At 39.4% G+C, this 967,494-nt stretch overlaps 4 protein-coding genes, 1 long non-coding RNA gene and 1 pseudogene across 61 annotated transcripts; 3 read left to right on the top strand and 3 right to left on the bottom strand.

The window, feature by feature from the left end:
* Positions 1-2,223: 2,223 nt before the first annotated feature.
* Positions 2,224-34,433, top strand: CASP8AP2 (caspase 8 associated protein 2). 8 transcript variants are annotated; one of them, XM_088795560.1, is made up of 12 exons: positions 2,336-2,539; positions 13,720-13,802; positions 16,860-16,928; positions 19,335-19,435; positions 20,045-20,119; positions 20,984-21,099; positions 24,516-26,701; positions 27,258-30,363; positions 31,719-31,818; positions 32,237-32,289; positions 32,422-32,494; positions 32,527-32,755. In XM_088795560.1, exons 1-12 carry the CDS (start codon positions 2,523-2,525, stop codon positions 32,620-32,622), a joined length of 6,075 nt encoding a protein of 2,024 aa, XP_088651686.1. In that variant the 5' UTR covers positions 2,336-2,522; the 3' UTR covers positions 32,623-32,755. The 8 variants fall into 8 exon arrangements, with proteins under 8 accessions (XP_088651687.1, XP_019598844.3, XP_019598847.3 ...); XM_088795561.1 differs by lacking the exon at positions 19,335-19,435 and having other exon boundaries at positions 2,224-2,377; positions 32,422-32,460; positions 32,495-32,712; XM_019743288.3 differs by adding an exon at positions 4,145-4,224 and having other exon boundaries at positions 2,308-2,377; positions 32,237-34,433.
* LOC141571948 (U6 spliceosomal RNA) lies at positions 8,211-8,305 on the bottom strand (annotated as a pseudogene).
* Positions 34,434-44,432: 9,999 nt separating the features above from the next.
* On the top strand, positions 44,433-46,173 carry GJA10 (gap junction protein alpha 10). The gene is given in 4 exon segments (XM_074333949.2): positions 44,433-45,306; positions 45,309-45,931; positions 45,934-46,026; positions 46,029-46,173. Coding segments are annotated over 4 exon segments (1,677 nt in total). The 3' UTR covers positions 46,116-46,173.
* Positions 46,174-51,756: 5,583 nt separating this feature from the next.
* BACH2 (BACH transcriptional regulator 2) lies at positions 51,757-379,000 on the bottom strand. 13 transcript variants are annotated; one of them, XM_074333302.2, is made up of 8 exons: positions 378,618-378,999; positions 297,227-297,339; positions 247,999-248,055; positions 194,041-194,189; positions 127,728-127,982; positions 72,636-74,228; positions 62,050-62,256; positions 51,757-57,990 (listed from the first exon to the last, which is right to left on the bottom strand). In XM_074333302.2, the coding sequence occupies exons 5-8, from the start codon at positions 127,968-127,970 to the stop codon at positions 57,529-57,531; spliced, it is 2,505 nt and encodes an 834-aa protein (XP_074189403.1). In that variant the 5' UTR covers positions 127,971-127,982; positions 194,041-194,189; positions 247,999-248,055; positions 297,227-297,339; positions 378,618-378,999; the 3' UTR covers positions 51,757-57,528. The 13 variants fall into 13 exon arrangements, with proteins under 13 accessions (XP_074189403.1, XP_074189407.1, XP_019598819.1 ...); XM_074333306.2 differs by having other exon boundaries at positions 378,623-378,999; XM_019743260.3 differs by lacking the exon at positions 247,999-248,055.
* A 9-nt stretch (positions 379,001-379,009) lies between these two features.
* LOC109453526 (uncharacterized) lies at positions 379,010-505,115 on the top strand. Of its 36 annotated transcripts, none has more exons than XR_016020245.1 (7): positions 383,260-385,776; positions 390,593-390,699; positions 406,125-406,181; positions 458,741-458,833; positions 463,859-464,087; positions 464,436-464,542; positions 464,643-483,202. It is a non-coding gene; the product is annotated as an uncharacterized LOC109453526 (long non-coding RNA). The 36 variants fall into 36 exon arrangements; XR_016020252.1 differs by lacking the exons at positions 383,260-385,776; positions 406,125-406,181 and having other exon boundaries at positions 390,391-390,699; positions 464,643-464,723; positions 478,817-478,887; positions 482,927-483,202; XR_016020251.1 differs by lacking the exons at positions 383,260-385,776; positions 406,125-406,181 and having other exon boundaries at positions 390,391-390,699; positions 464,643-478,726; positions 478,817-478,874; positions 482,927-483,202.
* Positions 505,116-571,598: 66,483 nt separating this feature from the next.
* On the bottom strand, positions 571,599-638,302 carry MAP3K7 (mitogen-activated protein kinase kinase kinase 7). 3 transcript variants are annotated; one of them, XM_088795558.1, is made up of 18 exons: positions 637,984-638,302; positions 625,687-625,797; positions 622,381-622,446; positions 621,831-621,876; positions 620,596-620,734; positions 614,230-614,354; positions 611,836-611,964; positions 609,921-610,051; positions 608,282-608,363; positions 605,803-605,933; positions 605,044-605,173; positions 602,301-602,381; positions 595,414-595,478; positions 582,354-582,459; positions 577,576-577,637; positions 576,768-576,883; positions 573,907-574,674; positions 572,954-573,808 (listed from the first exon to the last, which is right to left on the bottom strand). In XM_088795558.1, the coding sequence occupies exons 1-17, from the start codon at positions 638,101-638,103 to the stop codon at positions 574,494-574,496; spliced, it is 1,821 nt and encodes a 606-aa protein (XP_088651684.1). In that variant the 5' UTR covers positions 638,104-638,302; the 3' UTR covers positions 572,954-573,808; positions 573,907-574,493. The 3 variants fall into 3 exon arrangements, with proteins under 3 accessions (XP_019598833.1, XP_088651684.1, XP_088651685.1); XM_088795559.1 differs by lacking the exon at positions 602,301-602,381 and having other exon boundaries at positions 573,636-573,808; XM_019743274.3 differs by lacking the exon at positions 602,301-602,381 and having other exon boundaries at positions 571,599-574,674.
* Positions 638,303-967,494: the final 329,192 nt, after the last annotated feature.

Genomic DNA, 967,494 nt, shown 5'->3' with positions numbered 1-967,494 from the left:
AAATCTTTAAAAAACCAAAAAAAAAAAACCCAACCATTTTATAATATTCACAATGGGGGGGCGTGGTCAGGCATTCAGGTAGGGCTCAGCTGGCAATTCTGCTCCATCAGGTGTTGGCTGAGGGCATTCGGTGGTATTGAGCTAGTGGATGGGTGAGTCTGAAGGTTCAAGATGGCTTCACTCACATGTCTGGTGTCTTGGCAGGGATGGCTGGAAGGCTGGGCTTAGCTGGAACTGTTAGCTGGAATGCCTACGTGGCATATTGGGGTTCTGAGAGAGAAGTAGAGATCCAAGACGCTGAGAAACTGTAAAGATTCTTATGTCTTGGTCTTGGAAGCCCAAGAACATCACTCTCTTGCTTACTATGGTCAAGCAAGTCACTAAAGCCAGCCCAGATTCAAGGGCTGGAAATTGTACTCAATGAAGGAGAAGCAAAGAATTTGCCACTCATCTTTATCTACAGCAACTAGATAGACTTCTTGTGATTTCTAACAAAATTTTCCAGAGTTTTTTCATGTAAATTATCTGAGTAAAAGAATTAAAAAAAAAAAAAAAAGATTTATAATGCTATCACTGGAAATGTAAACCCTATCCACTAGTACCCACATTCAGAGTACTGAATATCTTACACTTGCTCCTGCAGATACACTCTCCCATCTTCATTCTGCTCTCTGCCCTTAGGATTTGACCTGTTAATATATATATATATATATATATATATATATATATATATATATATATATTAAAGATTTTATTGGGGAAGGGGAACAGGACTTTATCAGGGAACAGTGTGTACTTCCAGGACTTTATCCAAGTCAAGTTGTTGTCCTTTGAATATCAGTGTGGAGGGTGCAGCTCAGCACCAGGTCCAGTTGTCATTGCTAGTTGCAGGGGGCGCAGCCCACCATCCCTTGCAGGAGTGAGGAGTTGAACTGGCAACCTTGTGGTTGAGAGCCCACTGGCCCATGTGGGGATCGAATCGGCAGCCTTTGGAGTTAGGAGCAAGGAGCTCTAACCGCCTGAGCCACCAGGCCAGCCCCTGTTCTGTTTTTTGATGAATGCCATCACTAAGCACCCACGCTGAAAGCCAGCATTCAATCAATTGCTAAGTTTTGTCCATTTTATCTCCTAAATATTCTAAAATCTATCCCCTCACTTACCTACCATCTCCTTCAGATCCTCATTTTCTCTAGCCTGGATCACTACAAGAGCATATCAAAATCCAGAAGATTTTAATCATGCAAATGAGATTATAACAACCTCAAGCTTAAAAGCCTTCAGTAGTTCCCCGATGCCTCACTATTTAAAGGTAAATTCCAAATTCTTTGCCATATATATGACCTTCCAAGTTCTGACCACTGCTTCTCTCTCCAAACTCACCTTGAACTTTACGCTCCAGCAACAATGAACACTTTGTGGTTGCAACTCTCTACTTTCCCAGTCTCCACTACCTGGAATGCCTGCCTGTCTGGCTGACTTCTCTGAAACGAAACTGGTTGGGGGAGAAGCGAAGAAGCCACTGTTCTCCCAGAACATATTCTGCTAAATGGGGGCCTTTTTAAAAATGTTAAAATATAGGTTGATATGACAGTTGAAAGTTGTTAAAATGGACAAACTAGAAAAAAACAGCTAGGGTTCAAGATCCATAGAGGAAGTAGCAGAGGAAGTTGGCTTTGCTTTACTTCCTCATCAGCCAATGGCGCAGGCTCCGCCTCCGGAGGTTAAACCCTACCCGGCACCTCTGGTGCCTGCAGGTTCTACAAGACTAGTCATATATTCTACCCTCTGAAAATCCCTCCTCACCCTCCCACCCCATTGGACTGGTAATGCCCTCTTCAAAGCTCCCAGGGCTAAGTTGTTTGCCTATCATCCAAGAAAGTGTCTGAGGGCAAGGAACAGTACTTGTTATCGTTATCAAGACAGCGCCCAGCACCATGTCTAGCAAATGGTTGACACTCAATAGAATGTATGGGCTGAAGGACTAAATAAATGACAAGGCCTCCTGAGACTTTACTTTCCCTTTCATTAAAAGAGCTTCTCCCAGACCCCGCCCCTACCTTGGTTGAGGTTCCACCCCTTCCGCAGGGACGCCCCTGCTCCGTCTTCTTCCCCGCCAGCTCAGGCTCCGCCCCTTTCCCAGCCGCTTACCCCGAAAACTACTAGAGTTTGGCGCCAACCGTGTTTTTTTTTTTTTTTGCCCCCTCCCGAAGGCGGGAACTAGTTATGTACGCCAGGACGTGCTTTGCGTCTGATCTGATTCGCCATGAGCGCTCAGTCCCGCCTCCGCGTCTTGAGTGCGCTCTGGCATTGGCGGAGATGCCAGGGAGCCCTCGCTGTGCTAAAAAGAGCCCGGGCTGTCTTGGGCCGGGCTGGGTGGGTAAGTTGTTGTGGCGGTCCGGTCCGCGCGGGGCTGCTGGGGAAGAGGCTGCATGGCGAGGTAGTGCCCCGAGCTGAGGCCTGCGGCGTTCGGGGAGCCAGGGAGCCGAAGGGAGCGGCGGAGTCGGTATGGAGGGGCGCGCCTGATGTCCGGGGTCCTCAGGTAGCTGCGTTCCCGCCGCCCTCGATTGCAGCTTCTGGGCTTGCACTCGAGTCCCTCTGTGGTCCTTCGAGAGGGTCCAGACTGGGGCTGGGGGCGAGCGCATGTAGGATTTGCCCTTTCGACTGCTACTTCCGCCCCTCCCCCACAAAAAGCAATCTTGGAATGTACTCTCAAAAGCTTTCGGGTGGGATTCTGTGGAGGAATGGGTGTTTCTGAGTGTCAGGTGATCTTTGATGTTGGTTGTTCCCGGGACTGTTAAGCCCAGAGAAGTTTCTTGATCGCGACAGCGCTTAGAACCATGACACATAGTAGGCCCTAACTCAGATATTAATGTAGAATTCGCAGAATCTCAGGATTTGTACTTCAGGAATCAAGTTGGCGTTGACTTTTTTTCTTCCCTGGTCGTTCTCAGATTCTTTTCTGGTGTTTTCCATTCTTCACAGCTACAGTTCCAAACCTTTCACCTCTTCTCAAGGCTATTCCCCATCTCAGTGCCTTTCTGGAGGGGGACAGAGACGTTCAGGGCAAGAAACCCCCCATCCCCCATCCCAATTATCTTCTATCATTTCTTGCCATTTTACAACGAGATGGCCCCCTTTCCAAAAATTATGCTCTTTTCTCCAATGAATGTTCTTGATGTTGTCATCTGGCTTTGGAGACAGAGCTGGGATCCAATCCCAGATCTGCTACTTACCAGCTGTTTGACCATGGGGCAAATTTCTTATCATCTGTATGTTTCCTCTTTAAAATGTTAAAAAGAAGAGTAGTGTATACTCATAGGGCTTGTGGGAAGATTTAAAGTAATTTAATAATGTAATTAGAATATTTAGGTCAGTGTCTGGCACATAGTGTTCAGTATATAGTGTTTGTTGTTATTTTCCCCTTATATGTTCTTCAGGGATCTTGTCATAGTAGATTTGGCCTTTCCTATGAGCCTAAGAATACACCTTCCCTCTTCCCTGGCTTTTTCCTCTACAAATGCTTATTTCATTCACTTTTTTTTTTAAAAAAGGAAAACTTCCTTCAGACTTTTTGTTAAAAGATATTGTCGTATCACAAGAGGCTACATGAGTCTTCTCTCATCTGCTTCACCTTCACATATGAATTTATTGGAATTTATCGGAAGATTATGAGTGAGCTTGCAGCTCTTTCATTGTCGTGTTTCTCACCATTTTAAATTTGGCCTCTACACTTTTCATAGGTGCAACATTCCTATCAGTAGCAACTCTCATATATTGAGATCCTCAATTGGGGTAAGATGAGAGCAAGTATGCAAAAGCCCTTCTCCCCAGGGGCTTCTGATACACTATCCTCCTCTTTCTCCAACCATCCTTTCCAGGACAATCACTGGCCTTTGTGATTTCAAGAGAGTAATCCTAATTATACCAGTTATGCCTTGTCTTCTGTGCTATGTACTCTAGTTTCCAGCTATTAGACATCTTTCTCTGGATATCCTACAGATAGTTCAACATGTCTTTTGTTCTCCATTTAATTTAAAAGCATGACTACCTTGTTGTCAAAGCTAAGAACCTCAGAGTTGTCTTAATAAATTAGGAATTTCATTAATTCAACAATTTTTTTTTTTTATTACTACCAACCTGCCAGGCCCTGTGCTGAGAGCTGGGGATACAATGGTGAACAGAACAGAGCTGGTCCTGGTCTTCATGGAGCTTACAGTCCAGTGGGTGAGATAGACATTTCTCTAGGAATACCACACAAATGTAGTCATAAACTGAAAAGAGGCCATGGAGAGAAAAGACACTGATATAAGAATATATAATATGGGGCTTGACTAGTGAGAGAGAGGGTAGCTAGGGAAGGCTGAAACATTACATAAGTGGAAATATCAAAGATGAGTCAACTGAAGGTAGAGCGTCAGGAAAGAGCACTTTTTGCAGAGGCTCGTTGGTGGGAGGAAGCAAACGGCATGTTCAAGGAACTAAAAGGACAATATGATCAGAGTAAAGACTGCTAGGGAATCGGGGAGAAGGATGTAGATAAACACTGGAGGGGTGGCCAGAGGCCAGGTCACTTAGGGCTTTGTAAAGCAGAATTGTGACAGAATTTGTTTTTTAGCCTAAAATCAGCAGAAAGCACTGAAAGATTTTAAGCAGAGGGGGGAATGTGATCAGATTTGCATTTTGAAAAGACAACTCAGGCTTTGGTTTTGAATTGTTCAAGAGTGGACATTTGAATACACTTTTCATTAAACTTTTTTGATTCTACTGCAGAAATCTCTCCGATCTGCTTCTTGTCTTTATTTCCACTATTAATAACTTAGCCAATTCTCATTGTCTCCGGCACTGTTTTAATAGTCTTCTCTAGCTTCCTTGCCACTATATTTTCTATACTCTTACTAGAGTTCATTTTCTGAAATGCAGATTTGATCATGACATTCCCCTGCTTTGAAAACCTTCAGTGGTTCCCCCATTCCCTACTGGATGAAGTCCAAGTATCTTAATTGTGTAATCTATCGCCTGACTTTTCTAACATCTTATTTCTCACGTTCTAATCGGTGGGTGTTCACACCGAGACTTGCTTGTGAGCGTATAGATATATGTGGTGGGGAGATAGTGTCAGGAATTGTGTTTGCAGTAGGAACCAGTTTCACCAAACTTGAGATTTTGGAAACCTTGGGATAGTGAGTGATGGGGCTGCAAAAGTAGGAAAAGTGTATATCAAGGTAAGGAGGTTCAACTTTATTCAGTAGATATTGGAAAGTAATGGAACATTTTTGAGCTGGAAGTGATATGAGCAGGATTGCTTTACAAGAACTAACCCAACAGTTGTGTGTAGAATGTACTTGGAGAGAGGAGATAATTAGATAGCGATAGTGGGAGTCTGAAATAAATTCCATGGCAAGAATGAGGACATGTGGGAGAAACATTGCAGAGTAACATCAGTAGCCTATTAGGGAATGCTAGTGCTATTAAAAGAAGTTGAGGTGTCAACATATGACATGTTGATGGACAGATGATCATTTTTGATTTTGAACTTGGTGAGCTTGGACTTACAGGAACATGTTTGTTAAGTTGAGCATCTTATTGCTGGCTTTTGGTTTGTATTTCAGTATTAACAATTTCTAATTTTTTAAATTCAATTCCTTTATATTGAAACATTAAAATAATACTAAAATATTGTTTAATTAAACCAAATTTCACTGCCAAGTCTCCCCTTTCTGTTACTTTTTTTTTTTATTAGTTTCAGGTACACAAGACAAAGTAATACTTAGACGTTTATCATTTATATCCCTCACACTGTGTGAACCTCCCGCTCCCCCATCCACTACCCCTCTGACATCGCACACAGCCATTACATTTCCACTGTCTCTATTCCTAATGCTGTACTCCGCTTCTTGTAAGTATATACATACATATATATACATATATCTATATATATATATACATATATAAAATTATAGTTGACATTCATTATTGTTCAGCTTCAGATGTACAGTGCAGTGATCAGGCATCTACATCATCCCTGAGGTGGTCTAACAATTTCTAATTTTTATGTACTCTGAGAGCAGCAGAAAAGTCTATAAATCTGAGCTGGTACCCCTACTTTTTGTGGCAGTACTTGCTCTTTATTTCCTACGCCTTGTGTTTGCCCAACAAGTGTTTAACCCAAAGAGGTAAATTTTGCTTTACAGTTGTAGAAAATTCATCTCCTTAGGAAAAAGTATTCCAATACGTTTTTATACGTGCCCAATAGCATTTAGAACAAGGTAGGTGTTAATTGAAATTGTAATAACCACAGCTCTGTGAAATCCTATTTGTGAGTTTTTCTGGTAATATATGTGCGTTGTTTAAGCCACTAAAGGTTGTGGTAATTTGTTAGAGCAGCAACAAGAAACTAACACACTTAGTCATGCTGTGCATATTTCATGTACTCAATAGCCACATATAGATAGTACTTACCATATTGCAGCTCAATATAGAACATTTTTATCATTGTAGAAAGTTCTTTTGGACAGCACACTGATCTAAAATAGTAGTTCTCAAAGTGTGATCCTTTACCCAGCAACATAACCTGGGTGTTTTTTAGAAATGCAAATACTTAAGCCTCACCCCAAACCAATAGAATCAGAAACTTTGGGGATGGGGCCCATCTTGTGTTTTAACTTCCCCAGGTGTTTCTGATACATACTGAAGTATAAAAACAACTTCAGAAAGCAAATAATTACAATAGAGGTGGTTAAATGCAGTAATGACGGGTAGCGGTAGAATGTCAGTATAATGAGGGAATGGTGATTAATTATGTCTGTAGAAAAGGGTCGTCTCTTTTTTTTAAATTTTTTTTTATTAGTTTCAGGTATACAAAAACAATGTAATAGTTAGACATTTACACCCTTCACAAAGTGATAACCCCCTCCCCCAGTCTAATACCCGTCTGACATCGCATATAGCTGTTACAATTCCATTGACTTTATTCCCTACGCTGTACTCCACGGTCCGTGACCATATATATATTAAATTATAGTTGACATTCAATATTATTCAGCTTTAGCTTCAGGTGTACAGCGCAGTGGTCAGGCATCTACATCATCCATGAAGTGGTCTCCCTAATAAGACAAGTGCCCATCTGACACCCTACAAAATCTTTACATTATTGTTTATATTCCCCAAACTGTCTTTCATATCCCCATGTCAATATTGTGACTACCAATCTGTGCTTTCTAATCCCGTCACTTTGTCCCTCAACCCCACACCCCTCCCAGCTAGCAACCATCAGGTTTTCCTGTATATTTCTGATACTTTTTCTGTTTAGTTTGCTCATTTGTTCAGTTCTTTAGATTCCCATATAAGTGAAATTATATGGTATTTGTCTTTCTCCGTCTGACTTATTTCACTTAGCACAATGTTCTCGAGTTCCGCCCATGTCATTGCAAATGGTAAGAATTCCTTCTTTATGGCTGCGTAATACTCCATTATATAAATGTACCACAGTTTCTTAATCCAGTCGTCTACCGATGGGCATTTCGGTTGTTTCCATATCTTGGCTATTGTGTATAGTGCTGCAGTAAACACAGGGGTGCATAAATTTTTTGAATTAGAGTTTTGGATTTCTCCGGATAGGTACCTAGGAGTGGATTTGCTGGGTCATAAGGTAGTTCCATTTTCAGATTTTTGAGATACCTCCATACTGTTTTCCATAGTGGCTGCACCAATCTGCAATCCCACCAGCAGTGCACAAGGGTTCCCTTTTCTCCACATCCTCGCCAGCAGTTGTTGTTTGTTGCTTTATTGATGCTAGCCATTTTGACAGGGGTGAGGTGTTACCTCATTATGGTTTTTATTTGCATTTCTCTAATGATAGTGAGGTTGAACATTTTTTCATATGTCTGTTGGCCATTTGTATGTCTTCTTTAGAGAAATACCTCTTCCCACTTTTTAATTTGATTGTTTTTTTGGTTTTGAGTTGAATGAGTTTTATAAATTTTGGATATTAACCCTTTATCAGATGTATCATTGACAAATATCTTCTCCCATTCAGTAGGATGCCTTTTTTGTTTTATTGATGATTTCCTTTACTGTGAAACATCTTTGTAGTTTGATGTAATCCCATATGTTTATTTTTCCTTTTACTTCCAGAGTAAAACTTTTCTTTACTTGCCCGAGGGGATATATCAGTAAAAATATTACTCAGGGTAATGTCTGCAAATTTACTTAAAAATATGGAATGCTTCGTGAATGTGCATGTTATCCTTGCTCAGGGGCCATGCTAATCTACCAATTTTAGTATATGTGCTGCTGAAGCGAGCACAAGCATTGTCTCTTTTATGGTAGCTGGGTTTGGGAAGGTGATGAGCTGTCCAGGTAAAGAAATAGAATGAGCGAGATATTGGGAGTTGAAGTATATGGCATATTTCATGATCTGCAAGTTGAGACATTTCTACTCTAATGTTATATGCATTCTTGAAAAACCTTTAATTCAGCAACTCACTAAAACAGAGTTTATGGGAAAAATAGGGGCAGAATATTCAAAACCTATCTACTCATGCACCAACAGGAACAGTAACAATTTTCATTAAAATATTGGCACAGTTAAGAAGACATGTTAAATTCCTAATAAATAAAGATCCCAGTAAATACAGGTCTTTTCTCAAAAAAGATAAAGATAGCTTGATGAAAGGTGGAGTGAAGGATCGAGGCTGTTGATTTGTAGAGACGAGAACAGAAGGATACAAACATCATGGATTGTAGGTGTAGAGGCAGTTGCCGGTTTTCTGTGATATATTTTCTGTGATATACGAGCCAGACTGAATGGCTCTGGCTCATTGCCTTGTGTTTGGGCTCCCGTACCCCCTCACCCCACCAAAGATTGAGGAAAACCATGCTAAGCCCTTGCAAGACAGAGCCTGTTGTTGTACTGAGACGGGAGTGATGGGCATCTAGGGTAAGGGCATCATATACAGGACTGCATTTAATTAATGGTGCAAAACTTGAACATCCGTGTTTGAACTAGCATAAATTCTGCCTGAGACTGACATCACGTCTCTATTTCTCAATAATGATACACTAACTGCATTATAGAAACGTGCTGTGGTGGTACCAAATCACCATTCGTGACCGAATCAATCACGTAGCTGAATGGGGTAGGTGAGGGGAGCAGTGTGAGACAGTTAGAAAAGTAGTGAGATAGTTCTGGGAAAGGGCTTGGGTTCTGTGCTAGTGAAGCTTAACTTGGTAATGTTTTGGGTAGCTCTTGAAGGGTTCTGATCTGGGAGGGAAACACAGGCTAGGCATACACAGGATTAATTTTGGTTCCAGTGTGGAAAATGGTAAGAGAAAAAAGATATTGGTAGTATGGAAACTAGCTAGGTGACCTTTACAATAATTTAAGCCAGAAATAATTATATCTGAACCTGGAACTTTAGCCTGAGAGCGGATTGAGGCAGGAGATGGTTGTTCATACTTCCCATTTCCAGACATTTACCCTATTTGCTTTCTTCCATTATTATGCCTCATATAAGCATTCTTTTCATTTTCACTGTTTCCATCTTGGGTTGCATCTTATCATGTGAACTCACAGTAGTAGCCTCCTTCCCAGTTTCTTTTCCTACACTTTTGTCTTTCTGGGTCATTCCGCACATTGATCTTCCTATTTCATTTCTTTATACAAATGTTTCTAACTCAGAAATCTTCAGTGCTCCTATCTTCTGAAAGTTCAAGACTTGATTCCTTGGTCTGACATTTAATATCTTTTGTTTGACTGATGCAATTTGACAGCCATATCTCCCAGTCCTGTTCTACCTGAGGTCCATTCCAACTAGGCTGTTATGTTTACAGTTCTCTACATATGCTTTTCCTCCAAGGTGAATGCCTTTCTCATTTGGAATCTACACATCTCCACTGATGCCTCCCAGTCCTCTACTGATACACAAGTGCTTCCTTCGCAAAGCACAGCAGCCGCAGTCTATATGCTTTCATTCTCCACACCTTTGCCAACCTTTAGGAGTGGGTGATGGCTGCCAGGGGGCCAGAGGGGTACTTGTGGGTCCTGGTAATGATTGTTTGTTGATGTGAGTGGTAGTTACACAGATGTATTCAGTCTGTGAAAAAATCATAGGACTATATACTTACGATTTTTACTTTTTTCTGTATTTGTTATACTTCAATAAAAAAATTTACTCCCTCCCTGTCAAAAAAAAAAAAAGTCTTGACTCACCTAGGCCCTGAACACTTCAATTTGAATTTTATGGTCAGCTTAAGTTTGACTGGAATTGCATTGAGTTTATAGATAAATTTGGGAAGAATTGCCAACTTTGATATTATTTTCCTTTATATGATTGTGATATATTTTATCATTTATTTAGATCAGAAGTAAACTGCCTGCTTTTGTAAGTAAACTTTCAATGGAATTACAGCCACACCTATTTGTTTCCATGTTGCATATGGTTGCTTTCAAGCTATCGTGGCAGAGTTAAGTGGTTGGGAGAGACCGGGTGGACTGTAAGCACAGCATAGTTACTTTCTGGCCCTTTAAGAAGAAAAGGTTTTCAAACCTTTGATTTAGATCTTTTATTATTTTCTCCATAAGCGTCTTGCACATCTTGTATTAGATTAATTCCTATGTACCTTATGGTTTTGTTTTTGTAAATAATACCTTTTTGTCAGCTGTGTTTTAAAACTTTGCTGGCTTGCGGAAAGCTATTACATCTTACATTCAGTGACTTTGAGAAACTCTTAACTAGTTCTAATAATGTGTAGATTTTCTACATAGGTGATCATAGTGTGAATAACGTCAGCTTTGTTGCTTTCTTTCCAGTTCTATCTCCTTTCATGTCTTACTCTTTCAAATAGAAGCATGCTCTATTTTAAAGCAGGTGCTTCTATCGTTTTACCATCATGTATGATGATTAGTGTTGAGAGTATTTTTAATAGAAATATATCCTTTATCAGTTTAAGAAAAGTCCCTTAAACTTTCCTAAACTCCAAGTTTGCTGAGACTTAGTGTTGAATTTTATCATATGCTGATGTTGAGATGATCATATTTTTCTTCTGTAATCTAATATGATAAAATACTAATTATTTTTTATTAGTAGACTGTATTTGTTAGGACAATTTTAGATTTACAGAAAAATTGAGAAGTATAGAGAATTCCTGTTTATCACTCTACCTCCCCTCCCACCCCCACCCCCCCGGTATTTCTTGTCATTAATATATTACGTTAGTATGATACGTTTCTTATAATTAATGAACCAACATTGAAACATTATTATTAACTAAAGTCCATAGTTTATTCAGATTTCCTTCATTTTTACCTAGTGTTTATCCTTTTTCTGTTCGCTTCAGAGTGGAATAGCTACATAATTTATTTGGAATTATGCATGGAAGAAGGATCTCTTCTCCATATCCTAATTTACTTATATCGGTGTGGACTTATATATATTTGTTTTATACTTAGGGTTATAATCCAATGCTACTTTAATTTGTTGCTCACATTGTTCAGCTTTGGCTGTTGGGAGCTTTTTCAGTTGGTTCCAGTGTTTCTTTGACATACCTCCATTAATTTGTTGTTTTTGACACTTCCTTACCTTCCTGTACTATAAAGATGGTCCATGTCATCTTGTGCATTTCCTGTTCCTGTCAGCCGTTTCTTCAGCCGTTTCTTCAAGGAGCCCTGGTCCATTTTAATAGAGAATAGTATTAGATGCCAAGACGTGGATGATAGATGTGCTTATTGATATTGTATGTTGATTTTTAGGCCCTCTCAATTGATAGATCAAAGAAATATATGTGTATCTACTATACACACACACACACACACACACACACACACGCACACGCACACACACACACACACAGAGGGTACCAAAAAATGTATACACATTTTAAGAAAGGAAAAAACTGTCTTAAAACTACACTGATGGTAACCACTTTGAGTACGTCTTGTAATTGCGGAAGTCAAACGTGACTTGTATTCCTCTTTTATTATCAGTATATATTGAGCATTACAATTTTAATACATTTCTTTCCTTAAAATGTGTCCATTTTTTTGGCACCCTGTGTGTGTGTGTGTGTGTGTGTGTGGCTATAAATATTTCTATATCTAATCATACTTCTCTGCTGTTCATTAGATGAACTGGTTTCCATTCTGTAAAAGACCCATTGACTGATGCTCCCCACTCCATGTGACAGTTAGTAGATTATTATTATTAGGAAGCCTGTGAATTTCTTCCACCAGTTGAGTTCTTAAGTCACCAAGAGTTAGTTGTGGTATTTGCCAAATGTGATTATGCCATTTATGCTTTTTGTATTAATAATTGTTGTACAAGCTATATTACAACAGTTAATTAAATCAGCTAATTGGAAAAAAATTTGGACTGGGGAATGGAGAAAAAAGTTGTATGCCTTCCCTTAATTTTATTTAAAGGTATTACATACATTTTACCTCTTGTGCAGAACTATAACCGTTTTCTTTGAGTATGAATCCAGGGATTAGAGTGCTGACTTCTTTGTTGCATAAACCATACCCATAAGACATTGCTTATGATTTCCAGCATGTTTTTCATTAAAGTGGAGTAAGAACTTAGATACTTGTGAATCAATCTGAGTATAGACTAGATTTTCTTTGCCAGTATTTTGGGTTTCTCACCCTCACTTAATTTGACAAGCAATTTTGTACGCGTATGTGTCTTGCTACTCACCTTTTCAGTTTTTCCAAAACATTTAGTCTAGTTTTCACTGGAAAATAACTTCCTTTTGGTAATGTAATCTTTTATAATACTATTACTTAGAAAAATAAGGAAACAAGTATAATTGGGTTTGGTAGTAAACGCACCTGGCTGTTGGTAAGTGGGTGTCTCAGTTGGTAAACGCAGAAGTGTGCAGGTACAGGCGCAGGCAGCCTTAATGACTCCAAGCAGCCACAGTGGCTTTGCTTCATTGACCAGGGGCAGCATTCGTGGAGTTTTACCTGGCAGAATGGAGAATGTCACATGTTAGTGAATATCAGATAAATCAGATTTTTTTTTTCTTAATTCTCTTGGATTCCTATGTTGCTTTCAGTCTTGCCACTTCAAACAGCACTGCATTGACTATTTCAGTATATACATTTTTGTAACCACGTGCCTGTATATCTATACTATAATAAATTACTAGATATGCAATTGTTGGGTCAAAGAGCATTTAAACATTTGATAGCTATTACCAAATTGCCTCCCTAGACCTTGTACCAGTATCCGCTTGAGTGATGTATGAGAGCGTCTGTTTTCCCACACCTTTCACAACCTATTATAGCATAAGCCTCTTTGCTGTTAGTCTATCTGACATCTTACTGGTGAAAACATGTTATGCTGGAGTCCTCAAGACCACCCCCAGGTTTGATGATTTGCTAAGAGGACTCAAAGAACTCACCATATAGTTACACCTACTTGGTATGATAGTTGGCTTATTTTAATATAAATGTTTATTTGTATTTTGGCCTATTTTATAAAATTAGTATCATTTACCTTACAACATGGCTTAACCATATCAGCAAATTTAAGGTTTTTGTTTTATAGTTTTAGCTATTATTAGGTTGTTTATTTTTTTATTTTTTGTAGTCATGATAGAGGGTGAACTTATTCACTGTGTCCAAATTTGAAAGTTGCTTTTTAACTTAAAGTTAGGTTTATTCTTTGAATTGTGAGGTTGATTTTTAACAGTGGAAAATCTTTATATTTAATACTTTAGATGGCAGCTATCGGAAGGAGATAGGATCATGGCAGCGGATGATGACAATGGTGATGGAACAAGCTTATTTGATGTCTTTTCTGGTAAGAGCTCATTTTAATTGTCTTTCTCAATTTATTTAATTACAAAATCATATACTTATTCTCATTGAAAACACTGTCATTATCAACTTTTTCTCCTTGTACATTGATGCATTAATACAATAAAGTGCCTGGCAAATAGGAAGTGCCTAGTAAATGTGAACTTTATTTTATACTCTCAAGCCTCTTAAACGTAATGAAATTAGCAACTTTGCCAATATAAGCTGTAATGTATTTTATTGTCATATGAAAAAAACATAAGATAGGTATTTGTTACTCTTAAAGTTAATACTTCCAGTACATGTGGTGGTGCTTGTTTATTGTTGTTCAGGGAAAAATTGACAGTCATAATGGATGATTATTCTGAAAAAGATAACCAAGATCTCGTAGTAAAATAAGCTCATAAAAAGATATTTTAAATAATATGTAGAATGTAAACTTCCAAATCCTGATGTAACATTTCCTAGTTCTTTTCTCTTAATTGTAATTTTGCTATGACAACCTCATTAAGTTTTTTGAGATTATAAATGAATATTTGTTAACTAGAATTATGATTACTATGCTATAGAATGAAAAGAGCAGTTGTAAAACATGTATTTTTGCTTAAATATATTTAAAAAAATTAATATTCATAGATATGGATAAGGAATCTGGATTCACATAAAATATGGTCAACATAACCACTCTAGGTAGTATTATTTGCTTTTTGGTATTATTTAATTACTTTTTGCTGATATAGTTTCAAATTGTTATGCTGCTATGTATTTCTCTTATGATATTTTTTCTTTGAAATATTTTAAACCAACAGAAAAATTGAAAGCATAATACATAATACAATGAATACCTTTACTTTTCACCTCAATTCACAAATGGTTAACTTTTTATCACATTTGCAGCTCTTACTATTAATTTTGAAGGACAAAACTGCATTGTTAATTTCATTTGCTGGAAATAGCTCTTTTCATTTCTCCATATAACTCTCTCACCTGTCTACCTACATACAATTTTTGATAGTGACACCTACGGTGTATATTTTACTTCACATTTTACTTTTTACCACTTAACATGATTTCATGAAAAATTTTATTCCTATAACATTTTCATAATTGTGTTATATTTGTTTGGAAATAATTTCAAACTTACAAAAAAGTTATAAGAATAAGAACATACAAAGAACCCTTTACCTAGTTTCTTCCAAATTTACCTCTTGTTAATATTTTATGCCAGTAGCTTTATCATTGTGGACTCTTTTTTTACACACACACAGACACACACACACACACACACACATTTTTTTTCCTGACCCCTTTTGAGAGTAAGTTGCATACATTATGGTCTTTTATCCCCAAATACTTCAGTGTGTATTTCATAAGAAAAAGTGGGCTTTCTTACATAATAACTGCATAATATCAATTTCAGTAAATTTAACACTAATGCAATACTAATTTTCTTCTTTCAAGTGTTATTTGAATATATTTTAGGATTCCATTCTAATTTATGTATTAGTTTTTTCGCTATATCTCTGCATTGTTTTTAGTGGTTGCTCAAGGATTTGCAATATACATCTTTAACATTTTGTGGTCTACTTATTATGTAGTATCATACCTTTTTATGTAAGATGTAATCCTGTAGGTATAATTGCATAACGTCCACCCATCCCCTTATGTTAAAGATGGCATAAACCCCACAATACAATGCTATCATTTTGATTTTAAACTATTCTATGTCTCTTAAAGAAATTAAGAAGAATTTAAAGAATTAAGAGGAAAAATTAATATTTTATATTTACTAAAATTATTTACCATTTCTAGTCTTGCTAGTATCTTCTAGTATCCTTCCAGTATCATTTTCCTCTCCATTCTCTTTTCTGGAAGTCCAGATGTACAGTATATGAGAGAACTTTTGATATTGTCCCATAGGTTACTAAGAATGTTTTTAATTTTTTCTTTCTGTTCTTCTGATTGGATAATTTTTATTGATTTGTCTTCCAGGTTCACTGGCTCTTCTGTCAAGCATATTCAGTGAAATTCTTTACATTAGATATTATAGTTTTCAGTTTTAGGATTTTCGTTAGGTTCTTTTAATTCTCTGCCAAGATTTCCTATGTAGTCATTTTGGCTGCATTCTGGATATTGTAAATGTTATGTTACACAGATGTTGGATTCTGTTATATTCCTCTGAAGAGTGTAGCTGTTACACATTTTAGCCCGTATTTAACTTGGCTGAACTTAAACACTATCTTCTCTGTGATGGATAGCAACTAAAATCTCTGTTCCAATTTTTTAGCTTTAGCTGGACTTTTTGGAGTTTAGGGGTCACTCAGAGATTTGGACACAATTTGGAGAATCTCTCTATGGCTCTCATGCTTTCATCTCTTACTTTCTAGTTGCTGTTTTCACTCTCAGTTTTTCCTCTGGTTCTTTAAGATGTTAGCACTAGAGGTTTCCGTATGAGTTTTCGTTACCTAGTGTGGCTACAATTACATAGGACCTATCCTTTCACAAAAAAATTGTAATTAAAGGGGGGATAGGGAACTCACAAAGTGTTGTTTTCTTTCAGATATTGTCTCCCCTCTAGTTTTTTGCCTGCTTTGGGTTGCTGTCTAAGTCTTCAGATAGCTTTTTTTTTTAAATTGAGGTATAATTTACATGTAACATTATATTAGTTTCAGGTTTACAACGTAGTGATTCAATATTTGTATATATTGCGAAATGATCACCACAGTAAGTAATGGTAGAATATTTGACTACAGATAACTTTTTATAGTTCTTATCTGCAGGAGGATTGGTCTGATAGAAACTACTCTGCTATTACCTGAATTGGAATCTTCTCACTGATATGTTCTGAAAGTGAGTTTTAAGTCTAAATCTGAGGTGATAGAGTCATAAATCTGTGTCTAAGATCTTCCTGTTTATAAGGCTGTATAAAACTTCTAAATAATTCTCTTTCTTGGGTGCAAGACTAATAAAGTCTTTCTTTTCCTGGTCCTTCAGAGTAGAAATGGAAAAACTTCACTAAGTGCAATACGTCAGTTTTAACTAGTTTTTAATTTTCTTGCAGCTTCTCCTCTTAAAAATAATGATGAAGGTTCTTTGGACATATATGCTGGTTTGGACAGTGCTGTTTCTGGTATGTAAATTCTGTAATAAAATAATTTTGTTTTCTTTGGTCAGTGTATTGGAATTGCTTTGTTACTAAATTTTAGAGTAACTCATAGATCTTGAACAATCTGCCCGTTTTTTGAAATGATTACACTTAGGTAATTATTTTCTTGCCCAAAGCTTGATCAGTAAAACAAGTTAGCATTCAGATTTGTTATTCATTTATGTGTCAGATTAATTGGACCTTGTGCAAAAATATTTTGTACTATTGAAGTGCAACTGGTGGTCCTGTCTGTACATAAATTACTATTCATTCTGTCACAGGTTACATAATACTAGAACTTTTGAAAAGGGTGGTTACTATAAATATTTCAAATGTATTAGTAAGAGTGTGATACACAGAGAGTCTCATGACCTATTCAAATTATAAAACTTATCCATGATTAAATCTCTCAAAGTTTTCAACAGATAAGCTCCTCATGCCTGATTTGTTGGTACAAGCATTTTAGGTAAATTGGTTTTCCAACTCTCATCTGTGAAATTAGTATAGATATGGATGAAATGCGGAAGATGGAGAAATGTATATATAGCCCACGGAGTTGTGATAGACACAGCATCCAAAAGCTTAACACGTACTATTAATTTTTTTCCCACCTGTATTGAGATACAATTGACATATAAAATTGTATATTAAGGTGTACAGTGAGTGTATTGATTTGATACACTTACATACTGCAAAATGATTACCAACATAGAGTTAGCTAACACCTGCATCATATTACATAATTACCATCTTGTTTTTGTGGTGAGAACATGTAAGATCACTTTCTCAGCAACTTTCAATTATATAACACGGTATTATTAAGTATAGTCACTGTGCTGTACATTAGCTCACCGGAATTTATTCATGTTATAGCTGGGAGTTTGTACTCTGAACTACATCTCCTCTTTTCCTCCACCCTTAACCGCTGATAACCACCATTCTAGTCTCTGTTTCTATGCATTTGCTTTTTTATGTTTTCACATACAGTAGATGTCTTTGTCTGACTTATTTCACTTAGCATAATGCACTCAGAGTCCATTTATGTTGTCACAAATGGCAGGATGTCTTCCTCCTGACTGAATAATATTTCATTGTGGTGTACACACACACACACACACACACACACACACACACACCCTTAATCTTTCATTCATTGATGGGCACTTAGGTTGTTTCCACATCTTGGCTATTGTGAATAATGCCACAGTGAACATTGGGGTGCAGATACCTTTTCGAGAACCTGTTTTCAGTTCTTTTGGATCTATATCCAGAACTGGGAGTGCTGGATCATATGGTAGTTCTGTTTTTTTTTTCTTTTCCACAGTAGCTTTACCAGTTTACATTCCCACCAACAGTGTACAAGGGTTCCGTTTTCTCTACATCCTCACCAACACTGGTTATCTCTTGTCTTTTTAATGATACCTGTCCTAACAGGTGTGAGGTGATATCTCGTTGTGGGTTTGATTTGCATTTTCCTGATTATTATTTCCTGTACCTGTTGGCCATTTGTATGTCTTTAGAAAAATGAATGTCTGCTCAGTTCCTCAGCCCATTTTTCAGTCAGATTTTCTTTTTTTTGCTATTGAGTTGTGTGAGTTCTTTATATATTTTGGATATTAAACTCCTTATCAGATACATAATTTGCAAATGTTTTCTCCCATTCTGTAGGTTGCCTTTTCGTTTTGTTTATGGTTTCCTTTGCTGTGCAGAAGCTTTTTAATTTGATGTAGTCCCACTTGTTTATTTTTGTTTTTGTTGTCAAATCCAGAAAATCAGCGCTAAGACCAATGTCCAGGAGCTTACCCCCTATGTTTTTTCTCTAGGAGTTTTATGTTTTCAGGTCTTACATTCAAGACTTTAATGCATTTTTAGTTGATTATTATCCAGGGTATAAGATAGGGGTCCAGTTTTATTCTTTTGCATGTGGCTGTACAGTGTTCCCAACACCATTGATTGAAGAGACTGTCCTTTCCCCATTGTATATTCTTGGCTGCTTTGCCATAAATTAATTGACCATGTGTATGTGGGTTTATTTCTGGGCTCTTTGTTTTGTTCCATTGATCTGTATGTCTGTTTTTTTTTGTTTGTTTTTTTTTTAATTTATTGGGGTGACAATTGTTAGTAAAATTAGCTGTATGTTTTTATACCAGTACATACAGTGTTGATTACTATAGCTTTGTATTATAGTTTGAAATCAGGAATTGTGATGCCTCCAGCTTTGATCTTCTTTCTCAAGATTGCTTTAGATAGTTGCAGTCTTTGTGGTTGCATACAAATTTTAGGATTGTTTGTTACATTTCTGTGAAAAATGACATTGGAATTTTGATAGTATTGTATTGAATCTGGAAATACGTATTTTAATATAAGGGCTTTTTTATATGTTTATTTTAGACAGTCCTTCCAAATCCTGTGTACCATCCAGAAGTTGTTTGGATTTATATGAAGAAATTCTTACTGAAGAAGGAACTGCAAAGGAGGCAACATATAATGATGTATGGGATTGCTAGAAGTATTAAGGACAGTTATTTTACTCTTTTGTAGCTCCTGAAGTACAGGCATCTACTTACATTCTGCACAAACATTCTGTTTAGGAAGCAGTTCTGTTGCACAAACATTCTGTGTTTAAGAAGCAGTTCTTAGACTAAAAGAATACTTAAATCAGTTTCTGCCTTCAGATCTACTTTTTAAAACAATGCTTCCTGAATGGTTGTGTAAGTTTAGTTATAATTTTGCTTGATTATGTTTAAGTGCCTAATGTATAAAACCTTAACAGGCAATCAGTGTGATACAACATTTTATTTTCGTGATTTGCACTAAGTTATAAATTGTCCTAAGTCTTAAATTAGACAAATTTCTTTCTATGTTATTTGAATTTTAAGGTTTGGAGATTGAAAGTGAAACTAAAAAGAAATTTATTAGAAACTTTAAAAACTAGTAATCTCTACACCAGTAATCTTACTAAATTTACCTGTTAGTAGAATTAGAACTCTTCTGCCCTTTTTAGTGGGTTGATTTGCAACAGTTTAAATATTTTGAAATGTTATTTAAGCTAAGAAAGTAATTTAGAATGATGCTTTAATTAATCTTTTTATATTTTACAGTTGCAAGTAAAATATGGAAAATGTCAGCTACAAATGAAAGAGCTGATGAAAAAGTTTAAGGAAATACAGACACAGGTACCATTATAATGAATATTTTATTTTTGCCCTATTAACTTTTAAAATCAAAACTTTATAAAATTTGTATTGGAAATTAAAATGTTGAAATGTTGGCAGTTTATAAGGAAGCTCATTAGTATTAAGTAGGAAATCTGATGAAACATGCATAATTTCCTTTAAAATTGATGTAGGAAAACTATTGATAAATGACATTGACATAAAAAGATCTGTTAGACCTGTTAACAGTTAAATAATAGAAAATTCATAGAGATGATATTAGGTGGTTTAAAAGAGAATGATTTGATGAGCAAAGATTTAGAATGGCTATTGGGGTGGAATGGTGATGACTTGAGAATTTTTGCCACAGTGACTTTTATGGTGATCATACTGCAAAAATCAGGAATATCATGTCTTTTTCTGATTTTTATTTTTTGATAAAGTTGTTTCTCTTCCTTTTTTCTTTCCCCCAAAGAACCAGTCAATCCTAGATTCATTCTTTGTTCATGTTCAAATGAACATTGTTGCATGTTACAGCTAAGTTGTTAAATATAACATTTTTTGTCATTTTTATTTTCAGTTTTCAAGATAATAACCCAGGGAGACCGTTTTTCTTGTTACTTGTTTTTTTCATTTTGATCCTGTTTTAAGTAGTTTCACTTTAAATGGCCTTTCTCTGGTGCCAGTTGTCTTCTCTGAATCTCAGCTTCCCCATGTGTATAATGAACATAATAGTACTTCTCACAGGACTTTCTTGAGAATTACATGAGACAAAATATGTGATTCCTGGCACGTAGTTAGCATTAATAATCACTAGCTATTATAAGTAGTAGTTTAATAATCCTGTAGATACATACTTTATTAAATATATTTTATGATATTTAGAATTTCAGCTTAAAAAATGAAAACCAGTCTCTTAAGAAGAATATTTCAGCACTTATCAAAACAGCCAGAATGGAAATAAACCGCAAGGATGAAGAAATAAGTAATCTTCACCAAAGGTATAATTGAAGAGGGTGGATCTGTTTATAAATTACATGGGTGTTGATAGGTGGAATATTTTTAACTTTGGGTGGAAAGATACGAGAATCATGCATTTTATTAAATATGTAAGGTTTTACTGTGACTAATGGTATATTATCATAATGGAATATATATGATTATTAAGTAGAATATTGTCACATACCTCTCTGAATATATTCAGTTTTCTGATACACTGGGATTTGCTTTGGTACCCTTTACTTCCATGGTGTATGATGTATGGTGTATGATGGTGTGTATGTTATGGGTTCTTCTAGGCTCCCACTAAATTAGTAAAATATAAAGAGTGCGTCTGTGCTCATATCTCTTATTAATAGACAACCCTTAAACTATCTCTCAATTGTATATTATTTTTCCTCTCAAATAGATTTTCTACTTAATCTCTCTCTCTCCCTCTTTTTTTCAGTTGGGGGAACTGCTCCAGAGAATTTCATATCTCCCCTCTCCTTCACAGTCACACCTCCAAAAATTATCTAAATCTGCTGTCTCCATTTCCTATTTCTACTCACTCTTGAATCTATTCCACTCTGACTCCTGTTTCCATCGGTCCACTGAAACAGCTGTCATTTTGGTTAACAGTTACTGCCACTGAAGCCATCAAATAGTTTTGATGTTGCATTTTAACTTATCCTCACATGTTGTTTGATATTGTTGACCCTCTTTTCTTGAAATAGTCTCTCCCTTTGGCTTTCGTAAGTCTTAGTTTTCTTCCATTTTTTTTTAAAACTTTTAAAATTTATTTAAGTGTGTTTTTCCAGGACCCATCAGCTCCAAGTCAAGTAGTTGTTTCAATCTAATTGTGGAGGGCACAGTTCACAGTGGCCCATGTGGGGATCAAACTGGCAACCTTGTTGTTAAGAGCATCGTGCTATAACCACCTGAGTTAACTGGCCACTACTAGTTTTCTTCCTAAGTTGAGATTTATTTTTCTGTACTTGGCTAAGTTGGAATTCTTCAAAGCTCAAACCTATGTCCTTTCCTTTCTCTATCAGTATTTTCTTATGAGGGATTCTCACTCATACTAGATCAGTTCCATGTATATGTGGATAACTACTTTATAAATTTTGTATAAAATTTGCAAAATTACCTCATCCAAAACTGAATTTATGATCAAACCTTTTCTATTGATCTTAGTAGATTCCCATCATTTATTCAGCTGGTGCAAGCCAGAGACCTAGGTGTTAGAATTACCATTTAATTTATTGCCTAAACTAGGACCCTTTTGAGAATAGAAGGGAGTGCTATTAATAATTACATTGAGGTTGCTTGGCAAATTGGGATATATAGTCACCCTGCCCAGGAATCGTCATTGAAACTTACATCTTGATTATCCCTCAGATCCAGATTTATTACCATGTTCTATTATTTTTATGTGTTTATCATCTCTCAGGTCATTCATTTCTTTCCATTTCTACCATCGTTGCTGCCCATCACTCTCTGATTGGCAGCAGTCTTTGTGCTGGTATCTCTGTATTCACGCCTGCTCTTTCTAGCCTCTGGATTGTGTCTTAATATTAAAGTCACAGGACACTTTCTAAACCACAAGTCTGGACATCTCACTATCACAGAACCACCATATCCCTTCCCCTTTCTTGATTAAAACACATTAATGGCTTCTCATTGTTCTTAGGATAAAAGATCATAAATCTTAATTTGGCCCTAAAGGCTCTTCACAGTTTGGTCCCAAACTGCTTTTCAGGCCTTGCCTTCAGTGCATATACCTTAGCCCTAGGCGTCGTAGCTCTGGTATATTCCTGGCATTCTTTCAGTTCCTTGGATGTACCATGAGCTCTGCCTTTGCGTGGACTGTTCCCACTGCCTGGACTGCTCTTCCCCACCTGCTGAATGTGCACTCATCCTCAGGCCTTGGGATAAACATCCTTTTCACCGTGCATATTTGTTCTCCCTGATTAGGTCAGATCTCTCTTTTGTCACTTCATATACACTTGCAGTTTTTAAAATCATGAATGAAATTACTTGATTAGTATCTTCCTCTTCCACTAAACTGTAAACTTTTTGTGTCCATGTTTCCCCATTTGTCTCAAAGATATCTTCTTCTAATATTTGGTTCTTTGGGACAGGATATATATTAGTTTTCTAGGGCTGCCATAACAAAGGACCACAAACTGGGTGGCTTAAATAACAGAAATTTATTGTCTCACAGTTCTGGAAACTAGAAGTCCAAGATCAAGCTGTCAGCAAGATTGATTCATTCTGAGGATTGTGTAATGGAAGGATCTGTTCCAGGCCTTGCTCCTTGGCTTGTAGATGGTCACCTTATTTGGCTTGTAGATGGTCACCTTATACAAGTATAAGGTGACCATCTACAAGCCAAGGAGCGAGGCCTGGAACAGACCTCTCTTTATATTGTCTTCCTTCTATTCGTATCTCTGTGTCCAAATTCCCCTTTTGATAAGGACACTAATCATAATGGATTAGGGCCTTCATTAACTTGATTACCTCTGTAAAGACCCTATTCCCAAATAAGATCACATTTTTAGTTACTGGGGACTTCAGTAAATGAATTTTGAGTTCATCCAAACAAGATCCACAATAAGGTCTATATTTTGCCTTGGGTTGTATGTCTCCTTCATCCTCTTATTTTATAAAAGCCTCCCCCTTATTCCTGAGTCTTTTAAGTTTTGGTTTTCTCTTCATGTTTAGTACTGATTAGGAACAAATACATGGAAATTCACAGAAGTTGTGGAAGTTCGGGAAGATGGACTTACTATAAAAAATTAAAATGAGCTATTTACATGTACTTGTTAGGAAAACTGCTAGTTTTCTGAAACACTAATATAAAACCTTAAGACTTCAGCTTTTTTTTTTTTTAAACAATAAATACATACCATTTCCTTAGGAAAGAATCACAAATCTATATTCTTTTTTTTGATGCTTTGGTTTTCTGTAAGATTGTATATGAAACAAAAAATTGAATAGGGAGCTACATAGAATTCTATTTTGATCGACTGTTGTTTTGCAAAGTTTCATTTTACCTTCTGTTTCAGTTGGGCTAGAGCTAGTGAGGACAAGAAAATAATGTTACTTGTTCTAAAAGAAGTGAATTTGTGGTTCGTTTGGGAGTTCTATGCCTGTGGTAAAGGAAATGAGAGCGACATTGGCAAGTGCTGGGATAGAACTGAGAGGTCCTCCAGATTGTGTTTGAGAAAAGAAATGAAAGAGAGTTCTGTGTTTTGAAAACTGGCCCCTTTAGTTGGAAGCTGGTAAATTCTTATTACTCATGCCTTTATACAAAGTAAAATTAGTTTTCCCAATATGTGGGCTCCCAAATTTTAAAGTGTATTACATGTGATTAAAATATGGATTATTAAAAAGCAATAACTTTGGTTTTTTGTTAATTTTTGTTTCTTAATAGATTGTCCGAGTTTCCACATTTTCGAAATAATCATAAAACTGCAAGGACATCAGATAAAATCTTAAATCATAAATCCAGATCTCCCCATTTGAATGATTGTGCAAAGACTGATCACAGAGTGAAAAGTGATGTTTCTAAAGATGTACATCATAGCACTTCACTGCCAAACCTCGAAAAGGAAGCAAAATCACATTCGGAAAAAAAGAGCACTTTGCATTTTCCTACATCTACGGAAAAACACTGCACCAATGGCATTTGGTCACGTTCCCATTATCAGGTTGGTGAGGGTAGTTCAAATGAGGATAATAGAAGAGCGAAAAAAGATACTGGATATAGCCAATATAGTAGAGGAACCGATAGAATACGAAAAGATGTAAACACTAGCTCTGGTGATGGTGAACCAAAGAACGTAGAGGCTAGTCAAAGGCTACAAGGACGTACTGAGAAATACAGTAAAAGTGAACCAAAGGCTGAAAGCAAAAATTCAAAGTTTAAAAGTAACACAGATTTGGATTACAAAAATGAACGCATTAGCTCTTTTGGAGAAAAAGAAACCTATAGAGAGAGGTTACACACTCGAATAGAATCCCAGAGTGACAAAAAGATAGAAAGGCAAAGTGAAAGATCACAAAATATAAATAGAAAAGAGCTTAAGTTACAAGACAAAGAAGAAAGAAAAGTTGATCAGAAACCTAAATCAGTAGTAAAAGACCAAGATCATTGGAGAAGATCTGAACGAGCATCTCTTCCTCATTTCAGGAATGAAAAACCAAAATCTCATAATTCAAGTAAATACCATCTAGAAGAGAGAAAAGGAAGGGAAGATTGTAAAAGAGACAGGGGTGTGAGTAATCATAGTTTTCAAGAAGGAAGATGTTCATCTTCTCTTTCAACTAGTAGAACTCACAAACACACTAACTCCAAGGAAGCTGAAGCTATGCACCAACGGGAAAACACACCTTTAGAAACCGAAAGGCATAGAACTGAAGAGAAGAGGAAAAGAGAACGAGAAAGCAAAGAAGAAAACAGGTATATGAGAAATGAAAAAAGAACACCTATAGAACATTTGCAGAAAACTAACAGAGAAACTAAGCAGACCACTACTGATTTAAATGGACAGAATGAGCCTAAAAATGATAAAGTCTCTAATAATGACGTTTCTGAAGGTGCAGATAATAAACACCTTGCAATTAAAGCTGAGAGTGGTCCAAATGAAACAAAAAACAAAGACTTAAAGTTGAGTTTTATGGAAAAATTGAATTTAACTCTTTCTCCTGCTAAAAAGCAGCCTGTTTCTCAGAGTAATCAGCAAAAAATAACCAACACTGCCAAATCCAGTGGCATATGTGATTTAGAGTCCTCGGCGCAGGATAAAACAGTGACATGTGTTACCTCTGTGAGTAAACATATTATGGAGGAAACCAAATCAAAGTTACTAGAAGAAGCAAAGGATGTTCTTGCAGCAGCAGCATCTGAACCCAGGACCATGATTCCAGAAGGGAAGATGGAAGAAGAAAATAGTTTGTTAGTTAAACCTGTTGAGAATACTATGCATGGCGACATGTCCATTTGTGATACAGAGACTTCCTCAGCACCTTTGGAAATGGAACAAACAGAACCTTTGTTGCCGTCATCAGCAGAAACGGAGCAAAGCATCAGTGGTGCAAGGCCTGCAGTTCCTGTGGTGGTGGACATACTACCAACAAATGTTTCTCAGAACTTTGGCTTAGAATTGGATATCCAAAGAAATGATGATTTAAATTCTTGTCATATTTCTGAAGAGAGGGAAATGAAGGAGGCTTTTTCAACAACAGTGGCCAAATCCAGTGAAAACGTTTTGCAGCCTTCAATTGAAGAAGCTGGCATTTTGCCAGTACTTTCAGAAGCTGGTAACCCCAAATTTGAGCCTCCCCTAGTAGATACACCACTGGTTGAGAGTAAGTGTTGCGTGCCTAAAGAGACTCTAGAATCTTCACCTCAGCAGGCTCAGTTAATGGACCACAGACTAGAAACTGGTGAAACAAACTCAGTGTATCATGATGAGAACTCGGTTTTAAGCATTGACCTTAATCACCTCAGACCTATACCAGAAATCATCAGTCCTCTGAATAGTCCAGTGAGACCTGTAACAAAAGTTCTTAGACTGGAAAGCCCATCTCAAGTATCATTATGTAACAGTCATAAAGGTAATAGTCTATATTGTCTTTTATAACTTTTTGTGAGAATGTAAAATACATACATAAGCAAGATGAAGTAGTGCTTTTTCTTTTTTAATAACTTAATAACACAGTGAGATTAACACATTCAGATTCCCATTGTTAACTAGAAATGTACATTGAACTTTTAATCTAAATTTAGGTAATTCTTATGTGGAAAAAGGAGTGGTAGGACAGATTATTTCAAATTCGCTTTGCTGGCTTTCAGATATATATTTTGTTGTTCAAAAGCTATCATCAGATGACTCAGTAGGTGATGCTGCTAACCTGAGGTAAAGATACCTGAACAGTTGGTTGATGGTTATCCAAATGACCAACTGTACATTATCATTGTCAGACAACTCCTGAGCACTTCTGAGAACGGTAAAGACCAATGACATGAATAAGTATTAGGCATTAACATTTTGCTTTTTAAAAGAGCTATTACAATGAAATACTTGAGTATTTCTTGTTATATTTAGTATGGAAATGTCAAATGACTAAGACTCAGTGGTCATATGACTGTAATGTACTTTCTCTTCCACAGATGTGTTTCCACCAAATTCAGCTCATTCTACCTCCAAGAATCAGTCTGATCTCAACAAAGAAAATCAAAAGCCTATTTGCAAATCTGACAAATTTACAGAAGCAGACGCCCATAAGAATTCATCTATAGATGAATTAGAAGAAGGAGAAATTCTAAGTGACAGTGAAAATTCTAAACCACAAAAAGGTTTTGAAAAAAGTGCCAAACCTAGAGCTACTGAAGTGCACAACACAAAAATTAGCCCCAGAAGCAGGAAAAGTACTGTGCATTTGGATAAAGACAATAGGAAAACACCTATAGTAATTCAGCAGACCAAAAGGACATGGAATAAAAGACAAAGGGAATCTAGCAGGTCTTCAAAAACAGAGAAGAAAGACAAGACAATGAGCACCTCCAACCTGGAAAAAATAGTTCCAATTATTGCTGTACCCTCTCATGTACGAGAGGTTATGCACATGTTACGAATGATAAGAAAACATGTAAGGAAAAATTACATGAAATTCAAGGTGAATTTTCCACTAAAACAATTTCATAGAATTATTGACTCAGCAATTTTGAGTTTTACATCACTAATTAAACACATTGACTTATCCAAAATGTCTAAGTCAGTGACTATTTTACAGAAGAATCTCTGTGATGTTATAGAATCCAAACTTAAGCAAGTTAAAAAGAATGGCATAGTGGATCGTTTATTTGAACAGCAGTTACCAGATATGAAAAAAAAAACGTGGAAATTTGTAGATGAACAACTTGATTATTTGTTTGTCAAGCTTAAGAAAATCTTAATAAAGTTTTGTGATTCCACAAACTTTGGCAGTGACAGTGATGAAGGAAAACTTGAAAAGATATATAAAGGGAAAACAAAACAGAAGGGGAACGTGCACAACTCCAAAGAAATGCGGAAAGAGAAATACCCCAAATCAGAAGATTCTATTTATTGTAAGTCTTTACTGGGGTGTAAAAAATCGGAGGAAAAACATCAAGACCAAAACAACACCAGTATTCGCACAGTAAAGGACGACATTAAAAAGAGTTTTAACACTTGTTTTGATATTATTAAGAACTCTCAATCTGAAGAGCACTCCTTGGACCTAAACTGTCCGAGCACCCCAAAGCCGGGAAAAATGGAAGGCAGCACCATTGAGGATGCACAGACATCCCAGCATGCAGGCTTGAAGCCAGAACGCTGTTTCGAGATACTTACTGAACAGCAAGCATCTAGCCTTACTTTTAATTTAGTGAGTGATGCGCAGATGGGTGAAATATTTAAAAGTTTGTTGCAAGGTGATCTTTTAGACAACAGTGTTAACTGTAATGAAAAAAATGAGTGGGAATTAAAGACTCCAGAGAAACAGTTGCTGTGTGAATCTATACCAGCTTGTACAACAGAAGAGCTAGTTTCAGGGGTGGTTTCTCCATGTCCTAAAATGATTAGTGATGATAATTGGTCATTATTATCATCTGAAAAAGGTCCATCTCTGTCTTCAGGGCTTTCGTTGCCAGTTCATCCTGATGTGTTAGATGAAAGTTGTATGTTTGATGTGTCTACCAACATAGCTTTAAGCAAAGATAATATATGTAGTTCAGAAAAGAGCAAGCCCTGTATTTCTTCCATACTTCTTGAAGATCTAGCAGTATCTTTGACAGTACCATCACCTCTGAAGTCAGATGGCCATCTCAGTTTCTTAAAGCCTGAAGTTTTGTCTAGTTCAACTCCTGAAGAAGTGATTAGTGCCCATTTTAGTGAAGATGCCTTGCTGGAGGAAGAGGATGCATCTGAACAAGACATTCATTTAGCTCTGGAGTCTGATAACTCAAGCAGTAAATCCAGCTGTTCTTCGTCATGGACAAGCCGGTCTGTTGCTCCCGGATTTCAGTACCACCCTAACCTACCCATGCACGCTGTGATAATGGAAAAGTCCAATGACCATTTCATTGTGAAGATACGGCATGCAGCGCCACCTACCTCCCCTGGTCTTACACAGAATACGGGGGATAGTGAGTCATTAACATCTTTGCCCAGAATGGCAAAGGAAGCTGAGGAAGCAGCAGAGAAGGAATCTAGTTTATGTCAGAACACAGCTTTTGAATCTGTGGAGGAATTAAAACATTCCAACAAAAATGTTGACAGCAGTAAAGTAGCTCATGAAGAGCAGGACTGTATGATGCAAACACAGGTTCCTGACATATATGAGTTTCTTAAAGACGCTTCGGACAAAGAGGGTCATCGTAATGAAGTGGCCGAGCAGTGTTTCAAGTTGCATCAAGTATGGGAACCAAAAGTGCCTGAAAGTGTGGAAGGATTGCCTCTGATGGAAGAAATTCCACATTCTGCTGAGGGTCGTCTTCCAAACACATATGTAGACCTCACGAAAGATACAGTCACTGAGACCAAAAACTTGGGGGAACTTATAGAAGCAGCAGTTTTAAATATTGATCAGTTGGGATGTTCTGGAAGCAATTTGGATCAAAATGCTCAAATATTAGACACTGTGCAGCCTGGTACTGTTGATGCTTTTATTGATTTGACAGAAGATGTTTCAAGTGAGAGTAAAAATGAAGATAACTGTCCTGCTTTAGCTGTTGAACACTTGGGGTGTCAGGTGTTATGTGTAGATGAAGATAACTGTAAAGAAGAGAAGGTGCAAGTGGCAGACAAGCCTGTGGAATGCATTGTTGAGGAAGCCTGTATCGATTTGACCTTGGAATCTCCCAGTTCATGTGACGTGAAAAAGGAGGATTCAAAATCGGAGCTGGCATCAAATGCTGATAGTTCAGAGTTGCCTGGGGCTTTGGATAATGCTCACAAGAAGAGAAAAAACCTTTCTGATCTAAATCATTCTGCTCAGAAAAAACAGAGAAAGGAAACAGATTTAACCAGTAAGGAAAAGACCAAGAAAATATCCCCAAATTCTGGTGAGAATGGTGAAGCTCACCGAAGGAAAATGAGCAAGAAAAAGGCCCCTGCAGTGACTAAAGACCCCTCATCATTGAAGGCAAGCCCGGGGATGAAGGACCCATCACCAGCATCTGGCACTTCTCCTGTAAGCCTTTCTGCAAAAAATGTTGTTAAAAAGAAGGGAGAAATTATAGTTTCATGGACAAGGTAAGGATTTTCTGAGATGTTTAAATCACCAGGAAATTTTGAGAAGCCTGTAATCTATTCTGTCATGTCATCATAGTTGTTTCCCATCCTAAAATAAGGAAAGTTGATGACTTACTACAAAAGTAGCCAAAGATGGTAGAAAATACATTCTAGGGTACAATCCAGCTGTCTTATAGAACAGTCTAGAGCAGTGGCTCTAGACTAGGAGCCACATTCCATAACCAGGGATGTGCACTAGCACCATAGATAGAAATTTTCATTGTGTTTTAACCTCAGCTTTTCAGTTAAAAAGAATTCTTTCATTTGTAAAGAACTGGTATAAGCACATTTTGGAAATGAATGACAGGTGGTAAAATGGGGCAAAAAAGTGTGAGCTTTTATCATTGAATTTTCCCCTAAATTAAGAGTTTCAAAAAAGTTTCATAGGGGTGGCCAGTTAGCTCAGTTGGTTAGAGCGCGGTGCTGATAACACTAAGGTTCCCGGTTCGATCCCCACATGGGCCACTGTGAGCTGCGCCCTCCTTAACAACAACAACAGAAAACAGTTTCATAAACAGATTGTACTTTAGATTTTTATGTGAACTTTTTAAGAAATGCAGATTTATAGACCCCATTTCAGACAGACGTAAAAGTAACCACCATTGTGAACCGTTGGACTAGAGGTCTATGGTCTGCAGACTTAGCTAGAGTACATAATGAGGGAAGCTGAATTTTGTTGAAATCGGTGATCATTTCTGTTTAATACCAAAGTCCTCTGTGCCTTCTTTTCAGGTAACTTACAAGATGGCACGATAAAGTCTCAGATTGTCATAACACACTTGGATTCTGAGTCTGTAGGCAAAGCAGAGGCCTGGGAATTAGAAGATTTGAATTCTATTTTACTTTTGGTTGTTTTGTTTACTAAGTCTGTGCTCATACTTGGGCCCCTTTTTTTTTTTAAGGAGGGCGCAGCTCACAGTGGCCCATGTGGGGATCAAACCGGCAACCTTGGTGTTATTACCCTAGCATCATGCTCTAACCAACTGAGCTAACCGGCCACCCCCTGGTCCCTAATTTTTAAAGTACTATATGCATTAAAGGTAGAATTTTTAAAAAGCTTTAATTTTGTCATTAGAATAATTAGTATGTTTGTTTTAGGAAATTTTGGGAATAAGTATGAGCTCAAAGATTAAAATCATCCATAATCTTATTCCTCATAGATAACCATTGTCCATGTTGGTATACAGACTTTTTCTTTTTTCTATAGCTTTTTAATAAAAATGTCACCTCCTGTTGGTGGACAATTAAGGCAGTGGAATTTTTGTTAACTTTCTGCTCTGATCTACAAAAGCTAAATAACATTTTCCCTCCTTTAGAAATGATGATCGGGAAATTTTATTGGAGTGTCAGAAAAGAGGGCCATCAATGAAAACATTTTCTTATTTAGCTGCCAACTTGAATAAAAATCCATCTCAGGTAACTACCCAGCTTTTATATCTCTATAATTTCACAGATGTTACTACTCTAAATACTTAATTTCATTTTAACATGTTTAAAATATGTAAATATTTCTTGGCCTTCTTTAAAAGTATGGCTTTTCATGTAGGACTGTTGTAAACTAGGTAATCATGGAAGAACAATCCTTTTTTTTTCTGTTGTCTTACCATTTACTTATTTGATTTCAAGCAGTTTTTTGAAATGTTTGCTTAGGAAAGTTTAATACTGAAGAGTTAAACTGGCAATCACTTTTAGTATGAAAATATTTTTTCTAAACATTACTTCATCTCTTTATTATTGGTGGTAACTTTTGTAAGAAGTTTTGTGAAAGTAGTCATCAAAGATTAAAAAAAAAAATTGAGATATTGATAATTGCCACTCATTTTTAATTTTTCAGGTCTCAGAAAGATTCCAGCAGCTATTGAAGCTCTTTGAAAAGTCAAAGTGCAGGTAGTTAATGGTTACACTACAGGAGACTCGTAAAGTAAATGGTTGATACTCTTAACTGTGCAGTGAGTGGCCTGTTAGTCATTGAAGATGTAAGGAGTGGGTGAGAGACCTCCGGTTGAGTTCCTGCCTCAGTCTCGGGTTGGAGGATGACTGCTGGTGCAGCCTTCTCAGGTCATCTCATCTACAGGACGTGCAGCCTTCTCAGGTCATCTCATCTACAGGACGTGCTCCGTGAAGCCTGCTGCTATTCAGACCACTGTGGCATTTCTCCTCAACCTTCTGATTGCTGAGGAGTCTAACGTGGGGGTGGGGGGCAATCCATTTGATGATTAATACAACTTTTTTTTTATAGATGAAGAAAAATAAAACATTCTTGAATAGCAGTATGTTTCACAGGCTACGATGTCTGTGCCGTCATCGTAATTTAGCGTTTTTCACATTAAATTATTTTTTCACATTTTTAATTAGGAATGCTAAAGTACTTTAAAACACAAAACATATATTCATAAACATGAAATCCATTGTCATCTGAAAAGATGACATGATTTACCATCTTAAATTATTAGTAATGTCCACAGACATGTTTCCTGAGTTTCTTGAAGCTATTGTACAGGTTTATTAAGGCAATACTGGTTTATCAGCAGGATTTCTCTGTAAGACCTGAATCAGTTGCTTAAATATATCACTATTTCTCAGTTGATTTGTAGGCATCATTACTTAAATGCAGAACACCCAATTTTAAATTAAGTTCAAATTAAATTAAATCTGAATAGAAACCATACTTGGCCATAGATCTCAGCGTGAAGGGTTCTTAATATATTTGAGTGGTAAATCTTTCTAGACCAGATGTAAATTACCATCTTTAGAAACTGTTAATTTCAGTATCCTCTCAAAGCAACTAGTTTGCTAATGAGACGCTCAGGAGATACTACTATGAAGGTAAAACTTCATTTCTATAATTCAGAATGTGAGACTTAATAAAAGGGAATTTGAAGGAAAAGCTTATTCTAAAGAACCTTTAAAAATATAGTTTAAGGTAAAAATGGCCTGATTATTTTTCAGATTTACTGTCCTTTAAAACTTTCACTGTCTTTAAGAAATTAAACTGAGTTTTTTATTTTGAATCTGAACGTTATCTTAAAAGATGACTTCTAGTCTCTTGTAAAGATAACGTATATTCATGGAAGAATTAACTGGTATTAGGGAGTGATGCTCATTAGTTTGAAATTTCCAAAATCAACTCCATTATAAATCTAAAATCTTTTATTGGATTTGATATTGGAGATTTTATTGGCCTGCATGACAGTACAATTAATGGGTTATTTCATTCCTGGCTTGTCTTTAATTGATTTTTCCTCCCAAATACTACAGTCTGATTGAATTCTTTTCAAAATCAGTATAATGATAAAGTTACCAAACTGATTTTGTAAAAAGCTAGTTCTTTAACATCGATATTATCTAAGTAGAACTCATTTAAAAGATCATTTTAGGAAATGGTCATATCAGAAAAACAGAATCATAACTTCAGCATTTTCTTACATTACAGATAAGTTGCTGAATTCCTTGGAGTCTTAATTGATATTGCATACAACACAGAAGTTTGGAATTCCTCATGTTTTAAATGGGGAATTTAATGTATAATAATTACATGTTATTACTTGCTGACTCTTTAATCTCAAGTCAGCATGTTCCGCTTGTTCCAGTTGTCAGTCTGATTTGCTTACCTGTTATTGGTCCAGATACTCATTTTTAAACAGGTTGGGATTTGTTATTAACATAAAAGCAACAATATAGTATCAAAACCTTAGTTTTCATATTTCAAAGAAATGACTTTCTTTTCTAGATTTTTAATAGTTTTGTAGCATTTTAAATTTAGTTCATTTTCATCTGTTTTTATTTGCTTTTCTAATTGCCTCCTCATTTTGGTAAATTGTAAAGTAATTTAAATAGTGTATCTGTAAATATGTATACTGAAAATAATGTACAGTACTGTGTGTGTGTGTGTGTGTGTGTATTTGTGTGTATACACACACATAAATGGTTTTCCCAGCCAAGGATTTTTTTTTTATCTGTATAAAACTTTTTGTACAAAGTTTGCTTTCAATACCAGTAATGTACAAATAAAACCATGTAAAGTTCTGTTATATTTTGATTAGACTGTTTTTTGTTTTGGGTTTTTTTGGTGTGTTTAGATAATAATTAAAGGGGGGGGGGGGGACAGGCAAAAATCCCAGGGCAGATGGGAGGCTATTTTGAGGTAGTACTTGGTGGGGGTGTGGCTGGCTAAATATCTGTGTAGATTCATTAGAGAAAACTAGTTGCCTTTGGCTGCTTTTTCACAGCAGGTACTAGTACAGTGAACCAGACCTCAGCTGCATGTGTCCTCACAGATAAAATCAGGGCAGCACCAAAGCCCTTTTGGGTGAAGATTTGGGGAAAACAAGTAAGGACTGACTAGCTTGCACATTATTTGTTCACTCTTCTTCCTCCAGATTCATAGGACGGGTGGGTTATAATCTAGGCCCAAGACTCTATCTAGGAAGTGCCTTAGGAAATTGACATTTCTCCCAGGGTGCCTGAAGGGGAAGCCCTGATCTTAAGGACTGCTTGGTAGGTAACAAACTGAAATGATTAGCTGGCTTTTATAGTGCTGGTGCTGTCCACCATATTGCTTATCTTCCCTCTTTGAGCCCCAAAGTAGCCTAGAAGGCTGGGCCTCAGTTTTTCCCCAGTGCATCTTACTCAGAAGAGCCAATACCGCCAGGTAAATGAGTTCATAAGCCAAAGTAAAGTGATAACTAAGATACCACTGATTCAAGGGAAAACAACGAACTGGATTACATAAGTGTCATGCAGGGACTCAGCTCCCGCTCCCCATATAATGCAGGATATGGGGAAGCCAAAAAGGAACACCAACGGAGCCATAGGTAGGGGAGTCATACCGCTATATTCTCACTGGCGGCTGGAAGCAGGAGCCGCACTATCTGCAGCCTGCCTTCCACTTCTCTGCCAACCAGAAACGTGAGGAGACAATGTAGCTCCCAACCCCCCACACCCGGCCCATCATGAAGCAAAAGGTAAAACACGAGCAAACTTTGGGCCCCGGGAGTGTTGTCCACCTGTGCGTCAGAGTCTCCACTGTGGGGCTCATTCTCTAACAGGCGGACCCGAGCTTCCAGTGCCTCCCACTGGGACACCTGGTCCCAACCTGGGCTATTCCAGCAAGCGCTTTCTCTGAGTTACCATGTACCGCGGTGAGAACCTCCTCCAACCGACGGTCCTGAGCTTCCAGCACTCCCCTCCCGGGGCTGCTGGTCCTACACCTGGGCTATTCATTAAGCGCATCCTCTGTGCTACGATACAACGCGGCGAGGAACATCCAGCCCACACAGCCGGCTGTAACCCTTTGCCTTCTCCGGCAACCACACAGCTAGAACCTGCAGGGCCCTCTCCACGCTGGCCGGAGAGCCATCCATGTCCTCCCACACCTCTTTGGGGGTGCAACTCCCGAGAACAGTGGCTACCGGGTACCACACACTGTGAGGGGTCACCTGTCCTCCTGCCCAGAGTCAGGCACCGTTCCTACCTGGCCGGAATCCTGCTCGCTGCGCCAGGTGTCCGACGGGGTGGAGGCCTGGGTGTAAGGTGTCCACAACTCTAGGAGCCCACAGCAGCAGCAGACCGGGAGGAAGATGCTTGCTTTGGCCAACAGGGCGGCGTGCCATCCGGAGGCTCTAGAGGACCACCGATTCACCGAGGGGTCACGTTTCTCCCAGGCAGATTGCGCCTCCTGTTCCCGGCGCAGCTCCTCACGGGCTTCCTGAGACTGAGTGTTCATATGCACAAACTGCTCCACCGTCCTTCCGAGAGTTCTGGCCATCACCATACCCTGCTCACGAAACTGACCTTTCATACCTATAAACTGCTCCATTACCCCTTTGAAAATTCTGGCCGGCACCATACCCTGCTCTCTGCGCCATGTGTCATGCAGGGACTCAGCTCCCGCTCCCCGCACAAGAACGCAGGATATGGTGAGGCCTACAAGGAAAAACAACGGAGCCATAGATAGGGGAGTCATACCACTATATTCTCTCTGGCAGCTGGGTTGGAGACACAGGAAGCAGGAGCCACACGATCTGCAGCCTGCGACCGCTTCTCTGCTAACCAGCCAACCAACCAACATAGCCACGGAAGTCACATCAGTGGCTAATGGCTAACTGGTTACAGCTGAAGGCCAACTAGCCACAGCTGTTGGCCATCTACTACCCGAGCCAGTACCTTTCTGCATGAGGCCGAAGCCTGGAAACTGCTCTCTGGGCCTCTCTCTCCACAATAAGACCATCAGAATCTAAAATAAAGCCAGTAGGGCCGGCCCACTGGCTCAGGTGGTTGGAGCTCCATGCACCTAATACCGAAGGCTGCCGGTTCAATTGCCACATGGGCCAGTGCCAGATGGCTCAGTTGGTTGGAGCACAAGCTTTCAACCACAAGGTTGCTGGTTCGACTCCCACAAGGGATGGTGGGCTGCACCCCCTGCAACTAACAACAGCAACTGGACCTGGAGCTGAGCTGCACCCTCCACAACTAAGATTGAAAGGATAACAACTTGACTTGAAAAGTCCTGGAAGTACACACTGTTCCCCAATAAAGTCCTGTTCCCCTTCCCCAAATAAAAAAAATGAAGCCAATAAACATTTTTAAAAAGGGAAGATTTTGGTAATATGATACAAGAATAAGCAATAATAAACTAAGTAAATATAAAAAAACATTTAAAATAAAGAACATAATAAAATGGAGTAAAAATAGAATGGATACAGCGAAAGAATGAATTAGTTGGAAAATCAGATTGACTCTCCTAGAAAGAAGCAAAAAAAAAAAAAAAAGAGTAACAAATATGAATGCAGATTTAAGCGAGATGGACAAGATGTGCCAACATTCAAGTAACAAAAGGGTCCAGAAGAAGACAAGATTTAAAGGATAAAGGGGCCGTAGAATGCCAAACAAGAAAGAAAAAGAAGTAACCGCATCTAGACATACGCTGAAACAACTTAAGAGTATCAAAGATAATAAAAATCTAAAAGCTTTTAGATAGTAAACCATTGTATGAAGGACCAAGAATCAGGTTGACCCAGTCTTTTCAAGAGCATTGTTGGCTGTAAGGAAACTTTTTCAAGTACTAGATCTAAAATTTTGCATCCATTTAAATTAGTATTCAAATATGAGGCTCTTAATAAAAACATTACCACTTAAAGATCCACATTGTAAACAATTTTTGGAGAAAATACTTAACAAAAACAAGTCCAGGAGGGGAAGCCCATGTTGTCGAGCTCATACAAAGTTTACTTTCTTGCCATATGGTCATTTTGTACATGGGTCCATTAAGCATACACTGGGTTTGCAAGGGAAAGCGACAGACTGACGTGTTATGTATTATCTTGTCTATCTCATTGAGATCTGCAATAAATGCCTTTGGTGAACATCCACCTGGGACACAGATATTTTCTGTCCTGTGTCCAATCTTAGAAGTCCATTCACATTACTTCTTCTCTAAACTGTCATTTCCAGGAATGTTCTTTCTAAGTCTTGAACCATTCAGCCAACCTTTTAACCACTATCTTTGAATAGATTCTACTTTGGGCCTCCAAGTAGCTGTGTAAGGAGAGAGATATATATAAATAAATAAATAAATAAATAGGTCCAGATCTTTTTTTCTCCACAGGTAACGGGCCTAAGGATGTCCACGTGAGACTGTCGATGTGGACTGAGTGAGAAGAGAGGCAGGTACAGTATTACGTATTGAGTCTGACCTACCTGCTCAGACTACGCGAATATCTTCCAGACCTGATTTTTAAAAATAAAACGTTTCCACTTATCGATCAATGCTGCTTCTTGTGCTCAACCTTATGGTTGGGTGGGTCAGACAACACACAGTTAATACTGGGCAGCTCAGGTCACCTGGTCCCTTGATGTCACCTAGTCCGGCATTAAGTCTCTAACAGGGCCATAGCTTTCCTGCAGGATCCTGGAGGAGGGCACTGTGATTCTTTCATTGAGACGTCATACAGCATCTTTATTAGCTGTGGCCTCTTTGAGTCGCACCCGATTGTTGGTACCTTGCTCTGCTCTTCCACTGCAGGCTGAACTTGCTGCACAGTCTTTTCTTTCTGTTCCCCAGTGAAAGCTCACAGCCTTACTTACTGGTTAATCATTAAGTGGGCCGGGTAGCACATTAAATGGCTTCTAGAATTCACAAAGGCTTATCAAGCGTAGTGGGTTTTAGTACTTAGATCTGTGTGTGTGTGTGTATGTGTGTGTGTGTGTGTGTGTGTGTTGGTGGGGGTGGTGGTGATATTAGTGCAAAGGGCAGCAACTTATCTTTTACTTTGGAAGGGATGGATCTCCAGAAACTTCACTGAGGTGGCAGACCCTTAATTTTTCTGAGGTTCATAGCCTACCTCGTGGCTTGCATGCCTTATTACTAAAGCATCTACAGTCCTTTCTACCTCTCATCAGATCCAATCAGTATAAGGTTGTGGCTCATTATGTGTTCTGGGGGATGCCGAGGCCATCTAGTCCTCTGTGCCCAAATCATGGCAGCGAACAGGAAAATCGATGTAGCCCTCAGACAAGATGGTGAAAGGTGTAGCGTCTGTGATCCATTTTGAGTTAATTTTTGGGACGTGTGTAAGGTTTATGGCTAGATTCAACTTTTTACATATGGGTGTCCAGTTCTAGCACCATTTGTTGAAATAATGCCCTTTTTATAATGCTTAAAGGCAGCTAAAACTAAACATACTGTTAGAGCATACATATAGGATGGATATATATCAAGGAAAGGAATAGTAAACAGGTTCAGGGAGGTAAAGGGAAGGGAGAGGGAAGAAGTGTGTAGAAAAACCATTTAGTGTCAGGGTTCTAGTTCTCAAGTGTGGTGTATGCTCATGACTCTCACTATATAATTAAAGAATACATTTTTAAGATCTACGCATGGATGAATCATGGCAGTGTGCCATGAGCCAAGGATTACACGTGATTAACTTGCTTCTATGCACGTGAGGTATATTTTAAGAATTAAATATATATCGTCTCAGTCTTGACATTGTGATAGGAACTGGTAATAAAAAGATGAATCATTCTTCCTTTGAAGCAGTTCAGGTTCCTGGAGAGACAAGCACAGAACTAACTGTGAGAAGTGGTATACTAGTGTTGATTTTATTTTACTTTCTGGTTTAAATATTTATTTTCTTAAGTAATATATTCACTGTTCAGAGGATTCAGTGTAAAAATATCCATCCTACCTCTTCTTCAGGCACCCAGTTATCTTCCCTTGAAGCAATTAATAATTGGAGTTTCTTGTGTTTCCTTCTGAGTTATTCTATGCATAAATGTCTGATTTTAATATTTTGATTCTGAAAATGCATTAAAGGTATTAAATTCATTACTCTCCAGGTGAATTTTACAATTGAATGTCGAGGGCATTCTTGGACAGTGTGACGGGCCAGCCGCCACAAGTCGATCGGTTCCCGAATGGGGGAGTGGGAATGAATAAAAGACACTCTCACATATGATGATGGCGATCGCGGACCTCAGTGATGCTGAAGCCACTGAGTTTATTTTACTGCACCTATATATGCAGTTTGAGTACGTGCAACTTAGCAACGAAAGTATGCATTATCTTAGCAACTGTAAATTCTTTAACTTTTACATAGGAGACACAAAATTCACTGAAACTCCCAAAAGTAATTATCTTATCAATTGCCCTGGTAGGCATCAGCCTTCTGTGTCCGGGAACTGGCCGTTCCCACCACATTCCTCAGCAGCTTACAAGCTCAAGCTCCCCCCAGGTGCAGGCAGAGACAATTGCCTCAGGGGGAGGGAAACAGGTTAAACATAAACGGAGCCATTCTGTAAAGCTTAGAGTCACCTGTAACCATGGCTCCCCACAGGACAGTGTACCCAATACTCTACAAATACGCATATTAATACATAATGTGTTTTCACCTCCACTAGTTCTGATAATTAATTTGCACTTGAGGCTAGTGTGCCAGGGTAATGGAAATTTAACCTTCTCGCCTGTTTACCTTTTGTATCATCCTTCCTTTAAAACTAAATATCTGAAAACAGAATGGGCAGATGATACTTAGGAATTATCAATAATTTTATGTACTGTCTACATTTTGTATGGAAAAGACAAGGCTTAGAAATGGGCATAGGAGCTGTGATTTGAAGCCATCTTTGGGTTCTAGTGACACGCTTGATGTCAACTCCCCCAAGATGGCAATGAGATTGTGCACTTGGGATGCGACTAATGTAAGATGTGCAAGACAGAGCTAGGAGACCTGGTCGTCATCTGCACTGGGCAAGTCATTTGACCTCCCTGGAAACTGAATACTTTATAAAAGTCTGACATAGCTGTCTTTCTAAGGATTTCAGATTCTCTACTGAAAAAGAAAAAAAAAATCCTGAGCTGTCTGTTTCAGCCTGATAGAATATTGCTAGAACACATAATCTACAGACAGGTGCAGCCCCCTCTCAGTGGCCTAAAAATGCTCCATTTCTTTTTAAGATGTTTCTTTTTTCACCATAGTTTGATTTGCAAGAACACTTTGGGTGGTTTTGATAGTCACTCCATTATTACTTGTTCACATTTCATGAGGTGAGACTCACCCCAGGCAGCTGCTGATAAAATCAGACATGACCCATTGATCTATGACATCGATTTGTAGAGCAATCAATTGACTGGAAGCAATGCACCACAAATCAAATCACTGTAATCATTCACAAACAAAAAAAAGGAAAATTATCATTTGTTTCACTTTTCATTTCCAAATGATATACCAGGAGGGGCACCAGTATGGTGCCAATTAAAAGAAATATTACAACAGAATTACAAAGCACCAAAGGGCATTTTGACCTCAGGCGAGGACTAGGTTACTCTCCATTGATCAAAATTACTGTGCTCATTCTGGATTGGGCCTCACAGCCAGCTGATAAGAGCCTTTATATCTGTAACCAGCAGCAATTGTTCCACTCATTAGCCATGCATAGTCCAACTTCAAGGTTCTTTGAGCCGGTTGTTATTTTTTTGGCCACCTATAAGGTAAGTGGAAAATATGTGTATTTTCTTGTTTATGAGAAATATAGGAAATCCCTGTGGGAACAGAAAGATAAGAGCTGAAATAAAATTCAGGAAAGACGCGCCAGCTTTTTACACAGGAGATGCTAAATTAGTATTTGATAATAAAAGAAAATTCAAGAATATTCCTAAGACCTGTAGTCATTTAATGATAAAAAGTAGTTATTTTTAGGAAACAGGGATGTTTGCCTAAATGATCTTGCTCTTACATGCCAATATGAGTATGATTGTATTTCTGTTTTTCATGTTGGCCTAGTTTATTTGCTATTTAAAAGTAATAATTTCCAATTTTTAAGGAGATAGTGGCAAAAAGAAGCATTAAATAGTTTAGGATTGTCAAATAAAGAATAAGTTAATGAAATGCGTTAGTTTTTTCACCTCAGGGTTTTTATATGAAATTGAAGCTCTCAATTCTTTTTAAGTGCTAAAGGTATTATTTTTTAATAAAGAATAATGGCCAGAAATTTTTTAATGAATGATTATGGAAAAGGACCTAAAGTCTTTAAGAGAGGATAGAACTTAGTAAATTATTGCTTCAGTGAATGAGACATAAGTCCAAAGCTTAAAAGTCACATTTTTTATTTGCAAATACTATACATGACTACATTCTTAATTTTTGAATTTCAAACAATTCACAAGTACATAGAGTAAAATATAAGTTTTATTAATACCCCTTTCAAATTCTAGGAGTATCTACTACTTTTAAAATTTTATTTTAAAAATTGTTTATGCAAATATATGCACATACATGTATAAATTTATATAAATGTGTACATTGTATAAAAATCAGTCATGCTTCCTTAGAAGAAGAGGTGTTTTTTTTTTTTTGGTTTTTCCTTTTTCTCTTTTGCTTCTCCCTTCCCCCTCCAAACTCCCTCTCCACCCTCATCACCTCCTACAGACCTCCAGTAACTTATATTAACTTCCTGGTGTGTGTCCTGTTTGTTATCCTCCATGCTCACATAGTCACATACATATAACCATATATATATATATCTCGATAGATAGATATGCACATTTATATGATTTTATTTTACTCAGTGATATACAATCTCACATTGAATCTCTGGATCAATTGATTTGAGAAGAATTGGCATCTTTACAAATAGTATGGAGTTTTTGAATCCCAGAGCATGATACATATGTGTATATATCCCACAATTCATTTATTTAAATAATGGTATGTATATGTGTATTTGGCATTGCCAACTGTTCTGTCATTCTTGAAGCTATCCTGCTTTGGTTTCAGTGACACCACCCTCATGTTTTCCCTCTCCCTCTCTTTGGCCATTTCTCATTTTCATTTGTAGACTTTTCCTCCTATGCTATTTCTCAGGTTTCTGTTGTCGGCTCACTTTGCCTTCTTGCCCCTGAGTGATCTCATCTACTTATTCAATGATTATTCAGAAATGTTTATCTCTAGTTTGTGGCTTTATTCGTTTATTTGTTGTTGTTCTCTAGACCCAAATGCTTTCTGAACATCTCCACTTTCACCAGTTTTGTTGGGTAAAATCTATGTATTTTTTTTCCAGTTATAATTTCTGGCGTTGATGTGTTTAAAAAAAAAACTCCCTTTATTTCAAGATTATAAAACATACTGTTTTACATTTTAATACTTTTATGGTTTACTTTTTTACATTTAATACTTTATTCCATTTGGAATTTATTTTTGTGTTTGGAAATAAGAAGGGAAAATATAATTATTCCATGTTTTATTTTCTCTTGTATTTTTGAGTTGATATTCATTCGTGCTTTTCCACTATTTGTCCATTTTATATGTTAGCGGGAGTACTTAGTGACTACTGTGAGTGTTGGACCAGGTATATCTTGTTCATGTTGAATTCCTTGACATCTAGCAAAATGCCTCAGTGATAGTATTATTTTAGTAAATATTATTGAATGAATGAATTATGGAAGGAGAAAATTGTTTCATTATCTGTTTTAAGTTAATAATACTTTCTTGTTTTTGCTCCATATCTTTCATACCTTGAATTCTTCCACATCTTAGAAACCTTAAGCCTACTGAATATTTTGACCTCATTGAACCTTGAAAAACATGCATTTTTCAGGGTAAACCAAGTAATTTATGTCAGCTATGCTTCGACTCTTTTCCAGATTAAATGCTTGCTAGAGAAGCGATTTATATTTTCTTTTAAGTTAACAAAGCTTCCATGAAAACATGTTGTTCTAGATGTGGCTTTATGGATGTGCTCATATGTCTTATTGGAGGCACTGTTTCTGAATCTGCTCACTCTTTACTGCTACCCTGTACCAGTTTGTGAAGGTCTACAGGCTGATTTCTTTACTTGTACTTTCAGTCTTGCAGTGGGAGCCATGGGTAATATATAACGAGGATCTTTGTTTTTCTGCTGATGATTATTCCAGTGATAGGGTCAAGGCAACACGTTTTAAAATGAAAAGACAATTCAATTCACTGTTTATTGACTGATACCTTCTGTGTGCAAAGATCAAAATTCTATAGAAGATGTCTCTGCAAAGGGTGTACATTTCCAGGAAGGGGGATGGACATAAGACACAGCCATCACAAAATTCATTTTAGGCACAGTGCCAAATGAGTGGTATAAACAACTGTGTTGTGGGGATAATGAAATGGGAAAAGTCACTCTGACTTGGGATGGCTAAGGAAAACTTCCTGGAGGAAGTTTAAAATCATGTAGGATGTATGGTAGATGGGTATCTCAGATGGGTAGAAAAATGAGCAAAACTGTGAAAGAGAATGCATTGTACAAATATGAAAGCCAAGGAGTATACTAGAATGACAGTCAAATTTATGTGGGAGAGAAGAGGATAGGAAGGAAATTGGATCAGATTGTGAGGGGTCTTTAGTGTTTTTTTTTTTATTTTCAGAAACTGATATTCCTTGGAACCATCCTATTTCATCAGGCGTGGGCCATAAATATTAGGGTTGGAAAATCCTTCATAATTTTAGTGATGTGAAAAAAGAACCTACTGTATTGATGAGCCTGTGTCTTTATACATTACACCCATGGGTGCTATTAACCCCAGTGTTCTCTTTATGTTTCAGACATTAGTCTCTTACACGGGAGACGGGCACTTATTGGGTGGCATCCTAGAGGAAGTTCACTCCCACTCAACCATAGTGGGGAAAATCTGGCTGACCATCCTCTTCATTTTCCGATTGCTGGTACTTGGTGTGGCTGCTGAAGATGTCTGGGATGATGAACAGTTAGCATTTGCCTGCAACACCAAGCAGCCAGGTTGCAACAATATCTGTTATGATGATGCTTTCCCTATCTCTTTGATCAGGTTCTGGGTTTTACAGATCATCTTTGTGTCTTCTCCCTCTCTGGTGTATATGGGCCATGCCCTTTATAGGCTCAGGGCCTTTGAAAAGGAGAGGCAGAGGCAAAAGTCACACCTTAGAGCCCAAATGGAGAACCCAGGGCTTGAATTGGAGGAGCAATAAAGGATAGATAGAGAACTGAGAAGGTTAGAGGAGCAGAAGAGGATCCATAATGTCCCTCTGAAAGGTTGTCTGCTGCGTACTTATATCTTACACATCTTGATCAGATCTGTGCTGGATGTAGGGTTTATGATAGGCCAATATATTCTCTATGGGTTTCAAATGCACCCCCTCTACAAGTGCACTCAACCTCCATGCCCCAATGCAGTGGATTGCTTTGTATCAAGGCCCACAGAGAAAACCATTTTCATGCTCTTTATGCATACCATTGCAGCCATCTCTTTGTTCCTTAATGTACTAGAAATATTTCATCTGGGAATCAGAAAAATCATGAGGGCACTTTACGAGAAGTCCAGCAGGGAGGGCATGGAGGATGAAACGGGCCCTCCATTCCATTTGAAAAAATATTCAGTGCTGCAGCAGTGTAGGATTTGCACCCCTTGTCTGAAAGAATCTCTGTAATTCAAGCCAACAATTAACAGCAAGTCATCCGGGTCAATGTGCCAAAGTCTAAAACTTTGTGGCAAATCCCACAGTCCAGGCAACCAGAGGTAGACCCTTGCCGCAGTAGGAAAGACTGGGCTGAGAAGGATCAGCACAGTGGACAGCTCCATGTCCACAGCCCATGGTCCTGGGATGACTGTGCTAGATTTCAGCACCCGGGACAGCGACCAGACCATTCCTCCTTTGGCCTAACAAAGACAAGGTCCCAGTCTTGGCTAGCTGCAACAATGGCTCCTATGCACTGTCTGCCTTATGCAATAGGGACCTGGGAGAAGTCTCAGGACCTGCCACCCTCAGAGGAGCCTCTTACACATTTGCACAGTCACTGCAGAAACAGCGATGGCAGCATGAGAGAGAGTGGGGTCTGGACAGACAGATGTCGCTTGGGCAGTCGCAAGGCCAGCTTTCTGTCCAGAGTGCTGTCTGAGAAGGTACAGCTGCACAGTGACTCAGGAAGCTCCAGTTCTCGGGATAGCTCTTGCTTGGACTTTCCTCACCGGGAAAACAGCCCCTCACTTCTGCCTTCATCCACTGGGCACAGAACATCAATGGTAAGTAAAGACAGACAGACTGACTGATCATGGAACTATCACAAGAGGTGTTCCACTCTGCCCACTTCTTAGCCTTCCCTTTCATCCTTCCTGGTATGTATCTGTCTGTGTTGAGAGGGAGAGAAGAAGAGGGAGGTTAATTTATGGAGAGTTGATTCATTCAGTACATTCAGTTAAATTCAACTCATAAAATAAACTTATTCAAAACTTATTCTACATCAATCTATCTTATAAGTGCTGGGTATATAAATGGATAAAATACCATCTCTGCCATCAAAGGACTCAGAACCTATTAATAGATGGGAAAGTTAGGCAGGTAAACATGTAAATGTGATCGAGTGTAAGGTGCCATGTTAGAGGGATAGGCGGGCAAAGGAAGGAATTGTCACTTGTTTATGGAGGGGTCAAGAAAACCTTCATAGTTTTAAAAAAACTTTTCAATTACAAATGACATTCTATATTATATTAGTTTCAAGTGTACAACAATAGTGGTTAGACGTTTATATAACTTATGAAGTGATCCCCTAGTAAGTCTAGTAGCCATCTGACACCATACATAGTTATTACAATATTAGTAACTACATTCCCTACGCTGTACTTTACATCCCTGTGACTGTTGTGTAACTGCCAATTTGTACTTCTTAATCCCTTCACCTTTTTTGCCCAGCCCCCAACCCCCCTCCCATCTGGTAACCATCAGTTTGTTCTCTATATCTATGAGTTTATTTCTGTTTTGTTTGTGTGTTTATTTGGTTTTTTAGATTCTACATATATGTAAAATCACATGGTATTTGCCTTTGTCTGTGTGACTTATTTCACTTAGCATAACGCCCTCTAGATCCATCTATGATGCTGCAAACAATAAGATTTCATTCCTTTTTGGCTGAGTAATATCCCATTGTGTATATTTACCACGTCTTCTAGAAGCTTCATAGTTGAAGTTACTATTGAACTGAGTCTTCAAAGATGTGGTGAGTTTTCCAAACCTGGGAGGAGCGGGGTACATCCCAGTAGAGTGAGCACCACAGAAAAAGGGTGAGAGGTGTGCCATAGCAGAGCTATGTGGGGAGCAGTGTGTGGCTGGAGCACAGGGTGGCAGAGGGCTGTGGAGGGAGGGAGCATGCAGGCCGTGAAGGGAGGCAATGGAAAATGCATGGAGGACACGCAGCAGAGGAGTGATTGGATCAGAGTCGCACTTTAGAAAAAAGCTCTTTCTGTCACAGTGTGGAAAATGGATCAGAGGAGGGATCATTTGTAACCTTGCGTTGCCCTTGTCTAGCTAAGGAAGGAGGGTATGCTCCCTTGTTTTAATAGCTCTGGCATTTAAAAGTCATATACAAATATTTGGGGATATATTTCGCAAAGACTAAAATCAATATGGTATTGATTTTAATTCTATTCTCTCAAGAGTCACTGTGCAATAAACATTCCCCGGTCATCCTAAGACATAAAGGATATTTGTTGTGGGTTCTTCTCAATTCTGGAAAACAAGGATGACACTTGTTTTACCCACTGCTCCTAGCAGCTTTTTCTCCATTTAAAAACAACAACAACAACTGTTCCAAATTTATAGGGGGAAGTTCCCAGGCGAGCTAACCTGATTGAGCTCACGTACTTGCTTTTTCCTTTGTTTCATTCTTTGTGTGAGTAATGACTGAATGCTTCTACCCCAGTTTCATTTCTCCTACGAGTTTAGAGGTATTTTGTTATGCACTGAAGCCACACCTTGAGTAGGAATAATTCTACCTAGATTTTATGTATAATAAAACATAACATAACATAACATAACATAACATAACATAACGTAATATATTTTCTCCCAGTCTGCTTGTCTCTTATCCCTGTTTATGGCATCTTAAAAATTCTAGTATTAAATCTAAAATCTCTGTTATTTCTAGGCTCTTCGTCTTATTTGGGAAGGTCTTTTTTGAGTCAACATCATTAACAAGGGTTATTAGATGGGTGTGTAGAGGGTGGTTGTTATAATTTATTGAACCCTTTGGCTGAGAAGTTTTACATACTATTATCAATGATCAAAAACTCTGAAGAAGAAGAGGAAAGAAACCCACTTTTTTAAGGGTGTGATTTTTTAAGGGCGTGGCCTAGACACTGCCATGGGCTTCCTTACTACAGGCCTGTGGTTATTCCCATTTTATGGATAACAAAACAGATGACTTGGCCACAGTCACACAATTAGGATGTGGTGAAGCGCAGTCCTTGGGACATAGCAGGGACAAAAATTAATATTTGTTGGACGAGTGAATGAGCTGGAATTTTACACCAAGCCTGTTTGACGCAACCCAAACTTTCTCTCCCATACCTCACTGCTGCTGCTTGCTCTCCCTGTGTAAGGCAGCTGAAGTTTAGCATATTTTTAGGATCAAAGATAGGTCCTTACAAAATAGAACATTACTGTTCTAGTGTTCCACATTTGGATCAATGTTCCCTTCCACATTATACAATGTCAAAAATCTGGTTAAATGTAGAAGGGACAAAGACAGAGTTTCGGAAAAGGTTGGATTTTTATTAGGTTGGTGCAAAAGTAATTGCGTTTTTGCAATTGTTTTTCACCTTTTAAATCACAATTACTTTTGCACCAACCTAATAGTTTGAGACCTGGATTTTGGACAAAACAATGGCTGGAGAAGGAGAGGGCAGGTGGGATTCAGCTATTTCACAGTAACGCTGTCAGGCAACAGAATCTCTTAAATGGGCGTTCATCTCTGGAGCAACACAGGGAGAACTGTCTTCTGCAGCGGGTTTTTATAGGATCCTTACTATTTGTGACATACATAGAGCCCCAGGTGGGAGGGCAGGGCTGACTTTTACAAGCCCTTGGAGTCTATTTTGTTTTATTTCCTCTTTCAGAACATACTTCTAGAACTTTCATCTATTATGAAAAAATGATGCATGCCTGGGACCAGAAAAATGGACCCAGAGCAGCTGACATCTGCAGGAGAAAAGTTGTACCTTGCCAGCTCCAACTGCAGGAAAAGCTGCTGGAACCATCCCCTCCACAGACACCTACCAGATGATGGGTGTGCTCTAGCTGGGCTTCCCTGATGGGGTTGGAGGCAGCCTCTCACTGCCCCGCCCGGCCTCACTGCAGGTCTGGTGCTCAGGCAGGCAGGAAGTGGGCATCATCGGGGAAAACCTAGGGCTAAGAGCTGCTGTTACCCCGAGGTGGGAAGGATTGGGCTATGGCTACCCTTCCCCACCCAGCAGCCCAGTGGGACATGTTGTTGAGAGAGCACCGTAACTCGGTGGCAGGGGCAGCAGCAGCAGCAGCAGCAATTCGGACCCTTGAACATGGGTCCAGAGCAATGCAGGAGTTTCCTGTCTGTAAAGGAGCGGTTAATGAGAAATTTGTTCATTTCCTCTTATCAGTACATTTCTTGGGGATGAACCAGCTGGATTTTTGTTCATAAATGCCATGACATGAAATACTCATTACAATACTGGCAAACACTCGTATTGCGGGATTTTACTTTGTCCTTCTGCTAAGATCATGCAGGGTCAGTGGTGATGCCATGACTGGGGGCCAACAGGTGCCGGGTGGGATCTCATTCTGGACTTCCAGGGGAGTGACTCTGCCCTGCCCTCCATGCTCTCCCCGTGGTCCCGAGCCACCCAGGAAAGGAGCATCCAAAAGCACTAATGCTTCTTGTAAAGCATAGAGACATGGATGGCCCTGTGATATGCACTAATTAGCCAGTGCGTGAGGCTGATTGGTTGTTATTGTCTGAGTTCTGAGATCCATAAAGGTGGGCCCAGTTCCCATGGAAGAGCCACTTAGCTCTTGCATCCTCTATCTCATGGCCAGACTGTCCCCCAACCCTGGCCACATACCTTGGAATAAAGGCTTCAAGTTATTAGGAGAATCAATTTTGTCCAATGTCACAAAGCTCTGCATCATCTATGTCCTGGGAGATAAAATCCAAACTCCTTAGCCTGGCACACAAAGCTCTCATGCGCTGGCCCCTGCCGCCGAGTCCATTCCCTGCCGCCGAGCCCGTTTCCTGCCTCTGACCTCGTTCCCTGCCTCACGCACCTTAACAGCTGCTTGCAGCTCTCGCTCACCCTGCCCTTGCCCACAGAGAGGTTGACTGGTGGACATCCACCCACTGCGTGCCTGCTCTTTCGGGACTTATGGAGGCAGTGCCAGCAGCTCCTTCTCAGCCAGCCCTCCACTCAGCATACCTTTCTTTGTATCAACCCTGTAGTTATAGTAACAGGTACTTTTTTTTGTGGTAGATAATTTTCATTTTTTGCAAAAAGAGGCACAAACTACATGCAACTTATTTTTAGGAAGCAACTTCTACCCAGCTGAAGCGAGCTCCCCGAAGCTAGGACACCAGTCTTCTCCTGCCCTTGGACTATGACATCTACTATTGGCTCTATGGTTCTCAAAACTATACCACCCGTTTCTCTGGGTCTCCAGCTTACAAAAGGCAGATTGTGGGCCTTCTCAATCTCCATAATTGAGCGAATCAATTCCTTATGATAAATCTCATATCTATGTATAGCTATCTCCTATTGGTTCTGTCTCTCTGGAGAACCGTAACCAGTACAGTAACTGCCTGGGATGTTGCAGAAGGAAGCCCAGGATTGGATGGGACTGGTCTGTCCTTCCAGCCCAGACAGCTCCTGAGTCAATTTGCAAAGGTGGAAATGAGGTGTGGAGATGGGAAGAGGTGTGATCTATTCCATAGTGAGTTGGTAGAAGAACCACTGAAGACCAAGTGGATGAAAATGACACTGGGCCAAGCCCAAATGGTGCCATTTTAAGAGGCATACCATATTCCAGGTGTGTAAGTCACATTATACGTTGTATAACTATGTAGTTATTGTTCGTCCCCAGTTTATAGATCAGAGAAGGCTCAAAGAGGTTAAGCAACTTGCTCCAGAGCTAAAGATCGCACAGCTGAAGTGCCTGCTGTGCAGCTGGAATTCAGACCCAGATCCTGCTGCTCCAAGGCCCATGCTCCTTCCAGGAAGCCCTGCTCTCTCTGGCCCATAACAATCAGCAATGATGTATTTGTACATCTGTCTGCCTGACTAGCCTGTGAAAGCTTTAAGGATAAGGCCTGTCTTGCGCAGCATGTAGCAGTGTTGGCTGAACAAAGTATAGAGGCCAAAGGCAATATATTACCCATCACTTCCAATTCTCCATCTTATTCCTTATTTACTGGTGTTCTGTCAGGTCTCGTCAATAGGTTTGTTATTATTTACAGCCTCACTAGCAGCTCAGCCAGACTGCTCCCAAGTCCAGTGTCTTTCATGGTCCTCTGGCCTGCCCACCATTCAATATCCTGTTTTCCCTTTACATCGAAATCCAAGACGAAATGACCAAATCTACTTTGGATCGACTGTATTTACTCCCTAACCACAATTCTAAACTCCTTGCCCTGCCCCTCATCGCATCTTGCTGCTGATCCTTTTCCCATTTACTTCCATTTGGTTTTTTGTTTGAAACTAAACCTGTTGTTTTGAGATAACTGTAGATTCCCACGCCATTGTAAGAAACAATACCCTTTCCCTAGCTCCCCGCAATGGTGACCTTTTGCATAGGCTGCAGTAACATATCCAAATGAGGAAACTGGGTTTAATGCCTTTTATCGGTTCTCAAAGGCACTAGGGATTTTTCAAACTCAGAGCTGAGAAATCACATTATCATTTTCACATTAGTACTTTTTAGATTTCTAATCAGATTAACCAGGTAGGAGGTAAGGGTCCAAACTAGAGGAAGAGCCATGGCTTCTGTGGGAGAAGAGAGTTCCTGTGGCCTCCAGCTCTGTAATCTACAACACAGGGGTCAGAGGCAGAGAAAGTCAGTTTACAATGCTTAATGATATGTCTTTATTTCATCAACAGAAATGGTGTCTAGACAAAATTCAGTAACACTAGCAATTCAATTGAGTGAAATTTTTTTTTGCACAATAGTGTATTTACAATGAGTAAATGAAGTTTCAATTCATTAGTTCATAGCAATGCCTTTTTCCCCCCAAAAAGGTAAAAATTCTTAGTTACAGAGAATAAGCATCAACAGCCATTTCATCTTTACAATAAAAACCACAAGAAAAACCACCATCACTTAGAAAAAAAAGAGACAAGCCTAAGAACTAGTACAATAAAATGATGCATTGAATTAAGTTACATTAATCGCATAGAATCTGTGTAAAAAGTATGTAGAAAAACACCTGATGTAACCTGTTACAGTCGTTGACCAGTTATGAGAGGTACAGAGGGTTATACAGGTAGATATGTGTGAAAACTGTCCGTATTGTTCAACCTGGGGAGGAAGAGAAGAGGGGCTGCAGCCCCTTGCATACACTGAGAAGACCCTGTTTTGAATATGGCCTCTGGAGTTTGTAAGGCATATATTAGAGGTGCACTTGTATCAGACTGGTTCTGGAACAAATTCTCACAGGCCCTTTGGGCCTCACAAGCAAAGGTGGTGCTTGCCGTGAACGGCTCCCTGTATCTAACCAGCACTCGAAGCTTCCGAATACATCTGGAGTCTTCCTGATCACTCACTACAAGTGGCAGGGCCTTTATGTCAGAGCGTGAACGGACGCCCCAGCATTCCCACGTGCAAAATGCCTTACGACTCAAGCAGAGGCACCCCTCTGCCTGCAGACATGTTTTGGTAGAAGACTTAGCATCCATCTGTACAAAAAACCTTTGTCCAAGTCCCTTCACTCCTTCCTGATACACGTGTCTGATCGTCCCTGTGGGAGCGTTTGGCATCGAATGCGCGTCTACCTGAAATGAATGGTCTTGGTGCACTTCTGCTTCTAAGGAGGGCCACTGTTTTAGCTGAGGTCAATAAACTGGAATGAAAATGAGAGTCCGAGTTGCTTATCCATTGCTTAATAGTGAAACGCGTACACCACGCCACAACATTGTATCAAAGCTACAAAAGTGGGCCTCTGCAACCAAGTGGGTATTCTTCACAAATGGCAGCATCATTTTCATATTACAATTAAAATACACGGATAGGCATTTGATATAAATACTATCTCCCAGGGTGGAGTGTAGGAAAATACTATACACTTACTTTTCTTTGCAAGAAATGTTTTTGCACCGTCGGTTGAATAATTTATCCTCAGTCTGCCACAATAGGTCTTTTCTATGTACAAATACTATTTGCACACACTACCTGTGTACAAGTATGGTCTATTCTGCAGCATCAGTCTTTGATGCTTGGGTCATGAGATGGCTCGGGCAGTATTAAGAACACACAGCGTGAACACAGAATGCCTGCCTCCACGCACACAGACTTCCACACGCACACCAGGGCCACAGCGGCCACTGCACTGTGGACGGACCAGAAACAACCTGCATCCAAATCCTCAGTTCTGGGAAGAAACACTAACTCATGGTCCAGTGAACAGCTCTCTATATATACATATATATATGTGTATATATATGTGTGTGTGTACATATGTATACATATACATATATATACATATATATACACACCCATATATATGTATATATATGTGTATATATATACATATATATATATATGTTTTTTTTTAAAGTTTCCTTAGTCTATTTACAGTGATTTGAGGACAAAACTTGCTTCTTGTTCCCATCTAGATCGGTGACTCCTCCAAAACTGTAAGCAATCGTGGAGCATTTTGAAGTCATTTATTAAGGGTATCATGTATCGAACTAGATAGCCAAAAAGAGATTTGGAAGAACTTTGCAGGCTTTTCCTCCTTTTGAGAGGCTCATGCTACTCCACAGCTTGTAGGGCAGGATCTGGCAGTTTCTTAAAAGACTTATAGTTTTTCACGTCTTTGTTTGTTTCTGCTTCTTTAATGGCAATCATAAAGTATTACAAGAGTAAGTGTAGGTTTAGACCACTTGACAACAGCCTTGAACTTCACACTGTGCCACTTGCCTCGGAGCAGCCCTCTCACGAAGCCCTCTGGCTGCTCCCTGCCCTCCTTTATAAGAAGTGGCAGTTGGCATATTAATCACCAGCCTTTTGTTTTAATTCCTTGGGAAAGCACTACCAGGATTAAATCCCACATCACAGTGCCTCTTAAAAGCAGCATCCCTTTAGAAAGACAGTTAATAAATTACTTGTACAATATACAAAACAATGTTTTCTCCTGCAGCCTGAGTCTTTGTTAGGGAATCAGGAAGAGAAGTCGTAGAATGGCCTAATAACTTCACCAGCTTTTTTTTCCTTTTTTCCCCCCCAACTGTTTTGTTCCAGAATCAGTATGTAATGAAGTTCAATTAATTATTCAAGGCACCCCCAGATAACGCAGAGAAACAAACACATACAGCAAAGCACTCACCTGCCCAAAGCCTGACCAACCTGAATGAAGTGAGGTCGTCTGGAGACACAAGTAGAACAAAGGTAGACCCCAGGGGAGAACTAGATGCAGGCAGATGTTAACTCGCCCCAGGGCCACGGCCAACCCACGCCCACCCCAACACAGCTGTCCCTGGGGTCATCCTGAACAGCCCATGTCTGGAGGAGCCTTTCTGTGTGTAAGGAAGACTCTCAGAAACACAGCTAACTGTCACCAGGCTGTGCAAACACTATTCCTTGTTAACTTCCTTTGCATAAAAGGAAGGGATCCAGGGAAAGTAGACAACTGGCTGTTAAAATTCCACTTGAGGCCGTTTGGATTCTGGTCCCCAGCTAGTCCTTCCTTTGAATCAACTCAGAAATAATTTTGACAGACACATGGTTTAGAGCAGTAACAGACACAGACGTAGCACAGGGCACAAAGTCAGTGTTCATGGTGGATAATGAACAAAATTGCAACAACTTGTTCAAAATCTCTTAAGAAATTGAAAGTCAGTTTTTCAAGCAGTGTTTTAAAACAGTTCCCAGGGCAGGGGTTTGGTTGGGAAAGGAATAAAAGTGAGGCGGGTGTGAGCAGGAGGAGGATGTGGGCTGAGTTAGGGTGGAGAGAAGGCAACCCCCCCCCCACCGGAAACGGCTGCCACACAGGTGTGTGCAGACCCAACCACAGAAAGGGTGATGGACGGAATGTGGTCAAGACTACCAGTTGCACATGAGTTATGACCAGGGTAAGTCACGCCAACAAGTTGGTTTGGACCTGGTTATGATTTGAGCAGAAAACATTGCTTTTTTAAAAGAAGAGGAGGTCACTTAAAAAAGGCAACAAGAGAGTTAAGAAACAAAATACTGTAGGCTGACTCCACCATAACACATACCTGTGATGGATCACGTGATTCACATTGAGTTTAAATTCGAGCTGTCACCAGTTTTCCACAAAGGCAAACCTCATGGTGAAGCACAGAGCCGGTCTACTAGGCCAAGACATTCCAACAACTGTCATAAAAACGGTAGCTCCAACAGAGCTTTATCAAAATCTGTCTCAGACAAGCACACACACATACATACACATGTGAGAAAAGAAACAAAAACCCAGAGGCAGGTTTTTAAAAGTGGAACGAGTTTAAAAGAAAAGCCTTTTTTTTTCCCCCAACCCTACCGCATGAACCAACAAATTTCTGGCATTCATACATATTTAAACATTTAGCGCTAATATTTGTACAGAAAAAAGTTAATACTAAAACATATGTTACTATGATTTCACTTTTTGCCTACATCATATACTAATTCCCTCTTTTACATGCAGCTTTAGTATTGTCCAAACAATGGCACAAATAAAGAAACAAAGCCAACCATCTAGTCCCCACTGCCCACCCCCCACCCCCGCATCAAACCCTTAGGGACGCTTCCCACAGCCAGGCTGGAGGGCCGGCTGGAGGGAGGGAGCTGACTCCTCCTCTGAGGCTGGCTGCAGGACCTCGGCACACCTTCCTGTAAACGTGGCCAGGGGCCAAAGTGCCCCCAGAGCCAAGGGAAGTTGCTCTCTGTGGGATGCAAGCCAACCAACGAGTTTTGCAGCAAGAGAAGAAACTCATCACCAGGTGAGGGTAGGTGTGTGTATGGTGGGGGCGGGGCAGGGAGGGCTCCTGGCCGTATCATGTCCAAAGCCTGAGAACGAAATCTGCCTTCGGACAAGAGAAAGGTGGAAAACCTCAGAATTCAACTCAAAGCATTTGGAGAAGGGAGGGAGAAAGAAATGCTTCTGTCTGCATCAGGGACAGACCTCAGGCTCACATCTACCCTGCTCTCTTCAACTCTGGGTGAGCTGCATTAACCCCAGACAGCCACTCAGAGGCAGTACCCGGGATGGGGGGGATGCGATTCAAATCCCCTTAGGTGACATCTCCTGGGGGGCCAGTCCTGGGCAGGGAAGTTGGGTGGCTGGTCAGCCACGTCCTTCAGAAGAGAAGGTCCTACTGAGCAAGACCCTTACAGGAGCAAGCGAGGCCTAATGAAGCGTTGAATGAATGGGACTTAACCCCCGGTGAGAAAACAGTTCTAACTTGATTTCCAGGAGACAATGCCTGCTGAGTTCTGGTATAAAATCATGGATTCCCACTGTTCTGACGCACTTTCGAGTGAGATGCCCAAACTCTCCCCTCACTTAGGAATCTGAACATCCAGCATCAACTCTGAACTCTGCATTTCAACTTTGCTGAGGGAGAGGTGGGGAGGAGGTTAAATAGAAAAATATTCAAGCAGTTTATTGTCGACACATCCTAGGATGAATTCGTTATTTGGCAAGATTGTTTTTCCTACATAATTATCACCTGAGTGGTTTTTAATTAGTTAAAATGTTTTACTTTTTAACGAAAAGCAAAGAATATACAGTATACTTGAGTTATACTGAAGTTACAACTTCATTTAAGAAAATAGGTTTGACCCAAAACTCAGTGCAAGTGGCAAAGTTGACCAGGACTGTACAGTATCTGCAAGGAACACACAGACAAACCCACAATACGCACTTAAAAGACACCACTGGATGGTGCCCAAACCAAACCAAACAAAAAAAAGGCTGTCTAACATAAAACCTCAAAAAAAAGCTTCCAACATTGAATTCTGTCCATAAATAAGTACAAATGGAAGTTGAACTGCGAAGCAAGAAAAAGGACATGTTAACAGTTTACCAAACTCGTTCTAGCATCAGAGACAAAAGAAGAGGAATGTTGGAACCTGTTGGTAAATGAGAAATGAAGTTTCCAGTTGTAGGATGAGAAAATTGAGGCATGCAGGACTTTTGCATATGGAGATATATATATATTTTATATATATATATTATATATAATATGTACAGTCTAGCTATAAAACTTTGATGTGTATAGAAGCTGTCTTCAATGAAAAAAATTGAACATTCAGAAGAAATTCCTGAGATAGGGTTTGTGACACGGGCCACTGAGAAAAAAATCCGTGGTTGGGTCCTAGAGGTGTCCTAGTCTATCCCTGTTAAGATTGAAATTAACCCACAGACAGACAGTGTCCACACTGTTGTCTTTCCTTGCCGGGCCGGGCAAGGGGTAGCACCATTGTGAAGGTAACGATCACTCCTGCATGAAGAGAGGAGGGAATACTTAGAAACAGTATTGCTGCTAAGACCGCTGTAGTGTGCACCAAATTTCTTCTTGGTTCTTCCAGACAACAGAGGAACCGCGCCACAGGCTGACTGAAGAACACCTGGGTGGGAGAGCAGTGAGAACTGGGAGGCAGGCCGTCACTAGGTGTAATCTTTCCTGGGCTGTTCGTCAGTTGTACACTTATCAGTCATTTCCTGGCAGAAGTCCACGGTCACCGTTTGGCTCCTAGGTTCAAGAGGTGGTCCTCTTTCTGAGAAGTTTCCCGGGTCAGTGCCTTCCAGCCTCCGGGCAGACGTACAATTCTCTGAGGCGTTGCTGGGGGCCCAGGGAGGCCCCGGGGGAGCTGCACCCTGCTCCAAGCAGCAGGGCACGGTTTCCCCCACCGCACACTGGGGGGCGGCAAGGTTCTGCTCGATGCCCAAGGGCGCAGGGAGACCCGCGGGTCTGAGCACAGGGCAATACCGATGCAGAGCCTGTATCTGCTCGGGGCTCTGCATGTCTCTGCAGACTTCCTGGGAGAGGCAGGAGAAGTTGTCCAGCAGCTCCCCCATGCACGCTTTCAGCTGGTTCCTCTCTGACAACAGCTTCTCTTTCTCACACACCTGGACATCAGAGAAACAAGAGAAGGCCTGGTCAAGGCTCAACTGGAGGACCCAAGACCTCCTTTCCTGGGGATTTTCCAATGTTTGCTTTTGTATCCTACATTAGAGTTAGGAAAGACTAAGTCGAGACCTAGACACCAAAAAACTATACATCCAGGGAGCCTGGACACACACTTCTGCCAAGTCTCCTATGGGTAGCTCATCCAGATGTGCTACAGACCCCGTTGGCAGCTCTTCGTCCCGCTCAGTGGCTTGGTCAAGTGAACAGCAGAATCACCACCAACCAGAAAACTGCAGGGAGTCAAGGTTCCAGTGTTTTGGAACTTGGGGTTTGCAGAGATTCTATGGGAAACTTCTTGGTCCCAAACCTTGTAGTCAAAAATCTCCCCCAAATGTATAAGATTGCCACTTTTGAAGGTTACAAATAATCAACCAATTCCAACTACTGGTATATGACGTTTGGGAAAAGGCAAAACTATGGAGACAGTGAAAAGATCAGTGGTTGCCAGGGGTTGGGGTGGGGAGGGAAGGGAGGGATGAAAAGGTGGAGCACAGAGGATTTCTGGGGCCGTGAAACTGCTCTATGATACTGTAACGGTGGGTACATGTCATTACACATTTGTCCAAATCCAGAGAATGTACAACACAAAGAGGGAGCTCTAATATAAACTGGGGACTTTGGATGACTCTGGTGTGTCCATACAGGTTCTGATTGTAACAAATGCACCACACTGGTGGGGAATATGGCTAATGGGGGTGGCTGTGAGTGTGTGGGGCAGGGGGCATAGAGGAACCCTAACAAATATTGATCACTGGCAATTTCATATGGTTCAGTCTAACATCAGCATGCTCTCAGGCCTTTGCAGCAGCCACGCTGAACACAACAGGCCCTGTTAGGATGGCTGGGGACCGTGCAGTGAGGCCCGAGCACTGACTGGCCCTGGACACCGGAAGGGGCAGACAGAGGCGTGGAGACAGAGCCCGAGCATGCCAGCCCAACGTTCTGAGATGTTTGCCTTAAAGAAAATCCCACATAAGCTCTTGTGTTACTAAATTCCATCACCCGCTCAGAATGATGAATTTAGCCACCCGAGGGGAAGCTAATTAAAGTTTTACCATAACTATGTGTGTGAGGAGAGAAGATGAGGTGCTCCAAGAGGCACACGCAGTAAAATGGGTGAACAAACTGGACATCTGAAGCAGCATGAAGTGAGTCCTCAACCTTTTGCAAGGGTGGGCAGGAGGGGTCAGGAGAGGATGGGAGAGAGAAGAGAGAGAGAGAGAGAGAGAGAGAGAGAGAGAGAGAGAGAGAGAGAGAGAGAGAGAAGCAAACACTCGATACAGGATCTCCTACACGGGAGCTGCACGTGCCGTAACATGAATACAGTCTGGCAGGCAGCGTGGGCATGTGTGTCGGAGACAGAGATTTACACGGGGAAAGGGCACCTGCTAAAATATTTATAAATTTTTCAAGAAAACATGTTTTAAAACTGAAAAATAAACAGATGTACAAGTGCAACTTGAGAGAAATACATTATGCAAGTCAGCAAGAGCGGAGTGGCGTGCAAGAGACAGCGTGGGAGTGGGGAGTGAGTATGTGTGCTGAGGGCTTGCAGGGAGGGACCAGCCTGCCCCCGCCTGCCAGAGGCGTCCCTACACTCAGAAGAGCAGAGTGGGGGCACCACCCCGGCTAGAGGGTGGCAGACCAGAAACAAAACGCACCTGGGCTGTGCAACCTGGCCCTCCCTTGCTATAACCTGGAAGTCGGCAAAGGAAGAGGCAACACTGCCCAGCCCCAGGAGGGGAAATCTGTCTGAATTCTGCCACGTGGCCTTGACCAAGCCACTAACCTCTCCACACTTACTGACCTGCACAATGTTCTGGGACACTTTGAAGGGGGAAGAACATGAAATGCTGCATGGGACAGTGTTGACGTTCACTGCAGGAAAGGCAGCGCAAATCAAGACCCTGGTTACAAGCACGAAGGGCTATGTCACCGATGTCCATTGATAAGCACGTGAAACTTTTCAGCAGTGACGTGCAGCATCGTATTTAAGGGGTTTCCACAAAAGTGGGGGGAGAACAATATTGGCAAAGTGCTTTAGACATCTGCCTGGTGTGTGGCTTAGACTTTATTATTTGTTTAGTATTACAAAGTTCCATGGAGAAGAACACTAATTACAAAAATCAGGCATTTCTCCAATATGCATGATGAGAGGCATTCTACTCCCTGAAGGAGTGCAGGGCCGGAATTCCCACAGACATGCCTAAGGCCTCGACGACTCGCACGGGTGGCTCAGCCTTGCCTGGTTTCCTACCTAAACCCAGCAGGCTTTTAGAAGACCCACCAGACTCACCAGCACCAATGTTGTGCTTCCTGACGTGACTTAAATTTAAAACATTTTGTTGTTAAAACAACATTCAAGAAAAATTGGAAAGAGAAGGAATTCATAATCCCACGACCCAGTCACAATTTCCAATACATTTTAGGGCAACAGACATGTCCTGAGAGGCTTCAATGGGTCTGCAGTGGAGATTCAGAAATGATCATGACACTGTCCTACAGGGCCAGGGGCTGGGGAGACTCCCTGCCCCCACACAGGTAACGCAAGACTAAAGTGATAAGCAGAAGCCAGAGGCCAGGGGGTCCAGGGGCAGGTGGCCAGCCTCACCAGGCACTCAGGAAAGGGCCTTCCTGGAGAGGTGACAGTAACCTGACTCTTAAAGAACAAAGGGCATAGTTAGAGAAGAAAAAAAATTGAGGAATGTCCAAGGTAGAGGGGAAACAGCAGAGGCACAAGCACAGAGGTACGGAGATGGGGGGTGGGGGTGGAAGGTAGGGGGGTAGGGGAGTGAAGACAGTTTGATTTTATTAGGGGTCAAGTTCTAGGAAGGTAGTGGAAGGTGATGCTGGAGGGTAGCTACAGACCGAATCATGGCATGTCTTGTTACGGAGCTTAGGCTTTATTTTGTAGGTGATGGGAGCCACTGAACATGGGCAGATTTTCTCTGCTTGTGGGTGTTAATTACAAAACAAAAGACACTGTAGTCCCTGCTTATCTTGATGACATGTAACATTTCCTCATGCCTTTCAAACGTCTTCTCTTGCTCTTAGATTCGCATCAGGATGGGGTTTACCAGGAGGCACAGGATTGCTGCATGTAGTATGGGGACCTAAACTTTAGTCAGGACCTCGTTACGTGGCTTCCCTCTTCTTCCCTGACACAGACATGGCATCGGAGCTGAGTTTCCAGTATTTGGCTAGCAGAAAGCTCACGCTGGGGGAGGTTGCACTGCTTACCTTCAAAGCTACAGTCACGAGCCAGAGCCCACCAGGATTTACTTCCTGTAGCTAAAGGTGGTTTATCAAGGAGAAAGGGGCACAGAACGCCGAGTGAGTTGGGAGCTTGCTCCCTGAGACAAAATACTCACAGGCATAGGGAAGAAGTGACAGTCACGTTGAGACAGAACTGCCAAATCACAGGGCTTTAGGAGGTCATGCAGCCGAGCAGCTGCCACACAGTAGGCAGGAGTCCTATCTTTAACTTACACTCTTCTGTGGGAGGCAGGAGCGAGCAGTAAAAACACAAGGTTTGGAATCAGACAACTGGGTTTACAGTCAAGCTCTGCCACCCAGTGGGGAGTTAGTTACCTAACCTCTTTGCACTCTAATTTCCTCCTCTGTAAATGGAGATAAAATACTCCCGAAGTGTTTGGGTTGATTTGAGGGATTAAATGTGACTATCCACAAAAATAGTTGAGAATAATGCCTGGTCCATATATGTGTGCAGTAAGTGTTAGCTATTCGTACACGTTGAACAGAAAATAAAAGAGAACTACCTCTATATGTATGACTGAAAGGTATAAAATATTGACACCCACACAGATACACACATTGCAGATATAAAGCTGTTATTTTTGTTGAGAAACTTGTTTACACATGAACCCAAACTTCTCTGAATGGTGACCCTTCTTTCTATTCCATCAGCCTTCACTATTGTAACTTGGCATCAGTCCTGGTCACTCAGGTTGCTGATAGCAACGGACGGGTCAACTCACCAATTTGCGGATTTCACATTCTAAGTTCTGAATACAGTCCAGTTTCCTCTTGCGGCAGCGTTGGGCTGCAATGCGGTTCTTGCTGCGCCGGCGGACGTCGTGAATGAACTCTAACTGTTCTGAGGTTAGTTTGTGCATCTTAATCATCATCTGGAAATCGTTCCTCGGAAGATCTGTGATTTGATCTACTGGAAAGGGAAGTTTGACCTGAAATCAAGAATAACAGATGATGATTATGACAGCTGGATTTTAGTCTTAATTCTGGCAGGTAGAACATCAACACATGGTAAAACCTCCTTTTTAAGATGACCAAAGCATGTGGAAACTACTGAAAGCAAGCTATGATTAATTCTTTCCTGTTTCAAATACAAATAAGATGTAATATTCAGATAATCAAACAGAACGTGAACACATGAATTGTACCGTGGTTATCATTCCTGAGATTTTTGAAGCAAGCCGCACAGAAAATCTTGGAAACCGTGTACTTTTTCATGGCTACAGCACTTTTGTAAGAGGGGCTCTTACTAAGTCTGTTGAAACTTAGTGCCATTGAGCCTCAACTTAATAAAATGACATTTTATAGACAGATAGCATCTAAGGAATTATCGTCTCTTGAATGGAGAGAGCACTCCACACCTTAAAGATGCTGGAAAGATGGACCAATCAGCATGATACAGGGAGATGACTTGGGTAGGTTATACCAGCATGGCGAGGACTTAGAACTGGGCTTGTGTCCTTTCTACCAGACATGAAACCTCAGGCTAGTTACTTCACTTCTCTGAGACTCAGCGTCCTCATCTGCAAAATGAGGCCTGCTTCTTAGCTGCACACGGCTTCACAAGCATTAGACACTGGCAGATTGTATTTTCCAAATATACAGTGGCCATCCCATCTCAATTTCTTTTACAACATGATGTTGGCCTTCCTCCATCACAAGGTGAGATGCATGTTCCTGACTCCTGACCAGTACGATGCAGCGGGACTAACGGTGTGTGACTTCGAAGGCCAGGTCATTAAAGGTGTCGCAGCTCCTTCTCAGGCCTCTTAGATTGCTCTTTCTGGAGGAAACCAGCTGCCATGCCTCAAGGACACTCAAGCAGCCCCATGCGGAGGCCCATGTGCAGAAGAGTTGAGGCCTTCAGTTCACCACCAGTATCACCCTGCCAGTCATGTGAATGAGCCAACCTGGATGTGGATTTTCCTGGCACAAAGCTTCAGGGGATCGAATCCCCAGCCAGCATCGGACTGCAACCTCATGAGATATCCTGAGCCAGAAGTGCTCAGATGGGCCACTCCTGAATTCTAGACCCACGAAATGGTGGGAGGTGTGATATGATTATTCTTGTTTGAAGCTACGATGTCTGTGGGTCATTTGTTGTGCAGCAATACGTAACTGATGCAGTTACTATTATCAGCAAGATTCCTACTTTCAAAATCTTGGCGACTCAAGGCTGATCAACAGTATCCAAAGAGAAGACCCTAGTTTCTTGAGGGATGGCTTTGTGTCCTCCTTATATTCAGTTAAATGCTTGCTTATAACCCTGTGGTGGTTTGAAGTATTTCCTAAAAACACTGCTGTTCTCTAGGGCCTCCTCCGCAAACATGAGGTAAGAGGGCACAGGCCTGCACCTCCCAGCAGTTTGCGAGGCCTTCACTCATGATGCAGGGACTTCCGGGTTCAGTTCTGGCCCTGTTTCCGAAGCTCCTGGAAAAGGAAGGCTGCATGTTCCTCCATGAGACAAAGTGTTTCCCAGCTCAGACGGCTTCATTCTTGTTTACATTACCGTCTGCCTGAGAGTGACCAGCAGATGGCGCTCTAAACCCACACTTCCTTCGAGGGCCCGCCCGGCGCCGTTCGACGCCAAGCATTGCGAGCCACACCAGTGATTCTACCTTTTCTAGTACCCGCTGATGAAAACAATGAAAAGAAGTGAAAAGAAATTGGTGAAAGTAATTTTAATAATATACTTAATTGAACCCAATAGATTCAAAATATTTTCAACATGTAATTAATATAAAAATTGGGATATTTTACTTTGGTACTAAATTTTCTAAATCTGAGGCGTGTTTCACACCGACAACACATCACAATTCAGACCGGCCACAGTTCTAGGGCTCAGTAGCCATTTGTGGTGTGTGGCTACCGTATTGGATAGCTCAGCTCTAGAAGACTGAACAAATGGACTAGAGTGAACTTGAGGAACCAGAAAAACAGAAGGGCGGGTCTGGGTTTCATTGATCAAAAGATTTTTGGGGTGAAGAAACCAAGTCCACGTTACTATTCAGAAGCGGAAGTGTTACGTCTGTGTTGCGCAGGGGTGAGAGATGAAGATATTTTATCTGACGCTCAAGCTTTGTCTTTGGTTGCCTCATGTGCAGGCAGACATGAGCCCAGATCCTGGCATTTGTGACTAGTTAATCCCCAGGCACAAAGGCAATCATACTAAACAATCATTTGGCTTTTCGATGGCTGGGTGCAATTGCTTTCTTAGGACACTTCATGGCTCTGAGCCTTCTAGACGTGGCATTTGCTGAAGGCTCCCACTGGGCGCTCTGATTCAACTTCCGCATGGTGAACGCTGTCCCATGACACCTGTAAAATTTTGGCCCAAGAGAACAAAAGCGCAGCGACACACATTACACCACCACTCTCAGCTCAGCCCTTTTCCGACTGCTAAAGACAGGGAGCCATGACAAACAGCTCCTTGTCATGGACCCAGGAAAGGGCTTTGTCCATGGGGCTATGTTTGCACAGGGATTATACTGATATGAAAGAATGTTTGCTTTCCCTTATATGCCCTTTGGATAACAAACAGACACTCAGATCCTGGATGATGCCTAAATAACACAGAGGTCTGTCTGTTGGGGACACGGATGTTTCCACATCAGGCAGAAGCCTTGTTTGCACAGCAGAGGTTGCAGCACTTCTGGGCCTTGTGGAGTCTCCCCTTCTGCTGACAACAAAGCAATTCTGTGTCTGCTCTACATTGTGTTTACTTATTTTCAGAAAGACTATATACCTATATTTCAGGCCACAGGGGAAGTCAAAAGGCCCTTTATACCAAGAGTTACTGTATTTAAAAACATCCAGACAGTGAATATAAAACACTAGAAAAATAGGACGGAGGTTGACAGGAAAGAAGAAAAATCAACAATGCTAGTTTCAAAGTCCTTGAAGCAAAAGGCCATATAAAATATCAGCCGAGCTGTTGCAACTCCAGCTGCTTTTTAGAGGTCAAAGGAAAAGAGAATAGTCAGCTACAGACTTTCTTCCATGTGAGAACAAAAACAAAAACAAAAAACAAACCCAAACACAACTCTCTTGCTCCCTCTAGCAAGGGAGAACTTCCACTGACTACAAACAGGGACATCCCAGGAGTGTTCCTGGAAAGGGACAGTGGTAACTTCACCACAGCTGCTCCTTATTTTCAGAGGAGTAAGTTCCAAGCCAATGGGGATCATCCCTGGACATAAAGAGCAGCCACAGACCCCTGATGGAGCCAAGAGAATATTCCATTCTCAGGCTTGCAGGCAACCAACCCAACCTTCCTCAAACAGGGCTCAAAGTCAGCGAATGCCACTTGGTCAGGAAAAGTAGAAACACATCGAGAAGGGTGAGGCCCTTTTTCCTTTCTCCTGGTGAATTCTTACAACCTAAAGAGGCCCAGTAGGGCTCCACATCTTATTTATTGTCCCTCCACAGTTACTCTTTCAGGATTCTACTTCTCAGCAACGGTTTGGTTTTCATTCACATCACCCTCATAAATAGTGCAAAACACCCAACGTGACAAGATGAAGTTCCTGCCATCTACTGGCACCCCGTCTGAACTGGCCGGCCTGCAGCTACCTTCAGCCGAGCACACACACAGGAGTATCAGCACAGGTGAAGGACGCTGCACAGAAGGGGAAGGCCTGTGGGATCAAGGGCACTGATCTCTCCTTTGGCACAGGGCTGCCTGCCTGGGCTTTGGTTCTCAGCAGAGACTCAGAGTCAGGGGCAGCCACTGAGTCAGCAAGCCAAGGGCCAAATGGCAGCTGTCACCATGAGCCAGCTGGTGCCACAACTTGCATAATCTGCTCCTGTCGCACCCAGCAGGGCGCTCACTCCTTTCTTCCCTCTCCGCACACCAGGAGAACAGGACAGAGGATGTGTTTAGCCCAGTACTTGCACTGGCCGGCTAAACTGTGACCAGAGGAAGGTTAGACCCTCTGGGGCACCCAGCTCTTGAGCAATCAGTGAAATGAGTGGCCCTGCAGTGTGCCCAGGGACCTCTGGCCCCAGAGCCTAGACAAGGGTGGGAGAATGTGGTGACACCTGCAAGGTGAATATAACATAAATATTCCTCCTCCAGGGCTAAACACAGGGCACCAGGGGCCGGACCCCGGGGTGCCAGTGCTTCCTTCTCATCAAACACAAATCGGCTGGTCCACTTCTTTTCCTTGCCAACAACTACCCAGGTTTTGCAGCCAAAACACCCCTCTCTCCCAGTTAAACAAAAACATCATTTAAAAAATCATGAGAAATATAACTTTTTGCAGAAAATTCAAATAAGAGGCAAAAGAGGGGAAAAAGATTTCCGCCCCTAAACAATGACTCCCTTGCTCTAGTGGGTTTCCCTGTGATCTCTATTTCCTCTGAATATTTGTATAGGGGTATAATCAGACCAGTTGTCATCACCGTGCCTCTTAACACATCTCACTTGCCTGGTGTCTCTGGTTGGCTGGACGGGGACTATTGGAGAAGGACATGAGATGTAAATGTTGCAGAAAGAGCCGAATACAAGCATCTATTTCCTCTAGCAATGCCCTCGGAGCTGGTGTGTGAGTCTTCTTTCCTATCTCCTTTCTTGGTTTCACTACCAGGTGTTGAGGTGAAGCCCCGGGAATCATTATCCTAACAGTATGTACCCCGAGGCCCTGATGGTGCCGTCAGCTGACCAAAGACTCAAACACCTGTGCTCTCACAACACTGTCAGATCTGTGCGTTGTCAGGGGAGGAAGCGAGATGCCCACTGGGCTGGTGATTCCGGTGCTGCTGGCACGGGCACAGCCAGCTCAGTGACAACACCTCCCCTCCCACACTAAGATATGCTTCCTGCACAATCATCCTTTTACCTTCAATTCTCATGGTCCAGTTGATGGGACAAATGTAGGATATCTGGGATTTAGTTGTGATATTGCAATTAATTAGCTGTGTGACTTCAGGCAGTTTTTTTCTTCTGTGTGTCCTGAGTTCTTGGAGGGTCTGTGAGTCAGAGGGATAGAATACCTGCCCTGCTTAGCTTGCTATGAAGAATACAAGTGGGTAATAGGTGGAGAAAGTGCTTTGAAAAGTCTGAATTGCCTTATAGCTGTGAAGTAGTCTTATTCTTATTATATTATCATTTCTGTTTATTGGCCCTATAGTTCTTTGTCACATGGTTTCTTCTTCCAGACATACGGTATGCTTTGGGATTCCAGATGCTAAGCACGTCTTTCTAGCTAATACGAAAACATTGCTTGAATGAGAAATATGGCTGCCTTCTACGCTGCCCAGTCAGATTTCCTTTTTATTAAGTAGACCAATGACAGACATTTAAAAAAAGATGCCTGATTCAACAAACCACAAAAACAACTGTACAAATTTTACATACGACATGTGTCTCGCAGTTAGCATTTGGGTGGGAGAGTTGGCAGACACGGCACCTCTCTGCTATCACGTTTCAGCATGTGCTCCAGACCTGACTTCTCCCTGCTCCCACACGCACACAAGCACACACTCACTCGTACACACTTTTATCCCTCTTGACATGAAACATGTTAATAAAGCTAATCCATCAATGCTCTTGGCTGTGCAAATAAAGTATTTTTCCAGTGTTTCTTTACTAAAACCCACAATTAATTAGAAATGCTTGGGGTACAAAACCTTCTCACTAAGGAGCTTACTACTTGCAAAATGCATGTGACTTTGTGATAATTTTCAAATTTAATAAATGAACCTGTAGATGAAAACAAGATATTACTTCACACCCACTAGAATGGCTACAATAAAAAAGATGGATGATCACCAGTGTTGGCAAGGAGGCAGAGGCACTGAATCCCTCATACACCTTTGGTGGGAATGTCAAACGGTGCAGTAACCTCGGAAAACAGTCTGCTAGTTCCTCCAAAGGTTAAACAGAGTTATATACGACTTAGCAATTCCACTCCTAGGTATACAACAGAGAGAACTGAAAACACATGTCTACAGAAATCTTGTACACATGTGCTCACAGAAGCGTTATTGATCATAGCCAAAAAAGTGTGAACCCAAATGTCCCTCAACTGCTGAACGGACCCACAAAGTGTGGTGTGTCCACACAATGGAGGATTATTCAGCAATAAAAAGGAATGAAGCACTGACATGTGATGACACAGCTAGTGGGGACAACAATGGCAAGAATAAACCTTGAAAACATTACGCTCAGTGAAAGAAGCCAAGCACAAAACGCCACAACGTATACGAGTTCATTGACATGCAATGCCCAGAATTGGCAAACCTATAGAGACAGAAAGCAGATTCGTGGTTTCCTCGAGTTGAGGGGAGGGCAGTGAGGAGTGACTGCTAACGGGCATGGTGTTTTTTTTAGGGATGATGAAAATGTCTTGGAATTACAGAGTGATGATGGTCATACAACGTTGTGAATCATTAAAAACCCCTGAGCTGTTCACTTGTGAATTTTATGGTAGCTGATATATCTCAACTGACAAAAAGAACCTGTGTGAGATATACACATATATAATTCAAACTTTATAGAAATACATGGAAATGAAACTTTCCCTATACGCCTTCTCCCCAACTTTGCCTCCCGTTTTGAAGCAAAGTAGGACGTAGTTATGCCTACTGTTTTGTTACTTTTTTCACTTCATATGACCTGTTCATTTTTTCATCATTGGAAGTAAGAAAAAAATGTCCAAACTGGCTTTGTAATGTAACAAACCCAGAAGTCATAAAGAAAAAGACTGGTAACTTGATTACCTAAAACTTATATTTTTCTATACAGACAAAGATACCATAAATTAAAAAAAAACACAAAAAAACCAAAAAAACAGACCAGGAGAAAATAGAGAAAACATTTAGAAAGAGTTAATATGCCTATATTAAACAGTAAGGATCCTGTGATTTGATTGAAATACAAACAACACAAAAGGAAAACAGGCAAAGATGACAACCTCATTAGGAGTTGTCATTTTTTTACCCATCAGTTGGCAAAAATTAAAAGGACTGTTAACAACTAATACGTGGCAACAACAGGGGGTAGTTGCCTAAGTTGCTGAAAAACATATGAATTGCTACAGCATTTTGGGAAAGTAGGTAGGTAGTATTTAACAAATGAGCATAAACTTTAACCCACGTACGGAACTCTAACCCTCTAAAATAAAAGCACCACTACTAAACATGTTCACAAAAATGTTTATTGCAGTAATGTTTTATAAGAGGGAAAAATTGGAAACAACTGAAATGGCTGTTGATAGATGACAGATGAGTAAACTGTGATTTATGGGACCCGTGGATATTAAAGAAGCATGAGTTAGCCGTACGTGACTGACCAACATACATGTACACTGCAGAGATGGCTATGTGAAAAAAAAAAAAAAAGCAAGTTGCTGAGTACTTATATAGTAAATGCCATGAAAACAAAACCCCGACCCCTAGAAATGTGAATATGTGTTTGCATATCGTTGTAGGCACAGAGAAAGCCTGTTCAATTTGGCATGTGATGGGCCGAGTATGCTGTTCGATTATTTAAAAAAAGAAAGTTATTTTTAAAAAGCTGATTGTTGATAAAGACCATATTGTGCTAATTTAAGCTTTCTTTAAAGCTAGGGAATAATGCAAAAGGATGAGATAGGTCAATGTTGATGAGACGGGAGAGTTAACAGAGCAGAACTAGAACATCTACCAAATATACCGTATGCTAACACTTCTTGTCATCTAACATCTTGGTTCCTCACAGAGGTGGAAGAAGAGAGACAGGGAGGGAGCCCGGAACGTCCGTCTGAAGCACTGGACAGGTGGCCAGCAGAGGTGAGAACTCCTGTTTTCATTTCTGACTCTGGTGTCTCCCTGGGGCTTGCTTGGAAGAGAAATCACCTGGACCTTCTACAAGAGCTGACGGAGGCAGGATCAGCTCAGGAGAAGTTGGCTTCTTCAGGATCAGTTCAAGAAAACGAGTGCTGAGTCGCGCTGTGAAGGATTTGTCATCACCATGATGACCGGGGACCACACCTCCACCGGGGTCAAAGGAACTCCCTAAAGCAAGTTATTAACTCAAAGAGGAGCAGTCGTGCTGAGTCCCTGAAATAACTCTTGGAAAACCTAATCTCCTCTACTTGAGGAAAACTAAAATGTCAGACTGGGAAAAACCTTAGCTTTACTGTAGCAATCCTGTTCAAAATGTACTACAGAATGGGGGCGCTATGTGTGATTTCTGAAATGGCATAAAACTTTGGTAAATGTCACTTCTTCCACTGCTTAGAAAAGCAAAAACAGATTTTTTTTAAAAAAGTAAAAATAAAAGTTTTTTTTTTTTTTAAAGAGTGGTATATTTCAGGGGGAGACTAGTCCTGTTCATGACTATTTTTATAGATTGAGTGAGTCCTCCTTTTAACTGATTCATGTAGACCTGAAAGTTCTAAGGTAGACAATGATATGGCTCAAACACAGGAAAAACCACGCGCTCTTGTTGGTGGCACTAGTTCCAAGAAATGACTTTAAGCTCTCCCTTGGAATAGTAGAGAGACAACAGATTTTTTGGAAACTGACAGTTCCTTGAACATGCACAAATGTCATAAAACCATAACCCCTTTAGCTTACTGGGGCTTCTCTTAGGGGAGAGACAAAATACCAGAGATATGGAGGCATTTGTCCTTTTTTCACGACACCAATCCTTGGCAAGATAAATCATTATGTCAATGAACTTGACTCAGTGACTAGGCTTCTGCATCAGGTTTGCTTTGGAACAGTTTCAGGGAAAACAAAACAAAACACACCTCACAAAAGTTGTGATTGGAGGGAAAGAAATGAGTGAGGAAAGAGCAACAACCTTTTGCTGTTTTCACAAAACCTCAATCCTCTCAGGTTAGAGACACAAATGTGCTTCTGGCTTGGGGCCCTGGGCACAAGCCCCCATCCCAGACCTGACAGGATATGGTGTATTTGAGTAGGAATAGTTCCCATTCAAATTTCTTTATAATTCCTTTTAACTAAATGAAATCTGGTCTGTCTCCGTTTTTGCCAGGAAGTAATAGAAGAGGAGGGACCAGGCTAGCTGGTAAAACAAGGAACTGACCACAGGGTATTTCTGCAGTTGGCACAGAGAGCTTTAGAATCTGTTTTCAAAACATGCCCTAACGAAAACTGCATGTGCTTCTTGCCTATCTTGCAGAGGCTGAATACACCACACGTGGCTCTGTGCAAAGCCACCTCATCCCAAGCGGCATTTCTGCTGTCTGGTTGGGTTAACGTCCCTGCTTTACTAGAGAGGCTCCGACCCTGGGAGCGCAGAGGCATACGAGGGCGCTCACTGGCTAATGAGGACCCCGCTTCACTTCCTCCTGTGTATTTTGGATAAGCAGCTCTGAGGAGGGACTTCTCACTGGGTCCACTCCCTCCAGCTCCCGAGGCAGGTCTGAGGCACAGGTGGCAGTCTCAGGTTGGTTCCTTATCAACCAGTAAGACAGTGCCGGACTGTGGCACAGACTCCCTCGTGTCTTCCTAGCGAACTCTCAAGTTATGGGGGGAGGGGTATATGGGGTGTGTCTTCTTCCCTGTCCTTAGCCACGTGGATCTTGCTGATGACGTGGCTGGTGTTGCTCCTGTTCCCTCTCCCAGCGTTGGCGAGACATGGATGGAACCTTTGAAATTTTTATCTATGAAGCATTTTGCTTTCAGGGTGGGCAGCAACCACTGCTTAACCCCATTTACCCCCCCAAACAACTTCTCGCCATGTGGGGGGAGCTCAGGAATAATATACTGTTACGTGTGACTGATTAGGGAGCTTCTGCAGTGACCCTGGGACCAGGATGGACGGTGAGCTGTCCGTCACCTGCATTGCGACCCCAGGGTCTTGTTGACAAGGAAAATTTAAAGGATGTTGGGAAAGCACCTGTCCCATGTGGATGTATCTAGTTTCTATCCATTTGGAAAGGGATTTTATACTTCCCTTCGCCATGAAGGGTGAGGAGCAAGGATGGAGGTGATGCGTACAGCATCCTTCCAAAGCAGAGGGAGAAGCAGAAGGAGAAAGGAGGGAAAAGGAGGGCTGACGTGCCTGAGCATGCTTTCATGCATTAGACTTCCTTTACTCACTAAGCAGCTTGCTTCTGCTTGTTGACTATTGAAATCTAGATCCCATTTCAAGAGCCTTCTAGGACAAAAGCAGTTAATTCGGAAGCACCGTGAAGCATCCTGCCTCCATGGATGGGGGAGGCAGTACCTTTACTGGAACCTTTCATCGTGGCACGTAAGAACCATCTGGGAGTGGTGGGGAATAGGGGAAGGGAGAGTCCAGATAAAGGACCGAGAGAGAGTGGATCACATGCTTGAATTTAGGTGGGTTCCCTACCTCCTGGCCCCTGTCCTGCACAGGACACGACTCACTGTCTGCTTCCGAGAATGATCCGGACTCGTCGCTGGAGTTGGTTCCGTAAGACTGCTCACATTTAATTTGGGGTCGGACTTGGTTGTACATTCCATCTCCCATCAGGCCTGGTTCCTGATGTTCTGTGGCAAGGAATCTGGCTCCCTGGGAACAGGGCGAGGAGGAGAACTCACAGAGAGGGAGGCTGCAGGGAGAGCCCCCGCTCCCGTCCTCCGCGTAGGAATAGGAAGAGCATGAGCTGGAAGTCCTGGTCCTGGTCTCCAAGGGGGGCGAGCGAGGGCAGACCTTGATTGGCACCGGGCAGCTAGTGTTGGGCCGCATCCTTCCTGGCAAGTGGTCAGCCATCAGCCCACCATGGGAGTAGGCCTGTGAGCTGGGGAGGGATTGGCCTGCCCCCACCCACAGACCCTTTGGCACCGGCTCAGAGAGGTCTTTGTCCAAACTGCTTACCCCAGAATATGAATGCACAGAACTGCTCACTTGGTCACAAGCGCTCGAGGAGAAGATCACACTTCTCCGGTCCAGCTCTCCTTCCTGCTTACAGAGAGCCTCCACCCCAGGCCCCTTGAGGGGCGACCCCATCGTGAAGTTGGACGTGTCCTTCTGGCCCATGTGGGCCTGTCCATAATTCCCCGTGAAAGGGGCATAGTCAGTTTTAAGGTCACCCTGAGTGATGCCCTTGTCGAAAGGGCACGCGGAACTCCTGGCAAAGTGCTGCTGAGATGTACTGGGCAGGCCAGACAGCTCCACACTTTTTGTTATGCTGAACAGAGGCCTTAAGCAGGAGGGAGAGGACACGCTCCTGGATCTCTCCAGGCAGGTGGCCCCAGCGGGGAGGGCGGGGGCGGGGGCGGGGCTGGGCTGTTTCCGCTCCATTTCCACATCCCCGGCTCTGTCCTTGACGTCAGGCTCATCTCCGGACAGGCAGAGTGTGATGCTCTCCTCCTCGTTCTCTTCACTGGGCGGCTCACTTTTTATCTGCCCCATGGCTAGCCCTGGCTTGAGGCTGTTGCCAGAGTTATCTTCACTGAATGTGCTTGCAAAACCTGAGGTACTATGTGATGATGCGTTATAGACATTCTTGGTACATGCAAGCTGGTATTTTTTGTATCGGGGGTACTGCATTAATGCGTCCTTTTCAGAGCTCTCCTTGGTGTCTGTCGGCCCATCCGACTCAGGCAGCAAAGCTTCTTCCTTCTCTGCCACTGGGATGGTGGTGGCCTCAAAGCTTTTGGGGTCTGGAAGCATCTTGTCCCTGGGGCAAGCCATCTTAGCCGTCTCTGAATCCATCGTCTCCTCCTCTTCCTCTTCCTCCTCTCCCGCGGAGTTCTCATGGTCCTCGTGTGGGCGCGGGCAGGCCGTGTCCTTCCGGCACACAAACAGGCCATCCTCCCTGTTCAGGAGCTGGGTCTGCAGGAAACTGAAGCAGGAATCCTCCAGGTTGTGCATGCGCAGGAACTCGGCACAGCGGATGACCTCACGGATGTTTTCTCTGCTGAGTAACAGCTTGGCGGTGTAGGCAAACTGTAACAGTGGCCCAAAGCCCCTGGCCGTGACCTGCAAAACAAACAGGGAAATTGCCCACATTAACCATCAGTACCGCTATTGTCCCGAATCCCTCAACTGAAGCAAGGTAAGCAGACAGTGCTAATGTCCCAGAAGAAAGACTGCAAAGGAACAGTTAATCTCATACTGGGTCAGCAATGATTCTGCTTCCAATAATTAGTGCCTGTCTCGTGCATGCCACTGCTCTATTTCATCACCTCACACAGAATTGAAAATCACCAGGGTCAAGTGGCTAAACAAGATGATAACGGGTTCAGTGTTTACACTAATGAAACATCCTGGCAAAAATGCACGGTAACAATGGGAAGCCTATTAATTTCCCTCCTAATCAGTGCTGTTGAGAGCCACTCTACATAAGGAGTGATGTGACACTTCTTGCAGTTGCCTTGAGCCAAAGAAAGCATTATGGTTTTCTTGTCAACCGCACAACTGGCAATATGGCCCTGTTAAAAACTGAAAGTCCGTAGGGTTTCAAATAGTTTTTCCTCACTTACAAAGTTAAACAGACACATTCGAAGCAACGCCTGTTTTGTTCATTCATCATGGTTTCTAGTTGGGACTTTTCATTCACCATGTCATACCTGATCTTACAACCATACCAGAGATGATGACAAACCAATTTCTTGTTCTCAACAAGAAATTAACTCCTGGCCCATAAAGAATGGGGGTTACAGAGCTAAACAAACTGGCTGTCATTTAAATGATTGAAGCTGCTGAGTGGCGCAGGACATGGGCTAGTCCTTCCCTAATTATAAGCAGCAGCTTTGCCGCGCAGCTGTCTTCTCTCCTGGTAAATCTTCAGAGGCTAAGCCTGCTGTCATGCGCTGCTCATCCATTATATTTTACACAGATTGATAATGTGCTATTTATGTGTGTACGCGTGCGCACATGCATACACACACAGAATAACATAGACAATTAGAAATACTTTGCCTAAGGCGAATTTTTTTTTTTTTTTTTTTTCAGTGTAAGTGGATTGAACTTGCTGGTGTTCAGGCAGGCAGCCTTCCCCTCTATGCAAAACCATGCATCCTCTAGGTTCTTGCAAGCTCTGATGACCCCACAGAAAGGGGAGGCAGGTCCATGAGTCATGTGTACAAATCAGTGAAAGAGGCAATCGTGGGGCCTTGCTGGAAGCTATAGTACAAGGGATTTAAAAATATCTGCTAGGGGAGTAAGTGCAGAGCAAAATGAACGGGCAACCTTTGTAGCCGACTTCTACATGTACTAAATTCACCACAGCACACAGAGCCAAAACTCTTGTGAGGACTTATATTAGCTATTCATGATTCAGCTTGGACATGGACTTCTCTGGGAGCCCTCTCCAAACCTACGAGAGAGAATGAATGACACCAGCCTCTCAGCCCCCATAGCCACATTGAGGAAATGTCTTGGATTCTCCAGGGCAGCCCTGACTTTATATTGCTGCCTTCTTCCCAGGAAGGGAAATTTCTCAGATACATAACTGAATGGGATTTTTAATTGTTAAGAATTTTGAAGTACTTTAAATAAAATTCCAAACAAAAAACTTTTCTGTCAGTTAATGAGTCCCAAGATATTTGGTTACAAAAAAATACAACAAAAACCATGACTGCTAGACCCATGTGACAGTTCTACCAGGGTGATCATTATTCTCTCACTTTTGTTACACTTAACTGGGTCTGTGTTTTATCACAAGATGGCAAGGTCCTTTAGATTAGGGATTGTTTTGTTTCTCTTTCTAAGTCTGCATCTAACTAGGGTCTCTAACATGGTACAACACCTGAGAAAAGTTTGTATGTTACTCAATATGTCATAAATCTAACTGTGCCTCTAATACAACTAGAGTGTACAGAACGTGACAACACAGCGTTTGGTGAGTGTTGTCTCAAATTATTTTTGGAGCAAGGCATTGTGCAAACCAACATACCAAACCAATCAACCAATCCAAGACAGGCAAGAGGATTTGTCTTGTCCCCGAGCACTAATACTGAAAAGGAGCTCATCTGTCATACGCTTCTGTGTCTTACACTAAGCTGACCATAAGACACTCAGCAAATCTAGTATGTACTGTATCAATCTTATGGACATTTCTCCCGGAAACCTTTAAAAGGGAGTGCAAGGCAAGGAAGTACGCGTTTATAACTAACCCAAGAAGGCAATGAGAATGTCACATGATCCATTTCTTCATTGGAACATGGCTGCACCACAAAGAGAGGAAGGGCAGAATCAAGGCTCCATTCCTAGGCCATCTGCCAGTGGCTGAGTGGATAATACACTTTTTGAATTTCGGCAGATGTGATCACTCACTCTACGGGAAATTGGGGAAACTCATCTCAGTGTAGTCTGTTTTCTATACAGTCCTCCTCATCCTCTCATCCTTATCGCCATTTCTTTCTTATATTGATGCTCTTGGTCTCAGTAGGTCCCACCACTGTCCCCCACCACGGTTGCTTCTTAAAAGAAAATTCTTAAATAAGCCAGAAACACCTATGGGGATCCCTGGATTGGTCCTGGGTGCCACCAGTTGCCACAGGGCTACAAGGAGCTGGAGAAAGCGTTTCCACTCAAGGAGGGGCTGATGCTTGATGCAGGAGCTGGACTGAGGATGCTGATGAGCAGAGTCTCAATATCCCAAATCAAATCCCCTTTCCTTTTGGGCTTAGGAGACATGATGAGCTTAAAATGATCATCAGACGGTCACGAAAGAGTCATGAATAAAAACGGGGTTTTGAACTGTCATTCAAGCCCAAGGTCAGAGGAAATGGTGTTCTCACCATGAGATTTCAAGAGTCCATAGCTACCTCGTCCCCCATGAGTTTCATTCTGCTTTGTCCTATTCAATTCTGCTGAATTTTGCTCAGCTGCTGTGTGCAGGGCTCTGTCTAGTGAGTCACAATTATCACTCAGCAGGCACCTCCTGGTGCCCAGCACCATGCTAGCTGGTTCTCACAACACCCTGCAAGGCAGGCATGAGTGACTCTATTTTGTAGACAAGGAAACTGAGTAGCCAGGAGGTGAAGGTATTCAGCCACCGTCATAGAGCTGGGATTCCAATCCCAGTGCTATGAGGAATGCATAAGGCTAAGGCTCAGGCCTGTGCTCAAGAAACCTACAATTCAGCTTTGTAGAATAGGTACAAAAAATGAAAAGTCAATTAAGCCACAATGGAAGTCCACACTGGAAGGGTTCTCACAAGATCACACAATTAGTTGACTGAAAAATCCAGACCAATTCAGGAGAAGAGGAAAGTGCTGAGGTCTGTGGGGACCCCTTGAGCACTGACAAGCAGGACACCTGCAGTGCAGTGAATTCCCCCTTTCTATGTCTGTGCTGGGTCAAGGGTTGCTTTGATACAATGGGACCTTATGAACTGCCACAGGTGTCCCATGCAGGGACCGATCTCGGGTGCACTTCAGGCCAGCTGTAACACCTCCAAATATACAAAACAGAAAGCAAGAGCCCGTCACACCTGCAGGCCAGTGTGAAAACAGGCAGAGCCTTTCTAATTATTGATTTAGGCTCCATCTTGAGAAGGCTACACTGTATTTCCATTTTTAGGAATCATTAAACTCATTCATTGTACTTGTAAAGCAAATATCCAGGTACCAATGTGAAGCTGTATGTTTATGAAACTGTGACCACAAGTTTGCATTGTTATTTACTTTCTGGTTTTAACGAGTAAGCCTCCAATAATGGGAAAAAATAAGGGGGGGTGGGAGGTGGAGAATCTCACACAAAAGTAATGACCCATAAAGATGTTATTTAAAAAGGTAACGATCATAAAGTTAAAGAAGAATGAAGTGACTAGAAATAGCATGCCAGTTTTATTTCACGGGTGTTAATGGAACTGTGTTTCACTGCTCCAAGGGAAGCAGATATATCTAGGTTAAAATTTGCTGGTCAGGAATGGCCTACAGGTCTGATAAACAAATGTAAAATACAATATTAATGACAACCTGGGATAACAGGCGTGCATTTTGAATGAACTATTTTGGATGGATCTTTTTGAAGACTATCTTTTCATCACGCTTAATACATAACTACCTGGTTCCCCAACATGCGATACACACTGTGCTGCAGATAAGACTGGCTCACACATGGGGGGCAGGATGGAGTGTGCCACGAGGGGCTAAGACCTGAGAGAGGGCAGAAGTAACACCCCCCTTGCTCTCAGGTTGCTCCAAAGGAGGCAATGACCTCATCCGGGAGTCAACACACACAAGGCAAGTGGCACTGACCTTTAGGTTTCAGACCCGAGAGAAACCAGGTCAGACTACGAAACCCAGGCACTACGGGGTGTGTTCACATGCTGATAATGTGCAGAACGTTTGACCCACTGAAACGATGACTCTTAACCCCACATTCCCTTGGGTTCTGATGTAGCATCTTTATGCGGCTGATGAAAGGAAGATGAACTGGTGAAACCTCACTGGCAGAGGACAGGTGTGGGTGCCGCTGGCAGAGCTGGGCATTCCCTCTCAGGAGGTGCCTCGTTTACTGCTGGACAGAGCTTACGACAGGGACCTTCGAACAGTTTTGTCATTCTGGGCTCTCGCAGGGACTAGGCAGTTTACCTTCAGGCGTGAAGTGCAAAGAGGGCTTGGGAATTTTTATGAGACATGGAACGGAACAGCGCTCCCTTCTTAAGCCACGTGATTAAGATCTCCTTAGTTGGTTCCGGCAGCGTCTGTACACGGCAGGAGCACTGAGCCCATCTGCAGAAGGCGCAGCAGACAAATCAGGAGATCTGGGGACGGCTCCCTGAGAGAAGGGTGGCATCCTTCTCAAGACCTCCTAAGTGCACCTTTACAAAACAAGGAACCTTTTACCCTCAGCAACACCGTGCCTACCTCCCCGATGAAGCTGGATCTCTTATACACTGCAGGAGCTGGGAAGGTGAAGGTAACAAAGCTCTGCTGATGGACATTTTAAAATGCTGAAGCCACTGACCGTCCCTCTTGGTTGATTTTTGTACAGCAAGCCTCTTGTTAAATAAAGAAAACAACACTGGTGACAACTCTTCCTTCCCAATGCACTACCTCCCATTCTACACGATGATGAACACTGATACAGCAAAAAGCCAAGACTTCTAATCTGAATTTCCTATAATTGAAATCCATAGTATCACACTTTTCTCGCCAAAGCAGCATGCTCTGAAAGCACACTACCGTCAGGACGTGTTGGTTAAATTAACTTCACTATTTCAACAAAGCTTCTGGTCATATTAGCATTTTTAAAGAGAAAACAAGAGAAAACAATCTTGTTTCTTTTCCTAAAGTAATAACACAAAAACTAAGTCAACATTCAAGTTGATTTATACATATAAGTATACGATTTTGTAGGGTGGAGTTTTTTTGCTAAGGAAAACCCTCTGTGCTAGCGAATATGGCTTAAAAGCATAAAATTAAATGTGATTTCTCTCCTGTGCAGTCTCAAATTTGGGTCTGCAGCCACAACATACATAAGAGTCCCTCTCTCTTAACTGTAATTCTGCCCCTGAGATTCTCTATCTGATCTCTTAGTCACTACTTTTCTTTTACTTATATGTAATGTCATTCACCAACCATATACCAGGCACTCACTGTATACTGTATGAGGTCTGGGGGAGCCAGCTTTCCTTAGATTCAAATTCTAGATCTACTATGTACCAGCTGTGTAACTTGGGCTGGTTACTTAACCTTTCTGTGCTTCAGTTTCTCCACTGTAAGAGAGGATATGAACAATGGCTGCTTTGTAGTAAAACCTTTGGAACAGGGTCTGGCATTGAGTAACAACTATTACTACTGTTGTTATTACAAAGATGAATTAAGTCTAGTCTCTTTTTCCAGGGAGCTAAGAGGCTGACCAGGGAGACAGATGTTCTACACAAATGTCTACAATGTGATCTGAGTATGTAACAGGTATTTATAGGGTGCCAAAGGAGGACCCAGCCGGGGGCAGTAACTGCTAAGAGCATTATATAAGCCTTCCTAGAGAAGGTGACCCTTGCCCTGAGTGCTGCAGGCTGAGTTGAAGTTCATCTGATAAGTCAAAGAAGGGCATGGCTTGCTCCCTCATCTTTCTCAGGCTCTTCCTAAAGGGCCACTTTCTCAGTGAGGCCTTTCTTGGGCCTCTATTCACAAGGGCCGTCATCTGCCCCAACACTAGGATTGGTGTACAGGATTTGCAGGGCTCAGTGCAAAGTGAAAATGTGGGCCTCCTGTTCGGAGATTAAGAATTTCAAGACGATGACAGCAGGACATTAAACCAAGTCCAGGGGCCTTCTGAGTCCAGGGCCCTGTGCAATTGCACATGTATACCCAGGAATTTGGCCCTTTCAACACACACACACACACACTACCTATCCCCTGCAATTGAAATGGGCTCCCTGATGTCAAAGGCGGTGATGGCATCCCAGGGTAGAGGTCAAACAGTGGAACTCCATTTGAGTGAAACTCCGAAAGGTAGTTGGCAGAGCTACTGTGATCAGCAGTGTAGATAGTAGTGACTGGCAGGGCTGTGGGTACCTTGAACTGAAACACATGGTCAGCCCACTGATGAATATTTCATTGGTTAAAAAAAAAAAGGAAAAGCAGTAAGGTTAAGTGAACAAACACATGACATGAATCCACATGATTGAGAGGCATGATCCCAGATTCTCTGAAACCGACTCCTAGGAACTTTTAGGAAGGACCCTACAATAACCCACATTTTCGCTATAATTTCTCCTGTCACAAGGGTTTGTAGAATGTAATCTGGTAGTTTTTTCCTAATCCATGGACTAAATGCAAACTTTTTTAATTAAAAAAATGTAACACAAATTATTTGGAAATGATTCAGATCAGAACCAAATCTATCTAAACATCCATTCCTCTGTCCACCCACCCACCCACCCATTTCTGTCCATGTACTAAAGTAGCGTTACTTTAATACAAATAGGAAAATGTAAACAGCTCTGACCAACTACTAACTTTAATTTCGATCATTGAATTTAATTTTAGTCTGAAATTATAAGCTCATATGCTGCTTATTTACTATTGCCTTGGCCTCATGCCCTTTCTTCTCATGTTCCCTCTTGTAATGCTGAGGCTGGGAGTTTAAAAACTGCATTTCCCAGGCTGGCCTGGTGGCTCAGGTGGTTAGAGCTCCATGCTCCTAACTCTGAAGGCTGCCGGTTCCATTCCCACATGGGCCAGTGGGCTCTCAACCACAAGGTTGCCGGTTCAATTCCTCGAGTCCCGCAAGGGATGGTGGGCTGTGCCCCCTGCAACTAGCAACGGCAACTGGACCTGGAGCTGAGCTGTGCCCTCCACAACTAAGACTGAAAGGACAACAACTTGAAGCTGAACAGCACCCTCCACAACTAAGACTGAAAGGACAACAACTTGACTTGGAAAAAAGTCCTGGAACTACACACTGTTCCCCTAATAAAGTCCTGTTCCCCTTCCCCAATAAAAATTAAAAAAAAATCTTAAAAAAAAAAAAAGATTGATCGGGGCTTCAGGTGTTGTCACCTGGACACCATCTATTAAAAAACAAACAAAAACAAAGTGCGTTTCCCAGGCTCCTATGCTGGTTGACTTTTTCTTGGATTTTGCCAATAAGGGACACTGGTGGGAGATCAGAAGGATGGAGGAAAGGCGAAGCTGTGGTTCAGTTTCCTTCTCTTTTTCTTTCCTTCCCTAGTGGTGTGTTGGGGAAGTGGCTGCGTAAGGGGCGGTCTCCTCCACAGGCAGACGTCCCTTTTATCCCCTCCCGCCTCAGCAGTGGTAGCTGCTTCCTACAGCCATTAATCACTCTTCCCCTTTCTGTTCTTCCAGTTTTCCAACACCTGTGTAACCAATTCTGTTTTATATCCCCTCTGAAACACCTGGCATGGTTTCTGTTTCCCTGACTCAATCCTCATCCATTTTGCAAACAAGGAAGCAAAAGAGGTGAAGCCCAGAAAGCCCAGAAAGGTGAAGGGATTTTCCCAAAGCCACATGGCTGGTCAGCCAGGGCTTAACCAAGTCTTCTGACTGTGGAGTTCAATTCTCATACTCCTCTCCTATCTGTTGCTGTCTCTCTGAAGTGAACCAGAAACGAAATTGTATTTCATATGGAAACACATTATTCTAAGTTGTATTACACTCTTTAAAATATTCAGTTTTATATAGCTCTATCCAAAGGAGTCTGGCCAACTGGAAGTGGTACTTCCCTGGATATGAAGAAGGATGAATCTCACACTTTCTTTTATTATGTACATTGTTCAGATTCAGTGCCTGGATTTTTCTTAAAGAATAAAGATAATTGATAAATCCCTCTATTGCCCAATGAAACTCTATAAATCCCAGAAAGCCTTTTTATCACATAGGAATTTGGTAAATTAGCAGGGATCAGCTTAGAATCTGGAAGACACCAAAGCAGAAATGCCTTTCTAGTGGGGAGCCAGGTGGCACCAGAGCTTTATTCCAAATTAGAAAGGCAGCCTGATAAAGTTGATGTTTAGAGGGAATGTCAGGTATCCCCCATCTGTGTCACTCAGCTCAGAATTATCATGGGGCTACATAATAGCTGAAACTGCCCCTGAGCTGTATCTTTAGTTGCTCAGCATTGATGAGAACAGAGAAGGGGAAGCAAACATTCGTTGTCTTTCTTGGGAACTAGCAACACCCCGACCCTGTGGAACTTCAACTGGGTGGTCTTACCTCCTCATCTCTGCCCTTAATTACTTTCTCATTCAGGTATTGATGGTTATATTTCCCAGGTAAGTGATGGGCAAAAGTTATATCCTGTTTCCCTAAAAATAAGACCTAGCCGGACAATCAGCTCTAATGTGTCTTTTGGAGAAAATATTAGTGTAAGATCCGGTATTATATTATGTTATGTTGTGTTATGTTATATTATATAAGACCCAGTCTTATATTATAGTAAAATAAGACTGAGTCTTACAGTAATTTTTGCTCCAAAAGACGCATTAGAGCTCATTGTCCGGCTAGGTCTTATTTTCGGGGAAACATGGTATATGATACAAATATATTCATATTTACTCTAAAAGCATACAATGAAAATAGAAACTCTCCCTTCTGAAAGATTATATAATGCACTTCATGGAATAATGTTTAAAAACCCGATTTCAGTATAAGTGTAGATCCTAAAATAGGTAAAAATAGTAGTAACTTTTTACATTTTTCAGTGTAAAATGAAAGTGAAAAGCATCCCACTCACTGGTAACAAAGTAGTAAAAACCTGCATCTAGGTTTATAGTTTCATTTGAAAAACCACCTCTAACAGAAAATTATTTTTAAAAAGAAGATTTAAAAAAATTACCTAATTTCCATTTTAAATGCCCTCCCCATTCAGGGACCCAGTGATCTTCCTAGACCAGAGTTTTCTTGAGTCAAGGTTTGATTCACTTCTTCAGTCCCTCTACTTATTTCAAACCAACCATCAACCACTTGATCTTCAACCAGAAACACAAAACATTTTTAAGGTTTCTAGTGAAGAGAAGTTGAGTCCCTTCTCAGAGCCTTCTTTTTATCATTATTATTATTAGTTTCAGGTGTACAAAACAATGTACTAGTTAGACATTTATACCCCTCACAAAGTGATAACCCCTCGCCCCCAATCTACTACCCGTCTGACATCGCATATAGCTGTTACAGTTCCGCTGACTCTATTCCCTATGCTGTACACCACATCCTGTGACTATATATATGTTAAATTATAGTTATGATTCATTATTATTCAGCTTCAGCTTCAGGTGTACAGTGCAGTGATCAGGCATCTACACTGTCCATGGAGCAGTCTCCCTAATAAGACAAGTATCCATCAGATACCCTATAAAATCCTTACAACATTATTGATTATATTCCCCAAACTGACTTTCGTATCCCCGTGGCAATCTTGTGGTTACTGATTGTGCTTTCTAATCCCTTCACCTTCTCCTTCATCCCCACCCCTCCTCCCATCTAGCAACCCTCAGTTTTTCTCTATGTCTCTGAGACTGTTTCTGATTACTTTGTTCATTTATTCTATTCTTTAGATTCCACGTATAAGTGAGATCATATGGTATTTGTCTTTCTCCGTCTGACTTATTTCACTTAACATAATGTTCTCTAGGTCCATCCACATCTTTGCAAATGGTAAGATTTCATTCTTCTTTATGGCCGAAGCTTCTAATGGTTCTTCATATCAAGCCAAAATTCCCACCCCTGGAACCTAACCAGTTATGAGCCCCTGTACCCTCTCGCTGCCCTCCTCTGAACCATCTTGTGGTTGACTACATCCCCGGCAAGGTATGTAGACTGTGTAAATGCTCCGGTGAATGGTATGGAGGACAGAACCTCTCTCAGTTTAGATCCCATTTTCTAGGAATGTTGACTAAGATTTACTTCACTGTCTCTTATTACTTATGGTGCTGTCAATGAACAACTCTGAGCTTTCCGCCCTCCACAGCATGTGCTACTGATAAGCCACCTGTCCAGCTTAGCCTTGCAAAATTGATTTTTTGACCCATACTTGTCTAGATATTCAGAAATCATCCCTATTATACAAACTTTTCTTCAGTCAAACATTTAAGATCCACTTTCTCCCTTGTTTTTGAAAACTATGATGCTATTTTTCTGATCTGCAGACTTACAATGCTTTCCTGGATTCCGTAATTCTTTAAAGATTTTGACTATAACAAATTATACCATAATCATGTCTAATTTTTTTTCTGTAGTTTGGGGGCTTTACTTCTGACTAGAAGCTGAGGTGTTTTCTTATTGTTCATCTACCTGGGGTTTCCATTTCTTTCTACAAGTTTTTGTCACTTTTCCACCTAATGGACATTCTCCTTGATACATAATATAGAGATAACTCTGGGCTCCTTGCCATCTTCAGTATCAAACAGTCTGCCCCGAATGGCAGCTGTCGGCTTCCTTGTCTTCATGCTCCAAACAGAAAGGTCCACTCATTTTGGGCTTCAGTTTTCTTGATACTGTTTTTGCGGTTCCATACAGCTTTTTATAGCTGTTTACGTTTTTCTATCACTGGGGGGGAAAGAAAGCACTGAACTAAACAAAGAACTGTAGTTTTGTTAAAAAAAAAAAAAGGTTCTTTATTTGAACTTTGTTTTCAGCATTCCATGCTCCCCGAGCCATCTTTCCCTGCATATGCATAATTTCTACTTTTCTCTTATTTACTTATTTATTTAGTTAAAAAAAAACTACTTTCAAAAGGTCTTGAACGCCGAAAGATAAAACTCTTAGAAGAAAACACAGGAATAAAGCTTCAGGAGACTGGACTTGGCAATGATTTCTTGGATGTGACACCAAAAGCACAGGCAACAAAAACAAAAATAGACAAATGGGACTACATCAAACTTAAAATTTTTTGTGCATCAAAGGACTCAACAGAGTGAAAAGGCAGCTTATGAAATGGGAGAAAGTATTTGCAAATCATTTATCTGATAAGGGGTTAATACCCAGAATATATAAAGAACTCCTACAACTCAACAAAAAAACATCAAATAACCCAATTAAAAAATGGGCAAAGGACTTGAATAGATATTTTTCCAAAGAAGACATAAAATAGCTGACAAGCATATGAAAAGATGCTCAACATCAATAAATATTGGAGGAAGGGAAATCAAAACCACAGTGAGCTATCAGCTGACACTCATTAAGATGGCTATTACAATCCCCCCCTCCAAAAAAAAAAAAAAAAAGCCAACCCAGAAAATAACAAGTGTTGGTGAGGATGCGAAGAAATTAGAAGCCTAGTGCACTGCTGGTGGAACTGTAAAATTGTGCAACTGCTATGGAAAAACAGTAAGGATAGTCCTTACAAAATTAAAAATAGAACTACCACATGATCCAGCAATCCCACTTTTGGGTATGTTTTCAAAAGAATCAAAGCAGGGTCTGGAAGAGATATTTGTACACACATATTCATAGCAGCACTATTCATAATAGCCAAGAAGTGGCAGCAACCGACATGTTCACTGACGGATGAATGGATAAACAAATTACGGTCTATATGTATAGTGGAATATTGTGCAGCCTTAAAAAGGAAAGCAATCCTGTCATATGCTACAACATGGATAAATCTTGAGGTCATTATGCTAAGTGAAATAAGGAAATCACAAAAGGACCAATACTGCATTACTGCTCTTGTATGAATTATCTAAAGTAGTCAAATTCATAGATACAGAAAATAGAATGGTGGTTACCAGGTGGTTACGCTTTTGTCAGGGAGAAAGAGGGAGTTGTTGAATGGATATGGAGTTTCAGATTTGTAAGATGACAAGAGATCTGTTTCATAAGAATGTGAACACTTTTTAAGTAAGATGAATGTTTGATGGGACATTAACATAGTACACTTAACAATGGTTAAGATGGTAAATTTCATGTTAGAATCTCTTTGACCATCATGTTCTCTAGGATGATGTCTCTTTGTCAATGCTACGGGGCCTCTCATGTGTACTCTTGCCAATTGCTTTTAGTTTAGTCACTATTATTAGGATCAAAGTAGCAATTCTACCCTTGAATTCTCTACCTTCTGAAGGTGAAATTGTCACTGAGGGAAATCAATAATGCCTCAGGTATTCTTCTATTAATTGAAGAGAATTCTGGTAGCCATTCAAATAGTTCAAGTTGTGCATCATGCCTCTCCTCTGCTCTCATTTAGTAAGTGGGAATACGAGCATGGAATGTGCAATGGCCATCACTACGTAACCCAAAATGAGCTCCTACAACAATGTCAGTGTTGTTCCTCTCTCTTCCAATCTCCTCCTAGTATTCATCTGAGGGCCCCTGCCCTCGTGCTTCTGGACTTGCTTACGGAGCTTCTGGATATATAGTGCTGCTCTGCTTTTCTTCCCAGGGGTGACATTTTCATTGGAATATGGAATTCCTTCGCATAACCATATTTCAATGTGATGGTTACTTGGGTTACCTAAGAAATTCTATCTATTACCTTGGCAATCGTCTCCAATTTAATTTTTTAATGACTCCTGCTTCACCCATTGATGGATAGATATTGGAGACTAGAAATAGCGCTTTTGTCTTCCCCTTCTCCTTGGTTTATCCAATGATTCACCAGAAACTTCACACTTTCATATAAATGTCAAACCGGCTTGCTTCTGCAATAATTGGTGTCATGAGTTTAGCAGGATATTCATCACCTCCCCCCCAGCCTTCAGTTTAAAGCATGTGCCTTGTGCACTGTAGGTTCTCAATAACTATTAGTTGAACTGAATTGAGCTAACCTTAGTAATGCCCGCTGGGGCAAGCAGACAGTATGAACCCTTCTTCCACATGACAATCCATCACATATTTAAAGACATTTGTTGTGCCTGGTTAGGGATGTTTTTCTTCTTCTTCAAGAATCTATGTCATATTTTCTGTCTGAAATCAAAACTGAAGAACTGACAGATCACACATCTCTTATGGAAAATGTTCTTTTCTACTTGACCTCTGGAAGCAAGTGGGTTTACACTCCACTAATACTCCAGTGGCCATGAGGACTCAGTGACACCAGGGGAGGACCACTGGTCATTAGGGGAGAAGGTAAATCTGACCCTGCCAACTTGAGAAACTCTGCTGCCATTTCCCCTTCTATTTGCTGAGGAAGTGTAGATAATATACTTGAAAGGGATTTTGAGACACATACACTAAAAGTTCTAAAATGATAGCATCATCTTCTCCAGCAGAGTGCTTTCCTTTGCAATGGAAGTGGGTATTCATGTGGCTTACAGAAGGACCAAACTCTAGATTTCACCTTAGAGGCATCGTTTAGAGAACACCAATAATAGTATTTCTACAGTCCTTAGCTTCCTTCTTCTAAGTCCTTTACTGAGCATCACATAACAGAGGCTGAGGCACGCTGACTCGGTTACCCAAGGCTGTCCAGTAAGTTGGGGTAAATGCAAATACGGAAACCAGACTTTTTGCCAAAGAGCCAGTACACTTCTGATTTCTCCCTTCCCCTGTTTCCAGAATGGGCTCTGCCAATGGGGAAAAGTTAATGCTGATACAATGCAGGCACCATCTGTGCTCTGTGAGGAGTTAAACAGTGGCCATCAACACAACACCCCCATGTGTGAAGTGGACAATGGCTGCCTGGGAGCTGCAGGAGTAGCAGACTGAACGTGCATCTCTGCAGCAATCGGGGCTACAGAAATTGTTATGACATGATACCCACACTCCTGGTTTGTCACTCAGCCACTTCCCCTCCCTTCCCCTTGAGTTCTAATCTTTTCTGTCATCACGGGAGGGAAGGCAGAGGGAGCCGATTCTGTCCATCAGCATGGCCGTAGCTGCCGTGTTTGTCTAGATCTCTTGGACTCTTGCCCTATAGCTTTCCACAGCCTTTCCTGGGACACCAGGGCTCCAGGCTTGCAAATGACATCAATGGGGACTGAGAGCAAGCCTTTGTGGAGAAGACTTCAGACTGCTGGGGCATGAAGGCAGGGTCCTGTTTTTGACAGTGGTGTCATCTCTGGCAGCATGCTTGCTAAAGCAGGGGAAGCAGAAATTTCCAACAATGACTGGTTGGTTGTGTCCAGTTTCTTTGGGGCTGAAACACACTTTTCATGCTAACTCAGAAGATGGTGAGAAAAGGAAATAAGTCACAGGTGTACCCAGAATGCAACCTGGAGGCTGTTCTGGGCTGTCTATTTTCAATGTGGCTTGGAACTGTTATGAAAGATCTCTTTCCTTACAGTTCCTAACGAATAAAACACATTTTCTACTATAAATAAAGATATCCAAACTTTCTGAAAGTGAACTTTTTGTTTTTGACACATACCAAATCTCAAGAACACTAGGTGTTTTTGTTTTGGGTGAATCAAACTATTTCCGAGCATACCTTTAAGATGCTAGTTAAGGTACCTACAATACCCAGGGGTGTTCAGTCTTTTGATGGAATCTTAGTCAGGGAAGCTGGAAATCAGAAACCTAACAGACCATCATAGAAAACAAGCCCTCCAAGTTTCCTTGCACGATTACAGCAGGAAATATTTGGCTCATAGGAAGAAGGATCGCAGAGCTCATCCACAGCCAATTGTCAGCAGCTTCCCACAACGGGCGTAGCTTTCAAAACCTCCGCTAAGCTGGCAGGTATCTGAACGTCATTGTCCTTTCTTTCTTTAACAAGCGTAGGAGGCCAGGGCTTAAGAATCTCTAGGGAGAGTCACCATTGTGGTAAAAATACTGAGGCTCAAAGCAAAAGGGAAAACTATCACTTCTCTGCTCATGACTTCTCCTCTCCGTTGATACCATCTCTCCTCTCTCCGGCACCTTGATGATTTTTCTGGATCGTCCTTCATAGGCCGGCTGGAGAGTCTTTGGGGGGAATGTTCCTGACATGGATTGTTTCAAGCAGCCATACCCTGCTTTAGAGCAAACCTAACTTCCTTGTGCCTGACCTCCCAGAGTCCCCCAAATTGACTCCTTTTCAGTCTTATCTCCAGTTATCCTCTTGAGCCGGACTGCCAGCGTTTCTCCTGCCTTCTAGCATTTGCTCAAGCTACGCTTACTGTCTGGATACAGGCTTCGCTTTGTTTCACCAATTCCAGCTATACCTGTGACATGTGTTTAGGACAGGGGAGAGGTGTCCATCAATATGGACTGCAAGAGCCCAGGAAAGCCCTTGCAAAAGAGGTGGCAATTAAACTGGACGTCCCCACCCCCGGACAATAGCTGCTGCTTACAGACCATCAGTGTTGGTATTTGATCACATACGAGCTGTTTTGCATTGTTATCTGAATGTTGTGCCTGTCGTGATCAGAAATTCCTGAAAGTCAAGGACCAAGCCCTACACATTCCTGTGTCATCGACAGGTACTTTAATAAAATCTGTTAAATATCTACATTGTGAAGAAAAGTTTGCTAATCTTTTTCGAAGGCAATTGACATTACATATTTAAAAAGAATTAACAAAAGGTCACATTTTCATGTCAATTGTATGCCATAGTATTAAAAAAAGATTAAATGATAGGAAATCATTAGCTCAGCTTGAGGAAAAGCAAAATCAAACTCCTCTTTTACACTCAAGTAGGAAAAATGACACGGTTAGCAAAGAAGATATTTCAGAAGGTCAAATGGGGGATAAAGAATATAAGGTAAAGAGGTAAATTAATGAAATATCTAAGAAGCAACTGCAACAAGAGGAAGACAGTGGGCAGAGTCAGAATTCAAAGGTTGCTGCAGAGGGCGCTGGGACCCAAGGAGGCCACCAGCAAGAAGTCTGGTCTCCTGCTGGAGGGCGGCTGTCCTGCCAGCTCTGTGAAGGGGCCTTGCCCTGCCTTGTGCCCTGAAGCCAAGCACTGAAGGGGGCAGTGGCGAAGCCCATGTTACATTCTTGCTGCTGGGAAGAGTCTGGTGTGCTCCTCTCCATGGTCGCAGAACAGACACCAGAACACTTTATCTGACATATGGAAGGAACAGAATGTCAAAGGGGTTTTTATTGCACCTGACCAGATAATTAGGTAATTAGCACTGTTAACGGATAGGGCACATCCTGTACAAATCTGTATCTCTCCAGGGAGGCACATTTTGAAAAATGTACTATCAAGTGCTTTTTATTATAATGTTTCTTTTTTCTTTCTTTTTTCTTTCTGGAGAGCATTTCATTTCTCAAAAAGGATGCCGGGCACGTTTCTTTTCCCTGCCAGTACGGCCCTTTTTCACTCCGTCAAGCTGGACGTGGATGGCAAACAAGAAGAAGCGAATCTGTTTCTGGTCCCCTATGGATCTTACAATGAGCCCTGCAGCGCTGGCTGCCTTCTTTGTTCACAGGCCAAGCCCCCAGCTAGTGGGGCGGTGGCGGGAGGGGGAAACAATTCTAGGAACAGGGTCTTGCTGAAGGACAGAAAAGACCAGAAGAGGGAGCACAAGAACATAAGATATTTATATATCTGGGTCACAGGGCAAGTCACAGAAAGACAGCAAGGCAACAGAAGCAAACTGCCTCAAAAGATATATGTGGAACCTGAATGGTGTACTTTTTAGGGGGAAAAAATGGAATGTGTTGTTTGTTCATCATAGACAAAAGAATTTTGGCTGATTATATTGAATGAAGACCTGAAAGGCCATTTTATTTGTTCTTTGTTCTGGGTGATAACCTAACTTTATGAACTGCTAAATTTGCCAGCAATTAGTACCACTTTATAGCTAGTCACTTCCCCTAGTCATTTTAGTTCACCCTCATCACACAGTAATATGGGAGCAAAAGGATCAAAACGGCAAGCGTACAAGCTCCTGTAGAGACCAGCGGGGCGGATCCCAGTTATACTACAGCACTTAGCTGGGTTAGGTTTATAGGCAGAGGACTCCGCGTCACCGAGTACGGGGCAGCGAAACCAGGCATCCTTCCCTACAGGGCATCCACTATGTGGGATGTTGCCCGTGACTGACCACCTTTGCAATGTAGGGTACAGGGACAGATCACTCTATTCTGGTAACAAATGTATATTGACTCCCTCCCCCCCAGTGGTTCCACAGGGTCTTAGGTACTGGAAGGATAAAACAATGAATAAGGAAAAAAAGAATGTCTGGTCTGAGAGGTTCTAGACTGATGGGACAGAGAGAAGTCAACAGGGAACTATGACAGAGCATGAGGAGAGCTGTAATGGCGATGGGGGAAAGTACAGGTGCTGACAGAAGGGCAGCGAACTCTGAGGAAGCCAGGTATGGGTTGGACACTGGTGTTGTATGTGGAAGGAAAAGGAATGTGCCAAGACATGTGAGAGAACCCAGCACACAGTGTGGTGTGGCACTGAAGTGGCTGCAGGTGACGCTGGAGAGGTGAGCAGGGGCCAGGACAGGAAGGCTGTTTCAGGTCAGTGAGGAGGTTGGCCAGCAATGGAGAGTCACTGGAGTCTACCCAGCAGAAGAATGTTGGGGAGATTCCTCTGGCCGCTTAGGGAAGAAGCTGGGCAGGGGGCATGCTGGTCACAGGAGTCCAGGCAAGTGCCACCTGTGGCCTGAATGCACGCAGTGGCAGTGGGCAGAAGAGGCAGACAGATTATAGAGGCTGTGAGGAGGAAAACTTGGTGACGTGTAGAACACAGGCCCATTCAAGACTGAGGAGGTTTAAAAAAAAGGGTCACATTGCTTCCAATTAACCAAAGCTATAACCCGGATACCGCAGTGGTGAAAATAAGGTTCCAGTTGGAAGCCATTTGGTACACTTTACCACGAAATTGTTATAATCGGAATTATGCAAAGGTTCACAGGAGTAATCAAGGTAGTTTCGGATTCAGGGTCACAAATTATTGAGGAGGATATGGCTGAGCATTCTGTAGCCTAGAGCTTTCTTTAAAGGAAGACAACCAATGATGCCCGTGAGGTGAGCTAGCCACTGCATGATGTAGGATTTTTTAAAAACAGCACACTTGCCCAATCAATTATTCTGGTCTGGCAAGGAGAAAGAGGTGAAAGTTCTTACAAGAATGGCAGGAGTCCTTTTTTAAAAGAATAAAGATGAATGGAAGATAGATAAACTAGTTTAATATGAGATGACATGTTGAAAATAGGTATGGTCAGAGATAGGGGAGAAAAGACCTTCCTCCCAGACTCTTCATTGATTTTGATGATAATTGTGGAGCAACTGACAAGTTCTGTGGTCCCTAGAAGCTTCTTCCATCATCACTTGAATGAGCTTCAAACTTCCTAGTAGACTTTCTGACTCTGACCCCCCTGCCTCCCTCTTGTAAAAACTCCTGTGATTACACTGGATCCAACTCGGTAATCCAGGATAATCTCCCCATCTCCAGATCCTTAACTTAAGCACATCTGCAAAGTTCCTTTTGCCATGTAAGGTAACATAGTCAGAGGTTTTTTAGGGATTAGAATGTGGACATCTTTGGGGAGCGTTATTCTGCCTCTTACACTGGATTATTATAAACTCATTAGCTGGTTTCTTAGACATGCATCTTATACCTTCAGCGCCTCAAAACTGAGGGCCCAGACAAAGGAAGGTCCTTATGTTAAGTCCAGGTGACTTAGATATTAAGGTCTTTATATGAAAAGGTGACATGACTTGAGTAGTCATCAACAGGTAAAGTGAAGAAAAAGGATGGACATTTATTTCAGGTATTTTCTCTCTGCTATCATTTTACATTTCAACATTTTCAGCATCTTTTTAATCATTTCTTGTGTAAAGGCCAATTTCTAGTGCTGGGTTCATGGTGACTTCTGTGTGGCACAGAGAGACCTTGAACAAGAGCTGGAGATACTTGTTGTCTCCAAATCGACAGGTGACTGGTTTGTGACCCTGGGTTTCATTCTGCTACCTGTTAGAAACACAGACATGTGCATTTTCATGAATGGTACACTGTCATCACCGAGGCAAAGCGGTTAAGAACATGGGCTCTGGATCCAGGCTCCCTGATTTTTGGAGCTGACTTTGAGTAAGTTAATGAACCTCTCTTGCCTCAGTTTCCTCATTTGGCATATAGAGCTAATAGCAGCCACCCTATAGTGTCAATGAGTTAAACATGTAAAGTGGGTAGAGAAGTGCCTGGCACATAGTGAATGCTCAATAAAGGTTATTTTTTATCATCACCACCACTGTATTAGACACAAGGGATACACAGAAGGTAAAACATAGCCCTTTTCCTTAGTGCTGGGTCAGATGATTTATAAGACCCAGGTTTTTACACCCCCCCTTCTTCCGCCTCTGCCCTGCACTCCTGCCACCCGCTGGGGAGAGAGCTGCTGTTCACAATCTTAGCTGTAGAGGGCGCTGCTCACTGGCCCACGTGGGAATCAAACTGGCGACCTCAGCGTTAGGAACACAGGGCTCCAACCACCTGAGCCACCGGGCCAGCCCTAGACCCAGGTTTTATAATTCCCAATACATCACAGAAGAAAAAAACTCCCTTGAAGTTCTCACTTCCCATGCATAATGCTGAATTAGCAAGATTTTAAAATATTTTTCCTTGCTGCCAATTAAGAATACCAGGTCAAAGCTGGTAAGTAAAAATGACTGTCCCATTGTCACCAAAACTTAGCTCAATGAGCTGTATGTATCTTTTTAGTAGAACAGGGTATAACCCAAACTAGAGGGATATGGGCTCTGGCTTGTACACAATGGTACCTTAAGAAAGCTCAGTGCATAACTGCATGCCAGTAAATGCAAATGTTATAATTTTCTTGGATCAAAGTTCATTTTCAAATAGTAAGCACATACACATCTATACTCGTGGTAGCTTTTAAAGCAAGTTCTACAAGGTCCAAGAAGTCAGTCTTAAGAGTAGGCCCTCTAATAACTCTCTTCCACTTGAAATCTGAAGTGTGGAAAGTGGAGTGGATGTATGTTTTACTGAGAGTCAGCAATAGAAAGCAGAGTACACTCACAGCTGTAGCAAGCTAGGATGACTTTGTACAGTGAATTTGAAATCAGACTGAAAATTGGCTAAAGTTATCCACTGAAAAAATTCCATTGAACATGGGCTCAAATGGAATTTGAAAAAAATTCCATTTTGGGCTTCCTGATGATGTTTTCTGGGTGAGGCAGACTCTAGAGAGCCAAGCAAAGCTTTGAGATGCAGACTTCTCTATTTTCAAAAGAATTTGAAGGGACAGAAATTGCTAATGGAATACAGGAACAAAAATGAGTATTACATTCCTACTTACTAGCAACTATTTTGGTATTAAACTTGACTGAATTAGTTCTTTCCTAGTAGCTGAAAATTTTTCCACCTTATATTTACCTTTTTAGATAGACTTTAACAAGTTCATTCCCCCACCCATCTTGTCTTTTCTTCTTCTCTCTTGTATTCAAACACTTCTATAAAAATACCGTTCCATTAAAAACAAGCAAACAAACAAACAAACAACTCTGCAAGTCAATCTTTTGTTCCTCTGCTACTAAAATCTTTGCTATTTTGCTCAAATTATTTTCATATTTACTTGGCACATAATAGGTGCTCAATAAAGCTGGTTCTTTCTTTCTTTGCTTGACCCTTATCTGGTTAATGCATTTCTACCCTTAGTCTTTGGTTTACAAGCCACTTGCTAAATAATTGGTTCTGAGAGCCTCCTTCAGACTTGACATCATTTATTGAGAAGCTTAGCTCAAACTGAGATAACTCTTTGTAAGACACCTAGGAAATGAAAAGGTTTCAGAGAAAAACAAAGTCCCATTTATCAAAAATGAAATGCTTTTGTCTCATTTCAGATCTGGTGGCAGCAGGGAAATCCCAGCTTTCAGAGGTCCCCGTGAAATATTTGACAAGATATGTGAAGTTTTTCTTCATTTGGGCTGCTTGTTTCATAATGCCGTCAGGGTGCTTCACCAGGAAAACAAGGTCAATTCAATTGAGCAAACACGGTTTCAGAGCCAGACACGCATACATATAAATGCTCCCATTCTCCCAGTTATAACAACACTGAATCTAATTTAGAACCACAAGCGCTAGGAAATTAAGAGTTAATACTTAAACCCCATCCTTAATTCATCCTGTCATGCCTGAGTATCGCTTCTCTCACAGCAAGCAGATCACCCACTGTTCTGAGGCCACTAGATGGAGAATGAAATTGGCTATAACATGACTGTGTCACAAGGTGGGGAATTAGGGATGAGCCCGGAGAAGCAGCTTGGGTGCTCTTTGTATGTGAGAGTGGGAAGCAGGGCAGGAGGCAAAGAAAGGAAGACAAACTAAAAAGAGTGAGAAAGCAGGCATATTAACCTATTCTTACCGAGGACATCTTTATAAGGTAGGGCATGGGTTGCTACTCTCATCACAGCAGTCCAGGCTATTAGAAGTCTAAACTTCCAAACGAACTTGAAAGACAAGGTGAATCACAGTGATCACAGCTGACAAAATACTGTGGTCTTACGCTTTCTCATGCAACTGTGCATGTGGGCAGGACAAGTGGGGCTTCTCCGCTACTCCGCTGAAGTGCTCCCCCGGCTGGTTTACTTTAGGGATGGTTTGAATTACTGCTCTTTCAACAACATTATGGGTCATATACCCACTGAAATGAAACAATCACACTTTATTTCTTTATCATGAACCACTGTTTTAATTTTTAACCTAACCCAGCAGGAAATCATGTGTTTAACCTCATATTAACTTTTCATTCAGTCATAGAATTAATAAAATCTGTTACCAAACAGAAGAACCTATGAAATGATCTCAGGGCCAAGACAAATTTAAGGAGGGAATCACCCCCCTCTTCTCTGATGCCTGCTTGGTTCTAGAGCAGGGAAAATCACTTTCAGAGTAGCAAAAAAGCAAAATTACTGACTCACCTCTTCCATTTACTACACCAGAAAGGGGTCTGCTCTCCACTTGTAAATTCATTTTTCTTCAAGGCTTCCTCATCAGATGACTAGGTCTTGCCAATAAATAGTACTCTCATATTGTCATTCCCCTATAAACACTTAATGCTATCATTTGTGTTTTTCATTTTTGCAATTTGGAAAATTTGATCATACAGTGAGGAATTACTGTCTTGGCGCCTCTGTAAACATGTACAGTGCACTTCGTCCTTATCCTGTTTAAAGCACATCTCTCAAAGAGAAGAATGACGTTACAAAATTCTTGGATTTGTTCAGAAAATAAATACATATTATCATTATTAGGACATTTACAATTTATGAAAAAATATCCAATTGAGCCTAAAACATGAGCAGAAGGTTAGCTATTAATCCTAAATTCTAGGATTATAGTTATATCACAGATGTTCTGTGCTGATACAAAAGTCTGAGCTATTTGGATTTGCCAGCTTGAATTAATAACTACCCATCTCGACTCATTAGTGATGTTGGTTCCAGTTCAGTGATTGAAATGGGTAAAAGAAAAAATCCATTTTATTCTTTCCTTGTGAAAGAGCCATTGGCTTTGCAATGCATTTTTTTTTTTTTGAAAAAAGTCCTTTTGAAAGGGAGAATACTAAAAATGGTGTAAGAAGCACTAGAGAAGAATAGAAATTCATTTTAAAGCAGCGTACCATGTACAAATGCTGTCTTACAAATAGGATTATTTAATTTAAACCTTAGATCTGTCAAGCTCCATTACTTCAAATGGAGCCTGCCGCTTCTGGAGTTCATTATATATTGAGATTATGTTAACAATTTCTGTTAGGTTAAGTCACTGCTGAGATACAAGGTGGTTTAAAAAAATTACAAAGCAGTGTCAGTAAATACAGCAAAGTCACTGCCGTGTTCGGAAAGGCAAAAAGTCATCTTGCTAAATGAGGATCCAAGCTGTCCTGTACCAAGACTGTTACTAATAAATAAAAGGCCTCTGGGAAAAGTGCTGAGCGTACGCTGGATCTATTTTCAGCTTGCATCAGCAGCTGCCGCCCCCGGGATCACATCTTTACGCATACTCTACACCATATGTAATCACTCCAGTGCTGCAACCAGTAAGATAATGAAAGAGCATGGCATAAATCTATACTTGAGTGGAATGCTAAATGAGAAAAATAATACAAAAAGGGGGAAATAAACCGCGTTTTCAAGTCATTAGGAAGAAAGACTTTGACATATGAAGTGTTGCAACCATTAATAGCACTTATCATATAGAGTGGAGACAAAGAGACAAATTAATCAAACTGACAGAACTGGGACATTTTATGCTAATGCAGGTTTCTGGGTTTTAGTCTGTATTCCTCTGTGTCTGGAAAACTGATACCATTACAGGGCAGGAAATTGCATGAATAACATGCAACAGATCATAAAAAGTCACACACCAACTGCAGAAACACGCCAAAAGCTCTGTAAAAACAAGGATGGAGACCTCAACAGAGAAACTAGCAAGTAATGCATGCAAATAAGTCCAGGAACCTTCCCAATTCATGCATCGTAATTAACTACAGGCGTCTTGCAATCACACTGGTGACACTGAAGCCTAAAGAGCCAACTCTGGGTTGGCCAGAGAAGGCTGCCCAGGCCCTCATTCAAGGTTGTCTGTCATCAGAGAGGCGAGTGCCACTCCGACCTAAATTTACTTGCCTGCTTGTGTTAGCTTAGAAAAAATGCAAAATAAATACAAAAACATTAATTTAAGACTTTAACAGGGCAGCAGGAGAGAAATAAATGGACAGTGCCAAGAAAAGATAAGCAAAAATGTCCATGTTTGTTTGTGCAAGTGGTGGAAATAAAGGGACTCAGACACTGAAAGCAGTTTTATAAAACACATGCTGTCCCTGACTTACGAACAGCCCCTACTTAAGCTGTACTTAAAGGTGAATAGCAGGGAAGTACTCATGAAGGCTCATGGGAACAACTGCCCTTTGTTCTCCAATTGTGGACTCCTACGTTGGTTGGTGGAGACTGGTTCATTTATATCAATCTACACAGATAAATGACTGCTGCCCTAATATCTCTATCCCTCCCCAGAGGAGGCTTGTGCATCCTTGATACCAGGAAAAGATGGGTTCCCTAGCTGGAACTCCCAAGAATTTTCTCATAAAAAAATAACAATATGAATAGTAGTTAGGTATGGCTGAAAAAGTACATCAGAACTAGAATCCAATGATACCATCCTGTCTGGCATTCAGGCCTCTGGCCCTCAATGATTTGATTCCAATCCTTACCCTCATTCTCATCTAATACTCCCTACACATTTCCCCGCATCCAGAACTTTTCTAAAGGATACCCTACGTTTGACAACTGCTAACCAAACGGCTACCATGTTGGCACTGTGCTAGATGGTCTATTTGCAGATTGAAAACATCACTACCACCACTGAGAAATATTGCACAAGGATCTTACTGCCCAAATGAGGAGACAGACAAGCAATAATTCAATTATAATACAATGCAAAAGCTGCTATGACAGAAATATAGAGAAGGTGCTGCAGGCATATAATGGAGGGACACTGGATTCCAGATGCCCTTTTCCCACTGGCTAAAATCCCACTCACACCTCCTCTTCTCCATGAGGTCTTCTCTCATTGGAACGATGTACTCCTCCTTTGTACTTTCATGATTCCTAAATTATGAAATCAATTTCCTTCTCCCTTTGCATGATGATAAATATCTGTTCACTGAATAAATTCAAAAAAATGAAAGTTGATACAGATAGGAGATTTGGCAGATGATTTAGGAAAATAACCACTGTTCACAACCTGTTTCCAGGAAAAAAATAACTCTGGGTTCAGACAACGAATTTCTCAACAAACTTTTGCAATGCAATTAATCTAAACTGTTAATCCTAACCTTTGTTCCTTAGACACTGCGCCACCAAAAATAGCCCCTTCATTTGCATGGACCAAAGCATGAGACACAGAAATGTTTCAAGTAGTGAGAAGGTGAAGATACCTCTTATAGTCATGTAACTTGCATATGAGAACAAAAATCTGTTTCAGGGAGGACTCTCGCCTCACACCAACCTCGGTAAAATAAAAAGTGAAAAGCACACCTGGTCTTATACATGAACATGGGACTATGTGTGGCCGTATGCAGGACTGTATATAAAAGTGCTTTATAAGTACCCTAGGTTGCTTTATTATTTCTATTGTGATTGTCAGGTTAGGCTGCTCTCAGTGGCAAATCTGGGAAAATAGCTAGATCATGGGGGCTAACACTCACTACCAGGTACTAGGCCTGAGTGGCCACACTCCAGAGGGTGCGGAAAGGTCAGGTGGGCCTTTTCATCCCTGAGGACACTCGCCTGAGAACCCAGATCTTGGGTGTATGTGCAGGAGTTGGCTGGCCTTCTCCGGAAGGTGGTGGATCTCGGACTTGGACTGCTGTTTTTTTCTTTTTTGCAAAATCCATCAAGTTTTATTTCTTAATATCATGGGATTTTAGGATATACTATTTGCATTCTGCTTATCTTTTGTATAATGTTAGCATACTTACCATCTTTATCCTTTTGTTATCAATATAGTCAGGTGTCATACTATTGACTGGCTGTAGGCCCATTCATTTTCAGCATTTTTACCAATGACTGGCGTTAGACTGGCCTTATTCTTTATGTATTAACCATAAAGAGATATTTGAATAGAATTCAAGTTTAAAGAAGAGAAATGGCATACATTCTGATTAGACTTAGTGAGATGGTACTCTTTTTGGAAGAAAAAGATATAACCCAAATGCAAGACAGAAAGTAATTATTTATGTTTATATATGATGAAATCCAGTAGAACTTATAATGATTCCTGTCATTACATATAGTTAGAAAGAGAACATATTCTCAGTGAGGGAGAATACTGGGGAATACGATGGGGAAACCTGAAAACGGAGGTTCAGGTTTTCTGAATTGATGTGCATTTATTTGAATTGTTTACGGTAATGACCCCTTATTTTAATAAGTACATTAAACTCTGAGAAATAAAATGTCAAAAAGATCAGAAAGGAGGCCATATTTAAGAAAGTCTTAAAGAAATGGGGTTGTGTACTATGAGAAAATAATTCTAGGGGCATCTTAACTATTTTCAACAGGAATCCCTGCAAAAATCCTAGATCTGGGGCACAGCATGAGACCCTAACACACAGGCCAAGTTTTGCGCCTTTCCTGTAGGTAGCTGTTACCTACAGAAAGGATGTGATTTGATACACCGAAGTCAATGTGATATTATTTAACAGGGTTATACAGAGCTCTTTGTCTGTGGATGGTGAGTATTAGTGGGATAACAACCAACTTTGCTATAACCATGGGCGTGAAGACAGGCAAATTGTGGGGAGGGGGGGAGGGAGGCAGGAGGGAAAGTGGTGGTTCTGTGGGACTCAGGTTGCGGGAGATGCTTTTAATAGAAGTCTATAGGTGCTGCAGAAGTTGTGAGTTCAGGGATGTCAGTTCATGGAGAAAAGAGTCTAAATTTATTGCTATGACAGGGAGCCAGAAGCAGGTAATGAAAATACAGAGCAGGGAAGATAACAGAAGGGTGTGAAGGGTTGCAATGGCAAGAGGGAAGTGGTCCTTGGCAAATGGGAAGGCAGCCACTGAATCGAAAAGGGCAGAGATAGGATGGAAAGACATAAAGAACATCTTGGCAACAAGCACTGTTGACTCACGAACAAGCTACCACTACTAGCAGGAGGTTGTGGTTTCCACGTTCCCAGTTTTTCTTTAAGAGATAAAAATATTTTTGGATCATTTAGGTTCTGGTTTGGATGGAGGTGCCCAGAATTTGATGACTTATTATTTTTCATTTTCTGAAAGGAACATATCAGAATTGTATTTTAATACAATTGTGTCTTTCAGACATCTGTTTGGATATATCTCCAGTGTACGGGAATTATAATAAACATCTGAATGGAACTTTATGGATTATAAAACATGAATTTTCCTATTATATCATTTCTTTCTCCGAACAATTTGGTAAGTGAAGTGTTATGATTCTTCTTATTTTCTACGAAATTGTGGTTTGGAGCGCTTGAGCCTAAGGTCACGGGGCTTGAGTCCTAAGCGCCTCACTGATCGTGTGTGATAGCCCCCGTATCTCTACAGCCATTCTAACAAATCAGCTCTAACACATGTTTTTTCTCATTCCTCTTAAAATACGTTTTTCCAGTTTGATTATGCCCCTTACACAGTTCAAGGAAAAAGCATGGGCTCTGTGCATTGTAGGAGCCAGAAGTGAAGACCAAGAAGGCAGGGACCACAGAACAGACGCTGGCCTTGGATTTTCCCACCACACACACAACTCGCATGTATCCTCTTTTGTTTGACTTTCCTCCACCTGCATATGCTGAGAGCTACAGTTTAAACGTTTGGGAGAGCTCTTCATCTTTCTGTCTTTCCGGCAGCCGCAGCCATGAAGGTCGAGCTGTGCCAGTTCAGTGGGTACAAGATCCACCCTGGACGTGGCATGTGGGACTCTTTAAAAGTCATTTATCTCTTTATTTTCCAATGAACATGTGGCTTTATTACTTTGCTTAGATGATTGCAACAACCTAGCCATTGTCTCTTTCTCCCCGAATTCTTCCTTTGTATGGCTGCCTGATTCATCTTCCTAATGACAATCCTTTTTCTCTCCCTGCTTCCTGCAGAATAAAACTCATGCCCCTCAGCATGGCATTCAAGACTCTTTATAATTGGGCTCAATTGGCCTGTGCTGCCTCATCTCCTGCCATGTCCTCTCCCCACCCTACACTTTAGCAACAGAAAACGGGTTTATGGATATCAAATTCATTGCCTTCCATATCCATTCTGTGGAAGAACCTCTAAATTATAAGGATGCCCACACCAGACAAACAGGACTTTTTTAGAACTTCACTGAGTTGAAACATGAGGAGAAAGGGAGACAGAGGTATGGTTATAGAGAATTGAGATAGAAACTAAAATCATCTACGTTAGTCCTGAAGAAATTCTACAACACAAAGCAATAGTCAGGAAGAGCATCATTCTCTATCCTCGCCATAAAGAGGGCTACAGAAACAGGGGCAGTGGCGGAAAGACGCATAGGGACCCAAGCAGGAAAGCCAGGATATTTGGAATACTCAAATCAGATAACCAAGAACGGGTGACCGAAAGAAAAACACACAAGAAGTGTTTTCATCTAAATGTACTTAATGCAAAAAGCCTGTTCCTACATTTTATACAAAACTTATGAAAATAGGCATGACCCTGTGTTCCCAATAGGATGCCACTGTGGCTTTCTTTGGGTACAGATTGTCCGAGTCAGACAGGACTAGTGGACAGAATAAGTACTGAATTATAGAGTGTTTCCCAAACTACTGACACTTGTGGTCACAATTGTAAATATTTTCTCAAATGCAACTCACTTTCTTCTTTAAATAAATCTAGCTAAAATAGAAATTGTCCTAAACAATACTACCTGTGAAATCTGCTACACTTTTCACTAATACGTATTAAAATAAACACAATTATTTTGAAAAAAAAAGTTCTTCATATACTACTTGGAATCATTTCACTTCCATATTGCACTACAAATTCACATTTTTGGGAAATATTGGGATTAGGTGCCTGAACGACTATTCTGGCTAAGAGCCAAGGCTGAAGACATTTGGACATCTCAGATTTTCTAGTCTGAACATGAGGATGGGACTGTGCGTTACTCCCCTGTGGGGAGGGGTGGGGGGATAAAAGTGTTCTAAAAAGGGAGGCAGTAAAGCATGCATGGCAAACTGTTGGTAGATGTGCAGCATTAATTACTGATCAATAATAATGTCATTATCTTTTCCAGGGCCAGTGAAAAGTAATGTATTAATGTTTGCAAGGAGCACAGAATTAATGTATTAATGTTTGCAAGGAACACAAACGTCTACTGCAGTTCTCAATTCTTTGTAGGGAAGTAACAACTAAGAAGGAGGCCACCTGGGAGTCTGAATGGCAGCATGGGGTCCTGGGAAGGCTAATGGAGTCCTAGTGTGTGAGTGGACTCAGGGTCCTGGCAGCAGCTTCCAGCCTCTGTGGTGACAGGCCACTTCCTCTCTGCCTAGTCCAGACCTTCAGATGCAGTGAGGTGGCAGCAGCACAGTGAGGGTGAAATGCTAAAATTATCATAGTAAGGATGCACAGAGGACCGCACCCCTTGTTCGTGTCCCTGAGAATGACACAGGACCCTCACTGGGTCAACACACAAGACCGTCTGAATTAGCCTTGCAGGGATTCAGCGGGGCAGTGTCTCTACAGCTTCTGTCAGAGTCTTAGTGTCCATGCGAAAAAGGAGAAAAACCTGACTCCCCAAATGAAGAGGATTTTATGGAACTCTTCTTCCATTTTTCTCTCACCTCTAAGTATAGCTGAGCTCTTAGAAAACTGGTGTTGCAGCACTTCAGCAAGAAGCCAAGCAATTGAAATCCCCTTCTAACAGCTGTTAATGGTTGTCGATGAGCAGACACCAGGGCTGGAAGGAAGGGAGCCAAAAATAACTCCACAGCAGCATTTTTCAGGATTCAATCATTTCTGATGCTGGAAAGGAGCTTGAGGAACTGAAGTACAGCTCTATGAAAACAGAAGGGGCTGGAGAGACGAGGGCCATTGGACCGATGCCCACATGCCCCGGTCCTGTGACGGCAGGTCTTACAAGGCCTTTCTCAGAAACCTGGTATCTGAGAAGGACTAAAACAGGAAGTGGAAAGACAAGGTAAGGGAGACTGATGTTGGCGGAGAACTGAACTCACCCTCTGCATGCAGGGGGATGGGCTATTTGTGCCTGGGCTGTGCCCTGGGGGAGCTTTGTGAGGATAGCTCTTTTTGGTGTGTGTTTTTAATGTATTTCATTCTGTGGGATTTATAAGCTCATACCATGGCCGAGAAACCATTCTAGATATCTTTCTCTTCAGGAACCTCCTCCCTTGACTCCTAGTCTTGCCTGGATGGGGTTGTCTCCTACTCCCTTTCTGCTCAACTTGCTTTCTCTAGAGATGTGTAGCTCTGTGGGCCTCAGGGACTCAAAGTGTTTGTTTTTTCTAATATCCAACTTCCATTTCTGTTTTTAATTTTTTATTTTATTTTACTATTAAATTTATTGGGATGACGTTGGTTAGTAAAATTATATAGGTTTCAAGTGAATAATTCTATATAATACATCACCATTTCTGTTTTTTAATCAAATCTCAATCTTATCAACCAATTTTCTGAGAATAGCAGGGATTTATTATTATTTAATTTTTTTAATAATGTATACACATAATGGAGGATTTTTCCCCCCTGATATTTTTCCTCTCGCTCAATCCAGATGTGATGTGACCTTTCTAAATCTTTCCACTTGCTCTCTGAAAGTTTTGATGCTCTTAGTGAGTAAAACTAAGTCTTTGAACAGCACAATTCCATATGAATTGTGTGCTTGATCTTTCTGAGCTTGGCAAACAGACCATCGTCACCCACTCGGAACCTAGACAGGAAGGTGGCAGGTAATTCAAGCTTCATTAGGAACAATCATGCCAAAATAACTTCACTTCTGGTTTTAATGGGATTACTGCTCAGAGAATGCAGTGAAAATAGTATCCCATGATTTCAGCAAGGCAGCTAACATCTTTTTGGTTATTACTCTTTGAATAATATGAAAAAATGGGGTCTAGAAGGTAGTAAAATTAAGTGATCAATAGCTGGGTGATGGATTAATGTCAACTTCAACCTGAAGAAGTGTCTGGTGATGACGAACAGTGTCTGGTGTCTGTCGTCTACTCTGTCATGCTCAACTTCCATCTCTGACTTGGAAAAGATCTACGTGGCAGCTGGTAAGACACAGTAGGAAACAGAATCAAGATCCTAACTCATGACCACAGGCTGATATGGGGTATATGTACAAGGATGCAAGTTTACAACAGAAGACAGCAAATCCTGTACTGGGATTTAAAAAGTCAACTTTGTACGGACAGGATGGGACAATGCTGGCTTAATAAGGTTGGTCAATACTATTTCACATAGTCCTGGGCTACCTCAAAAGATGCGTAATGTACAGACAGGGTCATATTTTCACTCCACTCTTTAGTGTTTCAATCACACTGAGAGTCTTGTATTTAGTCCTGGTGCTACATGCTAAGAGCAGGCCCGGCCAACAAGGATCATGATGAGCACTGAATCTATGTGTGGAACCAGGAACATTAAACCCTGAGGAAAACAGACTTACAGGACCCATGCAAGAGTTGTCTTTACAAACAACAAATGTTGAAGAGGATGTGGAGAAAAGGGAACCCTCACGCACTGTTGGTGGGATTGCAAATTGGTGCAGCCACTATAGAAAACAGTATGAAGGTTCCTCAAAAAATTAAAAATAGGACTACCTCATGACCCATCAATTCTGCTTCTCGTCATTTATCCAAAGAAATCCAAAACATTAGTTTGAAAAGATATATACACTCCTATGTTCACTGAAGCATTATTTACAATAACCAAGATATGGAAGCAACCTAACTGCCCATCGATAGACGATTGGATAAAGAAGAGGTGGTATGTATATACAATGGAATATTACTGGACCATAAAAAAGAATGAAATCTTATCATTTGCAACAACATGGATGGACCTAGAAGGTATTATGCTAAGTGCAATAAGTCAGACAGAGAAAGACAAATACCATATGATCTCACGTATATGTGGAATCTAAAGAACAAAATAATTGAACAAACAAACAAAAAAGAGTTGTCTTCAGAGAGTTAATGGGCTATCATGGAAAGATGAGATGAAATTTGTTCTCTTCCATTCCAGAGGGCATACATAATTTTGAAATGAAAATTTAAGGGAGGTAGAGTTCTACTAAAAATTAGGAAGAAATTACTAGCAATCATAACCATACAAAATGGAAAGTACTCTCAAGTGATGGTGAGCGCTCCATTGCCAGAAGTGTTCCAGCAGAATCTGGAGAGCTACCTATGTCATTATTATAAAAGAATTCCAAATTGGGTGGGAGATTGGTCTAGATGACTTCTAACATGCCTTATTTTTTTAACCTTCAATCCTTGCCACTCCTCACTTCCTACCACAATAAAAGAGAGGAGTTACGGTTTTTAGTATTCCTTAAATGCTTTATACAAAAACTGACAGGGAAAAAAGACAAGATGGATAGTATTTTCATTTACTCTGGATACCATTGGCAAAATATATGGACCTATGAGTTGGCAAAACAAACAGAGCTTTCTTGAACTTCCCCAAGTCTCCTATAAGTCTATGAATGACATATCCTTCAAGCTACTTTTATTTGGAATGCTGGCCTAGTCCAACCAGTCTGCTGAGATCATGAACAATTTGCAGAGAACACAGGGGGCCTTGATAGGATATAATGGAAGGCAGTATTAAAAAAAATAAGGAGTCAGTGATTTCCTAAGTATGTAAGTTTTCAAAGGTCATCATACCTATTCAACAACAATTCAACTGTACAGTTGCAGAACCTTGAAATTAAACAGACGGAGACTTCGCAGTCTGAGTTTCAAGACAGTTATACAGGCATTATTTTCAGGCATGATTTTCCCTTGCTGAGCAAGTAAGCCCTTTCTATTTAGACCTATTAGGGGGGCAAATGTAGTCAGTCACATGGACCCACAGTTTTATTTGAATGGATAGCAGCATGCCCCATCTTGTATGTTCTTGGACTTGACATAATAGCAGCCATTTGAGAATATCATAAAAGTTGTACACACTTGGCCATTCTATACACCCCAAAATGGCAGAAGAAAATAGCCCAAAGCCTTTACTCCTTAATAATCTCTTGGATAAGTTTTAGAACTGAACCAGGTAATCTCAAAATTTTTGCTAATGAGTGGAAAAGAAACCAGAAGATATGACTATAAGTAGAAGAGATGGAGGACGTAAAGCAATGAAGTAAGTGCGATGAGGGTGAAGGACATTATACGCTAAAACACGGCAACAAGTACTGCGATTTACTGATAGTGAATATTAAAAAACATCTATAATTTATCAAAAATGGTCAGAACTTAGGAGAGAACATAGTTCTGTACCAGCAAACTGAGACAAAGGCAAAAGAGATGCTCATGCAATGATGGGGGCATCTGGGTTCCTGGAGGTCACTGTGCTAGCTCTGTTTTAGAAATCTGTTTCTTGTACTGATGGTTAGGACCTGACTCTGGGTTGGAACTTTTTGGATAGTTTTCCAGGTCTGTGACCTTGTTATTTAATTATTCTAGCTTGATTCTAACGTAAATTCTAGACACAAAGTTGAGGTGAAAAATTAAACTAGGGCATCATGTTGTAGAGTTGGCATTGGAGGGAACTTCTCTTGACATTGACCTCTAATTACAGGTGGCCATACTAGTGCAAAAGCTGCCCCTCCAGTTCTGTAAGATGGAGCTAGAAAGAAAGAAAGCCCTGGATGTTAAGATGATCATGCTTTTTCAGAAATCTTCTTTAACTCAAAGCAAGTTACAATTATAAATATACCATTCATTTTATTTCCAAAAATGATTGAAGTGAATCTTTAAGATTCAAAAATAACCTTCTAATACAGACTGAGGAAACAATGGGAGCCAGACTCCATAGGACCCAGGGAATTATATAATTCAACAACTGGTTAGAAAAGGGGACCAAGTGTGTAGGAAGCACAAAAGAGGCTGAAGTTCAGGAACTTTTGGACCAAAAGACAACTGTATTTTCTGTAATGAGCTGGAATAGAAATTTGCCCCTAATTAGAGCCAAATTAGACTGCTGCTTTGATATTAAACCTAGTAGAGGACTGCCCAGTGAAGGCACTGGGTAACTCAAGGGTGGTTTTTGCAGCCTTTTTCTTGTAATACAATGACGATAATAAGCACTTATGGAAGACCCATACACAATGGTCTACACAATGCAGGAGGGCACACGCACACAAAATACATATGTGTATCCAACAACATCTTGGGGAGATGGAGAAGCAAAACATCTACAGTTTCTGAAAGTCCTCCCCATGGATTCTGTTTCTTTGCTAAGTCCTATGGCATTAAACATCTTAGAATTTGTGTATTTTTCTTTTCACAGGAGTAATGCTTTTAATGTGGCTTAAAAAAATTGTGGTAAAAAACATGTAACATAAAAGTTACAATTTCAGCCATTTTTAAGTGTACAGCTCAGTAGTGTTAAGGATATTCACATAGTTGTGAATAAATATCCAGAACTTTTTCATCTTGAAAATCTGAAGCTCTGTAGCCATTAAACAGTTCCCCTAGCCCCCAGCCCCTGGTTACCACTATTCTATTTCTGTGTCTATGCACTTGACTGCTTTGGACATCTCATGTAAGTGGAACCATGCAGTATTTGTCTTTTTTGTGACTGGCTTGTTCTCTTGGGCTAGACTGCAGTTGGCAGGATGTATTCCAGCTGCAGAGACAAGGTCCTCCTGGCAAGTGGGTTTAAGGCCCATCATCTCCACCAATCAGCCTCTACAGAGCGAGTCCCCATTTCCAGTCCACTCTCTGAAGTCCACAGGACCTCAGTCATTCTTCAAGAATTCTCATGAAAAGCTCTCAGCATCTTCCTGGGGGAGGAAGAATCTGGATAAATAAGGCCTCATTATTTTAGGAGCAGCCTCTGTAGGAATCTTGGAGGGAGAGCAGAACAGGCAATGGAATGCGAATGAATAGTCTCAAGGCTGCCAGACCCTGCTCTTGAGGAACGAACTATGCTTAGAATGTGTGTCCCTCATGGACACAGGCGTGGAGCATGGAAGGAAGGGAAATTTGGGTTCAAAACTGAAAGGCAGTCTGTGAAATTTAGTCATGTGTCAAAGGGGTCACTGGCAAAAAATGTCTGGGAACCACTGTTACACTCCAGCTGAACCTCGTAGGCAGCGGCCACCAATGCCGCCTCACATGTCACTATGAATAGGGCCACATCTTCAGCACAAACTCCAGCTTTCCCACCGAAACCTCTGTCCAGCACCCAGCACAAGGGAGGCCTGCTACGGCAGCTCCATGTGGGAGCTAGACTCTTAGGGGCAAAAGCCAGTGCAAATGGGAGTTAACCTTTTCATCTGAGCTAATAGAGCATCACTTACCATTAGGTTAGTTTGTAAATGAAAAAAAATTCTATGGAAAGATATAGACAAGGCAATCTTAATTATCCTTGCAAAAGTCGGTTCCAAAATTCTCAGAACTTTTAAGCTTTTGTCTTTTCCTTCTGTGGGATTGCTAATCGCCCCTGACCCTACCATCCACCTACCCTTGTGTCCTCTCTTAAACCTGCTCCTTGCACAGTCTTTCCTTCCCACCTCAGTTGATGGCAACTCCCATCCTTCCGGTTCTTTGGGCCAAAAACCTCAGTCATCTTGGATTCGTTCCTTCTTTTATATCCCATTTCCAATCAGTTAGCAGGAAATCCTGGCAGCTTCTCCTTCAAAATAGAGTCCAAATCCAAACCTTTGCATTCCTTCCCTGCTTCTACCCTTGTACAAACTACCTCTGGCTTGGATTTTTGCAGACAATGCTTCACTGGCATCTCTGCATCTGCCCTCGCCCCTTATCAGCCTATTCTCAACCCAGCATCCAGAGTCATCCTTTAGAAAGATAAGTTGGATTATGTCACTGTTCTACCCAGAACCCTCCAAAAGATTCCCATTTCACTGAGTAAAAGCCCAAGTTATTAAAATGGCCCATCAAACCCTACATGATCTGTCTCCTCTCAATACCCCAGGTCTAGCCCTGGTCTCTGTATGCTGTCTGCTCAATGAGCCCTTCCTGAACTACCATATTTAAAATGTCAACTCCCGTCCTTCATTAACTATTCCCTTCCTGCTTTATCTTCCTCTGTAACACTGATCATCCACTTGTGTGTGTGTGTATATATATATATATATATATATATATATATATATATATATATATATATTCACAGCAGACGCTCAATGCAAATCTGTTGAATAAATGATTAGCTTCTTCTGGTCATTCAAGTATCAGCTCAAAGGTCTCCTCCTTGTGGAAACCTTCCCTGGTCACCCATTGAGGGAGAAATGTCGTTTCTCTCTCAATGACTATGTATCATGTCGCACAGTTTTATTTTTCTTCTAGCACTTTTCACAATACAATTATCTTGTTTTCTTATCTGTCTTCTGCACTAAATGCAGACCCATGAGAACTCCAACATACTTTGTCCTATCCACTGCTACTTCCCCAGCACTTAGACCAGGGCTTGGCACAGAGTAGGTGCTCAGTAAATGCTTCTTGAATGAATAGAGCACCTTCATGACAATCCAAGTCCATTATTTGTTTCCCCCAACTTTATTATCTTGAAAATTCTAATCCATAGATAAGATGAAAGAAATGTACATCCATACACGTTTAATCTGGATTCACCAACTGTTAAATTTTGCTAAATTTGTGTGCTCTCTTCTCTATATCTATCTATAAATGTATATACACACACATACACATTTCTTTTCAGAACCATTTGAAAGTAAATCATGACATTTTACCCCTAAATACTTCAGCATGTAGCTCTTGAAAACAAGAATATCCTACTTCACCAAAATATCATTTTCCTACCCAAGAAAAGTAATGTTGACACAATATAATAAATTAATATATAGTATACATTCAGGTTCTCTAAACTGCTCCAATGATGTCCTTTATAGATTCATTTTTCCATCAGGAAGCCCAGCAAGGATCCCTTATTTCATTTGTTCTCATTTAGTTCCCCATCACCTAGGAGAGTCCCCAATCATTTTGTCTTTCATGCTCGTTACATTATTGAAAGGTTCCTCCAGTTGTCCTGAAGGATGTCCCATAGAGGATGTGTTTTCAAAAGTTAATCTAATTTATTATTTTATTCTGTGTACTTAATTAACCAATGTAATATACAATAAGCTCATTTTTCTGTTTGTTTTACATTTTAAGGCTTGCTGCTTTTCATTTTTTAATAAGTTTTAATTTCTTAACTATGTAAAACACTTATAGTTCACAAATCAACATGAAAAAGAAAAAGATACATTCAGAGAATAACTCCCATTCCAAACTCTTTCACTTTGTTTCACTCACTTTCAATAGGTCACCTTTTTTCATTATTTTTTAATCTCTTCTATGATTGTTTTAAAATAAAATATTCAAATATGCGTGATACTTATAAATTATAGATATATATTTATACATTGTAAATATATATTCCTATTTTCCTTTGTTTCTTGTACAAAAGGAAGCATGCCATATATAGTATAGTGTATGTACTCTTCTGTGTCCTATGTCGCCTTCTAACTTCTAAAATACATACTGGAAATTACTCCACATCAGTTCATGGAACTTTCTTTTTTATGGCTGCATTGTATGTGGTTCTACATATGTAGGTAATCTTGTATATATGTTGTTTTGTGTTTGTACAAATCCATTATTTTTCAGTGGGCTCTTATGGACTACATTGTGTCACCCCTCAAATTTGTGTGTTAAAGCCCTAATCCCCAGTGTGGCTATATTTGGAGACAGGGCCTCCAAGGAGGTAATTAAGATTAATGAGGTCATAAGGGTGAAGGCTCGATCTGATAGAGTGATGTCCTTACAAGCAGAGAAGAGACAGTGTCTTTCTCTCTCAATGCACAGAGGAAAGGTCATGTGAGGACACAGTGAGAAGGCAGCCGCCTACAAGCCAGGAAGACAGGCCTTATCCAAAAACCAACTCTAATGGCTCCTTGATCTTGGACTTTATAGCCTCCAGAATTGTGAGAAAGTAAATTTCTGTTGTTTAAGTTATCCAGTCTGTGGTATTTTGTTATGGTGGCCTGAAAGGACTAATACATGGATATGAGAAGAGTTAACTACCACAGGTCTCCCACGAAAACAAGCTAAAGATCGATTTAAGAGACAAATCACTTAAAAAAAAACACCCAAAAGTGAAAAAGACATTTCTGGAGGCTCCTGAGGAGGAAGTAAGGAAACAGCAGCATTCCGCTGACCACAGAGTATGTAATAGTTTGCATTAAATGGTTTGAAATACCAGTGCAAGCTTTACAGGTGCAGCTCCATTAGAGCATCACGTTCTGTTTTGACTCACTTTTCTGAAATCTCAATCACACACATGTCAGTTGTCTTCTCCCAGACTTTGGACATGATAGAGGGAAATCACCTGGTTACTGCCAGGACCCCAGTGTACAGCCCCTTTGAATGGGGAAATGTGGACAGAAAGGAAAGCAATGTGAGTTCTAGGGACACCCATGGGTCCAGGCTTTCCAGGATCCGAGGGTGACTTTATGGCATCTTCTTTTAACAAAGCCCAGTTGAGGATGGAAGCAGTCTTTTTACTGTTAGTTCTTTTTTTTTTTTTTTTAAATGTCATCATCCATCTGATTAATATAAAATCATGTCCTTATTACTGAATATTCTGACACATCCTTGAAGAAGCAGCTACTTAGAAATATTCTGTATACAACCATAGCCTGACGTAAATTCTAAGTTTATTGAATGACTTTCCAAAGCAAACTTTTATAGATATATATGTTTGAAAAAGGCTCTCCTTTTCTTCAGTACTTTCAGTACTTATATACCAGGGTGACAGAAAAGGGGGGGCACTCCCCACATCACTTACTTCCCTTATAGTTACCCAAGATTTGACTGGATGGTGAGAATTTCCTTCTCCATCTGGGGATGCATAGGGTCAGAGACTTGGAAAACATCTGTGCTATGTGCACTGAAAATAACACTAGCAATTTCCAGAGATGTAACTCTAGAAAACATATAGGAAGGCAGGCAATGACATCTGTAGGTTTCAATGATCAAGGTAAATTTAAATGTAATAAAAAGGTCTTAAACTTTTAATAAGAAGGAACCAGAAGAAATCTATCCCCTTTATAGCTTTCTGGGTTGGTTTTCATTTAAGCAATGAGATGGTGGGTGCAAGCTGTTTCAGACCAAGTTAAGGACTTTAGTTTCTCGGTGAGGAGAATGGACAAGCCCTGAGCTGGATGGCACGGGGGTGGCATTGGCACTTTTAGGGAGGAAACTGATGGGGCCCAAAGAACCTGTGAAATCACACATAGAGCCATACAGAGTTTTATTTTTCCAGTATTATGCCCCACATTTCACCTGGTCTTCCTTCCCTCCTTCCCTTTTATCCACTGAACTGTTCAAATAACCCTTTTATTTTTTGTAATAATGTACACTGTAAGAAATTGGAAAATGCAGACAAGCAAAACAAAATCCATCACATTCCCACCATTCACAGGTCACTGTTAACAGTTTAGCACACGTCCTTCACACACACACACACACACACACACACACACACACACACACACACACAGAGTTGTATTTTTCTTTTTTTAACCAAACTGCGATCAGACTGGGCATATTATTCCTCAGTATGCCTTTCCAATCATCACCACCTTTCCATTTCAGGCAAATTTTGTTTAATACCCAGACCATATTTGAATTTCTCCAATTTCCCCCACAAAAGCCCTTTATAACTGGTTTGTCCAAACCAGTAACCACTCCAAGACCATCCAATGCATCTGGTTTTTAAATCCCTTAAATATTGTTTAACGTAATGCCATTTACATGACACTGACTTACTGAAGAAATCAGGTCATTTGTCCTGCAGAACATCCCACCCTGTGGATTTGTCCCATTGCTTCCTCCTGGTGTTGTTAAGTTTGTTCCTCTAATCCTTGATTTTCTTCTAACTGGAAGTTATAGCGAATGGCTTTACGAGATCAAGTTATACATTGAATACATCACTGGGCATGGTGTGTATTTCATGAATATTCACATCAGAAGACATCTGTCACCTGGTTGACCCACCAGGAGTGATGCTCAGATTGACTCCTGCCTGGTTAGTGTGAAGAAGTGTGTGTGTGTGTGTGTGTGTCTGTGTGTGGGGTTACATTGTGTTCATCATAATGATTTTAACCCCAAGTTATCCCTTTGCCTGAATCTACTCCTGACATTTCAAAATGTGTGGCACCGGATTACAAATAACCTTGAGGCAGGGGCGTTGTCCTCTAGAAACTCAGCACTTCCTCGTAGGTCCTTGACCTACCTGTGCTAATGCTCACGATGCCGCTTGGGAGGCATACTCCTTAACAGGTAACTTAGGGAGCACTTCTACATATATCCTCAGTCTGATAAACTGTTGGAACTAAAATATTTCCCAAATGAATGAAGATAAACCTAAAACCAGGAATCCAGCGTAAACTTTGTTCTTCGGAGAGGTACCAGCAACGGGAGTCTAAGTGCTGGAGCTTAATCTCAGCCCCTGACGTTTTCTCTCTTCTCTTTTCTCAGAGGAATCAGCAATTCCTAGTGTTTTCAGCCATGGCCTGTGTGCCTTGTGTGTTCCTTTAGTTCTGCACTCTCAGTGTCTTGAGTATCTGTAAAGCACTATAGCTATAGATCCAGGCTCGATGGCCTCTTTCCCCACGTATGTGTTCCCACACCCCATTTTCAAAATCTCTGAAAGGCACGATTATTCTCCCAGTTGTTCCCTGAGGCGCAGACCTTCCTCCTCCGCTCATGCTAGGATCAGGGTGCATCTTCTGGCTACGCCCTCTGTCTGGAGGAGTTTGTCATCCTAACCATCAAGCATTCCATTGCTAGCCAAACAGTCCTTAAATTGTTTTACAGCATGTTATTTCTGGGCTCCCAATGTTTCAGTGACTTCCTACTGTTGACCTGATCAAGACTAAATTCTTTTGTCTAAATTTTATTCTCCCATAGTAAGCCCCAACATAATCTCACCATATTTTCAATAATTTTCCCAAATCTGCCATTTGTGCTAATCAAAGCTGGCTTCTCAATGCCCTGTGAATGCTTCTTTTTGGGCCTTTGTCAGTGACCTCTCCTGGAGGATTTCTCCCCACTCATTCCCAAAGGAAGTCCTATCAATCAAGTTTTAGATGGTCTAAACTTCATGGAGGATATAGGAGGAAAATCCTGTCCTCTCCCCCACCAGAGCCTTTGCAGCACAAATAACAGCCAGCACAACCTGGCATCCACAATGGATGCTCCTGAATTGTTCACCTTTGATTTCTATGGTTTTGTCTCAATTCTTCAACTATATTATAAGCCCTTTGAAAGAAGCAGTCTCGCTTTATATTTCTAAGTTAACACCCCAAAGAATTCACCTATGAACGGGTCATGTGCTGTGCTCCTCTGATTCTATGAAGTGCTGTACTTAAGCTGTCTTGTCCTTTTGAGTTTTAAACACGTGCACACAAAATAACAACTCCTCTGAAAGTAATTCTGTATATTTTTGTCCCTTACTCCAATGTCTAGGACCTTGCATTGTTATAAGATTCTCCTTTAATATTGCTGAACTCCCTCACGTGAGGCTGGATACTACATCTACTGTTAGTGAATGAGAACACCTGGTCAACACCTACTGTAACAGCCTCAAATAGGAGGCATGGAGATACTTGGTTAAACAGAACTTGGAAAAGTCATCACATTTCTCTGCATGAACATCTTGTAAATCTGATGGATTTAAGTCCCCTCGAAAATCCTCAGGTCTACAAAAGGTGTGCTTCAACTATCTTCTCTTGGAATCCTGATCATTTCCCCTAACTATGAAGGTCTTATCCTGAATTGTGGTGTCCCATATTTTTAATCTTCCCATTTTCCTATTTGTAGAGCCCAATTTAATTCCTGGGCTTCTGCAGCTACACTTGGCAGAAAAACTATTCACACATCCCGGTAGTCTAAGGTATTCATTGGGAAGGAAGCATGACGGTGCAAACATGAAACGTCTCTCGTGGTACATGGCAAGACCTTGAGGATCCCATCTTTTAGCAGACAATTTCCTGGACTTTTAGTAACGTTCTTGTTTTCCTCACCTTCTCTTTTTGCAACTAATAAAACAAGAACAATAAATGAGTTGTGAGGTTGCAGAAGACCTCTCTGGACAGATCTTTGAGGTGACCTGCACACATAATTCCATTCCAACTCTCATCACTCGACACGGCTTGGCACATGTGTGTGGCCATTGCCCCCCAGACCTGCTCTGCATTAGTCCTGTCTGGTTGCTGGGGCAGCCCTCCACCAACGGTACTGTCTATCTGCCACTTTTAGGAAGAATAATCTATCATGTGGTTTTGCATACAAAGAATTAAAAAATAATAATAGAACAAAAAGAAGATTTAGAAATAAATAAGCAGGAAAAAGTGAGTAACAATGCCATTGAACACCATCCTTCCATCAAGCAGAAGATAAAATGAAATAGTTGTTACTTCAACAAGCTGGAGGTCTGTAAATGTGACCCTGTGTGTCCTTGCTTTGATTTTCTTCTAAACGCAGGAATCTTTTGTTGGCTAAATCCCAGCATTTTCTTTTTTTTCCTCACCCCCGGGCCAACTTTTGGCTTGCTTGGGAACAGCTGCCAGTATTTCTCTTTGCTGCCCGTCAGTGAAAAAATGTGCTCATGTTGGAGGCCTGGCTCCATCCCACCCAGGGTGCTGAATGCATTAACTTTCTCACACGCAACCTTTGCCAGGCTGTATACAGAAGTCCATCTCAGACAGTGAAGCTCACTGAATCACCAGTTAGCCTGGAGTTGGTGCCAATGTCAGTTAAAGAGATGTCAACGTATTTTAGGAGTCTATGGCAAAGTGATACATTTTATCATGTGCACTAAGTTAATAGGAAAAAGAACACTTATGAAATATTAAGAAACCAAAAGTGCCATTATTTAATTGCTTCACTCCTGAAAGCAAAAACAATCCAACCCTTTATCTAGCCTGCGCTTTGGTTAAGAACCAAAACAAACAAGAATATAAACATGAAGGTATTAACTGATTAGTGCCAAGGATTTTATTTTACTTTCTTTATGCTTCTAAGAACAGCCTTTTCTACTGACAAGTATGCACCACTCCACGGTCTGGATATAATCCAGTTTATTAAGAAATTCCTGAATCAATTTCCTGGTTTACAGCTTGTCCAACCAAGATTCTAGGTGTTCTCACTGTAAGAAGGGTCTCTTTCAAAAGCTGTCTGCTTGTATAACTGCACACCCACAAGAAATGTCATGGACACCCCAACAATAGAGCTGAAACCTGAAACAGTTTGGTGACATTCCAAGTTTTTAATGGAATGTGAATCCATTAAGATTATTAGGTAACTTTACTGATATCCTCAAATTTGTGCCAAGTGTTAAAGCTGCCAAAGAAAAGACAGAATAAAAACTGACTCTTGGATTCCAACGCTGAGTATTTGGGTGTGGAAACTGTATTTTCTTGTAACTCATTTAAAAAATACACTGTGCTTTCACTGTTTAATTGCAATCTCAGTTTTCAGGAAGCAAAGAGAAATGAGATACATAATCGATGTTTCTCTTCCGTTTGGCTTTCAGCCTAAATGGTCCTGTACTTTTATTGGCAAAGTAGGGCAGGTAATAACAGTGAACAAGAAACCTATTCTAAGAAGTACTGGCTCAAGTGAAGTACCACTACATCACGAGTGACTCAACCATCTACTCAAGAGTGATTACTCTGCAACGATGAAGCCATGCTAATTGGACAATGGCGTGCTGCCAGTTCCTGTTGGCATGACCTATAATACCCTTGGCTGACAGCCATTATGTCTCTCTATTACACCTTTTTTTCTTTCCTTTTTTTTTTTTTTTGTAATCTGGATGGGAAGTGGAAATAATTTTTAAAAACCCTCCCAAGTGCTATTTAAGTTCTTATCATGAATTAAAAGTTTAATTAAGTACCATGTTCAAGGCCCGAGTTCTATGATTAAATATGACAAAATAATAGTTACGATCACTGATCAAGTGAGGAACTTTACAGCTCTGAACTTTGTATTTAAAGCTATTATTAATTTTAATTGAAACAGTTAGGAGACTCCACAATAGAGGAAAGAAAGAAACGTAAGGGACATTTAATTCATACACAGAGAAGAGGTTTAGAATGAATAGACACCCTGGTAACTAATTTTATGAAATTTACTGGCCAAGGCTTCTTTACGAATCCATTTAACAATGTTGATTATTGTGGTCCTCTTATATTATATAGGGGACAAACAGGGTATAGCGAAAAGAATCCTTAAAAATGGCTTTGAAATCAGGTCACTTAAAGTAATTTTTAGATATGCCTTAGTTTTTTCTATTCAACTCCTTTTACTATGCCAAAATAGGAACACATTTCTACATAAGTTTCTTTAAATAGAATTTACTGGCCTCAGGATTTAAAAAATGTTAGAGGTTTGGAAATAGCTTATGCATTTCAGTTTTAAAATTAGCTATTGCTGTGGCTATTTTCAAGCCAGATTTCCCTCCCTCTGTATCAGCATCATTGAGCAGCCTTCAGGGATGAAATCACAATAGTATTAGCTCCCCCTTCATGGCTCTGCTTTACTGCACCCCTATGTGAGTCTGAAGCCCAGATTTCAGGGCTGGAAGTCACCTTTGCGTTACTATAAATAAGTTCTGCCTTTGGGCATTTCTAAATTGTCAGCATGATTCTAGGACTTGAAAACTTCTTACTTGCCAGCAAGTAGTTACCTGGAATATTTTGACTTATTATTTATTTGCTTGTATGTTTTCATCTGCTGCCAAGGCTCACTAATGCAACTTGGAAAATTGCACCACAGCTTTTAATGAGGATTCTGAGGTAAGAGCCATTTCATCAGACAAGACTGTGCTTTCCTTTTATGGGAATAATAACACCTACTGTTTACATAGCACCATCCTTCCAAGAAGTTGAACGTATCGCATTTCATTAATCTGAACAGCAGCCCTGCAAGTCAAGCTGGTATTGTCACTCCCTGCATACTCATATTGAAATTGAGATCGTTGAATGTAAAATAATTTCCCCCCCCAAAATCCTAAAGCATTCTAAAGTGGTTAGAGCAATGATCTATCTATGTCTAGAACACAGACAATCTTTCTATGTTCCAGGTTATCAAATAGCCCAGTGGTTCTATAGTACTTTAACTATCAGCTCCTGTGAACTCTTGTAAGATCATTTCTGAAAAGTCAGGGGATAGTCACAAAGATAAGAGCAGTGAGTTCACTCCTCTTCTGAAGTTGTAAGGTTCTCTCCTTTCCTGACCAGTTTGCCTGCTATCTCCTTAGTCTTTCCCCACCTCTCAATGCAAACATCTCTCCTCTCTTTCTGACTAGCAGGATTTCTTCTCTCCCTCTGGCAGGGACCTAGAGAAGTTCAAGGTAAAACACAGGTTCATAAACCTGCAGCACAGGGTAGCACTTCAGAGATCATCCAGCCCAACTCCATCCTTTTCAGATTAGGATGTGCCTTGCGAAGTTGAGTCTGCCCACTTGGTCAGTAGATCCTGTCCTCTCTCAAGGGCATTCGTTTCACAATTGGCTTTCTGTCTCCCATATCAGTAAGTTTGCTCTCTCTTTTGGCGCTTTCCCATCAGCCCAAGTATTAGTCAGCATAGGCTAGTCTCTGCTGTGGTAACATATAAACACCAAATCTATGGTTTAACATAAAAGTTTATTTCTCATTCATGTCAGAGTCTGATTTGAGTCAGATGGCTCTCCTCCAGAAGTGACTCAAGGCTCTGGGCTGCCATTCTATCACCTTGGAGATCTCTGACACCAGTTGAATGGACGGGGGAAAAACATGAAGAGTTCAAACATGAAGAACTCATACCTACTTTCAATTGCTTCAAACCAGTAGTGAGTGACACACGACTTCTACTCACATTTAATTGGCTAGATCTAGTCACATAACATGCCTGACTGCAAATTTGGTCTTCCTGTGTGTCCAGGAAAGAGAGAAAATTAGATGTGGATGATTACTGATAATCTTTACTACAGAGTGAAAACATACTGGAATTTCTTCCTATTTAAAACAAAACAAAACAAACAAAACAAAACAAAACAAAACAAAACAAAACAAAGTAACCTCTTTTGGCACCATTTTCCTCCAGTTACTGGATCACTTCTCTGCTCCCTTGAACTCAAAGGCTTTAAAAATAGAACCTCCATTAGCTTTTTCAAATCCCTCTTTTCTCATTCTTTCTTGAACACAATCAAATTGGTCTTTGCTCTAGGGCTTCCCCAGAAGTGCTCAATGAAATCACAAATGGCGTCCAAATGGTGTTCAGCCTTCATCTTAGTTGACTATGGTATCAGCATCATTTGACATAGTTGATTATTTTCCTTCCTTGAAATACTTTCTTTTCCTGGCTTCCAACACACAGTAGTTTCTGTTTTTCCTTCTTCCTCAATAGTTGTTCCTTCTTGGTCTCCCCTGCTGGCTCCTCTTTATCTCTCTGACCCCTGAATTCTGGAAAGGCCCAAGACTCAATCCTGGAACTTATCTTAATCTACACTTATTCCCTTGGTGGTTGTATCTTGTTTTGTAGTCTGTCTTTCAATATCCCCGGTACTCTGGTATTAAAACGTCTATTTCTGGGCTAGATTTCTCCCATGAATTCTAGCCATGCATCTTCCTGTGTACATCTCAAACTTCACATGTACAAAATAGAACTCCTAATTCCACCCCTACTTCCTCAAACCGATTTCTCCCAGGCTTCACCAATATCAGTTAATGGCAACTCCATTCTTCATGCCCCAAACCTTAAGAGTTATCCTTGACTCCTCTCTTTCTCTTCCATCCTATATCCAATCTATAAGAAAATCCCATAAGCTCTACTTTGAAAATATCACCAGAATCTGACACTGATCACCACTCTACTATTATCGCCCTGGCCTAGGCCATCATGTCATGCCTGGGTTGTTCATATCTTAAGGGTTTTCCCTGCTTCTGCCCTTGCCCTCTTTTAACCTATTTTCACACATCAGTCAAAATGATCTCCTGTGAAACCCTCCAATGGCCTCCCAGGTCATTCCAAGAAAAGGTTGTAATTCCAAAAGGTACACAGCCTGGCTCTGTTACCTCTCAGGTGTCTCCTCCCACTCTACCCTTTGCTCACTCCAGCCTCAGTGTCTTTTTCTTGCTATTCCTTCTGCCTAGATCACCCCTTCCCCAGATGTCAGCATGGCTGGCTCCCTCACCTCCTTCAGGTCTCTACTCAAAAGTCATTCCCCAAACAAGCCTTTCTTGACCACCCTATTTAAAGTGGTAATACCTGTACTTTGACGTTCCTTCTCTGTTTTGTTTTCTTCGAGGGCATCTAACAGAGTACATATTATATTTAGTCATTTTCTGTCTCTCCTCCTCCATTGGAAAGGAAGCTGTTTTGTTCACTAGGTTCACCCAGCAGATAGCACAATGCCTCCTGGTACATAGCAGGATCTCGATAAATACTTGTTGAATGGATGAATAAATGAGTGAGGAAACAGAAGCCTAAAGTTGACTGGCTTGCTCGAGACCTTACATGCAGTTAGCGCCAAGGTCCAGATTGTGGTTTTCTCAGTCCCTCATGGCTGATGCTCCTTAGATCTCAAAATTTGCCTGTTACTCTTCTTTCGAGTTTTCTCTAGGTGGTGAATGGGTGAGGCCAAAGGGCTGGGCTCTGTGCTCTGGGGTGGGGGAGTGTTTTGTTCTTCTTATCCTGGCCATGCACTTCCCAAAGACATCACCCACTGTTTCCCACCAAATCTCACCTCCCACAGTTACATGCAAACTCAGAATGCTATTGGCATCCTGTGCTGTAGCATTAAGTAGTAATACATACTGAAAAGACTGTTCAAAGATAATCATCATTGTCTTATTGCTTTTTAAAATACTGGACCTAAGCCCTCCCAGAGACATTAACAGGTTTCATATCTTCTAAAAACTTTCAGACAAGAAGATTCCATAATTTCCTTGTTGGCTTCTATGCTTGGCAGTACTACTGCAGGAATATTCTTTATTGCACCCTGTGGTTAAGACTTAACAATAAATGCCTTTTCTTCAGAATCCTTAGGGGTCAATTTTACTTTTTATTACTGAAAATAAAAATCTGCTCTAAAATGTTGAGAGGGAGGGAGGGAAGGAGGGAGGGAGGGAGGGAGGGAGGGAGAGAGAGAGAGAGACAGAGAGAGAGAGAGAAAGAATGAATGAATAAGTCTGGAATATATTTATACTGAAGAAAGCGGCATAAAGTCCACCAGAAGGTTCCACGCTCACCCCTACCCTATAGCCATTTTCTGCTGAACACTTTCCCTTCTCTAGAGGGTGAAAAGACACGGGAAACAAGCCCAAAGAAAGGTGGTGGAACCTTGAAAATAACCTCTTTTCCCCCCTAGTTTTTTTTTTTTTTTAAAGATTTTATTGGGGAAGGGGAACAGGACTTTATTGGGGAACAATGGTCAAATTGTTGTCCTTTCAATCTTAGTTGTGGAGGGTTCTGTTCGGCTTCAAGTTGTTGTTCTTTCAGTCTTAGTTGTGGAGGGCGCAGCTCAGCTGCAGGTCCAGTTGCCATTGCTAGCTGCAGGGGGCACAGCCCACCATCCCTTGCGGGAGTCGAACCGGCAACCTTGTGGTTGAGAGCCCACGCTCCAACCAACAACTGAGCCATCCGGGAGGCAGCTCAGCTCAAGGTGCCGTGTTCAATCTTAGTTGCAGGGGGCAGAGCCCACCATCCCTTGCGGGACTCGAGGAATTGAACTGGCAACCTTGTGGTTGAGAGCCCACTGGCCCATGTGGGAATCGAACCAGCAGCCTTCGGAGTTAGGAGCACGGAGCTCTAACCGCCTGAGCCACTGGGCCGGCCCTCCCCCCTAGTTTTTAATATTTATTTGTTTGTTTATGTTTGACAAAAATTGTGTATATTTAAGATATACAATGATGGTTTGATATACGTATAAACTGTGAAATGATGACCACAAGCAAACTAATTAACATCTCTATCACCTCCCATAATTATTATTATTATTTTCTGTGGTAAAAACAATTCAGATCTACTTTCTTAGCGAATTTCAAATATATACCAGATCATTATTAACTGCAGTCACCATGCTGTACATTGGTTTCCAGAACTTATTTATCTTACAACTGAAAGTTTGTATCCTGTGATTAATATCTCCCCCCTTTGCCCTACACCACAAACCTCTGGTAACAACCATTGTACTCTGTTAGATGAGTCTGACCTTTTTTTTAGATGCCACATGTAAGTGAGATTATGCAGTATTTGTCTTTCTATGCCTGGCTTATTTCACTTAGCATAATGCCTTCAGGTTTACCCACATTGCTGCTGCAAACAGCAGGATTTCCACATTCCGATATATATATATATATATATATATATATATATATATATATATATATATATATATATATCTATCTATCTATCTATCTATCTCACATTTTCTTTATCCAGTCATCTGTCAATAGACATTTAGGTTGTTTCCATATTTTGGCTATTGGGAATAATGCTGCAATGAACACGGGAGTGTCAATATCTCTTCCAGATAGTGATTTTGTTTCTTTCAGATATATAACCAGAAGTGGGGTTGCTAGATCACATGGTAGTTCTATTTTTAATCTTTTTTGACAAATCTCCCTACTGTTTTCCACAACGGTTGTACCGATTCACATTCCCAACAACAGTGCTCAAAGGTTCCCTTTTCTCCACATTCTCGCCAACACTTGTTTTACTTCTTATCTTTTGACTTTTTGATACTAGAACTTGGCAATGACCTCTTAACAGCTGCTCTTCCCCTAGCACTCAGGGAGAGAGCAAGCAGCCCCATAAGAATGGGGTTGATGTGCAAACCCATTGTGGACTCCACGTCCACAATGGGAAAGGAAGCACATCCCATTCCTACCCTCTACTCGACACACCGTAAGAATGAACTTCATGACTGACGCGCTTCCGGCATGGTTGACATCCAGCCTGAAATGTTTTCCATGACTATAGCTAAGGAGGTGTTTGTTGAGCCAATTCTAATACTAATGAGCAGTGGGATAACGGCCTTGCATTGCTTGGCACATCAACCATTTTCTCTTCATCTCTCAGCACAAGATACACTTACTAATTATAAATTAAATGATCTGTTTCATTATTTAACAAAAGTACTAAGTACAATGCCTTATCTCCTACTATTTGCTGACACACACTCCTCGGTGTATTTTCCAATGAGGAGCCAACACTCAAATCATATAAATTCTAGGGACTAGCTGTCATTCTGTTTTTGGGTGGTGAGGGGAAAAAGCAAGACAAATGAATTACTCCTTGGCTTCTAGAAAGAGGTCTCTATTTTTCTCTCTCCCCCTTCCATTTAAGAGGCTACACTGGCCACTGTGAGTGGCTCTAATTTTCTGGTAATTTTGGGGGGTAGAATTGCACAACCGGGCAGAAACTGGAGGCCAGAGATGGGTTTGGCCTAAACTTGACCGAGTAGGGGAGTGGGAGGGGCGGCAGTCTGTATCTAGAAGTTTCATAATCCAAGGAGGAGCTGTCAAGTTCGGCCATATTGGCCCCTGAGAAACACAATGCTTGTCTGGCCAGGGAGTGTAGAGGTGGGCCAAGTGTGAACAAGACTGGGGTAAGCCAGAAGTTGATTTGGATTCAGGGATGGAATTATGATGAGGTTTAAAGATTTCCAAGGGGCTAATCAAATGCTTTTTCTTACGTCATAGCAACCGAATGCCAGTTAGTTCTAGGCAGCTACTTTCCAAGGTAGTGTTTGGGATTTTTGCTTATGCACCACTTAATTCAACTTTTATGAAGTCATTCACTGAGCTAAGCGGGACCATGGCCATAGAGCCTGCAGGGACATTTCAGTGTGTACACAGCAAGGAGAGGAAAACGATGCCCAGCGTGCGAGGCCACAGGAGGGTGCTCTGAGCAGACGAACAGGGCCTGGAAGGAGGCCTCAGAAACAATTACAGACCCACAAAGGAAAATGCCACTGGGGCTGACTCTCATGCCTCATCAGCAAGATAATTAGAGCTGGGTTATTGACAATAGGAATTCATGTTTCAGGGGAAGAAAAAACGTATCTAGTTATGTCTCAAGATTTCAGGGACCTCAGCAACCAGAATGTTTTAATCGTTTGAAAATGCAGACGATATATAGACAGCAGTCATTTTACATGGCTAGGAGAAAAGAATATCAACACACTGCAAATTCCCATTTAACTGGAACACAATCAAAATGGTCAAATAGTAGATTTTTTTGTTTGATGACTATACAATGTGCCTTTTACTTCACAGAGCACCCAATACCAAGAAAATAAATAATTATCAAGGATTTGATCCAACAAGAAACTTTTAGGTTACCTCATAACCTAAGTTCCACTGCCTTGTGTTATAATAAATAACTCAAGGGCTTTCAGAATTTTAGGGGTTTTTACAGGTAAGAACCAGGGCTCACAGAGGTTAAGTGACTAGATCAGGCTCCCAGAGCTAACTCGGGGGCAGACCAGGGTTTAGGGCACACGGTGCAGGGAGTCTCAAAATGGTGCCAACTGTCACTGAAGAGAAACTCATTATTAGGTTGGTGCAGAAGTAATTGTGGTGCTTGCAATTATTTTTAACCTTTTAAACCGCAATTACTTTTGCACCAACCTAATACATAAAGTATGATTTTTTTCATCTGTAAATATATTTTAATGCAATCTGATTTTTTGAAAATCAGGAAAAAACCATATTAATATAAATGAGGGGGCTCTCAAACAGATACAGATCATAAATAAACTGTACGCCTCGCCCTCTTCCCCAAGACCATGCTGGGTAATTAACAGTTTTCAAAATATTCCCAGGGCATTCTAGAGCTGGAGTAAATTCAAAAGGCATTCTTGCTCCCAATCTAGAGAAGAAGAAGGCTCTTACATTTGCCTACTGTGGGCCAAGGACTGGGTTGAGTACTTTTCTCATTTCGCCTAATGATGGGTATTCATTCACCCATTAACGCAGATGAAGAGACTCCAGCTCTGATTAGCCGGTCACACCACAGTTGCCGTTTGTTGGCCTTCCCACATTACTTGGTACATAAGCTTCCCTCCCTATGCCAGCCCCAGTTCCATTATCCTCCCCTGATTTGTCCTGTTAGTATTGGGATCATTCTAAATACCTGCTTGTGAGTTGTGTGAGGAGTAGTAATGAAGCCTTTTGTGTGGACACATTAAAAAAAGAAGACCAATGTGAAAATACCACGTGCTTATGCAGTCCTCAGTTTATCAGCTGGCCACTCTCCCGCTGTCCAGGAGTCACAGCAGATGTTGCTTAATAAGGAACTGGATCTGGAGACCCCCTCTGACCCCTAAGTCTTGCTTGTCTATGTTTTATGTTGAATTTGGAGGCCTTTCTGTGGAGCAGGTGCTTGCTCAACACCTTCTACTATATACTCACTTTACACATTTATAGTATTTGCCAGGCCTCTAGAGACATTTCGGTTTGTGACCCTGGGATTTAATGCTAGTTGTATTCATTAGCACCTCACATCAGGGTGAGGGGCCTTTGGCTTCTCCTAGGGTTGTGTGAGGAGCTGCTCAGTGGATCACTGCACAGCTCTGGGGCTCTATGTGCATAGACTATGGACGTGACTTGTACCCCTAAGAGTTGTGCAGTGCACAGCTGGCACAGTGATGAGGGCTGCACACTGTGCTGGTGCACAGAGAATGAGTCTGGCCCTGGACACAGAGCCCAAGACCGCTCCGTGTTACCTTTAGTTCCATGAAAATGAAGGGCCATCAGGATGATGGAAGAAGACGAACTATATACATGGTTCAAAGGGTGACCAGTTTAATAGTTTGTCATTGTGAAGCCCATCATTTGAATTCTTGCATCTCAAACCACCCAATTGCATGTCATCTCTGGACGGAACAGGTCCAGCTACTGGTGTCCCCAAAGGCCAGAAATGACATGACACACTGAAGTCATTAAGAAACCTGAGTAGGGTATTTTCAACAATGGTTAGAAAAGCAAGTTTACACTTTTTAGACTCTTACCATATTCACTGTGAAAATTACTGCTTGCTCTTCCTTTCCCCCCAAGCAAGGAAAGTGCTGTGAATACTTTCATTCTTTAACGCTCAAGGGAAATCAAGTGCTCCTTCAATCATTTGAAACAGAAAAATCATAGCAACAGTCCCAGTGATTCAGATCCCACAGAGGACTATACCAAACTTTGGCTGAACGACTCAAAACCCGAAGAGTACGTGAACTAGAAACTATGAGTGGCTGTGAGCCACAGGTGGGATTCAGTTCCCTTCAAGAAAGATGCTTTGTTCAGATTCATGCCTCTGAGACTTGACGCATATCAAATAGAAACTGGCTGTGCCACACACCTAACGTGTGCGTCACTTGGACATCAGCCCCCGAGTGGGGACGCAGCACAGGGACCCTCTGCTCGCTCCTACTTGGCCAACTGGCAATAAGTCAATCAACCCCCCTCAGCAAACAACCACACACACAAACCAAACGACTGTACCTCCTCAGGCAAGCTGACCACCAAGTCATTTTTCGTCTGTCCAACAAGCATCTGCCAGAAGTATTCACTGCATGCAGCCAGCACAGCCCGGTGGGCCCGGAACTCCTTCCTCTCCACGATCAGAGTCACGTCACAGAGAATATCCTTTTTCCGCTGGTCATTGAGGCCCAGGAGGATGTTGGTGCAGTGGACTGTGGACTCATACACATACATGGGGGAGTCAGGCTTCTCATCCACAGACATGCCGTTCACACCCTGCAAGAGAGAAGGGCCGGTTATCACAGCTATTGGAGTCAGAGAGAGAAGGTGAGAATTTCACAGCTCCTGCATCTCACTGCCGTGAGCCAGGCAGGAAGGACCAGAATTGTTCATTAGTATAATCACCCTCAGTGCAGTGAGCTCAGGAAACATTATCTGCAAAGCTGTGTTTTATGGCTGACTTTTATCCTTCCCATTTACCGTGTCCTTTTACCCCACGGAAACAACGCCAGGTCTTTTAATGGAACACCCAAAACACTGGAAACACATACTTTAAAAACACATCCTTTAAAACTTTGTAGTTCTCATTTTGATGGCTGACTGAAAAGGAACTTGCACACATACATTGTCCCAACTCAAGTATTAATTGAGCTTTGTGTTAAGAGGAAATGAATCATTTTGAAGTATTTGCAATGCTTTCTTGATTTAAATACATGTAAGTTCCTAAGTTGAAATCTGGCAAAGATACCCAGCAGCGTAAATACCTAACCACAATACATAATTTAACAAGTGAACTAACTATATGCGTACTAAAGAGTCGATGCAGCCAGCTATTGCAATTGCCCTCTGTCACTTCTGGACAAAGCACAACCGACATGATGCTACTGCTGCTCATGAAAACCTCTTGAAAAGAAGTGGACTTGTGTTGTCCTTATTGCAGCAGACTTGATGTACACCCCCTTTAAGGAAACACAACATATCACAATAGGAGGCATTAAAAACAGAGTTTTACAAAACTCTTTTACAAAAGAGTTCTTTAAAAAGTGTCCACTGATATATTCTTAAAAACAGTGTCTATACATTGGACCACTTGGATTTAATTGATATTTTCAGAGCATTTCACCCCAAAGCTGCAGAATACATGCTCTTCTCAAGCGCACATGGAACATTTTCCAAAATAAACCATATGTTAGGCCACAAAACAAGTCTTGATAAATTTAAGAAAATTGAAATCATACCAATTGTCTTCTCTGACCACAGTGCTACAAAATTAGAAATGAACTACAGGAAAAAAACTGGAAGACACACCAATTCATGGAGGCTAAATAACATGTTACTAAATAATGAATGAGTCAACCAGGAGATCAAGGAAGAAATCAAAAGATATCTCGAGACAAACGAAAATGAAAACACAATGACCCAAAATCTATGGGATGCCACAAAAGCAGTCCTAAGAGGGAAATTCATAGCATTGCAGGCCTACCTGAAGAAACAAGAAAAATCACTAATCAACAGTTTATCTTCACTCTTAAGGGGTCTGGAAAAAGAACAGCAAAATAAGCCCAAAGGGAGTACAAGGAAGGAGATAATAAAGATCATAGCGGAAATAAATGAAATAGAAACCAGAAAAACAATACAAAAGATCAATGAATCCAAAAGTTGGTTCTTAGAGAAGATAAACAAAATCGACACACCTTTAGCCAGACTCATTAAAAAAAAAGAGAGGACCCAAATTAATAAAATCAGAAATGAAAGAGGAGAAGTGACAACAGACACCGCAGAAATACAAAAAATTTTAAGAAATTACTATGAGCAACTATATGCCAACAAATTTGACAATCTGGAAGAAATGGACAATTTTCTAGCGGCATACAACCTTCCAAGGCTAACTCAAGAAGAAACAGAAAATTTGAAAAGACTGATTACTACCAGGGAAATTGAATCAGTAATCAACAATCTCCCAACAAACAAAAGCCCTGGACCAGATGGTTTTACAGGTGAATTTTACAAAATGTTCAAAAAATAATTATCACCTATTCTTCTCAAGCTCTTCCAAAAAACCCAGAAGGAGGGAAGGCTCCCAAACACTTTTTACGAAGCCACTATCACCCTGATCCCAAAATCAGACAAAGACACCACAAAAAAAGAAAACTACAGGCCGATATCTCTAATGAATATAGATGCAAAAATCCTCAACAAAATATTAACGAACAGAATTCAGCAATACATTAAAAAGATCATACACCATGATCAAGTGGGATTCATCCCTGGTATGCAAGGGTGGTTCAACATCCGCAAATCAATTAATGTGATACACCACATTAACAAAATGAAGAATAAAAATCACATGATCATGTCAATAGATGCAGAAAAAGCATTTGATAAAATCCAGCAGCCATTTATGATAAAAACTCTTAAGAAAGTGGGAATAGAGGGATCATATCTCAACATAATAAAGGCCATATATGATAAACTCACAGCTAACATCATACTCAACGGGGAAAAGCTAAAACCATTCCCCTTAAGATCAGGAACAAGGCAAGATTGCCCACTTTCTCCACTTCTATTCAACATAGTGCTGGAAGTTCTAGCCACAGCAATCAGACAAGAAAAAGAAATAAAAGGCATCCAAATCGGTAAGGAGGAAGTAAAATTGTCATTATATGCAGATGACATGATACTATATATAGAGAACCCTAAAGACTCCACCGAGAAACTATTAGAGCTGATAGATGAATTTAGTAAAGCAGCAGGATACAAAATTAATATTCACAAATCAGTTACATTTGTATATACCAATAATAAAACATCAGAAGGAGAAATTAAAAAAAACAATCCCATTTACAATTGCTTCAAAGACTATAAAATACCTGGGAATAAATTTAACCAAAGAAGTAAAAGATCTGTACTCAGAAAATTATAAGACACTGAAGAAAGAAATGAAAGAAGATACAAATAGATGGAAACACATACCATGTTCATGGATAGAAAGAATTAATATAGTTAAAATGTCCATACTGCCTAAGGCAATATACATATTCAACGCAATTCCTATCAAACTACCAACGATGTTTTTCACAGAAATAGAACATATAATCCTAAAATTTATATGGGACCATAAAAGACCCCGAATTGCCTCAGCAATCTTGAGAAATAAGAACAAAGTGGGAGGTATAACATTACCTGACATCAAATTATACTACAAGGCTACAGTAATCAAAACAGCATGGTACTGGCATAAAAACAGACACATAGATCAATGGAACAGAATAGAGAGTTCAGAAATAAATCCATGACTATATGGCCATTTAATCTACGACAATGGAAGCAAGACTGTACGGTGGGGTAAAGAGAGTCTATTCAATAAATGGTGCTGGGAAACCTGGACAGACATGCAAAAAAATGAAGCTGGACCATCTCCTTACACCATATACAAAAATAAATTCAAAATGGCTTAAAGACTTAAATGTAAGATCTGAAACCATAACATTCCTAGAAGAAAATATAGGTAGAAACTTCACAGATATTACCTGGAGTAAGATTTTTACTGATATATCCCCTCGTGCAAGGGAAGTAAGAGAAAAAATAAACATGTGGGATTACATCAAACTAAAAAGTGTTTTCACAGCAAAGGAAACCATCAATAAAACAAAAAGGGACCCTACTGAATGGGAAAAGATATTTGCCAATGATATATCTGATAAGGGGTTAATATCACAAATTTATAAAAAACTCACTCAACTCAACTCAACTCAAGTGCTGCTGTGGATGTGGAGAAAAGGGAACCCTTGTATACTGTTGGTGGGATGGCAGATTGGTGCAGCCACTATGGAAAACAGTATGGAGGTATCTCAAAAATCTGAAAATGGAACTACCTTATGATCCAGCAATTCCACTCCTAGGTATCTATTCGGAGAAATTCAAAACTCTAATTAAAAAAACTTTAGGTACTCCTATGTTTATTGCAGCACTATACACAATAGCCAAGACATGGAAACAACCTAAATGCCCATCGGTAGATGACTGGATTAAGAAACTGTGGTACATTTATACAATGGAGTATTACGCAGCCATAAAGAAGAAAGAAATCTTACCATTTGCAACAACATGGATGGACCTAGAGAACATTATGTTAAGTGAAATAAGTCAGACAGAGAAAGACAAATACCATATGATCTCACTTATATGTGGAATCTAAAGAAAAGAATAAGTGAATGAACTAATCAGAAACAGTTTTGGAGACATAGAGGAAAAACTGAGGGTTGCTAGATGGGTGGGGGGGGTGGGGATAAGGGGAAGGTGAGCGGATTAGAAAACACTCAGTAACCACAAGATGGCCACGGGGTTTTGAAAATTAATTTGGGGAATGTAATCAATAATGTTGTAAAGATATTGTAGGGTATTCGATGGACACTTGTCTCATTAGGGAGACCACCTCAGGGATGATGTAGACGCCTGGTCACTGCAGTGTACACCTGAAGCTGAAGCTGAACAATAATGAATGTCAACTACAAGTTTGTGTGTGTGTGTGTGTGTGTGTGTGTGTGTGTATATATATATATGTATATATATATACACACACACACATAGTATATATATATGTATATATATATTACAAGAAGCGGAGTACAGCATTAGGAATAGGTACAGTGGCTGTGTGCGATTTCAGAGGGGTAGTGGATGGGGGAAGGGGCGTTCACACAGTGTGAGGGATATAAAAGATAAACGTCTAAGTATTACTTTGTCTTGTGCACCTGAAACTAATAAAAAAAACAAAAAACAAAAAAAGACAGTGTCTATAATTAATTTATGTAAGTTTTTCAGTGATGTTTACTACTAGTGTAAATTCCAATAGTGAGTCTTATTTTCTTTTGGCTTTCTTCTTATTCATTTAACAGCTTTAATATACAATAAATTGCATATATGTATAGTGTGCAGTTTGATATATTTTGGCATATGTATGCAACTATGAAACCATCATCACAATCAAGACTGAACACAGCCTTCATCACCAAAAATCTCTTTAGCCTCCTTAATAACTCCCTGCCTCGCACCTCTTGGCATGGTCAGTCATTCTAATTCTGGCCATTCTAATAGGTATACTGTGGGATCTCTTTGTGGTTTTAATTTGCTTTTCTCCAATGACTGAAGATGTTGAGCACCTTTTATGTGCTTATCATCTACTTATCTTGTTTGGAGAGATGTCTATTCAGATTCTTTGCCCATTTTTTGATTGTGTTTTTTTTTCCTTATTACAAGTATGTCCCGTTTTATTGTGCTTCACTTGACTGCGCTTCACTGATGTTGTGTTTTTTTTACAAACTGAAGGCAAGACCGTCCACCAGCAAAGAGTTTTACTCAGTTTATTGTGATACTTGCTTTATTGCGGTTGTCTGGAACTGAGCCTGCAATACCTCTGAGGAATGCCTGTACAGGGTTCTGAGGATTCTTTATATATTCTGAATAAAAGTTCTTTATCAGCTGTGTGATTTCCACATATTTTCTCCAAACCTGTGTCTTATGTTCATTCTCTTAATGGGTGTTTTTCAAAGAGCAGAAAGTTTTCCTTTGACGTAGTCCAATTGAGCAACTTTTTGTTTTATGGAGCATGCTTTTGGTGTTGTATCTAGAAAACCCTTTGCCTAAACTAAGTTCATAGCTTTTGTCAGAGTTACACCTAGATATTAATATTTTTAATGCAATTATAAAATGTTTCCATTTTTTAATTTCTGAGTTTTCATTGCTAGTATATAGAAATAGAAATAATTTTGTGTATTGATCTTGTATCCTGCAGCTTTGCCTAAGTTGCTTATTAGTTCTCATAACCTTTTTTTGTACATTCCATAGATTTTCTACATAGAAAATGATACTGTATATAAATGAAGATATTTTACTTCGTTTCCAATCTGAATGATTTCAAGGTCTTTTTCTTGCCTTACTGCATTGGCTAGAACCTCTGGTACAATGTTGACTAGAAGTGGTAAGAGTTCCCGATGTCAGGAGGAACATATTCAACCTTGCACTGTTATTTATGACGGTAGCTATAGGTATATCATAGATGCCCCTAGTGAGTTGAGGAAGTTTCTGTCTATTCCCAGTTTGCTGGGAGGTTTTTTGTTGTTGTTGTTTTGTTTTTTTTTTAAAATCAGAAACGGATGCTGGATGTTGACAAATGTTTTTTTTCTGCATCTATTGAGATAATCACATAGTTTTTCTTTTTTAGTGTATGAATATAGCGAATAACACTGATTTTTGCATGTTAAACCAACCTTGCATTTCTAGGATAAAGTCTACTTGATCATAATGTATTTGCCTTTTTTCACATTGAATTCAATTGGCTAACATTTTGTTAACAGGCAGCACTTAATAGCAGGCAGCACTCAACTGGGTGGAACAATTGCTGTTCTAGGATGTAAATGGTGTGTTTAATTCATAAGAAGCAGGAGATGTATAAGAGACATCTCATTTTTCTAATCCATGTATTAATGCACCTACAACAAGAAGAGAGAAGCTTGCTATAAAGGATAGAAAGCCATAAATTCTTTAGTGAAACATGAAATGAAATTAAATTACAAGAGAAATGAAAGTGAGGAGCAGTGGAAAGAGGAGTGAAATGGCGGTATATATAGGGCTTTTGGTCCAGCCCTGGCACTGACTAGCTTTGTGGATTTTGGATAAATCCCCTAACATTTTCTGAACCTGTTTCCATGTTTGTAAAATAAAAAGTCTGGACTAGAAGACCAACACAGTTTGTACAGATCTACAATTTTATGAGTCTAAGAATCTTAAAAGAAATACCTAGCTGATCACAGGGAGTGGGGTACTGTCATTTTTGTTGAGATAAACTAGCTTTCTTTGACCTTATCAAGATTGATCACATACCCTTTTTAATTGTTGATTTCACAGAGCTGTTTACAGGGAATGGGGTGGACAATACATAGGAAGAAACCAAAGCCTGCTGGGAGAGAAGGAAGTAGGACCCCAGCCCCTGGGTCCCCCATGGGTTTGTTCCAAGTTAAGAAGATCTGTCTGGATAGATCATGGTATCCCTGAGTAAATGGAGAGAACAAGTCCCTTGAAGTGAAATTACCTTAGGAAATGGGAAATTCAAACCTAGGAGGACATTTTAGCATAATTTGTGGAGCTGATGCTATTAGATATCAGTCCTGGCTATCTCAGCCCAGAAGCTTGTTCTGGGAACCATGGCTGAGCAAGGGAGTATAAGCTAACAAAATACCCCATGCAGGAACCCAGAGTAGAGTTCCACTGAGGTCCACGTTGGGGTCTGATGACCACAGCAGCACTGGACAAGGGGCTGCCCACCAGGTAGGAGCAGTCGTCAATAGTGGGGAAGCCAAGGCAGTAGGTGGACTCTCAGGTTCCAGTTCACAAGCAAGACGGTCTCTTTCTGGCTCTAAGACAGGTAGGGGCGGGGCGGGGCGTACTTGTGTCTTTCTCTCGAAGAAAGACTCCATATCCTGACAATAGGGCAGGTTTAGGGAAATAAAGGCGATGTAGTGGTATGTGCACCCTAAGTCGAAGAATCAGGCTATGAGAATCCCATGAACACAGATATCTGCTTTTTGGGCTAAACCTTTCAGAGAGTTTCAGAAGACATTTAGAACATAAAAAACTGTTCATCAAATGGTATAATCTGAAATCTATCATTTCCATAAAGCTGTTGCTAGACTTTAACCTGTCTGAGGATATTCTTGATTTTATTCCATTATTCCTGGATAATCCTTTCTTATGCCACACCAGCACCACTCTGTTTCTCTCGGCCTTCACATTCCTATTGGATCTTATCATACCCCTCCCTGTTGGCTCTCCGTCAAGCATAATGGGACATACTGCTTCTTCTTCTTTTAGAAATCAGTTAGCCCTTCCCATCCTCTGATCATCATGGGTGTTCTTCCGGGAACTCCTCCAATTTGGTTTTCACTAACTAATGCCAACCTGAATTCTGTTTCTCCTATCACTGCATCATGTCCCATTAAGTTATCTTTTTTTCACTTGCCTTACTAATATTAATTGAACAACATTTTACCCCTAATCCAGCAAGTCCTGAAATCTGTAGCAGGATCCATAGGCTGTAAGAATGAGATACTTCGTAGTGAGTAACAGAGCCCAGAATAGCATGCAGGAGTCTGACAGCCAGTCTTTACGCTAAGCATTAGACAATGTGTTAAAGTGTGTAGACATTAGCTGAAATCAGACTGTAAGGAAGCTTTCCAAAGGTTCTGATTTGGATTTTGGCTGGATCTCACTCCTCTTTTTGTAGGCCAAAAAACTCAGCTGCACATGTACATATACATATATCGCAATCATCTCATCATATGGTTCAGTAGTCAATTACTATTATCATACTGTGTTCATCCCCTCAAAAAACTACACAGACCACAACTTTTACCAGTCAAAGATATAGTACTAAAGAAGGCAAATTCATTTATTAATTCACTCATTCACTCTTCATTCATTATCCGGCCATATTCAGAAATTAAAATATCTAACAGTTCTGAAGATGAACGTATAAATCAAAAAACTAAAAAAAGAAAAAAATCTAGAGTGGGAAATCTGAAAAGCTGTAATTCACAAAAGAGTAGAATGTTAAGTTTTCCAGACAACCTGTCATGTCTAGAATGTTTCAGATGAAAAGAAATGAGTACACCTTGCAGGTTATGAAAAAGGACCAAATTATAAACCATTTCACTTGAAATTCCAACCACATTTCCTCTAGTAACAGTGCATTAAGTAAATACTTCTGTGAATTAAACACTAAAGTTAGTAAAATTCTGCCCTTATCAAGCATGCTTTTTTAAAAAAAGTTATTTACTATGAAATGGTAAGGATTAGTTTTTATAAAAGAAAGTTATCAAGTCTATAGAAATTTTAGAGTACACAGTGCCATTAAAATTGCTATGTTATTACTTTTGGATTGGAAACACTTTTCAATCACATCAAGACCCAAACTTCTTACTTAAAGTGGAGAGGAATCCAATTTCAGTATTTTCTAATGGAAAAGTGCAGTGCCTGTCACTTAACGTCTCTAATGCTTTAGATAGCTAAAGTAAGGGCCTGACACGGAGCAGCTAAAATGTTCCATATTCTTTATTTACTCAAACACTCCATCTGCGTGTGTACTAGTTAGTGCTAAGGGAACTGAAATTTAAGGCTGTTAGGAAGAAGCACTTGCAATTGTATCTTCAGATCCTTAATAGCTCGTAATGATCCTCGTACTTCAATATAAACTTCCATTTTCATTGACCTTTCAGGAGGAAGTTCAATTTACTGACATCGTTTGTGATAATGGTTTTCACCGCACAGTTGAAAAACATTAAAAAAAAATTAAACACAATCACAATAAACCCCAATTTTTGGGAAATTATTTGTTGTTGATGTTGTTTCACTGATTCTTTTAAACTGAACAAAATAAAAAATAATCTGAACTTCCAAAATATGCGGTAGTGAAATAGTGACAACTACTAACTGTCTATGTATCAATGTAAACTGTATGGAAAGGCAGGATGTGATACAGAGGTGAGCTACAAGAAATACTAGAACATTGGGAACAGACTATATGTATTAATCGAAAGGTAATAAAGAATAAAAGATGAACGGTACCAATACATTCCAGTTTCCACTCTACTGGAAAGCATTAGAAAACTTGACAATATCAAGTGTTTGTGAAGATGTGAAGCAACAGGGACTCTCATACATTGATGGTTGGTTCAACATCTTTGGAAAACAGCTTGGCATTATCTAGTCAAGTTGAAGATGTGCAGATTATGACCCAGTAACTCTATTCCGATTCCAAGAGACACTCCTGCAGGTCCGTGACACGAACTCTGTACAAGAGTGTTCACAGTAGCATTGTTAGGAAACAGCACAATGTCTGTCAGTAAATGATAAATGTCTAACTATTACAGTGTTTTGTACACATGAAACTAAAAAAAAAGGCAAAGAAAACCAAAAAGCAAACAAACAAAAAAACCAAAGCAAAACAAAAAAGAATGAAAAAATACACTGAAGTATAGTCATATAGTCACCCAATGAAAGAATACAAAACGAATTCTAGCCACATGCAACAACATGGATGATTCTCACAGACCTAGTATTGAATACTGAGCTACAGAAGCAAGACACAAAATAATAACACAATCAAAATCCATTTATGTTAAGTTCAAAAATGGGCAAAACTTCAAGATCTAGGGAGACATACATAGGTGGTAAAAAAAAGACTCAGAGGATCCGTTTGTGGGGAGAGAGTTGTATTGGAAAGTGGCACTAAGGTTTTTCAGGGGTGCTGTCACAATGTTCTATTTCTCGACATCGGTGATAGGTAGATGTGTGTTCACTTTGTGTTCAATTATATATTTGTTTTATGCACGTTTCTATATCTACCTTATATTTTATAATTAAAAAAACCCAGCTACCCCCAAATTGAAATTGTAGGAAACAGTTAACAACTCAAGTTACCTGCCTCAGGTTCTGTGACTTAATTACAAAGGTCTAAGGCTGGACTTTGGTTTTAAATGGAAATATACACCTACGACTTATAGCCTACAATTTAAGGTGAGAAGGGTCCTTAAAGGTAATCAAAGCTAACAATTCCAAGTTGTACGCTTTAAATCAGAGTCTGCGACAACGGGCAGAATGTGGGGATAAAACCTTTTGAGAGGTGGTGAGAAATCTGAGCTCGGGCTTTTTGCTTCTGAGCAAAACTCTTTTTAGAGATCCCTTGTTTCACCTTCTGTCTTGTGAAAACCAAATCACTTCAGTGCACTTCCACTTCCTTATCTATAAAATGAGGAAATGGACTCGGTGACCGGGCAAGGTATTGCTAGTTCTAATTTCTATGGTTCTATGAAAGTACAGAAACTTTAGGAAAAACTTGAAACATGAGCTTTCCTAACTACAGTTCTTGAGCAAGCTTTTTTAGAAAGTTAGAGATGCTCAAAATAACACAGCCGGCTGGAAGGGAAAAATGGCATCACATCATAACTTTGGGAGAGATGAAGAAGACAGGAAGACTTGCCCAATGAGAGTTTGAACTTTTCCCCCTCCTAAACGAAGTCGACTCAAAGGCCAACTTTCTCCTATTAGTGGAACACAATTCCCACAAGCACTGAGCAATACATCAACACTTTGCTCTCTCTCTGTCCTCTCTGCGCTGTCTGAAACAGTGCTCCAGGGTGCAGGGCAGGTTCTCAGAAGTTGTCTTAGATATGTGGCTATGGAATCAAGCGGGTATCCATCCTCTCTCCTGCCTGAGTCTTCCCAGTGACGTCAGGCAAGCCCACACTGTTTGGGGGCCAGAGAGAAGGCTATGGCTTGGGCTTGACAATAACATAGTGCATACGCTGTCATCTCAAAAAGTAGATGTAAGAATGTGCTCTGAAATCAACGGGTGAAAAAGACTCCATGCCAGGTCGTCTAAGATACGTGATTACTGTTCGTGGAGGTTGTGTGATGGTGTGCGTGTGGGTGTGGGCAACGGAGGAGGGCAGGCAGGGAGAAATCATGGAAGCAGGGCTTGGCAGGTTTGCATATACAGCTTTGTGATGCTCTACCCCTGCTCTTCTTGTCTATATTTTGTTGCTTGCTTTTGGTTCTTTTGTGGTAACCCCCAGCTAAGAGTGTAGTAGCCAAAGCCCCCATTTATTCTGCTGTTAGGTCCTTTCCTACCCTTGGCAAGTTTTCTTTTCTATCTTGTCATTCCCAGTTTGTCTCTAGTGCTATTTCTTTGTATCTATGTTCTCCATTTATATTCATTTCTCATACATCAATCTCTGCTTCCTATTAGCATTTGCTTCTTGCCTATTAGGAGTTAGAGGACAGAGAAAAGTCATTTCTTCCCTACATTTTTCTTTATCAGGGCATCTGTGTGAAATATTCTTTCCCAGTATCCCCTTCCCTCCCTTCCTAGCCAGAGAAATATTCCCCTAGAGCTTCATGCTGCTAATGTGAGAAGAAATTATGAAAAGTGATTAGGAGGGTAAATGAGGGTGGTGGAACCTATTTACTTCATTACGGTTCCTTCAGGGAAAATGCAAGGACAGGAAACTGAGAGATAAGGGTTAATACTAAAAGAATAAAAGATCCATTTGACTCAGAGCAATCTTCAGTCTGCCTGGATTCTATCAGACACCCTTCTCCATGGGGAAATCATTACAGAGAAATGACATGCAAACTGCACCATAAAGCATCTGAGTCAAACCAGAGGGAGGATGACTCAACGGATCATTTTACATTTTAATAGAAGGCACTGCAGATTTGTACCTAGTGCACAGTTCAACACAGGGCGTGCACCCCCTCCTCAAAACTTCTCCATCGGGTGGGAGGGGAGTTCCCAGAACCTGACAGAAATTATTCTGTCTTAGAAAAGAACCAAGTCAAAACTTACAACAGAGAATCAAAGACTAAGAAAAGACAACAGATAGTCAAATACAGAAAAAAGGGGAGACTGCAAGTCTGTCTAATTCCAACTTTAGCATTACTGTCAAACCTAACCGTCAAAAACTGACTTCAGCCATTAGTGGATTTCAACTCTGATTGGTTGGTGGGGGGTGGGGGGTGGGGAAGGGAGAACGAGAGAGGGAAGGGGGAAACGAAGAAGGGAGAGAGGAGAAAGGAAAGAAGAGAACATCTGAGTGTGATACTTAAGAAAATGAGTTCCTTAAATTAGCTTCAAAAGACTTGACTGTGTAACTCCTGACCCACGAGGTCGGGGGACAAGGCCGGCTTGGGCGTCCATGTAAACTCAGGAAACAATGCTAGCATTGCCATCGCTCCCGGCATGATTTCTGGGTTAGTTACTGTGTACAGGTGCTGATATGTGTAACTCATCTGACCGGGAATTAGGATGTTAAAGACTGGACCAGCCAACCTAACTCCTTCACAGGGGGTCACGTCCAGGTGCACTTGTGACACAAAGATCTGTCTGTACATAAAGAATATCTATAGTGATGTGGCTGTTCGTCCTTGTGGTCTCTGTCAATACCTGTCCCCCCTTCCTGAGAGGGCATGCTGTTTACAGGTGGGAAGCAAAACCAAAGTGAGTCACCGAGGCTTGGCAGAAATACAGCTGTCACAGAAAAGGTCATTAATAAAAGGAAACTGGCTTCTTTCACGCATCAGGGTCTTTTGGATAACATAGTTCTGTTCTGAAATATCTTCTCCGCAGGGATGCAAGCGGGGATGGGTGAAGTTTAGATTGCAAGACGGTTCACCTGGTAACTAGAACAATCAAAACCCAGCACCCAAGGCAGGCAAACATCTAATTGGGGCAGAGAAGTCATCCAGCTCGATGATGTCGTGGGAAATGCTCTGGGAAAGGTTTGTGAATTTCCACTGAAACCTGGGTACCCTCACTCCTGTTTTTCCATCTAAAAATGATTAAAACCATGAGGCTAATCTATAGGTCGGCAGTTTGTGAAGTCCCATATCAGGTAATAAAAGCACTTGGACCATCTGTCACCATATAGGAGATCAAATGGAGATGGAATATTAATACACATGTGAAATGGTCTCCAGGGAGTACGGGGAAAAGGCAGGAGGTCAGTGAAGAGGGATGGGGGGTGGCGGGGGTGGGGGTAGGATGAGCTCAGAGCCTCCCAAGTCCCTGTCCTGTCCTTGGCAGCTTCTCAGAGTAATGATGATTGTTACCAAAAGGCAGGGACACAAATGCTTCCCGACACCGAGTATGCTGTTTAAAATATAAATCCTATTATAGGCCTACACTACACCACCACTCACACACACCACTTGTACTCCACAGGATATGCTTCAGATAACGCAAAATAGATGAAAGAAAGGATTATTTTCTAACTCACTCATTATAAAGAGTCAAAACTGCACTGCCATGGGGGAGAAGACACCCTCTCTGCAAGTGGTCAGGAAGGGGTGTGACAAGGGCCAGCCCTTTGGCGAGGTGGCACTGGAGAAGCCCAGAGAAGCACCAGTCAGGAAGAAACTCATCAGCTGTTCTTGACTCTGCAATGTACCTGCCTCCATTTCTCCTTCTGTCCCTACACAGAGGGGCCTCTGTTTGAGTCCCTGCTCTTCCACTTCCTAACCGTAGGGGTCTGGGGACATTAATTAGTCTCTGTAATCCTTGGTCTTTCCATCTGCAAAATGGCTACATGAGATTAAAAGAAATGAAGCAATATTTAGGATGGTCTTTGTTTTACAGTTAATACTCCACAAATAAAAGCTATTATTATGAAAAGAAAATTAAATCTTTGTACGTTATATTAATTTGTAGCTGTGTAGAGACTCAGAGTTTCTTCTACTGAGCAAACCTGGGCTGCACAAAGAATGATGTATGTCTTTGTTTGCCAGATTCTCCTGAGTAAACTTTGGGAAAGGCCAATTTGCTTGATTTCCATCCACGACCTGTGAGACAATGACAGGACAATGTGTGGGATCTGGCACCTTTGGCCATGACACCATTGCAGCATTCCCTCTGCAGCATCCACAATGACCATGAAGGTCAAATAAGGCAGTGGGTCTGAGAGCGCTCTGAGAAGTTTCAAGTACTCTGCTTGCTTCAGGAATTATCCTCACCACCATCTAATTCTACACATAATTATATCAAGAATGTCGGCTCTTATGGGCACTTAATCCTGATATATTTCTTTTTCATGCCAAGAGAAGGCGCCTGGCAGATGGGGGACTTGGATTGCTTCTCATCTAATAATGTTTCCTAAAAGATTCTATCCCCTTATATTTGCTAAACGTGCATGCTTTAAATAGTCTACCTTCCTGTTACAGGCTTTCCCTGTTTTCTGTCTCTGCTGCCTTTGCCTATGTTTCATACAAATCAGAATCCTATTCCATCACGCTAGGCAGTAAGGTGTAGTAAGCAATTTAAAGCACGAAGACACAAAGTGCTTAGAACGATTCCTACAGCATAGTAAGCACTTACTAAATACTGTATGCATTACGGTTTATAGAGACAGTATAGTGTGATGGTTGTGAGTGCAGGCTGTGCAGTCAGGCTGCCCAGCTTTTAATCCGACTGTGTCACTCACTAGCTGCAAAATCTCCAGCAAGACACTTAACGTTTCTGTGCTTCAGTTTTCTGACTTGTACAAAAAGGAAATGATAAAGAGCATCTACCTTTCTGGCAGGGTTGTGAGGATTAAAATACTCCACCTGTTCATTTGCTCATTTGCTCATTTATTCACTCATTCAACATATAGTAAGTGTTAAATAAAATTAGCTCGTTTCTCAATCATACCAACTTTTTCCATTCACCTTTTATTTCCCGATTGACAACAACTTGTCTGTCTTTTTTCCCATCGGCATCTCCTGCTTTATGCCTGATGACGTAACTCACTCTCCTAGCCACCTTCCTGGCTCTTAGAATTACAACAGTTTTCAAATCATATGGAACTAGGGTGACTGAAGTGGGGCTGGAAACCTGCATTTTAACTCCCGCAGCAGCTGATCCACGGCCGCCCTCCAAACCAGGAACGTCCACTCTGCTGCCTCCTGGAGGTTGGTGACTCAAGCTGTCTCCTTATACGTGTGAAAGGAAGGCAAAGCCTGCCTCCTAAGAGATTGTTTTGAGATTTAAAAGTGGTGGCTCACTCGCTGACCTCCTTCAGGTCTTTGCTCAGATGCCACTTCCCAGGAAGCCTCCTGGACCCCCTTATTCAAACCCCACCCTCAGCCTCCTGCCCGCCCTCTATCCTCCTTCCGGGCTTTCTGTTACTTTTGTTTCTGCTGAGGTCTCCTTCAAATCTCTTCTTCACACAGCTTCCTATGCTCTCTGGAGCTGGCTGTCTTTTCTGGGCCGCCAGGTCACCTTGCCTATCCATTTATCCACAGAAAACTCAGTCTATTCTGAGCAACACGAATGTTAGAGAAAACTAACGATAATGACCTCCAAGGTAGGCAACCAAGATAATGGGAAGGTTCAAACGCTATAGGAAAAGCTTAGACTGACGCAGTGAAAGCAAAGCTAACATTTGTAGACTTTCTCAGTGCAAGGGTCTTAAGTGTGCTTTATTTCCAAAGCTTTCTGGGCTCAACTATTCAAGAATAGTAAGACATATTCTTTATCCATTGTGGATACAGTGTGGGTCCTTCCAGAGTTTAATTTAGTTGTTCTATCCTGGCAAAAGCGGCCTCACTCCTGCTTCTGAAAGATGGCTGTGATTCCGTCCCCTAAATTCACAGTCTCCCATCTCGAACTGCCAAACAGTGGACCAATCATGCTTTCCCATTTCAGCAGCCCTCCAAGCCCTCGGGAGATGAGGGGCACATGGGACCCCTAACTGCACCCTCAGGACAATGTTTCCAGAGTGTGACCAAGCTTGGCAGGACTACTGCTCAAGCTTCTGCTGCTCTGGTACCATACATGGCTTTGGAGGGCCCGGGATTTACAAAAGATAGTAAGAGGAAGTTTTCTGATCTTCGTTCCAAAATCAGACAAGCACGAAGGCCATTGAGTAACTCTCCCTCAAATGCTAGTAGAAATGTGCCTTAGTTCTACTCATAGTGGTCTGAGGACAAACTCATCTTTTAATAATTTGTAATTTGGAATTGTACTAATTTATGATTTGGAATTTAAGACATTGGAGCCGACACGACCACTGTAAAAATAAACCACTCATGATCTTCCTGGGAAAGTAGGGGTGTATTTGCACAGTAATCCCCAGGAACAATTTCCTGTGGATGGTCTTCTGATCAGCTTAGAAAAGGCTTGATTAAAAAATAGCATATGCATTGTAAAGCTCTCTATCACAATGCCTTCAAAATTCTTTGGAAAGAAAAAAGACGTCCACCTGTTTTAAAAAACTGTATGTTTCTAAAGGAGACACTTGAAAACCAGAAAAAAGCATCACCTTCTTGAAAAAAAAAATCAAATAAAATGGCACAGCAGAAGTTCACAGAAAATGCCCAACAATGTTTCCTTTCAATAGAACTCAGGCTGAGCAAAAGACATTCTTGGAGTCTGAGCTTTGGCTGGTTACCTAGGCTGCAAAGGACACCCAGAGAGACTCACACCAGGAATTCCCAGTGAGAATGCCAGTCAAGGAAAAGTTCATAATCCTTTCAGATTTTAAATTCTGTGTGTCTGTGAGGGGGAAAACCATTTAGTATTTCGGACAATTGGAAAAGAAGATTAGACCAGACTTTGTCTATAAAGATATGCTACACTCTGGGTTATGCTCATCAAAGGCAGGGGGAAACGGCTTTTCAGGCTGCAGCACTATTACTCTCTTTTTGAAATTGTGGTTCTATGAAGATGGCTCATTGTTTAATTAGCATGGACGCGGATTCACAGAGAAGCACACCAACTGTATCTAGTGTATTAGCCTGCGATTCACAACCAACATCTGATTACTTAAAATTGACCAGATTTGAAATCTATTAAGATCTCTTAATTATTCATATGTGTTCACAGTTATTGCTTTAAGAAAACGTGAAAGGCTTAATGATGAATATACGAATTTCAAAAGCTTTCTCATGGACTCGACTAGACTCCATGGTCTTTACAGAGCGATCACTACTTAATGATCATTAGTTAATGAACTCAGCACACTGAACATTTGGAAGCCACCTGAAACGCCCAAGCAGTGTGTGAGTTTTTGGCCAATTAATTATCAATTACAACATCATAAAATATTAGCACAAAAATAGGAATAATGGAATTTAATTATACATTATTCTTCTGAGTTGCTGCAAATACTATACAAGACTGCTTCTGATTAATAATTCATTCAGCAATAAAGTATCAGGAAAGATAATTATGCAGTGCCACAATTCTCACACTGATTTCTATAATTACAGATTACAACAGTGTTAGCAATTTAAAAGGTTAGAGAGCTGTGGTAATTTGCTATGTCATCCTCAGCTATATTAATGTCTCTCTTTGAGCACCAAAGATAATTGAAAATATAATAATGGACCAAATCAGATGGCTCGCCGTGTTCTCCTCACCTAAAACATCTCCAACTTGAGTACATTGGTAAAGTCAAGTCCTTGATCATTAGCCTTTCATTATTTAAGTAGACCCACGACTTATATTTGGTTATAGCTGATCAAAGGGAGAAATATGTAGGTATAGATGCTGAAATATGCAAACATAGAAATGTAACATAAAAACACAGTCTATAGAAAAGACACAACACGGATACAACTACATTTGTATAACTCATATCTGTGTGACCACCAATACACATACATGTACATCTGTATAATTTTCCCTCAGGTAGTTAGGCATGCCAAGGACTCACACAACGAAATTTTGAGTCTCTGTCTTTGGCTATACAGTTGAGTAAACAGCACAGAGTTTATCCAATTACCTTCTCTGGGTTGTTTATATATTGTGACAGAACAAACTACTCTTGCCTTTGAGTCTATTACACCCTGAGAATGAAAACAGACTTATGCTGCTAGGAATACTTTGCTTTGCTTTCATTCCTTGGGAAAAATACCTGACTAGCAACTGATAACCTCTTCCCATAATCAGTATTTACATGAAATTTCACCTGGAGATAAACCCAGGTAAACAAAATATACAGTTCCACAAATAGAAAAATCACTTTCTTCTCTGCTCTTCTCGGTGTTTTTGGAAGAGATGAACTGTAACACATTGTGGTTTTTCTCTCTCTCTCTTTTTAAAAATTTTATTAAATTTATTAGAATGACATTGGTTAATAAAATTATGTAAGTTTCAGTTTTATATCCGACATATCAGTGAAATCACATGGTTCTCGACTTTTTCTCTCTGACTTACTTCGCTTAGCATAATAATCTCAAGATCCATTCATGTTATCACAAATAGTTAAAACTGAAAACAACAAAGGAACAAGACAAATGAAGAAACAAAAACTCATAGACACAGACAATAGTTTAGTGGTTACCAGAGGGTAAGGGGGGAGGGGATGGAAGATGAGGGTAAAAGGGATCAAATATATGGTGATGGAAGGAGAACTGACTCTGGGTGGTGAACACACAATGTGATATATAAATGATGTATTATAGAACTATACACCTGAAACCTATGTAACTTTACTAACAGTTGTCACTCCAATAAACTTTAATTTAAAAAATTACATTAAGTTTCAAAATACAGTTCTATAATATATCATCTGTATATTGCACTGTGTTCACCACCCAGAGTTAGTTCTCCTTCCATCACCATATATTTGATCCCCTTTACTCTCTTCTGCTACGCCACCCTCTTAACCTTTGGTAACCACTAAACTGTTGTCTGTATCTATGAGTTTTTGTTTGTCTTGGCTTCTTGTTCCTTTCAGTTTTATACCACATATGAGTGAAGTCATATGGTTCTCACCTTGTTCTGACTTATTTCACTTAGCATAATAATCTCAAGAACCATCCATGTTGTTGCAAATGGCAGTATTTCATCTTTTCTTATGGCTGAGTAATATTCCATTGTGTATAGGAGTATATACCACATCTTCTTTATCCAATCATCTATTGAAGGGAAGTTGGGTTGTTTCCATGTCGTGGCCACTGTGAATAATGTGCTGCAGTGAACAGAGGGGTACATATATCTTTATGGATAAATGTTTTGAAATATTTTTTTGAGCTTTTCTCTCTTGAATGTCTTCAAACGTCGACTAACTTCATGACTGACTAACAGAGAAATAGATGGAAAGTTCACCGGGACTAAAATCTTAAGCCTTATTTAAACAAGCTCTTAGCAGAGTCTTTTGTGTGTCTTATTGGGACCAGGGGTTCCTCTTTCTAGAGGATGTCAGGGTCTGGATTCAAGATTTCATTACTGCTGGCCCCCAAAAGATGATATAGGAGGACAGGCTAAAAAAAAAAAAAAAAAAAAGCAAAGTTTCATTCTAGTGCCAGAAGGCACTTGTAGGTCTGACTGAATCTGCTCCTTTTACAATTGTGGAAATTCAGGCCCAAAGAGATTGATTTACTCAAGATCACAGAACTATTTAGTAACAGAAACAGGGGAACCCAAATGGTTCTACTACATTGTAGTAGAGAAAATAGAGGAGGAGGGGCACGCGTCAGCACATGGAGCCCATTTTTGTTCCCAAATGAAGCCCTTTCATTTACACTTAATTTCCACAAGGGGAGAGTAGAGGAAGAGTAATTCTAAGAGAACATCATAGAACTGTGGCTCTTCATGTAAAAATAAAATGGGTTTCCTTTGTGTCAGGAGCACAATTATAAAACAAGGCATTGTTTTTAATGAGGCCTAATCTGCTTTCTTTCTGAGCCACACAGAGACGGCTGGTATAAGATCATATTGGATGATGCCACGCTGAAAGGTAAATGTACTTCCTTTTTAAAGCCTTACTCCTAGTAGGGCAGTAAAATAGGCTCCCTGTATATTCCTGTAAATCTGTTGATGGATTCACCAGGAAACCTCCAGCAACCATACTGTTCCTTGTTTAAAGTAGTGGACATTCAGGCTTGTGACAAGGAATAAAAATGGCAAATAGACTTTGGTTCCACATTTGCAACGTCCTGTATAGTTCTGTACTTTGAATTTCATTATGAAAAATTTCAAACTTACAGAAAAGTTTAAAGAATCTTACAGTGATCACCTATATACCCACCTCTAGATTCTACAATTAATAGTCTACTCTGCTTATTTCATTACACATCTATCCATCTATGTCCATCCCTCTATCCATCTGTCAATCCATCTTCCCCCCCATGTATATCAAAGTAAATTGCAGACATCAACACACTTTCCCCTAAACATTTTAACAGGCATATAAACACATAAAAAAGAAAATAACTATAAACACATCTTGAACTCTAGCAAATCATTTGCTAGAGTTCAAGATGTGTTTATAGTTATTTTCTTTTGAGATAAAATTTAGACACGCTGAAATGTACAAATCTTAAGTGCACACTCACTGCATTTTGATAAACATGTACATAATACCTGTGTAATCCGAACCTTATCAAGCTGTAACTATCATCCTTGAAAGATTCCCATCTTAGTCAATACCCCCTGCCCAAGGCAACCACTTCCCTAATGTTTTTCTAGCAAAGACTAATTTTGACTGCCCCAGAACGGTTGAATTTTGAAACTCTTAAAGGCCTCATTCAACATTTAAGAGGCTAAATGTTGTTCTGTTTTTCTTCCTTCAGTCAATAAAATACTTATTGAGCATCCACAATAAGCTACACACACTGGAAGCCAGTGACAACAAAACAATTATTTCATTAAATTAGGAAAATAACTTCAGTGGTGGTGAGAATTGTGGGATTAATTATACCTCAAGGGCGATTTGGATTCACAACCAAAAGGGAAGCCACAACACCACACCCTGTGTCTGTTACTCATTTGGAAACTTGCTGACTCTTCGGCAGAAAAATAAAAACCATACCCATGCCCAGTGAAAAAAGAGGGCTCTGCAGGATCCCAGGAGTAAATCTGAAAAACGAGGTTTTTTTTCTTTCAGAAAGTCCATCTTCAGACCAACATGACTGCTCTATGATGAAATAAGTGGTCACAATGCATCAAGCTATAACCTGTAAAGACTCAGCCTGCGGTTTTCTTTTTTTTTTTTAGAATTTTAAAGTCCTGAAGGAGGCTACCAAAGGAGCCAGAAAGCTCGCTTATTTTCTTTTAACCCAACAATGGGTAGTCTGTGGATTAGGCCCTGATTTTCTAGCAGCTGGAAGATGGCCAAGCTGATGACACCCTTGGAAGACACAGCAGTGGGTTACTGCTCTCTGCAAGAGTTCAACAATGGCACACGTCGCGAATCAGTCACTACAATGGGATTAAAACATTCTCCTATAGCAACTCAAATACTCCTTAAAAACTCTCCATGAACCCTTGTTATGGATTGATTATGTCCCTCCCAAAGAAGATATTGTGAAGCCCTAACCTCTAGTCCCGCGCAACGGGACCTTATTTGGAAATAGGGTTGTTGCAGATGTCTCAGTTAAAAATGAGGTCATATTGGAGTAGGGTAGGTCCCTACTCCAATATGACTGGTGTTTTTATAAAAGGAACTCCATGTGAAGACAGACAGACACAGTGGAAACATCATGTGAAGATGGAGGCAGAGATTAGAGTAATGCCATCTGTAAGCCAAGGAGTGCCAAGGATGAATGGCCACCACCAGAGGCTAGGGAAAGGCAAGGAAGGATTCTTTCCTACAGGTTTCAGAAGGAGCATGGCCCTGCAGACATCTTAATTTTGGACTTCTAGCAACCAGAACTGTGAGATAACACATTTCTGTTGTTTTAAGGCACCCAGTTCGTGGTGCTGTTTTTTACAGCAGCCCTAGGAAACTAATACAACCCTAAAAAAGATTTTTTCCCCTTTTTGATTGTTTTAAAAAACCAGAAACATAATTTACAAGTAGGAAAGTGTAACAACCATAAGGGTACAGACTAACAAATTTTTCCAAGGGAACATATCCATGTAACCACTACCCAGATGAATATTACTAGCAACCCAGAGTTTCCTTTATGCCCCGTCCCAGTCATTATTCCTACCAAGATAACCGCCATTCTAACTTCCTTCATCATATATTAGTTTTGCGTCCGTTGAACTTTAAATATAGGGAAAAATATGCCACATATTTTTCAGGTGTGTCTGGCTTCTTTTGCTTATTATGTTAGTGAGATTTATCCATGTTGTATGTAACAGTTTCTTCTGAAGACAATTTAGAAACTAGCATATATATTTTTTGTTTGTTTTGTTTCAAACAAAAAGGTCCAAATAGTATACAGTGATAAAGTCTCCAAAATTGCCCCATCTCTGCTTCCCAGTTACACAGTCCCATTTCCTAGAGGCAACTAATGTTTCCTGTATATCTTTCTAGAGGGATTTTATGCCTATTTAAGCAAAGATATACACATTTATGGATAAATCGTTCTCCACAAACATTAACATACTATATTATTATGCACATTGGTTTTCTCTTAAAAATATATCTTGGGTATCATTCCACACCAACACATTAAGGTTTCCTCATCCTTATTTTATGGTTCTATAGTATCCAACTATGAGAACGTAGTATAATGTATATTACAAATTATTTATGTATTTGATTTTTATTCTTTTATTATTAAATGTATTGGGATGGCATTTGTTATTAAAATTATATAGTTTTCAAGTGTATAATTCTATAATACATCATCTGTATATTGCATTGTGTGTTCACCACACAAAGTCAAATCTTTTTCCGTCACCATATATTTGATCCCCTTTTACCCTTCACACCTCTCCCTTTCCCCCCTTTCCCTCTGGTAACCACTAAACTATTGTCTGTACCCATGAGTATTTGTTCGTTTGTCTTGTTTGTCTGTTGCTTTCAGTTTTATAGCCCATATAAGTGAGATCATATGGTTCTCAACTTTTTCTGTCTGACTTATTTCGCTTAGCATGATAATCTCAAGATCCAACCACGTTGTCACAAATGACAGTATTTCATCTTTTCTTATGGCCAAGTACATCTCTTTATCCAATTATCTATCGAAGGATACTTCAGTTGTTTCCATGTCTTGGCCACCGTGAATAATGCTGCAATGACATAGGGGTACATATATCTTTATGGATAAATGTTTTCAGGTTTTTGGAATGGTTGTCCAGAAGAGGGATTGCTGGGTCATATGGTAGTTCCACTCTTAATTTTTGAGGAATCTCCGTAGTGTTTTCCATAGTGTCTGTATCAATTTACATTCCCACCAGCAGTATCTGAGTACTCTTTTTTCTTCACAACCTCTCCAACACTTGTTTCTACTTGTCTTGTTGATGATAGCCATTCTAACAGGTGTGAGGGTGATATCTCATTGTGGTTTTGATTTGCATTTCCCTAATAGCTAGTGAAGTTGAGTATCTTTTCATATATCTGTTGGTTATTTATATGTCTTCTTGGGAGAAGTGTCTGTTTAGGTCTTCTGCCCATTTTTAAATTGGATTGTTTGTTTTTTTGTGGTTGAGTTGTATGAGTTCTTTATGTATTTTGGATATTAGCCCCTTATCAGGGGCGTTGTTTGCAAATATCTTCTCCCATTCAGTTGGTTGCTTCTGTTTTGTTGGTTTCTTTTGCTGTGCAGAAGCTTTTAGTCCCAACCTTTTTAGTCCCATTTATTTTTGCTTTTACTTCCATTGCCTTTTGGGTCAAATTCATCAAATCTTCTCTAAGACCAAGGTCCACAAGTTTAGTACCTATGTTTTCTTCTATACATTTTATCGTTTCAGGTCTTACGTTTAGGTCTTTCATACATTTTGAGTTAATTTTTGTGTATGGTGACAGATAGCAGCCTAATTTCATTCTTTTGCATGTCGCTTTCCAATTTTCCCAGCACCATTTATTGAAGAGGCTGTCTTTCCTCCATTACTTTGGGAGGTTCTTACAGCAGTCTAGGTTTTTGGCTCCTTGGTAAAAAATTATTTGCCCATATATAGTATGTGGGTTTATTTCTGGGTTCTCAATTCTGTTCCATTGGTCTGTGTGTCTATTTATCTGCCAGTACCATGCTGTTCTGATTATTGTCACTTTGTAGTATAATCTGAAATCAGGGAGTTTGATACCTCTGGCCTTATTCTTTTTTCTCAGGACGGCTTTGGTTTTTCAGGGTACCCATTCTTTATTGATAGCCATTTGGGTTGGTGTCAATCTTGTGTTTTTATAAACAAGGTTGCAATGTGGAACCTTGTAATTTTGCACACATAATTTTACACATCCACATATTTCCCCAAAAGTAGAACTGATGCATCAAAGATATAAGCTTTTGTAATTTTGATATTGCAAAATTTTTCTCCTTTTAGATTGTACCAATTTAAACTCCTACCAGCAATGTACAAGAGTACATCTTTATCCACAGTCTTGCTAATAGATTGTATTATTAAACTTAAAAAAAAATTTTGTCTGCTTGGTAGACAAAAATAGCATCACATCATAGTTTTAATTTACATTATTTTTTTAAATAAATGAAACTAGATATAGTTCATATGTTTTCAAGCAGCTGTTCATATTTCCTTTTCTGTAGATTCTCTGTTAATAATCTATCTTTTTTCTATTGCATTGTTGACCTTTTTTCTTAGTAACTTTACTCACCATTGTCACCCCAATAAATTTAATTAAAAAAAAAGAATACTTCTTTCACAGACATTCGTGGTGCAGTGACCACGTGCTGGGCACAGTGCTGGATACTGTGAGAATAAAGATGAACATGAAGGGGTCTCCGCCCTTCCATCGTTAAGGGAGAAACCCCACACATGGACAGCAGCACACACCGTAATACCACAGAACCATAAAGACAAGGCTTACCAGTATAAAGAGGATACAAATTTTGACATGAAAAGAATTCCTCCCTTCTACTCAAAACATATACAGAGAGTGCCAAAAAAATGTATACACATTTTAAGAAAGGAAAAAACTATTCAAATGGTAATACTCAATATATACCGATAACAAAAGATGAATACAAGTCCTGTTTGGCTTCTGCAACGACAAGAGGTGCTCAAAATAATTACCGTCAGTGTAATTTTAATACAGTCTTTTTTCCTTTCTTAAAATGTGTATACATTTTTTTTGGCACCCTCTGTATATTAATAATCTTTAATAGGCATCCATTGAGTTGATACTGACCTAAGTTGCTCTTCCAATTTTAGCTTAAAAGCAGCTCATATGACAATGTTAGTTTCTGTGTGGAACACGGGTGGTTGTGGGGTCAGAAGAGAAGCAGGGAGGCTTATAGGGAGGACTCTGGGTGAGAATGATAAGTTCTGGACTAGGGAGGAAGCAGAAGAGGTGGTGACGAGAAGCTGGAATTGCCATATATTCGGAAGGTAGAGCTGATGGGATTTGCTAATGGATTAGAAATGGGGGTGAGAAAATGGAAAAAGTTAAGGATGACTCTGTGAATTTCATCGTGAGCAATTACATGAAGGGAGGTGTCATTTACTGAAAGGGAAAACTCCAGAGGAGGATAATGTTTGGGGGCTAGGACTGAAGCAAATTTTGCTTCCTGACAGCTCATCTACCTAAACTTACCTCATACAACTCTCTCATAAGTTGGTCATCTTCACGATCGCTGCCCTATCACATTCCGTGCTGGTGTTGTACTGTGTCCATACCTGAACTGCACTTCCCACTCTTCCTTGTCTGGCAAATACCTGCTCATCCTTCAAGAATAATCTCAAATGTCAGTTCCTCTGGTTACCTTCCTGACTCCTGCTGGCACAGTTGGGAGATTCTAGCTTGAACTTCCCAGCACCTGAGACTTACCACTACCATGGAAATGCTTTTGCATCTGTCTCTGCCACCCCGGGCAATTGCCCCAAGGACAGAAGCCATATACGTTGTTTTTTTTTTACTTTTCCCTGCAGCATAATGCCTGAAACAAAGATGGCTACTCAGTAAGTGTTTTCATTTGCTCAAACAATAGTGACTGAGTGTCTACCATGTACAGTATGTGACATCATGCACTGTTCTAGGTATCTGAGGATATAGCAATAAATACATTAAAGGCCTGCTGTGAAGCTTACATTTTCAGTGGTGCGGGGGGAGGTGATTATACACAGACAAATCTATAATTAAATGTGCTGTAGAGAAAAAAATAAGGCAGGGTAAGAGAACTAACTAAAGGATGAGCACTGAGAACGGAGGTCCTGTTTTAGTATCGTGTGGTCGTAGGCAGATTCTAACTGAAGTGAGGGAGTAAACTATGTAGATACCTGGGAGAAGAGTCTTCCTGACAGGTAACCAGCTAGCCCAAAGGCCAGAGCGCTTGGAGGGTGTGGCCAGAGAAGGCTGCAGAGGTAGTCTGGACAGTGAAGGGCCTACATGTAGGGCGGGAGTCTGGATTTTAGTCTAAGTGCTATGGGAGCCACAGCAAGCATGAGCTAAGATCTGATTAATATTTTTAAAAGATTACTTTGCTTTCTAAAGTAATCAGGAGCGCTTTACTTTGGGAGGTTCTTACAGCAGTCTAGGTGAGCAGTGATGGTGGACTAGACTAGGGACGGAGCAGAAATGGTGACAAGTGGCTGGATTTGGCATATATTTGGAAGACAGAGCTGACAGGATTTGTTAACAGATTGGGTGTGGGATATGCGAGAATGACTTAAGTTTGGCTTCAAGGATTTAAGTTTAAGTGACCAGATAAATGGAGGTGTCATTTACTGAAATGGGCAACCCCAGGGGAGGATCAGGTTTTGGGGGAGAGGGGAGAACAAGGGTTGGTTTAGATGTGCTCAGTTTGAGAAGCCTGTTAGACAGCCCTGTGGAGATACTATTTAAGCAGCTGAACACATAACTTGAGATACGGGGCAGGGGTGATCCTAGAGATGCAAATTTGGGAGTCATTAGTGTGGAGTTGGTGCTGAAAAGCCACAGGACTGGATGAGATCACGCAGGGAGTAAGCTCCTGTGGGCTGAATGAAGAGTAAGCAAGTTTATATGCAGGAAGGAAGATAACAGGTTCCTGTAATCTGACTCTATAGAGACCAGACACAGAAGTAATACATAGAGGGGTGACAGTGCACAGAATGAATTTTTCTTTCTGTCTAGGTGGCCAATTCAGACTTTTTTCTTGGATGCTCAGAAGAGCCTATATCCCAAATTAATTAGGGACAAATGGACCATAGGACTCTCTGGAGCAAGTTTCCACTGCTCAGCACGTGGACAGGTATGCCACCTTCTTCAGGCTGTTTGGGAACTAAGCCCCTCTCTGGAAGAGTGCCCTGTCACTGCATGTGGTACAGGCTGGAATCCACAGTGTAAATCCTTTGGGAAAGAAAAGAGATTAACAGATGCTCGCAATGTATTTCAAATTAGAAAGGGGGAATGATCACAAATCTAATGTCTGTAGACAGCCTTTATATGCACCATGTTGTCTGTACTGAAGGAACAACCTTCCACAACTAAGATAAAATAATCTTTGCCATAAGCCCAGGAAAAGTTTTGTAGAATTTGAGATGGTGAAGCTGTATTTCTCAGAAGTCAAACGCAGCTCAGTGGGTCCACCAAACTCTTTGGTTACTTCAAACACTGTATTATCCAATACTAATCGCTTCTTTGGCCCATAGGAATACAATCACATTAAAGAAAACAGTAAAAGGATGATGAGGTAAGAGGCATCTGCTGTGGAAAATTTATTTTGCATACTTTCTAAAATTAATATTTATTTCCAAGTACACAGAGTTTTCTGTCTCTTTTCAAAGTTTTTAATTACGAGGCATTAAAAATTGGCATGTAATGGCTCCAGCTTCTTTTGACTTTTTCGATCTCCATTCACTCCCATAGTGTTCCAGGCTTTTCTCACTTAAAAATCATCAGGACTTCGCTTACGTCTGCTCATCAGCTTCCCTGTGTTCACAGATATTCCTTCTATTTCTGTGTAATTCTCAAAACAGGAAACAGAGACCCAAAATGAAGTCTTATTCTCTCGTGCCTTGTCCAGTGTCCTATCCACATACCAAAGAGATAAAGCTTTGTTCTAGAATTATTGTTAACTACCTGTGAGAACTAGTCTGCTCTACTCTTAGTTGCTCAAACTACATAAATCCCTGCGTGGATTTCTGGGTGCCTTGAAACAGGCAAACTGAAACACTCAAAGAAAAGCAAAGTTGTATGGAACTTTTGGAAAGATGGAAAGATCCAGTCATTTATGTACTCATTTATGTGTCTACCGCCTGCCGGCCACTTTGTTAGGTGCTGGTCACAAGTACAGATCTCTGGAGTGTGTAATACAGTGGCTGACCTGGTGCCTGGATGCCACACGACGAGGGCTGTTGCATCAGGCATACACGCGACCCATGCCAGCAAGGACAATGCCTGAGCTGAATTCTAAATGACCAAGTAGGAGTTATCTTAAGAGAAGGGGGAGAGGAAAATCAACTAAAATTTGCAAGAAAGGGTTAACTAATATTTGTGGATCCCTAACTCTATTTTCCATCCTAAGCTTGGTGCTAGGTATACAAAGATGAATATGGTACAATGCCTCCCAATAAGAAGACACAGTAGCTGTTTTCAACCTTCTAAGAAGTTATGTAGAACAAGCATCAGACTTTTCTGGGTGCCCGTAAGTGATACCAACAGATACTGTGGCTGCTGCAGAGTAGATTCAACGGGTTCTTTAGGATGTTTTCTCGACTGATCTACAGACAGGCCTTTGTGAAAAAGATTAGCTTTATGGGCAAACAGAAACAAGCTGATCGAAGGTATTAGAATCTCCCCAGTTAGGTCTACTATTTAGCTTAGGCATAATTATTAATGAGAACAAGGGAATGTGAGTATCAGGTAACTAAACCTTTTAACAGTAACATGAAAATACGACCCTGACCACCAGCATCTCCAGGCAGGGATCGTTGGTGCCATGAGCTGCACACCACCAGGTAGGGTGCAGCCCCACATATTTACATATTAGTGCTACCCCTTCAGAAGTCAAAGACTCCTTAAAAAACCCTGGCAGTGATCTCAGCAGATGATGTTAAAGACCAAAAAAAACAAAAAAACAAAACCAAAACAAAACCCAACCAACCAAACAAACAAAACGGATTAACACAGACTCTACAATGGATCAGAGTCCCAAGAGAAGTAGATACTATGGAGAGAAGAAATTTATGATATGCACTAGAGTAGTGACTCTCCATGGTGGGTGTGCAGTGGGGGAGACACGCACATGTAACCTGAGAATGGTTTGCTGACACACCTGTTAATTTCATATCACAAACTACAGACATTGTGTTGCTGGTGGGGGTGTGCGCAAGAAGAATGAGAAAGCCCTCTAGGTAATATGGGTTAAAACACTCAAGAAAGCAACACGTTAGAATATCCGTTTGTACACTTTGCAAATATTTCACTTATTATGCTTATGGGGTGGTTAGGTGACTGGTTTTTACACCATAATTACAAGAATGAAGGGAACTGGGAAGCTAAACCATATCCTCAAGACCAAGCAAGTCCTTAGCAGAAGCCAAGCTTGACTGGCCATTGCTGTTTCTATGACTCATTATCACCTAGGGGCTCTGAGGACGTCCCCGGGGCTAGGGCAGTGGGAAGAGCCTACAGTGTAGCTGTTTTGTGCCTTAGTGGCGGGTTCCTTTCCCGCTGCTGGTGAGAATCCACTGTAGCTAGAATGTCACTGGCACATCCACATCCACAGGCTACCCTAGGAAAGACTGGGGCAGGCAAAGCCTTTTCCAGAGGCATCACCCCCCCTTCCCTCCATCTCCTGAATGTCAGTGCTTTTCTGCAGGTGGAACCCTCTACTTTGCACCCCACTTTCCAAAATCACTTCCGCTCCCCTCTGTTCTGACCATATAGTCTACTTTGTGTATGTAAAGTTTAAATTAGCTTTCAGAAAGTTGTGACTGATAGAACCTCTGCTGAGTCCTTAGGAATATTTATATTCTAATGAAGGGTGAATTAAATGAATAGATAATTGTGGACTTTCAGATGAGAGGACAAGTAAGCCCCTGTCAGTACCTCCTGTAGTTGTATCACTAACCCCTGCAGGTAAGCTGGCCCTGAGCTCTCACGAGCACACTTTAAAAATAGAACTTGAACGGAACACTGGCACTCCACTTTATTTTTTAAAAGTTATAAAGAGTTATAAAAGCTATCAAACACAACCCTAGGGAACTGATTATCAAAGGTCTTGTATCTCTTGGTGTCTCATGGGCTAGTCTAGTAGCTCCCTGGAAAGTCTCATGGTGCATCTTTCCTTCGTACTAAAGATTTCACATAAAATGTGAAGCAAACACAGCATCTGTCTAGATGGTAAGAGGCTTGACTCATATTCCATGTTCCACTGCTGAGTCCTGTGTGACCCTTAGAACTTTGGCCCTAGCTTCTCTGTGGCATAATCTATGAAGGAAACATGTAATAGCTGAGATTATGTTCAGGCCTAGGTCGTCACGCTGACGTGCGCGTTCTCACATGTTTTTGTAACTGGACCAGGAACCAGGGCAGAGGAGAGATCCTTGGTGTGAATGTAACACGAGAATTTCATGGCTCATTAGCCATTGCTACAGTTCCTATGAAAGATCCTAAGCACTTTGGGGCGAAAGACTGAAGAAATACAATGGTTTCTTGGGAATTGAAGGCTGAGGTAAACATTTCTAAAATGTGCAAAGAAGTTAATTTTGAAAATCTGCTGCTCATTTGTTATATCTTCAGAGTTTCAATTTTAATTATTTTAAAAATTCCCTGTAACAAACACACTTTCTGAATGACTACTGCCTCATCATTTGGCAGCCAACTCTTGAAACCTTGGCACTCTGAGAAAGACTTATGAGTGTATCTTAATGTTGCATCCATTGAGTTACTGTTTCGCCTGGGAGGGAGCCCAGGGATATGAATTCAATTTTTGGCTCTAATGCTGATCAGATCTTTAGATTTGGAATAATGCTTATTGACCTTCAGCTGCCTCTTCTGTAAAAAGGGGTAAATGCCTAGCTTTCAGGGTTCCTATGAGGACTGAGTTAATACATGTAAAGTGCAGAACTCAAAAGTTCCTTCTGTTATTATCCACAGAATCTAGAGTGAAAGCAAAATAGCTATTTACAGTTAAAAGGCCATCTGAGTGAGAAATGATGAGAACCCAACCCCCTGTGCATGTCAACCTGACTGAACCACTCCTCAAACATTTATTGAGTGCTTAGGTACAAATAGTATTTTAGGTTTGGAGACACAGTCACTATATTGAACATGACAAAGTACCTACATTCTCAGGTCTTATAGTCCAGTTGGGGAAGATAAGACAATAAACACATAAACAATAAACTGTCAAGTAATGATAAGTGCTATGATAAAAGCAAAACAGGGTTATGTGTTAGGGAGTCACTGGGGATTACGTAGGATAGTTCTCTCTGAGGTCATGACATTTAAATTGCGATCTGAATGTCATGAACCAGAGAGGTCTATGAAGGTCTATGGCAACTGCACTCTGTGTGGTCTGTGGAACCCGTGGGGAGCCCAAGACCCTTTCAGAAAGTCAATGAAGTCAATACTATTTTCATAATAATACTAAGATGCTATTTGTCTTTTTTGTACAGGTTGACATTGCGTTGATGATGCAAATGTAATGGTGGGTAAAACTGCTGGTGCCCCAGCCTGAAACAAGGCATTAGCACCAACTGTACTAGCTTTTCACCACCACACACTCACAGTAAAACAAAATGCTAGTTCCACTTAAGAATGAGTTTGATCAAACAGTAAAAATTATTTGTATTAAATTTATATGTCAACATTTGAGTCCACATCATTTTAACATTCTGTGTGACAAATATGCATACAGTACTTTTGTTGCATACTGAAGTATGAGAATTCTCAAGGAAAAAAAATTTTGTGAGATTGTCTGGGTTGCATGTTGAACAAGCCACTTTCATAGAACATCATTTTTACTCGAAAGAATGCCTAACGAACTATGGTTATTCAGATTTAGGTATGTGGTAGATACTTTCTTGAAAACGATAAAGGTGAGCTGTCACTTCAAGGAAAACCACAGTCAAAACTTGTTGTCAATGTTAAAATTCAAGCTTCTAAAAATCAGATTTTTGGAAAATGTGTATCTGCTATGAGCTTGACAGCTTCCCCAAACTTAGACATTTTCTTGGTGAGATTGGTGGTAATATTAACATAGAATATTTTTGGACACTGTAAAATGAAATTTGTCAGCATTTTGAAGATCTGTAACTCAGTAAACCAAAATTTTCCAAATAATCAATCATAGCCTTAAAAAATCATACTTTGATAACAGACCCATTCAATATGCAAGGCAGATCACTGAATGTAATGGAGATGAAAAGTTCATTGATACGGTTTTAGATTCTGCATTGCAACTAATCTTTAGGAAGTTACCATTTGTAAATTTTGATGTCGTATCAAAGAAGAGTATTTACAATTATTTGAAAAGGCTATTAAAATACTCCAAACTTTCCCAACTAATCAGAATTTTCTTCATCTAATTTAACCAAAATAACATATTACAACAGATCGAATACTAAAACAGATATTAGAATCCAAGTGTTTTCTATTATGCCATAAACTAAAGAGATTTGAAAAAATATGAAATGCCATTCTTCTCATTATTTTTCTTTGCCATGAAAGGTGTAGTATTTTCATAAAGATATGTTATTTATGTTACCATATAGTAGGTTTATTATTGTTATTTTTACATTTGTTAATACTTTAAATATTCGGGTTTAATTTTTACTAAACTAAATATAGATGGATAAAACCCAAAGAAACAAACACATTTTGGGGTTCTCAGTAAATTTTAAGAGTATAAAGTAGTTAGGAAACCAAAATTTTGTAAACAACTGGTCTGAGAATGAGACAGATTAAACAATAAAGTTTTAGTTTCTTTAGCTCTTGGACAAATTTTGTTACATTTATTCTTAGGTACTTAACTTTTTTTGTTATTATAAATGATAACTTTAGAAAAATTACTTTTCTCTGTTACTGGTGTATAAGAAGGCAACTAATTTTTGTATATTGATCTTATATCCAGCCACTTTGTTAAACTTTTTCATTATTTTTTTGTACATTAGTCTTACCAGTTTTCCAGTGGTCACAAATTATGATTTACAGGTCAAAACTGTGCCACCAGTTTTTGTAAATAAAATTGTTTTTGGAACAGAGCCACATCCACTCATTTACAAATTGCATATCGCTTCTTTCATATTGCAATGGCAGAGATGAGTGAGAGAGAGTATATTGTCCACAGATCCAAAAATATTTACTATCTGCCTTTTTACAAAACTGTATTATGAACCCCATTCAGAGAACCAACTTTGGTTCTGTTGATCTCCTATGTGGTTTTTTAATTTTCAATTTAATTAATTTCTGTTCCCATTTTTATTTATCCTCCTTCCCTATCTCCTTCCTTTGTCTTTTTCTACCTTCTCAAAGTTAGTTTATTAATTTTCACCCTTTTATTTTCTGGTAAAAGCACTTGAGGCTATAAATTTTCCTCTAAGTGCAACTTTCACCATATCCCACAAGTTTTGAAATGTAATATTTTCACTATCATTTAGTTCTAAGTATTTTTAAAAATTCCATTATCTTTGATCAATGAGTTATTTAGAAATGTTTTTAAATTTCCAAACATAAGGGAAATTTTGGGGGTATCTTTTAGCTACTGATTTCTAATTTAATTGTATTTTGATCAGAGAATATGGTTATTATTATAGTGATTCTTGGAAATCTGGTGAGACTTGTTTTGTAGCTCAGCATGAAGTCAACTTTTTAAAATGTTCCTTGTGAAGAATACATGTATTCTAAACTTTGGTGCAAGGTTCCTTATGTCCATGAATCCAGCTATTTAATTATTTGCCTAAATTTTATATGTCTTTAATAAATATTTACTGTCTACTTGACCTTGACCAAGCAATAGCTTGGAGAAACATGTGAAATGTCCCCATAGTTTTATCAATTTTTGTTTTTGTATATTTTGAGGCTATTTTAGAAATGTTGTACCTTTCCAATGAATTAGAACCTTTATAAAAATCTAGTGGTCTCTCATTCTTAATATTTTTTTTGCCCTAAAGTTTATTTTGACTGGTATCAATAAAGCTGCCCTAGTTTCCTTTTGATTAATATTTGCTGGAATATATTTTCCATCCCTTTATTTTGTCCTTCCATGTTAGGGGTGTCTTTTCTAACACTGTATAGCTAAATTATTATTATTTTTAAAAACCCTAATTTTACTATATCTGTCTTTTAGCCAGAAAGTTTACATATATTATGACTGTTAATATATTTGTATTTGTTTACATATATTGTGACTGCTAATATGTTTGTATTTTGCTTTCTATTTGTCCTGCTCTTTCTATGGTTTATTTTTGTTTTTATCCTTGCTTGACTTCTGAAAAACTGGTTGGAAGGTATATACTATTTCTATTTTTTTAGTAGTTATTCTTGAAGTCTAAAATTAGTATCATAATCTCCTTCAGAACAATAAAAAGGACCTTATAATGCTAACTCTGATATCTCCCTCTTCACATACACAGTTTTACCCAGTATTATAGTTTACCTTTTCCCCTATTAGACATTATTTTAAACCAACACCGTTTGTTTAGATTTACCTACATGTTTACTAATTTCTTTGCTTATCATTTCTTCCTGTATCGCAGACTTTTCTTTTGCTATCCATCCTGCTTTAAAGTGTATCTTTTCAAGTTCCTTCAATGTAAATCTGCTGATGGTAAATTCTCTTAGGTTTTCCTCTTAAGAAAACAGTATTTCACTCTCATTTTTGCAAGTTACTTTTGCTGAGTACTCAATTTTATGTTGAAAATTATTTCCTCTCAGAATCTTGAAAATATTATTTCAGTCTCCTGGTTTCAATTGTTGCTGTTGAGAAGTCCGCTATCAATCTAATAATTGTTCCTTAGTGGGTATTATCCATGTTTTCCCTATAGCTTTTTTTTAACGAAAACTTTGTCTTTAGAGATCTGCAGTCTTACTACATTGTAAAAGGTTATATATGCCTTTCTTATTTTTCTGCTTCGTACACACTGCTTCCTATATCTGTGTATCTGTATTTCTCATCTTATTTGGAAAATCCTCAGTCATATATTTTTCATTGTCTCACCCCCATCCTGCAATATTCTTTCCCTTTGTGACTCTGAATCAGCTCATTAAGACCTTCTTATTCTGCCCTCCACATTATTAACCTTTCTTCTTTATATTTCCATCTCATTGTCTATTTGTGCTCTATTGTATGAAACCACTTTAGTTCTGTTTTCCAGTTCATAAATTCATCCATTAAAAATGAGCATATCCTCTAATTTATTTTATAGTCAATTAATCTTTTCATTTCTAAAACTTCTTTTTCAGAAGTGTCTAGTGATTTTTGGTAGCCCATTATTGCTTGCTAATTTTTGTATTCTATCCTTAACTTAATTTTTTTAAAGACTTTATTGGGGAAGGGGAACAGGACTTTATTGGGGAACAGTGTGTACTTCCAGGCCTTTTTTCCAAGTCAAGTTGTTGTCCTTTCAATCTTAGTTGTGGAGGGCACAGCTCAGCTCCAGGTCCAGTAGCCGTTGCTAGTTGCAGAGAGCGCAGCCCAGCATCCCGTGCGGGAGTCGAACTGGCAACGTTGTGGTTGAGAGGATGCGCTCCAACCAACTGAGCCATCTGGGAGCTCAGTGGCAGCTCAGCTCAAGGTGCCATGCTCAATCTTTAGCTGCAGGGGGTGCTGCCCACCATCCCTTGTGGGACTTGAGGAATTGAACTGGCAACCTTGTGGTTGAGAGCCCGCACTCCAACCAACTGAGCCAACTGGGAGGCAGCGCAGCTTAAGGTGCCATGTTCAATCTTAGTTGCAGGGGGCGGAGCCAACTATCTCTTGATGGACTCGAAGGGCAACCTTGTTTTTGAGAGCCCACTGGCCCATGTGGGAATCGAACTGGCAGCCTTCAGAGTTAGGAGCATGGAGCTCCAACCACCTGAGCCACCGGGCCGGCCCCTTAACTTAAACTTTTTAATATAAAGAGTCTTTTTTCTTAAAATCTGATAATTCAAACATCTAAAGTATTTGGTGGGGAAGGGGCATTCAATGCATTATTTGTTGCTTGTGCTGATTTTCACTCATGGTAGTGTGTTTCCTTGTTTGACAATCTTTGTTTGCGAGTTCATAAGATTTTAATACATGAGAGAATTGGAAGCCTAAGTTCTATTTTGGAAATGTTAAGTTTGAAATGATTATCAAACACCCAAGTCGGTATGTTAAATACATCACTGGTAATATGAGTCTGACATTCAGGGGAGAGATCAAGGCTGGACTTATACATTGGGGAGTTAGTACTATGAAGTTTTGGGAGCAGATGTGATACCAAGTGAAACTACAGAGAAAGAAAAGATGAAGTTGAGGCCTGTGCCGCAGGGCACACCAATTCAGACACTGAGTAGAGGACAAGTCAGCAGTGGTGACTGAGAAAAGCAAAGTCCAGGAGAAGCTGCTGTCACATAGGTCCAGAGAATAGTGGGTCTTAGGGAGAAGGAAGTAGTTGACTGTTGAATGCTGTTGAGAAGCTGAGGCAACAAGGTGGTCATTGGTGGCTTTGATACGAACAGTTTTGGTGGAGCAGTAGGGTCAGACGAGGGAATAGAGATAATGCCTATAAACAAAGAGTTCAAGATATTTTGTGTGCAAGGGAGCAGGAAAGTGGGGTAGAAACTAGAGGAGGGTGTGACATAAGAAAGGTTTTTTCATTGGTTGATATCAGAGATTTTATATGCCAATGGGAAAGATTCAGTACAAAGGGAGAAACTAATCACACAGTTGAGAAAGGGAATATTTTCAGGAGCAACATTCTTAAAAAGGTCAAGTACTCAAAAGTCTTTTAAGATGTAATGTGGGCTGTTTGTATGAATCACACATATGACCTACAGGACAGAAAGACTAGTTTTTATTTTTTTAATTATTGTTGTTGTTATTAATATTATTTATGTGGGGACTGTGTAATCTTAATTATTGTCAAGTTCTTATGAGGGGTACTACATCCTAGCTTCAAATTTACTCATGTCAAGTCTCTGGATAATGATGGTAACCCCTTTGAGCATCTCTTATAATTGCAGAAGTCAAACGTGACTTGTATTTATTTTTTGTTATCAGTATATATTGAGTATTGCAATTTTAATACAGTTTTCCTTTCTTAAAAAAAATTTTTTTTACTCATGTCACAGCAGCCAGTGGTAGAAACTTTATGACATATCTGATAATCATGCTCCAAAAGTTGTAGTAGTTACGAAAGTAGGATATTAACTCAATCATAGTGCTGAAGGGGCCTTAAAGAGATTTTCTAATTTGATCTCCTACCCACTTTAGGCAAGTGAATCCTAAAGGTCTTAAAATGGACATTTCGTGGTGGTATCCCTTGGGAGCCACTTTTCGAACGCTGTCACCATGTAATATGTCCAACACAAATAGAAGTCAATTTCTTCATTTTATGCTTAGTGGTCACAGAGTATAGCTGAACTGTTATTTTCTTCACCAAAAAAACCTCATTATGTATTTGAAGACAGAAATTAACTTCACTTTTTCTTCTCCATGCTAAACAACCTCTTTCTCTTCCTGTACAGATCTTATTTCGCATCATTTGGCTAGTCTTCCCGACATTTTTCCCTCTCTCCAACTGCTTTTTCTAAAGTGCAGTGACCAGAAATCGACAAGCTACTCAAATAAAGTCTGAGTAATCCTGAGAACAGTGGGGGATTTCAACACATCTCCCTTGGATGGATGAAAGGCTGAATTGACTCTGCCAAGACTTGACCACATTCCAGTTCCTGCTGATCTGGGGAGACTCTTCCACTTGCATTTTTTTTCTTTTACTTAACAATTTGAATAAAATAAAAATATAACCAGACATATATAGGAAAAAGTGTACCTTTTCTTGTAAATCAGCTCGATATCTTCATAAATCAAAATCTGCATATACCAAGTTTTTTCTAAAGTGTAACAAATATCTATACTTATTAATTAAAAATGCTTTGTCTCTTAACTGTATATTCCAGAGCATGCCTCTTAAAATCCAAAAGGACGTATTCAGATGAAGTAATCACGTGAAGTGTTAGGTTTGGAAAGCCTTCTACTATTTTGAGGCTAATGGATGGTTGAGAAACTCCTATGGGTGTGTATGAGAGAGATTCTGCCTGCTAAGTACTACCCAAGAAAATCTAAGCATCCAATAATCATTCTAATTTTTGTTAGGCACCATGAAATATTACATCACATCACATCACATTATGTTAGGTCAAGTAACAGGATGTTCCTGGGATAACATGACAAAACAATACAGTTGGGAAAAACAAATTGAAAGGCCAACTGATGTGCATATCATTTGAAAAGAAAGAAAAGGTACATGTTGATAATCAAACCTACAGCTGACTTAAGGGTTTTGATATCCACAGGTGATTTTAGGAAGCTATGTCCCAACCATAAGATTTGGCTCTCTTGTTTTTACTTGTTTCACTCTGAATAAGTATTGTAGCCTCTTTGAACTTCAATTTTCCCCCCGTAAAATGGGAATACTACTACCTACCTTGCCTCTCTTATATGGCTGTTGTGAATTGTAATGCTCAGCACATTTAAGTGTTTTAGAAATATCTAATTGGAGATCTGTATCTATCTGAATTAGATTCAATATTCTGTATTGCACTGATTTTAGGATCTACATTTTTCCACATAATATTATTGCAGAAATTAGGATATATCTTAAAATTGATAGCTTATTATAGTTTAACTGATTTTTTCTTTCTTACCATGTTTCCCCGAAAATAAGACCAAGCGGGACAATCAGCTGTAATGTGTCTTTTGGAACAAAAACTAATATGACTGGTCTTATTTTATTATAACATAAGACCGGGTCTTTATAATATAATATAATAAATATAAAATATAATATAATATAGTATACCGGGTCTTATGTTAATTTTTGTTTCAAAAGACGCAGTAGAGCTGATTGTCTGGCTAGGTCTAATTTTAGGGGAAACAGGGTAGTGGTACATAAAATATTATTTAAATTAGTGGCCTCTTAGAAATATGGTGGACAAAGTGTATGGAAATGATAAAAGTGTTAGGCACACGTTAGTTATTCATTTATTCATAAAACAAGCTTTTACTAAAACTCTGCCTTGTGCAAGACATTCAGAAGGAAATGAAAATGAATAAGACCTGATCCCTAATCTCAAGGAGGATGCAATGCCTGAGGTGGATGAGTCAGGATAACGCAAACGCCAAACAGTATGTAACACGTGCCATTTGAATTGTATTCCAAACTCAGCACCCTGAGAGTGCCGAAGAGGAAATATCTTTCAACAAGGGCAGTCAGGAAGGCAGGATGGAGGAGGTGGCACCTTGGCCTGCCCTTGACAGGTGGGTAGTATCTTAAAAGGCACATTTGGGAATGGATATAAGGATGCACAATGCATGCAGAATGGCAAGGGATCCAGACAAGGAGTCTATGGACTGTGTTGAGGTGTTTGTTTAGGGTAGTAACGACTCTGAGCTCTATTTGGTGGATGGATAAGGCTTTGGAGCAAGGAGCAGACTATTGAAAATAGACCATGAGGAGACTCAACTGGTTGGTGAGGTTCAGAGGCAGAGGTGGAAGAAGCTGGAAGCAAGGGCATCCTGAAGCAGGCCAGGTATAGGCTTGAGGAGTCCAGATAATGGGTGGGTAGTGGGGCTAGAAAGAAGACAACAAATGGATGGATGGTAATAGTTAAATACTAATGATCCTTCATGGGAATCTTAGAGAGAAGTCCATTTCCCAGCTGGACAGGAAGCACACACACAATTGAAGTTTGGCTGCATGTTCCCTGAGGACAGGACGACATGTTTTGTTCATCATTGCATCCCAGTCCTATGGCAACACCTGGCACATTGTAGTTACAGAACAACTATTTGTGTAACTATTTGTAGTTCCACAATAATTCCCTTCCTCCAAAGATTCAACTTATGCTTTTAATCCACTTCCCCAAGCATGTACTGAGTATCTACCATGTGCTCAATCCTAGGCACTGGGGATGGAAGTGAGGGGAATGCCGACTGGGGAAGAACGGGCTGACGTGGTGGATCGCTTTCCAAACTAGCCTCAGTAATTCCCTTCTCTACTACAGTCTCCTAGGTAGTCCATCCAATAGACTCTGGGCTTGGCCATGGGGCTTACTTTTACCAAATAGACAACAGAAAATTGGGATGCAAGCAGAGACTTGAGAAATGCTTGCCTCTTGGGGCTTGCTGTCTCTTGCCACTTTGGGGAATCCTGACACCATCGTATAAAGAATTCCAGGCTAGCCTCCTGGAAAATGAGAGACCACGTAGGACAGAGATCAATCACCCAGGTGAGGCCTCCCCAGACCAACCAGCCTGCCAAATGCTGAATATGTAAGTGAGGCCATCGCAGAGCGGGGTCAGCAAACTTTTTCTCAAGGGACCAAATGTAAATATTTTAGGCTTGTGGGTCATATAATCTCTGTCATAGCTACTCATATCTGCTGTTGTAGTGTAAAAGCACTACATGGGTGTGGCTGTGTTACAAAAAAGCCTTATTTTTAAAAACAGGTGGCAGCCCTGTGGGTTATAGTTTGTCTGCATATCTCTGTCCTGCATCCTTCAGCCCCAGTCAAGCCAGTCCAAACCAGAACTGCCCAGCCAACTCACAAAATTGTGAAAAAGAACAAATGTTTGTTAAGCCACTATGTTTGGGGGGTATTTCATTACACAGAAAGTGCAAACTGATAAAGCTGGTATAAAACATACAAGGCATAGAGCTTATTTCAAGGCACTTAAATCCACCTGTGGAAGTAGGCCATATGGGCGGGACACACTTAAAGTAACTATATAAGGCAATCGGTGATTAAATGTCAAAATGCATGATACAGGATAAACAGTATTATAAAGGCTTGCAAAAGAGAAAAAATTTGGACAAAAAACAGACTTGAGCATAAAGCGACAGCTAATCCAACAACTGTTTCTCTTTCATTGAATTTTTTTATTCTGTTTACTTTTGTGTCGACATACTTCAGCAGACTGGACACCCCTGAATAAAGAGTGCGCCTTATTTTTTTATTTTTATTTTCTATGTTCCCAGAGCCCAGCACAGTGCTTGGTTCATAGCCAGGCTCAATATGCAGCTACTGAACATATCAATAAACCCAGAGGTAGAGATGAGGAAGGGCGTTTATGTGGAAAAAACAAACCTCACAACTAAAGGGAGAGGGGGGAATCTGTGTACTCTACTCAAGAAAGAAGACCAGTGGCTCAGAGAGAGGATTTAGAGAGGGGAGAAAGTAGAAGAGACAGCTGGACACACGATTCTGGGCTGGGGGGCTGGGTGACAGGCAAAGGGAAGGACCCTGAAACCAGGCATGGGAGTTTAAATCAAATGCTACTGGAGCAAAGCGACCAAGTTGGTAATTATGAAGATTAATTTGGTGGCAGAGGGTAAGGTGGAGTCCAGCCAAGGAGAAGAGTTCCGACAATTTAGTAATCCAGGAGAAAACAGACTAGGCCAGGAGCCACTGGGAATAGTAAGGCTGTGTTGATGAATTTTGGAGCACATGCCTCAGCATAAACTATATGAGAAAAAGGGGACATCTCAGGCATTCTTTTATGCCACATGTACTGTGTAGAAGGTATTAAGTTATGTATTATGAACACATCATCAATAAATCTACGTTACACTGGAACCAAACTATGTAAGGCCCCGGTCCCCTCCCTATTCAAGGGAAGGCATAAAAGAACCAGGACTTATAAGCGAAGCAGCTGCTAGCGTGGGCGGTACTCAGGCTTTGCAGATGGGGGCTTAGCCTGGCTCCACCCTTACCTGTTGTGTGACCTTGGACATATCATGAACGTCACCGATGATGGTGTTTTACCTCACAGGTTGGCGTGAGAATGATAGAAAGGGCAGTGACGTATACATCACCATGCCTTGAACAGAGAAGGCACTTGTCTGATCCATCAGGCGAACAAAACCCAATGCACCAGGGAGCACATGAGCGGTACACACTGAGTGTTGTAATAGTGCAGAGAAAGGAAAATCACGCTTGGCTGAGACAGTCACACTGGATTTGAAAGTGAGAAGAGCATTTTGTTTGGTAGTGAAAGTGAGTATGATTTTGACAAGTGGGAGAAGGGGAAGGTCGTTTCAGGAAAAGAGAATGATATGTGGAAGGAACAGAGATGAAAGGCATAGCCCATCCTTGGAATGTGATGGAATTGAACTTGGCTGTTGCGAGGTGTGAGTGAGGCTGGAAACCAGATCAGAGTCGGATAGAGGAGTGGCCAGAATGCCAGGGTGAGGACTTTGGATTTTATTCAGTGAGTAATGAGGTGCTGCTGAAGGATCCTGAAGAGGCAAATGAGGTGATCAAAGTGATGTCTAAGACAGACTAAGCCAAGGGTGGCATGCGGAGTGGCGTGGAGGCAACGGGGATGCCTGCAAGGTCAGGCCTGAAGCAATGCAGGCCTATTCCAGGGGGTGGCGAGAGTGACAGAAAGAGGGGGGCGGGGTGGGCGAGGGGCTGCAGAGGCATCACTGACCGCATCTGGCGAACAGGGAGGGTGGGCAGGGAGAAGGCGGAGCTGATGTTCGCTGTGAAACACGAATGTGGCTTGATAGGGAAAGTCGCTAGATGTCTTAGCCAAACTTCTGCTGAGCTTTGTTTGCTGTGTGTCAGATACTATTTCAAATGGTGGGTCCACACATATGCCTAAAACAAAGTCCCCTGTCTAGTCCAGGGGAAGGGGGGCAACCGACATATGGAAATTACTCCAATGCCGTGTAATATGAGGCGTGCCTGAGGTGTGGGCACAGTGGTGGCACACACGGGTTCATCAGGGAACAGACGTTTCTGTGTTAATGAATCTGTCACAATCTAGTAAAGAAGGAAGGGACCTACAAAATCTAGAATAAGTATAAGATTAGTGGCTAAATTTCAGGCTTGAAAGACTGTACAGAGGGAGGTTAGGTTAGGGGTGACCTCACAGAGGAGGTGGCCTGCCAGGTGTGCCAGGAGGTGCAGAGGGTCCAAGAGAGCGGCAAGGGCGTGAAGCTGTGAAACCACAGGGCACATAGAGAAACCTCAAATAGTTTGGTGTGGCCGAAGGGCAAGGTGCATGTGTGCGTGTGTGTGTGTGTGTGCGTGCGTGTGTGTGTGTGTGTGTGCGCGTGTGTCCATCCACCTACATCTCCTACTCAGCAGCATCAACCCTCTCTGAGTCACTGGTCCCTCTTGAACACATCACACAGATTCCTATCTCTGCCTTCCTTTGTTAGGTTTCCCGGGGAAGTGCCCTCCTGCCTCTCAACCATGGTTTTATTTGTGCATTCAGGAAACACACATGGAACACAGGCATTTTGCTAAGCCCTGGAAACTCAGAAATGAAGATGGAGGAGCAAGAGATGAAACTAGAGTAAGGCAGGAGGTGATAAGAGGTTACGGGCCGTGTTAAGGAGTTTAGACGGTATTGTTCATATTTGTGTTTTAGAAAGATCACTCTGGCTTCTTTGTGGACAACTGATGAAAGGAGGAGAGAAAGGCTGGAGACCAGATGGGTCCACTGGTGCAGCACGGAAGCAGCGGACTGCAGAGGGACATGGTTCCGAGAGGTTTAAGACGGTACTGGAGACTCCAAAGATGCAGCACATGGAGGAGGAAGGAGGACTCCCGGGCGCATCTCATGGGTGGATATGGAAGGATTATTAGTGACAGAGGGAATGGGAGGGTCAGGTCACAAGTTCCAGTCTGGCCAGATTGAATATGAACTACCTGAGGGACGTGGCGTGGGCAGTTTGGTATAAAGCGCAGGACAGACGTCTGCAGATAAGAGCTAGTCAAGTCCTCAGCACTTAGGTGGCAGCCGAAACTCTGCAGGCAGCTATGGAACACCAACTTTTACCGGGGAAGAGAGCGGAGGAGGAACTGCAAAGGAAACTGGCAAGGATGCTGCAAAGAACAACTTCAACCCCATAATGTCTGTTCTTACATGGCAACTGGCTTTGGCCTGAGAGTCGGACGTGCACTTTTACTCCCTGTACAACCTTCAGCACAGATTGCATCTTGGAGCTTATCATGTGCTTCTACCACCCAGGAAACTTGAAACTTAGGACAAAGGCTAGTAAAACAAAAGGATGGGACAAGTGACAAAAGCTGGTTGTGCTTTGATACTTCTTGTTTCACTTAAATAACAGAAAATAAATTCTTTGCATATCTTTATCGTTATTTTCCCACCTCCTATAATGAGCGTTGGCTTCATGTATTTGTCTTCCTCATTAGATTATGGGATTCCTGGGGCAAAGACTGTGCAGTACTCATCATTCTAGCCCCCAGAGGTCATAATGGGAATTGACACATCCATTCATTTATTCAGCAAATATTTATCAAGCACCTACTATACGCCAAGCATCATTCTAGACCCTAGGGATACATCAAGGTATTTAACAAATATTTCTTTTTGTAAATTCTAGCACAGAATCAGGGACTCTAGCAAACCCTGCAATAAGTATAATGCTAGTGGCTAAATCACTGTACCATATAGGGTGCTGGGTAAAAGGAGCTTTTGTTACCTAATTAAACCCAACAGAAGGGAAACTCAATTACACATGGACACAGGCATTCTACCAGCCACATTTTCTGTTGCAGGGAGAGTTTCTTGAAATCTCTTGGCATTTGGTTTGCCCTCCAAGCGTAAACAAAATCACTTTCCTTATTCTGAATGTGTTCTAGAACTCTTACTGAAGTCAGCATTTGTTTGTTTTTATTTTCCCCCCGAGTTCACAAAATGCCATTTATGTACTGAATCAAGTTAATGACTTTTTTTTAATAGGGGTATCAATTTTGAGATTGAAATTTTGCATGACATGGTACAGAACACAGTTGCTCAAGCAACCATTCCCTAAGACCTACTACCATTTGTAAGCTCACGTCATGCATCACCACAGAGAGCGGTGTTAAACCAGAAAGTCTCTGTTCTCAAGGAGCCTGAGAGATAATAAAAGGATAAGACAAGCACAACATCGTAAATGCTAAGACAATACTGGGATTCTCAAATGTGTCTTGCTTTTTCTTTTCTCCTTCCCCTGCCTACAAGGTTAGTTACCTTCACCAGATATGTCCTTACTCCCAGCTCTACCTATCAAATAAATTGGTACCTGTCATTTGCCATCTATGTCACAGCTATCTGTGAATGTCTTATGTCCTCTGCTAGACAGTGAACTCTGAGGGTGGGGGCAGAGCTTTACACAACTTCGCACCAGCAGTGGGGTGAACATACGAGGAACAAGGCGTCGTGGAAACCCAGAGGAGTGGAAGTTTCAAAGCTCAAATATCTTTACACTTGTTTCTGAAAAAAATACCCACTGTGTATTTGTTAACAAGACAAAGGTCCAGAGATTTTTCTGGAAAAAAAAGGAGAAAATTACTTCTCTTTTAGGACGTTGCGAGTTTCTTGTAAATGGGATTTGGCAGTTGACTAAATCACAGAAAGCAAATGACCTCAAGTGTTATGCCAAGATTTTATAAAAACACATAAACGTGCTGTGAAAAATAGAGTTGACATCTTTATATTTCATCATAAAATTCCTAACATATTTAGCACCTTCGCTTTCAAAGTGCTTTTGTATAAATCTCTTCTCACGTGATTGTCAGGACAACCTAGGGGTGCACACAAAGCCCCCCCCCAGGAAGACCCCGAGGTCCAGGGACATGCGTGAATTAACTGGCTGCTGCTGAGTCATAGGCTGCCCCAAGAAGTAAAGGCGGTGCTCTTCCCACTAGGTCCACCGCCCCAAAGAAACGCTGTGATCCGCAAGACAGGGGGAGAAATAGATTGTTCTCTTATTTTCCTTGGCAGGGAAACAATTCAGTGTTCTGATTTAAAAATCAGAAATGACTAGAGGGTTAAGTTGCGTTCTTCTGCTAAATAAAAAGCAACGTAACTTAGTGAGAGAAAAATTGGGAGAACTGTGTTCTAGGAAATGCACCTGGAGAACAATGTGTGGCTTCTACATGGATGAGGGTAATTAGCATCACTTCCCTGTACACGTCATTCAGATTTCCATATGTAGGGATGTTTCCTGGGGCTCTCATTGCAATCATTAAATGGCACTTAGAGCGCGCACCAATATATACCCCTCGTACTACATATAATACAATTTCCTTTCTTCCTTCGACTATTTTCCTTCCTTCGTTCTTTCCCTCCTTCTATCTTGTAGCGCCCACTGTCACTCCCATATTTAGGGAACTAGATCCCATGAGGACGGCTGGGAACACAGACACACAGATGAAATGAGCCTCTGTCCCAGCTGCTCCAATAGCAGAATAGACGGGAGAAAGGCTGAGGGCAGGGGCCCTGTCACTCACCCAGCATCTGCCCAGGACTTCACGCTGGGTGTCAGACAAACACCTGCTTCCTGAACGTTTAGTGGCTGACGGACGGACGGATGGATGGACGGATGGATAGATGAGATGTCTGAATCTGGATGGCAGTGTTCCAATTTCACATTCAGTAAAATGGTTGAAACTTCCCTTCCCCAGCCCATTGTTTTTTCTGTTTCAGCAACCCCCTTTTAGGGGGAGAGGACGGGAACAAGAGAGGCAAATTGGCTTTCTAGAGCTCTTTATTTAGCAATTTGCTCTGTCTGAGTTAATACATGGGTTAGCTTTTCTGTGAACCACACTCTCCTAACTCGGCAACGTCATAAGCACATTCGGCTGCTGTGTGTCTGGCAAGTTAATGACTACGAGCCCAAGGGACCCAAGAATGGGAAAATGTTAACATTAGAAAGAAAATAACTTGAAGAAAATTCAGAAGGAAATGAAAAAACCCTCTCCTGCCCCAAGCTACAGAAAAACCTCATTTTAAATAAACAAAAAAACAAAACAAAAACAAAACTTACGGAAAATCATATTTTAAACTTCGTGCTCATCAGAATAATCCTACCCAGAATGCAGAAACGAAGGCAGAGAAGGAAATTAGCTGGAGAGAAATAAGAAGAGTGTTGGGAAGAGATGGAAGCAGAGGAGGAAGGAAGGAAAAAAAAGAGAAAAAGCAGAGGTGTCTCTGTGCTGAGATGACGAGCTGGGTGAGCAGAAAGGGGTGTGGACTTCAGGTCAGTTCTTGGGGGCAGGTAAGTGAGAACCTTCACAGGACCTGATCAGCAGAGCTGGCAGAGACAGGACAGCCTCCTACTAGTCTTTCCAGCTCCAGAGGAGGCTGACAATCAGGAATACCTACTCAGCGCTGGCTGCTTTTATATGCAGCATTTTATTTAGTCATTGAGCTCTCAGCAACAGTGCAAGGAAGGTAACTGTGTGACTATACTGGTGACAACACTGAATTCAGAGGTTGTTCATGGTGGAGCTGCTGCTGTGGGCAAGCAGCCACCTCTGGAGAGCATGCTGCTTTCTACAAAGGCCTCCTTTAACCTTGCGTAAGCCTCAAAACAAGTCTGTGAAGTGAACAATATTATTTCCATTTTGCATGGCAAGAAATGGAGGCTTCGAGGTCCGAGGCAGCCATTAGTAGTCACCCAGCCAGCAAGAGGCCAGGATGCATGTGAACTGGGATACAATCCAGGACTCCTTCTGTTTCACTGTACAGGCTCCTTCAGGAAGCAGCCAGCTCCCTTTCTCCCACCATCCCCAACTGCAGCCTATAATTTGTGGGAAGATGAGGGCTGAGTACCAGAACAATCAGATGCTACATGGAGGTTGGGGCTGATGTCCTATGGCCATCCTGATTCTGCACGGAATGGAGACTCTGAGCCTTAAAAACAATGGTAGGGTTATCCGGTCTGTGCTCCCACCCAAGGTGGCGATCTTGTCTGTAACAGCTCCCAAATGGCCCTAAAAGATAATGATTCTTATTCTAGTCATGGAGGTTCATTGTACCAAATGGGGCCACTGGTTCCACAGCAGGCTAGCTCTAGCTGCTAGAAATTTTTGTTCTGAGTCCAAATCTCTTTCTCTAGGACGTCTACTTTTTGGTTCTGCTTTTTCTAGAATAACAATAACATTGCGTATATTTAAATACAGCCATTGGTCTCCTCTTCTTCTCTGCTCCAGGCTAACCTTCCTCGGTTACTTCCACCACTGATTGTAAGACACATTCTCCGATGGCCTCTCCATTCCTGATCCCTGCTCATGAAGTATTCAAGTTAGTCTATTTCTCTGGCCTAATGTACTGTCCAAAATTGATTATAATACTCTTAATGTGCTCTAAGGACTGTGGAGTCCAATGAAATCATTACTACTCTTTCTCGGGCATGAGACCTCCACTGCCACAATTAAGATAATTTTAGCTTTTCAGCAACCACTTTGTGGGGTAGAAAGATAAATAATCGAGGTCTTGTAGTACAGGGCATGATAAGTGCTTTGAGGGAGGCAGGCTGTGCTCTAGAGGATCAGAGCGGGGTCAGCTAAGTCTGCCTGAAAGCGGCAAAGAAAACTTCTTGGAGGGGATGATGCTTGAACAACTCAAAGTAAGAGTTAACCAGGTGAAGAGAGCTTTCCAGGTAGATGGAAAAGATTTTGCAAAGATGAGCTGGCATGTACTGCTCCCTGCCTCCCCACTTCTTCTTCTTTTCAATTCCTTTCTTCAGTTTTTCTCTGGCTTCGCTTCCCCCTCTGCTGTGCTTTTCTGTCAAAGCCTGGGATAGACTATGTTCTCCTGTTTTAGGAAGTATCCATTGCATGGAGTTTAAAGTCGTTCCTGTTGACACCTGCGTGCTGCAAGTATTAAGTGAGCATTAAACAGGCAAAGCACTGGCAACATCACTGCCGTAAGTGTTTTGCTCCTGCTTGTCTTTTTGGACACTGTACCTCTAGCTCAGTGGACTGTCTGACTAGGGTGGAGAGGCAAATGGCGCCTCAAGCATGAGACGGCAGCTCAGGGCTCTTCAGAGCTGTGGGCTGGACCAGGAGCTCAGGCAGAACTGCATGAGGGTCAGAGGTCTTCGCCCCTTTATCAGCTGACCTGTTTTTCTTTTCAGTGCCTCTAGCCAGCAGTGTTTGAAAGAAGGCATTTCAGGATCTCCAAATTCCCGTTTCTACAGCTATTACAAATTCTTAACGAGGTAGTGTTCTCAGGAGGGACAGCAGACAGGCTAGGGGCCCCACCTTTGCAGGGGAGTCCAAGAAACTCACCACATGATAACTCATCCACCTGCTATTTCCTTTTTTTGTCCCTTCTCTGCCTTCAGCCTCTCAGTCATCCGACCCCCTCCTCTACGAAAAGTCTGTAATAACTCAATTCTTCCCTTAAACCTTTGACTGATGAACAAAGAGAAACACCTTTCACAAATCCATGCTATCAAAGGATAGAAGAGAGAACAGAACTTTCAGTAAAGAACCCTAAACATCCCACCAGAAAGTCCCAAACAACCCTGAAAAGTGAGAATAAAACTACCAAAAGCTGACAGAGGGTAACAAGCATTATTTCCAACCCACATTTGTCCTTCTAAAAAAAGCCAACCAACTACTGAAAAAACCCCTGAAATGTATGAAATCTAACATCGTTAACATATTTCCTGTCCTCACATAGCTTATAAAAAATGTTTCTGAGCTTTTCCCTGGCTCGTTTATAATGATGAGAAGGAGCAAAAAGGAAATGCAACAGATGGGACGACCATCCTCTCCTGCAGTAATTTATCTTTACTTGAGGTAGCTTGGGCAAGATTTCAAACATTTTTCAGATGTACCAATGGCTTATCCTTGCTCAAGAACAATGAAAATGAGGGTCCTTTAAAAAGCTGCAGGTTATAAGCCATGTTTACTACTATCTATGTTTGTTGTTTCTAAAAGCGATCACCTCAGCTTCCCTCTAACACTCCACAAACTGACTCCTCGAGGATCTAATCTGGTACTGATTTAGAGCTGACAGGTGGTACATGCATAATTAAAGATGACCTAACACAGAATGCTCTAATTCCTGGCATATCATCAGACACTTAAACAAAACAATTATCAGTAGGCAATCATTTCTGTCAACAGAGATGGAGATGAAAGATTTCTTCAATTAGGAGGATTCTGCAAGAATGCTGTGTGTGTGTGTGTGTGTGTGTGTGTGTGTGTATAAAATTAATATAAGACCCGGTTTTATTTTACTATAAGACCGGGTATAATATAATATAATATAATATAATATAATATAATACTGGGTCTTATATTAATTTTTGCTCCAAAAGATGCATTACAGCTGATTGTCCAGCTAGGTCTTATTTTCGGGGAAACTGTGTGTGTGTGTGTGTGTATACATACATATATATGCATATATATATATATACATATATATACACACACATATATACATACATGTGTGTATATATATGTATATATATGTGTGTATATATATACATATATATGCATATATATACATATATACACACATATATATACATATATGTGTGTATATATATGTATATATATGTGTGTGTGTATGTATATATATATATATATATATATATATATATATATATATATATATCCATTTGCAAATACTTGAAAATTTTTACTGTTTAACACTAAGTCAGCTCAATGGAACACCTTTGGCCAGTTAAATCATGGTGTTTCCCCTGTCCCCCAACACATACACATGTTTCTTGGAAGGTCACGTTTTAAAAACCAGAATCATCAAATTAGGAACAATTTTGGGGCATTGTCAGAGAACCTGATCCAAGATGACAAGGAAAGCTCTGCATTTTTCTGCCACAGCCCTGCTGGGGTTTGCAAATACACCAAGCCTTCCTTAAAGACTCAAAGCAAAAAAGGATAGGGTTCAAATAAAAGTAGGAAATTCAATTAAAATTTCCCTTCGAAGAAGAATTATTTCCTTCCTATGCTCCACCAATGTCAGAGGACTTAGAGAATTAATATCAAGCTTTAAAACTTCATCTTGGATATTAGTGATTTAAAGGATTTTTTTCGTTTTGAAGAAATAAATGTTATTCAAAAGAAGAGGGGTCTTGGTAAAACAATGGATTTCCCATTTCTGGGAAGAGGGAAGAGGCGTAGCACTTCTTAATAGAGTACTATGTTTTTTATAAATTATAATGCGTGTACTTTACATAAATGGATGCATTTTAGCTTTCCTTAGAACCGAAATTGCTTGAATGTTATAGTGAGACAAGTGATTTTCTTTTCTTTTTTTAAAGGGTGGTTTATACGTTAATGGGCTTTTTGAAGCCCATGTAAAAACTGCCTTCTGTGAGACACAGAACTTCACCACGTTTGTGGTGCATATTTTGCCACTTTTCACAAGAGGTCTTATTGTTTAAATTCTTGGATCCTTATGTCATATGTGAACAAATGACCTATTGTTAATTTGAACATGTCTTTATAGGATCTGTGGTGCTTGTAGAGCTAGCTGGTGTTGTTGTTTGCATTTTTTTCCCTCATCAAATCAGAACAAAAGTGTCTTTTTCAGCAGCACTGGGAACTGGGGAACGCAGCAGTGTGTGGCAGCAGTTGTCGGTTGGAAACACCATAATGACAATGTAAGTAAACTGCTAATGTTAATGGGTTGACTTCTGAAAAGAAAATCAAGGTCTCTAGAAAAGCTTCTTCTACACAGCAGACTTTAAGGTAATGCAAAATAGGAGCACTTAACAGGACAATTAAAGAGTCATCCAGGGACAGCTGGTTAGCTCAGTTGGTTAGAGCGGGTGCTCTTAACAACAAGGTTGTGCGTTCCATCCCCACATGGGCCACTGTGAGCTGTGCCCTCACAACTAGATTGAAACAGCTACTCGACTTGGAGCTGATGGGTCCTGGAAAAACATACTTAAATAAATAAAAGTTTCAGAAAAAAAAAAAAAGGAGTCATCCATTAAGCTCTTAAGGAGGCAGGGCTGCGGCTGGGCAACAGGGCCCAATTCCTTCCAAGATATGTTTTATTTGAAGATGCTCCATTCAGAATATGAAGGGAAAAATACCAGGAGTCTTTGAGGAAAACATAATCAGGTGGAGAGGTGGCGGTGATGGCGGAATCATTAATGGCAGATTCAGCAGGACTCAAAGCTCAAGTTCATTATACATTTCTCCCAACTAAGAGTAGCTTCTGCATGAGTAGGTACAATTCTCCACAGATCTAGTTCTCCTATGGAGTGCCTCCGTTCTCCCTTTCCAATTTTAATGTAAGAAAAGGAAGGGAATACGGTCAGACATGGATAGGTAGGGAGGAACAAAGGAACCGGAATGGAGGAGCATCTTTAGAGGCTGTTAAATTCCTGCCATCAGGATTCAATTCAGAAAAACTCAAAGCTGTAGTTTGTCAGCACCATGCATCACGGAGACAGGACAAAGAAATACGTTGCACGTGTACTACTGTGGCAACAACAAGACACATGCGATTTTCCAATTGAGGTAATGGATAAAAAGAAAATATAAGATATAAGGCACATACTACCATCTAAATGAACACAATTAAAAAGGGGAAAATTCTAGTGAGTTTATTTAGGGAGAGACTCTCATTTCCCACACAGCTAAGAGACCCAGATGTTATGTATAACTCTACTAAATAAAGCAATTCTATAAGCATAGTCTTTGTATGCTATGGAAGGCACTTGGCACTAAGACATTTTACATCATGCACTTTACACTTAGTTATTATTTTAGAATCAACAACATTTTAAAGGTGATGGTACCTTACATAAAACAGAAATATCAACCATGTTATGGTTAACCAAGGTTTCTCCTATTCAGCCCTCAAAACTAGTTTTTCAAGTATCTTGGTTCTACTAAGTTTTATGCTTGGGTGAATAAAATAAGACTGTAGTTATGGCTATAAAATAATAAATTATGATATCCTGATATGAATAGAGCATTATTCTGCAAAGAATAAAAGTTAAATCAAAGATATTATTGTCACTGCTCTCTATTTGTGCCCTCTGTTTCAGAAAGGTCACTCAAAACCTGCCGTTAGGGTCCCCTATAGAGACATCCTGCAGAATGCCATGTGTTCTCCCTGTTAACAGATTATCAGAGATGCTTATCAGGTTTATTTCAGTAAGGACAAAGTGTAACATACTTAAGAAAGTCAGAATGGATGTCGTTTCAAATCTCTATCCATTCGGGAGAGAACATACTTTCTCTCCCGAATGGATAGAGTTAAGAAGTGACCGTGATTAATTCCAAAGCACTTGATATTGGCTTTTTCAAAAACTGGCTTTGGAAGTCAAAACGGACAAAAGTGGCTAGTACGTCTTCAATGGCCTGGGAGGCAGCAGTACAATCAATACTCTGATTTTCTTCTCCTAAAACTTCCCAGAGGTGGAATGACAAACCAACCAAAAAAGATGGCCTCACTTCACTGAGGGGGGATACAAGAAAATAGAAGTGAAAACAAATAGCTTTTCTCCACAAGTTGCACTCTAGGAATCAACTATTCTTAACTTTGAGTTCTTTCACAAAACAAAATATTATGCACTGGTGCAATCTGTTTCCCTCAGGGATGGAAGGTGACGAGAGGAACAAGTGTTAGGGGAGGATTAAAGAAACATATATTCTTATTAAGGCAGGGGTTGAAAGAAAAAAACCAACCTTACAGAGAGGATGATGTTACAACCTAATAATGTATGTTGGATTCTCAGAAAAAGAAAAGAAGGGCAAGCTCGTACTGAACATCTAATATCACCCAGCTACAAATAATAAGAAAGAGAATCCAATATTAACCAGTTTATATAAGTCAACTTACATTTATTCCCTTTGGTCAATTGTAACCTACACCCTAAGTAGACATGATGAGCTTTCACATGTACACGTCTGTGACCTCTGAAAACTAATTAACAAAGGAGAATACCAAATAGCCAGGTATAATAGAAACCAGGGACTTCCATCCCTGCAGCCAGCTGTACTGTAATATCTTCCACTTGGTGCTGACAGCCTTCTCGTCCCTCCTCTCATTCCGACACAATGCCTTCAGGTCTGTCTTAAGTAATGTAATTTACTGGAGTGGAATTCCCTCGGTACCCCATGCAGCCCTTGGTGACAGTAACATTTATACTCCACAGTGTCCTGGCCTGACACTGATACATACCAACCTTCATCCTTCACTCACAGCAGAGTGTGCAATCTCACCTTCCGCTGTGCCCTTCTGTGGTGTGCATGGACAGATTTACTCCATTCAGCCCTAATTACAAAACTTGGCTGAAATATTCTCATTAGATTTATATTTCTCCCTCTAAATGTCAATCTTATTGAAAATTCCTATTTTCCCGAGGATTCATCCATTAGCAATAAACTCTAAAGCATTCCATGACTGAAAGCATTCAGCCAGCCATGCGGACATGCACTTATATCATTAGAGTCAATCTCCATTGCAAATGCTTCAACCAGCATAATGAGGCTGGCCCAGCGGTACTCTCCAACTGCACGTGAAGGACAGGCTAAAACTGGTCCTCATGTAGGAAAACGCACGCAGTATGTTCAGTGGGATGAATCTCAGAATCTCTGTCATTCCTCAGGAAGGTGTGGGAGGGGATCACAGCCAGAGCCGAATTTATCACCTTCTTTTGCCTGTGGTTTTTTTTATAGAAACTTCAGTCTGTGGCAAAGGGCAAGAAAGCAGGCAAAGATAACGGGGAATATATGTGTTCATGGAGGGGCTGGAAGTTGGATCTGCAATACTTGGAACTTTGTTAGTCACCTAGAATGATGTGCTCTGCCTGAAAAGCATTCTTGCATTTCAGTCAACAGGAAAACAGAACAGAACAAAACAAAACAAACAAAGAAAAACGTAAAAGGAAAATGCAGCACTGTCTGGATACACTGAAAGAATCTGGATACCCTTCTAATAAAAGACTGATCTGACTAGCAGAGCTGACTTGCGAAGGGTCTCCACCCAGACTGATGGGTCCCAATAGTAAATACTCAGACACCCTGATGATGATGTCATTGTACCAGTTACGAGTCAGAAGTTGTATCTGTGATTGGGATGTCAGGATAGACTACGAAAAGGAAAATTTGGAGAGAAATTAAAAAAAACCACACCAAAGCAACAACAAAAAATCCCAGCAACATATCTCCATTGATAAAACCAAGCCATCACTGTTGCAGATCTGTACTGTGTTTTAATTCCTTGGCTTATTGGTGTCATTTATCACTTCTTGTCAGATCCCAGGTGAGGCAAAGTCAAGGTGCAGTCATAATTTCTTTTTTAATTTAATAAACGAAGAAACTGCATCGCAGGAAGGTCATGGAGGAGGATGAAGGAAGAGTCTGATGTGAACTCTTAGCATCTAATTCTAAACGTTAACCAAAAAGGTAAGTGATCCCAGCAACTATGACTTTATTCTGAAACATACAACATATTTACTTTTTAATGGAAAATTTTGGTGGGCAGAAAAAGACTCCTAGAAGGGCAGGCATATATGAGATTAAACATAAAATAATTTGCGAGACATAATAAAAAGTACAAGAAACAATGATTGTTTGCTGCTGGTCAGCATTTGGTCATCTATAGGGTTGATCAGTAACCAGAATTATAACAGATGCAGTATTTCCTGTAGGGAATTATACCACCATGGAAGCTAATTGCTCCTGAAGTTTCACCCATTCCCACCTGACATATTTAAAACCTTCCTTGGTTACCACATTGGTGTGCTCTTCTTCATAATGTACCTCAGCAGGTATCACACTGAACAGGTACAGATGTTAGAATGGAAATATCCATGTTTAAATCAAAGACAGTGAGAAGGTAAAAATAACTGAGCACGTTCAACAGAGCACTAATCTTAAAAGAGGGGCTTACGTTGTGCTAAGTTAATGGCCACATGAAAAAACAACCCTCCATATAGCACCCAACTGCTCTGTGAATGACCTGTAGCCTTCTGACTGAGGAACAACAAACAAGAGGCTGATCCTGTGTCCATTTAATTCCAAAATCTGTACTCCAAGCATATAGGGGAACCTCCCAAACGCCCTGAAATTCTCCAACACGTTCTTCTGATGCAACAGCAAGAATAAGAATACCACCACCATCATTCTATTGCGTGCTGGCTTTGTGCTTCATGCATATATCTATCTCATGTAATCCTCACAACCATCCTGTGAGGCAGGTACTATTCTGGTTCCCGTTTTCCAATAAAGACATCCAGGCCTAGGAGAGGTTAAATAAACAGATGGGGTCAACAGGTAGCTAAGCTAAGACTTTATCTGAGTCTTTTTCTCCCAAAGCTCTTGTCTAACATTAACGACCATGCCTCACTGTCTGCTGTAGTTGGAGACACCAAAAGGGACACGTGATTTGCAGTTTTCCATTTCTAGAGGGTTCTAGCATGACTGCCCTCTTGACTCATCTTATTTCACAAATTCGATCAAACTGAAAGGCTCAAAAAGAACACTTGCAGACATTCTCATTCTTTGGAAATGCTGGAGCCATGCAGCCAGTGGACTGAGGACAGCATCGTCACCGGGATCGCGAAGGTACAACCTTTCCTGGGAATGCTGACACCGTCTCTCTCTGGTGTTTCTGCGAGCCACAAACTGACACGTTACCGCTGAGCTGTGGTTGCAGCAGACTCAGCAGTCAGACGAAGAAGAGTATTTACTTGGTTAACTGTCCCTCCAACATTTGTGTTCAGAGGACATCCCAGGGCATGCAGGCGCTCCGTGTCCCCCCTTCTCCACCACCCCATCCCGACACAAACAAAAGAGTTTTCCAATCTCTTGGCAACACCACTAAGAACTTTCCCTCGCTGTTCTGAGTACAAGAAAACTTTCTAACAATGAGCCAAGAAGACGGATGTTATAAAACAGCATTTCAAACAACACAATTACTTTGTAAAAAAAGATTCAAGGAGTCTATCACATTTTTCCAGCTTTCCATTGACACAATTTGTGTATGTATGAGTTGGGTCTTTCTTCCTTCAGAAGGGGAAAATGCTGATAAACTATCACATGTAGACACACTGCGCAAAAACCTGGCTGCCTTTTGCTACTTCAACAGAGACACACTTATTTCCCAGAGCACCACTTACCAGACAGATGCAAAGATGTGGGCAAGCCAGTCATCAGAATTAACAGAGTGATTGTGCTTGCACTACATATTCTGATTTGTATGAATCTTATTTTTAGCCATGTACAAAGGGCAATAAATGGAAAATCTTATTCTAACCGCTACTTTTTCTGGGCCACCCACACTGCTCCACCTACCGTACAAGTTCACAAATGTAAAAAAAACCCAACCCAGGTTCGTCCTAACAAGGGATGCAAAGTGGCTAAAATCTGTGACATTTTTTCCAGTTAGTGTTTGTACTTTCATTCTTTTTCTGTATCAGGACTTTCAGGGAAAACAACGTTGACTTATCTTTGGGCATTTTCAAAGACTCCACAGTTGGTATGTCATTCAGCGCACAGGCGAGCATGACCCACGCGGCACTGACACCCTGCTGCAAGCCACATGTCAACCAACTTTCAGCAAAGACATACCCCAAAACATTTCTGTACAGTCAGGAAGACGATAACCTACAACCTTTTGTTTTGAAACAATGACAGTGTTTGGAAAGTTCTTCAAATGAACAAAAGTGCTATCAGGAACACAAACATTCTAAAACAGCAGGCTGTCAGGACTGACATTGCCAGTGTTGGGTCAGTATCATTGTCCTAAATCTGCTTTGAGCCTGCTGTGCTGGAATGCTCACCGAGGCACAGTACCGTTTGCCTTCGCTGGCCCACCAAGGCCAGCACTTCCTTCCCTTTTGAGCATTTCTCCCTGTCTGCTTTCGCCACAGGCACACCCGCAGCCTGCAGCTTACCCAGCATTAACTCACACATGGCTATCGCTGCCAAGTGAAGCAGCTGATAGCGACAGACAAGCACCTTGAGAACAAATAAGAAAAAAAAAAAATGAGGAAGATGTTTTCCAGGGGCACAGAGAGGATCGGGATGAGTCTATTTTTGATCACTATCTCTTTAGACTTTTAATGGAAAGGTAAGTTATTAAGGTCCCAGGGTACCAATTAAAATGCCTGTTCCTCTGAGCCCTCTGCAAAACACAACAGCAAACACATGCAGGTAGTGATTAATATTTAAAAGTCAGCTCAACAAAATAATTAAGACACAAAAGGAGTCAGCTCCGAGAAAGGCATCTTTACCTGTGTGCTTGCTCATTATCCAGAAACTAGAGGAAACGTTCTGTCATCCTCTGGTAGTTAACACACGCCCTGCAGAGCTGACACCTTCTTCCGATAACGCTGAGTACTATAGCCGCGCTGATGAGATGGATCAGAAAGTCTTTTTCGGATTATAGTCCACTGTCGTCAGAACTTCTGACGAGTGTTGTAAAAACATGGGTAATTAAGTGTTACGAAAAAGTGGGTCATACACCACTGAGATACAACCACACCGCCCCCAAACTAAACTCCAAATGAGTGTGCTGTGACAAGGTGGGAGGGGTCTGAACACAGCGAAAGCAAAACTTTTATGTGGTGAGGAGCATTTTAGTTTTCACTGGTTTAGGTTAGAGAAAGTTAATTTCAATGTCAACTACAACCCAACTAACTTTTAGCGTGTTCTTGAAATTTTATGACAAATGCTGGCTGTTAATGTAATGGGAAATTCAGATACAATGTCATAAACAGTCCAAGAGACAGTCTCAGTCTTAGGTGACATGCGTATCACCGAAGAACGGACGCCGTGACTCAGTGAACCAAGGCAATCAAATCGAAACTGAAGACAAAGAACCAAATTTTCATTATCTGTATTGGCATATCCTTCTCCAAGGGAGGATCAAAGCACTGTATACCACTTCCCCACACCTGTGCCCAACCTGGGCATTCAACACAACTGTGGATAGTTATCAAAGCACCCTTCGACTGCTGTAGAAAAGGCAAACTGTAGTTATCTGACTTGAGTATATTCATTCATCTGTCACTCAAGAGACACAGAAATATTAATTAATTCAAGTCAATTCTAGCTGAGTCCCTATGTTACACAAGGACGCAAAGGAAGTGAAGGGATGCAGAGAAGAACCTAGAAGAGCCTGCTGTCAAAGAACCTAAGTCTCGTACGGAAGATGATAAGACCTAATAATACCCAAAGCCAAATACAGATAATTTTTTGAAACAAAATTTCTTCTAGCATCTGCTTACTACATACTTCCTATTTTACTGGCATAAGGTTTGTGGAGGACATTCTTACAACATTTCTCAAGTGAATCCTTTGACAATTCCCTTAATGTTCACCTGGGTTTTCTCTCTCTCTCTCTCTCTTTCTTTCTTTCTTGCTCAAAGCCCTTCCTAACCTTGGCTAAGTGTTAGGATTCGCCCTGATCCAAAGTCCTAGCACTCTCCAAAGGGAAGTACAGACATATCAGCACAACCCAAGGAACACCAGGAATTTGCAGAGAAGCTTCTTTGGAAGGGGATAAAGGATGCAAAGGTGGAGGAAAACTCTCTGGTTCACAGCACACGAAGTGGGCATAATTAAATCTCATGTTGTTACCATCAAGTATAAAATTAGAATTTTATTGGAGTCATTATTGTTTGAATTATAGATGGGGAATGAGGGAATCTGGCTAATCAACCTTTTCCATTTCTGCCAAATTGTCTTATAGTATATTGATTATGAATTTTTAAATAACTAGAATGCCATCAGTTGACCTAACACTAAGACCATCTTGTATAAGTGAATCTTTTTTTTATAATTCCAGAGGTCCACTGGGATCTTACAGGGCCGCTCAGTAATCATTTTTTTATTGACAGAATGTAGGGACCAGTTAATAGCAATTTCTAGTTGATAAAGATACTGGTGAGTCCACACAGGTATCTGTTCTTACGAGATTGGATTAATGTAATTTGAAGGGAGAAAAATAAGCAACCAGGAGATTATTGTCCTAGAAAATGACAGCTAAAGATATGATTTCTAAACTCCACTAAGCTGTGGGATGTGATTAGTCCCGAGTAAAACAGGTCATTTTGTTCAACATCTTTTCTTTATCACATTGATGAGATGCTACAGGAACTTAACTCTTGTTTGTATCAATTAGCCTGTGGTAAAACTGATTTCATTATATGTAGTTTTGCTTAAAGTCACAGAACCTATCGACGGCATTAGTTGAGCACTTAATATACTGCTTGTACATTGGAATTAGTTGATCAATCAAAAAAAGTCTGGAAAAATACACAAAAGAATGAGTCAACAGGTAGGTTGTACCTGGGTAACTGGATTACAGGTAATTAATTTTCTTCTTTATTCTACTCTATTGTATTATATTATAAATTACGTACAGCAAACATGTATTGCTTTTACAATCAGGAAAATAAAGGTACTTCTGTTTTGATAAAAGGAAATAATTTCTTATTGTCTGATTCTCTTCTTTCTAATAATTAGGAACACTTGCTACATAAGACTCAGTATAATAATCTGCCCGGATGACAAATCAGGCATGAAATACAGCAAAAATCTGCTCGAAACAATAGATTATATCTCCTAGGTAAGTACTATGAGGACTCTAAAATCCTGTTACACTGCAGAGCTTTGCAAATACTGTTTGGGAGCAGAAGAGCAGAAACCGTCTTTCTCGTGATCCAGGGTCCGCGCACGCTCCCGCAGCACCCAAGCTCCAGGAACCTGGGTCCTCACAGGAGCAACTTAACAGGGGAGTCCTTGGAAGCCAGTGGTGCCATCCCCTGGGATGAGCACCAGCTCAGAGAGAGTTGTTACTGTGCTAGTGACAAGTGCATCCAAAAAGGAGCACACATGCAACTTCTAAAAGACAACAAGACTGGAAACTGTTAAAGTTGATAAACTATTTGTGCTACAACTGATACACCTGGTAAGCAGCTTTATAACATGTGTGGCTGAGTTTGTCTGGAGACTCCACAAGGATTACCATTTGAAATTTTTGCTTTATATATGCATGCATAGTATCATACCATACATCATCCCTATCTGTACAATTAGTGTACACGCAGATAAAAAAATTAATTATGATGATGCCTTGAGCAGAACGTAATTGTGAAACTGAATGTTTCAAATAATCGTATCATATATTCTAAAACCAAAACAAAACAAAAAACAATAGAATTAGCTTCAAAACTATGCCAATGGTTCCCCAATGACTATAGGAGCTAAATATGTATGTTTATGAAAATTATTTTATATGTCACTTTTAATGTCACAAATATCACAGCTTTTAGAGTGCTTCCAAACACACTAAACAGAATAAACATAAACAAATTTAAACTCTGGCACTGGAAAGGTGGTAAAAGCCAAAACTTGTACAGAATAAAAATGAATGGTATATTTTTCTATCATAAGTCAACATTTTGATTATTATTAAGGCATGAAAATAAGTGCAATAATACCTCAGTGAACACTCCTATTTGAGTACAAGAATATTTTTTGTTTGTTTGTTTCAATGTTCTGTTTAATTGACAGACAGCTGGAAAATGCTTTTTGTTGAAAATCTTTCCAAAGCAATGTCTTTTCCTAATTATAAAACATTTAGCTATTCTAAATGATTCAGCAGGTCAGTGTCATCAGCTGCAAATATCCTCCTGGGTACAGTTATTCTCCACGTTTACTAAGCCAAAGCTATCTTGTTTTCTGAAGCTTTATCTCTGAAAAAGGGAAGTGGGATGTATGCAGTAGGGTGGGGTGTGCTGGAGGGGGTGGGGTAAGGGTGGGGGTGGGTAAGTAGGAGGGTTGTCAATTCAGGGTTCTGTTTAGTTGGGTTCCAGGTCGCTAAGCCACCACTAAACATGAATTCAGTGTCTGGAACCAGGTACATGTGACTCCCAGGAAATATGTGAGCCTTAAGGAGAGCCCCCAAGGGGCTCTCTTTATTGGTATTCTCCACTTGATGTCATTCTATCTGGGTGGCTGTTGGTTTGCTGTTCTTCTCTAGGAGAAACCAGTGTCAGTGTGTCCATCCAAAAATTATGGTCTCCAAACTCAGGGGGCTGAACTAATTTTGATTAGATTCTACGTCCATGTTGTTTCAACTCAAGCCTAGGATGCCAAAGGCTTCATGTGGACCCCAAGAAGGAACAAGCGCTTAGTTTGCTCTTAGACTTGCTGACCTGGATTTTCTTTTCTATAAAAATCTTTAGTTTCAATTTTTTAATATCTTAGCAGCTCCCTATGGTAACTGACTCCTAATCTTTGTTGCTCTGCTCTATTCTCCATCACCTAAATAAAGAGCATGGAGAGTTTATTTCTAAGCAGGTTTGGAAAGGGACTGATTTTTATATATATATATTTGTGTATCTTAATTTTGATGACTTTATTTTGCCTCTTTTTTTGGTTATACCTTTTCCTTAAGCCAAATCCATACATACATACATACATACTGTGTTTCCCCAAAAATAAGACCTAGCTGGACAATCAGTTCTAATGCATCTTTTGGAGCAAAAATTAATATAAGACCCAGGCCAGCTCTCTAGAAACATAGAGTAAAAAAAGCAAAATCCCCAAAATGTAGTGTTCGAATGGACTACCTTACTGGGTTCAATACTGCATATTTCTCACAGGACTGCAGGTCACTCACTACATTGTTCTGTGATTTATGGGTATGGTAATATCCAATACTACAGAGATTTGGTGATGAGGCGATAAATTACATTTCCCTGGGAGTATGTAAAACAGGTATTATAATAATTTGAGGCCCTGTTGCAGGAGAACTATTTGCTATTAATTTTCTTTCCAAGTTTTCATTTTTTACTAGGCTTCAGTCTGGTTGCTGTTTCAGTCTCCATCTCCATCGATCTGTTCCGTGCCTACGCACACAGCTCCATAACCCTGAGCATGCTGGTGCACCGGGTATGCACACGTTTATGAGCACACACTTCTGAGAAGCTGGAGCACAGATGGGTGCACCTTCCCTCCATCACCGTGAAACAGCTTTCCTATAGGTGTAGCGGGCATTTTGGTCAAGATTACAGTTGTTTATGGCAAATTTCCCGGGTAGTTTCTGACAAATGTGTCCTTACCCCGATAGGAAACCTATTCTTAAGACTGAATCAGAACATTCTGCAGATCCCTCACCCTTGCCCAAAAGCATGCCAGGGAAAGTTTCCAGGCTGGGGGAGGTCTGAGGGACAGACGTGGCCATCCATTCCTACTCCCCCCTCACAGAATGTAACGTCCCTGTCAAGCACTAGTTGGTTATTCTGCACAGTATTCCTGGAAGGAAAGTGAGCTCTCACATGCAGTTTTTTTTTTTTTAATTGTGGTAAAGTATACAAAACAACATTCACCATTTTGGCAGTTTTTAAGTGTACATTTCAGTGGCATTAAGTACATGCACATTGTTGTGCAACCATCACCACCATCCATCTCCAGAACGTTTTCATCTTCCCAAAGTGAACTCTGTACCCATTACACACTAACGTCCCATCCCTCTCTCATCCCAGCCCCTGGCAACCATCATTCTACTTTCTCACTATAAATGTGACTATGCTAGGAACCTCATAGATGTGGGACTGTACAGGATTTATCCTTTTGTGTCTGGCGCATTTCACTTAGTATCTTCAAGGTTCACCCATGTTGTATTATGTCAGGATTTCATCTTTTTAAGGCTACATAATATTACATCGTCTGTACATACCACATTTTCTGTATCCATTCATCTGTTGATAGACATGTGGGTTGTTCCACCTTTTGACTATTGTGAATAATGCTGCTATGAACATGGGTGTACAAATATCTGTTCCAGTCCCTGCTTCTACCTACTTCTAGGTATATACCCAGAAGTGGAATGGCTGGGTCATGTGGTATTTCTACGTTTAATTTTTTGAGGAATTATTATACTACTTGGTATTCAGTTCTTTTTTCCATTTATTAATAAACTTTGTTTCAGTGCAGTTTTAGGTTCACAGCAACAATGAGGGGAAACCACAGATGGTTCCCATATGCCCCTCATCCCCACACGTGCAAGGTATTGTATAGAGTTGCCCTAAGCACTAGGTAACCTGAGCGCTTCTCCTGACGGGACAGGGAGTGATGCAGACAGGCTGAGCCAGGTCAGCAGGAGCTTAAAGCCCCGATTACCTGAGGCGTCACAGAAGCCTTCTTCCCTCTCAAGCCTGTGGCTTGGAAACTGATTGAAATAAAAGGTCATCCTACAGAAACACCTGATGTGTGAATGTGGATATTCACATATGCCAAAGCAGGAGGAAGATTAAGAAGCATTTGATCCAGCCCACTTCTTTCACTTCATGGTAAAGGTGTTTAATAAACTGAAGACCTTCCTTCCAAAAATGTTGTGCAGAATAACTAATTAGTGCTTGACAGAGATGTTTTAGTTTGTGAGGGTGGAGTGACACTAGATAATTACACCACTCACAATTCTGTCAGCCCTAACACCAGCCCTGTTACCCTCTGGGAAGCCCCCAGAAGACAGCTCTGGATCAATTCTTTATAGAACTCTTTCACCACCTATCACTTTTTTTGGGGTCTTATTTTTCTGATTTTGTTATTTTTATTTTAAACACATGCCCTTAAATCTATCTCCAGGATTTCAGGCTCTGCTAATGTTTAGGGACTAGATATGCTCCTTCATTACATATCTCCTTAGGAACTGCTTTATTAACACTGATTATTCTCAACTCTAGAGAGTTATAATAAAAACACTGTAAGTCCTACGTGCTCCTTTGAATGATAACATTTACCACATCCAAGTAAAATGTTAAACATCACAGTGCTGATCCACAGATTCAAAATGCCCAAAAGGCCCTCACACCTCTTCTGGACAGTATCACTCATACTATTTTTACACTCACATTGACTCAATGAAATAAAAGGGGAAGCAAAGTTGTTTAAAACTCCTGCAATGAAAGCTTAGAAATATACAAAATGCATATATATTCACAGGCACATATGTACATTTACATGAATGCTCACATATACCCAAGTGTGTATTTTTTGAGCCAAACTCTTCTAGTTTTTCTCCATTAACATGGAATAAATTATTCTTGTCCTCAGCAGAGAGGTAAGTGGCTTGCGCCAAAGCTAAAACAACAGCATGGTGATCGTCAGATTATGTCAGTCCTGACACCTTAAAACCCTACAAAAACCTGGATTTGCTGACTGGGTCTATTTATTAGAAGTGCCTCCCTTCCCACGTGGGTTCTGTAGAATCCAGTCACACTTAAGTATATGAGGGGTCATGTAATGATTCACTTTGAAAGGGAGCAATATATTTCCCACCCTGAGAAAACAAAGACTTTCCCCTTTTGAGTATATCTAAAAGTACCATGAACACACTTGCAAAAAATGTGTAATTGTCACTTGATCCTAATAACAGCGCCATTAGTCATCCCTGTTGAAAACCAAGGGCAGTGAATGACTGGGGCTAGTGACTCGGGAGCAAAGCTGACAGAAGAATGATACCTACCAGGCTGGACTTTCACACGTGACGGTGCTGAGAGGACCTTAAACTTCTCTTTTCTGAGAGATCCGCCGATGTATTAAGTGAAGCACTAAATATCTTAATTTAGTGCTGTTTAATACTGAATATTGAATACATTTGTTTACTTTTAACATTGCTCCTTTCAGTCACCCTTGAGCTAAAGCAGCGATGCCCAAAGTAGAATCCGTGGGTCAACTCTATCAGCGTCCCCTGGACACTTGTTGGAAAAGCCAATTCCCAGCCGATCCCAGATGTACTGACTTAGAAATTCTGGGCGTGAGGCTCAGCAAGCTTTTATTTTGACAAGCCCTCCATATGATTCTGATGCAAGCTCAAGTTTCAAGAACCACCGAGTTAACAGACAGCACTAATATGCTAAATCTAACCCCAGCAACCTTCCTCGATTATAATTCTCAAGATATTTTGTTAAAAGAAAAGTCATTCATGTGTGTTTAGACTATTTGTTATTATCACCTAAGAAAATTCTTACCATTGTTTAGTTTGAGAAAAAAAAACCTCAATCAAAACTTACATGTAATTTTTCCAGGTCCTGTGCTGGCTTCGAGTCTTAGGATACAGGGAACTGGGTGAAGGGAGAGATGAGAAGGCTACAGCAATCCATTCAGACATGGACCCCAAAGCTTTGCGGGGCACCCTTGGGACAGGTTAGTGAGTGTCCACCTGATTGGGGAGGAAGAGTTGTCCATTAGCAGAGTAAACCTTGCATGTTAACATGTCCCCTTCCCTCCTACTGTCCTGCTGCCCCTGCCCCCTACTTTTATGACCTCAAAACTCACTGTGCCTCTTGACCTGTTCACATAAGCAGAACATGATAAAACAGTCCATAGTATTAATGCTTAGTCTCAACCCCAATGGAAACCCTATCTGTATCTCCTGTAGGTGAGCTTCCCTCACGGGTGCTCTCCTGAACCCCAAAGCAGCTTGGAGACAGGTCAATGTTCAATCAGTCTCTCCTTCTCTATTCCATCTCATGCACGTTGTCTTTCAACAAATTGGACCACCTTGGTTTAAAAGACACAAACAGCGGTCGTAGCAAGATAACACAGGAAGTAAATGATAAATTCGAGAATTCTGACTGAAATGAGATGATTCTCTGATGTCTCAATTATGTTTATTTTAAACTAATAATACACACTTTTGTCTGATGCTGAATTAACACATGCCTACTGTAGAACATTTGGGAAATATGGAAAAGTATAAAGATCAACTGTAACTTTCACTCTGATACATCACTAATTATATTTTGTTGGTTAGGTCCATAACCTCTCAACTGAAATTTTCTGGGCCAGATACATTTCAGAATTCTGAATTGTTTGGATTTTAGATAGTATGACGGTACAACTACCATTTTCCACGTAATATACCCCATCAGAGACTAGAGCAGCACTCCATAAACACATTAAATATTTCTGCAACAAAACCGATGCATATTCTTATTAAGTCAGATAAAATAGAGCCTCACATTAGTTCAGGTCAGGATTATCTATCAATGATGTTACAAAAAACAAAACAAAACAAACAAACAAAAAAACTGTCGATTTTTGAAAACTTTGGGATTCAGAGTTGGGGATAAGGGATTATGGACCAGTATTCTCTTTTCATAAACAAAAATACTCAGAGTTTTGTTTCTACTTTTTAATTCAATATTATATGAATGTGAGCACTTTCACAAGTTAGTAAACATTTTTCAAAGACACGCTTTTCAATGTCTATGTAATATTACACACCACAGAAAAGGGTTTTATTTATTTATTTTTTTAGCTATTTTTGTAATATTTGGAATTTACATATTCTTTTCTTTTTTTGTTTGTTTGCTTGTTACTGCAAATAACACTTTGAGGGATATAACTGAATGTCAGATTGTCTGAATTTCTGACTATTTTCTGAGGTAGATTCCTAGAAAAGGAATTATTGGGTCAAATGCTGTGAACTTTAAAGGTCTTGAAGACTTTCCAGAAAAGCTGTGATAATTTAAACTCCTGCTACAGCATGAATGTTGGTTAATTTGTTTAATTGCCTACTTTATCATAGGCACAGAAAAAAATACACTTGCACCTCATACATCTGAACATAAGTTCTAATCCGTGACAACCATACTTAAGATTTTATTTTTGTTTTTCTTACACAGAAGATAGTGAACAGCTGACTATTTTTCACATAACAAGACAGAGATGAGATTAATGTAGTTTAGCATCAAATTGGACCTCATCAGACCAGACTGAGCCAGATCTGGGCAATGCAGAAGTTGCCACTTGTCAATGGGTGTCTTCACTTGGAAAAGAGTTATAAAGGGGCTCGGAACTAACTCACAGACCATTATGAGAAGAGAAACAGTCAGCTGACAATTATATGTGGAGGGGCAAATTCCACTTCAGGACTACTGAGGCACGGTGTTTACCATTCTTTTGTTGTTTTCCTATTTCTTGGACATTTTGCTGTTTCTCAGCATGGTCGTCAGAGAGCAGGAAGAGATGTGAAGACAAAATCCAATCAGATGAGCTAATAATAATGGCTAGCCCTCTGGAATGCTTACAGTGTGACCCTCTGGTGCTGGGTGCCTCACTTGCATCATCTCATTACATCAGTGCACTGGTGTAACAACTGGTGGCTGTGGAGTTTGAAAGTAGGTACATACTCATCAGTCCCTCTTCACACTGATACGTTTGGAGGAATTAGAAGTTTGGAATTTCAAAGATCTATTCAAGGTTAGAGCTTTGAATGACTCCAAGACACTTCCATGACTCAGTGACTCCAAGTCTGGCTATAAATCATAAACTTTACATATATATATATATATATATATATATATATATATATATATATCCGGTCTTATAATATATTATATTATATAAGACCCCGTCTTATATTATAGTAAAATAAGACTGGGTCTTATATTAATTTTTACTCCAAAAGACGCAGTAGAGCTGGTTGTCTGGCTAGGTTTTATTTTTTGGGAAACATGGTACACACACACACACACACACACACACACACACACACACACACAGAGTCAGGGCCCTCCATGGCATCTACATAAAGCAGGGAAAAATGGTATAAATAAAATCCAAGGAAGTCTAGATAATAGCAAATACTTTGAAGGTCCTATGTTGACAGGAGGGAAGCTGTTATCTTGTACAGCAACATAGAAAGTTGACAGTCCATTATATGGCACTCAACAGGGTATACATAGAGAAGACATAAAGACACATACAAAATACATACTTTAAAAAACAAACAAACACATTCTTCCCATATGTTACTATAAATTAACAATGCTAAATCAGGGCTCACAACCCCAAGTTTCTTTCCATTTATAGCTTTTTGTAGTGATTTTTCTCTTTTCTCTTTATATGTATTTAACCTTGCAGGATAATTGGTGTAGAGAACGACACAATTTTTATAAGCTAATAAAAGAAAATTGAAGAGATATTTCTTTTTTATATAGAATGAAATAACTTCACTCTTTCCCTTATCTATAAACTCAATTTCTGCATAGTCAAATATAGTATATACTAACAAATGGCTGAGGTAGAGAGAGAGATTTCAATTTTATTTCAGGAGTGCTTTAAATTGATCTTCCCAACAATCTTATCTAAAAGTAAGGGATGTTTCTTTCAAAATGATAAAAAACGAAAAAAACGAAAGACTATCAAGAAGTGTACCATATCCTTCTCTATGGCCTCTTTATATTTAAATAGTATTCCTCTATGGTTAGCTGTCAAGTGGGTAGACTGGCTTCTAAATGATTTGTCTCTGACACAATCAGATATATGGTTTATTTTTTAAGTACACCAAGACTATAGGGTGTGAAAAATAAAGTGGTAACAGAGGAAATGACCCCTCAAAGAACATACTTTGTTTTTTCCCCCCAAATGTTCTAATTGCTTGGGGGTGGAAGGACACAAAAAAATAAACCACCAGTAATAACAGAAACGATTACCAGAAGCTCTTTAGATACTCAAACTGCACAACTAGCATTTCTAAAGCTAATTACAAATTTGGATTCTCTCATTTTAAAAATATACTTTGAAGCAGCCCACTTCTGTTTTAATGCTGAACCAAGTCTGTGCGATTGGCACATTATCAAATAAAAAAAAAAAAAAGAAGCATTGCTTGAATAAAGTTGCCACTTTCAATGTCACTAAATCTTCAAGTGCAAAATACCACAAGCTAAAAACTAGTAATGCCATGTGGTTATGTTATCTTACAGTTACAAGAGTTTATAGTTTCCCAAGCTCTACAAGATGTAGACCTCTGCTACTCACAGTAGCTTTGTTATCTCGGGCAGGTCATTCACTGCCTCTCAGCCTAATACCATTCACAGGTTCTTGTGAGGATTAAATGAGAATGCGTACAAGAGCATTTTTGCAAACTGTTAAGACATACATGAAATGTTGGGTATCATTATTCTTTTTACTAACAACTTTGTGAGGCATAAATATATTAATCCTCACTTCACAGTTATGGAAACTGTTGAAAACAGAAAGATATAGCAAAAAAAAAATAATACTGAATTAGGAGATTTTAGTTTTATCTCTGAATTATCCACAAATTGGCTGAGTGACTCTCTGTGACTTGATTTCTGCAGTAAATTGAGAGGGATGGATGAGATGATTTTCAGGTCTTCTTGAGGCCAGTGGTTCTGTGATCTGGGACCTGGCCCTGGTTGTGATGGGACAGCCTTAAGGAAGGCTCGTAGGAAGCAGTCCCTCCCGGATGCCAAACCACCATGAGGCCAAGGGGAGCACCCACCAGTCTGAGGCTTGCAGTGCAGGAACAGGATGGCTGAGCAGCCTCCTACCCCCAGAGATGGGGCAGGCATCAACTAACTCATTTTGCTTGAATAAGGGGAGGTTGGGGGCATCCTACATAAATAGCTAGGGCTTCTGGGGCATAGGAAGGAGTCACTGGAGAAGATGGACAAAGCCGCTCTTTATTAACTGGTACAGCTATTTAATTACTCTAACAAGTGGTGTAGCCAAATAAGTGTACCCTACCAGCATGTCAGTGTGGCTAACAGCCCCACTATTGTTTGGCCAGCAGTTTCAAAGAGACAGCCCCCTCTGTGGACCACCCACCTTTCTTGGCAGAGTTCCTACAGTGTTGTGGGACAGATGTGAAAGGGCTACGGTTACATGGGAATTTCACTTTAAAAAGATTGGGGCCACTATCTTAGGTCTCTACTAATGATATTCTCTCTGTGCTAATATTATACATCTTCTGGGATAAGGAAAATATTCAGTATCTGTACTGTCCAATATGGCAGCTGCCAACCACATGTGGCTATCGAGCACTTAAAAGGTACCTAGTGCAACTGAGGAACTGAATTTTAAATTTTCATCAATTTAAATTAATTTGAATTCAAATAGCTACATGTGGTTAGTGATTAGCTTATTGCAGGGGTGTCCAAACTTTTTGCAACGTTTTTCACCAAGGGCCATATGTGGTAAAATACACAAACAGCCGGGCCACTCACTCAAGGTGAAGTACATATTGCCTCACCTGGTTTATTTAGGTAAACTAAATATATTTTTGGAATTTGCTGCGGGCCAATAAAAAATGGATTGTGGGCCGCAGTTGGCCCGCGGGCCGCAGTTTGGACACCCCTGGCTTATTGGATAGTGCAGCTCTCTCTAGGCTGCTTCACCGGTTAGTTTCTGTGGACATATTTCAGACCCCTGAAGCCCATAGGACAATATCCAATCATTCATTCAAGAAGTATTTACTGACCTGCTCCTGGGTGCTGGACACCAATAGGTGTCTCAAAACAACAGTGAAGAAGAAAGCCACGGACACTTCTTGCCCTCGTGGCATTTCTCAGCTAGATTGATTTCCAAACACTTCACAAAACCTTGAAGTGGTTCACCCGACTGCTCTTAGGAAAAGGTGGGTGAGGAGATGTGGTATGCTACACTAAGCATGAAAGCACTGCTTTTTTCATTTCTTCATATTTACTGTTAGAGAAGTTGGGGGAAAGTTTGAAAAAAGAGATAGCTGAACGGTTACTATTCATTCACTTACAAGTAAAGTAACATATCCCTGATATGAGAAATTATCTGGAAGTGATTTCCTCTCGCACAAACTTAAATTTACTTAAAAGAAAAAGTCAGTGGGAGCGGCATTCTTAAGCTAAGAGAAAGTAAATGGCATTTAATTATGGCAACAGTCATAAAAAGTAGACGTGGGTCTCCAGCTGCAAGCAGTGGGCACAGGAACATTTATACCAATTAGCTGTGAAATAATCAGGTTTTCTAGAAGGTACTCCCCGTATAAGTAAGGCTGATTGCTTTCTTTATTTCAACAAGTCAACTCTTAGCTAAGATTTTCTTAGTGGCTTTAATGGGATTTGATGAGCAAAGCCCTATTTGCTTTTCCCTAGGAAATTACAGGTGGAGATATTTTTATCTACATCACAAATCTAAGACCAACGACATAATTTCTAAGAAATGTAAAAGCGGTTTGGTTTAATGCTTTTCCAAGTTCCAAAATTGTGTCCCTTTCCAGGAACTCCTGTTGTCAATTCTCTCCTATCCTAATCACTTCTTCCTACCTTACTGGGATTCAGAGTGATACAAAGAAAAGAAAACAAAATATTCAGAATTCATTCATGCTATTGTTTGAACCTGAATCCAGGTTTGCCTACATTTAAAAGGGCGGGGACATCATGCTCCAGATACAGTGTTTTGAAGCTCCCTCCACTATATTTATATTATCACTGGAGGTGAAAGATTCAGCAAGCAAAACAAGCTGATTTGGTTCAGCATCCCACTTGGATGACACCACTGAGCCAATCCCCCTTTCTAGCTTCAAAATGCCACTCTGGTTCCTCTGCCCCAAGTGACACTATTAATTTTTAGGGCTTATAAATGACTCTTGCACACCTACCTACGTATCTACATACCTACCTACACACACTCACACACACACACACACACAAACACACACTCCACCACTTTTTTTCCTTTGGATTGAGTAGAAAGATAAATTACAGTGGTCAGAAAAACAAAAGTTCAAAACTTAGTTCCAAAAATCCAAACTGCATTTAGAGTCTATCATCTGCTAGAAAAGGTCAAATCTCAAATGTTCTGCTGGTCCCATGCTGTATAAAAATATTACTAAAAATCTGGTGGCAGCTTTAGCAATAAACATGCTAAGTGCGAGTGTCCCTAGAGTCCTTATTCATATTCAGAAACACTAAGTTTTGTAGTCACACACTAATCTATGGCCAGAAGGGCTTTAAGACGAAAGGTGTCAACTGACGTTAATTTTTTGGAAACTACAGAGATGAATTTTTTAAAAATCTACATTTCAAACAGAATTTAAACAGTCCCTTGTATAAAGCAGAGACCTTTGAATCATAGAGTCTTTGTGGCTTTTGTGTTTTGTTGTACTGGCATGGGAAGGTGAAGCAAGGAAATGTGCTTTTTTTTTTTTTTTTTTTGCTGCAACAGAGAAAGAACTGGGGAGGAGATTCAGCCGTTTCAGACAGGATGGAGAAAATTAAGATTAAACATCTCTGAAAGTTTCCATTTACACATATTAGGTGCTAGGACCAAGTTATTCTAGTTGGAGAACCACAGCTAGAAAATTCACTTCTTTGATATTCAAGGTGTTTAAGTTCCCAAAGACAGTGAGGAGTTTGTTCAGATTTTTCACTTCTGCCATAACAGGATGATGGAATTGGAAATACTCGCCACTGATAATTCAGAAAAGAAAAATCTAAAAAGAAATAAGTGTTGAAAATAAATATACAACCTGAAATAATTGGGGGATTTCTGTAGACTTTATATTCAAAAGAAAAGAATACTGGTTTGTATTTATACATAGTAATAATAATTCCATTTACTGGAACTTCCATGTGCTAGGAACTACACTAAGAATTTTTTTTTTTGTAATTCACCAGGGTCTTTATTTCAGTGTTATCCTGCAAATATTTCTTATGACAACATGGGTGTGTTTTTTTTAAAATTTATTGGGGGTGACAATTGTTAGTAAAATTACATAGATTTCAGGTGTACAATTCTGTATTACATCATCTATAAATCCCATTGTGTGTTCACCACCCAGAGTCAGTGAAACAACCAAAATGTCCTTCGATAGATGAATGGATAAAGAAGTTGTGGTATATATACACAATGGAATACTATTCGGCGTTAAGAAAAGATGATATAGGAACATTTGTGACAACATGGATGGATCTTGAGAGTGTAATGCTGAGCGAAATAAGTCAGACAGAAAAAGCAGAGAACCATGTGATTACGCTAAGAATTTTACATTAGCCCATTTGGTGGACGAGAGAACCACGGCTCAGAGAAGCAAAGTGCCTCGCCTCAGATCACACTGGTGCAAAAGGAAGGACACACGACTGAATCCATCCTGTCTGCCCGACCGTAAAGACCATCCTTTTCCTGGGCAGCACTGCCATCCACTACAATTTGGGAGGCTACATCCCTCTCCCCAAAGGAAACATGACCTCCTTTACGTACGCTACCAGTCAAACATCAGAGTAAAGTGATAAAGCTTTGGGTCCTACAGCAATTTAATTATTGGTGTAAAAAGAGTTGATTAGCTTGTTAATACTAAAATGGTTATATTTCACAAAATACATTAGAATCAAATTTTTTTTTCTAGTGTGGTTTCTTTAAAAAAAGTACTATCAGGTACCTTTTTAAAATCTGACCCAGATCATTCTCTGTAGGCAAATTATAAGTCATGGGACCTGGCAATGAAAATACTGTATCAGGGATCTCACTCTGGGTCTCAGCCTTTGAAGAACATCACCATCCCTGGCAATGCCCAAGCAGAAAACACCTGAAGCAGGTTCTGATGGACATTTTTTTTTTTCCCCAAAATACCATATTTTCCATCCTTATGTCAAAGATCCTCCAGGAAATCATGCAGATAGCGATGAAGTTCATTTACAGGGGAGCAGATGGGCATGCGTCAGAGGGGCTGCCTGTCAACTTAGGGAAGGGCAGTTTCTTAAGAACTTGGATGGGCATCAGTAGTGCTTTGACTCCTCCCAGGTTCAACACTTGGTCTGGGCTCTTGAGGGCTCTCAGTCTCCTTCTCCATATCTGACAACTTTGCCTCTCCCTGTGCTTCAGCTATCAGCCAGAAAACCTGCCAGCTGCTCCCCCTTTCTGGGAAGCTGCACATACATGCCTGTCAGCCTCGTCTTCTAGGCAGGTGCCCATTGACTTCCAGGTTGCACAGGTGTGGATGCCAAGCTCATCTCACACAAGGCAGAGTGCTGCTGGGCTGTCCCCATGTGAGGCTCGTGGGGTCTGCACAGAGCTGCTCACTGCAGCGAGGCGAGGGCTGCCAGCCTGGCCAAGGGCCGTCAGGACAGGTGAGGCATGCAGTGTCTAAGAGGAATGGAATGTGATGTACCATTTTAGGAACAGGCATCACTATTGACCCAGTTCTTCCAGCCAAGATTTTCCTCTCTTTCCCTCACTTCAAACATCTAAGCTATCAGCAAGTGCTTTGAGTCTATCTTCAACTTGTATCTCAAATCTGTCCACTCCTCTCCATCTCTAGTGCCATCATCATTTCTCACCTGGCCCACAGCTACTGTCATGGTAACTGGACCCCATTTTCAATTCCCTCCTGGCATCAAAGGTCCCCAAGGTCACCCCAGGTTAGGTAATTTGCTAAGAGACTCACAGTCTAACGTGTATGAAAGGTTTCGCTAGAGGAAATGTAAGACCACCCCGCAAAGTTTATTTTCTATCTTTCTTTTCCTTTGGTCTTTTTTGTTCTCCAAGCTATGATTTATTATAGCCAGATTTGCTCCAGCTCGAACTCCTGCCCTCAACCACCCCTTCACCTGCTATCTCCCCCACAAGACTACTTCTCCCACACAGGCTCTGCTTCCTGCTGCTTCTTTCTCACACGACAAACTCAGCTTCTCTCTGGATTTACAGTCTCCACGTGCCTGCCACCATCTGCCTTGTATAAAAATCAATTGTGCTTTAATCTTGCTGTGGTCACATACCCTTTGGAGAATGTGTGGCTGTGGCCGAATCCCGCTGTACCCACAACCAAGTGGCCCCATCAGGGTCAACTCCAGTGTTGCTGCAGTGCCTAACCCAGCCTGACATCCACTACTAGCTCTTTCTTCTTCTAACCCTCTGTCTCAGGTCACCTCAATCCTTTCTCCTTCCCATTCCTATTTCCAAGCTCATGGTTGACTCTTGGCAGGCTAAGGAAGAGAAAGAATGGGGAGCAGAGGAGAGCGAAAGTCAGAAGTGGCAGAAACTGCTGTGTGTATACATGGGGACTGTGTTTGTCCATATGCGTTGTATACTGTTCTGCAAATCTTAAAAAAAACTTTTTCATAAACCACAGATCAGTAGAGCTGAAAGGGACCTTGGAGATCAATGAGTCCAACCTCCTCATTTTCCTAATGAGGAAACTGAGATATGACCAGAGAAAGGAAGAAAGGAAAAAGCAGCATTGATTGAGGGCTTATCATCTGCTTTGGATACAGGGTCCCAGGTACCACAGCTAGCCAGTGGCAGAGCTGAGAACACACAGTACTTAAATGAGCATTTTCATCCCACACAAGATTTTGCCTGTTATTGACATACTCATATCACACATAGGAAAGGGCTTGACATTTAACATATAAAGGCAGTTGGAATTCCCATTTCAAAAGCAAATGGTTTTTCCCTCTGTGTTATCCAATACATTTTTTAATTGTGGTTAAAATATGCAAAACATAAAATTTACCATTTTAACCATCTTTAAGCGCACGGTTTAGTGGAATTAAATACATTCACTTTGTTGTGCAACCACCACCGCTACCCAATCCAATATATTTTTAGGTGAGTATTTTCTGAAAAGTAAATTCAAAATAAGATTGAAAGACCTCTGTCCCCTGCACCACTTCCACCCCGCCAAAAAAAACCACCAAAAAAAAAAACCAAACCAAAAAACAAAACAAAAGCAAGGATTGAGGAAAAAGACAGGTAGAAAATAAACTTTTGTGGGGGTTACATTTAATCTAACCTAACCTTTCATACAATTTATATTCTCTGTGATCTGTTCTCCATTATTTTCTTAGTCTTGAAACCGGAACTGTGAGAATCCTGGTCACTGAGTGAAAAGACAGCTTTCATTGCTTCCCTAGGGTCTGTATTATTGTATCCACTCACAAAAGGGTTATGTAACCCAGGATGACTCGACCTTCCATGTCTCCTCCATAAAAAGACACGTTAAACAGTATTTCTTGGAAAGATGGTCATTTACCAGTGCACCGATCTAGCTGGAGCTGTCTCCGCCACTCCAGTCTGTCTCTAAGCAGGGTTTCAAAGTGTTGGCACTGAGCACAAAGAACGTCCCTCAGCTATTCAGCATTTAGTTAAACTCCACAATATATTTAGCAAGATTCTCCCCCCCCTTCCCTTCTTGGTTTAATGACCTCAAATGTACCAACATCCTGTCTTACCTAATCCCCTAACAAGTTCTATCAAATGTCAGGACAGAATCAGACAGCACTGCAGGCAGTGAGATCATTTGCTAAGAATTCATTTTTATTCCAAAAATTAGGCGTGCCAGACCATTTCGCACAATCCATCACACAGCCAGAAAATTAGCCTGGCACTGAAGAGAAACATCTAAACTCATTTTAAAAACCTTTCTCTTGTTATAGGCCCTTTATCAACCCAATGACTCTCCTCCCAGAAAACAATGCATATACACAAAACCCTTCAACACAATGAGAAGGGCTCAGGGACCCTTAGAAGCCTGTGAATCCGTGGATTCCTATGAAACCATGAACTCAGGATAAAATCTGTGAATGAACTCCAAGAATTCACTTGTCCAGGGGCCCCGGTGCTGGGTCCTGGGCCTTGGATCATTCCAGGGTGATATCCTCTGGTGCCACTTTTGTTTCTGGATGAGAAATGATTTTTCTTGTTTTGGCTTCAGGAACACCACTCCCTGGCTTCTGGTCAAACTTACTGTCCACACGGCTGCACCTGTCAGCAAGCCAGCCGGCCACTCTGGGAAAACTCAATTCTCTCATCAGTCTTGGATGTACTTGCGCTACCCTGATGTTCTTGCGTTCTGCTCTTTAATTTGCAGTCACAGATCCAGTTGCCCCCCTCTCTCCCTGTCACTTTTCTTGTTGGCCTTTTGGGGCACTCATATAAATTAAAAAAATTAACTGGATTTTTTTTTTTTTTTTACCATAAAATAATCTCCATTTTGTATGCAATGCCTTTGCCTTTTCTCTCCAAACACGCTTCAACCTTTCACACCTTTGCCCCGTGAGCATAATCTGCCCACCGCTCTTAGCAGCAGGACCTGCAGTCTCTGTCCAGCCAGGGACAGGGTTTCTCCACAAGGAGCAGTGTGGTGCAGTGGGAGGAGAATAAGCCTGAAGTCAGACAGACATTGGTCCCATCCCGACTTACCAGCTCACTGACTTTGGTCAACTAATTTAAATGAAAGCTCAATTTCCTAATATGAAAAAATTGAGATGATAATATCAACTTGTAAAGCTGTTCTGTTTCATTTTTAAGGATGACTGAGCTGATGTATGAACGTTCCTGAGACATAGCAGGTGCCTAGTAAATGGTGGTTCCTACTTTTTCCTCCTCTAACTCTCCACTTATGGGATCCAGCACACATTCTGCATTTTAGAGCAACACTTTCTACTGTCTATCAGGTAGCCAAGACAACTTATGTTTGGAGTCTCAAGTATGTACCTTTAAAAAAAAAAAAAGGTTTATTGAGATATAAGTCACACACCGTAAAATTCAATCATTTTTAGTGAATTCAACAGAATTGTGCAACCATCACCACTATTTAATTTCAAAACATTTTCATCACCTCCAAAAGAAACTCCATACCCATTAGCGGTTACTCATCAGTCCTTCCCTCCCCCAGCTCTTTGCAATCACTAACCTATTTTCTGTCTCTACGGATTTCTCTATTCTGCACATTTCATATACATGGAATCATATACTATGTGGTCTTTTCTATCTAGCTGTTTTCACTTCACATAATGTTTTCAAGGTTCATCCATGTCGTACTATGTTTTGATACTTACTCCCTTTTTATGGGTGAATAATAATCCGTTGTACGTATATATCACATTCTGTTTATCCATTTATCAGTTGATGGACATGTGGGCTATTTTCACTTTTTGGTTAATATGAATGATGCTGCTATGAGCCCTTAAGTACAGTTGGTATATGCGGACATACATTTTCAATTCTCTTGGATGTACTGTGTACACCTGGGAGCAGAATTGCTAGGTGTGATGACTAATTTTATGTATCAGCTTGGCTAGGCCATGATACCCGGATATTTGATCAAATGTATTTGAATGTTGCTGTGAGGTATTTTTTACATGAGATTAACACTTACATCAGTCAATGTGGGTGGACCTTATAAATCAGTTGAAGACCTTAAGAAAAAAGATGGACCTCTCCTGAAGAAGAGGGAATTCTTACAGCCGACTGCCTTTGGACTCAAACGGCATGCACATCAGCTCTTTCCTGGTCTCAGCCGCTGGCCTACCCTGCAGGCTTTGGACTTGCCAGGCTTCACAATTGCAGGAGACGATTCCTTAAAAGAAATCTCTCTCTTTCTGCAAATATGCACCATCCTATTGGTTCTGTTTCTCTGGGAACCCTGATCAATACATGGGGTCATGTGGTAACCCACATTTAGCATTTTGAGGAAGTGCCAGTCAGTCTTTCCAAATGGTTGTACCATGTTATAATCCTCCCGGCCATGCATAAGGGTGCGGATTACTCTGCATTTTCGCCAATACTATTACTATTTGTCTTTAGCCGTTCTAGTGGAGATAATGTGGTATTTAATTGTAGTTTGGATGTGCATTTTCTTAATGACTAAAGACTTAGAGCATCTTGTCACTAACTTATTGGCCATTTGTACATTTTTTTGGTTTGTTTTTTGAGAAATGCCTATTTTAATCCATTACTTAATCGAAGAAAACCTTTGTTGTCTATTCTGAAAGCCCCTTGGCAGCCACCACCCCTTCTTCCTCCAGAGGGTCAGTGTCTACAACACTGGGATGCACGATCCACAAGTGCCCACCTAAATCTTCAGGCTGCACAGCTCTGAGCTAGATGGCCCCCAGGAAGGCCTGGCCCTAACATTTGTGCAGCTCAGGGCAAGGGTACAAGTGAAATTCATGTGCATATGTATAAATATTAAAATTTTATAAATCAAGGAAACATCCTTGTTGCGTGAATTATGTTCTGTCCTACTTCGACACGATGACCTTTCAGAAAGCCAGCTTTGAATCTGGAATTCGAAGACTCCTTGGAGTTCCGAGCTGGAACGTGGTGGTGTAGGGAGAGCCACTGAACACCCTGCCCCTTTTCCTCCCATTCCCCTTCTCTGTTCCACAGTAGGTACGCATGTGGACACCCCAGCCCACGTGGTCAAAGTACATTCACATCTCCTTAAATGGCTGCCCCGTGGCTATATGGTCCCCTCAGCTCTATTTAAGCGGGCATCATTAGATAAGGGTGCCACAAGGTCTGGCCTCACCATTCTCAAAGCAACAGAATTTAAAGTTTTATTTCTATGGGAAAACACATCCTAAAGGAGTTTTGAACCTTTCTATCAGAAAGACTTCTTATGGTTTTTCCCCTTATGTACATCTTTCTACCTCAGGACAGACTCCCAGTGTACATTACTTTGAGGGAGAGTGGTGGTTACTTTCACAAAGACTGCTACACTGGACACACATTTTATACATATATATATATATAGATATATGTATATATGAAAATATATATGTATGTATTTACTAAATTACATTTTTATGTAGGTTTAAAAACTGATTTTCAGCCAGCCAGCATTCAGAGACCTACTTTGCATCTTGATCCATGAGTCACTGAGTTAAGCATGCATTTGCTCAGAATACCCAGGCATGTGAAAGTATCAAAATATCACACTTTGATTGATTCAGAAAGTTATTTTCTACCAGCAAGCAGTCTGAGTTTCTGTGCTGCATCTGACTAACTGGGGAGGTGGAAGAGCAGAGAGCCAGGAGCTGCTGCGTGGAAGACCTTGTTCCTCTTCCCAGGCACCCAGATCCCCAGGAGTAAAAACCCCAGCTCTCCCTGGCAAAGCGTGTCCACATGACGCTCATCTGAGCATAATCTGGGTATCGGAGTCTTCTTTTGAAGGGATCCTGGTATTTCGGTTTGACAAAAATCGAGAAACATTTTAGAAAGAAAATCGGATTTGTGTGTCAATGAAGAATATTCCTGAAAAGAAACTCTGTTACGAAACTGAAATCTGGAGACCGCGGTGGTGCTAAGTTGAGTCATCAGTTCCCTTTACACCCTAATAATTGACGGCACTTTGATCACAATGACTGCTCTGGGTGATGCTTTTTTGTTTGCTTTTTTTAAGTACTTCCTTGTGTAAACAGGTTGTCTCACTATCATCTTGCAAACATGTTTACATTTGGGGGATCATGGGGAACATCTGTTAGAAACAGATTTCATGCTTTTCTGTCAACCTCGGGAAATCTGAATCGTATTTCTTGTAATACGAAAAAGCCGTTGGAGAGTTAAATGAAGTTCTACTAGAAGGGGGCTTTATGGGATATTCTGATTGCCCTTCGTACACGTACTTAGAAATCTGTCCTGAAGATATCCATCTGAAGCAGTTAGAAACAGGCATGAATTATTCTGCATTCTTGTAGATGGGGCAAGGAATAGAGAGGTTAAGTGGCTTGGTCAGTGATTGGGAAAGTGGCAGAAGGGGGGACCACACACCCCACAGGCCTTTTGATTTACAGTCTTTAGGTATCGAGGGTCCTGTGATTTTTTTTTTTCCCCAAAAAGTGTCACCATTTCTTGCAATTTTATTAAGAGGGTCACTTATTCTAGAGAGGTCAAAAGAAGGGGCTGAGTGATGGACTCTAAAAATGAGGAGTTTTAAGTCCAGGTCCTCAGTTAGAGATCTAGGTAAGTGTGCAAAGGAGGGGGCATGCCACAGAGAACAGGAACAAAGCTTGAAGGAGAGGCTGGACAAACAAGAAGACTGGCAGGCGAAATCAAGCCAAATGCTCTTCTGAAGCCTTGGTACTGAGCCTGAACCTGTGCTGCCATACCCAGAAGCACGATGCCCCTCTTCAAGGGTGCAGCCACAGGCTCTGGCCCTTAGAGTCCAGGAAGGAGTCATGTGTGTGTGGAGGGAAATCACCACCATCACGAGGGAACAGGAGAGGCAGCAGAATCCACAGAGGAGCGCCATTAGGCAGGCCAACAATCCCTTGTCCCCAACCCTACCTCGACCTGAAAATTCCCCCCACAATGCCACAGAATTCCTACTCAGGTGAGCTTCCAGGGTCTATGGAGCACGTTTCTCTGGGTCCTTCCCCCTTTGGGTGGGCTATACCACACAAAGGGTGATCAAATAGCCATGGGCCAGCCGTTTAAGATGTGAATGTACCTTGGCCACGTGGGCTGGGGTGTCCACGTGCGTACCTAGTGTGGGACAGAGAATGGGAGGAAAAGGGGCAGGGTTCCAGGAAAAGGGAACGTGGGTTCCAGCTTGGAACTCCAAGGAGTCTTTGAATTCCAAATTCAAAGCTGGCTTTCTGAAAGGTCATCGTGTTGAAGTAGGACAGAACATAATTCACGCAACAAGGATGTTTCCTTGATTTATAAAATTTTAATATTTATACATATGCACATGAATTTCACTTGTACTGAGCTGCACAAATTTCACTGAGCTGAACAAATGTTAGGGCCAGGACTTCCTGGGGGCCATCTAGCTCAGAGCTATGCAGCCTGAAGATTTAGGTGGCACTTGTGGATTATGCATCCCCGTGTTGTAGACACTGACCCTCTGGGGGAAGAAGGGGTGGCGGCTGCCAAGGGGCTTTCAGAATAGACAACAAAGGTTTCCTTCACTGTTGTTTTGGGGAAGACTTAGCTGAAAGACGACACTGGCCAAATTTTTTCCCATCTAGCTGCTCTACAGCAAAATATATCAGGGTAGCCAAATTTTAATTTTTCTAAATCATCTAATTCTTTCATCTCTTGTGGTTTCTTTTTCCCATACATACTTGGTAACACATTTATCAGCAGCTAGTTTAACAACTGGACACTTCTAGTGGGAACCAAACCAACAGCCGTTAGACATGTTAAGGAAGGACCAAATGTAGCTAGGAAAAGAAAAATACCATTGAACGTTAGGCCGAACTACAAGAAATAATTAAGCAGCTGTACATCAAATGCATAAATATGATTCATTTTAAAAGGCCCACACATGGTACACCCACTTTTAGGAGTTTCCCAAAGTAATTTAAAACTATTTGATGTTATTTCCTGTTTTTCAATCCTTTTATCTGTTGATGGGGGTGGCAAGTCTACTGTTACCAACTGAACAAGAAGAAAAGTGAAGGACGGGACAGGATTCCTGGTTTCAGTAATCAAAACCTGCTTTAAAAGTCCTCGTTTTTAGATTTTAAATCCCAAAATTTGGGGTTCTAAGCTTGAAAGTAATTAAGATTCATTCCACATTGTAACCTAAAATTGCATCAACATTTTTTCTTAGAGTTCAATGAACTTCTTGCATCAACCGTGGGCTTCCTGTTCTCTCCAAAGCTTCCTACTGAAGCAACTGGTCTTCAGAAGAGAAAGGAAAACAGGACCGAGGCTCATTGGCCTTGGTCTGTAGTCAATACACTTCTCTTTTCTTTCTTGACCAGAAAAAGACCTTGTCATGTTTTGAAGCCAAAGTTTCAGAAACACTAGAGTATTTCAAAGATATTTACTCCACAAAATTATTCTCTGGTACCGGCAGCCGCTCTGGAGAAGTGCCCCCTCTGTTCTTTGGCCTCAATAGCTCATTATTTTAATCAAGTAGATGGTTAATGAAAAGTAAACTGACACCCTTAATGAAATAAACACCCATAAACACCATAGCGGGTGCGAAGCATTTTCAGGGTTGGCTAATACAACCCACCATCAAAGGCTTGACCACCAAGTTGCTGATTCGATTAAACACTGCCAATGAGAAGAAAGGGACTAATTCCTGAGTAGCCAAGTCCATTTTGGAGAATTATATGCACAGTATCATTGCAGATATCGTTAGAGAGTTCTCTCTGAGGCAAATCTGCCTCCCTATATCCTAAAAACATTGGTCTGCCCTCCAGGGTAAGTACTGCAAGGATAATGCCCACACATGTTAGGGAGCAATCATGGCTTCATCTCTTTTTATCCCAAGGCTTTGCTCTACGTAATTCTTTCCAGTTCCTTCAACTGTCTCTTGGGTCATGGTTTCAAGCTCTCTTACTATCACTGTCTTGGGCCATTGTTCTTTGGGAAAAAAAGCTCTAAACTTCGAAAACTAACCATTTAAATTTAATACCACACAATAGCCAACAATACGTTTACCAATATATCCATCCAAATGTGATCCCAAAGACAGTGTAATTTTAACAGTGAGGAAGAGACAGAACTATCTATCCCTTTCTTAGTCTTACAACACAAATCACAATTTTATTAATGTTTTGGGCTGCTCCTTGTCATTACTGACTGAGATTGAGCTTGTAGGAATTAAGCCCTGCAAGGACTTTTCATTGTTGTTGCTTCTTATTTCCCATACTCTCTATTTGTGAAGCTAATATATATATATATGTATTATACACTTTATATATTATATATTATACTTTATATATATATTATATATATACACTTATTTCCCACACTGTCTATTTATGAAGCTCTATCTATCTATCTATCTATCTATCTATCTATCTATCTATCATCTATCTATCTATCTATCTATCTATACATACATATATATAATATATATGTATATATGTATGTATAGATGTAGATAGATAGACAGACAGACAGACAGATAGATAGATAGATAGATTCAACTATGTCTTGACACTTATTTTCGTTATTAAATGTCAACTCTCTTCAGGTCAAGTTGCTTGTTTCTTTCCTCTATCCCCCATTTATCCACTCAGTGACAAAAGAACGCATGAAAGAGAACTGTGCTCAAGAGACATTTTCATCATGAAATTGTACTAGGCTTACAAAGCCGTGGGGTCAGGGTGAAAACTAACTCACCCTGTTAGTAAACAATACCTCTTAGGCATTGGTTCAGTCTGTATGCTGTGTTGAATCCTGCTTGGTCAACTCTGAGAGGAAACTTGGAATAAATATTTACCATATTTACTTATTTCTTCTTCTGAGAACTATCTAAGACAAGAGGATGTTTAATGATGAAACAGATTTCAGGATTTCTGCTCTACGCGGTGTCCTGCCTGTGGGGCATGAGTACTGATACAGGTCCCAGCCTCATAATGAAACCAGACACAATTCACTTCCTTTTTTTCTAAAACCACCTCCTCACCTGGGGGATGTCTTGAGATGACACAGAGTTAGTCATGCATGACTAACCTGAGATACGGAAGGGAATGATTGGCACTTATTATCGACAATAATAATATTTAATGTATCCTCCTGGGAAGAGGACAGCATTTGCTTGGGATGGAAGGTCGCCATGACTAAGTCTACCTGCTCCAGTGGCTGGTCCCTACAGCCTCAAAAGGAGAAAGGAGACCTTTCAACTCCAGAGGTATTTCCTATTCTAATCAACAAAACAAGGAGAGGTCCAGAAATGTGTAGTCAGGAGCTGAGTGGACACTGGGCTAGACATCCATGGCTTATTACTGAAAGTGCACAACCAAAGAAATTACAAAGTACTCTTTGTCCAATTCCCTCACTTTCCCATCCCCCGGCTTTTGGGTGACAGACTGACTACTGGGGAGCACAGAGTGGAGGCTGATCTCATACACAAGCTGGTTATCAGGTGGGCTCTCTCTTTCCTGCATCCTGGAGGAAGAGAACCAAAGGCTGGGGCAATGGAGAATGGCTGCCATATCTCCAGACAAGTTGTGGCGGGGGCAGGGTGGGGAAGAGGGAACCCAAACAAGTGGAAAAAAAAAAACAAACTCCCCAAAACAAATGTAGAACCTAGACTTTTCATGTCTCTGAGCTCCCTAAGAAGTTTTTTCCATTTTGGTTGTTTTCTACCATCAACCATTTTATTGAGGACATAGGGATGATCGGCCCCATTCTTGGGGTTCCTGTTTGCTCTGTCTCCTCCTATCAGGAATCAATCCCTATTCTTGAGCTCTGGACCCCATCCCTTCTCCCTCTCTTAAGGAATTTGTTCCTGCATTTATCCTCACTCTCCTTGTGACATCAGTTTCTCTTTCCTGGGCCACTGGCACACAAGCATTTTCAAAACTCCCATCTTAAAATCCCTTCTTGATTCTACAACTCCTCTAGGTACCACCCCTTTCTTTGCTCTGGCTTCGAAGGCAGACCCTCAAAAGAGTTGTCTAGATCCACTGCCGTTATTTTCTCATTTCTCATTTGCTCCTTAACTGGTTGTAAGTTGGTTTTGTGCTACTTCAGAGAAACCACTTTTATCAAGGCCACCAATGATCCCATCTTCCCAATTCCATGCTCGGTTTTCTCTTTTTATCTTATGTGACCTATCATCATTTGACTCAGTTGCCTGTCTCCTCTATGAAATGACTTCTTCCTGTGGCATCAGTGGCAGCACACTGTCTTGGCTTCTCACCTGGCCTTCTCACCTCACCTGTGACTCCGTCCCAGTCGCCTTGGATGGCTCTCCCTCTTCAGCCTCATCTTTGGCCCCTGCGCCTGGGTACCCGCATCTAGTATCTGGTTATCCTGAACTTCACTTCTGTGAAAGTACCAGGCACTGTCACCTCAGGGTTCATGCAGTCATTCTCTCTTCCTCCCCTCCCCTTCACCTGGCTAACTTGTACTTCAGGTGTAAGATTAGAGAGCGCTTCCTCTGGGAACCATTTCTGACCCTCCCTGGCTGGGTTAGGTTTACTTCATTCGTAATTCTACAGCATTCTATACTTCTGCAATCACGGCCTTTGTCATTCCTGCACTGATTATGCTTTTATATATGTCTCCTCCACTCAACTGCAAGCTCTGTGAGGGCAAGGACTGTGCTCACCTGTCCATCACTGTGCCCTAACACCTAGAATGTCACCTAAGACACAACAGGTGCTCAATTATTATGGAATTAATAACAAATGAGCAAATACGTGAATCCCATCAAAGACAAAATAAATAATTCTAGAATGTATGTATGTGGTTACCTTTGAGTTTTCTCTTTTCTTTAATATCTTTGATTCTTCCTAAGTCCTGAACTTATTTTCAACATTCCTCTTCTTAGCTAGTCTTTGTATTTTGGATCCATATACATCTCCCTATTACTCTGTGTTTTTTTTGTTAACCAAGAATTGTTCTTTATCTTACCTAAGTTTCAGTGCTTTTCTTCTAAAGTCTTTTCCAACTTCACTTTCTCCTACTTCATCCCATGTTTACAAACACCTACAATTATTCCTGCAGTGTTTATTATTGACTATAATAGTTTTCTTTTATGATTCATTATAGTGTCATTTATTATATGGCTATGTTTAAGGGCAGTTGAGTCTAACAGACAACGTAAAGTTTCTTAGAGCAATTAAAATAGAAGTTAATAAGGTTTAAAGCAAAGCCATCTTCTGTGGACATCTTCCAGGAGTGTAATGCTAACCAAGAATCCTGACAGAGAACCATCTATTATTTACACTAAGGGAACAGGGGCAGTGGCTTCAGGCCGCTGACTTTTCTTTGCTACCGATTAGCTTTTCGTGTTCTGTGGATAATGTAGACAAGATGAAAGGACAACTATATGCCATGAGTACATGACTTTTTTTAAGCAACTGGATTGCAAGTTAGGAAAAATTACTCTCCAGAGATTAAAACAGCTTTCTAGGAGCCCGTGGTATTATTGCCTCCAAGTATATCACTAGTCATACTGGGGGAGTTTTCTCCTTTGAACAATCTAGCCTCATAGCTGATAAGCGTTTTGATGAATAATTTCACTGTATCTGTATGTACCTACTTACTGTCCAACAGGCACATCAGTGATCAGTACACATGGGCTATAATTATCCTGTTACTGTTCATATATTCTCATGAATTCAAGAGATAATCATTTGATGAGTGACAATGCCTCAGTCTTGGAAAGACCAAATGACTCTTAAGAAAAGCTGACAGCATTAAGCCACCAGGGTCACTGGAAGTACCTAAAGTTAAAGTGGAATGAGCAAAGAATCATTTGTTCTTCTTTGCAGGTATCCAAACAGGTAGCAGCATGACCTAGCCAGTAAGCGTGTGGGCTTTGGGCCTAACCAGACCAGGGTTTGCTTCCAGGCTCTGCTATTTCCTGCCAATGAAGTATCTAGAAAAAGTTACTTAACACCCCTAAATCCAGCATTATAAAATGGGGATAACAGTACTTACCAAATAGGGTTTTTGTGAGGATTAAATGAGATGATAATACACATAAAGTGAAATTTGAGTCCAGTCCCAAGTACATAGCAAATGTTCAGAATCTTTTACCTAACTTAAATATTATATTTTATGTTTCATTCCCCTTTGTACAAACATGTGACATGATATCATATAAAATGTAGAAAAATTATTTACATGTAAGGCTTTATTTGACACTTGTAAGCTTCCATACGCATATGACATTTGGGAACTTTCATCTTCACAGTTCCTGTCACGCACATGTAGCTACATCTAATCATGGTGATTAAGTCACAACTCTTCAACAGTTTCCTGTGGGCCCAGCCCATACTGTCTTTAGTTAATTATGTTAGTTTTAATCAATAACTAAAATATGAAGACTTAATGAAGAACATAAGAATAATTCACACACACCAGAAATCAACTTAAACATTAATGTAATGTCAAAAATTTATCATGTAAAATATGCTACACATTATAGAGAAATGTTTAATGATAGTTCAATTTACCACCTGATTTTTATACAGTTTACTGAGCCATCAATTTAAATTAAAAAGCCTGAAACTTGAATATACGGACTAGATGAGCAGCTGCAGAAACAACCTTCCAAAATATATATATTTATCAATAGCTACAAAGCAATTATTTATTGAAAATATTCTGAAGTTGATATTACCTACTGTAAATCTTGCTAGAAAGATATAATTAACATTTATTGAAGATTCCTAGCAAGTAAAAATGTTTTAAATAAAACAAATATTTAATTATTGGCGAAAATAATCTGTTAAAATATAATGTTCATTTACCTTATAAAGAAAACTACTAACATGGACATTTCCAGATAATTATGAAGCTCAAATTAAAAATTCCCAGAGTTAAAAATTCCCAGATGTGTGTGAAAACATATATGGTCTGCCTATTATTGACACACTGTCACCATCAGGGAGTGCCTCATCTTGCTTTATATTATTTGTCACAGTCTGTCTGTGACTAGATAAATGAGTCTTGCTAAGGTCTGGGGAGCATTAAGGACCCAGAAAAACCAGCAAAGCACTAGGAGATCCTGATATAATAGAAAGACATAGGATGAACAGTCAGAAGACCCGGCAGTAACCACAACTCTGTTAGGTTTTTAGCTGTGTGACCTATCTCTCTCTTTCTCTCATTCATTCATTCATTCATTCATTCATTCATTCATTCATTCTCCTATTCCAGGTATTGGGGATATCAATGAACAAGAAAGACATGTCCTTAACAGAGCTTATTCACGAAGACCTTACTAGCATCCTAAAAATGGGGGGAGTACCACAAAGATGGCAAGGAGTTGAAACCAATTATCACGATAAGAAGTGCATGCTGGTCACCAATTTCATGAAGCAAACAGTCTTTGGGTCTGTTTCTCTGTCTGTACACCAGAAATGGAAACACCAGCTTTCTCTATCTCTTTAAGGAACAAACCCTGTGAGCACTTAATATGTTATACAAATTTGAAATTATAAGAAGGAAAAAAAAAAACTGCCTCATCAGAATAAACCCTTAGGAAAACCAATTCTCTTACGTTCGAGATTCTCAGAGCAAAGCTTGCCTGTTTCACTTCTTTACTGATGTATTTATTGGCTCTTCAGAAGAAGCCAAATAGCTGCAAAACTATAAGTCTCCTTCAAATATCTTGAGTCTTGGTGTAGATCTTACTATCCCTAAGTGGGTCCCCTATGTTTGGTAGAGCCTTCAGACCCTTTTTTAGATGATTAGGTTTTTACCTACGAGTTTCTGGGAGCAGTTCACAATATATCCCTAGAAAGTCTCCTAACTGAGGGACCTTGATGCCCTGGATGGATTAATCAGCCTTGTCCACCTCCTCTATAACATAAACTGACCAGTGTCGACGGGGTCAGTGAATGTGGAAGCTGCTTCCTGGTACTCTGGAGCATGCCAATTCCTTCTGGGGAACTGCATGTTTACACTACTAATGCTTGCTATACTTGGTACTGTAATGACATCATTTAATTACATACTACGTTGGCTCATGAAATAGTAATGTAAAAATAATTTTTCTGAAAATTTAGTGAAATAAAACATGTGAAAGAAGAAAAGCACTGAAGAAAATTTGCTATTGAGTCAGACATGAATAAGATAATTGGGAAAGATTGGGAAATAATAAAAACTTAAAATAATTTTGCACTCAGATTGTGTTGCACGTGCCTTTAAAAATTATTACAATTTAAGGAGAATGAAAATAGAAATCATACAATAGATGTGCATGCAAGATGAGACAGAAATTCCAATCAATAGACCCAAACTCCAAGCAAAGGCCTTGGGCTCACATCAAAAGTCTGGCAAATAACTGTTAATTGACAACTTTAAGTTAAGTATGTTATTTAGGCTACATACTATCTTTTAAAAAAATTATTATTCATCCATTAACTGTTTTTTCACTAAACAGAAAACATGCAGCCCCAGTTAGGTTAGCTAAGAGGGCTGTACAACCAGCCAAGAATCCCGAGAATCTCTAGGAATATAGTTTCTTCTTTTTGCTTTTTCTGAGTTTTAATTTTTTATTGTCTAACTTTTCTCATCATTCATTGTTTATCTAATTAAAATATTATTTTTAATTGAAAATATGTGTAACTAAGTTTTAGACATTCTGGAGCAAATAGCCTTTGTATATTTTAAGGCAAGAAAAGGTCAAATATTTTCGTTCACGTGTTGCTTACATAGTAATTCTGCCTTTTGCCTCCCTTTTTCTGGGAGAAAGACTTGATATTATTCATAAGATCGGGTTATTTACAAGATTGGGTTAATTGGGGTTCAGGAAAGATGAACCTCCCAAGTAACAAAAATGGGATTTTCCAATGTCAAGGGTGATTGTGGGACAGCAGGACCCCACTATGTGTGAACAAGGTTTCTTTTTACTAAGCTGGTTCTCCTCCTATGTATTTTGGGAAATGACCCAAGTGCAGGTGAAGCACATCTCTGCCTGCGCCGTCAAGGGGCCGTGACTCACAGCACTTCACTGGGGATGCCCAGGGGTCGTGCATGACCAGACACTGACAAAACATTTTTGAGAAACCTCCTCCTCAAATGAAAATACCCCTGTAAGAAACCTGTAGCATGTACTGAAACAGAATCAAGCCAGTAAAACCAAAAAAGAATGGTTTGTGCCGGTCGCAGTATCAAACACAGGTACAACCCCCCACCCTTCCCTTTACTAAAACAATAACAACAACAAAAGGTTTACAGGAAAGGGCAGCTTGAAGGCAGTGAGATGGGATATATGGCAAGACTTCTTTTCACCTTTCCTTGTATCTTTCTCCCTGTGGGCGTGGGTGGGGAAAACTGGCCTTGAATCTGCTCAAAGACTAGTGAAATACAGCGATAGATGTATGGCAACACTTCTCGAAAATTTCTACCAAGACTTTACTTTTATTCTTCAGGAAACATGTCTCCAACTTCCCCCACCACAGGAGAACCTGGGCAGAGAATGAATGTTAGATCACATCTCCCTCAGAGCTCAGGCAGGAGGTATGGATGTGACCAAGACAGTGTTGGGTGTGCCTGGCTCCCCCAGGCCCTCTGATGGCTGGAAGACTGCCGGACGAGCAGGCACAGAACCAGGACAGAGCCCTGAGTTCTCCTGTCCAGGGCAGCTTCCTTGCCGGTGGAGACACTCACTGCCAATGGCACCCGGTCAGTGCTTTCCGTGGAACAACTTCCTATAGCTATACCTAAAAAAGGGAAATAAAACAAAAAGCCCAACCTCAGAGAAAAAGAAAATGGTAAATCCAGAATGTTTTGCTTAACTTCGAAACTGCTGCTGAATTGCTTAGAAAGTGTAGTGTGCCGAATGGTGGTCCCCCAAGAAGCTATGGGTAAGTCCTCACTCCTAGAATGTGTGATTGCAACCTTATTCGGAAAAAGGGTCTTTGCACAGTATAACAGGTTGAGGATCTGGAGATGAAATCGTCCTGGATTAATTGGGGGGGCCCCAAAGCCAGTGACAGATCTCCTCCCAAGAAACAAGAGGAGAAGGCCGTGAGAAGATAGAGGCAGAGACTGGAGGCATGGAGACACATCCATGAGCCCTTGAAGCCTCCTCAGAAGCTGGAAGAGGCAAGGAAGGAATCTTCCCGAAAGCCTTAAGAGAAAGTGAGACACCTCGATTACAGATTTCAGGCCTCCAGAACTATGAGAGAATAAATTTGTTGCTTCAGGCCACCAAATTTGTGGTAATTTGTTACAGCAGCCCTAGGAAAGTAATACAGAAAGCTACGAAAGCGTATCAGGAGACTGGAGGGAAAACTTCAAGAAACATCTACTGGAAATATTAATGTTATGCATAGATACCAATATCACCCCCAAAAGTACAACCCACAAAAATACAATGATTCTGAAGGCAGAAGAGAGCAGGAAAGAATGTGGAAACCTCCTCTATGTAAATGCACCCTGGGACCCAAAATTTGATATATAAGAATCTGGAGGTTGGATCAGTGGCCAAACCTAGTCTGTGTCAGAATTACCTGGGGAACTTTTAAAAAATTCTGATTTCTCCACGTAAGGATGGTTGAATCAGAATTTCTAGGGGTCAGGCTAGAGAATCTGCGTTTTTCAAAACTTTCCCATGTGATTGGGAAAGGAGAATGATCCATCCTCCTTAAAAATGACTGGGCTGGGGTGGCCTCCCCTCCCTTAAATGTTCAAGAAGTGAATCTGAAGTCAAGTTCTTTAAAAAGACATGTTAAAAAACAGGCCAGTTACTATTTAAAAACCAGTTCTACTGTTTGTTTATGTAAAGCCGATGTAGATGCATTATAATGTATTGGACAATACAGAAAAGCATAAGGACAAAGGTAAAAATCACCCAGATTCACCATCTTGTGGAAACTGACATGCATTTTTTCTGGGCACATTTATTTACACATAGATACAGGCATTGGGTATTGTCTAACCTTGCGACTCAGAGTGTGGTCCATTGACCAGCAGCATTCGCAATACAGGGGAAATTGTGAACTGCCCAGAATCTCAGGTCCGCCCCCATCCCAGTCGTCCTGAGTAGGAATCTTTATTTGCATATAAGCACTTGAGAAGCATTGTTTTAATATTACTGAAAACATACTATGTCCCTTAAATATAAACCTATCAGACCTTTCTTAATGGATACATGGTACTCCTTTACGTACCAGAATTTATTTAATCAGACCCCTTTTGTTCATGTCTATTTTCCCATTTTCCCCCCACTATTACAAACAACACTGACATAAGAATCTTTGAGAATACAACTTTCTGGTTTTTTTCAATTAAATTTATTGGGGTGACAATGGTTAGTAAAATTACATAGGTTTCAGGTGTATAATTCTATAATATATCATCTATAAATCACATTGTGTGTTCACCACCCAAAGTCAGTTCTCCTTCCATCACCATATATTTGATCCCCTTTACCCTCATCTACCAACCCCATCCCCTTACCCTCTGGTATCCACTAAACTATTATCTGTGTCTATGAGTTTTTGTTTCTTCATTTGTTTGTCTTGTTCCTTTGTTGTTTTCAGTTTAATATACCACACATCAGTGAAATCATATGGTTCTCAATTTTTTCGGTCTGATTTATTTAGCTTAGCATAATAATCTCAAGATCCATCCATGTGGTCGCAAATGGCAGTATTTCACCTTCTCTTATGGCAAAGTAGTGTTCCATTGTGTATATATACCACAACTTCTGTATCCAATCATCCATCGAAGGACACTTCGGTTGTTTCCATGTCTTGGTCACCGTAAATATAGCTGCAGTGAACATTGGAGCACACTTGTCTTTATAGATAAATGTTTTCAGATTTTTTGGGTAGACACCCAGGAGAGGGATTGCTGGGTCATACGGCAATTCTATTCGTAATTTTTGAGGAACCTCTACACTGCCTTTCATAGCGGCTGTACCAGTCTGCATTCCCACCAACAGTGTATGAGGGTTCCTTTTTCTCCACAGCCTCTCCAACACTTATTATTTGTCTGGTTGATAGCCATTCCAACAGGTGTGAGGTGATATTTCATTGTGTTGCTGATTTGCATTTCCCTAATAGCTAGTGAAGTGGAGCATTTTTTTCATATCTGTTGGCTGCTTGTATGTCTTCTTGGGAGAATTTTCTGTTCATGTCCTCTGCCCACTTTTTAATTGGATACATGTTTCTGTTTTGTCATTGTTATTTTCAGATACACCCCTAAAAGTGTGTTTGATAAGTCAAATGCTATGCATATTTATAATTTTGATACGGAATGCTAGAATGCCTGCCCAAAACACTGCCCCAGCGTGTATGACAACATGCGTCGCTCACCAATGCTGGCGGCCTCACACCCTTTCCAACACGAGAGTTTTCCCAATAATTTTAACCATTGCCTATCTGATATTTAACCATGAAAGTGTCATTTTTCCTGCCCATTTTTCTAAAAACTATCCAAAAGTTGAGTATCTTTTCATATACTTATTATATCTTTTATCTTTTCATATACTTATTGGCCATCTGTTTTTCTCCTTTTGTAAACTGTCTGGAGTAATTTTGGTTGTTTAACAGTTATGGAAGAATCTGTGGAATTACAGAGTTTAGAAATATGGTTTAATCACAATGAAAAGACACAAAGAAGAAAAGAAGAAGGAAGGGAGAAGAAAACGTGTCATGAAAAAGGATAATCAAAAGATTAGTTTGTGTGTTTATTTATAGACACTGGTTACAGCGATCCAGTGATTAGGCAAATTAATGCAGCTGTGTATGATCACAGCGCCAGGATCGGCCCCCCACTTCCTTTTCAAATGATGCCACCTGTCATTTAAATATTTTGCATTTGCCTTTTATGTTACATACATTTCATGATGATTCCCATTTTGTAAACGGTATTAGCTAACTCTTTGATGGCTGGCATGACATGGATTCCTCTCTAGAATCTGTTTCATGGTCAGGAATGGGAGCGCGAACCTCCCTCCTGGGCAGGCAGGAGAAACAGTGTGATTGCCTTAGGGAGAACACCCTTCTCCAATGTTCACATTTTAGGAAAGGGAACAACTGCATCCATTTCACCGGGGGTAAAACTGATTCCCTGCTCACAATGAATAGAAAACTACAGGTGGTCAGATGTCGCGTACTGGCTGGACTTCAGTAGCACGTGCAGCCTGTGCCTCATGCCACAGGACATGTGCAGCTCTTACACGCCCTGGGCGACCTCAGGCCTGCTCTGTCTCAGAGGCGTCCTTCACGGGCTCCCCAGTTTGCACAAGGCGGCTCTCTACCTAACAAGTGGCAGGGGTCTTCTCACAGGGCCCCTGGAAATTGCTTTCAACCTAAAGATGACTTGAAATGGGCGAAAACCCACCTCATCCTCTGCTGGCTACAGCTTCCTGTGTGAAGCTGTAGACGAATGCAGACGAATGAGTCACCTTCATTTACTGAGCATTTTCCACATGTGGCAAGAGAGAGCGCTGTGTCAGGTCCTGAGGAGGGCTGAGGAGACAAGGCAGGAGGTCTCCAGGATCCATTTTGTGACTGCAGGATGTGAACAGGCTACACAGTCTTATGCAGCACATTTCAGGATATTAGAACACAGGGCCTGTCTCATTATAAAGCCCAAAGGCAGAAATTTTAGGATCAAAAGATAAGGATGACTTTTTGCAGCAGGTCCTATGCAAACCCATGAAGCACACAAACCTTAGGGACTGTATAGGCTAAAAGAGATTTCAGTAGCCACTAGCATGGGGATGTTATGCACAATAGAATCTTCCAGGTTTTCAAGGGATAGGGAACTCTGGAACACATTTCAAAAATGTGGGTCAGAGTCAAGGGATCTCACTGTAATAGTGTCAGGAGATACTCCTCAGTGTTACTGTCTGATACAGAGCAGCGGGGAGGGGCGGCCGTGGGTCTGCCAGAGTCACGGAGAATTGTAGACTTTTAACATTTGGATAAGGGATGCAGACGGGAGAAAGAATGGAGACCTTTAAACAACGAGAAACAAAAGAGTGAACATGAATTATACATATGATACTATGTGCATATATATACACACACACACATAATATTGGCATATATTATAGATATATGTCTCTCTCTATATATATGTGTATATATATATATATATATATATATATATATATATATATATCACAGAGTGAAGTGAGTGTTTTAACTGTGTGAATCAAGTTTAACTGCATACTGAACCTCACAGTATTAAATATAAAAATTTGAGAAGCATCTCTGAAGTCAGCGTGTTTGGCGCACGTCTTGTGTGTCTTGCTCTTAATGGTGATATCTTCTTGAAGAGTTTTAGGACAAAACTGATGTAGGCCAAACATACATTCTAGAACCAATTCTAAAATAGCAAGAAGTGGCCAAGTGTCTGATGGTTCAGGCAGATTCTCAATTCTACACTTTAAGGCTAGCCTCCAGGATGACTGAAAATCGAACAGTCGAGTGGCCAAAAGAAAAGACAAAATAAAAAAATGGGCATGGCGGCCCATTTTTGCTCTTCGCACCCCAGCCAACTTGACTTGTCAGGGAGGAGGCGTCTTGTGTTTAGTTCCCCCTTACCAGGGGGCCGGCAAGCTGTTGACAACTCCGGCTGTAGAAAGAGTTGTTCACACTGCATAAGTGTTTACTGCTTACAAGTGATGCTCAAAATTAATTCACAGCAGCAACACCAGCAGAAAGCTTTGACAGACTGTCTTATGTGTTGACACAGTTACAAGTTGTTAGATAAAAAAAGTAACACACATCCCCTCTTTTCCAGCCCATACACACCAAAGTTGCTCCAAAGACGGAACATGAAACGTGTCTGAGGCCGTGGCTGCCATCCTGCAGGTGAGCATTTCTGGCTCTGGGGTTTGATGGCTTCGGGCTTGAGAAGAACATGTACCCCAGTTCTGAGGGCGAACAAGGTGGTGAGCCTCTTACTAGCCTCAGTTACAACTGGTCACAGCGGTTGTTTTTCTTTCAAGAGTACTTCCCTCTCGGGCAAGCCTCAGGCGCCAGGGTGGGAAGTGGGGTGGAGCTGTTTACATATCTCCTCAGCAGCAAAAGTTGCCAGTAGAGAGAGCAGTTTTCACAAGACACAAAGAATTCATCTCCCTTTCCCTTTTAAAACAACTCCTTCACTTTAGCTTCCGGGAAGCTTGCCTGCTCAGAAATGATTTACATTAAAAATCTGAAAGAATGCAGTGTTATTTTAATGATCTCAAGTCACTTCAGATAATTAGAGTCAAAAAAAAAGAAGGCAGGTGGGATAGCAAATAGTGGAAGATGTTTCACAGAATCTTGAGCTCAGCTCTGTGCTGTGTAGTGACGGTGATGTGTTTGAAGGTTTCCTTGGAGCACAGCGTTCTCTCCCGGACGAGCCACGTGTCTCAGAAACTAGAGGCAACTATTTGACATTGTACCTATGCATCCTGGAATCACAATTGCCATTCATGTCAAAACTGGACAGTGCAGGAGTTTTCTTTCAGTAGGCTACATTCAAGCGACTATGGAAAATAAAGTTTGTGTAGAGCTGACCTGGAGGAAAACTGTGAATCTGGCAAAGTCATTGCCTTCCCAGGGACTCTCTCCAGCCACGGTCTGCAGGTGCCTAAAGAGCTCTTCTGGCTTTGTCCCTCACCCCTTCCCTGGCTCATACTTCTCCTTCCCTCTCTTTCTTCATCACTGAACTCCCCTCTCATTGGGTGTTAGGAAGAAAGCAGTGGAAATAATCAACTGCAAAAGTAGTGTCAAGAGACAACGACTGGTGGTGTAAGGCAGACACCCCCACAGGCTTCTCAGTGTGCACCTGGAGTTGGTGGAATTCCCTGCTGGCATGATGAGGTGCAGTGAGACGTCTCAAAACACTGAGCACAGAAGAGACCTGGGGTAGCTTTAAATCGAGAAGGAAGTTGGGCTTTTCCTGTATAGACCAGAGTCCAATTAATCTTCAGGTGTTAATCTGCAGGACAGTCAGCCTGACCAAGAAAGCCACGTGTTAGCAAACACTGGTCCCACCAATGACGACAGGGCTGACACAGCACTAACATGGCTGGAGTATTTCCTCTCGGCGGGGCACTGCGCTATGTGCGTAAACACAAGCGGTCTCCACCAACATTCAACAACCACGAGAGTGAGCACTTCTGTTATTTCCAGTTACTGAGGTGAAAACTGGGGCTTAAAGAGGTGACATGACTTGCTTAACGCCACAGGAACGAACAAAAATGGCAGAACTGGAACCGGTGCCCTTCTATCCTGCCTCCAGTGGTTTCACCCCAATGTAAACCATCTACTGTGAACAGCTAGCGCAGGCCAGCACCCCATTCACCTCGGTGCAATACTGAGAGATCTACAGGCCATACTGCTGACACGAAAGGCTTTTCTCAAGTGAATTCAGGAGAGTAAGAAGAACATGGAATCTGAATGCAGCGAGATCAAGTGAAAACTCCGGCCCTGCCGCTTGCCATCCCAGCTTTAGGACCTGGGGTAAATCTCCGCAGGGCAGTTTTCTCATCTGTAAAATGACCTAATACTACCTGGTTCAACATTGTTGTTTGTGAGTACTGAATAAAGTAATACACATAAAAAAATGTTTTCGGAAGCAGAAACCATTAAATGTCCTAATCACTGTTAATGTGATCTTTTCCTGGGAACAACAGTTTCTGTGAACAGAAAACTGGTATTCACATAGGTAGATACCAATGAGCCAGACCTGAAAACCTCAGGAGTGGGTTCTCAGGATGACCCGCGGGGAAAAGGGAGTAGAAGCCGGTTACTAGAGGCGTTTCCCAGGAATCACAAAGTGTGACTCTAACAAAGCAACATGTGAAGATGGATTCTGTAATGTGGATGACCAAGGTTAATGCTCAATGAATTCAGAGGAGGTGATCCTTTCCACCCTCACAACCTGGATCACGACCTGTGTGTCAGCTGCTGAACTGCAGTACGAAGTGTCATTTTCTTGTTGGTGGTTACACTTATGCCTTTGTATATTGCAGACTGGGTTCAAAAAAAAAAGGTCACCTTTGTGCAGTCAATTCCTCATTTTATAACAATTCCAAAATGCAGCAGCTTCTCCCAAAGTAGTTCAAAGACACCAACCTGCGGAAACCCAGGGGCAGCTATCAGGGTACTAAACCTTCTGCTGCTAGCGGCCTAACTTGCAGAGAAAACTCTTGAATAGACCGGCCAGCAACCGGACAGTCTGTGGCTATTAATCTAACCCTTTCTTATGGGAGTCTCAATCTTTTTTCTACACATGAGCTCACCCTTCAAAATACCACATTTGTGACTGTTTTGGGGAGGGTTGAACTCAAGTTTAAAGCATTGTGCCATTGTAAACAAACAATCACATGCAGCATGACTCCGTGGAAAATACAGCATTTCACTTCAGTGGTGTTGGTTCCATTGCAAGAACAGGGAACCCAAATGATGAAGTCAGTGGGCCAGCTGCCACACAAAAGAGAAAGCCAAATCCACGTACACAGAGCAAGCTGACTTCACTCACAACGAAAAAATGAAGCTCATTATTGTTATGCCAGCCAACAACGAACAGTGACTGCTTTTCTAAGTTAAATGGAAACAGAGCCTTAGAGACTGGTTTTCCTTGGCATTCCACATTCATGCCAGGAAGTCCCGTTCCCCTTGCTGATGAGGACGTGGCCACATTCAGGTCTGTTTCATGTAGATGACATCTAGGAACATTGCAGGCTAATAACGAGTCAATGAAAACAGGCTATGACTTAGCTAGCAGCAAGAATGGATGCAAGCCAGTGCTAGGAGGTAAGAGAGAACATTATCTAAAGCCTAGGCACCTCACCAGCCAAAGAGAGCAAACCACACTCTTCTGCCAAGTGGCTATGATTTCCAGTTGCAAGCAATGGGTGGACAGGTATGTATACTGGTCCGCAGGTCAACCTGACTTGGTCTTCATCTATTTTTATCTAAGGCAGAACATTATTCTTCTAGTACGCAGCAGCGCTGGTCGCAGCCCCTCCATGGTTTTTAGTAAATCTATTGGAAGCATTAGAACAAGCCCAGATTATATACCAGCCACACTTCTCACCTTCCTATGTTCACCCATCATTCTTTCAGGCATCCAGACTTAGCGCTCCTGGGTCTTCTCTGATTTTTCTCTCTCTCTCGTTCTGTCCCAACTCCATCAATATCCATTCAGCACTCACCAGAGTCCCACTGAGTACTCCTTTGGCATGTGCCTAGCCTTCATCTCTACCGCTGGCCCCACTTCTGTGCAGGGTTCTCCCTTCAGCTCCTCCACCTGTGGCTACGCCATCCCAAGTACTTTCTGGCTGGGTCTTGTGCCTCTGTTTTTTCTGTCCCCACCATCTGTCAGGGCCATCACGACAGTGTCACCCTAATGGCCTTCCAGGGCTTATGAGGGTGTGGGGGCAACTCAAATTCAGTTTGTATTCATGGCCCTTGACCACTTGGTGCCAAACTGCCTCTCCAACCCTATTTCCCACTTCTGCCCTGTACTACCTGCCCCCTGTCCACATCCACGCCTTTGTACATACTTTTTTCCACCCCCAAATGCCCCCTTCTCCCTTCTGTCTGGCTACTGCCAAGGCCCAGCTAGGGCATGTCTCCTCCAGGAAGGTGGCTCTGGCTACACCAGGAGAATGTGTAGCCCTGACCCAAGTCACTCACTTGGTCACCGCTTTGTGATTTCTTTTATAATATTTATTGTTTTCAGTGCTATTTAAATGCAGATCGGTACGTTTCTGGTCTCTCCAACTAGATTTATCATGGCTCCCAGAAGACTATATTTCCTATTTTTTTGTATCACTTCTGCCCACCCCATTCTTACTCCTTCTCTTCTTCCTTCAAAACCCATGCAGTAACTGCAATAAATAAGGACTTCTTTTTATCTATGTCCTGAAGAAAAATCAGGAAGGAAACCTAAATGAAATGCAAGAGTAAACTCAGTGGAAACGTAACTGGCTCCCTCTGGGAAGATGACACGACAGAACTGAAAAAACTCAGAATTATTGTGATGGCGAAATTTGCTGTCAGCAAATCTGCAACATTGCCAAAGACCCTCACCTATGTTGAGAGTAATATAATAACTCTAGGGTTAACATACAATTCAGTATGTAAGGGAAGGCGAGGAAGAAATAAAATAATTCCTCTATAGAAATGCATTCGTTCCTAAACTCTTTACATGCTTTCACTTTTTAACCAGTTTTTAATTATAAATATTTCATACTGTGCAAATTTTTTTTTCTGACGATGCACATCACTGGCCTATCTGACGTTCGTATCAATCCAGGCATAGAGTCTAGAGATGAGGGCAGTTGTGTTACAGAAGGATGGATGGGTACTTGTCTTTCCTGGCCAATGGGGTTCAATGTGGCAGGAGTAAAATGGGGTGTCTGGTGGAGCTGGGATCACAGGATGTACAGTTCAGGTGGTCAGAGCTCCAAAGTCATGTTTCTCTGGGACGGCATTAATTTTGCAGCAGGATAAGAAGTGCCCAGGAGAATAATTGAACGGCAACCATCTCCAGAATGGTGGCCTCTAGAGTGAAGCTTTTTACATTCCAGAGCCCAGGTCTTCTGAATAGACAGGAAGGGGTTGGGGTTTGTTAGATGCATTGGTGCTCATTCCTACATTGAGAACTATGTGCTCCGGCTGAATTGAAGCCTCCCACAAAGAAGTGGTATTTACTTTGCTCAAGGCCTTAAAGGAGGAGGAAAGGGCCCGGCCACTTCTTTCCCATGAATTTAGTTAGGGCGCCATGTGTAGATCTGGAGCCTTGGGTTTCTAACGATCAGCTAGTGGGGTATATGGTAGATGGAGACAAACAGCAGAGGGCATGAAATGAGGAGTAAATAGATCCAGACCTCAGCCGTGGTCCTGAGGCTTCCACTTCTAGAATCATTTGTCTCCGTCTCCCCGACGGGAGTGATATCCTTGCAACGCTCTGACCTCTCAGGCAGCATGCTGTGGCTACCTCTGTGCAAAAATGAGAATGAAGTTAAGGAACGAAGGCTACCAAAGCAGCCTTGCCTCCCTTCAAAGCAGTTTTCTCATCCTACAAAAGTTTGCTTTCCTGCTGATGTCACTGTCCTCCAGCACAATGCAGCCACCTAGACCAGTATCTCGGGCGTCCTCATCACAAACACAGGGCAGCTCCGTTCCCGCCCGTCACCTGTAACCACCCATCTGCCGCTCACATCTTGAGAAGCGACACCAGGAGTTCAGAAAATGAGGCTGCTTCTGCACCAATGATCCCAGGCTACAATTCCGCACCCCCAACCCCAAGTTTTACTAAATGTTTGATGTCGATCAGAATTCTGGTCACAACCTTTGTACTTAGAGGATTAAATGCCTTGTATTCTCTCACATTAACCCTCCTCCTGTTTATTCCCACACTCACTAAGCATTTATGTGCTGACTCAGGTCTCGTGGCCGATGGAACGCTGACGATGCACAGTCTCCATGACGGGCTCCCACCTTTTCCACTGTCGCTGGGTATGCGGCCCCCTCCACCGGGACTTCTCATCTTTGCTCCTGCCAGCAGATAGTCCCGACCCTGCATCCTGGCTGCTCCTTGCTTTCCACTGCTCTGCCCCTTCTCTCTCCCATCACTTTGCCCGGGCTTCCTGAATTCCTGTAAGACTAGTTACCCTTCTATAGACATGTCCTGTCAAGGAGGCCCTCCTTTCCTGTGATCAGTCAGTCCTGTAAGCACAATCCCAGTTGTAGCACTGCACACACACACACACACACACACACACACACACACACACTGCGATACATCTTGCTGTGACTATTGCTAAGGCTGCATTTCTTCACCTATCTTACTTTCTTATGTTTCTGTGTGTGTGTGTGTGTGTGTGTGTGAGAGAGAGAGAGAGAGAGAGAGAGAGAGAGAGTTTAACTTTCAGGATCAATTCTATTATAGATAAATAAGACTTAAAGTAGGCAACTGTTATGTGAATGTGGCTATGTGGAAAGAGCCTGGCTTTAGAGTCAGAGGGCCCTGGTTTCAAATCTTGGTCAATTGCAGCAGTAGCTGTAGTATCTTTGATAATTCATTTAACTCTTCCTGGCCTCAATCTCCACATCTGCAAAATGGGGAGAGCGATTCTAACCTCATATATTGGTTTCGATAAGGAGTCAATATATAAAAGCCTAACACATAGAAGGCCCCCTAGAAATGTCCCTTTCATGACCCACTCTTTCCCTCCCCCTACACAGATGATCCAGAAGATAGTCACAGTAAATAGGAAGGAAGGAGAGGGGACATCACTGGCCAAATTAGCGAAGCCGATAATAACAGATTAACTGCAAATGACACTGCATATTACCAAGGCTGGTCTATTAAAAAAAATCCAGAGATTAAGGTGTTAAAAAAGTAACAAAATTAACTATATAGGAGTAGCAAAAAGCAGAAGAAAGAGATTCCCCAACTTGAAACCTAACAATCAGGCCCTATCACGAAATGAGCACTAAGCCATGCTATTACTTTTTTAAAAACGTATCCTACAAAGAAACAGGATATAAGGAAACTAGCGTGTGAGAAAGACTTGGCCTCATGTGCAGAGCCGACAAATATGCAAAAACCTAGACCAGATTCCCATTTTAAAATGGAATTTGTAGAGTAACCGAACACAGTCTGACAGCGAGGCAGTTCTTGTATGCCAAGTCATCCTGTGACCCTAGCACTGTACACACACACACACACACACACACACACACACACACACAATGCCCACTGGAATGAAGCCACACAGAGAACAATGTGCCACAGACAAAAAAAAAGACCAGGCCTGTCTGGCCTCCACTTGCTGTTTTTAAACCCAAGACACAGTATCACCTAACAAATACCCACGCTAACATTTTATTCAACTCCGCCTCCACTGCAAGACAAGTGAAGTAAATTACACAAGTGCAGTTCTCTCTAAACTATACGTTGTCTAAGAGGTAAACCTCTCTTTGCAAATCCCCAAGCAGATCGCTCAGATGTTTCTGCTAGAGTGAGAAAAAGCATGTGTGTTTGAGTGAAACGTGATGGTTTTCAACTGTTTAAAAATGCCATAAATCTATTAGCTTGAACTTCAAAGAAACAAATTCTGAGAAAATTGAAAATTTGGGTGGGCAAGAGGAACTGGATCTAAACCATTTCTCTGTTCCTTCCCAGAAAAACAAGGGGAACCACACCAGGCTCCAGTCTTTTTCTTCTCCCAAGTTTTACTACTTGCCACACTTTTGAAAATATCTTGTACATAGTTCCATCTCTAGACAAACAGATTCTTATTCAAGTTTGTGGTGCAGCACTACTCCATGAGCTCATTTTTCTATGATTTGTTGGACATTTTTATGTGGTTTTTGCTGACAACAGTTTAAAGTGAATTATCTTTGAGAAGCCTGTGGGATTCCATAATACTCTGATGCTCTTCCCAATCAGGATGATTTATTCCATGACGATTCTAAAGCAGGGAGAACCTGATGTCCAAATTTCTACTAAGCTTTGGTTGCTGTCTTGCAAAGTCTGGCAGCGTGGGACAGTGAGAAAGGCAACTGGGTCTAGGCTTAAATCTACTCTGTGTGACTGGGACAAGTGATTTCATTTCTCTGGGACCTAGGGTTTGTAACTATAAACATAAGAAGTGGTAATGCTGTCTCAGATTCTCATAGCCCTACTAATCTATGATGTTATGACTTCTATTCATATCGCGCGCGCGCACACACACACACACACACACATGCACACACATACACACACACACACACACACACACACACAGATTTAATCAGAGAGACACAGACATGAACTGGGCAGTGAGAATCAGTTTAAATCACCAGGGACAAACAGACAAATATAATAATGGGTAGGAAAAAAAGATCTAAGTCTTTCCCTGGAAAAACCACTACCATAGCTTGGAGACTACATGCCAGTATGAATAATTGAAGTGAATTCATTAAATACACTAGAGGACACTACCTAGGAGCTAGAACCTATTAAACTGAGGAAGCATTTTCTAGGCTCACCCTCCAGCCCTACAAACTCCTTGCCACTAAATAATAACCCTCAACAGCTCTATCAGGAAATGAAACACACACACTGAAGTAGGGCAGAGTAAACACGATACCCATAACCCACTTCAATGTCTGTACTAATTCGTGCATCGCATGTTTTAGTAACAAGAAAGCAAGAGTGGGAAGAACGTTGGGGTGAAGTTAATCCTGCTGACCTCAAGTAGGAGGAGCCAGAATGGGAGTCAGGTTTGTGTTTTTGAAGGAACACCGTTTCCACTCCATCAGGCTTCCCTCCACACACTTAACAAGATGAATCAACAGGACATGCCCACTCTATTTCCTTGTTCACGCTTAACGTGGTGCCTTCACTGAAAAAGAGGCATCAAAGAAAGGCCTTTCCTGCTATGTCACCAGATTTTAAAAAGTCTGTTTACAGTGATACTGTATGTCCATGGCTGAAATATGGACTTTCCTGATCTATCCTTTGTCTACCCTTTCTCTTCTTTCTCTCCGTCCTCTTTTACTTATTCCTTGCCACGTTTCTCGTGACTCAGTTGTATAATATTTAATGTTCCATGTACAAGGTTGTGTGCCTTGAGCGTTTGGTGAAAACCTAACAAAATACTCACAAACAACGTTAGTAAGAAAAGAGGATGGAGGGAGAGAAATGCAGCCTGCAGCTTGTTCACACCCACAGTGACACGTCCTGTAAAGACGCTCACTTTACAGTGTGGAGCTGTCAGTCACAGACAAATCTCTGCCTCCTCTGCCAGGAGGTCACCTCCTCCCTGATCCTTTTTGATAGAGCAGAATTCCTTCTCCCTCCCTTCTTTTCTGGGGCAAAAAAGGGGGAAGGACGGGGACATTCAGCAAACCAACAGGTCTCAACGAGTATTTGTAAATGAACGTAGGAAGTGTGATTGTGTAACTTGGGGTCCAGATGATGTCATCATCTTCCGTATGAACATTGCTCACTCACTTCCACACAGTGGGAGTCTCTAAATCTGGTAAGGAATCCCTTTCAGGAAAGAGAACAGGAGGCTAGAAGACCATCAAATTGGTAATATTGTTTTGGTCAGGATTAAGCCAGATTCCAGGCAATGGAGCGCTCCCAAATTGGGGCTTAAATAACAGACGTCTATTTCTCTTTCATAAAAAGAAATCAGAGACAACCAGTCCTCGACTGTATGGAGATTCCTCATTCATCAGGATCCAAGCTCTTTCCAGCAGTCTTATAATATGTTCTTTCTTCTCCAAGCCCAAAATAATTCTGGCGCTCTGGCCATCACATTTATGTTCCAAGGAAGAAGATGGAGGAAGGGGTGAAGAAGGGTGTGGCCCATCGCTTTCAAAACTTCCTAGAATTAACTAACTCTCTCAGTTTCTCTCTCTCTCTCTCTCTCTCTCTCTCTCTCTCTCTCTCTCTCTCTCTTTCACACACACACACACACACACACACACTTCTCCTTACATCTTATTGGCTACAACCAAATCACATGGTCAGAAAGGCTGGGAAAAAGGCCTTTTGCCAGCAGCAGTGGCTTTTAGCAGCTCGACTATAAAAGGGATTCTGTTTATTGATAAGCAAGGAGAAGGCTGTATGGTAGCATGCTCTGACATAATGAAGGATTTGCATGCTGCCTTAGTTTTTGAGGTTGTATAATATGAAAATGAACAACCTATGCAACAAATGGAAACAAAAAGCACTATTATAGTAAAGTACTGTAATGGTATAATACTGAATTTAAGAAAAATCATATGGATCCTCTATCTCATAAGACTCAGTGATGTTTCTTAATGATTTAATGTCATTCACAGAAAAGGGGTAACATATCAGATGGTGCTGTAGGGGCACCTCACTGAGCCCAGTGGTAGCACACACTTTAGGCTTAGACAACAAAATAGATATGGTAATCTCTAACCTGTATTGCATACTAACCCAGTGGCATGAGGTGTGAGGAAGGAGGCATACAGGACAAACACCTTGGACAGCAATAAAATTATCTATAACTAAAGAGTTACTCAGAATTAATTAAGACACTGTCACAAGGGGACAATAATTGAATAATTCCCTAAGATGTAATGAAAGTATTACTGGTTGGTGTAACCTGCCTATTTATATTAAATACCTTAAAATTCTTCAAGGCCCTGACCCAGCAATTCTATTTCTAGTCATTTAACTTAAGAAAAATAGCTGTGAATATACTTAGAGACTTATCTATGCAGCTATTCATCAAGGTTATTTATAACATTAAATAAGTGGGGAGAAAAACCCTTCAATATATAATAAGAGGGGACTGGTTGCATAAATTCTGGCCTGTCCCTTCTAAAGCAGCCATTACAAATGATATGGTTAAGAATGTGATATATAGATGATGTATTACAGAATTGAACACTTGAAAGCTATGTAATTTTACTTACCAGTGTCACACCAATAAATTTTAATTAAAAAAAAGTAAGCCATGGAAGATAGTCATAATTATATAAAGTATAAAAAACAGGTTATCAACACAAAATATAATATAATCCTGTTTTTTTGTTTAAAATCAAAGCACACATATACCATATATATCTGAATATAAGGTAGCCTCAAATAAAAGACCTCCCATTTTACCAATGAGAATACAAAAATAGTTTTGCTAACTTGAGTTTATAAACTTGTAGAAATGTGATAAAATTATCTTTTTATACTTAATTCATATGCATATTTCAAATTACATTTATGCAAAATAATAGATTGATTTGTAATTTTTGTAGACTCATATTTTATGAAAAATTCTATCCAAATGTTTCACATTCATCTGCAATGTCTTCCTCTTTGTTAGAATCCCTTTAGAGTCACCTAATACCTCTCACTGTCAGTCTTTGACTTAGTATGTGAATGCTCTCGCTCGAAATTTGATCCCCAGTGAGAAATATCCATTTGCATCATATTAAGAAAGCTGGGGTTATCATTTGATCGGCATGTGAGCTCCACTATGTAACCATTTATTGTGTTACTCTTAAAAGTGCTCTCTTAAAAACACTTGCTCTTAATGGCATCCAACCCAGGCTATAAGATCATGCTTTCAGGTAGAATGGGTAAATTTCTGTTGAATTTCATGGCCTACTTGTAGAGTATTTCCATCAGATAACTTTTACAAGCACCTAAAACTCATGGTGATGGAGGTGATTTCCGGATGAGTCTTTGCCCAAATAGTACGATGTTGTTCAAAATCAAATTACAGAGAGAATGCCCATAAACTGAGAGATTTTGTATAGACCTGATCATAAAATGACACTCATCTTTATGAAGGATAATATTTGGCCAAGCAAAACTCCCTTCTTGCCTTATATTCAGATATTTCACACATATACAGATTTAAAAAAGACTAGCAGGACAATCTCTATAAAGTCTACAGTGGTTACTGCTGGACAGGGAGATTATCTGGAGGTATTTAAACTTTCTTCTGTTTGCTTCTCCTTACTTTTAAAAAGTTTCTTCAATGAACAAGAATGACTGTCTAATTATAAAAATAGTATTAAGAATAAAAAGGAAGCAAAGAAAGACATATATAAATAACACACAGGGCATGAAGGGAGGCAGGCTAAGCCAGTCATGGGATGTGATTAAAGGTATTTCAGCTGAAACACAATTCCCTATTGGCCTGAAACTTGTCTCCTTTGGGTGACAGCTAGTTATAAGTTAGTTAAAATGTAGATGTGTTTTCTAGTAAAGTAACTCACTCATCAACTAACCGACCCCATTCACAGCAGATTCATTTATCAGATTCGTTTCCATGACTGGACAGACTCCTGAGGGAATGAGTCAGTGACAGGGACAGGTCAGTTTTATGTGAAGAGAGATGATCAGAAAGGTCACACACCAGACACTCCTTCTTTCCTCCTTCCCACAAAGTTTTGGCAGCCAGGGAGCCGGGGAACAGGACTGAGATGGTACAATGACTAATAAGCATATGCCATAACACCTAGAGGCAGTTTAGCTTGCAGTAAGCATGTAGCCTCTGAAGCCTGTGTGCCTGGTTCAAATCCCACCTCTGCCCATTATCAGGGGTACTACTTTGGGCAAGTTATCCTCTCTGTGCCTCAGTTTCCTCAGCTGTGGGATAAAGATGATAATCCTTCCTACCTCTTAAGGTTATTGCTGGGTCTCAGCAAGTACGCGTAAAGCACTTGGTCACAGTACAAGTTCAATAAGTGCTGGTTATTGTTACATGACAGGGGCCACACTCAGTTCTTAGACCATCAGCATGTCAGTTAATTCTCACAATAATGCTATCAGGTAAGTGCAACTGTGCCTGTCTTTCAGACACAACAACTGAGGCACTGGGAAATAAAGGAACTTGCAGCAGTTTGCAGAGCTGGTAAACGGGGAGTATGAGTCCTTTGAACGTTGCAGTCATCCTTGCACCCTCCCGTTCCCATCTCTGACATGGAATATGCCTGCAATTCCTTTTCAGTTTTGCTTCCCTTCTTGCCACATGGACTGCTGTGGTTGGACCCCTCCTCGACCTTCCCCCAGATTTTCCCTACTTGAGAGAACATCTTACACAGGGCAGGGATGCCCCAGGACCTTTCCAAAGCCTTGATCTGATGTGATTTTACTGCTCAAAAATGATTGTAGTGTCCCCGCCCTGCTGACCAAGAGGAGAAAGGCCAAAGCCTTCCAACCTTTCACCATCTGGGCCCTCCTGCTCTTTCTGGAATTATCTCTCCAATGCTTCCCTCTGAGGCACCCGGATGCTGTTCCCGCGAGCCCCCAGGCACGCTCACACTGTCTACATTGTTCTCCTAGACCAGGTTTCCCTTCTCCTTTACGGAACAGCTGAAGTGACATACTCTTTAATAGGCAGTGAGGGCTAACCTCATGGGTTAGACACCAAATACTTACTAAGAACCTACTGTGTGTCAGGCTCTGTACTGGCTCCACCCTGCTCAATGCTCATAACCTCTTTCTACTCAGCATGCCCCAGTAATCTGCTACGGAATTAATACACACTTTACGGAGCTCTTTATCCTTTGACAGTATGAGTCTTTAGAAAAAGAGACCTTGTCTTCTCTAGCTTTGTATTTGTTGTGTCCTGCACAGAGCTTGGCACAAAATGCACTTCCTAAATAGCTAATGGCTGAATGTTGTCCTGAAAAATCTTCATGCTAGAAAATACTCACCTATAATTACTTTGTGGCCAACCCCATCTAGCAATGTGAAATGATTCATCTAAAGATATTCTCCCCTTTGTTAAAAAAACAAAACCCAAAAAACCAAAAAAATTGTACCTATGGCTTGCTTGCCTTTTGGAAAAACCCCATTTGTTACTTGTGTGCAACACAAAGAAGGGTCTATGTATTTATCTCTGAATCCCTGGGATTTTGCACAGTGATAGGTATTCATTCAGTAGGCACTCAATAAATACTGAAAGAATGGAAGGAAGAAAGAGTGGAGGGAGGAGAGAAAAATGAAAATTTGGGGGCCAAAAGAAGAGCTGGAAGTGAAAGAACATGATACCCAAGGTGAGTAAGGCACAGGCAACTGCTAGCTCACGTTGGTCTGACCCCGAAGGAGAAAAGCGGCATCTGGCCAGGAAAGGGCCATCCTGGCTGGGCCTGCTGCAACTGGGGCAGGTTTCACTCCTCAGAGGGTTAGGGAGAGCACCTCCGGGAACACCACTGTTCCAGAATGACAGGCCTGAGATAATTAAATGCTGACGCTGACTGGGTGAGTAAGCCCCATTGAAGAGAGTAATAAAACCAACTTCTTACAAATATTCTAGAAGCAAGCATAAATAAATCAGTAATCCTTCTTGACATATTCCATTTGGCGAGTTGAGTCTTCTATTCACCTACAATGCAGGTGAGCAAACACAGGTTTTTGAAAAGGAACAGAAACAAACTCATGTTGAAACTTCCCAGAGATCTATTATCCTTGATTGTGTTGCACTTCTGCCAATAACCATCCAGGAGTTTTACTAACCACATAAATAAAAATGGAAGTGGCAATGCCCTTGCAGACTAAAATCACTGATTACAATGGATGTACCACCCAGAGATCATGACTTCTCTGCCCCACTCCTGCAACTCAACTCCCCCCCACCCTCACACCCACTGAAATTATGGGGGTGATTCAAGGTGCAGATTTAGAGGAAGAAGAGATTAAATTAGACAATGTATGTGGGAGTGACGCAAGCAGGCTGCCTGACACATAGTGGGTCCTCTTTAAATGTTTTTGAAATAAAATAAAAAAGACAACAAAGGAAAGAACAGCTCATCTAACCTATACTTGGGATTTCTGAAATTACTCATAAGAGCACTTAAAAAATTCCAGAAAGACAGAGCGTATGCAACCCTTGTCAAAATAGTATTAAGTGCCGAAACACAGACAAAGATAGGTAATTAACGCTACCAGCTTAGATGAAAATGTCTGAAATCTTGTTTAAGTGCTTGGGTTATATAAAGCATTTGGAGATAAACTTAGGAAGATGTAGGAGGAAGGAGGGGAGAGGAGGGAAAAAGTGTTTACACAAGTAGCACACAGTCAGCTTTTTTACAAAACTAGTTCACACAGAAAAACTTTTTAAGTGTAAGATACTTAAAACACAAACAAAGCTCCCTTAGAATGACAGGAAAATGCTTGACCTGGTTCCCTGAAGGTTCCCTAGAGGGTCTTTTTCTGCAGGTATATCCTTTAAAAACTGCAAGGAGTGACATTCCCCTAAATATGACTGATATGCCAGGCCGTTAAATCAAGTCATTCATTTAAAATGTGTGAATTTGTCATTAAGTCTCCCTCTGACTAATTTGGACCTTTTGATTCACTCAGCTGCAAGGAATGGTAACCCCAAGAAAGAAGGACGTCATCTTCCATAAGGACATGAATGGATTTGCATAGAGAGGGAAAACACCTGGGTTTAAGCAAGAAGAAAAGATAGGGTGTGGAAGGCAGCTGGGAAGAAAATCAGGAGACACGATAATGACCTTGAATGACCTGCTAAGCCATTTTGAGACCTTTTCTCTTTGACAAATTTTCAGCTGTGGAATTTCAAGCGTGGAATCAGAAACAAACTTGAATAAGAGTTTGAAGTTAAAACTTTTACTTCAAAATTTTTCCATTAAATTCTATGTATAGACTTATGTGCACAGAAAGAGAATTCCAAAGAGTTGAAAGATGAAAGATTTTATTAAAAGAATAAATATAGGGATAGGGAATTTCGGGTTAAATTTTACTATGTTGGAATTAATATTCTTGCATCACTACGTGTTACCAAAGACAACACACAGAAACATGGAAGTGATGCTATAACACTGTGTCCAATTCTAAGTCATAGTGTACTGACCCAGGTCATGACTGTGTGTGTGTGTGTGTGTGTGTGTGTATCCTTGTTTTCAAGTGCTATCTGCCCTCAAGGACTAACGCTGATGGTATTATACATTGAGAGGTAATGATTCTGTCATTGACACAGTGTAAAAGTTTTCTAGGATGAAATGTAAAAGACAGAAGTGTCTAAAATGGCCTCAACTACCCCATGATACAAAGCTGATGATCAGCACTTTCAAGACCTTGTTCTAAACTAGATGATCACACATAGACGGCTGGCCTCAACACGGAAAGAAATGAAAAGCTGAAAAATCTGTAGACGAGCTATTTCAAATTGAATAAGCAAACACTTTAACACACCCAGGTAAACCATTTTTGAGTTCTATTGTTTTAAGTGCCCAGGATGGATACTGGGATTGAGAGTTACTAAAAGATTGGACACTGTTAAATTTACCACTTGTCTTATAAAGATAATTTGAGAGTGAATAATACGGAATGATGTATAAAACTAACTCAAAAAAGTAGTTTAGAAATGAAGATTAAAAACCTATTCACATCCGAATTTAGAGCCAACAACAGCAGAAGAAATAGACCTGCAATAGCCTCCAAAAGATATGTCAAAGAGAACACACTGTAGCTTATTCCTAGTCTCACATTTTTACTGCTACTTAAAAAAAAAAAAAAAAAAAAAGAGTTTTTCCCGAAAGGGTAGAGTATGGCAGAAATAGTAAATACCAAACCCAGAGAAAAGAGGAAGTTAGTCCCTTACATAGAAATGGGTGACTTGCTATATATGTGGTATTAAAAATTGCCATAACAAGAATGGGGCAGTAATAAAAATAAATTATTTCCCTTTTTGCAAAGCATGCAAGGGTAGGAAATTGACCCAAACTGCCAGAGAAATGAGGAAGCACCATTTTCACACTGTCCTCAGAATGCTATTTCATAATTTATCCCTTCCTCAGATGCCCTATTTCTGCCACGTCCCTGCTCTCTGCTCTTGAGAGCTGTCCTCTCACCAAGATCCTCAATTAAATTATCTCACGTTTTTTTTTTCCCTGATCTGCTGTTCACAGCTTGTCACATCACTATACCATAAGCCTTCCCACACGCTGCTGAAACTGTACACTAAGAGAGCCATTCAGCTGCTCGCTGGTGTCCCCCATCCGGGGGCAAGGCCGGGGTTCTCTAGTAACTCCCGCTCTGTTCTCTGGAGGAGCACGCACCTATCTGCGAGGCGGACTCACAGTCTCTTCCTCTAAGGAATGTATGTATTCACGTCCTTAACACAATTATGAAATGTGGCATGATCAACCTACTGAAGCAACAATCTGAGTCCCAGACAGTCAGTTAGAAAAAAATAAAATTGTGCTTGTCCTCATCCTGTTGGATGAAATGAACGGGCAATTTTCTCCTGAGCACCTGGAATTCAAAGAATCAAGTTGTGTAGTTACCACAAGTGCGCTGCTTTTTCTCTTTTCATTTCTGAAAAATAAATAGCATGGATAATACTTTGAGTCTGTAAGAGATCTTTCACAAAAACAATATTTCAAGAAATTTTTACAGGATATTCAATTTAGAGTGGCATGAATTATCCAGAACAGCGAGACAATGAACCTATATACCAAATTAAAACATTAAATCAAAAGGCCAATAACAGAGAATGGAGAAAATACTGTTTGAAAACGAGATGAGATTAAGGAAAGAGATGCAAATGAGATACCCCGCTTTGATAAGACAGAGGTGCAGAAAGGCTCTTCCCAGAAGGTCACCCTTCAAAGAAACAGCTCATTGATTTAAAGGTGACAATTTAGAGGAGGCAGAGGAAGCTAGCAGCTGACAAATAAGAATTCCACGGAGCTAGGGTAACGCCCTGTGCACAGAGAGCTTGAAAACTAGGAGACTTGAAACTGGATCCACATGTGAGTAGGGAAAAGCACAGCTTTATTTTTTCTCTCTGTGTCCCTCTCATCTTTTTTTTCCAAGTAGGACTACTGGGCTCATCAGGAATTAAATGGTCAAAGCCTCATGTGCCCTGAGGGGAGGAAATAAATAGATCCATCCTTTCAGTGGGTAATTTGACACTACGGTACCAAAAACCTTAAAAATGTGCATGCCTTGGGATCTGGTAATTCCATTTCAAGGGTGAATGAAAAGCTATATGCATGAGGATGTTATCTGCTGCTCTCTTTATAACATTCTGCCTTGTTTATAATACTGGGGAAAAAGCAGAAACCACCTAGGTGTCCAGTAATAAACCCTAATACATTCATACATGGCATTCTACACACACATTTGAAATAATGCTATAGAGGAATATTTAGTGATGTGGAAAATATTCAAACAATTATGACATTTAAGAAGGATGCTACCAAGACACAGGGATGTAATGATTAAGTTTTTGTTTCACACTCACACTCAGAACTGTAAGGTACATTCAGGATATACACAGTAGTTTCCAGGGAGGTTAATATTATGAGTGCTTTAATTTTTTTCCTTACTTTCTTCTTTTCAAAAACATCTTTAATAAAAATATAGCCTGTTTTGAGCAAGAGAAAAACAATAAACTTTTTTTTTTTAAAGGAATAAACTCAGGTAGTGGTCTTATATACAGAAACCCATCAAATGCTCAGGGGCCATGAGCTCCCTGAGTCGCCTCCTTTATGTGGCATGCGAGGAACCAAATATGTACAGAACAGGAAGGTTCTGTCCTCAGAAATGCTCAGAAAAGGAATTGAGGCATGGCAAGAGAGGGAAAAAAGGCTGCTAAAAGTTGCTGGAGCGGGGCTGAGTCGGTAGAAAGGACGATGGAAGTGGTGGGTATGTGTGATTTGGGAGGGTCTGAGCAGAGGTGAGAGAGTCCCAGGTGATGCCAGATTTTGGAACAGTAACAAACGGGAACTTAAGAAATCAGGAGGCTAGAGATCGTAGGGCAGGGAACTAATATTTTCCAACAGTCTTCTCCATATAAAAGACTCATATTAACTCCTATAATCCTCTAAATGACTCAGAAAATACCAGGGCTCCCCATTTTACAGATAAGGACACTAAAGTTAAGGCAACTAGCCCTGGTCACAGATCTAGCATGTAACAGCTGTGATGTGCTCTGGGGTAGACTCCAAAGTTCTTTCGTTTCCTACTGGGCTACACACTGCCTCCTCTGTTTTATCTCCTGAGAGAAATATCTCGATCCATACAGCTTACATATCAACTGAGGCATCTAGAGTTTCAAGTGCATAAAAAAATCTCAACTGGTGAGTCAATAATATGGGGGATGCCCACAGTAAAACCTGGCCAAAACTAACCATGCAAAGTGAAATAGTCCTGGAACTGGAAAGGCCAGCTCCCTCTGTGCGTGGCAAGGGGATGGAGGGAAGGGAAGAGTGGTTATTTCAAAAATCCTATTTCTGGATATATAGGCACATGAATGTCTTTTTTATCCTGCCCTTACAGATAATAAGAAATGGGCGTTGCTTTCCTTCTAATACATCCTTCAGTGTTCCAATTAGTGCCGTTCTTGAACTAGCAGGAGTCCTTAGCTGCAGCATTAACAGTGACCTTATATAACAGCAGTGCTTTCTGGCCATTATATGGACGGGAACATTATAGCAGCCACTGCAGTATCTCCACTCTTTTGGTCCAGGAACTGGACAGCAGACAGTCCAGATCCCACTAAGCCAGAGGTCTTAACCACCTACTAGCTAATTGCAGAAACCAAGACATGGTCACTCTCCTTGCAGGTTTAGTTAAAACACTCGCTCTCCCTCTTGTCCCTTTATTGTTGCTCTAATTATCTCACAGGGGTCTGATCTGGACCACAACCTTCTCTGTGGTTATCACTGACTGGCGATCAGCAATCAAGCCTCCGGAGTTACTTAGAGTTAAGTTATATTAGTACAACAGGCATTTTTCAATTAAAAAATAGACTATAATTTTGCAATCCCTTTCATATTAGTTACTTAGCACTTTTAGATTTAGGTGCGACTTCTAAATGGTAGCCGCTAGCCACATGTGACTATTCAAATTTAAATTGAATCGAGTTAAAAATATCGTTCCTCCGTCACGTTAGCCACATTTCAGGTATTCAATAACCACATGTAATTAACAGCTATTGTACTGGACAGCACGGATAGAAACATTTCCACCACTGTAGAAAGCTCTATAGGACAATGGTGAGAGAGAGTAATGGGCAAACAAATTCAGAAACACTGGAGTTCTTATGTGCCAGGCACTGTTCTAAACTTTTGGAATGTATTAACTCATTTAATTCTCACTATGGCTCCATGAGTCATACAGGGCTTCTTACTGTTCCCATCTCATAGATGAGGAGGAGACTGAGGCATGGAGTGATTAAACAATCTCCGATTCCTCTCTCCCACCGTATCCAAACCCACAGACCTTCTTTCTGCAGTGTCTCTCATACCCATGTCAGTATTTGTCACCACACACATTATTCTCCTTTAGGCTCTTAATGGACAATTGTTGTACCCTTTTACCTGGTCTTCTTGTTTCAACTATCCTTCTCTATAAACCCTTGATGGAGTTCCATAGTCTACTGAATTAAGGTCTAATTCTTCAAAGCAGCTTTCAAACTTGCTTATAATATGGTCCAAATTTTTCTTTGTAGTCATATGCTTATCTAATACCTAAGACTCATGTCTTCTGACAAGTGGGAACTAACATGGCATTAGCTATGCAAGAGGTTTCTTGGGGAAGGGATCAGAGGTAGGCAGGAAAAGTCTGCAGACCAAGGTGTAGGTCTGGCCCTGTGAAAAAGAAGAGGAAGGAAGGGGAATAGGATGTCTTAGAGAATAACACACTTCTAAGAAAGGTTTAGCGCTGCCAATGAGGAGTCCTTGAGGCAAAGGGGCTCAGCGGAGGACCCCCAGTCTTGCTGGAATCGGTTTGTCTCAGCATCCTCACTTTGCATCATCACTGGCTGGGAGTGACCCCTGGGAAGCCTAATCCTGGTGCCAAAGTGTGGTGAGTCCTGAGGGGCAACAGCTGGGGACATCAGTCAGCGGTGCTCCCTAAAGCAGGAGAACTGAGTGGCACATTTTCATAAGCACCAGTCACTGCATCATTGACCATTTAACTGGGACTCTTAAGAGTGGAAGAGGGCACTATTACTAGTTATACTGGGACAACAGATGGTAGCAGGCATGATCCCAGGCAAACTGGAATGCATGGTCACATTACAACCACCTATGCATCAAAGATGGTCATCGGCACAGATCTTTCCACTTTCTGGCACTCCTTCAGTCTAGAATTAGTTTATAACCCAAACTGTGGCTACAGAAATCTTAGGCATCTTTTAAAACTGACCTCAAATGTTACCTTCTGAATGTCATCTTTTCCTCCTTGGAACCATTTCATGCGTAATTCTGCGGAAATTCGGATCCTATTCCGATGATATATTTTAATTAATTTTGAATTTTCTCACTCCTGCCATCAGACAGTGAGACCCCTAAGGGCAGGGACCATGTGTTTTTTCAGTTTTGTTTTCCCTTTGGTGATCTACTGTCTTGCACGTACAGTAGGCACCCACAGAAGGCACACAGACTCTCCAGTGTGCCAATAGTGACTTTCTTATGGCTTGTCTGTTTTCAACATGCTTGCATCATCTTGTATTCCTTAAATGCAAATTTTCTATGTCTTTATAGTTCAGAAAGAGAATTCAAATATTAGCCAAACCTTGGTGAATGCATTCGTTTACATTTGCTAATTATTTTGTCCTTTTCCTGCTGAAAACCTACACTGAATTACTTCAACTTTGCCTCAAAGGGGGACTAACAAATGGCTGAATATAATTTGCACTTTAAATAATAAAGCTACTAATGGCATTTTAGCAAGAACACCCGTTATTTTCTTTGCAGCAATAAATCAGCATTTTACCTGTCCTAAATTGGTGGGCCAGTGTCAAATGGCTCCAGAATAAATCTTTTCCTCCTTTCTGCCTCCGCTGTGTATGATAAAGAAAGCAGGCAGAAGGCAACCCTGTGTTCTGCATCCTCGGCGTGTCATTTTCATGCTTCATGACTCTCTAATTTACTTCCAGTGATAAATCTCTGGTAGACCTACAATGACCGATGTTCACACATGTCCAAATACACACAGGAAGACACAGGTACCTCTTCATTAATGTGGGAAGGGAGAGGCTTCTAGGTGAAGGGCTTAGGAACCACGTAAAGTAGAATTTTGATGCCTATTACAGATTTTAGTAATGGGACAGCTGTAAAAATAAACAGAAATGTTCTAATAATTAGACTATATGTTTTTCAGCCCCACCTCCAGATATGGTTGTCGTTAGATAGGATAGAGTTAACCTCTTAAGATTAAGCTATTCTATCTTCACATTTCTGAGAAATACACCTAATAAGTTATATTTTTAAAAAATCCCTTGCATTGAAATTGTCTTAGCTCTATGATTTATCCATTTCGGGACTTCTGAACACAGCACAATATCACAAACCGGATGCCTAATAAATATTCAAGTGAATGAATTAGTAGCTGAATGCTTTTCATTTCATCTGCTTAAGTCTCATTAGTTCACAGCATTATTCATTCATCTAAACTAAATACTACTATGTCATTTACATGTATTACAAGCCAGTCCCTTTTCTCTATTTTAAAACTTACTGACATTTGGGAGTTACGCTTACTGTCAGTTATAGTGCTAACATTTCAAATATATGGAGTACTTTATAAATATTATTATGGATAATGGTGATTAGTTGCTTCTAATTGCCTAGGTAGAATGAGAGAAAACGACTTAAGCTACAGCATGAGAGACTTAAGTTAGATAAGAGTGTTCTGACATCAAAGGTAATTAAACACTAGAGTGGGTTAATGAGGGAATGTATGAAATCTTTCTTGGAAGTCTTTAAAAATAAAATAAAATCTCATCAATACATGCATTATTAAGTATGCCCCTATATAAAGATGGAGGAATTGGTTCTAATGTTATTTGAAAGAAAGGTATATTTATTAAGGGTATATCTAAAATAACATAATTTTCTGGAGTATGGGTATTTCACATAAAATATTTGCATCAATTCATAATTAAGGACATGAATCAAATACCAAAGGAGTGACTTTTAGTTCTAGTCTTTCATTTATTAGATGACTTTGGGCCAGTCATTGTAACTCTAAGAGCCACATTCATTTCTAATTAAATAATAATCCTATTTTTAAGTACCTACTCTTCAAAATAAGTTACACATGACCTTGTTGGGTAAGTTATATTCTGAATAAATAAGCCATAGGAATATCTGATTCCTACAATTTAAGGTTATTTCAGTAGCGTATCCTCATGTATCATCGTTCAGTAAATTATAATTTATATATATATATATTGTACATGGAAAAATGTTTATCACACTGGTAACAATTAAAAAAAATACTAACAGATAAATTTTAGATTGTGGCAACTAAGTGAACAGCAATCTGACAAAAAAATATATATATTTAAAATCCAGGTGCTTTAATCCAGCAATCTCTCTCCACGTTGATATTCTTACCGTGGAACTTTATTATTATACCACAGCTGAATCTATCATTTCAAAATTCCCAGGCACAAGGCACTGAGAAAATGAAACATACTCCCTCTGTTATAAAATTTAGAGAAAATAACGCTTTCTTACCCATTGGAGTATATTTTCCTCTTCAAGGTTCAAATGACAAATTTTTGAAAAATCATGGTACAGACTACGCAATTTAAGTTTAAAGTGTTGTAACTGCTTTTGTGTTAGGATTCATATTGCGAGAAAATTCACATATACTACCTTTTCACTTCTTGGATATAGATCTATTTTGATTGTGGTCATTGGAGCCTGAGCAATCTAAAAAGAACACATAATTCCACTCTCAGTCTCTTTTAAAATAGAGACATTGGGCTACAAACATGTTTTTCTCAACAGCCCAATCCCCTACTCAGAGACATCCATACAAAAGCATTATTTCGGATAGGGAGCAAGGAGGAAACAACCAGAGCTATTTGCAGAGCAGAATCACAGGTCCCAGTGGCAGAAATGTGCCAGAAGTTGGGAGACTGTACAAAGCATACAGAGGAAGAGTGACAATGAAATGAATAACATGAGTTCCTGGGGAGAATTAGACAAGGATAACAGGTATAGGAGTGGAAGAGCCCAACCATGTCAAAAAGGTCAACTGTTTGGAGAAGGACAGTAAATAGTGTCTTAAGAACATTAGCATATTAGAAGTAGAAGCGATCCTGAAAGTCATTTGGAGACTAATCTCCTTTCACAGGTGAGGAAACAGGCCTAGAGAGAGTATGTGACTTTGTAACGGCACTCTATCCTAGGAGGTGACAGAAGTGCACAATTCAGAATAATGAGTGACAGGTTCAGAGCTGGAAGACATTCCAATGAACCAGAGTAGCCATTCAGTCCCTCTGGAAGACCCCCCCTCTAAGTATTCCAGGCTTGTTCCCTCTAATCATCAAACCCTCTGAATCTAGTAAGTGAGGGGAACAACAGGTGAGGAGCAAAAGGACATCTGCCAATGCTCAAAACGTATTCATTCTGGGCAACAAAGGCAAAAATAAACAAATGGGACTACATCAAAATAAAAAGCCTTTGCACAGTGAAGGAAACCATCAACAAAATGAAAAGACAACCTACTGAATGGGAAAGATATTTGCAAACGATGTATCTGATAAGGGGTTAATATCCAAAATATATAATGAACTCATACAATTCAGCACGAAAAAAATAAACAATCCATTAAAAAAATGGGCAGAGGACCTCAACAGATATTTCTCCAAAGAAGTTATACAGATGGCCAACAGACATATGAAAAGATGCTCAATATCACTAACCATCAAGGAAATACAAATCAAAACCACAAAGAAGTATCACCTCACACCTGTCACAATGGCCATTATCAAAAAATCAACAAACAATGTTGGTGAGAATGTGGAAAAAAGGGAACCCTTGTGCACTGCTGGTGGGAGTGTAAATTGGTGCAGCAACTATAAAAAACAGTAAGGCAGTTCCTCAAAAAAAAAAATTATTAAATAAATGGAAAATGGAACTACCATATCAGCCAGCAATTCTACTTCTGAGTATTTATCCAAGGAAAAAGAAAAGACTAATTTGAAAAGGTATACACACTCTTATATTCATTGCAACACTGTTTACAATGGTCAACATAAGGAAGTTACCTGGGTGTCCATCAATAGATGAATGATCTCACACGCACACATATACACACACAGGAATATTACTCAGCCATGACCAATGAAATCTTACCATTTGAGAAAACATAGATGGACCTAGAAGGTATTATGCTAAGTGAAATAGGTAAGAAAGACAAATACTGTAAAGAATCACTTACATGTGGGATCTAAAACAAAACAAATGAACAAACAAAACAGAACCAGACTCATAGATACAGAGAACAAATGATGGTTGCCAGAGGGCCGGGGGTGGGAGGTGGGTGAAAAAGGTGAAGGGAAATAAGAGGGACAAACTTCCAGTTATAAAATAAGTCACTGGGATGTAATATATCACACAGGGAATATAGTCGATAATGTAATAACTTTGCACGGGAGAGATAGCTACTAGACTTATCATGGTGATCACATCATAAGGTATATAAATGTTAAATCATGTTGTACAGCTGAAACTTACATAATATTGTATGTCAACTATAATTTTAAAAAGTATTCATTCTGATGGCCCTAGCTCCACTCTACCTTTGAATAGCACTACACTAGTCAGTTCTGGACAACAGGCAAAAAAAGTGTTACCTTGATATGGTCCTGTCCATGGAGAGACCTGCTGAGAGCCTCCAGTCCACAGGCTCAGACAATGGGAGGAGACACACACTGGCCCCTCCCAAGGTTTAACTACTTCAGGGAGAAAACAGAGGCAGAATGCAGTAAAGGGGGGTATAGACAAGCCGGCCAGCAGCAGGTACATCCATACCAAACTCCAGAACTTGAAGAAGGGCTCATCCACATGTCAGGTCACACAGCAGACACGGGGAGAAGGGGTATTGCACAGGAGAGGGCAGGATGGTCCATACAGTGCTGTTCTGGGTGGGGTTGTCTGTGGTCTGTAATTTATATGGTATAACAAACTCCATGCCTAAGACACAATAGCTCCAAACAACCACCACTAAAACACAAAACACGTGCCTAAAGGGGAGAATTACCCACAACATTAGGTTTTCCTACACGGCTGGACCAGCAGGGTTGCAAAATCCATCATTGTTATAGGCTGGAAAGGCAACCCAGGGAGCCTCTTAGAAATTTTAATGGAAACATTTTGGATGGACCTCTTGGTCAAGTAAGAAAGACGGCTAGTTACATTTAACTAAAAACACATGGCAGCAGGTGTCAGAGCTATGCTTCATTTGAAGACTATATAAATACTATTTTTGGAAAAGGAAACTAACAATAGGTCACCTGAAAATGCCAGGCAAGGGCTCACGCACCTTTCCATGCTTTCGCGAGCATTTAGCAATCATATTTAGCCTTCAGCTGAACTGCTTTCATTTCAGGCAATATGTAATTTATGCAGATGATTCATTTGCAATATTAAATCATTACAACATTCTGTAAAAACAACAACAGACTAGAACAGGAGGCCTACTTTGATTACCTGATTTAAAGCTACAACCTCTCCCCAGCCGCAAACGAACACTCCTCTTACCCTACTTTACTTTTTTCTGTTTCTTTTCATAGCAGTTATCATCTTCTAACATACTGTGATTTCCTTAGTTGTTTACTGCTTATTTTCTGCTTTCCTCTAATAGATTATAAGCTCCCAGAGGGCAGGAATTTCTGTCTCCTGCATTCACAGATGTATCCTATGCATCTAGAACAACACATTGCACATAGTAGGTATGCAGAAATGCTGGCTGAATGAATTAGAACAAGACATGGATGAGCTGTCAATACCACACAAAGCTGTTTTCTGAGATAACAATGAAGGTGACTCATTACTAAGTACAAGGAATATTTTTTCCAATAGAAATCACAAAAAAATGAAAAAAAAACCACTCAAATTCGGAGGTCAGTGGGGAAGTTCTGCTGTCAGAAGGAGTTGATGATTCACTTTAAAGGTTCCAGACGAACTGAACTACCTGTGTGTGGGGCCAAGCTCCTGCATATCTTTGAGGGTAAAGAGGGAAACTGAGGTAGGTACTGAGCAGTGTGAAAGATACTTCACAAGGATTTGTCTCGTAGCCTTATAATATTAATATTTTTGTGTAGCGCTTCTCAGGAAAAAAGAAATGCTTTCACAGCATCTTACTCTACACCTGAAACAACGCTCTGAGGCAGTGAGGAATGTTTTCCGAATCGTGGAGAGTGTGTTACTTACCCAGGGTGATGGGCCACAGTGGACCATTCTTGCCTTGGTTTAAGAAACAAGTACAAATCCAGTACTTTTCACACGTGGCATGGCCCAAAGTAATACTTTCAAAGATCAGTGACCTAGCTGCCCACCTCCTGTGGTTTGTTACCTGGGGAGCGTTTTACAAAAATGGGTGATTGCCTAGTCTTTATTGCCAAAGTGCTGGGAGATCAAGTGAGTAAAAAGAGAACGCCAAAGTCTCTGCTACCAAACAAGTAGGCATTTCAGATGGTTATTTAAGACCCTGCATTATCTTAGGTTACGGTGGAGGTCTGTGAAAAAAGAAAGGCAGCGGCAGGCACACAGCCTAGATGTATGGGGCTCATTTAAAGCTCTGTCTTAACAACAACAACAACAACAACAACAACAACAAAATGAAAACAAACAAACAAAACTCTCCTGTGCAGAAACTGTTTGATAACAGTGGAGAAGGAGGAGCCTAAAATGCAACTCACCAAAACCCAGAAAAGACATGGAAAGCACGGAATGGCAGGTCTTGAGAAGCTCATCCCCACACAGAGAGAAACGGTGCCGTATCCAGAGAGAAGAGATGGTGTGGTAGGTGGGGGAGAATTACCAACCAAAGGGGATGAATCAGCTCAGCGTCTGAAAACACCTACAGGTTCTGTCAAACCTGCCTGCTCTCTTCAAGAGCTTCAGGGCTCACAAACAGGAAATTGCTGGGTATGACTTAACCTGACTCTCAACCTCCTGAGAGAAGAGCTTGCCCCAAAAAGTCATGAACAAAGTGCGGAGCGAAAGGGTGAGAGGTGAAGAAGAATGTGAGTTCAAGTTCAGGGTATGAGGCATTGAGTGGAGGGAAACAACCTTCAAACATACAGGAGTGATTTCGGATTTCAGCATTGGGCTCAATACTGGTGGACACCTTCACTAATAGCCCAACACTGCATAGAAATAAAGAGAGATACAACTGGATTTCAAAGGCACTTGTGAAGATACAGGGTTACGTTGTTCAAAGATACAGGATTACGTTGTTCATTTATTCATGTGTTCATTTATTCATGACTTTCTGTATCAGGATATTTTCAGAAACAGAAAACTCTGAATTGACCTAAACAAATAAAAGGATTTATTATCTCACACGAGAGTTACCTAGAGGCAGAGCTGTCTCAGGACTGGTTTATCTAACAGCTCAACTACATCGTTAAGGACCCAGGTTCTTTCCATCTTTGTGTCTATTTTGATTTGCTTACACTGACCAAAAATTCACCTCCTGGATCAGGGACTGGGGCTGGGGCCAGCTGCACTAGCGCAGCTGAGGAGAGTAAATATTTCCACCCAATCAGGGTTGGCTGGCCAGAAAGGGGCTAATGGCCGGCCATTGGGTGCGCTGCCAGGAATGTCGGTAGATGGTCAGTCAACAATATTCATAGTGTGCTTACTATGTGTTCATTCCTGGGCTGGTCACTGGAAATACAGACACAAGGAACTGCCCGCCTGTAGGAGCTTAGAGATTAACGGGAGAGAAGACATTAGTGAAATCACCATGCAAATAAAGATACAACTGCAAATACAATAAATGCTATGTTTTAAAGGTGACGCTATGAAAGCATAACAGGGGGACCGAGGTTAGACGATGGGGAGAGGAATTCATCCCTGAAAAAGGGACACTGGAGACGTTAGGATGGGGGATAAAGAAACATCTCAGACAGAGGGAGCATATGGACTGGTCAAGTGGAAGGATGGAATATGGCACATGTGAAAACTGTCCCCAGATGGAGAGGGTGAGCTTGGAGCAAGGTGAAGCTGAAGAGGTACACGGGATCCAGACCATACTCACATGAGTTGTATATAATGGAAGAAAATATTAGCAAACATATTTTTAAACTTCAAAAACTCAGACCTTTTGTTCACATCAAATTGGACACAAAACAGGGCTCTAAAATGTCTTAGTGCACAGATGCTCTGAGAGTATTAAATGGCCATTCCCTATCCTTTCAAAGTGAATGTTTCTACTTGCTTCACTTAGCATATTCCACGGAAAGAAAAGCCTGGCCACAGGGGTGAGGCGGCCAGGAGTGGCCAGGCCTGGAGCATGGGTGAAAGACGAAGCCGCATACTTGTAACTCACTGGGAAAGGAAAGGAATAATTAAAGAGGACAAGATAGGAAAAGGATGTCGGGAAAGACAGTAGCTTTGAGGAAGGGCTGAATGGGGTTAGGGGCCTGGATGGGGGGTTCATGGTGCATAGTAACAAGATACGGGAGGTTGAGATGGGGGTGTGGGAAGACCCAGAAGCACAGTAAATGGAGGGGTGCTGCTAATGGGCCAATCTTACCTCCACCCCACACCTTCAGGGGCGAGTCTACATTTACTCTCTTCCCGTATTCTGGGGAGGTAATGAGAGTGAGACTGCAGAACTCAGTCTACCTCTGTGCCCTTGGGGGTGTTCTTGCTTACTTAGCAAGAGATTATACAAAATTTATTCAAGATAAAGTGACACAGAGTCTTCTCTCAGCAAATGAAAATACACTTAAGGAATAAACAACACTATCACTTCCTCATGGGGCCAAAAGTATTACTTCTTACTCTGGTTTCTTACCAATATAAACTAACTCATAATCTTTCAATAGCTGAGTATAAATGGTCTAATTAACCGTCCTCTGCCCTTCAAATACTTAAGAATTTCCATGGTGACTAACCATGCATTTCTTCTACCACATGGATGAGCATGTAACTAAATGAGCTCTCATCCTCCAAAGCAGACATTTAAAGTGTGACAAAGTCATCTCAGAGAAACTTGGCCCTTCTGAAATGAGATAACTAATTACCCGGTGCAAAGGCAGTCTTCCCCACTGGGAAATCAACTCTGTGGTCTAGTAGAATGAAAGGCATGGACCATAGCAAATCAGGTCTGCAGAAACAGTAAACACAACAAGCCACAGAACAATTAACACATGTGGATGAAGCAAAAGAGCACCAGTCACACAGCTGATTTCATTTTAAGAAAACTGAATCTGTGTTTCAGGAAGAAAGGGAACGAGTGAAAAAGTATACGTATAGAAAAAGAACCAACACACCCCGAAAGCAAAGTAAGACACTGAAGAGCAAAGTAAAACTCATATACACAGACTTCACAGACTTACACAAATTACTTTGTTTGAATTATTCTACACAACTAGGAAATTAGGCCCTTATACACATACTCTATGGCTCAGGAGTACAGCACATGTCTTCCAGGATCCCACCTCCTAACAAACACAAAGCAATGAACCATGGACACGGTCCTCCTTTCAAGTAGGGACATAACCTATTTTCTCCAGATCAGATGAAGCTGGTAACTGAGAACCCGTAGATACTGTAGTAAATACAGAGAAAAGGAGATGGATGATGAGAGCAAATTTAATTAAATGAACGAGCAACATCATAATGTACAAAAGTGGGAAGGGGAGAGAAGAGGCAGAGACAGGCTAAAAACGCACACAAAGTGCTGACTTTGTTCTTTTTCAGTTTTATCAAATTGCATAGATATTTGTGACTTTTACCCTAAGCAGCATGAAATAATGGACAATGAAAGGTTATCCAAATGAAATGTGGGTCTTTAGTTAAGTGTCAAGCACAAAAAGAACCAATTTTTTTCCAAAGAGTTTTCAAACAAAGTATGTATGCTCTTGACATCTGCTGATGAGCTACAGTTTCCTCTTCAAAACGCAAAGCTTCTTAAATTAAACATAAGCTTGTTTTTGGTATCTGCAAAATACATGTGGATAAAATTCAAAGTTTTAGAAAGGGAGTTGCCATAGAAACACAGAACTCCCTAAAAGAGCAATCCGTCATCTCTTAAGGGGACCTGTCATTATAGATATTTATTCAGTGTCTGTGTATGCGAGTGAGGCCGCAGACAATGCATAAAGGGACAGTCAGCACACACACACTAGACAAATACACGAATTAAATAAGTCAAGTACTTTAAGCAAGGAGCGATGAGCCCCATTGTATGTGTGTGTCAGAGGCTGGGGGGTTGGAATCATGTGAGCTGAACCCTGTGATACTGCTGAAATGCAGCCATCATAAAAACATTTCTTTAAAACACAATTCTGCAACAATCTGGGCACTGCACATAGTTATCACTACGGATTGTTTTCTGTGAATTCTTCTAAAATGTAGATGTAAGTACTAGAAGCAGCCCTTACAAAAACAGCTTTATTTTTACTAGGAGAGTAGACTCAAGCTAAAAAAAAAAACAAAATGGGAATTTTGTACTGCAGGCTTTTCCAATACATAGAGTCAGTATAACTAAGACAAACACCACCTCTTTATTAGAAACTTCTGTGCAGCATTTCAAAAAGCCCACCCGATTTTCAGCCAGCCTACAGTTCTTCAGACATGGTCTCTCTTGAGACAAAGAAGCCCCATGGAGATAACATCTAAGTTGGAGTCTTGAATCAAACCATTTATGCTGGTCCTTAGGGAAGGATTTCTGCTCTAGGACTTTCCCCAGAAGAGGCCATACTATCACACAGCACTTTGACCATGCGCTAACTGGGAGGAAACAAAAACAGATATTTTTAAGGAGTTGTGCCCCTCAAAATCCTGCAGTGAGAGTTTGGAATTAAAAGAAGTTAAAGCCATCTAAATCATCATTTGTATGAAAATTTGATCTTATCTGCAGTTGCATTTATCTGTGCTCAGTACTAATAATTTGCAAATCGTATTAATGACCAAATAATGATAGTTTTTTTCTAATGAAACACAGGCATTTCTTAAACATTAAATATTTAATCTCTGCTAGGTAAATTACAGCTACTGTTAACCAAATCTTACAAATGGGAAGATTGATACCATTCTTGATTTACCCCAAATCACAGATGTCTAACTTCTGAATTTATTTTAAATAAATACAAACTATAAAGTACACAGATGCTTATTTGCATTTGTGAATTACAAAGTATCATGATTAGGTATAGTTATACAACTGATGAAAAAGTTATTCAAGGGCTGACTCAAAAACCAATCAAATTAAATCTAGGTAACATGGGCCTAGTATCACTAGTTGGCATTATTCTAAAAAAAAAAAATTCAGAATGTTTAAAATCTTAATTTTTCCATTGCTAAATGTAACATGAAAATCCAATAGTGGTTAGTGGACCATGCCAACCACAGACATAATGGATTATTCTAGAACCATGTGAAGGTATCGTGCATCTGGGTGGAAGTTACAGGTCTGAAAATGGGTACTAGAAGAAATAGAGCATCTGGACACATGAATTTACTATATATTTGGATTTCACAGCAGAAGTACTCTGACCAACCAGGAGTTCCTTAGGAAAGCTTCTCTGAGCCCCAGCCTGAGCTCAGGGACTCTGCTCCAAAAGATTTCCTGAACCCCTACTACAGCACTTCCTCACTAATTTTCAGACAGTGGCTTTCTTGAAAACTTCCCAATTCAATCCTAAACTTAAGGGCAGTGACCGTATCTGTCATGCTCACCTCTGGAGCCCAGAATTGGTGGCACTCGGTAAATGTTTGCTAAATGAATGAAAGAATGAATGAAGGTAAGGACTGGATTTAAGTTACTAATGATGTTATCTATCAGATAATTTATTAACTTGGAGAAGATCTGATAAAAAACAGTGTGGGTTAAAAGAAATAATGTTCCTGATTATCTCAAAAAATTCAGAGATCAGAGATCTGGATTTGAATTTCCTAAAACAAGAAAGCAAAGAATGATCATGATATTCTGTACTTAAAACCTGGAGGGCTATAGGGAACTATCCTCACATCACTGATGCTGTTCAGTCTTTTATCCTGAAGGAAAATTCCTCTGGGAAGGACAGATGAGTGTTACGTAATTACAGTATACTCTTCGGCATGTCTCTTGCATCTGTAAATACAGCCCATGTTCTGAAAGCAGATCTGTAGCTGGTTTTTGAAAAACAACAAAAGAGAACCATGTTGGTCAAATAAACATAACTAATATGGCCTTCAAATTCTCCTTCACGCTGCCATTGTTTTATAAACACACCATGGTGGTCTCCTTATTTCTTCTGACATAAGTGAAAATAGCTTCTTGGTGCTATGTATTGAAGGCATTAGGTAAAGAAAGACAATGAAGTGATGAGTGCATTTACAATATAAATTTAATTTTTCTATACCAAAATTTCTGAGGAGATTTTCTGCTTTATGCAGGATGATCTTGCTTAACATCTTGTCGCACAATTCTTTACTCTAATTTGAAAAGAGTAAATAAAGTATGACTGCCTAAAAGGAATCCATTCACCTTTTCAGAATGAGCTATCTAAGCACTAATTTTTCAAACAGCTTTAACCTAGAGTGTGATTTTAATAGGACTGTTTATAAATTGATAAAACTGAAATGTTTAATAATTTTATAAATCAAGATCAAAGGTAGATGATGTATTCATCTTTTAAAAACATAACATATTACCATCATGTAAAATTACAAAAAATCTTAGCCATTCATGACAGTTCAGGAATGAGTCTTTCTATACAGGTTGGCTTTCCAGAGAGCTGAAGAACTCCAGAGTTTCCTTAAAATAGAAATATTTCCAAAGTATACCATATGTCTTTATGACTCCATGATCAGGGCTGAAACACATAATGTACTGTTTTCCTTGATAATGCTTTTAATGGAAAATATCAGCTCGTATGTACAAACTGAATATAGTTCAAAATGTGATATATGATCATAGATATAAATGTGTGCTGTGGACCACAGAACAGGAAGGATCCCATCTGATCCTCAGAGTACTCAGAAATCAGTCCTCTCAAAAAAAAAAAAAAAAAAAAATTCCTGATGTCAACTTCTATTTTGCTCATTTACCTCTTCCTCATGGAGGTAGGACGAAAGCTATGCAGTGTATTATGACTTTCTCAGGAGTACAATGTCATTTTGAAAAACTAGTTAGTGAACCAAAGGCTGAAGAAGTTTCCTGACAGATGGTTTTTTTGTTCTCTAAGTGGGTATCTGCTTGGATGTGGCTGTCAGCTCCCTCTGACTTTTGCTAAAGCTTCAGCCTGTTGAGGCTGTCCAGAGCTGTGGGCCAGTGTGCACTTAGCCAGCTTTTTACTGGCACTAAGTTTATTCAGTGGTTGGGGAAAAGGATCACCCTTGACCAGTTCATAAATCTGAGTTCTGATGGTTGCAAGTCCTCCAATGCTTTACTGCTTTTTGCCGTAGTCTTAAAAATTGATGATAGAAACTGGCACAATCTTTTTGAAAGGCAATTGGGCTCTCTCTCTCTCGAAATCAAAGCATAAGAAACTACATATTCTTTGACCCGGCAAATGCTTTCTAGGAATCTAGCCTAAGAAAATTACTGGATATGTAAACAAAGATTTGCAAAGAGGCTGATCACACCATTGATTATAAAAGTAAAATTCTGTTAAACTTCTTACATTAGGGGATTGGTTCATAAAATAATGGAGTCAAACAATGAAAAACTATTCCACCATTAAAATGTTAAAATAATGATGCGGATCTACATTAATTGAAATGCAAAGGTTTCCGTGTATATATTTATTGTTAAGTTTAAAAAAGTTTTCAAACTATGTGTATTATACATAGGAAAAAGTCTGTAAGGATATATATTAGAGGTTTCCAAATGATTCTGGAAGTTCTTAGAGTCCCAGTAATTTCTTGATAGTGCCTCCAGGCCGATGAAAAGTACCATGTTTTGCCTCCTGAAGTTATCTCCCCAAAATTTATTAACAGAATGTGTGCACCTGTAGGGCCCTGCGTAACTTCAGATCTTGGAATCAGATTGGACATCCTTACCCTCACTTCCTGTTCCACACTGGTTTGCATGTGGTACTCACCTCTTATCACTAAAAACTCAGTGATGACAGAAAACCCACTTTTGCAAAGATATGATTATCATCAAAAGGAATGTAGTATCATACAAGGTAGAAACTGTGAACTTCCTCCAACATGGTGTTGGACAGATGTGTTTCCCTTGATGATGGAAAATATCCTTTGGCAATTTCGTGATATTGCTGTGGTGACCAGAGCACCTTGGCACACAGCTTGGGAAGGACAGCTCCCTACCAGTACCGTGTGTCCCCGAAAATAAGACCTAACCAGAAAATAAGCCCTAGCATGATTTTTCAGGATGACATCCCCTGAACGTAAGCCCTAATGTGTCTTTTGGAGCAAAACTTAATATAAGACCCGATTTTATTTTCGGGGAAACACGGTAGTAACAGCTGCTTTCTCTCAGGTTATGGGTGATTTAAAAAAAAAAAAAAGATTGTCTGAACCTTTCCCAATAAGCATCTGTCAATTCTTACAATGAGAAAAAATACCATTAATCTTATTTACATATTTTCAAAAAAAATTTTTTTTTCTTTAGCTTAAACAGCAAATATTTATTTCTCACTGTTCTGGAGGCTTAGAAGTCCAAGATCAAGGCCCCAGCCAATTAAGTGTCTGGTGAGGACCCCTTCCTGGTTCGTAAATGGCTGTCTTGTTGCTGTGAAAAGTGGTTTGTTCTTAAAAGATGTATATTCTGCTTTCCTTAACTTTTTATTCTTAGAAAAGTCTAAGCATAAACAACATTAAAAATTGAAAGTCTTGGATGATGCCTTCGTGGTAGAAAACTCACTCCTGAATAATCTTCAACTCTTACTATTTGAATCCTTCCCTGATTCTTGCATGGATAGGATCTCTGAAGGCACCGGTGTCAGGACACTAACCCAGACATTCACCCTATTTCCTGCAGGGCGATACTACAATTGGTCAACAATAGACTCTCTGTCCTTCAGCTGATGTGCTTGTAAAAGAGCATGGTCATGCCCTCGTGGGAACAGAGCTGCAAATGGTTCCTTTGCTCTTGGTCTGCAGAGCTTCAATCTCTGGATTAATGGTGATCCTTTTAAAATAGTGCCTGCTGTTTTTCACCCTGCTGTCCACTGCTGCTGTCTTTAAAGGTTTCCACCACTCTTTGTTCCCTTCTGGTTACTTCTGCCGTTTGTCAATTTTCACACTAAAGAAATGAATGTCCTTGTATAACTTCACCAACTGGGACTTTCAGAATGAACCCTAGTGAGTTAAGTATAACTGATATTTAGTTCCCTTTGGTATTTAGTTGTTGGTGAGAAATTTGTTTGTTTTATCCCTTGTGGGGGTTGGTGGACACAAGGGAACGTTTTCTAATGTAAAACCATCTTTAAAACTTGATAATTTAAAAAGTTTTGGCATTGAAATTATATTGTGCTCAATATTTTCAAATCATTTACTTGCTTACTAAAGAAGTGGCTAAGGAATTATTAAAAAAAAAAAAAACTTAAAAAATTTTTCCAATCTAGGAACATCTATAAATGCATATGTTAATTTCAATTTAACATTAAATATTTAAGTTAGAATTAACAATGCTGCAGTACCAGACTTTTTAAAGTAACTTTTTGTACGAACTTTAATTGCAATGACCACTAACAGTCTTAAATATATTTTTAAAAATGAAGATCTCCCAATTTTCCTTTACCTGGGTAATTGTTCCTTGCAGCACTTACATCTTTTAACATACTATATACTTTATTTTATTAATTGTCTGTCTCCTCAAACTAGCTCAACAGAGGCAGAACTTTTTGTTTCTTTTAATCACTGATCAATTCCAGCACCGAAAAAAGCCTGGCAAAATGTAGGGCTCAACAAGTATTTGCTGTAAAATAAGTGAATGAGTAATTAATTTTTAAAGACCTTTTATAATTCTATTTTAAAAGACCAAAGAAGAGAACATCTTTTTAAAATGAACACCAATGTTTATGCAAATCAACACTACTTTTTTTGTAGGTAAAAATCAAAGTCAAACTTTGATTTCACTAAACTCCACAAATTGTAAGGATCTAAGTAATTTATTATTGCTCCCCTTCTGGAAACACTTCAACTTTCAAGTAAAGAGGACTTCTGAATGTCAAAATACGGCAAATCCATGTAGAACACGTGAAAATGTGAGGGTGAGAGTTAAAAACATTTTAAACAATCCATGGCTAAAGTGCAAGGAAGTAGAAGTAATTACTATAGTGTGTAAGTGACAAGCAGACTAGGAGCCTGAGAGGTAAAGAAGTAACCCTGGCATGTACCCTGCAGACATAAGCAATGCCTGGTGGGGGGTGTAAGAGACAAGGGGTCTATAGGACAGGACACAAACCTAATGCCCATACATGACATGAGTATTAAAGTCAACTGAAAGGTAAAGCCACTGAAAGGTAAAATCCTCAGCGGGTAAATTAAAAAAATAAAAGAACAAACAAAAAACTCCCCAGAAACAGAAGAAAGGATAAGCCTTAATGATGGAAGAGGAGAAAAAAAAGGAAAAAGTTTCCTCAGAAAATTCCAAGTCCACACTTACACTGTTTGGGATCAGAAATTATGTATCCTTTCCCAAACACAAATATTTAGGGTAGAAAAAGTCCTGTGGTGGCAGTGCCCCAAAACACATGGCAGGAGCAAATGCAAAGCCTCTCTAAAACAATGAAATTCAAATCTAAGTTTCAAAGGATTTTCATACATAAAGTTACAAGTAATTGAGTTCACAACCAAAAATCATAAAACACACAAAGAAGCAAGCTGCCATGAACATGAGTGAGAAACAAACTGTAGAATCAAACCCTCAAAAGTTGCAGATATTGGATGTATCAGCTATAGAATATAAAACAGATATGTTTAATGTGTTTAAATCTGGGGCAATATATGTAAAACACGGAGAGAAAATAATACTAAACATGGAACTGTGTATGCAGTAAAATTACCTTTCACAAACAATGGCAAATAAAGGCATTTTCAATCAAACAAAAATAAAGTTTATTTCCAAAAACATTCATGACAGGAATTTCTAAAGAAATTTCAGAAAAACGCAAAGTGATCTGAGATGAAAGAATGGTGAGCAAAGAAAATAGTAAACACATAACTAAATTTAAATAAACATGGGCTGTATACAAATTATAATAATGTCTAACATAAAAAAAAGATAAAATTGAAAAATGAAAACAATGGCATATTAAGTTGAAAAAGAATGATCCAGTTATAGAATGCTAAGATTCCTAAACTGTTTGGAAGAAGAAAGAAGACACTGTGTAGTGTAAGACTTCATTATGTTAAGCAAGATACTAACATCTCTAGGGTAAGCACTGAAAGAGAATATTGTGTATAATTGCCAAAATAGAAAAAAACCCCAAAACATGGAATTATTAAAATAAAAACAAAGCAAATCTCATTCAACCGAAATGAAGACAATAAAAATAAAAAAAATAAAGCACAAAGAAAGTAGGGCAAATAGAAAGCAAAATACAAGATTGCCAAAATGAATACAAATGTATTATTATTTTTTGTTTGACTGAAAACGCAAATATAAGCAATGCAATCTACTAAACAATAGAAACTGACTACATTTTCTGGTTAAAAGACAAAGATTATCTGATTGAATTAAAAAACAGAAAACAAGTCCACACAAATATTTGAATGTGAATGTTTATATTAGCTTTATTCATAATAGCCAAAATCTAGAAACAACCAAAATGTCCATCAGCTGGTGAATGGTTAAACAAATTATGGTGTATCCCTACAATGGAATGATACTAAAAAATAAAAAGAAATTAAATACTGATAGGTTACAACATGGATGAATCTCAAAAGCATCAAACACCAAAGACTGCACACTGTATGATCCCGTTTATATGACATTCTAGAGAAGACAGCACTACAGTGATAAAGAGCAGATCAGTGGTTTCTTGGGGCCAGAGGTGAGGGAAAGAAACTGACTGTAAAAGGGCATGAGGAACTTTCTGATGTGACGGAAATGATCTGTATCTTTATTGTGGTGGTGGTTACATGACTGTATATACTTGTTAAAATTCATCACACTGTACAATTACAATGTGTGAGTTTACTGTATATAAATTAACAAAGCTCATAAGAAAGATAAAATACAGTTATGTGATTTACAAAAGACAAATCTCAAATTTTTGTGTCCTTGAAATAAGGAACTTGGTTCTGCCATAGGAAAAGATGAAATAGTGCCATTTGTGACAACATAGATGGATCTTGAGATTATAATGCTAAGCGAATAAGTCTGACAGAAAACGTAGAGAACCATATAATTTCACTGATGTGTGGTATATAAAACTGAAAACAACAAAAGAACAAGACAAATGAAGAAACAAAAACTCATAGACATAGACAATAGTTAGTGGTTACCAGAGGGTAAGGGGGGAGGGAGATGGTAGATGAGGGTAGAGGGGATCCAATATATGGTGATGGAAAGAGAACTGACTCTGGGTGGTGAACACACAATGTGATATACAGATGATGTATTACAGAATTGTACACCTGAAATCTATGTAACTTTACTAACAATTGTCACCCCAATAAACTTTAATTTAAAAAAAAAGAAATAAAGAACTTGGAGAAAAATATTTGCAGGCAAATACTAACCCAGAAATCTGGTTTAGCTAAACTAAATGCATACAAAATTAATTTTAGGCAAAGCGATTAAGAGAGTTGTAGCATATTAGTAAAAATGTTCTTCACCAGGAATACATAATAATGCTATATGTCTAACATCTTCAAAACATATAAAACCCAAATTCACAGACCCTCAAGGAGAAATTGACCATAGGACAATCTGATTTGAGAACATAAATGCAAAAATATTGGACAAAATATTAGCAATTAAAATCTAGTAATTTATAAAGAAAAATAACATGCCTAAATTTGAGTTATTCCCATAGTACAAGGTTGCCTCAATATCAAACAATGCTATTCATCACATTAGCAGATTAAAGAAGAAAACATAGGATCATCTCAAAGGATGCAGAAAAAACATTCAATAAAATATAACAATTATTCATGATAAAAACTCTTAGAAAAAAAGGAACAGAAGGAAACTTCCTCAGCTGGGTAAAGGGTATCACAAAATAATCCTATAGCAAACATCATACTCAAGGGTGAAACTTTTAAGTCATTGCCTGTAAAACCAATGAAAAGATCAAGTTTGCTATTACCACTTCTATTCAACACTGGAGATTCTAGCCAGCTGAACAAAACAAGAAAAGGGAATTAAAATTACATACACTGGAAAGGAAAAAACCAAAGCTATTATTTCTTATAGATGATATAATAATCTAAATAGAAAACCCTAAAGAATCTAGAAATTATTTTTATTAATTAGGAGGCCAATAAGGTTACCACATACATGGTAAAACGCAAGGCCTTTCAACAGTAAAATGGCTAAATAAATTATAGTATAATAAATACAATTAAATATGATACAGCAATTAAAATCAATTAACTAAAGTTACACACATCAATATGGTGATTCTTAGTGATGGCTGTTCTGTAGTTTAGTTGTAATTTTGATGTGCGACATACATCATTATGGATCAATTTCAGAACATAATGTCTTGGCAGGAGTAAGTCACAAAATAATCAGTATGGTTCCATTTACATAAAGGTTAAAATAATATAGTATATTGTTTAGGGATACATACATATGTGATAAAACTGAAGAAAAGCAAGAGAGTAATTAACTCAAAATTCAGGAAAGCAGGGAAGAGGAGAATGAGATAGGAGAGAGGTACGTATGGGTTTCAAGAGTAGTGATAATGTTCTTGAAATGAGTAGTAGAAATGTGGGCGTCTCTCTCCTTTTTTCTTTAAATTGTCCCAATATTCCTTCTATATGTATGTTATACTTCCTAATTTAAAGAAGTGAACCTGAGTGAACTTTGTGAAAATGTGCATTTTAAAGTATTGTAATACCATTTCAAGTTGAAAACCACAGGCATTTAGGAAGTTATTTTTCTATATCTAAGTTTCAAAGTTAACATTTATTATTTTTTTCTTCCTCATTAGAGAAAAGTTGAGAGTCCTTCCTCATTCATACATTAATTTTCCCAACACACGGAAATCATAAAAAACTCTCTTGATAAATATTTTTTTTCTGGATTGGCTACTTTATTTTAATTTTTTATTGAGGCATACTTGACATATAACATTACATTAGTTTCAAGTATACAATGTAATGATTCGATATTTGTATATATTGCAAAATGATCACCACTCGTTTGATAGGTTTTAAAGGTACATAGCAAAGTAACTGTTTGCATCACTGCCTGCATAAGACAAAAGAAAAACAACAAATGAACAAATGCTAAGGAAAAGAACATCGACTAATAAGAAATGCCAAAAAGGCTTGAATTCTTATATTAAAAACAATGTTTCAGTGGAAAAGACCTAACTAACCCCTTCTTTTAAAGGATAATTCTTTGAAAGAGAAATTTTGCTCAGGCAAAAATAATGAGCTGATCAATGTCAGAAAGAGTTGAAAATATTTTCCCTTTTCATAAAATGTTTTTAAATTGCCAATATAATTAAAATCATATTGATGATCCAGCCATCTGGACACCTCACACAAAATATTCCAAATGGAACTCATTACCTTTCAAAAGCAGTCTTGGGTGACAGAGTCCAGTCACCCAAGCCAGACCCAACGCCCTTATTTATCTCCCACCAGCCCTCATGCTTTCCCCTTCTCCAATTCATCCTCCAGTTGTCTACAGAGCAATCTTTACAGAACACAAATATTACCACATTACTTCCCAGCTTAAAAATCTCTTAGAATTGACCCATATCCACACTGAATAGCCTTGAAGCCAGTTAGAATATGGTCCCCCTTTCCATGGTTCTTTCTGGCTTCTCTGCCTATACGCTTTAGGTCACAGCATTATAAACCAATTGCAGCTCTATGTTAATATTAATATGTTAATTTAATGTTAATATTAATATATTATTTCACAAGTTCATACATTAGCATACTATATGCTCATTTCTCTTCTCGAAAAACCCTTGCCTGCCTCACAACGATTGTCTTCAAAAATCTGTGAAACACCTCCATTGAGAAGGCTTCCCAAACCTCTCTAGTCTGTACTGCTTGTATTGCTATCATTACATTGAACACATGCTACTTTATTTATCTGTATGTCTGTCTTCCCAACTATCCTGCAAACTGCTTGAATGCAGGGATGGTATCTTATTTTTCTTTATGTCTCCAGTATGTAGCACAGCACCGGGCCCAAAAAGCTATCGTACATTGATGATCTCTTACTCTACTACTGTCCTATATAATATATATATATATATATATATATATATATATATATATATATATATATATATATATATATATATATATATATAAAGGAACCTGAGATTTAGAGGCTAACATGCCTAGGATCCTCCAGTTTAAGTCAGTGGTAGAATTCTGAACTTCTCTTGGGCTCCGTTGCCTGTGTTAACATCATGCACCTCTAGCGAAATGTAATGCATGAAATGTGAAACAGGTCATACGGAATCTCACCCAACTTATGCCCTGGGTCGAAGGCTATGAGGTTTCTGTAGAGTACTGGACCTCTGGGTTCTCTGGTCTGTCACTGATTAACTGTGACTCAGGGCTGTCCCAGGCTTTCTCTGGGCCTCAGTTTCTTCACATTAGAGAGGACCCCATACCTAACAGATCCCACATCACAAACTCTCACGCCTATGACCTTCTAAAGTTGGTAAGAAAGTCTTGTGGATCACGAATCTAGGTAATCTTTCTAGTTATTGGCCTTGAAACATCTCTTCCTTTACTGAAACACTGTTTCTGAAGAAAGGATGTCAGCAGCCATTTCTCGGTAGGCTTAGGCAAATGCCCACTTTGCTTCTCGGCCCAAAGCAGGACCTGCACTCTCGTTTTCCCTAAGTACTGTAGACCAGAATAGCAGCACACCAGCAGGAAGTCTGCCAAAGACACACTTTCTATAACCACTCTTCACAGAAGAGAAAATGAACAACTTGTGTTTAAATAATATGCAGGGTGTGATACCCACTGAACCTCCGCCCTCCTTCCTGGGGAAATGCAAAGTTAGCTGTGGTCTTTCACAAACCTCGGAGAGGATGAAATGTCAGCTGTAACTCTGAATTTCCTGGCTTCATTCCACTTACCTCACCACCTTACTACTATCTAAAATGACATTTTGGATATTAATATACTACCTCTAAACATCATCTCTCACTCAGACATGTTACAAACAAACAGCCGAATTCTACAGCTGGTGCTGCTAAAAACTAAAAGATTCTCAACATTTTTGAAGGGCAAAAATCTGTTTGTTCACAGATGTCTCTCAAGCCACATGTATGGGGCTTATCTGTTAGCGTCGTGAGTAAATGCTAACTATACTCGTGGCTCGTATTTACACACACTATTGGTTTTAAGTGACCACTCCTTCCCATCTCCCACAAAAAGACAGCTAAGAAAACAAAGCTCACTGGGAGGAAGAGAAACTAAAATTCTTTTTGCTGTTCCCCTCAATCAAACCCCTGCAGGAACAAAAGTATTCACTGTGGTTTATACGCTTGTCACTCAAAAAGGGGTACCTAGAAATGCCATGAACCTTCCTATAATTTCACTTCTACTTAGGGAGCTGGGTGTATCAATACTTGCTTTGGGCACAAAATGCAGGGCAGCTGAATGGCAGTTTGATGACGGTATAGATGAAAACTATGTTTTAAAAAATGCACCCCACCCCTTGTGTTACTGGGAGACACTGTTAGACTCGAACGTGTTTTTATCAGCAGGACCAACCTGGCTCCATGGAGGCCAATCACACATGCACACGCGTGTACCGAGCCCTTGCTATGAGCTATGTGCTGTGGTAAATGGTTTACATTTATGATTCCCTAAAACAGCCCTAGGAGGTAGGTGTATTCTCCCTCATTTTACAGGTCAGGAAAAAATGCTATGTGAACCACCTCATATCACACCAGAAGTGTTTTTTGCGAAACTGGAATTTGGTCAGTCAGATTTAGAATACGTAACACAGAAATTCTTTAAGGGAAACAAGGAAACAAAGTACATTCTTTCACAACCCTTGGAATACACTCTATTGGGTGATTCTAATTTTTTTTTACTATCGGAAGAAATTGATCATTGATGAAACGTAACCATCAAATCTCAAGAAAGATTTTAATGATCAAACCACTAACCCCAAACTAAAATTAAGGCATTATAAATGTCAAAAGAAAGAGAAAAAGTATGGTTCTCATAAGAGGCTGGGGGTGCGAATATTTAGGAAAATAAATGTATAAGTTACTGCCCTCTCCTGGTAGTATAGCCAAAGGTATGTGTCCTATTCTTTCTTTCTTTCTTTTCTGTTTTTTTCAAATTCAATCAATTTAACTGATTTATCAAAACCGACAATGTAGGTACAGAAAGACTGTAAGGGGCTTCTTTAGGATGAATTTGGTTTTAGACTGGAGTCAAGTACTTCCTACCTGGGTAACTATGAGAAACCATTTAGCTTCTCTGTGCCTCCATTTTCTCATCAGTAAAATGGGAATAATAAGGTCTACTCTGCCTACCTCAAAGGTCATTGTGAGCATTACATAAGATAAGGAAGGAGAATGTTCTTTTCAAATACTCTAAAAAATCAACTACAGCCACTTACAGCAACATCCATTACAATTAAATTCACACCTACTCTTCAACCTTGCAGTCCCATTCCTGGAAACCAATGCCATAGGAACACCAGTAGACGTTTGCAAGGACATGTACCAAGATGTTTATGGCTACAATGTTGATACTAAGAAAAAAAAATAGGACCATGGTACACATCCATCAATAGAGTAAATTGTGGAATAAATTATAATAGACTATAGAATATTATGCAGCCACAAAAAAGAATGAACTAGATAGAGCTTTATCAGTGAATGAAGAGATTTCAATAGGTTTTTTTTTTTTTTTTTTTTTTTTTTTTAAATAGCAAGATATAAAAAGAAGTGTAATAGGCAGTGCTAAAAACCTTAGGACACTTTTAAACTTTAATAATTTCAGAAGTATAAATGCTACATACTTACAAAAACAAACTTTGAAAGGTTAATCATTTAACATTTTAAAATACTGATCTTTCTTATTAAAATTCAACATAACAGAAACCATTGCACACACAAGAAATTAAAAGTAAAATTTTTTTATTCAAAATTCACAAAATAAGTATGAAATACATGCAAATAATTAAACGTTTAAATGTTTCTTTCGTAAGTATGCAGCAATTATACTTCTGAAGTCATTAACTTAAAACTGCACTAATGCTTTGAGAATACCCCATACAATGTTTGCATTTTGTAAAATAAAATGACAATACACCTGGCTCCCACTTGTGTGCTGGGGAGTGTGTGTGCTTGTATGACTGTACATTTATATTACTGATTATATAAACATGGGGAAATACGGAAGGCTACCTGGGCAGTTAAAGTGGGAGGAGGGGAAAAAGGAGGAGAGTGATACAGGCAAAAAAGGAAAAATTAAAAAGAAAAAAAGGTACTAAAAAGTGTGGATGTGATTATCACCTTTATGCACTTGGAGAGAAACACTTGTATAGATATATAAAGTGACATGCTTAATTTTTTTTTTATTAAGAAAGGAAAGAAACTTGCCCTAAGTACCATACTAAGTAAGCAGCAGAAAGAGCCAGAACTACTACCTAACTCTCTCTGAACATGAGGGCTGGGCTTTGAGCCACTCTGTGACCCTCACAACCACCAGGGCAGTTATCCTTTGATCCACCGTGGCTGTGGATCATGGTGACAAGACTCACCAGCCCTGTGACTGGCAGCTTCAAGATGGGAGTCCAGACCATGACTCGTGGCCCTCTGGAGCTCTTTTTGAAATAACTAATTGTCCTTCAAACTTCTCACTTCCAGGCTGGAACAGAATAGCATGGTAGGTGCTGTAAATAGAGCTTAGTCACAAGCCTTTTGGTCAATGCTGACACCAACTCTTTGTTCCGTAGACATATAATTTGAATCACCACTTCTATCAAATTCTTATTGATCTGTTCATCTCCGAATCAAAGACACTTTTTTCTTCCCCTCTCAGGTAAATTAAAGGTGGAAACATCTTGGCAATCTCTAAACAAGCCATGTGCTTCCTTCTGCTGGGCCTCTCACATACTGTTCCCTCTATCTGGAATGCCCTTCCTTTTTTCTCTGCCCGGGAAACTCCTCTGCATTCTTCAAGATTCAGCTCAAATGTCGCCTTCTCCATCGAAGTTTCTCTGCCTCTCCCAGGCAGCACTGCTTCACCCTCTGCACTCCCGTGAGAGATGCACACCAGGCCTCTCTCAGCAGCTCTCACTTTGGCTTTGGTTATGGGTTTATCTCTACCATTTCTCGCCCTCGCCTTGCCGCATGGCTAGTGTGATGCTTGGCACATCACAGGCTTTGAAAAAAAAAAAATCAGTCCCATGGAACTATCAGGTTGAGAGCTGATTAATTCACAAGGTGAGTAAGTAATAGGTCCAATATGAAGAGAAATCAACATTCAATCTTCTATGCAGAGGGCCAAGAAGCCCTGCTCTTTACATAATATCTAAATCGCTACCAGGAAGAGGATACCACTCATACAGGTGTATCTTCATTCTTCCTTTTCCCAACAGCAGGACAAGCTGCTAAAAGTTCGGAAAACGCTTCAAATAGTCTTTGGGTGTGAAACCTCACCTGGAGTTTGAAGTGTGTGTATGTGTTTGTAAGCAGACACATATGGAAGGCTTCTTCATTAATTCAGACCAACCTTGACCTCCTACATGTGAGGTTATTTACAGAAATAATAGCGGCTGATGTTTGTCTAACACTTTGAATATATTCACTTTCAGAGACATTATCAGATCTGTGATACGAAGCAAACAGCAAATCAATCCACCTGATGTATGTTTGTGTTGACACTGGTTTTGCAGTAGATCATCATTTGTCAAGCTTGTGCCTGATTACGTGTCCGTACCTGAAAATGCTGACTGACTGTAGGTCTCTGCTGTGAGAACCAAGATCTGTGAAATGCAAGCATGCTTAATAACAGGCATATGCCTTCCTGACAAACACAAATGAATTTAAGCAAGCTAAAAAATTTGAACAAAAACGAGTAATTCTTGTCAATAAAAGTGAACCGTATCCCAATCAAGAAAATGGCCCTTTATTTGTCCCTGTTGCCATCAATGAAATCAAGAAAAGCATTGGGCAAATCCATCCTCTGTCATCCTTAGATTTTAGGAGGATTCGTTCAAACAGATGAAACTGATATATGGAAGTCACTCATTCTACTCGACCGATCATGCCGCCCAGCTCCCAGGCTGGGTGCTGCCTGCGATCAGGCTGTCTGGCTGAGGTGTGTTAGCTGTCAAGGTTTAATAAGCCAAGCTAGTTAATGAGTGATGGCTAGGTTTCATTCCAAGACTTCACATCATCCATGAAGCAATTAAGAGTGCATGTACCTCATGGTCTCCCACAGGAGTTTCAAAGGTGCCTTAGGTCTACTCAGAGACTAAATTCAGTGTGGTTCGAGGGACAACAAACAAACAACATTTAACCAGGAGAAGTAGCAGAGGACGTCTTCTCTCAGTGTCTGGGTTAGGAAAGGGATGTTGACAAATTTATTCTTTGTCTACATAACTTTTATTTCTTCTCTTTTCGCCTGTGTTTCTGGAGTTATAAAGGGCTCTTATGAGTTGTTTATATGAAACCAAGTACCCTGACCCACAGACAAGGTATTCCTGGAACTGCTGAAATAGCAAGCAAGATAATGATATCATTTTAGAAAGTGCCAGGGAAGAAAGCTCTGATTAACCACTGACATGCTCAGCAGAGATATTTGTAAATAGAATAAATGTCACTTTAATATCTCCTCTTTATCTAGGCTCCCCCTTCCTGGTGTGTAGTCATTATTGTGAATATTTCCTCTTTAGATTCCTGCAAATAAGGAAGATTGTTTGATGGAAGGGAGGAAAATTCTTTTGAAAAAAAAAAAAAAAAAAGGTAAGTGTTCCCAGAGATAATGGGATGATTCTGAACCTTGTCCAATATTCAAAGGCAATCTTACTACCTTGCATAATCTCCTCCATCTGCCTTTTTGCATCCCCGCCCTACTCCTTAGCCACACTGGGCCTTCTATTCTGCTGCTCATGCTCCACAAGAAACAGTAGAGGAATGAAATGAAGACGAGCAGGCTCCTGGGGGAAAGTGGCAGGACCAGGAGACTTTTCCGAAAGGGATGGCTTCGGGGTGATAAGGCAACTCTTCCTAAGTGAGCACCAGAGCAGGGGGCACACTTTTCCTCTAGAAAGTGGGGACTGGTCTCTGTCACTCCTCAGAAACCCCTTCAGACTCCACCTGCTTCCAAGGTGCTTCAAGAAACCTCAGCTTAGGTTTGAAGCAGTATGAGCTCAAGCAGTTGTTTAGGGTATGGCTAAGTGGGTAGCAAACAGAGAGCTGGTGATTTTTACAAGTAACCCCAATCCTTCCACAATGCTCGGGCCAGTACACCCCTTTTCATTTGTATGCATGACTATAAACCCCCAGAGAATGTGTGAGTGTGTTAGCTCGGTGGTCAGTGGCAGTATAGGGTGAACTCTTCAGAGATGGAAGGAGTTAAGAGTACCCAACTAGCTCCCAGAAGCTGAATGTCAGCCGGTATGAATGGTATGTAGCTGGGCAGTTTTCCAAAACCCACGCCGTGGCTGCATATCAGGAAGACTGCTATAAACAAATGTGCATGTGTGCATGGAGCCTGATAAGTCAATGAGGAAAGATAGACACGGAACAGCGACCCAGCCTGAGGAAATATGCAGAGCCGGGTGAGTTTCCACTTTAGGTGAACAATAGCTTTGTTTCGGAAACAGGTCTGGATGGGCTGGTGAACAGTTAGAATGAGCCTTTGACTTTTTATACATCAAACGACTGTTTCAGGGGACCAGAAGTTGGATTCTCAACTTTCAAATTAGCCTACTATTTTAACACCAATAAAATTATTTTACATGAAAACATAACAACGATATGTTAAGTGAAAACAGCACAACAAAACTGCATATACAGAAAATTCTATCAGGAACACTATATAGATACATTTAAAAAGACACATTAAAAATGCCACTAAAATATAACACTGGATAATTTTCTCTGACTGATGGAATTATATGTGATTTTTGTATTTTCTTTATATTTTATATATATATTATATATATACTTTCCAATTTTTTAAAAATGAAACTGTATTAGTTTCATAGTCAAGAAAAACACATTATTTAATTTTTAAAATATTATCCCATGGAAGAACTGATGTGGATAACCCACGGATGGGTTACCTGGGTTGAGGAAGGCCGCAAAGGCACAAAATAGAACCATCTACAACGCTGACAGAATGTAAACATGAATTTGTCTTCATGTCTATACGCATTAGTATCTTCTGTCTTATATCTCAACTACCAGAGAGCAAAGGTTGTGTCTAATTCAGTGCAATGTTTGGCTTAATTAAAAATGCAGATAGAACATTTTTATGATGATTATGCAAATGCACCTCGTTCTTGTTCTTCTGGTAGCTAGTTTGGAAAATTCCTTAGTGTTGCTGATGCCTGCACATGAACACAGAATAAGAACATACATTCTTTTTCCCCTTTTAAAACTCATTTTAAGAGCTGCTTCTTCATAGAGAAGAGTGGCCCTCTGCCATGTTTAAAGTGGAGAGAGAACAGTACTGTAATTTTTTCTGTTCTAGCCCACTTCAGTGTTACATATGGACGGAATCCTAAGGGTTAGCTTAGAGTTTGAACACCATATTAATGCAACTGCTGGACTCACCATTGACTCAGCGCCTGGAATTAATATAAAATAGACACACAAAGAGTTGTTCCACTTAAGAAACAAAACCAAACCCAAACAGCACTAAGTCAACACTAGCATATAACACTGGAGCTGTAACCAACTGAGCAGCTTCCATTTAAAGCGTTTTCTATATCCCTTAAAGCGCTTCCCAATGATTGCCCCAAATATAAGCACAGTTGCTGTAACATGTGAAGTCATTCTCAAGATGTACCTTGACATCTTTTAATATGTTGTTTTTGTTAGTGCAGTAGCTTCAAGAAGATATAAAGGATACTTAATATTTGGAGCTAATATTCTTACGAAAAATTTAAAATACAATGCATCAAACTTGGCTGAAATGAGTCAGTTCCTTTCAAGGTTATCATAAAATAGACAGGCAAATGTGAAATCCCAGGCACGTATTGAACTGAAACAGAGAAGCCACTTTTGAGAACTCTCTCGTCACCCCTTCCCCACCCATCACAATGGCTAACATTTACCAAGTGTTCACCAGATGCTGTGCGAAGAAGTGCATACGGACATGCTCTAACGTAATCCTCAAAGGAGCCCTGGGAGGTAGGTGTTTTTATCGGCATTTTAGAGATGATAAGTTTAGAAAGAGGTTAGGGAGCTGACCCGAGGTATCATAGCTCCTCTGTGGCAGAGCTGGGATTTGAACCCAGGGCACAAACTATTAACCATTAACTTGACCACATGTTGACTTCAAGGAGCTAATGAAGTGTGAAATAAAAAGCAATGGATAAACACAATTACGCCACTTTTAATTTGAGCCTGTTGCATATACATAGTTGGTCTTCCCTATATTAAGCACGATGTCCTATTAAAAAAAGATTACAAACTCTGCCAACAAAAACCTCCTCAGGGAAATGAAGATCATTTACTGAAGTAATAACTCAAGTCTCTAACTGAGAGCATGGCAATACTGAGGCTTGGGTGTGGTCACCTGAGAGATCTGGAGGAAACCTAGAGGCAAAACTTACCGAATTTTCTATTGCACAATAGAATCTGTGTGTGGAAAGCACCCCCTAAACGGAAGTATCTGTCAAAGTAAAAATAAACCCGGTTAACAGCATCTGAAAAATATATTGTGAGCGGGATTCATATTTCTCTCATTTGCTACAGTATATGCATGTATTTAGTTTTTGGTCCTGTTTTTAAAAAGAAAGAAAAAACACTCAACTTCTCAACTCAATCTATAAAACTCTGACAAGAAAAGACACCCACTTTGTAGGAATGAAGTGGAAGAGACCAGCTGAGGGCTCCAACTAGTCTCTTCTGGGGGATTTACTTCCGCCAACTCACGGGTCACCAGAAGGCCAGGCCCACGAGGGCTCAGTTTGGCACGAAAGAGAAATCATTTGTATCTATTCACATAGAGGCAGCTCATTCCACACCAAGTCCTAAAAGCCAGACTTATCAATTTACAATGAAAAATATAATTTTCCAGAACTGCATAATACTGGGGCCTGATTATTATTATTTTTTTAATTAAAACATTTACTGAGAGCCTACCATGGGTTAGGACCTGTCCTATGCACTTTCACATTAGTGATTTCATTTCACTCTCACAACAAATCTTTGAAGTATTTTTTTGTGTACATGTTAGACAGAGCTGAGGAGGCTGCGGGATTCAGTTGAAGTCATGCAGTTATAAGAGCAGAGCTTCCGGCAGTGCCCAATCCCCAGTGTTGAGACCAGAGGGCTCACTGTTGGGAAAATGTTAAGTTCAGAAGTGCTGGCAAAGGACCAAGTAATCTTAGGTGGGTGTGATCAAACCTATGGACTTAAAATGTATTGGCAACATATAGCTGCCAATTGGTTTGCAATAATCAGGGACATCTCTCCAATTTCCAGTCTCCCCAACTTTTGTTGGTGGCTGCCACACAGACCAGCAGCCAGCTGTTGCTTCTGATGTTAATGTTATAATTTCTAAAATGTTAAGTTCAGCTAACACTGTACGTATTTTTATTTTTATTGATGGGATATCAAAAAATGAGTAGACAAACCATAGATTTGTCTTGAGTGGATTACCTTCTGGGAATTTTACACATAGCTAATCTCAGCCATTTTTATGTTGATGTCTGAGAGTTTCGGTTTCAAGTGATGATATTTTCTGCCACTGTTCCTTGAAATTCAAATTTTGAGGGTGTTCATTATTTGGTACCTGGGCACTAATTTATTTATATCTATTAAAAATACATACATAAATATAAATGATACAAAACCATGTGATTACTGTGTACTCTTTCATGACTAGAAGGGACACTGATAATTTGCAAATCTACCCCAGTAAAAACTAAGTCAAAAGATATAGTTAATATATTTTATACTATTTTTTTCTGTACCTACTGAAAAACTTGATAGAGTTACTCCATACTACCAATCCAGCTCAGACAACTCTAAAACAGTAACTTACAATCATGAAAGTTTCACGTTAAATAACTATAATAAGGTCCTAAAATGAGGAAAATAACTCAATGAAAGGAGGCTTTCTGAGTATGTTTCCAGCATTAACTAACAAATAAATAAAATAAAATCAGTTTCCAAAGGCTAGTTCTGAACATTTTGCCTACTCTTGACTTTGAATTGCAGCCTTGGCCTAGAAAATAAATCTTAATAGTAATTGTTCATAACAACTTTGAAGACAAATAATATTATTGTGGCCTGCTATGATTTCTCCTTTCACAGTTTCCAAAGAAAACAAAGCTCAGATGCTTAAATTTTAAAAAGAACTTGAGAGAGTAAATGGTTGCAATGCACACACATACACACACTTATATCACACTTATATTTAGGAGTCAAAAGCAAATTTTTAAAATCCGACAACAGAAAAAGAGAAATGTAATTTTTGGAGAGATGTAATAATGTAGGTAGGTAAACACCACTGACTTTTTGAAAGGAATATCTAAGAATCCAAGAAATGGTGTTTTTGTTTGTTTTAACAGAATTGGGATTTTTCTGGAGAGTAGTATATCGTTTCAGTACAGTAAATGCATGCATCACACTCAAGAGTGGGCTTTGACTAGATTTAAACTAACCAGTTGGATAGGGGATGCTACTTAATTCTTTTTCTTCCCAACCATAAGGGGGAGGTGCTGAAGTGCTTTTCTTATTCTCCCATCAGTTTATTTGCTGAGCAACAGGGCTCTTGCTTCAGGCTGGTTAATCTTCTGAGTCATGACACATATGAGAAGGCTCTCTGGCAGGACAGCATGCTTACCATGCTGCAGGTACAAAAGAAAATAAACAAAGCAGGAGAAACTCTGCACCACCTCACCTCTGGGCTTTTGCTCCCTCACTGTGGGAATCAGTCTATTAACACTGAACATCCTTTAGGTACAACATTCCAAGTGTATGAGATTCCAAACAAGAAAGTGCTATTTTAAGTGATTCTTTAAACTACCATTGTAGATAACTACAAGAAATGTTCAGGCCGGAAAAAAAAAGTTCATTCATCACCAAAATGTGACTCACTTCTAACTGGTTGACTCTTTCTGCTTATCTGCTAATAACAGAATTTTGTCATCATCCACAAACATTTATTGAACATTTACTATGTATACAGAATACCTAGAGAACAGAGAAGCAATTGTCAACAATAAACACACTCCAAGTTTGCCTTCCATGTCATACAACAGAAAGGATACAGAATGCATTCATTTTCTCACCTATCCTGCTCATGACAACTCATGCATAATAAAATTTATTAAAAACTAGAATGTTAATGTTCTGATCAAGATGGCAGAGTAGGTACATACTGTGCTTACATCCTCTCATTACCACATCAAAATTACAACTAAACTGTAGAATAACTATCATTGTGAATCACCTGAAGTCTAGCTGAACCGAAGCCCTACTACTAAGGACATACAGAAGAAGCCACCTCGAGACTGGTAGGAGGGGCAGAGACACGGAATGGGCTGATCCCACACCCGTGAGTGACTATTAAAAATCAGGAGGGATATCTTGGCTGCAGAGGTCCCTCCTAGAGGAGCAAGGGGTCCCAGCCCCATACCAAGTTCTCCAGTCCAGGGTTCCAGTGCCAAACAGAGAAGTCCCCATAAATTCTGGCTGTGAAAACCAGCGGAGATTGTGGCTGAGTGAAACTGAAAATGGCTGCAATCATTAAAGGGACCATGCACAAACTCACTCGCTGACAGACGCACTGGCTCTGAGCTCCAGTGCTGGTGCAGCAGCTTAAAAGATACCAGGGACATATAGGGAGGAACTGAGTTATCTGGCTGCAGGGTGAGGGCTGGAGGGGCAGCTTTCTCCCAAATAGAAGAGCTGGCAGAAGCCATTGTTTCTTGTTGAGCACTCCCTACTCCCAGTGCACAAATGCAGACAGCCACCACATCTGAGTCTTCATCAACCTGGCTGACACCGTTGTTTCGCCCCGCCCTGGGTGATTCCTAGAGACCCTGCCCCACCCAACTTTCAGGCACATCCACGCTGCTTCCACTGACTTTTCCATATTAACAGTCTGTCTTCGCTCATGCTATAGAGTTTGCTAAAATCTTTCAAAGGCTTACAAAATCCACACAAGCATCATCTGGCTTCAGTGTGTCCTGTACCTGTTCCTGAGAACCCCTAAGCCTGGCACTAGCCATAGATAGTCTTGATACATGACTGGGACTCTTAGGGCACCTCCAAGCCCAGTATGGGTGGCGGCCATCTGTGGATTGCTTTGTGGCTCATGCCAGGAGGCCCTGGACAGGGCACAGGCTGCAGCTGAACACAGCCTGTGGTGGGGCCCCTCTTCAGAGGCCCTAGGAACTGGCACACCCAGAAGCCAGCCTCAGACTGAGCTGGAGCATCACCCAGCCCCCTCCAAGGACAACGCACACAAAGGGCAGACTGGACAGGCACCAGAGCCCTGCTAAATCAAATCGTCCTTGGGTCAGCCCCTGAACAGCACCCAAGGCTCAATTACAACAGGAGGGCACACACCACCCACACAAGGGACATACTTGAAGCACCCAGCTCAGGTGACCAGGGAGACTGTACAAGTGGGCCCTATAAGACGCCTACTATATAAGGCCACTCTGCTAAGACCACGAGGCACAGCAGCCCTACCTAATACATAGAAACAAACACAGGGAGGCAGACAAAATGGGGAGACAAAGAAACATGTCCCAAATGAAATAACAGAATAAAGGTCCAAAAAGAGAACTAAACAAAATGGAGACAAGCAATCTTCCAGATGAACAGTTCAAAACACTGGTTATAGGGATGCTCAATGATCTCAGGGAGGACTTCAACAAAGAGATAGGAAACATAAATATAGAGATAGAAAACATTAAAAAGAACCAGTAGAAATGAAGAATACAATAACTGAAATAAAGAATATAGCAGAGGGAATCAACAGTAGATTAGATAAAGCAGAGGATCAAATCAATGATTTAGAAAGTAGCAGAAAACACCCAAACAGGACAGAAAAAAAAAGAAGAAAAAAAGAAAGAGAGAATCCAAAAAATGAGGACAGTGTAAGGGGTCTCTGGAAAAATATCAAGTGTACTAACATTCACATCATTGGGATACCAGAAGGAGCAGAGAGAGAGCAAGGAATTTAAAACCTATTTGAAGAAATAATGATGAAAAACTTCCCTACCCGGTGAAGGAAATAGACATACAAGTTCAGGAAGCACAGAGAGTCCCAAACAAGATGAACCCAAACAGGCCCACACCAAGACACATTATAATTAAAATAGCAAAGGTTAAAGACAAAGAGAGAATCCTAAAAGCAGCAAGGGAAAGGTAACTAGTTACTTATAAAGGAGCTCCCATAAGACTGTCAGCTGATTTCTCAACAGAAACTTTGCAGGCCAGAAGGGACTGGCAGGAAATATTCAAAGTGATGAAAACCAAGGCCCTACAACAAAGACTACTCTATCCAGCAAAGTTATCATTTAGAATTGAAGGACAGATAACAAGCTTCCCAGACAACAAAAAGCTAAAGAAGTTCATCACCACCAAACCCGTATCACAAGGAATCTTTGTAATCTTTGGTCACTTTTTATGAATAAAAAAATAATAAAAAAAAAAGAAAAGACAAAAAATATAAATAATAAAATGGCAATAACTACATATCTATCAATAATTACTTTTAATGTAAATGGAGTAAATGGTCAAATCAAAAGATAGAGTGGCTGAATAGATAAGAAAACAAGACTCGTACATATGCTGCCTATAAAAGACTAACTTCAAATCACAAGACACACACAGACTAAAACTAAAGAGACAGTAAAAGATGTTTCATGAAAATGGAAATTAAAAAAAAATAATCTGGGGTAGCAGTACTTATACCAGACAAAGTAGACTTTAAAACAAAGGCAACAACAAGAGACCAAGAAGGACGCAGTAATCGCACTTCTGGGTATTTATCCAAAGAAACCCAAAACACTACTTCAAGGGGATGTATATATCTATATGTTCACTTGCAGCATTGTTTACAATGGCCAAGATATGGAGGCAACCTGGGTGTCTGACGATGGAAGAATGGATAAAGAGTAGGTGGTACATATATACAATGGAATATTGCTCGTCCAGGAATGGTTCTTGCCATCTGTGGCTGCATGGATGGACCTGGAGGGTACTGTGCTGAGTGGAGTATGTCAAACCGAGAAAGATAGATGCAGTGTGATTTCACTTACATGTGGAATCTAAAGAACAAAATAAACAAAACAGAAACAAATTCATAGATGTACAGAACATTTTGATGGTTGCCAGATGGGAGGGGAGTTGGGAAGTGAGTGAAAAAGGGGAAGGGATTAAGAAATATAGTGGTTGTTACACAGTAGTCACGGGATGTAGGGTATAGCATAAGGAATATAGTCAATAATATTGTAATGACTATGTATGGTGCCAGGTGGGTACTAGAGTAGTCAGGGGAATCACTTCTTAAATTATATAAATATCTAACCACTATGCTGTATATTTGAAATTAATATAAAATAATATTGAATGTAAACTGTAATTGAAAAATTTAAAAAGGGGAGGAAACGGGAAGGGGAATAACAGGTTCAAATTTCCAGGTATAAAACAAGTAAGTCATGGGGAATGTACAGCATGGGGAATATAGTCAATAATACTGTGATAGCGTGGTACGGTGTCAGATGGTTGCTGGACTTATCTTGGTGATCAACTTCTTTAGGTACATAAATGTTAAATAACTATGGTGCACACCCAGCACTAATATAACATTGTATGCTAGCTATAGTTTAATCAAATCTTTTAAAAAATGAATGCTAGAATCTCTACAAACTCCAGAGATAATCTGGCTTCTTGATTTCTTTGTGTGCGGAAGCCCTGGAGAATCTAATGTAATAAGCTAGCGACCATTTTCTCCAGAAAAATGCATATGCACACCAAATACTGGACTCAATTTCTAGCATTTTACACTCCCTGAAGCCAACTGAAGCTAAGACTCGAGACTCGGCTAACAACTCCCAAACTACTCCCACTGCTTCCTCACACCTATGGAGACACCAAGTTTCAAACAGGTGATATGACTTGGCCACAGTCACACAGCAGAAACCATGAACTGGGTAAATGGGATGAAACTGAAAATGAAGTTTTTGAAGGCGCAGACACCTCTCAAAACTCTAAATCATCCTTTTCGTCAGAAGTCAGGCTTAGCATGTTGCTAGGAAAGGTGAAAAGGTGAAATGTTTTAAGAAGAATATACCTTTCTTTTATCTTAGGGTTCTAGCTGAGCTTCTCACTGGAAAATGGGCAGGTTTTCTTTATCTTGCCCCCCAGGCCAGGCCCACCCATGGTTTAAAGCTGCCTTTTTTCTGTGTTTGCCTCAGTGAATCAATAAAACCTGCATAACCCTGACACATTCAGAAAGGGGACAGGTGTGAGAGCATGAATTAGAAACCAGTTTTCAGGAACCTAACTTGAGTTCTAAAGAATTCTGTTAGTCATGTAATGGTTGTCTGAATCATAGACTGCTCATTTATTTAGGAAGTGGCCGTTTACCAGTGTTAGCAAGTTTTAGAGACCTGCTTTAATGATTAGATGGAACTCATTTCCAACTACTAAATTTGTTCATTTGCAAATGGCTTGTTCTTTGAAGAACTAAAACATTCATCCTGGATGTTGCATTTACTTTTGGCTTAGCAAATTCACTGACTATATTTCAAATTCAATTCAGTAAATATTCCCTTATGAAGCAATGTGACAGAATGAAAATGTGCATGGGTTTTGGAGTCAATAAAATCTGAATTCAAATACTGGATCTTCTATATCTAGACATGTGATGTTGGGCCCATTACTTAAGCATCTCTGAGTTTATCCATCTGTAAAGTGGGCATAATACCCCTACTTTGCAAGCTCGTTGTGGAAATTAGTAACAATATAATGTATAGTAAAAGGAGCTAGTGCAATATCTGGCAAACATTAGGCACTCAATAAAATGGTAATAGTTAAAATACAGACATACCTCGGAGATATTGAGGGTTTGGTTCTACCACTGCAATAAAGCAAACACAGCACCGCAATAAAGCAAGTCACATGAATTTTTTGGTTTCCCAGTGCATATAAAAGTTATATTTACACTATATTATAGTCTATTAAGTATGCAATAGCATGTCTAAAAAAGCAATGTACGTATCTTAATTTAAAAATACTTTACTGCTAAAAATGCTAACCATCACCTGAACCTATTGGAAAAATGGTGCCAATAGACTTACTTGACACAGGGTTGCCACAAACCTTCAACTTGTAAAAAATGCAAAATCTGGGAAGAGCAATAAAGTGAAGTGCCATAAAATGAGGTATGTTTGTAACGGTTATTTATGAAATATTTTCAAAGGATAAATATCCTAGACCCTTCTCCAAAAATCTGAATTCATAACATCTAAATGAATGAGGATTTAATTCATTCTTAAAATGACTCAAATACTTGCTTTAGTTTATTCTGACATATTAAAAACTATAACCACTAAAAATTAAAAGGCCATTTTCAAATGACTATCTTTACTATTAATAAAATACTACTGTCAGGTTTTTTGACCAAAAGGAAATCTATAGCATCACTGATGGGTTTTAAATCATTAGATAACATTAGTGTTTTAAAGTAATAGAACAATAAAACAGCAAGAGAATGGTTTCTTGATATAGAACTTCATTGACTAAAATCTTAAATTAAATATTATGGTTCAGTATTAATGTGTTTTTGCGCTACCTACCACGTTGTCAGGCTGTACCTACTTATCCTTTTCAAATTGCTATCACTATCTTTTTCATGGAAAATTTCTTACAAATTACTTTGAGAAACCAAAAATTAACAGTGGAATTTTTTTTCTTGAGTCCTTTTTTAGAATAAACCTATTCAACAGGCAAATCAAAATAATTTTTAGCAGTTCTAAATGTAGAAAAGTCATGACGTCTTACTGTAATTGAAAAGGAACATATAAAACAATCACTTAGTCACTTATAAAACCCACATTTCAACTTTCGAAATAATAATTAACCTGATAGGAGAGACAAGACTTTTATAATGAAGTACTAAAGTCTAGCCATTTGAGATAAGCACAGCAGGGTATATAATTGTCCTGTACACTCATAATTTCTTCTTTTCCTTCTTTTGTATGCATATCATTTTTCAGTAATAATAGAACATATTCAGTAATAATAGAACATGTTTTAAAAAATGTAGGAAATCATTTTAACCACAAGCTAAAATTTTGGCCAAGAGTAAAACCTTATTAACTTGGATTTCACTAGCTTCATAAAGAGAAAAAGTGCCCATTAATAGTGTAAATAAAACTCTCTTGAGAATATATTACTGTATTTTGCCATGCACAATGTGTACTTTTTTGCCCAAATTTGTGAGGGAAAAATAATGATGTGCACTATACATGGGTAGTACCAATTCCTTATCTATATAAATGTTTTTAATTCTTTTATTTATGCTTATGAGTTAAAAGTGTAACTCTAGAAATCAATAATGATATCTGTATGCAAAATAATACCCCGGAATACGATAATCGGTTTTGCTGAACTTATGATGAACTTGCAACAACGAAGAGCTCTTGTCCTTCTATGATGGGTAAATATCGTAAATTTGTTACTGGTACATAACATTTCTTGTACCTTGTATCTGTTCTTGTGTTCTGTTATTATTTGTTACATAAAATTTCTTGTACCAAAATATATTTAAAAAAATAAATGCTAAAATTCATTTATAATATAGAAACAAATGAAAATGTGAATTAAAAAAATTAAAACGAAAGATTTTTTTCCCTTGAAAGTTTGCGCCAAAAACGTGGGTGCGCATTATACATGGCAAAATACGGTACTTCAGAAAACAAAACAGTAAGCTGCAAGCACTCATTTACACATAAATACTTGGAGTGTTAATTGAAAAGCATTCCTAGTCATGCTAGAATGGGATTTTCAAACTTGGCTATTCTTAAAAACCTCTTTCAGTGCGAGTGTGACAGACACTCTCAGAAACACTGGCAGATAAGAGATACACAGGACAGCTTTTCCTAGAAAGATGGAACGGCTCATGGGCACACACATGTGTCTGGGGCCATTTCGCAGTCACTGCTCCATCAGGGACTATATTTTCCAGGACCCTTGCATTCAGCGGGAGCCATGTGACTCGTCCTCACCAGTGGACTATGAAGAGAAAAGATGTTGAGTCACTTCAAGGCAATGGTTATTAAGAAGTGAGTTTCTTTTTCAGCTCTCTTTCCCCTCCCACCAGGCAGATGCAGACATTCATAAGCCTCCAAAGACAGCATGATGGGCTACAGTATGTCACACCCTCCAGATTCGTATGTTGAAGTCCTGACCCTCAGAAAGTGTCCTTCGTTAGAAATAGGATCATTACAGATGTAATTAGTTAAGATGAGGTCATACTGGAATAGTGTGGGCCCTAAGCCAACATTATTGGTGTCCTTAAATAAAAAGCGGAAATTTGAACACAGCCAAGAATGGAGGGAAGACAATGTGAAGAGATAGGGAGAAGACCGCCATCAATAAGCCAAAGAGAGAGGCCTGTAATAAATCTTTCCCTCACAGCTCTCAAAAGGAACCAAGCCTCCCGGACTTTGGTCTTAGACTTCTAACCTCCATCCGGAACAATCCATTTCTGTGATTTAAGGTCCCCAGTTTGTGGAACTTTGTTACAGCAGCCGAGAAACCTAATACAGATAATAAGGCCAGAGATGGAAGGAGTCTGAGTTCAGGATTCTTGAATTACTGCTGAATAAAAGCACTTCACTGATCAGAAAGACCTGTACTGATACTGAAAGACCTGGACTGATACTTTAGCAACAGAGGAAACTTTCATTGTATCAAACCACTGAATTTTGAGGACTTATTCATTATAACAGCTAAATTACCTAATATAAGATTTAATTAAGTAATTTAATTGGCAAGTAATTTTTAACGCTATTTACATGAAAAAATGGATATAACACAGAGAGCAATATAACATCTGTGTAAATTTTTAGGATACAAAGGAACTTCAAAGAAAATTTGAGTTTACAGGAAGATATTTTGGCATAATGATCCCTAATCCTCCCCAGGATACAAATTTACCCTCCTCTGCCAGTAGAAATAGAATTTCCTCAAGAATTTTAAACAAGCATAACAATGTCAAGGTTGTTATACATAATTTAAATTATGTTATAATTCACTTAAAAACTTTGTTGCAAATTCAGAAGAGCATGTCTCCTAAGTGGCCGAAATGTATAGTTTCATTTGGGTACTAAGGACAACAATACTGTAAAATGAGGTCTCAGCTTTTTCTAAAGTTCTCAATTAATATTTTTAGTGAATCTGAAGTCACTATGTAACACCTTCTGCCCTCAAATTCAGACAAAAAGTGTACTTCTTTTATGATAGAATAACTAACATGGAATCAATACATCATTTTCCAATTTTTGATTGTTGTTGTTTTTTTTTTTCCCTGCATGATGAAAAAGTAAAAGGAGAGATATCCTAGCTAAGACATGAAGTTGTAACTCAAAATACCTCAAAAGCTGAGCTGGCAGCTGGGTTCTCCTGTTTATAGAAAAGCTAGGATGATTCAGCCTGAGCTCAGAGCTCAGTTTAGGTCACAGCATCTGGATTCAAAACACATGTGAGATATGGCAGCAGGTTTCCAGGTCATGACTGATCCAAGACGGAGACTGGAGACCACTCACCAGAACAACTGCAAATAGAGAAAATACCCAAGGGAGAGAGAAACCTCAAAGGTATTTGAAGACCTGGCCACAGTCAGCTCACTCCAGCTGCCAGGTAGCATCAGCATTTCCTGCAGCAGGCAGGTGCCGGGGAGGCCAAGGGCAAAGTGGCCAGAGGGTGACACTGAACCATCCCCTCATCAGCTTTGTCACAGTCAGAAAACACCCCTCACCAATGACTTCTTTCCTGATGTAGCCATTGTTCAGAGTAAACTATGGGGATCTGCTAATAAAATGGAAAACCTTAGCCCACACTTCCCGCTAAGACGGGCACTTAACTTTGCTTTGTTTCAAAGAGAAAAACTGGGATAATAGAAAGGGAAAAATTTTTAATGCTGTATTTTTTTCCCCCTTGGAGAGAAGAAATCACAGCCACAGGAACTAAAATACAGGCTACGCACTGGGGAGGGGGTTGAAAACAAGGAAAAATAATAGCACAAAATCTTCCCAGCCCAATTTTATCTCCATCAGAATTCATCTTGCTCCTTCTTTAATTTTCCTTGGATGTGATCTATCCAGAACGTTGGCTATTTTGCAGCTATACATTTTATGTGCAAGAAAAAAAAAATGCTTGCCCGCTGCTTTCCTTCCCCTTTCCCCTCTGCCTCTCTCTCCTCCTTATTTCTTTGTTGTGAATGTCAGGGCTGTCAGTGTCACAGTCTGACATGATTAGAGTTTCTGACATTACACCAGGAAGCAGACAGAGAGCAGGAGAGCGGGTGACGTGCAGCCATATACAGAAGTTAAGGGCAAAAAGAAGCCCAACCTTCTTTCTCTGAGGTTCCTTGATTACAGGGCAATTTATACATCACCCTGGATTTCTCTCATTTATCCAATTAGTCTGCTTTCCTACTCCTATGGAGATGCCTAAGGTGTGGATCTATTCTGTGAGATCAAAGGCAGTGGCTTCAATAACAGATAAGACAGAATTCGTGATTCAGCAGATTCTAAGGCTGTGAAGTGTGACAATCGGTGCACTCTGGGAAGATAGCATCAGTCCATTTCGAGTATCGATTCGCTGCACTTTGTCACTCTAATGATGTTATCTCATTAAAAGAGATAAATGCCCCACTGTTCTTCCAAGAGCATCTGCTTCTTACTTTTCTCTCTTTTTTTCAACAGCATGGCTCTCAGCAGCAGCACATTAAAATCAAATTGAAATCCAATGCAAGGCTTGGCGACAGAGCTGCTTACTGAGGCTTCTTTTTAATTGCTTTTTCCTATTCTCGACCCTCTTCCAGCTCCCCCACGACTGATCCAAGATGTCATCCATAGAAACAAGCAATATAAAGAGAAACAGATGTACAAAGGAATCGTGATGGGAAGCATTTATTGAGGAACTATTATGTGAAGCCTCCACTGTGTCAACATTTAACTTCTCCTACAACGACCTTGCGAGGTAAGCAGAAAAATCCCCATCTGTGACTGAAGCGATGGAGTTTGCTGTTAAGGCGCCTGCCCAAGTGCACATAGATTATGAGCGGCTGAGCCACAGGGTGAACAGGGGTCCAGCCAAGGCAAGTCCTTTTTTTTTTTTTTTTTTAAATCCCCATTTTCATTCACGGAATGAATAATATGCTTGCAACTTGATTAGAATAGGTGAAAACCTATAAAAGAAGGTGGCAATTATTCTCCAGCCTGCTAAAACCCAGGAACATAATGCCATAGACAGAGGAATGGTTTTGTTTCAACGGCTTTCTTATTAAATAAAAAAGGTAGCAATTTTTCATAATGAATGTTTTATACATTATTCCTTTGTGTATCAGGCCTCTAAAGTACACATTATTAAAGTCTATTAAAGTCTGTATTTAGCAGCATTACTAATGTGACTTTGGGGAAATTATTACAATGAAACCGCATCAGTCTTTCACAAAATTTCTATTGTTTAATATTCCTCTTCTGATCGTCAATACCCATGTCTATTTTTAGCCATAATCAGACCTCATCCGAAATGTCATAATCCCAGCCTAGAGCTGTCACAACAAATTGTTTATGGAGTGGACTGAAGACATAACAAGAGGTGCAGGTATGGCTCACTTCAACTCCACTTTTTTCCCTCCATAAGTTGTTGCAGTTTTCCTACCATTCTGATGAACAGGTCCTCCTTGCTCCCTATGGTACCTGATGACACTTGACCTCTCTGGTTAGGGTTGGTTACCTCAACTATTGCTTATATTTATATCTAATTGAAACTAGCCTCTCAAGATAACGCCACTGAAGTCTGAGGGCGGTAAGAAGTTACAAAACTATTTCATAAAAATAAAATAAATAAAAAACAAAAGAGAAGACAAGAAAACCAAATAAACCAGAAGAACATATAAGCTGTGATTAATCAAACCTAAATGTTTCATTACAAACATGGTCATTTATGAGAGACTAGAACTATGTCTTCTGAACACTAGCTGAGGAATTTCTGCAAAGTACATCATTTTAACACTCTACATAGGCATCTCTCCTCTATCCAGTACATTTATTAATTTGACCACACAGTATGAGCTTCTATTTTTTTAAAAAAGGACGCCAATGACGTCCCTATATTCAAAAGCACAATGTTCTCTGAAAACATCTTATAGAAAAGAATAATGTTTTACACAGACAAAAGCTAATAGGAAGCTGGAAAGAATACCAGAAACCAGCTACACATTGTAAGGATTCTAATCACAAAAATGGAGGGGGAAAAAAGCAATTTAAAATATTAGGTACTCAAATTAATAAACTGGGTTGGAAGCAATCTCTCAGTTATGTATTTCCCCTCATACCCAGCAATTCCACTGTTTGAAATGACACAGTCGCCAAATCAGGCAAATGAAGTTGACTGTTAATATTCTAAACATGGGCAAGCCACTGAATAACTAAGTAACTAGTCATGTTTCTAATCACCAACTCACTAAATAGGATGTAACTTTATTGTATCCATCAAGGGCTACTAATTGAGGGCAGAGCTGAGAACTTAGAAGGAAGACAGAAGCCTTCCTCTGCAAAATGCACGAAGGCCAGAATCCACTGGCCTATTTGTTATAGGGACCCGGCCACCACCAGCATCAAAGAAAGCAATCGCAGCACACATCCTGTGTCCAGAGGGCCTGTCTAATTATGCTGTGGGGCTGTGCGGGCTTAGTTCAATATGGTGATGCAGAATGAGAGCCCAGCAGTTCAGTCAACATTCAATTACGGCTCTACATGAAGGCTGGCACCAAGCGTTTGTCAATTTAAAAAAAAAGCAAAACTTGCTTTAATCAAGAAAATCCTGGGCACTCCTCTTTAAATCCTCAAGGAATAAGGATGAACAGGATTCCAAACCTGACAATCACACTGTGTGTGAAGTGCCACTAAAAAGGACAAAGTGGACGGAGTATCCTCTTTCCTCCAAGTGAAACCCGTTTTATGGTCAGTAGCTGTGACCATATTTCAAAGAGCTTATCATGATTCACAGCCAGGTCTCTCAGATGGGAAATTATGTCACAGTCATGTCAAAACATATCCCTCCTGCTGCTCTGGGGCCATGATGGTCTTAAACCGAAGTCCAGCCTTTCTACTCTGAAGGCTTAATTTACCTCCTACCTGTTCAGATTCTCCTTCACCTCTTCTGACATGATCAGAAGCTGTTAAGTCAGGCCACTGACACCGCACCCTCCAGTCCAGGCACTGCCAAGTTCATGCGATGACGGCAGTGGGCGGACACGGACTCGGGCCGACTCCCAGGTGCGGCAGCACAATCATTCATCTGATGCTCAAGTTCTCTGTACAGAGAGCTTCGGATTTTCAGCTGACACCCTGGATCATGAAGAGTGCTTCTCAGAAGGAGGCACCAAGCACTGCCCCACCATGCGCTGCTCTGAGATTCCGAGGTGAGCATGCACCCGAGAGACCGACTACAGCATGTTTCTGGGTAAGCAGAAAGGAGCAGGAGCCTTCAGACTGAAATAGAAGCACTGATGTTGCTTCCATAGTAGAAATAACCGTAGAAAGAGAGACTTCTATGTAACGTACAAATCAATTCTCAAATAGCATGTTTATGTCATGTATATTTACCCACACACATGTTGTATACATGCACACATTTTAAGGACAAATGATCACAGCATATTCAGTTAATTCTTTCAAATTTGTCGTCTCTCTACTTAATACCAAACCAACCATCTACTGGACTCCATGGTGAGTTTTATTTTAAATCAACATTCCCATACCTCTCAGAAGGGAATTGTAGTCCTATTTGCGTCCTAAAATTTCACTGCATGTCCCAGTGTGCTATACATGGGAGGAGACCAGAGGGCTCAGTGCCCTTTCCATCTACCCCACCTCAGCAGAAATCGGCTCACATGTCACACAGGTGCTACACTGGCCTTACGCCCAAAAGTTTCCACTTATCCTCACAAACTCCATAAAAATGAAGTTTCTAAAATAAGGACTAAGGGCAGTTTTTCCCTAAAGACAGAAAAGGTGAGAACAGATGTGCTACAATGCAGGCAGTCACAGCTCAGAGCCCAGGGCCCACCTTCTTAAAGTAAAGGACTCTTAGGAGTAGGATGGAGGCACCGTCTAGCTCGGTGGTTGTCAGACTCCTGTTATCACAGACCCTAAAAGGCTTCTGTTTACGTCAGTTATTTCTATCAATGTTTGCCATGGTTAACACTAAAACTGAGAAATTTGGGGAACACAAAAACACAAGCACACATCCCAACAGCCATCACAGACACGATGTCACTGCATGCTATGTAGCTTCTTGAAAAACTGGACTGTATACTCGAGAGAGTGGAAGAGGCAAATAATGTCTTGGTATTATTATGAAGATAGTTTTGACCTTGCAGGTGGCCTGTGAGTGGACCCCAGCCCCAGGTGCTCCCAAACCATAGTTTGAGAAACACTGGTTTAAACCTGTATGCATCAACAACGTCTGAAGAGCTGAAAGAAGAAATGCGACATACCGAGTAAGAAGATAGAATGTCCATTTAATATTTCTTTTAGTCAATGAATAAAAGACAGTATCTTTTTCTAGAGTATTTCTCTACTTACTACTGCCCCCAAATCATGAGTATATTAAATTGCTCCTTCGTGGTAACACGTACAACAGAATGACTCCTAAATCCAAAACTCTGTTTTCCCCAAAGGCTCTGTCTCTTTTCTATCTGCCCACTAAATATCTTCACCCAGTTGCATCTCAAATGTGAAACAGCTAAAATACTATTTATTTTTTAAAAACTTGCTTTTTTTCCTGATTTTGAATCATATACATAAATACTTATTGTAGGAGAGTCAAAAATAATGAAAAATACTTTTTTACAAAAGAGAAACAAAAGCCTCCCATGGACCTACCCTCTGACAAAAGCATAATATTCTGGGCGACATCCTTTCCGTCTTTTTATCTGCATACTTGAAAAATACAGCGACATTCATATCTTAAAGATAATTTACTGTCTTTTATTTTAAAATAGGATTTTAGTGTGAGAAAATGCACATGGCTAAAGAAAATTTAGAACATACAAGCAAAAAGAAGATCATGCTCTTATCTTTTTTCTGTGGGCAGATGTGCACCTTTGTTAAAAAGCAAAATAATGATCAAACGATACATATATTGTTATGTAACTTGCCGTCTTCACAATACATCTAGAACATCCTTTTATGTCATTAAATGTTCCTCCATCCCTCGGTAATTTTTACTGTATGGCTAGTACCATGGTTACTACCTTTCAAAAATTACTATTATAATAATGTGATAAATATCTTAGCTATATTTTTATATGCATCCATGGCAATTTTATTTGAGTAACTGTTCTAGAAATTGAATTTCTGAGTCAAAAGGAGTGTGAGTTTTTGAGGCTTTGGTACACATCATTTAAATCCTCTTGAGAAAAATGTGTTCTTTCACTGTGCATGAGAGAGTCTGATAGTCTCATTCCTACTTTCACCGAGTAAATTTTATATATCCTCACCAATTGTATAGGTAGGAAATGCCATCTCATCATTTTAATTTGCATTTCTTTGATAACTGTCAAGGTTGAACATTTTCTTATATATTTAGTGATCACATTTCTTCTTTTATTATTTTTATATTTCTGTTCTTTGGCTACTTTCTATCAAGATAATCATCTTGATCTTATTAATTTGTAAGAACGCTTAATAAATTAGCTGAGTTAACTGGCTGTCATACGTGTAAATACTGCCTTGGCTTGTCTTTTGTCTTTGAGGAGATAGTTCAGAATGTCTTTTGATGGAAAGGAATTGTCAGGTTTGACATAGTCAAATCCATTTTCTTCCTTTATAATTTCTGCCACCAGAAATTAATAAGGCCTTCTTTATTCCAAGATCATTTAATGTTTATTTATATTTTTTTTCATGTCATTTGTTATTGAAGTGTGTGATATTTCTTTAAAATCTGCCACAAGGGGGACTTGGCCATGGCCTTCAGAAAGATAACAGTGGAGAGACTTATGAAATGAAGTCTGGTCACTTGGTGAAACCACCAAGAGTGTCCTAGAAAGGGGAAGAGGGAGATCGTGTATGTTTATTCTATGTCAATGCCTTATACTGCATCTCATGGCTCTGTTAACTTGCTCTTTCAGTGACAGAAGTTTAAAATGGAAAAAGTTTTGACATTAAGTTTATGTTTAGGTATTAAAACTCTGGGATGTGATGACTCTCTCCACCTTGGCCAGAATGGAAGCTTCAGATGGCAAAACTTTTGTTTTGTTCAGTGCGGTACTGCCAGCACACTGCGAGGTACTTAGCAGGCACCTGATACATATGTGTTGGAAGAGCTGATCTTTAATCACGTAGAGTTACATATATGCTACGTGCTGGGTAGGAGAGGCAGGGCTAGTGAGTTCTGGGCTCCGTTGCTTTGCATTAAGGAGTTGCAACGTAAGAAACAAAACAAAAACAAAACAAAACAAAAACCTCTAAATGAAGGCAGAAACTAAATTTCAGTTTTACTTTTTAGTTGACTGTAGAGATATTGATCTGAGTGTAAAGGTGAAAGTGCCTCAAACCTGGTACAGTAGGATACAGTGCTGAATACTGGAAAATACTCAGAGAAAAAAACTTCGGCTGGGCAGATATGAAGCAAAACAATGGCATCCACCCACCCAGAGAGACTGGAGACACTACCCTAGTCCGTTTGATGCTGTGGTATTTGTCCAAAGCAATAACAACCAGATCTGGCTTTATCTGAACAGAACAAGGAAGAAACGGTTCTCAAGAAGATTCCTTTTCGCTGTGGGAAGAGGAAGAGAAGCATTCTGTGTAGTAACAGAAAAATCAATTGTTTTTCAATTAGACCGAGTGTCCTCATAAATTCAAGGCAGAAAATGGCATGTGCTATGCCTTCATGACAAAAGGGAAAGAGTTTAGGATCAGAATTCCAAGGTTGCTGCTAGGAAGGGAGGTTTTTCAAGAGTAGAACACTGTTCCTCTTAGTGTGCTTTTGTGAACTTACAGAGTGGTATGTAACGAATGTACATTGTCCTATCCGATTTGCTTCTCCAAAATCCCATCGGGTCCAACCTGCTTCCCACTGAAATCCTCTCTTTACAGCATAATAACATATAGATAACACAAATAAATACAAAACAATCCTCACTGGCAAGATTTAATTATATATATATATATATATATATATATATATATATATATATATATGTATGTATATAGACATACATACATATATATATGTATGTATATATACACATACACACATATTAGCAAGGGAATGACCAAGAAAGTAGACAGGATGAAGACTTTTGACAAAATTTAAAGTTACACCCTAATTATAAATGTTGGAAAGTCAGCTCTTGCAAAAAGATCTAAGGAGCGTAGGGAAGTTGGAAAGATGGTCTTCAAGTCTGCATGAGGGCCACAGAGATTGAGTACCCTGGGAAGATTTGTGCACCACAATTTCTTTAACATGCAAGGTTAGAATATAAAGCCCAGAATGCACAACTATTAAAGCCTGTTTACAATAGTAAAAAGGTGAGTAAGTGTGAGGTTATCTACTTTGTATAAACCCTAGGAGTTGGGAATCAAACTGACATACTGCATGGATGCTAGCCTTAGGAAATGACCCCAGGTTTAGGACGGGCATTGTGCCTGGGAGATGACTTCCACTTCGGTTTGTTGCCAGCACTCGTGCACCAGCATGCAAGCTGTCTGAGAGCTGGAACTGCAACCGTTCATGGTGTGTCCACGGACCCAGGCACAGGAGAAGTTCAAGAACATGAGGAATATAGGCCCTCCCTGATGGACTGCAGGTCACTTACAAAAGATTAGCCCTGTCAACTGAATCAAACTGCCAATCCCTTGTGCCACGGGGGACGGAGGCATTCCTCTGTTTTCTAGAGGTGTCATCTCTGATTACCCCAAAAGACAGCTCTCAATGCCTGTGCTCAGACCTGCCCTGGCCCTTCACAGGAATGACTGGACCCTGTAATGCTGTGACCCTTTCATTCTGACACCTCCCTAACTAAGTGTCCCATCAGCTAGCTGGGGTTTGGGAAAGAAGGGGAGTTATTCCAGTATATGTCCAAGGAGATAGAACGTGAAAAATTCAAATATCTTCAACTTTCTAGGAACACATCTACTTAGAAAATCACTCATACCCACAAAAATATTTCCGACATTCTAACTTACATATCCTAATTGATGAGATGATCCTCTGGTTTTATTTGTGCCAAGAAGGTGACCTAGTCCTTGTTTTATGCCAAGAAAACCATAAGAAAAAAATGCTATGATGGTTACACATCATGCTTAATCACTACTTTAATTTAAAATGCTGTAATATAAAGTAACGCACTCACTGGGCTACTCAGGCAGAACATAACTTACCAAGCCATAGACACACCTACTGAGACATTTGAAATTTCTAAGGAGTCTGCTTCCCAGCTATGTGTCAGGAGCCAAATCATGACATCAGGTCTTGAGTTGCCCTGGAGAAACTTAGGGCGGGGCTGTCATAGCAGACTGTGTGCTAATCAGAGATTTCCCAAGAGTTGTCTTAGCTTTTCAGTACAACCCGCTCTAACAGAAGCCAAGGTCTGCAATAACCACAATGATGGATCTCTTCTCCTCTCCACCCTCCAATCATGACCTTGGGGCAGAATACTTGCCCACCTTCCAATATTCCAAAAGCTCACACCTCAAAGACTGCTCACAGGTAAGCATTTAAGCTAGTGTGTGTGTGTTGCAGGGGGAGTCAGCACAAGGTTTCCTTCTCTTCGGCTTGCCTTAGCTCAATGAAAACCTCTCAGAAAAAAGAATTGCTTACTTCTTCCTGATATTTTCAGATGGGGGAAAGCGGTAGCCCCTGAGAAGGCCAAACAGATGGCTACGAGAAAAATCACCACTGGAAAGGGGTAATTAGTAAAAGAATTTCAACAAGGTAAGTGGGCTTTCCCAAAGCCTAAGGATTCCAGAAGCTGTTTTTAAGACCAAATCATGTAAAAGCTCTGTCCAACTCCATCACAAAGCGTACATTATGTAGTAACTTAACTCTTCCTGCAGGTCTCCAGAAATGTCTCTCCCTGTTTTAAATCCAGCAGTGGCTCTCAGAATGCTCACATCTGCCATTTTCCACCAGTGCAGTTATTCTCAACCAGGTGTGTTTTTATCCCCCTTAGGGACACTGGCCAATATCTTGGGGATATTTTTGGTTGTCACAACTGAAAGGAGGGGAAGAGGACGCTACTAAACGTCGTCCGATGCAGAAGACAGCCTCTCACTGCACAAAGAATTATCTGGTCCAAATGTCAGTCATGTCCAGTTTGAGAAATCCCGCCTCCATGGCACCAAACCCTTGGTTGTTCTCTAAACATGCCAGACTTTTATCATATGCTTCTGTCCCTAAACATATGCTGTTTCCTTTCCCTGGAATGCCCTGCCTTATTTCTAGGTTCCAGAAATGACCATTTATCATTTAGGATCGAATTCAGAATGTCACCTCCTCTATGCTGTCCTTTCCGGATCCCCCCAAATCGGGATGTTCTTCGTCTGAGCTTCCAGAGCTTCTGGTACATACTTCCTTAGAACACCAGCCACACTGCCCCCAAATTATCTGTCACCTGTTGAAAGCAAGACCTAACTAAGCCTCATTCATCGTTCACCCCCAGAGTGCCCACCTTGTTATCAACTGCTGCTTGCTGAACCAATCAGGGAATAAGTGGAAATGTCGCAGATGCACTGAAGACTCTTTAGCAACAATGTCTAAGGAACAACGGCGTCCCCAACATCAAAAACAACAACAGCAAATATTTATCAAAAGCTTATAATGTGGACAGGCATTACATTAAGCATCGATGCACATATTCACTCATTGCATCCTTGCAACAACCCTATGAAGTAGGTACCATTATCATTAGCATTTTACAGGTGGGGAATCTGAGGCACAGAGCAGGAAAGCCAGTTTCCCAGGGTCACTGAGGCTAGCATCTGAAAGAGCTGATATTTATACCCAGGTCATCTGGTTCCAGAGCCTTAATCTTCCAATATTCATATCAAGACAGCTATCCGAACAACCAACATTTCAGCGGCTCAGAGACCTCTGCAAACACAAGTGACACCTCCAGAGGACTATACAACCACAGAGCGGCCAGCAGCTCCTGTGACCCTGCCTGTAAACTCTGTGTTCTGGGATGACACAACTCTCCCACCTCTCGAATGCTTCTTGCAGGAGAAGCCACCTCCTCCCAACATGGAAAGACATTACACACCCAGGAAATAAACCAGGGTACCACAAGGAAGACACAAGAGCTGATTCCGCAGAGCATGTCTTACCTTGTTCATGCTGCAGGGACTGAAGCGAGGGATCAGACATGTCACACGGCGAGGCTGTTGGTGAAGATTCTCCTTGTTCCCGTAGAGCTCACGTCCTGAAGCAGACAGCTGCACTGTGAACACAAACCAAAAGGACATCCATAAGCGGGCGCCCAGGAAGGCACAGAGCAGCCCCGTCTCCAAAGAGACTTTCTGCCTTGATGGCAATGCTCCATGTCTGCGCTGCCCAGTATGGTAACTGCTACTCCCATGTGGTTACTGAGCATGTGAAACGTGGCTAGTGCGACTGAGGGCGAAATTGTTTATTGTGTGTCATTTTAATTAAATGTAAATGTAAACGGCCATATGTGGTGAGGGGCTACCATATTGGACAATGCAGGTCTAGCGAGTCAAATCAAGAGTCTTGAGGCCACAGACACTGAGTGTGCCAGTGGCCAAGGAAAAGCTGCCTATTATATACTCAGAGTGACCGCAGATACGCAGGAACAAGAACACTCATTCATTCAATAACTAATTTTTGAGCACTTCTTAGGTGCTGGGTACTGAGGATATAGAGATCAATAAGCCAGAGAGGTCAGCTATTTAAGAGTTTCTAGTTTAGGCTTTGACTTCTTTGGGGAGGGAAAGGACCTAGCATATGAGCAGCACCTACTGTGTGCCAGACCTCAATGCCTTCCCTGCTGCCCACAAGGAATAAAGGAACAGACCGGCATTCACTGGAGTCTGACTATATCATTGCCAGAGCTTAAGAGATGATAGAACTTTCCCCAGAGCTCCTTGGGAGGCAGTATCTCATAAGGGAATTCAGGGAATCAGTTTTCCAAGGGCCAAATGAACCAGACAATCCAACTCCCCCTCAAATGGAATGAGGGTCCATGTTTTTAATCCATGTTGTTGGTTAGTTAGGGAGGTATTTTATTTACTTGAATTACATTTTACACCAAAACAGTTATTGTATGGTTTTCAGTGTTCTTATTTGTCAAATACTCAGGAGAAACAGACAGAAAATATCTTTGAATACTTAATTAGATTTGTAGCCATTTCTTTCGAAAGATGTTTATGGGTGAAGAGGAGAACAAAACATTACAAGGTTCTTTATAATCATCTAATTTCTGCATTATTTCTTCAGATTGCATCTAGGAAGGATTTATATATCTGAACCTTTCCATAAAGACTGGAGTTGGAGGTTTAAATGGAACTGCAGTGCCTTTAAAAATATATTATTTTTAATTATGATATAATAACAATATAGAAAATGTCCAACAGGAAAAGGAAAAATACTCATAGCCCCACTAGCGTACCATAATCACCTTTAGTGATTTAGACAATCAGCCTTTCTCTGTTGGAGAACGACACCAGGCCTGGGCACAGCTGAGAACTGAGTCGAGGACACACAGAGGACAGAGGCTGTATTACTCATATTAATATCTGTCACCATTGAGACAATGATATTACAATTTCTATTTCCAAAAGATAAACGTTTACTCCACACATTACTATCCCATGAACACAGTATTATTAAATTCCTTTTATAAATAAAAAGACAGGACAGGAAATTGCAGATCACTCCCTGCCTATTTGAGACACATCGATTCCAAAGAAAATACCACACTCAGTCATAGCAATAGCATATTTTAACAATGATGTACAACATGGAGAGACCCTGGAATTCCAACTCTGTAGCCTAAATACATCTAAACACCTTCATATGTACATGATGCCTGGATATCATTGCTTCAAAGTCAAGGAAATTCAGTATCTAATTCTCACCACTCTTAAAGTGGCTAAGAAAAAACTAGGCATATAACTTTTACTCTTGAATTTCCAGAAGCAGATGATAATGAACTTCTGAGTTGTAAAGCAGAACTCTATACATGTTGTTTCCTTTTAAATACGTGTATTTGATCCATTTGAAAACTGTGGCCCAGCACTTCACTGGAGTGTTTTGTCCAAATGTCTCACAAAGATGCCTGATGTCACAATTCCATTCAAACGTACACACTGGTATCAACACAGGAAAGGTGGGCACACGAAGATAATAATAAACAGACAAGGATTCTTGAACATAATTTCCCCCAAGGAAATTCCACCCTGCTCCAGTGATGCCACAATCCCCATTCTCTCAGAACGTGGGGATCTAGTTTGCACCACACTAATTATGGATCCTTCCCTGCGTGGCCCCCCCATGCCCACCCCAAGGGTTCTCAGGTCATTTTCATGCATGTTGGTTCTACAACAAAGTCACACCAAAATTCTCAGGCTAATATTAAGGGAAATATCAGTCACATAGAAAGTTCTTAATAAATATTGTGAATAAATTTCTTTTTCTTTGCTGTCACTCACAGAGCCTAAGAGGATGTAGACTCTTAATGTAGGAGCTTAAAAACAATGTTGATCATCGCTGCAGACTGCCAGTGGGGTTTTTTTTTAAAGGAAAACCTTTTAATGTCCACAACATTAAATCCCTTTAAAAATACTAAGACTATCTTATAGCTGTATGTTTAAAACTGTACAATGCACTTTATATTATACTCTCATTTAGTACTGACATTAAACTGAGTGGTAGTTTTCTTAATTAGGAAACTCGATGCAGAGAGTAAAAAATAATTCTCTGTCATGCTGGAGTAGACACTGGGCGAGAAGTACCTTCATTTCAAGATACTATAGAATTAAAATATGTACAATGACCACAAATAAAAAAGTCTCCCCCAACACTCACACAAATACACACACACACACACACACACACACACACACACTCTCTCTCTCTCACTCACTCACTCAAAGACCATCATTAACAAAAAACACCTCGGTGAACAGATGACAGTTTGAGAAATTGGGTCAGTTCGCTTCTGGACAACAACCAAAAAGACTGGCCGTGTTCCACCAAGCACTTTCAATCTCCTTTGAAATAAAGAGAACCTGGTTGTTCTGCAGCCATTCAGTTTACGAAGAAGCTTAGAGAAATCTACAGCTTACAAAAAGAGACTGCATCTTAAACATAAAGCATTAAGGAAAAAGATATCTGAGTTACTGTGGTGGAATTAAGAAACAAGAAATTTTAATTATTCTGTTTTTCAATTGTTTTCTTTTTGTTTATGAAGTTGGATTCTTCTGCTACTAAACAGAAAAAAGTACAGATGCCTTTCTAGGGTGCGTGGAGAAAGTCAATCCCATCAGCTAACATGTGACTTCCACTCAGTTTATCCTAATAGAGTTGGTTCAATGGGCAACAAAGCCTGGGGTCAACGGTAGGCTTCTAAAAGGTTAATGAAATGTAATTCATCTTTTCAGGTGGTAGAAAAAGTGTGGTTAAGCAGGAGGGTGAAGACAGGGTAAGCGTAAGAAGAGACCAAAGAGAGAATGAAAAAAAAAAAGGTACAGGCTACAAAGAAAGGAGAAAACTAAAGGGCAGGTGAGTAAACAGACACCTAGAGACAGTGGGCGATGTGGCCAAGTGCCCCTCACCGAGCGAGGTCCTCAGCACGAAAGGGATCGAGAGATTCGGGCTCCTGGTGACGCCACATCCTACAGCTTCTCTGTATTATATGCTGTCGTGGACCAGGTGTCGGCAAGTAGGAGCTGGAGTAAAGTTAAGACCGGGCCTACCTGTTTCACCACTATTTATTTACCATCAACCTCCACCTACCACAGAGAAGCCTATTTTGCCTGGATCACTGCTCTGGATCACCCCAAGTGATGGCTCCTTCCTTTCTTCCTGAAGAAGAGGCAGAGGGACTACGCCAGAGCTGCTTCAGGAGCTTCTTGCAGGTCTTTCTCCACCCTCAGAGTTACAGCAGATGGGGGCTCTGGTTCTTGAGGACCTCTGTGTTCTCACCACCCCAACATTTAGGCAGCAAACACGTCATAACATGGTTGTGCCCCACGAGACTAGACAATGTTCACCCTCTGCCTTGCTCCCTGGGCCCTGCCTTCACAGCGTGCCGTGGACAACATATAACCTCAGCCAGAAAGATGAGAGCATCTTCCCATCAAGCATCATCAAAAGCCTCTTTCCCCAAGGAAAGGTTAGGCAATTTGAAAATTAAGATTCTGAAATTTTAACTAGTATATGAATTATGGTTCAACAGGAAATTGAGATAAGGAAGAGGAAATGAGACGATTATAAATTATAAAGGAGAGACACACTGCTGGTACACAAAAAAATTGCCCTGCAAGCTAGATGGGGAGGAATACAGACCAGTAAGAGGCCAATAGGGCCAGTGGTCGAGTGTCCACTGCTTGCACGTGACGACCTCTGGTGCACATGCTGGGGGATTCCCATACTTGGTCAAATCATGTCAGGATATCTAACGTTTAGATTCAGTGCTATCACTCTTTCAAAAGGTCAGTATCAGTCTCCCAGTGATTTAGGAATATCTTAAAGGCACAATACAGAAGCGCTGCCAAGTGGTTACCAGGCTCAGCTTATTTCTCTTGCCTGGGTGACTATCCAAATCAGGGGACACAAATTCAGATGCCTACAGGGGTCTAAAAAGAATAAGTGAATGGTCAGGCGAGAGAAGACAATGGGGAGTGGAGGCACCTGGAGAGTACATCACTTCACTGTAGCTCCAAAGAAGTAGGAACAAGATACATGTTTCCAGAGCTTCTGATATTCAAGAAAGCCAGAATATAGAGAGACTATGTAAAAATCATTTGCTTTTTTAATACAGGTAATTTACGTTAATGCTGTGAATACACATAGTAGTTGGCTTTGTTTGGCCAGTTTGTATCTTCTCCTATACGCTTCCTTGTCACACGGAGGATTCTCTGTTCCTTTAAATCTCCAGGGCTGGAGGCTCCCAACCTGTCTCCTGGCCCCTTGGGGTTGTACTGCTGTGGTTTCACTGGGCACAGCAAGCCCAGCAGGGAGTGTGGGCCAAGCAGGGCTTGGGAGCCACGTCAGTCAATCTGAATATCAACTGTACCTCTTGGCACGTGATTTTAGCAAGCTACTAACCCTCTCTGAGTCTCTATTCCCTCATCTATAAAATTGGGGAAAATTCTTTAGATCTCCCAAGATTGTTCTGAAGATTAAATGAAGTAATATGAATAAAGGATTTGATGCGGTGTTCAAAAAAGAGGGGGCACTTCCCCTTTTCCTGTTCTCCCATCACCATTCAGCATCACCTAATTCTGCTTGTAAATGCTTGTAAACCTCTCAATCACCCTACTGGATTGTAAGTATTTCAAGTGAAGAGATCTTATCTATTTTAAGCTCCAATAGCCAGCTTCAATCCTACTGCCTTAGACACAGTAGGCTCTCAATATATGCAAAATTTAATTACAATGTGCTATGAACTGTATGTTTCTGTCCCCCCAAATTTCATATGTTGCCTTCATAAGTCATAATCCCCAATGTGATGATATTTGGAGGCAGGGCGTTTGGGAAGTAATTAGCTTTAGATGAGCACATGAATGTGGGCCCTCTGTGATGGGATTAGTGCCATGAAAAGAAGAGGTACCAGAAAGCTTGTGTGCTGGCTCGCTCCCCCGCCACCCCCCCCACCCCCCCCACCCCCCCCACCCCCGCCTCTGCCCCACCTCCCTGCCACAGAGAGGACACAGCAAGCAGGTAGCTGTCTGCAAGAGAGCCCTCACCAGGAACCAATTTGGCCGGCACTTTGATCTTCCATTTCCCAGCCTCCATAACTGTGAGAAACTGTTGTTTACGTCATGAAATCTATGGTATTCTGTTATAACAGCCTAAACTGACTTAGACAAATATTTAGGAAGATTTTTCTTAAATCTAGCACCAATGGAGTCCATTTCTTCTCTTTCTACCCTCTTCTGATGCCTTAACATCAATATCTATATCTACTCCTTATCTGGCCATAATATTTTGAGACTAAATGAAAAAACAGGTCCAAATTAAGAATAAAGTACTGAAGAATTTTCTCTTGAGAAGAATGGCATCACTTTTAGGTCAGCAGGGTACTATTTGGATACTCTTTGCATGCCTCAGGGAAATAAAAAAACATAAACATAAAAGATTTCATCAGCCTATTAATAAATAAAAGAAAGAATCATGCTTTAATTTTAGCATCCTCATGCAATGTTTGCCAACAGTGCATGTCACTGCACAGGGTGTACTTGGTGGCCACCCAGAGTTCTAGGCAATCCCCAACCATTTGTCCACTTTGGATTGAGAAATCTAAATTATATTCATCTAGGACAATGGTTCACTAACCATGCCTGACTTACCTGGGTTTCTTTGATTTTATGCTGAAAGAATCCCACAGACCTTCAAACACTTTCAGCTTCCCTCTCCCTTGGGGGGTTTGCTGAACAAGCCAGGCCAACGCATTTCCTGTGATTTGGTGAGAAGCTATAATAACTCAACAGAAAGCTTAGTTAGTGGGTTACTTCAGAATGACCCATTGAAAAGAAAGCACTGGCAAAGGAAATCACAAGGAAGGTTTCTCTCTTTAAAGACGCGCAAGGCGACCAGCTGTCTCTCCACTAAAAGTATTCCAATTAAGGAATTTAAACATTCTCAAAAACACCTTGAGGATAAACTGTAATGAGGGACGGTGGCCTTACTGGGGGCTAGTGCTTACAACTGAAACTCATCTGCTTAGTCAGCCAGAGCAGGTGTAATGCCTGGCTCCTCTGGGAAGAAACTTTCATTAATCCTCAGAAGAAGCTCAATTTGGTATGATGACGGGCCCCTGCTGAAAGTAATCTCAGGGACTCACTGTTAATCTCTGCTTTCCTGAGACTCGAATTCTGGACCGTTGACCCTTGAACAAAGGCGTTAGGGGCTCCAAACCCCCGTACAATAAGAAATCCACGTATAACTTTAGACTCCCCCAAATTTAACTACTAACAGCCTACTGTTGAGCAGAAGCCTTACTGATAATATAAACAGTCAAGTAACATGTTTTATGTGTTATATATTGTATTCTTACGATAAAGCAAAGAAAATGCTATTGAGAAAATCGTAAGAAAAAATAATACACTTACAGTACTGAACATATTTATTGAAAAAAGTCCATGTGTAAGTGGACCTGCACAGTTCAAACCCATTTTGTTCAAGGGTCAATTATCCTTCTAAATACTAGCCTCTCCTTAGTGTCGCTGGTTCTTTTTTGAGGGCATAGGACATCCTGGGTTGTTAACTTCTCCACAGGGATCTAAGTTTGCTTCTACCAGACCCCTAGGACTTTGAATGCTCTCAAGCCAGCTTAGTGTCTACGTCAAAATAACTGAATTTCCCACACCTTGCAGGTAGCAAAACTACAGACACCACAGCTATTCAAACAATGTCACTTTGGATTTCCACCCCCCCACTCCCATACCCTAAACCTACACACTCAAAGCCCCATTCAAATTCTGGGGGGAATTCTTCTTGCCCTCTTCTGGCAAAACAGTTACCATGTGAGTATAAACACTACAGCCCCTAGAACCTAGAATCTATGGCCAGGTCTGAATCCCTCATGAGCCAGCGGCATCAATGTCTCTGGCACCTGACAATTTCCCTTTCCTGCTTTTGGGCTCACTATGCACTTACTAGTTTCCATTTTATCCAATATACTTAAAAATTTTAGGGGGTGGATGGGGTGGGGGGTAGAGGGTCACCTACCCCCAGGCTGCATCAGCTCAGCATATGATTCTGCCAGAAATGTCCAGTTTTGGGTTCCCTCAGTTCTTCCACATTTAGGGTCCTATATGTAGCCATTTAGCTGTAATTCAGGCTAGAGCCAGGAATATGTTCTTTGTAGCACATGCTATACTGTTGCGACTCATACTCTAAGTCTTCCTCATAACAGAATGGCACTGGGTGAGGAAGAGCTTAAGGGTAGCCAGGCATTGAGGACCGTCCCCCCAGCCAGCATCAGCAGGGCAGGCTGCCACCCCACGGAAGCAGTCACCTGCACAAGGCTGTACTTCCCGCACACAGCTAAGTCCGTACACAGCCTCTGCGGAAAGGACTCTGCCTTGCATTAACTTTTCCACGATTTAGAACTGGATGACTGCACGCTGACGTGTCGGTAGCCTGAGAGAGGCGAAGATGGCAAGGAGTGAAACAAGGGCACAACCACATCACCACCATGCTCTGCAGAGTCACTGCATTCTGCAACGGCAGCCAAGAGAACGGCCAGAGTAAACGGCTCCAGCCGCCGACCTGGAGGCCTTGTCCCTGGGGTAGCCTCTGATCTCATTACAGCAGTCGACACTAGTCCTCTCAAAACAAACAGAGGAAATTTATGCCTGCCTTCGCCTGTGGAGAGCTCCACATTCCTCGTTTAACGAGAGTTCCAGCTCCGGAGACCACAGCCACCGGGATGAAGAGGACGTCTGCTATGTTCCAAAGAAAGAACTGTCATCGCTGCCTTTCCCTTTTCCTGGGGCTGCTATGAAGGTGGTGGCCTGGAGAGAGCCACTGAACTTGTGGCCTAGGCTCTCTGCTCCGGTCCCTGAAGAGAAGTTCCCTTTCTTCTTATGTCAACATCCCCAAGCTCAGTCATGGGGCCATTTCCTCTTCAACAGCTCTGGGAAAGTCGGTACAAGGTGGCCGTGAACGGTTCCACCTGCTAAGGCCAGGATTCCAAGAGAGAGAGAGACTGTTTTGTGTAACAAAACTCTAGTTCTTCTGGTGGGAAAAATTTTCCCCCTAGGTACCCTTGCTTGAGCCTTGGAAAATTTTACCTAAGTTGGGGTTCCCACTTTTAGGATAAATGGCAGAAGGGAAAACGTTCTTTTATACCCTATAATTCAACCTCAGACATAACTGAGTGCCCAGCTTATGAGAGTGAACCTCCAAACCCAATTAAGAATAGAGCAGTGGTTCTGAGCCAGAGCCCGTTTTGCTCCCCAGGGGACATTTGCAACATATGGAGACATTTTTGATGGTCACGATTGGGGGAGGGGGCTACCAGCACCTAGTGGGTAGAGGCCACGGACAATGCCAAATATCCTACCATGCGCAGGATAGTCCCCGATATAAAGAATTGTCTGGTCCAAAATGGCAACAGTGCTGAAACTGAGTGAAACTGAGCAACCCTGACGTAGAGGAAACACTCAAGGATGTGGGCAGGTTTCAAATAATGGCAATCACATTACAATAATGTTGATATGCAATCAAAACGTACACAATTAACCACCACAAAAATTCACCAGCTCTCTCCTCAAGTAAAATAAATGAAAGCTGCCTTTCAAGTATACAGAGGAAGATTATTAAAGCCGCCTGGAAGACACTGGAGCTGCTTCAACATTAGACTGTATCATCAGCACCATCGTGAGCGCTGTGTTTATTCCAGGTGTGATCTGAGTGCTTCATTATCACAATTCGGTGGTGACTATTAACAGAAGGAACTTGTGAGCTAAGTTTCGTAATTACTAACACTGTACATGTAGCCTGAGTATATCTAGGTCTGGAAAAAAAATGGCAAACTGTTTTAACTTTTAAAATACTAACGAAATCTGAGGAACTGCGGTGATGTTGACCTACATTCTAGGGAGGCCAGAAAAATTGCATAGTAGGACGTTAAATAAATGCAGAATTGCAGAAATGCACTATAATGAAAATAATCATGGTGCATATTTTGAAATACTCCCCATATCTAATTTTCTGTACCAGTTTGCATATATTCCATTTCCTCTACATAGCACACTTTCTGTATATTTGGTATAAGAATGTACATTTAGATAACCCTGTCATTCTTCTCTCATGAACTCCTTTATTCCAGTAAAAGGAGGAAAAAGCTCCATCCAAGCGCAACTAATGCATGTACGCAAATTTGAAGAAAAAGAAGGAAAAAAAAAATAAAGAATTTCATGAATGAGCAGGGGACAATTTTGTGATGGACTGTTCTAAAGGCTTGTGGTATAAACAGTAAACAAAACTGATTCACTAAATGTTAATACTGTTTATCATGATGTAAGTCGTGGGTTTTCTTTTTTTTTGATGTCTCAGAAGCTAGAGGAAAATGAATACTGTGGTAGGGAAAAATGATACTTTCCTTGGCATTTCAAAATCATTGCTCAATTCCTCTTGAGCAAGGAAGCCATAGTAATGACTTTATTTTACCTACCGCAATTACGGTACACCTCGAAGTAATTCTCCCCAATATCCCACTTTCCTCCCTCCACTCAAGTCCTGCTAAACAATCTCTGGAAACGATTAACCAAGAGTCGTGTTCCAAGTTTCCTCTCCTCCCTCCCCTGCTGCCTCAGTCATGCTGGAGTCAGGACAAAGCAAACTTGTATTACATCACAGAGCAAACTCATTTTCTATAAACCATCCCGTTGGTAGTTTACGGCTACTGGAACCCAAGGCTGTCAACACTGTGGTCTTTGTTTGGTGGGTGTTGTTTTAAAAATTTTTTTTTAAAAAGTTTCCCCACACCCCCTTCCTTTTTTGAATACAGGCAAGTAGTTCAAGGCGCCTTTCCAGCCTGGCTCCACCCCGCTGTGTAAACTAGACATTACCTTATACACAAATGAATCTACGGCATTCCTCAGTCTAGCTGCCTTGCTGCAAATTCCTACGCTCCCCAGCAGCCAGGCAGCACACTCCCCCTGGCTTCCCCTCCTCTTTCCTTTCCCCCACCCTTTTTTTTTTTTTTTTTTTTTTAAATTTCCACTGCCTCACTGTGTTTTTGTGTAAATGATCTCACATGACTCAACAAATCCATCTGCCTGAAGCAGGCCAAGTCTGGAGCCCTCCCAGGAGGGAGGAGAAGAATTGCTTTGTGGAAAGGACCTGGAGCTCTGCCCTTTCTCTGGCTCGAATTACCCGCCTGTCAGGCCTGACGGATTTGGCTAAAAATAAAAGGAAGCGGGCTGTGAAAAGCAGATGAATGGGCTCAGCAGTTCCTTAGATAACACGGGCCTGCTGTTGCCCAAAGCTCCCCAAACAGAAACTTCAATGCGGGGCCTGTGAGCCCAGGGAGGTTGCTTCCAGGTGAAAGGGGGCTGTCAAGTCCACTGGAGTGGGGGAGCATGTCCTGTGTTTCAGATTTCTGTTTCAAAATGTGTGTGTGTGTGAGTGAGTGTGTGTGTGTGAGTGAGTGTGTGTGTGTGAGTGAGAGTGTGTGAGTGAGTGAATGTGTGTGTGTGAGAGAGAGAGAGAGAGAGAGAGAGAGAGAGAGAGAGAGAGAGAGAGAGACAGAGGGGCTGACTCTCATATAAAAAGGTTCTCAGTAAAACAGTAGAGTTCAGTGGAGTGAAGGCTTGGCTTGTTGAAAAAAATCTTGTTTCCACTACAAAATTACCCTTCTCCCTACCTCCCAACACCAGCCATTTTAAGCCTCCCTATGATGTCACTTCTGCATTCAGAGCCAGCAAAGAGCTAAAAGTCCTTCTTGTAAGTGTATGCCCAGCGCCCACAGTGGGTATTAAGCACTTAGGTTGGCAATGTAATGACACACTGTAACAATCTGTAATATGAAGCAGTCAGCAAAGCCCTGGCTCTGAAAGCTATTTCTCCCGACCATTAACCATATGTTTGGCTCCTCAGATAGCCAAGCGGGTGTTCCAGCTTACCATCTGGTTTCTATCCACACAAGCAACTGCAAAGCACAGACTATCTCCCTCTGGAGATGCGTGCTTCTTTCTCTCTCTTTTCCGTTCTTCCCTTCCCCTTTTCTCCTCCTAGCTCCTTTGGAACCCTCTGCGAAAAAATTCTCTGCCATACATCACGTGCAAAGAAAACTTTACCTGACCTGGCAGCAGCAGAGCCATTAAGAATACACAGCTGGACTGTAAACACAGCAGAGGGCCGTTTACCATCCACGAACAACACGGTCTCTACCCCCTTCCTCATCTCCTAGTGAGTGCGGACACTGGATCCAGTGTGTTAAAAATAGGTACATTCTTGACAGATCCAGGGGTTGTTGTGGTGCCCTTCACACTCACTTCATATTCTGGGCGGGTGTACGGCTTTAAAACACACACACACACACACACACACACACACACCCTTAAGTTTCCCTCTGCATTCAATCTGCATGACATCAGCCTCACACAGATGACAGACCAACTGCAAACAACCAAGTTAACTAAAGGATTCTAGTCCTTTTTCTGCCTTAAAGGATTCGATCCCAAATATTTTTTTCTTTCTTTTTTTTATTAAAGAACCCAAACTGAAAGAGATGACACTTTAGAAAAATAAGAGCACACAGCCATTTTCAACTAATTGATAACTAGCAAAATCTATGCTTATTTACATCTGTAGTTTAATAGTATTTAATAGTACACAGTTAATGACATGGAACATGCCATTCATAGGATTTTCTTACAATGTCTCCAAAGTATCCCAGATCTTCTCCTTTACTTCAAATACTTTACTACAACTTCCTAAAAATTTATGAAGAGACATTTGATAAACAGAATTTAGGTAATTTTTCCCTCCTTTCCCCACAAGAATTACATGTGCATTTCTAGCCCATTTGACTGGATAAAGAAATTCAAGGGAATCCTTTCCCATTACTTAAAAAAAAAAAAAAGGAAGAAAAAAGCTGGTTTCTCACATACCAAGAACAAAAGAATATCATTAAAAAGTGATTAGCAGAATGTCAGATTTTATCAACGTGGCAGTGCTGCAAGGTTCCGTCAGGGAGTACTGTTTATTCAGCTAACAAGGATGCCAGGCGGCCGCTACCTGTGCAAACTTCTTACACCCACTGCTCTTGTCAGTTCTCATTTCCATGACCTCAAATATGGTTTCTTAGCTACTTCTACCAATAAGGGACATTAAAATTCCTTTTGGTTTTAGAGAATAACAGAAAAGAGAACTTCTAATTTCAGAAGACTTGGAAAACTCCACAGAAGACAGGGTCAATTCAATGCTGTTTTTGACCTGAAAATCATAGTACAAATGTAAGATTACATTACCTTTACTTATAATATCATTAATAAAAAGAAAAATGGTCCATATTTTCAAAACTTCCACATTTTCATAATTTATCTGGCTCTTTAAGCACTGTAGAAGCGATTTATTAAAAGGTATTCGTGGTTTTCATACATACTGATGTCTGGGCCCTCCTCCCCCAGCCTAATTATACCAGGATCACTAGGGGCGGGCCTGGGCATCAGTAGTTTTGAAAGCTGCCCAGTTGTATCTATCATGCAGCCAGAGTGGAGAAGTCTTGCTCTATGTGAACTCACGTGATATTACAAACGACCTCATCAAAACCAAAATGAAATCTTTGGAATGGAAATGAAATGAAATTTAAGATTAGAACAGTGGATTTCAAACTTGGTTAGAAGTGGAATCTTCCATCCAACACCAGCCTCTATGAAATCTCTGTAAACAAAACAGCAAAAGTGGTAATTTATAGTGTCATTGTATACTCTCAGCCTGCACAATGTCCATGGATTTCATAAATTCAAATGTATAATTTTTAATTACTGTAAGTCAACGAGGGAGAACAAAGAAGCCATTTTATGGAACACAAAAGTATGAAACCAGGGTTATGGCTGAGAGAGCCAGTGCTGTGCACCTCAGCATCCAATTTCTTCCATGGTCAATGGTTCAGATGGTCAAGGCTGGAGGCAGGAAAAATAGCAGTGTGTGCAATAGGATGAAATTAATTCACATACATTAATTCAATAAATGTCGATTAAGTGTCTAGTACACACTAGGTACTGCCCTCAGGGGTCATGAGGGGAATACGTTGCAGCCTTTCCCCTTGAGAAGTCTAGTTAAGAAGACACCTACTGGCAGAACAGCAAGGTAAGCATAACCATGGCAGGACTAAGAGCTGCTATGGGAAGAAGAAGCTGATCCTGTCTGAGGAAATGGTGTTTTATAACTGCACCAGCATGGGACATTCAAGTCAGGTTCTAAAAATCTGAGTAGCATTTTACAGCTAACAAAGAAAGAGAAGAACATTTCAGGAAGAAGAAACAGAGTGTGGGGGGGAAAAGCCCTAAGTATAAATAGGCCTGGTAAATTCTGGCGTTATGACAAATCCTGAGGCAGGCAGGAAGGGCTGGTATATGAGGCTGAAGAGGTAACTGAGGCCAGGTTGTAAGGAACTTTCAGAGTCATGATACAGCTTAGACCAGCACTCATCAACAGAACTGTAAGGTGAACCACACACACAATTTCAAATTTTCTAGTTGCCGCATTAAAAAGTAAAAAGAAACAGGAGAAAATAATTTTAATGATGCGTTATTTAACCCAATATATCTAAGCTATTCATTTGAACATGCAATCGATATAAAAATTATTAATGAGATAGTTTATATTTTTTTCATACTAAGTCTTTAAAATAGGTATGAGTTTTATACCTGTAACACATCCCAATTTGGACCAGCCACATTTTAAGAGCCCCACAGCCATAAGTGGCTAGTAGATACTGTGTGGGACAGCATAAGCTGACGCATTTTCCTTCGGGCAGTGTAGGTCCAAGGACTTGCTGGGATTTGTTTTATAAGGAGACACGTCAGCAATACTGTGAGAAGCAGAGGGAGGGCTGCAAGGCAGCTTCCACAGTCCAGGCAAGGGAAGAAGAGAAGGATGAACAAGCAGGGCAGTAAACCTGACGTGGTAGTGGGATGGCATGGAAGGGTCAGACTCAAAAGGCATTTCTAGAAAGGATTCAGAAAACAAAACGGCTGCACATGACAGATGAGAGATGAAGAAGAAGGAATCATGGAACCATCAAATACGTTTTCCAGGGCTAAAATGTGTGCTTAGTGTGAAAAGTTACTAATGGTGTATTTAATATGAGGCTGCATAATTCTTTTCATGTGTGTTGCCCTCTGCTGTGGAATGTGATGTCATTTAATAAACATGTGCTGAGTACCTACCACGTGTTGGCACGAATGAGACACAATTCTGTCTTTCAAGGGGCTCGATTACAGTGTGGGAGACAGAACAACAAACGACAACCAAGTGTTAAGCTCATTAATAGATGGATGTGAACGGAGGGGTACAAAGGTTTCCATAAAGTATAACTGTTTCCTATAACATATTCAGTGGGGTAGCAGGGAGTGGGGCTTATTAACTGACTTTTAAAATTGATATAGCCCACAATTCACTCGTGTGTTTGTATTTGGTGGCTCTGCATTAAGAAAATCCTGATAGTCACCGTAACTACGGTGTCACTTGCTGTCTGAATCCTAGCTCTCTACACTCAGGGACCAAACAGATTCAGACCAATTTTCAGATAAGTCTCTTGCTATCTGCCGTTGTCACTTATTATCTGAAACTCAGAAACAAAATTGACAGGAATAATACTGTATCCTTTGCTTTTGGAACACACTCTGGGAAATTTCCACATCTGAATTCTGGAAATGAAGGGATTGGAACAGCAGGGATAGTTATATTGGAAATGATAACAGTTTTTTAGCAATTCATTTTGTCATCGCATTATATGCCTCAAACTAATCCAAAAGCTTGAAAAAAATGCAGCAAAGATTTTTTTTCTTTAATTTCAAATTTTAATCAAATGATAATCTGACAACTACTTGATTTCTTTAATAATCAGTCAAGGAGCTTCCAAAATGTAGAGTGGGTATCTGGGACCCTAGAACAAGATATGTCACTAAGTGATGTGTGCTGTGTTCAACTGGCCTTTAATTCACACAGAAACCTACACACAACAGAGGCTCTTGAGCCCTGCCTGGCATGTAATTAGTGTGCTGAATATGTCTAACGGGAGGAATTCACTCATTCAATCTCTGATCAGACTAGAAGCTGAAAAACACGGGTACAGAATATCCTGATCGGTAACTCATTTATAAGAAGTTCAAATATATAAACCAAAGCAGCAGAAAACAATTTCAAGGTTAACGTTATAGTCCAACTCAATGCGTTGGTGGTCCCAATGTGTTAAAATTTGATACGCAACATGTTTAAGTGTGCGTGTGTTTTTATTATGGTTATAAAGAAACTGTTTACAATACATTAAAAATGAAATGCTAACTAAACGTTTGCAGAGTCCCTCAAGCATCTCCAGGGAACTTCTGCAGACCAGAATTTAAAGACCACTGGCTTAGGGCTTTTGAGGTTAAAATGTAAATATTAGAGCAATATTTTAGTGCACCTACTATTTAAGGTTCATCAAGTCATTCCCAAACTTCAGCCTAGGGCAGACATCATCTCCTGAATCTCCTGAAAGCAGTAAAGCTAAAAAAAACTACAGACAGTGATTTTAAGGTTCTTGAGTGAATTAGATTTAAAGAGGCTGGGACTCAAATCTGAGGTACGTTATTCATTTTGCCAGTGTTGTTCATTCACTAACTCACTCAGCAATATTTACTGAGTACCTATAACATGCCACATACTCACTATTCTAGAGACTTGGGATACATCCGTGAAGAAAACAGACAAAATCTCCCACCTTCATGGAATTTAGGGCCTAGTGGGGGGAGACAGACAATAGACCCAAAGGAGAAACATAATAGGTTAGTTTTGTTATAAGGTGATAGACGCAATGAAAAAAAAACTTGACTGGGGACAGAGGAACTGGAAATGGGGTGGAGGAGGAAGGCTGCAATTTTAAACATGATGGTTGGGGGGGTGAGGAGGCGAAAGAAGATCAACACCTTGAAGTAAAGCAAGAGGAGGTGAATTAGAGCAGTGGGTCTCAAAGTGGGGTCCCAGGACCATAGCATCACCTGGAAACTTGTTACTGGCTCAGAGGTGCTGGGGTGGGGCCCAAACAGCCTGTTCTGACAAGCCCTCTGGTGACTCTGACACACATGGAAGTTTGAGAACCACTGCTCTAGAAGAAAGGCCCTAGAACAGGAGCAGGCCTCGGCTGTTCTACAGAAACTGGGGTGAAACTGGGGTCTGGAGGCAAGAGCCAGGATGAGCGTGGTGGAGGTAAGGAAAGTGGGGGCCAAGGGCAGCCAGAGCATGGAGAGCTTTCAGGTCACAGGGAGACTTTTACTCCAAGTGAAATGTGCAATCACAGGAGGATTTCCAGGCAGAGGAGCCACAAGGCCTGACTTATATTTTTAAAGGTTCATGCTGGCTGTTGTGTTGAGTGGAAATACTACATTATTTGCTCCAGGAGAAGACTCCTTAACTTCTTTTTTTTTTTTTTTTTTTTTTTTAATTAAATTTATTGGGGTGACAATTGTTAGTAAAGAGACTCCTTAACTTCTAAATTCCACTTTGGGCAGTGGTGTGCTGCTGAATGTTGAAAAACAGGCTCTGATGGTGGAGAGCTCCAATTTAGAGTGTTTGCTGATTTCCATGGTGTAAACACTCCCACTGTGGCTGATTTCAAGCTGCCAACATGACTCACTGAACTTGGAGTTGTGAAGAGATGTGTGCGATCAACTCACAATACTTACTTTAGGTCATTGCTACCACTGAGAATATTTTTAAATGATGTGGAATTTTGTAAATCTGACTGATAATGTTAATGTTATTTCAGAAGTCTATATAAACGCAGTATATTCTACTGGCATATTACCGTTAATCAAATGCAGATCCCAAGTCCTTAAATGTTAACATAAAGACAATATATTAACTTTATTTAAATAGAACCCCATTAGCATTAAACCCACCAATTTTCTTTGCTCAAAAATCTATGAAGCTGTTAGCTGGGGTTTCTATCTTATTGCATTCTGCATTTGTCCTTCTACTATCATATTTTGTAGCCTTAAAAAGTACGCAACCGACTAGAATTTGTCATGCAGAACATGCAGGGCTGCAAAAAGCCAAGAGCTTACTTAAATCCTGGGCAGGCCATCAAGGAGTGTGTGTGTGTGTGTGTGTGTGTGTGTGTATTACAAGAATAAAAGTTTGCATTTATCGGAAGATGAAGTGAAGTTGGGATAAGGCCTTCATCCATTTGATGTGCCATTAAGAAACTTTCCTTATCCTACTGGGATGACTCTATTTCTGTCCATCAGGGCAGATTGTACTTTGTGAAAAATATTTTAAAAGTACAGCACCGTCTATGAAGAAAAAGACTCTGTAAACTCCTGATAAACAGAAAGTGTTTGCTGCCATCAGGAATATGCGCCACACATTCTCCAGTCTGCACTCTCCCTCAGCTGTGTCCCACCCACTCGCAGACCCCGGCCACCCGATCAGCAAATGTGCACATGCTCGCGCTCCTGCAAAACAATGGAGTCTTTCAGGCCTTGCAATCTTGTGAAGAAACAGGCTGAAACGTCATGGGAAAAATTAGGAAATTTCGGAGGAAAACAGCTCACAAAATGAGGGGTGGAACCACTTGCTCACATGTCCTAATTCCTGAACAAAGAGAAACAACCGTGACAGCCCCCTGCCTGCTCTGACCCTTGCACTTCAAAAGAGAGGCGTCCTAACCCCCACTTCTTTGCTTGGGGATTACAGCCGCAAGATGTAGAGACTTCAGAATGAGAAATTTTTAAACCTAAAAGAGAAGAGTGAATTTCAAAAGGTTTTCCCTCAAGAAAAACATAATAACCAACCCCAATGACCTGCCTTGTTCATGATCCATAATACCAACACAGTTCCAGACCAACTGGACTTCACCAACCACACAAAGAAAAACAGAAGCTCCTTCTAATATATTGTGTGTATGTATGTGTGTGTGTGTATATATATATATATATATATATATATATATATATATATATATATATATATTTAGCTCTTCCAAAGTATTATTGTTTTAAATCTCACACAACTAGCTCCACCTCAGCAATTCTTTCCCATGACCTATCTCATACCCAGTTTATACCTTTCAAACCAGCCTAGCTGGCCTACCATTCTGCAATGCTCCATTCCCGATCTCCCAGCCTTTGCCAAAGGTTGTTCCATTTGCAAATTACCTGCTCCCCCTTTCCCACCAAACAACCTCTCTCTCACCTTATTTAAAAAAAAATAAAAATCTCAGTTTAAGATGTAGTACCTACTGCAAAATGTATTTCCAGATTCATCAAGCACATTTGTAAACTTGTGAACAAATTTACCCTTCTGCTTTAATATGCCTATATGGTATTTTCCAGTTGATTAAATGAATCTGGCTTTTCTAAACTCTCTGAAGCTAAAGTCGGAGTCACTTCTTCCTTACATGTTCTCCAACTTCCTACCATATTTCCATCTGTAAGATTTTATCCACTGTTAAAAGCATTACAGGCATGTTAGCTGTCTCCCCGTAGTGAAATCTGATGGTCAATCGTTTTGGGAAAAGAACTGTAAGTGGTTTATCATTATAAAGCATTATGTGGAAGAGGTATTTATTTTGCTCTTGGAAGAAAAAAAAGCAACACATATTAAAATCATCAAAGTGTTTTAAAAGGTAAAACTATCTAAAAGAAATGGATCACATAATGAAAATAAGAGAGTCCAATGAGCCTGAAACCTTACAAAGATATCTCGCTGACATGTCACCAGTATCACTCCAAGAGCCGTAGCCTAAAAACCACCTTTGGAATAACCACCATTTAACAGTGAGGTAGAATTCTGAGTCAGGTAGTGAACTGAGAGGAATTTAATGCAAATTAATCATGCTGGCTAAGGTGCAAAAGAGGATGATGGTGAAACACTGTCAGAGAAGTGAAAAGTAAGTTCAGTCCACAGAGGTGACTCCACAGTCAGCACACCTGTGAACTAATAGACCAAGTTCTTAAACCACTGGTTCAAACTCTACTACACATCAGAATCATGTGGAGGGCTTTTCAAAATCCCAGTGTCTAGGTCACACACCAATAAAATCAGCATGTCTGGGGTGGGAGCCCAGGCACCCATAGTTTTTAAAGATGCCCAGGTGATTGCAATGTACATCAAGGTTTTGGAACCACTGTCCTAGAATCTACCAGTGGAAGGTTTCACTCGATGAGGAAAGATCACAAAAATTTAACATTAAAGATGGTGGTGATACAGAAAAAGTGTTTGACAAGATACAATATCCATTTATGATTAAAACACTTAATAAAATAGGTATAGAAGGAAAATATCTTAACATAATAAAGCCCATATATGACAAACCCTCAGCTAATACCATAATTAATGGTGAAAAACTGAAGCCCTTTGCTCTACGTTCAGGAACACGACAGGGCTCTCCCCTATCACCTCTGTTTTTCAACATAGTGTTGGAAGTCCTCGCCAGAGCAATCAGGCAAGAGAAAGAAATAAAAGGCATCCAAACTAGGAATGAAGAAGTTAAATTGTCACTCGGTAGATGACATGATGCTATATATAGAAAACCCTAAAGACTCCACCAAAAAGCTATTAGAAACAATCAACGAATAGAGTAAAGTTGCTGGCTACAAAATCAACGTACAAAAGTCCATTGCATTCCTATATACTAACAATGAAATAACAGAAAAAGAAATAAAACAAACAATTCCTTTTGCAATTGCAACAAAAAGAATAAAATACCCAGGAATAAACTTAACCAAGGATGTGAAAGACCTATATGCTGAAAACTATAAGATATTTTTAAAAGAAATTGAAGAAGCCACAAAGAAATGGAAAGACATTCCGTGCTCATGGATTGGAAGAATCAACATAGTTAAAATGGCCATATTACCCAAAGCAATACATAGATTCAATGCAATCCCCATCAAATGGCATTTTTTAAAGCAGTAGAACAAAAAAATCATCAGATTTCTATGGAACCACAAAAGACCCCGAATGGCCAAAGCAATCCTAAGAAAAAAGAACAATACTGGAGGTATCACACTCCTTGACTTCAGCTTGTACTACAGGGCAACAATAATCAACACAGCATGGTATTGGCAGAAAAACAGACACATAGACCAATGGAATAGAATTGAGAACCCAGAAATAAACCCACAGATAAGTTTTGACAAAGAAGCTAAAAACATACAATGGAGAAAAGACAGCCTCTTCAATAAATGGTGCTGGCAGAATTGGAAAGCCACGTGCAAAAGAATGAAACTGGACTGCTATCTGTCACCATCTACCAAAATTAATTCAAAATGGATCAAAGACTTAAGCATAAGACCTGAAACAATAAACTGCATAGAAGAAAACATAGGTACTAAAACTTATGGACTTTGGGTTCAAAGAGCATTTTATGAATTTGACTCCAAAGGCAAGGGAAGTAAAAGCTAAAATAAATGAATGGGACTATATCAAACTTAAATGCTTCTGCACAGCAAAAGTAACCATCGACAAAATAAAGCAGCAACCAACTGAATGGGAGAAGATTTTTGTAAACAGTGCCTCCAATACATGGCTAATATTCAAAATATACAAGGAACTCATATAACTCAAGAACGAAAAAAACAAACAACCCAACTGAAAAATGGGCAGAGGACCTAAAGAGACATTTCTCCAAAGAGGACATACAAATGGCAAATAGACATATGAAAAAAATGCTCAACATCACTAATCATCAGAGAAATGCAAATAAAAACACAATGAGATATCACCTCACCCCAGTCAGAATGGCTATCATCAACAAGACAAATAGTAACAAGTGTTGGAGAGGCTGTGGAGAAAAAGGAACCCTCATACACTGTTGGTGGGAATGCAGACTGGTGCAGCCGTTATGGAAGGCGGTGTGGAGGTTCTTCAAAAAATTACAAATAGAATTGCCATATGACCCAGCAATCCCTCTCCTGGGTATCTACCAAAAAAATCTGAAAACATTTATCCATAAAGACAAATGTGCTCTCCAATGTTCATTACAGCTTTATTTACAGTGGCTAAGACATGGAAACAACCAAAATGTCCTTCAATAGATGAATGGATAAAGAAGTTGTGGTATATATACACAATGGAATACTATTCGGCAGTAAGAAAAGATGAAATAGGACCATTTGTGACAACATGGATGGATCTTGAGAGTATAATGCTAAGCGAAGTAAGTCAGACAGAAAAAGTAGAGAACCATATGATTTCACTGATATGTAGTATATAAACCCAAAAACAACAGAAGAACAAGACAAACAACTGAAAGAACAAAAACTCACAGACATACACAATAGTTTAGGGGTTACCAGAGGGTAAGGGGGAAAGGGGAAGCGGGGCTCTAGAAGAGGGTAAACGGGGTCTAATATATGGTGATGGGAAGAGAACTGACTCTGGGTAGTGAATACACAATGTGAGATATAGATAATGTATTACAGAATTGTACACCTGAAACCTATGTAACTTTACTAACAATTGTCACCCCAATAAACTTTAATTTAAAGAAAAAAAAGATGGTGGTGATGATGAATTAACTTTGATACTTTCATGTGCGCAAACTACTTTGGCGTAAATAAGAAACTCGTCTCTGATCACCACAATGTGCTCTAATACGCAGTCTTAAAGGCCTAAATGAAGTTGTGGCTTTGGGACTTAGACTAGGAAAGGGAAACAAGCCATGATGAGCCCTGACAGCAACAACAATAATTGCAACGTCGCCCACTGTGGTGTCAGGACTCTGGGCTTTAGAGTAAGCAGCCTGGATGCAAGGCCTCCGCTGGGCATCTGCAGGCTGTGGGGCCACATAACCCTAGTGTTCTATCTGAGGCAATGGTTCCCAACCCTGGCTGCTTATTAGCATACCCAGGTACAGGCTGCAACCCCAGAGAACCTGACTGGTTTTGAGTGGGGTCCTGGGATGCACGTATTTTAAAACATCCCCAGCTGACTGTTATATCATATGAGTATGGAGAACCACCAGCAGAGAGACTATAAGGAAGAGCTCTGGGGCATACCACTTGGGTTCAAATCCCTGCTCTAGCAATTACTAGTGATGGCTCAGTTTCCTTATTTGTAAAAATGGAACTAATTGATAACACCTCCTTTGTTGTGAGGCTTAACTGACAATTCATTTATCTACCTCACTGGATTATTGTGAGGTTTCGAAATAACATCTGGCATATAGCAAATGCTCAGTTTTATATACTACATCGCATATGTACACACATGTGTATTTATTGTAAGGATTAAATGTCATGATGTATATAAAGTGCTTATACTGTCCCCATATAGAAATGCTCAGTAGATATTAGCTAAGCTCACGCTGATGATAGTGGGAAAACTTACTGGAACTGGCTGTCTTCTGTCTGGGATTTCATCCTCTCCTTACTGCATGGCAGCCTTTGCTTCGGAAATAAAACCAAAAAAATTATGGGGATGGGGAGAAAACTTTTGCTTTCTCTTAATTATCAGGAGATGCCACTAACCATGGAAGGGTAGTTCTACTACAAAGTAATAATGGAAATACAGGCCAGTGGAATAGAAGAGAAATATGGTGATCTGGCCCTGCGCTACATAATGATAAATAGCAGAGGAAACTCAATCCCCTCATTTCCTACGGGGAACCCAGAGTTGCAATGTGTTTTGCCCACGATCACACGGTTAGTGGCAGAACTGGGATCAGACTTGGGAACAGAGCTCTTCAGTTTCCAGGTTGTTTCCATCAATCATCCCTGGTGAGGAACATGTCTGAGAGGCACATTATCATTTGGGAAATGTGGTACTTGTGGCCAAGGCCAACGTGATGGGTGAGGAATGCAGTGCCCAGTTTTTCAACCGCTTCCTTCCACACTCTACCCAATTCCCTTCCCTGGTCCAAATTCCACACCCTGCAGCCCATTTCCGGCTGAGACGGAGGATATAAAACACTAGAAAGCAGATGTGGTTTGCTTTGCGGCCAAACTGTTTCCTTGGGGACGTTCAATTCCAATTTTATAACATAAGACAATTATAAAAACAGTTTAATTTCCCAAATTTTCATTTACACATAACTGATCAGGGATGTACATATATTAAGGGATAGTTGCATATTTTTTATCCACCAGCCAAGGACAGGAAGTCCTGTCTTTCAGCTGCTGAGTCTCAGACCACTCCATCTGAATATTGTCGCTAACAACGTGACCTTGTCTGGGTTCTGCAGAATTTAAATATTCCCTCAATGTCATTTCTACTTGACCTCAGCAACATGACCAAAATGCAAATTCAAATACCATTTAGTAAAGGTAAAACATTCACTTCCTAGTACCAATCCCCCCTCCAATTCCAGTCCAGTGACCCTGAGCTAGAGCCTAATCCAAACGATTACAAAGCAACATCCTGATGAGTTGTCATGGCAACCCACAGATGTCAGCTATTCCATGTCCCAGGGCTGTAAATTCTCATTTTTAGTCTACTCATACCCTACTATTTCATGTATAACAACCAACTAAAATGCAATTTGATATGTCAGCTGCCAAACATAATAAGAGATGCCACTTGCTATTATAGCCAATAATAAAAGATTTCTAGTTGCTTCTGTTTTCAAAGATAGAGCAGATCGCTGTATATTTTAAGTCATTGGGCTGGTCCTCAAAGAGAGGCTATTTAGCCAGACTTCCTCAATTCTTATTTAATTAGTCAATATTTAAGAGAGCCTTTGAGATAAAAAGGAATTCTAGTGAAAGCTAGGCATTATTATTTTTCTGAACAGGAGGAAATGAACTGATCTTCAAACTTTCAATAGACACAGTATATTTGATCCAAAAGAGAAAATAACACATGCACTTGCACACGCAAATTCCAACTGTGATTCAAGCCTTTCAAGGCCACAAATATACAACAAGGGCACCTTGCATGACTTTCACTTCTTTATAACTTGAGAAGAGACAAATATGAGATATGACAATTAAGTTCGCGAACTTATTGCAACAATGTTGCTAACCTTTTTTTTTAATATCAGAAGGATTATTCATTATGAATTTGTAGCAAATGGACAAAGAGCTAACCTAGTTTACTATTTGGAAGTGCTGAAAAGGCTGCATGAAAAAGTTAGACAACCTGAACTTTTCGCCAACAATTCATGGCTCTTGCATCACGATAATGCACCAGCTCACAGTGTCTGTGAGGGAGTTTTCAGCCAGTAAACAAAAAACTGTATTGGAACACCCTCTCTACTCACCTGATCTGGCCCCCAATGACTTCCTTCTTTACCCGAAGATCAAGGAAACATTGAAAGGAAGACATTTTGATGACATTCAGGACATCAAGGGTAATACAATGACAGCTCTGATGGCCATTCCAGAAAAGAGTTCCAAAATTGCTTTGAAGGGTGGACCAGGCACTGGCATCAGTGCATAACTTCCCAGGGGGAGTACTTCGAAGGTGACCATAGTGATATTTAGCAATGAGGTGTGTAGTACTTTTTCTAGGATGAGTTCACGAAATTAATTGTCCAACCTCGTATGTATTATTGAAATCCAAGTAATCCTAACATCTTGTTTTAATCTGCAATTTTGTTATGGGCTGAATGGTATCCCCCCAAAATTCGTATGTTGAAACCCTAACCCCCAGCACCTCAGAATGTGACTGTTATTTGGGGACAGGGACTTTAAAGAGCTTTTTAAAGTTAAATGAGGTCACTAGGGTGGACCCTAATCCAATATGACTGGTGTTCCTATAAGAAGAAGAGATTAGGAGGTAGACACACACCGATGAAATATCATGTGACCTTCAGCTATCTACAAACCGAGGACAGAGACTCTTAGGAAGTAAAATCAACCCTGCTGACACCCTGACCTAAGACTTCCAGCCTGCCAAACTGTGAGAAAACAGATTTCTATTGTTTAAGCCATCTAGTCTGTGGTACTGTTATGGCAGGCCTAGCAAATAAATACAAGTTGCCACCTTTTTCACAGTTCCTATCAATTCGCCAGGAGTGGCCTTGATATTAGGTATAATGGGTCCAAACCCACCTCTGCAGGTCTCTCTCCCCTGACTGTCTTCAACTGTGGCCCAGGAGGGGTTCACTGAACATACACAGGAGCAGGCTGAGCGCTAAGACAGTCGGGAGCTCTACTAGCATGCTAATACAAAGAAATCCCTTTTAAAATATCCATTAGCTTAAAAATAAAGAAAAACATTAAAATCAGCTCTGTAAGTCGCAAAACTAATTGCTAGAGTTTATTTTTATATTCCCTGTTTATCCTTTAGCAGAAATCCTAGTGAGAAAAGAAATGTCTATGAGACGAACAACAGGCCCAAAAGGAAAGAAAAATGAAGACATGGATAATACACAAACAAGATTATCAGTCCTGAAATAATCCAGAAGGAGACATAATGATAAATTATACTATGTGGGATTTTTTAATCCTAAAAATAAGCAGAATGTGAAGAGGTATACAGAAAAGCTACATGCCAACAGCTTTAAACCAAGACTGACCAACACCTATGTAGAGTTGCAAACTATTTTTCTGCTAAAATTGTAAGAGAGCTTTTCTCCTTTTGGGTTTTGAAAACCAATTTCCAAAACTTCTCTTTCTGTCTTCACAACACTTGCCAGAAAGTTCAAAACAATACTTAGGGCTTGTCTCTAATAAGTCCATAAATGGTCTTCTTGGTATCTTTCATTAATTCCTGGCCTCATTTTCCTACTTTTGGTATCAGCTTTAATAAGGTGTGTCTTTGGAGTTAATTTGGAGTCATTATTGTGGGCTAATATTAAATAGCCTTCATGAAGCCTCAAATGCTTGTATTTGTGGGTACTGCTCTCCCAAAGCATCTCTTTGATTCCGTGAGATGTGAAATTTCATACTTAAGTGAAAATTTGTTTCAGTTCACGGAGAAGCTGAAACAACATCAATTTCTCATACCTGTTTTAATCACAATTTGAATGTATTGGATAAAATAGAAAAGAGAGAGCTGAACTGAAACCTTACAACTAAGGACATATAGAAGCCACCGAGAGACAGGGAGGAGGGGCGGAAACATTTAATGGATTGGTCTCACACCTCCATGTGACCATTAAAAATTGGGAGAGACATTTTGGATACGGAGGACTCCCCAAAAGAGCGAGGGGTCCCAGGCCCCCATCAGTCTCCCTAGCCCAGGGCTCCAGTGCTAGGGAAAGAAGGCCTCATAACTTCTGGTTGTGAAAACCAGCAGAGATGGTTTTCACCTGAGTGGCTGAGTGAACCAGAAGGCAGCTACAGTCCCAGGAGCTCCTCTTAAAGGGCCAATGCACGGATTTACTCGCTGGTGGACTCACTCGCTCTGAGCTCCGATGCTGGGGCAACAGCTCAAAAGGCACCAGGGACATACGAGGAGGAACTGAATTGTCTGGCTTCAGAGCAAGGGATGGAGCAGGAAATTTATCCTGGTCAGAGGAGCTGGCAGAAGCCATTGTTTCTTTGTTGAGCCCTCCCCTCCCTGAGTGCAAACATACACAGCCACCATATCTGCATCTCCATCAACCTGGCTAACAAATGGTCCTTCGCCCTGATTCCCTGAGACCCTGTCCCACTCAACTTTGGGATCAATCCAAGCCATTTCCAGTGGCTTTTCCATATAAACAGCTTGTCTTGGCTCATGCTGCAGACTTTCCTAAAATCTCTCAAAGGTTCACAAACTCCAAACAAGGAGCATCTGGCTTTGGCATGTCCTGTACCTCTTGCTAAGTGGCCACAAGCCCAGCACTAGAGAAAGCTGGTCTGAGTTCACGGCTTGGACTATCCAGGCACCTCCAAGCCCAACACAAGTGGCAGGCATCTGCAGATTGTTTTGTGGCTCATGCCAGGTGACCCTGAGCAGGGCACAGACTGTAGGTGAACTTGCCCTGCAGTGGGGCCCCTCCCAGCAGGCCCCAGGGCTGGCACGCCTGATGACTGGCTTCGGACCCAGCTGGGGCATCACCTGGCTGACTTCAGAAAAAACACACACAAAGGACTGACTGGGCAGGCAACAGAGCCCTTCTAAAGCAAAACCTGCTCCAGAGGGTCAGCCCCAGCACAAAAGCTCCTCCATTGTAGTCACAGCCAGTCCTCACAACCAATCAGCCTGAGGATAAATCCCTCCCATTGACATGTCAATAGCAACCAAGGCTCAACTACAACATGAGGACACACACAACCCACACAAGGGATACACCTGGAGCACTCGGCTAAGGTGACCAGGGAGACTGTGCCACTGAACCTCAGAACACACCTACTACAAAGGCCACTCTACTTAGATCAGGAAACATAGCAGCCCTACCTAATACATAGAAATAAACACAGGGAGGCAGCCAAAATGGGGAGAAAAAGAACATGTCCCAAATGAAAGAACAGAACAAAGCTCCACAAAAAGAACTAAACAAAATGGAGACAAGCAATCTACCAGAGGCAGAGTTCAGAACACTGTTTATAAGGATGCTCAGAGATCTCAGGGAGAACTTCAACAAAGAGATAGGAAACATAAAAATGAGATAAAAAACATAAAAGAGAACCAGTCAGAAATAAAGAATACAATAACTGAAATGAAGACTACAGTAGAGGGAATCAACAGCAGATTAGATGAAGCAAAGGATCTAATCAACAATTTAAAACATAGGGTAGCAGAAAACACCACAGCAGAACAGCAAAAAGAAAAAGAATCCAAAAAAATGAGGATAGTTTAAGAGGTCTCTGGAACAGTATCAAGTGTAAAAACATTCACATCATAGGGGTACCAGAAGGAGGAGAGAGAGCAAGGAACTGAAAACCTATTTGAAGAAATAATAATGGAGAATTTCCCTAACCTGGCGAAGGTAATAAATATACAAGCCCAAGAAGCACAGAGACTCCCAAAAAAAATGAACCCAAAGAGGCCCACACCAAGACACATCATAATTAAAATGCGAAAGGTTAAAGACAATGAAAGAATCTTATAAGTAGCAAGAGAAAAGCAGTTAGTTGCCTACAAGGGAGTTCCCATAAGACCATCAGCTGATTTCTCAACAGAAACTTTGCAGGCCAGCAGGGAATATTCAAAGTGATGAAAACTAAGCACCTACAACCAAGACTCGTCTATCCAGCAAAGCTATCATTTAAAATTGAAGGACAGATAAAGAGCTTCCCAGACAAGAAAAAACTAAAGGAGTTCATCACCACCAAATCAGTATTGCAAGGAATCTTACAGGGACTTCTTTAAGACAAAAATAAAAAATAAAAAAAATTGAAAACACAAATAATAAAATGGCAATAACTGCATATCTATTAACAATTACTTTCAATGTAAATGGATTAAATGCTCCAATCAAAAGATAGGGTGGCTGAATGAATAAGAAAACAAGGTTCTAACATATGCTGCCTACAAGAGACTCACTTCAGATTGAAAGACACACACAGACTGAAAGTAAAGGGATGGAAAAAGATTATTTCATAAAAATGGAAATGAAAGGGAAAAAGTCGGGGGTAGCAGTACTTACACCAGACAGAGTAGACTTTAAAACAAAGGCAACAAGAGACAAAGAAGAACCCAGTTAATCCCAGTTAATACTTCTGGGTATTTATCCAAAGAAACTCAAAACGCTAGTTCCAGGGGATGTGTACATCTATATGTTCATTGCAGCATTGTTTACAATGGCCAAGATGTGGAGGTAACCTGGGTGTCTGTCGATGGATGAATGAATAAAGAGGAGGTGGTGCATACGAGTATATACAATGGAATATTGCTCAGCCATGGAAGAGAATGGGTTCTTGCCATCTGTGGCAGCCTGGATGGACCTGGAAGGTATGGTGCTGAATGGAATATGTCAGCTAGAGAAAGACAGATGCAATGTGATTTAGCTTATATGCGGATTCTAAAAATCAAAATGAACAAACAAATAAAGCAGAAACAAACTCATAGATACAGAGAACATTTTGATGGTTGCTGGATTGGAGGAGGGTTGGGGCAGGGTGAAAAAGGTGACGGCATTAAGAAGTACAAATGGGTAGTTACAAAATAGTCATGGGGATGTAAAGTAAAGCATAGGTAATATAGTCAATAATATGGTAATAACTATGTATAGTGCCAGGTGGGTACTAAATTATATAAATGTCTAACCACTATGCTGTGCATCTGAAATTAATATAATATTGAATGTCAACTGTAATTGAAAAACTGAAAAAGGGGGGGGGAATGTGAAGGGGAATAAGAGGTTCAAATTTCCAGGTATAAGACAAACAAGTTATGGGGATGTAATGTACAGCATAGGGAATATAGTCGATAATATTGTGATAACATGGTACGGTGTCAGATGGTTGCTGAACTTACAATGGTGATCACTTCTTTAGGTATATAAGTGTTGAGTAACTGTTATGTACATCTGAAACTAATACAAGGTTGTATGTTAGCTATAGTTTAATAAAAATTTTAAGAAATAAAATAAAATAGAAAAGAAAAGAGAGCCCTGTTAGGAAGCTGGGACTATGATGAGGTGAGAAGGTACCTTTTCTTATTTGGGAGCTTGCATTCAATTATGTTGGCCAGCACCCAAAAGATACACACATACCCTGTGGTAAAGATTTATTGAACTACCACCCAATCCTTTCTTCCATGTGAGAGTGTTACTATGGCAGCTCCACACCAAAGCCGGCCCCAGGTACGAGTCTTCAGCCTGCTCTGATGGATCTTTGCTTCCGTCTGCCTGTGCACACAGGCTGCCAGCCCAGCTCCACATCCACTAAAATCTACTTGACTATTTATAGTGCTGGCTTGGAATTACACAGGTTGGGTTTGAATTTTGCATCCTCTCCTAAGTGAGTGATTCTGGACAGGATATTAAATACTCTCTGAGTCTCAGGTACTTCATCGGAAAATTGGAATAAAGCCCTTCATGGGGGTCGTGTGAGGACTAAACTGAACAACACATGTAGGGTCCTAAGTATGATGTCTGGCACGCCACGGCCAACACTCAAATATGAGTTATTATTACTATTATAGCATTCTTTAAAGAAAGGTCAGTGGTCAGCTTACGCTCATGGTCTTTACATCTCCTGAGTCCATCAACAGGCTGACGTGAGAATTCTCCCAGGATCATTTTGTTTCTGTGTGGTCAGGGCAGTGCCAGCCAGAGCTCTGTAGACCAGGCAGAAGGCGCCACACCTGAGCACCACCAACCTTCTGGTTTGGGTTTATACCTCACTTCATGCAGAGCCTTTACATATTCAGCGTGTTTAAATAACCAGATTTAAAATTTCCCTGTTAGTCTCGGGGGGCCTGTCTTCAGGTTGTTGCTGGCCGAGGGGCAGGATGAAAACCCTCCCCGGCTCATCATCACCACTGTCGTCAGTGATGCCAATGCTCACACCGGGGTCTTCTGGGCTCTGTGGATGGGGGAGCTGGTGAAGTAGTTACGTTTCCTGGAAATATAGGCAGCGATTTCCTGTGGCTTCCTCTGTTCTTGATGTAGAGATGAGCTCACGTAAAAACTAAACACATCAAGGGTCAGAGCTTCAGTCAGTGGCGGTGCAAATGTTATAACATACTGTCATTTCCTCATAAACAGATTCAGAAGTGCAAAGTACAGGCTGTCTTCCAAAGAGCATCCTACCAACTGAGACACTACACAGCGCAGCTGTGAGGTGACGGGGGAGCGTAAGCTAACCTTCCAGGCCTGTGTGTGTTTGTAACCTGCTGCTTCAGTTGCTGAACATTTCCATGAACTGAGACTCAAGTGAGCAAGCACCAAATTTTCCATGAAGGCCAATGTTTTGCATAAACCTTAGCCTGAAAAAGCTCTGGTCTGGTCACAGGGCTTCACTAAAGATTTCTCTAGAATTTGGGACCCGGTCAGAAAAAGTTCACTCTCTGAAGTGGAAAATAGTAAAATTTTTAGATGAACTTAACTGTTTACCTAACTATCCTAAAAGACACTTTAGGATTAAATAAAGCAATGTACGTGACATTGGGTAACTGCCAGGTTCGTGAAAGGTAACCACAGTGTGTCCTTGGAACCAAATTTAAGCAAAGAAAAAGACATTTTGGTAAATGATTCCAGAACATACTGAAGGAGGAGTGGCAGAGGGAAGTGCAGGCTGCACAGGGTTCATACAAATCAGAATAGATATGGAATTGTTTTGGAGGCAGGCAGCCTACTTCCAAATTCCACCTTTGCCATTCACTAGCTGAGTGACCTTGGGCAAGTTACTTAACCACTCTGGACTTCTGCTTCCTCATGTGAGTTTTGTTTGCCCATCGCTGTTTGCCCTTCCTATGTGAAGGGCTGCCCCTTGACAACATTGGGGCACCCATCATCACAGCCGATTACACAAAAACAGCTCAGTTACAGGATACACCTCATTTGCAAGAGTTGGTAGGAGAATTAAAATTAAGTAATGTAAAGCAAACCCAAGAGATGCTGGTTACACTCCTAGAAAGGTACGTCAGCATAGATGCTGGAGTCTGGCTGCATGGGTTCAAATTCCAGCTCCCTGCACAAGGTATATCTAAGATAAATCGCTTAGCATCTTTGTTCTCAGTTTCCTTGACTGTGAAAACGGATCTAATAATAGTAATGCCTACTTGTTGTGAGGATTGAATCAATGTACATAAAACATTTAGAATAGTGCCTGCTACACGCAGTAAACATTCAATAAATGTTAGTCATTCTGATTACAATGGTAGAGCTGTTCTGATCGCTATTAAGGATGGTGTGGAAGTCACTAATCTAGAGAGAAATACCCTTCAGTAAGAAAAAGAATCATTCTTCTAGATAATCCAGCTTAATGGAAAATCCCTTAAGGACAATTAGAGAGACTTCAACTACTCATATCAGAACTTAGCAAGCTTCGGTATTTGGCCTCCTGAGTGGACTCACTGACCAAGAAGATGTGGCCTGAGCAAATGATTCACCTCAGTTGTGCTGCGTGATCTCCCTCTTTCTCACTGTCAAGAAACATGAGAGCATCTCAGTTGTGAATTAATCTGTTGTAAATTTAATTATAAGTCAATTCTTATAAGTCACATCTTTCAAGAAGAACTAATAAAACACTTGTTTGTCCAGTAGCTATCCCCCAAGGGCTATGTCCTTCTGAGGACCACCCTGAACAACCAGCCACTCTCACTCGTCTTGAACCTCATAGTCATTGCAATTCAAGCCTATTTTACGTATTAATGAAATGCAGCTTCTCTTTCACTTCTGCTTTATGTACGATATAATCACTAATCCATTCATTCATTCACGTAATAAGCTTTCATTAAGCACTCACTACGTGTCAGGTGCTGGGCTAGGAGCTAAATAAACAAACACATCCAAGGAGCAGTCCTCAAGATGCTTAGTCTAGTGAGAATGGTAAGTCAACTAACCACTAGAAAACAGAGTGCAGGGAGAGAGATGTCCCTGAGGCATGAGGAGATCTCAGGTCTGCAGGGTGGGACCCAGAAAGAGTTCATGCATTCATTACAGGGCATTGGGAAGCCAAAGTTCTGTCTAGAGCATAGAGGGAGTGGAGAGAGAAAGAGAAGGAGACTAGAAAAATATGTAGGATCTAGACATTCTGGGGTAATATTAAGTGCTTTGCAAGCAAAGGAATGTGTTCTACTTTGAAAGATTTTAAGCAAAATCATGACAGGACTCAGTTTTGCGTTTAGGAAGATCATTCCGGTTGGCAGTATGGAAGAAGAACGCCGTATGTGGAAACTAGGAGGCCATTGAAGAGGTTATTACGTTTACCCAGAACAGAGATAGTAAAGCCTGAATGTGGGAGGGATACAGGAAGGAGTGAACAAGAGAGAGTCTGAGATTCCAGAAAATGGGAGACCCTGGATTCCGTGAAGCTATCCTAGTTCAGCTCACTGGATAGAACAGTGGACCTGTTACTATTCAACTACTTCTTGAAGGAGCTGGGACTACAGATTAAAATTGAAGACTACATGTGCTTACACCATACCAGTGGGATTTGTGTAACTATGCAAAACCATTCTCCATGATCCAGAAGTGCCAACACTCTTATTTCAGGAGCCTAGGAGAACTTGACAATACAGAAATGAGGCCCTTCAATATTCATTCCTCCTCTACAAGCAATTAAAGGTTATTATGACCAACCACGTCTAACAGGCTCAGAAACAACCTGGCTTTTCCATCATCCTTGTGGACTAAATGAAATTTCCCCATTGCTGAGCCCAGTGTAGTTTTATTTCCTCAGTATCTATCTCCTACCACTTTACCTTGCGAAATGTCTTTCCTTTGAATTTAACTAGATAAACACTGTGAGCCCTGCTGCAACATTAGGACACTCAGTGAACATACATTTTATATCATAAGCAGACTATCTGGCCACATCTGCTTGTTTTGTGATATTCAGGCCTTGAGGGAGGTGGGAAAGTTCTCAAAATAAACCAATAGTTTACTTCAGTTAAATATAAAATGCAATGGAATCCCTTCTGTACCACTGGTTACACTGAAGTCAGCTTTTCTTAATGAACCTGTTAGGAAATACTGAGCTCTCTAAATAAATCAGTGGTGACTTCCATTGCACTTAACCACAGAGAGCCTTTGACAAGGAAGAAGGGCCACAAAGAGGGTTCCTTAAACCCAGCTTAGAACTCCATCAAGGTGGAGACCCATGGCCAGGGCTAACAAAGACAATGGTGGAAGAGGGATAAAGGAGAACATCTAATACCTCACAGAGCGTCTTGTAGGGACAGCCAAATGAATTTTAATTTTAAAGGGACACTGGTAATTCTAGAAATCAACATGTCCTGAAGCACGCAGTTCTAAATATAAATACCAGAAAATATTTAGGAAACAAGATCAATCTCTTTTTTGGAAATCAGTACTTATCTGATTGCATTAGTAGTTAAAACTAAATTTATAAAACAATGGACTTGTCCCTTAGCCAAATATATTCATGCATAATAATGAAGCCATATTCTATATGAATCTAAGGGAATGTTACAAATCTCACATCCCCATTGAAAAGAATATATATATATATATATGTTTGTGTATATATACACACATCCCTATCTATTGTCCTACTTCCCTACCTACCTATATTAGGAAAGTAAATTTAATGAACTCACTGAAACTCTCAGAGAAAAATTATGGGAAGACACACACTGGCTAGACACATTGCAGTAGTGGTTACCATAGAAACAAGTTGGTAGGTTTCATTTTTGGAATTGTGCCTTTTGATAAAATATTAAATTTCTTAGATATTGCATATACATACAACAACCTAATTGCTGATGTCCACCTAAAATTACATGTTTTAAAAATTATTAAACTAGTTGTATTTTTAGGTTACTAATATCTATAAAAAAAATTAATTCTTAAAGAGCTTATTTTTAAAAGTCTTTCTCTGCCTTTCCACAGTTTCATACTCAGAAGAAGCTAAAGTGAGGGTGGTAAAGACATAAAAACAGGAATCTAAGGGAACCAGCTTGATCTTGCTTGAGAAAGGTTCCTGATGGCGTTCAAACCATTGGTGCTGACCAATGAGACCACAGCTCTGGTAAGTTATTCTTATTTAAACTAATACTTACATCTCATTTTTCTATGACAAGGTGGCTCTTTCTCACAATGTAAGAAGTGATGATATGTTTCCTTCTTGAGGAAATATTGCCATATGTGGGACTCATCGGGTGTCTTCTTTTCATTTATATTTAATAATGTACTTGCTGTGAGCCTTAAAACCCTAAAAAGCATACACTATACTTCCGATTTTGAAAATTAAGAAAAATGATACATTTTTATACAAGATCAAAATTGCAAAGTTAAACAACCACGAATTCAACTGCTGTCTTTAGAGCAAAAGGAACAGCAGATTAGTTGCTGCACGACATTTTTCTGACTGAAAGCCACTAGGATGTTTGCTGATCGATGCTACACTGATACGTGGATTACAATCAATAGACAACCCAGTATGTATGGAGTGAGCCAGCAACAGCCCAACAACTGCTTGACCTAAGACGTCCGTAAGCCAGAAACCCAGTAAACTTTGAAACTGGGGTTAGTGGATTTCGTTTTCTGTTAGGAGGGAATGTCCTGGCATTAAACCAAGAGCCTCAATCTCCTTAAAACAATGAATTCAGCAGCAATCCTGACTTCCAGACTTAAGAAGTAAATCACATTAACAGCTGAGAAGAGGCTATGAACTTTCTGTTTGAAGGTCAACTGGAAAAGAAAATAAGAGAAAGATCAACTGAAAATGTCATGGGTGGTTCTAGGATTACAGCAAGGTCTCAATGAGACATTAAAGGAACATAGCCACTCTATAAAGCATTTTGGTTCTCTTTTTGCTTTTAAAACTATATAATCACCAATAATCTCTGGAAATAATGATATACCTATAGCTATACATGACTAAGATATAAATCTTTCCTATATGACTAAGAGATGGACCTTATTTTTATACGACCAAGAGATGATGGTTATCTCTGGTGAAACCAAAGGTCACGTTTGTTTTTTTTCTATTATAAAAATAAATAAATATTGTGTGTGTCTGTGTGTGTGTATGCTGACATTTTTAAAATTCAAAAAACCACCACCTAATGATTAGCCAAACAGTGCGATGACTAGAAAAACAAGTATATGAATCAACCCCAGAGCAAATCTCTACTACTTCAGACTTGCTAAATAAAATAAAGACATAAAAATTAATTTTAGGGGTTGTAGGTATGTCCTAACCTTTAAAAGTTCAACTTGTACCAGTTATGTACTAGGTCAAAAAGAAGTTTCACTCAAAACATTTTAGACTAAATAAAAAACATTTTAATATTTCAATATTTTTTTCAATATTGTAATTTTTATTATAAAGCCTAAGGCGTGTTAATCTTTTTGAAAGTTTATTTTGCCTCATAAAAAGTGTAGAGTTGGTTGTAAAGTAATTCTAAGATTATATAAAGAATGTTTTATGCTTCAAGGAGATAAACTAACCACATTCAAGATTTTTAATTTAAATGACATGAATTTTAAATATAATTTACGTGACAATGAATTTTTCAAACATTTTGAAAATATTTTCCTTTAGTCTAGGATTAAATCTATAATATTTAGTCAGGATTTTAAAAATATCCTGCTATTGTCTGCTTTACAAAATTGTTATATTAAGAAATAGCATACAGGTAAAGTAATAGTTGTTTGTCACCTTTCGCTATATTAGAAACCTATAAGAAATCACAAATTAAGAGTTGATGTACTTCAAAAATCTTTGACATTCATCACAAAATAAGAAGGCAAACTGAGTTTGAAAACCACAGTCTACATAAAATCAAGTATTAATCCTGAGCATGTAGATTACCCACTTTGTGCATTAGCTGGAGTGAGCTCTGATGGCCATATGTGCTGTCCCCTGGCAGGGACCAAGGCCCTTTCTCCTGCACCACAAACATCTGCAGGCTACAGAAGACAACCAAATGTTACTATTGCCTGTAGCCAAACGTAATTAAGAAGCTAAATCTAACTCCCACTAAAATAACATAATGTGATTTCCAAAGCCAAGTAGACATTACAGTTGAACTCTATCATCTTTCTTCTCTATAAGGCTAGAAATGAAGAGTTCACTAAATGTATATATGGTCCCCACATATGCTATAATACACACACACGCACACACACACACACACACACACACACACGATAACATATCACTTAATAATGGATGAAAGGTATTGAGATGACATTTCTTAATGGCAGCCACTGGTCTGTGGGGTGGTTTTAATCTACCACAGCTAACATCAACCAAGTTCTGCTATCTGATCATTTAAATGACACCTGGGCTAGGACCAACCTCTCCAAATGGCTCCCATTCTCACCTCCTCCCACAGGCGGTTGGCAGACAGGTTTCAACAGAGAGTCAGACAAATTCATGTTAGCCTAGCAGTCAAGTGCAGTCAGACTCTCTCCTTCCGTGGTCTCACTGCCTCATCTATAATATGGGAATTGCTGTGAGGTTTAAAACGTACAAAAACAAAACATTTAGCACAATGCTAAAAGCACAATAGCTACGAGCCCCGATTTTCACCCTCAATTCTTGTCCACTATCTAAAGCCAGGTGGAACCCAACTAAAGCGAGGGTGAGTGGAAAGAGGTGCAGGATGTAGACAGGAAATGGGAACCTACCAGTCACGTGGTGGCCGACTCCCCTTCTCCCAACCTGCCCCTCGCAACTTGAAATGTCTGCCACAGGCACTTGCCAAACTTGCTTTTTATTTTGTCTTTAACTACCCATTATTAGCTACAGATTGATGAGATAAAATGTAAGATAAATGAAAAAAAAATTTTTTGAACAACTAAAGATACAAGATTACATAACAAAAGTTATACTCTAGAGTTTTGGTTTTGTTTTGGGATATTATTCTGTTGTAGCCGACTATAACCTATTGTTTTTAATTTCCTTTGAGTGTATTTTTATTAGTAGACTTTATCTGTTAGAGCAGTTTTAGGTTTATAGGAAAACTGAGCAGAAAGGACCCCTTCTGCTACATGTAACAGTGTCTCCTGTTATAAACGTTTTGCATTAGTCTGGCACAGTTGCAACAACGAATGAATCAAAATTAATATAGTATTTCTAACTAACATCCATAGTTGAAATTAGGGTTCACTCTTTGTATTACAGTTTTATGGGTTTGACAAATGGATAATGTCATCAACCCACCATTACAATATCATACAGAACAGGCTCACTGCCCTAGACATCCACTGTCCACCTACTCACCTGGCCTCTTGCAGAGCCACTGGCAACCACTGTTCTTTTTACTGTCTTTGCACGTTTGCCTTTCCTGTAGTTGGAATCGTACAGCGTGTAGCCTTCCAGACTGACTTCTTACACTCGGCCAAATGTATTTAAGGTTACTCTGTGTCTTCATGATAGCTCACTTTTTTTTAGTGCTGAATGATATTCCATTGCATGATTGTACCCCAGTTTATCCATTCATCTATTGAAGGATAGCTTGGTTGCTTCTAGTTTTGGGTAATTATCAATAAAGTTGTGATAAACTTCCATTTAAAAACCCACCTACCAAAATACATCATATTATATCTATACAACGTGACTAGGAAACACTCCTAGTATATTATCTGTTGTCTAGTATTTATCTGTGATCTAAGTGAAGGGCAGCTAACTTTCAGAGTACTATGACTGAACTTAGACAATTTGACTGAAAAATACAAGAGTCCTGGCTGTTGACTTTGGGCAGATTACCTGACTTATACAGCCTCAAAAAATGTAACTATTCATGGACATCATCTTTAAAATCTCTTACAGTTATTAATTTTTATGTAATTCTTAAGAAGGTGATTATAATTTTTGTCATGTCAATTCATTTGACTTTTAAACTAATGTGTTTCAGTATCATTTTCAATGAAACCTCAACCACCTGTAGTTGAGACTTTGGAGATAATGTTTAACAGTCAAGATAATGAAAACCACTTAGATGTGTCAAGCAGTTGTTTTTGTTACTGTTTTGGTTTTAGATCAGGAAAGTTTTGTCCTGCCAGCCAAAGAAACCATTCTCGTTTCAATGCAGACATTCTCTGACTAGTAGTATAGTCTTTACACAATGTTCATCCTGATTTCTATACCTACCCTGATATAACAGTGTAATTGAACTCTCTCCCATGAACTTTCAAGTTTGGCACTGCTGGGAAAGAACTCGATGAATTTAGCAAAAATAAGGATTGGCCAAAAAAAGCAAATTTCTTTTCTCAGCATTTAAATAGTTTTCTTTGTCATGAACAAATTTACAACTGAAACAGTTCTTCTCTCCCAAAAAAAGAACCTCCAGAAGTCATCTCCCTACAATGTAGTAAAATTTAATTGACTGAAATAACTGAATGGCAGAATAATAAAGCTCAGTTTTAGGACACTTAAAAAGAAATCATTTTATTACTTTCACGCAAATATAACAGCTAACATTTACTAAATATTTACTAGGTACCAGAGGCTATGCTAAGGTCTTCACATAGATTCTTTGAATTAGCCTGCAAAATTACACCATGAGGTAATTACTGTTATGTCTTCCATTTTACAGAATCAGAAATTGAAGCTTAGGAAAGTCAAGCAGGGGATCTGCTGTGACCTCTCCAAGCTCCCGCCCAAGAGCCCCTGGATAATGACTGATTCCAAAAGCCTTGTATACAGACACTGTTGCCTATTTGGCCCAGTATTAATAGCTTCTGGGGCCTCCATGTGTGTATACTGCCCAGCTGTCCGCACGCCCCTCTCCATACACACACCTGCATACATACACATATAAACATGCCACATGTGTGCTCTGGCCTGTGCCTCATAAACACTGCCTGTGCTATGGCGACCACTCTCTGTATCATACTTGGCCCATCCCATGTTCATCTGCTGCATTTGACTTCGCCCTAGAAGCAGCTCTTGTCTCCCTGGAGCCCTCATCTAGTTTCACAGGTCCTTCTAGCTCCAGTTAATCTTCCTTAATCTGTTGACATTTACCAAGCAAGACACTTGAAGGATAAACAATGCCTAAATAGAAGATTTTCGTTAAAAATATATTTTACAGATTTTAAATAAACTAGTTAAATTAAGCACTGAAAACTCCTCTGTAAAATATAATGCATTTCCTAGTGTAAGTGGACATTTCTAAACTGGCTGAAAGTAATTTTTTCTCGTAAGTAGGTAACTAGGTGTATCCTTTACACACTCCTTTATATCATTCGCTAGTTAAGTTACCTCCCTTCCTATATAGGTGAACTTCAGACCTAACTATGAGGTGACCAGAAATCATGTGCATTTGAAATATGAAAAGTCTGAATTTTTAAAATTTTTAGTATTTAGATTAAAAAAAAAAAATTAAAGAAGGTGGAAACAAAAGAGTTGACAAAGATCTACGAAGGCTTGCTCTCCAGGAATCTGTTTCAAAAGTCTCCAGGCCTAGATCCTCATTCCATGACAGGAGGCTGGCAGTGACAGAATAATGAGGCACAAAGAGGTGGAACAGATGACAGTGAAAGAATCTATCAAGGGAGAAGAAGTGGGAAGGGAGTGACAGAAGGTAGATTGGAGTGATGCATTGGTGGGTTGAGTCTGAGTGACTATTGCTGGAACAGAATGAACAGAGAGGGTCCTTCACTCAACCCAGGATAGTGAGAGCCAGAAACCACTAGGCTAAAATTAATCTTAAATGTACACAAAACCCAGGGTTCCAATTTTATTCTGTTTTTCTGTGCCTCTACATACTCTCTTGCCCTTCAAATAATCTGCACAAAATAAGTATAAAGCAGAGTAAATTATTGTAGTGCAACGTGTGCCGTGGAGATGGTCAAATTCTAAAAGTTATAACACAATATCTACTCTAAATGCAACTGTCCCACTTTGATTAGTACTGTCCTCCACTGAAAACAGTCTCCTCCCACTAGTCCGAAACCCTCAGGTTCATCCTTCAATTTCTGCTCAGAATTCTTTAAGATGGGTTTCAACAAGTTTCCATACAAAAGAAAAAGTCAGTTCTACCGGTGTTGAGCTCCCTCTGCCTCCCCCAGCCTCCCTATGACTCCCTGAAGCCGTGCACCGGAACTAACACACATTCACCTGAAAGAAAAGACATGCCCTTAAAAAACAGACTGAAAAAGAAAAAACATCATTTACTTAGTTTACTGTGTGCAGGGTTACCTTCTACTCAAGAAAAAAGGGTACTTGTTAAAATGTGGATTTATAAAAGATGAACTAGATGGTATAAATGAATTTATTGAAGGATTATTTTAAGTAAAAGGTGACTGAGTATATTCTACTACAATCCTATTTATAAAATTATATTTCATGGTAAACGTTTTAGGAACACAGATTCTCCAGAAAGCAGGGCACCTCTGCTCAATCACTAATGTGACAATTAAACAAAATTTGACCAGGAAAATGAAAATTTACAGTGAAAATGTTAGGTATAGCTTGTATAAGTATTCAAAAGAAACTTAACATTCAAGTTCTATTACAGTTCCCTTTCAATACATATAAAAAGTATATTTGTCAATTTAGGATATCTGTTAAGAGTCAATTTTTTAACTAAATTTATTGGGGTGACATTGGTTAATAAGATTATATAAGTAGATGTATGTACAACACTACTATACATCATCTGTATATTACATTGTGTGCTCATCACCCAAAGTTTAGTTTCCTTCCGTCACCATGTATTTGTCCCCCTTTATCCTCTTCAAACACCCCGCATACCTCCTTCCCCTGTGATAAGGAGTCAAGTTTTTGATATTACAAATGTGAAAAAAAGCTTCACATGTCAAGTTAGCATAAAATGTTTTTACTGGTTTTACTTTTATGATAAAGACTAATCTAGAGATCATGTGTAAGTCATCGACCTGAATACTAATGCTAGAACAAGCACCTGGATAGGGTTTTAAAGTAAGAGACATTTTATCCCCCTTGGAGAAGACCGTTACAGTGCCTGAGGCACACAACGTATTTAGACGAGACTAATTTATTAAGTGGTATTGAACAGTAATGTCGATATCATTACTGCATTATTAGAGATAATTAAAGTCATCCTTCCCAAACTTGGAGGAATTGTTCATTCCTCTAAAGTATAGCCTCCACTTCCTTTCTCAGTCTGAGATCTTCCTACTCATCATCACCTACCTTCCACTTCAAAGGGGCTCACTGGATATCACCAAAAGCAAATACAACAGCTGTGGTCCCTGATGGACCTATTGCTACATGAGAGACAAATCACTAAATAAACAACCCAGAGGTAAATATGTAACTAAAATTCTAATAAGGGCTAAGAAAGCTAGGAGAAGGGAAAGTATGAATTGGGGGTGCTCATTAAGGGTGGGATCAAGGAAGACTTTTCAGAGGAAGTAATATGAAGATGAGACTGAAGCATGACGAGGCATTAGAAAAACGAAAAGCGGCAATGGAGCAGGCCTTTCAGGTAGAAGGAGCAGCCTCCAGAAGACCCTGGCCCCTGGTCAGAGTAGCTGGTGCAACATGAGTTTAATGAAGGGAAAACAGCCAGAGAAACCCAGCTGGGCTAGGTCTGCAGAACCCTGTAGGCACCAAGGAGGCTGGATTCTTTGTAGAGCAGGAAAGCACGCCAGGGCAGATGGAGAGCAGGATGAGCTGACCTCGTCCCTATTATCCTGTCCTCAGGGTCTAGACTATGGAACTGCCTATTATTTGGCATCTGTTCTTCTCTAGGTGTAGAATCAAAAAAGAGTTAAAAAAAAAAAACCTGGGAAGATTTTACATCCTTTTGTGCTATCAGAGAACTCAAATAAAAAAAATATTAACAACTCAGAGAAACAATGGAGGCCTTTCAGAAGATTTATGGTTTCTGATTCAGAGGTAACTCTTTTGTGGTATGGGAAAGAATGACTAGGTAAGATCATTTTCCTTTATTACTTTTCAGAAAGACTCATAACAGAATCATAATGGAAATGACTCAAGATGCCACCTTTTGGAAAATGGGCGACTGTCTCTGCCGTGGGAACAGAGTGAGGGTTTGCCAAATATCAGCTGAAAGGAGAGATGCATTCTGGCTTCTGGTTACAGTCAGGCACTGTGTTGGGATAAGTGTCAATAAAAATCTGGGCAGGTGACATGGCTTCCAACTGTCTTCTTCCCAAGACTGCAAAATCCATGGCAATGCAGGGAGAAGAAAGTGAACTGCTATATAAGCCACATTTTGTGCTTATTACCTAATGTAGTAGTTAAATACAAATGAAATGTTCATTTGAACATTTTAATATATCATAAAAACAAAATCTAAGGTTAAGCAATGAAAAGTAATGCTTTCAACCAGAAGCAAATAAGCCCTGTCAACATTTATAGTTTCCCAACAAAATAGATAATTTAAATGAAAACTCCACAGAATAAGACTATATTTTATTTCATAAATGGTAGGTTTTGAATGAGAGATAGTTCTTCCTTCCTTTCTTTCCACCCACTGATTTTGGGCCATTTCTAGATCATGTTCAGTTGATATTTTTTAAAAAGACTCAAAAAGAGATGATACACACTCTTAGTGGAAAGGTAGTGTTCCACCAATTTTGCTAACTACTAATCTAGACCTGAACTTTTGATTTCTAAAAGAAAGAACAAGATGATTCACTCATGCCTAAGGAAAAAGTCGGTCTGGTGGCCAGATCTGAAAGAAAGTAAAAAAGTCTTGAACTTAAAGTGAACCATGTTTAAATTTTAGATAAACCATTTAATGTATCCTCTTTTCACCATGTCTACACTAAGTATACTATTTTTCCCAGTTTAAGAAAAGTCAGCCTACCAAAATCAGAACTCATAAATAATTAAGAAACAGTTGTTTTAAAAATCACTTCACCTTATGAAAGAAGTCAGTTTTCCATGTATATTTAAGATTACTTATAAAACTGGATTTACTATTTAAGAAATAATTTTTCAAAAACACATCTACTATGTCACATGAAGCCTCACTGTTATCCATCCATCCATCCATCCATCCATCCATCCATCCATCCATTTAGTGACCAAATATTGACTGAGCCCCTGCTATGGGCCAGGCACTGCTTTTGGGACTCATGATACAGCAGTGAACAGAACCATCTAAAATCCCTATCCTGATAGAACATGCATTCTCACGTTATACTCACTGAGAGCTGCGGGGCTGACTGTGCAGGAAAATGAGTTTTTAAAGAAACTAAACATTTCAGTTTTGTAAGATGAAAAAGTTCTAGAGAGCTGTTACACAACAATATAAAAATAGTCAACACCACTGTATGCTTAAAAATGCTTAAGATGGTAAACTTTATGGTTTTTTTTTTTACAACAATTTAAAAAGTAAAATAAATTCTAAACAGGTACAAAATATACACAGCCAATATTTATTGAGTACTTGCCATGTACTAGGTTCTACTCTGTAATCAGAGTACCGTCTCAGGCAATCCTCACAACCACCTTAGGAGGCAGGCATTATTATTATCCCTATTTTACAGAAGGGCACTGAGGCACAGAGGGGTTAAGCAATTTACCCAAGATCACATATCCAATGGATGGAGCGGAGATACAAGCCCCAGCAATCTGACTGCCACCGGCAACGTGTCTCCTAATTACATATAAAATGTTTTGAAAATAAGCAACCTTATTTTCAACTGGAACTATCGTAAATAGTATGAAAATAGTAATAACAGCACAGTAATAGTAAAAGTAATTGTAATCGCCTGTTTTCATTCTTCAATTTGGTTTTGAAAATCTTGATGATTTCTAACACAACTTACTGTCTTTTCAATGGTCATTTTTCCTAAAAACCTAAGCAATTAAACAAACCGCTTTCAACCACTTCTATCTAAGCTATAACACTCTTTTCCTACAAATGGAAAAAAAAAAAAATCACACAGGATGGTTTCTTTTAAAACAGACATTACTGAAAGTGTAAATATTTTTAGCCCTTTGTACTTTTCATCCAGCACTTGGCTGAGAATAATATAGAAATATTTAAAAATAGCCCTTCGGTACTCTGAATATCATTAAATAGTTTAGCACATACCGAGCACCTGCTTGACTCATCTTAATCAACACTATTTTGCTAGTCATATAAAAAAAGAAAACTCTTTCGGTTTCAGAATTTTCTCCCTTAAAACCCAAATATATCACCAGGGTATTTTGCGCGAGGCTGCCGGCTCTTCCTCACTGAGAAGATGACACCTGGACTAAGTCACGGGGGCCTAATGAGGATGCAACTTTCCCCTCAGCACATGAGACAAACTTCCCCAGACAGGAGCCTTTACAAACAACTGTTGGGATTTTAATGGAAAGTTAATTTGTTCTACGATTTATACAAGTTATTCAAGGTGACAAGAGAACACCACCAGGTGTAAATCTGTACTGACAAAGGAAGGCGACGGTGGTGACACAGGATGTACCCTCGGACCTGTTTTTCCAGGGATGGGAAAGTATAATCCATAGATTTCAAAAAGACATAAAGAAGGGGAAAAGGGGGAAAGAGGAAGAAAAAAAGGAAATAATTTATTTAGAATTGATGATGCTCAAATACTTTGTGCTTAGCATCAAATTTTCAACTATGGTGTGAACAGGCTATGCTGCAACAAAACTGAAGTAGCCAGCCTGGACATACATACACATCACAGCATTTTAAAGTCCAAATAACACGAGACACTGGTTTTAAGACTGCCCAGGTGTCCTTATTTAATACAGAGATTAACACAGTGTGGTGCTAAGCAGCTCTTTCCCTCCAGCCAAATTCGATCGAGTCTCTGTGACATCACCTACCATGATCAGAATTCCTCAGGACACGAGAAGGTCTCTGACCCATATCAAAAGAGGCAGTTAAAAAACATCTATGTAAAAAAGACTCAGCTAAGGCAGAGCTTTAGGGTTAATACATAATGTATTGTCTAAATGGGACACTTTCAAGAATGTAAGGGGATGTTATCAATTAATCCAGGATACAGGGGTAAATGGGACAGTGCTGGGCAAAGCAAGACTTACAGTCACTCATCTATAATCCACATCCCACAGCCATGGGTCCCAAAGGAAAGGTTATAACCAGGCTCCAGTGGAAATCATGTTGTTTCCTTTGACAGTTTTAGGTCTCCTAAGATGTATGAGACAATAAAATCTAAACCTACTTAGCTTAATTTTTAAAAATATCCTTTCTTAGAAGTAAAATTCGGAATAATCAGAAAGCATGCCTTCTTCTGGCTTTATCATTCACCTTCCCGAGCCATGGATGGTCAACATTGAGACTCTGTCTAAAGCAAAAGTAAGTAGATACCCTGAACAGAGGTTTCTCATCAATGACTCATTTTCATCAATGACTGAAACAAAGATCCAGAAGACATATTGGTGTGAAAACGCAAAACCAGGGATACCAGAAACAGGACTCCAAAAATTCTTGCAAGGTTGAAAATGGGCCAAAATGAATACGGTCAAGTTTACCAGGCTCCCACGTGAGGTTTTCCACAGTCCCAGGGGTCGGCAGCTTCCTGCTTCAGTACAGGCAGTGTGACAGGGTGGCTGAAATACCCCCTGGGGCTGCATTAATAAAGGCACTGTCCTCAAGGCCAGAGAAGGCAAAAAGTCCCATCATGCTCGGCTCCAGTCAAACTACTCCTGAAGAACAGCTTTCAATTTTGCCCATGGCATTTTAAGTCACCTTCTCATAAACTGGAGAGTGTGCAGAGGAGGGACACAGAATGATGAAGGAACTATACTGTGAGGAGTATTGAAGGGAACTGAGCACAACCAGCTTGGAAACAGAAGACTTACGGGAGCCATGGCGCTGTCTTTGTTTCAATAACTGAAGATCCGCGTGCGATTTGATAATTAGACTTATTTGCTATGCAGAAATTAGGAGCCCTTAGAGGAGGCATCTGCATTTGATGGTGCTGAACTTGAAGTTGTTTAAGGTCCTGCCCATTCTAACAGCCTGTAATTACCGGGGTGGGGGGTTGGGGGGCACACTCTTTTTGAAACCAAACCCTAAGAACTGGCCTGGAGCTGCACCAACAGATTTTCTTCATCACGTATTGCAAAGTTCTTCTTTTCTAGCCAAGCCAGTGAATGAAAGGGCAACCCAAGATGAAATAAGGATGTCAAAGCATGTTTAATACATCTCATGGATGAGTCCATATGTATTGGAAAGAGAAAACAGCAGTAGTTAAACACCATATATTTCATATTTGATCTGAAATTCACCACACAGAAGCCCTAGTCATCATGAAGAACTTCTGTGGTCAAACACACAATGTGTACATAGAATAAAAACATCACTGCCAAACTATTTTTTAGAAGCTCTCATTGCACAAGTTGCCTTTGACATACAAAGAATTCTTATTCCAAAAAACCATCTGTACACAGTAATGCAATATAGCTTTATTTTTGTCTCACCGTGTAGCATCCTAAAAAAGTAGTTTTCGAATCGCCACATCATAAAAATTTGAATGCAGGTGATGTAGCAACAAATCACAACCTGCTAAAAGAGCTTAAGTAAAAGAACTCGAGGGTGAGAAATAAAACCAAAATGATAAGACATATTAGCCAAATATATAGAGAGAAGCAAGTCAATAGACAATAATCTCAATATCTAGCACACAGCTTGTCAAATGGTGAACAGAAATAAATGCTCCCTACTGATAGACTCAATTAAATATAGACCATAATTTGTGAAGAAAAAAAACCAGTATGAGTCTTCCTAGATTTTTTTAAGATTACTTGAAAATACTCACTAAAATTAAAGAAAACTGATTTAGTAAAGCATTAAAATAAAGTATAGGAGATGAACCTGCTGCTCTAAGGAAGCAGTGATAAAATAACCTGCTATGTATAGCCCTGTAAACTTAGTAGAGGAAGGGTGATTTCAAGTCAGTTTTTAATTAATTGCTCTTCACCTCTTTGAATGCACAATATGTTTGGCTTTAAGAAAACACAAATAATCTAGAGCAGAAATGGCATTTCTTAAACTGAGTGTCTGTATCTTGTATTTAGAATATATGCACCTTATATTTAAGAGCTGTTTCCTCTTGGACTTTTATCCTATAATAAACAACTATTATAGTAAAAACAACAAAAAAACAGTACCAGCAAAAACCGATGTGCCAGACGATTTATAGAAAAGTAACAACTTCATATATTCCAGCTGTATAAAGAGGTCTCCTGTCAATTCATTAGCTCCCACTTACAGTATTTTACATTTTAAAAGGCCTGAAGGAGCTACTATAATTTTCAAACTCAAAACTATTCTCTTGAGCATTAATGTAACTTATATTCCCTACAGCCAACCAAAAATCTCAATTTTCCTCCATTAACACTCCAAAATGAGTCAAGATTGTAAAAATAGCACATTCTCAATCAATTGACTGGCTTTTAGTCTATATCTACCCCATATTAGGTGGGTGGATATAGAATTCAGACCTCAGAACAACAATATGTCCCCTTGTCCAGCCCCCACAAATAATACAAATTATGTCCCTATGATCAATAGAAATATAAGAAATCACTACAGACCATTCTCTCTCTTCTGACACATCACCTGAGGGTTTTGTGGGGTTTTTTAAAAAATAATTTATATTCCTCATGCGATTTGTGGCCATCCAAGACTGATTTTTCAAACTGAACCTCATTATCTGTCTGCGACTGCCTCTCCACAATCATCAAGATTTGTTCATGTTCACTCAACAAGTATTTATTAAAATGTTACTCTGTGCAGGACACTGGTAGGTAGGAGCAGGTGGCACTAGATATTCATAGTCCTATATCAATAAGTTTTAAATCTAGTGAGTGAAAAACGTCATACAAAGTATCTACTCTACAAGGCCCCTTAGCATCCCTACATTCCCATCCCAGACCCCTCAAGTGGCTCTTGGACGGTTAGTACCTGTTCCCGGCACCTGCCACAGGATTCCAGGGCAGCAATTTTATCCTGTTCCTTTATGAACAGCACTGACACAAAGTGGGCACTTAATAAATGTTTACAGACTGAAAGAATGAGTGATGAACAAATCCAATCTTCCATCTTGAGTTTGGCCTGATAAAATGTGCCTCTTAAAAAACAAAATTCTCACCGAGTGGCCAAAAACCATTACGGTGCCAATCAACATTATATTCACGCACTGGTGCCTGAGTTCAAGCAGTGACATCTTCAATTTACATGTGAAAAGTAAGTACTTGGCATTAGAGGAGAAAGATTCAAATATTTTACATAAGCTTGCCACAAAGATAGCTCAAGGGCTATTATCCCAAGGGACATGCATTCAGTCTTAGTAATTGTATAAACCAGAGTTCACATTTCACACAGAACTTTCTAACACAAATTGGAAACAGGAGACATTTAAGCTAGGCAAAGGAAAAGCATGGCTTTGATACACAAGAAACCACACATGCATTTTACATTAAATGCTGTTGTAACTTACAGAACACAGTACAAAAATTATTCTAAAAGTTATAGCTTGTAAATTTGATATGTAAATAGGGATTTAAAATTAGAAATCTCCATAGCCACTGAACACTAAAAGAGTAAAAAGAAAAAGGGAAATGAAAGATAAAATACACAGTTTCAAACTCTCTGGGATTCATCTCCCACTTGCCTAACCAGTGGGCGGCCGGTTATCACATGCAATGCACTGGGTAAACACAAGAGTTTACTGAAAATGGACCTTTTCATGACAAATCATGAGTCCAACATCTCTATTAAAGGAAACACAATTTTTTTCTCATTCTTGACATGATGGTGCATGATGTACTTATTCAAAGACACAGCTTAACATGGTTTCCATCCCAAAACTTAGTGAAAATAGCTTTTTTAAAAAATTTGAAAAATAAATCCCCATAGTTCTTGTAAAATATTAAATCCTGCAAAAGATGGATGTTTTCAGGGAAACAGTCCAAAGAAAGCTTTTAATTTATTTTAATGTTATTTTAATTTATTTAATGTTCTATGAGCTAATGGTATCAAGAAAATGTATATTTTTGTTTTAAAATACACAAATCAGGGATGCTTATATATACCATCCACTTGACTTAGTTCTGATGTTCAGCTTTAAAGAATAGCATTTTCCTGGAACTGACTCCTGATGCCTAAATCTGCAAAAAAAAGTCTGTGATGACAAGAAACTTAACGTTTTGCCAGGCCAGGAAAATTATTTCTCAAAATACTGTGCTAATATATCAGCTTTTACTCCAATCCAAATAAAATGTCAGGAAAGGACCTTCATGTTTACTCCTACTACCCATTAGTACCATTTTCGATTGTAATAACTGAAGGTCCCATGTTCTCAATGCAATGGCACCAGCAAATTCCCTTGGAAATTTGCTCATAACAACAAGTCTTAGTAGATATGGCTTCTCGGGTTTTAGACTGATGATGCTACAGAAATTCATTTGCAGGCTGGCAAGCTTCTAACCCTGGCCAAAACATTGGATGGCTTCAGAGCACCCGGAGAAACTCCTTGAACTAAATAAATATTTGGGGAAAATCTGCATCAAGTGGGTAGCTCATTGGTATATACAAAATTTATACTTTAACAGACCACTTAGGAATTCTATATCCCTATATTTCCTCCTGACACTTTTCAAGTTAAGTCTCAGCATTGTTCAATATCTACCTTTTTTGGTTCTTTGCCCTTTGTCTGAAGTTTTCAATTAAGAGATCCTTTTTTTTTTAAAGAATTTTTTTTTTATTTTCCCTGTTAAATCATAATCTTAAATCACAGATAATGCACGTTTTTTGTAGGAAATTTAGAAAATATGGGCTACTGCGCCATCTTGACCAGAACCCCCGAGATCCTTTCTAATAGTATTATTGTTATGTAGGAAAACGTTCTTGTTCTTCAGAGATGATGCTGAAGGGCTTAGGGATTCAATGTCATGAGGTGTGCACCTTATTTACAAAAGTTTCTAAAAAAATGAACCTCTTTCCCCAATACATATACACAAAACTACACATCTAGAGAGATAAAATAACAAATGTTAATAAATTGGTGAATACAAACTTAGGGTGTAGAAATGTTCCTTATATTATTCTTTTATTTTCCCTCTAGGTTTCAGTTTTTCAAAAGAAAAAGAAAAACAGTTTTAAAAGAATTACTTTAGCTAATGAGTACCAGTTTTTCAAGTGGTAAATACATTTCTTTAGCATCACAAATCTAAAAATTGGGGTACCTTGTGCTAAAGAAATGTCAGGACCAACAACGGACAGATTTGATTGTCTTCAACAGGTACAACCTGGATTCAATTGCTGGAAGTGGCTGGGATTTGCGTGTGAGGCTGAAGTGGAAAAGCATGATGAACACATCCACAGTCCAGGCATTTCCCTCCAAAAGGCCCCAGAAAACGGGGGCTGCAGGGTCTCCTGCTCTCTAACACCCCGGGGGAGCCTGGTTCACTCGCCTGCTCTCTAGCATCCACCAGAGGATCCTGGGAAACGTCTGGCAGATCAGGGAGGGTTTGGGGGAACACGGGATGAATTCACCAAATAAACAACTGCACTTTTGACCTATTAATTTAAAAATGTTAACTGTTATAAAGGCTCTTCAGTGCTTTCAAAATTTCAGCTGAGTCTAAAATGCTTTTTCAAATATGTATGTGCAAATCTTATGCAAGCTATTTGTTATTATAGTCAGCAGAGATGTGGTCAGAGAAAAAAGATTGTAACTAAAGACATGCTTCAATTCTGACAAAACATGAACTATTTTTCTCCTTCAATTATACGGGCACCTGTGACAAGAAAGCATTTTAAACATTTCCCTGCATCAGGCACACTGGGGTGGTCCGCTTCACCCCATGGACTTCGCCTGTTTGAGAGGTAGGGTGGCACAAGACAGTTTCTTCTCCTGTCAACTATTTTTTCTAAAATCACTTTCCATTTGCCCCCAAACAGGGTTTTTAAACAACAGCACGCAAACAGTACTCAAAACAGGGTACTAAATGACCATTTTCAAAGGCCAGACAGAAGTCTTATGTTAGCTTCCAAGAGTGATGCTTTGATTCTGTTCTTATGATACTTGCTTTGGGACGCAGCAATTTAATACAGACATAACTTTCTTTAATGTGTTTGTGTTACTATGATGCTAAATTCCTAGCTCACACATCAGGATCTTAGCTCGAGTCTATCCTCAACATGGTTGTCTTTTCATTAGCCTGATATACCTATGGCAACAAATACAAAGTTCAGAACAATTCAATATACCCAGGTGAAATTTCTACCACCTCAAGCAGCTTAGATGGCTTGTAATCAATTGGATGGCATTTTCCCAATGAGAAACACTAACTGCAAAGTAAAGTATCTTTCTATCTGTCTACACTGAGTGTTTACTTATGTGGCAGGCATGGTGCCAGGAACCATTCTGTGTGTATTAGCTCCTTTTATTCTTACGACCACATTGTGAGGTAGGTAATTTATGGGTATTGGAGAGGAGAGGACAAGAAGCTCTGAGAAGGGGAAGTGAACATTTATCGAGCACTACCATGTGGCTTTGCAGTAGAGCTCTCTAGACATTATCCCACTCAACTCTCTTTCCAGCCCTAAGGACTTCAGTATCAGCAACCCCATTTTACAGAGGGAAAAACTGGGAGGGACATCACGCAACCAAGATCGCTAAGCTGGGAAACGAACAACCCACTATGCCAAGTACAACATGGGCACAATTCGTCCCTCTGCTCACCACATTCCACAAGCTCCCAGCCAGATGCTGGAGGTGGAGGTAACTGCCATAGAAAGAACAGCTGTGAATATCGCTTCCTTGTCATTGCATCCACCAAAGTTGGAGCGACCCAGTGCTCAGAACAAGGAAAATAAGCAACCATGCCCTAGGGTGGAAAGTAAGTTCCTTTTTAAATCCAGAGGATGTGATCAATTGGGAGGCTTTGTGTCCCAGGTTAACCTGGATCTTAAAGCCAAATGAACACAAATCCTCAATCTGACCCCAAGACTGAACTGGCTTTCTAAAGATCGTGTAATAACCAATTGCCAAGAGAGAAGAAAGCGCTAGAAGAACCACCAAAAGGCTCTTCTCAGCTGCCTTCCTTCTTGTCCTCCATACCTCCCTCTGTATGACTAACCTGAGGTCTAAATTTACATGTGGGACTATTCACAATAACCCAAAGGTGGAAACTACCCAAATGCCTATCAACTGATGAATGGATAAACAAATTGTGGTATATCTGTGGCACACAATGGAATATTATCCAGTCATAAGAAGGACTGAAATATTGATCATGCTACAAGGTGGATGAACCTCAAAAAACATTATACAAAATGTAAGAAGATAGACACACACACAAAAATCCCATCTATATGATTCCATTTATATCAAATGTCCAGAAAAGGTAAATTAGTGGTTTCCAGAGGATGAGGGATGAGGGGAATGAGGAGTGACTGCTTAAGGGGTATGGGGCTTCCTCTGGGGTGATGAAAACGTTGTGCAACTAGGCAGAGGTGAAGGCTGCACACTCAACTGTATACTTAAAGAAGGTGAATTATACGTTGTGTGAATTTACTTCAATTAAAAAAAAAAGTCCATGTATGATTGCGCACTCCTTGAGCAGTCTTGAATAACGACGTACAGTGTGCCAAGCCATAAAGATGCCCCACCCTAAGCTCTTTTTACATTACACACAAATAGAGACGGATTTCCTGTAAGTAAGCTGATCTTGAAGAAAAAAAAGGTTAGAGAAAGAAAATGAGAACTAAGCCATGTCAAACAAAACAAAACAAAACTCAACACTATATCTCTGTCATCTGCCTGTCTCCTCTATCCCTCTAAAACAAACATACATAAACTCCAACCATTGAGTACACCACATAGAGAAAAATCAGTACTTACAAGACCTAATAAAATGAAATCTGCTATGTTTTTTTTACCCTCTCAAAATTAAATAGAAAGATCCAACAGGCCTTTAAATATATGAAAAGAGGCGCTATTTTGCTCATAACCAGGGATATTCGAACTAAAACAAGTAGGGATCACTTTTCATCCAGAGGAATGAGAATTTTTAAATATTCCTAACACCTAGCCGCGGTGAGGTAGCCAGGTACTTCATATTTTGCTGATGAAACTCTAGATCGATGCAACTTTTTTGAAATGTCATCGGGCATTATCGTTGTCTCAGCTTTTAGGAATCTATCCTTCAAATATCAAAGCAGATACATAAGACTACATAAGATACGTAAGAACATATGCATATGAATTTTAACTGCAGTGTTGTTGGAAATACTAAAAGAACAGAACACTCCTGAATGCCCATCAACTGTAACCATCAGAGGTATTAGATTTATATTTTAAAAAGCATTTGATTTATATTTGTTGATAAGAAAAATATTGTGACAAAATGTTAAGTAAAAAATAAGCTGCAGGGTGTTGTTTATCATTCCATTTTTTGTAGGAGAAAATAATTACCGTATATATGTATGTTTGTATATATATTATATATGGAGCAAGGAAAAAAACCTGAGAAGTGGGGAGAAATACACTGAATTTTTTCTATATTCCTCTTTCTATTGTTTGAAGCATTACAACAATCATGTATTGTTCTATGATTTCTTTTAAGTAGAAAAAGTTTAAATAAACACATTTTTTTTCTGCATTTGACTTACATGAGCGATAAACATGAAATATAAAGGTGACAGTCCCCCCAAAACCTCCTTAGAGGGTATGTCCTGAAGTTAGTTGTGATTCATCTTCTGTCTCCTAAACTGTTTCTATTCTATCCAGACAGTGTGACTCAAAGTGGGACCTGTGGGCCAGCCCGAAACCCAGTCCAGAAACTGGGAGTCGATCTTTAGAGATATTTATAGCAGTTTGCCAGAGTAATTTTATGTTCATTGAATATAATAATTTACAATTTTTAATCAGGCTTATGTTTTTATGTCTTTTTAATTTCATTTTTCTAGTAATTAATTTTTATTGTATTTTATAAAATTATCAGTCCTAGACTAACATAGCAGAGAAGCACAATTTTAAACAATGAGAGTCCATGTTCATGATAAAATATAGCAATATAAGATATTTAGGAACTTTAATAATGAAAGATTACATTTTATTAAACATATTTGGACTATGTTAATATAATCAAATTCTTATAAAAGGTACCAAATAGATTAGAAGAAAACTTTCTGGCAATCAGAAAAGATTTCTAACTACTCTAAATAAATAATTAAGCTGGTTCTCTTGTTTGGAACAATGAACTCTACATTTAGAGAAATAATCTGAGAAGTGGGGAGAAATACACGAATAAATGAAATCCCAGACAACTCCAAAACCAACTACCACGAATTCAACTAAAGACACTTCAATCTTTGCCAAAACTGTACATAAGAAACAAAGTTAACTTGACTCTCATTCTCCCCTCTCCTACTTCTGAGTCAAGATGGTAATGATGACAGAAGATAGGGAGTAAGAAAGACAGGCAAGGGGACTGATGGGATGGGAGGTGGGGGTCTGACTTTACTAAGTGGACTCTATTTTAAGTTTCACTTACCAATACTCTATGCTGGGGGGAGGGGCAGGAGGAGAGCAAGAGTTTACAATCTCCTAAGTCTTCTGGGTTCCTACATGGAGACATATTTTCTAAAATCAGAATGCATCGAGTTATTGTTACCAAGAAAAACTGGCTGAAACAATAAAGAACCAAATAGGCTTCTAGCCAAAAGCTAAAAAAAAAAAAAAAAAAAAAAAAAAAGTGATCATTTGTAAATGCAAATTTCTTCTTTCCTAAAATGTTTAAACTAACGCTAAAGTGATGTTAATTTCCAAATCTGGCAGCTTAAATAAAAATAACCACGAGTGCCACTGTGGTGCATGCAATGCTTTACAATTCATAGCTATGGTGCTAAAATTAGGAAATCCTGGATACTCACCAAAGGGTAAGCAGGCATTGGAACATCTGTGATACATTTTGGTATTGTGAGGATTTCTGAGAAGTTAGGAGGAACACTTTTTGTTATTTTCATATCAGTTGGACTTTACATGACAACGGAGCCCTAAAAGGAAAAGGCGACCTGTGTTTGGCAGTGCTATACTACTCTTTGGCTTCCTTGTAACAACAACCAGTGTACTCGTATTCAAAAAATGGTTTAGAAACAAATGAGCCCAGGGCCCTTGGGGATTGGGCAGCAGTATGAACTTCTAAAGCATGGTTCAAAGCCTCACCTCTGCTTAAGGGGTTATCAACTGGGTCCCCAAACGATGTCTTCAGTAGGTGGTGATCCATTAAACACCTCCACAGTCAGAAACTGGGAGAAATGGAAACAATCGCAGTGCAAGACAAAGAATGTTAGGTCAGGCAGCTCACTATAACTAAACACAGTATCAGGCCACCAAGTGGTATTTACTGAGCTCCTGCTCTGCTCGGCACTGAACCACCTGTAAATCCAGCACTTAGGAAAGTTCTGCTGAAGAACTCAGCAACATCAAAATCCTTAGTCCCATTGGACTTCACCCTCCCACTCCACTCAGCCTACTGTGCAGCATACGATGGCTTCCCCGTTGTCAGATCGTACGCCCTTTCCACCCTGTATTCCCCTTGACTTCTTTGCTGCATTTGACGCTGCTCAGCACCTTTTTATTTTTCCTTTTAATTCTCCTCTCTCTTCCAGTGAGGAGCTGCTTCTCCAATTTCCTTCATGGTTCCCTGCTCCTCTTTCTCCTCCCTCTGCTTGACCAAGGATACTTCCTAAGGCATGAGTCTCTCTCTCTCTCTCTCTCTCTCTCCTCTCTCTACCTCCCTACCTCTCAGAAATCATCCACTGACAGGCTATCGACTCTCTCCTTGCACATAACCTCAAATCATAGCTGTCCCCTCCCTGTAACTCCCTCCCATTATTTCCAACTCTCCAGTGAACTGCTTTTCTAGCATGTGATGCCTCTATTGCATATTTAACCCATTCAAAAGCCTTCATTTCTTGCCCTTATGATATCATCCTATACCAAAGAGCTTCTTCCGTGACCTCATTGACTTCTTCAATAGCAGAAGTGTCTTCTCCACCACCCAGCCTCCAAATCTTAGAGCTTTCTTCTTCCTCTTCAATTCCAATCACTCAAGGCTTGGTGAAGTTTTAAAAATTCACCTCTATCTCCTGCTACCCACTTGCCTTGACCAGACCCTGTTTAGCTGAGAGTAACTGCTTCTCTTTTTTCCACTTTCCAAACTGGCCGACTCATTGCTGCCATTTTGATTTTTCAATTATACCCCCACTATTTTGATCTTTCCATCACTGTCCCCAGCAATTCCAGCACCCTCACCACCACCTGCATCTCCTAGGAATGAGTGACAAGTAGAGCACAATCATCAAAGGCTCAGACTCTGGCGCCTGATGGCTGAGCTTTGAACCGCAGTGCTACCACTTAACGGCTGTGTGCCTCAGTCTTCTCACCCCTAAAATAGAGTTGATAATAATATCTCCCTCTGAGGATTGCTGTGAAGAAAGGTACTTCAAAGATGCAGTGAACTTGGAATAATACCTAACACCGTAAGCTCTGGTTTAGTGTTAAATTTTGATGGCTCCCAGCTAGACTGGCCTACGCAGTGTCTCCTAAATACATGTCCCTATTCTCCCTTTGTTATTATGTCTGCCTTCATTTAGCTTACACTGTGCGGGAGATCCTTTCTCCCCCTGGGTGCTCTATGCAAATTCTACCCATGTCAAGGGTCAGTCAGGTCTCTTTCCAAATTGGCCAACTTGCTGCTGCCATTTTGATCTTTCAATCATCACACCTGACATTTTGATCTTTTCCCACCCAGCCCGTGGGTCTTCTCTGATTACTCCAGATGTACCCCACCGCTCCTGCCTTTGAACTTCTATAATACTTACTGGATGTCCCTATATCAAGTTATTCTTTAAATTATCAACCGTGAGAGGTAGCCTACACACTGGAGAAAGCATTGGTGTGAGAGCCAGAGGCCTGACTCTTTACTATGGGTTCTCTAAGTGAGTGTTTAATGTCTCTGGACCTCAGCTTCTTCCTCTGAAAAACTTATAATATTACCTCATTTATAAGGTTTTCTCAAAGACTGAATAAGACCCTGTAAAGCTCCTATCACTTCATCAGGCATATTAATAAATGTTGGTTCCTTTCCAGTGAGACTATAAACCCACCAAGGGCAGCTCACGTTTCTCCCGTCTCTAAGGACAGTACTGTGTAGAAATTAAAAAGACATACAGGTGAATGGCAGGCCAAATAAATGAACTCCTTCCAAATCTAATGATTGTGTGACAGTATTTTGAAATGAGCTTTTCCATATCAGTTCTAAATAGCTGGCAGTGCTTCCATCATAAAATACATTTTAGCATACTCAATCTGCCAAGAACATAAAACTGATTTTGCTTTTGCTCTAATGAGGAGCTATATTATCCACCTAACCTTTATCTAACTCATATGATAGTAAGATTTTTTTCCCTTAGAACTCATTTTGACAAAATCCAGAAATTCCACGGCAAAATAAGAAAAAGAAATTGCAACACAAAGTGATTTGAAAGATTTTTCATACCTAAAAAGGGAATTTTTAACCACAACCTTAGTCATAAACCTTCCACAGGCAAATCAGAAGCAGCGAAAGATAAAGAGCCCAGGACAGAATCGGGTTGAAGTGCGACTCGGGTTCAGGCTGTGGGTTACAGCACTCACAAGACGAGCTGCCGGAAGTGGGTGCTGTACCTTGATCATAGCCGCCCCCACCTGACCACCTGTAGCAGCCTCAGAGGAAGCAACCTCCACACACTTTCCAGCTGCATCTTTGAGCCACAAAGTACGCACACACAATCAGCCAACGTATAAAACTGTATCAAAAGCATCACTGTGAAAAGGGGAAAAATCTTCAACTCATGATGAGTAACCTGTGTTATTTAGATTTTGTCACCAAGACCAGATGCTAAACTAAGGGGAGACCCCTCTAAACACACCCACACAGCCCTGATAACTAGCTACAAAAGTGCAAGACCTTAATATGAAATATTTGGGGCACCTGAAAGACTGAAGCAGCAAATCCTCTGGGACATGGTAGGGGTACTTTGGGCGCTGTCGTCTTCTTCCCCCTGGTGTTCAATGACAAATGGAAATATGTCACTGGGCCCAAAAGTAGGGAAGACTGTTCCCGTCTTAGAATCAGGCTAGACAAAGCAAAGACCCATGGCTCCATGATCCCACATTGTCCTGCCAATGACAAGGCCAGATCTGATTGAATGAATGTAATTCATATGTCTGGAGCACTGTTCTTTGAGGGGGCTGCTTCTGAAATTCACATTACTTAAGTGGAGGAAAAAACAGGGAAAAAAATAAGAGCAACTGTTTCCAAGTAATTTTTAAAACTTTGCTTTGTTCCATTTGAATAATGTTTCAATCGTCATTTTAAGCAGTTAAATTAAAATGCACCTGCACTGTAAATCATGAGAGAACACACCTGGTCTTCAAGTATAACTTAAGAATAATTTGATTCCCCCACCATGCTCTCATTTTATATATAATTTAGAAAGCGAAAAATGGAATAAGCTCAAATTTTGACCCACAACTTATAATCCTAAAGAAATCATCAATAGGCATTAAAGAAAATGAGACCTTTAAACATATACCCCATAATCCAAAATACACCCAGTCTTTGGAGGATGCAGTAATCCCAGTTCACTGAGATGACAAGAACAAGAAGGGGTTTCTATAAATGCAAGGGACGTTCACCACCACAATACAGGTACAAAACTTTTAGTCTGTAAGAGGTATATCCTAAGGGACAGCCTAATGTCATAGTCTCCACTCTAAAATAATTTTAATTCACCACTAATAATAACAACAGTGTTCTCTGTCTATAGAGGCCAAAGAAACTATCAGAGTATTTATCTACTTGTTTCCATTTGCCCTGTCACTTGCTTAGGGCCATCCTGAGTCAGAGCACGGACAATTGGAGGATTTCTTCCTCTGCCCAATGTGTTCAACAGCTCTTATAACTCTAAACATAAAATACACATCTTTAAATGATCGTCATTAATGTTAATAAGCTGAAAAGGTAGACGCTGAAGTCTTCTGTGTTGGCAAATCCTAGAATTACACTTTCTTTTCACAGGATGCCACTGGATAAACATCTGCCTGAACATTTTCTTCTAAAAACTGGTTAGGGAATATATAATTGCCTTCTTTGCAAGAATGCACATTTGATTGCCTGCAGATTACCCTAAACAAAAGAGAAAGGGATGGAGGAAATTTCGTTCCGTAAAATTTTGAGAACTGTAGCTTTCATCATAGATTTTGGGATGTAATTTCCAACCATTTACCCTCACCTTTGTTTCCTCGTTCCCCAATAAATACAACCCCAGTTACTCATCCCTTATTTTACCCTAGTATAAAGATGTCTGGGTAGCAATCTCATCTTAATTTTCCTTTATCATTGGTCAGAATTTCTCTTAGAGAAAAAAAGTGCAACCGTAAGAGAAATCTGAGTGATACAAATTCAGTACAGACATACCTTGTTTTATTGTACTCGCATTTTATTGCACACACAGAGGCGTGGGGTTTTGTTTGTTTGTTTGTTTTTGTTTACAAATTGAAGGCAAGACCTTCCACCAGCAGAAAAGATTACAAATACTTGCTTTATTGCAGTGGTCTGGAACCAAATCTGCAATGTCTCCAAAGTATGCCTGTATTTCAATTATCTTAACCCTTTCACACTCTATCTAGATGAAGGAGTTTACTATTTTGTCTTCATTCTCCTTCTGAAAATGTGTTAAGGCAGTAAAATTCCTTCTCCTTGTATCCTTTTTTAATGACTACCTTAATATTTATTTTGATACAGTATTTGAGGTATCAAAAGTTTGAAGTTTTTACTTCTTTTCTTCAAGTGTCACAAAGCCAAATTTCAGCCTCTTCTACAAGACAATTTAATAATTAAGCTGCTTTTGTAATTCTACTCCTACATACATGCCCAACAGAAATACATATGTGTGTTCACCGAAACATGTATTTTAGAATGTTCAACAGCAGAGCTATGCATAATGGCCAAAAGGAGAAAAAAAAAACAAAACCCTGAAAATTACACAAATGGATGAATAGTGGTATATTAACACAATGGAATATAATTTAGCGCTGAGAATCAAAAGTCGACCATTATATGCAACATGAATGGATTTCACAAACGTATTATTGAATGAAAGAATCCAGACACAAAATAGTACATGCTATAGGATTGCATTTATATAAAGTGCAAAAACAGGCAAAGCAAATCTATGCCTTTAAAAGTCAGAATAGTGGTTACCATGATAGGGTGCTTATTAAAAGGGAGCATAAGAGAATTCTGGGGCAGTACTGGGAATGTTCTGTCTCTTAACCTGGGAGCTGGTTATATCAGTGTTCACTTGGTAAAAATTCACCAGTATGATGAATGTATGTGACATATGTGCTTTTCTCAATGTGTAATATGATGAAATGCAAAAGTTAAATGACATAAAATGAGCTGCTTCTCTCAAGAAATAGATTTACAGATGTGAAAATTAGAGTGACTCAGCATAGTATAAAGAACTGGACTCAAATTCAAGATTTTACTATTAATTGTGCAATCTTGGCTTCTACTTCTATAAATTGAAGCGAACAGCCAAGCTCAAATGACATAACAATGCATTTTTAGCAAAAGATATACAAATGCTTATCGCTGTTGCCTGAAATATGCTCTTTTTATGGGTTCAGGATAGCTGGCATCTCTGCAAGTAGGGCAAAGGTGCAGGCTCGGATTTCTTCTTTGAGTAAGTGGATTCTGCCGGTGTCATCTCATCTCTATAACACTCTGTTAAGCTCTGATCTTCTTTTCTCTGAGAGCTCCAATCACTCCACACTTTAAGAGTCTAGACCAGCATTGGGCCAGAAATACAATATGAGTCAGCTATGTAATTTAAAATTTTCTAGTAGCCACATCTTTTAAAAATGTAAAAAGAAACGGGTAAAATTAGTATTTTCACTTAACCTTATATATGCAAAGTTTATCATTTCAACATGTAACCAACATAAAAAATTATTAAAGAAATATTTTGTCCTTCTTTGTATATTAAATCTTTGAAATCAGTCTGTATTTTACACTCATAGCACATCTTAATATGGACTAGCCACCTTTCAAGTCTCAAAAGTCACATCACATGTAGCTATGGTTACCACATTGGAGAGCACAGGCTCGAGGTCTAACCTGGAATGTGTGATTTCAAACCATTCTGAATACAAGCCCTAAGCTTCATAGGGATATGCCATAATCTCTCGAAACCTTGCTCTTCAAAATTGAAGAATATACGTCAAGCAATTTGTTTTTAGCAGCTATTACGTTCAACATCAATCTTATATCTCCTCATTATTTAAAATGGTGACCTAATAATCTAAAATTTGGTAAGGTGCTATGATTATAAAAAATAAATTTATGAATTATAAAATGTGGGTGACATTGGGGACTGTCTATTTTATGTCCTTCCTAGAGCACTCAGCCCAGAGTTTTGCACAGAGAAAAGTGCTCGGTGTATATTCATGGTGAAGGAAGAAATGAACAAACTAAGCAAGGAAGGGATGAATAAATTAAACCAGCAAGCTGGCAGAAAAAAGTCTAGCCTTCCACCTCACAGCCAGTTACTAATATGATGGAGCATGGTGACACTTGTTCACAATCATTTATGGATGAAGAAATCAAAACTTGAAGAATCTCACTGAGACAGAATTAAGTTTTTTTTTTTTTTTTTAAGTCAGTTCTATAAATGGAGGGGAAACCCTGCTAAACTAAAATTAAAACATAATTACAATGACCAAAAGTTATTAAAATGTCTCTAATACTTTACCAGTTTATAAAGCCATTTGTCATACATATTCTCATCTACATGACATACATACACTAATTATCTAAGCCAGCTGTCAAAATACAGTTTTTTTCTCCTTTGTGCCAAAAGAAAATTAATCTAGAAATATGTGCTTAAACCAAATAACTCATGGTTACATGGCCTTGAAGAACATCTTTCATTCATGAGATTTCCCCATTCATTTTTGCCGTACAGGGAAGCATTTTTTTATATCTGATTTAAGTCATTTAACAACTTCTTTGTTTTGGAATTTTATGACTATCATGTTAAGTACTATTAGCTAACATCAAAAGAATAAATGACTAATATAAAGGGGGAAAGATGAAATGAATCATAGATTCCACCTGAACTTCATCGGTTAAAAGAATAAGCAGCAAAATATTTAAGGAAAAAAAGAGATGAGCTTGAGTTAGTCATGGTCTTTTGAGGGGGAAAAGATAAAAACATTTTATTTGTCTGATCTCAGATCTAGAATCTAAAAGACAAGGGCTACTGTGGAGAATCACTATGAAATACGCAGACTTCAAAGGTTCCCAGAAGGTCAAAATATGGAATATGTACAAGCAAAAACATAGGCTAAATATAAAATCAATGTATTATGAGACGTTTTTGTTATTTAACTGTGTCTTTTGAGCATTCTCACTTGGCATTCAGAATCTCAATCTACTCTGAAAATTTTAATGAATATAAAAAGAAATTAATAGAACTTTAAAGTATAGTCTTATATATTAAAAAGGAAAAAAAAAGCACTTATATTTTCCCCAAATACATAAGCAACCCAACTTTTACTTTAGGGGTAAAATGGACAAAACTGCTTAAAACTCAGGAAACAAATACTTGTTTGAGTTTATGTACATATAACACACTCAGGCATTTTATTCTTAAAATTGAGATATAATTGACATTTAAGGTTCTGTTAGTTTCAGGTGTACAACACAGTGACCTGATATGTCTTTTGTTGTGAAATGATCATCACAATAAGTCTAGTCAACATCTGTCACCACACACAGTTACCAATTTATTTTTTCTTGTGATGAGAACTTTTAAGATCTACTCTCTCGGCAACTTTCAAACATACAACACAGTATTATTAATTATAGTCAAGCATTTTAAATTGATAATGTTACATATAACTGGTAATTTTCAGTTTCCTAAGTGTAATTTACTAAATAAAATCATTGAATATTAAGAATTATGAAGAGAGAATTTAGCAATATTTAGCCCAGTGCTTCTCAAACTTTAATGTGCATGTGAGTCTCGGGGGCATCCTAATAAAATGCAGGTTGTGTGCGGTGTAACCAACATAACATGTAACCTGTGACTCATTCTAACAAGCTCCAGGTTATACTGAAGCTGCTGGTCCAGGGACCACATGCCAGGTCACGAGGCTCTAGTCAAACTGAAGAAGATCCCCGGCCTCTGCGTAGACCAGGAGCTGAAACTGGCGTCCACCAGTAGACAATTCCAGGAATCTACTCCTGGAGCAACAAAGGAAGTCTGCTTCCTGTCCTAATGTTGAACGACACCTTTTCTCTCCTCATGCGTTCTCTTTTCCATGTTAAACATCCCCACTTCTCGGCTACTCTTAGAACTGGTCAGTTTCCAGATCCCTAAACATCTTGATTACAGAGGTCACTCCCAGCATCTTCCTCAAAAGAGTCCCTTGGGACAGGGCATAGTATTCCAGGCACAGGACAACCAGGCTTTTGAACAGTTGAGCAAGACCATTGCACTGCCCCATCTAAACAGGCCCGCTCTCCTAACAGGGCTCTAAGGAGGCGCTACCCCCCCCCCCCCGTACCAGACCACGCGGGCGGCTCCCAATCATGTGGAGGAACTGGTACCACGCAGGTGTGCAAATTCTGCACTTGAACCACTTTTTTTTTTTTTAATCCAAATGTAGGAATTTACATTTATTCCTGTTAAATGTCATCTTGCTGCTTTGGGCTTGGCATTCTCTGAGGTAATTTTAAAATAACAGATCAAATCAGAAATATTTTCATAAAGTAACAACTCAAAAATCCTTTTAGAAATATAGTACCTAATATGTCATACATATACACATAGGCAAAACACATACAGCTTTTAAAAATAATTTTTAAAAAGAACATTGTTGGGACAACTATTCAGGTTGGAAATAAAACATTGTCTGGGCCTTGGAAAGCACCTAATGAGTCCCTTCCCCATCATATCCCCACTCCATCACCTCTGGGGGTAACCGCTATACTCATTTTTTGTGACAATCATTTTCTTCATTTTCTTTACAGTTTTACTATCTATATATGCATCCTAAACAATATATTTAGTTTCACATGTTTTTGAACTTTATATGAATGGGATCATACTGTATATATTCTTCTGTATCTGGCTTATTTCATTCAATATTATGTTTGTCAGAGTCATCCATATTGATACATGCATTTTTATTTGTTTAACAAACACTTACGTAGAAGGTATTACCTACTTGTTACATGGTCACTCTTGTAAGCATGTCACAAATATTAACTCACGTAACCCTCCTAACAACTCTATCCTCTATCAGGTAAACACTATTCTTTTCTCCAGTGTACAGATGAGAAAATTGAGGTTAAGAAACTTGCCCAAGATTACAAAATAAGTGGCAGAACCGAATTTTGAACCAGGCAGAATCCTTGCTCTTTACCACCAAGCATCCTGCCTTCTCCACACCCTCCTTTATGTGATGTTAATAGCTCATTTTTCACAACCAAACAGTAATCCAGTGCATTCATACCGCAAAATGTTTGATTCAATCCAATGTTGATGGGTATTTGTATTGTTTCTAGTTTTCGCTCTTATAAACAATGCTTCTTTGAACATCCTTGTGTCTGTGTTTCTCAAAGCACACAGGGAAATTTTTCTTAACTGTATACCTGTGAGGGAGACTGCTGGGTTGTAAATTATTAACAGGTTGCAGTTAGGTAATAACAAACTGTTCTCCAATGTAATTATATCAAGTTATACTCCTACCAGCTACATATATACAAGAACTCCCATTCATCCACATCCTTGCCAACACATGGTATTTTCAGTTTTTCAAATTTCTGCCAATCCAAAGAGTGAGTATGGTATGTTATTACAACCTTAATTTGTATGTATTTCATTATTAAAATAGCCATTTGGATTTCTTTTCTGAAGTGCATAAGTATATGAATGTAGAGTATCATTTTTCTATTGGGTTGCCTGGCTTTTTCTTATTGATTTATATGTGTTCTTTACATATGCTGGACCAGTCCTATATATGTGCCACAGATATCACCAGCTACTTCGGGCTTGTTTTCTCACTCTTCATGTTTTAGTGAACAGAAGTTCTATTCACATTTTTTTTTCAAACAATGAAAGTGAAGGACTCCTCATACATTTTAAACCTTTCATCCTATTATAAAAGAATTTCATAGGTCTGTATTTAAAATCTTCATGTTCTTCCACTCATTGCATCTTAAGAATGGTCAAGGGACATGATGCTGACAATAATCAATATTGAACAATAAGGCTGATAAGCCCGACATCTATAAAATCATGGAAGGTATCAACTAGGAAATTCAGGACCAGTACAGCAATTCCCACAATATTTTGAGCATAGATATAAATCCAACTTCTCCTCTTAAAGCTTCCCAGTCCTCCAAACCTTGCTGACTTGCTTTCCTCCCAACTCCTACCACATTTACCTCTATTATTCATCCTGGCCCTTGAGCACATACTGCCATGAACTGTACTTCAAATGCTTCATGTTTATGTATGTCATCTCCAATAGAAAACAACAATTTCCCTACCGACAGGGACCATACTTTATACTGGTATCGTGTTCCACACATTGCACCCAGTGCCTGACAGAGTTCTCTGCAAAGAGCAGGTCCTCAATAAGTAATTATTGATTTTTCCAAGAAGTAATTTTAGGAGACATTAAAAGAACTTCAGAGTCAATGTATATAATGCATACATTAGGAAACTGTACAAAATAAAAACATTAATTGGCTCAAGAGACATTAAACTGAAGTTCAGTATGGAGAAAACATTGGTAAAAAATATATCTGACATGGTAGAATGGGAACAGATTAGAAGGAGCTTAAATGTTCTGCCGAGGAGTTTAGACTTCTATGGGCAGCAAGAAGTCATAGGTGATTTTTAAAGAGGGGGAGTCAATGAATTCATTCATTCATTCATTCACTCACTCACTCACTCAACAAATACATATTTATTGAGCACCCCTGGAGTGTCAGACACTTTGTGACCAAAGGGTCACTACAGTGACCAAAGGAAACGATGACCCCTGTGCTCCTGGAGCTTAAGTCACAGTGAGGGAAAAAGATAAACAAGAAAGCAACACACAGAGCATGTCAGAGGGTGATAAAAATCTACAGAAACAAGGAAAAAGAGGAAAGGGATGAGGCTCCTGGGAAGGAAAGTGGACTCTGCACTCCACAGGGCAATTGCGACAGGCACCCCTGAGGGCCTTGGGGAAAGAGCTACTACTCACTGTGTGTCCCGTGGGTTCTCCCGCCTACTCCTACGGACTAGCCAGGCTGTTCAAGCATTTTAATAGCCAGAAGGTAATTTAAAGATTCCCATCCCCTTTCACACCCTGGCTTCTGAGTCTCCTCCTCCCCCTAATTCTCCTCAGCTACCCCACACATCAACCAGATGCATTTCCCACCCAATCAGGACCTCCAATTCCAGGCTAGGTGGCAGAACAATCTCAACGTCTCATCTTGCTCTGCTAATATCCCTGAGCCTGGCCTTATGTCCTCCTGGCTTCTGAAGCTGAGGCCTCTCTTGGGCCTCTTCCTGGTTCCTCAGAATCCAGCCTCCTTCCCAGGATGCATTCTCAGCCACAGGCGGGAGGCCAGTTCTGGCTCTCCTTCCGATTTCCTTCTCACCTGAATGACTCCTTCCAGAAACCAGCTGCTGGCAGGGATGGAAACAGTAGCACCTGAGGTTGCTGTGGAGGTGATCTCCATGAGCAAGAGACCAGGATCAGGGAGGGGCATCGTACAGGTGCACGTGGGTGAACACATATGTACGTATAGTGTGTGCATGTGTGCGCAGGCCCAGGTCTGTCCAAGAATGGGGTGAGAAATGAGTGTAGGCATGCAGGCAGGAGCCAAGAGAACCTAAGAGAACAAATGAGAAGAGGCAAGTATTCACACAGAGAAAGATATGCAAACACTTGCCAACAGAGGGAAAGAAAAAGAGGCCTAGAAAAGAAACTCTACTGGGTAGCAAGACACAAGGGTAAAAAGAGTAACAGGAAAGTATGAGTATTAAAAACCCAAAATGCTGAGAAGATGGCAGGATCCAAAAAATAAAAATAAAGAAAGAAAAAGAAAAAGAAAGAGAGAAAAAGAAATCATCTAAAACGAAGCATGAAAGAGACAAGACTGACACAAAATTTGAACTAATAAAACTCTGTCAACAAATGTTCCCAATCTGAGATGCACAAAGAGAAGAAACTTTATTCAAATTTACAAACCAGGAAAATGTAGCCTCTAGAGGAAACCAAAAGTGCACTCCTCCAAGACAAATGGAGGCCACATTTTATAGAAAAAGTCCCAGTCCTGGTTCATTGGTCCATTCAATTGGTCCATTTTTATGCAAATGAGGAATCCAAACTGCACAGTTCTGATTGGCCCAAATATGGTCCTGACTGGTCAGAACTGTGCATCCTGATTGGTCTTTATGGAGCCACTCTGATTGGTCTGTAGAGATACAAATGAGGATATATTATAGTTACATAGTTCTAACGGGACAGGGCAGGTCTCAGCCCATTGGTTGAAAATGATTCCAGGAACTCCTTTTGTAAGGGTGGGCTCAGATGGCAGGAGTACAGTGCAGAAGGCTCACTAGCTCAGTCTATGACTTTTCCCTGAAATGCAGTGAGCATCAGAGGCCTCCATCAGCAACGGCTGCTAAACTGGTTATGAATTTAGGCCCACTTAACTACAAGGAGTCCTTCTTGGCAGATATATTCCTTCTCAATGTTCATAATTCTAATTTTCAGCTTCCCTTTAAAGCATGTATTTCCCCAGATCAAGGCTAATGTAGCAAGCAAGGCGCAAAGGCATCTGGCTCTATTAGCTAGGAAACAAATGACAAAACAAGCTGAAGATGAAGTGTTTAGAAAGAAAAAACTATATAAATGTAAATGTTGGTCTCATGTTCTAGAAATTCAGTTGCTTTCACGACAGAATGTGAAAAGGAAAGGCTCTTGGGCAAGACTGCAGTGGGACAGAGCTAAGATAGTGATCTTGAATGGTCTGGCCAAACTGCAGGAAAAACAAACCAAACCTAAACAAAAAAACCAAGAATGCTCCAATATAGAGGGTGCCAAAAAATATATACACATTTTAAGAAAGGAAAAAACTATTACAATTGTCATACTCAATATATACTGATAACAAAAGATGAATACAAGTCACGTTTGACTTCTGCAATTACAAGAGGTGCTCCAAGTGGTTACCATCAGCGTTCAGACCCTTCTGATTACGGTGAACTACTGCTTGAGCAGCGCTGACCAAAGTGTCCACTTGTATATATTTCTTTTGCCCCCTCAGTGTATAGACAGAAGTCAAGAGTCTACAGAATATGAGCGTACACCCAAATTCCCTGCGATGCTGAGGGTCATATGGCAGCCCCTTAGTGGAAACGAGGTAGCACCCCCTTCCTGTGATAACTGCTCCTTCTCCACTCTGCCCTTTCCTCTGACTCGAATTTTCTGTTAACCTTCCTCTTGGAATCCTCTGACAATGACTCACATGGTAATAGGGCTAGTCAGCAAGACCACAGCCCTCCGCAGTAGATGCTGTGTAGGAGGCAGGCAGCTTGGTGGACTGTCGTCTGCACAAGTTTTTTCCTTTCTCTATTCAGGGAGGATTTGCTTTTCAGCCACATTTCCCTCAAAACACAGCCCTGACAAGAGATGCTTACTGCACAGATTTCTAAGCTATGAAATGATCTGAGTTTGGCTACTTGGTCATAATGAAACTAAAAACAGTAAGATGAAAAAACAATAGTGTGCTCATCACACCTACAAAAAACAACTTTAAACTTGGGTGAAATCAAGAGATCAGAAAAAAAAAGCTTAAACTAATATTTTCCAACCTTTCACTAACAGCTAGGGCTAAAACCACATGTTTTGAAGGTCTTGCACTGTGTTATTATTAGAAGTCACAATTCTATTGATACTGATGAGTCATTTGTATCGGCGGAAACCAAGAACTTCCATCAACATCATGTTACACATAGTCACTGTGGCTTGGCTTTTTCTTTATTACTGGTCAAAGCTGCTTCAGAATGCTTATTGAAGCTCCAAAAAAAAAAAAAAAAAAAAAAGGAGGAGACCTCCTCAGTGGGTGCAAAGCTTTCTTCTCCCCAGCTGATTTCACTTCTCAAGATAAAATAGTTTAGGATAATTTGATCAACTTATAACTACAAAGGGAAGTTTATTTATAAACCTCAAAAAGAAATAGCATTTCACATTTTACAATGAAAATAAATAGAAGTGAACTCCAAAAACAAACAGGGAAACCATCTCTGAAAAAATATGCCCCTTGAAAATGACCTGAGGTCAGGTATTTAATTTTTTTTTAACTTTAACATGCAATTGATACCAACAAAATCTATCACTACTTAAGGACTTGAGCCACACAGAACACTGTCAGGCTGGCCACTCAACACCCACTCTCCTGCTTCCTTACTCAAGGCACACGGTACTCACAGAGGGAGAAGTGGGTCAGGTTTCGGTTACACAAAGAACGCCTAAGTTAAAGGTTCATGAGAGTTCCCTCTGGTGCTAAGGAGGAAATAACAGCAATACTCCCTTTCTCTTATTATCATCCCCTTTCCTCTCTCCCAGAAATTTAAAATGAAGTAAAAATTTGTTTTCCTGAAGGAGTCTCAGAATTGCTGATTCTTATGCAGTCTTTCCAAAGGTAGAATAGAAATATGCCCAATTGACTACCATACAACCAAAAGGCTGTGTTTGGCTGCTGGAAGGAGAAGGGAACCCAGCTCAGCAGTGACTACAGGTCTGAAAATAGCCTCTCAGTAGTTCAACTGCCCTGTGCTCTCCCAGGGCAGCGCTGGTACTGGGGGCAGTTGACAGAGAGGCCAGCTGAGCACTGCAACAGTTGCATGAGTCAGCAGGCGCTTCTGGAAGGAAACTGCTGACAGGCTCAATTACTCTTGCATACAGAAGGTGCACACACCTACCCAGCAAAAACAAAAACAAGGTACATGCAAATTAGCAAACAGGAACCTCTCTACCCTTGCAGTTCCTAGTTTCCAAGGTTAAACCAAAAATATCGATAATCTATGCCACTGCTTAAAAAGTAGTAGTAGCAACTAGTAGTAATTAATAGTGGTAATAAACAACCCACTTTCAGTGTTGTGATGTGTGGAACAGCTGCATTCAAATCTCACGAGCTAGTTAATTTTAACTGGTTTTAATTTTAACTGGATTTAACTGCTTTTCCTCCCTTCTGAAAAATCAAAATAGTTGCCATATCGACCACAAGAACTGCTAACAGACGAGCGCAGTTCCTGTTTTTCAGAGGGGACTTACTTTCAAACCCACAACATCAAGATGCTTAACATAAGTGGAAATTTAAAATTTACTGTTTGATGTGGGAGACTTAACCCTGTACACTAATTTAGACCCCACAAACGTTATGGAGGAGTCACATCTCAGGCTTTGTCCTATGCGTCTGTCATCTCTCTTCTCCCACTTGATACGGATCTAAAAACCTACAGGAAAACTGATTATCTGGAACTCGGGGCACATTTTCCCATAGAAAAAAATGCCATGCCAATGACGTGACATTCTAGGATATTTCATGAGAGTCTCGAATTTAAAATATGAGTGAGATTTGTGGGTTATATAAATGTCCAACCACTGTGCTGTCCATCGAAACTAATATGGTATTGAGTATCAACAGTAATTGAAAAAAAAAATTTTTTTAAGAGAGGTTCAATTTGCAATTTAAAAAGAAAAGAAATACTATAACAATAGTTCCAAAACCAATTAAAAACTAAAGAAAACACTCTTGGTTGACTGTTTGAGGAAACATCTAATTAGAGAAAGATGAGGGGGGACAGTCTTCTAAGTGAGACTTGGGGACTCTGTCTTTAGTTTCACTCTGGTCCTTTAATATGGTTTAATGATTCATTTTGCTTTTGAATGCATGGCATTCTTTGACTTTGGCATAACGTATCATTATTAAAACCTTTATATTTATCTTTTGTGAGTACTGATATTTTTTCTCTCCCCCCCAAACTGATCAAAAATTGGAAGAGAATAAAGGAAGGAAGAAGGGCTACAAAAAGGGGATACTGAAGAGAGGAACAGAAAGAAATGGAGTCAGGCAGAAAGAAAGGCATGGAGACATAACTAAACTACAAAGATAGGGGAAACGTAGAAATTGGAGCGAGTTCCCCCAGTAGACAATGTACTCCCACAGAAAGAGGACTCTTCACGTAGCTAGCTGCTCGGTGATCTGACCCCGTAGCAAAGGAAGAATGAGTCCAGAAGGACAGTTCCAGAGACTGACACTAGATGGCGCCATCAACTCAACATAGCATGGTTACTGGAGGACTTTGGGGTGGGGGAGGGGTAATGTGGAAGGCAGTTCAAATTCTTTACAACTGGGTCTTTAACAGGCTCTTTACAAAATAAACATGGTTTCATTAACCAGTCAACCTCTCCAAACATCCATATTTCACCACCAGCCATAGCATTGGGGCATACCAATTTTGAAATAAATTCATCGACTCATTTTTTATCAATAAAACTTTGGGGTGGGGAGGCAGGTGAGTGGGAGCCACTGCCTTTTTTTTTTTTTTTTTAAATTTAACATTTAAGGATAATAGAGTATTTCAGGTTCACTGCTACTGACTGACAAAAATTCCTAATTATAGACCAAGTGACTTCCCCCTGAAGCTCTGTTTAAATGTCAAATAACACAGTCTTGCTGCATAGGTTTATGTGATCAGATCCAGTGTCTGGCAAGAGGAACGCTCACTGACAAATGTATTATAACATTAAAAATCATCTGCCCTGATTTTCAATATCACAGTGGTTTATATTCTCTAACCTGCTTGTCTATATTTTCTGTCCAAGGTTGGATTTATAAACAGCCCTCTCTTCGCCCAGGAATTTCCTCCCATCACCAGGTCAGGGAGGGAAATTCTACTGTTCCCATTGTTAGGTTTTTATTTCTCTGGCTTTGTCCCTATTGATATGCTGATGCTTCAGACAGCAGTAATGCACTAGATCTGCTCAGTGATTTATACCCTAGTAAAACTTTTTTTCATAAACTCCTTTCCTGAGATTGGTTTTGAAATGGAGGTGGGGACTAGTTAAGGGCACTGGGTGGCCACCAGGCACCAAAGCACAGAGTGAAGAAGTAAGGACAGAAGACAGAGGACACTGGCAAACTGAGAGCAAACCCTGCCGAGCTGCTTTACAATTGCAGTGACAATCATCATCCCCACGCTGATATTCCCAAGAAGATACATGAACAGTAAGCGTTAGCTCTGTGTATGTCTACATTTTCCTCTTGCTGAATGGGTAATAGTATCTTTTATAATTAATTTCATTTTTTTTTCACAGTTTGACTCTTCAGGGCTCATTCATTTGCACAATATGGAATCTTGAACCCATGTAGATATTCTACAAATCAATGCAAGTAATTCTCATACTAAATCAGCAGCTTTAATGTAAGCTCATCATTGTTTGCATAGAAATCTTTATGCACTCATCTGCTTGATTTTTTTAATCACATAAAACCTCCAACAGTAACATACTAAGCATCTCTTCATTTAGCCATCTCCAAAATGTGAACTAAATACTGAAAACTAAGCACAGTACACTCACAACTTGATCTTTTCCCAAACTGAGCTACAGACATACGCTTCATGCTCCAGCAGTTCCCAAGAATAATGCCTCTTGACTAAGGAAGACAGCTTGGGTGTCTGACCCAAGGCAGAGCTGAGTCAGCATTCTAAACACTGACCCTGCAAACCTGAGGTAATCGAGGTCACTGCCAAACCAACTGCTTAGCTGAGTCCTCTAAAACCATTCAAATCTCCAGTAGAGAATTGCAACATGTTAATCTGGCCAGATAATCTCTTCCTGAAATTGACTAGAACGAGAGAGCAAAGATTACCTGTTTTTATCTGTTAGTAGTAGCTAATATTTCTAATTAGGAGCTCTAATAGAATTGGTTCTGAATGAAATTCTTCCTCCTCAGTAGAATAATCAACCTATTTATAGGAATGGCTTCTTTCACCTTTTCCTACCTCATCAGGAAAAAAATCAAAAAGCTAAAAACAAATTCTTCACATAACAAGAGAGTAGGACCTGAGCTACAGGAAAACCCTGGGGACAGATCCATGGGTCTCATGTTCTATGTCTAGTTCTTCTTTTGTCTTTACAGATCATCACTTTCACTTTCTGATCCCCAAATGGACACTTAGACCTGAGGAATGCAATTATTAGAAAGTGAGCCGTGTGAAAGACAAGAGATTATGTTCACTCAGGTTAACTGAGAAATTATTTTTCAATTTTATCTTTCAGATAGACATCAACAAACCATCCAGTATATCAGTGAATTGGTCTATATTTCCACTTCTGGGAACTGCTGGAGAGCATTCATATCTCAAGTGGGAAAAAAAAAAAAAAGGAGGGTGGCTAGCATGGTAGTTGAGAAAACAGGCTCTCACGTCAGTTTCCAATTCCAGCTCTACCGCTCATTAGCTAGGTGGCATCTGTGCCTCAGCTTCTAATGATCACACCTAGCTCTGGGTTGTTATGAGGATTCAATAAATTAATATGAGTAAAATAGATAGGAACCTCCCAACACAGGTTAGCTATCACCAAAGAAAAAGAAAATAGCGGCATTTTAGTTACAGCAGAGTCGATTTTTTTTCAGACACTGTCAACACTCCTGAATGGTGCTGAGAACAGCCTAGGTAATCATTTGGTCTGCAGAGGCTGGAGACCCTCCTGCTCTGGGGTACGCAAAGGCTTCAGACAGAGGTTGAACTCATATTGTCACTGAAGATGCTTGCCTAGGTCCCACACATACCAGCCAACTGGGAGAGAATGCCTGTGTAGCTTCTAACCATTCAAATATTCTCAAAATGACCCTAAATATGTTCAAAATAAGAATGCAAAGTTGCATTTTTTTTCCAAGTATGACAATGAACAGTATTCTTGGCAATTAACAATTTTGTTTTTATCCGTTTCTAAAGACACAGGTAAATAAATCAATTCTGGACTCTGTATACAGGAACCATTATTTGCCAAAATGGCCCAAGAGGTTATATCATGGTTTGTGCAATACTCCAAAGGGCCAAAGATAGCAGCGAATTAGTAAGATTAGGAGACTAAGGTGAAAGAGAAAGCCCAAAGCTTCACATGGGCCCTGATGGAGCTCACGCCACAATTCCTCAGGGAGGGCTGCTCCAACTTCCCAACCAGGTCACCTCCCCACGTTACACTCTGCTACATGGAAACCTTTCCTTCATAGATCATGCAATGGCTTATCTGTTGCTATCTGATTAATGTTGTCCTACCTGATGGTATGCTTCATGAGGGTATGGGCCAGGACTGTGTTTGCTCCCCACTAGTACCACAATTGCCTAACCATGCTTGCCACGTAAAAGATACTCAGTATACGTTCGTTTAGCAAGTGCATGAGGCATCTGCCTGTGAAGAATGGCATTTCTGAACACTTGGCCCATTTTGTGGCATCCATGAGTATCTGTTGCCTAGGAGAATACAGGATGGGAAGAAAATAAAAATTGCCAGTAACCTGTGGATACTGGGATACTAAGGAACTTGAACGTGCAGCTACTTATAGCATGGGAATAACCATGCTGGGCTCTCCCAACCTTAAACTTCAAAGTGAAAGTCTAAGACTTCTGTGGGTTAGACTCCAGGAGTCCTGAGGAAACTCCCGAAGCATCTGCAGAAAGTGAGGGGGAAAGAGAAGGATCGTGCAACTAGAATTGATAGAGGACTTGGAAACTCAAAAAAGCTTTCTTCCTGAAACTCACCTGGAGTTTGACAACATGCCAGCTCTAGGCTCAGGGACAAATGAAGACGATTATAAGTATGGGAGGACTGGAAAGGGGAGGATTTAAACGCTTGGGAAAAAAGAAAATGAAAACGGATACAAGGGTGGGAGGGAGCGAGCAACCAAGTGCCAGCTCTCAGGGGCATCAGCATGTGTCCTACAGCCTTCGGGAGAGGAACAAAAAGGTCAGGGAGGAAAAGGACACATCTCAGAACCCAAGGACGATTTATTATCAGGCTAAGGAACAAAAGAGAAGTTAACCAGGGAACAGGCTGGAGAAATGGTGATTATGAAGTCACTGGGGAAGAGTGAGAGACATTTTGGCTGTAATTCCAATGACTAGAATGAACGAGTCCGTGAAATGCTTTCAGATTGGGGAGATTTATTATGTCGGAAAAAATAGCTCAAGGAAAAACAAAGGCAAAATTCCTGCCTGATTTTTGAAGTCGTGCCACTAGTAGGACAAGGTTTAATTTCAATATTCTTTAGAAGAGAAATGGTCCTTGAAAAGGACATAGTGGTGATTCTGAGGCTGCTTCCAGCTTTAGGAAGCTGAGTAGCATGCTGATGGCTAAGATTAAGTTTCAGTTTTAGGTAGACTGACATTTGAAATTAACAAAAAGGAAAAGGGAGGGAAGGAGTAAAAGGAAAAACCTCAGACTGACCAAGAATGAACTACTTTACTGTTAAATGTCCCAGACCCAAAAAAAGAAAAGTACTAGTCTGGGTCATCTTAGCGCGTTTACAAAATGTTTAATTGATAGCAGGTTTCAGTTTGAACTTGAACAGTTTGTAAATTTTTACGTAAAATGTAACGGTGGGGTAGGAATAGGTCATATACTGTCATGGATAATACAGGAGTGATTTTCTAGTATTCCCAAGCCCTTGGTGCTGCTTGCCCTAACATAGCTCCAGGTGTGCCAAAAAGCGTATCTTCTTTTCCAGAGAAACGCCAATGTTTGCAGCCAGGCCTGACTTCTGAACAGCTGCTGCCTGTGGATAGGGTCATATGTCACTGGAGCTCTTCAACATCCAGATAGGGAAAGGGAGGCAGAAGACACGCTTGGTGTCTGAATTGTAGATGCTGACCAATCTGTCACACCTTGTATTGTTCTCTGATCCTTGTACGTGAGGATAGAGACCATGTTCTCCGTATGCTGTTCCCTACCCCATGGCCAGACTCTGCCTTAGGGCTGAATTGTGTATATAGGGTGGCAAAATAATCTTTAGACACTAAAGAAAACACACACTGCATTCAGATGAAATTCTTTCCAACATAAAACGAGAACCTCCCTCTTCCGTCGAATGGGCATGATGCCTATTTCACAGGGTTGCTTTGAGGAGTCAATGAGATACGTCCAGGTAAAGTAGTTAGCACCGTTTCTGGCATATGGTGAGCACTCAATAAATCACAGCTATTATTTTAGTGGGTGTTCTTAAATATCAAATTTTCATGGAGGTCCTCAGGCATTAAAACAGCCCAGTTACTCCATCTGGTCAATAAGAACTAAATAGAGGCAGGTGGTTCAAAAGCAATGAATGATTTACCTGCAGAGGATGACGTGGCGCCTATGGTATTAATTATTTGGCCTTTCATGTTGTATTCTCTACTAAAATGAAAGCTATCAACCCCTGAGTGGGACTCAATGTTGATTTTGAGTTTTGTTTTTCTTGCATCTTTCAATTTCCCTGATACCTGTAACCATTCATTGGGTGGAGACTCATAAATCGTCTGCAATGTGCCAGGCTTTTAGAAAAAAATAACCGAATATGGGAAGATTAAGCAACAAGATGTATTAGCCTGTTTCGTGGTGGAAACCTGTAGGCCAGCTCTGGCTCTTACACATGTTCTCATCCAACATTAAAAGAATTTTCTTTTTTTGAGCTAATATTTAGAAATCAGGGGATTCCACATAAAATCCTTGGAAAAATCAGATGACGTGGCAACACAAAGCCAACATTCCCACCCATTTGCACCTGGTAACAGTTGACAAAAAGAAGCTGAGACAAAGTAGTTGTTACCTGCCACTCCAGCCTATGCCCTCCTCCCTCACCAGGACCAGTGACACAAGACAAGGAAGAGCACTGTGTTCAAGAATGATTAAGATTGCAAGGAGACAACAGCAGAAGATTAAACCAAGTGTGAGGTCCTTCTGAGCAGAGAGGGAGAGGGGGGCCCTGTGCGATGGTGCAGGTCACGTGCAGTGAAGCTGGTCCTGCTCCCCACCCCCTCAGCCAAACAGGAAGGGTATTTATCTGAATATTCTGTCATTCATTCAGCGTCAAACCAGCATTTACAACAAGCCAGGCACCGAAACCCCTGAGATCTGAGGTACAAAAAGTAGGGCAGTGGAGACGGGCACAGCTAAGCTAGAGAGCCACTGGGATCTCTCTCTTCCCTTGTGAAGGCTGGATCCATACCAGGGACACTAAGCACTAGTTAATCCAAGGAAAATTAAACTGCTCCCAACAATAGATTGGCCTGACCCCTTTTGTTGGCATCACAGGAGCCTCGATCACAAATTCTGAGGAACAGCTCACAGCGCTAATGAGTAAGTCCTGTTGGCTGTGCAGACAGTGGTCCCAGAAGTGAAGGGGTGGCCTAAGAGAGATTTGAACATGAACCTGACCATCTGGCTCTCCGCGACTCATTTTGATCACAAAATGAATTGCAACAAATTGAAGAGCACATGGCCAGAGTTAATTGTCTCATCTGTAATCTGAACCTACTTTTAAGCAGTTATTATTACCCTCTATCAGGTGGAAACGTTTCCTACCATCACTGCAAAGTGCATTTTCCTGATGAACTGTAATGGATCATTAAATTCCATATCTGAATAGCAATACTCTGCACTTATGCAGTGCCTTTCATCCAGGGATTTTAAGGCAGTTTGCAAATAATTAAGCCCCTCACACAGCAGCCAGAGATGAGCCACTGGAAGGACTTGCCTGAAGACACTGGGTCAAAGGCATAATTCAATAGAAAGAATAAATGGCTTCCTCCTAGGCACTAGTAATACTGAAAAGTGAATTGGGTGGGGGGAGTCCTGATTCCCTCCCTCCCTTTCTGCCTTACTCCTTCTTCTCTATGGCAGAGCCTCAAATGCAACAACATACAAAGAACTGAAAAGTAACTAACAGGGGTGTTCATAATTTAGCGATGCATTCAGATTTACACATATATGAGGGGAATGTTTCTAGCTATAATCCTGGCGTATACAATACAAACTGACATTTCAATCCACCTGCAGAATCCAAAGATACCAGAAGAATTAATTCAACACATTTATGATTACCAAATGGCAAACCTAAAGCCTTCCAAAATCCAAAATGAAAATACTGCTCTGCACAAATAATGTTCTAACAAAAACACTTCATTCCACGGTTGTGAATTCCATTTCTGGGACCCCCCCCCCCATTTCAATGCTTTTTAATTTTCCAGAATAGCAAATAGGACGGAAGTGGGCAATCAATGCATTCTTAAAACCAGAACACTAGAAAAACATTTCAGCCACTCAAAGTTTTGTGGTGAAATTATAAACTCCTGAAAAAACTGAATTTATAATAGAAATGATGACAGATCTTTCACTGGAGCAGTTTGAATGCAACACTGTAATTTAGCAATCTCTCTTACAGACTAAAGACTAATTCTAACAAGATGTCATTTTGACTCACGTTTATTATTACCTGCAAGAATGAAAAATGCCGTTTACTCGAGAGCTGTCGGAGAACCAGGGTGGGGCAATCTTACATTTTAAGCAAGACTTTTTCTGCCTTACCAAAATAGCCCTCTCCACCAGAAGTGGCAGCCAGCCTTTCATGCTCAGCTTTTCATGTCAGCCAGAGCCTTCGCAGCTCGACATGCCTTTCCTACACGTTACATTTTAATGATCTGAGAAAACCGTTATCAGAGTTTTAACATCTCTAATTTTACTCTAAATAGACAAAAGCAAAATATCTCATTTGGCATCATCTCCGCCAAGGTTCCCACCAGGCAGGAAAGGATTTTTATCTAAAGTAATTACCCTTTTTAGTAAAATACACTCAACAGATGAAATTTACACAGAGCGTGAGAGACTGCAGCACTAGACAGCGAAAGTGAAAACCCAGGAACGCCGTGGCTCGCTATCTGCCAGCGGTCCGGGAGTCTGTGGCACCCTCGTCTTTCTTGTTTCTCAGGGGCCACGGATCTCGCTGACCGCCAGCTGTAAAGGCGCGCTTTCTCCGGCCACAGACAAACCCAGCCTGACAGCGGCTGGGCCGGAACTTTCCCCAAGTTGTCAAAATCGCCTACACGTGAGAGGGAGCTGAGGCTACCCCGCGTACCCACGACCCGGGAAGCCTGGGGGACGCTTCCCCCTTCACACACATACACCCGGCCCGGCCCGCTTCCTCCCACGGCCGAGTTCCTGCAAATCCTCGGCCAGACCGAGGTCGCCGAGATGCTCACTAGAGTCCCCTCTTGCGGGCAGCTGGGGTAGTCCGTGAGCGCCGCCCGCCGCCCTCTCCAACGGCGCTTGAGTCCTAAGCACCCACCGGGTGAGAGAACTGCGAGACCCACCGCGCGCTCCGCATGGGGAGGTAGAGAGGTGTACTCTGGATAAACGCCTCTCCTTAAGTGGAGCTTCTGGGGCTTGGAGACTGAAGTGTGAAGAGGGAGAAGAGGATGTGTGTATGTGTGTATTTGACTTTGATTTCATGCAGAATCTTGGGAGGAGGGATATGCAAGGTTCCCCTCTCTGCTGGCACGAGCCCCGCAGTTTGCCTTCCCAGAGACGCATTCCGATAACCCGGTCATCGGCTAGTAGGGATTCCAGCCAGCGCGCAGCCCGAGGTCGGCACTGCAAGGCCCCAATCTGCCTCTTCCCCGGACTCTAAACTTGGGCTTTGATGTCCTGCCAGTCGCAGTGGTCCCGACTATCCTGCGGCGACTGACAGCTAAACGCAAAAGCGCGGCGGTCAGGGTCCTCGCAGCGCAGCACCGGGTGCTGACGCCGCGTCGGGTTGGAGGCGGTCTGACCCGGCGCGGAGATCACGGTCTGGGGGCCGGGGCGCCCGGGCCTCTCCCGGCCCGCAGCCGGGCCGAGGGGTTGACAGCTGCTCCGGCTCGCGCGGACGCGCGCCTCCCTCCAGCCCGCCCTCCCCACGCCTGACTTATTACCCTCTGCTCCTCCTCCCCCTACTGTTCCAAAACACTCGTCGACGCGAACAAAATACAATGCCGCCTCACCCCGCGGTAAACAGCCAGGCGAGAGAGCGCACATTTGCCGCGGCGCGTCCGCCCGCCTGGCTCCCACCCCTTTCCAGTTCCTAGAAAATGCCATAAAAGCGGGCAGGGTGCTCATCGGGCGGCTGCGCGCCGGCGATCGCGGCTCTCTTCCCGCGCCTCTTCCTCACGCCTCCCCGCCTGCCCCGCTCACCCACTGCCCCCACAAACTTGCCCCGCCGCCCCGCCCGGCGCCCGAGCCCGGGGCGGGGGACTCACCTCACCAGAGAACTTTGCGTTCTTTTCCGCCTCCTCTTCACCGCGTCTTCCCAGCCCGCAGCCCCCTCCCGGCGGCCGGCGCGGTGGTCGGTTCGGGGGTCACCGAAAGCTCGAGGAGAGGACACGCATCACATGGCAGCTCGTTCCCAGTCCCCCGAGTGTGCCGGGAAGGGGGAGGGGAATGATCGAGGGGAGGCCGGGGAGAAAGCGAGAGCCCGGCGGCAGCGGGAGTGGGCAGGCGGATGGCGAGGGCGGCGGCGGGCGCTCACGTTAGCGCTGCTGCGATCGCAGCCCGGGCGTGCACGATCGGTGCTGCTACGGCTGCTGGTGGTGAGGCGGCGGCGGCTCGGCGCTGTTTGCTCCGCACAGCGCAGCTCGCGCTCTCCCCGGAACGCCCACACTCTCAATCGCTACATTGTTGACATTCGGCGCTGACGTCACCCGCTCCCCATTCACAATAACTTTACGGGAGCCGGGCAGCGCACCTCCCCGGCCGCTGGGGCGCCGTACGCCTGGCGACTAGCGTAAGTCGCTCCGCGAATGGCGCTCCGGGGGCTGGGGCGGGGGGCGAGGGCGGGTGCGCGCGCTCAGCCGGCTCGCGGGAGGGGGCGCGCCTCACCCAGCCGCCGCCGCTGCCGCTCTCCCGGCTTTGTGCGGCCATGCGGCCTAGAGAGCCCCCTGCTCCCGGCCCAGCTGACCGCCTGACTCCGTCCGGCCTGGCCCGGGACTCGCAGGGGCCTTGAAAGGCAAGGGCTGGGGTCTAGTGGGGTGTGGGGACGTTGTGTGGTGAGGGCTGGTGTGGCACGTGGGGAGGGGGGCAGAGCCCAGGACACTACACCCAGGAAGGGGAGCCAGACCTCCAGATCTGGGATTCTTGCGTTGTCTAGCATTTCTCAGGAAGGGCAAGAAAAGATGCTCCAGGGCCCCCACAAAGCTGACCCGGCCCACTTTTGGGTGGAGATGGGGCGAAGAAGAATAGCTTCCGACCCAATAGCGATGTTGACATTTGAATCCTTTTGGAGGGGCTCGGCCTGTTCCACTGAGTGAATCTCTAGTCCCCCACACCAGGATTTTAGAAGGGGCGCAGAAAAGCCAGTCTCCCCAGCTTCAGCCCCAGCTCTTACTGGGTTCCAGCCTTTCCCCTGCCTCTCACTCTGGAGGCTGCCAGGGTGTTGCTGCTGCATTTTAAGGCCATCGTGTGGCTGTCCTGTCAGAAGGAAAGCTTGATCGTGGTTAGGATTTTACAGAAAGTAATTAGGACTTAGACTGAACGAACATTTGCTATAAAAGAAGGTTGTGTTAGAGTAGTGCTGGTGCCTGCAAATTTACCCTTGCGAAGGCCAGGAAATTCTGCCACGTTTCCCCGAACACCTATAACTTGGCCCCCTTGTGTACAGGCAGTATTCCATATTATTACATGTGGTGCTGATTTTTAATGAATATTATAAAACTTTGGCTCGCTCTACTGAGAGAAAGATCATAAATCCCCCCCACCCCCACCCCGGTAAAATGGGCACTGGCATATGCTGAGGAAGCAGTGAAGCATTGCCCTGGGAGTCTTGTGATATCAGCTAAAGTGTTGCTCTGAACCACCTTCGTTTGAGGGCAGAGTTTTAGAAGGCCCAGTTTTGAATGTCTGTGTGGAAAGCTAAGAGGTGGTGGAAAGGAAGCTGAAAGGGCCAAGCTCATTTTTCTAACAGTATTGCAGAGCCTCAACCTGTATTGTAGCTCTAGAGCCACGCTGGGAGATTTTCTTTGCTAGCCTCTCCAGTGTTCAGATGAGGAAAAGTCTCAGACCTAGGTCTGCTGACTTTGGGTCTGGTGCCCTTTTTGATGAAACACTCTGCTTCTGAGGTCCCTGTCTGGCCCCCTAATAAGGACAGAATACTGATCCTTGGTCTGCCCTGGTGGGGCCATTTCTTATCATCTGAGGGATGGTGATGTTTCTGTATTCCTTATTCTCGTAAGTATGCGAGTGTCAATGTGATAACTTAATGCATTTTAATAAGCACCACTACATGTTTTTCTCACAAGAGCCAGGCTTGAGAAAATCCCTATGAGGGTCATGTAAATTCATTTCATTTCAAGCAGGCCGTGGCTGCCCAGCTGCAAGTGGAGCTGGGCACATCATCATCGGGTGGGGATGGGAGTGGGGGGAGATGCTGCTGCAAGCTGATCTTGCCACCTTGCTGCTGCTCCCAGATGGATATAATAAAGGCTATGCGGTCATTTCAATTTGTCTATTTTTCAAAGACTCAAACCGGAGCTGTTTTAGTTTGAAATTCTCAAGTATGAGATAAAAGTATGGGGTAGCAATTAGAGAGGAAAAAAACCGAATGCGGCTGTGATAGATTATATTATCTACTCATTCAAGGAGGTTGGATTAGAACTAGCTGACCTCTAAGGTCACATCCCATACTGCAATCAGGTGCCTCTGTGGCTGTGAATATGACAAAATCTTTGCCTTAGAGGAGCTTGAAGTCTAGTAGGAATTTTTTTTTCAATAGTTAGAAATGGGTTATTTGGATTAAATCCTGTAAAACATATACAGGATTCTATGAAATGAGGATCGTAAGTCAAGTACTGGACACTCTTTTAACAGTATGATGGGAGAGGTGAGGCTGTGGCTGGCCTAGCACCGTCCTCGAGAATGTTCCTTGACCATTCCCTAGGTATGTGGTCCCGCTGTGGGCACTTCAGGCATTTACAATGTGAAACAGATGCAGGCCCTTCCTTCTGTGTATTAGAGGCAGTAACTTGAGTAGAGGTCCACTTATTTCCCATGCCTGCAACATTCAACCTTCTCTGATACACTTTTTCTTTTCCTACCTAATTACATGTGTGTGTTGGTCTGGAATATGGGCTTCATCTGTGATACATTTCTAAGCAGGATCTGATTTCCAGGGACCATTACTTTGTACCATAGAATTGAAATCAGTAAACTTTATTTCTATAAATCACGTTGATCTTATAAAATAGGAAAAATTAAAATATCCCAGAAACAAAAATGAGGAAAGGAAGACAGAAGAAAGAAGGAAGCAGTTCTTGGGTCTTAGATGTTTTTGCTCCTCAGCATCCTGGTACAGTATCTGATGATGTTGCAAAGATACAATGGTTTTTCTTAGGCAGAATTAGGGTTTCCAGGCGGGAATTCCCACCAGTTCTCAGGAATTTTTTTTGGCTTTCCTGTTCCCGAATCCCGAGATATAAACTGTTTTCTGTTCTCCTCAATGAATCGTTTCCATAAAGTGACGGCCGATACTACCAACCACCTGGGTTCAAGGAGCAGATTTTCCCAATTTCCCGACCAACTTTTCTCAGAATTTGGGAATGGGAAAGCGAAAATAATTCATGAGAATGGGTGGGAATTCCCGCCCTGAAACCCTAGGCAGAATTTTATATGTGGTACTTTGAGTGAGACATAGCAGGGCAAAGTTAACATCCAACGAGAGAAAAGGGAGTGGGATGTTTAGATGGAGAATGCCAAAGCCAGGAGGAGCCAGTGTACTGAAGGACGTTCCGTTAAGAAGAAACTGAATTCTATTCATTGGGCAAATTCCTTGGAATTAAACAACTAAAGTTTAGTATTTGAAAACTAGATGTCTTGAAGTGTACCTAAACCATAAAGCCTCAGTTCAGTACTGCATGGGTGACATTTAAGAGAACTGATGAAATTTGAATAGCTTAGAGTGGTGATTTATTCAACAATTGTTGAGCCATCTATTGTGTGGCAGGTGCTATTCTATAAGCTTCGAAGTCTCTTTCTAGTAATAAGATTGGGATGGGGAGGGAGACAAACAATGGGCCTCTCCTCTCCCCCCCCCCCCGTGTGTGTATATATATATATATATATATATATATATATATGCGCACACACACACACACACACACACACACACACACACATATATATATATATATATATATGCATATCTATATATAGTATGTTATAATACCTGGAAGTGAAGAGTGCTATGAAAGCAAATAAAGTAGGTAAAGGAGCTCAGGAGAGATGGGTGGTGCGATTCTTAGGATGATTGGGTCAGGGAAGATATCCCTGATGAGAGGACATTTGAACAGAGATGTGAATGACGTGAGGGGCAAACTCTGCAACTATCTTGGGAGAAAGGTTTTCAGATATTGAGAAGAGCAAGTGCAAAGGCCCTGAGGTAGAGTGGACTTGGCATGCTCCAGATGAGACTAATAGGAGATGATCCCAGAGGGATAGCCAACAGCTTTATATTTAGGTGAAACTGGGACATTTATAAGGGTTTCTGCAGAGAAAGGACATGACCTGGCCTTATCTCCTGAAAGATCCTTCTGTTTGCTAAGTGGAAGGGAGTACGAGAGTAGAAGCACAGGGACCAGGTAGAAGCTATTGAGATAGGCTAAGAGAGAGGTGATGGTAATTTGGACTACATGGTAACTATAAATGGAATCTAGATATATATTCAGAATAAACCAGACAGGACTTGCTGACTCAATTGTAGGATGTGAGAGAAAGAAGAGTCAAAGGAAATTCTGGATTCTAGCCTGAACAGCTGATTGATGGAGATTCCACTTACTGATATGGAGAAGGCTATAGGGGGAGCAGGTAAGGGGGTGGGGGAAGCTCAGGGGTTTGGGTTTGGGTATAGTAAATTTCTGATGCCTATGAGACATCTCAGTGGAAAAGTTGATTAGGCAATTAAACACGGGAATCTAAACTTCAGGAGAGAAGTCCAGACTGGAAATGGAAATCTGTGTCATCAGCATAGAGAATCTGGGAACATAGGTGGAGAAGAGTTCTGAGGATTGAGACCTGGGGCACTCTAACATTTAGAGGTCAGAAGATGAAGAAAATAGAGATCTGGCCAAGGTGGCTGAGAAACAGCAGCCGGTAAGAGAAGGGGAGACGGGAGTGTAGTGTCCTGGGGTCAAGTAAAAGAGAATGTTTTGAGAAGCAGGGAGTAAGCGGTTGTGTCAGTGCTGCTGATGGGCCATCTCATAAATAAGATGAGAGCACATCACTGACTTTTAAATTTGGTATCTGACAGAGAGGAGTGCTAGGGACAAACCCTGGCTGGAGTGGATTTGTGGGGGGCAGGAAGAAGGGGAGGCAATGGATGTAGACTACTCCTTAGAGGAGCTTTGCTGTGAAAGAGAAAATGGGGAAGTGAGCCGAGGGTCATGGGAGAAATTAGAGTTCATTGCTGGGAATAATGCTGTCAAGAGGGAAAACCGTTGATGTAAAGAGAAGGGGGATAACTTCTGGAGTGATGTTCTTAAGTCAGAGAACGGAACTTATTTAAAGGGTCAGTTCGTCCCTAGCAGCAGGAGGTAAGTTATGGGGGATGCACAGGGAGGCTGCTGTGTGTGTGTGTGTGGGGGGGAAATGCAGAGGGTCCTTGTCTGAGTGATTCTGTGTGCTCAGTAGCCTGAGAAGCGAGCTCATCAGCTGATGGTGGAGAAGGGTGTGGGAGCTGGAGGACAGAGAAAAGGTGTGGACTAGTGCAAGGTGATACAGCAGGACTACTGGGGAGCACAGAGGAAATTTGAGGGTTACTATTAGAGTCTTTATGGGCATTCCACTGCCAAGAAGAGTCATTTCTCATTGCATGAAATCTTGCACAAGTTTTGAAAAATTATCAGTGTATTCCAAACTAGAGAGCACTGTAATTTTCCAGAGTAACTAGGATCACACAAAAATTTTACTTCTAGCTATTAATTTGGCTGGCAGCCTTTTTTATTTTAACTACCTACCTCTCTTATTTGTCCCATCTCTATCTCCCCCAAAGATCATCCCAGTTCTTAAGAAGGACTTTGGAAACAGTCCTTAAGAGGAAAGGACATTCTCATATCACTATCTATAGTGACATAGCCCAAGGGCTGTTTCTACAATAAAGGATAAATGCCACCGTGATCTAAAAATTTAAGTGATATAAAATAAAATAATTCTTCAATGTGCATGATTAAACATCTGTTGTACTGTTGAGAGATGAAAAATTAGAAAACATTGGATCCTATCCTCAAGGAACTTAAAAAATTCTAAGTGAATAGTCAAAACAAGCATAAATAAACAAATTGACAAATGCAATAATTTTATATTAAATTACTTTTATCATTTAATGAATTGCTCATAATAACATTTAAAATTGTTTACATAGAAATTATATGCATTGGAATTTATATTAATGGAAAAATTAAGACTGTACAGAAAGATTTTTTTTTGTATAATGGCAAAATAAAATGGAAAAAGTCTAAATGCCTTGCAGTAGAGGATTGCCTAATCAATGGTGGTTCATATATAAAATTGAATACTATGGATTCATCAAATATGAGGTTAAAGAAGTATGCGTATTGGCATGTTAGTACATTTTAAAAACAGTATGCAAAACAGCATGATCCCATTTGTGGAAAAGTTGTCGAAGCACGCCTAGAAGAAAGTCTGGAAGGATATATACACAGTGTTAAAGTGGTTCTCTCAAGATGAAGAGCTTATGAATGGTTTTTCTTTTTGCTTAATGGGCTTTTATTTTTTTTCCTCTAATATAAATGTATTACTTCTATAATAAAGAAAGCCAGTAAAAGTTATAAAATTCAAGACGTGTGTTATTAAACTCTAATAAGAACTTAAGTGTTGTAGGTGTTAAGAGGGGAAAAAAAATTATGAGAGTTGGAACAGCCAGGAAAGGTTTGAGAAGGTGGAATTTGAGTTGAATGTCAAAGCTGGGAAGGACTCAGATAGGTGGCAAAGTGGCTGGACATTCAAAATAGAAGGTTCCCCAGAGGCTGGACTTTGGTCTGACCAAAGCATCCAAGTATTGGCGAGTTGGGCAAGAGTAAATTATTATGATACCAAGAGGGGTAGGTTAGAAGTGGAAGGAATGGGTGCCCCTGCCTGCTGGCTAGCAAGGAGCGTTGAGTCCTACAGTGAGGAAAGGTCATTGTTATGCTGACTCATTTTTTCAAAATATAGTTTTTTCTTTCCTTTCCCCTCCCATTGGCCAAGGCCTTGTACCTGTTAGAAAGCAACTATTTACCTGCCTGTCTTTACTTTTTTCAGACAGCTCTTGAGCACACACCGACTATTTACAAGCACTCGTCTAACCTCTGAAGACACAACAAAACGCCTGTCAGGGCCCTCACACTCCAGGAGTCTAGTGGGAAAGATGAACAGGTAAACAAGTTAGCATAGCTCGCTAAGGGACCAAAGGGCATCGGCAACTAGTCAGCCTCGGAGAGTTTGGGATGGCTTCCTGGAGGAGGTGACTACAGAGCTAGATTCTGAGGGATGAGGAGATTTTGTCAAAAGTAGAGGTTGGGAGGTCATTCCAGGCAGGAAAATTGCAATGGCGAAAGTAAAAGAATTGTAGATGGTTAGAAGTAACAGCCAATAGAATATGGGACTAGAAAGGTAGATAGACATGGATCAGAAGCATGGAACTTTAATTTCATCCATAGGGCATAATGCCCCTCGAACTTTTCCAAGGACGTGCTCAAAATGGCAGAGGAGATAGACCATTAACCAACTAGGGATCTGGAACATGGCACCGCATAGCCTTGTCAAAGCACAAAATGTCTTTGAACTCTCCTGTTACATGGTAATAATTCAACTGAACTTCCGTTGTCTTCTATGATGTATATGGGTTGATTTTACTGTAAAATCTTTTTTAACAATCTGTGACCATCAGAACTAAAAATTCCTCTCCCACACTCAAAATCTTTGATTAAAATTGATGCACTGCAGGAGTTTATCTTGTGTCGTCTTCACAGTTCTCCAGAGACACTGGAAAGCCTGGCTGGATGGCCTTTTTTGTTTTGTTTTGTAAATTATAGTGACCGTGATTTATCAGTTTTGTCCAACCAATTGGGAAAATTTTATTTATATATTTTTAATTCTTTTTGTTATTCCCATCCCTCCACCCTCTCCTCTTTAGCAACCTTCAGCTTGTTCTTTATGTCTATGGGCCTGTTTCTGTTTTGTTTTGTTTATTCATTTATTTTGGTTTTTCAGAGTCCACATATAAGTGAGATCATATGGTATTTGTCGTTCTCTGTCTGACTTATTTCACTTAGCAGACTACCCCCTTTAGGTCAATCCATGTTGTTGCAAATGGCAAGATGTCAGCTTTTTACTGCTGAATAATACTCCAGTGTGTGTGTGTGTGTGTGTGTGTGTGTGTGTGTGTGTGTGTGTGTGTGTACCACATATTCTTTACCATACATCTAGGTTGCTACCATATCTTGGCAATTACTAGTAATACTGCAATGAACATAGGGTGCATATATCTTTTTGAATTAGTGTTTCTGTTTTCTTCAGATAAATACCCAGAAGTGAAATTGCTAGATTGTATAGAAGCTCTATTTTTAATTTTTTGAGGCATCTCCATTCCATACTTTTTTCCACAGTGGCTGCATTAATTTACAAAACAACAGCGTGCCAGGGTTCCCCTTTCTCCACACCCTCACCAGCACTTGTTATTTGTTGATTTATTAATGAGAACCCTTCTGACAGGTATGATATCACATTGTGGTTTTAAATTTGCATTTCCCTGATTAGCGATGTTGAGCATCTTTTCATATGTCTGTTGGCCATCTGTATGTCCTCTTGGGAGAAATGTCTATTCAGGTCCTCTGCTCATTTTTTGATTGGATTGTTTGTTGTTGTTGTTTTGCTTTGTTTTTGGTGTTAAAATGTATGAGTTCTTTATATATTTTGGATATTAACCCTTTATCAGATGTATCATTTGCAAATATCTTCTCCCATTCAGTAGGTTGTCTTTTTTATTATGTTGATGGTTACCTTCACTGTGCAAAATTGTGAACATAGATGCAAAAATCCTCAATAAAATATTAGCAAAATGGATTCAACAATACATTAAAAGGGTGTATTGACCACATGGAATTCATCCCAGGCATGCAACAGTGGTTCAACATCCATAAATCAATGAATGTGAAACATCACATTAACGAACTAAAGGATAAAAACCACATGATCATCTCAATAGATACAGAAAAAGCATTTGACCAAATTCAAAATCCTTTTATGATAAAAACTCTCAACAAAGTGGGTATAGAAGGAACATGTCTAAGCATAATAAAGGCCATGTATAACAAACCCACAGCTAATATCATACTCGATGGTGAAAGGCTGAAAGCCTTTCATTGAAGATCAAGATGTCCACTATAACCACTTCTGTTCACCATAGTGTGGGAAATCCCAGCCACAGCAATCAGACGTGACAAAGAAATAAAAGGCATCCACATTGGACAGGAAGAAATAAAATTCTCATTATTTGCAGATGACATGATACTGTATATAGATAAACCTTAAAGACTCTACCAAAAAACTATTCAAACTAATAAATGTCTTTAGTAAAGTTGCAGGATACAGAGCCAACACACAGAAATATGTTACATTTCTATACACCAATAATGAATGATCAGAAAAAGAAATTAAGAAAACAATCCCATTTATAATTGCATCAATACTTATAAAATACCTAGGAATAAATTCAAACCAAACAGGTGAAAGACCTGTACTCTGAAAACCAAAAGACATTAAAGGAAGGTTGAACAAGATACAGATAAATGGAAGGATATACCTTGCTCATGGATTGGATTAATATTGTTAAAATGTCCTTACTACCTAAAGTAATATACAGATGCAATGCAATCCCTACTAAAATATCAATGGCATTCTGCTCAGAATTAGAACAACTAATCCTAAAATTTATATGAAACCACGAAAGACCCCAAATAACCAAAGAAATCTTGAGAAAGAACAAAGTGCTCCCCGATGTTAAACTATACTGCAAAGCTACAATAATCAAAACAGTATGGTACTGGCATATAAACAGATATATAGTTCAATGGAATAGTATAGAGGGCCTAGAAATAGATCCTTACGTATATGGTCAATTAATATATGACAAAGTAGGCAAGGATATACAGTGGGATAAAGATAATCTCTTCAATAAGTAGTGTTGGCAAAACTGGACAGATACATGCAAAAAAAAAATGTATCCAAATGAAATTAGACCACTTTCTTATACCATATACAAAAATAAGCTCAAAATGGATTAAAGAATTAAACGTTAGACCTCAAGCCATAAAAATCCTAGAAGAAAACATAGGCAGTAAACACTTTGACATCACTGTTAGTGAAGTCTATTTAGATATACTTTTGTGAGCAAAGGAAACAAATAAATAAACAAATAGTAGTACATCAAACTAAAATGTTTCTGGATGGATGATTTTCATTGACCCATTTCGAGTTGTCAAAGGCAGAAATAGATTTGGTTTTAGAATACAGCATTAGCTATTGGAAGGGGCCTGGTGAGGCTGGAGACAATAGCGAAAATCCAAGGACAAGAGTACGAGAACCCAAACCAAGGCAGTGAGTAGAGCTGGAACCAAGATGAGGAGGATGAATTGAGAGATATTCAGGGTTTAGGGGTCTTTTGCATGTGGTAGGTGAGGGGTGGGGGGCAACCAGAGGATGCAGTAGAAGAGTAAAATCACTCTGGTAAGTGGTGGAGTGAATAGGAAGGAGGGCCAAAGCTGGTACTTTGAGGAACAGCTGTGTTGAGGATGGGTGTGGGCAAAGGGAGAGTTCATGAAGAAGACGGGAATGGAGTGATCAGGAGGGATCAAGGTCTGGAAACTAGCAACTCAAGGAGAGCAAGGAAGAGGGGCCTGGGAACAGCATCCTCTGACAAGGAAAGGTCTGGTGGGACATCAGGGAATTCTAGACCCTTTGCAGGGGAAGAGGAGAATGAAGGGGAGAAGTGGGCCCATGGTGGAACGGAGAGGGGCCGAGAGGTAGTAACACGAGTGGAGGAAGAGGCTGGGGACGAGGGAATAGAGCAGATAACAGCAGGAACACTGGATGTGGACGAAGAAACAGAGTGAGAATCCAGAACTCCATGCGGGGTAGCCACGGGTGGGCAGGAGAAAGGCAGACATTTTGTGCCCATTTTGAGAATTAAACATTATTTGGGGAATGTGGGGAAGGACCATCCAGAGCTCTGCTCTGAAAAGTGAGACTTGAAAACTGACTGGATTACAGGAAAATCAAAGGTAGGATGAGACTCAAATTTTGAAGTTTCAGGATGAGAGTTCAGGATGAGAAATAAGGAACTTGGGGTTGAGAACCAGATTTTTTTTCACCTAGGAACCAGGGAAGGGAGTTAGTAGCAATAGTAGTAGTAGTAGTAGTAGTAGTAGTAGTAGTAGTAGTAGTAGTAATAATATTGCTTTCCTTTCCCTTTAAAAAAGAATAACTAACCATTTTACCTTCTCCTCCTCAGAACTTACTGTGATGCCTAGATTTTTCTCAAATAAGTAAAATTTAAATGTCTTTCGCTTCTTTCTGTCACCTTAAAAAGATGTTTTAGTCAATAAACTGATTATATTCAGCTTTCATTACATCTTTGAAACTTGAGAAACTTAAGAAACTTGAAAAAATTTGGCTGTAGACAGAAGTAATCTGACAACTTTCAAATTACTGTGAATAGAAAACCTGGATGATTTTATTCTAATAAAAATGTACTTGAAATTGAATTATTTTCTTCAACCTAGCTTAGGAGTTTTTTGAGGGTCACAGAGTTGAGTTCACTAATCCTATAGCCATTTCCCCAAAGAATATATAAAAGTATACTTCCAGTTTCTAATCTATTTTTAAAAACAAACCAATGAACCTGTTTATGTGATATAATTACACGAGGGCATCCAACCTGAACGCTGGTAACAGCCATGTGTTGGTCAGTACAGCTGTCCCCTCCCCACGTGTGTTCATCCGGCACAGCACCTGTGTCAATGACAGCTTTGGGCCTCATCTGTCTCTCCCTTTTCCCAAGACGCTTCCTACGTAAATCTCCCACAGTACCGCATACTGAGGAGCTCACTTCTCTGCATTTCATGTGATAGGTGTGTGTGGAAACCCAGAGATTCATGCCCAGACTTGAATCAGACCTTTGCTGATTTTGCAGATGGATGAAGACATCGAGGAGCACGTGTTTGTTCCAGTTTCACTTCAGCACCTTCTGGATTTACAACTTTGCCCAGGTCTGTCATCATTACAGGCATGATTCTGTTGGTAGGTTTCCTTCATCCTTAATTTTCTGCAGCTGGAAAAGGCAGTGTTGGGGAGGTGGGTTGGTACATAACTTGTCTCAGGTTTGGTGCTGGGCCATGATCCAGAGAAGTGACCTGTATTCCCAGATCTGATGACCAATTCATGCTAACCAAAGCACATGCTGAATCAGAATGCATATTTATTAATTTATTCTAACCACAAGTAGGTTATTTGCCAGTTAGCCTACTTCACTCTGGAGAGAGCTAAAGGAACCCTAAAAATTCTTTTCTCTCATACTTTCCTTTTCAAATTCAGTGATAGACAAATGTTCATCTTCATTTCTGGTCTCACCTCTGTTACTTCCTGCATCACTTGTGGTTCATTTCAACCATAGACAATGTCTTTGTAAAATAACTTATCTAGAAATAATTTCAAAATTTTGGAAAAGTTGCAAGAGTAAGACACACAACTCTCATATGTCCTTCACCCAGATGTCCCATTTATTAATATTTCAACACATTTGTGTTCTCTCTCTCTCTCTAAAAATGTAGATATAGATAGATAGATCCACATACTCTCTCATTATTATTCTTTTTCTGAATATTTGAAAGCAAGTTTTGAACATGATGACCATCAACCCCCTAAGTGCATCAGAGCCTATTTTCCAAAGGCAGTGACAGCTCTACATGACCACAGTGCAACATTCAGATCAGGAAGTTACCATTGATAGAACACTGCCATCCACTCCAGAGACTCTATTCAAATTTCACCAACTGTTCCAACAATATCTCTTTCTCCTTTCTGGTCCAAGATTCAATTCAGGATCACGGGTTATATTTAGTTGTCATATCTCTTTAGTCACCTTCCATCTGGACCAGCTCCCTGCTGATATCTCTCCTCAGCCCCCAGCCCCACCACTGCCTCCAGGGGAAGGGCAAGGAAGGGGGAAGGAAGCATGACAATACCTTTTCTGATGGTTACTTGATTCAAGGGTACTAAATGTATTAAGCCATTCATTTAAGATTTACGCAATCTTTGTAAGTTATGTCTCAATAAAAAACAAACAAACAGAAGTAACCAGGTGAAAACAAGTGTTTGTACCTAGTCGATAATTGATAAAGCATCTCAAGTGACTGAAGATTTCCTCACCACACTGACTTAGTGTATACAGTTCTCTTTGTTTCTTTTCTTCCCTAGCAAACCCCTATCATCCTGCTTTCAGCTTAGTGAAGCTTCCCTCACCACTCCCCAGATCAGATCCGGTTTAGATATACCTTGGACCTAAATCCATTGCAGCATTCATTACAATTATATTCCTCTCTTCTTTTTAAATTTATTTTTTAATTGTGGTGAAAGATACGTAACAAAAAGGTTACCATCTTAACCATTTTTAAGCATACGGTTGAGCAGTGTATGCTTAACAACTTTCACATTGTTGTGCAACCATCACCACCATCAGTTTCCAGAACTCCTTTCATCTTGCAAAATGGAAACTCTATACCCATTAAACAACAACTCCCCTTTCTCCCTTCCTCTCAGCCCCTGACAACAAGTCTTCTACTTTCTTTCTTTATGAATTTGACTACACTAGGCACCAGTTTTTCCACATTCCCCTTAACACTTGTTATTTTTGTTTTTGTTTTTTGATAGTAGCTATCCTGATGCATGTGAGGTGATAGCTCATTGTGGTTTTGATTTGCATTTCCCTTATGATTAGTAACCTCGAGCACTTTTTCATGTGCTTATTGGCCATTTGTATGTCTTGGTTGCAGAAATAGCTGTTCAAGTCCTTAACACATTTTTTGATCAAGTTATTTGTTTTTTGTGTTTTTTTTTTTTTTTTTTTTAGTTGAGTTGTAGGAGTTCTTTATATATTCTGGATATCAAACTTTTATCACATATGTGATTTGCAAATATTTTCTCTCATTCTGTAGGTTGCTTTTTCACTCTGTTGATTATGTCCCTTGATGCACAGAAGTTTTTAATTTTGTTGTAGTCCAGTTTATCTATTTTTATTTTTATTGCTCTGCTTCTGATGTCATATCCAAGAAATCATTGCCAAATCCAATGTCAAGGAGTTTCCCCTATATTTCTTCTAAGAGTTTTATAATTTTAGCTCTTATATTTAGGTCTTTGATCACTTTGAATTAATTTTTGTATATGATATAAGGTAAGGATTCAACTTCATTCTTTTGCATGTGGATGTCCAATTTTCCCAACACTATTTGTTAAAAATTCCCTTTCCCCATTGAATAGTGTTTGTACCCTTGTCAAAAATTTATTTGACCATATATGCAAAGCTTTATTTCTGGGCTCTATTTTATTCCATTGACCTACATGTCTGTCTTTATGACAGTGCAACATTGTTTTGATTGCTACAGCTTTGTAATAAGTTTTGAAATCAGGAAGTGTGAGACCTCCAACTTTGTTATTTTTCAAGATTGTTTTTGCTCTCCGAGGTCCCTTGAGATTCCATATGAATTTTAAGATGAATTTTTCTATTTTTGAAAAAAGCACCGTTGGATTTTGATAGGGATTGCATTAAATCGATAGATCATTTTGGGTATTATTAGCCTCTTAACAACATTAAGTCTTCCAATTCATGAACACAGGATGCCTTTCCACTTATTTGTGTCTTCTTTAATTTCTTTCAGCTATGTTTTGTAGTTTTCAAATGTACAAGTTTTTGCCTCCTTGGTTAAATTTATTCCTAAGTATTTTATTCTTTTGATGTTATTGCAAATGAAATTTTTTTCTTCATTTCCTTTTTGGGTTATTCATTTATTCCTCTCCCCCCTCTTTTGAGTAGAATGATTTATTCAATTGTTATCTCTGTCTCTGAGCTGTAAGCTTCAGGGGTATAGAAATAGTGTCTGGTTTTGCTCATAGCTGTACCCCAAGTTCCTTTGGTAGTAGTAGTCACTGAACACATGTTCAATAAATACTTGTTAAATTTTTCTAATGGTGTCAGGTCGGTTTAGTAGCCTCACTGGCTATTCTTTTACGTGAACGAAGGCCATACTAATGCTGAACAATTTACCTTGACTATCTTTTCAGCCCGCTTCCCTTACAACAATAACATCTAATATTTATTTAGGGCCTACCATATGCTAAATGTCTTTATATGTGTTAGTTTATGTCTCACAACAATTCTGTCAGGTGGGCATAGAGTCAGAATATACTGGTTGAAAATTTGAGTTCTGGAGCCAGATTTCCCGAGTTTGAATGTGGTTCTGCCACTTGCAAGCTGTTTAACTTTCGACAAATTACTTCATTTCTCTGTGCCTCAGATTCCTATATAATATGGGATTTTTAAATAAATACCCTTTTAGTTTATCCTGAGGATTAATTAAGACATTGTATGTCAGTTTATCAGGAATATATAACAATTCTAAATTTTTATGTACCTAAATAAAGTACCCTCAAAATACGTAAAGCAAAACTTTCAAATACACACACACACAAAAACAGACTGAATCAATCAATCAATCAATCAATCAATCAATCACATATGGCTTAAGTGCAATTTGCATTTGTTTGATTAAAATGTTACAAGTTACAAATTCAAAAATATCACACTAGATGTTTTCTGACAAGGGGACTAAACATTTGTAACTGACAATCTTGATAACTTTCTGTCAGTAGCAGATGAAATTCCTTCATACATTGTCACAACTAATTGAATTACATTAACCAAACATTTAATTGTACAATTAAAAAAGAAAAGAAAAGATATAGAATGTCAATTGCTTAACACATAGTAAGTGCTTAGCAAGTCTTATCTCAGCTTTGCAAATGTGGAGCCAAGGCTTAAAGAGGATAAGTTGCCCATGACCAACCCAGCCAGTCTAAGATCCCTAAGTAATTAAGGCCTGCACTAACGTGCCTCCTAAATAAATTCTCTCCTGTACTTGAGACCAGGCAGTGAGGAAACTCACAAGTCCCTCAGGGATAAAATGTTTGAAGAGTTTGCAAGAAATGGAACCCCCCCAGGACATCAGATCCTGAGTGTGTAGGGATGGCCCTTGCAGTGTTCAGAAATTCACTTGGAACTCCTAGGGAGACTCAGGGTGTCCTGAGGGGAAATCTGACTCCAAAGACTAAAATTCTTCACTCAGCAGATCAAATTGTCTTTAGATCTCCAATGCAGTCTGGCCAGACAGCCAGTGTAGCCCAGGCACATCCCTCACAGAGTGGGGAGGGCAGTAGGGAAGGGTGAGGGGAACTTTATTACAGGCCAGAAGAGAAGGCTGGAGTCTGCCTCACCCTCCCTCTGGGCACAGACTTCGCTGTCAGCACAGGTACACCACCCTCATCTTTGCCCTGTTTCCAGGGATTTCAGGACATCGCAGACAAGGAACTGGTCTCACCTTTCAGAAAAGGCCAGGACTCTAGTTCTAGACCTCCAAGTTCATGGGAAACCACCACCACTACAATAGTCACATTCACAGTGAGTTCAAATAATATCAATGGCTAACATTTGTTGAGCACTCACTGTTTTAGTGCTTTACCTACAATATCTTATCTTATCCTTGTGTGACCAATTCATCGCAGTTTGCCTGGGACTTCCCCAGGTGTAGCACTGAAAGTCCAGCATCTTCGGAAGCACTTCAGTCCCAGGCAAACCAGGATGGTTAGTCACCCTGTTTTATCTTCACAACCGCCTTAGGAAGTAGGACGTTTGGCACAGAGGACTTGAATGTTTTCCTAAAGACACACCCTCATCAAGTATCAGAGGCAGGGTTTGAACTCATGAAGTCCAGCTCCAGGGCCTGTTCTCTTCAATAAGCAATGCTGCCCAAACCAGTAAAAGCGGTCTCTGCCCCTAAATGCTTGGGTTTGGGCCAGATACCAAATGGATAGCAAACAGTACTGGCGGCTGTGGGGGAAAAGTAAATTGTGCAATATGAAATTTCCCAAAATTAAAAACGGAAACTCATACTTTATTGCTGACAAAATGCCAAAGATTGCTTTCTAGACTCAGCTGCTCTCAGATTTAGTGCCTCGCTTTATTCTAATGTTGGTTATGCCTTTTATTTTGGTGGGAGTGGAAAATAGGGGCCAGATTGGACTTGTCGGTGGATAGCTAGCTTTAAAACGGGGAGGCACAGGTGAAATTCTGGCTCTCTCAGAAGGGCTTCCGTCTCTCCTACTAACTCCGTCATCCCTGTGGAACACTCTGTCACCCACTTAACAGTCGCCTTATGTGCTAGTGTTCTTTTGCTGTTCTCTTTGCTTCTTTCTTTTCTACCACTTCCTGTTCAGTTCTTCTCCACTGCAGTTTTGCCTCTTTTTCTCTTACTCTCTCCCACTCCCAGGAGCACTACCTCGGGAGTACAACACACAATCCACAGCAAGTAGGTATAAACACTGGATGACCGACTTCCATCCCTGCACTTCCGAAGCTGGGGCCGGCCTGGCACAGCGAGCACAAGCTGCGGCATCCTGAAGACCTGTGTTCTAATCGCTGCTCTACTACTTCCTATGCATAGCATTTAACTTTGAGGGACTCGGATTCCTCATTGACAAAACTACTATGATAACTCCACATGTAGAGTCATAAAAGAGCCAAGGAGATGACAAGTCTGCCAGCGCCCAGCAACGTGTCTCAAGCTTCTTAGGTGCTTGATTAAATGTACTTTTCTCCGCTCTGGAACCCAGCTGAAATGTGATTCAGACCTGAGGTGAGCAGCCTGGCACATGCCAGCTGGAGAAGAGTATGAACCAGTTATCAGGACACGCCCAAGAATGGGGAGGGAGGGAATGACAGAACAAGAGCACCAGTCACAGGTACAAACATTTCCCAACAACGTGGTCATTTGCTGGAGGTTAAAAATGATGGAGCTATTTCCACCTTGGGTATTTTAATTCTGTTGTTTAATTAGATTTTTTTTTTCAGTTGCAAGAAGTAGAGATGAATTCAAGGCACTGCAAGCAAGGGGTGGGGGAAGCTATTGTAAGAACCATATGGACTCACTTTGAAATGAATTTCAAAGCTATGAATAGGCTTAGAATCAGTCTCTCAAGGGCTGTGTGGTCTTGGTTTTTCTCTGTTTCTGCTCCATTCTTTTCACTGCTGACCGGCTTTCTCTGCTCACTCAGGGAATTCTGATGGCCCCTCAGCACCACCAGCTGGAGTGCAGGGATACGTCTCTGAGTAATTTGTCCCTGGATCCCTTGTGTTAATAGTTAACCACTTTCCAAGCGGCAAAACCTCAACTCCGCCCCTTCTTATGGTATGTGTGCGGTGGTGACTCATTTAGCTTCAGTATTAGTCAGGGTTTTCCAGAGAAACAGAACCAACAGGATCCAGAACTAGGTATATATGAGGAAATTTCTTATAGGAATTGGTTCACATGGTTATGGAAGCTGAGAAGTCCAACAATCTGCCATCTTCATAACCAGGAAAGCTGGTAACATAATTCCATTCAACACCGAAGGCGCCAAAACCAGGAGCTCTGAGGGCAGGAGAAGATGGATGTCATGTCACCCTTCATGGCTTAAGCCCTTAATGGCTTCCCATTGAGGTTAGATTAAATGTAAGGCCTGCATGACGGAGCCCTGGCCTCTTTCTCCAACTTTATGTCATTCTCCCCTTCAATCCCCAACTTTTAATCATACTCATCGTTTAGTTTCTCGTGTATGTCAAGCTCTCTAGCAAATCACCTGCAAACACCTTCACCAGCCCTAGCCTGACCTCATCTCCTTCCCTCCCATCTTTTCAGTTCTTGCTTCCCATTCCCTGAGTCCTCCCAGGAACTCAGAGTTTTTTTATTGCCTGAAGAATCATCTGGCACTTACAGACCCCTCTGTGGCCACCCCACTCTCCCTCGGCAGCCCAGCAGCAGGAGCTGAGCTGGAACAGGGTGGATATTCAGAAATCTTCTTAGATGGGAAAGGGTAGGGAAGCCTTAGGGCTGACCCATTACATCATGCCCATAGCAATCACCAGACTTTCCCTTTTTAAAATGTGTTCCAGTTTTAAAGAATATAATACTGAAAGTTGAATTGATTTTTTTAAAAAATAGACTATAAAGGGATTCTTTACTTGACAAAAGGATTCATCTTGAGGTTTCTTAAAATATTGTTTTCTACTATATTGAAAGCTTGTAATTTTATTTTTCACAATTTGGTTCATACCAGTTGTCAAGGGTACAGCAATTGCAAAAGATAAAAGCTGCTTGTCTTATTCCTGTGTTGTAGATGGTCAAATTGAGTCACAAAAGCTTGCTGAGAATGACAGCGACTCAATAACAGAGTCAAGGTTAGCCCCCGAACAGTTAGCATTGAATCTTTGCTCAAATCAAAGACTAATTCTATTTCCTCAATACTTTCCCCTTGAAATATAGGCTGAACTCCTGCCATTGTTTCCCAGTACATGCAATGGACTTGCGTATACAAATCTTGGTGATTTTTTTGTATAGCACTGGGTAGGGGATTCCCAGATACTGGTTATTTCATCCCTTAGAGCCCTCAGCAACCAACACTAATGGTTGCGTTGAGCTGCTGGCATCGGGGCTGTTTTTGATAATTCTTTTATGTTTTATCCAGTGAGCAATCAGGCAGAGAGGCGGTGGTGGGACAGTTAACTTACATTTTAGCATAATTTCAGAATGTGAATAACAAGTTCTTTTTTTAAATAAAAAAGGAAATGAAATTAAAAACAAGACATCAATTTAATCTGGGAGACTTGAAATGGCAAGCGTGCCCCTTGTCAATTCTGTTCCAGTTCACCAAGTCTCAACCATCACACCAGCAGGGCAAACGAAGGAGAGTACCACTGAACCCCTGAACCTCCTTGCGTTTGTGGGTTTAATCTGGGCTCCAATGTTATTTTTATGTTCACAGATTTCTGCTTATAGTAACAGTTTTTTTGTAGGTACACATCTGTTTCATGCTAACCAAACAGTGTGGGATTACCATAGAGGAAAAATTGCCTAAATCCTGAATCTTTAGGTATTTAGCTAAAGATTACAAAAGTGGAATTGAGATCTAGAATCAAGCCCTGTCTAAACATAACTTCATCATATTTTGATTTGGGTGGAAAAATTAAAGCTACTGTTTGCTCAAAAACATTTTCACGTTACGACAGTCTCACCAGCTTGATTGACCTTTTCACCTTATCTCTCCTCCTGAGCACACCAGGACACGGGTGATAAATCCTACTCAGGCAACTGTTGTAAAGGAAATTGAGGGCCCTGTATATCCAGGGTTTATATTAACTGCTAAGAGCTCAAATGCCAACAGCAGTACCTGTTGAGAAGTTTACATGTTCCACCTCATTCTCAAAAACTAGGAGGGAAAAATGCCCAATTGCACTCTTTCAGCACATAGAAATCACATATTGGTTCAAAAAATGTTTTTAGTGCTACCATGGAAACATAAAATGTTTTTTGACCAAAACATTTAATTTTGCCTTTAAACAAATTTAAGTAATTCCAAATGGAAACAATTTTAATTTCAAAATTTTCATATCTTGAAGCAGTAACAATAATAATTACTGTTATCTGAGGTAGACAGCATACCAGCACTTCTTGTATATTGTTTACATAATCTTTACAACAGTTCCTCAAGGTAGATTTTATTATCTCGCTTTTACAGATAAATAAACCAGGGCTCAGGGGGATTAAATATGTCCAATGTCATATAGCTATTAAGGGGCCAGTTCAGTGTTCAATTTTGGCTTCTATTATTTCACACTACTTCTCTTGGAAATGAAGTTCCAGTTGTGTGGCAAGAGAAATCACACTGATTTTATTTTTATCTTCATGGCCCAAATTTGTTTCTTTATCTATTAGTCTTCTCTAGAAAGGAAGACTAATAAAAATAGACATTGAACTTTACCCTAAAAAATGGCCATATGAGATAACCATGCCATCTTGTTGACATTGGGTTACACTGTATCTTGACTTGGGTCTTCCTTCTTACTCCTGTGGCCTCATTTGAACTCAGAAACTCATTCTATACTGTTCCTTTTTCTCTCCCTTGTTGAGTTTTCTAACACACTAGCTACAAAAGTTATAGCACTTGTAACAAGTGGTTGGGGTGAATCGATGACTCTGAGTTATATATTTTAGGATAAAAACTGCTCCAAGTTCTAATTGTACTACTTAGTGTTAGATGGTCTCACGGAAGACTCATTGTCTTGTGCCAAATAGTTCCTTTTATTAGACAATTTTTGAGTCTTCAAGACTTGTACAAAGCATGTGGCATTACAGTAGCTCCCAAATGAGGTCTATATTAGAATGTCCTGGAAGCCATGATAAAAATGGAAATGCCTGGATCCTAGTCTAACCAACTAATGGAGCATCTATGAGGTTGCAGTCCAGACATCTGTTTTTAAGAAGGTCCACTGGTGGTTTTCTTTTTTTATTTAATTTTAATTTTATTTTCTCAGTTTTGAGATCTAATTGACATATAACATTGTATTAGTTTAAGGTGTACCACATAATGATTTGATAATAGATATATATTGCAAAATGATTCACCACAATAAATTTAGTTAACATCCATCACCTCACATAGATACATTTTTTTCTTGTGATGAGAACTTTTAAGATCTAGTCTCTTAGCAACTTTCAAATATGCAATACAATGTTATTAACTACTGTCACCATGCTGTACATTATATCCCCAGGACTGATCTTAAAACTGGAAGTTTGTAACTTTTGACTACTTTCACATATTTCCCCCACCCCCACCCCTTGCCTCTGGCAACCACCAATCTATTCTGTTTTTATGAGCTCGTTTTTTTTAGATTCCACATATAAGTGACGTCATACAATATTTGTCTGTCTCTATATGACTTATTTCACTTAACATAATGCCTTTATGTTAAAGGTCCATCCATGTTGTAAATGGCAAGATTTCCTTCTTTTTAATGGCTGAATAATATATATATATATATATATATATATATATAGAGAGAGAGAGAGAGAGAGAGAGAGAGAATATATATAGAATATGTGTTATATATTATATATAATATATAACATATATACACATATATACTATATATTTTATATACTGTTTCCCTGAAAATAAGACCTAGCTGGACAATCAGATCTAATGCATCTTTTGGAGCAAAAATGAGTATAAGATCTAGTCTTATTTTACGATTAACTCTTATTTTACTTATACTAATTTTTGCTCCAAAAGATGCATTAGATCTGATTGTCCAGCTAGGTCTTATTTTCGGGGAAACACGGTATATATATATAATCCATTCATCTGTCTGTGGACACTACGGTTGTTTCCATGTCTTGGCTATTATAGGTAATGACGCAATGAACACGGAGGTGCAGATATCTCTTCCAGATAGTGATTTCATTTCCTTTGGATAAATACCCAGAAGTGAATTGCTGGATTATACCGTAGTTCTATTTTTAATTTTTTGAGGCACTTCCGTACTGTTTTCCATAGCGGCTGCGGTAGTTTACATTCCTACCAACAGGACACGAGGGTTCCCTTTTCTCTACATCCTTGCCAGCACTTATCTTTTGTTTCCCTGGTGATTTTCATGCTCTCCAAAATCTATAAACTGTTCCAATATTGGGTCAACACCACACATAAAATTATTGTGGGAAAGTAAAACGCTAGAATCAATGAGTTTTAGAGTTGGAAAGAAACTTAGACATCACTTCATGGGAAGAGCCAGTGGTTAAGTGATTTGCACCCTGTCATCCAGTTGTACAATCATGAAGTCCCAGCGAGAAAAGAGTGCTCTGATGCCCAGCTTAGAGTTTATTAAATGTCTGTCCTCCGTCTCTCATTTACAACCCATTTATATTGTGCTTGGAGTTATCTTTTTTTTCGCACTATAGTTATTTTGTGCAAAAAACAAAAATTTAGAAAATATAGACACAAAGAAATAAAGAGTTAATAGTTTGGTTACTACTTTGAGGTCTTTTTGTGTTTTGTACAAATGTTATTTTGTACATACTTATCACATTAGATATGTAATTTTGTATCCTGCTTATAATTTTTTTTTTTTTAGTTGTATTATGGTAAGCTTGGTTTTACAGTAACAATATGCTCTTAGTGAAAGTACTTCATGTGGAAACCAAGTTTATCTATGTTATAAAAGCTGCAGTGGTTGCTAAGAGAAACTGATACTTTGTTCCCATAGGAACCTTTGTTTTAAAATGAGAAATATAGAATCTCTATATTCAAAGGATAAAAACTTAAGTTTGGCATGGAAAGTATTTCACCCTTCCTAGAAAAGTGTTACAATTAATATCCTGTAATTGAAAAACATGGTCAGGTGATTGCAATCTCCCAAACGGGTGAAAATGTTCTGGGTGACCATTTGATTTCTCTTTCAGCTTCGCTTGTGTTGATGGTGGCGCATGGTGATCTAGATCAGAGAGTAAGGGGAATAAAACCAGCTGCTGGTCAGCTACTCCCAGAGCAGAAAAGTTGTTAGGAAATGCAAATCTGTACCTTCTGTCCGAGAATATCTAAGCGGGTAGTTAGGTTTCCTTATGAGAGAAGGGATTTCAATACCAAGCTGCTCTGTAGCATTTAGGTACCAGCACAACTTTTCCATCTAGGCGTTGGCTCTTAACTTTAAGTTACAGGTAATGATTTTGAGGGAGTGAAAAAAAAAATTCTGTTAATTCTGCTCCGAAACCAAGCTTCAGAATGAGGTAGAATTGATAACGATTGTAGTCTGCAAACTCATTGACAAACTGTGCCTGGATGGGCACTGTTCCCTGAACCCCATTTTCAGCAGCACTCATCTGTATTGCCACGGGCAGTGGATTGACTGCCTTCCCTTCCCTGCCTGACTTCATTCCTCTACTGCTGTTCCCTGTGTCTCCCAAAGTACTACTTGCCCTCCAATCATTGTCTCAGAGTCAGCTTCTGAGAGTACACAAACTAAAAACACATGCTGAAAAGTGCAAAGAAAGATTATTAGAATAAAACGTACTGAACGGTACTTCCAAAAGAGATGAAAATATTATTGGAAAATATGTATACAAACGCACTCACACAGTTGTTCATTTATTCAGTTAATATTTATGCCATGGTGTGTACTCCCTTATTCTTCTGCCAGCCGCCAACAATGAAAGATTTATTACCCCAGCTCTTGAGTGTGCCACCAGCAGACAGCTTTCATTGGTGGCACCACATCAAGAGTAGCTTTGGCTGAAGAAAGCTGCTTCCCTTAAGGTCACACCTCCTTCCCAGGGGAGTCCCCATCCAATGACAGATCCAGGTGAGACTCTAAAGGCCCAGCCCTCCAAAATTATTCAGAGAGTGTGAAGGGTCATCCTGACTGCAGAACTCCCCTCCAGCTCAGGTAGGCATCCACTGAGACTGCACTGAGGCTTGACTTCTCCCTCTGCTCCACCCTGCCCCTTTCCCTTCCTAGGCAATTGGAGGAGCATTCCCTAAGAAACCTCCTGGACACTGATCTCCATCTCAGCTTGTTTTCCCTGGGAAGCCAGCCTGTGACACTACTGAGGAGCACCTGCTATGGCTAGACACTGTTCGAGGTCGTGAGCAATACATTGGAGAGCGGATGACATTTCTGTCCTTACATTGTATTCAGACAGAATTCACATTCTAGACTGGGGGCAGCAAACTTTTCTCTGTAAAGGGCTGGATAGTAAATAGTTTAGGCTTTGTGGGCCATATGGTCTCAGTCACAGCTACTCAACTCTGCCACTGCAGCACAAAAGTAGCTCTAGGAATAGATAAATGAATAGCTGTATTCCAATACCACTTATTTACAAAATAAGAGGTGGGTTAGAAATGGCCCACAGTTATAATTTATTGTCTCCTATTCTAGAAGGGAAAACACAAGGAAACCAATAACTAAACCAGAAATTTTCAGATGGTGGTAAGTGCAATAAAAGAAATAAATTAGGGTGATATGATAAAGAAACTGTATTACTTATTTTTAAATTGAAATTCATTTTTTAAATAAGTAACATATTCACATGGTTCCAAAACCAAAAGGATTGAAAAAAAAATTCATTTATGAATATCTGTTCTGGTTCACTTTGACCCCCAATAGAGTGATTTTATTTACTGCTTTTGTGTTTCCTTTCAATGTTTCTTAGTGCAAATACAAGCGATTACAAATACACGTCCTTATTCCCCTCCCTTTTAGGCAAAGTTTAGCATACAGTACCTCCTGTTCTGTGCCTTACTGTTATTCATTTACTATGTCCTGCACATCTTTTCAGGAGTAAGTATATCATGGAGATCTCATAGAACTCATCCCCATTTGTTTTCTATAGCTGAGTACTGTTCCTAATACATATATGATAGGTTATTTAGTCAATTCCCTATTGTATCAGTCAGAATAATGTTTGACTGAAAATCTGGGCACCCTGTGGCTCTGTCAAGTTCACACACAAAATGAACCACTATGTCTATGAACGGGCACGTGGGTTGTTTCCAATTTTTTGCTATTACAAATAATACTGCAATGAATAAGCTTGTATCTATCTCATTTCATAAGTGTGCAGGTGTTTCTATCTGTAGGATAAATTCCTGGAAGTGGGAATACTGGGTCAAAGCAAATAACTTTGATAGGGATTGCCCTATTGTCATCCATGAGGTTTATTCTCATTTGCAGTCCCAACAGCACATGTAAGTGACTGTTTCCCCACCGCCCTTCAGCAATTACATTATCAAACACTGGGAATTTTTTTTGCACATTTGAAATGGTATCATCATGTAGCTTTCATCCGAATGGCTTTTTATATGAGCGAGGTTACACATCTTTTTGTGTGTTTAAAGACCATTTGTATTTCTTCCTTTGTGAATTTTTTTGTTCAGGTCCTTTGTTCAATTTCTACTGGGCTGTTGGACTTTTCTCAATTTCTAAGACTCATTAAACATTAAAGGGCTTGGCCCTTTGTGATTTAGGTAGCAAACATTTTCTTAGTTTGTCATTTGTATTTTGTGCTTATGTTGCTTTTTTTTTTTTAATCGATTTCTATCAACCTTTTATGGCTTCTGGATTTTGAACCACAATTAGAAAGGCCTCTGGGGGGTACTTTAGATGGGGTGCCCAGGGCCAATAGGCACACCCCAACTCCTTGCTTGTGTTTTGGGGAGACATCTGTGGAAGAAGTGTGAACTATTTGAGTGTAGTATCTGTGGAAAACCAGAATGTATACAGCTGAACCCAAATGAAAAAGGAAATTAAAAATAGATTTTGACCCAATGTAAACAGTAAAAGTGAGGTAAAACAAACTATCAGAGACTCACACATAATGAAAGTTATTAGATTGATTCTCTGGAGAAATATGATCTTGGGGGGGGGCGGGCGGAGTTACGATTTATCATAATTCCTCCTCCTGAATGACAAAGGCATATATTTGGTATGTTTTGATAAATACAACTTGACTAATTTAAAATTGGTTTTAAAAACTTGCTGTTTCATCTTCATAAATTGAAAAGCAGGTTTGCTCATACTGGTAGCCTTTTATGGTACTTGAATAGTGGTCTACTTTCAGAAATGAATAATGGATTAAAAGTACACTTTGCAGCTTACATTAGTTACTTTTGTAATGCAAAGTAGAAGCATGATAATGTACTATTCAGCATGCTTTAATGTGATTTATACATACACTACATAGCATGAGTAATTCATTATGCCCTTCACAGTGCATTTCCTGGGTACAGAAGTTCATATTTACCACTATTTCATCTCACAATCAGACTGTCTAATGGAGAGCGTCTGGGACCATGAGTAAGGATTCCGCACTCCACTTGCCCCCTGATTCATTCAATGACCTTAGGCAATACACTTCTGGGTCTGGCTTTGGGTGCTTGTTAAAATGAGTGGATAACACCTTATGGATCCAGCTCAAAGGAGGGACTGTGGACTGATTACTTTAGGACTGCAAATGGCTTTGAAGCCTGGAATTAAACAGGCTTACAGTATTTATTATTATTGTTATTCTGAGAATTATCCTACTTGGGAAATAACGCTCTTCAGTGGTCACGTAATAAGGCAACAGTTCATGTCTGCGCATTTGGGAAGAAATCCTGTACTGCTTCATACACAGCACCTTGTCACATGCTGTGCTTTTTATTTGCAAACTGGATTTACTAACTAGCATAGGTGATGGCCCTCCAGGTCAGCTGCCTTTAAAGCTAATTACATTCCATTTTTAGAGTGTACAGATTTGATTGAAGCTTGTGAGTTGGAAGGGGGGGAGCAGTTTGAAGAAGTAGACCTGCCCCTAATATTTGTGGGACTTGGGGCAAGAGTACAAATGGAGGCCCATACATTTAAATATTTCAATGGTATAGATCAAGCTTATGGACTGTTACATAAAATATGTTCTATTCGCTTACTTTCACAAATATATCTTTATAATGACCTGGAAGGCTAAGTTTGGATTTTACATCTCTCTGAAGGAGGTCCCTGAAAACTTATAAATTGCATTTCTCTGTTTCTCCTCATTGCCTGGTGTCAGTATAATGGTGACCAGTAACAGTCTCCAGACCAGAATTTGAACACACACATCTTTGAGGTATGTTTCAAACTCTGTACCTATTTATGATATGCAAATCATGTTTCTTTTTTGATAATGCTGGTGACTGTCTCTGTGAAAATGGGACTCCATTAGAATAACTGAAACCTCTAAAACAGTGAGATTTGTGCTTATGATAAATACTTTGACACAATTTGATTTCTTTGACAATCTCGATTTTGACCTATTCTATTTAAATACTGCTAGAAACCTAATTTTCACATCAAACTTCCATTGTAAATTGTAGGATGAATAAAATATGCAGGTCCTGCGCAAAAACTTTTTTTTTTTTTTTTTGCCTGACACATAAACGGTTATTTTAGATTCAAAGGAATCTTATTGGTCAAATGGATCTAATAATGGGGATGATATAGTAGATAAATCTATATCCTTAGAGAATGCACCTTAAGCAGTTTTGTTTTATAGCTGATATTTTTATTTTTGCTTGGGTACACAATTCTTGTTTGTGAAGACTCCACTTTCTTTGTTAAAATGTAAAATGCATATTGGGCAAATGCTCCAGGGCAATTTGCATAAAAAGTGATGACAAAGAGCAATTAGTACTTCATTATTATGCAGTGAAATGCTACTTTGCTCAAAAGTGACTGTAGTTTCTCCTCTCAACCCCTTATAAATCTGGTACAGCATTGTTCTAAAAATAGTACTTAAGAAACCTCTATTTATAAATCAGCATCTTTGACTTTCCACTAGAAATCCGGGGGGTGGGGGAATGCAAGCACTAAACAAAGTTGTTACCCCAGATCTTTATAATGACAAACAAGCACCAGAATTCTGTTAGATAAGACAAGTCAGACGATTTTAATGTCTCACCAAATTAGATCCGTATCTTATTTTCCCCTTGGGATCAACTTTCAAAGCAGACTCAGATCATACACTGATAGCAGCATCCCTTTTCCCCAACACACATACTCACACACACACTCAGAAACAGGGTCATGCCACACACAGCTACACTGCAGAGAACACACAGTCCCAAGGTATGTCTAGTTAGGAAGGCTTGATTTTTGAGTACAGATTTCATTACCATGAAATTCCTTTAGGGCACAAAAGAATTGCATCAAAGAAGCAGTGTGGCGAGGCAGACATTGTAAATGTTCGCCCATCACCTGTGTTACCAGGCTATGCCGATCTAATTTGCCAGGAAATGCTCATTTTTGTTGTTGTTGTTTCTTGTTTTTTTTGTTTCTCTTGTTGAGCCAACATATTACCTACAACTCTGTGAGCCAAAATGTGCTAGCACTTGTATGTGTGGGATAACCAAGTAATTGGATACTGGCGGGATGAGAAGGAAACACAGGAAACTACCAAAGCTTTGGAAAAGGAGGTTGGAGATGGCCATGGATTACAATATGTTTCTTTGGAAGTTCCAAAGCAGGCTTGGGGGAGGGGGCGAGAAAAGGGTGGAGGTGGGAGCTTGGTAAACACCGCCTTATTGTTGATTCTCCCCCTGCCTCACCCTCTGTGGGCAGGACCAGATCAATGCAAATCCCGCACTCAACATCCCTCACTCCAAAATGGCTAGCTGACCTGCGTGGCTTGCATCCTAGGAGTCTCTCAATCCTCAGAGTTTGTGTGGGTTCACAGGATCGCATCATCTGCAATCCAGGCTAAGGGGCTTAGGGCTGCGTGGCATGGCTCCGAGAAAGAAGGGGTGGGGTAGACCCCAAGGCACATTGCTTTAGAAGTACCTTATGCAGCTGCATGGTATTTTACCCAGCCCAGATTTTATTTATTTTCTCCTTCATTCCTGTTCTCAGGCCACCAGTGAAAAGATTATAAGGTCACATAACTCATACCATTTCAGGAATGCATTGTCTAACCTGGAGGTAATGTCTGATCATTTCAATACACCACCACAGATTTATTATTCATATAATATTCTATTAATTTTTAATGCATCCACGTTCCTACTTATTTAACATATAATGCAAATGGCCAGATGTCTTCATAAAGCTATGAAGAGTGGCTCTGAATTTCTCTTTCATAGCATCCCAATCTATTAACCCACTGATGAGACAGGACTGCCCTTACCCACGGGGGGGGGGGGGGGGACTCCTGCCTTGGGTTCCCATACCTCAGAGGTCCCCACAGTTTGGATGGATGGCATTCCTTCATTCCTTGCAGGAAGGCTCCAGCCTGCAGTGCTATTTGGGTGGAGTGTGCAAACCAGATCCCGTTCTTTCCCTGCAGGCCACTATCCTACTCCCTGTCCAGCCTGTAAGATACTGGCCAGCTATTCAGAGGAGCTCCAGCAAGCACTCCTATGGGGCCGTCCTAGAGCCGAGGTGGGGCCTGCTTGAGGAGGCAGCCTGGTCAGCATATGTCCCCACTGACACTGACCAGCCAGTTATTTCTTTTATAAGATTGTATGACATCGAACCTCTAAAATGGCACTGACACGCTGATTCAAGGTAGCTCTCATTCGTGAGGGATGAAGAAGACCAGAATTTTCACATTGGGCAATAAATAAATACCCATTATCCTAAACCTTCATCAGTAAATCACTATACATTACACGGGCCCATTTTCTAGTAAAATAATTTACGCAGACATGGCCCCTCAAAATACATTTGCCTAGGGCTCACACTCCCCAGGGTACCCTGCCCTGGGGAAGCCCTGTAGGACTTGAATAGAAGCTGAGACCAAGAGTTAGAGGCGGGGTCGAAGGAGGTGGAGAAGAGCAGGGAGAGAGCTGTGACAGTCAGAGGCCGGGAAGCTGGTGTGGAGACGTGGGCGTGCTCTGAGGACAATGGGACTTGGGTTCCTGTCCTGACTCAGCCACTTCTCAGCTCTGTGTCCTTGGTCCCATCTCGGACTCTCTCTCTCTCTGCCTCAGTTTCCTGAACAATGAGAGGGTTCAATAGTATTGTCTTCGATGATTCCCAAATCTGATTTTGTATCAGAAGACACAGAAAAACTGTTGGGGGAAAAAAAATACTACTTCTCGACACAGCTTTTCCAAATGTTCATAGTCAGCTAAGCCTGGGAGTGGGATTTGGGACCTGTAGTTCTGACAGGCTCCCAGTACATTGTGACACACAGCAAGGACTGCTCCTTAGTTCTCTTAGGAGTTGGCTATCTCTAAAGGTTTGAGACCTTAATGTAGGGCTCAGGTGGTGGAGGTCTTGTTGTGATGCTGGTGGAGTCTATGCAGGAAAGAAATGGAAAACTATTTTAACATAATGCCGGTGCTGGTGACAGTGATGGCTCAGGTGTGTCACTATGTGTTAGATCTCATTCTGAGCACTTCACACACATGGGGCCTCATATCAGCCCTTTCTTATCTCCATTCTCCCGATGAGAAAATGGAATCAGAGAAAGATGGAATGACTGGCCAAGGCAAAATGCTAATATTATTGGCAAACTGGGTAGAGGAACTAGAGAAGTGGGAACGGCAGGCATCTCCGTGTTTTTTAAGGCTGGGGGACAGGGAACACAATTGGGGTGGTTCTGTGATTTGTATGCTTGCTTTGTTTTATTTTCTCATTGGTTATGGTGGTGAGAGCTTTGGCGATGGTGAGTGCCCAATTAGCAGTGATAGTGAGGGGCCCAAGTAGGGATAACCCGGAGAGACTTGGAAATACATTCCCTGGAACTCAAATGAGAGGTTGGGCTGCAGGTTATGGGTTTGGGAATCATCACAGAGACGAGAGATGCAGTTGTGTGAGTGGGAGAGTCTACTAACCTCCAGGAGAGAGTGGGCAGAATTCCTGAAGAGAACCAGCTCGGGAGGGAGAGCTTGGTGGGCAAGACTCCAGCATCAACTCAGCAACTAAAATCCGCAGCCACTTTGGAAGAGCTGTTTTGTTATATGGTTTGGTCAGCAGCTCAGCTCCATATTTTCATCCACCCGAATGTTCAGATCAATACTCCCTGTGCTCATGATTTACTGGAGCTGAATTTCTCTAACTGCTCCATTAACTCTTTGGAAAGGTTTCTCCCTCTGTTAGCACTGGATCATGATTTTCCATAAAGTTTGCCCTTGAGCAAGCAGTTCTCTCATCATTCTCACTAGGCAAATTGTCTCACTTTTTTCCCCCCTTACCCTCTCCATCCCTCCGCACTTTCTGAAGAGCTCTGTTTCATGAACCTACATTTTGCCTGCTAATTAGTGTTTTTGAATAAACACTTGCATTGAGTTAGGAATCTACAGGGGTTTTGCTGGGGCCAGTTTGTGAGTTCCTAATCCTTTATGTCAGTTAATAGCTCCCTAACTTGGTTATTAAATGTAGAAATGTAGTGTCTTATGGTCCCTCTGTTTGTGCAGCATGAGAGGGCTCGCTGCCCTGGCCCCGGACTCTCTCAGAGGTCCTGGCTCAGAGGTCTGGTGGCCAGAAGCCTATTTTAAAAGGTGAATTCACTCACAATGTGCCCCTTTGTTCCAGGGAATATTTTGTTTCTCTGATTCTCAGCTTCAGCATCATGGAAAAGCATTTGTCAATCCCTTAATTGCCACGGTGCTGCCCTAAGCACTCTGTAAAGAGCGTTTCACTGCCACATCAGGGCTGAGTGTGACAGATCCAGGCCTGGGCGCAGGAGGAAATTGCTACAGCCCTAGCCTTCGTCCACAGAGTCCTGATATTTGACAGAAAAAAAGATGTGTTTCCAGGTACCCCAGTGACGCAGAGACCTCTGGAGGTGGGGGCAACGTGGAAGCAGCAGGGCTTGCAGCAGTGGTGATGGTAGAGGCAGACACTCCCAGGAGAGGCAGGAGAAGTAGTGATTTTATTCTCAGGGAGCCTGAAAGATGTGTTCCTGAGGGGACACAACAGCAAGTGGCACCCTCTTCAGCAGTTTGCCAGGGAGGGAACGAGTGTCAAAGTCCCCGGAAGTCATAGCAGTTAGGCAAGTGTCAGAATTGAGTTCTTGCCTGTTAGGAGCCCATAATCCAACTTGGAATGGCACAAACACATAAATAAGGTGTAATACAGGATCACATAAAAGGCAAAGACAAAGTAGACACATCTGAGGGGCAAGGAACTTTATGCATTAATACATATAACCCCACAATACCCTATGAATTGTGTAGCTTCTTACACACACACACACACACACCGGCAAGGGACTGTGTATGTGTGTGTATGTGTGTGTGTGTAAGAAGCTACACAATTCATAGGGTATTGTGGGATTAAATGTATTAGCCCATTAAGTGCTTAGAGCAGTGCCTGGCCCACAGTGAGCCCTATACATGATCCTGTGAAATAAATGAATGAATAAATATAGAATCAAGTGCAGATTAGGAAAGCTACAGAAATACTTAGGTGAGTGGATTGCTCCTTCTTTCCATATGCGATTGACTGGGGCAGCCCCGTTGTTACAGTTCAGTATTAGAGAAGGTTCAGGTGCTCAGAATGTTCCCGAAAGGTTGGCCCAGCTCAGCCTGATGTAGGGACACAATTCATCTCCAGATATGTGCCGCGGTGTGATGTGGCACACAGAAACCCAGATCGTTCTCTTAGAACAATTCCTTAAGGGTGGAGCATATGGGGAGATGCTTATTCTGTTCTCTTTGCTCCAGGCCCTGGAAACTTCCCTCTAAATGTAGTGACCACTGGGTTCAAGTATATAGATAGATATAGATATAGATATAGAGATAGAGATAGAGATAGAGATAGAGATAGAGATAGAGATAGAGATAGAGATAGAGATATAGATATAGATATAGATATAGATATAAATAATAACACCTTAATATGACTCTTTAAAGTAGAAATTTTATAAAAACCAAAGAATTTTTTTAGAATGCTTGAACTTGCTCTCTAGCATGAGATTCTACAAAGATGTGGATTTTAAGATCCGGCCATGGTGTCTCCTCATGCAGGAATAGCTGGACACCTGCTGGGCCTGTCAGATAGTCATTCGTATCCCAGGCTTGTCCACCTGTGTATGTGGACATTTGCTTCTTGACACATGCCCGCCGCAAGCCACATTTCTGCCACAGATTTTTTGGTGGTTGCTCGCTAATGGTGAGCGCTGGAGCAGGATGCTTTCTGGCTTTCTGGCTTCCTAACGGAGTGTGTGGCTGCTCTGGCATCTATATTCCTTCCCATATTGTGGCCATAGGAGAGCATTTTAAAGCCCCTCAGGTTTCTGGATGGGGCAGCCCTGAAATACTTTCTGTATTGTGTTAGAAAACATTCCCCAGGCAGCAGACATGCGGGGAATTACCATGACTACGCAGTGGCCAATGACACATGACCTCCAGCACCTGAAACTTTCCTCCTCAGGGTGAGAGCTCTGCTGGGCTCACAGGGACTCCTGATGTCCAACTCCAGGCATCTAGTGACACTTGAAAAGTTCATGCCTCACCTGGCACAGAGTTGGTGGTTCCTATTCAGCCCTGTGGCAGACACGCCACAGATATCTACCAAGTGCATGGACTGGGGTGTCTTTGCCTTCCTACAAACATGAGGTTTGGGAGGGCACAGGGGGTGGGTGTGTGTGGAGGGGTGGTTGTTACCCCAGGAAGATCCACGGTACAGATTTTCTAATTCCTTCCTCTGTGCCTTGTTGGATCCCAGAACCCTCTTCTCTGCTATCACCAATCTGTGCGTGTAACTCTTCTGGCTTAAAATTCACCTCTCTAAAGCTTTCCCTGAATACTTCCAACATGATGACTTTTCGTTTTTAATTTTAAAAAATTTGGTTAATACCTTTTTGGGTATTTTTTATTTCCTGTGTATTGAATAATATGATGTTTATCACACAATAAGTCTGTTAGTGCATGTGACTTAATTAATAATAAACTCAGTAAACACTATTGATGACACTACTGAGCCTTCAAACTAAACAAATAATTTTGTGAAGCAAACCATGTTATCCAAGGACTGACAGGGAAAGGGAAAGACTAGCTCGATTAGTTTTCTTTTGTTGTAGATGTGAAGAAAGTGGAAAATTAATACAGCCTTTGCATAGAGATCAATATTGGTAGGAATCTCACAAGGGTTTTGTAGAAAAATACCGCCACATCTGCTCAATCCTTTCTTTGGAATCTCCTCTTGCTCTCTAATATGCGGTACGAGTATGTATCTCTTAAGTTTTCAATTATCTGAAAAGAAGCTTCATGCCCAGGATATGAAGGCATTGGCCAACAGTGATTCTTTGAGAATAAATATGAGGTGAGAAAATGTACTGGAAAGTCCACTATCCGCCTCCAAGAAAGGCTAGTTTTCATGGACCTTCATGAGGAATGATGCTGTAAGGGTAGGAGCGGTGTCTTGATCTGACCTGGAGCCCAGCCTAGGCCTTGCTCAGAGAAGGCACTCGGATGTTTATGGAGCAAACAAATGGATATTCTAAGCTGCTTGGGCATCATCTTTCTGGTGCCTATGAGTGTGATATACATTCACTGTATCACACTCATGATTTCCTTTATAATAGAAGAGAAGGATTAAGCCACAACAAATTTTGTGCCGTTATTTTTTAAATGCCCAAATTTAGCTGTATAAGCAGTAATGATTTTAAATTTGTGTTGCTGGATTTTTTTTTGGTAAAAATAGTATAGCAATAATAGTACTAGCATACGTATATTTTTATATATACATATTATATATATAATATAATATATAAATATATGTATATATAATATAATGTACAATAGTTATATATTTATCATACTTATATATTTATAATATTTACATATTATATTATATACTATATATTATACTTATGTGTTAGGCACTGCTTTTAATTGAATTCATTCTAAAAGCAACTCTATGAGTTGATATTCTCATTTTATAAATGGGGAAGCTGAGGCACAGAGAAGTTGTGACTTTTCCAGAGCTAAGTGGCAGAGGTGGAGTTGAAGCCGGACAGCCTAGCTCAAGCGCACATGCTCCTGGTCAGTAATTTATACAGCCTCACACGTTGGTGAAACTCTGTCCATCCCAACGAGTATGGCTAGGGGCTGGATTCATACTCAGGCGTACAATGAATGGGTATTCATCTATCAATTAGGTACGTCAACAATATGACAGTGATAAGTTGAAAAGGACCAGGGACACCCAAAGTACTTGTTAAAGTCATTTTTAAAAATATGAAGAACATCAAAAAGAGAAAGGAACAATGGTTGTTTATAATCTGCCAAACCATTAATGTAGAGCAATGTACTTTTTTTTTTTTTGGTTAAAGATAAAAATCCTAGCAAATGGACAAAGAAGAATTGAGCATCCAGGAAAAGCTTAAATAGTGATCCTCTTAGGAGATAATAACCTGGACACATTGTCCATTATAGGTGAGCTAAAATCACGGAATATGATCTTTGAATTAACTAGGAAGTTAATACATCTTCTTGAACTGATAAATTTCTGAGCTAAGGTAATCAGCAAGACGGGACAAAGAGACCATTATAACTGTCACTTTAGAATTTTATTAGGTGAGAGAGAGTGCCCTTCCTTAGAATTTACAAGAGAAATATAGTTTTGATAAAAATCAAGGGTTTTTTTGCAATGTGTTTCAGTAAGTTTTATAAAAACATTACAAGGAATGAATATTTATAACAGTTTAAAGAAAACCTGGAAGGAATTTGATCCTGCAAAAGTGTGTGTAGATAAGCTTTAGCATGCCCCATCATTTAATGGGGGAATTGCAAGTGTTCCAGATGTTATTTTTGATCTTTTAATTCTCAAAGTTGTTCCCGAGAATACCTTTTAATGTCATGTTAATAGTCATAAGCCTTTTTTGAAATAATAATACTATAAACTCTTAGGTGTTTGTGCTAAAGGAAACGACAAGCTTGAGAAACAAAAATAATCCCTTCAGCTGGGTTAAGGCCAAGAAGGGACTGTTGGAATTAAATAACTATGACAAAGGAGGCAAGTGCATGGGGTAAGGAGCCAATGGTGCAGGCTTGTTGCGCTTGGGGTAGGGGAGCAGGGTAGTGTCTGCATCTGGCCACACCTTCTTCTGTGTGTCCTGTGAATCAGATACCAGTTAGTTTGGGGGATGGTCCTGCCTTTGCAATATGCCATTGAAATGACAAAAATACTGTTATGAAGAGCACCTTTTCTTCATGGAGTCTCCCGTTAATCACTTATTTCATTGAAACACGAAAAAACACTGTGGCAGCTCCCAGCTGGTGTTGTGGATGCTGCCTTGTGCCCAGACCCTTGCAGCCCCTGTTGCAGGACGGAGGTGCTCATTCCCCCAGTAGTTACCAGCTGGTGGCTTAGTGACCCCTCCCAGAAATTGCCCTGGGGGAAGAGAGCCATTTAACCCCTTCCTGGGGGCATCCTGCACCCGATGACTGACAGGTGGACTCCCTTGGGACAACTCTGCAGGTTCAACCCAGTTTAAGAATATCCTGTGGGATCAGTTGAGGCTTTTGTTGTGACCGAATGCAGTCCAACTTCTCCTACCCAATCTGGCTTCCTTCACTCTCCCATAGGTGTGGTTCCCAAAAGTACTTCCCAGTACACTTCCTGTACCCCAGTCTGTTTCTGGGGGATCTGATCTGTAACAACTAGCAATACATTCTGGATGCTGAAGGATGGAAACCCCCTTTGGAGCAAGAGTCGTACGAACTCTTATAAATTCTTTGGATAAGCTGGCATTTTTCTTATGTATTTCAACTCTTTCCCTAATCCCTTCCTTCCGCAATATTCCTACCCTTGATTGATCCCTAATTTACATACAGGTTTTTTTCTTTTTACATAGGGTTTTCTGATGGGAGATATAATTTGTGTTTAATGCAAAAAAATTCAAATATTAGGGGAATATGTACACATGTGTGAGTTGTCACTACTGCGTGTTCACCAGGTAGTTAGCCATTATTTAGTAGAAGGCCCCCAAAAGCCCCCTGTACCCCTGTACAACTCTGAGTGTTGGATAGTTCTTCTTTGTGCATGCCGCTTACACCTTGAGTAATGATATTTGAAGATAAATGGGCATTGACAATTATGATAATAATGCTTTTGGAATTTATTTACAAAGGACTTTCCGTCGATTATATCGATATATTTGCCAGCATCCTTGAGAAAGCTTGTCCATGTTAGTCCCACTTGCTGAAGACACTGGGGTTTGGGGAAATTTCGTTCTGATGAGCTCCAATTTTTATGATCAATCCATGCGCTCAAGCCCATCATTCAAAGAAAATACCAAAAGGGACTCGCTGTCTTGTGAAATGGCACTTTCTGAAGTCTGTCACTGAGAGAAGAATGTAAGCTCAGCATCAAAGCTTCTTCTTCAGAGAAGGGTGAGGTACTTGTTCACTAACTCCTGGCAACTGCTTCAGCGCGAAGCATTGTAATTGCAGAGAGCAGGAGCAGAACTAAAAATAGAAAAGTGGATAGGGACAGGACCAAAGACATCATTGTCACTCAAACTTGAATGTCACTTTTTGACAGCATTTGAGCAATTGATTCTTGGTTTCCCATGCTAGGAATTCAGTAGTCACGCTTTGCTGTGACAGCCTCAGAGAAGCAAAGGGGCAGGACCCTGCAGGAGCCCTGCCTGCGAGTGGTATAAAGAATGGAGGGTGAGAATTATCATCAGCCTGTGCTGCCTTTTTCTCGTCAAAGTTACTTTAAAGGCAAACAATAAAAAGCTACTCAAGCGAGCTCCAGTTGAGTGAAATGTGAAAGGGAAATCTCATGGACGGGAAATACAACCAGAGCCTGCTTAGTGACAGACTGGATCTGAGACGTCCGAGGCCACCAGAAGCTAAGCCTCTTTCTCCATTTCCAGGAGTTGCACGATCTCTGTCTCTGAAAACCTCCTCTGTTGACCTCTTAACTAAGCCAGCTGCATATGCATTCTCATCTTGCTTACTTTATCCAACACAGCTGCCAGTCCATCTCTACAGCGTGATCTCCAAGCTCCAGTAACCAGCACCAACTGACAACAGTCCCTGTGTCTCTTCGGGCACATTCTCATACGGAAGACTCATCGGGCCGTATCATGCTTTTTTCACAATGGATCAGCTGCATTGGGTCAGGGGAGGGTTATGGGGGATGTAGGGATACAGAATAGATTCTCCAGAAGAGGCCATGGATGGGATAGACAATGAGACCTGTTGGTTATATCCTCGCTTGTCTGTGCTTCCGTCATGCTCTGCACCGTGCTGCGTGATCTCGTCTACGATACACAAGAGGTCGGGTAATCATAGCAGTGAATCACTGTGTAGAGTGTGGTGTGTGCTCCAAATGGCTTTGTCATCTGGTTTGATGCAATAAGGCACAAGCCCAGGAAAAGGAAAGGAGTCATACCACACGATGCCTGATGAGCAGCAGATGACTGGCACAGACATTCCGAGTTCTAACGATTTAGAGAAGGGAGAGGTGATTGTGGAAGTTCAAGGAAGATTTTCTAAAAGAGATGGGCACAGAAGTGGGTCCTGCGGGATGGGAAGGATTTGGAGAGGAAAGGGGGTGGAATGGCATTCTAGATTGGGGTGGAGGGGAAAGTGGGAATGCATGGTGCAAGTCCAGGGCACAACCTATTGTGAGCATAAGATGTGTGTTGAAAAGGACTAGAAGGGAAGCTAAGAAAAATAAGGAGAAACAAAATTGTGTAGGACCTTGACTACCCAACTAAACAGTTCATATTTGATTCTGAATATTTTATCAGTGATGGTTGAGCGGGGCACAGCATGGTGAGGGCCGTGCGCTAGGGTGACCCACAGCGCGGGGAGTGTGTCTGGAAGAGGCCAGAGGCCAGAGATAATCGAGAGGCCCTTATAATGTCACCAGGTAAATGGGACAGTCGGCTCAGAGATGCAGAGATGGAATCAGAGCTATTTGAAAGAAAGTGGAAGCTCTGTTATCGAATGTCTCAGTTGCCTATTGATTGTGCACTTATATGAAGAGACACAAGTGTAGGAAAGCAACTGACTGAAGCTGTCACCTTTAGCTGCCTGCAACCCAGGGGTCTCTGGCTGTAGCCTGTGAGTACAAACGCCTCCACATTAAAATGAGGACCCAGATAGTAAGGGCTCTGAACCCCAATGTACACACAGGAAGTCTAGTCTTTGTAGAGTTCCTCTCTTGACCAGTCAGGGGTCTTGGCTGAAAACTCTATTTAACTTAGGCAGAAAATGAGTTTTTCAAAGCATATCTGTGTCTCTTAAATGGATGCAAAGGGTGGGAAAACAGCAGGGAAACTAATTAAGCCAAGGTCTTATCGCCGGCTGGGGTGGCAAGTGGATCCTTACCATCTTCTCCTTGACTCACTGCCACAGCCACGAATAAAGTCCTTGCATAGGCGAGACCCTAGGGAGCCTCTGACTGTCTGAGCCAAGGTCATGTTTCCAAGCCCTGGGTGACAAGGAGTTAGAAGAGAGAAACCAACTCCCCTTTAACTTCTGTAGAGGGCTACGGGAGTGTGTCTCCAATTAGGACCCTCGGACTAGGTGATACTTTGAATTAGGAAGGGGAAGGTGTCCAGATGCTGAGCTGCCAAATCATGCTTCTCCCTCATATTTTGAAGAGTTCCAAGATGAGAGTGTACCCATTGTTACTCGGGGTTATCTTCTTCTCACAGCTGGTTAAGGAGTCCACAGCCATGCTTTTATAGTGACCCTTGTGAGTGCCATCTTTATACGTAACAGGGCATTACCCAGTTCTGTCTTCAAAATTTATTCCCATTGCAGTTCACTCTTTCCGTCTATATTAGTCTTCTCCAGCTGCCATCATAAAATACCACAGCCTGAGTGACTGAAACAACAGAAAGTTATTTTCTCACAGTTCTAGAGGCTGAAAAGTTGAAGATCAATATTTTGAGGCCTCTTCTGTGGACTTGTAGGCAGCTGCCATCTCCCTCTGTGCTCACATGACCTCTTCTTTGTGTGTGCAGAGGGATGGGGATAGAGAGAGAGAAAGTTCTCTTCTTCCAATGTCACTGGTGATGTCATATCAATGCCCCACCCTTATAACCTTGCTTAACCTTAATTACTTCCTTAGAGGCTCCGTCTCCAGAGGCAGTCACACTGGAGGTTAGGGCTTCTACATACCAATGTTGAGGACACACTAGGTCTACAACATATTCTCTATGGCTCCTGACCACGCCTACGTGGTTGACAAGGCACTGCAAGATGTAGCTTCTGCCAGCTCTGCAAATCTCTCTTACATCGTGGTCACCACCTTAGCCAGTCCAGTTTCTGTTCTATCTTGAACACACTCCCAGGCCTTGCACTTGAGTTCCTTCGGGGTGCTCCTCCTGCCCGCCTTCCCAAGGGGAGGCTTCCAGGCTCCTTCTCATCCTCGATGACTAAGCTCACACTCACCCCTCCTAAGGACATTGTAGAACCGTATATCTGAAGTGGCTTTCTGCAGTGTCTATTTACTTCCTCCTTCTTGTTCTTTTCCGTCATTGTAGTTATCACAATCGTTAAGTATCTTGTTTATTTGTTATTCTATTTATTGTGGTCTCCTCCACTAAGATTGTAAGCTCCTGGAGGGCCCGGCTCTTGTCTTCGCAGCTTTATCCCCAGGGCTTTGCTGTGTCTGACACAGTAAGAACCGCTCAATAAATATTTGTGGAACGAATATCACCCACATATATCCGCCAGAAGTGGACACAGTTCAAGTATCTTTTCCTGCAAGGCCCCCAACGTTTTACATAGATCAGTGGATGCAAATAGATGCTTTGGAGAGAAGTATCACCCGTCTCCAGCTGTCAGATGGATCTAGTTTACTTCAGCCTCGCTAGGATTTTCCATTATGTAACACATGAGGTGATGAAGGCAAAGGTGATTTTCAGTAAGCCTCATTCCTCCTCTCAGCTCCCAGAACCCTCATCCTTTCTTCTCACTGTCTTTCTGCTTCTGCGAGCTGTTCAGAGCCTCACACTGCAGCCTCCAGTTGGACTGATTTCTGCCGCACTGAGTGACCTTGTCCACTGTCAGACCTTTCTTTCTCCTCGTTATCAAAACGGGCCTCTTCTCCTGGTCTCTGAAGACCCAGTTCTGCTACTGTGTGACAACTGATGAGTAGATGGGGGAAACAGGTTAACTGCTTTAACTTCATTTGTGGTTATGAGGTAGCAGGGCTCCTTTGATAATAAAACGCATTTAAGCTGTATCTAAGAGAGCAACAAGCCTATTGAATATGTAACCATGCAGGTTTTTACATAGTGTATACTTTGTTTTGGATTTGTGTGAAGATTTAACATAGATTGAAATAAAACTATTATTAGAATAGCAGGGTTACAAAAACAAAAAGTGAAAGTTAGGAGATCGTGAAAAACATGGTTGTAAAATAGCTTTTATAGTGATCTGGGGAGAGTTTGACATTTGTCTCTTTGTCAAAGCATGTAGTTCTGCAATAGGAAACATTGCAGTATCAAAAAAGAAAGTTTGTTTACAGATCTTAGAATTGCATTCAGTAACATTCTTGGTCAAAATCAAAACATGGCGTGTTTTTTCCATTCAGAAAAGCAGAGTCACTTCGTTTGAGTCATGACTGCCCACTTTCTTCCATATGGTTGAGTACTATTTACTGGCTGAGGCTGACAATTTTCTAAAGACTTTGTGGTGGATGAATTCTATTTATGGCAGCAATTGAGAAAGGTAAAGTTAGGTGATATTAGGAAGGAAATACTTGGCTGGTTAAAAAATAGAAAGCAACCACTGTAGCAAATATTTTGTAAGGGAAAAAAAATAAAGCTGGAATCCTGAGAACTGCCTGGCTCCCCCAATGCCTCTCTCCCCATCCATCCAATAATCACAAATCCTCGTGAGTCTTCTTTGGTCTGGCTCTTAGAGCACCTCATCCTCACTTATTTGAAGTGAGGATGTGCTTGGCCAGTGCTCGGCCCTGGTCCCAGCTTCTCTACCTCATGGCTACTGATCAGAATTCTTGGACCATTTTGATAGCCTCCCTTCTGATCAAGATTGTGTCTGGAGATATTAGGCAAACCCTGCTTCCTACTCTAGCACTGATAACCCTACATCACATGTGGCTTTTTAAAAATTCTGGTAAAACACGCATAATGTAAAATTTACCATTGTAACAAGTTTTAAGTGTACAATTCAGTGGTGTTAAGTATATTCACAATATTATGCAACCATCGTCATTATACATTTCCAGAACTTTGCATCATCCCCAAGGGAAACGCTGTATCCATTAAACAATAACTCCTCATACCCCCCTCTTTCAGGCCCTGGTAACCTCTATTCTACTTTCTGTCTGTATGAACTACCTATTAGGTACCTCATATAACTGGAATCATCCAGTATTTGTCTTTTTGTGGTTGGCTTATTTCACTCAGCATAATGTTTTTAAGGTTCATCCATGGTATAGCATGTATCAGAATTTTCTTCCTTGTTAAGGCTGAATAATATTCTGTTGCATGTGTATACCACATTTTGTTTATCTTCGTCTGTTGATGGACATTTGAGTGGTTTCCACTTTTTGCCTTTAGTGAATAATGCTGCAATGCACACTGGTGTGCAAGAATGTGTTTGAGTCTCTGCTTTCAATTCTTTTGAGTATATACCCAGAAGTGGAATTGCTGGATCACATGGCAATTCTTTGTTTAACTTTTGGAGGAACCCGTCACATGAGAACAACATGGTTTTGTTCTCATTTTCCTTTCTTGGCACATCTTCTCAAGGTGGGCTGGTTCCCAGCACATTCCCCTGGGCAGAACCATCTCATGTTTTCACTCAAGTTGAACACAAAACACTTCTCCTTGGTCCCACAGTCAGCCAGTCATGCCCTTTGATAAGTATCAAAATAAATTGTTTCTCCAGTGATAGTAAATACTAGCATCTGTAATCTGGAAGTGAAAATGTAGTTACAAGAATGTGCCTTAAATTTTTGCTTTTTCTTTCAAGAAAGCACGCACCACCACTTTCTAAAAACCCTCTTTCCTTGTCACTCTTACTTTCCTTTACAAGGATGGCAATGTTTCTATAAGAATTTCCTACTCTTTCCTCCTCAAATTCCAATTCCTCAAGCTCCAACACCCAGGATTGCTGTCTCTCTCCCTTGCCCATCACCTAAACCCTTCTTTCTATAGACCAACTTACGCTCTCAGGTTTTCAAAATTTTGCTGTGTTTTCCCCATTACCTAGACTCTGCACAATTGAGAGCACCTGGCTGCTGACCCAAAAGGAAAAGTCACTCTCTATAAAAGTTAAGGGTGGGGGCAAAAATTGTGAATACTTATACATTAATTATTTCACCCTCTTCTATACTCACTTTGGAAAAGATCTTCATTTTCCTGTATTATAAGAATATTTTTAAATCTAACCTATGTGAGACAAGATTTAGGGGTCTCTTCTTTGCTTAAAACACCTCATTGTTAATAACACAGATTCCCTACCTTGGAATTCTGAATTCCCACTGAGTTGATCTCAATTTGCCTTTCTGGTCGTATTCCCCGTTACTATTCTTCCTGCTTTCCAGGCCCCAATTAATAGACAACAACTCCTTCCCAAACCGTTCCTGCATTTTCCTGTCTCCATTTGTTCCTTCTTCCACTTACCCTCCTTATCCTTCCCTCATACCTGTCCAATTTCTACCCATCTCTCAAGTTCAAAATCAATACTGCTAGTTCCATAAAAACAGTTATTGTGCGGATTAAATAAAGCAATGTATACAAAGAATTCCACACAGTGTCTAGTATGTAGTAAGCCCTAGATAAATAGTATATAATAAATACTTTGCCCTGTATTATTATTATTATTATTATTATTATTTTTGTAAACATCTTATTTATAATTTATAAGCGTTTTGGTCTTACGTATTTGTTTTTGTATGTCTTACACAGCCTGTGTCAGTTTGGGCTCATTTAGTAACATAAAACCCAACTCATCTGGTTTAAACAAAGTGGAATTTACTGGGTCATGTCACTGAAAAATCCAGAGATTGATCTGGCTTCTCCCTGTTTCTACACTCAACTTTGCTCTCCTCTGTGTATTTTAATTCTCAGGCTCTTGAGGAGGTGAAATGGCTGCACTAGCTCCAGCCTCCCAGGCTCTTGGGAGAGGAGAGGGCCTGCTCTCCAGCAAGCTCAAGCAAAACCCCTCACTGGCTCTGACCGGTCACTGGCTCTGACCGGGTCATGTTCCCATTTCTGAACCAATCACTCTTGACAAAGCACTCAGATGCTTTGATTGGCAACACCTGGGTCATGTGTCATCAACTAAACTTTAGAAAAACCACACCAACTGAGAGGGTGGCGGGTGGGGTAGACGTACCCACAAAAATTAGACTTATCAAAAGTAGAAGGAATGGATGCTAGGAGACACGAAATACCAAATGTCTATCCTCATGCCTTCCGTAACGGAGGTACTCAGTGAATCTTTAGGGAATGGAATTGAATTAATTTTCTCTTTAGTGGTCAAAGAATGTGCAAGATTAAGTGCTCGTCAAATGAGAGCTGAAAGGGGGACGGAAGCTAATTGTGTGGAGCACCTTCTTACACCAGGTACTGAGCTAGGAGATTTATATAGCTTGTCATTTAATCCAACAAAAACCTGTGATACAGTTCTCATTGTGCCCATTTTACAGATGAGGAAACTAAGAGTGAAGAGGTTAAATAATCTTTCAGGGTTGTGCAGAGCTCGAATGCTAGCTCAGGTCCACCTGACCCAGATGCAGGTGCTCTTTTCCAGTAGTTCATGACCCCTGCATTCTGGACTGCTGTTTATCTCTCGTCAGAGATTACTGGGGCTGGAAATTCTACAATCTTTCCATATAGACTGTTCCATATTGTATAAATCTGAGGCTTAAGCAGCTCCTTGATTTTTCCATTATTTTAAGTGGATTACATTTTACCATTTCTGCCTTCTGGAGAATGTGGGAAACCACTGAGTCCTCTTTAAGAAAACCTTCATGTTATTGATTATATTTTCCAGATTGTATTTCATATCCCTGTGGCTATATTGTGACTACTACTTTGTACTTTCTAATCCCCTCACCTTCTTCCTCATCCCCACCCCCCTTCCACCCAACAACCATCATTTTTTTTTTCTCTGTATCTCTGAGTCTATTTCTGTTTAGTTTGTTCATTTATTCTATTCTTTAGATTCCACATATAAGTGAGATCATATGGTATTTGTCTTTCTCTGTCTGACTTATTTCACTTAACATAATGTTCTCTAGGTCCATCCATATCATTGCAAATGGTAAGATTTCATTCTTTTTTATGGCCGAGTAATACTCCATTGTATAAATGTACCAGAATGTCTTTATCCAATAGCCTACAGATGGGCATTTCGGTTGCTTCCATATCTTGGCTATTGTGAATCGCACTGCAATGAACATAGGGATGCATATATTTTTTTGAATTAGTGTTTTGGTTTTCTTTGGATCGATACCCAGGAGTGGAATTGCTAGGTTATAAGGTAGTTCCATTTTCAATTTTTTGAGGTACTTCCATACTGTTTTCTGTAGTGGCTGCACCAATCTGCAATCCCACCAACAGTGCATGAGGGTTCCCTTTTCTCCATATCCTCGCCAGCACTTGTTTGTTGATTTATCGATGCTAGCCATTCTGACAGGAATGAGGTGGTTATTTATTGTGGTTTTTATTTACATTTCTCTAATGATTAGTGACGTTGAACATTTTTTTCATGTCTGTTGGCCATCTGTATGTCCTCTTTAGAGAAATGTCTCATCATGTCCTCTGCCCATTTTTTAAATTGGGTTGTTTGTTTTTTTGGTATTGAGTTGTATGAGTTTTTTTATGAATTTTGGATATTAACTGCTTATCAGATGTATCATTGGTAAATATCTTCTCCCATTCAGTAGGATGCCTTTATGCCTGACCGATATGCTATACATCTGAAGCTGCAGTAGAATAATATTAAATGTCAACTATAACTAACTATAAATATATTTATCTATAACTAACTATAAATATATTTATAAATATGTATAAATATATTTATAGTTAGTTATAGTTGACATTCAATATCATTCTACTGCAGCTTCAGATGTATAGCATATCGGTATATGGTCACTGGAGGTGGAGTACAGCATAGAGAATAGAGTCAATGGAATTGTAACAGCTATATATGATGTCAGACGGGTAGTAGATTGGGGCAGGGTGGACTATCATTTTGTGGGGGGTATAGATGTCTAACTATGACATTGCTTTGTACACCTGAAACTAATAAAAAATATTTTTAAATAAATAAGATAAAAAATAAAACACATCTGCAATCTTAAGGAAAAAAAAAAGAAAACCATGGATTTAATGGTAGTAACTAAGTAGCCACTTAATCTTCTTTTATGGAAGTGTTTGATCCCTGTAACTTTTCCTCAGAGAGCCTGTTTTCAGATCCTTGACACAGGACACATTTTTGCGTAAGCTCTGGACCTTACTTCTCAGCCAGAACATGACTTGAGGTAGCTCTCAGGCCCAGAGTTTCCCCAAACTCCAGAAAAAAACAGACTCAGCTGTATTGACATCTGCTTTCCCTCCAAGGGACCTCTGGGCAGCTGCCAAACCCTCTCTACTGCTGTGACATACGACACACACACATACCATCACACCCCCACACAAACAATGCACACATACAAACACACAATAAATAATCCCACAACATACACAACCAGGAACAAACTAACACAAAACACAAACCTCAACAACATATACGCAAAAACAACACACACCCACACCACCAACACACACAACATACATACAACACATACCCCCAACAACACATGCAAACAAGAACACACAAAAAACAACACCCATATCAGTAACATACACACATACCACATACACATGACATACAACCAACAACATAAACAACATACACACAACCAACAGCACACACACACCAGTGAACACACACAACGACACACACCCAAGCCCATGCCGAAGTCAAGGTTTTGGCAGCACTGGGATCCCCTCCTCTGAAGCCCTCACATAGAGAGCTGCCTGGGCTCCCTCCTGTCTGCAGCAGATTCGCATCATTCTGGCTTTGAAACCCTGGCAAGCTCATCACTGTATTTCTTTGCTCCCACAGTAGACAAGAGAGGAATGTGATTTGCTATTTTTGAATTTCAAGAAATGAAACAGAAACGAGATCTGTTTTCTTGATAACGTGGTCTTTCTGTTCTCTGGACAATGGAATGATCTGGTTTCTGGTTTAATTGGCCTGTGACTGGTAGGCCCAATGTAGGTTCTTCTGGCTTTCTTTGAACATATCAAAAATATTATTTTTAAAGAGGGAGGCAAAAGAGATAACTCTGGATGCTGGGTAATGGGTGATTTTGTGTGTGTGTGTGTGTGTGTGTGTGTGTGTGTGTGTGTGTGCTTTTCTGTAGTTGCCAGAATTTCTGCAATGAACATGAATTCACTTGGAAATTAGAAAAAATACCAATAAATGTTAAAATTAATTTTAAGTAGTTAAAAGAATAAAACAGTGGCCAAATCTTTATCAAGAAGATGCAAATAAAAAGAAAAGATGAATGGCAGTAACAATTAGGCAAAGGAGAATTCATCATAAAACAATCCTTGGGATAAAGGATCTATTTTGGCATTTTATGTTGATAAAAGGTGCAATGCAGAATAAAAATATTACAATGATGAAAGCACAGCATTAAATATAAAAAACAAATTTGACAGAAGGAGAAATCGACAGAAAGATAATTGTCATTAGGAGACATGAGCTCCAGACTTTGACAATCAAAAAGAAAAAAAAAGGACAATAAAGTTTGAAATACTATAATTATTAAAGTTGATTTATAGGCAAATATTGAATTTTGTTCCTTAACAACAAAGAATAAACTGTTTTTAAAAGTATTATTTGGAAGCCTGAGCAAAATAAAAAAAATATGTAAGGCCATAAAGAAAGCTTTTATCTAAAATATAACAAAGCTAAAAAAAATTACCCGCGTTTAAATAAGAATAAAAGAGCTAAACCCTCAACCATTTAGAAATTTAAAAAATTATTTATAAGGATTTCATTAAAAAAAGAGATTAAAAACTGTAATTGCAAGCTATTTAGAAACTAATGAAAATCAGAATATAAGCATTCATGGAATGTGGCCAGATCATTACAATGGAGTATGTTGAGAGCTTCAAACACACTCATTATCAAACCAGAAATATGAAAATAAACTAAGCATATAACGAAAAATATTAGAAATAGAATAACATAAATCCAAACAAGCAGAAATATATAAGAAAGATAAATACAGCAATTTCTGAAATAGAAAATAAAGTATATATGATTAATCCAAGTGTTTTTAATACTTTTAAAGGCTAACAAAATGGAAATACTTTTCACCATTAAAATCAGGAAAAGAGGAAATACAAACAAATAATGTTAGAAATGGAAAAGGGATGCGAACATACTGCAGAGGAGATTTAAATGAAATAAGATAATATTGTATGTTGATAGATAGAAACATATTGATAGATGGATGATTTTCTGGAAATTGCTAAAATTGATTAAATAAATTATACATATAAAAAAATAACCTTGATAAGAAATTGATAAAAGTTATTAAATAATTCCTTTCAAAACTCTTCAGGTCCAGATGGTTTGCCAAAGAATTCTTTCAAAGTTGCAGAAAATATATGATTTCTATGTTATATAAACCATTCAGGAACATAAGTAAAGTTTGAAATCTACCAAATTTTGTTTATCCATTCTTCTCTTAATGGACATTTGAAAAACTACAGGAATAGCAATTTCACTCCTAGAATGTACGAAGAGAAATGAAACATATATCCACACAAGGACTTGTATGTGAATGCTCATAGTAGCATTATTCATAATAGCCCCAGACTGGACACAATCCAAATGCCCATCAACTGTTGAAGAGATAAACAAAATGCAATATATCCACACTAAAGAATTCATCATACAAATGAATTAAATGTGAAATAAAAATGAAGCAAATGTGTGCTATTATAACATACAAAAACATGGATAAATCCTCAAAAACATCATGCTAAGTGAAAAAAGTCAGACACAAAATACTACATATGATTCCGTTTCTACGAAATGTCTAGAGAAGACAAATTTATGGCAACAGAAAGGGAACTTCTTATCAATGGTTGACTAGGGATAAGAGTTGGAGCAGGGATTGACTACAAATGGGCTCCAGGGAATTTTGCAGGGTTTTGGGGACTGCTCTAAAATTGGCATGTCCTAAATATTTTTTTTTAATTGGTGATAGTTACACAACTCTCTAAATTTACTAAAAAATCTCTGAATTGTACACTTATGAGAGTTTATGGTACGTGAATTATAGCTCAGTAAAGCTGTTAAAAATAGCTAGTTATCAAGCAAATACAAAATATTACCAATAAAATGCCATTAACAGAGAGGTAAAACATCTATCCAGTTGGTAAGAGTTTTTAAAAATTGAGTATGGCATAGCAATATAAATTGGTACAATGCTTTTAGAAAACAGATACTAAGAATTTTCAAAATGTTAATAGGCTTTGACTCAGTTCCATTTGAGGAATCTGTCTCTCCAAAAATAAAGATGTGTTCTGTAAAGGGATGTGTATTACAGAATTCTTTACGATGTAAGTACCAATTAGAACAACCTAAATATCCAACGTTAGGGAGATGGGTACATAAATCATAGTACACCAAACAATGCAATTCATGGAGTTGATAAAAATCATATTTTCAAAGACTACTTAAGGACACAGAAGAATGCTAAATAAATAATGTCAAATGGAAAAGTAGCGTCTAAATTCTATACACATACTAGCCCTAAATGAAAAAGGAAGTGTCTATTTATGATTGGTAAGGTCTTTGCCAAATGTTAACATTTCTTTTCTGGGTGATGTAATTATGGATAATGTAATTTTCGTCCCAATATTTTTTGTTTTGTTTTATCTAAATTCTTGACAATGGATGTGTAGTATTGCTTTATCATTTGCAAATCACACATTCTACTGGAAAACTGTAAATATTATTTAAAAATAGCGAAAATGAATAGAATGGAAATGAATGACATCTCTCCCCATCTGTACCAAATGCAGCTTTCGGATGGGAAGCAGAAGGTCTAGATAATAATCCTGACTAGTTGAGCTTCCATTAGGCAAGGCAGTTAATGATGAACACTACCCTACACTGCCTTCCTCCTGCTTCACGGGAGGCTCGGGACAACTGAGTCAACTTGATGTGTGTGGGGGGGTTTATTTCTGGCAATGGTGGATCTTTAGGACTGAGAAGCACTTTCCCACCTTTGAGTGAAGGGCCTTTGACCACCTACCCCCATGATGGTCTGCAGTTTGGCCTCCTGTCTTCAGTGGTGCTGTCCTGTTGTGTATAACCAAAGGAGCTATGTCCTGTTGTGTATAACCAAAGGAGCTATGTTCCCGTATGTGCAGATAAACTCCACCAACCCACAGCCATCCATGGTGGCTCCCAGGCCCATGAGTCCGGAAACCCTAGGCTCTGAACCATAAAAATCCTCCTGGATTCCTTTTTACTTTGAAAATTCAGGCTTTTGTACAAGTAAACTTAAGTATGTGAGTTGACTCAGGGAGGCAGATCGGAATCAGAGGGGCAAATAGCACAACCACAGGGAGAGAAATTAAGAGACAGCCACTAAGTGAGCCAAGTCCAACGTGAAGCAGCCTCAGAGCTAATGAGTGAGACGCGCCAAGCTATCCTTCTCTGAAGTCGCGTTATTAGCTGCTCCACAAACATTTTCCAACCTAACTTTTTAAATAATTAAACAAATGAAAAAGAAACCAGATTCTTGTATAAAAGCTCCGAGGGCTTTGGTCTTTATTACTAATAAACTTACACCAGCCCCCACCTCCCACCTCGACAGGGTGTGGGAGAAGCCAGCTGGTAACGAGGTTTTGCCACCCTGATGAGTGTGCTCATTAGGAAAGCCACTCAGTTTGAAGACCCAGCCCAGCCAATCTGATTGCAGATTTTATTGAAATAATTTTATAAACAAGTCTTCAGACAGGGTTTAGTCCTGATGAATCCTCCAAGCTCATTACCACCCTCAGGAAGAAATTTGAAGAGATAAAAATAAAAGTCTAGGATTAAAACAACACTTTCACCTTAGGCAAAACAGTCTCCCTGTGCTTCAGATTTCTCCATGTGTAAAACAGGGATAATGATACTTCCCTCTCCAGCTCATCAGAAGAGCTAATGCAAAGTTCTGGAGAGCATTCTTAGCCCTTGGGAAAGAAGGTAACACGTAAACCTGATTATTTTTAATAGCGTGAAGAATATAACGGAGATAAATAGATGTCTGATCTCTTGTAGGACAGGGTAAAAACAGTGTAAAGGAGAGGCATCCATATGGTGTGATAAATGAGCCGGATGTCTTGGAAACTTACCTGGCTTGAATTGAAAGCTATTCTCCCTCCATATTTTCTTTGCTATTAAGGAGTTTTTAGTCCAGTGACATTTCACCATAAAATCATGAAATGCATTTGTTGCGGCTGCTATTGCAGAATCAGAGTGACCTTAGAAAGACGTATTCCCAATGGTGGGAAGAATGTCAAAGCAGCTTGGCTCCTGTACCCCTCAGCGGTTGTCTAAGTCAAAAGGCAGAAGACGTTAAAATCCCTGTGGACCATGAGCTGCACAAGCGCAGCAGAGAGGGGTGTGCCTGAAGTTTCAGAGAATCCCACAGAGCCAAACTCAAAAGTCTGCACAGAAGCCTCATGTTGAGAAAGTGAAAAACTGGATGGGGCTCAAGAATGATCCACGTATCCCTTTCAGACCTAAATGACAGCATCTTCTGCCTCTACCCGTTGTCTTAGTTTTGCATCAAACATACATAGTAAGTGTAGAAGAAATGCAATTCAATAGCAGAGCTTCACGTTCCTGAGATTAGATGAAAAGGATCCTTAGCACTGAGACACAAAGACTTGGTGGGGGGGTGGGGGGGAAGGCAGAGACTAAAGGAGCAGTGAAAAGCAAACTTCAGTTGGAAAATCTCATGCATCCGAGGGGCTGATTGGAGCTTCACAGAGCCACCCGGAGCATATGTTACCCTGGGTTCAGCTACTCCGTGTCCTATCAGATACTTCATATAAATAATTAAAAAGTTCTTGGCTGCCAGGGCCAGGTTCAAATGGATTGAAAGGGTGTGCAGGTCACCTGTTTTCAGGCTGAGAGACTTAATGAGAGGGGGCTGTACTGATCCACTGAGAGCTGACGATGCTCGCGTGAAGGATTTAAGGACAGGCTCCATCTCCAAGGCTCTGTGTCCACCTCGCCCTCCTCCAGGCTCACCTTTCTGGCTCAGGCTATTTCATGTGTTTATCTGATTCTCCTTTTCCACTTTACAGCTGCCACATGCACTTACGAAGGGACTCACACTTGCCTTCTAGAAAGTGCAGTGCCCTACGCTGCAGCCTCTCCTTGGACACCAGGAAGCCGGGGGTGTTTAAGATAACAGCATCGCAGAGTGCAAACGGCCTCCACAGTGGAGCCAGAGGAACCTATGAGATCATTTGGAAAAGCTTGTGAATTCACTGCCATTTGCCTACTTGGCTTTGGATGAAAAGCAAATCTTAAAGCTGCTCAAAATGTGTCTGATTCATCTGTAACTGAGAATGAGACCAATCAGGGATAAGAAGTGAGTAAAATCCTTGTGATCACAGAGCCAAGAGAGCCTATTTTAAAGCACTTAATGTATTTTTTTCTTAAAGATATATACACCAACTGTAATTAAGCTCTCCCTTTCCTTATGATCTTGGCAAGATGTTAAAAAAGAGATAGAGGGAGAGAGTTGACTTGCCAAGTGGATTTTTCTAAGCGTTCTCAGCCCTAATTAAAAGTCCTTTGTGCAAGGCCAACCAGCAATCAGATTCCTAATTAGAGCTGAGCAAACTGCCGTGGTGAACTGTGGGTTTCACTGAACCCAGGAATCAGGGCAGAAAGTCTGGCCATCTCAGTGGGGCCATCTTTTTGAAGCACCCGAGTCCTGAGGGCATGTGCACACGACGGCCATGCACAACCCTGTTCCTGTTGGGTCGATTTCTTTTCTGCCTTGAAATGGCTCAGTGGAATCCTAGACGTGGTGGTGTCACCTCTGCTTTGCTTGTCAGTGATAATATTACCAGGAGTTGTGCCTTTAGAAAACCTTTCTTCAGGACCTGGGCTTATGTGACTTGAGATGTAAGTGTATTGAATGCTGGTATTTCATGGGTTATGTCCAGATAAAGGAGACCATTCTGCCATTAATTGGAGTTCCCCTGGAGTCTTGGGAATCCAAATGGTAAACACACACGCCATGCGTACTATAGGTTCAACACAGCTCTAAGAACCCTAAACATACTAACTCCTTTAACCCCCACGACGACTCCAGAGGCAGATTGGATTGTTTTTCCCATTTCATGGGGAGGAAGCTGAGACACAGAGAAGTTCAGAAACTGGCACAAAGTCATGAGTAAGTGATGGAGCCAGGGGTCGCCTGTCAGCCGTCAGGTTCTAGAGTCTACGCTCATCGCCACCACCTGCCTCCTCTCCGGCCCCTGAGCAGAGGGGGACCCCAACCGCTTGGCCTTGTGTCACAGGTCAGAGCACCCGCACAGCTTCACAGCTGGGAACATGGCCCAATCTCCTAAACTCCCCCGGCGTTAGCTTTCTTCCTGATTACTAGACGGGGCTTTCCAAGATACACATTTTAAATTGAGACCTTCTGAAATGTAGGCCTTGAATAAAGAGATTATACTGGAATGTACAAATAAAGAGCGTTGCTATTCTTCATTCCCAGAACTGTGGTGAAAGAAGCAACAATGACATTGTTGTCTCGCCCATTTCGAGACAAAGCACCCAAAGCCACAGCACCCGAGGAGGCTGCCACAAATATGAATGCACACCCTTGGCTTAGCTCATCTCCTACATGACTCCATTTCTGGATTTTTTTTTTTTTTTTTTCAGGAATGTATACATCCTAAAATAGGGATGATGTTCTCATACTTATATAATTTTCACATCGTCACATATTCATTTGGGTCAGATTCATCAATGTGAAAAGGTAAAGGCTCTTAATGGGTGTTCTTCACATCATGGTTTGATGGCCTTAAGAAGAGATATATTTTATCTCTTGATTTTTGCTTTCAGTTAAAAATACAAAATGTAAATATGCTAGTGTCAAACTCTCTAAATATCATTAATGTGATATACAGCTGAATTACCCACATTGCAAAAGAAAAGCTTTCATGTGTTCGAGGGAGTTGGCCATTTACACGGTGTTATTTGGGGGAGGCCCAGCATGATGAGGAGATGACAGCATGAGGACAATGGAAGAGGAAGGAAGGCAGAGACACCAGCAGACCTGGGAAGGGGGTGGAGAAAGAAAGAAAAATGAGACTAGAGAGAATCAAGGGAAAAGTGAGAGGCTCCAGTGACAGGCTTTTTTCCAAGCCACAGGAAAATTCAGTGGCTCTTGTGAGAAAGAAAATATGAGCATGGGCAGATGAGGGTATCTAGCTGTTGGGTTGTATTTCCATCCACTGCTGGGAATGATGCTGAGCTGGTTTTGGAGCTCCTGTGTCCAACTTCTCCGGGAGGAGCTCAGACATAGCCACCACATCTGTTTAAACATTTCAGCTGGAAGGGTCAGAAAGTGGGGGAAACCCGCCAATCTGCTGGTTATTTGCACTTTTCACAGTGTGTTGTAATTGTTTATATGCCCACATCCCTCAGTTCATAAAATAGAGTGCAAGAGTTGGGCTTGATTCGAATTTACATCTTCATTGCATGGTATATAGTTGGCGCTCAGTATTGTTTGTAGATGATTGGAGGTTTACAGTATCACCCACACTGCTGTATATCACCCACACTGCCCTATAAGGTAGCAGACACTTAATAAATGTCCGTTGATTGAATAAAGTTCCCACACAATAACAAATCACACGTTCAAATGCTTAAGTTCTGGAAAAACAAAAAAGCAAATAGGGTAGAAATCCAAGATCCGAATCACAGACCTTATAAGACCTCCCAGAGGAAAGAATTAAGAGGAAAATAAAATGCTTGAGAATGATGAACAAATTTACTTCTGAAACGGGAAGGAACACGACAGTGCCAAGCACTTGAGGATGCCTCCCTCGGCATCTACCTTCCCAACTTTAAGTTTCTCTCCTCCCTGAAAGCCACTGAGATATCTCAGGGTTTCTAACACAATTCTGAGGAACTGGCTCTGATGCCATAACCGTCCCTGAGCACCGCTAAACAGTTCCCATTTGAGTGAGTGTTGATATGTGTAATCTATATGACTCTCAGGCACTATATAAAGATATATATATCTGTGATCTAAGTTACAGAGAAATGTAATTACCTGATTAAATTAAGAAGTAGTGTTCATAACCAGAAACTGGTGAGATTTTAGGTTAGTTTGGGTTGGTGTTTATTCTTCTTTTCCTGTTAAAACATTCTTCAAAGATATGATCAGACACCTATCCAACACGGAAGATACCTTGTTCGTTTTCCATCCCAGTTTAAGTGCCAATTATATGCCAGGCACTTGGCTGGGTTTTACATTCCTTTACTCACTGACAAGCAGAGTTGACTTTTCCTAGTTAGTACATAAATGATTTATTCTCATGTGTGTTCAGAAAACTTGGTTCCATGACTGCCAAATGTCTTTTGAAGTAGCATTGTCACCCTGCTCCTCTTTTGGAGGAACACTGAGATGGGGCGTAGGTCAGTTTTGGTCTCTGGATGTCAGGATGGGTGTAAATATTCCACAACCAACTCTTGTACTCTAGTATAGCAGGACTGAAGGGATAGCCAACCAAGTTCAATGGCTGAGTGTTTTCCATAGACCAGGGATGTTAAGTTTGCAACACAAAGGTAAGTGGAATTCTCCCAGAAATGTCTTTTGAGAGTACAGAGTTGAAACTGCCGTCGGAGCAAAGAGCCTGGACAGACGGGATTATCAAATGGAGTCCCTGGACTCTTGGGCTTTAGTCGTCTGCTTCTACTTGTGCCAGTAAAGGGCTGGGATCAAACGTGAGTGGCTTTACTGAGGATAGCCAACATTTACTGAGGACTTACTGTGTCCATGCACTGACCAGCCCTAAGTGCTTGCCATGGATTCTCTCCTTTACTCCTCAACAGTAGTCTCATGGGCAAAGTTCTAGTAGTATTCTCGTTTTACTGATAACGAAGCCGAACCTTAGCAATATTAAGAAACTGGCCTAAGTTCAAATGTCAAATAAGGGTCCTTATTCAGCCTGCAGCAAAGCTCCTACAGAAGGGATTTGTATAACGTGTGTCATATTTTGTGGTTTATTAACCTTCTTTCACTAGCTTCATTTAATTATACTCTCCCTTTCCCCTGTGGGGTTTGGTGGCATTGTCCGTATGTTGCAGATGAGAAAACAGAAGCTCAGAGAAGTTCTGTGGCTCACGTTGAGGTCCTTAGGCAGAGAGGAGTCCACGATAAGTTAGCTAGAGAAGTCTCTGTAGAAGACGGCTGAGCTTCTTGTCCAGGACAAGTTGACTTAGCGAGATGGAGAACAAAGAGCCCTGAGCCAAGTGTCCCTGAATCCATCATCTTCTGTTTCCTAAATAGAAATATGTCTGGTGCTCAGGGCTCTTTGGAGGGTAAAGTGAGTTTCGTGAGAGTTGTATATTGCCATGCAAATATAAGTTACGAATAATATTATTAAACAGACACTCTTCAGCGTGTTCTGAAAGTATCCCCACTTAGAGCATAAACTGAATATGTGCCTTTCTCTCTCCTGCATTTGCTAAGGTTATGGAATATGGCAGCACAGTTCAAATGGATTTAACAAAATTTTCTTCCATTTTTCCAATTCCTTTAATTTTTTTATTGTGGTATGATTGACATATAACATTATATTAGTTTCAGGTATGCAACATAATGATTCCATATTTGTATATATTGCAAAATGATCACCACAATAAGTCTAGTTACCATCCATCACCATACATAGAGAAATTTTTTTTCTTGTGATGAGAACTCTTAAGATCTACTCTCTTAGCAACTTTCAAATATCAGTACAGTGTTATTAATTGTAGTGGACGTGGTGTATATTACATCCCCGTGACTTATTTATAACTGGAAGGTTGTACTGTTTGAGCCCCTTCACTCAATTTTCCTACCACCCACCCTCCCCCTACCCACCTCTTGCAACCACCAGTCTGTTCTCTGTATCTGTGAGCTTGGTGGGTTTTTGTTTCTTTTTTAGATTCTACATATAAGTGAGATCATATGGTATTTGTCTTTCTCTGTCTGACTTATTTCACTTAGCATAAAGCTCTCAGGGTCCATTCATGTTTATTCAAATGGCAAGATTTTATTCTTTGTTATGGCTGAATAATAATTATATAGACACACACACACACACACGCACACACGCACACTGGGGTGCCAAAAAAATGCATACATATGACTTATATTCATCTTTTGTTATTGGTATATACTGAGTATTACAATTTTAATAGTTTTTTTTCTTTCTTAAAATGTGTACACATTTTTTTGGCACTCTGTGTGTGTGTGTGTGTGTGTGTGTGTGTGTGTGTGTATAACATTTTCTTTATTCATTCATCTGTTGATGGATACTTAAGTTGTTCCTGTATCTTAGCTATGGTAAATAATGCTGCAAAGAACATTGGGGTGCATGTATCTTTTCCAGTTAGCGTTTTTATTTTCTTCAGGTAAAAATACCCAGAAGTGGAATTGCTGGATCATATGGTAGTTCTATTCTTAGTTTTTTTTAGGAATCTCTATACTGTTTTCCCTAGTGGCTGTACCAATTTATATTCCCACTAACAAAGTGCAAGGGTTCCCTTTTCTCCACATCCTCACCAACACTTGTTATTTTTGCCTTTTTGATAATAGCCATACTAACAGGTGTGAGGTGATATTTCATTGTGGTTTTGATTTGCATTTTTCTGATGATTAGTGATGTTGAGCATCTTTCCATGCACCTGTTGGCCACCTGTATATCCTCTTTGGAAAAATGTCTATTCAGGTCCTTTGTCCATTTTTTAACTGGATTGTTTGATTTTTGCTATTGAGTTGTATGAGTCCTTTATGTATTTTGGATATTGACCCCTTACCAGATATATGATTTGAAAATATTCTTTCATTCAGTAGGTTGCCTTTTGACTCTGTTGATGGTTTCATTTCTCCAATTTCTACTTCCATAATATCGGTACCCACTCATAGAAGAATAAAAATTATGTGAGTGGAAAGAGAAGAAAGAGAAAGGAACTCAAGAAGAACTGGCCAAATATTAATATAAAAAATTCTCCTCAGAAGAAAATGTTACAAATATTCAAAATGTTTCAATTACCAGCCTCAGAGAAAAAAATATTTCCCGGTTAAAGAACAAAACATCTTGTGGTTATAATATGTTCACAAGGAAAATATCTTTCAGGCATACTTTTAAAAAAAATCACGCAAAAATAAGCTCAGAGGTTTATTTGCTTTAAACTTTATTTATTGAAAGAACTCTTCCGTGGTAGTTTTAATATACTCTTCCTGAAGACAGTAAGAATATCTGGTGATGTAAGCGGAGCCCATGGGAGCCTGGCTGGTGACACAGGTGGGCCTGCTCCTCTGTCCTTCTTGGAACAGCATTCTGCCTCTCTCCTTTGGTTTTTCCCTTGGATTCTTTAGCAAAAGGCTTCCAGCAGGAGGGGAGAAAAAGAGTTTTTAGCCCACATTCACTGCTTTTTTTGAAGTAATAATGCCACATCCATCTTAGCTCAAGGTATGAGAAAGCTTAATAAAATGTAGCATTTTGGTTCTTGATAACCAGCCAGTTCACACACTGCTGAGTAAGCAAGTTTCCTCCTCTCTAAGGCTTTCCTGTAAATCCTTAACCCTACTCTTAAGAAAGGAGTCCAGAAGCTTCAGAGAATGGAGTGATACAACATACGTAAGTAACTGAAGACACGGTGTGCTATAAGCGGCAGGCATGTACTGGTCAAGGAATTAGATTACTCGAGGTGGTGACTCATTCAGCAACTATGTAGTGTTTGCGGTTGAAGAGAAACCTTTGCCAGAGAATGACTAAAATCTATTGGCAGCGTCTTTAAAGGAATCATGACTGGGCCTAAACCAGTGAATACGCAAATGTACTTTTTTTCTTTGTCTTTGACTGAATCAAGACCCAGAGTAAGAAAACAGCACTCCTGTTGACGTCTACTGTTACAGCATGGTCTCCAGGGCATTCCCAGCACGGCCGAGTCCAGACACACATCTCTGTGTTTGGGTGTGGTCATGTAATTGTGCGTGTGCGTGTGTGTGTGTGTGTGTGTGAGTGAGTGTGTTAGCAGAATGAACAAATTAGATTTATACAAATTCTTAGAAGCAATTTGGTCTTGATAATTTAGAGAAAAGCCTAGAGGAGAAAATTTCCAATTTGGTTGTTGTTTTAGTTTCCTTGGGCTGACATAATAAAGCACTACACACGGAGTGGCTTCAACAGCAGGCAATTTATTGTCTCCCAGTTCTGGAGGCTAGAAGTCCAAGATTAAGGTGTTGGCAGGGTTGGTTCCTTCTGAGGGATGTGAGGGAGAATCTGCTTCATTCCTCTCTCTGAGCTTCTGGGGCTTTGCTGGCAAACTGGTGCTATTTGACTTGTAGTGTCATCACCCAGATCTCTGCCTTTGCCTTCATGGTGTTCTCTCTGCGTGCATCTGTCTCCACATTTCCCCTTTTTATAAAGACACCAGCCTCTTGGATTCGGGGCCTACCCTGCTGCAGTATGATCTCATCTCAACTAATTACATCTGCAATGACTCTGTCTTCAAATATGATCACATAAGAGGTATGGGGAAGGGGGTGTAAGACTTCAACATACAGATTCAGGGGACGAAGACAAAATTCAACCCATATCTCTGCCTATCTATCAGCCAGAGATAATTTAAAAGTAATGGTTTCATTTAAAATTCTGTGGTAGTCAATATTAGTCTCTTTATTAAATCCAGAAGAAAAGTTCAGAGTTTTAGAGGAGTTTGAATATGTTTCATATATATAAGGAATCATTATTTTAAAATGAAAGAGTCTCTCTAACCCCAAACGGTGTAATTCCACTACACAAATATGTTTTTGAATTATCTGGGTCCAATGCTGTGTAAATACATTTGCATTTATGAATGGATACATATACCACACAAACATCCCCCTATAAATAGTAGTTGCAAAACATGAAATTTTAATTTAACGAACTGTTGTATTAGAGACATATTTGGTACCTAAAACTTCAAGACTTTTGCTCTGAGGCTGCCCAACAATCCTTGGAAAGGGAGCGTGTGCCTGCGTGAGCAAGCCCGTGCACGCTGCCCCATGTCCCTGTGAGGGCAGTGTGCCTGTTTATGTCGGTGCTGTTCCCAACACTTAGAAGTCCATCACGTAAATCAGAGTGCACATAGGCTGTCAAGGGCAAGAGTGACACTTGAGTCACCATAGTTAGAGAACACAATAACAGACACATAAACCCCAGAATCAAATGGAGTTCTGGGTGAGTTCTAAGTGCTGGGAAGGTGTCAGACTTCCCGAATGAGGACATTTCACTCTGACTCCAAGCACGAAAGAAGAGCGTACAGGCCTTGAGAGGAGCTGACTGGCCAATGTAACAGCTCGTCCCTTCAGGAGGCACTCACTTCTATCTATCCAGGAGCTCTGCACACCCATGTGTGAGTCACAGCCCGTCTCCTGGTTGGAGTCCAGGCTTAGTAAGGAAAGTTGGCATTCTTGGGACATCCGGGAGTTGAAATCACTAGGAAGGTGGGTTCAAGCACTAAAACTGAGGCTCTGACCTTTCTCCGGAGGGCCTTTTTTTGACTGGGGCCTGGTAGCAAACAGTCAACCATACATACCGTTCTATACAGGGAGGTGAATTATGAGCAGATTCATTCATTAGGATCATGGCTCCCCTCTTAGTGTCAGTTATAGTAACTTGTTACTTTAAAGTCTTTTTTAGCTCATGATAGTGTTAAGTATATAACAAATTCGCACAAGCACAGCCAGATGTGCTTTTTCCAAGTGAGCGAGAGACTTAGAACCCTAACATTGTGTAGCAGAAGGTGACCTTGGGAATCATCTAGTTCAATACCTCATTTTACAGATAAGGAAATTAAGTTCTATAGAGCATAAATCACTTGTCACAGGTCAGCAACCAGGAAGTGGCAGAACCAGGGTTTCAGCCCCTTTCCTGGCCCTCCTTTCTCTACTGAAACTAGCATATACGATAATCCCAGAGCTGGGTTGTAAACTAACAAAGAACTATCCTCCATCAGGCCCGCAAATGGATCCTGTCCAGTGAATTCGCTATTTGTTTTCTTTCTTTGTGGGCATTGGTTGCTGGTAGACATATTCAAAGCAGATGCTAATGACCTTTTTAATTTGTGGGCAATTCTAAATTTTCAAAAAATGAAAAGGGATGCCTAAAGGATAAAAAGAAGCAAATGTGGATTATTTGTGAAAAGGGAAAAAGGAAAACCCAGAGGTAGAGCCTCAGATGTGCCTCACCCTTCCTTGTCTTCATGCAGCAGTCCTCAAAGGACACCATCGAATAATTATGTGATATGAACAGTTGCCAGTATCAGCAAGCCACACACCCCATACTCTCTCCTTAAGATTTAGTTTACCAACAGAAGAAATATAGAACTTAGATTTCTACCACCTGCGCAAAAGTAGTTTCAATTTTGTATCTAAGTTGTTCTCGTTGATTAATTCTGAGATCATTAAAGCTTATGCCCCACATATTTCGAGTTATCTAAGAAGAAACTGTACTTCCTACTGCAGAGATTTAGTGCTGCTTTGGCCAGAAGTTGGTGAAGTGTTCTGTTGGCAAGCAGTGTAGGGCTGGGGTCTAAAATAAATTAATTTGAGTGTATTGGGCTGATTTTAATAGCTTGACCTCTGAGTGTGTGAGCAGCAAGGCCGGGAGGCAGAGGCAGGCCATACACAACTGAATGAAATCGAGCCCTGGCATTGCTCAGGGAAGCCTTCCCACACCTGCTTCTCATTTCCTCTAGTTATTTCTGGTAATGAAAATTGGAACCGTTGCTATATATTTTGGGGTCTAGAAGGTCTATACATTTTTCTTTCATACAATATGCTTGTGATTAAGTGTGTGTCTCTGTCTACAAAAAGACAAGACCTGAGTGTTCCTGAAAGAATAAAGAAAAAAATCTTAAAGAGTATTCCCTTAAAAATAGACCTTTTTTTCCCCAGTTCCAGCTGGGAGTCTCTGCCACGCTGCAGCCTTCCTACCTGTCTGCTGACATTTTCATCTACAGTCCTCTTTACCTTCCTGCACACTGACTTTGCCCTTCATTGGGGACTTGGCTGGCAAAGTGGAATAATAATATCGGCTTATTTTAAAGAAACTGAAGGATTTCTCAGGAAAGTTGAAAGCATTTAAATGTGCGAGCAGCCCTTCCCAAATTCATTTTTCGCTTGGGCTTTTTATTCTCCAGTCATCTCCCGGGCAGACCTGATGTCTGTGTCAAAAAAAAAAAAAAAAAAAAAAAAAAGGAGGGGGGGGTGTGGCTCAAAAATGCCAACTGGAATCTTCCCTAGGGAGCTGTTAGCATAATTTGTGATGAATTTAGGGCTAGAATTTGGCCCCGTCCCAAACCAATCCTTAGGTGGTCCTGGCTCTTACTTTCAGGTTGCTAGGGACAGCCTGCCCATCTTCTTATCATTGTCTGCCTTCAGTTGACATTCTGAAGTACAGCTGTATTGATGATGACTTCCCCCTCTCCTGTGGTAGATACTTGGAATCTCATTGCCGAGAGTAATAACATGATATATATTCATATGCACATATGCACGAGCTACTGTGTTCAGTATTTGCATTTGCCTACACGTCTGCTGTGCAAGGGTATGCCATACGAGAGCGTCAGCCTCCTCCCCCTCCCTGCCATGTGATGTCTATATATTTATGAGTAGGAGAGAGAGGAGCCCTTGGATATATGAATCTGCTTGCAATTTCCTAATGGAATCTGGCAGAAGAGCTTTGCAACAGGACAAGTTCCAGTAAAAAATGTGTTCGTGGAAGTGCTTTCCCCTTGTGACTGTCACCTATTTGCCCTTCAGAGCATTGAAAAGATTCATCATGGGATGAATCAGATTCTCTTTCTGCTCAGCAAAGAATGATGCTCCATTGCAGAAGGGGATAATCTCATAATTGTGTTCCTTTTTAAACTGGGCATATCCTGGGGCAAGCCTCCGGGTGAACAAGATCCTGAAGGGGAGAAGATCTTGTTCTCAATAGCCAAGTCTTCTGCCGCTGACTGGGCTTCAGTACTGCCCTTTGGGAGGTGAAATGCTAGGGCTGTTCTTTAAGGAGAGACACCGACGTTTCCAGTGGGCAGAGGTGAATGGGCTTGAAAAGTAGTAGGCTCTTCCGTCCAGGAGTTGCTGCTGTGTTAGGAAGGCTTTCTGAAATAAGGAGCCCTCACTATTCAGCAATGGCTTCTTTGCCTTCATTCCCGCCATGATCTTTTGTTGTCCCAGCCTATTCCTGAATGGACTGTTTCAATCACGGGTCTTAAAGAAAACCTTGCCCTTTGATCACACATATTTCATTCCGTGGAATGGAATGCTGCAATGTATCTACACAGCCTTGGGCAGAAAAGGGGCTGGAGAAAATATTTCTAAGGAGAAAACTGATCTTTCACGTTCTTCAAAAGGACAATTTTTCTGTCGTTTATTTTTTCTTCAAATACAATCTTCAATTGTATCTGAGCAATTGCTAATAGATATAAAGATATATGAGGACTATATTTGTTTACAGTTTACCTGAGGGGCAGAATTAAAGTAGAAATTCCACATGACCTCCTCCTTCCTCCTCATGTGGACGTCTTGCCCTAGGCAACATGTATGAAATGTGATAAACATCTGTTGTGGCAATACTCCAGGTATCAGAGGGAAGGATTTTGAGAGATCCAGCAATGGCTATCAAGCTTAACAGATGGCAGATGGCTCTGGGAACAGACTGGTGATTCTAGAGTTGGTTCATATAAAACAATCTGGGGGTGTGAGGGAGATATAGCCACCGTCCAGCATTCAGAAGCTTCGCCATAGACTAAGCTTTGAAAGACTCCTCCAGTATGAGACCATCCACTTGTCTCTGCCTACTGAAGGGACAATGACCTGAGTGGCTTCCTTGCTGGGCGTGGGGGCCAGAAATAGCAGCTTTAATTATGGCTATTATGGTATTGTTTAAATCCCTCTACATTTTTATGGATTTTTTTGTTTAGCAATTCTGTCAGCTGCTATGGGGTGGGGGGAGGGGTTAAAATCTCCAACTATGATTATAGAATTGTCTATTTTCTTTCATGTATTTTAAGCTCTGTTATTAGGTAAATATACATTTATGATTGTTATGTGTTTCTGCTGAATTATGAAGTTCTTCTTTTACTCTGGCAAACTCTTTGTATTGAAGTCTACTTTATCGATATTATAGCCACTCCAGCCTTCTTATCCTTATTGTTTGCATGACATATCTTTTCCCATCTAATTCATTTCAACCTCTCTAAATCTTTATATTTAAAGTATATCTCTTGTAGGTAATATATAGTTGGGTTTTACTTTTTTATCCATTCTGACCATCTCTACCTTTTAATTAACTGTTTAATCCACTTACATTTAATGTAATGATTGATATGGATGGCTCTTGGTCTACCATTTTCCTATTCACTTTCTATTTGTACCAACTAATGTTCATTACGTACCATTAAGAGGAGTTACCTAAAGCTTGGAAATAGGGAAGATGTCTGTGTGTCCTCTCAAAGTCATCCTAGAACATTGTCTAACGAGCCTGCCTAAGGCTCAGCTGAAGGCCATGGGAAGATAACTTTGTTTGATTTACTATTTGCTATTAAGGAAACTAGGGTACAGAGAGGTGAGTTAACTTGCTCAAGGTCATCCAGGCGTAAATGTTGGAGTTGGAATTTAAAACACAACCTCATACATTTGATCACTTTACCATACTGCCTCCCACTGGTAATGGCCTCATTATTGAGTTTATGGACAATTACCAGAGGAAGCAGGGAGGACCGTTGCTGCCTTTTGCTAGCTGTGGTACCTGCAGATGGCATTTTCCGTTGCAGGGAAGGACAGCTGTGCGGCACCTCCAGGCACACGTGAACTAAACCCAAGGGTCCCAGGGCAATGAAGCTCAGCCTGAATGCAGAGGGTGTTTGTTCACTCTTGTGATCAGGAATCTCTCATGTGTACCGCTGCCTAACACATGGTTAGATGCATAGAAAAGAAATGCTGTTTTCAGGAAATATTGCTGAGCATTCTGGTGATATGCATTTGTTCTTCTGTTTTGACAGAAGAGAGGGCTGAGGTGAAAGGAAGAGAAGTATGACCAGCCAGGAAAACACACTGATGTAGCAAATGTTAGTGATGTTTTAGCACTTCCTCATGAAGCAGCATGACCTCCTGCCACCCAGACAGGCTGTTTCTTTAGTTTTTTTCTGGCTCATTCTCCACAGCTGTTTGTTATTTTCTTAAATGTTAAGCTTTTTATAGCTCTTCAGTTACTTATAAAAAGTATCAGTTATTCAGGCCATAAGAGTACTGGCTCAGTGCTAGTCTAATGAGCAGTGAGAACACTGAAGGCATATTTTTGTTGCTTCTATTTTCTCACTGCTTCCCCACCCCCCACTCTCACAAGTTTCCCCTTTGGACTCAAATGACTCCAGATTTTTGGAATTCACTAAAAAGGCGAACCTCCAGTTGCTCTTTGCTGCTTAAGAATAATTCATTGCTGATTCACCTCCGTGCCTGTTAATGTTGTTGGCTTTCTACCATTGCATGAAGAGTAGGAGAATGAGTGAGATCTCACCCCACAAGCCATAGCTGCTCCTAGGGATTCAGAAGGGGCTCAAACCCATACAGATGCACCTGTGATTTCTGTGAAAAAAAGTCCCATATTTGTCGTACAGAGGAAAAGAGCCCAGGACTTGGAGTGCCTTCGCTGAGTAAGTAGGTACTGTCTCTCCAATCTGCATCCACGTGGAAAGCAGTTAGGACAAGTTACAGAAAGGATCCTGATAAAATCAGAAGCAAGATGCCAGAAAGCACAGTCAAAAACACAGACAACGTTTACATATTTGGAGAAATTGGACAATCCCTCCTGGGCTTGGAGGCCTTTTCTTCTGGGTCATACATTCTACATGATCGCTACAAAACACTCAGGGGAATTGCTAGGATCTTCGTACAAGAGCATGTCCTTGAATACAACATGGGAGCACCCTCTCCAGAGAGCCACGGTTGAGAAAATCTGCATGTGTGTTCTTTCATGGAGATTCCTCATCTGTGAGCCCCAGACCTTGGTGGCACTTGGAGTGACTGCAAGGGTTGTCACCAAGCAGTTCTGGTTGATTTAACGAATAACTGTCCCACATATATGTGTACTAATTTTCAGAAGTAGGTAGATACTGAAGTGATTACTAAAATAGTAATTGAAATACAATATCAAATTATTTGTGCTTTTTTAAAAAAAATCATGATTTCCTTCCTTCCTTCCTTCCTTCCTTCCTTCCTTCCTTCCTTCCTTCCTTCCTTCCTTCCTTCCTCCCTCCCTCCCTCCCTCCCTCCCTCCCTCCCTCCCTCCCTTCCTTCCTTCTTTCCTTCATATAGCTACAGGTTAGAAGCTGCTCTTCTAGCGAGTGAATGGCCTCATATCCAGAATGTCTTAACAAAGAAACTTCTTAGGAGCCACTAGCCAATTATTTGGGTTGAAGAGTATCAAAGTATGGGTTTGTTTTCATAAAACCACACTCTCAGCCCTTCTTTCTTGGAAGAGGTGAAGTCTTCCTTTTAGAACAGAGGAGGACAAGTCGCATAGTATATTACCAGGGATGATTTTGCAGAAACAGGTTCTTTTTTGTTTTTATTGCCTTTTTTAAAATTAAAATATATTCAGGTGACAATGGTTAGTAAAGTTACACAGGTTTCAGGTGTACAATTCTGTAATACATCATCTCTATATCACATTATGTGTTCCCACCCAGAGTCAGTTCTCCTTCCATCACTATATATTTGACCCCCTTTACCTTCTTCTAGGATCCCCTTTTCCCCTTTACCCTCTGGTAACCACTAAACTATTGTCTGTGTCTATGAGTTTTTGAGAAACAGGTCAAACATGTTTTGAGGTGGAAAACAGACTTCGTTACAACCAGTGGTGACCTGGATTGATCCCAGGTGTCAATCTTGTACAAGGTCTATTTATAGAGCAAATTGCCTGTTTTTTTTATCTTACAGGATTTTATGTGTACCTATTGCAATCTCATGCTTTTAAGTATTGGTATAATAATACCATTGGTATAACAATACCAATGACTAATAATTATTGAGCATTTAATACATGCCAGAAACCATTCTAAACATGTTACATGCGTTATCTCAACAAACCTTTGTAGTAGCTAATTATTTTCATTTTATTCATGAAGGCATTAGACTCAGAGAGCACAATAACCTGGCTTACTGACACATATGTGGCAGAGCCAGGATTTGAATCCAGAATGTCTAATTTTTGAGCCAACACTCTAAACCACCATACTATCTTCGTTTTATGTCAAAAGTCTGACTCAAAGTTGGGATTTTTTTTTATTATGAATTAACTTTTTATTTTAATTAAAAAATTTTTTTTCAATTAGTGTTGACATAAAATATTATATTTGTTTCAGGTGAACAACATAGTGATTAGACATTTATATAACTAATGAAGTGATCACCCGGATAAATCTAATACCCATCTGACACCATGCATAGTTATTACAATATTATTGACTATATTTCCTATCCTATACTTTACATCCCCATGAGTATTTTGTTACTACCAATTTGTACTTCTTTTTTTTTAAATTAAATTTATTGGGGTGACAATGGTTAGTAAAATTACATAGGTTTCAAGTGTATAATTCTATAATATGTCACCTATATATCACATTGTGTGCTCACCACCCAGAGTCCGTTCTCCTTCCAACACTGTATATTTGACCTCCTCTTACCCTCATCTCCCACCCTCCTTCCGCTTTACCCTCTGGTAACCACTAAACTGTTGTCTGTGTCTCTGAGTTTTTGTTTCTTTATTTGTTTGTCTTGTTCCTTTGTTGCCTTCAGTTTTATATCCCACATATGAGTGAAGTCATATGGTTCTCGACTTTTTCTGCCTGACTTATTTCACTTAGCATAGTAATCTCAAGATCCATCCATGTTGTCACAAATGGCAGTAGTTCATCTTTTCTTATGGCTGAATAATAGTCCATTGTATATACGCACCACATCTTCTTTATTCAGTCATCTATCGAAAGACACTTTGGTTGTTTCCATGTCTTGGCCACCATAAATAATTCTGCAATGAACATCAGAGTACATATATCTTTACGGATAAATGTCTTCCGATTTTTTGAGTAGATACCCAGGAGAAGGATTGATGGGTTGTATGGTAATTCTATTCTTAATTTTTTTGAGGAATCTCCATACTGTTTGCCATAGAGGTTGTACCAATTTACATTCCCACCAGTAATGTATGAGTGTTCCTTTTTCTCCACAGCCTCTGCAATACTTGTTATTATTTGTCCCGTTGATGATAGCCATTCTAACAGGTGTTAGGTGATAGATATCTTATTGTGGTTTTGATTTGCATTTTCCTAATAGCTAGTGAAGTTGAGCATTTTTTCATATATCTGTTGGCCATTTGTATGTCTTCTTGGGAGAAGTTTCTGTTCATGTCCTCTGCTCATTTTTTAATTGGATTGTTTGTCTTTTTCTTGAGTTGTATGGGTTCCTTATATATTTTGGATATTAGCCCCTTATCAGAGGCGTTGTTTGCAAACATTTCCTCCTATTTGGTTGGCTATCTCTGTGTTTTGTTAATGGTTTCTTTTGCAGTGCAGAAGCTTTTGAGTTTGATATAGTCCTATTCGTTTAATTTAGCTTTTACTTCTTTTGCCTTTGAGATCAAATTCATAAAATCCTCTTTGAACCCAAGGTCCGTTAAGTTTAGTACAAGCTTTCTTCTATGCAGTTTATTGTTTCAGGTCTTATGTTTAGGTCTTTGATCCATTTTTGAGTTAATGTTGGTTTATGGTGACAGCAGTCTAGTTTCATTCTTTTGTATGTGGCTGTCCAATTCTCCCAGCACCATTTATTGAAGAGGCTGTCTTTTCTCCATTGTATGTTTTTGGCTCCTTTGTCAAAACTTATCTGTTCATATTTATGTGGGTTTGTTTCTGGGTTCTCAATTCTATTCCATTGGTCTACGTGTCTGTTTTTCTGCCAATGCCATGCTGTTTTGATTATTGTAGCCCTGTAGTACAAGCTAAAGTCAGGGAATGTGATACCTCCAGCATTGCTTTTTTTCCTTAGGATTGCTTTGGCTATTTGGGGTCTTTTGGGGTTCCATACAAATCTGATGATTTTTTGTTCTATTTCTTTAAAACATGCCATTGGGATTTTGATGGGGATTGCATGAAATCTGTATATTGCTTTGGGTAATATGGTCATTTTAACTATGTTGATTCTTCCAATCTGTGAACACGGAATGTCTTTCCATTTCTTTTGTCTTCTTCAATTTCTTTTAAAAATGTCTTATAGTTTTCAGTATATAGGTCTTTCACATCCTTTGTTAAGTTTATTCCTAGGTATCTTTTTTTGTTGTTGTTGCAATTGTAAAAGGAATTGTTTTTTCATTTCTTTTTCAGAAATTTCATTGTTAGTATATAGGAATGCAGTGGATTTTTGTATATTGATTTTGTAGCCAGAAACTTTACTGTATTCATGTCTTGTTTCTAATAGATTTTTGGTGGAGTTTTTAGGATTTTGTATATAAAAAATCATGTCATCTGAAAAAAGTGACAGTTTAACTTCTTAATTCCCAATACGGATGCCTTTTATTAATATTTCTTTCTCCTGCCTGATTGCTCTGGCAAGGACTTCCAACACTATGTTGAAAAGCAGAGGTGATAGGGGACAGCCCTGTCGTGTTCCTGAATGTAGAGCAAAGGGCTTCAGTTTTTCACTGTTAATTATGAGATTAGCTGAGGGTTTGTCATATATGGCCTTTATTATGTTAAGGTATTTTCCTTCTATATCTATTTTATTAAGTGTTTTAATCATAAATGGGTGTTGTATCTTGTGAAGTGCTTTTTCTGCATCTGTTGATATAATCATATGATTTTTATCCTTTATTTTGTTTATGTGATGTATCACATTAATTGATTTGTGTATGTTGAACCATCCTTGTGCCCCTGGGATGAACCCCACTTGGTCGTGATGTATAATCTTTTTAATGCATTGTTGTATTCGATTTGCTAGATTTTTGTTTAGGATTTTTGCATCTGTATTCATCAGAGATACTGGTCTGTAATTTTCTTTTTTTGTGTTACCCTTGCCAGGTTTTGGTATCAGGGTAATGTTGGCCTTATAAAATGAGTTATGAAGTATTGCCTCTTCTTCAATTTCTTGGAAGAGTTTAAGGAAGATAGGTGTTAGATCTTCTTTGAATGTTCAACAGAATTCACCAGTGAAGCGATCTGGTCCTGGACTTTTGCTTTTGGGAAGGCTTTGGATGACTGATTCAATTTACTTACTGTTGATCAGTCTAGATTTTCCAGTTCTTTGCTATTCAGTCTAGGGAGGGCATATGTTTCTAAGAACATGTCCATTTCCTCTAGGTTATTGAATTTGGTAGTGTATAGTCCTTCATATGTAGTATTCTTGGATAATCCTTTGTATTTCTGTGGTATCCAGGGTAATTTCTCTTTCATTTCTGATTGTGTTTGTGTCTTTTCCATTTGTACTTCTTAATCCCTTCCCCTTCTTTTACCCACATCCCCAACCCCCTTTCAATCTAGCAACCATCAAAATGTTCTCTGTAAGTATGCATTGGTTTCTGTTTTGTTTGTTTATTTTGTTCTTTGAATTAACATTTTAAAGGATTGTCTTTCCCCTCATTTAATGTAGGTTTTAATTTTCCTTTGTCATTTGAAAATTGTTGTGTTAAAAAAAATCTTCTCTCGCTAGCTAGACTATCAAATGTAAAAACTTGTGGAAATTCCACATACCAGTTTTCCTAACGCCGTTTAATAAAAGCCCTCATTTCTTCCTTGAGGACATTGTTTCAGGAGCTCTGTGGCATAAATTTCTTTTCTTGGCTTTATTTCACCAGTCTTTAAAGGGGGGCCACCTTTATTTTAAAATCATTGTGAGAAATTGTAAATGAAAAAAGGTACGCAAATGGCCAATAGGCCCCAAAAGATCCTGCACATCATCAGTCATTAGGGAAATGCAAATTAACATAATGAGATACCACCACACACACACTAGAACGGCGAAAATGAAAAGAACTGACAATACCAAGTATTGGTGAAAATGTAACTGGAACTCTCAACTGGAAATGCAAAATGGCACTTTCAGAAAAACAGTTTGGCAATTTGTCATAAAGTTAAATATACATTTACTATATGATTCATCAATCCCACTTCTAGGTATTTACCCATGAGAAAGGAAAGCTATAACCACACAAAGACCTGTACATGGGTGTTCATAGAAGTTTTGTTCACAATAGTCCCAAACTAGAAACAACCCAGCTGTTTATCAACTGCTAAATGGATAAACTAATTGTAATATATTCATGCAATGGAATATTATTCAGCAATAAAAAGGAATGAACTAGTGCTAGACGCAGTAGCATGGATGAATCTCAAAAGCTACCTGCTAAGTGAAAGAAGCTGGACAAAAAGACCACATACTCTGTCATTCCACTTATGTAAAAATCTAGGAAAGGCAAAACCACAGTGACAGAAAACAGATCTGTAGTTGTTGGGGGGCAGGGGCATAGGAGTGGGGTGGGCACTGACCATAAAATAAAAGGGAATGAGGGAATTTGGGGAATGATACAAATGTTCTATGTCTTGGCTATAGCGGCAATGATGTGTGTCAAAACTCATTAAGCTGCGCACTTTAGATCACACCTCAATGAAGCTGATTAGAAAAAAAATATGTACAGATCTTTGTAACTGAGCTGTATATGAGACAGTTATATTTTTAAAACTATGGAGTTAGCTTCTATTGATTTCAACCTAACTCATTGTGGTTTAAAATTGTTTTTTTATCTGTCCTCTTAAAATTGAAGTTATTTCTCCAATTGGAAAAAAAGTGGTGTTTTGAGTTTAATGTATAACAAATATTCGGTGAGAAAATAAAAATTGATATAAATTTGTGCATAATCAAAATAACTCCATATTGATTATTCAGTGATTGTACCGTCCTTTACAGTCAGTACATCTTTATATTTGTTGATCTGCTGTCACACTGGATCAACTGTCTTGCGAACACCTTATTTAGAGTGCTGAAATTTTTATGATCCTACCTGGGTGACACAGTGATTGCAAATATGAGTCCCCTAACACCAGAAATTCTCCACATACAACAAGCTGAGTCCAAAGACCTAGTGGGCAAAGTATAAGGCTGAACTTAATTATAAGAAATTAATCAATTGTATGAGGGCAAAATAATAAATTATCCAGTTTATTCTGCAATTTTGCCTATGAGAAACAATAAATAGATGTAGTTTTTCATCATACCACTTATAGATACAAATATGTATCTACTCAGTATTTGTTAGGGGCTTACTTTGAGCAAGGCATTGTGCTAAGTACTATGGGAAATGCAAAGTCGCTTAAGCTATGATGATCTCACTCTTATTTAAAGTCTACACTTGGAAATTAGCTAAAATGTTTATAAAATAATGTGAAATATTTGGTTTTGGCTATTGCAAGTACAGCACTCAAAAGACATGTATTCTTAATTTTGGAAGTGGAAAAAAAAAAGACATGTATTCTGAAGTCAGCATATTTTAAAGTGACTGTGGGATGCTAGAAAGAACGCAATGGCCCAAATAGGTTTCCCACCTGCCTGCCTCTCTGGCCTGAAATGGCACTATTAGAGCACTACTGTGTGAAGCATTCTCTTTTCCTTCCAGCCCTTAGTCAAAGGCAAATACCTTTGGAAAAAAGTGGCATATTAAATTGCAAATTCTTAATTGTAATTAGGATTTTTCAGATATCTCTTTTTTGGTAAGAGAGGTAGCACTTGTTACTGCTCTACTGAGGGGGTGGGGTGGGGGGGGGAGATTATCAACTTTGCTCAATGCTACTCCCAAGAAGCTTTCCAAGGCTTTCTTTGCTTTATCGGTAATGGCCTAGTATGGATGCTGCATAAACACTGGAGTGGTTACTCTCACTGTGGGCTCACACTGGCATCAGCATCGCCTGGGAGGGAGCTTGTTAGAAATGCAAACATCTTAGCATCCACGGACTAACTAAAGTGGACCCTGCATGTTAACAAGATCCCCAGGCATCTAAACCACATTCGTGATTCTTCCAACTCTGAAGCTTTTCTGCTTGTCTCTGTCTACCAGTAGTACGGACAGTTAAGGGCTCGATTCCTTCTGCTGGCATATTTTAGGATGCACTAAAGGTCAGGTATCTGATCTCTTCTACCAGGGAGAGCCTGGAGAGACTCAACAGGTTTCCTCTGAGATCTCTCCTGATGTTTACTTAGCTCTTGTAGTTCAATGAGAATCTTTGTAAGTAAGAGGAAGAAATTGCAGGTTGCTGAACAGCTTGTGTACACAGCCAAAAGGGGCTTAGATTATGAGAGCCTGCTATGCAGCACTCTTTATTTATTAAATGTTAAATGGAAATAATAAATGTCCTTCCTGTTGGCTTGGAAATGGCTTTTGCATTGCCCCGGTACAAATACATTTTGTGATACTTTCAAAGCACCTGTTGTTTTGTCCCTACCTGGTTCCGATATGGATGACTGTATTTATTCACTGGGGTGTGTGTGGATTACTTTATTGGCTGAATCTATTTTTTTCCAAGTTCTAGCTGACATCTGAACATAGACTTTTCTCCTTTACACAGAGAATGCATCTGAGATGCAAGCTGGATAGCGTCCTCAAATGGTGCCTGCTCTCCTCACATCCTCTCAGGAACTGCTTGTCCACCGAGGTGGGCTGCATTCTCTGCTATAAGAAGCCACTCAGAAAACGGGAAAGAGAGGATGTGAGAACAGGAATCAGGAGACCAGGTCTTGGAAAGGTCGTTTGGCCTCCCTGAACCTTAGTTTTCAGACCTATAAAATGGAAGCGTGGAGCCAGATGATCGTGTGAGATCTTGTCCAACTCGAAAACAGTTGACTGGGAGTTAGATGTGTGTGACCATGACACCCCTTTCAGATTCATTCCCCTGTGTAATCACCACAACTCCAAAACGGAACTCCTATTTTTCAGATGAAGAAACTGAGGCCCAGAGGATAAGTGACTTATTCAATTCCACCCAACTCAAATGGCAAGGCCTGCACTCGGGACTCGAACACAAGCATCATGACTTCACCCCCAAGTGCTTTTCACTGCACCTCAGCTACAACCAGCTCAGTCCATATGCTTTGTTTCATAATGTTTTTTAAGGCTGTGCAAAGGTCAAACAGTCAAAATTTATCTGCTGCCATAAATAGGCTAAAAGAAGTTAGCTTAAAAATAGTCTCATGAAGGTATACAGCAGCAGAAAACATTTAACAAATTTGGAACCCATCTGGATTATACATTCTGCAGAGGGCAAAGTAATTTTCTAAACATTGCGTTTTAGTCTCAAAACTCCCCTCATAAGGTGAGCAGAGGCAAGTACTACCGTGTTTCCCCAAAAATAAGACCTAGCCGGACCATCAGCTCTACTACATCTTTTGGAACAAAAATTAATATAAGATCCGGTCTTATATTATGTTATATAAGACCCGATCTTATATTATAGTAAAATAAGACCAGGTCTTACATTAATTTTTGCTCCAAAAGATCCAGTAAAGCTGATGGCCCGGCTAGGTCTTATTTTCAGGGAAACACGGTAGTAGTGCCATTTCAGAGAGGGAAACACAGGCAGCACAGTGAAATGAGCTGCCTAAGATAGCACAGTCAGACTTGGACAGTAATGGCGGCTGTCCAACATTTCTGTTATTTTTTTTCCCATCCAGCAGCTTGTCCTGCCCGCAGCCATCATGCTTCCTGTTCTTATGCCCAGGTGTTGCTGTCCTCAGCTGGGGGCCCCAGAAACTGGGGGTGTGGGTGGGAGGGTCTGTAAGGAAACAACTAGGAAAATGCAGAATAGAATGATCCTATGGATACCCAGGGGTGCTGATAACACAGGAAAGAGTCTTTACATTCCATCAGGACATCACTGCATTTAAATATTTCACCAGCTTCAGCTAAACCTTCTGAAATTGGCCCTGCTAAAAACAGGTACTTATTTATCTGGAGTTTAATTACAAATATAGTTTTGTTCTGCATGGATAAAATGCAAAAAAGTTAAGAACAGTTAGCTAGAGTCAGAACAAGTGAGAAAAACAGCTGCTTCCTTTTTCTTTTTCTTTTTCTTTTTTTTAATAGTCATAACACCCAAGTAGCAAAGAGGCTAAGAGGGTAATTTAGTGTTGTGGTTAAGAGTGTGGGCATCAAACTGTGTTTGCATCTTAGCGCTGCCTTTAGCTAACCCTCTGAACCTGAGAAAGTTATTTCTCAGGGCAGTTTCCTCATCTGTGAGATATAGATAATAATGGAAGCTGCCTCCCAGGGCAGTTGTCAGGGTTAAATGAGTTAATACCCGCAAAGCATTTATAGCAGAGCCTGGGTAACAAACGTCAACTGTTTTTGTTATTGTTATTAGTGAGCAGGGAAGAGTGAAACATTTTGCTTTTATTTCATTTAAACCTAGTACTATATAATTGAATTCTAACACACCAAGTAAAAAATATACACCACCAACTGAGAAACTCTATATGGTTGCAAACCAAGAGGTCAGTGAACATGGGCTGGGAAATATCCAGTTGATTTAAGATGACCCAACATACAAGGTAATGCAAAGAAATGGATAATGCAAACAACCTAATGTAGGATTAGTAACCTACTCTATTGTAATGTCCACTGTTTGAAGTGATGTGTGGCGACAAATAATCGAGGGCCTTCTTGCAATCCAGAAAAAGAGAAATCAGTTTTAACACACTGCACTAGGGAACACTAGGTGGTATGGTTATGGGAAGGACAATTCCCTCATGGCAAATAAATGTCTACTCTGGTTTATACACCAGTCTCTCATGTGTAAAGTTAGTGTGAGTCAGTTTCCCTCATCCTAATTAATTAACTCTGCATGAACTCATAAATTCAAGTTCTGGAGCCAGCAGTACTCCCCTAGGATTTTGGGAATTCTCAAAGCACTACACCCTGTGGAGTCGGGTCACTGAAGCCATTTTACCTCTTTCTGGTATGCCTCTCATTAGATATCAGAGTTTAAGAGATCTTGATTCCTATTTCACCTCTACCAAAGCCATTATACCTATTACTTTTTCTGCTTATCAGAAAAGACTAGAACACTACAGATGCCTTTGTGGGAAAGCTGAGGTTACAAAAGACTACACCAAAGATAAATATTGTAGTTATATGGAAAGGTTCCTTAGACATGGTGAGAAATAGCAGAGTTTGGAATTGACTGGAAAGTGATCAAAACAAGCAAACTTCTCAGAAAGATCCAAAGGATCCTTGCATGCCAATTTTAATAGTACACAATTGCCTATAACATATGTGGAACTCCTCTTTGGGTACTATCAAAGCAGTTCCTGAGCCACATAGGAAACTAGTTCCATTACTTCACCATCCTCCATTGTTTTTCATTTAAAAAAAACCCCGAACAATATTTTCCAGAGCTCACCTGTTCACTGTGCACGGCTCTGATGTTCCATTGTTCCAAAAAAATCAAGTCCACTCTCAAGAAGCTGAAAATTGGCCCCCACTTAAGAGTCAAAGGAATGTCTCCAAGATAAAGGCAGAGCCTACCAGGTGACTGGTGTGATGCAGTAACATTAACGCAGGGTCAGTTCTAGTGTGTTTACAGTGGAATACAGCGGGCTGCTAAAGTGCGCAGATTCTTGAAGCCTGTCCCCAGGGTTCTAATTCTGACTCGGACATTTTCTGGCTGCACAACTTTGGGCAAGTTACTTAGCCTTCTTATATCTTAATTTCCTCATCTGAAAATGAGTCTAAGTGTCATCAGGTTGCTGGTGGATGAGGATTAAAGTAGTTAATACATTTAGAGTGCCTAGAACATAGTGACATTTTAAGGTTGATTATTGTTACATAATCCACCATCTTTGGTCCCATCTTGCTACCTCTGCTCACCTGGAGATGTAATAGAGGCAGGTGCTTCCCTCTCAGGAAGTCCTCGTTTTCCCCAGTGGCAGCCCCACTCTAGCACCCCTATGCTTGACTGTTTTTCTTGATTTTTTTCTCTCTCCTTGCTTTCTTTCCCCCTCCCTCTTTTCTGTATATCTCTCTTTACCTGTCTCAACTATCTCTCTTGGGATATAGGTGACAATTAATTATGAACTTGACATATATCCTTTAAGTTTTATGGGTTCAGTGATTGATATACAGGCTTACTTGCCTATTTGGTTTTGTAACTCAGGAGAATTATAAAGAATTAGAGACCATATGTTCTATTTTCTTAGTGTTATAGTGGTGGATAGCATGGTACTCAATGCTGTGTGAATATTTGCATCTCAGAAGTATTAGTATTTGCAACCTGTAAAAGATGGTGTTTGAAAAAAAAAACTATTTTGAATGAAATTTACCGTTTGAAAATATCTACTTCCAAGTTTTGAGGAAGAAAACAACTTTTGAAACTGAGCAGAGTTTAAAAATGTTATTCATGTTATATACCTAAAGCAAAAGTAATTTTTCAAAATAAAATGTTAGTGACAAAAAGCCACATTTCTACATATCCATTATAGAGGTTGTCACAAGGACTGGAATAGGTATAATTTCTCAGAGCTCAATTAAAATTGGTCTGTTCTCCTCCAGCCAGATGTTGCTGTTGGAACAATATAATGCATTGCTTAACAGCGTGAGGCACCCACCAGGCTCATGTATGGGATTTGGAATGTTAAGGCCAATCAAGTGATCTAATTGTTTCAACAGTGCTGAAGGCTTTATAATAACCTTCAAGATCAGGGCTGTGCTAGTCTGAACCTCCCCTTTCCCACCTCCACCCCCTGCTTCCTTCTCTCCCTCCAAGCAGTTTTGTTCTATTGTGTTTGCCAGATTTCAGTCAGGTAGGGAACCTTTCAAGTGGGAGCCTGGGTTCCAGTCCTAGGGTAAGATTACATGAAAATTCACAGGGGTCTTTCTGTAATGACTCTGTGCATTTTATAAAACCACTGCTAGGTTGAGAATGACTGACAGCCTTGACTCGAGGAAGGTTTGGGTAGAAAAGTGTGTCTCTAAGGCTGAGGTGGAATTGCGCAGGGAGAGAGACCCAGGGGAATATGGCACCACATTCCCAGGCTTCAGCGACAGCAACTCCTTCCTTAGATCCTCATCCTGACATTAACCTGGATGGCATATTAAAAATCCGTTGTAACCTATGTGTCGTGAAATTAATTTGGACAGCAGGAATGTATACAGCCCTCCAAATGTGATTACTCAAAACCCCGTCCATGCATAGAGGACAGTGTGATAGATGAGGAATGCCAAGCGCTATATGACGATTGCTTATATAGAGCTGGCGTCTGTGTCCCAGGAACACTGCACTGTTTGGCGAGATAAAAAGAGAGGCAGGGACATATGCAGTTTCGTTTTTTCCCCAATGCATCCAAGTTGCTAATTTTTGTAGGTTTTTTATCGTAAAGAAAATATCAGCTTTCTAGTAGGCAAGAAAATTCTTGCTTAAGTTAAAAAAATTAAAAAAAATTAAAAAGAACAGAAAGAGAAGCCAGGTTTTATCTCAGCATTTATGGAGGGGTTGGCCAAACCATGAACAAGTGAACGTGAACCTCTCTAGCTGTGAGGCTTGGGGTTATTGTCCTGGCTTTGGAGACGGCAGTGCAGAGTGCTTAAAAGTTGTATCCCTGGCAAGTAAATCCACTGGAGATTGGATGTCAGGGAGCCAGGGACCTTGTGGTGAAGGAGGGACAAGACAGAAATCCTCTGGAGAAGTGTAAGGACAAAAGCAAGACTGGTGACAGCAAACTATGTGGACTATGCCTGCCATTGGTTCCCTTTTAGAGTGAGAATCCACTGGACAAAGGATATCTTAAGATGCTGCCACATGACTGTTTGCCAGCCTCCAGACTCGGTCAGTGCTACTAGAAAACACAGTACTTTTGCTAGTACGTTTGCTGATGTGAGTTGCCTGGACCTCAGAGCTGGGTTTTGGGCTTTTGTTTTTGCCGTTTTTTGTTTGTTTGTTTGTTTTGTTGTTGTTGTTTTTTAGGGTGGGAGTGCTTTCCTTTCTCTTCATATTCTTGTCCTTTCTTCTTAATTGATCTTCTCTCTCTGTGAACCTCAGTTTCCTCCTCCGGAAAATAACATCATAACTTTGGGGAAGATTAAATAAGCCATTGCCAGGTGTAGCAGAGGCAGTCACTAAACATCCATTTGTCCTTCTCTCTTTTACAGCTGCCATCAGAGGGGTTAAACAGCATGCTACCTGACGTCATTAGCAAAGTGTGTCAAAACACACAGCTCCTCTGCCTGGCCTTGGTGCGTCCAGGAGCTCTTCAGCCAGGCACCTTGGCTGCCACAGAATGGGTGGGGTGGAGACAGCAGTAGCACCAGCTTTTTGCTTCTCCCTACAGGGCCGTTCAAGTGGCTCCCTCACTCACCTTCACAGAGCGGGCTGTGAAGACCCACTGATGAACACACACAATGTTCAGCCACGCAAAGCTCAGGTAAGGACAGGAGACAGCTGTGATTGTTGTCCTGTTTTCAGCACAAGACCACTCATTTTCCAGAAAACAATTAGACCGGTTTCTGGGATCATAAAGATGCCCCGTAACATCACCAGACAGATCTGGTCCAGGTTTTCTTAGACCTGGGTGTAGGTAACTTTTCTGCGCTGTATTCCCTCCCCACCTCCTCTCCTCCCAACCTCCTTCCCTCCCCTCTGCCTCCTGGGGAGTGGGAGTAGGGTAGGGGTGGGGGATGAGTAGCTCTAACTGCAAACTTGGAGGGGGGGATTTTCTGTACCGGAGCCATTGTTCCCCATCCCTTGAGAGAGTAGGGGAGGTATTCTTGATAAACTTTCCCCATAGAATTCACAAGATGGAGATGCGGAGAATTTGCCTCACTTCCCTTCTTGTGGTTCAATGGCTGTTTGACTCAAAGATCTCCATCTTTGCAATTTCCTATGCTTCGTTTCCATTAAATGACAAGCTTGGATGACTGTTTCAAATCACATGACTTGAGGAACTTCATTTTTAAAAGCGTAAAAACTTTGCCTGGACTGAAAACTATTTAGGTGACAAGTGATTTGGAGTAACGACCATTTTAGGTTACCACTTCAGATTTGGTGAGCGCTGGTTTGCGGTCCTGTGTTGTTATTCTGTATGGTTACGAAAGTGGAAATGGGCTGTTCTGTGCAAATTTAAAGTCCGTGTGGGAAGAGTAGGAGCTGGGGGTGGGATTGATGGGTGAACCGTGTCATGAGAAAGGAATTGTGCCCTGACTGATTTAATTATTTGCAAGGTTGGTTCAGAAAAGTCATTTCCTTCAATCATTCAGATCAAAAAGTAATTATCTTTGGAACACCCACCCTCCCATTCATAAAAGCACTGACTTCTCTTTCAAACAGAAGCTTACCCTGGCTTCTCCCTTTCACGAGCATACTTACCTCTCCCTTGACACCCCATCTTAAAATGACTGCTACTGGCAAGAGAGGTGAAAAAACCGTATGTTTCTATGCCTGTAGCAAATTAAAGTTACCCCAGAAAAACACTGGTTTTCATCTTCCATTGATTGATGAGTATTTATTTTTGTGACTGGCTTGATATTAGCTAGAGAGCATGCATGAAAAAATACACAAAGCAAATGCTTTAAAATTTGCTTCAATATATAAGAGGGAACCTTCACTGAAAGACCAACTCTGCATTTCAAATGTAGTTTACAACCCACAGTCTGTTCAGCAGTAATGACACTTCAGCAGGAATCCAAGCTCTTGTCCTCAAAATAAGGTAGATTCTGACACACCCGCTATGTTGAGGTTGCCTTCTTTAAGCATTTAGTCAGAAATGCCTAGTGTTGAAAGATGCTCCTGTTCTCATGGCCTAGTGGAAAATAAACAAATTTCTAAACCCCTATTCTGAGCCAAGGCCTACCTCAAGCCTCTTTGTTTCACCAACTCACACTCTTACAACTTGGGGCCCAAGGAATGGTAAATTCAGGTTGATATTTCTCCAGCATACATTAATATAGCTGTAGCTGTAAAATAGTGTAATATTTTCCCATTGGCTGGTAAATAACTGTGTTCTGAGCCCCTTGGGTGCCCCTCCCTGGGACCACCTGGACCACCCCCATGGTGTAACAACTGAGGGGTTAGCAGCTGGCACAGCTGGGGCCTTTGGGGAAACTGGCTTGGCTGTAGGACCCCTTTTCCTTCCCAGTTGTGAACTAATTTGAATATCACCCCTGGCTTGCCTTCTTCATGTTGAAAATGACTGATCACACATCTCCTTTCCTCACTACTTCAGGAAAACTCTTAAGTTTTATGGTGACATCAATAGTCCTTTGCTACTTGGGTAAAGAAAGAGCCACTAATTAGACTTTACTCCTAGGAATTTGTCTCAGTCAGGCACTTAGCTTCTTTCCTCTTATTCAACTGGGGTTTGATCCCTAGGGACACAGTCACTTATTCAACAATTTAGACCAGTTAATTAAAGCTTCAAAGCCTCTGTAAATACAATTCTTCCTCTGCAGCACCAGAACACTTGGTATGCATGTATGGAAGTGAAGAAAAGCACAAAGTAGACTAAAAAATGGAGGTGGCCCCATTTCTTATATTTTGGGGGGCCTTTCAAGTGAAGTCAAATTGTGAGGCATGAGGAAGGACTCTGAGTGATCATGACCTTGGACTTGTTACCTCAGCCAACCTCTGGTATCACTTAGAGCTGGAAGTCAAGTTTGTTCAGGGGCCTTCCTAGCAGAATTCTCTTCATGAAAAGCATAGAGGCTATGGGATGTGTAGATAGACTGTTTTTTTTGTTTTTGTTTTTTTTTGGTTTGTTTTTTTATTTCTTCAGGAGCATACTCTACAATCTGCTGTTTGCTGTTTTGTTTGTATATTTTGAATATTTGGATGAATATATAGTGTGTAAGACATGCTTTTCCAAGGGGTAGGCACATTTTCAAATATTAAAAGTTAAATGACTTTGAAGTTAAATAAGCACAAAATGATAATAAGGAAGCGGTCAGGGTGTATTAGTGTACATATATATGCTTCAAATTTCGCATGAATAGGAGGAAATGTCAGAAGCAGAGCAAACCTTGGACCTAAATGAACTTGGTTCATTGATGGTCAACCAACCAAACCAAAGGGAGAGACCATAGCAATTAGTGCAGTGTTTTTAAACTTGAGTAACTTAGGGATCTTTTAAAATAAAATTTTTCAAAGAAAAAGTCCTTGGGAGTTCCAGTGTTAATCTAAAATAATATTATTTAAATAGACAAAAATGAGACATAAACTCATGCTTAAAGCTCTTATAAAATTTTCAAAAGAAATTTACAAACTAAGTACAAATAAAATTAAACATAAAGAAAATTGAAATTCAATATTGACGGATGAGGTTTTGCTGAGAACAAAATGCCTCTTGCCATAGGAATATGGTGTTGCCCTCTGTGATTCACATTCTTTTGAGTTCAGTATTTCTCTACTACTGTGAGCTTTTGTGAGTGACTCAATTCTCCCACTCCTTTTCTCCATTCAAACTCCTAAAAAAATCCATCATTGTCGAACATATTGTGATAGCATTTAGATTTCACTTGGTGTGAACACATTACTTATGGATCTGGGCTCCTTCTTTTCTCTCACTGCTGTGAAGTTCAAGTAGTATTACTTGGTGACTATGTGGTTATAAATGTACAGGCAAACACAAACTTTGAAATCATATGCCATTTATTTGTAATAATTAAAATAATGAGGAGGGCCGGCCCAGTGGCTCAGGCAGTTAGAGCTCCATGCTCCTAACTCCAAAGGCTGCCAGTTCAATTCCCACATGGGCCAGTGGGCTCTCAACCACAAGGTTGCTAGTTCAATTCCTCGAGTCCTGCAAGGGATGGTGGGCTCCGCCCCCTGCAACTAAGATTGAACACGGCACCTTGAGCTGAGCTGCCACTGAGCTCCCAGATGGCTCAGTTGGTTGGAGTTAGTCCTCTCAACCACAAGGTTGCCAGTTCGACTCCCACAAGGGATGGTGGGCTGTGCCCCCTACAACTAGCAACAGCAACTGGACCTGGAGCTGGGCTGCGTCCTCCACAACTAAGATTGAAAGGACAACAACTTGACTTGGGAAAAAAGTCCTGGAAATACACACTGTTCCCCCAATAAAGTCCTATTCCCCTTCCCCAATAAAATCTTTAAATAATAATAATAATAATGAGGAACATTTATACAGTGCTTACTGTGTACCAGACACTGTCCCAAGTGCTTTATGTGTTTTAATCCATGTAACCCTCACTACTATCCTATGAAGTAGTAGCTCCATTGTACAGGTGAGGAAACTAAGGTACTGAGAATTCCCAAGGTTACACAGCTAGTAAGGGGCAAAGCCAGATGTAAACACAGGTAGTCTGTTCTAAAACCAGGAGCTTAACCACTATGCTCTACAGCCATTCATTGGTAACCATCGTCCAGAATATGCTTATATTAATTTTCATGAAATAGAATAAAAACACAAAATTAAAATTTCTCCTAGAGCGCTTTAGGAACTCTGAATATCATCTGTGAGCCCCAGTTTGAGAAACAATCATTCAATTCTCTACTCTTAAACTCTACTCCTAGACGTAATTATACCATGTTTCCCCCAAAATAAAACCTATCCCGAAAATAAGCCCCAGTTAAGATCGTCAGCCAGACAGACGCATTTAGTACGTTATGATGATGTTCCAGAAGAAGATGACATGACTGTATTTGAATAAATGTTGATTGTTGTACGTGAAAAAATAAGACATCCCCTGAAAATATGCCCTAATGCATCTTTTGGAGCAAAAATTAATATAAGACACGGTCTTATTTTGGGGGAAACTGTAATATAGAGTTCTCGAGTTCTTTAAAGTATAAAAATATGTCCTGATTCTACACATGATTACTTCACTTAGCCATGTTTTAAGGCTATGGCACTGTATTAGTTAATTGGTATAAAAGCCCTGCTAGTGATAGAGATGATAAAAGGGATGACATGTAGACACATTAAAATGCACATATCTACATAGTCTTAACTATAACTTAAGGATAAGAAATGATAGATAGGCATGGATTCGGTCTCATTGCCTGTGATAAGAAGGGGGATGAGGGTGAATATTCTGGGGTGAGTGGCATTAAACTCTGAGAGATACTATGAGAGGGGTGGTTGGCTGAAATCTTGAAAGGGAAGTCTGGGTGCAGAAACCCACCCAAACCCATCCTGTACTGGGGGTGGCAGCTGGCAGAAAATTCTGGAGACCATGATCAGAAGTTGTAACTAATCTGGGCTTTCGTGGAAGGTTTCAAGAAATCTGGGAGTAGTAGAGCGGGAAGCTTAAAGAAACAAACAGAAAATCATCTTAGCCTTTTGTCCTTGGCATATATATATATATATATATATATATATATATATATATATATATATATATATATATATATATATATCTCCTAAATACTGAAATACTGCAACCAGTTAGGTTGTAGCTCACGTTTGTTCCTTACTTGTCTATGTCTTCAATAGGTTCATCTGTGTCATCACTGTTTGCCTGTCTTAGATTGTAAATGAAGACAAACTGGGGAGTATGTTTAACCTACTCCACACACCACAGTATTGTAAGAAGACATACTAAAGCCCTTTTGATTGATGCATCAGTAAAAATTATTTATTGAGTACCGACCATACGCAGAGCTCTCTGTTAGCTGCAGATGGATGGAAGGATGAGTAACTTGTGGTTCCTGCTGTCAAGAGGGTAAGCTAATAAATGGTACATGGGAATGGAACAGATAAGAAGGCCTGCCATTGATAGCATGGGGGCTAAGCTCTTGGGTTGTGCGGTAGAACCAATTCCAATAGCAGTTCTAACCACTGGCTGGATGCCATTGGCCAAGCAAACTTATTTTCCTAATCTGTAATGCAGATGATGATAATATTAGTACCCATATCATAGGGTTGTTGTGAAGACTAAATGAGATGATACATGTACAATGCTTAGCATGTCTGCTATTTAGAACCTTGCTTATCAGATGTGAACATGTCACTGCTGAGGCTCTGCTAACAATGACCATGTCTGACCAAAGGTGTGCTCTGGATTTTGCAGAGTCAACTCAGCATGGTCCATTGGAAGGTGAGAAGCCAGGAGCGGTAACTACTTGGGAGATCCTGGGGTCACTGCGTACAGGTACCACTGCCCTCTGCTGGACACAGGTCTCACAGATTTTTGAGAAATACTCAAACTATTTTGATAGTCTCTTGTTCCAACAGCCTGTGTTTATAGCCCATCTGAGGTAATTTTTCCTCCTTTCAGATACCTGGGAGCCAGAGGAAATTCTATTGTCTGCCAGCCTCAGCTTCTCACCTGCTTTTAACTAATATGGAGTCTGGATAGGTATTGATTTTTCTGCTTTTCTCTGACTGCACTCATCAGTCATTTTATATTACTGGAGAGTCCATTAGCAATAAAAATCAAGGATGGAAGTTACAAAGCCCATTAGAGAAACTTACTCTCTCTTTCTTTGGGGTGAGGGAAACAATGAAAAACACGTCATCTTATAAACATCCTAATAGAGTTATTAGAAAAGTGAATAAACAAGGATGTGACTGTCAAGGGACAGAATGAAACCCTCCTTCGTATGTAGTCAACTAGACGTGACCTGACGTCGTCCCACAGCGTTGTAGTAGACGTGGAGCTCAAATGCCATACATAGGTGAGAAGATTAAGTAGCAGAATAAAGGAACGTTACACAACAGAGATTCAGCCGTAGGTTCACGCGTGAATGAATTTCAGAACTATAATGGCAGAGCTAAGATGAGCGAAAGGGGGAGTTTAAGTATAAAGGGAAGAGGTGGCAATACAACCCTGACTTTGAGATTAGGTAAGTGAAGGAAACAAAGCTATGTGTGCACTAGGTTAGGCAGTCTTGTTCCTTCCAGTTGTGCAGATGACCACTGAAATTTGCTTAGTTCCTTGATGGGGAGCTGAGAAGGGGAGAGCAAAGCAGGTACAGACGATGGAATCTGATGCTTGTGCACTAGAGGGGTTCTCAGGCTTCCTGGGTTGCTATTAGCTTGTGTGTGAGTGACGAGAAGCATTCTTGGCACATGCTGGCACTCAAAAACTGTTAATTCCCTTTCTCCTTTCCCTGTAAGTGGGAGAGTGTGTGGAATCTATTGTGAATACTATTATATGAATGTAGTGAATATTATGCTGCAATTAATTCAATTTCCTTTTATTTTCATAGCTTCCCAGAGTAAATAGTTTTCACACTAAGGGCTATTTGGACATTTATTCTCTTTAATTGAGCATTAAGTATATATTAAGTTGTCTGACCCTCGTTGGTCCAGTAAGCAATAAATACTTCCACATACCCCTGTTATAGGTGGCAAGATTTATACTTTGTTCTTTCATTCTTACTCACACAACAAGTTACTTGGCATTGTACTAGGTTTTTCTATCTATTGTAAAGTTACTCCACAGTATGTTTTTCCCCGTCCTGATTGTAATTTATTGTCTATAAAGAGTATAACAGTAATACTGAGAATAATTTTAAAAAAAAGAACTTTGCAATTCCACTTTTGTAACATTTGAAGTATTTTCATTTTCCATATTCTTCCAATCTTTATCTATATGCATAGAATCTTGCATTTTGCTTTTTCATTTGATGTTATTTTATATACATTTTAATGCTGCTTCATGGCAGTCATAATTATAATACTTAATGGTTGTAAAATATTTCATTAAGTTTGTCTTATAACTTACTGAGTCAATTCTCAGGGGCATTAAAGATATTTTACTATCTATTTTTTTACCATTATAAATAATATCATCATAGTTATATAAATAGGTTTTTTCCCTCCACTTGAATTGCTTCCTCTGAATAAATTCTCAGGAATTGGGTTATGGTTCTTGACACACATGATCAATTATTTTCTGAAAAGTTTGTATTATTTTATTCTGCCAGGAGCAGTGCATGAGACCTCTCTTGCTTATCCTCTTATACAGCATTTCATACTGCTGACCAAATACTCTTCCCTCGGGTTCCCTGGTTGCCGTCCTATTCTAGTTTTTCATCTACCTCTCCAGCTATTCTTCCTTGGTTTTCTTTGTGGTCTCCTGCGCTTCTACTTTTTCCTTCAATATCTGTATCCGTGGGCTGGGCTGTCTGCTCTTCTCATATTTTACATTCCCTTTAGAACCTTCCATCCCTCGACAGTGGATTGAATTACTGCATCACTGGTCACAGCATGTCCCTGTACACCTGACTCATATCCATATGCTAATGGACGCGCTGCTCTTCCTGTCTCTAGTCGTGTTCCCTCAAATCCATTCTTCTTACTATAGCCGGAGTCATCTCTCAACACATCAGTTGGATCATGTCATCTTCTGCGACAAACCCTTCAACGGATTTCTATTGCTCTTAGGAAATAATTGAGATTCCAAAACAAGGATCCCAAGACCCTTCATGGTATGACCGCCGCCTGTTTCTCTTGCTGCTCTGTCTCCCAGTCTGTGCTCCTGCCGTTTCCTTGCATGTACGGTGGCTTCCATCTTACCTAGGTGCCTGGCAACACCCTTCTGCTCCTCCTTCATGGCTCAGAGAGGCTTTTCCTGGGCACCAGGGAAGTTTAGGTTTCTTTGTTATATGTTCTCTAAGCTCTTTTCCCAATCATACCACTTGCTACTCTTCATTGAAGCCTGTGTCCAGGTGCGTCGATTCCAGAGCACCCCTGGCTTGCCCTGGGCATGGGCCAAGCGAGCTCCTAAATCCAAACAAAGCTCTCAGCAGCAGGTGCCTGCAGTGAGAGGCACTGGGCGAGCACGGGGGCGGTGGGTGCTGAGGGTCTATGGATGAGGCATTGACAGCCTCTCTTGCAATCTACCTCTCACACTGCTCAGATCCACTCATGCTCCAGACTCAATTCCCTCTGGCCTGTCACTGATTCTTCAAAGTGGTGGCTTACCCTACACTCACCTGATTTTCCTCTCAATTGAAAAAAAGAAAAAGAAAAAGAAAAAGATTTACAATGGGGGGATGGTGGGACAGCTGCAGTCCCTGATGCGGCCTGCCCTGAGGCATGATTGATATTCATCTTCAAGGATGGCAGTTTGGCTGGTCTAGGTGGCTTGCCAAGTGGGATAACCCTGAAATTCCCCCCAGAGAATCTGAGCCTTTGGTTACCAAGTTTTTGTCAGGCTCTGATTGCCTCTGGTTATTGTACTTTTAAGGCATAGGAAGCACAAATTCTCTAGTGGGGTCACTTAGATAAGGGACTTGGATAAGTATACGGTGCATCTTGAATGATGACTTTATCTCAAACTTGGCCCCTTAGCTGGGCCCTGTAGAGGCCTTTCGGACACTCCCACGCTGGCAGCCTCCAGATGGTGCAGTGTATGAAAAGTACAATGGCTCCTGAAGTCACAGGCCATTGTAGTACCTCCTTTGCTGTAACATGGGTCCCTAGGTCTGAGGTGATATGATGTGTGATCTCATGTCAACAAATCAGACACTAGGGAGCTCTCAGATGGTGGGCTGGCCACGGCGTTGTGGGCAGAGAAGGTACACACATACTAGGAACACATATCAATCTCAGGAAGGACAGATGGCTGCCCCATCCCCACCTGGGGGTGGGGTGTGGATCTGGTATAATCACCTTACCACCAAGTGGCTGGCTGGTCTTCTCAAGCAATTATGGTATCACATCAGGTCCTTAAGTGTTGGTGTCTGGTACTAACAGGTCGGACATTCAGCAGCAAAAGAGCTAGATCTGCATTCTGCTTAATCTTTCAACCTTCTGCTAATTGCTCTCTCTTAACTCTTTTAGGTACCCGACTGTAAACAGGCAGAGACTTATATGTTAATGAGATGTCTCTAATGATCTTTTTTCATAAACTAGATGCTCTTATCTCCTGCTCTCTCTTCAAAGGGTAATTTTCCCAGATGTGCTTGGGATTCAAGCTGAACAGAACACATCGTTCTTCACATAGTCTACAAGAAAACAACAATGAAAATGGATCAAACCAAAATGAAAACTAAACCTTTTAGGGGAAGAGGTAGGAGATCCTCCCCTGGAAGAACAAACTGATATCGATGGCGGGAGTGTAGGTCAGCGAGGAGGGGCAGCTGCCCTCAAGAACCTATTCTATTTAGTCACTAATGTGTTGTAAGCAATTATCTCTGAAGACCACTTTTTGCAAAAGATCAGTTAGCACCCCTATATTTTTCTTGCAGTGGCTGTGTAATCTTCTGAAGCTCCTCGCTACAGGAAAATGTCTTCTTTTCCCCCATGTTCCCAATGCCTGACCCAGTGTCCTGCTCAAAGTCCTGAGTAAATACATGTTTGTTGAATGAATGAATGAACGAATAAATGAATGAATGAATGATGTCTTTGATAGGTAAAGGATGCTTTATAGGAATCCTTTGAATAGCAAGCTGGTCTAACCCATTTCAAACAGGACTGGATTGCAGAACTTTGTTTAGACACAGCACTTCAAGGGCATGCTTTGTGCTAAAGGGAAGCATGGTTATAAATGAATAATGCTTTTCACAGGTCTGAGTCACCTCACACCCCTCCACAGCATCTGATAACGGTCCTTGGCAGATCTGCCCTTTTGCCGGGGATTCCCCTGGGCTATCACCTCTTGCCTCCCCCTGTGTGTGCTACCACATCGTGCACAGCGTTGCCAGGCACCCGAAGTACCCGAATGTAAGCATCGACCAGACGGAAATGGGGGGAATGTGAGGGCAAGTTTACAGCAGTGAAACCTCCTGACAGTGTGCACTTATGTGGATATCATGCACCTTTTACCTCATGATGATATTTTTTTATGCTGACACAAAGATAAAGCTGGGCAATAATGGAAAAGTTGACTACTAAGGTGATGTTGAGAAGGAAATCATTTGTATCGATGAGACATTGGCGTTACATAGGTTGGTTTAGCCCAAGCATCTCCTCCTCACCCACCCACAGAGATTATCTTCTTCTAATATATTGTGGGGGAGGGTGGGGGTTGGAGCGTTGCAAGCTGCAGCTGCCTCTCCCCTGCTCCCTGCTTTACGCCCTCCTCCCAATAAGGAGACAGCAGGAATACGACACACGGGGATCATCACAGCACTAAGCTTTGACATAAGAAAATTGTCTTTATCTTCAGCCAGATGAAAATACTTAGTTAGGACTTTCTCCCTCAAAACTCTCTATTACATAAAGCAGAAAACAGTAGAGGTCCAATAGAAGTTCATTTTGAAAATTGCTAAATAAAAGCTAAGCAAAAATCAATATATGACATGTCCCCTAAAAGGATGTGAGCGAAAGCCAAGGCCTTGGCACCTTTGGTCAAACAGAGAAGCTAACTTAGGTGTGAAGTGGAAAGTCTACCTGCACGCCATCGCTCACTCTGTGAAGCTATGTGGGCCTGGTGGGCCTGGAGGCGTTCCCCAGCCTTGGTCTCCTCTGGTGAATATGCAGTTTGGAATTTCCTTTCTTCCTTCCTTCCTTCCCTCCTTTCTCTCTTTTTCCTTCTCGTAACATAGGAACCTTTCCTCCAAATCTCTTAGGTTTATGTTGCAGTAACAACCCCTAAAACTCAGTGACTGTAAAACAAGGTGTATTTCTCACACTACCTATCCATCACTGATTGGCTAAAGGCTCAATTCTACATTGTCCTTTCTCTAGAATCCAGGCTAAAAGAGCAACCGCCATGCATCTGTGGTAGAGGGGAAGAAAACTGTGGAACTTCTCACACTGGCATTTAAATACTTCAGCCTGGGAGACCCACACATCACTTCACACACTGATTGGCTGGAATTGTCACTGGGCCCACACAGCTGCAAGGAGTCTAGGAGTACAATCTTACCACAGGCTGGGTGGGAGGACAGAGAGCTAGAAATGGTTGACTTCAGTGGAACTGAGCCTAAGAGGTGTGTGACTCAGTTAATCCTCAACCCCTCTCCTTAGCAAAGTGCTAAGGACGAGACACTCTCTACTTAAGAAGTGTCCAGTGACCTAGCCTAGAGGAATGGGGGTGCTTTCTAGACAAGTGTGATGCTCAGGGAGACCCTGTCCCATATTTTATGTCCAGGACTTTTCACCTGTTCTGCCGTCTCAGTTCTCCTGGCACAGGCACAGCCCTAATGATGTCTTCCCATCACCCCAGCAAGGGGTGGGCGGTTTTCTCCACACTGATTTCCCATTAGAGGTCCAGGGAAGGTAGCACTGAGGTAAACAGCTACAACAAAGTGGCTGCTTGGAAGATTCATTTTCCTTTTAAAAAAAAATAGTATAGAAGTTTCCCCCTACCTCATTTTAAGAATCAAGTAACATTGTTCATAACTAAACAGTCCATGTGTCAAAACTGACACCTGTATTACTTGCTATGGTGGGTTTAAGAGCAGGCAGGGTGGACGGGGGGAGGGGAGGCAGAAGGGCAAGGGAGGTGTTGAGAGAAATGCAGGCGGAGGTGGCAGAGGAGGAAGGATGTGGAAAGCAGGCAGGGTCAGCTGTGGAGAGCAGGGGATATGGAAAAGAGAGTGGGCTGGACAGACAACCTGAGAGGAGAATGTCAGAGACAAGCTGCTGTTATCGCCTCCGTTCTCAAAGCCAGCTCTTTCAAAGGCTAATTTGCTACTTAACAACTGTTTGTGGTTCTTCAAAAGTGAATCAGAGGGTTTATGACTGCCTGAGCTACAGCCACCTGAATCAAGAGGATGGCAAAAATGGCCCCTGGCTGAGGACCCCACCCCTGGCACAAGCCCAGAATGCAGGGATGCAACCCAGATCTTAAGGCTTCAAAGAGCAGGGCCTGAGATGAGATGCAGCCGTCTGGAAATCAGAGGTCGTACATGGAGCTGGTCATGTGCACTGATGCTTCCTATACCAGGTGAAAGAGAGGGATAGCTCAGGAAAACATAGAACTAGAGGCCTTAAAATACCAAATTAAGCTCCATCGGATTTTTGATCTAGACCTCAAAAGAGTTGTTTTGATTTTGTTTTTATTTTGTGCTTGTTCTGTGAAAAGCTGTAGGTCACTACCTGCATAGCTTCTGGAACCTTCTGGAACCTGCATAACCAACATGAGCCACTGAGGTGGGTGGAGAAAGCAGGAATCTCAAAGTATCTTAACAAAAAAAAAAAAAAGACTCCCCCGCCTTCACTGCCCACACAAAGGCCGGCCCTCACCACTGCACCTGAGGCAGACATGCACTCTCGCTAGTGAGGCCGGATCTTTCATGACATACGACGTGCTCTATAGAGGCCCAGTGACAGCAAGCGACCAGAAATCATCAGGCTCGAGCAAACCCACGCTGCCCTGGAGAACGCCTAATACTTCTGCTGGGGGCCTCCCTCTCTGAGCAGTGGGGATATGAGGCAGCTGTTGCAACACCAAGAGAGGCGCAGGAAAGATGCAGGGTCTCTGGAGAGGACAGCAGCGTGTGGTTAGCCAGGAAGGGGGACGACCGTGCAGGGCCGCCGGCAGGGTGAGGCCGTGGCTGGGTGGCTGGGGAATGCCCGCACCGGCATGTGAGAAATCTTCTGTGGCCTGGAAATCTTGATAAGGTGGCAGCACGCCCTGCAGCAGCATCCTGAGGGCTGCCCGGCCTCCCACGCACCCACCGCGGGGCAGGCCAGTCGCACGCTGTCATCGCCCCAGTCGCCAGGCATCGGGTCCACTTCATTACCAGGGAAGCCCAGTCAGTTCACACTTTCTGCGCCAGCTCCTGATTTCATTTGGTGTCACGTTTTTTTTTCTCTCTCTCACTTTTTCATAACTCAGTTGACTGGATCTGAAAGATGTTCGGGACTGGGTTTCTACCAGCTGGTGTCCAAAATGAACCCAGAGATGAAGAATTTAATTCATTCATCCTTTCACTGACTGAACACATAGTTGTTGGGTGCCTGCTGTAGACCTGGCACTGGGCTTGTTGGTCGGGGGATTCTCCTGTTTGTTTTCCAAGGTGTAGCAACTGGGTATTGGACAGCACTTGCTGTACTTTTCCATGTTTGTCTCCGGGGGAAGCTGTAATATTTGGACATCAGAATGGTACAAATATGAGGTGATCCCTGCCCAGGGGATGCTTTCTGGCTCCTGGGGGCTGAAGGGGTTGGTGTGCCAGTTCACATGTGGGGTACTCTGCCTTAGAGGTGGGCTTTTCCCTTTTTTCTATTCATGAGATATAAGGTGGTGCTTCGAATCCAGGCCTAGCAATTTCCTCAAATGCCCTCAAGGAAATCTTCTCTCTCTCCTTCGGCCATTTCTCTTTCTCTTTTATTTTGAGGGCTTGCCAGGGGAGTTTGTACAAGGAAATGCTTGCCATTGGGTTAGCCACAGCATGAAGGTAAATGATTTAGGATAATTTTCTGCAATTGGGAATTCCAAGTCAAGTGTGTAGGAGTCCTTTAAAAAATAGGGACTCAGACTCAAGTTAGTGTATCTTATAATGATTAATACAAAATTATTTAGAAAAACTGACTGGAATGGATAGTCCCAAACTCTGGGTCTTCCTGGTCAGAAAAGTCTCCCTCTTCTCTGACTGTCAAGACTAAGAAAGCAGCTCTTTCAGAGGGTTTGCACATTATACATTCCCAGAACTAGGAGGCTTCTGCCACTGGACCCTAGGGGTTCCTGAGATGTGCCCCAGAGGCTGCTGGAACTGGCCACCTTTGACCCCTTTCTTGCTTTTTGCTCAACCAGTTCAGAAGACCCATTGTAATAATATATATATATATAATTATCCTGACTGAAACACAAGACAACAACCCACTACCACTGCCCCGTCTCTTCCCCTTGATAATTCCAGGGGTGTTCCTCTGTGGGGAGCAGGAGCAGTATTTGTTGGAAGAGAGGAGGCCCCATCAACTCCTGGTGTGTCACTGGGTTCAGTGGAGAACTTATGAGTGAGTGTTAAACCAGCTCATTGGCTGCATTGTGCTTTGAAGACTCCCAAGGTCCAGAGGTCAAGTCCAGGACAGCTGTGCAGACAGCAGAGACTGCAGAAACTGACCTACTGCACTGATGGATGACCCAGGAGGTGTGGGGGTGGGGGGGAAGGCTCCCCAAAGCCTCCGTAGTGCTTTGTTATGCACACTTTACGTTGTTTGGCCCTGTTTCATGTTTGAGCAGATGGCATGGGACTGCTGTATGTGTGCCGGGAGAGGAGGTGGAGGGGAAAGAAGAGGCAGGAGGCCATTTCTATATAGATTGGTCAGTTTGGCTAGCCAGGTATAGTTTGATGTCCCTGAGTCACAGCTTCCCTTCCTTCTCTACCTCTCTACCTCCGTCCCTTCCTGTTTTATCCAAGAAATAAATATTAATTGAGCATGTGCCACCTCCCAGGCCTCGTGCTGAGTCCTGGAGATGCAGTGACATCACCGTGGTCTTCACTGTCGTGTAGCTTCATCACCACGCATAGGAGGCCAGTGATAGTGGGAGCAGAGACACCCCGTCCTACTTCTAACATGGGATAAGGGGTGCTCCCCAGTCATCATGTGACTGTCATTTCAGAACCACGTCACACACAGCACACCCTGCTCGGGGGTTCTTTTCTGTCCCAATGACTTCGTCTCCAGGTAAATCGTTCTCCCTTCCAGGGAATCATCTCTTCTAATCCCTGCTCATCTGTTTTCCCACTGTTTGCTTCATGGCCCTTCCCCAGTATTTACCGGCTGCTCTTTACCGTTCTGCCTTTTTCTTTGGGTTCCTTTTAGTAGGTGGCCCATTCCTGACTGACGTTTCCTCACCATCTCTTGGCATCTGCCACATCCCCACGTCCTCAGCTTTGCGGTCTCCTTGGACTTTGTTCCTCGCATCCTCCGCATCCTCCGACTGGAATCCTCACTCTTGGCAGCTGGCTGCCTTCCGCTCACCTACGGTCTTGGATATCTTGCTGTCATCCTTCCTCCGTGTGTGTTCAGCCAGGGGAGCTGGGTGGTGGCAGGCGTCTCTGCAAAACTGACATCCTGCTTGTGTTACGAGCCTGCATTATTAACAAGACCTCCTTGACACGGCATGTTCAATACGAGCCTGCTGCAGGACACAGTGGCAGCTTCTGGGTCTGGCCCAAGTCTCACAGCTGGAAACAAGGAGGCATCTTATCTTTGCTCCTCGAATTTGTTCTGGAGTTTGATGCAATGTGTAACATGAGCCCCCCAGCCTACCCACCATCTCCCCAGGGGCCACCTAGACCTTGTTCACTTGGCTTTCTCTCCTTCTCCTCTGCCACCGCCAGGTCACTACCGCTAACAAGTGTTACTTGTTAGATGGCCTCCGCCAGAATTCTAGTTCTAGCACTTACTGGGCTGTGTGATTGTCAGTGTATTATTTAAGGTCTTTATGCCTAAATTTTTTCTTCAGTACAACGCACGTTAAGTAGTGCTGAGGTCACAGGGCATTGATGATAAGATAATTTACATAAAGTGTTTGTCCCATGCCTGGGTTCTGACAGCTTGATAGCAGTGGACCCAGGACTGCACCTCAGCCCCCCGTCTCCCAGGCTTTCTCCCTCACCCCAGGCTCTCACTCACGAGTTTGCCTCACAGAGTAAAATACTCAGTGATCTGAGCTTGTTGTATATTATAAAAGCAGTTGTCAAGATTTCTTTCTTGATTTTTTTTTGTTTTGTTTTCAGATGACGTTAGGTGATATTTTGCAAAGAAATGTAAAACCTGCCATGACCATGGAACCTTGGTCTACTGATAAAATCAACTAATTTGATGAATTAGTTATCAACCAAACAATAATTATACGTAAATAATAATTCACCATTGTACAGAACTCCAAATGTAGAAATAATTAGAAAATGTTAGGTTGTTAACATGCTTTACTGATCCTAATAGCATAGAAAATAATAATGATCAATTTATTTGTAGTATCTTTTATTTGTTAGTAGTTGTTATTTATCCTGATTTAAGGAAGATAGAAGCCTATGTTGTTGATGATTTTGAGCTTTAAGAAAAATATGTTTTTAAAGGACTTGTGGCATCTGGTCTGTAACTAAAAACCTCTGGAAACTGCACTAGATTTATAACCTGATTTTCTTGTAAAAGGCATTTGAACAAATTTTGAAGGACTGGCCAAAAGTCGATGTGTATTTGTCTGCACTCCTTAGAATCAGACCTCTTTTATCCTCGTAGAAATCTTGAGCTTTTGAAATACAGTTATGACTTGTATGTGGTTACTTATAGATAACATTAGGCAAACCTTCTGCTGAAAGGCCTACCACAGGCTGGCTCACTGAGCATTCCCAATGGGACCTGCGATAAGACAAAGCAGAGTGGCTTGTTCGCCATGGTCAGGAAAACACCCCTCCACAGAGCTTGGCCCGGGCAGCAAAGGTGACATCAGAATTTTTTGAGAATTGGAAAGTGGTTAAAAGTAAGCTCAGTGGAAACAGCAAGGTAAGGATTCTGAGAGGAAGAATGCAACGAATTTGGGGTGAAAACTGTCTGTTGATGCTTTCCACTGAAGAGTTGATGAGACTTTTGTGAAGTTCAGTCCTGCAAAGCTGCGGTCATACTAATGAAGACAGTGAGGTAGCAAAGCCGTGTGAAGGTCGACAGTAACGGCTGGTTTCAGGTCTCTGTCAGGCTGGGTGTGGGGAGAATGGTTTTCCTTCTCACACCTAAGAGAGATGCTTTCCTGGGGCTGTGGTCCTAGGCACCCTGTTACCACAATTTACAGGAGTGTTTGAGGGTGTTAGACTAACCCCGTTTCACAGGCTCTGGCTGCTGCAAACAATATCAAGCTTCTGCTAACAAGGAAGAAAGAGGGAATGGACACTGGATAGGTAACCAGCTATATTTTCCACATCAGGTAGGGAGAACGACTGAGGCCAACAGAGAGGCCTTGCCTTCAGAGGCATGGTTCCTCTGGGGCCAGGTACACAAGTAAGACTCCACCTCAGCACCAGCAGTTTCTTCCTCTAAGCTCAGGGCCCTGACTCCTAATTACCTAAAAGTCACACTCTGCTGAATTATAGTCTCCAAGGTACTAGCAGGAATGTCCCATCAAGATTCTGACCATTTGCTCTTGGGTCAGTCCAGGCTGATGGTTTTCTCCATCTTATTGCATCTTCCCTCATTTCATACCACCTTCCTCCTTTCTCACCACATTCCAGCCACACTGCGTTTTCCTGCCTCTAACACTTCAACTCAGTGCTGCCTCAGGGCCTTTGCACTTGCTGTGCATCTTGTCTGGAATGCCGTTACGAGGATTCTTTGTATGTCTCCCATCATTCAGGTCTCAGCTCAGCTGTCATCTCCTCAGAGAGGACTTTCTGGACTGCCTTTTTGAAAGTGGCCTCTGTCCCCAAGAACACTCCACCCCATCATCCTTCTTTGCATCTCTCCCTCTCTGAAATGATCTCGTTTATTGGTTTATATACTAATTTGTCTCCACCATAACTGCAATTGAAACTTCATGAGAGTCTTATCTTATCTGTCTTCTTCACAACTGTAGCCTCAGTTCCTAGAAAGGGCCCGAGATGTAGTTATAATAAAACATTAAAAAATAAAAACAGCTAACTTTTTGATTGTTTATGTTGGACCAGGCACTGTTTATATGACCCTCAATGTATTATTATTATCTGTGTAATCTTCCTAACAAAACGTATTACCCCAATTTGAGACACAGAAACGGTAAATGAGACCATAGACTTAGGAAGTGGCAGAAGTGGCATAAATTAAGTGCACTATACTTATTACATTTTAAAAAACAAACCTTTTATTGTTTTGTTCTTGACTCCATGTCCAGGTGGTGTGTACTGTTTGTAACACATAAAAATCTCCTGGCACAGATAGATTACAGAGACTGATGCTTCTCTGTCCTGGCCTTATTAATTTTCCAACAGTGCTAGGTCACATTTCCTTCTAAAGTTTTAACATGCAATCATAGCATGAGAATCACCCCTCCTAAGATTACATAGCAGAATTATGTCATTCTACACTGAATACAACAAGCCCACACCACATCTTACTCTTTAATTTTATATGTGATACACATCACACACATGTGAGAAGCTCTTTGATTAGGTAATAAATGCTTATCTGCGGCACTAGAAAATATCACCTGGGACTTTCCACTCCATTCTCAACCAAACAGCCCAGCCAAGCGAATAGCTATCTACAAACACACTGCCCCATGATCGTGTCTCATCCTACTTCCCCTTATCAGTGTGACTTTCAGTTAGGCATGGTCTCGCCCTGCTGCTCTCCAGGCTTCTGTCTCCCCACTGGGGTGCTCTTTCCCTGGGCAGTTCCCATTTGCGTTCTCTTTCCTCATCGCTGGCAGGCTCACTACACCTGCTTACCCACCTGCTTTCACATGTCTACAAGAGCTTGTTCACTTAGCAGCAGGCATCAAGTATCCATCACTTTATTCTACAAATATTAATTGATGCCCACTGCCCATTACACAGTAGACGTAAGTGCTAAGGAAACATGAATGAGAAACAGGGACATGTTTGCTCCCTAAAGCTAAGTCTTATAGGAAACATAGATATTAATCAAGAATCAAAATGATATCATGAATGTGAAGGAAACTTACAAGGTGGCATATGTATATACATTATATATACATATACATATGCACATATACATATACAGACGCCCAAAGGGATGAATATTCCAAGAAGGAGAATACAGTCAATAGTATTAAATACTATTGAGAGATCAAGTAAGATGACAACTAAAAGTACCCAAAGGATTTAGCCACCTGAGACCCACACAAATAGTTCCATCACCAAGTGGGAGGTGGTAGGAATCATAACGCAAGTAGAAAGGGTCATGTGAATTCAGGAGAGAAAAACATCACTTAGAACTGAGGCAATCAAGGAAGGCTTTATGTAAGAGATGGTATTTAAGTTAGGCCCTGAAGGATGGGTAATCTTTTTAAAACTAAAGCCAGAAAAGTGGAGGAAGGAAGGGCGCCCCAGCTAAATATAGCATCACGAAAGTCATGATGGCTGCGAGTTTGAGGTGTGTTCACTGAGAGCTGAACACATCATGTTGGGTCTGAGGGGCTAATGACAGGGGACTTTCTTTTTATGAGTTCCTCAACTATAGCCAACATTCCCTCAGGTTACTAGCCTGATTATGTAAATGAGGAATAGCTGTCACCAAACTGGAACTAACTTCGAGCTTAACTGGAAGAGCATCTGCCTATAAACTTGCCTCTCTTTTCAAGAGACCCCTGGAGTATCTCGCGTGTGAACTCAACGGCAATCTCTTTCCTCTCTTTCTCCTTTGAGCCTTGGCCTTTCCTAGGACTCTCAGAGTGTCCTGGGCTTGCAGTGCGGATGTCACCATCCATGGCTGCCTCTGCCACTCAGGTTGCTGCTTCCATGGTGAGGACTTGGCTTCTCCGCCTCTGGCGGACTGCAATGGAGGAATGCCCTGTGTCAGGTGATCGCCTGTGCGACAGCAGCCCCGTGCTTCTCATCTTCCACTTCACTCACTTATCTCATCTTCCCTTCCCTTCACTTGTTATTCCAGAAACCTGACACTAGAAGACACAGGAGGGATGAGGAATTTTGGATGGAAGACAATTGAGGTGACGCTGCCCTGTATGTACTCAAATATCCTCTAACCATCGTTCCCAGAACAAGCTGGTGCCGTCTGACTGTCTGGCCCCTGGGAAAGTCCATTCTTCTCTCACTCAGCACCCTGTCTACGCATAGGTATTGCTCACCCAGAGCTCAGGAGTCAATCTCCATGGCCAAAAGCCTGCCCCTGTGCATTTGGTCTGTGTCTTGTTCCCAAGTTCTTAGGACCTTTCTGCCATTTGGGCCCTGTGAGTCAAGCCCACTTGTCCAGACAGAAAGACTGAACAAATTAGAACTCAGGTTGATATTTCCATTACATTCCTCCACTCTAGGACCCTTGACATAACACAAATAGCACAGTCTTTAATGGGGGGTCATTGAGGGCATTTGAGCAGGGGACAGGAATGCACAGACCATCCTTGGAAAAGATTGCATGTAGCAGTGGTTTCCATTAGATTTGAGAGCGGAGCCTGGAATGGTGAACTGTTAGGAGACAAACCCTGGACCAGAGAGATTGACGCAAATGTGGAAAGGTGGGGATGGGTTTCAGAAACATTGTTTTGGAGTAGGGCTTGAAAACACGTAGCCCCATTTTGGCAGCAGAGGCTGGTCTGAGAACAGGGCTCAGCTGACTGCAGGAGCCCAGGGCAGGGATGCAAGTGTGACTGTTGGGCCAGGCCCTTGCTCCCAATTAGTGACTGGGCCTGGAGAGCAGAGCCTGACCGTCTGGGATGGCAGTAGAAAGTGGGGTGGGGAGGAAGTGGACACCTGAATGACAGTGGGATGCAGTTCGGAGACACACAGTGTCTTACTGAAGACACAAGCTGAGTATTGCGATGCACGGGCACCCAGTTTGGTAGGGGGCCCTTGTTGTTCCACCTGGGGTACCAGGGAAGTATCATTCAGTCACCTTGACCCAGGCTCCCCAGGGAGTCTCTCCTCTGAGACTCTCCATCTCTTCACTGTAAGGTGCTCCTTGACCTGCCATTTAGTCTCATCTGATTTTTCCTCTTCATGGAATTTGGACTGACTTTGCTGGGGCCCCCTAAAGTGTAGAGACCACCTCATTCACCCACTCCAGGCAGACATTTTATAACATGAGGGTGACTGAATCTCCCTGGTTGTGTCAACTCCACTTTGCAACGCACAACAGAAGGCCCCTTCTGTTCTTGTGCCATCCCCAGGGGATGATGTCTTCACCCAGAAAAAGGGGCCCCTTTTTCATAGCCCTGCTCTCCAGCAAAATGAGGAACTTTCCCAAGTGAAAGCCCTGTGATTTCAGGTGGCACATAAGGATGGGGGAGGGGTAATGGGGTGGCGGTGAGTGATTTGTGCCCAGGGCCTTTAGTGCTGCAGGGATGACAAGGCCATAGGATTCCCGCCTCAGCTCCTGGGAGACAGACTGGGTGGGGGGGACCCTGTGAGGATGGTCTCTGAATCACTACCATAAACAAACAAGCACATCCTTAGACAAACCATGGTAATTAGAAGGAAAACATAATGATAGTGAAGTTACCTTTCTCCATTCATTCTGCAAGCATTTTTCTGCATGTTTATTTTTGGCACAGAGCTATTTCAGGGGTGGGGCGAGCATGTTGGGGAGAGGAAAGTGAATTGGTCCAATGTGGCAGCTTGAGAGGGGGAGATGGTTGGTGGGGGATGGGCAGTATTCGTGTTTGGTCTGTGGAAGATGAAACGAAGCCCTGCTCTGTGGGCGGTTCTTTGATCCTCCAGTAACTGCTAGAGTAGCAATTATCGTCCTTAATGCTGAGGGGAGTCTCTGAGAAACCCTTTAACCTGCTGATTTAGGTTAGTAGATACGGAAGTGTGGGTGTCTGTGAGTGAGTGAGTGAGTGAGTGTGTGTGGGAGAGAGGGAGAGAGAGAGAGAGAGAGAGAGAGAGAGAGAGAGAGAGAGAGAGAGAGAGAGGTTATTTATTAGATGTTTGATGTTTAGTCCATAACATAGCTTTCCATATTTGAGTGTGATACAACACCGTCAAAATAAAATTCTGTTTGGCTGTTGAAAATTTAACATCTGAACACGTATACGGAAAAGGCACAAAATCCTAAATTTAGTAGAACATAAGACTTCCTGAAACTTACAAAATTGAGTGAAATAATATGCTCAAGAGTCCTGATCAGACATCTTGTCAGGAACCATTCTTCCCTCATAGCCTGAGCTCTGGAAGCTGCGGGATTTAAATTTCTGCTAGGCCATTTTCTAGAACTTACTTAAGTTACTTAACCCCTTTAAACCTTAGTTTTCACATTTATGAGATGAGAGGAACCTGTAACATGGGGATAAGCTACCTTATATGCTTGTGTTTTTTAATAAGAATTAAATGAAATAATTCATGTAAAGTACTGAACCCACACAATGGTTGGCACACAGTTGATATTTGATGGATTACTATTTTTAGAAAATACTTGAAATAAAGTATATGTTAAAAGAAAAGCTCATGTTCTCCTCAGAAGCCACTGACAGGGCTAGAGTGAGGGAATTGGAATCCACAAAATTATTAACAATTATTTTAATTTCTAGTGATATGAAAATAATTAAACCAATTTAAGAGACTGTTAAGAACCTCAGCCTCTTAATAAACAAATAGAGCAAATAAATTGATTAGACATGAATACTGTAATGTAGACAAAACAGAGATGCTCGTGATGAAAACTTGGAGAAAGGAAAAGAGGATTCCTGAGTGAGGAAGAGGAGTGGAAGGCCAGGAGGCAGGAGAGTGATGCAGGAGGGGAGAAGTGGTGGAGGGGAAGGGAGAGGAGGAGAGGAAGGGGACAAGAAGGAGGGGATAGGAGGGGAGGAGAGGAAGGCGAAGGTAGGGAGGGATGTGAGGGGAAGGTCCTAATAAGTCAGCGCTCACACCTTCCCCTGGTGGAGTTTTGATGCTCAGCCCAGAGGCTGTCCCCTTCACCAGCCCTGGCTCAGCTGGATCCGGAGAGCCTAAAATTCGGGGCCCAACTCCTTCCTCCTCACCCAAGTCCCATCTAACCCAGAACACGTGCTTTACTTCTCACCAGTCCACCTACTCCCTGTGGTTGTCTCACATCCACAGCCACAGCCACATCCCCTCAACCCACACAGAGCTGGGGCAGGTTGGCTTCCTGAGCACCACCCATCCCCTCTGGCCCAGAACTGCAGTCACCATGGCACAGGCCTGGTGTCTCTTCTGCTTTATTTCAACCTTATTTCTCTGTGCTGTTTGGGGTATTTAAAATGATTACATAAATAGTATTTTGCTGTTTACACTCAACATTGTGTTTCCAAGATTTGCCTATTTTGATGCTTGTAGAACTAGTTCATTCATATTTTAAATTACTATATAATTTTCCATCTAGGAATGCATTAAATTATCTTTCTATTCCCCAATTGATGGACATTTAGGTTGTTTTCAGGTCTTTTTTCCTATGACAACAATGTGACTAAAAATATTGTTGTAGACTTCATGTGCACTTGTATGATCGTATTTCTAGTGTATGTGTGGAATGCAAAGCTTCAACTTACTGGCTGTTACTAAATTGTTCTCCAAAGTGATTACGCATCTACCAGAACTGTATGGGAATTCTCATTCCCCCACAACCTTGCTAATACTCAGTAAAGTATGACTAACATTTTACCACTGTCTTAATTTGCATTTCTCTGATTATTACTGAAGGTGAACATCACTTTATGTGTTTTTTGACCATTGAGATTTTCCTCTTCTGTGAATTGTGTCCCCATCTTCTCTGTTGGGTTTCCTTTATCTTCTTTATTTGTAAGAGCTCTTCAAGTACTCTTGGCAATGAGATTTTGTAGGTTATATGGATACTTTAGGATTGCTTGACAAGAAGGGGTGATGCCCTCCTCCGTGTCAGACACAAATTAATTAGTTGGTTCTTTTATAAAGCAGTGAGCTATAAATTAACACAGGGGACAAAAGTCAACCTAAAGGTTTTTCAAACAAATCTCTTTTGTTTTATAAGCAAGATAATATTAGATCATTATAGGTATTAACTACACTGTTTTCTCCACTTCTGATGCTAAAGTTCCTTCTTGTATTTCAGAAGTCTGCATAGTTACGAGCCAGCCCATCTTACAAGAGGTGGACTGAAAGGAAGGCTGTCATTTGGTGGACATGACCTTGCAACTGTTTCCTACTCAGAGAAGGTGTCCAAATGCCCTTTTTATAAAAAGTCAGAATGACTGACAGAGATGAAATCCAGTTGTAACTGTTCTTTTCTTATTAGGGGCACTGAGAAGTGGGCTTTTCTTAATAGAAACATGTAAAGAAGCAAGCAGGAACTATTCTTCTGAATAAAGATGGAGATGTGTGAATGACATGCCTCTAGTCTTTCTCTGCTTGTATTTTGTATGAATTATCTCTTGGGATGAAATAGTGATGGCTTTGTGTATGATGCTTCTAGAAATGCTAGTACCCGTGTTTTATCTCCTCCCAGAGGAAGGAAGAATTTTAAAATGGCAAATGTCTGACAGCCTTGGCATGTAAGGCAGGATTTTCCAAGAGTTTTCGGCATACTGATTAGCAAATATCTTCTTCAGCTTATTGGTTATCTTGTGTAGTTGGTGTTCTTTCTCATCCAGAAGTGGGTGATCACACACTTTGTGCCCAGTCACACAGGCCCATGCACATGACTCGTTACCCATCCTCCTTATGCCATTATTTGAATCTTACGTCTTCCAGGACCCCGACTAGTCAGCTCAGCCATCTGCCACTGTCTTTGAGTCCATGTATATCTTTATCTTTGGTCCCTTCTCTTTCCACACGAAGTGGATGGTGAAGCTCATCACCTGAGTCTGTTCATCAGAGGGGTTTCCCTTTTCCACAGTCCTGAGACACCCTGAGCTGGGCTGTAGTGGCGAAGCATTCCATTTTTACCTTGTACCAACATACCAAGCCAAGAATGCCTCTCCCAAATGATGCCATAGGTGTGAGCTGAGGGGCAGACAGGAGTGTAACAGAGGAAGGTGTCACAGAGGCCTGGGTCCTCTGGACTCTCTTGATCCTGAGCCCAGATAATATCACTTCCATTTTATAATTGGCTGTTCAGGGCACCTTCCGATTTTAGGCCCTGTTGAATCTGATGTTACCCATCATCTGGCTGAGCAGACACCAGTTTCCACCAGAGCCCAGTAACACATCAGGATCCCCAAAGGCGCTGCCTGGGCTTTGGGCTGTGTGGTCTCCTGCACTTCAATTCTTGCCACTGTAGGTTCTGGTGCCTGCTTCTTTCACAGTCCCTGGAAACGTTCCTTTCTATAATTTGAACTCAGTTATGCGTTAGGGAAATCATTTTGTTTGATTTCATCCTGTACTTCTAGGTGTTTTCAGCAGGAAGGTAACCTGAACATGTCAGCTCTATCTACCATATTTACTAGAAATTGTACCAACTTGTTTTTAAAATTCAGGATGGTTCATTCACTGTAGTCACAGAGAATTTTATGGATAAATTCAATGGATAACTTCAGACATTATAACAACATATGCAGGACAATTTCCCTCCAAGCTTCAGATGGGTTTTCCATTATTTGACACTCAATATGTGAACATTAAACTTTTCTTTATAGTGAAAGGAAATACTCTTTCTACTGGAAACAGTTGGTGTTTATAGTTTCCGCATTCCTAAAGGTCACAGGATCATTCATGTAACATCTTCTTGCTAGAAGTGACTGCTCAAGCTACAGCAATATTATGTTGAACCATTGCCTGGTGATTACGGGAAACTTTAAAATGATAAAATACAGAATACGGACATATAAATAGAAACAGTTGAGAATTTTCAGATACTCCTGATAAATAGAGAAAGGAGTAAAATGGGTACATTTCCCTTATTTTCAGAGCGAGGACTTCCAGTTACATTTGAGTACTGAACTTAAATCTGCCTCCAGGCACTGCAGAGGGAGGGAGCTGACATATGCACCGCAAATCACACTGAGTTTGGCTGCCCTGACAGCATGACAGAGGTTGTGTGTGTGTGTGTGTGTGTGTGTGTGTGTGTGTGTGTGTGTGTGTATTTTTTGTTTTCTTTTCCATCAGAGATATTCCCAATGCATAAGGCAAGTGAAGGCACATTTTCACTCATTTGCTGGCAGACGTGTCTACAGATGCCATCTTTTCCATCCTGCTTCCCGCACACAACATAATTACAGGGCCATGAGGTAAGGGCCAGACCACAATATGCCTACAGGGGTCCAGAGAGACGGGGGAAGTAGGTGATGCTTGAAAACAGGAAGAAAAAACTGTCATGTAAAGACATGCTAGAGCAGAGCTGTGGCCAAAATGATCATGTGTGAAGCAGTTGCTGAGGCAGGCGTCCAAGAGAATTGTATTTGATTCTCATTTTAAAATATCAGATGTGTAGTTTTAGGGTTGCGAAGCTAAAAATAGGCATCACTCCATATAATCCCCTGCCTCTATTTTCTTATAATTAATTCTCAACCAGCTTGCATTTCCCTATCATCATATAAGAGGTTCATTAAGGACAAAACTTGAAAATACCCCAGAAATAAAATAAAGTGTAAAGTTAAAGTCATATGCTTATATGAGTAATATACTAATATCTGTTCTATGTGTCAAAGAACATTTGTTGTTTCTTCCTTTCAAGTAATGTTTAAATACAATCTTACAGATGCCTCTATCATGAGGCATTATTGATTATAAGTAAAATGCAATGACCATTTCTTTGGTCATTCTGTGTATATTTTATTTAGTTTTATAAACAATATGTAATTCATGATTGCATGTGTTTAATATTTTGGCAGGAAACCTTCATAAAAAGCAGAGCAATAAAAACCATATAGCACGTTGTTGTTGTTTTTCTTTTCCTACTTCCTTTACTGCATTTTCTCCTTGTCAAACTGAGTTGGTTTCAATTGTTTGGTCTATTTTCTCAATATCTCTCTCTCTCTCTCTCTCTCTCTCTCTCTCTCTCTCTCTCTCTCTCTCTCTCTCTCTCTCTCTCTCTCTCTCTCTCTCTTTTCTATTTAAGTCCTCCTCTGTGTTTCTATTCACTACATTCCTGGATTCCTGGTTTTCCCATGTCTTTATTCTTTCCTCTCCTTTATGGGCAATGTATGTTCCACTTTGTTCTCTCCCAGTAGCCTTCTGGTCCCAACCAGGACTCATTTAAATAGTTTTGTTTTTTCCAAGTGGTGGTCCTGGGCAACGCTGGACCATGGGACGAAAGCCACTGTCATATAGCTTTCCACCAGGAGTACCGGCTGAGCATGTGAATTCAGCTACCAAAAACCTCAAGTCCTTTATGTCCAGCTACCAAAAGACTCAAGTCCTTAGTGATCTAGCAGCATACAGGAAATGATACTGTCTCCAAAAAGTCACAGAAAAGCTATAACTCATTGGATCACTCAGGAACTGTTCTCAAATATAGATGATAGGGTTGGTAAAGATTCAATTCAATCCCCATCAAAATCTGAAGTTTTTTTGTTTGTTTTTTTCCCCCCCAGAATTTGACAAGCCTATTCTAAAACCCACATGGAAAGACCAAGGAATTAGAATTGCTAAAACAATTTTAAAAAGAAGAACAGAGAGGATCCATGCTTCCTTATTTCAAAACTTAGTATAAAGCTACAGTAATTAAGAAAGTATCGTATTGGTGGACTGTAGCTACATTGGTCAATGCAGCAGTATAGGGAAACTAGAAATAAGCACACGATATATGGTCAATTGATTTTTCATAAAGGTACAAAAACAATGTAATAGAGAAAAGATAGTCTTTTCAACCAATTGGGCTGAAACAACTGAACATCATATGCCAAACAAAACAAAACAAAAAAACACAAAAAACAAAAAATAACTTGACCCATACCACACATTTTATGCAAAAATTAACTGAAAATGGATCTTAGGTCTACAATTTCTGGAAGAAAACACAGAAACAAATCTTTGTGACCTTGGGTTAGGCAACTAAAGTAATACTAATAATTTGATTTCGTCAGCATTGAAAAATTCTCTACGAAAGACGCTGTTAAGAGAATGAAAAGATAAGCCATATATAAGGAGAAATTATTTGCAAAACATATACCTGTCAAAGGACTTGTATCCAGAATGTAGTAAAAGAAAACTCTCAGAACTTGATAATAAGAAAACAATCAACCAAATAAATGATGGTCAAAAACTTTGAACAGATACTTCACTGAAGATATGCAGATGGGGGAATAAAGCACTGGAAAAGATTCTCACCATCATTAGTTATTAAAGAAATGCAAATTAAAGCCACAATGTGATACCACTGCAAGCACATATATTAAAATGGGTTAAAAAAAAAGTTAGGCTGCCACGTACCAGAACTCTTTTATACATTACGGGTGGGATTACGTAATGGTAAGCCACTTTGGAAAATAGTTTGGTGGGTTGTTATAAATTTCAATTTATTCCATAAGACTGAGAAACCCTATTCCTACATGTTAGCCAAGAGTAATGAAAACTTACATTCACACCAAAAACTACATAAATATTTACAGAGGCTTTATTCATAATGGCCCCAAATTGAAAACAAGCCAAATGTCCTTCAACTATTGAATGGATAGACAAACTGGTCCATCCATACAGTGGTATATTATACAGCAATAAAAAAATTACTAATACATGCAACAATATAGATGAATTTTATGTGTATTACGCTTAGTGAAAGAATGCAGACAGGTTGTATACTATATGATTCCATTTATATGACGTTCTGGAAAGACCAAGGTAGTAATAAGAAGCAGACCAGTGGTTGCCAGGGACTGCAAGTGAGAGGAGATGACTCTTAAAGGGGCATGAGGGACAGTATGGTGGGGGTTTGGGGGGGTAGAAATGTTCTACATCTTGATTGTGGTGGTGGTTACATGGCTGTATGCACTTACACAAATTCATAGAACTGTACACCGAAAAGTGAATTTTACTATATGTAAATTGCATTTTCATTTTTTGTTTGGGAATTTTTTAAAAATTAATTTCTTTTCCAATGACAGCTGACATGCAATATTACATTAGCTTCAGGTGCAAAATTATATCTTATTTTTTTCAAAAAATTAAAAATAGGGCAAGAGAAGTGACAAGCAACAAAAGCAAGATAACTGTTGAAGCTGAGTGATGAGTTCCTGAGGTACATAACCTTATTCTCTGGTGTTGCACATGATAAGCAGAAAAGTTTCACGGTAAAAAGTAAAAACAACAGCAACAACACAGCAACCCTCTTGGCCTAACTGTCCCCGCTCATCACCATACCTTTTCTGGGGTTTCAGCAAAACTTCCTGAAAGCTTTCACTTCTGTACCTCCATTCATCCTTTTGTCCCCACTACTCCATTGACTCATGTCAAGGTCAAAAGTCACCAATGACCTACTGACCTTCATGTAGCCAAAGCAAGAGGTCATTTTCTTTTCTCATTTTACCCCATCTTCGAGCAGCATGTGTTAGTTTCTTTTCTTGGTTTCCGTGACATCATTCATAGTCTTGTGTTCCTCCCCTCTGTTCACGCCTCTTCAGTTTCATTTGCTGCCTCCTTTTTGCAAAACCTCTAAACTGTGACACATCTGAGGGTGAGGTTCTCATCTCCAGTTCTGTTCTATTTACACTCTGACCCTAGGTAATTTCACTGGCTCCTGTGGCTTTACATACTGTCTATGTCTCTGATCCCCTAATCTGCACCTGGGGCCCTGACCTCACCCAGAAACGTCCAGGTCAAGTATCTCACATCCTATCTGACACCTTCATTAGGAAGTCTATTAGGCATCTCCAAATTATAATGGTCCCATCCTCACACCTGTGCCCTAGTCTACATCCCAGTAAATGGCAGCCATGTCCCCAGTCACCTGAGCTAAAAGCAGGAATCATCCTTGCCTCCTCTCTTGCCATCATCTCCTACCCTCCCCGTTACTAGTCATCTACTTCCACAACGTACACTGAATGCTTTCAGCTTTCACTTCTACTACCAAGATCCTAATTCAAGCCTCCATACTTCTCGTCTTGTTTGTTTCTTTTTCCTAATCCTCCCTCTCCTCCTCCTTCTTTGTTAAATGTTTATATCTAAGTTCTAAAATTCATAGTTTTATGAATGGTGCCTCTAATGCATGACACTTTAAATTTAAATTTCTATGAAACTACAATACTCTTTCTTTTCTTAGAGAGGCTGGATTTTTAAAATACTATTAAATAAAATTGAGGACTCTGATCAAAGTGAAGGTGGGAAAATATAGAAATCCCCTGTCTAGTTCAAAGTTAATGTTTGCATTGCTAAATTTGAAGATGGAGTTTAGTACCAAGTTACTGGAAAGAAAGTACACACTATTTGTTCAGGGAAATGTAATACTTGAAAACTAATAATATTTGAGCTGGGTGGTACAGATTAAATCTTGAAAGTGACCTTACTATTTTGCTGCCAACTGCCTTGAGAAACCTACAGATAATCTTAGGAGAGAGAACACTGGTTTCTTTTAGAATTTGTTTGATTTTATTAGGACTAATTTATTAGTTAGCCATTGGGAACCTTGTCTGGGAAATTCGTAGATGGACAATGCAGCATAATTTAAAAATTCATGACCTCCAGTTCCACGTTGATGAAAGGTGTCTATGTTCTTTCGTTGGTCTGGATACAAACTAAAGAAAACTATCTTTATGTTCTCTTACTTCTGATATAATAGATCAAGATCTGTTAGTTTTTCTCTTAGGAATTATTTACCAAACTGTCATTATCTTGGAAACTTTCTTCAGATTTTCTAGAATCTCCTTAAATCAGGTACTATAACTGAATATGACTATAGAAAATAATGGCAGTGAGGTTGGAGACAAAAGAATCAGGAAAATAATACTAAATACTAGCAGTTTATGGTTATTCCTTGGCGTTGGCTAAGGCAACAGTTCCTGGCAGATGTTACCACTGTCGGCATCTGATACATGCCAGGACTATTTGGCTTCTCACAATTGTCACACGAACCATGAGGAATTTCCTCCATCACATTATATTTTTTGTACACACTTCTTTTAAAAAGGTGAAGTTGAATTTTACTTTAGTCTATTTTTTCCTTTCTAATGTAATCCAAGATCTTAGCAGTCATTCTTAATATACAGCCAGTGCTGTATCTCGTATCAGTATCATTTAGTTTTCCTCCCTGTGTTTGCTAACCTTCATCTGTCATAGTTGAATTTAACTCTTTTGGAAGTTAGTGATTTGAACTAGTTAAGAATTCTTTAAATATGGGTTCTTGGGTTCTTGTGAACACATGACTTTCTTTTTGGCAAATATCCAAATAGCAAGCAAATGTGCTTTATGACTATATAGTTTCCCCAACTTCTCTTAAAATTAGGATTATTATTGGCCTCAAACCCTTTTAATTACCTATTGAGTGGACAATAAATCCTCTGAAATTTGGGGCTATAACTTTTGAAGGAAGGGGGAGTTTCTCTGATGCCTTCAAGGCTGTGAATAAATTGAAAAAAGTATGATTCGGTCGTCATATCTTCCTGTATCTTTCAAGGTCCCTCCTGGTTTGGTGAATCATAGTTTTGTTGTGTGTTTTGTTTTCTTTTAACAAAGCAATGCATGTATGTAGTTTAAAAAGTCAAATAATACTAAAAGGCTATAACAAAATACTGTCATATACGCTACACAGACCAATCCCACTCTCCAGAGACAAATTTATTAAATACTTTTTTCAGCTGTTCCTTTTGGTATTTACCTGTATATTTCCTTTTAAAAATATGCGGGTATTGCTACCTCTTGATACTTAATTAACTTTTGACTTACTACTATAGTAGACGACAGTTTCAGTTTTCATGTAGCCTCTTTTCCCTCCCACCTCCCTCATATATTTGTATTACAGTTGTTAGTAAAAACCATATGTAGTGTTTTCATTTTATGACTATGTACCTATTGTTCACTGCTGAGTCAGGAAGTTACATTCTTTTATTTAGAGACAATAATTGCCTCAATTTTTCATTTGCTTTATTTTCTTTGAAATTTATGGATTAGTTTTTCTACAACTTCCTACAGCTTTCATATGGTTAAACCATTTGCATAATCTTTTATTTCCATTCTTTATGTGAAAAACCCTTAACAGTTCCTTCCATATTTCCGCTCCAGTTGGACCAGTAGTTTTCTAGATATATCTGTCACCCTGCACATGTTACCCTAATACATTAAGAGGTGTATTAGTCAGAGTTGTCCAGAGAAATAGAACCAACAGGATGTGTGTGTCTGTGTGTGTGTGCGCATACATGCACGAGAGAGAGAGAGAGAGAGAGAGAGAGAGAGAGAGAGAGAGAGAGAGAGAGAGAGAGAGATTGAGATTTTATTTGAAGAGTTGACTTACACGATTGTAAGGACTGGCAAGGCCAAAACCTACAGAGCAGGCCAGCAGGCTGGAGAGGTAGTGAAGAGCTGATGTTGCAGCTCAAGTCTGAAGCTTGTCTGGAGGCAGACTTGCCTCTTCCTCAGTCTGTTGTCTCTTAAGGCCTTCAACTGATTGGATAATCTGCTTTACTCGGTGTCTACAGGATTTCAATGTTAATCTCATCTAAAAAAAAAAACTTCACAATGATATCTACACTGGTGTTTGACTAAAAATCTGGGTACCTTGTCCCAGCCAAGTTGACGCACAAAATTTACTATCACAAGAAGTAACCAAGAACATCAGGGCTCGTTACCCAAATTTTGCTGTGTAAGAAGTCCTATCCTTGCCAGTACCCTACCTTTCAAATTCTGGCATCCTCAAATTTCCATCTTGTTTTCTCTGCCCAATGAGACCACCACTGTTTGCTCCTCGGGCCTGATTTCTGTGTGCCAGTTTGGCAAGTGCTCTCAGGGAGAAAACCATGGTGAATGTCACATATTCCTCGTGTGCTCCTCTGCACTAATTGCTGTCCAATGTCTGAAAAGAGTTGGTTCATATATTTGTCCGGGGCTTATAGCTGTTTATAGTAGGAGAATAAGTACAGCACCAGGTACTCTTTTCTAGCCAGAATCAAAAACCTGGTTGGGCTCCTTAACAAGCCTTCTAACTGCTCTCTGCTCCCACTCTTGCTCCTACAATCTATTCTCCACCCAGAACTGAGTGGTCTTTTAAAAACTGAAGTCAGATCATAACGCTCCCTTGCCAAAGCTCTTTGCCAGCTTCTCATCACAGTTAGAATGAAAGTGAAGCTCCTTACTCCAGCCGTCAAAGTCCATCATGACCTAAGCTGGGCCTTTCCCTCCAATCTCCTCTCTGTCGCTCCCCTTCTCCTCACCACCGCTCAGCCACACTAACCTTCTCTCTCTGCTCCTGTAATGGGCCAAGCTGGTTCCTGCCTTGACTTTGCATCATCCAATCCCTCACCTGATACACTCTTTTTCCTCACTGTCTCATGGTGGACTCTCTATTGTCACTCAAATCTCAGCAAAAACATCACTTCCTCAGAGAGTATATCCCTGGTCAGTCAACGCAAGCAGCACCCAAGACATGTCCCATCACTTTGGCCTGTTTCATTCTCTTCCTAGGACTTTATCACTAACAGTTCATTTCAGAGCAGTTTTCAGAAACTTTTCTTGTTCATGTTTTGTGTCAATTTTCAGTCTCCCTCCACTAGAATGCAACTCCGTGAAAGCAGGAACCTTGCCTGAATTGTTCACTGCAGTACTGTCAGCACTTAGAACAGTGCCTGGTATACTGGAGATTCTCCATCAAATCTAAATTTGTTCAATGAACGAGCAAACCTAGGACCAGGGCTGGCGCTACCTAGCGTAACAAACATGTTAACAGGAATTTGTTTTGGTCGCCACTTGTGTGGCTTCCAATCTGGAAGGTAGCTGTGAAAGTACTATTGCCTTCCCTGGTTTGGCATTAAGCAAGCATGTTTTGGTGTGTGTCTGCCATGTGTCATGGCATTTTTTTAGTGTGCCATGTGTCATCACCAGAGAAGATGTTAAGAGCACAGCCTTTGGAGTCAAACAGGACTGGGTATCCATCTTGTTTTGCCATCTTCTAGCTACATCATCTTGGACAAATGAATTAATCTCTCTAAATATCAGTTTCCCCATTTGTGAAATAGGATGATAATCATCCTTATCGCATAAAAGTTCTGTGGAAGTTAAATTAATTAATGTATGTAAATTATTTAGGATTATTTTGGCACTGTATTTTGAACATTCGAAATATGGTTAGTGTTATCATTATTAATGTGATGGTGATAGCTATTTCGTGGGATTAACAGAAGTGCTAGTGGGGGGTAGTATTGAATAAGGGTGAAACACAGTGCCTAAAAGTCACCTTTTCCAGGAAGATATCCCCAATAAACCGGGACCCCCTCTGATTACTTCTTGGCTTCATGCTCTCACCACATACATATTGTGTGTTGCGACTTGGCTCTTCTTATAAGTTATTTTTTCTTTTCCTTGAATGTCATTATTAGTGCTGCAAAGCCCTCATCTCTTTTAAGAATTTATAAATGTTTAACTAAATCATATATTCCCTTCTATCCCAGTCCCCTTTTCCACGAACAACCATTCTAAAGTATTTAATCTGTATTACTTCGCTTTCAGTGTTCCTGTAAACTGTGTACCAGTGTCTCATGTGCATGTCCTTCTAGTTTCCATAAATGCTCTTGTATTCTTATGCGTCACTGTTTCTCACATTTTCGTCACCACGCACGGTCTCTTGCTCTGCACATGTTGCTATGCACATACCTACTGTGCACGTCTTAAGGATGCAAAGCACTCGTGAGCATTTACCACATTGTACCTCTCTCTGCCCCCACTGATTCTCAGGTGACCTTTGCTATCCCACCACCAACTGCAAAGCAGACCCTTGTGCGTGTCACTTCATAACTTGCTCTGAGAATTTCTTTAGGACATGTTTCAAGGTGTGGAATTGTTGAGGCAAAACTTTTCGTTCCTTGATAATTGTTCTCAAGTGTCTCTTTCTGGGCACATGTTGTATATCTCCAATTAGCTTGTGAGCTATGGGGTCAATTCTTAGATCTTAAAACAAAAAATAGCAAATAGGAATCAGGTCCAACCCCGGGATAAGTAGAGATGTAGAGTGGCAAGTGGAACGTGAGAAGAAACATGCCATTTCTGTGTGACTATAGGAATACAAGCAGGGAAATCTGTGCCACTCACTTGCTATTTTTATAGCCCACCCACAAGAGGATCTGCTGGCATTACTTGTTGAGCATGTGGAGAATCCAAAACACAATTGTTCAAAAGAAAAAGAAATTAACTCCAGAAAGAATCCAACAGCTAATGGGTTGTGACTCATGCATACACTGTTTACAGGGTAGAGAGGGCATAATCTTATCCGATTTGAACACTTTTTTCTAATCTGCAATCATATTAAGTCATAAAATCTCCAGTGTCCAAATAGCTGTAGAGAAGCACAGAAGGAATTGAGCTCTAGAGGTAGATTCATGCTTTTTTCCTCTTATTTTGACAAATTTTAAACTTTAGAAAAGTTGCAAGAATAATACAATTAACACCTTTCTATCCTTCAGCAAGAATCACTGTTACCATTTTATCATCTATCTCTGTTTGTCCATATATTATCATTTGAACGTTTCCCTATAAATCTGTAGCCCGCCTTTCCTAAGAACAAGAGCATTCTCACCAGTAATCACAGTTTTCACATTAATACAATGCTATAATCTAATATATAGTCCATATTCAAATGTCTAGAACAGCGTTCCACAAACTTTTCCTATAGAGAGCCAGATAGTAAATAGCTTTGGCTTTGAGGTCAGTCTCTGTGGCAATTACTCAACTCTGCTGTAGTAGGACAGCAGCAGCCTCAGACCATCCATAGCACAAGTGCATGTGGTGGGGTCCCAATAAAACTTTATTTACGAAAACAGAGGGTGGGCTGGTCTAGACTCTTTCTCGCTCTTTTTTTAAAGAACTGGTGCAAGATCATATTTGTGAGTTACTCACTCTCACAGTTCACAGTATATTATATCAATCTTGGTTTTGAAAGGTTTTGCCACAGATTGCCATGGACTGGATTACTCAATTACATATCATTCTACCTCTTACACTTTTTCATTTCCATGAATCCAGTTCCTACAGATCCACCTCTGAATTCTGTGTTTGAAAAACATCAATACCTGCCATCAATATTGCATAACTTTACTTTCCTTCAATGTTCTTTTTAAAAAACTGTGCTAAAATATACATAAAACGGAACATTTAAACCATTTTTAAGTATACAGTTCGGTGGCATTTTGTTGTGCAATCATCACCTCCATCCATCTCCAGAAAAATTACATCTCTCTCATCTGAAACTCTGTACCCATTAAAATCTTAACTCTTCATTCTCCCCTCTCCCCCCAGCCCCTGGCAACCACCGTTCTACTTTCTGTCTGTGTGAATTTGACTACTCTACGTGCCTCTTATAAGTGGAATCATATACTGTTTGCCCTTTTATGTCTGGCTTATTCACTTAGCATAATGTCTTCGAGGTTCATCTGTATTGTAGCATGTGTCAGAATTTCCTTCCTTTTTAAGACTAAATACTATTCCATTGTATGTATGTACCACACTTCGTTTATGGACACTTGGGTTACTTCCACCTTTGGCTATTATGAATAATGCTGCTATGAACATGAATTCTAGACTCATTCTTAAAGCAGTAATTTTCTGTCTAGGGGCTAGAAGTGGGGATAGGGACTAACAACAGATATGGACCGAAAGCGTCACATTTAGCATGATAGTGTGACATGAACTCAATAGGGCAGATCGAGGCAAACAATCCAGTCCTCTCCCCCTTCACTCCCTTCCTTCAAGGCTTCAGCATCTCTTGCCTGGATGTTGCAATAGCCTCATGTCCTTGCTTCTAGATGTGTCCTTCCCTGCACTGCCACTGGAGGGACTGTCTAACATGCACAACTGATCACATCGCTCTCCTGCTGGCCGCTTTGCCATGGCTCCCGATGTCCTACGAGACAACGTCTAAAAGTCTTAGTCTGGCATATCAGGTCCTCGGTATCCCAGCTCTTACCTGTCTCCCCATCCTTACCTCCTGCGATGTCCAGCCTCTCACTTCATATTTCAGCCAAACTGGGCTGCTTCTGACCTTCTCCTTTTTCCAAAATAAATAAAAACAATAAATTATGCTGTTTGCTGTCCCTATGCTGTTGCTCACTGTGTTTTCTTCCCTCTGCCTGAAACGTTTTCCCTCCCTGTTTGTGGCTGGGTTATACACACTCATCCCACAAGATCAGACTTCAGCAGTAATGCTTCCTGGAATCCTACCCCAGACATGCCCCGTTCCTTCTCCCTGCAGTCTGTGTGCCGCAGAGTGCCCTGTAGTTATCCCTGTCCTAGCATTTTATTGAAATTATCTCTGTAAGTTTGTCTCCCCAAGTGCTTTAACCTCCTAAAGGGTAGGGACCATGCTTTAGTCATTTTTCCAAGCCCAGTGCCCAACAGAATGCCAGATATCTCGTAGTGCCTAATAAATGTTTTCCAAATTGAACAAAGACACAGGTTTTTAGAAATGCATACTGAGCTCTTTGTGAGCTGTTCCAGTGCATCTGATCAGCTTCATTTCCTGATATTCCAGTCTCTCTTTCCCCAAGTGTGCCAACCACACCTAATTCCAATGCTTTCCTAAATAGGCAATGAACTCCCATGCCTCTGGGCCAATGCTCATTACCAGCTCTTTCTCTCTGGAAGTCCTTACACTTCCCTTGCCAAGGTATTCCTATTTATCCTTCAACACCCAGCCTAAATGTCTTCTACTCTGAAAAGCTGACTCTGAGGTCCCTGATTCTTCCAGACAGAAGGCATCTTCTGCTCACCATAGCATGGACTAGGCTTATTATAGAAAATATGACAACATTACATTGCAAGTGACTAATGTATCTGTCTTTTTCCATAGACTTTTCCTTGAGTTGAAGGACCCTATCTTATTTCATCTTTGTATTTCCAAAGCCTAGCATAGTGCCAGGCACATAATAGGTGTTTAATAAATATTAGATAAATAAATAGATGAATGAATAGTCACAGACATTTGATAACCATAGTCTGAGTGGGCACAAAGAGAATCTGAACCAGTTTGTTTTTGCACCAGGATAATATGGCCTAACTCAGTGTTTGGAGCTCAGATGCTTAAAGCATTATCTCTCCCCCAATATAGCCATTTGTATTTGAGGCTTTATATATACCCCCGTCGCTCCATGAACTTACATGGGATGAGGGGCCTACCCCTCAGCTTCACAAAGGAGAAATAGACATAAAACTATGACTGATGGCATGCAGAGTCCCAGATCCAAGTTTGAGGGAGAGGACAGGGCTTTTGGTAGTAAGTTCACCACGGGGAAGGTGGAGTCTGAAGAGGTGAGCTGGACTCAGTACCAGGGTCTGTATCTTTGCCGGGAAGTGCTGATCCAGGGAAAGATACTAGCAACTCGTTGAGGCAGCCACCTATTGTCATGGGCTCTGGGGAAATAGCTGCAAACATGGCAACTGAAAGAGCTGTGACATTGAGTCGAAATGCTGTGATGTTTGGGGCCCAGGCAGTGGTGCTGTGGATCTTCCCTGGAGATTCACAGGAAAGAGCACCTCCACTCTTACCACCAGGAATAACACTGGCCTGGAAAAATTGTCAAAGGCCTACCCTGGGTCTGGTGAAGGTGGATGGCTCTGTGTTGGCGGAGGTGGTGACAGGGAGACATGGGGATCTGTGGACACAGGGCTTGGTCATAGCCTATGGCAGGGCTGCTGAGACTTTCAGCCATGAGTTCAGCGAGAGTGGACTCTGGCTCCCTGTCAATGGAAAGCTGCCCGAGCAGGTGCCAGAGTGGGCCGGTGACCATGGTATCAGGGATGGAGGGCTCTGTTTTGGGTTTCTGCAGCCACTGCAAGGGGATGATAATGAAGACTAGCTCCTAAACACATGAAAGCAGCTCTGGAAAAGTTGTGGAATACCTAGAGAGCACTACCCTGGAAAAGACTGGAATTCTTGCTAGATGCAATGGGGGCGTAAAGCCCTTGCAGTGTAGGCCTAATTATAAATATGACTTCTCTTATTTTTGTAGGTTGATGAAACCAGGGGCACCGTGATTATACAGATATATGCAAGCTTTTAACTGTTTAAGTGAAAAGATGCCACTACGGGGAGGAAATTACCCTCCATGATGGACAGGTCCAGGGGCTGCTCATCAACCTGGACCTTCTCACATGGAGCGTGGTAGTAGATTATCCTGTTTTCTTGTTGTAGGTTGCTTATGCTTGCTCCTGCAATGCAGTTTGTAGAGGGCATTACATTCAGTTTCTCAGTCTGATGGGCCCTGATCTCCCTCTTCCTGATCCAGGAAGTCTTGAAACATCACTCCCCTCTCCTCCACCCAGGACCCTCAGCTCAGTGGTCGGCCAGACCCTCCACTAGCCTCTTCTCTCACCATCAGCTTTGCCCAGAGATCTCCTTCCTGCCATCCATTCCCCTCACACTAGGAGCCCTGTGAACTTGAACTGTAATAAGGTTGAACCACAGACCAAAGTCTAAATGTCTTGACCACAAAATCGCATAAATTGTTGGCTTCGCTCCTTCGGACGTGGTGGGCATGACTTCCTTCACCATATTTAAGATCTGATGGAATTAATCTCTGAGGCATGTGTTGAAGGAGATGGAAACAGAATGGACCAGAGATCTAATCAACTGTTTTTCTCCCCAATTTCCAGGATTTTTGCAACAAATCATGTGCAACAACTTTAAAAAAAGAGGGAAGGAAGAAAGGGAGGGAGAGAGGGAGGGAAGGAGGTAGGGAGAGAGGAGGGATGGACATTTCCTTTTGTCTTCTATTGTGGGAGTTATTTCATTTGTAGGGAAGTGAGTTATTGTAAACCTCAAGCTTGCACTTGGGAATCTGAGCTTCTGGCAATCTTTGGGCTCTCCCCATAAAGAGCTGAAAGGAGCTGCAACTAGAAACAATCTCATCAACCAGTGAATGCTGGGACTGAATGAATTGAAAAGGATGCCTTTCTGCTTTAATTTTTTTCTCCACCCCCAACTTCACATTTAAGGGGGAAAAAAGCATTTTTTTATTTTTTTGAGACTATACCAGACTAATTAATAGAACAGGATAATTCTGGGTACAAGGCTCTACAAAATAGGAGAGTATAATGAGAGGCATTTGAATGGATGTCATTGTCTTTTACAAAGCTTGCTTTTGTCTCATTGTTTTCACCTAAGACTTCTTGCAAAACAATGGGCTTTGAAAAGTGCAAGATATGCTGCTTAACTCTTGAGGAGCTGACAGACATCACACCTTTTCCAGGAGGATTGTGACTGGGGCTTCAATCATCCCCCACCCCCACCCCCCTTTCTCTGCTGTAGGTGCGACAATTAGAGAGAACTGTTAGCTGACTATCCCACACCCAGTTCCAATCCTGTCAGAAGGAACTAAAAATATCCTGTGGTCAAACTATAGAGATTCCTGCTTCTAATAAGCTTAGGCTGAGAGTAGCGAGGGGGAGGTAATATTACCCACAGAAACAACAGCGAGACTACATAAAACCACTGCGTGAAATTTCCTTCAACTGAAAAGTCTGAGACCTTCTTGTGATACTACACCTTGGGTGAAACAAACAAAAAGGGGCCATTTTTAAATATAGCCAGCTTTTGCACGCTATATTTAGTCATGTTTCTACTTAGCAAAAATATCAGAATGCATTTTGGCAGCAATTTTTACTGTGCTGTTTTCTGTTTTGTTTTCTCTCATTTCCCCATATTTAAAGTTCTGGTGACACATGCATTAAGGAATATAATCAGAAAACCTGAGGAACTCTTCTTGGGTCATGTGGTTATTCACTTAAAAAATTGACCACCTGAATCAGGGGTTGTTCCAAGCCTCTGTTTCTAATCAGTTTTCAATATTGCCTTTTGTTCTTGGAGCTCTCTAGGATATCCCCACATTGTAGGGAAAAAAGGTGACTGCATTCTAACATGTATATGCATTACAAGGGGGAGTATATGAAACAAAATGGAGGTCATCAAAGTACCTGTTTTGTAGGGCTCTTGTGAACTTTGATTGTGTTGATACAGAGGTGTGATCAAAAGATACACTGAATGTTTATTTAAATTAAAAAAATTTATTATAGTAAAAGACACATTGCCATTAATCCCCCTCAAAATACTCCCCCTCACTTCAAACACACTTATCCCATCATTCTTGCCACCTTCTGAAGCAGTTCTGGAAGTCCTCTTTTATAAGTGTCTTTATTTCATCCTCCATCATGACAATGTTCCATGTCACACATCGCTTCCGGTATGGCAATTTCTGTCAAATAAAAATATTATGGTGTGGACACATAATTCACCGGATCTGGCACCATGTGACCTCTGGCTCTTCCTCAAAGTCAAAATGACCATGAAAGGAAAACGTTTTGAATCAATTCAGGATATTGAGGCAGCCACGACAGCGCAATTAAAGACACTCACGAAAAGAGAACTACCAGGACTGCTTCAGAAAGTGGCAAGAATGATGAGATAAGAGTGTTAGAAGTGAGGGGGAGTATTTTGAGAGGGATTAATGGCAATGTGTCTTTTACTGTAATAATTTTTTTACATTTAAACATTCACTGTATTTTTTTGTGTCATAACTTGTATATGCACAACATTTAATCAGATTCTGGCACAAGGTGAGTGCTCAGTAAACGTTGCTATCTTTATTAGTAGTAGTATTTGCATATCATACACGCAAATATCTTTGTATATGATATAGGAAAGGGACATGAGGACTAAGGCAGCAGAGGGAACTAAGATCCCAAGCCCTGCTGCCTACGTGCTCAGGCACTGAACTCAGGCAGACATTAATCAGTGACACACAGCAATCTCTCTGAATGATTAGAGATTCCACAAGGACCATCCCTGCAGTTAAGTCCAGAGCTTAAACACAAACACTTAAATTAAACACAGTTTGTGCTTTACAAGAGTTAAAAACCAACCTGCCCTATTTTTGCATCTCTTTTCCCCTCCCCCACCAATGAATTTTCCATGGAAGCAGAAAACACATATAAACCCTAGCCTGGGGGATGGAAGGGGGTCTCTCTTCCACTAGCGATTAGAGACCGCCACTCTGTCTATGCGGTGGCCTTTGTTTTCTTACTTTCTCTCTGCCAACTAAACTTACTTTTACTTCAAACTCTGTATTGGCTCCCATTTGAATTCTTTCCTATGTGAAGCCAAGGACCCGCTTTGCTTTTCCTGTAACATGGACACATATACACTTTATGTCATAAGGCATAAATATGAAATAATAGTCTTTGTCTTTTCGCATCAAAATACCCAATAATAACATAACCGGATAAGTTCAAACGGAAGCAAGAGCTGCTTTTTTCCTTTCCCATTATGGTAAAAGAAGCGCAACACAAAGTTTATCATTTTAACCATTTTTAAGTGTACGATTCAGTGGCATTAGGTATATGAACACTGTTGTATAACTATCTCCAGAACACTTTTATCTTCCCAAACTGAAATTCTGCAGCCATTGAACACTAATTCCACGTCCTCCCTCTCCTCCTGCCAGCCCCTGGCAAACACTGCTCTACGTCTGCATGAATCTGACCACGCTAAGTACTTCCTGTAAGTGGAATCATGCACTGTTTGTCCTCTTATGTCTGGCTTGTTTCACTTGACATAACGTCTTCAAGGTACATCCATGTTGCAGCGTGTGTCAGAATTTAATTCTTTTTTGAGGCTGAATAAGGAGCCTTCATTTTAAAATTGAAGTATTTTAGGAAGACCATATGGCTATAGCTCACACAGGCAATTATTTCCAATCCCCTCTTCTCTCCTAGACCACACTGTATAAATATTCTAACGAGATCTAATAACATGAGGTCCCGGTGGTCTCCTTTCTCCAGGAATGGCTTTGCCCTTGAACTTGGGCTCTGCAATCAGATGGACAGATGTACATTAGCATCTGCATGCTGCCGCTTAAGAAATTTATTGTCTTGGTCATACAATTAGGTTAAGCCATATGATATTGCCGAGATTTGATAATTTTCATGTACAAAAATGGCAGTTTCGTATGGCTCGACCTAGTTCTTTACCTCTTTGCTACCCAGTAATCTTAGGTAAAACATAAAGTTAAAAATAGGGCTTGCCTCACAGGGCTGCTGTGAGAATTGAATGACACAATGTGAGTATTTAGTCTGAGCTCGGCCAAGAGGGCATGGAGGTTTGGAACTGTTGTGGGAGCTGTATGTCGCCGCCTCCTCTGGGGAAAGTAGCCTCTCCCCACAAGTCCAGGCTTTCAGGCCAGGCTGCCCACCTCTTCCGCCACCTCGCCTGCACCTGATGGATTACACCTTCATCATCAGCTCAAGGGCATGAGAGTCCATCCGGAATGAGAGCAATTTTTCTGACACTTCATTTTAGAGGGCATGGAACAGTGAACAAGATAAATACTATTCCCTGTTTTCATGGAGTTAATGTTCCAGTCAGGGAGGAAGAACATAAGAAAAATATGGTATCTTAGGAAAACTAAAGTACAGGAGGGGGATATGACGTCTCAGGTGACACTTGAGATGAAAGAGGAAACAGTGCGACCTGGAGCAGGTCCCAGGGTGACCTTCCTCCCAGCCTATCCCTGCATTGCTTCCCGTCTTCCTTCCCTCCCTTCTTTCTCTTTTGCTTTCTTCCACTTTGGATCCTGGGCAGCCCTCTTGACTTACTTGAAATTGCTTTTCAAGGAGGCTGCGTGCTGACTCTGCAGGTTCCCTGAATGAGGAATTCCAAGAACAGCTCCCCCTCCCGGGGCCTGTCTGTCATGGGAAGCTGCCTCAGCCACCCTGGCACAGTGTCTGTTATTAATTGGTCTATTGTGGGCTTTACTAGAGATCTCTCTGCATTTCACCCTTTCATGACTCAAAAGTCTCCAAACATCTCCTATCCCAGGCCTTCCATCTCCTGGCCAAGCAAGTCCCTTTCATGGTTCTCAGGGAATTAATGACATGACCATACCATGAGCAAAACTGCAATACTTCATCTGAGCTGTTTCCCAGTCTCTAGCCAGGCCTGATGTAGGCCAATCGGGGTAATTTATGGGATGGGTTTTCCGCCTTTCCTCCCACAATGTACATGAGAGTCTCCAGGACCTCAAAACTATTTTATAAAACACACAGACACGATCACAAAAGCTGACCTGTTAAAATATGTATATTTCAACGCTGCTTTTTGAAATATATATCAATGGTTTGTTCTTTTTCATTTTAAAGCTTTTTCCTTTCCCTTATTATTCCCCAGGCAGAGAAATGTGTCTGTGGGCCTGTGGGGAGGGTGGGTGCGGGAGCTGACTGCGCTGTGCTCCCTGCCCTGTGGACGTGTAGGTTGTTCTTGGATTTGAGACGAGCTATGGTGAGTGGTGGCCCTGGCCCTCGTGACGCTCGCTGCCTCTGAGCTTCACCACTGACTCAAGCTTTTGCTCAGAAAGTGCTGCCTCATCCCTCCCTCATGGCTGCTCAATCAGGAAAATATTATTTTCAGATGTTTTAAATTTGTGCAGTGAGAAACATCTGTCCTGACATATGGAGCACAATGGGAGCTAGTTAAGGCCAAAGTGGAAACCAGAAATGGGAGCCCTCTTTTTTTCCGTTTTTGAAGTCAGACCCTGTAGGCCAGATTTCCCCAACCCGCAGTCTAAGCCATGCTCTGCATTAGAGAACATGAGCATCAGAGAGAAACTGCACAGAAAGGCAACTGCAAGCCCCTCTCTCGCGTCCGCAATGCACCCGATTAGGAGAGCCGCTGTGGAGCTGCTGTAACCCCATCTGGAAATCAAGTCACAGACAACCTTGCCAATGCCCCAAAGTCATGGGCACCATGACACAGAATGTTCAGCTATATCGATCTGCACCTCAGATAGCTGCACTAAAGCTGTCCACGTGAAAATCTGATTGGTGTCATTTTAACCATTAGTTTTTAAAATAAAGCCTTTAGACTTATAGTAGTGACAGTATTGGACTTTCACATTTAATCTGAGAAAGAAATGAAAGAGACTAGAATATGAAAATGGCTTTTGCTTATCGTCCCTGACTTACTCAGCAGGTACCTTGTTGGTGAGCAATCCAGAGCTGGGCTCTGTGGAGCAAAGATGTGGAATACCATGTCCTGCTCATAAGAAAAGCTTCCACTCCACCTTACTCATCCCTTGGCTTTTTCTTTCAGGACCTCTTGGTTTCATTTATTGAGCTGCACCACATACCGGGCATCTTGCAATGAGCTCTCATAGAAAAGGAGGAGACAGGTAGAAAACAGGTAACTGCCTTCCATGAGCGAAGACCTATGCTGGAGCTAACTGGGGGATGCTACGGGAGCTCAGTGGAGGTCATACAGACAGAACATATGGTCAGAGACGGCCTCCCAGACGTCACGGCGCTTGAGTTACTACATCTGTGACGTTCACCTGAAGTGTATTCACCCCCAGTTTGTTCAGGTGGTGATGCTTGGCTCTGTCCCCATGATTCTGTGTTGGCAGCTGAACTGACATCAGACTTGCCTTCCCTGGAGCCTGTGGGCAGTGGAGCCATGGGCTTCGCGTCTGGTCCCTGCCCTCGCCAACAGAAAGCTCAGTCTCCGGGCTCTGCCCAAATGGAACAGCCCACTGAGTTCCTGCTTCCAGTCTCAGATGCAAGTATCTCTACTCTCCCCTTGCTTGCAGAGCAAAGACACCTGATGGATCATAAGTCCGAGTAATGGCTGCTCTTCCCCAGCTCCAGGCACCAGCTCAGCCCCTTTCAGGTTGTTCAAGTGTCCTTTTGTTCTCCTTTCCACTAGAGGGGACCACTCAGAATCTTAACATGACCGAGTTATCATAGAAAAACATTCTTATGGAATATCAAAGGGAGGCTGTTGCTCCAAAGGGAGTGGTGGGGAAAGATGCCGTAGGAATGATGAGCGAGCCAGATGGAGGAGGATTCTTGAGCCCTAGACAGTGGACAATAGGAAGCCATTGCTGTGCTTATCCATGGAGCTCCCATGATGAGAAAATGGAGTCATAAGAAAATAGCTCAATGAGGGATGCAGGATGGATTGGATAAAGAAAAAGACTGAAGGCAGGAAGACAAACCAGGACAGTAGTGCAGTAGTTCAATTTTAGTGTAATAAGTTTTGGCCTTGGAACAGGAAAAACATGTGAAGCAAAGGAAGAAGTGGAAACACTTGGAGGGGGATGGGAGAGCGTGTAACAGAGGAAAACAGCAATCAATGGTGCTGAGTTCAGGAGACAACTGATCTGATTTAGTACAGATGAAGGGGTTGATGTTAGAGAGCTGCAGTAACACAAGTTTAATTATTACTTTAAAGCCCTGTGCGTAAAATCATGGCTGTCCACTGAGTACGATCAGATGCTTTAACATTGGGCATCTGTCTTTCCTGTTCTTCACATCTTTTGTTTCCCTGGCCTTGGACTGGTCCTGGCCTCGCTGTCCTCAGACGAGCATACTTACTCTCCATCAGTGCTTTGTAACAGGCACGAAGGGCTTGGGCCCAGGAACAGGTAGACAAGCAAAAGCAGATTATAACCTGGAGACAAGGCTTGCACTTTGAATGGTCTTGGTTTTATGTATTTTAGTAAAGCATGTGGCTTTGTTTTATACTGCAGAGCTTGAAGGGACGATTTTTCAAATCCCCAACTCCTCTTCTTTGTAAAGTGGAATCAAATGCAAAATAATTACAGGTTGAATTATGGAAAAAGCAGTGCTGAAGTCTGAATTCACCCAAAGCTTGTCTTGAACAGTCAGATTATTTCGTCCTTGTGTTGGTATCTATAATCAGGACTTTCCAGCCCCCAAATCAGACGGCATTGGAGTTTACAACATTTCCTCATTCTGAAACAGCAAGAGGGATTCTTGATGCTCTCTAGGCCATTTCAGGTTTCTTTCCTGACATACCTCAGACAAGGCTTTTTCTCAGCACCGCCTTGGCTCCTCCAAGACCTCTAGCTCCAGCTTCATTTGGAAAGGTAAAGCTCCTAAAGGCCAGTCCTCTTTCAGAGCACAGGCCACTGGACAGAGTGCTTTAGGTATCACCTTACGTTTGGAACGCTTACAAGCTCTCAAGTGGAAAACTCAGATCAGGCTCAGAGAACCAGCCAGGTGTTGATAGCCAACAACTTCTCTGTGGAATTTCTATCTGTTCTTTACTGCTAGACCAGCATGAAGTCAGTGCTGGAAAAAAAACAAGCTTGATATCTTTGCTGCTTTTTCAGTTTCTGTTTGGGGCACTGGTGCTGTGTTAATCAAAGGCTCGTGGGAAACATAACATCTGGTACTGCTACTCAGAGCAGAAGAACTACCATTGAATAGAACACGGAGGGCTCCTTGTAAATGCTGTAAGTTGTATTGTTAGGTTAGTGTAAAGTTACAAAAATAAAACACCTAAGTCTGTTTCCTCACACATTCAGAGTTAATATCCATCCTGTGGAGATGGAAAAATTGAGGAGGAAGATGGGGAAAGGCAATGAATGTTCAGCCGGAATAAGAAATAGGACAGACTACTATGAATAAGCTGGTGCTTTTTTCGCTGTAGACCTTATTCAGGTTAATCTTATATTTAATGCTTTTAATGTTAAATTATAGGCAAATGACCATTTGAAAACGTTTATTGCATAGGATTTTCATTTAAGGTGACAGAATGAAACAATTTGAACACATACTCTTATTGCTCTATATTAACATAATGAATCTGAGATGTTCGGTCAACTCCTTTGAAAAAAGAGAATGGAAAAAAGGGAAGGAGACAAAAGCAACATTCCAAGAGGCAGAATTAAAACAGAGAACTCCCTTCACCTGGTCAGTTATTTCAGGGCAAGAGATAAGGCTCCTTATTAAGAACTAACATCATAAAAAACACTTTGCATCAGGAAATTAAATAGAAGAGAAAACAGGAAGCAAGGGCTATGGAAAATGTTTCTCCATTTTTCTAATTATTCACTTCATTTCCTGGAAAGGAATGGCTGCCCACTCGTGGGTTGATCTAGTTTAATATTTACCTCAAAGTACAATTTTATTGCCTGAGCTTTATTAACAGAGTCAAATTGCCAAGGGAAAGTGAATAAGCATTAGAAAAATGTGGACTTTCTGATTATTAGCGGCTGTGTTAGAGAAGATATTGTCTAATTCTTCTCTTTGGAGTGATGAGAGGTTAACTTGGATAGATTATGCAAACAGAGAACAGAAAAATCGTGCAGGGGCAGAGAGTCAATTCAAACAAGCCCTCCCTTTTTTTCCTACTTTAAAAAGTTGACTTCAGGTGTACATAGGGAATAAATTCTGTTCTCTACACTTGACCTCAGAGGGTGAAAAATCACCTAACTCCCACCTCCCTGAATCCTTGCACTTATTTTCATGTTTCTTCTTAAATCAGTTTCTATAGGCCAGAGAAGTGGTAACTCTTACCCACAGCCACCTTCTTGAAGAGCCTAGCTTCTCTATTGGAAGTATATGTTTATGTATTTGGGGGTTGGAAAGGAGAAACTTCCATCTGACCTTTCAGTGCATTCCTTTTCTGAAAGTGACTTTTTCAGTGTGAACTCTCTGATGTGGTTTCATTTGATTGAAGTTATTCTTATTTTTAGCCTATTTAACAGCGAACCCAAATTTAATATCACTGTGTATGTGTTGGGTGAGGGGGACAGTGGTTTGACTGGCTGAGTGATTACTGAGGTTCAGTCATGATCACCATATTGGCTGTACTTAGTTTCCTGGAAGATAAAAATGAAAATACCTGGTTCTCAATATCTGGCAATAACACTTGTAAAGAAATTATGACTTCAATTCTTGAATTGCTATTATTATTATTATTATTGTTATCATTATTACTAATACTACTTGTAGACCGTGTACATGTTCAGGGTTAAGAAATTAAGTTGTGAATTCCAATTTCAGTTTTGAACCATACAATTAACCTTTCTGGAAATGTCTTCATGCAACAAAAACAAGTCATTTTAACTTTATTTTAAAATATATTATTCTACTGGCCATTGAACATCAAGGGCTGGATACAATTAAGCATCAGTAGCAAGAGAACATCAGAGTAGGCAAGAGAAACTTATGATCTAACTCCTGCTTGCTGTGTCTGTTGCCTAAGTGGAAATCATCATTCTCCTTGGACAGTGTTCTGAATTCATATCTATCTAATGACATAGTATTCAACAATAACAACAGTATGCTGTGACTGAGACTCACGTCAATTGATGTGTGAATAGCACTCCTAAATGTTATAAAGGATAGTTCCTCATCTCTACAAGTATTTTGCTCTTATTCATAAAATCCAACTGCCTCTGGGTTGAAAGATTGGGCTTAAGGAAGAAGCAGCAGAGGCCAGGTGGAACTGCAAAAAATGCTGATATGGGCTTTTGGAGACAGATGTTCAGATTATGCAGGGACTTGGAAATCAGAGTGACAGATACAGTGGGGTAAATTTATTACCTTTGGAATTGGTAAGACTTTGTCCAGAAACGGGCAAGATCAGTGTTTCTCAAGTCTTAATGAGCTATGGAGCATCTGAGGATCTTGTTCAAATTCAGACTCAGAGGAAGAGGAAGAGGATTTGAGATTCTGCATTTCTAACAAACTCCCGTAGCAAGGGAAACCTACTAGATCTTTGGTAAAGAGGGTGTACCAAGGAGCATATAGAGAAAAGACAGAGGAAGGGACTCTGGATAGAAAGTTGGAGCCCAGACGCTGAGGCTGTTGCAGGTCGGGGGAGTGGGGTTTTTGGAAAGCAGATCCAGTGCCAGGTGAGGCAAGGGACATGTTGGGCAGAAGTGGGCCAGGCTTGTCCTCTAAGACATTTTTCTGGGGAGGCAAGTTGTAGTAGACCAATGTGTGCAGGATTCAGAATCAGCTTTCTGAATGGTCCCTCCTGGTTAGAAAACTCTTTCCATGGATGGAATAAGATTTAATAACCCCCTAAACTAATGGGAGAACCCATGTTATAAACCTCTATGCCAGTGGAGGGTAATAGCTAAAGAGAAGAACTCTTGAAGTCAGGTCTGGGTTCAAAACCCACCTCCACTATTTACAAGCTGTTTCTGGCAAGATTAACCTCTCTAAATCTGTTTTCTCATTGGCAAAGTAGAGCTAACCAGCTGGCTATCTGGATGTATCTTCATGCCTGAGAGATCCTAAGCACCATGCTTGGTCTGTCAACTTTATAGAACAGGTTTCCCACTTAGAGGCACCGAGATCCAAGGTGGCTTACACTAAGCATGTTTATTTCCTTTCATCAATATATTCTCTTCGATCCTATGTTGTAATTCAGGCTTCATTATATTGATTGTGACACTTCTTGTTGAGCATACAAATATGGCAAATGGGTCTGTTTTCTGATCTACAGAAAGACCCTAAGATGAGAGTGAGCTGATATGTTTCAGGGACAAAAGAATTTCTGGCATGGTTCAAGCAGGGTAGGTAAGAAAGAGTGTTAAGGAGTGAGGCCTGAAACAGGCAGGGGCCAGTTCATTTAGGGCTATGTAAGCCACGGAAAGGATGTGAATTTTATTAAAGCAGCAGGGATGCAATTAAGATGATCTAGGTGCCTAATGATAAAATGAAAAATTGCAAAGAAAGCTAACACTTATTTAAGGTTTATCGTAAACCAGGTACAGTGCTAAGGATTCTTATATATGTTAACATTTAACCCTCCCATTAATCATATAAAACGGGTAGCTTCATTACCTCCATTTTATGGATGAGTAAATGGAGGCTTAGGAGATTAATTAAAATGCCCAAGGTCACCAGCTGGTAATGGATAGGAAGCAAGATACCACCACACAGTACCCTTCTAAATCCACTTACGCCTATTTCCACCCATTGTTTCAACGTGGGTCTGTTTAATGTGCAACAATTACTGCAGGTCACAGAACCTGGAGGCTGCCAGTCATACTGGCTCCCATGCAGCGGTGGGTGTGGACGTGAACCCGAGGCCAGTGGGGCTTTCTTGGCAGTCCTGAGAGAAGCACAAGCATCTCCTCACCTGGACCAGCCTATCATTTGCCCCATCTGCACAGCTCTGCGTGCACACGTGCCCAAATGCCTATATCTTCTTTACGACTCCAACCTTCCTTCCCTCAGGCCACTGTGAAATCACTGCTTTCCATTAGGTGGTGTAATGAATCCATCTGCCTGGTGGTGCCTCCAAGCAGCATCCCCTCACCGTGCACATCTGTTCTGCGAATCTGCAGTGAGTAGCACCGACCTCTTAGGGATTGCAGGCACTGGGAGAGACTTGCTTTTCATGTCAGCACACATTTCTCCCGTTCTCCCAGGTGTAGCTAGCTCTCTTTGTGTGGGTTAACAGGGAGTTGCAATAGTCCTGAGCATTTGGGGACAATTTTGAAGGGCAGTCCTATTGACAGGCTTCCTGGAGTGAATGAAAGATGATGACAGGTATGAATTTTATGGAGCAGATCAAGTGTCTTGTGTGCAACACATTTTCCTTAGAGTTTCACTGCTCCTCATGAATGTGACTAATACAGGAAATTGTGAAGACCGGTTACCAGCAGGAAGGAGACCTGGGTTTCTGATTCTGCAGGCCCCATGCTTCATTCACAGAGTTGAAAGAGCCACTCTAAATTCAAAGGGAAGCAGCTGCCACAGAGAACTCAAATAGCAAATCTGAGACCCCACTCGGAGTTGGCAGAAGACAGCAGGATCAAACTTCTTTCCCGGTCCCCAACTTATGACAACTATTGCTATTGTATGGCTCTTAGGAATTGGCATCTGAAGATATTTCATCAGTGGTGTCAAAACAATGAGGATAAAAATAATCACTGCATACGGAGGCCCTGCTGGTTACGAAATGCAGACATCGTTTCTGGGAAGTATAGATGCACGTAATGCCTATTGTCCTCTAGTAATTGCCTTGGCCGCCAAGGGTCCTAATGGGGAAGGGGCTTAATGAGATTTGGCTCCCTAGGAAAAAGGAACTGAAACAAAATATCTATTGTTCTGAATGTAACCAGAATGATCCCCAGGACAGAAAACCTTGGAGTTATATAGGAAAGAGTACTCATGACTGGTGAGAGGAAGATTCTTTCTATTACTAGCAGACTTATTTATGTATAGAAATAATATACAGCATTATCAAAATACATAACAAACACCTAGCTTCATTTAGCAAATATATAGTGAGCCAGCACTATTCAGGCACGAAGGATACAGCTGTGCAAAACACCTGCTCTCATGGGCTTACAGTTCAGTGGGGGCATAAGATAATGCACAAACAAATATAAGAAAGACATGGAGTGGTAAGTGCTCTGCCTAGAGTTAATATTGGATGGTAGGAGAGACACTGGCAGTGGTCAAGGAAGGCCTCCAAGAGGAGGTGACCTTGAAGCCAATACCTGAATGTAAAGGAAGAACTAAGTATGCCAAGTTGAGGGGAATAATATTCAGATCACAAAGGGCTATGTGAGCATGGAGAGGATTTGAATTTTATTATAAATATGTTGAGAAACTATTGGATGGGGTGTTAAGCAGGAAAATGACATGACCAGATGTGTAAAGCATTTTGAAAACTTATTTTGATATGATTTCAAACTTAAAGAAAAGTCACAAAAATAGTGCAAAGAGATCCTATAAACTGTTACCCAGATTTACCAGTTGCTTACCTTTTTTGCCCCATTTGTTTACCATTATCTCTGTCTATAAGTATACATATGCATATTTCCCCAAACCACTTGAAAATAGAGACATCATACTCTTTTAACACTAAATACTCCAAAACTGTAGTTTCCAACAACAAAAAATTCTTATATAACCGCAGTACTCTTATCAAAGATTACAAAATGTAGAATTTATATACCACTGTTCTTCGAATCTATAGTCCATATTGAAATTTCATCAATTTTCCCAATAATGTACTTTTTAGCTACTTTCCCCGGTTCCATAGTCAATCTAGCATCAAGTCGTGCCTGCACTTTGTCAGGTGTCTTTAATCTCCTTCAATCTGGAACAGCCCTCAGCCTTTCATTGTCATTTTTGACCTTGATGTTTTAAGGAACACAGGCCAGTTATTTTGTACAATGTCTCTTAATCGGACTCGCCTAATTTTTCCTCATGATTAGATTCAGGTTGTGCATCTTTGGCAGGAATATCAGAAATATCACTACATCCATCTCAGCACATGACATCAAGAGGCATATAATTTGGTTTGTCCCAATCCTGCTGATGTTATCTTTGGTCACCTGGTTAAGGTTATGTCCCCAGGTCTCTCCTCTGTAAAGTAACTGTTTTTCCCTTTGTAATTAGTAACTAATTTGAGGGGAGTTTCTTTGAGACTATATAAATATCTTGTTGATCATCAAACTTTCACTTTTACTCGTTTTAGCATCCATTGATGAATTTCTAAATCCATCACTCCTCCTATATTATTTGGAATTCAACTGTAGGGAAGGGCTTTCCTTTCTCCCATTTATTGTGTTAAAAGGGAGACAGTAGGGAGGCAAGAGCAAAGCAAGGAGACCAGTTAGGAGGCTATTGCAGTGAGAAGGGCTTGCACTGAGAGGTGAGAATGGCTTGTACCAAGGTGTGTCAGCTGAGGGATGGTAGATAAGGATATATTCGGGCTATGTTTTAAAGGTGAACTTGAGAGAGTTTGCTGATGGTTTGGATGTGGGAACGATGCAAAGAAAGTATCCAGGTTACTTTCCAAATTTTTGTCTTGAGCAAGTGGTACTATTTAATGGCACCAGTTGGTGGTACCACTTATTGAAATAGAGAAGATTGGTGGAGAAAATTTGGGAAGGAAAATCAAGAATTTGTATTGTCCATAAGCTCACTTCACATCTACGTGGCAATGCCAAATTACCCAAATATTCAGTGCAAAGGAGAAAGAGAGACTGGTATAGAAATGATATTTAAAGCCATGACACTGGGTGAGACAACTTAAAGAATGGGTGAGGATGTGGAAGAGAAGGGGTCAGAGCACAAACACAGAGAAATCAGAAAAATGCAGCCAATTGAGTGAAAGAACTGGACAAGAGGCAACCAGCTCCGGGAAACTAGAGCAAGTGGGAAGCAGAACCGGGAGAGTGTGTTAATAGCCAGAAAAAGAAAGTGTTTTAAAAAGAGGGAGTGGTCAACTCTGTTGACTTCTGCTGACAAGTTGAGTATGATGAGGGTGGGGAATGCACATTGAATTCTGCAATATGAAGCACAGTGGAGCAGGAAACCAGCAGAAGTGAGCTGAGAAGAGAATATGAGATGAGAAAGTGGAGGCAGTGACAATAAGCAGTTATTTCAAGTAGCTTCACTGTGAAGGAGAGCAGAGAACTGGTGTAGTAGCTGTGTGGGAATATGGGGTCAAGGGAGGTTTTTTTTTTTTTTTTTTTTTTTTCCTTTCCTATTTTTTAATGTGGGAGGTACAAGATCACACTCTGGTATAGAGAGTAAATGGATGATGGTAAAGAGAAGAATTAACCAAAGAAACAAAGTCCCAGAGACAGGTAGGAAGAGATGGGAACTGGAGGGCAATTAGTCTCTGGAGAGTGGGACATGGGACGTCTGATCCTTGGTTATAAGAAATAAGCCATTGAGGACATAAGGTAGTAGTTGTGATGGTGATGTGATAAAGAAGGACTTTTGGGTGCTTCATCATTCTTGGGGAAGTGTAGGGAAAGATCATCAGTTAAAATTGGGGCAGGATTGGTGTTAAGAGGTGTGAAATTGTCACTTTGAAGAATGGGAAAGCTAACAGATGTGGAGAGTGTGACAGGGTTACCAGACAGTACTGGGGGCTAGCTGGAGATTTGTGGCTATGAATTAGAGTGAAACTAATCAGGAAAGTTGTGCTGAAAAAGAAGTGATAAAACAATAACATGTGTATATCATCCCATCATTCTCAAAGCACTTCTCACATGCACTAATTTGATTAGCCATCAATGTAACCCTGAGGGAACTCAAAGGAATGAGAAAGTAACATGAATATCCTTCCCTTAATAGAGTACAAATTGTAGCTTTGAAAAATTGAATATCCATCCTGGGCCATATAAACAAAGCATCTGACTCCAAAACTCATGTTCCTCCCATCACACCAACATCTGTGGAAGTGACTCAACAACAAGCACAATACAGAAACCAAGGATAACTCAGACTCATGACCATATCTGTTTTTAAAATATTCTTAAGATGGTACTATAGCAGAATATGGTTGAAAGGTTTGTTAATGTGATTCATGATAAAATGATTTTTAAAAGGTTTTTACAACATGTCCCCAAGGAAAACACAGTTGATAAGTATAGATGACAAATGGTACTAACATAGCATGATGGTTAAGAGGATGGACTTTGGAATAAAAATGACTTAGGTTCAAGAGGAGATCCAAGCTGGCAGAGTAGATAAACATTATGCCTGCTTCCTTCCATGAACACATTAAAATTACAACTAAATTATAGAACAATCAACCTAGAGAACCATCTGAAGTCTGGCTGAACAGAAGTTTTATAACTAAGGATATAAAGAAGAAGCCACGTTGAGACTGGTAGGAGGGGTGGAGATGCAAAATGTGTTGGCCCCAAACCTCCATGTGGTGGCTGAGAACAAAGAGGGATATCTCAACCTCAGAGGTTCCCCATGGAGAAGCCAGAGACCCCAGCTCCACACTGGTCTCCCCAGCCCAGAGTACTGGTGCTAGTAAGAGGAGTCCCCACAACATCTGGCTATGAAAAACAGTGGGGATTCCAACCATCCAAGTGGGAACGAAGGTTGCAGGAAACCCAGACACCCTCTTAAACGGCCCATGCACAGACTCTCTCACTTGCAGGCACTCACCTTGGGCTCCGGCAGATGGACAGTAACTTGGGAGACATGGGAGGCATACAGGGTGCAAACTGAGGTGTGTGGCTCCGAAGTGAGGGCTGGAGGACAGTCACCATTTTCCAGGTGTGGAGTCATTCTCCCATGCAACTGGTAGGCAGGTGCCATCCTATGTTGAGCCCTCCCCCTCTGGGCAAATCTGAATCTGATTAGTCTAGTGAGCTCCACTGCTCCATCCTGCTGACTCACTGGGGACCTGTCCTACCCAACTCCCATAATGCTAGAGGTACTTTCTCAAGAGCATCCAGTCCCATCTATGCTGTACTCTTTTGTGGAAAACTATTGGAGTCCACAGGCCTCAGGTGTGTGGAGATTGGCCTCAGTGTGCTCTCAGATGTCTTCTGAGTAGCTCCAGTCTCAGCACTGGCCCCAAACCAGAATCTACATTAGCCTGGTGATCACAACTCTTCCCACTCTAATGACTCCCTGAGACCCTGCCTCATCCAACATGAATACCGCACCGGGCTTTATCAGTGGCTGAACCTTAAGGGAGCCAGCAGGTGGCAGAAGGCCTCAAAGTGTCCTGGCTCTTTTCAGAGCTACCCCAGGCCCAGTACTGGTAGCAGATGTGCTCAGTTTACAGCGTGGCCTCTCCCATAAGCCTCCAGGTTTAGCAGGCAGTGAACAACCACGGATCATTTTGTACCTCCTACCAGGTAGTCTCTGGCCAGTCACAGGCAGTGGGTAACCTGGGCCTACACTGGAGCCCCTCCCAAGAAGCCCATGAACCAAAATACTTAGAGGTTGGCTTTAGACCACAGCAGAGCACTGCCCAATTAGTCCCACAAGTGGCACACCCAAAGGGCGGCACCAGAGTCTCCTGGGGTGGGGGGTAAGCTCCAGTGGGTAATCTCCCCACACAGCAGCCTATAAGCTGCGGATGTGGCCAAACCCCACAGCCAATGAGGCTTAGGGTCAATCCCACACACTGATGTGCCAATAGCAATTAAGGCTAACTATAACAGGAAGGTACACACAACCAACAAAGGGACACTCCTGGAGCATCCAGAACAGGTGAGGAGGGAGACTGTGCCAGGGCCTCACTGGGTATGTACTGCATATGGCCAACCGGCCAAGGCTGGAAGACATAGCAGATCCTAATACAAAGAATCATACAGAGAGGCAATCAAAATGAGGAAACAAAGAAATACGTCTGAAATGAAAGAACAGGAGAAAATTGCAGAGAAACAACTAAACAAAATGGAGGTAGGCAACCTACCAGATACAGAGTTCAAAACAATGGTTATAAGGATGCTCAAGGAACTCAGTGAGAACTTCAACAGAGAGATAGCAAGCATAAAAAAAGGACATATAAATCATAAAAAAGAACCAGTAAGAAGTGAAAATGCAATAACTGAAATGAAGAATGCACTATAAGGAATCACCAGCAGACTAGATGAAGCAGAGGATCGAATCAACAATTTGGAAGACAAGGTAGCAGAAAACACCCAATCAGAACAGCAAAAAGAAAAAAGAATTAAAAAATAAATGAGGATAGTTTAAGAGACCTCTGGGACAACATCAAGTGTAACAACATTCACATCATAGGGATACCAGAAGGAGAAGAGAGAAAGCAAGGGATTAAAAACCTATTTGAAGAAATAATGACTGAAAACTCCTAACCTGGTGAAGGAAATAGACATACAAGTCCAGGAAGTGCCGAGAGTCCCAAACAAGATGAACCCAAACAGGCCCATACCAAAGCACATTCTAATTAAAATGCAAAGGTTAAAGACGGAGAGCAAATCCTAAAAGCATCAAGAGAAAGGCAACTACTAACTTATAAGGGAGCTCCCATAAGATTGTCAGCTAATTTGTCAACAGAAACTTTGCAGACCAGAAAGTTTGGCAGGAAATATTCAAAGAGATGAAAAGCCAGGATCTACAACCAAGACTACTCTACCCAGCAAGACTATCATTTAAAATCAAAGGACAGATAAAGAGTGTCCCAGATAAGTAAAAGCTAAAGGAGTTCATCACCACCAAACCAGTATTACAAGGAATGTTAGAGGGCCTTCAAGATGGAAAAAAAAGATAAAAATATGAATAATAAAATGGCAATATCTACATTTCTATTAACAATTACTTTCAATATAAATGGATTAAATGCTCCACTCAAAAAGACATAGGAGGGCTGAATGCATAAGAAAAAACAACCCTTACAACATGCTGCCTACAAGAGAATCACTTCAGATTGAAAGACACACAGAGATGGAAAGTAAAGGCATAGAAAAAAATGTTTCATGAAAATGGAAACAAACAAACAAGCAAAAGAGCTGGGGTAGCAATACTTATACCAGACAAAATAAACTTTAAAACAAAGGCTTTAACAAGAGACAAAGAAGAACCCAGTAATCCCACTTTAGGGTATTTATCTGAAGAAACCCGAACACTACTTCGAGGGGATGTGTGAATTCACATGTTCATTGCAGCATTGTTTACAATGGCCAAGATGTGGAGGCAGCCTGAGTATCTTTTGATGGAAGAATAGATAAAGAGAAAGTGGTAATTTGACTTCCCAAACTCAGTTTACTCATCCGTAAAATAGTCATGATAATAGTATCCTCCCACACTGGGTTGTAGTGAAAATTAAATAATTCACATAAGGAGTATAGCAGTTTCTGGGATACAATTAGTACTCACTAATGCTATGCCATTATTACTGGTGAAAACTAAAAATGCAATGTGAGGATGAGCTGCTGTAAATTATGTCAACGGATATTGTAATGTGAACCCCAGCAATTATTTCTCAAAGTAGGTTGATAAAGAAATTAACCCAGTACTCTATGGATGAACTTAAGATTATTTAGCAGTAACTTCAACGAAGTACACTAAAAGAGAAGCTTACTTGACAAGATAATAGATTTGGCCTATAAAACAAACATTTTGCTACTGACTAAAAAAAAAAAAAAAAACCACCTTCAAGACCTTATGTGTATTTATTTATGTATATAAATATCTCATTTAAAAACCTATACAGGAAATATAAACAGGTATGTAACTCTGACAGAGAAACAACAGACAGTATGAAAAATTACAAATTCAAAGGAAACATGTTGGGTCGGCAAGGTAAGATTCTAATCTTACCCTGTGGGCACTTTATATCACATTATGGTCCCATTTCAAAAGACAAGAAGTTAGCTGACTGCCGTCTCCTCAGAGGAGCATGTGCTGGGCTTAGCTGATGAGCCCCATACTATCTTACTGAGCTTCTGTCATGGTCATCCCTGTTATGAAAACAAGGTTCTAGCGCAGCAGTTCTGTTACTACTGTTCCCCACTCAGGTTGAATGCTGGTTGGTACAGAATTGGTGCCATGCAAACTTAAAGAGGAAGCCTGCGTAACTTATAGTAGAGGGGTGCATGTAATCCTGTGTTTTATGAGCCTGAGAACTTGCTTTTTGTGATTGTGTGGAATAATGCTGTTGCATTAAAGTAGCAAAGCTATGCCTCGCTGCCCATAAGGCTCTTAAACCTTTGCAGTCTGACTCTGGAAGGAGGTAGTACCTAGGAGACAGGATTTGCTGGGTTTCGGTCCCTCGGAGGCTCTAGTGTAATTCTCCCTCAGTCCTGTGCCTCACAGCGACCAGTGCAGCTTTAAAACTTTACGATGACCTGACCTCATCTGAGGCGTACAGAGCCCAAATCTCCAGGGTTGGAGCCCAGGCATGGGTGTGTTTAAAGAGTTCCACTGGAATTATGCTGTGCACGCAACCTCTAAAGATCAAGAATCGCATCTTAAGCAAACCTCCCAGGTTTCATAAGCTACTATATAAATATGTACATGGGTATCATACATTCATAGCTACATACTCATTTTCATTAAAATATTTAAGATTATTTAACGCCTACAGAGGTTATGCTCCTGAGAGATTGATTAGGAAGTCAAAGGGACTGGATTTCCTTGCTAGGTCAGCAAGGTATCTCAGAAGCTTATCACGGAGCTGTTTATCAGATAAGAATGTTTTCAGCAGTAAGCAGCAGAAAAACCATCTGAGTCACTTAAACAAACAGAAGGGTGTTCTTACAAAACTAAGAAGTCTGAAAGCAGGTAGCCCAGGGCTGGTGCAGCCGCTCACCAACGCCAACCGAACCGAAAGCCTTTTTCTGGTTCTCTTCTGACCTCTTTACCTTGTAATTGTTGCTTCATGGCTACAAGATAGCTGCCTTTGCTCCAGACATCATGTCTACATTCCAGGCAGGAGGAAAGACAGGAAGAATGGCACTAGCTTTGTCTTTATCAGGAAAGAAGAGTATTGCTCCTATGTCTTTGGCCAGAACTGTATTTTATGGCAGTCTTCTGCTGCAAGGAAGTTGGAAAAGGGTCTATTTAGCTTTTCTTGCTTCCATGGGGAAGGAACAAGGAAGAAAAAGGGTAAGGAATGGCCAGCCTACACTGACTGCCAAATTTTGCATATCTATATGCCTAATCCATTAACTTCCCATCAGAGCACGTGTCTTAAAACACCTCTTCGAATCATTCATTTTTTTTTTTTTTTACCTTTACTGTCATTATTTTTATTAAAAATGGCAGTAGCAATTGCAACTATCATTTATTGACTTCTTACTGTGTGCCAGGCACTGTGGGAGCTGATTTTTCTACCTTGCTTCCAACACAGTTGCAGTAATCGTCCCTACAAAGTGAAAATCACTGTCCCTATTTCACAGACAACAGACTCTCTGAGGCTCAGAACAGGTAAGTGGGGTTGCCTAAGGCTACATGCTAGGACATGATGCAGTCAAGATTTGAACTTCAGTCTAATAGTTACACTGTTCTGAACACAGGCACTGCCTCTCTCCCTGGATCAAAAACAGCCTTTCATGATCCACACACATAAAGGAAATATAGATTTTCATAATCACTACACATGCTTTTCAGAGCAGGCTCCATCTATGACCCACTTGCTCCCTCCTTACAACTCCTTGAAGTCGTTCAAGAGAAAAAAAGTCATCCTGATGTTGAAGACATCTTCCAGGTGATGTTTGTACCTAGGCCCTGCGGCCAGGTCTCCAGGGACTCTGGCCCCACATGCACACCCTCTCCCTGTACTCGCCCTCCCACAGCAGGACACACCACTTGGCAGTGTCCTGTTGTCATCTTTCCAGGAATTCAGCAAGGTCGCTGGGAAATGCATGGGCACGCAATCTGAAAAGGGGAAAACCTATGGTTGCGTTACTTCTGGCACAGAAGTAGATTTTATAGCAGCAAGGTCAAGCCCTGATTCCTGGGGGAGACCACAGTGGGCAGTGGTGCTCTAAAAATGAGCAAGAAGCTGTGCACAGTCATTCAGCAACTTTGGATCCAAGGAGGCTGGCACAGGGAGTGGACCCCCCTCAGGCAGAAGGGCTTTTCTTGTGGAAGCCTGACTCACAGGAACTGTGCCAACGTGCAGCAGAGAAACTGACCTCTGGTAGCTCCTTAGATGGAACTATCTGTTAAAGTAGGAGTCAGCTGGACTTGTGAGGCTTTCTTTCTGCTCCAGAAAATCTGTGGCGACATATCCTTACTGGGTTTATGAAGGCAGGATTCTCAGGCTTTAGAGACCAACTTCTAATGGCCTTACGATTCTCTAAAATGTTTTTGAGGTCCCTGTTGGGTGGCCCCTTGAACTAGCAGAGGCGAGGTGGGGTAGGGAAAGGCAAGGTGGGATCTATTTCAAACCCTGGAGCCCAGAGAAACATCATAAGAGCCTATATCTGCAGGCTACTCAGTGCTTAGAATTCTCTTGAGACTCAAAGGCAAATCAGGAAGCATTTTCCTGTTTTTGACTCTTGCAAATACTCAGTTTTGCTTGTGACAGCATTAGTTGCTTATTCTGAGGAGGCAGAGAATCAAAGGTGACCCCCAGGCACGCTACCTCTTCTGTCTACCAAGGAGCTCCCAGTACCCTCTGATTGGTGGTACAAGCCAGAATCAGGTTTTTCTTTCAGGTAACCCGCTTGTTTATTCTTTAGGCTTAGATGGCTTAGGCTGTCAGCCCCCATCAAAGGTCCCCAGGGACTGAGAGCCACAAATACTCACTTCTTCTTCTTTTGGCTATAGCAAACAAAGGACATTCTTTGGTTCTGCCATCTCTCTATTTGATCTGTGGCGTCTTCATCAATCAGCAAGGAGTCCCACATCTTCGAGCCTGTCTCCAGTGCCTACAAATGCTAGTGGGGTGGGGAGCATGGTGGGGAATCTCTGTATTCAAAGGTCAGCCTTGAACTCTGCTGTGACCTCACAGTCAGAGAGGAACTACATTCTGCTTTTAAACGCCACAAGATTGCTACATTACTTGGTTCTAATTATGGGGCCCGGAGGTTTCTAAATGCATAAATTTATAAATATGACTTGTCTCCTTTTCAAAAGCCAACAATTCATATGAGGCTCTAAACATCTGAGGAGGATCCTCTGAGCTGGCCCTCCAAGCTTAAAATTGTCTTAGGCTTTTCTTGTAAAGCAGCAGATGACTTGGGGTTTATCAAATTTTCCATTTCTATTTTTGTCTCTCTCAGAAGGAAATAACCCGAATCTCATGGCTTCTACCATTATATCATTCCAAATGTCTTGTGTTCCCTTTCATTCCCTTAATTGTTTGTGACTTCTTTGCTCTTTTAAGGAAACAATCCTTAGGGTAGAGATGAGAAATGGGTCTGTTTGTCCAAAAAATGGGCAGCTCTTCCCCAGGAGAAAGAAATGAACCTGACAGTTGGGGATGTGGTACGTTATATTCTCAGGAAGTTCACACTCAGTACGTTTCTTTGTGATAACACCATCTCCGTCCTCTTGTCTTTGGCAATCAACAGGAAATTAGAAGCATGCCTTCCCATGAATAAGGTGGGATGGGGGACTGGTTTACCATAGACCTCCAACAGGTGAGGTCACCTGAACAACACAATCAGATTGGGACTTATTTTTTATGTTTAACTACAAGGTCAGCAAAGGCCCTCCGGTGGCACGAACAGGGGATCTCTAAATCCCTCCAGTGGCCCATGCATCTGGAAATGTCTTTCTAGCTCAAGGTAGTCTCCTTGTCTCTGGGACTGATCTTCACCCTCCCATCTCATCCACTACAGCAGGCCTGCAGAAACCACGCTTGTTTTGTTGACTCTGCCTTTCCTACCATGTTTCCCCCAAATTAAGACTTACCCTGAAAATAAGCCCCAGTTAAGATCATCAGCCAGACAGATGCATTTAGTATGTTAAGACAATGTTCCAGAAGAAGATGACATGACTGTATTTGAATAAATGTAGACTGTTGTACATGAAAAAAATAAAACATCCCCTGAAAATACGCCCTAATGAGTCTTTTGGAGAAAAAATTAATATAAGACCTGGTCTTATTTCCGGGGAAATATAGTATAAGACCCGGTCTTATTTTCGGGGAAACACGGTAGTAATAGTTGATTGGACCAGGGTGGACACCTGGGCTAAGCTGGACCAGTTAGATTTCTCCTTTGTGGATCTCTGCGTCCATCTCTGTGGTGATTGGAAATCTTCCCTCACATCTTCCCGTCTCACTGGGCTCTACTTTAATGCACGCTTCAAATCACCTCCTGCCTGCCTCCTACATGCTCTCCAGCTCCTCCTGCCCTCTTCTTCTGCTCTACCTTGCTTTCTCCACTATCTTCTCATCTAACATGCTATAGTAGGTGTGTATGGATTAGGTCTGTAGGGTGTCTCTCCTGCCAGAATGTAAACTCCATGTGCTTTATTCACTGATGCCACCTGAGCACCTCGATCAGAGCCTGGCACATATTGTATCCAACGAACAGCAGTTGACTCAATGAATGGGAGCTGTGGTCTGATGTGTGGTCTACAGAGGCAGGAAAAGCCAACATGTACAGAGAGAAGGCAGAAGCAGGCTTACAGAGAGAGGTAAACAGGAGAACAAGAGCTTTGTCTCTGGATCCCAATCCCTTCTCAAGAATGACCAGGCTTCTCGACTGCAATTTATCACTAGGCCTTGTAATAAATTGCTGCCCTTTCCCCTTAAGCTAGCTGCAGTTGGTTTCTATGACTTGTAACAAAAGGACCTTGGCTAATTATACAAAAGCCACAAATTCCTCGCTTCCTAGAGCTCACATTCTAATGGAGGGAGATAGACAATGAAAAATAAATGGAATATTTGGTATGTTCCATAGTGATAAGGACTAGAGAAATTTAAATCAGGAAAGAGGGAACAGGGATTTCTAGAAGGAAGACATTTAAAATTCTAAATAGAGCCCCCACTTAAAATTCTCAGAGAAAGCCCCGCCACCCATATGATGTTGGAGCCAAAACCCAAAGCAGAGGAGAATGCAAACCAGAAGTGTGTAACTGTACCCTGTATGTGGGACGCGCATTCCAGACAGAGGGAACGGCATGTGCAATGGCTCTGAGACAAGTCTGAGACGCATCAAGGAGCCCAGGAAGCAGAGAGGAAAGGAGGACGACAGGGGTAAGTGGGTGGGGAGGGTGGGGCTCTGTGCGGTGTAAGAACTTTGGCTTTTACCCAGAGTAAGATTGAAAGTCATTGGGGATTTGAGCAGAGTTTTACATTTTAAAAAGATGTTGTGGGAGATCAGTGCGGGGGTTGTGGTGAGCAGAATGGAAGCAGGAATCAGAGCTACTGCGATAGTCTAGGGGAGGGAAGCTGAGTGAGGCTGAGTGAACTCCATTAAGTAAAGTCCTGGCTAGCCTGAAGACGCTACCTACCTTGCGTCCTCTCCTGGGCTCTTTGCCAAAAGGAAAGCTTTTTCATGCTTGTGGACGTGGCATGGGGAAAATAGACCAAGAGCCATAAATGATGTATTTGGTTCTGATTCAGACCTTAGTTTTGTCATCTGTGAAATGAGGGGTTTGACTTCCAGGATCACTCGTGGTCCCTTCTAGCTCTAACAGGCTATAATTCTGTGGAACTGAGGCCTGAAGGGGTCCGTCCCTGAAACCAGGTCCAAACCAAATGCTGCATCACAGGTCATAAAACAAGTAACAAATCACTCTGACGGTTACTGGAGTAATGCAAGGAACTCAGCCTGCCTCGGGCCCACAGCTACTAGACATGAAAATGGTCTGTGGTAAATATGATTAAGTGGAAAGAGAACAGGTTACAAAACTGAAAGCTTAGATTCCATGTATGTAAAAAAACAAACAAGATGAATGATATACACCAAAAGGTTAGCAAGGGTGAGAAGTAAACTTGTAATTTCTCTGAGAAGTAAACTTGTAAATTTTATTTTATTTTTTTTCCTGAAACTATTCTGCATGTTCTAAATCTTTTAATATAATTTAATATATGCATGTATATGTAAATTTATATACATTCATAAGTGTGGTCTTTATATCTCTTTCGTATTTTGATAGCCTCCTCCTCCCCCTTTTCTATTCCCACCCTCACTGTCTCGGCATACTTCCCTTCCCATAGTCCAGAAACCCACTTTCTATGATGAACATCAGTTATCATCTTGGTAATACAGCAATCAGTCACCCAGCAATCAACCATCCAATCATTCCTCTAAAAAAAAAAAAAAAGTGACTCCAAGGCACAGCCTTGAAACCTCCACGTCCCATGGAACCATCTTGGCTTTGACCTGTTTTGGGTGGTCCAGGGAAAGGCGTGAGTGACAAAACTAGAGACAAGAGCATGGGGAGAGTTCTGTTACTGGTTTCCTGAATGAGTGTCAAACACCATAGGACGAATGGGGTCAGCTATAACATGAGCAGGCAGCTTTGATAGTGCAGTAGCTTTAGACTCTCCTACCAGACTTTAACCAGGGCAAGTTTCCCCAGGACACACAGGTTGTTAACATGTAGTTCTTGCTAAGGGACTAGGGAGGTTGTGTGTGTGAGATTGGGACTGGTGACCGCCAATGCCCAAGGGAATCTGCCTTATAACTGGATATAGAAATTGCAGTTAAGAGATGCCTAACTGGTTATCCAGCCTAGAAAGCTCGGCTGTGGCAGGCAGGCCTCCCCGGCCAGGAACAGGATGTACGATGGGCCCCACAAGGCCGAGCAGGATGTTGACGGGGTCACTTCCTGCCAAGGAGAGTCACCTTGTGAGATCAGAGCACTACGTTCTGGGCTATGCCAGTCCTTTGAATCTTTCCTGGAACACATGTTTTTATATGTGCATCCATTTACATGTGTGCGTCTGCGTATATATTTCCCTTTTCCCCTTTACCACCTCTCACTCGGACTTTGATGGCCATGAGAAGAAAGGCTCTTGTAAACTGGAACGTGTCACAGTGTAGATGAGAGCTGCTTGGTTCCCAGAGAAAGGAGGGGCCCTGGGAGAAGGTCCAGGCAGCAGGAGCATGCATACACGCTGAAAACCGTGAAAGTACACAATCCACTGCTAGAAGCAAGTAGATAGAAACATAGACGATACACATGGAGAGGCCTTGGAGGACATTCATCCTGCCCCCCTCTCTTTGCAGGTGACAAAACTGATGCCCAGAGATGTGAAAGAGAAAACTCCCTTTCCTCAGCAGCTCAGCGACAACTGATTAGATCAAAGTACGTTTGCCTGCATGAGTCTCAAAGTGACAGTTCTTACTAAGAATAGAGGAATTAAGAAGACCTTTATTCTTCTTTTGTCATAATAAAACAGAATGTTATTGATTCCTCCAAGGCAGACGCAAATTGTTATGACTCCCTTCACCCTTCCTGAACTGAAAAGGAAACAGATCTCCGTCTTTCTGTGTGTAGGCAAAGGGTGGCAGTGTTTACCCTTAGGCTACTCATGATAAATCGCCTGCAGATTTCATCCTCAAGGTCTTCTGAGTGGACTCAGAACTTTGACCTGGGCTCCAAGTTCTTCATTCTTGGTGACTTCATATTATTTGGGGAAACCCTAAGGGAGTGGATTGCCCTTAAATACAACCTCTCAAAACACCCTGAATGCCCGGTTTGGGGACATCCATACTACAGAGCTGCGATGCTCAGCAGCTGCAGCCTCAGGAACATGTGTTTACAGGCCTTGAGTCTCTCTCCTCAAGGTTATGAAATACGCCAGAGGATTTCCTCCTTTTTTACAAGCCCCCTGGGTCAATAGCTCTTGTGCTAACAGTTAAAAAAAAATCATATTCAGAGAAATTGTCTTAATTTGGGCTAATAGCAAGGAAAACCTGTCTAAATTAGGAACTGAACGCACTTAAAGGAAAAGTTGAAAGGAAAGGAATTTAAAAAACAAAACCTCAAATATGTACATACATTAAAATGAGGCAGTTACCAGAATCCTTTCCTACCACTATGCCCACCCCCTGGGGCACACAGTATCAGCAGAAGTTCATTAGAGATACTTGGTATCAGCTACTTGAAGGACAGATGTTCTTCTGAAATGCTGAAAAGCCACTGTGCTCTCAAATAGTGATAAAATGCCTCTCTACTCTTATTAATTAAAAAAGAAACTACCAACTTGTCACTGAATGATTTTACTCCTATAGATGGACCTGTGAAAATGGAATGAGCACAGACTCTAAGTCCTCTTCAAAGTGTTTGGAAAATATTTTCTCAAACGGATGGACATTCACAGGGTCTCCTTGCTTCTCACACACTGGCTGACGTAGGAAATGTATCTTTATTTTTAAGCGGGGGTTGGGGGGTAGGGAGACAGATTCTCTTGGAAAATAAAATGGATGGAATAATAAAGGAAACCACACTTTTGAGTTACCCCTCGGTCTTAGTTTTCACCTGGATGTAGAATTACATTGAGGTCAGTCTGCTCCCGTATGGAGGCAGATGAAAAAATCGTAAATCTGGAATGCTTATAATGCAAAAACATGCCTCAATCCTTCCCTTGGCAAAAGAAAAGTCACTGAATTTCTCCCCCCCGGCGTGATTCTCCCTCCTGTCCACTTCTGATTTCCCTTGTGACCGTGACCTCCAGTGGCCCTGAGGGGAGCAGCGAGTCTGTGGCAGACACTCCCTCTCAGAGGGTCAGACAGATGACCCTAAAAGGCACCATCTCCTCCGTGCTGTCCCCTCATCACCTTTGTCTACGATGTGTTTTGTTTGAATATTGTTTTAAAAATAGTTTGCTCTAGAAAAGATATTGGCCTTTTTAGAAAACCACTCCTGGCGTGAACCAAGATATTCTGTGACTCTAAGCACTTTGAGAAGGCAGTGCCTGTTGGAAATCCGGCAGTAAAAGCCATGGTTGCTAAGGGAACAATTGAATTGCTGACACGGAGACATATGATGTGACTGAAAAACTCTTTTTTTCCTTCTCCTGCCACATGGAAAAGAAAGCAGATGAGTCAGAGGAACGGTGGACGGTCCTTTCTGCCTGTTAAGAAAGCTAAAAGGCCAGAATAGCCTACTAGTTAGCCTAAAGGGAGAGAGTCCAGTGGTGGTTACGGCTTGGAAGAGCTGAGAGCAGCCGGAAAGTTGGGGATAAGTTCCTGAAGGCTGAGGCTGAAACTGTGACTCAGAGAAAGCTGAAAAGAAAAAGCCACCGACTAATGGGACTGACATTCGGCTGTAGTTGATGACAAAGTACAGAAGGCACTTCATTACATATAGATATATGTTTCTTTGAACACCATCTCCTACATACTTGGAAATGTTTTTTAATTGATTCATTCACTCGTGTACTAGTCAGTTGCCATTTTTGAGAGTATTGTTGAAGCTCCTTTTAAACATATAATTTATGTCCTTTAAAATTTATCCATTGTGATTATATAGTTCAATGATATTTTTTTCTTTTTGCTTTTTGCTTTATAGAGTTCTGCAGTGATTCCTCCAATCCAGTTTAGAACATTTCTATCTCCTTTTTGTCTATTCATTGTCAATCCTGCTCTCGGCCCCAGGCAGCTGCTGATCTGTTTTCTATCTCTATAGAGTTGCCTTATCTAGAAATTTTATCTAAATGGAATCATGAAACATGCAGTCTTTTGTGTCTGGCTTATTTCATTTCACATAAAGTTGTTCAGGTTCATCCATGTTGTACTATGTGTCGGTAGCTTGTTCTTGTTTCTTTTTAATATCGAACAATATTCCATTGTATAGCCATATCGCATTTTGTTTATCCATTCACCAGTAGATGGACAGTCGGGTTGTTTCCAGGTTAGAGCGATTATGCATAAGGCTGCCATGAACCTGTGTGTACAAGTCTTAGTGTGGAGATGTTTTCATTTCTCTCGTGTACATACCTAGGAGAATTATGGGACCATATGGTAAGTTTATGTTTAACTTTTTAAGAAGCTGTCAAACTGTTTCCAACGTGGTTTTACCATTTTACATTCCCATCAGCAACACATGAGAGTTCCAGTTTCTCCACATCGTCAGTCTACATTTGCTATTGTCAGTCTTTTTGATTATGGCCGTTCTAATGAGTGTGTAGCAGTACCTCACTGTAATTTTTAAGTGCATTTTCCTAATGACTAAGGATGTGGAGTATCTTTTCATGTTTTAAATATTCTTTTATTTGGAAAAATATTTGAAATAACAGAATTTTGAGCGGAAAAATCTGAAAACCCCAAAACTATTAATCAAGGCACATGTCTTAATATTCTCCATCAGAGTTTAGAGGAGAGTGTTTCTCACTGCAAACTACTTGCATCAGAATCACCCAGAGTATTTGTTAAAAATGCAAATTACCCTGGGCTGCAGAATCGTACCTGAGTAGGCCTTTTAACTACATTTTTAACTATCCCCTGCTGGGTGATTTTTATGCACACTGGAGTTTGAGAGCCACCTCGCTCAAACCAAGGCATTTTTGCTCACCTGGTGACCATTTCATTGACAGCACGTTCAGGAGTCCCCACTGAGGTCCTTAAGTAACAAGTAGCCCTGTAAGAGACCTTGGCCCCAAGCATTATGAACTCAGTGTGTCAGGAAAATCATCTTTCTAACTCTAGGTTTCTTTTTCTGGAAATGGAAAGATTAGAATTCACCAGACACAATGTACATAATCCTTGTGTGCTGATACTACATATACAAAGAATTGCAAGAATCTGGTTTCTACCTCCTTTATAAGATGGGCCTGAAGACCCAAGTATGCACTGGGTTCAAATATGAAGACGCAGTCTCAACCAACTTCATGAAAACATTACTAGCCATTTTTGACAACGAAAGCTCTGTTCTAGTATCATTTCCACAAGGAAAGCTTTAACTTTATCATTAGGTCAACTAAAAACTCATCAGTAGGCGGCTTCAATCCATCCTCTCAGGGGAGCCGTGGTCCAGGAGGGACGCAAGTGTCTTAATGTCACCAGTTCCTTAGATACCTACCTGTTAACGTTGACTGACCTAAATGATTTAAAAATAGCTCTTAGAGTCAGGGTTCGAGACCATCACTTGGTCATGCTTTACGCATGAGTTTGTAAGCACTGTTACTGTTACCCAAAAAATAAGAACAAAAATCTAAAATGCCTTGGCCAGGCCAGGCTTTGGGAGGAAATTTCTCTTTAAAAGGAAGGTTTAGGACTGAAAAGGACACATTCTTTGGACACCATGAGGATGACTCAAAGCAGAAAATGTTAATAAAACCAGTAAAAAAAGGGCTCAAAGAGCTTAAAGTGGAGGTGGGGCTGGTGGTCTGGAATCTTACAAAGAAGCTGCTTTTCCTTTCAGAAAGGAAAGGCTAAAAAAGAAATCTTGTCATTGGTACTTCAAACTAGTTTTAAATACTTTAGGAAAAAAACACATACACACAACAAACCTCCCACCCAGACGCCCTCCCACTGGCTGTTAATTCTATTTGAATGGACCATGGGTGGCGTCCCGAGCAGCCAGGACATCATTCTGCTGCTGTATCTCCAAGGACACTCAGAGCGCGCACGTATGACGGCGGGACAAAGCACTGCTTCTACCCTCCATTCTGTGTTGGATTCTTTCCCTCCAAATGTCTACGCAGAGACACTGGGAAGAAGAATTGCTTTGCAGGAACCCAGAAATGCAAACATTAATGAATTACTAGGCACAAATTACTTGGCACTGCAAATTGGAACAATTAGCAAACCTTTGTGATGAAGGAACGCTGAACGTGAAACAACTTGAGAACGGAATAAAAATGGACCTATTATTCTTTGACTCAATTAAGTGCACATAATATATTGAATGTGCTTTTGCCAAACCATATATTTATCTATGCTGTTTGAGAGTGCGGGTGGGGCCACTCCTCAGCAAGACCCATTCACACCAAACTTGGAAGAAAAGGAACACGCAGTTCCTTCAAATGGATGAGAACTAACTCAGTTGCACAACATTTTGTACGCAGGTAAAACCATGCCAGTAACACTGAGTTATTTTTTCTAATGGTCACAGATTTTTGTAGGAATTAGCAATAGAGAAATGGACTATCTGAAGTAATGCCACTTGGTAATGTGACTTTTCCCCCCCTCAGATAAGTCCAAATTACGGACATACTGTTCCCTGTATTTGCCCAGATGGTAAACTAGACACATTGGTTGGAAGTGAGGTTTAAAACTGGCAAGCAATGAGAATTTCTGTCCTCCTAAAATAAAAATGTCAAGTGGCCTGTTAATAATTTCACATTTTCAAAAGACCATGGAACCTTTTTCTAGCTTGTCCCTCTATATGATTTTCAAAATGTAATCTGTATAGTTATTAACAACTACCCTCTGTGGAATGAGTAACCAGTGACTCAAAGCTGCCATCAGAGCTTGAGGGCACTGTCAAGATGATCTGCAGGGTCTCACTCTTTCCCTGAGGTCAGGAGAACCCTCACCTTCTGACTCGTTGGCCGGGTCAGGCCCAAATCACTCAAGTATGTGCAAAAACTGGCGTTGGAGAGCTGAGTCAGGCTGGCGGTCTGTCCTAACCCTGCAGCAGTCATTCAACACACTTCTTTTGGCATGACTCTCACCTCTGCCTATCTCTCTTTCTATCTTTCTCTCTCTGCATTTTTTTCCCCTTGAGAGTCATCTTTGCTATAATGCAAAATACTCGCCTTTCTTCCTCAAATAAACTCTTCTGATTTGGTATACACTAGTTGGTAATATCTTGGCAGTTATGTTTATAAAGTTGTTTGTTTCAACTTCGGATCTCTTCCATATTGTGACTCTTGTGTGTGTGTGTGTAGGGAGTAACTTTTAAAATAATTTCAAAATATTGAAAATATTTCAAAATTTCTGAAAAGCAGTTAAAGATAGTAAAAAGAATTTCCATATACCCTTTACCCAGATTTGCCAATGGTTAAAATTTGCCCACATTTGCTTGATAATTTTCTTTCAGTCTATCTACGTATTTATTCATTTTTTTTGTCTGAACCACTTGAGAGTAAGTTGCAGCATGATGCCTCTTTACTCCTACGTAGATCAGGGTGTATCTTACTACTATGAAAAGTATTGCGCTTCCATGCTGGAAAAGAAAAAAAGAAAAAGGAGCTAAGCAAAAAGCAGGAAATTAAAATCCATCTGGATTCTTCCTACCCAGAAATAAACTTTTTGCTGTATAGTCTTCCAGTTCTTTTCTATGCATGTATTCAAATTTTTTACACAAATATGACACCATGCCTACGACATTAAGCCCTGCTGTTAGAAGGCACATAGTACAGTGAGAGAACTCTGGTTCTGTAGTCAGCCTGGGGTGAAATCCTGTGTGTACTACTCACTACCTGTGTTCATTTTCTACCATACAAACTACCACAAAGTGCGTGGCTTCCAACAACAGAAATGTATTCTCCCAGAGTTCAGGAGGCCAGGAGTGTGATATCAGAGGGTTGGCAGGCTGGGTTCCTCCTGGAGCTCTGAGGCAGATTCTGTTTCATGCCATTCTCTCCTAGCTTCAGGCGGCCACTAGCAACCCTCGGCCTCCCGGGCGGATGTATCACTCCTGTCTCTGCCTCCCTCTTCACATACACTTCTGCCCTTTGGCCGTGTGTGTCTCCAATCACTCTCTCCTTTCTCATCTAGGGTCACCTGTCATTGATGAATCCTGGATGATGTCATTGTGAGATTCTTAATTACGTCTGCAAAGATCCTATTTCTAAATAAGGTCACATGCTGCGGTTCCGGGTGGGCATGAATTTGGGGGGGACCTTATCTCATGATACTAGCATTATATTCATGGATCAGGAATTTCACCTCTGAGTGTAAGTTCCTGGGGTGTTTTCCAGATTAAATGTGATAACACATATAAGCAGTTAGTACAATACCTGGACACAGTAAGCTTCAATAAGTGCTAGCCATTGATTATGGCAATACTATGACTGTAACATAATGTAGTCAATCAATGACCTATTGGCTATTTAGATGTTTTCCCCATTTTTTGTTAAGCTCTTAATAAACATCCTTGTGACTTTATTTTTGAAAGCTTTTTTTCCATATTCATGATTATTTCCTTAGCACAAATACCTTGGCATGGTTCATAAACTCCTAAGGCTTTTGAATTAACAATCCCTTTCTTGAACTGGCTTTAGGATTGATTTTCGTTGTCCATTTTGGGAAATCATCTTTTGCACAGCAGTCTGGAAGTCTGTCTTCGTTTCCCCGAAGTTCTCATTCCTGGAAATGCACACTATGCTAAAGGTCTGACCGTGCTGATGCCTGTTCTCTAGGTGATTCTGCTCCCTGTGGGAACACAGCAAGGCTGGGAGGATACGCCCAGCAGGACGGGAATCCCTGAGGACCAAGGCTGGGCAGGGAAGGGAGAGGTACCACATCTGAAGCAAAGCCACTGGATTCAGTAAAGCAGTTCTGAACACTCAGGTAGACGGTAAACCACAACAACCGTGGCAGGAAAACAGCCCACCACAAATAAAAGCCTAAAGCTCCAGCTGACACTCCGGTGTTCATGTCTTAATATGAAATTGCTCAGCAGTTCAAACGTCCTGGTTCAAAGCCCTCACCACACACAGAGGAACCCGAGAGGCCATCTTTCCGGGGTAACCCTCAGGCCACAGGTGACTCCAGCTGCCTTGTCAGTCCTGTCCTCTCCCTCATCTTGCTCCTCCTGGGAGCAAGAGGGGAGGTGGGATAAGAAAAAAAAGAAAAGGGCCGTATGCTGTGTTCATGCTGCAGCTAGAGTGTTTGGTTTTGAATTTTAGTTTTGCTCTATATTTCCTCTAGATTTCAGAATGCAGAGAGGTTCATACTAATGCGCCAGCAAACCAGGTTAGAAATAAAATGACTATTGAAACATATGTTGGAGGTGGTCGGTTAACTCAGTTGGTTAGAGTGCGGTGCTGATAACACCAAGGTTGCCGGTTCGATCCCGACATGGGCCATTGTGAGCTGCGCCCTCCTTTAAAAAAAAAAAAAAAAATCTATGTAACTTTACTAACCATTGTCACCTCAATGAACTTTTATTTAAAAAAAATGTGACCACACCAAAAAAAAAAAAAAAAAAAAAGAAGAGAAATAAAATGACTAAAGGCTGGCCTGGTACACTAAGACACTGGCATTTCACCATTTAGTCCTGAAGCAAACACACAAACCTTTAGTCAGCTACTTTTGACCACAATTAGAAAATATTACCAGTGTAGGTGACCACAAATGGTATTTAAAAACAGCTCTCAATAGTGTGGGGCGGCCAAAACAAAAATCACCCTTCACACAACATACACGCCCAGCTGTACTCCACCTCCAACATAAAAAAACTATTTTTCTTTTGATTGACATTCTTTTGAAAAAAAATAATATTTGAAATAGTACTAAAAAGTCATGAATTTGGAGGTGAGTGGGTCTATCTGAAAAAATCTATATTTAGCTTTGCAACTGACTTGTGAAAACTTGTTTTTATTTTGATTGCTGTGGGTTTGCACCCCTGGAGTTTCGTTTTGACTTTTTGGGTTAAATGACTTTCAAAATGAAACTCATCCAGTTGTCAAATTTTCCCCCAAGTTTTCATTTAAAAACTGGAGGCTCTCTTATTCCATAGGTTCTGACTATTAGTTTTTCCCCAGAATTCCTCTTCACTCCCTCCAGCAAGCTTACTGTCTCCCTCCTAATGTGTGTTTAATTCCTGTCTTTCCCTAGCCCTGGGAAACAATGAGCAGAGGACAAGATAACACCCTAGGTTTATGTGTCAAAAGAGCTGAGCTCAAATTCTTGGTCCAGGGTGACAATGCAAAATTGAGCAGATCTGTGCCTCAGTTTCCATATTGGAGAAATGGGATGCAAATAAGATCTCCTCTCTATTTGCTAAGGGTGCCATGGCTAGCAAATCAAGTTGAACTTGATTGTCATTGTCAAGTAAGGAACAACATTCCCCATAAGTAAAAGTTGTCATTATGGGGAGGGATTCATTACCCAAATGTTGTTACAAGCATTTGAAGCCTCGGGACTTGACCACTGGAAGCTACAAAATGAATCCCACTACCCAAGAAAGGTGCAGCTTTAGACAGTTACTCTGATTCGCAAGGACAAGAATGAATCACTAAACCAATCTGTGAAGAGACAATGAGGTGAAGGAGCTAATCAACACTTCCTCTATGATCACAGTTTATTGGGCTTACTTTTTAAATTTCTGTTAAACAGTATGCAAAATGTCTAATAAGCTACAGCTATATTCAGCTTATATTCATTTCCTATTGCTGCTCTAACAAATCACCATAAACTGAGTGGCTTTGAACACAATGCAGATTTATTATCTGATAATTCTGGAAGTCCGAAGTCAGAAACCAGTTTTGGTGGGGCTAAAACTGAGGCATCGTCAGGACTGTGTGTCTCCTGGAGGCTCCAGAGAGAACCCGTGTCCTGCCTTTTCCAGCTTCTAAAGGCTTGTGGTCCTGCATCCCTCTCTCCTCTCCTAAGAACCTTTGTGATTACGTTGGGCCCACCTACATAATCCAGGATAATCTCCGCATCTCAAGTTCCTTCGTCACATCTACAAAGTCCCTTCTTGCCACATTAGATGACAACATCCTCACAGGTTCCAGGGATTAGAATGTGGACTGCTTTGGGGGCACATTATTCAGCCTGCCTCCAGCTATGAAAGGAGGGACCGAATTGCCCTGGCTCACTGCTGATCCCAGTGCTTAGCTACGTGACAGCAGGCACTTGATTCATGTAGAAAGAATGAATGGAAGACATAGATTACCTGTGCTCTTGGCAGTTCGGTTCATCAGATGTTGACTGAGCACCTACTACGAGCCAGACTCCAGGTGTGCAGGACTGTCCTGGAGCACAGCCTGACAGGCAGACAGGCAAGGAGAAAAGTGAAAGGAGCAAACGTCAGCCCTGGGTGTCCAGAGCCCAGGAGAGCAAGGACACAATAATGATTCTGTTTTGCAGCTTGCAGTTTCTTCATTTAGCTATTACTGCTGTCTTGTTTAAGAATTCTTTGAACACATCCCCATGGCAAATGACACTAAATATATTCAGATTTATTTCTTTATTTCTAGTAGTTTTCCCTCCTGGGTACTCTCCTAATGAACTTAATTTCTACTAAGAACTATTAAAAGGATCAGTGATTGTCTCTGCAGCACGTCCTCATTTCCACCATGTGCCTCGCTCAGGGAAAGCTCAGGGGGCTCAAAAGAGGTTCAAAGGACAGCTGAGAAACACAGAGCAGGTGAAATGGGCTCCTGAGCCAGCCTGGGAACCTCAGCACTGCAACTCACTGGTTTTAGGTGTAAACGTATTTCAAATTTCAAATCATGCCATACACACGTGACCTTTCAGAATACAGCCTGTCAGCAAGTTACAGCCGGCTTGTGCACCAGTGTCCAGAACCTGAATTTCCCTGAGTAAATTCAGGACGACTCAGGTGAGTTACAGAACACCAGCTGGTTGAAGGCCCTTTCACACAAGGCCTTCTAGGTTTCAGAACGTCTCTGCAGATGGTGGCCTTCTAAGGAGCCAAACACCGCTGTCTACCCCAGGCCTGGGGCTTTTTGCATCCGCCCACCCCCAGCAGTCTGAAATGGAGCCCACTTTGTCTAGTGCCTGAGCAGCTGGCTTGGAGGAGCTGGGGGAGTGCTCCAGAGCTGCGGCTGCCAGGGGCACACACATGGGGTACTAAGGGCTGGTGGACAGGCCATGCTACACATACAAGGGCTGACAATTAAGTTCCCGAACTTGTTGCAACAATGTTGCTAACTATTTTTTTGATATCAGAAGAATTATTCATTATGAATTTGTACCAACTGGTCAAACAGTTAACCAAGTTTACTATCAGGAAGTGATGAAAAGGCTGCGTGAAAAAGTCAGATGACCTGAACTTTTGCACAGCAGTCTGAAAGTCTGCTGTGCAAGAATAATTCACGGCTATTGAATCAGGGAGTTTTTAGCCAGTAAACAAATAACTGTATTGGAACACCCTCCCCACTCACCTGATCTGGCCCCCAATGACTTCTTTCTTTACCCAAAGATAAAGGAAATATTGAAAGGAAGACATTTTGATGACATTCAGGACATCAAGTATAATATGATGACTGCTCTGATGGCCGTTCCAGAAAAAGAGTTCCAAAATTGCTTTGAAGGGTGGACTAGGTGCTGGCATCAGTGCATAGCTTCCCAGGGGGAGTAATTCAAAGGTGACCATAGTGATATTCAGCAATGAGGTATGTAGCACTTTTCCTAGGACGAGTCCTCAAACTTAATTGTCTGACCTCGTAGGTCACTGAAAAAGTGAGGACTGTCTGGTATTTGCAAACCTCCCCCACCCCCACCCCATGCCAAGGACATGGGGCTGTTGCAGAAATGTATACTTATCCCTCTTTGAAAGGTTGATGGATGCTCTCAGAGTTTGAAGGGATGCCTCTGTTGTTCAAAGGTTTGAGTTAAATTGTGAACACATTTGGTTCAAGTTTAGTCCTGAAAGCTTTTCCTCTACAGCTTCTCATGTCCTATTAGCTGATAGCATTCCTGAGCACGAATGTTTCTGTGCTGCTGACCTTTTGGTGGTAGATGTTGGAAAAAATACAGAGTGCTAATCCCACGCACCTGCTTTCAATTCTGCCCACATGGGTTTGGAGTAGGAGGTTTGTTCACCCTGAATATTTCTGCACGATTTTCAAAACCCGCATTTTTCCATGCTAACACATTTCTGCTTGTCAGCACCTAATTGAGTGCACACACACACACATACACACACACACACACACACACACTGTTCACAAGCCTACCATATATATTCTCAAAGGGAGGAGTGAGCGAGTGTGAGGTAAAGTAACCACTAGATGGCAGTATGTGACACACTCCTAATATGAGCAGGTGAACCAGGTTTGCGGACTACAGAGCTGGGGTTCCTAGATTTTAATCTGTAACATTTTTTAAAAAGAAAAGGGGAGTGGTCTGTAGTCTAGTCTTTATTTTGCCAGGGAACATAATCAAGATATAAATCAACTTCCGCTGCTTCCTAAGAGAAACATTTTAACGACAGAAAAATAGAAAGGACAGAATCTCAAAATCAGGACTGTCTTCTAAATCTAATAAATGCAGCCTTATGAAAAACTCACCACATAGTTCTTTTGTCCTCATGTTGATGTTGACCAGTGAAAGAGGCATCATGAACCAGCATTTGGGAAATAAAACTAGAGGAAGATTTGCAGTTCCAGATGTGTTCCCTGAGTGAGGTCAAGGTCTTTGGGCTTCCACTACCCTAAGATGTAAGTATGGTTTCCATCCAGAGGCACAGAGGAGAGGCAGCGATCGCCATTGGATCAAACTGGATTTGATGAAATCACTAAGAAGCATGTGTCTAGATGAGTGCAGGTAATAGCTGCACACATGCCGGCTGCACTGCTGTTGAGCCACCTTTCTCCTCATCTGGACTACCTCGGTCTGCCCGTCTGTTAGGGTCAAAACTGATCATGGCTGAGCCTTCCTGGCCTTCGCCATGGAACAGTCTGGCTGAGCCGGCCTGAGGGAACATCTTGCCAGTCCCAGCCTGCTGGGTGAAGGCAACGCCAGCCCAGGCCCCCCACCTCTGCATCTTGCTTTAACCTACCGACGACTTCCACAGGAGAACATGGGGCCCTATTTGCACTTCCCCTTTCTGTAGCAGAGGTGGAGTGAGACTCTATGCTCTGTTAAAGAATGTGCTCAAGACCAAATAGTGAGACAAATTATGGGCTTTCAGGGAGAGAGGGCTTGGGGACATCACTTCACCTCTCTAATCCCCAGTCTCCTCATTTGAAGGTTGGGATAATAATAACACAGACCTGTTCTAGACATCGTGAGATGAAATGAGGTCATCTGTATTAAGTGCAGAATGCCTTGCTTTCTATGTGCTCAATGTGCATTACCTTGTATTAAAACAGAATTGACTTTGGTGCAGGGCGCTCCTTTCTAAGGCAGGCAGGCTAGAGTCACCCCAAATCTGCCCTTCTTTACAATGCGAATGCTACACCGCATGTTTGGGGAGAAATTTGCTCCCAGCAATTTGCCAGCCACCTCTGAGTCTCCGATTTCCTTTTGACGGCACTCACTTTGTGGCTGGCCCAACACTGAACGTGTCTGGGATGTTATGCAGCCTGAGGATTTGCTTCTGCGGCACAGGGCAGGATCCTGGAAGCCCCGCTTACTCTTAGGGGATGGCAATCACTTGGTATGCAAAGGTCAGGGAGTACAGTTAATCTTTTCCTGTATTCACTACACTTAATTCAGTAAAAGGCCCCACAGCAGGTATCTCCCCAGCAAAACTATGCAGCTGCTAGTGAGGTTGGAGAGCACAGAGAAAACTCCAGATAACCAAACATACTGAAACTGATACTACAACAATGGAGTTGTGGAATGACTAAGTCCAGCCTCGTTAGGAAACCCCTAGCTTGTCACTGCCTGGGAGTCAATGATGCGGGGTCCCTGGAAGGCTGTGCTTGTACTGCCACCTAGTGGTTCCAAAAAGCAAGACTCGGTCTGGGAAGGAATCTGGACCTCACAGAGCCAGCTTGTGCAATTATCACCAAGAACCAACATCTTTCTCACAGAAAGTTTATAAGATGGACATTTTATTCACAGCTTCACAAGCTAATTTACTAATTTCATCATCCCCATAAAACACTGAAAAGCTTGTGAGAGTCAAATTAGGGACCAAAGCACCTGCCTTGGAGTCTAAAGGCTCATTTAAGTCACTACTTCACTCGACAACTTCAGGAAGTAACTTAAACCTTCCATTTTCTCTTAGAAAAATGGAAGTTAACAATACCCAGAGTTTAAGTGGCTGTGAGGTTCAGATGTGAAGCCACTTTGTAAACCGTATGGTGTCCTCCCCTTCATAACATCCTGCTGCCTGCTTCACTTGAATTCTACTTTTCCATGCCCTGATGCTCACAATTCCCTTCAGTAAAGCCAAGCAGCCATCTCCCCCAGGAAGTGGAGGATCCCTCCCCCTTGGTAGTGCTGAGAAAAGGAAACAACAATAAAGCTAACCCCCCAAAAGGAAAGCTCCATCCCAGGACGTGCTCCCGGAGAGAGTTAACGATGAAAAGAGGCAAGGTGACCCCTGCCATTCATAGCCCCCGATTTACAAGGATAAAATGTCATGAAGAAGACAACACACACCCTGAAGGTTGACAGGACAGGACATACTGAATTTACACCAGTGATGGGCCCCCAAGCAGAGACCCAGGGCTCCGTTTGTCTGCCCAGCCTCAGCCCTGGCCCCGGGCTTTCCTGCTTGACCTGGGTGGATGCATCTTCAGAACAACTTCCTGCCAGTTCAGTCCCTCTCTGATCTCTGAAATTCTCCCAGGATCTGAGATCCTGCAAACCTGTCCACACTCCCCGAAGCTCAGCCTCCTGCCCCTCGTTCATCGTGGGGCTGGTTGCAGCTCATTTTGTGTCCTGTGTTGCCAGCTGATGTCTAGAGCAGAGGTCTCCAAACTTGCTTGGTTATGCACCCTTATTCATAAAATCATTTTAAGCACACAACTCACTATGCCTATTGACTTAAATATATACAGAGGGTGTCAAAAAAACATGTATATACATTTTAAGAACGGAAAACTGTATTAAAATTGTAATACTCAATAGATACTGACAACAAAAGACAAACACCAGTGACATTTGACTTCTGCAATTACAAGAGGTGCTCAAAGTGGTTACCATCAGCATCTGGACACTTCTGATTACGGCGAACTACTGCTTGAGTAACGCTGTCCAAAGTATCCACTTGTATACATATTTTTGGGCACCCCTGGTATATGTATTACTATCTGTATTAATGTATCATGTATACTGTAGAACGTTCACAGAAGTAGATATCTTAAAAGGATGAGAAGTTAATATATAATGTATCATCATGCCTATGCCCTAGAGTGGGTGCAGCCCCTTTTGGGGTCCACCGGTCTGGGATGGGCCTCAACCCTTTCTTTGGTTGTAAGAGCTGTAGTTCGGGCACAGGGAGGTTGTTCCTCGTGAGCTGACATTAGATAAGAAGCTGGACATGCAAGTAGGAGTCTCCTGAAGCTCCACATAAACTCAGTGATGAAGGAAACATCTGCCAGAAAGGGAGTCCAGGCTTTAGAAGGAACCATGATTCTCCTCACAAGTTACACCTTCTTCCTCATGTGTGACCACACGTGATGGAGAAGCCTAGACAAAGAGGCCGCTAGCTTCCTTGCCCTGTGTTACAGAATCTTCCAATTCTCCTGAGAGGACTTGGGTCATGATTTGCTGAAGTAGAGATGAAGAGCTTTCCAGCATCTACTGCATCCAAGCATTACTGGTTCATTTATATCTACTGTATGATTTAATCCCCAAAGCAAACCTGGGAGACAGTTGGGCGCCCCACTGCATAAGGAAGCTGAGGTGAGGTTAAAGTAATGCCCTCGAGACTACATATCTCATCAGAAGTAGGCTCGGCCTATTTCTAAAACCCCTGAGTAATCAAACAGGTTCAGAATAGTCAATCTTTGATTGTACTATTGATATAAAATCTGTTAACATTTATGGAGTGCTTACTCCTTACACAAGTTTCACTGTTGCATTTGTTTCTCAGAAAAGCACTATGAACGAATTCTATTATTTGAAAAGGAAACTAAAGTTTGGTGAGGTTAAGGAATTTGTCCAGAGTTGCCAGTTCTAGAAAGTTGTGAAAAGGTAATGTCTGACCTCAAAGACAGAAACTGTAACCTCTGCTTCCTTCTCCTAATCAGTCCAGTTCTGCTGACCGGGACATGGGAATGCAGGACCCAGATAGCAGCATTTGAAGCTTGCTGAAAGGTTTCTCTCACATCTGAGGGTCTGTACTGAGAGGGATTGCATTAGGTAGAATGAGCTTATCAGACTAGTGGATGGCAAGGTAGAGCCAGGAGTTCACGTCAGTATCTCTATGAAGCTCTGAACTCTGTTTTCTTGCTTGAAATGGAGGGGCTGGACGAAATACTCTCCAAGATCCCCCTTACCTCTAACTTCTAAGGTTCTGTAAGATGGAAAATGGACATTTTTGTGTGTGGGGAAGGGAAAGGTCTGAGAACAAAGATAATTCCCACTTTTTTATACTGAGTCAACTCTGCCCCTTGCCTCAAGGACATACCCCCAAACTGTGTTCAACTTCTAAGTACTTGCTGTTTGTTCTTTTTAATTTAACTAGCATATAAAGTCAATCTTTCATTTAATTCCTGAATTTTGGGAAAATATTCTTTATTTTTGGAGACTCCTTGGTTTTAGAATGTGGGATTCATCCTTTGAATCAGCTACATTAAGAATATCAGGCAAGGCTCACATGATCTTGTCTTCTGTGGGTGGTTTTCTCCTCGATTCAACCACAGTTAAAGCAGAGTTTTACCCCACAATACACTGAGTACCTGAGACACAATAGTTGGGAGATGTGTTGAAGTGACAGGTTCAAAATCCTTCCTAAGAGTTAGTCTGTAAATATACTTTTAGCTAAGTTTTAAACTGTATCAAGTGTTGCATGGGCTCATGAGGGAATATTTACAAATATAAAACTCTAAGCCCACTTATAAACTTCCCAGGATAGTTTGCTGCTTTTAGTTAGTTGCACAGAGCAGTGAATTCTCACTATCCCCTCGATTGTACCTGCCTAAAGGTCAGGGGTCATATCTCATATTAATACATCTGTTTTTCTACAGCCCTGGCTCAGTGGGGTCCCTGTTTGTTGAATTGAATGGCTTTTTAGTAAACAGAAGTTCACACGTTCATTGGACGTATCCGTTGCTGCTTGAATAACAGCTCTAATAGAGTACCATTCCCCAGCAGAGCTAAGACATATTTCCATGTGATGCATTCCTCATGGATGGGCAGAAGTTAGAGCAGCTCACTAAATCCTCACTGATAGGCGGCAGGAGGAAAGAGCAAGAATGCTGGGAGCCTCTGCAAGCAAAGGGTCCTGGCGTCTAACCCCTGCTCACTTTTTGGTATTTTAGCAAATCCCGCACCACACCAGCCATATGCAGTGTAACTGGGCCATGAACTGGCCATGAACATGTAACTGGGCTTCCTTAGCCCAACATCCACTGGCCATAGAGAAGGACTCTTTTTACACCACCCTCCACCTTAAAAGCAAAATTTGTCCTGCATTTAGTCTCCAGGAGCTTGTGGTTTTGTATGTGGCTGAATATAAGGGTCACCACTAGGTCCACCTACTCCTCCATCTTTCCCACTAATCTACTGTCAGATGAGTTAGAGGTTCCTACCTTTACATTCTATTTTATGCAGAGCTCTACTGACAAAAGCGGCCTAAGAGATCACTTACCCGCTTTGCCCAATACAGCACCCACTGGCCACTTGTGACTATCTATGTAATTAAAATTACATAAGAAATTTAAAAACTTGTTTCCTCAGTTGCACTAGCCATATTTCAAGGGCTTAATAGCCACCTGTGGCTTGTGGCCACCATATTAAAGTGCAAAAGCAGAACACTTCCATTATCACAGAAATTTCTGTCAGACAGTGCTGGCAGACAAAAGCAATGATTTTCAAAAGAACAAAGAAGTGATTAAATGTTTCACTCAAGGTCCATGGCAGAACTGTGACTGAAACCCAGTTTTCCATACTTGAAAGCTACTCCTTTCTTCACTACATTGGAGGAGGTATCATTGAAAATGCCTGGGAGAGAACAATCCAAGATGGCAGAGTAGAAACACCTGTGCTTGCCTCATCTCATGAACACATCAAAATTACAACTAAATTATAGAACAGTCAACCTGGAGGATCGTATGGAGTCTGGCTGAACAAAAGTTTTATAACTAAAGATATAAAGAAGCCACACTGAGACTGGTAAGAGAGGAAAAGATCCAAACATCCGTGTGGTGGATGAAAATTGGGAAGGATATCTCGGCCACAGAGGTTCCCCACGGAGGAGCGAGGGACCCCAGCCACCCACACCAGGCTCCCCAGCCAGCAGTATTGGTGCCAGGAAAGGAGTCCCCATAATATACAGCTGTGAAACACAGTGGGGATTTCAATTATCCAGGTAGGACAGAAGGCAGCGGAAACCCAGACGTCCTCTGAAACGGCCCATGCACAGACTCGCTCGCAAGCACTCACCTTGGGCTCCAGCGGAGGCCGTCAGCGGCATACGGGGGGCAGACTGAGGTGTGTGGCCTCGGTGGCGGGTGGCCTGGAAGACAGTCGGCAATTTCCCTGTGTGGGATTCTTGTCCTGTACAGATAGCAGATGGGCGCCATCTTTCCTGTGTTGAGCCCACCCCCTACGCTTACGTCCAAATCTAAAACTGATTGGCCTGATGAGGTACGCCATGTTCATTGAGACTCTGCCACACCCAACTCCATACCACAAGAGGCTTTATCAGTGGCTGAACCTCACCGGAGCCAGCAAACTGCAGCAGGTGGCAGCAGGCCTCGGTGTGTCCCGGCTTTATGCAGAGCAACCCCAAGCTGGTGGCAGCCATCATCAGTTCACAGTGTGGCCTCTCCCACACATCTCCAGGTCCAGCACAGGCAGCAACCGACTGTGGATCACTTTGTAGCTCATACCAGGTAGTCCCTGGCCAGTCACAGGCAGTGGATGACCTGGGCCTGCACCGGAGCCCCTCCCAACAGGCCCCAGAAACAAAATACTTGGAGGTTGGTTTCAGATCACAGCAGAGCACCACCCAATTAGCCCCACAAGTGTCACACCCAAAGGGCGGTCTCAACAGGCACCAGAGTCCACTTGGGTGAATCTTGTTCCATATGGTAAGCCCCCAGCACAGCAGCCTATAAGCTGTGGATGAGGCCAAACCCCACAGCCAGTCAACCTATGGATCAATCCCCCCACTGAGTACCAATAACAATCAAGGCTCAATTATACCAGGAGGGCACACAACCCATATAAGGGACACTCCTGGAGCACCTGGAGCAGGTGACCAGGGAGAGTGTACCAGGTCCCCACAGGGCACCTACTACATAAGGCCACCTGGCCAAGGCTGGGAGACATAGCAGATCTACCTAATACATAGAAACAGATGAGGAAACAAAGAAATATGTCCCAAATGAAAGAACAGGAGAAAATTGCAAAAAAACAACTAAACAAAATGGAGGCAAGCAATGTACCAGATATAGAGTTCAAAACAATGGTTATAAGGATGCTCAAGGAACTTAGTGAGAACTTCAACAGAAAGATAGCAAGCACAAAAAAGGATATAGAAACCATAAAAAAAAAACACCAGTCAGAAGTGAAAAATACAATAACTGAAATGAAGAATGTACTACAAGGAATCACCAGCAGACTAGAAGAAGCAGAGGATCGAATCAACAATTTGGAAGACAAAGTAGCAGAAAACACCCAATCAGAAGAGCAAAAAGAAAAAAGAATTTAAAAAAAGTGAGGATAGTGTAAGAGACCTCTGGGACAACATCAAGTGTAACAACCTTCACATTACAGAAGGAGAAAAGAGAAAGCAAGGGATTAAAAATCTATTTGAAGAAATAATGACTTTCTAAACTTGGTGAAGCAAATAGACATACAAGTCCAGGAGGTGCAGAGAGTCCCAAACAAGATGAACCCAAACAGGCCCATACCAAAGCACATTCTAATTAAAATGGCAAAGGTTAAAGACAGAGAGAGAATTCTAAAAGCATCAAGAGAAAGGCAACTAGTAATGTATAAAGGAGATCCCATAAGATTGTCAGCTGATTTGTCAACAGAAACTTTGCAGGCCAGAAAGATTGGCAGGAAATATTCAGAGATGAAAAGCCAGTATCTAAAACCAAGACTATTCTACCCAGCAAGACTATCATTTAAAATCGAAGGACAGATAAAGAGCTTCACAGACAAGTAAAAGCTAAAGCAGTTCATCACACCCAAACCAGTATTACAAGGAATGTTAGAGGGACTTAAGACCAAAAAAAAAAAAAAAAAAGAGAGAGAAAATATGAATAATAAAATAGCAATAGTTACATACATATCAACAATCACTTTCAATGTAAAGAGATTAAATGCTTCGATCAAAAACATAGGGTGGCTGAATGGATAAGAAAACAAAACCCTTACATATGCTGCCTACAAGAGAGACTCACTTGAGATTGAAAGACACACAGACTGAAAGTAAAAGAATAGAAAAAGATACCATATTTTGCCATCTATAATGCACTCCTATGTATAATGTGCACCCACATTTTTGGCCTAAACTTTCAGGGAAAAAAATCTTGCATTTTAATTTTTTAATTCAAATTTTTATTTGTTTACATTTAGTTACTTATTTTTGTATTATAATTTTAGCATTTTTAAAAAATGTATTATGGTAGAAGAAATTTTATGAACAAATAATTGCAAAACAGATACAAGGTATAAGAAATTTTATATACTGGTAACAAATTTACAATATTTATGCATCACAGAAGGCCAAGAACTCTTTGTTGTTGTAAGTTTGTTGTAAGTTTAACAAAACTGATTATCGTATTCCAGGGTATTATTTTGCATATGGATATTGTTACTGATTTCTAGAGTTACACTTTTAACTCATAAGCATAAATAAGATAATTTAGAACATATTAGTACTACCCATGTATAATCCACATCCTTATTTTTCCCTCACAAATTTGGGCAAAAAAGTGTGCATTTTACATGGCAAAATACTGTATTTCATGAAAATGGAAATGGAAAAAAACAAAAAAAGCTGGCGTAGCAATTATTACACCAGACAAAATAGACTTTAAAACAAAGACTGTAACAAGAGACAAAGAAGGATCCAGTAATCCCACTTCTGGGTATTTATCCAAAGAAAACCAAGATGCTTCTTCCAGGGGACATGTGCATCCATATGTTCATTGCAGCATTATTTACAATAGCTACGATGTGGAGGCAGCCTGAGTATCTGTTGATGGAAGAATGGATAAAGAGGAGGTGGTATATAAATTAATGGAATATTGCTAGGCCTTGGATGGGAATGGGTTCTTGTCATCTGCGGTGGCATGGATGGACCTGGAGGGTATTGTGCTGAGTGGAGAATGTCAGACAGAGAAAGACAGATGCAATGTGATTTCATTTATATATGGAATCTAAAGAACAAAATGAAACAGAAACACACTTACAGATACATATAACACTGTGATGGTTGTCTGTTGCCTTACAGCTGCCAAACCGTTTGTTCCCCCTTTCTCTTCCCAGGATTTCACAAGGGAGTGAGTACCTCAGCAAACTGAGGCCTGATGGAGAGATATCGGAAAAGCTCCTTTGAGGGGAAGTCTCAACAAACTGAGACCCGATGGAATTATATCTGTCCCTCCTCTTCAATGGATTCCTTGGAGATGTGCATGTGTGAAGGCAAAGTACAAGCTGGAGCACAATGGGAACTTTTGGAAAGATAGCCAGCAGCCTACTAACACACAGATCTTGAGATTAACAATCTTTTACCTCTTTAGAAGTTTACCAATAAAAACTACGTGTTGGCCGGATTTGGCGTTTAGTCCCTGTGGCTGTTCTCCTTGGCTCCGTGGTTTGCACTGAAAAAGGTGAAGGGATTAAGAAGTACGATTGATAGTTACCAAATAGTCATGGGGATGTAAACTAAAGCAGAGAGAATGTAGTCAATAATATGGTGTATTATTGATTATATGTATAGTGCCAGGTGAGTACTAGTCAGGGGGATCACTTCTTAAATTATACAAATGTCTAACCACTCTGTTGTATGCCTGAAATTAATGCAAAATAATATTGAATGTTAACTGCAACTGAAAAGTTTAAAAAGGGGGGGAAGTTGAAGGGGGATAAGAGGTTCAACTCTCCAGGTATAAACAAGTCATGGGGATGTAAGGTACAGCATAGGGAATAGAGTGAATAATATTGTGACAGCCTGGTACAGTGTCAGTGCTGCACTTACGTTGATCACTTGTTTAGGTATATAAATGTTGAACTATGGTGTACACCTAAAACAGATATAATAGTGTATGTTAGCTATATTTGTAAATAAAAATCTTTAAAATAAAACAAAATGCCGGGGAGAGATTTTTCAATGGCATGCTGATACACATAATCAAAAGTTAACAGATAGGACCAGCCAGTCCTCTCTGGAAGAAGCCAGGCAAGGCAGTGTGGAGAGCCAGGTACGACGTGTCACAGGAGATGAGAGTCCATCATGATTCAGGGTATGGGACAGGCAAGCGTAGAGGCAAGGCATGTGTCATCCATGTCTGTATTCCCAGGGCCTGGAGCAGGGCTAGGACTTCACTGTGTCTAAGAGGAGCCAGGGGGCGGGGTGGTAGCACAAGTTGCTAGGTGTCAAGCAAAGGGACAGTTAGGGAGGACTGGAGAACTCTAACGAGGATCTTCAACGAGACGTAGGGTGTCCCTGTGCCAGCTTTTCACTCTGTCTTGTCTTGGCCCTCCAGATTATGCTCTATGTACTGGGATGAAGGATGCCATTTTTGAGCTGTTAACCTTTGCCTTAGTTCACGTCATATGAGACTTGGTAAAGAATTTCAACCCGTTATGAAAACGTAGACCAGGTATAGGTTAAAAGTTTTGTTCTGTTTTATTTTGAGTAGCTGTAGAGCGGAGCCATAGGAGGCATGTAGACTAGAACTCAGAAGACCTGGGTCTAATCCCCAGCACTCTTTGATGCTGGGCACCTCACTCTACACCAGCACCCTCATCTGTGAAAGGAGACAACGGGTAGGATTCCTTGTTAGGATTGTTGAGATCAAGTTACTTTATCTTCAAGACAATGATGTGCAGAGAGCTTTGTACGGGTGTTAATTAGCTATTATCTTTATTATTCTTCTCCCATTTGGCACCTTTCTTAGCAGTTGTGGTACTGGACGGCCACCAGTACCATGCGGTGGCCGCCGTTACCTCAGTTTTACCAGATGTATGTGCCATCCGCCCAAGATTTATTGTGTTTAAATAATTGATGGATCTACCTAACATCCTATTTGAAGATGATGTAGTCACAGCCTACGTGGTTTTGTGAGCCAGCAAAGAATCGTTTAATAGTTCAATTAGCTCCTTGAGGAGATACATGGTGTTTGAGATACGCCAAATAAGCAGCATGCATTCTCTGTGGGGAGAAAAGAAGTCAGCAGACTTCTTGTGAAGACACAGCTTCCTGCAGAGCCAGATGTAGTTCGAATTTTCCTCTTGCTTTTTCCCAATAGCAGTGCTCAGGGGGGATAAACTTTACTTAACCTAATTAATTTTAATCACAGCTTTCAAATCTCATACTGTGAAAAGAATTACAAATTTGAATACATTAATAGAAGCTATAGTTTATGCTGTAAGCTAATCATGCAATGTGCATTTACATTTTCTGCATGAGTTTGCAATTACCATTAAAATAAAATTCCGTGTGTCCTTTTAAATTACCAAAATGTGAAGAGCAGACTGAGCCAGGCCCATTTTTGTGCTAAATTCCTAGAAGAATGTCTAAATTTCCAAGAATTAGACAGCTTTCTCCATTTGAGTTGCAGCAAGAAATGATTTCCAGTCATCTGCTCCAAACTACTTCTGTTTTTAAATAATCTTTTAAACTATTTGTGCAAATGTCTCACCTGCTTTAACAAGGAGTCCTTTGAATTTAGTTCAGAGAAATCACACACACACATGCGGATTTAGATTTTCTGTGTAATTTTGCTTTTAGGTTCCATTTAGACTTATTTGATAAATCAATGGATGTAACTAAATATTACCTGATTTTTCAAAGGATTTGAGACCGTTTAGAGGAAACACAGAGCATATAGTAATAAAATTAATACAGAATTAGTTCCCTAATTAGTACAGAATGGCAAGACATCTGCAGAGTAATATCATGGCTTCTATGTGTATAGGACTTGGCAGTTTTTTACTCCTCTCACACACTTCATCTCTCTTGGTCCTGAGGTGGGCAGTACAGGTGTTATCATCTTCACTTTCCAAGTGAGGCAACTGAGAGAGTGTCAGTGAGAAGCAGAGTGGGTCCGTCAACTCCAGTCTGAGGCTCTTTGTATAGGAAGACGCCTGGCATCTAGAAACACAATTTTTGGATTATGATAACCCAACGAGGAGGAACAAGTGGCCATAAGCAGTGACTACATGCAAATGGCATCCTATTATCTGAATATTAGTGATGCAAAATATTATGGGGTGAATGCTCCTCCATAAGACATTATGAAGCTTCACCTGGTTTGTTTGGTCACCTGGCTGGTCTCATTTAGATTTTGGTTACCTGGAAATATTTCATATCTCATTATGCCAGAGAATGTTCCTAGTATGTTGCTATTTCTCTAGCAATGCCCAGAAACAGCACCTCACAATAGTAATAGCAGCTGTCAATTATTGCTCGCTTTCTATGTTCAAGACACTGTCATGATAGTCACTTAGTGCTCCCTCTTTTTTTTCCTCAGGTAAACATTCCATTTCTGCCAAAATTTCTATCCAAGATGGCTTTCAGATGTCCACCAACCAGTTCGCCTACTTCTGCATATGCCAAGACCACGAGAGCCCTGTCGGAGCCCTGGCCGGCCTGCAAGGACACAGCTCTCCTTCTGTGATCAGAACCAGGAGAGCCAGGCTACAAGGGTGGTCCAGTTCGTCAGCAGGTCTCCTTTAGATGCCAACTTCTCTTAACCTGCTTCCTCCTGGTCTTGTGCTTCCTTCATTCATAGCTGACATCACTTGCTTTTGGATTCAGATACCAAAAGATCCCACCCTAGGGTACCTAAGTCCCAGACACAGAGCCCGGATCGTATCCATCATTATAAGGGGCGACAGACCATGTGGGGTCCCTGAAAGACCTCGGCTTTCTGATCATGCAGATCTGGGTGTGACCTGTGGCTCCACCACACGCCTGCTGGGCGGTCAAGTGATTTCCTGAACTGCTCGGTGCTTCAAGCTCCTCATCTGTTAGCAGCGATTTGCAGTCTGCTTTGCAAGGGCTTTGGGTGAAGACGAAATGTGACATCTGTGTGAAGCATGAATATGGTACCTGGAACCTAGTGTTCAGTGCCCTGACTTCAAGGCTCTGCCTGGGCCCTGCTTCCTTTGCTTGTGTCCTTAGTATCTTACTTCACTCCTGTCACAGCAGATATCTGGGCCTATTTTCTGCGCAAGTGCCAGCCCTCAGCCCACCATTTCTACCTCCTTCCTCCCCACTTCCACCCTTCAATTCTAGGTTTGTGGAGCCAGCAGCTCTCCCAGAGCTGAGGGACCGGACTCCTGCTGGCTGGGGCCCTGTGTCCCTGGTGCAGAGAGGATCCAAACATAGTTCTCTGGTGGTCTCTGCACTGTTGACTGAGTTGAGGGCAGCAAATCCCCTATGGTTGGCAGGCAATCAAGACTGGACAACAGTGCACTGGCTCTCGTTACTCAAGGTGTGCTCACCTGGGAGCTTGTTAGAAATGCAGAGTCCTGGGCCGCTGAATCAGAATGTGCATTGTAACAAGAGCTCCAGGGATCCAGATGGACATGAAGGCTTGAGGAGGCCTGGACTGGGCCACCAGACGACAAGGGCCCTCTAACTTACCCCTACAGGAGAACATGGGTTCTTCTTTCCAGGGATCAGCACTGGTATCTACGGAGCCTCCACTAGGGGTGTGTTCAAAACACGCATTAAAGCAAATTTATCTGCATAGGAGTCCATTTTCATTTCCCTAAGTTGTCTAAAGCAAACCTTTGCATCTCTTTCCCACAGCTTGCTTTAGGTTAACTTGCATGTCCCCATGTCACTCAGTGAAGTCTCCCAGACCATACCTACTCCAGCTCTTGCCTATTATGGAAACACAATCACACACAAAGGCATACATACATGCATACACGTACATATACATGGACACACACACCCTAGAGGCCCTGCCATTTCCCACCCCTGGACCTGAACTTATGTTGTCTCTTCTGCCTGGGATGCCCTTCATGCCCTTGTTTGGCTAAATTTTAGTTGTCCTTTAAGTTTCATTTAAAGTGTCAGCTCAGCCAGAGCCACCTTTTTGCTCCCACAAGGTCCTAGGTAACATGCTGTGTGATGGTATTTGTATTGTCACCACATTGCCTTACAACCTCTATTTACGTCTTGATCATTTCCTGGAAGCACTAACCCCATGAGGGCAAGGACTGAGACGTACTTATTCGTCTTTGTCTCTCCAACACCCAGCACAACGTCAGGCATGCTGCAGATGCCCTGAAAATGCTCATTGCACAAGTGAAGTGGAGAACGGCTCAGCTTGTTCTGGTGGCTTGGTGTTCTGCCCTTTTAAGTTTAATCAAAATGAAATAAAATTACTGCAGACTCAGAGCGTTTGGGGAAAATTCTGTAAAACCTTGCAACCCAAGTGGAAAAAAACAGATCAAAGGGAAATTAGATGGCAATTTGTTTTTTAAAAAAATCTGCAGCAGTATCTTAATTAGGGAATATTTTTTCTCATTGAAATTCACAACTCCCAGGGAAATACTCGGTATGTTACAGATCCCTCCTTACGTTTTCTCACCAGCTAGTGCAGGACCTGCTGAGCAGCCTTTGTGAGCGAAAGCTCTGAGGATGCAACACAATAAGACACGCAGCTCTTACACAGCACTCTGCACTTTCAACAATTAAGCCTTTCACCCATCCTGGCCTTGCTACGGGACGGCTGGTCTTATTGACTGGATCTGATGGCTGAGGTAAGAGGCTCTGCGTAAATGACTGGCTGGATTTCACACAACTGGGCTGTCACATGCAGAATTCCCAGCTTTGGATCTTCCTCTCATGTCAAGCAGGTTTTTTCCCCCTTACCTCAGAATGTAATCTTTTGATAAACATATGTCAAACCCAAAGGCTCTTCAGAAGGAGGCAGTTTGGACTGGATCAGTGTTTCCTAGACTTTGGGATGTCACAGGTCAGTAAAATTGTTGAAAGTAAGTTTAAGGATGACTAAATTTAGAATTGCAAGCTTTTCATTTTGCTAATTAGGAATGCTAAGAAAAACCTATGGCCAAAATTATGTCATATAGGATAATAACTGTTGACATCAAAAAAAAAAAAAAAAAGAAGGCTCTTAGGATAAAGCCCAGCTTTCTAACTGAACATATTTAACTTTATGAAAAACTCACCACATTGTCATTTTTTTTTTAATTTCGCAGCAGGCCAATGTAAACCAGCAATGGTTTAGAGAAGTGTTTGAGAGACACGAACTTCGTAGATCTTTAATATACTACGTCCATGTGTTTTGTTGAAACCCCTACAAAAAGCCAAGCTTTTGTAGGAGAACAGTGAGGGGAAGACCACACCCAGGTCAGGCACTTGCTTCCTCCTTACACAACTGTGGCAAGAGGCACAATGCACTCAGGCCATTACTTTTCCAGAGTCTCTGTAGTCTCCACTTTATGTTCATCAGAGAAAGAATATGCAGGACTTGAAAGCCTTGATGTAGTTTCCCTATTGAGTTTTAGGTAGGATTAGGCTAAGCAAGAGGTTTGAGCTGAGGACTTTATTCTGTGGTGTGTCCGACTTTTATTTTTGCTGTGTCCACACAAGAAAAACAAACAAGATAACAGTGTTGAGGTGTGAATTTGGGGGCTTACATGCTAAAGGGAAATAAAAAACACAAAACTCTATATACATTATGTGGAAATTATGGAGTAAAAAGTCTAAAAATAATTACTGTGATTGGTGGAAGGAAGGGGAATGTGTATAGATTTTTCTTTTGTTTTCCAAGTTTTGTTACTGTATTTATATACTTTTGGAATTTAAAGCAATCTTGTAATTATAAAAATATGAGAAAAATATAAAAACATGAGAAAAATTGACAAGTTATATCTTTACTGACTTCAAGGGATGTCAACGAAATATCATAAAAGCTAAATATTGAATGTTGTGGCACACATCTTTTCCAAAGATGTCCACAGCATCACCCGGCCACATCCTCCTCCAACAAAGGGCCTTAACACTCCTCCCATTGAGTTCTTCCCCTTGAACCTGCCAGGACCTTTGTAAGGGCCTCAACCAAGTGAGTATAGTGGTAGGATACAATGCGACTGACTTTTGAGGCTAGAATGTAAAAATGCTGTATACTTCTGCGCTTCTCTCTTGGGACGCCATTTTGAATTCAGCTGTGCGCTATGAGGAGGTTCAAGGGAGCAGCCCGCGAGGAGAGCCCACAGGTAGATGCTCTGGTCCACAGCCCAAGTGAGGAACCAACATCAACTGCCAGTCATGTAAGTGAAGAAGGCTCCAGGTGATTCCAGCCCCAGCCTTTTGAGTCTTCCCAGAGGAGGCCTCAGACAACATGGGGAAGAGACAGCTGTCCCTTCTGTGTCTAAGTCAAATTCCTGACCCATAGAATCCCTAATTCTAAGCATAATTAAATGATTGTTTCATACCACTAAGGTTTGTTACCTAAGAATTATGTGTGTAGTATAATCCTCTTAGGAAAAACAATCAAGAGCAAAAAAAAAATCCCTATGCATTTGTATATACAAAACATCTATATATACAAAAACACCCCTGTACATCTATATATGTAGATATATATGCATTTAAAATTTTTTTGTGTTAAAACATACATAAAATTTACCATTTAACCATTTTAAAGTGTACAGTTCTATGGCATTAAAGTACATTCACATTGTTGTATAATCATCTATGTTATATAATCATCTCTAATTTAACACTAACTTTCCACTCCCATCTCCCCCCAGCCCCTAGCAACCATGCTTCTACTTTCTGTCTATATGAATTTGACTACTCTAGGTCCCTCATAAAAGTGGAATCATAAAAGATTTGTCTTCTTATGACTGGCTTAGATCACTCAGCACAATGTCTTATAGGTTCAAGACTGGAGCAGGTGTCAGAATTTGCTTCTTTTTAAAGACTGAATAATATTCCACAGTATGTATATACCATCTTTTGTTTATCCGTTGATCTGTCAATGGACACTTGGGTTGTTTCCACCTTTTAGCTATCTCAAATAATGTTGCCATAAACCTTGGGTGTGCAAATATCTGTTCGAGTCCCTGTTTCCAATTCTTTTGGGTATATACTCAGAAGTAAAATTGCTAGATCATATGGTAATTGATTTTTAATTTTTTGAGGACATACCATACTATTTTCTGTAATGGCTGCACCATTATACATTCCCACCAGCAGTGCATAAGGGTTCCAATTTCTCCACATCTTCAATAATACTTGTTATTTTATTTATTTATTGGATAATAGCCATCCTAGGGGGTGTGAAGTGGTATCTCATTGTGACACCTCATTTTGATTTGCATATCCCTAATGGTTAGTGATGTGGAGCATCTTTTCATGTGCTTACTGGTCATTTGTACATCTTTTTTGGAGAAATAACTATTTAAGTCCTTTGCCCATTTTTTATTTGGCTTATTTGTGTTTATTATTTTTTGTTTGTATACTTTTAAATGTATATATATATATAAATAAACATATATAATGTATATACATACATTATATATATGTATATATAATGTATAAATATATGTGTGTGTGTATATGTATAGATATAAATATGAACAAGGCAGAGGCAGAGAAAAACAACCAACAGAATGTTACCTCAGAGGGTGTGTGCTGGGGATAGAAGACCAGGAAAAGTGAGTCCTCTTTACCTTGTGTTATGTACTGGAGGGTTTCACTTGTCACCAGCATGTGTCACTAATTGAATAAAGAAAAAAAATTGTAGACATTATCAAGAAAATGTCATTTTGCTTAAGTATCTCAAAATATCTAACTTGAGGGGTTTTTCAATAGTCCAAAAAATGAAAGTCTTGAGCTGACCCACCAAGCAAATTTCATTGGTAAAATTTTAATTATGAAAAGAAAACTTCCCTTCATTGTTCTACTCACAGATCCTTGGCCTGCTTTTTTTCACCTCCCCCTCCTCCCTTCTGGAAAGCGCTCAGACTAGGAGATGAGCTTGTCTCTCTTTAAAGAGACTATTTGTTTCCATGGTAACTTGCCTTCTACATCTTCAGAATTGTAAACTGGGAAATTCTATTAAAGGCTTATCAAGGCAGTTGCTTTTGAAATGGTGTCTGATAGTTGCCGTTTGCTTCATTCACCTTTGCTGCCCAGTAATCTTTTGAATTTGGTGATTCTGTTTTTCTCAAATGGAGGAAGTAAAATGAAACAGCATGAAGCTGGTTATATTAATAGTCTGATTGGGCCACTGGGCACTATTTTCAAGTACTGCAGTGGGCTGCCATGGTTGTGCCCCTGGGTGGCTGTGTGCTTTGTGTGGTCCACACCCACCTCTGCACTGAACCCCGGAAGCAGAGCCCAGCACCCGAGCAGAGCTGCTTGGAGATGCCCCCTGAGGTCAGCTGGAGAAGAAACAGAAACTAGCTCTGTTGTCAAAAATGACTTCTATTGTTAATGGATTTCAAGTCTTATCTATGAGATTCTGATACAGACACGTGGAGTTGATTATCTCTTTGCTGTGAAAGCAACTGTAGTTCAAATAGGTACAAACAAAGCAAGTAACCTAATTACCTGAGGCTAATCATTTTAATTTTTCCAGTAGCATCTATACTTGTAAAGCTTCATTTATTGATTCTTGAAATAGAACGTTTTTTTTTTTTTTAATTGACCACGGTGATTGATATGCATGAAAGCTGTATGGTTTTTAATCTCTCTGGACCCTCAAATAAATGATATTTAAATAAGTTCATAAACAGAAAATATCTCAAAAGTACCTTTTCTATTTAGGGAATTCAACAACTTCATTTGATTATACTGAATAAAACATTCTATTGGTTTTCCTTTTCTATTCTTTTCTGTAAAAAAGCTAATTGCTGATCAATACTTTAACTTTTGAACAGATTTCTTAGGTAAAATGTTAATATTTAAAAGTAACATTCAGTTTGGGATGATGAAAGGTCCTGGAGATGAATATGGTAAGGTTGTATAACAATGTGAATACACTTAATGCTACTGAACTGAACACTTAAAAATGGTTAAAATGGTAAACTTTCTCATGCATATTTTACCACAATGAAAATAATATTTAGAATTTTTGAATTGGAAAATGTGAAAGTTTCTGCAATTGCTAAAGAAAAGCACATTAAGCAAAACACAATTATACAGTCTCAGGCTCCTAGCTTCCCTCCACCCCCAACTTTTTGAGGTATAATTAAAAAATAAAAATGGTATATAAAGTGTACAATTTGATGTTTTGATACATGTATCTATTACAAAATGATCATCACGATCAAGCTAATTATCATATCCATCACCTCACATAGTTACCATTTTCTTTTTTTCTTTGTTTATGTGTGAGAACTCTTAAGATTCTACCCTCATGGGAAATTCCAAGTACACAGCACAGTGTTAACTGCAGTCGCTGTGCTGCACATTAGACCTTCAGAATGTATCCATCTTATACCTGGGAGTTTATACACTGTGACCAACATATCCCCATTTTCTCTCCCTGCATCCCAACTTTCCCCACAAGTCCCTGGCAACTACCATCCTCTCTGCTTCTGAGTTTGACTATTTTAGATTCCACAAATAAGTGAATTGTACCTAAAAAAAGAAAGCACACCCAGGAAACCTATTTTAGATTGGGATCAAGGAAGGGTTCCCAAGGAAGCACTGTTTAAGCTGGGACCTAAAGGCTGGTAAGAGTTAGCTAGGAAAAGGTGGTTGAGAACACGCCATTGGCAAGATGAAGGGGGTATGGATGGAACTGAAGGGGAAGGCAGTGGTCAGACAAGGTGAGGGTTTGTAGGTCTTAGCTCTCACCCCAAATACCATGGGAAATCTACTGAAGGGTTTTAAGCCAGGGATAGTCACAGTCCAGTTTACGTGTTATCAGGCTCACTCTTGTTCTCTGTGGAAATGGATCACAGGGCAACACGAGCAGAGCAGGGATGCAGGCAGGATGCAATACATGTCAGTGACTCGGACGAAGGCTCCCTGGGGCTGTGCATTTGGTACACATTCCTCTAGGGACACACAGACAATCATGACCTTGTCTCTTCCCAGTTCCCTCGGCTTGTCTCGCACCCTGCCCACCTCACACCCTCTGTTCTAGCCATGAAGAAAGGCCCTCACTGCTCAAGTGGTACCACAGTCTCTTTCACTTCAGGCCTTTGAACCTTCTGCTCCAACTTCTGAACTGTTTCACCCCGTATATATATGCCTGGCTGACTTTTCTTCAACCTTCAGCATTCTGATAAGGCATCACTTCTTTCCAGATGTTGTCCTGGCCTCAGGCTACGGATTGATAAGAAAAAAGCGAAAATGTAGGACAGTCTGGGCCTCTCTTTGGAGCTCCCTCCAGCACCCTGACTCAATGCTATCATGGCCCGTGTCGCAATGCGAGGTCACTGCCTGTTTTACCCCCTTGGTTTTTCCCATGAACCTATGAACACGCTAAGAACTCATTTGTCCCAGTGTCCCAGTGCCATGCACCAGGGATGAATTTTTTCACAAGAAGTCAGTCAGAACTCAAGGTGGTTCTCCTCAAGATTTCCCGAGTTCTCAGTTAACATTTTTCTTTTCCTGAAGATGTTCATTCCTGCCCTCCCACAGATACTGTCCCTTGTTGAAATGCTTGCCTCTTCCCACTTTTTGGACTATCTCCATCCTTATAAAACACTAATCTACGATTTAGTTCTCCAGATTTCTCAATGGTGAACAAGCCTCCCACCATTGTTTTTGTTCACAAAGAGCATAAAATAGACAATGTTGACACACTTTTTTAGTAGGATCTTTTCCTTCCTTTTTCATGACATTCCTAGTTCTTTAATCTGAAGACTATCAGTTCAGAAATAACTGATTTTAAAATAAAGACAATATAGTTGTAACGGACATCTAATCCTCAGGTTGCAAGTGCTCGTCAACGTCTCACTCTCTTGAGGATTTGATTTTTAAAATATGTCCATTTCAGTGTTACTCAGGACCTTCTACATTTTCTCAAAACATTCACCTATTATCTCCCTGAGTGGTGTTCAGACTTCAGCATAATGTGAAGAGCCCAAGCTGCCTGCACTGAACCCCAACTCTGCCACACAAATTATGTTACCTCCCCTCATTTGTACACAGGATAATAATGGTACCTCCCTCAGAAAGTTTTTGTGAACACTGAAGAATACTTGTAATACACTCAGCAGTGGCTGGCATTTGCAGCAGCAACAAATACCTTCTGAAGATGGGGAACAGAAAAGGAGGAGCAGTAAGGGGACCTCATATTGAGTCCCCGAGTGGCCCACGCCCACGGTGTGGACGGGACTGGGCCGTCGCATGGAGGCTCATGGCAGGGAAAGGTTCTCCCTGACGGCTGGTTATCAGGTTAGGCACACGTTCAGCTCCAAGTGGCTGAAAACCTGAGTCACTGTGGCTTACTGCATAGGGACATTTAGTGCTTTCTTAATAAGAAGTCTGGAGGGTGTGATCTCAGGGTTAGTGGGGCAGCTCATCAGGGTCATTCCCGTCTTGTTTCATCATCCTTACATGTGAGCTCTGTCACCGGCATCACATGACAGTTCCATGAATTAGGTCCTCACACAATGTCCTACGCAGGAGGAACAGATACGAGCAAAAGGCTGCCTCCTTCTAAGCCTCTGTCTGGAAAGAGGCGGCTTTTCCAAAAGCACCCCAGCAGTCTTCCCCCCACTGCTCATTGGCCACCTTTAGGTTACTCAGCCACCCCAATCTTTCCTTGTTTTTTAACATACTTTTTTTTCCTTTTTCCTTTTTCCTTGGAGCAGCATCATCAATGCCCCTTCCGCTCCTTTAGGGAAAAATGGTATGTATTTTCTGACAGATGTACAGTTCATCTCTTTCTCTGAGACTCACAAATCCTAATTCTCCCAGGTCAGGTGTTATAATAGAACAGGTGAGCCCTATACCAGGATTTGTGGCTCACGGTGAGGGAGGGCACCAACTGCTGGACAGATGGCAGTCTAGGAGAATGCCACTCTACACCACGTCTTTGAAAACTGCCAAAGCCCTCAGAAGTCGAGGAGTCAATTTCAGGCAACTGAGTTCTTCACTTATGCTTTCTCCCCACCTCACCGTAATCTGTGTCCTTGGACAGAGAAGGCCTAAGCATGTAATAAAAAAAGAAATGGGAAGTATGTAAGTATGAGGGAGCAAGGATTTCCTTATCTGCTAAGAGCGTGAAGCTTTGAAAACTGAGAAGATCAGTTTTCCCAACCAGAAATAGTCCAGAAAACAGTTGCGCAAGAGCAAGAAGGCCATTTTAGGGTCCTCTGACCTTAAGGTCCTCAGTCTTCAGGGGCTTAGAGACCTCAGACTGGGTGTAGCTCAGGGAGAAATGTAGGGGCCACTGGGCAGCTAGTGTAGAATAAAGACACTTTCAGACATATAGAGAATCAAAAAGTTCACCTCGCTTGTGCCTTTTCTAAAGAGGCTATTGGATGACATGCTTCTGTGAAAGGAGGGAGTAAACCATGAAAATAGAAAGACATGAAGTCCAGGAAAGAGGGATCCAGCCCAGGAAAGCAGTGAAGGGAAGTCACAGGATGACCGCTCCACAGTGGCCTGGAGAACACAGAGTCCATCTGGGAGCTGGAGGAATGTACTGGGCCGCTGTGGAGTGGTGGCTCCAGGGGTCAATGGATCTGTAACTGGGTTTGAAAATATGAACAATTATTGATACGTGTGAGTGATAAATCTGCTGGGCCATTCATTTTAAAAAGTGATAAATTTATAGGCAAAAGAAAAAAGGTACTAGGAGAAACAAATGGTTTTAAGAGAAATGCAATATAATTATATTCATACATTACTTAGGTCAGCTGCGAACACTAGTTATATAGTCATCATAATGCAATATTGACTGACTTAATCTAAAGTGGTGATAGCACTATGTTGGGAAGGGTAGGCAAAACAGTGAGAAGTGTGTACGCTAACTAAATCCTCTAATACTATAATATGAAATCAAAATTCTGGTATGCAAAATTGATAAATCAAGAAGTAGCAGTATACATTATTTATAAATAATAGGGTAAACAGAAGAAATGGATTGAGAGTAGGCAGCAGCTGTTCATTTAACAGAAGATAAATTTGATTTAAAAACTGTATGCACTGTGGATTAAAAAAGGGGGGGGGGGTTTCTATGGAAAGGAACCTCACAGCATGACCTGATCATAAATTCCTCACTGGGCAGGTCATGGTGGGTAGTCATGCCCCAGGCATAGAACTTCTTTAGTAAAAGGGTTTAGGCCAGCCCTGTCCATGTTCTTGTGTATTTAGGTTAACACACCTTTGAACTACCAGAATACCCCTTGAAGAGGGTATTAACCCTCAAGAGAGCACATCATCTTGTTAACTATCTTGCAGCCCAATCCCTGCCTTCCTTTTCCCAATCTTCCTTACCTCCTCTCCTTAATTTCAAATGCATATATCGTCAGTTTGGCTCAAGTAAACTCATAAAAATTCTCTACAGGTTTGCATGTTTCTTACGTTGACAGCACGTATTACCTTAAAAAATCAGAGTTCGTCTCCAAAATGCATTTTAAAAGACAGGCCAATTGTTGAAATACTTGGAATAGAGGTGCAGTCTACTACTTTGCTCTGAGGCTTTCAACATTCCCGGACCTGTGGCCAGGCCACCGTGGATGTGGTATACAATCACGTCCCTTAAAGAGCTGACCCAGCAGCCAGAAGTGAAGGAGGCCTCAGCATTTCAGGGCTTGTTGTGCCCTCTTAACAGAGCCAAGTTCTGAGGAGTTTTAATTACATTCCAATTAGGAATGAAGGCGGGGGAGGGATTGGGAGAAGAGATGAAAACTCCATTCATTGTAACAGCACGTCCTGTCATACAGTATTGCTTACATAGCTAGATCAGCTACTTGGCTACCACCAGGGAAATTACCATATGTAAATATAAAATTTGGGATTACAAAAGGTTCCTGCATGCCCAATGTGATTAGTGTGCAACTTAATCTTCAGGGATTAGTATTTGTGCCAAGTTAATAACTGAAAGGATATTCCGTAAATGACTCATTTATGTGTACATTTGCGGTTTTACTCAAATAATCACTACAATGTATGGTGATTAGAGTATTAAGTTCAATTTCCACTTATGTTTGGAGGCAACTGTTTCTCTCAGCGTCCCTCAGGTTTAATATAGCAAGACTTAAAATGAGTCATACGCTGTATCTGGGAACGCCAGCTACCCTGCCAGTTTATCCGAGAGACTCCATTGTGCTCATCTTGCAAACACATCCTTCACGCAGAGCAGCAGTAATTTGGTCCAAATCCAGGACTCTCCCTACAGTCCTAGAAATCTTCCATGGAGCTTGACTTTGATATTTGTTCACAGGACATTTGCTGATTCCTAAATCAAGGTGACATTTTTTAAAGGACTGTGAAAAATTTATGTTAACATTGTCATTAGTGTAAATGAGAAGATTTAAGAATTTTTTTCTTAAAAGAGGAATCAACAAATACACATTCAGTTCTGTTCCCCGCCCCCCCCCAACAGTTTGATTCATTCTTTTCTTATCATCAATACCTGAAGTATATATGACAGAAGAAATGAATTAGCCCTAGTGGAGAATGGGGAAGGTAACACTAACAATACTGAGATTACAGGCATTTGGAATTGGATCTAGGTCATCCCTGTGTGTTTACTCAATGAGGAAACTGGGGAGGGGCCTTCTGACTCTCCCAAGGGAGTCTCCCAAGAGCAAAATGGCTTCTAGCCAGCATCTCCCCGGTCCGCCTCACAGGTCTTTTTCCTCCATGGAAGTGCTAGTCTCTCACTCGGTCAGCTACACACCTCCCGGTTTCAGGCTCCAAAGAAAACTCATGTGATGACTGCAGCTCCTCCCCTGCACCCAAAGCAATTTGATGAATGCTGATGTAAGAAAAAGCAGCAACGTACTTGATACCATTGCATCTAGAGTTGGCATGCCTCCCTTCGAATTACAAATAATAAAAACTGGAGATTGTCATGTCAGTGAATAGTCTGACCTTGCTCCCATCATTATGGCTTTCTTTTTTTCTTTTTCTTCCTTTTCTTTATATATTACAAAAAAATCACTAAAAAAATAGAACTATTCACCAAGAAAAAAATGAAAGGAGCATATTCATGTGTTCTTGAAATCAGTTTGTAGAGAACAGATGACAGGTCACATTTTAAAAAATAAAATGTCCCAATCCTAACAGCCAGCAGAGTAAGAGAATTCGGACCAAAGGTAAAGGAAATCTTTTAAATAACACATACTTAATACTTCTAAATCCCTTGGCTATTTTTAAGTAAAATAAGACATTTTCTCCCCAAATAACCAAAGCACTGTCTGAGCGGAGGCAAATTTTACCGTTTCATTTTAATGCACCTGCCTCTTGCTTATCCATGGAATAGTATGCCGTAACACAGCCTGCTTTTGCACTGCAGACCAGCCACCTGTGCATTCATTTTGGTGACAAGTTGTTAAGGGGAATGGAACGTTGTTCAGATCCTAAATGAAATTCTAAGGAACGATTATAACAATGTTTAAACATTTCAGGCAGCAAAACTGGCTCAGGTATTAGCTTGTTTAGGCAAGGAAGAAAAATAAATGCAGATGTCCTGCATTTTTTAATTATAGACCTGTGCAAAAAGTACATGATTTCTGTTCATTATTAGAGGACGGTAAAGCTAGCAGCATATAGGTAGTTTTAAGTGTGATCGTTGGCATGGCTAACATTGGGAAAAGTAGACTCATGTGATGCCTCCTAAGTGTGAAAACAAGCTAAAGTAACTTCAAAACGAAGGTATCTCTACAGTATTTTCTCTGGTCTTTTGTCATGCTCCCAAGTGGTTGACAAGTGGCATCTACTGGCAGGACCAGAACGGGAGCACAGCAGGAAACTCCCCCTTTATCTACTGACAGGCAGCAGTAAGCAAAGGGAAAGGCCATCTCTTCGTTAGTGAAGGTCTGTGCACATGAAGAGAACCCTGCTTTGTGAGAGCTCCTTTGGTTCCTGGTTTGCGTCTGATCACTTAGACACACAGGTGCTTTGTTTACCCAAGTTTTATGGCAGCGTGTGTATTCTGTTGATGAGTCTGCTCACATTTCTATAAACCGAGTGTTTAAGACAGGCAGACATTGGGGTTTGCTCCTCATTGATTTACAAATTTGCCTCCCTTCTTTTCCTCAAGGGGGACAAATATGCTCCGGATCAAAAAATCTCATTGGGGTGCAGACAGGTTTAGGATTCACATATATGTGGCTGTACAAATACTCTGAAAACTGCTAGTTGCAATTTGTCCTCTTTCAGATGGTTACAGACCAATCAATTCATTACGCCGTGCTCTTGTGTGTTCCCTCCCTCCCTCACTTCCCTCTTCATTTAATTAGTCTTTGTCACAGTATTTACAGACTGGGAATCACAGGTGATCAAAGAAAAAGAAAATAATATTCTGGATTATCTAAGAACAATTATCTTTGGAGGCCCACATCAGGGTTGGTTACGTTATATGATGCTATAAATGCCTGTCAATGCATTTTATGAAGCTCTAGTCATCTGATACAGCTACTTGTAAAAGTATTACATTTAAGAGTTACTTCCAAAATTGAAATCACTTTTTTGTAAACCAAGAAATTCATACATTCTTGTGGCAGGATATTTTAGAAAATACAAATCACCTTAATTCCCACCCTCCAACAGCACCTTGTGTCCCCACAGACCATCGTACCTTTTAAAACATGACCACTCACTGTCCCATCTCTGCCTCTTCCTTCAAACCTGCTTAGATTTTTAAATTACAAAGTTATCCATTCTTATTAAACATGCCAAATAATTCAGAAATATATTAAAAAGGTAATAATCTCTCCATCACCATCTACATCTTCTGGGATAACCACCGCTAAGAGTACCCTTCTCTACTGTACTTACATGCTTAGCGTATTGCACATACAGGTTTTTTGTTTTGCTTTTTAAATTTTTGACCAGAATAGCATCACATATCTATTCTTCAATGTCCTATTTTCACGTAGCACTAGATCGCAGACATAGATTCAGATCAATATGTATAAAACTAATTCATTCCTTAAAAAAACTGTAAATTACCACAATTATTAATCTTTTCCCGAATGATATAAATTTTTGTTGTTTAGGGTAATTTTTGTAATTAAAAAATATTTTTTGGCTGTTATGCAGTGTTTCAAGTAACTTCTTGGTACTTATGTCTTACATACAGATGTTCTGAATCTTACAGATTCCTCAAAGTGGGGATGCTCTAAGATTATAATTTTACTTTTAACGAAGCTACCAGACTACTTTGGAATAATTATAACACAATATGTCCAATATCTGTACACTAAAAACAATAAAACACTGCCAAGAAAAGATGTAAACAAGTGGAGAAAATCATCATGTCACGGATTGGAAAATTCAATATTGTTAAGATGTCAATTCTCCTCAACTTACTCTATAGATTCAAGGCAATTTCAATGAAAATCCCAATAAACTGTTTTGTTTTGTTTTGTAGTAATTTACAAGCTGATCCTAAAATTTATGTGGATACTGCTAAAACAATTTTAATAAAGAACAAAGTTGGAGAATTTACATAAATTATTTTAAGACTTGTTTCAGGCTACAATTTGATATAGATCAATGGAAAGGAATGGTAAACACACCAACAGACTCACATATACCTATATGATTAATTGATTTCATCAAAGGTGCTTAAGGCAATTCAATGGGGAAAGTCTTTTCAAAGAATAGTACTAGAATACAAATGGATAGCTATATGGAAAAAAATTGATCCTTACTTTATACCAAACATAATAATTACTCAAAATGGATCACAGACCTAATGTAAAAGCTAAAACCAGAAAACTTCTAGAAGAAACACAGGAAAAAAATCTTTGCAAAGTATTTTTAGATAGAATGCACAGAGCATGACACATAAAATTTAAAAATTGATAAATTGAACATCAAAACTAAAAATTTTGTTTCTTTGACAAATATGATTAGGAAAACGAGAAAGGCAAGCCACAGACTAGGAGAAAATATCAAAGAACTCTAACAAGAGTATATAGAAGTTTTACAACTCAATATTAAGAGAAACAATCCAATTTATAAAAAATGGGCAAAGGATTTAATAGACACTTCATAAAGTAAATTATATGAAAGCTCGGTAAGCACATGAATGATGCTCAAAATCTTTAGTCATCAGGGAAATGCAAATTAAAACCCCAGTAAGATACTGCTACACACCTATTAGAATGGCTAAAGTTAAAAAGATAAACCATATCAAATGATGACAAAGATGTGGAGCAATTGACTACGGACAGATTTATATAGCAATGATATAACTATATCATACTTTTTAATGGCTATATAATATTACATGGTGTAGCTCTGTCATCATTTATTTAACACAGACTAATGCCTATTTGGGTTGCCTGTTTTTACTCGATGCTGTGATAAACATAACTGTAGAGTAGTATACCTCTAACATGATTTCTAATTTCACCTTTACTTTCTTTGCTTCCTTCTTAGCGATGGAAGGGAGTGGTAGAAAAGACAAAGTTAAAACAGTCAAAACTTTTTTGATTTTCTGATATTGAGGTAACCCTCGCTATATAATAGAAAGGCAGATTTTGTTTTTGTTTTGGTTTTTTTGCAGCCTCCACTTATCTAAAAAGATTTTGAGTTGGCTTTCCATCATTTTTGAAAGCTCTATCTCTTCATCTTTCCTATCTTAGCCTTACCTCCATGCGCCTATGTTTTGTAAATCCCCGGGGATACAGCAGATTTCATCATTCTCTGACTCACTAATGATTCTGACTCCAATTCTGATGTGTGGGTTTCCCCCCGACACACATCAAGCGATTCTTTGACTCCAGCTGGGTGTCCTACAATTCAGTTCAATTCTGACACCTCTGACACCATCTACTTGGATAGCATCAGATTCCATAAGTTAAGGATTCAGTCCCATGACTGCCCTCCTCCCCACCCCCATTTCTGACACCAACTGCAAATCCAGGTTGTCACCTGTGCTTCTGACTGATAAGCTACAGACTAGATGTTCCAACAACCCCTTCCTTGGATTCGGTTATATGCCAGAATGGCTCAAAGAACTCAGAGAAACATTTTACTCACTAGATTATCCTTTTATTGTAAAAGGATATAATTTAGGAACAGCCAGATGGAAGAGATGCATAGAGTAAGCTATGCAGAAAGGGCGCAAAGCTTCCATGCTCTAAGTGCACCACTCTACCTGGACCCGACATATTCACCAACGTGGAAGCTCTTGGAGCCTTGTCCTTTTGGGGATTTTATGGAGGCTCCATTACACAGATGTGACTAATTCAATTATTGGCCATTGGTGACTGAACTCAGTCTCCAGCCCCTCTCCCGCGCCCCCAGGCCTGGGGGTGGGACTAAAAGTTCCAACCTCCTAGCCTTTGGGTTCCCCTGGCAACCAGACCCCATCCTTGTGTAAACCAGGGATTTTTACTCACTTGACATAACAAAAGGTTCTCACCACCAAGGAAATTCCAAGGGTTTTAGAAGCTGTGTACCAGAAATGGGACAAGACCAAATATATATTTTTTATTATAACGCACAGTATCACACTCATTCTTAGCTTTCACAATACTAGATGAGCTTGGATCTAAAAAATTTACAACTGCAATACCCTTTATATCCGCTCTATGGTGCAGGTAATTCTCAAACTTGTACAACAGAATCGCTTGGGAAACTGGAAAAAAATAGTGTTTATCCTGGGCCATACCCTGTCATTGGGAAACAGAATTTCAGAGTTGGGCCTGCAGAATATGCATTAAAACACAAAACAAAAAACATAAAGCCATTAAAGTTCTGATTCATATTTTCACTGCTCTTGTAGGGATTGTGCCTCATCCTCATCAAATCTGTGGGAGAACGTTTGGAATCCCTCCCGTCAGACCCACCCTACCTGCAGGGATCCAAGGCCAGGGCCAGTAGTGAGGGAAAGCTCCCGCCTTTGTAGAGTTCCAGAGAGGGCTCCGACTGCTGTCCCCATGTCTAAGGGCCCTGGGTTCCTGCCAAAGAAACATGCTTAGTGACGTGTAAGGTGGTCTTTCCTCCTCGTGTTCATTTTTACCGCGCAGAATGCAATAAAAAGGGAAAAATCACCACAATGTCACACTTGAAGCTATCAACCACTTCATTTTTCTGTTTTCTCTCATAGTCTTTGATGGAATTGTTCCATTCAATGGCATTATTTCATTTCCATTAAACACCAAATACTTTCATGAATTAAAAACCCAGCCCTTCTCTCCTTTATTAAGTCTACAAGAAAATGCATTATAAGTTTCTAAACTAATTGAGATTTTTGTAGGCCTGAGGCTTAGAAGATCTGGGTTTGAACTGGAGTTCATCATTTACTAGCTGGACAAGATTTCAAACACCTCTGGGCTGAAGTTTATCTTTAAAGCAAGGATTACGTTTAAGAAATGCCTGAGACATAGTATATTCTTAGTCCAGGTTAGTTCTTTCATTTCTCTAAGTTTGTTAAACATTTTTTCCTCTTATGGCTAATTTTTCTTTGTTTTCTCATCATAATGGGTTATTCTACCAAAGTTTCTATTCATTCATTCATTCATTCGAGATATAACTGAAAGTTTCTTTTCTAAGGTGGATTATCTGTTGTTGAGGATCTAAATTACTTCAAGTCAGCTTCCCAACTAGTGTTCCAACTAAGTTCTCCAACTTCACATGGTGAAGTTTTATTTTTCCCAATCACATCAATTATAAACACAGGGAAATCTTTTTTAAGTATTTTATTCCATAATGGTCAGATTCTGACACTAACGAAAATGCAAATTACTTCTGCATTCTTGTGAGGCTAGCTTTTCCAATTTCCATGTTTACTATGAAGAGTGGGGGTGGAGGAGGCAGTGGCCTAGTTTCCTTCCCACATCTTGGTTAGGCAAATGGCTGCCTATTATACTGACATTTCCTAGCCTCCTTGCAGGTAGGGTGGCCACATGCCATGCCGTGGTAAATGGATGTGAGCCTAAGGGACCTGCCCCTTCGCTGCTCTTGTCCTTTCCCTCTCCTTTCTAGCTGGGATGCCAATGAGCGGAACTATCATATTACATTAGACTTTTCTGAGAAAGAACTGCTGTCTTGTTTAAGCCATTATTTTGGGCAGCAGCCAACCTTATGTCCCAATGAACATAAGGAGATAATGTACATGGTCACTAAGGGATTTTCTGATATGGATGAAAGAAGAAAGTGAAAAGGGAAGAAACCTTCAGCTTAGGCCAAGGAAATCTGTACCACTTCTTGAAGCCTCTTATACATAAAACATGGAATCATGAATGGGAAGACAGAATTAGGAATTTTAATACGAATTTTAAAGAAAACAACTGCTCAGTAATATACTAGTAGTGTAACAGACCTAATGTACTGAACTAAATGTTTGTAAGCATATAAATTCTTCAATTTTATATACAGCTTGGAGAATAAAGACATGCTTTCCAATCCTCAAAGAAGTAACATCTGTTAAGTTTCCCATGATACATGTAAAAGGAACAAGACTGCCATCAATTTTTGCAAGTAATGCGCTCATCACATTTTGGATGGATATTTAGTTAAGCATCTTTGTAGGAAAATGATTAAAAGTCAAAAGGGAATGTGAAAAGGGAATATTACCATTTTTTCTTCAACTATGAAAAGTTACACCCATTCTCAGGTTTCTTCAGTCTTTAACTTGAATGTATTAAACGTATCAATTGATGATTAAAATAGTCATTCCTGTAATAAGTAAATAGGAGGTAGCCACAAAGAGAAACAAGCAAGAAGTCTTAAAGGTAATTGAATTTTGTGAATTACTTTTGCTTTTCAGAGACAAATATTCAGCATTTGCTCAGTAATTTCTGGTACTTTCAAAGCAATTATCTTGCTGCCATATGGCATACATAAAATATCCCTGACCATTAAATTACAGGATTAAGAATGCATTTCACTACTTGGAAATATAAAAGCACCACGAAGCTCAGATAAAGTTAAATAACTATTTGTTTCTCAGAAAACCTTCACTGAAAAAACTGACATGAAGAGCAGGTCATTTAAACAGAAGCTCAGTTTGGATGGAGCCGCGGCAGAGGGGGCGTGAAAAACTCTGAGAGCAGTGACTAATCCCTGATGGAAAAGGTGTGTAGGTCCAGGTGGGAGGCAGTACGTGATCTACCAACACAATCTTCATTTCTGTGGGCACCTTTATACCAGATAGGGCCACTGACAGCACCTATGAGATTTCACATCAAATATTTTTTGAAGATTGTTTTCATTGTTATTTAAAACAGTTTTGCATATTTTTCTTTGGTGTTATAATAAACCTAGTCTTTCCTAGGAAGGAGACCAAAGTTCTGCTACCCTGAAGCTGCCTTTTGGGATACTGATTTTAAGAAATGAGACTCAAAAAGAACCTTTGTCCCCCATTCACCCTCCTCCTTCCTGCCTAAGAGATTCATATAGAAAAACCTGCTTCACGAAGGATATCTTAGGATGCTCCCTTAGCCTAATTTGAATTAAGCATGGTAAATAGGAGGGCTTCAGGCAGGGGCCTGTTAGTAGCTAGATACCCCGTGTCCCATTCTTTCTGAGTTGCCCAGCAAACATTTGCCTGCCATGAAATTCACTGTTCCTCAAATACCTGCAACTCGCCCATTCTCACTTCTGAAATCTAATACCTCGTCCCTTTCCTCTTTCCTTTGTCCAAAATGTCATATATACCCAATGTTGCCTCACTATCTTTGGAATTTTCATGCTTATGTGAATTTTTCATGCACATGTATTAAAATTTGATTTTCTCTGGTTAATCTGTCTCTATTAATTTGATGATTAGCTCAGCTAGATGAACTTACATCGTGGGAGGAAAAATATTTTTTTTCAGCCCCCACATCTAGAATTTTGATCAAGCAAAAAGCAGTTGCAATCTAAATAAAGATGGAAAGCAGAAATTTTTTTTTAAAAGTTAAATTGATCAACCATATTTGTTGAAAACTACCATATTCCTATTAATATGCTTCTTGCCAAGTCCGTTCACATTTCTAACACCTAAAGCAATACGGATATAAATAGGCTTGCTTTAACAAACAAATGCAGGGAATTTTGTGAGCAAAGAATTAAATTTCTATAAAAACTAGAAATAAAGTCATACATGTTTCAGAAGATAACATTGCCTCTTAAAACTTATGTTTTCCCTCAAACACTGACACTGAAAGGTTTTTCAAGTATCACCACAAGTAGTATCATGAAAATTTCCTCTCAAGGAAATTAAAACAACTATTCAAGAGAGGAAAAAAAGCTTAAAAAGTGAAGAGTGCATATTGTATGATTTCATTGATATAAAATTCTAGAAAACAGATCAGTGTCTGGGGCCTGGAGTAAAGGAAGAAACAGATTGCAAAGGGACATGAGAGAACTTTCGGGGCTGAAGGAAATGTTCAGTATCTTGGTTGTTGGGTGGTTTCACAAGTTCATACATACGTTAAACTCAATAAACTGCAGCCTTAAAATGGATGCAGTTTATTGTATTAAAAATATATCCCAATTAAAAAACAAAGATAGAAAAATGGGGCAAAAATAAAAATACAACCAAAAAAAGTGAAAAAACCTGGGTTAAGCCTCACTTTCCCATAGAGTGGGGAACAAGTCTTTTTTCCAGACCAAGCCGCACTGTATCATTATTTGTACTTCCATTTTTAGCACATTTTTCAGGTGAGAGAGGTGGAAGAATGAAGGAACCTGACCCAATTAAGAATGTGAAAACTGAAGCACCTTGGAACTCAGTGGGCATTTTAAATTACAGTGTAGCAAAGTGGTTTAGAGCACAGATTTGGGTTTAAAAGACACATGTGGGTCTCAGTATTGGCTTTGTTGCTATCTAGAGTGGTCATAAAGCCCCCGTGCCTGCAAGTTCAAAGTTACCTCATGTTCCCCTTCCTTTGTTTACCAATTTAAAATTTTTCCTATGCTCTTCTTATCATAGACGAATAGTGGCCACAGAGCACCCTTCTACGAGATTCTGCTTAGCATAGATGATGGAAAAGCAGACTCTGGCACAAGTCTTAACCTTTAGGAGCCTATTTTCCCATCTGTGAAATGGGAATGCCATCTAACTACCATGTGAGTGAAATGGACATGTAACTTGGCATTAGCGACAGCAGCTTGGATTATAGTACCGTGTTTCCTCCAAAATAAGACTGGGTCTTATATTAATTTTTGCTCCAAAAGACGCATTAGGGCTTATGTTCAGGGGATGTCATCCTGAAAAATCATGCTAGGTCTGGTTTGGTCTTATTTTGGGGGAAACACAGTAGATTCTCAGTAAATACCTGTTTAAAGGAATTAGTGAATGAATGGATAGATTTACTAAAAGGAAAGTAGAGTTTATAAGAATGTGTATGTGCATATGTGTTGGTTGGGGGGCTGTTAGTAGGTTGATAAAGGAATGAAATCCTTAATGTAACTTAGATATATTATGAAAAGAAATCAGTTTTCTAATTAGAAGAATCAGTTAGCAATGTATGCCATGTTGTACTTCACACAAAGTAGAATTCACTGAGATAGTGAAGAGCACTCATTTAACAAAAAATCTGAATTGAAGATGATGTGTTAACTGGCCAATCACCCAGTATCTCAAAAATCATGATTATGTTACAACAGTGTTGGTATTATAAGAACATTGACTTTTCAGTTTTTATTTGATTTTAAGGTAAATACGCTGCTGGAGCAGAACACCTCACAGCTCATTTGCTGATAAGACATTCACCATTTTGATGAACAAGTTTAGAATAACAATCTGAATTTTATTATAAACAAAAATAAATCTAGAAAGCTTCCTTCAATTATACAGTATACACAAGGATCTCTGTATTACATCATTTTACATAAAATGCTCTAAACGACAGAAGTAGAACTTCCTACCATTTGAAGAGAGGAGTTGACTGCTGAAAACCACACACACTTACAGAAAGAAACAGAAGTTTCACAGGCAAAGCCTGTGATCTCTGGCTATAGGCTGAAACTAGGAACACAAAAGAAACTAGGAGGAAAAAAGACATTCAGTCCTCTAGAATCCTTCAGCGAAATAGTGAAACATTTGTAAACAACTTTTAAACAAATTTTTGCAATATGCTGTTGCTATAAGGTAAATATTCTTAACTAATTTTTATTTGACTCAAGAAGCATTTTTACTGCTGAGGAGTATTTCATTCTAGATTAGATAAAAGCTTTGTTTCTTTCCCTGGAGGCAAAAATGAAATGTAATCAGGGTTTGTTCAGAGATTGTATTAGTGAATTTCTTAGACTGGGGCCTTTTGGCCACTTGCTTGTCTACTTGCTATTTCTACCCCCAAAATGAGGGTTAGAACAAATGCTAAACCCAGAGTTAATTAAAAGTTGGCTCCTTGTTAACATCTCTGTTTGAAGGGTTGATGGGTGAGGACACTGAGGAAACTGGCTGTTAATGATCCCTGCTTTCCTTTTCTCCAATCAGGGATAAACAGGACTTAAAAAGTACGAGCTTGGCAACACAATTACTTAAAAGCCAAGTGAGGTCCAGGACAACTACAGTGCTGAAAATCCCTGGGACTTACTGTAAACAAACAAGCAAGTGTGCAAAGGCTTTTTTTGCAGTTGGCACCGACTTAAAACTACTAGTTTCTTCCATTTACCTAGTCGGATGTTTTTATGAAGTGACTGCATGTAATCATAACAATAATAATAATAAAATTTTTCCTTTATGTAATGTATAGCAAAAATACATTAATGATTGAGAAATAAAATCTGAATTCTGTAATACTAAATCTTAATGGAAAAGTCAAGCTTTAGCATCCACACTCGGATTCTCATACTCTGTGATAATCAGAAGTCTCTAAATACTGACTAGGTCCCTTGTGGTGGAGTGACAGATGTACATACAAGCAGCAATGCTCTGGATGAGTTACGCTTTTCCTTAGCCTACTGTTATTTTCTGTGCCAATTTTACTTTATTATTAATATGTTGATGCCCAATATCACTTTCAGCTAGATAATCAAATTATTTGGGAATGATAAGCCTCCTTTTATTTAAATAAAATGATGGTAGACATTTATTTACCAGAAACTTACTAAATTTTGAAGAAGCTAAAAATGACACAGCTTTAATACAAACTGTCCTTTACCTTTATTGCTTGTATACAGAGAGAATACATTATAAAACTCAATGGGAATAGGAAAAAAATAACAAAAGAAAAAGTTACCTGCTTTAGCATTTTTAAGAATAGTTTTGATAACTTCTTAGATCAACTTGCTTATCTGAAACAGAGCAAAACTACAATACAATCACGATATAATTCTAATAGTCACAGCAATTATGCTTTCATTTTTAATTTTTTCTTCATAAAACATTAATGCTATAAAAATGAGGTTGATGACACCCTTATTTAAAAGACACCTTGTACTGGTATCAAAATATGATTTAATAACAACTGAAAAAATAGATCTTATGTAGTCTATTGTTTCAATTAAGTTTTATTATTATTTTTATTTCCAAAGTTGATAGCAAAGTTACTGTTCACAATATAAAATCTCTCTTTATAAGTGTTGAAATTCCCTTAAAAGTGTTGAAAGGCAGCAGGCATTCTAGGATGGGTTTGTGAGGAAAATCACTTATTCCAATATCGATAAATAGGATAATTGATGAGTTTATAATCACTTCTTTAACTTCCTTACTAAAATCTCCTGATTTGCCGGGTTTTATATGCATTTGGTATCGTAAAAGTATGTAAGTCCAAGTCTTTTCGCTGGAGTAATTATTTCCATTTTCCATTACTTCTTGTCACTTTTTCAAATATATAGTGAAACAATCCAATAATCATTGCAGGAAGGAATGATCATTTAAGTTGGATAGTGTTCATTTACCTTTTAATTTCATTTAAGAGATATTCATATTAGAGTCATAAAAGCTTTAGTTTCAACACACATACACTCATCATAGATTTAAAAATCTTTATACCTAAAAAAAAAAAAAGGGTTCCATTTTGTTTAATGTACCATGGTCAAATTTTACTCTAATGAAATATGCTTTTATTAAATACAGCAGCCGCCACTTACCTTTAAATATTTTATGGATGAAACTAAGTTCAGTACTGATCCAAGGATGCTGGCATCAAAGCCCTCACTTTAAACTATTTCTAAAAAGGCTCTGCATTTCTATAATGCACCACCAATTATTCTAGATTTATAATACCCTGTCTTTAACTTGGTATATAGCATCTTTTGGAAAACAACTTATTCATTTTTTGAGATGAGATACAAGAACAAAATCATTCTTGAGGTTCCACCTCGAAAAAAAGATGATGTTTGCGCATAGCAGCTGGTTTGATACCTCGTTTCTGTTAGGCTAGCCTCCACACACAGAGCATGCATATACAGCCAGGCTCACTGCATCTGTTCTGAAGTTGAGAACTGCTGCTTATTCAAGTCACAGGTGCCCCCATGTTATGCAAGGAGATAGTTGAATTGCATGTCCACCATGAGAAAAGGAAAATAAACGAAGAAACAAATGCAGCAAATATATGCAGTTGGCATTCAGAACACGCCAAAAAGCTAACACTCATGAATTGTCATTATAAGCGTTTTTCTTTCCTTTAAAAAAAAGTCTTTCTTTGCATATTTTAAAATTTAAGGGTCCCAGAGAATCATGAAGTGCCTTGTCGTTTTTGCTGCTGACTTCTGATGACCTCTAGCTGTTTTTTGCATTGCTGGTAGTAAGTAGAAAGGCTTTTGTTTTCATCTAAAAGCTTTTTATGTTCCTGTACCAGACGAGATGTATTTTGCTGGTCCTTTTCATCCTGGTCCAGTTCTGCAACTAGTTCTTGCCTAAAAACAAATGTCAAAAAATAAGACATTCTATATGATGGAAAAATTCATACCTTAATAGCTGATGATGGAAACTCAATGAATTAGAACTTTTATTATGGGCCTATCATTATGCATCTTAGATACTCTACTCAAATATAATTATGGGCTAGAAATGAAACTATCATCCACTCTTCTGGTGTAACCATACAAATATCAGAATCCTTTTAACAAGTAACTTTACTTAGACAATTAGTGAAAACAGATAAAATGGTATAATCAGTTTTAGCAAATTTCATTTGGTATCTCTTTTGTGTAGGAAGGAAGAAAAAAGGCTGGGAAGGGCTTTTATCTGACTGTAAGAAAATAGCACTTCAAGTTTTTATTATTCACATTCCACTTTCACACTCATGTACTTACATTCTGAAGTCAAAATCCTATCTAACTACTGTGCAAAATGGTAGTTTAAGGGAACATTTGCAAGTTATTTAAAATAGATTCTATCAACTGAAAACTGCTTTCCTGTTTTAAAACAGTGAAAACAATACAAAGTACCACCCTCTTTTTCTTTTTTTCTTTTTAAATGTACATATAGTCACAGGATGCGGAGTACAGCATAGGGAATAGAGTTAATGGAATTGTAACAGCTATATATGATGTTAGAGGGGTAGTAGTAGTAGATTGGGGGAGGGAGGTTATCACTTTGTGAGGAGTGTAAATGTCTAACTACATGGTTTTGTACACCTGAAACTAAACAACAACAACAACAAAAAAAACAAATAACAAAAACAAAATACCCCTTTTAAACTACTCACTTTTGCAAATATTTTCAGGAAAGACCCTCGGAATCTCCTATAGCCTGATAAACTTTTAAAAATCCCGTTTATTTGGGGGAGTATTAAGTATTAACTCCTAAAGTAAAGCTACTTGATATAACTGAATCATTAATGCAAAGTCCACAAAATGATTTCCTAGTAGTATTTAAGCAAGTGTTTAAAATTGATTAAAAAAATCGCTTCTCGGCCTTTTGGCTACGATCAAGTGTAAAATTGATTAAAACTGTCAGTTTTCACATCCTTTCAATCTACTATTTGCTTTTTCCAGCACAGAACTTCTCTTTCAAATGATTAAAGTATGAAAAAAGTGTAAGTTAAATATGTGAAATAAGTAGAGTGTTTTTTTAAACATAAAGTGTCAGCAGTTCCATAATTAGTTGTACAATTTGCAGATTCTATATTTATTTCCTATCTAGCCTTACCTTTAAGATACTAGGTTGAATTCATTTAAATCACTGTATCACTAAATTGTGATGAAACAATTTTTTTCATTTTGACATACATACAGAAAGCTTTCCAATGATTATTTCAGGAAACAAGAACTTTCATTTACTTAAGATTAAAATTAATAGAGGGAATCCTATTACCATGTATACATAGAGTTTCCATAATATTTTTTCCTGTAACACTTCATTTTAGTTACCACCATAAACCAGCTTCAGGTATAAAATTTCGTGAGAGTCATGCTTAAGAAAACATTTTTTTTAAAGAATTACAAATAAAGGAGTATGAAAATTGTACTGTATGTCTTTAAAAAAGAAAGGGCAGATTCTGTAATTCTCAGAAAAACACACGTGAGTATAAAACTCCCCCAAAAAACACTCATAAGGTATGAAATAAAGCCTTCTAATAGTAATTCTACTCTCCTAAACATACACCTGGAAAGAACATATCTACAAAAATATTTTTAAGATAAAACACAACTGAATATTAGTAAATCAAATTATTTTACCTATGCCCAAGGAAACAAATTTTCATAACAATAAATCGAAACAGCTTTTAACTTTAAAACTAAGAACATAAAACACGTTTATGTAATAACAGTTTACTTTCCTTAGTACTAATATGATATAGTCAAAAGGGTTGAGTTTTGCATGAAAAATAGCCAAAGGCTGCTTAAACCTTAAAGATATATAAAATCTTCAAGTTTGAAATATGCTTAATGATTAATTCTAAAAATTATAAAGTTTTCATGTCTTCAAATAATATTGCATCTTAACATACTTTAAACTCAAAATATTAATGGGTTTTCATTTTTATTTATAAAAGATAACTTACTTTCTCTGTAATAACAATGCAATTTCTGTTTGAACTTTCATATATTCTTGTGCCATTTTACAATGCTGTTCAAACACTGCCATGGATTCTTTGGAGTTTGGGCATGGTGCTAGAGGCTGAAAATAAATCAGGAATGTTAAAACATAATTAAATCAAATCTCAATATCTAGTTGAGAGTTAAGACACTGACTATCATGTATTTTTATAGCACTAAAGTAATGATCTTTTAAAAATAAGTGTTAAACCATGTCCTAGAAAATCTGTGTCCTTTTGTCAGTGTTAACTCAGAACTTAAATTTACACTTGCTTGTTTTAACACTTTGTTGTTACAGAGAGCCGTGACTGGAGTACTCTTGGCCTCTGGTTTTAGATTTCAGGTTGCCAAACTGTATTATACTAAAAGATGTTTATAGCTCTCGTACTCAGGAGGATACACTGAGGTGTGTTACTTGTATTTTCAGTCACTATGAACACGACAATATAGAGATGAGCTTGTATGAGTTTTATATTTTAATGCACTGAAATTAAAGAGTACAAATGCTGTTTTTGGCAGTCTTAAAGATACGAGTATTTTAAGATAACTGTTAGGATAAGAACGTGAATTTGCCAATTTTAAATTTGATTAACCTCAATGAAAATCATTTATGTTAACTTGATTTTAAAAAGATTAGGGAGGCTAACCAAAAGCCTAAATAAATGCATACGTAATGACAGCTAAGAACACAATCATCAGTTTTAAAGATAAATTCTCTAAACTTTTTCTAAGGAAAGAGTAAACATTCACTGAGAAAGTACAGTACTCCTTTACCTGTAGTTGGTGATCCAGTGTAAGATAAGCCATTGGGATGGAGTTATCTGATCCATTGGTATCTGGAATTCAAGCATACATTTATTTTCTGTCATAAATTATTATAAACAAAAAGCAGGAAAGCATGCATGAAATATTGGCAATTTTTCCCCCTAAATAACACACAAAAGTTACTGTTGTAATGAAGTCTATTTTTGAATTCTAAAGGTAAACAGAGGATAATCCAATTACCAGATAGAATGCAACCATATTCAATTAAATATTAAAGCTTATAAACTCTTGTTTAATTAAAAACATAAACAGTGAGACCTTTTATATTTTAAATTTAGTCTTCCCAGACCCTATCTAATCAAACCCACATCTCTGTCTTTCCTTGTTTGTGCTAAGTTTATTATAAGGCTGTGTCAATTCCAGCAATATTAGTGTTTTTTAGCAGGGAAAAGGGGAAAGTAAGAAACACATTCTCTTCCAGTGGACCATCTTCTGTTTATACAGATTCTAGTTTGAGTCCCCATCCCAACCCTCTTAACGAGAATCACTGCAGAAAATGAAAGATGTTATTGATGGGAGTATATTACACATGAAAACTGGCTCAAAGTCAGGCCCAAAACAATTAAATGGGCTCATTCAAATGATCAGTCAATTTTATCAAACTATTTGAATGGATAGCTTTCCATTTGAACGTATTTGAATGTATTTTAAAAACTGCCCTAACAACTTGCATGAGGAGCATGAAATGGTCTTTCCTCAACATTACCATTTATGTACAATAGTTCCAGAAGAAGGTAACTGTGAAATCATATGGACTTTTCTTTCCGAAGTAGCTGTTTTCCCACCATTAGCAGAGAATAAATGAGCTAAACAAGTGAAGTGCTGTTCAACCCTTTTTCCTGACAACTAATTCCTTGAAAGAGTGGTGTGGATAAAGGCAAGGTCAGGATGATAGCAAGATACTGCATCCAATGCAATAAAAATCTGAGACAGTGTGATGGTTCAGTAACCTCCTAATTTATCATTGACTGGTATCTAGCTTTTTTTCAAGCTACGGAGAATGTGCTTACAAGTAACTCCAAAAACTAAGCTAAATCAAACCAAATGAGATAATGCATATAAAAAATACCATGCAGAGCTGGCATATGGTAAGTACTCAGCACATGGCTGTGATGGTTACTATTATTATTGTTATGGATACTAAATGGAGATTAGGAAGGGAGGGCATTTTTAAATAGTCAAATTTGTACTTCAGAATGAAAAAGTAATAGTTATTAAAAACGAGTGCATAAAGAATAACCGAGTATTGCCTAATAGGGCCTTATTTACCCTAAAATCATATACTAACATATTTTTCTGAAATGGCTGAACAAGAAATACAGTTAATTTATTTCTCTGACCAACCCACTCCCTACCCCCAACAGTAATTTCAAACTATGTTCCCCCAGTACTTTTCACAAAATTAAAACGGATTGAAAATGATTTTCCCTTGACTTTATAGGAAACATTAAGTATGTTGAGTTTTTTCAATTTAACATTTCCACTATTAATCTTTCTTAAATCTTTGATAGTTGATACATCTTATTAAATCAGTACCCTGTATCTGATACATATTTTAGAATCAAGTATAATATATATCAATGTTAAGTATAATACATATCAATGTTTACATATATCATCGTATTTCGGGGGTGAAAAAAATAGTCCAAGGATTTATTCAAACAATTAAAACCCTTCAGTGGTGGGGAACTTAAGGTCCTTTATTGATTATTTATTACTTTGCTAAGACCAAGAGGTGAGATTTCATTTGCTGACTTATACTCAAACTGAAATTTAGCTTTTAGTCAGCAAGGATATTTGCTACAAGGCAGCAAGGATGTTTCCATGAGAGTTTGTTTTTTAATGTTTCAATTCCTAATCAAATCTAAGCTCATTTCCTTAACGTCAAGACTCACATTTCTCTGGTTAAATTAGGCAAAATGTCTTTTCTGGCCCCTAACACACAATACTCGTAACCATCTCATATTTTCTAAATATGTGTTCCCTTCATGTGAAATGCTGTCTTCTCCTTTCTGCTTTATGACTAAAGAACAAGTCTCACTATTTTACAAAGAAGTTGCAAACTATGCCAGGTCTTATCAAACTGATTTCTATCTTGCCTATTAAAACACTCAGCTTGTACTGAAAATTTAGTAGTTTATTATGTAGCACGATGGGTTTGTTTTTAGGTGCCAGTACTATGACTCTAATCAGATAGCAATGGGCCAAGTCTTATACTTCTATCTCCGCGAAGTATTAAGCACAGGAGAAAAATCTTCAGTGAGTTTTCCACCTCTCTGTGGCTTCCTCCACTGGGTTTACACATCTCTTACTAGCCGCTCTTGGGTACGACTGTCTTTTTTTTTTTTTTCATCTTCACTATATTATAAATAGAAATCCAAGAGCAATCATTATGTGCTATGATTATTAAATCATTATGTTCTTTATTTTTCTCTGAAAAATACAAAGAAACCTCCCCCCTCTTAAACTAAAAAAAAAAAAAAAAAAAAATCAAATTAATTAGGTTGTTTTACGTACGGGCTTCTAATTTTTTCCTGAGTCAGAGCCTTCAAAAAAAAAAAGGATTTACCCATCTCTTCCCTGTAATCTAGTCTAGTAGGTTGATCATCAATACTTTTCTTAGAAATAGTGCAAACCTGAAATTTATTATAAACTTAAACCAGCACAACTTCTAAAATTGTGTTCAACATTATTTAAAAATAATAATCACACATTTGCAATAATTTTAAGGCAAAAAGAAAAGAAATTCAGTTGATATTGCAACCTGGACCTATGTACAATTTCTAGCTATTAATATTTTGTGGTATTTCAGGTCCCAGAAAAAAAAATGAGATGGAGGTTGGAGAGGTGGGAACGCAGATGAAGTGGAAAAGAGCAGTTAAGTGAGAGGGACATAAGAGAAGTTTTTAGTTTACCCTCATGCATTCACAATCTGTCACATTTGACTGGCATGTCTAGATTAGTTTAGGCTGAAGTCAGGAGGCCCCGCCATTAGGCAAATGCTGTAATGTCAGGATGAGTATGCCCTCACTGTTGGCTTAAGAACCTAAAAGAGCTGATATTACCTGACCGTTAATGATCAAATCTGTCAAGAGCATTTCTGTTTGCCTCTGAGGAGAAGCATGTGATGATGAAACCTGCACATGTGCTCTGTAGTGGTGAAAGTTCTAAAACAATCCTAAGTTGGGCTGTGCTGGGGGTGAAACTTAGAGGAGTTTTCCTACCACTAAATTTAAACTTACTAAAACCAGAGAGTACACCCTTGGCTAAACATAGTTCTATCTTACATGACACAGAAAAGCCACTCAGTTAATTTTTTAAATTAAATTATGAATTTGACTAAGTCATGCCAAGTATCTATAAATACTTGTAAGCAGTATTTTAGTTTGCAAACACAGAATGCTTTTTAATTTCAATTTAATTGCCACTATTAATAACATAGCTGATCTTATATAAAATCCCAAATGGTTTAATTTTCCAAGGTCTAGGAGATCATCGTTTCTTCTGACATAACATATAAATAATAATTTTATAGCAGCATACTGCTGAGTATTTATCAAAGTATTCTCTTAATGCTTAGGAAAAGCAAATTCCCCTATGGCACATAATTTCCTGCTTGCCTATAATGAAACTATTTCATCACTAGGTTTTAATACTTATATTCTGACCAGTTAGTTATTCATATTAGGGAGCCTTAATAATGCTTAACAGGTTTTTAAAGGTCTATTTAACAGAATATTTACATAACTGAAATGAAATCTCCCTATCAGTTAAAAATGATTAAAAAAGTCAATGGTTAGAAATTTTTTTCTCACTAAAGTACATCATATCTTGTATCTTTAAAACAAAAGACTGAGATAAGATGATTAATTTTAACATTCTGTTGATTTTAGGTATTTAAAAGATTAATGACTTTACTATTATCATCCAGTAGGGTGGATTGTAACGGGACAATCAGAGACTTGAAGTATCAGGAATACAGTATCTTCCTATTTGGGAAACCCCAAAACAAACCATCTTCAAAATACATGTTTAGCATCTGGGGGGAAAAATGCAGAGGGCAAATAAATGGTCTGTGTCTCAGTACTCAAAAAGACATTTTTGGGCCGGCCCGGTGGCTCAGGTGGTTGGAGCACCGTGTTCCTAACGCCAAGGTCACCATTTGGATTCCCACATGGGCCAGTGAGCTGTGCCGTCTACAGCTAAGATTATGAACAACAGCTCTCCCTGGAGCAGCCGGAGGTTGGCGTGAGCTGCCATGGGCTGCTGTGTGCTGCTGCTGCTGCTGCTGGCTGCTGTGTGCTGCCATTGGCTACCGTGTGCCACCATGAGCAGCCGGTGGCCAGCAGACGGTGTGAGCGGCTGGCAGCCGGCGAGAGCTGCCATGAGCTGCTGTGAGTGGCCGACCAACAATCAGCGAACTACTGCCTCAGCTGGGAGGAGCACAAGGCTCATAATACCAGCGTGGGCCAGGGAGCTGTGTCCTACACAACTAGACTGACAAACAACGGCTTGAACTGGAGTGGGGCTGGGGGGTAGGGAAGGGGGGGAGGCAGAAGAAGGGGGAAAAAAAAGACATTTTTATCACTAAATAATTGATTTTATTGATAATGAAAATCTAAACTACTGTGCAATGCTTACCTTTGTAAAGATTAATGACACAACTAAATGAAAATAAACATGGTAAATTCAACTTCATAGTTATAATGAGGAAATAAACTCATCACCTGCAGAATCATCAGGGGTCCATGGATGACTTCGAGCTGGCTTTTCTGAGGTTGGTCCTGAGGTAGTGATCATTCTGATGCTAGGACTGGATGACCTACTGTTCACCTATAGGAGAAAGTGACAGGAGAAACAAAAGGTAATTAAAAAAAAAAAAAAAGACAAAAAATTTCCATTATAAGGCAAAGGACAGAATTCCATTTCTGTCAAGTAGAAGTCCTACAATACTCTTGCAAAAAAACCAAGTAAATCCTCTAAGATCTCTCTCTCTCTCAGACACACACACACACACACACACACACACACACACACAACACACACACACAAATATATACATACACATATTGAACACCAATAACCTACAGCTTTTGTTTTGACTGCCTGCTGCACTCAGAGGAACAGGTGTACAGTTCCGGGCCTTTATAGGATGGGAGTTAAGGCTAGAGAACCCCCATGCTTAAAGCTAAAACCCAAGAAAGGCTTCATGCTAGAGAAAGAGTGAACTAGGAAAAGAAATCTACCGTACAAAAGAAAACAGCAAGTAAATTTGTCTTGGCAGTGGCTCTGGGTGGAGGGGAGAAAATGCATCCACTGTGAATCCACAAAAAATTTACAAAATTGGTGGAAGACACAACACATCCCTAACGTAACAAATCCTGAGCAGAACAAATAAGAAAACCTACAATGTTGAGTTAAACATCGGACATATTATAACCAAATTCTAGAAAACAAAGACAAATAGAAGACAGTAAAGAGTAGCCAGAGGGAAAAGATAGGTTATCTCTAAAAGAATAACAGATTCTCAATAGCAACAAGAGAAGCCAGAACAAAGTAGAATATTTTCAAACTGCTGAAATAATTGCCAACATAGAATTATTTAGCCAACAAAAATGTGAAGAATGAGGTCAGAATGACATTCTCAGATGAGCAAAAACTGAGTCTACCATTCATACTAGACTCTTACCATAAGAATTTCTAAAGCATGTTGTTCAGGGAGAAGAAAATATTTTCCCTGATGGAAGGGCCAAGTTCTAATCAGGATTACTGCTAAACACAAGTATGAATCCACACACTGAAAATATTTAATAATGGAAATAATGACTAATTTATAGAATTACCAAACAAATAAATAAGATGGTACTAAAATCTGGATAATGATAGCATCAACAAGAGGAACATAGATTTAAAAATCCTTATAGTGTTCAGGATGAGGGTAAAAACGTTAACTTTAGGTTGGGCATGAGTGTTAAAATTTCATAGGTAATTATTAAAAGTAATAATATGTATAACTCCAAAATCAGAGAGAAAAGTAATGGAATGGGAAATATATTGAATCCAGAGGAAGGCAAAAAAGGAGAAGAGAAATAAAGTACAAAATAGGAGAGAAAAATACTTATCAGTAACCATAATAAATGTAAATGGATTACACTCTCAAGATACTTAAAAAATCAGATTGTCAGGCTGGATTAAGTGCTGTTTATGAGACATATCCAATTCACAGAGATAGAGAAAACAAAGTTAAAGGATCAAAAACAGATAGCCAGACAAAAACTACCCAAAATAATATTATATAGCTATATTAATATTAGAGAGAATATATTTTAGAGCAAAAAATTATTAGAGAAAGAGACGTAAGTGATTCAATTCAGTATATAACAATTCAAAATTTATATGTTGTACCTATTACAACGTAGACTGTACCTATGTAGCTTCTAAACAAAGCAATAAAACTATAAGGAGAAAGGGATACATTCTCGATCACAGTGAGATATTTTAATGATCCTCTGTAAATGATATATCAGAGCAGACCAAAAATCAAAATGCTCACACAGTAAAATCTGAACTCCATAAAATGCAAGCTTGATCTATTATATGCACCCTATGCCTATGAGTAAAAAATGGAAAATACACATTTTTTAAAGCACTTAACATTTATGAAAACTGATCATGTACAGAGCTATAAAACATATCTCAAAAAAGTTTTAAAAATTTAGTGTCATTTAAAACATTTTTTATACTAATTCAAAAGTAACTTAAAAAAAACCCCCATGTTTAGACATTTAAAAATACTTCTAAATAACTCATTATTGGTCAAAGAAAAAAATGTAAAATAGAAAATATTTGAACTGAATTTTAACTTGAATCATGCTAAAACTTGTGGGATGCCACTAAAGAAGCACTTAGAGAAGCATGTTTAATTCTACATATTTATATGAAAAAAATCAGAAGCAGTTATAATTGACAAGCTAAGGAATTAACTTACATAGTTAGAAAAAGAACTAAGCTATAAGCTTCTCAAAAGAAATAAAATAAGAATGAGGACATACTATAAAAATTTTGTGGTTAGTAAATAAAATTAAAAAACCAAAAAGCCCTTAGAGTGAAATAGACAAATTACAAAAACATAAATTACCAAAATTTTTATACATTATAGAAAATACCAAACCCAGACGGTTTTATAGGTGAGTTCTATCGAACATCAAGAAAATGACATTTTTCCATCTTAAAGAAATTATTCTAGAAAAAAACAAGAAACACTTCCTGATTGATCCTGTGAAGGCAGTAAAAACTGATCAATAAATACGGACAGTATACAAACATTATTAGCTACCTTCACTTATAAAAAAAAATGCAAAAGTTAAAAGTTCAAAAAATTATATTAGCAATAATAATTTAAAAGTATGAAGTTATTCTACAAATGCAAAGGTCACCTAAAATTAGGAATTCTATTAATCCAATTCATCACATTAACAGATTAAATGAGAAACACTTCAGTAGTTGCATAAAAAGCATTGGATAAAACTTGACATCCATTTAACAAACTTAAATTTCATTTAAGAGAAGAGAATTTCTTAACCAGATGAAGAATATTTATAGAAAATCTAGAACCGTAATATACAATAGAAAATGGCATTGGGGGCTGGCGAGAAGAAGACAGGGAGGCCACAGGAGAGGAATACACAGGGAGTCACAGGTATTGATCATGTTCCATTTCCTAAGTTGGGTGGTGGGTTCGTAAGTGTTCATTTTATGATCAGGTTTCATAGCTTACGTATTACGTGGATTCTCTGTATTTTATGTATTAAAAACTCTAACGGACATAAAATGAATTTCATAGAAATTTTTTAAAAAAGCATCTTTTTTTCTTGAATTCCCAATAGGAGACTCAAAAATAAGAACATGGAGTTATACAAATTAAACATAAAAAACCCCCAAACATTTAGAATCTTACATCCAGTTGCAATATGTAAACATAGAAACACTCAAAGATTGCATCAAGTAAAAATAAGTTCAATACAGTAGTATAAAGTACTCTTAAGTAGAAATTAGCAGAGTTTAATTAGAACCATAATTTGTGGTGTAATGTCTGATTTAGTTTACTTCAAGAAGTCTTGCTTTCCTCATCTGGAAAGAGGTTGGGATTGGGTTAAGGATGTGATGACTTCTAGTGTTCTATCCAGGGCTAAAATTCTGTGATTTTAAGCCTTGAAAATGCACAATGGATTTAAGATACTAAATAGTGAAAGGCTTTTTTATAACAACGTCAAAGATTAAACCATAAAATAATTCAGAAGAAAAGAAAAACTGATGTAACATTACTTTCATCTTGGATACTTAGTGAAATTGCTTCAGAAATTCCAAAAGGCTTTTCTCTACCATAAACAATTTAAAACTCTGTATCGCACAGGTCTTTCCAAAAGCTTAGTTCATTAATGCCACATTACAAAGGAACCCTTTGTATCAAGATGCTCATTCTCTTTTTCTCTCCTCCTGGCTAATTCCTCTCCATTCCATAAAGACCAGCTCAGGATCCCTTCAACATTATGTGCTCATACTTGCTACATCCTTAGTTCTTTGCACACAAGACCAGACCTATGTTTGAAAATGAGGAGTGCGTAGCAGAATGCAGAATACAAAACGTTCATTTATTTGGCTGTTATTGGATCAGTTCTGAAATTCTGACTCTGGCATTACTGAGCCTCCATGGGCAGGTTTACCCTACCTATCCGATTCTCTCTCCTCTGACAATTAATTATGCCCTTGCTTCCCGCCCTGCTTTTAATCTTGACCCCTATGTTCATTCAAGGATAATACACTATAGTGCAACGAGAACATATGAAAATGAACTATATAAAACTGCCATTTTTATAGGTCAAAAAGAGTCAAATAGCAAATTCACATGATTTAGTCTAATACTTTGGAGACGTGGGTTTAAATCTCAGATCTGCCATTTATAGCTGTGTGAACTTGAACAAATAACTCAGCCTCTCTGAGCCTTAGGCTCTTCATTTATGAAGTGTGGATGAGAAGTAGCAACAGCTAAGAAGTCAGGCCTTGGAGACAATACTACCCAGAGTTTGAGTTTCTGGTCTGCCATTTATTAGCAGTGTGGCTTTAGGTAAGTTATTTAACCTCTAAGAGTCAATAGTAAAATGAGGACAGTATTACCTACCTTATCAGGTTGTAAAAAAAAATCAAATGAAATAATGTACCTGAAGTGTCTTGACACAATAAAAATGCTCACTTAATGGCACATAATTGGGGTGTTGTAAGTGTAAGATTGGAGTAGATAAGTAGACTTGTAGCACCTAATAATTCCTCCTCTGGGTCAAAATCACAGTTCTTTTATAGAACATATTCAGTTACTAAACCCAATCACAAAGACATTTTTTCTCTTTGAATTTTGGCTGTATTTATAGTCCATTCCTATAGAAACTTCAACTTGAGCCAGCAATGCTTTATATTACTTTCAATGTTTGTGATTTCACAAAAGCATTATAATCTCCTAAGGGCAGAGATCATGTGTACTTTTGTATTATACTCCCCAGGATTTAGGAAACTGCTGAATATACAATAACCACATAATAAATACTCATTGAAGAAAATGATAATATAAGCTGCTGGCCATCAGAAATGAGACTGGTACAAAATAAACCTACATGTGTATGGGCAAATAATTTTTGAAAAAGGAGCTAAAAACATACAATGTGAAAAGAAAGCCTCCTCAATAAATGGTGCTGGGAAAATTGGAAAGCCATGTGCAAAAGAATGAAACTAGGCGGCTATCTGTCACCATACAAAAATTAAAATGGATCAAAGACCTAAATATAAGACCTGAAACAATAAAATGTATGGACGTAGGTACTAAATGAATAGGTACTAAACTTGTGGACCTTGGTCTTGAGAGAAGATTTTATGACTTTGACCCCAAAGGCAATGAAAATAAAAGCTAAATAAATGAATGGGACTGTATTGAACTAAAAAGCTCTGCACAGAAAAAGAAATCAACAAAACAAAGAGGCAACCAACCGAATGGGAGAAGATATTTGCAAACAACACCTCCGGTAAGGGATTAATATCTAAAATACATAAAGAACTCCTACAACTCAACAACAGAAAAACAATCCAACTGAAAATGGGCAGAGCTCCTGAACAAACACTTCTCCCAAGAAGACATATAAATGGCCAACAGATAAATCAAAAATGCTCCCCTTCACTAGCTATTAGGAAAATGCAAATCAAGCTCACAATTAGATACCACCCCACCCCAGTTAGAATGGCTATCATCAACAAGATAAATACTAACAAGCATTGGAGAGGCTGTGGAGAAAAAGGAACCCTCATACACTGCTGGTGGAAATGTAAATTGGTACAGCCCCTGTGGAAAACTATGGAGGTGCCCCAAAAAAGTAAGAATAGAATTACCATATGACCCAGTAATCCCTCTTCTGGGTATCTACCCCCAAAACTCTGAAAACATTTATCTGTAAAGATATATGTACCCCTATGGTCATTGCAGCAGTATTCACGGTGACCAAGACATAGAAACAACCAGAGTCCTTTGATAAATGATTGGACAAAGAAGATGTGGTACATATTTACAATAGAATATTAAACTAAGCTGCAGAAAAGATAAAATACTGCCATTTGTAACAATATGTATGGATCTTAAGATTATCTAAGAGTAACACATCAGACAGAAGTTGAGAACCGTATGACTTCACTCATATGTGGGATATAAAACTGAAAGCAACAAATGAACAAGAAAAACTAAAACTCATAGAAACAGACAACAGTTTAGTGGCTGCCAGAGGGTAAGGGGAGAATGGGGGGGTGGAGGTAGTAGAGTGTAAAGGGGGTCAAGGAAGGAGAATTGACTTTGGGTGGTAAACCCACAATGCAATACACACACACACATATGTGTATGTGTGTGTGTGTGTGTGTGTGTGTGTGTGTGTATATATATGTATATATATATACACACACACACACACATATGTATATATATGTATATGTATACATATACACACACATATACATATATGATGTATTATAGAATTATACACTTGAAATCTATACAATTTTACTAACCAATGTCACCCCAATAAATTTAATATAAACAAACAAACAAATAAATACTGGGGCTTAGGCTTATATACCTTTTGTATATAAGCCTTATATTTTGTATATAAGAATAAGAATAAACACCAAAGAGAACAAGTGATGAAATATGTAACTCTTACTTTTAGGATGCTACTACCCTTGGTAAAACAATTATGGCTGTTATGACATTATTACTGAGTCCTTTTAACCTTTTTGGCTGAAAGCAAGTCTTGTGATTTAAAAAGAGTACACTGATTTGACCATAGTTATAATTTCAATTGTAAAACAAGAATAATTTTTCTTCAAAGTGCTAGCAGAGGAGGGTTTTATAGTCAACCTAATTTTATCTTAATATTTTTAACAGTTCAAGAAGAAAAAAAAGTGTTTGTATCAGTTATGAGAAATTAAACAAGATATAGTACAAGTAATAATTAGGTTTATAAAATATAAAAATGGATTTTGTATATTAAAAAAAGCCTCTGAACACTTGTCATCTTAAAACAAATAATCCTACTTGGACTAGTATGACTTATAGTGATCCTTAAGTTTATATCTGTCCCAAAAGAATTCTTTGCCACTTACTGCTTTTTACCTTCTACTTTCCAAGAAACTCTTAGATAGCCCCTCATGTGCACACTCATTTGTTCTGCCTGAGATTTCCTATAGCTATAAAACTAAGAAAGTAGGCTAATACTTTTAGGTCAACTTTCAAAACTGGTCTTTTCTTTAAAGCTATAAGAAAAGATCTAACGAGCTAAATTTAAATCCAAAATTAACTAAGTAAGTCTTCACATTTCAAGAAACCGGTATCTCAATGAATAACATAATATGCTAACATGTTTGTATAAAAAAAAACAACAAAGAAATAATTAAAAACAAGCCACAAATGCATTTTTTGAACACCTGAAAAATAAAAGGTATAAATAAGAGGAACAAGTATCTGAGAATTTTTTTTTTTTTAAATCTAGATTGTGGGTTAAATTTATGTTACTGCTCACAACCTCCTATGAAAGAAATCTTATTTTATAGTAGCTACTTTTAAAAAATAATCACTAGTAAAATTCTGATGGCCATAAATGTTCTCAAACTATTAACTCACTTAGGTTGCTCCTTCCTTCAAGACATTTACAATTACTTTTCTATGCTTACATATACTTCAAAGTTTAAGAGATGTAGAGAAACTTGACTTACCACAAGGATCGGATATGAAAGTGGTTACGAGAGTACAGAAATGCCACATAGCAATTTAGGGCAGCAAAAGAATACTAAGCCAAATTTAAACCGCAGGGGCAAATTACCATCAGTGGACACGAACGAAAATTGGATCTTTACCAGAACTTTATCTCTATATTTATAAAAAGAAATTGGGAGTTATTTTACAGACAAAAATAAAGCTTTGCTTCTTTTTATGTCTCACCTGAAAGACTGGGAAAATATTTTCATAAGGCAAGAATTTATGGCAAGTGCTACCAGTTAGACTGACATTTTAAAGCTATTTAAAACCCTCAGAAATCTTAGCCGCTAAAATTATACAAGCACAAAACACAGAGATTAAATGTTGATTCATATAATATTCTTGCTTAAGTAAAATTTGATTAATATAAATAGTAAAAAGAGATGGGTATCAGTTGGTAATGGGGATTTACAAGGGTACTTCCTCCATTATGACAGTCACAGATAGTTCAATTAAACCTATACATGACGGGGTATATTGAAAACATTCTTTCTAATCTGAAGGTATAGGCTCAGTCTAATTCTGGCTTCACTACAGTTTATTACAAAGAAATTGTAGAATTTTATTCTTCTTCGTTGGTCTTTAAATTCTCCAATAGAAAGTTATACTATGAACCAGGAACTATTTAAAACTATTATGGAAGCTTCTGATTTAGAGCTTTAACAGAAAATTATTTACACTAAAGAAGCTACAGATTGAGGATGGACAAAAGTAGTAGTATAATAAATTATATCCCTTAAATAAAAATAACATGACAATATGTCTCTAGATATGTGATAAAAGGCCATTTACAATTACTTTTCTATGCTTATATATACTTCAAAGTTTAAGAGATATAGAGAAACTTGACTTACCACAAGGATTGGATATGAAAGTGGTTACGAGAGTACAGAAATGCCACATAGCAATTTAGGGCAGCAATAGAATACTAAGCCAAATTTAAACCGCAGGGGCAAATTACCACCAGTGGACAAAGCAAATACCTTCCATGATCCCGACAGGAGCTTCCCTTATGATACAGAAAGAACAGAATGCCAACAGATTTTATTTTTTTCCAAGTGCTGTTTTTGTTTTACTTTTGGATAGTACACTATAGTGAGAGCAAGGAAGTGGTAAGAACCCTGGGAAGCACACTATGGGGAGTCAGCACACAACACGCATTAAGCATCTGTTATATGTCTGGTGTTGTCACATGTTGTAAGAACCCCGAAGTGTGGGTGTCATGGTCCCCACCAGCAGATAAGGTTGCTGGAGCTCAGGGGAATTAAGGAATTTGCCCAAAGTTGCATACCTGACTAGTAACAGTAAGATTCTAAAGCCCATATTGAAATATACCGTGTTTCCCCGAAAATAAGACCAGGGACCATCAGCTCTAATGCGTCTTTTGGAGCAAAAATTAATGTAAGAGCTGGTATTATATTATATTATAGTAGACCTGGTCTTACATTATAATAAAATAAGACGGGGTCTTATATTAATTTTTGCTCCAAAAGACGCATTAGAGTTGATGGTCTGGCTAGGTCTTATTTTCAGGGAAACATGGTAGTTATTAGTATGTCTAGTTCTCTAAGTAACCATAATTGTGTCATCTTGCAGTTGTGATTTTCATTGACTCAAGCCCCCTCCAGAGAAATCTTGAAACTAGATCTATATTGGATATATTTCCAGAAGGGGTATACAGGTATACATGAAAATATATTTTTAGTGAAACATAGAAAGGCTCACCCAGATGTGTAAAAAATAAATCTGTGCAACCACCACTATTCACGGTAGGTTAGCCTTGCACAACAATGAGATACAGCTGAAGTTCAGCATTGCTGAAAACTATTTAAATAATAATGACAATGCAGACTATCAGAAGCCAAAACATTTGAATTTGAAGAGATCTAGGATTACTTTGGAATGCGTTAACATTCAAATTTATATGCAAGATGAAATGACAGAGTGTAGAGTTTGTGTGCTTTGGAATCAGATTTGGATTCAAAACTGGGTGATAGCAATTACTGACCGGTGTCAGGGAAGTAAGAGACTTAGGTAAGTTTGTCTAACCCTCAGTTTATCTATCTGCAAAATGAGGAAAATAAACAACTCCACATTTACAGTGTTAAGATTAAATAATATATATTAAAGGCTCGACCAGCACAAATTTGGTGTGCAATAAATAAATGGCACCTGTTATTACTAGTTTTTTAAAACTGATCTGGGCATAAGTCTGATCTGCCCAAATAAGCTCCTTGGAGAGAGTGGGCCTTGGTAGCAAACACCCTCCAGCCAAAGACCACCAGGAACACATGTGGGATGAATTGGGTTTAGTTTTCATTGCAGTGAAGTAGAAAGCTCACCAGGGGGCACAGTGGGGTGTCTCAGGAAAAGGGTTTTAGAAAGAGCTTATAGGATTTGGGATTCTGTTTTGTGATTTTTGGGAGGCTCCATGGAAGGAAGGGTTCACTGTAGATTGCCTAGTCAGAAAACAGGGGCGATTCTACAGGGAGGGAAGATGAGTGAGGACAGAGCTGCGCCTGGTGAAGAAGCCGCAGTCACTCACATCCGCTGGGAGAGGGCAATGCTTTGGCATCTTGGGGGTGGCAGAGGGACCTTGTTTTTGTCTGTGCTTACACAACATTATAAAATGGTCTTGTTTTGGCTCATCTTGTCATGGTCTCAACATAACCTTGCCTACTGGTGTTCTGAGAAACTTTACATTCTAACACTGAAGCCTCAATGTCAGATCCGCTCCTGGACATTGGGCTGCTTTTTAATTTCTAAGTACCTTTTCAAAGTGGTTAGGAGTCCAGATTCATTATGCTTAATAAGCTTCCTGAATTAATAAAAACCTGAATTAATTAATTTAAAAGTGAGTTGTATGTTGTAAGTTTAAGAAATACTTACACAACTACTTTTAATTAAGAAGCTTGTTTTGTTCACTATTCCTCTCAACAGAAGTGGCAGTATAAAAACAACCAATTTAATTTTAGTTTACAGATGAAAGTCTAAGTGATTTTATTAAGATCAAGAGCCAAAGTAGAAACTCTGTTCAGTTCCCTTTCCTCTATGAGATGCAATGGTAAACTATCGGTAAGTTCTCTCTCTTCCTCTGATGCTTGTAGTAGGTGGGTAAATGCTTTTCTTCTTCATGTTCTTTAGCAATCTCCATGGTCAAAACACAATCCTCATGCATACGTTTAATCGCCGCTTAGCCAGACTTTAAAAAGAACTATACCTTTAATTTTGAAAATTCATATTGTGCATACTTTTCTTCTTCAAATAATGAATGTTATTTTCATGAGTACATAAAATATTTAATGGTCAATTATAATATTTTCAGGGGAAAATGTTTTCATAGTACATTAGGATTACTGCTTGTCATTCTCATCCCAAACTAGGTATTAGGCATTTTAAGTTACTAATACTTAAAGTAAGTGGAAGAGTGAGTCAATTTTAAAAACTGATCATACAGTGGCTAGACATTACCTATTTTAGAACATATTTTACTGCATATCAAACTGCCCCCTCACTCCAAATCTTTTGGAATAGTCCATGACAATTCACGCAAATGACTGTCCCACAATCATAGTCTGCTTCAGTTCCAGTGTTTTACTACCTGAAGGTATGGTAAATGAAAAGCGTAACAATCATAACCTCGAGTAACACAATTTGTGAGGAAATAAGTAGGCTTGGTATGGTGATAGGGCCTGATTTATAGCAATGCCTTTACTGGAGTACAGAGGAAAGCACTTGCACTAGCAGATGCTCCTGAATGTCTAAGGGCAAGCTTTTCATTCCCAGTCAATGTGAGAACATTGGGGCTAGAGTTTCTTATACCTGGAATATCAATGCCAATAATAAAGAGAGTCAAAAAGGCTGATCTCATCAAACCTCTAAGGAATCAATGCAAATACCAGATGTCAAACTATCTGTTACTAAATGCCCTAATCAATACTTTAACTATTTGAGGGGGAGAAAAGTGGGAAACTTCATTCAAAATTTCTGGGGTCTCACAAAAGCAGATATACTGAAAAAACTGCTATTAAATAAATGAAATCAAGGGTTACAGTCACTTAATATCATAAAATATATAATAACATGAATGTGTGTATATACACCAGGGGTGCCAAAAAAATGTATACATATGACTTGCATTTATTTAGCTTTTGTTATCGGTATATATTATTATTATAAAATTTTAATACAGTTTTTTCCTTTCTTAAAATCTATATACATTTTTTGGTACCCTCTGTATATAATAAATTGTATGTGTATGTGTGTACATATGTATATATGTATGTGTGTGTGTATATATACATGTATATATAATGTATGTGTGTATGAGTGTGTGTATAGGCTCTGTGAGAAATAAATATTTCCAGATATAAATGAAGATCAAAGATATTTATCACTTAAATATCTTAAGTGGTTTTTGTTAGTTGATAGCCAAAAAGGCTTTCAAATTTTTATTAATGACTACAAAGAATCTCCAAAACTTAAAGTATGTTATAAAAATGAAATAAGAAAACACCTTTCTAGGACAAAAAGTACTAATACATTTTACCATAAAGTAAATCACATTGTTTATAGTATATAATTATATAATTTTACATGAATATAGACCATGGGATAATTTTATTACTTCAGATGTATGCTGTATTCACTCATAAAATTTACTTCTGTATAACTGAAAATAAATCAATGAACACCTCATAATGAGCTCTCATTCATTTTAAGAATATGATATAAATTATATACGATGCCAATCTGAATAAGGGAGGAAAAAACAATGACTGAGCTGTAATTTTAATACTTGGTTGTTTAAAACTCTGTACTAGTCAGTAATGGCTTAAATTATAGCACTGTCTGGATCAGCTACAAAGAGGCAGCCATAAAGAGATAAGGGGAGGTTAGAGGAGCATCCAGAAATATAAAGATGAAGGATGAAAATCTTAACATCTGGAACAGAAGCCTTTCTAGAGTTTATCCATCTGCTTAGTAAATACTGTCTTTAGGATATTTCACAAAAACATTAATCCAGTAAATATTACAAAGTAAAAGACATTAAGAATCCTTCAGGTATGTCAGAGTCTTACGTGATCCCAGAGGAGTGACATCTTATTGGGGAAATAGTTAATGATTCCCTTTAAAGGACAAGGATAATGACAAATTGTTAAATTACAAAATCGAGTACTTCCTTATTATGGGATATATAAACACATAGCATGGTAACATACACAGAGCATTAATGAATTAATCAACCTTTCATAAATTATCCTTCAAGTTAGTAATGGCATCCAGATTTTTTTTTTCCTAAGTAGTTAAGGTCAAATGCCAATGAACTTCTTTATCACAATTTTGGGTCTATTCATAAAACTAATTTTGTAGAATATAGTTAATTCTTGATTTCTGCTCATTATTCTTCTTCAAAGACTGAGAATTCAAATGTTAAGTCTTACCTGACCAGGTTCTGTTGCAGTAACAGTCAAGTCTTGGATGGATCTACGCCTTGGCTGTCCGTTGCCTTTTAACAAATAAAAAACAGTAAAATACTTATTTTTCTATTCAGACAGACAATAAGGACATAACTGCTATAGTAGGAAGTTGGAATTTGTTCCTCCTTGGATTTACACAAAATGTCTGTGAGAAAAAGAGTTTATTGTAAAAAAAAAAAGAGAGAGAGAAAGATATAAGGAAAGGAAGAGAAACAGCTGCAGTGTTTTAACTCAAAAGTTGCTGGCCTACAACAAAGTATGTCCTAATTCAATAACCACTCCTACTACACGAATAGCTGCTGAACTCTCTTCTACCATCTTCTGTCATGTATTTAAATAGATGAATGCTTGGGGGATGGGGCCTATTTCAAGGGCCTTACGTTAGAGCTTCTACAGCAAGACAGCTAGCAGGTTGTGAGGCATGACTGACTTTAACCAACAGCAGGACCTTGTGCTCATTTCAGGGCCTGTAAGGATGCTTAGACTTATATTATTAAACTCAGTCACACTTACTTAATTCCATTAGTCTTTGTCAGAATCAGGTAATTTATTGGTTGTGAACAACTCTTTAATTTCCTATTGGAGATGAATGACTTTCGTTCTGCTCTCAAATATACAGCTTGTTTAAATGGGCTATTGTGTTAATCCTGCTTTAGGAACTTCTATGCTAATAATAATTTAAAAATCAGTCTATGAAAAAATTCTATAAATGTAACCAGCAAAAGAGAATGAATTAAGCAAGTTTCACTCAGCACTTTTATTTGGGAATAGGGCTGTTTATACAGTGTCTTCTAAGATGAGATCAGCTATCTAAAAGGAAACACCAAAATATTAAGTAACAGCTGACACAATCCAATATTCAAAATTCTTTTGACTCAAAGCTATATTATGTAATTTCTCAATTAGTGGGCAGCCCTGAGAACTTGTACTCTAATAGTTGTGGCCTCCTTAGCAGACAGAATTCATTCTTAAAATCTGTATTTCCATAATCTTAAGCAGCTTATTTTAAAACAATCAGCAGTAGAATTTAGCATCTTAATCCATGTGGTCCTATTTTATTTTGCAGATAACCTAAAAGGACCGTACAACAGAATAACGTTTAATGCAATAAATGCGTAGTGAATACAACTCAAATATACAGCCACCCTCAAAAGTATAAAACATCATCATCACTCTTTTCCATTTTAAGCTATGTTTTAGAATTCTTTGTAAAATCATAACTCAAATTTACTTCAAATTTCATTTTTCCAAGTTCCAACTTTTGATTACACACTAACACAACAATAAACTGCACATTTATCGAATCAGGCACACTAAGATACTTTTGTGAAAACTTTTCACTATCCCTGTTTCCCAAGGACAAAAAGGATTCCCACCACCATGACTAACAAGCAATTTTAGGCACATTTCATTCAACACAATCATTCTAAAATTAGCTTCGATGAGACAGGCTTGTGAAAGTGTCTGGATTCTCTTTTCAGACAAGCAACATTTGTGAATCTGGGGAACCACCCAGCACATGTGTCTAAAAATCATTACATCACCATTGCAGTAACAACAAAAACAAACTCAAATCTAGGTAAGGGTAGGAGGAAAGGGAAGTAAAAACTTTTAAGGAAATAGGATAAAGAAGAGCTGACAGTTAACAAATGCCATAAAATGAGAAATCTTTAAGCTAGAGCATGAGTCAAAGCAAGCAATATTAAGCAATACATTTTAATTAGCATAACCATGACAGAAACCATCTGGCAAATAGTTCAGACAAAACAAAAAAGGATTGCAATCAACGAATACTTGTTGCTCCAATATTAAGTTTTAGGTCATAATTTAGAAATATGAATGTAAAAAATCAAACTCCTATTATTGCAAATGAAAATTACTGAGTGTGTTCTTAGTAAATTTAGATTCTGAATTTTTTTGCAACTAAACAGTAATTTAAAAACTCATTTTACATTTTTCCTGGTTCATTGATATGTGTATACCTATGTTACACATGGTAATAATATAAATGAAAAAAAAAAATAGTAGAAAAGAGGGCAATATGATGTCAAGATGCCTGATCAAGGAAATCTGAAATCTGAAATGATGTCCTTCGTATTCTATTCTGTAATGGATTCTGGAACTTTCATGGCTTTTTATAGAGAACAAATAATGTTTCTTAAAATAACTTTTCCAAGAGCAACAAAAGGAATATACCACATCCCTACCTTACCCTTCACCCCTCCCCACCCTTCAAAAAATAAAGGGTTGTGGAATAGCAGCTTATAGGTCAATTCAATTGTTTCTACAATGTCACAAAAGCAGAATCCATCTCTTCTGAAAGCTGTTCTTTTAAGTACAACTGATTTCCTGAGCTAGTATTTGAAGGATATCGAGTGCCTCCTGAGACTGCTCATTTGGGTCCCAGTCACTCCTGTGGTTTTCCTTATTGGCTTAAGTAAGCTCAGTTTTCCTTACCTTAACTACTCTGATTTTACTGTTTTCCAAACTTCCTGAAGAATTCTCTTTATGTAAAAATCAGCACTGTATTTTCTTGGAGACATTTCTTAACCAAAATGTTAAAAATTTAGAAACCCTTAAGTTTTGAATTTTAAAAGTTGTGGGAAACTGTTCTCTTCGTGTGTAAAATACACAAGATTTAAAAAATGTGTTATAGCTCAACACCAAAAACAAACAAACAATCCAATTAAAAATGGGCAGAGGACCTGAATAGACATTTCTCCAAAGAGGACATACACATGGCCAACAGACATATTAAAAGATGCTCACCATCACTAATCATCAGAGAAATGCAAATAAAGACCACAGTGAGATATCACCTCACTGGTGTCAGAATGGCTGTCATCAATAAATGAATAAACAAGTGTTGGTGAGGATATGGAGCAAAGGGAACCCTCGTGCACTGGTGGTGAGATTGCAAATCGGTGCAGCCACTACAGCAAAGTTTGGAGGTTCCTCAAAAAATTAAAAATAGAACTACCTTATCACCCAGCAATTCTGCTTCTGGGTATTTATCCAAAGAAATCCAAAACACTAATTCAAAAAGACACATGCACCCCTATGTTCACTGCAGCACTATTCACAATAGCCAAGATATGGAAATAACTGAAAATGTCCATCAACAGAGGCTCGGATAGAGAAATTGTGGTACATATATACAAAGGAATATTACTCTGCCATAAAAAAGAATGAAATCTTACCATTTGCAACAATATGGATGGACCTTGAGGGTATTGTGTTAAATGAAGTAAGTCAGACTGAGAAAGACAAATACATATAATTTCACTTATATGCGAGATCAAAATAAACGAACAAACGAAAAGGAAACAGACTCATAGATACAGAGGCCAAACTGATGGTTTGGGGGGGTTGGGTGAGAAAGGTGAAAGGATTAAGAAGTACAAATTGGTAGTTATAAAATAGTCATGGGGATGTATGTGCAATATGGGGAATGCAGTCAAAAATAATAATAGTAAAAACCATGTCATGTCAGATGGGTTCTAGACTTATTGGGGTTATCACTTGGTGAGTTATATAAATGTCTAATCACTGTTATTTTGTACACCTGAAACTAACAAAAAAAATTTGTATAGCACTTTACACTGCTGTATTAGAGCATTGCTTCATGGTAAACTGAATATGTAATTTTAAAATATATATTCTCATTTAGGCTGCCACACATTCCATATTCTTTCACTAATACTTCTTCAGAGCCACAGTCAATGTAGAAGAGTTATTAAAAATCGTGTAGTGTGACCCATAGGAAGCCCTGAGGTATTAAAGGTCCATTTATACATGACCCAAGAGATTACTAAATTGATGAATATTGTCGTTAACCACAGGTTGCTTGCTCTTCCTCATGAATGATGGCATAATAGAAAATAGTGTTGAAGAGCAGATAAAAATCAAGATTTGAATGTGTTTACCTATGACTAGGTTAGGCAGTTTAGTCACTATAAAGAGTATTTTTTAAAAAATACTTTTGAGTAATAGTATGTATTTAAAAAATTTAAAAATTTGGTACATTTTTAAAATTGCCAGATGCAACAAATACTTCAGAAAAGATATACCTGTACATTGTCAGTAGGTACATGTAAAATTTTTGTGATGCATAAAGGAATGTTCTTACAGAAAGCAGCAGTTCACCCCAAGAAGTACATTAGATTTGGTACATTGCATTTGGCAGCAGGAGTGTTATGAAACTACTTACCTTTAACAGGTAAGATAAAAAATAGACGTGTATCTTCAAAAATGCTTACAATGCTAATTAATACCAGTTTATTTCTTGATAGATATATCGAGAAATATGATAAAACCATAGAACTTGTGGGAAATTGAGGGAAAAAAATTCTAGAAAATATTAAGAAATTTGGGGAATAAATATCATCTTCTTTTATAATTAAAATGTCCATGCCAGATATTTGAGATATTCCCAAAGCATGGGTTATATTTTTATATTTAATTTTAAAATACAACCTAAGAACAAATTAATGTTAGGCTTTTATGTCCAATTATTTCAATTCTACTGCTTGCATTCTTTTATTATTAAAGAAAGTGAAACTGATTAGATTAATGTTTGGATATTTATGGGGGAAAAACCCAACAAGAATATTTAATGAAATACATTACTGAATACTATTTCCATTTAGACAGCAATGTTGCTCTGGCAATGAAAAGCAGAATTAAGGTTTCCTGACTCCATAAGGACCACACGTCATAAAAGACGGTCTTCTGGCTGATGAGCTTCTCTTTAATGCAATCCTTAAGGATCCAAAAGATCCAAAAGAGGGTAAAATGGATGGATTTGTGGTCAGAAAACCTAGGTTGAGATCCTGGCTGTGTGGCTCTGGGAAACCACTCAATATCATCAGATCTAAGTTTCTTATCTGTAAAATGGTCAGATGTAATTTTATCTGGTAACCCCAGTTATGAGACTGTTATGAAGGTCAGTTATGATGTACTTTAAACTACTTTATAGGCTATACAGAGCCTCTTAGCTGTGGCACTGTTAACATTCTAGGCTGGATAATTCTCGGCTGTGGGAGGCTCTTGGTACATTGTAGGATGTGTAGCAGTACCCTGGCTTCTGCCTACTATGTGCCAGTAGCACCTGCAAGTTGTAACAACCAAAAATGTTTCCAGACAAGCCAAATGTCCCATGGGGGGCAAATTCACCTAGATTGAGAAACACTAAGACTATTATTTTCTCCTCTTCTCTCTCACTCGTTATCTTATATAATATTGGCTATTTCGCCGTGTGTGTGTGTGTGTGTGTGTGTGTGTGTGTGTGTGTGTGTTTTCTTAATGCTTACCCATAAGACCTGGATTAAGATTATACTACCATTTGCCTATATTTCCCTGATTCCCTTAAACATTTAAAACAATCACAGCTCAGCAGCATGTACATTTAAATGTTGTCACTTTAGTCAGAATATTATTCCTTTAAACATAGGACCTTCTAAAGTGAAGGTAAAATCTCAAGTACTTTGTTAATTTTGAAAGCAGCCCATGATTCACTAAATAAAATGACTATGTGAGAAATAGGTAACTTTATTCTCTGAACAGCAATAGTGACCATGATGTAAAACAGACTTCTCTGATAACCAGGAGAAACATTACTCTAATGTAAAATAAATTTATATAGACAAAATGGCCCCTAAGAACTGTATAATTTATATTTTATACATATTTATAATTTATACAGATTTTATATGTATCCTAGTTCCTAGCCACTGGACCTTAATAACAGTCTGTTCATTTGTTTAACAAGCACACATATATTAAGCACTATGTGTGAGGCATTGAGCCAGACACTGCCGATAAAATCAGTAACAACAAAGACACTGACTCTATCCTCACAGTTTTCAGTTTACCAGAGGAGAAAACAACCGCTAGGTAGTCACTATAATACAATAGAAAGCTAAAAGCACAACCACAGGCAAAGTACAGAGTGCTGGAGAATTCAATTGAATCATATCCATGAATGCGTGTGGGGAAATTTGTGTATTTTCTTATCAAAAATCTGGGGGAAGAAGTAAAGAAAAGCCTAAAGCAGAGGGATAAATAAATGATAATTTTGATAACATATATTAACCAGTACTGAAGTTCACATATTCTATTTAAGTTTCTATAAAAAATGGTGATTTAGATTCATCTATAACATCATCACCATAAGAAATTAAAGCAATTTACCAATTTGAGACACTGAAGTACCATGTGAGAGTTAGGTATAAAAACAAGTAATCTCTGAGAAGATTCTCCTGGTAATACACAAAAGTCAGAATTGACCATGATTCTTTGATAAGATACCATGCAAAACAGCAAATCTCATTTAGTTTTACTTTGTTTCTGTTTTCTAAATTAAGGCAAAATGGTATTTAGCAACTCTCTTTTCTCAATTTCATATTTCACTTGCTACCAACAGAAAGAGGCTGGGATAGAAAGCCTAGAGGGAGCCCTAAAGTAGTAACTAGAAAGAAAAGGAGCCAAATACAACAAATACAACAAATATTTTTAAATAGTTGTTCACTCTTTCTGTTGGGTGCAAAAAGGGTCTGAGTTCAGTTCATCTGTTCACTTAAAAGCTGAGAGGAAGTTGGTAGAACTCAGGGTTGGCATTCTCCCTTCCGTTTCTTTTATTTTAGCCTCATTTTTGGAGATCTTAGGTATCCTGTCAAACCTGCTTCAGTGTAGATAACTGTATACAATTTTCAATCTGTCTCCCTGATAACTACATGCAAGGTATCTATTTTCATGTCCTATAAAAATTGGAGCAAGAAGCATTCTGTAAGTACTAGGGATCATTATTCCGGTTCCACAGTTATTAGACCAATTCAGGTGGTCTATGATACCTGATGTGACGATCTCAGGGACATCCAGAATGTTGCCAAATGAAGCAGTTTTACGGTGGCCCCGTTTAGGCTTGGAAGAGGCTGCAAAAATACATATATACAGTATACATGCAAACAACCACAAATAGTAACACAGAAAACAATTAACTACAAAAACAGAATAGTTTTCAAATATGTATGTTAATAACATTTCATGCAGAATGGCATGCAGAACTATCTAACTTTTCAACCATGCTTAGAAAAGGCACGATTAAGGAGCAAACAACTACCAATACAAGATGTTTCACATGGTTTTAATTAGCAGGAAAAAAAAAAAAAAAAGGACAGAGACAAACAAAGCTGCAGGGTAATGAGGAAGCTAAATTCAAACATGTTGATAGAAACAATCTACTTAAGTGAAACCACTGATATGAGATGGGGGGCTAGGATGAAAGTGGGAAGGAAGACAGGAATTAAAAGAAATAAGCTGCCATATTTGTTTTAATTACATAAACACAGGAATATGTGTTCAAGTTAGGTGTTTCTTGAAGAACGCTACAAAGTAAAATTCAGTGATTAAGTGATAATTATTGAATCTAAGTATGAAATGTGTATGGTAAACTTCTGGTAAACTGAATATTGTAGTTTCCAAAGTTTAGGGAACATTCCCACTAAACATAGTGTTGGAAGTCTGGAAAATATGAGCCTTTCAAAGTAAGACAACTCACTAAAAAAAAATCTGAATGGTGTAAAATTCAATGCATGTTCAATAGCACCTGTTCTACCGTTAGAGTAATTTAATGAAAAGGATAGGGTAATTTAATGTGTGTGGTTATCTTTAACCTAGTGAAATATCACTGCTGTAAAGCATAATTATAAACCAGTCAATTTTCCAATATGAGATGGGGAGCTAGGATAAAAGTGGGGTTGACACTAGCAGACATAAAGCTATTATTATAGCACTACCTCCTTTTTAAGGGTAGCAATCACTACTTGTCAGGTCTACCTTGAACGATATCCCTTAAGTGAAAAAAAAATTCCCCAAAGTGTGAGTGTATGTCTTTGTGTGCACTGTTCATCTGACACTACACTGAGATTCCCTCCACACACTGAGAAACCACACTGTGACTCAGAGACCAGGAAGGCTAGTGAGTGGCTGGTGACCTCCGTTCAACTTGATTGTTTTCTGAAGACTCATCTGCATAGCAGAGACTGCTGGTGCCCTGCCAGTCTCTACTCTTCCCTTCTTTCTAGCAACAGCCCTGACTTTCCTCAGGAGAGCAATGTCCCCAATAGAAGACCCAGATCCTTCTGTTCCTTGAAGCGATGTAGCCCTCTGACGATATTATTATGGGTAATGACATACGTTATATATGGAAGTTGTTCTGGGAAACTTCTGGGAAAGCTCCTTGAAAGAGCTTGGGCATATGCCTTTTTGGCCTTCCCCTAATTCTTCCTTCCTGCCGCCTAGATTATGGATGTGATGATTGGAACTATAATATCCATTTGGAGCACAAAGTAATAACCTTGAGGATGAAAGCCTCAAGGATGGAAGGATTGTGGCACAGACGGACGAAGGAGCCCTGCTGCCTAACGATCATGGAGCCTACCCACAGATTTGTTTATCCGTGAAAAATAAGGCATATGTGTTAAAGACACTGTTATTTTGGATATTCTGTTATATCTACCCAATTCTAATGGTAACTGATAAAATCAGTAATCATGATTAGTTGAAAACAAGTATAGTATGATGGTCCTCTGGACAACTTCTGAAAAGAGCTCCACACAAAATGAGAATATTCTATTTAGGAAAAAACCAAGTGAATGACAAAAAAGACCTAAAAAAAAAAAAAATCTGGTTAGCCAAGTTTAAAAATGCATATGCTAATACACATGTATACACATATCTAGTTAAAAGACTAGAGTTAAATACACAAAAATGTTGTGTTTATCTCTGAGTGAGACAACTATGGAAGATTGTTTTTGATTTGTTTACATTTCCACATTTTTCACAACAGAATGTATTTACTTTTATAATCAGCGCCCCTCCACCCCTGGGGGAATCGGAAAGAAAACAAGTTAAACCAGCATTACTAAAATGAAACCTGGTTAGAAAAGAAGGTTAGAAGTTCACTCAGGTAGCAAAACATACAATTGTTTTTGTGCTGACCAGTCCTTCCATTATTAACCATTTTAAGAACTAATAAAATGAAATTTAAATGTTAGCTTTTTCAATATTGAATAAAATTATCATGATCTTTAATTTTATAGTTAGAAGAATTATCCATAACCAACTTAGCTATTTTTGCCACTGGCAGGAGGAGCAGACAGTAATGCCAAATCATATGTAGATCTGGAGTACATTTTCCTGCTAATTTCAAAATAAAATATTTGCTTCTATCTGAGTTCAACACAAAATTCTAGTAGAATCACTTAAAAACTTCCAAAACATTCTGGTTTAGGTAAAATTTCAATTTCTCACTTAGATTTTTCAGGTCACATTTGAGCTGAAAGAATTATATTTGTTAAATCTGTAATTAGTAAGGTTTATTTTATGATCCAAATAATTTTACAAGTCATATCTTCGTTATTTGGAATTTGAAAGAAATGTATAAATTATTGCTAGAAGCTTAGAAAGTATATTGTAAGCCTGTTTCTTACTTTAAAAACTTAAAGACACAATAAAAAACCTCAGATAGTCCCACTATTAAAACAACTGAAACTATCATTTTCACTCCTTTTCAGACTTTTATTTCCTTTTTACCTGTGGTCGCAGCAATCCTGGCTTCTATTTCAGTCATGTCGGCACTCATCCTCTTGCCCTCCGAGGTTGGGGGCAAGCTCTCCACGCTGCTCCCACGGGAAGCTCCCAAGCTTAAACGTCCAGATTCACTCTGTTAAAATTACAGAGCAATATGAATTACTGAAGCTCTTTAGATTTAAAATCCTAAGTCTAGAAGGAGGAAGATACAAATTGGGACTCTTACGGATTCTGTTCTGTTCTGAAAGGGAAGTTTTCGAGGAGAGGGAGCTATAGGAATAAGGGAGAGCAAGCTATGATACTGGCCCTTAGAAAAGGGTTGTCCCCAGTAGTTTGTAGTTAAGTGCCCCAATTATTTGTTAACCTAAATGCCTCAGACAAGACGAATACAATCACTCCTTAAAATATTTTGAAACCAATAATGGCAAATATATAATAAATTTTATATAGTAATATGAAATGACAGATAAAGGTGAACTCCTTTAACTGGGTAGTACAGCCAAGAAATAGGCATTTTACATTTCTAACCACCAACAGCTAGCAAAGCCAGCAATCATCAGGAAAAAAAACACCAATTTGATTGGTAATAAATGGTAGAAGAATTTCATTATATGTCTCTACTCTTAAGCTTATCTGTCTGTTTCCGGAACAAGATTCATGACTTGTGAAATGGAAAATGGCAGATAATTAATTTCAGTTGGTATAACGTTATGACTACTGGTAAGGTTACCATATGATTTTACTTTTAGTAACAAAACAAACCTGTTGCTTTGCCTGATTTTTCAACAATTTTGATTCTAAGCGTTTAATAGTATCATTTGTGGAAGGAACTTGCTCCATATTAGTGTCACTTTTATTACTCGTATTTGTAGACGCGATGTCCATGAATGAGCCTAGGAAAGCAGAAACATTTGTGATTATAGGCTGGGAATACAAATGCTTTATTCAATAACACGTAACTTAAATTATTTTCTAAATTAACAAGGCTAAATTAATAAGCCTTTTCAAGTTAATAAAGATACCCTCCCCCCAAAACCATTTTAAATGAAATTTAATAGCACAAAAAGGGAGCCAAAATGCATATGCAGTCTGCTAACAGTCAAAGATGACTATTAGAATGAAGTGGCTATTAATTAAGATGGGAGGAGTGAGTTTGAAGGCAGCATCAGGAGCTCAGTTTAGAAAATGGTTAAGTTTGAGTTCCTATTAGATATTAAGTAAGTAGTTGAATGTAAGTGTGGAGTTCAGGTGTAGGATGGAGCAAAACATCAACAAATAGATGGTATATAAAGCCATGATATTAGAGATTACCAAGGAAATCAGCGTAGACAGGTAAGAAAAGAGGCCAAAAGACTGAGCCCTGGGCACTCGAACACGTATAGGCTGGGAAAGTAAGAAATAACCAGCACAGAAAACTGCTAGAACAGTGGCCAGAGATATATTAGGCTGGTGCAAAAGTAACTGCGGTTTAAAAGGTTAAAAATAATTGCAAAAACCACAATTACCTTTGCACCAACCTAATAAGATAAAATCCAGGTTAGTACAGTATCCTGGAGACCAACTGAAGAAAGTGCATGAATGAACTCTATCAAATGCTACTGACAGTCAAAAAAGATGAGAGCTGAAAATCTTTACTTAGATTTAGTAATGTGTAGATGACTGGTGACTTTGACAAGAGCAATTCTGGAGTAGCAGTATAACAAAAGCCTGAATGGAGTGGGCACAAGAGAGAATGGGAGGGAAAGCAGCTAGAGAATGAAAATGCAGTCTATATATGCTCTGGGAATGACCCCAGTGGAAAGGCTAAAATGGAGGATGCGAGAGACAGAGGAAAGAACTGCTAGAAAGAGCACACGGGATTTAATGCACAAGTGGACAGGTTTGCCTTCGGCTAGAAGCATGGGCAGTTCAGCCACAGTAACAGAAGAGGTAGGGTAGATGAGCACAGATACAGGTAGATGGGCAGATGTCATGAAAGAGCTTGTGGAAGCTATCGTCTGAGTACTCCAATTTTCTTCAGGGAAATAGTAAACAAGGTCAGCTGAGAGTGAGAAGTGGGGAGGAGGTGTTTGAAGTTTGAGGAGAGAGGTTAAAGTATAAAATTAAGTCATCTGGAACTAAAATACAGTACAACTATCCAGAAGCACTAAACAGGCATTTGGATGTGTCATCTCCAGCCATATTCAGTTGCACTGCCACAGACAAGAAATAGTCTGAGTGTCAGATTTAACCAGCCTCGTGGTTTAAGCCAAGCAAGCTTGACATAAGGGATAGAAAGCTGAGGTTTATTCCAATAACTGCCTGGAATTAAGTGGAGGGAAGAAGGAAGAACCCAGGAGGACTGAGGGTCAGTGAAAAGGTAAAAGATCAAAGGATTGAAGGCTATAGTATAAAAACGGGGAGAGGGTTTGAAGGTAGTAAGCAGTAGAAGCAAAAAATGGAATTTTAGAGTTCACTTTAAAATTCAGAGCAACTCAAAAGGATTTTCAGTAAAATTGGAATTTTGGAATAACTAGCCAAACATTACATCGGCTTAAATATAATTTTTTTTTTTTAAGGTGGGGGAAATAGCCCAGTAAAAATATTTGTCAATAAAAATAAAATTTTAAGTATAAGACAAATATGTATATACATACACATATATCTTGTAGTTTTAATTAAATTAATAATAAAGTGTTTTAATGCTATAATGTATTGCCAAATATATATTGAGAAGTACAATTTTTCTAAGTTAGAATACTATTTCTACTCTCTCTTTTGATGACCATAAACTACGAATCCCACTCCTTCATATTTTGAAAACTGAGGAACTCTGAACTAAAACACAGCTTAAATAAAATGCTCTAGATTCTTCTACAAAGAACAAAAAGTAGGGTGTTCATGATGAAGACATGCTGCTACACACACATATACACACACACAAATTTCCAATACTATTTCATCTATCAGTATTTATATAAAAACTATTTTTCAAATAAAGAACGACACTCATAGCAATACAATATTCAATCTTTTTATATATAACTATGCAAAAATTCCAAGACTTGGAAGTAGGTCCTCAGAAACTCTTTAATTTGAATTCCTTTACAAAGAATGATGCACCTGGAAACTCAAACCAGTCAATCATATGAAATGAAGAAATTAAAATGTAAATGGGAACATCATTCGTTGCCTCTTGATTATAATTTCATGGGAAAGATACAAAACATTAGGTTATTATTCTTCTAATCCATCCATTTACCTGTACTGGTGGCAGAGTTGCTTTGTCCTTCATCTGAATACTGACAAGGGTATTGCAACGGCTCATCTGCTCCTGGAAAGTACTATATATAAAAAAGTAAATCCAATTTAAAATTTCTTTAATGCAAATCAAATCCTGTAAAAATTGAAGAGTACATCTGAATTATTTCATTGACATGGGATTTGAATGTAGCAAAGATGCTGCTTTATTTTCCCTAAGGCATATACTGAATTTGTAGACACCTAAGTTTTTGATTTTACAAAAATGACAATAATGTGCTACTTTTATGAATTTCAATTGTGAACAATGCCATGTATTATCTAAGTATCTACTTTACACATAGCCTAGGTAGTCTTGAAGAAAACAGCAAATATTTCTCTAAAGGAACATATGAAATACAATAGTATCATTCCTCACAATTATATAAAACATATTCATGTTCTCAAAGCAATGATGTAAACTTCCAAATGGCTGAAATGGTTGTTAGTCTGACAAGTAAGACTGGTACACCACAGGATACTTGTTAGAACGAATCTTTTAAATATAAAAGATAGATTATGGATATCCCTCTATGAACTGTAGATATATTAGAAATATGTGCTGGACAAAAGTGAGAATTTAGGGAAAAAAGGAAGGAGTTTCTCTCAAATTAAACAAAGCACATATTAAGCACAATTACAATTTGAACAATGTATATATGACAATTTTTAAGATACTTGACTACAGAGACTAAGTTGTTTTCTTATGAATATATCTTTAGGATTCTATATATAGCTGGTATCCAAATATGATGGTAAGCTTTAATCAGATTAGTTCGAGCTGATTTGCCCAAATTATTTTCAACAGAATGAACAAATGAAATCTTTGGCCATTTAGGAAATCACTTAGAGATTCTTTTACTGAGCAAGTTGCTCTGAAATTCAGGTACTTTCATAAATATGTTAACTTTTTAAAGTCAAGGTACCTGCCACCTGATAGATTTTTAGTGCACGAAAAACGAGAAGCCTAAAATTATTCAAATAATTCTACAAGTGTCTGATTTACAGACTAGGAAATTCTGATAATCACTTAAAACAGTTGTTCTAAATTTAAAAATTCTATGAGTTATAGAAGAGTTTAACTTTTTAATGGCAAATGAAAAGTTGAAAATATGCAATGAAAAACCAAAAGGTAAAAATCACTTAAATGTGTCTGGGAGTGTAACCTCTTTATTGCCCCACATACATGGCTGCTTGGTGAAGATCTGTACTAAAGAAAATGTAAAATTTAGCAAGTATTAGAGCCATAAAATTCCTAAGTCCTGTAAAGGCTTTAGAGATCACCTAATTTAGCTTCTCTCACATTACAGATGAGGCAACAGGTCCAGAAACAAACACAGTTAGTTACCCACTAAGTTAAGCAGGAGGAGAAAAAGCAAGTCAAAAACCTACTCTAGTTATTTTTCTATTATATAGAACCAGATTATTTTTTTTTAAAAAATGACATTTCTTCCTCTGATTATGAGTAATAAATGCCCATTCTAACTTGGAAAATACAGAAAAAGTATAAAGCAGAAAATAGCAATAATGTCCCTTTACTTTAAAACTCAGTATACATCAAATTTCCCTAAACCTAAAGCCCCTCAAAAGAAGGATTATACCCGCATCAAGTGAGTCATTATTTTCACAATTTCCTCCATTGACGGGCGCTGAGAAGGATCTTTAGACCAACAGCGAGTCATCAGGCTCTCAATGGGCTTAGGTAAATTTTTGATCAGTGGTGGTCGAGTACCTGTAATTAAAAATTAAGAGGAGGGAGGAGAAAGAATGTATTTACCCAAAAAATGATGTAAGCTCTTTACACGTATTTCTAAAGCAGTATTTATTTTATAGAACTTGTTATTCAAGATTTTTTTTTTGAGTAATAGAAGTATGTTTTTTGTCCTTTATGTTAATATTACATTTTCATAAAGGGGAAGTTGTATCTTTTGGAAAGTTAAATTAAAATCTTTATATGCTATGGTATGGTAATAATAGTAAGACTGGGAATTAATATTTCATGTGTTATACACATTCTTTTAACAAATAATAGTTTAATGTGTGGTTTGTTAAGAAAAATAACTGAGGTAATCTAACTTGAACTATATTTTCAGATTAATTACAAAATTTCAAATATATTTGAAAAACATCTTCCATTCCTAAAAAATCACTATGGTGTTGTACTCACTGACCTCCAAATGGCTCTTTAGTGGGAGGCAGACCTTTTGGCTGCTGTGAATCAATCATTTCATAAGCTGAAAACTAACAACTTTTGTGTAATTGCCAAGTATGTAATATTATTAGTAAGGTCCCTAATTTAAAGAAGGCCTCAAATATAACGAAATCTTTGTAATTTTATCCATTACAAGTTAGTTCTTTTATGATATTCAATTATTTACTGACAATTGACAAAGAAAAAGAAAACAAACTTTTGGTGAATACTCTAGCATTCTCCACAATGACATTCAAGGAAGTAAAATAAAAGGTAGTACAAGAAACGGGTAAAACACTGAGGATTACTCAGACAATGGTACAGTTTGAGAGATCTATGAATGCCCTAAGTTGTTAGGCACATTGTTTGTTTGTATCACTTGTGGAATAGTGTATTAAAATGGCATTAATCAGAATGATTCTAATCAAGTGACAGAAATTAAATAACAGAAAGTGATATTAAAAGTTAGAAAAGCTAAGCAATTTCCCTTCAAGAAGAGTTTATTTTCCCAAGCAAATGTGAAGTAACCTGATTAATAAAGAAGATGTAGTCTATTATCATATGTGGTTAGAAACATCCTAACTAGAAGTATAAAATGAATAGGAGGGATGCAAGAACATTGAGTCTCTAAGTAAACATAACTTAAAAATATGGACATCAGAGTCAGAAAGATCTGGTTTGAATTTCAGCGATGCCACTTAACTAATCTTGTGATCTTGGGCAAGTTACTTAACCTCTCGAGGTCTCAGTTTTCTAATTGGTAAAACTGTAAAATGAGGCAGTAACAGCACTCACCTCATAATGATGAATGAAAAGATAAAGAGTTTGTAAAGCACTCTCTGTGTTTTGCCTTTCTGAATAGCTTAAGTAAGAGCTCTTTTTATTCTTTGCTTTCTCTCCTCAGTGAGATCTTTGCTTCCTTAGGAGAAAAGGCTACAGCTCCCCAATTACCTTAACCACATGAGAGATTTTATTTATTGCATTTTTAAATTTTACTTTCTCCACAGAGTCCAGTCCAATGCTTCTTTATCCCCTGGAGAGAGCCAAACCTAAGCCATTGCCTCTGGCTGTCGACTGATGGTCTTTCTCTAAACAACAGAGCCAGCAGACCCCCTCAGGCTTGTGAACAGGCCAAGACCACTCCCCAGCCTCGTCCTGCCTGATTCTGGGGCTATGGAGAAGGTGGCAAACTGATGGCAGAAAAGTATTCTGGTAACAAAAAACTGTACATTTTAATATTAGGGATAAATAGTCTTCTTTAGGGGAGAAACAATTTTCCAAAGAAAAATATGCAATATACATAAAATAAAAATGTCTTCACAAACCATTATGAACAGCCCACATGATACGGAAAGCTGGGCCACCAATCTCATCAAAGGGTTTCCGACGTGTTATCACTTCCCAAAGGATAATGCCCCAGCTGAAGACATCACATTTTTCACTGTAATTGCTACCTAGAAAAAAAGGTAGTAAAATTTCAAGACTTTTTTCCACATGACTTACAGAAACAACTGTTTTCACAAATTTTAATGAGCACCGTGTACAAAAACAAGAGGATGCCATGTGTAGAGCTGAGAAATTGCTCTTTCTGCAGTTTCTTAAGTCTTTGCAACAAAAACTTCTGTTTAATTAATTATTAATAATGAACTAGAAAACTTACATTAGAAAGTTGGTCATTTTCTATCTTTTCATCAAGAAGCACAGGCCTTATCTTTTATTTATTTAGACTTATACTTTCACTGGGGTAAAGAACGAAACATTTGTACATTCCTTTCTGTAATGTTTTAATCTTAAAATTTCTTCCCCCAGTCTCTTGATAGAAAGTATTTCTCTACTATCAAAACAGAAGAAATTTCTAATTCAGTGTTAAGATTTTATCTGGTGGGATAAAATTCTTAATTTGCAAACTTAAAAATAAACTGTAAACAGTGAAAGTTACGGATAACAAATTTATAGCAAATAGATTATGGAGTGATATTTATAGGATTTATAAATTGGTGGAGTCATCACAATAAACAGCCAAAAAACCTTCAAACAACCCACTATAAGAATGATCAATAATGACGACAGTTACACATGTACTTCGTATGTGTATTACACATGCACTTAGCAGTGCACTGTAAGCATTAAATCACAATGATGTTACACTCTAATGTGGGCTACAGGTGCTGCCATTTTTCAGAAATAGAAAAACTCTACATAGCCCAATAGTCTGAGCTTTGTTACTCTAAACAATTCACAATAAGTTATTTCTGGGTTCTTTTGTATAAACAAATCTTTTTGCTCTCCATACTATAAGAATACTGTGCTATTTTAATTCACAGAAAGGTATATTAAACAAATCATTTTAAAGCAATGCCAATTATATGTATTTATATATGAACCTGAAAACAAGGAGGCATTAATTTTGTATAATTTAACACTTGCTTGTCCACTAACTTAAATTGAATTTTATGGCAAAATGGCTCCACCAAGTGACCAGTTGCATAGCAAATTTCTCTTTCTCTTGGCTGGCTGAAAACAAACAATAAATTTCAAATTCATAAAAGATAAAAGAAACAAGCCATAATCAGAATGTGATTACCGAACATGAATTTTACGGACATTCATACATCCTAAAAAATAAAAGGTCACACATCTTCAGTTCAACTTTTCTGATTTCAAAGAGAATTTGATGTTTTTATACAGAAACCCTACTATGAAATTTATGGATCACTTTTTTAGAACCTGAGTGAGATACCGAGATGTAAAACAAAGTAAACATAAGCTTATCCTTTACTTGTCGTTCTTAGTAGCATACTTTCTCCCAATTACTTACACTCTCTTTAAGGCATGCTCATTTAAACTTCACACTTTCAATGTTTAATTGCTAGAAAACCAACACAAAAGGACAGTTGATTCCCATTATTCCTGTTATTTGTATTCTATAAATTGCTATAAACACTGAATTAGTGGACTCTGAATCATTTGTTCCTAGGGGAAAATACCGGGTTAGTTGCCTGTAAGCCTTTTCACCACGTTTGTTAACTGATAAATATACGAGTATAACATGTGTGTTTCAGTTTAAAACACCTTATTTAATACACATTATTTATTCATTAATATTGAACTCATGGCCAACAGCACTATAACTTATGCCTGAATGAAGATTAGCTAGCACATGTATTTTCTCTGTAAGACAAATCATAGTCTCCTTATACTTAGGAACACTAGAAAGCATTTCAGTACTACTCTTGGAAGTCATTTTAAACAGTAAAATTGCCAACAAAAAACACAAAAAAGCAAAAGAAATGTGGCACTAAATAGATGACAAAACTAACAGTCTGAAGCTAAAATAAGGCATAGCATTTGCTTTCTTCAACCTCAGCTGAAAATGTGTGTGGGTCAACTCAAAATTTCCCCCCACTCTATGCATGCCTGTGAATAAGTACTGATTTTACAGTTACAAATAGGTAATTTTGCAATTAGAGAATCTGAGAGTGAGGGTCAATTGTACATATGCTTGAACTTGCATAGAAGGTGCTGGACAACTGAAATCTTGCTATGCAATTTAAGATCTAAGGCAATACTTATTTAATACCTCCTTAGACGTCAGTAAACACTTTTTAATTATATACGATATAGAAAGAAAACCATGGAAATAGGGCAAAATCATAAACACATATTGGATTTACATGGAGTAATAAGGCAGATTATCAGTTACATGCTTGTTATTTTACCTTCAAAAACTTCAGGTGCCATCCAAGCGGCACTCCCTTTGTTATTGGTCATGTGTGTCTGAATGTCACAGGCTGTACCAAAATCACATATTTTTAAAACTGTCCCCCCTGCAACCAGCAGCAAACTGTTAAAAAAAAAAAAAAAAAAAAAATCAAAGTTTATATAACTAATACTTGATTCTACAATAAGATACATTTGTAGAAATAGAAAGGGTTAAGCAAAATTCAACTTCTGTGAAATGTTACCTGGTCACTATAACAGCTCAACGGTTCAGAGGAATATTAATTATTCCTCTGAATATTAATTAACTAAAATTAATTGACCTTAACCTAGTTCTCTTAGGAAGGCCGCTAGACTCACATTTTTATGTCTTCATCTGTATCTCCATAATCTTTCCTAATTATAGTTCTCTCTGGGTCAAAACAAAACATGGAGTTCAAAAACTTCTAGGTAATAAGTCAACATTATGGTGTCCTGAAATGGGAGTGAATGAATATCAACGCCTTCATAAATTACTTGCCCCTATACTTCATGTACTTATCCCAATGTTTTTCAAGCTACCGGCAGAAATCTAATCACAACATAGAAATCATAAAAATCTAGATCACAGATCTGGAAACCTAGATCACAAAAATCAATTCACAGCACCTTACAAAATAAAATAGAAAATGCACTACAAAGTGCATTACAAATAGTAGGCTAAATATTGTTTCATCAAAGTTGTTTCAGTTCAATATAATGTTAATATGTACACACATTATAGACTGAAGTATTTCATACTCTGGATCATGGTCTACAAGTTTTTGCAAACCTGAATTGTTCTTTTTAACCTTATGGTGAACAGAATAGGAGAGTCTTCAGTTTAGACTAATGTAGAAGACTGGTTAGCTGTTCACTGAGCCCATTCCCCAGTCTTCTGAGTACTTAGATATGGCTATATGACCACTCTAGCCAATGAAATGTGGGTGGAAGTGAAGTACTTCACTTCTAAGCCTGGCCCATGAAAGTCTCCCACATGTATACAATCTTTCCTTTCCGCACCACATGCCACTGAATGCAGAGGATTCTGAAGTACAAGACAGAAGGAGCCTGGGATCCTGAACCACCATGTGAAAAACTGCCCACTAATCAGGAACACTTACTTTGGACTTCATATGAGTAAAAAAACCAAAAAACTTTGTACTTTGTTAAGTCATGAAATTTCAGGGCTTATCTATTGCAACGGCGTCACTCTAACCAACAGAAGAAAATGGTACCAAAGCAGGTGCTGCTATAACAAAAATCTAATGTATTTGGTATTGGCTTAGCAGTAGGCAGGAAGAAATCTGAAACAGGAGGCTGGAAAAATAGAGATCCACGCAATGATGTGGCAAAACATTTGGTAAAATTTGTCTCCAGTAATAATTTGTGGCTTTAAAGGATCAGAAAGCTGATCACTTCTATTCTCCAAATAGCAGGAAATAACACTGAGAAAGGCCCATTAAGACTCAGTACTGCAGCAAAGAACAAATTAACAGTAAGTACTTCGCATCTAAGCTTGATGGCCTAAAGGTGCCTCTCATTCAGTTGAGGAAAGGCATGGAGGCCAGGAATCAAATAAACCAGGTTTAAGGTTGTGTCTAAGAAAGAATTCCGGTAGGGGTCACAGACAGATGGAACATTCTTAATTATATGCTGTTAGTCCTTTTCCTTTTCTACATGATCCTTAACCTATCATTTTTCTCATCTACCGGGGGTGTCAAAAAAATGCATACGCATGACTTGTACTCATCTTTTGTTATTGGTATATACTGAATATTACAATTTTAATAGTTTTTTCCTTTCTTAAGATGTGTATACAGTTTTTTGGCATCCTCTGTATTTGTGCTGCATTCTGGGTAGCTGCAGATATATCTTACAGCTCACTAATTCTCTTGTCACCTATTTTGTGTATGCAATTCTAAACATTTAATTATTTCTAAATGTTTTATTTAGTCATTTTGGTCATTTTCGATAGTGTTCATTCCTTTCACATTTTAATTTCTTCTTTTATTTCTGTAAATAATTTAAGCATATGTGTCTTCATACGTGGTAATTCCAAATATTTGGAGTCTTAGTATTTGAGGGCTTATTTCTGCCTTGTGTTATTTCCGCTGACTTTCACTCATGGTAACTTGCATCCTATGGGTGTGGTGATTTTTGCTGTACTTCATATTTGATTAATCTTAATCTCTAATAATTCAAAAGGCCTGGATTGAAAACATATGACTTTAAAATGGAATATCACTCACTCTTAGTGTCCTGAAACGGTACAAATCCCAAAGCACTTTTAACTTGTCTTGCTGGGGTTTTCTTGATGTAGAAGTAGGGCAAATTCAAATTCACAATAGCATGAAGGGAGACCCTCAGTTAAGAAATAAAAGTTTGCCTACTCAGAAAACTGATTTTTTCCTTGCTTACTTTTCTTTCAGCTGTTCCCTCTAAGGACACTAAATTTATGCAGAGGTCTCAGTTCTGTTACCTCAGAGGCTACAGTAAAGCCCTTGGCTTCATGCTTGCTTCCCAAATTCAGGGTTCAGTTCTCTTCATCTTTTTCCCTGATGATTTCCCTTATTTTCTTGTAAGATCACCTAAGCATGTAAAAGGATATTTGTTGAAATATACAGCATCTCTGGGTGTTTGTTGTAGGATGGTTTTTCAGTTTATCTGGTTTGCCATATTGCTGGAGTGTCAACATTCTTATCATGTGAGCATAAGAATCCAAGCCCCATTTCTATACAATGCCTCTGAACACAAGCAGGATGTCAGAATTTAAATGCATACCTCTCATGGCTTAAACTTTATGTGCTTCTCAAGCCAGGGTATGAAACCTCGCCAGTATATTAGTGTATGCTATAGGACAAGTGGTAGAGAGCCTACAGAGCCCCAGGTTAAAGCTAGCAAATCTCCCTGGACCATCACTTTTATTCAGTTGTAAGTACTTTTAACATTGTAATGTTGACTTTAAAACAAATTGCATAATATATGAAGTTGAATGCAAAATTTGTATGTAACTTTCTTTAAGAAGGCTTATTTTGGGGCTCTGTCCCTCTTCTCAGACCTACTGAGGTTATATTATATCATATTTTTGTTCTGGGCAGTTGGGAAAGTTTGAGCAGCACACACTTAGAGCATTAAATACTTTACAGAATGTTATAATGTCAAATGATTCAGTAGCATTGTATTTCCTAAAAACAGCTCTATAAAGCAAGTCTTCCAACTTCAAGATTGCTTACAAGGCCAAGAATAGTTTCTATTTTAAGTATTCACTTTACTTAAGAGGTAATAAGAAATATTTATCTATTAAAAATAAATATCTACATATACATGAAAAGCTGTCCATGTAAGCAAACAAAGCAACATTATGTATACTATAACTTATACATGCTTAAAAAAAAAACCAAAAAAAAAACCCAGCAGTTACCTTTGAGGAGTGGAAATGGTAGACAGTAATAACTTACTTTATATTTTTCTATATTATTTTATTTTAATCATGAACGTTTATTATTTTAAAAATAACACCACATAATTTAATTGAAGAAAATAAAGTAAAATAAACCAATACAGAAGGACAAATAATCCTTATTTTAAATGTCCTTATTTTGAAGATACTTTTAAAAATGTTCAATCCCAAAACCATTTTTATGTTTAGAATGTGTGTATAGGGCAGAAATATAACTCTATTATAGTTTAAATGACCTAATGAAAGATTTCCAGAAAATTTACTGAAATTAAGATTGTGACTTTCCTAGGTACAATATAAACCAAGTACAATAACAAAATAGCATACTCTTTCTTATTAGGTTTTTCTTTTGATGACAAAAAGAAAGATGGGTAACATAATTTACATTATCATACTACAGGTAATAATATTCAACAGTAGTATGTGGCAATTCATATTAACTACAAATTTTATAAATTCTCTGTATATAATTTTGTGCTAAAATTCTAATTGGAGAAATTATTTAGAAAATTAGTTTTCTTTTAGTCCAACATAACTAAGATAAGCCAGATAAACTACTATTCACATCTCCATAATGTCACCAATATTTCTATAATAATTCAAGTGGAAAGACTGCTGAATGCAATTTACCTTTATATGTACTTCAACTAAAACTTTTTCCTATTTCACTGTTCTTGTGAAGTTTACTACTCTTTACCAAAGATAAGAATTCTGTAACTGGTTTCCACGTTTCAACCTTGTACATTCAGGATATCACAATAATTCTTCTGAATGACTTTTGTATTATTACTGTTATAATTAGTACGCCTTTATTCATAAGACTTTAATAGTTCACCAGCTCTGAACATGACATTCAAGATTCACTGAAATAAGACCCTAATTATCTTTGTAGGCTTACTTTCACAGAGTTAGGAACAAAAACACATTTTTATTTCTGAAGTACATGCAAAAGATAAATAAAATAGGGACACAGCACAAGTTGCTACTGAATAAAACAACCGAATCATCAACTCCTTCCTTATATGCCATTTTAGGAACTCTTCCTCACTACAGAACCTGTAGGTTTTCCAGTGACAAGATATCTATCTCTATCTCTCTATCTATCTATAGCATGTGTGCTTTATTTCAAAGCATAACTATTCCAAAGAATTTTCATTTTCCCAGTACATTCTAAAAAAATCAATTCTATTTCTAAAGCCCAATTTGTAGACTGGAGGCCTCCAGGACGATTTGTAACACTACAGGATGAGTCTAATCATAAGGCTGCCCAAAAGGAAGAAATCACCTAGATCAGAACTCTTATAATTATGCTAATGGTCTGTATTAGCAAAAGGAGAGTCCCTATCTACAAATGATTTCAGTAGGACATATGTGTTTTGTCTAAATAGGTTAGTTAAATAAAATTTAAAATTTATGGGATATGGTTAGATGGAGAATGAAGGTAGTTGTTTAAGCTGTGTAATTATGAAATATAAAAGATGTCAGAAAACTGAAATGACTTCCTTTGGTGAGATATTTTTATGTATGTTTTTTAATAACTAGTCAGTTATTCCAAAGCCAAAATGTGCTCTAATACAGAAGAGGGATACTTGAAGGAGTTGTAACTGATGGTTTTGGGTTCCTCCAGAAAAAGTATGCTTTGTCTGTGCCTGATGCTTGCCTGTACCTTTTGAACCATTAGTTAATTTGTTGCTGGATAAGAGCTATGATTTTCATGGTTTTGCTTTGATAATTCAACTCTGTGTTAATGCAGGAGGAAAGGAGGACTCAAACTCTATTACCAGGAAATAAAAGGCTAAGTGATTTCTCCTTCACTAGCCAAGATAGGTAGCTAAGAAAACAGCCTCAGGAGGCAAGTTAAAAATATAAAAGTGTCATGAATCGGGGGCTTAAACATTATTTGACCAGGGACCTGGGAAAAGAGAAATTGGTTTAAAACTGGGAGTAGAAATAAGGTACAGTAGTGAGAACAGTGATTCCAAGAGTTGGAACCTATGTAGAGTAAATCAGATTAGACACGAGAGTGACAAGTTATTCCCAGAAGGGACACTTTAATGCTTTAAAGCAGTAGCAAGACAATGGAATACCTGAGACTGATTTCCTAAGGAAAACCTCTCATCTGAGGACTAATAATGTGGCCGGGGGTGGGGGAGGGAAGAACTCGTGGGGACTTTCTTACTCTGTCACAGCTGAATAAGGAAGAAAAAAATTAGAGAGACAAGGTGACAATAAATACACATGTATAGTTTCTTTAAGCTCCTATACAAACTAAAATCCCCCAAATATTTGCCTTTTAAAATACTTATTTAGGGAATTTTTAAGTTCTTTCAAAGTCCCAGGATCCTCAATATGAAGAAATCCAAAATAGTTTCAAATTCTACCCAGATGCCAGAAATGTCCTTTTGCCTTCCTCTGAAAGGGTAAATAATAACCACTCTGTATGTATGAACATTGTACTAGCTGTTAGGGATACAGCTAGTACAACAGACATGGCCTTGTCTCTGCTCTCTTGGCATTAACTGTCTAGAGGCAACAATATATACTGCAGGCACAAAATAAGGGACGCTAAAAGATTCTAGATGTATACAGATCTAAGGTAGGAGTTAGTAAAAATAATAATTCGACTAAGGTAAAACCCTACTAAAGAAAACATTCTAAAATGCAAGCTTAGATAAATGACTAAATGATAACAGTGAGTAAAAATAAACACTCTTGAGCCAGCCAAAAGGGAGGAGAAAAAAGACAAACTCATGTGTAACAATCAGCTCGAATTAGGGAGTGGGTTGCATGGGAGCAGGAAGAGAGTGAGAGTGAGAGTGAGAATGAAAGAGAGAGAGAGAGAGAGAGAGAGAGAGAGAAGAGAGACCACATTATTAGAACTTACTTTGGTGGTTTCAGGTCCCTGTGAATTAGAGCTTTGGGTTGCATGCTGTGAAGATAAGCCACTCCTTGGGAACACTGTAAACACCAACTCATGGCGTGGGCAGCAGTATAATATGGCAGTGGTTCAGCACCATGCAGCACTGCAAAAGAAAGGCATAAACTAAAAAGAACTTTATTGCACACAACAAAAGACACAAGTTAAACGCAGGCACTATCAGAACACATGATTGGGTATATTTTACACATGCTCCCATTAGTCCTGTTTTTATTTTTTTTCTAAAAAAAAGATGAAAATATCTAATAATTTCAAATGGGTAACTAACATATAATATCTAACATTTAATAGCACTTCCATTAGATATTATACATACATACATTCAAATTAATATACATTATCACTTTTTCATAATGATGCAGTTTTTCACACAATTATATAAATTATAAGCAATGTGATGACAACAGTACTATAAGAGAGATACAGAGTAGTAGTACAGAAGGGAACAAAATAACGTATCAAGCTATTTACCATTATGCTTTCTATAATAGCTAAAGGCTAGAAATAGTTCAACCAAATAAAACAATGGAGTATTAGGTACTCATTAACAACAATGAACACGTGGGCAGTAAATATAAGTAAAATTTTATATAAAATAAATTTAAAAAATAAAATGTAACAATGTGTTTTACATAAATGGTGCCACAAGAGACAATACATTTACATATATGGTTGGTGTTTCTCAGGATGAAAGAGCTTTGTTTTATAAAGCTAACCAGTTAATGATACAGTTTTCTTTCTCTGTTCTAATTAAAATGTCCTGTGAAGCAAGTTTTCACAGTTTTATTTTTTGAAAAGAAAACAAAACGAAGCAGAATGAAATGGAACTATGGTTAAAGAATTCTAAAATGAGGAGGCTGAAAGCTAAGAGGCAAAAGAAAAAAAATTAAAGTTAGAAGGTATTTTAAAATCTATTTAAAAAGCAAATTTTACTTTACTTAAATGCTTTTAACATTATGAAAAGTACCACCAATTTAAAAGATTGATACAGACTTCTAAATTTTACATACTAATTTTAGAGCATCTTATATTTCTAATCTTTAGCAGATTTCTTTTTAAAATGACCTCCTTTTGGGACTCAGAAGGTAAATTGTGAAGAACATTAAGTAACTTACAGTTTATATTAAAAGCTTTTCAATTATTTTACTCTACTAGATAAAGACAGCTCTAATGACACTCACCATTATATAAAGAGCCCCCTTCAGCATATTCCATCACAAGACACACCTAAAGGAAACATATGCCAGAACAATTAACCGCAAAGTGACAACATCTTAGGGGACTTGAAAGATAACTCAGTTCAACTGCTGATTTCATAAATGCATCAAAAATCATTCTTTTGGTCCCCACTATGTAAATGGCACTAGGGGAAAAAAAGGTATCTATGATCTAAGACCTTAGATCTATGATCTAAGACCTTATCTTCTAGGGGCCCACTGTCTAAGAGAGTGGAGATATATGCAAAAACATAATCACAAGATCTTTGGGGACTTTCTCCAGTGCTACTGAGTAGGTGCTGTCACAGAATAGCATACGCCTCAGAAGAAGATGAGGTTACTAGATGAGAACATCTAAGACAACTCCTTCAATATATTGTGCTGCTAACAGACTAGAAACAAATACATAAAGCAAAATTTTTTTCATAAAGTAACATCAAAATAGCTTCATAAACTACACATCTGCCATGTCATTTCTTATAAAAAGGTGACAATGCAAAAGTGACAAACTTACTGGGTTCAAGCAGGCTCCATATAGCTTTACAATATTAGGATGGTTCACACGGGACAACTGCCGAAGCTGTAACAAATTAAGGTTTCTTTTAAAAAGTACTAACTTTTGAGGAACTGATTTCACCGCACCATTAAAATCTTAGGGTTGTGCAAAACATTAATCATTCAACAATCACTATCTACTATGTAGCAGGCACTGTGATCATAAGTGCCTGCCCAGAATGCCAGAGAATACGAGGTGTGATAAAAAAATATGGTGAATGCTGCCAACGGAAAGGCAGGGATCTTCAATAAGGGAAGCAGCGCGTCGAACCTTAGTAACAGTGTGTGACAAGTTTCAACTTATTCAGTGCAGTCCGTTGGGTGTGAGCTACGGTTGAGAGCAGGTGTGTTTTAAAGTGTGTGGTAGATCATTCTCCATCATGACAATGCTCCGTGTCACATATCACTTCTGATATATGGCAATTTCTGTCAAATAAAAACATTACGGTGTATCCTTATCCATCTTATTCACCAGATCTGGCACCATGCAACTTCTGGCTCTTCCCCAAAATCAAAATGATTCAGGACATTGAGGCAGCCACAACAGCACAACTAAAGACACTCACAAAAGAGGACTTTCAGAACTGCTTCAGAAAGTGGCAAGAACGATGGGATAAGTGTGTTCGAAGCAAGGGTGAGTATTTTGAGAGGGATTAATGGCAATGTGTCTTTTACTGTAACAAATTTTTTTTATTTAAACATTCACCATATTGTTTGATCATACCTCGTACCTGCCCAGAGCTCTCACAGTTTAGTTGGGGGAAAGACATGTAACAAATAATTAAGGCAATGTGGAAAGTGCCTCAACAAGAGTTATGAACAAGGCATGATAAGTATATACAAGAAGAAATTAGCTTTGCCAAGAAATGTTTAGGACACTATCCCAGAGGTGGTGGCACTGAGTTGAGTCATTGAAGCCAGAAGAAGCCATGTCAGGGTTGTCATCTTCATCTTCATAGCTATGGCTGAATAGTTTACCTACCCTATGGCAGGCCCTGGTGGCATTTTATAGATACTGTATAATTCTCACAACTCTGCAAGGTAGATATCATCATTTCCATTTTAAAGATGAGGGACCTTTAAGATAAGGCTCAGAAAGGGTTGAGCTGTTAAATACCCGACAGCTAGAAAGTGGTATAGCCAGGGTGTGAACTTTGGTCTGACTTACAATCTGCACTCTTCCTGCATACTTGTACTCTCTTCCTTACACTCCATCCCCCATCTCCTGAATTAATTCCCTCCTTTCCATTCCCACCATCATTGCCTTAGTAATTCCAACATGAACGGCTGCAGTAATTACTTTAGCCTTCTCCTGCTGGTCTCCCTATTTCCAGTTTTAATCTTCCCTGATCCAATGAATCATATTGAGGTCAGCAAAGGGTTTGACTCTCCTCATTTCTCTTGCTCTATACCTCAAACTTCTATTAATGTATGCCCCCAAACTCCTCCTTGCTCTCTTTGTTCTCTTCCTTCTCCTTTTTTCTGCCTTTTCTTCTCTACCTCCTCTCCTTCTCTATTACCTACATTAACTGATGGCTCATATGAAGTCCACTATGTAAATCTTTTTACTATATGCAGCTAGAAAGCTGTATTTTTCTACAGCCAACATCTGTGAATTTTCAGTCCTAATAGAAGAATTGTTGTCACTATTTATTATACATATTCACTTATTACAAATAATTTATTATATTTCATCTTGCTAAGATTCAGCATTGAGCTTCAGATAGCAGATTATTCAAGCATTTATTTCTGCTGCCTCCCCAAAGCCCACTAAGAAGTACTTTTCTTCAAGTCTAAACTCAGAAGGATAAAGAGCAAGTGAAAGTTTTGAAAGTTGGAAAGCAAGTAACAAGCAGTAACTGACACAGCAGACCTAAATGAAGAGAAAAAGTGAGAAGCAACCCAATTTAGCTCGTAAAACCTCCAAAAGGTTGGGGACTAGTGGTATTAGGTATCTATGCAAGTCAGTTAATACAAGAGATTGGTTGGAAGCTAGACCCAAAGATCCCCTCCCTCCTTGACTTCAAACACTTAGGGATTGGCTCTTTATCATCTCAAAGATTACAGCTTGATGCTGTAGAAAGGGTATAACAAACAGAGTGTCTCTGGATTGGCTGACTCCAAATAAAACTAAGGGATGCGCTCAAAATAGTTGCCTCTGAGAAGCAGAAAACTTGAAGGGAGGAGGTATAAGGGATTGAAGTTTTTCTAGTAAGAATACGTGGAGAACCATTTGACAACTTAAATTATGTGTATGTATAACCTTGATTAAAATTTTTTTCTCTAAGCTCTTACGATTTTTTGACTCTTATTTCCTAGGATTTAACACTTATGCTTTTACCTAGTTTTGTCAAATTGCCACTACAACAGTATTTGATCAATGACCTTATCTAGAGCATAAGCAAAAATTACGAATAAGGCAAGGCTGAAGCCAGACTCCTGGAGCATACACTAGAGATTGTCTTTCTTCATGATGCCATCAAACCATTCATCAGAATTTCTCAACTCATTCAATTATAAAAATCCATTTCATCATATCATAACCAAGTTCTCATTTCTCCATGTTACACATTTAAAAATATCATGAAGTATATTTTGAAATTATAATTAAATAAAATCATAGATATAAATTCAAAAGGATGATAAAGACCACTTATTCATTGGCCAATGTGGTTAAAAAGCGATAAAACCATCAATTTAATGAAATATTGTGATCTAAAATACAAAATAGAATGAAATTAACAGAATAAATCTGATATAATAATTTCATGATTATTGAATTCTTCTTCATCATCAAGTCTGTAAGAGAGCAGAGTTGTAAATTTTCATGCTAAATGGGAAAAACCAAATTTGAACTTATTTTCCCTTAAAATAATCTCATTTAAATTTCTAAAAATATCCAGTCAAAAATGAATGCACAAAATTTCCCTTCTTAATTTTAGATAATGGGAGAGAAAGCATTTCTTTTCTATTTTAAATTTTAAATTATATGCCTTGAAATAGATCTGAATCACATGGATAAGATTATATTTCAATTCAGGGATGAATTCATTTATGTAGTTAAGTCTCCTTTCCCCCTAAATTTAATCAGCATCAAGAGTGTGAATGAAAAAACATGTTCCTATGGCATTACCTTTAGTTCAGCCCAATTGCTGATGTTCAAGTATACAGAGAAATGACAATTCCAAAACAATTTTTTTCATAATTAAATTCACAGAGTATCTTAGGTGAAAAACTATACAACAGAAGAGACATCTCAACTTACCTCTACAATAAAGGCCTTCCTCTCAGATTCACTTTCTATTTGTTTGATAGCAACATCTTTTGCTCTCCACTTAGCTTTGCAAACTACTCCAAAGGCTCCTCTTCCAACAACCTGCGTTTAAAAAAATAATTAAAATAACATGAGAATCAGAAACAAACAGATCCAGCCCAACATATAACACTGAAGCCAATCTGAAAGACTTATTAAAGAAGGTTTTAGAAATCATCACTATCGGGATTTGCCTCTGAGCACGTGTGAATTTTCCTTAAAGTGAGGATAAATTAAATGCACTTGTCTATCTTTGACAGTTTATGGTCTAGACACTTCTTCATTCTCAAGTAAAACCAAAACAACAATCAAAAAGACTCCTGGAGACAGGAAACAAATTAAAACAGGCAAGATGAATAAGAAGATGGAAAATACTTTGGAAAAATGAAAAGCAGGAACATATAATCAATGTTTTAAGCTATCACATTTATGAAATTAAAAATAGCTTTAAATAATTCAGTAGGGGTAGAGAGTGAAGGGGAAAGGATAAAAATATAGATGATAAAACACTGTCCACTGTGAAGGTTAGACAACACGGTATTATGTCCTAATACCGTAAAGATGGTATTACGTATAAAATAGATTTTGTCAAGAAAAACAAACAAACTGCTGATACATACTACAATGTGAATGAACATCAAAACACTATACTAAGTGAAAGAACTCAGATATGAGAGACCAAATATTGTACAATTCCATTTATATGACATGTCCAGAAAGGGCAAATCTAGAGATAGAAAGTAGACTAGCGACATGCCTTGGTCTGAGAGTAGGGGTTAACTGTAAATGGGTAGGACGAATTGTACCAAGGTGATGAAAATGTTTGAAAACTGATTTACGGTGATGGTTGCACAACTCAGTAATTTGTACAAATCACTGTAACACTTCAAATGCATGAATCTTATGATATGTGAAATATGTCATTAAAGTTATTTTTTTAAATTACAAAGATAGACCATATTGTAATGTTGTTGAAGCTAACTGATGGGTACCTCATGGGCTCACTGCTTTCTCATGCTAGTCAACTTTTATAAATATTTGAAATTTGCCATAATATTAAAACAACAACAAAAGAATAGGTTTTGATACTATTCAAAATACTATTTTGTTAGAACAAAATCATTAGATTTTATCATCGTAAAATTTATCAGGACCTTAGTTAGTACCATCTACTGCAATCTTTCAACTTTCAATGGATCCTAGTACTTTTCCTTAACTGAAAAATCTAACCTCTCTATACAGCAATCATGATGTACTTTTTATGAAGTAGGCACTGAGCTAAGTGCTTTATGTACATTAGGGCATTTCACGCAATCTTAGGAGACAAGTACTAATGCTATCCTCATTTTACAGATGAAGCACCTAAGTTTAAAGAAGTAACTTACCCAAGGCTATACAGCTAGTAAATAGCACGCGTGGTTTGGTGGCAGGCAGTCTAACACCAGAATGTTAGGTACCCTCGTTTGTACATATATATCTGCACCTGATCTCAGAAAGTAGCAGTTACATCTTCCCTTGGAGGAGGAGACTTCGCTTTAGACAAAAATTACCTGAACAAATTCCTGGGCACAGAACTCTTCTGTAACAAAGCTGACTGTAGCTAGGATAATTATGGACATTCCTCACGAGGCTGAATGTATAAAAACACCCAAATGGTTAACATTTATTGTTTACCGTATGCCAGGTACTAGTCTACATGCTTTCATGCATTAACACATTTAATCCTCCTCCATTTTAAAGGTAGTAAACTGAGTCATAGGGTTGCAAGTTGCCCAAGATCACGTGGTAAGTATTCAGAGAAGCCAGGATTTGAAGACTAGAGTAAGTAACGACCAATTCACTCCATTCAGCCTGTATGTGTCATTGGCTTAAAGGAAACTGGGCTGCCTCTAGGCAACAGTAGGACAGAGTCTGTGGGAGCTCGTCTTCCTTTGGTGTCTTTCCCATTCTAGCCCAGGGTGCTCAAGGTCCTCCTGCTCTGTAGGCTCTTGCTCTCCTCCACGCCTCTCATGAGAGAAAAGAACCAACATCAGTTATTTGCACTCGTCATCTGGTTACTTTAACAAAAATGGGTATGGTCTAAACCTGGTACAACTAGAATAACAGAACGAGAACGCCCAGGCTTTAGTACCCAACAGACTTGCGTCTGGATATACGCTCTGTCTACCTATTAGCTTATTAATGCTGGGCAAGTTCATGTCTTTGAGTTTGTTTTCTCAACAGTAAAAGGGAGATGCTTACATTTTCCTCAGTTAATACCTATAGGGTTCGTAAGCCAAAACCAGGCATTTCTTTAAATACTACAAAAGAACAATAAGTGCTTGGAGTTGGGTATGAATCAGTGTAAGGAACTGTACTACTCATTTCTCTCACAATTAACCATGGAGAATAGCAAATGGGTCCTAAAACAAATTTCAACTTTATGACATTAGGCTAAAAAGATACGGATGGAGACCAGCCTACCTACTGATATACTATGAAATGATGATTATGAAGTAATTTACTATATTCTTCAACCATGTATTTACAAATACATTAAAGCAACTTGTACTTAGTAGGTCTCCTCCTGTTTCATTTTTCTTGTCTCAGGAATGTCCACACAGGGATTCCAAACATTATATTAGGTTGGTGCAAAAGTAATTGTGGTTTAGAAGGTTAAAAAACAAAAATTCCAAAAACCGCAATTACTTTTGTACCAACCTAATACGTATCTGTGGATCATGCACTTGTTACAAAAACTGTTTTAGGCTTGTACGTATGACTAACCGTGATGCACAAGTGCCACCTAGTGCTGAGATGATGGCTGGCTACGCTTTCAACTTAATGGGAACAAAATGTGGGCAAATGAGGACATGACAAACTTTCTCCCTTTTGCTTAAGAAAGCAATTTTTTTGAACACTCTGAAATATAAAACAGGCATATTCATGTAAGATGAGAGCCCATGGCTTTAAGAAGCCTCTTATTACATTAGGGCCATAAGCTATTTTATATGTGTTGTGAAACAACAAATCTGAAAACGATAATAAAGTCCAAGGTGCCCAAGGTTCTACATATATATAAACTATGTTACATGAAAGGAGAAATAACTGCTGTGAATTCAAAGGAGTGAGATTAGAAGCACAGAGTCAGTGTTTAAAGAATTTAAATTTCTGCATATCGAATGATTCTGATCACCAATTCCAATGTACAGAAGAGGGGTTTCCCCACACCACAAAGCGGTTCTCAGATACCGGCTGGGTAGCCTACAATTCAACTCAATTCTGACACTATCTTCCTGGAGACGGCATCAGATCTCATAGGTTAAGGGCTCGGTTCTACAAGAAGGCCCCCCACCCCAACCTCAGCTGCCAGTCACAGGCCCAACTGTGCTTCTGATCAACCACCTACAGTTTGGAGGTTCCAATGACCCATTCCTCGGGTTCAATTAATTTGTTAGAGTGGCTCACAGAACTCAAGTATTTTACTTACTAGATTACCCATTTATTATAAAAGAATACAAGTTAGGACAGCAGATGGAAGACATGCATAGGCACGACATGTAGAAGGGACACGAAGTTTCCATGGCCAATCCATGTAACGTTCTCCTCCAAACTCCAGGGGTTCACCAACCAGGAAACTCTCCAGACCTTATCCTTCTGGGTTTTTTAGAAGCTTCCTTACACAGACATGATTGATGAGATCACTGTCTATTGGTGATTCATTCAGCCTTCAACCCCCTTTCTGCTCCCTGCAGGTCAGGAAGGTGGGAATAAAAAGCTCCAACCCTCTAATCACAAGGTTGGTTCCCTTCTGGCAACCAGTCCCCGTTCTTAGATGTGGTCCAAAAGTAAACACATTAGCATAAAAAAAGACAGACAGAAGACATGCTTATTACTTTCATCACTTAGGAAACTCCAGAGGGTTGGGGGAGCTGTGAGCCAGGAACCCTGGACAAAGAACAAATATATATGGACACTGCATTTTGGTCGTCTCAATGACCAAATACATATTTCTTACCAATCACCATATTGCAGTATCAAAAAATGACTTTCCATTTTCTCAAATAATATAAATGTAGAGATATTAAGAGTGCAAAGAAAAATGATATAAAGAATTGACCCCTGCCTTCCTGGAATGAAAGTGAGGTAGAGAGGAAACTCAAGACAACACCACAGTATTTGAACAATTTTTTAAATACTTAAAGCTGAAGACAGCCAAAGGTGAGAGTATATGATGGTGGCTAAAGAACCACCCCTTCGCCTTCTGGGACAGGCTTAGCGATTAGAGGACAGAAAGGACTTGTCCCCCCACTTCTCACTGAGATCTCCAAGAGGAGGCAGCTGCACAGAATATGCTTTGCCAACGTGGGAAGCTACAAATGAGTAAGAGTGGCAAGGGAGAGAAACAGAGGAGGCCTCACTCAGGTTCTCTGAGCCCCAACACAATGTGGAAATGATACAGAAATACTCTTGCCAAGAGAAAAGCACGGTAACTGCAAATTAAAGAGTCTTCTGACTGCAGGAAGCAGGCTGTTGTAGGGCACAGTGTTGGAACCTATACCTGAGGCTGCAGGACGGGAGAATCTCAAACACAGAGAGCTCAGGGAAGAGCTCAGCTGAGTGTGAAAATCAATGAAAGCCGACCAATGGAGAAGGCCCAGTCAGCAAGCAGGGAGAAACAGGGTAAGGTCTCCTGCTTTCAAGAGGTGAAAGTGAGGCGTATGCCAAGAGAACATGAACCTCATTTGTTTACTCCTTAAACCAATATTTCCTGAATGTCTACTACATCCAGAGATATAGCAATTGGGATACCAGAGATACAGCACTAAGTAAGACAAAGTTCCTGATCTACATGGAATGTACTTTCAATGAAAAGGGGACCAAAAGAAATCAATAGACAAAAAGATGAACAAGAAAAGTATTAGATTGTTAAAAAAGCCATGTAGTAAACAAACAAAAAAATAGGATGATACGACAGAGACTACTAGAAACTTCTGTTGAGATAGTATGGGAAAGCCATCTGAGCAGGCTACTAACTTGCTATTTGAAGGACACAAGGAACCAACCAAAGAAACAACTCATGTTAAGGCCCTAAGAGAAAACAAACAAACAAACAAATAAAAACAAACAAACCCTCACTCCCTATTCAACAATATTGAACCTTGTTTAGGCCACGTAGGTGCTTTCCCAGGCACTCAAGATATAGAAGTGAACAAACAAATCTAAATCCTTGCTTTTAACTGCTTATAGTCTCACAGCGGGAAACAAAGAGGAAGCAAAATATGTAAGAAAAAGACACAATATTTTAGAAAATGATAAATGTGCTAAGCAAAGGAGCAGTATTGTATGTGTACACATGTACGCACACCTCCTCCCCACCCCCCAATTTTAAACATGATAGTCCTGCAGGGCCTACTTTTCACTGAGAAAGATGACATTTTAGTGACGACCTAGAGAAACAGAATGTTCACTGTGGGCGTTGCATAGTTGGAGAAGGGAAGAGTGAAGTAAGATGAGAGACAGGCAGAGTCTGAATCCTGAATGGCTCTCTGCATCATGAAAAGGAGTTTGAATTTTTATCTAAGTGCAATGGGAAGCCAATTGGAGGGATGTAAGGAAAGATGTGAGATGATTTTACATTTTAAAAAATCATTCTAGCTCTTATGTAAAGACTGGATTGTAGGGGAGCTAGAGTGTACGTATCGATGGCGAGACCAGGCCGGAGGCGATCACAGCAGCCCAGGTCAGAGCAAACAGCTGACAGGACAAGGTTAATGGCAGTGCAGAAAACTGGGCAGATATGGGCAATGTTTCACATGTAGCAAAAGAGCTGCATGCAGGCGGAACGGGTGGAGAGGAAAACAGATGAAAAAAAGGGTAACATCCAGATTCGGCTACAGTTTAATGAAGGATAAGAAAGAATGGAGTAGGCAGATTGAACACAGAATTCTGTTTTAGTCATACAGAGGTTAAGATGACTGTTAGATATCTAGGTGGAGATATCAAGAAAGAAAGTAGAAACATGAGTCAGGGAGTCGTCAGGAAGGAGATAAGAACTTGGAAGAGTCATCAGCACGCAGATGGTATTTCTAGTCAATCAACCAGATGAGATCATCAAAAAATAATATGTAAATACTGGGGTCCCAGAACTGAGCTTTACAGCACTTCATTTCAAACATAGAGGAGAAAGAACTAAGAAAATTGAGAAAGAACAGTCAATAAGGTCAATAAGCACACGAACCAGGAGGGTGTCACAAGAAGCCAAGAGAGGAGTTTCCAAGAAGAAAGTAGATGCAAAAACAGCAAAACATTAAGCCAATGGCTCTTCAAGTGTGGTCTCTGGATGAGAAGCTTCAGCATTACCGGGAAATTTGTGAAAAATTCTCAGTAGGGCCCAGCAGTCTGTGTTTTAACAGGCCTTTCAGGTGATTCTAATGCTTGCGAACGACTGTGTTAGGTTATATTAAAAAACCAATTAACAGTGAGAGCAGAGAGCCCTCCCCTGCTGTTGTTATTATTTATGAAAGTTTTTCAGAGCACTGAGAAGCGATCTTGGGCAGAAAAGGAGAGAGAGAATTCTTGTGAGCAACCCAAGTTTTTCTTAACATACGGTAAATCAGTAGAAAAGGGTGGCACAGATGGCAAATTGACACAACTGACAACTTAGGTAAACAATGAAAAACTTAATATTCAAACTAGAAAATACTAAAAGGAAGTCATCTTTTACTTACTACCAAATTTCTAATTCAAGTTCAGAAACCAAAAATGCTTTTTGGATTGCATCCATAGCTGAATAATACAAGTTTCTCTGACACATTGTCATTAATAATTACTTTGAATGACAGCTTTCCCCAATGATAAATTTTCACCAAGAGTGTAAAACAGGGCACAGATCCAAATTACAAGTATCTTCCCCATCACACACATCCATCTAAAATGGTGAACCTAGAAATAAATATTTCAGATATTTTTCACCATCCCTCATCTGTAAAAATAGAAGAACAGAGGAATGCAAAGAGGACTTTGGTTTTAAAGGAGAAGTCAATTTAGAAATATTTCCTTCTAAATTTATCAATGTTTTCTAAATTACTCTGTTCTTAGATTAATTCTCTTATGATATGCATCTATCATAGGTTTAGTCCTGTTGGTTTTGGGTCCACAACTTTAGTCTCATATTGTAAAGCAGATTTAAATTTAATAATGAAAATATAACAGAAAAATATGAGAGATGGTGTGTAGAATATCCATGCAATTAATATTAAAAGGCATCAAAATCAAAATCAGAATTTGAGGTAGGTGTGGTGTGTGTGTGTGTGTGTAAAGCAACTCCTTTAAACACTAATTTCCTTAGGATGGAAGACTACTCCATTCCTCCATCCAAGTGACGTTATTAAAAAACAAACAAACAAACAAACAAACACCTAAATGGAAAAGGATGTATGCCCTAGTGCTTTTAATTTACTATCAAATAATTCTTAATTGTCCCCAATTCACGTTATTTTTAGTTCAGTGACTATAGCTGTCAGTTTGATTTGGCCCTGTCCTGTGGACTACGTGAACGGACCCTGGCTACACTGCTATTGCTCTGGCTAGAAATTTGGAACATGATGGAACAAGCATAGATCGCACATTTATTAGTTAGAGAACTTGGAGCCTCCAACTATTTCAGAACTTCAATATCTATTAATAAACTGTGGCAGAGTGGAACTGCCATCTGCTGACAAGGCAGACTTGATAACACAAAAGTAAAGCTTCAATTCAAACTTTCTTTTGAATTTTTCATGCAGTCTTTAAAGCCTGCCATAAGACATCTGATCTTCTTAATAGGTCTTTTCTTTCAAATAATATGCTTGCATCATCTTTTAAGGTGCACATACACAATATAAAAGTTATTGTTGTGGCTACCTCCTCACTGTGATAAAAATGCTAGATCTACTGAAACCACTGCTAAGTTTCACATAGAAGAGTTTATTAATGTTGTATATCCATAATTAAATACTGACTAACACATCTATGGACTCAGTTTAATTCAGGCCACTATCAGTTAGGTCTTTCTCTATTATCAGTTGCCCATATACTCACTCACAACTTAAAACTACAAAATATACATCACTGCCAAAGTTCTTTCTCTAATTCCCTTTAAAAGAAAACCTCTGCACATCTCTATAACGAAGCCTGAGAACACATAACTGCTGCAATGATTACATGTACCTTGCTCGTCTGTCATACTTGAGGTTGACACTGTGAGTCTCCCTTTGAAAAAGCAACCATGACAAAGTGGGTCTGTTTGCATCTTTGTAAAGGCTCACCAATACCTGGCTGATTCATAGCACCTGACCTTTCACAGCATCTTTTCAACCTGCTAAACAAAAAGTGTTTGCTAGGTATAATGGAGTGTTACGCAATCAACATTTGGAAAGAGAACCAGATTTCATTTCTAGTAAAAATGCTGACTTAGACAAATCACTTACTGATCTTACCCTCTAGGATGTTAGAGAACCAGACTTAACTTACTCATTCAATAAATACTCATAGAAAATGTTCCAGGAGCTAGGCATTGAAGTTACAAGTGTGAATAAGGCACCTCACATGGCAGTACCATGAAGGACAACAGAAGTGGCAAAGACCGAGGCTGCTCAGGAGAACTTCTCTAAGGAAGTAACATTTGAGCTGGGACTTGATTGGTGAGAAGGCGCCAGCCACATGAAGTCTGGGAAGAAAGGCATTCATTCATTCTAGGCAGAGAACAACTGCAAAAACAATTCATCTTAGGGCTTTCCCCAATCCATGAGGCTTACTTTACACAAAATCTAGTTTCAAACTGTTTTCCACTAGGTGGAGCCTTCTGTGATTAACCCTAATTTCGAATTATAGCTTCAATGCTCAATTTACATTATATTCATAGTTTTAAATTTGCGGTTCTGAAAATATAATTATTAACTGCTCTGTTTATTCTAGTCTCACAATTCAAAATTTTTAAGGAGAGAATCCTAAGATTCTCCTATCATTCTCAATACCTTAGCAATACTGTGCACAGAGAATGTTCAATAAATGCTCAGGACCAACCACTATAAAGGAAATCAGTGTTTTATGTCCCTATTCTCAGAATAAGTTTTGGTTATCGAGTACCTTAGAAAGCACTAACGTGACATTGTAAATCCATTGGAAAGAGCAACTGACTCAGGAGTGAGAAATCTCAAATTCAGTTCCCCAGCTTTACCATTTACTTACGCTTAAGGCTTCTGGCAAATCAAACTCCACGTCCATCTGTCAATATCTATGAAATGTGGATATCACTTGCCCTGTCCATTCCGTGAGAGATCACGATCACTGTCCCTAAAGCTTATTGTGCAAACAGAGCATAAATAGTGGAAACAACATATATGTTTTCATTTTAGAACTGGAAAAGAACTTAAGTGATCTTGTTCAATCTCTCATGTTATGTGAGAAATCAGAGGACCAGAAAAATGAGGTGTCTTGCTCAAAGTTACTGAAATATGTTACGGCAGAATCTAAATTTTCTAAATACCCAGAACACTTCTCACCACATCACACCACTTTTACCTCTTCTTGCAAGCTAGTTCCCAAAATGTACATACCTCACAGAAATTATTCTAACATTCTCTACACTCAGATTCAGAATGGTCAAAACTAAATGACTTAAAACAAAAAGTATCTATGTAGATTTCCAAGGTTGAGACCTTTCATAATTTGATATCAGAACTGAATTTAGGAAGTGCCACACTGATTATAGAGTCACACTATTAGGGATGTAAGCATTTAAATCAGCTGATGCCTTAAACATATGCATCCACTAAATAAATGACTGTATATTTGGTCTGTGGTTGGAGTATTTTTCTTACATAGTTTCAAAATGAATCAGTATACTGATTCAATTACAATGTTATTTCACAAATTTGGAATATGATTTTCTTTATTTATAGGCAATATATATATATACCATACAAAATATTAAAAGTAACATAAAAGACTTCCTGTTTCTGGTCTTTTTTTGTTCTCTTATTAATGATTTTAACCTAGAAGCAGAATTTAAGTTGAGAAATAGTTATTGAGTACCCATGGTGCACTCTGGATCATAGAACACAATTTTAAGGTATGAAAATGAAGAAATCTGATGGAAATTATGTAATGGCTGCAACATCAGAAACGTCCAAATACAATGACTAAAGGGAAAATAAACTGGGTATTTAAAAAAACCCTAAATGATTGCCTAATATTAGAAATTTTCATTTAAAAACAAAAAACTACATCTCAGAAATGTCCTAAGTATACCAAAGAAAGGTTGAAACATTATCTAAACTGAAAGGTCTTTGGAAATATAAAAACCTAATTAGAAGCTAAATGGCTTTGGGGAAGAGCAGCAAAAAGTTACTGTCTCCTTTTAGGTTTCATTCCTTCAAGAAGCGAGAATGTAACATGCTTTAGAAAGTAGTGCGCAAAACTAATGTTGTAGGGATCAAATGATGTAACTCAGTGAAAGCATTTGATAGACCATGAAGTACAAGTTATTATTATATAACAATTTGTAGTCTACAAGCATGACAGTTCACCACAGAGTAGACGTAAATGCTTATTTAAAAACTGCAATTCTTTTATACTGACTCACTGAATTTTTATTCTTAAAAAAGAGACTCACTGAATTTTTATTCTTAAAAAAGAAAGAATGTTAGCCATGAAAGCTGGATAAACTCTCCACTTCTGAAAAAGGAATTTATCTTAGCCTCACTAGAAAAAAACAAAACAAACATATCCACACACACAAAAATCCTCCCCCTTTTTACAAACCACAGGTCCTTCTTTTAGCTATGTGACCTTAAAGCAGGTCACTGTTGTACTCTGGAACTGTTTCCTGGTAATATGTGTCAGGCACTGTGTTGGGTGTAATGCATATGTTGCCTAATAGTATCTGTTATACAGATAAAATGAAATAGAAATTACCCCTATTTTATAGTTAAGGAAACTAAAGCTCAAAGGGATTAGTTAGGAAACTTGCTCCAAATCACACAACTATTAAGTGGCATAGCTAATATATTGGACCTTCCTCTAACTCCAAAAGGCCTCGTTCTTCCCATTTATACTACCTCATAAAATAAGGTTGTTCTCGGTGATCTCTAAGGTTTCTTTATGGAATTAAAAAAATATGATTAAGTAATCTATTATTCTTCCAAAACATTCATAGAAAAGAAACTTATTTGTTAAGTGATAATTATCTTTTAGCTTGTCATTACCTAAAAATAATTTTGGATTTTTAAAATAGAGATAACCAAAAGTCTGTAATATCAGACATACAGGGTTCTTCATGGAATGCGTAATACAAAGTACTTAATAAATTCTAAAACTGATTAAGTAAATGGTAACTGATAGATACTATTTTCAACCAAAGGTTTAACACTTTGCAAAGTGTGTCTTTAAAATATATACAATTTTTGCTTTTCTAAATGTTATGGTCCTTAGAACCAATTTACTCCTCTGAATTTGAAAAGAAGCAATGTATTAAAGGTACATGTTATTACCCTTAAAGTACTGCAAAATAAAGAATGGATTTGGGTTTTCTAACAGTGATTTTGTGGTCTGGTGTTATATTCTAGTTGTCACCGAAATCATTAGCTATCTCCTCAGAATATGATACTTGAAACATCTTTTCATCGTAGACCAGTCTATATCACTATTGTTGAAATTCATCTGACTTAGTCCAGCTGAAGGCAGAACATTTAACATTCCCTACTGCTCCTAGGGAATCGGCGAAACAAACCATTCGATCCTCGGGGAAACTGTTAGATATAAGGATGTATTAATTCACCAAGCATTTACTGAACACCCACTACGTGCCAGGCAGAGCTAATGTCGAATATAAAGCACAATCTTTGGCCCTTAAGAACACCATGTCTTAGTGAATCAAAACTCCAAAAGGGCCACGGGCTTGGATGAATTTACTACTTACAGATGAGAGAACTGGTGGACCACACTGTCTCACCAGTTCATCCTCCTGTTTGAGATGACCCAAATCCAGGCACCGGAGTGTCAAATCCAAACTCAAGAGTGCCGAAGTGAGGGAAAAATAGAGCTACCCCCGAGCAGTTGAACGCGGAGAGTCCGCTCTACACCCGGTCTCTGTGGGGATATTGGGACCCCCCGGTGAACCCCGAGGGGCTCCGTGAATCAGAGGGGCCGCGGAGGCGCCTTAAGAGTAGACAACAGGTAGAGGTGGGAGCGGCCGGGGCCGGCGCCTCCGTGCCGGGCCTCGCTCACCTCTTCCACCTCGATCTCCTTGTAGTCGATCTCTTCAAAGTTGAGGACTTGGGAGGGGGCTTCGATCATGTCACCGGCCGAAGACGATGAGGAGGAGGAAGCGGCGGAAGCTGTAGACATGATCCTTCGCGGAGCCCGGGGGGCCCGGGGAAGCTGCCGCCCGGACACTCCGGGGGAGACCCGCGCCCACCCGCCTCCTGACCGACTTTCAGCCTGGAGCCACGGCGATCCGTGGAAGGGACAGGGGCAGCGGCCACAGCGGAGTCGCACAGCGGAGTCCCCGCTCCGACTCCGCTGCGTTTTCCGCCGCCGGGCCCCGCCCACTAAGCTTCCGGTTCCGGCCTGAAATCGGAAACAGGAGGAGGGCAGCGAGCTCGAGGGAGGGGAAGTGAGAATTTTTTAACTGAGACTGAGAAAGGAAGGACAGTTTTGGGGGTGGGGCGGGGGAGGGTAAGAGGCTAGCTTAGATCTGTAGACCAAATTTCGCGAGATCTTTGTTAAAGGGCCTCAGCAATCGGATGATACCGCGAGAGCTGACGCTCTGACGTAATTCAAAAGCGCGAACGGAAGTAGCGCGGAGCACGATGGAATGTCTGTGCGGTTGGTCCTTTAGGAACCAGCGGGAAAGATAAAAGCTATGGTTTCAACTGTACTTGGTGAAGTATGTTATGGCCCTGGTCCCTTTTCTCGCAGAGACCTGCAGATGGCCGGGGTAGTGTTGGACTGAGTTTTTGTGATGAAGCATTTTAATTTCACCCCTAAGCTAAGCTGAACTAGTTCTTTACGAAGCCTTGGAAAATGTGTTTCCCTCAGTGTGGTTTATGGAAGGAAACAGTTGCTACTGTTACTTTGAGCCAGTCCCTGACTCAGAGATTCTCACGGAACTAATACAGAGCGAGCCGGCGCATATAACCTGGATAACAGTATCTAGGCTGAGTTCTCAAGAACAGAAGTTAATATTAGATAAGGTCGACGTAAATAGTTTGACATAATTTGTTATGTTCATATGAAGTTATGGGTTGCATTAATATTAATAATACATATGGAGTGATAACTTCCATAACTGAAGTTTATTTTCTTCTTTTTTTTTTTTTTTTTAGATAAAGTATTGAGCCAAAGTGCTAGCCATATAGAAGACGGGTCTTGGGGCATGGAGTCTAAACCACCAGAAGCCTGGCTAGATAGAAAAGAGTGCATGTCCATCCTCCCACAGTTTTGCAAGCGTTTTTATACATCAAGTAGGGGGAAGGGACAAGAAAGGTAGTCTTAAAGAATTTACATTAGCTGTAGGAAAAGGGTGGGAGGTGAGATAGGCGCAGGGTCCCATAAAAAAATGTCTGTTTCTGTAGATTGGCTGTGGGCACCAGTGGAGAAAGCCCACGTGTAAACAAGTGGAGGCTCCTGGAGTTGGATGGTGCCTGGTTAAAATCATCCGTAGTAATAACCACCTGGAAATTAAAGTTTCAATAGGCAATACAAGGATTGTGAGCAGTCTTTTGTTAGCCGACCAGCAGCCATCAACAGACTAACAGTTCTGTCTCACTCTCCCTTCACTGTAATTTAGAACACGGCAGAATTTTCTCCTTGTTGAAAACACTTATGAGCCTCACAAGCTTGTAGAACTTAGGTCAGTGTATCTCCAAGGCGGATAGTATTGCCTGTGTTGTACTATCAACACGATTTTTAGTTTTGAACTAGCTGTTTAGTCAATTTGAGTTGAAGTTAACTAGGATAATTGGAGTTAGAGATGAAGGTTTCAGACCAAGGATGAAACCCTGTTGTGAATGTCAAATTTTAAGTCTCCGTAAGAGACTGAAAAGGAACAGAAAGGGGCAAACGGGAACAGTGACCTGAATATCACTGGAGGAGAGCTTTCCAATTAAGGAGAAGGCAGCCAAATAATTGCTATATAGAAGTAAGTTAAACACATTTGGGACTGCAAATAGGTTATTGGATTTGGCAATCAAGAAGACAGGAACTCGTGGAAAACATTCTGTCATGTTTTATTTGTAATTCTAGTAACACTCGATAGTTTGGTGAATGGATAAAAGAATGAAGGAATAATTTCTTATTCTACACTCTTTGGATAATTTTACTCCAGGCCTTGACTACCTATACCACTTTTATAATGGTGACTCCCAATCTCTCCCAGTGCTCAAATTTTTCTTGAATTCTGGACCTATTGGACATCTCTATTTAGATAATAAATAGAAACCTAAACACCTTTCAAACTTGCAAAAGCAAATTTAGAAGTTATCACCCACCACAAATTTGTTCTTCTGTGTGCATTTTGTATCTATGAAGGATCCCATCATCTACTCAGTTGTCCAAGTGAGAAATGGCTTCAACAATAAAGGGGATTAATTGGCTTAGTTAAGTGGAAAGTCAAGAGCTAGAACAGGCTTCAGGTGTCATTTGATTTCTAAAGTTGATAATAGTATCAATGATGAGTTTCCATTATTGCTTTCTGCCTTTTGTGCCATTGCTCTAGGAGAGTATTTCTCAACCTTTTAAAAAAATTATCATTGCCCCCTAAGGAGTCTTTTAAGGCTATTTCTAATGCCCCCCAAAGCTTTAATACCACAGATAATACTGTTTATCTGTTATGTACTGTGTACATATTTCTGTTTTATACATAAAAAGAGTAAGATTTTTTTTCTCCCCAATGTTCACCCCTTGGAGGTGATTTTACCCCCACTGAGAATGCATGCTCTAGCAGTTTCATTTTTCATATGACATCACACTTTTCAGTACAATGACAGGAAGCACCTCTTTTAGTAGCTAGTTATCTGAGAAGAGCAGGGAACTTTCTTTTTTAAAAGCCTTTGGCAACTGTACCTTTGAGTGAGGAATGGAGGACAGGAGGTTTGAGGCAAATTTCTTGTTTAGCTTAGATCCAGAACTCACTAAAGCACGGGCTTGGAAGAGGAGCAGCTACTAATTAGAAGAAAAATCTGAAGTTTTAAGAGGCACAAAGCAGGGAATAGTTGCTGGATATGCAACCAACAAATGTTTATTATTCATACGTCTGCTCTATACCTACAAAGTGCTATCTTTATTCCCTGTCTCAGAACCAGACTAGCGAACCTGATCAAATATTCTTTCCAGGAAGTTCTGAAATAGTTTTCTGCCATTCTCCCGTGTTTCCTCGAAAATAAGACCTAGCCGGACAATCAGCTCTACTGCGTCTTTTGGAGCAAAGATTAATATAAGACCCAGTCTTATATAAGACCCGGTCTTTATGAGGCCCGGTTTTGTATAAGACCGGGTCTTATATTGATCTTTGCTCCAAAAGACGCAGTAGAGCTGATTGTCCGGCTAGGTCTTATTTTCAGGGAAACACGGTATTGGCCTGCTGATAATAATTTAATTCATGGAAATGAATGAGATCACCTACAGAAGTGAAAAAGAGTAGGACTTAAAACAGATTTAAGAAATAAAAATTTTGAGGCATGGGTAGAGGAACTGCCAAAGAAATTTGTGGAAAACAAAATTATGATGAGTGGAAACCTAGATAAAAAGGTTTTTCAGTGTTGAATTCTTCCAAGAAGTTAAACATGAGAAAAAAGTGACCAATAAATTTGGGTCTTGAGGGCTAGCCAATGGGTGTCTCTTTTTTTTGGGGGGGAGTGTGAGTGGGCTCTGATGGGTAGGTCAGGGTGTCCACATGTGGGTGTGTAAGGTTCCTTGCAGTATACAACTGAGTCCAGAGTAGGAGGAGATGGGGGATAATTCAGGAGCTGAAGGCAAGCTTTGATCACACCACTGCATTTTAGAGAAGTTAGTATTGTCAAGGTAGGAAGATAGAATATATTTCTTTTATAAGTTGGTTATCTTGAATTAGAACTTATGAATATTTAGACACACAATATGTGAGCCTCCATATATATTTTTGCCCTGGGCCCCATAAAAGGCTAGGAGAGGCATGTTTTTGCATGTGTTAGATTTCTATTCCTATGTACTAGTGGTCTACAGGTAGGGTGTTCCCAACTTTGATTTGCGATTTCCTGTAGTTGTCTCTGTCTTATCACTTACGAAATGCAATCAGAAAATCAGTGAATGTTTAAAAGAAACCTATTACAGTAAAAGACACATTGCCATTAATCCCCCTCAAAATACTCTCCCTCTCTTCAAACACACTTATCCCATCGTTCTTGCCACTTTCAAAAGCAGTTCTGGAAGTCCTCTTTTGTGTCTAGTTGTGCTGTCATGGCAGTCTCAATATCCTGAATCGATTCAAAACGTTTACCTTTCATGGTCATTTTGACTTTGGGGAAGAGCCAGAGGTTGCATGGTGCAAAATCTGGTGAATAAGGTGGATGAGGACACACTGTAATGTTTTTATTTGGCAGAAATTGACATACCACAAGCGATGTGTGACACAGAGCCTTTCTGTTGTGATCACAAAATACAATGAATGCTGCTGCCGAGTGCCATCTAATGCAAAGGCAGGGATCTTCGATACAGGAAGCAGCACATCGAACCTTAGTAACAGTGTGTGACAAGTTTCAACTTGTTCGGTGCAGTCAGTTGGGTGTGAGCTACGGTTGAGAGCAGATGTGTTTTAAAGTGTGCCATAAATCATGACAATGCTCCACATAATACATGCTTCTGGTATACGGCAATTTCTGTCAAGTAAAAACATTATGGTGTGTCCTCATCTACCTTATTCACCAGATCTGGCACTATGCGACTTCTGACTCTTCCCCAAAGTCAGGACATCAAGGCAGCCACGACAGCGCAGCTAAAGACACTCGTGAAAGAGGACTTCCAGAACCGCTTCAGAAAGTGGCAAGAACAAGGTATTAAGTGTGTTCGAAATGAGATAGAGTATTTTGAGGGGGATTAATGGCAATGTGTCTTTTACTGTAGTAATTTTTTTAATTTAAAGATTCACCATATTGTTTGATCACATCTTATAGGTCTCAGCTCAGTCATCACCCTGGAGGTATTGATATTAGCCCCTCTTCAGCTCTCCACCCCTTTACATTCTATTCATTACTCAGTTTTATTTCTACCTGTTTACCTATCTGACATTGTCTTCTTTAATTATTTGCTGCCTTGTTTATTTTCTGCCCTCCCACTCTTTCCCCACTCTTGTCCATTGAATGTTAGTTCTCCTGGAACATAGATCATAAGCATGTGTTCACTACTGTCTTCTCAGGATTTAGAATAGCAACTGAAATGTAGTAGACAATAATTTTCTATAGCGTAAGTGAGTATCTACATTTTAAAGTAAATGCTGTTTAATTTATTTCATGTATAAGGATGGGTTGATCAAATATTTTCTATAATGTCACTGAGGGAAGATTTAATAAATAGCTCAATTGATATACAAGCAGCATACCAATTACTTATGAAGATTTTTAATAATTTTTAAATATTTAAATAATTCTTAAATATTTCAGAATTTTAAAAATGCTTTGTTCTCCTGGTCAATTTAAATCTCCAATCTTGAAATTACTAATTTTTAGGATAGATACTTCTCTTTCTTGATTTTGCTAAAGGGTAAACTTTAGTTCCTCTTCTTTCTAAATACTCACTGCTATTTAATCCATTTGAATTGTGTGCTGAAATTTACTAATAAGATGCTTTTGTGGCACAATGATTGCTTTCAGAAATAACTTATATTTTAATTAAAATAGATGTAAAATCAGACAGATTAGACAGATTTTTATTTTCTGAGTTTCTGAGGCAAGCTTAAACATGATGTATTAAGCATCAGTTTTTAAAAGCAGAAACTTAGTCAGTTAAGAACATATTTAAGTAATAATCTTCATAGAAATAGTGCTCTTCACTACAAAAGTGCATTCATTAAATGTTTTATTTCTAATATGTCAAATCAGTGTTCTTAGATGGTTTTTCTCAGAAGAAATTCCAGAAGTAATTTGGCTTCATTTACGGGGATAAATAAGGGTGTTTCATTTCACACAGCCTCAAGGAATCACAAATTAAAACGTTCCACTAAAATGGATGCCATCTACTATTCATTATTTCAACAAACCACTCTACTCTGCTGAAGTTGCATGCAATCAGGGTAAGGGATATGTAGTGCTTAAAACCTGCAAGGCTGAGAGGGCCTGCTTTGCATTCTTATTTGTAAGCAGCCCATTTCACATCTTCTTCTCAGTCCCCCAGCACCCTACAGAGCTACTCTCTGTGGTAGGCGCAAAGCTCCATTAAGTAAATAGAGGCTCTGTATTTAGAAGCCGTTTCTGGGAATTCATAGTGTTCAGAGAGAGAAACTGGTACTATGAAGATTAAGGTATTAATCGAAAGTTCTGTTAAATATATGTTGGGGTGCTAATTAATCTTCTAAAAATTATTAATCAATTCAGTTATGTAACGCACTTAAACTTTAACACCTGATACAGGAAAACTGACAGTCTACACAGTTATGCCCAGAGACATTCAGAATGTAAAGGGAAATAGTCTAAACGGAAAATCTTCCCCAAATGGTGCTTTAGTTTGATGATCTTCAATATTCACTTGTCTTATCACATTTGGTAAGTTTGGGAAATCAATATTAAGTGCTCAGATATTTGAAGAACTATTAGAAGAAATTCAGGAAGTGAATTATGACAATTATTCCTTAATGGAATCTCCTACCTGAAGGGCAGAAGACAGTTTTAGCATGGATTATTAAAACCATGCTGGTAGTTTGAATTGTTAAACTGAAATAATCCGATAAAATTTTAATATTTGAAGCCTGACTGTGCTGTCAGTATTGAGCTAATTGAGTTATGCTATATTCCTATCAACATTAAAATATTTTGTTTGTGTTGTTAATAGGTATATGAATCCTATCAGTATTGTTAAATATTAAAATGTAATGTCAGTCTACCTTTAAAGCTTAATGGATATGAACCAGTATGTCAGAGTACATATAGTAGAGTGCCTAGAAAATATGTGCGGTTCAAAAATGTTTATATGAATGAAATTGTATACAGAGGAACAGAAATAGATGACATAAGGCCACAACAAAAGTTAGCCTCAGCCTGAAGGTCGGTGTTACTCCTTGAGATTCCGACCCAATAGGTCTACAATGCGACTGAGGTAACCTTACTTTCTATTTCATAGCCCAATCAGAGTTGAGAACCATTAATGTCACATATAGGCAGTGGCATGTATTTTAAAAAATAATTTTAATAATTCATTTTGAAGAACTAAAAATTATTGATAACATTGTAATCTTGGACCCATTTTCCCATTGTTTAAAAACAGAAAGTTGGTGTTAGTGATTCTCTTCTGATTTGTAATACATTTCTTTTGACTCAAGTTGAAGACTATTTTCAGTAGTGTCCATGGGACAATTCACCTTGGAGAGGACAACTTGATCTTGGCTGTAATCTTTGGTTTTGTAAATTCAGTAACTCAGTTTTATTGCTTCACTCAAAGAATGACTAAGCTTTTGATTCCTGTTTGCCAGAACCACTAGAGACCATAACAAGTAAAAGACCAATACTATTATATATAGTAGTTCTGAGTGAGGGGCTAGAGAAAGGGAGCCTACTTAAGCAGGGGCAGTTATAATAAAGTAGGTTAACAAAAGGAGGCTTGAAAGGGGTGGTGTATTTAAAGATATTGGTACAGTTGTGATGAACTCACTAGTATCCTATAAAATCATTTTATCAACACTGAGTGCTGTTTGAAAAGACTACTAGCTTTGTAACCATAGGAAGACATCTCATTTTAACTGGTCCTAGAGGTTCCTTGTAAAATGACCAAAGCCTTTTTGCCTGGCAGCTTAGAGCTAGATTACTAGTTCTGGGCTCCTATTGAGCTACTGAGCGATATTCTTCTAGTTCTAGTTGCTAGACAATTCAGTTCTAGGCTTCTGTTGAGCTATCAGATGATCATATTGCTTTGGGGCTTATTTAAGACATGATTAATGGAAACTTATTTGTTTGAAGATCTTTTTTTTTTTTTTTTACACGCCTTCCCTCGAAAAATATGGGCCTTTTCATTTATTTGATATTTATTTATACTTTAGATTGCATCACTATGATTTTCCCAATAGTATTCCCTTTCTTTCCTTATTTGATCACTTACTACTGATTTGAGGTCAACTATGTTTAAAACTGTAGTTTCAGGGAGAAGAAATTAAAGATGAAATTTAAGCAGAGTAAAACATTTTAAAGAGAACAAGTTCAATTAATCCTTAGATATGAATCTTCGGGGATGTTTAGGAATGTGGTCACACTGTAATGAGTGCATCAAATGTAATGTTGTTATACTGCGGCATTAGGTAGAAATTGGTAATTTGGGAAGGATGAAAAATAGTCGATATCATTCAGTTTATGTTAGGGTTTTAAATCTCTAAATTTCTTTAACATTTATAGTAAATACTTCTGGTTTCCTCGATAAATGGCAATTGCTTAAGGTTAGTATGTCATTATCCTGATCCAAACTGGATGAAATTCATAGCCTAAAGGGAAATTTCATTCTGAGATCAAATTAAACAATCCTGGATCAATCTAAATGAGAGTACGTTTTACACCTCCTCATACAGCCAGATAATTCAAAACTTTATTAATCAAGATAAGCCATCTTCATTAAAAGAAAAACAATAGCATAATTGAATTGACACATGGTATTTACTAAACTAACAAAAATGGGAGTCACCTTTGGTTTCAATTTCTTGTAATATTGCTAACCTTAACTTTCCTGCTCAGAATTGATTTCTGCCTTTTTCTAAAGGACTCATTATCAACTTTAATAAACCTCAGACTGATCCCCTTTGGAAAACAGAATACATTATTTCCTGTGTCTCTACCTTAAAGGAAAATAGAAATCATCAAAACTGATAATTTACCTCCAATTGAAGCATATTGAACTGCCATACAAACAATTTCTGAAAGCAACAAAATTTAGCTGCAGGACCCTAATAAGATGTGAAATCTGGATTAAAAATTTAGTTTTGAAATGCCATTAGATCTTGAGAAAGAACGTGGGGGATTTAGGACATACAGAGAACAAGAAGTTAAATTCCTGTACTTCATTCAGGATCCTTTTTTTTTTTTAAAGATGCTTATTTTTGATGCTTATTTATATAGTTGTGTTTATATTAGGGGAAATTGTTATGGTAATTGTTATAGTTTAATCCATTATTTTTATTCTTGATACTTCATGGCTAAAGCAAAGTATATGACTGTCTCCTACAGAAGAAAAAGGCCTGCATCAAAGTTATCCCTGACGTCAAAAGTCAATTTTAAAAAATAAATTAGGGGCTGGCCCGGTGGCTCAGGTGGTTAGAGCTCCATGCTCCTAACTCCGAAGGCTGCCGGTTCAATTCCCACATGGGCCAGTGGGCTCTCAACCACAAGGCTGCCGGTTCAATTCTTCGAGTCCTACAAGGGACGGTGGGCTCTGTCTTTGCAACTAAGATTGAACACGGCACGTTGAGCTGAGCTGCCTTCTGGATAGCTCAGTTAGCTGGAGCGCAGGCTCTTGACCACAAGGTTGCCAGTTCAGTTCCTCAAGTCCCGCAAGGGATGGTGGGCAGCGCCCCCTGCAACTAAAATTGAACACGGCACCTTGAGCTGAGCTGCCTCTGAGCTCCTGGATGGCTCAGTTGGTTGGAGTGCGTCCTCTCAACCACAAGGTTGCCGGTTCGACTCCCGCAAGGGATGGTGGGCTGTGCCCCCTGCAACTAGCAATGGCAACTGGACCTGGAGCTGAGCTGTGCCCTCCACAACTAAGATTGAAAGGACAACAACTTGACTTGGAAAAAAGTCCTGGAAGTACACACTGTTCCCCAATAAAGTCCTGTTCCCCTTCCCCAATAAAATCTTTAAAAATAAATAAATTAATTAAAATTCTGAACTCAGTGCAAGTGGTCTGTTGCAGTGTCCTGGCTTCTGCAGCTGTCGTGGTGTCCTGGTGTATCTGTCCCTGGATAGCTCAGTCCTAAATAGTTGACTCACTCCTTCACCAAGCAACAGTGATTTACTGAGTGTAGGACAGTAGTAGCCACTAATGACAGTGTCCTTAAAGGCTGTTTAGCCTGGTTCTAGGAAGACGTTACAGTTATATTTTGTTTTCATATCCTATTTTTTTACTGTTGGGGCCTCTTCTGCTATATACCAGCTGCCATTACTTGCCTGGTGTAGCAGACACTGAGCATCTCCCCTGAATCCCCTCAGATTCTCTTACTATTTCTTTGCATGCCAGCTTGACTGCCAAGGGCCAACCACTACATCTTTGTTGGGGGGCTAACCTTGGTTTGCAAAACCTACTTTGTCCACGTGCTCATGCAGGCTGGAGGTGTAGGGGTATGAATGTTGCTCAGGTGATGGCCCTTCACCCAGTGACCTATGGTGTGGAGGTATAAGTACTCAGGCTCTTCGCCCCTTTGCCGGAATAATTCTACAGCTTCCCCATGGTGTCCACTGGGGTAGCTGGATTAATATTGCACCCTGCATTGACTGCCTTTCCTTTTCTGCATTACCTTCCCCCCTCCTGTCAGGGTCACTCTTCCAAATAAGCCAAGTTCACTTAATCCTGGTCTCCGGATTTGCTTCTAGGGGAAACCCAACTAAGAACTTGGTATTCTGCAAGCCATCCAGGTAGAATCTTGGTTGTGGCAGTACAAGTCTGCTAAATACGGATAGTGGGTAGGACTTTTGTTTCTTTTTCAGGCCTGAAAATTTATATACCCCAACATATGAGTGGCAGATTTGGATTAACTGTTTCACTTTGAGATCACCAGATAATCCAAATTGTTCACTTTAATTAATGGAAATAACTGGGTGGAGTGATTATGTATGTCATTCTTTAATTGAACAAAACTTACTGAACATCTCTGTGCCCGGTGCTATTCTAGGCTTTAGAGATACAGCATGAAGAAGACTAATGATCGCTTAGTCTTGATTCTGCCCTGGTGGAAGCTTAAAGTTGAGCTTATTTCGTTTCCAGCTATATTTACATGATATTCTTGCAAATGTATGCTGTTCTTTCAAATCTTAATAGTTGTTAATGGGTTTTGGGTTTTACTCAATGTGTCTAATTCTTTCCCCCAGTACTTGCATTGCAAGACTCAGAGTTATAATATATAATAGTACATTTGTGCTGTTATGCTTTTCCATATTGATTGTAGCTTACTGATTTTGCATATCTAGTAGGTCTACTCAATTCTTTTTATTTTTTTTCTCTTTAGCTTCATCTCTTTCAAGAATTCTCTTTCAAGAATGACTTTTCATTATTGTAGAATTTGTTTGTTTCAAGGTCTACTTTATTATTCCACTAATGTCTCATTGGAATTAGCATTTTTCAACATTCTCATATTTGGTTCAGCTATATTTACACTTAAGATTTTTAAAGTTTTTGATTATAAAAGTGTTCAAAACTGAATGCATTTTTAATTAAGTAAATAAGTGGTCCAAGACAAAAGTAATTTTTTTTTTTTTTTTTTTTTTTTTTTAAGATTTTTACTGGGGAAGGGGAATAGGACTTTATTGGGGAACAATGTGTATTTCCAGGACTTTTTACCAAGTCCAGTTGTTGTCCTTTCAATCTTAGTTGTGGAGGGCGCAGCTCAGCTCCAGGTCCAGTTGCCATTGTTAGTTGCAGGGGGCACAACCCACCATGCCTTGCGGGAGTCGAATTGGCAACCTTGTGGTCGAGAGGATGTGCTCCGACCAACTGAGCCACCCGTCTGCCCCCAACAAGTAATTCTTAATACTATGCAGAATAGTACATATCAGTTTGAAATAAGTGCTACATTTACTTTTCCACATTGTAGCAATTTTCAGCTTCATTTAAAAAGTATTGTTAAAACTTTCTTAGAAATGCACAATATTCTTATCAGTGGTTACCGCCTTCCTGCCACATGTCAGGGTAGACATTTATAAATTAAAAGCTATGTTTTTTCATGTGCATGTATTGGATTGGAGTGTTCACTTATAATTTGCACTCAGTTGAACTTTGAGAAAACTTAGCAGAAAGTTTATATACGTATTCTGTTGTTTGAAGCTTTGTACTCATAATATGTGCTTTCCTTTGAAAAAACAGTTACTATTCATTCTCTGCCTTTAGTATTCTTTGCACATAGAAATGATTCTTAACATTTTTGTAGTTGGCTTTTTATTTGTCCACCTAACCTTCACTTCCCCTTCTTCTGGCATAAATATCTTGGTTTTCCTCTGGAAAATGACCCCTCTCTGTACTTGGGTTTCAGGTGAGGTTGACTGCTCCTCCCTTTAGTGGTGAGAATAACAACTAGGTATGGCCATGAAGAATAGTGCATCCCTCTGGCCACAATGATTGGTTTGTGAGTGGATATGTAAAGCAAGGCAGGGCAATCAGAGCCAACAGACTTTGGCTAGCACTCTGGGAAAAGGCATTCTTTTTCTGCTAGAGTTGCTAGACTGGTAGTCGGTATACCTGGAACTACTGCCCTATTTCCCCGAAAATAAGACCTAGCCAGACAATCAGCTCTAATGCGTCTTTTGGAGCAGAAATTAATATAAAACCAGGTCTTATAGTAAAATAATATATTATTTTTTGCTCTAAAATGCGCATTAGAACTGATTGTCCGGCTAGGTCTTATTTTCGGGGAAACATGGTAGTATAGATGTCTTTATGACTGTTTGGGAAGAACCTGTAAAGGGAATTGTAGCGGGGACAGGGAGAGAACATCCTGTGATGATGTCCGAGCATCTGGGTCCAGTTGCCTGGGGTCCACCCCAACTCTTACCTGCATGAACCATTAAGTTCCAGCTGTTCCACCAACACAGCGTTTCCTAATACTGTATAGACTATATGAAACCATTGTTCTCCCTTTTCCAATAGGACTTATGTGATCAAAACACCAAACAAATAGACTTCTGTTTTTAAAAGCCTTTCTGCTCTTCAGATATGTGCTAAAGAGTTAAGCTTTTCATTACATTGAAGCAATAAGAGGTATCTATGGTGTTGAAACCATGGTTAGGTGCTTAAGGGAGAGCAGAGCCATTGAAACTCTGGGTATGATGGAAATCTACAAACATACTCTTATAGAAGCCCTATTGTCCTTAGAGATACACTGTTTATTCAACAAATATTTACCAAGTCCCTACTATTTTAGACATGGAAATAGAGCAGTGAGCAGTACAAGTAAAAATCCCTGACCACTTGGAACTGACATTCTTTATACTATTGCAGAAGACTTGGTACCCAAAACTGGAGCTACTTCGTGGGCAGGTGGCACTCAGGAAGACTTCATTCCTTTCCTTTGTCTAAATCCCAGTGGTTTCCCATTATACTTGATTAAAATCCAAAGGCTTTAACACACTTACCAGGATTGCAAGGATCTGGCCCATGCTCACTTGTCCGAAACACACAAGAACTTGCCGCTGCCCGACCGATGCTGCTCCAGGCAAACAAGCACGTGTCCCTTTCCTCTAACATCAATCTGTCGTACAGACTTTCATGTGTTCTCCCCTTCATTTTGACTGTCTCTTCCCCCTGACACTTCACATGGTTGCAGTTTAAAGACACTTCTTCAGACATTCCCTCCCCACCCAGTCTCAAGTGGATCTCCGTAATATTCTATCAAAGAACCCCATTTTTCACAGTATTTATAACAATGTGCATGTATATGTATATATATTTGGTTTTTAATGTTTATTTACTACCTCTCCACCACTGTAAGCTCTGTGAGGTCAGAGACTATATTTATTTTGTTCACCATGAATTACTCAGTGGTTGGCATAGCGCCTAGCACATTGTAGGGACTTAAATCTATTTGTTTCAGAACTATGTTGCTTGACCTCAGGCTCTTCAGATGGAGCTTTTACCATCTCAACCCTTTTTTGAGCCTCATGCCTTCTAAGTCAAGGACCCTTTGTAGCTTTCTTCGTTAGCTGTCTGTCCTAGGGGTCATTCTGGTACAGCCGTCACCATCTATTTATGTGATAGGCTGGGCCTCAGGCACCAAACTGGGAGAGTGACCGCAGAAACCTGATGAGATAACAGGAACCAAAACAGAAACTCCATCCTTACAACTCGAGTTTCCCAGAGCTGGAATTGAAAGGAGCAGGTTAATCCCAGAAGCCCATTGGTCGTCAAAGGGGCACTGAATCTCAAGCCTGAATGTGGGCAGAAGAGGCTCAGGCACCAACATGGAAGCCAGTGATGAGACTGGGAATGTTGGCAAGTGTGTCGGCTGCTAAGCTTCCTTGTTTAGAGGGTGATATGTGTGTGAGTTGGGGGTGGTTTTTTAGTAGACAGCTGCTTCTGTTTCCTTGTTGACTGCCTAATACACCGAATGGCCGGATAACCAGGTAAAGATTGACCTTTCAGGTGGGAGAATCAATATAACCTGGGGTGCTGGGGATGCTAGGAGAGTCAGAAGCCAGAGAAGTGAGACAGAGCTGACATGCTGTTCTTGCCTATTCCTATCTCATTCTGGTTTTTTGTTGGTTTTAGATGGGGTATAAATATATTACATGTTAGTCCACTGTCGTCCCTTTTAGACTTCAAACCTTTGATCAAATGAATTAATTTTTCTCTCTAATACTTTATTATGAAAGTTTTCAAACATACAGCAAACTTGAAATAATTTTACTGTGAACACCAAAATATTTACCACCGAGATTCTATCATTAACATTATATTTAGCTTGTTTTATCACATCTCTATCCTTTATCCACCGATTAATGCATCTTAATTTTTGATGTATTCACTGATGAAAGTAAATTGCAGTCGTTGGTACATTTTCCCTTAAATACTTCAGCATTTGTATCATAATTTATATTTTTTTCATTTTTTCTTTTGAGGTAAATTTTAAATATATTAAATGCGCAACTCAACATTTGCTGAGTTTTGACAAATGAATGCACCTATATAATCCAAACATTATCAAGATATAAAACATTATCATCATCCTAATAGTAAGTTCCCTCATGCCTTTTCCCAGTTAATTCCTGCCCCAAACCCCAGAGTCTAGGGCTGTTCTGGTTTTTTGGTTTTTTGCTTCTTTTTCCTATCAGTTTCAAGACTGATTTATACCAGTTAGTGTCATGAATGAGTCCTCAAATAATCTTTCTTCTCATGATTCAAATAGAAAAGTACTCCGCTTCCAAAATTTAAAATCAACCAAAATTTGAAAGAACTTGGCACGTGTCAGCTTCCTAATGGTTTTTCCCAGTTAAGGTCTAGTGTTATTTAACTCACATTTCTTTAGGGTGCACCAGATATAGGATAAAAATAGGGTCAAGGGTCACACTAATAGAAACAAAACAGTATTTCTCTGGTTATCACCCCCCCCACCCCCACGGCTTCCATCCCTCCTACCCTGCTAGGCCCACTCTAAGGTCATTCTGGCCTCTTAAATTCTTACCAGTGCTTTCAGGAAGTCTCCATACATGTCTCACATAAGCTTGCTAACATGGCCAAAATCACCCATCCCTCTGTGTTGACGCCAGTTCATTGCCCTTACTTGGTACCTGATTGGTACTCCCAAAGTCTCTGCTAACCTAAAGATGAGTTATTTCCCAGGAGCATCCTTGGTCTCTTTTAGAAATAGACCTTTAGCGGCCAAATCTCACTTGTCCTCCAGGTATACTCAGAGATGTCTGAGTTTTTTGTGGGTTCGTAGCTCAGCTCCATCTTGCTATCTGTCGCTACTATTCCAAATGATATCCTTGAAAACTAAACCATTGATAAGGACCACACCTTATTTTCTAGCCCAATTCCTTTAATACAATAGAAAACACTTTATATTTTATGTTGGCCTTTAGCTTTCATACATTCTTTTTCATGTAAGAAAGTGAAAACTTTATTTACATTAAACACTGGCACATCCAAAGTACCTTCTGTATACAGAATTTGGACTCTTTTATCTTTTCAGCAATTATTTTGAAATAGTGCAAGGTTGGCGGTGACTGACAGCCAACAATTTAGCTTCACCTATCTTCTCGACTTTATTCAAGCACAGTATTTATTTAATATTTGAATATTCAATTTCATCCTTATTTGAAAAATGAATTCCCAATAGAAAAATGAAAGGGCTGGTAAGAAACAAAGGCGTAAGTATTTTAGTAATAAATTTGAGATAAAGACTAAAATTATTAACTGATCTGAAAGCAGTGATTTGTCAATCTCAATCAAAAGTTCATTCGACTTAAGTGGCTTGTCTGTATGTTGAGATATTCTTTTATAAATGAAAGGACATAGGTGGGATGCTTTAGGAATATACCATGAAAGATTGGGTCTAAAAGGTAAAGTGTAATGAGAGATTTTACAACATTTTGTAGCTCTTTGAGAAGAAAACACAATGTTAAAGTAGTTTATTATAATGTGATTTTCCTATTAATGATTTATCATAATAATGACAAATATACTATGTAATACTAGGTAATTATTCATCGAGTATAGATTTTTCCCAGTATACTGTAATATCCCTGAGTATTTTTTTTCTTCTTTTAATTTCTCTTCCATGAGAATCTAGTAAAATGACTAGTTTTTAGATGGGTTCAATAAATATGTTGAATGAATTAATGAATTTATATGAATATTCCTATAGAAAAGCTACCGTGGTGTTAGGTTGAAAGGTATGCACATTTTAAATATGGATAGACACAGCCAAATTGCTCTCCAAAAAGCATTAAATCCTATTCTTGAGGTATTGGGATGATCTGAAAAGGGTATAAGTTGATTGCTTCTTGTGAAAAAATTAATATGTTGAAAAAAGTAACATCCTTGTTTTATTGTGTTTAAAATGTTTGGGTAGAGAAGAATATTGTTTTGAGAACTTATGTTTTAAAATTTTGAAATTGTTACTTCCTGTAGGTTGATAGTGTGGCTACTCTGAGGTAATATAAAAAAAGAGAAGCTTGTGTGTATAAATGTTGGCCAGGTATAGTGTAGGAAATGTATTTTCAATAGAGGGAAGAACTAGTGCAAATACATGATATAAAAGTAAAAATCCAAATATTCAACAATAAATGTGAGATTAGATAAAGTATATATATCCATACCTTAGATAATACAGAGTCATTATAAGGAATGAGGTGGTTCTGTAGGGACTGACACAGAAAGATATTTCTATTATATTATTGAGGAGAAAACAGGTGATATAATCCTGTTTTCTTGAAACAAACACTGTGTGTGTGTGTGTGTGTGTGTGTGTGTGTGTGCGCGCGTGCCCACACACACTTGTATTTTTGCCCAAAGAAAAAGTGTTTGGTAGAGTACACACCAAAATGTTAACTGTGTTATTCCTAGGAAGTGAGTGGGTTAGGGTTGTGATATAGAGATTTTTAATATAATGTACTTCTGTTTGAGTTTTTTATTTTTATTTTTTTAAACAACAAACCTGTATATGTATGAACTATGTTTTAAAGGGGGGAAAAAAAAAGAACGTGGTGTGTGAAAACCTGGTGGGCTGCTCTCAAAGTGCATACGTTAATAAATGTGCAGGAATCATCAGGACATTTCTTGAAGCAATTCTTTACTAGACTTAGGCAAAATAGGTTAGGCGAGATTAGTGATTTTCCAACATTTTTAAAGCTATGGAGCCTGTTGTTAAAACTCAATCCTAGGCAGAATTCCCATAAGTGAAAATGATAAAAGCAGAGTCAGTTGGTGGAAGCTGGGTGTGAGGGGGCCTGTCTCCTTGTTCCCCTCCCCTTATAATCTTTTGAAAGCCCCTAGGGCTCTGCTGGAACACAGTCTGAAATACACTAGTCTCTTCCTGGGATGCTTTTGATTTAGTCCTTCCTGAAGGTCAGAGGGATATACAAGCTCTGTGATTCTAAAGCACAGAATAAAGAATGCCTACAGGTAACCCCAGAATTCTCTCTTGCCTTACAGAAAACATGTTTAGAACAGGAACCATTTGTGTCATATATTTCCAGATGTACAATAGAAAAGAAGTAGTTTTTATTTTGCATTTCTTGGCTTTGGAGCTTTATAATCTTATTTCTTAAATCCCAAGCTTTATGATCTATGCCCTTTTTCTATCCTCAAGGCGACCAGAACAGGTTTGTTAAACTAACATATATAGACTTTATAAATCTGGCTGCTCTGCCAATCTTATACGTACTGAGACAAACAACTTTAAAAAATAAAACATTATTTTGTATTTACCTAAGAATATGCCTTTTCCAGGTCCAAGCAACTAAACAAAACAATACAGTTTTAAAAACCATAAATAGTATTTAATAGTGAAATTTAAACCAATTTTAAAAGAATTCTTCTTCTTTTAGGATGTGTACATAATTTTATTTTTACTGTTTCATACATAATGTTTGATTTCTGGGATTATTTGTTGTTTGGGAGAACAATTTCTTCACACCATATATTATATTTACCTTGTTAATAAAACTTAAAAGTTATTTTGATATAAACATGCTAGTGTGTTTAAAATAATAGAGAATGTATATTATCACAATTTATTCACATAGACCCAAGTTTTGTCCTGTGCTTTAAATGAATTTATTTATTTTTATTTAAAATTTGCGTGTGTCTGTGTGACTATATATAGTGGAGGGAAATAAAATAATCATAATATAGAAGATGAAAGAAATCTCTCTTCCCCACAAGGTGGTACTGTGGTTCTTTTATTCTTTAAAAAATCTAAGCGTAGAATTGACATTTCTCCAGTTGTCTTCCTCCCCCCAGCATTTTACAAGTGATCTTCAATTAGATTCTAATAAAAATGAGAAATAATTTCAAAGGAAATGTGATACTTTTAGGTTTGAGGTAACTGGCAAGCAACTAAAATGTCTCCACTGAGCCTTCTTTAAAAGAGTTTTCTTCCTCCTTAGCTTTTTTCTTCTTTGTAAAAGTTCTTACACAAACTTTGGTTGTAGTTTGCAATATTTTTTTATAGTCTTTATACTATATATTTTTGTTGTTAATGAAGACTTTTTGTTGTTAATAAAGAAATAATATCAAGCATTTTAAAAAATGTTTCAGTAGATGAGCATAAATGCAGCTCATCATTTTTAGGCAATTTCAAGTTTTAGGCAACTAAATTTTCTCTCTACTAACCAATCTCAATTAAGAACTTGATCCAAATCTCAGTTCTATAGGTTAAAATTGCAGAACATGCTTATAAAAACACTAGTAGCTCTTGTGCTGTCTCTTTTTACACTGTATCGTTCAGCTTATTTTAAGATTAAAAAATATGTTCACATACGAGTGTGGAACATCTACAAGTTTGTTTTTCTCCGCAGCAACGACGAGTAATTCCGGTTTCAGCTTCCAGGTTCCGCCCGCTGGTCGCTTGAGGACGTTTGCTGAGCCCTTGCACAGATTTCCGGGCCTGGCATCGGGACACAGTGACAGAAAAGCCAGGCAGCCCCTGCCCTCGTGGCAGCGATGGTCTCGGGGCCCACATAATAGAAATTTAATGGTTGGAAGTGGAGCAAGGAGACGTGTGTCTTGAGACCGCGTTTACAAAGTAAGCAGAGCTCTCCCTTGACTGCCCGATTATTTGGGGTGTCCCGGGGAGAGGGTCGGATGGAGATTATGAAGACTTGCCCTGGGTAGTCCAGAATGTAGGACGTGTAAACAAATCTTTTATGAATTTGTTGGCTACAGTAATGAAAACATGGAGGAAAGGGAGAAATGAAGGAAGAGAAGAAAAAGGATTATGTGAGAGATCGGGGAGACAAAACCAGGGTAAAACCCAGGATCGAAAATGAGAGCAAAAGTAAGAGAAGAGAGAAGGCAGAACACAGAAAAGAAAAGGAAGGAGCGGAATCCAACCAAGACGGAGCAGAGCACTAGGAGCTGGAGGCTGGGCATCCATCCTCTCATTTCATCCCACGAGGAGACGGCGGAGATGGTATCCTCCGTCCCGCCGACCCCGTGGGAAAACATCGACTTTTAGAGGTTAGGTCACTGCTCAAGGTCACCGAGTTAAGTGCCAGAGACAGGATTCTCGGCTCTTCACGACCGCGATCCGCGCTCTGGCAGGAGAGCGTGGGCCGCCCGGGGAAAGGACCCGCAGCGCGGACGGAGCGAGGCCGAGAGCCAGGCTGGAGTCCCCGCGCCACCAGAGCGCAGCTGAGGCAGCCGGGCGGGGAGCAGTCATTACCCCCGCCACGCAAGAGCACTTTTCAGGGGCGCGGCCCAGCGGCCTCTCCCCACATTCCCTCTGCAGCTGAAACCTGGGCGGAGGAACAAGGGGCGAGCGACGCTGGGCTCGGACGAGGCGAGAGGCGCGCCATCCCTCTGCTCCTGGTCACACTCTCAGGCTCTTCCCGCACCAAACTCGGGTTTCCCAGTTATGCCACCGCGGGGTGTCCCCCTTTCGGGGCCCGCACCCCCTGCTCCGCCCGGACCCACCAAGGCTCCCCGAGGGCTGCGGGCGGGAGCTGCGCTTGGTGGCTCAGGCGCCGGGCCGGGATAACGTTTCCCAGCGCCTGAGCGCATGCTTTGCGGTGTCCCTGTCAATGGGTCCCTGGCAATGAGACCAGACTTAAGACACCAGGAGGCCGGGGGTATTTACTAACCTCACGGTAACTTACGTGAATATACACAAATTCTTATATAAGACTAGAGAGGTGTGCACCTCATGGGAGGTAAAAACAAAACATTCGCAAGGAAGAACAATTCCCACACAATCTGTATGGTTAATCGATAGTTGTGTATTATGAGCACTCTATTCCATGAATATAGCTCCTGCCAATCCTTACTGACTATTCAGTGATTATAAATTGACGAGACACCTTTCACCTGAAAATGGCTTGTCTGCACTGTCTTTCTTCTCAGAGAACTGCGAATTAAAGTTTCTTTGTTAGGGAGAACAAAGAAGAATCCAAATTATTTTAAGGAGGCTTTAGCATTTGACTTGGCAAACTGTTTTGCTAAAGATCAACCTTCGCTCTTTGACTCGCCCCCTCTCTGTCACAGTCTCACTGCAGAATTGTCTTTGCAACAAGCCTAATGCTCCCGGCAGGTTTGGTGGCCCCCACGTTTAGCGATTAGCAATGTAGAGTTAAGAGGAGATTTAGAAGCCTCATCACTTCTGGTACTTTCACGCTGGAGGTAAATGAGGCGTGGAGAAGTTAAGGCCATCTTGCAAGTTTGTGCAAAGCTTGAGACCGGACACGAGGTCCCCGCCCTGGTGTCCCGCGTGTTCTCGTGGCGGGGGCCGACTGCTCGCACGGTCTCCCTTCACGTGGCCCCGCATCATACGCTCATCCTCCCTCTCGGGGGCACAGTTAAAAACTCCCTTTTTGAAAGTTTGCGAGATGGCAATGTCTTCTTCCTTTCCATTTAAAAAATTATTTTCTTTCGCTGTCAGATTCATGCTGACAAAGATCAGGGGTGGAGAAGTGTGTGGTATAGAGTCATTAGTAAATCCATCTCGTTTTTTGTTTCATTTGACAGCAACACATTAAATTAATCCCCGTCCAAAAGAATCACATTAAGGGAGCTGTCAATGCGGATCCCCAGCTCATTGTTGCTACCTGGCTCAGGGTTGATTTTAATAGGTTGCACTGACATTTGTTTCTTCAGAGGCACATCAGTGACTTCATCCAGACCCGAGTCTATTCTCATCAAAATGTGGTGGCCCCGGCAGGTTTTCGCAGACCCTAAATTCTCTGGGCTTCTAGCATGGGGTTTGGGTTCTTGTTGGGAACGTTGATTCACATTTACACCTTTAACCGAGTAAAGATGTTTATAACAATAAAAAGGTAGAATCAATCCTCCCTGAGAAAAAACAAAACCTGATTTTTAAAAAAATTTAAAATGAGATGCTATATCTATTGTTCTTTACTTGTTTTTCACATCCTGTATTAGCTACCACTATTGTCTATAGATCTGATTGTATACAAAGCAGATTTGAGATAAGAAAAAATTAGAAAAAACAGTAGTTGAGAGGAGAGTAATTTACATAGAAGAATGAAAACGAGAAAAATGTAAGAATAAGGGATCTACAGAAAAGATGGAGAAAAAATAAGAAATTTAAAAGCAAGGAAGAATAATATCTAAGTAGTAATTTGGATAGACAGAATTGAGGCAGTACAGAAACTAGGGAAAATACATTACAATAGGATTAAAACATTCTTTTAACCAACATTTAGAAACTATGTTTATAAAATATTTTTTTAATGTAATCTCTCTGCCTTTCTCTTCCGTCTTCTGCACTACCACCCCCCACACAGATATAGATTATCCAGCTTTGTGCTTATGACATTTATGGATTCCAGATCTGACAATCATATATTAGCTTTTGTCTGGGCTGATAAGAGAAAGCAGAGGACTGATCCAATCTTAAATCATTTAACCTCTTAAGATATGTTTCCCACCTGGTTATTCCTATTTTTCTGTAGATATATGGCAAGACTTTAAAGATAAAATGGGAACTAAAAATTGAGAAATGGGCAGCCATTATTTAACAAACATATTGAGTGATTATTATGCAAATATAGATTTGTTATAACCATATATAAGAAAAGTATGTATATTCTATTTTTACAAATTAAATCATACTTTATTCATATTGCAAGGTGATATGATACTGTAAATATTTTTTGTCAAGTGAAAACTTGCCTCTGCCTCAATTTTTTTACCCTGAAAATCTGTATTTTTCAAGTAAACATGTCATAGTTTTACCTCTTACTCTCAGGATTTTAGTTATTTTAATTTTAATTTAATTTTACTTTTATTATAAAACTATAATAACTCATCGCCTTTAGCTCCCTTTATCTCCTCAGAGTTATCTCTGGACATATTGTTTTAAAGTTACTTCTATACAATCTCTGTAAAACATAATTTCACTGAACTAGCTATTGAAGGCAATTTCATTTATTTGAATGGTTGAACAACTGAGGTTCATTCTGAGGAAATGGGCTAGGGTTTTGGTGGTCCAAACAATAAGCCCGCAAAGGATCAGTAAGAAAAGAACTACGCATGCGTTCAAGAATCTCCAGACAAATACCAGGAAAATGAGGAATGAGAACTTAGGTTCCCATTGCATCAGTGGACTAAGACCTAGTTGACATTTTAGAAATTGGTAGGTTAGAGCAGACACGAATGGAATGCTAAAACTCCAGGGACTCCGAACTTCGTGATGCCTGGACTTGCACAGTGTCTTGTACATAGTAGGCTCTCAGTCGATAATCTTTACAGCCGTAACAAATGTGTGCGTAGTACATGCATGGGGGAAGTAATGCAAGACGGCACAGACACAGAGAGGAAGCAGAAAAGACCAGAGGTCGTGGCGGAGTAGGACATTGTTCACTGTAGAAGTCGGCATAGTTGGTGGCGCCTCGCTGGGTTGCGGTGACTGAGAGCTGGCTCTGTGGGAATTAGGCAGAGGGCAAAGCCAGTAGGCAATCATGCAGTGGATGTATGAGTGCTTACCTCCAGAAATGTATCCATATGCACTGTTCACTGTATTCATGTTCAGATAAGAGCTTTGCCTTCAAGTAGTATGTATGTCAAAAGAAAAACATAAGTGCTCAAATTTAGCTAATTCACTGTGTAATGAAGTTGTATAAGGAAATGACTTCCAGCGACTGAATTCTTGTGTGTACCTCATGGTTCTCTTCTGTGCGGTCAGGAAGAGCTCCTCCCTTTCTTCTTCTCTGCTAGACAGAGGAAGCAGGGAACACCCCAATTACACACCACCAGTGGCTCCCAAGACCATTGCTAGAGGCTGAGGTGGGCCCTGGGAGGTGGTATTGATTTGGCGGTGGTCGCAATGGCAGTGGGAATACAGGGTGGGGAACTTTCTAGTAGAGTAAACCCCATTCTCTAGAGCCTCAGTCTATTTCGTATATAATAACTCCCCTGTCCCCACCAATCCCCCTACTGTTTTCTTCTCTGGTCCAAATGTTGGTCTGCCTGCTGTCCTTTTCACATCTGTCTCCTGTGGTTTTTGCCTGGGGTTTTCTTTATCCTACTGTGGAACAGAGCCGTGATTCACTGCTTTTGCCCTATTACTCATCTGACCTTGAGGCAAACAGCATTTTTGATTTTTAAAAAGGATTGTTTTTACTAGAAATAATGGGAGTGGAGGGGACAAATAGAGGTGAAAGGGTACTCCCATTTTTCCTTTCTTTTATACACTGTAATTTTTATGGAAACAGAAATATACATAGAAGGACCTAAACTAGAGACTAAGGTTCAGACTCTATTTCTCTAGACACTTGTCACAGGGGTTAGAGTACATGTCTGGGAGGAACAAGGCTTCTGAGAAGATGGTAAAGATTTGGGCAGGGGTGTAAGCACTGCTGGAGGTGTCACAGCTTGGTCTGGGTTGGGTACGGACAGAAAAGTCAGCTTTGGGGTTTACCCTCCATCAATTCTCTTCGCTTTCCATTGCTTTTGAACACAGCTGGGTAGGGGTGGGGGTGGGGAGGCGGGGTCCTCCCCCAAGCAGGGAGCAGGGAGAGAAGTCAGATGCAGGATTGTTTCTAAGTGTTGATCATTTTCTCTGAGCTCTTGATGGCCTTTCATTACTGACCTGTGGCATATTTCTGTGACATTGTTTTCTGGGTTTGTCAACCAGGCTGCGGAATATAAAGGCGATTCGGGGGTGGGGGTGGGGAAGGAGGTGTGTGAACTTGTGTACTTTTAGTTTTGTTCTGTTGCTTCTATGTCTTTAGAAAAGACTGTAACTAACAAATAGAGCCCATTTTCAAACTTAAACTATATCTGTGCAATTTCGGTGGAAAAACCCCTGGGCAGGTATGGTAACTTTTTTTCTGTGCCTGCTAGGATACCAAGCACATTGAAGACATTTAACAAATAATGATAATAATTTAAAGCAATGGGAGCACTGGGTGTATAGGGAGATAAGAAACTGAAAAACCGGAGCCCACTAATAATTAATAATGTCTCAGGAGGTAGTCCCACTGTTTTTGGATTTTAAATCCCCTTGTTCAATTTCTTACTGGAGTGAATTCCACACAAAAAAGAATAATCTTTAATTTGATACTTAGTCACTTTAGTGTCCTGTGCTGAGCTAGCTAAGATTGCATATTCTTATGAAAATATACGCATTCATAATCAGTCTGATAATGTTGCTCCCCGGGGCTTCTAAATGCAAAGCAAGAGATCATATATTCAGATATGTGGCTTCAAAGTCATAGGATCATCTGAGAAGTTCACTTTTCTTATTTTTTACTTTTTGTTCTTGGCATTGAAAGGAAAACAACACCATGAAAACTTCTAATTAAATACACAATGAAACAAGGCCCAGCACCCACATGTTAAGGCACCAGGAATGAACTGTTGTCTTTTTATGGGATAGACTGAATTGATAGACATTTCAATATAATGACAGGCTAACTAGAGTATGCCTTGGATTAAGGTTTGATTAGCAACTATTTTGCTGCTCTTGCACTCACATCCTGAAGCTTTGGATTCAGCCTTTATTTGGGTTAAAATACTCAGAGACCATAGGAAAGGGTACCTCAAAGAAAGATTGGAAAGAGTGCAAAGTGTGCATTCTGCATCCATCCCCTCTCCATTGTGTTATTTTCCCTATGTCTGGTGTACCCCTTAGCACCTGCCTTGGTTTTGTTTAGACTTTGCTTTTCCTTCCAGTACCAAAGCTTATGATTTTTTACTTTCCTGAACTGACTCCATTACATTTTAGATTATGTTTTCATAATATTCTTTAATCCTGCCTCTTCGCTAGATACTCTTTGTCACACTCTTATTTATTTATTTATTTATTTATTTATTTATTTATTTATTTATTTATTAAAGTTTATTGGGGTGACAATTGTTAGTAAAGTTACATAGATTTCAGGTGTACAATTCTGTATTACATCATCTATAAATCCCATTGTGTGTTCACCACCCAGAATCGTTCTCCTTCCATCACCATATATTTGTTCCCCTTTACCCTCATCTACCACCCCCTCCCCCTTACCCTCTGGTAACCACTAAACTATTGTCTGTGTCTATGAGTTTCTGTTTCTCGTTTGTTTGTCTTGTTCTTTTGTTGTTTTTGGTTTATATACCACATATCAGTGAAATCATATGGTTCTCTGCTTTTTCTGTCTGACTTATTTCGCTTAGCATTATAATCTCAAGATCCATCCATGTTGTCACAAATGGTCCTATTTCATCTTTTCTTACTGCCCAATAGTATTCCATTGTGTATATATATCACAACTTCTTTATCCATTCATCTATCGAAGAACATTTTGGTTGTTTCCATGTCTTGGCCACCGTAAATAAAGCTGCAATGAACATTGGAGCACACGTGTCTTTATGTGTAAATGTTTTCAGATTTTTTTGGTAGATACCCAGGAGAGGGATTGCTGGGTCATATGGTAATTCTATTCATAATTTTTTGAGGAACCTCCACACTGCCTTCCATAGTGGCTGCACCAATCTGCATTCCCACCAACAGTGTATGAGGGTTCCTTTTTCTCCACAACCTCTCCAACACTTGTTACTATTTGTCTTGTTGATGATAGCCATTCTGACTGGGGTGAGGTGATATCTCATTGTGGTTTTGATTTGCATTTCTCTGATGATTAGTGATGTTGAGCATTTTTTCATATGTCTATTTGCCATTTGTATGTCCTCTTTGGAGAAATGTCTCTTCAGGTCATCTGCCCATTTTTCAATTGGGTTGTTTGTTTTTTTGTTGTTGAGTTGCATGAGTTCCTTGTATATTTTGGATATTAGCCCCTTATCAGAGGCACTGTTTGCAAAAATCTTCTCCCATTCAGTTGGTTGCCTCTTTATTTTGTTGATGGTTTCTTTTGCTGTGCAGAAGCTTTTAAGTTTGATATAGCCCCATTCATTTATTTTAGCTTTTACTTCCTTTGCCTTTGGAGTCAAATTCATAAAATGATCTTTGAACCCAAGGTCCATAAGTTTAGTACCTATGTTTTCTTCTATTCAGTTTATTGTTTCAGGTCTTATGCTTAAGTCTTTGATCCATTTTGAATTAATTTTGCTACATGATGACAGATAGCAGTCCAGTTTCATTCTTTTGCAGGTGGTTTTCCAATTCTCCCAGCACCATTTATTGAAGAGGCTGTCTTTCCTCCATTGTATGTTTTTTGCTTCTTTGTCAAAAATTATCTGTCCATATTTATGTGGTTTTATTTCTGAGTTCTCAATTCTATTCCATTGGTCTATGTGTCTGTTTTTCTGCCAATACCATGCTGTTTTGATTATTGTAGCTCTGTAGTACAAGCTAAAGTCAGGGAGTGTGATACCTCCATTATTGTTCTTTTTTCTTAAGATTGCTTTGGCTATTCGGGGTCTTTTGTGGTTCCAAACAAATCTGATGATTTTTTGTTCTATTTCTTTAAAAAATGCCATTGGGATTTTGATGGGGATTGCATTAAATCGGCATATTGCTTTGGGTAATATGGCCATTTTAACTACATTGATTCTTCCAATCCACGAGCACAGAATGTTTTTCCATTTCTTTGTGTCTTCTTCAATTTCTTTTAAAAATGTCTTATAGTTTTCAGCATATAGGTCTTTCACATCCTTGGTTAAGTTTGTTCCTATGTATTTTATTCTTTTTACTGCAATTGCAAAAGGAATTTTTTTTTTTTTTTCTGAGATTTCATTGTTAGTATATAGTAATGCAATTGACTTTTGTATGTTGATTTTGTAGCCAGCAATTTTACTGTATTCGTTGATTATTTCTAATAGCTTTTTGGTGGAGTCTTTAGGGTTTTCTATATATAGCATCATGTCATCTGCAAAGAGTGCCAATTTAACTTCTTCATTCCCAATTTGGATGCCTTTTATTTCTTTCTTTCGCCTGACTGCTCTGGCGAGGACTTCCAACACTATGTTGAAAAGCAGTGGTGATAGGGGACAGCCCTGTCGTGTTCCTGAACGTAAAGCAAAGGGCTTCAGTTTTACACCACTAATTATGAGATTAGCTGAGGGTTTGTCATATACGGCCTTTATTATGTTAAGGTATTTTCCTTCTATACCTATTTTATTAAGTGTTTTAATCATAAATGGATGTTGTATCTTGTCAAGTGCTTTTTCTGCATCAATTGATATAATAATTTTTTGTCCTTTATTTTGTTTATGTGATGTATCACATTGATGGATTTGCATATGTTGAACCATCCTTGTACCCCTGGGATGAACCCCACTTGGTTGTGATGAATAATCTTTTTAATGCATTGTTGCATTTGATTTGCTAGAATTTTGTTTAGGATTTTGCATCTGTATTCATCAGAGACATTGGTCGGTAGATTTCTTTTTTTGTGTTACCCTTACCAGGTTTTGGTATCAGGGTAATGTTGGCCTCATAAAATGAGTTAGGGAGTACTGTCTCTTCTTCAATTTTTGGAAGAGTTTGAGCAGGATTGGTACTAGATCCTCTTTGAAGATTTGGTAGAATTCACTAGTGAAACCATCTGGTCCTGGACTTTTGCTTTTGGGAAGGTTTTGGATGACTGTCACAGTCTTATTCTGAGACTACACCATCTCTTGTCTGAATTACTGCAATAGATTCTTGAGTGGTGAATTCAGTCTCGTCCCCTTATAGTTCATCTCTCACCCTGCTGTTAGAGGTTTATCTGTTGTTATTGATTTTTAGATTTTGATTTTTGTTTTTCCCCTAAAACACAGATCTGCTTTTGTCCTTCCTCTGGTTAAAAATTTTGACACCCCACCTCTATCAGCTATTAGAAAAAAATCATGCTCTTTAGCAGAGCATAAAAAGCACTTTGTCATCTGTTCTCTGGCTATCTTCCCAGCATCATGAATTGCCTCCTGGCCATGGATCTTTATACATGGATCTTTCTATGAGCTGCTTTGTTCCATCCATACCTTTGAACATGACGTTCTGTCTGCTTAGATTGTGTTTTTCTCTTTGCTTCCCTGGAAGACACCACCTTTTCTTCAAGGCTCACCTTGAAATTTACTTGAGATGGCAATTACTTCCTCCTCATCCTCATACTTTCTTTTAAGATAATCTGTCCTTGGACTGAGATAGGATCAAGTCAGATTCTCTTTCTAAGGAATTGATATGGGGATAGAGAGCTAGTGAATTAGTTGGCTGTGGGTGTTGGATGAGTAAGGTCTTATGGTCTCAATGGTTGATGCTGTCATATGTGTAAGCCAAGAGAGTTTGTCTCTAGGAAAAGGCAGAAAAACGGGGCAAACAGCAGGAAAAGATATATATGAGAGATAAGCTAAGAAAGAGAATGAGTGGACAGCTGTCGTGGTTCTCACTGGCTTATTAGTTCCTATTGGAGTTTCTCTTGAGACTGCAATTGCTTTTTAGACACCCTTAACTCTTTATGGTAATAACTTCTTTATGTAACTTGCTCAATTGAGTTTCTGTTTCTTGTTATCAAATGATTCCTTATTATGACTCATCTAGTACACATATACAAATGATTATATGTATGCCCATCTTCCCCATCAGACAGTAAACTCCCTGAGGGTACAATCACTGTTTTATTTATCTTGAGATTCCGAGCAATTAGTCTAGCTGTGGTCGACTGACAATATCTGTTTGAATGAATGAAAACTCACCTCATTTTTTCAACGCCTTTTCTATAATAACAAAGAGCTTATGATATTACAAAGTTGGTGTTGCTATCATAATGGGTGATAAGTTGGTAGGTCTTCCAGTAACATGTTTGTATTTTAATAAGGGTTTTCTGGAATCAATCCTGTGAGGTACAGGAAAAGCCATAAAAGTGGGAATTTATCAGTGTTGGATTTCATGGGGAAGGATTTGGGGAGCCTTTCAGTGTCTCTGAAATTCTAGCATACCTTTGTTCGAGGCCAGCAGGGTGTAGCGCCCGCGACAGGAGGAACTGTCTGAGGGGCCGAAGGACTGCTTCCCTGCAGGGCCTGGTGAAGTGGGAGCCAGACTCCGGCCTTACAGCCCTGGAACCTCATTTACTTCCTTCCAAATCATTTTATATAAGCACAGATCATCCTGGAAAAGCAGAAATATTCTTAGTGAAACCAATAAAAACACCGAGTGACTTGAGATGATATCACAGTGGGAAAGTTCATTTTGTGAATCAGTGTATTGCTCTTTAAATATTGTTATCTCTAGTAATACACTCTTATACTTTCTGTGCTGATATTACCGATCAAATGGCACTTAACAGACCTCAAATAAATACTTCTTTTCTATGGCATTAAGTAAAGAGGATGTTGTCTTGTTATAGTTGAGACCTTATTACAGGAAAATCCAAGGATCATTGAAATTAGCCTGAGATGAATGATTCCCTCCCCCAAATTTAATGTGCCAAGATTTTTAGGCCATGTTGTCATGCAGGGTGGCCTGCGGGTTCTCTGTTCCTGCTCCCCACATAAGAACACAGGATATGGTGAGGCCAAAAAGGAACACCATGGAGCCATAGATGGGGGAATCATACTAGTATATTCTCGCTGGCGGCATCCGCGTCTCTGCAATCAGCTTGCTAGCTCAGCCACCATCTTCTTGCTAGCCCCCATTTGCTACTAGCATAGCCGCAGCAGTTGTATTAGTGGCCAATGGCTCACTGGTTACAGCTGACGGCCAACTAGCCACAGCTGATGGCCATCCAATCACAGTCAGTGGCCATTTACTACCTGAGCCAGCACCTTTCCACATGAGGCCGGGAGCCTGGAAACTGCACTCCTGGCTCTGTCCCCACACGTGCAATTCTTGATCTTCCCTTTAATGGTGAGGTGGACATTTTGACCCTCTTTCCTTCCCTCTTTGCAGTATAATATTAGCAATCCTCTCATTTTTTTGTTGGTTAAACCAGGGCAGTGAAACTCATGTCTCAAAGCAGCCATTCTGATTAGCTGGCTTTTTTGTTGGGGCAGATACCTTTGAGAACACCAGCCTTCACCATAATGTTTAAGGCAAGGCCTCTTCTACACAAGCCTTTTGTATCCTTCTTAGTACTATTTCTGGTAAATGGGTCTGGCATTAGAGGTGAGCTTTGGTTGAGGACTTAATCAATTCTACTTGTGGTTTAAGGTAGTGTTCCTTTTACTGTTGAAGGTAATTATAGTAGGATGGAGGTGCGTCCTAGGCATGTTTTTGGATAATCACATAAACTTATGGATGCTTAATAAAGTCTGTGTTTATTCCTCCCTTGTGACAGTGTTGCTCGGCTCTAATAAAACCTATATGCACTGTCCTCCAGGGAATCTAAGAACACAAATGGAGGTGAAACAGCTGGACAGAATGACACTGTTTTAAAGTACGGCTGAGAATCAAAGTTAGAAAGCAAAAAGACCTCTTTAACTTTAAAGGTAGCCAATTAAGTTGCAAACACTATTGCTTTATTCAGAGCCTTATTATATAAAACACCATGCTGTCTTGAAACTGAAGAGATTGCCGAGCAGTTGTCTCCATAATCCATAATTGAAAGAATCATAAATGTAACAATTATTTCCCTCTATGATTGTTTTCACCATTTCTTGTTCTCTGCAGGATCCTTGGTTTTTTGTTTCTTTTTTTTTCTTTCAGCTCATTGCAACAATCAAGCAATTGTAGTGTGATTCATATGCGTATTTAAGATTACATTTGCATGCCTATTGAGGTATATAAAAAGTCTCTTTTTCATAATTGTGAAATATATTTATATAATTCATCAACTTTTTAAGTAAGTAGTATCGATTGCAATATATGCTTCATAAGTAATATCTATTTGGCCTAAATTTTATAAGTTTTATTAATGATTTATAGTAAAGCAATGGGATTAATTTAAAGATGGACATAAATAGTATATAATTCAAATGGGAAAAATTACTCTGTATGATGGAAAGAGATAAGAAATAAAAACAATTCTCATGTGTTGTATTTTAATCTAATGTTTAAAAATTTCTGTTATCCTCCTGAAGCTATTTCTGGTTTTAAGTACTTTAAAATGATAGAACTGATCTAAATGAAGGTGTTAGTTCTCTTCAGGTTAGATATTGTCATTCTGTGGATATCCTGAAATGACAGAGGACTCTTACAGATCTGGTTTTTTCTTTTTTTTTGGTTTCCTATATTTAAAACATTCAGTTAATATTTGTCTAGGAGTGATTACTCTCCAGGCTGGGAATGGAGACTGGCCAGCTTTTTTGGGAACTCTGATTTAACAGCTCAGTTTAAGGAGAGGAGAGATGCTTTCCTTCTTCTTTCCCACTCCCATCCCCCTTCACATCTAGTGGAAAGAAGAGGGAGTGAAAGCAAGTAGGGAAGAGGAGAGGAAGAACTGAGGGAGAGTGAAGGCACAGTTCCAGAGAGATTCTCATGCATTTTGAACAAGTGAAATAAAAGTAGATCTCCACATGTAAAAATAAAAAAGCCATCAAATGGCATCATCTTAAGCTAATAGCACTTTATAATACTTTAGACTATATTTACAAAACATTCAAATATTTCTTTTTTCTGTTTGTGACCTATGTATTTTAATAAAAACCCTTATATTTTACATGACCTCAGAGGACATCTAATTCATTCTCTTAATTGTACAAGAGAACAACTGAGTATATTGTAATTAGGCTGATTACATGCTTTATTGTTCAAATCTGGACACTAAGAATAAAATGGGTTGCCATTAATAATTACCCCAGGACAACAGGGTTAAACAGGGAAGCTAGGATTTATGCACACTCTGATTATAAAAAAATAGAAACTAAGATTAGCAGATGGTTGTCATTAAAATGAAGTTAATTGCTTTTTCAGTCTTCTGCCATTATGACAGGGAAAAAGTTAAATTGGCCATTGTAATGATAGCTAACAGTTTTTGATTACTTATTATGTACCAGGCATTATTGTGAGCATGTTATTTGTAAAAACATGATTAATCCTCACAATAACTCTATAAGGTTGCTACTGTCTTCCCTATTTTATAGATGAGGAAACTGAGGTCTACAAAAATTAAATTACTTGTCAAATGGCACAAAGCTAGTAAGTAAAAGAGCTGGAATTCAAACCCAGATATTTTTGTTGCAGAATTTGTGTTAACGACTACCTTATTCTGCCTCTCATGCATCTAGCATTGATGTTGTGGAATCAGGTCTAGAATAGCAGTAATATTTAACGGGCTGAGTAGATCTCAGAGGTTTGCAATCTTAGAGGCCATAAAATATTGGAACTTCAGGATAAGAGGTTGTGAAGTAGATGCTTAGAAACCAATACAAAATATCTGGTATTGTAAATCATAAATTAAAGAATGAAGCTGCAGTTATGGATGACCCTCAATGTGCTTCCTAAGCTGTGGGTCTTTCATATGGCTTCAAGGAGTAAGCACCACGTGGTGAGCCCAGGTCCAGCAGTCAGAGGCAAATGGAGCACCTGACTGAGGTGAGGGGCAAAGGTAGGAATGGAGGTCCTGACGATTCATTTGATCTACATATTATATATATATCTCATATACATATATATATATCACCTTGGCTTCAGATTTTGTTGGTAGGATGGAAAGCCTTGCTCTTGCTTTCAGAGATTAAAAGGATGAAAGGGAGCTGTTGGGAATAGGGACAAAGGGAGGTTTTCTAGTCAATGCACTGTGGCTCCTTGGCACAGCCTCCCGTCTTGCCTGCCATTAAACTGCTGGAGACCTCAACAGAAGTTCCACCAGGCTGAGGCTGTGCTGGGAAATCACACAGAAAGCATGGGGCTAATTATTCGCTGATTTTTAGCTCTCTTTATAGTGGGGATTTATGATTTAAGAACTGGGAGCTATTTACTGCCAGTTCAAATGTGAGTTGTGTTGGTCTTTTAGGCAGTTATTTTCATCCTTGTCATCCAAGATATCTCTAGTTACAGTCATTTATCATTATATTGATTTTGATGCAAACATACATTTATTACATATACTTTTAGACCCTTTGACATATTGTGTCTAAGTTTTCCTTTAAGGATACGAGAATGCACTCATTCATCTGGGTCTCTGTTGTTTGTGTTCATTAAACTGACTGTGTTGGTTAATCTTATTGAGGAACCTTTAATCGAATAGCAGTGCGAATTGTGGTACCTGTCTGCAAAGTATAGAGGTAGAAACATATGCCAAAAAGCAAAACAAAACAAAAGAGAAACAATTTAATCAAAAGCAACAAAAATGATGGGAAAATGATAGTAGGAATTACTTACATTAATTCTTAGTGGTTAGAGTTTAAAAGTGCATTCACCACAGAATATCTCCTACCCTAATTTGTTTGAATATTACCACGTATTTTTGCAAAATGGTCAATGTTAAAATACAATGTTAAAATCTAAAAGAAAAAAAATTATATTATCTTTAAAAAGTTAAATAACACCTTGTAATTTTAGATTACATTTACAAAATACCTATATATATTTTCCTCTATGTACTATTAAAAAATCCCCTCTAGTTTTAAATTAGAAGAGAGATCACAGATGATCTAATTTACTCTTCTTCGTTATAGGGTGAGCAATTCACAATCACAATCTTTCATGCCTTGCTTAAATTTGCTTGGGACTACGAACAGAACTGGAATCCAGGTTTCCTGTCCCTCAATCTGTAGCCCTTTCAATCCTTTGCATTCACTTAAAAGTATTAATATCATGTATATGTATATAGGATACAGAATGTACTCTGTAAAACTAGTGCTGAAAGATGAAAGCATAAATCAAATTCAGAAAATGTAATTTTTTTCTAACAAAATAACGTGTTTCTGAACAGCACAAAGCAGCAGACAAAATCAGCAAACCGCATAAATAATTCTCAATTCTAATCTTGCTTCTGTCGCTGTCTTTGTGCAGTATTGGGTATGTCGGTTTACCTCGTGACAGTTACCCCATGGGGTAACAGGAACATTAATGTCTTTACTTTCTGAGGTAGGGAAAGGGCTGTGTCTTTTTTTTTTTTTTTTTTTTTTTAATGCATCAACTATTGAAAGGGACTTGAAAATTCCATGTTATGGACATACTATCCTGTTTTGATAAGAAGCAAATTATCTGAAGTACTAACAATAATGGTTGCACAAGGCAGAAAATCTTTAAGCAGGGTATTTTCTGTTTATGCCTTTGATTTCAAGTCTACTCTTCTAGATAGACTGAATTAAATATATTTTTTCTATGTGTCTGTTTTTTCTGTCTTGACCAAATTCTTGTTAGAAATATTGTATGATAAAACTACAATAACTTTCCTGGACTTCGTAAGACAAGCCAGATCATTTGAGCCATCTCTCCCTAAACTCCTGCCTTAGTTCAATGGACTGTTGGGATCGGCCATGTTAACTAGGTAGTTACTAAATCTGCATTCATTTCTGATATTACAGCTGAACCCAAAATAAGAGAGCATGAACATTGAGGGTAAATTGTGAACAAATAGCATAGCTATTCAACTTTTTTTGTGTACATATGTTTATATTTTTTAGAGGTTAAGGTCAGACTTTCATTTCAGGTTAGAAAAATAAAAATGAAGGAAGAACCAAAAAAAAAAAATCTATTTTGGAGTAATAGCCTTCTTAAATTAAATGCTTAGATTATGACATTGGAATAGGCATAACTCCAATCTATATTTCTACTTCAGCACATGCAAGACTTAATTATAGACATCATTGAAAATATGTGGTTTTTTTTTTATAGGAACTAACACTTAAATTTCCTTGACAAAGGTCTGTTTGCTGTACCTCATTTACATTGTCTATCATGTATAACAGATAAAATGCCTATTCTTCTTGTTACTTATTAAAGACATTTCCATTTTAATCTTGAAGGCATAGGTACGAGTCAAAGAAATACCTTTTAAATTAGAAATGTCCCTTGCAGTTACTATGTTGGTACTTCTTTTATGGTTCTGATTATATTTTTATTTTAACCATAAGAGGGCACATTAGTTCAAGAAAAATTAAAGAAAAAGCACAGCAACAAAAAGGAAATAGGCTTAGAAGTGGTAGGCAGAGAAAAATTTGTGTATTATGCTTATTTTCACTCATTTCATTGTCATTTGCAGCATAATTTATCAGTTTTTTTTAATCTGAAAATTATTCAGGTATATATAGTTTCATGGAAAAAAATAACGATAACTCCTCACTGTTTATTTCCAGCTACTACTCCTAGGAGAATGAGGTTGGCCTAGTTGAATTTGATGAGGTTGACTATTATGTGACCAAGGAGGACATAATAAATCATGGCACTTGAAGAACATCCTGAGTTCAAAGGTACATTATGATTAAGTTATTGTGAAGTAAGTAAGTGCCAGTCCCTGGGCTCGTAGTTAATAAAAAAAAAAAAAGTCACCTATGTGTGAATACAGTGCAGCAGCTATGTTTCACTGCAAGTATTTATAACAGTTAAAATTTGGTACAAATTGCGGAGAGAACAATAGATGGCCCCAGAGTGAACACAAAACTTCATTTCTCTAGGAAGGCTTGACTGAAGTCACAAACTGCAAGAGGGCAGGCAGCTCAAGTGGCTTATGGATGAGTGCTGAGTCACAGAATGAGTTCATTTCCAACTATGGCAAACTGTTATTATTTCTAATATTCAGTCTTTTGCTCTAAACGCTGAAGGTTTTTAATCTGTAGACTGAAATAGATGCTGGCTAGTATTTAACAATAATGCTTTTATAATGTTAAGTTAAAGGAATACTTCAAATGATTAATTCACTAATTTATTTAATAAAATTAATTGAGCACCTACTAAGTTTCAAGTTCTGGACTGGGTACTAGGGAGTAAAGATAGATTAATACATTTTGTCTGCCTTGAACGTATTTTTTTTAATTGCCTTGTGACTTATAGAGAAATAAATCAGCAAATAACTATAGTATATGATAACTTTATATATTAATGGGAGAACGGGAAAGAGATTTATCAAACCTATTAAAAAGAATATTTTACATTATATTTTTAAGGAAACAGAGGGGTTAGGCAAAATCATTAGTATACGCTATTGCCAGTTTAATACTGCATAACTGCTCTGGTAATATTTTTTTCTGAGAGTCAATTATACAATAAATTGTAGTAATTAGTAGCATAAAACAAGGTAATAATGTAATTAAAACCAAAATATTTACTTGCTATAGAAGATACTTTTATGCATCTTAATTCTGCTCCTGCAAGCTAATAATACTCTATAGGAATTTCTGTGTAGCTTTTGCATCTGGTGGTTGTGGAATTAGCATGTACAAAGAGAGCTCAGAATTATGCTTTAATTATGATTTGAATGATGATTTGAGTCTGAGCATGAGTTGTCAACAGAATTGTGAGCTAGGGAGAAAGAGATAAGGGCTGTTAGTGGGATAAAAAGTATATTTGCAGTCACTTACTTTAAAGTGACTTTTGTTTTAAAAGAAGTAATTAATGTTAGGAATTAATTGGTTCAGATTCTTGATTTTAAAGTTATCACTTTGTTGCTAAGATGAAGCCTTTTCAAAATTACTACACGATATGCAATGACAGGAACAGTTCAGTTGAAAGGTAGAAAACATAATTGAAAAGCTGGCTTTTGAGTGCCTGCTTATCACCCTAATTGATAGCAGATGAGCCCGAGGAACTAAATGCTGTATTTCAATAAAAAAATGTATTTAGCTAGATTTCACATTTTGATGCATGGTTTCCTCCATGAGCTAAACATTCTTGCTGATGTTTTGATACAATGGTAGGCTTTTAGTGGAACCTGGTCAGTATGCATTAACTATTACAAAACAATCATTAAGTCAAAGTTGTATACAAACAATGGCTCCTGGTATAGTCTCTACAAATCTTTTAAGGTTTGAATAACAAAAATAGACATCCAGAAATTTTCATAAAGTTCAGCCATAAGGAACGATGTTTTAGATGTGTATTTATTGACATAGAAAACACATTATAAAACAGGCTACACAGTGTGAGGCCCACTACTGTAAGAAAAAACAATATATATAAAAATGGGATAAATTGGAAAGGACATACACTAAATGTTAACAGATGACAGTGGTCATCTCAGTCAGTGGAATTATGAGAGATTTTAATTTTTGAAAAGCATATCTGGGTTTTCCTAATTTTTCTACAGCAAATATATTTAATTATGCAATAAACAGGACATAATAGTATGTCAGTCTGCCTAATGTTTAGCAGGAAAATCATGTGACTGTAGAATACAACTGTGCACTTTTGATGATATTTAGTTGGTCCTAACATATATATACAATTCCTGTTTTTTAATTTGTTCTCTGTTTTTGTATTTACCTATTTTATTATAACAAGTATTAAAATTTAGCAAAATATAGCACAGATAATATTTAACTTGCCTCATACAAATGAGAAGCTACAGTGAATTCAGAAATAGATAAAAAGGACAATTGAACAATAGATCTGAATTTTAACTTTGCAAATATAGATGTGTTTCAGAGAACATGGAGGAATTATGTATAGGATGGGACCTGGGCATATAGGAAGAATGAAATAAAAGGAAATATATCCAAATGATATCACATTCTGAGTCTGCACATGGGAAGGAATATGATAGAACTATTGATAATGATTGGTTAAGCCAATCACTCAGGACAGAAGGTGTGACTTTCCTTTAAAGAAAGATGATGTGTTGGCTAGCACCCTGGCTGCCTCTTTCTGTCAAGTTGTATCTCTTTGAATGAGGAGAAAACATAGTCCAATTGATCTTCTCAAGGAGAGTTTATTTCCTTATTTCTATTTAAGAGTAGCTTTTAGCTCAGGGCACTGTAACTCAGAGATTGTATCGGTATGAACAGTTGAATCACATCAATAAAAATTAAATGAGATGGGAGGATTTGAGTGAAGGTTAAGCAGGAATTTACATTGATAGGAAGAACAGAAATGCCCTCTAAATTATTTACTTGAAACGCCCCCCCCACACCTCCTACACACACATACAGGAAGACGTAAGAGATATACATATTATAGCACTTTGTGACATCTCCACTCTAGGTCAAACAGGATCAAGTTAGAAAAGAAAAAGATTGCTTATGCTAGTTGGATTAATAGCTAATCACCAGGTAAGCATTTATTGAGTTGTTGCAAGTAAATGTTATGAAATCAAAGTTTAAGGGAGGAAGTGATGGTTTTGGGGATATATTATGAAGCTTCTTTCTTCCCTTTCTGATTAAACGAGGTACTCTAGTGGGTGTTTTATTATTTTCGGTTTCATAGGCTGTCTTCATTCCGACATGTGGAAAATAGCTTTTAACTACTAGTGAATAATCAATTTTCCATTACAATTTTATTAACGGTAGGTAATCAGTCTCACAATTTTATTTAGAATGTTGGTTTAAATATCCAGCTGTAATTTTTGTAATCAACCATGTTTCAAATTGGTCCTATAACCAATGAACTGATTTTCTTGAGAGAGAAAGCTCAGAAAATTTTCTAATTAGTGCTAAGAACTGATTTTCTGTGGCTCACTGCTTCATGTATTCTACTTCTTCAAATTATGCTGTAGGAAGTGTCTTTAGAGGTTGGTGTTTTCTATTGATCTCTACAATTGTCCTCAGTAATTTAGAAGTTAACTGTGCAGTGATTTTACAAGAATGCCCTGGAGTCCTGCATCAGCACACAATCCTCTCCACTGAGCCAGGGGGCAAAGATCCTTGTAGCCCCTCATCTACTCTAAGCATAAGAGTAGGACGCAAGGACTCCAGCTGTCAGTTCATTTCCTGTGTGTAACTCTCCTGTTCTGTCAGCGTACAGTTCATGCCTTAAATGCCTCTTCCCTTATAAACTGAGAAGGGATTTCTGCAGCATAAGCTTACCTGAGAAACTAAAGATCATTAATTAGAAAGGTGCTTCTGGGCAACAGGAAATTTTTCATTGGAAAGGTTTCAAATCTAAGAAAGCAATTAATTTCTCTGTGGAAGAGGATCACATTTTTCTCTTCTGATATCCTTCCCTATTACAATTGAATGGTTTAAGGCACAGCAGAAGGAATATGACTCCTCTCTCATTAACCCTCACAGTTTGGCTTCCTCTTTTCTGCCACTTTCCTTTTCTCTTCCATTTCGGCATTAGTGGTGTTTTCTAGGGATTTGGGAAACATTTATTTTACTTTTGTGAGGAGGAGTTAAGGAATGTGCTTGAAGGTATATAACACAATAAGTATTTTTTTTTTTTATGTACATATGTTGTCAAAAGGAGTTTTTTTTTTAAAATAAAATGTTTTGTTTATTAAAAGGAAATGACACATTAGAAAAAGTAGTTGCCTTTCTTGCCTTTCTCCATTCCATATTTGCATGTCTCCTCTTCTGCAGTGAGAACCCTGGCTTCTGGCAACATCACATTTCCTCATTTGCTTCAACCTTCAAAGCACATAAAATAGTTTAAGAATTCATACACATTTATCACCACAAAAACAAATCTGCTGAGATGAGTTCCAAGTTTGTTTGCAATTCTTTTACTCACTAGCTGGTGGTTAAAAGTAACTGATTAGTGCTTTATTTCTCCCACGGTATGCTTACATTATTTATTTAAAATATAGATTGGATTACTTGTTTCTGTTTGCATTTAATTTTATGGTTTCCTCCCATCTTTGTTGATTTACTTTTGTTTTTTGGATATATAGAACCTTGACATGATTCCAAAGTATCCAAAAAGGTATACAACAGCCCCTCCACCCCTCATTCACAGGGGATATGTTCCAAGACCCCCAGGGGATGCCTGAACCCACGGCTAGTACTAAATCCTATATATACTATGTTTTCCCCTATACATACATAACATGATAAAGTTTAATTTATAAAGTAGGCACAGTAAGAGATTAACAACAATAACTAATAATAACATAAGACAATTATAACGATAGATTATAATGAAAGTTATGGGAATGTAGTCTCTTTCTCTCTCGAAATATCTTCTTGTACTGGGATGATGTAAGATGATCACATCTACCGAATGAGATGAAGTGAGGTGCATGACGCAGGCGTTGTGATGCAGACTGCGGCCGATTACACATCACCTTCTGACTACACATTAGAAGGAAGATCGTCAGCTTTGGGTGATCCTGGACCGTAAAGCCATGATGATGTAGATGGTTTGATGTCAGGAGCAGACAATGTCGATGATTGGGCATCCTCAATAGTTGAAGGAGTTTTTGCCAAAAACTTTTGGAAGAACATTGTAATCAGAAGTTGTCTCTTTTTAAATCATCAGTGTGTTGCTACAGAGGTTATAATCCTTTGCTAATCATGTGGGTGACTTTAATTCTGCATTAATGTGATCTGAGGATCGTATTCTATAATTTTGTCCTTTAATGCCTGTGAAATTTGAAACACTTTGACAAATTTCAGTAATATCCGTATTGCTGGTTCTGTATCAGTTTCTTCTTCCTCTTCCTCTATAGATGACTTAACAAGTCCTTCTAATTCCTCATTGTTAACACTTTTCAGTGGCCATCAATATGTTCTGTCATTTCCTCATTAAGCATGTAGGCAAATCTTTCTCCACCAACTTGTCTTGCTGCATGAATGATTTTCCAAACTTCTCCATCAATACTTGGGAAGCCTTTAAAATCATTCATGACTTCGCTCCATAAGTTCCTCTAGTAGGCATTTATAGTTTCTGGTGTTTATTCATCCATTACAGCTTTAATGAATGTTACTGCATTAGCAACTGTGAATGATTTCCAGCACTGCATTATGTCCCAATTAAGGTTTACATCAACTAATGATCTAATGCGATCAAATAAGAGTTAGGTATATGTGGTCTTGATAAAACCAAATGATGCCCTGGTCAAGGGGCTGAAGCAATGAGGTTGTATTTGGGGGTAAAAATACAACCTTGACATTTTCATTTTCAGAGCAAACATGCAGGATGGCCAGATACATTGTCTATAATTAATGGTACTTTAAATTCCAACCCTTCCTCTTCCAAGTATTTTTTCACTTCTGGGATGAAACATTGGTGGAACCGTTTCATGAACAAGATGGCTGTCACTTACACTTTCCGATTATTTTGCCAGGACACACGCAGGTAATTTTTGTCTTTGAGAATGTGTGGGTGCTTTGCTCTGTACTCTACGCCTGGCTTTATCGTATGCTCTGCAGCATTGCCACATAGTTAATGTGCAGCATTGCCAGAGTTAATCTTTCCTTCCACGGTTTATGTCTCATGCCCCTTTGTACTTACATGAATGTAGGTTCTATTGGGGATCTTGTTTTACAGAAGAGCCGGTTTTATCACCATTAAAGATCTTCTTAATCAACTTCTTCACCTCTGCTGGGAATGTGGCAGCAACTTCATCCGCAGATGCAGGCTTTCCAGTAATTTTTACACTTTTCAGTATAACACTACTTCTGGATTTGTGTAATCATCTCTTATGTGCAGTAAGTGGTTTGGTGTCACTCATTTCACTTGTGTCACTTGCTGAAGTCTTTGTACAGGCTCAATACTTTCTGGGGCATCATGTTGCTGCTAATCAGAACACGTTTCCCATTCATGCCTTCCACCACAAATTTAATGCCTTTTCCATCTTAACTAAGCATCTAGCTCACACTGTAGCCATAACTTTTGCAGTTTGAAGTGCAGCAGCAAAACTAGCACACATTTATTTTTCCTGCTTCACAATTTCACAGATTTGTTCTTACCATAGATCTTAACAACCTCACATATGAATTTTTTCTTTCCTTATTAAGTCAAGAAATTTCACCTTTTCACTTAAAGGAAACACTTTACTTCTCTTTGACATATCCAAATTGCCAACATTACTACTCTTGCACTTCGGGGCCATTTTTAAGTAAAATAAGGGTTACTTGAACACCGGTAGTGCAATATCACGACAGTCAGTCTGATAACCAAGATGGCTGCTAAGTGACTAACGGGCAAGTAGTACGTATATACATCGAGGATAGGCGGGGTGAAAGGATGGTTCATGTCCTTGGTGGCACAGAGCAGGACAGCATGAAATTTCATCATGCTACTCAGAACGGTGCACAATTTAAAATTTATGAATTGTTTGTTTCTGGGATTTTCCGTTAAATATTTTTGGACTGTGGTTGACTGCAGGTAATTAGAACCATGGAAAGTGAAACCTAGGGTATGGGGGGACTACTGTAGGATGTTTTGGGAGAGAGAGAGAGAGAGAGAGAGAGAGAGAGACCTCATTAACATAGCTTTTATTACAGTATATTGTTATAATTATTCCATTTTATTATTAGGTATTAATCTCTTACTGTGTCTAATTTATAAATTAAACTTTATCATAGGTATGTATGTGTGTATAGGCAAAAGCACAGTATATGTGTGGTTTACTACTATCCACAGTTTTGGCCTTCCACTGGGGGTCTTAGACTATATCCCCCATGAATAAGGGGGCACTACTGTATATCCAACAGACTCTCTGACCTGTAGTATTTTCATTTTTAATATTATTCAGAAGTTTGGTAATTTTTGTTTATATTTTCTTTTGCTTTTCAAAGAATTGTTTAATAAAATAAAAAATACATTTCTAGGTTGGGAGGCCATTTTGATTTTTAATTGCATTTTTCACTTATAATTTTATGCATTCTGATCAGTGTGTGTTGTTTATAATGTTTCTTCTTTATGCAACTTTATGTTTTCTTTGTCACTTAATATGTTATCAATTTTGGTGAATTTTTCATGTGCATCCTGAAAGAATATATTCTTTATTTTCAGGGTTAGTGTTGTATTTCACATATATTTGTAAGATATATGGATTATATTGTTTAGATTTTCTGTGTTCTATTTTACATTTTTCCATTTGACAGGTTTTGTACTAAGAATGGTGTGCTAAGTACTAAATTTTCCTATAATTTATAACTTCCTATCTCTTTCTCCTTGCATCATCAGTTTTTGATTTGCGTGTATACTTTCTGTGTTATTTGGGGCATAGGTCATCATAACTATTCTATCTTCTTCATGAATTCTGGCTTTTAGCATTCAAAAGTGTTTTTATTTTTCTTGTGTATTGCTCTTCAGCCTGAATTTTTCCTTTATATGAGGATTACAAACCCTGCTTCCTTATTGTTTCCATTTGCTTTCTACATCTATGCTTATACCTTTATGTTTAGCCTTTAAAAAAATCACTGTTTTAGATGTATCTCTTGTATACAGCATAGTTGGGTTTTGTTTTGTGTGCCAATTTGAAAATATTTTTCTTTTAATAGACAAGGTAAGCTAATTTACATTTATTGATATGACATGTTTGGTGCTATGTCATATCATTTTATGTTGTAATTACATACATAATTGTGTGTATTATGTCATATTTACTATATTTCTTTCTCTAACTTGTGTGTGTTTTTGCTACTTTTTAAAAAGTTTCTTTTGGTATTTACAAAAAATTATATATTTTTTTCTATTTTATTACCTTTGTATTCATACTTTTTATAGTTCCTTTAATTCCCTTCTTCTTTGCTTAACAATTTACAATCTTGTTTGTCAATTTTAAACGGTATCCTTTCACTTCCATATAGTAACTGTATAACAACTTTACTCTATTTTCCAATTTTCCTATTCTTTATCCTCTCATTATTTAGTTATTATTCATTCTACCTTTTTTTTTCATATTCGTAAGTTGTTTTTCAAACACTCTCCCCACCCACTCTTTGCTTTAGTTTTAGCTCCATAGTTAACTGTAGTAAATGTTCACCACAGTGCCTGTGCTGAAGTTTCCCTAATTCGCTATTGTTTGGATAAAGATCATCCTCTATTTTCTTCCTTAAGGAGGGCACATGTGCACAATATCTGAGTTTCTGCACATTCAAAACTTCTTACTATAGTTTTAAAGGTCAACTTAGGTGGATGGAAAATTTTAAACTCTGTTTTTTTTAGTTTCTTGTGGATGCTCTTCCACTGTTCCTTGCTTTATATATTGCTCTTGAGCAGTCTCCTTTTACTCTTCTAGCTAATTTGATATTTTGTTTGCAGGTCCTAAGAATTTTTTCTTTGTTTATGAAGTCCAGTAGTTTTACTAGGGCTGTTTTATCTAGTTTTCTCATGTATACAGTGATATCTTTAAATATGTAAAATTTGTTATCTCTCATTTCCACAAAATTTTCGTTGATTAAAATTTAAAATTTTAATTTTGTTTTATTATTTCATGTTCCTTTTACTGGGATTCCAATTATTACATGTATGTTGGGCCTTCTTTTAATGTTTCCTATTTTAAGCATTTTTCTGTGAACTCTTTAACTTCTTTCTTTACCTTATTTTCATTTTCTTGGTTGGTATTCTGCCTTTTTCACCATCCCTTATTAAATATTCATTTGAGGTTGTTCTTTCTTGGGCAGCTTATAATTTTTTAAAATTGAAAGAAAATTTCAATTATGTTGACACACTTACAATATTGTATTAGTTTCAGGTGTGCAATGTAGTGATTAGACATTTATATACTTACAAAGTGATCACCCTGATAAGTCTAGTACCCATCTGACACCACACATAGGTATGGCAATATTATTGACTCTATTCCCTATGCTGTACTTTACATCCCTCTGCCTATTTTTATAACTGCCAATTTGTACATCTTAATCCCTTCCCCTTTTTCACCCATCCCCTCAACCCCATGCCATCTGGCAACCATCAAAATGTTCTCTGTACCCATGAGTTTGTTTCTGTTTTATACATGCACTTACTTTGTTCTTTATATTCCACATATCAGTGAAATCATGCAGCGTTTTGTCTTTCTCTGTCTGACTTACTCCACTCAGCACAATATCCTCTAGGTCTATCCATGCTGTTGCAGATGGCAAGATTTTATTCGTTTTTATGACTGATAAGTAATATTCTATTGTATAAATATGCCACATCTTCTTTATTCATTCATTTATCGATGGGCACTTAAGTTGCTTCCATATCTTGGCTATTATAAATAATGGTGCAATGAACATAAGGGTGCATATGTCTTTTCAAATTAGTGTTTTGGATTTCTTTGGATAAATACCCAAAAGTGGGATTGCTAGTTCATATGATAGTTCTGTTTCAGTTTTTAGAGGAACTTCCATACTGTTTTCTATAGTGGCTGCACCAATTTACAATCCCACCAATTGTTTATGGGGGTTCCCTTTTCTCTACATCCTCACCAACATTTGTTGTTTGTTGATTTATTAGTGATAGCCATTCTGACAGGTGTGAGGTGATATCTCATTGTGGCTTTTATTTACATTTTCCCGATGATTACTGATATTGAGCATCTTTTCATATGTCTATTGGCCATCGGTATGTCCTCTTTGGAGAAATGTCTATTCAATTCGGCAACTATAATTTATTCTTCTTTTCTGGGATGGTTTGTCCTTTACATCAGTTTCTTTACTTCATTTAATCAACTCCCATTCATATTTTCTAGTTTTTTTTTAAAGTCCCTAGTTTTTGAATTTCTAAATCTAATTGCTTTTAATTTTCAAAATGCTTATTTGATGTTATTTAATTCAGTTAAGAGTCTTGTGTTACTGTTTTCTTCTGCTTCATGGATTTTTTTGTTTGTTTTGTTTTGTTTTTGGAAGGAGAGAGAATTTTCATCAACTGAAATGCATTTTTTCTTTTCTTTGCACAGTAGCTTTATATGGAGTTAGTTTTATTTTTTCTAATACTAGGCATTTTTTTGTATAGGGTTTTGAATTCAAGAGTACTGTTTCCTGCAGTATAATGAAGTTCAGTCTCTTTAATCCATGATATTGGTACCGCTAGTGCAGGTGGAGGGACTATTTTTATCTGTTGTTTCTGTAGAACTTTTAGTATTTCCTTCTTCTTTATTTCACTTCAAGAAATAAGGTGCCATGCCTCTCAGAGGCACCATTCTCTCTCTATTTAACATGATTCTCCCCCAGAAACAATGCTCCTTGGAGGTTGTTACTCTCTGTCCTTTTTCCTTCTTAGCCTCTTCCCTGTAGCTGGTGCTGTGAACTACCAAGTCCTGTTTTCAGTATTTGGGCACTTAGTGCTGGACTTTCTCCTTCTGGGAGTAATTTTATCTGCACTTAATCTCTATTCTCTGTTCTCTTCTCCTCTTTTTCACTGAATCTTTGAGGCCTCCCTTTTACCATTCTTTAATTCCAGAAGATTGTGGGAGTTTGTTGAAATACTATGTTTATTTCTCTATTTATGTTGCTTTTAAGTTCAGGGTAGTCTGTCTCTTAGTAATGTTGAAGGGTCATGTGTGGCTGTATTTGTGTTCCTTGTTGATATTATGTTATTGTTGTTTTTTAAAGAGCATAGGTGGAGAGGCTTGGATTCAGGTAACGGTCATTATCCTCCAGAGCTGGAAGTCTTTAACCTCAGAAGGTATTTGAAATGAACTACTTCAAATAGGTATGTTATGTTCTAGTTCCTTTTCCAGGGAAAAGGCCTTTTGATGGGCTAGGGGCAAAATAAAATTCAGCCAAGACTCTCCTACTAAAAGGTTGAGATTTATTTAGTAAAAGCAATATAGAGAATGTGGAAAGTGCTGGAACTCAACAATATTTCTTCTCTTGGATCTTTTTGAGACCTTTCGTTGGAGGTGTTCTCTTTTTCACACTCAGTATATGGAGCCTGGAGATGACTTACACAAATGCTGGTTGGTCAGTTAGAAAAGGAAACACAGGTTAGGTCTCAGATCAATTCTACTTTAGAATCAGAAAAAAAATGAAACTTTTTTTTATTTTTTGCTTCTCTTGCCACTGAAATGGTAAGATCTATGATACCAACCTCAAGGTATGAGCTTAGGGACAAGGGAGTGTGGACCTGGATGCAGTGGCCTTTGGATAGATAAAAAGAAAAGTCTTTGAGGCTCATATGTGGTCCATTACAACTCTCTAGAGAAGAGATTTATGTTGAGAAAAATTGAGACCTTCTTATTGCTCCCCACCTTCTCCCACTGTATAGATACTTGTCTCCATCTTTACCCAATTCCCATCCTCTTTCTTCTATTCTCATAACATAAGAACTCCCTCATTCTTCCCAAGGCCAATTCTTTCCAATCAGACCCTGATACTTCTCCTCCTCCATCCCTAGAACCTTCCTCTCTGCCTTTCATTCTCTCTCCTGAGTCTTAAACATCTACTGTCTATCAAACGCTTGACCTATACTGGCTTCTGCCCCTTAGACTACTTTTTATCATCCTTAAAAATTCTTAAAGTAAATTCTTCCCTCATGTTATGCTATGGCTACTATAAATCTATTTCTTCTTGTTGTTATTTAAACTTCTCAAGAGTGCGGCCCATATTTGCTGCCTTTGATTCCTCTTCTCTCAGTTATGTCTCATACTTTATGTTCTTGCACCTGTGTCTCCAGCACTTATCAAAACGTCTCTCCCTAATGTCACCCATAACTTCCTAATTTCCAATTCTAACAATATCGTTCAGTCCTTGTAGGTCTGGAATTCTGTGGTCCCTTGGCTTCTATGCATGACACACACTAGTCTTCCTTTCGGTTTTTTGACTGGACCTCCCTGGTTTCCCCTGTGAATTTTATTCAGGGAAATGACCACAGAGATGTACCCTTAATAACTCTTACTAATATTTTGCCTAGCTCAGTGTGTAAATGGAGCAGAAATTTAACATTTTCAAAAATACTGCATTAAGTGAAATAAAACCTATTTCCAAGTTATGACCTTCAATATGTGACCTGCTGTAATTAGGCTCAGCTAGGGCCGTTGGCCTCAATTACTCTCTAGTCTCATCATTAATTCAATAGACATTTAAAATTGGAATATTTCACAGATAAATGTGGTATTCTTTCTTTTTCTTATTTAATGTGAAGCTGTGGCAACACTGAGCTGGTATTTCTTTAGAGCAACCTGTCATGGAATTGAGTAACTACTGCTCTCTTATGGACAGGCAGGCATGTGTTCTCAAGCTTGATTAGATTCATTAATTTACCTTGCCTGCCTGGGCCATTTTAATTTGGCCCTACTATTGCAACCTGTTATCTACACCCAAACGTTATCTTATCTCATGATGTCCCAAGTAAGTGATGATGGCCTTGGAAAGGTGTCTGGTTAGGAATAAAGGAATTTGGTATCCTGAACACATTTACTAGGCCCAGCTAGGGCTGTTGTTTGTTGGTTGATGTAGTGTGCAATTGATTTATTAATAACTTTCGGAAACTTTAAACCAGGAAATGGAACCTGTAAATTCATATCTCAATTATCTGTGTTTTAAAGAGAGGGCCATCACAAGCATAAAATAACACGTACATTAGTGCAGCTATGCCTTTTTTAAAAAAAAAACAAAAACAACAACAACAACAACAAAAAAACATAAAGATTTGAACTTATAAGGCAAAGACATTATGACTTGATAGTTTTTATTATGCATTTTTTACTTCTTGAGTAGTGACTATCCAGCCCAGGTAAGGCATGATTTTATTTACAAACAACTTTTTTTTAAAGTTGAATGCAATACTGATAACATTCAGTATTTTTTTTTTTTTTAAAGATTTTTTTTATTGGGGAAGGGGAACAGGACTTTATTGAGGAAGAGTGTGTATTTCCAGGGCTTTTTCCAAGTTAAGCTGTTGTCCTTTCAATCTTTGTGGAGGGCTCAGGTCCAGGTCCAGTTGTCGTTTAGTTCAGGGGGAACAGCCTACCACCCCTTGCGGGACTCGAGGAGTTCAACCGGCAACCTTGTGGTTGAGAGCCCACTGGCCCATGTGGGAATCGAACCAGCAGCCTTCAGCTAGGAGCACGGAGCTCCAACCGCCTGAGCCACCGGGCCAGCCCCAACATTCAGTATTTTTAAAAGTCAGCATTTAAATGAAACATATAAATATTTAGAAAAACATATTTAATTCCTTTGTTTTAGTACAGTAACTATGTTCATTCATCTTTGGCTTTTTAATTTAAGCTCATATATCTTTATATGGTCACAATCAATGGGTTGTGAAACATTATCTTATACTTTTTTGTGTAGCATTGTTTTACACGCACATTTATCTGCCTATATTTCATATTTGACCTTTTATTGGCATCATATATTCTATCAAATCAATACGTAAGAATATGCCCTATTTTGGAGAATTGGATTGTCTTCAGTTTTTCACTGCTCTTGTAATGGTATTATAAATATCTTTTAATTTTTTTTAACTCCCTTTGAATGATTTTTTCCCATTCCTTCTTCAAACTCTTTTCTTCTTTGGCTTTTGGGAAAGTACTTATCATTCCTTCTCTGTCTATTTTTTATGACTTCTTTGACTTTTTTTGGACCTTAACTGTCATCTAGGACTCTGAAGCAACCCATTTTGGAATTTTGCACTTCTAGTCTCATTTAAATACTGCCTTCATCTACATAATGTATAAGTGTAGACTTTTATGAAATACATACTGGTAACCAGACTCTCTTTTAGGGGATACAATGGTGTGAATAGGGTCTGGTTTCTGCTTTCAAAGACCATCCAGTCTAGAAGACGAGGTAGTCATTCAAGTACACTTGCAATAGAATAATATGGGTTATATACAAAGAAGACACATGGGACATGCTCATCAATTCTACCAGGTGAGGGAAGATTATAAAACTTTATACAGAGAAGATCACTTTTTAGTTCAGTTTTGAAATAGGTGTAGTTGCTCAGTAGCCAAAAGGGGTAGAAAGTATGAGCAGGGGAGATGAGGAGAGAAGGACATTTGAAGAAGAAAGAGTTGCCCAATCATAGATACTGAGATGCAAACCAGATAGACTATTCAGGAAATTCCATATATTTCCATTGTCTGGAACTATGAAGAAAACAAAGATAACATTATGAAGGTCTTAAACTCTATATAGGCTATGAGAATAGTAATGAAAGAATTTTAAGTACAGGAGTAATATGATCTGATTTGTATTTTAGAAGATCATTCTAACAGTTATATGGAGAAAGGCTAGATTGGGGTCCAGGGCAGACATAACGGAACCTGTTAGGAGACTATTGCCATAAACCAGGCATGAGATGACAGAGGTCTAAAGAAAGATGGCAGTAATAAGGATGCACAAATAGGAAGGAGGACACCAACTAGGATTTGGTCACCGATTAGCTTCAGTCAGTGAGGTAGGTAAAAGAAGATGAAGATGAGTCCCACGTTTCTGACTTCACTGACAATATGTGTCCCATGAATGAATAGCATGGATAAGGATACTAACCAAGATAGAGAATTAAGATAATGAATACTGTTTTGGCCAATCTAAATTGAAGGTGCTAGTGTCAGGTGAATGGTTAGATATATGATGATACTAGATGTGTGGAGAGAGGTCTAGGTAGCACCTGTAGAACTGTGCCACCAGCCCTGAGCAGTTCCATATTGCCAGGTGTTGTAGGACGTGTCTACCGAGATATTCTACCATCACCTGAGATTCATCATAATCACATTCTAACTCAGCATTTCCCCCAAGCTAGTTTTCTCAACTCCCTCGTGGTTGACTGTGGGAGTCACTCACCTCTAGACTCTGAGCCACAGCGGTAAGCTTTATGCTTTTCATCTGTATTGTTATTACCAAACTTGCCTATTATCAAGTCCTGCAATTTCTTTCTTCAAAATGTATCCAGTGGAATTTTCTAGGTGCCCAGAAACCTAGGCTGAATACTCTGAAGCAACCCATTTCGGAATTTTGCACTTCCAGTCTCATTTAAATACTGCCTTCATCTACATAATGTATAAATGTAGACCTTTATGAAATATATACTGGTAACCAGACTCTCTTTTAGGGGATACAATGGTGTGAATAGGGTCTGGTTTCTGCTTTCAAAGACCGGGTCTTAGTACTGACTCCGCTGCTAACTGAGAAGGTGATTGACTTATACAAGCCATAAAACCTTCCAAAGCCCTAGTTTCCATGTCTGAAAAAAGGGAGGGCTTTCAATTAGATAGCCAGTGAATTTTCTTCCAGGTATTCAGTCCTGGATCTTTTCTTTCTGATCCTGATACTATCATCTAGGTTTATATAACTGCCTCCAAAACGGTGTCCCAGCTTTCAGTGTCATTCCCATCCAATCTCATGCATATAATTGTCACCTGAAGCTTCCTTAAACACTAATCTTTTATGTCATATCCTTGTTCAAAACTACCTAATGGCTTCCTGTTGTCTATTGCATCAAACCTGACTTCTTTGTTAAGTTATCAAGAGCCTACAAAGTGGTTTCTACCTAGCCAACCTTATCATTCATTACCTTCTAACATCACCCCTTATCTCCAGTCAGTCTAGACTTCTGACTGATTTCTTCAAAGAATTTGATGATGATTTTTTTCCTACTTGAAAATCCAGTGTACTTCCCTCTGAATCCTAAATTACATTTCTAAAATCAACTCAAGTCCTCTCCTCCATGGAGATTATACTGAACTACTCCTTTCCTTAGTGTTCTCTCCTTAGGTTTCCAAGAGCATTTGTATTCTGCGGCACAATTTATCTCTCTATAGACTGATTCTTGTGTGGGGACCATCTTTTGTTGTCTGCCACAGCCTAACAGAGTGCGAAGCCTAACACACCATAAATACATGTTGGTTCATTAGTTTTCAGGAGCACACACATTTCAGAAAAGAAGGAACAGATTATTACTTCAATGTCTGAAATAGCAAAACAAAATAACAAAGGCAGAACTCTGTTGGAGGGATAACCTGTAAGATGATTAAAAAAATCATACACCGGAATGGACATGGGTAATTGAAGAGCCTAAATAGTCTATTAAATAGAAAATTAACTTGAATTATTTTTGGTGTATTTACCTGCTGTTGTCAATTTGGGCATTATGGGTTTAGGTATCATCATTAGAAATTGTGTGTTTAGGAATTGAATTGTCTGTGCTATCATAAAAACATCTTGGTTTAAAGGATGCTACTTTTAACTACTGGAGAAATTTAGTGCAATTTCAAGTTATGTATTGTTTTAACAGTTCAAAGTTAAAATAAATTCTATGAATTTTGTGAAGAAGGCAGCCACAAAATAAGCCATAAAGTAGTTGGTCATGCCTCTAGATAATATTTAGCTAAGTTTTGGAATTTGAATGGCTCTTTGGACTTCATAATTTATTTCTGTTACATTATATTTCAAAATAAAAGAGGACTTATCTGCCACACCTCATCTTTTCTCCATATCTGTCATCAAACACTTACTGGGTTTTCAATTATTATTTAGTACTTTCATATATTGCAAAGCACCTTGAAGTAGTTTTAATTATTTTGACAAGGGTGTTGCAGAAATACTGTGTGATTATATATGAATTTCTAAATGAGTTTTTCCTGTTATCTCTGGGTTTTTCATTATCTCTTACTTATAAGAAACTTTGTTTTGCCATGCCACTGCCTTCAAAAAGTTTGAAGTCTCCCAGATTTACAATGCACCACAGAGCAAAGATAGGGCAACCTACAGTCAGAATTTAAATGTAAACCCTCCTGGGCCTAACACAGGATACTAAAGAGAATCATGATTCATATTCTATGTTCTTTAAGGTCAAACAAGTGTCTAGACTCCCGAGAGCTGGATGTCAGCAGGTTTTAACACAGTGATTCTCAGTGTAGCAAATGTGGTGGAAAACCATATCAAGTACTGAAAAGTTGAAGGGTTCAAAGCTATCTCCTAAAACACAAGAGACCCAGAGAATATGAACTATGGCAGAGACCTTGTGGTTACCATCTGTTCAAGAACAACTTGGGTAAACATTTCAGTTGGTTTCCATTCCCTGCCCTCATCCTGCCGGGGTTTGCTTACTACGCACTGCATCTAAATTATGTATTTTTATTAACTAAGTGCAATCTGCTTTTCTGTGATTTGGATGTAATTGTATAGCTGCTTGTCATATACAGTTGTCCCCCTTATTCATAGGAGCTGCTTTCCAAGATCCCCTAGTGGTTGCCAGAAACTGTGGATAATTCCGGACCCTATATACACTATGTTTTTTTCTATACACACATACCTATGATAAAGTTTAGTGTGTAAATTAGGCACAGTAAGAGATTCACAAGAATAACTAATAATAAAATAGAACAATTACAACAATATACTGTAATAAAAGTGATATGAATGTGGTCTCCGTCTTTCTCAAAATATCTTATCTGTACTGCACTCACCCTGCTTCCTGAGATGATGTGAGGTGCCTATGTGATGAGATAAAGTGAAGTACTCAGACCGATGCCCAATTTAAAACTTACGAATTGTTAATTTTTAGAATTTTCCATTTAATATTTTCAGACTATGATTGACTGCAAGTAACTGAAACCATGGAAAGTGAAATCGTGGCTAGGGGGACTACTGTACTGATAATCACACCGTCATGTGGTTTATGTTTTAGAATTTACAAAGTACTTTTACAGACATTGCATGCACTCCTATGACCAGCCTGTGATATAGGTAGGGCAGAAGTTATTTTACTCAGGAATGGGCTGAAGCTCAGAGCAGTAAACTGATTTTTTTTTTTTAAAGATCACACAGCTAATTGAATGGTGTTAGAAGTGGAATCCAGGTCTCTTGACCTAAAGTCCAGATATCTTTCTGTTATTCTTAGATTTCTATTAGCAAGTTTGCTAATTATTACATATATGGGTGACTTTTTTTAGTGGGAAAATGGTGACAAAGATGTGAAAGGATTCGTTTTCAAAGAATAATTAGGATGAGGACTGAGTTTCCTGATGTTGCTTTTCAGAGTTAATTGTACAGTTGTAGGATTTGACAATCTATAGAGCAATTAATAGATATAATTTTTTTGTTATTATATAAAAAGCCCTACAGTTACCTGAGCTCTTGATTTATAGGACTCTGGAGAAAAAGACATCTTGTTTTCAAATAGTTTCACAGAAGGGGACTCTATTTTTTTTTAATATGACCCTTTCCAATATCTTAACGACCCTCATCACAAAGTACTTTTTTTCTAATCTAAATCCTAAGTGCTGTAATTTAAGGCCAAATCCTTTTGTTCAGTAGATGCTAGTGTAAGTTTTTTATTTATAGCTTTGGAAGGGTGCAGGGAATATATTTGAATGATTTCTGACTGCTGACAAACCCTAATCACTGATAATCACAGGCATCCAACTGAATGTCCTTTGGCGTGGATGGCTATTTTGAGTGGAAAACATAGAACCTGGCAAAAAGTTTTTTCATGCAGGTGTGATTTTATGATGGAATTTTATGACAGAAACCAACCAAGTGTCCTTTATATGGTTTACAATGTTATCAGCTTCTAGGCTGAGATTTCTTTCTCGGTGTTCATGTTTATCTGGCTTAAAACAAATTAAAAACCAAACAAGAATATTGTGATGTAATTTTGATTTTGCAGATATAATCTGACACCTGAACAACTTCAGAGGAGTCTGCTGCTTTCATTTGTGCTATTTAGTTCTGTTCTGAAAATGATTTTGCTTTTTCAAAGGCAGACATTGTACTTGTCTGTATAGCTTATACAATTTTGAGTACTCTATCAGTACTTGGTATTAATGGCAAACAGGAAAAGCTCTGCATATTATAGTTATTTTTCTAGCTTCAAAGATTTTAGAGATGGGATTTTAAAATTTAGTGTATTCTGAAGAGAAACATGCAGCTGGTGTTCTTGACTGTGGTATATATTGATGTACTTCTTTGATTATTTTTTCTTCAAACCATACAGTAAATGGGGTAAAATTTATGGGAGACATTTGTGTTTTTTCCTTCGGAAGTCCCAATTTGTTATCATGCACATTAAGTGCCAGAAATAGGTTTCTCTTTCAGAGGGGTGTTAGAGCACCTGTCACCTTCACTACCTTCTTGTGAGCAGTCACCTTTCCATGGCAATATATAAACTTGGCCCTGACCAAATCGGATTGGCCCAGTTGTATTAGACAAAAGGGCAGCATTTGTAGGCTGATCAGAGATCCATCCAGGGTTTACCTCCCCATTTCCCTGGCCCTTGTGCTCTGTAACCAGCATGCACTCATGCACGTCCTGCCACCCCAGCTTTTCTTCTTGCACATCAGCAGGCCTTCCCTATTATCTGTTTGCTTGTACCCCCATTCCAAGTACTTTCCACCCAGTGCCTGCTTTTCTGCTTTTCTTTGTGAGTCTCCCGTTTGGTTCCTACTGCATCAGTCTCCTTCGTCTGCTTTTCATTTTTCTTCCCTCTCTGTTTCTTAAACACTTCTTTCTCCATCACAAGCATATCCAAATTTAAAATAACTAATTAGAAATCAGTATCAATGGATGTCATTTCAAATTTTAATAGTATGAATGGATAGTAATTGTGAATGGCTAGCATCTCTGCTTGGCACACACATATTAGATATGACTTCAACTTGAGTCATGGACATACGAAACATGAATTCAAATCAATATTGCTTTTGTTAGTGTTCCTTATTGTTATGAATTGAATTGCGTTCCCCTCCTCTCATTCTCCCAAATTCATATGTTGAAGCTCTAACCCCCAATGTGACTATATTTGGATATAAAGCCTTTAAAGAGGGCATACGAATGGGGCCCTCATCCAGTATGACTGGTGTCCTTGTAAGAAGAGGAAGAGACACTAGGCACACCTGCCTACAGAGAATAGGTCTTGTGAGTCCCCAGTGAAAAGGTGAGGACACTGTAAGCTAAGGAGACAGGACTCCACAGAAACCAACCCTGCTGGCACCTTGCTTTTGGACTCCCAGCCTCCAGAACTGTGAGAAAATAAATTTCTGATGTTGAAGCCATCCAGTCTGCAGTATTTTGTTATTATGGTAGCTCTCGCAGACTGATACACTCACATATGGCTTGAGTTTCAAGACATGATTTTAGTGGACTTAGACTCGAACAACTCAAAATAATACACTTAATTTTAATTAGCGTCAGTGTCAATACCTGATCGATTAAACTCTGTTATCATGACACCTGGAGACTGTAATTTAAACATTGGTTTTAGTGCAGATGTGATCAGATCTTAGTGGCCTGTGCTTCTTAGTTATGCAAGAAAAATAAGTTCCAGAGAGCTGCTGTACAGCACTGTGCATGTAGATAACCACACAGTATTGTACACTTAAAAATCTAGTAGAAGGGTAGATCTCATATTAATGTTCTTACCATAATAAAATAAAACAAGGCAAAGAGTCCCTCCCCTTCCAATTGCTCACAAGCTTCCACAACTTGTTTGAAATCTTAGGTAGGGCGTACTTTGGGGTCTGCATTTGCCCTGAGTGCTCTGTGTCCTGAGATCTAGAGCATCTAAACCTCTGACTTAGGAGGGACATTGATCAGAAACTATAAATATTCATGACCTGTACCCTGACTTGAGAGGATATATGGTATAAAATGATCTATTCAGCTTGAGATTTCAAGATGGTTGTTGATGATCACTTCATTAATAATTTGCTTTTTTGAAACTTGAATCTGTAACCTCATTAATTTGGCTGATGCATAGACAGCACATATTGAAAATCAGTTTCAGCTTTAAAAATGATAAACACTTTTAAAAAATGAATTGTAAATGATATCTCATGCAACACAGATCAGAGTCTCAGATAGATGATGGAGATTTCAGTTTGATTCTGGTACTTGATAACAGGCAATAGCATGACGTGTGTGTCATGCACATGTGCACAGCCTTTTGTGTGTGGTTCTAGGGCCTCTGTCAAGGTCCCTGCAGGGGATTGTGTCAGTCAGGGCTTAGTTAGGGAAAAGCGCCCCTGTGAGTATTATGGGCATAGAGGATTTCTTATAGGAGTTAGACCTGTCACAAATGTGGGGGGCACTGGAGAAGGAAGGCCCTGGAGAGGAGTTGGAGGATCTGAGAAGGAGGTACAAGCCAGTCTGCCTGAAGTACTGGCCAAGATGGGCAAGTCAGAGCTTGCAGGGAAGTCTGCTGCCTGATCTGAGGAGCCAAATCCATCCAGCGTCCACAGCGGGACCATGGAGAAGTCTTTAGGAAGCCGTTGCCTCTGGGTGGTCACTACCTCTTAGGTGCACAGCTTGGCAGCTGGTGGTGTTGCTGGGGCCACCGTGGCCGGCAGGACCATCAGTTGGCGAGAAGAGCTGGACTAAGAGCAGAGGAGCGTGAGGATGAGGATCTCACGGTGGGGATCTCCTAGGCCACCGTGTGTGACGGTGACCACCTTCCAAGAGTCAAGGCTGCTGCTTCACTTCTGTCTTCCAGATGTTGCACAAGTTCTTCTTGTGGCCAACTGGAAACTGGAAGCTTTCTGTTTCTCAGTTCCACCAAATTGACACAGCACAGAATGAGGCAACGCAGGACTGTGAGTTTTCACAGGCTCTGTAGGACCGTAGAGTTATTGTTTGTGGTTAGAACCAGTACCATTCCGGGAGTGTCACTCGCGGGTTGTTGAAATGTACACCTGCTGACAAATATCCCCCCACCCACCAATCTGTCTTTAGTGGTCCAGAGTTCTCACCACTCATCTCCATTTTGAGTTAAAGAATCATGTCTATAAAAATTCCCAGTTAAAATACAAAATCTTACTGGGAGAGTTAATACCTTAAATATTGTTAGTTCATCATTTGTATAAACCTCAGTTTATCCCTTTGCTGGCCTAACATCTGAGAAGGTTTGGGTAGAGAAGATGGAGAAAGCTCCAGTGTTATCCTAGAAGGTTAGGATGCTTTGAGTATCTTGGTAGAAACCCTAAACATATAGGGGGACATAAATGGAGAAGAAAGGTGCAAAAGTGGAATTTGCCTACTTAACTGTATTTCCTACTAATAATTCTGCTTAGAATTAGTCTCCACAATAGTATTGATGGAAAAAATTACAAAATTGATGGTACTCATGAGATGTTATTATTCATATTTATGTATATAAAGTTAACGCGAGAACATTTAGAATCATTTTCAGTTTGCAAAAGTATGAACTGTGCAATGATTTGTTCTTTAGTACCTGGAAAATCAACTTATTTTCAGCTTGCCTGGTCTTTACACATACTATTTTAATTTAGCATTGTTTGATTCCATTATAAATTTTGGGATGGAACTTTAAGACCAAGGTGTTTATTAAGCTCCCCTCCCCTCCCCTCCCCTCTCCTCCCCCCCCCTTCCGCTCTCCTCCCCTTCCCTTCCCTCTTCTTTTCTTTTCCTTTCTTTTCTCATGGCTCTTTAAACAAAATGCAGTGGTGATTTCTGTCTCTGACCTCTGGCAAACTGTGATCTGCAAATTGGCTTGGGTGCTTTCCTTTTGATGGGCAAGGTTACAGGCAGAGACAGGAGTACCTGCAGGCAGCTACTTGTATTCTGGTTACTGGGAGATGTGACATTTGAGAGCAAAATTGGGCAAACATGAGACGGGTTGACATCGAGGACATTTGAGGTGAGAAAGTTGTTCTTGTTTATACATGAGACAACAAGATAAATTAATGAGGGAAATTGACAGTCATTTATACTGCTGGCATCAGCAGTCACCTCAGCTGGGTTGCTGACGAAAGGTCACAGAGCTCACCTGCCACAGAGACAGCCAACCGTGAGGCTAAAAATGGTTCTGTTTCAAACATTGTTTAGATACTTTATACTCCGTGGTTCAGAGGAGTGTTTGGTGACAGAGAAGGGTCTCTTTTCCTCTCCCTCTTCCTCTCCCGCCCCTCGACTCTTTAGTTCACTTGTGCGCATGTGCGTGCTCTCTCTTTCTAAAAACATGCAGAAGCAATAAATCAGCCAATTTAAGAAGACCCAGCCAGCCCAACGCAGATCGATTTCGCAGGGAAGTCGATGGACTGCTAATAGAATTACAACTACCTGTCAAAACAGGGAAAACATATTTGTGACAGTGACAAAGGGCAAATCAATTTAAGAAGAAGTTTTTTTTTTTTTTTCCAGAGACATAGCTGTGGAGTACATGGGTGTCTCTGAGAGTCTGTAATTGTGAATATAAACCATATACTTGGACTGTTAAAGCTAAGGTTGTGTCAACAATTCTGGGAGAGCGTAGTCTTTCGTTTTCTAGGTTTGTCTGGTGACTGTAACAATTTGCTTTGTAATAGAGTGTAACAGGGAACTGCTGCCTGAAAACACATCCTTTTAACTTTATTTTCCCAAATAAGCTGGTTTGTCCATTAAACACATTATATTCCCACAAACTTTGCATTTTCATGTGTTTCCTGTTATGTCTTATTTCAGACAAGGAGCTGTGAATTGCCAAGGACGTCTATTTGGCAAACCTGTATCTCTAAGTCGACTTGATCGTTTTCAGAGGCCTCGTAAACCTGTTGGCGCCGTGACCTTCACTAACAGCACCGGCTGTGCTCAGGCTTAGTTTCTTGCAAAGCAATCGTAATCACGAGCACAACTGCCCGCCAAAGTCCATTGTGTATAAACATGAGGTTCTTTTAGGTCAAGGACTTGATGTTTGAAAACAATTGAATGTGCATTAACTTAGCCCAGCACCGTAGGTTTTCTGCAAAACAAAGAAACCGTAACATGATAAGAAATACTTATTTGGTCTCTGCCCCCGTTATCTGGCCTACAGCCCATAGAACCCTTGGAATCTTTGAAGTGACAAGTGTTTTTTTTGTACATTAATAAGATGACTGGTGGCTGGGGGTCTCCTGTATAACTTCTGGATTGGAGCTGGTTGCCAGGGGAGCCAACCATGTTATTAAAAGTTTGGAACTTTCTTTCTTGCCCCACCCTGCTTGTCCTCTGGGGAGGGGAGAGAGGCTGGAAATGGAGGTAATCACCAGGGGCCAATCATTTAATTAGTCATGCCTATGTCATGAAACCTCCATAAAAATCCTACCTAAAGGGGTTTGGAGAGCTTCTGGGTTGGTGAACGCATGGAGGTGCTGGAAGGGTGTTGCACCCAGAGAGCACGGAAGCTCCACACACACCACAACCCCACCCCTCAATACCTTGCTTTAAGCATCTTTTCTATTTGACTGTTCCAGAATTGTGTCTTTTATAATGAAGAGATAGTAGTAAGTAAAGTACTTTTCTGAGTGCTGTGAGCAAATTATCAAACCTGAGCGGGGGCAGGCAAGGGTACCTCCAAATCATAGCCGGTCAGTCAGAAGCACAGATGACAGCATGGACTTGTAATTGGCATCTGAAGTGGCAGTGGGGGGGCAGGGGGCAGTTTTGTGACATTGAGCCCTTAATTTGTGAGGTCTGTGCTAATTCTAGGCAGCCAGTGTCAGAACTAGTTGGTATGGAAAACCCACACATTTAGCGTCAGAAGTGGTGAGGTGCGTAGTCAAACAGGAGAGTTTTCCCTTTTGGAAACAAACAAAAAGTAACCCATTGTTACAACAGAATCTAACCATGTCATTGTAATCAGGAAACACAGTGGGTCTCATACTCCCCAAAGCTCAGTGATCAGTGAACCCTCATTACTCCCTCACGGAGGACAGCTGCCGTGTGGCAGTATAGACAGACGCTAAGAAACACTGTTCTGGAATCAGACACACCTGCATTTTGGTTTGCTCCCTGCCACTTACTAGCTGCATGACTTGGGTAACCTCTTAAAGCCCAACGTTTCCATTCTGTACAATGGGGCCACTAATACTTACTTCATCCAGTTGTTACAAGGAATAAAAAAGCTAAGGTGTTAATCCTATGGCCCGCTAATGAAGAAGGGAGAAGACCTGATATCACTCGTTTCTTTAATATGCTTTCTACTTTTTTGGACCAAGAAGAGAATGATCTCGCTGGCCACTTTCTGTTCCAGGAAGCTGGGTGAAGTCTGTTTGACTTAACAGATATATACTGTGTTTCCCCCCAAAAAAGAGCTAACCGGAAAATAAGCCCTAGCATGATTTTTCAGGATGACATCCCCTGAACATACGCCCTAATGTGCCTTTTGGAGCAAACCTTAATATAAGACCGGGTCTTATTTCCGGAGAAACACGGTAAGATGAACTATGTTTGCCCCCACCCCTGCCACATACACACCTTTCCCTTGTCATATATATTAAGGATCCATTATGTTCTTTTATTGTCGTTTCCATCTCTACCTTTGACACTGGTCCCATCCTTGCCTGGGAAACTAGGTTCAGAGGGCCAGGAAAATGCCTTGTGGTATCGCTAGTACTTTGTGTTTGCTGGGGCATGGCTTTAGTACCTGACATCGAGGGCCAGTGATTCAGTCTCCTGGCTCAACTAGGCTTTGAACTCATTTGCACCCCACTTGAGGGCAAGAACAAGATATGACTTACTTTTTAGGGATGATAGTAACCAATGACATATTTTAGCTGGTGGGTTCTCCTCTTCCAGACTGAATGCCGATCGCAGTTGCATTCCGTGAGGACTTAGTAACAACACCACACTTGGCCCAGTTGTGCCAGAATGATGTCTGTAACAAGGGATGTTACCTGCTGTGATGCTCAGGTACCAGCTCACATAGACAGGCCTCTCACTTGGGCCCTACATCCGTTCACATTTTCTACTGCAGTTCTCTGAAATTCATCCGCCAGCTAGCCCCATTTCCTAGCTTTGTATTAGCATTAGTGTTGGTTATGAACAAATATGGACTGTAGCCTTAATTTCTGTTCTCCCTTACATTTTTTCCCCTTAAAGAAACTTATCAAAAGGCACTATGATGCATCTATCTTGATAAAGACAAAAATGCACATTTCCCTTGTTATTGAGAGGATACATGTATAATTCATTGAAATTTATAGTTAGGATAATTTGTGATAACTCCATACTTAGGGCATTTATCCATCATTACCCTGGAGCTTTCTCTTTCTCATCATAGTGGACCTGGTTCATTTTCGGAGGGGTGAGGAACACGATGGCCTGTGGGCTCCCTATTAGGTACTGAAAGTTTGATGGAACCGGACGAGGAGGAGCGCCGAGTGGCAAGATGTGTGTGTTAGCCCCTGGGGTGAAGTTCTTTGTGTCAGTCTACACTCTGCCTTAAATTTCTCTCACTCACGTGGTGTGTGTGTGTGTGTGTGTGTGTGTGTGTGTGTGTGTGTGTGTGTGTATGTTCGGGGGAATCTAAAAATGGTGCTTGCAAAGGTTGCTAAGATCTTCGCTTTGTGTCCGAGAAACCATCCTCTAATTTCATTGCCTGAAAACAGAGTCAAGGAAAGTGTTCTGAAATGAAAGTTCAGAAGAAGAACAAAATTTCCAGGCTGATGTCCCCCAAAGCATCTGGTTTTCTACCTGGTTACTGAGGAGATGAGGTGGGCGAGAAAGCACCTGTGGCTGGGGGCCAGGTGATGGGCGCCCACCTCCCACCTCCACGTCCCAGCAGTCGGTGTGATGTTTGGTGTGTAACTTAACCCAACTCTGCCTTAAGTTTGCAGTACAGCACGTGGAGGAAAGCAATGACTCTGCTACAAATGATGGAAAGTATTTCTTGGAAGTAATAAATGTATGGTATGATTATTATTATTTTTAGAATCACAGTCAAGAAGCCTATGAGGCATCATTGCACTGTTCTGCAGCCAGTGAGGTAATTTCCTCCTCAGCAGGTTTTCTCCCCTCTTCCTTCACCCCGGGGACCTGTGGAGGCTCTCTCCTTCAGTGCAGAGTTAAGACTATCTGGGGAATACTAGTTAATTGCTGAGTAGCTAATCAGAATCGGAAAGGTCAGAAGTAACAGGCAACAACCTACTCATGTTCACAAACAGCAGGATGTGACAAAAGCAATTTATCCTGATAAATGCACCTCAGAAATCTATTGAGCTTATTTTATCTCCCTCAGGCTTTGTCTGTCCATCTTCCTCTGTCCCTTTTAGTTTCTTTTTCTGTTTCCGATCTGAGTTTCATTACTTGGTATTCCATGTTGCTAGATGGTCCCCTTTTGAGGGGTTCTGCACCCAATTCCAGTGAATGGGGTTTTCCCCGACACCACCAGCAATTGTGTGACACCAGCTGGATGTCCTGCTATGCAACTCAGTTCTCACTCTATCTACCCAGAGATAGCATCAGATTCCACAGGTTAAAGGCTCAGTCCCACAGACTGCCCTCTAATTCAGACGCAAATTTTAAGCCCAGGTTGTCACCTGTGCTTCAGACCAACCGGCTATAGATTGGAGGTTCCAATGACCTCCTCCTCAAATTCGATAAATTTACTAGAGCGGCTCACAAGACTCAGAGAAACATTTTCCTGACTAGATTACCAGTTTATTACAGAGTATGACTCAGGAACAGCCAGATGGAGGAGAGGTGTAGGGCAAGGTAGGGGAGAGGGCTCGGAGCTTTTTGGCCCTCTCTGAGTGCACCACTCTCCCCCAATCTCCACGTGTTCACCAACCTGGTTTGGGTTTTTATGGAGGCTTCATTCCATAGGCACGATTGATTAAATCATTGGCCGTTGATGATTGATTCAACCTGTAGCTCCTCTGTCCTTCGTAGAAATCGGGGGGTGGGATTAAGGGTTCTAACCATCCTTTCATGGCTGGTCCCTCAGGCAAGCAGCTCATCTTTAGGTGTCCTACGGGCTTTCCCAATGAACCTCACTGACATACACAAGACACCTTTATTGCTCTCATCACTTAGGAAATTCCAAGGGTTTTAGAGCTCTGTGAATGGGGATGAAGATCAAATATATATTTCTCACTGTGAATCATAATGTCAACCTTTGTTACTCTCCCCTCTTTGTAAAAGTCAAGCAGAGAGGATCGTGATGACTCCTCCTCTTAGTGTCTCTTCATCCCTTTTCCTTTCTTTCTTCTCTCATCTGTTTTCCTTTGCTTTTATTTCTTCATCCTCTTCTGTCCCTTAACCCCAATGTTTATTTGTCTTTTCCCACCAATAGAACTGAAATACTGTGGTACTATTAACCAATTTCCAGGCTTGTGTTTCACCTGCTTCCACAAGACCTCTTGCTCCCCACTTCAAGGACCTAACCAATTATTTCAGTAAATATCTGATTAGGAGAGGGCAGGGTATTGCCCCCTCGAGCTCCCGTGCTGCCATGTGCTCCTTGAGCTGGCCTCCCTTCAGCTCCACTGCTTGCTTGTGAAGTGACGTGGGGCAGAATGCCACCACCCCTGCGGCCCATGCCATCAGTGGCCACACTGACCCCTGTGCAGGGTCAGGCTCCTCGTGCTCTGGAGGCTGCAAGCCCTTGCTATGCCTGAGTGATGATGCTTCGGCCCAGTGGTTGCTGCCACACTGTGTCCTACATGTCGTACTTAGAAGTAGAAAGAATGTCCCATGCACCACCTGGGCCACAAATTTCACTCCAGGACAGGCACTTTCTTAGTGGGCCGCATTAGACAGTTCAGGAGGAAACAGAGGGCACAATCGAAAAGAGTTTGGGGGAGATTTTAAAGGAGGGATGATTTTCAAAGGTGTTATTAGTTATTAATAATTCATGAAATATTTTTGCTGCCTCATTAATAATAATTACCTTAAAACAACTATGACACTAACTTCTATATGTTGCACGTACAAATGAGATCATTGAAGAGTATTCAAGGCTTCCTTTCTGGATTTAGAATCAAATCCCAAACCTTTTACATGTTCTATGAGGCCTCCTGCCCCCACCTACCCCTGTCCAGTCTGATCTTCAGACACCCCCTTATGCCCTCAAACTCTGCCTTCCTCTTGTTTTGCAAAGTGGGCCAAAGTGTTTCCTCCTCAGGGTCTTTGCACACATTGGCCTCTGCCTGGAACACACTTCCCTCTCTCTTCCCTTTCTTCACATTGTTACTCATTTCTCAGGTTGCAGTGTCCTTTCCACAGAACATTGCTATACACTCTCATAACACCACCTGTACTCTCTTCCTAGAACCATGGCAAATAAAAGACCACAGAAGAGACTGTTGTGGACCTGTGATGGCAGTGAGCAATTCAACGCTGAGTATGGAAGGTTTGGTGGGAGGTGGGTGGGTTTATCTGTATGATTGTTTAATGTCCATCTCCCCACTGCATGACTGCAGTGACCATGCTTGTTTTATATACTGATGCTTCCCCAGGCAGGCCTAGAACATGGGAAACTAATTACCCACTATATGCCAGGTCACCAAAATTCTATAGGCAGAAATTAGCAAATTATGGCCCATGGGCCAAATCCAGCCCATTAATTGTTTTTGTCAATAAGATATTATCAGAATACCAATTTGTTTATGTATTATCTATGGCAACCTTTGTGCTACAAAGGCAGAATGAAATAGTTACAGGAGAGATTCTTGTGCTTGCAATACCGAAAATATTTAGTATCTAGCCCTTTACAGAAAAAGTCTGCTGACCTGGGATATAAGGTAATGCAGAATCTCCGTTTCACATAGGAGGAAACTGAAACTAAATTTCAGTGACTTCCTCTTATCTAGATTTCAAGTGGCAGAACTGAGATTCAAAGTCATCATACCTCCTTTATCATCATTCCCCACAAACAGATCTCCTTTCTGATAGCTATTTAGGGGAGTGGAGCAAATTTCCACAGGGGAGGTGACATTTGTTCTAGGTCTTAAAGGACTAGTTGGAATTTTACAATGGACAAGAGAGGGCAAAACGTTCTAGGCTGAGACACAAACATATGTGAGAGCTTGGTGTGTTTAGGCATATGCCTAATAATATTTGAAAATCTTGGCTTAACACTGATACAGGTGTTTGAAGGTATCATTTCAAGATTAGTTTTCTTTAATATGTGGTTTTAATAGTATGACAGCCAAAAATAACTCACAAAGATACATGGATTCAAGTGACAGGAGTACATTGTTGGTTTCACTTACAAATTATGATCATTATTTTTCAGAACTATCCACCAATTATGCAAAAGGTTTTGTTTTAATTCATCTGTTATGTTTACATCTTCCCTGCTGTCAATTGCTTGTCAATATGCAAATGAACTTGAAAGTGCTTTGTTTTCATATTTTACACAATGTGTTCCAGCCACTGAAACTGTTCACCTGGAAAGTTTTAAACAGGTTAGAAAATTGTAAGTTTAAGTATCTGTATTTTAAAGATGATACATACATTTCCAGCAACAAATACCAGATAGCAAGGAAAATGTGTTTCTAAACATTCATTTTCGAAAAGTTCTCTCCAAAACACAAGTTTTTCCCAAAAATGAGTTATTTCCTCGCTCTCTCTAACACTGTCACCTTTAACGAGAAGGAGCAGATTTTTGCTTATTGTTTGAAAGTAAATGCTTATCAGTGAGAGGTCTGATCATCTCATTGTTGCTTTCACTTCCTCTTGCGGTTGATGGAAAGTTCAAACTGGGAATGAGAGAAATGTTTGTCTTGCCATTTTCTTCTTATTTATAGGCATCATTAGTATTTTCTTTAACCCACAGCTTTTCTGAAAGATCTCTTTAAGCCATTTGTCCGTTTTGTGAGTGTTGGTCTAGTTAAAAGTATTCCACATAACCTATAAATCCATTTCACCTAGAATAATGTAAACTGAACTGTGTTGTAATGTGCTCAAGTAAATGAAAGACTGAGGGCTCCACTGTCAAATTCTTGAAGTCACTGCATATTTTATATATTAGAAATCCTTAACCACTTTCTTATCATTTAGGTACCTAAAAATAGAATTTGTAATTTGTAACATATTACTCCCACACCCCAGTGGCTATCTTGTTCATCTCCTGGGTGCACATACCTTATTTCAGAGACCACTGCTCTGAGTACTGGACAGCAAACCATAAGTTACTAAATGGGAGGTGGGTGACATGATCAGGTTCAATTTGTCTTTGGGATTACATCTTGTGGCTTTGTGTCTAGACACTTAAAGTATTCCCTTACGGTTTTTATTGTGTACATATTCACATAAATAAGTCCGCTGGTTTTAAATAACATGATGCAAACAGCTTCACCATAGGCAGCCCCTCAGAGCCGCGTGAAGGCTTGTTCAGCAGCATTAGGATCTTGCTACCTTCTGAAGGTCTTTGGTATCTCCAGACCTTTTCCCTTTGGGTTGGACAATAACGTGCTTTGCGTATAAGGAGGTGACAGAGGTGGCTTAAGCATCTCAGTGTGGAAAAAGGAACAGTTGCGTTCTGCAAGAGTCAGGGCGATGCTTTTTGTGTGTGACCCTATTAAAACTGAAGATTTAAGAGAAATAATTATTAGCTCTGACTGTGTATTTAAAAAAGTGGAAGAAGAATTTAAAAAATGAGAAATGACTTTAGGTTAAAAGTTGCTTGAGGGGTTATGCCTTTCTTAAGGCTTAATGATTTTTTTTTTAAATATAAGCATGTAATGTAAAGAACCAACCACTGACCTTGAAAAAAATGGAATTGGTCCCTGAGAAATAGAAGTTGTCGAAACAATACCTACCTAGGTGCAATTTAATAGCCGTTTTGGATAAAAGTGCTGTGCTAGTTTATTCTGCAGCCTGTGTACCCAGTACACGAGGGACTTCATCCCTTGGTAAGCCTGCACATTTACTTTTGAGAGAAGAATTTTCATGATCTCTTTAGGAAATGATTATGTAAGAGTTTATTGCTTCATTTCATAATTTTTCCAATTATTGTAATTGTGTGAGTTTAGAAGACAAAATAAATTTCAAAATGTAAAGACTACTATGTAAAGCTGCAAATGGCTTACAGAATAGCCTCCACAGAGAACCAGGACTTACAAATTCTTGGGTGGTTGTAAAATACAAATTGTGTCTTGGGATAAAGAATATATAAATAGAAATACAAAATGTTAAATTGGAATCTTGACCAAGGTACCAAGATATGATCAATATCAGATGCCAGAATGGGTTGTGAGACAGAGCATCTGTTTGGAATTTCAAAGTAGGTGCTTAAAGCCAGGTTTTATGACTTTTTTCTTTTTTTAACTTTTATTAGCATTTATTTGATGCTGAATTGACTCCTGGGCTGTACGTTTTTGTTTCTTCCGTTTCTTCTGGGAGATCTTTTTCTTCTGTGCAACCTCTTCTGGTTGAGAACAATCTGCTCTTTCTCAGTGAGGATCATGTCAGTGTGGCAGGGAGAGCTCTCGTCTGTGTGGGTTAATCCGCCGGTGAGCTCTGTAAGTTCCGGGCGGTATCCTGGGGGCTTTGTGCTCCTGGCTGTGCTCAATGGCCAGAGAGTCTCCGTCTAAGCCCTTAAGGTCAGCATTCCTCTCTGCATTTTTAAGCATGTGCAGCAAAAACTCTGCACAATTTTTGGGCCACCGACCCTGTGTCCAGCCCCACTGTTTGGCCTGGGCACACCTACCGACTCCATCACTGTAACGACGAAATGGCACACATTGCATCTATAAAGTGACATTCTTCAGACACTTGCTGGCTTTTTGGCTATGCATACCCTGACGGGTTGGGCAGTTTTACGAGTGTTCTTAAAGTGAGCACAAAGATCTGAACCTCTTCATTTGCATGATTTTGTACGGTTTTCTGTGTCACGTGAATTGCAAACCATTTTCAGAAGTCACCTCAGGTCGCTTAACGGGAAGAGGAAGAGCTTATGACTTTTTAATCCTTCACTCACTTTGAGTATGGAAAAGGGTTTTGAGGGTGAATATTTATTTGTGGACAGGGAATTTTTGGAAGGGATTTCTTTGGAGAAAGGTGGGAAGGCTGATGTGAAATATCTGAGCTCCTTTCCTGTCCCTTCTGGCTGCAGTGGCAGGGCTGGGGCAGAGGGAGACATTGTTGTGGAGCAAGCAGCGAGGGCTGTTTCTTCTGTTCTGTGATGAGGGCGTTTCAGCAGCATCAGTTGGTTTCCTCATCAGTGAAATATTAAAGGGCTGGTGGGTGTTGGCATCTGAGGCTTGGAAAGCAATACATGTATGTATCCCCCTACCTTTTATATATTTCTAATACAAAGGTAATGATACTCCTACAGTGTTATTGAGTAACGAGATTTTTTCTTTTTTTTGCATAAGGCGGTGAAGAAACAAGGTAACGAGCTCTGAAAGATTCAAGCATGGGTTGTTTCTGATGAGGAGCAATCACAGCATCTTACCAGTTCAGGTGGGAAAACTAGTGAGACGCCATGCAGTACAGGAATGAAGGTTTCAGGTTTTGGTGTCAGGCCGTCAGAGTTTGAATCCTGGGACCTCAGGTAAGTCTAAGCCTTTGTTTCCTCATCTGTAAAAGGGGCAAACTACTGGTCTCACGGGATTGTTATAGAAATTAAAGAAGGGCGTTCCCATAGAATGCCTGCTGTAGTCCCTGGTACTTGATAAGTGTGCAGTTATCAGCTAAGGATATTATTGTCTTCCTACTATGTAGAGTTGATTTTCACTGTTCAAGGTAGTTGTATTCTTATAAAGGCGCCAGGACCGTTGAATTAATGAATACTGGCTCATTGCTCCTAGGGGAAATAAAGTGTTAGGTTCTGTGAGCCTCTGGTCCCAGTATTTTCATCAGCTGATCAATATATAACTTTGTTCTATATGTGTTTCTATTTAGACACACCTTATTTAATATAGACGGTTGATTAATAAATAAACATTGAACTCACATACAACAGCACTAAAATTCATGCCCGAATGAAGATTATCTAACATACCTGCTTTCTCTGGAAGGCTCATTCTTGTCTGAGGAACACCACACAACACCTCAGCACTGTGCACACTTGGGAGCTATTTTAAGCAGTGACATCACACATACAAAAGCAGAAGACAGGACTCTAAATAACTAACTAGACTGCAAAAGGGACTCTTGTTTATAGTCTGAGAGCTGACACAGGAAGGAAGGTGGGGTGTCAGCCTGTTTGACCTCAGGTAGGAACAAGCATGTTGGGCAACTCAGATCTTTTGCTGCTCGGCTCCTATCTGTGAATGACCACAGAAGCCCCGGAGCACTGATTTTGGGGTTACAAATACATTTTAGCGAGTAGGAAATTCATAAATACAGTGTCCGTGAACAATGAGTTTCAACTGTATCTGGGTGACCAGCAACCGGTGATCCAAGTTCTGTTTGAATAGCTCCAATATAGGCAGAGTGACACACAGAGGCAGCTCATTCTGTCCTTGGTCACGCTGCACTTTCACAAAACTTGCCAATTCTATCCCATGGGGCCTTGAAGAAGAATTTTAACATTTCTTTCAAGTGACAGTCGTTCATACGCTGGAAGACAGCTAGTGGGTCTCCTTGGACCCCTCAGTAGGTCAAGCCCCTCCATAGCAGTTCCCCATATAATAATACTCGAATTGCCCTCATGGTTCCCGTTGCCTTCCTCAGAACACGTTGCAGCGTTTCAACATCTTTGTTAGAGTGCGAGGCCCATGACTAACGCTGAATATCTGTGTGCCTGGTTAGGTCTGATGAGGGCACCAGAGAAAAGTGGCAATTATCTCTTTTATTCTAAATGCTATATTTTCCTAAATATTTTTAGAGTTTATGTGGCAGGGATTGTTAGTACTTATGCAATAAATATACATTTATTAACACTTCTTTGCTTTGTGCATCTAAGAAGGGTCATGTGGGATATGGGGATATGCCAGTGGGATATGGATGGAATGATGTAAGCAAACCGCAGGTCTGATCCATAAGAACATCTGAGGGAATTCTCCATGATAACCCTGCGAGTCTTGTGCTCCAGATGACATAGCAACAAGGTGGAAGCAGCTCTGGGTTCTAAGTCACCACATGGTGAAGAGCTGTGCAGAAGAGCCATTCAACATATCACCAGACTTGGCATGATTGCGAAATACAATTTCGTTATGTTAAACACTGTGATTTTTAGCAACATGCGGTGTTAATTACTGTGACAAGTATAAGCTGCAATAACTTGTTCTGTGTGGCCATTTGGTGCTGTTGACTCATGGAGAGTGTGCTCTAAGCTAAAATCCATTGTCTTTGTAAAGTAGACTGCTGCTTAGATACAAACCTCTATCATGAACTTGCTGATTTTTTTTTGGACACAAGTCCAATATATTGAATTTTCTCCTATTAGGTCTTATTTTTTAGAACTAGTAATCCTTCTACAACTTCTCAAGAACTTCTTAGATCGTGATTCTGTCAGGCAACCATCCTTTCAAACTTGGTGTCTTCCACAAGTGTGTAAGACTTTAAACTGCTCACTGATAAACACTTTATTGTCTAATACCCTGGGCTTTGATATTCAGATAAACAAAATACAAATCTTGTTTCTAATCCATTTACATCTTGTTTTCCCATGCAAATTACTGTTTAATTCTGGTGTTGTTCTTCTTTTTCCCCCTTTTTATGCTTTTTGTCCTTCAACGCAACTACTTACTATTTTATCTGGATTGTTTTTCTCCCCCTTTATTTTTACTTTTAATCTTTCAGTCTCTGGAAACCATATTCTTCCCTCTCCTAGAGAAAATATCTATCAATAGCCAAGGTTACGTCATTCTGGAATCTCATGCCAGAACCCAGGGATAAAACCCCTGCCCTTTGCTACCATCTGCAAAGCAAAGTATCCTTCTGCTTCCAAACCCCTGACTATCACCTATAAAGAAAGGTTAAAAACACAATTGTGCCCTCAAGCCATTTTTTTTTTTTTTTTTTTAGTGCAATGGAAAAAACACTGCCCTCGAAATTAAAAGATTTTGATTTGAGTCCTGGTTGTCTTAACTTGTATGAACCTCTGTTTTTAAAGAAATCTATAAATACAGATAATAGTTCCTATCCTGGACACTCCAAAGATTGTGTGAGGATTGAATGAGTGAATGGTGCCAAAATGTTTAGTGCTGGATGAGTGTTAGTGCAGTGCTATCTGCCCCAGGGATGATTCCTGCATCTTCCCTCTCAGTCCTTTATCCCCTCATGGATCGAAGAGGGCTGGTCCATGGTCTGATATATCTTGGTAGGTCCTCAGGTTTTACTCTGCATATCTGTCCCAATAATAGAGGAAAGGTCCCCATTGACTATATTGGATCTATGCCCACTGATTTTCTTTCTATTTTTTTTACTTGTTTCAGATGTATGAAACAACATAGTGATTAGACATTTGTATACCTCACAAAGTGATAACCCCTAGTAAGTCTGTTACCCATCTGACTCTGCACAGAGTTACTATCGACTATATTTCCCATGCTGTACTTTATATCCCCATGACTGTTGTTTTAAATAATAGTTGGCATTCAACATTATTATATATTACTTTCAGGTATACAGCGTAGTGGTTAGACTTTATATAATTTATGAAATGATTCCCCCCAATAGGTCTAGTACCCATAGTTTTTACAATATTATTGACTGTATTTCCCATACTGTACTTTACATCCCTGTGACTCTTTTATGCCCACGATTTTCATCCTTCAAGGGTGGATGAGGGCGCTGGCTCTGGAACTGAGTTATTATCAGTGGGTTCAGCTACAGACTTCCCCACTGTCCCCTCCAGATAATCCATGAAGAAAAAGTGTTTTATGGTCCCAGAGGTCTAAGAGACTCACGGTACATTATCATATTAAAGACTCTGAGAAATCCTGCAGTAAAGAAACCTATTTGACTTCATTTAATTCAGTGGTTCTCAAAACTATCTGACCTTAGAACCCTTTCTTCCATGGGATTCATATTAATATTAATAATATTAATGTCATACTGAACTAGCTTTCAATGGAAGGCTCTTCTGGAAATGTTGGCCTAGCATAGTCAACAGCTAAATATCCCTCACTGGATAGTAATATGGCATTTTATTTTTATTTTGATTTTGCCCCCAACCTGGCCCTGTCCCAGCAAGGTTTTTGAGAGAACTCACAAACTGCTAGTTCGTGTGTCAGTTTGTTAGATCCCCTTACACACACTGAGAGAGTTAGTTCCTTCCTCTCATTCCCTCTGTCCTGTCAGCTCTCCATGATATTCCTATAAATCTTCCCAAACCACCATATTTCCTCCCTTGGGGTCATCTTTTAAGTAGGGTGGCATCAAACAGCTGTTGGGACGGGGTGTTGTGTGTCTTTTGTCTGTGCCCTGAGAACCGGTTCTCAAGGCTGGAGGAGGGATAGAGGGAGAGCACTGGGGAGCCTGCTTGTGGCCACGGTTACATTCTGTGCTCCTCACAGATACAGAGGACATACTACGTGGCATAGACATAATACCTGAATTTAACACAGCCAAGTAGCTCAAGGAAACGTGGGCTTCAGGCAAATTCTCACCTATTTCTGCAGCCCTTGTGTTTTCTGTTATTGTCCATGCCTCAGGATTCTGCTGTTACCCCGATAAACTTCACCAAAATGATACCTCTGAGATTTTAAACTTAAGGTTCTCTTTCCCGACAACAGCTGCCCCATCTGCTTTTTGTTTCCTTCCCTAAATACACTCACCACGCATTCAGCCTTGACAACGCCAGCTCTTGCTCCCTAAGTGCTTACTGTGCACCAGGTATTTTTTGAAGCACTTGATCCTACAATATCATTGTAGTCCAGGAACCCTTATTGACCAATTTCAGAGAGGTTAAAAATTTTTCCAGAAGACATAGTTTATCAATGGGAAAGCTGAACTCTAATAAAACTAGGGCCGTCTTTCCCCACGGTCCATGCTGTACCACCATGCTATACTTTATACCGCCTTCTTTGGGATATGTTGGGCACCTCCACACCTTGGTGACCGCAAGAATCCTGTAACCTCCAGCATCTTTTATTTCCTCACCTGCATTGCTTAATGCTACACTGAACAAATTCTGCCCCACACTATTTCCTCAGGGGATTTCTCTTCTGTGGCAAATCTCCAGGCACTTCTAGAGGAGAAACTATGTCACGCAGCTCCAGATTGTGGCAGATATATGAGGTCCCACCTTAATCTGGCCCTACTATGCTTGTCAGACCTTTTTATCTCATTGACCCAATGCAGGCTTTATGGCATTTGTTTTCTTCTTCTCTTTTAAGCTCCCAAACCTTCCATTGTATCCTATAGATTTCACACAGAAGATTGAGGAGTAGAGAAAATGATACAATGATGGAAAGGCAAGGTGTTTAATGTCAAGGCCATAACTAAGATATTTATGTCCTCTGCCTGCCCATTAGCTTATTGCTCACCCTCCCTCCGCCCCCTCATTCCACCTTTCAAACTCAAAGGCAACAGGTTCTTAGCTCTGCTTATAGCCTCCCTTACACTCTGGGAAATCATTTCTTACCTTTTCTCTCTGTCTCTTTCTTGCCCAAATCATTCTTGTCTCTAACATCTTAACATTTAATCACTTCATGTATTTTATGTTTGTATTACCCCAGTGCATTGAGCTTCTCGAAGATTACTAATGATTTTTTTTCTTTCTGGATCTAATGAACTTCCTCAGTTCTTATCCACGTTGATACCGTTAGACATTGGATGATGCTGATCACGTGTTAAAAAAAAAATCTCTTCCCATTGACTTCCGTAGCCCTGTGCTATCCTGTTTTCTTCCTCTGCTCTCTTTTTCTGTATCCTTTCCTAGCTCTTATGCCACCTTTACTATCATCCCCATCACTATTTTACAAAGCCAAAGCCATGTTCTCTGCTTTCTGTTACCCACATGTACCTCTCTTGACTTTCACTATTACTTTGCTTGTATGAAAGCCCAATACGACTGTCCTTGCTGAGGTCCTAATTTTATCAATGTTTTGTCTTTCCTCTTTGATTCCTGCGTCGCCTTTCTCCAATCAATCCAGCTACCAACTTCCCTCAGCTGTCACTCTCCCTCATTGTTTCCACCAGTGTTTTTGACATTTCTTAGGGACTATTCTCTCACTACCTTTCCAATGTTATTGTCAATTACTCTAAATAATTTCTCAGTCAGCAAGTGCGCCCTTTACTCTTCACCCTTCCTTGTCCTCTGCTTTTGCTATTCATTTTACCCTTATCTTCATTTATTGAAATTACATTTAGCTCTCAAGGACAACACAAATGCTACTATATAAAGGTGTCCTTTCACTTTATCCAACACCAATTTCTCTCTCTCTTGAATTGTTATTGTAATTACTTAAATCAGCATTTCTCTAAATTTTTCATTATTCTTTATTTTGCGTCTCTAACTTTTGGGCCAGGGTAACATCTTACACTCCTGTAACATTTATACATTAGAAGCATTAGATAAATATTTGCGGATTGGCAGCTTGTTCCCTCATGTTTATTATCAGTTGACACAAGTTGATAACTACTTGAATATATTTCTGAAGTTATTCCTGTGATTCAGTTAAGCATGGATTTATTTTTTCCCACCTGAAGAGGTAAAATATATGCCCATTATATTCACAATATTTGTATGAATTGCACTGATGTTACAACAAATACTCGGTTTATAATAAAAGTTTTGGAATTCAGTTCTAAATGATAGGGTAGGGTTTAAAGAAGTTCAATAATGAAGGCATTTAAAATAAAAATGTAAATGAATGTATGAATATGCCTCAGACTGAGTCGCACAACCTTTCCAAAGTGAATTGCAAAAATAAGGATTAAAATAATTTCTCAGGCTCTTACTGTTAAATTATAGTGAAAGGAAAGCATTTAGATGGGGGTTATAGGCATTGCATTGTTAATTATAGTGGTTATATTTGCTTTTGTTCCAGTGCATTGTAATTAATGAAGATCTACAGCTCTGCGCTTTGTCTTGGAAAACATACACTGTTTTCATAGCCATCACTATAGCTACGATATTCTTCATTTATTTCTCAAGAATGACTCTTTTTAACACAGGGGAGCCCATTGTTGAGGCAGCATCATGAAAATCACAGCAAGATCTGAGCTTGGACGGATTACAGAGCAATTGACTCTATTCACATAACCTTGTCTCGACACCCCACAAATGTGGGCTATAATGACATGTGGGACATTGATTAGACCAGCTCAGTAATGATAGCATGTATAATCAGTCCTTTAAAATTGTTTTCAAGCCTTATGAATGACTTTAGGACACCAGTGAGGAAAAGTTAGCAATGGCATAATTTAAAGTGTATATTCTCGACCTGATTCTTAGTTCAGCCTCTGGGATTATAGGTGTTTGCCATTTTGAATCAGAGGATATAAGAAACTTATCAGGGAGGGAGATGGAACGTAGGGGGCTAAAAGGACTTCCAACCTTAATGATATCAATGTTGTATAAGCACTAAATACGAAGAGCCAACCACCATAAAAGGGACTGGTTGGTTTCTGCCTCCTGTTAGAGGTATCACATTAGTGTAGAATTAATGACAAAGGAAATAATTCTACCTTTTCCTCTGTCAGGTTCCATTTGCTAAGATCCTTCTGCGAAGGGCACTAGCTCAAAAAGAAAAGGCGGTGGATTGGACTTGGCACATGGCCCAGTGGAAACCTGACAGTTACCTCCCCACTGTCTTCGTGAACATTTGAGGGCTTTGTGCTGCTGTTATTTTGAAATAATTGGTGTGCACACAAGAGTGAACATACAAATTGTGCCTCTTGATCTTTCCTCCTTGCTCTGCAGGGACCAACGGGGCACCCTATGGAGATGTAGATGGCAGAAAATTCCTTCTCTGACTTCCTCTCAAATTCCCTGTTGCAGCTGGGCGTGCAGCCTGGTAGGTGTTGGGAAGCACCAACTGATGGCCAGTGCCTTTCTGTGAGGCCATGGGCTGCGATTTGACACACTCTCTCTCTCCAAAGTGACCCCTGGTTGGTGTTTGGAGCCTCTGAGAATTCTCAGGGATGCAAAGGATGGGCCAGAGGGTGGCAGACAGATAGACAACTCCGTTAGTGCTGAGGAGCTAACGGCCCTCCGTGCCTGACAGGGAGAGATGATTGCACCCTCTCACCTAAATCCACAGAGGGTTAAGAGCTATGAGTTCACAAGAGCCCCATTTCCTTTTGGGCGTTGAAAAAGTGGGCTGATTTTGATATTTTTGAAAAGGAGTTTTGTTGTAAGAGCCACTTAAGGTTTTTCAAAAAAGCACTTCCCTCTTTATAGAGGAAAACACTCCCTACTTAATACGAAGAAGAAAACCTCTCAAATCTGGAAAAAGCTAATTGACTTTAGATTGTCTTATCAAAATATGAACTGATATCATAGGACTCCAGCAGATTTATCCACTACAGATCTTTTACTTTAATTTATTGGTTACTTCACAGAATTGCCAACTGCATTACAGTCCCGTGTGTAGTGGGAAAAACAGTGTCATATAACTCTTGAGCAGATGTGTTACAAGAGTCTTTTCATTTCCTTTCTTAAACCCAAAGAATAACGACATTGCAATATCATGTGGTGAAAAAGAGCAATAATTTGATAAACATTGTCTTTTTATTAGATCAGAACAATTAATCTGATTCTAATTTGGCTGAAACATTATCATACTAGAGTCCCTAGAGCCCCGTGAATAATCTCTAAACACATTGGCACACTCAGTAGACAAACATTATCTCTACTCTCACTGTTCTTCCATATGGTCTCCTCCCGTGGTGACGGAGGGCACCCTACTGTTTCAATCAAATAAATGTCAATTATCTGAGATAGATTTCCAGTTCTCGAGCCTGGGCATGCAGTGCAGCCAAAGCGACTGGGTGGAATGGTCTGCAACTCTTTCCTGCACATGCTGCTTGCATTTTATAAGGAATTCACACCTTGCTACATCATCCAGCATTCCAGGAACTCCATAAATAACATGAGTGGTTTCAGCCACTTTTACTGTGTGTGTGTGTGTGTGTGTGTGTGTGTGTGTGTGAGAGAGAGAGAGAGAGAGAGAGAGAGAGAGAGAGAGAGAGAGAGAGACAGAGAAAGAGAGAGAGAGAGAGAGAGAGAGAGAGAGAGACAGAGACAGAGACAGAAAGAGGGAGAAAGAGAGACAGAGACAGACAGAGACAGAAAAGGATTTTTAACCTTCATTTAGCTTTACTTTGCCTCTTCTGGGAGGTAGAAAGTATTTTTCAAATTCAAGGAGAAATACTCTTCACCCTCCATGGTCTCAAATAGGGGTACTATGCAGGTGCATGCCCTATATAGTCACTTCCCCTTTTGTAGCAGCTCTCTCTGTTCCTGAGTGGAAATCTGGACATAGAGATATGAGAAGCAAAGACTTATATCTGACTGCTGTTTTCATTTGCAGGCCTTGCCCTAGGCATGTTTGTTCTGAGTATGGTGGGTCTTGTTAGTGAGAGCTGCAAGATTGTCCGACCAACCTTATGGGGGTTCCTGACGAAATCAGGTACAGCTCTGGACCCTAAAAGGCAGTGGAGGGAAGGAGGAAGGGAGCACACCTTCTCCTTCTCCATGTTTGGGGGAGGGCCCTGGGATGTTACTTCTGGAGCCGAAGAGGAGAATATAGTCTTTTAGAAAGAGCTCTGGAGATGAAGCTGACACCATCAAACCAAGAAAAAGTGGGCAGGGTGAAATGGTATGACATGCTGAGAAGACTGTCAGTTCTACATTTCTTTGCAGAGCTCTCTATCTTTAGGGTGTCAATTATCAGGTGTTGGTTTTTGTTATCAGACAAGCCCTTCTCTCAAATGCTTGTAAATGTGCCCAGAGACCTGAGGGCCTCTGATGACTATATGTCTAGACTAAAAGCGCTAGGTCACCCTCCTTCTGCTGCTGCGGTGACAAGCTGGCACAAAGAGAAAGGCAGTCCACAGGGATCTGGATTAATTCACTGTGGCAATTCAGCAAACGTTGTCAGAAAGGATTTCAGTTTCCATGTTGGCTGTGATCCCGAATCAAGGAGGAAAGCCACCAAATGCTCACAGTGAAAAAAGACAGTAGCATCAAATCCATTCTGCCTCTGAAATGCCTTAATCAGAGACTGTCAGTCATTGACGTCAAATGTCAAGCCCCAGGTCACCCCTGCATGTAGAGGGCGGGAAGTTCCTTCCTCCACAGGTGGGCCTGTGCACCTGCTCTGCAAAGCAGGAGAGGCAGAGGACAGATATTTTAGCAACAGCTGGAGCATTTCCTGAAGAGAGCGAACATGATGCCAGGCTGACATGTGGAGGAGGTTCGGAAGAAAAGACTGAGATGAATTAGAGGTGATAGGTACAGTGGTTAAATAGGCAGGCTCTGGAGAGAGGTGGCTTGGGTTCAAGGTCTGAGGTCATTACTTCCTACATGATCATGGGAAGGTTTCCTTATCTACAAATTGCAGATTGGTGATAGTACCAGGTCCCTGTGTTTGCTGTGGGGACTAATGAACGTAATGGATATAAAGCACATAGCATAGTGCTGGCACATATTAGGTACTCAATGAACATTTGCTGCTATTTTTTAAAGAGTGAAGGGTTTAAAAGACTTGCCTTTAAATTGTGTGGCTCCACCACTTACTGGTTTTGTGTCACTGAGTAGGCCACTATGTCAGTCTCAGCCTTAATGTCCTAAGTATCTTACTGACGTTACATGGTTATTTTGAGACTCAGGTGACAAAGATGCAGTGTTGTGATGAGAATATACCTAAAGTGTCTGTAATTCCCACGGCAGCAGTAGCTATAAGCCTCTAAATGCAAACCAAGTAAAGTGCCTTCTTCAGTGCTGTAATACACAGCTGCTGAATTAAACAGATTAAACACATGTTATCCCGAGAAAGGGCTCTGAAGTCTGTACAAGTCTGCCAGGGCTGCCAGAACAAAGTACCACAGACTGGGCGGCCTCAGCCACAGAAATTTATTCTCTCACAATTCTGGCAGCTGTAAGTCCAAGGTCAAGGTGTCAGCAGGGTTGGTTCTTCTGAGGACTTCTCTCTCTTTTTTGAATTTGTGATACAAATTGGTGCATATGCTGAAGATGAATTACTATAGAGGTCCGACTTCTGTCTTATAATTCAAATTTCAGTTTTTCTACAGGGACAAATTTGCAGGAACCTTACTGAGAGCCAAAACAAGCTTGTCCGCATGGAAAAAATATAACATTCCCTAGAGTCTGATGTCTCTAGGATGGAGCAGAATTATCAATTTTCTATTTATTTATTTTTTAAAGGATTTCTCACGATTGCCTGGAAATTGCTTATTATGTGTGTGTACATGTGTAGTGTGTACGTGTGTGTGTTCTTGTTCAGAGAGGCAGTGGGATGCAGGATGAAAGAATCACTGATGTGTATGTGACAAAACTATTTCCTTTCCCCCCCAGTTTATTGACATATAACATTGTAGTTTTAGGTATGCAACACAGTGATCTGATATATGTATGTATTGTGAAATGGTTATCACAATAAGTCTAGTTAACATCTATCACCACACTTAGTTACAATTTTCTTTCTTGTGGTGGGAACTTTTTGATTTGCTCTCTTAACAAAGTTCAAATATACAACATAGTAAAGAAAAGTATAGTCACCATGCTGTACATTACATCCCCAGAACTTCTTTATCTTATAATTGGAAGTTTGTGCCTTTTCACCGTCTTCTCCCATGTTGCCCCCCCCCCCCCAATCTGGGGACCTCTCTTCTTGGCTTGTAGGTGTCTTCTCATTGTCTTCCCTCTGTATGTGTCTGTGTCCTAATTTCCTCTTCTTATGAGGACACCAGTCATACCGGCTTAAGGCTGACCCTACTGACCTGCTTTTAACTTAATTACCTCTTTAAAGTCCCTGTCTTCAAATAAAGTTGCATTCTGAGATACTGGGGTGTAGGATTTCAACATACGAACTTCGTAGGGACATAATTTAGCCCATCACAGAGACCCCCCACCAGGATTATATTCTCACCATGATATTCTCAATTCTATCAGACTTTTAATAAAAAGAAAATAGAAGAAAGAATATTGACCTAGATACTACGACTGATGTGGTCTACTCAGCACTCACACAAATTAGCTGCGTGACCTTGAGAAAATTCTTTACTATGTTAGAGCCTCAGCTTCCTCTTCTCTAACGTTCACTCTAGCAATAACATCGTATAATGATTTAAACAGTATCTATCTGTCTGTCACTCTTTCCATCACATCATCCCTTCACCTCATCATCCATCAATCTATCTTCTCATACATTCCACAAACATTTATTGCGTAACTATTATGTTCCCAGCACCAGGCCAGTTTCAGGGAATATAGTCAAGGATGAGGCACATTCTCTTCACTCAAGGCATTTGCTAGTCTAACGAGGGAGACAAACAAGTAAAAAGCATGTATACTCTCTCCATTCCTTTCTCTACATGACAGTCCTTCAAGTATTTGAGAAAGGCTGACATTTCCCACTTTTCCTCTCCTGACTTCTTATTTCTACATTAAATATACTCTAATTTCTTTAATTACTCCTCAGATAACACAGTCTCCAGATTCTACATTTTTTTAAAATTAATGCTTTGTGAAATTTTCTAGGGTTTTTTTTTTTTTTTTTTTTTTTTTTTTTTTAACTAATCAGAAATAAATAACAGCGATATGAAGCTACTTTATTGCCACTTGGTTAGGAAGCAGACAACAACAGACTTTACCCATGCTGGGGCCTCACACCGATTTAATTTGGATGGGATGTTACAAATTCCACTGGCGTCTCGGATTGCATTTTATTCCCATTTTCTCCGGTTGTGCCACTCAGCCACTTTACTGAGCTCTCATATATCATACAGGTGTATTGGGCAAGGTTAGCATATACCTTTCAGTCAAATGCAGACATTGTAATATTGACACAAGGGCCACAATATTAAAAAAAACACACCCAGAAAACCTATTAGTCATGTGACAGGCACTTTCTAAACTTTACCTCACTTAATCATTATAATAACTCTGTGAAATAGTCACCATTTCACAATTGGAACTACCGGGTCTTGGAGGTTAAATGACTTGCTCAAGGTCACACAGGCTGGTGAGAGGAGTCAGGATTTATCCTCTGATCTCTAAAGACTTGGCTCATAACCCTTCTGCTTAAGCGCCTCTCTAAGAGCCCTCTGTAAGGGACTGCTTGGTGGGTTTTCTGTGGCTGCTCAGATGTTAGAGTTCCCACGAAGGGGGAAATTAGCTGGCAGATTTAGGCCCAGTCTCATGGGGATTACACCTTGATGGAGACGTTGTTGTGCTGGATCTGAGCCTCAGCTTCTCCCTTTTGCTACCGCACTTTTATTATTTTGTCAGGGTGATCAGGCCTTGCAGGATAGACTCTCTCTAATAAAATACAAGAGAATGATTTATAAGCCACAGTGCCCATTTACCATGGGAAATAGAACTGATTTTTAAAATCAGGAACATTTCTTTAACAAGGCATTCCCTTTCCGTGGGGTCAGTCACTCAGAAAGACCAATAATAATTCAGAAGGTTGCTTGGTGAGCCTAGGATTTACAGCAAAGAGATTAGGTTTTGCCCAAGGGAAGTCTCCTCAAGCTAATATAACTTGGAGTTAATCCTTCTCTGCCCTACGGTTATTTCTGCCTAAATTACTGGAATCCATCTTCTAGAATCACAGCATAATTTTCTTTGGTCACTGCTAGACTCAGACACACTGACAGTCTAACCTCCCAATCCTCCTTAGGCAACATTTCTCTTTTGGAAATATCTATTATCAAAAACATCCCTTGTGACATCCTTCATGTTGTAACATTCTAAATTATTGTTGGTCTTTATTAGTTTACACTGTAGGTTGTCTACTTCTTAATGAGGTTTGGGTTGGACCTTGTATTGGACATAGGGGTTGAGTCATCTATTTCACAGCAGGCAGGAGGTTTGGGGCACTGACCTCAGCTTGAAGGAAGTGCCCTCATTAGTCTAAGAAAATCGCAGTAAAGCCTTACTCCGACGCCAGCATCAGCATCTGTTTTAGAATGCCAGGCCTAAACTGGCATGCCATTTCCTTAGCTAGAGCAGTTGGTCCAAGAATTTGTCCATATTCCAATTTGGGTAAATGTGATGTAGAGGGAGATTTGAGGGAAGGATACGTCTGGGAAAAAAAACTTGCCTGCTTTTAAGAGGGAGTCATGGAAAGGGTAAAGGTGTGAGACTAGAATGGTAGGAATTATTTTTCTGTCAATCTAAGGGTGAGGACTTCACTCAAGGAAGAGGGAAGAACCTAGAGCAATGCAGAGCAATGGGCTGGAGTCATTGTATTAAGTCCAGGCCCAAGCCCAGCTTACCTCTAGCTTTCACATATGCAAGCAAATACATTGCCTTTTTGTGGGATCCAATTTGATTTAGATTTTCAGATACATGCAGGTAGAGGTATACTAAACTCAAGGAATTTCTCAAGTCCATTTTATGTTCAGAAACCACCGGGAATAATTCTGCAAATAGCCAAACCTATCCATTATATGTGATTTTTTGATAGTCTTGGTTCACACAGTAATATCTTTTAAACAGCCATTAGATTATGGGGTCCAATTTGCCTTTTGTACAATTACTATAGTTATTAATCCAGCCATAGCTTGCAGAAATATCAGCATAACCATTTTTCTGAGCTCAAGGCAGGAGCTATTCTGCAGGCATACCTATATATCAGTCAAATGCATTGTTCCTCAGAACCATCGTTACTAGCTCCAAAAGTCTGCCTTTGACCTCACCTTGGCACTACGAGCTTCTTTGTTTAGCACTGGTCCCACAGAAATTGTCAGGAGACTTTACCACTCTGGATCCCCAGATGAATCACATTTACTGGCATGTTGTTCAGGATCCAAACAGAATCATGTATGCTAAAAAAGTGCTGTTTTTTTAAAAATTTAATATTATTTTAATTTCAGGTGTACAGCTTAGTGGTTAGACATTTATATAATTTAAGAAATGATCCCCTTGACTAGTCTAATACTCACCTATCACTATACATAGTTATTACTATGTCATTGACTATATTCCCTATGCTTTGCTTTACATCCCCATGACTATTTTGTAACTCCCAATTTGTACTTGTTAGTCCTTCACTTTTTTCACCCTGTCCCCAACCCCCTCCCATCCATCACCCCGGTAAATCTAGTACCCATCTTAAACTATACATAGTTATTACAATATTATTGACTATATCCCTTATGCTATACCCTGCATTTCCATAAATACTGTGTAACCACCAATTTGCACTTCTTAATTCCTTCCCCTTTTTCCACATCCCCATCCCATTTGGCAACCATCAAAATATTTTCTGTATTTGAGTTTGTTTCTGTTTTTTGTTTGTTTGTTTATTTTGTTCTTTAGATTCCACATGTAAGTGAAATCACATTGCATCTGTCTTTCTCTGTCTGACATACTCCTCAGCACAATACCCTTCAGGTCCATCCATGCCGCCACAGATGGCAAGAACCCATTCCCTTCCAGTGCCGAGCAATATTTCATTGTATATATGTACCACCTACTCTTTATCCATTCTTCCATTGATGGACACCAGGCTGCCTCCACATCTTGGCCATTGTAAACAGTGCTGCAATGAATATATGGATGCAAATGTCCCCTCAGAGTAACATTTTTGGTTTCTTCGGATGAATACTCAGAAGTGGGATAATGGCGTCCTTCTTTGTCTCTTTTTATAGCCTTTGTTTAAAGTCTGTTTTGTCTGGGATAAGTAGTACTACCCCAACTTTCTATGTTTTTGTTTCCATTTTCATGAAATATCTTTTTCCATTCCTTTACTTTCACTCTCTGTGTGTCTGTCAATCTGAAGTGATTCTCTTGTAGGCAGCATATGTAAGGGTCTTGTTTGTTTATCCATTCAGCCCTCCTATGTGTTTTGATTGGAGCACTTAAACCATTTGCATTTAAAGTAATTATTGATAGATATGTAGCTATTGCCATTTTATTATTTATAATTTTGACCTTTTATTTTTTGCATCTCAAAGAAGGCTGTCTAATATCCCTTGTAATACTGGTTTAGTGGTGACAAGCTCCTGTAGTTTTTCTTGTCTGGAAAGCTCTTAATCTCTCCTTCAACTTTAAATGATAGCCTTGCTGGGTAGAGTAGTCTCGGTTATAGGTCCTTGCTTTTCATCACGTTGAGTATTTTGTGCCAATCTCTTCTGGCCTGCAAATTTTCTGTTGAGAAATCAGCTGACAATCTTATGGGAGCTCCCTTATAAGTTACTAGTTACCTTTCTCTTGCTGCTTTTAGGATTCTTTCTTTGTCTTTAAACTTTGCCATTTTAATTATAATGTCTTGGTGTGGGCCTGTTTGGCTCTTTCTTATATGGGACTCTCTGCCCTTCCTGGGCTTTTATGTCTATTTCCTTCACCAGGTTCGGGAAGTTTTCCATCATTATTTCTTCAAGTAGGTTTTCAATTTCTTGCTCTCTCTCTTCTTGTAGCCCTATGATGAAAATATTTTTATGCTTGATGTTGTCCAGGAGGTCTCTTAAATGATCCTCATTTTTATTTTTTAATTATTTTTTCCTGTTGCTGTTACAATTGGGTATTTTCTGCTACCTTGTCTTCCAAATTGTTGATTTGATCCTCTGCTTCATCTAATCTGGTGATTCCTTGTTGTGCATTCTTCATTTCAGTTATTGTATTCTTCACTTCTGACTGGTTCTTTTTTATGGTTTCTATGTTCTTTTTTATGCTTGCAAACTCTTTGTGGAAGTTCTCACTAAGTTCCTTGAACATCCTTATAACCACTGTTTTGAACTCTATAGAGGTTGCTTGTCTCCTTTTTTTTTTTTTTTTTAGTTGTTTTCCTGGAGTTTTCTCCTGTTCTTTCATTTGGGACATAATTCTTTCTTTCTTCATTTTGGCTGCTTCTCTATGTTTCTGTTTGCTATGTCTCCCAGTCTTTGCCTCATGGCCTTATGTAGTGGGTGCCCTGTGGGACCCTGGTACAGTCTCCTTGGTCACCTGCTCTGGGTGTCCCTTGTGTGGATTCTGTTTGCCCTCCTGTTATAGTTGAGACTTGATTACTATTGGCATGTCAATGGGTGAGACTGACCCTCAGGCTGATTGGCTATAGGGTTTGGCCACATCCACAGCTTACAGGTTGCTGTGTGTGTGGCTTACCCCACTAAGTGGGAGTATCCCTAGTGGGCTCTGGTGCTTGTTGAGGCTTCTTTTTCAGTGTGCTGCTTGTGGGGCTAATTGGGTGGTGTTTTGCTGTGGTCTGAAGCTAACCGCAAGTATTTTAGTCCTGGGGCCTCTTGGGAGGGGCTCTGGGCAGACCCAGGTCACCCACTGAGAGTTCCAAACAAGATAAACCCAAAGAGGCTCACACCAAGACACATTATAATAAGAATGGCAAAGGTTAAAGACAAAGAGAATCCTAAAAGCAGCAATCCTAAAAGAGCTACAAAGTGATCTGTGGTTGTTCTCTGCCTGTGCTAAACCTGGAGGCAAATGGGAGAGGCCATACTGCTAACTGAGGACTTCTGTCACCAGTACCGGGATTGGAGTAGTTCCACAAAAAGCCAGGACACCCTGCCAGCTCCCTTAAAGTTCAGGCACTGATAAAGCCTCCTGCAGTAAGCAAGTTGAGTGAGGCATGGTCTCAGGGAGTCACTAGAGTGGCAAGTGTTGTGGTCAACAGGTTAATGTAGATACTGGTTTGGTGCCAGTACTGAGCCTGGAGCTACTCAGCAAGAGCCCCCGAGTACACCAAGACCAGTCACCACCCACCTGGTGTCCGTGGACTCTGATAATTTTCCTAGAAAGAGTGCAATTTGGGTGGGGCTGTCTGCTCGCAGAGAAAGTGCCTCCGGCATTGTGGGAGTTGGGTAGGGTGAGTTCCCAGTGAGTCAACAGGGCAGAGAAGCTGAGCTCACCAGCCAATCAGATTAAAATTTGGCCACGTTGGGGAGGGATCAACACATTAAAGATGGCGCTCACCTAGCGGCTGCACGGAAGGAGACCCCTCTCACAGGGAAATTGCTGGCTGTCCTCCAGCCCTTGCCTAGAAGCCATGCACCTCTGAAGCCCCCTGAGTCACAGTCCCTCTGCCACAGTCCCTCTGCCCGGTGAATGTCTGCAAGTGAGTGAGTCTGTGCGTGGGCCCCTTAGGAGGATGTCTGGGTTTCCCCCAGCCTTCTGTCCCACCTGGATCGTCAGAATCCCCACTGTTTTTTTACAGCCAAATGTTTTGGGAGCTCCTCTTGCCAGCACTAGTACTTGGGGCGGGGGAGCCTGGTGTGGGGCTAGGGTAAAGTGCTGGTTTTTAGTGAAATTAAGAGGTTATACCAGAATGTGAATCAATGTTCTGTTTCCTTCATAGAAACAATCAAAATGTCTGAACTAAACAATGTGGTTCATGACCTACTTACCTTCTAAAGTGAATTCCTTATCTTGTTATGAATCAGTAACAACAATTAACAGTTTGGCAGCTGGTCTGCAGCTCACGTGTTGAATAGCAATAAATACAGTTCTAACAAAACCATTCACTCACTTAATGAATTAGTATGTGGAAGCAACCCAAGAATAATCTTCGGTTAGTTATCTAAGAAATCTTTTGCTTTACTCTTCATATTCAACTATTAGGTTGGTATAAAAGTAATTGAGGTTTTTGGAATTATTGTTAACCTTTTGAACCACAATTACTTTTGCACCAACCTATAGATATTGTGCCTTCCTCTATATTCCTGCTGCTATTGACTTGATTTAGGTTTCCATTACTTTCTGAAATGCTGCCATTTCCCTGCTGCCAGTCTTGCCCTCTCCAAGCCACAATATACTGTTTAAATATATATTTCTTAGCTAGCTTTTGTGTCAATGAAACCTACTATGGTGGGCTCTTTGCTGAATACACTACAAATGCCTCATACTGCAAATGTTCTTGCTTAATGAGCCTTCCACCATGGTCTCTGGAGATGAATGTGTCTGCAACTTGTGTAATTCCTGGTGTGGCCTCTATTTATGCCGTTTGTGTTCTGGAGAAAAATTTTGACTTATTATGGTGGCAAAAAGCAAAGGAAGTATGTCTTGTTGGAAGTTATAATGTAAGTTCTGTGGAAGTTCAGGCATCTTCAGGAAGTGACTCAGGAAAGAGACGCTCTAAAAGGGTGGGTGGGTGGTCTTTGAAATTAGGAAAGACATCATAATTATTGCAACCTGGGGGAACTAACCAACAATCGTATACGTGAGAGTGGAGAGAAAGTATAGTCAGAAGACTATAATGACTTCAGATGATTGGATGAGAAAGAAGTGCAATATTCCTTGGGGATTCTGGGACCTCATCTCTCAGGAAATGTTACTTTAATGACCCCTAAGTGAGAATTATGTTTTGGCCCAATTTCCACCAATGCATCTCTGTGCCTAAAAGGTTATTTTTTTATTGTAGATGCTCAATATTAATATTTTCTCTGTCTCTTAGGTTTCCAAGAGCTGAAAATATATTTCATTATATTATACTATTATTTTACATAAATTCCACTAAAATGCATCACATTCTTCTCTGCTTTATTTCTGGCAATGCTGTTAAGCAGATTTTAAAGTTTTGTGATCATTTTTTATGTCATCATTATGAACATTAAATATATTGTATTATTCTATAATGTGGTGATATCTTTGGTAGGCAATGAAGTTTGTGGTGCTACTTTACCCTTGTATAAACCTCATTTGTGAGAATAGCCTAGAATATTTTAGATAAACAAGAGTAATGAAGGGAGCCTGACCCTATGAGGTATTTTAATGCCTTATAAAGCTACATTAATCAATAATGTTTTTATGGTATAGAAATAGAATATATAGTTCAGAAATTTGTTCCAATATATTATATAGGTATTTAACATATAATAAATATGGAATTTCAAACTAGTTGAGAAATTATAATAGAGTATTATAAAATGACATTGGAATAATGACCTAATAATTAAGACAAAATAATTAATGTTTAGTCTCTACTTCACATGCTTAATCCCAGATGGAATAAAGAAGTACTAGAAAACATAGCAGAAATGAATATTTATATAATCTTGGGCTTGGGAAGGGTTTTTGAAACAAGATATCAAAACCTGAAAGATGAAATTGATAATTTATTTACATAAAAATTTTAAAACTTCTATATTTTAAACACACCCCCCACACATAAATTAAAGGAGGAATGGTGTCACATCTATTAGGATGGCTACTGTTAAAAAACAAACAACAACAACAACAACAACAAAAAACTTCAAAAAATAAGAAGTATTGGTGAGGATGTGGAGAAATTGGAACCTTTGTGGATTGTTGATGGGAATGTAAAATGTTGCAGTTTCTGTGAAAAGCAGTATGCCAGTTCCTCAAAAAAATTAAAAATAGAAATACCATATGATCCAGCATTTCCACTTCTGGTATATATCCAAAAGAATTGAAAGCAAGGACTCAGAGATATTTGTACACCATGTTTATTGCAGCATTATTTGCAATAGTCAAAGGTGGAAGCAATCCAAGTGTCTGTTGACAGATGAATGAATGAATAAACAAAATGTGGTCTATACATACAATGAATATTATTTACCTTTAGAAAGGAAATTCTGACACATGCTACCACATGGATGAACACTGAGAACATTATGTTAAGTGAAATAAGCCAGTCACAGAAGTACAAATACTGTATGATTCTACTTGTATGAGATATCTGGATATCATAGAGATAGAAAAGAAAAGGGGGCTGGGGCTGGAGGATGGGGAGTTAGTGTTTAATGGGCACAGAGTTTCAGTTTTGTAAGATGAAAAACGTTCTGGAGACGGATGGTGTTGATGATTGCACAACAGTGTGAATGTACTTATTATTCCTGAACTGTACACTTAAAAATGGTTAAGGTGGTAAATTTTATGTTATGTGTATTTTACCACAACTAAAGAAAAGTAATAATAGGAAGAGGAATGGTGATTATTAGAGCTTAAAAATATACTCCAGAATCAGACACACCTGGCTTTTATCCCTATTCTTCTTTCCTTTCATTACCTCAATGACTTCAGGCATATTTGTTAAACACTCAGTGCCAATTTTTTTTCATTATATGGTTATTGTGAAGACTCAATGAAATAATTCTATTAAGTGGTTTTTACAGTGCATGGAATATAGCTGCTCAATAACTGCTGCCTACCATTACATTAAAAATCAAATGATGAACATTTATAAATTTATAGACTTGATACATAAAGAACTCTAATAAATCAATGAGAAAATGATAAAAACCCCAGAGTTTATGGACAATGAACATTTTAGGCATTTCTGATGCTTAAATGAAAACATTTCCAGGCTATCTTAAGTAATTAGGGACTTTTTGAAGAACAAATTAAAGAGAGTCTTGGAGAAATACAAGAAAAGGAAATTAACACAAGATTAGAAAGAGATATAAGGTACTTCTAGGGATTCTTACAGTAGAATCGGTATTTATCTCCTCTTGTTTAATTTGTGTCTCATTTATTCTCATCTAATAAATCATTGCCTCACTCTATTTTGTCAACATCAGAGCTCCTGCTTACTCTTGGTTTGTATATGTTTGGTTTCTTCATGACTTTGGTTTGCTCTTAGCACCCCCTGGATCTTATTTAGAGCATCTTTTCAGCTTCAGTGCCTACTGCTAACAGCCTGATTTTTCTCCATTTATCCAAATCAAATTATTAGAGTTGGAATATGATTGGACCTTTTCTTCTTTCTTTCTTTCTTGCTTTGTTTCTTTGTTTCTTTCTTTGTTTCTTTGTTTGTTTCCTTCCTTCCCTCCCTCCCTCCCTCCCTCCCTCCCTCCCTCCCTCCCTCCCTCCCTCCCTCCCTCCCTCCCCCCTCCCTCCCTCCCTCCCTCCCTCCCTCCCTCCCTCCCTCCCTCCCTCCCTCCTTCCTTCCTTCCTTCCTTCCTTCCTTCCTTCCTTCCTTCCTTTTGTCAAGAATCTTATTGGGCATTTCTTTGTTTCTAACAAATCTTTTCATACCAGGTTGTCTTGAAGCTCACTGCTCAGCTAACTTTGCGTTGTATTTGTATCATGTGACCAGCCCTAGTCCAGTCAGCTGTGGTTTGGGTGGCAAATTTCTGTGTGGAACAAAACTGGACCATCTAAGGCTTCCTCTGCTGAAGACACCATTTGTATTTTCCAAATTTTCTTTTCATTAATCATTTTTGTAATGAACAGATTGTTAGATATTTCTAGTGGAAGAGACTCCTCCTTTAGTTTTTATGCCTTCTTTTAATATTTCATCTATAACTAGTTCCATCACCTTATTCACAAGCTGGTAACCTATATTCAGCCTTCTCTCTATAAATCAGACCAGGAGAGAAGTGCAGTGGGAACATAAGATAACCAAATTGGTAAGCTTTACTTACCATGATTTTACAAAGGGAGTAAGTCAATGAACCCTGCTTTGAGGGTTATTATTATTATTATGATGATGATGATGATGATGATGATGATTTTGGTGCAGAGGCTTTTTGGGTCGCTTTAGTTTGTTGTGGCTTCTGGGAAGATGAGGTTGCTAAAGTCTGTCAGGTTCTGTGTAAGTTTCTTGTATACTGAAGCAGATGTGACATCTTTATTCACAGTATGTCATATTCCTTTATGTACTTGTGTTACTTTTTTCCCCACAGTGCCTTTGCTACAAAATGTTTCCTTTTCAGTAAAAAAACAGGCCAAATGTTCTTGTTATCTTTTGGTTAAGAGAGGGGTGCTCTTTTCAGGGAGAACAATTAAAAGTATCATAAACTCTACAGCGTCAAAGTAAGATGGGTTTTTTATGCAAATACTACCTTGCAGTTTTTAACCATCTGTTCTTAATTGCGCCTGCAGGAAATTATCCTCATATTCTAAGGGACATACTGTGAATGTTTAGGTACATATCAGGGAGCCCAAGAAAGTAGGGATCCACATCATGGATGTTAAAAACAATTCGTCAAAGGAAAAAACTTTTACCTGTGTGCATGAAAGATGGAACTGAATTGAAAAGAAGGAGATAAAATTTCTATTTGACTGGTGGAAACAGAAACTACGGTGATTCTCTTTGGGAACCCACATATATGCATATCACATAGTAAGACCTAATTGCTTCCATAGCAATAAATTATTTCTATTTCTTTTTGTTTGTTGTTACTTAGGCCTTTTTTGTACTCTTGGGCCCCTAGATATTTTGAGGGAAGGTACTACAAAGATGGCTAAAGCATATCCTCTGTCCCATTTGTACCTGGGGGAGTTAATATATTTTTAAAGTAAAAAATTGGTTGTAGCTTGGTGATGAAGACACTATGGCTGCAAAGAAAGAGATTTCCTGAAAAATCACAGATGAGTCTTGAATCTTGGCTTGTGGGTAAGACACTGGGACAGCAGTTAGTCAACAGAATTTCTGGAGCACACATCAAGTACAGAGTACTGAAAGGATGTAGTACTAGTTCCAATTGGGGGGCCTGTGACTTATGTCTAGGCTGACAGATTTATAGATTGACAAAAAAATATTAAGATTGTTGGTTTATCTGCAGAGAAGAAGCATAAATGAACTTCTGTCCAAGGTTTTTGTTTTTTGTTTTTTTCTCTGCTGCTTTTTCTCTCTTTTAGCTATGTTAAATCACATGAAAACCATAGAGCTGGAAAGGACCTGGGAGATCCAACATCTGCATTTAAAAATTAAAGAGAAGTTAAATGAGTTGCTCTAGGTAACCCAGCTAGAGAGTGCTCGATTTAGGATGGGAAACCAGATCTGTGGTACAATTGTCATTTTAATATACTACACAGAACTCACACTGTATTGTGCTTGCAAAAGATCAATTCATTTCACACCACATTACTAAAATAACTCTTTCTCTATTTCTTGAGACTTAGAATGGTTGTTTTGTATTGGGTAGCCCTGATGGTTCTTTTCACACATAGACAGAGAACTTATGACTGAGTCTTCTTCCTGTATGTTTTATAAGGTAATCAGAGATTATAAATGGGCATATTGTGGGACTAGTAGCTTGCTGTGTGTGTCAGGGTTAGGAGATGAAATGTGACTGTGTAATTTCTGTGTTGGTAACGACTTCAGACTATGAGCTGAAATATCTGGATTGTTTTCCCACCTCTGCATTAACTCTGTATTCTGGATCTTAATTTCCTCATCTGACCAAAGAAGTCTTCAGTTAAATAATCTCTAAGGTCCCCATAAGCTGAAAAATTATAATATTCTAAATCAGGAAAAAGAGAAACTTTAGCCTATACTTATTACAGGGCAGCTATGGGCTAAAGATTTGAAAACGTCTAAGTCTACTTTGTCGCAAGTCATTAGACAATCGCTCAACTCTTAATTTCATACTGGCTTTTGGATTTTCTTACTCACAAAGTTATTGTTTAACTTGAATTATCAAGAGGTAAGAAGTGAGTACACCTACCTTTATATATGCATTATAATCCCACTGAACTCCAGATTTCACTAATGAAAGTGCTGGATCTCTCAAGCTTGTCTGCCTTTGCCTGTGTCATTTTCCCTGCCTGCCATCCGTTCCCCCCATCTTGGCCTTGGCCTTGGCCTAGCAAACTCCTACTCATTCTTTAAGATCCAATTCAAATGTCACCTCCTCATGAAGCCTTCCATAACCACCTTGGTTGCCAGTCAAACCAATATTTATTGTTCACATAATATGTGAAAGCATTCTGTCAGTAGCTGAGGATGTCACAGCTCCAGCTCTCATAGCTTAGTAAGAGAGATTGACAACAGGTACATAATTATAAATAAATAATAATCACAAGAATGCACAGTGACATGAGGGAAAAGCACTGAGTGCTCTTGGAGGGTTTTCTGGAAGAAACTAAACAGGCAGAATTAGTGGCTCTTCTTTGGGCCCCCACAGCACTTTATTGCATGTCTCTACCATGATGTACATTACAGTGCATTCTTACAGTATTATGGGTTTGGATAGCTATCTCTGCTTCCATACCTGTGTTGTTCAATATGATAACCATGCGCCTTTTAAATGTAAAGTTATAAAAATTAAATAAAAAGTCCAGGTCCTCAGTTACACTAACCATATTTGAAGTGCTCGGATGTTGCTTGTGGTTGCCATATGGGACAGCGTAGATAGGGAACATTTTCATCACTGCAGAAAGTTCTATTGAATAGTGCTGCTATAGACTGAATTCCTCAATGCCAAAAATTGGTTTTATTCATTTTTGTATTTTTAGGACCTGGAATGGGTATTTATGTAGCACGCACTCAATAGTGATCAATGGATTTATTCATTTATTCAAAATGTATTTGTGTGTGTGTCTATTATATGTCAGGTATAATTCTAGGTGCTGGGGTTACAGCAGTGAACAAAAAATAGTTCCTGCTTTCATGGAGCTTACATTTTAGTGTGGTTGAGGGGAACTGGACCATCAATAAACCAACAAGTAAATATATGTATCAGATGGCGATGAGTACTATGGGCAAAAATAAACCAGGTCAAGTTAGGTAGGAAGTAGTAGGAGAAGGCGTGAGGGCAAGACAGGTTTCCTTTTTATGTAAGGTGGGCAGGAAAGGCCTCACTGAGTGACAGTCACACAGAGGGAGCATCCAGCACAGTGTCCCTGAGACAGGAATGGATTTGTCTTGTTCCAGGAGCAACAGGAGGCAGTTCCTGGAGCTGAACCAGTACCACAGAGACTCACAGAAATGAAGACGGTGCACAGCAGTGGAGGGAGCAGGGCCCTTGGCTTTTACTGAGTGAAATGGGAAAGACGGGACTTGCTGAGTAGAGGAATAAGGGTGTCGGACTTTGTTATAAATGTGATCAGTCTGGCTGCTGCACCGAGAACAGACTGAAGGAAGCAAAGCCAGAGACCAGTTACAGGCTCTTAGGGAAGGCAAAACAGCGGCTTGAATGGGGTGGTGACCGTGAAGGCAGTGAGAATTGTACGTATCCTGAATGCAGAGCAGATGGGATATGCTGACGGATTGGATGGGAAGTGTGAGGGAAAGAGAGGAGTCAAGGATGACTGCATGCGTTTTGGCCTGAGAAAATGGAGGAATGGACTTTGCATCAACTGAAGTGAAGAAGACTCTGGAAATTGCAGATTAGGTAGTATCGTCAGGAATTTGGTTTTGGACATGCACAGTTGAAACGCCTGTTGGGCATGAGTTAGATATTTGCTCTGAAGCCTAGAGGAGAGGTCTGGCTAGAGGTATAAATGCTCATTGACTGAATGACTAATCGAAGGAGTGAATGAGACATTATCTTAAAACAGCAATTCTGTTTGTGAAGCTGTAGGACACAGCCCTGGGGAGCAGTTTGCATTTGGACAAGAGAAAAATAAAAAGCAGATGGCTTAGAATCGGAGCAGGCAATGAATGTGAAGCCCAATACGTAAGATTAACTCATTCACTCTGACAATTATTATATGAACAGGGGTTTAAGAATTTTAAATCCAAAATTTCCTCATTTTCAGGTGATGGGGCAGGATGCATTAGTTTCCTACGGTTGCTATAACAAATTCCTACAAAGTAAGTAGCTTACAAAAGCACACATTTATCATTTTATAGTTCTGAAGGTCAGAAGACTGAAACGAGTGTCGGGCTAAAATTAGGGTGTAGGCTGTGTTCTTCCTTTCCAGAGTCTCCAGGGGAGAATACGTCTTTCTCATATTGCATCACTTTGACTTGCCTGCCTCTCTCTTTCATTTATAAGGACGCTTATAATTACATTGCGCCCATTCAGATAATCCAGGATAATCTCCTCATCTTAAAGTAGTTGATTAGCAACCTGAATTCTATCTGGAAACTTACTCCTGCCTTCCCATGTAACATAACACATTCACAAATTCTGGGATTGAGATGTGGATACCTTTGGGAGAGGTGATAAATCTTGAGTTTGGTCGTTCCTTTGGTACCAAGAAATCAATATGCATTAATAAAAGCAATTGAGAGAGTGTCTAGAGTATAAACAAGCCCCAATTAGACATCCTTTCAATCACTTTTGTTATTGTATATTGATCTGTTGGCACTAAAAGCCAAAAGTGCTGAGAAAAGCTAAGCAAAAGAGGAACTTGAACAGGAGTCCTCATTTATACAAAGATGTGCACATGTTCTGCTTTCAGTTAACCTGAAGAATATTTGCGCTGTGTGTTAAAACAAACTGAGACCTAAGAATATTGTGTTGGAGGGTATATCTGTGTGTGTGTTTGTGTATGTGTGCATTTGTGTAATTATTCCATATTGACTTTTTTATTGGTTCTAAATCTTATATGAAATCATATAAATGGATCCTGGAGTTTGTTGTGTGCTACTCTCAGAATTTATTTTTTGACTTTTATGTGTACTTTAGATTTGCAAGGACCATATTTTCTGAATTTACAGTCTGTAAAATGCAAATACCCTTATGGGTCATAGGATAGAAATTTGTTATTGAGATTATCCTGGGATAACTATTATATTTAATTGGCCCAAGAACTGTCAAATTTTATTCTGCAATGTCTCTCCCAGCTATTCTCACTAACACTCTCATGGCTGCCTTTTCAGCCCAGACCACAGTTACCATAACAGGTTCCTAACTGGCCTTACTCAGGTGAATGTGGAAGCAGGGAGTGCAGTGGTTAAGAGACAGTATTCTGGAATCAAATTATTGGAGTACAGTTTTATTTTGACTATTTACTAGATGAATAGGTGTAGACAAGTTACTAGATATAGATATAGATAGATATATATTTCCACATAGACATAGATAGATAGAGATAGAGATAATTAGATAGATGATATATATAGAGAAAGAGAATCCCTATTATATGTATGTTGGATCACCCTAATTCAGTTGCATCTGTTGTATTGCAGTCTATTGTTCTTCCTTTTTAATGTTTCACATCTTATCTCTTTGAGACCCATTTGGAAAATGGGCAATTTCATCAAGGCTGTCTTTAAAGTCATCAATTCTCTCTTAAGAGGATGTTTGATCCACCAATTTAAACCCTAATTAATGACTACATTTTGTAATTTCTAAATGTTTTATTTAATTATTTTTCAATATACATATGATATTCTTTTTTCATAAAGCTCTACTATTTATGATTTTTGTTTTAGTACTTTATTTTAAGTGTACTTATTTTATAATCACTTTCAGATTATATATATATATACATATATATATATATATATATATATATATATATATATATATATACATATATATATATATATATATGTATATATATATATATATATTTCCACATAGAGAAAATAGAAAGAATGGGAGAAGAGGCAATATTTGAGTAGAGACCAGATGAGAACTTTTCAGAACTGAATACATACCAGCAGGGTTTATTCTGTGATTACAGAGATGATTTCACTTTATAAAATCTAATGTAATTTTCCATATCAATCGAGGAAAAAAATATGCTCATCTCAGGTTAACAAATTTTAGAAAATTATGACTATAAGGGAACGTCCTTAAAATAAATGGATGTCTACCTAAAACTTAATATGAACCTCATATTTATTAATTTTTTAAATTTAAGTATTGTTGGTATACAATATGATATTGGTTATATTAGTTTCAGGTGTACAATATAGTGATGCAACATTTTTATACCTGACAATGTGATCACCTCACTAATTCTAGTAATCATCTGTCACTGTGAAAACTTATCATAATGTTACTCACTATATTCCTCTTCCCCTTTTCACCCATCTTCTTACCCTCTCCTTTCTAGTAACCATCCTTTGGTCTCTATTTCAATGAGTCTGTTTTTGTTTTGTTTGCTTATTTGTTTGTGGTTTTAGATTCATATATAAGTAAAACAATATGTGAACCTCACGTTTAATGGTGAAACATTAGAAGCATCGTTTTAAAGTGAGGACTAATTTAGGATGCCTTCTATCACCACTTCTATTTAGCATTGTACAGGAGGTCCTGGCCAGTGCAGTATCACATGGAAAATATAAACAAGAGGTACGGGTAATGGGAAAATAAGCAACAAAATTGTAAGAATCGTAGATAATATGATGATATATATGTGAAGTTCAAGAGAATCTACTTCTAAATTAGTAGAAGTAATCAGTGAGTTTAATTTACTAGTTACAAAAACTGCATACAAAAATTAGTAGTACTTGTATATACCACATACAATTGGTTTAAAAATGATTTTAAAATATTGCATTCTTCTAGCCACAAAATACAAAATATGCGAGTTTAAATGTAACATGATATATATATAATGTTTACAGGAAAATTTAAAAAATATTGAAATATACATAAGAATATCTAAATAAATGAAGAGTTATACCACATATTTGGATGGAAAGTTCTCAGTATTTTAAAATTTTGACCTCCCCCAAATAATTTACAAAATCAAAGCTAGTTCAGTCTAGCTTAAATTTAATATTTCTGAGAATATTAATTTACAATCTATTATTTATGAGAATTTAATAACATTAATTTAATATTTTTGGGAAATCTTAAATTTTCTCAGAACTTGGCAAGCTGTTTCAAACATTTTTATGGTTGAATAAAGGGCCAAGAATAGCCAAAGGAAAAAAAATTGAAAATGATTAAAGAGAATGAAGTTACACTATCATTTATCAAGAGCTGTTACAAAGGTATAGTAATTAAATTGTGCTGTATTGGCAGAAGCATGTACAAATATATCACTGTAACAAACAAGTAATCTAGAAACAGCTATGTATGCATGTGAGAAATTCACACATGAGAGAAGTAGCTTTCAAGTCAGTGGAGAAAGATCAAATAATAGATGATGGTGAGATAATTAACTAATCATACTGGTAAAATAAATGTGTAAGGCTACCTTACACCATACCAAAAAAAAAAAAATATCCTAAATGTATTAAGAATGTAAAGATGAATAGAAAAATATTTTTTAAATTAAGGAAAATAACTTTATCATGGTAGAAGCTAGGAAAAGAGCTCTTTACACAAGACTTAAGAAGCCCAAAGCTTGAAAAGATTGATAACTTCCGCTATTTAAAATTAAAAAGATATGTACAAAAAAAGTTCATAAAATGAAAAGAAAAGCCTCGTACTGAAAGAAAATATTTGTAATCCAAGTAACCAATAAAGGATTAGTAACAAAATACATGTTAAATGAAACCCTAAAAGCAATAAAAAAGAAAACATTTTAATAGGGAATGGAGAAAGGATATGAAGAGTCGATTAATAGAAGAAGGAATCCCTAGGGCCAATAAATATATAGAAAGTTGTAAAACCTCACTGATCATTAAAGGAGATATAATTTAAAACAAAATAGGACATTTTGTAATCAGCAAATTGGCAAAACTTAAAAACTGATCATCTGAGGTGTTGGGAACATATGGGACCATAAGAACTTTCAAAAAGTGGTGGTATTAAAATACATTGGTGCATCTATGTTGGAGAGGAATTTAACATCTGTGGAGTTAAAAAATGTATGTACCCTACCAGACAGCAATTCTACTTCTAAGTTATATATCCTGGTTGAACTCTCACATGAGGAGGCATCCTCAGAAATGTCAGGGCAGCACAAATCAGAAGGAACATAATTGTTGAATAAGGAAATGGATAAATTAAACAGAATTTAACAGAATACTAAAAAATGTGGATTGGAAGGGTACATATCAGTGTCTGTGGTGATTCTCCTAGGGAGGGAAGGAACAGTATCTCTTAACACTTTATTTGTGTTGGCTACATTTTATTTTACAAATATCTGAGGCAAATATTGCCAAAGGTCAACATTTGTTAAACGGAGGGGAAGAGAGCTTTGTGTTTTGTTATATTCTGTATTTTCCTATATGTTTGAAATAGTTCATAGTTAAAATTAAAATGTGTATTTAAATGAAGGCAATAGTAAAAACATGTTAGGGTCTTTTATCTCATCCTTATTGTTACCCACGGCAATGTGGCTATGATTTTTAGATGGAGTTATAAGTCTTAGAACTAAGAGAAGACGTCTGGCTAATAATATTAGGTTGGTGCAAAAGTAATTGTGGTTTAAAAGGTTTAGAAATAAATGCAAAAACTGCAGTTACTTTTGCACCAACTTAATAATAAACAAAAGATTCCTTAAACTTGGTTTCATTAAGTGCATCCTCTAATCAACTAAGCTAACTGTCACAGTAACAGCATGTATGAACAAAGAGTATTGCTTGCTTGATGAGTTTGGACATACTCACATGATTAGGATAAGGAATAGATGCATTGCTTGTGGGGTTAGAGCAACAAGATGTGGTTAATATTTCTAATCAAGTATAAAACATTTGGGCTATTAACATCTTGATATCAAATTCAATTGAATTAATTTCTGAGATGCAGTATTTGTTGAGAGAAAAGTAGTAAACAATGGTTTATTTTCATTTAATTTTTATAAAACAAGTATGTGTGTAGTGTTTTAAAAAGCAGTAGCCTTGAACAGAATTTGGGGTCTTTGAAAAGAAGAAAAAAATCTCTTTCCTGCACTTTACAGATATTCTGAGTTCAGAGATCCCATTTCATCTGCAAGCGTTAAGTTTCTAAAATACTCATGGTAGGAGAGTTTCTTAAAGTTTTATTTATTTTTTGGCTAAGGACCTAGAAGAAAAATTAGACAGGAAGAACAGGGTTTAGAGAGTCAATGTGTCAAAGCTTAGATATACATATGCATGTATTTGTGCACATAAATGTACATATGTATAATTTAAATAGATACTAAAATATAAAATAGTAATTATGCTAGATAACAAGAATATCAGTGATATTATTCATATTTTCTTTGAGTAATAAACAGCAATTCTCATTTATTCTCACTTATTTTTGATTTCCAGGCAACTTTTGAGAATTCAGATAACATTGTCTGTGATGAAGGGAATGGTTGGGAAAGGGAGTTGGCTGACTCAATACTCAAACCCATGGTTCCTTACTCTCATCATTCAAGTTAAAGTTTGAGTTTAGTTGTACATTTGTAGCTTTGGGAGACTTTGCTGACTAAACATGTTTAAATGCCTAGGTTCAATGACTCAAGAGCCTTTAGAATGTACTTTCTGCAAGCAACTTTTGATTGCAGAAAGTATGATCTTTAGGGAAGAGAGTGTTGGATTCTTTTTACAGTATGCCAGTCCTTCAGATTCTCCCATTGTTCTTCTCCAAAACAGCAACAGAAAGGAGGCCAGAGGCAGGAGGGATCTGTCCTTTCTCAGAGCCAGTGCTATGGTTCTTGATCACCTAATTGAGGCTAGTTACAGCAGTGGCCCAGCAATTCCTATATATTGTGTTTCCCTGAAGATAAGACCAGGTCTTATATTAAGTTTTGCTCCAAAAAACACATTAGGGCTTATGTTCAGGGGATGTCATCCTGAAAAATCATGCTAGGGCTTATTTTCTGGTTAGGTCTTATTTTCGGGGAAACACGGTATGAAAATTGGAATCATCATGGTTGCTGAACATGTTTAGAGAAGGAAATTCCATTGTACTTACTCGGATTTTATGTAAAGGGAACTCATGGTTGTGGGGGAGAACTCCAAACATATCTGACTGGATTAAACCATAGAATTATAGAATCCTGTTATTAAAGCTGGAAGAAACCTTAGAAGTTTTCTAGTTTAACCTTTTCATTTTTCATCTATTGCAGGGATATTTAAAGCTCTGTCTAAAGGCACAATTGGCTCAACTTTTCCTAATTTATCTCGACAGTCATAACAATCAAACCAATTGTGTGCAGAAAGAGACATAGAGACAATTCAAGTGGGGTATTAACATCTTGATACATTATTTTAAATATCGGTCATAAAAAAGCCAAAGTTGAGAAGTCCAGCTTATGGCTTATGTCATCTTGCATATTTTAAATGCACCACAGTTGAAATGTAAATGCCAAATTGTCTAGATACCTCATACTGCCAAATATGCCCTAAATAGTCAAGGGCCATGCTATTTATAACCTGCAGAACACCACAAAGAACCTCATTTTCCTAGGTGTAAAGTGTGGCAGGTAGGATGGAAGAGAATGTTTCACTTGATTTATAAGCTTTAAAATATTAAAAATAAGACACCCCAAACTAAGAACTGGCTTCCAACACTTGATGAGTATTTGTTTGACTGCATGATCGGTCTCTGCATTATGATTAGAATGCTTTTTCGAAGTTTTCTCAAAAATTGTCTTCCAAGTTGGTGTGAGTAGTACACACAAGTGGGTAAATTCACCAGGATGACTTTTTAAAAGTCTATGCAGTTTTTCTGGACAAAAATGGAGAGAAACCTCTGGAAGTTGTGTGTGTGTGTGTGTGTGTGTGTGTGTGTGTGTGTGTGGCAAAATAAGGCAGGAAACACAGAAACTTTTTCAGGCTTCTAGGTCACTTGTGCACTTCAGATAGCAAGACAGAAGTGAATGTGCAAGGGTTTTATTAGGGCAGATGCCTGTGAAAGGAAATAGAGAGGGAGTTAGATTAGGCTGGGAGAATGGTCAGCCCGAGGCAAGAGAGTAAAAGAGGGAGGGAGAAAAGGTCAGGTGGAAGCGTCCTAGAATGCCCTATGATCTAAGGAAGGTTTGTCAAGGCCCTGAGCCCAAGGTGAAGGAGTCTCATGTCTCCCAGGAACCAAGAACACAGCCCCCTGAGTAGCCCTGACTCACACGGTCATTGGCTCATTGGCGGGCAGCTGCCTGTGGGAGGAACAGCCTGGGGGCAAAGGCTCAGTAGGATTTCATAGAACAGCAGCTGGGGACCTGGATCAATTTCACTCCCTATAATAGGGTGTCTGCAATGTGAGTTCTCATGGCTGCTACATCGAACCATGGGCAAAATTATGAAGTAGGCAGTTTTATCTTCATTCTGTCCACCACATCTCTTTCTTTTTTTCTCCACCACATCTCTTTTCCTTTAGGGAATGGTGCTCGTTAACCTACTCCTCTTAGGCATTCAGTCAGAGCCTTTGAAATACCTTCTACTCCTGGAAAATGGTTTGCTCCTGGAAAAAGACCTGATAATCATAGATTTGATATTCCATGTCTTCAAATATGTTGTTTTTCTATTTCCTAAAACAATTTAAACAATGATGTGTGCATTCATAAATTCTTTGTTTGGAGTGCCTTATTTTTAATATTTTAACACTTATAACCAAGTGAAACTTTCTCTTGCATCCTAGCTTTCACACTTTACACTTAGAAAAATGAGGTTTTTCATGGTGTTCTGTAGGTTATAAATTTCACAGTCCTTTTCTATTTAAGGCATATTTGGCAGTATTATGATATCTAGACAATGGGACATCTAAATTTCAACTATGGTGCATTTAAAATATGCAAGGTAACATAATTTTAAAACCATGATGTACATATTCACAAATTTGGATGTAGACACCTAGGAATTTTCTCCCATAATGCCTCTGGGTGTCATGGTGGTGACACTCTTTCCTACGATCTCATAACGAGGCACACTTTCGTTGCTCACTGTATTACACCAGAGATCCAGGAGGCTGCAAGACTGAAGGAGCATCCAGATTTTAGGGCTGCAGTGGACCAAGGCCCAAGATAAGTTGGGGGGCGCCTTTTAGTGGAGGTCCACCATCTTCTGCTATCCTCCTTACCCCACGTCTTATAGGAGACCCCCTGAGGACAGTGACATTGAGGGAACTAAGGCTTAATATAATTGATGCTGTCGCCCTGGCAGGTGCCTGCTAGCTAGCCCCCACTCAACGTTTGGGTACATAATGGCACAACAAAGTTTCTTGAGTATCAATTAACACAGAACTTTATCAATTGCTCTTCCTTAGATAAGATTCTCTCTTAATTCTTAAACTTTACTCGTATCTCAAGAACTTTATTTGCTGCAGATTAGCTGCCCCCTTTAAATTTAGGCTCACTTCCCCTCCTCCTCCCCCAACAGACTGTTGCACTTTGCACTGGGTTATGTTATTTGTCTACCCTTAACTGTGGCCCAGGGAAACGTGGATTGTTTATAATGTGCTCAAAGCATTCCTAGTTTCCTCAAGGTGAGTGTTCATGTGCAACTTCCTAGTTGAATCCTGATGGGGAGATACGTTACTAACCATGGTGGAAATCTGAAATATGGAGCAAATTGTGGGCTTAAAACAGGGAGAAATGCCATGCAGAGGATATGCACCATTTCTCCTCAGACACCCTTATTGAAATCTTCATTCAAGTTGTTCCCTCTTTCTATCCAATGTTGGTTGTGGTTTATACAGAATCCAGTCGTTTTGTTTCCGTCTGTGGCCCAAGGCCATCTTGGCATTTCCTTCTATTTTCGACTAATGCGGCATATTGCTACTGCTAAGTTTATGGACTGTGCTTTTGTTTGTGAAAATTATCTGATTTTTCAATAGAGTAGGATTCAGTGCCACTAATATACTTTAAAATAACATTTTAAAAATTGCTTTTCTCCCCCTACTTAAACATTTAGTTGCTTTTCCAACATACAATTTTTTATGGATGAGATTTCCATTTAACACTGCAATTTAGATTAAATTACTTTCTTAAAATCATTTCACTCCCATAGTCTACTTAGCTTTCTAATTCCCATATGCTCCACTATTGCCGTAGCAACTTCATCTATTGAATGTGACTGAAGAGGCAGCCTTCATTCACAACATAGCACAGTCTGTTAAAGTGGTAAATATTACCCATTTCTATTATTAGAGCTGAAATGGAATTTTCTCTTGCTGAATTTTCAAGATGTGACATAATTAGATAGCAAGCATGGAAAAGTCAGAAACAGTGGAAGCTAACGGTTGTCATCAGTCCCAGGGACGCTTGAATTCAGTCTGTCTTTGTCTTGCCTGGCTCCTGACTCCACACAGCACCCCCAGGCCATCTCATTCTCTGTTTGAATTATAGGGTGCTATGCGAGTTTTGCAGGTACTGGGGTAAGGAAGCGTGAAGCAAGGTTTCTAATTCTATATTGGTTTTCAGACTGAACGAGAACAGAGAAATTCTTGCTTGATGTTTCAATTCTCTTCAGCCTTTTACAGACACACCTGCCCAACTCTGAAAAGTCACTGAGTAGCTTTTCACTCTACCTAGAGAGGCTTCTGGCTTCTTCCTTCTTTATTACAAATCGGAATTGTGAAAAAAAACACAAACATAAACAAACAAACAAAAACAGCTGTCTTTGTTGCAGAAATGTTATTGAAATTGGTGCAGTGTACAATTCCTGGCAGAAATGAGGGAGGGATGGGAGAATGAGAGTTGTGTGTGTGTGTGTGTGTGTGTGTGTGTGTGTGTGTGTGTGTGTGTGAGACTGACCTAACAAAAGTGATTGAGGTAGGACCTGGGTTTTTTTCTTTCTTTTTCTTTCTTTTTTTTTTTTTTTTTAACAAAAAATGTTATCATGAGAGCTTTAGAGTTAAAAATCATATTCATGGTTTGGCTTGTCTCATTGTTTAAATAGTTTTCTACTCTTTTGAGGATTCTAGGCAAAGTTAATAGGGCCGCATGGCTTGATTTGTTTAATAAACACTGGATAAAATTGCTGGTTTCCTTAGAGTGGTCTGATTTGCCACTCCCCGTGAAGCTCTTTCTTTTGACTCATGCACTTGGGTTTCAGGAGAGATGCGAATGTCTCATCTTCCTCATAAGTCATATGTGGGTAGTGGAAAGCGGCCTGGGTGGATTTTCAGGACCCATGCCTTCTAATATAGCTTTGCCCATAATGAGCCTTCTGACTTCTTTGGTGTCTCTTTTTTTATATGTACAGTTATAGGGGATGATCTTTCTTTATGACGTACACATGTCCTGAAATCTGTAAGATCTGAACAACAAACACTAGCTGAGTTCTGTATGTTTAGCATTGTTCTTTGACTTACTTAGTGAATGAATAACAGGGACAGCAAAGATTATTCATATCTTTGTCGTCACTCAACAAATCGTGTTAGAGATTGTCTCTTTGACAGATGGAAAATGGTTTTGGTGGGACGAGGAATGACTGAATCAGTGATTTTCTTGTTCAGATGTTTCCAGCACGCTAGGTGGAAATCAGGGGTGTAGCCACACATGGCAGTGCCATTTTCAAATGCTCTCTGTCCCTCTCAGTGACAAACTGAGTTCAGTTCACAGGTGTTCACAGGTATCTGAGAGGCCTGTGAAGCAACCATTAGTAAAGGGACTTGGTGACTCCTTTCTAGATGGCTGCTAAGGGTACATATCCCTACCTCTTTTCCAGGGCTTAGAGAAATGACCCATTCAAACATTTTATGTACTACAACGAAAATTCGCCTATAAAAGTATACACTAGCACCTGAGAATCCTTGTTTTGTTTCTATGTAAATGATTCCCTACCTTAAACCTACCTCACGGCACTAAAATATTTTGACCAAAAATGTTCACAAATGTGAGTTTGATATAGATGTTGGCTAAGATTAAAATTTCTACGGTGAATAATGATGTGACAGGCTGCTGTCATTTATTGGATACTTATTGCATGCCAAATTCTATGCATTGTATGTGTATTATAACATATAGGCATTGTCTCATTTTAATGTTTAATAACAATTTTATAAAGGAGGGACTGCTATTGTTCCCATTTTGCAAATAATGTAACTGAGGCTGAGAGGAATTAAGTGACTTCTCCAGCCTCAACATGGAAACTGTTAGAACTAGAACTCATGTCCAAGTCAGTCTGACCAGAAAGCTTTGTCTTCACCAACACTGCGTAATTCTTTCTTACCCGGTCATCTTCCTCTGCCCAGGAACAAGCTTCCTCACCACCAGCAGCTATATCTTTCACACAAGTATAATTTGAAGGGCATGTGTTACAGCCTTATTAATTGATTATTCTTAAAATTTTCTTCCAATGGAGAGCCACTGGAAAATACCTGGGAAGACACCTATTCTTATTTACACAGAGACATTGCTATTTCCTAAATTTAAGGAGATTTTTCCAAATTTAAATAAACATCTTTCTTCCCATTGAAAACAAAAGTACCTCTCAGCCAGCAAATGAGCTGAAGATCTCCCCAACAGGTCTTTCAATTTGCAGATGCTTGAAAATGAATGAAGATCAAAAGCTTTTTTGCGGCCCACTTCTCCCTCTGGGAGACATTTGAGCATGTTAAGAATAAGCATCATTTAAAAAAAAAAATTAATAAAACAAGTTGGATTTTAAATATGTTTGAAAAATAGGTTTGCACAAATACTATGCCATCTTGTGCTGTTCATTTTGTCCTTTCAGGCACCCAATGAATAGTTCTTTCCTACATCTAACCCGTGTTTTTCGTGCATATAGGCTTTTGTAGTATAGGACATTTTAATTTAACCAGAAAGATCATTACCACACGACACATTTGTATATCGCAGAAAGCTTCATAGAAAGGTATCTGTGTCCTTGCAGATAAGGATGGTCCTATTTAGATTAACTGAAAGAAAAACAAGCCTCACAATGGATGTTGCCTTTAAAAAATAAATAATCTGATTTTCAAATAGCATTCCAAAGCTACTGTGGGAATAGCTGTCATTCTGTCAAATAGAGTTGGCCTAGTTTGCAGTGAATCATCTTAAATGGCAAGGGCCAAATGTGTGTTTCAAATTCCCAGCTGAGTTATTTCTTCTGGAGGCATATCGACTATTGGACCATCTCTTTTGTTGCAATTAGTATTTTCTGTCTTGTTTGTTGGATTTACTTAGACTTAAATAGGACCAATTCTAGACAGAACTATAAGGGAGATCAGGCTGATTTAATGTATCGCCTAATCTTTTAAAGCAACTTCCTCCAGGAAGCATGCTGTGCACCCTCCTTCTGAGAGGGGCAGTGCTGGTTTAGCGCCTGCCACTCTAGCTGCTGACCCCCGTACACTGTTCCACCTCCACCACTCACATGTCTGCTCCTCACACTTGTTCTGGAGCATCCCTTTCACCTTGCCTTTCATTAGTGTTTACCAGACCAAGTTCCGTTTTCCCAGGGTGACTGAGGCTAATGTGATAAGCTAATGACTGATATTGGGTGAGCAAAACATTAGCATTTAAATAGGGACCATTTGGAGGAGATGCACTTAACAGGGAAGAGGTCTTCAGAAGGAGCACTTTCAGACATGACAGGACCAGGTCAAAGATAATTTTGTCAGATGGGGCCTTGAGGTTAGGAGCTGGGGCAGCCCTGGTTTCTAGCCTTTCTCTCAGTCAGGATTTCAAACATTTATGGCAGGATCCCAACAGCTTTCACAGGACTTTTGACATAAGTACTTTGACTCAGGAACATTTCTTCCTGCTCCGTGACCGGCTCCGCCTTTCCTCCTTCAGAGGAGCATATGTGGTTCTTGAAACAATTGAATATAGAACCTCTCTAGCATTTGGGAAGGAAACATGACTAACAATGTGGCAAATGGACATTTTTCAAAGCGTCCTAAACTCGGAGCCTCTACATTGCAGAGCTCCAGGGCGCCATCTACACAGAATCACAATGATTGCTGCTTCCGGGAGGTCTCAGCACAAAAAGTCTGCAGAAATCTAGATTTGTGTGTGAGGCTCCTGAACAAAAATGGGCTCCATTCAACCTAATCAGGCCTATAGATGAATTTTTCCTCTCCTGTAGGTACAACACAAGTATCCTGATTTAGGGTTCAGGGCTCACCGTCATCCGTTCACTCCCTGCAATACTGAGAAAATAAGACGTTGCCACATGAAGCAAAAACTCAAGGGGTGTTTCAGGACCATTTAACAAATCTGCCTAAAGAATACCTGTATGAAAGTGGCACTGATTTAAGGCTACTTGCTTTATTATCTTTATTAATATATTCAATGTCCTTTCCCTAGTTCTTTGGATAAAGATGATGGGAGAGACATCTGTTCCAAAGCTTTTTCACTGAATGGCGATTTTGATGACTTAATGCCTTTTCAGACTTCTGCTGCCACCGCTGTTCTTTGGTTTTGATTGTAAAACAGCTGGATGGAATCTCTGTCTTCCATTCTGTCTGTCTTATTTTTAATTCTGAAGACATAATTCAGAACATGTCAAGGACAAATGCTTGAGTTATAGAAACTTTTTTTTCTTTTACTGTTATTATTACAAAGCAGCCCAAAGGATATCTTAATTTCTTTGATTGTTTAAAGTAGCTCTGTAGAAACATGACATGTTAGATGTGGAGAGCGTTTATAATTGAGCACAAAAGTCTGAGTGCCAGGACAATGCCGTTGGTTGGTGGGATTTCCAGGGACTCCAGAAAGTGAAAGGGGTCAGTAAAAGTTTATTGGAATTTGATAGCAGTGCCATACAAATATGCAGATAAAACTACAGCCAATTACTATGTACAGCTCATTATGGCCCCCCCCACCACTCCAGACTCCCCAAATTCTGTGGAGATTTAAATCTTTCATCTAGAATAAAGATTTGTAGTCTAATGACCTGATTTAGCTACAAAGAAGAAATAAATCTGACAGTTGGGACCAGAAGAGGTATTAATCTCCTAAGTTCATGTGAGCCTTTGTTTCCCCCGTTCAGTTTTCATGCAACAGCGGCAAAAAAAAAAGAGTGAGCAACTCTATTTGTATTTCAGCTTGAATTACATGCTTAGAAGAAAAAGAGCAGGGAAACAGGGAGTGGGTGTTAGAGTTGAAAGAAAGATTTTCCATTCTTTAGAGACAGCGTGGAGAGATGGAGCTGAGCTAGTTCATTCCACGGTCTGCCTAGGGCTTCGGAGAGAGGCAGGCGGACAGGGAGGGCATTCAGCAGAAGCAGCGCTGGGAGCACGTGGATATGGTTTCTGATCGCCCAGGCATAATTGAGCAGGGTGTTTCATGATGTGGAGTCAAGACTTGAATGGATAACTCTTCTACTTTTCAGTTTTGGGTTTGACCCCTGGCACACACTGACCCCAGGTGAAGACAGAGTGTGCTCTGTAGTCAACCAAGGGATGGGTTCTGATCTAAGCCCTCTGAAGCTACCTTGGCTTCTGGATATATGACTTCTTCAATTAGGCTTCCTAACATGTCATTTGGATGGAGAGCTTTTGGCTCATTTCCCCACTTCTGCCTTTGCTCAATGTGCAAACATTATAAAATGTAATTGTCTGAGGGTGATGCTAACAGTTCTAACTGACTTGCGGTTCAGTAAGAGGAAAATAATATGGTTTTAAAGAACTTTAACTTTTGAAAGTGAAGTGAGTGCTGCCTGCTGCAAAGGAGTATACTGATTTAATGGTCACACACAATCCTGTCAAATTAGTCATGAAACAGACACTAATTAAAGAATAGTGCTGCTATTAAACTATGTGTCTGCACAGCTTTGGGACAAACAGATATGATTCCCCTGGGGGGTACTGAGAGGGCAGTGCAGTCTTGCCAGTCCGTGAATTTGCTGCATGTATTTGTGACAGGTTGAGTGCTCCAGGCCAAAGGACTGAGGTTCCTAAGCAAATTCTCCAGGCTCCCACAGAAATAAGTGATAAAAATTGCCCTTCTGTGTTTTTAGTTAACTTCCTTTAGATTTCATTGAGCCAGGAGTCAAATTTACCACGAGTAAATGTGCTGAGCATTGTCAGAGAGCTGTATTAATGGACAGAGGCCCACTTTAAAGGTCATAAAGTATTTTTCTCACATGGGTGATGAATAGCAGTTTGGAATTTCCTGGGCTCTGTTATACTGCTGCTGAGGTGGCTGGAACTGTCATCAGGGACAGCCTGTCTTGGCTCATCGGACTAAATGAGAGGCTAATCATTGAGTTCTCTGCCATGGCAGGAGCTTACAGATAAGTCATGAGATTTTCTGTAATGAGATTTGCAAAGGACCAGTTTTAACATTAAAAGAATTAGAACAATTAGAAGCTACAGCTACTAGTTATAACTAGTGTTCAAAATGAGCTGGGCTTGAACCCAGTGAAACTGTTAAGAGTTTCATGCAAGGCATGTATAACTGGAATAGAAAAATCTAACCCATAAGGCTACAAGATGTCCACAGGAAAGTAGGCAACACTTTGAGTGTATAGGATTAGGATGTAAAATCTCCTTGGTAAACTGTAGAAGTAGAATAAAGCACAAGAGATCTAGTAAAGAGAAGATCATAGTATGAAATCTACAGAGGACACAAGTTGTACAAAGATCAGACAGGACATAATAGCTGGTATACAATAGCAGCAGAAAACATAATTTGCTCACTTGTCTAATTATTTTCTGTCCTGTTCCATCATTTCACAATTCAGCCTCCTGTGTGCTAAGTCTTCTTCCAATAGAATTAGAGCCAGAGGGGAGCCCAAACTTATAAGGAGTTTGGTTATTTCCCCACCTCTACCTTCGAAGCAAAGGTGGTTTTGAGGTAGGGCTGTGAGAGTCCAAACACTGAAAATGACAGCTCACAGTGAAAGATCGAGACGTCTGCGGCAGTAACATCCCCATTATAAAGCAGCCTGGGGCCATTTAGTGTAGGGCAAATGGCCTGCACATCTAATAGTCATGAGGTTACTAATATTTTAAAGCATAGCCCAATAATTAATTATTTTTACAATGCTAACAATAAATCATCATGAAAATGTGAAATGCTGTTCAGCAAAAATTTGGGCTCTTAAAGAAGTAAATGTATTTACGTGGAACTTGTTATTCTCTAATGATGTGGATAAATTTACTGACTTTGCAATCTATTATTACTGTTATTTTTTTACAGATAGCACTAAAGTAAAAATTTTAGGACAGCTCTTGCACAAATACTCACACAGTTTGAAATAGTAAGGACTAAACTGACAGGTTTTCAAGGACATAATATTGAAAGCAAAAGTAGTTAGACGGCTTTAGATATGTTAACTGTTTCTTACCTTCGTTTACTTCCATTTTTACATAGCGAATTTCTTACAGAAATTTAAAGCATGCACAGAAAATGAGAGAAAAAACATCTTCCTGTATATTGTACTTACATATTGAAACCAAAAATGATTCTCCTAGCTGGTTAAATGGTTTCCAACTTGTGTCATCTTCAAATGTAACATTTTCCGTGCCTTTTGAGGCTAGGATAAATAATCATGGAAACTCATTTTAAAACAAGGATTCCAAGAAAAACAGAAAGGAAAAAAACCCATCTTAGCATAACTGTTTTAAAGATCGTGGCCTATATAATTTGCTGTTGAAAACAGTTCTTGTCTGCAGGGAAAACCAGTCAGTCATACACATCCACAAATGAGCTGTAGCACGATGGTGTCATGTTGAATGTTGCAAATTTCAGTGACTACTCACAGTGGCAGATCCAAATAGTTCTTAGCAACTCTGGTGCCATCTGTGCGAACAGTTTGTTAGATTAGGACAAAGGAAGTTGGTGACATGGGTGAAGGAAAATGGCGTGTGCATTTCAGTACAAAGGAGCCTCCTCTAGGCCATTGCAGACAGAGCGTGCTATTTTTCCTTGGCTTCAACACAAACTTTTCTGTGACAAAATAACCAAAAGAACATCAAATCCCAACTCAGTCAAAGCCAAAGAAATAACACCTCACAATGACCCCCAGATTTTGGCTGTTTTCTTGGTTCATCTTCATAGTGTGTACTCTAGTTGTCAGAATGAAGACTTTCGCTTCGTTCAAAAACCAAGGACTTCTTGGAATTGTGCATGGGACCAAAAGTGTAAGCCAATTTTATCTGCTCTCTTTCACCCTGTTGAGAAATTACTAATGAGTATTCTCTAAATATTGAATGATCTTTTTCTTGTCAAGTGCAGAATGCACTTTCAAAGTGGTGGGGTGTCGAAATACTGCTAATGGGGTCCTTATTAAACAAACACTGGAGTAACAGAGCTAGTTGTGTTTGCTTTATGTTCTCTTCAGGAACTAGCTCTTTATGAGTATTCAATAAATATTAAATAATTAGGGTTAGCTATGGAAGCACAGCCAAAGGCTAAGTGGCATTTTCAAGGTTGTAAAACGTGTTAGCAAGGAAACCTGGGATTGAAATTAAGAGTTCTTAACCTGTTCCTCGGGTTTGGGTCACTCCCTGTATTTCCTTAATCACACATAACCATGGAATTCCTTAGCAACTCCTAATCCCGTACTCAGGCGAAATTTGGAAACCTCCAGGCAATGACCTGTTTTTCAGTGGGAGAACATATTTACTTCCAGCTGGAACACATCAAGATAGGCCATTTCTCTTATAGCCCCATTCTTGCCAAAAGACTGGAAAATAACTTATTAGTGAGTCTGACATCTCAAGAGTCACAACAACAGCTGCACTGAATATAGAACAGACAGAATGACTGGATGCTGTGAAACTGGAATGACTGAAACCAATGCAATGATAATTCCAGGAGTCACTTTGATGTTTTCAACTAGAGGGCGAGTCAGAAGGAAACTTGAATGCCTACATGATCAGATTGACTTAGCTTGTCTGTTCATTTGTACATTATCCTTGTAAACTTTGTGTATGTGCTACTGGAGATCATAGTTAAATTAATAATAGAGGTTTAGACTGTATCTTATTTTTAGAACCTCTCCATAGTTCACATTTTAAGACTTTTAATTAGGTCAAACAGCATATTGCAAATGTAAACTTAGTTTAAAAATATATGTATAATAGTCATAAAATTCAAATATTTTATAAGATCAAGGAAACTAGGTTCAAATAACACATTATTTGTAATATGCATGCCCATTACACTACTGAATTTTTGGTAATTTAATGAATTGAGTAACTTAGAAATTATATAATTTACCAAATATGTGGATTTAATTGGTACAGTTTCCATACAGTGATATTTGCTTTTTAGCCAGTTCAATAGTATTTATAGAAAATCTCCTGTGTCCTGGACATGTATAAAAAATGAAAAGGGAAAAATTCCAATCCTCTAGTATTTCATTTCTTTAAAAACTTTACTCTTTTTAATTTAACAAAAAAATTTAAAATTTGAAAGTAAATGCTATCACCCAACCATTTAAGTGCTCCTGAAATACTGATAGTTTCAAATTTTGATAGTTTAGAATAGGAAAAATCTATAATCTTTTTTAAAATTTGAATTTATTTCTAAGTTGGTCCAATTATAGCAACTGGTGTTTCAGTAGTATATACATGATCTGAATGTGGAACAGACATTTAAAAATATTTATTGAAATATAATGATTTATATTTGTGTGGCATATAAGCACTAGTCCTAGATGTATTATATAACTAAATTAATTATAATATAAATAAATAAAAATAAAATAAAATTCCTAAATAATTTTTGATGGCCTCTTTTTAAAAATAAATTTTTACTTTTCTATTACAGTTGACATACAATATTATATTAGTTTTAGGTGTACAACATAGTGATTAGCTATTTATATGACTTTCAATGTGATCACCCAATAAGTCTAGTACCCATCTGACAACATACGTAATTATTACAATATTATTGACTATATTTCCTATGCTGTACTTTGTATCCCTGTGACTGTTTTTATAACTGGCAATCTGTATCTCTTAATCCCCTCCCCTTTTTTACCCCATCCCTCAAGTCTCCTCTCATCTGGCAACCATCAAAATGTTCTCTGTATCTCTGAGTTTGTTTCTGTTTTGTTTGTTCATTTTTTTTTTTTTTTTTTAGATTTCACATACAAGTGAAATCATATGGTATTTATCTTTCTCTGACTTATTTCACTTAGCGTAATAACTTCTAGATTCATCCATCTTGCAAATGGCAAGATTTTATTCTTTTTTATGGCTGAGTGATATTCCGTTGTATATATGTACCACCTCTTCTTTATTCATTTGTTTATTGATAGACATTTAGGTTGCTTCCATATCTTGGCTATTGTAAAGAATACTGCAGTGAACATAGGGATGCATATGTGTTTTCAACTTAGTATTGGGGATTTCTTCAGATAAATATCCAGAAGTGTATTTGGGTATTTATCTGAAGAAATCCAAAAGGAATTTCTGCAGCATGAGCTGAGATAGGCTGTTTGTATGGAAAAACTGCTGAAAACAGCTTGGGTGAGCCTGCAGTTTTGGTGGGGCAGGGTCTTAGGGGATCACCAGGGTAGGGTAGAAGGTATTAACCAGGTTAATGGACACTCAGACTTGGCGCCTGCCTGCACCTGAAGGCTGGGTGGTGGGGAGGGCTCAACAAAGGAATAATGGCTTCTGCCAGCACTTCTGATTGGGAGAAAGCTGCTCCTCCAGCCCTCGCCTTGAAGCCCGATAATTCAGTTCCTCCCCATATGTCTCTGGCCCTTTTCGAGCGCCTGCCTCAGCTCTGGAGCTCAGAGCAAGTGAGTCCCTCAGGGAGTAAATCCATGCATGGGTCCTTTAAGAGGAATGCCTGGGACTCCCTTTGTCTCACTCAGCCACAATCCCCACTATTTCTCACAGACGGAAGTTATGGGAACTTCTCTTCCTGGCACTGTAATCCTAGGCTGAGGAGCTTGATGTGAGGCTGGGAACCCTCAGGAACCTTCACTCCGCAGTGGGGGACACCTCCACAGCTGAGATCTCCCTCCTGTTTCTTAACTGCCACACCTTGGGTGTGGGACCTGCCCCTTCTGTGCCTCCACTCCTCTTATCAGTCTCAACTGTGACTTTTGTTTATCCTTAGTTAAAAGATTTCTGTTCAGCTAGTCTTCAGGCAATTCTCATTGATGGCTGTTCTGTAGTTTAGTTGTAGTTTTGATGTGGTCATGGTAGGAGGCGAGCTCAGCTTTTACCTATTCTGTTATCTTGACCGAAAGTGGCTGATGGTCTCTTAATGTAAGTAGGTTTTGAGTTCAGTTATTACTGGAAAACAACAAAACGAAACAAAACAAAAAATACTGCAGTAGTAACATGACAAAATAAGTGTGTGCTATTATACTTGTACTTTGTAGTCATTGTCTCCTTGAATATTAGTAACCCAGTGAGTCAGGAACTAGCTTAATGATTTTGTAGGTAAAGAAACCGAGTCCCAGGGAGAGTAATATCACATAGCTAGAAACTGGCAGGGCCAGGTTTTGAACTCAATTCAGAATGACTCTAAAACTTTTTATACTCTTCTTGTGTTAAATGTTGAAAGATGATACAGAGGTATATTACAGTCTGGAGTGCTATAGATATATCAGAATGAAAGCCTTCACTGTTATTATTAAGTATAAGTGTACTTAGTAAGACTGGAGTAGACGTTATTTGTCCACTCATTTGCCTGAAAGATGGGTAGAAGGAAGCGCAAGTACAGAAACAATGCATATGTGAGCCTGTGTGTAGTTTTATTCTTAAAAGTACACATATGCTGGGGGGTTGCTTATTTTGTAAATTTGTTTTATGAAGCATGTACTATGAAATTCTGTCACCACTTTCACTGAAAAAAATAATTTACTGCTGTATGTATATATCTTATAGAAATACCTTGCAGTTTAAAGGGCATCTCCAAAAGTGTTGTGATTTTAAGATTGACAATAAATGGCTAAACTAATCTTGGGATATGCTGTACAATATTGAGAATACCTTGAAAAAGAAATGCAAAACCATGCAGAGCAACTCTTAATAATTATGTTTATTTTACCAGTCAAGAGCATAGCATGGCCTGGAAATAGGAGCTTTCTTTTTAAGCTTCTCTATTAAAGTGAAAATACCTGAAAAATTCTTTGGCATGATAGAAGAATGCAGGATAGCAGATGAGTTTCAATTCTGTTGCCAACTCCAGTTCATTAATAGTTGCTGTCTGGAAAAGCATTGTGTTGAGAAGGATTCTGAGGTGATGTAAATAGGCAATGACCTATTTACCATAGATGAAACATTTGGCCACAGTCACACATGTGCCATGCGTTACTTTGCCTGGATAGTGTCCCTCCCTTCCCCCCGCCACATTAATTTATCATATTGTCGTTGGACATAAGATCACTGAACACAGAGACAATGCCAACTTCATGTTATAGTGTGGCTAACTGTCCTGGTTTTCCAGAGTTTGAGGGATTTTCCAGAGTATGGGAATTTCAGTGCGAAATGAGTAGAGTCCTAGACAGTTGGTCATTCTATTAAACAAAACAAAACAAAACAAAACAAAACAACTCCCCCCCCAAAAAAAAACCAAAAACAAACTTTTAATTTTGTAATAATTATAGATTTATAGGAAGTTGCAAAAAATAGTACAGAGTCCCACGTACCCTTCTTCCAGCTTCTCTCAATGGTGACATCTAAATGTAGCTATATTGCTATATGCAGTCTACTTTTGTATCCCCATCATTGTCAAGTGTTCACATAGATACTCAGCAAAGGCGTATTGAATGGATGAACACGTGGATGAATGAATACTGATGTTAGGCAAGACGCACTTGATCTGTATTTTTATAAGCATTTTTACCTCCTTCCCACAAGGAAACAGGGTAAGTGTTCCCAACACTTAAAAATTATGCAGAGATCACAATAAGAAGCACTTCATTTAAACACAGGGAAAGCAGGAAAAGCATAAAACTCTCTTTAAACTAGCCTGTACAGAGAGAAAGTTGGCATTATAAAATGAACATGAAATTGTGAACTGTAAAAGAACGGTCTGGCACCGTGATTCAAATCTCAGGTCAATAAAATCAAACTATGAGTTATCTTTAATTTCTAGACAGTTGAAAGGGTAATTTCTAGTAGATTTGAAAATATGTTCATTATGCTCTCTCATACTATTCAGTGTAGGTCATATAGGCAGAGAGAAGCTGAAAGCTGTAAGTAAGCAGGTGAATCATTGAGGATCAGTGTGGGATGATGCAGCGGAGTGAAATTTTCTTATCTGGAGACAACCAGGCTGAAAGTGATCTGGGTCTGGGATGCTGTTTTTGCAGAATGCAGTCATAGATTTGTTTTTGTCTTTAGAAACTGCTTGGTTTGGAAAGTATCCATGTTGCAACAATTCAAACTCATGGGAAAATCAGAGTTTTAACTTTCTGGAACCATCATGTATGGGCAGGCATATGCGTGTGCATGCGTACGTGCAAACACACACACAGTCACACATTAATCATTCAGCAGACATAAATACTATAAGCAAAGTTTACTTAAAATTTAGAGCATCTAAAAAAAGTAATCTGAGAAAATTGATCGCTTTTTTTCCTTTTTCTGTTGGTATTTAATTTTGAGCTCCTTTATTTAACTTCAATGTTCATTCTGGTTCTAATGCAAAACTAAAATCTAGGTAATGTAGATCTTGAGACTCTATCTTGTCTTTGACTTCATAGTTACCTTTTATCTCCAGTACTATTCATCCTTACCATGACTTTCCCCTTTAATTTGTTTCCCAGCTTTTTTTTATCTTCTCTTTTCACCTCCCTATAGTTGCAGCAGGGAGGAGTCATGCAAATCATTTTATTATAAGCCTTTCTCTTCATTGTGTGATTAAACTGCCTTTGAAGTCTGTGAAATTGGACACTAAATGACCTGTAAGAAATTACAGGGTACTGGATTTCATTATACTGGTGCCCAAAAGATCTCCTTTAAACTGATGAGGGGAAATTTTGCCTTCCATTAGCAGACTGAAATCAAAGTTGTCTGTGTGTTCCTAACAAATAAGTTAACATCAAATATTTCTCCTTAGAACTCGACTTATGTCATACCTTTCCATATTTTTTTCTTAGAGCATGGTGGAGGGTGGAGGAAGACAAATGAGGGGCAGCCAGCCTTCTCATCAGTTCTATTGAATGGGGCACTGGTCCTGCCCACTGGGTATCTAGTTCCAGAGGAGGAAGCCACAGCACCTCACCCCAGCTGGTACAAATCTCCAGTGAAGGAACAAAGTTACACTAAAGGGGAAACTATATGTTTGCTCACATTGTGTCCACATAGGCAATGGTGTGATTGAAATTAATTGAAAGTAAAACCAAACACAGAAAGACCATGCTTTGATGCCAAACAACTGTTTTCCACTAATGGTTTCACTTGTGTGATTCCATTCTCTGTTCTGGCTGGTTGTGCTGCAGAAGTTCAGGCAGTTGCAGTGTTTAGCCTGGCATTTTTTTCACCTCCCAGGACCCCATTGGCATAACTGTCCTTAGTGATTGATGGGACTCCATGGCCTGCGTGGGGGTGGGGTGGGGTGGCCTGCAGTTAGGGGCATTCCCGGATCAGGGGCACACACAAACGGCTGGTCTGCCTCTACATTCCTGGGACAGTTGGGGTTCCCAACTTCCTTTGTGTGAAGTGAAAGAATAAAGCTGATTTACAGGGTAAAATATCAGAGGAAGTAGGGGTTAGCTGTTACTTACGACTGAGTGAGATTTATGAGATTACATAGTAACTGAACCTATGCTTTAAGCTGTAGTCATTGTGGGCTGCATAGTTCCATACCTCATTAGAGGGGAAAAAATGTGGAGAATGGAGAACACTAAGTCCTTCTTCTGTTAAAAAAATGTTTCTGGTCTTGGTGCAGATGTGATCCAAGAACACTCTACATTTGTTTTTTTCTTCCCTAGCATCTTTCCACAGCAGGTTTCACTAGAGACTGTAAATCCTCCTCTAACAGAGTCGAGTGGAAAATCCTCTATTTTATGTTTGGAGAAACTGAGGCTCACGGCCAGTCAGCACTTTAAGGTGCACACAAAAAGCAAGTAGCGGAGACAAAAGCACCTGGAAATTTTATTTTATTTCTAGTCTGTTTTTACATCTCAAAAAACAAACAAACAACCAAAAAAACCCCACAAACTTCAGTGAATAACAAAGGAAGGGGAGAAAATCCCTTACTGAATTCACTGATATACCCAACAGCACCCCATGTTCAATTCCATTTCAAAAGCTTTTTTCCCCTATAGCACAGTAGACTCCACAAGTCATGGAGCAAGTGAAGAGACTGAAGGGTGTTTTCGGGTATGGTGAGCTAATTTGATTGTGCTTTTTGAAAACTGAAATTACTGGAGCAAAATCTGTAAAGGCATAATGTTATACTTGTTATATAAGGGGACAGATTCATGGAAATCCAGTGATATGGCTTAAGAAGTGGACAAAGTGAGAGGTGGTCTGGTCTCCATGCCAACATCTTGGATGCTAAATCCTTGCTACTCAGTGTGGTTCCTGAACCACACGGCACCATCAGCATCACCTGGTGCTTGTTAGAAATGCACCTCAGGCTCCATCTCAGTGTCAGAATATAGAGCCTTTTAACAAGATCCTAGGAATTGTTATGCACATTACAATTGGGAAACACTGCGCTACTTGACGTGAAGGAGGGGGCCAGACCGCCCAGGGCAGGTGAGACTAGTTCTGAGCCAGTGATATGAGTGTAGATTTGGGATGGTGTGGTGAAGAGGACCATGCTAAGCAGGATGAGCAGGGTGAGTGCTCGTGTCATGCGGGAGACCCTGCTCGCTGCGCCATTTGTCGTGCGGGAGACCCTGCTCGCTGCGCCATTTGTCGTGCGGGGCAGCCTGCGGGGTCTCTGCTCCCGCTCCCCATACAAGAACGCAGGATATGGTGAGGCCAAAAAGGAACACCCACGGAGCCATAGGTAGAGGAGTCATACCACTATATTCTCTCTGGTGGCGGCACTATACTCTCAATGGAGGCTGGATTCACACTGTCTGCAAACCGCCATCCACGCTTGCCAGCGCAGCCACCATTGTCTTGCTAGCCCCCATCTTTTCCTCTCCTCTCTCCTAGCGTAGCCACAGCAGTTATATTAGTGGCCAATGGCTCACTGGTTACAGCTGACGGCCAACTAGCCACAGCTGATGGCCATGCAATCACAGTTGGCCATTTACTACCTGAGCCAGCACCTGTCTATGTGAGGCTGAGAGCCTGGAAACTACTTTCTGGGGCTCTGTCCCCACAGCTCGTAAAGGTTCTTAGACTCCAGACAGGGCAAGGGAAGGTAAGAAGAGCCAACCAGTGAGGCATTGGAATGTGGAAGTGGATAAGTTGGAGAGCACTTTCAGGGAGCCAGCAAGTGAGCAGTGGAGGTGGGGAAGGAGACAGATGAGGGGAGGGCCAGGGCAGGCTGGAGGGGAAGTGCAGCTTCCTGAAGACAGCAAAGAGAAATGATGATTCCGTTGTCTGGAAGAAAACCGTGCGTGGCAACGAGGAGAGCTGAAGAGGTGAGGGGCTAGGGTCCCCTCCGGGAGGTGGGCTTTGCTGATAAGGCCTGAAGACTGATGCAGTGGGACAGGCAGCACTGGCCCTTCTCCAGGGTGGTCCCATCTGTTGTTAGAAAGAATTTTCCTTAAGGCAGACGGATTCTTGATTTGGCCTCCAACACTGGCATTTTTGAATCACATCTACCTCTTTGTTTCCATTCATTTAACTCAGAAGTGAAGTTAATAGTAATTTTCTTGGGCATACTACCATAGGGTCTGAAGATAATTAACATTTTAGATGTTCATTGGGAAAATACATGAATAAATAGGAAGTTTTAAAAAAGTATAGCATTATAGGCCAAATTATAGTGTAGCTTCTGACTCTGTGCCTACTAAAATTATAAATGTTAATTTGTAAGGAAGATTTTGTTTTAGAGGCAATTAAAAAATTTGATTCTAAGCTTACTTAACTCCCACCTCTTTACCCTCAGAATAGAATTGGTCATATTTGAAATTAGTAACTGAAAATTTAATCTTAACCCTACGTCTGGCACTTCATTTCCTATGGTTGATTTCTTTTTACACACTATTTTGTAAGCTTTCTTTATCTGGAAATGAAAGACCATTTTGGTCGTTGGGCAGTGTTAATTATAAACCAGACTGAGGCACCATGGCTGTCTTTGTAGGAAGAGGAGACACAGAAAGTTTTTTTGGAGGTTGGATTCTTTTAATGAGATAAGTACAGGGCCGTGTTTCTATTTGTAGCTAGGTTGTTTAAGGATAAACAAAGCCTTTGAATTCTGCAGATGAGCCCCAGGCTAGAAAGCACAGGACCAGCATTGTCTTCTGTGAGCTCCGGATCCTGACTAGCAATTTTTTTAGGTGAAGAACAGCTCAACGTTTTGTAAGAGTAACCATGATGAATACACATAATACAAATCCATGATGGGTTTTCATAGTACTCCCCCTCATTTGCTAAAAGGAACTTCCAAGTGATGGATTGAGGAGGAGCCTATAGAGTCATGTAGCTGTACCTGCAGATTGATGGCACATCTGCAAATTGTTCAAGCACATGTGGAAACAGGTCTCAGCAGATGCAAGTGCTAATTAAGCATAACACCCAATGAAAAGAATGGGTATATTTTGTAGGAGGTGAGGGAAAGTCGGGGAGGAGCAGAGAGTTTCTATTAGCATGAAGTCCCTAATTTGTACTTAAATGATCTTTTCTGGATTCATGACTGACTTTGAATATGAAAAGAGTCAACTGTGTCCATAGCCATTGCTTCTTGCTCTTCAGCCATCGAGTTAGTTCAGTGGTAGAGTTAGTAGTAGAGTTAGTATATGCATGCATCCAGTGTTGGCCATAAATAGACATCTTATAATCATGTAATTAATTTAACTACTTTATTCCTTTTTATTTCCATTAAGAGGAAGGAAAATTGTCAAAGATGTAGGGAGAACTGATGAAACTCAAGAGACTCTCTTTATTGACCATGATGAGATTCTTATTTAGGTATGGCTATCGTCTAGTCATTCTTTCCCAAGGCTCTTTTAGAAAGGTGACAATGCCCAAACATTTGTATTTACTGTGTAACAATTGCTGCCATTTATTGAGCATTTATTAATATGCACCAAACACTGCATGTAATTCTCACAGTTCATGTACGTAATCCTTATAGTAGCCTTATGGCATTGGTTCCATTACAGTATGAGATGAGAACACTGATAAGTATTACAGAAGAGAAAGCTAAGTCTTAAAGACATGTAACTTTTCTGAAGTCAGACAACTTGTTAGTGGCAGAGTTAGAACTCAAACCCTGATTCCTTTAGGGACCAAAGACCATTTTCCAAATACCTGTGCTAGTCTGTGTACCATTGAACAAAGGCTTTGAGCTTTTCAGTTGAAACATACCATAAAAAAATAAGAATGATTACACTTTCCTGTATAATCAAATTATTCCTCATTGACCTCCATCTACAAATTAAAGTATTTCCTGTCATGTAGTAGGTTTCCCAGCACAATAGCTCTACTTATGTTCCCTTGTGGTCTCTAAATTCTCTTTCCCATGTGCTCTCGTAAAGCAAACCTCTCCTGGGTACCTTAAGTTTCTTCCCTTTTATTCTTTCTACTCTCACCTCCCTTCATTTTCTCACATCAAACTGGACACTAAACAAGAGGATAGATGTGGAAGTATTTTAAAAAGTTTGAAGAAATCAAACATAAAGTATTATGATTATGTCTGAAACAGCTTTCTACATCTGCTCAATGAAACTACCCCTCTCCTTCCAAGCAAAATTCTTTCTGGAAATTCCAGAAGGCAGAAAGGCTATAAATCAGGCACATGAGTTGCCAAGTTGGTCAAAAATGTCAAACCAGGTTATGTGTGTAAGTATATCTTAAACCTAATAAAGGCCAGTTTCTAGGTAAAGATCATAAAGAAATTTCGGAGGCGAGTAGGTATTGTATTGCCTGAAAGCTGTTCCATAACCAAGAGGTTAAATAGCCTTCTTTAGCCAAGAAACATGAGTAGACTGAGCACGACGACAAAATGTAGGCTGGTGAAAATGAGGTGAATGAGAACATAAAAAAAGTGACGCGAAAAAGAGGAAAAAAGGTCAAGAACTCTGTTTCAAGAAGGAGCGATACACAGTTTTCAAAGAAAAATTAGTTGCTAAAACCAAGGCTTTCTCTTAGTTTGTATACCTGATATACCACAACTAGTTTGGGAATAATACAGAGTTATAAATCAGTGAAGATTAACTAAATGCTTACAGTGAGTGGCTGTGAAATCTTAAATTGGATGCAATTTTTGATTTATCTTTTTTAAATGTTATGCCCACATGGCTGCTTTGTGAGTCATGCCAAGTGAATCACCATCTACATGTTCTCAAATTTCTACCATACCCCCTTGCTGTAACCTTGTTATTATTTATGGTGCTTAAAATTTGGTTCTATTCATATGGTGATTTATAGACTGCCCAGCAGCAAAAGTATTTAATAACTGTTCACAGTACCAGTGACTCCTCCAGAAGGTTCTCTTTCTTCTTGCTCTAGAAATGCTCTCTAGTCCTTTTCTCCTGCCCTGCATTTCAGCTGGTAGAGACCAAGAAGGTCTTGGCCAGTGCAATATTACAAATGGCAATGAGCACATATCAAACCAATTCATTTTTAGAAATCTCTATTTATTTGTAATGAACTTGTTTTAAAAATAGTTTACAGAAGTCTGAAGTAAAGTAATTATTGAGAATGAAGAAATGAAACTTACTTATTATTTTGTAAATGTAAGTCTTGTTCTCAGATAAAATTTGAAGCATGTGTTATTATTACCTCTCTAATTTACTCATCTCACCTTTTTGCATCCCTTTCCCGTTTCCTGATGGCGCAGCTTTCCAGGTACTTATGTTGGATGCAGAAGAACTTTACCCAGGCCTATATACTGTCTTACTGATTGCAATGTAATTACTAGATCAAGTCTAATAAATCAGATAATTTACATGAACTGCATTGAATAATGTAATGTTTTACATTTTTAAGGATATTTAAATTTTTAAAGAGAAAACCTGAAACAATAAATGCTTATACACAGGAACAAGTCTAAATGTGAAGGCCAGTAGAAGTGTTTTTGCTTAAATGTATTGTAATGAAATTTTCACTACAAAATTCATCTTTGGATTGGGAGTACCTACAGAGACGCTGAAGAAAGAGTTGTTGGAAAACAATTATGTTTGAGATGCACTAAAGTTCTGGGAAAATATTTTTTGAGAAGAGATACTGATTCAGAGAGAACTAACTGCACAGAACTTTGGGAAAGTATATAACTGTATTAGCACAGGTTTCCTAAAAATCTATCTGAGGCAAAACTGCAAATGTATGGCTCAGTGACTGTGAGGGTCCTGCTGGTTATCCCAGGTAGTGGCTAGATGCTGACAGCCAGATAGAGATAACGGTGGTGGTGGTGAGAAAATAAAACCACAGAAACAGCCCCAAACAATATGAAAATTACCAAAACAGAGAAGATGGAAGACAAATGTATATTGAATAGTCATGGAGAGCATTTGCCGGAGAGGTATGCTGGTGCTGGATATGCAGAAGAGAGGAAGGGAGAGGACAGGTTCAGGGACACAGAGACACTGCTTCCTTGTAGTTCCAGTAGTGAGGACGACATATACTGACCAGATTCTAAGGCCCTTGAGGACGGGCTCACATCCTGTTCAATTGTGTCACCCCTTCACCTAGCCCACGGCCTAGGTAGGCTGTAGGTATTCTGTTGTTTTGTTTTGTTTTTAATTAAAGTTTATTGGGGTGACAATTGTTAGTAAAATTACTTAGGTTTCAGGTGTACAATTCTGTAATACATCATCTATAAATCACATTGTGTGTTCACCACCCAGAGTCAGTTCTCTTTCCGTCACCATATGTTGGATTTACCCTCATCTACCAGTCTCCCTCCCCCCCCCCCCCTCTGGTAACCACTAAATTATTATCTGTGTCTATGAGTTTTGTTTCTTAATTTGTTTTTCTTGTTGTTTTGTTGTTTTCAGTTTTATATACCACTTGTCAGTGAAATCATATGGTTCTCGACTTTTTCTGTCTGACTTATTTCGCTCAGCATTACACTCTCAAGATCCATCCATGTTGTCGCAAATGGCACTATTTCATCTTTTCTTATGGCAGGACTGTAGGTATTCTAATAAGCATTTATTTAATTAGGAATCAAATGCTTTAAGTTGAATGAAGTCTTTGTTTACAAATCAGTTTTGCCTTGGTAAATACACTTAAGGCTTTTGTGTATGGGGGCCAGAGGTGTGTAAGAAACGTGATCTTCCTTAGGGCAAGAAGAAGCCTGTATTGCTCTGGAAAGTATATAGCATAAGAGTTAGAGTCAAACAAAATTTGTGTTGAATCCTGGCTCTGTTAACTTACTTGGAATGTCACCATGAGCAAGTTAGTTAACATCTCCAAGCCTCACTTTTCCTCATCTGTAACATGTGTATAATAATATTTATCTGTGGGATTGTTAGTACAAGGCCAATGGGTACATGTTAAATGGGAAATTAGTATTAGTTATTAACACCATTGCTATTGTATGCACTTGATGCTGTGGGTGCTTACAAAAGGTAGATTAAACCTGGCTTGATAAAGAATTTCTTTTAAATTTATCTTATGTCAGTATTTACACACCTCTTTAGAGGAAAGTGAAATAGTGAAAAAACATTTGGTTGGTAAGTCCTACACAATTATTTTTAAAGCTGTTTCAAGCTCTGGTGCTATGTAAAATAAGAAATTCTAATGAGTCAGATAGTTTCTATGTTGTATGTATAACTTATTCCAGTTAAACTGAAAGGAGACTTAATTGGCTTTAGTGTCTTATGCTGTGAATGTGAACATAATTTGAACTGAAACTTCCTGTTTTCTGTCATTACTGTTCTCCATTAACAAACAGAAAAATACTGTCCATAAATAATTGCTACTTTATCCTGTCCTAGGTGGATTTTGTACTCATCTATTTGATATACAGATGGTAAAGATTACTTTCTTATTAGCAGCAGTCTTCGCTCTAATTTAACAAGTAAAAATGTCACACAATAATCATTCCAAATCAAAGCAGATGTGCCATCCTCTACACAGTTGTTTGAATATTGTCAAAAACTCAGAGCCAACCAACATCTGTGGGAGGCAGAAAAGTAAGCAAATTATTAATGTGCTTTGCTGTCCACAGTTACTCTTGAAGAAAAGTGTTTATTTTTACTTAATTAATATTTGTGCCCTTATCAGAAATGTAACCATAAAGATAAACTTCCTGGCTCTAGCTTCTTACTACAAAGCAGAAATCTCATGGAAGCACAAATTTGAGACGAGGGAAAAGCAAAAGCATGCAACAAAACAACCCTTCTCCCAAATCAAACAACAACAAGACAGCAATTTAAATTTATCAGAGGATTTATAATAAAGGCATAATCTGTTGCTTAAATAAATGAACACAGTTTTGAAAATAAAATTTTAAATAGTATCGGAGTCCGTAGATGTGTCCACGAAGTAGTGGGTTCAAACACTGGCTTCAGCACTTACCAGCTATATGAACTGGGGCTAGTTAACACACTTTTGAATTAAAATAATGTTAATAAAAAATGCAAACTCTAATAACTAATTTACGTGCTGTTCTAGGGTTTTGAATTAATGAACAAAGTACAGTGTGAAGTGTGTGTCAGACAATAGGAATTTAATAAATACAAGCTATTATGTTCTTAACTGCAGTGAATATTGTTATCATACAAAGCACCTCATCTGTGAAACCCCTGCCCTCATTGTGTTTATTCACTGAGACAGACTGCATATATTTGATCAGTCACAGTGTTCATTATTAATTGCATTTTGATTGAGGGCAGCATGGAAAGAGCTAGATAATCCCTCAGACTGACACTCTCATCAGTTATCCTAAATATAGCCTGGGGACTTGTTTCTGATGTATATTTCTAGGAAAATTGTAGCATTAAGAAAAATCTTATTCAGACTATTAAACTCAATACATAGCCTGATATATTAATGTAAAAGATTATACACTGGGATTTTCTTTTACATTGATTAGTAATTTGTACTTTGCAATGAGGTAAAGTGATCTAGTTTGTGGCCTCAAGTCTGCAGATTCAGTAGCAGAAGAAAACTCTCAGCTCTGTTATGTTGCTGACCTTCTGAAATTAAGAAATAAGTTATGAGATTTAAAATACATAGCAAATATTGCATTACAATAGCCTGCTAAATAACTACAAAAAGTTTATTAGCCCACTTACTAAAAGAAAACTTCCCTCCACCATGTATATTACACTTGTGATAAAAATGAACAAAATCAGCATCCATTTTTAGTCCCTTGAATAAATTGTTTCTCACCTTGGATGAAAAGATGAGTGGTTATTTCCACTGCTGTTTTACAGTGTAGTTATTTTATGTTTTCCAGGCTTTTGGAATTCCAATCATCACATTCTGATATGCCTACACCCTTTCTGGTTGGTGATGATAGTAGCAGGATTCCTTTACCCCTTGGAAATTACACTCTAACAATGATTTGAGCAGGTCATATCTCTCCCATGTTTTGGGGTGGACATTTTTTGAAAATCCCTGGTCCTGATGGAATTTTATAAAGCTGTAGAATGTTTGCTTGGGGAGCACATAGACAGACCTTCTGTTGACTGGAAAATTAAAAAAAAACAACAACCAAAAAACCTCAATACAATAAAAAGAAAATGGGCTTCAAATCAATACATTTCCTCCTTGATAATTTAGAGAGTAAGGCCTTGAGGTCAAATTATCTGAGATTTTTTTTTTTTTTTTTTTTTTTTATATCAAGCTGGCTGATATTTCTAAGGTAAGTTTTCGAGGTATGAATAAGTCCTGGGAAAAGTTTTTGGCTGTATTTTCTAGACTGATATCTTAAAGAACACTGTTCTTGCAAGACATACTGGGAAAGAAAAAAAAAAGTTTGGATAGGTTTCCTGGCTCCATTGGGAGATCCTGTATTATCATCCAGAAGTTCTGGAGGGTCTTACAATCACAACATCCATCGTGCTCAAAAATCAAATGATAATGAATGCTGATCTTTCTTAGCTTACCCTTTGACACACTCCTGACTATTCAAACCATGGGGAGAGGAGGAAGGGGTATTTGAATGACTATTGTTGACTTAGTGGCAAGCAACCAAAACTGCTAACAAAGTTCTGTGAAAATTTTAATGATTCCAAACATGGTGCACATGCACTTTTGATCTAGGCTTATATCTTTCCCCATGAATGAATATGTTGAAGGACGTTACAAGAGCACACAATAAACTTTTTAAAGCAATAACATTAACCAAAAAGGAAGCTACTTTACCTTTTGATGTTTTACTACTTCCCTGTGTGAATTGCTTTTGGCAGCTCAGAGACAACTTTAAAAACCTAAATGCTAAAAAGTAATCCTTGACTTTCTAGGCATAATTCAATCAGGGGCAAGATCTGAAAATCTATGGTTCTCTGATTGGCGGCCCCTGACCTTTGTTCTAGATCAAAACTTGGTTTTCCGAGACCTTCCTTGATCAGCTGACAATGACAAGTAAAGAGCAAACAACTTGTCCACAAAATAGATGACCCAGTGATGCCATTCTTAGGAATTCTGTAACTGCTTATTCGCTGAATCCTGCTTACTTGCATTTCCATTGCAGAATGTTAACCTACAGACCTTCCCTGTTGGAACTGAGGCTTTAAGGATGTACCAGAAACTATATGATATTAATTATGTGAGGTAAAAATATTCCCATCCGTAACATTTAAAAGTAACAAGCACTTTCTAGTTATAAAACAAATATAAGTGTAATGTCCTAAGTGCTTTATATGCATAATTTATTTAATTTTTACTCTATGACTGTTATTTTAACCACTTTAAATATCAAAAACTGCAATCAGAGATTATATAGCCAGTAAAGGAGGCAGTACTGAATATGATCTGGTTCCAGAAACCATGCTCTTAATTTAATCTCTGTGAATGACTGCCTCCCATACGGTTGACATTAGATGAGTCAAGATGTGAAAAGTTAAATGAACTCAGATTCAAATAGCTATTGGAAATAGTAGAAGAGATGTCAAAAGGCAGTGTTATAGTTAATTATCAAATAAATTATATGGGCCATATATATTATTGGAATATAAAAAGAGAAGGAATTAGATGAGGTTGGGGATGCATGGTGAGGCCATGCTTTCTTGGCATCGATTAGAGAGTGTGGATTTTAGCTTAGGCTTGAAGAGTGATGTTTGTAACATCAGAGAACACAGTGTCTTGGGAATGAAGTTGGTCCTGGTCAGTTTCCTTCAGCTGGCAGGCTAATCCAGGAGCGAGGGTCCTAGGCCTGGAATTAGATCTCTTTGCTAGTGTAGGACAGGAACTGGGGAGCTGACTCAGGTGTAGGTGCTGACATGCTGTTCAATCTGACAACCAAGAGGCTGTTTTCAAGGGGCAGAATTGCTGGCAAACACTTGACTTTGGAAGATACATGATGAAATAGCAGGGCATCTCAATATACAGATGAGACATGGCCATGGGGGTCAGGGAGAAGTTGTAATAGAACTCCACACCCTGAGGGATAGGGGAGGAGTGTGGGTGGGTGGAAGCTGGAGAGCCCCCAAGAGGGTAGAAATTTGGAACAGAAAACAAACAAAAGCCCAATTATAACCGTGTTTCCCCGAAAATAAAATTTAGCCAGATAATCAGCTCTAACGAGTCTTTTGGAGCAAAAATTAGCATAAGACCCAGTCTTATTTTACTATAATATAGACCTGGTATATAACATAATGTAATATAATATAATATAATATAATATAATATAATATAATATAATATAATGTAATATAAATGTAATATAATGTAATATAATATAATACTGGGTCTTATATAATTTTTACTCCAAAAGATGTATTAGAGCTGATTGTCCGGCTAGGTCTTATTTTCGGGGAAACACCGAAGAACGGCATAAAAGTTGCAATTGCATTTAGAAATGATGTGGGAGCCCAGGTTTTAAAGTGTGGTTGGGTATTTTTCTGTTTGGAGAAGTAACAAGGAAGTCTTGAAGGCGGGCTCCAGAATATAGGGGAGAGAGAAGGTTTGGTGAAATGCCTTTGGCCTGCCGTCATAAGCAGGGCAGTAACAGGGATTATAACTGAGTATGGCGGTGGGGACTAATGTGCTCCAACTGTGTGGTAGAAATTGTGGGGAGGTAATGCATTAGGGTACGTTTGAGAGGAAGGAAGGGATAAAGTATTACAGATTGGAAGGACAGTGTGAACAAAATCATGATGTATGCAGAAAAGTTAGGAAACCACTAGGATTGAAGAGGAGTTTATACAGGTCAACAGCAGGACATGGGACTAAAAAGTAGCACTGAAGTCAGATTATCAAGAACTTTGCTATCCAGTCTAAAACAATTACTTTTCATCTTGTTGGCAATTGAAAGACTTGGAACACTGTTGAGCAGAGTGGTTGATATCATCAAAGCAATTGTGCAGAAATATAATTTAACAACAGTGTGCAGGTAGATTGGCGTAGAGTGGAGCACGAGGTCAGTGAGGCGGGCTCTACAATAGCTTAGTGTAAAGCAATAAGAACCTGAAACAGATGGTGGCAGTGGGGCTTGGAATTGAGTGAAAAAGATGCAAGAGAGATTGGAAAACAAAACTTGACAGGACTGGGTAACTACTGGGACAAGTGACTGAAGTGGAGAGTGGAGTCGAAGCTGGTGCCACAGCCCGGGTGAGTCCAAATTTTTAAGAGGAAATGTGCCAGTTGAAAATGGGAGATGGTCTTGGAAAAATGAAAGGTTTGATTTTATCAATGTTTACCCTGAAACAACAGGGAGATAGATATTCAAGAAGATATGTCTAATAAACTATTGGAAGCATGGTACCAGACCTGGGAAGAGAAGTGATGCTGGTGATATATATTTGTAAACCTTTCACCTAAAGTTACTATTTGAGATCATGAAAGCCAATGAGACATCTGAGAAGGACTGATAGAACGTAATAGGGAATACAGAGCCACAGTAAGAAAGAGAGGAGAGAATTTCATTGAGAAATGGATAAGTAGTCAATCATTTCAAATGCTTCAGAGAAGTCAAGGCGAATAAGACACAGGGCCACTGATTTAACAGTTAGGTAGTCATTAATTATATTTAAGAATTATTTTTAGCATAATGATTACTACATGGAAGCTATATATTTTGTGTGGTTTAAAAAGCTAATGTGGGGGTGGCTAGTTAGCTCAGTTGGTAACAGCATGGTGCTGATAACACCAGGGTTGCTGGTTTGATCCCTGCATGGGCCACCGTGAGCTGCGCCCTCCTTAAAAAAAAATAATAATAAATAAAATAAAATAATAAAATGTCACTAAAAAAAAGAAGCTAATGTGTAGTAGCCATCTTGTCAGTAGTTCAGATATGACTGGACAATGTGTGCATGTACAAGTATGTCTTATATATTATCTGTCTGGTGTTTGGGAAAATGTCTCCTTTTCCTGCTTAGTCCGCTAAATTGATTGGACAGTGAGTATTCTTATTATGCTTATATGCTCTGCCTGCTTCATCCTACATTTCCATTTCCCTTGGGACAACCAACTGGAAATATTTCATCTCAATTACTACTTAAACGAGGTCAGGGTTTGTTCATCTTGTCACTATTGACAGTTTGGGCTGGGTAAGTTTTTGTTGTGGGGGGCTGGCCTGTGATTGCAGGAAGTTTAGCAACATCCCTGGCCTCTGTCCCCTAGAAGCCAATAACAGTCCCTCCCCCCACACCTGGGTGTGACAACTGAAAATGTCTTCAGATGTTGACAAGTGTCTCCTGAGGAGCCAAATAGCCCCAGTTGAGAACCACTGCTGTCGGGGCTGCCTGCAGTGTTGGCCTTCCCCGACTTAGTTGCTGCTCTGCCGTCCTGGTAACTACACTCCAATTTTCCTTGGGGAAACAAACAACCCCAGGGTAAAATATTTCTTACCTTTGAATCTATCTTGGAGTCTGCCCTGGACTTATAGTTATGTGAGCCATTAAAATATATTTTGTTGGCTTGCGTAAGTCATATTTTCCCTTACTCGCAGCAGAAAACCTTCTAACTGATTCAAAAGTGAGTTCTAGAATTTGGAGTTAACAAAAAAATGATCCTACAATGTGGAGTGGGCTGATGTGGGGTTGGTGGAAGAGAGTGAAAACCCTTCAAGCACATTTGTTTAAAAAAGTTGCACTTTAAAATATTATCTCAGGTGGTGGAATGGAAAGTTGTGATACACAACAGTGAAGCAGATGATCAAAGTGTCACCTGTTGTATCTTGGTGCTTAGGCCATGGGCTTACTCAGGCTGCAGCATGAATTAGGGGCTTGGTAACAAAGTGGCAGGATGCTGGTTTTTTATGGACTCTATTTTGAAGTCTCAATAATGTCCTAGCAAAAAGAGACAAGCTTAGATGGGAACTGTCCTGTCTGAAGACAGAGAGGGTAAAAAACATGTGTCCCTACTAAGAGAGGCCTTTTTGGCCCACAACCCAGAATCCAAGACTGTTTAAGGGTCTGATTCTATAGGTTTGAAAAATCCTAGTCCTAATCCTGCAGTTAAAGGCATCCATACACAGTCAGGATAGTGTGTTCAGGCAGGAAGGTGGGAAACGGCAGGAAGTATGATTGAGGTCTGAGGAAAGTCTTATTCTCCAGGCGTCTTTGGGCTACTTCTGTTATGCCTTCCGGCCCAAAAGAGTTGCCAGTGGTCCCTATAATAGCTGGGATGCAATTAGCGCCCTGGTGACAAATTGCTCTCAGATAGAAACCAAGACAGAGCCCGGAGAGGATGGGTTGAGAAAGTAAACCTGTTGCTGGAGGACAAAATTACCAGGTTAGGTTCTACATTTGAAAACTGTGACCTAACCAGATCCATGGATATTGAATACTAAGTCATTGAATTGACTGAGATTCAAAAAATAAAGAAAAACAAAACCTACCAAGTATTTAAGAGAATTGTAATGCCAGAGAAATGCCAAGTCTGACACACTGGCTCCACATCAGTTACCTCAGTCCCTTAAACCTACACCAAGTACATTTAAAGGAAATATTCTGAACCAATATTTATTCATTCAGTCAACAGCATTGAATGGGTGCCAAAGGTCACATACAGGGCTCTAAGTGGTCATATGATTTTAAATAAAACAGATTCCTCTCCCCCAACCCCAGCTGAAATTCCAGTGAAGGGAGCCAGACAATAAAGAAGTAAACAAATAAATGAATAGATGAAGTCATATTTTATTAGTGCTACGAGAAAAAAGGGAGAGCTATAATAGAGGTTGATTGAAAAAGGAAGATGGTAATATAAAAATCTGGAAACTCTCCCTTTTCTTCTATAAAGTATTAACAGCCTATTTTGGCCCTTCTACTGAAATGCACTGAAGTAGTAAATTAGCTTTGGCTTTGACACTGTACTTATCTCTTTGAAAGGTCCAGATCTTTAGTATTCATCAATTTTCAGTGCAGAGGTAGGCAGGTGGGGGTGAACTTAATGATCGGTATGTTTGAGCAGAATTGTTGAGAGCTGTCTTCCTTGTGCAGAGATGGTAACCCGAAACACAGGCTGGGTGGCATATTACAACCACCTAATGAATTGGCTCCCTCCCAGTTGGGATCTCGGGCGCATTTACTCATCTTCAACCAGTGTAATTAAAGATGAAAAGTATAACACTGATGCGTACTTCTCTGGGGAGGGAGTTGTTTTAATTGTAGACCCATCACTGGAAAATGAACTGTGCTGGAGAAAGATCAGGCTTAATTACACACCTGTTGGTGGTATCCAGCAAAGCTGTTGCTCTCTGCTGTAACAGGGGAGCTACTTAGAAAAACCCTGCGATTTGGCACAGCTCAAAACATCACCTCATTAGAGCCTGTAATTTCTGCCTTTTAAATCATTGAATCATCAAATTTTAGGTGAAAGGACCTTGAGGTTGTTTAGTCTAATTCACGTAATTTACAGATGAGAAAACTAAAGTCTGCAGTTGTTAACAGACTTGTCCAAATTCACACAAATAATTTGAGAGGCATTTATTAAGCTTCTTGGCTAACTGCTTATGTCTTCTAAATGCTTTCTGCTTAGATTTGAAAGTGGATGGTAGAGGCCAGAACCTCCATTCAGAACTTCAGAAAAAGTTTTAAAATTAAAACCAGACAGACTTCATTTTCAGACAGCTTTTCTCAAAATGTGAGCTGCAGATCATTAGTCAGAGGGAAATGACTCTGATCCTAGATACTTTAGGCAGCCACCCACCCACTGGAGCTAAAACCTGTTCTTCTAAATTCCTGAAGGATATAAAGGATAGAGAACTCTCTGGGAAAAACCATATTTTACAATGTCATCTCAGGATTTAACATGAAATTCATATTTAAATTTTTTTTCTTGGTGACTGTTCTAAAGTGTGTGATCCTGAAAGTCTCCTACCACTTTGCTTAATCCTAGACTGCCTGTGGGTCTGAGTGGTGGGGCCCACACCTCCTTCTCCCTGGTCCATCCTCTGGGGTCTGCTTGGCTTTCCTAAGGCAAGGTCTTCCAAAGCAAGAAGTACACTTAGGCACAACTAGGAGAGAACTCTAAGATGCAAGACAGTAGGCATGTGTGTTCCCACACACATGGGTATATGGCAGGTGTGGGTGTGTGGGGAGAGATTCATTTATTAATTCAACTACTGCTTCACTGAGAACTTCTTATGTGCCAAGCACTTTGATGGTTTCTAGGTATAGAGACATAAACCAAAGAGATATGATTACTCTCCATGTGGAATTTATAGTTCTGGAGGAATTTGAGCACTGTTGATATCTTGGCCTAGATAACTCTGTTGTGCTGCCATGTGTACTGTAGTCTATTTGGTAGGATTTTTTGTTTCTACCCACTAGATGCCAGTGCTGGCACACCCCCGGCTATGGCAATCAGAAACATCTTCAGACGTTGCCAAGTGTCCTCTGAATTGTGCCCAGTTGAGAACCACTGAGCTAGAGAGTAAGCAAGTGTTCACACGTAATTAAATAATCATAATGGTATCTAATTCCATTTTGTTATATTTTCTGGTTGGTTACTTTAGCAAATCAGTACTGAAGAGAAATACTATTTTTTGGAGGTAAAACTTTTATTGAAATAGAATATACATACAAGAAAATGCAAGAATCTTAAGTGTACAGCTTGAAGAGCTTTTTATAAAGTGAACACACCATGTGAATACACAGATGAGGAAATAAGATATGACCAGTTCCCTAGAAGCTTCTCTCATGCCCCAACCCAGTCACTATTATAACTTCTAACACCACAGTCTGTGCTCTTTTATGATGGGCTTCCTCTACTCATTGGATCTTCTCCAAGACACATTGTAATAAAACTGTCTAAAGTCAATGACAAAGAGAATTTTAAAAACAGCAAGAGTAAAAAAAAAACACCTTACATACAAAGGAATCCCCATAGGGCTATCAGCAATTTCTAAGCAGAAAACTTGCAGTCCAGGAGAAAGTGAAATGATATATTCAAAGTCCTGAAAGAAAAAACAAACAAACAAAAAATTGCCAACCAATAATGCTGGCAAAACTTTCCTTAAAAAATGAAGGAGAGACAAAGACTTTCATACACAAAGAAAACTGAGGGAGTTTATTACCACTATATCTGCCTACAAGAAATACGAAAGGGAGTTCTTCAAGCTGAAAAAAAAGGATGCTAATTAGTAACATTAAAACACATGAAAATATAAAACACCTGGAAAAGTTAAGTATATAGTCAAATTCAGAATACTCTAATATTGTAAAATGGTGGTATTAATCACTTCTAGTATAAAGATTAAAAGATACAAGAATAAAACTAACTACAGCTATAATAATTTGTTAATGGATACACAATATAAAAAGATGTAATTTGTGATGGATGTCAAAAACAAAAGTGGGGGAGGAGTAAAAGGGTAGAGTTTTGTATAAAATCAAAGTTATCAGCATAAAACAGACTGTTATAACCATAAGATGTTTTATGTAACCCTCATGGTAACCACAAAGTAAATACACAAAAGATGAAGAGAAGAGAATCAAAGTGTAGCACTTATGAAAAAATTATCAATTCACAAAGGAAGATATTAAGAAGAAGAAAGGAACGAAGAAATTACAAAACAGCCAGAAAACAAATAATGAGAGAACATTAGTAAGTCCTTACAAATCAATAATTACTTTAATGTTAATTGATTAAATTCTCCAATCAAAAGGCATCCAGTGGCTAAATAGATTATAAAACAAGACCCAACTATGTATTTCTTATTCTTGCCCAACTGCCTTGATGAGAACATCCCACATAATGTTGAACAGAAGTGGCAAGAACAGATATCTTTGTCTTGTTACTAATTTTAGAGTAAAGGCATCCAGTGTTTCATGATTAAGTATGTTGTTAGCTGTGGATTTTTTGTAGATGCCTTTTATCAGGTTAAGGAAGTTCTATTCTTTGTTTCTATTCTTTGTTGATAAATCTATCTATCTATCTATCTATCTATCTATCTATCTCTATTCTATATACATATATATACATATATGTATGTATATGTATATATACATATATGTATGTATATGTATATATACATCTATGTATGTATATGTATATATACATATACATACATATATATATGGTCGAAAAGATATTTTCAAATTTTTTTTCTTTGTGTATTGAGATGATCATGCATTTTTTCCTTTATTCTCATAATAGGGTATATTATATTGAGTGATTTTTGGATGTTAAACCAAGCTTGCTTCCTAGGACAAATCCCACTTTTTCATAGTGTATTCTTTTTATATTTCAGTGGATTTCATTTATTTTTGTATTTTGTTGATGATCTTGAATCTATATTCAGAAAGGATATTGATCTGTAGTTTTCTTTCCTTGTGATATCTTTGTCTGGTTTTGGTACCAGAGTAAGACTGCTTTCATAAAATTGGGCAGTATTCTCTCTCCTATTATATGGAAGAGTTTTACAAGGATTGACATGAACACTTTTATCATTTGGTAGAATTTTCCAGTGAAGGCTTCTGGGCCTGGATTTCTTCTTGGGAAGTTTTAAAATTACTAATTCCATCTTTTTACTTGTTATAGGTATATTCAAATGTTCTGTTTCTTCTTGATTCACCTTTATAGTTTGTATCTTTTAAGAAATATGTCCATTTCATCTAATTTATCTAAAATGTTGACATATGGTTATTCATAGTAATCCTTTGTAATTCTTTTTTATTTCTGTAAGATTTATAGTGTTGTCCTGTCTTTCATTGCAGATTTTAGTAATTTGAGTCTCCTCTCTCTCTTTTTCTCTTGGTCACTCTTATGGACTGAATTGTGTCTTCCCAAAATTCATCTGTTGCACTCCTAACCCTCAATGTGACTGTATTTGGAGATAGGCCCTTTAAGAAGGCAATTAAAATTAAATGAGGTCATAAGGGTGGATTTCTAATCTAATAGGACTGGTGTCCTTATAAGAGGAGGAAGAGACGCCAGTAGTGTGCATGCCCAGAAAGAAGGCTAAATGAGGGCACAACGAACAAGGAGATGATCTCACCAGAGACCAATCCTGCCAGCACCTTGACCTTGGACTTCCAGCTTCCAGAACTGTGAAAAAATAAATTTTTGTAGTTCAAGCCACCCAATGGGTAGTATTATGTTAGCAATACACTCAAAAAGGACAGTAATTTTATGATGTTTATTTTTATCTTCTGACAACTTTCAAAGATTTTTATCTACATATTTGGCTTTCAGTAGATTTATTATGATGTGTCTAGTTGTGATTTTCTTTGTACTTATCCTGCTTGATATTCATGACTACATGTCTGTCAATTTTGAAAATACTTGACCATCCTTTCTTTAGATACTGCTTTTGTTCCATTCTCTTTCCCCTCTCTTTCTGAGACAGCAATCTCACATGTAGACCTTTTCATTGTCTTCTAAATGTTACTTATGCTATTTTCTATATATTGTATCCACTAATTCTCTCCTTGCCTCAGTCTGCATATTTTTTTCTGACATTTTGCAGTTAATTAATCTTTCCTTCATCTGTAATTAATCTGCTTTACAGCCTACTATGGAATTTTTTTATTCCTAGGTTGTCCATTGATAATATTTTCAATCAAATTTATATATCATAATTTGTAATTCTCTGGTGGAACTTTTGTCTTGTCATCAAATTACTAGAACATGTGAATTAGAGTTATTTTAAAGTCCAGATCTGATAATGTGAATATGTGGACCCCCTCAGGATCTGTTTCTATTGTCTGTTTATTGCTTGGCATTTTGGTCATGGGGTCTTATTTCTCTGTACAGCTGGTGATTTTTTTTTTTTAATGGCATTCCAGACATTGTGCATAAAGTGTTGTATGGGTAATTTCAACCTCTGTATGGTGTTATCTTCCTCCAGAGAGGGTTTATTTTTGTTTCTGATTAAGGATAAGAGTACCTAATACATTCAGAGATTGAGCAGAGTTAAATAATTCCCCCAAGAGTGTTTTCAAAGTGTGTTTGTATGTCAGACTTCTGAGAATGTCTTTATTTAAATTACTTTCTAACTGTATTAAAAACTTTCAGGTCAAATTTTTTTCTCTTTAATTCTTTTAGAAACATTGTTTTATTAATTTCTTTTGTCTGCTTTTGTCCTATATAATTCTGCTCTTTTTATTTGTAAGCTTATATATTTTCTTTTGTTCTCTTAAATTTTAAAATTTTATTATAACCTGCCCAGGTGGAGACTTTATTTATCCTGTTAATGTCTGACCATTTCTTAAATTGAATTTTTTAAATCTTCCTTTAATTCTTGGAAATATGTCACCATTATTTTGGAAATATTTCCTTTCTTCCATGAAAAGGAGCATATTGTAGTGGATAAGATCATAGGTTTTTAGAGTCAGAGAGATTTAGATTTGATTCCTGTACCACTTATTAACTGTGTGAATTACTCAATTTCTGTTGTTTTTTTTTTTTTTTTTTACTTTCTTCATTTGTAAAATGAGGACAGTAATGTTCCCTTCTTAGGGTTCTCATAAAGATTAAACAAATTTATGCGTAAAAAGTACTTAGAACAATGCCTGGCATAGAGTAAGAATTATATAATTATTTACTTGTTTTTCTTTTTTTCTACTCCTTGGCTTTCTATATTCCCAAGGAAAACTCTTCTACTTCTATAGTCAACAACTCATTTTTTCTTTTTACATTTCAATCTACTTTTGCTTTCCTGCTGCCTTCTGACAGAGTTTTTCACTTCATCTTTCAGCACACTAACCTGTCAACTGTAATCATATACTTTTTATCTCATGTATACTATGTTTTGAAATTTCACCCATTTTATTATTGATCTCTAATATCTCCTCATAGTCATCTTTATGATTTCCTATTCGTGCTTCAAATTACTGGTAGCCTCCTTGTTCATGTTTTTAAGATTTTTAATCTTAAAGATAATTTATTTAATATAGTATTTCAATGTTAGGAGTATAATAAGTAAATATTTTATCTTAAGTGATAGAGTTCTGTCTCTCAAAAAAGTTAGCAAATCTGGAATGATTTCATATTGGATGTTTAAAAATAGGGGCAGGGGAAGTGACTGGGGATATAAAGGGAATGAAAATGGCTGTGAATTGATGATTATTTAATCTAAGCGATGGCTTATAGAGATTTTTCATACTACTATGTTTAATATGTATTTGAAATAGTCCATAATGAAATGTTTTAGAAATAAAAATTCAGGAAAAAATCAAACTGTAACTCAAGAGACTATTTTATGTCATAGGTGCTGATAATCAAGGCTTCTCCTATAACCTTTAACATTTCCCATTGATTATTATCTTTGGGAATCAATTTGCACAAATTTGAATCATTTGTTAAAGCACCAATCATTTCCTTACTCAGGCCAAGAAATAATATTTTCTTATAATAGATTTTCTAGAGATTTAAACCTAAAGCTTTTTCTGAAACATTTGAAATTTCTCTGAGAAAATAATTTCAAATTTATACTAAAATAAAAAATGGTTGTCTCCCCAAATCTATCCTTAAAAACTGCTGCTCTTCCTGGGAGAGATTTAGACCAGTGTTAATCATGTTTTTCTCTAGCTTGTGGAAATGTGGGTGACTAAACTAGTCAATTTAAAGTATTTTTATAGTCTTTAAGTGTGTTATTTTCATTAAAAAATATCATCTCCGTGTAGGTGAATAAAACCTCACTACAATAATTCAAAATCTGAATATACACTGTTGGGAGGAAGGGATGGGTGATAAAGTTTTTTTTTTTTCAACTTTCAAAACAGAATTAGACTTATAATTTTTCTTTAGTCTCAAAAGAAACATGCTTATTGTAACAGATTTTAGGCTATATAAATAGAAACATATAAAATATGAACTGTTCCTGTCAGAATTTTTTATGTACACTCACACATTTCTTCTTAATGGTATCACAAAACATAGATGTAGTGATTACGACATTTCCTAAGCCCTATGCAACAAACATACCTTTAATTCTTTTAGAAAACATTTTTTAGTAGTTTCAGGTGTACAAAACAATGTAATAGTCAGACGTTTACACCTCTCATAAAATGATAACGCCCCAGTCTACTATGCCTCTGACATCATATTTAGCTGTTACAATACCATTGAGTATATTCCCTGTGCTGTTCTCTACATTCCCTGGAAATTATATATATTTGACATTCAATACTATTCAGCTTCAGCTTCAGGTGTATAGCACAGTGATTAGGCATCTACACAATCTATGAAGTGATCTCCCTGATAAGTTCAGTGCCCATCTGGTACCCTACATAAGCTTTACAACATTACTGATTATATTCCCCAGACTGTCTTTCATATCCCCGTGACTATATTGTGGCTGCTAATTTGTAATTTTTAATCCCTTCGTCTTCTCTCTCATCCCCACTGCTCTCAGCTAACAACCATCAGTTTTTTTTTTTTCTCTCTCTGTATCTCTGGGTCTATTTCTGTTTTGTTTGTTCATTTATTCTGTTCTTTAGATTCCACATATAAGTGAGATCATATACAAATGTACCTTTATTTCTTTATCACTAACTTTATTTCTATTCCAAACCCTACTGTTCCTAATGTTGCAACTATGGAGTCACTTCCAGGTATGTGCGACTTTTTGAAGTACTTTCTCAATCAATTCACCCCTTTCCCACTCTCCTCAGGATAACATCTGAGGGTAATGCCTCTGCTTCTGCTTAGGGTAACATCTCAATTTCAGCTGGTGTTTTGCTGTGTTTAGTGCTATAATGATGGGAAAGAACATTTGCTGAGGTGTAAATTATCCATTGTCTTTGATCATTGGTCTCTGCTTTGCTGCATCTGATATGTCAGATTTTGCCTTGGCCATGAGTTTTGTCCACGCAGATCACTTTATGTTTTCCTGATCCTAACTAACTGTAAGGCTCTACCTACCCTATTTTGTACCCCTTTTGGGAATACAAGGGAAATGAGTTATTTCAAGTATAATCAGTCTCTTCGTTGACTATGATTCCAATCTATTATTAATTGTGTAAACTTTAAACGTAGTTTCCTTCAGTGAGTTCTAAAATACTCTGGCAAATCAATAGCCTTGGCTTTCAAACCTTTTTCTCTGTTAGGGGTGCCCACAGCCTATTTTGAAACTCAAAGCCAATAATTTTTTTTTCTCTCTCTTTTTTAGAATGACCTTTGAGACAATAAAGGATATTGAATTGATGAGACTATTGGGAGAAGGGACAAAAAGGAAATGCAGGAGAAAAATCTCAGAAGTAGAATATATCCAAATTCACATGGGCCTACCTCATTTTATCTCTAAAATGAGAGCTTTTTAATTTTCTTCTGTTATATGAAAATTATGCATAATCATACAGAAGATTCAATCTTTTCATTCAAATATAAGTCATCCTATATCATTTTTCTAGACCACTGAAAAGTGACTCACTGTCTACTTCTTATATTATCATTTACACTAATATACCCTTACTTTATATGGATGGTATATACTATATTTACTATTCTGTGACCTGCTTTTTTTAAAAGTAATTTTATTAAATATTGAATAATAAAAATTATATTTATAAAATATAAGTGAGATGTAAAGATAATACAATGAGTACTTTATGCTAACCACCTAGTTAAAGAAATGAAAGCTCTCATTTACTTGTAAAGCTCATGTCCTCCTTCCAATATCCTTTTCTTTACTCTCCCCAAAGGGAATTATTCTGAATTTTATGCTCATCTTTTACTTGTTTTTTTTATTATAGCTTTTGACATGAGTATATCCCTAACCAATAAGTTAACCAATAATTAACAATAAATTTAATTGTGCATTAAAAATTCTATAAGTGAAACTATATATACTTTTCTATGACTTGGTTTATCCACTTAACATTTAAATCCTAGATTCCTCTATGTTGTGTGAACAGTGTACTTCATTCATTTCCACTGCTGTATAGCATTCCATTGCAGAATATACCATAATTTATTGATCTATTTTGCTGTTGATGGACATTTGGCTTATTCTAGTATTTTACTTATACAAAAATGTGCTTTTCTGAACCTTCTTGTACATATCTCCTAGTGCAATTCCAAGTTCTCTAGGCTAGATAGACTCTGGAGAGAAAAATTTCTGTGTCATGTTATAGGAAATCATCATTTGCTTTTCACTTTTTCAGTTTTGCTGACTAGATGAGGGTAAATGATAGCATATTTTGATTTTAATTGCATTTTCCTAAACACTAATGAAGTTAAGCGTCTTTCAGTGTCTGTTGACCATTCATATTTTTTATCTTTGGAATGAAAAATTCCATTTTATGCTAGTCCAAATACTTTTCTGCTGGTTTCTTTGTCTTATTAATTTATAAAATTTATAAAAACCTGTTTTTGATATGATTTCTTATTGGTTATGTGTATGTGGGTTGCAAATATCCCAATTTATATTTATGTATATTAAGACACAGTTGAGCAATTAGATGGTTTTCAGTGTTTTGCAATAACACTCCATTGAATATTTTTTAGCATTTTGCTCCATTTAAAAAACTTATATTGAGTAGGTTAAATCCCAAAAGTACAATTATTAGGCTAAAAGGTATGAATATCTTCATGGATTCTAAATAAATATTGCCAAATTACTTTCCAAAATGTTGTATCAATTTGCAATACCAGATACAGTCAAAGAAGTAACAATTTCACTCTTATCAACTTTAGGTTTTGTCATTAAATATTTTTCGCTAGTCTAATGTGCAAAATGTTTCTCAACATTGCTTTAATTTGCATTTCTTGATTGCTACGTAGCACAGATGAACATTTTTCACAGTGTTTGTCTACTAATCGTATTTTCACTCATGTAAATTGTGTATTTTAAATTTTTAGGTCTTTATTTTATGTTAGGCTAAGAATAATAAATACAGCTCTTGCAAACTAGAAGTAGAAAGTGATCTTCTGTTTTCAAAATGATTATAGAAGATTTTCAATGTCTGAGTGTCTTACATATAACTCCTTGTGGTAATTTTAACAAATATTAAAAAAAAATAATCTATGTGCCTGGCATTGGGGATACAAAAGTAAAAAAAAGCTGATTCTTGCTTTCCAGGGATTTATTCTTTCAGGTTAAAGCAGAGAACTATGACAGAGAGGTGCTCCAGTGTTATGGGGGCTCTGAGGAGGGATCTCTAACTCAGATGAGGGTTCTAAAAGGCTTCCCAATGTGGTTACATTAGACCAGGAAGATGAGTGAGTGTTAAGTAACCGCAGTGAGTGCTGCAGACTGAGCTGACTGCATGTGCAAAGAAACAGAGGTGGGTAAGAGCTTGGCCTTTCTCTGTGATGGACTGAAGCTGGCATTGGGCAGCAGGCTGGAGACCCGTGTCGACTCTTAGGAGTCTGTAATCTATTCATAAAACGCTCGATAGCCTTCAAGGATTTTTAAGCAGATCTGGAAAACTTCTCACAATGGCAGAATAAGATAGAGGATAGGTGGGTCATGGAGAGATCAATGTAGAGACACTGATAAATATTCTAGGGAGAAAAGATGGGACAGTAGTGATGGGAATAAAGAAGAGATGATGAACTTTAGAACTATTTGGAAGTATATGAATAGCTTTAAGAAAACCCAAGACTTAAGTCAAATTTCCTGTGAGAAGAGAAGACAAGGAAAGGCCCCTATACCATCAGGGACAATTTCAGGGCAGAGTCAGAGAGGAAAAAGGAGGCCCGAGCCCTTTCTCTGCCCACCTGCAGCAACGTCCTTTACTAAGAAAAGCCTCTCCTACAATCATGTGAGCCTCACAAAACAACCGTGGCCTCATTTTTCCACAATAAACAGCTGCCTCTGAGCCCGAGGATGTGCATAGTGCCGCCGCCTGCCCTTGGAAGGACAGAGTCTTAGGAAGAGGCGTGTGCAGACCCTTAAAGCAGGTGCAAGGCTGTTGGGACAGGGTGCTCCAGGCTTCTGGGTACCCAGAGTGTGCCCTAAGAAGGGGAGCACTGGGCTACAGGTAGACTCCTTGCTCTATGAAGCAGGGCCTGACCTGAGAAGAGAGCCCCCTTTGCAGGAACTGAGGGCAGGACAGGTGGAAAGTCCTGTCTCTGTAGGTGGGATCTCCCAAAAGTCACACAGCTTTGAGGCTGAGGCTGAGCCTGTGACACGTGGATTCTGTGGGCAGGTTTAGTGGGTACTCTGCCCCTAATTGAGATTTAAGCAGGTAGAACAACCTCATAGGAATAGGGAAACTGAGGGACCTTTGCAAACTTGACGATGACCACATTTTTTGGAGCTACTCACAACAGGGAATAACATTTATCCACTTTTATCCAACTCTGCTTCAGGTTGGGTTACCTGAGGAAATATATACTATAGAAAATTAATGTTTATGCCTAAACAAACTCATTTTCAAATTATTAATACTTCTTTTGGTTCTAAATGTTCATAAATGGCTTTTCTATGCTTGTTGAGTATCAGTTTTCTCGTTCTTAGTAAAGACAACCTATTTACAAATTAGCAAGTTTAAAATATCCCACAATACTCAATAAATATACTTGTTGAGTAACTACTATGTATGTGTTTGGGGATATAGTGGTGAACCAGACAGAAAAAAAATTGGCCTTTCTGGAGCTTAGATTCTAGTGGGGGACAGAAAATAAACATGTAAAAAGTGAGTATGTAAGATAATTTCGAAAAAATGATGAATGCTGTATGAAAAATAAAACTGAAAATGTGCTTGACAGTAACAGTAGAGTGGGGGATGCCTTTTCTAAGGACTAAACTTTTAGTACATGTGTCACTTAGATGTAAGTTCTATTGAGCTACTGTAATGCCTACTTTTAGCCATAATAGTCATTTCCTCCTAAAAGCCATCCCTGAGTTGTTAAATTCTTTTGCTCTAAAAGTTCCATGCACTGTTCTTTACCGCACTGATCATGTTTACATTTCACATTTATTTGGGTGATTGTTTGATGAATGTCTTCTTCCCAGAGAGACTATGTTCTGAGAATACGGATAAGGTCAGCCTTTACTCTGACCCTCCATCCAGGTACCAGCAGTGAGCTTGCTTATTGTAGGTGCTAAATGTATACTATATATTGGAGTGAATGGACAACTAACAGTTTTTAAATGCTTACTGAGTCTGTAATTGTGCATGTTTTCCTTATATGTTTCAAGGTCAGTGTGTGTTGAAACACAGGCAAACACTAGATGTCTCGTTGTACAGAGGTGACTTTTTCCCAATCGTAATTTGTTGATCTGGATGGATACCACTTGATGTTGCAATTGGATCATTCCGACTCAGAAACAGTGGCGGAAATACAAGCAAAAGAGGAAGGAAGTCCTTTTGGAAATGGAAGCTATTTCTGAGCTGCCAGAGTAAACTCTGTGTGTCATAGAGGAAAGGGAGCAAAGTGCTGGATGGTGAGGCTGAAATTTAAGCAGAATTTAGACAGATGAAAATAAATGTAGGATTACTATGTCATCAGGACACAGATTTATGCATTGTTTTCATAATATTTTTGGTTGGAGCTCAGGAAAAGGAGAAAATGTATAGAAAAGAAACAGTATGAAAAAAAGATATAACTTCTACAACTTACCTTTACCAAATGCTTGAGTATTGTTAGGATTCAAAGACTGATTTATGAGTCTTCTCCTTTTAGAGGCTATCAAAACTAGGAGGGGATAAGAACTAGGGGATTATTAGGCTTGAACCAAAAAAAGAAAATGAATGGATGAAACAAAAGGGAAAGAACAAGGGGGAGACTGACTGCTTAGGAAGAAGGTCAGCCCTGGCCAGATCCTCCTTACACAGCACAAGCAAATTCAAGTCTCTAACGGTTGTTGGCTAACTTTTCTGATCAACTCTGTGCTTTGCAACAAATGGATCAGAAAGAAAGGGTCAGATAGAAAGACAGGACCATTTGTGGCTTCTTCCTTTTAGGCCTGGAAGATTCTCAGTGAGGGGGAATTCACTGCTTTTCAAAAAGCTCACATTACTTCTAGACACTGCTATTAGAAAGTTCTTGTTCATGTTGATTGTATGTCTGCCTTCTTATTGCATCTGTCTGTTGTTCTTCATTCTAACTAAGTTCTTGGTGCCTTCAGAATAAGTCTAATTTGTGTTCTGCATAAGAGCCCTCAAACACTTGTAGTTAGGTCTCTCTGCTCCTCCTTTTGTCCCTATTTCTTCCTCTGTAGACCACCTCCTTTGCTCCCCTCTGTGAAAGCATGTTCTTATCTATTTCCTTCTTTATCTGTGATGCCCCTGATTTCAGTACAGAGTAGGGTAACCATCTCCTTCATGCTAAGTATTATTATTATTTCCATTATTGCCATTAATGGAAAACAATATTCTTGCTACCCACATCACACTATAGGCACCTATTGAGTTCAATGCCAAATAAAACCCTTCAGTCTTTTTCAAATTATTCTGCTGCTGACCTATGTCATGCCATTCTGCCTTCATGCAGTCACTTATTGAAAACAATTCCCGTGACTCCAGGCTGGTGAATATTTTAGACTCTAATTCTGTCCTCCAAGGTATTTACTGTTTGTCACAGTTTTACGGAATGGAAAAAACTGTTGGGCATGCCTCCTCTACTTTCATCCAAGTCACTGGTAAACCTTGATCATGAAAAGACCAAGCTCAATGAAAAGACCTGTAGTTTCCATTAGAAGGAACTTCCTCACAGGTTGGCGTCAATCTTTTAACTGGCATCCGCTTTAGCGTGGTTATTCAATCTATTACAAATCTGTGTTATTATGCTATCATTGGGCCTAGTGGTTTTCAACTTTTGCTGCACATTAGAGTCAACTGAAGAACTTTGTGAAATCCTGACGTTCAGTCCCCACCCCAGACCAATTAAATCAGAATCTCTGGGAGTGATATTGAGATATTAGTATTTTTCAAGCTCTCCAGATGATTTTAATGTGAAGCCAAGGTTGGGAACAACTGACCTAGCCCAATATTCCCCAAATTTCTCTGATGACAGCAGTAATCTGGGGGTACATTTTATAAATACAAATCCCTGGTTTCATTCCCTGCTCACAGAGTCAGAATTTCCTGGGAAGCTTCAGAAACTTGGGAACACTGATAGCTCATACTTATGACTTTTTTCCTCCAAAAGGATCTGATCAGAGAAGTAGTCAAATCCCTGTTGAAATTCAGATTTACTGTTTAACCACATTTCTCTGTAAAAGAAGGAAAAGGGTCAGTATGACTTACACACATATAATAAACTTGTACTTTTTGTGGTAAAATATTTATGGTAGCCACTCAGGTGAAGTTCAATTTATATTTATATATATATTTTTTGCGTGTGTGAATCTTCAAGAACATTTATTTATTCAGCAAAAATGTATTTAGTGTCTCTTCTGGGCCTGATGACAGGCAGGGGGATGCCACTGTGAGAAGAAGGCAGGCATGGTCTTTGAGCTCATTCATTTGTTCACAGTCTGGGGTTGAGTGGAGGAGACACAAGCATCAAACAAGTGCCCTGAATAAATACCAATTATGATAAGTGGAATGGAGGAACGAGAGTGCTGAGATAGGAATGATGGGCATGGTAGTCTGAAGGTGTTGATTTGAGAGAAAAGGAAATGATGTTTAAGTGACACCAGAGGCCAGAGGAGACAGCTCTAAAACGCAAGACAAGAGAACAGCATATGAAAAGCTCTGGAACACAAAGAGCCTGGAATGCTTGTGGGACCGAAGAGAAAACCAAGCTCCATGTGTGTGGAAAATGAAGTATGAGGTAATATAGGGACAGATATTACGTTATGGTAATGGCTTTGGATCTTATTCTAAGTGAAATGAGAAAGCATTGAATATTTTTAAGTTGGGGGTAGGTGAAGTGCTTGTGAGGGGAAATGACTGAATGGGGACTGAGGGAAAGTGGAAGAAGATAGACCAGTTGGGATTTTTTGTAATAATCCAGGTAAGAGATGATAATGGCCTGGGTTGAGATGATGGAAGTGGAGAGAGTGAAAAGCAGTTGGATCTTGGATATAAAAGAAAATATTCTTGGATATCTTGGATATGAAATTTAAGGGAAAAGGAGGAGTGAAGGTTGAATGTGTGCTATAAAATATTACTGTTCTGATAAATCTTGTCTACATGTGTCATGTATATGAATAACATTTTATTTGGACTGGAAGTGCTCGGGATAAATAAATCAATCATAATCAAAGAATGAGTTAATAAGTGCCTGCCGTGATAGGCTCTGGGCTGGCTGCTGTGGGATACGCTCATCTGATTAACATGGCCTAGGTTCCAAGGCAGAGTCAGGGTGGTTGTGTTCCAAGCGCAGCTGTCGTAAGTTATTTTATTGCCAGGTTTTGGCTAGTGACATAATAAATGTATAGCTGGTAATTAATATAGAGTTAGAGTATCTAGAATAGTAAATTAAAGTAGTAATTGTTTGAATGAACATCATCAGTATTTGGTCTATCCACTGTGTGTGACCCTGGGTTCACTTTCCTTTTCTGTAATGTGAGGGCTTTGGGCCAGATAATCTCTCAATTGACATCCATCTATGACATTCTGTGTGGCCGTCGCCAATCTGGTAGAGACCAGACACGCTTGTCACATAAAGTACAGTTCAAGGCAATTCTAAAGCACAGCTGACCCTCAAACAACGTGAGGCTTAGAGGTGCCACCACCCGCACAGTTGAAAATCCACCAGTAACTTAAATTGGCTTTCTGTGTAAGCGGATTCCCAACCTCACATCAAAAATACATAAATGCCAAATGAGGCCATGTGGGAGATTTCTAGGAAAATTCCGATAAAGGAAAGGCTAATCTGGAATGGGTTGGTCAAGTGAAAGTTTGCTAGGGGAGAGTGAGCAGATTGGTTTAGAAGAAATAAGAAGTCGTAGTCAGTTAGGAAACAGCAGCAGATAAACTTTCAAAGATTTATTCAGATGGGATTGTAGAGAGTTCTTGGAAAACTGGTTGAGATGTTTCAGGTTATCCTGCAGTGAGTTGTGAGCAATAAAACCCAAACTTTATGGTTTTGCCTGTACAAATCAATTTTATACGTACATAGCATGGTGGGATCTGGGAGTAAATCCAGGCAGCAGAACTTCAGTGGTCCACGTGAAAAGGGCTCGTCTCATAACTCTGGGGCTCCCATTTGTTCCCTCTTTACTCTAGGAGTAAAAGCTGTCTTTGGAATACGGTCTGGTAGATGGAGAGTTGGAATCCTCACTTTGCCACTTTCTAGTTCTGAGATCTCTGGACTGCTCTGCATCTTCTTTTTATGATCTTTTAATTGGGGCCAATAATACCTTCCATATGTGGTCATTGTGAAAAGCATGTGTGAGAATTATAAAGCCTTATGAACACTGAAATCTGCATGTGCTCCAATACATGTGTGCGTGCACATGTGTGTGTGTGTGTGTGTGTGTGTGTAGGAGATGGCAGGGATGCGGGTGCTCATGTTGTATACTGCGGGAGGATTAGAGGTAAGATAGGGGCACACTCTACCTTGAAAGAAGGACGGTTTGCCACAGCTCACACTCTGTCAACAGAGATGTCTGCTCTCTTTCAGCAGACGTTGTTCCATTTCATTGAGCCTTACAGGCTGACAGTACACACCTGATTAGTCAGGACATTTTACTGCAAAGTTTGTAGCCCTGCTCAGCAATTGACAGTCATGGTGGGGGAATAGAAACAAAAGTTGAAGGGGTGAGCCCCCTGAGGCTTTGATGCATTCTTTTGGTTTGCATCCTCTTACTTCCTATGCATGAAAACCATTGGTGACGTGCTTCCATTCTTTCTGTAGGAATGTTGCATTGGTGGATTGAGGGAGCAGGGAAGTTGAAAGCCACTGCTGTGGTGAATAAAGAGTGGTGTTCTATAAACTTTGCCAGCAAGATTCATAAGGTAACCTAAGACCCATAGCTTTGTGGTGGTTTTCTAGTACGTATTCGGAAATAGTGAGCTCATGGCTAAGCGTCATTGTGGATTAAGAAATGCTCAGATGGCCAAGGTTACGACTACTAAAAGTCAAATAGGCTGTTTCAGTTGAGGGACTTGGACAGGTCTTGGCCCCTGTCTCTGAATTCTTCCATCTACTGTTTCATTCTAACTCTTTGAGCTACTGCACTCAAGTCTTAGCCTCTGGTCTTTCATCATGAGTTTGGTCAGATACAGTGACAGTTTGTAGTGATTACAGATTTATTTTTAATAGACAACCTACTGACCTTTTTATGAATACCAGCTTTAAAAAGAAGACTAGAAAAATTCTCTAAGTCAAGCATATATGCTTGGTGTTAGGTTTAACTTGGAAGTGATGCAATGAATAAGGGTAACCCCATTTCCCATGTGTTTTTAGTTATTATACTGTTTAGTGCATTGTAATTTATATAAGTTTAATCAAATTTATTGTCTTTGACAAAAAGGCAAATGCTTAGAATATTAAATTGTTTTTTTAAAAGATGAAGAACATAATTAATTTTTTCTAAACTTGTCTAAAAATGCTTACTGGTCAGTTCTGCCATTTAGCTTTATTTAAACATGTAAATTTGGCATTTTGAGCAGCAATTAATAAAGTTGCTGTAATTTTAATCTCGCATTTTTCTCTTCCTCTCTGGCTTTTTGAAAAGGTACTGGGTTAAGCATTTAAATTACTGTTCCAGCTTTCAAAGATTTTGGCTAATGCTTTATGGGACAATAAAATGGATGGTATAAAAACAGTTTCATTATGGATTTTTTAAAGGCACAGGTTTCATTAAAATAGCATTTACTTGTACTGATTTTAAAATGTAAATGTGTTTGTTTAACGAGTATGGCAATTTAAAACCTTTTTCTAATTGTAAATAAAATTGTGATTTTTAATTATTCAATTCCTAAATACTTCTTGTCTTAGTACTCCTTAAACTTCTGGATGCATTCTTTGTTTGCATTTGTTTCCCCTGTAGTTTTCATTTATATCAAATAAGTTTTACTCTTTGAACAACTATCCAACTGTGAATGATTTTGGAGATGTTATAAATGTTTGTGAAATGAGTAAGTGAATTTTCTCCTCGAAGCAATTCATTTCCATATAAACGATTATAAAATTACTAAGCTTTTGCTTTTCTTTTGTTTATATAGTAAGCTTAAAAGTGGAAATGTCTGAATTTATTAACTTTTTAATACCATCGTCTAGTGTTAGACCCAAGGTAGTGTGACATAATATATGCTTTAAAAAAACTGATGAAAATAAAAACGTCTGCAAGGTATCACTTGTGCTTCCCAACATTCTAGCTCTCTTCTCCTTTAGGCATACCCTACATCGAAGGTGGACATGACCATGTGACTTATTTTGATAATGAAGTGCCACTCCTCAGTAGTATGACATATCAAAGAGCGGATGTTTGACTCCTTATGCTCTCTTTCCCAGCTCCACAAACCTGGAATCTTAGTTGAGATGATGGAGTCAAATGGTTTAATCTTTATGACAGTGAATCCTTGGATGACAGAAGGATCCACTCATCAGCGTCTGATGTAGATATAGTTAGACAGGTAACATAAGGCAGAAACAAGGCTTTATTATTTTTTTTGTCACTGTTTTTTGTTTTGTTTTGTTTTATTACCACAGCATAGCACTATTCTGACTATTTCAGGTTGTAAATAGGATGAAAATGACTTTATACTTTATTAAAGTTTAAAACTTTAAACTTAAAAACACTTGGTAAATTGAATGTTTCATATTTTATTATGAGCCTCCAATATGCTTTGTGAAAAGCTTAATCCAAACACTTGAGTAATATTTAGCTCAACTTTCACATGCTGTTTTCATAGAGTGAAAAGTAAGACTGCCTTGATACAGCTGCAAAGTTAATTATAAAAGAAACATTTTTAGAATTGTGTTACAATAGAGATAATGGAAATTCTCTGGTAGTGTGAATATTTGTTGGATATTTTTTTATTCATACTCACTTTTCCCAGGTAAGAACCAGGCTCAATCACTTCCTCAGTTCATTATCATATTTATTTACCACTAGTGATTTTCAAGTAAGTTATTATTATTATTTTTTATAAAAACTAGGGTTTAACATGTGTAAACAGGCTGCATTTGAATCATCCTTAGTTTTAATTTCAGATTTTTTCAGTATTTTTCCCTCGCCAAGAAAAATATACAGAGGGTGCCAAAAAAATGGATACACATTTTAAAAAAGGAAAACTGTATTAAAATTGTAATAGTCAATATATACCAATAACAAAAGATGAATACAAGTCACATTTGACTTTTGCAATTACAAGAGGTGCTCAAACTACTGCTTGAGCAATGTTGACCCAAGTTCCACTTGTATACTTTTTTTGGCACCCCCGCTATTATGGAATCAAACAATTAAAAAAACTCCAAAACTATCTAAAAGCCTTTTTCATGCCACTGCTACTTTGTGTAAGAAACACCATAAGGCACAGTAGTTACCAGCATAGATCTCAGGGCTGGATGCCTTGGTTTCAGTCCCAGCTCTGCTGGGATTTAAATGAGCCTAATGATCTTGGGCAAATTACTTATTCTCTTTGTGCTTCAGTTTTCTCATCTGATAAATGGGGATAGTGATCCTAAATCAGAAGGCCTATGTGAATGTTACTACATGTAAAACACTTAAAACAACTTCAGCCATGCATTGAGTACTCAGTAATTGTTCACTCTGTCTACAGGATACTCTGTCTCAGTAATTGTTGTTCACTCTGTTAGGAGGATTCTTCTATTATTGGAGAAGTTGATCAACAAATTTTCATTTATTTTACTGTATGCTATTTGGATTTTTTAGTATAGAGTTTATTCTTTTACCCTGTTTTCTTTTGTCACATTTTATTATCATGCTGGTTTTTAATCATGTATGCATATTGTAAACTATATTTTCAATTTATTTTTATTGATATCCAGTGGCCTATGAGGTTAGTTACCTCTCAATGATGATTAGTATGACTAATTCCCTTAATAATACTACAAATCTATAATACTGAAACATGTTTGTAGAATCATAAAATTTATTTCTCATCCAAAATATACAACATAGATGAAACATTAGTTAAGATAAAAAGCTAGGTCAATGAACATTTATTAATGTACTCTGTAGTGGGTAGATGCTGTAGAAAATGAAATAGATATAAAGACAAGACGTCTGCCCACCAGGAATTTGTAATATAGCTAAAGAATTGTGAGTAAGAATAATGAGGCAAACAGAGACCCATACAAGATAGGTTAGAAACAAATCGTCGCTCTTACATAAATGATATAGAAATTTTGAGAAGGGAAGGATCACTTTAGGCTGAAGAATTCAAAGAAGCTACAAGAAGCAGCTGCAATGTAGTTATTCCAGATATTCTATTCAAATTTAGCTTAACTCTTACACATTGTTTCTATGGCACAAAAGGCAATGCAGCTTAAGCTACAGCTGCATGGTATAGCACAGATTACATAAATCTTTAGGTGTCTTCAGTGTTGTTATAACATAGAGCTGATAAGAATTGATGGTACAAAATGAGGACAGTGTTTGGAAGTGGAAATATTCCAGGAAAATGGATTGCATGAGGCAGGAGATGGTGGAGCCTGGGTAGAGGGGTCAGATCACTTTAGGGAGCATGTGGGGGGTTGGATAGTCACTGTGCGGCTGGGATGGAAGAGACTAAAGCTCTTAGATGAGTCATGTTGTGGGATGGCTCATCTTTAGGACACTGGGCGACTTTTCAGAATATCATCTGTGGCTTCTGGATTATAAGTGGAGAAGACTGCATTATGGGTCACGTTGATAATGTTATTTGGAGTATAGTGATTGTGCCTTAGATTGTCAAATGGCATTGTAATGTAGTTACATGGGGGTCTTTTACATATATTTTAAAATATGTATTAATATTTGAGAAATAATTACGGTAGGCTTCTATTAGTAGCTGGTGAATTCTGGCTCACTCTGGTTGGGGGGCTACTATGGTCAGTAATGAGGCTTAAAGATTTGTGTTCTGGAAACACTCGTCTGACAACGTTTTCAAAAGGGTCATAAGGGAGAGAGGAGTGTCAAGGAAAGAGGCATCCAGGTTGGTGGTGATGCAGGGCTGATGCAGGGGGCGGTTGTATGCATCGGGAGGGGGTGGCAAATGAAAGACTTGAAATGGTGAATCAGAAAAGCTGTTTTGTCAAACATCTCTATTTCTCTGCTTGCTTTTATGAGAAAAACAACTTTTTTTTTCTGAAAATCAGACTTGAAAAGGAGATTGGCATTTGCATTAGGCATGTAATAGGCTTCACTGGGGGAGGAAGGGGACAGAAGGCATAGGGAGAATAAGGAAAGTAAAAGTAAAGGAACTTAACCTTCCCTGTCCTCAGGTTGGAGGTCTCTTAAGAGTCAGCCCTAGGATGACTCTACTCTCACCACCCCCTCTGCCTCTCCCACATCCTAACTGTGCAAAACTCACTGGATTTTTAAAAAGAGGATGACAAATAGAGTCACTATTGCAATAAATTGTGAGAGCAGATGTGAAATTTCTTATTTGACAGAAATGAACGCCTTACACATATTTCCCAATCAATAAAGCTTGAGCAAAACTAAAAGTGACTTCCCAGATTAGTAGGACATTTATAAGACAGTCTGTTTTTTAAAGTTTTTGTCATATAAAGGTGTAACTCGTGTAATTTGATAGTCAGGATCATATTCATACATATCTGTTCAAATACATCAAAGAAATTAAACAACTGCTAGTTTTTTTTTTAGTCTTTATTTCTCAATAACCTCATAGTAATAGTTATAGATGTGATAAATAAGGAAAAGCTGCTTTCTTTTCTAGTTTGCTATATACCTTGACCCTTAGCATGTAGGCAAATGGCAAATTTTAAGACTGAATTACCCCATCAGCATGGGTTCTGATTTTTGCAGCACTCTGCATGAGGAAAGTGCTAAGTGGAGGTTGATGGGAAGCTGGGTGATTTGTAACTTTTTAAATAGGCTCATTAAGCACAACATCAACTCAAGTCTGCACACTCTGTTCCTGTGTGGCAGGGCTGCTAATTATTCCCCGCTGATTGAATCAGTTATGAAAGCAATACCACAAGTCAAAAGTTGGGAAGTTCCTGAGAAAAGCTGTAGGTGAATATCAATTTGTACCTGTTCACAGTTAACTTTCTTGTTAGCCAATTCTAAGCTTGCAACATTACATCACTTGATCAAAAGTGGTCAAATGTCCTCATGATAGGATACAGCACTCCAGTGAATGAGATCAAAGCTACACAGATGCTCAGATAGTTTGATTGGAATGAAGGTGAGTCCCAAGATACCTATTTTCTGGCTCACCCAGCCTAGTTCACTTTCACCTTCAGCCACGCTATGTACTCAGGAATGTCTCAACTTTCTTTTAAAAGTCAGTTCCTCGCTGTCCACTTCCTTAGTACCATCATGGCTTGAATTCGAGCTACAAAAATACTATCTTAGTCTGTTTATAGAAGGGAAGGAGATCTTTATAGTGAAGTCATTCACCCTGTACTTCTTGATACTTCCCTGCTCAGGTGCTTTGAATCCACGAGTGAGAAAATTCCTCTCTGAGTTGGCTGACTGACTTAGTTCCGACAATGACAAGGCTGCCATCGACCTCCCTTCACCCATACCAGGCACCGAGGTAGAATTTATCATGCATTCCCGTTTAATCTTCACAATAACCCTTTGAGGCAGGTATTACTGTTTTTCTCAATTCACAGATGAAGGCACCAATGATTGTAGAATTCACACAGCTGGTGCTCACTGGTGGTTCTGCGATTAGAACGTTTGCCTCTGAAGCTAAGCTTCTGCTCTTCATGTAGAATGATGTTAGTCGGAAACAACATTTTTCAACAAGTAGTTTGCTAGGGGAGGAATTTCTCCGGGGTTTAAAACTGTTGCTTTCCATCAGTTCTCGTCAAGTCTGAAAAGTCTAGAATGTAGACATAGCAGGATAAAGTCACCGAGAGAGAAACTGGCTGGTAGGTTTATTCCCAAGGATGGGTGGTATCGGCTCTCCTTCCCCACCTCTAGAGGGCAGCCTTGTGGGACCTGGGTTTGCCTTGCATTAGCGGATTCAAATTTATAAAAGGCTTGTTCACTGTAGAAATAGTAGGAGTGTGAGCACGTCATGTGTGAGTGTTTGGCAGGTAGGGGGAGAGGGGAAGAGACTAGGGAGAAACCTTTACTCTGGCTCCCTGAAACCCCTGGAAGAGGCAGGTCCAGAGCATCTCAGTGGCAGTCATGATGGACTGAAAACCAGGGTCCCTCTGCAACTTTGGAGCACTGTCCCAGGCTTAGTGTGGGTGTGCCCCAAAGTGACTAAGACTGGATTTTCTGCCTGATGTTTTCATTTGATTGCTAGTCTAGATTTAATTTAATTTAGAAAAATAAATGGGACCTCTCCTACGTCTAGTATATCAGAACCAAACTGTATTTATATCTCTAAAGAGTGAGCTCTGAACAGGGGTGATATCATCCCCAAGGGGATGCAAATTAGTTATTTGGGGGTGGGTACAAAGTCTTATTCCTTTTATGTATAAATCCCAAGTCTACACATAACACATAAACAGCTATACGATATTTTTGTGGTGTTTCACAGGAAGATTAGAAAAAAATATTTTAAAAATGTCTCTTTAAAAAGAGATGTGAAAATGAAAATAAGGTGAGAAATACTGCTCTGAAATCTCAGATTTCTTAGAGAAATACCCAAAGTTGCAAGGGTCAGAGAGGAAGACATGAATAGCCATTTAGGAGGGAAGACAGATGTGCACTACGTGCAGGAACGGAAGGAAGTGGGGAGGAGGACAAGTACATGAGCATTATAAAAAAGATTTTTTTTTCCGTTTCAGATGGGCAAAAGCTCGCATACATAAAACAGCAAATTAGTTAAGTTCATTCCTTTAACCTAGGTGGTATTGTTATAAGCTCTCTAAAATGTCTCTGCAAATGTCAGGAAACAAGTTCCCCAGTTACTCATGTTCAGGGCATTTTCTCTCTCGTATACAGGATTTGCCTCTTGCTGGGCATGAGATCTAAGCATCTCGGGCAGTGTGGCTTTAGGCGGCCTCTCTTCTCTGCTGTCATATTTAGTTCAGTTCTACACTCTGTTTGCTCCCTCCATAAATAATTACTGTCAGAATCCCTAAAGTGAAATTAGTTGCTTCTACCTTTCCTCCAAATTGCAACAGGACCAGATCAGGATGAAATCCTTTGGTTCTTGTTGGCCAAGGCTTAATTCAAATTCTATACATCGGTGGTTCTCAAAAGTTAGCTACATCTGCATCACCTGGAAGCCTTGGTAAAGCTCAGGTGGCTTCCTGGACCCTATCCCCAGGAGGCTTGTGGAGGGGCCCAGCAATTTGCATTTCTAATGCTGCTGCTGCTGCCTGGCTGCCACCCTTTGAGGACCGCTGCCCTAGATGAATGAGTTCCCTAACTGGTGGGTCATTAGTATCACTGAGCAGCTATTACAAAGGATGTATTCCTGGGCTAACCTCTTGAGAATCTGGGTCAGTAGGTCTAGAGAAGCACTGATTTTATACATTTTTATAGTTCCCCAGAAAATTCTGATAACCATTTGGATTGTGAATTCTTCTTTCACGTGGCTTTCATCAGAACTATCCTCTGGCATTGGAGACTGACTGCCCTTTGTAAAGTAATTTTTCTGGGCAGTGTACTGCTCCCAGTGGGTGATGCAATTTTGTAGTTTCATTTATTAATATCCTCATATTATAAAGTGGATGTTGATTTCATGCTCAAGATTTGAGGGAAAAGAGCAGAGCTCTCTCTTTGGGGGTTGGTTTATGAAATTTTACTGTCCAGAGACACAACATTAATTAGACCGTTTATGAGTAAAAATATAAAATGCAAAACCCTGGATTCTGTGTTCAGCTGTTCAAATAAATCAAACGGTGGGCCTCTGAGAAATGGGTGATGTTTTACCTACCATTTGGGAATTGTTTTCATATAAACCTTCTTGTTGAACTGGGGGCGGGAAAATGCCAAGCACTGGAAAAATTCTACTAGTATTTGGGAAATTGATTGGGGATGCTTGGGATAGCAGTGTTGGTACTTGTGTTCGAAGAAAATACAGTTTTTTTGAACCTAGTGAAAATTTTCTTGGATTTATTTTGAAACCGATTTCTAAGATTGGATTGGATGATTAAAGCTCAGATCTCTTTACCCTGAAGAAGGGGCAAGAACAGCATCAGCCCGTCAATTAATCAATCCATGGATCTATCTAATCTTCATCTCTTTCCATTGCAAATGTATAGTAGCCCCCAGATAGACCTTTAAAAAAACTTTCTGGGGAATTTTCTGATTTTCTGAGTTCGGTGTTTTAGCAAACCCAGCCTGGGGAGAAGCAATGATTTGTAATGTGTCAGGACAAGGGAATTCTGAGAAATCGTGTTAGGCAGGGATGATACTGGGTCAGCTAAACCTTTCTTGTTAGAAACTTGAGTACTGGAGAGTGCCTGTGACTCAGGGACTACGCACTAATCGTTCTGGAATTGGTTACAGATCCTTAAGGTACTGGCCTAGCAGCTCGAAAGGATGTTAATCAGAGAATCCTGGATATATAATCACTTAATTATTATATTTCCAGATATGTGCTATCGATTACCTTCACGTTTCATTTCTGGGGTCAAAGATGTAAGCAATTCCCTTCACGTCAATGGGTAAACAATCCCATGGCAGTTTGCGGCATGGAGGCTCTGTGAAGAATCTTTGGTATCCTAAGAAGTTTTGAATTGTTTTGTAGACTACTGTCCGTACCAATTCTGTTATATTTCATTGCTGATATTTTTCTACATTATCCCGCCCATTCATTCTTCCCAATATTTGGGAAGTAGAAATGCCTGCTCATAAATACCTTTGGACTTAAACCTAGCCACTGATGTATAAACCTTTAACCTTCAGAAAAGTGACACCTTGGAAGCAACAATGCGTGAAACTTGACTCATATATATACAGATACCCATTTCTTTCAAGTTGTTGAGAAATATTTATTTCATGGTCAAAAGCAGTGATTCATAAAAATGGAACTCATTCCATTGTTTTAGATTCCAGGATGCCTGATGTCCCACTGCTGAGCTGTGACAGCTCTGTCAGTCCCCTGTTGTGAGTGAGAGTGTGGTCTCCTTTACTTTAAACCCTGTAGGAGAAGGTCGGTTCGAGAATGTGGAGATAGAGGGTAAGGGGGACTACACAGAAATGCACTATGATGAAAACTGTCTTACAGGGGGGAAAGTGAGGACATATGAGCTTGAGAGAGGAGTGTATATCAACCAAACCCTATTTTCTCCAAGAATGGTAAAAGCTTTTCTCTCTGCTCCAGAATGGGTGCAACTTTGAAGAGCTGGGGGACATTCTGATCTTGCATAGCTTCAACAGTGAAACATCAACCCTGAAAAGTTTATCAGTCAGATGGAACCCAATCTCATCACGCTGAATGAATGCATTTTCTTTCTAGTGTATGAAAACCAGATAAACACTGCTGTGGAGTGTGGGCTTGGAGTGGAAGTTAACACAAGCTTAGCCATATCTTTGCATGTCTGTCGGTGTGAATGCTGTCCTTAAAGCAGAGACTGTCAGGGACCCAGACAAGTATCACTTCGTCACACACTTATCCTGGTGCTTTGTCACCAGTGAGTGTTCCTGGGTGGTGTTCTCATCACAAATGGTTATTTCAAAGAGGTATATGATAGAAATGGTCACTGGTTTTAAGCATGGAACAATTTGCAGTCATTACATCTTCTTATTAAATATGTGATAGGCATCAGAGACACAAATTTCCTGTGCTTAATAACTACTAAGGGTCTTTGATAATAAATCCCAGCCTTCACTTTCAAACGTTTCGATTTTAGTGGGAAAAAGGGAGCAGAGGCAAATCACTATCCCGAGAGATTTAAAAAATGGCTGAGTTGACTCATTGTTTAAATGCGACAGGATCTTAGATCTCTTATCTTTTGATGACAGGCAGAGGATGGAGGATTGGAGAAAAGGGTGGAAAATGAACCTTTAATTTTCTTGATGAGGTTATACCAATAACAACAGTAGACTTTATAATGAAAGTCAGAAATGTTAACCCAAGTGGATACAAGGAAGGCCAGGTTTTTTTCCAGAAGGACCCTTGGGTTCCATAATGCGATTTCTTCCACACTATGGCATATCTTTCCTGTTCAAATAGCTCCCTTTGGAGTTAATGAAACACTCATTTAACTGTACGGTAAGTCATATATGTTTCTCAAACATGAGAAAGCATGACTGAACAGATAGTTAGATAGCTAAGTAGAGTAAGACAATATCTTGGAGTTGAATTGCAATTGTAAATATTGTTTGTTATGATCAAAACTGCCATAAAACAGCAATTAATTTTAGATAATTACTACTTGGAAACTACATAATTGCATGTTTCCCTCTAGAGTTATCTTGCCTTTGTGCAGAATATTTAATTGGCCATGCAGTTAACATGAGAGGGAAGGGCACACATGGTAGAATTCAGAACTGTAGCCATATGACATTCTAAATTGCAATATGTGAGGTCACTGAGATATTTAATCACATTAGTTATTTTATCCTTGGAATTAAATCCAAAAGAAGAAACAATTTTCGTTCTGGGGTTAGTTACGTGTGAGCCTCCCTTCTCAGAACATAGAAAACTGCATGTGCTCAAGATCAGAGGACCATTTTTGGAGGTGAAATAGTTTTCCATCTACCTTGGAACTGTGCAGAGACAAGCTCCCTTTACATAGGAAGCTTGCCCAGCAAGAATGCCCATGTTCTCAATAGCATAGTGGTCAATACAGAGGCTCTTGGCTCAGATCCTTTGGGTCTGAACTTTATTTTATCTTGCTGCTTATTTGCTAAACAGGCTACGTCCTTTTTGAACTTAAGTGGCATCATCTATAAAATGAGAATAATAAAATGCCTATTTGGGAGGGTTGTAGGGACTTTTATGAACTAAGATGTGTAAAATGCTTAGCATAACATTTGGGAAATGTTTAATAAATGTTTATTTTTATTACATTTAGTTTTACATTGGCAATTTCTTCCCAGGACATATACTGTAAGATATAAATTGACTCTCAAATTGTGCTTCTGTTGTGCTGTCTCATTCTCCATTCAAAGAGATTTCGATTGAATTCGCCAAACATGTATTATCATGAGCCTTAATTAGGATGACATATATTTTAAAAGCAGTTCTATCTTTGCATTTTTGGGTAATATTAAAATGTAACCAGTGCACCTATTATGTCTACCATAAAAGTATGTATTATTAAAAGGCTCCATTTAAATAGTAGAAGGTGAATTTTTCTTTCTTTCTTTTTTTTTTTTTTGATCATCAAAATTTTTGAACATCTTTTCAAGGACTTCTGTGTCAAATTCCATGTGCAAGATCCCATCTCAGTGGTTCAGATTTAAATTTCTCACATCTTTTAAAAGGCAATATTCTATATCCCTTTTTAAACTACATATTTTATTGGAGATTTTCATTCAAATTTAATGACAATTTCTTCTTTAAATAATTTTTGGTTTTCTCAAGTCTATATCTTATTTGTGGGACAAACAGGTTGTAAGTGAATCTCCTGAATGTCAGTGTTAAATCTTTATTGTGTTTTAAGACAATCTGAAGTAATAACAGGACTGTGAACAAGTCCTTGACTCTCTAGTCTAGACAAAGTTAAATGTCATGAACTTAATATGCACCTGCAGTTACTTATGCCTCGCACAAATCCAGTGTCTTAACATTACATTAAGAATCTATGTAGGTATGAATGGTCCCCTGCAGATTAGAGAAAAACTCACAGGGGTAAAGAGCAAGGCTGTAGTCTGCCCTCCCTTTATTATTTTCTAAAGTTACTTATAAATTTTGGCTGGTATGGAAGCATGAACCTCCATCATAAGAAATTTTCTTTTTTATGCAGATGGAATGATTAATTGTAATGCTCCAAGAGAGGCTTCAATACATGACTGGTCCTATTAACTCACTGTTTCCAAGGGAATGACAGGAAAACGCTATCACATTTCCTGGGATCTAAGATGCCATCAGTTATAAATTTCACTAAAGAGTTAATAACAGACTTTAACATAAATATTATATTCAGTGTTCCAACAAATAAAAGACCTTCTCATTTCAGAAACATTAAATGTGAGAAATTAGGCAAGTGTATTTTACAACTGGGCAATGAGCAGATGGGGCACGAGGAAAGGACCCCAGGAAAGCTGCTGGATGGGCTCATGCCAAGATAGAGCTCTGCCCTGGCAAGTACCTACATGGATACTTCTCTAGTGAAATGATCTCCAGGGACAAAATCTCTTGAAGGGGTAGTCTGGATACAAAATTATACTAAACGTTGGAGTTATCTACAGGGTTGGGGGCACTCTATGTTTCCCAGGGAAACAGAGGGGAGGCATATTAATGCTACATATTAATCCAAATTATAAAAATCTCACATTCAAGTTTGGATACAAACCAAATTAACAAGTCACAAACAGTGGACAAATATATAGTGAACTTTGAAAAAATATATTTATTTTGTATGAGTCTCAGTTGGGGAATATCTGTTGAGAAGAATGGTAGAAATATGTAAGTGGAAGATAAAATGTTTAGAAAGATATGTGAAAAGTTGAAAAATGTTGAGTGATATTTGTAAGAAAGTAAAACTATTGTACTGGAGGAGAGAAATATATAAGGTTTAGTACATAAAAATAAAATATAAGACAGTGCTTTTAGAAGAGCACAAACCATTTTAAGGCAAGATTCCAAAGGGAAATACTCATATTCTAGAGATCACAAAAGTAAGATAAATTGGAGTCAGCTTAATAAATCAAAGGCTGCCTGAGACTGTCTTGTACAGCCATTTTCCTTTTCCTATTACTGATATTATAATGAAAGAAATGACATGGAAATGAAGTAAACAGCCATTAGGGGTGGAACTACGTTTGACCAAGTTAGCTCTACCTTCAGGGAAGATTTGACAGGTGGTCTGGGATAGACAGTCACCACGCTGTGGAGACTATAGGATTTATTCTCCCAGAGGCTTCTGTACATTGCTAGGGTTATAAGGATTTGTGTCTGGTTGTTGCCTTGATGAATTTTCTTGTCATGAGTAGCCATTAAGGCTTGCTGAATCCATTCAAAAAGATTAGTGTGGGCATAAGAGAGAGTAGCCAGGCCTGCTTTAATTCCAATCCACAACTCCCATCCCCACACTCATGCTCTGCAAAAGTATTTTCACTAAGCCATGGCTTGACGTTCTGTCCTTGGTTTACACTAAAGGATACTATACAAAAGAAACAAAATCTTAAAAAAACTCATTAATGCATATACTCTAGGGATGGTCCGGAAAACATAGTCTTCCGTATCCCTTATTGTCCCCTGTTTTAGGATCTGTGAAAAAATTATTCTCTGAATTCTTCTTGTTACACGACTAAAAAAAGTCACACATTTAATTTTGTTTCCCCATTCATTAGAAGCTACCCAGATGCTTGGTAGACATTTTTGGAGACAAAAATTTTAGTTCTATTTTGATAATAGCATAGGACATATATGCAAGCCTACACTTTTCCTTTTGGTCTTGATATTCTATTTTTTTATTATACATAATTGACACACGACATTATATTACTTTCAGGTGTACAACATAATGATTCAATATTTGTGTATATTGCAAAATAATCACAGTTTGAGAAATTATGCAAGTGTATTTTACAATGGGGCAATGAGCACATGGGGCACGAGGAGTTCCATCACCACACATAGTTACAAATTATTTTTCTTGCAATGACAACTTTTAAGATCTACTCTCTTAGTAACTTTCAAATATACAATGGAGTATTATTAACTATAGTCACCATGCTGTACATTACATCCCCAGGGCTTATTTATTTTATAACCAGAAGTTTGTATCTTTTGATCAACTTCACCCATTTACCCACTTTCCAGTCCCCCACCTCTGGTAACCACCGATCTATTCTTTCTGTCTATAAGTTGATGATATTCCATCTTAATTTATATTTTCTTAGGTCCTATTTATTTATTTATTTATTTATTTATTTATTTATTTATATTTTAGTGTAAGAAATCTTGTGAGCAGTTTCAAATTATTTGTGTAACAAAGTTTGTTATAAATAAATTGGCACAACATAAAATATATAAGAAATTAAATATATCTTGTTTTTGCCTTTAATCTCATTTTTGTTTGGTAGTGTGATCTGATATGGTACATTTTCAGTGTTATAAAACATGCTCGCGTGTCGGAAAAGAGGAAAGTGGGATTTGTTAGAAAGACAAATGCTCATGACAAATAATGTCTGGCTGTTGGGCTGAGTAAACTTTTGGTAATGTACTACAATTTCAAAGTTATTTATGGTATTATATAGTCACATACTTTTGTATCTTGTTCCTCTTGGACTTTAAAAGTTTTTTTTTCTGGCTGTCGAGCAGGTTATTCCTTGTTAATATAATCATCTCTGTAAATTAATCTCTCTTTTTTTATGGAAAATGAAACTTCTAGTTAAGATCTCCAGGGAAAACCTTGATGGATCCTGAAAGAAGGATGAATCATGAGGAAGGAAACCTACATATTTCTGACCATCTCAGAGGAAAGTAATATTGCAATAAATATGAAAGTCCTGTGTAAGAAGAAAACACACATATCACATGAGCAAGTCTCAGTTAAATGCTTTATGGGGTCTTTTATGATTAAATGGGCCTTTTGGAACCAGACAGACAACATTTGAATCCTGATTCCTCCACTTAGTAGTCATGTGACCTTGGTCAATTTCCTTAATATCTTTGTACATCAGTTTCCTTATCTGTATAATGGAGATCATATGAAGAATTACCTCATTTTTGTGAGAGTTAAATGAGTTAACTTATTCGAAGTATAAGTACTTCGAATAGTGCCTGGCACAAAATAAGCAGTCAATATATTTAGTTTTCAAATATTTTTTCCCGTTCCATAGGTTGTCTTTTCACTTTACTGATGATTTCATTTGCTGTGCAGAGCTTTTTAGTGTGATATAGTCCCACTTGTTTATTTTTGATTTTGTTGCTTGTATTCTAACTGTCATTTCCAAAAAATCATTACCAAGACCCATATCAAGGAGATTTATTTCTGTGTTTTCTTCTTGGAATTTCATGGTTTCAGGTCTTTAATCCATTTTGAGTTAATGTCTATGAGTGGCTTAAGATATGGGTCCAGTTTCATTCTTTTATATGTGACTATTCAATTATCCCAGCACCATTACTGAAGAGACTATGTTTCCTCCATTGAGTATTCTCGGCTCCTTTGTCAAATATTTGTCGAGCATATATGCTTGGGTTTATTTCTAGGCTCTTGATTCTGTTCCATTGGACTATCTGTCTCTTTTATGCCAATACTATACTGTCTCAATGACTATAGCTTTATAATATAGTTTGAAATCAGGAAGTGTGATGCCTCCTTCTTTATTCTTCTTTCTCAGGATTTCTTTGGGTATTCAGGGTCTTTTGTGGTTCTGTATAAAATTTAGGAGTATTTTTTCTACTATCAAAAATTTCAGTGGGCCAGTAAAGATGGAGATGGAGTAGGTAAACACTATGCTCACCTCCTATCATGACCAGGTCAATTACAACTAAACTGCAGAACAACAATTATTGAGAATCACCTGAAGTTTACCAGAACCAAAGCCCTATAACTAAGGACATACAGAAGAAGCTACCTAGAGACTGGTAGGAGAGGCAGAGACATGGAACGGGCTGGTCCTGCACCTACATGTGACCATTAAAAATCAGGAGGGATATCTTGGCTGTGGAGGACCCCACATGAGGAATGAGGAGTCCCAGACTCTCCTCAGCCCAGAGTTTCAGAGTTGAGGAGAGAAGTCCCCATAATTTCTGGCTGTGAAAACCAGCAGAGATTGTGGCTGAGTGAGCCAGAGGGTGGGTGCACTCCCAGGCACTCCTCTTAAAGGGACTGTGCATGGACTTTCTTGCTGGTGGACTCACTAGCCCTTGCTCTGAGCTTCAGTGCTGGGGCAGCAGCTTGAAAGGCACCAGGGACAGGAAGTGAATTGTCTGGCTTCAGACAGAAAGTTGGAGAGAAGCAACTTTCTCCAGGATAGAGGAATTGGCAGAAGCCATTGTATCTTTGTTAAGCCCTCCCCCTCCCTGCATGCAGATGCATGCAGATGCCAGTCTGAGTCTTCATAAAACTGGCTATCACATTTTGTCAGTCCCACCCTACTGATTCCCTGAGACCATGCCCCACCCAACTTTCTGGAACACCCAATCCTCTTCCAGTGGCTTTTCTGTATAAACGGCCTGCCGTGGCCCATGCTGCAGACATTCCTAAAATCTCTCAAAAGTTCGCAAAAACCACATCTGGCTTTGGCGTGTTTCGTACCTCTGGCTGAGCAGCCTAAGCCTGGCACTAGTGACAGCTGGCTTTGGTTTGTGACTTGGCCTCTCAAGACACCTCCAAGCACAGCACGGGTGTTGGCTATCTCTGGATTGCTCTGTGACTCATACCAGATGGCCACAAGACTTCAGCTGAACTTCACCTGTGGTAGGGCCTCTCCCAGGAGGCCCCGGGGCTGTCAGTCCTAGTGGCCAGCTTCAGATAGGGACAGAGCATCACTTGGCCACCTCCAAGAACTACACACTAAAAGGGCAGACTGGGAAGACAAGAGAGCCTCGTTAAAGTGAACTCTGCTCTGTGGGGGCAGCCCCTGCACAACAGCTCCTCCACTGTAGTCACAGGTAGTCCTCACAACCAATCAGCCTGAGGGTCAATCCCTCCCACTGACATGCAAACAGCAATCGAGTCTCAAGTATAATACAAGGGCACACAAAATGCACTCCAGGGGCCCACCTAGAGCACCTGGCTCTGATGACCAGGGAGAATGCACCACTGGGTCTCACAGGATACCTACTATATAAGGCCACTCTACTAAAACTGGGAGACATAGCAGCCCTCCATAGAAACAAACACAGTGAGGCAGTCAAAATGGGGAGATGGAAACATTTCCCAAATAAAAGAACAGAGCAAAGTCCCCCCCCCAAAAAAAAAAAACCTAAACAAAATGGATACAAGCAATCTACCAGATGCAGTTTCAAACGCTAGTTATAAGGATGCTCAATGATCTTAGGGAGAACTTCAACAAAGAGATAGGAAACAAAAATGGAGATAGAAAACATAAAACAAAGCACCAGTCAGAGATAAAGACTACAATAACTGAAATGTAAAACACATTAGAGGGAATCAACAATAGATTAGATGAAACAGAGAATTAAATCAGCAATTTGGAAGACAATGTAGCAGAAAACACCCAATCAGAACAACAAAAAGAAAAAAGAATCCAAAAAGAAAAAAATGAGGGGAGTTTAAGGGGCCTTTGGGATAATATCAAGCATACCAACATTCACATCATAGGGTAGCAAACAGAGAAAAGAGAGAGCAAGGAATTGAAAATATATTTGAGGAACCTCCACACCGCCTTCCATAACGGCTGCACCAGTCTGCATTCCCACCAACAGTGTATGAGGGTTCCTTTTTCTCCACAGCCTTTCCAACATTTGTTACTATTTGTCTTGTTGATGATAGCCATTCTAACTGGGGTGAGGTGATATCTCATTGTGGTTAGGAGGTTCCTCAAAAAATTACGAATAGAATTGCCATATGACCCAGCAATCCCTCTCCTGGATATCTACCCAAAAAAACTGAAAACATTTAGAGATAAAGACACGTGTGCTCCAATGTTCATTGCAGCTTTGTTTACAGTGGCCAAGACATGGAAACAACCAAAATGTCCTTCGATAGATGAATGGATGAAGAAGTTGTATATATACACAATGGAATACTATTCGGCGGTAAGAAAAGATGATATAGGAACATTTGTGACAACATGGATGGATCTTGAGAGTGTAATGCTGAGCGAAATAAGTCAGACAGAAAAAGCAGAGAACCGTGTGATTTCACTGATACGTGGTATATAAACCAAAAGCAACAAAAGAACAAGACAAACAAATGAGAAACAGAAACTCATAGACACAGACAATGGTTTGGTGGTTGCCAGAGGGTAAGGGGGGTGGGGGGTGGGGGGTGGGAGATGAGGGTAAGGGAGATTGAATATATGGTGATGGAAGGAGAACTGACTCTGGGTGATGAACACACAATGGATTTATAGATGATGTAATACAGAATTGTACACCTAAAATCTATGTAATTTCACTAACAATTGTCACCTCAATAAATTTAATAAAAAAAAAAAAAAAAAGAAAATATATTTGAAGAAATAATGACTGAAAACTTTCCTAGCCTGGCAAAGGAAGTGATTATTCAAACCCAGGAAGGGCAGAGAGTTCCAAACAAGATGAACCTAAAGGGGTCCACACCAAGACACATTATAACACAGATGTTGAGCATCTTTTCATGGTCTGTTGGCCACCTTATGTCAACTTTGGAGAAATATCTACTTGGCTACACCGCCCATTTTTTAATTGGATTGTATTTTCTTTTTCCTTTTTTTTTTTTTTTTTTGGTGTTGAGTCATATGAGTTTTTTTTTATATATATATATAAATTTTGGGTATTAAGTCCTTATCTGATGTATCACTGCTATCTTCTCCCATTCAGTAGGATTTCTTTTCTTTTTGTTTATGGTTTCCTTTGCTGTGTAAAAACTTTTAGTTTGATGTAATCCCATTTGTTTATTTTTTTCTTTTGTTTCCCTTGCCTCAGGAGATATATCAGAAAAAATATCACTAAGAGTAATGTCAGAGCATTTACTACTGTTGTTTTCTTCTAGGAGTTTTATGGTTTTTGGGTCTTACATCTAAGTTTTTAATCAATTTTGAGTTTATTCTTGCATATGGCATAAGAAAGTTTTATTTTGTTTTTTTGCATGTATTTGTCCAGTTTTTCCAGCACTATTTATTGAGTAGGCTGTCTTTGCCCCTTTGTATCTACTTGGCTATCTGTGTTTCTTTTTCTGTGAACCTGCCAGATGAACTCATTGTTCAATATTCCATTGGATTGCTAGGCTTTTTCTTATTGATTTAAACATCAATAATATATTTAGGTCTCTGTTGCAAAATTTGTTTCTTAGTTTGTTGTTTAGAGGGAGGTCAGCCTGTTAATGATTATTTGATTATTTGAAGCAACATGCTATCATAGAAAGAGTGCTAGACTCTAGGGTGAGAATATGTAAGTTTTAGCTCTGGCTCCTTCTCTTACTTGTTCCATGATTTTGGTTTTTTCATTTGAAAAATGGGAATACTAACACCTGACCATGAGAGTGTTGCAAAGACTAAAAGTGATAATGCACATGAAAGCATTTCATGGACTCTAAAGTGCTTTGCAGATATAACGTCTTGTTATTTTTAGGATGTCCATGGAATGATTCATCTAAGGAAAGGAAAGTTTTTTCTTCAGTCTTTAAACTCTGGTTTCTTGCTTCATAGATCCAAAGCCGACAGGGAGCACACTTGTTTTTCCCTTATGGAACAGGAAATACACTTCCTTATGGAACAAGGAATACACTTGTTTTTCGTTGTCCTACAGAAATGGTCTAGTATGTATAGTCATCAACTTGGAATCTATAAGGAAGACCTTTCAAGAAATTCCAGCTCTTTGACTAGAGAGAGGACTGAAGTTGACATTAGAAGATCCAAAAGCTGGGGCGATGCTTCCATGACATCCGTTTCTATCTTCACTATTATCCTGGAGCCTTCTTTGCTGGTTTTCTTTTCTTCTTTATTTCTCCCTTCTCTTCCTTTCTTTTAGTCTTCCTTCTTATCTGGATAATTCTGAATGTTCTTTTTTTTTAAAAATTTATTTCTATATTTATTTGTTAATAAAATAATGAACACTTATGAAACCATGATGTAACTCAAGGAATAGACCATTGAAAGTAACTTGCAATATATGCCTATGTGTTTTCCTATCCCAGGCTTCTGTATCCCCATAAAATATGAACACTATCTCTGTCTCTCCATCAGATATGACTAATGAGCTAAATTTTGTATTTGTCTTTCTCTCTTTAAAAAAAAAATAATTTTATCATACATATATAGATGTATATGTATGTGTATGTATACACACACATACATATATATTTTACTTGTTTGGGGGTTTTATAAAATGCTAATTTTATGTGAAGGCTTTTGATTTTGTTTTAACTCCATGTTGCTAAGATTAATCTGTGTTGCTGAGTATAGCTGCATTCCATTCATTTTTCACTAGTGTACAATATTTCATTATGTGAATATACTACAATTTATTTTTTCATTCTCCTGTTGGAAAGCATTTAATTCTGTCTTTAGCATTTTGCTATTATGAACAAATATTGCTTTATATACCTGCCGATACTCATGTTCAAGGGCTTCTCTAGGATTTATACTGTAAGTGGAAATGCTGAATTATAGATGTACGAATGTTTGCCTTTATAGGGTGATGCCAAATTGTTTTACAAGGTGTTTGTATCTATGCACATATTTGAAGTAGCCTCCTCTTACAGTAGTTCACTTTGCTAACATATATTTTCTTAAATTACCTTATCCACATGTCCTTGGACCCATTATTGTTTTCTGATCAAATGACTGTCAATAGGGCACTGAAAAATATCCAGTGACTGGCTATCTTATGACCATTCAGAGTCATTATGTACTTTTTCCCTTACAGCTCACTTCACTGCAACCAGCCCTTGGATCACCTCACAGTCTCCCACCTTTTCTGCTTTTCCTGTCTCCTTTTACCTTCTACCTCCTTCTCATCAATCTAGTTTACTTATAGCAGAGGCTTAAGAACAGAGACTCTGGAAGTTGAATCTGTGTTTCACCACCACTAGTGGAGAGACCTAAGAAAATGCTATATAAGTGCTAGCTATTTTTATTATTATTCTGTCACAGGTTCTTGTTCTAGAAGTATTTTCTGATGAAAATAATTTTACATTGTGTTGCATTTCGTAAATAATGTGCCATTAGTATCTTGTTTGAGAGCAGAAACCATATAGATACAATTTTCTTTCCAAATATTTAGTTCAAGTTGGGCTTGTTGATGAATAAAGTGCAATAAAATAGTGTATGGAAATAAGATTTCAGAGTTTTTATACTCCAGATATTGGCTTCTACTTGGCTACTAATTTCATCACCATGACACTAACTTAATGACCTAGAACTTTGCACTTAGCCTAAATAATTCACCTTAAAACCTAAATCCAAAAGATGTAACTTGGGACATTGGATAGGAAAGAGTCTCCAAAATACAGAAGGCTGGGAGTTGCCCATTATCCTAACCCTGCTTAGGGTTCCCTCTTCTGCAGACTGATTTGATTGAAGGAAGCCGTGTTTTCCTAGAGAATTAGTCTGGTGAAAAGGTGAAACAACACAGGATTCAGAAGCAGACCGAAAGCAGGCACCTCGCTGTATTCCCAAAGGCTGACACAGCACTACGAATGCCCATGCTCTAGCTTCATGCTCCAGCCGGGTGCCCCATTCATTTGATAGGGTGTCCTCCCAGTGGCATTGCCATTTTTGAGCTTATTGACCACCATTAGCTGTCATGGCTACAGGTTACTGGACAGCCCAGTTAATCTTTGCAACCTGTCTTCTTGATTGTACGCTGTAACATTATTCTTGCAAGTGTCATTTTCTGGAGGATTTCTGGAGCAATAGAAAAAGCCATAAATTGCTTTCCATTGCTGGAAAAAACTCTCTTTAAGTATACAAGCCTCTGCAGAGGGCCATTTGTGATTGCAGCACTTTGGTATTTAATAGAACCACATAACAAAACAAACTCTCTGTAAGCATTTGAGTGTCCTCTGTCTGTAATTTGAATCACACAGCTAAAGATAAGGATACAATGGACAGGAAACTCTATTTCTCCCAGAGAAGCCGAACGGGCAATGGGATTGAAGAACCCAGAAAAAGGGTAATAGTTAGACTTTCAGGTATTCTTGAACTATTGGATCAATTCAAAATGCATGAGTTTTTCAATTTTTAGAAAAAAATTAAATGATAAAAGAGTGTCATGCCAGTCTACATTTAAATATTGTGGACTCGGAGTTTTAACGAAGTAATTTATATTGCTGTGACTTGGAGATGGCAATGGTCTGCATTATCACTGAATTTGCCCATCCGTTGAGTTCTTAAATTCAGTTCTTGAGTCTCTGATCTTAAAATAGTAACAAAATTAGTACGTTTGTATTGGGTAGACATGTTTGTGATTTAAAAAGTTAACGAGAAAAAGAAAGCACTATGAAAATAGAGATAACATTTATAAATAAGTATTTTAAAAGTGTGGCTAACCTGCTTCTCTATAATTAGGTTGTGAACTGGGATGTTACAAAACTGGGAAAAGGAGAAGAACATTATTTTTTTCTCATAAAGTGATAGTTGAAATTTTCTCTGTCTTTATTACAAAGATGACTTAAACCTAAGAAATGTGGTATTATCCTTTACCTTTTTTTTTTTTTTGCTAACCTTTTGGCCCATTTAAGAATAAAAATAGTGCACAGCCTTCTCAAGTCAGTAAGAGGATTCTCAGATAAGATGCTTAGAATGAAGAGATCAGAATGACCATTGTTTAATCTGAACAAGTAATGCATGGGATTATGAAAAATCCAGGTTCTTGACTATTCTCGTAATTAAATTACAAGAGAGAAAAAAGAACCATGAATCTGCTATATCCTGTAATCACTCAATAAGTTTCAATGATTATTGAAAGCAGCTTAAGGCAAAACTCAGCTATTTGTCTTTGATGTACATGAAATTTATGGTACATTTCATTTAAATCATTTTGGAACACCTAGGAGCTTGGTGCTGTAATGCAAACAGACCCATCTTTATAAGTCAGGTAATGGTACCCATTCTTTACAAGGTACACTACATTACTCTCGGCCAAAGGCTCTTTCATTTTAGTATATGACAATGACAGTGACTCAATTTAAGTGTATAATGACCTAAGCCAGCCACCCAAAGCAGCAACAATATAATAGCATCCTTATCTGGAATGCTAAGGAGCAGCACTTCCCAAGAAACCGTTACAGCCTCTTCAGTTTACAAAACAATTGGCTTTAATCTTTAATACTGCTAAGCAGTAGGGAGCAGATAGGCACATTAGCACAGCTTTGCTTTTTCTAAATAGCATTTACTACACCGTATTCAGATACTGTTGGCCTAAGCATCTTATGTCAAACAGTTTTAGACTTGAGCAAATAGTACAAGGATTTCTTGTTCCTTGAAAGCCATGACACAATGCTTGCATTGGTTCCCCACGACGGGACTCTATGTATCAACAGAGTTTGAAGGCAAAAACCTTGAACATGTTTCCTTAGGGGACTGTAAGGCTCCTTGACACAAATTTAAGTTACAATAAGAAGAAACTATTAAGAAGTTTTCTCAGTTCAACGTAGCAACATTCACTGCATTAAGTTCACGTACTCTGCTTAGAGCACGAGATCGCACTATGGCCTCACCACGCTACTTCTTCACCTGCTCTATGGTCTTTCATGTTAAAACATTTCTTTTTCTTTTATTATTGCATGAGAAGAACCCATGTGTGAATTTCAGATACTCTCTTTCTCAAGGAAGCACATCTATTTTTTTTTTTGTGGTCGTAGGTCTTTGGATAACATGGAAGGAAGGGCTTAATGAGGTCAGTAAGAAGGAAGACGGGCTCTGATCCTTACGAGCAGGGTCTTATTCAGAACATGCCTGGCTGTACCACAGAGCCTACCGCGGACACATGGCACACCTTCCTGGGGCATCAGGCTTCCTTGATAAGAAATATAATTATTAACTTAATACGAAAACAGACACTAATGTATTATGAATATATGGAACACTTTCCCTGCATTTTAAGATAATAAAATATAAGACTTTAAAGAAAGTCCAGCGGTGGGCTCTCAGATTCCCAGGGATAAGCACACTGGCCTTTCAGTTAGGGCGTTTTGGAAGAAAGGTTGGAGGAGGACTGGCTTAAACAATAGGGAACACGACCTACTTCTATAGAAGCAGGTGTTAGATTATAACTTAAGCTGAAGAAATTCATATATAATTTTGCCTCCATACAGTCTGATGGTACTTTTTCTCTAATCACAAATAGAATTGGGAAAACACAGAGTTTGACTTCTTGGCCTTGTATCGAAATGTAAGAAAGTGATTGTGGCATTAACTTAGGCATCGTTTATTTAGAGAGAGTAGATTTATCAATTTGCTTCACACTTTCTACTTCTGATCTCTTGATTTGCCCCTTGGGTTTGGGGGAGTATTTCTTTTTGATAATCATTGTTATCAACTATCTCAATCATAAAGCTTTCCTACTTTCAATGCTGTATTGATAGGTTAGATGGTTTGACCATTTTGACTGAATTCCTGCTCAAGTATATGTGTATATCAATATCATCCTAGCATAAGCGGTTGTAGATGTTAGTCTCCCAGCTTCTGACTGTGAATGTGCACTGGTACATCTGCATCAATGGACATACTTCCTGTGGGAGGCCTTCAACATAGCGATGATCTTTTCCACCTGAATGTAATATCATCAAACATCTCGTAGCCAAGGGAACTATCAGACCCCAGCCTTCAAGGAATTGCTAGTCTGTTAGGGAGATAAGGACACAGAACACATTTCGAGAGAAAAACTGCCCTGTAAGGTATCAAAATACTTAAACAAGGAGGCCATCAGACCGAGATGGCTCTAGGGCTGTGGCAGACTACCCATGCAAGTGAAAATCTATGCCTGTAAATGCCTCAAGGTTACAAAATTAAAATGCTAAAAAATGACCAATCACAAACAGCCAACTAGGCTTTCTGCTATAGCCAATCAAATAATTTCTTTTCTTTGCCACCTCACTTCATGTAAGTCTTTCCCCTGGCTCCCATTAGCTGAATGCTCCTAACTTCTGCTTTGGCGCTGCCATTTCAAAAATCTATTTGAATAGGTAGTTCAAACTCTTAAAATTTTTAGTATGCCTTAGTTTATCTTTTAATGAAGGTACAGAAATAGATGTTCAGAAAGAAAGAAAGGTGCTTAACAAGACAGAGCCTTTTTTTATAGCTCATTTGAAAACATTTAACAAAGAGCATGTATTTTACTGTTAAAGCAGGTACTAGTCACAGTTGCAGTAGCTCCCCAACCTCTTAGGCAATCTCTATTTTCTGAAGAGCTTTCAGCTGATCCTCGTAACAGTCCTATGAGAGAGGAAAGACTTTTGTTTCCATTTCACAGAGGAAGAAACTAAGATTCACAAAGGTTGAATAATTTTCCCAAGGTCTTAAACCTAAAAACTGATAGCACAGCCTATGCTAGTAATTTTAAGTTCAGAAATATGTTCGCAAATACTGTGCTGCAAAGTTTCATGCCATCGAAATGCTTTATAATTAAGACTTGTATTTATAAGTATGATCTTTATAGTCACATTAAAAGAAATCAACTCTGCTGTTTCTGGGTACTTAGAAATATACAAAGTAATTATTTCTCAAAATGAGTTCTGTGGAAATCAGAGAAGGAGAAAACTGGAAATATAAGTTTGGGGGAATACTGTATATTACAGGCCTCTCTGTCTTGCAGTATATGTGGCATAGAAAAGACCCAGAGAAATACTACAAAAGCAAATTTGTTTACTGGCTTCTTTCTTTTTATCCCACTTAGAAACAGTTCCCATATTAATACCGAATTAGAACTTATTTCAGAAATTTCTTTTAGTTGAGCCAGATTAAAAAAACAAGCCTAGTTTGAAATTCCCAGTGCCAAATTGGATAGTAAGTGCCTGGAATATGAATGTTATTCCCCTTTAACTTTGAAGGTCCCTGTAAAGAAAGAAGAGGATCTTTCAGTTTCATTTTTCCTTCTGCTTCCATCCTCTGGCCGTTCCAGAGCTGTTAACCACCATGCTGTGATGGTTTGAAATAAACGAGCCTCACTATGAAAAACTTTGATAGATTCAACATCTCTTTATTTTCCTCCCTGTAGTGATCATTGTGGCCCAAAATGATTTTTGAGGTTATGGGATAAGAAAAAAAGTTCTATGAAAGCAGGTCTTATTGATCCTATTGCAGGAGGTCTTATCACCGAGGACGGAAGATGTGGGTACTGAACTGCTTTTTACCAGCCTGTGGAAGAGTCAGTCGATGCATTAAGTTGAAAAGAATGGGCTTAGATCATAAATCTGTTCTTTGGGGAAATTACAGATTTCAGCTCTTTGAAGATATTTATTCCTTGAAAGTTCTTAATTTATGTTTATTCATTTCCCCCAGTTGATTTCAGGCACAAAGATAAGAAGAAAAGCTTAATTCCTTATTGTGGCCTTGCCTGGTCAGTGATTAGTATGAAAACGCTTTCTAAGTGTTCCAAAATTGCTTTAAAATAACCCTATCTTACTGCCTTCATTGGCATGCCTCTGAGTGTCTGACACTAGTTTAAATCCTGTTATTTCGTGACTATTATAAAATTAAATCTCAAAGAAAAACAGCTGAAAGAAAATTCACCGAAAATATAAACAATGATGGTTGTCTTAGGAAAGTATAATGGCGAGTGATTACATTAATTTTTCAAATATCTTATGTGTTATTCACTTTTCTATAATATTCTCATAATATCACTATGAAAATCAGAAAAAAATGTACTATAATTATATAAAATTTGAAATCAGGGTCATATTTCTCTCTAAACTCCAGGGTCCTATTTCTCTCTGAACTCCAGACATGATTTAAAGCTTTTTGTTTATCCCTTCATTACCGCCTTTAAAAAAGAGGAGGGGAGAAAGTTAATGTATAATATTTCCAATAGTAATGCTTTGTTAAAATTAAATGATCACATAATGATGATTAAATATCTAGGTCTGCCTCCAATAAAGAAATGAGGAATGGCCTAATTACTGTAGTTTGCCAGTGACAACCTGTTCATTTATCATTTTACCAAACACCACAATCAGAGTTTTACAAAAGGAGCATTTTTCAATCTATAATTTCCCTCCCTCATAAACTGGGGTTTCTGTTGAGCAGACATGAGGGATTTAGCTGAGGAGAGCCCGCTATCTTTCCACCTAGAGTGCTTGGGGAGACTAATACTGATTTACATGCCTCAGGTCTTAGGAGCTATTCCCTTGGAAAATCTGAGACAAGGCATCTATCAGTCTTGCTCCCCTCATGTTTCTTTTGTGGATTTATTTCCCATATAAATTCGCTTTCCTATTGGTTTTGACATAGGTAAGACCAGAAAGACTTTACAGGAAATATCTGGGTAGTCAGTCAAGATTGCTTTTCCCTCCTGAGAGAAACTAGAAATAAGTTGATATGAAGAAGTACGATTTTTCTTTGAGGACACAGGAGGAAATATTGTATGTATATAGTACATCTGTAGGATCATTCCCTAAACTCCATCCTCAGGGATTACCTTTAGCCTGTCTAGTTTGACATGTTTTAGTGATGCTTCCTTAACTTTTCTGTGTCTGACTATTCATAAGGCTAATAATCTTGAGGACAAAAAATGTTTCCCAGTTAAGTCAATATTGAATTATCCTGAAATTATATGGATTATGGACACTCTAGACCCCTAGTTTCTCTTCTGTTTCTCTTTACCACTTTAATTAATGGTATTTCATAAACTGCCATAGAAAATCAGACAATTGTGAAGTCCATTTTACTTACCAAACCTGCGCAAAGGGTAAAGATATTTCTCTGGATATGTACCAGTTAGTGGAAAATAAAAGAAGACTCGAGGAAGAAATCATATTACTAATGCCTTGGCAGTGATTAAATCTTTGGATTATCGAATTGTCATGTTGCAGTCTACTTCTCTAATCTTTCTCTGCAACTTATCTCTCTGAGTCCCTCACCTGCATCCTGGATTCTAGCCACAGGCTTTTTGATGGGGCATATAGTTTGACATAAGTGATTTTGGTACTACCACCTCTTCCTGCTACCCCGTGCCACGTTTCTTTTTCCTTTTTTAGTTTTGAATACTCTGAGCACTGGCCTCCTTATAAATCTGTGTCTGACCCTGCTGTGTTTCCATTTATAATGTTCCTCCCACCACTTCTCTGCTCCACTTCCTCCTAGATGCTGCTCATCTTTCAAGAACTAGTTCAAGCACCGTAACGTTTAGAAGATGACACCACCTTTCTCTGTACTCCCACTGCTCCTTGAAGTGTCTTCCTTTCAGCACATGTTATTATTATTTATTTATACACCTGTCTTTTCCATTAGGATGTGAGTGCCTCCGTATCAGGTGGTGGCTTACTCACCTTGGCAATCCCATCACCTAGCAGTGTCCGGGAAGACCTAGGTTCACAGTCAGTGTTGGCCAAATGATTCTTTGAATGAATTGTGGATCTGAAAGCTATGTATTAAAAATGCTGGCAGGTGTGGTTTTAGAGAAGGGTTTTAAAAGGATTATGGACATGAGATTTAGGCTCTCAAGGGAGGGCTGGCTGGTCCACATGGCTCATCCTGGACAGGAGAAGCTTATTGGGCAGAAGTGGAGAAAAATGAGAGAAGGAAAAGGTTTTCTGATAACAAATATCAATTCTTATGAAAAAATTTTTTCTTACAGTCATCTCGAACATGCCCCCATCCCTTTCTTAGGCATTTATCTACTAGAGAAAGGAATTAATATAAAATGGGGTGACTGCTTCTAACCATCAGTTTTTTTGTTTGCTTAGTGCTATCTTACATAGAATGATGATATTCCAAGAAATTCACTATGTTCCTGATCTTTTCCAACCTGTATTTATACATTAAACTCCTATAAACAATCCAGATGGCCTGACGTGAGAGCCTCCTTGCTGGCCTTCATGTACTTTGAATGCTAAGTCTCTCATAGTGAGGAAAATGACTTTGGAAGCTATTCAGTTAGAGCCACAGATGGATGATTCCTTAAATGGAACAAAACTCAGACTAAGTCAGTGGAATAATATGCATTTTAGAACATCATTGGGGAAATGTTTCTTGAAGGCAGGGGGTGAGGTGCGGTATGATTTAATCACCTACATACTGGTTGCATCTCAGATATTTTGGATTTAACCTCTCCAAAGATCTGAGTCACCACATCGTTTCTTTAAAGTTTGTGTGTGTGTGTGTGTGTGTGTGTGTGTGTGTGTGTGTGTACGCGTGCACGTGCGCGCCTGCAGAATTGAGTGCTCTGCTGGGTGCTGCACTCTACATTCCTGATTTCCTTCCTAATTGCACAAGTGGCTGAGCTCTTACAATGCCATTTCTGTTCATTTGCATTTACACAATATACTTCACCATGGAATGAATGTTGAGTCCTGTCTCCATCTTTAGGTTCTTATAATGGCCAGGCCCATGAACAGGGCAAGTGTGAGGAGAGCTGCTATAATCTCAATATGAGACTGTCGTCTTACAATTGGCCAATATTCAGCTGGCTTCTGAGGTGATGCTGAGCAGTTATTCAAATGGAAGAACACAGCACTAAGTAGAGGGAAAGAACACCCAAGGTGATCATTTAGAAATCATTTTTAGGTCAGAATAAAATAACATGGGATTTGTTTTATTTTATTCCAACCACCATATAATCAAAAGGGTCTCAGGCTCCCAGGGAGTTCACTATATGGGGTTTCTTTATAAAGCTGTCGAACAAAGCCTGAAAGAATTCTTGCCTTATAGTCCCTTCTTAAACACATACTTGTTTTCAAATAAAATGGAAGGGTCTCTCCGGTCACATAATATAATTTCACCAAATGCTGTAACGTCAGTTTCTCCAGAAGTCCTGTGGATCAAATATAGAGCACACTTGAGGTAACAAAGCATGTTCATAATGTGATCTATCATATTTACTACACTATGAATTTTGAATATATTCTCCTTTTGGATGAACTAAAGAAAAAAGCTGCATTGTCCTGAATGGCAAAATCAGCGGAGCCAGAGATGGAGGGGTCCTGACGCAGTCATCCTGTACTGGCTTGTGCTAAATATTTTTCTAGGGCAGGGTTTCTCAACAGGGACACTATCGTCATTTTAATCAGATATTTCTTTGTTGTAGGTGGATATTCAGTGCACTGTAGGATGTTTAGCAGCATCCCTGGCCTCTATCCACTAGATGCTAGCAGCACTCCCCCTGTTATGACAACACAAAATGTCTCCATATACTGTCAAATACCCCTGGGGGACAAAATTGCCCTGGTTGAGAATCATTGCTCTATAGTAACAACCTTGGCAGCTGTGATCAGCCTATGTGGATAGTATTTTTACTCAGGAAGTCCAACATCTATTGAGATCTTATAGATACGACGTTGAGGTTTGGCTTATATTGTGAAGAGTGAACATTTGTTAAATATCTCCAGTTCACAGCCAAAGTGACCTGGGGTTTCAGAGTTAATGTACTGATTTTCTCACCAGGCCATGCCCAGGTATGGTCTCACACTTCCTCAGCTCTTTCAGTGCAGGCCAGACAGACACATAGGCCTCTTTCCCTGTAGGTGTTCCAGCAATGACCTATTGGTTCCATATATCAAATCCTAATCTGAATAGATTACTACCATTACTTTGAAATATTTAACTTATCAATAAGGTATCAACAGTGATGCTACTCTGTAATATTTCAAATTAGAATCAAAATCTTGTACTTTTTTTTTTTTTTGGTGATTCACAAGTTGGATTTATAAATCTGTACTCACCTGAAGTTACAAATGCAGGATTTAATTTATGGAACCTGCCAGCAAATCTTAGCAGCCTGCTTTTGATTTATAAATCTCTCTTCTTTCTAATGGTAATTGTAGCCAAACTCTTTTCAGTGTTTTGCAAGTCCAAAAATTAATTTCAATATCCTTAAATGGGTTTACAAATCCTAATATAGATTTACAAGTCCTGAAACAGATTTTCAAATAATGGCAATAAATCCTAAATAAAAAGACTTGATTTACAAACCTGGACTTTGCACCTGGTTTTCCAGGAAGTGATCATAAATCAGGAGTTGAGAGCACCCCTCCCCTGGCAGAGGGAGCCTGCACTCTCTCTGGGAAGTCCTGCCCTCCATATTGAATCACACAGGCCTGATTTACAAGCGGCAGTCCGGAGCCGGCCAAGCTCCTCCGGTTCTGACATGCCAGTGCCTGTGAGGGAAACAGGGTCACATCCCACAGGTTGGCTAAAACGGCCACTAATCAGACTGAAGACAGAAACCCATTCATCTTCTTTGTCAGAAATGGGAAGTGGCATCCAGATAGTCGAGACTCCCATTTCTACCTGAGTAAAACATGCAAGGCATTTGGCACGAGTCTAGTCAACATTAGCACTGCCGTTATGCCTCACAGCCCAGAGCCAAGGCCAGGGTGAAGAATGAGTGTTCTTTCTCAGATAAGGCTGAGCACAGGCATCTGTGCTTTGTCCCCTTCCTGTCATCGTGCTGCTGAAGATGTCTGGCTTACATAAGCGCATACACCAAACTGGGGACAATGATAATTCTGGGGAACAGGGAGGGGGTGGGTGGGAAGAGAAGGGGGAATTGCATTTGTACTTTATTCACTTTTGAGCTACTTGAATGACGTTCACAGCGAACATATATTAATTTCATAATCGAGGATAGATTTCTGAAAGATTTTATCAGGAATACAAGAAAAACAATTGTTTTTGTTTACATTTGTTCTTTTGCAAGTCCCTAAAGTAGACAGCCATCACACAGGGCTCCTTAACTAGCATTCTGCTCCTCTTTTCACAGGTGCCCCCTCACATCTATATAGCAGATTAGGGTCCTTCCATCGAATGTGTTCTTATTTACTCATCCAGTTTCCCTTTAACCAGGCACGGCCACGGTCATGTTCTGGAGGTGGAAAAACGAAGCTCCCAGAAAATAAATGGCTTAGTTTCCCCAAAAGAATCCTAAGTGGAAGAGACAATATTTGGAGCAGCTTTGGACTTCCGGTTTTAAGACCAGTGACCTTTCCACGACACCATGTCACGGCACACACATAGGTGTAAAGTGCAGCCTGTGTCCTGTCTCTTTGGGTCTAGTGATCCTAGCTGCTATTTACCACTGTGTCATGCTACAATCTCTGAGCCCATCGAAGCTTTGTCAATGACGGTCTTTTTTGAAAAACTGTGACCTGTTAAATTCTCTCTCTCTCTCTCTCTCTCTCTCTCTCTCTCTCTCTCTCTGCTGTCTCTCTCACCATTCCACTGAGCCAAGTTTTGCCCAATTTCCTCAAAAATCAGCTCAAACACCTTTTTTTTTTTCTTTTTGTTTTTCTGAGGTAAAGTGACTTTCCCGACCACTATACCTCAGAGTGCTGTTTCAAATGATCATAGCAGTGACTGTTCATCTGACAGATAATTATCCTTAGCTGACATCTTTCAGTTTTGGTGAGAAAGGTCTCTGGATTTAAAATCAGGAACTCTGGGTTTGTGTTCTGGCCCCATACTTGCTGGAAATGAAGCCTGATGAGCCTCAATGTGTTCAAATGAGAATATGTTTTTAATTTTCCTATCTACTGAACACTGCAATTATAAAGCCCAAATGAGATACGATAGGAAAAAATGTTTTGCAAACCTTAAATGTTATGTAAGTTATGTAAGCTACTGATATAGTCTAACAGGTGAGGATCTGAAAAGTTTAAAGGTAGGCAGGGCAATGGTGTTTAAAAGTACCATTAATGGTGATTTGGGCACAGTAAGTGCAATTTAGTTACATAACATACGAATCTGAATTAGGTAAATTTGAAGTAGTGTAATATAAAATATTAATAACTTATTTTATGTGCAAATTTTGAGATAAAGGGAGTCCTCAAATTAAAATATAGTTGCCAAAATTACACAATTTCAAAGCCTTTGGGAGGAGTACGGTATAAATTGTGTATATGATATTGTTATTTGGCAGTGCCACTTTAGCTGATAAAGAGAAATAGCAGTCACTCTTTGTCAGAATAATGTGACATGTCTTTATTCCATGTGCTGCAATGTGCTAGTTTAAATTCACTTATAATGAAACAATATAAAGAGCCAATAGAAACGTCATTCAGGCTTTTATCAAGTCGTGGTGTCAGCAACAGGGCTGTGAATCCCACTCCTTCCCTTTCCGCCTTCCAAAGTAGTTAGTAACCTAGCACCATAGTTTAGCTGTGATAAAATACCATTTTACCGTGTTATTATTTAGCAGAGAGAACTCTAGAGAATATTAGAAATAATCCTGAGTAAACTAAGAAGGAATAGCTAAGCAGGCCTCCTTTCAAATTCTTCAAAGTTGTCACATACCTAGTCAAGGATAATGCAAAGAAATTAATAAGATTCTGGGGACATGGCTGTATGATAAACATCACTATAATGTGGCCTAGACTATAATGAGTATTGCAGAATTCACTCTAAGAATGAATACCTCTCTTTAAATTTATTCCTATGAGAAAATTAGTCTTGAATTTTGCAACTTTTGAAATATCTCTTTAGGAAAACCTCTCTTGCATAAAATCTGATTTCTCTGCAATTAATGTGGTGAAGGTATGGCTCCTAAAAATTGACAGCTGGGTACTGGAACACAATATAGGTGAGACTGTAACCTTTAAAATGTTAACTCTAATTTCCAAGATCTTTCTCTTTCTAAGTCTAGATTATCAACTTCTTGAAAGGAGGAAGTAGTCCATTTAATATTTTTTGGACTTCTTAAATATCTAGTAAAAAACAGGTACTCAATAGATATTTTGGAATAATTGATTGAAAATACATACCTCTGTTGTGCGCAAACTCTGTTTTAGAGTCTAATAAGAATTTTACCTCATGTATGATTTTAAAAGATTACCTCAGTAAATGGAGTGCTTTGTTCACAATAAAGCCACTGATTTTACCTGAGCTTAGAGCTAAGGTGTGATTTGAGGAGGCCTGCTGATTACTAAATGATTGTTGAAATCTTTGCTTGTTGTCAGAAGCCCTTTACTGAACACCACAGAGTGCTAAAGAGATGCTCTCCAGTCTAAACAAATAAATCAGATAATCCTATGTTATATAAGAATCTATAGACTTAATGAAAACCTTAAGAGGGAAGAGGTGCAATAAAAATATTTATGTGCATCACTTAATCTTTTGAACAGAAAACATAGCTACAGACCTGCAGTCTGCACATACAAGCAATTCCATCCATCCCCACCCTCCCTCCATGATGCCTGAGTAAATCCCATTGAATTGACAAACATACACCATGTTTCCCCGAAAATAAGATCTAGCCGGACAATCAGTTCTAATGCATCTTTTGGAGCAAACATTAATATAAGAAGACGGTACCATGTGTTAATTCAAGGTAGGTATAAAGTTTCTAACAATATTGAGGATATAAAATAACCAACAGAAGTAATTAAAAGGATATGCATCTTTTCCTTATGAGAACAAAGTTCAAAGCGTTGTGAACTTGGATGGAAAAACCCCATTACATCTGTAATTTCACTAATGTTTAACTGAAGTTTCACTTTTCTGTCCGTTGTGCATGTAGGCAACGCACAACTATAGTAACGAATAGTATTTGTGACCTCAGCACAAGTATTTTGCATGTATTACTGTTGATGCAGATATCTTTCAATACCATATATGCTCATTTCTACTTTGAAATTATGGTAGTTATTAGACAAATCCACTAGACCTTTTTATTAACTGCATTAATAAAGAAACACACAGATCACTATATTGCAAATTTTAAAAATGATATCTTGATTATTATTTGTTTTCTTTGTAATCCCAATTATTTTATGTTTTGCATTTAAGAACATTCCTGGGAAGAAAACAGAACACTCATCAGGCTCTCGCAGGGGCTATGATCCAGGAAGGATTCAGAAACCTTTTTAATGGCAGTCAAAACAATAGTTGGATTGTCTTTATTTGGGAATTAACTGTTTATAATCTTTGAAGCCCAGGAGCCTACCTCATAGTTGACAAAGAAAAGGTACCTTTACCAACCAGGTCTATTATGACAGAGACTAGAGAGGCCACATTTTGTTATTACTATGTGACAGAAATGTCTGCATGAGAAAAGAGGTCATAATCATTTGCTGTTTGTGTTTTTTTCCCCATACATTGTACTTTTAAAAAATACTTTTAGGGCCGGCCCAGTGGCTCAGGCGGTTAGAGCTCCATGCTCCCAACTCCGAAGGCTGCTGGTTCGATCCCCACGTGGGCCAGTGGGCTCTCAACCACAAGGTTGCTAGTTCAATTCCTCGAGTCCCGCAAGGGATGGTGGGCCACACCCCCTGCAACTAAGATTGAACACGGCACCTTGAGCTGAGCTGCCTCTGAGCTCCTGGATGGCTCAGTTGGTTGGGGCACATCCTCTCAACAACAAGGTTGCCAGTTCAAATCCTTGAGTCCCACAAGGGATGGTGGGCTGCGCCCCCTGCAACTAGTAACGGCAACTGGACCTGGAGGGGAGCTGCGCCCTCCACAACTAAGACTGAAAGGACAACAACTTGAAGCTGAATGGCACCCTCCACAACTAAGATTGAAAGAACATCAACTTGACTTGAAAAAAAATTCCTGGAAGTACACACTGTTCCCCAATAAAGTCCTGTTTCCCTTCCCCAATTAAAAAAAAACCAAAAACTGTATTTAAAAAAGAAAAGTACTTTTAACTTTTAACTATATCTCTTTGGATCTTCTCAACCATAGGTAAATTATCTTTTAAAAAGCCACATTAATAAAACCCCAAAAAACAAAAACAGAACCGTGACCTTAATTCTTTCCGCCTTATGTACAGGCATGAGATTTGCCATGTAGCAATATTATATACTGTAATTGTGCTCTACAAAAGAGAAATGGCAGTGACAATAATTCCCAAAGCTGCTTTTGTTCATTGAAATGAGTGATATTTGTTGCTTTAAAAAATATTTCCTAATTATATGGGACTATTTCCTTGCCAAGTGCTGACCAGACCTGGCCTTCCTTTTCCAAGATGACAGAAGGTTTCAGGTTGAAAGGCATTTGGAATTGAAACTGAATTGCTAATCTGACCAGCTCCCCAAATGGATCTCCTGCACTTGGCAAAAATGCTCTCCATATTTCCAGAAAGTCATCAATTATTCAGAGGTACCTTTCAAATGCCAACAGCTTAAATAAGAAAATGTGCCATGACAGAAGGAAGCAAGAATGGAGAGTATCAGGCTGAGTAGATCCTGCTAAAAGGAAACTAGGCTTTTAGTACAAGGGTTTTAGTCCCAGGAAGGCTTTCCATCCAGTGACTCCTTAGACCAGCTGGGTCAAGAGGGGTTCTGAGCATCGTGGAGATTTTGTCCCATTCACCCCGAGGTTGGTGGTCTGCAATACTGATTCATTTTGTGTCTCACATTGTATTCCCTAAGAAACACTAATGAACATCATTTAAATCACTATTGAAATTGCATTCCTTCAGTTGCATACGTGATGCTCTGGTGTTGGTAAATTCTTTCAAATTCAAAGTATTAGGAAAAAGCTGGACATAAAACATTGACTCCCCTCCATTTCATTTGAATAAGTATTGAATGTCTACCGTGTGCTTGGCATTGTGCTAGGTGTTAAAGCCGATGCAATGCTTGCTCTAAGAAAATTCAGTCTAGAATAATTGGCTAGACAAGGACACGATGAGTGTAGGTTTTGGAATTAAGGGATTCCTGCCTTAACAGAAGTAGAGCAGACAGGGGAGAGATGGTTGGCATGATTTCTGGCAGAGGGAACATTATAAGGAAAAACAGAGTTGGGTAACTATGATACCCGTGCAAGAAACAGTGACTAGCCTAATTGGTGATGCTTGTATTACAGAGTAGTGAGGAGATAGATATAGGAGAGTAGACTAGGCCGTGTTGTGGAAGTTCTTCATTGACTTGGAAATCAGAGGTAAAAATGGAATGTGCTTCAACAGGGTCAGAGCTGTGCTTTGGGCAATTAGTTTGGCAATAGCATGTAGAATGAATTGGATAGTGCAAGTAGCATTCAAGGAAAAAGAGCCGGCAGTAATCCAGCAAGGGAATATAACAGGAGTTGAGCAGTTAGTTCAGGGCGTGGCTCAGTAGAGCCAGTGAAGTTACGATGATATGAAGTTGGCCTGTTGCAGTGGAAGGGGGAGGCATTCAGGAGGTGTACCTTATCACCTTCGCACAAGCTTTATAGGAAACATGGGAGAAGATGTCAAGATGATTTGGAGGTTTGAGGCTTCGGTTACTAAGAGGAAGAGAAAAATAATGGAGATAAAGAATGTGAAAGAAACTGGCCTGTGGGGTGAAGAAGATAGAGTAACTCAGGAGATCATTTTGGGGTATGCTGAATTTAAGTTGTCAGTGAAGCTTCCGAGTGGAGGTGACGAGCGGGCTGTTAGCAATTTGTGTATGGAGCTAGAAGAGGGATACGGATCCAAGTATACACTCAGGCATCACTTCAGAGGAAGGGGTTTTGAAACTGTAGAAAGTGATAGGATTCCTGAAAAGCTAAAGAGAAGAAAGCTGAGACTAGAACAAGAACAAGTCAGCTGTTTCAGGGTGTAGATGAAGGCACTGTGGGAGGAAGGGCTCGAAGAGCCTCCCAGGGTCTGGCAGTAGCTAAAAGAGGGAGAAGAGCCTGGGGTGGGAACATACTTGCCCACTGAGTGTAAGGTGGGGAATGTGAGGCACCAAGGAGGCGGGCCTGCCTTAACGAGGACACTGGGGCTCTATTTTAATGAATGGATTCTGTGTTGCCAGATCTGAGTTTTCAAGAGAAGTTATAATAAAGGTCATGGAATTGTAACACATTAAGTCAGACTTTTAAAAACCCTGTGAAGAACAAATAGAACATATTTGTAGTCCTCAACTAGACCAAGGTTCATGGAGCTCGCCTTCTGAGGTACATAGAAATAGAACAGTCAGAGAAGCAGAATTGGAGCAAAATCCCCACAATTCATAGGGATGCACCAATTTCTGCGATGCAATGGGAAGTGAGAATTTCAAATTGAGGGGTTCCATCCCTCTGGGAAGCTAAAGAAGACAAGAAGTGAGAATGGTGCATTGAGTCTGATGAATAGGAGGCAGTTGGTGACACTCTCGAGAGTAGTTTCAGCCACAAGGTTAAGTTAGAGGTCAAACGAAAAGAGGGACATATCCAAGGAGGGAAGAATCATGAGAAATTCTGCTGTGTCGATAATCTTGCATTGCTATTGACGGGATGGTAGATGGGAAGTCTTTAGCTGCTAGGACCACTGATTAAGAACATTTCAGGAGGAAAATAAAAAAGACTTTCCAAATGACTACATTATTATGAGTGAATTAGGATAGCAATTTGATCACTTGGAAAGTGCTCTTCTTTCAATAAATGTAAAATATGGATTCTTGCTGAGATTTCTAAGCTGCTTCATCTAAATTATATGCTAAAGTAGAGAAACAGATGTTAAATATGATTAAGACCAATTACAAATTCCACAATACAATAGTGTGTTTTACTTACATTCGTCTCCCTGCGAGCTTAGGTGCCATCCGTTTTGCCTTTATTTCCTGTTCATAACTCCAGGGTAAGCGACATGGGGGATTTAAGCAGTTCAGACCAGAGCCTGACAGGGATATGCAGATTCAAACAGAATTGCCTCAGCAAATCTAAGCCTCTAACATAAGGCTCGTTGGAGAGGACGGTGGGGGGTGTCCTGATTTTGCATATAAAGTAGATTATCAAGATGCTGGCTGACATATCAGTGCTTGCATCAAAACTGAATTTTGACTCAATATTGGGGTGAGATTTCTGGATCTTCTTGTTTGTTTGTTTTTAATCTTTTCAATGGGTTATTGCTATCCTGAGCATACGATTATCTGAAGCCTACATTTTGTCACTCAGGGCCTGGGAACAGAGACACACTCAAATACCTCAAGAAAAAGGGGTTTAGTTATCAAAGTTGTTGGCCCGGGATAGAAAGCGATCAGGAATGAGGCAGCACCAGGGACTTGCTACTCTCAAGGCCTCATGGTCTCTTGTGTGTGTCTCTGCTGGGTCAATGTGCGTGCTTCTCTTTTCTCCCTCTCTGGGTGGATTCCTCTGTTGACTCACAGAACAACCTCCTCAGAGCTTCATCTTTCATAGGGCCCTCATGGCTCTGCTGATGCCTCTTATTTTGTGTACTTCAGCTCCCAATAACAACTACTTCCATCTCCTACAATTCGTGCCTTAAATGTCCCGAGAGGTAAATCTCATGGTTTCTGCTTATCTTTCTTGGGGACCAGACTGCTGGCCAGCTTTAGGATTGGCTGGCCTTGTGTCAAGTGACCATCTCTGGCCAATCATTTTTGGTGGGGATTTGTGAGCCACCTGATAGAGTATGTCTGTCCCTTGAGCAAGGACTTTAGACCTGGAGGTTTTACTTGAATGAGACGGTAACAGTGCACCAAATATGAATTTATCTTGTTATTCTCAGTGTCTCACACAGGAGAGGCCCTCAATACACACCTGTTGAGTAAATGACAGATGAACGGGGTAGCTTTGTCTTATAATTAGATGTGTGTGCATGTGTTTGTGTGAGAAAAATGTTCTCACATTTGAGACTAGAGCAAGTCCACTTATACATTTTTTTGATTATTGCAATTGGAAAACTGAATGAGGAAAAAACTCTTGTGCTGGAGCAGAATTTGATTTTAAAAATAGCTATATTTCTTTTTAGGGTTTAAATGGTAAAACATATCCTAAGTTTTTCTTAATCTCTAATCAGTCACAGGTAGCATACTCAATAGCCCATTCCCTCATTCTTTCTTCTTTTTGTGTAAAATAGGGCCAATAGAGAGATCCAAGTTGATTTAAGTATATATATATTCCTTACAAAATGAGTCAATTAATAGTTTAAAATTCTTGATTTCCTGGGACTCAAGTCTTGTAAGAAACTGATTACCATAATTCATTTTTCAGAGTCAATTCTCTCAATTCTAATTAGAATTAGATATTTCTGAGGAATCCTGAGTGCTTGTCATTTATACATAACACGAGGCACGCCTGAGTTATTCACTGGCTTATCTTTGGGCAGGTTCCTTGTTTTTTGTTTTTAATATTTATTTATTTTTTAATGACCTCTCTCAATTTCTGAATGGATGGAGACTTCAGCCTCTTATCTTCTTACCTTTCTTCATCTTCTTCCAATTTTACATTGTTATTCATTCCAAAGTGATTGATGTGGTTACAGTGATAGTATCTTGTTTATTTTATTTTGCTAAAGACTTAAATTATTTAGCATACTACATTATAGAGTGTTACTGTTGTGCACATTTATTTGATATGGAATGTATTTTGGGTTAATCCAAAAATATTGTCATCATTTTCTTGATACCGTTGGCCCCTCTCCTCTTCAGGGGTAGTTTGTAGATATAGAGAAACCAAATGCAAAAAAAGGAAATACTGTTCTATATCCTGAAGCTATTCTTAGTGGTATTTAATGATTTCAGTTTCATAGAGATAGGCTCCAGTGGTGATACATGTACTGCAGATTGCATGCTGACCCTTTAATGTCAAAGCAGAGGGTAATATTCACGATATGAACACAGATAGACAGAGGAGAAGCTACAGGAAGCCAGGAGAGGACAGTAGAACTAGGAGAGAGACGGCCTTGGGTCAGGCTAATTTTGATTTCTGGAGCTGAGTTTTGAATGGAGTGTTTAGTAAATTAAAGACAAATAGGTAAATAATTAAAAGCATCAAAACGAGTGGTTGTAAGAAGGCATAGGACAAACCAGCTAGCCAGCAGAGATCATATTTTCCCCGACAGAGCTGCCCAACTGGAGATGTGGCAGAGTCAGGCATTGATGGACATTGATGATTAGGGGCTGAACTCAAGGGTAAGGCTGACTACTCAGGAGGGAGGTATAGTGAACAAGTCAGCCAGACGTCTCACGGGAAACTGTCTCTATGGCAGACACTCCTCCCCTTTAGATGCACTTCTGCCTCAGTAGGTGTTGTAAGGCTCTTACACTTCAGATGATCTGTTCTCAGTTGGGCGTGTTATTGCTTTCCAGGGGACATTTAGCAGTGTTTGGAGACATATTTTCTTGTCACAACTGTCAGGTGTTACTGGCATTAGTGGATTGAGACCAAGAATGCTGCTAAACATTGCATAATACATAGGATAGCCCCACATAATAAGGAATTATCTGATCCAACATGTCAACAGTCGCGATTTTGAGGAAGTTAATGGAAGAAGTCATTCTTAGGCCCGCATCTCCTGCACGGTGGCCTCACGTTGCACGTTGCCCATGCTGATTGCTACCTCTTCCCAACCTTCCCACACTCACATCATCTTTCTTCTCTTCCTAGGCTCTCATCCATACTTTGGTTGACTTTTGAAAACTACATCTGGAATCATTCCGGAGTTTCTGAATGTTTTGAAAATGTCCTCATCAGTAATTTAATTCAACAAAACATTTGTTGAGTTTTGCTTATAAGTATTTTGCTGTATTTCCTGTATAAGGGAATTCAGAGGTGAATAAGCCTGAATCCCTGTCCTATAAGATATCTTAATTTAGTGTGGGTTCCAGACATATATACAATTAATTATAGTAAAGACAGACTAGGGTAGAGCCCATAATTCAAGAGTAACTTAGATGTCAGCCTGGGTCTTCTTGGCTCTAGAAACATAGGTTGCAAGGCCTCATATCTCTGAGTCTATGGCTGGAGTACATGTGAGCCTTCTAAAATTTTTGCAGATTCACAGAGGTTTACTATTATGGTCTGGTTCCTGTATTAATGCCTACTTTCTCCACCTGCTTCCTCCAAGACACAGAGGTTTAGTTCTATATAATTTCCAAGTGTAAATCCTCCCACTCCAAGATTTTTACAGAATATGCCAATACTTTCAGGTTATTCATGGAGGGATCACATTCAATATTAATTAATTAATTTGCTCTTAATTAATACACTGATGTATTAATTAGTAGAGTGTCCTGCCCTCTATCTCTTTCTTGCTTAGTCTCGCCTCCCTATCCTTCTGCAGAACAACACATTTCTGCCGTTGTCTCCTACCTGTCAGTTCTCCCCACACCTAGACCACTTGTGATCTCACCTTCTGCCCTAGTCATTTGCAGGCTATATTTTTTCCAAAGAAATACAATTTCCTTCCTGAGAGAATTTCTGGTGCCAGAAATAAGATTTTCTCCACATCTTTACAAAAACATAATCCCATTCCTTTAGTAGGAGAAATAAACTGGGATATGAGGTCAGGAAAAGCTGTCGAGGGTCTGTGAGCCTGGAGATAGGAGCAGGAATTAACAGACAGAAGAAAGGAGTAGGCAGACATCCTAGGCAGAATGAACAGTATCAGCAAGGCACAGAGGCTCCAAGTTTGCGAAACAAGTATGTCAAAGGTGCAAGGAATAGTCATGCCAAAGAATTTAGGCTTTGATCTGTGTTCAATGAGGTATCACTAAAGCACTTTAAGTGTGTGTGTGTATGTACCAACTGTTTGTTTCTCCCCACAATCCATATGTTATAACAGTCCGATCAGACTAAAACACATGGGAGTGGGAAAGAAAAGTGGAAAATATTTAATTTTTCTTTATAATTCTTTGTAATTTTATGTGCATGCCTTTTTTTCTTCTTTGCTATAGAGGCAAAAATTATATAATTTAGTGTCATAAGATCTAAGTTTGAGTCCCAGACTTGTGAGTTCTTTAGTCACTATGCCCGTAGAGCTGCTGTTTTGTGGTGTCTCAAGTGGCCATTTGGGCTGAGTATGTCATCATTAACCACAGAGAGACCTCCTCTTTGTAGGTCAGCCAAATAATGTGGAATAGCTCCCGTTTTCTGAAATAGCTCCCTTGAGTGGATTTCCTCCTCCTCCCCCTCTTTCCGTCTGCTCTATTAGGGTATCTTTGCTTTTTTGAGATATCCACAGTTCCCTTCCTTTGGTTTTCCCTTGCAGAGTTCAAGGTTGGGTAAGACAAAACCCCTGAATGTTCCATCCCCAACCAGCACCTTTAATTTCCCCTCAAAAAGTTGCTGCATAGTGTTAACTTTTGGAAACCCAAATATGCAATATTTATTTGCTTGGCCATGGAAAGGATTTCTTCTGTAGGTATTTGGAATATTCTCCTCGAAGATTTTCCTGCTAGTTTTCCATTTCTAAATATCTGCACCTTGCCTCCCTTCCTCTGCATGGTAACTTTACAAACGTCATTCCTAAGTTCTTGTCCTTTACTGTTCCTCCAGTGGTGGCACTTGTGGGCCCCTGGTGACTTTGTGTTCCTGCAGTTTATCCGAAGGACTTTCAGAGCATTTACTGGAAGGATCCAGACACTCTCACTTCTTCCAGGAACATCATCTCTGGCCTCTGAATTGGAGTAAATCTTTCCTCCCCAGGCAGAGAAAATCCTGTAGATGCACAGGATTTGTCAGTTCAAATCTTCATTAGATCAGAACTTTGTTAAACAAACATACAGGAAATAAAGAATCATTGGCTGCCTAATAACTGTGCAAACTTGGGAAAGTTACAGTGTTTCTCTAAAGCTGAAAGTCCTTGTCTTTTAAACTAACATAACTCTTTGCAGGGTTATTGGTAGAGTTAAATGAGATTATGCATTTGAAAGCACTTTCTGAGTGTTGCAATAGTATATAAATTTTGGTGTAATAATTTTACATCACTTGTTGCACGTTGTATAATACTTCATTAATAGTAGACAGATGAAAAAACCCAATAAATGATGTCAGTGTAAATATCAATCTAACAACTCTTATTATGAGGTGAATGGAAGTAGGAAAGGAGGAAGCACCAGTTCATTGGCGATTTAACTATTTTGTACTTAACAATAGGGAAGAAAGGCCTCCTTGACATTTTGGTCGTGAGTCTATAACTTAAATGTATGCCACTAATCTGAGCCTCTATTTCAGTCTAGTTATGTAACAAAAAACACTGTAATGACACGAGTAAGATCACCTTTTATAGAATTTTTAGTTTAAAAGTGTTGAATTCTGACCAAACATTACAAGAAACTACTACTTAGAGATTTTACTTATAAGGACTCAAGAGATAAGCATCTCAACTTTTAAAAGATTAAGTATATCCTGAACTTCAGCCTCCTCAATTAAACCTGCTTTCCCAGTCCTTCATTGGGGACAGTTAACCTAGAGACATCTGTCATTAAGAAAGAGCAAGCATTAGTGTTTGAAAACAAAGAAACTTTTCTGTGTATCTTGGATGATTCACAACCATTTGGACAAGTAGCTTCCTCCGCAATCCCAGACTTTCCCGAGAATGCTCCAGTGGTTATTGCAGTGCCTCATCTCATGCCATTTAAAGTGATTTCATTTTGTCCCCTGGCAGTTTTTCACTTTTTTTTTTTTTTTTTTTTAAAGGTACTTCTAGATTGTACACTTGGAGAGCAGACCTTAAGGCAATTTTATCCTAGAGAAATCAGCATAATCCCAAACTGAAATTCATTATATGACTGGCATCATGTTTATTTCTGCAAATAGGGAGGTTTGCTGAAATCAGGTGTTTGAGTAGCTGGGAGAAAAGATGAAAGAAAAGCCCCAGGAAAGCATGTTAGAAATTTGAAATATGTGGATACAGGCTTGGGTATTTGACATCTATTCAACTGAACTTATAATTTTGGAGGAGTCAGAGAAGAGATGAATAGAAAGAATTACTAGTCGTCATGATAGAATTTAGGAAGGAGCTTAAAAAAATACTTTGGTAGGCAAAGATGAACTGAATGAGTCCATGAATATTTACTGACATTTTTTGTTTTCGGATGATTTCTCCAAGTGTTTGGTGGCTTTCTTATTTAGAGGCTTAGGGATAGTACCTTCTGTGCTGTTGTATTGATGGGGAAGAACTCACTTCTACCAAGGTGACTTATAAAAGCACCCAAAAGCCTTTGTCCTCCAAACCCTTCTTCTGAGAAACTGTTCTCATTTTGCCAAATGAGATGAGAAGGTGAATGTGTATGAAACTGAGTCCAGGTTTGCCTGGCTGCAAATTATGTTTCTTCTTGTTAGGAATGTCTGAATATAAAGATACTACCCCTTAGCCATCTGTTAAGTATATGTTTCAAGAATATGTCAGAACAATACCTTGTGTACTACGTGTATCTTCCAGAGATGAGGTAGCCTCATGAGTGTCCAGTGTCCCAGCACAGCCAGGATACCTGTGAGTAATGAAGCCACCCTTACCGTGTGCAGATGAATTCAATTTCCTCTCTATTGGAATGTCATATTTGATTCCCTTACTTTTATTTTTGTTTTTAAAGGTTGCCTACTTCTCCAAGCCTCTCTTTTGGTTACCACTAATATGAAACATTTCTCAGAATTATCCAGCTCTGGGTCTATTTGCCTTACCAAGTTTGATGTCTATCTCAAACACTGAAGTGGAGGACATAGATTAAGACATAATTTCAGTCTATGATGTCAGGCAACAATATGATGACATCTGAAATTCAGCTGGTAAATGTGTCATCATAGAAGTAGTCTATTTAATTTTTGTTTCTTACATATGCTAAAGTAACACATAGTATCCTGTATCATGTGGCCAGTATTCTATACACTGAATGAGGGATAGGTCACAACACAACCTGAATTTGAACCCAATTAAAATAGCAAAAGATTCTGTGAGAATAAATTTCCTGTCTTTGCTGGTTTCCTCTTTAGAGAAACAACACAATATTTCCACATTATATTTACCTAATGGATGAGACTCAGTCTATTAGAGGAGTTATAAAATAAATTAAATTCTATGGCAGGTGAACACCCTGAGGGCACTGCGGTTTGTAACACTGTGTTAATATTCTCCAAGACCCCTGTATGAGCTTAGCAGAACTATCTTCAAAATTAGCTTTACAGGCCACCTGCAGACTTCTCTTTTGCTTTCCTAATCAAAACTGCAATCCTAGGTAATTTAGCAAAATATTAAGTAAATAATTGCTTCAGAATATTTTAGGTTTAGGGACATAAATCTTGTTCTTTTTACATGCCTACGGATGTTCAGAGCAGGGAGGTTCCAACCTTGCAATTTCAGTTTTGGGTGCGCTGTATTTCTTTCCATTCTGAAAAATTAAATTCCTGCTGCAGATGGATGTAAGAGAACCCTTAGCTAAATTATAGTGTGAAGAGGATCTGACTTCAGGGTTCTGTACAATACATACTCAGGATCAGAGAAAAAAGAGTGTAACGAGCTCTAGGGCTTTGGAGTGTATCCATGTGTACTTATAAATGTGAGCTCTTTTTTTGAGGATGGTTTTTGTTATGCTCTTCCAAACCGATGCTTTCTAAAATGGAGCACCAACAGGGATAATAAGGAACTGTGGTGGGTGAGCCTCATAACTGCAGTTGTGGATGGAGGGGGCTTCCTAATTAGACCCTGGCAGCTTAAAGCTGGCAATCTCTGTAACAAAAAGTGGTTGTGATGATAATGACAGCAACAGGGTGTGCTGTGTGAGAACAGAAAGCATTTGCATTTTGAAATAAACAATCTGTTTTTGGATGAAGCTCTTCCATAGCAGCAAGGTTTGATTTAGGTTCTGCTTTGGTTCTGTTGGTGGCTTCCCTTATCCTTCTTTTACGTCTTCTATCTTCTGTAAGATGATGGGGTTTTGTTTATTCCCTCCCACATGTATCCACTGCCCCTTCCTGGTTGGAAGACTACTTATTTCCTTTTTCATGTCTCAATGGTTACTTTTATCTTTAACACATTTTTGATTTAATAATGCCAAATATTAGTCACTGTCCTGCGTTCCTCCCAAATCATATAAAGACCTTAGGACTCAATAGCTCTCATCACCTCTGTAATAGCTTGGAAATTATTGTCCCATATCTTAGTTTCATATAATTAAAAAAAAACCCCTCAAAATTAGTCCTTAAATGACCTTTAAAGCCAGTACTTCCAAGTCTTTGCTCATCATTCCTCCTTGTATATCTTTTTTTTCATTCATTCTTCCATTCTAAGTATAATTTCATCTTCCTGAAGTGCATATTTTAAAAGACATTTTTGTAGGTTTCTGTTAATGGTAATTTTGCTCAGTTTTGTATCTGAAAATGTCTTTATTTTGTCCTCACTCTTCAATAATAGTTTGGCTGGGCATATACAGTAAGTTGACAGCTATTTTCTTTCAGCACTTTGTATTATTATTATTTTTTTTTCTGGTTTCTAGTATAGTTATTAGGAAGTCCTTTTGGACTGCCTTTGCTTTCTAGATTATCTTTTTATTTTAAAAAACACTATTTTTGTCTTTATTGTACTCCAGTTTCACTATGTACCTGGGTAGAATTCATTTTTGTTTATCCTGTTCAGTACCAGGGAAAAGAATTGCCTGAGGCCTTAGAAAGGAATTCTTGTGCTGTCTTTTCCAAATTTCCATCATTTATCAATTACCTTCACAATGTTTGCTCTGTCTGTTTACCATTTGTACCATCATTTACTTAATATCTTTCTTTAAATTGACTTAAAGAATGCTTAAGTGTAGTATAAATAAATGTAGATGAAAAAGTCTGTGAAATCATGGGTTTAATATACCAATTAGATTTGTTTCTATTGAAAATGTAACTACCTAACATTTTATTTAAATAATTGTATGTACATCACAATAGGAAAGTTCACTTGTGTACCACCTAAAATACCTGGGCACCCGAAGTGCATGCATCCTATGGAATGAGAAATGCTACTTGAGTGTGTTATTGTTTGAGTTCCTCCTCATATTTATGTGGTGGATTTATTCCATGACTGGCTGAAATTATTTCTGGAATATTCTGCATTTGGTTAGGGGATTATCTGATTCTGGTAATCTTTCCCTATCATGAAAGGAAAGGAAGGAGGACTCTGCTTCTGGCCATGCTGGCCAATGATAGTGACTAGAAGTGGTGAAAGTAGAGGGTAAGAATTTGGAGTCCCCTAGAATCAAGTTACTCTCAATTCTCAACCTCTGCTTCACGAGATGGACACATAGATTTTCATTTCAACACTATATTTGGGTCAGCCTCTTCCACCAAGGGAATTGATGAGTAAAACAAATCATAAGTTTGCACCTCATAGGAGGTTACCAAAAGCAACAAAACATCATAACAGCTTACCACTGCTCTAGTGAGCCATGGCTGAAAGAAATTTATGGGCAGATTTAAAATGCTTTGCTTGATCAGACTATTCATACAAGTATGCTAATTGAGGAAGAGATGATTTCTTAGTCAAATTCCCACTCCAACTAGGACATTATCACTGTTTGAAACACTGAAGAGACTATGATATGCTAATAGCTTTAAATTGGTTCACATTCAAATTTCTAGGTGTTTGGGGAAACTAAACATGCTTTCCATAATTGGTCTCTTTTGTAAATGTGGCCTTAGGTACCACTTCTTGTGTTGAACAGCCACTTTCACTTCCAGGAATGATGGGTTCCAGGCCTACTTATCTCAGTCTTCCTTAAGTAGACATGGCTCTGTGCCATCGCACTGGGCGTGGGCTGGGGTGTAGGGGGGTCTTTCCTAGTGTCACACCGAGCTGCTTAGCTGGTTTTAATTTGGTCTTTTGTGAAAAGTTTTATTTAAAAGCAATTATGAAAAGTACCATTAATGCCCAAGAAAGTGAAAAGTGAAATTTGGGCCAGGATGAAAAGGATGTAAAGATACTTAAAGAGAAACTCAAGAGAAGGAATGGAATCAAATAAGTCTGCTTGCACCATGATGGGTTATTCTTGGTTTTAGATAAATATGCACTTGTGCATCTCATGTAGGGGAGTAAAGAACAGCAAACAGATTCAGAATAGTTTCTACTCTCTATATAAGAAAATGCACGGACTCAGTGGTGATTCAAGAGGACACACATTCATATAAAAGAAAAATCTTTGAAGAACAACAGTCCCTGCTCTCAAACAAGGAAAACAGGAAAGGAATAAAAACAAATTTAAAGATAAGAAGCAAACACAAATGCCTAAGAGCTATTCCCTTTGATGTTTTAAGTTAAGAGAGAGAAAGCAGGTAAGAATCCCTTGCTTTCCACTCACCTGGTGGCTTCTCGACTGCCTGGAACACAGAGATGAAGGATAGTAAGCTGCTTCCGCCTGAGAAGGTAATTTGGCCACAGGGGCTTGCATTTTGAAGTGGTATTAAATGATAGGGAAGACGCGGATGGAATAGAAGATCCCAAAGTTCCTGATGGAACAGTGTCAGCAGACAGATGTCTTTTGGTCACTAGTCAGTGACCATAACTGCACCAGCTATAGACTAGTAAGTGGACTTTACTTAGCGTGCCAAATGAACCTTCTGTTGAAGAGTTGGGTAACACTTCGAGGTTGTTGAGGAAGGGGGTGTGTATTATAATAGTATTTTAGAGCTGCCATAACAGAGTACAACAGATTGGGTGGCTTACACAACACAAATTTATTTCCTCACAGTTCTGGAGGCTAGAAGTCCAAGATCAAGGTATCTACAGGACTGGTTTGATTCTGAGACTTCTTAGCTTCTAGTTGACTGTCTTCTCCCTTTGTCTTTACATGGTCTTCCCTCTGTGCGTGTCTGTGTCTTAATGTCTTCTTCTTATAAGGACACTGTCATGTTGGCTTAGGAACCATCCCACTCACCCCATTTTACCTTAATTACCTCTTTAAATACTCTGTCCCCAAATACAGTCACATTCTGAGACACTGGGGGTTAGGATCGCAACATTTGAATTTTGGGGGGAAAACAATTTAGCTTCCTCAAAGAGAGTGATTTGGGAAAATATCCATGAGTCTCTGAGAAGAAGTGAATGATACCCACTAAAAATCGTTGATTACCTATAAACATTATTTAAGCCAAACTGGCTTTATGTGATTTTTCTAAAATTAATAATTGAATACTATGATATTAATTACTTAGAAGAATATTGTAGTTTTGAAATACACTTGTATTCGCAGCACTTTCAAAATAGCATTCAGGAATCCTGATTGAATATCAAGTGCTGGTGAGTATTCAGGAATGATGGTATTAGTTAATACTGGTAAAACAATTCTGAACAAAATTTTAAAAACCTTACAATAATGTGAGATTCTTGTGACCTAAAAGAAAACTCATCACTTTTATATATCTATAAGAATAAAAATTGTGCTAAAATGGTATAAGTCAGTTTCAAGGAACTTGAATATTTCTTGCTCTACAACTACAACAACCTCAAGAAATATTTCCCCACAGTTTCTTCACCTTAAGCCATGTATCTAATATTTTGGGAAAGGGTTCTATTTATAGTTGGCCATTTATGCATGATAAATAAATGATAAATATAGTCACAGACTGAAGTCCAAAAATTCGAAAAGCTCTGAAAGATAAATTTTAAATGAGAATGAAAATGACACCTCACATACCTGTACCTGTATTATTATTATTATTATTATTATTATTATTATTATTTTTTAACGTTATCTTTTGTTGGCTTCTTTGAGGGCAGAGTTTGGGTCTAAACTTCATGGTAGAGTTGAACATTTTAATCTACATCTAAATACTTTCAAGTTTTTTGTTTCAGGCCTAGAGACTCAATCAGAAGCTAAAGGAAAAAATATATATTGTTAATTAGGCTATACCTCTGCAGACTCCAAAAGATAAAAGGAAACTACTTCCTAAAGGCCAATGTTTACGTTCTCTCCGTGACTCAGAGGACTAGGAATAGTTTCAGTTAGCAGAGAATGAGGTTCACCAGGGATGATGTATTCGTCTCATTTTATCTTATGTAAGATAATAGAAAGTAAAAACAAAGTATACGGTTAATATGGGAGGCATGATCCTCATATTTTCAAGAAAATACAATATTCTAGGCCAAGTTTTATCTCAATAAAAATTGCTGACATAAAAACCATTAAAGTAAGATATTTGTTGGAATCCTTTGAATACAGATACATAATTATTAACTTCATCAATAAGTATTGGGACTCCCCCCCTCTCTCCCAAGTACTCATGGACTTTATTTTGTTTATTTCTTATTAAACTGATTTTATAACTAGATACATTGAAAAAACATCTCCTAAGTAGCAGTAATTACAATTTAATATGGCAACTCACGACAATGCTTGACATCAAATAAAAATTTGCCTTGAAAATGATATTCGTATATCTCCCAAACACCTCATTTCTTGTTTTCATGAGTGTTTTAGAGGACTACATCTGTGATGAAAATATTCATAAATCTAATAACAATGCTATTATTTCTGATTTTTATGTAGAGCTTTTTATCTAGTAATCACAATATGCATTACAAATGTAGCTTCATCTGTTTACCCAGTACTAGCCTCCCAACTTTCTTGCTTACAAATGGGGAAAGGGAAGCAAGAAAATAACCGTGTTTCCCCAAAAATAAGACCTACCAGGACAATAAGCTCTAATGCATCTTTTGGAGCAAAAATTAATATAAGATCTGGTCTTATTTAGCTATAATATAAGACCGGGTCTTATATAATATGATATGATGTGATATGATGTGATATGATATAATATAGTATAGTATAATATAATATAATATAATATAATATAATATAATATAATATAATATAATATAATATAATATAATACTGGGTCTTATATTAAGTTTTGCTCGAAAAGATGCATTAGAGCTGATTGTCCGGCTAGGTCTTATTTTCGGGGAAACACGGTAGGTATGATTTTATACAACTGTCCCCAATATTTGGAAAGACTGTCCAGGAGAGAGGATTCTTTTCTGACCCTGGGGTTGCTATTCTAGCACTCATACCAGGCTTTTTCTCATGGGAGAAAATGAACTATCTTACATGACATGTTTACAGTACAATTTGTAAGACAAAATGGCAAAACACAGTTATGTCAATACCATTTATGAAGAACAAATTAAAAAAAAGATCTTTTCCATAAAATCAATAGCCCGGGAGAGAAAATCAAGATGAATGGGCGAGGGAGAGAAGGTAACTAGGATAACAAATGGGAGGAATCTTCTCACACGCCTGCCTGAGTGAGCAAAGGTAAACAATTATTTGCTGAATGTGTGTTTTCACCGAGTAAGTTGGGTCAACAGAGTCTGATAAGAGGAAGAGAGGATAAATTGTTGAGGCATAAAATAAAAATGTTTATCTGAGCGTTTATCACCCCTTGATCTAATGTGGAATTCATGGATGGAGCTCAGCACTTGGCAGGCTCGGCTCTTGGTTTATACATAGCCTCAGAATCGTTCAGCAAACCATAAAACGTGCTTTCTCACTTTTCTGCTTGGATGATTTCGGAGCTGCTCTCTAGGGACCAATTTCTCTAATGGCAAGATCTAATTCAATTGTGTGCTCACTCAGTTCAGAGGGAAGGCCACGGAAGGAGGGGTGCCACAGACCAGCGTGTTTCGGAGCTGAAGGGATGGAGAGTCTGTTCTGGAAAATGAGGGGAGCAAGTGTATTGCTTCTCACTGAATACATTGGCCATGCACCTCTTCACATCTTTCTTACTCATCTAATTCAAGTGAAAACCCAGCTGTGCAAGGATTATATACATTTTGCCTGATTTTTGAAATGATAGTGGCAGTTTTTCTTTTTCCTGAATTCTATTTTTAATCCCTGTTATTTAGCACTTCAGGGAATGGACTATGTCAGTTCACTGAGTTTTTTCAACTTACTATAGCCAGTTACCATGGAATTGATTTGATGGCTTATATCCATTCTGAATTTGTCATTAAGGTCCCCAAATATAATACCACACTAATCTCATGCTGCCATTTACTAAGACGTACATTGTAAACTCTTTTAAGCCAAGGTTAAGCTTATGCTGCTCATTTTGTAATGTTCATATATAATATTGTGCTCATATTTTGTCAAGTTATGAATACCTTCTGGTGAGAATGAATTTATACACATACCACATTTCCCCACAAAGAACTTTGACTTCCAGTAGCATCTGTGCTTCGAGTTATTTATATGTAGTGATAATGCATGTGATCCTTATTCAAATATCCTCTTCTAGCCATTTCCCTAAGAAATGATAATTTCATTTGTGCTGGGAAAGGTGTACAGGCTGTCTTGTACGTGAGGCCTTTTTCATCAATTAAGCCTTCCAAATCTTATCATTAGTAGGCTTAGGCTGAAAACACCAGTGACCCAGGAATTTTTAATTTTCTCCTAGGTATCTGGTTTCCAGTGAGAATAATAAAACTATCAAATTTTGGAAACTAAAGGGAGCTTAGAGACCCTCGAACACCTTGATTTTACAGATGGTGACCGTGAGGTATAGGGCAATGAAGTTACAAGATTATTTTATTGCAAAGTCAGGACTTGAACTTGACTCTTTATTGATTGATTGATTGATTGATTGATTGATTTACTTGTCATATGGTTCTCCTCTCTGGCAGGCACTGTACTAGTGTTGTGGGTATACAAGTAGACAAAACAGATCTAGACCCTGAGGGATGACAGCTTCCTGAGTCTGTCTCCTTTATACTGGACCTATTGGCTAGATCATCTGGATGTTGACTTCCTGATGAAGCACATTCATGGTTGAAAGTAATGTTTAACTAACATAAATTCCTAGGTAACTGTTTTTAATCCTAGTCTGTTCTTCCACTTTTAACATGGTTTTCTAGGAAAGTTATCTTGAACTAGTTTCACTAATGTGGCCCTCTTCCCATTCTTTCAGTTTGCTTGAAGCTCTCTGACATTAGAAGTTACTGTCCCAGTTTCTCTGTTTTCCACTGTTCTCCAGTGCCGGTAGCACAAAAGGACACCCCAAGGGAAAAAAAACCAAAACAAAACAAAAAACAAAACAAAAAAAATCTACCAGAGATAATGAAAGTGAAGGCAGAGCTTAATTCCCATGAAGTTTCCCCCATGGGCACTTTCTAAAGAGATTTCTCAGAAGTGATTTATTTTCTCCTCTCCATGTCTTCTTCTTCTGCCTTGACAGATGCTAGAACAAAGATCTAGGTCCTATGTCTGAAGCCTTATTATTGGCTTTTTCTTATTAGCAAGAAATCATTTTCCATTTTCTTAATCTTGTCATTTTGTCTTTAATAAGAACTTATGTTTACATGAAGCTTTACTGTTTATACAATGCTTTCATATGTGCGATCTTATTGAGCCTCAAAGCAAATAGACAATGTGGACAGAATTTTCCTTATGGTCTCCCTTTTACAGTGTGGAACCAGAGGCTCAAAGTGTGTGGTGATTAACAAGATCATATTTTTGGCACTTGCTAGAAGAATCATATTGACTTGTTCCATTAAGCCATGCTACCACTATGCTGACATTTAAAACTATTTCTCTTAATTATATATTCATAAATTATATTGAAGTATTCCTAAAAAAACAGCATTTTGTCAGAGCATTGAACATGCTTTAAAACATGTTTGAATAGAACAGCAAAATTTTAAATAGCAGTCCAACGTTCTGTCCCCTTAATGGTGCATTAGTTTATGCAGGATTTGTTAAATAATCTGTATTAAGTGATGGCATTTAATCTTCTACAAGTAAGATCAACTGCCTTGGGAAGGCAGTTTGGGTCCCAGCATAGAGGTTAAGAGTGCAGACTCTGGCACCAGACTGTCTGGTTTCAAATCTTGGCTCTGCCATTCCTAGCTGTATAACTAGGCAAGTGATTTAACATCTCTGCAACTCAGTTTCTTAATCTATAAAATGAGCATAAAAATAGTCCCTGGCTCATAGGCTTGTTGTGAAGATTGAAAAACGTGTGCACACCCAGTACAGAACAGTGCCTGGCACGTAGTAAGCCCAATCGCAGTGTTAGCTGTTTTTCCTACGATAGTGTGTCAGGAAAGCAGTCCTGATCTGGAGTGGTGGGAAGAGTGATTTCAAGGATGCAGGAGACCAGAGCACAACAGAAAGGCAGGAGTGTGTGCCAGAGGTGGTGCCAGTGGGCACATAGGGTCAGCAAGGTCTCGGGAGCCCCGAAAGAGTCAGCATATCCTTGTACAGGTGGCTCGCTGCTTCCCCTGCTGAGCTTGGCTCAAGAGAGCAGAGTGGGCCCCGTTGGGCCTCCCTGTGCTGAATCTTTATCGCGAGGCAAACAATCAGAAGGACTTTGGAAAAAGGCTATGTGAACGCTCCCAATCAAGGGAACTGGGCCGCACAGGGACCACTCAAGCCTCCAACACTCTGGCAGGAGCGCGCCCAGATCCAAATGACATCACACAGAGGCTCAGTGCTCTCCCTTTGGCAGTTGTCAAGGGGCATCATGTAGTTCTGGCTGCCAGAGGAGGCATCTCAGGGAAGCACTTAGCTCTGCTTCCTGGTTCTGATCTTCAGGGACAGAGATGTGCTCCTACGTAGCCTGGTAAGGGGTCGGGAGTGGGCAGAGGGGAAAGGCCAAAGCTGCCTAAGAATTTGCTCTTTCTAATCAGGGTTGCTCTGTGAACTAGCTTCATACTGGGGCTGTCCATGGTGGGACGTTTCCCTTCCTATCTTCACTTTTAAACGCATGCTGTTGGAGGGCAAGGTCTGAGCATATGTACTGTTGCTCCCTAGCACCTACCTGACCAACTCAGGTGATCGATGAATAATTGATGAATGAATTGGGAAAGCTGGAGAGCAGAATGGGAGGTGAGGTAAGAGCTGACTTAGCCAGAGGCTGAAAAGAAATGCTTTCTCTGTCCTGGTGCCTGGTCAATTGACAGACCCACCACATCAGCACTTTTTAAGTTACTGCAAGCTATTATGGACTTCTGGTGATACTTGGATGCAATGGAGCAGGAGGAAATGAAAATTGATCCCAATTTCTGTGGGAGAAACGCATAAAGAGACATTTCAGGAGCTGAGAGAGCCAATGCATGTGGTTTTAAAAATGCACACCAGTGTTCCTTATAAACTGACATCAATAGTTATTATTGTCATTTGCTAAAAAGGGAAACTGAGGTAAAGAAAAGCACATGTCTCAAACCCTTCCAGCAGTAGAAGGCAGTAGGAGAGGGCAGGAACCCATCTGTCTTATATGCTCCATTCTGTCTTTCTGTTTTAAAATTTTAAAATCCAAACAGCAAAGGAAACTGCATTTAATTCTAGGGATGAGACCTACACTGATTTAGTTCACGGCAAGTGCAATCTCTTGACGGTGAGGAGGGAGACCCAGGGCTTCCTGTGAAGCAGGGAAGCAGCACAGAGGTGAGAAGCCATCTTTAAAATGACGGTGTGGATTTCCAGATCAGAACAGGAAGCTGCAGGCTGTGGTCTGCCTCCTTCCAGAAGGAAGGTAGTGCCAGGCGCATTTTGAGCGGAATCCTCAGGCAGGGAGCTTGAGATGAAGGGTGTTTACAATAAGGCATGACTTTAGTTCAAGCAGAACCAGTCTGTGACTATGAAAAGACAGCCTCAAGTTGTTCTCCCAAGACAATTGTCCTTCTTACTCCTTAGTTCAGGCCATTTTAGTTATTTTCCACATGCAGCCTGCAAATGGTTTCTGAAGAGCCTGGATAGCTACACAATTTTCGTTTGCAAAGAGCTATATTACTAGAAAGCTGGGGCACTGGGTCACAGACTTTAGTGATTTCACTCAAGTGGGGCCGGGCCTGGTGGAGTGGTTAGACTTCTATGCTGGGTTTCCAATACCTGCACTGTCTGAGCTGCTAACGTCACCAAACTTTGCTGTTAATGGAGAAGTTTTAAAGTCAACTTTGACACTGGATTTAGAATATCAAAGAGAGTATAAAAACTATAAATGTAATATTGGAATTCTAACTCAATACTACGAAAAGTATTTTAGTAAAGCTGCTATCAACCTCAGGCTTTTGGAGATGGTAACAGTGAGGAGTGGGGCATAGGAAGGCTGTAGTTCAATTTTTAAGAAGAGATCAGCAAAGAGAAATTTCTTTTATTTTCTACCCCACCCCTTTAAATTAAAGTTTATTGGGGTGACAATGTTTAGTAAAATTACATAGGTTTCAAGTATACAGTTCTATAATACATCATCTATACGAGTATATCACATTGTGGGTTCACCACCCAGAGTCAGTTCTCCTTCCATCACCATAGGGTCTGCTTCCAGACGCCGTTTACCCTCATCTACCACCTTCCTCCCTCCTTACTATCTGGTAACCACTAAACCATTGTCTGTGTCTATGAGTTTTTGTTTCTGTGTCTTGTTCCTTTGTTGTTTTCAGTCTTATATCCCATATATCAGTGAAATCATATGGTTCTCAGCTTTTTCTGTCTGACTTATTTTGCTTAGCATTATAATCTCAGGATCCATCCATGTTGTCGCAAATGGCACTATTTCATCTTTTCTTATGGCCGAGTAGTATTCCATTGTGTATATATACCACATCTTCTTTATTCAAGTATTGATTGAAGGACACTTTGGTTGTTTCCATAAGGCTAGAATATGTTTTGTCAATTTAGTTCTAGCACTGGTCATGTAAGTATTTAATTTCATAGCACCCTGCTTCCCCCTGTCTCTCTCTCTCTCTCTCTCTCTCTCTCTCTCTCTCTCTCTCTCTCTCTCTCTCTCCTTTATCTTTTAATTTTTGTCTCTTTCCCATGAGCATCTTGAGCATTTTAATATTACTCTTTTCTTTCTCTCTATTCCCATGTCTTAGGATAGTGCCTGGCACAAGGTAGACCCTCCATAAATATGTGTTGAATGAAAAAATGAATCTATTGTATGTGGAGGGACCAAAAGACAATGAAAATATTATTTAATTCTTGGTTTTGGTTAAAAGTTTGGGTTGCATTTTGATTAATACCTAACGTGGTGCTGTACCACAGTAGGTCAGAGTGAAAATTATGGACTTCGGAGCCAGATTTTCTGAGTTTGACTCTGAGCTCTCCTACTTACTGTCTGTGTAAACTTGGACAAAAATAACCTCTTGTTCCTCAGTTTTCTCATTTGTAAAATGAGGATATTAGTAGAATAGATCTCAAAGAGTTATGAGAATCAAATGCTTTAATACATGCAAAGTACTTAGCCCAACTCCTGGTACGCAGTAAGTGCTGTGTCAGTGTGGGTTATTATTTTATAACTCATGCCCGAGGAGGGATCCTCAGAAATCAAATCTGCTAAAACAGTTCTATCTTCTTACCAAAAAACTCAAATGAGTTTTCCAGTCTCTTTATATTGTTTTAATAAGTATTCAAAGTGACATGTGGTTTCCTCTCAGTCCTTTTCTGGAATTTATTTTTAGTAGTCAGGGAAGCTGATATCTTTAACGATCCTGGTTCTTGATGCCCACAGACTTGGCCAAGACTAGCTTTCTAAAGAAATGCAAGCTGAGGACCCGTTGGTAACCACTAAACCACCTTTCCAAGAAAAAAAGTCTTGTGTGGAGTAAGTAGATCACATTCTAATTATCAATTTACAGTACAAAAATAATATATTCCCCCAAATACTCTTAGTCTTTGATGTTTGATTCTTGGTAGGGGACACTTCTGATTCATACGACTTGAGTTAGGCCAGCGGAAAACCTGATGAATTGAACATGAACACCTAAACTGACTGATAAACCCGCTCTCTCTGGATGGCTGCTGTTCTGAGATGGGTGAGGTTATGAAAAAGCAGTCCATTTGCCGTGGCAGGGTGCGTGGTGCAATTTTATGGCTTGTTTAAATCTCTACAATCTGAGAAGACACACTCCTATGTTTTACCCCAAATGGGCTCTTAATACATTATCCTTTTGTTGCTTTTCCTTTCTGTTTGATTTACTTTTTGTATGTATGGGGCTTTTCAAAGCCTTAACTTTGTGGGATTATATTGTGTAGCACTAGTAACCAAGCTGAACACCAATAAACAGGGAATGGTTCACTATGGGGCAGGAATAAGGAAATGGAAAGTGCTAGTAGTTAAATAGGAGTTGATGTATCTACTAAAAAGGTTCTGTTTTTCAAGCTACCTTTTGTGGCACATTAGATGTGCCTTCTTGGGTTGAAAATCTTGGCATCTCTTTCACAGTAAATATTTCAAGATCATTTAGATATTTATCCTTCAAGCACAATGAGTAAAGCTATTCGAAAGGAGGAAAATAGCAAATTGCTGAGATTACAACTGTTTTTACTTTTCTCTAATGGAAGTAGTTTTAAAATCCATGGGGGGAAAATCCAATTTGAAGGAAAATGGTATTAGAAAGCATGCAATTATATATAGTGAATATTTCCTCAATGATGGAAAAATTCAAAATACATGAAGAGAAGCCTCTGTGACCATTTTCTCAATAAGGTGAGCTGATACTGTACACTGCTATTGGGTACTCCTGTTGATGAGGAGGCAGAGTACAAATGGTTTTATTTTTGTACTCAGGACTGGCGTAAGGGCACAGTATCCTTGATGGAGATGGGATCGTGTTTCAGAAACCATGTAGGCATTAAAATATGCAGTATGATTTTCCATTCTGGTTTTGCTCCTGAGAATAATTAATAGTGATGATAATAGCCACTATTAATAACATTTAATTTAATAATATAATTGTTGTACATGTTAAATGAGATTTTTCCCTTAAGTTTTCAAGTTCTAACATGTAATAACCACCTAACCAAGTTTTACTCCTATGGTAAAACAGACACTAAGCTTTACTTTTTTGCTCCCTTGATGATGGAGGCCCTTAAAGATTTTGTAGTAATTAATTATATTTACATTACTATAGAAGTTGGTGTAACTAATTTTGTAAATTCCTGTTGGGCACCCGTTTAGTGTCCTTTTCCACTTCCCAATATCAGTGTGACTTTTTACATAAACGTTGCTTTCAGGCGAGTGTGAAACTATCGAGTAAAGAAAATGTGAAAATAGTTCCTGGTTGTTAGCACGTGGGAAGATAGATAAAGTACTATGATGCATACGTAAACTCACCCCAGATGCGTTTGTCAAACTCTGGAAATATGGGATGGAGTTCCTACAGCCTCATGTATGGGCACCCAACGGAGAAGCATTTATTTGGTCATATCCAGGCCCTACGTCTCTAAACATAAATTTTATATGGCTTATGGGAATGAGGCAATTCAGGAAATTAGATGAGGAAAAATAAATCAGGCACAAACTTTCAAAACATTAGAAAGGGAGTTAAAAGTTAATGAAATATATATTTTTTTTCTCTCCCTTTCTCGTGTCTACTTTAAGGTTTTATGGAATTATTTTTCCAGGACTTGGCAATAGGGTGTTTGGGCTACCCTTCCCAATCCTTGTATTACACCGTCTGACATTCATGAGCTTTGGATATTATGCATTTTTACACATGTTTTGCCCACCACTACAGCATGTGCTGCAGTAGCTCGGGATACGTAATGGCAGGCACGGTGAGTTTTACAAGATATGCTCAAAAAAATGTCAGTGGTTCTTTTAAATCTTTTTTAGAAGTTACATTAAATGTTAAAACAGAAAAAGCTCTAAAGAGTAATACAATAAGCAACAGTGTATCCACCGCTCAGTTTAAGAAACAAATATTAGCAATAAGTGTAAGCTCTGTATCCTTTCTCGTCTTCTCCCCTCCCCACCTCCACCAGAGGGGCTGCTATCTTGAGTTTGGTAATTGTTATGCCCATTTCATTCTTACTCTTTACTAAAGAAAGTAGTATATAGAATGCAATAATAAATGTGTATAATAAATTGGGTGTACAGCTTTTCATATTTTAATTTTTTATGTAAATTGAGTAATGAAACCTGCCATTTTTGTTGTTGCTCAGCATTATGTTTGTGAAATTCATCCATGTGACTATGTGTGACTTGTTTATTCATTTTCACAGCTATGCAGTCCTCTGTGCATGAACATACTACACATAACTCATTCACTGTTCTCTTGATGATCGTCTAGGTTGTTTCTAGTTTCTGACTTTGCCAGCACAGTTGCTGTGAGCACTGCTGTACACACCTTTTTATGTACATGCACAAGAATTTCTCGAGGACACAGGCCTAGGAGAGGAATTGCTGGGCCCTGTGAGACATGCTTCAACTTCTCTAGATATGGCTGAATTACTCTCGAAGGTGGTGAATACTAATTTCCATTCCCACTAGCAGTGTACCAACATTTCTGTTGCTCTACATGCTCTCCAACACTTGTGATTGTCAGACTGTTTAATGTTTTCTAACCTGAGCAAGAAGTGGTATCTTATTATAGATTTAATTTTTGTACCCCTTATTACTCGTGATACTGAACATCTAATTATGTTTATTGGTCCCTTGGGCTTCATGAAGTCTCTGAATTTCTGTTTATATGTTTTGCCCATTTATCAATTGATTTAATTATCTTTTCTTTTCTGCCATTTATTTTATTGTGGTAAAATATACACAACATAAAATTGCCCACTTTAGCCATTTTTACATGTATAATTCAGTGGCATTAAGTTCATTCACAGCGTTGTGCAACCATCACCACTATTTCCAGGACTTTTTTATCCTCCCAAATAAAAGCTCTGTACCCATTAAGCAGTAACTTCCTTCTCTTCCCCCTCCCCCACCTGTCCCTGGTAACCTCTAATCTACTTTCTGTTTATAAAGTTGCCATTCTAGGTATTTGAGATAAACAAAATCACGCAATATTTGTCCCTTTGCACTTAGCTTATTTCACTTAGCATAATGTTTTGCAGTTCATCCATGTGGTAGCATGGATGTATCAGAACTGTGTTTCCTTTTTATGGCTGAATAATATTCCATTGTATGTCTATACCACATTTTGTTTATCTTTTCACATGTTAACGGACACTTAGGTTGTTTCTAGCTTTCGGCTATTGAGACAACGCTGACCTGAACATTGATGTGCAGGCATCTGTCTGTGTCCCTGGTTTCCATTCTTTTGGGTATATGTTTTGGGGTGGAAGTTTTGGGTCATATTGTAATTCTATGTTTAGGATTCTATGTTTGTAAGATACTGCCAAATTGTTTTCCACAGAGGCTGAATCATTTTACATTCCCATCATCAATGTCCAAATGTTTCAATTTCACTACATCCTCTCCAACACTTATTTTCCATGTTAAAATAATTATAGCCATCCTAGTATGTATGCAGTGTACCTCCCTGTGGTTTTGATTTGCATTTCCCTAATGACTAATGATATAGAGCACTTTTCATGTGTCATTTCTGTATTTTCTTTGGAGAAATGTCTATTCAAGTCCTTTAGCCATTTTTTAGGTTGGGTTGTTGATCTTTTTGTTGTGGAGTTATAGGAATTCTTTATGTATTCTAGATATTAAACCATTGTTATATGTGTGGTTTGCAAATATCTTTTTCTATTCTGTAGGTTGTCTTTTTGCTTTCTTGAGAATGTACTTTGATGCACAATAGTTTTTAATTTTAATGAAATCTACTTAAAAAAATTTTGTTGGTTGGGGATTTATTATCTTTTTCTTATTGATTTGTAGCAATTAATTATATGTGGATTCTGGGTATGAATCTTTCATTGATTATATTCATTACAAATACCTTCCCCAAGTATGTGACTTGGCATTTCTCCTTTTAAATGATGTTTTTCGATGAGCAGAAGTATACATTTTAAATGAGTCACATTTATCAATATTTTAATTATGATTTATGCTTTTGTCTTTCCTTTAAGAATTCACATTTTTCAAAGGTCCAAAAGGTATTAGTCTCTATTTTTTCTAAAAGTTTTACATTTTTCTTTCAAATTTAGACCTTTAATCCAGTTCCCCTCTGGCTGTGGCTGGCAACATTAAGAGCATCTTTTTTTTTTTTATGCATATTTGGTTTTACTGGGGGTCAGGGACAGGGCAGGGGCATTTAGGGGTTGGCTGTCATGGTAAGAGCATCTCTTAATGCCACTGTTGGACCCCAAATGTCACTGCAAGTGTCCCACAGGCAGCCCTTCACCTCCAGCTCCTGCTTCTTCTCTGGTCCTTTCAGGTTCCCCTGCTGACTTTCCCTGACGTCTGCTTTTCCCAAAAGGAGAATCGTGGATCAGCCTTGTATGCTTCCTTCAATCCAGGTCTGTTCATGTTTGGCAGAATTGAGTTAAACCTTCTGGCTTGTGCCCAGTATAAATATAGACTTGTCTACATTTTGTTTTCTATATAATTTCGTTAGGAATCTAGGAGGTGGGAAAGTAGGCATCTGTATGGGTGCTGTCCCAAAGACTCTCTAGAGCCTTACTTTCTTGCCTTTGCCAGTTGTAGCGTTGCCTGGAAGGGGAGGCCAGGTACCACTCTGGTCCTTCCTGACCTTGACATTTCAGGTATAGAATAGCCTTTATTGGTTGCATGGCAGGTACACCTTGTTTTATGAAATGAACTTTTTTTTTCTTCTGTTCTAGTCAGAAGTCAGCTGGAATCCTGTATCTTCATAAATTACACATTTTATTTGGTAAAGGCTAATCAATACTATTTCAGAATCCTAATATCTATCTGTACCTGCATCTTGTATTGAAAGATGAAAATAACTGATAGCTCTGAACCTTTTAATCAGGATGACAAATGATCACTACTCATCTTCCCTATGGCTGGCAAGGCATCATGCGAACAGAGAAATAGGATGGGTAAAAGCATTGATTTTGGAGTTTGAAATATCTAGCTTTGGAAAATAATATAAGAAAACTTATCAATTGCAAGAACTATAAATGAAAGAAGCACGACAGCCTGCCATTCTCTTTGATAAACTTCGAAACATCCATGACTGAGGAGTCATAGGAAAAGGCAAAAGGATTTGTCTGGGACTTTGGAGCTCCAGGCTTTCATCATGGTTCTTCTCCTTACCAGATGACTATGTCTTCTGCACACCATCTCTGGGTCCTTCTGTCCACGCGTCATAGTGATGCCTGCACTGCTGTGATGCCAGCAGTTCTGAGGGGGTCACATAAGGCAATGCATGGGAGAGCAGTTCATGAGCCATAAGCACCGGCCACAAGTCAGGTAGCATTATCCAGTTTGGGAGATGGGAGCCATTGGTCCTGGCTGAGTTGGAATGCACCTGAAGGTCATAACTAACTGAAGTGTTGTTCTTAAATTCTCAAACTTTCCATATTTATTTATTCATATATTTAGTTAGGACTTCACATACATGCCATCTTTTTTATTTTATTTTTTAGGACTTTGACTATCTAGTCATGAGAAAAACACGTAGCTGATATTTTAGATGAAAGAAAGATGCAATGGACAGTTTACTCTATGGATACATGGGGAGGAAATGTGGACCCTGACGTAATCCCAGGAGTGAGTGAGATCCCGGCATCTGGAATAAGATCCATCCCGGGCTGGACATCACACCACTGTGTTTCCCACATTTTGTGTTCCTGCCCATCTTTTGAGGGAGGTCCTTGCTGGTACAACTTGCTGTAGATTTGGGATTACAAAAATATGATCATTTTTGGCAAAGTGTTCCAGATGCTGGGAGAACTACTACAGAGTAAGCCTGCTCTGCAGAATGATTTGATTCAAAATGTGTCCAATTCCTAGCCAGCAGAAGGCTCCTAGAAGTGTTTGTAGCAATCTGTGGGCTCTGAACTACTCCAGTCCAGGGCTCCAGATGCTGGCAGGTATTTCCCTCTATTAAATCAGTCTTAAAGGATTGCCATATGCACTTCAATCAAACCTTTCCCCCCACACACGTTCCCATAAAATTGCTGCTCTGCAGAAAAGCTTTTCAGCCACACTCATGTAAATGTGGCTTTTTCTATGAATAGAATAGAAAGAATACATATAAAATCTGGTTCAACAATAGCACCTTTATATTCCCCACCAAGCTTTATGCTACGTGATGGGTCACTGCTGCTTGATACTTCAGAGATTGTCAGGGAATGTCTGGCCAGGATTTTCTTGCTGTATATATAGTGGATTCCTATTATGCTGTAGGGTTGGGGCTCAAGAATATCACTTGTTTTATGTATTTCCTACCTGAGTTTCATTTCTCCAAACTTTATAGCTTTCAAGGTGTTTTCCTTATATACTGTTGAGGTAGACAGAGCAGGTGTTATTATCCACATTTTACAGATAAAGAAACTAAGGCTTAGCTATGACTTGAAAATGTTAAATACAGTTCATTGGACTACATTTAATGAGATTTTTTACTATGTTATTTTATGTTACTTATTTACATAGCTTAATCTTTGAACGACGTCTGACCAAAATAATAGGAGTCAGATCTGTATCCTTTTGAACTCTCTGAAAGTATAGTGAAGTAGATACAGGTTTTTGGAAATATAAGCCAATGTATTTTTCATTCCTCTCCAATCCTTAAGCTCTACAAAAGGCAAAGGGAGATACCTCCTGGAACAAATATATCCACAGGATAGAGAAAGGGGATATGACCTTCAGAATGTCTTCACCAAGTGGGAAGCAGAAGCGGAAGTGGGGCAGACAATGTCCTACTTTCTTTATAGTAGCCCCGGGGAGGCAGCCAACCTGTCTGAGTAGCAATATGTTGACCTTGATGCTGATGGTAGCAGGATGTGATTTAGCCATTGGTTAGGAATGAATCTGGCACTTCTCAATCTCTGAAGCCAGTGGATGGGGTGCAGAGGATCCCAAAGCTCTTTTTGGCCCTGTTGGGGAACATAATGATATAGAATGGGCAATCAGGAAGCAGGGGGCCCTTCTCAACCAGAGATGGGTAAACATGATCTTGGACACCAGCGGCTGTTCCCGAACAGTGCTGCCCCCTCGCGGTCGTGGGATAGGACCTCAGGGCCCAGGGTTGCTCTAGCGGGGGTCTCTGTTGATCAAGCCCCACCCTCAGCTCCATTACACTGAGATCTTGCAAGTTACTCTATACCCACATGCCATGTTCTCTTAACAAATGTGGGAATGTCATTAAGAAAACTTGAGACTGATTATTTTTCCAAATGAGACTTTAATTCTTTTAAACCAGCTTAGACACAGAAATCTTTATTAGTTTAAAATTCCTTCTTCAATTGTCTCCATTTCTACCTTCCCCATTCTTTCAATTCCCAGTGAGATGGAGGTGCCCATGGGAAGTTGAGTTTGGTTATAGGGATACAAAAGAAGTTGCCTCTTTTTTGGAGTATATCTGAGTTTCAGGATGTGAATTATCTACCTTGCTAAAATAGGAAAGGGAAATATTTCAGTAGAGCTGAAGGCTATGCTAGAGGTCAGTGTATATGAGAACCTTGGAAACAATAGGAAATCATAGGCATTTTTCCTTTCTTGTATTGGCTTTCATTCTTGCTTGCCTAAGGCTCTTTTATATAATGGACGTCAGCAAAAGTGCCTTCCTCCAGGAGATCAGTCCCCCTGCCTACTGTGCAGACCTCCAGGGGTCCCTTGGCTTCTCAATTTAATTACCATAAGACCTTTTGCAGTTGCCCCATGGTGTTTCTAGGCTTTCCCAGAAACTGTGCTGTAAATCTTTCTCCCAATGAAATCTTTTGTATATCCTTCAGCCAGAATAATTGGGAAGAAAATTATGTTCATGTTATTTCAGTTGGAGAAAGTGCTAATAATTCAGGGATCTGTGCAGTGGGACATAGAAATCCATTACTTTTAGGGTTAGCTCCGTATTCCATTGACCTTGGGCAACTCTGTCGGCCACTATGAAATGGATTGGGCTATGTGATTTTAAATGTCACCATTTAAGATTTACTTGATTTGCCTATTCATTTAACACACTTATTAAGGGCCTACTATGCACTATCCTAGGTGCTGGGGTGTGATAATAAACCAGAGAGGCAGGGTCTGTGCCTTCTGGTGCTTTTATACGGCTAGAGCAATTGAGAAACTCTATAATAAATTATAAGGTGACATTTACCATAAAACCGTGATACAAACACTAATCCCTTTATAATCTAATTAACTTTTTGCAGCAACACTTTTGTTCAAGATCTTCCTGGGCATTTTTGACCAGGTCTCCTAATAAGCCTGGTTCAGGCAGGTGCCAAAAAAAGGCAGTGGAGAGAACACTGAGTTCTCAGCACTGATACTGATGGCAAAACGACTCTCTCCTGATTGGGGCAAAATAATGGCAGTGACTTTGTGAGCACCTATTATATGCTAAGTGCAGCAGTGTGGGCTTATCTTACCTTGGGAAAATCAGTCTCAATTGCTCATGGCCTTGAACTCCCAAGGAAACTGTAGATGGCTTTCCACCAGAGCTTTCCATCTTCTTTGCCATGACCTCTTATAATTTAGTAAAATGTAGCACAAGAGGCTACCAAATGAACTAAGTAAAAGAGAAGAGAAAACAGGTCAGGGAACTTCTTGGTGAAGAAAGGGTATGTACGAAGGAGAAACAACTGAGGAAGAGTAATACCAGTAAGTTTACCTCTTAATTTCATAAGAAAAGCGCATCTTATGGCCATCTATATTATGAAGTCATGAGACATTTTCCTAAGTGGGGAGTCACATCATCTGCTGCGCCTGAGTGGGCTGAACCTAAAAAGAAGCAAATTGTATCATATGTTTTTATAAGGAACTTTGAAAAAAACAATGACTAACCATCTGGTATATTTTTAAAATCTGCTCTGGAATGTATCTTTTACATATTTTCTGGATTGTCATGTTTTACTGCTAATACCCCGCGGATACCCCTATTTAGAGCTACAGGTCCAGATGATTGATAAAGGAGGAGAAAACAGCCCCCTTGGCCAACCCAAAAACGAATATTCTAACCATCCTTTATTCAGAATGCTTAACAAAATAGTCTCAAACTAGGGCATTGTGGGGACAGAGTCCCAGAGAGCAGTTTCCAGGCTCTCAGCCTCATGTGGAAAGGTGCTGGCTCGGTTATTAGATGGCCATCAGCTGTAACCAGTTAGCCGTTAGCGACTAATATAACTGCCGTGGCTACTACGCTGGCAAGGGGGTTGGTTTGTTGGTTGGCAGAGAAGCAGACTGTGGAGTGCGGCTGGCAAGTGCTGTTAGCAAGCGGATTGCAGATAACAGATCATGTTGATCTTACTTCCTGTTCTCCAACCCAGCCGCCAGTGAGCATATAGTGGTATGAACCCCCCATCCATGCTGCGTTGGTGTTCTTTTTTGGCCTCACCATATCCTGCGTTCTTGTGTGGGGAGCGGGACTGGAGACCCTGTATGACAGGCATATATACCGAAAATGTTCGTAGCTCTTGTGTAGGAAGGCAAGCCATTGAACCAGAAATAGTTCATTTTCTAAGTGTGTACTTCTTTTCTTCCCTAGAAGGGTCAAAATTTACGTAAGATGATTTAGATGAAGACAAAAATAAGGAACATTTTATTTTCTATAACTGTTCCTTAGCTTTTGAATGCTATACCTGAAAATGATGGCAAAAACTTAAATTTGTGATGTAAAGATATCTTGGTTTCAGATTTTGGGTAAATATTCTATTAGTTTAAATTTCAAATTCTTTATTACTGTTGTTTCTCCCGTAATGAAGTTTCACTCACCTTTCCATAGTGCGCTCCCGGTGTAGGGAAAGATCTGAGTGGCTTAAGGTCCACGGGGCAGAAGTTCTGGCCCATCTGGTGTCTTATGGAAGTCTCCTGGAAATTTCTTTTGACCTGACTAGCTAGCCACTGATACTGTGCTTCCCCGAAAATAAGACCTAGCTGGATAATCAGCTCTAATGCATCTTTTGGAGCAAAAATTAATATAAGACCCGGTCTTATACTAAAATAAGAGCTGATTGTCTGGCTAGGTCATATTTTCGGGGAAACACGGTATTCATTTAGCGTGCGTTATCCTGCCCCGCTGTTTGTATGTTGTGTGCTAATTGCTGCTGCTGCTCATAGACTTTTTTCCTATCCCCTGCAATCAAGGCCAGCTACATAATTTGTGAGACCCCATGTAAAATGAAAATGTGGGCATACCTGGTTTAAAAGTTATGAAGAATTTCCAGATGGCTACAACAGCGCATTAAACCTAGTATGGGGCCCCTCTGAGCACAGGGTTCTTCTTAAATTCTCTGCTATGCCCTCACTACAGAGGAACTCCAGAGTGACAGTTCTGGGAGAGACAACTCCAAGTGCTTAGGAGATCAGGGAGGAGAGAAGCTGAATGGGAGAAGATAAGGTTTTTGTTGTTGTTGTTAATTGGCGTGGGCAAAAAACAGGGATGCACATTAATAAGCTTTGTCCTTGACACATGCTTCGTTGCTGAATTCTTACTTATTCGGCTTGTCAATGGTTGTTGCATCTTTGTTTTTAAGCCAAACTCCTTGTAATTTGCTTTCTCTTTTTGCAAAGGTTAGCATCCTCTTATTGAGGTGGCTACTTTCTCCATGTTGTGGAGTTTCGTCCTTTTTGCATGGATTCTTCTTTTTTGAGTGTCCTGGTCCTTTCATGTATAGATTTTTTGTTTTGATTTTTCATATTAACACCATCAAAACTCCTCCCTCTGCAGCCATGCCCACATGCTCTAAACTTACAACAGTGCTTTGAAACACTAAGCTTTAATATTTTTATTATTTTGGTACTATATCTTCAATGTTGAGTGGAAAGTATTTTCTTGGGGAAGAAACAATATTTTGTTTGTAGGAGAGCTAGTGCATTAAAGATAATTTATTAAGTATTCAGAATCCAAGTCAATGCTGATGGGTGGGCGCCATCTTGTTTTTGTTTTGTTTTGTTTTCTAAAGAAATATACTTATGACTTAAATCCACTAGAATATAATAAAATCAGATTAGAAATTAGAATAACATTGTTCAATTCCAATTCTAGTGTTTTCTATATGTGTAGACATATACTTAAGGAATTGAAATAAAATTAAAAACATTTTGTCTGAAAAGTAGGTGGCAATTTAACATAACATTGGCTGCCACTTAAAAAAAAAAAGGCTAATCAGCCACAAATTACATATTGCTATGCTAACAATATCTTATCCAATGCCTGAAAATCAAGTTGACGTCTTAGTACTGAGGGACAACATTTCTGTGTTAAATTAAGAAAACATCTTTATTTTGCAGTTCACTCTTTGCTTCGAACAGAAAGAAATGGGAAAAAGTCTGTGGGGCATCACAGCAACAATAATATCTAAAAAGAGGTGAAACAAGGTGGTCATCTACCCTATTGGATTTGTCAGCAGCTAACAGCAACATTTTAATACCATAATTTAGACTCATGCATCCCATACAGGGACAGCTAACTGAAATATTTCCGGGGGTGGGGGAAAAGTGTTCTATCCAATAGAAGTGTTTGAGAAGATGTGCTAATATACGAGTGTAGTCAAAAGAAAAGCCAGGGGTTGGGTTTATAGATTTTAAAAAGTCACTCATCATCAGTATTGTTACAATTAGAAATATGACTGCTTATTTCCAGATTTTCCCTGTGCTCACCCTTCCTATCACTGCATTTTGTTTACATCTTAGTGAAATAGTAGCACATTTCCACTCATTAATCCAGTCTTGTGAATCCTTCATAATGCTTCTTAAATCTGAGCCTATCTTTACCTCTCCCCACCATGAGTGTTTAGGTTCCTGTTACTTCAGTCTTCCACAATTATAAAAGCCTCTTTGTCTTTTCATCTTCACTCATATCCTTACTAATTTATTCCATACACAGCTGTCGTATTAATCTTCTGAGAGTGATACTGGATTACACTATTTTTATACTCAAAACCTTAAAGATGTCCCAGAACTTAGAGAATGAAGTCCAACTTTCTTATTTTGGCATTTAGTCCCTGCATAGTTGGGCCACAGTCACCTCTTCAACTTGTACTCCCAATGGTCCTCCCAAGAAATGTGTCATTTTGTTGCAAATCAGTCAGTTGACAACTACCTGAGTATGTTTCTGTCCTCATGTGTGTTTTTGCTCACTGTGTTTTCATCACTTGAGATGATCTCCTACCATCTCACGATTAATGCAAGTTATTGCCAGTGTTCAAAGTCAGCCTAAGTGCTGTCTGCTCTGTGGAACTCTTCTCTCCCTGGGATTTCAAGATGGTGACATTCTGAGTGTGGGGTTTTGTGTGACTGTACTATTGATATGGGATATTTTCTTTTGTTCTAGGGATAAAGTGTAGACGTGGCACAAATACATGTGATGCCAAATCAATGGGTATTCAGGTCATTTCAGAGAGTCAGATTTTTGTTTGTTTGTTTGTTTGTTTTTAAACAACTAAGAACATGAAGCAGGAAATAGGTGAGTAAGTAAGCAGGGAAAAGATATGGAAGGTTTTAAAGCAGTTTTAAGTGGTTTCTTTCATCTGAGTCTGATTATTGTGTAATTGATATTTTCTCTTCACTTATTTACTCGTATACTTCATAGTGGTTTTAAACTAAACATATATTGATTTTATAACAAGAAAAAATAAATTATAATAATTTCTATTAAAAAATTCTGAAAGAATTTTTCCTTAGTACTCTTCAGATAAGGGAAGTCTCCAAAAGATGTACGCTTATAGCAGAAATTGGTGTATTGAATCACCATTCTGGTATTTCCAGAGTAAACCCAGTTTGGAAATGATTAAACCACAACAAACAAACAAACAAACAAACAACCCTAATGTATTTGGATCTGTTTGCTAATACTTTATTTTTGATTTCTATTTCAAGGTTTATAACTGAGATGAGAAAATTATACACTTATTTTATATTAGAAAAAATATTTTGAGAAGAGTAACATCAGCAAGATGACAGAATAGTTTCCTACCATCATCACCGAACAGAATTTACCCATTTTAGCTGTATAGTTTGAAGAGTTTTGACAAATATATACAGTGATGAATCCATTACTAAATTTGAATATAGATTATTTTTATCACCTCACAAAATTCCCTCAGGCCCCTTTTTGATCAAATCTTCTATTCTATTCCGCAGCCTTCAGTAACCACTGATCTGATTTCTGTCTCTATAGTTTTGCCTTGTTATTGATTTTAATTTAGTTGCACTGTGGCCAAGGAACACAGACTTTATTACAGCAGTTCTTTGATATTTGATGAGATTTGCTTTTGGACCTTTACGTGGCTAATTATCATAAAGTATCTTTAGTGTTGAATTGCTATGTGCAGAGTTCTACATATACCAGTTTAACCAAACTTGTTTATAGTTTTTTTTCAATCTTCTATCATCTATTCATTTTCTGTCTGTTTGAGCTATCAATTTCTAAGAAAGGTATATTAAAATTTCTCTCTATTGTGGGGGATTTGTCAATTTTTCCTACAGTTTTGTCAATTTTTTGCCTTGTGCATGTTGAGATTAGGTGCTTACAAGTTTAGAATTGATAAATCTTCCTCATGAATCAAAACTTGTATTATTATATAGTAGCTTTCCTTTATCCCTAAAGTGCCTTTTTTTCTTAAATTATTTTTTTTTCTGGCATTAATCCAACTTTATTCTGACTAATATTTGAGTGATTTATTCTTTTTCTAGCCTTTTATTTTAATTATTTCTGAGTCCTTATGCTTTTTGTGATTTTATTTTTATACAAAACCCGAAACTGCATTAATTTTTAAGCCCAATGTAACAGTTTCTGCCTATTAACTGAATAGTTTAGACCATTTACATTTATTATTACTTATAATTTTAATTTGCCTCATCTTACTTTTTGCTTCATATTTTATTTTTTATTTTTTTGCCACTTTTGAATTCTTTGTGTTTTTTGTTTCATTCCTTACCTTCACTTTGTTATTCTCCAAGTACTCATAACATTTTAATATGTCTACTTAGTTTACCAAAGCTTAAACTCAATCTCCTGCTTTCTTCATGAACAGTAAAATAATTTAAGAATTCTTGAAACATGATTATACCCTTCCCATCTTCTATGTAATTGTCATCCACTCTTTCAGTTCTCACCTGTTTTTATATCATACTAATCAATTGTTTTATGTAATCTATTTACATCTAACCACATTATTTGCCAGATCCTTTGTTTACTATTTCTGACATTTCAAACTTTTGTTCTGAGATCATGTTTCTCTTTCCTGAAATGTATCTTTTATAAGTTCTTTTAATAATACTCTGTTGCTGGTCATTTCTCCTAATTTACTCTTGTTCTTTATAGCTACTTGTATATACACAATTTTGGGGCAGAGTTATTTTCTCTGGATGCTTGGAGCTATTACATCACTGTCTTAGTTTGGGCAGTTATAACAGAATACCACAGACTGAGTGGCTTATAAAGAACAGAAATGTATTTCTCACAGTTCTGGAAACTGAGAATCTGAGTGAGATAGAGTGCCAGCCTGGCTGGGTTCTGGGGAGGGCCCCCTTCCAGCTTGCAGACTACTATTAGGTTTGGTGCAAAAGTAATTGCAGTTTTTGCAATTGTTTTTAACCTTCTAAACCGCAATTACTTTTGCACCAACCTAATATCTTCTTGTTGTATATTCCCATGATAAAAGGGATGAGACCTAATGACCTAATCACCTCCAAAGGTGTCACCTCTAAATACTATCACATTGGGGGTTAAGATTTCAACATATGAATCTTGGGGGGACACAAACTTTTAGTCTATAGCAATCACTATCTTTGTCTTCCATTGTTGCCATCAAGTCTTAGGATTCTTTTATCTACAAAATAAATTTTAGAGAATTCTCAGTCATAATTTCTACAGATATTTCCTCTTTTGTATTCTCATTTTTCTCCTTTTGACATCCAATTTGTTGGAGCCTCTCATTCTGTCCTCCAGGTCTCTTAATTTCTCTTTCATAATGTCCATATCTTCTTGTTGCATTTGGAGCAGTTTCTTTAGGCTTATCTTCCAGACCATGCCTACTCTTTCACTGGGAATATAGCTCTTCAAGGATCCAGCCTTTATGCAGGAGTCTTAGTTCCCAATTTAAAGGCCAGTGCTTAGGTACTGTTTCCTTAGAGGTTATTGTTAAAATCAAATCTAACCATAAAATTATGTTGCGGATAAGGGAAAATGCCCAAGGTAAGCCAAATCTTACGTAAGGTTACTATATTTGTTTTCAGTTTATTTTTCTTTCTGTTTTTTTTTTTTTCAGTCCCTAGCTATTTCCTTTATATTTTATGATCTAAGCTATACTTTTCAAAGGGTGTTCATTATATTTTATCCAGTATATCTAGATGTTTCATACACAAATAATTTTCAGTATACTTACCTGCCATATTGCTAGAATTGGAAGTTCAGAGTTCATTTTTTACCTGAATTTTCTTTATACTTGGTCAGATTTTAGTAAATATGTATCTTGGCTTCTCATATTTTTATGATTTGCAAGAATCCAAAGTATTCCATAATCCTGCTGTCTTGTATTCACTGTTTCACTCATTTATCCATAAAGCCCTTTTGATCTACATTCATTCTTAATGTAGCAACTTAAATTTATTTCTAATGACACTTTCTGCTAACTAGCTCAATGTGGGGATGTGGGTTTTCTTAGATGCCAAATAGCTGGAGGCAGAGCAGGGGAATGTATACCCCGATCATTATCACTGCAGCTGAGGTGTCATTTTTACTAATATTGAGATTGACATGAGAAGTAAGAAAGTTATGATGTGTTTAAATGTTCCCTTAAATTGAAATGCATAGATTGACAAACTATTTCTGCATAGGTATATACACCTCTAAGTATAAAAGGACCACGGTATAAGGCAAAATGAATCTTTATGTAACTGACAAGTCCTTATCTTTCTTGGACAGCTATCATAATTTTTGGGGACTAGGAGAGGCCTTGGGAAACTGAGGAGATATCCTGAATCTGCAGCTGCACTGTGTGTGATCCCTTTATTTCAGGTTAGTTTCTGTGTCCTTTGTTCCCTAAAGTCTTTGTGGTCGTTTTCCCCCAAGCCAAGCTCACTTCAGATGATACATTAAACTTCTTTGATATCATAGGCTCCTTTCCAACAATGCTGCCCATTTACAATATAGATTTATAATTGTTATAATATGATCTGGTTAGATAAGACTTCAACTAGATTATAAGTTTTTTAAGGACAACATTCTTTTCTTGTACCTTTCATAACTTGTATCACATTGCTATGGCAGGTGCTCAATACATACGTGTTGAGTAAATGAATGGACACACATCTTGAGTGATCTATCATAGAAATTCATATCTAGAGACTAGTTTTAAAGTGAGTTTTATATCCATAAATGAAACTCTTTTAGCCCTAATGGCCTATCATTTCAAAGAGTTTTAGTACTTAGCGACCATTTAATGTATGGATTATTGACTTATTCACTCATATCGCTGATGCTTTGAGCTGTCTAAATCTGCCAACAGAAATCTGTTTTACAGACTTCAAGATAAATGACTTAGTAGTCTTTAATGGTTGTTGTTATGGATGGCTGTGCCCTTAATTGATAGCTTAGAAGATTAACAACTCACCGGATGGATTATTTCACTCTTCTATGCATTTTAGAGAATAAATGTATCTCTGATGGCTCAAGTCAAATCAAATAAACATTTGCTGAACTTCTACTATAGGGAAAACACTGTCTAGGTGCTAGAGTGTGTGTGTGTGGGGGGTTAGGGGGTGGGAATCAACTTCAAAAACAACAACAACAACAACAAAGTGCATGCAATAAAAATGTCAAAATCAAATGCTAGTCATCTGTAATGGATGCTTTCTATGAAGGTGGGCCAATTTTAGATCAATGGAGCATTAATGGAAATGATATCAAAGTCATTATTCTTAAGAATTTCTAAAACTGATATTCACTGTGTGTTTGCATAGACACATTTGATTGTGCTAAAGAGTGTCTTGTTGTATATTATTGTTTATAAAACATGAAATTAACAAAAACATTAACAGCGTCTGAGTAATTAAGAGACGTGTCAGCAGCAGCAACAGTAGCAGTAATACTTGTGGCCATGATTAAAAACAAAAACAAAAAACTTGTCTAACATTCTGTGTATGCTTTCTTCCTGGCTAATAATGTCAAGTCTAAGAATGGAATTGTTGGAAATAAGGAGGACTCCTGTTTATTCATGAGATTGTGTGTAATGGTGAAGAATATGAGCATTGTTACAAAACAGCCCTTATTTCGAAACTCTAAATCTTCCGGCTCCTGGCAATATGAAGCTGGGCAAGTCATTGAACCTTTCTGCAGTTTCATCATTTAGGAAACGGGTATAATACCTATTTTGCCATGTTGTTACTTTACCAGGTAGTTATAAGTGCCTGGCACATAGCTTGTCCAAAGTGTTCAATAAATAGTAATACTTGTTGTTCTAGTTCTTTTGTGAGTCCCAAATTGACATGTCTGCCATAGCTGTAAATGTCTAGCAATGCTGTTTACTATTGCGGAGCAAGTGTTTGAAAAGTCAGTGTGAACATTGGCAGTAAAGTGGACTTAGGGTGCAGCTGGGCAGTTGGACTGGGAAAAAAACAGGCTGTCTGTAGGACAAGTTGGTGAATGCAGGAGCTGGAAAAACGTGGTTGTAGAAACTCAGTGTTGGCAGTTGTAGAAAGAAAGAGAGGATTATCACTGTGGTTTCCTCCTTTGAGCCCATGAAGACTGCTTGTTAAATCTAATTTGAAAGAGAGAAACCTTTCCAGAAAGCACACCAGAGTTTGCTCTTTTCTGTCTGACATTTCCTATAGAAATAATTACAGTTGCATTTTAATATCTGAAAAATATTTCAGGGCAGACAGGATGATGCTTGCACTGAGAAAGATAATAGATATGAAGTTGCTCTGAAAAAAATTAAGAAATACTATGGAAGGATATAACATTATTATTGTCCTTCCTTGCACCTCCGTGCATGATTTTTTTTTTTTTTTTTTTTTTTTGCCTCCCAATTAAGACTTAGTTTTCTTCACACCTTGGCCTTCTTGCATGGTACTGCAATTTACAGTAGGTCAGAGGTCAGAGAAATTCATGTGGTGCAGAAAATATAGTGAGGAAAGATTCTGTTTCCTCATTAATGCATTTTATTTACATAAAATGGAAATGCTTGATAAATACAAATAAATCTTGGAGGATGAGATGGCAGAATGATACAAGCAAGTTTTCCTCACGACCGTTAAAGGTGCCTTTTGGGTACAACAGAGGAACCCACTTATAGGCTGTGGCCTCAGTGCCTCTCACTCAAAGCAGGAATGCACAGCCCAGGGTGGCTCTAAGATTTCAAGCCCAATGTCAGTTTATGGTTCCCATTAGGCAGGGTAGCCTTGTGATTTGTTGCCAGTAGCTTGCCCCTGGAGGGATGGTCAATGAGGTTTGAAGTTTCATTTAAATTTTCCTTTCAAAATGCTTTTCTTACCATGAAGATGAAAGTCAAGAGTTTCCAGATAAGCTTAGCTGGAGTGCATTCCACTTCTCTGAAGTCTAAGACTGGCAACCGAAATGTGGATGGAAATGCAAGGAGTGTGTCTGATTTAACTGGGTGGGACTGCCTCGTGTACCTGCTGAGATGTTTCTTGGGCAGGTACCAATTTGCCTCAGGCATTTAGAGGGCTTATTTCTTCAGGTGGGCTGGCCCATGATCTCCTCAGGGCTCAAGCCTACTTCCATTAGTGCTAATGTAAAGGGAATGCTCACTGAATCAGGAGTGTACTGATACGTGTGTGAAAAGCAAGACGGGACTGTCGAAAGGTGTCAGCAAAGCAGGAAGAGGCACTAGTGGAATTGTGGCAGTCATTCTTGCCTATGCATTTGACATTTTTATTCCTGTCTTTAGAAATGGAATTGGGAGACTTTTAAGATGCTAGAAAGCCAAATGTAAAGCATGATAGTTTTTACCTGGCCCACAGGTATCAGCAGGCTAGGAAGAAAGATTTTCAAACTGCCAAGAAAGCAGGATAGAAAGAACAAGAACAAGGAACGTGTTATAGAACCGCTAGTCTCAGCCCAGCAAAGGTGTGAGGAAGGAAGCCAGGATGCACTGTGAGTACAGCGTTGCTCGCTCTCGCAGAAAGCTTCTGACCTTCTCCATGCAGCAGGGACTCTTCGTCAGCCCTGCAGGGCACGGGATTCCAAGTTTGTTGCTAAGTAATAATCTATCACAGTCGGAGGCTCTAATAAAAGCTGTTTGTATGGATGCCGTTCTTTTGAAAAAAGTTAGGAAGGTTGACGTGGGGATGAGTAAGGAGGATCTGTAGCCAAATTTGAGGTTGCTATGACTTTGGCTTCATAATAGCTTAGTTGGTAACCTTGATTCTATTTCCCAGGGACTTCTGCATCAGCCTTAATTTCATGGGGTCAATTAATAAACTCACCCAACATGGACTGAGCGAGTTGACTTTTCTGTAGCTGGAATGCAGTCTTCAGACAATAAGAGTAGTTAAGACCAGTGGCATCTTATCACATCAACTGCTGAACAATAGGTAGATGTTTTTAAAGAAAGAGCCCAGCCATCCACATCAGAACCACCTAGGGTGGTAGCAAAAATACACTATCCCCGATCTGCCATATTAGTACTTGATGCACTCACACACATACCCATTCCAGGAACTCTTATAAATCTACATGCTTGAGAAACACTGCTTCTGTTGCTATTGATCAGTTTTAAAATGTAGGTGGGCGATATTTGTAGAGTCAGTTTTTCTTCCATACGTACCTTTATGCCCATAAGGTGATATGCAAACACGGTGTAAAAATGATCTCATGGCGTTTGTAGAGGTTTGAAGAAGCCGTGTGCTTTCCTAGGAATTCAGACTGCAATAGCAAATTTATCACAGTTAAAAATAATAAATATAATAATAATGATAATAATAATGTTATTTCCAAATACTAGATCTACTAAACACCTATCAGTGTGTGAAATAATCAGCTAGAACAATTCTTAGAAAATAAATGTCTTTTTCATCCATCCTTAGGATTGTTATTGAGAGTTGAATGTAGCAGTAGACTGATTTTTAAAAATTTGATTTTTCTATCTTTTTGGAACTACATTATAGAGACATACCATCATGACACATAGTTTGTGTAAAGCATGTAGTAGAGTGCTTGTCATACACTGGTGCTCAGAAAATACGTCCTGTTTTTTGTTCCTTCCTCCGCTTCTCCTTCTTTCCCCTCTAGATGGCTCCAGGAATTCATATCAACTTTGTGGCAACCACCTTTCTGATTCACGATTTCTGATATAAGCCATAGGCAGTCTATTCATTTTATTTATAACATTAGAGATAATTAACGGTACCATTTGGTTCTTAATTAAAAGCATCTTCTTTGCCTGACTTAGCCCTTCATGTAAACTTGGAGATGTATGCTTCCTACTGTGTCCCTGCTCTCAACATGGCCAATGCAGAACGAGAAGAAGATACATCTGGGAAATACCTTTATAGAAAGTGTATGGACTCCATTTCCCTTTTGTCCTAAATGGGGAACGAGTCATATCCATGTTCCCTTCTGGAGAAAATGAATGAAGCTATATTCTTTCATAAATGTAGTTGCAGAATTTTGAACAAAGATTTCTAGCTGGACTAAGGATATGTTTGTTTATCTCTTGTGGTGACATCATTGCTGACCCAGACTAAATATCTCTGTCCTTGGGTCACTTACCCAGAATCTTCTAATTGAGCAGTTCTGATTACAGGGTTTGAGAGAGAGCATTGTAAGTTACCTTTTACCTTTACGTATATAATCATATGTAGTCACACGAGAACCCCTCAAGACGCACAGAGAGGCCATTCTTCTTTGCTGGGACAATCCTTGCTTAGTTTACCAAAGACATTACATTTAACTCACATCACTGTTATTAGACAAATACTCCTGAAAGTTGTTACCATTTATTTTTAAGGATCAGACCCTCCACCAGCAAAAAGTTTATGACTCGTTTTATTGTAATACCCATTTCATTGTGGTGGTCTGGAACTGAAACTGCAATATCTCCAAGATATGCCTGTATATATATATATATATATATATATATTTAGTCCCATTCCTGACATATATATATTTTATATATAATATATATATCAGGAACGGGACTAAAATTATAATATACAGATGTAGATATATACCGTGTTTCCCTGAAAATAAGACCTAAGCGGAAAATAAGCTCTAGCATGATTTTCAGGATGACATCCCCTGAACATAAGCCCTAATGTGTCTTTTGGAGCAAAAATTAATATAAGACCCGGTCTTATTTTCAGGGAGACACAGTACATAACATGTGTGTGTGAGTGTGTGTGTGTGTGTGTGTGTGTATAATTTTTATTTTTCAATTACAGTTGACATACAATATTATATTAGTTTAAGGTGTACAACACAGTGATTGGACATTTATATAACTTGCAACATGATCACCCCGATAAATCTAGTATCTGTCTGACGCCATACATAGTTATTACAATACTACTGACTATATTCCTTATGCTATACTCTACATCCCCATGACTATTTTGTAACTACCAATTTGCAGCTCTTAATATCTTACCCCCTTCACCTATTCCACCATCCCCACATCTTGCATCCATCAAAATGCTCTCTGTATCTATGAGCTTGTTTCTGTTTTGTTTGTTTGTTTATCCAGTTCTCTAGATTCCACATACCAGTGAAATCATATGACATTTATCTTTCTCTGTCTGATTTAACTCCACTCTGCACAGTATTCTCTAGGTCCATCCATGTTATTGCAGATGGCAAGATTTTATTCTTTTTTATGGCTGAGTAATATTCCTTTGTATATATGTACCACTTCTTATTTATCCATTTATTCAGGCTGCCTCTACATGTTGGCTATTGTAAATAATGCAGCAATGAACACATCGATGCACATGTCCCTTTGAAATAAAATTTTGGGTTTCTTTGGATAAATACCCAGAAGTGGGATTACTGGTCCCTCTTTTTTTTTTTTTTTTTTTTTTGTCTCTTGTTATAGCCTTTGTTTTAAAGTCTGTTTTGTCTGGTATAAATACTGCTACCCAAGATTTTATTTTTTTAATTTTTATTTTCATGAAATATCTTTTTCCATCCCTTTACTGTCAGTCTGTGTGTGTCATTTGATATGAAGTGAGTCTCTTGTAGGCAGCATATGTAAGGGTCTTGTTTTCTTATCCATTCAGCCTCCCATTGTCTTTTGATTGGAGCATTTAGTCCATTTACATTTAAAGTAATTGTTGGTAGATATGTAGTTATTGCTATTTTATTATTCATATTTTTATTTTTTTTATTTTTTTCTTCTTCTTCTTAAAGAAGTCCCTTTAACATTTCTTACAATACTGGTTTGGTGGTAATAAACTCCATTAGCTTTTTCTTGTCTGGGAAGCTCTTTCTCTCTCCTTAAATTTTAAATGATACCCTTGCAGTGTAGAGTAGTCTCGGTTGTATGGCAGGGGTTTTCCTCACTTTGAATATTTTGTACCAATCCCTTCTGGTCTGTAAAGTTTCTGTTGAGAAATCAGCTGACAGTCTTACGCTGTAGGTAACTGCCTTTTTCTTGCTGCTTTTAAGGTTCTCTCTTTGTCTTTAACTTTTGGCATTTTAATTATGATGTTTCTTGGTGTGGGCCTGTTTGGGTTCATCTTGTTTGTGACTCTCTACACTTCCTGGGCTTGCATATCTATTTTCTTCACCAGGTTAGGAAAGTTTTCCATCATTATTTCTTCAGTTAAGTTTTCAATTCCTTCCTCTCTCTTCTCCTCCTGGTACCCTTATGATGTGAATGTTGGTACACTTGATGTTGTACCAGAGACACCTTAAACTATTCTCATTTTTTTTGGCTTCTTTTTTTCTTTTTACTGTTCTGATTGGGTGGTTTCTTCTACCTTATCGTCTAAGTTGCTGTTTCGATTCTCTGCTTCATCTAATCTACTTTTGATTTCCTCTAATGTGTTCTTCATTTCAGTTATTGTTGTCTTTATTTCTGACTGGCTCTTTCTTATGTCTTCTATCTCCATTTTTATGTTTCCTATCTCTTTGTTGAAGTTCTCCCTGAGTTCACTGAGCATCCTTATAAGCAGTGTTTTGAACTCTGCATCTGGTAGGTTGTTTGTCTTCATTTTGTTTAGTTCTTTTTCTGGAGCTTTGTTCTGTTCTTTTACTTGGAAAATGTTTCTTTGTCTCCCCATTTTGGCTGCCTCCCCATGTTTGTTTCTATGTCTCCCCATCTTAGTAGAGTGGCCTTATGTAATAGGTGTCCTGTGGGGCACAGTGGCATAGTCTCCTTGGTCACCTGAGCCTCTTGCTCTGGGTATGTCCGTTGTGTGTATCCTCCTGTTGCAGTTGAGCCTTGGTTACTGTTTGCACATCAGTGGGAGCAATTGACCCTCAAGCTGATTGGTTGTGAGGACTGGTTGTGACTATAGTGGAGGAGCTGTTGTGCAGAGGCTGACTCCATAAAGCAGGGTTTGCTTTAGCAGGTTCTGGTACCTACCTTGTCTGCCCTTGGGTGCATCTTTTGTGAAGGTGGTTGGGCGGTACTTGGGTGTGGTCTGAAGCTGGCCACTAGGTTTGTTGGTTCTGGGGCCTCTTGGGAGGGGCTCTGTTGCAGGCCAGGGTCAGTCACTGCCTCTGCCCTCTTGAGGCCAGTTGGTATGTGCTATAAAGAGATCTGCAGATGATTGCCACCTGTGCTGGGCTTGGAGGTGCCTGGGAGAGACTAAGTTATGAACCAAGGCCAGCTGCCAGTAGTGCTAAGCTTGAGGCTGCTTAGCAAGAGGTACAGGCCCCTGAGGCCAGATGCTGCCTGTTTAAGGTTTATAAACCTTTGAGAAATTTTAGTAAAGTCCATAGCATGAGCCAAGATAGGCCATTTGTATAGAAAAGCCACTGGAAGTGGCTTGAATGACCCTGAAAGTTGGGTGAGGTGGGCTCTCAGGGAATCTCCAGGATGGGGCAAAATATGTTAGCTAGGTTAATAGGGACTCAGATATCGTAACTGCCTGTGTCTGCACTCTGGGTTGGGGGAGTAACAAAGTAACAATGCTTTTCTACCAGCACTTCTGTCTGGGAGGAAGCTGCCCCTCCAGTCCTCACCCTGGAGCCAGACATCTCAGTTCCTCCCCATATGTCCCTGGCACTTTCAAGTTGCTGCCCACCACTGGAGCTCAGAGCAAGTGAGTCCATCAGCAAGTTAGTCTGTGCACGGGCCCTTTGAGAAGAACTCCTGGGACTCCAGCCACCCTTTGTCTCACTCAGCCACAATCTTCACTGGTTTTCATAGTCAGCAGTTGTAGGAATTTCTCTTGTGTGTACTGGAGACCTAGGCTGGGGAGCATGGCATAGGTTTGGGGTCTCTTGCTCCTCGGCGGGAGCTTCTGCAGCTGAGATATCCCTCCCAATTTTTAATCACTACATGTCATTGTGGAACAAGCCCATTCTATATCTCTGCAACCTGTCAGTCTCATTATTGCTTCTTCTGTGTATCCTTACATATAGGACTTCTATTCAGGTAGATTTCAGGTGATTCTCAATTATGGTTGTTTTGTAGTTTAGTTGCAATTTTGATGTGGTCATGAAATGAGGCAAGCACAGCATTTACCTACTCTGCCTTCTTGACTGGAACTTCCTTGGTGCTCTTTTAAAATCTTAATTTTCTAGAGCAGAGTTGCCCAGATCATGAAGCACATCCATCTCTTTCACAAGCAGCCTTTGCTCTTCATGACCTCTAATTTATGTATTGAAAAATCCTATTAAATCAGACTTGACAGGGTAAACTATAGTAATTTGCTTTTTTTGTTGATTGCAAATGTGGCTTGTAGGTTACCTGAGTACTAATAGTTTCTTTTCTTCACTTTGAGCTGCACTGGGATTTTAAACAAAAAAAGTCAATTTAATTTCCAGTGTGTCATTTGTTTTGAAAAGAAAAAGTAAAACAACCCAGGGAATTTGGGACTTTCTGAGGTATTTACACTCTATCTGAATTTGAAGTTATAGTTTATAGACAGTATGGCTTTTAAAATTAGCTTAGAAACAAAGTTAACATTAATGAAGAAATTAAAGAAAAACAGTGGAAGAGACCCAGAACAGTAGGAGAATTCTGATTTTGATGTCAATTTTGCACTAAGCTAATCCTCAGGCTCTAGATTTTTACCAGGAGCTGACTGATGTGAAAAATCATTTACAAAGCTCACCAGTTGGATGTAGGGCTAGTAGAGGTTGAATATCAGAGAATATGACTAAATGGCTGGGATTCTCTGAATTTCATATGCTTGAGTGCAGTTGTTTCTAAAGACTACTGCCCTTAAGGTTAATAATGAGTTAGTGGAAATTTGGGGTGTTAATGCCTTCTCCGAGGACTAAGTCTGTTTGCCACTTATACTTGGTGTGAGCTGCTTAAATCAGATAATCTCTTGAGTGATATCAGCCTCAGGGAGTGGGAATCTTGATTTAGGGGTATAGGGAGTGGGTTGAGGAAAGACATCATTCAGAAGAGGAAGGAAGAAGAGGAAGGAAGGAGATGCAAATACTATGTGAATAGGAAGTTTAAAAGTAATTATCATCTACTCAAGAGTAACTTGAGTAAATATTAATAAATACAGAAGTCTGTAATAGGTACTTTACATTAATAAATTTGATTATTTATTACCCATTTTATAACGATGCTTCTGTTGAAAATCATGGGAGAATTTCCTCATAATAATCCTGAATCTTCAAAAAATATATTCAAAATCTACTTTGCTTTAGCCCAATCTATTGTTTCTATTTGTTTCTCCCTTGAGTCTTGATCTAACCTCTACTTCATTTTTTTGTTAACAAATTCTGAAAACCATAAAGTGACATCATTTAAGCTCATTATTTATTCCCCATTGCCTGGTCTGGTGTCAGGCATATAGTTGGTTACTTGTTGAAATTGTTAAATCATTTTGTTTTGAAAGATAAAATGAAAAGGCTTATTGGAGTACTACCCATCTTTTCATACACAGCTGGAATGTCTTGACCTTTCAGTGAGGACTTGAGTTTGTTGCTCTGCATATGTGATACTTTATACATGTCTCTCTCTAATGGGGGACTCTCTCTCCCGTTACTCTGTATCTCCTTCATCTCAGCCTGGCCAGGGCTACTCAGTTAGTGCTAATCAGTGAAAGATTAAACAAAAAGTGGAGAAAACATAAAGAGCTCACGGGTCACTTCATCTTGTTTTTCCCAGTGCCTTTCCTTTGTTGTGGGTACTTGGGGATGCTTCTACTCAAGGGGCCTGTTAGCATCTGCCTCTGGCTCAAGTATTTCTCTGCATTTCACATAGGTTTAATCCAGATGTTAAGATTATTCTCTAGAGTTTAATGAGTCTGGGCTTATTGCATTTAATCCTGGGAGGAGTGTTTGCATGATGATCCATACTTTGCTAGAGAGGAGAGCGGAGAGTTGAATCCAGAGTACGTTGCTTCCTTTCCAGGCCAAACTATTTTCCTAAAGTAGGGGAAATGTTGTACTGGGGATAAAGTGTCCTCTTAAGTGTTCTCACCTCTAGTAGGAAAAATTCAATTTCCCTGAACGATATGTCACCATTTTTCCATTCCTGAGACTTTCATCTGTTTCACAGTAGAAAAGGCACTGAGGGTCAAAGATGAAATACAAATTACCGGGTCATGTTTTGAACCCTACTTGTGTGGTCATCAGAATGTCTAGGAGCGAGGTGGCTGGCAGCAGATGGAGAGCTGTGGGAGTGTCGGAGGAACAGCAGGGAAGGCAGGTGAAATTATCTGAACACAGAATGGTGATTTTGATACTGTGTTCTGCCACCCAGCACAGGTTATTAGCTGTAAAAAATCAATTTTCTTTGATAGTGTCTCTGTGTCCCTTACCTCTTCTCTGAAATTTAGGTGATGACCAAAGTAACTCTAGGCAGTATACTGTGTGGCATATTATGTGTTCGTTGCATTTAGTTGCTCTGGACATTATAAAATCAATAGACTACGATGCTGAAGCCAAATTTCAAAATGGATACTGTATTTTTCCTATCTCCCTTGTAATTTCAATCAGATAAGGTTTTTTGTTTCTTGTCCAAAACTGTTCGGTGAGCATTCAGTTTCTTGCAAAAAGCTAAATGTAATATGTGGATATGCTTCAACCTAATCACAACATATTTATTTGGTTTGTAATATGTGCAAAGTACATACAAGATGCTGTGAAAGAAACAAGCTTTGTATTAGACCTAGCTCCTGCACCTTCCCTCTCTTATGGAATTTACTTCTTTATGTTACTGTTTTTACTCCTTATTCAATTTATGAACTTATCTCTTTTATAATAAAATTAGTATAACTACATTGCCAGTAAATTGGAAACAAGAGAAAAAATATTGTCCATAAAGTCATCACCCTAAAAAAAAACTACTAGCGTTTTATTATTTCCTCCGAGTCTTTTTTTCTAGGCATGTTGATTTTCTCTTTTAGTTGTTATAGTGTACATATATGCTTATAGGTTTTTTTTTTTTTATACACATTTTACAGTATTATAAACATTGTCCATTTTACTACAAAAATTTTACACCTTAATTGTGAAGGGTCATAATGCTTTGAAGAATAGATAAAAGATACTTGGTTAAATAGTCCCTTGTTTTTATAGATTTAGTAGCAACATGGGAGGGTGAAGAAGGTATGGGCTTCACCCAGAGATCGGGCTTGAATGTAGGTAGACTCAACTTCTTTTTGCTCTGTGATCAGAAGCAAGTAACTGTTCCTCTCTGAGCCTCAATTTTCATGCCTGTAAAATTTGCCATGTGTTTAGTAAATGTTGAGATCTGGAAATGGTACCTATTATCATTTAGGCTCTCTCCAGTTTTTGCCTACATGATAGGCAATGTGGAATATCTTTGCATGTGTAATACTTCCAGATTTTGTATTGTTTTCTTTGGCTAGAATGCCAAAGTGGAATTGCTGAGTTGATCCATTTAAAGATTGCTGACTTGCTTTATCATGTTGCTTTCCAAAAGAATTTACTAACTTTAATCACACAAAGTTCTCACTTTTTATTTTTCAGGAGAACTTTAAAGTTGTCTTTAATTCCTGCAAATACAAATGGGATTTTGATTGTAATATTCAACCTCCTTAATTGGGAATATCATAAGTCTGATCATTTATTAAAATATTTTCTATTTTCATAAATTTTTGTGTTTTTTCATATAGTCTACTTTTCTCATCCAGAAATATGCATAAAGTTTTATGTGTCATATTGCTATTGGGAATATACACATATTGTAATAATTGTAGATCATATAATTATGAATAATTATATGATGTGTTAAAATTATATGATAGAATATGTATTTTTCACATTTCTTTAATATTCATATGTATTTTGTCTGCTTTTACCAGTCAGAAGTTCTAAACCAATATAAGTAGTAAGACAGACATCCTTGTTTTATCTGAATATAAGAGGAATCCTTCTAAGACAACATTTCCCAAACTGTGTTCTTAGGAGATTAGTGCTTGGAGCAAAAAAAGGTTGCCGTCCATTGAGATTTGCAATTCGCCCTTCCGTATTAATGTTTCCAAGAAGTCCTGAGGTCAGAAATACATTTAAACTTTGTTCAGTTCATCATTTCCCACATTTAGTCAGACAAGAATTCCCCATTACCCTTTGCACCCCCTTGTTTTATAGTACTACACATATTAACATTTTAGAAGACAGTGTTCCTGAGGAACTCCCATTTAGGAAAAAAATACTATAATATATTACCATGAAATATAATGTTGGGAGTAATTGGGAAAAGATTGTGTTAATAATGTCAAGAAAGTAGCCATTTGTTCCTTTTTTAAAATGTCATTAACAGGAGTAAGTATTAAGTGTCTCATAAGTACCTGTTGAACAAATCAGTTTTTGTTATTAGCCTACTGATATATGATATGATATGATGTGATATAATAACAAGTTCCTTAATATCAAACCCTCTTTATAATCCTGGGATAATGACTACTTGGAATTGAGGGATTATTGTTGTAATAGCCTTGGATTTTCTTTGCTAATATTTTACAGAATTTAGGATTTTTATGCTTATATTCATAAGTGGAATAGGGCTATGATTTTCATTTCTGTGTTAGCTTTGTTAGATTTAGGTATCAGGGTTATATTCACTCCATTGAATGATGTGAGTACTTGTCTATCTTTTTCTCAATACAGTAGCTGTTTATGTTCAGCATGGGAATTCTGTGCTCCTTGAATGTTTGAAATAATTACCTGGTTAATGGGCTGAAGCCTTTTATGGGAGATATTCTTTAAGAACACTATCAATAATTTCTCCAGTATTTCTCTTGTCAGGTTCTCTTTTTGTTGTTAAGTTAGTTTTGGTAATTTATATTTTTCTTCCAGAAAAGTGTCTATTTTGTTCAGATTCTCTAATTTATTTGCTTATAATTATCCATAATATATTTTATAATTTTCAAATGTTTCCTATAACTTTTTGATATTGTCTTTTTTGAATTGTGCTGTTTCTGTCTTTCTATCTTTTTTAAGAGCTATGCTTGAATTTATTAACTCTACTGTTTTTTTAATTTCTGATTTTATTATTGCTATTTTTCTGTTCTGATGCTACTTATATTTCTTTTCCTAAATTATTAATTTTGTTATTTTTTCTTTTTTTCTTTTACTTTTTAAGCAATCAGAGTCTTGGAACATAAATGTTACCTTTGAATAGATCTATAAACTCCATAAAGCTTAATGTGTTCTATTACCATTTCGTTGTATCTAAATAAACATTTGTTGTACCGCTAGCTGGCCTATGGAAGATCCCAAGAAAAACTCCCTGAATAGGCCTGAGATCTGTGGCTCTGTCACGCATTGCCTTTTCTTTCTCATTTTAACTGCTAGCTTTAATAGGCTAAGATGACTGTTCAGAGAAGCGAGATGTGCTCAAGTCCCTGCGCCCGCATGTAAAAGTTTGATTTCCTGAGAGAGGACAGTAGCTACAACCTCTGAAGTATCTGTTTAAAGCCACTTTAAATGTAACAAATATTAATAAATCAATTATTCTATGACAAGCTTCACTTTAAGCATTTTGTGAGTATTAATCCAATTAATCTTGTAACAACCTTGTGTGACAGGTGTTATTCACCCCTTCCCAGGCAGGGAAGCTAAGGCACAGAGAGGCTAGTGAGAGCTTGAAGCAGTGGGTCTGGCTCCAGAGGCTGCCCTCTGAACCATTAAGTTAAACTGCTTTTCTGTTTTGAAATTCTGCCTGCCTGTTCCTTTGATACAAATATCTGCATGAACAAGTTAGAGAACAATGTATCCCTTTGTGCCCTGCTTGCGATTGTAAAAAAGGTTATAACTGCATATCACTGCAGATTTCAGTATGTATCCCAGGAAAGGAATACAAAGGGTGAATGCCACCTCCAAATATGACATCTCTGCATCTAGGATAATTTAAACTGAAGGAATTTAAGAAACAGCAGAAGCAAGGACTCTCTGACCTCCTGCTTCTCCCTTGAAGCAGGTCAGGAGACCTCTGCACTGAGAGGTCCCCTCCCTATACTTGGGGGAAAGGAACATCCTGACCTCAGAAGACAGAGGTATGCCCGGGAATCCCAATGAGCAGGCTTTGCTATTTCCCCCCTGGTTTATTACCCTTAACTCATACCCTTTGTTCTAGCATGTTTCCCCACGACTTCCCACTCTTCATCAGACCCAGCATAAAAATGCTGAGGCTTAACTGTTTGTTTTCTTGGGGGGTGGGGTTCTTCATTTCCTTATGTCAGCTCCTGCATCACTTGAAACTTACATTAATAAATTTGTATGCTGTTCTCCTGTTAATCTGTCTTTGTCAGTTTAAATTTTCAGTATAGCCAGGGACTTTAAGAGGATCTGGAAGAAGTTTTCCCTCCCCTAAAGGGGTCAGAACACACCCCTCTTACTCTACTCCTTGCTGGAAACACCTCCTGCTCATTTCCCTTCTGGGATCAACTGCAGGCAAAACCTCAGCGTCCATGACCATTGCCAGGTCAGTCTTAACAGCTGCAGAATCCAGAATGTTCATATCATCAGAGTCTCCCACCACTGACAGAGTGTTGCAAACAACACTGAGACAGTTCTTGGCATTACGTTAGCTAGGGAATAAAGGGAGAGGGCATGGACTGGTCTCTATTCTTGGTTTTCTGTTATCTCTGCCTCAAACCAATCAAAAGATCAAAGCAAGTCATGGCCCAGAACAAGGGGCTGCAAGTTTGGAGGGCTGGGAATAAGAAACACCCACATGGCTCAGGAGAAACCCTGGAAACACTGCTGCTGATCCTGGGTCACTCAGTGCAGGTGCCCCAGAGAGCACATACCTCCTGCCCAGTTCACACCTGTGATTCAGAGTCCCCTTCCACAGTATATAAATGGAGTTTTGGGGCTTGTGTGTCAACTGTTGTTTGTTTTCTCTGACTGACCAGGACATCTGTGTATGCAAAGAACCTCTCTCTTATCTATTTTTTCATTGTTCTTCTGTTTTCAGCTATATATATATGGAAGAAATAACTTATTTCAATAAGGTGCTGCCTAGCCCCTCCACCCCCAAGCAAATTTTCAATACACCTTAGCATGTGTATTTTACTTCAGACCATGCTAAATAGAGCATTCAAATTCTATAATAAACACCCAGAAGATTACCTTTCTTTATATAGATTGACTTCCTCCTTGACCCAATTGGTTTTTAAATATTATTATTTTTTATTGCAGTAAAATACACATAACATAAAATTTATCATCTTAACTATTTTCAAGTATACAGTTCAGTGGTATTAAGCACATTCATATTGTTGTGCAACCATCACCACCATCCATCTCCAGAACTCTTTCATCTTGTAAAACTGAAGCCTTATACCCATTAATCAATAACTCTCCCTCCCCCCGCCAGCTCCTGACAACACCATTCTACTTGCTGTCTCTCTGATTTTTTAAAAGTTTTTGAATTACAACTGACATAAAATTATATTACTTTCAGCTGTATAACTTAGTGACTAGACATTTATATAACTTAGGAAATGATCATCTCAATTAGTCTAGTGCCCATCTGACACCACACATAGTTATTACAATATTATTGACGATATTCCCTGTGCTGCACTTCACATCTCTGTGACTCTTTTGATAACTGGCAATATGTAGGTCTTAATCCTTTCCCCTTTTTCACCCATCCCCCAACGCCCCTCCCAATCTGGCGAACATCAAAATCTTCTCTGTATCTGTGAGTTTGTTTGACCCAATTGTTTTTAAGAAGATAGTTCTTTTTATTTTTCCCCGGTTAATGGCGCTTTAGTTTCATTATATTGTCATTTTTAGTTTGAATGTGTTGTGGTCAGAGAATATGTTCTATTTTTTCCTCTGTGCTTTTATGCACATACCTTTTGTTTTTAGTGTTAGTATTTGATTTAGCAAACACGAACAGCTTTTCATGAGTGGGCCAGTGGTACTAACGCCAGCCACACTCAATGCAATACACAACATGAGAGGTGATAGCTGTTGTATGTTTAGCAGGTGAAGTTTTGCATCAATGACTAAGCTGATATGATGATATAGCAAAGATTTACAGCATATCGTTTTTTTCCCAAGACAGTTTCAGTTTTTAGTAGGTCATTTGTTTAATCTCAGGATTTATCTAACAAGCATTATTGTTAGGTGACATTTCACCTAGTTACAAATCAGCTGTAACATATGGAAGCTCATATTTCATAATAAAAGAATCCTCCATTCATTGTAAATCATGTCACAATTCTTTGTGACTTTTTTGTGTCTTCTTAATTATCTTAAGTTACAGAGAACCATTGATTCATTTCAACCATGTAAGCATCTCACTTACGTCCTTTCATTCTTTATAACACCTAATTTCGGAACTGGAATATTCTACTAGACTTGGAAGGATAAATTATTGTCCTATGATTCTCTAGCTAAGAATGAGTACTAATCTGGTTCCAGAAACACTTGAGTGCCTAACAGCGATTGTTAGGGTTCATTCCCAGAGTTTCTGGTCTGGGCAGATCATGGTGAGGTGCAAAAAATTGTATTTATGAGAAATTCCCGGATAATTTTGATGCTGTTGGTTCCAGCGTACACTTTGAGAACCACTACTCTAGAATTGCATAAGAAACATGCAGAAACTTTGCTCCAATATAACGTAAAGGGATATTGTCACACTTGCCAACTCCCAAATGGTCTCAATCCATTGGTCTTGACTGTGAGTCTGAAGAAAAAAGAAATCTATTGTTCTCTAATAACAAGTGCTGCTCGGAATCCATCTTCTCAGCTTTCTGGCTGGCTTAGTCTTAATCTGGGGAGTTATCATTCCCAGACTCGGTGGCACAATACTGCAGAGCCAGTGCTACGGCATGCTTTATTCCCGTGGCAGACATCATTTGAAATACACAGACTCTTGCTCTCTCGAGCACCTGAAAAGAATGATTCTATACTTTGATCTGTTTTCTTGCTTACAAGAGTGAGATAGACAAGAGGAATGCAGAAATGGTACAGCAAAGACGGATGCTCCTAAAAGCCAAACAGAACAAGTAAGCGCATTTCACCGTGTCCAGGCTTTTTGCTGAATTCCTTTGAACCTCTGTTGCCTCTGGGTGTGCACATTTTTTTTTTTGATGCTCAGATTATATGATTTCCCCTTCCCCCCATTCTAGATATGGGGGAGAATTAAGATTCTTTTCAGGGAGTCTCCTTGCTTCATTATAATATCACAACATGTTTTGAACTTTGTGGGGAAATAAGAAAGGTTCCCCTTAGTAATCAATTCTGTGTCATCAATAAATATGATTACAAAAAGAGACTTTCAAGTTATCTGACTAAGACCTTCTTTAAGAATGTTTAAGAACAGAACTTCCTAGTTATCCTGTTTTAGTGTTAATTTATCTTTATATTGATGATGTTCTTTTCCTCATTTTGCACAAGCCCTTAAAATTTAAGCCCATTTATTTTCTGGTCCCATTTTCCCATAGAGATGGAAACAAGGCTAGGTGTCTCGTCATGACACAAGCACCAATTAAAGCACACTTTTAAAGGCAAAACAAATTGAGATTCTTTAAGTTCTTTGTGGGTCTAGCTCTTAATACTGTCGATGCTTATTTTGTAGTCTGTCATTTCCTTAAATACTTGTAAGCGTAAATCTTTTTTCTTAATAATAACATGCTTTCTTACTTGCTACTTGTCAGGCAGTGTTCTAAATATTTCACATATCATCTCATGCTTTACCAAATTAGTAGATATGCATTATTGAAACATCATGGATTTCTAAAAAAATTCATTTTGCGTCAAGATCAGACATTTCTCTCAAACAGACAGAAATAATTTTTCCTGGTCATTATTTTTTGTTTTCCTATCTTGTAAAGGTTCTCTGGAAATTGATTTTCGATTTGCACCAGTTGTTTTAATATTCTAGTGTTTTCCAATTCTGTCAGTATTAGTAGCTTGGATAAATACTGCAATTTACTCTGACATTCAGGGAAGTTCAATATGCTAATTAAAAGATGCTGATCAGGAGATGTTAAATTTCTTTTAGGATCTCAGTTAAATATAACACAAAGATTCTGACAGAAGAGAAACGGATGATGACAAATATAGAAGCAGGTGGCAGAAACTGTTTGAAAGATTGGTAGATGTCTTTCTGGAAGGTAAAGCAAAATAAGAATACTCTCCTGAACAGAAAAGTTTAACCTTTGCTAATTATTGGAAATCTTTGTGCCTAAATAGGAGTTTGTTTATTCATTTGGTTGTTCGAGCAACAGGCATGAGTAGTCCTTTACCACGCGTGTGGCTCTGTGCCGAGGTTGAGGTACAGTGGCAAAGTCCTGGTTCTTTCCTTGAGGGAAGAGCTCTCAAAGGGCAGAAGGGTGTAGGCAGCTTTCAGCTCAGCCACGCATATCCTGTTCTGAGAGGAATGACAAGACTTGCAGACTCTTAAAATGCTGGAGAAGGGCATTTTCACTCAGGGTGCTGTAAATAATAAGAAAAGAGAAATGTCCTCAGGGGAAGGTGCTTTTTCCTTTGGGCTCATGATAGGAGCGAGTAGGAGGAATCTTGGAGGTTGTGGGAGGAGTGACTGCTCTGCAGTCCTGTCCTGTCAGCACCATGGGAGGCTAAGAAGGAGCCCCTCCCCCAACCTAGAGCAGGTGTAGGTGTGAAAGCTAAGAGGGTGACCTGATCCTAAGTGAGGGTGCAGCGTCCGGTCCTGGGGGTCTTAGGGCTGTGAGGCCAGGTGGGGTCTGATATTTGAAGTGGGTGAAGGGAATGCGCATCGTGAAATGAGACTGTCGTACTCTCTCTATGTGCAAATAAAGCTGAGGGCTCATTGCTATTTTCTCTTAATAAAACATCTTTCTACATCACTTTCCTAATGTGCTTGGTGGGTTTATTCTGAAAGATAGAATTTATCTGGTTGGGTGGCAGCCTCATCCTCTCTCAAGTAATGTGCAATTCCAGAACTTCTCACAGGTAGAGTACCACTGCCGGTGGGATCATGTAAATATCCAGCAAATTACCACGATGCTTTCAGTTATGATACCTTTAAATTTTGAGCAGGAATTCCATAAATTGAACTTCATCGCACCATATAACCCAACGTAATATAAAATAACACAGTATAACATAACATCCTAGTTAAATCCTTGCCAATAAATGATAACAAGCTTAAAAGAAAAAAATAAAACAAAAACAAACATTTATTTTCTCAGTGATATCAAAGTATAAGATTTAAGTATATTAGCATCCTTTAGTCTGAGGCACAGTACATTCCAGGTCTCTCACTCTCTTTCTCTCTCTCTGCAATTCGTTTTCTGACCACACCTGGCTGAATATTTATAATATTAGGAGTAGCCACCTAATATGGACATTTTGCGTATATTATTGCTAACACACAGAAACTCTACCAACATAGGTATTTTTGTATCTCTTTTACAATGAAATCAGAGAGATTTGTTAAAGGAGCAGAGATGGGATTCAAACCCAGGCCTGACAGGGGCTGGAACCTGGGCTCCCTCTCCTCAGTGCACAGCGGCTTCTGGAGAAGTGCTTTCTGCACATGCTCACAACATACCTGCCTAATCAGGGTCGTTGCAAACCTCTTCGACAACTGATGAGATTTCAGATACGGTTATAAGAATCAAAAGAGTAATTTATTAGCAAATACAGCACTTGAGAGGGAGAGTGGTATTCAAAATGATCATAGTTCCCGAGTATTGTGATTACTCCTGTGTGGCTGTATTTAAGACAGTGTTAGCAGGAATTCAGTAGCGCTACAGATCAAATTTGACATTTACTTTGGTACCAAAGTATATATGGTTCACTTCCCTGGCCCAAAAAGGCCAGAATGACAAGTTTTCATGTCCAGCCTAAAGCCAGGACCCTTGCTATTATCCAGAGAGTGTGGTCTGAGAGGTTTAACTGTCCCCCTGCTCGGCAGGGGCAGGCTCCCCAGCTCGTGGTGTCTCCAACTTCCAAATGCAGTTCAGCTTTGTGCTGTTAGATCTCCTTCTGTCTTTTGTCAGAGGGGTCAGGGAAGCCATTTGGAATGTCTTATTCCAAATCCCTGCTGTTATTCCTAAGCACAGATGCAAACACACTGGGGCTGTGTGGGAGCTGGCTTTGATGCTTTTGTGATGGCGGGTGGGGTAGGTGGGATACTGCCCAGGATTACCCACCACTCACCCTCCTGGAGACCCCAAATCAGCGTCGTGGTCCCCCATGTTCCACCTTATCTCCAGCTGCGGGAACCCTGGACTGACTGTCGTCTGAGCCCAGCGAGGTCGTGCCCACATCTTTCTTTGTGTATTTCTGTAGGTGAATCTCGGTGTCCTTGTATCACGAGCTAATAATCACTTGCTCTTCAGCTGCACAAATGACTTGGCAGAGGTAACCCTCGAATTAGGACCATCAGTATTTTTTGTTTTGTTTTTTAAGGAAGAAAACAGCATGTTAAGGGCTAATAGAACAAGTATCTGAGGATGTTTTGTCTTGTAATATGTGTGCATCACACAAGGTGGCAGAATAAGCATAAGGCGATTCTTCAGTGCAAGGCTGCGTCTTGTGCAAGGCAGGAACTGGCTATGAGGACCGACCTCTGCAGCCCCGGCTGCAGCTGCTCTTTCTCTCTGTGTGTGCTCACACGCTTGTAGCACATAGAGTGTAGCACATAGTTTAATGGCTCTCCAGCACTCACATCCTTTGCTTTCCATGAGAAACTGTGTTAAATGATTAGAACTCATTGGTTTCTTGAAAATTTACACTGGCTCCTTGCTCCGATTTATATGCCTCCTTATTGATTGAAAACACAGGCTCATTCTCCATCAGCATTCCAGCTCAACTCAAGGGCACTGTAAAAGCTCAGCCACATGACAGTTTTATAACTTACGATATCAAATTTTCACTTTTTTCTTCTCCATATAGGATGTGAATATGAAGTTAAATATTTTATTAAATATTTGTCAAGCTTATTAACTCTGTTTGTTTTTCTCCACAAGGAGAATTAAAAGTCCCTGGATTTATTTTTAAATTTAATTGAATGGTTAATACTTAATTTTAATCATTATTAATTCAATTTTTAATGTAGTCATTTTTATGGCTGAATTAAATATTTTACCAGACTCAGGCTGGTGAACAAGGCCATTAGCAATGGACTACATGGGACTGCCACACCAAGCATTAGAAATACTACAGAACAAATTTATTTGTACTACTAACCTATTCAGTACAAAGAAATGGGCCATCTCTCAAAGTCATGAGAAAAACGTTTGATCTCTAGAATAAAAATGGAAGCTATGCATATGCCTCATTTCTCATATAAAACTCACACATCTTAGCCTCAGAATTTTTAACTGATACCATTTATTTTCCTAAGGTTTTTTTTTTTTTTTTTTTTTTAAACAGAAAATATCGCGATGGACTATGGGAGGGGAAATGCTCATCGTTAATAAAGTGGGTTAGGTAATTTGCCATGCTAGACCACTTGGTAGACAGCTGACCCTGCTGGTCATCTTTGGTCACTTCGTTCTTCTTCTCCCCTCTGATCACTTTTCCAAGGGCTTTCAGTACTTCTGGTAAGCCCTGTTGGTTCAGACATCTGTGTCTCTCCTTTCCCTTAGCTTAAATTATAATTCTTATTGCTAGGTCCCTTCAACTTGGCTACATCGCATTTCCCTCTCCACCTAACACCTACAAGCACTGGGCTAGATTGGGAGAGGGGATTTTGCACATCGTTGCCCAGTTCCAAGGTTAGCGACACCAGGTTGATAGCTTGGAATTGGCCATGGTGAGAGTATTTACACCACAGAAATCAGCAAACACTACAGAACACCAGCATTCTTTTCCTTTCTGCCCTTGAGCCTGTTTACCTCCACACCTTGGTGTAATACCATGGATTCAAATGAATAACCCCAACTCCAAGTTGCTTCTGTCATTCATCCCCACCACCCCGAATTTGGCGTTAATGGCACATTGTATGAAGTCACTGTTCAGTACGTTAACCTCCATAACTGGGAAATAAATATTTATATACAGAACCGATTGCATTTTTGTCCATGTTTAGGAATGACAGATAACTGTCACTGAAGCCGGTGTGTCATTGACTCAATTGTGCACACAGCAGTTGGGCAGAGATTTAAATGAAAAGTGCCTTCATCTAGAGACCAGGCCAACAATGAACTCCAAATTGTCTAAACACCACACTGAGTTTAGTGAAATGTCTAGCACTTCTTCAGTTAGCTGGCTCCTGCTGAGAGCTTGGCACAGTAGAGAGTACAGAGAATGACAAATTCACAACTTTGATTTTTGAGGGGCCTTACTATCTACTTTATCTTGAGTGCTTTTGTCCCCCTGGAAAAGAGATACCCCAACATTCTGCACTAGCTTTGAATATTCTCACCTGGAATTCAAACAGTCTGGCAGAGTCAAGTGTTAAAAGTGTTTTAAAATCCACAAAAATCCAGAACATTCTTTAACCTGAGATTCAAAGACCTCTACACTATTTTTCCAACCTATTTCCCAATCTGTCCTTCGCGGTGATTTCCAGGCACGCTGTTTTTGTTCACACAGTATCTTCTGTCTGAAGTTTCCTTTGTTCTCTCTCATTTTATTCAAACTTTATCTTGTTTCAAGACTGATGTGAAATTCCATTCCCTCCAAAGCTTTTTCTGATCTCCCCACTTGGAAGTAAGTATGTTCCCTATAGAACACTTACATCATTTTCTATACAACTGTTAGGCTACTTAAAATTTTAACTTTATATTTGCACACATGTTTTATCTTCCCTATAAGATTTGGCAGCAGAAGCCATGTGTGCCAGTTATTAAGCTATTGGCTCCACTCCAAATTCACCGTCTTCACCCTGTGGTGTGATGCTGGGTCTGGGACTCTGTAACCACATGTTTGTTTGCTGGCTGCTCCCTGCCAGGTTCTGCCATTCAGGGCACTGGGAGGAGAGACTGTAAAGTGGTGAATGAGAATGGACTTGTTCCTTCGTGTTGCTTGATATTTCTGGAAGTAATGTCTCAGGCAGGGATGGCTCGTCACCTCATCAGAAGCACTTGCTTCCAGCCTCCATCTTGTTTTTCAATTCCAGAGCCCACCTCATGGCGTTTCTCAGAGTCACCGGCAGCTGCTGCTAGAGCCCTTTGCTCAGGCATCTTGACCCCAGCTCTCTGAGGACCTGCCTGTCGTCCCCCAAGTGGCCTCTGAATGGTGTTCCCTACTCAGCTATCGGAGCCCAGAGGAGGAGCACCTTGTCTAGCTTCTAGGTCCTTCCCTGTGTTTTCTCAGCCCCAGGGCAGACTGCTTCCTACAGTTGTTAACTCTGTTATCTCAGTCCAACCTCAGAAGGGCCTTTTCAGTCCCCCAACACCTGTGTCACCAATTCCCTTTAACAAATACCCTTTGGAATTATTCTGTGTGGTTTCTGTGCTCCTGACTGGACGACTATGGAACAATGACTGATGTATCCTCTCCTCCTTTGCCCAGGCCCCCAACCCAGTTCCTAACAGTGTGGTTTGCATACAGTGTTGCTTTAGTAAATGTTTGCTGAATGGATGAATGAATATTTATGCAGAGAAAAGATCCTGCTGTATTTTATTATTCTGTCTTTTCCCCTCTACTTACGTTATTACTGTGCTGAAGTGGGGGCTTTAGTTAACATTCATGGACAATTTTGGTGGATCAGGAAGCACTTCCTTGGGATTTATGGAAAGGCTTAACATGCATGACGTGTCGCTATACTTAATACACCGTGGAAAGCGATGTCTGCACTATGCGGTGCCCCTGTGTGCTGGCCACTCTTCTACTACAAACTCTGGGGAAGTTTTTCATACTGAGAAAGGTAGGACTTTCCCCATATGGATTGGTAACCAAAACAGACACGATTTATGGCATGCCCATCAAGAAGGGGAATCCACCAATCATGGGTTTGCTCTCTCCTGAAACTTGGTAAGGATATTTGTGAGAATGTGATAAAAGGCCAGGTTGTGGAGAAAACAGCTGCTCTGCAAGCACGTGGATACTTGCTACCTTAACCAGGAAGCTTTGTAAAAGCAGGCCGAAGGCGTTATCCATTACAGCAGAAGGTAACAAGAGTGCTGGGGGGAATATGGAACCTGACCAACTGCGTCATCACCAAGGATGCGATTTCGAGGCTGGAATATGAGAAATGCTCAAGTCTGGGTACGTGGTGCACACACTGAAATCTATTAAAATACGGACACACCGAGATCCCTCTCTCCCTGCTTTAGTGCTTACCTCAGCTTAAACAACTGATCTCATTAAAATGCCTTTGAGAAAACTCCCTGAGTCTAGGTATGAAATTGGTAGTTATTACAGTGGTAGTAGTGAGAATGTTTTCACTTAATGTTCTACTGATTTTGATTATCATTAACAGATAAACAAAGCCAGTGCTCCAGTGAAAACAATGAAGCCTCATGAAATCAGGCAAGGGCGATAAGCCACATCCTATGCCATTTGTTCTCGCCTAGACTGTGTCATTTGGGAATCATCTGAAAATAATTTTACGGCCAAAATGTGAGTTTGCTTAATATATGCTTTGCTAAATATAAATAACTTGGAGATAAATTGTAGTTCAACGGTATTGAATAATTTATCGTAAATCATTGTAATCTAATCTGAAATACTTATGTTACAGATTGTAGACTTGGATTATTTTGACAACCAACAAAATACCATGAAACTTTCAGAAATATATAGTTCTGCTCTTAAAAAAAAAGGATATAGCAAATGCATTTGGAATTGGAACAACCAAGTGATTTGGGGCATGGGTGGGAGATAGATGATGTGTCTGTCCATTGGGGTAGCATGATTTGAGGCAGGTGAACTGTTTCAGTCCTATCTCTTCTGTCAATGAACCTCAGTTCCTTCTAAAAATGGGCATACTATCTTCCCACCAGGTTACAGTGAGGATCAAATGCTATTACCTTCCTGGAATAATGCCTGGCTTGTAGTAGAGTCCTAAACCATGCTGGCTGAGTTGGAAGGGACAGGTGTAGAAGTTGGCCTAGGAAGTCCTAGTGGACTGCGCAGTGGTCAGCACTGACACCCAGGTCCCTGTCTGGCTTGAAGGGGTGAGTGACGCACTGTGCTGCCACAAGGGGAGTCCATTTGAATACTTTCTCTCTTACCTCTGGAACCTGAGGTCAGGTGTGGAAGTCAGTGGGCACAGAATGGGGAGCAAGGAAGGTGGGCCTGGGGACATGGCCTCAGAACAGCCGAAGCATGAGGAGAGTCACTGAATCATTTCCTAGCCTTGAAGCTCCTCAAGTGAAAACCCAGACCCCCTGCTGCTGTCCCACGACCCCAGCGTCCCGCTGTCCTTCTCTTCCTCTTAGGTCCATGTTACCCAAACTTCATACCTCCTGTCTGAGCCATGCTTTGCCGTGACAGAGCTGTCTGTACCTACAAACTCCACACTCCATGCAGTTCGAGTTCTAACTTTTATAGCTTTTTATTTTTTCCTGAAATATGTGCTATTTCTTCTCATTGCTGTACATTTCCTTGTCCAAGTTAGTCTTTGTTGCTTCTTCAAAGTTGCTATTTCTAACTAACTAGGAGATTAGCAATCTGATCCTCACCCCTCAGAACTGCATGGACAACACGCATCAGTGGGTGATGACGAAATCCTCGGTGACTTTCCTATGAGTCGGGAGCCTCAGCTTTCACGCCTGGAGTTTGTGACATATTTTAGCTGCTTAGAGATCTCCTTACGTTCTTTCTTTTTCGTAGCTGTTTTCTGGAAAGGTGACATTGCTTATTGTAGAGTTCTAGATGAAATATTACTGTATTGTCCTTAATCCTCTTCTGGGAATACAGAGATGATATTACTGATTCACTGGGCACCTGCCATTAAGTGGAGAGAGGCAGCCTCTGTGCTGCCTCATTTTTCAGGGCTCCCCGGTGTTGATAAGAGGCCTTCAGAAGAGCTTGATGCAGACACTAACTTTATCTAGGCTTCTTGGCAATTGCTTGTGGATGAATAGGAAAGTCAAGTCTTCATAAAGAAAGGGCAGGATTAAGGTTAACAAATATATTTTTGAGGTTGGAGACATGAATAAGCAGAAACTGCCAGAGGTTGAGAGGGAAAAGAAAGGGGATAAAGGGAATTCGGGACCATTTTCAGACAAGAGAGGAGAAAGAAAGCAGACAAAGGAACATACGAGGGAGGAAGCAGAGAAAGAATTAATGAATGCTGACATACTGACCCTCCACGGCGGCAGAAGCAGCAGGTCTAAGAAAGCGTCCCCTGACTAAGACTGATGGCTGAGCAAAGACACAGCTTATAAGGTCCAGCTCCAGGAAAGTCCGTGGAGGGAAGCTCAGTGTGATTAAGATGCTGTTCCTTCGAAAGGCAGACCTGGGAAAGTGAAGAGAAAGCAAAAGGTGAGTCAACAGGAAACTGTGAACAATACTGTGGTGAGATAAGAAAGGTAGGGAGTCAGAAGGTGAAAGAATAGTTTCAGATAAATTGTGCAGCTTCGCATGCTGGGGCAGAGAGTGATGGAAAATGAGGACCCCTGGTGTCATCTGGTGAGTCCAGAAAACCAGGCACTTGAAGGCTTTGAATAAAGGACTCCAGACATTTACAGGACATCAAAAGAGGCACAAAAAAGAGTGCCACATTTTGGGCTGGAAGGCTCTTTAGGGGTAGAATGGTGGTAATACATGTGATAAATCTTACATGCAAGGTGGCATTGCAAATTGATTTTGCCCCTTTGCCAAGTATTGTCTGAAAACTTGGGGCTACCACCAGCTCTGATCTGAGACACCATCATTCACTGCCTGGATTACTTAATAGCTTCTTAATTGGTCTTCTAATATCTATGCTTATCCTCTAAAGCTTATTTTTAATAGAGGAAGCCAGAATGATCTGTTTTAAACTGCAAATCAGATCTTAGTTTTCTTTTGCGTAAAACCCTGTGACGACTCCCCATTAGAGCTAGAGTAAAAGCCAAAGTTCTGAGAAGGACTTACAAGGCCTTACATGATCTGCTGCTACCCCAGCCCTATTTCTTATGTGATTCCATTTCCTATGACGCTTTCTCTTATTCCTTCTGCTCCAGTTAAATGCCCCCTTGCTATTCCTCAAAATGCCAGGTGTGCTGCGTCCTGACAGCTTTTGCTCTGGCTGCTCCCTCTGTCTGGAATGTTCTCTCCCCTAGATACATGGATAACTCTGTCACCTCCCTGGAATCTTTACTTAAATATGATCTTCTCAGGAAGGCCTATATTGTCCACCTTACTTAAGATTGTAACCCACATATTTCTCCCTCTGCATCCCCTCCCCCTTTCCCCCTTTCATTCCTACCTTTCTCGACTTTCCTTTATTTTCATAGCCCTTTTGTATGTTATGTGCCATTGAGTTGGCTCCAACTGCAGGTGACTCTATGAATGAATGACGTTCACGGTGTCCTGTCCTTAACAGCCCTGCTCAGCTCCTATAAACTCATGCCTATGGCTTCTTTTTGGAGTTGCCCATCTCATATTTGGTCTTCCTCTTATCCTGCTGCCTTCTATTTTTCTAAGCATTATTTTTTCCAAAGAACACTGCCTTCTTATAATGTGCCTTCAGTTTTGTCATTTTTGCCTCCAGGGACGTTTCAGGCTTAATTTGCTCTAGGATCCACTTGTTCATCTTCCTGGCAGTCCAGGTAGATGCTCTCCACCAACACCATATTTCAAATAAATCCATTTATTTTTTCCTTATCTGCCTTCTTCACTGTCTAGCGTTTAAATCTGTACATAGTAATTGGGAATACAAAGGTATTGATGATTTTAGCCTTGGTCTCTAATGGCACATCTTTGCTCTTGGTGACCTTTCCTAATTCTTCTATTGCTGTCCTGCTGATGCACAGCCTGCTCTCAGGTTCTTGGCTGCAGCCTGCATTTGAATTAATGATAGAACCAAGGTAAGCAAAATCTTGAACAATTTCAATGTCTTCATTGTCTATGTTGAAATTGTGTATTTCTTCTTTAGTCATGACTTTTGTCTTCCTGATGTTCAAATGCAGTCCTGCTTTGGCACGTTTTTCTTTTGCTTCCATCAGAAGGCATTTCAAGTCATTGCTACTTTCTGCCAGGAAGTTGGTATCATCTGCACATCTTAAATTATTTCTTCCACCATTGTTTGCTCCTCCTTCCTCTGAGTCTAGCCCAGGTTTTGTATGATATGTTCTTTGTATAGATTAAACAAATAGGAAGATAAAATACACCCTTGTCTGACACCTTTGCCTACAGAAAACCATTCTGTCTCTCCATATGCAGAGACTATATGCAATAGCGTAACGAACATCTTTACCTGCTCACTGATTCCTCACACGTCCAAAATTGACCACATTATCTTTCCCCAACCTCATTTGCCTTCTGTAATCTTAATCTCTATAGAGATTACTGCTATCCAAATAATTTCCCAGCTAGAAATCTAGAAGTCACCCTAGATTCTAGCTTCCTCCCACCTCCTGCATCCAATTAGTTCCAAAGTCAGATTAAATAAAGTTCCTAGATATCTTGCATCTAATTCCTTCTATGTGACATCACTGTTCTAAGTCAATGATAATGACGATTAGGAAAAGGAAAAAAAAGTCAAGATAATATATATTTTTTCTTTTTAAAAGATTATATGCTATGTTATATAGCATAAAAAGGGGTTGGACTGTCTGTACATCACTAGAAGAGAAAGACAAAAGAAATTGGAAATCTTTTATTCTTTTGCTTCTACTCTAATACTTAACAAGACTGTCTCCCTCACTCTCTTTATCCAACACATAAATCATTCCACCTAAAAACTTAAGGAGGAAGAAATCAAGTTGACAAATATCTAGGTGTAGATCTCAGTTGCAGGGCAAGTCAGTAAGGGTCACCTAAGAGATAGATCATGCAATGAAGACACAAAGAACTTACAGATCCTTGCACTAGTCCAGAATATCTGCTTCCATCCAGTACAGATATGAAAAGATCTTGTGGAGATGGAGGTGTTAAAATTAGGTCTTAGCCCGTGAGGTCCTAGCAGAGTTGGTGGGGGTGGGATCATTAACTGGCAGGGTGGCTCCCCTGGAGTCAGCATGTCTGGGTCACTGTAGCCCCGCCCTTCACTGGCTGCTGCTGATAACCAGGTCCCAGACTAGTAGCAGTTTAGTTTTCTTGTATCTTTCCCATAGTCTATTGTTCCTGAAAGGGGGGAAAAAAAGGTAAAAGCATTATTCAGCTACTCAAAAGCTGTTTTATTTGCAAACTAAAGAAGAGTGGGAGAATCATGAGTTTTTTTGAGGCCCTATCCACACTTGAACCTGTTGAGACTTTTGCTGTCTTCAGGCAGTGAAGAAAGTTTTCTCTGAGGCATTTTTGTGATCAGTGTGTAAAGGGTATTTCTCTGTGGGAATTAATGTTTCTCTTTCTCACTTAGTTTCTCCTTGTGAGCATTCCTCTGTGATCATAATTATGTGACTAGGTGGTCAAAGGGCTCTGCCCCTGGGCAGTGTCTGCAGGGCCAGATTACAGCATCAGCCTTACCTGAGATTTGCAGCATGGTAATGAGGGGTAGCCTGTCTGCAGAAATAACAAGGTTTGCTTCAGAGCCTTTTCTAGGATTTTCAGGGGCTATTTAGCCTACTTTGTACCAACAGTCTATGGCTCTCTGGTCTGAAGAGCAAGTCTATTCCATTTTAGCATCCTAAATCCCACATAAAATCCAGGAAGTTCTACATAGACAAAAACAGTTTCAGCTAAGAGGAGAATAAATATAAATTTATACTCCTCCAAATAGAGTCTTGATTAGCACCTCCTTTAATTATAGTTTAGAACATACTAGACTTTGTATTCCTTCCCTTAGACTTTCCTTCCTTGTAAAAGATCAATCTCATATGTCTTCTTTGTGTGCCTTTTAAAAAACATCTATCTGTCCCTTCCTCCCTCCAATTTTCAGTTCTTTCTTAGGTAGAACTTTCAGCAAGCCTGAAGGCTGACTGGAAAACTCTGACATCTCGTTACTCCATGCTTCAGTGGATGTTAAATTGATAGTTTCAGAGTGGATATCAAACTATCCACTCTATCGATGTTTTTTAAAAAAGGGAAAAAGATTACAGTCTGTCTAAATCAATGTGACACCTTTCTGACATGTGTCTTGATCGCTTTCTCCCAACATATCCATTCCTTTTGACTATCTCCATTTCTCAATGGCTATCCAAGTCAAACAGGGCTTGTCATTTCATGAATATTGCTCCCTATTTTGCTTAGGTTTCTCTTAATGTTCTCTCCTAATGTATTTATCTTAGGGCCAAGGATTCACCGTGAGCCTTTCTCCCAACCAACATGGGCTGCGATTTCACAAGGCAGACGGAGTCTTGGTTCTTCTCAGTAGAATTTCTATTTGAGGCACATGTATTTCCTTCGCTGAATTTCCAGCAACAGTTCTCAGTGAGGGCAGCTGCTGCTCTGAGCATGTTTGGATTTTTCTTTCATTCTCTCTTCACATATCGAGCTCATTCTGTCTTGAAAGGTTCTCAGTCTCCCCTGGCCGGGGGAAGGTGGAACATGTCACAAGTTGACAGAGTTGCAGTGCACTGTGCTTTGAACTTGTAACATTCTTTTTAAAAGTCTAAATCTTTAAAGGAAAGAAGAGAAGCTTCTGGTACATTTAGACAATGCAATAACAGGGATGACCTGAGTTTAAAGATAAGGGTTAACGCTGTGATGTCAGTTCTTGGGCATAACTTACCAGGAACCTTCAGATTCACCAAAGCTCTTTGATTTTAAACGTCTTTCAAGGTAATCTTTTGGTGTCTGAAAAAAAAGAAACAAAAAAAAAAAAAAAAAGGAAGAACAAGATTTATGACTCTTTCAGTAATTTATCCTAAAGCATACAAAATAATATTTTGTTGTACTCTCAGAATCCTCTCTTCAGAGATAAAATTCAGCACCAAGTACTGCTGCTGTTACTACTGCCCTTCTAATCTGACAAGCTAGTTAGAAAAATGAAGTGCAATGAAGTTGTCCACTATCCTCCCTCTCAATTAATCTGTCCCTGTTAAGATGCACAGGCTGTTAGCACATGCGGCAATTACTTCACACATATTCCTTGTCCCGCTATGATTATAGAATCACATCCTGACTGCCTGTGATTTAGCTCAATCACCAGGGAATGCAAATGCTGGCCTGCCAAAGGTTCACCGTATGCCTGGGCAGAAACCCTCTCTTTAGCTTAATATCATCATCTGAAAAATAAGTATAAAAATAACATCATAGTAATCATGGGAAACAACATAACTTTTTAAAAAGCCCATTGCATGTGTGCCGAGTTGGTTCTAAACATACGAGGGATGCAGCAGTTTCTTTTTTTCCCATCACTCCTTCAAAGCACCTCTCCTTTGAGCTCCCTGTGTGCTCACGGACCTCATTCCTCATCCACCCCACAGAACTTCCCCCTCCATCTTCTCTGTCAGGGTGCGTATTTCAGTTATATATTGTGAGAAAATATTATAGCAGCGACACTGGAGTTGGAGTTCTTAACCTGGGGTTTATGAACCCCTAAAATTATATGCAAGATTCTGTGTTTGAGGATCTACGTGCTTATTCTCTAGAAAGAATCTACAGCTTTCATCTGATTCTCAAAACATTCTAAGATCCTCAAAGTGATTAAAATCACTGCACAAATATTTTTTGTTAGAAGGGCTGGCAAATCTAAAGTCATGCATGTTTAATGGCGGCATTTCAGGAAGTTCAAGATAGTTTAAGGCATGGTGGGTCAGCCTTCCAGTTCTCCTGTAAGCTACACTACATTTCTGGACAGTCGTTGTTCTTTAGAATCTTCAGCTTGCTCCATTTTAGAGCACTTTACATTCACAATTTTGTTTGATACGTGCCCTGAGAAAATGTACCTAGTGCTTACATGCTGAGTTGGCCCTCACGGACTCAGTGATGTGTGCACCGGATCTGTAGACACCGCTGTTCTGCTGCAAACGTCAGTCTATTTAGGAGGGGAACGATTAGGGAGGGGCAAACATCAATTTTTGTTCTAGTCGTCTGTTAATTTGGGGAAAAGGTATTTTGTCTGAATTACCCAAATGGTTAAAAATAAGTATTTATCCTTTGAATAAATAGAAGAAAACCAAAAATTAGCTATGTTTATATTTTGTAGGTTTTAAAATCAGCAAGTCCATACAAATCCAATAAATTACTGGTTTTAAAATCAGTAAGTCCAAGAGTCAATTTTTAAAACTTTGCCCTTAATTTGATGTAAAGGATAGATACAAATTAAGGTCCAGAGGCTGGGAAAAGTGGTGTAGTTATACAAACACAGGCATGGAGAGATTTCATAATGGTGTGATATTCAGAATGGCATCTTGTGTGGCAAATCCTAAGCTATTAATAGAATGCTTGGCCTGAAAAAAAATTTGTTTTTAAAGCTTATCTTTGTCCCATACTAATCATTGGAAGGAGAACCCTCCCTTGGACTTTTGTGAACCCTCTGGAAGGAATCACTATGGCCTCAGGTAAAGGAAGTAGTCAGGTCTGACTTTTAATAGAGAAGAGTTGCCTGTCAATACCCAATTCCTCTTGACTTGTATCAAATCTTCTAGGGTAGTTTGTTAAGGAGTTTGTCCTCAGGCAAATTAATCTGAAGCAAAATGAATTGGGGGAAGATTGAATTTTGAGTCAAAGATATAAAATAAGTTTTCCCTGAGTTAATTAGCACACGTATTCTCGCTAAAGTAAACTGTATCAAGAACATTGCACCTCAGTCATCAGCTTACAACTCACGTCTGGTGACACGAATGCTCCTCCAAATAATGACTGCTTGTCAGAGAGACAGCTTTCCCTACTTGGCGTTTGCACAGATTCTTAGTTTATAGACAGGTTTCACAAAAGCTTTTGCGGTGTGATTTACTTATATATATAAAAAAAATGCTTGTCTGTTTATAACTGACCGAGAAAAGGGGATTCAGGAGAGGATGGAGAATTCTGTCATATGTTTTATAGACATTCCAGACAAGCCTGGAACAACAGCCCATTTAAATAACCACTCTATGGATCCATCAAACTGAGCTGAGATGTGCCTTAGCAACCTCTCTCTATTTCAAGACCAAGCTCTCAGATAAAGAGCAGGGTAAAGAAGAGTCTGCAGTCAGTTCATACCTGGGAACTTCTCTGAAATGAGGATGCTGGAAAGAGAGTTGAACAGAGAAGGCTGTGACAGAGGAGTTGAATTTTTATCTCTGCTGTTACACAGAAGCATATGGTTTCCGCCCACAGGAAAAATCTGCTTCTCTTCTGGCTGCCACACTAATGCATGCATGGACGGGAAAGACTTTGCTATCAGATGCATCTCCAGGGTTGGCAACTGTGATTAAGGCTGTCTGCTTGCCCTGCATCCCTCCTCCAGGAGGTTTAGAGAAACTGCCAAAAGTTGTACCTGTTTTGCTCAGATAGTGGGAAGTTGGGTGCTTGTTGTTAGCAGTTAGTAACATGTCTATTGGTGAGGTCAATGTCCTGACTTCATCTATCCTTTAATCTGCTTTGCTGCTAATGGAATAATTAGAGGACAGACCTAGAACGAGGAGCTTAATAGAGAAAGTTTGCGTGGTGACTAGTGGCAAAATATCTGGTTAGGTTGACCACAGATAAGGACATTTTTTTGCTTTCTGTTTTATGTATCGTGAGGTAGCAATCTTAGTGCTAGAAGCTAGATATAAATTCTGCTTTCTCCATTTTACAAAAGGGGGACACAGAGGTGGTTACCGGAACACAAATGTGAGAGGACATAAAATGGCTCAATAGTTGTGCTTGGTGGTGGGTGTTAATATGCTACCAATGGAAGAAAATGTAATGGAGGCTTTAAGGTAATGGAAGGAAAACTCTTTTAGTCAGAGCTCAGAGCACAACTTGCTCTCTTCTTTGCAAAAGTCAGAAAGGCTCATTTAAGACCCCCTCCTACGGCACTGACACGAGACAGGAGTTGGCATGTGTAACAGACACATTTCAAGTTGAACTTTTCAGGCAAGAGTCATGTGCCCTGACTTCCTAGCATTTGCTAGAACCCCTTCATTAACATAACACACATACGTAACTAACATTATAGAAATGTAGTCGATTTAAACTTTTATTTTCATATTGTGTGTTAGAACGATGGTCCAGAGAGAACCTGAGAATTCTCTCCTACTATTAGCACCAATGTAAGGAAGGGGCCCGTCAGCTGGGTGACATGGTGCCTGTGAGCTCTGGATGCAGAGGAGCATGAGGCAGTGCTGTGGTGCAGACACAGAAGGGACTGCGGGTGGCTGTCGTTCGGGAAGTGGAAGCATGCTGGAAAAGCGAGGCGAGCACGTTCCCCGCCCTGTAATTCTCTACATAACTCGGGGATTCACCAATGCTGCTCCCCCTAAGGAAGGCATGCCGATACTCCCAGAAATACCTCCCAGTTAGATTTGCAAGATACTTCTGGTTTGGTTTTGCACAGATTAACTCTTCGGTAGGCTATCTGGTTCATTTCAGAGTTTTCTCAATTAATTTTCTTGGCTGTCTTTGTAAGTTTCCAAGTTAGCAATTTGATCATTCAGGAGAAGGGTCTGCAGCCATTGCAACCCACCCTGACATTCAAGTTTAAAAATTTGCAGAGTGGACCAGGCAGGTCACATCCCATACAGATGGGAGCCAGAACAAGGCCTGAACCTAGGATCACGTGGAATAAAGTAAAGAGAAGAGTCGGTACTTATTCCATTGCTGAAAATTTTCAAATTCAAAATATTCTTTTTGTCACTGTCAGCAACAGCCTTCTAATAGTTCTGCCGGTCTCAAATCTTGCCCCTATGGGGCCTCAGTGATCTTGCTAATTTCTTTGCATGGCATAAAAGGCTCTTCACAATCTGGCTCCTGCTGTCACTTTCAGCCACATCTCCCTCAGGTCTCTAGCCCTGGCATTCTATGGCCCATCAATCCTGAAGTACTTGGCGTCTTCCCAACGTGCCCTGCTGTACCCTGTCCCTTTGCACATGCTCGTCTCTCCCTGGCTTTCTTCCCTCTTTCCCATTAGCCACCTGGCAAGTGCCTGCTTGATCTTAAAGCCACAGCTCAAGCATCTCTGTCTCTCTCTGGACCTTCTGAGACACATGGAGTTGCTCAATATATGAATAAACAAGTAAATGAGCAAATAAACAAATGCATAAATGAGTGGGCTGGCTGTTGCCATCCCTCTTTACTTAGAAAGATCCCAGAGAATTCCCAAGGACAGTGCTGCTTAGGTAAACATTACGATACATGTATAATTTTTGAGTCGAATGCTCTAAGTGTTGGAGGAAACGTGGCACTTCCTAGGCCAACTCTGACACACTGGGTTTCTCATTCTCCTTCAGAATGACTTGAAGATTGATTTCTTCATCCTCTCTAATATCACTATCAGCATCTAACATCTAACCTTTCCAAAATCAAAACTGATGAAAACTAAATAATTCAATGTGGAGAGCCTTTTGGAAGACAAATGGATTGTGTGCGATATGTTTAGTTGTGTGGCTGTAATCTATCTCAGTAATTGTGCTCATGAATAGGCTCTAAAATCTCTCAAGACCAGGTTTTTACAGGTAAAGTCAAAAGTACTCTTTTTTATTTCCTATGTGAACAATGTGTCCGTCAATCATTTCTTTTTCCTTCTGTTAAAGATGTTCAGGCAGTGAAACTATCATTTTAGGTACAGAGGTGCATGTCACAGAGCAATGAAATACCAGACATGCTGGAGAAACACGGTGGAAGGAGGGAGAAGCTGAGTCTCTCTATGACGAGGAAAAGTGCATTAAGATGTAGGGTGTGCAGTGCACAGCTGAGGTGGCGTCTTTGTCCCCTTCCTCTCATCCTTTACTACAGTTCCATGCCCCAGGATAGGTGGCAGTGTTTGTTTACTAGAATGTTCCACAAGGTCAAGTTGTGATCTGCAGTCCTCACGGGGCATTTTGTGCGTTAGGGATTATCTGTGGAAAGTTTAGTCCTCAATCAGTTTTTGAATATTGCAACAAACTAAATTTCACACAGCCAAAATAAAACACGTGTGAAAGGGGTGTGGATAGCTGCTGTCACTGTTCTGGGTGTCCTAGAAAAGGTGCAATATCCCACTCTATTAGGCATTTGGGCTCCATGGCCTTGTCTTAGGGCTATGGGTTGTCATGAGCTAGTGGCTCTTAACACAGAGTGAGTGAGACAAAGCATGAGCCACATCCAAGGCACATGGAGGCATCACTCACTGGGCGGTGCTAAGTGAGAGCAGGCTGCTAATGAGGGGCCACCCTTAGCCCTTAGTGCAGAGCTGCTACCTCTGCGCCTCAGGGACGGATGGTGCCCCCTCCAGTGAAGAGTGTAGTCTATTCTGCTCCCACACAGCTGTTGGGTGCTCAGAGCCCCTCTGGAAGCCTTTTGCTAAGATGTCTCTTATTCTTGCTTGCATGGCACCTCAGATCCTGCATCTTTGCAGAGAACCCCAAATTTCTCTCTCCCTTTTTATTTTTTAATTTTTTAAATTTTCCTTCTCTCCAACCCAGCTAAAATAGTCCTCTATTTTTGGTACCCAGTCTACTCTTTTAACTGGGTTTAGGTTTCTGAAAACCAAACCATACAGAGTCCTTTATTTTTGACCATTTTCCTCCCCTGAGGCAGGGGACACAGAATTAAATAGCTGTTTTAATAGGCAAGTCGGTGGGAGAGAAAATAATTTATTAGTATTTCACAGTATAACCCCACCTTACAAAATCATGAATTTAATTCTGATATAAATGCACATCAGAATATTTAAGTATCTATATGCAATATTGTAGAGTTAAGAATAAATAGTTTGGGCTTAAATTTTGTTTTAGATGACTGGCACCCATGTGTTTAATTCATTGAGAGATAGCTATATGTTTCCTTAAATAGAAGAAAAAAATCTGATTTGCATTCTTTATATGGTTCTCCCATGTTTTAGTTTTACTTTATGGGTAGGCAATGCAAGGACAGAGATATGCTCATGGTTTCCCACATTATATTCTGTAAGCAGAATATTTCTCTGACAATTTCTAAGGCAACTTTAATTGGTAGCCCTAAACAGACCTAGTTTTGAAGAAGCCTTGCCTTTGAATCTCAAAGATTTATCTGTCTGAGAAACTCTGGCATCCTTTAGTCACTGTGAAGATACGTGTTGAGTAAAAAGGAGAGATTTTTCTGTGATGAGATTTTTCTGTATATTTTCTGCCAAGGGAAAATATATAGTTCCTTAGAAGAGAAAAAGCCATGAATACATTTAACAAATGTGCACTCCCCACCTGTGAAATAAATCATGCTATTTAGTAAACTACCTCCAAATACATCTCAATATGTTAACATATGAAAACGAATGACTGTTCATAAAAACTGAAAGCAAAATATTTTGAGCAAAAATCTATAAAGAAAAGATTTCTCTTAACTTTAACAAATGGGATTTGGAAGATGACTTATGCTGTTATGTACTTTCTTGCATTTATAAACTAATAGGCTTATGAATCTTCTTTTGCTCGACAGGGTCAAGTAGCATATGGATTTCCTTTCCTCTTTATTTCAACTATTTAGACACAGTAATCGGGCTTCACTTGAACTGTCCTGGTTGTTCTGATGGAGTTATATCTCATGCCTGATGGAAACATGAGAACCATAACGCCCTTAACAACAGCATTCCAGAATTTATCCCAAATGAGTCTTCAAGATACTCTCCCGTAGGAGACTTAAATATACTATAGGTTGGCAGTTACTTTTTTCAGGAGGCCAGCTGGTTGATTTTGGACTATACCCTTCACACTCGAGTTTCTTTTTAAAAAGTGACCATATTCAGTAACATAATGAAACCCTCACCATAAAAAGTGGCTGTCTAAAACCAATACATAAAACTTCCTTTGTTTTAACCTATAAATTGGAAAAGAAAAAAAATATTTCTCTCTAAAAAGATTATCCCAGTGGTTATTTAAAGCTAGACTGATAATGTAATATGAGAATTATAATGACTCAGAAGAGAGTAAAAAAGGTTTGCAATTACAGCCTGTTAAGAAATCCAACCACATCATTAATTGCTGCATACAATTGCTAAGTAAAGGAGAGGAAGATTATTATTATTATTATTCTTAATGAAGCACCCTTTCATTATTAAGAGTCACTTTTTTGTTAGCCATATTTCATCCCACACCTGAGAAGCAGATACAGCATCAAAAGCAGTTCTGCCGATCCTGCAGGGAGTGTGGAAGTTTGCAATACTATAGTATTGATTTTTTTTTTTAAAGATCCCACGCATAACCTTATAGTGTTTTTGGTTGTTGTTTTTTTAAGACAGAAAAGATGCAAATATTTAGTTCTCCTTCAGCATGTAAACCTCCTTCTTCCCATCCCCGCAGTGGCCTTTGCTCCCTTATTCAGATCAAATCCATTCCTGTCACTTTGAAACAATTCGTTGAGCTATCATTTTATTTTCTTCTTGACTAGTTGGGAGACTGCTCTGTGCCTTACCAGCTTCAGGCCTTCCCATAGATGCTTTGTTAGCATCTCTGTGACAAACAGGATTAGTCTTGTCAAATTTCCCCATAAAGAAACCAGACATGAGCATATAAAACCCACACCTTAGACTGCACTGTATTTTATCATTCCCTGAATGAGCCCAACCACGTCCTAGGTGTGTTCTTAACCTCTAATTCATTGTCCCGGAACTCTGCCTGAGTTATTAGGGTGAATCACTTAGGGAAGTTGTTTCTTTGTGTATCTACCTCATAGCTCTGTCTCTGATTTAGTAAGGTGCTATCTGCATCTCTGTGTTAGGAAGGCTTTGACCTTGAAATTGCGTTTCTCCTCATGATTTGATTGGGTTTTTCTGTTCCTAGCAATTTTAGTAGGGGGTAGAATAAAAGTATAATGGCTATGAAATAAGTTATTATTTTGAGCCAGTAGTGGATTTAAAAGTCAAAAAGCATCTGATGTTATTTTTAAATTGGGGAAGTCTCCAAAATGTATGTGATATAGCTCATTCAGTAAATATGATATTCTTAATGCTAAGCATCTTTTTATTTCTCTGATCCACAACTACATGGAACATTAAATCTTAGATAAAATAAATATTCCAGTATCCTGGATCTGAGGACTCTTTCTTTCTCAGTATTAGAATCCTTCAAGAGTGCTTCTGAGAGAAAGCACTCTCAGAAGTTGTAGGGCCGTTTGAAGTTCTCTTTTTCTTTTTCACTCCCACTTGAGTCCATATAATCTATATAATTAATCATCCAATACATTTCCTTTCCTGTAAAATGAACATGAGAAACGATAATCATTGCCAATGGTTTTTATAACAATTTGCAGCTTTGGGTGGATTCAGCGAGTTCAGAAATGGATCTGCCTACCCAGACTTTCTCCATTTGTTTAATTTCTTGGGAAAGTATAACCAGAAACATCTTTACTTATTTATTTATTTTTAAGTAATCTGATAAATCTGGGCACCTGCTTACAAGCATCTCTTCTTGGAGCCTAGGTACCATACAATTTGTGTTAAAGTTTATTAGACTAAAAAGTAAGATTTGCTATAAGTAAGGATTGAATTCTTCAATAATACCTACTTAAAATAAATTAGTTATAGAATTAGTTTTAAAATAGATTATTTGGTGCCTCAGGCTTTAATTAAATGAAGTGAAGGGCCCTGTTCAACAGCAGTGAAATAAAATGTGAGCAGTTGTACGTGAGCTTGTAGGAAGAGAGATGAGGCCTCCTTCACAGCTGGAGCACCTGGCCAGGCGAACCACATTTCGTGGTGGTCATATCACCATAAGATCCATGAGTTTTAATAATACTTCTTATGAGTACTTTTAACTTAAGACGTGGTTAAACTTCCAATTAAGATTTTAAAATGAAGTAGAAAAACTAAAGGTTGAAAGTTCATATCTACCCCAGGCTTCTCATAGGGAGTGTTTTGAGGGATATTTTTTAGTTTTAAGAATTGCAAATGAAATTGCCACTTTTCTCTTGTTTCAGTTTCTTTCTCACTGTTCATCTTTCCCAGCACTTTTCACTAATTTGAAGGGTTGTTTTCCTCTCATTTTCATGTCTTCATGCCTTTTTCCTCATTTATTATAGATCTGGAAAATGGTCATCTGTATGAAAACTCATGAGAGACTTACTCTTAGAAATGCACAGTGTTTCAGGCTGGGGCTTTGGAAATTCTTGCTCTTGCCCCCAGAAACTGCCAAGGAATCTACCATCATGAGAATGAACTGGCTTGTGCTATGAAATGAAGCTACTTGATTTTAAGCTTCTTCAGGGTGAGGGTCACTTATTGCTCTGAGTAGATGTTCTACAATATATGTAAGCCTCAATGTGATGGCACAGTGGTGGTGCAGAACGAATAGGTTAGTTCTTGCTTTCAGAATTTCCTCACGCTGTGTCTGCTCTTAAAGTGGGTTGTTGTCATGCAGGGTCTCAGCTCCCGCTCCCCACATAAGAACACAGGACATGGTGAGGCCAAAAAGGAACACCCACGGAGCCATAGCTAGGGGAGTCACTATATTCTCGCTGGCGGCTGGGTTGGAGACACAGGAAGCAGGAGCCACACTATCCTCAACCTGCCATCCACTTCTTTCTGCCAACCCACCTCACTTGCTAGCTGCAATCCACACTGCTAACTGCAATCTGCACTTGCTAGCTCAGCCACCATCTTCTTGCTAGCCCCCCACTTGCTGCTAGTGTAGCCACCGCAGTTATATTAGTGGCCAATGGCTCACTGGTTACAGCTGCCGGCCAACTAGCCACAGCTGATGGCCATCCAATCACAGTTGATGGCCATTTACTACCCGAGTGAGCACCTTTCCACGTGAGGCCGAGAGCCTGGAAACTGCACTCCTGGCTCTGTCCCCATAGTCATTAATGAGCCAATGACTGACATCAAGGTATTCGAAGCCCAATACTTGCTTTTTCAAAAATATATTGGGTAAGTTACATCTAATTAAAGGTATTTAAACATCACTGAGAAACAGGATCCCCTTGATTGAAATTTACCAGTTATTAGAAGAAATCCTAATTTTTACAGTGGCTTAGTCTTGAATCTCAAGGATAGGTAGAGAAGTGAGTGGAAACATATGCTGAATTTGCGTTTCAGCTCCTCAATTTGAGATTTGACTGGTTTCTCAACACAGTCAAGTATTATGGCCTGATTTCCTTTGACTTTTCAGATAATTATAGAGACTCATGGTTTGAAGAATTTCAAGTTATTTCCAGCGGGCCCCCAAATGTACCCAAGTCATTCAGTATCTTAAGAGCCAAATGTCCTACTAAATATCCAATTAAAAGAATTGGAGTCCCTTTGCACATACAGCTGCAGGGAGTATAATACTATTAAAAAAAAATTCTATGTATGCCCAGGTGAGGCATGCCTGGGAGACGGGGTGGAAAGGGTCGCTTCTCATTCCATATTCATCTCCAGCCTCAAATTCTACCCCTTCTTCATCTTATGTTTTCTACCATTGAAGCTATTGGTCACTCTTCACATAGCTCCTCTTAAGGGTGACCCCAACCTTTTCTCATTCATCAGAGTAGTATAATACAAGGCTGGTATTTTAAAGAGACTTGCACTGAAGGCTTGTTGAACTGAAAATATGGCTTATTTCTAATAAGCAATACTACTTAATCTATTGGAAAGACTGTGCTTGGAGACATAGATATCAAGGTATGAATCTTGGCTCCACCTCTTCCTGGATGTGAGAACCTGGGGAAATTATATCTTTCAAGTCTCAGTTTACTTTTCCCTACAATGGGAATACAGATACTTCATAAAGTTTTATGATTAAATAAGGTAATGTAGGTGAATTCCCAGGAATCATTTGATAAATGTTTCCCGACACCTTTTCAAACTTTAGATTTCAGACCCCCTTCTTTAACCTGGGCAGATTTTGTCTTCAACGTTGGGTGTGCATGCCTCTGGGTGCCTGTGCTTGAGTGTGCAGCGTGCAGCTGTGGTAAGGGTGGGAGAGGCCTGGAAACAGCTGTGCTCACTTTAAATGGTTTAATTCAAAACCCTTGCTATCCTCATTAAGTGCTTGATTACATATTATTCTATTTCTTGTGTATTAGCTTTTCTTGTCCGGTGGATTCCCTGAGGGCACCTTTGTGTCAAAGTCTCCTAATGTAGCTGTAGATGCTTAGCCTATCTTTTTTTTCTCCGCCAGAAGCTGCTCATTGGGACATTGAAAAGCATTAAAGAATTTTATTTTCCTGGACAGGTCATGAAGCTCATTGCATAGCCCTCTTGTGAGAATAACGACTCCAAATGTTCTTCTCTGCAGCGTGGTTATGGCTCTAATCACATAGTTTTAGTAGTCGTAGCCTTGCTATGCTAGTCATAGCTGATGCCCCAGGGTCTGGGCACGGCTGAAGGCAGCCGTGGAGGGGCTGCTCATCTCTGGTACCTGCCTTTGTGGGGGTTTAGCATGAACTCTGCCCTAAGAGACATTCTATTATAGAGTGATAGGAATCTATGCCTTTCCAAACCTCTCCAAACCTCAGGGTTTTGTCTTTTGTTTTTATTTTTGTCTTTAAAATAGCATAACGTTACCTATCCCATGGCATGTTGTGAGGATTAAATGAATGAAGTGGGGCAGAATAAGATTGAATAGACTACTGGCTCTGGTTTATGTTTGCTAATGCTAGTGAGGTAGATGAAGTTATTGGCTACAGTTCTTCACAAGCTCCTTGCATCCACACCCTGCCTTAAGCCGGCCTGGGCTCAGTGCACAGCCTACCCCTGAAATGTAGGCTCGTCCACGTGATTCACTTTGGCCAGTGGCATATGGCATGCGGGTGAAATTGCCTACATGCCTGTCCTGAGCCCAGGTGCTGGACGTCTTCCTGTGTCTGCCTTCCCTCCTGACCACCACCATGGGAAAAACATATGCCAGCTAGCTCTCTTTTTCAAGGACAATAAGAGACAGCAGCCCCAGACCCATAATGAGAAGTGGATCCACCCCGATTTTTGCAGCCTGGAGCAGAGTTTCCTAGAGAACCCAGCATAGATCAGTTGAACTTCAGCTGATGCACAGATGTATGAGTGACAGTAAATGATCACTGTTTAAAGGCACTGAGGTTGGGTGGTTCACTATGCAGCAATAGCAAACCAGTGGAGTTAGCTGGTATTATTACTATTCTTTTTTAGATAACACAAGTGTTATTAGGCACATAAGACGCCAACGGGCCCCTTGAGCCAGGCAATTGCTGTGAACGATGCTGCACTCCAGTCCCAGGTCCCAGGCAGTTGGAAGCCCTAGGATTCCTGACCCTTCCACACTGGACAAGGCAGCTCCCCAGGGGGCCTCCCTCTTTCCAGTGTCCCTGCAATCAACTCTCAGCACTGCGGGCTTCACTTTCTTGTGATTCCAAGGATCTTGACTAACACACTCACAAAAAATAGAAGAGAAAAGGAAAAATACTTACAGGTTAATTTGCATCCCCTTTCTGTTTTAGTATTTCTTCTAAAGTACGCTCTTGCTGTAGTGGATGCGTTTTAGCCTGAGAGTCGAGGCATTTCGTTCTTGAAACCTTTTTCTGCACATAGTTGGGTTTCTTTGTGCTGATGCTTCTCTAACTACAGTGCCTAAAACTACTTGCCATCACCCCACGTCCCCTCAGGGAGTCGGAGGGGATTAATGAGACAGTGTTTGCGAGCACTCTGAATCTCTCCCCAGAAAAGGCACGGTAGTCACATAAATGTGGATATCTGGAGTTGGCACTCATTTGTCCCTGTGTATCTATTTTAGATCGCTTGGTATCTTTGAGGCAATAATTTGGAAGGCACAACCTCATGCCCTACTCTTAGTAAAGGACAGTGTTTTGCTTGAAGCCGAGATACTTTTCCACCCTTTTGGCCTTGCCTAGCTTTCTAACGATCACTTCCATGCCACCTGCCTCTAATCTGCTGAGAGATGCTGTGGGTACAAACTGTACTGTGAGACTGTGAGAAAATTACACCACAGCCCACATGGTAGCCCTGCTTCTGGTTCCAGGATGTCTGTTGGGACCGCTGTTAAGAATATGTGTGTAAAGAGGGAGCTCATTCTAATTCTTGGTGCACAGGTGAGTTAATAAGTGTGTGCATTGAGACCGAGAGCTGATGTATCAAAGATGTGGCTCTCTATCACCTCAGGGGTGTTCTTAACAGTGGCGCTGGTTTTTTCCCCCTTTCATTTTCGTCAAAATGTATCAAGGGCTGTCACCGCTTCTCAAAGAGAGTACTTATTAATATGTATAAGGTCGGGCTGCTCCATTCTAAGAATTAACTTTACTCACAGTCATTACACCCAACCATAATGCATACGGAGAAGAAAGGTAACACACACACACACACACACACACACACATACGCACACACACACACACACACATACTCACACTCACACAAAACCCAAACAATAAAAGAGCACCATACTCTGAACTTTCCTGAGTTAGAAAATGTCATACATTAATGTGAAATAAAATGCAGTCCTTTGCGTCTTATTTTCCTCTCTGATGTTGTAGCATTTGCTAGATAATGATATTTTTTGTTTTGGAGTCTAAAATTGTTTCATTTCATATGATATTTTGTGTACATACCAGCAGTTAAATAATGGTATGTGAGTGTTATTAGTAGAGCCCCATTTCCATTTATTTTAGTTGCGTGAGTCCTATTTGTCTTAAGCTACGGCCTATCTTTTTTCATTTGTGCCTGTTTTAGCAGCTCAGTGGTCAGTTATCAAAAACATCTACTTTTTAGGCAGTCATATGAACCTATTTCTCATGAATAGTATGTGTTAGTTTCTCTTTTGCTGAAACTGTTAATGCTAGAAACATTTACTGAAGGAGTCTCCAAAAGGTTGAGGATCTGGTCTTCTTCCTGAGTCACAATAATAGCAAACAATCCTTGAGTGCTGGCTAGGTGGGCGGTTCTTTGTATTATTTTGATTAAGTCTCATAACCAGACTTTGGGTTAAGTATTAATGATTATTATCTATTATATATTTTATGGATGAAGAAATGGAGACACAGAAAGGCAAAGCTACTTGCCGAACAGTCTCGCTTATCCCAGAGCCTGGGCTTGCAATCTGCTTGGGAGGGAGATTCGGATTCCTTTCCTTGGGGCTTGTGTTAGTTTTCTGGAGCTGCCACAACAAAGCCACGGGCCCGGTGGCTTAAACAACAGAAATTTATTTTCTCACAGTTCTGGAGGCTAGAAGCCCAAGAACAAGGTGTCAGCAGGGTTGGTTTCTCCTGGGGCCTCTCTCCTTGGCTGCTAGATGGCACCTTCTCCCCCTCCACGTTATCTTACTTCTGTGTCTGTCTGTGTCTTGAATGTCCTCTTTTTTATAAGGTCAATAGTCATATTGGATTAGAGCCCACCCCAATGACCTCATTTGACTGTAACTACTTTTTAAAGACCTGATGTCCAAATACAGTCACACTGTGACATGCTGGGATTTAGAACTTCAGCACCTGAATTTGGTGGTGGTGGTGGTGGTGGGGGCACAATTAGCCCACAACAAGCTCATCCAAGTTGAGTTTTCACAGATTATTCTCTGTTCTCTTCTCTTACCTTAGTCCAGGCACTAGAGACTCTTCTGGACTGGGAGGGGTAAAGAGACCTCTCGATATTTCTGGGGAGACTGAACTTTGCAAACTCAGTGGCCAGGAAGAGACTTGGAGGCTCCTTGCTTTCTATGCTGATCTATCCTCCAGTGTCCTAGTAACGTGTGTGAGGGAAAGGGTAAGGCCGGAGGACTGCATGCTGGCTGCACCCCTCTGCTGTGCAATTAGAGCGCAGGATGGCTTTGCTGCTTGAGGGAGGAAAGGGAGAAACTTGCCAATGAGTGAGGCAGGACAGGACAAGAGAAGGACTACCAGACAAATGCATAAGCAAAATCAGTAAACCAAGCAATAATCAAAAGTACCTAACTGCAGAGTAATGCTTCTATTAGGGTTTTTTCCTATAGCCTCTTACTTCTGCCTCATGAACTGTTCCATGGGCAGCTGTGGCTTGCAAGTCTATCTGCAGAAAAGGTTCATCCTGAATGTGTTCGTAATATTGACCTAGAGGAGGTAGCTCCAGCCTCCATCTAGTTTCCTTTCTTATTATTTTTTGTTTGTGGGTAAAATAAAATAAAACAAAATAATATAAAAGTCAGAACCATGAAAAGCCCAATATTATTTTGTTCCCGTGCTCTCATCACCTGGAGGGCTGTTGGGGGCATATCTGTTGGGTTGACAATGTACTAGTAGAAAGAGGTTCTGATTGTCATCTCTGTCACTAAGATGCTGGGTGACCTTGGGCAACTCACTTATATTTTCTCTGCTTTATTTTGTAGGGCTGAGAAATGGGACTTGTAATCTATGCCCCACAGGTATGAGACCTGCTGTAGAGTGTTATGATGAGAATTAAATAAGATAACAAATAGGAACATATTTTTAAACTTTGATATCAGAGTGCAATCAAATGAAAGAACTCTTTGAAAAATTTGCATTAGGGCCACAAAAGTTTTGTTTCCTTCCTAGTCTAGTTCCACAAAAATTCGTTTTTCTTGGCTGGGGATTTTTCCTACCATCACTCAGGATTAAGGTTAGAGCATAGAAATGAAGTTAGCATACAGCTGGGTAAGTCCTTGGGATCAAGATTAAGATAAATATCCATGCTGTCAGACAACCAGGATTTCCTATGGCCAGGTTATTTGCGTGGCTGCAAAGAGCTTTGCTTTAGGCAATTACATCCCTTTCCGCATATCTCAGAACATTAGACCCATCTCCAGACTATATATTTGAGCAATACAGTTCTATCATTTCTATTTGGACACACAAATTGAATTTCTTTTTCCATTTGTTGTTGTTTTTGAGGAAAAATTCACACCTTAATTTCTTCCTGGTTTCTGTTCCAGGAAGATGACGCAGAGGGTAGGTAACGAGCTTTTGTCGTCTTCCCAGTCTCCCTGCCTCCTCTCTGGTTAGGGGGCAGATCATTTGCACCCTTCATCCACTTTTCCGTGTCAGCAGCTATGAGGCCTGTTCTTCCAGAGGAGGTGTGATCTAACCCAGCCAATTTAATCAGTTTACTAAACGGTCATTCAGGAGAAAACTTGGCAGCTTCCTTGGCAGGGAAGCTTCACTGATACTGAACGGATTTCAGAAACAAGTTTCTGTTTGGTTGTGCCAAGTACTCAGCCATTGTAGGAGACCCTTCTGCTTTGTTCCTTTCTGCCCTAAGCAGGGAGTCATTACTGTAGCCTTGGGCCCCTCCAGAGATGCAATTCAGAGTGCAACAGACTGGGGATGCGACTTCTTTTTAGAGCAGCAGTGGAAACCTGGACTGTGCGCTGTGAGGATTTTGCCTTGTTCCAGGAGTACCTGGGGTACCCGGAAAGCTCCAGAACCCCGGGCTGCCTCTGTTCTGCTCTAGCTTTCTCCTAGGTTTTCCAGAGCAGACACCTCACTGACCAAGCCCCGGACTTTCCAGGAGCTCTCCTGTATGTAGCCAACACCAGGCTTTTAGAAATGTCCAAACTGAAGCTAAAACTCTGCCACTTGGTCTGGTCTTACTCTTCTTCAGAAACCTAAAGTAGTATGTATATTCTATGGGTTACGGGATGATGCAAAAACTGCTCTGTTCTGTTGGTCAAATGTTTATTGATGTGGTGGGTGAAAGGGGCAGCTCTTCAGGTAATCCAACCCTTTCAGGTATCAAATTGCCTTCACGAGCCCTGCTTTCTGGTGGCATGAATGTGCCTCCCTCTCAAAAACAAATTTCGAGGCTTGGGGTGAAACATGAGAAGCACAGTCATCCAATATTTTCTCAACTTCAAAATAATGATGTCAACTGATTACTTGGGATAGAGTTTCTCAGTGCCATAAATGTGTCCATTTGTGGAACTGAGGCCACCAGAGAATATGTCTAATAGTTTGTAAATTCAACATTCCTATGATGATCAGTAATTCATTCATGACTTCTCCCCTTGGGCACACCGCAGTAGAGAAATGATTACTCAACAGGAGAAATATTTAATGTTTTCTGCTCTCAAGAGTCAATGGCACAGCATTGTCTGCAGTCCTTCTATTCCAGAACTTCTTCATTTAGTTGAAAGGAAAACCTACCCACCTACTACTGCGTACCCGGTGGGATAGCTCCCCATGCCTGGGCTCTTGTTCCTGAATCAATTGGAGAGAAATATTTCCTCTGATGGAAAAGGCTTTGAAATAAATGGTGAAGGGACACGAAGAGTAAGATTTTCTTTTCATGCTTTTCGGAAACTTTTTTTTGGTGTTTATTTCAAAGACTTAAGTGTACTTCAGGGGGCTCCTAATCATCATAAGCCCTGGGAATTGACTTCTCTGCAGCTGCTCCCCCTCCCCAAGCAGCCCTGCATGGAGCAAAATAATTGTCTGTTTCTGCAAGCAGCCTCCTGTGCAGATGGAGTCTGATTAGCATGTGTGCTTGCAGCAGTCCACTGCTCTAACCACATTTGGAAATGCAGCCACTGAGAGAAATGTGGGCTTGACATTCATTAACATTCTTTGGCTCCCTGGGAAATACAAATAATAGGGTAAAATTGCCATTAAGGAGAGCAACACTTGAGGGAAATATCTACTCAATAAAGACAGAGATTTTTCTCATCAACAGCTGAGGAAATTTTCAGTTGCCATAAAGGGTAAAAGAAACAGCCTCTTAATATGAGTGGAGGTGGCCTGAGTTCATCAGGTCTGAGTTCCATCGTCCTGCACTGGATCGAAACTGACTTATTGGTAAGCAGAAGTTTCTCAGGCACATTTTGGTCTCAGTAGATCCCAGAAACAGCTTAATGATTTCTGTCCCCACGATTGTCCATACTATCCTGAAGGAAAGGCAAACATGGAAGAAACAACTCTGACCACTGACATGAAGCCCTTAGGTTAGGACCCTTTTGCCCCCTAGGATGGGGGAATAATATTCTTGGGTATGCTCTTTGCCAGACACTTGAGGTTCCTAGTAGAATACAACGTGTGCCATGGATCATTCCTACTCTAGACCTAGATTCACTTTTGCATCCCTAGGGTAATTTGATTTGACTCTTTGGTCTCCATAGTCCTTTGAATATGAATGATACTCTAATTAAACACCAGAGGATTATGTGTTGTATGTGCTGAAATGATATAAGGACTTGCTGCTAATATTTGGAAAGACTGTCCAAGCAGTAGCACTAAGAGTGTTTAAACCATTAATCTACCATAGGTTCCTGGTCATTTAAAAGTTTCCTTTGAAGAGACAGGAAATGATACATGAGAGTTAATTCCTACTGTTGACTTAGACTCAGGTGAAGGCCCATGACATAAACCTTAAAATCCATTTTTATTTTATCCTCACTTGACCAATGGAGTGATCCATTTAGTAATTCTTGCAACTACTGTCCTTCATGATTGGCAGGGAGAAACGAGGTTCCTTGCTGGGTCTATGTCTTGCATAAAATTATTGATATATTGAACAAGTTATCTAAAGCAGCAGGTTTCTTAATGTCTGGTTGAGCAGTTTGAAATTCCTTCCTGGATATAACACCAATTTGTGCACATACTATTTTTATTCTTTTATCTCCAAATGGCCTTAATTTGATGGTAGGTATCTATATTGCATTTCAATTTCATAGGCAGGCACAGCCTACGCTCCTTATTAATTGTAACAATAACACTTTGTATGTGCATAGCGGCTTATCATTTGTCATACATTTTCACGTATGTTTTCTAACTTAATCCTCACAACGTGCCTGTGTGATCGGTGGTATTGCCTTCATTCTTTTAGATGAGGAAACTGAGTCTCAGGGAATAAATTGCTGAAATACTCACAGCAATTTATGTAGTAGAATGGAATTTAGACTTGAAGGTACAAGTCCTTTGTGTAATGCAGAGCTATCTCTCTTTGTTAGGAAGCTCTTTTGTTATAAGTATTAATTTGTTGATGCAGAATCCAAGATATTGTCTTAAATATCTGCAGCTAGCTGAGTTTAGCATGTTTGCTGAACATTCAAACATACTGAGGTGGTAAAGTGTTTTTTTTTTTTTGGTCACAGCAGATGATTATTAAAAAGAAGTGTTTCTTCAGTGGGCTGTAATGCTAGTAGTCTCCGTAGACTGGAGTAGCTTGGTATTCGTAAGTGTTTATGCAGGCATCACTCTCACATTTGGTGATGTATAGGATGTCTTTCCTTCTCTTCAGGGCCAATGACATAACTTGATTGTGTAGTGAAAAATAGTCATCATCATAATATTGTAAATGACATTTTTATCGGATTTTACTTTTTATGATCAACTTACAGACAAAACACTGGACATTAAATTATAGTTATGGAGCACAATATGACTGTTATAAACCCTGACCATGTGAAAATAGTGGTAGAGCTGACAGAAGTCAGGAGATGAGGATGGATGGTGGGAAGATGTGGAGGAGAGGGCAGGGTTCTCATTTCTCATCTAACAAAATGGAAGGCCAAGAGATGCAGTCTACAGGTGATGGAACAATAATGGAGGGTTAGCTATATAGCAGCAGCAGGACTAAAAATAGTATAATTAATACAACCTGATGTGGAGGGAAAAGGGAGAAAGTATAATTGAGCTACTTTTCTCAGCTTTAATATTATTGATTCAAAAGTCCATGCCTATAATTAAGACAACATGAGAGAGATGTTTAACATATTTATGACCACCAATGACTAAACTGTGACTATAAAGAGTGGTGGAACTCATGGTGGAGAGTGGACCAGAAAAGTTTTCTTTATTTATAATATTCTTTACAATTTGAATTTTAAACAATGTAGTTATAACACTTAAATATTTTTTTAACCAATGAGGGCTTTGCTGTCGTGTTTCCGCCATAGCTTGGTGTATCTCTGTGAAAGCCGTAGTGACTGTCTAAGGTGATAGATGGACAAGGCAGGCCAGACTTTGAACGGACTAATGAGTTATGACTGCAGCCCTACACAGGCTGTACTGGCGAGCCAATGGACTCAGCAGCACCCTGGACCATCAGATGCTGGCCTGAGATTTGAGATGACAACATTGGGATACATCCACAGCCTGGGCCAGGAACCACTAGATGACCGATTAGTTGTGATTTCACCAATAGCTGCCTGTGATAGCTGGGCAAGTTTGAGGTCTCAGTCTCCTCCTCTATAAGAAGTAGGAGTTCAACTGTAGACTCTCCTAACTTTGACTTTCTGTATTTCTATAATTCTGTTTTATTTTACTTGTAAGACATGCATAGTTATAAATCTTTTGAGCCTCGCCTCACAACTTCAGCTAGATAGTCTGAGAATAATATGTTCTCTTGGAAAGATCTTTGTGATACCAGACAGCCATCAGTCGTACTTAGGTCCTCAACAGTGTTAATTGGATTCAAGAATGTGTTGTTTATCGCTAATAGATTTCTTAATTAAATTACTGAAATGGTTCCAAAGAGTTTGGACTTTTGGGAATAGGATTCAAAGTACATTCTCTCCCATCAATTTTTACAATTTGAGCTACTTATTACTTATTTAAGGTGTTCTTTGAATGCGTTATCAAGTTTCCTTAAAACAAGCAAGAACTTAAACTCTACAGAGAGCATGGTTTCATTCCTTGATCATGCCTAACAACACAGCTGGGGTCTGCCCCCATATTGGAGTTGACTCAATCACATTTTCTTTAAACAGTTTAACTTGTCATAGTCTCATGACTTCAATTATGAGACTTTCAGTAATAAATCTAATATGTAAGAAGGTGAAAAAAAGTGAGCTAATTTTTTTTTTTTTAATGCTTACATGTAATCAAGTCTTAGATCAATCCTTTGAAAATTTGAATTTAGGTTAGGAAAGTAAAGCTGAATGAAAACAATGCTCTGTATCAGGAGATTTTTTTTTTTCCCCCTCAAGTTTACTAGGGACTTTTGACATTTTAATATGTTTGTACAATCATTGTAGTGACAGGAGATATAAGCTAGCTGGAGTAGCTTTCCAAATAACAAAAGACTGCATTGCCTGACTTTCTGACCATTACTCAGGTAGCTGGAAACTGCCCTGCTTATCACTGGGTGACGTCGGTTCAAGTCCAGCAATTCCGCTTGAATGGGCATTGACATGTGTGCTGTTCTGCTTCTCTTAGTGTTTTGTCTCCATTGGTAATTAGCTTCCTCAGGGAGTCCGATATCTGTAGATCTTTTGGCTGAAATGTGAACTAGGGCTGGAGTATGAGGGGTGGCATAAAGACCCCCACATCACCCCGGGTGAGGCTGGGGAAGACAGAGGTCAGGAGAGCAGAAGGCTGCCAAGGAAGGAAAGTGGTTTCAGGAGGATTGAGAATGGCTGAGTGTGAAGGAGACAGATAGGAAATAGTTCAAATTATTGTATGCCAAGCCATTTACATACATTAATCCTCACAGCAAACTAAGGTAGATATTAAAACTGATAAGTATGGGTTTGGCGAGTTAAGTAATGCCCAAGGGCATGCAGTAAGTGTTGGAGCCAATATTTGAACTCAGTTCTAGCTGAATGTAAAGCTCTTATTCAACACTACTTTATCATTCTGTCTCTCACTAGAGACAGGCAACTGGGTGTTGAGGATAGGTAAAAAGCTCCTGTGTATTGAGGTGGAAGTTGCAAATATGAGCTGTTGTTTTCAAATACACTGGGGCTCACTCATACTTACTAGCTGCTTGCGTGAGTTGCAGTAGCAAGCCTCCATTTGCAGCAAGACACACAGTCTGTGTTGGAAGGCCTGGAGAGGCATGGGAGGTGGGGTGGGCAGGGACAACTCCATTTCCTTTTATCCCATTGCAAAGCTTATCGTAACAGCGCAAGAAATACTTGCTTCTCTGGAGACTAAGTTAAGGATGCTTTGTTACTATTTTCTTTTTTGAACGAAATGAAAATACCCGATTAAAAGGAAATCCTTCATTTCAAACTGTTGGAATGCCATAGTAATTTCAGCTTGTTAAATTTAAGGTCTTGAAACAAAATCCCACACATAAATGTTCTTTGGGATCATGGCATTTCTATTTGATTGTGAATTGGATTAATTTTCATTTATCTTATCCGCTTGCCTCTCATTCCTTTCTGTTTTGAGACACTTAAGCAAACGTTGACAGTTATGGTTGGCTTAATCAGCTGCCTCAGTTATGTAAATGATTTCTGTCAGTTATGTTATTGCTAGCTAAAGAGAGCCGTAAGTTTTCCGGCATATTTTTAGGCCTTGCTAGTAAAGCGTTCCTGATACCTTTTAACATTTTTTTTTTGCTTTTTCAGGCATCAAGTTGACCTTTTTTCTAGTTCCCTTTAGCCCTACACTTCCTTTTTGAATCAACTGTTTGCTTGACATGAAAAATGAACTTCTACAATTATAGACTCAGTGGCCTTTTCTCAGTCCTCATTCTTCTTGGCTGCTCTGCTGCAATCGACACTGCTGCCTCCCCCTTTCTCTTGAAATGGTCTTCTTTTTTGGCTTCCGTGACACTGGTTCTTTTTTCCTCCAACTGCTCTTCCTGCTCTTCATCCCCTCAGTGATCTTTACGGTACATCTGTGCTTTCCAATTTTTCGTTTCACGTTGTGACACTTGTAGAAGATGATAATAATTGTGCAGCACGTGGGGGTTTCCAGATGAGGCTGCTCAAGTCTGAAGGTGACTGGAGAGGGGGCTGACGACACTGACCGGGCGTACTTGTGACCCACTTGGGCACATCACTGCGTCTGCGTAGCAATTGGGAGTTTTGTTGCATGCATTCTGGAAAGCTGTGTTACTCACCTCCAGATCATAGCAGATAGAGGTTAATAGTGTTGAGCTAAACAAAGACGTAAACTGAAGCAAGTTCAGAAAGATGAGTTTATTCAGGAAGAGCAGAGGAATTGCAGTTCAGAGCAAGCAAACTTAGCAAGTTACAGGCAAGTCCAAGGAGACAAAGAGAAGGTCAACTTTTATGATGTTTTAGGAAGAAATTGGGGAAGGTTGTTTCGGACAAAAGTTCATTGGAAAAGAACAGGAGTTTGAGGTTGTAGTCATTTCTCATTGGTGGGAAGCAGTGGAGCAGTGGTTAGCAGGGGCAGAGAGAGATCGTCCTTCTTTGTCTTAAAAGCAGGAGATGAAATTCTCATGGAAAAATGTCCTTGTTAAAATAATTTCTATCTTTCTATTTTCTGCTGCTTATTCAGGCTGCAGTGAGTGGCACGTGTGTGAGAGCTCTTCCTTCATGGGTTCCTGACTCCATTTTGAATAGGGTTTTCTTTATCAATTTTTACAATGTAATCAGGCACAGGTAAATAGTGGGAAAATATGGATTTCAAGTAATAAAGTACCAGAAATAGGAATGGGCAGAAAGTCCAGAAAGTTTAAACAGAAGTCAAGGAGAGGACATTCGATAGATGTGAAAAACAGCAAGGATTGAAACACCAGGAGTTTTAACATGGGCCCAGGAACATCTGTGACAGCTGTCAGGTATCAGGAACAGAAGTTAGCAACTCAAATTCTCAGTTGAGCTTGGCTGGAGTCCAGGAGATACCAAGACATGGCTGAGCAGCAGAAATCAGAGCACAGGTGACTGCTCATTAAGAATTACCTTCAGGTGTCTGTGAGAGCCATTCTGAGATACGGAAGGGAGCAGAGTGTTAGACTGCAGAGATTAGAATGCAGGTGAGATTCATTCTGGGTAAAACAAACTTGGGGGTCCTGGCTGCCTACCTCGACTGGGACATTCCTTTATTGTCACATTACCTCTTGCGGATGTCATTCGCTTATAACTATAAGGTGATGGTTTTTTTTGTCCTGTCTTCTTGCCTAAACTTTGGTTGGATAGAAACAGCGTTTCCACCTAGAGAGCTTGTCACCTCAAGCTCATGCCTTTCACATCTAAATATTGGTTCCACTTTCCACTTCTTGGTGTCTTCGTTAATCTATTAGGCTTACAATCTTGTAGACATCTTTGACTCATGTCGCTTCTTTGTTGTTCATCGTCGTTCAGTCATGTTCTGAAGGGTCTCTCATATTCATCCCTTCTTCTAATTCAGGCCCTAACACTAACACTCAGCTTTCTTCACACTTGCCTCCTCTGTGGTCTTGCTGTCTCCAGTCTCCTCTTTCTCTGAGGAATTCAGCACTCTATTTCCTGATTAGTCTTCCATAAACTCCTCTTTCATTATCTCACTTGTGGGACAGAGCCAGGAGAGCAGTTTCCAGGCTCTCGGCCTCAGGTGGAACGGTGCTGGCTCAGTTATTAGATGGCCATCAGCTGTAATCAGATGCTCCCCTGTGGCTGGGTGGCCATCAGCTGTTACCAGTTAGCCATTAGCCACTGATATAATTGCTGTGGCTATGTTGGCGGGTTGGTTGGTTGGCAGAGAAGCAGACTGCGGATTGCGGCTAGCAAGTGCTGTTAGCAAGCGGATTGCGGATTGCAGATTGCAGATCCTGTTGATCCTACTTCCTGTGTCTTGCCTGTGAGACTGGGGTGCAGGAAGACCCTTTGTTGGGGTACTGGCGGATGTTTACCCTTGTGTCTCGACCAGCTGCCATCGAGAATATAGTGGTATGACTCCTCTGTCTATGGTTCTGTTGTTCCTTTTTGGCCTCATCAGGTCCTGCGTTCTTGTGCGGGAAGTGGGAGCTGAGTCCCTACATTACATCACTCTTCTGATCGAAAGTGGATTCAGGGATTGCCCATGTTCCTTCTCTTCAAGTAAAAACACCTTTGGATATTTTAGAAAATCTTGCTAGCTTCACATAACCTGCCCAGTCACTGTGCTGCTCAGACAGTCTTCTTACTGGCCTGTAGGTGTACTCGCTCACTCACCAACCTACCAACCCACCGGAATAACAGCCTCCAAAGGTGTTTATGTCTAATCCCCAGAACCTGTGAATATATATGTTTCATGGCAAGAGGGAATTGAGGTTGCAGATGGAACTAAGTTTGCTAATCAGCTGACCTTGACATGGGGAGAGTATCCTAGATTATCCAGATGAGCCTAAAATAATCACCAGTGTCCTTAAAAGTGGAGGAGGGAGGCTGAAAAGAGAGAAAGGGATGACAAAAGCAGGGTGAGAGTGATTCAGTGTGAGAAGAATTCGACCTACCATTGTTGGCTTTGAAGATAGAGGAAGGCGGCCAGCCACCAGCCAAGGGATCGGGCAGCCTCTAGCAAGTAGAACAGATGGAGAAACATCTAACTCAGAGCCTATAGAAAAGAACTACAGCTCTGTCAGTGCTTGATTTCAGCCTGTGTTAGACTTCTGGTCTACAGAATTAGAAGGCAATAAATTATAAAATAAGAATTTTAAGTCGCTGAGTTTATGGTACTTTGTTACAGCATTAACAGGAAATCGATATACCACTCACCCAAAAAATGGTTACTGAGTTACTGAATTCTGCCTAGGAGCCATGTACTCTACTACCTGCTCATGAGGAGCTCATAGTAGTTGGAGGAGTTCACTGTGGGAGACAAGGAGAGAAAGGCTCCCATTGACCTAACACCTGTTCTGTTTCTTTCATTCATTCATTCATTCATTCACTCATATTTATTTAGTCACTTGACAAATATTTAGTAAGTGACTATCATATATCAGGCACTGTTCTAGGCACTACGGACAAATAAAGTTCTCACTATTGGAACTTAGAAACTAATTGGAAGACATACCATAAATATTATATATACATATATAAATGTCAGTGAGAGATAAATGCTATGAGGTGAAGTAAAACACGTTATAGGAATTACGTAGGACTGAAACGAGTAGCTACTTTCGGATAGGGTGGTCAGCGAAGGCCTCTCCAAAAAAGTAATATTATAAAAATGTAGAGGAACAGCTCTGGTCATAAATTAAGTTAAATTTATAGTATATATTATAAATTATATACACTATAAATAACACGTTAAATATATGATATAACAATGTGTTTTATGGGTTTCTGTGCTTTATGAATTGCTACTCTTGGTGTGTGTGCTTCATCACTTTAGATGTGCTGACATTTCAGGACTTGGGCATGTGGGGGATGGGTGACCCTAGGTTTTCTTCTCTGTTACTAGAACCAGAGACATTTCTGGAGTTCGATTTAGTGTTGTAACTTAATCTTATTAGTTCTGTCCCAAAGCGTTCCTTATGTGGCTTTCTCTTCAATACCCTTGGCAGTCTCTTTAGTGGATCATGAGAAAGTCTTCATTTTCAACCCCAGCCTTGATCCAGTAACCAGGGTAGATGGACAGCTGAGGAATTATTCTACAGAAATTAAAATTCAGTTTCCCGTTTGACCTTCTGTTGGAAAAGCTGTGAGAACACAATTTCCTGTACACAGTCATGACTAATAATGGCATTAATCTACTGTGAATTCCTTAAAGTTGGTCTTCAGGCCACAGCTTATGTTCCGATGAAGTGTACTGCATAATGGAGAATCTTGAGTACAGGTGCCTTTTTATTAAAATTGGTTTTTATAGTTAAAGGACCTTTTAGAGAGGGAGAAGGGTTGACTTCAAAATTATCTATGCTGTATTGACTTTATTGCACCCTGAGGTGCTCTTGAAATGCAAATGTGGGTGTTCATTAAGCAGAAATGGTTTCAAAACTGTTATGCTCTGGTATGCTAATGCAGGTGGAAATTTGAAAGCTTCCAGCCTTTACTATTTTTTTCTCTTACATTTTTTGGGGAAGGGAGGTATTGGGTGGAGAATATGTATGGGTCAAGCTAAATGCTAGCAAAACTCTCAAGGAAATGTATTTATATTAAAAGTAAGGACGTGCTTTGCCTCCCTAGTCTACTGGTACCGAAGTTCCACCCCACGCCTCCCATGCTGCTCTATACACTCAGGGTAAGGCATGTATTTTACAATTAAGTGTCTATTTCAACAGCTGCTGAGACATTGTATAACAGGTAAAACAACCAACCAACGAAATATGTAATTCACTATCTCTTCCCAATGCACAGAGCAAATATTTACAGGACTAGAGGAATTTCAGCTCTGATTCTTTCTGCTTTTCATTTTCATTCTTACTGCTTCAGGTGGATACAACAATGTTTTAAGTAGACCAAGGCAAGCCATTTGGTCATCGCTTTGGTATTTTAACATGCCTCAGCATGCATATAATTAGAAAGCTGGTTCTTGATGTTTGTTAGTTTACAATTAGAGCATTGCTGAGGTGACTAGAAAGTATTAGAATGGGCATATATGAATGGATTTCATAGTTTGTACTCAGATTTCTACCATCATGAAAACAAAATACTCACCACTTAAAGGGATGTGAATGATGAGTCATCTGAAGATGCAGAAGACATTGATGTCCTAGGGTGCATGTTTCATTACCACTGTTACTCTCACCACTATTACTGTCATAGCCGTGGCATATTTGGGCAGGCCAGATGCCTCGGACTTGGCACGTGTTGCTCTGAGATGGTGCATCAATTTGGGTTTTCTGCAAAAGTAGTAAACTGGCTGTTGCTTTAATGCTGGGTAAAAAATGATGTTGCCTGCTTGCTTACCAATTCCATGTTAAGAGATTTCATTTCTTCTTCGTTTTGAAAAAAGACATGTTGCTATATAAAGTAGTGTTCACTCGTGCTTATAGAGCCAAGGCTGTATAAAAATGCCTGTGGAAAACATAGGTCACTTTATAGCTGTAGAAATTGTAGAACTTGTTAGTGATTTTCAGAGAATAATGTATAGAATGGTATATTTGGAAGGTATTACTTATATAGCTCTGGAAAATGGATTAATTTGGAGGCATGCCCTCCCATCCCTTACTTTGTCCTTCATTTATATCTCTATGTTGCATCTGTTTATTTGGTCACTTTTATAATAAAAACATATGGGATGGGAAATATATTTTTTTATATGTGAAGAGCTAAGAACAATGAATAAAGGAGACTAAGGAACCTAAGATGAAACCAGAAATGAGGGAGGAATGCAGAACAAATGCCAGGGGTCCTCTTTCTTTGCTAGAGGAGTTGACTTCGGGCATCACAACGACCAAGGCAAAGAGAAAAAGCCTTCATAGTTATTTTTGACTACATAAGATTTGTAAGTCCCTTTCCTGTTTTCCCTTAAAAAGCAGATAACTCACAGCAACCAACTAAAACTTTCTAGTCTACTTTCTGTTCAGAAGACTTCGCCGGACAATGGGCCACACAGCTCAGCTTAGTGTGATAGGCTATCCATGATGATGTCCTAGGCTGCTGTGGGACTTTTTGTCCACGCTCCTTTCAGATTCTAGTTGAATGGAATTGTTTGCCTTTCCATGAGAGCACTCTGTTGCTCTGCCTTTTCACACACTGTCTTGCCTGCCAAGGGTGTTCTCACCCCAATCCTGAAGGGTGAGCCTAAATGCCACTTCCTCCATGAGACCTTCTAGAATCCCCACAGCCAGAATTGAGATTTTTTTTTTTCCAACTTCTCACTCCTATCGCACCCTTGTTTGTTTTCTTCTTAGGGATTTTAACCTATTATAAGTTCTATTAACGATATATGTACAGGTCTTATTGCCTCTGTTTGATTACAAAATACTGTGTGGGAAGTGTTCCTTGCCATGTAATTCAATACTTTCCATGTAGTCGGTGCTCAATACACACACTTCTCTGAAGGAACAGATTCATGAATGAATGAATGATGAATGAATGAATGAATGAATGAATGAGTTTTAGCAGGTAAGATTTGAGATTCTTCATAAACTGAAATGGTTTTGGCTTTCTTCCCAAGTTGCAGTGATTTATTCTTTTAGCGTTCCATTTGATTTTAAAACCAGAATTAGGAGACTATAAAAATAGCCTGCAATGAGTTATTTGAGCAGTCTCACTGTTTTTTAAGAGTGGTAATGTTCCTTTTATGATGCTTTTCATTTACAGTATGGCTTTATAGCCAGCTCTTTTTTGAAACACAGTCCCATTATGAGGGCTGCCTTTTGCCTCAAACAACTTCCCACAACATTAGAGGTATAATATTGCAAGACTAGCTTCTGACAGAGAGGTTTCTGGTTTGCAGTTGGGGGGATACAGGATGTCAAATTGCTCATCATTTCTGGATCTGAAAGGAAGTAGTTTGAAGATTTTATGTTACCTATGTGGTTCCAGCCAACCATGTCATGGAAAACATATTTCCCTATATAGGACAAGGAAATGGCTCAAATAATTCTCACACTTTGCTGAAATCCAAACATGAAATAGAATTGATTTTGTTTTCTTTCGTTTCTTTGGGTGATCCAAACAGAAAGAGTGCATGTAAGAAGAAATAAAAGGTTCAGGTTCATTTGGAGAGTTGTTTGTTGTTGTTGAACTTATTGTAAGAGTTGTAGGTGTGAGCTTTGAAGATTTCTGTAGGTGGATGTTTAAGCTGTGGGGCATAGGTGTGAATTTAGGAATGCTGCAGGAGCTGGAGAGAACAGTGAGGGGAAGTAGCAAGTGCAGAAAAGACTGGAGGCTAAAAGGCAAAATCTGTGGTTAGGGTCCTCTTGCCTCCAGCTACTCGGGCACCTCTGCCTCCTGGGCCCCATTGGCATTATCCCCTTCATTTAAAGTAACTTATTCAACATCGAGTCCTCTTGCGGTCAGATTCTCTTTGTCTTCCATGACAGGACTGCACCTTATCTAATAAACCAAATTGGGATAATTGGATATTGTGAATTAAATGAAATGAAATAAGGTTAAATGAAAGCCCAAGAACTTTGCTTTCTGGGCAAATGTGTGCGTGCGTGCGTGCGTGTGTGTGTGTGTGTGTGTGTGTGTGTTATGTTGCTCTTAATGTAGTAGCAGGATTAGGTATAAAGAGGAGCAGGGGCTTTGGATGTAGTCACCATTAGCGTATGCCCTTATTCTGTCTGCGCCTTACGTGTGGTGCTGGATGTGTTAGTTACCTTCTCAGAACCCCCTGCCCCAGCTGTAGATTGGAAAACTGTTACAAGGATTAAATGAGCTAGCAATAAAGGGCTGCGTACGGTACCTGCCCTATAATAAGGGTTCACTGAACACTTCGTTTGATGGTTAATTTCATGCGTCCACTTGACTGGGCTAAGAGATGCCCAGATAGCTGGTAAAATTCTCTCTGGGTGAATCTGTGAAGGTGTCTCTGGAAGAGATTAGCATTTGAATCAGTGGGCTGAGTAAAGAAGATTCATCCTCCCCAGTGAGAGTGGGCACCTTCCAATCCATCTAGGTGCTGAATAGAACAAAAGGGCAGAGGAAGGGTGAATTCTCTTTGCTGGAGCTGGGGCACTGATCTTTTCCTGACCTTGGACATAAGTGCTCCTCGTTCTTGAGCCATTGGACAAGGAATTACATCATCAGTCCCCCAATTCTTGGGCTTTTGGACCGGGACTGAATTACACCACCAGATTTCCTGGTTCTCCAGCTGGTAGTTAGCAGATTGGACTTCTCGGCCTCCAGGATCACGTGAGCCAATTCCTATATTAAATCCTCTCTCTCTCTCTCTCTCTCTCTCTCTCTCTCCCTCCCTCTCCCTCTCCCTCTCCCTCTCCCTCTCCCTCTCCCTCTCCCTCTCCCTCTCCCTCTCCCTCTCCCCTCTCCCTCTCCCTCTCCCTCTCCCTCTCCCTCTCCCTCTCCCTCTCCCTCTCCCTCTCCCTCTCCCTCTCCCTCTCCCTCTCCCTCCTTTTTAAACAGAGTTTTGGTGTATCCTGCCTGTTTTGTCTTGTTGAATGGCCCCCTGGCAAGAAACAGCACCTCTTTGCTTAGCTATCAGTGAGTATTTTCGCCCCTTACATCACACTGTACAAATAAATAGCCAACTACTCTTCACTCACATATGGCTCTTTTAAGACATGATTTCTGCACTTTGAAGGTAAAAAAATTACTAGATATCTGGACTTATTGTTGGAATAGTTGTGTATACAAAAGATAAACTGAAATGTACAATTTTTTTATAATCAGCTTTCAACCTGTGGCATGTTTCCTTATTATAATAATATTGTAGATATCCAAGAAGAAAATAGAAATGTATGAAACATGAATGAATAAATGGATGAATGAGCCTTAGCCCTCATCCGTAAAGGAATACACAGCAATTCAGCAATGGTAGTGATTGTAGCAGCACTTAACTTGAATTGTGTAGTGTTTATTCAGAGATAAGTCTGGAAATCTTATCTACTCTGCATAGAGAGGCTAAAAATAATAAACTTCAGGTTCTGCGATAGCCTTGGCCATTTCCTTGTCACATGACGTGGGCAAGGTTCTTTATCTGTGTGCTCTGTACTTCTTCCCCCTTATCTGAATCTTCAGTTTCTGAGTTCAGACAGTGAGTTTATTTAGTTCAAATGGGAAGAGCTACCCTAACAAAATAGATATGAGCTGCTGTATAACAATCAGGTTAATTTCCCAAATTGAATGATAACTAGCTTGATTGTCCCCTCTCCCCTGCAGCCCCTACCCATGTGGGCACCGCCTGTCATCCCTGTGGCCCCTCTGCCAGTAGCCCTATTGTAGCAGTGTCCTGCGAGCCCCAGTCCTGGCCCAGGCCTTCCTGGCCTTTCAAAACAGGGTGAGTCTAGTGATAACTCCTCCCCCTTCAGGCCAGACCCAGGACAGGCCCGATGAACTGCAGGAACAAGAGACGCAAGATCTTCCTAATGCCAAGGATGTGTTTAACCTGAGTGGGGGACAATACCTTCCATGCTTCACCAGTAAGTCACCCTCCCAGAGGCAAGGAAGGCATAAGTGAGATTCAATAATCAATGATGAACAGAGAATTGGAAGATACATTATAAAAGAAATATGGAAAATGAAAAGACGGACTGCAGAATGAGTTGAAAACAAGGTAAATCTAAAATAGTAGACTACAATAATATAGAAGATGGGCCTAGGAGATCAGAGAGAAAAGTTCTAAGATCCTTGAGTTTGTTTAGGAGGAGAATGCAGCATTAATTTACTAAAGACTTTCGTAATTTCAGTAAGCATATTAAAAATTTGAGTCCAGCTATTAAAATAGAAGTCGAAAGCATAACTTCTGAGGTAGAGACAAAGTGGAATGAAGAAAACTTCATTAAAAGGGTAGAAGGAGATATGTATGTTTCACTTTTTGTTATAACTAAAGCTGCAATAAATCTAGTACATTAGTCTTAGTTCACATCTGCAAAAATCGTAGTAGGAAATATACTTAGAAGTAGAATTTATAGGTTATAGGGCATATGCATTTTTAGCTTTATTGGATATCAAGTTCATGTCCAAAGTAGTCACGTCAGTTTATGCTCACCTCCTTGGGAATAGAATTCCTGTCCACGCACGTTCTTGCCAACATTTGTGTGTGTGTGTGTGTGTCTGACTTTTGGGTGTGAAATCACATCTCATTATTGTTTTAATTTGTATCCCCTAATTAAAAGTGAGGTTGGGCACCTTTTTAAAAATGGTTATTTGCAATATGGGCTTCCTCTTCTGTGATTGTCTCATCATATCTTTTGCCCATTTTCTACTGATTGTTTTTCATAGTTTTGAATCTATATATATGTAGGAGTTCTTTATATATTCTGAATTCTGTCCTTTATCAATTATTGCAAATTGCAAACATCTATCCCCAGTCTGTGTCTCGTTTTAAACTTCTGGTTTAACATTTTTAATTTGCCAATCTTAACAATTTTTTTTCTGATGAATAGTATTTTTGTGTCTTGATATTTTTTTTAAACTATTTCATACACTTGTATCATAATTGACTCTCCTGTGCTACTTCTAGTGCTGTTTCCATGTGTTCATCAAAACAGAGCGTGGATACCTAGAGCACAGCTAACTTTAGCCCTGAACCCAATGTGTTAAGAAACATAAACTATTGAATAGCTGGAATTTGTTTTAGTGTATGGTACGAGGTAAGAATCTAAATTAGTCCCTTTGTTTCATTACTGTTGGTTGCACAATTCCCGCTGAATTGCAATACCACCTTGTCATATACTGGATTTCTATATAGGCTTGGTTTTACTGATCTAGTGCTCTTTCTCTGCGCACATAAAACTATAAGTCTTGAAATCTGATCCAGAAAACCCCTCTTTTTTTGTTTTTTTATCTGAATTAACTGATATTATCAGAGTTTTTTCTTCCATTTGAATTTTAAAAACTGGTTTGCCTAATTCCTTTAGAAACCCTGTTGGAAGTGGCTTGTATTTATAGATTGTTTGTGGGAAAAGACTCCATGGCTTAATGATCATTTTCCTAGCCATTAATATAGTACATTCCTCGACTTATTCAGGTCCTAATTTATGTTTTTCAATAGCATTTCACTGTTGTCTCTGCAAGAATCTCTTGCACACCTTTGGTTAGATTTAGTTGCAGATAACTCCAAGTTGTTGTTTTTGCTGTGGGTAGTATCCTTTTTCTTGTAGCTTTCTAATTGATAATCGCTATTGCGGGGCTGGCTTCATGGACCAGAAATTACTGCAGTAGTTTAGAAAGTGACCCTGTGTACAGGGTTTACTGCTCTGTGGTGGCCATCTTGAAATTCCCAATCAGTTTATCTTTGAAGTTGTATTTTAATAAGTGAAGTGTGATGAGAAAAATGGAGCATGAATTGTACAGCTCATGAGGCATCCTTCTGCCTCGGCTATCAGCCTCCCCACACAGGTTATTGACCGGCTGCCTCCTTGTTCCCGCTTAGCTACTGCTGCTGCTTTTTGCCCCGGATGGGGCCTGGATGTGGGAAGGGCCAAGTGTGCCCTAGCACCCTGAGCACCTTGCTGTAGAAGGTTCTGGGACACCTCTTAGGGTCTGCACTCTCCACAGGAGTATCCCCATGCCAGCGGGAGCGTGACCTTATAGACAACAGAAAACATGATAGGGTCAAAAAAGAGACTGCCAACGAAAGGAAACGACTTTTCCCCCTGCTCTGTGAAAAGGGAACTCACGTCTTCATTGTGCACCTGGCTGGCAAATCATGTAGCCTGCATTATGCTGGTATTTGGGAATGCTAGAATTTATGTATATTGATCCTTCTATGATTCTCACTATCTCTTTCCACTCATAATTTTATGTTACAATGGGTATGTGGAATTTCCATACACATTTTAAGGTGAAATTTTGGTAGCTACTTGAAAACACCTTCAGGGGCCAAGTGCTTTTGAAATAATTCAGTTCATCTGAACACATCAAAGCCTGATGAAATTTGAACGTATTTTACAAAACTCTGCTATTTCAGAGACACATGTAACTCAGACATAGGGATCAAAGTGACTCATCGAAAGCTAGAGATAAGGGGCTGTTCTTCTTGTTCCTGCTCTATTTTAGGCAGGACTCATACACTATTTTATGTTTCAAGACAAAAATGAAATCAGTGCTGGGAAACTTAACCACCCCAGGAAAGCACATTTATCGCCCGTTTCTCACAATGCTCACTCTTCTCCCCACCGGCAACCCCATGGCGTATCCACAGATTAATGAATTAGTGTTGTGAAATTATTTATACATTTTATATAAAAGTACCATAAAGAACAATGCATATAGTTATTATTTAGAGTCAGTAAACTAAGGTTTTTGAGAACATAAAGCATACTTAACATATATACTTTTAGTTCTTAAGGGAGTGTACAGAGAAGAACTAATTTATTGAGTTAACTATCTCTTGGTTGTATTTTTCACACTTGTTTTATATCCCAAAGTACCATATCAAAATATGGCTTGCTTCACCTCAGACCCCTGTGGGGAGACATACATGTGAATACACAGCACAATTCACAGCTAGAAATGGGAACAGGGCATGTGGCCTCATTCTTGACCTCATCTCAAAGCCCATTATAGACATTTCTTGAGACTGTTCATTCTAGAAATAACAAGGGTGAGACTGAACTTTGATTCCAGAGAATAATGATATTTCTTGAGTTTTGTTGTTGTTGCTCTTCAGCTTCAGAACTGAAGAGAAACTTTTTGTTTATTTGATCCTTTTCACATACTAATACACAGCTTTGATCTATTAGTAGTATTTTATCTATTAGGAGTATCTATTGGTAGTATGATGCCTTACTAGTGATGCTGAGAGTTCATGTTGAAAAGATTCAGGATTATTGATTGGTAACAAGCAGTTATATTCTTGGGTACTGAAATACCTCTCTACCTTTTCCAAGAAATACATAGCTTTGGTCTGATATCTGGTATTCCATAATGACAATTTTAGTTATTTAGATTGTATTTAACTAAAAGGGTTGCTTTTTCTTTTCTAAAATAACCAATGCCTTTGGGGAGGTTGGCACACTAAAACCTTATTTGTCTTTTATACTTCAGGGTAAATGGTTTACCAGATCCTTCTTAAAGAATATGTTTAATGAGTGGAGGAGGGGGATGTTTCTATACTGGATAGGACTGTACTAAAGGGAGTGAATAGGGGAAAGTAAGAAAAAAAAAGCCAGATTATAGATGCTTAAGGCAGGAATCACTCATTTCACAGTGTTGCCAAAGCCTCCAAAATGAACAGAAACTTCCTTGCTCCTATCTTCTTTTTTAAAAATGTGTTTCAAAATGATTCTCAGGAAAAGATTTAAGGCAGAAGTGGTTGACTCATGGGTATCTACAAAGTGTAGAGAACCACTTAGTAACTTCACAGCAGAAATGGCAAAAACAGAGTCTCTTACAATCTTATACTGAATAGCCATCATTGTATGTTTCTCCTATCGTAGTGTAGATATAGAATGCTGTATATAACTTCTGGAATTCATCAAGCAACTTCAACTTCTAGTAGAAACGTGGGAACTAAGGTGCCAAGAGTCTACCAGCTGAACATTTTCCCGTCATCTGAAAGAATAATGACTTACTAATGGTGTTGAGAGTCCATGTTGAGAAGAGATTCAGGATTCCAATTACAAAATTTGCCTCATTTTAAAACAATATTATTATTATTTTTAAATGGTAGTGTACATACCATGATTTATTGTAGAATTTTCCCTCTAAACTATGGGCTCATTATCAGTTTTAGAGAAATGTGTTAGGCATAGCTGCCTTGAAAGTACTGAAAATATCTGTGATCCAAGTCTATAGTAGTTTAGGGATTAAACTTGTGATCAGATTTCTTAGAGGATGCTTCCTTTCTCTACCCTTACAATTTCTGTTGACTGGCTTTTTCATGTAATGAAAGTTAAACTAGGTATGGAATAGATAATAGAGAACTAGATGTCTAAACCCTTGTCACATACTTATGTGTATTCTTTATACAGATGTAACCTCAGACATATGTCTTTATTATTAATCCTTTACCTCAGATTTACCATGTAGAAGTTTGGGTTAAATGACATCCAAGGATCCTTTCAGATCTAATATTTCTGACTTGAGTACCCTATGATTGCACAGAATTCCCTCAATTGTTAACCTGCAACTTTGTTTAAAAGTTGACAGAAAATCTGTTAGAAAATGTTCCCAATTTGAAAGAAGAAAATTTCCATGTTTCGTGGGAATAGAAGTATTGAATAGAAACACCCCATACTTATTTTTGAGTTCTTACTTTGTCTTATTTTGTCCAGCATAAGAAAGGTAGATTAAAATAAGACAGTACCCTTCTATGAAACTGTAATTCATAATAGGCTTAGAGGTTTTCTAAGATACAGTCATCTTTTCAATGTTTCTGTGTTAGGTCTGATAATACTGGTTTCCCAAATTGTAATTTACACCCTTAATATTTATCCTGGAATTCTTGGTTGCAGATATTCTGGGGAAGGGATAATGAGAAAATAATGTAGACTTCCCATGGGTCAGTATTTTCAAATTTACTTCTTGGTCAATAAATTCCATGAGCTCCATCTTTCTTTTTGAGTGAAATAATGGCTGTGGACTATAGCACTGAAATAAAGGCTAAAGTAAATTTTTGGGTAAATGACCTGGGCAGTATACCAGAAGCTACACTCAGCCATATACAATTCTCTAGGCAGAAACAGAAAACAAGCTCAGTGTATTTGTGATGCAAAGAATAATAGGGATTTAAGATGGACACTGTAAATCATGAGAACCTTGTGAAAGAAATCAGAGGCATAAAAGAGAAAATATAGGAATCTGAAGACAAAGAAACATTTTAAAATGAAAGCCCCTCAGATAATATAAATATTCCAAAAAGAGAAATCAGAATTAGTATCCAGAATTAAGAACTATCTCAAAATATACTTGTCCCAATTTAATCAGTAACACAAAATTAGCTCACTAATTATTACATAATGAGTGAATTGCATGGCTGTACCTCTTGTATTCAAACAATCTTACTTTCTGGTGGTTCAGAGCAGTGATCTCAGCTCTTCTACCATGATTTATGATGTAATAAAGTAGGGAAGTTACTGGACTGTTTTATTGATGGCCATGAATTTACAAGAGATTAAAGTTGGCTCTTCTCAATTAAGTTAACAAGAAAGATATAATGTATTTTAAAAGTGATGGTATCTTATATGTACAACTTTAAAACATGGTGATTTCTCTGTATTTGTATTTCAAAAAACCTAAATGTAAATGGTGAAGGTATTATTTTTCTAATCTAATAGTTGGAAAAATGTAGGCAGAATTTTCATGGAAGTTTGAAAAATATAAAAAAGTTAATTAGAGGACAATCAATACTAAAAATTATTTATTTCCAGATTCACAGTATGTTCTTTCTCCTATATCAAGTCCTAAAAGAAAAAATAATCATCTTAGAGATTTCTTGGTTTCAGCAGACACAGAAAGATTTGAGAGTAGTTGGCTAAAATCCAACTGTGCGTGCATGAAAGTAAGACCAAGTAAACAAGAAAAACTGGATGTTAAAGTATAAGCAAAAACATTGTAAGGAAGTACCAGAAATAAAAAAGGGAATGATTAAAATCTTAATATTAGATTGCATTAAAATTAGAGCAAAAAGCAATAATGTGAAGTGTGTTTTATATAGGGTGACTCCACAATAAGATCTATGTACCAAATAACATAGCATCAACATTAATAAAACACAGATGAGAAGAAATTCTAGGAGTAATGTACAGAAACATTTATAGTAGGAGATATTAACTTACGGCTCTCATTTCATGACTAATCAAGTAGACAAATGTACGGATGTAGAAGTCCTATGTAGTGTAACGAATAGGATAGGTCTAATTAGCAGATACTAAACATGAAATCTTCAGGATAAAAAACAAAACAAAACTTTTCTAAGTGTGCATGGAATATCAGCAAAAATGGAAAGTATTATTTGAGTCAATAAATTTAAAAAGTAGTAGTAGCTCACCCTACTGATTCTGGCAGTATTAAAGACAAGGTATTCCATAAAGACTTGCACTAACACAAACTATTCATACTGAATACAATATAGTTAATAATGTTGTAATAACTATGTATACTGCCAGGTGGGTACTAGGCTAATAGTAGAGGGAATCACTTCGTAAATTGTATAAATGTTTAACCACTATGCTGTGCATCTGAAACTAATATAAAATAATATTGAATGTCAACTGTAATTGAAAAATAAAACACTAAAAAAAGAAGCAGTAAAAAGGCATGACAAATAAAAAATACAATATATGTTAGTAGAAAAATATCCAAATATATAAATGTATTGGATTAAACTTACCAAATGAGATTGTCAGATAGTATACAAAAAAAGTCACACCAAATACTGTTAATGAGAAATGCTCAAAAATTTAAGGTTACAGAAAAGCTGAAGGTAAATGGAATAATATAAACCAACCAAATACTAATTAAAAGAAAACTGAGATATCTAAACTACCATTAAAAAAAGTAGACATAAAGACCAAAACTATGTAGAGGAATAAACAGGATCATTACACAATAATAAAAGGTTGAATTCACTAGGTCAATATGAAAATTTTAAATTTACATGCCCCTAATAAAAGAGCCTCCAAATACATAAAGCAAAACTTGATAGATTCACTGTTTTAGAAGGGAATTTCAAAAACATCTTTTTTTGTAAACAATAGGTACAAAAATTAGTAAAAATATAAAGTATGTGAACAATTCAATTAACAAGATGCATTTAATGAACCTGCAATTATAACATGTATGGAACTTTCATAAAAATATCCAAAAAAAAGGCAATAAGGCAAATTTCAACTCATTTCAAAGATCTGGTATCACACAGATTACATTCTTTGATCAAAATGAAATTAAGTTAATCAGTTACAAAGAGATACCAATAAACAACTTTATACCTATGAAAACTAATAAACTATTCTTCTAAAAAGTTATCTAAATGAAAAAACTTGAAAATTGACAATATTTTAACTGAATGTTAATGTAAACATTTCATTTTATAACTTGTTGGATATATCTAAAAGTGTGTTCCAAAGAATATTTATAGCTTTGAATGCTTATATTAGTCAATAATAATAAAACACAGCTAAAAGTTAATAAGCTAAGTTGCCAATATTAGTAGTTAAAAAATTAATTCCTGAATAAACCTAGAAAAACATACAATAAGAATAATAATAAAAGTAGGTAAAAAAATGAATTGAAAAATAAAGATACAATAGAATGAAATAACAAAGTCAAAATTGGTCATTTGAAAAGACTAATAAATAAGGTACACAAATCTCTGGCACAATTGATCAAGGTATAAAAGAGAAGAGAGAAAGCACATGTATATGTACATATATATATATATATATATATGGAATGAAACAGAGAATGAGTTATAGCAGAAATAAAATAATATTAGAATACTAAACACAATTTTATTTTTAATAAATTTGAAAAGAGTATATATGGACATTCCTGGAAAAAGATAAAGTATATATTAAAAATTGACATAAGATGAAAAAGTAAGCTTTAAATAGTCCTATTATCATTGACATTTGAATTACTATTTTAACCATGTTCCACAAAGAAAATAACAGGCCCAGATGGTTTTATAGGTGAATTCTACCAGGGATCCTGGTAAAAGCTTCATGGTTTCGGTTAAGACTTCTGGAAGCTACACCTTGGTATTAAGAACAAACTCGCAATGTCTGATACCCAGCCTTGAAATATTTCATGATTGAATCAAGGTGATCAGCCCTAAGTGTAACTACCAATCAGAAGAAATTTGTATCTTTTCTAAAGAATAAAACATCATTCAGATTTTCTCCAATTTTGTATTCACAATATCCAACAATAAACACTGATCAGGCATGTCAGGATACAGAATCAAATGAATAAAAACCAAGACAAAATACAGACAATAGGAACATACCCAGAAGCGGTCCAGATATCAAGGTTATCAGAAACAGAATTTAAGATATGTTAAAAAAAAGGTAGATAATGAGACAATTTTATTATTTGTGACTAGTGACAATTTTGTTTTTGCCTTTCTAATTCTTATATCTTTTATTTCTTTTTCTTATGGTGCTTTGAAAATATTTTTTTCCTAGTCTGTAAGTCTGTAACTTGTATTTTCCTTCTCTTAGGAGTATCTTTTGCAGAGCAAAAGTTTAATTTATTGATTTTTTTTTTCTTTTATGGATCACGCTTTTATTTATTTATTTTTTTTAACATACATGACCTTTTGTCTAGCTCCAGGTCATGACGTTGTTTTTCTCCTTTGCTTTTGTCTAAACTTTTTATAATCTTACCTTTTCCATGTAGGCCTGTGATCCATTTGGAGTTAAGTTTTGTATGAAATGTGAGGTTTAGGTCAAAGTTTATTCATCTGCATATGAATATCCAAATGTTCCAACATTATTTGTTGAAAAGCTGGCAGTACTCTTTATCATATCACAACATGTTTTACTTACCTCTTTCCATGCCTGCTATCTCATTGCAGTGTGTATTTCTTCTGCATTGAATCTGCAAGTTATTTTTATATCTGGGAATCTATCTTAGAGCCTCAAAAAGTCAGGGCTTAATAAGTATTGGTTGAATCAATAAATAATAAAACAATGAATTTAGATTTTCTTGTGCATGAAACATTCAGAAATACCGTGTTTCCCCGAAAATCAGACCTAGCCAGACCAACAGCAATAATGCATCTTTTGGAGCAAAAATTAATATAAGACACGGTCTTATATTACATACGACCCAGTTTTATATTACAGTAAAATAAGACTGGGTCTTACATTAATTTTTGCTCCAAAGGATGCATTAGAGCTGATGGTCCGGCTAGGTCTTAGTTTTGGGGAAACACGATATGTGTGATGGAGATGTCTTTTATTTATTTTTTTTTGCTTTCTTTTTCATTCCCTTCTTAGAGAACATATCTCACCATAGCCATAATAGGGGCCATGTATGTATCCTGTGACTTTGACCATAAATGATTGGACCAGAGGCAGAAACATAAATCAAACTGGACCAACTAGTTTGTCCATGCCAAAATTTGATTGAGATATGGATAGAGCAATTCATATTGCTCTGGGTATTGAGCTTGTGATATTATGTAGACTTAAGGGCTGAAGCCACATGTTGAGGTGACAGTGATATACAACGGAGAGGTGGAGGAGAAAATGGAACAGTCACTTGAGAAACTAAAGTAAAGACACGAACAGAGGGGTAGATGTTTGACTTTGCAGTTGTCCTCAGGCTGGGCTGTACTATTTGAGAATCCTTATTTTTTAAACTAGCTTTATTGGGGGTTTGTCTCTTTGCAATTAAACAGTCTAACCAAATCGAGGTAGTGAGAACAATGCAACAAATAACATGTAATTTAAAAAGTAACCTAGAGGGTAATTAGACTCTATGGAATTTTTTGAAATTTCCAAATGATTTAGTATGTCTAAAGTTTCCTTAAGAAGAGTTACAATATTCTTCTACCTAACACATACAGCCATGACACAGCTTAATTTAAACAACTTCACTGCCATTGGGAATAAAAGTATAAGTACTCTTTTCAAAATGGTCTCTGCTCTTCAAAAGACTCATTCATTCAGTCTGTCCCAAAGCACTGGATGCTGGTGATAAAAAGATGGGCAACAAGAGAGACTGCCCTTAGTAAGCTCAGAGTATAGCAGGAGTGATGGGAATTAACAAAGTTATAATTTAAGACTCTGATATAAATAATCAAGAAACAATAGCAAACCATAGCATGTGTGGACATACAGCCTGGAAGTATTATGACACTCATAACATTAGGAGACCCCTGAGGTTTGGTGTGGTCAGGGAAGGTTTCAGAAGGATTTGGGATTGGAGGACTAAGGTGTGTGTGGGTAGAGAAGAAAATGGAGGTATAAAACGTAGAAGATCTTCCTTTACATGTACCAATATTGATAGAAATGTAAATACTTGCTCAGCTATTTTTGAAGGATTTGGGCATGCATTCAAAGTTGCATACAGCTGTCCCATGCCTTATTTGCTTGGAATGGGAAAGGGCAATATGAATAGAGGTGGGAAATTTAGTCTAGAAAATGCTCTCAGACAGAGTTCAGCAATTTTGGGGAAGCATAAGAGCAAAGGAAAGATGTTCGTGCCAGAGCTTGAGGAAGAAGCTGTTTCATGGTGTGGTAACAGTGATTTAATAAAAAAAGTTATCTTCTGTACTAGCATTGAAATTGCCTTAGTCACTCCTGATGATCAAAGGCATTCTTTGTTAAGTCTAATGTGCTGGCCCTCAAAGTTGCCTAGTGTGCAAGGAAGCTGTCAATCATATACTTAGAAACATGTACAGCAGAAGGGTTCTAAAGGGAAATCAAATTATGGTCCATTTGGAAATGTCATCATCAAATGATATCAGCAAAAATGAAGAGGTTCATTGATTATTCAAATTGGAATGTAAAGAATTGAGTGTTTTTGCTGCTAATCAAAGATAAAGCTGGTCTTTGAGCTGCCTATGTGGAGTCTGAGACCACCCAGGCTTTAGCTAATGTTAGTGTTTACATGGCACTTTGGAAACAAACTAGGCAATTACAAAGGCCCAGTCTAACTAGATCCTAACAGGCAAAATGCCCTCTGATCCAAATGTTAGTAGCTGTGAACTTCCTTGGTTTTTAATCTCATTCTGTCTGGCAGAGTAAATGATCTCTAGGTTATACTGTGCAGAGAAGTTCTTTCTGTTTTTCATTCTGTTTTTTTTTTTTTTTCCTTTTTTCTTTCTGATATTGCTGGGGAAAATGAAAATCTGTTTTTTCAATTGGGTATATCACTGAATGTATATGCACAGAAAGCCTGCCGACTGACTGTGCTTCAACAAAGGTAGATTCAGTTTGCAGCTGATAAGGAGCAAAGTCATCCAGGCCGTGTTTACAAAGAGGGAGAGGAAAGTGAAAAATTAGTGATAAAAGAGCTAATCTCATTGTTTTGCTGGATGAGAGAATGGCACTTTGGTGCCTGCTTTAAGAGGAGCTGGCATGCTGCCTTTCCTTCCCCCTCTATGCTTTGGCAGCAAAACAATTTCCAGATTCCCCAAAGTGTTATAGATTATAAAGGACACATAATGTTGGAAGGATTTCTAGCATTGAGGAGGGTACAAACTGCACGAAGATTGGCTGTTTATGCTACGTACCCACAACCCACACTGCATAAACTTCTATTTTCTCCCTTTGGTGTTTCTAAAGCAAAAGGTAAATATTTGGGCTGTCAGACAAATTCATTAGTGTTTAATTTTCTAACATATTTTAATGCTTAGTTGTGCAAAGAATAAAGTTTGATTCTGGCAGTGGTAACTGGGCCTCTGAGAAACATGCCATGTGGCTGAGGAAAAGTATCAGGGAAAGAGGGATGTGTTTGGTTCCTTCCGTTCATGGCTACTTAGCTGTAAGCCCCACCAACCAAGGTGGAAGTAGCTCTTGGTGCAAACACAATTAAAAAATTGGTGTCTCTGCATTTAAGTGTTTCTAGTCATAACTGCATCATCTGCTTGGTTTTTCTAAAGGAGAGGTAACAGATGATGTTTTGGCCAGAGGCATATCCCAGGTTTTAACAGTTTCTCACTATGCTGATTTTTGCATTTAGGGGTGACCTATAAAGACCTATAGCACTGGAAGCCATGTGTTTATTCCAGGTAATATGAATCATTCACTCATTTATTCATTCAGCACAATGTCCGTTCAAGCCTACCGTGGGCCAGGTGTTGGTGCTACTGAGGGGAGCAAAGCATGGATCACCTCCTCTGGGAGCTTCCGATCTTGTAGGAAGGACAGTGAAGCAGGAAAAAAATTATTAAACAGGATACTAAATTTCAAAATAGTGGTGCTTATGGAGCACAGGAGAAGTACCTCCCCCTTATACAGTGGAGAAAAGCTTTTAAGTAGATGACAGGTAATTGTATCTTGAAGAGTGGATTAGAGTCAGGAGATAACAAACAATCAGAATGACCCAGAGCCTGGCTTCTCAAGCTGTCACACAACGTTCTGTGCCAGGGATATAGGTACAAGGCCACGGAAAAGATATGACTTTATTCATACAATAAGAGGTAATTGTTTGCTCATTTGACAAATGTTTATTGAACACCTAATCTATGCTGCTCACTCTAACAAGTGTTAGGAATAGAAAAACAAGTAAGACAATCTTAAAACTCATCATGGATGATCAATTCTGGAGAAATATATTTCAAAACAAATACGTGTATATATTATTAAATAGGATGTAAAAATTTATACACTCCACATGGATATCTCACATAAATTATGTGCTTGCAACAGCAGCTTTTGATAATGCCCCCAAGCCCCAGAGGAACGTCTTTGTTTTATTCCAGAGTCAGAGATGCAGTGCTGAAGGGCTCTGAGGAGTACAAGGAAGGTATAGTTGAAGAACTGAGTGGGACGTGGAATTGGAGGGGTAGGTAGGTCCTAAGCATCTATAAGTTTGCGTTTTCTATTAAAGGAAATGGAGCATTAAAAGAGGATTTGAAGTAGGAGTGACATGATCAGTTTAAGGTTTTAGATGGATCACTCTGGTGACAAGGACCCATGAGTACACTGAGGTCATGATTTAAAAATATGGTCCTTACACCTGTTTTTCATTTTCCCTGCCTGTACTGAATCATTTAATGGTTTCCATCAATGTCCAAACAACTAAAACTGAGAACCTGGAATGGACAACCAGCAAACAGTCCATAGGCAGGAGGATTTGCTTTTGTGGAATTTCTCTTAAGGATGAGGTCACCAAAAGCATAAGTTGAATCTAAAAGTTGGACCACCTTTATTCATACTTTGAATTAGTATAGCTTTTTCTCAAAATATTTTACATACACTAGATGGGCTAATTTTCAGAGAAAGGTTGCTTGGTTGCAGGTAGCTAAAACCCATTCAAACTATCTCAAGCTGCAAGGGTGGGGGGTGCGGTATATTTAATTATTTCAAGGGCAAACAGTAGAGCCAGACCTTAGGAGGTCTATAACCAGAATCCAGAATAAGTCTGAGACCAAGGGAATTATTGTCTTTCTGTGTCTCTTGGGTGCATAGTAGATATTTAGCATCCTTCTTTGTTATCATTGCAACACATTTTTTTTCCTTGTTTGATTTTTTTTTTAAATTAATGAGCATGTGTATAAAATGTCCATACCAAGTAATGTCCTTTTAGTCTAAGCGACATCTGAGACTAGACATTACAGTTTTTGGGAGAGAGGATTCAGCTGCGACTGGGAGGAGGTCCTGTAATCCACTGCCTGCTCATCCAGGCTGTGGACGCAGCTCCGACCCTCAGGGGTGTAGATAACGATTAGATGAAGGAATGACTAGAATCTCTAACAATTTTCACAAAAAAAAGCCTGGAAAGTCTCCAGTATGAATGACTATATTTTCCATAGGAGGAAGACCACTCCTTTTTTTCCTATATTTCCTTTCTCACCGTGATACTGTATAAAGAATAGATTGCAGTACAGGTCATGATTCTCCAGGTTTCCGAGCTAGAAACTGAACTCATATTGCTGAAAGGCATTGTATAGCCTGATTTACCTGAAATCTTCATACAGCAGGTTGGTGTCAAGCCCAGCTAGATTTAGCTACTGTGATAATCTAAGTGAGAACCTGTTTCTGTCCTTCTCTGGGCTCTGCTTTCTTTGATGAAGGCTTCAGTCTCAGATGGGGTCTCTATGATGTGCTGAGAAGGTGACTACTACAGGATTCTGACTTACACCTCCTTGAAATGTGATGAATATCGACAGTATTGCTACGCTTGCTCCAAAAACAATTTAGGCTCCAAAATTAAAATGCAAAATTAAAATAATAATTTATGTTTTCTAGTTACTCTGTTCAGTTTTGGGGAAAAAAGTCACTTTTGTCCTGAACTTTCTGAGAACTCACTGTATTACATGTGAACATTATTAGTAGGATAGCAATGTGCAAAATATTATTGGGGTTGAGAACTATAGAATGCAAGGCACTGTGCTCTCTTTTCACAGCTGTAAAAGTATTAGCATAAGGCCGCTTATTTGTTTACTTATGTCTACTGTAAACCATAGCTAAACTGGTTTTTATTGATTTTTAAAAATTTACTTATCTTGATGTGTCTTTTTCTAAATCCTGAAGTATGAAAATTCTTATTCAGCAGCTTTCAGAAGTTTTAAAATGTTAGACTATTTCATATCTGCATACTTGTGTTTAGGGCTGGACTCTATTCTCCATTTGTGTTTTAGAAAGATTGCCTAGTATTGTGAGAGATGAATTGAAGGATATTGTTGTTATAAGTGAGGGCATTTGGAAGGCTATTAGAATTGGCAGTTGTCTAATTTAGAGTTGACAAAAACCTGAATTAGACCATAGCTATGGAAGTAGGAAACAAATATAGGTATGAGAGAGACATGTGTATGTGGAAACAAGTTTCCTCACAAGTTTTGGCCAACGATTATGTTACATATTGCTGCTTTCCATATTTTTATTGTTAGCAAAATAGTAAAACTATGTCATTAAGTGGGCTTGTTAATAATTCCATACAATTGGTTTTGAAAATCATTCAAATGGGCGAATTCATATTAGCATAATTTTGTTGAAGGAAATAAGAGGATTGGATGCAGTGGGGGCAGGAATGATTCATGCCTGAGAGAAAGCAGGGTACTGGAGCACAGTTTAAGTAAGAGATACCCAGGGCAACTGATGGTAGGAGTGTGTGAAACAATGCAGAGCTCAGTGCTGAAAGAGGAGACTCAGTTCTGAGGATGATTTACCGCTCACACCCCCTTGGGATTCTCTCATGCTATGGCCTTAGGAACGTAGACCTTTCTGTTTTCCTTTACCTTCCCAGGTGTGGGGGCAGAGCCCCAGAAAGTAGTTTCCAGGCTCTCGGCCTCACATAGACAGGTGCTGGCTCAGGTAGTAAATGGCCATCAACTGTGATTGCACGGCCATCAGGTGTGGCTAGTTGGCCGTCAGCTGTAACCAGTGAGCCATTGGCCACTAATATAACTGCTGTGGCTATGCAAGCAGAGGAGAAGGGAGAAGAGAGAAGAGAGAAAGAATGGGGGCTAGCAAGAAGATGGCGGCTGGGCTGGCAAATGTGGATGGCGGTTTGCGGACAGTGTGGATCCAGCCTCCAGTGAGAGTATAGTGCCGCCAAAGAGAATATAGTGGTATGACTCCCCTACCTATGGCTCCGTGGGTGTTCCTTTTTGGCCTCACCATATCCTGCGTTCTTGTATGGGGAGCGGGAGCAGAGACCCCGCAGGCCGTCCCGCACGACAAATGGCGCAGCGAGCAGGGTCTCCCGCACAACACCAGGTTAGTAAGTTGTCACAGCAGCTGCATGCTTTTAGGCTGGCTTTGTTTAGTACAGATAAAACCACTTTATTACAGATTAGAAGATAACTCAGGTGTAAACTGCATAAGAAACAGGTAAATAGAGTTTTAGAATACAAAACCTGACCCCATTTCACTTTGAATACTCTTCTTACTGATCTGTCTAGGGCTGTGTTTTTTTGTTCCAAACTCCTTAGTTTACTGCCTCATTTTATTTACTCTGAAGTCAGTCTACTTTTCTATTTATCTGTCTTGTTCTTTTTAGCTAAAAAGCTCGATTCTCTTCTAATTTAAAATTCAAAGTTTTGAGTCTTCTAAGAAGTGGAAGATGCTTTATTTATTCAATACATGTGCGTTAGATGAATAAGGTCACACTTAGTCAAGCCATCATATTGTTGACAAGGTTCAGTATATAATCCATTACCATAGCTCATACTCAGACCTATGAAGAAGAAACAGGTGGTGAGGGATTGTGGGTGGAAATTGCTGAACAATATTTGTGTTGCTATGGTACTTCTTTCTTTTTTTCCTCTTTTCTTTTTCTTCTCTTTCTTTTTGTTGTTCTAATAGAGAGAGAGGAAGGGATATAAAATTTTGGGAAAAGGGAAGAAGCAGAACAAGGAACTTAAGCTAAATAAATTGGCCTGCCATCATCTAATGTTCATTCAGCAACTATAAATTCTTTGGGATTAATAAATTCCTTGTTTGGGATGCAAATAACAACTCACATATTGACCATTCATACCACCTCCATGTTGATTACTGGAATCTTGTTTACTTTTATTATTGGAAGAAGAATTAAGTTGTTTTACTTTGGTCCCAGAGGGCAGAACTTGGATCTATAATAAGTAGAAGGAAAGGATTTTCTAAGTTGGAAAGTTGTGGAATGGTGAGTTTCCAGATTCTTTTGGAGTCTACTCAGGATTGAGCAAAGAATGTGTTACAGGAAATTCAAACATTGATTAAGAAGTGCGTAAGCTGGAGTTCATTCATTAAAAGCAAAATTAAACATCTTAAGCAACTTATGCAAGAAGGGAATGTACTGAAAGAAACTGAGAGAACTTGGAGTTGGCTACAGGAAGCTAATGGACTAGGTTTCAAACAGAGCAAAATCCAGTTTATTCCAAAAGGTCTAGTTGGCATAACCATTTCATAGTGCAGGCCAGAGGCTATCAATAAAATGAATAAATTCTTGCTTTATTTAAACATTTATTGAGAATCTACAAGAGCCAAGCCCTAGGATAGTACAGAGAATGAACAAAAGCCCTGGTCACATGGAGCTTATATTTTAGTGGGGGAATCAGACACTAAACTGATAAACAAATAAATATATAACACCTGGAGTAGTGATAAGGACTAAGAACAATAAGGAAACATCTTCTGAAAGGAAACATAGTAAGGGAAAGGAATAATGGGGACAGTACTAATGATCAGGATGGAATAAGCTATATGATGATCTGAGGTGAGGGTGTAGCACAGAGAGGGAAAAACAACGGAAAAATGTGTAGAACACTCAATGAGGAGGGAGTGTTTTCAGAACAGAGTGAGTACAGAGGAAGGAGGTGGTAAAATAAAAGAATACCAGTCACTCTTCTGACCTTAGTCTCTCCCCTTAAGATGTAGATCTCTCTCGAGAGAATCATATTAGCTGAGCTTAAAATGTTTGCTCACTTCTTGACTGAATAAAGAAGAGAATAGGCAAAGGTTGGCAGAAGGACTTTCTAGAGACCCATTCAGCATCTTGAGTGAGTGGAGATCAGAGCAGTCAGATCCCCCATCCTGCCCAAGGTGGGAGAGGTAGTTTCCAAAGGAGTTTCCAAATGGAAGTATAATTAGGAAGTATAGTTAATGGCAGAAATTGAACAACAAATATCTCTATGGATAGTTAGCTTAAGTGAACTTTTCAACATTAATTGAATGGTGGAAGTGAAAGAATAGAGGCAAAAGAGGAAAGAATAAAGAGCTGAGAAATGAGGTGCTCCGCCATGGGTCAGCCCCTCCTCTCTGGCTCCTCCTACCTTTCACTCTTCATTACCATGTTAGTGATGCTCAGATTGGCCACAAGGCACAGAGGCAAGCCCTGTGGAGGGAATTTATTACAAGGGATGTTATGGAAATAATCACTAGCAACTGGCTGTTCACAGCTGAACATCTAGGAGACCTGGCATGTTCTAGAGAAGCAATAGCAATCACATCTTGGAATGGGTTTGCCCATTGCTTCCTCATTGTCAGGAGTCAGCTTATTTCTACCTCTTCTCCTGAAACTCTCTGCTTCTATTCCATTCCTTCTATTCCAACTCCTTCTTTGTTGGCCCTCTGAGTGCTTCTGCATCCACTTTCTCTCCACATATCTCTTCATACCCTGTTTCCCTGAAAATAAGACCTAGCCGGACAATCCGCTCTAATGCGTCTTTTGGAGCAAAAATTAACATAAGACCCTGCATTATATCGTATCGTATCGTATCGTATCGTATCGTATCGTATCGTATCGTATCGTATCGTATCGTATCGTATCGTATCGTATCGTATCGTATCGTATCGTATCATTATATTAAAGACCCGGTCTTATATTATAGTAAAATAAGACCGGATCTTATATTAATTTTTGTTCCAAAAGATGCATTAGCCCTGATGGTCCAGCGAGGTCTTTTTTTCGGGGAAACACAGTATTTGCTACCCTCCACCTCTGATTTCTGGGTGCCTTACTTTCAAACTCCATGAGTAGATCTGATAGGATTGTTTGGTTGTCGCTATTTATTATAGTCTTGCTGTTGTGGAAACTTCTCCCATTAGGTGACGCCAGAGGCTGCTGGCCGACCCATGTACTTATGCTGCTTTGATCCAGGTGATTACCTTGATTCAGGCATCTAAGGATGGTGTGGTCTTAGAAATCAAGGGTTGTGCTTAAGAACTGTTTATTGATTCTTTATTCAGAAGGAGTTGGTGAGTGTGGTAGGTGATCGCATTTCTTAGACGACTTTCTAGCGCAAAAACAATACTGACCTCAAAATACAGAATGTCTGCTTTGTGACAGGCTTTTAAAGCACATTATTTTTGACTATAAGAACAACCTTACTGTCTAAGTATTATTATTATTCCTATTTTTTTCTTTCCAATATCACATAGCCAGTTAATGGATAAACCAGGATTTAAATTCTGTCTTTTTCTTTGATAACATTATTCAGGGTTCCTTTAGTACGTATACCTCTGAAGAAGTAAAAACATTTTTTGTAAAGAAACAGGGACATCACAGAAGGTCCATATACTATACAAAGGTCAAAATAACTTTAGAGGAACCATAGGCTTCAATGCATTCATTAATCCATAAGTGATTATGAATGGATACTGTGTTCAAGGGACCAAAGAAACAAAATGATGAATAGAAATAATTCTACCAGATATAAATTCTACCAGAAATATTTCTACCGTGGCTTCATATAAAATAAGACTAGCTGTGCTCTTTTGGAATCAGAATGTCGGAATGCTATAAAAATCTGGCAAATACTTCTTTGCAATGTGCAAAATAGAGAATTGCTTAATAATGGGGAACAACAGAGAAAGAAATCTTATGGGAAAAAATGTTCAAGTAAAATATTCCATGTAAATCTTGAAATAATAAGTGAAAAGGATAACAGTGTTGCCTTTTTCCCCTGGAGCTCATTAAAAACCATTGTCCCAGAACAGTTCCTCAATGGTAACAAGATCCTATTCTGCAAAGCCAAGTGAGTATCTGTTAAAAAATGAAGTTTTCTTTTAAAACAATGCCATTTGCCTTGTGAAAGAATTGTCAATGAGAACAAACATTTAAAATGCCAAAAATTATAGATGTCTTGGCTTTTTCTTTTCTTTTTTTCCTTTTTTTTTTTTTTTTGTCAAAAGCATAAAAGACAATATTAACAGGAGATAGGAGGTTGTGTATGAATCATTATTAAATACCATATTTCCTTGAAAATAAGACCTAGCTGCACCATCAGCTCTAATGCATTTTTTGGCGCAAAAAATGTTGTATAAGACCAGCTCTTATAGTAAAATAAGACCCGGTATTATGTTATATTATATTATATTATATTATATTATATTATATTATATTATATTATATTATATTATATTAAAGACCGAGTCTTATATTATAGTAAAATAAGACCGGGTCTCATATTAATTTTTGCTCCAAAAGATGCATTAGAGCTGATGGTATGTTTAGGTCTTATTTTCAGGAAAACACAGTAGGATAAATTCACAGTCACCCAACCAGAATGTGCCATTTATTTGATAAGTGAAACTGCACTGTGCTCTTCTTGGTCAATGAAAAGAAACCAATAGAAATGGAAACCAAGAGCTGCTGGCCCCTGAATGAGCCCCAGTGTTGTAGTGGGTTTTCAAAATAACTCACTTCTTAAACTTGTAAAGAAAATGACTGAATCTACATGAAGGACAAATGGCCGACTATAGGTATAAACTGAAGTACTTAAGAGAAAGGCCTTCATAGATGCATTGGTGCTGCCAGGTGGCTGATTGTTAAATTCAGACACAACTCTCAGCAAATGACAGTGCCCACTGTGGCATGCCTCACGTCTCTCAGCTTTTCCCCCTATATCTGAAAGCCACCTTTTCTCTTAGCCTGTAGCTGGCCAGAAGGTTATGGAATGTGGGTTTAATCACAGATTACTTTTTCTACTCTTACATTCTTAGGCACTTATATTGCTGCTGTCTTTATAGAAATAGGCAGCACTATAAATATATCTACCAGGTATCAATTTAACGACATAATGAAACATGAATCAACAATAAATTCACATCTGAAAGGTTTGAGTTTTACCTTCCCCTAATGAGCTAAGTTAACCTTTAGTGAGAACAAAAATAGTAGTCACAACTGAAAAAAAAAAAAAAATTCCATTAGAAACAGAAGTCCTGGGAGGAGAAGGATCATAACTTCAGTAAACTTTTTATTTTTCTTTTAGTACATGAGTTTAACATTGAAAATGTCTATTGATTTTGTTTTTCAGACCATGGGTTTTTCTAATTCTTTCTTTTTTAGGAATGCAGTTATCTACCTAATCTTGTAGGGGCTGCCATTCAGTTAATGAGAAGATACTGTGAGCACAGATGAGGAAAGATTCCATGAATCATAAGAAAAATAATCCATAGGCACTATGGTTTGTGTCATCTCGAGGTCATAGTAGATAAACAAATGAAAGATCAGGCTGGTTTTGTCCAGGAAGTTACCTGAAGATGATTGAAACCTTGATTAGCCCGAGCTGTGGACAGAGGGAGAGCTTTGTCTTTTCTCTTCCTATCTCCAGCTTAGGTAGAAAATAGCCACTTTGTGTCTGAAGATTATAAAGAAAATCTGGACCTGGTAATCTTTTGAATGGCGACATAAAGTTAGGATTAGGATGCTGGAAGCTTCCTTTTTAAAGACATGTGTGTGAGGTTCAGCAGGAGGGCATATTAGAAATGCAGCTGGTGCCTAATCGCCAAATGTTTGAGGTCTTCAGTTAATGCTTTGCTAGAGGAACTAGGATTTTGTGATTAACTTTTTAGAAGAAGTGTCAGAAATGCCTTTCAACACATAGGTTATGACACTAACTGCAGCATAAAGAAATCTTGTATGTCTTCTGGGTCAAGAATCGGAGGGGCTTAGCATTCTCTAATCCCTAGTGATGATGGGCAAGGTAGATTTCAAAATTAAGACAAATAATCTCTTAAAACAAAGTGCCCTCATTCTGTTACTTCAGACAAATTCCCCAAACTGACAATGTATGTGCTGGTTTATTGAAACCAAATATGAGGTGCACCAGAAAAAACACATTTCTTCTGAGAATATAATTTGCTTTTTTCTTCCTTTTATTTAAGTTAATGGAGAGATGAAAAACAAAATAAAAGAAAAAAATAGCAGCAACAAAACAAAACACCCATTTTATCTTGTTTTTATCTCTCTGATTGTTTATGCAGATAAATTCTGGAGGTATTTTTGATAAAAACACAGAAGTATCCCAAAGACCTGTTCTAATTAATCACTCTATGTTACAACTTTGTTTGTTTGTTTGTTTTAATTAAAGTTTATTGGGGTGACAATTGTTAGTAAAGTTACATAGATTTCAGGTGTACAATTCTGTAATACATCATCTATGAATCCCATTGTGTGTTCACCACCCAGAGTCAGTTCTCCTTCCATCACCATATATTTGACCCCCTTTACCCTCATCTCCCACCCCCCACCCCCTTACCCTCTGGTAACCACTATTGTCTGTGTCTATGAGTTTTTGTTTCTCATTTGTTTGTCTTATTCTTTTGTTGTTTTCTGTTTTATATACCACATATCAGTGAAATCATATGGTTCTCTACTTTTTCTATCTGACTTATTTCACTTAAGTTAACATTTGTTAAAAGTGGAGCAGCACAGGGTGCTGGATGGTGAGCCATGGTTTAATGAATGAACACAAGGGAAACTGAATAGAGAAATCTAGTACTCACAGGTCCTGGAGGAAGTACACAGCCCGCCTCGAGGGGTCACACGAGAGATCATGGGCCGAGTGCAGGGAAGGAGACAGGCAGAACCTGGGGCACGTGCCTTTATTAGGGTTTGTGGGTGGAGTTCCCAAAACTAAGGCCCAATTAGTCAATCAAATAAAAAAGAACAGAGTTTTCATAAGCTCCATGGGGGTCTAATCTAAGGGGTGCACAAGGGAAAGGCCCTGAGATGGGCTGGAGAGACTGTTAATCACAAGGGCTATTGGGGAAGTCATATCAGGAACTTACGTTTAGTTGTGACTCTGTGGGCTATTATCTAGGACATGCATGAGGGGGCTAGTGCCAGTTTAAGGCCCCCGCTGGCCACGTGGCCACACAAAATGGATGCCTAGGCAACAATACCATGAAGTAGCTTAGCTAAACTATATTATAGGGATTACTTTGCCTTGAGAACAACCCAACCCAACATGCAAAGTTCTGAATATGAAGCCGCTCTACCAAGGCCAACAGCTCTAAAGCAAAGAGATGCAGCATAATTAGCTCTTGTGATATCCTCTTGAACAAAATGTCAGTTCAGAAGCCTGAAGTGTTTGCTAATGACAAGGGCCCAACTGTCCCATAAAACTAGAAAAGTGGTGTTTGTTGTCTATTTCAAGAATTGGAAATGAAAATCTTAATGACACAGGAAATGCTCTTCAAAGGCCAAGAAGTCTTAGTGAAAGACAAGAGGATCAATCAGTCTTAAATACGAGTTTGCTAAGAGATGGGATGCTGCCAGCATGGATATGTATTTCAAACGGCATGAATAAGACCCAGAAATAGTGTTAATTTTACTTTGAAGTATTTAATGAAACCCCTCAAGTACTGAGACTTCAACACCCCTTTCCCAAAATGACCAGAATTTCCATTTTTGAGCGTTTATCATTCTGCCTTTTTCCGTTCCCCAAGTCTTAACAGAATTTTAAACGAGCAGCTAATAAATGAAGTATACTTCAGCTTCACGTAATGGATTGGATCAGAAGGGAACTGATAACATGATATTGGAAAAACAGGTTGGGGGGGGTTGAAAGCTGCAAAGTGCTCAGCTGTATGGGTTCAATTGATTCTTGGCAGGGAGGCCTGCAGTCGCAGGGTTATTCCAGCAAATGGAAGGAGAGCAGCCCCTGCTCTATTACAATTCAGGTTCTTCCCGAGGGACTGGTTACCAGCAGGGCCAGAGGTGATGAGGGGGAGATAAGGCCAATTAGGAATTCAGACTGGGGAAGCAGGAAACAAGTCACAGTGAGAATTCCAAAGACGAAGACAGAAAATGAGACTCCAGGTCACTGTAGGCATTCAAGGTAGAATACAAATATGAGTTTTAAACCTGCTCTAGAGAAACTCACTTTGGTGGAACTCATTTTAATGTGGACAAGATCAAAGGAGGCAAAGCTTTGCAGTGTGGGTTTTAAAGGCACGGCACAGGGGCAGAGTACGTGAGTAGAAATTTAGCATTCAAACATAGCCGGGTCTTAGCATCCTTTCTGTGTTCTTGGCACACTTTGGGTGATTAGACATTTTAGTGGTGTACTTGAAGGAATTGAAAAGCTCAAAGCAAAACTAAGCAATTCAGCAATAATTTCAACACAATCACTGCTACAGTTTAAAGATAATAGCACAGTGTCCGTAAAAGCACTCCAGGAATTGAGAGCTACCGTGTTGCCCCGAAAATAAGACCTAACTGGAAAATAAGCCCTAGCATGATTTTTCAGGATGGCATCCCCTGAACATAATCCCCAATGTGTCTTTTGTAGCAAAAATTAATGTAAGACCCGGTCTTATTTTTGGGGAAACACGGTAGTGGGGCATGTGGTGAGGAGCCAGAAGGGGTCTGGGTACTGGCTCGATGACCTTGGGCCCCTTACTTAACATCTCTAATTATCAGGTTCTGGACTCTCTCATGGGGTATTAGGAAGATTAAATGAAACAACTGAGAGGTCACAGCCCCTTCTACTTGTGAATGCTCCTCATCATGCTGTCCCCTTGCTCTTTGGGCCCTAGCACTGTTCCCTGTCCTAACAGCACTCTCCTGAGCTCCAGAAGCCACCTTCTCACCTGGTACAGTCAATACTAGATCTTTCTTGGGCAAAGGTGTGCTTGTCTCTTACCTTATTCATAGCAAGTTGTAGTTCTGCTCTCCCCAAACCATAGGACCCCTTCACCAAAGTGTCCTGTCCAGTAGCCACTGTAGTAAAAGTATACAGATGGAGTAGCAAATACCAATTGAATACATTGAACAAAATTTGGGGACACACCTGTACAGGGTTCACAGTATGCCAGCGTACCCTGAATTAGCCATTCATGAATGAACTTTGTAGGGAAAAGACAGGTTTGTTTCCCCGCTAAATCAAGGCTTCCTTTCTCCCCTAAATAGTAGGTCAAACAATTAATTGTTCTGTCTCCAAGATGAATACTGTCAGGCACTATGGAAAGTGTTTTACATATATTATCATTTTGCCTTTTTTCAAAGCAATCCTTTGAGGTGGGTACTATTATTTTAAACATCATTTTATGGATAAAAAAAAACAAAAACTAAAGCTTAGAAAGATTAAGGAACATCAAATTTAGGTCTTTGTGACTCTAAGGCTTAAGCTTTAGAATCTGTTTTCTGCGATGCTGAAGCTTCTGTTCTTGAAGGAAGCTGGAAATAACTCTCCGACAAGACACTCTGATGACCCAAATCCTAAATCAGATACGGGCACAGCAACCCCTGTATTAAATGACTTCTCAGGTGGTCAGACGTATTCTGTGGTGAGCTTTTTATTTCCCACAATACCCAGGGCACATAACACAGGTACTACAGGTCCTAACTGTGATTTATTGTTGCCATTTGAAATAAGATATTTCTATGCATAGTAAAACAAAGCAGGAAATGAGGGCCTGGAAATGGTCATGATTTGTGGATGGTGGCCCATTGGTATAACGATTATTTGTTTGTTTCTGAGGTTTTGAAAATTGCTTTAGAGAGCCTTAGGGCAGAAAGCTTCACTTAATTAAAATATTTTAAATCACGCCATAGGAACTTCAGTTCGTAAAGCCTTAGGGTACAGCCAGCAATTGTAAGAAACTCAAATGGAATAGAGTAGATGAATGTAATAATATGGGGTATAACTTCTTGTTATTATTTCTGTTTGCTGAGGTGAAATAATTAGGCAACAGAAAGTCTTTAGTTAACTATTGGAATTCTGAGGATATTCATTAATTGCTGCACAACTGGTTTAGTGTTTCCCAAAGAGTGTTCATGGAGCATGTGATAATGTTTTCTGGTTGCTCAGTGAAGAATGGATTCCCTTTTAAAATAACTTTAGAAAGTATTGCAACCCTCTCTTGGAAATAGAGATTGCCCATTTGCTTAGGAAAGGCACTTAGACGCAGTACAGCAACTTGCTTAACCTGTTTATACAATCATTTCCCAAAGTGTTTTGGCCACAGAGCTTTTCTCCCAGCCTCTTTCCCCTAAACCCCACTCCAAATAACACCTTTTCGCCAGCTATGGAACTGAAAAAACATTCAAGGAAACACTGATACATATTTTTAAACCAGTATTGGTACTGAACCAGTCATTTGTATATATTGAAAAACTGGACTCCTCCCCCCCTTAATTCCTACACTTCCTAAGTGTTGTCTATTTGCTCTTTGCTGAAATAAGGACCCAGACATATTTAGATACCATTTTGATGACTGAAACACATAAGCAGTAAGAGATGCTAGGATTGCTGTGAGTTCATCACTAGATGGAATTGAGTAAAACCATAGAAATTGGCTTTACTGGAGGGAAGATCAGTCAGACTTGTGGAAAGTTTAGGAAGAATTTAAATTTCATTTCCTCCAGTAGATAACTTTTATTCCTTGAGTGCTACCTAGAAAAGGTCTTTGGGAGAGTCTATTCTAATGACAAGAAAAAGATGATTTATAATTACAATAGCACTTATTTATCTGTTAAATGTACTTAAATTGTCTGAAAACTCCTTGCTCAATCAGTTAAATGTTTTTCTCTTTGGGAATATTAATTTGCTTAGCAAATTCATTTTTCCTAGGTACAAGAAAGTAATCTTCAGTCACTTTTCCCCCAGCTGGAGGAAAGGTAAACTTTAACCTCACCATTTTTCTAATTATCATATGTTTTGAATTAATGGGGTCCAAATTAATTAAGGTTTTATTATAGTTTCATCCTTAGGAGACAAGGTTTCATTTCTCTTTTTCAAAGTATTTTCCATCTGAATCAAAAGAAGATTAACCTCACCTCTCTCATTGCTTGAAGCCAATGGGTTTCAACTTCTTTTTTACTCCTCCAACATACCTGAGGGTTATGAAACTCTCCCTCTGTAAGGAAAAGATGAGGTGTGTGGGGGGCTATAATTAGGAAAATCTCCCAAGGTGATTCTGATAAGTTCCCTTACCCCTTCTTGAGAATCCTGGTTTTATGCCTTTGATTAAAACCTTGTAACCCTCAGGCAAGCATGGAATTGGGGCAGGAAGGGCAGCAGAGGCCCTGTCAGGACTCCAGCTAAGCTAGAGCTCTGATGGCAGGGGGTTTTGTCATCAGTAGCTAAGGCATGAAGGATCAAAAGTACAGCAGATGACATAAGTATTACTAGCACTGTTAACTATCTCCACCATTTGCAATGAACACTGGGTGTTGATAACCCAGGAACAGTCAGATGGAAGAAGGTTGAAGGCCTTTGGTGTGAAGAGGGGCAGAGATAAACAGTTAATGTGCTTGATGCTAGATTTATGAGTGAGATGGAAAAGAGAACCCCATCCAAGTGCTTTCCCATCTTTTCTCAAACCTTGGCCACAGTCTCTTGAGGTGGCTGATAACTATGCTACTAAATATGGGTTCATAGATGACAGAGGTGGGATGTGTGCCAACCAGGCTAATGACGGGCTAAAGGGTGCTTTTTAGAGGATGTTAACAGTACAATGCAAATTATGAATGAAATCACCGTAGCCATTGTTTCAAATTCCTATTTTGAGTTATCTTTTGATGGTTTAGATGACAAAACAGCTGGTGAAGATAAACAAATACTCAACAATTTTATTTTTACTTGTAAGCAAAATATTATATGTGGGCAAAGTACACCTTTCCTTTGATATTGATATACTGAATATTGTAGGCTATTCAACAAAGAACCCTTTGGAAATAGCTTTCCCTTACCTAATGCTCTTACTGTTTTACTTTGTTCCAGGACTAGTTGGATGCTTGTTTAATTACATCTGTATTTATTTAAGTTCCTTTTAACTGGTTGTCCATATTTGATAACATTCCAGTTGCCATCTAAATATTCTAAAGGCAGATCTGTTGGTTAGAGGCGAAGATGGACATAAAAGAGAATCTTCCCCTCATGTGGTCATTTTCTTTAACACATTCCAGGATGTTACTGAGAACATATGAATACTAAATGGCTTATGTTCTCTTGTCACTGAATTGGGTTTGGAGCAACGGGATTGGGCTGTTTGTCAGATCTGTTTTCTCATTTGCTAGTGAGAACAAGCAAATAGATTACTGAAGCTCTCTGAATTTTCAGTTTCCTTATCTATTGAATAATCTTTTATTCCTGAGGCTCCTGTCTGATTTTATAGGTCAATGACATCTGACTTAAGTTTTAGGTTTGGGACACTAGATGGTGATGTTGTGCTGCATTTTAAGAGGCCTAGACCAAATGCAGTCAGGGTCTAGGATTAGGCTTCTCGTTTTCAGATTTTTAATAAATATGACATATGACTAATGAAACCCTATCCATGAAACAAACATTACGGGTCATGGACATGACACAAGGAGCAAAAAAAAAAACAACAAACCCCTGAATAACCTCTGCATGCTTTTTTTGACATGCTGGCTTTCAAATACATTGAATTTTACCTTAATTAATTTAATCAACTTTTTTTGTCCAAAGTCCCTAGCTCCTGCTCTCAACTTTTGTGTTAGGCAAATTACTGATCTACTGAAGCTTCATTGGCGGGCCTGGCTCCTGATACTTACTTCTGTTTCTCGCTCATCTCTTATTCAACCCCTCAGATTCCTGGAACAACTCTCCTCAGAAATACTTATGAGACGTTAGACTGCCTGTTGAAATGACATAAATATACAGCTGGTCCTTGAACAATGAGGGAGTTAGGTGCCTCCCCCCACCGCCCCCCTCCTAAGTTTAAAATCCATGTATAACTTTTAATTCCCAAAAAACGTAACTATAGTTGGCCCTTCGTATCCTTGGGGGATTGGTTGTAGGAACTTGGCAGTTACCCAAATTCAGGAATGTTCGGGTCCCTTATGTAAAACGGCATAGAACAAATGCATACTACAAACTAATGTAGGTTTTGTTCAGAAGCAAACTCCTAAGAATACATTTCCTCATCATAGGTCAAAAAGCCTGAGAACACTTCTCTCAGAAGCTTTTTTACGATCATTTGTTTACTAAAAGCAGCTATGGGAGGAGAATGGGTTTACTGAATTGGTGGCTGCCTCTCTTACTCTTCTTGCGAGTGAGTTTTTTTGAGCTCAAAGCACAGAAGTTAATACCAAGTGCTCCTTGAGCTCCTTTTCATTGGGCTTCATGTTGTCTGGATGGTTGCATGCTGAGCCATGGCAACCCCCATGGCGACCCTCCAGCCCAAGCTCCTCTCTTATAGAAGGGCAACTTACTAATGACAGGAAATGCCTGGTTAAACCCCTGCCACTCCTGGCCTGGGCCCTTCAAACACAGAGTAGGCACTTTTGGAAAGAATGTATTCATTTCTCACAATTCAAAATATCTTTTAGCCTAATTATACCTCACTTAAGAAGATGCATCTTCACTGCAATGAGGACGTGGAAATCGGGAAAACTCTTTACTAGAGATCCCATGTGCTGTCTCAGGAAGAGACCAAGCGGGGCCGGGATGCCATGTTATGTGGGTGGTACTGCTCCCCTCGGGCATGGTTTACAAAACCAATTTACAAAACTGGCAGTTGTTCTGGTTGTCATGATAGGTTGGGTCATTGTATTTCATGACCTAATCCTGGGTCTCAACAGAGCAGGTTAATTTCTGCTATCTTTTGGTTAGGTGACACCATTGTCACTTTACTTTTCTTCAACTTACATACTTGAACACACAGAAATATTCATTAGAGGCTTACAAAAAAGAAAAGGTTTTAAATTTGAAATGTTCCACTCCAAATAGATAAGGCTGAATGAAAATTAACTTGACTCTTAGAAACCTCTAATTTAAGGCTAAGAGAGAAAAGGCCTTTTCACGCAGTTTAGAAACAGCCATCTTATGGAACGTTTTTATTGCTTGGTCCAAGAAACCTGAGGCAGAGACAGGCTCCCGGAGGACCTGAAATTCAGAAGTTACAAATTGAATTCTTACATGCTTTTCCCCCCATTCGCTGAGCAATAGAAGAAATACAACTAAAAAATACAAAGAAATAAAACAAAACAAAGCAAAAAACTTTACGACAAAGGCAAAGAGTACTTGAAGTGAATTTTATATAGCCAGAAGAATGGACTCATAGGGGTAGCACAAAGACTGTTTGTTTTATGAATTGAGCCTGTATTTGGGTGATAGCAAGGAGATAAATACATCTTGGCACAAATGAATAGAAATCCTCACAGCTTCTCAAACCACGTCTCTTTCAGTTTCATTGTACAGCTACAACAGAGCAGTTTATAAGACCAGAATAAATGTGACTTAAACATTTGTTTTAGGTTTTACAAGTACAATTTGAACTAAACTGTGCCAAATAAGTAAAGAAAGCTAAGGAAATACATACATAATAGTCTAGCATTGTACTTTAAAGGGAATAGAGAATACTAACCAAATAGATCCTATATTTAAAACATGTTTCAAATATTATTTAGGTAATTTTTTTTAATCATTTTATTTCAGGTATGGCAGATACTGGCAATTTTCAGTAGGACTTGGTAAGAGAATTTCATCAGAAGTAATAAATAGGTAGAGTAAAAACTGGTTATATTCTGATTTACGTAGTTGATTAAAATTCTGGGCCATTTGTTCTGGCAAATGTAGATTCCTTGATTCTAAAATTTCTATAAAATTTTACCAAAGTTACCAATTTTTTGTGCTCTGGTCTGTGTCTTCCACATGAGACTTTTTCACCCTTCGGTACTGTTGTTTTCCACTGGGAATCTGTATTGAAAAAAGGATGGAAAAAAATTCTAAAATCTTAATAGAGGTTTTTTTGTTTCTTAGTTTTGCTTGCTTTGTTTTTATAAAAAACTGAAATTTATTTTTCATAGTTCTGGAGGCCAGAAGTCCAAAACTGAGGTATCAACCGTTCTTCCAAGGCCTCTCTTCTTGGCTTCCAGATGGCAACCTCACTGTGTCTTCACGTGGTTGTTTCTCTGTGTGTACACATGTCAAGTGTCTCTTTTTCTCCCTCTCTCTGTGCGTCCCAGTCTCATACTCTTATACGGACACCAGCTGTGTTGGATTAGAATCCACTCATACGACCTTATTTTACCTCAATTACTCTTTAAAGGCCCTGTCTCCACATACAGTCATATTCGGAGGTAGGCAGGGCTAGGACTTAAGTATCTGACCTGGGTGGGGGTGGGCTGACATAATTCAGCCCGCAGCACAATTCTATGTCTAACTTTTTGAGAAACTGTCAAACTGTTTTTCAACATAGCTATATCACATTATATTCTCTTCAGCAATGTATGAGGGTTCTAATTTCTCCACATCCTCAACAACACTTGTTATTATCTGTCTTTTGATTGTAACCATCCTAATGGTGGGAGAAATGGTATCTCATTGTGGTCTTTGACTTGCATTTTTCTAATGATTTTGAGCATCTTTTTATGTACTTGTTCGCATTTGCATATATGCTTTGGAGAAATGTCTATTCAAATCCTTTTCCCATTTTTAAATTGGGTTATTTGTTCCTTTATTATTGGGTTGTAAGAGTTCTATTTACTGCATATTAGACCCTTGTCAGATATATGATTTGCAAATTCTTTTTGTTGTTTCTCTAAGCTGGCTGGGTGAAAAAAAAAAAAAAAAAAAGAAAAGAAAAGAAAAAACTTTGCCCAAACAAATGTTTTATTTGAAATTTATGGGTAAAATAGGAATGAGTCCCTGTCTAACTCATGAATAGTCACCATGGTGGGAGTGAGAGTCCCTTTACTTCACTGCAAGAAGAGAACTTTCTTCACATTGTCTATGGTGATGGAAGAGAGGGCTTTACTGCTGTTGGAGTGGGGAAGCTGGGCTCAGGTATACTGAAGTCAGTTGTTCCTTCAGCAGATATGATTCTGAGTTACAAGTGTTCAATACAATCATAACAAAGAAAGTACTTAGGGCAAGTCAAACATGGAACAAATGATGACATGAAAAATGAGTGTTATGGAAATGTGCAGAGCTCTCCTGAAGGATAAAGAGGATACAAGAAGGAATGGGAAGGAGCTAGCTAGGTGAGGGAGGCAGGTGGCAAGAAACAAAGAATGTGGAGATAGAAAGCAAGTGGGGAGAGTGGCATGTGATGTGGGGACCAGGCTATGCTGGAACTTTAAGGTTCTATTCAAAATATTGGTCTCTAGCCTAAGAATAATGGGAAGCCTTACAAGTATTTTAAACAGGGGAGTCCATTATCAGCTTTGCTTCTGTAATGATATTCTGATCATAGTCAAATTTTGCATTATATCATAGTCAAAGATCTGAATTTTTACTACTTTTTTTTTTAAAGTTTTTACGGAAAGTCTCATTATGACTTTTATATAGCAGCATAAATTCATTCAAATTGGGAACTAATTTTATTACCTAATCTAGAGAAGGCCATTAGACTTTTATATGGGGATAAAAGTTCATATTACAGTAACTAAAATTAGAAAAAGATAGTCAATCTATAAAGATATAATTTATAAACTGCATGTTGTAAGAACCTTTTCAAAAGCAACCTTTGTAGTGTTTTAATATTCATCCGTGAAAGTTTGAATATAATTTAGATAGGATAATAATGTACTCATTTGACCAACTCTCCCAATTTCCAACACTGTAAGTTTTCTCATATGCTTTGTTTAATCTTAAAAATCCAATAAGCAATTTAAAAATAGAGATATAAAGACTCATTACGTTATATGGACTTGCTGTAAAGCCAATAAGCAGTCGACTTACTGAGTCCTTTGAGATATGATATTTTAAAGTGCTGTAATGTGAAGGGGAAAAATTTATTGGAAGGTCAGTTTAATTCTGGTTTGTATGGATATTGTGGAAAAGAGATACGCCATTATCACTGTCATCTCTTCACTTTAGTCTCTGAGATAAGAATTCCGTCATCTGCTAGAATTATCAAAGTGAGGATAAATTTCTCTCTATTTATATTAATATATGTGTATATGTGCATGTTTATATACATATAATTGTATGTGTATATATGCACATATATGTATATGTGTGTGCACATACATATACACACACTCAACTGTGCAAGAAATATATTATTTTTCTAAAAACCTGTGTTACCCTGGGTGCCCACCACACCAAGGTGGTGAGGAATTCAGACCCATTCATCACTGGGTCTCCTTTCCTGAGCAGGTTGATAAGAGACTGGAATTTTATGTGTAGCAACATGTTCAAGGAGAGCCTCTGGTTTTGGTCAGCCTGATATCCTCATGGTTCTTGAGGATGGCGGTTCTGCTCGTTCCACAGCAAGTCTGGTTTTGAGAATCTTTGCTGAGCCTTGGAAGCTTGAACCAGCTTCCGTTGGGGCGCCATGAAACAATTGTTCTCTGAGGTCCTGATACCTTTCTGGGGCACTTGGAGGAGAAGGACACAGATTCTACTATTCTCAGTTTTCTACCTGATCTTGGGAAATCTTTGCAAAAGCCTTCTATGAGCTTAAGCTTTTGAAACCAGAAGCCAGAGAGTGGTCAAGGGATGTTTTTAGTGAACTTGCTCTCAGCCCTAGAACACAAGACACACAAAAGCATTGTCTGATCAGGAAAGGGAATGAAACAAAAGGTCTCAAAGATTTGTTTCATTCATAGTGAGAATGAAACAAAAGGTCTCAAAGATTACCCTACCATATATGTGCTTTTTTTTTTTAGAAGTAAAAGTATTTTTATTTTATTTTTGTTTTTTCTATTAGTTTCAGGTGTACAAAACAACATAATAATTAGATATTTACACCCCTCACAAAGTGATAAGCCCAGTAAGTCTACTATAAATCTGACATCATATATTACTGTTACAATACCATTGACGATATTCCCTATTCTGTACATCCCATGACGGTATATATATATATATAATTATAGTTGCCATTCTGTATTATTCTACTTTAGCATCAGATGTACAGCACAGCACAGTGATCAGGCATCTACACAATCTATGAAGTGATCCCCTGATAAGTCCAGTACCCATCTGGCACCCTACATAATCTTTACAACATTATTGTTATATTCCCCAAACTGTATTTCATATCCCCATGACTGTATTGTGACTACCAATTTGTACTTTTGTATCCCTTCACCTTCTCTCCCATTCTCCAAGCCCTCTCCCATCCAGCAACCATCAGTTTGTTCTCTGTATCTATGAGTCTATTTCTGCTTTGTTTGCTCATTTATTCTGTTCTTTAGATTCCACATATAAGTGAGGTCATATGGTATTTGTCTTTCTCAGTCTGACTAATTTCACTTAGCATTCTCTAGGTCCATCCATGTTGTTGCAAATGGTAAGATTTCATTCTTTTTTTATATCAGAATAATACTCCATTGTATAAATGTACCACATTTCTTTATCCAGTCATCTATAGATGGGCATTTTGGTTGTTTGCATATCTTGGCTGTTGTGAATAATGCTGCTAATAATTAATATAGGGGTTCATATATGTTTTTGAATTAGTGTTTTGGATTTCTTTGAATAAATACCCAGGAGTGGGAATACTGGGTTATAAGATAGTTCTATTTTTAATTTTTTGTGGAACCTCCATACTGTTTTCCATACTGGCTGCACCAATTTGCAATCCCACCAATAGTGTACGAGAGTTCCCTTTTCTCTGCATCCTCGTCAACACTTGTTCGTTGATTTATTGATGATAGGCATTCTGACAGGAGTAAGGTGGTATCTCATTGTGGTTTTTATTTGCATTTCTCTAATGATTAGTGACATTGATCATCTTTTCATATGTCTGTTGGCCATCTGTATGTCCTCTTTACAGAAATGTCTCTTTATGTCCTCTGCACATTTTTTAATTGGGCTATCTGTTTTCTTGGTATTGAGTTGTATTCATTTTTTTAAGTAAGTTTTGGATATTAACTCCTTATCAGATGTATCATTGGCCAATATCTTCTCCCATTCAGTAGGATGTGTTTTTTGTTTCGTTGATGGTTTCCTTTGCTGTGAAAAAACTTTGTAGTTTGATGTAGTCCCATATGTTTATTTTTCTTTTGCTTTCCTTGCCTGAAGTGATATATCAGTAAAAATATTACTAATAGTAATGTCTGTGAGTTTACTTCCTATATTTTCTTCTAAGAATTTTATGGTTTCGGGTCTTAAATTTAAGTCTTTGATTCATTTGAATTTATTCTTGTATGTGGCATAAGACGGTGCTCCAGGTTCATTTTTTTTTGCCTCTATCTGTCCAATTTTCCCAGCACCATTTATTAACACGTTGCGTACGGCAGGGTTTAAATCCCTCGTGAAGATTCTCGTGATCCGTACGCAACGTGTTAAATAGCCTGTCTTTACCCCAGTGCAAATTCTTGCTTCCTTTGTTATAGATTAAATGAGCACATTGGCATGGATTTATTTCTGGGCTCTCTGTTCTGTTTTATTGATCGATATGTCTGTTTTTATGCCAATACCATGCTGTTTTGATTAGTATAGCCTTATAGTATGCTCTTTTTCCCTTTAATCTAGTCAACTAACTGGGTGCTATGAGTACAAGTAGTTGCAATAGAGTTGAGTATAATAGTAATTCAGATAATGATGAAAACAACAGTCAGGAGAAGAACTCAGCATTTGCATGCTTACTATATGCCAGAGCACTACACCGCTGAGAAGTTTCTAAATACCGTTGTTTCGTTTTCTCCTCATGGCCCCCTTGAGGTATGCACTATTTTCATCCCTATTTTAGAGGGAAGGAAATTGTAGCTTAGAAAGGTTAAGTAACTTGCCCTGGGCCCCACAGGTCTTAGGTGGGAGGACTAAAATTGTTCTGGCTCCAGAGCCGAGTTATTAACCCTCTGCTTAGCTTTTGCCTCTTTCATAGGACTCACTCTTCATGCTTTTCACTAGATACACTGCCCTTTGTCAGTTCCAAAGCAATGGGAAAAAAACTTGAGGTGCACACCGGGTCTTTTCCTTACCACCATAGCTCTTTTGGTGCAAATTTCCAGTGGATTGCACATTGTATGAGGGTATGTTAAAGGTGGTTAGAATCTGAAATTGAATTAAGAATAAAATAACTGATTTTAAAGACATGCTACATTGCTGATATTTAAACATGTGCTCTAAGGCAGAAGCATTTGCCAATATGAAATCATATGTATCACTCTTGCTTTTATCTCCATGTTTCTACTTGTTTTTCCAGTTTAAGGAAGGTTTTAGGCAGATTTATGTAAGGCATTTACAATCAGTTTTTATAACGAGATCACTCAGTTGTAAATTTGTTTCTTAGACAAAATGCTATGTAAAATTTTGTAGACTGTTTCTCCTTAGGCTAATGAATGAAAAAATACCTATGTCAATGAAAGCTCATTTACTATCTTGTTGCTGTGCAACCTCAAATGTGTGTCAAAGCTCTCAAATTATGCTGAATTTAATATGCATACATATGAATGTACGTGTGTTTGTTTTTCTCAGTTGAAACATTTGGCCTGTTTCAATATATTATGATATTATAATGTTTCCATAATATATTATTTAGCAGTTATGTTTATTTGTGACCCACATAGTTTTACTTTAATGATGGTTCAGAAAATTTTGATGAAATATGTTTGACACACTGAATGCTGTCTATGTCTTGTGTAGGAAGGCCATTTAAGAAAGCCTGGAATGAGCCTGGGATTTGGGCAGGCACTTCTCCCTAAGGGCCAGTGAAAACCCTGACTACCTACCAGACAAGGCTTTATGCCTCATATAGTGTGATGGAGTCCCTAGGTGTATACCTACTTTCCTCAAAGGTGTTGAGATGTGGGGGCAAAAGGAATTCTAAGCCCTAACGGTGGGGAAGATTCTGACCATTAGAAAGCAATTCCTACATGTTCTTCTACTAGAGAGTTGACTCTTATTGCCTTAGGCTTTTGAGGAAATTCCTTTTGTCTCATTAAACAGCATGCTTTAACATATGTTATTTCATTTCGACCAATTCCCAAGTCTATACAGAGGAATCACTTGTGGTTTGGGGAATGGGATAGCTCCACGGAAATGTAGTTGTGCGGTACCAGCGTCCACAGATGCATGGATGTGACCTTAGCGTTGGTGAGGCCTGAGTGCTCATTCGGGGAACAGCACTTTGCCCTTGGCCCGATGGCCTCTTTTAATAAGGCATCCACGGTACCGAAAATTGTGTGATGTCCGTCTCGCCTAATTTTGAAAATAATCCTTTTCAGTGCGATTGAGTCACAGGCCTTAAATGTCCTTGACATTTAAATACATTCCCATTGCCCTTAAGCAGAATTTGTGTTTTGAAGATTTAAAACATTCCCGCTGCCTCTGGTCACACTTTTGACAAGTCTTCTCAGCAGAAAGTCCATCTAGTTTGGCAACCCACAGGAGGAATTTGCTGGAAAATTATGTTCTCCCCTGTTTCTTTTCCTAATAATTTGTAATACAAGTTCTAACATGAAATTAAAATTCTTTTATAATTTCATTATCTAGGAAGTGATTTTGCAGTCTACTGAGGATCCAATGTTGAAGTACAGCACAGTGTACAAAATAATTCTTGTTTTAATACATCGCTACGGCTCTCAGAGGAGCCTCTGCTCTGCTCAGTTTATCATTAGCCTCTGTATTACTCAGTTTTCCAAGTCTTTAATTCAAAATGAAAATTAAACAATATTCATTTTGCCATGGCAGTTCATAGAGAAATTGGTTTTTAAAACCCTATATTTTTCAATTAGAAAGGCTTTTACTGTAACCATGTCTAGTTTTCCTAATTGTTTAGAACCCAAACACTAGATGCCAGAAAACCTTCAGAGAATGGATTCAGAGCCTCTGAGCCTCTGTCGCAATATACACCATTACTACTGATGGGCACTAGTTAAAACCTTATGAAACCACTGAGCATATCACAGGAAACCAAAATCAAACAATATCCACCCCCAGTGAGCTTTTCAGGAGACCCAAAAAGCATTTTTGGCTTGTATATAAATTTCAAAATGAGTATTTTTAACTAGGAGTGATTATGGTATTTTGGCTTATTTAGGTTAGGCCATTTCCATATTCAATTATACTAAAGCCACATGGCATGGTGGAAAGGCATGAGCTTTGCAGCTCCAAAACGTTGGGCTGAATTCAGTTCTGTGCCTTAGTGAAGCAAGCTGATGTAGCCACTCGAAGCCTCAGTTTACTTATTTGTCAATGGAAAACAATCGTATTACTTCATAGGGTTATGATGAGTATGAGATACATATATATAAAAAAAATAGATGAAAGCGCCTAGCATACAACTTGGCATAGAGTAGCCTCCTATTAAATTTTCCTTTCTTTCCTTTTCACCTATCAATTATTTAAAAATGAAACTGGGTAGAAAAGCATAAAAGTAGAGCCTCCTGAATTTTGCTCCTGAAAGTCAGGTTCAAATTCATGGAGCAGGCTTTGTAAAAATCTCACCAAGCCCTCAGGACTGATATTTCTATAGCATTAACAAAAGAGAAAAATGAGAATTTTCCTCCTTCCTTGGGCCTATTATTTTTTTATTCCTTTTTGTTCACTCACTTACAGTGTATTTAAGTGGAAATCACTTCAAACCCTTGAACCACCCTCTGAAAGCTTTGCTAAATCCTACATTTTTGGTTTTACTCCAGATCCAGTACTGTGTCCCTTACCTTTGAAGTCTTTGAAGTGTCCACATTGTAGGCTGAACCTGTGGTGAAGCGCAAACTGGTGGTTTCGACTGCACAAACCCATGTAAAGCCGGGACAGGTGGAATTGAAGCGGAATATGAGAAGGGGTGGCGTTCGCTTCCCTTTCTTGACCCCCACCTCTCTCCACTCTTAGTCTCTTCAAACACTCCTGCTACAGTCGCAGACATATCAAAGAATGTTCTACTAGGGCTGCGGTGACACTGAGGCTGGAAGTGACTGCTGTCCCAGATCATAGCTGTTCACTGCCTTAGGGGAGTGAACTAAAGCGGGAAGTACATCATGAGGTCTGGAATTGCAGCCATGACCTCATATTTCTTTACATGGAAGAGATTGGAATCAGGGGTAAGAGATACAATTAAACATTTGGGCGTGGCATTTATGTTATAAATTATTATAAAATGTTGTTATTGTAAATTATCAATCTACATGATTTATGTTTTTAATTCTGCAACGTATCTGTGTATCTTGGAACACTATATGGTATTGTTTTTCAGTTTTTAAAATAAATGGTATACTATACAATTTTTTGTTTTTAACTCAGAAATAGGATAGTAGTGAAGTTAAGAGCTAGATTGTGTTGGAATTCTCCTTTGTCATTAACTAGCTATATGGCCTCAAATAAGTCACTTCACCTTTCTATGCCTCAGTCCCTTTATCTATTAAATTGGATTATAATAGTACCAATCTCATAGCCTTGTGATGAATATTAAATATTAATTTGAAGAAAATTAAATATATATATTAAATAATACACGTAAGGCACTTAGAACACCACAGGGCACATTGTAAATCTATGTATCTGCTCTGATTATTGTTAACATGTTTTTGAAGTTTATATATTTTGATAGATTATTTTAAATGCTAGATCATGCTCATTTTAACTGCTGTGTCACCTACCATTCTCTACCTATGCCATGATATATTTATCTACTCTCCTGTTGGTAGATAATTACTTCTTCCAATGTGAAGTACGAACAATAAGAAAATGAACATTTTTGCACGCATTGCCTTGAATACAATATGCAAAAATATCTCAAGATAAATACTCAGAAGAATTCCTGGCTTATAGGGTATGAACAAACAGATTTACTCAATATTGCCAAATTGCGCTCCAAACAGTTGGGCCAATTCATGCTCATGTCAGTGTGTGAGAATTTCCATTGCTCCACATCCTTGCCAACTCTTAACATTTTTACCAATGTGGTGGGTGTGAAATGGGAGTGAATGGCATCTCATTATTTACATTTTATTACCAATTGGGCTGAGAGCCTTTTTCATTTGTTTATTGGCCATTTGTGATTTTTCTGCTCCTATCCTTTGCCCATTTTTCGACTGTTTTCTTTTTTTTATTGATTTGAAGGAGTTCTTTAAATATTTTTGGATAATAATTATTTGTTGGTTACATGGGCTGTAAATATCTGTCCTAAGTCTGTGACTTATCTTTTAACTTTGATTGTGGTCTCTTTTTGTGAAAAAGTTTCAAATTTAATAATTAGTTCAATGTATCAGTTGTTTCCTTTATGGGTTAGGCTTTTTGCGCCTTGTCTAGGAAATTCTGACCTAACCCAATTTGGTAAAGACAAATGCCTACATTTTCTTTGAAAGTTATTAGTGTTGATTTTAATACATAAATCTCTGGTTCAGCTGTGATTTATTATTGTTTGTTGTATAAAATGTGTTTCTATTTTTTTCATATTGATAACCTATTATCTCAGTCAAATTTTGTGAGCAGTCTCTTTTATTTTATTTTTTTATACTAGATGTGTAATGTCAATTCTGTCTATAAAAAATAGCCATGTACGCAAGGGTTTCTTTCTGGACTCTCTGTTCTCTTTTATTCATGAATGTGTATATCGCTGCATCAATATTGCAAAATAGCTTCAAAATACATCTTAATATCTGTTAGCAATAGTTTTCCCACTTTGCTTCTTTTAAAAATGAGTTTAGTTATTCTTGACATTTTGCACTTTTGTGTGTCAAGTTTCATGAAAAATTCTGTTGGCATCTTAAATTGAATACATTGACTTTATAGATTGATTTGCAGAGAACTGATATCTTTGTAATGTTATGTCTTCTAATCCATTACTGGGTAATAGTGCTTTATTTATTCAGCAATTTTTTATATCCTTTACTTGTATTTTCCTCATGTTTTATAAAGTTTTTTTTCCATAAAGGTCTTGAATCTTATTTCTTATGTTTATTATGAAGTAGCTAAAGGTTTTGGTTGCTATTGTAAATGGCAAGGTTTTTTTCCGCTTATAATTTTTAGTTTCCTTATACTGGCATATAGGAATGCTCTATTCTTTTAAAGTCTTGATAGTTTATTTGTAGGTCCTTTAGAATTTTTTATGTAGGCAATTATGTTTTTTGTCTTTCTATCCAATCATCATACTTTTTATTTCTTTTCCTTGTCTTATTGCATCATCTAGGATGTTGCATGTTGGATGTACAATGTTGAATAGAAACTAGAAGTCATCCTTGTTTTTGTCTGGCCTCAATGTCATTGTGCTCACAGACTGCTCATTGGTTTGTTTTTGACTGATTCCTTTGTTCAGGTTAAGGAAATTTCCTTCCCCCAGAATAGCACTATGTTTTTTTCTAGCAATTCTGTCTTAAATCATGAGTCTTGAATTTTGCAAAAAATGTTTTTTGTTTTTGTTTATTTTGCATGTTGAGCCAATCACTTATTTATTTTTTTAAATTTGTCA

The sequence above is a fragment of the Rhinolophus sinicus genome, chromosome 2 (genome assembly GCF_057876585.1).
Source record: "Rhinolophus sinicus isolate RSI-liver-muscle chromosome 2, RSI-T2T, whole genome shotgun sequence".
Taxonomy (NCBI): Eukaryota; Metazoa; Chordata; class Mammalia; order Chiroptera; family Rhinolophidae; genus Rhinolophus; species Rhinolophus sinicus.
This window is presented reverse-complemented; position numbering and strand designations above follow the sequence as displayed.

Coding starts and splice junctions, on each gene's coding strand:
- MAP3K7 (XM_088795558.1), bottom strand. CDS start 638,103: ATGTCTACAGCTTCCGCCGCTTCCTCCTCCTCATCGTCTTCGGCCGGT. Junction 595,479..602,300: donor CCCTGAGATCGTCACATCAG/GTATCATAGACC, acceptor ATTTGTTAAAAG/GCAACGGACAGCCAAGGCGT. Junction 582,460..595,413: donor CTGCAACAGAACCTGGTCAG/GTAAGACTTAAC, acceptor TTTCTCCTATAG/GTGAACAGTAGGTCATCCAG.
- CASP8AP2 (XM_088795560.1), top strand. Junction 26,702..27,257: donor ATTATGTAACAGTCATAAAG/GTAATAGTCTAT, acceptor TCTCTTCCACAG/ATGTGTTTCCACCAAATTCA. Junction 32,290..32,421: donor TTTGAAAAGTCAAAGTGCAG/GTAGTTAATGGT, acceptor TTCCTGCCTCAG/TCTCGGGTTGGAGGATGACT.
- BACH2 (XM_019743257.3), bottom strand. CDS start 308,999: ATGAGGAAGGGGGTAGAGACCGTGTTGTTCGTGGATGGTAAACGGCCC. Junction 127,983..297,226: donor GTCCCTGCAGCATGAACAAG/GTAAGACATGCT, acceptor TCTCTCTTGCAG/GGTGTGAACGGCATGTCTGT. Junction 62,257..72,635: donor TGCAGGACAGGGGCCAGGAG/GTAGGGAACCCA, acceptor TCTTGATTTCAG/GTCAAACTTCCCTTTCCAGT.